The sequence below is a fragment of the Ambystoma mexicanum genome, chromosome 2q, assembly GCF_040938575.1.
Source record: "Ambystoma mexicanum isolate Mex_15411 chromosome 2q, UKY_AmexF1_1, whole genome shotgun sequence".
NCBI lineage: Eukaryota > Metazoa > Chordata > Amphibia > Caudata > Ambystomatidae > Ambystoma > Ambystoma mexicanum.
Window position 1 is genome coordinate 68,021,215 of NC_090924.1, and position 1,153,433 is coordinate 69,174,647.

The 1,153,433-nt window shown below is 46.3% G+C and overlaps 2 protein-coding genes and 1 long non-coding RNA gene across 12 annotated transcripts; 2 read left to right on the forward strand and 1 right to left on the reverse strand.

Moving 5' to 3' along the window:
• Nucleotides 1-1,088: 1,088 nt before the first annotated feature.
• On the reverse strand, nt 1,089-20,284 carry LOC138569152 (uncharacterized). Of its 3 annotated transcripts, none has more exons than XR_011303155.1 (3): nt 20,252-20,284; nt 13,316-13,500; nt 1,089-12,166 (listed from the first exon to the last, which is right to left on the reverse strand). It is a non-coding gene; the product is annotated as an uncharacterized lncRNA (long non-coding RNA). The 3 variants fall into 3 exon arrangements; XR_011303153.1 differs by lacking the exon at nt 20,252-20,284 and adding an exon at nt 19,294-19,399; XR_011303154.1 differs by lacking the exon at nt 20,252-20,284 and adding an exon at nt 18,631-18,713.
• A 137-nt stretch (nt 20,285-20,421) lies between these two features.
• SLX4 (SLX4 structure-specific endonuclease subunit) lies at nt 20,422-805,823 on the forward strand. 8 transcript variants are annotated; one of them, XM_069646855.1, is made up of 17 exons: nt 20,422-21,249; nt 49,711-50,358; nt 106,914-107,438; nt 195,610-195,793; nt 273,610-273,831; nt 319,913-320,130; nt 361,573-361,608; nt 366,369-366,685; nt 412,645-412,945; nt 425,339-425,436; nt 583,597-583,743; nt 671,782-671,951; nt 676,661-679,461; nt 746,800-746,902; nt 777,456-777,902; nt 780,843-781,201; nt 804,405-805,823. In XM_069646855.1, exons 2-16 carry the CDS (start codon nt 49,983-49,985, stop codon nt 781,195-781,197), a joined length of 6,300 nt encoding a protein of 2,099 aa, XP_069502956.1. In that variant the 5' UTR covers nt 20,422-21,249; nt 49,711-49,982; the 3' UTR covers nt 781,198-781,201; nt 804,405-805,823. The 8 variants fall into 8 exon arrangements, with proteins under 8 accessions (XP_069502956.1, XP_069502959.1, XP_069502963.1 ...); XM_069646860.1 differs by lacking the exon at nt 20,422-21,249 and adding an exon at nt 106,572-106,696 and having other exon boundaries at nt 50,239-50,358; XM_069646859.1 differs by lacking the exons at nt 20,422-21,249; nt 49,711-50,358 and adding exons at nt 54,376-54,493; nt 54,600-54,703.
• LOC138569151 (uncharacterized) lies at nt 783,745-804,389 on the forward strand. The gene is made up of 2 exons (XM_069646865.1): nt 783,745-803,440; nt 803,845-804,389. Exon 1 carries the CDS (start codon nt 791,913-791,915, stop codon nt 793,005-793,007), a length of 1,095 nt encoding a protein of 364 aa, XP_069502966.1. The 5' UTR covers nt 783,745-791,912; the 3' UTR covers nt 793,008-803,440; nt 803,845-804,389.
• Nucleotides 805,824-1,153,433: the final 347,610 nt, after the last annotated feature.

A 1,153,433-nucleotide genomic window follows, 5' to 3' on the forward strand; every position in this document is an offset into this window, starting at 1 on the left:
TGTAAACTTGGCAATATACATTTCACAAGGTGTGGTGATGGCACATTGTGAGGTAATGAGATGTTGTTGAATCATCAAACTGAATCTATATTTTAATATATAATTTTCTTATTTGTTCTCCCCACCTGCTCTTCTTTTTCTATTTTCATTTCCAACTTTCATTTTTGTTATTGTTTATTTTATCAATGCCCACCTTTGATATTTTTAGTTTTTTCCCAAAATTATATTTTCACAAAAAATGTTTTTTGCATTGCCATATTGTAATGTCATTAAGATGGGAATCAATATTTGACAAATTAATGTTTGTATCTTGGTCACGGTTTGACCATTGCGGATTTCTCCTCTCGCTGAAACTACTATGTCTATTTGCTTTCATTGGTTTTGTGGAATTATTGGTTTGGTTGTTATTGATGAACACCAATTGAATCAATACAAATGTTCATGGATAATTACATTCATGTCTTGAACACATGTAACAAGCGCACTTAAAAGTCTTGGGGACCAGTGGTAGAAACACGTTTCTGCTGAATGTAACCAATAAATATTGGCTAAACCCAATCAGAGAATGATCAATTGAATTGTGTTGAATACTGAAAATCTGAGAAAATCGCAATACTCTGCGGAGCAATTATTTTTACAGTTTAACTTTGAAGAGACAGGGGGCTGAGTCTCTGCAGCCAGGAATTTGCAGCTGTCGAGTTGTTACCAATAATACAGTGTGCTAAATTGTACATCCCTACGTGCGCCAGAAACCCAGGACATTTAGGTTTTGTTGCCCCTGTGCTAGACACTGTTTAAATGGTCATCTGCATCCTGTCGTGCTCCAGCTGTGCAAGTTAGTTAGGTCTAGTTAGCAATGGCCAGACTAATGGTTGTGCGTTGTTAAGATGGATTTCTACCCTCTGACCTGGTGGGCAGAAGTTTAGGAGGTCACCCTAGTTCACACAGGGGAATCTTCTGGACAAGCCAGACTAATCACGGTAGCTTGGCAGCCGGTCAAGACTAAGTCTCAGGAGGGGTGCAATTGTTCGGATGCGCACAATGAGCACACACAGTAAAATTCCACAGGATACGCTTAGACAAGTGTATATAAAAATACATATAAATTTATTATATGTCTTAATAATTACACACGAATAAACCAGTAATATAAAACAGTTACCACACAAGCCTTTCACTATTTAACATGTATACAGTTATGTTGCGCCTAATGCTGTAAAGGGGAAAACACAGCCACAACCTGTAACAGAAGGGTAGGTTAACACAAATATAGCATTAGGCAGTTCTTCAGAATCAATCCCTAAATTAAGCAGTATAGCCCTAGTATGTGGGGAGCCGTGTGCTCAAAAGTACAGTATTGCGTTGAAAACGTACGTGTAATGAGAGAAAGCGGGTCCTCTTCAGGGAGCTGTAGCAGTTCAGAAAGGGGTTTGAGGTGATGAAGAACAGTGTCCCACTATTCGAGGGGGTCTACCCTTGCAGGCAGAGCGACTTTCGGGACTAGCTAGGAACGCAGGCTAGCCCAGCTAAGGTATCTTTTTAAGGATTCTCGTGGGTAAAGAACAATGGCTGTGCCGAGGGGGGGGCACTGATAAGTGATGCAAGTACTCACCAACCCTCGACACAGTCCGGCCAAACTTTGCTAGTCTAGGCCAGGTCGCTTGTAGGTTCAACCCCTGCAGTTGCACGTCGCTCCGGATCTCAGCGGCTGCAGGACGATCGTCTGTGGTGGGACAGTAGCCTTTTCTCAGCTCTCAATGAAGATAAGAGGACAGTTCCAGTGCAGCATGTCTCAGTGCAAAGGGGGGCAGGCAGGCGAGGCTCCTACAATGACCGTTAACACAGCAGGGCGACACAGGGACCACAAATGCTCGTGGCCTGGCACACCCTCTTAAATCGCGACCCAGAGGAGTGGGAGAGGGCCTAGGACCACAAGCTAGCAATTCCTTGAGTCTTGAGTGTCAACTCGGGACAGCAGCGCTCCTATGCGATACCCCAGGTTGGAGCTGGATGGCCTAGGAACACTTCTGAGGCTCTTTGGGAGGGTAATCAGGAGGTGCCTAGAGTACTTGTTCCCACTACTCCAAAGGGTTGAAGCGCCCTTGCAGGCCTCCAGTGATCGATGCAATAACAGGCGTCCGACGGGACAACAGTGGGCTCAGGGTGCCAAACCTTCCAGCACGTCTCAAATCTGGGATAACCAATCGAAGATCTGCTCTCTTACATGCACGCCAGATGTGGACCAATCACGGTCCACGGTGGTCCCAGTCATTCGGGCATACCAGACATACTGGCACCAGTAGTGTGGATTGAACCAGACAGTCCCAATCCTTTTCCTGGGCACTAGCACACGCAACATGCAAGAGCCTGCTAAAGTTGCGGTGTTCGCGGGAGGCTGCATGCCCAAATAAGGAATTCCTGCGTCTGCTTCACCTGGGGGAAGGGAAAGGGACAAAATGACCAAAGGACAGAACAAAAGACTTTGTGGCACGGCCATTTTCGGCACTGGCCACTCTTAAGCCAAACGCGGTAAATGCAATATGGTTCATCAAAAAGAAGCCAAAATACTATAAGAGTAAAGTGCTGTCACCAGTTCGTCCTAGGCACACTTGTGCAATCACCAATAAATACTTAGAGGGTGGCTAGGGCCATAAAACAAAAGGACCTCTATGCGCAGTACTGTAAGGTGGTTTGGCACATAGATAAAAAGTTACCAAGAAATGGCAACATAGTGAAAGACTAAGAGAAACATAGTTTCACAGTACTGACAGTCTGAAGGGCGTGTTAGTTTCCCATAACAGATGAGCAAAACCCCAGTGTAGTGCACTGTGCTCCACTGGAAAAAGTCAGGTTAGGATAAAAAACAAAAGCAAAATCTTTGGGGGAACATTAACATGGAAGGAAAGGTGCAATGAAGAGAAATCTTTCCTAACATGCGTCTAGAACTCTGTGGTCTCGGATCTCTATTTCCGTACGGTGAAAATATGCCCCAGTTTTGCTGGGACTGTCCCGGTATTGGGTGCGCCCCCTTTCCCAACATTATTTTTCCATTGGAAAATGCAGTGGTCCTGGTATTTGGTAGTAGGTATTCATAGCTGGCATGCAGGAATGCACAATCTCACGCAGAAGAAATGCTGCATTTTATGGATTAAGATAGTGGTTGTTTGTGATAAATTAATCATATTGTGTCTATTCCACCAGTAACACTTAAACCTACTTCTCCTACTACCACTATCATACATGCCAACCCTCCCGATTTAGGCAGGAGACTCTCGATTTTTAGGTGAAAAATATTGCTATTTTTCACAGTCTCCTGCCTAAAATAACTGTAGCCCCAATGCATTCCTATGGGGAAATATGCATCTCTATATTTCCCTGTGGAAATCTCCCTCCCAGGTGCATCTGAATGTTGGCATGTATGCAGGGCTTTAAGTGGGCTGGGGCCTGCTGGGGGTGGGCTCCGGCAGGCTCCAAAATCTTGTTTTGAGGCGGGGCCTTGCCGGGGCCCACTAATCTTCCGTGGCAGCCCCGTCTACTACATGAAAAGGCTTTTTATCTATAGCCTGAAGCTCTCGCTAGTGTGGGAGAGCTTCAGGCTTCAGAAAAAAATGCCTTTCAGCCATAATGGTGGCGCCACACCTGCGAGGCATCCCTTTAAGCAAGAGATGCCCGTGGGCCGGCACCACCATTATGGAGAAAACATGAGGCCACTGGAAGCAGATGTCAGGTTGCCCACATCGTTGTGTGGGCGGACCCCGTTTGGGTCCTCAGGACATGACGTCCCGGACGTGACGTCAGGGGAAGGGGGAGGGAACGGGGAGTTATCGGCAGTTCCGCCGGCATCACGAATAAAGAAGGTTGTTGCAGTAGAGCGGCTTCTGCGTGTTATTCCGGCATACGTCGGATTCGCTGCGTGGGCCCGCTTCAGTACGAAGCGGGGACCCAACACTGGCGACGAGCGGGCAAGGACCCCGCAGGAACCGTGCCGAGGTCTGCAGCCGAGCAGTTTAGCGCGTCGGCGCGCCTCGGGCACGGGTGCCCACCCGGCAAGGCCCCGCCTCCCGCGTGACAGAGGCCTCACCTTCAGCCCGTCACCCTACGTTGCAACGGGTGCACCGTGTAAGCACAGCCCAGGCTCCCGTGTGACATTCAATGTGCAGGCCGAGACACGAGCGCCCAGGCACCGCCGGGCTCGCATCCCGTGTGGCCCCGCCCCCAACGGTAAAAAGCGCAGTGTGAGCGCGGCCCCGGGCCCGCGTGACACGGTAGAGACCCGCGCAGAGGCGCTCTGAACCCGCGGAGGCACCTCCGCAGTCGGCCCCACCCCAACACGTGGGAAGCTAAGTGAGGACGCAGCGAGGATTCAGCACCCAGCAGCAGCACAGGCCAGAAGCCTCACTACGTGGAAGCACCAACGCAGGCGCCCCCTGTGCATCTCACAGCGCACAAAAGTCGGCACCACCACACCCTCACGGCGACACAGTGATGTCGGACACTGCAACCACCCCGGCGTCCTCCTCAGGAGGAGCAGGACAAGCATCTGGAAGCGCCGACACTGCGCAGGACAACAACCCGCAGGCACACCAGGAAGGTGCAGCCCAAGTCATGCAGATGCCCAACCCATTCGAAATCAGAGACACCTCCAACCTAGGGCCCAGATGGAACATATGGTTACGAGACTTCAAGTTCTACACAGGGGCCATAGGATTGATGGACGACACGAGGCTGAAAAACACATTGTTCATGGCAGTCGGACCGGCGGTAAGAGACATTGCGGGGGAGTTGCTGGATGTGGACACCGTCACATATGGCCAACTACATGCCAAACTGTCTGAATACTTCGCACCGCATACAAACGTGGATTATGAGCGCCACATGTTCCACACAACAAGACAGGAAAAAGGGGAGTCCATAGACAGTTTTGTGATGCGCCTACGCATCAAACTAAAACAGTGTGAATTTCACAGATACTCCAACGAAGAGGCGCTAAGGTCCCAAGTGATAGCCGGATGCCTCTCACAGCCTTTCCGCAAGCAACTGTTACAAAAACAACGATCATTAGAAGAAATCCTGGCGCTGGCCCGCATGGAAGCAGCGGTGGACTCGCAGCTGGACAACCTCGGCAAGGTGTCCATTCACCAACCCAGCGACAACACAGAATTAATCAACAAGATATACACCCACCCAAGTCAGACCACCAAACACCTCGATGCCACATGTTTCAAGTGCGGCTATGAATATCCACACTCTGGCACATGCCCGGCCATAGGGCAGAAGTGCGCCGCGTGCGGGGGAATGGACCATTACAGGGCCATGTGCAAGAACGCCCCTACCCACTCAACACCCAAACACCGATACCAAGAATGGCGCAGGCCCACACCACAGAGCCCGCCCAGGCCGCCAGCGGACAGCGAAAGGCGGCGTACCAGGAAAGACGACGGAGACCGCAGAAGTCGCTACTCTCGCGAAGACAAAAGGTCGTCCGAGGACACTAGAAGATCGCATAGGCGGCGTTTCGTAAGATACGTGGAGACCCGATCCCCCACCAGCACTGACACCCTCTCGTCAGAGGAAGATCAGAGAAGGAAAGGGTATGTGTGGGCCCTACAGGACAACACGACGGCCACCCAACACAGCCCTATTTTGACACTCCAAGTGAATGACACTCCACTGAAGTTCCTCGTGGATACCGGAGCGACGGTCAACATCATCAGCGAAAGCGCATATCAGTCCTTGACCGCCCCACCAAAAATACGGAAAGCCACAGTGGACATATATCCTTACGGGTCCAAGACACCCCTGCCATGCAAAGGCGTGATCACGGCCACGTGCACACACAAAGGACACACGGCGAAGATCCCGCTATACGTTCTAGACACCGAAGCCAACAGTGGGTGCATACTGAGTTTCCGGACAGCAGTTGACATGGGGCTGGTACACATCCTATACCAGTTGATGGCCCACAAGTACTTTGCCAAACCGGACTCAATTGAACAATCATTCCCCAGGCTCTTCACAGGTCTAGGCAAACTACGCAACTGGAAAGTGCACCTCCACATCAACCCTCAGGTCAAACCGGTAGCCCAACACTACCGAGGCATCCCGTTCAACATCCAAAGACAAGTAGAAGAGGAATTGGACAAGCTCATCAAAATGAATGTTATAGAACCCGTTTCAGGACCGACACCATGGGTTTCACCCATCGTCCCCGTCCCAAAAAAATCACCGGAAGGATCCATACGGCTATGCGTCGACATGCGCAGAGCCAACACAGCCATCGAAAGGGAGCGACATCAAGCACCGAGAATCACGGACATGATTCACCTCCTCCAAGGGGCGAGGATATTCTCCAAACTAGACCTCACGAAAGGCTACCACCAGATCGAAATAGCACCGGAATCCCGTTACATCACCACGTTTGTCACTCATCTCGGCCTATTTCAATACAAAAGGCTCAGTTTTGGCATATCCTCGGCCGCTGAGATTTTTCAGGAGGAGATCCACAAGGTAATCAGGCATGTCCCCAACTGTCTAAACTATTCGGACGACGTCCTGGTATACGGCAAATCACAGGAAGAACATGACCTGGCACTGCACAGAGTATGCCAGGCGCTAGACGACGCAGGGCTCACTCTAAACAAAGACAAGTGCGAATTCTCCAAAGGATTGCTGAGGTTTTTTGGGCATATCTTTTCAGATAAAGGCATGAGGCCTGACCCGGAGAAAGTGGAGGCCCTTAACTCAGCCACGCCCCCCGTCAACACCACCGACCTCAGATCGTTTCTAGGACTGGCTAGCTACTGCTCCAGATACCTGAAGGACTATGCCACCGTCAGCAATCCCCTACGACTTCTCACCAGGAAGGACACGCCGTTTACGTGGTCAAAAGAGTGCCAAGCAGCATTCGAAGCGATACGAAAGGCCATCGCACAGGCGGAGGACATGGCATACTTTGACGCCAACCGTGACACTGAGCTGATAGTGGACGCCAGCCCTGTGGGACTGGGCGCCATATTGACGCAAAAAGACCACATGGAGCCACGGTCCACGCACGTGGTGGCCTATGCCAGTAGGAGCCTGACGACCACAGAACAGGCATACTCTCAGACGGAAAAAGAGAGCCTCGTGGTTGTCTGGGCCTGCAAATACTTCCACCTCTTCCTCTTTGGCAAGGAGTTCACCATCGTCACGGACCACCAGGCACTACTCACTATTTACGGCAGCCCGAAGGCCAGGATGCCACCAAGGATTGCCAGGTGGGGACTCCGTTTGCAGGACTACAAGTTCACCATACAGCATCGTCCAGGAAAAGAGGAAAACCCTGCGGACTATCTCTCACGACATCCCATGCCCACGACGGCGTCCCAACCGTCCATAGCGGACGCGTACATCAACTATATCATTCACCACCTACAACCACTGCCGGTAGGATGGCTGGAGCTGTCTGTACAATCTGAAGCAGACCCAGCACTGCGAATCGCCCGGCACTGCCTTCAAGTAGACAAGACGGCCCTCATGAGACAGCAGGCCAGGGATGAAGCGGAAACCACGAAAGAAGACGTCAAGTGGCTAGATCAAGTCCGCGATGAATTGACCGTGGTGGAGGACAACGTCATACTAAAAGGCTGCAAGGTCATCGTCCCGAGAACTCTCAGGGAAAGGATAATACACCTAGCCCACGAAGGACACAGGGGCGTAGTCGCCACAAAGCGCCTCCTGCGCCAGAAAGTCTGGTTCCCCCAACTCGATCGCCTGGTGGAAAACATAGTGGGCAACTGCCACGTCTGCGCACAAGTGGCACCCCCACCACACCCAAACCCCCTACAACCCTCACCGCTGCCCAATAAAGTGTGGGAAGAGCTGGCAATAGACCTATTCGGACCACTGAACAATGGGACACACGTGGTTGTACTCATGGACGAGCACTCAAGATACCCGGACGCTCAGATAGTAGAGAGCAGCGCCACGACGTGCGTAATCCCAGCTATTGACAGGATGCTCTCTGCCTATGGTATCCCCAAGATCATAAAGTCCGACAACGGCCCCACTTTCATCAGTCACGACTTTCAACAATTCGCAAAATGCATGGGGTTTCAACATCGACGCATAACCCCCCGGTGGCCACAAGCCAACGGCATGGTCGAGAGGTTCATGGCCAACATAAAGAGGACTCTACAAATAGCCCATGTACAGAACAAGCCATTCGAACAGGCCCTCAATCAACTTCTACGAGAATACAGGCACACCCCCCACAGCACCACGGGTGTATGCCCGGCAGACCTGATGTTCCGAAGACCGATCGCCACGCGACTACCCGAGGACCCGAGACCACAAAGCCCAACACCGCTGGAACAAGAAGCGCAAAGAAATGACACCGTGAACAAAGCGAAAACCAAGGAGATCACAGACAGGAAAAGGAGGGCTCGGGAAAACACAATGCACCCAGGAGACGAAGTATGGCTAAGGCAACCCAAGAACAGGAAAGAGGAAGCCACATTCGCACCCACACCGCTGGTCGTGACACACAAGAAGGGCTCTATGGTCACGGCACAAAGGAGTGACCACTCAACAATAACTCGGAACAGCTCGCACTTCAAACGAGTCAGACTGATGCCAGCAGACCAATGGACATGGGACCGAGACAGTGATGAGGACAGACCACGTGAAGAAGCATATCAGGGAGACGGAGAAGAGTCCGAAGGAGAAGTGCCCCGTTCCCCACCCACCAGGGAGGAGCCGACCCCGCGCAAGACAATCCGACCGCAGAGGAGTTGCATGAAACCGATGCGACTCATTGAGGAGATGGGGTAAGAGAGGGGTCCTTCAACTAACGTGTTAAAAAGGGGGGAGATGTCAGGTTGCCCACATCGTTGTGTGGGAGGACCCAGTTTGGGTCCTCAGGACATGACGTCCCGGACGTGACGTCAGGGGAAGGGACCGGGGAGTTATCGGCAGTTCCGCCGGCATCACGAATAAAGAAGGTTGTTGCAGTAGAGCGGCTCCTGCGTGTTATTCTGGCATACGTCGGATTCGCTGCGTGGGCCCGCTTCAGTACGAAGCGGGGACCCAACAGCAGAGGCCTTGTTTTCTAAATTCTGAAGCTCCCGCGCATTCGTGGGAGTTTCAGTCTTCATGAAAACGGCCTCTGCTTCCAGCGGCCTCACCCTTTCTGCCATAACGGTGACACTACCCCTCCCCAGCTCGCGAGGGGCAGCGCCACCATTAAGGCTCAATAGACGAGACGCTGTCCCCTGCCAGGCAAGTCTATAGAATATAAATGCAGAGATGAACACCCTCTTCCAAAGGCTGCCTGGCAGGGGTGCCAGTAGTCCATTGAGCCGGGGCTCGTCAGGGGGGCTTGGCCTAACGGGCCAGCAGGACCCCCCGCCGTTAGGCCCCACCCCCTTGATGAGCCGAGGCTCATTTTGTAGTGCCACTTAAGGCACTGCATGTATGCACTACTGAAGCTAGTGCCTTGACAGCCACTTTCAAGAGTGAGTCTTACTTTTATGTTAGTTGCCCTGTCCCGTTTTTTTTACTTTTTAAACCTGGTCACCCTATGGCCTATACCATAAATGCCAACCCTTCCGATTTAGACAGGAAACTCTCTTTTTTGTTAGCAAAAATCTTGCTATTTTTAACTGCTTCTCTCTTAAAATAATTCTGACCGCACTGCATGCCAATGGTGAAATTCAACTTTCTTGATTGTATGGAGAGAATCTCCCCCGCAGTTGCTGAAAAATAATGGCATGTATACCCTATACTTCCGTCAATTCACTGCTGCTTCGCCTGCTTTCCCGCTCATTAAAAGATCACGCGTGCTTAGAACAGAACGTGGTGTAACTAGGTCACGCAATCGATGGCCTGTACGTTCCTTGGAGCGTAACGTTTAAGTCACGTGATTACTAGCGTCTAGGTTCGTTTCTCTAATGGGAACTATTTTCCTTAGCTTTCTCGGAGCCTTATACACAGAAGTATCGGTGGGTCCCTGCTCGTGCTTTCGAATTTAAATGTAAATGTTAAGAGGTGAAAAATAGGAGCGGAAACGCGCTGATACACCAGTCTGATTGGCGCATAAGAAGCCAACCGCTTAAAATGTGTATTTGTGAAACGGAAAATGTTATATTTGCTCACTCATCAACTATGGGAAAGCAGGAATTGCAATGCAGGTGCCATCCCAATATCGTTCACACAGATATATATATATCTAGCCACGCTATTGAAATCTCATCAGTTTTTTGTTTATGAAAATTACAGAAACAAAGAAATGTACACGAATTATTCTAAAACCAAACATGCCCGGTTTCTTCAGTAATTAACGCAGAATTCAAAAAAGGCATTTGCATGATATTTGAAGCATTGGCTATATACAAGTTATACATACTGCCGTTTTAACTGCTTCAGCGCAGAAGGAAGGTGACCCGGTCAGTGGGCGCACTTTGTATTCCTCTTCAATGAACCCACCTTTACCCCATGGTTTCCTACACATTGCTCATTGTTTCTTCCCGAAATGATGGACAGACTGAACTGAAAAATAATATGTGAGACACAGTCATTCTCCTTCTCCATGCTTAACCATTGTGGACGCTGTAGCAGATGGTGTGTGAAGACCGTTCAAGCCACAGTAGGTCATATCTCCCTTTTCACATCCACCCAAGTCAAAAAGGAAGATCTTCCTGGAATCATTCTTGAGTCATCAGGTGACTCCATCCTAGAGTCATCCATGGCTAGTTCAGGGAGATCATCCAAAACTATCCTGAAGTATGTGTATAGGCCAAAATATTCAAATGATATGACTCTAGAGTTATCACAGAAACTACTCCAAGAGGAGTTCTGATTACTTCCAGTGATGATCTTGTATTACTCAAGGATTACTTCATGACAACTTCAGGATGGGTTTGAAATTGTGAACGATTATTGCAGACAATTTCAGGAGGATGTTTCTTTCAAATGATTTAGGAAAAGGGTTTTGATTCCTTGTGTGTAAAATGGGTGGTATTACTATAGGGTTAGACTTATGAATAGTGTACTGGAAAACATGGAATTTGCAGCCGTTACTTGCCTTCTTTGCTAGAGCACTCAAATGTCATTAACTAAGGTTTGCTGATTTAGTATACAAAACTACAAATCCACCCCACAATGTCACAAACCAACCTCTAAACTCCCTCATTTAATAGCTCACCTCTAGCTAACATGGCATCACACCCAATAAACTCCCACAATTACAAATCACTGCACTAAAACAAACACTTTCAGTGACCTAAACAGAATCCGTTAAAGGTCTAACTGCATGACAAGCTTGCCGATCACTTCATCCAATATCACTATGAGCAGCTAGCAATTAGTTCGACCATTCACCACACCGAAGAAAACATTAGCTGACCCCCCCACAGAAATCCAATAGCACAAAAACATGTACCATTTACAAGTTGGCACCAACCTACAAATTCACCAGATCAACTATAATAGTTCTACACACAAGAGCGCTTGCATCTTCAGTTTCACAGAGCAGCATGTGCGCTACAATTAACATTGTACATTAGTAGCAGGGGCTGACATAGCAACCAAACTCAGTTGTGGGGATGTTACAATTCCATTTTTTTTTAAACCGTAATCTGAAAGATTGCACAGGTGTGTGGTAACATGTAGGTGTCACTTCAGGCATGACTGTCATACTCTAACAAAAACACACTGTTAAGAAGACGTGGTGATAGAGTTCAGCTTGTCAAATTAGATCTGTCCAACAAAACATTTGTAGCAGACAACTGACAGGTAACTTTATATTCCAATATTTTGCAGTTGTTGCACAGCTACATCGCCAGGAACTGCAACATTACACAGACATTTGCAGATTTAATGCTGTGTCTATCAATTGTCCAGGTGAAGTAAGAGGCAGGTTCTGAGGAAGGAATGTAGGAGGAATGAAGAACACTAGCCATCCCTGCCAAAAGACCTAGATTTTCCAACTTTTGTGAACAGCCATTAATACATTTTGGAATAGTCCGTTTTCAGCCATCAGCTTTTACAATATAATTCTCTTTTTTTCACTGCATCTTCAGATTCCACCAGTAGCTGCTTTTTCTCCTCTTCCTTTCTTTTTAAAGCCTCAATTATAGCTTTTCGTTATTTCATCAAATGTTTCCTTTGTCTTAATACTGTTTCTTGGCTGCGGGTATGAAAAAGGCAAGTTGAAACTTCATAATGTGACTACCAATACAACAAACATTTTGCCTGAGCTGTACACTGGGGTGACTCCCCTTAAGCGCGATCCTATCCGCCGCCTTGGGGTTTTGCTTATTCTTGCTCTCCTTGGCGCTTTCCCTCTCTCCCCATGCAGCTACCCACAACTCAGTGTAGCTGCACACATAAAAGTGTGTATGGGTACATACCCTTGAGAGTGTGCTGTGACTACTATAATTTATAAATAGCAGCAAGCTGCGTCACCAATTCCGCATGGTCTACTTATAAAGACCTTGAATGAATAGGACAGAAAACGGATTGGTATTTGCAAATCACGCTCTACCTTGGACATCCTAGATTGGTTCCCCAACCTGTGGACTAAACTTTCAGGATTGCATGTAAGGTATAAAAAAAAAAAAGGATAGTTTAGGAATTTCCATTTGGGGAACCAATCCAGGATGTCCAAGCACCACTAAAAACTTTTAGCACAACGCGCCAGCCATTCACAGGTCTCTCGGGACTCAACCATATGTTTATATTTACCGCTTATTGCTATTATTACTGTGTTCATACTTGTATATATTTTCCTGTCTGTAACTAAGTCTTGCAAATTCTTGTATCTGCGCTGCTGCGCCTTGTTACCCTTGGGCTTTTCGGCGCATTATAAATAATAAACAAACATCTATCATCAAGTACCATCAGAAAATTGTTCAAGATATTTTCACAATCAACTTCCAAACCTGGTCACAATACCAAGCGTTCAATTTCAAGGCCTTGAAGACAGCTAAGGTCGAAACAATTCACCTACAGATGACCCGATATTGTTTTACTTTCATTCTAAAAGACTGCATACCTAACTTTAAGGAGGTAGAGTGCGATTCGCCAATACCAATCCATTCTCTGTCCTAGCTGCACGCATACTCTGACCTGGACTACGGTCCCCGAGGGCATTCAACCCATAGCACTCTATACGAGAGTTACTCTAGAGGAAAGAGATGCTGTAAATGAGGTGGGCATTGTGCAGCATTCATCTGTATGTGCGAAAAAAAGGAACGACTCTGCATAGGGACGTCAGATGTACCCTCCTCCCCCAAACATCAAATAGATGAACCAAACAAAAAAAAAATGTGCTTACCTAACTACAAAGCATGACTGCCTTGAAATCCTTTTCTTCACGTATTTCTCTTCTACTTTCATCGATACCCTCTATCAGCAATTTAAAATTAACTTCACCAGGAATTGCAAAGGCTCAAATTCCCGATCCTTTCAAATGCAGATAATTGTCGGAATCAAAAAGAGTACCATGATTTGAGTTATTATCTAAAAGAAGAAATAAAAAAAGTTAATTTAGTATACGCCAAGTATTTGTGAACCAGGTCTTTACCCAAAACCATTAATTTATAGTGGGCTTGCTATGGATGTTCCTGCCTGATGTGTCCAGATTTATGAGTGATTGGTGCTTGGTTAACTTCCTCCCAAGACTTCCACCCATTATGGCTTTAACTAGTTGCATCTGTTTGCAAAATTAGAGGTGGGTGTTCCGGAGAGGCAATACGTTCTTAACTGCAGAGCTCTTGTACCTAGAATGCTGCAGTCATTTTGTGTGTGCCCTTTAAAAGACAAGCACCCGTTTCAGTTTCTTGAACGGACATATCAACCATAGAGGGCCCCAGCTTGCAGACAGCAACATGCAGGAAATAGGAGGGTATGCAGGGACAGAACCCATTACCAAAGTGATCTTTACTGGGGGAACCGTCAATATTACACCTTAGCAGGAAGGCCTTTGCTAATATGAGCCAGGCACTATCTCCAGAAGAGTCAGATGTCTCCTCCCACCCAGCCCCGTAAAACGGGGGTAAACAGGCCATCATCTGCGTGTTCTTCAAAAATAAATGGCATAAAAAGCTCATGGGTATAGCATCCGTAACTTCCAGCAGTGAAAAAATATTCAAAAGCATTACAATACAAAATGAATCTTTGAATGCCAGACAGTTTGCTTTTTATGAGGGGTAGCTTTACAGAACCTCTTTAGGGGTGCTTTGACCTTGAACTTCACAGAGTACCTGCCCTGTACACTTCACATTACACAAATCTCATCAATATTCCCCAGTTTGAAAGGGGGTGGGGGCGTTGAGACTCTCCTTTAATGCAAATTCAGTTGCTGGACATGGCACTTTTTTTTTTAGTTGGTTGGTGTTCAGCAATGATCAGGTTGCAAGCATTGTTAAGAGAAATAAATAGACGGGGCGGGGGGTTGGGGGGGCGGGCATCTGTCCACTGTTGGTTAGAGGAGTCTTTTTCTCTCCCTTTATCATGAGAGTTTGGATGGCCAATATTTGCAACCATTCTCTGTGCGTAGAATTACAACAACAAATCTAAGCCCAAAGCACCCTGTGCCACCAGAAAGAGGAATCGAAGAACTCATTCATCAGGGCGTTACAACCACCCCCAGCCTGAGACTACACCTGGCAGTGTGTGCAGCACACCCGTACCACACAGCGGCTCAAACAGTCTGCCACACACTTCAAAACCTAGCCAGCCTTCATGCTAGCCAAACAAAACTTTGCCACTTGGCATACTGCTTCAGAATTAAGCAATATTAAAAATGCTGCGAAACTCACACGCGCTTCCCACAAGCCACACCTCAACAGTCCCCACACAAGAGAAATCTATGCCAGCCGGTATCTGTGCACTGGCAAAAAGCTGTCTGGGCAACTTATTGAAAATGACAAGCATTGTGCCCTCTCAGGGGTCTCCAAACTTTATGTTGGCGTGAGCTACTTTCAGTAAGGGGCCAAAAGCTACTTGCAGGCTATATCAGGGGTTGGGGTTGTTCATAAACATTGGAACTGTACTTTTTTAGCTGTAATTTTCCCTTTATAAATATAAGGAATAACATATCCCTTCACAATTATGTTAATAAGTTGGAAAATCTCTTTATTGCATTCTTATTTATTAGAAGTTCTCATAGAAAGACTTTCACAATGTAGGAAAATGATTGGGACATTCAGTGTGAAGGTTGACACTGCATGCCATCCACCAGTGCTCTGTAGTCTGTTGTATAACTTGATACAGCAACTCAAATGGAGTCACTCAGATGCTCATCGGTCCGGCGGGTTTGTAATTTCGATTTGATGACGTTCATATCTGAAAATGCAGATTCACAGATAGGTGGAACCAAACAGACGTCACTTTTAATGCTGCTTGGCAAATGATCTCGGACACAGCCAGCGCCATCCCATGGACCAGAGGGTTGACGAGGCAGAGGGAAAGCCAAAGCAGGGGGTGTTGTATGATATCTGGCTCCCCCACAGCAGATTGCTGGAGAGCCCAGCAATCTGCTGTGGGGGAGCTGGATAGCATACAACACTGGAAATGCGTGCTTCCGTCGCTGCTCGCCTCTTCCCCCATGGCCAAGCAAGGTGGGGGCACAGAGGGAGAGGGGTGCAGGGGGAACCAGCATTGCAGTGATCCGGCCCCCCTGCTCACCTTTCCCCACGCGTTGTCTTTGTGGGTCCAAAGGGAGAGAGGGACCGACAAAGACCTGAAACGCTTGCTTCCCGGCACTCCCTCCAACTGTGCGGCAGCAGTCTGAGCTGAGAAGCGGCATCCCTTACCAGGCAATAAGACGCTGGCGGCACCAGCAAGAAGCAACAACGCAGCGTGGACACGCGATCCAAATGCAGGAAAGCGCACGTCCAGGCTGCTTTTATTCCCCCGACCCCCCCCCCCAGAATCACATTGCACTGACTGAGCATGTATTTTCTCTTTTCTCGCTGTCCTGGATCACACGGCCCACGGATAGAAGACCTCTGCCTACAGTATGGCTATTTTTTTAGGGCTAAATACTCATTGTTATCTTGCTCGCAATAGATAGGCGTTTGCATTTTCACTGTATACTAGCAAAGCAACGGGCAGGCACCTAGTCAGTGAGACAACGCAGGTAAATCAAGGAAGTCGGTCCTATACAGAGAGAAAGAAATATTTGGGGGGGCGGGCGGTACTGGGTCAATGCACTGCCTGGCAGCACTGAGCAGTAAAGTCAGGCACATCTCCCTGCAATGTTCAGAACCCCTCACCTCGTAAAGGCAGTAAAGTTACAGAAATCATACCAAGGGAACTGCATGCCGTCGTAGTGTGCCATTGCTGTTTTAACAGTGAAAGCCGTGTTGCACAAACGGCAGCGCTGGTCATTGGGCCGGCTCTCGCCGGATCCGAGATTCCGTACCAAGCGTGTAGCCGGATCCGGCCAGTCAGCCGCCGCAAACCCATGCTCTGCGCTGGGTTACTTAAAGGAGGCAGCACAGAGTAGGGGCGGAGCAGCTCACTGCCGCCATGAGCACTCCAATGGCTCCGCCCCCTACGTGTACACAGTAGGACTTTGATACAGGTCACAGCTGCAGGAAAAGCAAACTAACTTCCTCTGGTGACCCTGTGCAGGGTGCACAGGGTCACCAGAGGAAGGTAAAGTCCTCAACCATGACCCGATTTATGCAATGTTTGTCGGATACTTGTATCCGACAAACATTGCATGAATAAATACCCCCATTATCATTTAAACTATCCCACACAATGCAGCCACCCAACTGCTTTCAGAGGTGAGCTGCAGGAGCTGTGCAGGGTGTGGTTCAAGTAAAAGAAAATGTTGCTTATGGCGCCAAGTGCTGTCATTGCCACAGTCGACTCCTATGGTGTTGATTTGACATGAACTGGGTTTGTCCTCCCTGAAAGCGTTGAAAGAAGCGGTCTGATGCTATACAGGAAGATCATTCAACTGGCTGCGAAATCAATTCTGGAGATAATCAACAGAGCAATGTTGAACGATGAAAACCAAATGCTCACAAAATGGAGAAGAACATGAGCTTATTGAGAAAGAAAAAAAAAGAAGAAAAAAAAAAAAATCGGAAGTTCAGAAAAGGACCTCATCGCCAATCCAGGGAAAGTCAATAAAAAGATCCTAGAAATGGATTGGATACAGACTCTGAATGCAGCCTGACAAAGGATCTGCCATATAATCCAAAAAAAGTAAAGATTATACCATACCGCATGAAAATCCCAGACAAAGCTCTAAGAGCAAGTTTCATGAGAATTCACCTGAACTTAATCAGCACAAACGAGATCTTAGCGATCAGACGACAGGTGGACTCAAACAAATGCCGCTTCTGCACCCAAGATAATCAAATCGAGACAAGAAGGCATCTCCTATCCTGTACAGGCCTCTCAAAATAAAGATCCACATGGCTAGGCCAGCTGCTTAATAACGTATATGTTTATGATGAACAGGAATGGTGGGCCCGCTTAATAAGCGGTGAAAAGACGAACTGGGTCATCGCAGTGGTGGGTTTCTTCAAAATGATTGGCCTGGTCGCATAAGTGACAAAAAGGATCTGACCGATAAAGAAATATTCACTTGTTTGTCCAAGCTGATGAGAGAGTAAAGACGCGACTACATAGCTAATGAACTTCATAACTAAGCAAATGCACTGGAGAACTTGAATTGCTTCTTTTTGTAAAAAAATTGTTCACACAATTAAATCATGGTTTCCCCACAGGCTATCTGCTCTTTCACCATTAACTAGAGTAATTGCTCTTAACAATTCTTTCACAGCCTGCTTAAAATACTGCTCTGCAGGAGCTAAGATCACAGTGTAGACGAACATTGCTGTTAGTTTAGGTGTACAGATGGCTGGTACGGTTTGCTCCCGTGTACATGTGCGGGTCTGACTGGGCCATAAAATTGTCTCGGGCACCAATGAAAAAGTGGCCCAGTTGTAAATGGCAATTCATTGCTTTTCTAACCCGGTTTGAATAGTACTCAAGGGGGGATGTTTTTTTTTTAAATTATAAAATGGGATGCAAATTGTGCATTTTAAAGAATATTTACTCAGCAACACTGGTCAAAACTGTTATTGACATAGTAAAGTAACATCACCAGTGCCATGGAAGTGGAATTGATATATAGTTTGGAAAAGCAGCAGCATGAAAGAAATTTCGACGTTTAAAACTATTATTTTGGACATTTCCTTTGATCGGAGGTCAAATGCCAGCTCCGCCCCCAAACCGCCCCCTTAACCTTCGCCCTCACCCGGCCCTTGTGGGGACCCCCGGCCCCCAAATTGTTCTCCTTTCCACCACTGTATAAGGTGGTAGATGGCGGCAGCCGAATCTGCCATGAAATTCCCTAGGCGTGTGCGGCCGCACGGCCATAAAGCACTTCTATTTGGGGGTGGGTGGAGCCGAGGATGGGGATACCAGCCAAGAAGACACACAAAGATCCGCTGTTAGTGCAACTAAAATCAAAATAGGAAAAACAAACCCATCGGTCTTTTGTTCTCCCCCCTTCCCCTCCCTTCCCACTGTGAAACACCTGTGGATGAGCTCGATGTAAATAAAAATATCAAATATACCAGGCGCTTCGCCGAGATGAATAAGCGCCTTACAAATAAATACCTGCCTGCCCGTGCACGGCGTGGAGCGCTCCTTCCTCCGCGATCCTCTTCCTAAGCACGTAGACGACGTCCCACGTTACCGGCGTTATGCCTTAAAGGCATTTCAGAAACTATCGTCAAACTTTAAAACAAACACAATGCTAGCGGGTCTCGTAGGGACTTTAAATGTGTGGTTGATAACGAAAGCAATACAAGGCCTACGTTTAGCCTTCTCTTGCACACATTGCAAAGGGGTAAATGCACAATCCCCTCCCCGGGGAATTCCAAATGCCCCTCCCCCCTTGCAGGAGAAATAAAGAACTGAAATGCTGGTAATTCGTACCCATATGCGTCTGTCTGCATAAGACACATATCCCCATCTGCTGGACATACCAAATCCTGCAACCCCCTCCATCGGGGAGGCTAACTAGTCGTTCCCTGTACTGTTCACTGGTACAGTGGAAGTCCCATTGGGACGGGAGGAACGCACTGTGCCCAGCCCCACGCCATAAAACACATCTCCCACTGGCAAATCGCACATCTGCACGAGAAAAGCCCAAAACCGACTGAATCCACCTGTACTTTAAGTAAATCTCACCCCCCAAAATACACAGAAATACCCCCTTCCCAATTTTGCCGCTCTGTATTAAAGTAACAATCAACAAGAGATAACTTTAAGACTTACCAGAACCCAAATAACCAACTATACGCAGTGTTCTTTGCAACGGAGAAATCGCTCCGCGACCGCGACGCCGCCTTGCCTTCCCTGCCAGGTCGGAAGGAAAAAATAAGCTGAATGCCCTTCAAAAACAAGCCCAAAACAAGCTGACTCCCATCCAAATAAGCGGAAAAAACAAGCGTGCACCTAAAAAGTTGTGGAAAGGTCTCAAAAGTAAGAAACATAACACAACAAGAAAAACATACATAGACAGAACACTGACATAGTGTGTTAGAACAACAATATTTTATTGCATGGTGACTAGAAGTCCCAGATTGCAAAATAATACGGCCCTTAAATATTTGTATTTATTGTTTTATATAGCGCCTTAATCCAAGGCGCTATATAATATTGTAACATGGCCAATTGGAAGCTGAAAAGAAACATGGCCTTCCTGAATACATCTTTCTGAGAAAATGTTGTATATAGATTCCAATAATCCTCTAACCCAGTCTTGCAAAAAAAAGTTTTTAAAAAATAAATAAATAAAGGATGTTAGTGCATAATGCGTCAGCACTGGGGATATCACCAGGGTAATATTGCTATAGAGTGATGCTTGCTAAACTAAACCAATCCCCTTCTTTACATGTCAGTGTGTCTGCCTGCATGACAAAACTTTTAAAGTGCGCTTTTTTTGCATATGTTTAGGCATTTGGCATTGATGGGCCACCTGGTGGGCAAGTAACGATCCCATCAGTGCCAAACACTTAAGCATATGCAAAATACAGGGCGCACCCGAGAGCAAGACACAAGTGCTGCCAGGACGCTCTGTGCCACGTGTAATGGGCTTAACAGCAAATAAACACGCACAATTACACGCGCACAGACGGTCGAACAAGCGGACGAAAACCGCGACAAGCGACCTCCAAATATTAGAAGCGACTTTGGGCAAAAACAAGCCCAAAGTCGCTTATAAAAAGCGGACCTGGCAACACTGCTTCCCTCGCGTGCAAAACAGATGACGAAGTGAAAGCTTAAACCCACGTGATGAAGCGGACGTTGAAACCCACGTGACGCATGCAGCCCATGTGATGAAGCGGACGTTGAAACCCACGTGAAGCAGAGCAGCCCACGTGATGAAGTGAAGGCGAGCGTTGCTAGGGTCCGTTACTCGAATGGGAACTAGAAAACGGGAGAAGTCCATCTTCTATTTTCATGTCTGGGCCTGTGAGACAGAAGATTCCGTCACCGGCGAGGGCTGAGGAAAGTCCGCATCGGTTGCTAGGGTCCGTTTCCCCAATGAGCAGCAGACGCGTCTTTTCTCGGATGGGAAGTAGTCTCTGGGGGACGCTGCTTAGAGCCGGCTGGGCGGGGGCGTGAATGGTGTTTTGTGTGGTGGGGAGTGTGTGTTTGTGGTGCGGTGGCTGGTGGTGTTGGATTGGAAGTAGTCCGTGGTCCTGGGGGCGGTGCTGGGTGCCTCGCCTGAAGCGCATGTGCAGGCGTGCAGGTCGGGGTCCCGCGTGTCTGCGTGCCGGTCTCCGGGGCTCGCTGGGTGGTGTTTTGAGTGGTGGGGAGTGTGTGTTTGTGGTGTGGTAGCTGGTGGTGTGTGTTGGTGGGGGTGTTTGTTTGCGGTGGGGTTGGTGGTGGTGTTGGATTGGGGGTAGTCGGTGGTCCTGGGGGCGGTGCGAGGTGGTGGGTGCCTCGCCTGAAGCGCATGTGCAGGCGTACAGGTCGGGGTCCCGCGTGTCTGCACGCCGGTCTCCGGGGCTCGCTGAATGGTGTTTTGAGTGGTGGGGTGTGTGTGTTTGTGGTTAGGTAGCTGGTGGTTTGTGTGGAAGTGTGGGCTGTGTGTTGAATGGTGGGTTAGGTGCACATCATCCTTTTGGATGGTAAAGCGCCTGCCTGGGTCCGCCCACGCTTTCGGTAATTAAGAAGAAGGAACTACAAAACTACCCTTTAGGAAACGTTTCCAGGCAGCATCAGGTGAGTGCATGCGATCCAGCTCTTGTAGTTAATTTTATATGCGTTTCTTTTAGCATCCATCAACTTAGACGTTCTCACCCCTCTGTTATATTGTTAAGAGGAGCCCTTTTGCAACCTCTAGGGATGCACGTTGAAGCTGTAATTCCTTGTATTGTACTTTTCACTTGTTGAAATTATGTGACTTTCTAAACATCTGGTTTTGAAATTACACGGGGCAGCCTGTTATTATAGACACAGTAGCTGCTCGAAGCTCATTTAAAGTAGGGTTCAGGCTCTGCAATGCTCGCAGACGCAGTAACTGCTGTGCAGCTACTACACAGACCGTGCTCTGGTGTAAGTTACTATATATATATATATATATATTACATGGCCACGGTAGTGGCCATGTAGTTATGGATAAATTGGTGTTTCCATAGTAAGAGCACTTTTTGGGCGGCTTATAACTTCGCCCCCTCTGGACGAATCCTCACCAAACTTTGCAAAAAAAGTGCTTGGCCCACTCTGAATTTTTTTGCAAAGTTTGGTGAGGGTTCCTCCAGGGGGGGAAAAGTTATAGGGGGGGGTCCCAAAACTTTAGTTTTTTCCCATAGACTGAATGGGAAAAATGTCTTGCTCGCGCCTACAGCCCAAACCGCTGGACGGATTTTCACCAAATTTGGACCAGGAGCAGCGGCTTGGTCCCGAAAGCGTGCTTTTGCAAATTTGGTGAAAATCCGTCCAGTAGTTTTTTAAAAAATGACCAAAAAGTAGGTCTCTCCTGTTGCCCCCCAACCCCCGATCATGCCCCGTGTCTCCCTGCTGTTTCCCCACACCCCCGCTCATGCCCCGTGTCTCTCTCCTGTTACCCCCACTCCACTGGGTGTTGGTGTTAGCAGTGCTCGGTGGCGCGAGTTATGGTTGCTTATCTTACCATAACTGCCGAATTTCAGGGGTTTTTCGGTTTTACCTGGAACCATAACGTCCCTTTAACAAAGTTTTTTTCACTGAATTTCATAGGTTTTTAGTAGCGCAACTATACCTGTGCCGGATAATGCTCGCAGTAACTGCTGTGCAGCTACTGCACAGACCCTGCTCTGGTGTAAGTGACTATATATATATATATATATATATATATATATATATATATATATATATATATATATATATATATATATATATATATAATACCTGCACAGGCTAATGCTTGCAGAGACAGTAACTGCTGTGCAGCTGCTACACAGACCCTGCTCTGGTGTAAGTGACTACATATATAATAATACCTGCACAGGCTAATGCTCGGAGAGGCAGTAACTGCTGTGCAGCTGCTACACAGACCCTGCTCTGGTGTAAGTGACTATATATATATATATCTGCATCTGCGCCGGCTAATGCTTGCAGAGACAGTAACTGCTTTATAGCTGCTACACAGACCCTGCTCTGGTGCAAGTGACATATATATATATATATATATATATACACGCACGCGCCGGCTAATGCTTGCAGAGACAGTAACTGCTGTGCAGCTACTACACACACCCAGCTCTGGTGTAAGTGTCTGTCACAAAGTGTGTAGGGGTGATGGAGTTCTTTCTGTGAATTGTTTGCCGATTCTGTGGCGTAGTATTTATTTATTATTTTTTTTTTTGCTTTGAGGACTTGCTTTGTACAGTTTGAGTTGTCTTTGGTATTTTATTCTTGTCTGGTGTATTGTTCTCTCCATTTTGTTTCCATTTTGCAGTTGTTTATTTTTTTTTTTTTGGGATGTTTTTTCAGTTCTTCTGTGAACCATTTTGCTGCCAGTGTTTTTGGTGTTGCTTTGAATGTTTTAGCTGGTGCTAATTGGTTAATGGCCTTGGTGATCCAATTGTTGAGTGTGTCTTCTGTTGTATCTATGTTTGTATCGGTGGGATCTCTTTCACCTAGGTTGTTGTGGTGGGTTGATAGCATGGCGGCCTCGTCTGCTAGTTTTGTTGCAAAGTTGGGGTTGTAAGAAGATGGTTTGTAGATCAGTAGGAATACTATGTTGGATTGGTCATTGAGTTCTATCTTGATTTGGAGGGATTCATAGTCTTCCGCGTTGGTTGTGGTGATTCGAGATGCTCGGGCGTGTTTTTTGTGTATAATTGCGATTCTACCTCCTCTTCGGTTTTCTCTGTTGGCGTGTATTAATTTATAATTGTCGTGTATTGCTTCGTTCGCGATGGATTTATAGTTCTTATAGCCAGGTTTCAGTAAGGAAGAGCACGTCTGTGCCTCCTTCGCTTAGGAAGTCATTGATTTCTGTTGAGTGGTTTGCCATGGATCTAATGTTGAGGCTGCAGTGTAGTTTGCTGGATTTACCTTTTGTGTTGTTGTTAGTATTGTTTGTTCTGACCGGTGTGGTGTTGGTTGGGTTTCCGTTCCAGGTGGGTTTTTCCCGGTTGAGTCTTTTAGGTGGGGTGGTTCTTTGTTGGTCAGTCTCTTTGACGAGTAGACCGATAAGGTTTATGGTGGGGTTGGTTCGTTTCTGGGTGGTAAATAGGGTAGCTACCCCTCTGTTCCAGTCTTGGTGATATAGGGGGTGTAGAGTGAGTGTGATGGTTTCCAATTTGTTTGTTGTTCTGGTTGGGGTATTGTCCATGGTGGAGACCGGGTTGTGATGGTTTATTAGTCGTCATCCGTTTTTGTCCTGGTTGGGTCTGTATTCATGAAGCTTGTTGGCTGTCGGTTCGTTGTTGCTGTGCTGTTTTTGTTTACCACATTGTCGTATGTGGACAGGTAGCGAGCATTGTAGTCTGTCTTTGCTCTGTTATTTGTATGTCTCCATGGGCCATCTCAGATGTTTGCCGAGTTTTTTGGGGTTGTGGGATCATGCTGGTCCGTGCCTTCCCGAGTGGTTTGGGATTTCCCTATTATTTCTGTTGTCTTTTCTGACTTCTTTGTCTTTCTTGTGGCGAGGCATGATGCATGGGTTGTGTTCCTTAGTGGGCGTCTTATTTCGATTGGTGTTTTTTATGGTCTTTTGGGTTTAGTCTTTGCTGTTTGTGGTTTCTTGTTGCTTGTATTTGGTAGGTTGTGGGTAGTTGAGACCTCAGTTGATGGGACTTTGTGGTTCCGTTTGTTTATTGCTTCTGGAGGTACTTTTCGTTATGGTTGTTGATTATTGGATTTTGCGCAAAGCAAACATGAATAATGTGTGAAGGAGTGCATGTGAATACTGCCATATATTGGTGCAGTGATGTTGCGGAGAATTCTCATTTCTGTGCTAATTCTGTTCAACCTTAGAGACCCCCAGCTCTTTTGCTGGACTGTAGGACTTTTTAATTTTAACCCTGTAGTGAGTGAGACCTTTTTCCCACTGCCTCATGTGTTTTGACATTTTGGATTATGTTTTCACTGTAGTCTGACAAACTCCATATGCATCTACTTTTTGTATGGTGACACACTGCACCTTCAGTGCAGTGTCACTGAGAAATCCTTTAGATTTCTCATAAGGTTTAAAAATACCTTTTCTTGTGTAAACTACTGTTCCCAAGAATAGTAAAGTGAAATTGACTTTACTTACCTTTTCTTTTTTTGGGTCCAGCACGCACCATCTTAAGTGGAGTGCTGGGGGGTTACCTAGTAGCTCCTTATCCTACATTCTCATGTAACATTTGTATGTTGCCCTCCCTACTTTTAAATGGCTAGTGGCAGTGGTTTAATTTTTCCTACCATTGTGCTTTTCTACAGCAGGCTGAACCCCCCAGCTGCAGTATAGCACCCAGAGGTGACCATTTTATAAAAACGGCCCCTGTCTTCTTTTTTTGCAATTTTCTGTTTGTGAGGTCTTTCTTGGGTTTTACTCTGTGCGTCGAACAGATTGGAGCCCTTTGTTTGTCTTGCCTTTGGCGCACTTCAGCCCTGAGGCCCGCCTCTGTTTCCAGTGTGTCTGGAAGGACAGGATGTGAGGGAGGGTCCAGAAACTCCCCTGTCCTTTGTCTCTAGGAATGCCTGAATGCAACCAGTCCTGAATGGCTGGCTGTCCTTTCAGGACAGCGACCCTGATGTGTCATTGACAGCCTAGGCTGTGCATGAATGGGAGAAACCTGCTTAAAAAGCGAGGGTTTTGGGACTAGAGGCAGAGTCGACCACTGGGAGAAACACCCGACGAAGAAACCGTGAACAAAGCTTGCTGCATCCTCCTGGACCTTTGAGTTGCCTGGTGAAGCCCTGCTGCTGTGCTGAAACTCCCTTTCCAGACAGAGAAGCTTCGGATTGGACGACTTCTCCCCTTGGGTTAGTTAGTGGGACCAACTAACACAGAGACTAACTCCACTGGACCATCTTCTCTGGCTGTACTTCTTCATTGCTGCAAGAACCAAGTGCCATGGGTCGAGTAATCCGTAGTCGAGTGAAATGTCTGAAATCCGGCTAGAAGCTCCAGGAGTCTCCTAAGGACCCTCCAGAAGCAGGACGACCCAGAGCTAGAGTCCCCTCACCAGACCCAAGGAGTGAAGGAAGCCCAACCGGTACCAGAGATCAGCAACAGTGCTGTTTACTAAGCGCTGAAACCGAAAAGAGCCCATAGCTGCCAATGACCTCCGAAGTACCACCGCAGGAGATGTCCTCCCTCTTATCCCCACAACTAAGGCTCAGGAACACAGGGTCTGTAACGCTGTAGCAGGACAGAAGCCAGCTGGACCACTCTTCTTCAAACCAGAGGTACTGTTTAGACTTAGGGTATTTACCTCACTGTCTCGTAGCCTTGCTTTTCTCAGTTGGGAATTGCAGTGGCTTACTTTTAGAGTTGATTCCAACTCTGTTTTCACAGCTTGTGACCCTACAAGTGATTTTCTAACAAACTCTCTAACTTTGTGCAAGCCTTTTGATTCTAAGAAGTACCTCCGCTCCAAAGACTGTTTCAAATTGACTTTGGCTGTCCTGGCTCCCTGCAGACTCTTCTAGCCCACTGACTTGATATGGTTTGTCCCTCATAGGTAGTAACTTGTTTTAGACTGTTACTGCTGGGAAAGGCTTGTCTAGATTTCATTGGAAGATTTAGTTGTCCTCACATATACTGAGAACCTGTTTAACCTTTTTCCTTCCTTTAAACCTTTCCTTTCTGCAACCTAATGTGATACATAAATGCCATTACTGTCCTTGTGATTGAAGTCACCCCAGGGTGTAGCAATTGTGTATGAAGCATATCCAAAGATTATCCACTAACTTGCTCTGATTGTGAAAAGTAATTTTGAAGTATATTTACATTGTTACATGAATTGCACGCTTATTTAAAAATTGATGTTAATTAAATAAACAACTATTTATAACTGAAACCTTGAGTGTAAGTGTTACTTGGCTACTGTATTTACAGATTTCATTTGTACAGCTCTACAGCTCAGTTATCCCTCTTGAGATAGGCCTGACTGCTCAGTCACACTGCCAAACTGTGTAGTTCAGACCTATACCAAAAGGTGGGCTTACCTAATACCAAGCAGATAAGTGTTGTGTAGTCTCACAGTGTGACTACACCAATTTGTACCTAACAATCAGCATGGAAATGTATTGATTTTGAGGGTGCTGGGTTCCTGCTTTTGACTGGGATGGCAAAGGTTTCTCACCCAGTGGGTGCATGCTATGTTTAGGCCTCTTTCTTCCCCTGTGGCCCAACATAGTCTCAGGCTGTATCCATGCCACATTGGGGCTTGTGAGGGTGATGGGTGCCTGCTTTTGACTGGGATGGCAAAGGATTCTCACGGGTGCATGCTATGTTTAGGCCCCTGGCTTCCACTTTGGCCCAACATAGTCTCAAGCTTTACCCTTGCCATGGTGGGGGATCATTCAGCATAAGTGCAACTAAGCAAAAGCAGAATGACAATCTGTATTGGTCTGCATATCATCCTACAAACGTACTGTTCTGAAGTAATCAGTAAGTCATCCCCAAATCATCAAGAACAAACCTGTTTCATGGCAATGCTTTTGAAGTAATCGGCAGGTCATCCCAGAATCATCCCCAAATCATCAGGGACAAACGTGCAATCTCTTGAAGTGATCAGTAGGTCATCCTAAAAGCATCAGGAACAGAGTTTTCTAAAATGGGGATGATGTTAGCATATTCATTAAGTCATCCTAAGCTCATCCCCAAATCATCACCCACCATTCTGAGATATTTGCTGATGACTTTAACAGCGTGATGACGTCTGATGATGTGGGAATGACTTCTAGTGTAGTTCGATGATCATCAGATGACCCCAGGATGGTCTCTAAAGTCATTCTTTTAGACCAGGGCAAGTTCCAACACTTAAAGCGTCGAGCAAGGCTGGGGCTATTTTTTGGATTCCTTAAGGACCTTTAGCTTCAGGGGTCGTTTATTGGCAACCTGTGACTGTTTCCAAATGATCATGTAACGAACTTTTAGACATTTCACAATTACCGGTTAAACGTTTGACTCTAGGAGAGACCCCAGGTCTGCCACATGTGTTTAATAGTATGTATTTATGCTCCGTGGTTTCACTTGATGTTGGTTTATCATTTGTTATGCTCATTTTATAGGAGGGTGCACCACACTTCTGACAAGCACGAGTTGCTGGCTAGAAAGTCACACTATAACGTGTTTGTGTTTTTAACTAAATATCAAGTTACCAACGTTGGTAATGTCCTTTATATTATGCTTATCACCACATGTTTAACTATTGCGTTTCTGGATTGCTGAAGAGCAGTTGCATTTGAGACATATCCATATGAAAGCTAGGCAAATATACATTTCATGCACGAGGGCCAGGATGTTGAATGTTATATTTACTAGACAATGTATTTTTCCTATTTGATTGAAAGTTGAACAATCTATATGTGGATGATTAGGTATTTTGATGTTCCATCTGTCAGGAATACACTTGACCGGTTTTTAGTGGGGGAATCGACGTGGATATTGTATGTGCAGTAGTGTAGGGCATTTAAAGGTTGTCACTTCATATCTGTTGATATAATAATAATTTGTTCTGGTTAACGTCTTCAATCATGCCTTAATATCTAATTGAATCATAAAAAGCAAACGGTTGTTACTGTATCGTTTTGAGGAATTATTGTAAAATGAGTTGTAATTGTTAAGTATGTTCCATCGATTTTGTATCAGGTGCCGAAAATTAGTATGCATGAGGGGAAGTGAGATTGAGCTAGGGAGTATTTATGAAGGTGAGTGTGAATTATTTTCAGTTGTACAATTACACGTATGAGTACATATTTTGTATTGTGAAAGAAAAAGTGTTGCTATTACTATGTGAGTGTATTAGATCTGGTCTAAATAATGGATGTGAAAGTATGAAGTTAGTGGTACAGTGAAGGTTCTCCCTACCAGAATAATTTGTCTACTGGATTACTGTACTCCATTATTACTATGGTAAGCTCGGACAGCCATCTTTTTCTCTGAGGTCCACGCCACTGTTCCTTGTGCCAGAATTCCACTTGTCGCTCTCCCTTGTCTAAACCTCTGGCAATCTCCCCTTTGGATGGCTTGCTTCATGGAGCTCTGAGCCATACAACACAGCTAGTGTGTCATTTAATGTTGAGGAAGCCTCTCCACCTATGGGAGAGAAGGCACATACACTCTCAGTGGAGGGGCCCTAATCCTGGAACTTCATTAAAACCTTCCTCTAGGGGATACGAGTCTGCTCCTTTCACTGTCTCTTTACCTCTTTTACACCCCATTAATCTATCAATGCGGTAATATCAATCCTGTCACCGTTCTGAGCCTTACTGTCATTGCGATGGTACTCTTTCAGTCTGTGGTCTCCGCAGATATGTGTTGGGTTCTATGTCTGGTTACAAATGACTCCGACATCTTCTTGATAACTGTAAGTTCTTTACTCAGTTTGGGCTTATTAATTACAGTTCTTTAAGTCACATAAATCATGGGGAAAATAGGACACCCACCGGCATCCTCTCTCAGGGCTTACATCTTTCAACTGACCACCCTGGAACACTCACTCATGGGTAAACATTCTGCGCTCTGCCTTCCACCTCAACATTCCACTCTCTTGCAGGCAGAGCTAATCATAACACATCTTCCCCCTATAGGGACAACCACCCACATTAAACACCAAGATGTAACCAGTGGGAAATATCAGAAAAGGGAAAACTCAAAGAGCATATATAATTAATTAACTGAGCTTCCAAAACCAATACTACCAAGCTAGCGCTCCGAGCAAAAGCTCGCCCCTCACTGGACCATAAACTAGCTAACACATAGCTACACTCCCACCAAATCAAAACAACTGTTCCATAGCTGGCTTACCATGAAACTCAACACCAGGGAACCAGCCCACAATTCAACAATCATCCTAAACAAACCAAACTACACTCACAACCATCTTCCTCTATCCACCATCAACGAAATGTGCAAAATTACACCATTCAGGGTTCCTAACCCCACACTCAGCCTAAAGCTATAATAGCAGTACCCCAAGGTTTGCAAACACTCAGGCAATTTGTGCATAAAATATTTGAAAAACAAGAGAACAAGAGTATGAAACATCAATTGAGTCCAATATATTTAGCTTACAAAGTCCTTAGTGGTGTTACAAAAAAAAACTCCATTGAGGGCTCCTGACCCCTCACGCAGCCTAAAGCCATAATAGCAGTACCCAAAGATTTGCCCCGCTAATGCCAGGGATCTCTATCCCTACCATCATTTGACACCAGTAGTGTCGGGATTCTCCATGGGATTCTCCATCCCCCACAATATTTGACCCACAGTGTCGGGATTATCCATCCCCCACAATTTTTTGACATCAAAATGTTGGGATTCTCCATGGGATTCTCCATCCCCCACAATATTTGACACATAGTGTCGGGATTCTCCATCCCCCACAATATTTGACACCATAAGTGTCGGGAATCTCATCCCTCCTTCCATTTTCACACTCCCACTCTCTCACAGTCACATCACACACTTAGGCAATTTGCGCATAAAATATTTGAAAAACAAGAGTATACAACTTCAATTGAGTCCAATATATATATAGCTAACAAAGTCCTTTGTGATGTTACCTGTGAAAAAAACAAGTCATTAACAAAAACAGTGAAAATTAGTATGTTCTCACAAAACTACACTACATTTCCTTATCAACAGAGGCCACGGCATTCACTTATACCACTTACAACAAAACCCAAACAGAGGCCACAACTGCACATACCAACACAGTGCACCCCACTACTCATCATACACTTTGAACCAATTCAATGTAAAGTCCTAAGAGGCCTCACATCACAGCACATTTGAATAAGTGGCATATTAATACATCAGTACTGCAACTACAGTACTTTACATTTAAAATGAGTTCCATAACGAGAAAAATATTTAATCTCTTCGCTGCAACAAAAAAAATTTATAGTCTCCTTTACTCATTGCTCCTCCTTCGTGCCGGCACCAACATCACTGCTGTCAGTGGACTGCGGCCGCTCGCCAACATGCTTTCCTCTTCTACGCGGCCAAGTAATCCATTGCTCAATCGACTCCAAAAAATCCCATAAAAAATGCCAAACACCAAAATGAAATGGAATATTCATCTTTCATATTGCCATTGGCTCCGCTCCCTCACCAAACGGCACAGGGCGAAGTCACTTCAATTTCGGGCTCCCTTTCCTATGATACGGCAACTCGTTCTCATGTTGCTTAAACTCCTTTCAGCGCACCTCGCAGAGAAAAGAACCCAAACCGTGCTGCGCAACGTTGCACGCCATCGAACCTCTCCATTGCACATTGCTGGGTTCCCCTTTCCAACGCTCCAGAACAGCAACTGAATGTCGCTACTTGTGACAGCCAATCCATACCAGCACCATCACAAACTCCTCCAGCATTCTATCTGACGTCATCACTTGGACTGGGAAGCTGATGAGGATGGAGCTCTCGCTTCAACGGTCTCTTGAACTGCGGCCAACCCACAGGTACAAGAAACTGCTGAACACACCTATGCAGAGCCTTGTGATGTCAATAGACTCCCTAATTTAAATGCTCCGGTCCCTCTAATGTCTCATGAGTTGTTCAAATCCTACAAGTACACTGTCTCTTGGCCCAAAGCACATTGACTGTTTAAGGACCACCACAGTACTTCGTAGCGCTGTACTCCCTCGGCAGCTCCTCACAGCTGCTCACCACTGCCTCTGTTGTGCCTACACGCCCATTTAGCGCCTCTTCATTGCCTCTGCAAACAGTGCCTCTGCCACACGCCCATATAACGCTTAATTGCCTCTTCAAGCAGTGCCTTTAACTGCCACACAGTGCCTCTTCTCTTACAGCGCCATTTCAGATCCTGTGGAGCACCTCTGTAGCACTCCACTAAGCCCCAGACCACTGCAGATCTTCTCAATTGGACATTACTTGAACTTGTATGGGCCTCTCCTGCCTCCACTGCCTCTGTAGCGCCTCTCTCTAAGTCACGCTTGCTCTCACTGTCCCTCGCCTACAGCGCCTCACTGCCAATCAGCGCCCTTACCTGAGAGAGGATTACTTCTCTCGGTGGGTGTCCTTCCTTGGTGCTGCTGTGCCCTCAGCAAAATCGGCTAAATCCTCGTCGCCATAGTTGGGTTCTAGGTCTGGTTACAAATGACTCTGACAACTTCTTGTTAACATTAAGTTCTTTACTTAGTTTGGGCTATTAATTACAGTTCTTATGTCAGATAAGTCATGGGGAAAATAGGACACCCACCGGCATCCTCTCTCAGGGCTTACATCTTTCAACTGACCACCCTGGAACACTCCCTCATGGGTAAACATTCTGCACTCTGCCTTCCACCTCAACATTCCACTCTCTTGCAGGCAGATCTAATCATAACAATACACTCTTCCCTGTGGCATAGTCACTGGACACCACACTCCCCCCCCCCCCCCCCCCCCCACCCACGATGAAGTACCACCACTTCAGTCAATCTTTGACACTGCATGGTAGCAGGCAGGTTCTAATCTATAACGCCAGGGTGGGCGATTAGATGAGGGTAACATTTTCCCTGTCATGTTAATAATGTAAGGGGTCAAATGTAGTGTAGGGGTAAGGGTTTGTTGCAAGTATTGATTTGTTTGAACATTTCTCAGCAGACTTTCTTTAAATGATGATCTGTCTCAAAAAATATTTTTCCCATGGACGTCAATGCTATGTTAAAAAACAGAATCTAGGATGACGAGCCACACTAGTTAGTTGTTTGAAAAAAAGATAGGCTGCTGCAGTACTATTGAATGTAAAAAAGCAAGCATGGGCAGTGAGGCATCTACACCACCCCAAAAGTGGATTGCTACTTGTAGGATATATTTAAGAAACATACGATTGTTCTGGGTGGCTACCACTGCTATAGGCACCGACATTTCACACCGGATGTGCAATGCTAAAGATCAGCACTTTCCGATAGCCTAGTTCTACATCCATGCTGCCTTTTGATAATCAGGCACCACATTAGTAACTATTGTTCATGTTCCTACAGTGTTCAGACGTTAAGGACAGATGCCCCCTATCCGCATACATGCTCCTAAATATTAAATTGAAGGGAGAGAATATCAATTTGGAGTGTCTCTTAGAACACAGGATGTTCCAAATAAAAAAGCAGGAAATTACTAATAATGGGCTTTCCCAAGTCGCAACCTCTTTCAAGAAAGTGAAAAGCTATGGAAAGACTAATCTGTGATAATGCTGGTAACAGCTAGGAAATACTGCACCCCAAGAGTGTTGTGACAGCTGACATTGTTTTCGGGTTTAGCATACTGGTATTTAGCAACTGAGTATTAACCCGAATAATGCAAATTCACAACACAACTTGAATTTTAGAATTTAGGAACCACACACACCAAAAGGGCAGTTGTAAATACTAATTGAAGACAAGGGTGCAGTTGTTATTGGCATTTCTTTTTAATTCACCATTCTCCAGCAGCTAGAAATGTGATGTATCTGAGTCAGGAATGACATGGAGCAGGAACCAGGCTGACTCAGGTAAGTGTAAAAGGAACAGGCTTTATTCTTCTTAGTTACATAGGTTTAGTTCATGAAAGGTAGGAGAGTAAGTAACAAGCCTATGACCTGGTTCCCTGTCTAACTCCAAGTCCTAACTGACACTGTGGAATCCCCAGGCCTCCCACACTCCCAAGCTCCACCTCACCATTCTATGAGGCCCCTGCATACACTCAAGCAGTCAGTACAATCATACCAGGATACCACAAAATGCTTACACATTTCAGAATGTTCACACTGAAAGCAAGTGATGGCTGACAGCGATCAGCCTCTTTGTTGCTCTGCAGCCACTGTTCATCGGTCGCTTCTTGACCTGGAAAGTTCATCCATGTGTCATGTTCCTTTACATACAAACTGCAAGGTCATGAAAGACGCATGCTGTACATTCATAGTGAAAGTAGCCTCAGAAAATACAGACACAATGGCATTGCTTACTTCTTTAGAAACCACCCTCAAATTCAGTTAGTGATTTTAAACAGAATACACAGTTTTGGCGAAGATGATGCAGTACAGGACATTGAGACAGTATGCCTGACCTAAGCAGTACATGGACTGGGCCTTGATTGCCTTGTTAATTATTATTGGCGAATTTCAGAATAAAAAATTCTCTAGATAACCATAACCTGCTTTGTGTTGAATTTTGCTGTTGTAGCAAAACATGCAATATTTGTCATTTTCAAATGGGCCATAACATTTGTCAAATGCTGCTAAACGGCGCAACATATTTTTTCTTGAGGACACATCACTTTTTATTTCCGATATCGGAGGTAAGTGATCCTTTTATTACCAAGTCATGTACATCATTCAAATTAAGTAACTCCCTTTCCAAGACTGTATTTGCCACCAGGAGAGCACAGTATAAGCGATCAGAAATGGAAAAATATAAGTGTAGTACCTGCCTATTCCTATTTTAATGAAGCATGAATATCGCAAAATGTGCAATTGAGTGCCACAATCTTGCTTATTCTTGCTGCAAAAATGTGAAAATACTGGCTCCATATCCTTGAGGGTCTGTATAACGGAACTTCAACTAAAGTTATTTTCTGGGAATTTGCAAGATTTTAACATAGTTTATTAAACCAGAACCTCCCTTAGTTTTCTGCCTGAAAATTTTTAATGATATGATGTAAGCACCCCACCATTATTGCTGTCAACAATTGTTTTCACTTTTATTAGTCCTTATTCCACCAATCATCTAGTTTCTTACTGCACTTCGGTATATAAAATAGTAAGAACACTAAGTTCCGACTAAGAAGCACAGCCAATTTTAATGGCTTATTTTGTACGTGTCATATGGTCATCTTAGACCATTCATATCTTCTGGTAAGTCTGATGGTTGCATACAACTAGAAATAGTTGAAGGACTAACATTGTAGTCTAGCACATCCTAGGGATATATCTGCAAACGTAACACTGTTGGTGTGATAATCATTGTACTCCCATCACAAATTACACAAGGGTAAGTCTTATCTGTCCTCCAATATTGATCCCACTAATGCTGTTGCACCTCTGATTTGGGTGCTTTCTGCATTTATATCAACATTGTTATAGACAATGTGGTAAAGGTTGGTTCCAAAAATGAAATAAAGCAATCTTTTAAAGTAATATTATATAAACATTAAGTGTGATCTAAAAAGTAATGCTCTCAGTGATACTGGATGTATTAGTTATTGTTCCTCTGTAATAGATGGAAACCTACATTTCCTAAAACTATCTGCCAGTGTTATCATCTACTGTTATTATTTTTCATTTGTTGTAGCAAGTCTGAGAGAAATCTCCTAAAACAATAAATGTCACATTGTGTGTCAATGCTTAGTCGCGGTGTGCGGCACAGTGTGTCTAGTGAGGACTGAGGACAGACCTCTGTGCAGTTCGCTCCGTGATTCCTGTGGATTTCTGTGGACTTCTTGCAATAGTCCGTTTACTATTACCATAAGACTTTCTCTTCAAAAACTACTGCGCACGCGCGGAGCGCGGCGCGGTGTGCGGCAGTGTGTCTAGTGTCCAGTGGCCGGAGACCGGAGAACGGAGAGAGAAAAACGGATCTAGAAGTCAGGAGCGGTAAGCAGTGAATCTTCCCCCCCCCCTCCTTCCCATTTTCCCTTTTCTCCTGTTTCCCCCCCTTTTCCTTCCCCTTCTTTTCCTCTCTCTTATCCCCTTATCCCCTTATCCGCTTCTCCGCTTCTCTGCCTCCCTCTTCCATCTCTAGTACTTTTATACCCTTCCTTTGCTGACTTTCCCGCTGCGCTTTCCGCTCCGACTGGGAAAAAAAAAAAGGCATTCGTGAATAAGACATTAAGTCATCTAAGATACTGTCGAATGCCTCGAGCCCACGCCAGCTTTGCTCGAAGACTTTTGCCTTACTTGAGCGTCCACAATTCCCGTTCGTTGTACCATTCTTAAGCGAGCGGCTATTTAAAATAAAAACAAGGGAATGGCGCCGCCCTCACCGACAGAAGTGGAGGCTGGGCGGTGGATGCGTAGTGACAAAACACAGTTAGAATATGGCTTCAGGGTGGCCAGCATACAGTCCAACAGTGCTACGTCAGAACATAACAGCATGCCAAATGCCTCGCAAGAGGGGCAGTCTCCAGATGCCTTTCCAGTGATCTTAGGAGGGAAAAACATGAGCAACGTGGCCCTAGTTAATCCAGCACTTACTGTAATGGGACTGAAAACTCGAGATCAAACAGATCTAAATGTGCCACCCGAGACCTCTCATCGAGAATCGATCGTAAATAAACAGAAAGTCAACTTAAACATGGGAAGATCAAAATGCCCTTCCCCTGCCCCTTCCACTGATACCACACAAATGCCCCGCCAGCGTACCGCTTCGGCGAGTGACAACATGCCGGAAGCTGTCGGAGGACGGCCTCGGCAGGGGTCTGCCTGGCGAGGGCCTCTCCTGGTGGAAGGAGACATGGGTCAACCCATGCACCAACGGCATCTCACGCAAACGCCGCGTGAAGACATCAGGATGAGCGTGGTAGGCACGGGTGAAAAGGACGGCCTAGCCCAGAGCCAAGAGGGGAGAGGCCTTGCAATGGCTATTGTACACAATAGTGCCAGAAAAAGGGCCCCAACTGTGGTGGCCAAAGACAGAAATGTGCTAGACAAAGACAGAAAAAAGCAGGCCACACCGCCGTTGGAAAGGCTTCCCTTCCTTAAGACACACGAAAACGAAGAAAGAGTGGAGCCAGTGCCTGGGGATTACGCAGATGACTCCGTTTTTATAGAGACAGTGTCGGAGGGAGGGAACATATCCAGCCAAGACTCATCAGCAGAAGAAATAAAAGCCCAAAGAAATCGATTAGAAAAAGTACAACAAGAAAAAGAAGATCTTCTACAAGAGTCAAGGGCCAGAATTACAGAGAACAAAGGGCCCAGCGAACAAATTGTAAATTGTGAGCTGATTGTGTCACCTGATCAGTCTACATCACAGGACGAAGAGCTTAAACAACCTAGAGATACCACTACAAGGAAAAAAATCTTCAAAAAAACCATGAAGGCAGGAGCTAAAGCCAGGGCAAGGACCGATATCCTTCCTAAAAAGAAAAACCGGAAAGTAGGCCCTAAAACGGGAGAAGCTCCGAAAAGACAAACAGCGGTACTCTCAGCTTCTTTGAGGGATTATTTTATAAAACAAACAAAGCAAAAACAGGTCACAGACCAAGAAATGTCAGATGCCGAAATTCTGGCGGCCATTCGAGAGCCTCTCTCACCGTGTAAATCTCAGAATATTGACCAGACACAGGAAAAACTATTACCAAGAGTCAAATGGCATGCCCGTATTTCACCAAACAGAACTCACGATAGTGAAATTGGGAGAGGAAAGTCCCCGGTAGAAATTATTGCTAGGGACTCTATGACATCAGAGGAAAATACAGAACAAATAAACACCGTAAAGAAAAGTGACAAATTTTCTAGTGAGCCAAGTGGGGAGATTCCACACTTAGGAGATCCAAAACAAAAAGACAACAAAAAAAAAAACGTCAAGAGACCATCAAACGTTGGATACACTAAATGTGGCTAGTGAAGACCCACACAGTTTAATGAGTGAAAAAGACACTTTAGCCCAACCCGAAGTTGAGGTATTAGTAGCCGTGGCTAATTCAGAGACCCAGACAAGACTCAAACCTACCGAAAGACAGTCCTATGTCAAAGAGCAAGCGGCTTGGACTAGATCTCATATCCAGGCAAACAGCAATATATCATGGGCTGAAACTTCAGCCAGTTTACAAGGCGTGATTGCAGGAGGGGACAAAAGATTTTCTGAAAAATTCAACCTGCTCCATAATGAAAAAGAAATTAACACGCCAACCAGAAATAGAAGACAAAGTGATATTCCGGGAGGTCTTGACAGAGAAACAGCCTCAGAAAAGAAAAAAAAGGCTGACTTACTATCAATCATGTCAGCCTTTTCAATAGCGCTAAACCCCTTCAGCAAATTGTATGAGGCGATTCATGTGGCCTTAAAGGACAACACGTCCATGATTACCTCACTAAAGGATAAATTGACCTTTATAGAAGGGTACTTAACAGCAGTGGAAAGGAACTCAAATACCATACAAATGAGTCTTGAAACTAAATTAACGAATCTCGAAAACAACTTGCCCAAGATGGATCAACAAACTGGGCAGACACGTGTAACGACCTCTCAAAGCACTCAAACTGAAGAGATGGCTAGAGTCACAGAAGTGGCTTCGATTTTCACGAAAGCCCGTGCTAAATCACCAGGAGGTATGACAGACCATAGACGAGTCTTGAAGACAAAAATCGGGACGAAACACGCAATGGAGAGCCCTCTCTTGTGTGTTCCTTCTAAGAGTCTCTTAGACTCCCGAGTGAAAACATCTCTCATCTCCTCTGTGGACCCCCTTGTGGATAGATCCGTCAGAGCCATTTTCAGCAAAGAACAGCGCCAGGCGAACACAGTGGGAAATCACTCACAACAAGATCGCCCCGAAACCGCGCAACGGTCTCCCACGCTGATCCACGCCCTCGATTCATCTAACCCTTCTGACGATTCTGTCTGCATTGAAGAGGAAACTCTAAGCCCGCAGCAACTAAGAATAGCTACTCCGCAGGCACGGGCGGCGGCGCGGTCTGTAGCAAGGAGGATCACGCTTGTGGAAGCTCCACGTGACCAGGGAAGATCCCGTTCGAGTACCCCCACTACTGGTCTAGAGGCCATCCAAACCCTAAAGAAAGTGGAAGAGAAGCTAGTCCTTAAAAAAGAGGCAGATAGATGTGAAGATCGGATCCCGGATCACGAGCAAAGAAAGTATAGGATTAATTCCTATAAAAAAAGACTATGGTCGATCAAAACCGGCAGAAAAAAAACTCCTAAAACTCGAAGGGACATCTTTATTCAAACTAGAACAAATGTCATCTAAAGATAGATACATGGTCCTTAATAGAAGGACAGTCTTAAAAATTACAGCAAAAATTGACAAACTTCGGCATCTATCAACAAGGGATCTGGTTTTGGTTGAACCCTACCACAAAGACCATAAAGCCAAAGCATACCTACATATAAGGTCGAAAGCCCTGCAAGACTGGCCCCTTGAAATGGTAAAAGAGTTACATTGTCTGGGCTTAAAATTAGAAAAACTAAAGGAAAATGAAGATACGGTGGGTTCGCAAAGATATGTTCCCTCGAAATTTACTGATGACACAAGATCAAAAAACGTGACAAAAAAAAAAAATAGAAGGGAGGAGATGGACGACAGTCGAGACAGAGAAGAAAGAGGTAAAGGGGAAGACTACCCCCCTGAAACGGGACAGATTCCATCACGTATCACCTACCATGTCAAGGCGACGAGGGGAAAGTTCTCGAAACGCCTACATAAAGAGGGATCAGGCGACCGACCTCAAACCAGCTCAATCCCCCACCACGTCAACTAAACCATGGAAATGGATTTCAGATACGTTCGGCCGTAAGAAGGCCTAGCAGTCAATCCATGACGCCGTCAATAACAAGATCCAGGTAACGGTTCCAGACCAATTTAAGGAAAAGACCTTACTTCAGATGGCGTCTTGGAATACTAGAGGATTCATCCACCTAACTAAGCCTAGCGATGTAAAGTTGAACCGCTTTGACCTAATTTGCCTGCAAGAAACATGGCTAACAGAGAAACCTACTCTTGAGGGATTCAGCATCGAAGTTTCGCCAGCGCAGAGACCCGTGTCAGGAAGACCCTCTGGAGGTTTGTTAACAGCAATCCGACTAGGCTCAGGAATCTTACTTAAGAATAAAATCTGCGAAAAATATGGTATGTTGGCAACCCTAACGAATTGGAATCCCCAGGTTCAAGGGAAAAACGTCCAGATGAGCTCTGATCTGGTCATAATAAACCTTTATTGGAATCCTGAAAAAATAGCTACGAAAACATTTTGTGACCAAGTTGCAACAACAATAGATGAAATCAGAGTAAACTTCGACATCCCCAACATAATTATTTGTGGGGATCTCAATGCAAAATGTGGAACACAATCGACAGTCAACACGATGGCAGTAGCATTGAGGAAAAGGGATAAAAGAGGTCAAGCATGGATGAACTTGATGAAATCGAGACAATTTCACAATGTCGCTTCTCTCCAAGAATTTGAAGTGCTGACGCCAACCTGGGAGAGAGCGCCGGCTGTTGCAAATCTCGACTACATCTTTGTTACTGAAGGTCTGATTCCATACTTTGTGGAATTTAAAGTGGAAAGAACCAGAGAAAGTGATCACAACCTCTTATCCCTGTCGTGGAGGGGTGAAACTAAAGAGCGATCATTTTATCCCTTTGAAATTGGCGTTAATATGCAACAAAACCGAATTCGGTTGACCTCCGGTAACATAAACATATTGGAGGACAAGCTTTGCAAAAAACACAAGGAGACAAACAACGCCATGGAAGCGTCTCAACCTGAATATGTCATTATTGATGCCCCACAAAGTAAGTTTTGGGGGAAAGAATAGAACTCAACCTACACACAAACATGCGTTTAATGCAACATTGGTTGCAAAACGCAAAGATCTTACAAAATTGAAAAGAGGAGCAAAAAAAAGCAACACCAAAGAAGCCTGGGCTAAACACCAAGAAGGCAAAGTAAAGTATAAAGCATGGCTTAAGCAAGAACGGCAAAATCTCTATCAGAACGATGCAGAAGCAATGCTGAAAGTCTGTGTGTCTAAGAACAATCGTGACTTCTGGTCTCTTCTTAAAACTGCTAATGGACAGAAGCCTAATCAGATTTTGTGTGACGTTACAGAACAACAGTGGATCACACATTTTGCGAAATTATACGCACTCCCGACCTCTGGCACCCTCCTCACTACGCAATACCAACCCTCAAAGGAGGAAAACGCGGGCTGGGCGAACATTACCAGTCTAGAAGAGATTCAAAAGACAATCGGAAGCTTGAAACAATCCAGGGCCCCCGGACCAGACGGTCTATCTAATATAGATCTGAAACAACATCCTGAAGCATGGGCGAGGGTGATTAAAGAATTGTTCGAACAGTGTGTATATCAAAAACAGATACCGACAAACTGGACCGAGGCTGTACTTGTTCCCATTTATAAAAAGGGACCAAGAAACATACCATCTAACTACAGGCCCATAGTTCTATTAGACATCATTGGGAAAATCTTCGCATCACTGATACTCGCCCTTTTTAAGAACTGGGCTAAGAACTCGCCGGCTACTGACATTTTTCAGACTGGCTTCCAAAAAGGAGCGGGAACAGGAATCAATCTTCTGGTCCTTAATACAATTAAAGCAAAAGTGAAGGAAGGTGCCCCCAATGTTCATATGGCTATGATTGACCTATCTCAGGCTTTTGACATGGTAGATCGTCAAAAACTTTGGTCGAAATTAACAAACTGGGAATGTCCAAATGAGATCTTGGATCCTATCATGTCCCTCCACACGAAGACATCTCTAAGAATTCGATTATGCCAACAAGGAACACTCTCAGAAAAGATTGAAACCAAGAGAGGAGTGAAACAAGGCTGCCCGTTGGCGCCAGCCCTATTCATAGCCTTTATTGGCGATTTCCAAACTACCGAGGAGCGTGTGCGAGCCTTCCCGCCTAAGCTGGGAGATGTTAAAATCTCAAGATTATGGTATGCGGACGATTTGATCCTGTTGGACCAAACTGCCATAGGCCTGCAAAGACAGTTAGTCAATCTGTCAGTGTATATGGAGAGCAATAATCTAAAGATAAATACAACAAAAACCAAAATTATTTCATTCTGTAAACATACAAGAGGAGTTCAACAATCATACTCCTGGTTTCTGGAGAAGTCAAAAATTGAGGCAGTAAAAGAATTTAAATATCTGGGTGTACAGATTGACAACTCAACTAAAGACATTGCCTTGCAGCATTCATTATGGGAAAAAATTCGAAGACTCACAGCCCAAACCCGTGCTATAGACAATAAATTCGGTAAATTCTCCTGGCTACCGGCAGTGCAGTACTACAAATCAAAAGTAGTTCCAGCATTAACTTATGGCATGGCGTCAAACCTAAACCTACCATCCGAAATTTGGCCGAAGTTGGAAGGACACATATGGAGATCAGTGTTGTCCCTACCAAATTCTGCCCCCATATCTGCCATACGGAGAGACTTGGGTTTGCCCTCTCTAGCCTCAGCGATACTGCAAGGTGCCGTCCAACTGTATAGAAAAATCCTGTTACCTAGCTCGCTGCCGATATTTCGCATTATGGAAGCTGAAATCGCCAAAAAGTCTTGCAAATTCTTATCTGATTGGGAAAGAAAGATTCTTGAAAGACTTGAAGAAGTGGCTTGTTCAACAGAAATGCTTTTGAGTAATCCCGGAAAAGTAAAGAAAAAATTGGAAAACCAAGATTGGATATACACCACCGAGAAAATTCTTCGGTACAAATCACTAAAACATCTGCCATCCACTACAAACCGCCTAAAAGTCCCTTTGAAATATTGTGAGAAATTTCCAGAGAAGAACCTGAGAAAAATCTTCATGAGAGCCAGGCTGAATTTATTGAGCACAAACGAAATTATGGCTATTAGAAGTCAAGGAACCAATGCGCATTGTCGACTCTGCGCCGATCCTGCACAAATAGAAACAATTCGACATCTTCTCATGTCATGTTCAGCCTTAGTAGGAGAAAGACAAATGTACTTGGCACCACTCACACTAGATGTTACAACAATCGATGAAGAGACCTTGTGGTTTCGGCTGATCGCAGGAGATTCTCCAAGATGGGCTAGGGCAACAGCCAAATTTTTGGAGGTAGTGTTAAAGAAAATCAACCCTCCAGACGGTAGCGACCATGGAAAGTAGCACAAGAGAACTATAGCCGGGGCAATGCCCGGTATGGACTTGCACGATTCATCAGAAGTGGTGTCCCAAGTATAAAACATAAAGCATAAGTGAAGCTTCTTTTGTTAAAACCAATAGGTTAAAACAATACAAATAAAAAAAAAATGCTTAGTATTCCAATTGACAAAAGATTTACATATGCTGTTATTGATAAACGTATTAAATCAATTAACAATGTGAATCTAAAATACCCCAAAGTCTTCAAGTGAACTCTGGCCAATAATATGGGGTTGCTTGCTTATTGGGCAACAGAAACATATTGGGTTTGCGATCACTGTTTACATCATTGTTAATGGTTCTGAAAGAAAAAAAAGTATCATGCTTTTGTTTTGTTCTCTCAAATCTTTATCACCTCCTCCTTTCCAGGTTATTAAAGCTTTCAATACCGAGGCATTTTAGTTGGGTAATTTAAACTTTGTCAGGCTCCTTGCTCCATTGTTGTTCTAGGAGACGTCTTTTGTCTCCCAATTATATTATTCTAAAATTGTCTTCAATCCTGGTCTTTAACTTTCTTTGCAATCTGCCAATGCAAATTAATTTACAAGCAAAGAGGATAGGATACATTACAAAAGTACTTCTGAAATTCATAAATTGTTTCGTTTTTCATTGTGTTTGCAAATTAATCTTCGTTCTCTATCCTATTAAGTGCTTACTACATATTTTACACGGTGGTCGGTCAAAAGACCGAAAAAAAAATCTCGAAATACAATAATCTCGAATCCAAAATCCCGAAAAAAAAAAGTCGAATTATTTATTTATTTAATTATATGCTTTTTTGGGGTCAGGTAAGTAAAAAAAAAAATGGGTTAAAATAAAAAAAAAATACCCATTTCGAACAAAAAACGTCATTAAAAAAAAATTCGACTTTTTTTTTTTCGAGATTTTGGATTCGAGATTTTTGTTTTCGGTTTTATGACTATAAACCATTTTACACGTACCACATCGGTAAAAGCCTAATTTTGATATATTTAACTTTGTGTTGGTACTTCAATCTTGGCTGCGGTATAACCTATCCCATAATGTCAGAGCTTTTTATTTTTACATACAATCTGTTAGTGTCCTAAGGTGTTTACCAATAATATAGATCAATGTTTCTTCAACCACTTGTATATGAATTTGCCCTGTACAATATTACAAATTTAACTATTGCACTGGCTGTCCTATCCTCACTTTTCTTGGGAATTAAAAGATATTTTCTCTTCTTTTTTGTCAACTTTCTGAATTGCTTTTTCCAAACATGTATGACCATATTTCCATCATACAAATCTACGCTTAATGGTTATCACCTCTTTATTTGTAAAACTGAAGGTTGAAGGCTGGAAGGATATGAGTTAATTCCAAACACTGGCAGTTGCTCTGGGTAACCCGCCAGAGCATTGCTTTTATTCTGCCATGCCTTTACAGAAGGGGGAAGACCATATGCAAATCAGGCTTGGTCCCACCGCAAAAGGGGCAGTTCAGCCTGTACTGCTTGGTCACATCTCTTCTGCATGAGACCAGGAGCAACCGCAGCCATGTTTCTGCCTCATTGGGCATCATCTGGAGCATGGGTGTCTAGGCACAGCAGACTTGGAACCCATGTCTGGGCATACTGGTTCCACTCGGGGTGACAAATGCAAAACTGAAGGTTGAAGGCTGGAAGGTTATTAATCCGTGACCATGAACTATACCTTGCATTGCCATTGCAACAATTCATTTAGTATTTATTAGCAACCAAACCGGCCCAACTAGGTAGTCTTTGTTTCATGAACAAAACCCATTAGGGAACCCAGCACGACTAATTAACCTCTTGTGCCAGTAATGCCTCACCCAGCACCAACATTCTCAAAATGTCCCTAGAACTTGTGGAACGCACTGAAAAAAGTCTTAAGCCGCTGAACACACATCTACCTTGCCCCACCCCCACCCCGTTTTTAAAGAATGACCAAATGGACACCCTGCTATTCAAGAGGAATGATGTGCAAGACTGGCTAGTACCCTTGTCGTGCCACATCCCAGTCTCAGGGCCAGGCAATGATAAAATCATGTCAGCAAATGTAGTCTCCAGGTCGAGGCAACTGATCAGTGCTTCTTTGCAGGGTGTGTGGCCGGAGCTATGTAATCATCAAGGAACATGATTCAGGAATTCATTTGCTCTGCTGGCATGGAGAAGAAATGTATTTTTCCCTATTTGTGACCCACGCTGACTGTACAGTGGTGGTGACATTGGGGAATATGGTTGTGTTGTCACCCTGAAAGGACAGGACCCCTTTCTCGGGGGACTGTCCGAGGATGGTTTCTCAGTCCCTATGGTTGATGTCTAGCCTTTATTGGCAGTGAAGGCCAAGCTAGGTGGCAGCTGTGCCTCCCCAACTAGCTCTCTGATTAGCTACTTGACAAAAGCTTCATGCTCGACCCATTGTGGACTCAGCCACCCCCAGGATACAAACATGATTGTGCCTCAACTGCCCTGTATGTCCTGATTCTTTTCTTTGATGACCCTGAGCCGATTTGCAATCTTTGCCATTTCTTTTACACTATTGGGGCATTGTCTGAGTCCTCTAATGTGAACAATCTGTGCTTTCCCCTCCATTAGTTTGCTGGTGTGGCCATCTAGACATGTATGCATGTTGTCGACCGTACATGCTAGACTGTCCAGCTTGGCGTTTCTGCCCACTTTACGATTCTTCAGTTACATCTTGACCATTGTCCACCTGTGTCTGACAGCCAGCAGCCACTGCCTGTAACCCACTCTGTTGTAGTATAGGCTCACCACCATCAAACGTGTGGTTTGATTTTTGCCAGACTTTCAAATACTGCAGCACTACCGCAGACTCTAATCGGAGCAGTCTAACAACTTATAGACAGACAGAATTTGGTCAGACCACAGGGGAGGGCTACAACCTGCCATTGCCAAATGCTGTGCAAATGCACTTTTATAGACCTCATGTTTGCAAGGCTTTAGCAGACATAACCAGTCCTCTTCATTAAGTTATTCATCTTGATCACTCTCTTGACTGGATCATAATAAAGGGTACTCACTGGACCCAGTAGTGACACCCGCTACAGCAGACAGCAGCTCTGCAAGCCTCCACTGGCCCTTGACACTGACGTACCCCAGCATTCGCACTAGCATTCAGGACCCTCTCCACATCGAGCAACCCAGCAGAAGCAATAGCATGATCCCACCAATCTTCCTGATTCACCTAGCCCACGGAATCAACAGTAGCCCGGGAGTTTGATGGCCACCGCAGCAAAGCATTAAGTGCATGATTCTGAAGTAGGGGGCTTAATGGTGGCCTGGGCTTTGGAAGCCTCGGTTGTTTGAGCCCATCTTGCACACCCCTCTGCCCATTTTATGAACACATTTTGTGTACCAAATGAAAAGAATAACTGGAATTGGACATTGGATGCTAAAGCGACAAAGGACTTGGGTCGTCACACCCTCAGCCAATGATGCGATCCAGAATTCCCACTAGTCAGCAACCAAATTTTAGCCGGGACTCCAGAGCAGGAAAATATGGAACACTTTAATCACTCTGGTTTTTTCAAGTGCCCAACAAGAGCTTTGCCTTTTTAAGAATACCTTTGAACAGTCTAATGTTTTTGAAAAAGGAATATGAAGGGCAAATGTTTTCTTTTCTGAGAAAAGAGGACTATTGTAATGCATGAAACCTAACCCATGAGGTGATGGAGAATCAAGGTTACCAGTTACTGATACTGGAGCCCTTTCAGAAAACCATCATGGGTATAGCTCATACTCATTTAAAAGCCTTTCACTTAACCATCTTAAAACGCATAGTAAAATCGCCTAGTAAAATCGCCTTACTTTAAATAGTAAGTTTAGTTTTTGATGTGAGTTGGGGCTACTGTGACTTGGCGGGACCACTGCAGGCTTAACACAGCATGCTCCAATAAGATTAAGTACTACTGTAATAGGACAACGTGACAGCTTATCCTTAGCTCGATCAGGTAGAAGCCCATACACATCTTGATTTACTTTAAATAGGGACTAGATCAAGTAAACCTTGTTAAAAGTCAGAAATTGTGTGCAAGCTACTGTTTGCGCACACATTAAAAATGCATTGATAAATATTTTTACTACGCAGCCATAAAAAGTAATTTGTCCTAACAGTTCTTCACATACACACAACACACTATTTCATAAGCACCAAGAACCAATTATCATTAGCCATTTGCTAGCGGCGAGTTCGAATTTTGAGGCCTGAATAATAAACATAGTAATAAAGGAATCAGGCACTCAGGAATCAGCATACGCCCTCTACCCGCCCTACACCAATACTAATAATGAAAAAATGCCTGACCCTAAAATAGCTGGTAGCTGAGAAACACATCAGTGTAGCCAAACAACACCAAGGATCTAGAAAGGCTTCAGTCATGCCAAATTTCATCCGTACTATTTGTCAGGAGCCAGGAATGAAACTCGGACACAAGGGGTTTATAATTTTAGTCAGAGACTTTTATTAAAATAAGAGGAGGTTGGGAAAGACCTTCTATGTCCTTGATCTAGAGGAGTTTCCCTACCGAAAACCAAAACTAAGCATCTGTCAGCGGTCAGAATGTCCAAAACAAGACTCCTGTGTCCAAAGTTCTATTCTGGCCCTCACATTCTAACAAAACAACTCTAAACTGAAAATGGAAAATGTCTTTGCTGTTGCGTGATGTATAAAAGTTCAAAAAGAAAATCCGTATCTTCAACACAAAAAGTTCCAAAAGGACACAGTCTCCAGAGGGTGGTTCACTTCCCCCGGATTTCTCTTCACTCTGGTTTCAGTTCAGGATTTTCAGTCTCTTGAGCTTCAACACGACTGGTGCACAAACAACTTGAATCTTGGACTTTGTCGTGCTAGGATTCCTGGTGTACTCTCCTGCCAGGTTTCTTTTCTCCTTTATTTCCTCGGCTTATTCCTGATGTGCTCTGATCAGGATTTCTTGAGTCAATTTCTTTTTACACTTTGTTCATCTTCACACCTGATATGTTTTCCTGTCAGGGCTTTCTTATAGAGAGACCTGTTCACATTTAGCATCCACCTGGTAAAAGAACACTATTGCAACTTGCATCTGCCTGGTATACTCTCCCACTAGGGCTTTTATTCATATATATATATATAATTTCTTTTGGCTTGAGTTTGCCTAGTATATTCTACTACAAGGACTTTCTTATTTAGGTGTTTTCTTAAACTTTCAAACTGCCTGGTATACTCTTCTATCAGGGCTTTTGTTAAACACACTTGTAACAGCCTGGTATATTCTCCTAACAAACTTGTAATTACCTGGTACACTCTCCTGCCAGTGCTTTCTTAAACATACTTGCAACTACCTGGAATTCTCTCCTGCCAGGACTTACTTATGTGGGCTCTGTGCATACTTCCAATATTGATAGTCTCTTTCATTCTCTTTTGTTGGTATTGGTTCTGCCTGGTATACTATTCTGCTGGGACTTCTATAACATGTCTATTGCATACACTCACACTGTTGTAAATCTCTTATATTGGTTACTTTTCCCCTTGTATAGCAATGCTTACTTGCACGTTTTCTTTCAAGGGCTGTCTTATTTATAAATGGTGTTTGGCATGTCTGCCAATACACCCCAGTGTCCCTGCTTCCCTTTTGTGGACTTACAGGTACTTTCTGGCATATTTCGTCTCTCCTGCGGTAAACCCGGTAACAAGGATTCAGCTTCCTGCTCGCTGCTTCTGTTTCTCGGCTTCTCTCTGGAGGCTGCATCTTAAACCTGCAAACGTCCCGAAGTCTTCTCTCAGCTTCTGGCATCCCTGCAGTGTGTTCTTTCACGCAGCAAGCTTCCTGTCTCCTCCTTGGTGAGCCGCCAGCTCCACGAAATACCTTCTAGCCCCTGAGTTGACTCTGACAGATGCCGTCTTCTCCCGCCAGCAGCTCTCCTTAGTCAGCTGCCTCAACTGTTTAAATTTCCCTGCTGTAGGTAAGTGATTGCAACAACTATAGCACGATTTGTGCTCTTGTCCTTGGGTGATCTGTATTACTTGATCCCTCTTCCTCGTCCCAGTATTCTCGTGCTTATGGGAATGAAATTCCATTCTTGACAACCTGCATATAAAGTTTGGGCAAACGTTCTTAGTGGTTTTTAAAGACAAGTTAGCTCTAAATAACTTGTAGGTAGAGTCTGAGAAGATGCTTTCATGATTTGTAGAGGAAAAGTTAGATGTCGACAGTTCCCATGCAGATCCTGTTAAAAGGCCTTCAGTACCCAAGTTGAATGAGAGGAGGTGCAATAGATTGGGTATCTTCCAAGGGAGGAAGGGGAATACCATGCCTTGTCCGATGGTGCCCTACTACTCCCCGGGAGGTTGCCCCCCCCAGGCCCCCTGTGATCCTCCCTCATATAGCTGTCCCCAGAGTCAGGATCCGGTAGCGGCTGACGTCTCCTGGCCACATATGTTGAGGTTACAGCCGGTAAAAGAAGTGATGACCCCATCTGATTCATCACAATATCTATAGGAATAATTCAGACTCAAAAAAAGGTGCTGCTTTAAACAAGGCAAAACGAACAGGCCACTGATAGCACAGCTATCCCGACTGCAGTAAAACAGACAAGTTGAAGGATGCCAGACATTATCTGACATTATTCTTAAAGTCGCAGGGCTTTTGAAAACAATAAGCATGCACCTTTGTACTTTTATTAGCAGTCTTCATCTATTTAATTCCAGCTTTGGATGAGAAAAATGTTTGGGGGCGGCTATTTGAGGGGTGGGGTTTTGGGAACATGCTCTAATTATTACATGTTGCTTCTGCATATGTGCCAGCGATGAAAGCATTGATTAGTGGGTGTGTTATTGGTGTTTAATGGTTGGAGGTTACCACTCTGACCGTGTGATTCCTGTAAGCAGGTAGCGCAATGTAATTTGGATGCATTATTGCTTATGAAATCATTACAGATTTACTTCTGTTAGTCACCAGCATACTCGTAATCATCAGCAATCTACCTACCCTACTTCTTAATACTTAGTTCCCTCTCTACTACTGAATCCTCATCCTTAACAAATATTATTTCTAAATCAGACAAAAAAATGCAGTTTTCTTTGGAAATGGTTTTACTTGGCAGAAAATACCAAATGAATTGCAATCCTCTGCATCTGTACCCATTGCGTGAAAAGGTAACTTTGGGGCAAACCTAACTTTGTGACTCTGTTTTGCAGGCAGTGCCAGAAGTCCCCAGGGCAACTATGCACCATTGTAATCCTTGCACCCAAACAGAACTGAGAGGAATGTACAGACACAAATAATTGAGAATCTGTCTTTCATTAAGGTGGCTGGATAAAGACAAACAGCTATCACAGTGAACACAAAAATGGCATTAACTGCATTTGGTATTGGATCAACCACTTCTGATCTGTTTTGGAAGCGTTTGGGAGAGGCTACTGCTCAGTCAAGTTGTATCCTTATGCAGTAAATCTTCAGTCTGTTGCTCATGGATGATTCGGATGATGAATTTAAAGAGCTATGCGCCAAGCTGTTACGACGTGTAAAGCGAAACGCGACTGAGGGGGATGATAAAGTGAGCAGGAAAGGATCCCAAAATGGCACAAGGAGCACTACTGCCAAACCACCATCAAAAAATCCCAAACCAGCAACAAAGAGTAAAAGCCGAGATGTGGCTGCTAGGAAGAAGGGCAAACTCTTCCCCCCACCAGTGGAGGATAGCAAGGTATCGAATATTGACACTGTGCAGATGGGGAGAGATGAGCAGACTGCTGGAAGGACTATGGCAGCCAATGGAGAATTGCTGCCAGGGGTCTCCCTGTCGGCTTATCGAGGAGGAAATGTGCAGCAACGACCACAACCAGGTGATTTCGATCTCTTCTTTTTCTCTCCCTGCTGGTCACATTTATGCATGTTTGAACTCACGTTGTCTACTTACAATAAACATTCAGTGCAAATGTAAAGGCAGAAGATCCCTCTTTTAAGATCAATAACTATGGACGATATTGATGCAATCTCACTGCCTATCTTCGACAATTTCCGTATGGTAAGTAATTTCCACTCGTAGATGGCCGCTTATATGGTGAGAGGCCAGGAGAATAATCTAGAGTCGTTGGAATTCAACCTGGTGGCACTAAATGGTGCTGCTGAAACAAATATCTTTCTTGCTTTTAAAGAACCTACAGCTACACCATCGGTGTTAGTTGGAATTCCTAATAACAATCCCATACGAGACCCAAGCTCAGCATTGTCGCTCATCTCTAACTTTTTGAATAACGGACAAGATTGGTCTTAGTTACAGCCAGCACTCAAAACACTTGAAAACATAAGACATGGAACAGGGTGTGCATGGCACCATTGATATCGAATTGATCTCGTGGAATGTGTGCGGAGGAGCTAACTTGATTACATTTATGGCTAATCCTTCTCCCAATGGTCTTCCTTGTATTTATTTGTACCAGGAAACCATGCTCTCGATCAACCCTGTTATTGAAGGTTACCATACCGTCTCGTGTCCTGCAGTTAGGGGTTTGGGGGGGAGACCAAGTGGAGGATTGGCAGTAGCGATAGATTGTAGTTTGGGGTTTAAATGCAAAATTGTGTGCAGCAATTAATGGTTTCTAGCAATCGTTGTTGGTTATGGAGGAATGTTTGCAACCGATTCTGTTTAACATTTATTGGAACCCTTTACGGGTTCCTTTCGAAGAATTTGAAGAAGGTTTGAGTGATGTTCTTTGCAAATGGAATGAGAAGGGCTATGGGAAACATATTGTGCTAGGTGGAGATTTGAATTCCTTGTGTGCTGATGGAGCACTATGGAATAATAGTGGGGCTACTCCCACTATTCTCCAACCGAATGTCAAACGTGGAATCTGATGGGATCTTTTCCTTGAGGATTGGGACCTGGCTTTGTTGGATCAAACCTCCTAATTTCTCTACATCTAAACACACATGGCATAGAGGAATATATAGCTCTAGGATTTATTTCTTTTACATTGCCAATGGCCTCAGAAATAACTGTAGCTACTTGAGACACATCCATACCAATTTAGGGGACCACATACCTCTTTCTTTCACCTTGACTATTTCTACTCCTTTTGTTCAACTTAGACCGGATTTGATGGGGCTATCGATCAGTAATCAAAGAAGGTCAGTCAACTGGAATAGGAAAACTATCCTTCAGTTTAAACATCTTCTTCTTGATTCTCTGATGGATATTACTTCTCCTATTCCACAGGGGACTGGAACTCGAAGATTTGAGAACTTGTATTACAACTTTATACTGGCTTGTGCCTATAAGGTCAGTAAATTTGGCCCTAATGCTCACAACAAGCCTGGTTGATACTTGGGTGATACTAGAGTATACAATTCCAAGTTTCTTAAACGCAAGGACCTGGTTCCTCTTAAAAAAACAGACCCTCACAGCGTTTGAATTTATAGCCTTGAAAAGAAAAAATCACTTTTCTTTTTTTTAGATCTTTGAAGATCGATGAATATCTCAGGTCACATCAGAACATGTTGGAAGATCTTTGCAAGGGAATGGAGGGCAAATGTTTGTCTACTGTCAATAGGACCCTTGAAACAATAAGGTGGGATTAGATTGCCCAATACAGGCAGATGTCTGGGTTACCTTTTATTCCAATAAATTTGCCCTTCCCAAGAAATTTATTGAAACTGGAGGTTCTGATTTAGGATTCCCTGTTGAGGGTCAGTGCACTTGGGACCTTGATGACATCTCCTGGGCTATAGGCAAACTTAGCCTTCTCATGCCCCGGGACTGGATGGCATTCCACCCTTTGTACTCCAAGAAGATCCCAGTTTGTGGGCGGAATTCTTGAAGCCTATGTTTAATTACATCTTTGATACCCACACTGTCCCTGCTACTTGGGTCCAGTACATTATTGTACCCATTTACAAAAAGGGTGATGCATGCAACACCAACAATTATAGGCCGATATCGCTTACTGACGCTACGAGTAGTTTTTTCCATCTTGCTTTTCAGCGATCTTAATCGTATGGTCAAAGGCAATTCCCTGTTGAGTACATTTCAAGTTGGCTTTAGAGAGGATATGAGTACCACCTTAAATGCTACTGTACTAGCTCATTTGAGGCACTTTGTACACAATACGGGTGTGAGGGATGTTTTTCTAGCCTCAGTGGGCTTGTCCAGCTGATTTGATGGTGTCATTTGGTCAAAGGTATGGTCTAAGATGCTTCCAATGAATATTCTGCGCAAGCTCGTCCAGCATCTTGCATACTCACACCACTATACATGTCCGATTGACAAAGGAGGGGTCTCTTTCCCAGGAGATCTTTACCTATGTTGGGGTTATACAGGGTTGCACACTGGCTCCTATACTCGTTAATTTGTACATGTGCGATGTGGAGAGACTGTGGCAGGGTCTTTCCATTGCACCCGCCAGGTTGGGGAGCATTAGGCTAGAATGGATGGCCTTTGTGGACGATTTTATTCTTTTAGATCGTACTCCGCGAGGCCTCAGGATGAAAATGCAGTTGTTCTTCCATTATGCTGCAGCTAATAATCTCTTGCCCAACGCGTCCAAATCTCAGGTTCTTGTTTTCTCTAGGGGAACTGAGGTGCAGACATATGACTGGAATATGGGCCAGGAAAAAGTGGACCAGGTCAAGGCTGTTGCATATCTTGGGTATAACCTTACGAATAGGGTCAGCCTTGAATTCTGGAATGCTAGTCTATCTGATAAGGCCTATAAACCCAAAGCGCAACTGAAATTCTTGAAGCAAAAAGTTTGCAAATCTTCTTTACTTCCAGTAGGGCATTGTCATGATGCCTACCTCCAAGGAGCCAGGTCCGACCCAGCAACCCCAGAGGCAGGCATCATTTCCCCCAGGGAAGGGCCAGCGGGCCCAAGCTGGGGCCCTTTGGACACAGTCCTGGCGACTTAGGCGCCAGGCTCATGTTGGACCCCTGTCCTGGTGCCTTAGGCGCCAGGCTCATAAAGCTAGACATGTGTTCAAGTGTTTTAAGGTGCACTTACCTGATGCAGACCATGCTGCTACATCCAGGCCCTCTTGAGGCCTGAATGGAACTACTTTACCTGTGGACCTACTTTCCCCTGGGTGTGGTCGGGCAAGGATACATACCTGATCGGTGGAAGGATACATACCTGGAACTTCTTCCAAAGCTATTTAAACCACGCCCGATCAGCAACTCACGCTTCTCGTTGTTCTGCTCCTCGCAGCTGGACGCTCACCGTGTCAGCTCCTGCATCTGGACTTCAGCCACACCTGTCAGCATCCTGGGTCACCTGCTAAGAGAGAATTGGTTAGAAAGAAGACCTTACCTGCTAAAGCTGCATCACGGAGACTTCACACCGACGATCCTGAAAGGGAAGACATCATTTTAAAAGCATTTCGCTTCGATCGCTGCAGCGCTGCATTTCACTCACCTTTCCTGGGCACCTCCATCTTCAGCAGCGATCATTCGGATCCGCAGCCACTTCCCAGAGCCTAGAGAGAAAAAGACAAAAGCACAAGGTGAGAGAAGGAAGTTAATAGGAAAAGCTCAGTTTCCTTCTAAGACTTACCTGTTGGGTCATTCCCATTTCATTTCGGGTCCTGCCGCTTCCTGGCATTCCGGACCCCGGCCCCTATGGGGAAAAAAGACAAAGACATTGAATGAGCGAATGCAAAGACATTACCCGAACGCTCATCCAGAACTTACCTGTCATTTACTGGAACTGCACGTTTCACTTCGGGTCGGCGCCATATCTCCGGCATTCCGAACCCCGGCCCCTAAGGGGAAAAAAGACATAAGCGATTAGCGCTTGCTGCAATAAGACAATGAACATTATTATAAGGCTTGAACTTTTGAACTTGCTACAGAACTCTTACAGCGCCTTACCTGAATAGTCAAGCTTATTTGAACTCCCATCAAACCTCAATCCAGTGAAGTAACTGGGTTTCAACGTGCCCCTGCATCAGAAGCAGGATGGAGAACTCATCCTTCCAGACCCTAAGGTGAGACTTCACGGGGAATCGAGGAAGGGTATCGTGGAGGGCTGGAAGGGAGTGGGAGGCTTGAGCATTATTCCGTCAGTAGGTAATACTCCCTTTTCACGCACAGGGGAATATTCCTGCGAGCCAGTGAGTCCATCTTCAGAGTCCTGCGCTTCACCATAGAAGAAGCATCAGCACTCGAAGCCAGACCTGCGCCTCCGTGGGAATCAGGTGAGCGTGACAGGCGTTACTATCTCGCCAAGTTCTAACCCATTATTTTATATGGTCTTGACCTTTCCCCTCACGATTTGGGTTCTACCCTGAATATGATACAAGGGAATCTTGGAAGGAGCTGTTGGGTTTGTCTATTGCCATACCCCAAAAATTCGTTATACGAGACAAAGTCCTGGTTTCCCTTGGGTTAACGGTGGAAGATCTAGTGCAACAACCAGGGATCGTTAAGAGGTCTCTGTTTATGGTCGACTGGGTGAAGACTATCAGTTGCATTGCCACTTACCTTACCTATAGGGAGTACTCCAACTTTGTGCATGCAAGGGAATGTATATCTCTCGATCTCCAAAGATTTCCATGTGCTAATGTACGAACGACCTATATGCGGTTTAGGCTCAACCCGATTCCCACTTATGAGAGGATTAAGTATTGGAAAGACTCCTCCAAATTGTCTGCATTTAACTCCTCTCTGAACCATTGTAGATTCTGTGTGGACAAAAACTCTGCTGAAACTCTTAGACGTATAGTTATCATGTGTTCTTATTTTGATACTATGCGTCTGGATACTTTCAAAGATAAATTCGCAGGCCTCTGCGAATCTATTTTGGTGTAGATGTATGTGGGGTACGAGTATTTCATTAATTCTAGCCCTGAATGAGTTCTTACGTTAGTTACAATAGAATTGGATAAAATGAATCTCAATCCCTAATGGGATTTTTCGTTAGATGGACAGAACTGGTCAAATGGATAGAATTTGTTATGAGGTTTGGTTATTAATTTGAAAGAAGGTTTTTTTCCTTCTTGTCTGTAACCCGATGTTGTTTTACTTTTCATTTATGTTAATGTAAAAGGATATTTGTACCACGCATTATCACCACCGGAGTGGTCCCATGGCGCTCTGGCGGCTCTGAAAGAGGGAGAGGGGGGTGTGAGTTAGTGGGAATGAGCTGGTAAAAAAAGTGCACGAAAGCAGTGATGTACTGTTGGCAGCCTCAGCCCGGTGGGTCCGTTGGCTGGGCTTGGGGTGTGTTTGGTTAGAGTTTGAGAGGTGTATGCAGAGGGATGAAATTGTTGGATTAGTTAATTAGCATTGCTGTCCTTGCAGTTATGTCTAGGTGTGATGCCTGCTATTACATCAGAGTGTGGCGCTTGCTAATTTTCAATATTCTGTCTAGATGTGAGGTTGGCTAGTGATCACGATTCTGTTCTAGTAATGCACTTTTATCATTCACAGTTTAAGTGTTCTAACATTCCATTTATGTCTAGATGTGACACAATCGAAGGCTAAGAATTCCATCTAGGTGTGGCATATGCTAACATTCATAATCCTGTCTAGATGTGACGCAAACTAAGGCTAAGAGTTCCATCTAAGTGTGGCACATGCTAACATTCATAATCCTGTCTAGATGTGACGCAAACTAAGGCTAAGAGTTCCATCTAAGTGTGGCACATGCTAACATTCATAATCCTATCTAGATGTGACGCAAGCTAAGGCTAAGAATTCCAGTGTGTTAACATTCACATTTCTATCTAGATGTGACGCAAGCTAAGGTTAAGAATTCCATCTAAGTGTGGCACATGCTAACATTCACATTTCTGTCTAGATGTGACGCAAGCTAAGGCTAAGAATTCCATCTAAGTGTGGCACATGCTAACCATCATAATCCTATCTAGATGCGACGCAAGCTAAGGTTAAGAATTCCACTGTGGCACATGTTAACCTTCACATTTCTATCTAGATGTGACGCAAACTAAGGCTAAGAATTCCACTGTAGCACAACATTCACATTTCTATCTAGATGTGACGCAAGCTAAGGCTAAGAGTTCCATCTAAGTCTGGCGCATGCTAACATTCACATTTCTATCTAGATGTGACACAAGCTAAGGCTAAGAGTTCCATCTAAGTCTGGCGCATGCTAACATTCACATTTCTATCTAGATATGACGCAAGCTAAGGCTAAGTATTACATCGAAGTGTGGCACATGCTAACATTCATAATCCTATCTAGATGTAACGCAAGCTAAGGCTAAGAATTCCAGTGTGGCACAACATTCACATTTCTATCTAGATGTGATGCAAGCTAAGATTAAGAATTCCATCTGTGTGGCACATGCTAACATTATTACATCTGTCTAACGGTGACGCAGGCCGTTTTTTGTAGGTGTAGCACTAGTTACCATTGGCTAGTATGTTAGTGCGAGATGCAATGCCATATTTACAGTCAAGCCAAGAGTAAATTTGGGCTGGTGGTCACTAATCTCTCTAAATGTGCATGTTGTAAGACTATGGCAGTCTACATTATGGAGAGGTAAGGTAGAGTGGCGCGGGCTTTCTGGAGTAGAGTAATTGCTCTACACCCCACCCATGCCACACTTACAGTTTTGTTGGTGTCTGTTGGCTGCTGACTTCATTGGCTTCCCCTGCGGACACCTGCAGACACATCTTCGAGCTGCCAATACAGGAGCTGCCCTTTGCCTCGAGGCCCTTAGCTGAGGGGGCTGCTGGGCAGTGGGCTGCCCTGGGGTGCCCTTGATGAGGGTGCAATGGGCCAATCAGGGCCAGTGGGAGGCGGGGATAAGGGAAGCCAGGAACTGTGAGAGACCGCACTGCCTACATGCCCCGCATGCTTTTTAAGGCACTGGTGCTGTTTTGGGGGGTTGTCTGGGGCCATGGGGGCAGAGAGGCAACTCACCTTGCCTATCTACTCTTGATATATGTTTAAAGAGATTTGTATGAGATACGTCCTTTCTTATTTATTTGCAGTTTTTTTAGTATACTGTCTACATTGTGTAAGGTTTTCTGTAAACTATGAACAAAACAATACAAAAAAGACATTTCCAGTTGCACTGAGCTTTTGATCTGAACTTTAACGCTGACACTAACTTGTCGTTAGGGCCATTAGCACCCAAACATGATTTCCAGAGTGAAGAGAAAAAAAGATGTGGGACTGTGTCACGGGCCCATGCTTTCTCCCAAAAAAGGCAACTTAATAGAGTGCTGCCATGCCATCTGCGTGGAACTCGCCTTCCATTTCCATTGTGGTTGACAGCATTGGAGAGGAAGATTGTGTGGGGGCTGAAAAGGTGCTGGATGGTTGGAGTAGTGTCAGTCTAGCGAATTGTAGGCTGGGGCATGTGGATGGTCCAGGGGGGGTTGGAAGGCTAAGGCAGAGTGTAGGAGGTAAAGGCAAGTGGCAGGAGGGAGGGTTCAAGTCCTGAGAAGCGAACCGGGTTGCTCAGAACTTGAGCATGCACTAATAAGTTATGCCCATAATCCAAGTAGCCCGACTAGCTGCTCAGATCTCACACAGTGCTAATTCTGAACTTAATGTTTTGTTAGACATTGTTCATTTTTTTTCTCCATTAGAACGCTTTGCATATAGTGGTGCCTAATTCTGTTTCGCTGATTATCAGCGGAAAAATGTCACGAAGTACTTGCCCCAGTTTGTGAACACCATTTCTCTACATGCACACAACACACCATTTATTACTCACCACAAGTGAATTAACACTTGCCAGTGGCTTGTGGATGTGCACAATTTGTAGCCTGAGTATTGCCAATAGCATAGACTTAGCTCTTCTCTGACTGGAGGTGTGTTTTTGTGTGTGCCTCCCATCACCCTAAATTCTTCTGGGTCTTTGCGGTTTTCACTTCAAATCTTCTCCAGGTTCTGTGATTTGGCTAGAAACAAAACCCAAACTGTATCTGATAAATGTTGTATATTGCTGTATATACCCACCAAAATGTCCTTTGTTTCAAAACCACCAATCTAGTAACCTATGGCATTTGAAAATGCAATTTAACAGAAACTTAGAAAACCTTGCAGAGGGGTTAGAGGGAATAGCGTATTGTACTATAGTTAGTGAAGTTGAGTTTGTAAAATTCAACTTTGTGAATAACACATAGATCCAAATTTAGCATCCGTGTCTCTGTGTTTTAATGAAGTACTACCATAGAGCACAGCAACCTGAGTATATTAAAATGAAGTTTGAGATGGCTCCCAGTCTGCCAACAAACACACTAAGTGTTGAAAGGGTGATTTCTCGTGCTAGGTGGTAGCTATCAGGGTCATTTGGGGCAATGTTCTGTAATCAATAGACAGCAACCCATCTTCTAGTCTCAGATGTACTAATTTGAGTCGAATGTAATCATACCTTAGATTACAAGTGTCAGCATAACATGGTGTCTTTACTATGTCATCCCACATAACAGAGAAGCAACCTTTAACATGTCTTATGGAACTAGTACATTAGTTCCACAAGGAATTCCACCCCCCCGAAACTCCCTATTAAGCCCTGTATCAGTTTAGGGATACGTGATGTAAATAACAAGCCTAACTTGGGCCATTGGACTAGGAGTTGGATATAACGACTTCTAGGTGTTTCTTTGATTAATTCTAATTCACACTTCACTTATTTTGTGTGGGCCAGAGGGTTAGATGATGCCTATCGGTGTATATGTGTACATTAGCAAATGTAATTATTTAATTCTGCCTGACTGAAGTTACATTTAATGAATGATTAATGTTAGGCATGATTAATTCTCCAGGTACCCACCCTTCACTTGCAACTTTCTTACCGCATTGACCATAGTGACAACCACTTGTTCCTCCATGTCTGATGTATTCTTTTTCATATCTTCATTGATGGCTTTTAAGGCATCTATATCGCTCTGTAAAGTGTGTAGCTGCACTTTAGTTCCAAGAAGGACATGGTTCACGAGTTTTTATTAAAGTCAATATATAAGGCCTAACTTGCCCTATCTCTATGGGTGGCCCCTGCCTATGTTTCTAACTAAGATGCTCGTCAGTCCGTCATGAATGTCCAAAAGGATATAGTCTGCTGTCTAAAACGACCCTACCACTATGAAAACCTCCTTATATAAGGAGAATGTCTCTCTTCTCCTGAGGGTACTTCTAGTACCAGTGGTGTAGGATTCCTTACCAATATGTAATCCTCTAATAGTCTCTCATGATTTCTTGAATCAGTCTTTTTAAGTCCTCCTAATGCCTCCTTTGCTGCCTGGAGTTCCCCCTTCTCCTTGGGGATCCCTTTTGGGCATTTCTACAAGCTATAGATTCTTGATTGCTGTCTCCAGCATATTTTGGTAAAATAGTATTATTTGGATAGTCTTTCTCTCCTGGCCAATTATAACTCAGCTTGTTTTGGTCCAGTTGATTCTTTACTGGGTTCAAATGTGTAGTTTCTCTGAACCTGTGGCTGAAAATACTCTCTCCTTTTTATATTTTCGGCATCTTGTACAAAATGTCTAATGGCTTTCCCATTTTCCCAGGGTATTGTGTTACGCTGATTTTTCTCTTAATATTACTTCTCTCTTTTGTATTGCCATGATTTACAAATGTTACGAATGAGCTAAGACAGTTGTGCAACAGAATACAAAGTACACGGTTGCACAAGGGCTAGTGTCAGAAGACAGAGTTAGACATTTGCTGTAGACGATATATTGCCATTGATGAATAACACTCGTGGGTTCAGCAAAGAGCAAGCGCATAGCTTGTTCCGTGGCTTTAGCAAAGGCGATTAACAAGACACGATAGATTCCTCTTCCTAACCACAGAAGACCAGCCTCTTGTCTTCAACGGCTTAATGCCTTGAAAATACACATGGTGCTGACCCCATTATAGTAATAAGCTATGGATGTTCGTTGGAAAATAGCACGCATTGACATACAATGCGAGCTTGGCTTCCAAAGGACAAAATCAGACACTAGCTCTAGACTCAGACACGTCCCGTTAGGGTCAGCTAAAGGCGAACAGTTTCACCTTTCCAACAGGAGAACGCCAACCACAAGTGGCAGCTTCCTGTTGTAGATCAGCTCGTAGCAGAGTCAAGAGATGCTTCTGCGCTGATAAGCAGCCAGGGACAGGAAGCAGGGTACCAAAATACACCGGTGGGGTTAAAGTGTCCAAAGCAATTGTCACGCCTAAACCGCTTCAGAAAATGTATCCAATATAATGGCATTTGAAATAGGCCAGAAGAGAACTCCGCACTTTGCTTGGTCGTCAAGCAGAGCCCATGCATTGTAATGGAAATAATCAAGAAGCAAAGACAGTACCCGTCATAGGTAAATCATGCATGCAATGCAAAGCAAAGCTCAAGAGCAGTTTCAGACTGTAGACGTTCTGTCCAGGTCAAGGAAATTACGCACATATTATATGTAGACTAAGTCACGTGTGTTAATATAAAAAGCACAACAGACTAAGGCTAAAAACCTTGGCAGCAGAGAACAAACCAGATCCTGGGTATGGGAAGAGACTTTGATCGCAGGTCAGAGCAGCAGGTCCCCGTGGTAATTTTGCATGCAGAACAGCAAGGCCTGGAAATAAGTGTGCTGGTTGAACTTTTTGCATATGTGAGACTGAAGGCGTGCTGTATTATGTCACTCCACTTCTGATCATACCATAGCATAGCTTAGACAACATAACATGAACCCCATGATTGCTCAAGCTGGTATTTAAAAAATTATGAATTGTACTTAATCTTTGTTAGACGCCAATCATGTTTTTAGCTTATGCAATAACGTTTTCCTTATATATGATAGTATGTTACGTTATTATTGCTGTTATTATAGCAGGCATAATGATGATCAAAGCTGGTAGAGAAGAGAAGTGATAATAAATATATTGACTTGCTACCTTAAAGTGTCAGCTTCATATTTTTGAGCAATGCTTCATAATAAGATCTCTTTGAGTCAGAACGAGCTACACAATATTTTCTGGCTGTATTTTTGTCAATTATGACAAGGGGTGCAGAACTCGGGGAACTGTCAAAGCGCTAGGCCGAACTCCTAACTCAAGACTTGTGATTCTGTGCCACTCCCCAGAGCCCTAGCTAGGGCCGAGGGGGGCGGGCAGGGAATCACGACCTAAGTGGCAATCAAGTGAGAATCCCACCAGTTTAGGTTTATTTGCTTCACAGGTAACTTTATCTTGTGACTTTCACTGCCTCCCATTATTCCCCTTCTCACAGTTACCTTCTATTGGGCAGGAGAACGCCTTCTGGGGCCTTGTTCATGGTTAGCCTTCTCTCAGACCTCATAGTCATCGCCTTTCTTTCATCAGCGTGTTCCTCCTTCTGGTTTCTCTCCAGTGTTCTAGTTTTCTGATAATTGGCCAGACACCCTTTGGCTTTCTATGCATGGTGGTATCGACGATGGCAATAGGTACGGCATCCACCACAGGTCTTCTGTGGCCACGCCACCATCTCCCTCCAGGTTTCTGCCTTGCTGGTTTCTCGTGCTGGAGGTTCGTGCCATGGCTCCGGCATCCCAGTCTCTTCCTTCGGGCTGCTGCCCTGCTGGTCTCTCGTTCTGGGGTTGGCGCCGTGACTCTGGCATCCTAGTCTCTTCTAGGGGTGTCACGGTATTGATTTTTTGATGGTATGATAACGTTTTTCTAAATGATGATATACCATGATTATTGCGGTATTACATGCATACTTAATTGTAATCATAAAGTATATTTTGATAAAGTCAAAGACTCACACCACAAACAAGAGCAAATCAAGAAGTTGTCTTATTAAATCAATTTATACTACTTTAACTATGCTGAGCCAAATCAGACAGCATCTGGTGGTCTACTTTGATTTTGTTGTACGAAATACAAACTTTACATAATTTTCACAGGAAATGTGGAGTCAACTTTAGATGAGGTGATCCTCTAGTTGATTCAGCAAAAAACATTTTCTTTTTTGCAGTACCAGGGAAAAGTGGCACTGCGCCCTCGCTACGACAAAACGGAAGTCAGAATAGGCAGGCAACCAGGGCGTTGAGGCACTTCAGAACAATTTCAACTGAAATGCAGCCCCACTCATTTGGGGGGCTTTGTGCTGGCTCCGACAACGCTTTGTAGTTTCTCTCAAGAGGACATTCGCCATCTTAGTTCCGAGAAGACAAAACATGTGCCTGCCTTGATAATCTTCACACTGCAAAATCAAGGAGGCTGAGGATTTATTTGCTGGCCAAGGGCAGACCTCTCCAACAAGTGTTCCAAGATCAGAAATTTGTGGGAGGGGTTGGGGGCAGTGAGTACCCGTGGAGGTTAGTGATGCTAATTCAATGCTAAAACTAATAAAATCACAGTTTGCAATATACATTAGTAGACTTTTTCCGTTTACATCCATGTACCTCAGAGCTGCCTCTCCAATGGAAGTCCTTTACCAATCCAAGGCATACATTAGTTTTCAAAAATTGATTAGCAGAGTTTGCTAATTAAAATATTCTTGATTAGCAAACAAACCCATTTCATTAGCAATGTTCTACCAACATTTTTAATGTCGCCAAAAATGATTTGTACCCTAGAGATAAAAGGAGCATTACTACAGCAGGTTTGTGTAGCGCTGAAGTAAGACATTATTGAGATGTGTCAGGCCTTGCAGATTCTTTAAAATTCCACTAGACCTGCAGGTCGAGTAACTTAGTTTACTTACTCGACCTAAGAGAAATGCACTCAACACTTGGCAGCGGATGAAGAAAAATTAAAATGTGCTTTCTGAAAATGGTGCATGTCACCATAGACCCACTTTGTTTGTGGCACCGCTGCCACTCAGAGGCCAGTCATCCACAGTAAAACTTGTATTTGACATTCACTGCACTGGTACACAAGTTTCAAACATCCCCTGCACATGATACTCGCTCTTCATAAAATCTACTCCACTGTGCGAGTGGGTGAGTAGACTTTGCAAGCCCTGGTTATGAGTCTGTAAAATGTGAAAGGTTAGCTGCAAGAATGGGCACATATATATGATGAAAAGTTTCTGAAAACTGCTTGGCCAGCTCTCTCCCGCAGTTGCGAATATATAATGCAATCATAATCATAGCGCAAAGGGAGCTCTGGAGGATACCTACAGTGTATGATGTCGCAGTAGATCTGTAGATGAACAGACTGGATGGAACTATTGATCACTACTTTGCGTAAAACATCTAGTTATCTTTTCATATTCATTATGTAACAGGAAAGAAAGTAGAAGGCAGAGAGAACCAAGTGGAATATTGTAGTTTGCTGCCCTGTCACTTTCAGGGTTTCTGGTATAAAGCAACAGGTTGATAAGATAGAATGTCAAGGAGTATGGGATCAGCTCCTGGGTTGAGCACCAGTTACACAGATGTATACAACCAACTAGGTTTGCTATCAAAAGCATTTGGCCGTGTGATAATGTACATTTTCAAAAGTATTCACGCGTCAATGTGATGCATCTTCCCCCAACAAAATGAAATGTAGCGGACACTATGAGATTTAGAAACACTAACATAAACTTGATTGTAAAGCATAGAGACAATGCAGCGTTTTACAGTAGCAATACTGTAATTATGCATTATGTAACAACTTAAATGTTTTGGAATGGAATTGCATGACTCTTATAAAAAAAATAAAGTTAACACATGAGGGTCTTTGCCAGACAGGATATAATTAGCTTAATAACAGTATCATCCTGATTACTACTTGTTTTCAATTATTTGAAAAAGGAAAACAAAGTTTCCCTAGCACTCCCACATAGGCCTTTGGCTCTTAGAAGTGATGATTACTGCGGCACTCTCTCTTCATTAGCCGCTTTGAACTTGCAGTGAACAGAGAAAAGAGGGTGGAGAGAGCCCTGAGGACAAGAGAGGAATGCAGAGTGAGCTGTTCTTTTATTGAATAGGGTAACTTAAATAGCTAGCTTTGCTGCACAAGTTAATGTTAAAGGTATTTATATAGCGCACCATCACCAACAGAGTTGTTCACCAGGCGCTCTGGCGGATCTGTAAAACAAGAAGGGGGGAGGGGGTAGGGTTACTCGGATGAAGGGGGAGTAGGAGAGTGGGAGAAGTGGTGTGATGTTGGCGGCTTCTGTTTGGGATGCACCGTGCACTGAGCTTTGGTGTGAGTATCGGACCGGGCGAAACCTTGTGTTGTGTTGGTGCTGTTTATGTGGTGTTTGTTTGTTGTTGATGCAGTGTGGTAAAGTGCGTGCGGTTTGCTGGGCGAGAGATGGCAGTCTGAACTTTCGGGTGGGTTAGGTGTGCAGAGATCTGAATGTTGGGTTAGTGGGGTGTGTATCCTGATTCTAGTACATATTATTCCATTTAGGTTGTATTCCTATGGGTGGGGTTATTGCTGATTTCCTTTATTGGCCGTCTAAATGTTGTGTGTGATGGCGCGGAGCGCTCCCAGCTGTAGGTGTACGAGCTAAGGGTTGGATACTCCCTATTCCCTTGCTACCTATTGTGACATAGGTTTATTGGAGCTTGGGTGTGGTTCAGGGCCAGGGTGCTATTGATGAAACGTCCTAGTCCTTCCATCTTGGTCTGCCTATGTATTCAGTCTCTTTAATGTCCTCCTATCATGGCTATCTTTCATTTAGTCGTTCGGTATGTTGTGGAGTGTCTTCCTCAGATTCTATTTTTGTTGATTGCTTGGTGGGAATCAGGATCTGTGTCTTCGTTCATCTTTGTTTTTAGTTGTGTGTGTGCCCCTGTGGGCGGTCTTCTAGTTACGAAGTGAAGAAACACGATTTGAGCAGGTTCCTGAATAGTAGGTGGTTTCTTATGATGCGTATGATCTTTAGTAGGTCGTTCCAAGTTTTCGGTGCCTGGTGAGAGAAAGAAGATCCTCAGAGTTTTCTTTTATTATAGCGTTTCGGCTCCAAATGGATGTTGTTGCTTGATCTGAGCGTTCTTGTCGGTTAATGTAGGCGTCATTTGTCTCACAGGAACTCAGCGCCGTGTTTGTGTATTGCTCTGTGCGTGATGCACATTGTTTTGAATTTTATTTGTTGTTTTATTGGTAGCCAATGTAGTGTTTTTAGCACAGGTGTTGATGTGTTCTCTTAGGCGTAGTTTGGGAAGCAGTCTGTCGCATTTTAGCAACACAGCTTATTGTATGCCTTGCAATCTTGCACTGAATTCGTGCTTTGCATTCCTTATAATAGATTGTGTGATTGGGTATGCGTGTTTGGGGGGAATAGGGATTCAAACTGCTCCAACTGAACAACTTGAACTAAAAAAAAACTTATTTTTTTTTACTGGCCTTTGCATTTACAAAAACTTAAACTACACCACCATTTCAATGCATTTGTGTTGTTAACATATTATGTAGGCAGTCTTCCCAGCTTTAAGCAAGTGGGAATTTTGAAATGTGCCCCTGCGCTTTAGCCGACCATGCAGGAATCCATAAAAAAACAGCCAAATTGATCTTTTCTGGCAATAACAAATTGATCCTCTTGAGTGGAAGATGGGTGCGTGTATCACAGACCACTCCTTTGAAAACCAGTCTGGGATATAATTTACTAAGTAAAATATTTTGAGACCAAAGGCCACTTGGCTACCCCTGGCAATGATCAGTCAGAATAATATTCTTTGCTCACCAGGTTTTGCGTGCCTACATTTCTGGAACTTTCTCTGCAAACGCAGGCTCCTGTAACACGTTTATGCAGACAAAAACTTTTAACCAAAATAGTCTGCCAAAAGGGCTTTATTTAAAAATAGGGTTCTTCAAAATAAAACCGAAATATATAATATTACACATGATGTTTTAAGCATTTTTGATGACATCACGATGCACCTTTTAGGCATTGTTATAGAGAAAACTAGGCACTATGACTCTATGTCCAGGTTGATTGCTGTATACAGATTTTGTTGTTAAGGTAGGTGATTGATATAAACGATTCCAACAGGTGCTTTTATTTCAGCATCATGCCACACTTTGGTATGGGCACCTCAACCCACAGCAAAAACCGCTTCAAATATTTGGCCTGGAAAAAGCATAGAATTGTAAACATCAACAAATTCGAAAACCATGTGATTAACGGTCATGCTTTTTGATTCCTCAATAATATACACCACCGAAGCATACCGCCTTTCTGGAGTGGCTTTCTCTCTAACAATTTCCTTGGACTAACAACCAATCTGGTCGCCTGGATGCCATGGTCACACACTGCTTTACCCACAGCATAGATATACATTGTTGTATCACCATAATTAGCTTAAAGACATTCCTCACCCTAAATGATGATTACTGGAACGCCTGCCTCAGAACAGTAATATCAGGTGAAATCTTGCATGACTTGTCCAAACAGAATGTTTGACCAATATCTACAAGTGTGCACATTTTCCATAAATAAACCATTGCAATAAGTATAGGTCTGTTTCAGTTACCCCACTGCAAATGCCAAAAGAAACTAATATGAAAGTCAACCCAAATTAAGAATTGCTGATTCTAAAGCAGTGAGTGGTGTGGATAAAGTACCTTTTAATGTACATTCGGCCAAGAAATTAAAGACTCTCCAGAGACTTCCAAACCTGGAGTAAAAGCTAACATGTTTGATAAAGGATTTATAATATGCAGATTGCCGCCATTTCTATTTTGCACCATGAAACACTTGTTTGTAGGCGTGCTATAAATGTCATATACGAGATTTGAACTTTTGTCATGGGACTTGGAGGTGTCACACAAACTGACAAGAACCCGGAGCAAGACCCCCTTGCCAAACCTGGGATATAGTGACACTGAATCAAATGTTTATCCTGCCCAATTGACTCGGGAGGGGTTTCTCGTGCTGGGGTGGCGCGGTGGCTCTGCTGTTCCAGTCTCATCCTTCGGGCTGCTGCCCTGCTGGTTTCTCGTGCAGGGGTCTGTGGCAGCATGGAATGAGGAGTCTGACCAAATGGTGGCATAGTGGTTGTTGTAAACAGGTTTTTCTTTTGGGATTTTCAAGTTTACAAAACAAATGACTTATTATACCAGTCTCTGATATGTGGTGGATCCACCGCTTTCCAATTCCAAGCCAGCACCAAGAAGGCTGCTAGGTGGAGAATGTAAAACGTTTTCCCCTTATGTTTTGACCATGCTATATTGATCGGTTGGGCCATATCCAGCAACGTTTCTTCAAGGCTTCTCTGTGTCTTGAAATCCAGTATTTTCCCAATGTCCCCCTGCACCTCCCTCCAGAATTAATTCAACTTAGGGCAGGACCACCAGACATGTAACCAGTCTCCCCTCGTCCTGCATCCCCTCCAACAACAAGGTGAAACTGACAGGGCAATCTTATGCAGACGTTCAGGGGTGTAGTGCCATTGAAACATTAGTTTAAACCAAAATTCCCTTATCTGAATAACTCTCGTCATTTTTGGGATATCGGACCACAACTGATTCCACGCATCCTCTGTTGGTGTATGCTCCAGAGTCTTATTCCAAGCCTGTTGATATGTGGATATCTTTCTCAGGGTTTCATCTGTCAGTATTCTATAAAGTTTAGAAATTGAATGTGTCTCCTGTGTTTGACGGTCAAAAATTACCCAAAAGGGGTACGTTTTCTTATGGCCGCTGACTTATTGGGCGGAGCCATCAACCAGTGGCGAACCTGGAAGTATTTTAAGCGCTGACTCTCCTGAAGGGCAAGTTCCTCTTTGCAGAGAGCGAAAGATTTCATATCTTGTCCCAAAAACATATCTCTAAATTTTGTAGAGCCGTCTGCTTTCCATTTGGCAAAGGAGTTTGCCACTATCCTGGGGGAAAATTGTGGGTTCGCAAAGAGGGGAGTGAAAGGGGAGGGAAATGAGGTGGTATGATGCTGCTTAATCGAATGATCCCAAATTTCTTCCACCAATCTCATAATGTCGCTTTGGTGTCTGTTCTGGGGTCAATCTATCGTATGCAACCATAGTTTTTCTCCCATTCTAAATCCTACTACAGCTCTTTTCATTTGGTTCCATCTCTTAGTAGAATCATCCCCAAACCATTCCCTTATTACTCGCAAATGTGTTGCACAATAGTATTCCCTAAAATTCGGAAGTCCTATTCCACCCCTATTTGGGCAGAGCATTAACGTTTTCAAAGCCACCCGGGGCGGCTTGTTATTCCATATAACCTTTGATATTATTTTGTGACTAGTCCGAAATAGGCAGACAGAACTCTCATTGGGAGAGCCTGAAAGAGATATAAAACGTTGGGCAAAATTACCATTTTAACCTCTCGGGCAAAATTACCATTTTAACCTCTCGGACCTAGCCATGAAACCATGAGAGAAACCAGGACTGAAAAAGCTTCTGAATTTCCACCAAAAGTGGATGGAAATTGGCGGAATATAGTTCCCCCAGTGAACTTGTAATATCTATGCCCAATACCCGAATACCATCCGGGTTCCAACAGAGCTGTGACGCTTCAATTGCATCGGGCAATTCAGTTTGTTTAAGTCCAAGATTCAATATTTCAGACTTAGTGATATTGATTTTTAGGGCAGCTATTTTGTCAAAGTTTTCAGTCACTGCTGCCGGCAAAGAGTCCGTTGGATTAGATAGCACCAGCAGTGCATTGTCTGCATGTGCCATCAGATTATGCATGACTCCACCAAAATGTATGCCTGGTATAGTATCCGACCACCGCATTCGTGACAGTAGTGGTTCTAAATATATTGCATACAGAAGAGGTGATAGGGGACTGCCCTGTTTCGTGCCTGTACGCAGAAAGACTTGCAGAGACAATTGACTATGTTTCACCAATTGTTAGGCAGAAACCTGTGCAGTTCCCTCTGGGACCACTGCAAAAGAATTAAGACTACAGGTGTTTGGCAGTAAACCCACTTGGTAGCAGTCTGTACCACACAGATTCACTTGGTAGCTGTGGCTGAGCAGTCAGACTTCCCTCAAGAAGAGTTAGGCAGTATACAGAGTATTCACAATAGGTCAAAAGAACACAGTAGAACAAGCAAACACTGACCAGAGCTTGGTGTAAAAGAGATATAATTATTTATTTAAAACACATCTAATAAAACTCACTGGAACTAATATCAAGCAGTTCAAAAACACGGTCACTAAAAGATATAGACTCCCTTAAAAGAATATTAGACAAGTCTTAAGTAAAGCCCCACTTATTTTCAGACAGCGGTGAGTGCTTAACGCAGATGGCACTCTAATAATTTGGTTTAAAAGGGAGAGAAAGGCAGAGCATAAATTGAAACAGATCCCAACACTTTCAAAAGAACACAGCAAGAGAGGAAGGCAGAATCAAACCGTGAAGTTAGAGTTCAGAAAGCCGGATCCACTTTAAGAGGATCAAAATGAAATGTGTCCAAGGTCACACGGTTGAAAAGTGCACAAAAGTCTCCAAGGTTCAGAAAGCAGTTGGACCAAAAGAAAGGGACCAGTTAGATGGTCAAGGCGGCCAGCCCAGTCCAGAAGGTTAAGGGATTATTATTACCTTGTAGCAATCTTTAGAAAGGGAGGCCTGGCGGACACGGTGGTGAGAATACTCCAGCGGGGGCAGTTGTTCCTGGCAGCGGGTGCAAGTCGGTGCTTCGTCCGGAGGAAGAGAGGATCTCGTCGGGGAGGAAAGCAGGAGTCCGTTGCACTGCCAGGGAAGAAACCAGCCGCGGAGTTCTCAGTTAAAAGGAGCAGTCCTTTTGTTCGCGGTCCATTGGTAAGTGGCTATCCGGTTGCCGTGGTGCTTGGCACGGGCAATTCGACCACAAGACGTCCTGGGATGCGAGAAAAAGAAGGTAAACTGGTTGTGCCCACCAGTCGGGAAGAAGACTCTCCAGCCGGGCGATCTTCTCTGTCGTTGGGAAGTGGTGAGTCGGTTCCGCAGGGCTCCACCGGTGGTGTTGTCGTAGCAGGTCGGCTCAGCTTCTCCCTCGTCGGATTTTCAGGTCCTGTGGCGACTTCTGAAGTTCCAGTCCCCAAAGCCCTGCTTTTATGCAGCACACCCCCATTCACTCAGCCTAGCTGTCAATCAAACATGCTAAGTGGTGAGCCGGCTGGCTCACCACTTGGGCCAATCACACCAGAGTGCGACTTGAGTTACCAAGGTAACTCAGTCCAGGGTGCATAAACCCCCTCCCATGCCCCCTGTGGTACCCAGACAGAGTGGCACCACTTTTGGAGGCTTCTGTGGAGAAGCCTGCCAAAAAGTGGAACAAAGGGCTCGACTTGGGTTGGAGTCACAGAAGAGAACACAAACGCCATTTTAGAATCGAGTTCTGGCAAAAAATACCAACCGGCAAATTAATATTAAATAAATAAACCGGCGGTATGTTCGAGGCTAAGAGAATTAAATAATTAAAGTTGTAGCCTCGAACAATGGGAAAATCCCATAGAGATATATTCGTGGTCGAATATAAAAAGTAGTATCCACTGCCACCAGCCAAAACTCGATCAGGGGGGACAGAGAAGTGCCCCCTCGACTAACAGACCCTGGGGCAATCGAATTGCCCCGACCAGTACGTCCACAATATGATGGTTTGTACTGGTTTCTGTTCATAATTTGGGACTAGTAAAGCCAATGGTGACTTTACATGCCCTGGGAGACAGTAGTCAGTGGGTATGGAGTCTATGGTGGGGTGTCACTACGACACCCCTGTGTCACTGCACTGAGGGTGCTGTGTAACACACATAGTAAAAACACATGAGACCCTATGGAGTAAAAGACCCCATAGCCCATAAAACACATTACCATTCAAAGGAACCCCTCAAATCATGTCCAAGAGTGTAAGGAAAAGAGACTCACTCTTGGCAGGAGAAAAAAACAAACTCCAGAAATCCAGCAAAGCTGCTGGGGGACTCACTAGGTTAGGAAATTCAGCCTAAACAGAGAATTCTCCCTTACACCAATCTGGCTGTCGGATTCACATAATTAGCTCGAACCACCGCTAAGAACCTGGGGCCATAGCAGTTAGAGTGCTAAACAAAAACGATCATTCGACACGATCAAATGCTTTTTCAGCATCTAACGAGAGTAATAGTGCTTTGTCCTGTTTTTTAGCCACTTTTTCCAATAAATGACATATTTGCTGGATGTTATCATGGGTTTGCCTACCCTTTATAAATCCCGTCTAATCTGGGTTTATAAGATTGGGCATGTGTGTTTCAAATCGCTTTGCGAGAATGTATGTATATATTTTCGCATCGATCTTGATGAGAGCTATTGGGCGATATGACCTGCATTTCACTAAATCTTTCACTGGTTTCGGAAATTAAAATTATTTTGGCTTCCTCCATCAAATTTGTGTTCTTGCCCGGCTTAGCAAAGGAATTATAAAGATCCGTTAATATCGGGACAATAGTTGATTGACATTTTTTATAAAATGAGGCAACATATCCATCCGGTACTGCCGCTTTATTTATAGGGACGTTAGCTATCTCCTGCCTAACCCCCCCACCCAGTAATATCCGTCTCTAAAAGTGTTCTGTCTGCCGCTGAGATTTTTTCAGAGGGGTATCCGATAAATATTTTTCTTCTAGTGCATAGTCTGGTGTGTCTAATTTATATAAGGTTGTGTAAAATGCCTGAAATTGTGCCATTGTTCCTTCCGTTGAGGTTACTTTCTTTCCTGATAAATCTTCCACCCCTTGAATTGTCTGAGCTGCCCTTTTCTGTTTGAGTTGTCTAGCTAAAAATGTGTCTGATTTATTGGCTTTAACGTAAACCCTTTGCTTTAAGTATAATACGCTTTTTTCTGCTTGCTTGGTGCTCCTTATGCCTCCTATCTTCTCACAACAGCAGCTCTGCTGACTCAGCAGCACATCCAAATATAACTAAGCAAATCTTACACTTCCCGCGGTGTTAGATACTTCTGAAAGTCTGTGTGGCATTTGTATGCAATATACCCAGTCACTAGCAAATGAATGCTGTGTGAAAGTAAAACTTCAAACTGTTTACTCCTGGTCATCCGCTCTGGCAAGAGGCACCCTCACCTCCAACAGATGACTCTGGGAAAGGCAAAAGAGGAAGCACTGTACCGAAGCCTTTTGCCCAATCTCAGATGCCCAGTCCTCTGTGTTCAGTTCAGTGACAGAAGAAGAAGACGGAAGAAGCAAGTACATTTACAAACACTTGCAGGGGGGTTACTTGCGGTAGTCAACTTCTTCGGCCTCGCAACCTCTTAAAACCACAATGTGCCAGTGTTGGAAGTGTGTGAAAGAAAAAGAGATCGGAGGAACCACTACACCTCCTCCGAGTTGACAATTTAGTGTGGCGTAGGTTGTGTGAAAATAACATAACCTACATTTACAAACACTTTCCATTATAGATAAGCATAGTGCAGCCAGCAATGCTCACTTCACGGAACTCCTGTGTGCCACTGCAAAGCCGCGGTGACCCCTTCCAGCTCATAATGGTCACCAACTTCTTGCCTGAAGTCCTGCTGCAGCACAGATTACGTTCCCGCTCTCAAAGGATAAAAAAAAAAAAAAAAAATTTTTGTACATTTTTTAACAACCAAACAACATACAAACAACAGCACTTAACGGTGCATGTCATACATTATTTGAATATTACGCTTCTCGTTATGCTATGGCCGCTGCCTACCCTTCACCCTCCCTCCCTTAACTCAAGCCTACTCCATTCCGCCTTCCACCATTGTATCCTCTTGGGATGTTCCCTCTTCCGTCCCCTGGGAGGTATCGTCCTCGCTTAAACATACCTGGGTGGACCCGACCAATGTAGCCACTAAGTGCTTCCAAGCCATCAATGTATCTGCCTCCTCTTCCCCCCTCTACTGGCTGCTTCGGTTCATACCACTAGTTTCAGTTTCGGGCCACTTCTTGAGGTCATTCCACCACACCTCTAACTTTGGCCTACCACATGCTTTCCAGCCCATAGCAATCCTACGCTTGGCCAGTATGTAAGCCAGGTCTTTGAGTTTGCTCACATGCTTTAGCTTGCGTGGTCTGGGGAACCCCCCCCCCCAATATACATGCCCACCCCGAATCCACATCCAGCGTGATCCCCTTTTCTGTCAAGCGGTGGACTACTTCTTTCCAGAATGTACAAATTTCCAGGCATGCCCAGAACATATGGGTCATTTCTGCATTCACTTCTCCGCATTTGGGGCATGATTGTTTTCCTGCATTTTTAAATCGGGCTATCCTCTGGGGGGTCATGTATGCTCTGAGTTACGTATAGCTGGATTTGTATAGCTGGATTTGTTGCAACCTTGCATTTCTAGACACCTTCTTATGATATCGTTGAGTTCTCTCCCCTCCCACAGCCCGTCATTCATACATTCTCCCACTTCCTCTTCCCACTCTCGTCTTAACTGTGTTACCTCTTTCCCCACCCTGCTCATCAATAGTTCATAAATTCGAGAGACCTCGTGCCTTCCCTGTGTAATATCATAGATTGTTTCAATGGTTGCATCTGGCTGGTCTTCCAGCACTATTTCAGACAACTCGTTGCACCGGTTTAGTATATGTGATGTATTGCCCTTGATGTAGGCCTGTGTCCTCTACTAATGTGTCAAACTCTAGTATTTTCCCATCTTGCCATATGTCTCCCATTGTTGCAATGCCCACCGATTCCCAGAAGCATGCGTATTATTTTCCTCAGTTGCACGTCCCCTTTAGTCAGTGCTACTAGTGGTATTTGCGGGGAGCACGGAGTCGGGTTCTCCATTGCCCGGCAGGCTTTCCACCACATCTGCCATCCCAGTTCCAACATTCTCGTGCCCCCCTTTATCTCCAATTTAGGCAACCGTATCCATTCTTTCAAGAAGAACGGGGAACACTCTGACCTCAGTAGTCTGGACTCCGCTGTTGGGTCTTCCGATAGCGATTTGGCCACATATTATAGCTGACTGGCCCAGTAATAAACCTCAAAATTGGGGAGTTTTATGCCTCCTTTGTCATATGTGTTTTGTAATTTCCACAGGGCTATCCTATTTCTAGCGTTGTGCCAGATAAAGCCTCTGCATATGCTCTGGAGTTTGGCAAAAAATCGTTTCGGTATCATATATGGTATGTTTCCAAAAAAGTGTATCAGCCTTGGTAATACAACCATTTTCAACAGGGCCGCCATCCCTACCATGGACAGAGGAAGCTTAGAACCAGAGTCTTATGCTGTTTTCAATATTTGTTACAACCTTTTCTGTGTTGTGTTTATGTTCGTCCTCCACTGTGTGGTAGATATCTATCCCCAGGTATCGGAAGGCTGTGGTCTCCCAAGGTATTTGTAGAATGGGTAATTGCTCCCGCAGGAGCCCTTTATATCTTCCCAGGGGGGAATTTGCGTGATTTTTTAGGGTTGACTTTAATGCCCGAGAGCAATGCAAATCGCTCCATCACTTCTAGGATGTATTGCAAGTTTTCCTCCGGGTATCTTAAATATAACAGCATATCATCCGCATATAACGATATTAGATGTGGCCCTCCATTCATGCGGATCCCCACCTCTTCGTATTGTTGTCTGAGGTATATCTCTAAGGGCTCTAATGCAAGGATATATAACATCGGGGACCAACGGCACCCCTGTCTGGTACCTCTGCTAAATTGCCATCTCTCCGAGATAACCACTCCAGTCTTTACCCTGGCTAGTGGTGAGCTATATAGCAGTTTAACCCATTTTAGATACTCAGGCCCTATGCCATATTCCTGCAAGGCTGCTATCAGCCATGGCCATTTCACAGAATCAAAGGCTTTCACCGTGTCCAGTGAGACTATAGCGGCCTATTGTGCTTCATCTTCTGTTTGTTCTATAACCCAGTGAAGTCTGCTAAGATTGTCTGATATATTTCTATGTGGGACATATCCAGTTTGATCAGGATGTATAAGTTTGCTTATAACCCGTCTCAGTCTCCTGGCCAGCACTGCCGTGAGTATTTTGCTATCCTGGTTCAGAATGGACAACGGTCTGTATGATCCGCTCTCCAGGTTTAAGAATCGGAATGATTATCGCTTCCCTTAGGGATTCTGTCAGCGTTCCAACTTCAAGAGCTTCATTTAACATGGCCAGTAGTGGGGGAAGCACTTCTGTCTTATGTTTTATAGAACTCGCTAGGAAGTCCATCCGAGCCCGGGGCTTTGCAAGTGGGCATTCCTTGACCACTGCTTCTAATTCCTCTAGTGTGACAGGGGCGTCTAAGTCCTCTTTCTTCAGCACTCAATTTTGGTAGGCCAATGTCTTCTAGTATTTCCACTATCTCGCTATCATTCCCTCCGTCTGCATCTCCATAAAAACCCTTCATTGACTCCTTCCTGGGTATCAAGAGCCTGTCCTCCCTCTCCTTATATTGCTCTAATCGTCAGTCTCAGTGTTTCAATTTTGTACAGCCATGCTAGCAGCCGCCCCGGCTTGTCTATGCCGGCGTGTTGTCTCTCTATGTATTTCTTATAATTTAAATTACATAGCCTTTCCCAGTGTCTCTCGCAGGATTGCTGTAAATGGTTTATGGTATCCGCCTTATCTAAGGAGTCAACTCCACTGCGCGTGGCTGCCTCAAGTTTCTCCTTCTCCTCCGCCTCCTGCAGTTCTTGCAGTATTCCCCCTTGCAGTCCTTTGGATTTAGCTATTGCTGCTCCCCTTACCACCACTTTAAAAGCCTCCCATAGGATGCCTACCAATTTCACGCTTCCGGTATTGTTTACAAAATATTCAACAATCTCTTTTCTCAAGTCTTCTCTAAACCCTGTGTCTTTTAATGCTTCGGCTCTCAGCCGCCACGTAGGGATTCTAGCTCTGGGGGCTTGATATTGGCATGTTAAAACCAGTGGTGCGTGGTCTGAGAGGATTCTCGCTCCATATTCTGTCTGTACTATCTCTCCTATCATATCCGGGGAGACAAACATGTAATCTAGACGTGTATACAAATTATGTGGGGCTGAGTAGTGTGAGTAATGTCTATCCTCTGGGTGGTGTAACCTCCATATGTCTTCTAGCTTAAAGTCTTTCAGCAGGGTCTGCAGGTTTCTGGCTGCTGGGGTGGGTTTGCCAATTTCCCATCTGACCTGTCCATTCTGGGATTTAGCGTACAGTTAAAGTTGCCTCCCCATATAACCGCGCCCCCCAAGTATGGGGTTATTTTGTTGTATAGGGTCTTAAAATAGTCCACGGTATCTTGGTTCGGGGCGTATGTTAATAATGCACACCTTCCTGTTTTCTATTAGTCCTCGTATCGTCACCATCCTCCCATCTGTCTCCACCGCTGATTGTAGCAGCTGAAAGGGGACATGCAGTGCCACCCAGGTGATTACCCCTCTAGCGTATGCAGAGTATGCTGCTCCCACTGCGGTTCCTTTCTATTTTTTCCCAATCACCTCTTGTTTTTCTTTTGTAAGATGGGTTTCTTGTAATAAAGCAATATCTATTTTCTGCCTCCTCAGATAAATCATAATTTTGTTTCTTTTAAGTTAACTATTTAGTTCCCTGACGTTCCAGGTAACTATCTTGAGGTCCCCCATCTCTATCCGTAGCCAGTTCTGCTCTTCTCCCTTTTCGCCCTCTGTGTCTTGCGCTTCGGTGTATGGATGTAAGCTTGTTCTTTCATTAAAACCACAACACACCCTCCAACTCCCTTCCTACCACCCACCCTTCCTGTTCCCAACTGTTGCCCAGCTCCATCCCTGGATCTCAGGCCTACCCGCATTTAGTACCTATTTGGCAGTGCCAATACTAGGGACACAGCAGGGGGTTACCACACTACCGGAAACCCTACTATCCTATCTATAGGGGTATAAGAGTGAGTCCATCGTGTCTCCTGTTTTATGCCACATTATGTTATGCACATTCAATACTAAAATGCATGCTCAGCCCGTAGCCCATTACTCCCGAGTCTATCCTGGCCTATCTTATATTCAAGTCCCAATGTCACAGTGTATACAGCACCTCTGCTTCGGGATCACGCCTCCCTTATCCGTTCTGTCCTCTTTCTGGCTTCTGCTCCCAACGGGCAGTTTTGGGCATGCAGCCACTCCGTTGCATCTTCCGGGGTTTCGAAGAACAGAGCCTTGTTTTTATGAAACACTTTCAGTTTCGCCAGATACATCAGCATATATCTGTGACCTGCTTTGCGCAGTCTCTTTTTCACGGTCCCACAGTTCAATCGCCGTCTTTGCACTAGAAGTGTGTAGTCTGGATACGCTGTGATGGGTGTCCGGTCATTTGGTCGACTACAAACTGGTCGACTGCAATTTGGTCGACACCATCTGGTCGAAAACCAAATGGTCAAATTTTTATTTTTTATTTATATATGTGTTTTGTGGGTTTTCGTGTGGAAAAAAAAAAAAATAAAGGAAAAAGGGGGTTGGGGACCCCCCCCCCCCCCAAAAAAACAAAAAAGGGGTTAAAAAATTCGACCATTTGGTTTTCGACCAAATTGATTCGAACAATTGTTTTCGACCAAATGACCTGCAACCGCTGTGATGGTCACGGATGCTCTTTGTATTGTGCCTCCTTTCCGGAAGTATTCCAGGATCTTCTCTCTGTCTCGGTAATTCAATATCTTGGCAATTATTGGCCTTGGGGGGTTGGAGGGGCCTCTGGGAGGGGTCTCCTTGTGAGCGCTGTGTGCGCTCTCTCCACCGTAAACCCTTGGGTGAGCGCCCCTCCTCCTATTTCCTGAAGCAGCATGGTCTCGACGTCGTCCGTCGGGTTAGGGCCTTCCTCGTCCCTCCGGAAGTCCCACTATGCGTATATTGTTCCTCTGGGCGCGTCCTTCGGCTTCCTCTGCTCTATTTTCTAGGTTGTTTACTTGCTGTTTCAATATGTGGATCTCTGAGGCGTGGGATGCGCGAGCTGCCGTGTTTGTGGTCACTTCTTTCTCCAGCTCTTCTGTGTGCTCCGCTATTGTTCGTACGTCTTGTCTGAGTAGGTTAACTTCCTCCTGTATTGCACCCACTTTAAGCTCCAGCGCTGTCTTGAGTTCGGCTGTGGCTGCTTCCAGTTTGGTTTCCCACGTCGCCTTCAGGTCCGCAATCGCATCCAGGATCTGCTGATCATTGCGTGTCGGAGTTGTGTCCACTCGTGGGTTCCTGTCTTTATTCCTGTCCCCCCTCTGTTGGCTGCATGGTTTTTGTAAATTCCTCCAGTGTGGGTTGCTTCCCTTTGGTCTTGGGATTTTTAGATGCCATCCTGGTACCTCAGTCTGTTCCAATTCAAGATGGCTGGAGTCCAATTTCCGCACAGTGGAGCCCTCCGGTCCCATGTACAGTGGCCTTAGGTCGGGAGGATTAGTGTATATTCCCCGAGCTGTGGGCGCTCTGATGTTATGATGAAGATCCGTCTCGCCTCCTCAATGCCCTGCCCTTCTTAGTAACCACCGTCTTGAAGTGTGACGGCTCTGCCTGGGCCCCCTTACGCCACGTAGCTACGTAGCCGTTGGCGTCGCCATGTTGCTGGAAGTCTGACCCCGACCAGGCTCAACCTACAGGTACGCACTCCTTTAGGGCCCAACAGTGGTTATTCAGATGACTGGTGGAGGCGAGGTTTGGTCCCCCTGCATCTTACACCAACAGTGGCGTCTGTGACTTGCAGGTGTTATTCCTTCTGCGGTTCCTCTAACACTCCTACGACCTCTCTATGTCACCGCAAGGCGCTTATAGTATCGTGTGAGCCGCGGGCAGGTGTGCGCTTGGTGTGTCCTCTATGTGTTTGGATCTGGGCTTTAGTATCTGGGCCCCTGCCGTGTCGTGTGCGTTGATGCCCGCTCCTCTTAATACACCTCAATGTGGCCTGTTGTTGAGCAGAGTCTTAGGCAAACTATGCCTGGTGATATGTCTACACCGCTCCTGTCAGGGTACCGGTGTTCTTCCCCATGTGACTCCCCTGGTTTCGATTCCTGAGATGTTGGATAGTCAGGGGTGCTCCGTGATGCAGCTGCGCTGTTCCTCGTATCAGGGTATAGCTGTGTGCTTCTAAGTACCAATGTTAATGCAGGCCACTCTGCTGTTTCATACTTGGATTCCCCAATGCGTTGGCGGTGGTCAATCGTCTTGTATAATCACTTTTTCAACCTTTACATCCACGTCGTAGGGTCGCCGTCCCCTTCTATCTTAGGGAACGCCCCTCTAATTGTTGTGTGCACTTGCCAGCTCTATGCTTGTTTCGGGCCGCAGACTTCCTGGTCTTGTGTCCTCACGAGCCTGGACCCTGCAGTCAGTGTACGGGATCCCTTCCAAAGTCCTGCCGGGCCCCGTTCTCGCTGAGCTAAGCGTCTGCTTGCAACATTGTTGCTTGTCCGGCTCTTTGCATACACTGGGGCTGCAGCTGCACAGCCAGACAGCTCCCGACACCGCCCTGCTCGTGTGCGCGTCTCCTGCGGCTGTGGTAAGCAGCTGTTCCCAACTGCATGCAAGCCTCGGGGTCGGTCCGTTCAGGGTATCGCCCTTCTGTATGTCGACCACCGCGCACGCTCCAATCCGCTTTTACTCCCAAGCATCCGAGCCCATCTGAGCCCGTGTCTCTAACGCGGGTGCCACAGTACGTTGTTCCATTCAGCTGTGCCTGCGCTTCGTTACTGTTACACTACCATCACATAGCCGAATCTCCCAGGTAAATTCCTTTGTTCTCACTCTGAGTCTGCCATTTTGTCTTCCTTCTTCTCAGGCCCTCGCAATCTGCCTGTGGGCACCAATAGTTCAGCAGGCACGTCCAACGTATTCATAGGCAAGCATGTGGATTTTCAGTAGTCATAGCGCACACACGGATGCCTATCTGTAAGGATCGTTGCAGGATCTCACGAGCTCCTCTGGACCACGTCTCCTTAAATGGCCCTCGTAGCCACGCCCCCCCGCTCTCAAAGGATAGTCGGGCCTCTTCCTCCGATATCGGAACGCAGCCCGAACAAGCAGGACCCCGCTCTGGGAGTAGCTAGGTTGGGCGTGGAACAGGAGGTGCTACAGCATACCAGTTTGTTAGAGCCCACACGTCCAGCGTTTTATGGGGCTGTCCTCAGTCCCCACAATGTAGCAGTAGTCCGGTGCACGTTTCTGGTGATATTTTGCAGAAATTACATAGTTTCACATTAGAAAGCTTCCGATGGGGCACGCAGCACTAGCTAAAGTGCCTTCACTGCTTAGCGGCCATCTTGGATCCATGCAATCATAGACCTTTATTTCAAAGCATAAAACAAACCTATCCATCCCTAACTAGAGGTGGTTTCCTACCTCAAACAAACGGAAACTCAGGCAGTCGGGAAATACATGTAGTCAAAATCAAAAGTTCACTGTCCTAGTCCAAACTCCTATTCTATCCCTGCCACTTAAACAAAAATCCTAATCTAAGAAAAATAGTTCTTTTAAAACCCAGGAGAATAACTCCCTGCTTGTGGGTATGAGTCTCTTTAGGTGCAGAGTTCTCAAGCTCAGGAAATGTTCCAAGGTTTACAAACAAAGGAAAAGTTCCCAATTAAAAAAAAAAAGAAATACAAAGTTCCACGATTTCCAGGTAGGGCTAGGAGAATGACTTCATTCTCCTAGCGTGCTCCCCAGTTCTTTGTAAGCCTTTTCGAGGCTATTTTATCTTCAATTTCTTTAACAAATCTTGTAGTTCCCTCCAAGGGCTTCTTCTGCTCTCTACATTTTCTACTTTCTTTAACTTGCCTCCACTGGGATGATGAAAGGCCTCCCTGAGTCCTCTTTGAATCTCCAGTACCACACTGTTGTGGAAGTGCCCAGGGAATTGCCTCACAACATGCTTCACTACTGTCACTGCTTCTTCTACTTCTCGACTCTTAGTCCCAAACCCTCGTGGGCTCCTCCCGGACTTAATCCTATCCCTGTTACCTTCTCTCGGAATGCTTCACTGGTTTTGCCAGGGGCTGTGGGTTTGTTCTTCCGCCTTATACTTCTGCTTCTCTTCATAGCCTCACTTGTCTTCGTGTCCAGGTAATGCTGGCGGTTTCTGTGCATGTTTCTGGAGCGGATGGTCCACCCGTTAACACCACTGTTTCTCGTGCTCCCCATACATTTGCCAACGCGGCTCCGCAGGAGGCCCGAGTAGGTGGTCTTGGTGCAGTTCTCAGACCGCACTGTCCACTCATGACAAGTTGCGCCATCATCTCTCAAATTCTCTACTTCAAGTGCGCCGGCTATCAGCCGACTCGAAAGAAGCAGTCCAGGCATCCTGCTGCTCATCTCTGCTACACTGGAGAGCTGCCTCGCTGAATTCTCTCGAAGCCCAGTTTCAACTTCGCAAGCCTCTCGTCAGTGTCTTTGCTCGCAGGGTTCTCCTTCCGGATTCTGGCAGATACTGCACCAGCGTAATGTCAGTTTGATTGACAACAGCTGGTTGAGCACTCTTCCTACTTGATTGTAACATGCTCAGTTTCTTTTTCGTCCCTGTACTCATTCCAGGGAGTTCGACAGTTTACAATAACATGGTTTCAGACTGTATCCTAGATAGAGAAGGTTTGGAATCTTACAAAAATGTCGACTTCAGTACTGGCCCCCGCAGTTACTGTGACTTTCGGTGCACAAAAAATCCTGACTGATCCCCTGAGCCCAAGCAGAACAGGGCTTAAGAGGCTCTCCCCTGCTCCTCTTGGGTGCAGTTACGTCAGTCAATCGGGCATTAACGTAATGGTAAGCGGGGGATAAGAAGTAAAAAAAAGAAAGAAAAGGACCCTGTAGCCGCAGTATCTACCTACGCATGGGAGGAACTGACTCCACAGGGTCGGAACAGAGACAGCGGCACACTTCACTGTGTGCCGCTCAAAAGGTACGTGTGTAGGGGGGAGGCTGGTATGGGGATGCAGGGCACAGTGATCACTGCAACGCGCCAATGGGAGTCTACAGTGTAATAGTCGACATTATGGGCGGCGCAGTGATCACATGGATTCAAAGGTTTGGGTGTTATTACCCTGTGGTTTCGGGAGTTAAAGGGGCCATGTCCTGGACTCATGTCCTTGTGCCCAAGAGGGGAGATCCTCCCCATGAGGTCCTCCCGCATGTTAACTGCACGCTATTTAACATACTCATCCCAGTGTATTGGGTATTTGGCTTTAAAGGGACTTGTTCCCTTTTCTGTAAGAAACTGGCATCTATTAGGAGTTTTTTCATCACAGTCGTGAGATTTAAAAGTTTGTGGTATTGTAGAGCATGCCATGTAGGCCACTGTGTGCAGAGCTTTAGGGAGTTCCTCACAGGAATGGGAGTATTTGCCCTCTAAGGAGGGGAGTCTCTCCCAGTGAGGTCCCCCTTACCTCGACCCCTAGAGGGTGTTGTGGAGCCGGCTCAGCTCCCTCGCCTCACAGGGGAGGAAACTCCTCCTTGGGGAGAAGTGGCGAATTCCTTTGCTTCATCACATACTCTTCCCCATATCTCTGTGGCTTTCCCTTCTCCCCTTGGACAGTAAGTCTTCTTTTCTGATGGTTGGGTGGGTGATACTCTTCTCTCTGGGATTGGAGACCTGAGGTCTCCCCAGTTCTATATGGGCATGTCTGAAAGTTTGATGGAAGGTTCCCAAGATCGTACGGGAGAGTATGGAGAACTCGTTTTCTGAGCTTCGACAGGTATCAACAGTTCCCCAAACATTGGATAGTCTGTGCCTACTATTACTTCCTTGGGTTGACCAGATACCACTGCTGTTCTCATAGTCATCAGTCAATTTATAATCTTCAGGGCCAAAAGTACCTTTGGATAGTTCTCCACATCTCCACAGACACATACTCTATTTACGGGTTGACTACCTTTTCGGGATATAGGAGGTTGGCTCTGACTGCCATTTGTCTGCTTCCTGAGTCTCTACCGGTGAGGTCCCACATGCCTCAACCCAGAGGGAGGGTGTTGCAGAGCGGGATTAACTCCCTAGCCTCGCCAGGGGGAGAAAGGATGAATTCCCTCAATTTGTCACAGTAGTAAAATTGGATTCCACCTGCCCAGAAACTTTTGCCTTAGTTCTAGCATGGAAGATAATAACTTGAATATGCAGAATCACCTAAAGAGTCCATACTGGTATCTAAATACATGTTCCAAAATACATTGGGGCCCTTACCTACTTGTTTACCCTTGCTCTTAGGTGGGCCTTCTTATTTTTCAGGTGTTCCTTGTACTCCGTTATATTTTGGGGCTTCTCTTTCCAGGGAGCTGTGTTTGGGGTTTGCACAGGAAACCATCCTCTCATTTGTATTCTGTGGATGGTTACCATTAACTTGTATTATTGTTGATAAACTATCACTCAACTTATACGATTTATGAATAATTACTATGGGTTCGTCTTGGGGAATTGGTACGGCGACTATACTCTCCTTACCAAGCCTTTGGGTGTCATCTACATTGTTATTAAGGGGCAAAGAAGATGTACCCATTCAGCAGGAGTCTTAAATTCTTGACCTGCTCTTGGTGTGACTCCCGTAACTGTTTATAAGGAGCAAGTGGGTCTAAGTTTGCTAGCTGACACTTCCCCTTGATTGGTTCCCCTCCATAATTGACACAATTCACTTTTGGAGAAAAGCTAACATATGTTGTTTATCACTGTCGCTAGACTTTGAGTGATCCTTTGAATGGTCAGTTTGTACAAATGTCATTTGTAGTGTCGGGGCATTGGCCTTGCATCAGGTAGAAGTACCAACAAGAACTAATTATAGTATCTCTATTTCACTTAATAGCCTTGTTGGTGGGCACTATAACTGACGTTGATTTGTTTGTAGCTGGTGCAAAAGTCAATGAGAGAATGCCTGTAACATTTTGTTTCACCATGCTCTTTTCTTTAGTTCCCTGATGCACTCTTAATTCTAGAGTAATATTAATAACTAGGGTGGCGCCTTAGATTCCAGGTGGTGCCCAATCACCATAATACAAAAGACATGACCATAAACAGAATATAGCTGCCCAAAAGCAGCATCCCTATTGCTTCTATTCCCCATTGTTTTGTAAGTTTCGTGCACATTTAATTAGATACAAGAATAACATAAATAATATATTCAATGAAAGACACCATCCAACCAGGAAACCTAAAGTTCTGAAGCAAAACGGTGCTCTCACACACAATTACCTTGCATGTAAATATATTGATAACTATCAAGGAGCATCCCCCCTCCTAAAGGTCCTTCACAAAGAAGCGTATTTCTAGAAACAAATTTGTTGAACCCTGGCATGGTGCCTCAAGATTGACTCTGTCACTGTTCTGTAGTCTATATTACAGATGGTGTGTTGTTCGGGGAGTTTTTATGCGCTGGTACAGATGTGATAATCGAGGCACCGAATTTCCAAACTAATATCCTCCATGGCCACGTCTTGTGATTGCTGGTCTCCACTATTGGCACCTGCACTACCGTTAAGCTAACGTTAGAACGCTAGTAAACTGAAGGACGACAGCCTTTAACGCTGCCCTCCGTGTAGTGGTTCATGCCTGTGTCTCCAGCTTAAAGGACTTTGTGGGCTGGGCTCCTTCTTTTCCAAGTACTCCACACTTTGAACACCACAGACTCCCTTCAGGGACTGCCAGAGGACTGGCTTTGACGCAGCTCTTTGGTTTTTGAAAAAGTGGGCTTTTGAGCTTATAATTCTTTTTACACAAAATCTCTTTAAAAGTATAAAGGCTATTTTGAATCTGCAGTAAATTAAGTGGGAAAAAAAAAACCATATTAAATTAATTATTTTACTTTTTTTATTTAAATGTTTTCTGTACACATGGTACTTTTGCATAATACAAATAAAATTGAATTCACTATATACAATACAAATAAAATGTGTTTTCATTGCCTGTGATTAGAAGGTAAGCACACAGCATAATTCCAAATAATGACAAAATTTGCGACTCTTCTAAATATAAATTGATCAGTATTGTTACCGTTACAGTATGCGGCACAGAGTGCTCTGCACGACGCCCCAAACCATCCTTCCATCTCCTTTAAAGTGGATAATTGGTCTATTTATTAAGATTGCCCTACGCATTCCCACCAAATCTTCATCCTCGAGCTGAGCAGCGTTCATCACCTCATCCAGTCTGCCTAAGATTACAATCAGAAATATTGCCAATGCCAGCTTGAGTGACAGATGAGTCTGCCATAGGTCAGCTGTTATAAGACAAGAAGGGGAGTTGATGAAGGGCACAAACGTTGTAATCCTCTCCTCCAATACCCTTGGGCAATACATCACCAGATGTTGCAGCAACTCTATTTCCCCCCCACACAATCTGCAGAGCGATAGCTCTGCAGGAATCCCCAATTTAGGCCCAATCACTTCTAAAGTCGGCAAACAGTTGAATCTAAATTTAAGGTACAAATCCCTCTGCTTGGCCGATGGGAATTGTTTGACATACAGTCAAACCTCCCTCGGGGGCAGATACCAGACTTCATGCCCCCATACCCTTTTAGGCATCCTAAGTCTTGGAGATCTGCTATGATGTCCCATATTAACCTTTGATTTTAGTAAGTCGTCCGAGACCCGCCCCTGCAGGTCCAGTAGTTCCATAAAATCCTCACACCTTTTCTTAAATGTGCTCAAGAAGGGGTTGCTCCCTTGCCCATGGTGGTGTTCAGATAATAGTCAATCTGTGGCCATTTTGCTCTGGCCATCTTAAAAACGTGGTAAGACGGTGCTTCATCAACTGCGCCCACCACAACACCATCCCCATTTCTAGCTTATTAGACTCACTGGGGCTGAAGTAGGGAACCCCAGCACTTTCTTCAAGATCCTCCCTTCCAGGATATCAAAGAAATTCCTGCTCTTACTATGTGTCAGCTCAACTCCATACATGACTATAGCTGATATCTTGGCCCTGTAAAGCTCGATTAGGGGATACGCAGTCAATACTAAACTGAGTGGTACATTTCACCGTAGTACATAACACCGAAAACAACTGAAAATATTAATTAAATATGTATTGGGTAGTGAGGTAAGGGGTTAAAATGAGTCGGGATGGGGTTGGGGTGGTGTTATAAGGGTAGAAAAACAGGGGTTTGAGGAGAACGCCCAAATGTTGAAAAATAAATCCGGGTTTTTCAGTATTATGGCCGCATTGAAATGTACCACTCTGAAATTTGGGTCAGTAAAATCACATATAACCGATTAGGGGCAGTAGGGAAAATTCACATAACCTGGTTTTTACTGTTTTTTTCAAGGGACAGGCATGCACTCACATTCTCCTCGATTTTTGCTTCTTTAATTATTTGTTTCTGTTTGTGAGAGACAGAGAATTCCAAGTATTGGATGCACTCCACTTTGTTAATCCATGCATCATTGATTTTCCACCTGTAGCTAATCTGTTTTTTCCTCTTGCTACACGTCATCACATAGGATTTGGCGCGGTTTACTGTGAGATAGTTCTTTGACAAAAAGAACATAAGCCCAGTCAAGCAGCGCTGCAGTGTTGCAGGTGTGTTATCAATCAGGACTACATTGTCTGCATATGCGATGCAACCCACTTGCAACTCCCCGACTTCAGGGCGAGACCCCTCACCCCCATGTCTTAGCTTCCTCCCACATTTATGCCAATTACAAGTTAACCCCTTAAGTGCCACCGACGAGCCGGCTCGTCGGTGGCAAGCGCTCCAGGTTGCCACCGACGAGCCGGCAGGTCGGTTTAGGCACTCTGTTTTGCTCGATCCCTGCAACGCAGGGATCGAGCAAAACTGTAATCCAACCCCCGGGCTATGTGAGGGGGAGGTCCCCCCTCACTGCCAGGGGGCTGGATTACCTTCAGTTTCACGTCGGCGTGCGTAACGCACGTCGGCGTGAAACTGAAAGTAAATTCCCTGCAGCAGCCATTTTCGGCTGCTACGGGGAAGAGAGAAGGTAAGAGACCTTCTTGTTCTGCCTCGATCTCCGGCTGTATTTCAAGCCGGAGATTGAGGCGGGTATCGTTGGAAAGCCATTGTATGGCATTGCTGCACGCGGATCGGGCGCAACACGCGCGATCCGCGGGCAGCAATGCCACCCGATCAATACAGATCCGTTTGTGACTCGGGGGGAGGGGGGGCTGCTTACTAGGTAAGCGGCTCCCTTCCCCCCGTGGCCCCAAAGCATGGAGCCACAGCGCCAGAGACCCCTGGGGGCAGATGATCACTGCCCCCAGGGGTGAAGAAAAAAAAAATGGGGGTTTGGGGCCCTGGGGCCCACTAGACCACCAGGGATATGACAAAAAGTGGTGTCCCTGGAAAGGAGAGGTTCTCCCTTTTCCAAGGACACCACTGATATGACGCATTGCTGGTCACGGATCAGCGCAGGGCCCCCAAAGCATGGGGGCACATGCACATGAACCCTGGGGGCAGATGGCTGACCATCTGCCCCCAGGGAATGTAAAAAAAATGATGGGAAAAGGGGGTGGGGGGCCACTACCCACCATGGATTTTTTACTGATTGAAAGGGGGTGTGCCCCCCCAACCGAAGTAGAAAGGGGGGCACCCCTTGTAACAAAGAAAATAATACAAAATTGTAGGCTGCTTTTTAGGGGGGGGGGCTGAGGGGCACCCTACATTGCCGGCAAATGTTCTACTGTAACGGGGGATGGCCCCCCCCCCCACCCCAAATGGTGGGCCCCACCTCATGCATCCCTCCCTGGGGTCAGATGCCCCTTCCTAGGAGCAGATATCTGCCCACAGGGAGGGTTGCATGAGGTGGGGCCCTCCATTTGGGGTGGGGGGGTGAGTGCCACCCCCCAGTAGCAGTATAACATTCGCTGCCAATTTAGGGTTGCCCTCAGCCCCCCCTAAAAAGCAGCCTACGATTTTGTATTATTTTCTTTGTTTACCCAACTTCGCTTGGCGCAGATGGGCACATTAGTGTGCCAATCTGCCCCCAGGGTGCCCAAACCCTACTGCCCCATGCATTGGGGGGCCTGTCCCACCATTTTTGGGGGCCTTCTCCCCCCACCCCAAATGGAGGCGGGGTGTACCTCATGCAGCCATTTGTAGGAGACCCAGGGAGGCCTGCATGAGGTGCCACTGCCACCCATTTGGGGTGAGGGGGCAGAGGGCCCCAAAAATGGTGGGTAGGCCCCCCAGTGGCTGGGGCAGTAAGGTTTGGGCACCCCGGTGCCAGATTGGCACACCAGTGTGCCCCTCTGCACCTAGGCAAGTTTCGTAAACAAAGAAAAAAATGGAAAATGGTGGAACGCTTTTTAGGGGCAGCTGTGGGGCACCCCAAAGGGTCTGGGAATTTTCTAATGGGATGGGGCATTGACCCCCCCCCCCCAGCCGCAATGGAGTGGGTGCCATGTCATGCAGCCCTCCCTGGGACCAGATATCTGGTCCTAGGAACGGACGCCTGAGCCCTCGGAGGAGTGCAGGACAGCCCCCCCCCATTATCTGCCCAAGGGGAGGGCTACATAAGATGGGCCGCCCCTCCAATTTGGCCATGTGTGGGTTCCCACGGTTGTCCTCTTTTGGAAAATGCGCAGGGTTCCCTGTTTTCCTTGCTGGCTTCGACACCCATGTCGACCCATGGCCCAAATCTGTAGGTTGCCCACGTGAACAAAATGGGCAGTAGCGAAAGGCTTGGGGTTACCAGTGGGTTACCCTTTTCCTTTTACGCCCCCGGTAGGTGCACCCACACATGTGAGGTACCGTTTTCATCGGGACACGTGTGGGGACGCGGGAAGGTAGGCCACGTGTTGTTGGCGGTGTGTTTCGGTGGGTGGCTAGAGTGAAATGTCTGATAATTGTCTGCATTTCCAACCAATTTCAGAGACATTTCTCTGTGTCCACTCACCGAAACACGTCGCTAACAGATATCATACCTTCTCGCGTTCCCACAGCTGTCCCAACGAAAAAGGTACCTCACATGTGTGGGTGCACCTACTGGGGGCGCAAAAGGAAAAGGGTAACCCGCTGGTAACCCCAAGCCTTTCGCCACAGCACAAGTTGTTCATGTGGGCAACCTACAGATTTGGACCTAGGGTGTCGAAGCCAGCAAGGAAAACAGGGAACCCCATGCATTTCCCAAAAGAGGACACCCGTGGGAATGCGCAGAGGTCTGACTTGCGCAAAGCAGCCCAGAATTTATTACCCAGAACCCCAGACAAAATGAACATTGTGTTTTTTCCCCACCAAATATCACACTTTGTCGGGGATTGTGGCTCATAAAAACTGGGGCAATTTGCGCAAGGCAGACCTCTGTGGATTCCCACAGGTGTCCTCTTTTGGAAAATGCATGGGGTTCCCTGTTTTCCTTGCTGGCTTCGACACCCTAGGCCCAAATCTGTAGGTTGCCCACATGAACAAAATGGGCAGTGGCGAAAGGCTTGGTGTTACCAGTGGGTTACCCTTTTCCTTTTGCGCCCCGGTAGGTGCACCCACACATGAGAGGTACCGTTTTCATCGGGACACCTGTGGGAACGCGGGACGGTAGGCCATGTATTGTTGGGGGCGTGTTTCGATGGGTGAGCCGAGCGAAATGTGCGAAAAATTGGTTTTTTTCGGACATTTCGGGTGTCTGGGTAATACATTTTGGGGCGATGTGCGCAAACCATACCTCTGCGGATTCCCACGGGTGTCGTCTTTTCGGAAATGCATGGGGTTCCCTGTTTTCCTTGGTGGCTTGGACACCCGAGGCCCATATCTGTATGTTGTGCCGGTCGGCAGAGTCTGAAATTCAGGTCTGAAAACAGGCTTGGGGTTACTTGTGTTTTAGGCTTTCCCCATGGCGGCCAGGTAGGTGCACCCACACATGTGAGGTACCGTTTTCATCGGGACATCTGTGGGAACGCGGGACGGTAGGCCATGTGTTGCTGGGGGCGTGTTTTGATGGGAGAGCCGAGCGAAATGTGCGGAAAATGCGTTTATTTTCCCACATTTCGGACTTTGCAGGGGAGTCTAGTTAATAAATTCTGGGGCGATTTGCGCAAATCATACCTCTGCGGATTCCCACGGGTGTCCTCTTTTCGGAAATGCATGGGGTCCCTGTTTTTCTTGGTGGCTGCAACACCCCAGGCCTAAAGCTGTAGGTTGGCTCCCCAAACCCTTTGGGGGGGGGGGGGGGGGGATAGCAGTGGTTTAGCCTTATTCGTTCGCGCCCAGGTAGGTGCACCCACACGTGTGAGGTACCGTTTTCATCGGGGCACCTGTGAGAACGTGGGACGGTAGGCCATGTGTTGTTGGGGGCGTGTTTCGATGGGTGTGCTGAGCAAAATGTGCAGAAAATTCGTTTTTTTCCCCAACATTTCGCACTTTGCGGGGGTGTCTGGGTAATAAATTCTGGGGCGATTTGGGCATATCATACCTCTGCGGATTCCCATGGGTGTCCTCTTTTCGGAAATGCATGGGGTTCCCCGTTTTCCACAGTGGCTTGGACACCCGAGGCCCATATCTGTATGTTGTGCCGGTCGGCAGAGCGTCTCAAGTTCCAAGTCTGAAAGACTTCGGGTTACTTGTGTTTTAGGCTTTCGCCTTGGTGGCCAGGTCGGTGCACCCACACATGTGAGGTACCGTTTTCATCGGGACACCTGTGGGAACGCGGGACGGTAGGCCATGTGTTTTGGAGGCGTGTTTCGATGGGTGAGCCGAGCGAAATGTGCGGAAAATGTTTTTTTTTTTCCCCCACATTTCGGACTTTGCGGGGGTGTCTGGGTAATAAATTCTGGCCGATTTAGGCATATCATACCTCTGCGGATTCCCACGGGTGTCCTCTTTTCGGAAATGCATGGGGTTCTCTGTTTTCCCTGGTGGCTTGGACACCCGAGGCCATATCTGTATGTTGTGCCGGTCGGCAGAGCGTCTCAAATTCCGGGCTGAAAACAGACTTGAGGTTACTTGTGTTTTAGGCTTTCCCCTTGGCGGCCAGGTAGGTGCACCCACACATGTGAGGTACCGTTTTCATCGGGACACCTGTGGGAATGCGGGACGGTAGGCCATGTGTTGTGTTTGTGTGGTTTTCATAACGTTTTGACCCATTTGCTGTTGGCCTTTGTCACACAACCCTTTCATTTCCCAAATGTGACCTACATTTAGTCGCCGCTTTAGCCACCATACACTTTTGTAACCTGCACAAGTCACCTACCCTTGAAAAGGTCTGCCTGTGCTCTTTCAAAAAATGTATGCTTGCCGTTCCTCACCACATTGGTTTTCCCGATTTAAACATATTAAGTGCGTCTGTTTAGGCCGTGAGCGTAAAACTCCTGTGTACCATGGCTCAGTGTTTGGCTTGTGGTATTGCTTGTTTTGTAAAACACTACAAAAAATGTGTGCTCTCCTAACTGCAAGAGTCGGGGGAATGCAGCGGAGCATTGCTTTTCTCAAAATTCATAGAAGCCATTGCCGTACCAAGCCAACCATGTCCAACACATACCTTTTTTTTTCGGTCATTTTCCCGCTTTTCCCCCAATCTATCGCAGTTTCCCCTACCTAGTTGTTGCCTGGCCTATGCAAATCACCCCTTCCGAAACTTGGAATTTTGTCTACTTTTCAGAAATACTTGCCTTTCTGTCCTCCAATTCGGCTTTCCTACCCTTTTCTTCCATTCCGTCCATGCATGTACATTTGGCAAAAATTGCCAAAATCGCCTACCTCTCACAAAACGGTTGATAACCCCATCAAAATAATTATTTTTCGTTTCCACTCAACCTTTTCTTGAAAGCCAGGAAATTGGGGAATTCAGCACAGCAAACCATTCGTTCCTAGCTCTTACAAGGAAAAAACCACAGGCTTCTTTGTACAGCATTTTATTGGCATTTTTTGAAAAAACCCAAAATGTTCGCCCTTTTTGCTTTATTTTCTCTCACCCCCCTACAGCAACCTAGGATTCCTGGGTGGCGTTACGACCGCCTACATGTGGGAAAAAAGGAGCCAAATTTGGCCGAGATACCTTATGTAACAAAAAAGTTACAAGCCATTGAATGGCCACATACCGAAATCACCAAAAAAGGCCCTGACACTGGAGAGAAATAGCCATGGCACTTAAGGGTTTAAAGAGAGTGGGAGCGACCACACACCCTTGTCGAACTCCCCTAACTACTGAGATAGCTCTCGATAGATCTCCTCTACTATTAACCCTCACTTTGCAGATGGTGTGAGAATGTAACATCTGAATCATAGCCAGAAGATCCAGGTCAATGTCCCAATTTACCAGCTTCATCCATAATCGCGAAAGGTCCACGTTACCGAAGGCTGCTGAGAGGTTGATGGAAGCCCCATACAAATTTGCGGGGCCACTACCATCGAACTCCGAAAGACAGGCATGTAGGAGGAAACCACTCTGTATGGTGCCCACTCCCCTCCTGATTCCTGTTTGTAGGGGGTGCAATGGGTCGCCTCCACCCAGGACCTCTGCTCTCGCAAAACCATGGTGGCAAAGACCTTGGAGGACGTGTCTATGAGTGAGATGGGGGGCGATAACTCACCAGAGTTCCTCTAAAACTCTTTTTTTATAGATGGGAATCAATATAGATGGGTGCCAAGAATCGGGGCATTTGACATAGTTTGCTATGTGCTAATAAATGGTTTGCAAAAACGTCAGCCCAAAGAGGGGGGGTTATTTTTCAGGACCCTGTAAATTACCCCATCCGGCCTGCCTGGCCTTCAGTAGAAGTGGTTCCTGCATACTAGTGATGCCTGACACACCATAGCTGCTTCTAGCTTCTGCTCATCAAATCTTTGTTTTGGTCTTTGATATTGCAAGTAGGGTGGAACCATGTGAATATATGTTCTCAATGTGTGTATTGCATGAGCTTGCATGCCTAGTTTTGAAGTAAGCTGTACATTCACATCTATGATATTTGTTACTTTTATCATACACTCCTTGTGGAAGCCAATCTACATATCTCACTCCTGTAAAGCAATTTTGTGGAAAAAAATTCTGATAGAACACCTGCCAAAGCACAAACCACAGCGAAATCCGGACCTCCACCCATACCCTAATTGGAGCAGCAGGGGTACACAAGGAAAATGACATGTCTTTATCTGTACATTATGACTTTTTTACAACCCAAAAATGTGTTTGTCAGTATTTGACTTTTCACAATATATACAAAACTCATACAAACGTTCATTCAGATAAATAACAAAATCTGATAAAACAGAAAGATAACGAAATGCACATTACATTCAAAAATAAAAATAAAAACAAAAAAAATAGAAAGAGATTTGCACGTTTACATTTCTCAGCAGAGTTAAAATCATCAAATGATATTCAGGTTTTGAAAAGGTATAAGCCGCCTTCAAAACGCTATAAGTGGTTCAATTTCTTTCAGGCACCTCAAAAGCTCTAACGACAGCCTTCTAGTAAACGATTCCAAAATTCCTCTGTGGATAACCAGTCGAACAGGAAAAATTGTCAACCGTTAGCGGACTAGTGCCCGTACATACAATTAAAAGATGTTTCACATTTTGTTTGACATTCATGGCACACAAGTTACACACACCATCAATAGGTAACCCCTTATTCCTAATTCTTATTAAGTCTCGAGTAGGATATAAATTCATACGAAATCTCTGGAAATGTATTTATCTGTATTAATATTTCACAAACAAAATTAATCAAATACAACACATGGCATCTATGTGCCAACTTCACTATCCCCCACATAACCCCCTCATTGAATTTAGTCCTGTATTTGGCAGGCAGTTTCAGCATCCAACACACATCAGATAAAATCTACATTACATCGCTTGAAGTAGGTAGGTCATATTCTTGTGACTGTGTCGCTTTACGACTGATAGCAGGTCTTGGGGTCCCAGTTTCGAGGGGTGTATCCAGTGCAGTGTATTCCAACTTGCAACACTGAATTTCCCATGCCTTCTATGGGGTCTTCCTCCCTTTCCTGTGATTGATCCATCAAGTAGTGGATATAAGGATCCCAAATGCAGCTTGTATCACTGTGGTGCATCGACATCTTAGGGAGCATCAGGCCTTTCCACACTATCGCCACCCGCCTCTTAGCTAAAAGCAGCAGCAACCCAGCTAGTCGCCGTCTACCTCGGGGAATCAGTTTAGTGTACCCCAAAAGTGCAGGGATTGGGTTTGGATCCAGTCTTTCCCCAATAACTTCTCCAGTGATCTGGAACACTTTTTCCCAGAATGCAAAATTAGGGAGACATCCCCAGGCTACATGTATAAAGTCAGCTGTCTCAGTTCTACATCTAGTGCAGTTGCTGGGGGTGCCCGGGTAGGAAGCTTGGAGTTGGGCTGGGGTAAGATAAAACTGGTGTAGATATTGCCAGTGAATTAATTTAAATCTGGCATTCTGTGCTACCTTCCTTGTCCCATCACAGTAGTACCTCCACTCCTCTTTAGATATCTCATGTCCCAATGATCGTACCCATTTTCCCTCGGGGACACTTTTTCTGCCCTAGAGTCAAGACACATAGCATACAAAACAGATATTACCCTCCTGTTATGTCCCCCCTGGAGTACTTTATCCAATATGGGGGATATTTCTGATTGCTCCGGAAATGAAGAGCACAACCGCTGCAATGACGTTCTTAATCTGTACTACAGAAACACCTCCAAAGTGTTCACACTCCCCATCTCCTTCAGCTCTTCCAGTGTTCTGAATCTCCCACCAGGGAACAGATCACTGTAGCAGTTCACCTTGGGCCTTTTAATGTGGTTAACTGAGCCTAATTCTGAGGTACGGTGGAGCCCCGGGGTAAATATGGCTGGTAATGTCGGGGAATGTAGGGTATCCCACTTTGATTTGTAAGTCCTACAACAGTTTAAAACACTGGCACAAAGGGAGGCTAAACTGATAGGGTGGAAAACGTCAGTTAGGCAATATGGGCAATAAGCACACCCATTTATGGGTTTGTGATTCCACTGCACGAGTCATCTCCTCAATTGGCTCTTTTCTATGCACAACATTAACGTCTTTAGGCACAGTATACACCCGCGTGCATGAGGCATTGAGGTACCTATTCGGAATCGCAGTGCCCACAGTATCCCCCTCTTTTCGGCTGGGAGGTATTTCCACACATACCTCCCACCGGCGGACTTATCAGCTCCAGCCTAAGGGAAACCGCGCATTCATCTATTTTCCTTTTTTCCTTCTTTCGCAGTTGCTTCGTGTCTGTAGCCCGATGCTTCCAGGTTACGTGGCACCTGACGTCCTTAGCTTCTCGATCACCTAGCATCCGGCTTTGCAAGCCGGGCTTTGCAGAAGGTGCGTTCTTGGTGCCTGCGGCTTCATGACACCGTGTTTTCACTCTGCAGCTGCCAGTCTGCTGCACCCTCTGCAGTTGCTACGAAGGGTGAGTACAATACACCATCCTTTTTGAATACTGCGTTTTTTCGTGTCTTCTTGACCCCAAGCCACCTTGCATATTAACGGAGACCCACTTGTTCTCCGTCTCTTCACAACAGGCTTTTGTTTCTTTGTAACTGGATTCACGCCGCGACGTGGTTTTGCACAACGTCTGGAATTGAGGACACTTCAACCCAGTGGAACTCTTTCAATTAAGACATCCCTGGTAGGTGATTAGGGTCTCCCTTCCTCTTTACCATGTAATTGTCTTATTGGTTTAGTGCTTTTTCCAGTGTCGCTCCCCCATTAGTGATTTTACATATCTAAGACACCATCATTGTTTTTTTTATCAAACTATGCACCAGGGAGCCCTTCCAATTAAATACTTCATTCACCCCATTACAGGTTCCATAAACTCACGCAGAACCATTGCACCTGCACCTCTTATGCCGCACTGATTCAGGCACGCCTGGTGTTCCAGCTACCCCGATGCAGGGTCACCGGAGGGGCAAGGACCAGCACGCAGCTCCCAGTCTCACGTTCAGAGAGACTGTTTAACATAACCCCTCTAGGTGAGGAAAGATATTTTATTTACTCTCACTTTTATTTATTTTTTAACACTTGTGTGTTTTACGCAAAACCTATCGTTAGACAAACCTTCCAGCAAGCTTGTTTTTAAAAAAATATATGTATTTTCAAGCCTGCACTATTGCCATTTAGCACAACATTTTCAGACCTCAATTTAGTCCTTCTCCTTTGTGTTCTTTTTCCCAATAGGGTATCATGAATTCGCCCTAATGAAGGTGGCAGCACAAAACCACCGAAACGCGAAAAAGGATAAGGCGGATTGGCTTCTAGATCTTACTCTTTTGGACACTTGGACAACTGTTCCCACTCTTGGGATCTAATAAACAGTCTGGAAGCACACCATTCTTTGGTTATTTTTCAATAGTAGTCAATTTCCCCCTCTATGCGTTGGCAGACCCAGTGGGGATTTCCTCACAGAGTCCTGCAAAATAACTTCTAAATAAATAAAAAAAACTTAAGGACTCTTTCAAATAAAGATGTATATAAACATACAGAAATAGGCACTAAAGAGTTGACGGGTTTGATTACCTTATCAAAAAAAACCTGGTCTCTCTACTGCACTAATTAGAAGGTTTGCCTTGAATCTACAATACATAATATGTGTATACACATTAGATCTTAAGTATACACCAAATAAGATTCTGGAGTAAGAAGTTGACACCCAGAACTGTTTCTATAAAATTGTTCAGCTTTTATTCATTCTTTTGTTGTAATCTTAAAACGAATTCCTATTATCTCTACCCTTTCCTGACTTCATTAGAGATATTTACTTTCTTTCTTTCCTCCAGCACTGGGTTTCTGCTCACCTACATGTTCACTCTCATTACTCTGTTTCCCCACTCCATTATCTGGAACAATAGGATTGGAAAATGATGTAATTTTTTCTTTTCATATACATATATATTTTTTTGTTCGAGAAAAATCTTTTGGTTCAAATTTGGTATTCAACATACTGTAACTTTAGTCTGTATTTCTCTTATCATTCAGAATGTAAAAGCATTACAATATTAATTACATATTGAAAATGTTGTGGTGTATGTGGCAATTCTTTACATGAATCATGCATTAATATGGTTAGAACTAGGGGCTTGATTTGATTAAAAAAAACAGTTGCTAAAGGTACTCCACTAACTTAGTAATTGTGTAAGGTGAAGAGTACAATTTTTCTCGCAGCTATGTATTTTGATGTTATTTCATACAAATTGTGTGGTCATAGAAGTACTCTGCCGGAATTTTAATGGGGACATTTGAGGAATAGATACAAGAACCGGGGTAACAGCACCATCTTGAGCAAAGAGATCCTACCGTACAGATTAAGGGTAAATTCCTCCATCAGGTCATTGCCTCTCCGGTATGTTCCAATACTGTTTCATAATTATTTTTTATACAGACTGTATGTCTTGAGCAATGTTGAACCCCAGGTATCGGGTGTGTGTGATGTGCCACTGAAATCCCCACCTATCTGCATATTGTTGCATCCCGTCGGTCAGCGGAAACAGCACTGACTTTGCCGGGTTAATCTTAAATCCTGAATATTCCCCAAACTGAAGAACATCTTCCATAATGGGATCCAAATTGCGGCTAGGATCTTTAATGAACAGCACCATATCATCGGCGTAAAGCAAAACCACCACCATGTGCCTAAAAGGCTGGATCTCTCTGTGTATGTGGGCCTCCCTTATCCTTTCTGCCAAAGGTTCAATTGCCAGGGCAAATAACAAAGGTAAGATGGGGGGGGACCCCTGTCGAGTGCCCCTGCCTAACATTATCTTCTGTGTGACCTGGCCATTTACTTGTACCCTGGCAACCGGGTATGAATATAACAGCGACACCATGGCTTTAAAATGCTCTCCCAATCCCATCCTGCGCATGACTGCAAACAAAAAGGGCCATTCCACCGTGTCGAATGCCTTGGTGGCATCCAACAGGGCAGCGACCGCCATATCCTCCTGTCCCAACACAGAGATCAGCCCGAACATTCTCTGTATCCCGAAGGAAGTGGAGCGTCCCTGGATGAATCCAGCCTGATCTGCCCTTACTATTGCGTGCATTAGTGGTGCCAGCCTTGAGGCTAATATTTTTGCCAATATTTTGTTATCCAGATTGATTAAAGAAATAGGCCTGTATGAGGCACAGTCTTTGGGTGGTTTGCCCGGCTTGAGCAGTACTGTGACCAATGCCTCCCTCAGAGATTTAGGGAGTTTCCCCTCTCGGATACTTTGGTGGTACATTTGCAGCAGGTAGGGTGCTATTCTCGCGGTGTAGTGTTTAAAATATTCTGCTGCGAAGCCATCCGGCCCAGGGATTTCTCTGAGGGGAAGGCACCTGGTGGCCATCATGTCCTCATCCAGCTATAAAGGGTGGCTCAGTCCCTCCCTTTCCTCATCAGTGCGCCAGTGTAGGGCCATCAGGTCTAGGTATTTGCCCAACTCTTTCTGAGTTGTATGTGCATGGGAAGAGTATAATTTCCCATAAAATCGGCAACACTCTGGTGTTATACCAAGGTCGTCGAATCTTTCCACCCCCTGCTCATCTGTTATGGATAGGACCCCGTCCCCGATAATTATACAGCCTTATTATCCTAGCCAAATGTGTACCGGGTTTCTGTCCCTGCCCATATTGCCTAACTGACGTTTTCCACCCTATCAGTTTAGCCTCCCTTTGTGCCAGTGTTTTAAACTGTTGTAGGACTTGCATTATGTCTGCGTGTTGCCCAGGTGTTGCCATGGGCTCAGTCGCCTGTAATGTACCTATACGCGTTTCTAGATCAATTGGCTCCTGCCTTATTTGTTTCAACACCCCAACTTCTCTCAAGATACACCCCCCCTTATCTCACATTTGAAACTTTCCCAAAGTGTCCTTGCCAAGTCTACCGATCCGAAGTTGGTGTCCAAGATGGCATTATGGATCCCGTTAAGCTTTCACGGAACTAGGTGTCCGTCAGGGATTCACTTTTGAACCTCCAAGGTTTCCTCTCCAACCCTCGGCCCACCAGATTCATACACAACATTACTGGGGCATGATCCAAAAGTATGCGAGTCAGTATTGCTACCTCTGAGATCGCTCCCATCAGTGCCTGGGATACCAGGAAGAAATCCAGGCGAGAGGCATAGTTATGGACCAATGAGTGAAAAGTGTATTGCCTTGTGTCACGATTCTTGCACCTCCAAATATCCTCTAACTCCCATGTGTGACACATACTCCTTAACTCGCTTGTCCCCCTGGTTGGTTGCCGTAGGGGCCCTGAGGTACGGTCAAGGATAGGATCCAACACTGCATTGAAATTCCCTGCCCAAATAATATCTCCCGGTGGGGAGTCCTCTATATGAAGATCCAACCACTACAAGGTCGCAATGGTGTCTTCGGTCAGACCATAGTAGTTTATGAAGGTGTACAATGTGCCCTGAATGTTCCCCCGCACTATCAAAACCCTCCCCTCTCGATCTTTAGTTGTGCTAATCAGACTGAACCGTATAGTGCTGTTGATTAAAATGCATACCCCTCTCGCATACAAGGATTGAGAAACAAAATAACAATGGCATCCCCAGCTTTTGCCAAACCTGGACTCTACATCTGACGTCAAATAAGTTTCCTGCAGAAACGCTGCTCCCACCTGATGGCGCTGTAAATAAAGTAGACCCCTGCAACACTTAGATGGGCAATTTAGCCCCCCCCTGACATTCCACGTAATGCATTTAATCGACCCCAGCATCCCTCGGGTGTGATACAAACCCCAGATTGGAACCCCCACTCCTACCTTGTCTCTGCTCGAGCCGGTTATTCCGATATATCTCAATTATACAGACCATGCCAGTGCCCAAGAGTACCTTTTTGTCACCCGTACTCCTGAACCCCTCCATCAAATGTTTCGGGAACGCCAACTATCCTTAGGTTGTTTCTCCTCTGTCTCTATTCTAAATCATCCTGTTTCTCAGTGAGTTCTTTTTTAGCCCTCTTCACTTGTACCATGTCCCTGGACGTTGATGTGGCTTCTTCCTCAACCGTCGCGATCCTCCAGTCCGCCTCGTCCAATTGTTCACCGTGTTTGTCAAGACGAACCGGCATGTGATCCACCTTACATGTCAACGTGTTCAACTTCTCATCAATTGACTGAATACTGTTCTGTAGTTGGTTGAACATCTCCTTTAAGTTGCGGAATGCAACAGAGGTGTCTTGTATCACAGGAGCTGCACCCCCCTCCCGGGGATCCGAGGCTTCACTCTGTCTAGGCTGACAGGGGCTTTAAAGTGAAGTTTAGTTTGCTGCTTCCCCCCTTTTTTGCTTTGTCCATTTTGTGTGGCTCAGCACCGCTCTTGGGTATATTCCCTTCCTTGATAAAACAGAGATTTCTGTGTATGCTTTGAGTTCACAAGTGTTGATCAACGATCTGCCTTCCCACCAGAGCAGTGGCTGAGGCCCAGATTGATGTTCTACCCTGACATCAGCCCACCACCCCGATCCTCCAGGCTCTGTCGAAGGATTCCGAGTGACACCCTTTGAATTCCCCTTTTGATTTTCCAGTGCCCTCTTCTGCTGTCTGCTTAACTGGACAATCCCCTAACGGCTGGTTGTGCCCCACCACGAGAAAGGGGGTTCAGCAGTTCCCCCCTGGTAGATAAAAAAAAAAACAGGGGGAGAGGGAGTCAGCCCCCAGTGTTCAATACTGAAGTGGTGCCCACGGGGGTGCACTGCTGTCTCACTGTAGACTATTATTGCAGTCTGAATGGTCGAACTAGTAGCCTTTCCCTTCAGCGGGTCTTCTGTGGGAGCGTTCCGGGTGTTACTGCGGCCACTTAATTTAATGTCTGCGGGTACACACAGCCTGTACGTGCCGTGTTGGCTTTCCCTGGGTGACTGCCCATGTGATGTTAACCTCCTTAGTTTCCCCCGTTCTTACCTTCTCCTTGATTGTCAGGCTCTGACCGCAGCGAAGTCGGGGGGGAGGGAGAGGATCAGGCTGACCCTACGTTATTGTTGAGCTGTGATCCACTGTAGGAGTTCTCTGCCTTGCCACCAGTACCTAGGCTCTCTACCCGGGGCAGGCTTGTGCTAGCGTGACTCAGGCTGCCGGTCCATGCCACAGTTGTCTGCACCAATTATTTCCCAGGGGGTTGTTACTGGCAAGCTTCCATCAGCTCTTTTGCATGTGAAGCACTGTCAGTCGTGCCTCCCTCGCTTCCTTTTATCTGAATACTTTGCTGTTTGTCTTGCAGCCTGCTCGGCTAGCTTGCATAGGGGGTGTTCGGGCTTCCGCTCCAGATTACTCGCACAGTTGTGGCTGTCGAGTGAGGGACCATCAGCACGGGCTGCGAGATTGTCCCTCACTTCAAAATCCTTCTGTCCCTCTCTCACCCCGCTCCGCAGTGGGACTGCGCCGACCCTCAGCCGGTGTCCATGCTGTGGACACTGGCACCTCGCCTGACGTCGATGCACCGGCTGGTCCAAGTGCCACCAGGGCCACCGCAGGGCAGACCGGAGGAGCCCAACACTCCCCAGCATTCGTGTTCACCGGATCGATGTTGCCGTGGTGTGCCAGGGCGCAGGGCCAGCCCCAGTCGCCCCGCGTTATGCCTCACAAGCTCCTCCTTCACTCGGCAAGCTTCTATCAGGCGTTCAGTAGAGTCTACAGCCTTTTCTTTATGTCCGCTCCTCTCCTCAACAAGCTCTTTCCCTCCGACTGCTTTCCTATAATCGGGGTGTCCACCCACTCCATGGCACCGCCTCCTCCGGATCAACTGCTGCACTTCGTGAAGGCCGTGGCCAGGGGCTAGGGGCCACAGCCACGTCGGTTGGATCTCTTTTCCAGGGATATGCAGTGTTCTCCACTTGTCCTAGTATGGAGTTTACCTTCCCCTGCTTTGCCGCAATGCTCACTCTTATCGATCAGTCCTGGAATGGCAGGATCTATTTCCGAATATTTCCTCGGTGCCAGGAACTCCGACTCACGGCCATCTTGGTTGGGCTCTCTAGCGCGCCCTCTCCCCCGAAATCTAAGGAAATTTGACCGCAAGTTTAGATTAGGAAACTACCTGAGGTATGGTGGTAGGTAACCTAAAGGTTTATCAGAAACCTGAAAGGTCTTGAAACATTTCATATTCACAAGTGAAGCCCCTTTCTCCATCAAGTAATTCAGGCCTATATGTTTCTTTACTTTTAATGGGTTATCAACAAGATCCTTTTCGAATGAGCCACATTTCAACAATAGGACTGAGGCTTCTTGCTTTAGTTCATGTAGACATACATTGGTATTTTTGTCCATCAAACTACTGATGTTGACATAAAGAGAATTTTTCGGCGGGCTTATGATTGATCTATAGAGTGAAATCCTTTTCCATGCTGTATAAGTTTGCAAAGATTGAAGACTTAGTTCATAACGCAGTCTAGCCATTGGTAAAGATGGTGGTAAATTTAGCACATTTTTCCAGATGCTGCCCTCTATACGCACCCAATTGACTTTGAGGGCCAGTGTTTCAATTTCAATGCCATACATTAGGACTGGAATTACCTTGCCCTTATAAAATTTGATTTGAGACAAGAGGGTAAATCGACACTATATAGACAGAATTTTTTCATTTGGCATGTTCGTTGGATCACCTCCTTTTTCCTTAGGTCAGCTTCTAATGCAAGCATGGAAAGATTCGGTAGTATCATAAACACTAAATATTTTATTTCTTTAACCACTGGTAGTTTCTGATATGCCAACCTCCACTTGAGGTCCCCCGTTCCTTTCTTGGCTATATGATTGTATGTCATGATGAAAGTTTTATTGGGTTGATGACGAGGTCATTTGAGCTTGCGTAATTAGCAAAGGCTGCAATTAGACGTTGGAGGCCTATCTGGGTGCCATCCATAAAAACCACATCGTCGGCATAGGCTAAACCAGTGATTTTAAGATAGCCAATCACTGGAGCGCAACTAGTGAGTGGAAAGTAAGTTTGTTCCAGAGGTCTGCTAAGTAGAGGTTGAAAAGGCAGGGAGCAACTATGCATCCCTACCTTAAACCTTTATTTGTTGGGATCTTAGAAGAGAAATGGCCCTCAAGATTCAATCAGACTTGTATTACTGTGTTTTCATGAAGATGAATTAGAATTGCGAGAAGTCCCTGCAGATTGAACCAGTCTCTTAATTTGCACCATAATTTGCCGGTTCCATGTGTTAACATCCCCGCAAAAATATCGGCAATACAAAAATGTCGCCTTTTTTTGTGCCGATATTGATCCATGGAACCTGCGGGGGACACCCCTGCACCCCCCATTTTAAAGGGAGCAGAGGATGACCCCGCAACTTCCACTCCCATTTACCCCTTAAATTATCCCCACAAATAATGTTGCCTTTGGCCTTTCCTGGCGACCATATATATATGGCGACATTATTAGTGGGGATAATATTACCTGATACCAATTTGCCTCTGTTAATGGTGTTGAAAGCCCTAGATAGGTCTATCTAAACACCATACAATCGTTTTTTAGTTTTAGTATTTAGGGTATTTAGGACGAGGCCATTTAATGATGTCGACAATCCCTTAATAAAACCTGTCTTGAAGTTTGATATGATATTTGTCTACTCAGCCCAGTTTTCTAGTGCCTTCAGAACAATGTGTGCAAAAATGTTGCTCTCTATGTCCATCAGGGTAATAGGGCGATAGAGGGGTTCCTCTCCAGTCTCCTTTCTTAAATACAGGAATTATTATTACTGTGTTCCAGGAAGGGGGACATTGAGTTGTGCTTATGATGTTAGAAAAGAGATTAAGAAGAATAGAGGTCCAAAGACGCATAGAAGACCGTAATGTTTAGTTTGTGAGGTCATTTGGTCCTGCTGCTCTAGATGTTGAAGAGGTAAGAATCAAATCTTCTACCTCTTTACCTTCTATGGCTAATTCCCATTTTACCTTTGGATTATATCGCAACTCCATGGGTTCAGTTCCCTGAAAACTGTGGAGAAGTACTTTATTCATGTCCTTTCCTTTATGCAGATTGACTGGGCACTAGATGGTGTCTAGGGATTTATTAGGCCCCAAAAGTTACGAGAGTTGGGTTCTGTGACAGCTTTTACCATAGTCAGTCCATCCCGATTACTTCTCTCAAAGTTTTTGGTTCTTGACCAGTTACGGTATAGATTTCGAAGAGATCTCTTTTCTCTTATGAAGACCTTCAAATCGAGCCCCTCTCATTGCAGTTTCCGAATGTTATTCCGTTGGGCTCTTTTGCAATCTGCCGTGTCCTGATCATAACTGTGGGCATGTGTCACCTGGGTAAACCCTTGTTTGTCAACAGGTTTATCAATTTCCCAGAGAAGTTCAACGAAGGATTCCGGATGAGAAAAGTGATGTAAGACCGTATAGTCGGATCGCTCCCTTGTGTCTTCCAATTTAGAATTAAGATTCCCGCCTTTACATTTAAACATAACTACTCGATTTCTGCCCTGCTTTAATGAGAACAATGTTTGATACATTGGTTTTGGAGTGCTCAATTTTCGATAAACTAAGGTTGCAGACAGAGGAGTGTGATCACTAGTACCCATGTCGACAGCTTTGAACTCTCTGCATTCCTTGAATAGATATTCCGACATAATATAATCTAATGTCGAAAAGAGACACCCACTTCTCCACGTTTTCGCGGGTGGAACGTCCCCACTAATGGATTCATTTGCAATAAATAATTCCATTCTTCAAAGAAGTTTAACCATGTGCAGCCATTCCTATATGAAACCCCTCTATGCGGTTCTCTGAGACTCTTCCCTAGACAGTTGGAGTTAAAGTTGCCCGCCACCTAAACATTGTCCCCGGGATAGGTAATTCATACCAATGAAATTATGTTGGCTAGATCCTCTAAAAAGGATGTCAGGTAGGAATGGGTGGGACTCCAGTATAGATTGAGTAATATCAAAGATTTACATATGGAATCTTGAGGAAATCATGATCTTTAAAAAGATAGTTCATCTGTTCTTCCCTGAAAGAACTAGAGCCTCGCGTATTCCAGATGATAATTCGGAGTGTATCATCCACTAAAGCAAGTCTTCCACACTGCTCAACTTCTGGAATACTTCAGTGAGGATTCCTGGCAAAGCGCAAATTTGATTTTTCTCTCTGCCCTGATTCCTCCTCCCACTTCCCATGTCTTCTCCCCTTTCACCCAGTAGCTTTTTCTAGAGACCCCGCCTCCACTTTTCAATCTTGTGTGGGCCTTTCCCAACCTCTGATTATAGTAATCAAAGGCACGGACGCTGATACCTCCAAACCCAATTGGGATTTGATTACCACCTCAACTATATGTGATTTGGTCGTACAGAAAACTTATTCGGTCAGTGTCCTGGGAAGACGGTAGGAATAAGTACAGAATGTGTTTTGTTACGACCAAGATGTTTCCCCTATTCAGACTCGCTTGACCTTTTAATAGGATCAATCCTCTTCAGCCATATTCTTGGTATTGAGAAAGGGCTTGGTTCCTTTTTGTCCTTTAACTCCTCTTCTGGAGCCAACATCTCACCCAATTCTTGGGCACTGATTGGCTCTAAAGGCTTGGGATCCCCCTTTATTTTAATCCTTCGAGTCAGTTGCAGACGTGTTGTTTCCAGTGAGGGGCCCTACTAATATTAGTCATGGCTTTTTGCACCTGATCTAACTTGGCTTGCTCCTTTAAATAAATAGGAGCCAGGCGTAGGGGTACCTCTTCTACAACTTTCAAGTCATCCGTTTGCAGACCCACACTAATCGTGTTTGTTGATGAGTCGGACTCGGTTTTGGATTGTCTTAGTGTGTCATCTTGTAGTCACACTACAAGACTACAGTCACACTACAAGACTACTTTACCGTTTGCTCGGTAAAGGTCTAGGTTGGTACCTCCTGAGCTTCCTTACAAGCGGCATTATTTAGGCCCTTGAAGAATTTTCTTTTTGCAGAATTTTTTTTGTTAAGTTTGTTTTATGTTCTTAGATTCTGGGGACTGCGGTTTATGAATTTCCTTAGTAATTACTTTTCTTTGTTTGGCCTCTCTCTGTTTCTTACTTTTGCCTGCTTGCTTTTCTTTGGGACTTATGGCTGCCACTCACTTCATTTGATATGGGGGCAGACCTTGGAGTCTCACTGCTGGCTGATTCCACTTGATGGTAAGTAAACGTGGACTCTTGGTCCATCAGAGCAGTTCCCTGGGCTTCCGTTAGGTTTAGGTTTGTTTTTGTCATAAGTCACGTTCACTGTCAGTTAAAATAGCAGTACATTTAGCATAAAGCTTCTTATCATTGAATATGTGAGAACAACATGATTTCATATTACTATAATATAGGATTTCAGAATGTGTCGGTGTTCTTTATAACAGAAGATATTCTCTGTGCTTTAAGGTATACTCCCATCCTACGACTCACTGAGGCATCTGTATAGAACCAGTGTCTGTAACTTGTGGCTCTGGAGATGTTTTGGACTACGACTCCCATGCGCCCTCATCATTGACTGCACTGCCTCTTGTCAACAGGAGTTCTACTCGAAAACATCTGAAGAGAGCCAAAGGTGGCAGATTCCTGGTACAGAAGCTGATATGTGGCCATCCGGTTTATCTCTATCGAGACGTCTGTGACTAAGCAGTAAAGAAGACAAAGTGTAGGAGTTTGCACTGTATACTTTTATTCCTCCATTTTATTTTTCTCCCAAATGTCTTTTTCAGCCTTGTGGTCTCTTTATGATTCTGTGCAAGGATTTCCCAGGCTCTTCTTCTTCTACTGCTAAATTCTATGCTCACATGTGTTAAGTATATATGCTGTGTAGATTAGACCAAACTTGGGAATTGAAGAATTTGAATGTTTTTCTTCTCTAACAGCATGTGTTGGAAATGGCTGTCATCGGACGACCCCACCAAGTCAATATGAAAAGAATCCTGGAGCCATGCAAACGGGGGACACCAACATCCAAGATATACAATCCGATGCTGCAAAGCAATCTGTTTCAACAGAGAACCAGTCAATCATTAAAGCAGCTCCAGTCTTGGATGTCCAGTCAGCATGGGATACAGAAATTGTTGTAATTAATGATCTCCAGCCCGCAGTGCATGTGGAAAACTGTGCATCAGTCTGTGTTCTTCCCCAGAAGGAAATCGGTTCTGCTCGAGCAAAGAATGTTCCTCCACAAGCTGCAACAGAAATGCCTGAAACAGACCATATCCACCGACAAGCTTCTTTGAGAACCACAACAGCCCCAGTTATCTGCCACCGTGTGGTGGATCATGTTTTGGAAAGAATGCAGCAGTTTAAAAGAGCAGACCCTAAGCGTATGAAATGTTCCACAGCAGAGAGTCCAACAGCTGAATCCGATGGAGCCGTTGTGGATCAGGAGCGTTTTGAAAATGGTAAGCTGTGTGTGTATGTTAGTTAGTGTGCGTGAAATGTTCGTTTCTATGTGTGTTAGGAGATGTGATTCTCACTGTGACACACAGAAAGCCTTGAATCCCACCTTCCACCACCTAATCGTGTCACACTGAACAATTCAGCTTCTCTGACTGTTTGGGCCAATTTGTTGATTCAAATTTCTTTTTTTAACCTAATCATCTGATCAATTTTGTCTATTTTCCGATAATACTTTCTGAAAACAACCAAAACATAAGTATTCATACAAAAAAGGTAGCAGGCACCCCTCTCTAGAAAGAACATGGCATGATAACCTGTTCTGTGGTTTTTACCCACTTTGAGAGTCTGCAGCCATCGCTTTTTGCTCACTGTACTTTTAACAAAGGAGGAATATCCATTTGCATATTAGTCTTTGTCACACCCACAAGGGCAGTCCAGCACGGAAATGCCTGGCAAACCTCCTTTGAACAAGAGGGCCAACAGCAACCCCAGACCCATGTTTCGGCCTAATCAGGCCTCATCACTGAGGTGGAGCTCTGAGTCTCTGAGCAGTCTCTGAGCACAGTGAGCAAGGGGTCCACGTCTGGGTTCCCCCCAGTAACTTAGTATTCATATTTCTGAAAAATAAATTACAACCATTGCAATTAAATAATACACTTCGAAGGGATTGTGTCCTCCGACGTATTCCTTATCTATGATATTTGTATCTCCAGCTTGCTGGCCTCGGAAAAAACTATTCCCAGTAGAGGGCGCTGTGCGTCGACGTCCGTCGAGTAGGTGCTCCTCGACGGCCACCGTATCGACGCCGACGTCATCATGCCTATAAATGGCCACGCGCAGCATCCATTGCTCAGTTCCGTTTTTCCGCGCTTCGTGTGCCTCGGAATACCGTTGCTCAGTTCGTCAGTCGATATATATTCATATTTCCTCGAGAAAACCGACTCGTACTCGATGGCTTCCTCCTCCGACCCGACGACTCCTCGGTCCGGTTTTCAAAAAATGCCGAGACTGTGGGAAGAAAATGTTGACGGATCCTCACAGGATCTGTTTGTGGTGTCTGGGAATCGAACACCAGTGTTCGGAGTGTGAGGAATGCCTATCCATGCTCGAGAGAGGTAAGTCAGTTTTAACTTCCTCGAAAGTTTCCGCGGTGGAGTCGAGACATTCGTCTCCTCACCGTCAAAAGCTTTCTCGGTCTAGGTCTCGAAGTGGCTCCCACCACTCGTCGAGGTCTAGACACTCAAAAAAAGACGAAGAAGATCCCCTTTATCGTCGTCTTCTAGTTCCCCTGAAAGAGTAAATTGCCCCACAAAACATAGCTCTCAAGCTGAGTGGGAGGAATTCAGAAAATAGATGCTAAGCGTCTTCGAGAAAGCGGCCTCGACCCCCTCGAAGTCAGCTGAGGGTGATACCCCGGTTGAAAAGCCCAAAAAATCTAAACGCCACGAGTCGAAGCACCCGGCGAAAGAGTCGACCCGAAAGCGCCATGAGCCATCGGGAAGTAAAGCATCTTCGACGCCATTGTCGAAAGCCCCTTCGAAGCATAGATCGGCGCCATCGACGCCGTTATCGAAGGGTTCTTCGACGCATCCGTCGATCGAGTCGACGGCGACAACGACGCTGATAAAAAAAAAAACCCACGGCTACTCCACAGCCAACGGTTACACCGAGAGCTTCCGACACGACGTCGAACGTCGTCGACATCCTCGAGCAGGATTCCGATCCTCTTGAGTTCTTCGAGGCCTCTTCCAGTTTTCTCGACGCCTTTGTCGGCGCCTTTGAGGATTTTTACATCGGCGTCGACGACATCGACCTTTTCAAGGCCACTGATGATGGCTCCCTCTGCCTTAGAGATGGGTTTTATACCATTTCACAGACCAGAGCATCCCCCCTTAACTTCAATTTTTGAAGGAAGGGAAGATTCTGATCAAGAAAGGCCTTTTGGGCTGCAGAGGACCACATTACCTGAACCAGAGACTTTTGCCTCTGAGGAAAGAAGGTTGAAAGACCTTCAGGATGCATTACAGGAAGCAAGTGGCCTAGACACTTCCCCAGAAGTGGAATTTGTCAAACCAGACCCAGGGGAACATGCTGATACCCCTTACAGAACCCTAATGTCAAGAATTATGGAGTTTATGGGTTGGTCTGCGCCTTCACCTGTTTTTCAACAGGATGACCTCACAGATATTCTGGATAAAGGTCCACAAGAGGATCCTGTGGTTCCCTTTCATTCTGCTTTACAAAGAAAGATTTTAACTAACTGGGAAACTCCTGAAGTTGTCCCTGCGGTTAACAAGAAGTTGTCAGCGAAATCTAGGGTATCTGCTACTGACCCTGAATACCTGTCTAAGCACCCTACTCCAGAGAGTCTTGTGGTCCAGGCTGCAACTTCATCAGGCAGTACTTCTGCATACCCCACTGCTCCTCAGGATAGGGATGATAAAAAATATGATGTCATGGCTAAGAAAGTCTTCTCGGCCTGTAGCATGGCTTTAAAATCTATTAATGCAACTTGTACGCTTGCTAGGTTCAGCCACACTCTTTGGGAGAGTGCTTCATCGTCGGCTGACTGCATACCGGATGGAGAAGAAAGGGACGCATTTTTAAATATCATCAGAGATGGTAAAGATACAATGTGCTAATCACTTCAAACTGGCATCGATTCCGCTGACAGTATCAGCAGGGCCATGGCGGCAAGTACCACAATCCGCAGGCATGCGTGGTTGAGAAAGTCCGGCTTTGCTTCTGACGTACAGGCCAGACTTTTAAATATGCCCTTTGACGGCTCTTCCCTATTTGGTAAAAAGGTGGATGACAGTTTGGAAAAACTACAAACATCTAAAGCAGCAGCCAAGTCACTAGGAGCTGCAATCCAACAATTTTCGTCCCTCAGGATCCTCTTGGAGAGGAAGGTCCTTTCGCTATTATTCCTCATATGGAAGAGGCAGAGGACGGCCGGCTCAAAGAGGCCAAGGAAAATTTACCTGTGGTGGACGGGGTAAAAGAAAGAAAGCCGCATCAGCAGGAGCAGGAGCCGCTTTACCTTCGGCAACTGCATCAGCCGCTCCCAAACCACTCTGAGGTCTCCCATCACAAGACACCTGTAGGGGGCAGGTTAACTCACCATCTGACGGAATGGCAGGCTATTACGTCAGATGCTTGGGCATTGGAGACAGTTGCCCAAGGTTACTGCCTGCCTTTTCTACGCATCCCTCAGAGCCATCCACCGGGGAACAGCTCTCTGAAAGTGCCGGATCCGCTCCTCTTGCAGGAAGTTGTAGACCTGCTAGAGAAAGGTGCCATAGAACCGGTACCTGTAGCAGACAGGAACAAGGGCTGGTTACCCCCCCCCCCTACTTTTTCATACCAAAGAAAGACGGAGGACTGAGACCCATCCTGGACTTACGAGAATTGAACAAGTTCCTCAGGAAGGACAAGTTCAAGATGGTAACTCTCTCTCAGATCCTTCAGGCCCTCCAGCTCCAGGACTGGTTGGTATCTCTGGACCTTCAGGATGCTTATTTCCATGTGCCAATCCATCCCAAGCACAGGAAGTACCTGAGGTTCGCAATTGGCAACTCTCATTATCAATTTTGAGTTCTGCCATTTGGGCTGACCTCCGCCCCGAGGGTCTTCACCAAGCTAATGTCGGTTGTGGCTGCAAGTCTAAGGAGGGAAGGGATTCACGTCTACCCCTTCCTGGACGATTGGTTGATCAGGCAAGTTTCTTCGGAACAAGCTCGGATCCAACTAGATTATGTCTGCCACTCCCTTCACAGGCTGGGCTTCTCCCTCAATTTAAAGAAGTCACAGATGATACCATCAGAGAGACTCCAATTCATTGGAGCAGTCCTGGACACGTCCCTGGGAAAAGCCTCGCCACCAGAGGTGAGGGCTCAAGATATTCTGCAGATGGTCACCAGGTTTCAAAATGCCCAACGTCTCCCAGTGTACGACTTTTTGAGGTTGCTAGGCCTCATGGCATCCTGCATATCCCTTGTGCCAGAGGCTCGCCTGAGAATGAGATCCCTTCAGTGGGCACTGAGGACTCAGTGGTCACAATTCTCAGGGATCTCCTCCGGATTCCGGACAGGGTAGCCCACGACCTTCAATGGTGGGCCTCTCCAGAGAACATCTTGAAAGGAGAACTGTTTTGGCAGCCATGGCCGGAGATAACAGTAGTCAGACGCCTCACTCACGGGGTGGGGAGCCCATGCCAACGACTTGACCATCAGCAGTCGTTGGTCTCCATCGGAGTCCAGACTACACATCAACCTGTTGGAGGTGAGAGCCATCAGACTGGCACTGAAGGCTTTTCTGCCATCTGTACGGGGGAGAAACGTCCTGATAATGACGGACAATACAGTGGCCATGCACTACCTCAACAAAAGAGGAGGCGTAGGATCACTGCCACTGTGCAGAGAGGCGATGCAGCTCTGGTTTTGGGCAATTCAGGAAGGAATCTCTCTATCGGCAATTCACCTAGCCGGAGAGAAGAACTTGACAGCGGACGCTCTGAGCAGGCAGAACACAGTCTCCCACGAATGGGAGATAGCTCGGGAAGTCCTTCAAGAGATCTTCGCCCTTTGGGGAACCCCTCAAGTGGATCTGTTCGCCAACAGGAAGTGCGACAGATTTTGCTCAAGGGAATTTCCCCCGAGAGGAGCTCTAGGAGACGCCTTCGTAGTGGACTGGGAGTTCCCACTTCTGTACGAGTTTCCTCCGGTCCCTGTCATTCCTCAAATGATCAGGAGGTTGAGAAGGTTTCGGAAGACCATGATCCTAATTGCCCCGGATTGGGCCAGGAGAACGTGGTACCCGGACCTTCTGGACATGTCCATCTGTCCTCCAATTCGTCTACCGTACAGAGAGGATCTTCTCTCGCAGAAGGGAGGTCAGGTTCTCCATCCAGCCATCAAGACCCTCAACCTTCACGCTTGGTATCTGAAAGGTTGAGGTACAAGGATTGGGACCTTCCAGATGACGTCATGGAGGTGTTGCTTTCGGCCAGAAGACCAGCAACTAAGACTCTATACTGCTGCCGTTGGAATACATTTTGCAGCTGGTGCAGAGAAAAGAATATCGAACCGTTTTCATGTGGTACACCTGCAGTGTTATCCTCCTTACTTTATTTGGCAAATTCAGGCCTTCAAGTTGGCACTATTAAGAGCTATCTCGCAGCGCTATCGATCTTTAAGCGCACTGCGGAGGAGCCATCGTATTTCAAAATTCCATTGGTAATACAATACCTGAAAGGTCTAACTAATGTTTACCCTCCAAGACCATTCCAAGTTCCCTTATGGGACTTAAATCTAGTTTTAAACTACCTACAGGGCGCTCCCTTTGAACCACTCCACTCTTGTTCATTGAAGTTTCTCACCCTCAAAACTGTTTTATTGGTAGCATTAACATCTGCTAGAAGGGTTAGCGAGATACAAGCCCTATCTTGTAAACCTCCTCGTACAACTTTTCACAAGGGCAAAGTAGTTCTACAGGTGAAGCCTAACTTCCTCCCAAAGGTAGTTTCGGAATTTCACATTACTCAGAAGATTACTTTACCTTCATTCTATCCTCCTCCACATCCGGGGAAAGAGGAAGAGAGACTACACAGGCTGGACCCTAAGCAAGTCTTTAGTTTTTATATCAGTAGACTTGCTAAAATTAGACAAGCAGACCAACTCTTTGTAGGTTACGCAGGACATAAGTTAGGATTACCAATAACCAAACAAACCATCTCCAGATGGATTATTTTAGCCATTCTGGAATGCTACAAAATGGCAGGGAAAGAGCCCCCTCAAAATCTAAGGGCTCATTCGACCAGGGGTATCGCAGCATCCTCAGCTCTTCAAAGAGGGGTACCAATTAGAGACATATGTGCGGCTGCCACATGGTCGTCCGCACATACCTTTACCAAATTTTATAGCCTGGATTCCTCCTCTAGTCAAGAGACTAGATTTGGCAAAGCTGTGTTACACTCTGTTCATTCTTAAAGGGTAATATGGCATCTCTTACTCCCGCCTCCAATCACATACCACTGCTATGGGAGTCTATCATAGATAAGGAATACGTCGGAGGACACAATCCCTTCGAAGAACAAGTTACCTTGTAACGTTCTTTCGATGGGATGTTCCTCCGACGTATTCCTTATCGCCCCTCCCATCCATCCCTGCAGTAACATTTCCCTTGTGGTTGCAGCTTACGCTCCTTCAAGGGTAGTAACCATTCATACAATAACTACTTTACTCTACAAAACGGAACTGAGCAACGGACGCTGCGCGTGGCCATTTATAGGCATGATGACGTCGGCGTCGATACAGTGGCCGTCGAGGAGCACCTACTCGACGGACGTCGACGCACAGCGCCCTCTACGGGGAAAAAAAAATTCTGAGGCCAGCAAGCTGGAGATACAGATATCATAGATAAGGAATACGTCGAAGCAACATCCCATCGAAAGAACGTTGCAAGGTAAGAAGTAACTTGTTCATCTGTCTCAATAGTGTATCACTGTTTCCTGTCAATGACAAGTTTAGGTATGTGGCAAGATCCACAAGGAGGGGATGTTATTTGTACATGATCTGGCAGTGTCGTCAAACGCAGAAGCCAAGATTAGAGTCTGAGTTTTCTTGCAGCTGCAGTGTTACAGTTTTACAGTCAAGTCCTCCTAGAACCACCCTCCAAGCGTATGTTACCCCATCCTTGTTGGGCTTTGGGGGACTCCATGTGGGAAAGGTTTACCTGCTTTATCTTGTTGGGGTCTTTGGCATTTTCATATTATAACATCTTGCAATACAAGTCAACTTTCTTTTTCAAAATACCATTGTAACAATAGTTTTCCCCCCACCCTCCCATCTCTGTCCCTCAGCCGAAGATCAAGCACGAATATCCGCAGCATCTATGGAGCCACAAACAGTGTCACAGGATACAGTCAGGATTGCATTCAGTTCAATTGCACACTGGAGTCTTTGGCTTGACTATTTCCACTCCATGGCCCACGTTCCCCATGACAATTTGTTTTAACAAGTTACGATATGCAGCTGTCTACCATATCCGGGGTACTCCCCCGCATATGTTCTTTTGCCATCTGAAGTCCGGCGTCTGTACTTTTCAAAGAAGGGGAGCCACAAGCCTTCGATGTCTGATTTGGATTCATCCAGCAGGTGTGTTAAGAACTCCATGTCATAAATAGCCCGAATTTTGGTGACCCATTCTTTTTCCCCAGGCATACATGGATTTTTCCATTTCTGAGCTAGGCAACACCTTGCGGCCACCAACATCACCTGCAGCATGTGACCCTGGGTCCCCTCTTGGTCTCCCTCCACATCTATGCCAAAGAGAAGGAGCCATGGGCATAGGGTCCTCCTCACACCATCGACCCCTTTAATCCAAGACAGTACTTCCCCCTTTACACCTGGACCAGTGGGCATTTCCACCACATATTTATGTAGTCACCCTTCTCCACCCTGCATTTCCAACAGTGAGGATCGTATCCCACCCTCATCCTGGCAATCCTCTGTGGGGGATAATGCCACCTGTGCAACACCTTGAGGGCGAGGTGTCTGAAGTGGAGCGAGGCCGTTGATCGGTTGGCACGTCTGCACATCATAGACCATCTTTTATCATCTATTTCTCCCCCTAGATCCCTCCCCCAATGTGTCCTCGCCGGTGGTGTCTCTCGGGACTGAGAAAAGGAGGAGCTTGTAGAGTTGGGATATTACTCCCCTTGACTCCTGCTTGGAAATAAGTTTTTAAAAATCAGTTAATTCCCCTCTAGGAGTATCCCCCCATGATGGTTCAGAGAGCACCCCCCTAAGTTGGAGATAGCGAAACGGTGAGAGGTTGTTCAGTCCCAGGGCTGCCTCTAACTCTTTCAGAGACATGAAAGAACCTCCCACCCACATTTGGCCCGCCTTACTGAGACCAGCCTCATACCATTGTTGAAACGCACCTGGATCAACTATCTTGTACCAAATGGGAGGGGCCCAGATGCAGTTCAATGGGGAGGGCCATGTCGTAAGCCACCGGAAATAACCCCCTTCCTTCCACACCGACCATAAGACACCTAGTACTGGCTGTTGCAGGACTCTTCTAGGAATGCGCGCTCTGGGGACCCACAGCCATTCATCGAACGTTACCGGGGCAAGCAACCTGTTGTACATGGCTACCCATTGTTTTTCTTTCCCTGGGGTGAAGTGGTCCACCAATATTCTCAACTGGGAGGCCCTGTAGTATGTGTCCAGATCTGGGCACCCCACTCCACCATCATCTTTGGGCCTAGTAAGTACATCATAGGAAATCCTGTGTTTTTTTTTGCCTGCCCAGAGAAACTTCAGGAGGGCTCGTTTTACCTCTGTTAGGAATGTCCTCGACACCTGGACTGGGAGCATCTGGAACAGAAATAAGTATTTGGGGAGAACCACCATTTTCACCAAGTTAAGGCGTGCCATCCATGACAGTCCCGATCCCGCCCACCTTTCCATGTCCCTTTTCACCGCAGTCCAGAGGGGGACGAAATTGTTAGGGAAAAGGTTGTCTGGGTTATGTGTCACTTGAATACCCAAATACCGAAACCCGTCCGTCGTGATCTGAAAGGGGAGCCCCCTTACATAATCGATCACTGCATCCGGCAGGGTACCCGCCATGAACGCCACCAATTTACCATAATTGACTTTGAGTCCAAAGAGATCCCCATAGTGTGTTAAGCTCTGCAGTATCCCGGGCACCGTCTGAGACGGCTTAGTAATGTAAAGCAATGCATCATCGGCGAAGAGACCTATCTTGCAGTGCAAGTCTCCAACTCTAACACCATCTATCACTGCGAACTGAAATCGCCCAGGGTTACATGACCAGTGCGTATATCAGGGGGGACAGAGGGCAGCCCTGTCTCGTACCCCTCCCAAGGGGGAACGCCCCTGATTCCATCCCGTTCACCCCCACTTTGGCCGAGGGAGCAGAATATAGAGCCGACATCCAACCCCGCCACCTAGGTCCCATTCCCAGGGACGAGAAGACCTCCCCCATAAAGGCCCAGCTGACCCTGTCGAAGACCTTTTCGGCATCCAAGGCTATGAACAGAGCCCCCTCCTCCCGGACCACCCTCGAGTTCAATACATGGAGGGTCTTTCGAATGTTATCTAAGCCTTGCCTGTTCAACACACACCCCACCTGATCAGGGTGGATCAAGCAGGGGAGGTATCTCTCCAACCGTGTCACCAGGATTCTGGTGAAGATCTTGGCGTCTAGATTTCAGAGGGAGATGGGTCTATATGAGCCACAGTCCATCTGGTCCTTCCCTAATTTAGGTATCACCGCAATCAGTGCCTCCAAGAACGTGGGTGGGATGTATGTAATGCCTGTCTCTTCTCTCGCATTTCACCTAGGAGGGTTTCTCGGTCATCCCCCACCCCCCCTCATGGTCGAGTCTGGCTCGCATTGCCCTCAGGTCTTCACGGAGCTAGAAAAGTTGTCTTTGCTGCCTCCCAAACCATCACCATATCGATTTCCCCGTTATTGTTTGTTTCAAAGTAAGCTATCATGTCTTCCTTTAGGGAATCTTCTTGAGAGATTAACAGGAGGTCAATTTGAGTATATGTGTGTTGAGGGGGAGAGACAAAGGTGTATCCCCCCCCGGGCCTGGCCAGGATCTATGCCATACGTCTACCCAGTAGTGTTCCCTTAGAAGGGCGATGTTATCCTTGGTTGTCCCCTTGGTCCCCGCTCCCTTTGCCGGCCACCAATCTAGTTGGGGATCCTTTATAAGATTAAAGTCGCCGCTGAGTATCACAGCCCCCTCAGCCCACTCGTCCATCACCCCGAAAATCTGGTTCAAGAACCGTATTTGCCCTACATTGGGTGCATATAGAGTTGCTAATGTGATCCGTTCGCCTTCACAGTTGCCCTTTACCCCAAGAAACCGTCCCCCAAAGCCCCTCTTGGTCTCTACGTCTGTGAGGTGAAGCGACTTACCCAAGAGTATGTCCACCCCCTCCTTCTTCGAGTTCCTGTGAGAAGCCCAAAAATTCCTTCCAATCTCCTTCCCATTTATCATAGATTCTCTTCCCTGTCTATAGTGAGTTTCTTGTAGGAAGAGGACCATTAATTGTTGTTTGCGGAACATGTTATTAGTCAGGGACCTCTTATTCTGGGAGTTTAAGCCTTTGACATTCAGTGTGCCTATCCTTCCTTTATCCATTGTTGTCCTTGAATCTGTCTTATGGAAACACTCCGCTATGTATCCAATTTGAAGCCCATTGTGGTGCATAGAACCATAGTTTGATCAGGCTGACCCCTTTCAAATATTTTTCCTCACATCCCTTCCCCCACCCCTACCCGCCTTGCCACTGTGGAGTCCCCATATTGTATGGTCTTAAGATTTTTGGCCTTGTCCAGGATCCTTGCTTTGTCTCTGTAATAGTGTAGCAGAGCCAGCACCGAGCGAAGGCCCTTCCTTCCCCTCCCCCCGGTGTGGTGAATTCTATCTAGTATGATCTCTTCGCCTGCCTCGGGACCCATGATCATCTTTATAATGTCCTGCACCTTGCCTTCCAAACCAAGCGGGCTTTCACCCTCCGTTTATGCCAAGCCAAAAATGCGCAGGTTGTTCCTTCTCTCTCCCTATTTTCCATGTCATCGACCTTGAATCGCATTTCTTCCTCCCGACACAGTACCTCAATGAACCTTACCTCCATCTGGGTTTCCAAGAGTGCTGTGGAGAGCTGATTATTCTCGACCCCTTCCATGCGATTATCCAGCGTGGTCTCTTTGGTTGTGAGGTCCGCCAGTTTGGCCCCCATGTCCGTTCGTATCCCTCGAATCTCCTCAAGGATCATCTGAATGTTGTTTTGTATTGCTCCCAGATCAGGGGTAGGGGGTAGTGGCGGGTAGGCCCCCGGACGCCATCTCACTGTCGCTGGCCTGGAACTGGTATCTAGATAGAGCTTCCTTCCAGCTCATATGAGTCGAGTTATGGTGCTTCCAAGGTCAGCAGGTGCAGTTATGTTTCCGGGTCCATCACTCATTCAAGAGTGTGGGTCTTTTTGAGGAACAGGGTTGTCTCCCCAGTGTTTTGTTAGAGACCCTGGGTAATGGGGTGTCTTGTCCAGGAAGTAGCGTCCCAGCGAGGGGTGGCACGGGCTCCTGCCTTTTTACTTAGCCCTGGGTCTCTGTGTGGGACCCCAGTAGCCAGCAACGTCTGAATTTAATTGTTTATTCTATTACATAATCTGTCACTTTAAACTGCCCACATTTTCTATAATGACTTTATTGGGGAAACTAGCCGAAATGTGCCTTAAAACTATGAAGTTTATTCAGAGGACTCAGCCCAGTTCAACTACGTCCTTAAGGTCTGTTCATATACTAGCTGGGTGGTGAGGCTCGAATTAGTTGTGTTTTGAAAAGTTAAGGAAAGACCTCACTCAGCCACACATTTAAAGAGAACTAATCTTGACTTAATTCTACAATTGTGTGCTCAACCTGTATTTCATTTTGGAGGCTCTTGAGTATATTTCAAGAGTATATTTGGAACACAAAAAGGGGATCTTGCTTCATGGCTTTTATGTCCCATAATTCCAGCATTCAATCCCCAGAAGAACAGCAGCATTCAAATCTGAAAGCAGTGTGTCTGTTTGGGTGTGAGGGAGGTATGTGTGTAAACACACATATAGGTAAATTTTAGCAGGCTACATTATTTGTTTGTTGTGCTAATCTATGGCATGTTTTTGCAATGTGACTTCACTATACTCTCTCTTCGGTGTTCTGTCCTGTCTGGAAATGCAATGCTTGCTTGGGTTTGATATGCTGTACTGTGTCATGTAATGCCACGACTTGTGGTGTGTTTTTAAACTGCAGGAACAAGTCATCCCCCATCGCTGCATTTAAGCCATACCCACTTCCTCTGCTTTTTTTCCTTTCTTTTAATTTCTCTGCCCCAATTGCAGTCTTGCAACTAATTTGGAGGTTTTTTTTTTAAAGGAAGTTTTTGCCTGTTTTTTTATTTCCAATTTGTATGTGTTTATTAATCCCTTCCTTTTGTCTATATTTTTTATAGATGACAGTTTCTATTCATTCTAGCTGGTTAGGTCATGTTATGTCAGTTTGTATTATGTATTGTTTCGTTATGTCGTTTTTCAGTAATATTGAATGTTCAAGCACCAATAAGTTGGAAGGTAGCACTCGCCAAAACCCCCCCAAAAAACACAGGAGCAACATTCACTTAATAAAAAGGGGCTTGTACATAATCTGTAGAAGTGTCTCTAGACCCCTTCCTTTACCTAAGATTTGATTGGTGCCCTTTTTTTCTTATTTTTTTATTAATACCGTGTGTTTTAGTTTACAAAAAAACATTTCACACCATCAGAGAAAATAACGTACACAATAAAAACATATCACAAAGCAAATACACCCAACTAAACAAAAAACAATATAAAATTTCCACCATCTCAATTTAAAATCATTCATGACATGAATCACCAAGCATAATTTAGCAGCTATTCAACTTGACAGAAACATTTCATTGCAAGGAAAGCGTTTTCAAATCAGGCTGTGTAATTCATGGCGAGAGTGTCCTATTAGTGTACACGCTTTCTTAAACAACTCAAAGCCCACTCTTTTTGATTGATTGGATGACACATAACAATATATAAATTTTACTCAGCTACAACACAGTTCATTCTTTGTAATAATTAATTTTCGATTTTAAAGAGTAGCCATCCCAAAGCACACATCAATGATTTGTGAGGATTATTCATGACCCATAACATTTCCCGTGATGTCTCTGTATTATTCACATTTTTGTCCCCCAAAAAAGCGATTCTGTCATTCTCAAAATGATTGCAATAAATGACCAAATGCTTGATGGATTCTTTTTGTGTAGTTATATTGCAAAAGCGACATCCCTCTAAATTAAAGGAAAGCCACTGACTAATGCGTTCTTTGCAATGTAACTGATTCATGCGAAACCGCATGTATATGTCACGTATTTTTGCATCAGGAAAACACTCAACATAAATCAATCTTGGTAACCCTTTATGTGTGTGTAAAGCAAATTCCTGGTAAGACAAGTAAGATCCAATTTCTTCCTGAGAATCAACCCAATCCATCTGATATTACTTTATTTTGGAATACCCCGCACGTTTAATCAGATCTTCTTTCGTGATGTTAATGCCTTGTCACGCATAATCCATTCTTTTTTTTAAAAAGATTGACTGATTGTGGATTCCGTGTAGCCAGCATCCTAGAAAATTCCACATGGATGGAATTTCGGGGGGATCCAACATTTTAGTATATGCATTTAATTGATGCCACAAGGAATCGAGCTGATAAGCTCGAGAGATCAAGTTTTATGCGTATGCAAGTATTTGGCACAGAGTTAGCCAACCCCAAAATTTGCTTCCATAGGCGAGCCTGAAGAGAGTTAAGAATACAGATTGGTACCCTTTATTAAAGGGACAAGGTAACTTCAGCCGAGTTTGAGGAGGATATACAAAGGCCCATTTATGCAGGTTAACTCCCATAAGCCTCAGCCTAAGAGGAGTCCTGGCACACGCACTAATATAACCATCCTCGTAAAGTTCCTAGCAGGCCTCAAGAACCTCCAGGAACCCCGGCCTGAGCTTTGCTCGCAGAGGAGCCATGGGACCATGGTTGAAAACCAACCCTCATTTAAAATTGCCCATATTTCCTTCCAGCTCTCCTGTTTATAGAACCTGCCCACTGAGAGTACATAGAAGGGCTTTGCCTGACTGGTCTACTGGGGATGGTTTCAACATACAGAGGCTCACAATGGCACCTTAGCACTATTGAAGGTTTACAAGCCTGACCACTGCTGAGCCAGTGCTCGATGTCTTTTACCCATTTTTCAGGGAGTTGTCAAATAGGAAATTCACCTTTTTTTACATACGAGTCGTACCTGTTGTGTTTTTAAGAGAGTTGCCAGGGGACAGAAGACAGTTCAGTGCCATACATACAAAAAGCTGCTTGCGCAGTAAACTAAGCAATTTTTCGTTTGACCCTACTGCCACCTGTTGACCTAGCTAGGCAACGTGGCTCAGGGAGGTGGCTGTAAAGTGGTGATTTATATGTAGATTTTTTTCTCCAGAGGGACAGAGTCTCCACAACACCCCAGATGTCCTCAAAGGTGTGCTATAAGGGCCCTTTGATAGGTTGGGCAGCAGCCTAAGGGCTGTTCCGTCAGAAGCGAAAAGTCACTTTGAAAGCCACCCTCGTTTAGAAGTGTATTGACGGGCACCCAATTCCCCTACTATAGAAGTGGCTTTTTGGGCTCAAGGCCCCTTTGGTGATATTTGCTAGGTCCCCTGGCGCTTGCATTGTTTGCCGAAAGAGTTCCTCCCGGCTGCTGACTGCTGGAAGGTGGCCTCGCTAGGACAGTGATATACAAGCAACAGGTGTGACAAAGGCTTAGGTGGTACAGCCATGTAACACATAGTCTTCAGAACAAGAATCCTGATCTGTATTGTGTCACAATTCTGAGACTGTATATAATCAGAGTATTATTCACCCACTCTTTCTGAGAACCAGGTATGCAACATAACCTAGAATGCATCCACAGATCCATTGCAGCCCATCCTACCCTTTTCTTCTCCAAATACATTCACCTTTTACACAGTCTATTCTAGATATGGCCACATCTGTCTCCATGGCTTGGCAGCCCTTAAATGACTATTCTGGTGGTTTCCCTGCTGATAAATTCGAATAAATAATCACAATGAAAAAAAATCATGATTTCACTATGCAGCTGGAGCACACCTAGAGCCCATTGCACAGCCAAACACCACATGTTATTAACTACCTATTGCTCCTTTTATATCTTCACATAGTCAATTCCTTTGATGCCAAACATGCTTAGAACAGACCCTCCTTTCTACTATACTGATCTATGGTCCACCTAATTTGATTGACATGTATGGAAACTGCCACAAAACATTCCTTTCACGTTTACATCACCCTATCCTTATATTTGTGGCATTTCATCTGCTTCCCTCCACCCCCATCTTATCTTCTCCCTTCTCCTTTGCCTCCACAGACTAAGGCCTGGATTCCCCAGGCCAATGTTTTCCCTAATCTGTGTGCATGTGCGCTTGCCCAGCTTCCTTCCGGGTACCGCTCAGAAGAATTTTAGCACCAAACATAGACTATTCTAACCTTCTCAAGAATTAATAAGGCAGAAGCCACAGCAGTTACCTGACATTTAGTTCTAACTAGTCCTTATATTCTGTTCTACTCTATTTACATCACCCTATTATGCCTAGCGTGACCTTCAAAATCTAAAACCCCCAAAACAGAATACACCCTGTAAAGGTTCAAAACAAATATGAAGAAGTGTCTCAGTGTACAGGAAATCCAACTAAGAAATGCCTGAACAAAAGTATCAAATAACCTTCCCTCCCCACCCACGCCTCCTATGCTTGACTATACCGTATGACTCTAACGTCCACCCCAGGCCACTTTTAGATATTACCGGACAACCTTGACTCTGCGAAAGGTAACCAAAAATTGATCTGCATCCACTTGTTTTATGTTTGTGGTAATATGAATAATGTTCAAGTATTATAATTTCTGTTACTCATGGCACCTTAGCAAAACCGACCCACACTATGTAACCTAGCTTCCAGCTGAAATATCGGATACTGTCTGTAAGTAAGCCGGCTAATTGGACGTCTAACCTCATCCAATGATTCTATTCTTTGTACATATGTTACACAAGTACTTTGAAGTGGTACACTTGGAAGTTAACACATTATAAAACTCAAATATTTGTGCACTATGGATTTTGAGTTGACAAATGTCATGCTCAGTGAGTGTCTCCTGCTTTAGCATTTCTAACCTTACCCTGTAAATGGAGAGCAACATTGCAATATCATTTACTTGACCTGCAAGGGATAATGGGTATGGACTATGCCTGGAATTACTCATACATCGCAATAGAGCAGAAGGTATTGAAACAACTAGAATGCTTTTCATACACTCTGCATCCTTTTCAAGTTTTCCAGTAGTCCTTACCAAATTATATGTTAACTCTGCTGTATAAAAACGTTTTCGCTGAGCACTTGTATAATTCTACCTAACAATATTAGGATTTGGGTATGTTGCAAAAAATCTTGTATGGACTATAAAATAATGATGTAATAGCATATTCATGACATTTTCTTCAGTTGCCAATGTAAAATGCATGATGAGATTTTAAATACATTTTGCTTGCCAAGTATTGTGGGTAGTCAACAATCCCAGCTAGTGTTTGCTTGAAACAATCCCTCACTTTTCCAGAGCCATGTTCACTAGGATTGGAAGCTAGCAAACAAGCCTGGGAAGGGTACGAGGGAAAGGCACAGGAGAACAACCCTTGGGGGTGAGCATTCAAAAACCAAGTCGGACATTTCGGCAGGACAGTATAGTGAAAGAAATGTGGTGTTTGTTTGCTAATGATTGGAAGCACTAGTAGCAGTTTCGGAAACTGAACCTTCTTTTTCTTTCTATGCTCAGCTGCTGAGGGCTTTTCATTATAATCATGTGTTCTGCGTTTATTGCCTGTAGCATCCCAATGCATCGTGTTTAAGTGATAACAGGAAATTGCAGAAGAGGGTCACCTAGTTATGGATAAAGGCACTCACTATGTTGTACCTATAGTATAAGTATTGCTGCTGTTAACTTAAAAGGCAAATATAAGTGAATCATTTTAATGAGGCTCCATAAAAACCAGTGAGGCTCCTCCTGAATTTTGTCTAGCCTGTGGTGAGGAAGGGAGGGCTATATTATGGGACCTCTCACTTCGCTTCCTATGTCGGGGTTGCAAGAAGGGCTCTGATAAGATTGTACTCCCTACTTGAAATCATATTATTTTTCAGGGAGTAAAACAGTAATGGGCTTTGCCAATAGGGATAGATTATGCTTATTTAGAATATGTTCTTTCCCCTTAACATTCGTTTTGGGCTCGAGCAGTAGTATTTCAGTTCCTTCCTATGCCACTGCTCTGCTGGTCACTGATTCGAAAAGATCAGTGGAGCTTTGTTGGTAGAAGGAGAGTGCAGGCTCTTATATGTTGATTGGTTCACATTTTTGTTGGTTACATTTTCCTGTTTTTAGGGAGTAAAACTTGTGGTTTGTATGCCTCTTGGCTGTAAGGCAGGTTTTGAGCATGTGTTGCCAGAGATCCTTTCCCAGGACAATGTAATGTGGATAGTAAGGAGAGCCACAGAAATTCTAATCACCATATTTTGTGATGCTGTTAGACCAGAAAAGTAACCCTATAATGGAATGTTATGTATAGTATGTTGACCTGAAACCAATCGCATCATGTGACAAACATTGCGACAAAAGAATCGTCAACGTAACCAAAGGGTGTCCATTTTGTATAAACGTCGGCCATTTGCTTTTTTCTTTTCTGTCAAAACGCTTTGCAAATATATTATATGCTTCAAACTCAACACAGTGCGAGGCCACGGCCTGAATGCTGAAATACTAACACAGACAGGAATGTCAAACTGTGCAGAAATACATTGTATTTCTCTCTCACTAATTCCTTGAAGGCGTGCAGAAGCCGCATCTAATCAGCAGACCAGGTGCCGGGTTGTCTTTCAAACGCTGTATTAAAAGGCAGTTAAAACATGAATTATATTCCTCTAGTGGTGCTCCTTCGCGGAGAATGGTATTTTCTGCTTTAGAACTATCTGACCCTTAGCTCATGACCCAAGTCATACAGATAACGTAGTAAGGAATGTTTCCCTGCTAAGAACACAATATCCTTGCTCAACTGAGCTCCATGTTCCCCATAACAGAAAGCTGTCTCTGCTGCCTTTGCTAGAATAACTATGTTTAGGCTGAATGAAGACTTGTCATAACTTGTCATAACGTGTCATAATTGTCAATCACTGAACCCTAGCCTGTACGACATGTATGTGGGTGGATCAAATTGCCTTCACAAAGATTATGTCTAATATATATATATATTGCTGCTTGAGCACTCTTGCATCTTACAGTGTTTGGGAACACACGTCGTGAGGCGGTGAGACCCGGTCGGCCGACAGAGAATAATTTGAAATAAACCAGACTTGTTTGGAAAACGAACATCATGTCTGACGTGTCACTTTAGTACATGGTTATTGTGCCTTAGTTTCCATATGCAGTCTTTATGGCCTAGAAAAGAATGGCGCCCGAATAGGGACCCTCCCACTACTGCTCCATCGTATACGTTGAAATTGAAGAAGGCAAAAACGAGTCGAGGACGAAGCCGTCGAGCCGGGATCGGAAGGTGTTCGGGGCAACCCTGTAGAAGTCATGAGAGACTCCTCCGGAGATCTGTACACAGCCGACCCCTGATCATCGAGCAGCACCCAGAGAGCATCAAAGCGAGGGTCCTGGCACGAGGCAGATTGAGCCAGACGCGCAGTCACAACGATTCTTGGTTGCGTCTGTATACGGGCGAATTGCTTCCTGAGTGACGAATTGGTTGATTATGTGAGTCGTGCCCCGATTCTTAAAAGTCCTGATATTGGTTGAGTGTTGCTCTTGCAAGATCAAACGCCGATGGTAAGAAAAGGGTAAGAATTAACCATGCCTCAGAAATTGTCTTCCTGTTTAGTGAGTTTTTTTCACTGCGGTAGACAATGGAAACTGGCCAGGTCGCGCCACCCGAAGGGTCGCCGGCACATGAAATGTACATAAAGTATGATTTAGGGGCAATAGTGTTTAAGAACTGAAAGAATGGCCCGAAACGTATATTGATAATGGCAATGAAGTGGCTGTGCAAAGTTCCATATCTGATCATAGAGGCCTTGGTGAACAACAGGTATTGTTAGAATGCATGGGGAATTATTTTGGGAAAATGTGGAGTGATTTGACCAATACAGTGGTACCACAAGAGTTGTGGGATTTGGTTGTTCTTTCGAATTTGCGAGATAATGCGACGAAAGTAAGAGAACACACGTAGGATGAATATTTGTGTTTAAGCGAGAACTTGATCGATTGCATAGAAAATTATTGAAAAACGATAAACCGCATATGTCGTATGTCCAGCAACGATTTTTGCCATCGTTGAAACCTGTTAGTGAAAAAATGCGGATTTGTACGCGAGATGCGCTGGATGCCGCCATTTCCCCCATTGAAGTGCATGATACATTTAGTCAGTATACACCAGAAATGCAGAGAAAGGTATTACAGGTTATGGTAGAGTACCTACAAGATGAATGTATGAAGAATAAGATATGTTGTCCCGCTGGTTTATTGACAATTTATTAAAGAGCATTTTCGCCTGAAACTGGAACGACTGCTTTTTCATTCGATTTAGCTTTGTTGCTTAATAGACGAATAAATGTAGAATCTCCTAGTTTACAGTTACCCATGAGAGAGGTGCCTCCCACGTTTGTCCCGAAAGTAAAAGTTGCTGCCTCTGGAGGAACTGCAGCGCGAACTATAGAAGCTCATTATATCGCCCAGTTTGTACATGTCCCTTTTTTGAGGCAAGAGGTAAATACTATAAAGCAAACGATCCCTGATATTAGGAAGAACCCGTCAGGATTTTATAAGGAAATTGAATCTGTTTTGAATTCATCTGTTTTTACATTGAGTGACATTGATTTATTGTTTCCCGTGATTCTTCCTGTAGACATATGGAAACAGGTTAGAAATATAAATTACGCGCCGATGTTAGGTGATACATGGGAGAATTTGACTAGAATTGATGATAATAATAATAATAATAATTATTATAGTTTATAGATAGTGAGAGAAAGGCTGGAGAGAAGCCACCGCAGGTAATGTTGGCCATACCATCGCGAATAGTAGAGAAATTGAAAACTTTGGTGCCCGATAAAAGAATAGTTTGGGATACATTGACTGCTTGTTTTCAGGGCAAAGAAGGAGCAACAGATTATTTTAATCGATTTGAAGAAGTATTTGCAGATTTTAGTGGTCAAAATCTAAGTACTGAACCCGGAAAGAGATTGTTTGTTAAGTTTGTGCGAGGGTTATTACCGAAAATCCAAAATTTAATAATGACACCTGAAAGTGCATGGCAAGCAAAAACACAAAGTGAAGTATTACACATGGCCCAGTATTGTGAAAACAGAGTACATTCAGAAAAGGACAAGGAACTGAGGGTCAAAGGGAATTTGAAAACAAGAGTACTGTTATAGCAAGTAGCGAACAATAATAGAGGTGGTGGGAACGCACCATACAGAGTCCAATTTGCATTAACGTCCAATATACAAGGGGTTCCAAAAGGTATTTATCAATGTGCCTATTGTAGAGGCCATTGGCGAGCACAGTGCCTGCATATACAGAATAGAAATGGGACTTTTCCGAGAAGACATAATAGAGGTTGTCCGGGAATACAAGGACAGAATAAAAACCAAAGAGCGCCACAATTTCAGGATAATCAGGATAACCAGGGTAATCAGAACCAGAAACAGAATCAACAACAAAACAATACAGATGGTGGTAATGTTTTTGACAATCAGTCCAATGCATATTACTCTGGCGACTTTACATCTGATGATATACTGTACTACTAGGACAGCCCGAGACAGGGGTTGGAACCAGTATCTATTCCCGTAGACCTGAAAGGGCCCTACGTATAAATGAAGGTTGGGAATAGGGAGCACATTTTTTTAGTAGACACAGGTGCACAAAAATGTTCAATTGACCATCAGCGGGTTCCAGAAATACCACTGTCGGGGCATAAGAATGTCTCAGTAGGGTTCTCAGGTACGCCAGTAATTAGTTCAGTGTCACAACCAGTACCTATTACATTAGGTCCATTCACAGAGTCTTGCCTATTTCTTTTGATGAAAAATTGGGGCAAAAATGTGTTGGGATTAAATTTATTGAAGAAATTGAATGCGGTCATTTATTGTTCTCCTGATGGAGTGTATTTGACAATCTCGCCACAAAAGACTCCTGTATCGCAATTTGTATCTAAGCCACTACCGACTGAATTAAGTAAAGTACTGGCTTGTATATAGGCAGTGAACGACAATGATGTTAGTTGTTTGAAAGTAGAGCCAGTAAAGATTGTTTTGAAATAACGAATTACATTGCCGCATATTCCGCATTATAATATTTCGGCTGAGGGAGAAAAAGCATTGAAATAAATTGTATCAGATTTGATTAAAAGAAACGTTATTGACTAATCTTCTGGTCGTACTTGCAATAGTCCGATTCTTCCGGTTTACGAGAAAGGAGGTAATGATATACCTTACCGTTTTATAATTGATTTACGCGGAGTGGATGAAGTGGTTGATCCTCAATTTCCATTAGTCCCGGATGTGACTACAATTTTGACTATGATTTCAGCCTCTGCTTCATACTTTAGTGTGATTGATCTGAACAATGCATTTTTTAGTATCCCAGTGCATCCGGATAGCAGATATTTGTTTGCTTTTACTCTAGGAGGACGTTCATTTACTTTCACACGAATTCCGCAGGGCTACACTGAAAGTCCAAGTATTTACAGTAGAGCTTTGAAGTAACAATTAGATATGCTTGAACTACCGACAGGCTGCGTATTACTACAATACATAGACGATTTATTAATAGCAGCAGACACAGAAGAAATTTGTAAAGAAAGTACAGTTGCATTATTGACACATTCAGGAGCACATGGACACAGTGTTGAAAAAATTCCATTATTGTCGAAAGGAAGTGGCCTACTTGGGCTACCTCCTTTCGAAGGAGGGAAGAAGATTGACACTAGAAAGAATAGAAAGCATCTCTGATATGCCTATTCCAAATACGCAGAAAGAAGTCAAGGTTTTAATTGGCATGGCTTCATATTGTAGGCAGTGGATCGCTAACATTTCGATGATCGTGAAACCAATAGTGGCATTGACAAGGAAAGATGTTACCTTACCTTTGCCATGGAACATGGAATGTCAAGAAGCATTTGACCTGCTGAAAGCTGCATTATGTTCAGCTCCAGTTTTGGGCATGCCAAATTACGATAAGAGTTTTACGTTATTTGTGCATGAAAATAATGGATGTGCTTTGGCTGTTTTGACCCAGGAACACTGGGAGAGCAATAGACCATGCGGTTACTTCTCTTCCACGTTGGATCCTGTTGCATATGCTTTGCCACGTTGCTTGCGAGTGTTTCCGCAGCCGCTGCGTCAGTAAAACAAACCGAGGGAATGGTTTTAGGTCATGCTTTAACCGTAATGTTACCTCACTCGGTGGACGTTCTTTTAAATAGAACGCAGATGCAACACCTTACATCAGCCAGATTAACAAGCTAAGAGATAGTTCTATTTGCACCACATATCCAAATTAATAGGTGTTGCGCTTTAAATCCGGCCGAGTTAATGCCCCATCCAAATGAGAAAGGGAGTGAAAAACAATTCACCCATGATTGCTTAATGGTTACTGAACAAGAGACAAAAGGAAGAATAGACCTAAGTGACACCCCACCGAAAGAGCTAGATGGAGAACTGTTTTGTGACTGTTCTTGTTTTAAATTACCAGATGGCACATCAACTGCTGCTTATGCCATCACTACACTGAAAAGTATTATAGAAAGCAAAAGAATCCCATATAACTCAGCACAAGCTGCAGAAATAATAGCGTTGACAAGAGCATGTGAAATGTGTAAACATATATACTGACAGTCAGTATGCCTTTGGGGTGGTACACAATTTTGTTCGATAATGGGCTGAAAGGGTTTTCCTGACATCACACGGAACCAAAATACAACATGGCACTTTGATAGTGAAACTATTGTCAGCACTTGCACTTCCCAAGCGATTAGCAATAATGAAATGTGAAGCACATAAAAAAGTAACATGTCATGTTGGAAAGGGAAACGCATTTGCAGACAAAATTGCGAAAACAAACTCCCACTGATTTACACACAAAAAAGTATGTCGAAAAAGTAGTAGTACCCTGCATGATAGAGAATGGAATTGCCACAGTTAAGGAAATGCAAGCAGAAGCTACTGTAGATGAAATAAAAAATTGGTCTGAGGGCCCAGCAGAATTATATTCTGAAGGTTGTAGGGTCGACAAGAAAAATAACAGATGGATGTTACCAAATGCCTATGTGATGGCAATGGTCACTATGGCCCACCGCCCAACACACATATGTGCTAGAAAAATGATACAACACCTGGATTCTGTATGGCAGAATCCACACATTAGAAAAACTGCTGATAGATTGGTTCAGAGCTGCATGACTTGTTTACAACATAACTTTGGAAAGGGAACAGTCACACCAGTAAGTAGTTTTGGCCCGCTGTCTATGCTATTTGAAGTCATCCATTTTGATTTCATAGAAATGGAGAGGTGCCAAAACTATAAGTATGTTCTCGTGGTGGTTTGTGCCTTCAGTAAATGGGTAGAGGCCTATCCCCTGAAAGACTGTACAGCTATGTACACAGCTAGAGCCATGCTAAAAGAATACTTTCCCCGTTTCAGCCTACCCCGTGTCATATGGTCAGATAACGACCCGCACTTTATTGCGGCTGTGATATTGCAAATCTGTGCAAGTCTCCAGATTGATAAACGATTCCATTCGGTCAGACACCCGATAAGTGCCGGTCCAGTAGAACGGTATCCTGAAAAACAAACTTAGTAAAGTATGTGCGGGGAGCAATTTGAAATGGCCCGATGCACTACTGCTAGCTTTATTGTGCATGCGAACTGTACAGGCGAGGACCGGTCTCTCCCCTTATGAAATCGTGAGGAGACCAGCGAATGTTTGGAATGCCCCTCAACTGAAACTGATGAGAGACATAGAGTACCCATTACTTATTGATTACTGTAAACAGTTCACTCAAAACTTGCGTTTGATTCATCAGCAGGTGCAGGAGGCTCTTCCTGTCAGATAAACCGGCCCAGGACATTGTCTGCAGCCTGGGGACTGGACGTTTGTAAAAAAACTTTGAAAGAAAATCTTCACTTGCACCGCGTTGGGCGGGACCCTTCCAGGTGCTACTGGCTACGCAGACTGCCATCCGAGTGAAAGGACGCAAGCATTTGATCCACGCAACACACACGAAAAGAGTTCAGTTTCCTTTGCCACATGAGAAAGAGCTTGATGATCCTGACATCGAAAGAAAGACGGCTGCACTTCATCACAAAGATATCATTGCCAGTTCTTTGTCAGAGGTGCTTCCTAAGCCCGAGAAAGGGCCTGGGGAGATTGCAACGAACATCAAAAGGCCAGAGGTGCCTCAACTTCGTCCGACTGCTGCCTTACCATCACGCAGTGCATCTCAAACTGTCACTGATCTTGCATCTGGAAATTAGTGTATTGTTCATCGACCATACTGTACCTGGAGCTGTGAAGTACAATCTACATTTGCAAAATCGGAAACGATCAGCTTTTGTTTCGCCTTTGTTCCTAGCTCATGGATGACGCTAGGAACGGAGGTTTAGGGAAAAGAAGCGTATGAGCTGTATCAAATTGAAAGCTCTGACACGCGGTTTCCAGGTGCTACCATTGAAAAATGAAGGACCAATGCAACCTAGCACGGACAAGCGGGGGCATATGGTACCGACACTATCAAATTGATACTTGCTCCTGCCTTTTTGGAGCTCTGTGCAAATTCACATCAGCTTGCTATCATTAATAAGTAGGCTAGCCTGGACTGGCCTGAACGTTTGTTGCTAACGTGTGTTGCTGTGGAGAACTTTCCCCGACGGACACTGAAAAACTCTTCCTGAGATAAACATTACAGACCATGCCTATATTCGCTCGTGCTCCCTCCTGCACGGATGTTGTTGATGATATAGAGATAGAGATTAAGCCTACTTAGTTCAGATGGAATAATATGCTAATGAGTATGATTTGCATTTTTATTACACTAGTCTGAATATTCTGGTATCTAGAAACTGTGCATCCTTTGAACTCTCTTTTGACTGCTAGGAATGCTCCTACTATGAGCAGCCCAGTGCATGTGCTATCTTGAATATGTCCAATTGTTGGGTCTGTTCCCATTTACCCCAGCACGGGGAAAGAGGAATGGGTTGGTATGTACATCCATTGCCACTTAATACAGCCTGTTATGCATCATTAAGAGTGCTATTTTTCGGAAAATGGAATGATAGTATCACTGGTCAGTTCAATGGAACAAACATAAATGAATTTGAAAGATTGGTATTGGAACCGTTGGGTTGTTCCTTATTTACAAGCAGAGGCAAAAAAAAAACGGTAACAACAAGTCCAGTAGATAGGCTCTCTAGGCCTTACAAGTCCCTAATCACTTTTAAAATGGCTCCGGTAGGAAATAACGATGCTGTGCCTCACTCTTATACTATTAATCCTAGTGCACGTTCTGTCCCATTTTGCTTATGGAAAAAGGGTTCCCATCCAGTGGGAACATTCACTAGATACATGAACATTGCTGTGCTTGAGCAAGAATTAAAACCATTATATATAGGAGGTTCTGTCTATTTTATATGTGGAGATCAGGCCTGCCCATGGTTACCTAGAACTTGGGAAGGGACCTGTTCTTTAGTTATACTTCTGCCTGGTGTATTTCCTTCCAAAACCTCTGAGATGGCAAAACTATCTAGATCTCGGCCACGCCGAGATGATACCGCAGGGCAGATCGTAGGGGATATAGCGAAATCATTTATACCATTTTGGGGACAAGCAATACATTTGTGGAATATAAGGAAACTGTCTAGGGTGTTAGAAAAAACAATAAATGGAACTACAGGTATACTCTATAAATGACATTGGAACAAAAAGCAAACAGATTGATTGCACTTCAAAATAGAATGGTCCTTTATCATTTTGGCTGATCGTGGAGGAGTATGCAAAATGGTGGGGTCAGCGTGCTGTGTATTCGTAAGTGACTCCCCCCCCCCCCCCCGATATTTGAAGAAATAAAAAAATTGCATGTCCTAAGTTCTGAAATTCATGTTCCCACAGGTGGTTGGAATCTGAATATAAGTTCATGGTTCTGGGAACTGCTGAGATCATGGGGATGGAAACTAATTGCAATTCTGGTCATGATATTTGGAATCCTCATGTTCTGCTGTTGCATACAATGCCTGCTAGTCCTCTGCTCCCAAATTACAAATGAGTGTGTACATGCAATTAGAATGAAACCTCCTCACACATTAAGTGAAGGTGCACAACACGGAAAAGAAATAATTAAATAATTTATGGCAATTCATATTTCTGATGACAATTACAGCAGTATGGGTAGGTCGGAATCAGATACATGGTCGGAATCAGATACATGGTCTGATGAAGACTCGATGTATGGATGATGCTATTGGCTTACGGCCAAAAGGAGGGTTTGTTAGACCAGAAAAGTAACCCTATAATCGAATGATATGTTTAGTATGTTGGCCACAAATCAATCGCATCATGTGACAAACATCGCGACGAAAGAATCGTGAATGTAACCAAAGGGCGTCCATTTTGTATAAACGTCGGCCATTTGCTTTTTTTCCTTTCTGTCAAAACGCTTTGCAAATATATTCTATGCTTCGAACTCACACACAGTGCGAAGCCACGGCCTGAATGCTGAAATACTAACACAGACAGGAATGTCAAACTGTGCAGAAATACATTGTTTTTCTCTCTCACTAAGTCCTTGAAGGCGAGCAGAAGCCGCATCTAATCAGCAGACCAGGTGCTGGGTTGTCTTGTAAACGCTGTAGTAAAAGGCAGTTAAAACATGAATTATATTGCTCTAGCGGTGCTCCTTCGCGGAGAATGGTATTTTCTGCTTCAGAACTATCTGACCCTTAGCTCATGTACCAAGTCATACAGATAACCTAGTAAGGAATGTTTCCCTGCTAAGAACATGATATCCTTGCTCAACCAGCGCTCCACGTTCCCCATAACAGAAAGCTGTCTCTGCTGCCTTTGCTAGAATAACTATGTTTAGGCTGAATGAAACCATAATTGTCAATCACTGAACCCTAGCCTGTACGACATGTATGTGGGTGGATCGAATTGCCTTCACAAAGATTATGTCTAATTTATATATATTGCTGCTTGAGCGCTGCTCGCTCTCTCGCATCTCATGGTGTTTGGGAACACACGTCGTGAGGCGGTGAGACCCGGTCGCCGACTGAGAATACTTTTGAAATAAACCAGACTTGTTAGGAAAACGAACCTCGTGTCTGACATGTCACTTTAGTATATGGTTATTGTGCCTTAGTTTCCATATGCAGTCTTTATGGCCTAGCAGTGCAGCTATTCAGATGCAATTATCCTCCTTACAGAAATTATGAGAGGCATGTTCTCCTGGCTCTTGAACTAGTTTATTAAAGTGGCAGTTGACATGCTTTCTAATACATTCCTTTTAATTGCATTTATTCCACCTGCAAATACTGTACCCTATCAGAAATGTTTACTAGCCTCATTAAATAGGAACAATATTTATTTTTTGTAACACAAATTAGTTTTTTTTTTCCAAAGGCAGCAAACACTTTCTGCACTGTCTCTGAGAAGTGTCAACAAATGAATAGCCTAAACAACAACTAAACCTATTGTTTATACTGAGCATACAATGCTTTTTGAGTCCATGCACACATTTTTCTCTGCACAGGAGTCTTTTTGCTAGCTACTGTGGCAGATGTGGAAGTCTTGGAATTGTTGATGAGCTCACTTTAGAATTACATAAAGTTTGTATTTTTAACCTATAGCTTTGGAAAACATGCTACAAGATGCTCCTTTTACACTGATTTGTAAAGAATTGCAATTGTTGGGAGGGGGAACTAACTACGCATGCTCACGAATTGACTTGACTTGCCTTGTTAGTAAGCTGCACTCATTGAAAATCTCATGCACACAAAAGACACCCATTTCCGCTCTTAGAGAAAAATATTTAGAGGGAACATTGCCCCAGGCGGGGGCACAAACCAACTACCCGCAGACAAGCCAGGCCCTTTTAATACCACTACTTGGTGATTTGGCGCAGTATCAAAGTCTTGTTACACGACATGTACAAAAAAGCTGCAATTCTGTACAATGGCTATATTTTCAAAACCAGTAATTTGGCCATCCCAAATCTAGGAACTTTGAGCCTTTTATAGTGGTAGACATTTGAATATGATTTATACAATATTATCCAAGCTTTAGTACAATCTGGTTCTGAACACCGTAATATTGAAGAATTGTACATGGCTACCTTAATTATAAAGCACAACTTGTCAAGCATTTGAGAACTGCAAGTGTAAAGGCTAATTGCACTGTCATGGTTTGGAGCCAGGAGCAATACCTTTGCAATGACTCTTGTAGAGAAGTGTCCTCGTTCACTTGTGCCTTGGCAAGTACCACAGGAATTGCAGGAACAGCATTCTTCTCAGGTAATTTTGTAGCAGCTATCTGAAGGCTTGAGCAGTCAAAATCAAAACTGTTGCACTGTTTTCTTGACAAACATTGATAATGCTGTCTCCCTTCTTGTGGGTCCCTGGCAACCCTATCTGGATCGCTAAAGGTCTATAACTAGTCTGGTTTTAGCTGTAGTTTTTGGGGCCTTGTCCTCAAAGAATCTGTACTCCCCCACTGATGAATCTTGCAGAAGGGGCTCACCATTGAATATTTAGCTGCTTCCACTGGCTGTGCCGTAAGTGGTGACATCACGTGTATATGCTCTTGCAGCCTATTGTTGGATCCTGCTGCTTGAGGTGATTCACTTGTTCTTGGGGAACTACATGTAGCCCCAGCATGTGATCTCGCTGCTGAGCTGTAATTACTGGACATTCAAAGGTGTGTGTAGCCAAACCACGTAATTATGCAGCAATCCCTGTGTTGAGCACGTTTTTTCTGACTCCATTGTTTGAGATCAGGAAGCATGCGTGGGTTAGTAATGTCATTCTCATTAATTAGTTTGCTCAAAGATATAACTGAATGATTTTTAGATGGGTTTGCCCTTCACAATCTGTTATGTTTTAACCGAAAGGCATGAATTAAGCCATTCAAATCCACAGAATGTTTTGTAGCCAATTTGACAAGTGAATTTACAGGGCAGAGATAGTTCTTGAAAGTTATAATGTTGACGATTCTTTTCATTGTTCTTAGTAGTGAATGGCAAATGATTAATCATCATGTATTTCAGTGTCCTCCCATTTCTCCTTTACCCTAATGGCTGACTTTTGGCTGGACTGACACACTCTGTATAGCCTAGAAACAAGCCTTCTGGGATTCCTGTGTCTCGTCATTTCAACTGGTACACACCCCTGGCACCTGTGGGTATGAGGGCCATCTGTGTCAGACTGCCGCCTGCATCCTAAAATATTACAATGATCTAATCGGATTGTTCCCCAGCCTGGCCTTAAAGTCCTCCAGTGAGACAAACATCCCATTCGGGAACAAGTCACGCAGAGTCATCTCCCTGGGATCCCAGATATTCTTAATGTCGTTGTCATAAATTGGGGGGAGCCCTGGGCAGTTCCATAAGGGACCGGCACCACTATACGGGGACACCACATCTAATCTTTTAAGTAGTCTAGCCCACACATTCACTGTCGTGCGTACCAGGTCGAATGAGCACGAGTCTTCGTGTCGGCCCCAAGGATTATAGACCTCAGATTAATTTTTTTAAACTTCTGTTTATTGATGGTCTTAGCAGATATAATTCCCTGCACAACCACAAAGCCATATATATACAACACCAGATACATTCCATTTATCTCGTAGCATATTGACAGTTACACGGTTACTTCATCTTCTGAAGATATCTCACATATAAGAACGTTCGGAACGGGGCCCATATGTCTTTTGGGCGGTTAGTTGCTGATACAGTCATTATGTATTGTTCTTCGCGCTCGTTCACATATGACAGTTCTCGTAAAAATTGTTCGATGTTTGGAGGGGAAGGACTTTTCCAGTTTTTCAAAATGCACCTTTTCGCAATTATACATGAGAAATTAAACAATCTCCTAATTGTCTCAGCACTCTTACCGATGTCCCCAAATAAGTATTTTTGGGGAGTCATGGAGGCGGGGATCTAAATTCTCTCCTCTATTACTTCTGCAACCCTTCCCCAAAACTCCGCCACCGTCGGGCATTCCCAATACATATGAAATGATCCGGCCTGTGGCGCTTTACACAGTCCACGGTACCTTCAGTTGTGAATTTAGCTATTTTGGCTGGGGTGTAATGAAGTCTGTTAAGTATCTTAAACTGTATCAGGCGTAGGTCTGCATTCATCGATACGGTTTTGGTGAGCATACAGTATTTTGACCATTTCTCATCTGTAATGTTCGCCTTAAGGACATTTTCCCACTTAGCCTTCACATCATTCAGTGTGGGGGAGTGTGTCGGTGTCAGTGCATACAATTTAGAGATTCCTAGTCCTGAGCCGGATGTTGCTGCCTGTATGCACAGGTGTACGGGGTTTCATCTGGAAAGAGTGGCCACCGTGTTCTAAATGCTGATTTCATTCTGTAATATTGGAATGCCTTTAGTGCCCACCCACCGACCACGTTACGGAAGTCGTCCATACTCATGAACCTCCCATTTGGAAACATGTCGTGCATTTGGATTTCCTTATGTGGATCCCACTGCCGTTGTAAAGCTTTGTCTAATGATGGTGGAATGTCAGGGTAGTTCCAGAGCGTGACATCTGGATCATATGGAGTGTCTATTTTTAACTTTTTGTATAGCGTGCCCCATGCTCGAACCAGACTTCTCACGGGGTCATAGAGACAAGTATCTTTGTATTTAGGGTGAAAGATAATGGATCGTAGGTCAATAGGGGATGCAGCGAATTTCTCTAGCCAGATGTGGGGTGAGGGATCAGATAAGTCATACCAATGTTTGGCGAACTGCGCCTGTGCCACTTGGAAATATACTTCAAAGTCCGGCGCTGCTATTCCTCCAGAGGAGTACGGGTCGATCATTTTTTCCCCATTTCATTCGAGCGATCTTACCATCCCAGAGAAACACCACAACCATCGAACGTAGGCATATAAAAAAGGTTCTCCCTAGCCATATAGGTATATTCACAAAGAGATAGAGCAATTTGGGGAGGACGATCATTTTCAATATGGCAACACGGCCGTACATGGATATAGGGAGTTTGGCCAGGTTTGAAGTTTAGCGCCGAGCAGCTGCAGGACTTGTTCGTGATTGTTTGCATATAGTGTCTGTTTATCCCTGGATACTAGTATGCCCAGATATCGGATATTTTGAGTTGACCATTTAAGCCCAGAGGTTGTCGTCGGGCATGTGGTGGCCGGTGTTAGGGGAAAGATCTCAGATTTCCCTCTGTTAATTTTATATCCTGATTATTCGGCAAATTTGTGTATGTCAGCTATGACAGGCGACAGGTTAGTTTCAGGGTCTCGGATATATAAATGGGTATCATCTGTATACAGGGATATGGATTGGGGTGACCCTGACATTCGAATACCTCTGTCTGACAAATAGTGCCATAGGTTATATGGTGAGTGAAAATAATATAGGTGAGAACGGGCAGCCTTGTCTGGTACCTCTGCCTAGTTGGAATAGTTCTGAGATCGTATGATTGATAAGGACTTTGGCGCCAGGCGCCGTATACAGTAACTGGACGTATCTTACAAAACTGGGCCCAGCCCGAATTCTTTGAGTACTGAGAGCAGAAGAGCTTTTTCTAAGACACAGACAAACAATAGGGGAAGCAACATCTCAAACATCAACCTCATCCACCTCATTAAGGAATCTCTTTGAAAAATTGGAAGCAGCTTCCAAGAAAGAACTGTCCAAATGGTGGGAGATAAAAACAATGAAGATGTATATGGAAGTGGGGAGGATGTATCTTTCCATCATTTGAAGAAGAGGACACAGAAGCACTGCAAGACTGGGAGGCTCTATTAACACAAACCTCCAAAGAAATGATGATTCGGATCATTAATCAATCAGCACTAGTTCATGAAAAAACAATGAAGGAAATAAATTAACTCAAAGAAACGATTGCAAAACCAAATCTTCCAGAACTGACATTTAAAAATTAGCAAATACTAGATGACTACCTCAATAAATACACAGAAGAAATTAAAAATAAGAAACAGAAAACCTTCTTAAGGGATGAAATAGATTATAAAATTGGAAGAATTTACACTTATCAAAGGAAATATGATATTAAGGGTAACCAAAAATTTAAACCCAAAGCAAGCACAACAATTAATGTGGATACAACCACATAATCATACTGAAAACAATAGTGAATCAGAAAAAGACAGTAACTCAAAACTAAGCACATCTACAGACTCGCAAGACCTTGCTTTTTTAGAGGAATTTCGACGACACATATTTATAAATCGTTCATATATTCAACAAACAATGGTCCCGAAAGCAACTTCAGTACCGAACACCGGCGGAAATATTACACCCAGTTCCACAAAACTAAGAGGAGGAAGAGATGAGGATCAAACAAACACAGGCACAGGACAAAGAGGAATGCAAACGAGATCAAAGAACAGGGAAAATGGAGGGAATCAGTGAATCTAGTCCTGAATTTATCAAAACAAGATGTAGACGAAACACTCACTTCAGCATTGAATAGAGGACTAAACTTCAGTCCCACCAACAGAGTAGACTACTTCCAAACATAAGTAGACCTCTTCAAATTCTGTCAAATTGAAACTCAAAAAATATTTTGCAGAAACCCCAATGAAACATAAAGAACGCAACACCAAAGATATTTCACCCCTAACTGTGGAACTAGTGGAAGGATCAGTCAACATTATGAACTTAACGGAGGAAAATTACTCAATGGATAACTTTATGGCAGAACAAAACATTGATCCTTTCCAGACAGAGGAAACGTATTTGAAACCAAAATCTAAATTCACACCAACTTTAATGGAAAATAATGCCATAGTTCTTTTTCATAAAGCTGTAAGCACAGACCTAAGGAAGAAATATCTAGACAATAAAAAACCAAATATTAGACACAATTTGACAAAAGCGGAAACAAAAGCAATCGATCTATTATCCAAAAATGAAGATATTGTTGTAAAATCAGCAGACAAAGGTGGGAACATTGTCCTTATGCAAAAATCAGATTATATTGCTGCAGGCACAAAACAGCTGAAATACACCAAATGTTATTCAGTGTTACAAACAATCCTATCAAAACCTTGGAAGCAGATTGGCATCAGATGGTAAAACATTGGGAAGAAATAGGCTTATTGTCAGAAGAAGAAACAAACTATTTGGCTATAGATAAACCAGTCATGCCCATTATTTATTTCCTTCCCAAGATACATAAAAAGTACAAGACTTTTCCACCTTGCAGACCTATCATGAATGGGATAGGTTCCTTAACAGAAAGAATTTCACAGTACATAGATCTACATTTACAGCCTCTAACAACAGGACTAGCTTCTTACCTGTGTGATACCAAACATGTGATACAGCAAATGGAGTGCATCCCTTGGGAGACAGATTACCTATTTGTGACTCTGGATGTGGTGTCATTGTACACCAGCATCCAACACACCAAGGGACTGGAAACAGAATGTTTTCTAAAAACACGATCTATTTCATTTCTTAATCAAAACAACATGATCTTAGAGATGCTAAATTTTGTTCTATCAAATAACATCTTTTTGTTTAATAAGACCATCTACAGACAAGAACGGGGGACGGCCATGGGTGCCAAATTTTCCCCTTCATATGCAAATCTATTCAGGGGCCATTTCGAACTGAATCATGCTTGGCAGCACCAAGCATTTAATGAAAACAAAATTGTGTATTGGGGCTGCTACATCGATGATGTACTTGTAATATGGAATGGGAACAAATTGAGTCTCAAAAACTATATTTCCTACCTTAACGATAACAAGTACAACATCAAATTCACAGAAAAAATGAGTACCAATGAAATAGAATTTCTAGACTTTCTATTATACACGATGGGGAAAAGATACTAACGGATCTATCCATCAAACCAACAGCAGTTAACAACAAGCTGCATGCACAGAGCAACCACGTAAAACACACCATAAAGAACATACAATTTGGAGAGATACTTGGAGTCAAACGTAACTGCAGTCTGGACATAAAGTATCAAAAACATTAACTGAGTTAAAAGAAAATTTCGTACAGAGAGGATACAATGAAGATTCCTTAAATCATGCCATAAGGAAAGCAGAGAAAGTAACAAGAACTCGTCTCCTAAAGGAAGGATTTTTCAGTGGATTTTTGAAAGTGCCGGCACCAACGGGATCATACAAATGCAGCAAGTGCACCATCTGTCCTCAAATGCTTAATGGTACCAAACAATTTAAATTACCAACTGGGAAAATGCAAGACCTAAAACAATTCATAAATTGCAGAAGCAAATACTTAATTTATGCAATTCAATGTATCTTTGAAAAGAAATGCAATGGCAGCACAATAAGGGAACTCAAGACACGTATATTGGAACATTTCAGAACAATCAAGAATGGAGATGCCAGATATCCACTGGCTACTCATTTCACCAAAGAAAACATTCAATCAGATTTCAAGGACATCAGATTTTTTGGAATTGAAAAAATAGATCTACCATAAAGAGGAGGAGACAGAGAACTATTATTACAGAGAACAGAATCGAAATGGATCTATATTATGGACACATGCCATACTGGACTCAACACGGAACCTGAGATGGCATATTGGCTCTAAAAACAAAAAACCTGCACAACTAAATTAGATATTCAAAGAAAAAAAGGAAGAAAATCTTTTGAATATATAAAAATCTCTTTCATTCTTTTTCTCCTCCTTACCCTGTTAACATGCAATAGCAGTTACTTGCAGGTAAGACTGCAGCAATAATTGAGGTTCTACGTATATTCTGTACTTTCTACCAACTCTTACATCATATTATTGCTTAAGTTTACTCTCTTTTCATTTTTCTCTGTATTGTGTACATTCTATTCTTTTTGTTCCAGAGAGTATATTGACTTTGTATGTTCATCTTTTGGAATGCCATAATATTTTATTTTCAAATATTGTGATGTTAAAAAATGTAAAAAAACTGCTAACCAAAGTCAGCAGTGTCTGAGCATAAATGACATAACATGCCGCCTCAAGATGGCCGTTACTCGTTTTCAAACGAGTTTGATGTCACCTTGGTAACTCCATGATAACACACTGACTGGTGCCAAAACGCACAACATTATGCAGCCAATTAATATTTACTTATACAGGCTTAAAATAGATATGAATATACGTGACTTATATATCAGCAGTTTCTATAAAGATTAAAGGAATAACAGATATACAGTTCGTTGAACGTACCAACTATTACTCTAAAATGGCCGCCACACGTTTCTACGCGTATGACATCATCGCGGCACGTTAACGCGATGACGTCATTATGGGCGACGCGGAACGGCATACAAATAGAAGGATTTGACAGTGCCTGATCATTCCAGTATCGTGGAGGAATCAAGGCAATCGTACCTTGTAAATGGACCAGCACAAACTAAAATATAAGGTAACACTTAGACAGTGGATTCATTCACCCCATTTTTGGAATTCAGGATTTTGGTATGCTTTAAATCATTAGTTCTTTAACACTAATGGCTACTACAGCCTAGACCTTGTTCAACTTGGCAAATTATTAGTTCTTTAACACAATGTTAAACTTGACAAATGGCATCTTACATGCAACCAAAATAACTATTAAATGCAATCTGAAGCACTGAAATTGGGAATAGCTCAGTGCTCACTATACTTGCATAGAAGTGAGGCCATTTTGATCAAAACATAATTTACTAAAAAACACTCTGCATACAACTTTTCAGATATCAGAATGAAAATCTGAATCTTCTCGTATAAGTGAAAGATAAAAACAAACAACCAATAACACCAAACAAGATTGAGAAAACAAGAAAAAAATAATAAGGGTGAGTTGTCCTCTTCTATATAGATATGACACATGTGGTATTCTTGTTCTATGTGACTGCCAACTAAAAATAGAGAATACCTTTGAATATTTATATAGAAAAATATATTGTGTTCTTTTTTGTTTATTTAGAAATCTCTCCTGGAGAACCATAGCTAAAGTTATGGGGAAACACGTGTTGGGAGATTAACCAATGCCTAAAGGATGATGAATGTATGATAAAAATACATGGAATAAATTGATTTTTTTACATCACTGACTATTGTTGTTTCTGAGGATCGCACCAGCAGTACCAACTTATTTCTTTACTTATTTGGTTCATATATTGATTCAGCCACAAAATAGGCACTCCCAAGTGCAGACCCTGGAACCCTAAAAAAGTTTAAGCAAGGCACATAGGATTCGCTCTAGAGAGGTGTTATAGCTGAAATTGGCTGAAAAATTGGATTTTAAAAGTACTGAGAGTAGGTATATCCATGACACTGAGTGACTGCCACTGCACTGGCTTGGGGATTTATTTGCGCCAATACGCCGAACAACCTGCGTAAGTTTAACGCAGTGGATCTTGTAGGATGAATCCGCATTGGTCTGGATGGACCAGTGCTGGCATGCTAGGTAATAGCCTATTCGCAAATATTTTTGCGAACACCTTAGCATCCGCATTTATTAGTAAAAGAGGTCTGTAAGACGACATGTCCTGTGGGGGACGTCGGGGTTTCGGTAGCACCGTTATTATTGCTTCTCTCATAGTTTCAGGAAGCTTGCCCCGTTTCAGTGATTCCTCCCATACCTTCAACATTATTGGCACTAATTCCGTGCGAAACTCCTTGTAGAGTTCGATCCCCAAGCCATCAGCCCCCGGGGCTTTCCCAGAAGTTAGTGCTTAAATTGCTTAGATAATTTCTTTTTCAGTTATTGGTTGTTCAAGGGTCAATTTAGTTTCTAAGGGGAGTGTCGGGAATTTTAGTTCACTGAGGTACTCTTGTATTTCATGCTCAGTTTTTTCATCCCGATTGGAATATAATTTCTTGTAAAATTTGGTAAATTCACTATTTATGGCCTGTTCCCATGTGATCACTTCACCTTCTGTTGGGTTGATACTCGGAATTAGGGTTCTCTGTCTGTCGGCCTTTGGGATTGGCCAGTTATCTACCTGCCTTGTTGCTTTCCCCATATCTGCGTGCTCGGACCGGGGGCGCAATACATTGGACTTCTCTGGCTGCTAATTCGTCAAACTCTTTTTTATTAATGTATTTATTTCTCCTAGGGTTACTCTGTCATGGGTATTGCTACAGGCGATTTCCAGCTGTCGCAGTCGGCTCTCAACATCTGCCAGCTCACGCTGGATAGATTTCAGTGAGCCCGTTGTTTTGGATATCAGCGCCCCCCTTATCCACACCTTAAACGCTTCCCAGAGAGTGGAGTATTTATCAACCGTTCTTATTTTGTTGGCGAAAAAGTAATCAATTTCTATGTGTAGGTACTCTACTGCATTGGGGTCTGTTAATATGTAGGAGGCCATTCTCCATCGTTTTCTGGGTTTCGGGGTATCTTTGAGTGTCAGTTCTAGTGTCACCGGGGAGTGATCCGATAACGTGCGAGGATAGATTTCGCATTTCCCCAGCGAATCAGAGAGAGCATCGGAGAGCAACCAGTAGCCTATACGCGATTCCGAATTGTGCACCGTAGAGTAATATGTGTACTCTCTCATGTCGGTGTGCAGTTCCCTCCATGCGTCTATCAGTGACACTTGTGGTATGATTTGAGTTAGCGTGTTACTCGCCTTACTTGGCACTCTGGTGGTTGTTGAGGACCTGTGCAGTAGTGTATCTAGGACCAAGTTAAAGTCCCTCTCCCCCATATGATATATGAGTCATCTAGGGATATAAGTATTTCCAGGATATTCAGATAAAAGCCAGGGTGTCATCTATGTTAGGGCCGTATGTATTGATTAGCGTGATGTGCCTACCTGCCAATTTCCCCCATACAATTACAAACCTCCCCAGAGGGTCAACTTTGTGTCCCTGGGTCTGGAATCCCAGCGAAGGGTGTATTATCGTTATCACACCTCTAGCCTGAGTGGAGTAATTTGTATGATATCTTTGCTTGCCCCAGGATGATAGTATGTTTTGGTTTCCGGGTCCCTGTGCATGTGTTTCCTGTAGCATTACAATGTGGGGAGAGGCCCTGGTTACGTAGGCACCAGTTTTTCTAGATTCCGTGGGATTGTTAAATCCCTGAACATTCCATGTTAGGAGATTTAATTGTTAATCCATCGCCCGTTGTAGATTTGCGTATGTTTTGTGTCTAGCCATAAACTTGCTAGTCAGGACACTGAATTTGGCATAAGTGACGTCTTCGTCTGCAAGACCATGAAACATAGAACTTTTAAAACTTTTAACCCCCAACTGTCCTTCCGATGTGAGCCGTGTTAATTCTGCTTCAGTGTGGCCACCTCCCTCCCCCCACGTTCCCTCCACCCACCCGCATCATCTACCCCAACTCGATGGTGTTCCCTCACAAACTTGTGGAATTCTCCAGGGGTAGCCATGTTGCATCACATGGCCATCAGATCCAGCCCCTCCACCCTATTCAAGGGTAGTGTGTGGGGCCGCCCTCTTAAAACCAATCAACACATTGGCTGATATAAAGGATATAGAATGCGTTGTGTGCAAGCAGCCAGATCGTGTCTCTAGTCCGCAGGTCGGGGTCCGTTGTTCCGTTCAGGTCTGCGCTCTCTGGGAGGTAAAGGTATGGAGGTCTCCACATAGGTCATGGCCTCGGCCGGGGGTTTCGAAGTAATGTGCCCTTCCTGCGTGTTGTATTCTCATTATGCTGGAAATATCAGGGCATACTGAATTTGGCGTGCTCTCAGGAGTTTCTTGACTGGTTCATATGATCTTCTGCTTGCCTGCACCCCGGCCGCAAAGTCCGGATATATGTGCATGCGGCTTTCATCGTATTGCAGTGTGCCATGTTCCCTTGCCAGCCACAGGATTGCATCCCTGTCCCTATAATTGAGAAGTCGGGCAATGATTGTGCGTGGTGGTGCTCCAGGCTTAGGTAGTGGCGCCTGCGTGCAATGCGCTCTTTCGACCAATAAGTGTTACGAAAAGGATTCCGGTCTGAACAGGGATTTGAGCAGGCCCTCAACTGGTTTCTCCATTTGCCCCTTTCCGAATGATTCGGACACACCCACTATTCGCACGTTTGTTCCTTCTCGATCGTGATTCGAGATCCTCACATTTATTCTGTAATCTGGACATATTTTCCTTCAGCTGGGTAATGTCCCGGCTTTGGTGTGCAATGGTGTCTTCACTGGAGCAGACTCTTTTTTCTGCTTCCGTAATCCGTGCACTTTCCTTGTCCACTCTGGCTTTCAGCGACCCGATAGTGGCCACAATATCGTCCAGCTTGACATTAACTGCAAGGAATCCATTTTGCACTATAATTGTTAGCCGGTCCTCCCGATCAGTGGTTTCAGCCTCTGCCGTCGCATTAGAGTTGGTGTGTATCTCCGCGATGGTAATCTGGGTCTGGCTGTTCGTGTTCGTATACGTGTCCATGGGTCCTTTCTTCTTAGTGCCTGAGGCTGTCATGATGCCTACCCCCGGGGAACCAGACCAGGTCCAGCAACCCCAGAAGCATGCATCAAGTTATTTTGAACAAGCCCAAAAACCCCTGCTAGGGGCTGTTTGGGTGCGGTCCTGGCTTTTGGCGCCAGGCTCATATGGAGAGTCAGTCCTGGTGCCATAGGCGCCAGGCTCATAGAGTAGAACTTACCTGATGCAGAGCTCCAAGCCAAATGAGGCTTGGAAGGGACTATTTTACCTAGGGACTATTTTTTACTCGGGTGGGGCTGGGGAGGAATACTTACCTGGGACTACTTTGGAGGCTATTTAAACCAGGCCTGAAGAGCAGCACACGCTTCGCGTTATTCTGCATCCAGCAGCGTAACGCTCACCGTGTCTGCAAGCCTGCATCCAGTCTTATGCCACGCCTGCCTCGAGTCTGCAGCTCCTAGAAAAAGGGAGGAACAGAAGGAGAAAAGATTATAATAAGAGCAAACCTTCGATCCTTACCTGAATTCCGGATCCACCGCGCCTTCGAGCTGGAAGAAAGAAGCATTTTACGCGCGCCGCCTCGCCTGCTGCAGCGCCGGGCTGAACTCAACGGCCTTCTCAACATCCTCACGATCCACCGCATCCTTCTGCAGGTTCCTGCTGCATTCTGGCACCTAAGGGGAACACAAGAACATCAAAGGTGAGCCAAGTAAATAAACAGAGGCAATAATAACTACCCCATAGACTTACCTGATTACCGCCGGGGGTACTATTCCTCTTCACGGGTCGGCGCAGTCTCCATTGCATCCTCGCCGTACCCCGAACCCTAAGGGGAACAAAAGGACACCAAGGTGAGATAACGGGCAAATAAGGGGAACTCTTCTCACTGCAATAGACTTACCTAATTTTACCGCCAGAGGCATAATTCCCCGAACTTCATATTTTCTCTCCACACCTGAATAAGGGAACAAGCAACAGGTTACATTCTGGCCTTATTTTATTGAACTGTGTAGGATAAGCCAAATCCTTACCTGAACTTCGTCAGCTACCACGAGGAACTCTTCGCTGGGGTCAAGCTGCAAACTGCAAGGAATCGGACAAGAGTGAATGTCAGACATGTGAACTCTTACGAACTACATACTTTTCAGAGTCAATATTGTTCTGGAACTCACCAATTCCTTCGTGCCAGTGAAGCAACTGGTTATCAACGCGCCCCTGCGCTCAATGCAGGATGGAGAGCTCATCTTTTCAAACCATCAGGTGAGACTATAAGAGGGGGACATCAAAGGTGATCTGTGGGGAGAACAACGGGGGTGAGGGGATTTACGCTCAACTCCATGGGTGGTTAATTCCCTTTCTCCATTTACAGAAGAATATTCCTACGGGCCAAGCAAACGAAGCCAAGTGGGCCAGTCCAGTCATGTCATCTCGGCCCTACGCGTCACATTGGTGCAGACCGCAGCTGTCCAGTTCACATCAACGCCTCTGTGGGAGCCAGGTGAGCGTAACAGAGGCTTTCATTGTTTTCCCGGATTTCAGCGGCTCACCCATTTATATGCTGCAGTTTCAGGTGCTGTAGGGCTTGTAATGCTCAGATTGTGCCCAGTTGTGTGGTTCACTCACCCCTGCGCTTGATTCCACCAATCCCTATGTTTTGTTGAGGTCCTTCTGATATAGTGTTAGCAGGGGCTTAAAAGTTCAGTTTCTAGTTTACACAACTGTTTGGGTGTTACTATTCGGAATTCAAGGTCCGCGAGTGGACTCTGTCCCCCCACGTATTATGTTGTTGTATAAGACGTATGGTCACTCAATTGTTTTAGCTTCCCTCTGGGCAGCACCCGCCTTCAATATTGGTCACTGTGTTCCAGTTAGTTTCCGTTTTTACCTAGCAGGTTGTGTACCACAGCCCTATGGTCTCTCGCAGTGCGATCAGTGTTGGCCCTTTTACGTGTTTCCACAGTGGGCTGGTGCGTCAGAGGGGTATTTTCTCAGGTGAACGCCGCCGCCCGCTGATATAAATCTGTAGTTGGCACGGCCCGGGGTTCGGCAACACAAGCGCGCTGAGGGTTCAATGCTTTGTCTTTGGTTTGGCTTGCAATCAGGCCTAGTTCCTCCTATGCCGCACCACCTCCCAGCTGCACGCCAGTCCCACCGCACCGCAGCAGTGAATTGCCGGGTGTGTGTGGGCCGTTCGGGCTCTCTGTGTGCGTGCAATCACTTTATCTACGGGATCTACTCTCGTGTGGTATACGCGCGCACCGCGCATTCATACTTTTACAGAGTGTTGGCCATTAGTGTCCGCGCAGATTAATAATCACATACCCTTCTCCCCAGTCGTCTTCTCCCACTGTGGGCTTAGTGTTAGGTGCGTACTTGCTGTACTCACTCAGGGGGGCGCGGCTCTTCACCTGTGCCTTCCTCCTATTACTGCTCCTCGCAGCTCCGCAGGGCCCCCGTGTTTCTTCCCTGTTACAAGGCGCTCCTGTACTGAGGGTCCTCGGCCCCTGTGGCAGCAAGCAGTGAGGGTTGATGCGAGGGCCGGTGTGGTCAGTGCCACGCGTCGGGGGTTGTCGTTCTACCCAATCTTTTATGGGACCTGCAGCGTTGGTCTTCCTGCGACCTCCCTCTTGGCTTGCTCCTGTTGTGCGGCGTTCTGCTCCTTAGCGTTGGGCGGTTAGAGTATTTCGGCTGCTCTGCTTGTATGGAATGGGCCGTGTATCGCTTGTTTCGTAGCTCTAGGCTCCGCACACCTGCGGCCCTCCGTTCTGCAGCGTCCCAGTCCCCACAGTGATTTCTCGCGGTTCTCCAGGTCGGTCCGGATTGTCGCCCTACGTCGGGGGATGTTCACACGGCCATAACCAAAGATTTCTTGATCGTAGGTTGCCAGGATTTCTTCCGTGCGCGCACGGGTATTCGAGCTGTTTATTTAACTGAGCTTTAGCTCCGTGGGCGGCCCCTTGCAGGATGTATTCAGGTTTGGGTATTCGGTCGGGCGGGAGCTCTGGAATCAGGCAGCCATTTCTTCAGTGCGCAACAGCGCCCCCATAGACTTCAGATTTGACCGGTCACCACTGTTGGACTCCACGTCTTGGTGTATCAGACCAGGGTCCGCCAGATACCGGTGACCAGCGTATTGCGCATGTGCAACGATATAATATCATTCGAAGTCGGGCGCTGCGATATCTTCACGATCGTACGGCTTCGCCAACCCGCCCCATTTCAGTCATGGTGTACCCACCGCCCACACACATTCAGTTACCCAGGACCGTAATCTGTTAAAAAAACCTTTGCACGGGCCAAATAGGGATATTACTAAAATAATACAGCAATTTGGGACCCCCACCATTTTGAGCAGTCAGAGCCTACTATATAGGGACAATGGAATCTTTCTCCATAGCTGTAGCTTAACTCCCAGCGCCTCAAGATGCACCTCGTGGTTGTCAGCAAACTGTGTCTGATGTGCACATGAGATCACTATGCCCTAGGTATTTGAACCAAACCAGTACCCATCTGAACCCTGATAGGTTTGTGGGAATGGGAGTGGTTTTGGGCATGGGAGTGGCGTTGGTTAGTGGAAACAGTTCCGATTTTGCCTAATTTATATGGTACCGGAGAAGAATGTAATCTATGGATCGCCTCCATCATTGGTGCCATGTTTTTTTCCGGGTCACGGATATATAATAGTGTGTCGTCTGCGTACAAGGCTATAACCTGGGGAGGGCCAGCTATGTGGATTCCTCTATGGGAATGTCTAGCATGCATTATTCGCTCCAGGGGTTCTATTGGCAATGCAAAAAGTTAAGGGGAAAATGGGCACCCTTGTCTTGTTCCCCGTCTTAGACGGAATGTGTGTGACAATATTCTGTTCGGGCATACTTTGGCGGACGGCTCCACGTACAGCAATCGGACAAATTCAATGAATGAGTCACCAAGCTGCATACGACGCAAGACTGCATAAAAGAACCTCTAGGAGACAGAATCGAAATCCTTTTCTGCATCTAGCGCGCCCACCGGGTTTATCGATGCAGAAATGCCTGCGTAAGTAAAATTCGGTAGACTGCTCTGGGATGAATCCAGATTGGTCTGGATATGAACCAAGGTCGCCATGGAAGTAAACGGGTGGATAGAGTTTTTGCAAAGACCTTGGTGTCAGTGTTAAGACCTTGGTGTCGGCGTTAATGAGGGACAGCGGCCTGTACAAGGCCATTTCCGACACGGGTCTATTCGGATTTAATAGGACCGTGGTGACTGCCTCGGATAATGTGGGCGGGAGTCGGCTGTTAGGTAGGGATTCCTCCCATACCAGCAATAATTTAAGATCCATCAGCGGTCGCATTTCCTTGTACAGCTCTATGCCTATGCCGTCAGGACCTGGGGCGTTCCCAAATGCCAAGGCCGTGATCGCCTCCATGATTTCCTCTACCGTGACTGGCTAATTAAGAGCCACCCGTACCTCGTCTGGGAGGCCTGGTAGAGGGATAGTGTCCAAGTACTGAGCTAGTTCAATATCTGTGCATGTGGCTATATTGGCATACAGGGCCTCATAGTAGCGCTGGAATTCCCTGTTAATCTCCTCTTGTGTGGTTAGCATAATGCCCGATTGTGCTTTGATCCCAGTAATACACTGTACCCCCCTCGGGCCCCTGACTACCCCAGCCAAGAAACGATCCAGCCTATCTGCTTCTCTGTATCGTCGTGCCTGAACAGGGCGGGCCATAAAACAGACTTCCCTGTCTGCCAGTTCCCTGAACTTTAATAGATTCCCTTCGGGAAGTCGCAGGAGCGCCCTATCGTGTGAGGTACCATAGTCATTTTAAAGTCTCTTTGTTTGTCTCAACCACCCTCAAGTCCGTTCATACCCCTTCAAGGTTTTAGAGGTCGTAGAAAATATTCCCCTCTTAACCACACCTTAAAGGTCTCCCATATAGTGGAGTAGCGGTTTACGGTACCCTTGTTCCTGCAGAAAAAGTCCTCAATCTTATCTCACAGCTGTGCCATCATATCTATGTCCAGCAGACACGATGGGGGCATCCTCCATAACGGACGAGGGATGGAAGACCCTTCCCACCTTATTGTTATTGATACTGGCGAGTGATCTGATATTGTTCTCGGGAGAATCACACAGCCCAATACCTGAGCCATCAACCTTGCATTGATCAACCAATAGCCGGTCCTCGACTGGGCGTTGTGGACTGACGAGTAATGGGTGTACTCACGCACCCCTGGATTGCCATCTCTCCCCACGTCAATGAACTCCATCTGTACCATGATTTGGTGCACCATGCACCCTGCCCTAGCCAAGTCCAGCTGGGAATCATGCAAACGATCCAATGTGCAGGACAGGATTGTGTTGAAATCGTGCTCCAGATAATCGCTGTGGTGGGCCCTGCCATCAAGATCTCCAACATAAATCCATAAAATTCAGGGTTGTCAGTATTGGGGCCGTATTTGTTGACCAACAATACATTTGTCCCCACAACCTTCCCCCCACAATATTACATAACGGCCCTCAGGGTCAATATAGCGTGTGTCCTCCTGAAAACTTACCGAGCGGTGTATCATGGTGATCACCCCCCTTGACTGTGTTGAGTTATCGGTGTAGCCCAGCTCGTCTCCCCAGTCAGGTGTAAATCCCCTATTGAGTGCCCCCTGTGCGTGGGTTTCCTGCCACATTACTATTAAAGGACCATTGCGATTGAGGTGCGCATGAACTTTGTCTTCGTGGGATTATTACGTTCCCTGATATTCCATGTTAAAAAAGTGATCTTCTCACCCATCCATTACACCCATATATACATGTATATCACAACCTCTGTGTTTGTATCCGTGCTCTCTCTAGTAATAGCCCATTGACATATCTACTTGTTTTCAAAACTTAACAACTCTACTCGTGTCCCCCAACATTCTTCCCACCCACCTGCTCTTTCCCCAACTTTGCCTTACCCCCCACAACCCCTCCACCCTCAACATTACCCCCAACTTGATGATATATAACCCCTTCCAAACTGTGGTAACTTCTGTGGTGCTTTGGAGATGGTGGTGCCGCAACAACCCGGTTGTTCCTCGAATAACTGTTCTGGGTGCTTATAGTACAATTTGTTTCTGTTGCATTTGGGCGCTCATGTTTCCCTCAATCGCCATCCCTTCCCTGTGCCCCTTTCTGGTCAGGATCTGGGCTTCAGTTATTTCTGCGTTCCCGTGGTGGTAGTGGGATGGATGCGTCCACATATGTAACTGCGTCAGGTGGATTATCGAAAAAGTGTGCCCCGTCCCCATGCTGTATCCACAGTTTGGTCAGGAATATGAGAACGTAAGGGACTTGGCACATTCTCAAAAGTTTCATGACTGGATCAAATGATCTCCTCTGTTTCTGGATTCCCACCTCAAAGTCAGGGTAGATATGGACTGTAGCGTCTTTGAATCAGAGAGTGCCTTGTTCCCTGGATAATTGTAGGATGCAGTCTCTCTCTATAATTTAGCAGTTTCGCAATGATTGTGCGCTGGGGGGGCGAGGAGGGTCCTGGTTTTGGAACAGGGGCAAGTGCACGATGAGCCCGTTCCACCAAAAAATGCAAGGAGAATGTCTCGTTCCCAAACAGTGTTGTGAGTAGGTGCTCCACAATTGGTTCCATTGGCCCCTTCCATGCCTGGGGACCCCCACTATGCGTACATTATTACGCCTTGAGTAGGATTCCAAATCACTGCACTTACTGCAGACCACCTTCATTTCCAGCTGTAGACTAGCTATGGCACGATCATGCTGGCCAACCTTATCCTCCACTTCACCGATTCTGTTCTCTGTTTCTGTGATGCGGCTGCATCCTTTTCCAGCTTAGATTTCAGGGAGCTGTTGGTCGCCACCACATCATCTAGTTTGCTATTTACGGATAAAAAGCCTGCCTGCATTGCTGCCAGCAATTGGTCTTCTCTGGCATCTTTCTGGTGGACGTTCGGGTTCCCATATTGGTCCAGGTCATTTCGCCCTGGAGATTTTGCTTGCGTATTAGTGAAAGAATCCATGGGGCCTTTTCTCCTTCCCGTGCCCTTAGTCATCCTGATCACTGCTGTGCTTGTTCCCAGGTTCAGCCTGGCGTCCCTTCCGAGAGGGTGCTGCGTATCAAGTTTATGGGAGGGATGGAACAGAAGGGCACCGAGAGTCCGGATCCAACTCCCAGCTTCCTATGAGTCGTCGCTCACCGCAGACTGCTGCCTTATGAGGAAGTCTTTGGGGTCTCCTGGTCCTCTGCAGGCTCGTGGTATGCGAGCGCGAGCCCTGCCATGTCCCGGGCACCGACGCTTCTTTCCCTTGCCGGCCTGCACAGCCTCTGGCTCAGTTTCAGCGCCTCCTCACTTACGCAGCGGTGTCTGCTGGTTGTAATGCACAGCCGCCCCGCCAATCTCGCCGTCACTTGTAGCGGCCCGTCTGGGCTGCGGTTCGGTATGAAAGTCGGCCCCTAGCTGCCTCTTCATCTGCACTTGCCCTGAGGATGGTTCCCCAATCAATATATGTCAGCCAGCAGGATATTTCTGTTATAAGGATTCATCGGAGGCTCAAGCCACCATCTTCTCTGCTGCTCAACAGCACCCCCCCTCTCCAAACCACTATTTCTTCTAAAAAAAAAATTACCTATTGCTATTGGGCATGTGGGCGAATACCTTAACCAACAGGGCTTATGCATTTATTGGCCTGAACAGCCCACAGCGCCGGCTGCCTCATGCTTATGTGATAGGTATTTATCTATCGATTGGCATTTGTAACGTGCACATGCAAAGTAGCTTTGCTTCAAAGTGCATGAGAACAGTGAAGAGGAGGAGTACAAGGAATACCATGTCAGTATGCAACATTGAAAAGGGAAGTCTTCAAGGTGTTTGAGGAGGTTGTCTTCGCATCCACTAGGGAACAGATTAAGCTTTGGGAGAATGAATCATACCCATGATGGAGAGAAGGCCCCAAACATAAGATTATGGAATATTGCCCAACTAAAAAAGAAATTGACTGACAATGGTTGGTGTGACTTTGTGAAGGGCTGAGGCATCAGTTGTTTTCAGGAGACCTTGACAATACCTGCCTACATTGATGTTTTTGCTCCTAACTCTGTCCCAGCGGAAGGGGGAGAGGGTAGTTGCATTGGACTGAGTATTTGGGTAAATCTTGCATTGAATAGCGTGACCTCAAAGCTTGACAGAGGGCAGGGGTTTATCTTGTGTTCTGAAAGCTGACAGTCTCAGGTTGTACGCACAGAGGACAAGTAAAAGTAGATTCCTTGTAAGGTTTTTTTATTTAGGATAAGACAGCATGTAAAAATACATTGTATTTAAGTATAGTGTGGTGACCACGCAAGTCCAAGACCAGCTGTTACACACTTTTCTGCCCAAGAGAAAGGAGGAGGAGGACAGCATTAAAAAAAACAACATAAAAGGAACGTTTGGAGATACTGGTAGTAAAGGCATAGCGATGGAGAATAAAGCTACAGGAAAACATGAACAAAGAGCAATAGAACATCAATTCATGACAAGTCATAGTAACACAACTTTGATGGCATCTCCTTGTTTCTCCTGGGGGTTGTAGTGCCAGAAGATATGAAAACGCCCCCGACAATTAAGGCTGATACCTGCTGGGCTCCGCTTTTGTTAGCATTTTTAAATGAAAGCAAATGGGCTCTGAATTGGGGTGAAAGATGTATCTAATGGGCCAAAGGAACCGTAACAGCAATTCAGCCTCCTGGGCTCAGAGGAAACGGGGTGAGTTGACTGCCCTAGGCGTTAATAGCCCAATCCACTTTCAAAACTGTCATCAAGCCCTCCAAAATGTTTAGGCTGACTCTGCTCCTGCAGTAGACCCTGATAAGGGACCAACGAGGTCTGCATGGAGAGGTTTAGAGGGCGCTGAGGCAACTAGACAGGCTGCCAAACTGCGGTAGGCAAAGCAAGGCAATGTTCTAGGAGTTTGACCCCCTTGAATCCTGAAAAGAGCGACCCTTATTGTTGGCATGAAGGGCACTATATCACTTATGAAAAGTAACACTAGCACAATATCCCTTATTGAGAGTGGGAAAGGTTTCATAAGCCTATAATATGAATGGCAGGAAATCTCTTTCTAGCTTCTTGGGCACTGTATCTCCTGGGAAAAAGGATACTACAGCTCTCTAGTATTGGGAAGGGCATTATATATCCATTAACCATAACCTGGGCTAGTATAAAGCTGGATCAAGAAGAAGTGGGCCAGATACTATCCACTTGGCTGGATTACAAATTGTGAGCTGATTGCTATATCCACGTGAAGATGACTAGCTTTAAGGAAGAGGCTGGGTGCTAAATCCCTGTGACAGTGAGACCCAGAAGCGTCTGCCACTATATACCTGGGACCATGGGGGGGAAAAAGTTAAGATGCATCGTACTAGCTAGGCATAAAAAGTCCATCACCACCTCAATTCACTACATACAGGAGGCGCACCAATTCTTTCTTACAGGCGAGTGCAAATTTTCAGGCCTGACTAAGCGTATACTAAAGCTAGTGCACCTTGGGGAGACCAATATTCCCACTGGAGTCAGAACCCTGGCACTTTATAATTTGATCCATGCCTGACACCTTTGTATTTTAAATGAATCCTTGTTGAAATAGATGTTTTCGCAACGATCATTTCCTCTTTCCTGCACGGGAAAGCAAACTGACAAGCACTTGGGCAAGCCATTCTAAGGGAGTGTATTACCTCAAGCGTTAAAGGTGGAATACATGTGCTTTATTAAGGGCACTGTCTAGTTTGGCCCTTTCTAAAAGCTTTGCTTGGAAAGTTTTTCAGGATAAATATTCTGTTAGTTGTAGATGAACCACTAGACTCTAAAGGCATTCCTCTCAGCGCATTTTGTAATACACACATATTGCCTCATTACAAGGTTGCCGGTCCGGTAACAACAGTACCAGTAAGCTTGCCGGTACCGTTGTTACTGGACCAGCAAACTACGAGGTCTGCTCGTGGGTCATGTCAGCCCGGCAGGTCTGACCTGCCGGGCGGAACGGCACCCGCGAGCAGACCTACACGGTAGCACCGGTACCGTCATTTACAGTGTCGGTGCTACCGGCCTCCCCATTCAGCCCTTTGGGGCTCAATGGGAATGGGGTGTAACAATTACCGGCACCCGGCAATGGGCAATTACTGGGTCCGGCTAGGCCGGAATGCCCTGGTCATTGCCAGGTGCCGGCACGGCTACCGCCTAAGTCATAATGAGGCCCATAGATTCTATTGTTCTAAAGCACCACTTAGGAGACTAAATGAATGCTGGTTCTAAAGCGCCTCCTATATGCCAAAACTATGTAGCCACAACAGGTGGTGTGAATGCACTCTATGAGCAGAAACTAATTATGGTGCTAAATCGCTATCAGAGCCAAAAACGGTATGCAATGTTCAAGTTGCAAGCTACTAGCCAGTGCTAAAAAGTCACTTTTGGCCGCAATTCTCACCATACACGCAGCACACATTTTCTTACCCGCCAAAAGTCAATTATCACTAGTCGATGGCTAGTGGCTCTCACTATTGAGAGCTAAAATGAATGTTGCTGCTAATGTCCCACCTATGAGCACAAACGTGCTGTTTGTGATCCAAAACTAACTGAGGTGCTAAAGTGCCACATATGACACAAAACCTACTGTGTTCCAAAAAGTGTCACCTATTAGTCAAAGTTATTTGTGGCGCTAAGATGCCATTTATAAGCCAAAACTAACTGTGGTGCTGAAAGACAGCATTGTTTCATAGGTAGCCAAAGACATACATATTATATATTTATTTGCCTTTTTAAAGCGCTCACACAGCCCGCGGCCATCGATGCGCTGTTAAAGGAATTGTTTTTCTTTCAGTTGCATAACTGTTTTTTTTTGTTGTCTTAGTTGCGTATATATAACGCGCTTAAATATCCAGAGGTTTCTAAGCGCGAACCCGGGGATCGAACCTGTGTTGCTTCGTGTCGTCTTGCTTCCAAGGCAAGAACGTTGCCGCTGAGCTATCCTCCCGGTACGATGACAATTCTATCCATGTGCGAGGGAACTGTTCGTACGTCACTGAAATTGGCCTGCAATAACCCACTACTTGGGACACCCACATCTGACCTTGTGGCTAAATTTGCATTTTTAGGTATGTGCAAACTTCCGTTTTGTTCCAAACTAATGAAGAAGACAGTGACAAAACAGCCGCAGACTCATATTGTTAGGGAAGGTTTCTCCCACGTTAGACATGACTCTGGCAATGATCGTGTGACTGACCTGTTTGGCTTCATTTACTCTTAAGAGGGGAAAATGGTGTTATTAAACTTGAGCCTCTCTAGACACAGTGAGTAAGGGGTCCACGTGGAAGAGTGGCACCGCTTCACCTCACTGATGAGGCCCGACTAGGCTGAAACACTTGCCTGGGGTTGCTGTTGGTACTCTTGTTCAGAGGACAATTGCCTAGCATTTCGGTGCTGCACTGCCCTTGTGGGTGGGACAAAGAATGCTATGCAAATGGACATTTCTCCTCTGTGAAAGGCACAGTGAGCTAAAACGTGGTTGTAGACCCCCCTGAGTGGGGTATCTTTATTTGGTCGGGTTTGTTCTTGGTATAGGAGCTCCAGACCTTTCTGTGCACCTTCTCAGGACACTTCACAGGTTGGAGAAAGGTGGCTTCCAGCGAAGGTCTCCGCACACAGGCGACAACAGAAGTCCTTCCGCTTATGGTCACAGAAGCTGCTCCAGGACAGAATCCCTGCCTTGATGCCGGGACACTGCGATTCGAGGCGAAGGGAATTTGTTACATGTTCTGGTGACCACCAAAGTTCCTGACTTGGACACAGAACGGCGACGCCTCCAGTGAGGTAGCCCACGAGAGAGCTGTTCAGTCCACTGGGCAGTCCAGGGACACTTAGGAAGACTCATAAAGGCAGGATCCTTGAGAAAGCGTCAAGAATAGTTGGTCCCACTAGTTCAAGGGCTGAAACACTGCTCAGGGTATTATGAGATCAGGTAGTCACACAGGGATTTACCGGGCCGGACCAGGAAGTGATGCTGGGCCACTTCAGGAGTCGTCTTCGGATATTCTGTGCTTCATCGAGGGATCCTTGGCTCCAACGAAGATAGAAAGACATGGCTGCAGATGTCCCCTTCTTACACAAAATCTGAACTGGAAATGAGCCCAAGTCCACCAATTCACCATTCAAACAGCCAGTAGTTGTCTTATCAGGCACAATTACTGGTTTCACATTTGCTTCACCCCCAGACTTTCTGCCAATACTGATGTGGAGTTGGACTGCCCCCTTCCTGGGCCACACGCAGGCGTGCGCGCGCGCACACACACGCTCACACACACACTTTCCGGGGAAAGTGCATGACCTTCTAAGGGATTTCCCAACCTAGCAAGGCAGGAAGAATGACCAACAATAATACAATAATATGGCCAAAGAACAAGCGGAAATCTTGTGGCACTGCCATTTTAGGGCACTAGCCAAGTTTAGTATCCAAATGTGGTAAACGCGAATGTGCACACTAAAAATAATGCAAACATGGTAAAGATGTATGTACTGCCACCAGCTTGTTATTAGGCACATATATAAAAGTAACAAAAAATTCCAAGTGTAAAAAGCTAAGGTGAAACAAAAGTATCCCCATTACATTGCACTGAAAGGTGCTTTGTGCAATGTTAAAAAGTACAAGAATTATAAAGGGAAACCTAGTTTCTCAGTACTGATAGTCTGAAGGACTGATCAGTTTCCCCATAACAATAAACAAAAGGGGAAATGAAGCTGAAGGCTTTAATCCCCTTCTGAAAAGTCAGAGCAGGTTCAAAAACAGAGCAAAAAGAATGGGGGTCCATAGAAACTGTGGAGGGAAAGTTGCAAAAAGAGAAATCTTTCCTAACGGGAACCTGAGCTTTTTAGTTTTTTAATAATACAATTATGTGAGTAATGCTGTTTTTGAAAGTGAGTGCTGCTAATTAAACCCCACTGTCATACTATTCCATGCCAGAAAGCATAATGCACATTGCTTTGCTGAGACCGTGCCTTGATAGCCGCAGTAGCTACCCTTGAGAGGCAGCAAGGCACGTTAACACGTCACATATTCCTGAACACAGCTGTTAGAACCCCAAGCTCCAGTAGAGTTGACCTTTTAACAGTATGCACCTGTGGTTCAAAGAATCACAATTGTGTATCCCAGATTCTGGTGGTAGACTAATAGCTACAAAACGTGACTTTTATTGACATGGTGGCTACTGAGATTACACTACTATCGAGCTGCAAGTATTTGATGTCATTTTATTGTCTGCTCAGTGAACAGTGACTGATTTGTTACAGAGCTTAGTTAGTGTTAAGTTGTCTGGGCTTGGTGTACCCACAGCAACCATGTTTGGATCCAGCCCAGGAAGCCCTCTATTTGAGCCACCTAAGAATGTTTGTCACCTTCCTTCTGGCAATAAGAACACTCACCGGAAGGTCTTTGGATAACCACTGTTTCATGCATAGTCCTGTTTTTACAATGGAACCTCACATCAAGGTGCTGAATACTGGAGCCCTTTTGAAGTAGGAGGGAGAGCTTCATTACACAGAGGGATCTCACCATCCTGGATTTTGCTAGGGCTCCCAAATGGCATGCCCTCCTCCCCACTTCCTTCAGACAAGGCTCTCTGGCTGGCATGCAGAGGGCTCTTGTTACAGCAACCGTGGATCAGCCATTAACAAGAGGCTTGCTGTTTATCTTTCCGCTGTCACCTTGTGCCTATCTAAAGTGGAAACCCTCACCTTAGTTCAGAGGTAAAAATTAATTCAAGTTGAAAGCTACTAGCCAGCCGTAAAAAATCACTTTCCACCTCAATTGTACACATACACACGACACTCTATTTCCTACTCGCCAAAATCAATTATTGCAAGCAAATGGCTAGTGGTGAGTGCACATTTTGCACCCTGCCTTAGTTCCATCTTTGAACACTGCATGGAGAAGGATTCACTGAACCCTGATTGGGTGTACAGTCTACTCCAAGTCCTATGCCAGAAAGGCGACGACCAGGAGCTCTGAGGAAGAGGAAAGCTCTTCTCCCTAATCGGAGCCTATTTGGGATGAAAAGCTTGCTGGACAAGTCCTGCTGCAAGTGAGACACTGGTACATGGGAACTGTTCTCACTGGAGGTGCAAGAACCCTGCATGCACTATCAGTAGACCTTCCTAGTTGGGAAGGACAGAAGGAAGGACTTGCACTGCCCCTGAAGCCCTGAGCCAGGTCTCCCAACAACCAAAGAACCAAGGAACTTCAGCAGACCCGTGACCACCTTTTATTTTGGACCCCACCCATACTATTGTTGTTTGGGTTGCTTCTGTAACAGCCTACACCCCTCCTAAAAAGTTTAGCCTGCCATCGTCCTGCGCTAATCCAAAAAGTGAAAGTGAAATACCTGTCTGACTGTGCCTGATTTACCTTTTTGATTGATACCACTGCTGATTTAGTAGTAGTCTGGGACTGAGTAGGCACTTTAGCTACTACTCACCCATGTGCTCACTCTTGCAAAGTAGTAGTCCTTTTGCCACTGGTTTCTATTGCAGGGTCTGCATGCATAGTCCCTGAAAATGGCTGGGTGAAGAAAATGCCATTTGAGACGATTTATGGCCCCCCCTCAAGACAATCCACAAAGATCTGCATATGACTGTTGTAGTGCCAACGAAGAAACACAATGTTGACTGAAAGGTAGCCCAATTTACAGGGGTACCCCTTAAATACAGGTACCCCTAATTGTATCTCTGCCCACCCTTTGGCTTCAATTCCCACAATTCTATCTAGTGCATTCTGGACTTCTTTTTGGTAATCCCCTCTTTACAATAAAATAGAAAAATGGTACTGTCTCAACTCTCCACATTTCCTGTAACTTAAGAATAACCCTAACTCGGTCCTCATCACCCATTGTGTACTGCATTAAAGAATGTAAGTCAGGGGTATCTGGGTACATCCTTCGTAGGGCATCCCATACTTTACCCATACCTCATTAAAGGCTGCTCCATCATGTTCATTATCTGCAAGTCTTACCCCAGAGTAACCATCCCTTGCCCATATGTCCCCAGCCTGGTCCCCAACTATGGCGAACAGTATACTCTTAAAGTCTCCTAGTGCTAAGGCTACCCCTGCTGTTTGTTTTTCAAATTCATAGATCCATTTACTAGTTCCGGCTATAAGCTGGGGGAGAGCTTTAATCACATTATTTTTGTCCATTTGATGCCATGGCACATACTGCATTATCTCCACTCCTTTATGTATAAGAGGCATCTGCATATCTATTTTGTCTTCTACACCTTTTTTCTTCTGATCTTGTACTACCACCATTACATCTGGTCTATTTCTTGGTCTGTCACTCCTCATGCCTCTTGTGGCAGGGACGTGTTTCTCACTACCTCCTTTCCTTGCCCTGCTTCTTCATTATTTCTATCACCTTGATCTTCCCCTCCATTATCCCTTGCTTGTTCTACTATACCCTCTGCCCATCCACTTTTTTAACACAAACATTTCATATTGCCCCAGTGTTAAACCTAAATAAAAAATGTCCTGACTTCCAATCCCCTATTGTCTGCACTGGTACCCTTATTTCTGGTGATACTTCTTCAGGTTCTTGTAACCTGACTAACCTTTCCCGCAATGCTTTTAACTCGTCTGTCTACTTGTGGACCCTCTGGGTACACCAATGCTACGGGCATATCAGCGCTTGTGGATGGGCTACATGCAGGTGCAAAAGCTCTTGAGTCCCCCCCCCCCCCAGTCCCCTAGTTGCTAATCCTGATAGTCCTGTTGACACGTTCTCTACAACTGGATGCTTATAGACTGGGTTTGTATACCCAACTGCAGGTTTTGGCTATTATCCCCTCACATTGGATCTCTTTTTCTCCTTCCCGATCTTCCATGTCCTTGAATAATTCCCAGAGATGTAAAATCTCTTTTCTTTTTTGGGACATGTTCCCTTTATATTTTGCTGCTAAAAAGATAGACATTTTTTCTAGCATGTTTCTGTTATTTGAGCCCTGCACTGGCCAGGAGCAGGTCGTCCCCGCCTTCCTTTGTTTCTACTATCCATTGTTTATTTATTTTGTCACAATACAGTGGCAGAACCCGATGCATGTGTTTTATTGTAGTTTCTTTTTCCATAATATTGCGTGCTTCCCTAATGCTTCACTTAAACCCTATTGCTATGCCTGCTTCTGTATTTTTGTGTAAAAAGCTGATCAACCCACTTTTTTCCCCACCCCCTTATACTTTCTCCACTTTGATTTCACACATTTTCCACTTTGATTTCACACATTTTCCACTTTGATTTCACACATACACACACACCGCGACTCATCCACCTTCCTTCCTTTTTTACCACAAAAGACAGCAAGAGAAAATATAAAAAATAATTGACTAAAATCCAGGGTCATTCCTTATACCGAGCCACTACTGCTTTTCCTTATATCCTTTGTAATACCACCTTCCCAGCATTTTTTATATGCTGAGGATCCCAATGCTTTTAAAGCAAATACAGCTTGTAAATTAAGACTTCAAAATCTCCACGTAGAGGATGGTGAGTTAAACTTTAATCGTCACAACGTGATGAAACTCTTCAATTGCGTTCCGTCACTCCGTACAATTGTGTCTGAGGACATTAAAATAGAGTACGCAACCGAGAAGTGCTGTGACCAAGTTCTTATCATCACCTCAGCCTCGGTGCGCAACACTATCTTGAAAGCCGCAGAAGAATTATTAGTCTTCAGCTTTGACATCACTCTAGAACCAATAGTCGATGGATCACACCGGGGAAGTCGAAGCAAAAGCCGCAACTTGCAGGAGACTCAAGCTGATAGATGTGCCACAGTACGAAGATCAATGAAGGTGCTTGACAACACACCAAGTGGTGGCGACAACTCTCATACAAAACCCAAATATAAGGATCACAACTTGGAAATCGATGATGGCTGTAATTAGCAACAACAGGAGATGAGGGATACCCAGTGTGTCTTTCTATCATGGAATACAAGAGGCTTTGCCCATTTATTTGATAACCCCTAGACCGGAACGGAGTCCCCCTTTGTAATTAGTCTCCAGGAGACCTGGTTGAGCGAAGCGCCATCACGGGATGGGTATGTCACCCTTCTGAATCCCGCCATCAAGAATCCTACAGGAAGACCCTCATCAGGCCTCCTGATGTTAATAAAGATTACTCCCTGGTGGTCCATCATAGATTCATTTTGTCCAAACCCATTCATTCAAGGAGCCATATTACGAACTGACGATGAAAACGCCCAAACAAGGAAACATTTGCTCGTCATAAACAGATATTGGAATCCGAAACAAATTAGTAGCAAGAACTTCGTAAATACGGTTACTCGATACATCGATGAAGCCCTAACTACACATAAGAACCTCTCCATCATATTCTGTGGGGATCTAAACTGCTCTTGGTTTAAACTAGACCAAACATCTCAGTCGTTCCGACCACTATCTGAAGATGAGGAAACAGCAAGAGGCCATATGTGGAGAAGTGCTCTCAACACTTGTGATTGCTCACCTTTCGCATTTCCGTTTACCAATAAACAATCTCCACATGCTGCTTGGTCAAATAATAAATCCCGGTCCATCATTGACTACTTTTGGGTTTCCCAAAATTTCTTTGAACAGGAACTATCACTTGAAATACGTGAAATGATAAATAGTGATCATAATCTTTTACGATTTTCCTGCATGATTGAATGGCCAAAAACAATCTAAGAAATATTCCATTCCAATAATGGTCAACACTGGTGGAAACCGACTTCGAATTAACGTTTCTCAAATTCAGTCCATGAATCAACAGCTACTAAATCATAGCAAGATGTTGCCGGTTGATTACGTCCCGTTGCTCGTTAACTATAGTCGCACAAAACCATTTAACACGACATTGGGTACCACACACGAACACTACTCTACCATGCCAATTACAAACGTTAAGAGACTGATGTGTAGAGACATTAGAGTGTTAAAAAGGACAGGATCCTTGAAGTTTTGTGCAAAAGACATGAAAGCTGCAATTGGAGCACGAAGAAAAAAAATACAGAAATTGGTTGAGATCGCAAAGAATGATGGGATCAAGCAGAAACATTCTTGAAACATCTGATTAGATTGAATTCTCATGAAATTTGGAAAATACTAAATTAGGGAAATTTACAACATCAACGCTCAGTAGCGCACGAAATCGACGCTGCAAAGTGGGAATCCCCTTTTGCGAATACATTCTGTAGACCCACAAGCGAACCAATAATAGAGTTTCAGAACAACATCAGATCTTGGGGCATGCAGATCTCGTCGACTGATATTGAACTTGCCATACAAGGCCTAAAAGGTTCTCATGCAGTGGGCCCCGACATGATAACGAATGTGATGCTAAAAAAGAACGTTGTCGAATTGGCTGCTTTCATAGGGACACACTTCTTGCTGGTATCCGCTAAAATGGTGATTCCAGATTCCTGGCGTGATGCCATAGTTGTTCCAATTCATAAAAAGGGCATTCCGGCGGATCCAAACAACTATCATCCGATTGCCCTTTTGGACACTATTGGCAACATTTTTGCATCTTTCTTACGCCAAAGACTGGTCATCTGGACCACGAGTGAACAAATCAGTGACATTCCACAAACCGGATTCACCAAGGAAGCTGGTGTGGACGTGAATCTCCTGATATTAAACATCTTGAAACATTAAAAGCAAAGAAAAAAATACATTTGGCCTTTATTGATTTACGCGGTGCATTTGATAGTGTTAACCGTGGACTGTTATGGCAGAAAATGGTACCTTGGACATGTCCACAAGACCTGATTGCTCCGATATAAGCATTACATTCCGACACTTCCGACACTACCTTTCGAATTCGTCTGAACAACCAGGGCGAGTTGTCAAAGAAAGTACCCACTAAAAAAGGAGTGAAACAGGGATGTCCCTTAGCGGCAGAGCTTTTTAAATTGTTCATTTCTGACCTCCCAAAACATCTAGAGTCCGTACGTTGTTTTCCACCAAAAATAAATAATACGGAAATTCAGTGTATTACTTACACTGACGACATTATCCTAATAGACTCAATGGAGATTGGCCTACAACGGCTATTAAACAAGTTACAAGAGTATCTGGTAATGAATGAATTGGATCTGAATTCTGAGAAAACTAAAATTATGACAATCGGTGCTGGTGGCGCAAAAAAGAAGAGATCGTATAAATGGTACATTAATGGATCACCCTTAAGTTTAACAAACTCCATCAAATACCTGGATATAACGTTTAATACATCTGTTAATGAACAATATTGGAAACTGGACCTGGTGAACAAAATGACTCAATTTATTATTCAAGGACTTAAGATATACAAGTCGCATGGCAAATTTAGTTTAACACCCATTCTCATCTTTTATCTTCAAAAAGTTATACCGGCAGTCACATTTGGATCCGAATCTGGGTGGAACTTAGAAATGAAGTTTTGGCAGAAGTTGGAAGGCCTTTTTTGGAGAAGAGTACTGAAGTTATCATCTTACATATCGATGATCTAACTACGATATGAGTTGTCACTGAACTCCTTGCACACATGTGTCATGTGGAAATCTTTGATGGCGCTGCGTAAAATAAATCTGAGTCCAATAGTTCCAGCTTATAAACTATTTGTAGCAAAACCAGATCAACGGCAGTCTTCACTTCTGCAAGAATGGTGTCAGTTGCTAACAGAAAATTTGACTAATGCAGATTTAACTCTGGATGACCTAATATCACAACCACAATGTGTTAAAAAAGAAGTTTGAGCTCCAGAGCTGGATTCAGAATTATGATCAGCGACTAACAATGCCAACCACGCTGAAATCAGGATTCGGAGCTCATAAACTAAACATCTAGAGTCGCTACTTAACTAACTGTCCATCACGACATCATTGCAACCAGTTTTTGAGACTCCGATTGAATGCGCTACAGACCAAAGAGATGCAAACTTGTCGCCACATTAATGAAGTGGGCAACAATCTCTGTCGATTCTGTAGCCACGAGATCGAAACAACAGAACACCTACTTACTGGCTGCATGGCGCTAATGGATCGGCGGATGCGCCACCTAGGCTGCTTTATCCCGGCTACCTTGAATAACCGAAATTGGTGGCAATACGCATCTTCCAGTCAAAATGTTAAATTGACGTGTGCTGTAGTAGACTTCATGGACTCATTGAAGCTAAATGAAAAACAAGTCATGTAGTGTGGTGTTAATAAGGCGCACTACACCACATTACTAAGGGGCGGTTTGTTCTATGGGTGACTGAGCATGGATTGTGAACTTGGATTTATGTTTGATTTTTTTTTTTAGGTGAATGTGTAATAAAAGCACGTGGTCTGTTTGTTTACATGCAGGCTTGTCGAGCTGAAATTTCAATTAAAAAAAATGCTTTTATCTTCATAAAAGAATAATGCATGGTACTACCTTCTCAACATATTATGGCTGAGGATCCCTTACTTCCCAGTCCTTATAAACTGAGGTTCCCCTTTTCCATTATAAAAAGTAAAAAAAAAAAGGAAAACAGGACATTTTCAATACATAACCCACCTCCTATCCAATCTACTCCTTAACATATCACGGTCACTAAAAGTCCTTTTCCATAATACATCACCAAAAGTCCTATTCCATCTATTCCAGTGACCTTGTACATCCTCCACATCACCAAAGTATTGTTCACATCACCATACTATCATTCACATCACCATACTATCATTCACATCACCATACTTTTAATTCACATCACCATATCATACATACATGTTTCCATGTTGTTATCACTTGCAAGAGTATACTCACGTGGGCGTTGTTCACTTGAGTTTTTCCTCCGTTGCGAAGTCTTTCTGGAGCCACGCCCTGCTTTAGTGAGCAGAAAGGATTTCTTTTAAAATGGCTTCTACTAAAGTCACTCGGGATACATGGGTTTTTTGATTTAGTGTTCTGATCACAATAGATGGCCGTGGCTGACTGGCCTGGGGCTTCGCAATGTATGGGGGTAAAAAACTAAGATCACGTCGGGGTCACCACTGAAAGGTATCCCAACTTACATGGGTACCCCTTAAATACAGGTACCCCTAATCACGCACACACCAGATTAAACTTCATCCCTCTAGGGAATTAAGGCCAAGAGTCTTGTTTTGCAAGAATAACAATTTAATCCTTACAAAAATGAGTATGGGACTCTGCCCCCCCCGACCAGCATTCTGTCCTTCTTCCATGTTTGGCTCCTCCAGACTGATGGCAAGCAGGCGCCTTATATACTGTTCAACTTGGTTACTGGATACTGGCATAGCTCTTCCAGAACTGTAGTTCTTGCCTTACAAGGGCCGCTACAATCTTCCTTCTTGCATTTTAAAACCACATAGTGTAACAGAATAATATTTACAAGTTTATTCAACTAAATAGTTATTTGCACCTTATATTTAAATACTAACTATTTTCATTTAGTGGCTGGCCACGTCTGTGTGTGATTATTTTTGCATGAAAAAAGCTTTCTTAGAGCTAAGAGAAGTCTTGCCTAATTATAAAGTGATTGGGGGGTGCAGGAAGGCACTAGCCAAGGCGCTTGCTCCTCCCCAACATGACCCTTAAAAAGAGGTGTCAGGGTAGCTCCATTGAGGACAAAAGCCCACAGGACATGAGGCAGAACAGTCTCGTGAGGAGCAGCAGTAACAGAGGTCCGATCCAGGCTGTTCCAAGAAGAGGTAGGTACGTTTTGAAGAGCAGGATCACGCCACTTGGATTCTACTTGGATTACAGTCGGGCAGTACAGACTCCCACGTCGGGTCCAGTGAGTACAACAGGTCCAGGAAGCTTCAGGGGCCCACTAGAAGACCACAGACACAGATTGTTAGGAATGCTTTGCTTTTTGCTGCTTTCATCCGATTGACTTCGATAGAACACCTTTTCTTTTTGCTTTGTTTTGGACCCAGTCCTGACTTTTTGGAGGCAAGTAAAGCCTTCTGCTTTCCTTCCCTTGCACTTTTGCTCATTGTTATGGGGAAACTGTTCAGTCCTTTAGACTATCAGTTCTTCCTTTTTTCTTTTTTTCATCTTTCGTTTGACAAATGACGGACATCACCAAAACACCTTTGACATAACAAGCAGGAATAGTAACATAATTTAGTATACCCAACATATACATGATTAGAGCAACATTAAAGCAGAGCCTCACTCCTTTTTAAATGTCATTTAACATCTCCCAATAGGACACCGCCGTCCAGTTACATATATTGTGATGAATACATTTGCAATGAGTTCCAAATATCCTAAGGCCTGCAGGTGGGGGTTATTCATTAGTGGAGCATAGATCTTTTAGCCATTCAGAACACGTTGGGGAAGACTTCGACTGCCAGTGTTTAAGAATACGTTTTGGCCACCATGCAAGCCACATTAAAGAGTCTCTGAGTAACTATTGAAACCTTGGCAAGAGATATTTAATAGGAGACATGTTAGGCAGGATCTTGGTGATATCTGATAAAGCACTCGCTACCCGGTTCCAGAATTGTGCAATAGAAGGGCATTCCCAGATAATATGCATAAAGTTTGCGGGTGTAGATCCACATTTCAGACATGCATCACTAGTCCCAGGGGCAAATTGGGAAATCTTAGGTGTTGTATAGTGTATACGGTTAAAAATCTTAAATTGAAATAGCCTGTTTCTGACATTCATAGACACCTCTTTAGTTAACAGACATCTCTTTCACTGTACATCAGAGATTTCGAATCCCAAATCTCGCTCCCATTTTGAGCGCACCCCAATTTTAAAATGCTTATTAAACTGGATGAGAATATAAAGCTTGGAGACCATATACCTGCCCCCCATCCCACGATTGTTTCAGTACATGGATAAAGTCTCTGGTTCTTGCAGGAAATGAAGACCATAGCCGTTGTACTGTGGGTCTCATGTAATAATATTATAGTATTTTTGCAGGATTATTCCCTTGTTTGTTTGTGAAGTCACATAGAAATACGAAGTGCCCCTCAGGAAATAAGTCCCCTAGCACCAGTTGGTCCCTTTCAACCCAGAACCACCTTATATCACCATCGAATGATGGCGCAATACTATTATATAAGACTGTTAGACCCACCCAGCGAAAAAGCCTGGACCAAGCATTTACAATGGTTTGCACGTGATCAAAGGTATAGGAGTCTACTTATCTGTCACTGGAGATACCGGTTTCCAGGCTGGTAAGCACTGCCCCGTAACGTTCCAACGGCAAATGTATAACAGTTGAGGAAGAAGAATACCAATACCCAGCAAATTGTGTCTGGGCTACAGGATATCATCATTCAAAATCTGGTGCAGCCAGTCCCCCATGCCCATTAGACTCCACCAACTTTTCCTGGCCACACAACCCCTCCAAAGATGTTCTATTACCAGAGCTCTGTTTTGGGAAAAATTCCCTACCAGGCCAGATGGGTATATTACAAAAGAAATACAATAATTTAGGAAGCATCATCATTTTAAATAAGGAGAGGCGGCCATATGTCGACATTGGGAGACCAGACCACACTGTCAATTCCGCAGTGAGGTGCAGTAGATATTCTACATAATTGTCAACATAAAGTGATTGCAACTCTCTAGAGACCTTAATGCCAAGATATTTGAAATGTGCGGTAACCCAACTGAACCCCATTAAATCAGAGCCATAATGTTCTTTGGCCTTCTTCCTGCTTTCTAAGTTAAGGAAATGCTTTATATGAATTGCACTTTCCCAGGGAAAGCTGCTGTTTGTGCAGGCAAATGGGTGGTTTGTGTTTGACCCCGGATGTGGGGGCTGGGGCTGTCTGAACCCAGTACACATTTGGGGGCCTGAATCTGTTGCTGGGCAGATGTGGCCAGTGTCTATCCATGTTTGGATTGCCACTTCCATTTGGAATGGTGCAGACCCATACCATTAGTGGACATGGGCATGCTTACAGCCTAAATCTTGAAAAAAAAGCTGGGATCCTGCAGCCGTTCGACAGATCATCGTTGGAGCCAAGTCCTCTACGAAGAAGAGCAGTTCATGAACCGAAAGATACCCTTGCAGTTGACCCCTGGACCAACCAGTCGACTGACCAGCTTTCTCCTGCGCTACCTTGCTGGGGCCGTCCCCGTTCTGAGTTCAACTCAGCTCTTGCATTTTCAGCCATCTTGCATGAACAGAAGCTGTGCTGGGGCCTGCTCCTTTGTTCGTCCATTAAAGATCGCCTGTCACACCCTGATCATGGTGACTTGCGTTGCAACACTCTTTCTTCGACCCCTGGAGGTGTCTGAGGTTGTCTGCTCTGCAGAACGCTTCATCTTTCTTCGTTTGGGTGTTCTACTGGAAGCTGTCTGGATCGGATTCCTATGCACTCCGACCGACCGAAACTAAACACTGCACCCGAAAGTAACCCCTGGACCTTCCTCGATAGGACCAAGCACAGAAGAATGTGTCTGCAATGAATTCCGGGAACACTAGCAGTCGTCTCTGGAGAAATCAGGGGCCATGAGGGTAAGTTAACTTATCTGTTTCTACCTGTTTTCTGTGCCCCCCTCTCCTCCACAGGGTTACATGGGCGTAAAGTCCTGTCTGTAAATCACTGTTTCCTGACTTTGATCAGCGGAGGCCTGGTCAAAGATCCCTTCCCAGGACTATCCTAAGGACTGGTATTGAGTGAGTGTATTCACCTGAACATTAACTTTTGGTCTCTTATTAATCATAACCATTGGCAGTGCCAATCTCTTCATAAACCTACCTGTGAAGTATACACTTTCGAACTGGTGACCTTTGGGCACAAGCCCCCAAACCTTCTTGGGGTTGGACTTTATAAGAGCTAGGCAAGCTGTTCTATGATTATCCTTATGTGTCTTTTCCATTTCTAAATAATTAAACACTACCTCTAGCACTGGTAAGCTTTTCTGAATATCAGTAATCTTCTTTTCCTCTGAGCTCAAGCTTTTTAACTCTTTATCTCCTTGGCACTGTCTTTGGCCATCCTTTCAAAAATTCTATATGAACATTTACATATCCCTTTTCTACAGCTGTCCATTACACTTTAAAATGCAGCTCACTTGATACACCAAAATCAACTCCAAATACTTATCCCAACCATGAAACAATAACCTGGTTGCCTTGCCAGCCTAAAAGATCCTGCTGACCACTAACTCAACACTTGACCATTTACTTGCTTATTAAGATATTGCGGCTGGGGTGGCTGAAGGGGCAACAATTTCCATGTTGAGTCAATTCCTAACCACAAGTCAGGGTTATGCCTCAAGCAGAATCTGGCTGGATCCCAGGCGGTCACAATTCCAATACTTATCTGTTTGTGATCCAGTCCCAGTCACAACCAGTCCATGGACCAGGCATGAGTCTGCCAGTTGAGACCCTGATGCCTTGGATTGTCCCCTGGGTTGTGAAGGTGTACTCTCTGCTTTCACAGGTCCATCTGCTGTACAGCCAGAAGTCCCTCCAGGACCACAGTTCTGCTGGTACACCAGAGTCCTTTCCCAGGATTCTTAGACGAGCTGTTGTGCTGCACATCTTCAAGGATACTCGTGAGCTCTGAATTCAGGTGGTCTTGAACCTCTACACAGGTGATGTACACTTCAGCATTTGCCCTGGGATTACTGACAGTTGGAATATGGCACCTTGTCTGAGCTTGCTGAAAGAATAATTTGAAGCTCACCAATGTTTGTATTTGTGTTGGTGAGCTGTGCCCCTGTTGCTCGCGCTAGGCTCTCTAAGCGACCATCTAAACTTTGACTCTTACACACACCCCAAGCTGCAGTAGCTGTGTTGGCCCCATCCCCAATTCGTTTGGCTGCTTCCTGTTTCTGACTTTCTCTGCGTAACTCCTCCCTCTGTTGTTGAAGGGGGATGGCAACCCCCTCTGAGCAGTTAGGAAGCTGAGTGGTAACCTGAAATGTATTCAAGGGAATGGTAAAGATTACGGTGGCTAACATTCTATTTAAAATAACATACCGAAATACACACCTATCTTGTTAACTGTGTCATACCAGAGAGACTGACTGTGCATCTGTGTATTTCTCATGAGCTCTGTAACCTCAAAGGTTCGAGATTCTAGATATTGTATCAAGTTACATGTTCTATTATCTAGGTCTTCATTGTATTTGCATAAAGTATGCGTAGTGAACACACACTCATCACTTCAGTACTGTTTCTCGCATTCAGGGCTTCAGGGTTGTCAGCAAATAACAGTACAGCTCCATTATTATAGTTTTTTCCTAATATCAATCTCTGACAACTAATTTTACACTCCACTGGAATGTGGAATCCACCTGGCAGGAGTCTACATCAGTAGCCATACTACCATTAGCACTCTGAGACCTTTTTCTCACCACCACCACCATTTTGCTTGTTTGGGAATTTGTACCAATATATGTTCTTCAGTGCTTTTTTCTTCCCAGCCTAGAGTACAAAACAGAATGACAATAATGGGATAATTTGGAATTCTGAGATGGTTCAGGGCATATTTCAGGGGCTGAGGTTGGTTTGGTGACAGTGCCTTCATTCCTTGACATCAGAGTTGGGGTGGGGGTCATTTTTGAGGACTGAGATCAGGGTTGAGGGCTTGGGGGTAGTCCTCGTCTGAGATCCAATTGGGGAAGGCCGCACAAGCATAGGAAAGTACCCCACGGGGAAGCCTAGCAAGCTCAGGAAGAAACCAGAAAAGCAGGTTTCTCTCACAATTAACCAATAAAGCACTCAGTGCAGTGACATAAACACCATCTCGCAAATGGAAAAAATGTGCACTAATACTGTGAGTTTCCGTTGCGTGTAAAGAGGGGGTACAAGAGCAGTATACGATTTTTTACACTTTGCTCACAAAGAGCAGATTAGTTTGAATAGGAATGTGTATGCTTGCTGTACAGAAAAGGCAAATAAGGCCAACCTCAATGCAAGCTTTAACCATGTAAAACAGGTGGAAGGGATCAGTGCAAGGTGTAAAGCAAGGGTAGAAGATTCCCACACAGAGAACAGATCAGGAATGTATCTCTGCAGTAAAAGCTCCTCTCATTTAAAACAGGTGCACACTCTACTCCTAATATAGAAATGGTATACCATAGATCTCAGTAGGCCAGGCTTTCTTCACATAGAACAGGAACGTTGTTGGAGATATTAGATGTTGTATCAAGTTTGTGAGTCTCAACATTGCAAGATTAACACACTTGGAACTGATACATTGTGGGTTACATCGAAGTCTTCAAACACTATCTGAAGACATACCTCTTCAGCTAACTCCTGGCGTTCCCCTGGCTTTATTGGTCTGCATCAGAGCGGTTTTGTGCTGTTTTTAGGTCTAGGTTGTGTTTGTTTTGTTTTTATGTTTGTACCCTTTCTAGGGTAGTGCCCTTGCGCCTTTGGGCCCGTCAGTGCTTCATAAATAAATACTATTAAATTACAGCAGTATAAGTTCCACTTGCAAGGAGAAGGAACTGCATTGGATGGAGCAGTGCAAACACCCACACGCTGAAGAGGTACATTAAGGGCCTCACCATACCGGTGATGGTGCAAGCTACACACACATATAACTGAAACATCCATCTTAGGCCTCTGCAGTCTAAATGACTGTCATAAAGAACATGCCTAGCATGTGCTTCACCAATACAGCAATTTCTCCTTACTTTCACATTCATCTGACGGCCACGTCAATCATATATCAACTGGAACTCCAAACATCGGTAACCGGGAAGAAATGCAGCAAGTGGAAGTTTGGTTTAGACATCTGATGTCCACTCTGTCATCTATTAACAATGAAATATTTGACTTGCATACCTCTTATGTACAAAATGAGCAGCAAAATGACCTGCGTCTTGATGAGTGTTTGAACGCTATTATCCATATGGCTAAAGGTTGATGTTGCTCTCTGCCGACAACTGTGGCGGCCTCTGTGAGTCGGAAAAATCCGATGTCGACCGCCAAACGGAAAAGTGAGGACAGTATTTGTTTCGAGAAGCCACAAACCTCCAAGGAAGAGTGTATTCCCCATAGAGGGGACGATACACAAGTACTCTCAGATAAAACTATCGGGGGTCACATTCCCTATCCCATTACCCTCGAAGCCTACAGTAAGTGACTCTCGGGACAGGAGGTTGTTGGCTACAAGCAAATTCGACTTGCACTGTGACAGACTCCCTGCCAACGAAAGGTTGGTGAACGCAGGCCTACCTTACAAGCTGCTTGAGGCTCAAAAACGTCTTCTACAGTTAACCTCTGTCGCTCCACCAGTAATGAGGAAAGAAGAGAGGACAGTTGACATAGAACTTGATTGGCCGGACATTTTAGCTCCCTGGAGAGAACATAACATTATCTGTTGTTTTAAAGGTCTCTTCCATGGAAAAAATAACTCGTATAAGAGAACTTTAATCAAGGTTCAGAGTGATATCTTGGGTGTGTCTATATATCTTTTAAGGTTTTTACAGTGACAATTATTTTATCAGATTCTCTGTTTTGTGGTGGGTGCAATGTGCATTTTAGTCTTTCTAACTTATACTTTCGTACCTGTGTGTTAAACTGTATAACTCCCCTTTCAAACAGAGGAATTGAAGTGTATCAAGATTCCAAACACTCTATTTGCCACTTACATGATGCCTGGCTCTCGCCCCTTTTAATACTTGTTGAGGTTCCTCAAAATAAGAGCGAGGCAAGGCAAAGTAACTATGTTCTTCAGCCCCCCCCCATATTATCGATCTTACAAAGGCTGAATTAGAGAGCAAGCTCAACAAAGTGTCAGCCTTGAGTCAGGGTGGCCTGTGTAAGCGTGCTATTGAAGTGGTTTACAGCTGCATGTCACATGTCCCCGCCCTGGGACTCTTAGTGGGGTGGATATCCCTGTTCCTAAATGGGGTATGGATATCCTGGGGGTGGCTGCTTGCGAGCCAGTGCCCGGGCATTCCCGGCAAAAAAAGCAGACCCGTTTGGCAAGTCCTGCCTCCAGTTACTCCCACTTAATGCCCCCAGACCCTGTAAAACAGGTATCCAGCAACGTAGCTTGTTTTAAGAGTAAGAGAGATGATTTGGATTGACAGCCATTTCTGAAAAATTCAGAGATCTGTCACAAAGAGACATGACTCCTGTAACAGAAGAGATAAGCGACTATAAAGTGTTCAGCTCTCCAGAACGGAAGTCGATAAGGGGCAGGCCAAGTGGGGGTCTGCTGTCACGTTTTAAAAACTCAAAACATGAGTCCAATCTATCACCTGATATCCTTACTGTGAGGTTGATTCACAAAATATTCTTGTCATTGTTAATATTTATCTGAGACCCTTGGAGGAAGCTATAGGTGCCCTACTAACTCATCTTGAAGAATAGTAAAGATGAAGTTGCTGGGTACTGGACATCAAGTGAAAATAGTGCTAGTAGGCGATTTTAATACTCAGCTTGAAATTGTGGAAGAATATAAATTCCTATATAGGGACTACAATGAGTTGGGGGGGGATTCCCCACTCTCATAGTCGACCCTGTATACGTAGGATGGCTTTCTTCGACAAACTAATTTGAGAAGTTATGACAAGGGGGTATAGGGCCTGCAATGGTAGGCCCTCTCGCGATATCCCCCCAAGGCCCACATATATCGCAGGGAACTGCCAAACCCATATTGACTTCATTCTACTACACGTAGAAAGTTGGAGGATAGTGGTTGACTTTCAAGTTATCCAATGCATTAAGAGCAAATACGACCCCCTCTTGATATCCTTTGGCCTTACCCCGATTTCCGCGCCCACCATGAAGGATGGGCCTGGAGGTGTGCCCGGAAAACTCAATGGCCAGGAAGGGTAGGAGGAGAGTCTCCTGGAGGTCGTTGGTAGAAAACAATTATATTATGAGCGTTTACACCTTACTGTTGCCGCTCCTTGAATCTTTAGTAGGAGAGGCTGGCATACCACATAGGCTCTTTTGGAAGCCGTTGGCCTGTTTGCTGAATCCCGTTTTAACTAAGCCAGGTAAAAAGAGGTCTGGAAATATGTCATCTCAAGCCGGGTGGTTTGATCAGGAGTGTCGCCAAAAGAAGTACCAATTATTGTCTACTGTGAAATGGATGGATCATAAGAATGCTTAGGAATAGAGATCTGTCAGACATGAATATAAAATTCTATTGGGTGAAAAAAGGGAGATGTTCCGTAAAAAGAAATCGGAGAAGCCCCAATTAGCGATTAGAAGGAAAAATATTTCGGGTTTTTGGAAGCTGGTCTCCGTGCATAATAAGCGGTTGTCCAAATTGGATATACCGAATCTCCCAGAGGGTATTTGGTACACACATTTTAGCAACCTCTATCAGGATTCCAGGTGCCCAGCCATTGGTTTTCACAGAAAACATGGAATGGGAGGCTCTGATGTTACTTTATGCTTTGAACATCTCCTTAGAGGAGGTGAAGGAAGTAATTATTTCACTGAAGAGGGGCAAAGTGCTGCAACCGGATTTCATACCCGGAGAGTTATTTAGAATGGAAGTAAGAGTATGGGGCTCTGTTCTACTGCATGAGCCTTCGACTCAATTCCCAGATCAAGACTATGGGAGTATTTATTTTATCTGGGGCTCCCTGTTAACCTCTTAGCGGCCATCCGCGGTCTGCATGTTGGTACATACGCAGTTGTGCATACCCCCATAGGTGAAGGTTTGACCAATTATTTCCCTGTATCTAAGGGCGTTAAGCAGGGTTCTGTCAGGGTTCTGTCATTGCTTCTACCCTCTTCAGATTATATATAAACCAGATAGCAGTGGAGATCGAATGATGTGACATAGATGCCCCTGTGCTGGTAGTAAGGACTATGGGCATCCTTCTATTCGCTGGCAATACGGCTGCAAATCAGCAAAACAAGAACCAGTATTCAGAAAGCTCTTACTCTGTTTGACTCAATATCAGTCCGGTTGGGGCTTGAAATGAATTGGTCTAAAACTAAGGTTATGCTCTGGTCCAAGAGAGGTTCTGTTTGGGGTGTAGTGTAGAGAGGGTAGAATTGTAGGATTACCCCGGGGGTTCACCTAGATGCAAGAGTTCACTGGGGGAAACATATTGAAACATCCACACTTAATTATACAAGGCAAGGGTCGGCTGTACAAGACTTTATGCACTATCATGGTGGAAACGCAGTACTTTCTGCACTGGAGGTCCTGTATGGTGCAGAGATTTGGGGTTACTCTGATCTTGGGAGATTGGAGCAAAAGGAAAAGGAAATTATTATGCTGAAAGAGCTCCTTTCTTTACCAAAAAGTGCCCTGTCTTTCTCTTTAAAATTAGAGCTTGGGGTGGACGGAGTGGCTTTTGTTGCCAGATTGCGCCCCCTCCTGTATTACCATAAACTGTGTACTTCTTCTGCCCCTGGCACTTACAAAGAATCCTTTTTGGACGTCCTAGCACAAGATGGGGCTAGAGCATTACTGTGGGTTAAATATGTCTCCAGCTTAAGTAGGAAACTTGGTCCCCTCAGCCCCCCAATGTCTGCTTCTAACTTTCAGGATCATACGATAACGAAAGACTGCATTAAACAAAAGTATAAGGATTGCCATTACAGGGCATAAATCTCAGAGATTGGAAGGGCAGGTACTAAAGCTAAATATCTTTAGCTGAAACAAACGTTGGGCCAAGAAAAATACCTATCCTTCATCCAAGATGAGGCTCATATCCTGTTTTTAAAAGCAAGGTTAGGGATTCTCCCTCTTGCGCGGGTTGTCTGCGCTTGTGGCAGAGTTGACTCACCTATATGTACAATCTGTGGGAGTGCTCTTATTTGTTTCTTGTTTTTATGTCCCTTGTACAGGGGCTTGCGGCTTACGTGGCTTTTTCCCACGTATAAAAAGTATAATCTAAATTGCACAAAAGCTGCCTAAACATTTGTCTTAAGAACTCAAAATAGTGCTGTGCTTCAAACATAATCACATTATCAAAAAAGTGCATGCCGCTTAACAAAGAAATGTACCTTGTCATTGAACTGCTACATATGAATTGGTTTTTATTGTGTTTTATTGGTTATATTGTATTTGGTGTGTTATTTTGTGCTTTTATGGCAGATGTCGAAATAAAGTTATTTGACTACTTCTACAGGGGGAAAACCACCCACATAGCACAGGAACAGTTAATTGCCTCAGCATCCAAGATCCTCAAAGATAGAACTAATATATTGTTGGCAGTGAGTATTCAAAATGTGTAACCTAACTCGAATCCGAAAAGCTTTGCATAATAGGAATTCAGTAAACTATAATTAGAAGGAATTCAGCCTTAGAAAAACAAACTATGTGTATACCAAACCCAGTCACTCTACAGCTGGTTAACTTCCTAAACATGATGTAGAAGTCAATGTTAATTTAATACAAGGGGATAAGCCTCTCAGTAAGACTTTCTCTTATTTCTCTAAGGTCTAACCAATTGATCTCTTCTGTATATATTACAAAACTCTTGCCAATTACACTGTAAAGTAAACATGAATTGTATTGTGTGTTTCGAGGTTCGATAGCAGACTGTCTTTTGATGTTTAAAGTCCCCCTTTCCTGGAATAGTACTACCTAATGGTATGGCAAATGTTATGATACAACAGTGCAAAGAGGTAAGGGCTAAATGCTGAATTCAATATCAAATCTCATGGTCACATTTTGGCTGGACAGAGTTGATGATTTGTTATGTATTCAGCGCTTTTGCCAAAGTGCTGTACCTAGAACATATTTATATGCAATTATCAGCCAACCGGTATTCAAACCCGTAAGCTGCAGATTACACACAGATTGCAGCGAGTGCTCAATCCGCTGAGCTAATTTAGCGGCTAACATCCTTCAGATGTCGGTAAACTGACTATCGACTGAGGTATAATAATCACAGTGCCTAGAAGTTGGAGGAACCATGCATGAAGCGCTACATAACATTAAATACCTATCCAGATTATCACTACAGGGACAGGTTTTGCAATTTCAATTACAAATTTAACTTTCATTCGAGGGGATTGGGTCCTCCGACGTATTACATATCTATGACAGGTAATGTCCACAGCTGTGCTGCTTCGGAAAATCTTCGACGTCTGCGTCCTGCGTCGATGACGTCGATGCGCCGTCCCCGAGGACCTCCTCCGACGGCCGACGTCACCCGATGTGATATGAAGGATGCACGACGCCCGTAGCCTCAGTTACGTTTTTTCCGCGAACGTGTTCGCTTCGTGAATCTCGGTACGCCTCGACTCTTTGGAGTTTTGCTGTATTCTTCTTGGTTCGTTAAACCTGTTCGGTTTTTGTGAAGACCTGTTCGTGGCGATGTCTACTTCGTCTTCAACCCCGCGTCCGGGCTTCAAGAAATGCAGGGACTGTGGGTCCAAGTTGTCGGTCACGGACTCGCACGACGCCTGCCTCTGGTGCCTCGGGGAGGCCCACGATACGGACGACTGTGTCGACTGCCAGTCGCTCACGGCCAAGGCCTTGCGGGAATGCAAGAAGAAGCTGTCGGTAGGTCGGGTGTCTAAGCCCCGGAAGTCGAGGTCTACGGGGCTTTCGACGGATGACTCGAGAGGTGAATCTCTGCGTCATTGTCGGAAGTGCAGTGGGTCTCCTTCCAGGAGACAGTCTCGCCACTCCTCCGCCTCTTCGAGGCATTCCAGGAAGCGCCGGCATCGGTCGCCTTCCCCGTCCTCTTCCGAGGACTCTGCCCGTCGATGGGTCGCTTATCCCACCATGCAAGCGACACCGGAGGAATGGGCTTCCTTCAGGAAGCAGATGTTAGCGGTTCGTGAATCGCAGGGCACCGGTCCGTCCGCGCCCCCGAGTGGGATCGGTCGCCACCGGTCGAGAGACACCGCTCGTACGCCTTCGGGCTCGGCTGGTCGGCATGGCTCGCGGGAAAGGTCCCGCTCGGACAAGGGTAGCCGTTCTCGCCATGCCCGTTCCAGGTCCCGGTCCTCGACGCGCTCGAGACCGCGTGATCCTGTGCCGTCTTCGAAGAAGACGTTGACGCCTGTGGCGCCGAGGTCGTCGACGATTTTGCTCGAGGCTCCGCCTCCGAGGGGGTCGTCGACGCTGTCGGCACCTAGGTCGTCGAGAGACACGCTGGGAGCTCCGGCTTCGAGGTCTGTGTCGACGCCGTTGATGCTGGCGGCGCTGCAGCTGACGCCGATTCGCTAGACGTCGACGCCATTTCTGGCGACGCCGGCACCGACTCGTTCGGCGCCCTCGACGCCTTTGGAGGTGGTGGTGTCGGAGGGGCCCTGTGGCAAGGGGTTAGCCCCTAGAAAGGCTCTGGCCAAGGTCAGGCATAGCTTTGGTCCCCATGTGTCTTCCTCTCACCGACTGGAGTACATTTCAGAGGGTGATGAAGGCTCTGATGAAGGCTTGGTTCCGGTTACGGTACCAGATGAGCTTTTCTCAGGCCATATCCAGTTTGATGACCTGAGGCAGTCACTGCATGATGCCAGTGGACTGGACACCTCTCCGGAGGTGGAGTTTTGTTGGCCGGAGCCTGGCACTCATGCCGATTCTTCATACCGGCGCCTTATGTCTCGGGTCACTGAGTACTTGGGATGGTCGGCTCCCCCAGGGGAGTTCGTTCAGGATGATCTCACGGACATCCTTGATCTTGGTCCCCCCACTGACCTGGTACTGCCGTTTCATATGGCTCTGCAGAGAAGGATGGCAGTGGCTTGGACTGCTCAGGAGAGTCTCCCGGCAGTGGGCAAGTCTTTGTCGCGAAAATACCGTCCAGCCAGTAGCGACCCCTGCTACTTGTCCAGGCACCCCACTCCGGAGAGTTTGGTGGTGCAGGCGGCTACGGCCCCGGCAAAGCAGGCGTCGTATCCTACCATCCCTCCAGATAGGGACGAGAAACGTTTTGACGGCTGGGTGAAGAAAGTGTTTTCTTCAGTGGGTATGGCGCTTCAGGCAGCCAACTCCATATGTGTCTTGTCTCGTTTCACACACACTCTGTGGAACTGTGTTGCATTAGCGGCTGAACATATTCCCGAAGGGGACGAATGGGATGGTTTCCTTGCTATGGTTCAGGATGGCAACGATGCCATGTGTGAGGCCGTTCAGTCGGGTTTGGACATGGCAGATTGTGTCAGCTGGTCCATGGCGGCAAGCACCGTAATACGCAGGTTTGCGTGGTTGCGGAAGTCTGGGTTCGCTCCTGATGTGCAGTCCCGGCTCCTCAACATGCCCTTTGACGGTGAAAATCTTTTTGGCAGCAAGGCTGACGAGAGCCTTGAGAGGTTGCAGACCTCCAAAGCTGCAGCAAAGTCGTTGGGCGCTGCAGTTCAACAACCTCCGCCTTTTCGTCCTAGGGGACAACAATGGAGGGGAGGTTCCTTTCGCTATTACTCGTGCTTCAGTAAAGCGAGAGGAGCTAGCTGTCAAAGAGGCCAACGGAAGAGTGCCAGAGGTGGAAAACAGGGTACTCGAGGTGCCAAGGCCGCTTGGGCAGTTGCCTCTTTGCCCTCAGGCAATGCCGCAGCCGCTACCACTCAGTCATGAGGCCAGGTCCCATGGTTCGCCGGTTAGGGGAAGGCTGGCGCAGCATCTTGTAGAGTGGCGCACCATTACTTCAGATGTGTGGGTTCTGGAGATCATAGCCCACGGCTACTGTTTTCCTTTTCGGCAGAGGCCTCACGACAATCCACCTTGGGAACCTCTCTTTGAAGAGTCCGGATCCGCTCCTTGTGCAGGAAATTCAAGCCCTGCTGGAGAAAGGCGCCATAGAACTGGTGCCTGTAGCGGAGAGGAACAAGGGATGGTATTCCCCTTATTTTTTGATTTCAAAGAAAGACGGTGGATTTCGACCCATCATGGACTTGCGCGGTTTGAACAAACTCCTCAGGAAGGACAAGTTCAAGATGGTTACTCTCAAGTCCTCCAGGCCCTTCAACTTCAGGACTGGTTCGTGTCTCTCGACCTCAAGGACGCTTACTTCCATGTGCCGATCCATCCCACGCACAAAAAGTACCTGAGGTTCGCGCTTGGCGACTCGCACTTTCAGTTTCGGATCCTGCCGTTCGGATTGACCTCCGCTCCGAGGGTGTTCACCAAGCTCATGGTGGTGGTGTCAGCGCATCTCAGGAAAGGGGAGATTCATGTCTAGGAGGAGAAGCTAAAGACTGGTAACAGAGCACCTGCCTTCACATCTTTAAACGGGATTCACGTCTACCCCCTACCTGGACGATTGGGTGATCAGGGGGAGCTCTCCCGAGCAAGTCCTGGATCATCTGTCCGTCACCTGCCACTCCCTTCACAAGCTGGGCTTCTCCCTCAATTTAAAGAAGTCCCATTTAACACCAACACAGCGGCTCCAGTACATCGGAGCAGTGCTCGACACATCCCTGGGGCAGTGTTTTCCTCCCCAGCTGAGGGCTCTTCACATTCAGCAGATGGTGCACAAGTTTCAACTTGCCCAGAATCTCCCAGCGTCCGAGTTCTTGAGACTGCTCGGCCTGCTCGGCATCTGCGGATGACATCTTTGCAGTGGGCTCTCAAGCTCCAGTGGTCTCAGTCCTCCGGCAGGCTGTCGGACCCTGTTCAGGTGCAGCCCTCGGTCGCCCAGGACCTTCTGTGGTGGGCCGTCGAAGGCAATCTGATGAAGGGGGCCCCATTTTGGCTGCCCTAGCCGGAGGTGACGATCGTGACGGACGCATATGCCAGCGAGTTGACAGTCGGCGGTCGTTGGTCTCCGTCGGAGTCCAGACTCCATATCAATCTGTTGGAGCTGAGGGCCGTCAGGCTAGCCCTGAAGGCTTTTCTGCAAACTGTGCGAGGAAAGATTGTCCTGATTCTAACGGACAACACGGTGGCCATGCACTACCTCAACAAAAAAGGGGGGGGGGCAGGGTCACTTCCTCTGTGCAGGAAGGCGATGCAGTTCGAATTCTGGGCCATCCAGCAGGAAGTTTCGATCTCGGCTGTTCATCTGGCCGGAGACGACAACGAGACGGCGGATGCTCTGAGCAGGCAGAGCACGATCTCTCACGAGTGGGAGCTGGCTCAGGAGATTCTCCTGGAGATCTTCGCCCTTTGGGGGACCCCTCAAGTGGATCTCTTCACCTCCAGTGTCAACCGGAAGTGCGAAAGGTTTTGCTCGCGGGAATTTCCTCCAAAAGGAGCCTTATGAGACTAGTTCGTGGTGGAGTGGTCATTCCCTCTGCTGTACGCGTTTCCTCCAGTCCCCGTCATCCCGCAAGTACTGCGGAGGTTACGGAGGTTCGGTTCCCAGATGATCCTCATTGCTTCGGCATGGGCCCGGAGGACGTGGTGCCCCCGCACCTTCTCGACTTGTCCATCTGCCCTCCACGTCGTCTTCCTCACAGGAGGGGGGGTCAGTTTCTCCATCCAGAGGTCAGATCCCTCAACCTTCACGTTTGGCTTCTGAAAGGTTGAGGTATAAGGATTGGGACCTCCCTGAAAACGTGATGGAGGTGTTGCCCTTGGCCAGGCGGCCGGCAACAAAGTCTCTGTACCGTTGTCGTTGGAGAAAGTTCTGCGACTGGTGCAGAGTTAAGAATGTGGATCCTTTTGAGTGTGACATTCCCATGGTACTGTCTTTTTTGCTTTCCTTGGCCCACAGGAGCTTGCAAGTGGGGACCATTAAAGGTTACCTGGCGGCGCTGTCCATATTTAAGCGCTCGTCTGAAGAATGTTCCTATTTTAAGATTCCTTTAATTTCCCAGTTTTTGAAAGGGCTCACTAATGTGTTCCCTCAGTCACCTTTTCTGGTGACCGGTTGGGATTTGAACCTTGTTCTTAAGTTTCTTATGGGTGCTCCGTTTGAGCCTTTGCATTCTTGCCCTTTGAGACTGTTAACTCTGAAAACTGTGTTTTTGGTTGCGGTTACTTCCGCGCGCAGAGTGAGTGAGTGTGCCTGAGTGGCAGAAAACTGGTGGCACACGTTCTGGGGGAAAAAACTACAACTGAGGCTACAGGCGTCGTGCGTCCTACTTATCAAATCGGGTGACGTTGGCTGTCGGAGGAGGTCCTCGGGGACGGCGCATCGACGTCATCGACACAGGGCGCAGACGCCGGAGATTTTCCAAAGCAGCACAGCTGTGGACATTACCTGTCATAGATATGGAATACGTCGTCGGACCATCCCATCGAAAGAACGTTACCAGGTAAGAAAGTAACTTGTTCTTTTCTTTTTTTTTCCATTTTTTTTTTAAAGAGGTCTTGCACTTCCTGGAGAGTCAGGTTTTAGTCTTGAAGATTTGAAAGAGGCCGTGACCCCTGCGATTGGTGTAAGCACAATCACTCACTCTTGAGCAATGACTCTGCTGCCGCAGACCATTTATAGTAATTTGCCCCATTGACAGTAAGTTAAAGGGAAAGTTCACTGAAAATGTTATGCTTTAAAGCCCAGATTAAAAAATCTAGAAATATAATAAAAGGTGAGATGTATGTGTGTCCCTGTATGTTTGTCCAATGCAGTAGCTTTGACTGTTGTCAGCGCTAGAGTGAGCTGTTGCTGGACCCAAAGATGTCGAAAGGCACTTATTAGGCCTTGCAGCACACTCTCTAGAACAATGGTACTGATGATCTCGAGGGATTAGTCTGCCCTTTATGTCCCTTTCCATAAGGTGCCACGTAGTAGACCACTTCCGGGTAAAACCTTGCAGCACTTGCGGCCTCCTGGTCACATCCTCCTCAGGCGAGTGGCATTGGGGCCTCTATCCCAGTAATCTACGTCTAGCACAGATGAACAGTCCTTTGTTGGGGTTGGTTCAGACAGGCTTGATCCTCTGGCACAGGGACTGTGGCCTGGCCCCAGTTAGCTGAGGCAGGCCGAATGTTTATATGCAGCAAATTGGCACAAGTGCAGTCCAGATTACAGCAACCAGCAAGGCCTGGTGACAATATGGACAAAGTCCATTGTGATTTAAGGAAAAATAAACACTAGTGTTCGTGCTGCAAGGTGGAGTCATGATGGGGCAGCAAAAACATTTTTCTTCTCTTAATTTTTATTACCAAGGAAATACCCCGGATCCTGCACCTTCATTTAATAATCTTTCCCGTCCCCTTGATCAGTAGGTTATTTTATCTATTTATCTTTCTACTCTACTGGGGGCTGTGGTCGTCCATGCTGGTTATCCCGATGTACTGGGTTTTGTACAACAATTGCTGTGAAACGGTGCAGTGCTGTGCTGCCAAAGGATTCTATAATAGAGTGCAGTACTCAATTGCTTTCCAGCTAGGTTTGCACTTTAGAAATTCCACATATACATACATTTACAGTTAGAAGGACAGATAATAGTAAGGGTATACTTGAAAGGACATGTCGACAGGGATTCTGAGGATTACAGGCAGGATATATAGGCTACAAAGGGAGTTACCAAATATGAAAACACAGCCTAATGCGCCCTATATAAATAAATGTGAGATCCTGATGGTTGCGATCCATGCTGGTACAACAGATCTGGCCTTAAATCTTGGACGATTGTATAGGTCCCTACCCAATACTAAAGAACCTGTTGCTCATCGTTGACCCAGAACAAGTAACAAAACCACAAGTATCTGAGTTTTTTAAGAAAGATTTCTATTATGTCATGATTTGGAAACAAATGTTGTCCTTTCCACAGCGAGTACAAGCCATCACATCCCTAGTGCTGACACACATTGATTATCTGAACAGCACAATATTTGGCTGCACTAGATCTTAATACATCTTCTCCGGTGGCTCCAAAACTCTGCAGCAAGATTGCCTCTTGCACTCAATCGTCATGACCACATCTCCCCTGCTTTGGCCTCCATACAGTGCCCAAACGAATAGAGAACAAAGCATTGTTCACAGGCACACATGCCAACGGAACAGAATGTCTTATGCACAAACTCTCTCTACTCATCCAATCCAGTGGGCATCATCAAAAGTTGGGCGGTGTGTGTATAAATGCGGTGGTAATAGCGTTACAGCCGCATTACTGCATTGCCCAATTATGAGTTTGGGGAAAGTTGGAGGATTCACCTCCAGCTCTGAGGTGGATTTGCAGGTAAATTTGCTGACTTTCTGCCCATTTTTGGCACAATTATCGTGGCACAGTTACTGCCACAGTAATTGTGCCACTCTGCATATGCCCCATTGAGTCCTATGGACTAAAAAAAAAAAGAAATGGGGAGTTATACCGCCACCGCCACTTGTAATTAGACAGTAATACAGCTGGACCAAGTGTTGGTAACGGTAATTGCGTCAGGCGGTATTCCAGCAGATTTACAGCTGGGATACCGCCTAACTCGTGATGAGGCCCAATCTCTCATCCTCAGTCATTAACTTTAGCAGAAGCTCTGTCAGTCTTTTCAGCATTAGATCCTAGACTGTGAAACTTCCTGCCAGGCTAACTAAGAACAGCTGAAGAAGTGACACATTTGAATGCTGCTGAAAATTTAAAAGTTCCTTAAAGCCCAACTCTAGCACCCAGATTATGCATTGTCACTGCTGAAGGCATGCTTCTGTTGTTATTGTTACTCAATAATACTACTTTAACCTAACATTGATGCATGCGCGTTAACTCTACTTTCACAAACAAATCAATGCTCACACACCCTTGAGTTCTCCCTACCCGATGCAATAAAAAGGCCCTCACTGCCACTTTGACCCCCCGGTTTAATTCCGGGTTCATGCATTGCTTCCGAACTCACCACATGGAGCATTCTGTCTCCCCATGCTTTGGGTGTTTATTTACATCCTGCCCTTTCCGTGCTTGTGGATATTTTTGGGATTGAGTGGAGTGATCTGGGCCCACCCTCAGACAGGAGACTGGGTGAAGGAGAACAATTTCATACCTTAGTGTTGTATTAGGCACCCAGGGCGAGGAAATGGGTTTCTCCAGCATGGGGTCTGGCATGGATTCACATGCTCATGAATATTCCCCGTCGTCAGGCTGGGAATCCTTGGTAAAGAAAAAATCAGTATCAGTTTCGTTTCTGTCTTTCGTAGTAGTAACCAATCACTGATCTCTGCGTCATACTGACCACAGCCAATGACTGCCATCTCCCTAAGCCCCGCCTCTGGCAGCCATCTTCAGATTTTTACCGCACGTTCAAGTGTTGGGAGTCCTCGTGCTTAGCTCTCGAGCTTTTACTGCGTGTTTCGTGCTTTTTCAGGTGAATTTTCACATTTTTTCGGTTAATCGAGCCTCAAGCTCCACCGTTTCTATTCCCGTTAACTGGTACCCGTTGCAGGATTTTCCTACGCCCCTCAAGGGTGAAGATTTCGTCGAATCAACCTCTTGGAGGATTCCAGAAGATTCGCGGCCTACTTCGAGATGGCCCAGGATGCGAGTTAGTCACCCGGACCCAAGCTGTTTCGCAGCTGCCCTGGATGCGGGCTGCAGAATGTGTTTAAGGAGGACGAACATTCGCGATGCCTCTACTGTCTTCATGGGGACAAGACTCATGTAGAGAAGGACTGCCAGTTCTGCAAGAACTTGTCGGAGCGGACCATGAGGGACCGTCAATCTCGTCTCGCCAGCTGGTTGGAGAAGGGCTCGACGGGTGAGAAGAAGAAGAAAGGGTCCGAGCAGGCTTCTAAGTCCTGTGCGGGCGCCCCGGCAACGGGGGCCCAACACCAGGCCAAGCGCCGCGAGTCCGCTGGCTCCGGGAGCGCCGAAAGGTCGGCCTCTTCGGTCGCCAGGCAGGGCGCACCTTCCCCGGCACCGTCAACCACGAGCCAGCGCTCCGGTTCGGGGAAGAGGAAGTCCGAGACCCCGGGTAAGCTTCGGGAGAATCTCTAAGTACAATTCGAGAAGGTTCGGTCCCGCAAGGAAGATCCTCGGGAGATAACCGAGGAAGACGACAATGGCGAGGAAGAGCAGCCTTCCCTTCAGGATAGCTTGGCGGCCATTTTGTTTGCGATCCAGTCCTTATGCTCTGAGATAAGGACGAGATTACCACGGCCCAGGCCGGAAGACCCGCAACCTGGCCCGTCGGGAAGTCCTCAGAACAAACGACGGAGGACCCAACCCTCTCCTCCGCTCGCCCCCGTAAGGCCTGCAGTTCCCTCCTCATCCTCCCACGAGTCGGGAGATGAGGGTGCGGTGGGCTCGACGACGGGTTCTGAGGGCGACGGCGATGACGGAACGGGTCTCCCATCTCCCGTCGCACGGGCATCTCCACCCGACGAGATTGGCTCATTCCACGCCAGGGCGTCCGAATTGTTCCAGCTCTGCCCGGAGGAGCAGAAAAGGGAAGGTTTCCTCTATCAGCGCCGGGAGGCCAAGAGGAAGACTGTCATCGCGGTGCCTCTAATCGATGACATCTGGGAGGAGGGCATGTCAGTACTCAAGAACCCCTCCACGGCACCAGCCAAACTGGACCGGTACGAGAAGTAGTACCGGGTCCCTGAGACCGCTCCCCTGTGCCTCAGGGCCCAGCCAACGCCAGACTCGGTCATCTCGGCGGCGGCGAAGAAGAAAGCGGCGGGGTCAGGAGCCTCAACGTCGAATTCCCCTCCGGACGGCGAGGGAAAGAAGTTGGATGCCATGGGGCGACGGGTCATTTCGTCGGCGGCGACGACGATCAAAGCGGCCAACGCCCTGGCGATCGTGGCCTGTTACAACAGGGAGCTCTGGTTTAAGATGGCCCCCATATTGGACTTCCTACCGGACGACAAGAGGTCCGAGGCCCTGGAAATACTTCAAGAAGGCGAGGTGGCGTCGGACCACGCCATAACGGTGTCAACCGATATTGCCGATACCGGGGTCCGCCAGCTGGGCAACGGAGTTTGCCTACGACAAAGGGGTTGGCTCCGGGCGACCGACTTCCGTCAGGACGTCCAGACCAGGGTGTTGGACATGCCGTTCGACGGCAGCAACTTGTTCGGGAAGGCGGTGGACGAATCCCTACAAGCCATAAAGACGGACACAGAGACGGCCCGCGCCCTAGGAGCCCTTCAGCAACGACGGCCCTTTCGGAGCTCCGGAGGCAGACAGGGGGCCTCCAAGGGATCCAGCGGTGGCTCGTCGTCCTTCCGACAGGCGGCACGCTCCTCGTCTCAGGAGGCCTACAGGGGTCGCGGCAAGCAGGGAGCGCCTCGCTGCCGTCGGCAAGGTGGCCAGGGCGGCAAGGCCACCACCTCCAAGCAGGACTGAACCAGCCGTGGCCTCGGGCCCCCACCGAAGCACCCCGGTGGGAGGCCGGCTGACTAAGTTCGTCGGCGTGTGGAAGTCCATCTCCACCGATCATTGGGTGCTGGATACCTTGGCAAGAGGACACTCTATCGAATTCCTGAAGAAGTGCCCTCACGTTCCACCTGTGGCCAGGAAGGAAAATCGCGTCCCGCAACTGCTGTTGGAAGTACGGGCGATGCTCAGGAAAGGCGCCATCGAACCCCGTCCCGAAGAGGCTCCGGGGTGTACTCGAGGTACTTCCTCGTCAGGAAGAAGACGGGCGGCTGGCGCCCCATCCTGGCCCTTCGTCGTTTGAACAAATACATCAGGTCACAAAAGTTCAGGATGGTCACCCTCCAGCACGTCCTGGGACAGCTGGAGGAAGGCGACTTTCTATCGTCGCTGGACCTGGAGGATGCATACTTCCACGTTCCCATCCTCCGAAGTCACCGAAAGTTCCTCAGGTTCGTCGTCCAGGGACGCCACTACCAATTCAGAGCACTGCCGTTCGGATTGAAGTCGGCCCCCAGGGTCTTTACCAAGTGCCTAGCACCTGTGGCGGCACGGCTGCGCCTGCAGGGGATTCACATCTACCCCTACCTGGACCACTGGCTCATCCGGTCAAGGACGAGGGAACTCGCCGTCGAACACACTGCGAGGACCGTCCAGCTACTCACAGACCTGGGATTCGCCATAAATTACCCAAAGTCCCACCTGGTGCCGTCGCAGGTGGCCCTGTTTCTGGGAGCGAAGCTCGATACAGTGAGGCGGCACCGTCGGAAGAACGGACGAAGACCATTCTGGGCAAAGTGCAGCGCCTGCTAACCACGGACTTGGCCAGGGTGAGGTCCATCAAGTCCCTCCTGGGGATGATGTCCTCTTGCATCTACCTGGTGCGCCTATGCAGACTACGGATGCGCCCTCTTCAAGAATTTGACGCCCGTTGGACGCAGGCGACGGGCACCTTCGAAGACAGGGTCCCCCTCAACGAGGTGTTCCGGCGGGCGATTCAGTGGTGGGGCGTTCGAGCGCACCTCACGGCGGGCAAGAACTTTCAGACGCCGGCGTACCAGGAGACGGTGACGACGGACGCTTCCCTGGAAGGTTGGGGCACCCACACTGAAGATCTCCACGCAAGAGGCCTCTGGCTCCCGGAGGAGAAGCTCCTGCACATCAACATCCTGGAACTCCGAGCCGTGTTCTGGGCTCTCAAATCGTTCTCCCGTCGCTCAAGGGCAAGGTGGTGCGGATCTTAACGGACAACACCACGACAATGTTTTATATATGGAAGCAGGGAGGTACCAGATCCCCAGCCCTATCCAAGGAGGCACAGGATCTGTGGCACTGGGCAGTCGCCCAGGGGATGTTCCTGGTTCCCTTCCACCTGGCAGGAGAAAGAAACACCATCGCCGACTCGCTCAGCAGGGAGCTGCGCGCGTGTCACGAGTGGGAGCTGCGCCAGGATCAGGTGGATCAACTCTTCCGATGATGGGGCAAACCTCAAATCGACCTGTTCGCAACAGCGACGAACTCGAAGTGCCAGAGGTTCGCCAGCAGGTTTCCCCAGCCGAGAAGCATGGCCGATGCGTTCTCGTTCCCCTGGGACGGCCTATACCTGTATGCGTTCCCTCCGTTGCCGTTGCTGCTTCGACTCATCAACCAGCTCAAGAGGTCCCGGTGCAGGATGATCCTCGTCGCACCGGCGTGGCCGAGGCAGATCTGGTTCCCGGACCTTCTGGACTTGTCAACGTCCCCATCCATCAAGCTGTCGGCGGACGCGGATCTTCTCTCCAGAGAAGGAGGCGCCATCTTCCACCACGACCCGGCGTCGCTGAACCTGCAGGCTTGGCTTCTGCAGCACTAGAGTTTGGAGGGTACGATATACCGGCCGACTGCAGAGAGGTTCTTGCAAAGGCCAGGGCGTCCTCGACTCTCAAATGCTATGGTCACAAGTGGAAGAGGTTCTCTATCTGGTGCCGAGCACAGAAGATCAACCCCCTACGGATTACGGCCCCTCAGGTGCTGCCGTACCTGCTATCGCTGGCAAAGGCTGGGCTAGCCCATGCCTCCATTAAGATTCATCTGGCGGCGATCTCCAGATATACCAGAACCACAGGACAGACGTCCCTGTGGTCCCATCGACTGGTGAAAGAGTTTATGAAAGGACTGTTCCGGTCGTTCCCTCCGGTGAAGGCCCCGGCCCCGGTGTGGGAACTTAACGTAGTGCTGACTAGGCTCATGGGGCCCCCATTCGAGCCGATGCACTCCGCACCGATGAAGTTTGTGTCGTGGAAGACTGCATTCCTGGTGGCCATTACCTCCGCACGACGAGTGGGAGAGATCCAGGCCCTATCCTGCAAAGCACCGTACTTGACTTTCCATGCCTCGAGGGTGGTGCTTAGGACACACCCCTCCTTTATGCCCAAGGTGCCGTCGGACTTCCATCTTAACGAGCCCCTGGTGTTACCTGTTTTCTTCCCGTCTCCTTCGTCGCCGGCCGAGAGAACTTTGCACTCGCTGGATGTGGCTAGAGCGCTGAAGTTCTACGTGGACCGCACGAAGAGTTTTCGGAGGACATCACAGCTGTTTGTGAACTTTGGGCCTGAGAATCAAGGGAAGGCTCTCTCGAAGTCTTCTATTTCCAGATGGCTCTCCGGCTGCATCATGCACTGCCACCGGTTGGCTAACCGACCGCTGCCAGGCCGTCCGAGAGCCCATTCGACCAGAGCGATCGCTGCTACTACAGCGTTCCTATCTGGTGTGCCCCTGCTGGACATCTGCAGGGCTGCTACGTGGAGGTCGACGCACACCTTCACGAGATTCTACTGTGTCGATCGGGATTCCAGGGAGGAGTCCAGGGTCGGCCAAGCAGTGCTGCGCAACCTGTTCGCTTAAGGTGAGCCTGGTGAGGAGGTAAGAGATGCTTAATGTTGAGTTGTTGTATTGCTTAATGTTGAGCCTTTGCCACCTCCCGTGGTTGTGCATGTGTGTACTGCTATGTATTCTTATATTCATGAGCATGTGAATCCATGCCAGACCCCATGCTGGAGAAGGAACAAGTTACTTACCTGTAACTGTTGTTCTCCAGCATGGGTCTGGCATGGATTCACATGCGAACCCTCCCGCCTACCATTCTGCGGTTCTTCACTTGGTCATACTGCCACTTCACTTGCTACCAAATCTGAAGATGGCTGCCAGAGGCGGGGCTTAGGGAGAGGGCAGTCATTTGCTGTGGTCAGTATGACTCAGTGATTGGTTACTACTACGAAAGACAGATCAGAAACGAAACGGATACTGATTTTTTCTTTACCGAGGATTCCCAGCCTGACGACGGGGAATATTCATGAGCATGTGAATCCATGCCAGACCCATGCTGGAGAACAACAGTTACAGGTAAGTAACTTGTTCCTTATAACACCCAAAAGGCTCTTCTCAATAAAATTACACTACTCCAAACCAAAATTGAAGCAAAAAGGGCCAGCCTGTCGACTCCTACCAAAACGAGTAGTCCTAATCCTCTGCATTCTAAGCAAAGTTACCAATCCGCCTCACCTATCACTCCAAATACAACCTTTCAATTTACACCTTTTACCCCCTAGAGGTTGAATCTATCATCAGAAGCCTTAAACCTTCCAGGTGTCAAGGCGATATATGCCCAGCCTCCATCATAAAAGAAGGTGCAAAAGAATGGGCACCTTTCATCACCGCCTTTATAAACGCCTCCTTTGCCTCCTGCAATGTCCCAAAAAAACTTTAAGACGCATGGGTCATGCCACTCATTAAAAAGCCAAATCTTGACCCGAATATCCCAACCAACTTTAGACCAATTACCACTGTGCCTTTGCTTCTAAAAATCTTAGATAAGGCCGCATATATCCAAATCCAAAACCACCTTGAAGCAAACGACCTCCTTGGCCTCAGACAATCAGGCTTCAGACCAAGCCACGGGACAGAAACAGCCCTTTTGGACCTGAGAATCCAAATGAATGAGGCTAGGGATAATGGTAAACCGGTGCTACTCTTCTGGATTTATCGGCAACATTCGATCTAGTCGAACCATAACATTCTAACCAACCATCTAACTACAGCTGCATACTTTTCTAGCCATGCGGCAGCCTGGGTCAACTCCGTCCTGGCAGACAGATCCATGAGGGTCTTCTCCCATATCGCTTCAGCCATGCCCATCACCTGCGGAGTCCCTCAAGGATCGTGTGTATCTCCCACCCTCTATAACATATACACAAAGCTACTGTTTGACCACCTAGACGAGCCAGGCATATCATACACGAATTACGCAGGCGATACGCAGATGCTCATCACTCTATCAGGCAACTACCAATCCGACACCATTCTTCTTAACGAAATCTATAGCAAAATACAGGGATGGATGGCCAACCACAGCCTTTGTCTCAACGATGACAAAACCGAGATCCTCCTCATTGGTTCTAATCTAAGACTCAGCAAACTAGGCCCTGACTATTCCTCTTTCTCGATTGATGGTAACCTCATCAAAGTAGACAAGGTAGCAAAAACCCTAGGTTTCTACCTAGACTCTGCCCTAAACCTCCAAAGACAAATCAATGCCACTGCCTCATTTACAGCTTACACATCTAAACTGATAAATGCCTGCCGACCATTTCTGAGCTCCAACAGTTGTCTCACCCTTGCCAGAGCACTCATAATGTCCAAATTGGACTATCGTAATACTCTTTACTTGGGCACCAGTCAAAAGAATCTACACAAAATTCAAGTATTGCAAAACCATGCTCTTAGGGCTGCACTTAATATTCCTCATTCTAGTCACATTTCACAAACCAGACAAAACGCTAATTGGCTCCCGATCCGAGACAGGATCACCTTCCGAACACTCATGATCACCCACAAATGCCTCAATAACTCAGCGCCTAAATACCTGATGAATACATTTTCTAGGAAAGAATCCATTAGGCCCAGCAGATCTACTTACTCCCACTGCCTAAACATTCCTACCTTCAAACTAAACAAAGCAGGAGGTTCTATGTTCCCTGTGCTAGCAGCCAAGACCTGGAACAAGCTCCCACTTGCACTATGAACCGACTATGTGTTCCTCTCTTTTCGAGCAAAACTAAATGCTGTTTATTCTCGCAATCCAACTAAATGACCACTCTGACCTATCGTGAGTTCCAGATCCTGCTACCCACTCGACTATGCCCAGAGCCTTGGTAGGTCTCACTCCTTGGCTACCCAAAGCCAATTGTATTCCTACTCCAGTTCTAACAATGAACCTATCTCTACTGTACATTTTGTAAATCTCTAATTCATACTATGTATTTGTAAATGTTAATTACCTTTACATTCCAATGTATAATTTAATGTACTTTGTATTGTACGACTGCATATAACTATGTAACATGTATCATAAGAAAAGCGCCCAGATACCAATGTGCTTGGTGCACTATACAAGCAAATAAAAGAAACAAGCAAACGACCAACCCATATATGGCAACTCTTTGCTACCTGGCAACACATACTATGCAAAACAAGGTTGCCAGGAAACCCTGTCAATGCATTTCTAAAGAGTCTATATTGTTCGCCATTTAAAGGTGGAGACACTACAACTCAAGTTGAAGAAACACTTGCTCTGTAAAGCATGTTGAATGCAGTATGCCAGCAGGGTCTCCGAAGGTTTGAAATTGGACAAAGGAGAGGGTTTCTGTGAAGAATATCTTATTAGTGCTTTATTTTTATTGAAAACTATGTTTCACTTTTTCCCATCTTAGCAACGGATGACTCGTCCTTGCCAGTGATGGAGAACGACCGAGCTTTGGCACTAGCACTGCAGCAAGACACTGCCTGCGAGGACAAGGTGAAGAGTCTGGAAGAGGAAGGACTCTATTTCTGCCAGCTTTGCCAGAAGGATCTCTCCGCAATGAACTCTGCCTTGCGTCAGCAACACATGAACAGGTCAGCATGCTGTATGGATCTGTGCATTAATCATTTATGTAGCAGAGAGATGTGAAGTCAATTGCCTGTTTTTGTTTGCTTTTGTTACATGTCGTCTTGCTTTCACTTCAAATCAGTTATTCACCATGATTGTGTTAAGTTATTTTTTCTGGAATTCGGTTGGGCAGAGTCCTTCAGCCAAGTGTGTGGATGTGGTATTGGTCCAGTCTGTTCTAGGGTCGAAAGCTGTGTTTTGCTTCCCCTGACTGCAAAAGTTGAATTTTATAGAGTTGCCAGCGTTAAGTGTTGTCCATTCTTAATAACATGTAGTGCAAAAAACGCTCGATGGATTTCCATCAAACTTGAGGGACACAAGGGCATCTGCGGCAACTTACAAATTTCATTTCATTTGGCGAAAATGCATTACTTTTTGTATAAATTTCACTTAGGCAAGCCTTCAACAGATAGAGATATCATATTGACAGTTGGGTTTGCAAGCAGTGTTTGAAATGACTCGAATCAGAATATAGTCATGGCGGATATATATACATTTCTGAGGCTTGTGGAGTTGCTTAGACCACATGCTATGCATAGGCCGACATGTAGTTGTAGTTGCAGAGTATTACATGATTTGTTTTTCGAAACACTCGAAAAGGGACGTCGACTGTGCGTGTTAGTAATACTATCCCCACTGTGATGTCTACTGTACCCATAGTCCTTCACACGTCGACGTCCCTCAGATTGTTTGTTTCTATTATTGTGGTCGGTGAATAGTTTGCAGAGTTCTTCTGGCTAACGCTTTTGATTAGACAAAGCTTAATTTTAGACTTAATTCCTATCCTTTCTAAAACCGCCCATCGCACTATCAACTGCTTCAGCGGCTTTCGACAGACGGCTCCATCGTCGACGACGCTATAACTGCCTCGACGATCAAAGACTGCGGCCTACAGAGGCCTCACTGAAGCAACGCCCCCCTACTGTAGGGAGAGAGGGCAGAGGTTCTTACACATCTTCGCTGTTAGAGAATGCCTCTCCTGACCCCTTATCTTCCTTTTGATCGCCGCGCTGCCTTTTTCTCTCGCTATGGAGAACACACCATTTAAGTTCTGCCCTTCCTGCAACAGGAAATACCCCTGGAAAGACGTGCACACTGTGTGCAATCACTGTCTGCCAAGGGATCTCCCCGAAAAAACTTGAAAGTCCTGAAAATCTTTCCACCCAAAAACTTTGAAGGACAGCCGAACCAAGCGCTGGGCCGCCGAGGCCTCTATATATTTGGTGGGGTAATCCAGTGAAGGCAGCATCAACTTCCTAAGTGACGCCGAGGGCGATCGGGTTCAGAAGGAATCCGATGTGCGAGCCCCCGACTCCAGAAAGCATGCCCGCGGTCCTGTGACGGAGAATTCACCCGGCGTCAAAGGCACTCACGCCACACTAAACGCACACCCCATGGCCGAACATCAACGATATCGTCATCAACCGTTCATAGCCACGCAGTGTCTAAGGAGAGGTCCTTCAAGTCACCCCTGTCCCCTGGGCCATCGTGCTCTCATTTGCTGCACGACCGGTCTCCAAACAGGCGCCGACCAGGCCCGTTTCAGACACCATGCCTAAAAGGGCGCTCCTTTCTCATACCGAAGGGCATGCATCGAAAGGAGTTTCAATGCCCCCTTCTAACACATCCAAAATGATGAAACTGATTGAAAAACTTGTCCCAGTCTCACCTTTATGGTCCAAGACATAGAAGATGCCCAAATCTTTGACACCCCCACCCTCCCAGTCCTCTACCTCCCAAGATAGCGGCTATGTTCCCTCCAAAGACACCCTTTCATAGGCCCTAAGTCACAAGGAACCTACACCCTTGCAGGACACTACTACACCCTCATCCTTTCCCAAGTCAAATGAGTGGACCCAAGAGAGTTTTGATTAGGTCATTAGGAGGATTTCCTGTTTTCATAGACTTCATAGACCACCACCCTGTAGAATTTAGAAACCCCAGGGCTTGTTATAGAAGGGAGGGGGCAGCCAGGGATGAACCACCTGCTAAGGTACCTCGTTTATGAACCTAGAAAAGTTAGTACTGCTACTGACCAGGTGTGTCCCCAAGTGTTGTCAATAAATGCAACAAATATATCATAATGATGGGAATCCTGGTATTGGTGGTACTCTTGGGAAAACCTCTAAATTACTACTCCATGGGGATGTCCAGAAAGAAAGTAAGGATTAAGCAAAGAAGATCACATACAACCATGATGGTGAATAAACGTGGTTTGTATTAAAATGAAACACATTCAATTAAAATAAAAAACATTCAGACATGAACAGGAAAACATTTCTAAATAATTTGTGTGTGGAAAACTAAAATAATCAAACCATAAATGGATAAAGAAATCACAGTTTAGCTTTCATACAAAGATCAGTGCTAAGTCATTGATCATGTAGCACACTTATGAAGTCATAAAGGCTATGCTTCAGTGCAAAAGGTGGGTGTAGGGTGCTACCTGTACACCGTATTCAACACAACATCTACATTTTTCGATGTTGTTGCTTGCAGGTGCCGTATTAAACACAATATCTACATTTTTCGATGATATTACAGGTGCCAACGTGGCATGGGGACCGTAGTCTTGGTTTCAAATATAGGTCTGGTAATAAATAGTCCATAGACCCAAAAACATCCTTATTGATTTGAATAACCCCCTTGCGTATGGTACACTTTTCGGCGGCGGAAATGTCCAGCTCCAATTGCATCAGCCGGAACAGTATTACTTTCAATGAACCGCCTTCATCAGGGCAAATAAGAGGCCCCTGTGGTAAAAAATCAAAACACAAGAAAACAGTAATAAACATTTCTAAATAATTTGTGTGTGGAAAACTAAAATAATCAAACCATAAATGGATAAAGAAATCAGTTTAGCTTTCATTCAAAGATCAGTGCTGATCAGTGCTAAGTCATTGATCATGATCATTGATCATGTAGCACACTGTGTGAGGGCACCCAACTTTGACTCCCCCTTGTTTGCCTCCACTTTCAGAGCAAGCCGCCCTTCTGGCTACTCTAGTCCGGAGACTGACTTCGGCTCTCCCACATCCAGTGTAACAGCAGTGCTGATTAACCGGTTCGACCTGGCCTGGAAGCCTGCCTCATAAGCAAGATTCATGACAAGGTCTTAGTGGTGAGTAAGGTTCTTTCTTTCCCACCACCACTTACCAACTCTATCACCAAGTGTTGATTTCCTTGCTACTGCATTTCCTGTGCCCTTTATTCTTGCATTTAATGTTTCCAATAGAACCACCCACACGGTTCCCACTTTTACTTAATTCAATTATGGGTACTACCAATCCCAGTGATGTCCAGAAAGAACTAAGGAGCTCACACACAGGAACACCCTATTTATTACTGTTTTCTTGTGTTTTGATTTTTTACCACAGGGGCCTCTTATTTGCCCTGATGAAGGCGGTTCATTGAAAGTAATACTGTTCCGGCTGATGCAATTGGAGCTGGACATTTCCGCCGCCGAAAAGTGTACCATACGCAAGGGGGTTATTCGTATCAATAAGGATGTTTTTGGGTCTATGGACTATTTATTACCAGACCTATATTTGAAACCAAGACTACGGTCCCCATGCCACGTTGGCACCTGTAATATCATCGAAAAATGTAGATATTGTGTTTAATACGGCACCTGCAAGCAACAACATCGAAAAATGTAGATGTTGTGTTAAATACGGTGTACAGGTGACACCCTACACCCACCTTTTGCACTGAAGCATAGCCTTTATGACTTCATAAGTGTGCTACATGATCAATGACTTAGCACTGATCTTTGTATGAAAGCTAAACTGTGATTTCTTTATCCATTTATGGTTTGATTATTTTAGTTTTCCACACACAAATTATTTAGAAATGTTTTCCTGTTCATGTCTGAATGTTTTTTATTTTAATTGAATGTGTTTCATTTAAATACAAACCACGTTTATTCACCATCATGGTTGTATGTGATCTTCTTTGCTTAATCCTTACTTTCTTTCTGGACATCTGGACCGGAGGCGGAAGCCGGGCCTCAGCTGCCTAAGGCCCGTGAGCCAAAGGCCCCTCCTGTCTGCCCCTCAGCCCACTATCTCCATGGGCAGGAGCCCTGCTGCACCCTCTCCCAGGCAGCTCCGTGTGCCCACGCTGGATCAGGCTGCAGGAGCAGCTGATCGTGAGGCACACTAGCAGCCCGCTCGCCCGGCCGACATCCTTTCTTTTCGGCATCCGCCGCAACATCCAGGAGCCAGCCAGCCCCCACCATAACAGGGCCTGCTCCCCTGTGCCCGCACCGTGCACACATCCCCGCACACATCCCCGCAAGGAAACCCGACGAGCGACGTTGCGGCAAGATGGCCGCCATCGCGAACGCACCAGGAGCGTTCCCCACGGTTGCCTAGCAACCAGATCTGAATATTCCCCGGTGTAGAGGACCGGAGGCGGAAGCCGGCCCTCAGCTGCCTAAGGCCCGTGAGCCAAAGGCCCCTCCTGTCCGCCACTGCGCTACGGCGCGAGACGCTGCCCTGCAATGCATCGAGCTAAGAACTATGGACTACAATGCACACAGTCTCACCACACGGAAGACGGAGCAATCGTAAGTCACCACAGCTGTTGCTAATGTTAATGCATAGAATCGCCTTAGCCAGCACCGAGATAGCCTGCCTCCACTGTGTTAGCCTGCCTCCACTGTGCTAGTGTGCCCTGTGTATCTAACTCACGCCCAGTATGTTCTGCTTGCTCCTCCACACCTGCCTACTATGTGCGCTACTAACCCTCATGATCACACTACTCAGCCACAACAGAGACCACACTCTCGCACAACACTCACAGAGACACCCAACTATAATGGACCGTATGCGCACGCCCACACCTCTACCACAACTCACGGCACTGACACCAGATGCGAACCTCAGATTAGGCAGACTCAGAGCCCGCACAGCTCCCTTCATACACCAGGCCAATACTGCACACTTAACACTCAGAAATTACAGACTCAGCTCACGTACCACGTAAGTTAGTACACCACACTATCGAAGGAACTCTACCTCATACCACAGAGTAAGTCTACAATCAATATACCCAGCAGTAATCCCTGCGCCACTATTAACGATACCACTACACCAAATCTTCCTACCATGCGACCTCAGAACTCCGGCCATACTCCATACAAGTGCCCTCTCCTCAATGTTAGATCCCTCAATGCCCACGCCATAGAAGTACATGACCTACTTACCTCCAATGACTTAGACATACTGGCCATTACCGAGACATGGCTTCACCAAGCGTCCGGCCCTGCCATCACTCTAGCCCTACCTACAGGGTATACCATCATCAGACAAGATAGAATGACCAAAACAGGAGGTGGGGTTGCCCTTATACACAAGGAAACCCTACCCATTAGAACCATACCTCATCAAGAGGACGGAAATGTTGACATCCTTTCTATCAAACTAGCACCATCACCTAACTGTACTATTAATATCCATACTATCTACCGTCCACCTGGCCCCTCCACCAACTTCCAAGGCCAAATTAACCACCTCGTAGGAAACAACATTAAGAAATCCACAAAGTCACTCCTCTTAGGAGACTTAAATTTAGGACTCAACGACCTCAAGGACAAAGCTGCCCTATCTCTAGCCAAGGACCTCCACAACCTAGGATTCTCCCAAAAAATCGTAGCGCCCACTTACGCCAAAGGGCGCACCCTAGACTGGATCTCTGACCACAACTGCGACATAGTAATCATCGCCAACACCAGCCTCCCATGGACAGACCATAACCTCATCCTATTCGATATCCCCTGCGCTGTAAGCAGTAGAGTGCCCACCAAAGCTGCGGCTACTCTAGCCAGAAGTGCCAAAAAACTTACAGCAGCTAATATCAGTGCACTACTCAACATGCCCTGTCTAAAGCCCCCTTTCTCATCAGACCCTAATACACTCGCTGAAATATTTAAAGACTCTATCACAAGGGCAGTCAACACTGCCGCCCCCTTAGAAAGCAAAAAAGAGAAAAAATCCTTCCACTCCAACTCTTGGTTCTCAGAGGATCTCCAAGCAATGCGCACAGACAAACGCCAAGCGCTCAAGAACTGGCAACGTAATCCCTGCGACAACACAAAAGATATATTCAAAACCATAGCCAAAAAATACAAAGAGGCCATCTTCCGAGCCAAATCCGAAGCCTACAACCAACGCATCACGGCGGCCAACTCTCAATCTAAAGAGCTATTCTGCATCTTTAAAGAACTAACCATACCGCCCACTTGCCCAGACGAGATCATCAACGACGAGGCCTGGTGCACAGGCATACAAACAGCCATGCTAGAAAAAATAAACCTCCTCCAAAAAAAGATATCACACCACTACAACTCCTTACCTAACCAAAGTTCACACGCACACATGAAACATAGTGTCAAAGCCAACAACATACCCAAGTTCACTTTCACCGAAATCACCAAAACTGAGGTCATCAACATCCTTCCTCAAACATCTCAAACCCTCACTCCGTAAGGGTGACATATGCCCCCCAAAAATCATCAAAGAATGTGCTGAGCAGCTCGCTCCTCTCCTCACTGCGTTCATCAACGCATCATTTAGGTCAGGCATAGTCCCAGACACCCTCAAAGAGGCCTGGGTGCGCCCCCTCCTAAAAAGAAAAACACACTTGACCCCGAGAACCCTAACGACTATCGCCCCATAACCACAGTCCCATTCCTTCTAAAATTACTTGACAAAGCCGCACATATACAGATCCAACACTACCTAGAATCCAAAGCAATTCTAGGCAAAAGGCAATCTGGATTCCGTAAGGGACACCGAACCGAAACCGCCCTTCTAGACCTAAAAAATGAAATCACTAACATCCTCGACAAGGGCAAGCCTGCCCTCCTCCTCCTCCTCGACCTATCAGCAGCATTTAATCTAGTAGATCACGACACTCTCACCAATCATCTAACACAAGCAGCACACTTTCAAGGACGCGGCCTCATGGGTAACTTCCTTCCTACAAGGCAGAGCTATGAAAGTCTTCTCCAACACAGCTCATGCTGCGCCATCCATCATCCATTGTGGGGTTCCTCAAGGCTCCTGCACGGCCCCTACGCTATACAACCTCTTTACTAAGCCCCTATTCGACAAACTGGACGCTATGGGGATCACTTACACGAACTACGCTGACGACACGCAGATACTCCTGCCCCTGACTGGTAACTATCATCAAGACTCCACCTCCCTCCAACTAATCTACTTTACCATACAAGCCTGGATGGCCACCAACGGACTCTGCTTGAATGGGGACAAAACTGAAATCCTATCTTAGGCCAGAAGCCCACCCTTGCCAACCTCAACCCACTTTACACCAACTTTAGCATAGACAACTGCACTATCCAGTCCTATCATCAGTTAAAACACTAGGAGTTCACATAGATGCCACCTTATCTATGGATAAACAAGTAAGCGCAATCGTCTCGGCATCGGCATTGAGCACTAAACTCATCAATGCTATAAAACCATTCCTAACAAAAGAAAACTGCCTGTCCATCGCAAGAGCCACTATTGGAGCCAAACTGGACTGCTGCAACGCGCTCCTAGCCGGCACCTCCAAGAACAACCTAGCAAGGCTCCAAACCTCCCAAAATAATGCTCTCAGAGCAGCACTCAGCATACCTAAAAGAGAGCACATCACCCTAGCCAGGAAAGCCGTCCATTGGCTCCCAGTCAAGGACAGGATTGCTTTCAAAATCCTCACCACAACGCATAAATGCATCAACCTCACAGCACCATCCTACCTATCTGACACACTGTCTAGATCCCAATCCACAAGACCCACCAGATCCACATACGCCAACCGTCTCACCATACCACGCATCAATAGATCCAAGGCAGGAGGCATAGGCTTCCCATACCTGGCACCTAAGCTTTGGAACGCACTGCCCACCAACCTCAGAGCAGAATCATCCCTCCTCTCCTTCCGGAAACAACTTAAAACTGCGCTCTTCAACTAACTTGTGCACCTGACCACCTCTGTGTTCTCTATGTACATGTACTTAAGCATAACCATTGCCCAATGTAACCAAGGGCACAACTGCGTGTAACTAAGTTTAAGAAACACTGTAACCAGCACCACGATGCCTTCGGTCTGATGTGCGCTTACAAAATGTGAATAAATAAATAAATAAATCCCCATGGAGTAGTAATTTAGAGGTTTTCCCAAGAGTACCACCAATACCAGGATTCCCATCATTATGATATATTTGTTGCATTTATTGACAACACTTGGGGACACACCTGGTCAGTAGCAGTACTAACTTTTCTAGGTTCATGTATCTCTTCTGCCCGAGTCTGCTACGCGTCGCGAAGGCCGTACCTAAGCTTTTTTGTTCACAAGGTACCTCGTTTAGACACCTCTCAGCCCAGCACCTCCAGCCATGCCATTCCACAATCTCATGACCCCTCTCAGGATATCGTACATTGTAGACCCCTCAGGTTCTCAAATACTAGTTCCCAGTGAGACCAGGGGGACCAATAGGGTCAGGACCAGTATTACAGTGATGATGATTGGGACATCTACATCATCCAGTCCCCAGAAAATCAAGATCAGCTGGTGGCTGATTCATTGATTGATCATCAGCTCCAGCATAGGGAGCTGCTCCTTAGGGCCGTCAAGCATTTTAAAAATGGAGACTCGGGAGGCAAACCTTGACAAGGATTTTGAAGAGGATATTCTGGGAGACAAAAAATCTGCTACACAGTTTATCCCCCTCCTAAAATCGGTCCAAAGGCGCATCCAGCCTCCTTAAACCAAATCTTACCAGGGCGGTCAACCCCTGCATCGAGGTGGTGTTCAGGCGGCCCCTAACGACACACTGTACATCAGGGGTCAACTCAAACCCGATTCCTTGGTTGTCACCACAATAAAGAAGAGAGCAGGCACGCCTCTGGCCTCCCTGGAGGCACCTGGTAAAGAAAGCAAGACAATTTATACCTTTGGCAGAAAGGTGGCATCCTCAGATGCCTACCAGACTAGAATAGGCAACAATACCACCCTTCTGGCTAGCTATGGTAGCCACAAGTGGGACCAGCTGGAACAACACATTGAAGCTGTTCCAGGGCATCTAAAGTCACAACTCCTAAAGACGGTATCAGAAGGCAAGCAAATGGCCAACTGCATGTTAAAAAATAACTTCAATATCCCTGACAGTGCAGGTCGCATCATAGGCGAAGGCACGTTAATTAAACGCCATGCCTGGGTGAGGCCGTCAGGGTTTAAGTTGGAAATGCAGGCCACGCTATTGTACATGCTATTGTACATTCTATTGTACGTTCTATTGTACATGCCCATTGAGCCAAATGGCCTGTGCGGTAGGATGCTGAGGCCGCTCAAAGAAGAATATGACATCCTCAAATCTCTTGTACAACTTTCCAAGGCACAGTTTCACCTCACTGATGAGGCCCGCCCGGCCCGAAACACCTGACTGGGGTTGCTTTTGGTACTCTTTTTTTTAAAAACTTTATTTTTGGTATTTAACACACCGTACAATAAACACACCCACATTAGGGTGGACTTTAACTTTGCGCCGCCTCTTTGGGCCCTCCCAACCAAACTCCCCCTCCCCCCCCCCACCCGCCTCCTTCACCCGTTACGCCCAAACAATGTCATCTAGGGGAATATTCCTCTCGCTCCCGATCCATGGCTAGAAGAAAATATAGTCAGGACTGAGATTGCCTCAAAGGTGTGCCGCCGGTCTCCGGTGTGCCAACTGAAGAGGCCTCCGCTTCGTTCATCAAGAATATTGTCAGAGGGCCCAATATGTCGGGTGGGCGAGCGTGATGTGGAAGGAGATTTATAAAGTCTGATTCTACATCTCGATAGTAGAGTAAGTCCTTACGCCAGGCTGCGTAGGATGGAGGGGGACCCTGGCCCCATGCCATGGCGACTCTCCTGCGGGCAAGTGTCAGCAGAATACCAGTCAACTTCTTTGATGGGGCGGATAGCAGCCTCGTCATACCTAGCAACGCTGCTGTTTGTCTCGGATGTATTGCATCTCCTACAATCGCCGTTGTCGTGTCCAAGACTCGGTTCCAAAAGGGAGCTACTTCAGGGCACTCCCAGGACATATGGACAAAGTTTGCAGATACTAATCCGCACCTCTTGCACTCCGCTTGCGTGTCAGGGTGATGTTTGTTGATTTTTTCGGGTGTGTAATAGGTTTGGTGGAGGAAATTAAAGTGGATGAGTTTGAGACGTGAATTGAGTGCGATCTTCTGAGTCTGATTCAGGATGTAGCTCCAGTCCTCCTCTGAAATGACTGTGTTTAGTGCCTTTTCCCATCTGGTCTTTGCCCCTGTATTGTCGGGGGTCGCACTCGGGATTAGTGCTTTGTAAATTTGCGACACCAGACTGCCCTCACCTCGTGCCTGAATAACGTCATGCAGCAATTGCCAGGTTGGCGGTTGACACGGGAAGTCCCGCAGCAGGGTCTGCAGAGTGTATCGAGTCCGAAAATAGAGGAATACGTCCAGTGCAGTGCTGCCTCCTTTCATTTTCGCTTGGTCTAGGGTTAGGAATCCCTCCTCAGTAAAAAAAGTCCCCTAGGGATTGTATGTGCAGCTTGTCGACCCACTGGTGAAAGACCGTTTCTGAAGTTAGGGGGATTCCAGGAATGAACTTGGCTGGTAAGAGTGGAGAGTACCTTGTTTGCACCCCGAGCTTATGGGCTAGGGTCTTCCAGGCCTTGTACGTCACGAGTACCACATTCATCGTGAGGGAAGGCACGGGAATCCGGCCAAAGACCGCTGCAGTCAGGAAGTTGGGGGTCGCCAGGGCGCGTTCCACTTGCACATGATGGCGGACTGCTTGCGTCGCATACCAGTGGCTGAGGTATTGTGCCTGAGCTGCCCAGAAGTATTTCTCCAAGTCTGGAAGGGCTAGCCCCCCGTTGGACACGGGAAGTGTCAGTATTGAGTGTGCTACCCTGGCTGGCCAGCCCGCCCAGAGCAACTCAAGGACCAAGCTTTTCAGTCTTTTTCAGGAAGGTCTGCGGTAGTAACAAAGGAATGTTGTTGAAGAGATACAGAAGCTTAGGCAGGACCACCATTTTAACCAGGGAGGCCCTTCCCCAGAGCGTTAGTGGAAGTGACTTCCAGCGTGAGACCTTGTCTTGAAGGGACTTGACCACTTCCTCGTAGTTATCACGAAACACCTCGTGCCGATCCAGAGACATCTGCACCCCCAGGTACCGAACCCTGGCGGACTTCCATGTGAGGTTGAATTCGTCTGCAAACTGCTTTGTGGCACGCGTCAGTGGAAAGACGACTGATTTCGCATGATTGATTTTTAGACCAGAGGCCGCCCCAAACTTGATGACTTCCCTCATGACTGGGTTCAGGTTAACCTCAGGGTCTCGTATGAAAAGCGCCACGTCGTCGGCGTATAGGGAAACTATGAGCCTGTGTGGGCCAATGATGAGACCCCTCTGTTATCGGAGCTCACGAAGGTTGGAGGCTAGTGGTTCCATCACCAGGGCGAATATTAAAGCTGAGAGTGGGCAGCCTTGTCTTGTTCCCCGCTGCAGGTCTATTGGAGCTGATTTTGCGGTGCCCACAATGATGTTAGCTTGTGGCTTTGTGTACAGGAGCGAGACGAGCTTGATGAAACGGGCTCCCAGTCCCATCCTGGTGAGAACCATGAACATAAACGGCCACTCCACTGAATCGAACGCTTTTTCGGCGTCTAGCAGGACTGCAATTGCCTGATCTGTGGGGTCTAGTGCCTCGATGATTCCGAACATTCTCCGGATGCCAAAGGTTGTATTGCGGCCTGGTATAAATCCGGCTTGGTCTGCTAGTGCAAGGGCAGGCATCAGGGGCATCAACCTATTGGCTAGAACCTTGGCAAGTATTTTATTGTCGAAGTTAAGTAGGGAGATAGGGCGGTACGAAGCGCAGTCTTCCGGTGGTTTTCCTGGTTTATGTAAAAGGATGACATTGGCTTCACAAGAGGAGTGAGGGAGAGTCCCCACTTCCAGCGCTTCTTCGTATACAGCCGCCAGGAGAGGAACCAGGGTATCTGCAAAGGCTTTATAGAATTCTCCCGTTAGGCCGTCAGGGCCCGGCGCCTTAGAAGAGGGCAGGGTCTTTATGGCTGCTCTAATCTCGTCTTGTGAGATCAGCTCGTTCAGTGGTTCGCGTAGGTGTTGCTCGACCCAGTAAAGCTCTGTGTCTTCTAGATATTCTATTGGGGCATTTGAGTCTTTTGGAAATTTAGCACTGTAGAGATCCTGGTAGAATCGGCTGAATTCCTCTGCGATCTTTTTGTCAGTGTGGAGCACCTCGCCTTGCTTGGTTCGGATCCTTTCGATTTGGGAATGTTTTTTGTCAGCTCTGATTAGATTCGCCAGAAGGGCACCTGGTTTTTGGCCCTCGCCGTATTGGCGGACTTGATTGGGGCGGCTTAAAAATTGGACCTCTCGATCAGCTGCAGCATTGAATTTTTGCAGTTCCATTTTCAGGGCTGCGGCGGAGTCCGGGCTGGCCATGTTCGTGTTCTGGGTTTCAAGATGCTTTAATTTGTCTTCGCTGGTTTTGAGCTCGCTCCTTATGAGTTTGAGGATACCATTTTCTTTGGCGTGGCATACTCCTCTAATAAAACATTTTAAAGACTCCCAGATGGTGCCTGCAGAGAAGACCGAGCCCAGATTGGCCTCAAGAAACACGTCCATCTCCTCCTTCAATTCAGAGGCGAAGACTTCATCACGTAGCGAGCCCCCTTTAAAGCGCCAGCGTTGTAATGGCGGAGTGGGGTTGGATGGCATAAGTTTAAGGAAAAGTGGTGAGTGGTCTGAGAGCGTTCTCGGGTGGATACAGCACCGGCCACATGTCAGGGGCCCGTTTTTGGAGGTGAAGAAATAGTCGATCCGGGAGCTTGTGTTGTGGACTGCAGAATGGAAGGTGAAATCTCGCTGCTCCCCATTAGAGACTCTCCATATGTCTTGGAGATCAAACGCTTTGCAAATTTCTTTTATTTGGAGACAGGCCTTAGAGGGCGGTTGTTGTGAGGCCTTTGATCTGTCTCTTGTAGGGTCCAAAGCCGTGTTCATGTCCCCACCCCAGATGATTGTTGCAGGGTCGTGAGTGGAGAGCTGAGTTAGCACCCAACCGAAGTTGTTGGGGCCGTCCACATTCGGCGCGTATGAATTGATGAAAGAAATTTTCTGGCCTGCGATGATGCCACACACTAGAATCGCCCTTCCGTTGTTGTCTTTTGCCGTATGAAGTAACCTGAAACTGAGCCTCCTGTGTATGAGGATCGCGACTCCTCTCGAGTATGTGGAGAAGGATGAGAAGTATCTGTGACATCCCCAGCTCTTGGCCCACTGATGATCCTTCCCTGGGGTGAGATGAGTCTCTTGGATCAGAGCCACGTCTACTTCGTGGCGCCTGAGGTAATGCAGAATTTTTCTGGTTTTAGCAGGGCTATTGCCGCCTCTTATATTCCACGTTAAGACATTGAATGGGGTAATTTAGTTTTTATATGGGGCCACTTTGGCATTTCAGTGGACTGCGAAGGACTGGTTATGCTCAGACTAGTGCCAGGGTCGATGTTCAAGGGTGGGGAGCCCGGCTGAGGTGACGGTGCAGATGATGGGCCAAGAGCGGGTGAGAAGCAGGGTGGTCTGATCTGGAGGCGCAGAACATTCCCAGTGAACTCTGAGGGCTCGAATCGCGGGCTAACCCCAACGGGCCCGAGACGTTACTCTCTGTAGGGTGGGCAACCCCCAACTGGCCCACCGAGAGGTCCCTCATGAACCAATCAACATCCAAAATAACCCCTGGAGCCACCATGCCGGGGGGTGAAAATTCACCTCGGCGGAGCAAGCTCCACTTGGAACGAAACAACTTAACAGTGGCTGTGCTAGGGGCGCTTGGGGCTTCCCAAGTGACCCCAACGGTCGATGTGCTAGGGGCATCAGGGGCTTCCCTGGTGATTGAGCCCCGACTTACGTATAGTGTATGTGATCCGGTGTATTCAACAACGTGACTATGCCTGCAATGAACCATGTGGTTCCACTGTTTTATGGAGGGTTCCTGAGGTTTCTGTCTCTTTGAGGTCTTGGCCGAGCCTGGTTCTGTACTGGACAACCCAGTTGATCCAGAAAGGTATTGGCTTCTTCGGGGGAATGAAAGAAGTGAACTTTCCGCTCGTGAAGTATTCTGAGCCTTGCGGGGAATAGCATTGAATAGGTTACTTGACTGTTTCTAAGTCTCTGTTTAACATTGGCGAATGTTTTCTGCTGAGCCTGGACCGCCGGGGAGAAGTCAGGATGAAAGTGGATTGTGTCCCCCTCATGCAGTAGTTCGCCTTTTTCTCTGGCCAGTCGAAGGATGGAGTCGCGGTCCCTGTAGTTAAGAAGTCTTGCTACGATTGGCCTGGGTGGCAAGCCTGGGGCCGGCCTGGACGAGGGTACCCTGTGTGCTCTCTCAATTATGAAGGTTTGGGATAGAGCGTCACGACCAAATAGGGCTATGCAAAGGGACTCCACGAAGTCCTCCATTTTCCCATGCACTTGGTGCTCTCTCACACCCACTAACCGTAGGTTGTTCCTTCTCGTTCGGCCCTCCAAATCCTCGCATTTATCAATAATAGATTTCATTTGCCTTTCAAGTTGCGAGACTTTGTTTGTCAGGGTTGAGGAGTTATCGAGATTAGACATCCTTTGTTCCATTTCGTTCATGCGTTCAGTGTGTGAGTCCATACGATGTTGCATCAAGTCTACTTTGGAAGCTAGACCATCCATTTTGCTATTCAGGCTACCGATGCCTCTCTTCAAGTCCAGAAGAATTTCTTTGATTTCGGACGGATTAACTGATTCCTCTTCTTGGATTGGACATGCTGAAGAGGGCGCCTTTTCTTCCTGAATGAGGGGTGCTTTTGGGGTTGAGCTGCCGTCAAAGTGTTTTCTCTGGGATTTATCGTATTTTCCCATCTTGACTGAGGGTTTGGAGGGGGCTGGTGGGGCGCGGACCGCCCTGCCCAGGGTGCTCCGAAGGCTCTTCACTAAAAAGGGTTTCTCGTAATTTCCTGAGAGTACTGGTCCCGAGAACCTCGAGAAACAAAGCTCTTGTTCTAGCCAAGTTCTGTTCCCTCCTGATCGGGAAGAAAGGTGGGAGAGGGTCTCCTGGAACGGGGCCCCGTATCAAATATGATGCTGCGTGCGGTCCCGGGGGGGGGTGCGTGCTTGTATCTGCGGGCATTTTAAAATATTATTTAGGTTAATTCACTTGGAAGAGGAGGATGGGGGACCCCCTGATATCGCCGGGGTGTCGCTTCGGGACTCTGTTCCAATTTGGAGTTCAACTCGCCGTGCTGCCGTTGTCAACTGGAGCGTTGGGGCCAGGAGAAGGTGGGCTGGTGAAGTGCGGCCCCCCGCGGCAGTCAGGCGGGCCTGCCCTCCTAGGCGCACCGGCGGAGGGGGGGGGAGGCCCGAGTCCGTGTCTCCACGGAACAGGGATGACCACAACCTCCCTCCCGCTCCTTACCTCCACACGTGGCCGTCCGCTCGTACTCTGGGCTGTCCGGATCGTGTCTGCGCTTCGGCCCTCCCGGGTTTCACCGGATCGCTCTGATCGCCCCCGCCTGCGACGTCTCGCTGGATTCTGGTGCGTACTGTCCGATCTTCGGATGGGGGGGCGGGGATGGGGCGACGGTGACAGGTAGCTTCGCGCCCAGCCTTCCGGGCTCTGGCAACGGTGCCCCCACGGCGACCGGGTCCCGGCGGGAACACCGGATCCTCCGCAGCTCTGTTGGGGGGGCGTCTGTTACGCCTCACTTGTTGAGCACGCCAGGTCTCCGGGCCTCCGCAGGGGGGCGTCGGCGGCCGCAATCTAGCCCGCGCCCGGCAGGCCCGCAGGACGCAGCCCGGCCTCTAGACCCCGCCGGCCGAGTAGTGTCTTGGAGCGGCCGATTTTCTTCCAAATTTCGCGTGCAGGCAGCTGGGGTTCGTCGTTTTACCGGGGACGTGCAAGGAATACGTGGAAACACCGAAAACAGCAAGGATTATGCAGGATTGATGCAGGGCTGATCGGGAGCCTACGCCAAGGCGGCCATCTTGGTTGGCCCTCTAGCGCCCTCTATGCTGTTGGTACTCTTGTTCAGAGGAGAATTGCCAGGCATTTCGGTGCTGGACTGCCCTTGTGGGTGGGACAAAGACTGATATACAAATGGAAATTTCGAATGGATTGTGTCCTCCCACGTATTCCTCATCTTTGATATTCGATATCCAGCTTCAGCTGCTTTGGAAATTTTTTCCACCAGAGGGCGCTGTGCGTCGTTGCAGTCGATTCGATGTCCCTCGAGGGCCTTGTCTCGAGGATGATGTAATCGAAGGCATATTTAGCACAGACAGCGCCGTTGGCTTCAGTTCAGTTTTTCCGTGTAATCTAACGCTTCGAGAAATACGGCACACTTAATTTGCTACTTCTCAAGATGTCTTCTTCGACGACACAGACTACCCGAAGACTGGGTTCAAGAAATGTTGAGATTGTGACTCGAAATTGTCATTAACCGACCCACACCGTATATGTCTATGGTGCCTCAGGGAGGAGAATAAAACCTCGGCCTGCTCCAAGTGGCACTCTATGACCTGAAAGGCCCTGAAGGAGTGAAAGGGGAAATTTGCGGTAGGTAGAAACCCAAAATAATCTCCATCTACCATGACCAATGAGTCGAGAGGCGACTTTCCTCGAAGGAAGAAAGTTAAAAGATCAAGATCGAGGAGTGGCTGCCACCACTCCCCATCGTCGTTGAGGAAGTCAAACAGGCACCAAAGGCCGCCTTCTTCGACTTTGTCATCAGACACCTCCCCTAAGAGGTTATTTTTTCATCAACAAAAATCCACGGCAAGCCATGCTCCTACCGCGACTTCCAAAGAAGCCGGTAAGGTAAGGGATCGAGCCAAATCCCACATGTCCTCGAGCCGGGAACGAAGGACTGATCCTCATTGAGCGCCATAGACGCCTCAACGCGATGACAAGTCATTGAAGGATCCTTCGAACCGAAAACATAAGCATAAGTCATGCTCGAGGTTGTCGACGCCATCGACGCCTGCTGCTCCCTCGACGCCAGCCAAGCCTTTGACATCGCAGCTCCTTCGACGTCAGCTGCGCCACCAACGCCAGCTACGCCATTGGCACCAGCAGAGCCATTGACGTCAGCAGAGCTATTGACGCCAGCAGAGCCATCAACGCCAGCTGTACCGTCGACCGTGACCGCGTCATCTCAACCTATGGCGCCAGAAAAGTCAAAAAAGATTTTGACTCCTCGAGCGTCAAATACACAGTTTATCAAACCCTTGATGCCCATACCTGAATGAATGTATGTTCCTTTGCCAAGGAAAGAATATTTTAAGTCTCTCACCTCAATATATGAGGATAATGAACCTTCAGACAATGATGCAACCTTTGGTCTCCAATTTGGTATACCAAATGTGCCTGAAAGCTTTATTTCTGAAGAATCAAAGATAAAAAGACCTTTATGATAATTTACAGACGTTAAGTGGGGTAGACACCTCACTTGAGCTAGATTTTGGAAGACCAGAGGCCAGGGAGCATGCTGATGCTTCATATAGGCAGCTAATGTCCAAGGTGGTAGACTATATGGGGTGGAGTAGGCCTCCCTTACCATTTGAACAGGATGATCTGACGGACATCCTGGATAAGGGTCCACAGATGGATCCTATACTGCCTTTTCATATTGCTCTCCAAAAAAGGGTTGCAGCAAATTGGAGATGCCAGAAACTAATCTGGCAGTGAACAAAATTCTGACTATAAAATACCACCCTTCCAGAAGTGACCCCTGTTAGGAAAGATTTCTTAATTGTGGGTAATTTTCCTTCCATGTGGCAACCCCTAAACTTTTTGCTGTTGTTTTCACCAGGATCTAGACTTTGCCAGAGAAGTGCAGCCTTCTGCCGCACTCCTCTGGGCTTTCGCTCCATTCTTACGGGGAAACTGACATGCACTTAAGACAGTCAGTACCGGGAAACGTTGTTTTCCGTCGTTTCTTTATCATGTTGCAGCTTTCGCGCAACATGGCCCAAGAGGGCGCTGTAAGCTAAATTACTGCTCTCTTGGGTCTCTAGTCTTCTACAGGCCCTAGATACTCTCTTTGGATTGTAAATGAACGGTGCAAGTGAATCACGGATGGGATTGGTGGCAGCAATCGTTTCTTGTGTTTTTGAGCTCCTTTTGGCGTTTTAAGTGCGTTTCTCGCGCTTAGCCCAAAATGGTGACCTGGCTCCCAAAATGGCCAGACCACGAGGCTCTTGGTCCTGTCCGCTGACCGTCTTGCCCCCTTCACCTCCCCCAGGTCGAGCCGACCCGGGGCCTTCCTGATTTGGGCATGTACTTTCTCACGAAACACAGATGCTTTCGTGGGCTTCTACAGGCCTTGTGTGTGCCTCCAGGATGGGGGCTGGGATGTCTGGCCCCAATACACATCCTGGGCGCCAGAGAGTCTAGGGTGGTGTGAATGCCTGGGACCCCCGTGGTCCGTGATAGGTCCACATATGGTGTGAGTGTTTTATGAGCTGATCTCCCATTGGGTCCCCTCCGTTTTGGCGCGAAGGGAACCGTGGATAAGAGGGGGCTGGAAACACCACTACCATGTCGATCTCCTGAGTTCTCACGAACAAAGGAATACAGGAGCCAAGTATCCTTCAACCACGAGGCTGAACCGAGGAATCGCTGGTGACCCACTGAAGGACTGCTCCTCTGCACTGCTGTCTCTTTGTGAAACCCTTTCTACCTCGGATCAAACGAGAAGGCCTGTACTGGTACTTCGACCCTTGGAATAGTGGGAACAACTATTCTCGGCATCTTCACCATCTCCTGCATGTAAGCCTTCGGAAGTGTCTCTGGGCCATCCAGCAGACTGACCAGCCTACACAGGAGTCTTGCTCTGTAACCGCCGTCAGGTTGTGTTGTATTACGAGTCCTTGTCACTCTCACACGATTCGTACACTTGGCATTCCCAGGTCTGAAGTGAGTAGTGTACATTTGGCTGAAATACACCCGGCCGCTCTGTTGCCCTGCTGTGGTAACAAACTGTGCGGGTTCACTGCGTTTGGGACATCCTCAACTTCTTCTGCTGCGGAATCTACATGACGCCGAGACGTCCCCTGCTCGTATCTGAACCTGTCGGCACTGAAACTGACGCGGAGAAGCCTGGGTCTGCTTGCATCGGGGACCGGTGAGTAGCATCGCTAGGAACTGGTCGCCCTCCTGCAGGAGCCCATAGCTTTTCCCCGCTCTGTCTAACAGCACGCCTTTCCATACTCGTGCTCTGCTTTTGCCCACAGTGGAGGCTGTGCTTGAGTCGCAGAGCTCTGTTCATCATTGTATTGTTTTGGTATGTGTTGGTTTACTGGAGTTTTATTGCGATTTCTCGCTACGGTCAATGTTACAAAGGCCTTGTAATAAATGTGTATATATTTTTAATATAACACCTGCTTGGAGTAATTTGTAAGTGTCCTTGCTTTGTGTGCTCATTGCGGGCTTTCAGTCACCCTCACCCCTCTTGAGACCTAGTCTTGACCGCCGCGATCGCTACCCTGATTGGTCTGGCTTGTCCAGAGGTTACCCTGTTCCAAGAAACTTGGCTGGCCTTCTGAACCTCTGCCCCTCCAGGACAGAGTTCAGAAATCCATCTTAACAACCCCCCCTGTCTAAACACCCCACTCCAGAGAGTCTGGTGGTGCAGGCAGCTACCACAACTTCCAAGTAGGCAGCTTATCCTACCATGCCTCCAGATAGGGATGACAAAAGAGTAGATGGAGGGGCCCGAAAAGTTTTTTTCTGCAGGGAGTATGGGGCTCAAATCAGCCAACTCCACATGCGCCCTTGCAAAATTCTCATTCACTATATGGGACTGCATTTCCATGGCGGCAGAGCACTCTCCGGAAGCGGAGGAAAGAGACAGATTCTTGGCTATTGTTCGAGACGGCAAAGATGCCATGTGTGAGTCTCTTCAGTCGGGTCTGAATTTTGCTGATAGCATCAGCAGAGCCATGGCTACTAGCACTGCAATACGCAGATTTGAGTGGTTGAGGAAGTCGGATTTTGCACCGGAAGTGCAATCCAGACTCCTCAACATGCCCTTTGACGGTTCTCACCTTTTTGGCAACAAAGCTGACGATTGCCTTGAGAAGTTGCAGACCTCAAAGGCAGCAGCTAAAATCTTTAGGTGCCGCTATTAGGCAGCCTCACCCCTTTCGTCCCAGTGGACAGCCTTGGAGGGGCAGATCTTTTCGCTATTACACCTCGGTTGGAATAGCAAGAGGAATGGCTGCCTCATGGGGTGGGGAGCCCACACCAACAATCTGACAGTCAGAAGTCGTTGGTCTCCATCAGAGTCCAAACTACATATCAATCTTTTGGAGCTGAGGGCAATCAGACTAGTGCTGAAGGCCGTTCTGCCCTCTGGGCAGGGGAAAGAATGTCATGATAATGACGAACAACCCAAGGTCATGTCCTACCTCAATAAGAGAGGAGGTTTAGAGTCACTACTACTGTGCAGAGAGGCAATGCAGCTCTGGTATAAGGCAATTCAAGAAGGAATCTCTATCGGCAGGTCATCTAGCCGGAGAAGAGAACACAACGCGGATACTCTGAGCAGGCATAGCGCATTCTCCCACGGGCAGGAACTAGCTCAGGAAGTCCTTCTAGAGATCTTCGCCCTTTGGGGAACCCCTAAAGTGGATCTGTTTGTGACCAGTGTCAAACAGAAGTGCGAACTGTATTGCTCCAGGGAATATCCCCCAAGAGGAGCTCTAGGTGACGCGTTTGTAGTGGACTAGGAGTTTCCACTCCTGTACGCATTTCCTCCAGTCCCCGTCATTCCTCACGTGATCAGGAGGTTGAGAAAGTTTGGGAAACGCATGATGCTAATTGCCCCGGATTGGGCCAGGAGGACGTGGTACCCGGACCATCTGGACATGTCCATCTGCCCTCCAATACGTCTTCCAATAAGAGAGGACCTTCACTCGAGGAAGGAAGGCCGGGTTCTCGATCCAGAGGTCAAGACATTCAGCCTTCATGCATGGTTTCTGAAAGGCTGAGATAAAAGGATTTGGACCTCTTGGTTGACGCAATGGAGATTTTGGTTTCAGCCAGAAGGCCAGCAACAAAGTCCTTGTACCGTTGCTGTTGGAACACATTCTAGAACTAGTGCAAAGACAAGAATGTAGACCCTTTTCTGTTCAAAACACTGGGGGCGTTATCCTTTCTACTTTCCTTAGCCAATCTGGGGCTCCTCCAGGTTGGAACTATTAAAGGCTATTTAGCAGTGCTATTCATCTTTAAGTGCCAGTCAGAAAAATGTTCACATTTCAAAATTCCACTGGCGACCCAATTTCTAAAGGGGCTCACTAATGTGTTCCACCCATCTCCCTTCCAGGTGCCAGTTTGGGACCTTAATCTGGTACTAACATTTCTAATGTGTGCACCCTTTTAACCGTTGCACTCATGTCCATTAAGGTTGTTAACTTGGAAAACCATTATCTTGGTAGCTTTGACTGCAGCCCGTAGAGTGATTGAATTGCAGGCACTTTCATCCAAGCCGCCCTTTGCTATCTTTCATAAGGATAAGGTTGTTCTAAGGGTTAAGCCTTCATTTTCACCCAAAATCATTTCTAATTTTCACATAGGACAGAAAACTGTTTTACCCTCTTTCTATCTTCCGCCTCATCCTGGCAAAGAGGAGAGATTACATAGGCTGGACCCATGCAGAGTTTTGAGCTTTTACATGTCTACGTTATCAAAACTTGTCATTGATGATCAGCTTTTCATTGCCTATACAGCCCACAAGCTCGGTCAGAATGGTTCTAAACAAACCTTATCCAAGTGGATCATTCTGGCAATTTCAGAATGTCACAGACTGGCAGGCAAGGATCCTCCTGAAGAATTAAGGGCCCATTCCACCAGGGGCATGGCTGCCTCTACAGCCCTACAAAGGGCTGTACCGATTTAAAAATATTTGCGAGGCAGCGACGTTGTCTACTATTCACACGTTCCCAAAACATTACTGCCTTGAGTCTTCCCTAAGTCAGGATGGAAGCTTTGGGAAAGCTGTCCTGCATTCGGTTCATGAAAACCATGAAAAAACTAAATTCTTACTCCCTCCATCAAATCGAACACTGCTTTGGGAGTCCATCAAAGATGAGGAGTATGTCGGGGACACAATATGATATGATATGGCATTTATAACGCGCCTATACACAAGTGTTTCACGGCGCAACGCGGCAAAGGAGGGGGGACAGAGGGAAGACAGAGACAGCGATCCTACTAGGCCAAGTGTCATTCAGAACGCAGAAGTGCAGGGGAAGGGGGAAGAGGAAAAGTGCAGAGTGGAGGGGGTGGGGAAAGTGCAGCACAAGGGGTAATAGAATTAAAAAAAACAATAAGAGAAGTAGGGCCAGCTTATGGCAAGTGCAAGGGTAAGTGCAGACAACAAGTGTCAAGTGCAGGTGGGGGGACTGTAGGGATACAGAAAACAGTCCCCAAGTGCGGAGGTTGCCAGGGAGGCAGTGCAGGTGTGTAACTGGCGGGGGATGGGACCTGGGCCCGAGATCAGAGGGTGGCCAGGGGACCAGTACAGTTTCAGCCAGGAGTTAAGCAGGGGAGAGGAGGAGAGAAAGCAGAAGCAAAGAGGAAAGCTTTGAGGTGCTTCCGGAACCATAGATGGTTCTCCTCAAGTTTCAGGGAGGCTGTTCCAGAGGGAGGCCCCAGCCGAAGCAAGAGATCTACCACCAACTCGTTGCTTGGAGAAGCGACTGACCCTGAGGGAGTTGGTTGCGGTTGAGCGAAGAGCTTGAGAAGGAAGATATTTAGGAAGAGAGAGTTGAAGGTATTGAGGCCCCAGGCCCCAGAAGGCCTTGTGGACAATGCAGAGGGTTTTGAACTTAATTATCACCGCCACTGGGAGCCAGTGCAGAGATTTCGGTCCTGGAGAGATCCGATCCTTGGGCTTGAGGCCAATAACAAGTCTTGCAGTCCTGTTCTGGATGAGTAGCAGAGGGCGGAGAGTAGAAGCAGGCAGATTTAGAAAGAGGCTGTTGCAATAGTCCAGCCTAGAGAGAACCAGAGCTCTGGACAGTGAGCTTCTGGGGGAAGGAGAGGAAAGGAAGAATACCTCTGAGTAGGTGCAACTGGTAGTGTGACTTCTTAGAGACGTCAGAGATGTGAGGAGAGAAGGAGATTGTGGAATCGAAGATGACCCCAAGGTTTTTTGCCTCGCAAGTAGGAGCAGGAAGAGGGCCACGAGAGGCTGGCCACAGAGCGACAGGAAAGGAGGGAGTGGGTGTGCCAATGAGGAGAATCTCAGTCTTACTGGCATTTAGGCAGAGATAATTGGCGGCACACCACCACTGGATAGCAGACAGTCAGAGATGAGAGTCAGAGAAGGGGTGGCCGAAGGTAGCCTGAAAATGAGTGTCATCCGCATAGCACTGAAAGTTGGGGCAGAGAGTGGCAATGCGGTGGGCAAGCTATTGGTTGAACCGCCAGGGAGAGGGGTTAGACCCTTGGGGTGCACCACAGGTAGAGATAGAGGAAAGGAAGGGCCTGAGTTGGACCTGGGAGGGTCGATCAGAGAGGAAAGACGTCAGCCACGCCAATCCATTCGAAGAACAAGTTACTTACCCCGGTAACATTCTTTCAACTGGCTGTTCCTCCCACGTATTCGTCATCGCCCTCTCAACCTACCCCTCAGTACAATTTGCCATGCTATTACAGCTTTCACTCCTTCAAAGTTGAGTATGGTCAAACCCATGGTTATACGGGTATTTCGAGGGGATTGGGTCCTCCGAGGTATTCCACATCTATGACAGGTAATGTCCACAGCGGTGCTGCTTTGGAAAATTTTCTGCGTCCTGCGTCGATGACGTCGATGCGCTGTCCACGAGGACCTCCTCTGACGGCCGACGTCACCCGATGTGATAAGTAGGACACACGTAGCCTCAGTACCGTTTTTTCCACGAACGTGTTCGCTTCGTGAATCTCGGTATGCCTCGACTCTTTGGAGTTTGCTGTATTCTTCTCGGTTCGTTGAACCTGTTCGGTTTTTGTGAAAACCTGTTCATGAAGATGTCTACTTCGTCTTCAACCCCGCGTCTGGGCTTCAAGAAATGCGGGAACTGTGGGTCCAAGATGTCGGTCATGGACTCCCACGACGCCTGCCTCTGGTGCCTCGGGGAGGCCCACGATACGGACGACTGTGTCGACTGCCAGTTGCTCACGGCCAAGGCCTTGTGGGAGCGCAAGAAGAAGCTGTCGGTAGGTTGGGTGTCTAAGCCCCGGAAATCGAGGTCTACGGGCTTTCGACGGATGACTCGAGAGGCGACTCTCCGCGTCATCGTCTGAAGTCCAGTGGGTCTCCTTCCAGGAGTCGGTCTTGCCACTCCTCCACCTCTTCGAGGCATTCCTGGAAGCGCCGGCATCGGTCGCCTTCCCCGTCCTCTTCCGAGGACTCCGCCCGTCGGCGGGTCGCTTATCCCACCATACAAGCAACACCGGAGGAACGGGCTTCCTTCGGGAAGCAGATGTTAGCGATTCTTGAATAGCAGGGCACCGGTCCGTCCGCGCTTCCGAGTGGGGTCGGTCGGCACTGGTCGAGAGACATCGCTCGTACGCCTTCGGGCTCGGCTGGTCGGCACGGCTCGCGGGAAAGGTCCCGCTCGGACAAGGGTAGCCGTTCTCGCCATGCCCGTTCCAGGTCCCGGTCCTCGACGCGCTCGAGACCGCGTGATCCTGTGCCATCTTCAAGGAAGACGTCGACACCTGTGGCGCCGAGGTCGTCGACGATTTCTCTCGAGGCTCTGCCTCCGAGGGGGTCGTCGACGCTGTCGGCGCCTAGGTCGTCGAGAGACACGCTTCGAGGCCTGTGTCGACGCCGTCGATGCTGGTGGCGCTGCAGCTGACGTCACCGTCGATTCGCTCGACGCCGTTTCTCTCGACGCCGGCGCCGACTCGTTCGGCGCCCTCAACGCCTTTCGAGGCGGTGGTGTTGGAGGGGCCCCGTGGCATGGGGTTAGCCCCTAGAAAGGCTCTGGCTAAGGTCAGGCATAGCTTTGGTCACAAGGTGACTTCCTCTCACCGCCTGGAGTACATTTCAGAGGGTGATGAAGGCTCTGATGAAGGCTTGGTTCCGGTTACGGTACCAGATGAGCTTCTCTCGGGCCATAGCCGGTTTGATGACCTGAGGCAGTCACTGCATGATGCCAGTGGACTGGACACCTCTCCGGAGGTGGAGTTTTGTTGGCCGGAGCCTGGCACTCATGCCGATTCTTCATACCGGCGCCTTATGTCTCGGGTCACCGAGTACTTGGGATGGTCGGCTCCCCCAGGGGAGTTTGTTCAAGATGATCTCACGGACATCTTTGATCTTGGTCCCCCCACTGACCCGGTACTGCCGTTTCATATGGCTCTGCAGAGAAGGGTGGCAGCGGCTTGGACTGCTCCAGAGAGTCTCCCGGCAGTGGGCAAGTCTTTGTCGCGAGAATGCCGTCCAGCCAGTAGCGACCCCTGCTACAGCCCCGGCAAAGCAGGCGTCGTACCCTACCATCCCTCCGGATAGGGACGACAAACGTTTTGACGGCTGGGCGAAGAAAGTGTTTTCTTCAGGGGGTATGGCGCTTCAGGCGGCCAACTCTGTATGTGCCTTGTCTCGTTTCACACACACTTTGTGGAACTGTGTTGCTTTAGCTGCTGAAAATATTCCCGAAGGGGACGAACGGGATGGTTCCTTGCTATGGTTCAGGATGGCAGGGATGCCATGTGTGAGGCCGTTCAGTCGGGTTTGGACATGGCAGATTGTGTCAGCCGGTCCATGGCGGCGAGCACCGTAATACGCAGGTTTGCGTGGTTGCGGTAGTCTGGGTTCGCTCCTGATGTGTAGTCCCGGCTCCTCAACATGCCCGTTGACGTTGAATATCTTTTTGGCAGCAAGGCTGACGAGAGCCTTGAGAGGTTGCAGACCTCCAAAGCTGCAGCGAAGTCGTTGGGCACTGCAGTTCGACAACCTCTGCCTTTTCGTCCTAGGGGACAACAATGGAGGGGAGGTTCCTTTCGCTATTACTCGTCCTTCAGTAAAGCAGAAGGAGCTGTCAGTCAAAGAGGCCACCGTAAGATTGCCAGAGGTGGAAAACAAGGTACTCGAGGTGCCAAGGCCGCTCGGGCAGTTGTCTCTTTGCCCTCAGGCACCGCCACAGCCGCTACCACTCAGTCATGAGGCCAGGTCCCATGGTTCGCTGTTTGGGGGAAGGCTGGCGCAGCATCTTGTAGAGTGGCGTGCCATTACTTCAGATGTGTGGGTTCTGGAGATCAGAACCTACGGCTACTGTCTTCCTTTTCGGCAGAGGCCTCACAACAATCCACCTGGGAACCTCTCTTTGAAGAGTCCGGATCCGCTCCTTGCGCAGTAAATTCAATCCCTGCTGGAAAAAGGCGCCATAGAACTGGTGCCTGTAGCGGAGAGTAACAAGGGATGGTATTCCCCTTATTTTTTGATTTCGAAGAAAGACGGGGGATTTCGACCCATCATGGACTTGCGCGGTTTGAAAAAACTCCTCAGGAAGGACAAGTTCAAGATGGTTACTCTCTCTCAAGTCCTCCAGGCCCTTCAACTTCAGCACTGGTTGGTGTCTCTCGACCTCAAGGATGCTTACTTCCATGTGCCGATCCATCCCAAGCACAGCGCATCTCAGGAAAGGGGGGATTCACGTCTGCCCCTACCTGGACGATTGGTTGATAAGGGGGAGCTCTCCCGAGCAAGTCCTGGATCATCTGTCCGTCACCTCCCACTCCCTTCACAAGCTGGGCTTCTCCCTCAATTTAAAGAAGTCCCATTTGACGCCAACACAGCGGCTCCAGTACATCGGAGCAGTGCTCGACACATCCCTGGGCCAGTGTTTTCCTCCCCAGGTGAGGGCTCTTCACATTCAGCAGATGGTGCACAAGTTTCAACTTGCCCAGAATCTCCCAGCGTCCAAGTTCTTGAGACTGCTCCGCCTCATGGCATCCTGCATTCTTCTGGTGCCAGGGGCTCGTCGGCGAATGAGATCTTTGCAGTGGGATCGCAAGCTCCAGTGGTCTCAGTCCTCCGGCAGGCTGTCGGACCCTGTTCAGGTGCCGCCCTCGATTGCCCAGGACCTTCTGTGGTGGGCCGTCGAAGGCAATCTGATGAAGGGGGCCCCATTTTGGCTGCCCTGGCCAGAGGTGACGATCGTGACTGATGCATCCCTCACAGGATGGGGAGCTCATGCCAACGAGTTGACAGTCAGCGGTCGTTGGTCTCCGTCAGAGTCCAGACTCCATCTCAATCTGTTGGAGCTGAGGGCCGTCAGGCTTGCCCTGAAGGCTTTTCTGCCGACTGTGCGAGGAAAGAGTGTCCTGATTCTAACAGACAACATGGTGGCCATGCACTACCTCAACAAAAAGCGGAGGGCAGGGTCACTTCCTCTATGCAGGGAGGCGATGCAGCTCGAGTTCTGGGCCATCCAGCAGGAAATTTCGATCTCGGCTGTTCATCTGGCCGGAGACGACAACGAGACGGCGGACGCTCTGAGCAGGCAGGGCAGGATCTCTCACGAGTGGGAGGTGGCTCAGGAGATTCTCCTGGAGATCTTCGCCCTTTGGGGGACCCCTCAAGTGGATCTCTTCGCCTCCAGTGTCAACCGGAAGTGGGAGAGGTTCTGCTCGCGGGAATTTCCTCCAAAAGGAGCCTTAGGAGACGCGTTCGTGGTGGAGTGGTCATTCCCACGGCTGTACGTGTTTCCTCCAGTCCCCGTCATCCCGCAAGTACTGCAGAGGTTACGGAGGTTCGGTTCCCGGATGATCCTCATTGCTCTGGCGTGGGCCCGGAGGACGTGGTACCCGGACCTTCTCGACTTGTTCATCTGCCCACCACTTCATCTTCCCTACCGAGACCATCTGCTATCACAGGAGGGGGGGGTCAGGTTCTCCATCCAGAGGTCAGATCCCTCAACCTTCACGCTTCTGAAAGGTTGAGGTATAAGGATTGGGACCTCCCTGAAGACGTGATGGAGGTGTTGCTCTCGGCCAGGAGGCCGGCAACAAAGTCTCTGTACTGTTGGAGAAAGTTCTGCGACTGGTGCAGAGTTAAGAATGTGGATCCTTTTGAGTGTGACATTCCCATGGTTCTGTCTTTTTTGCTTTCCTTGGCCCACAGGGGCTTACAAGTGGGGACCATTAAAGGTTACCTGGCGGCGCTGTCCATATTTAAGCGCTTGTCTGAAGAATGTTCCTATTTCAAGATTCCTTTAATTTCTCAGTTTTTGAAAGGGCTCACTAATGTGTTCCCTCCGTCACCTTTTCTGGTGCCCGGTTGGGATTTGAACCTTGTTCTTAAGTTTCTTATGGGTGCTCCGTTTGAGCCTTTGCATTCTTGCCCTTTGAGACTGTTAACTCTGAAAACTGTGTTTTTGATTGCGGTTACTTCCGCTCGCAGAGTGAGTGAGTTACAGGCACTTTCAGTTAAGCCACCCTTCACTGTGTTTCATAAGGACAGGGTTGTCCTCAGAGTTCATCCTTCCTTTCTTCCGAAGGTGGTTTCGGAATTTCATTTGAGCCAGAAGGTTGTTCTTCTGGCGTTCTATCCTCCTCCACATCCTGGTAAGGAAGAGGAGAGGCTCCATAGGCTTGATCCTAGGAGAGCATTGAGCTTTTATATTTCGCACATGTCCCGGGTCAGAGTGGACGATCCACTTTTCATTGCTTGTGCTGGAAAGCGTTTGGACAAGCTGTAACGAAACAGACTTTGTCTCGTTGGATTATTTTAGCTATCTCTGAGTGTTACCGCTTGGCGGGTAAGGACCCTCCGGTTGGCTTGCGGGGCCCATTCTACCAGGGGAGTGGCTGCATCTACTGCCCTGCAAAGGGGTGTTCCCATTCGTCACATCTGTGATGCAGCCACCTGGGCTTCAGTACATACTTTTGTACGTCACTACTCCCTCGATTCCATCCGAGGGCAGGATCTGGCCTTTGGCAAGGCAGTCCTTTGTTCGGCAATTTGATTGGGCATGCTAGATTTCTGTTCTAAATTCTTTTCCCACCTCCTTGCTTGGTACTGCTTTGGGAGTCTGTCATAGATCTGGAATACGTCGGAGGACCCAATCCCCTCGAAGAACAAGTTACTCTCTTACCTGGTAACGTTCTTTCGATGGGATGGTCCGACGACGTATTCCATATCGCTGCCTCCCTACCTTCCCCGCTGCAGAATTTCTTTTGCGATTGCAGCTTGCGTTCCGTAAGGCCTTGTGTGTCTGACTGGCCGAAGACTGTTGTCACACGTTCTGGGGGGAAAAACTACAACTGAGGCTACGGGCGTCGTGCGTCCTACTTATCACATCGGGTGACGTCCGCTGTCGGAGGAGTTCCTCGGGGACGGTGCATCGACGTCATCGACGCAGATGCCGAAAATTTTCCAGAGCAGCACAGCTGTGGACATTACCTGTCATAGATATGGAATACGTCGTCGGACCATCCCATCGAAAGAACGTTACCAGGTAAGAGAGTAACATGTTCTTCTACTGTAAGAAAAACAGAACTGAAGCCAACGGGTGCTGCGCGTGCTATATAGGCCTTTGATTACATCATCCTCGAGACAGAGGCCCTCGAGGGACATTGAGTCGACTGCATCGACGCACAGCTGGAAAAAAATAATCTGAAGCTGGATACCGAATATCAAAGATGAGGAATACGTGGGAGGAACATCCAAGGGTAAGTAACTTGTTCTTCTCCAATTTTCAAAGAGGCTACAAAAGATCCAGGAGCAGAGGTAGAGCCTCCTCCTCCAGATGCTCCACCCCACCCAAGCAATGACGCCCTGCTCCAGGTCCCCTCCGATGCTACTCCATTAGGAGGTCGCATCTCACAATTCACCCACGCATGGGACAGTATCACTTCGGAAGTGGGTGTTATCAACCGTGGCCGGCGGTCACTGTATAGAGCTTCTACAGAAACCATCCAACCACCCGTCAAGGTACAGAAAAATGACACCATAGGAGAGGCGCATTCTACTGGAAGAGGTAAAAACCCTGCTGGAAAAAGACACCATAGAAATCGTCCTGGAAAACCAGGTAAACAATGGTATCTATTCAAGATACTTCCTTGTGCCATAGAAAAACGTAACAATGCACGCAGTACTAGACCTGCGCGCAGTACTAGACCTGCGCGCAGTACTAGACCTGCGCCCAGTGAACACGTATGTATAGCCACAGTAATTTTGCATGGCAACGCTACGGGAGGTAATTCCTCTCTTAAAACAGGGGGATTACGTGGCAACATTTGATATGAAAGATGCATACTTTCAAAGTTCCCAGTGCACAGAAAATATCTGCGCTTTCAAATAGCGGGAGAACACTACCAGTTCAAAATGCTACCCTTCAGCATAGCTTCATTTCCAAGTGTATTCACAAAGGTACTAGTGGTGGTAGCAGCGCACCTATGCAGAGAGTGAATCCCAGGGTACCCTTATAAAGACGACTGGCCAGTAACAGGGGAGTCTCCTCAAATTTGCAAATACAACACCAAAATAACAATCAACCTTCTGTTCCAATTGGGATTCTCTTATCAACTAGAAAAAATCACGTCTTGTACCCAGTCAAATAAAAGAATTCCTGGGGGCAATCATAAAAACAAAAGAGGAGTTGGTCTTCCCCCTCAAACTAGAGAGTACACAAAATGCTGTAGCAAGTACCTCACTATCTAGCCGGTTGCCAGATAACCGTATGCAATGCAATGCGCCAGCTTGGCATGATTGCCTCAAGCATTTACCAAGTTCCACATGCGTGGCTGTGCATGCGCCCAATGCAACAGTGGTTAGCAAAACAATGGTCTCAGGCAAGCGGTCAGTGGGACGATCTAGTGGTTGTTTCGCTAACCCTAGTACAGGCTCTTCGCAAGTGGTCCAAAGACAATTTGTTGAAAGGATAACCCTTTCGTAATCCACCAGTTCAAGCAGTACTAACTACAGACACCTCCGGATGGGGAGCCCACTACCTTCACTGCACAACTCTACCTAAACAAGTAGGGAGGCATATACTCTCCAAGTCTGTCCAGACTATCACAAAAAATCTGGAAGTGGGCACTCAAACCGAACATGTTCCTAGTCTCTCAACACGTTTCAGGGGAACTCAATGCTCTAACAGACACTCTGAGTAGAAATCCTCTACCAGAGGAGCACGAGTGGCAAATCAACAGATATTATGGTTGACATCTTTTCCCTGTGGGGTTATCCTCCTTTATACTTGTTCGGCACAAGCCAAATCGCACAATACTCAGACTTCGCATCCAGGTTTCCCCAAACCTCCCTTTGGATGAGCTGGTCAGGGAAATTTGTTAATGTTTTTCCACTGACATCACTCCTGAGCAGGATAGTGCACAAGATGCACCTGGAACAAGTCACTCTAATCCTGATCGCTTCAATGTAGGCAAGACAACCATGGTTTCCACACCTTCTCAAACTGGCGATGTACAAACCAATCACACTTCTGTGCCCCTTCAACATGCTGTCCCAACACGAGTGGACAACGCTCATCATCAGTCTATGAACTTGGCAGCCTGGCTCCTGAAGTCATAGAGTTTATTCACTTAAACCTTCCTCAAAGGTGAATTGATATCCACAAGGAGACGCGCAAACCCAACACCAGACACTGTTACTTCAACACGTGGAAAAGGTTTGTGGTATGGTGCAGAGCACAATCCTTAAATCCAATTGATTGTTCACCATCCAACATTCTACACTATATGCTCTATCTACTAGACTCTGCCCTAGTATTCAACTCCATCAAGCTACGCATAGTGACCCTGTCTGCGTACACCACTTCACAAAACAAGGTGTCTTGGTGGAAATGTACTGTTTTCAAAGCTTTCATGGAGGTAGTAAAAAGACTATATCCTCCCATTTCTAACCCTCCACCAGGTTGGGACCGTAATGTTGTACTCTCAAATCTCATAGGTCTACCCTTTGAGCCTATGCACAAGGCTGCCCTAAAACACTTGACATACAAAACTGTCTTTCTAGTAGCCATCACTTCGATAAGACGAGTCAGTGAGCTACAGACTTTATCTGTACAAGACCCCTTCATTGTAATCCACAAGGACAAGGTGGTCCTTGGTACACATCCTAGGTTCTCAGTAAAATTCATATCCAAGTTCCATATCAACCAGTCCATTGAACTACCTACTTTTTTCCAAACACCATCTAACTCCGCTTCGAGAAGCCTCCATACTCTAGATGTAAGGAGGGGCCGTCTTGTCCTACATAAACAAAACAGAACCTCTAAGACCAACTCTTTGTTTCCAGAGCACCTAGTAGGGGAGGTGTTCACATTTAAAAAATAACCACCTACAGATGGATAGTCAAGTGCATACAACTTTGCTATTATCTAGCAAAAAATGCCCTACCTTTCTCACCAAGAGCTCACTCTAACAGAGGTACTGGGGCTACTTTAGCATTTATTGCAAAATCTCTCTAGACGCTAATTGCAAAGCAGCTACCTGGACCTCCATTCATACCTCTACGCAGTATTACTGCATTGACACACATACTAAAGCAGATTCACTGGTGGGACAAGCGGTGCTCAAACATCTATTTGCCGCTGTACCTTCTCACAACCCACCTCCTTCTCCAGGTACTGTTCGCTAACCTATGCATAGCATGTGATCTAAGCAGATGCACCAGCCTCTGAAGGCATACATTACTTTCCGTAATCATATTTCTGATGCTTGTATCTGCTTAGATTCACATGTGTCCACCCTTCCTCCGCTCCTGGAGTCGAAGGTCCATGGATGTTTCTTGCTCTATCTCCGTTTTCTGCTTTATTACTAGTGAAGTCTGCCTGAACAGTGTGGAGATAAGGTAGTGTCTCGTTTGCCTCAGTGTAAACCAGGGGTGGGGTCATAGCATTTGAAGTGTTGGGCACCCCGAGCAAGGTTGGAGTTGTATTTCTTCTGCTCTCACCTGGGAAGTGGACGACAGGGTGCTGCGAGTGAATCCAACACAAGGTGTGGTAGAGTTCCCACCAGACACATTGCCCAAGGTGCAGGTCCTATACTGGAACATAGCTGGGGTCGACAAACATCTTATTGACGAGGACTGGTGTTTGTTCATTAGGGGGTTCAAGGTGTTTTCACTGCAGGAAGCCTGGGCCCTGAAATCAACAATTCTGGAGGGGTATGCAACCTTTTTTGTACCTGCACCCAAAGGATCAAGGGGATGTCCCGGGAGGATAGCTCAGCGGCAACGGAAGCAAGACGACACGGAGCAACACAGGTTCGATCCCCGGGTCCGCGCTTAGAAACCTCTGGGTATTGAGCGCATTATAAATAACCTATCATATCATTCATATATCATATCATCTGCTCGTCCGGGGTCCTGGTGATCTGGGTCAAGGACTCCCTTTGCAAAGCTGTCACAGTGCTGGATATGCATTCTCCCGAAGTGTTGGCCCTGGACTTGGAATTGTTGGATAACACCCCTGTCCTAGTTCTTCATTTTTACAGCAAGGGCACGCCTGGCGGAGGGGTGTCATTCCTAATGAAGATTATGAAGGAAGTAATGGCTTTGAGGGGGCGCTCCTCCGGACTTCCAAAAATGTTAATTATGGGGGGATTTCAATGCCCAGATTGAGCCAGTGTCCACTTTTTTGATGCCGCAACAAAGGAGGATAATGTCTGGGGTGTGATTTCCCCGCCTACTAAACCCCGAAGGAGGCAGAGATGGTCATCCTGTTAGCCTTGGTTAATCTTAGGTGGTCTAGCAAAATTGATTATATGTTTGTCAATCTGGAGGCCTGGAGATTTATTGAAGCTTTTGAAATCACCAGGTGGGTGGAGTGCGACCACCACCCCCTATGTATGACAGTGAGTAAGGATTTCTGGGGGGATATAGGAGGGAGTAAGGGCACCCAAGATGATATAACACTTGCCCCTGATTTATTGGACCAGGTGAGAAAGAATGTGAGGTGGGGTTGCTTGGACCTGGAAGGGGCTCTCCCGCAGGTGTATGCTGCAATTTGCCCTGTTCTCGAGGACTTTGCAAGGTCAGGCGCGAGAGATGCTGCAGCCTCGATTAAGTTCCATGAGGAAATCATGGGGACAGTAGGAGCCTATTGTTTTAAACCTGCAACGGACACATATAAACGTAGGGAGAAAGCAACACCTTGGTACGACAGGGAGTGTCGGGAAGCCAAGGAGCGCCTTATAGCTGCTTCTAAGTGTAAAGGACTGCTGAGATGCATTGTGGTTAGACAGGCAAGATCTGCTTACCGCACGTTGTTGAGCGAGAAAAAAAGGGGCTGGCACGAGGAGTTATTGGGGGATCTCGTGGATGAAATTACCTTTGGGGATTTTGGTCCAAGATATGGGGGGGGGGGTGTATACCGGGGGAGCTAAACCCAGCTGTATGGTTTAATTCGAGAAACGGTATGTGCAGATTATTATGGTACTGTTTACCGTGAGGACTCCGGAAGCTCTGCACTGCTGGCGATTGCCCTGTGCTGGCCCCGGCTCTATCCCTATCTCCCATGACGCTCACGGAGGCCCAGGTGGAGCGTGCGTTGGATGGAGTCCCGGTAGATTCTTTTCAGGAATGAGTCTTCAATATGGGTGCCCTATTTGACCAAGTTATATAACGCTGTGTTGGCCAGCACCATGCTTCCGGGTTCTTGGACTGGGGCTGAAATAGTCCAAATACATAAAAAGGGTGCGCGCAATGACCCTGTCAACTTTGGACCGATTTCCTTGCTTGATGCTGGGGGAAGACGTTTGCCAAGGCACTTTTATTCCACTTGGATGAGTGGATATTGAGCTCTGGTGTAATTGAAAATCGCCAGGCGGAAGTGTGTGAGGACCTGAGCACGACAGACCAAAGTATTCGGCTGTGCTTGATCTGTGAAAAGTATTCTTTTCTCAGAAAGGTCAGCGTTTGTGGACCTCTGCACGACTTTTGATACGGTCCCACGGGCAAGTTTGTGGAAGGTCCTGGAGGAGCTTAGGATCCCTGTGGCTCTGCTTTTAGCAATTCAGAGTGTTTACACAGAGAACTCGGCGGTGGTCCACTGGAGCCAAGAGGGAAGCAGGTATTGCTATACAGAAGGGAGTACGCCAGGGATGTGTGTTGGCGCCAAGGCTGTTCTGCATTTTCATTAATGAAGTTTTGAAGTGGATGTTGGCTGCCCAGACTGACCCCCCTTTGCTAGCACGGGACAAGTTTCCCACATTGTTGTTTGCCGATGATGCTGTGCTCCTCTCTCTCATGCCGGCTGGTGTATACAAAGAGCTGGAGATTTTTGTGTCTTTTGCAAAGAAGAATGGGCTTGCCTTCAACATCACAAAGACCAAGGCTATGATCTTCAATGCCAATTCCAAGAAGCAGCACAAGCCCTTATCTCTCTTTGTAGATTGAGGTGCAATTGAGCAGGTTCAGTCCTATGATTATTTAGGTCTGAGAGTTATGGCATCATGCAGTTAGAAAATGCAGGGTAAGAATGCCAACCTCATCTTGGCTAGATATAGCGCTCCCTCACTAGATTCACCAACGAACATGTGAATGAGGCAGTGCTGGTCTCGCTGGAGGCCTACAGAGCACAAGCACACCAGGCAGCATTGTTTGGGGTGGAACGCTGGGGGCACGTGGAGACCAAGTCCCTTGCAGTGGCTGAGACAACATTTCTGAAGAATATCCTTGGGTTGCCCACTGCAGCCTGAACATCCCAGTGCTTTTGGAAACTGGATTGGAGGGGTTTGAGATGATGTGTAAGTTACTCCTGGTCCTTTACTGGGCTTGCCTCTGGCCTAATTCTCACCTTCGTAAATACAAAGAGGCAGTTACAGATGTTTTGTCCCAGCCGGGGGGCAGCTCCTTAAAGTGGGCTGCCCATGTGAAAGCATATCTGGGTTTGCAGGGTTATTGGTCAAATCCCTCAATCATCACACCGGTTGCAAAGGAAGCAATCAAGATCGCAGCAGGGGCAATGGTGCGGGAGGACATCTGTGGAAGATACAGGGCTTTTGAGCAGCTGGGCAGAAGATATCTTTAAATAAAGATGCGGGCGGGCTGCGAAAAATACCTGGACTGTCTTGCCCAGGCTGGAAAGTGCATTATATTTAAAGTTCCGTCTTGGAATCTTGCCGACTGCTGTATTTCGGCATAGATTAAATATTGCAGTTTCTGCATCATGTATCCTTTGTGGTGAGTCTGAAGAGACGGTACAACACCATTTGTTACTCAGTCCGGCCACCACGCCTCTGAGGAAGCGCTCCCTGAAGCCTCGGATACAGAGGCTGTGCTTGCCACTACAAGTTATCTGAGCTGGGCAAGAAAAATGTATATGAGGAAGGCTAAGTTGCTGAACAGTGCTATTGGGGTAAAGACATCTTTCTGTACAAGCTGCTATTGTCTGTATAATGTTGATCTGTTTTTATTTGGTTTTACGGTAAAGCACTTATTGTGTAATTTTAGTAGAGTAATTATGAGCTAAGCAATTGTGATGTAACTAATGTGTTTTTTTACTTTTCTGTGAACTGCTTTTATGACTATTCTATCGAAATAAAGCAATAAAAGTAAAGTTAAGTTTGTTACATCTGTACTCACTCTACACTTCATGCAACCTCATGTCAGAAACAAAACAATCTGAGGGACCTCGATGTGTGAAGGACCATGGGTACAGTAGATGTCGCACTAGGGATAGTATTACTAACATGCCCAGTCAATGTGCCTTTTCGAGTTTCGAAAACAAATCATGTAATCTACCGCAACTACCTCCTCGATGCCGGCTTATGCATAGCATGTCAATCTAAGCAGATACAAGCTTCAGAAATATGATAGGTCATGGGCGTGGTATTGGTAAGGGAAAGACCTTCTCCCAGAGTGGTGAAAAATCTCCTTTCAAATAAAAGATTAACAGATATTGGCTGCTGTACAGTTCACAAACCTAGCTAGCTTTGAATATCTTTGGAAAGTTTTGTGAATTTACATCCAGATGGGGAGGGAGGTCAAAATAAAACATGAACATTCCCATACAGACAGTTTATTGAGGTTTGGCACAAAATCTGCTGGGTGGATTGACGTCAAACCTGTTTGAAAGGTTGGTTTGTAGGGTCAGTCAGTGGGCCAGGTACCTAGACAGCTGGCACTGCAGGGACGGGTACTGTGTCCAGCGGCCATTGCGAAGGTTGCTTCAGTGTACCCAGGGCATGTCTCTCTGATTCAGGCCTAGAGACTGCTTGGCAAGCGCTGGCATTTGGAAACACGAGTGGACAGTTCTGGTGTCTGACACAGTGCTGCAAAGGAAACTCTGTGGTGCAGTTAATGCCGGCATCTGAAATTACACTGGTAGGGAGGTGACCAATGGTATAGGACAAAGAGGTGGCACAACAGGTAGGATTGGGGGTCAGAAGAGGGATGGGTGGAGGGCGAGTGGGTGGATGAAGTGCCCATCCATCGTGGGGGGTTGTGGCTGGGCCAGGCATGAAAGTACTTGGACGAGGTGACAGGGGAAATTGAAATAAGAGCACACAACCCCCTACAGAATGCAGCTGAATCCCATGAAAAATGTGGTCCCCCTGTCACATAGTCACTGACATAACCGTCCTCTCTGTGCCTGAACACTACTTGGCATGGCTGTTATAATGGCTTTTAACTAGTCATCGTTGCTAGTATTTCACTACTCACCTAAATTCTGATTACTGTTCACATGCATTGGAATTCTCTTTAATTTTAGTGTTTGCACAGACTGCGGTCTTCTGAAGGGCCCTCCACCCCACAGCACTTCAAGGCCATAACAATGGCAGTAGGCGCCATACGGATTTTAAATAACATAATAACACTGCAAAACCTAAAATCCATAGACATTTGGCAGTTATGGTTTCTAAGGCAGTCGTAATTTTCCCCCTTCTCTGCACTGTTCATTGTGTTACATATATGAACAATCACAATTGGCATTGACCTTATCACATATGACTTCACCATTGACCTCATCAAGGATGTCATTTCCTCACTTTCTGAAAAACAGGATTACCATTCAACTGTGCCACATGCACAACATACTTACTGCCAGTTGCCAAAGGGTATGAGCAAAAAGGCAAACAACTAAGCAAAAACAATAGCTTCATAGAATGCTTATGTTGACTTTTTGTTTTGTCTGCCAACTTTAAACACAGACCAAACTTACTACCTATTCTTTTCACAAGCTTATTTAACATGCAAATGCGCTTAACATGGCAAGTTTACTGCATTATTGTAATGAAGTAGCATACTCTATTTGGACAGCTAATTACAGATAGTTGTAACCCTTGCATATTATCAGTGAGCCTTTACCAGAGCTAATTCTTATTCTTGTTATAGCCTGTGTTAGTGCATCCTTATAAATCAGATAAACATATTCTGTCAATATTCATTAAGCGTGATAATCTTTTTGTTAACGTCAGTGGTGGAGTCATGTGATAAGAGAGAAATGCCCATTGATAAGGCCAATTGCAAGATTATCTGGGATGTCGTGTTGTCATGAGCAGTGCATGGTGGGGTCAAGCTATGGTTATGTTGGTAACCATAACTGGCGAATATCAGTGGGTTTGTTTAGGTTTTGAATAGTAGCCATAATGTCCCTTGAATTCAAGTTTTTACCACTGAATGTAATCGTTTTTTTAACACAAATATATGTCTGAGGCTTGTGGAATCTGCTTAGATCACATGCATAGGCCGTCATCTAGTGGAAACTTCAGAGTATTACAGTTTGTGTTTTCGAAACTTGAAAAGGGATGTCGACAGGGCGTGCCAGTAATACTATCCCTAGTGTGATGTCTAATGTACCCATGGTGCTTCACGCATCAAGCTCCCTCAGATTGTTTTTTTACGCCATCATAGTCGGTTGTGTATCGCAGAGTTCCTTCTTGGCTATCACCATTGCTTAGAAAAATTAAACTTAGAATATTCTTTCTGCCCTTTAATATCCGTCTACTGCAAGATCCTTGCTGACGGCATCAAGGAGGAATTACCATAGTCGACGACTACAATAGCTCGTCTGGACAAACCTTTGCCACGACCTCGGAAGGCCGCACCGGGCCTCAGCCCTCACAGTAGAGAGAGAGTGGGGGTGGTTCATTCTTTAGTCTCACTAAGAGAATGCATATTCCCTTCTCCACCCACTTATTTCACCAGGTTGCCTTCCCCATACATAATGGAGAATACACCCTTTAAGTTTTGCCCCTCCTGTAATCGAAAGTTCACTTGGAAAGACTTGCACCCAGTGTGCAATCTCTGTCTCCCAAGGGAGCATGCCGAAGAAAAGTGCAAGTCGTGCAAACTCTTCAGGCCCAGAGCACTCAAGTACCGCAAAACAAAACTCTGAGCCCACCACACCATGCAGGCCGAAGTCACCATGGACTTTGAGGGAGCCTCCATCGACGGCAGCATTGACGTCTACAGTGACGGCAAGGGCGATCGGGATTCGTCCGATACCCGCGTACTACCCCCGACCCCAACAGGCAGGTCGGCGGTTCTGCTATGGGAAAGGCAACCGGTGGCACTAGCACGACCAAGTCGCACCACACAAAACACACCTCCCACGGCCGAAAGTTGACTACGACGCTGACCGGAAAGTCACACACGGCATCAAAGGGGAGGTCCAAAAGTTCCCTTTACTCTGGGCCATCTAAGACGCGGGCGCCACAAGACAGGCCCCCAAAACAGACAAGCAAGTCTGTTTCTGACACTGTATCTAAAGCCACAAAGTCCTCACACGCCGACGACCGGGCGTCGAAAGACGCATCGACGGCCCCCTCGCATGCCGATCACCGACGGTCGTAGGATGCGTCGAAGGCCTCTTCGAAGACTACACGGAGCTCAAGATGAGCAAGCTTATTAAAAAACACATCCCAGACACTCTGTTAAAAAGTCGCACGTCGAAAAATCATAATGCTTCTAAAACACAAGGACAGTGCTCTATTTCGGGGACTATTACCCAGTGAGAGGGCACCATTTCAGGGACTATGCACCATAAAAGACCCCCTGCATCAGAACCAACACCCACCCCCCCTGTAATCCCAAGTTCATCTTGGACAGCAGAACAGATTGATAAGGTCATGAGGCGTATGTCTTCCCTAGCTAATTTCTTCGATGACCACCCGAGGTCTTGCAATACCTTCAGCGTGCCCCACACAGCGGGCCAGTAACTACTACAGCAGTTTACCCAGCCTTCCACCAAAAGAGCCCGCACAGAACTCACACAAGCTTCCACCTCGCAGCAGGATTTAGAGCAGCATGCTTATTGTTACACCATGCAGGACTCCCAGGACCCTGGAACTTATACAGACCCACACGACCAAGGGGATATGGGTGATGTGGACCAATTTTATGATGACGATGACGAATATGTCTACATTATCCAGTTGCCAAATCACTCAGACCCACTGGTGGTGGACTCACCAGTGGATAACCAAATACAGTATAATGACCTGCTCCTAAACACGGCAGAGCATTTCAAAATCGAAACACAATAGACACAATTGGATAAGGACTATGTCAAGGACATACTAGTGGATAGTTTATCTCTCTACTTCAATCAGTACAGAGACGCATCCAACCCTCTCTGATTGCTCCTAATTTAACACAAGCAGTCAACCTGCGCATCGAGAAATTCCTGCCAGCACCCTCAGGCCCCCCTTTACATCAGGGGATAGTTAAAACCCAACTCCTTAGTGGTGACAACTACTAGAAAACGAGCAGGAACACCTCTGGCCTCTTCCGAAGCCCCCCTGAAGGAGAGTAAAAAGATGTACACTTTTGGAAGAAAAGTAGCCTCTTCTGCAGCTTACCAGACTAGAATTGCTAATAACACGACTTTATTAGCTAGTTACTACTGTCACAAGTGGGATGAGATGGCCGAGCAAATAGCGTCAGTTCCAGAGCCCCTTAAGACACAACTGTCGCTCTCCATTGCAGAGGATAAACAAATAGCAAACTGCATCCTCAAGAACAAATTGGACACAGCAGACAATGCAGGAACACTAATAGCAGAGAGCACGTTGATCAAACGCCATGCGTGGTTTTCAAGCTTGAGACTCGGGCGACCCTCTTTAATATGTCCATAGAGCCCAACGTTTTGTTTGGAAAAGCGATGGAAGATGCTCTAAAGAGCACGAAAGGAGAATATGACACCCTAAAATAATTTGCGCAGCTCACCAATAAACCCTCCGGACATAGAGGGCAAAACTCTCAACGCGCATCTTGTTACATCCAGGGTCAAAGCTCATCGTAGGGTTCATCTCGACAGGGGTTTCAAGAGACCAAAGAAGGTCTTGCGGTAGTGGTAGGTCTTCCTCCAGAGGTGGCTCAACGCCCCCCCCCCCCCAGCAATGACCACCTGCTAGAGGTTCCCTCTCATGCTACTCCAGAAGGAGGCTGCATTCCATACTTTTCCCACGTATGGGAGGGAATCACCTCGGACAGGTGGGTACTTTCGACCGTGGCGGCCGGTTATTGCATAGAATTGATACAGCAACCAACCAACCACCCACCAAAACAAAGGAACACCTCCCAGGAAGAACAACGTATCCTGTTGGAAGAGGTGACAGCGCTGCTCTTAAAGGACGCCATAGCAATCATCCCGGCGAACCATGTAAACAAGGATATTTATTCAGTGTACTTCCTTGTGCCAAAAAAATACATCACAATGTGCCCTGTCTTAGACCTGCGCCCTGCAAACACCTATGTCAAGCCACAGAAATTCTGCATGACAAGACTACAGGAAGTAATCCCACTGCTAAAGCGGGGGTATTACATGGCAACCATGGATATGAAAGATGCATACTTTCATATTTCAATGTTCCCAGCGCACAGAAGATTCTAGCGTTTCAAAATAGCGAACCAGCTCTACCAATTCAAGGTGCTACCCTTCGGCATAGCCTCTGCTCCAAGGGTATTCACCAAGGTATTGGCGGTGGTGGCGGCCCATCTATGCAGGGAGTCAATCCCGTTGTACCCTAACCTGGACGACTGGCTGATCACAGGGGAGAACCCCCAAATTTACAAGCAAAATACCCAAAGAACAATCAATTTACTGTTTCAATTGGGTTTCTCAATCAATGAGAAAAAGCCAAGCCATGTACCAAACAAGACCAAACAGTTCCTAGGAGCTGTCGTAAAAACAAATGAGGGTCTAGTCTTTCCATCGAACAAGAGTACAAAACATACTGCTGCAAATACCTTGGTATCTAGCTGGGTGCCAGGTAACAGTATTCAAAGCAATGCGCCTGCTCGAGATGATGGCATCATGCAGTTACCTGGTCCCACACGCACGATTGCGCATGCGCCCAATGCAGGATTGGTTGGTGAACACAGGCAAACGGTCAATGAGACGATCTAGTGGTCGTTTCGCCAAGCCTAATACAAGCTCTACGCTGGTGGACAAAGGAGAACCTGTTAAAGGGAAAACCGTTTCACGACTCGGCGGTGCAGGTAGTTGTCACAACAGACGCATCACTCACCAGGTCTCATCTCAGAGCACATGGTCTTTGGTCTTAGATCACAGCCCAGAATCACATCAACCTTCTGGAACTTATAGTAGTGCTTAAGGCATTACAAGCCTTCCAAGCACACCTGACCGATCAGACAGTACAAATACTCACAGACGGCACTACTGCTATGTTTTACATAAACAAGAGAGGGGGGCACACACTCCAAGTCTGTCCAGGCTAGCACAAAAAATCTGGAAGTGGGCACTCAAGCGGGGCATGTTCCTAACATTGCAACATGTTCCAGGGGAACTAAATTTTCTAGCAGACTCACTAAGCAGAGATCTTCTACCAGAAGAGCAGGAGTGGCAACTTGACAAAGATATCGTAGACTGCATCTTCACACAATGGGGCTACCCCCCTCTAGACTTTTTCGCCACAAGACAAAACAAACAATGCCCAGACTTCGCATCCAGGTTCCCCAACACGACTCCAAGGGGAACGCCCTGTGGATGAACTGGTCAGGGAAATTTGCCTATGCTCTTCCACTGACTCCTCTCGTGAGCAAAGTGGTGAACAAGATGCACAAAGAACAAGTGACATTAATCCTAGTTGCTCCTATGTGGGCGAGACAACCTTGGTATCCACATCTGCGCAAACTGGTGATGTGCGACCCGATCAAACTTTTGTGCCACTTCAACATGCTCACACTGCACGGGGGGACAACATTACACCCTCAACCTCATTCTATGAACTTGGCAGCTCGGCTCCTGAAGTCATAGAATTTGGCCATTTAAATCTACCTCAAAGGTGTATGGAAATCCTCAAGGAGGCACGAAAACCAAACACTAGACACTGTTACTTTAACAAGTGGAAGAGATTTGTAATTTGGTGCCAGTCAAAACAAATGAATCCAATAGAATGTACTCCATCACACTTTCTTCATTATATGCTTCACTTACTAGACTCAGGGCTAGTATTTATTTAACTCAATCAACGTTCACCTAGCCGCTCTATCCACGTACACCACTTCTCAGAGTAAAGGTGTCCTGGTGGAAAATCCTGGTCATTAAGGCATTCCTGGAGGGAGTAAAGAGACTCCACCCTCCTATTTCAAACCCGCCGCCAGGGTGGGAAAGCTCATTGGACCCCTCCACCCCCCTTGAGCCTATGCATAAGCCCAGCCTTAAACACCTCACATATAAGGCAGCTTTTCTAGTGGCTATCACTCCCATAAGGAGAGTCGGTGAACTGCAAGCTTTGTCAGTGCAAAACCCTTTCTTTGTTATCCACAAAAACAAATTGGTATTAAGAACGCACCCTAGGTTTTCACCCAAGTCCATTTCAAAGTTCCATGTCAATCAGGCCATCGAACCACAAGCTTTCTTCCAAAATCCATCAAGCTCGGCTGAGAAAAAACTCCATACACTAGATGTAAGGAGGGCGGTCCTTTACTATGTAAACAAGATCAGACCGCTAAGGAAAACAGACCAACTGTTTGTCTCCATAGCTCCAGGCAGTGAAGGAGACCGCCTGTCCATAAAAGTAATCTCCAGATGGATAGTCGGATGCATACAGCTCTGCTACTCTGTATCAAATAAAACACTGTCCGACATGAACATGATCGACCCTCAACCCCTAAGATCGCCCCAAAGAAAGAGGCAATAACATATTTGGGCTGCATACCGAACTTAAATTCGATAAATAACCCTGGGTCTTTGGAAGCAAGGCCTCCGACCAGCCGTAGGACCTCTAGTCCACCACTGACTCTGACAAAATTAGATCCAGACAGACGCCCATGTGGGCCTCGACCAACGGTAAAAAGAACCATCACTCAGGCAGTGGGCGCCAGACTGTCAGCCGTCAACAGCTCGATCAAACCAGCTTCAAAACCGTATTAATGGTCTTGGCTCCCTATCGTCTTATCAGAGAGGCTTCAGAAATAGCAACCCACCAAGCGACTTAGTCACGCATCTCGACAGATTGCTACAACATTGTCCTTAGGTTGCTGGAACACCCGAGGCTTTAAGCACCTAACAGTCCCAGGTGAGATCGACTTGGGCGCTAATGATATTTTATGCCTACAGGAAACGTGGCTTAGTGAAAAACCGACCATGGATTGCTTTGAGATGGCCTTTTCTCCAGCACATAAAGGAGAAAAGGGCCACCCTTCTTCTGGCCTGTTGACAGCAATACGCTCAGGAAGTGGTCAACAGATAAACAGGGTAATATTGGCGACTTCACTGCTTTTGGTGGTTCTGCTTTCATAGTTAAACAAGGAAAAGGTCACGACAAACCCTAATGTGACACCAATATTGATTATTAACATCTACTGGAACCCGCAAGACTCCCACACCGACGCACTATTAGAGACGGTAGCAACTATAATCGATTCAGCCTACTTGGACTTCCAAGGGGTCCACTTGCTAATTTGTGGTGATCTAAATGTAAATTGTAGCTCGACAATACATGATGAAAAAGCGACAAGTGATGACACCCAGACAGAAGCACGAGATAAAGCATGGACTAAACTAATGAGCTCAAGACAACTCTTTGATACAGCAGCTACAATCAATGAAACAAATGACATTCCAACATGGGAAAGAGGGACTTCTAAATCAACAATTGATTACATCTTTGTATCAAAGTCTCTTCTGCCAAACTTGATCTCAGCTAAAGTCATAAAAGCATTGCAAAGTGACCACAATCTGTTAAACATCAAATGGTCTTCAACCCATTTAACAAAGACTTACTTCATGACAAACCTGGAGCTAAACAGCCAAGGCAACCGTTTGAAATATACTGCAAGAAATGTCAAAGAACTAACAGAAACATATAAAGGGGCAAAGAAAACGAGGTGCGATAACTAATCTGGCACAAGTGGATTACATGCCACTTTTAGAACCTTATAGAGCCCGCAAACAAGCAAATGGGAAGGGGCAAGACGAGAAGCAGCACAGTCATATCTTTGACCCGCTTCTTGCAGCCAAACGCAATGAAGTTCGCAAAGCGAAAAGATTAGCATCTCGTCATAACAACAAGACAAACAGAGAGCTGGAGAAATACAAGTCTTGGTTAAAATCTTACTGATCATCACTACACCAGCGCGACTCGGAGGATATGTTGATTTGCATTAACAAGCGAAATTCTCGTGACTTCTGGACATTAATTAGAACAATTGGCAGGACCTCCGACGATAATTTTTAACAAATGGAATTCCTGAACAAAATTGGGTAAATTTCTACTCTACCTCTTCAAGGCACCACCATCGTTATTTGAAGAAAAGGACACAGAGCTTAACTCAGCCTGTGTTGACCTCCACGACAATGAGACAATTCGAAAAAACAATACGTAAACTAAAAAATTCTAGAGCAAACAGGGCCCGACGGAATAACAAACATGGAGCTAAACACATCACCTGAAGAATGGAGCAGCCTCATATTTAAGAGATGCGCTGAAAGTAGACAAATTCCAACATCTTGGACCACATCGGTAATAGTCCCGATTTTCAAAAAAGGCTGCAAGGACGACCCCCGAAATATCCGTCCAATTGCCTTGTTAGACAGACATGGTTGGAAAAGTCTACGCGATTACACTACTAAAGAAATTTCACAAGTGGGCAAACAAAGCTTCCTGTGCAGATCCATTAGAATCAGGATTTAAGAAAATGGGAGGCACAAGTGTGAACATAATGATTCTAAGTATCCTGAAAGCAAAGACCTTTGAAGGAGGCCCTCGAGTTTTTTTGGCTTTCATAGACTTTACCCAAGCATTTGATTTAATAAATTGAGCCAAACTGTGGCAGAAGCTATCGGATTGGAAATGCTCGCCCTCGAAATCCTAGGTCCAGTAAAAGCCCTTTATACCAACACCAGCGTCGAAGTGCGGCTGACCAAATAGGGCTAACTTTCATCAGCAATACCAACTGCCAGAGGGGTAAAGCATGGGTGCCCACTTGCTCTGGCACTCTTTTTGGCCTACCAAGGGGATTACAAACTTGCCAACGCCACAATTTGATCATTTCCACCATCAATTGGCCAGGAAAAGGTACCACGGTTGTTATGCTGACGATTTGATCCAGCTTGATTATACACCCATTGGACTACAGCGCCAGCTGGATTCGCTCTCAAAATATACATCTTCTAACGATTTTGAGATTAACAAATCAAAAACCAAGATTATGATCTTAAAAAAAAATACTAAGAAAAGAGAGCACCTGAAATGGTATCTGGAAGGGAGCAGTGTGGAAAAAGTTTCTGAGTTTAAATACTTAGGAGTAACACTGGACAGCACTAAAACAGAAAGAGCGGTGCAAAACGTCCTCCACAAAAAAATTAGACATTTAACACCAAAAGCCAAAGCAGTAGATAGAATATACGGACGCTACTCTATCCAACCAACAATCAACTTTTATAGAAATAAAGTGATATCATCAATCACATATGGTGCAGAGGCCATACAATACCTTCCAAAAACCATCTGGAGTGTTTTGGAAAGCTTCTTCTGGAGAACACTATTAAGACTTTCAAAATCTACGCCATTCTTCCTGATCAGACGAGAATTGAACCTATCTGCTCTTGAAGCAATAGTGGGTCGAAACAGCATCTTCCTGTACAGAAAAATCATCGATCTGACCAGCTCGCCAATATTTTCTATGATAAAAACAGAAATGACAAAAGGACTTTGTAAAATGCTCAACCAGTGGGAAACGGACTGCACGGAAACACTCTCCACGATTGGCAGTTCACCCGTGGAACTGATCCAAAATCCAACAAAAACCAAAAAGAGGCTTGACGAAGCAGATGTGATTTTGACTTTGGATAAAGCACTCAAATACAAACTCACAATGCATCTTCCGATAGTACCAAGAAAATTGAACGAAATCCATCCTTTCTTAAAAAAGCATCCCAACAGAAGCCTGAGAAATGTCCTTTTAAGGGCTTGTCTGAACCTCCTTCCAACGAATGAAATTTTAAAAATCAGAAGGCTGTTGCAAACAAACAATTGCAGATTTTGCGGGATACCTTTCGAGGCGGAAACAATACGACATCTGCTATTGACATGCCCAGGTACCAGCAGTTTCAGAACTCCATACCTGGTTCATCATTTGGCAACCGCATACATACAGAAAGAGGAACTCTGGTGGGCTCGTCTAATCGGGCGGGGTGGGGGGGCGGGGTGAGAAAACATCATGGGCCATAGGTGCAGCCATAATCTTTGAACAGATTTTTTCCTCGATTGACATAACAAATTCAACATCTTTGCCTACTAGCACCTAGACCCTCGGTCTTAATTGGCAGCAAGCAAACGACAACTGATGAGAGAGTGCTATTTAGAACTAGACTTTTTCAATCAACTAATCTTCTTGCTGCTGTATCCTCCACTAGAAATCTGAAAGACATTTGTGTTCCTTGTACAAATCGTTAACGCGATTAAATCTCGTAAATAAAAAATAAATAAATAAAAACCACTGCCTTTCACACCAAGAGCTCAGGAGCTACCTTGGCTTTTATCGCAAACATCCCGCTGGAAGCCATTTTCAAAGCAGCTACATGGAGCTCTGTCCACACTTTTACTTGGTACTACTGCATTTACACTCACTCTAAAGCAGATGGGACAAGCAGTGCTAAAACATCTGTTTGCTGCTGTACCTTCTCACAACCCACCACCTTCTCCAAACACTGCTCGCAAATCTATGCATAGCTTGTGATCTAAGCAGAATCCACAAGCCTCAGAAGGGATACATTACTCACCGTACGTATTTCTGATGATTCACATGCACCCACCCTTCCTCCGCCTTGGAGTAGAAGGTGCATAGATGTTTTCTGGGCCTATCTGATACATAATCTGCTTTCCTACACCTCTACTCACGCTACACTTCATGCAACCTCTTGTCAGAAACAAAACAATCTGAGGGACCTTGATGCGTGAAGCACCATGGGTACAGTAGACATCACAATAGGGATAGTATTACTGGCACGCCCTGTCGACGTCCCTTTTCGAGTTTCGAAAACAACTGCAATACTCTGAACCTTCCACTAGATGTCGGTCTATGCATAGCATGTGTATCTAAGCAGATACAAGCATCAGTATTATGATTACAGTGAGTATTGTATCCCATATACATAGAAAAATCTAGGACACAGTTGGTGTATTCAGAAATGGCTAAATCAGAATTAGCCATTTCAGCTAATCTGCACACAGCAGCACATTACCAGCCAGTGCCCATAATTGGAAGTTCACCTCCAGTTTAGAGCCAGATGGGCAATGGCATGTGTTTCCAGAGGAGATTAGGGTTTTTCAGGCCTAAACTCTGGGACAAGCTATCCTTGGAGATTAGGGGGCAGCCAGTCATTGTTTCAGTTCCGGAATGCGCTGAGCATTCCTGTTTAAATAGAGAAAGGTCAGTTCATGGGGGGTTTAAGCACATCGGTTGGCCACTTCTTTGTTACAGTGGTCTGTTATCATCGGTGCCTTTATACGGTTAAGTCTGTCTGGAGTACAGTATAAATGTTCAAAATCAAATTGTGGGTAGGCAAATTAGCCCCATTGTCAATCCTCTTCTCCAGGAAAATGTCATTGTCGCTGTTGATGTAATCCATAATATTATTTTTGCTCTCATTGTTGATTCCTGTTGTGATCTGTTTCGTCCTTTCCAACACGTGCCACATTTTATGGATTCTGCTGCAATGCTTTGGATGATCACAGCTCAGTCTTCACTACAGTCATTTCACTGCGTTTTGTTACGTTAGAGCTTCTCCATGGTCCAGTGGCCATGGCCACTGTCCACTTTGCAACAATTACTATAAATGAGCTTGGCCCTTTCTCCTCTTGAGTAAATAAGCGCATCCGATCAGCCATTGCCTGCGCAAGTGGCTACTATTGCAACAATTAACCAGATCCCAATGGCCATGGACTTGGTCCACATGCAAATTTGTTTTCTCCTAACTATAGGGCGTATAAACGTATTCACACACAACAAACACAGCTGCACCCCACACTTCACTCCTCAAGCCAATTCAGATGGGGAACAGGAACTGTACTGGGCTCTTAAAAATAGCTCTACTTTGCCAAGTTCTACAAGTAGTCAAGATGGATGGTGCCAAAACCCTGCTCACATGTGGGAGTATTCGGTTTGTAGCTGTTAAGGTATCATTGTCCTGGGCCTGGAAGCTCTTGATGCCTGTTCAGAGAAAAATGTGCATGCTTGACTTTAGCCTTTTGGCAGATGGGGATCCCTTTTGTTCTGCTTTGCTTTTCGTGGATTAAACTACACAATCCCACCAGTGGGTGGTCAAGGTGAATTTCAGTTTTATTGTTTACTTCGGATACCATGGAGAGAAGGGTATGGCTCTGGATGAAATGGGGGAAAAAGTAGTAGAACTCTGGGTGGAGGTGGGGTTGTGCACATGCCATTTGATTGTCATGTGTTTTCTCTTGTTGTGTTTGGCTTAGTTGGCATTTCTTGTTTAGCACCTCCCAAAATATTCAGTTGAATGCCACTTTGAAGCATTCTGTTTTCTGCATCTCTCGTAACATGACATGACAGTGACACTTGAAATTAAGGACTTGCGATATGCCACCACAATGATGTGATATATATGATATGGCATGATATGGCATTTATAACGCGCCTATACACAAGTGTTTCAATAGGTTCGGAACTATCTTCATGCATGTTTTCACGCGTTTTTTTGTAAAGTATTGGAAATTCCGTATTCATTTGCACAAATTACATATTCCATAATTCACATTTGTGTGTTTAGGACAACCTCGATATTTCGAAATTAACCTTGAATTACAATCCCAGAAGTCCAGTAGACCTGTCTTGCTTTTACTTTCCAAGGTTCAACGATAGAGAGGGGAAATTAATCGGGTGTAGTTATCCAGGTGCAGCCAATTAGCCTATTTCAGCCCAGGGTGTTTCAGTATTAACCCATCTTGCACTAGGAGCACTTTGTTCTTGCTAAAAGTTAATTTCCAGACGCTCTTGCTTTGAACCATGGTTTTCGGATGTCCTGTTGCTGCTGTCTGCTGTTTTTCAGAACCTGCACCAGTTCCAGTGCCCTTGCTCCCTGCCCCGCAGCCCCTGTGCTCTCTGCCCCGCAGCCCCTGTGCTCTCTGCCCCGCAGCCCCTGTGCTCTCTGCCCCGCAGCCCCTGTGCTCTCTCTGCCCCGCAGCCCCTGTGCTCTCTCTGCCCCGCAGCCCCTGTGCTCTCTCTGCCCCGCAGCCCCTGTGCTCTCTCTGCCCCGCAGCCTCTGTGCTCTCTCTGCCCCGCAGACCCTGTGCTCTCTGCCCCGCAGACCCTGTTCTCCCTGCAACCCCTGAACTCCCCCTGCCCCACAGCCCCTGAACTCTCTCTGCCCCGCAGCCCCTGTGCTCCATTATCTGCAGTTCCTACTTTGTCTGTAGTCATTGATATTGCCCTGTAGTTTGTCTGCAGTTTCCTTGATTCTAGTCTGTAGTTTCTATCCGTAGTTTTATTGATTGAAGTCTGTAGTCCAGTCCACAGTTACTTTATTCCAGTCCTTAGTTTCCAGTCTAGTCCTCCGCAGCTTTATCAATTTACAGTCCCACTGATTGTTTTTTTTCTTTTAGTTTTCCGTTGTTAACCTCATTTACTTAGATTGGATATTTCTGTGAACGTTTGTGTTCTTGTTCTTACTAATACTTATGTAAGTCATTTCTCCAAAATGTGGCTGCTGAATCTTTAGCAGGCACTTTTTGTCACAACTCTGTCTTTTCAATTGCACCACATTTCACAGTGTTCTTCCGCTGGCCCCATTTCTGTTGCTGTCTTGTGAATATTGTTTCTGTGTTTGGGTCTTAGGGTCCAGACACAAGTCTGCTCTTGCTACCCCTTTGTATGAGCATTCAGAGTGAGGTGCTGTAATAGTAGCGTGTTTAGAAGGTACAGTGTCCCCAGGCATGCAGACAACCCAGGGAACATTCCTTGTACACCCCAGTGGGAGCTAAATTTGTTCGTCTTATTTATATTTTCTGCTCTTTTCTGTTCACTGCCTTTATTAATTATCTTTGCTTGTAGCGTATCCTCCTGTGTGTGCAGGAATCTCTTGCTTATTGTCTTACATGCAGTTTTCTCTTCAGCTTTGGCTACCTGTTCGCTTTTGAGCCCCTGGCAGATGGTCCGGTTGAATGGTTGGTTCCTAAGGCATGGTTTAAGGGTGTTTTTCAAAAAGGTAGCAGTCTCCCCTCTCCAGATAGAACATGGCATGATAACCTGTTCTGTGGGTTTTTTCCCCACTTTGAGAGTCCGCAGCCATTACTTTTTGCTCACTGTACCTTTCGCAGATGGGAAATATCCATTTGCATATCAGTCTTTGTCCCGCCTACATGGGCAGTCCAGCACCAAAATGCTATGGCAATTACCTTCTGAGCAAGAGTATGAACAGCAACCCCATAAACGTTTTTTAGCCTTGTTGGGGCTCATTAGTGAGGTGGAGCTGTGGCTCTCTGAGCATAGTGATAAGGGAGTCCACGTCTGGGTTGCCTAGTTCAGGGTGACCAACCACAAGTTCCTTGCTAAATTATTTTAAAAAGGTAGCAGGCGCTGGTCCACTTTACCGATCTCTCTAGCAGGTAAGATCGGCATTCTTAAAATGATTGTATTGCCCCAGCTCTTGTACAGTGAGCAAAAAGCGATGATTGCGAACTTTCAAAGTGGGGGAAAAAAACACAGATCAGGTTATGATGCCGTGTTCTTTCTGGAGATGGGCGCCAGCTACCTTTTTGAAAAAATGGCTTAAGGGTGTCACATAGCTTGGAAACATATAGACTCAACTGTACTTTTGTTACCTTACCGTATTGTGCATGTTCTGATACTTGGAGGGTGGGGGACTGAGGGTTCTGGTCCTGATGTAACAGGGTTTGGTACTTGAGGACACCACATCTCTTGTTTCAGAATTCTCTGTACATGATACAAATCACTTCAACCCTGGGAAAGTGAAATGTTTAAGGATGTGCAGGGTGGTCTTGTTTTTTGAAGGTGACTGATGGACGGTTCTTGCTCCCTGCAACTTATCGTATGTTTTGGGTGGCCAGAATACTTGCAGACTCCATTCACTGGTTCGATTTTAGTAATGGGTAGGTTTTTGCAAAGGATGGAGAGCTGGGAAAAGCTTTTTTATTCACTTGTAAACTGGTTGGAAAAGATGAACTTCTGGATAGATGGTTACACCAATAATTCTGTTCTTCAGAATCAAGGTAGGAGCTATACATCCAGGTAGATGGGTCATTCCAAGGGGATTGTGTCCCTTTCTCTGGGCCTCCAGCCACAGAATTATTTGAATTAGTGCCTTCTGAGACAAAATTATCTCTCCATATTTCATGATACAGGTACTGAATGGCAAAATAGAAAGGGGTGTTCATAAAAGAACTCCTTGAATGAAAGGACACAAGAAAAGACTCTACATACAGGGGGAAATTCTTTAATGGGATATCCATTCTAGCAGACGTAGTGAGCCAGTGTTTCTTTAAAGAAAAAATAAAATGACATAAATATTAGTTCACTGCATCCGCTTCTCAGGACTAGGATACTGCTTGATAATTTGTTCAGCTGCATATGCCTTTATTCAGTATACTATGATGCAGAAACAATGTATTTCTTAATCTTTTAATTGGTTTAAAACAAACATACATTTGAGTGGATTAGTAATCATCCTTACAGTATAAAAGAACAGTAAGTTGGACCAAGAACAGATATTTCATACTTTGTGTGCAGAAACAATAGCTGTTAAGTATTGTCACACAAAACCATATATATACACATTTACCAGTAGGAGAACAGTATTGCCTATGAATTCATTACAGGTGCAATCCAGGTGAGGGGTCTGATGCAAGGAAAAATAGGCAAAACCAACAAAAGAACAGCTTCCCTCAATCTTAATAAGTCCAACCCTTAGATGATATTGGGACTTGTGTTCCAAAGTATAGCTTCTTCATGTGAGGTAATTTAGAAATGATGCTGGGAGATGTGGTGGTGCTTTTAGAAAGTTCTCAAAATTAGATAAGTATTTAGTAAAGTTCAGGTATGTACTCAACTCAATCCTGTTCATTAGGGTTTTACCACCAGAGGTCAGGTCAGAGTGAGTTAGGACCAGGTCTTTATGCCCAAATACCCTATGGGAGACAGTGTGAGAAAGCAACTAGTATCTACCCTTATCCCCTTGTTTGGAATGTTCCTGATTCCACTTATGTGGGTCCCCGACTTCGTTCTAGGCTTTCACTCATGTTGCCACCACAAGGGTCGTTGGGATATCTAGACAGCAGGGATGCTTTGTTTCAAAGTTTTTTTAGCTTTGGTCAGGTGCGGCGATAGGAATCGTTTCTGGATAGCTTCCAGTTGAAGACCCATATAAAGGGAAACTTCAGTGGGAGAGACAACGTGAGGGACATGAAGACAATATCCAATGAAAGTCACCACAGTCAGGTTGCGGCAGGCGATCGTATAGCGGCGAACACAAAAGCGGCACCAGCACAGCCACCTTTAGAGTGAGATTTCTAAAAATGCAGGTGACTTGTGGCACAAGCTGGATATATGCAAAGTTCCAAGGATCTTTTCGTAACCGCGATGGCTGCAGCGGGGTAGCCCAGGAGAGAGCTGGTCAGTCCACTGGTTTGTCCAGAGACATCTCTGAAGGATCAGCAGGCACGGATTCTCGAGCAGGGGTCGAGGCTGGTTGTTCCCACTGGTCCAGGGGTAGAAGCACCAATGAGGATCTTGAGGTCAAGCAGAGGAGCATGGCGTCACCGGGCCAATCATTGGAGTCTATGCTGGTCAGCTGCAGGGGTCATCCTCTGGTCATCAGCAGGCTGCTCTTCTTCGTAGAAGTCTTAGTTCCAATGATGAACTGCTGAACAGTTATATATGAGCCCTACCTTTATCCAGGATTCAGGCTGGGAGAAAGCCCAAACCTACCAATGAACATTATGGCCAAAGAGCAAGCAAACAATCTTGTGGCATGATCATCTTAGGGTGCTTGCTGCCTTTAGTAGCCATTTGCGTTAAATACAAAAGTGCACAAGTAAAATCATATAAAAACTGCAAAAATCAGAGCTTGCCACCATTTTCTATTAGACACCTTTTAATAGTAACCCAAAAAGCCATTATATAAACAGTTATAAGTATCCTGACTGCACGTCACTGTAAGGGGATGTGTACAATTGTAAAAATACAAGAATTCAAAAAGAGATATTGGGCCTCATTACAAGCTGGGTGGTGCGGGTAAAATGCAGCGATATTACTGTATGCTGCCGCATTACCACACTGCCCAACTATACGTTTGGTGAAAAGTTGGAGGATTCCCCTCCAGATATGAGCTGGAGGTAAATCTGCCAACTGTCTGCCCAATTTCAGAAGAATTAACCATTGGGTCCAATGGACTCAAACAAATGAGGACTAACACCACCTACCACCACCAGTGGCTGTAATGGTAATACCATTTGGTTTTATCGGGGCGGATTTACCGCCCAGATACCATCAATCTCGTAATGAGGCCCATAGTCTCTCAGTACTGACTGTTTTGGGGACTAGTCATTTTCCAGATCAAAATGAGCAAAACAGGCAAGGGGCGTAAGAAGAAGGCTTTATTGACTGCCAAAAAGTCAGGATAGCGTTCAAAGCAAGCAAAAAGAAATGGGGTCCCACAGGAATCTATGGGAGGGAAAAATGCAAAAAAATGTCTTATTAACAATAGCTGAGATGGGGATAAGGCAAGTTAATAAAATCTTGACTTATATCAATTCTTTTCAGGTCAATTCCTCGCTAATCTCATGCAAATAAGGACTGGAGTGGCCAGTCAAATATCATTTCCTTTCATTATCATGCATATTTTTTTTTAACTTTTATTTAATTGCTTATTTATAACACGCTTAATAACCAGAGGTTTCTAAGCGTGGACCCGGGGATCGAACCTGGGTTACTCCGCATCATCCTGCTTCCAAGGTAAGCGTGTTGCCCCTGAGCTATCCTCCCGAGACATATCCCTCGGACTGCCCTTGAGGAAGTGCTTGTCAATCAATTTTAACCATCGGTCAGCAAATAATCAATGAGAGAACTACTTCTAGGGCCTAACACCCTCTACTGCGCAAATCAAGGTATCCTACTCCTCGGATGGCCCCTACTTGGTTTTCACCATACACCATCTGTCTAATGAGTCCAGAAAGGGTGCCTGAGCATCAAATATGGCTCTATCGCTATCGTGCATCAACCTCGTTTTGAAATGTGACTCAGCCGATGTCGCCCATTTGATCAACTACCTGCACACGCAGCCCATGGGAAGTGAATCTGGGCATATCCAGCTTCTTGCCAGTTCCCGCTTGTATAAAATAAGCCACAGCGAGACCAGTTTCCATGTCGTTTTTTTAACTTTTTTTTTTCACAGGCAAACATCCCTAGAAAACACAACTTCGCTTCAAGTAGCAAGTATCGCACACAGATCTCCTTCTCTGTAACCATCCTTTGTTGAGTCATTACTATTGATCACCTACATACTTACCAGGGTCACGATCTCTGCAGATGGGGCAACCAATGACCATTCCAGGAAGAATTGCTGAATCTGACATGCAATCAACTAGCTTCGACGTAGCACATGGAAATCAATCAGTTTAAACCTTAGAGGAGGCAGCCTTTGAAAATGCACAGGCTCTGGCCCACGGAAGTCTTGCTCCTCATTTCTGCCCCCTACTTCTCTCTTCCAGCAGAGTCCACGTCCAGTTCCAAATCTCTCATGCCTTATAAATATTGGTAACTTTCTTCTGCCCCCCTCTGATGTCACCCAGCGCTTGTAACAAAGCAGAGGAAGGGGCTTCATTTGGAACCTCGGGCCATAGTCTCTTGCAGATCTTGCATACCTTCAAAAACACTATCTATTGGGAGTGTGCCACACCACAGTGCAGATTGAGCATACCAAATCCACTAATCTACTACCATTCCGAAACAACTCCCCTACTCCCATGTACATTATGTTCCTCACCATTCTATTCTCTCCTTGATGCTAAGGACCTTAAGTACTTCAAAGTTTGCAAGGACTTGAGCCTCTGTGTGGTAGAGGACTCTGAGTTGGAGCTTGTGTACCGTATGCCATATCCAGGATACCGTGCTGATCAGTCTTGGGTATTCAGCCCCCATCTCTGCAGCACTGCAGCAATAGCGTCTTCACTGGCCTACCTCTAGTCAACCTAGCCACTAAATCGGTCTACAGTGCCTTGCCCTGCACTATACCAATCATTACATGTTCGTTTTGATAATCGTAGTAGTACGCTTTGTTATCCGAGACCCGCCATTCCAACCCTTTCAAATGGTAGCAAGTGCTTTTCGAAGGATGCTGCCCACCCAGAGTAGTGACTTTAAAATGCTATTATGGTCTAAGAAAATATTTTTTTCTAGTAAAGGGCATGAGCATAGACCATTCTACTAATTTCAATCCACCTCATTAGTGACAAAGGCAGAGTGTTCCAAAAGCCTTGAGATTGCAGCACAGTGTCAACCTTCTTAAGGAACCTCTCCCCAACTGACTGCATAATGTTTACTTCCAGATACTTGAAGGATGACAGGTTCCACTTGGTGCCGACTTGCAGTCCGTACCAGTCGTTTTTGACATCTAGACTGGCTTTAGCCAGTTTTATGAGCGTTAGTCTTCTGACTCCTCCAGTACTGAAAATAACCCAGAGATTTTGTGTGCTGGTATGTGTTAAGACGGATTTCTGAACTCTGTCCTGGTGGCGCAGAAGTTCAGAAGGCCAACCTAATTACTTGGAACAGGGTAACCTCTGGACAAGCCAGACCAATCAGGGTAGCGATCGCAGCGGTCAAGACTAGGTCTCAAGAGGGGTGAGGGTGACTGAAAGCCCGCAATGAGCACACAAAGCAAGGACACTTACAAACTACTCCAAACAGGTGTTATATTAAAAATATATACACATTTATTCCAAGGCCTTTAAAACAATGACCGTAGCGAGAAATCCCAATACAACTCTAGTAAACCAACACATACCATACCAATACAATATATATACAAATACAAACAAGTCTATAACGTTGGATGCACGAAATGTGTAGTCCACCTAAAAGGGAAGGAAAACAGGCAGTGCGAAATAATGCTTAGACCCAGTCCGCCTTCAGAGGCACCTAACTAAAAGGAAGTCCGAGCCCTACGAAGAGTGGAGCCTTGTGCTCAAAAGTACCTGCACACGCTGGTGCCAACGGGCAAAAAGGGGAGTCTCTTGGAGGGAATCAGGCAGTTCAGTTTAGTGCACAAATGAAGAAGAACAGAGTTCCGCGACTCAAGCGCAGCCTCCACTGTGGGCAGAAGCAGAGCGCGAGTACGGAAAGGCGTGCTGTTTTGACACAGCAAGGAAAAGCTATGGGCTCCTGCAGGAGGGCGACCGGTTCCTAGCTATGCTACTCACCGGTCCCCGATGCAAGCAGACCCAGGCTTCTCCGCGTCAGTTTCAGTCGCTGGCAGGTTCAGGAGAGCAGGGGACGTCTCGTCGTCGTGTAGATTCTGCAGCAGCAGAGTTGAGTTAAAGATGTCCCAAACGAAGTGAACACGCACAGTTTGTTACCACAGCAGGGCAACGGAGCGGCCGTGTGTATCTCAGCCAAATGTACACTACTCACTTCAGACTTGGGAACGCCAAGTGTACGAATCGTGAGAGTGACAAGGACTCGAAATACTACACAACCTGGCGGCGGTTACAGAGCAAGACTCCTGTGTAGGCTGGTCAGTCTCCTGGATGGCCCAGAGACCCTTCCGAAGGCTTACGAACAGGAGATGGTGAAGATGCCGAGAATAGCTGTTCCCGCTATTCCAAGGGTCGAAGTACCAGTACAGGCCTTCTGGTTCGATCAGAGGTAAAAAGGGTTTCACAAGGCGACAGCAGTGCAGAGGAGCAGTCCTTCAGCTGGTCACCAGCGATTCCTCGGTTCAGCCTCGTGGTTGCAGGATACTTGGCTCCTGTATTCCTTCGTTCGTTAGAACTCAGGAGATCGACATGGTAGTGGCGTTTCCAGCCCCCTCTTATCCACGGTTCCCTTCGCGCCAAAACGGAGGGGACCCAATGGGAGATCCGCTCATCAACACTCACACCATACGTGGACCTATCACGGACCACGGTGGTCCCAGGCATTCACACCACCCTAGACTCTCTGGCACCCAGGATGTGTATTGGGACCAGACATCCCAGCCCATATCCTGGAGGCACACACAAGGCCTGTAGAAGCCCGCAAAAGCATCCGTGTTTCCCGGGAAAGTACATGCCCAAATAAGGAAGGCCCCGGGTCGGCTCGACCTGGGGAAGGTGAAGGGAGCAAGACGGTCAGCGGACAGGGCAAAGGAGCCTCGTGGTCTGGCCATTTTGGGAGCCAGGCCACCATTTTGGGCTAAGCGCGAGAAATGCGCTTAAAACGCCAAAAGGAGCTCAAAACACAAGAAACGATCGCTGCCACCATTCCCGTCCGTGATTCACTTGCACCGATCAGTTACAATCCAAAAAGAGTATCTAGGGCCTGTAGAAGGCTAGAGACCCAAGAGAGCAGCAACTTAGCTTACAGTGCCCTCTTGTGTCATGTTGCACGAAAGCCGCATCATGATAAAAGAAACTACGGAAAACAGCGTTTCCCGGTACTTACTCTCTTAAGGGCATGTCAGTTTTCCCGTAAGAATGGAGCGAAAGCCCAGAGGAGTGCGGCAGAAGGCTGCACTTCTCTGGCAAAGTCTAGATCATGGTGAAAACAACAGCAAAAAGTTTAGGGGTTGCCACATGGAAGGAAAAATTACCCACAATTACGAAATCTTTCCTAACAGTATGAAACCTCCATAGTCAGGGTGCATCAGATAGGCAATCACCCGTTGCAGTCCTTTAGCTAAGATGGTACTAAGGCCATTATTGTCGGTGTTCAGTAGTGATGGGGGACCTAAATGAAGACACTTTCATTTAATCTTTTCTGCCCTTCATAAGTACGTGACAATTGCAAGCCTCATGGTGTATGGCAACAGTCCTATCGCCATAGCTTCCCGAAACACTCAGCACTGAAAGAGAGTCTGGATGTTCCCATATACCTGATAGAATACAGAGTCAATGCTGCCACCATCGGAGCATTCGCGGTTTTGAGCAAGTTGATAGTTTACCAGACCTGTTGCTGTTACTAAAACTTAAAGCATTTCAGCCGCTGCGTCACCAAGCAGGGGCAAACCAGAATCGGCAATATATTCATCCATCTATTCTACGTCCGGCTCAGGATCCAGTGAGAACAAGGTCTGGTTATAGTGCACAAATGTGTTATTTATACCAATTTGACCATGAGACATCCCTCTCAATCTTGACTGATAATCAGTTTCATCCCATGCTCCCCTCTTAGGAAATGTGCGAGTAATGTGTTAGATGTATTACCTTCCCTATGTAGCCTTGTCAAGTAATGACAGTCAGTTACCCAGTGAGGCCATCCCTTTGTATTCTAGGTTTGAAGATCTGTAGATTAACCTCCCCGCCTTTCATCCTATGCAGCTTCCTGTCTGAGATATTTGCTCCTTCAGCTTCCCCAGCCGGTTGAGCAGCAACATAATCTACCCCATAGACTCGCATTATATTATTAAAAGCCTCCCATGTATTTGCTGTCCTGGCCTTCTCTTATACGTTGTGCGCAGGAACAACTCAATATTTTCTTTAAACTCTTGCTTGAATGCCCGTCATACAGCAGCCCTGTGTTCACTTGCCATTTGCAGATTCTATTCTTGCGAATTCCTCCTGTTAATAGGAATTTGATGGGAGAGTGGTCTGGGAGGACCCTGCCCCAATCTTTGTCCCCCATGACCAAGTCCACTGTGGTCTCTGACACCAGTAGCCTATTGTTCCTGGTGAATACCTTGTGAACTGGCAAATCAAATGAAAATCCCCTTCATTTGCAGTGTTACACCCGCCATACACCCTGCAGGCAAAATGTGGCCTTTGCTTTGCTTTGCACCCTAGGTATCCTGGAGGAAATAATCAGCAGCGTGCTTGTCCACTAAGGGGTCCAAAATAAAGGTGACCTCCACGCCACCCACCCAAATCGCCACATTCCAGTCCTGAAATGTCAGCAGAGCTACTGAAGAAACTGTCTTCAGTATAATTGGGCACATAAGTGTTTAGCTTGTAAACGTCCCTACTGAATCGTCAAGCTTTATGTTCAAAATCTGGAAATGCAGATGAAGACGCCTTTTACAGAGGAGTTATAATAAACAGTATTATTTTATTAATTGTTTGTTTGATGAATCAACCTTTAGATAAAGAAATACAAAGACATGTTCTAAATATCACATCAGACATTTAATCGTTTCAATACATCAAATTACACAAAAGAAAGCAACTTTTAAATATTTACATTTTAGAGTCTAAAACGTCTTAGAGGTCATAAAAATTCAAACATAATTCATATATATACAGGTCCTATGCAATCTCTGTGTCTAAATTCCTAGAGTTTCCGTACGTGCAAAAACCACAATTTGGAACGTATGCTTGAGAACATGTTAGCTCGGAACTTATATCATTGAACAAGTTATTGGATCGATTTAAATCACGTTAGTCTGTGGGTTCAATTGTCTCTAGATTTAATTCTAAGAGAAATTGCACAGTAGCTATACGGACAGCTTGCAGAGGAGAAGAAAATATTCTATACCAGAGTACATCTATAGTTAGCAGGTTATAATTCTCATACACTCTTTTAAAGTATTTACAGCGTAGCTCCTTCAATGAGGAGCAACCAACTATTAAATGTTTTAGATTTTCCTCATAATCTGGCAGTTGGAAAAACCTGCAAATATTCTGCTGTTTCTTTAGTTGTCCTCTTCTACATAAGATTTCTTTAGTGGGCCATAGGTTGAGTCTAAACCTGAGGTAGTTATTTCTAAAGTGGGATAGGGAAATTTAAGTAAGTAAGATGCTGTAGTTCTCATTTTTTTCGATCCAAAAAGTTGATTGCTATAGTCTTTGTAATGTGAGCATTGATCTAAAGTACAAATCCAATCGTGCTGATATTTCTTCTGAGCACGATTAGGATTTGTTATTAGCAAGTCGATTGTTATATCAGCATCTACTAACCGATTAGTAACAACATTTCTCCACTTAGTTTGAAAAGGATGAGTAGATTTCAGCATATAAATGGCCAATATGTGAGATAAATCAATACAATTTATGAACAACAAAAATTTCCTCATTAGCGAACATAATTTCCAAGCATAAAACACAAACCTAGATAGTGCTCCTAACTCATAACGTATCAAAGGCCCAGGAGTTGAATTTGGTAACTTGAGCACTACACGCCAAAATTTGCCCTCTAATCGATCCCAAAACACACATTCCCTGGGAAGTTTTGTTTCAGAACCATACGTGAGAATTGGTAAAACTTTTTGTGCATAATATAAGAGGACCGGGGAGCATGTGAATTTGCCATATTTGTATAAGAGGACTTTAGCTTGGTAAGTTAGTGTTTGCAATTTTTGTTTTATGTCCAGAACATAGGGAGGGTCAAGCCTCAAATTGTTAATAATCACTCCTAAGTATTTATATTGTGGGGTGATAAATGAGCTCTTCCTGAAAGGTCCAGATGGACGATTTCAGCGAGCGACATTTTCTATTACCGCATTGCATAATCTGAGTTTTGGTTAGGTAAATAGACATGTGATTTTCTTCAACGTAATACGAAAGTCCTTTTATTAACCGCTGTAGACCAGGCGGAGTTTTGGAAATTAAAATGAGATCATCCGCATATAAAATCCATGCAATTTGATGTGGCCCTAATTTTGGAGCATCTGAGTTGATGTCTTTAAAATTCTTGCCCATATCTAAGATAAACAAGTTAAAAATGGTGGCTGCCAAAATACTGCCTTGTTTGAGACCCCGTGCTGTCAATATTTTTGAAGATAATTTTTTTTTTTTCTTTTTTTTTTTATTTGTTATAGTTGAAATTAATCAACCTTTCAAAACAAATCTAAGTATAAATACATCAATATTAACACATTTTAAAACAATTGTAATACATAAGACATACATAGCAGGAATATACAATACCATAAAATCAAAATTAATTGATCCAACGCATCACAGGTTTGGTTAACCATTAAGTGCCAAAGAAGTGAACCAAAGTGTCACAGCATTAGTTCATTCTGATTCCAATTCTAAATGTAAACCTTGCAGAAAGTTTATAGCAGCAATCTGTAAAGGGAGGTAGTTTGATCCTATGATTAAGGACCAAGTTAGATCTTCGGATGCAAGCTGTAGATAGTTGCAATGTCGTGCGAAATGTATTTCACGAAGTGGACGGAGAACAGGGCATTCTGTAATTAGATGCCTCATGGTCTCTCGTACCTCCGCCAACAAGCAAAAACGACAAAAGTTTTCTGCTTGAGTTATTAATTTTCTTTTTGCCAACAGATCTTTGGTGTCCCATAGGTTAAGACGCAATTTCATAATGAGGCGTCGGCATTTGGCTGAGGGACAACGTATTAAGTATGCAGGCAATATGCGCATTTTTTTGTGAGGAAATCGAATAACATCAGCATCAACATATGCGAGACATCTCTGCCTATTAGCAATCCAGTCTGTTTGATATATTTTTGATTTCGCTTTATCTGGATTATATATCAAGAGGTTTAATGATACCTCTGCTTCGATTAACACATAATAGACAGATGATAGCCATGATGTAATAAACTGATGCTTACTTGAAAATAAATATGATGAAATAAGTTTCAAGAATGCTTCAGTAGTGGTGGAAACTAGACATTTTCTAAGAAAAGCACATTTTCGCCAATTCATGATAGCTTGTAGTGAGATTAATCCAAGCTCATATCTCAGCCAGGGAACTGGAATACAGTTTGGCAAATGCAAGATACGGCGCCAGTATCTCCCCTCCCATTTTGTTAACAAGTTAGATGGAATATCTTGTAAGGTGTCTAGCCCATATATGAGTGCTGGGATGGCTTTTGATGTCCAGAAGTGCCAAGCTGGTAGGACCGAAAATTTGCCATATTTATGCATCAATATGGTAGCTTGTGATGTGAAGGATGTTAGTCTCATTTCAATGCGCAAAATGTGACCCCTTGTGTGTTTACCTGTCTCAAATACAACACCCAAATAGTCATACTGTGGCACTCGCATGATTGGTATGTTATTCATGGACCATACATATGAGGTTCCACGTCTTTTGGGACAATACACAACAATTTGTGTTTTGGTGAAATTCACTTTCAGTTCATTCGAAACAGTGTATGTCACAAAAGCATTTAAAAGGCGCTGGAGTCCCACTTGTGTCCTAGCAATTAGGACTAGATCGTCAGCATAAAGGAGAGTTTGTATGGGATAACCATTCAGTTTTGGTGAATCCGAGACAACATTCTGCAGTGCAAATCTTACATCCTGAATATAGTAATTAAATATTGCAGATGCTAATAAGCATCCTTGTTTGAGCCCTCTTGCGGTCAAGATTTTTTGTGACAGGAGGCCCCCCAGAGTCAATCGTACTCTGATTGATGTATCTGAATGAAGGGCATGTATTATATCCATAAGCATTAAAGGACAATGATCTCCGCGTAGCTTATTCATTAGGAGTACCCGACTGACAGAGTCAAAGGCTGCATGGAGATCAATGAATGCAATAAAAACTGACTGCTCCTCATGTAAACACTGCATTTTAATTGCATTTAAGCAAAAAAGGTTTATTGAAGTTCCCATACCCGCCACGAAGCCCATTTGATGGGGATCGCGTAAATTTGAGCGGAGTGTCCAAGCATTAAATTGGGATAGAATGATCTTTGCGAATACCTTCCCCGGTGCATCGAGGAGGGCTATCGGTCGGTAACTAGCAGGTGAACACCGATTTCCCTTCTTGAAAATTGGTATTATGATTGATGTTTTCCAAGTTGATGGTATTTTATGGGTATCCAGTATATTTTTAAATATGAGATGCAAAATATATGCCCATGATTTTGGGTCTGATTTAAACATGGCATTCGATAGTCCATCTGGACCTTGAGCTTTTGATGAGCTGAGTTTTGCTATAATCGACAAAATCAGCTCTTCAGACACATCAAGTTGCCAGGGAACATTTCTAGCTGGTTTATATTCAAAATTAGCAAAGGCTGGGTCATCATATAGGTTAGAAAAATGCATGCACCAGTCTTTTTCGGAGACGCCATTGATTTGGGCGTCACCTTGTAGAGTGTCTTGCTGATTGTTGATCATTTGCCACATTTGTGATGAGTTTTTATGCTTCATGGCTGCCAACATGGTAAGACTATCACGTTGAAATCTAAGGGATTTCCTTTGTCTGAGCCAATTCTTATATCGGCACTTGGCAGTGTTCAGAAGTTGTCGACAATGTGGACCATTCTGGAAGAGTATGTTTTTTCTTATTCTTCGATATTCCGCTTTGATGATCTTGATGGAAGAATCGTAACTATGCGGATGGCTGACATGATTATGTTTTACAATGGCAATAGTGCGGGTAAATGGTTTTAAAAGGTCTGAATATGACACCCCATTGGTACGCCATACATCATCTTCCAAAATGGTTGTAAAAGTCTCCATCCCCCGAGCACTCCACTTGAGTCGATTTCTAGCATTGTTAATCAATGAAACAGCAGTGTGCATCTGATGTGGTGGGCTGTGTTTACAAAACCATGCCAGTTGTGCAACTAAAAGACAATGATCGCTGTTCGGATGGGGCATGATTGAGAAATAGTGGACACTTTGAAACAACATTGTGCTTACGTAGATTTAGTCTAGCGTACTTGAGCTAGCTCCCCGATGCCAGGTGAAATTGCAATGTGTATCCCCTTCTACTGACCCATTTAGTTTATGTAGATTTCTGTCTGCCATCAAAGTTGCCCATTTGTGGGCCGCAGGGGAAAGATTGATACCATCACGGCAATCCAGATTGAGGTCTCCAGCTACGATGGTATGAATAATCGATGTTCGAGCAGAAATTAGATTCAATACTTCTTCCATACCATCAAAAAAGACTACATCACTCATGGTGAGGGGATTGCGATAGATGTTCAATAGAGCTAATTCTTGTGTATTGCCCTTAATAAGTACTAATTGGATCTGAGCGCCTACCGTAGCCCACGGAGCAATGGAAAACCCACTGGCACTGTGAACTCCCACTAATAAACCTGACGAGGGACGGCCTCCACTCGGAAGCGCAGGAAGTAGAACGATATCATAGCCATCCCAGATTGGAGGGGCAAGGAGCCAAGTCTCTTGGAGAGCTATCAACTGATATTTATCATTAAAATCCGCAAAGGTGCGCGGAAGATGATGATAGCCCCTTGTGTTCCAACTTAATAGAGAAATGGTACTTGCCTCATCCACTATTGGTGGTTACTGTTGCATATAATCATCAATCGGGGCATCATTCAGCTCATACTTCACACCACCATAAATATTCGATTTAGGTCTTAGGTATTGGGTTTGTTCAGAAATTTTTTTTTTAGGTTCTTCCGCTAGTAGAAAGCCCATGTTGAACAATTGCATTCTGCATTGCCAAATTACATCTCTAACCAATCCTGAGGGAATCCATAGCCTAACAATTGATGTGGATAGTTCGGAAATGAATTCTATTTGTTCAATGTCATTAGACACAAGTTTTTTAAGATCGTTGATGTCTCGGAAGATGTTAAGAACGCTTTCACGGTTCAGATCATAAGTAGGAAAGTTTCCCTCTCTGCATTTTAGAATAAGTGTATGAAAATGTTCTCGTCGTGGATTGAGATGACGTGACACCGTCTCCCTAATGTTTTTCGGGGGCGCCCATTGCAAGCTGGGCATACCTTGAAATTTATGCTCGCGGTAATCCTCGTCATCTTCTCTTTTGATTTTGAGTAAAGGCCAAAAATGGAAGCTTTCTGTCTTCCATAGCACCAGAGGACTTAATCAAGGCATTTTTCGCCTGAGCGAGACTAGTGGCCAGATAGTCATCAATTGTTTGTTTAAAATTTGCTAACTGTGTGGGCAATACAGAATCAGTTGGAGTTAATTTAAGCTTTGGTTTATTTTGCACGTCTGAGTATGGTACGGTACTAGTTGGAGGCATCATTGATCTCAGGCCACTTTTGATATTCAATGTACCTTGACTCTGCTCATTATCTCCTTCTCTGATATTCCTTATGCCAGGAGTGCAACTTTTCTCAAAATGTTTTCTATGTGCATCATTTTGTGATTTTAGGACCAAATATTGCTTATCGGCCTCAATGTTCCGCTCTATGGAGGATACCAACTTTGACAAAGGTGACGAAGAGTCTTCCCATGTTTTGTCATTAGACTGTGTCGCTAATATCACAGGTCCATGTGTGTATTCTACAGAGGATTTCACAAGATCAGAATAGAGCAAATTTTGTTGTGTGATTAATTTAGATTTAGCAGTCTGATCTGCCAGAGATGCCGAATTTGCAAGAATCAACTGTGCCTCCTCATTGATTTTTTTCAGAGAATAATCAGTGCGTGAGGCACCTGAAAACATCAGGGGTTGCCCATCCTTGGAAGGAGGGTTTGTATGTGGTATTTCTTTACCTTGTAATGTAGATGACTTATCCAGAACTTTGAAGAATGAGTTCAAGGTTTTTTTTGTTTGTTTTACATTGACCATATTCTTAGTCTTTTTTAAGGCCAGCGGTTTCTTTGAAGCAACCTTAGGGTTCCTAGCTTTTAATGCATCCAAATGGCCCACACATTGTGTATTTTTTTTTTTTTATTGTGAGACGACTCGAGTAACAGAGGTATCACTTCAACAACTGGTGGAGTGTCTGTTTGAACCGTCAAATTAGGTTGCACTAATGGGCCACCAGTCTCTTTTTCAATTGGGCGAATGATGCCAGTAATAAAAGGCAATGCAGTGTATTTTACGTTGTCTGAGACCGACACATGAGTAGGGGTAGACTCAGGCATTGCCGACTTCGATGTTTCGCTCTTCCCTGTGTGGTCAGGGTTCGTTATAGCACTTGATGGTAATACTATGTTTTTTTCTACAGCTGAAACATAATGGGCTGATAGCCATTTCATTAGATCCTTTAATTGTCTTGATTGTTGTGACACCTTTGTGTCTAAGGACTCAAATAACTTACAAAGGCTCATAATAGTTGTATTAATGGCTAACATAGCCGGTTGTATCATAGCTGCGTGTTGTGAAAGTAAGTCAGTCTCAGCTATTTTTGGAGGTCTCGGTGTAGGCAATGCAAATGAATGTAGCATAGAAACAGAGGTGTGTGATTGAGACAACGATTGAGACTGATCATTCATACACAGTTGACTATGTTGCTGATCTACGGGTGGGTATATTGACATACTCCATGCAATTGGAGACTCACTTAAATTAGACTCTGCAGTAGAGTTTGTATGATCTTGCAACAAGGAGGGAAAGAAAATTGGAGAAGTGCCAAGCCGTGGTGAGGATAAGCGAGGACAATTTCTCGTTGACGCTAACATTGTAATGTCTGATAATGGACGCGCATTCGCCACTGCGTTCGGAGTGTTGAGAGCAAGAGAGTTGCTCTTTAAATTGGAAAGGGCCCCTTCTTTTGAAACCTTCAAATGAGAGGTAGACATTGAGGATATAGATACAATAGAATCGTCTGTATTCACTTCAAAACAAAACTTAGGTGTTACTGATGTAATTTTACCTGTGACAGAATGGGCAGAGAGGAGTTCTTGTGGACATATGTTAATTCTATCGTCCAAAATCGAATTTGTGCAGACTGTGGATGGAATATACGTGTTTGCAATTTGCGGGGGCATGTTAGTTGTGAGCCGATATGCCATAATTTATTGGAGGTGGATGTCAAAACCTCCAACTCAAAATTCACTTTGTATGGACAAGTTTGAATTATGACACACGATCTCGCGTAAGACAATTAATCAGGGCCGTCCCAGCCGCAGCGCACCGCGTACAGCGAACAGCCAACAGTACTCGTGGTACTCGCTAGGTGCGCAGCGCGGGTGCGCAGTAGTGGCAGTTTTTAAAGAAAACAGGAAGAGGTGCGGCCAAATCGGGGCGGGCACTCTGAAAAATAAACACAAACAAGGGTGGTAAGTATGGTGTCTAATGCGTTATGGGCGTTTTGTGGGCGTACTATACAAGTATCTATGACGCTCGTTTGGGGCGTACTATACAGCAGTCACCAACTAAGGAAGTCCAAGCAGTCACCAACTAGAATAGTCCAATATTGGAAATATGCCCAACACATGGTGGTAATGTCTTTGCAAGTGTCTCTGTAATCACCTTTCAACTTCCTGAGGCGAAGTCAGGCAGGCAAGTGTTGCCAGTAGAGACGTCCTCCAGCCGAATTGTCACGAGGCGGAGAATTCCCAGGCAGCCGGTCCTCACAGCCAACAGTACTCGTGGTACTCGCTAGGTGCGCAGCGCGGGTGCGCAGTAGTGGCAGTTTTTAAAGAAAACAGGAAGAGGTGCGGCCAAATCGGGGCGGGCACTCTTTCAACTTCCTGAGGCGAAGTCAGGCAGGCAAGTGTTGCCAGTAGAGACGTCCTCCAGCCGAATTGTCACGAGGAGGAGAATTCCCAGGCAGCCGGTCCTCACAGCCAACAGTACTCGTGGTACTCGCTAGATAATTGCCCAGCTAAAGAGATTCTGATCTGGATTGCAGTGTCTCACTGTAAAAGTGCAATCAATCTAATTAGAGAGCTAGGCAGCCTTTTTAATCAATTTGTTAATTAAAAGTTGTCTATCAATTGAATCAAAAGCCTCTCTAAAATCAACGAATGCTAAAAACAGGGGTTGGTTTTGATATTCACACAAGGCTTTTATGGAATTGATTGCAGTAATGTTTATAGCCGTTCCTTTGCCTACAACAAAGCTAGTTTGAAAGACATCGGCATTACCAGAAGTTTCAATCCAGGCCCGCAAGTCTCGCAGGATCAGACGAGCAGAAATCTTGCCCGGTGTATCAAGGAGGGCAATTGGTCTATAATTTGAAGGGTTTTGTCTATTACCCTTCTTGAACACCGGGATAATAATAGAAAGAGACCAGGATGTGGGTAATTTCTGCGTGTGTATAATTAGGGTGTAAAGTTGATATAAAATCTTTGCCCACACTTCCGGGGCTTGCTTCATCATATGATTAGAGATCCCGTCAGGGCCAGGGGCACGGGAACGACTAGATTTATTAATATAAAATATCTGTTACTGTAAAATTTAAACTATACACTCCTTGATAAGACTGGCTATACAGGGGACTTGAAACCTCTGCGCCAGCATATCATTTTGTGCAATGCTCGATCCATTGGGCTTCTAATACATCGTTAATTTGTAAAGAAATCTGAGATTTAGCATTAGTCTTATTGATTAGGGCCCATATTTGAGCCGAATTTTTGGTTCCCATTTTTTGGAGCATACATTCACCGTCCCTTTGATAGAGACTAGCTCGGTGGGCCTTCATCCAATTTTTATGTCTTGTTTTCAGTGACTTAAGAGCTTGCCATTTCTCTTGGCTAGGAAGAGCCAAGACAACCTTCTTTTCACGTCTGAACCGGGACTTTTGTCTCTATATTTCAGGATCGAAAGTATGTAATGGAGGGTGAATTGCCTTCACCTTGTTAGAATTACCAAATGTATGTAATAGTTCACTATACTCAAGTATATTATTGTTGCCTGAATTCAACTCATACACAGTTGACCTTTCAAATACTCTATTTAACATAATACATTTTTTGAGTCAGTGAAAGAGTTCCAAGAGATCAGTCTGCTATCAATACATTTGGAAAGGGAATCCAAGCAGTGCAAGTTTATTTCTCCCGCCAGTATAACATGAGGGTAAATGGGGAGTTTCATAATCTCTGTCCATATTTCTTCCAGATCCTTAAGAAATGCGTTGGTGGACATTGCAACTGGATTCCAATATACATTTATTATCGCATATCTGTGTTGTCTTGTTTTAATTATAATCAATTGAATAAATTGATTAGGAGCAGACTGATGTTCTAGAACAATTTCTGAACTCTCTTTTTATGGCCATCAATAGCCCTGACATAGGGCGGCCTTTCACAGATCGAATTGCAGGATTGAAAACGATATCAAAGTTGTCCCACACCGGGCGCTCCATAAGCCAAGTCTCTTGAAACAAGAGGACATCATGCTGAGTCAACTCATTAGTGTCATTCCTCAACAAATGGGCATGGACATGAGTGTTCCAACTTATCAGGGACATAGAAGGTAATAGGGGTGGAGGGGTTAGTTACGGCTGCTGTAGTGGACCTCGGGACATGGAGTTGTAATTTTGCGTGCTTGGCTGGACAAAATGAACCTGCCTCTGATTCGAAACATACATATTTGCATTTGCAGTATGCATTTGTCACCACCAGCTTCTCAGTAGTTTATGGCATTCTTCGGTGACAAGGTGAATCTCCTGCAGGAATGCGATCTGCCCCCATCTTGGCAGAAAAGAACAAACTTTACCTCTTGTTTCAGCACTCTCTATGCCCCAGATATTCCAGGTTATTGCAAGGAATCCATAGCCCTGTGCATTTACAAACTACCAGGCACTTGTTCCCACCTGCCAGATGTAGCCGTTTCCTACAATACCAGTACATCTGCCCCATTACATGCTCCCACATAGACCCCAAAACTGCAAGCAGCTGACTTCTCCCACAATTCTCATGCATTCCAAATTGTATCTGCACTCCAGACATCATGTGTAAAACAGTTCCACCCTTACCTTCCCCTCAGCCTGGCATACCCTGCTCAACCAAAGCACTGGCTGTGATTCTTCTAACCATATGAAATCTGTAAAAGACATTCTACGCCCAAAATGCACTCTTAAAGCTAAGTAGCCACTGCCGAGGCATATGACTTCCACCTGCTAAATTAGCAGATAGTAAGCGCCAAATGATAAAAGCGCTTAGTCATTGAACACGACCCACCAACAATTATAACATTCACATGTTAACCATAGCCCATGTTCCTAAATTGCCTCAAAGAATAGTATAAATGTAAAAGGGCAACATATTACAGGTAGATTGACTTCTTTATCAAAAGCCCTTGGCCTCACTGCCTAATCGCCTACTGCCTTATTCGCTGAAGCAAAAGGAACATACCACAAGTAGTCTGTATTATGCGACTGCCTCAAACACTGCATAATAAAAACTATAATACAATATCACTCAGATTTCGCTCCCACATGGACTCCCATCCTTATCGCTAACGGTCAAGCAAGCAAAAACAGGCATGTTGATTCTCCATTTCGCCGTTCCTTCCCATGACACTCAGCCTTCATATATTACTTAGCAAGCTCCTCCAGAAAAAGAAACCGTAGAAATCAAAGCAGAACATCCCTGTTACCCGAAGGCCAATGAACTGCCCATCAATCAACCAGTTTCAGTGGAGGCGACCCTCTCCTGCCCTCCAGTTGAGAGCCCAAGTTCAGGATGCACATCTCCTCCAGTGACCGTTCCAACTTGTTGACTGAGCCTTCCGGGGCTCTTCAAGTGAGAAGGCCTACTCTGTTTTCCTTCTCTGCTTGTCTCTCGTCTCAATTCCATGCTTCCTGTGGGTTTTTTGAGAAACCTGAGGGTATTCTCCCTAGTAGACCTGGAGAATCCCTTATTCAGGTGGCCAGGGAAGGGCTGGCGCGCTCAGATCCCAATACTGGGGGTGGACGAGTGAGGTAGCATCACCTGGGTAGGGGAGCCCAGGGTTATGCTCTGGGGAATGCCCTGGGTGAGACAAGGTATTGTACTGGAGAAGGAGAGAAGGGCGAGATCTACCCCCCTTCCTCCCATTAGACCTCTCCTGTCCCAATCTGACGTCCCCTCCACATCCGGTAAATACCATAGGAACCCAAACCCTGTTACACTTCAAAACCGCACCTCCCAGAATCCCTGTTTTTCTGTTGTCTACCCGCATACTCCCGGTCATTCTTTTGCACGCCCCTCTAGTCCCTATTTCCCACACTCTCCATCTGCTCAGACAAAACACTACCAATCCCACAATTCCCCTGTTCACTTCATACTAATAATTCTGATCATTCATGTGTGCCTCACAAACCCTCCTACTCATGTCACAACCCCTCCAAAACCCACACTTCCAAGATCACCAAAAACCACTCTAATACGAGGGTTGCAATTCCATATAACACTATTTCCCCACCTTATCCCGTAGGACAATCTGACCATCTACTACCCCCCTTTTCCGACACACACTTGTTTATCCAACGAAAGACAACAGACTCATGGAGCTGTTTACCGCACTTGTCCCGGCGCAAGGGTCAGGCAAAGTCAGGCGATTAATAAGAATCACACACACCTGATGGCCCTTTACTCTCCTCACAGGGATGAAAGGTGGAGCAAGTGAGCCTTGTATGAGCAAGGCAGACCACATGACGAGACAGCTATCCATACCCGGCAGTTCAAGAGTAGGAGAAAGGCAGCGAATATCGAGAGGCTGACAAGGAGGGACACGACCTTGCCCTTTTCGATGCAGACCCGCCAAACCTCTGCAGAGGGAATCATAAGATTAAGGACAATAGCCCAAGTGTGCTGCAACAGATGTCAACGGTAGACTGAGCTTTTCGACGCTGATGAGCAGGAGCGAGGTAAACTCCTGCTACCGGCCTTGACTCCAGTCGAGGAAAGCCAAGCGGCTCATTACAGCTGGTGAGTCGGGGGAAAATCGATAAGAGTTGTCTGTGGTGAATGACTGTCGCAAAGTGGCAACTTGAACCAAGTTCAAAGAACTGTAAAAGTGTTAAAGGGGAGACCAGCTGCAGAGGGAACCAGCACCATGTGGGTGCTAACTCGAGAGACTCTGGCCGTTCCCCGTCTGAGTAAAACTACAGATAACAGAAGGCCGTAGGAGAGCCGCCAAGTTAGGTCAAAGTGTTCATACAGGAGGTCAAGCAAAATCCCTGAACAGTCGAAAGCCTTTGACCTAAGAACTGTAGAGAAAGTAAGGGAAGTGAATCCCGCCTCGTGAGAAAGCAATGGAACTGAATCCCGCAAATCATTGAAAGCAAGGTGAATCTGAAGTTGGCAAGAGTAAACCCGGAAGAGGAATGCTAATGAAGAAGGGGCAAAGTCTTAAGTCCCAAGAAGCAGTGTTTTGACTAAGGTGAACCCGGTCGAGGGCTGTGCACTGGAACTGTTTACAAAGACATTAAGATTTGAGAAAGAAGGAAAAGCCATAGTGAACCCGGTGGAGGGAGGCTAAAAATCGAGAGTGGTCTGCGCCCGGAAGAGGGGGAGCCAGGGCTGAGCCGGTATCACTCTGATCAAGTGAACCTGAGAAAGTGAGGTTCACAGCGAACTGTTGAAAATACTTTTTAGGAGAACGATAGAGGAAGATTTGTTGAAAGCCTTCGTGAAATCCTGGGGTCCAGTGGAGGGAGGCCAACAGTCGAGAGGGATCCAAGCCCAAACGAGGGCGATCCAGGGGTGAAGCAATCACCCAAAGTCCATTGGGAGCAAGAACTGTTATTGATTTATGGCATACGATTTGTGAAAGGTCAGCGCCCGGAAGAGGGGGACCTAGGGGTGAATCCATCACCCAAAGAAAACGTGAAAAGGAACTTTGTGTTTGTTTGTTATTTTTCTGATCCTCGAAGGCAAGAAGCTTTTGTTGAAAAGAGACTTGGCCGTCGAGGCTTCTGAGAAGTTGAAACTGGAACTGTCGTCTCATGCTAGGGAAAGCTCGAGCATTGTGCTTTGCTGCGGGATCCCGCCTTACCCCATGCCCAAAACGTGGGGAGGGGAGACCCAAACTACCGCCTCCTGACATATTAATTGAGAACACCACTTTCCTTTCTTTTCTTAAACTATCCCACACCCTTTTTGTATTAGTTGTAAGGTTTGGCAATAGGTTTCTTAGAATAGGCCCTTATTTTTTTGACATGACGCCACGAGGACTGCCTTATTTTCAATTGATGGTCGATGCTTGCTCCGATATTAGATTTAGGTTTAAATTAGGCTTTTTTCCAACCTGCATACAGTTTATTAAACACCCGTGAACTGTGATCACTTGTCTCTCTTTACTGTTGCCACTATGAGTCCCTTACAGGTTTCAAAGAAGTTTGGCCTCCTACCGGCCATGATTTTCAATTTTAAGAGATAGATAAGGATGTAATTGACTGATAATGATCTCTGCTTCTTTTTAACTTCCACAAAACATCTAGCTTTTTAAACAGCTAGTGTATAGTCCGGCAAGATGTGAATTGTGCTCTTTTGGTAGCAGATGTCCGCGCCTCTCAAAATGAGTTCCTGGTCTTCATCTGGAGTAGCATAGCAATGATGGTGTGACAAAGAGCACCCTGCAGAGGACACTTTGCTAATGGTCTATGAGCTCTTTTGACCACGAAACAGGAGGACAGTTTGTCACGCCCCACCAGACTCTACAGCCATCTCTGAATGAATGCCTCTGCGATATGGCCCTTCGCCTCCTGCAGGAAGCGGACCAGCCTCAAGTTGTCCTTTCAAGTGTGGCCATCAGCAACCTCTGCTCTAGCCTCCAGAGCAGATGCCCTGCATAAAATATTCTGTGTCTGGATTGTTTGAAGTGTGCACCCATTGCCAGTTAACCTCATCTCTGACACGGGTCACCCTCTCCGAACCCCACAGATAGTTCCTGCATCCAAAGTTGTACCTCTGATGCCACTGACCCATTCCTTAGCTCTAGTGAGTCCCAGGCTCCAGCATTAGTTTAGTTTAGTTTATTATTTGTATAACGCACCTAACCCTGAGGTATCTGGGCGCTTAAGCATACATAAGAAGTTACAGTTACAAATGCAGGGGATGAAGAATCGTAAGGACCAGGTTACCGAATGGTCGGTGTGGCAACAGCAAAGCATGTGATGGGTTATAGGAACCAGGTTGCAGAGTGGTTAATATGATTACAACATGTCGGAAGGTTACAAATATTAGGTGTAAGGACCAGGTACCAGAGTGGTCAATATGATAAAAACAAAGCAGATGGTTACATATATTAGCGAGATGAGGGGATACTTTAGACTGGGAAAAAGAACTCCATGGGCTGGTGAAAAATGGTAATAAATATAGTAGTAGTGTTGGTACAGCTATTGAGTAACAAGAGAGGAGGGGGAGTGGAAATTTTACATGGGTCGGATAGTAAAAGAGGCAGTTCGAGTGTGGCTGGGGTGAACTAGATTTTCTGGGCAAAAAGCAGATCTTTCACTCTGGATCTGAAAGTCCAGAAAGAGGGTTCGGCTCTGATGTCTGTGGGGAGGGTGTTCCAGCACTTAGCAGCTAACAACGGGAAGCTCGATTCCCCCTGCCGTTTTCATTTTATAGTTGGGTATATTGAGGCAATGTAGGTAAGAAGATCTAGTGGGTCTAGAGGATCGGTGCCTCGAGAATTTGTCAGTCAGATATTGGGGGGTTGTATTAGACATTTGTGAGTGATAACTAGTGTGCGAGTTTAATCCTGTCGCATACTGGTAACCAGTGTGAGTCATGTCTAATGGTGGAGATATGACTGGAGCGTGGTTTGTTCAAGGCAGAATTAAGGGCGTTGTTCTGAAGAACTTGTCATCTATTCAGGTTGTGCTCAGTAGAGCCTAGGAATAGGGTGTTACAATAACTTCCCATTGCTCACAGAAGCAACATGGAAGACACTGCTGCCTTCACAATGCTGTCAGTAGGTTGCATATGGGCAAGGAGGGCTGGTTGCAGAGAAGGTTATCCCCGTCGCTGCAGTTTGGTACATATTTCTATGCGGAGTTGCTGTGAAAGTGTCCTTTACTTCTCAATAATAGCAGTCGGTGGCAAGTATTAATAACAATTTACCTTGTAACTAGGTCACAGTGTACCCAAACCTGCAGCCAGCTACCACAATACAAACGTCTCAGCTGGTCACTGCTGACTTGTTCCATAATGGCTTTGAGGACCCAGGGTGTCTGTACCATCAACGCTGCCGTCCCCCACTACTACGCAGTGCTGAGCCCATGGGGAGTCCAGGCAAAAGCCCAACTTCACCAAGAATATCTTTGTGGCCCCTGCATCCAGGTCAGATAGCACTTAACCAGATTTGAGCTGTCAATTATAGCATCACTATTCCCAGTAGTTCCTGCCCCTTCTGGCCGACACAAATCGGCCCCAACTGGCAAAACAGCAGATGGCTAGATCCAGGAAATGAGTGCACAGCAGTACCTGCTATTCCATGTGCGCATTAACCTTCTTCAGCAGCATCTCCGAACAGCACGCCACACAGCAGCAGCAGTCCAGCTCAGGCACACCCTGGCAGTGTCCACCTTCCGGTGCTACTGTCTACGTCACTGCTGCTTACATGCTGCTTACACGTTTCATGACTTGTGCCTTGGTATCACAGGAGAACACCACCTCCGCTATGTCCAACTTCCAGCACCATCACCACGAGCACCCGCCGGAAACGCAGAGCATTCAATGTCGGCGCCACAGGCACAATAACTTTTGGCTAAGATTAACTGCAGAGTGCCGACTGCCGACCCGAGGGATGGTCAGTTTGATCGTGCTGTTCTGCCGGTGGCCATTTTAGCTGCACAGGCTCTCACCAGGCCTCGCTGTTATAGGGAAACCTCTGAGATTTATATTTTATGTTTCCCAGTCACAGGCTTCCCTGCAGTGCACATCAGCTCTAAAATAAGCACATGCTCTATATTATTAAGCAGTCAGGATAAATGATAGTTGACTTTGGGCATTCCCTGCCTGGCTATGCCTGGCAATGCCTGGCAATGCAGAACAAATTATCGAAGCAACAGAGATTGCCCAGTATGTGTGATGCTCACTTCCTCTGGATTAAAACGCATTCCTTTCGCCTTAATCTTTATAACGGAAACATTCGAGGATATCGGGGATGTGATTTTTGGGGACCCCATAGTGCATTAAATAATTAACAATGTTATTCTGGATTTCTATTTATGATACTTGGGCATGTCTAGCAGTTTGTGACTGTTCATATCGGTGTGAAAACACAGTTAAAAAACAAAATGAAAATGCAATAGTGTATGAATGCGTGCAACGGTTTTACCAAACCTAGAAATATAATTCATGAAGAAATACTGCTTTTGTTTTAAAAAACAAAGATAGAGGCGCAGAATGCAATATATGTGTGTATATATGACAACAACGACGTTGTCCTTAAAAATTGTTTGAAACCCCAGAGCAGAAAACCTACTTTGCTTTTGCACAGAATGCTGTCTCACCTGTCCTGACTCTGTGATGTGTGGAAATATCTGATGCTGATCACTGTAAGTGTACAAATTATGGACCCTACTTTCTTCCATCAGGTGCCTAGATGACGTTGAGACACCAGCAGCACCTGTTTCTGTTCCTGCAGCTCCCAGAATTCCAGATTGCCCCATCTGTGGCAAGAAATTTAACACTTCCAAGAGCCGCAGTGCTCATCTTAAGCGGTGTGCAGTCACCATGCAGGTTGCTCCACAGTTACTACTCCAAGCTGTTCAAATGCAGACATTGGACTCTGAGGTTTCATTGCCTCCCATGACGAAGTAAGTGCAGTTGCCAGATTTTAGGATTTGCTAACTCTATTTAGAGTAGAACGCCAGCCTACCTTTTAGCCACAGAGAGCTATTTTTGTTGTTACTGGAAGTTTATCCAAGCAGCGATAAACAAAATTGTACTTTTTGTCAGTTATCGGTTTAGAAATGTGTTTAACCACTGGAAAATACTAGGATTCTTTTTCATTGCATTGACCGTCTTATGTTATTGAATATTACCTTTCCTTGGTGATGTCTACTTAAACTTTGAAGGTGGTGCTCTTAACACCTTCACTTAAGACCATTTGTAAGATGTTCAAATGCACGTTTTTTTTACTATCCAGGTGCTTCTTTGATCTTTTTGGGGAAGACATTGAAAATAGTTGTTCCTCTTACGTTCAGTCCGGTTTCCAACCTGGCTGCAGTACCTTGACAGATCAATGTAATATGCTGAGCAGCTCCCTGGGCTATGTAACATGCTTTCTGCAAGTATCGCTTGCTGCTTGCACATTTCAGGTCAGATGCTCTTTTTGACCAGGTGTAGCTCAAAAATAGTTTTAGCTAAGCGGAGTATCTGCAGCCATCCTTTTAAAATGACTGTGGAGAGATCCTCTATTTTGCAATAACCTCTGAAAATAGACCAAGAATGTTTAATACAAATTCCAAATCTAATAAAGCTCCTGTAATGACTGTATTGCATTGTTATTAAGCAAGGAATACCAACTGGAACGTGTCTATGTATGTTCCTGGAGACAGAAAAGAGATCTTCTCTCCAGGTCTCTGACATTTTCAAAACACACACATAAATTGAAATGAGAAACCGCATTAGTGTCAAGTTGTAGTTCTATACATCATATCTGAAAACATAGGGTCAACCCTTTACTAAGTATTGGGAACCTCGCCTACCCCGTTCCCCTTGCTCTGTGATGGGCTCCTGCTATTTCTCTAGAAAAGAGTCCTATTCCAATTCCAGGTTTATTGTCTATCTTTGTCTTCGTTCTCCTTGGTATAAGACTCCGAAGATAACCACTTTTTTAACTGTGCTTATACAACCACAGTTCTGCCTGATCCTCTTCTGTCTGCTCTAATTTCAAGTGTCTGCACATTTTTAGTTCTATACTTGGATTTTTAAGTAACGTCTCGTTATCTTATATTATTTTTTCTGGACACTACAAACACGCTACCTTCGTCCATATCTTAAAGAAACTGCCTCTAATTCTTCTGTAGTTACTAATTGCCTTCTTCCTATGCTCCAGTCTGATTTTACCCTCTTCGTTCGACCAAAAAAGCACTTATACATGTCACCAATTCTTTGCTTTCTTCTTGACACACTAAACGTTAATCTTTTCTTGTCTTATCAGACATCTAATCTTCTTTTGACACAGTGCATCATTCTATACTTTGGTCTTCTCTCTCCTCTCTGGGTCTCTCTCTGACTATTCGACACTGCCTTCCCCTTATCTTACTGGCTAGACTTTTTCTAAATCTTGGGCTGGTCTGTTTTCTTCTTCTCACCCCTTTGTTATGGCGTCCCGTTATGGTGTTTAATCCTTTACCCTTTATTTTGTTTACACTAGTCCTCTTTGACTGTCTCTTCTTTCAATCTGTTTTGTCACTTCTATGTGGATGACTCACAGATTTATTTTCTTTTTTTTCAAATGTCTTTGCATGCTACTCTGCATGTCATTCACCTATTCTAACTTGGATGCTTTCTCACTTACTTGATCTTAACCGCACAAAAACTGAAATTCTCGACGACTTGGCCTCACTTTGTTGTGAGTTAGATGTGATCAGTGAACTGCGCCAATTAACAATAATACAGTAACAGTTGAGTTATATTTTTAATTCCATTCCACAGCTTTTCCACAGCCTGACACATGTTTCGAGCAAAGCTCTTTTTCAAAGGCTGTACATAGTAGCAATTATACAACCCATAGCATGTTCATTAGTGTATTTACATCATATCAATTGGGCAAACACCAAGGGGTTACAAGGGAAATAGCCAAGAAATGAATGTGTATTACATAATAACAAAGTTGACATCATGACATTAAATGAAAGTGAAACATTTTCCATGCAGTCAATTACCGTTTGATAAGAGGATCCATCCGGTTACAAACCCAGTAAAAGGGATGACAAAACAACATGGTAAGAAATTAAGTGTGTGCGGTGACAAAACAACAATAGATAAAATAATGTATCAAATCAACTAAATTGGTCAAAACTGGCTAAATATATTTACTGATGAACCTTGTCCAAGAAGAATCTGTACAACAAGAATTCACAAAGATTATCTATTGCCATATCTGTTACGTTCAAAGCCAACCAAATTTCACGACATTTAATATGAAAAGTAAAAAGTAATTACCTTAATATTACTTGCTATTGCAATGACCATTAAAGGAATTCTGCAATAATCCACGTACGAAAGGGAATTGTTGCCCGTAAATTTCAACAACCAACCAGTTCAGGATGAATCACGTATCCATTGTCAGTAAATGATTGGACAATTAGCAAGAGAGAAAGGGGGAAACAAGCTCTGAATTAGATGAAAGCGACTGATTGAACCACAGGGACCGTATCAAAAGAACAAGCAGACCGCTTACCAGCCTTCCGGCAACAACAGTATCCAAGGGAGAGCGCGCGCGCGTGGTGCTACTCGTGTAGTTAAGAAAGAAACCTAGATCGCGTAGACATTAACATGACAGAACATCCAGCGGCGGCCATGTTGGGTGAGGGAGAAGACCGGCTACAGTCAAGTGACATGCTCCTAAGCCATGATTAAACACCTTAGAATCCACCAATAAATTATAAGAATGAGGCAGTTATGTCAAAGTGCTTTTACATGCATAATTTAGGTGATGATACAAATTAAAATGAAAATAAACGCACCGGAAGTAGTGAGTCCAGGTTATGTGCTAAGCACACAAACCTGTTGGTGCTACTAAGCCTGAATGACCACTTAAGACTCAATTTAATTGAAAAATAATCCAATTCATCTGGCACAATTACTGTGGTGGTGATAAGAAGAATAAATCTTGGCGGTCTAAAAAGATATGTTATCATAGGTTGTGTAATCAACCGCACACACCCATTAGTACATCACGGGGCATACTTACAATCAGATTAGCTCCCATTTCGATCAGAAAATAAAATCAAATTAAATAACATAAAGAGCACCGTAGTCAAGTGTGGCTACCTAAATGTCAATGGCACAAAAAACCAAACTTAGATATGAAATAAATCATAGGAAAACATGAAATTCATGATCGGAATTGAGTCCACAATTTACCAATCTATGTTTACAAATAAGTCTTGCTTCTAATTGTCTAAGTCTAAGTACCATATTGCCACCTCTTTTTAAAGGGCGTATTTGAGCCAACCCAATAAATGTTAAGTCCTTAAAGTCGTCCAACTGGTGTAGAGTCTGCCAATGTAATGCCAGTGGATATTTAGCATCCTGTTTATTCAGAGAGGCCAAGTGCTCACGAATGCGAATTTTGAGTGGCCTGATGGTGCTCCCAACATAGAATAAGCCGCAAACACATATAAATGCAGTACATTACAAACTTAGTGTTACAATTAATAAATGAATTGATTACATGTTTGCCTGTTGTGCCAAAATCAAGTTCCTCGGATTCAAATGTATGTGAACACATGTTGCAACTCCCACATTTGTGAAACCCATTCAAGCGCCCTTGATCTAGCCATGTTCTAGCAATGAGTGCTGGTGCCATAAAAGACAGGCATAAAAGATTTTTAAGAGTAGGAGCTCTACTAAATACTATTGATGGATTTGGTTCCAATAATTTGGTAAGATCCTTGTCAAGGTGGAGTAAGTGCCAATGACGTTTTAGTATAGCATACACCTCATTGCTATCACTGGTGTATCGAGTAATCAACCTGATTTTGTTAAAGCGCGTGTTAGCTGAGTTTGTTCTAGTTTTAGGTTTAAGTAAATCAGCCCTTTTCATACTAGACACTTCACGTTCAACCTTAGCGAGAAGATTTGGTTGATACCCACGTTGTACAAATTGGTCATGTATAAACAGTTTTTCCGCATCAAAGTCAGCATTGAGGGAGCAATTCCGTTTAGCTCTAATGTATTCACCTTTCGGAATATTGTTGATAACAGAACGTTTGTGAGAACTAGATGAGTGTAAAACTGCATTACCCGAGGTAGGTTTGCGAAAAGTTTTAGTGTTAAAACCCGTAGGGGACTTAGAGATATTCAAATCAAGAAAATCCACAGAATCATTAGAAAAATGATGTACACATTTCAAACCCCAATTATTAGCATTTAGAAAATTTACAAACTCATTTAGTTCAGCCACATTGCCAGTCCAAATCATAAAAACATCATCAATATATCTTTTCCAAAGATGTATCAAGGGTGAGAAAACATTGTTATGAAACACATATTGTTCTTCAAATTGGTGCATAAATATATTCGCCACAGAAGGAGCAAAGCTATCTCCCATTGCAATCCCAATCAATTGTTGGTAATAAGTATCATTGAAAAGGAAAACATTATTTTGCAGAGCACAAAGAAGAAATTATTTGATCATTTCAATATGGAGATGGTATGATGCTGATTTGTGTCGGAAAATATAGGTAATGCTGGCAATTGCTTTATAGTGATCAATTGAAGTATATAATGATTTGACATCAAGTGTGACCAATAATACTTCAGAAGTACAAAGCAATTGTGCAAGAATATCAAGAATATGCATGGTGTCGCGTAAGTATTTGGGTGTAGAAATCAAATCATTATATACTTCAATTGAAGGGCCCTCAAACCCCCCCCCCCCCACCCCAAATGGAAGGCCCCACCTCATGCAACCCTCCCTGGGGGCAGATGGGTGGGGGGCCACCTCATGCATCCCTCCCTGGGGTCAGATGCCCCTTCCTAGGAGCAGATATCTGCCCCCAGGGAGGGTTGCATGAGGTGGGGCCCTCCATTTGGGGTGGGGGGGGTTGAGGGCCACCCCCCGTTGCGGTACATCAGGCGCTGCCAATTTAGGGTGGCCCTCAGCCCCCCCTAAAAAGCAGCCTGTGAATTTGTATTTTGTTTTTTGTTTACCCAACTTGGCTTGGTGCAGATGGGCCCATTAGTGTGGCTATCTGCCCCCAGGGTGCCCAAACCCTACTGCCCCATCTATTGGGGGTCCTGCCCCACCTTTTGGGGTGGCCCTCTCCCCCTCACCCCAAATGGAGGTGGGGTGTACCTCACGCAGCCGTTTGGAGGAGGCCCAGGGAGGCCTGCATGAGGTGTGTCCCCCAGCCATTTGGGGTGAGGGGGCAGGGGCCCCCAAAAATGGTGGGACAGGCCCCCCCAGTGGGTGGGGCAGTAAGGTTTGGGCTCCCTAGCGCCAGATTGGCACACCAATGTGACCCTCTGCACCAAGGGGAGTTGGGTTACCAAAGGAAAAAAATGAAAATGGTGGAACGCTTTTTAGGGGGGGGGCGGTGGGGCACCCCAAAGGGTCAGGGAATTTTCTAATGGGATGGGGGGTTGACCCCCTCCCCCCCCACCCGCAATGGAGTGGGTGCCAAGTCATGCAGCCCTTCCTGGGACCAGATATCTGCTCCTAGGAACGGACGCCGGAGCCCAGGGAGGGGTGCAGGACAGCCCCCCCCCCCTTATCTGCCCCCGGGGAGGGCTACATTTTGCTGGTGTGACCGTAGGTAACACATGTTCTTTGTTTTGTTTACAGCTTTTTCTACCCGAGCAGCTGCAACTTTATGTGAGTACTGTTTTTTATTATTCTATGGTTAGGGCCCACTGTCAGTGGGGTGGGTGAGACTGGGGCTGGATTGTTGGTGGTGTGGGTGGGAATGGCCCGTCTGGGCAAATCACCTCCAACTGTCCTGGAGTTGCGGCTGGGCTGCATTACAGCTTTTCCCTTCGGGGAGGTATTGACACACTGCCGAGACTCCTTGGTGGGGAGAAGCTGTAACGCAGGGCAGCCAGGGCTCCAGCAAAGTCGGCGGTAATATCCCTGGCCTTGGGCACCCTTCTCCCATGTGGGTCTTTGCTGGTGGTTCTGGGTATTACATTCTGGGCCGATTTGCGTAAGTCAGACCTCTGTGGATTCCCACGGGTGTCCTCTTTTGGGAAATGCATGGGGTTCCCCGTTTCCCTTGCTGGCTGCGACACCCTAGGCCCAAATCTGTAGGTTGCCCACATGAACAACATGGGCAGTGGCGAATGGCTTGGGGTTCCCAGTCGGTTACCCTTTTCCTTTTGTGCTCCCGGTAGGTGCACCCACACATGTGAGGTACCGTTTTCATCGGGACACGTGTGGGGAAGCGGGAAGGTAGGCCACGTGTTGTTGGCGGTGTGTTTCGGTGGGTGGCCAGAGCGAAATGTCTGAGAATTGTCTTCATTTCCGGCCAATTTCAGAGACAATTCCCTGTGTCCACTCACCGAAACACATCGCCAACAGCAGGTGTCATACCTTCTCATGTTCCCACAGGTGTCCCGACGAAAACGGTACCTCAGGTGATGGGTGCACCTACCTGGCCGCCAAGGGGAAAGCCTAAAACACAAGTAACCCCAAGTCTGTTGTCAGAGGGAAATGTCAGACATTCTGCCGACCGGCACAACGTACAGATATGGGCCTCGGGTGTCCAAGCCACCGAGGAAAACCGGGAACCCCATGCATTTTCGAAAAGAGGACACCCGTGGGAATCCGCAGAGGTGTGATTTGCGCACATCGCCCCTTTGCGGGGGTGTCTGGGTAATAAATTCTGGGGCGATGTGCGCAAATCACACCTCTGCGGATTCCCACGGGTGTCCTCTTTTCGGAAATGCATGGGGCTCCCTGTTTTCCTCGGTGGCTTGGACACCCGAGGCCCATATCTGTAAGTTGCGCCGGTCGGCAGAATGTCTGAGATTTCCCTCTGACAACAGACTTGGGGTTACTTGTGTTTTAGGCTTTCCCCTTGGCGGCCAGGTAGGTGCACCCACACATGTGAGGTACCGTTTTCATCGGGACACCTGTGGGAACGCGGGACGGTAGGCCATGTGTTGTTGGGGGCGTGTTTCGATGGGTGCGGCGAGCGAAATGTGCGGAAAAAGCGTATTTTTCCCCACATTTCGGACTTTGCAGGGCTGTCTGGGTAAACAAATCTGGGGCGATGTGCGCAAATCACACCTCTGAGGATTCCCACGGGTGTCCTCTTTACGAAAATGCATGGGGTTCCCTGTTTTCCTCGGTGGCTTGGACACCCGAGGCCCATATCTGTAAGCAGAATGTCTGAGATTTCCCTCTGACAACAGACTTGGGGTTAATTGTGTTTTAGGCTTTCCCCTTGGTGGCCAGGTAGGTGCACCCACACATGTGAGGTACCGTTTTCATCGGGACACCTGTGGGAACGCGGGACGGTAGGCCATGTGTTGTTGGGGGCGTGTTTCGATGGGTGCGGCGAGCGAAATGTGCGGAAAAAGCGTTTTTTTCCCCACATTTCGGACTTTGCAGGGCTGTCTGGGTAAAAAAATCTGGGGCGATGTGCGCAAATCACACCTCTGCGGATTCCCACGGGTGTCCTCTTTTCGAAAATGCATGGGGTTCCCTGTTTTCCTCAGTGGCTTGGACACCCGAGGCCCATATCTGTATGATGTGAGAGTGTGACATTTCCGGTGTGAAAACAGACTTGGGGTTACTTGTGTTTTAGGCTTTCCCCTTGGCGGCCAGGTAGGTGCACCCACACATGTGGGGTACTGTTTTCATCGGGACACCTGTGGGAACGCGGGACGGTAGGCCATGTGTTATGTTTGTGTGGTTTTCATAACGTTTTGACCCATTTGCTGGAGCCCTTTGTCTCACAACCCTTTCTTTTCCCAAATGTGACCTACATTTAGTCGCTGCTTTAGCCACCATACACTTTTGTAACCTGCACAAGTCACCTACCCTTGAAAAGGTCTGCCTGTGCTCTTTCAAAAAATGTATGGCTGCCGTTCCTCACCACATTGGTTTTCCCAATTTACACATGCTAAGTGCGTCGGGTCAGGCCTTGAGCGTAAAACTCCTGTGTACCATGGCTCAGTGTTTGGCTTGTGGTATTGCTTGTTTTGTACAAACACTACAAAAATGGTATGCTCTCCTAACTGCAAGAGTCGGGGGAATGTAGCGGAGCATTGCTTTTCTCAAAATTCATAGAAGCCATTGCCGTACCAAGCCAACCATGTGCAACACATACCTTTTTTTTCAGTCATTTTCCCGCTTTTCCCCCTTTCGATGGCAGTTTCCCCTACCTAGTTGTTGCCTGACCTATGCAAATCACCCCTTCCTAAACTTGGAATTTTGTCTTCTTTTCAGAAATATATGCCTTTCTGTCCTCCAATTTGGCTTCCCTGCCCTTTTCTTCCATTCCGTCCATGCATGTCCAATTGGCAAAAATGGCAAAAATCGCCTACCTCTCACAAAACGGTTGATAACCCCATCAAAATAATTTTTTCCCATTTCCACTCAACCTGTTCCTGAAAGCCAACACATTGGGGAACTCAGCACAGCAAACCATTTGTTTCTAGCTCTTACAAGGAAAAAACCACAGGCTTCTTTGTAGATCATTTTATTGGAATTTTTTGAAAAAACCCAAAATTTGCGCACTTTTTCCTTATTTTCTCTCACCCCCCTACAGCAACCTGGGATTCCTGGGTGGTGTTACGACCGCCTACATGTGGGAAAAAAAGGAGCCAAATTTGGCCGAGATATCTTATGTAACAAAAAAGTTACAAGCCATTGAATGGCCACATACCAAAATCACCAAAAAAGGCTCTGGCACTGGGGAGAAATACCCATGCCACTTAAAGGGTTAAAAAGAGGTGGCAATATGGTACTTAGACTTAGACAATTAGAAGCAAGACTTATTTGTAAACATAGATTGGTAAATTGTGGACTCAATTCCGATCATGAATTTCATGTTTTCTTATGATTTATTTCATATCTAAGTTTGGTTTTTTTGTGCCATTGACATTTAGGTAGCCACACTTGACTACGGTGCTCATTATGTTATTTAATTTTATTTTCTGATCGAAATGGGAGCTAATCTGATTGTAAGTATGCCCCGTGATGTACTAATGGGTGTGTGCGGTTGATTACACAACCTATGATAACATATCATTTTAGACCGCCAAGATTTATTCTTCTTATCACCACCACAGTAATTGTGCCAGATGAATTGGATTATTTTTCAATTAAATTGAGTCTTAAGTGGTCATTCAGGCTTAGTAGCACCAACAGGTTTGTGTGCTTAGCACATAACCTGGACTCACTACTTCCGGTGCGTTTATTTTCATTTTAATTCGTATCATCACCTAAATTATGCATGTAAAAGCACTTTGACATAACTGCCTCATTCTTATAATTTATTGGTGGATTCTAAGGTGTTTAATCATGGCTTAGGAGCATGTCACTTGACTGTAGCCGGTCTTCTCCCTCACCCAACATGGCCGCCGCTGGATGTTCTGTCATGTTGTTGTCTACGCGATCTAGGTTTCTTTCTTAACTACACGAGTAGCACCACGCGCGCGCGCTCTCTCCCTTGGATACTGTTGTTGCCGGAAGGCTGGTAAGCGGTCTGCTTGTTCTTTTGATACGGTCCCTGTGGTTCAATCAGTCGCTTTCATCTAATTCAGAGCTTGTTTCCCCCTTTCTCTCTTGCTAATTGTCCAATCATTTACTGACAATGGATACGTGATTCATCCTGAACTGGCTGGTTGTTGAAATTTACGGGCAACAATTCCCTTTCGGACGTGGATTATTGCAGAATTCCTTTAATGGTCATTGCAATAGCAAGTAATATTAAGGTAATTATTTTTTACTTTTCATATTAAATGTCGTGAAATTTGGTTGGCTTTGAACGTAACAGATATGGCAATAGATAATCTTTGTGAATTCTTGTTGTACAGATTCTTCTTGGACAAGGTTCATCGGTAAATATATTTAGCCAGTTTTGACCAATTTAGTTGATTTGATACATTATTTTATCTATGGTTGTTTTGTCACCGCACACACTTAATTTCTTACCATGTTTTGTCATCCCTTTTACTGGGTTTGTAACCGGATGGATCCTCTTATCAAACGGTAATTGACTGCATGGAAAATGTTTCACTTTCATTTAATGTCATGATGTCAACTTTGTTATTATGTAATACACATTCATTTCTTGGCTATTTCCCTTGTAACCCCTTGGTGTTTGCCCAATTGATATGATGTAAATACACTAATGAACATGCTATGGGTTGTATAATTGCTACTATGTACAGCCTTTGAAAAAGAGCTTTGCTCGAAACACGTGTCAGGCTGTGGAAAAGCTGTGGAATGGAATTAAAAATATAACTCAACTGTTACTGTATTATTGTTAATTGGCGCAGTTCACTGATCACATCTAACTTATCGCTTACTGAGGGTTCTTGGTCCTGGCACCCTCACAATTTCATGTTGAACGCTGCCTTTTTCATATTCTTAAAATTGAGCATTCGCGCTGGTTGTTCACATAGGCCTCTGGACCACACTGTTCTACTCACTTTGTTGTGCTTATCTCATCTTTCCTCAATCATTTTTCTTCCCCAACTCAATATCAGCGTGAAATCTTGGACAATGCCCTTCATTGGACCCCTTAACAACTGCAGCAAGGAAGTGGTCCCTCTTTTCGAAGGGATTGTGTCCTCCGACGTATTCTTTATCTTTGATAATACGTTTCCAGCTTGCTGGCCTTGGAAATTTTTTCTGTAGAGGGCGTTGCGCGTCGACGTCCGCCGAGTCGATGTCCTTCGACGGCCACCGTATTGGCGCCGACGTCACCATGTCCATAAATAGCCACGCGCTGCGTCCGTTGCTCAGTTCCGTTTTTCCGCGCTTCGTGGGGCCTTGGAGCGTCGTTGCTCAGTTCAGTCAGGATAACTATCTATTTCTACTCTAATATACCTTATCGTTCTCGATGGCTTCTTCATCAGAACCGACGACGCCGCTATCCGGCTTCAAGAAAGGTCGAGACTGTGGTAAAAAAAATGTCAATAACGGATCCACACAGGATCTGCTTATGGTGCTTGGGATCCGAGCACCATTGTTCGGAGTGTGAGGACTGCATGTCCATGACGGCGAAAGCCTTGAAGGAGCGCAAGGGGAAGCTCGAGAGAGGTAAATCAGCCAAAACCTCCTCGAAAGTTTCGTCGGCTGAGTCGAGTCATTCGTCTCCTCGCCGTCGAAAACATTCCCATTCTAGATCTCGAAGCAGCTCCCACCATTCGTCGAGATCAAGACACTCAAAAAAGAGACGTCGAAGGTCCCATTCCTGTCGTCTTCTGTGTCCCCAGAAAGGGTCTCCCGTCCCACTAAACACAGTTCTCAAGCTGAGTGGGAGGAATTCAGAAAGAAAATGTTAAGCATCTTAGAGAACACGGCCTCGACCCCCCTCAAAGACAGCTGAGGGTGATAGCCCGGGTGAAAAACCAAAAAAATCAAAACGCCGTGACTCGCAGCACCCGGCGAAACATTCCACCCGAGAGCACCATGAGCTATCGGGTAGGAAGGCACTGTCTTCGACGCCGTCTTCGAAGATTCCTTCGACGCACGGATCGGCGCCATCGACGCCGTTGTCAAAGGGTTCCTCGACGCATCAGTCGATCGACTCGACGCCGACGTTGACGCCTGTCATGAGCTTGGGTCATGCCCCTAGATTAGTCTCTAAGGATTCGTGGACCATGGCTTATCATGCTTGGTCCGTAACACGGAAAGAACCATGTTTAGGCCATGGGGGAATAGACACTTCCTCATCTCCCAAGATGGCGGCTTAGGGGGGTTCTATGGAAAGTAACCGTCAGGGTCTAGTGCTTCACGCTCACAGCATATATAAGCCCCTCCTCTCGCCTGCTCCGCGCTTCGCGTCGTCTGCTTTTGCAGTGTACGCTTACTGCGGCTCCAGTTCCAGTTCCTCTCACAGCTTTTTCCTCAGCCACTCTTCTGACCTCCTGCCGTGGTTCCATAGTTTTCCCTCTGTAGTTAGTTGTACACATTTCCACAGTGTTTCCCTGGTGTCTGATTTTGGGCAGCATTCTCGGCAGTCGCCTTCACGGTTACCTCAGTACAATTGCCGCGCTCATTTCTGTCAGCGGAACGTTGCAAATTTCCCTCAGCAGTTCGAAGCCAGAGTTTCGTCAAGCAGCAGTTACCGCAAGTATTGGCTGTTAATGTTGTTGCACCCTTGTATTTAGTGTGCCTTTTCAATTAGCGGAGTTTCTTGTTTTGTGACAACGGTAATTAGTTGTTCCCCTGTCAGTCAGCCTTTCCACACATGCTAGGTAGTATTACTGTTGTGACAAGGTTTTGAGTTGTCAAGTCTGGGGAATGTCACAGTCGCTTCAGTCAGTCAACTACTAGAGTCATGTTGTGAGTTATGGAAAGTTTTCTTCACAAATTAGCATACACCACACGTTTAATGTAAAAAAGAATTACACTTATCCCTGAAGTTTACCTTTTCCTGGTAAATTGTTCACACACATATATTGAGTCGTTCCTCAGAGTTGGGTTTGATGTGACTCGGTGTTAATTCACGTCAATATAACAGAACGGCTTATCATAGTTATTCTTGCCAGGAACAGTGTCTAACTCCTTATCTAACCCCTTTTCTCCCAATTCTTGCATTTCACACACACCTGCAATTCTTCCTTCCCTCAGAAAATCGCATTTCATTTTCCCTTCTTCAGAACAAGCGCCCCTGCGTAGAAGCAGGATGGAGAGCTCCCCAAAAACAAACTACAGGTAATGCCTCCCGAAGTGTATGAGAGATAATTCCTGAACGGGTGCATTAGATTAGTATACTGAGAATTACTGAATGTTTCTTGTAGATTCCCAGACTGCATAGATTTCCAGAGAAGTGCCCCCAGAATAACTACGCACTCTGAGAATAGCACCGAAAACAGAATTCCAGAGAAGTGCTCCCGCAGAGTTTCTGAGGTAAGCGTTGCAGAACGCGAAGCCGTGCTGAAACTATACTCTGTCTGAGCATTCATGGAAAATACAGAAATGGATCAGTTAACTCAACTTCTGGGGGATTTACGAGCTGAAGTCCACGCAGCTCGGTCGGAGACCAATGCCCTGAGAAGAGAGCTGGTGGTGAACAAGGATCGAACAGAAGAGTTGGCTCGTCAGCTTTTACAGACTCAAGCAGGTCAGGTACCGCTACCATTAAATAATTCCCAGGCCTCGGCATCTACGGCACCTCAGGCTCCAGTCCAAGTGGTCATTCCTGGAAATGTTCCGTTAGCTCCTCCTGAGCGCTTCACCGGAGATCCAAAGAAATTTGCTGTGTTCTTAAATCAATGCAGACTACATTTTTTGTGCAGACCGGGAGTGTTCCCCACAGACCAATCAAAGGTGGCCTTCGTGTTATCCTATTTGGGCGGCTATGCGGCCGACTGGTCCATACCCCTGGTGAATAGGGATGATCCGGTGTTGCAAAACTTTCAGAATTTTCAGAAAGAATTGGAGAGACTTTTTGCTCGACACACTCAAGGGCATGCATTGGATGGTGAGTTATTGTCATTGAAGCAAGGCAATCAAGAATTGCTGGCCTATGTGGCCACATTTAATAGGTTAGTGGCAGAAACCAATTGGCCTGCGAAAAAAAGAACGACTTTATTTTATCGAGGTGTGCGCAGTGAATTAAAGGATGTTTTGGCACAAGTGGTGAACCTTCCGGAGGATATCAATGACTTCATTGATTTGACTAATCAGTTAGACCACAGGCTACAAGATCGTAGAACTGATCGTGCTCGCCTAGACAGTCGAGCGTATGTGGTTCGCCCTAGAGAATCAATTGCAAGATCAAGCCCAGAAACTCACTCCGAACCCATGCAGTTGGGGGGAATTCGAGGCCCAATTTCCCAGACGGAGAGAGAGAGAGAAGACGTCAACAAAAGGTATGTCTATATTGTGGCAAGGCGGGTCATTTTTTAAAGGACTGCCCAGTAAAACCGGCACGAAAACCTTTGGGAGGTGTGGGTCAAGATTAGAAGGACCAGAATTCGGAAAACTCCAGTGCCCGGCAAGTTTAGAGGTCAGCTTGTCGAGCGTGAATAAGGTTTCAATGACCTCCCACTTTGTGTTTCCAATCCTATTCAGTCCTGAGTTTCCCACAATCAGACATGAGTTGACCGCATATATTGACTGTGGGGCTGTGGGCAATTATATGGACCTTCACCTGGCTAGCAAATTGGGATTTTCCTTGACGGATAAGTTAAAGGCAGAAAATGTATCCGGGGTCGACGGCACTCCCTTCGTGTCAGGTCCGGTTACACAATGCATTAACAATCTTATCATGCTCTGCCAGGAGGAACACAGAGAGAGGATCTCTTTTGACCTGATTCGAGCTCCCCAGTTCCAGATAATCTTGGGAATGCCGTGGTTAGAAAAGCATAACCCATTGATCAATTGGCGATCACGAACCTTGACCTTTGCTCTTGACTGCCAAAACTCTTGCAATTCCATGGAAGGTTCAGTGAAGATGATGCCACAGGAGGAATCCACAGAAATTACCTTAGGTCTTATAGGTTCCTTGCCCCATGAATACCGGAAATTTCAAGATTTATTCCAAGAGGAAAAACAAGCCGAAGTATTGCCCCCTCACAGACCTTACGATTGTCAAATTGATTTAATTCCAGGATCCCAGCTTCCGTGCAGTCGAATTTATGCTTTGACAGAAAGGGAAAATGCCCATTTGAAAACCTATTTGGATCAATATCTGGCTAATGGATTTATCAGACCATCTAAGTCCCCAGCAGCGTCGCCCCTATTTTTTGTCCCCAAAAAAGGAGAATTGAGAACGTGTATAGACTACCGAGCTCTAAATCAAATCACTGTAAAGAATCGCTACCCTCTTCCACTCATTTCTACATTGTTGGACCAAGTAAAACAGGCGCAAATCTTCACCAAGCTAGACCTCCGAGGGGCATATCATCTAATTCGCATAAAGGAGGGAGATGAGTGGAAAACTGCTTTTCGAACCAGATATGGGCTTTTTGAATACATGGTGATGCCTTTCGGGCTGTGCAACGCTCCAGCAGCCTTTCAATCCTTTATGAATGACATTTTCAGAGATATGTTAGATATTTTTGTGGTGGTTTATGTGGACGACATTCTAATTTTTTCTGATGAACCTCTTGAACATGTCAAGCATGTGACTGCTGTTCTCCAACGACTTAAGGAAAACTCTCTATATGTTAAACTGGAAAAATGTCACTTCCACGTTCCAGAAGTTGAGTTCTTGGGGTTCATTTTGTCTGCGCAAGGAGTCAAGATGGACAACCGAAAAGTTGATGCGATTCTCACCTGGCCTGCACCCACGTCAGTTAAAGGAATTCAAAGTTTTCTGGGGTTTGCCAATTTTTATCGACGGTTTGTGTCCGATTTCTCACGATTGATTCATCCCATTACGTCCTTACTCAAAAAGAACAAAAAAATTGATTGGACTACAGAGGCAGATGAGGCCTTTAGAAAATTAAAGGAAAAATTTACTGCAGCCCCTGTCCTCCAGCATCCACGGCCGGACCTTCCGTTTGTGGTGGAAACAGACGCTTCAAATGTGGCCATGGGAGCAGTGTTATCACAGCGAAACCCGGACTCCCACGAATTGCATCCTGTAGCCTTTTGGTCTAAAAAATTCTCCTCTACAGAGCTCAACTATACAATTACAGATAAGGAATTGTTGGCCATCAAGTGTGCCCTTAAGGAATGGAGACATCACCTACTTGGGGCAAGACACACCGTTACCATTTTTACGGATCACCGCAACCTGCAGTACCTCCGCTCGGCTAAGGCACAATCCTCCCGTCAACTACGTTGGGCCCTCTTTTTTGCCGAATACGATTTCGTCATCACATTCAGGCTGGGGGTGCGAAATGGAAAGGCGGATGCCCTATCTCGTATTGGAAAAGGTGAAGAAGCTTATGTCCCTCCCACTCCTGTGGAAATTATTTCTGGGGAAAAGGTGCTTGGAGTTGTGGGTACAACAGATTCGTCGTGGGAGAAACTGAGAGAGGAAATCAAAATCAGCATGAACTCTGACGAACTGCAGAAATGGGAGACAAAGGGTGAAGACTTCAGTGTTCTGGATGGGTTACCATTCTATCGGAATCGCCTGTATTTGCCCACGCACAGGCTGCAAGTTCAAGTAATTTCCGACTATCACGGAGCCTTGCTGGAGGGTCATCCTGGAATTGCTAAAACCCTGGAGAAGGTGAAAAGATCTTATTGGTGGCCCACATGGCGAAAAGATGTAGTTCAATTCTTGAACACTTGCGGAAATTGTGCTCAAAACAAGAATCAAAAGAGTAAACCTGCTGGTCTTCTTCAACCGCTGAGTGTACCACCTGCTCCTTGGCATACTCTCTCTATGGACTTCATCACAGATCTACCCATGTGCGAGGGGTATGATACCATTTTGGTGGTGGTAGACCTTTTTTCAAAAATGGCGCATTTTGTAGCCTTGAAGGGTTTACCTACAGCATCGGCTCTGGCTAAAACCTTCTTGGAGAATGTAGTAAGACTCCATGGTTTTCCGTCAATAGTAGTGTCTGACCGAGGAAGCCAGTTTGTTTCTAAATTCTGGAAAAAATGCTGTGAACTGGCCAAGGTAGAGATTCGCTTGTCCACCAGTCATCATCCCCAAACGGACGGACAAACCGAGAGAACTAATCAAACCTTGGAACAATACCTCCGATGTATGTTGCATCAGTCTGAAGACACTTGGTTTGATATTTTGTGGGTAGCTGAATACGCTTACAACAACTCAGTGCACGCCTCTACAGGTTTAAGTCCATTTTTTACCTTACATGGCCGGCACCCTCGGACATCTGCTTATGATCCTCCTGAATCATTAGAAATGCCATCTGTGAAAACTCTGCATAAAAAAATTGCCACCGCACTGGTCAAGGCACGAGAACATTTGTTAGTTGCCAAAGAGGCCCAGAAGAAATTTGCTGATCTCAAAAGAAAAACCCCTCCTGATTACAAGGTTGGAGATTTAGTGTGGCTGTCTACCAAAAACGTAACATTGAAGGGGTCACGAAAATTCCTTCCAAGATTTCTGGGACCATTTACAATCGAAAAAGTGATTAATCCTGTGGCCTTGAAGTTGACCCTTCCCAAAAACTTAAAAATCCATCCAGTGTTTCATGTTTCCCTGTTGAAGCCAGTCAGCTCGAATACCAGAATTCATGAAGTTCCAGCCCCAATAGAAGTTGAGACTGACCAGGCAGAGTATGAAGTCAAGGCTATTCTGGATTCCAAGGTGGTGCGCAAGAAGTTGTTCTATTTGGTGGACTGGAAGGGGTATGGTCCTCAGGATAGAACATGGGAACCCCAAGAGAACATACATGCGCCTAGATTGCTGAGAGCCTTTCATAGAAATAACCTGTGCAAGCCCACCAAGGGGAATGCTGGCTTAGGAGGGGTTTTGGGGGGGAATACTGTCATGAGCTTGGGTCATGCCCCTAGATTAGTCTCTAAGGTTTCGTGGACCATGGCTTATCATGCTTGGTCCGTAACACGGAAAGAACCATGTTTAGGCCATGGGGGAATAGACACTTCCTCATCTCCCAAGATGGCGGCTGAGGGGGGTTCTATGGAAAGTAACCGTCAGGGTCTAGTGCTTCACGCTCACAGCATATATAAGCCCCTCCTCTCGCCTGCTCCGCGCTTCGCGTCGTCTGCTTTTGCAGTGTACGCTTACCGCGGCTCCAGTTCCAGTTCTTGTCACAGCTTTTTCCTCAGCCACTCTTCTGACCTCCTGCCCTGGTTCCATAGTTTTCCCTCTGTAGTTAGTTGTACACATTTCCACAGTGTTTCCCTGGTGTCTGATTTTGGGCAGCATTCTCGCCAGTCGCCTTCACGGTTACCTCAGTACAATTGCCGCGCTCATTTTAGCGGAACGTTGCAAATTTCCCTCAGCAGTTCGAAGCCAGAGTTTCGTCAAGCAGCAGTTACCGCAAGTATTGGCTGTTAATGTTGTTGCACCCTTGTATTTAGTGTGCCTTTTCAATTAGCGGAGTTTCTTGTTTTGTGACAACGGTAATTAGTTGTTCCCCTGTCAGTCAGCCTTTCCACACATGCTAGGTAGTATTACTGTTGTGACAAGATTTTGAGTTGTCAAGTCTGGGGAATGTCAGTCGCTTCAGTCAGTCAACTACTAGAGTCATGTTGTGAGTTATGGAAAGTTTTCTTCACAAATTAGCATACACCACACGTTTAATGTAAAAAAGAATTACACTTATCCCTGAAGTTTACCTTTTCCTGGTAAATTGTTCACACACATATATTGAGTCGTTCCTCAGAGTTGGGTTTGATGTGACTCGGTGTTAATTCACGTCAATATAACGGAACGGCTTATCATAGTTATTCTTGCCGGGAACAGTGTCTAACTCCTTATCTAACCCCTTTTCTCCCAATTCTTGCATTTCACACACACCTGCAATTCTTCCTTCCCTCAGAAAATCGCATTTCATTTTCCCTTCTTCAGAACAAGCGCCCCTGCATAGAAGCAGGATGGAGAGCTCCCCAAAAACAAACTACAGGTAATGCCTCCCGAAGTGTATGAGAGATAATTCCTGAACGGGTGCATTAGATTAGTATACTGAGAATTACTGAATGTTTCTTGTAGATTCCCAGACTGCATAGATTTCCAGAGAAGTGCCCCCAGAATAACTACGCACTCTGAGAATGGCACCGAAAACAGAATTCCAGAGAAGTGCTCCTGCAGAGTTTCTGAGGTAAGCGTTACAACGCCGATGAAAGAGAGGACCAAGGCCACTCCACAGCCTACAGTGATTTCAAGGGCCTCCGGCACGACGCCGAGACCGTCGTCGATGCCCTCGAGTAGGATCCAGATCCTCTCGAGTTCTTCGAGACCCCTTCCAGTTTTTTCGACGCAGTTTTCGGCGCCTTCGAAGCCTGTTACATTGGCGTCGACGACATCGACGTTTTCTCGTCCAATAAGGACGAGTTTGGCTCCTTCTGCCTTAGAGATGGGTTTTACTCCATTTCAGAGGTCAGAGTACCCTGGACTTTCTTCAATTTATGAAGAGGGGGAAGATTCTGACCAGGAAACATTCGGGTCACAGAGGACCACACTGCCTATTGCAGAGGATTTTACCTCTGAGGAAAGAAGGCTGAAGGACCTACAGGAGTCACTACATGAGGCAAGTGGGCTGGGCACTTCCCCAGAAGTGGGATTTGTTAAACTAGACCCAGGGGAACATGCCGAAACACCATATAGAACCCTAATGGCAAGAATTATTGAGTTTATGGGTTGGTCTGCGCTTTCACCTTTTTTTTCAACAGGACGACCTAACAGATATATTAGACAAAGGCCCACAGGAGGGACCCGGTGGTCCCCTTCAATGCAGCCTTACAAAGGAAAATTGCATCTAATTGGGAAACTCCCGAAGTTATCCCTGCAGTCAATAAAAGATTGTCAACCAAGTATAGGGTAGCGCTGCTGACCCTGAATACTTATCAAAACACCCGACTCCAGAGAGCCTGGTGGTTCAAGCGGCAACTTCATCTAGCAATAGGACCGCTTACCCTACTGTCCCACAGGATAGAGATGACAAGAGGTACGACTCTATGGCGAAGAAAGTTTTCTCTGCCTGTAGTATGGCGTTGAAGTCCATCAACGCCACCTGTACGCTCGCCAGGTTCAGTCACACACTATGGGAGTGTGCTTCATCAGCGGCTGACTGCATACCCGAAGGAGAGGAAAAGGAAGCCTTCCATAACATTATTAAAGATGGCAAGCGTCCCCAACCAGCACGATCCTCCCCGCAATGAGAGACAATGAAGGACTCTCCCAAGTTGGGAATAAAGCCAAGACAGAGTGCGGGTGAGCTTAAAGGGGAGTTTATCAATCAGAATAGGGCATGCAACGAACTCTGCAAACTCCGAGAGCGCTCTGTCTGACAATAGCAAAGACAGGCATATATATTAACAAAAAACGTCATAATAACCTACATACCATAGGGGGGCACAAGTTCAATGGGATTGGGTGGTGATGACTAGCTATAGGCGTTGCTGTGATGTGGTTGGCCTTGGCTGGAGGACGTCGCTGGTCAGCCTCGTGGGTCGGCTGGGCCTGGCGGGTCGGCTGAGTTCATCCGGGCGGTGGTGTTGTGCCAGTGTGGCCAGTGTCAGAGATGAATGTCTTTTCCTGACTTATTTGCCCTAGGCCATGCACACCGCAGTCATTCAGCTATTGCAATATTATCTTCTTTAGTAAATCTTTCAATAGGTTATTCTACAGGTTAATGCAACACAGGAGGAATGCACCTTGTGAGGGGTCTGATGGTCATTCATCAGGGCACGATTACCAGTGTCCTGTTGACCGGTACCATAGGTCGAGGGGCTAAGTTTCAGGGCATGGGACGGGCGGTACATGTCTTTCTGTCCTGTTAGAAGTTGTTATGAATGTGCTGCTGTGTGTTGCCACAGTATTGGGTGTCCTTAATTGCACTGAGCCATAAATCTGAGGTGATCCGGTGGGTTGTGGGGTTTACGAGGGGGCGCCTTTGGATTTGTGTATTCAGGCAGAGGTTTACTACTGTGCAGTAATTAATGCAGGTGGCGGGCCGTGGCCTTGGGTGCTGCAGAGTGGACTACAAATCTTTGAAGCGGCTCCAGTCTGGTTGGGGGAGGTGGAGCAGCGTGGCGCGGGCCTCTGCTCTCATGTTTGGCAGTCTTCGCAGGGTGGGAGGGGGAATGGCCTTGTACAAATTCACAAAGGTATCTTCCTCGTGTGTTGCTGACTTTAGAGGTGAAAACATCACAAACATTTGAACACTCTATAATATTCATTTGAATCACTCGAAAACATACATTTCAACTTTGCTAAATGTGTCTCGAATATAACCAGTCTGAGCACCTTATTCGTACACTATGTTTTAACAACTACAGCATTTAGTTATATGCATAACATTTGCAGTAAGTGAGGTAGTAGTGAGGTTGGTGGAGCACATAGAAAATGACTCGCCACCGTACGTGAGGGTAGTGGCACATAAGGGGCTTAGACATACACGCATGACAAGTGCATTCTCGCGCGTCCTTCACATGAGCCCTCTGTATGGTTACATTCGTCTTCCCTTGTACTCTAGCAGCATTAGTTCGGTTATGGCGCAGGACCACGGAGTGTAAGCTTTTCAATGATACACATAACAAATAGTCCCCTGGAACGCTCTTTCATTGTTAGTACCCAACTGCAGTGGTGTGGGCTCTTCATTGCTAATATCATGTAAGCATGCATTCTATCATGGTTATACATTTTACAGGTTTCCGTAATAGAAGAGTTTTTGTGGAGAAATGCACACTTTGCAAGTGGTCTTGGCATTAATATTTTTGTGGACTTTCTGCCATCCGATGACCATTTTACAGTTCTCTTCATCACCCAGGCCCCGCTGGCCGGGTCATGCTGGGAGCAGTGATACACTGCGGAGGGTGAAATGTTACAGTGTTAGTATCTTATGCTAGCTCACGTCCGTCTTGTTCGTGGGAACAGGCTCACAGTGGATCTGCCAGGGTGCTGCGGCAACAGGGATAATTGAAACTCTCCGAGGGTGGGGGCCGCGCTACAGTGCGCTGAGCTCACACCATCTTTATTAGACACAAATCCTTTCTAAGGCCTAACTAAATTCAATGTTTGGGCAATGTCTTCAGCAGGTGAGCCCTCCACCACCTGGGCCCTGGTGGTATGAGGGGACGCCCAATGAGCCATGGCCCTCACCTGGGGAAGGGATGTAGGCAAGGGGGGTCTTTTGGACCTACCCTCCCCTACATTTCCCCCTTTCGTTACTTAAGTAACGAACACTTTAAATCCTCCAGTCTCCTGCACTCTGCTTCGTCCATCATTGCCTCATCCCATGCAGGTGTGCCTTTTATGGGCATCCATGCTCTGCACACCCCCCTTAAGCTCTCACCTCTCCTGGCATACTCATCTGGGGTGCAAGTCAGGTATATACATCCGCCATCTCCTGCCAAGTCTACCCACACCTCCTGGTACCATTCTAGTACACAGGGCTCTCTAATGGTGGTGTGCCACAATTTATCTACGATATCCTTATCATGATACATAGGCACTAGCTGATATCTTGGTGTGTCATCTGTGCCTGTTTGTACCTGCACTTCCTGCATGGTTTGTATTGTACCACGGGTGTTGCCCATTGTCACCATCATCATTGCACCATTAGGTACTGCGTTAGCACAACATCGAAGACCCACCTGGCACAGGCAAAAAATGAAGAGGAGGAACACCACAGCTGGCATCAAAAATTTCAGTCATTCCAAGCCATGAGGGGACCCAGGAGAAGATATTGTCAAACCAGGTGCTGTCTTCTGCTCCGCCATCCATTTTCATTCTTTCTCCTAGGTTGTGCACTGCTTCGATCACATGGGACAGGGAGCCATTTTCTGCGTCTTCAGAAGGTACGAAAGTGCAGCAGGCACTTCCGATATTTCGGCAAACACCTCCATCCATCGCCGTCAACAGGTCCAAGACATACCTGTTTTGCATGGTCATCAGCTGTAAAGCTCTTAGTTCCACTTTTATTACGTTGAACCCTTCTTCAGTGTCATTTGCCAACTGAATCAGTTCCCAGCGTGTTATCTGGAGCCATTTCGCGTTTGCTCTGGCCTGGACACTTGAGATGAGTGAGGCAAAGAATGTTTCTGCGGAGCTGAATAATCGATATCTGTCTGGGATCTGTGCCAACAACTCCGATGATGCCTTTGATATGTAGTTTGATGCTAGTCTATTTCGGGACAGCACCTCTTCCTTGCTCCCGGAAGACAGGACGTAGATATGTGACTCTGCAGTCAGCTGGGCCGCACTCTGTTGTATGCTTCCTTGTGTCCTTTTGCTCCCGTCAACGTGGCTTTCTGGGATGACCATTAGGGCTGAGTGTAGAGTGGCCATTGAGCAGATGCCACTCCATGACTGGGGGAGGTGCAGGTATGCCTGGTTGCCGCATACCCAATACGTGTCCATCAGGGCCGCTGTCCCTTTTTTCAGATCTGGGATGGTGAGGGTTTTGTTACAGTTCTTGTTTGTCCCCATGGAGGTCTTCCCTTCTCCTTTAAAACATAGTTCATAGTCTATTTCGTTCTGCAGTTTAAAGGGTCTTTCAATGGCTGTTACCCACGTTAGTTTTGAAATGTGTTCCTTCCATACTGGTGTGCACGTTTCTTCTATCCATTGCAATTTCTCTGGTGCCACACCCCTCAGTGCTTCAGCTTTACACATTACGTCTTCATCCTGCCACTTGTTGTCCGAAAAAAGTGTCCCTTGTATTATAAAAAATGGTTCCTCCAGACATACCACTCCTGCCGTCTTTGGGTAGCAAGTTTTCTCGTTCTGCAACATTCTAAAAGTAACTTCATGTGCCTGGAAGGTGTTCTTAATCCTGCATAACGTGAGATGAAGGAGACATTGGGCATCTATAATTGGCAACTCTTTGGGTAGCAATACTTTGGGTGTACCTGAAGCATGGGGAATGAGGGAGTAGACATAACAGCTCTCGTTTGTTGTTTGTTTAGCCGTTGCACTCATATCCGCATACCATTTATTCGTCTGGTGGGGATGTCGTGGGTCTTCCATTTTATCTAATCCTAACCCATAGTACTCATGATATGATATGGCATTTGTAACGCGCCTATACACAGGTGTTTCAAGGCGCGACGAGGCAGGGAGGGGAGGAACAAGGGGAGACAGACAACGATCCTACTAGGCCAGGTGTCATTCAGATCGCGCAAGTGCAGGGGAGGGGGAGGGGGAAAAGTGCAAGGGGAAGGGGAGGGGGAAGTGCAGTACAAGGTAAGTGGCGTAAAAATAATAAATAAATAGGGCCAGCTGGTGGCAAGTGCAAGGTAAGTGCAGAACAAGTGCTGGGAAAGGGGGGGCTGTAGGGATACAGAGACAGTCCCGCAGTGCAGAGGGGTTCCAAGGCATCAGTGCAAGTGGAGAGAGGCTGGGCCCAGGACCGAGGCCGTAAAGAGTGGTCCAGTTGCAGAATCAGTGCAGTTTCAGTGAAGACTATTAGCTGTTCAGCAGGGGAGAGGGAGAGAGAAAGCAGAAGCAAAGAGGAAGGTTTTGAGGTGCTTCCGGAACCGGAGATGGTTCTCCTCAAGTTTCAGGGAGGCAGGAAGGCTGTTCCAGAGGGAGGCCCCTGCCGCGGAGAGAGATCTACCCCCAGCTCGTTGCTTCGAGAAGCGGCTGACCCTGAGGGAGTTGGAGGAGGATGAGCGAAGGGCTCGGGAAGGAAGATATTTGGGAAGAGAGAGTTGAAGGTATTTAGGACCCAGGCCCCAGAAGGCCTTGTGGACAATGCAGAGGGTTTTGAACTTTATCCTTGCAGCCACTGGGAGCCAGTGTAGAGATTTCAGTCCTGGAGAGATACGGTCCCTGGGCTTGAGGCCAAGGACAAGTCTCGCAGTTCTGTTCTGGATGAGTTGCAGAGGGCGGAGAGTGGAGGCAGGCAGATTAAGATAGAGGCTGTTACAGTAATCCAGCTTCGAGAGAACCAGGGCTCGGGAGACAGTGAGCTTCTGGGGGAAGGAGAGGAAGGGAAGAATACCTCTGAGGAGTTGCAGCTGGTAGTGTGACTTCTTAGCGACGTCAGAAATATGAGGAGAGAAGGAGAGTGTGGAGTCGAAGATGACCCCAAGGTTTTTTGCCTTGCAGGTAGGAGCAGGGAGGGGGCCAAGGCAGGCAGGCCAGAGAGCTGCAGGGAAGGAGGGAGTGGGTGTACCGATGAGTAGAATCTCAGTCTTACTGGCATTAAGGCAGAGGTCATTGGCGGCACACCATTCCTGGATAGCAGACAGACAGTCAGAGATGAGGGAAGGAGAGGGGGAGGCTGAGGGTAGCCTGAAAATGAGCTGGGTATCGTCCGCATAGCACTGGAAATTAGGGCAGAGGGCGGCGATGCGGTGGGCAAGGAGTGCCAGATACTGGTTGAACAGCCAGGGAGAGAGATTAGATCCCTGGGGGACACCACAGGTGGAGAAAAAGATGTCGGAGAGGAAGGACCCCAGTTGGACCTGGGAGGGTCGATTTGAAAGGAAAGAGGTCAGCCACGCCAGAGCCTGACCAGTGATACCCAGGTTTTCACGGAGACGGTTGAGCAGGATGGCATGGTTGACAGTGTCAAAGGCACAGGAGAGATCGAGCAGAATGAGAACACACGGAGTGTTGGAATCAAGGTTCAAGAGCAGGTCTTCACGGATGTTCAGGAGAGCAGTTTCCGTGCTTCTGGCAGCTCTGAAGCCAGATTGATGGTCATGAAGACTACCAACAGATTCAGCATGGAGGTTAAGCTGGGAGATGGCCAGTTTCTCCAGGAGCTTGCCCAGGAAGGGAGTGATGGAGATAGGGCGATAGTTAGCCAGGCAGGAGGGGTCGGAAGAGGGTTTCTTGCGAAGAGGGTGCATACTTCCTCCTCCCTGCTTCCCTTTTTCGTCTGTTATTCTTGTTCCTCATGTACTTCCCAGCCTCCTGGGCGATGGTCAAAATGGGCCCCCCTTTCTTATTCCCGTTCCCCTTTGCCCATTCATCATATAATATTTCGTGTGTTGCTATCATCTTTTCCTTTTCGTCCTGGATGTTATCATGCAGTTTGCTTTTTACTATGGGGGCAGTTTGACTGGTGGGGGTGTTATACAACCACGATATGGCAGACGGGTTTCGGTCATTTTAACTGCGAGCATTGTAATTAGATATCTTTGGCGGAGACACTGTGATATTTTGCATTTCACCCTGTAGGCCTTCATTTTTTGAGATGACAGCATTGGATGGTGTGGTATAATAACCCCATACAAGCTTAGTTCCATCCCATACCAAAAAATCACCTTCCTTAGTAATGACACTTGCAGTTGTATTGGTCCCAGTAGTGCTGTTAATCCCTCCCCCCTCGTTCATCTCGATAGAGATGAACGCTATAAACCAATATGTAACCAGGCCAAACATTATTGTAAAAAACAATGTAATGCACACAGATAATCCACACTCATACGAATATCTGCATCTCTCAGTTAACAATTCTCTCAATCTACTAAATCTATCTGTTGCAGGCTGCCCGTTAGATGCCATGGTAGCTCCTGTTTGAGATATAAAAGTGCATTAAGTGCATGAATGTAAACATTTTGTTGGCACTACCAGTGTCAATATATATTGAAAGGGAATGGGAGCGGGTAGGGTTGTAGGGATGGGAATGCACAGACAAGGGAGTAAACACTTCGTAAATTTGATCACATCAGTAATTACATATAAGTTCACAAGTTAAAGAAACGTTTTTTTTTTCTTTTTTTTTCCAGTAATATCCTTAAAATGGAAGTATATTTATCAGCCACTTTTCCATTCAGGTTCATAACTGTCACACACACAAGTTCATATTCAGACATTCTGATCAGGTTCATTGTTTGCTGTTGTCTGTGCCTCCTCATCCACCTCTTCCTGCACAGTACTATATGCCCTTCGTACATCTGTCAAATGCACCCAATATTTCAGGCCCTTTACTTTTACTGCCGTGGGCGTGCAAAACACTACCTCGTATGGGCCATGGAACTGTGGTGCATTCCATCGACGCACAAAACTCCTGACATAAATGAATTCACCCGGCATCAGCTGTAGCTGTGGTTCAGGCTCCGTAACAGCCCCTGTTGTGTTCCCCTCCTCTCTCGTGAAGGGTGGAGAAAGCTGCTTTGATATTGCGCGCGCTGCCCTTGTTAATTTCTTCAAATAGTCTGTGAACTCCTCTCCCAATATCGCAGCGCTTTTGTGTGCATCTGAGTGTTCGCGCAGTGGGGAGTGTGCTGTGTACATTTGTCTCCCAGTCACGATCTCGTGCGGGGACAAATGGTGGTCCTTGCTTGGCTGATTTCTCAGCTCAAATAGCGCAAGGGGCAAACAGTAAATCCAGTTCTTTTTTAATGAAAAGCATAGATTCGATAACCTCCCTTTTAACAGTCCGTTCATCTTTTGCACCACGCCATTACTTTGAGGATGATAAATCGAGCACAATTTATGCTTTATCCCCAATAATGTAGTCACTTCCTTGAAGAGCTCATTTACAAAATGAGTGCCGTTATCCGAGCGAATCCCGTCACAGATTCCCCAGCGCGGGAACACTTCCCTCACTAGGAACTTTGCAGCGCTTTTGGCATCAGGTCGTGCACATGGGCCTGCTTCTACCCACCTTGAGAAGGGGAATACAACCACGATCATGTAACGTGCCCCATTACATCTTTCTCCCATGTCCGCGTAGTCTATATGTAGCTCTCTGAATGGCCCAATGGGTTTTGGAATTGTTCCCCGGAGCGTGCGTAATGTCATTCCTGAATTGTATATCTGACATGTTGTGCATTCCAGTGTCAATCGGGATATGTGCTCCTGGAGACAGGGCACGAACCATTCTTCCTGTATCTCTGCTGCAATGTGCTGTTTTGTATTGTGTGCAGGGAAGTGTAGTTGTTGAAACGCAATTTCCAATAACTTAACTGGCATTACCACTTTTCCTGAGTTATTTTGTCGCCACAGTAAGTCTGTCGCCGACTTGCTGCACCCTCGTTTTGTCCATATCAATTTTTCATCTGCACTAGCTCCTTCCTGTAATTCTAGTATTTGTGATATAGGCATCATATTGTAGCCTTCTGGGAGCTCTTCGTTTGTCTTGTGCTGCAGCATGTACTCACCTGCTTTATATTTCTGAAAGTAGGAAGCTTCCTTGGCGGCAGCGTCCGCTGCCGCGTTTCCCAAAGACACAACATCTGTGTTGGATGTATGTGCTTGGCACTTCACTATTGCTACCGCTGTGGGATCTTGTAGGGCCTCAAAAATTCTGCATGCTGTACTGGTGTTCCATCTGCCCGTCGAAACCCCCTCCGCCCCCATCTTGCTAGGCCCCCATGTACTGTCGTCGTCATGTAAGCTAAGTCTGTATATATTGTCACTGCGCAACCCTTAGCTGCATGTAGTGCTTCTATGAGTGCAATCAGTTCTGCTGCTTGTGCGGAGTAATGTGATGGGAGGCGGTACTGCACTAGTGTTTCATACTCACCGTCTTCTAATCTCACCACTGCCATACCCACATGTTTCTCTCCCGTGTCCACGTCAATCGATGCTGACCCATCTACGAAGTACACTTCCCCCTCGCTCAGAGCGTTTTCACACACCACTGTGTCCGCCCCTCTTTCTCCTGTGTAAGTTGCACAATCGTGTTCCTGCATGTCCTCTAGTGTGCACGCTTCTGTAATGAATGTTGCTGGGTTCACTGTCTTGCATCTCACCACATGGATATTGGCGCTGGACAATATTATCTCATAGGCTGTTGCCCGCTGTGTTGTCAGTGTGCTTTTTGACCTCTCGTATTGCAAATAATGAATGTTCCACAAACAATGTCACAGGGCATCCCATTACTATTGTGGCACTTTTCTCAATTGCGAACGCGGCTGCAACGAGTGATTGCTCGCACGCGAAATGTCCTTGCATCACAGCATCTAGAGTACCACTATAGTAAGCCAAAGGCTTGTGTCCCAGGGACGTCTTCTGTGTCAGTACAGCTGTCATGAGTGTTCTCTTGCAGTGTGAAAACAGGTAAAACCACGTCCATAATCAGGATTTGCGAGTACTGGAGCGCTTGAAATTAACTCTTTTAATGATTTAAAGGAGGCACTCATTTCTTCTGACCATTCTATTTTTTTGTTCTCCTGTTGTGCTTCTTTGAGCGCTTGTAGTAGGGGTCTCGTGTATGCTGCATAATCTAATATCCATGCTTGGCAATAGTTGCACATTCCCAGGAATTTTTGCATGTCTTTCACTGTTGTGGGTTCCCCTACAGATCTTATTGCTTCTATCCTGTCGGGGATTATTCTTTTTCCATCTTTTGATATTAGCTGTCCTAGGTATAGGACCTCTGTCAGGCAGTACTGTAGCTTTCCCTTGTCTACCTTGTACCCCTTATTGGCCAACAGAGCCAGGAGTGTTGTTGAATCCTTTCTGCATGTTTCTTCGTCTTGTGCACAGACGAGTAAATCGTCTATGTACTGAATGATTGTGCTCTCAACTGATAGGTTTCCCAAGTCTTCATGTAATATGCGGTTGAATATGCTCGGGCTCTCACAGTATCCCTGCGGTAATCTGCAGTGTTCATATCTCTTTCCCCCTAGTGTGAATGCTGTCAGATATCTACTCTCTTCAGCCAGGGGGATTGAGAAAAAAGCGTTTTTCAAATCGACCACCGTGAAATGTGATGCCGTTTTTGGGATGCTGCATAATATTGATGCAGGGTTCGGGACCAAAGGGAACTCTTTCTGAATTACATCATTTAGGGGGTGTAAATCCTGTATCATTCTCCAAGACCCTCCCTTTGCTTTTTTGATTGGATAAATACATGTGTTACATGGGGAGTTTGAAGGCACTATTATCCCTTGTGCTAGTAGTGCATTTAATGTCTCTTTTATCCCTTCTTCAGCTTCACGGGACAATGGATACTGTTCCACTCGGGGTAGAATTGCTCCTTGTTTTAGTTTTATTATTACAGGTTGTACTCCATGCAATAGCCCTACATCATGGGGGCCTGTCGTCCACAAATTATTTGGTACGAGCCTCATGTCGTCATCGAAGAATGACGGCGGTGCTCCTACCACTGCCATCAGCTGAACAGGGATTTCCCTTGCTTGAATCAAAATGTCACAGGGCATCGCTATTTCCATTACTATTTTACCATCCCCCTCTGTATCTGAAAAGAGATCCTCATCTGTTAAGTCTCTTAGGGCGATATTGGCATTCGTACACAGTACTGTACGCCACTCGCATCCTTCCATGTCTATTCCAATCACAGAAATCCTTTTCGCTGATACCTGTACAGCGTGCAAGTCTAATGTTCTCCAGCATGGGGTCTGGCATGGATTCACATGCTCATGAATATTCCCCGTTGTCAGGCTGGGAATCCTCGGTAAAGAAAAAACCAGTATCAGTTTCGTTTCTGATCTGTCTTTCGTAGTAGTAACCAATCACTGACCTCTGCGTCATACTGACCACAGCCAATGACTGCCCTCTACCTAAGCCCCGCCTCTGGCAGCCATCTTCCCATTTTTACCGCACGTTCATGTGTTGGGATCCTCGTGCTATTGCTCTCGAGCGTTAGTGCTATTTTTTCACGTTTTTTCTCAAAAACTTCATTTTTTCGGTCAAAAAGAGCCTCAAGCTCCACCGACTCTCCATCCGATCAACGGGGACCCTTGTCGGATTCGTCTGCGCCCCTCAAGGGTGAAGATTTCGTCGAGCTACGCTTTTGGAGGACTCCAGAAGTTTCTCAGGCCCGGCCCGGACATGGCCCAGGAGAAGGGAAGCTCGACGCCCGGAAAGCTGTTCAGGGTCTGCCCTGGATGCCAGCTGCAGAACGTCTTTAAGGAGGACGAACACTCCTTTTGTCTTTACTGCTTACATGAGGCCAAGACGCACGTGAAGAAGGACTGTGCGTTTTGCGGCAACATGTCGGAGCGGACCATGAAGGACCGCCATCAACGTCTCGCCAACTGGCTGGAAGGGAAGAGCCCGTCCGGCGAGAAGAAGAGGAAGAAATCCGAGCAGTCTTCTAAGACCTTTGAGGACGCCCCGGCGACGGGGGTCCAACACAAGGCCAAGCACCGCAAGTCCGCTGGCACCGGGAGCGCCGAACGGTCGGGCTCTACGGGCGCCAGGCAGGGCGCACCCTCCCCGGCACCATCAACCCCGAGCCAACGCTTTGGGTCGGGTAAGAGGAAGGCCGAGCACCCGGCGAAGCTCCTGGAGAGGCCCCGGTCGAGCTCGAAGGCCCCATCGGAGGGGGAGCGAGGCAGTGTCCCCCCCCCCCTCAAGGATAAGGCGGTGAGCGCACCTAAGGTGGTGAAGGCCTTAGTCCATCCGGCCAAGGCCTCTATCGAGACTGTCGCGGCGGCCCTGGCTCAGCCTGTGGAGGCTACACCAGTGGTGGCGACCTCGGGGCTCAGAGTCTCCCTGCCACCCCGGAGGGAGTCCTCTTTTATGCCCATCGATAGGACCCCCGTGAAATCTCCGGCGGAGAAGAAAAAGGGGGGGCAGGGTGTCGTCGTAGATTCGGCTTCAACCTCGGAGGAAGAGCTGATCGAGGTCTTAAGCCACGGCCTCGGTACCGACGGGGCCCCTGATCGCCCGTCGGATTCCCCTCTGCCAGCGCCGCAGGACAACTCGGCGGCCATTTTGTTGGCTATACAGTCCTTATGATCGGAGATGAGGACGAGACTACCGTTGCCGACAGAGGAACCTCTCCCGTCGGGGGACCCAGAACCGGGACCTTCTGGCGTTCCCCCGCCCAAGAAGAGAAGGATTCATCCTCCACCTCCTTTTCAGCTGTCGCGCCCCGTCCAGCCCTCCTCCCCGTCCACCCGAGGGGATGATACAGGGACTGACACGGCGGCGACGGGTACGGACGACGAGGTCTACGACGAGGATCTACCGTCGTCACCTCCCACCAGGGCTTCTCTGCCCGACGAGATTGGATCGTTCCACTCCATGATCGCCAGGGCGTCCGAGCTTTTCCAACTCTGCCCTGAGGAGAAGAAAAAGGAAGGATTCCTTTATCAGCGGCGCGAGGCCAAGAGGAAGACTGTCCTCGCGGTGCCTCTACTGGACGACATCTGGGATGAGGGCCTCGCCCTCCTCAAGAACGCTTCCACGACGCCAGCTAGAAGAGACTGGTACGAAAAGAAGTACCGGGTCCTGGACGCGGCCCCCCTGTGCCTCCGGGCGCAGCCTACCCCGGACTCCGTCGTCTCCGCGGCGGCCAGGAAGAAAGCGGGGGGGGGGGGGTGCGGCCTCCACATCGACTTCCCTGCCAGACGGCGAGGGAAAGAAATTGGACACTATGGGACGCAGGGTCATCTCGTCGGCGGCGACGACGATTAAGGCAGCCAACGCCTTGGCTATCGTGGCCCGCTGCGACAGGGAGCTATGGTACAAACTGGCTCCCCTGCTGGACTTCCTACCGGACGACAAGAGGGCGGAGGCCCTGGAGATCCTACAGGAAGGTGAGGTGGCGTCGGACCACGCCATCACTATTGCGACGGACATCGCCGACACTGGATTCCGCCAGTTGGGCAACGGCGTGTGCCTTAGGCGGCGTGGATGGCTCAAGGCTACGGACTTCCGTCAAGACGTACAGACCAGAGTCCTGGACATGCCGTTCGATGGGAACAACCTGTTTGGGAAAACAGTGGACGATTCCCTTCAGGCCATTAAAGCGGACACGGAGACGGCCCGAGCCCTTGGGGTTCTACAACAACGACGGCCGCCCTTTCGGAGCAGCGGAGGCAAGGGCGCCTCCAAAGGTCCCAGCGGCGGTCTCTCCACCTACCGTCAAGCGGCCCGCTCGTCGTCTCAGGAGGCCTACAGGGGACGAGGCAAGTCCGGCGGACCCCGCCGTCGTCGCCAAGGAGGTCAAGGCGGCAAAGCCTCGTCGAAACAGGATTGAACCGGCCGTGGGGTTGGGCCCCCACCGAAGCACCCCGGTGGGAGGCCGGCTGGCGAGCTTCGTCGGCGTGTGGGAGTCCATCTCCACCGACCGTTGGGTGCTGGACGCCTTAGCCCGGGGCCACGCGCTCGAGTTTCAAAGAAGGTGCCCGCGCGTACCCCCCGTGGCCAGGAAAGAGCTTCACGTCCCTCAGCTTCTCCTGGAGGTAAAGGCGATGCTCAGGAAGGGCGCCATCGAACTCGTCCCAAAGAGGCTTCGGGGCTCCGGAGTTTACTCGAGGTACTTCCTCGTGAAGAAGAAGACTGGAGGATGGCGCCCCATCCTAGACCTGCGACGTCTGAACAAGTTCATCAAGGCGCAGAAGTTCCGGATGGTCACCATCCAGCACGTCCTGGGTCAGCTGGAGGAAGGAGACTTCCTGTCGTCGTCGGATTTGAAGGATGCCTACTTCCATATTCCCATCCTAAAGGTGCACCGAAAATTCCTCAGGTTTGTGGTCCAAGGGCGTCACTACCAGTTCAAAGCCCTCCCCTTTGGACTACGGTCGGCACCCAGGGTATTCACCAAGTGCCTTGCACCGGTGGCGGCGCATCTGCGCCGCGAGGGGGTCCACGTCTACCCATACCTGGACGACTGGCTCATCCGGGCCAAGACGAGAGAACTCGCCGTGGAGCACACGGCAAGGACCGTCCAACTTCTCACGGACCTGGGATTCTCCGTGAACTATGCCAAATCCCACCTGGTACCCGCGCAAGACGCACTGTTTCTGGGAGCGAGGCTCGACACAGTGTCCCTTCTGGCCTCCCCGTCGGAGGAGAGGACCAGGACCATCCTGGGCAAGGTACAGCGGATGTTGGTGGCCGACGCGGCCATGGTGAGGTCCATCAAGTCCCTCCTCGGAATGATGTCTTCCTGCATCTACCTCATTCCCATGTGCAGGCTTCGGATGCGCCCGTTGCAGGATTCCTGGACGCGCGCTGGATCCAAACGATGGGCAGCTTCGAGGAAAGGATCACGCTCGACGAGAGTTTCCGACGACCGATCCGGTGGTGGGGCACCCGCGCGCATCTGACGGCGGGCATGGACTTCCAGACCCCAGCCCACCAGGAGACAGTGAACACGGATGCCTCCCTGGAAGGGTGGGGAGCGCACACCGAAAATCTGCACGCAAGAGGCCTTGGCTCCCGATGGAGAAATCCCTACATATCAACGTCCTGGAGCTCCGTGCAGTGTTCTGGGCCCTCAGGTCCTTCCTTCCGTCCCTCAAGGGCAAGGTGGTGAGGATCTTCACCGACAACACCACCACCATGTTTTACATCAGGAAACGGGGCGGAACCAGGTCCCCAGCACTGTCCAAGGAGGCGCAGGACCTGTGGCATTGGGCCGTCGCCCAAGGGATATTTCTGGTGCCGTTTCATCTGGCAGGGATAAAAAACACCATTGCCGACTCACTCAGCAGGGAGCTGCGCTCGTGCCACGAGTGGGAACTACGGCAGGATCTAGTGGATCGCCTCTTCCGACGGTGGGGCACACCCCAGATCGACCTGTTCGCGGCGGCGACGAACTCCAAGTGCCGGAGGTTCGCCAGCAGGTTTCCCCAGGCGAGGAGCATGGGCGATGCGTTCTCGTTCCCCTGGGAGGGCCTGTTCCTCTACGCGTTCCCTCCATTGCCACTGCTGATCCGGCTCATCAACCAGCTCAAGAGGTCATGGTGCAGGATGATTCTCGTCGCACCTGCGTGGCCGAGGCAGATATGGTTCCCGGACCTTCTGGACTTGTCAGCGTCCTGTCAATCAAGCTGCCGGTGGACGCGGATCTACTCTCCAGGGAAGGAGGCGCCATCCTCCACCACGACCCAAAATCGCTGAACTTGCAGGCCTGGCTCCTGCAGCGCTAGAGTTTGGAGGATACGACATACCGGCCGACTGCAGAGAGGTTCTTGCAAAGGCCAGGGCGTCCTCGACTCTTAAATGCTATGGACACAAATGGAAGAGGTTCTCTATCTGGTGCCACGCACAGAAGATTAACCCTCTACGGATTACGGCTCCCCAAGTACTGCCGTACCTGCTGACGCTGGCCAAGGCTGGACTGGCACACGCATCCATCAAGATTCATCTTGCTGCGATCTCCCGATACACCGGAACCACGGGGCGGACGTCCTTGTGGTCTCATCGTCTGGTGAAAGAGTTCATGAAGGGACTGTTCAGATCGTTCCCGCCGGTGAAGGCTCCGGCCCCGGCGTGGGAGCTCAACGTGGTGCTGACCAAGCTCATGGGACCTCCGTTCGAGCCTCTGCATTCGGCCCCGTTGAAATTTCTGTCGTGGAAAACAGCGTTTCTTGTGGCCATCACCTCCGCACGACGAGTGGGAGAGATCCGGGCCCTTTCCTGCAAGGCCCCGTACTTGACTTTTCACGACACGAGGGTAGTGCTCAGGACGCACCCCTCCTTCATGCCCAAGGTGCCGTCGGACTTCCACCTCAACGAACCCTTGGTGTTGCCTGTGTTCTTCCCGTCGCCTTCGTCGCCGGCTGAGAGGACTTTGCACTCGCTGGATGTGGCTAGAGCGCTGAAGTTCTACGTGGACCGCACGAAGTGTTTTCGGAAGACGTCACAACTTTTTGTGAATTTTGGACCTGTCAATCAGGGGAAGGTTCTCTCGAAGGCTTCCATTTCCAGATGGCTCTCCGGCTGTATCATGTACTGTCATCGGTTGGCAAACCGACCTCTGCCTGGCCGTCCGAGAGCCCATTCCACCAGAGCGATCGCAGCTACCACGGCGTTCCTTTCTGGTGTGCCCCTGCTGGACATATGCAGGGCTGCTACGTGGAGGTCGACGCACACCTTCACGAAATTCTACTGCGTCGATCGGGATTCCAGGGAGGAGTCCAGGGTCGGCCAAGCAGTGCTGCGCAACCTGTTCGCCTGAGGTGAGCCTGGTGAGGAGGTAAGATGCTTAATGTTGAGTTTGATGTAATGCTTAATGTTGAGCCTTTGCCACCTCCCGTGGTTGTGCATGTGTGTACTGCTATGTATTCTTTATTCATGAGCATGTGAATCCATGCCAGACCCCATGCTGGAGAAGGAACAAGTTACTTACCTGTAACTGTTGTTCTCCAGCATGGGTCTGGCATGGATTCACATGCGAACCCTTCCGCCTACCCCTCTGCGGCTCTTCACTTGGTCATACTGCCACTTCACGTGCTTCCAAATCTGAAGATGGCTGCCAGAGGCGGGGCTTAGGTAGAGGGCCGTCATTGGCTGTGGTCAGTATGACACAGAGATCAGTGATTGGTTACTACTACGAAAGACAGATCAGAAACGAAACTGATACTGGTTTTTTCTTTACCGAGGATTCCCAGCCTGACGACAGGGAATATTCATGAGCATGTGAATCCATGCCAGACCCATGCTGGCGAACAGTTACAGGTAAGTAACTTGTTCCATACCACTGACCCTGGTGCTGTGTCGGGGCACACTATGGGGCGGAAGAGGAACTCCGCTGGAATCCTCCAATCCATTCTCCTCAGCTCTGGAATTATGAGGGCCAATGTCTTTAGCCCTTCAATAAACATTTCCTCGTTTTCCGGCAAACCTCGTATTTCTTGTGTGGTTGTGTGGGCCTGTACTACCAACATTACACGTAATGGGCATATTCCGGGTGTTGAACACACTATACCTCTCTCAGTGAAGGATAGGGTCATGTTGAGTTTACTCAGGAGATCCCTCCCTAATAAATGTATTGGTGAGTGTTCATAATACAGTAAGGGTGTCTTTACAGTTTTGTCCCCCACTGTTACATCCAATGCTTCTGTGTAAGGAACTTCAATTACAGCCCCAGAGAACCCCTGCGTCTCTAACTTCCGGTTAGATAACGGGAACCGGCCCTCTCTAATGCATGATTTCTCCGCTCCCGAATCCACCATGAATATGAACTGCTTGTCTCCTATCTGCGCCCCTACCAATGGTTCCTCTGATGCATCGTAGGTGGTACATAGAACTGGACACGCAAGTGTTCTCTGTGGGCTGTCCTATTCGGGGTGTCTCATTGCCCCCCCCTGATTAAAGACACTCCCTGAAACCACTGACACGCCACTATAGGGGGCTGGTGCGGGGGCCCCGTTTGCTGTTGTCGCAAAAGGGTTGCCTGGCGTGTACTGCATATTGTCATTGTTTTGTGGGTGGTTCTGTGTTCTATACTGATGCCCCTGTTGTTGCTCATTGTTTCCTTGGCCTGAATTTCTTTGCTGCTGTTGTCCCATTGGAAGACCATATGGGCTCCCCGGGTGGGGCTGGCCATAATGTTCTGCCTCTTGGAACCCGTTGTTGGGTCTGCTTCTGCACTCCCTAGAGCAATGCCCCCATCTTCCGCAGTTCCAACAACTCCCTTGTGCACCTCTAGGACCCTGCCATCCATTTCCTCCCATTCCCCCGTACCCCGGTCCACTTCTTCAGCCCCTGTACCCACCTCGTCCCCCTCGAGGGGCCCACTCTTGCCACTGCGGACCTCCGCCTTGCTCCTGCTCGTTCCACTGCCGCTGTCCTGCTCCAGCCCAATTAGTTGCTATCCTTCCTTGTATTGCGATCAGCCCCTCCTCCTCTTCATCTCCCTCCCTGCTATGTGGGAGCGCGGCTACTGCTGCTGCGACCTTCACCAACTTCGTCTGCACTAGTTTCGCTTCATCTGCCAATCTTTTCTGCGCCACCTCCTTCTCCCTTTCTTTTATTCGCTTACAGTGGTGTACTATTATGCTCTGAATCTCAGGCCATCCTTTCGCTTCAATACCGGCTATTTTGTCGAGCGCCTTTTGCACCTCTTTGGGGAGGCCCCTCTTTATAATGAAGTAAAATAAAGATGTCGATTGGTACCAGGGCGTCCCCGTTTCTGCTCTCCACATCTCTTGGACCCGAAAAATGTAATCCATTGCATCTTCCCCGTCATTCATTGTACATTGCATTACTGACTGTAAGTCTGGTGTATCTGGAAACGTTTCCCGCAGAGCATCCCACACCCTTGCACGCACTGTTAAAGGAGGCCCCATCATGGCGATCAGTCTAGCGTTACTCCCGGGAAACCAGCCTTGACCCATACTCTGTCGGCCTGATCCCCCACTGCTGATACAAGCAGGCTCTTCACATCTCCTATTGCTAGGGGTACCCCGGCAGTGTGTTTCTCAAAGGCGTATATCCACTTACTTGCCCCTCCCGATAACGGGGGCAGTAACTTCAATAAATTGGCCTTATCCATCTGAGCCCACGGGATATAATTCGGCCTCCCTCCTCCCCTATGTATCAGTGGGAGCTGTAACTTTCCTTTCATCGTGGTATCCATACCCGTCTTCACTCCTGCCGTTCCCAAGGATGCCATTTTCCCCACCCTGTTTCTCAATCGTCCCGTCTACTCATCGTCCAGTGTTCTCATTGAACATGCACCATCTAACCCTTCGCTTCCCCCTCCTATTGCCATGCTTAACCTGTCGCTTTCCTCCAAATCGTCTCTTATATCACATAGTAGTTCTTCTCTGTCCCCTATAGGCCTTTCTTCATTATCAGTACATCCCTCTCTTGTCCCTAGTTGTATTATTCGTGTCGGTTCTTCCTCAATTCTGAACAGTATCTCACCTTTTTTCCACCCGTCTCGAAGTGTTCTATTCTCACTCGGCGCTCTAGACGTGCGCTCTGATCTCGCTGCATTAAGTGCTGTCCGTTCACAAATGTCTTTTATCCTTGAGAGCTCATCTTTGGCTATTGAGAGTCTTGACTCTAAATCGTCTGTTAGTTTTTCTATGTCCACCCTTTGTGTACTTGCCTGGGCTTGCTCCCTTGTACTCTCGTATGGCGGGGGTGCCGTTGGCCGTTGGGGTGTAGTAGTTGTCGGGGGAGGCACATAAGTGGGGTCACTGTACCCTTCTGCGGGCACAGGCTTGTTTAATATCGGGTACAAGCTTATTACCTCTATTTGTGGCTCTACATTTGGCAATTCTTTAACATCTCTGTATCATTAGTGGATTGTCAGTGGTGGATGGTAGGTCAGGATTTAATGCTGGTGCTTTGGGCGGTGGTATCTCTTCAAATAACCTCCAGAGATCTAATATCTCCCTCCTATTATGCAACTGCTTCCCCTTGTATTTCAAACAAATGCATGTGGCCACCATATCCAGAACACTTTTGTCAAACGACCCCCCTTCGGGCCATATCTGGGGTAACCCCTCTCCCTTCAACTCTGTTATCCATTGGTCCTGATATTTTTTAATTCGCTCCGCGTGCCCCGGTAGGTTCTTACAAATATGCAATAAGGGTGTCTCTGCCCCCATGCTTTGTGTCCTCCTGGTACTTGTGTGTCTCTGTATGTCCCAAAATTACAATGTAAAACGTGTCACCATGTGAGTATTCGTCTTTTATTTCATATTCAATAATGGGCGCCTTTATGTTCTTCCCCCTGCCTGCTCACCACAAGAATGGCTGTACACAGTCTCTATTCTATTCTCTTTGGGGGGCACATACAAGAGCAAACCATCTGTGATCTCGACAATGTTAACCCAGAAATCAAAAAGGTACACACTCACTTCACCTTGTCATTTTTGTCTTCCTGAAGTTTTGTCCGGCCACACTTACCATGACCATTCAATTACTATGCATTTATGACCATTCTTACACACCCACAGCACCAAATCGTCTCTTGACACATACGAGGCGCACACACCTCTCTGTAACACTCTCTTCACAATTCAATCTGCCCTCCCTTTCCTCCCTGGCCGGCTGTCCCTGTCCGTCTTATTCAGATATATGTATGCACATATATATAGATTTATACGTCTGATTTTCACTCTTACAGTAGGACTCTTTGTCGTTTACTTTATCTCTATCGTTTTGTACTGACTTCACTTTTGTTTTTTCCCCAACCCCTAAAGAAAAGAATAGAAAGAATAGCAGTCACTAATGTATTCTCCGTGTCCCCCTTTGCCAGACACTTTTATCTTATTATCCACTTCTTCATATATTCCCAGTACTAGTCAAGATAGCACTATGCGGCGCCGCCTTCCACCCCCTCTCGGAGCTAGGTTCCCGTCACTTTTATCTCTTATTCACCTCTTAATCCTAATGGCCATATGCAAAGAAAAAGCAAAGAAAGTTTAAGATGATCCTTAGCAGATCTGCGTACCCCCTTTTCTACCCCTCTTCGTTCTCTGTCCTAAATTTCTCCCTCCACTCCCTTTACGATCGCTCGCACTCAATACTCACGTGCCCGTCTTGAACCGATAGTCTCCGAAACTGGGTCCGTCCAGGCAGTGTTGCCGTCCGCTCAACAGTCAGCCCCGGCTCCGGCGAGCGGTACTTAAAGGGGATTTTTCAACCGGGATCCCGTACCCTCTCTGTTGAGTGCGCACTTCTTAGTGTACCGGTCGCCGTTGGCGGGCAGCCTCCCGGAGCCGGCGCACCGTGCGTATCCCTTTTCGACCGGAGATTCTCGTTCCAAAAGGGGACGGTAATGATGGGTTGGGAAAAAATTATAATAATCACGCTTTCGGGGTCACCACTGAAGGCAAGCGTCCCCAACCAGCACGATCCTCCCCGCAATGAGAGACAATGAAGGACTCTCCCAAGTTGGGAATAAAGCCAAGACAGAGTGCGGGTGAGCTTAAAGGGGAGTTTATCAATCAGAATAGGGCATGCAAAGAACTCTGCAAACTCCGAGAGCGCTCTGTCTGACAATAGCAAAGACAGGCGTATATATTTACAAAAAATGTCATAATAACCTACATACTATAGGGGGTACAAGTTCAATGGGATTGGGTGGTGATGACTAGCTATAGGCGTTGCTGTGATGTGGTTGGCCTTGGCTGGAGGACGTCACTGGTCAGCCTCGTGGGTCGGGCTGGGCCTGGCGGGTCGGCTGAGTTCATCCGGGCGGTGTTGTTGTGCCATTGTGGCCAGTGTCAGAGATGAATGTCTTTTCCTGACTTATTTGCCCTAGGCCATGCACACCGCAGTCATTCAGCTATTGCAATATTATCTTCTTTAGTAAATCTTTCAATAGGTTATTCTACAGGTTAATGCAACACAGGAGGAATGCACCTTGTGAGGGGTCTGATGGTCATTCATCAGGGCACGATTACCAGTGTCCTGTTGACCGGTACCATAGGTCGAGGGGCTAAGTTTCAGGGCATGGGACAGGCGGTACATGTCTTTCTGTCCTGTTAGAAGTTGTTATGAATGTGCTGCTGTGTGTTGCCACAGTATTGGGTGTCCTTAATTGCACTGAGCCATAAGTCTGAGGTGATCCGGTGGGTTGTGGGGTTTACGAGGGGGCGCCTTTGGATTTGTGTATTCAGGCAGAGGTTTACTGCTGTGCTGTAAATAATGCAGGTGGCGGGCCGTGGCCTTGGGTGCTGCAGAGTGGACTACAAATATTTGAAGCGGCTCCAGTCTGGTTGGGGGAGGTGGAGCAGCGCGGCGCGGGCCTCTGCTCTCATGTTTGGCAGTCTTCGCAGGGTGGGAGGGGGAATGGCCTTGTACAAATTCACAAAGTTATCTTCCTCGTGTGTTGCCGACTTTAGAGGTGAAAACATCACAAACATTTGAACACTCTATAATATTCATTTGAATCACTCGAAAACATACATTTCAACTTTGCTAAATGTGTCTCGAATATAACCAGTCTGAGCACCTTATTCGTACACTATGTTTTAACAACTACAGCATTTAGTTATATGCATATACATTTGCAGTAAGTGAGGTAGTAGTGAGGTAGGTGGAGCACATAGAAAATGACTCGCCACCGTACGTGAGGGTAGTGGCACATAAGGGGCTTAGACATACACGCATGACAAGTGCATTCTCGCGCGTCCTTCACATGAGCCCTCTGTATGGTTACATTCGTCTTCCCTTGTACTCTAGCAGCATTAGTTCGGTTATGGCGCAGGACCACGGAGTGTAAGCTTTTCAATGATACACATAACAAATAGTCCCCTGGAACGCTCTTTCATTGTTAGTACCCAACTGCAGTGGTGTGGGCTCTTCATTGCTAATATTATGTAAGCATGCATTCTATCATGGTTATACATTTTACAGGTTTCCGTAATAGAAGAGGTTTTGTGGAGAAATGCACACTTTGCAAGTGGTCTTGGCATTAATATTTGGGGACTTTCTGCCATCCGATGACCATTTTACAGTTCTCTTCATCACCCAGGCCCCGCTGGCCGGGTCATGCTGGGAGCAGTGATACACTGCGGAGGGTGAAATGTTAGTGTTAGTATCTTATGCTAGCTCATGTCCGTCTTGTTCGTGGGAACAGGCTCACAGCGGATCTGCCAGGGTGCTGCGGCAACAGGGATAATTGAAACTCTCCGAGGGTGGGGGCCGCGCTACAGTGCGCTGAGCTCACATCATCTTTATTAGACAAAAATCCTTTCTAAGGCCTAACTAAATTCAATGTGTGGGCAATGTCTTCAGCAGGTGAGCCCTCCACCACCTGGGCCCTGGTGATATGAGGGGACGCCCAATGAGCCATGGCCCTCACCTGGTGAAGGGATGTAGGCAAGGGGGGGTCTTTTGGACCTACCCTCCCCTACACTGCATACCCGAAGGAGAGGAAAAGGAAGCCTTCCTTAACATTATTAAAGATGGCAAGGATGCCATGTGCGAATCACTTCAAACTGGCATCGATTCCGCTGACAGTATCAGCAGGGCCGTGGCGGCAAGTACAACAATCCGCAGGCATTCGTGGTTGCGAAAGTCTGGCTTTGCTCCAGATGTACAGGCGAGACTTTTGAATATGCCCTTTGACGGCTCTTCATTATTCGGGAAAAAGGCTGATGACAGTCTGGAAAAGTTACAGACTTCTAAAGCAGCAGCAAAATCTTTAGGAGCTGCTATCCGCCAACCTTCTTTTCGCCCCTCAGGAACCTCTGGTAGAGGAAAGTCCTTTCGCTATTCTGCATTCGTGAAAAGCAGAGGACAGCCGGCTCAAAGAGGCCAAAGGAGATCCACCCGAGGTGGACGGGTCAAAAGTACTAAGGCCGCAGCAGCAGCAGGTGCCTCTTTACCCTCAGCATCTGCATCAGCCGCCCCCAAACCACTCTGAGGCCTTTCCACACAATACACCTATAGGGGGCAGGTTAACTCACCATCTGACGGAATGGCAGGCTATAACGTCAGATGTTTGGGCATTGGAAACAGTTACCCAAGGTTACTGCATACCCTTTATACACATTCCTCAGAGTCATCCACCGGGGAACAGCTCTCTGAAAGTTTCAGATCCGCTCCTCTTGGAGGAAATTATTGACCTGCTAGAGAAGGGTGCCATAGAACTGGTACCTGTAGCGGAAAGGAACAAGGGCTGGTACTCCCCCTACTTTCTCATACCAAAGAAGGACGGAGGACTGAGACCCATCCTGGACTTACGAGAATTGAACAAGTTCCTCAGGAAGGACAAGTTCAAGATGGTAACTCTCTCTCAGATCCTTCAGGCCCTGCAGCTCCAGGACTGGCTGGTATCTCTGGACCTTCAGGATGCTTATTTCCATGTGCCAATCCATCTCAAACACAGGTAATACCTGAGGTTCGCAATTGGCGACTCATTATCAATTTCGAGTTCTGCCATTTGGGCTGACCTCCGCCCCGAGGGTCTTCACCAAGCTGATGTCGGTAGTGGCGGCGAGTCTAAGGAGGGAAGGGATCCACGTCTACCCCTACCTGGACGACTGGCTGATCAGGGCTGTATCTCCGGAACAGGCCCAGGTCCAGCTAGATTATGTCTGCAACTTCCTTCACAGACTGGGCTTCTCCCTGAATTTAAAGAAGTCACAGATGATGCCATCACAGAGGCTCCATTTCATTGGAGCGGTCCTGGACACTTCCCTGGGAAAAGCCTCGCCACCAGAGGTGAGGGCTCAGGATATTCTACAGATGGTCACCAAGTTTCAGAATGCCCAACGTCTCCCAGCCTTCGACTTTTTGAGGTTGCTAGGCCTCATGGCATCCTGCATCTTCCTTGTGCCAGAGGCTCGCCTGAGAATGAGATCTCTTCAGTGGGCACTGAGAAGTCAGTGGTTGCAATTCTCAGGGAGAATGACAGATCCCCTCCGGATTCCGGACAAGGTAGCCCGTGACCTTCAATGGTGGGCCTATCCAGAGAACATCTTGAAAGGAGAACTGTTTTGGCAATCATGGCCGGAGATAACAGTAGTCACAGACGCCTCACTCACGGGGTGGGGAACCCATGCCAACGACTTGACCATCAGCGGTCGTTGGTCTCCATCGGAGTCCAGACTACACATCAACCTATTAGAGCTGAGAGCAATCAGACTAGCGCTGAAAGCTTTCCTGCCATCAGTACAGGGGAGAAATGTCCTGATAATGACAGACAACACGGTGGCCATGCACTACCTCACCAAAAGAGGAAGCGTAGGATCACTGCCACTGTGCAGAGAGGCGATGCAGCTCTGGTTTTGGGCAATCCAAGAAGGAATCTCTCTATCGGCTGTCCACCTAGCCGGAGAGTAGAACTTGACAGCGGACGCTCTGAGCAGGCAGAGCACAGTCTCCCACGAGTGGGAGCTAGCTCAGGAAGTCCTTCAAGAGATCGTCACCCTTTGGGGAACCCCTCAGGTGGGTCTGTTCGCCACAAGCAACAACAAGAAGTGCGATCTGTTCTGTTCAAGGGAATTTCCCCCGAGAGGAGCTCTAGGAAATGCGTTCGTAGTGGACTGGGAGTTTCCACTCCTTTACGCGTTCCCTCCAGTCCCTGTTATTCCTCAAATGATCAGGAGGTTGAGAAGATTCCGGAAAACCATGATCCTAATTGCCCCGGATTGGGCCAGGAGAACGTGGTACCCGGACCTTCTAGATATGTCCATCTGTCCTCCAATCCGTCTTCCACTCAAAGAGAATCTTCTCTCACAGAGGGAGGTCAAGTTCTCCATCCAGACACCAGAACCCTCAACCTTCACGCTTGGCTTCTGAAAGGTTGAGGTACAAGGATTGGGATCTCCCTGATGACGTAATGGAGGTGTTGCTTTCAGCCAGAAGACCGGCAACAAAGTCTTTATACCGCTCCCGTTGGAACAAATTTTGCAGCTGGTGTAGGGAAGAGAGTATCGTTTCTACTCTACTTGGCAAACTCAGGCCTTCAAGTGGGCACTGTAAAAGGCTATCTCGCAGCGCATTCTATCTTCAAGCGCACTGCAGAGGAACCATCGTATTTCAAAATTCCTCTAGTGGTACAATTTCTCAAGGGACTAACTAATGTTTATGGGACTTTAAACTTCTTAATGGGCACTCCATTCGAACCACTTCACTCTTGCGCGCTGAGATTTCTCACGCTTAAAACTGTCCTTTTGGTAGCACTAACATCTGCTAGGAGGGTGAGCGAACTACAAGCTCTCTCCTGTAAACCCCCACATACAATCTTCCATAAGGACAAAGTTGTCCTACAGGTGAAGCCTAATTTCCTCCTAAAGGTGGTTTCTGAATTTCATATTACTCAGAAAATGACCGTGCCTTCGTTCTTCCCTCCTCCCCATCCGGGGGAAAGAGGAGGAAAGGCTACATAGGCTGGACCCTAGGCGAGCTCTCAGCTTTTACATCAGCAGAATGGCTGGGATCAGGCAAGCAGACCAACTGTTTGTAGGATACTCAGGTCACAAGTTGGGACTACCCATAACAAAACAAACCATCTCCAGGTGGATTATTTTGGCCATCCTGGAATGTTATAGACTAGCAGGGAAAGAGCCACCCCAAAATCTCAGGGCTCATTCAACCAGGGGTATCGCAGCCTCTTCGGCTCTCCAAAGAGGGGTACCGGTCCGGGACATATGTGCGGCTGCCACATGGTCGTCCGCACATACATTCACAAAATTTTACAATCTGGATTCCTCCACTGCTCAAGAGACCAGATTTGGCAAGGCCGTATTACATTCGGTCCATCCCTAAAGGGATACATAACACTGTCACTCCCGCCTCCAATTACATGCCACTGCTATGGGAGTCTATCAAAGATGAGGAATACGTCGGAGGACACAATCCCTTCGAAGAACAAGTTACTTCTTACCCGGTAACGTTCTTTCGATGGGATGTTCCTCCGACGTATTCCTTATCGCCCCTCCCAACCATCCCCGCAGCGATAACTTCCCTTGTGGTTGCAGCTTACGCTCCTTCAAGGTCAATAACCAATTCAGGCATGACTTTTCTTATGCTACAAAACGGAACTGAGCAACGGACGCAGCGCGTGGCTATTTATGGGCATGGTGACGTCGGTGCCGATATGATGGCCGTCGAAGGACATCGACTCGGCGGACGTCGACGCGCAGCGCCCTCTACAGAAAAAATTTCCGAGGCCAGCAAGCTGGAAACGTATTATCAAATACGTCGGAGGAACATCCCGTCGAAAGAACGTTACCAGGTAAGAAGTAACTTGTTCTTCTATGCTATATTCTCTTCTTTACTTTGCCTGGTTGCATCACATGGAAACACAGTGGACAATGCAGTGCTAATGTTTTTCTTCTGCGTCATTGATCTAAAAGGAGCACATAGTAACAAAAATAATTTTGCTCTTGAATTTTAGCTGCACAACTGGTAGGACGAAACGCAAAGGGTCGGCGAAGGAGACTGCACCATCAAAGAAGCACAAGCCTAGCATGGAGACCTCACAGGTAGAGGACATGCTGGTGGCTCTGGTGATGTCCAGATCACTTCTGGAGCAAGAAAGCCAAGATGGAGCATCGACTGTCACCAATGTCAAGTCCGAAGTTGCCTTGCCCATTAAGAGGGGAAATGGAGCAGGTATAGTGATATGATATGATAAGTCATTTATAACGCGCCTGTACACATGTGTTTCTAGGCTCGACAAGACAAGGGAGGGTACGAAGGGAGGACAAGACGGCGATCTTACTAGGCCCTGTGTCATTCAGATCGTGCAAATGCAGTAACGCAAAGTGCAGGGGAACGGGGTGGGCGAAGTGCAAGGGGTAAGGGCGAAGTGCAATCAGGGCAGCAGTGCTCTGAGTAAGTGAAGCCAGGACAGCGTGGCTCTGGGTAAGTGCAAGGAGGCGGGGGACTGTAGACGTTACAGTTACAGCCCGTAGTGCGCGACAGGCCCAGAGGCAGTTTGGGGGAGACATGTCAAGAGGAGCCAGGTACCTGTTGAGACTCTGAGGTTAACCAAGCAAGGGAAAGCGGATGAGAAAAGGATGATTTTGAGCTGTTTGCAGAACTTCAGGTGGTCTGGCTCAAGTTTGAGTGGGGCAGATAGGCCGTTCCAGAGGGAGGCACCTGCAGAGGAAAGTGATCCATCCCCTACTCTCTGCCTGAAGCGTCTGACCCTCAGAGTTGGAGGCAGTAAAGCAAAGGTGTTTGAGAAGGAAGATTTTTAGGAAGAGAGTGTTGAATGTAGAGTGGGCCCTGGCCCCAGAAAGCCTGGTGGACGATGCAGAGGGTCTTGAACTTGATCCTTGCAGCCACCAGGAGTAAGTGGAGAGATTTCAGGGCTGGATAGACATTGTTCTCGGGCTTGAGGCCAAGGAGAAGTCTTGCAGTCCTGTTCTGGATTAGTTGCGGAGAGTAGAGGAAGGCAGATTGAGAAAGTGGCTCTGGAGACAATGACCTTCTAGGGGAAATTGAGAAAAGGAAGAGTACCTCTGATGAGGTGCAGCTGGTAGTGGGCATTCTTGGAAATGTATGTGATGTGAGGAGGGAAGGAGAGAGTGGAGTCAAAGATGACACCAAGTTTTTTTGCCTCATAGGAAGGTGAAGGAAGAGGGCTCATGGAGGGCAACCGAGTGAGAGAGGGAAAGAGGGAGAGCGGGAGCAGGAGCAGGGGTCCCGATGGAGAAGGATCTCCGTCTTACTAGCATTAAGGCCGAAATCGTTCCAGGCGCACCAATCCTGAATCCTGGATAAACAGTCTGGAATGTGCGAGAGGAGAGGTGGCTGTAGGGAGCCGGAAAAAGAGCTGTGCGTCGGTATCCAGTAATTTTACTGAAGAAAATTCAGAGTGGTACGTTTTACTAAAGTAAAAAATACCGAAAATGTTTAATATATATATGATAGTGGAGTAAGGGGTCAAAATGGGTGGGCATGGGTTAAAAGGGTAGGAAAACAGGTGGCTTGGGGGAGACCCCCCCCCAAATAAAAAAAACTAATAATTCAGTATTTTTTACCTCAGTAAAACTTACCACTCTGAATTTTACTTCAGAAGAATCACATATAACCCTGCGTGTCATCTGCATAACACTGAACGTTAGAGCAGAAGTTGGAGGTTAGGTGTGCAGGGGGGCCACAAAGAAATTGGAGAGCGGGAGTGAGAGGTTAGAGCCCTTGGGAACACTGCATATGGAGAGAGATCTGGTGGAGAGAAAGGACCCAAGTTGGACCTGGGAGGGTCGGTCCAGGAGGAAAGAGGTCAGCCACTTCAGGGCCTGATCTGTGATGCCAAGGTTTTCACAGAGTCGGTAGATCAGGATTGTGTGATTGCCCATGTCCAAAGCAGAGGAAAGGTAAAGGAGGATGATGACAGAAGGGGTGCAGTTTCCGTGCCTTTGGCTGCCCTGAAGCCAGACTGGTGCTCATGGAGACAGCCAACCGTTTCAATGTGGAGAGTGAGCTGGGAGATGGCCAGTTTTTCAAGAAGTTCCTTCTCTCTCTCTCTCTCACTCTCTCACTCTCTCACTCTCTCACTCTCTCACTCTCTCACAAAACCTGACAAAAGTGAGCAAGAAATTCCACAACAAGTGTTCTTTTTATTTATAAGCACACTCCTGGCATAAAAAGCAGAGGAAATTAACTTTAGCAGAAAATGGTGTAGTGCTGTGACAATGACCAGATTAATATGCTAGTCCTACAGAAGAGCATATATGTTTGTAAATTATTCAGATACAAGGAGTGTCTTCAATTGCTGGGTCTTTAGGGCCCTTAGAAAAGAGAGCATGATAGTCAAAATTTGAATACATTTGGGTAGTGGGTCTGGAGTCTTTCATCCTGAGCGATGGATGCTTGGTTTCTCAGTTCTGAATGTTCTTACTATGGGTGTTTACAGGAGGACTATCTTTGTTATACCAGCCTTTCTTTTCTTTATTCTGTGCCATCGACCTACTACAATCAATTTATCAGATAGAAATGTGGATCGATGAAGGTAAGCCACTTAGTATGTATTATGAGAAACCTGAATCTGTCTCACCCGCTAGTCCCTGGGGATCTGTCATCCAGGTGGCTAGGACACAGCCATCGCTTTTGGATCCTGTTCCTGGGGGTTGACCAATGGGGGAAGATCACCTGGATGTGGGGTCTTCGGGAAGTGTAGGTGGGACGCCGAATGGTGAGAAGTGGTATCCCCTTCCCTGTAACACCTTTTTTCCATCCTACCAGGTAGGATACCTAGGAACTCAACCTCCTTTCCCAACACTTTTGCACGGACGATTCACTGTGAGTGACAACGGACTAACACCAGAGCCGTATACCTGACATGTCTCAATACAATGGTTAGGCAATTACTGATCATTACACACACCTGACTCCATTCACACTTCCCCACACGGATAAAAGGCAGAGCACGAAAGCATACTCTGAGCGAGGCAAAACACACAAGGAAACAGCAGTTTTGAGATGGCACTTTAATACGTGGAGAAAGACGGCGAGACCAGAGAGGGTTTCAAGGAGGGACCTGCACGATGTGTCGGAGGTTCCTGGGGCTCTGCTGCGTCAATAACCAAATCGGGGAGGAGTGATTGCCGCTGTGGTACTGTCCTTGGCTTCTACAACAAAGCAGCTCCAGTAAACACAGTACAGCTGGTGAGTCAGAGAGACTGATACCAAACCAACCTGTGTTTTGAACCAAGGTTGCAAGCAGCAACATTGTATGAAGATACGTTAAAGAGAGCAGTGTGTGAGACGCATGTGACGAACAATGCGAATATACTTGGAAACCAAAGGAGTGACTGAACTTTGGGAGGCCAAGAAAAGATACTGTACACAGAGTGGTCCGTCACCACGTGGGTGCTCATTCGAAAAGTCTCTGTGAGGTATCAAACTGATGCTAAGTGAGTAAAGGTAATCTCGAGATCGAGGTGTTCCTTCAATGGGTCAAGCGAAACTCTGTGCCCATTTGAAAGTCTTCGATGGTTTAATGTATACTGCAATTGGTCCGAGCCCAGCTGAGGGAGACTAATTGAGTAAAAGAAAGGGATATGAACCCGGCGTAGGGGGGATCCGCGGTGAACCAGCAGTCACCCGAGAATTTTCTGAACGTTGTAATAAGGGGATCTGAGCCTGAAAGAGGGGGTTCCAACGTTGAACCTTTGTTTTTGAAAGGGATCTGAGCCCGGCTGAGGGGGGCCCAGGGTGAACACTCAAATTGAAATACTTGTAAAAAGAAAAAACTTTTGCATCTAGTTTTTGTACATCAGGTCCTCTGAATCAAGAGATGTTTTAAGAAGCAAAGAGACTTGGACGCCGAAGGTCCTGATGCTGGTAATGGAACTGTATCCTCATGCCGCAGGCGCCAGAGTGTGTGCTTTGCTCGACTGAACCGCCTTGTCCCGAGCTGAAAACGTGGTGGAGGGAGGCCAGTGGCTCGAACATCCGGCATATCATTTTGTGAACACTTCTTTCTTTTTCATGAACACTACCCCACACTATTTGTAAATTAGTGGTAAGGATTGGCAATAGTTTTTATTTTATGTTAGGCGCTTTATTTTGACAAGACGCTGCTAGGACTGCATTATTATTATTTGATGGTCGTAACTTGCACCTATCTGTAGATTTAGGTTTAATTAGGCGTTCATCACACCCTTGCAAAGGTTCAATAATCACCCTTGGACTGTTGTCACTTGTGTCTGTCTTACTGTTGATACCATGCCTTCCTTACAGTATGAAATGTAGGCAATATTGAAATGAAATACTTTCTTTGATCAGAAATTGGGTGTTGTGAAATGTCATTTTAGTGGATACTGTCACTTCGGATGATCATCGACACTGCCAGTGAAAATCTTTTTTTGCTGTGTCATTCTTGTGACTCAAAGAGGGACAGGTTGGCTGTCACGCCAAATTTTAAGTTGTCTCCAAAAGTATGTTCTCCAGCATGGGGTCAGGCATGGATTCACATGCTCATGAATATTCCCCGTCATCAGGCTGGGAATCCTTGGTAAAGAAAAAATCTGTTTCACTTCTGAACTATCTTTCTCCTAACAACCTATCACTGGCCTCTGGGGTCATACTGCCCCCAGCCAATGACTGCCCTCTACCTAAGCCCCTCCTCTGGCAGCCATCTTCAGATTTTTACAGCACTTTCAAGTGTTGGGAGTCCTCGTGCTATAGCTCTCGAGCTTTTACTGAGTTTTGCTCTATCTTTCGGTCAATCGAGCCTCCAGCTTCATCGATCCACCTTCCGATTAGCGGGGACCCGTTTTGGGTTCTTCAGCGCCCCTCAAGCGTGAATTCCGTCGAGTTTTCTTCTTGGAGGATTCCAGAAGCTTCTTCAAGGCCCACGCCGCGTGGACATGGCAGGTGAAAAGGACTCTGCGCCTCTCCAAGGTTTGCCCCGGCTGCAACCTACGGAATGTCTTTTCGGATGACAGACATTCCCTGTGCCTTAACTGCCTTCACACGGACCCGACGTGCGCATGCGTCTTGTCAGGAGGTGGTACACCGCACGCTGAACGATCGGTACAGATGTCTCAAGGAGTGGCTGCAGGCCAAGGCCCCTGCTCTGGGTGAGTCCCAGCAGCATGCTTCCCCTGCCCAGAAGAAGAAAGTTAAGCAGTCTTCTAAAACCTTTAAGGGCAGCCCTCCCCCGGGGGTCCAACATAAGGCTAAGCACTGCAAGTCCACTGCCACCGGGAGCACCGTTGCGACTGGCTCTGCAGTGGCCAGGGCGAGTACAGCGTCTCCAGCGCCTGCGACCACGAGCCAACACTCAGGATATTCAAAGAAGAGGAAGTCGAACCATCCGGGCAAGCTCTTGGAGAAGACCCAGACAGGCCCTACTGAGAAGGCCAAGGGGGAGCAGGGCTCTGATCCTCCCCCTAAGGTGAAGGCCACAGGCTCGACCAAGGTCGCGAAGGCACAGGTACTTCTGCCGAAGGCCCCTTCCATCGAAGGAGTGGTGGCGTCCCTTGCGAAGAGCACCGAGGCGGATCTGCAGGGCACAACCCCGAAGGCAAGAGTATCCCTGCCTGCCAGGAGGGAGTCCTCTTTTCAACCCATCGAAAAGACACCGGAGAAGATGATGCCTATCATTTCCCCAAAACCGTCTCCCTTATTTGCAGAGAAGGGGGGGCACGGTAGCCCTTCAGGGCTCGGATATCTCCTCAGAGGAGGAGCTTACCACCCTCTGGACCCTCCAGGAGGAACGAAGCATTGAGAGCAGGCCCTACGGGAAGGATCCCGACAAGGGTGACGACGAAGATGACGACGAGGGAAGAGGAGAGTTCACCCCCGCCTCCTTTCCTCTCTCCGCTTCCCCCCGATGGATGAGACGGTTCTGGACACGGCGAGGACGGGGACGGATGACGATGGCGTATTGGGGGATCTCCTGTCTCCGACGCTTAGATCTTCAGCGCACGACGAGATTGGCTTGTTCAACGCCATGATCTCCAGGGCCTCGGAGCTGTACCAGCTTGTCCCTGAGGAGAAGAAGAAAGAGGGTTTCCTTTACCAGCGGCGCGAGGCGAGGAGGAAGACCGTACTTTCGATCCCGCTCTTGGATGACATTTGGGACAAGGGGTTGTCTCTCATGAAGAACCCTTCCTCAGCCATGGCAGAGAGGGACTGTTATGAGAAGAAATACAGGGTGCCGGAATCTTCGGGCTCCTCCTCGTCGGCGGTGGCCTCCTCCCCCGACAGCGAGGGGAAGAAGTTGGATGTCATGGGACGAAGAGTCATTGCGTCGACAGCGATGACCATCAAGGCCGCAAAAGCCCTCGCCATCGTGGCACTTTACGACGGGGAGCTTTGGTTCAAGATCCTCCCCCTCCTGGACTTCCTTCCCGACGACAAGAGGGCACAGGCGTTGGAGATCCTACAGGAAGGGGAGCTGGCATCGGACCACCCCATTACAGTGTCCACAGACATCGCCAACACAGGGTTCCGCCAAATGAGTAACGGCATCAGCGGTGCTGGCTGAGGGCCACTCATTTCCGCCAGGATGTTCAGTCGAAGGTGTAGGACATGCCCTTCGACAGGGACAATTTGTTTGGGAAGACTGTGGATGAGTCCCTTCAGGCCATCAAGGCGGACACTGAGACGGCTCATGCCTTGGCCACGTTTCAGCAACTACGGCCGTCCTTTCGGACTTCCAGAGGAAAATACCAAGGTTCCCTCCAAAGGATTCGGGGGAGGTGCCTCGTCCTACCGTCAGCCCTCCTGCTCGTCGGCCCATGTACTGGGGCCGTGCCAAATCTGGAGGTAGACGTTGTCATCGCCAAGGCCCCCACAGCGGCGCTTCGACGTCAAAACAGGATTGACCCGGCCGTGGAGTCGGGCCCCTACCTGTGCACCCCGGTGGGAGGCCGGCTGGCAAACTTTGTCAGCGTGTGGAAGACCATCTCCACCGACCGTTGGGTGCTGGACGCTCTCGCCCACGGACACACCCTAGAGTTCCAACAGAAGTGTCCCCATATACCACCAGTTGCCTGGCAGGAAAACCACATCCCCCAGCTTCTGCTGGAGGTGTGGGCCATGTTAAAAAAAGGGGGCGATAGAGCTCGTCCCAAAGAGGCTCCGGCTCTCCTCAGTGTACTCTCGTTACTTCCTCGTCAAAAAGAAGACCGGCGTTAAGAGGCCCATCCTAGACCTCTGCCGTCTGAACAAGTACATAAAGTATCAAAAATTCCGTATGATGACTCTTCAGCACGTGCTAGGACAGCTAGAAGAGGAGGATTTTCTATCATCGCTGGACTTGGAAGATGCCTATTTTCACATTCCCATCCACAAGGGCCACCGCAAGTTCCTGCGCTTCGTGGTTCAAGGGAAACATTTCCAGTTAAAGGCCCTTCCCTTCGGATTGAAGTCGGCAGCAAGAGTCTTCACCAAGTGCCTGGCGCGGGTGGCGGCGCCACTGCGCCTACGAGGGATCCCTCTCTATCCTTACCTGGACAACTGGCTTATCCGGGCAAGCTCAAAGGACATCGCCGTCGAACACATAGCAAGGACAGTCCAACTCCCGACAGATCTGGGGTTCTCGGTGAACTATACAAAGTCCTGCTTGATTCCATCGCAGGACGCGCGGTTTCTGGGGTCCTGACTCAACACAGTGTCGTGCCTGGCGTCTCCGTCGGAGGAGAGGATAACGGCCATTTTGGGCAAGGTACAACGGCTGTTGGCCCTGAAGATCGCAAGGGTGAGGTCCATCAAGTACCTGCCCTGCGTGTCGTCATGCATATACCTCATTTGGCTTTGCAGGCTTCCGATGCGTCCACTGCAAGTGTTGGGAAGCTTTGAGGACAAGATCTACCTCGATGAGAGTTTCCGTTGAGCAATACGGTAGTGGGGAGTGCGCACACATCTGGCTGCAGGCATGGATTTCCAGACCCCAACTCATCAGGAGACGGTCACGATGGACGCTTCCCTGGAAGGATGCAGAGCGCACACCGGAAGTCTTCATGCAAGAGGCCTGTGGCTACCGGAGGAGAAGACGTTGCACATCAACGTGTTGGAGCTGCGGGCAGTGTTTTGAGCCCTCAAGTCCTTCCTTCCGTCCCTCAAGGGCAACCCTCAAGGGCAAGGTGGTACGGGTCTTCACGGACAACACCACCACGATATTCTAAATCAAGAAGCAGGGTGGAACCAGATCCCTGGCGCTCTCCAAAGAGGCGCACAGACTTTGGCACTGGGCCGTAGCCCAGGGGATGTTCCTCATCCCGTTTCATCTGGCAGGAGTAAAGAACACTGTTGCTGACTCCCTCAACAGGGATCTGGGCTCTTGCCACGAATGGGGACTTCGGCAGGATCAAGTGGATCACCTGTTCCGCAGATGGGGCTATCCCCAGATCGATCTGTTTGCGATGGCGACGGACACCAAGTGCCTGAGGTTCGCCAGCAGGTTTCCCCAGCCGGGGAGCATGGGGGGGACGCATTCTCTTTCCCCTGGGATAGCCTGTTTCTGTATGCGTTCCCTCCGTTGCCATTGCTTCTTCCAGTAGTCAATCAACTCAGACGGTCCCGGTGCAGGATGATCCTCATTGCACCGGCGTGGCCGAGGCAGATTTGGTACTCGGACCTTCTGGACATGTCAGAGTCCCCTCCAGTCAAGCTTCTGGCGATCGCATATCTTCCCGCCAGGGAAGGAGGCTCGATTCTACACCACGACCATGGATCGCTGAACCTGAAGGCCTGGCTCCTGCAGCACTAGTGTTTGGGGGCTACGATCTCCCAGTGGATTGTAAGGAGGTGCTTGCCAAGGCCAGAGCTCCGTCTACTCTCAAATGCTACGGGCACAAGTGGAAGAGGTTTGCCGTTTGGTGCCGTACTGAGAAGATCGACCCTCTACGAGTCACTGCTCTACAGGTGATTCCGTATTTGTTGTCGTTGGCCAAGGCAGGACTGGCCCATGCTTCCATCAAGGTTCATCTGGCGGCTATCTCCTGGATGATCAACCTTATGGTTGCATCGATTGGTCAAGGAGTTTGTCAAAGGACTATTTTGCTTGTTCCCGCCGGTGAAGGCTCCGGCCCCAGTGTGGGAGCTCAATGTGGTGCTGACTAGGCTCATGGGTCCTCCATTCGAGCCTATGCATTTGGCGCCACTGACATTTTTTGTCGTGGAAAACCGCTTTTCTGGAGGCCATTACCTCTGCACGACGAATGGGAGGGATCCAGGCCTCTCTTGTCAACCACCTTATTTGACATTCCATGAGATGAGGGTTGTGCTACGGATGCACCCCTCCTTCATGCCCATGGTGCCGTCAGACTTTCATCTAAGCGAGCCCTTGCTGTTACCTGTATTCTTCCCGACGCCTTCGTCGCCGGCTTAGAGGACTTTGCACTTGCTGGATGTGGCTAGAGCACTGAAGTTCTATGTGGACTGCACGAAGAGTTTCCGGAAGACATCGCAACTTTTTGTGAACTTTGTCCCAGTGAACCATGGGAAGACCCTCTCCAAGGCTTCCATTTCCAGGTGGCTCTCCGGCTGTATCACCCATTGTCACCGGTTGGCAAACTGACCGTTGCCTGTCCATCCGAGAGCCCACTCGACCAGAGCGATCGCTGCAACTGCAGTGTTCTGGTCTGGTGTGCCCTTGCTTAACATCTGCAGAGCTGCTACGTGGAGGTCGACGCACACCTTCACGAAGTTCTACTGCGTCGACAGGGATTCCAGGGAGGAGTCCAGAGTCAGCCAAGCAGTGCTGCGCAACCTGTTCGCTTGAAGGTGAGCCTGGTGAGGAGGTAAGAGATGCTTAATGTTGAGATGCTTAATGTTGAGCCTGTTGCCACCTCCTGTGGTTGTGCATGTGTGTACTGCTATGTATTCTTTATTCATGAGCATGTGAATCCATGCCAGACCCCATGCTGGAGAAGAAACAAGTTACTTACCTGTAACTGTTGTTCTCCAGCATGGGTCTGGCATGGATTCACATGCGAATCCTCCCGCCTACCCCTCTGCGTCTCTTCTCTTGGTCCTACTGCCACTTTACGTGCTATCAATCCTGAAGATGGCTGTCTGAGGAGGGGCTTAGATAGAGAGCAGATTGACTGGGGGCAGTATGACCCAGAGGCCAGTGATTGGTTGTTAGGAGAAAGACAGTTCAAAAGTAAAACAAACTGATTTTTTCTTTACCGAGGATTCCCAGTCTGACGACAGGGAATATTCATGAGCTTCTGAATTCATGCCAGACCCATGCTGGAAAACAACAGTTACAGGTAAGTAACTTAAACCTCATCTGTAGGGCTGCCTCTGGTTGTTTGCAGGTCTCCCAGAGTCTTCTGCGGCTTCTCCGACTCCCTGGAGCCCTCTCCGATCTCCCCCATGTCTCTCCAGCAGTGCTTCAGTGGTTTCTTCAAATTCTGTTAGTTTGGCTGCTCAATGAGATACAGCAAGGAAGATTGCAAAGAATCCGAATCACATGCGCAACCAGCAATTGGTGGAAAAAAGAAGAGAAATGAGAAGATCTCTACGTAAAGCAAAATCTCGCCCCTCAAAACTAACAGCTGAGGCAGCATTGCTCGCAAAAAAGTCTTACAGAAACTGGCTGAAATCCCATCGTGCCATACTATACAAAGAGGACGCGCAGAACATGATAAGGACTCTAAGCGGGAAACAACCTAAAGCTTTCTGGGCCCTGATCGACCCGAAAGGAAATAATTCCAAGGGCGCCTTAGCCAATTCAATTGGAGAGGCGCAATGGATCACTTTCTTCTCGAACATGTTTGCTTCACCCCAGAACACTACTTACGAAACTCCACGGGCCCAAAAAGACCGTTGGGACATAGAATGCGACGCAACGGAAATCTGTGGGAAAATCCGGAAACTGAACAACTCTCGGGCACCCGGACCGGATGGAATCTCCAATGCCGACCTCAAAAACAACACAGAATCATGGGGAGCCCTCATAGCCCGAATATTCCGACAATGCGCCGACACCCGCTCTATCCCGAAATCTTGGAAAACAGCAAACGTGGTCCCAATTTTCAAGAAAGGCGACAAAGGGAACCCATCAAACTATCGACCAATTGCCTTACTGGACACCATTGGCAAACTGTTTGGCGCCTTCCTTCTGGATAAATTCAAGACCTGGGCAGTCACCTCTGAAGCTCACGATGACTTCCAAACAGGCTTTGTAAAAAACATTGGAACAATGGCCAACATAATGCTACTAAGTACACTCAAAGCTAAAGTTCTGGAGGGACGTCCAAAGATCCATTTGGCTTTCATAGATCTCTCTCACGCTTTTGACACAGTCAACAGAGACCGACTCTGGAGGAAACTGAGGACCTGGAACTGTCCTCCATCAATCCTGAACCCAATTACTGAGCTGTACTCGGGTACCTCCATGAGGGTCAGACTCAACGGAATAGGCCAACTCTCAGAGGAGATTAACACATATAGAGGCGTAAAGCAAGGATGCCCACTGGCCCCCGCACTGTATAATGCATTTATTGGAGATTACCAAAACTGGGACCCCACAGCCAGAACATTTCCACCGAACATTGGAGACGAGAACGTTGGCAGACTACTCTACGCTGACGACATTCTATTACTTGACCAAACGGCCATAGGTCTACAACGCAAACTCAACTCACTCTCAGAATACCTCCAAGACAATGACCTGATTCTAAACTCAACAAAAACAAAAATAATGACATTGGAAAAAACAACAACACGAAAAGAAAAATCGAAATGGTCTCTGGCAGGCGATAAACTGGAAAAAATAAAATCATTTAGATACCTGGGAGTCACGATAAACTCAAACCGTTTTGAAATCCCCATGCAGGAATCCATGATCACAAAAACAAAAATCATGATGACACAAGCACGACTCATGGACAAAAAATTTGGAAAATTCTCTCTGAAACCAGTTCTTAATTTCTACACAGCCAAAGCAGTCCCTGCTATTTCCCACGGGGCAGAGGCGATGCCTATGATACCAGAGAGAATCTGGATAAAACTGGAAGGCCTATTCTGGAGGAAACTTCTGATGCTCCCACAATCAACGCCAATGGCGTCAATTCGCAGAGAAATCAATGTTCTTTCTCTAAAGGGAAGAGTCAATTTAAACACTCTGATGCTACATCGGAAAATCAGATTATCCTCTGAGAAGATCTTTAAGATATTAAACAAAGAGCTAAACAAAGGCTCAAACACCATCCTTTCCACTTGGGACCAAAGAAACAATGAAACACTTGCCGAAATAGGAAGCTCATGGGAAGAATTGGAATGTAACCCAAACAAAACCGTCAAAAAATTCAAGGAAATGGACTGGATTAAAACACTAGAAGACGCCGCGAAATACAAATCGGCCTTGGACCTACCGGTCAACCATCAAAAACAAAACGAGCCCATGAGCTACTTGCTAAAAGGTCCTAGCAAGCAAATTAGAAAGACATACCTAAGGGCCAGGCTGAACCTTTTACACACCAAAGAAATTCTATTCATCAGAGGCTCTGCCTCCAACAACCTCTGCAGATTCTGTAATAAAACAGATACAGTGGAAACCTTGAGGCATCTTTTGCTGTCATGCCCTGAACTGGCCTCAAAAAGAATGACCCACATGGGACACTTACTCAAAAATAGATGGTGTATGGAAGATTACTGGTGGAACATTCTGATGTCGGGTGAAAACACCAAAACAGTAACTGCGGTCCGACAGTTCTTTCAGAACATAAACTTGACGAGAGAAGAAACAACCTGACAACAACCTGAAAAGCAACCGCACCAATGGAAACAAAGGATCAAACGAAGAAGCATTGTTCAGGACAAAATGAAGAAACATTTTTGTAAAAACTGTGATAAACAGTTCAATCAAAATAAAAAATAAAAATTGACGAATAGGGGAGATCGCCTTCTTTAGACCTCTAGGCATGTTGTTGCTGCTGTATCTGCTCTTGAGTTGTGAAGGGGCCACAGCTAGCATCATTGGTTTAAAGCTGTTTCGTAATATTGTGTTCTTTTACTCTTCACACCATATTTGGCAGATGTTCCGTTGAGGTAATGCAGTGACATGTTAATGTAGGTTTAAGTATCAATCAAATGTCAAACCTAGACATTTTGCATAGGGGATGAGATCAGGATTGATCCGTAATGGTTTCAATTATTCCAGCAAGTTTTGCACAAAAGCTATATGTTCTCCTGCAAATAGATGGAGTACTTAAATCTCTCAGGGGTTTATTTGTATCGAGAAGGAGGCCCTTTTTTTCTAAATTGTTTAAGTTTTTCAGCCCACTCATCAATTTTTTTGACAAGACCTTTGGGTGTCATCTGGATATTGATTACTCCAGAAATGTGGTCCCTCTGGTTCCACGTACGTGATAGGCTCACTTATTTAACGGCAGAGACACACGGCTTAGACTAAGGTGATCAGGACTTTCATGGCAAGTACACTTAACATTCACAAGATATTGTCATAAGTAGATTGTCCACACAGAAGTATCACAAATGCACTTATTTATTTACCAACACAGATGCTTGAAGTTAGGGTACTACTAGTAAAATCACATTCACACCACACTTTAGAATCAATACCGCTAAATACAGTGCTGTTAGAAGAGCTTATAACTGGTGTGAGAAACCTGAAGGTGTCTCCCTAGCTGGTCCCCGGGGATCTGTCATCCAGGTGGCCAGGACACGGCCATCGCTATTGGATCCAGTTGCTGGGGGTGGACCAGTGAGGGAGGATCACCTGGATGGAGGGGTCCTCTGGGAGCGGGATACCGATGGGTGACACGCTGTATCCCCCTTCTTTCAACACCTTTTCCCCATCCTACCACATAGGATATTCAAAACCACTGTTTCGCCCCTTTTCGGAGACACACACTTTCGCACGACACACAAGAGAATGGACTAACACCAGAGCCGTTTACCTGACATTTCCCAATACAAGAGTCCAGCCAAGTCGGCAATTGATCAGAATCACACAAATCTGACAGCCCTTTCCCTTCCACACAGGGATAAAAGGTGGAGGAAGGGAGCACAGTAAGAGCAAGGCAGACCACGCGATGATACAGCTAATCAGACCCGGCAGTTCAAGAGGAGGAGGAAGGCGCCGAATATCGAGAGGCTGTCAAGGAGGGACGCAACCTTGCCCTTTTCGACACAGACCCGCTAAACCTCTGCAGAGGGAATCATAAGACTGAGGACAATAGCCCAACTTGCTGCAACAGATGTCAACAGTACCCTGAGCGTGTTGACGCTGATAAGCAAGAGGGACTCCTGCCACTGCTACCGTGGTACTGTCCTTGACAGTTACGAGCAAAGCCAAGTGGTTCATCACAGCGGTGATTCGAGGACATAGCCGATAAGAGCCGGGCTGTGGTGAATGAAAGTCGCAAAGTGGCAAGTTGAACCAAGTTCAAAGAACTGTAAAATTGTTAAGGGGAGACCAGTTGCAGAAGGACCCGACACCCCGTGGGTGCCAACTTGAGAGACTCTGGTTGATCCCCGTCTGAGTGAAACTACAGATACCAGAAGGCCGTAGGAGAGCCCCCAAGTTAGGTCAAAGTGGTCATATAGGAGGTCAAGCAAAATCCCTGTACAGTCGAAGATTTGGGTGTCTTTGACCTAAAACATTTGGCCTAATCACATTTGATTGAATTTATTTGACCGTTTCTTCAGTCTAAAATGCGGGGGGAGACCGTCCACAACTCCCCGCCCACTTCCCCTCAACCTAATCTATACTCTTACCGACCCATATATATATATTTAATTACATTTGACTGAAAAAAAAGGTCAAATAAATTCGATCAAATGTTTTATGTCAAATGTTTTTAGGTCAAATATGCTAATACTTAGTCGAAATCCTTTGACCCAAGAACTGTAAAGAATGCAAGGAAAGTGAATCCCGCAAACATTGAGTGTGAATGTGAATGTAAAGTTGGCAAGAGTGAACCCGGAAGAGGGCGGCTGACAAAGAGGGGGCAAAGTTTACAGTCCCAAGAAACAATGTTGCCAAAGGTGAACACGACCGAGCGATGTCCACTGGAACTGTTTAAGAAGACATTAAGATTTGTAGAGAAAAGGCAACCATAGTTAAGCCGGAGGAAGGTGGCTGAAAGTAAAGAGGGGTCGGCGGCCGGAAGAGGGAGACCCAGTGGTGAAGCCATCACCCAATGTGAACGGTGGAAACAAACTTTCATTTTGTTAAAGGAACTTTTGTGTTTTGTTATTGAATACGCCAGGCCCTCGAAGGCAAGAGACTTTCAACAGAAACAAGACTTGGCCATTGATGGCCCTGATAGCTGCAACTGGAATTGTCGTCTCGTGCTGAGGAAGCTTGAGCGTGTACTGTGCTCCAAGATCCCACTTTAACCTGTGCTCAAAACGTGGGGAGACCCAATCTGCTGCATCCTGACATATTATTTGAGAACACTTCTTTCTTTTCTTGAAAACCATCCCACACCCTTTTTGTATTAGTTGTAACGTTTGGCAATAGGTTTCTTAGTATAGGGCCTTTTTATTTGACACAATGCCACCAGGACTGCTTTATTTTCATTTGATGGTTGACGTTTGCTCCCATCTTAGATTTAGGTTTATATTAAGTGTTTTTCTAACCTGCATACAGTTTAATAAACACCCTTGAACTGTGATCACTTATGTCTGTCTTTACTGTTGCCACCATGAATTCCTTACACTGGCCTTTTAAAAGGAAACACAACCACATAGCAAATTAAATTGATGAGTCACCCCCTGACCTAAAAACGAGTGGGCAACAGAGTTTCATGTATGGAACAAGCTTTGGTTACTTAAGAGTTGGTCCAAATTCTCCCTTAGGAAGCAAAGGGCTTAATGAGGTAGTCGGATATGTTCCTCTACCAAATGTAAGGCAGGGCTAGCTGCAAAGGAGCACTTTATGCCATTCAGAACTGAATGAAGTCAGTGGGTCACGGAAACAGATCTCCATCTGCAACCTCAGTTATTAAGACCAGCCTGCTGGACTTAGGCTGAAGATAGAGGAACTTTCTTACTGATCCCATGACGATGGAGAACCCACATGATGCCATAGACAAGATGAGCAGTCTGTGTGAGCCACCAAGGGGTCTGCAGGCATGAGGTCCAAGAACAAGGAACTGGGGCTCCAACAACGCTCCCCTTTTTGCCCGAGGGCAGTAGAGTGTTGACGACCTGGACCCATGATGAGAGTGCACTACAAGATTCACAGCCCCATGCTGTGCGCGATTCTGGCAACAGGATGAGTACCCATTCTCAGCAGTTCAAGGAAGGGTGGCTCTGTGTAGGGTCTCCCCTGTTGAAGAAGAGTGTCGCCTTTCAGTCGAGGGCTTAGGAAATGATGATCCCTGCAGCCTTCTTCTAACCTCTCTCTTTGGCCCTTAATGCTTTATCTTCTTGGCTCCAGTGGTCGATTAATTGAATGGTTCCAGATCCCCTCCTAAAATGCAGAATCCTGGGCTGGGGGCAACCCAACCCCACTATTAGGGGACCTCAAACTTGCACACTATGGGAAGCACTCCCATCATGGGCAACCCATTTAGGTACAGTCATGACATCTCTTCAGTTTGGTTTGGGTATGGGTGCTTCCTGCAGACTCTTACCTTACCCAAACCTATAATATATATATATTTCTGAGGCTTGTGGAATCTGCTTAGATCACATGCTGTGCATAGGCCGACATTTAGTGGAAGCTGCGGAGTATTACAGTTTGTTTTTCGAAACTCGAAAATGGGCGTCGACACAGGCGTGCCAGTAATACTATCCCTAGTGTGACGTCCACTGTACCCAAGATCCCTCACGCGTCTAGGATCCTCAGATTGTTTTTTTCCGCCATACTGGTCGGAAGCATCTTGCGGAGTCCCCTGGCCTTAGCCATACTTTTGCTAATAATTGAAATTTATAATTCTTTATTGACATCCTTCCCCACCCCAACGTCGACCCTCGACGACGGCTGAAGAAGACATCGACCGTCGGCTGCTGCACGACGGATCTGGTCCTCGGAAGGCCGCTGGCCTCGGCCCGGGCCTGGTAGGCCGCTGGCCTCGGCCCTGCAAGTAGGGAGAGTGGGGGGTGGTACATACTCTTCACTCTTGGTATATAGGTACACCTTATATATTTCCTACACTTACCAGCCCGCTGCCTCAAGGTGCGTATGGAGGGTACCCCTTTCCAATTCTGCCCCAAGTGCAACCGCAAATACCCTTGGGTCGACAGGCACGCCACGTGCAATCTCTCCTTGCCGAGGGACCACCCCGAAGCGAACTGCAGAGCGTGTAGTAGGTTTAAACCTAAGACACTTAAGGACCGTTCGACAAAGCGTTGGGCCCACCACGCCAGGCAGGAGGCCATGGCAGCGGAGGGCGCCTTCAGCGATGGCAGCGACGCCGTACTTTCGGACGGCGAGGGCATTACGGCGTCTAAAGACAGCCGAGCGCAGGACCCCGACCTCGGAAGGTCGTCCGGCAGGGCGGCTATGGGGAAGACCCCCGGCGACGCAAGCGCTACACCTACACACACTAAGCACACTAAATCCAACCGAACCTCGACGACGTCGACTTCTCGGAAAGAGGCACAGATAGAACGGTCCGACTCGGTGTCCTCTGGGCGCTCTCGATCGAGATCGCCTCATGACGCAAGGCAATCATCCACTCTTGCCAAGAGTGCCTCGCTCCCTATATTAACGGAAGTTCGATCGTCGGAAGACGAAGACGACTTCCACCCCCAGGCCGCGCTCCAAGAGACCGAGCCCGCAGTTAACACCAGCGAGGCCCCACGCTCGAAAAACACAGACCCCTCTCCCGACGCCAGGCGTCGAAAGTCTCTGGGGCCTCCAAGGGACAGGGAAAACATTTTTCCACGCACGGGGAGGGGGGAAAACAGCGGAAAGCACACTCTTCCACTCCTGTAAGACCATCCTTCCCCCCCTAAGCAGACAGATAAATACAAGTCTACTGGGACATCAACTTCCAGCAAGGTTACCCTTGATAAGCCCCCTAAATTGCCTACTATAGTCATCCCCTGTTCCAAAGAATGGTCCAGTGAAGACATAGACAGGGTCATGTCAAGGATGTCTTCCTTGGCTGATTTTTACGACAAAAATCCAGAGCATTTCCTTTCGTATGACCCTCAAGGGGCCACACCCTCAGGTTCCTCTGATCCTATCCCCCTAAGTAAAAAGGCCCGGTTCGAAAGACCTGAACCCTTCGAGGTGCAGCCTTACTCTACTCCATACTCTACTCCACACCCCAGGTACCAAGGACAGCCTTTCCCTGAGGGGGACCAGGAGTTTGAAATTATGGAGGAACAAACCGGGACTGAATACTATGCGGATGATGAGGACCAGGAGGAGGGAGAAGATGAGCAGGAAATTTACAGAGTAGATTCCCCGGTAGAGAGCGAAGCCCCAGTTACCGACTCGCCAGTTGATAACCAGCCCCTCCTTAATGAGGTTCTCGCTCGCGCGGCAGAACATTTTCACATCGACACCCACGGTGTACAGGAGGAAAGGGACTTCGTGGAAGAGTTGGTGGGAGAGAGGAAGCCGGTCGCTCAGACCATCCCTATCCTTAAATCCATCCAACGTAGAATAGATCTGTCCCTGGTGAACCCTAACCTCACCAGAGCAGTCAACCCCAGGGTCAAAAAACTTTTCCGGGCAGCCCAGTCTGACCCTCTCTATATAAGAGGACATCTTAAACCAGACTCCCTAGTTGTTACCAACACTCGGAAGAGGGCTGGAACACCCTTATCGTCGTCAGAAGCTCCTCCCGACAAGGAGAGCAAGAAACTGTACGGGTTTGGCAGAAAGGTAGCCTCAACGTCCGCCTACCAAGCAAGAATTGCTAACTCCACCACCCTGTTGGCCAGTTACAACTGCCATCAATGGAAAGAGGTCGCGGCACTCATAGCATCTGCTCCTGAACCGTTAAAGGGCCAGTTGGCTCGGATCTCGGCAGAAGGGAGAGCCGTGTCTGGTTGCATATTAGAAGCAACTTTCGATGCCGCGGACAACGCAGGAAGATTGATAGCAGAAGGTACTGTTATCAAAAGACATGCGTGGCTACGGCAGTCGGGGTTCAAAACAGAAACTCAGGCTTCATTAATAGACAAGCCAGTGGAACCCGATCTATTGTTTGGGAAAGCGGTCGAAGACGCACTTAAAAACGCCAAAGACGAATACGAAACACTGAAATCCCTTGGCCAACTAACCAACAAACCCCCTAACCAGAGGGGGAACAGTAATTTTCGTCGCCCACGCGGCCAAAATTCACAAAGAGGCAACTATGCCCAGGGACAGGGTACACAGTGGAACAACAGCCAGCAGTCTACCCAAAGTTACGGCAGGGGTAACAAAAGAGGTCGTGGGAGAGGCAGAGGCAGCCCCAACAAGGGAGGTGGCACGCCTCCACCAAAGCAGTGACGCTCAGTTCAGGGTCCCTTCTCACGCAACCCCAGTAGGGGGACGCATTTCCAACTTCACCCAGGCTTGGGAAGGGATCACCTCAGACAGATGGGTGCTATCAACAGTGTCCACAGGATATTGTATAGAATTACTGCAGTGTCCCCGGAACCATCCTCCACGACAAAGAGTACACTCCTTAGAACATCAGAAGATCCTTCTCGAGGAGATCGCCATTCTGCTAGAAAAGGACGCGATAGAACTCGTCCCAGGACACCAGGTAAACAAGGGTATCTATTCAACTTACTTCCTTGTGCCAAAGAAAGATTTGACAATGCGCCCAGTATTGGACTTACGGCCTGCCAACAAGTATGTCAAGCCCCAAAAATTCCGTATGACCACGCTACAAGAGGTAATCCCCCTCCTAAAAAAGGGGGATTACATGGCAACCTTGGATATGAAAGATGCTTATTTTCATATTTCCATGCTCCCGGCGCACAGAAAGTACTTGCGCTTCAAGGTGGACAGTCGCCACTACCAATTCAAGGTACTGCCCTTCGGGATAGCTTCAGCACCAAGGGTATTCACCAAGGTACTGGCGGTGGCAGCTGCACACCTACGCAGGGAGGCAATCCCAGTGTACCCTTATCTGGACGACTGGCTCATAACGGGGGAAACCCCAGGAATTTGCAGGTCAAACATTCAGAAGACTATCGACCTCCTCCACGAATTAGGCTTCTCAATCAACGAGAAAAAGTCAAGCCTGGTGCCAAGCACCTCAAAACAGTTCCTAGGAGCAATCCTAGATACTCAGAAAGGGTTGACCTTCCCTTCGGAAGAGAGAATTCGGAATATACTACTGCAAATTCCACATTATCAGTCAGGTCAACAAATAACGGTACGCAAAGCAATGCGGTTACTGGGCATGATGGCGTCATGCATTTACCTGGTCCCCCACGCGCGCCTGCGCATGCGTCCCATGCAGGAATGGTTGGCGAAACAGTGGTCTCAGGCAAGTGGTCAGTGGGACGATCTAGTGGTCGTTTCGCCAACACTTGTACAGAGCCTACACTGGTGGACAAGAGAGAATCTCGCAAGGGGAAAACCCTTTTACGATCCCGAAGTACAGGCAGTGGTGACTACAGATGCATGCCTGACTGGGTGGGGAGCTCACCATCTCCACCACACAGCTCAGGGTCTCTGGTCTCACTCAGTAGCCAAGAACCACATCACCCTGCTAGAGCTTCTGGCAGTATTCCAAGCGCTTCGCGCGTTCGAGCCCCATCTACTAAACTTATCGGTGCAGATCCGGACGGACAGCACAACAGCCATGTTCTATCTGAACAAGCAAGGAGGGACTCGTTCGCCAAATCTGTCCAAGCTTGCCCAGAAAACCTGGATATGGGCACTCAGACGGAACATCTTCCTGTCATCACAACATGTTCCAGGGGAGCTCAATTCCCTAGCGGATGCTCTAAGCAGAGACTCCCTCCCAGAAGAACAAGAATGGGTCCTTCACAGAGAGATCGTAGAAGATCTCTTCTCTCAGTGGGGTTTCCCACTATAGACTTATTCGCCACAAGCGAAAACAAACAATGCCCAGGATTTGCATCCAGGTTCCCCCAGCCAGACTCCCAAGGGAACGCCCTGTGGATGAACTGGTCAGGGATGTTTGCGTACGCTTTTCCACCAACTCCTCTCCTCAGGAAGGTGGTGTACAAGATGAACAAGGAATCGATGATGCTCATCCTAGTTGCTCCCATGTGGGCGAGACAACCGTGGTTTCCACACCTACGCAGGATGGCGGTGTGCGAGCCCATCAAACTTCCAGCCTGGTACAACCTACTGTCCCAGCAACAAGGTCAAACAGTGCACCAGCAACCCAACTCAATGAACCTGGCAGCATGGCTCTTGAGGTCATAGAGTTTGGACATCTCAAATTACCACAGAGGTGTATGGACATCCTAAAAGAATCCAGGAAACCAAACACAAGGCACTTACTTTGACAAGTGGAAGAGATTCGTTATTTGGTGCCAGAATAAACAAATCAACCCTGTTGATTGCACTCCTTCCAACGTTGTGACATACATGCTCCACCTGCTGGATGCAGGATTGGTTTTTAACTCTCTGAAAGTACACCTGGCAGCCCTCTCGGCTTACACCACATCCCATAACAAGGTGTCGTGGTGGAAAGTACCAGTAGTCAAAGCCTTCATGGAAGGAGTAAAGAGACTTCACCCTCCTATTTCGAACCCACCGCCAGGATGGGACCTTAATGTGGTGCTAGCTAAGCTCATGGGGCCCCCTTTCGAACCCATGCATAAAAGTAGTCTCAAACACCTGACTTATAAAACGGCCTTCTTAGTAGCCATTACCTCTATAAGAAGGGTCAGTGAAATTCAGGCTCTGTCAGTGCAGGATCCTTTCTTTACTATCCACAAAGAAAAACTGGTTTTACGCACACACCCTAGGTTCTCACCTAAATTTATATCAAAGTTCCATGTAAACCAGTCCATCGAGCTTCCGGCTTTCTTCCAGAACCCGCAAAGCTCGGCTGAGATGAAACTACACACCCTAGATGTGCGTAGGGCGGTCCTCTACTATGTAAATAAGACCACACCGCTAAGGAAAACAGATCAACTGTTTGTCTCCGTAGCTACAGGCAGAGAGGGAGATCGCGTCTCTAAAGGCGCTATCTCGAAGTGGATTATCAACTGTATACAGCTGTGTTACTCTCTTTCTGAAAAAACTCTGCCTTTTACGCCAAGGGCCCACTCCACTAGAGGCATTGGGGCCACTCTGGCTTTCATTGCAAATGTTCCCCTCGACACCATTTGCAAAGCAGCTACTTGGAGCTCTATTCACGCTTTTACTCAGCATTACTGCATTGACACTCATTCCAAGACAGATACACAAGTGGGACAAGCGGTTCTAAGACACCTGTTTGCTCATGACCCTTCTCACATCCCACCTCCTTCTTCTGGTACTGCTCGCTAATCTATGCACAGCATGTGATCTAAGCAGATTCCACAAGCCTCAGAAGGGATACATTACTCACCGTAATCGTATTTCTGATGCTTGTATCTGCTTAGATTCACATGCGACCCACCCTTCCTCCCCTCCGAGAGAAGGCGCATGATTGCTTGTAGTCTTACCTTTCTGTCTATCTGCTTGGATTATCTGTACTCGCGCTACTCCTCATGCTTCCTCATGTCAGAAAAAATACAATCTGAGGATCCTAGACGCGTGAGGGATATTGGGTACAGTGGACGTCACACTAGGGATAGTATTACTGGCACGCCTGTGTCGACGCCCATTTCCGAGTTTCAAAAAACAAACTGTAATACTCTGCAGCTTCCACTAGATGTCGGCCTATGCACAGCATGTGAATCTAAGCAGATACAAGCATCAGAAATACGATTACGGTGAGTAATGTATCCCATATATGTGAGAAACAGGAGAACAACCCCCCTAACCCCCACACCCTTTCATATTTAGGATGAAGACAAACCACAAGGACAGTGAACCACAAAGACATGGCTTAAACAATATAACATGCCTTTTTTGCACTGTAGTGAACAAACGGCTACCACACAGGAATAAATAAAAGGGAACAGGACTGCACCCAAAAAGTGTCAGAACGAGTTACTCTGCCACCTGGAAGACTGGGCTGAATCTACCCATACATTAAATACATTGCAGATTGAGTTTCGGCGAGGCCATTGAACTGGCCTAAATGGGTTGGTGCTGCGTTCTATCCAGATTCATACGTGGTTAGATTCAACACGAGTAAATTATGTCACATCCATAGATCTATAAGCAGCGTTTGATAGAGTAGACCGCAAAAGGCTGCAGAGAAAATTGGATAAATGGGGGTTATCAAATGGCTTGTTGAGGATTTTGATAGGATTGCATGCATGACATCTCAGGGATTAAGGCCCGATTGAGTAAGGAGGGTGATTTATCAAGAAGAATTGAAACAAAATCCGGACTTAGGCAGGGGTGTGTTTTGGCCACTTCGTATTTAATTTATATATGTCCGAAAACAATGACGATCTTGCCCCTGCAGCATTTGTTCCTCGGAAATTGGGCGAGCGCAAGTTATGTTGGCTGGCTTAAGCAGATGATTTCCTACTCTTCAATAGCACGAGAGTTGGGCTGCAACGGTTGCTACAAGCTTTCTCCTTGTATGCTAGGGAGAATTGGCTTGTTAGTAATCTTGAAAAAACTAAAGTCCTTGAGCTATCGGAAGGGTAGGAAAAGGAGCATTAGGACATGGTCTTTTGATAATGTCAAATTGAAGCTGAGTAAAAGCATGATCTACTTGGGATATCACATTACAACACAACCTACCTTGGGGCTTATGAAGGAGGTCTCGTTTTTTAAAGCCGCTGCCTTAACTAAACAAATAAAAATTGACCGTAAAAATGGCCGGTTTTCTATCAAAGCTTTATTGACTTTCTTTGAGGGAAAAGTGGTACCTAAATGGATCTATGGCCTAGAACTCTTTTATGAAATTGTAATTAAATGGTTAGACTCTGTGGAAGGATTAATATGATGTCGAATTTTGAAAGCTCCTTATGTAGTCCCCACTGCAGCCATTAGATTCCAGCTTGGACTGTTGTCACTTAGGGCTCGAGTTCAATGGCGTCTCCTGGTCCTATATGCAAAGTTGAATTCGCCTCCCCCTAACTCATTGTTTGAGGATGTTGGGAAAAATCTCAGCATAGGCTCTAGGGATATGGGCAGTCGGGAATCTGTAGGTCAACTGAAACAGCAGTGTTAGAACCTATTGGATGATTTGAATTCAAATCTTGAAGCCCTGATTAAAAGTCCAGACAAGGTAAAACATGTTATGATATGGACTGGGTGCTGACTATTGAGCGTTTCCATGCATATGGCTCACTGCAGTATTTAGAGCATGAGTATAAAAAAAGAGGGTGTACTGCAACCTATTGTTCCCCAACAAACATTTCCGCTCAATGTTGATGAGATTTCGGTGCAATTTACTTTTGACCAAAGAAGTGCTGTTGAGAAGAAGGAAATTGGAGGCTTCTGAAACAGGTGTCGCTTCTGTATGGATAAGAATTCATTTGATGATCTAAAACATCTAGTGTTTTATTGCCCTGCCTTAAAAGCCCAGAGAGAGGCCCATCTGGGTAAATTGCTTCTTTTCTTAAAAGCTTTAATCTACATGCAGATGTTGCTCATGAAATCTGATTAGTTTTTTGCTTTCTATTGTTCGCATAGATGAATGTGCTAGGGGTTTATTGCCTTAGAAGGTGTTCCTTTTTGTCTGTTGATTGACACTCTTTTAATTTGAGGTTAAACTGTGGATTCTTTGCTTATACTAATCTATGTGTTTTATATTTTAGTAAATATTTGTAATGTATTTGGAAATGTACTTTTTTGTAAAGGTTTGTAATACACCAGATATAATAAAATAAAAAAAATACTACTGCAATTAGCCATTTTGACCTTTAATGATTATGGGCAAAATGCCCATATAATTAATCAAACAAAATGTATTCAGCTTTAGCCATAAAGTAAAAGAAAACAAATCAATACAATACACTCAAATTCGTCAAAATGTTTTTAGATATATTCATTCATAGACTTTGAGAATAAAAAGCAACTTAATAAGCAGCTATACAATTAAAAGCTAATAAAAAACACTTGGAGCACTCTAGCGGAGAGATAACATGCAGTCCCTTACAATCTAGTAAAAAGCATTTAGAGCACCATAGGGTAGAGACGACTCGTAGCCCCTTGCAATATCATTTACTGTTACAATTTCATTACAATTTCATTACTTCCATTCCAAATACTACTACTGTTCATACGCGGGACCAGACTATATATGTCTTAATCAATGATACAGCAGATGTAAGCACAGAAAATTAACCTAATATCAACTGTCCTAGCCTAATAGCATTTTCGAACTTGCAAGCCATTCCCAATGAATATTCTTTGCCTCAGTTGGCACAATAATTGGATTGTCAGAACTTTTACAAAGTCGCATAGCATTTGTTCTATTACACATGCATGCTGCTCTCAGGAAGGCTTTGTATATTGAGATCTCAAAGTGCTTAGGCAGGACACACAAACATAAAATGGGCTATAGTTTCCTCCATCAAATGACACAAGGGACAAATACCTGAGCCTCCCGCACCCCATGTTTTTGTAAAGGATGCAATCCTTAAAGTTCCCAGTCTGAAGCCCAAGTATAAGGCTTGTGCATACGGGGGGGCTGGCTTTGTCAAGGAAACGTTCATACTCAAAGCTGCCTTTAATAAAAAAAGAGTCGGGACCCAGTTTTAATTTGCAGCTCCCCTCCTCCATCTTCATTCTAGTATGGCAGTCCATAGCCCGCTTTACTCTACTGATAGCCATATCAACTCTCTCAGGGTTTGTCCGTATTGCTGACTCTTTTAAGGCAAAAAGTGTCTTTTACATGCTTCACCCAAGGTAGACTCATTCCCCCACCAGGCTCTGTACATGGAAGAATGCTTACCTATATTTCACAAGACCTTCATTATTGCAGAGGTGTAACCAGTACGTTATACGAAGAAGTGCAACCGCATCCTGTGGGATGTCGGTTTCCATCTGTAATAAAATGTTAGTGGTGCTCTGAGGTAACATAAGATTGTTTTTAACCTTCAAAATTGTTTTGGCTCTAGAGAATCCCCAAATCCCAGCCCCAAACAGTGTAGAAGTCCATACTTGTTATTTGTAAAACCTGAGGGTGGGTGCAATAGCACACCTTGCGTGCCTGTTAAAGAAAGCCCTCAAACCTCCACTACACTTTCCCAAAGTAACACAAGCTTTATTAAGTTGAGCAGTCCAGTGACCCTTCTCATGAAGTCTAATGCCTAAATATCAGACGAGGAAACCTGCTCAAGCCTACTATCCGCCACCCTAACCTCTAAAATCTGCTGTTTGGCAAGCTTAGGCATGAAGAACATAGATTTGATTTTTCCATCATTCAATATTAATCTTAGGTCCTTGCATTTCCTCAGAAACACAGCTAGTGTGGTCCCCAGGCCCTGGGGAGTAGAAGACAAAGGACGGCGTTGAGCGCCAAAAATAAAGCAGGATATTTTCCTTACCCATTTTAGGCAGGTGTAAACATCCAGTCATCAGGGCGGATATCACTTCCTCTGTATAAATACTAAACAAAAGTGGTGCGGGAATGCAGCCCTGCCTGGCCCCTGGAAACGCTAGATGCTTGGTGGTCTCTCCTCCGACCCCATAGCAGACCACTGCCTTGTTTACTGAATTAATGGGCTTGCACAATGGATATCAACTGGTGAAGCATTTTCCCTTTGTTAAGGATCTGCCAGAGCAGGTCCTCTGCGACCGTGTCAAACACTGTTTTAAAGTACACACATACAACCTAACGTTTGACCGTCATCACAACTGTGTATTTCTGGGCAAAGCAGATGCAGGCGAAAACTCTGATCATTTGTGGTTTTGCCACGCTGAAACCCAGCCTGAAGAGTATGGATGATTTCATTCTCCTGATCCCAGGACTGTACATGGTTTAAAATAACTTTGGCAAAAGTTTTCTCTGTGCCATCTAACAACGAAACTGGACGATAAATCGCTGGCTGATCTCTGCCCTTTTTATATAATGGTACAATATCGGCTGAACGCCAGGACTCTAGGACCATATTTGTACTGATACAGGCAAAAACATTGAAGAGGACTGGGGCCCACACTAGTATTTCATCTTTGAATACATCAATCGCCAGTCTATCCGGGCCAGGAGCTTTACCACTTTTTTGTGTGGTAATGGCCACTATCACTTCTTGTGAACCCAAATGGAATCCCCCCCACATTACTATCATTCAAACATTCAAATTCAGATTATCCTGGCCATCCCCGTAGGGTTCTGAAAAATGGCTACGCCATACATCTGGTGTAATGCTACACTGAAGAGCGACATCTATGTCTATAACCAAATTCCAAAAGGATACACTGTCATTCCTGGCATGTGCTTCCAGGAGGCTGTCCCATTTGGATTTGACGAAAGATTCCTTCTTAACTTTGACAATTCTTTTGTATCCGACTCTACAATAGCCTAGGAGCTGTTTATCCACTAGAGGGCCAGAAGCTAAAGAATCTACAATCCGCTCTTTTGCTTGTCTGCAGTCCATATCATAGCAAATTATTTTTACAAGGGCCTGCTTTCTCACGCCCGTTCTTGGAATTAGTGGTATGGGGAGTAATCACATTAATCATATTATAAAATTCTTTCATAATTTCCAAATCGGAGATCCCCTCCTCACAGATTTTAACCATACGTGGGAGGGCGGCCACATAAATCTTTTTTATATTATTTTACATTTATTTCACCCATTTTACAGTTCATCGTGCATGTCCAGTCACCATGATTGCATGTGAGTTTGGGTGCGCATCCCACAAGTGAGGGGTGTTCCATGGATGGGTATGTGAGATAGCCAATGGGCTATGTTTGCTCTCGCTATGTTCGAGTACCCCAAAATATGTAACGGCAGACCAGTCGCGGGCTGATACAAGAATCGGTCAAACTTGAGCTATTTGACCCAAAGTACGTGTTGCCAGCTGGTTGGTCATTTATATAACAGCCCTTTCAAGCTCTCACCTCGAGGAGACTCGGAACACTTGCTGCGTCCAGGGCATATCAATGAGATTTCCTGGGATTACATGCAACCAAGGGGGGATATCAAGGGCCTCATCCTGGTCCTGCCACAGCCCTTCCAAATCTCTCAAAGGTTCATCTTGGAGGTTAAAATCCCCAGCTATCAGAAGGTGAGTCTTCAATGAATCACTCTTCATACAAAAGTACTAGGTCATAGATTTTATTTATCATAGCTATGGGGGAAGGAGCGTATAGCCTGTTGTAAACATTAAATAGCAGAATGCAATGGCCATCAGTCGTATGGACCTCAAGATGTAGCAAGTCCATTGTTTTTGTCGACCGGGTAACAATACGCCACTTAAGGTATGGATCGATCAAAATAAGCAACCTGCCACTAGGTCTACCTATATATAAATAAACTAAAGGTGAAATGTTGTCACCGCACTAGGTAGGCACAGTACACCATGGACTTAATGGGTGACATGGGCTTCTGTACTTGTAGCCTTAAGGGCTTACCAATGCCCCCAAGGCGAAAGGAGTTTAAGCAAGTGAGTGAGGCTAAAAAGAAAGGTTGGGATCAAACAGAGTCAGCAGAGTCTGATTGAAAGGTGCAAACAGATTTATTTCAGAACAAAAACATAACCAAATAAAGTGATATTGATAAAGCAAAAAAATCTGAAAAGAGGATAGCTCTGAACAAAATATTTACACTTGAGATAATATGTGGTAATGAATAATACATGCATTGGTTGATTCCATTGTTTTCCAGTGACTTTTATGAATCCATTTGGTCCCATTGTTAAGCTGCTTTTAAAGACTATATTTACATGGATTCAGTGCAACGTAACTCACTGTCTGTAAGAAGGCTGATAAGTGCTTCTGCAAAATTTTAGCCAGCTTTTCTGTTGTACTTGATTCACCGCTTGTTCTAATATCATTTTGTTCTTTAGTCACATAATGTAATAAATAATCTCATGATATAGAACAGGTTTTTCATTGGCTTCTGATATGTAGCTAACATAGACTTCAAAGTAAAAAATGTATGCTCCAGCAACAGCAGGTCAACTAACTGAATGTATATGAGCAGCTTTGGTTTATGATTGGACAAAGTAGTCATGAGCACATACTAGGCTCAGTCGCCATGCTAGATATCTTTGCCGACCAGAGATTGGCAACAGATGGTATTTTAGTTGTCGTTGAAAACATATTTGACCGTAGTTGGTGCTATTATCTATAGGCAGTCCTAAAGATGAACGGATTGCATAGTGAAATACTTACGTAGATTTACAAACAGCATAATTGATGCAACTCATTATCTTGCTGGCAACTTTCAAATGAATTGGGGAAAAAAGACAATGTTGCCTTGTAGGCTTTCTGCTGTTTGCTTTATACATTTTTAAGCAAGCAGTAAATTGGATAGAAAATAAATGTACCTGATGGTTTGCATTATAAATTAACACATTTTTGATTTCTTGTGACACCTATGACAGATGAAGTAACTTAAAACAAATTATTCAACATGAGAGTATATTGTTTTACTAAGGACAAAAAACTGGAAGATTGTCATATAACTATTTATGAACAAAACAAATGGTTGAATTAAAAGAAATATTCACTAACTAGTGATTATATTAAATAAACTTTTACTATTACTGGTTGAATTAATTTCACAAACTGCCCTTTTCTCTCACAAACACTATTGTTCATAAAGTCGTTCACGAAAACTATCCCAAAAGTATTTATTTTTTCATGAGGTGATAAAACTAAACACAGGACTAAGCCAACACATATATATTTATAAATAGGACCCAGGATTCCGCTAGAGGTTTGGACAGTCCTTTATTCCCAAAACTTCAAACCAAAGACGCTGAGTTAATTTTGTAAATTATGTTTGAAATTTGGGAAAAAAGTAATATAAGTACATATCCACAGAGATAGTAATGAAGGAGAGCAACACTCATTATGAAATTAAAACCATCCAATTGCCAAGGTGATGCCTGCCCTGCTCCAGTCATGAAGGAAGCAGCACATGACCTTGCCCCCTTTATCACCTCCTTCATTAACTCCTCCTTTAAATCTGGAATAGTACCTAACAACCTCAAGGATGCTTGGGTAATCCCTTTGATCAAAAAACCTAACCTAGACCCTACCAATCCCACCAACTATAGGCCCATCACCACAGTGCCCTACCTCCTCAAAATCTTGGACCGTCTGCATATCTACAAATCCAGGATTACCTTGACGCCAACAACCTATTAGGGCTCAGACAATCGGGCTTCCGCCCGAGACACGGTACTGAGACAGCCCTGATAGATCTAAAAACTCAAATTGAGGACACGAAAGACAAGGGCAAACTTGCGCTCCTACTCCTTCTGGATCTCTCTGCGGCCTTCGACTTGGTCGATCACCAAATCCTTTGCCAGCACCTCAAACTTGCCGCAACTTCTCTGATGCAGCTACATCATGGATCAGCTCATTCCTTGCAAATAGGTCCATGAGGGTCTTCTCACCACTCGCCGCTGCTGACCCAGTGCACGTCCCCTGCGGAGTCCCTCAAGGCTCATGCGTATCACCTACGTTATACAACGTATTTACAAAACCTCTCTTTGATATTCTTGACTATCTGGGTGTCTCCTACACTAATTATGCGGAGGACACCCAGATACTCATCCCTATCACTGGGGATTATGTAACGGACACCAAAGCGCTTAATGCAGTCTACTCTGCCATCCAAGCGTGGATGGCCCACCACGGGCTTTGCTTAAACGATGAGAAAACAGAGTTACTCATCCTAGGTTCCCAGCCCAAACTCGCAAAACTCGACAGTAAATATGAGACCTTTAACATTGATGGCAACATTATCAAGGTTACTAATGTCACCAAAACTCTCGGTATTTACCTAGATTCCACCCTCTCACTCAACAGACAAACCAACTCAGTTGTCTCAGCATCCGCGTATACGTGTAAATTGATCACAGCCTGCCGTCCCTTTTTAACAACGGACAACTGCCTTATTCTCGCTAGAACCCTCATCCTATCCAAAATCGACTACTGCAATGCCCTTTACCTCGGAACTAGCCAAAGAAACATAGATAAACTACAGGTAACCCAGAATAACGCCATCAGGGCCGCTCTCAACACAGCCAGGCGTGCCCACATCTCCTCCATCAGACGCAACCTACACTGGCTTCCCATTGCAAGGCGTATCGCCCTCAAAACACTTGTTCTTTGTCACAAAGCACAAAATAACGCTGCCCCGGCTTACCTATCTACGCGCTTTGCCCAACACACAGCTTCCAGACCACTAACATCTGCACAAGCGCACACTCATCATCCCTAGTTTCAAGCTTCAAAGTGCCAGAGGCTCGAGCTTCCCAGTCCTTGCAGCGAAGCTTTGGAATTCCTTACCCAATGAACTCAGGAATGTCCCCGCCCTCCATTCCTTCAAAAGTAAAGTAAAACACTGGCTCCACGAGCAAGACGCCATGGCTGACTGACCTATGTATCACAGTTTGCATCTTCCTGGCTACCGTGTATATAACGGATTTGCTTATTACCCTTGTTAATGTTGTTCATAATTATATATGTTTGTACATAACTATATATATGCTTATATAAATGTAACCTCTAACTGCCTGCTGCAACACTCACTTGTAACCTTTCTAAACATGCGCCCTGATGCCCATGGGCAGGCTGCGCAATACAAATAAATAAATACAAATAAATATACTTTTTTCAGAGATACATTATTTGTTGCAAGTCATAGGCCCTCATTACGATACTGGCGCTAAACCATGGCGCTATTAGCACCATGGTTGGTGCTGGTATCGTAACGAGTCCGCCAATGTTCAATGGGGAATTACCACCCCATTCCAAGGTTGGCGGGGCGGTAATTCCCCATTGAACATTGGCACTTCCCCATTCCCATTTTTGCCCCATAGGGCTCAATGGGACTGGGGAAGGCGCTAAGTACGGTACTGCAAATTGCGGTACCGTACTTGGCACCAAGGTCCTTTTGCGGGTCCCTACTTTAACGGCTGGTCTAGACCAGCCGTTCAGGTCGGGTCCCGCAAAGGGACCTCGTAGTAAGACGCTAATGGGTTAACGGCGCCACAGCCTTTTACGGCGCCGTTAACCCATTAGCGCCAGGGTCGTAATGAGGCCCATAGTCCAGTATCGCTCGAAACTGATGATTAAGTTATGATATGATATGATTGGTTATTTATAACGCGCTTAATACCCAGAGGTTTCTAAGTGCAGACCTGGGATCGAACCTGTGTTGCTCTGTGTTGTCTTGCTTCCAAGGCAGCACATTGCTCCTAAGATATCCTCCCGAGACCTAAGCTATCCTCCCACTATTTTTTATGTTAAACATTTTAATGAGAATTAAATAGTGTAAATAACCATTTGTTGTCAACTGTTGATTCAGTCCTCGTCGGTACCACACTCCCTCACCCACAAAAACCATGTAATAAATTGTTTATAGTGTATTTTAATTGTGCAAGGTCCTAACTCAACTCCTCAGTCAAAAGTTAGACCCATCCAGTACAAAGTAGCCTGATTTTATCTTGGTTCACCTCATCCTTGCACTACATCTCATACATGGCTCTTTAGCTAGGCATGTAGATTAGCATTTTCAGTCAGACTATATTGTAGGACTCATTGCCTTATATCTATGGAGACCTCATCGTCCCCCTAATGAAGACAGTAAACTTTTCATGAATTAGAAATATTCCAAATCCTTGGGAGTCACGTGGATATAGACAATTACTACTCAGATTTTCACCAACCATCAACTGCTTTGCTTGCGTCAACAACAGTTGAGACCCAGGCCCCTTTTGTGCCTGCTAATGGGCAGACACCCCACTCGTGTTCCCCCATAAGTCATACTTTGGGCTTAGTGACAGCAAAACATTGCATATCTCCCTTATTTGAAAATGTACCAACTCATCGTATTTGAGGCCGGACCATGAGATGTGTAAAAATCAAACCTGAACCTCAACATGCCTGAGTGTAGGATTTAGTTCAATTCTTTCACTGACAAAGCATAAATCATTCTGCCTACTGACCTAAATCGCCAATAGCCTGGAAAGTGCATTGTGTTCTGAGTTTTCGCTTTTTGAGGATGAGCAGAACCATTTGATACAATTTTTCAGATAGGAGGGGAATGTCCTGGAAAGACTTTTGTGACCAATGGTAAATTGCTTGAAGGAAAGAGTAAGTCAAGGGTTTTAAACCTGTGTATAACTTTGAATTGCTGGGGCCTGCTAACGTCCTTTTCTCTGGAATGTTTGAGGTGGTGTTTCCAAATATTGGGGTTATGAGTACAGGTTTTTTCTGCCACCTGACTGGGTCTTGGAATGTCCTGGAAAGGTCTTGGAGGGATGGCCTGATCTAAGCCTCCTCTTTAAATAATTGGTAAGCTGGGCAACGTCCACTCCTGCTACTTGGGCGCAGCTTACTTTGAGAAATTTGGAGAGGCTCTTGGAAATCCTCATTTACCACCTCTAATTAGCTCCTCACTTAGCTTGTGGGCACCCTCTGTCCTCCTAGTTTGTGTGGCCACTTTTATACCTAACTAGTGGGCACAGAGTAATCCTAAAGTCCAATAACACTATTATGCCCCATCCAACTATTTGGCAGACAGTCAATTGGTGTTGGCCACCACACAGCAACATTTGCAGTCATCTTTACAGTCTGATTTGGAGTATGTGAATTCCAGCGGAATCCCGACATATATTGTCCTTCAGGCACACACACACATTCCTTTGTAACCCCTTTGCTGGAGCTCAAGTCAGCAAATTACCCTAGTTGGTCATTCCCGATCTCTGCCTAATCACACAGAGGGGCAATAAAGTACAGTTGCCTGGCTCCTGAATCTGACAGCACTTGAAGACTCCATTCTGGGAACCTCCAGGGAGTAAAAGAAGTTCTGTCTGGCAAAATAGCAAATTGTGAAGTCAGTATTTTAAAGTACATTGCCACAAACCAGAATCAGCCCAACTGTCTGGGTCTAGATACTGACCCAGGTAGACTAATGGGCACATTGAGGGTAGCTACTGCCTTTTGGATCCATATTGGTGCCTAAAAGTTCAGAAACATATCCTGTCTTCAGTGAGTACTGGTGGTAACCCCCCACTGGGGAAAAATAGTCTATTACATCACAAAAATCAGAAAGAAAGTCATGGGCACTCTACGGCGTATGTTTTTCTTCCATACATACTCCTTTATCACTTTTCCAGGATGTGGCTCAAGTTGCATTTTGGACCCTGAAATGTCAATCATCACTTGTCTTTGGCTACATTGAATAATGTTGTTCTATCAGTGAACATTAGTGGAATTTTACAAGGTCTCCTCTTTTCTCAGTGGGCCCACTTAGTGTGCTTTGTCGACTAGTATGCCTTTTACTTTGTGGTCTGGATCATGCTGTGCAAAAATGAATTGCAGTACAGATCTATGTAACCTCCCTTGCTGCCCTCAGCTTACTTCTCCGGTCTTCCCTATAGCATCTGTTTTCCAAGTTCTCGCATCTTGTGTGTGTTGGCAGCACAATCTTTTCTAAGTCTTCTATATGTGATGTATCAGCTTCTATTCCTTGAAAAAGTCATGCAAGATTAGCTCTTTCATGTACATTTTGACTCCCAGCAAGTCAGCATTTGCTTTTAATTCAAGAAATATTTTAGAGCTTGTTCAGGTCTTATTGAAATGCTGAATCCAAGTTGGGTCAGAGCTTGTCACATGAATATATACATTAGATTTGGGGGGTAGATGAACCAAGCAAATCCATAGACATTGTCGATTCGGCAGCACGATTGCTCCATCATTTCTACTATGCGGGTATGTTCTCTGGTCTTGGGTAACAGTACAAGGTGCTTTCATCAATTGTGGTTCGCAACTGTGTATTTGTGGGCATTAAACCTTAGTATAATTAGAGTTTATGGGCGACTAGGTAAGATAAATATTAAAGTATGGTCCTTTGCTTGCAAATCATGTACAACTTCAGTAAAAATACTTTCTGACGGGCAGATACAAGAGGCCCTGTCCACTGTTTCTTTATCTAGCCAGGCCCTGTGGTTGATATTTGTTGTACTACAGACAATGAGGTATTTATCATTGGATTACGTAAATATTCTTCCAGATGTATTTGCTGGTTCATGCCTTCCGTACATCTCTGAACACCTCTGCATTTTAAGTCACTAAGGACTTCCCAATATGGTGGTCAGTTTGGATCGTTGTAAGGTCCCAAAACGACTTGCATTCTATATCTTTCTCCCCTAGTTCCTAGCAAAGTGATTGTGTGGATGTGGCATTTCGCCTGTTTTTTATATTTACTAACTGGATGCAGTAACCACTGCCCCATTATTCCACTCAATAAATGGCCCAATTCAATACTTTCTCTCTTTAGATCTATACAACCGTTGTAACAGAAGGATCACTAACCCCTTTATCGAATCTCGCTGTTTCTGGGGCGGCATGGATCATAGATTGACATTTAGCCATCTACGTGTAAAACTTGTTTGAAGTGCAGCATACACATACATAGTACAACTAATGCTTTCTGTTCCTTCCCTTTAACAGAAAACATATACTCGCCATATACTCACCATTCCTAAGAAAGTCAGTGTTGATGGAGTCCTAATTACTGTGAAATCCATGTTTATTCTGTCACCAGTTGATCGGAGAGTAAATTTGGCGGGTCATTCCTGTAATGCCAGTAGATCCTCACACAACATTGTTGTTGACTCTGGAACACTGCTATTTGAAAAGCAGTCTTCAAGGTCTCTTAGTTGGTCACTTTTGCGCTCATCATGAAGGTCTGCTGATTCATCACAAGCCTTTTGTCAGCCTCCTCCCAAGATCTGCTCAGGTTGTCGTCTTTGGAGAAGGACCACCCAAAGTCCTATTCAGCGAGGCCATCTTCACTTCCATAAAATGCAAATACAAGAGAACATGAATAGTATCTCTTGCTTCCTAATGAAAAACTTTATAAGAAAACAAAGCAATCCCCAAAGGCCTCATGCTATTTTATTTCTATACCATGTGCACTATCCTCCTCCCCAACACAAGAAAGAGAAACTTGTATCTTCTCCGGAAGAAGTTGTGGATGCAGTAAACTGTGGTTAGACATAAGTGGATTATGTTGCACCTAAGGACTATTGTATATGCCACCAGCTCCTTTTCCTCTTGACGATGTATTTTTTTAAAAATTTGATCTGTGATGCAGCAAGATGATGTAAAAGTGGTAGGGACGGGCACAGCACTTCAACCACATATCCAGAAAACTCTAGAAAGAATGCTATTGCCATACACCACATTTAAGCTATTAATTAAACTTCATTTTTAAAGCCTACCCATTCAGATTTTATCCATGCGACAGATCCCCATCAATAGATGCAATAAACCGTGCATTTGCTGTTGTTGGTGCAGATCATCAGGAGGACCTGTTGAGCAGAGTAGAAGACAAGAGGTTTAACAGCAGTTATGGCGTGTTAAAAACACATTTTTTAGCCAATGTTGTGTGTAGACATACTATAATATTTTGTTCTGACACAGCTATATTATATTGTAATTTCCAGAAAATACTTATTGGCCATGGAGAAGAGTTATAAAAATGCAAAATGGGGGTGTAAGGGGATGGCGGAACCCTCGGGCGTCTAAGAAGGCTCCATTGCGTTTGGTCTCCTGTGATCGGCTTCACGTATCTGTCGTTTGTGGTCGCCTGATCGGGTGGTGAGGCTACTCTGAGGTCTACAGTTGGTCGGAAGCTCTGAAGGTCCTGCTTGAACTGGAAGTGGCTCAACGCTATCTACAGTGTACGGTGCTGAGTGACAAGGTCTGGCGCCCCTGAGAGAGGCCCAAAAGAAGCTCTGGACTGTATGGTGAAGGCAGTGGAAGCACCATTGTAATGATACATGGGGAAGACTGGTGTGCTCGAGAGGAACACAGTGGCTCGCGTTGAACCAGACTCATGGGCTGTTAGTAATTTCACTCTTGGGCCACAGAGTTGCAGATGCAGTGGTTGGGGAGCCATTTAACTTCCTATTGCAGCTACGGTTGGCTTTATTGGCAATTAGGCAGCCTATTGATGATGTGGAGCCCTGATGTCCTTGGTGGTCATCAGTGAGAACACTGGAGAGAGCGGGAGTTGAGGCTTTGCTATTTCAGCTTGAATCATGCATTATGACTGGTGTCCCGATTGGGCAGCCATATTGGGAATCGGTGACAGACTTCATCATGGCAGACAGAAAGAGGTAAGTCAATGGGGAAGAATTTTATTTTAACATTGGTCTGGCTCCCAGATACTGCTCAGATGAAGAGTGTGCATGTTTTGGGGAAAATTCGCCCACAATCTTGTAATGTTTCCCGTTCCAAAAGGCTCACGAGAACTGGACAAATTGTAATGGCAGTTGGAGCTGATGAGGCTAAACTTGAAGAGATGTCTCTGTGGATGATACAAGCTGGATGGAACATTTTAAAGCTAGAAGCCAAAGTGGCCACACTTGCACAGCGACGCAAAAATGTGAACTCTAATTTTGAAAGAATTGACTATTTTTACAACTGTCTGATAGAGAACATAATAAAGTAGAGTCTTATCTCGAGATTACCCACTGAGGTTTCAACCAAGGATCCTTTTCATAAAAATGAAGAGAATCCTGGCGTTTCTGCTCCCTAGATCAGTGGAACCCTGTTGGTGCTGAGGGCGTAAAGTCTCCCAAATAAAAGTCCAACTCAGAAAAATTGGTGTGGAGACACAGCAATGGTCGTTCTACATTATGCTGAGGGAGAAGGTCATCATGCAAAAAGATCTGCAAAGTTTGCAGTTTGAGAACCATAGTCTGTCTATTCCCTGACCGTAGTTCGGAACTTTGAGCATGAACAGGGCATTGCCTTGTGGTGAGAGGTCGCTATTCTGGTGAACAGGGAAATACATTCATTTCTAGGCAAACTCTCTGAAGGTAGTGCCACGGCACAGTAATCCTTAGTCTTGAGGGAGTTTGAGAGTGGTGAAGGGTTCAGCACACAAAGAGCACGCTTAATGGCACAAGTTAGGCAGAATGGATATGTTATATCGTTTGTTTTAAAAAATATATTTTTATTAAGTTTTACAACATAAACAGTTAGAGAAACAGCCCCCTTCCCCCACCCCTCCTCCTGGGAAATTCCACCCCTCGGTATGGTGTCTGTTTGTAAAGTTAGTCTCTTATCTGAACATATCAAGAATTCAAATTTTGTGTGTGCACCATTGTTCCATATAGTCACTTTGTAGGTACTCCACGTGTCCGACCAATCCTCCCTGAATTTCTGATAGTTCCCTTGCAAATTGTAAGTGATGTGTTCCATTGTTATATGAGACCATGCTCTACGTATCCAATCTATTGCGATGGGCGGGGTTCTTTGCTTCCTTTTTTGGGCGATTTCAAACCACACCCCAATTAAAAGTCCCATGAAATTTCTTTTCTGTGTTTTGGTAAGGGTTTTGTCCTTTGTGTCCCAGATCCCACAAAGCACACCTCCTCTCCCAGAGCCCCTGCCCTCTGGAACATTGAGTTCATGTGGTTCTTCACATCACTCCAGTATTGTAGATTTTGGCAGTCCCACCAAATGTGTCTCCAATTACCTTCCCCTCCACATGCCCTCCAGCATATGTTGGGGGAGTCACGGAACATCCCGTGGAGCCTTTCTGGTGTGTAGTGCCATTGCAGGAGGATTTTCATCCACATTTCTTTTGAATGTATTGCTCTGGTAAGTTTGGATATCATCCCCCACGTATAGTCCTTCGGATCGTCCTTCTCAAAGTCTTTTCCCATCTCTTGATATATTGCCAGGTGACCTTCTCCTCTGCGGAGTTGATGAATCTATATGTGTTCGATACAAACTTCTTTGTCCCATCATTTGACATGATATAATGTTTGAACAGGATTAGTTCTCTGGTGGCCGCTTGTCGTATTCTGGGCATGTCCAGCCAAAGGCACAGTTGGTCATATTTATACCTATCCTTCCCCTTCAGGGGCAATAGGGCAGTACAATCTTCAAAGTTCCTTATTTGTTGGTCCTGATACATGTCCCCAACCATATAGCAACCCGCTTCCTCCCACTTTTGAAAAGCCTTTTTCTCTAGACCCGGTGGGAATTCCGGGTTTCTAAATAGCGGCATGAATGGGGCTGGGTCTTTGGTTAGAGTACCTTTCCTATGTTATATTGTTTTAGGCCTTGGGCAACTCTTTATCAATCAAATATCACAGGTAGGTAAATCACTAAACAACTGTATTACTATATACACACTCACTTTTGGGGTGCACTGGCTTCAGAGTACAAACACTTTACTTTTAAACACAATAGGCTCAGCAATTGAAAACTGTAAAATAGGTGAAGACAAGATAAGTAATACACCAATTTGAGAAGTAATATGTAAAATGAAAGTAGTTAAAACACAATGCACAGCATTATATTCATAAGGCTCCTACAATTCCCTTGATTTAATATATGGGACTTAGTCACACTCCCATTAAATTGCTTTGCAGAAGGTTGACAAAGCCAACTCGCAGTGTGTGCGTGTTTTAGAATTGAAGAACAATAGAAGTAACCTTCTAAGGAGACCCTCTCCCAGTCCCACTGCCTTAGGGGGAAGCCCAGGGAAGGGTCCCCGATCAGAACTCTACCAATCACTGTCAGGCAAGAGAGAGGTAGGAGAAGGACTTTATGCCTCACAACCACTATGGAGGTGGGGGGAGGGTAGAAGCAGGTATCGTTATCTGATTCAATCAGGTACTACTTCAAGGGCTCCTGAAATTGCTGGGCCCAAGTGCTTCATGTTTTGGTTCCACTGGCTGGGGTCTAGGGCTTAGTAGTGCAAATGTTACTTTCGGAGTTGGGATTTAGGCCCAGCTAGCCGGTGGTTTCTTGCTCTGGTTAGACAGTTCCTGGCACTGGACAACTGGACTACCCTGGCATGATGAAGAAAGGACCACCATATTGTCGACGACATCAGAGGACCCTAGGCTACATTGCATATGGAAATCAACAATGGCCATCACAAACAAACGGCGGAAGTTGACCCTCATGGCAGAAACAAAGAAGTTGGTGTCACAAGGTCCCTATTTGTGCTGGAAAGCTGGAACTGCACGTGGAGACCTGTTTTCACAAGTCGGGGGGTCTGCAGGGTCCCAGGTCCTAACTCACGATGATGGCAGATGCAGCAAGGCAGCCCACGAGGATGCTGGTCAGCCCACAGGAGGCTTCTGGCACACTTCCAAAGGTTGGATACTCAAACAGGCATTGGGGCTCGTTATTCCCATCATTCTATGGGTCAAAGCACTGAGGAAGGTCTACTGGAGATCCGCAAAGGAGCAGGACTTTGCCGGGATGGATGACGAAGATAATGCTGAATGGTTGCAAAGACGAGTTATGGGGTTTCAGCAAGATGCTGCACTTCGAAGGGACTTGGCTCCAATGAATATCTGCTTAATGGCTGCAGGAACACTCTTTTTATGCTAGATTTGAATAGAAAGGATCTTTATCAGACAAACTGGAAGGAGCTGTCCAATCATGGACAGCCTCTGCCCACTCCATCTGCCCAGCAACAGACACACTTTGGACAGGATGTGGACTGGGACCAGCGATTGCCAGCCCCACTTCTGGCCACAAATGCACTCTACCACTTTGCCTGGGAAAGCCTAGACTTTTTCTGGGAAACAGTTTACCATTTATGGCAAACCTAGCCATGAGAAAGCAGGAAGAAAGCCAAAATACAACTGGCCAGAGGGCAGGAGGGAATCTCGTGGCAATGCTATTTTTAGTGTCTATGCCACTCTAAAAGCCATTATGCAATAAAATGCAAAAGTGCACATGAGAATATAAAAGAACGTGGTTGGAAAATATCTGCTCCCCCCAGCCCGCATTGGACACATCATGCATGCAGCCTTAAAATTACAAAAGACCAAGTCAAAGGGACACAAAGTATCCCCTACTGCACTTCACGGTAATGCGATGTGTGCAATGTAAAATGATCAAAGAATTCCACAATGTGGGACAGAGTTTCACTGCACTGATAGCTAAGCTACGTAAGTGAAGCAGAAAGGCTTAACTTACCTCCAGATGTCAGGGGATTCTATGGAGGGAAAGCAGAAAAAGGAAAATCTTTCCTGACACTGTGGGTCAAATGTGAATGGAATGCAGTGGATATACTATGGGATTCACTGAACATGCTAATTACCAGGGGAAAATTCCCAAAAGGATGCTTCCAAGGACATTTTCAAGGGGTTAACGTTGGGAACCTGAATGAGTAATTATCTTATTAATGCACTCATTTTCCTAGTCACTTGGCTCTTCAGTAGGGATTTTTGGATATTTTAATGTTTGATTATAATGGGAAATGCTCCCTCTAAGGGAGTGGGGTTGAGTCTTTAGGGGGCAACAATATTTAGTATCTACCAGACTGAGTTGCTTAGTTTGCTTGACCTTGTAGCACACGATAACAATTTTAGGCATATGCTCGCCCTGAGATTTGTTTCTGATTTGGTGGGAGCTGAAAGTAATATTTGTTTAAAGTGTATGGAGATGTCTGTAGGAGCTACTTTTAATTTCTCTCTCTTGTGATTTGTTTTGGGTATAGTTTGCATCATGTGGAAGTTTACCATGTTCCCCACAGGTAAATCCTGCTTACTATGTAATCCTTTCTTCCCAAGAGATGCTTTAGGTCCCAGTCATCACATCTTATGTTTTATCCCTGTAAAGGTTGCCTAATAAAATGAAGGCCGACGATTGAGAAGGAAACGTTAATTACCTGGAAAGCATGGGCATATTCACAGGCCTCCACTCACGGAGGAGATTGCCACTCACTACACTTCAAATATAAATTAGGTACATGTCACTTTTCAAGGCATTATGGGCTATATATTAAGTGCCTGTTATGAAGAGGCCCTGTCTAGTGGAATCACTAAAATCCTGAGTCTGCCAGCTCGAGGTATGCCTATGGCAGACTCACTTCCACCCCATTCCCTAGGCACTTGTCACCTTTAAGGTGCCACGCCAGACATGTAGCTCTATCTAGTACGGGGGTTGGGGGTGCCTGGAGTTCCTTGAGCCTGCGTGCTGTGAGCTACCACAACCTCAAATATAGCAATGGTGCAAGCTTCCCGGTCATGGCTGCTCAACATTGAAACGCTCTCCCACTCAGCATCAGAACAGACCAATCCTACTATAGCTTTAGGCGAAACACTCTCTCCTGGCTACGATCCAATGATTCCCTTGACTGAACCATGCCAACCTGACTGTATTTATGTACATTCCTAACTGACCCATTGCAATGTAATTAACTATATATATATATATACATGTGGTTAACTCCTCTTCATGTCTGGTGGAAAGCCTCTGCTTCTGCTTCCTTTAAACAGGGACGTATGTGTCTTGCATGCTGCACAGTCTTTTGGGATTTAAGACATTTAATTTGTATTGTTTAGAACTATGGGCCCAATTCGCAAAGCCACAAAGAGGAGCACATGAGCTGGCCCTGTGCAATTGTCGTTCACAAAGATTTGCACAAGGGCTTCTCCAGAATCCTCCAGGCAGCTCAACATTTGCTCCAATTTTAGTATTGTCATCAGTAGAAGATCTTGTGAATCTGGTCTGTATATATTTTTGTAATTCTTGCTAGATCTGCATCGCTAATTGAGTACCAGAAGCTTCCTAATTACTGTACTCCACACTGCTACTCACCTATAATGCATTTGCTCCTGCTTCTTCTGCTGCTTCTCCTCCTACTCCCCTCTCCCTATGCTTTCTCTAATCATGCTACAACTTCCTCTTTTCCTATCCCTATTATAAAACTCACAACTCCCACTACTCTGTCTCTCTTCCGCCTCCTTCCAACAAACAAAGCTAGCGAGCTAACCTCCTCTAACATCTATCCGCCTCAACTCGCTTCCCCTCAGAAGCAACTTTTCTTCTCTTCCTTACCTCCTCAACTGAACATTGCACTCTGGAATGCTCGGTCTGTATGCAACAAAACCTCCTTCATCACTAACTACTTTCACTCCAGCTCTCCTCCCGTAGATTGTCTTGCTATCACTGAAATCCGGATTTCTCCATCTGACAATGCCACTTTGGCGGCCCTACACGACTCCAAACTATCCTTCATTTACTCTCCTCGACTGAGTGGCAGAGGTGCAGGCGTCGGATACCTACTCTTTTCCCTTTTCAATACCTCACAAATCTCAAATGCCATGTCCTCTCCTACCTCTTCAATTCACCATCTCTATTATTGCTCTGCATGAATCTCCATCTATAGTCCTCTTGGTCCTACTGTACCATTTGTTGATGATCTTGGACAACTCCTTGATTCTCTTTACTCTAAACATCACCTTCTTCTCTTCAGTGACTTTAACCTTCCCTCTACAGCCACTTCTCAGATATCCGATCTTCAGTCTTTTCTTAGTGACCACACTCTCCACTCTTATCCATATCCTTCCTACCCACACAGGGTGTACCTCTTTGGATCTCTTATTCATCTATACCCCTCTCCCAACCACTAATACTACTGTCTCACCATCCATATCTCATCACTCAATTGTTCCCACCACCATCACCTTTACTCACCACTTGCTTTGCCTATTGCTAAAAGGAAATGTAAACCTTATACCATTCCCCCTTTCTCTCCGACCTACAGTTCTCACTCTCCTGCTTCACACCCGATGCCTCTTCCGCCAGTACTGCCATCTCCAGCTTCCAATCCCTACTATATGACTTATTCCCCTTTCACTTCCCGCTGCTTACTTTCACCCCTAAGTCTCAGCATCCTCAACCATGGGTTCATACGCCCTCTCTGCACAAACATGCGTCGGCGGCTGTGTAAATGGAGATGTACCCACTTGTAGAAGGCCCTGCAACTCTGTCTCTGCCCTGAACGCTCTCAAGCCCACTCTTGATAGAGTGAAAAGGGAAGTCTACCTAACTCTTGTTGACTCTCACTCCAACCATCCTCGCTGACTACAGGGCACCCTAAACTCACACCTGCTAAGTCTATGGCTGTCCACTCCAATATCACATCTTATGACTTAGCCGAATACTTCAGTGCAAAACATAAAAAATTTGACATTCTCTCCTGAGCTTCCTTACCCTCTTTCCTCCTACATTTTACACTTTGCCTACTCTACCACCAACCTCTGCTTCTATCTCCCACTTTAGTCACACTAATGCTGACAAAGGGCTATCTCTACTGATGAAGGCTAGCCCCTCTTGTACCCCATCAGACCCTCTTGCTCCTCAGCTAGTCAACCCATTTGCCCCTATAGTGGCCTCTCACCCCACTTAACTCTTAAACTTGTCCTTCGACTCTGCTTGCTTTTCTTCGGTTTTCAAAACAGCCACTGTTATCCCTCATCTAAAAAAGCAAGTGTCTGTCCCGAATCTACCAGCTAATTTTTGCCATGTGTCTCTCTTTCCTCACTACTCTAAAGTGCCTGAAAGGGTTGTATTCATCTGTTTTTACCAATTTCGTAGACATTTACAACCTTTGAGACCCCCTACAAGCTCCTGTCGCTTCACTGAAACTGCTCTCATGAATGCGTCCAACTTCTTTGCCTCTGCTTAGAACTCCAACCTATCCTGATATTCGCATTGACCTGTCTGCTGCCTTTCACACTGTCGATCACTCTGATCTACTTAATACTCTTTCTTCTTCGATTGAGCCCTTGCTTAGATTGTATCCTACTTTGCACCTTGCCAATTCTCTGTCTCCTAGGCAACAACGCCTCTCAACTCACCCCTCAAACTGTTGGTGTTCCTCAAGGATCTGTCTTGTGCCTGCTCCTCTCTACACTCCACACCTCTGCTCTTGGGGCACTAATCTCCTCCTTTGGATTGTCGTACAAGCTCTTTGCAGACGATATCCAAATCTACTTCTCTTTTCCTGATCTCTTATCAAAATTTCAAACTGTCCCACTGGATTTCTTGGTTTATGATAAATCTGATAAATTGGAATTTTTTTGAGAGGTTTTTGCAATAAAGTTTCTGTTTAAACGAACGTGCAAATAAGAAATGTAAAACAAATAAAAAAACTCACTGCATTAAATGTTGGATGGCTTTGCGCTCTCTGATGTTAAACTCTACCAAGACAGAGGCACTCTTCTTCCCTGCCAAAAGCTCTCTCTCATCTTTTCCTTGCCTATCCAGTTCCCACCTGACACTCTCCCCTACTCTCTTTCAGCTCAAAACCTCAGCGTCATCTATGACCCTTCTCACACCTTCACTATTTTCAGCTCGAAAACTGTAACAGCAGCTCACCTCAACCTCATAGCCTTCCTTTTAACACCACGCTTGTCTTACCTAAACTGGACTACTATGCCAGCATGCTCTTTGGTCTCCCCAACTATGCTTTCTGTCCTCTCAACAAGATCATTAACTTCTCTACCAGAACTCCCTCACTTCACACCTACTTCCTCGTACTGTCACCAGGCTGGATGGCTGACGATACAAAACGGGTCCAGATTAAAATTTCTTCTCCTGGTTCACAAATCTATACATGGTAAGGCACCACTGTATCGATCCTCCTCTATCCAACTCTATAAGCCTTCTTGTAATCTACGCTCTGCCTCCTCGACTACCCTTGTGGCTCCTCGCCCTACCTGTGCTTCCTCTCGCTTCTGCTCTTTCTCTCTTCTTGCTTCACTTGCATGGAATTCTCTTCCCCCAGACATCTTAAACAGTCTACACGGATTTGTTTAAAACCAAACTAAATGTCTACCTCCTCGCCTCCGAGTTACCCTCTTAACCTACCGCTCATCTGCCTACTAGCTAACATTTTTTTCTTGCCTCTGTCCCTCACTTCCTATGCCTCCATTCTAGCACTTCACCCGTCATGGTCACATCCCGAGCACAGCTGGCGGTACCGCTTACCTGCATTTAGAAATGTCCAATGTTGGTTGTCCTAAATCTATGTATGTCCACATATGTATTATCTGCAGTAACTGTTCTATATACTCCCCTCCACAACCTGGTCAGAATGTCCCTTAAGCTCATCCCATTGTGAGAAGCTCGCTGCTTCCTGTCAATTTTATCTATTACACGTTCTTGCGATCAAAAGTGCATTGTTCCTCCTGTATATAAATAAAATAAATAAATAATTCTGAAAATTGAGGAAGAAACCAATTACTGGGAAGTAATATTCCAGTTCAGTAACTTAATTTAATTTGCCACAGCTGGGAGAAGCCCAAGTGATTGTTGGAAACTACGCTGTCTGCCACATGCCTGTAATTCTCCCCATAATCTAGAGACGTTGCACCTGGTGAGTGTCAGAGTCACGCCACAGACGAGAGAGAACCTGTAGCACTGGCATGATCTCTTTTTAGAGAAATAAGATTTAAGGGCCATGTGCGTTCTGTAATTGAATTTTATTTTATTTGCTCTGTCAAGAAAAGAAGAGCCGTAAGAAAAAGAAAGAAGTTCCACCTCCACCGCTATTAATCCAGGATCCTGAGACGGCCATTAAACATATTCAGAATCGTGTGGCTGCACTGCTGACAGAAGAAATGGAGCTGGCGTGTGCCCCTTCGCTTCCCGCCAGCAGATTCTGGGACGTGGAAAACCTGGAAATAGACTGGCTGCACTCAATTCCTGCAGGGAGAGATGCCGTCCTCTGGCAATGCAGCTCTTTGACTGGTCTACAGCCGATCGATTTCTTCTACGCAAAGGAACTTGTGCCTCCCATTTCGCCTTGTACTAATCCACAGGTGAGAAATCACAAGTTCTTTCTCCCTTAAGTACTGCATGTGGCAGATGCTGCATGTTCTTATGCGCACTAAATTGCTTATAATATAAAATGAGAAATCCGTTGTGCACCAATACACACTTCTCTCCAAATGAGTAATCACATGAGTATGCACGATTATTTATATATAAAGGTAGAGTAAAGTGTTCATGTAGAAAGCTCTTCTGCCAATAATGTTGTCTTTGATGAACGTTTCACTAAAAAAAGATTGTTCAAGGGGATTGTGTCCTCTGACGTATTCCACATCTATGACAGTAATGACCACAGCTGTGCTGCCTCAGAAAAAAATTCGGCACAGGCGTCCTGCGTTGATGACGTCCACACGCTGTCCTCGAGGGCCTCAGTCGAGGGACGACATCACCGGATGTTATATAAAGGAAGCATGGCGCCCGTAGCCTCTGTTCTGTTTTTTCTGCGAACGTGTTCACTTCGAAATCTCAGCGCGCTCGGTTCTTCTACTTCGATTTGTGAAAATGTCTTCCTCTTCTTCTACCCCGAAGTCAGGCTTCAAAAAGTGTCGGGACTGTGGTTCCAAAATGTCCATTACGGACCTGCACGACATCTGTCTCTGGTGCCTGCCAGTCCCTGACGTCGAAGTCCTTGCGGGAGCGGAAGAAGAAATTATCGGTAAGTAGGGTTTCTAAACCCTGTAAATCGAATTCTGCTGGGCTTTCGACCGACGACTCGAGGGGCGACTCTCCACGTCGGCGTAAGTCCAGGCTGTTTCAATCTTGGAGTGGTTCCTGCCATTCATCTGCCTCTTCTAGGCATTCTCGGAAGCGCCCTCACTGGCCGCCTTCCCCGTCCTCGTCAGAGGACTCCGCCAGACAGCGGGTGGCTTGTCCCACCAAGCATTCCTTGCCGGTGGAATGGGACGCATTCCGCCAGGAGATGATGGCGATTTTCAAATCGCAGGGCACCGTTCCGTCCGCGCCTTCGAGAGCAGCCGGCAAGGAACGAGCTAGAGCCACTGCTCGCACGCCTTTGGGCTCGGGCAGTCGGCGCGATCATCGGGAGCCGTCGAAGTCCCGATCAGACAAGGTTGATCGCCATAGCCGTGCCAGGTCCCGGTCCTCGACGCCGTCGAGACCGTTGGAGCCTGTTAGGCCTTCTAAGAAGGCATCGACACTGTCAGTGCCATGTCCGTTGAGGGACTCTCTCGAGGCTCGCAGGAAGTCGTCGATGCCATTGGCGCCGAGGCTGTCGAAGGACACGCTCGGGGCTCCGGCCTCGAGGCCGTTGTCGAAGTCATCGGCACCTCGGTCGACATCAACGCCAATTCCATCGGAGCCCTCGAAGCCTTTTGAGCAGGATTTACCGGAGGTGCCCTGGAGGGCTGTGGAAACTCTGAGGAAGGCCCTCAGTAAGTCAGTGAGGCCTGTGTTTGAGCCCTTCTCTGGTCATCCCCCCCAGGCTTGATTTATTCCAGCCTTTGGACTACATTTCAGAGGTGGAAGAAGGGTCGGATGAGGAGGGTATTGTGCCTCCTGAGGTTCCTGATGACCTGTTGTCTGGTCACAGCCAAATGGAAGACCTACATCAGTCCTTACATGACGCCAGTGGTCTGGACACCTCTCCGGAGGTTGAGTATGGCAGGCCTGAGCCTGGTACACATGCCGAGTCCTCGTACAGGCGTCTCATGTCGAGGGTGACTGAGTACTTGGCGTGGTCTGCTCCACCTGTGGATTTTCTGGATGACAGATATTTTGGACCAAGGTCCACCCACTGACCCGGTGTTGCCATTTCATATGGCCTTACAAAGAAGGGTGGCGGCGGCTTGGACTGCTCTGGAGAGTCTCCCGGCAGTGAATAAGTTGCTTCCGAAAAGATACCGTCCAGCCAGTGGTCGACCGCTGCTACTTGTCTATGCACCCCACTCCGGAGAGTTTAGTGGTGCAGGCGGCTACGGCCCCAGTGAAGCAGGCTGCGTACCCTACCATCCCTCCTGATAGGGACGACAAGCGCTTTGATGGTTGGGCGTAGAAAGTATTTTCATCTGGGGGTATGGCTTTAAAGGCAGCCAACTCCGTTTGTGCCTTGACAAGCTTCACTCACACTCTGTGGAATTGTGCATCTTTGGCGGCTGAACATATTCCCGAAGGGGAGGAACGGGATGGTTTTCTAGCGCTCGTTCAAGATGGCAAGATTGCCATGTGTGAATCCGTTCAGTGTGTGTGATGCGCAGGTTTGCATGGTTGCAGAAGTCGGGGTTTGCTCCTGATGTACAATCCCGGCTTCTCAACATGTCCTTTTGAGGATGTCCATCTTTTTGGCAGCAAGGCTGACGAGAGCCTTGAGAGGTTGCAGACCTCCAAAGCTGCAGCAAAGTTCTTGAGCGCTGCAGTAGGTCAACCTCTGCCTTTTGTCCTAGGAGACAGCAATGGAGGGGAGGTTCCTTTCAATACTACTCTTCCTTTGGTAGATCGAGAGGAGCTGCCAGTCAAAGGGGCCAACATAGGAGTACCAGAGGTGGAAAACAAGGTACTCAAGGTGCCAAAGCCGCTCAGGAAGTTGCCTCCTTGCCCTCAGGCACTGCTGCAGCCGCTTCCGCTAAGTCATGAGGCCATGGCCCATGGTTCGCCGGTTGAGGGAAGGCTGGTGCAGCATCTTGTAGAATGGCGTGCCATTAATTCAGATGTGTGGGTTCTGGAGATCATAGCCCACGGCTACTGTCTTCCTTTCCGGCAGAGGCCTTATGACAATCCACTGGGGAAGCTCTCTTTGAAGCGTCCGGATCCGCTGCTTGCACAGGAAATCCTATCCATGCTGGAGAAAGGCACCATAGAACTGGTGCCTGTAGCGGAGAGGAACAAGGGATGGTATTCCCCATATTTTTTTATCCTGAAAAAAGACAGAGGATTGAGACCCATCATGGACTTGCGTGGTTTGAACAGGCTCCTCAGGAAGGACAAGTTCAAGATGGTTACTCTTTCTCAAGTCCTCCAGGCCATTCAACTTCAGGATTGGTTGGTGTCTCTCGACCTCAAGCATGCTCACTTTCATGTGCCGATTCATCCCAAGCACAGGAAGTACCTGAGGTTCGCGGTTGGCGACTCGCATTTTCAGTTTCTGGTCCTGACGTTCGGATTGACCTCCGCCCCGAGGGTCTTCATCAAGCTGTTGGTGGTGGTGGCAGCGCATCTCAGGAAAGGGGGGCTTCACGTCTACCCCTATCTGGATGATTGGTTGATCAGGGCGCACTCTCCTGAGCAAGTCCTGGATCATCTGTACGTCACCTGCCACTCCGTTCACAAGCTAGGCTTCTCCCTCAACTTAAAGAAGTCTCATGTGACACCTACCAAGAGGCTCCAGTACATCGGAGCAGTGCTCGACACATCCCTGGGGCAGTGTTCGCCTCCCCGGGTGAGGGCTCATCACATTCTGCAGATGATGGACAAGTTTCAACGTGCCCAGAGTCTCCCGGCGTTCGGGTTCTTGAGATTGCCCGGCCTCATGGCATCCTGCATTTTACTGGTGCCAGAGGCCAGGCTGCGGATGACTACTCTGCAGTGGGCGTTCAAGATGCAGTGGTCACAGTTCTCCGGCAGGATGTCGGATCCTGTTCAGATTCCGCCCTCGGTCACCCAGGACCTTCTGTGGTGGGCTGTCGAAGGAAATCTGTTGAAAGGGGCTTTGTTTTGCCAACCGTCGCCGGAGGTGACGATCGTGACGGACGCATCTCTCACGGGGTGGGGAGCTCATGCCAATGGGTTGACGGCCAGCGGCCATTGGTCTCCATCGGAGTCCAGACTCCACATCAATCAGTTAAAGCTGCGGGCTGTCAGGCTAGCCCGGAAGGCTTTTCTGCCGTCTGTGCGGGGGAAGAATGACCTGATTATGACGGACAATACAGCGGCCATGCACTACCTCAACAAAAAGGGGTGCGGGGGGCAGGGTCACTCCCACTGTGCAGGGAGGCGATGCAGCTCTGGTTCTGGGCCATCCAGCAGGAAATTTCGATCTCGGCAGTTCATCTGGCCGGAGACGAAAACGTGGCGATGGACCGTCTAAGCAGGCAGAGCACGGTCTCCCACTAGTGGGAGCTGGCTAAGGAAGTTCATTTGTAGATCTTCGCCCTTTGGGGAACCCCACAAGTGGATCTCTTCGCCACCAGTGTCAACTGGTAGTGCAAAAGATTCTGCTCGCGGGAATTTCCTCCAAGAGGAGCCTTAGTGGACGCGTTCGTAGTGGAGTGGGCCTTTCCACTGCTGTACGCGTTCCCTCCAGTCCCCGTCATTCCGCAGGTGTGGCGGAGGTTACGGAGGTTTCGGTTCCTGGACGATCCTCATTGCTCCGGCATGGGCCAGGAGAGCGTGGTACCCAGACCTTCTAGACATGTCCATCTGCCCTCCACGCCGTCTTCCCTACAGAGACTATCTGCTCTCACGGGAGGGGGGTCGCGTACTCCATCCAGAGGTCAAGTCTCTCAGCCTTCATGCTTGGTATCTGAAAGTTGGGGAAATCTCCGACTGGTGCAGGGTACAGAATGTGGATCCTTTCCAATCTTCCATTCCTTTGGTTCTGTCTTTTTTGCTTTCGTTAGCCCACAAAGGCCTGCAAGTGGGTACCATTAAGGGTTACCTGGCGGCGCTGTCAATATTTAAACGCTCTTCTGAGGAGTGTTCTTATTTTAAGATTCCTTTGATTTCTCAGTTTCTTAAAGGGCTAACTAATGTGTTTCTACCGTTGCCTTTCCAGGTGCCGGGATGGGATTTGAATTTGGTTCTAAAGTTCTTAATGGGAACTCCGTTTGAGCCCTTGCATTCTTGCCCGCTGAGACTGTTGGCTTTTAAGACTGTATTTTTAGTTGCGGTTACTTCCGCACGCAGAGTGAGTGAGTTCCAGGCACTTTCCGCCAAGCCACCTTTCCGGGTGTTCCATAAGGGCAGGGTTGTCCTTAGGGTTCGTCCTTCTTTACTTCCAAAGGTTGTGTCGGAATTTCATTTGAGCCAGAAGGTCATTCTTCTGGCGTTTTATCCTTCTCCGCATCCTGGTAAGGAAGAGGAGAGACTCCATAGGTTGGATCCTAGGAGAGCTTTAAGTTTCTATCTCTCACGGATGTCCCGGGTCAGAGTGGACGTTGGATACGCTGGAAGGCGTTTAGGTCAAGCTGTTTCCAAGCAGACCTTGTCCAGATGGATAATTTTGACGATCTTTGAATGTTACCATTTGGCAGGCAAGGACCCTCCAGTAGGCTTACAGGCTCATTCTACTAGGGGTGAGGCTGCCTCCACTGCTCTGCAGAGGGATGTTCCCATTTGTAATATTTGTGAAGCAGCCACATGGGCCTCTCTTCATACTTTTGTGAGACACTATTCCCTGGACTCCTTCCATGGGCAAGATTTGGCCTTTGGTAACGCAGTCCTCTATTCAGCAATTTGATTTGGTATTCTAAATTCTTTTTCCCCCCTCTAGACGTTGGTACTGCTTTGGGGGTCTGTCGTAGATGTGGAATACGTTGGAGGACACAATCCCCTCGAAGAACAAGTAACTTTCTTGCTTGGTAACGTTCTTTTGATGGGATGTTCCTCCCAGCCTGCCCCTCTACGGAATTTCTTATGCGATTGCAGCTTACGTTTCCGCAAGGCTTTCTGCAGTGATACTGGCAGGAAATTGGTGCCACACGTTCTGGGGAAAAAACTACAACTTAGGCTACGGGTGCCGTGCGTCCTATATATAACATTCGGAGACGTCGACCCTCGACGGAGGCCCTCGAGGAGAGCGTGTCGGCATCATCGACGCAGGATGCCTACGCCGCAAATTGTTCCGAGGCAGCACAGCTGTGGTCATTACTGTCATAGATGTGGAATACGCCGGAGGAACATCCCATCGAAAGAACGTACCAGGTATGAAAGTAACTTGTTCTTTGGGGGAAACGGTTGGTGAGCTAGATGGAAAGGTAGATTCAGAAACCTGTGGTGTTCATGAGTGCATTTTGGAAGTACCAGTTATCTTTGTGGTGGTAGGAATTCTCTGCATTCAAGGGGGAAAAAGACTCTGTGGCTGATTATCCATAAGGGAGGATACAGGGGTGGGAGTGCTACAATGAGTGCGTTGGGGGTGTTGATAGCAGCCAGACATGGTTGGAAACTATGTTTAGTACACTAGACCTTGTGGGCCGTCTGACAGATGAGTGTTGTGTTACATTGGAGATTTTAGCAGTGAAAATGTTAGTGAGAGAAGAAAGAGTTGGGAGACTCAGCGAAGTTTGACAGATGCAGGGCAGAGTCCTTTCTTGGATGCAGTGGACCATTATTGCCATCTTCCTTGTAGGGCTCTTCAGTGTGCGAGTTGACACTTCTCACCCATTTGGGCATATTCCTCTCCAAAAAAGGGATCTACTGGCCTTCACAGCTGAGTGGTTAAAAATGCATATGTAAACTGTTCACCTTCTCAAGTCTGGGATCATATGAGCTCTCAGATGTGTGCACTTTGTACATTTTGCACTTTGATGCATCATTGATTTCGGGGTTAGGGTAATTCTTGCTAGTCAGACAATTGAGCTATAACAACTTCCTGGGGAAAGTAGACTGTCGGGGGGAAAAAACACATGCCTGTTCTCAAATGGATCATAAACCACTCTTAGTCAGTCTTTTCCGAACTAACATTTCTTTTGTTCATCCTTTTTCTGTGGGACTAAAAACCAAGCAAACATTCCAGAATTGTGGAAGTATAATACAAGCACATCATAACTGCAAGCCTTTCGGATTCCTCTCCTTTCAAAAAGGACAGAGACACCCCTCATGGTTCCTTTCATATCCCTTGCTTCCGCAGCACTTTCGTTTCCCAACATCTTTTCTAAGCCTTTTGCATTATATTAACTGTTGGTCATAGCCATGTCTGCTGAGAGAGGTTTCCATGCATTCACTGCCATTTGACGCAAGTGAGGACGCGTGAAAGTAACTATAGACAACACACATCATGACTTCTAGTTCTACAAAATCACACATGCTGAAACATGTTTGCTTCTTGAATTAAGTTGGTACGCCTTTATATTTGAATGTTTTGATCACACTTCCTAGATTACTGAGCCTTCCTTGTTAAGACTTGGTCTTTGAAACACACACCTCCCTCTGGAATGGCCTCCCTGCCCCCCCCCAGACTTCAGCAGGAACTTCTTAAGTTCCGGAAACTCCTCAAGACTTCCTTTTCTCTTCCTCCTTCCTTCTCCCCCTCCCGTACTAATGTCCCTCTGCATCGGCGACTGGGGCCTGGTCCCTTATGATTCTTCAGTGACCATGCTCTCCTTGACCAGTCACCCCCCCAGCATCCCTAACCAGCACTTGCCCTTGGGCTCCTTCCCAGACTATCCTGAATCTGGTCCACCCCGTACATCACACTTTTTTCCATTTCCCCCTTCCCCTGCACTTGCCCTCAGTTGCTCCCCCACAGCACTCTCAGCTCTCTGGACCCCCACTCATGTACTTCACCCCCTCAATTGCATCACCTGCCCCCACCCCAGCCCTGCCTCCTACTTTCACCCTCCCCTGCAGTTTTTGCCTCTGCACTTGCATGGTAAGAATGTCACAAGGCCTAGTACAACCGTTTATGTTGGTTTTACCCTATCTCGCCCCCACCCCCTGCTTTCATCTTGTGGCGCCTGGAAACACTAATAGGCGCCATACAAATGACCAATAAATAAAATAAATAAATGTTGAAAAACTCTGAGAATTGCCCCTAGCTTTTTTCTTTTTATTCTGGGAATATGGTCTTGGAACAGCAGGCACCAATAAGAAAGTGGCCCTCAATGGCAAATGAGTTTGTTGCTTTTCTTGTGAAACTGTTGAGTATTATCTACAAGTCTGGTTTTGGCCAATTTTGTTTTAAATAGAGGATTTTAAAGCACTAGCAAGTAACATTGGTCCAAACTACCACCTGCCTAATGCGCTAGCTCATCAAACTGGCGCACTTTGGCCCAAAAAACTGGCCCTCAATAGCATGTTGGTCCGGCCCTTGGGCATTGTACTTTTGCACATTCAGCCAATGTTGAGATGGATTTCTAAAATATGGCTTTGTGGACCGATTTTAGGATGCCACACTAATTATAGTGAATTGGGGAACTCTGAGAGGTTAGCCAAAACCCATTCAAGCTAGCAGTGCAGAGTAGTAAATGCTATTCTCAGGTGAGCGTGAGTGAGGTCAGTGGTCCTCAATGAGTCCACACACTGAAGCACACAATATTTCATCTCAGACAGAAATACTATATTTATTCTAGGACTTGCACACAAGTACACTAAAGAATTAATCAAGCAGATGATACTATCGCACAGCACTCAATAAACATACATACAGTCACCATAAATTCTTTAAATGCATTCAGTTACTTAAATCAAATATCATTATGTAAGTAAGTGATGCAGTAATCCATAGGCATCCTGTGCAGCAAGCACCTGGTAATAAGGTTCCAGTCTTTTTGGGGTGTTTTGTCTGTGTTTTTAGTGGGATTTCCAAATTGCTTTTGTGCTTGGACAACTTTTAGAGAGAACTGCCTTTGGGGGTTGTTAAGAATCCTATGGATCCGTCATGGAAACCCTGCCTAAAGTCTCCTCCCAGGTGACCAGGGAAAGGCAGATGCTTCATGATTCCAACCTTGGGGTTTGTGTACTGCGGGAGGACCACCTCGGAGGAGACAGGGCCCAGGGTGTTGAGGCAATTCTGTGGGATGAGACGCAGTATTTTTCCTTCGACAGGAAGATTCTTCCCAATGTACCTAAAGAGGTCATGGCTCATTGCCATTTTAATGTCTCTAAACTTTATATAAGATCTAGGGTTGTGAACCCTAAAGTTATAAAATCAGAGCAAACTATACCAAAAGAAAGATCCTTTTTGGTTTCACAAACTAAATATCTTTCTCAATCCCAAGGGTCCCATGTAAAAGAGTATGGCAATGTTGTCTTCACTAAAGCATCTTCCTCTGTAACCGCTAATTCTCATAGCCCCTCTGTTAAAAGCCTTACCCTTACAAATAATTCAAAAGTGGAAAGATCTAACTTTGATGAAAGAGACTATAAATCCCAGAATCCTAGAGGTACTGAGACGAGGAAGATGGCTGAAGAGGCATGCAGACCTAGCAGTCAGGCAATTAAGCCTAGTAGCTATTGCAGTAGTTGGGCAATTAAAGCTAATACCCTTCACCTGAAGACAATTGTTGACCCTGTGAGGCATACAAGGCCTCCCTCAGGAAAGGAGGAGCTGGAACAAGAGCTGGAAAGCTGGCTTTACTAGTAGTATTAGCAGCAGAGAAGAAGCACGAGGCTTGCAAATCTTGAGAAAGTGGAAGAACAGAAGGGACGCCTGAACATGGAGAAAGCAGGTTTCCCCTGCATGTTCTGAGAGAGCCCTGTTCTCCCAAAATCTCAAGTGCAGAAGATGCGCAGTGGCAGACATGCAGGAGACAAAGTTTTCCACATGTGAGCCAAATTGTAATTATGCAGAACCGTGGAAGTGCAGGAGACTAAGGCCAGAAGCAAGTGGCAAGCTGAGTGTCTCGGAAGGGAAAGGAACTACCAAGTTAAGTGGCCGTCCAGAGACACCCGTGTTGGAGAAGGGTTTGGGTCCCCAGCGAGCCAGAAGCAGCAGAAGTAGTAGAGGAAGTCAGGCATAGAGTACAACACTCAAAACCAGTGTCTTATGAACCCGTGAGTGAAGCATGGCATTATAAGTACACTGCGCGAGCCTTGCCGGTAACTGTAACCAGTTCCTAATTTCCTAATTGACTTGCATATTAGTCTATGCGAGTGAAGGCTGTCTGTTGAATGCCAAAGTCTGATGAGCAATGGAATTGTAGCACTCCCGTATCCCGTGAAAGATCAAACACTACGTGAGAAGCTAGTCATTGAACACCATTGTTGAAATGTTTAAACTGTTACTGTATAACAGAGTCGTTGCGTGGCCCTAATTAAAAGAGAACGCTTTCCTACACCATTATCGTATACCTAATCTTAATAATATACGTGTTACAAATTATAAAGACTGAGAACTACATCTAAAGGTGGTCGCGTGTGCCTAATTGTAATTCCCCAAAGAAGTCAGATCTTTATCATGTGCTGTTACGTGGCAGTACAATTCTCTCTTTATCTTTGAACCCTGAAATCTACTTTGAAAAGAGGTTTTGTGTGTCCAATTGTGTTTTCATCTGAAAGTCTGAATCGGACACTGTATCTAGAAGAGACATTCTTTTCATTTCTATGAAGTGAAGAGTTTAAACTGTTGAAAAGAACAAGCATTGCCTAAGCCAAGAGGCAAACCCTGTTGATAGTGAAGCCTGCTTTTCTAAATGCTTAAGAGCCACCCTGCTTCATTGTGAAGCTGTAAACAACCTAGTGGCTTAACAGACACGTGTGCAAATATTACCTGAAGCTGAGAGAGTGGCACAGAGTGGTAATCACTCGGTCTGACAAATGGCAGAAAGTTGTGAGTAAGCTGGGTAAGGGGAGTTTCTTGCTTGTAAAGAAACCTTTTTGAAGTAGATCTAACCTGTGAAGCCAAAGACTGTGGAAAGCAGAGAGGAGTGAGTGTGATAGGCAGAAGCAGATTATTTGGCAAGAAGACAGAAGAGGCTGCCCTTTTTAAGAGAGCCATTAAAAGGAAGAGTCCCTTGCCTACCCGAAGAGGTTGAAGTATCTTGTCAAAACCTTTCCAACAATTGAAGTACTGAGCTCCGGTAGTAATACTGAAATCATGGTGGTATATTGAGCTGTCAGCTGATGTAACCTTAAAGTAGTCTTAATAAGTAAAGTACTGTGGGACGAAGGTGACTGTTCTCATAGTACCACCAGGAGAATTGTGGTTGTGGAAGTTGAAATAATAACGGTAGGAAAGCATTCTGACAGATATTCCAATGTAGATACTGTAACTAATGAAGTCGAACTGTTGATTAAGAACTGTATGTTGTTGACAGTAGGAACATTATATTTCTTTTTTGAATTGTGGCAAACTAGCAGAAAAAGAGACACTTCATCATAGCCACGGTTACCATTGGTGCTGTTTCTTTTCTGGAAGCTGGAAGGGGATCTTTTCATCCAGGAACAAAGATTAGTTACCAGTGGATTTTCGTTTGATGAACTTTTTCTTTGACTTTCAAGAGCTGGTTCAAAACCTTTCGTTTTTTGCTGAACCTTTTGAAGTTAACTTCGAATCCTGGCGAATGGATCTTACCCAGGACAGGAGAAAGACATTGTATGTTTGTTGTGTAGTTTAAGGGCCAGTTTTCCCATACTAGAGAATGTTCCCTTAGCCTTTAGACTAGGTAGGAAATTCCTCTGTAGTGTAGGGCAAGCAAGGTATTTTCTTTTATCATTTCTTTAATAAAATGGCATATTTTTATAAATCTAAAAGCAGTTGTCTGCCTCGTCTTACTGACCCCTCACATACTGTAGTCCCTTGTTTGTCTGTTCCCTTTTTCTCTCACCCCTAATTGGCAGAAGGAGACAGGGGTGCCTGTCCTTTGTTAGTGGTTTTCCCTGGCTTGCTGTTAGTAATCCATATGCATTCTGTACAGCAAACACCTGGTAAGAACTTTCCAGCCTTTTTGGGGGGTGGGGAGGGGAGGGTTGTCTGTGTTTTTAGTGGGATTTCCAAATCATGTTTGTGCTTGTTCAACTTCTAGAGAGGGACTGCCTTTGGGGATGTAGTCCTTTGTTTCGGATCCTTTTTTCTCTCTCCTCCCATCTCGATTGCAATTGGCTGAGGGAGTCGGGGGTGTCTGTGCTTTGTTAGAGGTTTTCCCTGGCTTGCTGTTAGTATTCAATTGGCATCCTGTACCGCAAGCACCTATGTGAGGAATTCAACCATCCGCACGGTGGGTGTGTACTCGCCCCCTGGCTTTTTTAGTGGAATGATGCTAGGCCAACCTCAGTAAAATGTCTGGGGCTAACCCACACACATTTTCCTATGCTCGCCCCATGACAAACGCATAAACCTGTGTACATGTCATATTTAGTTGGAATTTGACAGCCAGGAGTACACTATGTCCTTTTCAGGAAGGGGGGAGGACCAAGCTTCCCCCTGCCATGGACAGCCTGATTAACTAACAAAGCAGGGCGAATCCATTGATCCGCCCTGCTCTTTTGCTTTGGCTGGCAGCTGGTGGCAGCTATTAACATACCAATTAGAGGGCACTTCAAACAGTCCCACATGGGGCATGACTGCAGAGGTTACCAAAGGAGACGGGAAACCCCTACAACCTCTAATATGTAACTCTGTCAACCTGAAGCAAGCTCCCGCCTTCAGTGTCATTGACCGTGAACTGTCATGTCTGCAGCTGCGTGTGTCCAGTAAGCCTCCCTGGTAGGGGGACCACATTCATCAGGTAAGAGAATGTGGTTTGCAGGAGCCAGAGAGTCTGGTCTTGAAGCAGCTTCGAGGGAGACCTGCCGCTTTAAACATGAACCACAGTGAGATCCTTTGACCAGAGTGACTCTTTGATCAACAACAAACAAGAAGATGCGTGGAACTTATAACATGTTTTCACCCCTTTAACTTTTCCTGTTGCAAAGCACTCTGGTTATGATCTAATGCATACCGGAGATTGTTGGTGGGTGACCCCAGGATTGTTTCATTAAGGTGGGCGTGGCCTACACCTTTCACTGTGGCCCATTTGGCTTTAAAAGAGGGCTGAGGCCCTCTTATTGCATATCTGAATACTTTGCATGAAGTAGCAATAAGAATTCATCATTGGATCCTGGCTTAAGGTACCGTCTACCTTATATCTTCTGCCAGTGAACGAAGGCCCGGATCTCAAAAGAGGGGAGCAAGATCCCTTCCCTAAACCTATCCCATGGAACAGAGGGTGTCACAGGTGTCCCCCCTTCTCACCTGTCTGCATTGTTTGCTTGTGATCTTCGAAGATGTCTTTTGCACTGTTCGGGATTTATATAACCCCGTGCGTGGGTCCTCGGGTTCCAGCGTGTGGTTCGTGACCCGGCTCCAGAAAGCGTTCAGATGTCTGGGAAGAAGTCCAGGAAGAAGTCCAGGAAATGGTGAGGTTCACACTCGGAGATACGAATGCGATGGAAATCCAGGATATGCAAGGTGAGGCAAAGGGGAAGGATGAAATAAGAGGAAATTCAGGGGACCGGGAACCAGGAATCAGAAGTAATCGCTGAACGAGCTCTGGCAACACACGTCTGACTACTGCAAGCGGTAGCATTGAAACGCGCAGCACCGCAGGGGCGTGTCTGCTTTGTAGAACGTAGAGCGTACAACGCAGAGACTGGCAAACGGCATTCTGCGTTCAGCAGCCATGTTGGGAGTACTGCTGAGTTCTGTCCCCTATGGGTCAGGCACCACGAAGTCCAGAAGGGGCGTGTACGGTGGTTCATGACAGAGGGAGATAAAGACCTCCGAGGACCCTCCGGCCGCTCCAGAACCGGGACCCAGCCAGCACACAGCATACCCTGCTAGGCTCTGCAGCAAGCTTCCTAGGTAGGAAACACCTCCAGAAAATCTCTGAATTTACAACAAAGGATAAGGCAGCTGCCTGCAAAACACACCTCAGCTTTGGGCCGTTCGCCTTAAAGGATGACACAAGCCCATTGAAGAAGCTGGGAGAAGTACTTCGAGCATCTACCAAGGTCCGCCTTAAAGGAAATTTACGAGCCAGTCGAGTTCCTCGAGCTGCAACCGACTGCAATGCTAACCGCTGTCGAGAAGCAGTTGCTTAAAGACACCAAAGACGCCTCGACCAGTGATTGAGATCCGCCAACCAGCACTGAGACGACGATTCCTGACTCAGCTGCCATGTAGGCCAGCATGCAGCCGTTGTTCCTGCTTTGCTCGCAGAACCGTCTTGCCGCCTGATACCCGCAGCTGACTCCCATCTTGAACTCTGTCACAGAAGCCTTCAAAGCACCCTGAAGCTGACTCGATCCTGTCCAAAACCAAGAACACCTACCGCACAAGATACAATGTGGTTCTGTCCCCCTGGTCTTTCCCAGAAGGCTTCTAGAGACGTTTTAAGACCCATTGCTCCCATTGTGCTTTATCCACTGTTGTGGTTATTAACCATACTGACTACCCTCCTGTCAGTATCCAGAGTGCACCCCATTTCCTCCTTTGAAACTGTCTGTCCTCTGAATTCTTTTACATGGTGGGCTGTTTTTCATAGTGTTGCTAGAACTGTTTGTTGTGATATAAATAAAGTAGATATTTTTGATACAACCTTGACTGGACAGTCCATTTTATCATTGGGTAATGACTGTATTTTTGCTGTGTTGCTTCTTACCAACGATCCACGACCTATTGTAGATAAGCCTGTCTTTCCGTCCACGTTACCAAAATTGGACAAGTAGGTTTATAATTTGCTTGTTATTCTGATCTGTTCGGATCCCTTCTGGTGTATTAGAGGGTTCGATGTCATTTCATTGCGGGATGGTTTTTCGCTGGGTTTTTAACAGTGATTTATTTAACGAAAAAACCCATTGAATTTTTAAAAACTTTTTACTCCCCATTTTCTTTAGTTTGTATTTATTCCCAAACACCCACACCCCATAAATGCAATTTACTAAACCTCCCCTAAAAAATATGATGGGTTTTAAAAAAAAAATTTGTGGCAAAAATCCCCACAAAAAACATCCGCAATGAAAGGACGTCGTAACGTATTAGAGGTGTGGGGCTGATTGATGGTTTAGAAACCTATATTCACCCATGGACCTCTGGTATCCTGCATGTTAATTCGTCACAACTTGGTAAGAGGTCTCCAGCCTGTTTTGGGTCTTTTTTGGGGGGCGGCGGGGCGGGGCTTTTCTGTGTTTTTAGTGGGATTTCCTTATCGTGTTTGTGTTGGTTCAACTTTTAGAGAGGACTGCCTTTGGGTGTGTAGTCTTTTGTTTGTTTCTGTTCCTTTTTCCTCTCTCCTCCCATATTGATAGCAATTGGCTGAGGGGGTCAGAGGGTACGTATCGTTTGTTAGTGGATTTCCCTGGCTTGCTGTTAGTAATCCATAGGCCCCTGCCTGCCTTTCACTCCCTCTGAATGGCCTGTGTCCTTGGTCACATGACCAGAAAACACCCTTTGCCGTCCCTCCCAGGGCAGCCTTTGTCTAAGGGCCTGAGGCAAAGGACAGCTCCCTCCTAAGCAGGCCCACTCCATGTTTGTCCGTGTTTGCCTGACACGCCGAATGCAGACAACCTACAGCAATAAGGTAAGTGTGGTGTGGGCAGGGAGTACAGCAGTAAAATCCCTCCACTCCGATTACCTAACATGATATTGCTACATGCATTTAGCCTAATTGTGTAAGGTAACCGTACTCCGCTTTTAGCCTAATTGTGTATAGTAGCCATATTCTGCATTTATCCCAATTGTGTAAGGTAGACACATTCTGTGTTTAGCCTAGTTGTGTAAAGTAGTCATATTCTGCATTTAGCCTAGTTGTGTAAGGTAGCCATTTCTGCATATGGCCTAATTGTGTAAGGTAGCCATATTCTACTTTTAGCCAAATTGTGCATGGTAGCCATATTCTGCATTTAGCCTAATTGTGTAAGGTAGCCAAATTCTACTTTTAGCCTAATTGTGTATGGTAGCCATATTCTGCATTTGCCCTTATGGTGTAAGGTAGCCATACTCTGGATTTAACTTTGTGGTGTAAGCAGCCATATCCTGCATTTATCTAATTGTGTAAGGTAGCCACACTATGTATTTGTCCTAATTGTTTAAGGTAGTCATATGCTTCATTGAGCCTAATTGTGTAAGGTAGCCATAATCTGCATTTATTCTACTTGTGTAAAGTAGCCATATTCTGCGTTTGGCCTTATGATGTAAGGTAGCCATATGCTGCATTTAGCCTAATTGTGTAAGGTAGCCATAATCTGCATGTGTCCTAATTGTGTAAATTAGCCATATTCTGCAATTTGTCTTATGGTGTAAGGTAGCCATATTCTGGATTCAACCTAATTATGTAAGGTAGACATATTCTGCATTTAGCCTTGTGGTGTGGAGTAGCCATATTCTGCATTTGGCCTAGTTGTGTGGGGGTGGCCATGTTCTGCATTTGGCTTAATTGTGTAAGGTAGCCATATTATGTATTTGGCCTAATTGTGTAAGGTAGCCATATGCTGCTTTTAGCCTAATTGTGTGGGGTGGCCCTTTTCTGCATTTGACCTGGTTGTGCAGGGTAGCCATATTTTGCATTTTGTCCTGATTGTCTAAGGTAACCATACATTGCATACAGTGTTTTCTAAAATCAATCACTCATTGTCTGTCCACACATTTTAGGCCATACTTTGCATTTAGCCTTGTGGTGTGGAGTAGCCATATTCTGCATTTGGCCGTGTTGTGTGGGGTGTCCATTATCTGCTTTTAGCCTGATTCTATGGGGTGGCCATATTCTGCATTTATCCTTATTGTGTAAGGTAGCCGTATTATGCATTTGGCCAAATTGTGTAAGGTAGCCATTATGTGTATCTATCCTAATTGTATAAGGTAGTCATATTCTTCATTTAGCCTAATTATGTAAGGTAGCCTTATTCTACATTTAGCCTTGTGGTGTGGGGTAGATATATTCTGTATTTGGCTGTGTTGTGTGGGGTAGCCATACTCTGCATTTAGTGTTGTGGCATGGGGTAGCCATATTCTGTATTTGACCTAGTTGTGTGTGGGGGAGGCACGTTCTGCATTTAGCCTAATTGTGTGGGGTGGCCATTTTCTGCATTTGGCCTGGTTGTGTGGGGAAGCCATATTCTGAATTTGTTCCTGATTGTGTAAGGTAACCATATATTGCATACGGTGGTTTCTAAAACCAATCACTCATTGTCTGTCCACACATTTTAGGCCATATTCTGCATTTAGCCTTGTGGTGCGGGGCAGCCATATTCTGCATTTGACCTAGTTGTGTGTGGGGGGTGGGGCATGTTTTGCATTTATCCTAATGGTATAGGTTGGTCATGTTCTGCTTTTAGCCCAATTGTGTGGGGTGGCCATTTTCTGCATTTGGCCTGGTTGTGTGAGTCAGCCATATATTGCATACAGTGTTTTCTAAAAATCAATCACTCATTGTCTGTCCACACATTTTAGGGCTGGCTCCCCTTCTAAACCTAGGTGTTTTCCTAATTTTGTTCTCATTTATTCTTCCTATGCTTTTTAGGCCCCGCTCGCCCTTTGAATCTAGGTGATTTGTTGCATTTCTCTTTGTACATAGACGGAACCCAGGATGTAAACATTGTTTTTTGTACATCGAACCCATTTCTCCCCTTGCACACCACACCTTCGTAATTTAGCGGAAGGCGCAGGCTCATTTACACACCCTGCACTCACATATAACAAAAGTATTATTGCACACCACCTCTGCCATAAGAATTAAGCTACCTTTATCAACTCAAATTCGAACTGAAGTTTCCCACATAATTCTCCTTAAACACAATCTTCCCTGTTTAGTTCATAGTTTACCTTTGCTGCGCCCATCCACACGCCATTCAGACATGGATGACAAACAGGGTGTTGACCAGCCTTACACAACTTTAACGGCTGAAATGCACACATGCATTGGCCTCCGAGGGCGTTCAACCAACAATCGCATTGGGACCATAATTATGGTGAAAGGCGCTATACAAATGACAAAATGAAAGAATGATCAAACCAAGTCGTAAGAAGTATGCCATAGCTTAAAAGGTCAAATCCCTACGAGGAGTGGGTCCTTGTGCAGAAATGTCAAATGCTTCTCCCCAGAATGTATCGGATGCAGGCCAAGTACTTGTGTTGGTAACTGTTCAAGAGAAGAGATGCAACAAAGTTCCTGGGAAGTGTGAGGGCTCAGGTAGGTAAGCCAGACACAACGTTGTCATGTTTCTGGTTAAAGACTTATTTAAATATGAATCGGTTGGGAAAATGCATCTCTGACCCAATGCTTAAGAGGAGTTTCCCTACCTATAAACAAAGACTAAGTATCTGTCTGTGTCAGGATGTCAATAACTGAAAAGCCGCCCTTATGTCCAAAACATCCAATACTGAACCTCACACTACAAATAAACAATAATGAAGTGTGCAAGGAAATGTCTTTAACCTGGTATTGGCAAAAAGGTGTTCACAAATAAAGATTACAATGACTCCAATAAAAATTTTCGCCAAGGTGAAAGACCTTGGACCCAGAGGGTGGTTCCAATCCCATGGATTTAAAATGGATGGCAATATCTCTTTTACTAACAGTTCCTTTTGTCATTCTTCTGGATTCACAATGTTCCTGTTAAGCAAAATGCTCAGCAACAGTCTTTCTTCAACACAAATATATCCTTTTATTTAACAAACGCTCTGCAGTTTTTGTGTCATTGCAACTCTACTGGTACAATACCCTGCCAGAATTTTTTAATGCAATTCCCATTGCCTGCTGTACTCTGCTGTCCGGACTTTGCAAGGTCTTTCATTAACACAAAAGTATCTTTTGTCTAGCAAACACTATTAGTATTTCTTGTAACTTTTCAACTCTCCTGGTGTACTCCCCTGGCAGGATTCATTATGTAATTCCAACTACCTGGTGAACTCTCCTGTCAGGACCTTTCTTTATGCAACTCCCACTGCCTGGTGTACTCCCCTGCTAGGACTTCCCTTGTGATTTAACTTTCCTGGTATACTCCCCTGCCAGGCCTTCACATGCAGTTCATAGTTCTTCTGTATCACCAAAACTGTATATACCGTGGTGTGTTTAGTATATGTGACTGCATTAATATTTGTAAAAATTTTGCCCCACACTTGCATCTTATGCACTTGTTTCTCTTTGGAGCTTGGTTCTATACTTTGCTTTGTCTGCAGTCAAACAAACTTGTTATTGAGTTGTGATTCAGTGTTTTGTCTTTTCTGCATTCAAACAAACTTTTTATTGAGTTTTGATTCTGCACTTTCCGTTTTCTGCATTCAAATAAACGTCTTGAATTTTCGGTATCCATAATCTCAAAATGTTCAAACTGTTGATGCGGTTGCCAGAACACTGCGGGGTTCCCACTTGCTTTGGCCGACTCACTGGTTCTCGCCAGCGTCTCTGATCTAGCTTGCGCTCCTGCAGCAGGGTCTGCGGCTTGCTTCCCACTCTGTATGCTGCAAATGTCCTTCAGGGTTCCCTCGCAGCTCAGCGGTCACACGCTTGCTTTCCTGCAGATCCCGGTATGGAGAATGCTGCTTCGTCGAGCTGCCGAGCATCCATGAACTTTCTTGCGGTTTTCCGAGTCTCCTTGGCAGTTCCTGCTCTGGGTCTGCAGCCCTCCTCCTGAGGATGCCCCTGGTACGTGTCTCCTGCACTCGAAAGCCTTCTGTTTAAAGCCGACGTCTTCTCCTTCGCTGCCTCTGCCTGTAGTGCGGTTGCCGGCTTTAAATGTCCAGCGCTCAGGTATTTCTCTAGAACTACTAGTCTGCAAGCTTCTGTTTCCTTGTATCAACTCCTTTATCCTCCTCGTCTTAGTACTATGGGCGTTGGAGTCCATAGATGTCATTGGATATATATGGCATTTGAGTCGTTTTTCTAAATAGTTTTACATTAGCAGACATCTTCATACAAAGATGCATAAGGTTCTGTTGGAGCTGTGTGATGGAATTTTGACCTAAGGAAAAATGAGAAGAGGTTTCATCACTGCTCTACAAGGAGAAACCATTAACTGACACTATGCCATTAAGGTTTTGGACATCACAGGGTCTTCCTCAGGGGAAAAGGGGAATACTGTATCTCCTCCAATGAAATCACGACCTTTCCCCGGTAGCTGTCTCCTCCAATGTGATCCTCCCTCATAAAGCTGTGCTCCGGGTCGGGGATCAGGTAGAGGCTACCGTCCCCCTGGCCACATGGGAGGAGGGCCAAGGAAAAAAGAGGTCCCACAGGAATCGGGGACGAAAACAGGGCACACTTTAGGCTTTTACTTTTTACATAATAATTGAAAAAACAATATACTATTGAATATGGGACTGAGATTGATAGTTTGTACCCAGTAGGGGCCTCATTACGACCCAGGCGGTAAGTTACCGCCTGGGCCGTGACTTTACCACCATGGCGTAAACTACGTTTACGCCATGGTGGTTGGCGGACTTACCGCCCCATTCCGACCTAGGCGGGGCGGTAAGTCCCCAATCCCCATTTACCCTTCCCCATTCCCATTTTTGCCCCATAGGGCATAATGGGAGTGGGGAAGGCGTTAATTACGCCACCGTAAATTACGGTGGCGTAATTAACTCCATGGTCCCTTAGCGCCATGGATTTTAACACCTGCTAAAAGCAGGTGTTAAAAGCACCATGGCGCTAGGGGACCTCGTAATCAGGCGGTAAGGGTCGGCGCTGTTAACGCTGCCGTAAACCCCTTACCGCCTGAGTTGTAATGAGGCCCTATGTCTTCTCGTGTCAATACAAGTCACTTTTGTTGTATGAATGTATCATATCTAGTTTTGTTCTGTTTCAGAACCAAAAAGCACATTATTGTATATAAAATGTGTAAATTCTCATGTTTATGCTTTTCTATGTAATTAATTGCCTCCTTAAGTTATAATTTACTCTCTTCAATACATTTTTTATTAAGAGTTTACCTGGCTTCATATTCTGTTTACATCAGTGAAATTGTGTAGGCATTGAGCCTAAAGTGTGCCCTGTTTTTGTCCCCGAACCCTGTGGGACCTCTTTTCTTTCCTTGTCCTATATCCCTGCTCTTGTAGCCAAGATCTAATCACCTAAATCATGAAGAAATCTCTTTAAACCCACTGTGGTATTTGTCCGTGAATTTCTGAGCTACATGTGGGCACCTCTATACTCACATCGGAGGAGGGCCACGCCGGGGAATCCGTAATGACTCCACTGGGTGCATCACATGAGTAATAATGCATTCTTATATATCAGGTTTCACTGCTCTGGTGCGACGACCAGAAAGCAGTGGAATTGGAGGATACAAAAAGACTTGTACTCAATGTTACACTGTTGAGGACGGGCAGACGAATGCTTTGCGTTTGCTTACTCCCCTGACTCTGATTTTCCTAGAGTACGGGGAGTCGCTTGCGGTTGGATTTCTCGCTGTTTGTTCCTGTGTGAGGTACCCACGAGCTACGGTGCAAGGATTTTTCCATTCGGGTGCAGGAGCAAAGTGCAACTCTTGGCGATGGAGAAATGCAGAAAGCAACAATGTAGACCTCTTCAGGACACTTGACAGGATGGGGGAAGGCGAGTTTAGCGATGGCCAATGCACGCAAGTGATGGCAGGCGTATTTAGTCACGGCTGAAGAAGACTTTCCAGAGCAGGATCCATTGAAGCTGGGAGGCTGGAATTGGGCAGGAAGGTCCGACTTACACCACAAGCTGGCGACCACCGAAGTTCCAGCAGCAAATGCGTAACGACAACGGTTCTAGAGCGGTAGCCCACTGGAGAGCTGACCAGACCTGGTGGTCCAGGAACACTTCCGAAGGCTCAGGACCGCTGTATCCTCGATAACACGTCAAGAGTGGCTGCTCCCACTAGTTCAGGGGTTGAAGCACTGTTCAGGGTCTTCGCAGATCAAGTAGTCCAACAGTCTTCACGGGCACTAGAAATAACACAAAAAAGGTAAAAATATAGTTGCTGCCACGTGCCAAAAGCCCCAAATGTAAAATTCTAGGGTTGATACAAAAGTATCTTCATTGCACTGCATTGTAAAATGATGTGCGCAATGTTGAAATGTTTCAAAAGTGTAAGAGTCAAAAGGGAATCATAGTTTTCCAGTACTGAAACTATGAACTATGGAGGAAAGTTGCCAAAAGAGAAATCTTTCCCAACAGCCAATCTGTGCCCGATTGTGACTCTCTTAGCTACCTTTTTACTCTGCTTTTTTAATTCCATTTGTCATTTGTTCGCATAAGGTTCAGTAAGGAAGGCATGGTGTCAAGTATTAGACACAGACACAATAGATAGATTTCCTAACAGCCAATCTGTGCCCGATTGTGACTCTCTTAGCTACCTTTTTACTCTATGCTTTTTTAATTCCATTTGTCATTTGTTCGCATAAGGTTCAGTAAGGAAGGCATGGTGTCAAGTAGTAGACACAGACACAATAGATACCAGTTTCAAAAAAACCTTTATTTGGTATTTCGGTTGGGTTGGTAGAATTCCTAACTGGCCCTAAGTCTAGAATGGGAGTAGTTTTGACCATTAAACAAATAACAAAACAAGTCCAAGTTAATCTAGTCAAAATTAAAAGGCCTATACTAAAAAAAAAAAAAGAAACTTGCCCCCACCCTCCCTTCTCAAAATGACAAATGTGTTAAGGGAATACAAAAGGAAATTAGCGTCTCAAAAGAAATGTCAGAATGGCTTAAGTAACAACTCCCTCCCCTACGTTCAGCACCAGTGGGTCTTGAGAGTTTCTTAAAAAGGATAAATGGCACAGTTGTATTCACCAGTCTTGCTCACTTTGGCTTACTGGTACAATTCAACAGGCTTGGGCTTCAAGCTTCTTGTAGTTCAATCACTTCCTTAGGCTTTGTCCGCCTTGTCATAAATACACAGTCTACATTTGACCTTTACTTTCCCACAATTCAACACAGACTTCCCTCTGCCGGGCTAAAGTCTGTTTTTCTCTTCGTGGAGGTTCCCTTCCCCACTTTTTGTTTTAGATGTCTTTTCAATGTCGAAGACTTTCGAAACTGCAAGGATTTTGCAAATAACCTCTACATGACCACTTCAACCTCTCTTTAAACAATTCTACAATTCACAATCTTCCTTATCTTGAAATACACAAATGCCTCTTGGTACTTGTAGCTTCTTATCAAAGTTCATATACTTTGCGCTCTTGGCACAATCAGACAATTCTACAATCAGCTATCTTCCTTATCTTGCAACATCCATGCCTCCTGGTACTTGTAGTTTCTTCTCTTTATTTTGCCCTCTTGGTTGCTTGCACAATTCATGCGCAACACCAATACATCTTGGTATCTGTAGTTTTGTTATTCTCTTTACTTTGCCCTCTTGGCATCTTTCATAGTTCATATGCAACACCAATACCTTGTGTTATTTCTTTCTCTTTGATTTGCCCTCTTGGCCTCTTTCACTTACTTTGCTTTTCAGTTATTCAACTTTCTTTCGAGATTGCTATTACTTTCTTGCCCTTGGCTACCGTTGTAATACACTTCAACTCAGAACGTTTCACAGAGACTTTCAACTGTGCGATATGGCTTTGCAGGACCACTCTGTTACTTTGTATCCTTTCCTTTTACAATTCAGCAATTGTCCTTTTCATTATGCGTTTTATCGGCACACACACAATCTTCAACATTTGTGTTAGTTACTTTTGCTTTTACCACAAACCGGGCTTTTGTTGCCTTCGATAACTCCTGTTGTGTTAATTGGTCTTCTTTTATCAACGCTCTTCATGCAGCAGTCAAGGCTGTTACCAATGCCTCCTCTGCTCCTCCCCAACTCGCCGTTCACCCGGGAGGGTCGCGGGCCACTTTCAAGCACCTTGAAGGTTTCTCTCTTCCGTGCACTCGGTTTCAGTCTTGGAACGCTTACGGCTTCCCGGACATGTGGAATTCTCGCCTGCCTCTCTCGTAAATCGCAACTGCTGATCAGCCCCTTGGCCTTCCAACTTCTATAGTCTGGTTCGCATCAGCCCAGAAAGAGCTGTTCTTTCTCGTACCCAGCCTCGCTCAGAGTGTGTCTGTGTGTGCCACTTTTCATCCTGAGAGGGCGTGTTAACAAGTGGCAGGTGTGTATAGTTAGGATTACGTGCCTGACTCTGCCTGGCCTCATTACAGGGACAGAGCCATTGCAAGTCAGTAGAGGTAATCTTTCTAGCCCCATTCCCCATCTTCCTCGGCTCATTAGTGTTGTCAATGTAAAGTGGGGAAGAACTATGGGAGCTATAGTTTCACATAGGATGAGTTGAGATATTGGGTTTATATGGGTTGTGGAAAAGGGGATACCATGTATCACCATTGGGTGCTTCTGCGCTACTCCCTGAGGACCCCCAACTGTCATACTCCGTCGGGTCGATCGTTGGTCCGAATGACCCAGTCGACCTCGCCTCTGAAGAAAATCAGACTTTCTTCCCGAGAGCACGGCTTGCATGGTATTATAACCTGTCAGGCCAAGGGCTCAGGAAAAAAGGTGGGACGCACAGCAGAGCTAGAAGGGAGAAAACAAGCCAACCATAACATACCGTTGTCCAAGCATATATGCTAATCTCCCACCCCCAAAATCCCACAAGTTTACCTGTGGTAGTCCCTTGACTGATGGCATATCTGCTTGTGGCAAGGCACAAGACGGGGCAAGGAGTTTGGGATACTGGAGCAGTCCGGAGGAAGTCCAAGACGTTATGCAGGAGAGTTGATCCTGATGCCACACAAGGGGAAGGGTCCCTGACCTGGGCGGAACGAGGGCGCAACTATGGGGAAAGTACCAATACAATCCACAGAATGTCAGCAGAGCGTCCTTACTTTGAAGCACCAAGTACCACCCACACCTGCAGAGCATCAATGGCAGTACAAAAATAAACCAAAGTATCAAGGGTCCCTACCTTTACTGAAGCAGCAGCGCGTCCAGGGCAGTGAAGGCAGTGTTCAGATTAAATCCAGGCACACGAGATAAAGAAATCAGGAGAGCGTCCAATGGAAATGAGGAAACTCTCAGGGAAAGAGCACAGAACAATGCAGTACAGGAGACGTGTCTTGCTTCCAAGATTCTATGTGTGTAGCGTGGACACTCGATGGAGAGGGTTGCAGAAATGCGTTCTGAGCGGGGGCGGATTAGGGAGCTGGCAACCAGACGTGTAAACGGCGTCAAAGAGAAAGTATCCAAAAGCAGTCAGGGTTCGTTACCAAGAAGTGCCAAAGAGTGAAGTGCTGAGTACAAAAACACAATCCAAAGGCAGGGTCCAAAAAACAAGCAGAAGTCGGGATACCATAGAATGTCAAAAAACGAGGAACACTAGGAAAACACTGCTCACCGAGAAAATAAGTTTTAGGAGCAACGGCGTCTGAGGGGGCGTGGCCTAAATAGGAAGATACTTCAGGCGAGGCATCAAAAGCATGAAGCATGACACCAACCCAGTTGAGCCTCCCTCGCTTGGCCACACCAGGGTCGGGATCCAAAAGCGATGGCCTTTCCCTGGCCACCTGAGTACAGGATCTCCGGGGACTAGGTTGTGAAACACCCTCTGGTTTTTCACAGTTCTCTTTAAAATTGTGCTTTTATGTTTGTTTATAACTACTCTAGTTCTGTAGCTGAGACAGTTGCCATTAATGGTGTCAATACCTACTTCTGGTCTTTGCAATGTTCTTTTTTATCACTGCACCCTCGTTAAACTCATTGTTTGTGTACACAACAGAATTTCTCAAAGGAATACTCCTACATTAGACTGCAAATCTTAATTTCACAGAAAGATTGATCTCACAGGGTCCCTCTCTGACTAACGAGGGAGATGGCTATGCTACTTTCAGTGTAGAGAATTAATTGGAAGATTACACCAGCGACAGGGCTTTCTTCCAATTATTTATGTGGGACTTTTAAATATTTGATGCATCACGGCTGTATCACAAACACTTCATCAGTATAATGCAGTTTCGCACCAGCATTGGTAACTAGTGTGACAAATCCAGGAAATTTGTCCCTTCTCTCTAAGGGGAGCCACCCCTTTTGAGACTCGGGAGGTGAGCCCACTACACAAAATACTCCATAGGGCATCAGGCAAGCTGAATCTCACTAGGTGTGACCTCCTCTTAGGAGAGAAGGGACACATTCCCTGGAATTCTCGCACTGGTTACCAATGCTGGTGCAAAACTACATTGCTCTGATGCAGTTTATGTGATACAGCCGTTAGCGGGTCTGCAACATCTCTTATCACCAAAGAATGATTGCATACATGCAGCTGATAATGTTAAAGAAAAGGGACCTTTACCTATGCTTGGTTTGGCTGCTGACCCATCCCTGACACTGGCATCCTGGGACCAATGGAATTATGTCACTCGTTGCAGGGAGAGATATATAAGGGACAAGAACCTTACGTGGTGTGGAGGAGCCGATGTGGAACGAGTTGACATTGTAGGCAGAAGAGCCGGAGAGAGACAGAGCAAAATGGAAGCCCTCTCTGTAGAGCATTTTGTGTTTGTATTTTTGAATTTGTAACGCGCACAGAACGGACCAAATCGTATAATGGTGCTGATGACAAGACATGATTCAAATATAATATATCTAGGCCCGGGCAGCGGACAGTCAGAAGTTTAGAAAAACCCTATTTAAACAAAAATGTTTTTAGTGCTCTAAAGAGTGATTTAAGGGTCCTCAATTCAAGTGGTAAAGAATTCCACAACTTTGGACGAAAACCAGAGAATAGATCATCCTAACTGCCGCATTTTGTGCTTTTACGAGCCTGTGTGTCTGTTTAGATGGAATTCCCATTAACTGGCTGTTGCAGTAGTCCAAATGGGCGCTGGACAACGCACCATACACAGACGCATAATCTTTGGGAATGTAGGGAAGTGCCTGGCGTAGAAGTCTTAACACAAAGTGCACCGCCTGAACTTTTGCCCTGACCTGTCCTTCACTGCCAAGACCATCTTGCCACACACAGCCCAAGTTCTTTACCTTGAATACAAATTTTAAACTCTTTCCCAGAAGAGTTGGGATGGACAATTTCTTGGCTGCAGTCAGTAAATGTTTTCGTCCGAACAAAACAAAGTTTGGTCTTCACTGCATTGAGTTGTAGTTGGTTTTTGGACATCCAGCCACTTACTTCATCCAAACAATGTCCCAGTCTGCTAAATATTTCCACAAAATTGACAACCCTAATGAAGATCTGGGTATCGTCCGCATAATAATGAAAATTAAACCCATGGCGTCTTTGGATCTCCAGAAAGGGACGAATGTACAAATTGAACAATAGTGGTGAGAGGGATGATCCCTCCGGGACTTCACAATTCAACTTGATTGCATCTGAAATAAATTCACCTAGTGTCACCTGTTGTAGACAGTCAAAAATGACCTAAACCTCCCTGTTGCATGATCAGAAACTTTTCCTACTTCGTGCAGTTGCTCAAGGAGGATATGATGATTCACAGTATCAAAGGCCGTGGACAAATCCTACATCACCATTAAAGAAAGCTCCCCCTCGTCCGCAGCCTTTAGCAGATCGTCCTGTAAAATTAGGAGGGCAGTTTCAGTTCCAAAACTTGGTCTAAAACCTGATTGGAACCTATCCAGTAACGATTGGTGTTATACACATTTCTAGAGTTGACCTGTGACCACCTTTTCAAGAATTTTATCCGGCCAAGGTAGCCCTACAATGGGACGATAGTTCTGAAGAGACTCAGAATCCAACGTTGGCTTTCTTAATAGGGGGGTAACTTTAGAATGCTTTAAACTATCAGGTACAATAATTGGTGTATATCTTTTTCTACTACAGGATGAAAATGAAAAGTAGAAGCAGCAGTCTGACTATGTAAATTCTTCAAGATGGCCAAAGGTTGAATATCACATGACGCAGATAAACTTGCCGTCGTGGCCTGAACAATTTCAGCCTTGGTACGTTAAATCTTTTCAATGAAAAAAGAACTAAAAAGGTTGGTCTTTATGACCAAGTGGTCGGTTGAATTAGCTTTGCAGCTAGGATTACAAAAATTGGAGGCAATTTGAGAACAATTCACTCGGAAGATTACTGGCACCTTTTTTTTTTAAACTTCAGTTTTTATTGGCATTTTGAATTTACAAACAAGCAAACAAGGAAAAAGAACAGTGGATCCCCCTCCCTCCTCCCCACCCTCCCGCCCCACCCCTGGATTCCCCCCCCTTCCCCGTGTCCAGTTCAGTGTGTTCGTCTTGGGAGACTCACGGAGATGCCTCCGTCTCCCTTGTCACAGAGTTGTTGCGATGCATAACCACTACATCAGTTGGCTGGCTTCTGCCATTCCCCAGGTCCTGGGGCCCCAAGTTTGGTTGACCTTCAAAAGGGAGTCAATCCCCTCATCTCCAGGGTGGGGGGTCTCTCAATGGGTTCAGTGCACATCCCATCCCCAGGATTGCTGGACACCCGACCAGTCCGTGAGGAATGAGCTAGTTTTGTTATTTACCATGGCCGTCAATTTGTCCATCAAAAACATATTTTTGACCTTTTTCAGCCAGTCCTCCTTCGAGGGAGCCTCCGGACTTTTCCATTTTTGGGCCAAAGCCACTCTTGCAGCCCTTAACATAGTTTCCCACATCCTAGGGTATCGGTGCACCTCTGTGTCCTCTGGGGGGAGGCCCAACAGCATCGTCAGGGGATTAAGTGGTATACGGACCTCAGTCACTTCCTCCATCCAATCCCTCACTTGCTCCCAATATGTTTGAACCTTCGCACAGTGCCACCACATGTGGCCTCTGGTCCCTGTCTCCCCACACCCTCTCGGGCACCTTGGTGACACTCCCGGGAACATCTTGGATAATTTTGCGGGGTCTCTGTGCCATCCCTGCAGTATCTTAAAATTATGTTCCATGTCAGCGGTGAAAAGATTTCTGTGAAATGCAATTTTAAATATCCTAGCCCAATTATCCTCAGAGATTTCGGCACCTGCCAGGCCTTCCCAGAACAAGCGAAAACTCCTCCTGCCCTGAAGGTTGTATGTGTTTAGGACCCTGTACAAACTTGAAACCGCCCCCTTCCTGGAGGCCGCCAAATCGAGAAGCTTCTCAAAGGGGGTCAGCTGTCTTCGCAGATTGGTGCCCCAAGATGGGTCACAGAGGATGCCCTTCAGGCGAAGGTATTCGAAGATAGATATTGAGTCACGACCCAGTGCCTCCCTGAGCTCCTCATAAGGTAAGAATTCACCGTCCCTGAACATCTGCCCCACCCATTCCATCCCCCTATCTGACCAGCTCTGGGAGTGTCTGAACCCTCTTCCTCCCAGGTTGATGGGGTGTCCCCAGAGGGATGACATTGGAGACGGCCATGTGGTGAGGTGAGCGGTCTGAGGGCCTTCCTTCCAAATGTCCCATAGGACTCCCAGGGTCGGGTGGGCCCGTAAACGCCCTGGTATTTCCCTGCGAGGCGTCCACAGGAGGTCGCGGACTTTGTGGGGATGGGCGTCCATGTCCTCCAGGTAGGACCAGTACGTTCTCAGCCCCTCTTTCATGTGCTCCAGGAGGACCCGCAGTTGGGCAGCACAGAAGTAGAGATGAAAGTCTGGCAGCCCAAATCCCCCCTCCTCCCTTGGTAGGGTCAGGACGGCCCTTCCAGTTCTCGGGGTTTTGCCTTGCCACACGAAGTCACGGACCCCCGATTGTAGGTCTTTGAAGTTCTGTGCCGGGACCCTGGGCGGGAGTGCTGTGAATAGGTACAGGAGTCGTGGCAGGACATTCATTTTGATGGCCGTCATTCGGCCATACCACGAGAGAATCATTTTACCCCATCTCCTCAAGTCCGCAGTGATCTCTGTAATCATGGGACCGTAGTTGGCGGAGCCCAGATTCGACATATCTCTGGGGAGGAGAACCCCCAAGTACCGTATAGCGACCTTCTCCACCTTGATCCCGTGGAACCTATTCTGGGGGTCGAGCACCGGGTCTATTATTCGCATTGGGAGCAGGACAGATTTTGCAGTATTTATTTTTAGGCCCGAGAATCGACCAAATGCTGACACCAGGGCCAGGAGGGGGGGAGGGAAGAACCCGGATCCACTAGGTAGGCCAAAATGTCATCCGCAAACAGGGAAAGCTTAAATTCTATCTCTCCCCTTCTTATTCCCCTAATGTTCGGGTGCGCTCTGACCGCAATTGCCAGGGCCTCCATGGTGAGGACATAGATCAGGGGGGAGAGTGGACACCCCTGCCTTGTTCCTCGGCAGAGGGGGAATGACCCAGACAGTGTCCCGTTTACCTGTACCCTCGCTGTGGGGGCTCTATAAAGTGCAGTCACCCAGCTCATGATGTGGGTCCCAAAGCCCATTCTTTGAAGGAGAAGTTCCATATAGCGCCACTCGACCCGGTCGAAGGCCTTCTCCGAGTCTAGTGAGAGGACGCAAGCGTCAAGATCCGATGATTGGGCAAAGTGGAGCAGGTCTAGGGTCTTGCGGATGTTATCCGAGCCCTGCCTCCCGCTTATGAAGCCCACCTGGTCCCCGTGAATTAACTTCGGCATTATGCCTTCCAGCCTTTTCCCCACCACCTTGGCCAGGATCTTCACATCTACATTTAACAATGATATGGGCCGATAGGAGGAGCATTCCGAGGGGTCCTTCCCCTCCTTGGGCAAGACTGCTATCACGGCTCCCATCATAGACTCGGGGAGTATGCCCCCGTCCAGCACTTCGTTAAAGACCCTCACTAAGTATGGGATCAAAGAGGACCAGAACTTTTTGTAAAAGAAAACTGTGAAGCCATCTTCCCCGGGGGAGGTACCCACCCTCATCCCAGAGATCACCTTGTCCACCTCATCCTCTGTGACCGGACCCTCTATCCCTTCTGCCATTTCTCTTGAGAGGGATGGAATCTGTATGGAGTCAAGGAAGGTTTCTATCTGGGCATCATCTCCATCATATTCTGAGGAGTAGAGAGCTGTGTAATATTGGCGGAAAGCCTCACCGACATGGGGGGAGTCGTTGCCAAGAAGCCCCTGGGCGTCCCTCACCTCCCTCACCCTTCTATTCCTCTGGACCTCCCTCAACTTCCAGGCTAGGATCTGGTCCGCCCTGTCCCCCTTCTCATAGTATTTTTGTTTAGTTAGTTGGAGGCACCTTTCTGTCTTATGTAGGAGCAGGTCTTTAATCTGTAGCCTGCAGTCTTCAAGGGCGGCCACCTGTTCACCCGCTAATGGGCGCCCCGGAGAGCTCGCCGGTTGGAGGCGGGATATCCTATCTCTCAGAGCCTTCTCCTGTATCTCCCTCTCCCTTTTCTTCTGGGCCCCAAGTTTTATAAGGACCCCTCTCAGGGTAGCCTTGAAGGCGTCCCAAAGCGTGTGAGTGGCGACCTCCCCGTTGTCATTTAGGTCAAAGAACTCTGTTATGGAGTCCAAGACCTCCTGAGAGAGGACCTCATCCTTTAACAGAGCGTTGTTGCACTTCCAGCGCCCTCTGCGTTCCCTGCACCACCCCATCGCTATTGTGACTTTAACCAAATCATGGTCTGACCAGGGTACAGGGTCTATTCTGTAGCCTGACACATATGGACTGAGTGTCTCCTCTACCAGGACGTAGTCTATTCGGGAGAATGAGTTGTGTATAGCTGAATAATAGGTGAAGGAAGGGATTCCCCCTCTGGGAAGAGGAATTGTATCAGTTAGGCCCAGTTCCACGTTTACCCTCTGGAAAGATTGTGCCATAGCTTCTTCTGCCGCTCTGGGAGTAAGGGGGTCTACCCTTTTCCTATCCATAGTTGGGTCGAGGACCATGTTGAAGTCCCCCCCTACCACTAGCGGGCCTTGCACGAATAGTCTGATCCTATCTCTCACCGTTTCCCAAAATAAGGCCTGTCCTTCGTTGGGGCCATATACTACAGCCAGAGTGAGGGGGGAGCCCCGTAGGGTGCCCCGGACCAACAGGTATCTTCCCTCCGGGTCTTTTAGGATATCTGCCTTCTCGAACTCTGCATCTCTAGCTACCAAGATGGCCACCCCTCTCTTTTTGGTCCTATGGGAAGCGTGAAAGACCTCCTCGATTTCCCCCCCCCCCCCCCCCCCCCCCCCCCCCCCCGCAACCGGGGCTCCTTTCCCCTTGCCCAGTGCGTTTCCTGTACAAACGGAAGGTCCAGTTTAGCCCTCCTAAACTCCCTGCAGATTAGGGATCTCTTCGTTGGGGTATTCAAGCCCCGAACATTCAGGGTGCCCACCCCCAGGGCCGGCAGACCATCAGCCATTGTCTATGAATTCTATTCTAACGGATGGCTGCCTCGCAACAATTCTCCACTCTAACTCCCCATGAATTGACTTATGGACACTTTTGACATGTTTCCCCAACTGACCCCCAAACCCCTTTCCAAACAAACAACCCCCAACTTGTTTCCATCCCCCCACCCCCTGCCCCGGCGTCCAGCCAGATAGTTTAGCCATTACTGGCGCTTTGGCCGGACCACCAGCCTGCCCCTCTCGGCCAGGCCATCGTTAACAGGCACATTATCATGAGCCCCTCCCCCCCCTCGATCCCCTCCCCGATTTTGCTCACCCAACTTGCTTTGCGTGGGGATTATAGTTTCCTCCTCTTCTCCTATCTTTTGCCGGGCTTCTCACCCTCAAGTAAACCCGTGCCCTCCGGGAACTCCAGAGGCCACGTTCACCCTGGGACTACCCAGCTACTGCCCCTCAGAGTCGTTCTGCTGCCCTTCTTTCCTTGGGGAGGGCGTATTCATTCTCCTGAATTTCCTCGCTCCTGACTTTTTCCGTCTTTCTCTCGGCGGGCCTGGGTCTCCAGCTCCGACCCTGGCCGGCCCCCGTGGCTCCCGACGGGGTGCTGGATCAGAGACATAGTCCTGGATAGCCCCCTTAATATCTTCCTCCGAAATCAATGTCGTTCTCTGGCCCAGGTACTCGAATGTTAGGGAGAAGGGGAAGCCCCATCTGTATCGCACTCCTTTTTCCTTCAGCAACTGCGTGAGGGGGCGGCACATCCTCCGTTTGGCCAGGGTGTATGCTGAGAGGTCCTGGAAGATGGAGATCTGGGAGTTGTTGTATGTGATCTCCTGGGCCTTCCTGGAGGCCTCCCAACACCCGCGTCTTCTCCAGGTAGTAATGGAACCGCACCAGAATCGACCGGGGGCCCCCTGCTCGACCTCCCGCTCTATGTACCCGATCGAATATGAGTTCAGTAGTCATCTCTTCTTCGAAGAGGAGGGCAATTATGTTACGCACCACGCGGGTCAGCTCCCTCTCCGTCTCCCCTTCCGACTCCGGGACCCCAAAGATCCTGAGGTTGTTTCTCCACTCCCTGTTCTCGAAATCGTCCATCTGTCTTGACCTCTCCTCCTCCCTTTTTTCCAGGGCAGCTAGCCTCATGTTTACCTCTACTTCAAGGGTGGCCGCTGAAGATTGGTTGGATTCGACCTGAAGGAGTCTGTCCTCAACTTTATCGACCCGGTGGTCCATTTTTTTCAAATTTTTGGGCAATGTCCGCCCGCATATCTCGGATCTCTTGCAGTATGGAGGCAAATCCCCGCTCCATTGCGGCCGTGGAGGGTGCAGGGGGTTCCAGATGGGCCATTCCCTCTCCGTGGGGTGGTTCTATAACGGGGGGGACCTGGTCTCGGTACCGATATTTTTGCAGGTTCTGCTGCCAGTCCATTAGGTTGGCCCCCCGGGCACACTGTCATAAAAGTTACCTCGCTTCCTAGTGGGCTCACCTCGCTGGACCGTTGGTGTCCCTCCGGCGGTGGGGCCCCTCAATCCTGCTGCGCGCCTGTATTTGGTCTTGGCGGTTGTCCCCGGGCAGGCACTCGCCCCACCAGCGTCAGGCGGGGGCCTCACTTCCCGGGCAGTCACCGCAGCGCCTCCAGTGCACCTCGATTTTATTTCTAGAAGGTTGATTCCCCTCTAGAGTGGGGGGGGGTGCTATTGCCTCCGCTGGGTGGAATGCTGCTGTCTTTTCGTTGGGGGTCTCTCCTGGCAAGATACGCCGTCCCCACCCCTTCCGAGCGGTCTTTCTGGTCCTTGATTGATGCCCCCCAGGCGGGCACTCGCCCCACCAGCCTCAGGCGGGGGACCCACACCCAGGGCGGCCACCACAGTACCTCCCGTGCACCTCGTTTGTATATTTGCCGCACGATATTCCCCCTCTGGAATGGATGGGGGGTGCTTTTGCGTCTGCAGGGTGGTGTGCTGGTGTTTCGTTGGGGTCCTCTCCTCCCCCCCCCCCCTCCTGGGAGTTCTGATTGCTCCTTGCAAGTTGCCCCCGGGCGGGCACACGCCCCGCCCGCCCACAGCGGGGGCCACACACCCGGGGGGGCGAAAGCGGGTCCTGCCGAGCCCCTTAGGAGCCCACTGGGGTGGGGCGCGTTGTGCGACCACAAGGCGGTCGCAGCCCCCGATGAAACGGCGGGGGCCTCTGGTGTCCTGCCCACGTCCTGCGCAGGGTCCTGCTGGCGGTGAAGGGGACCGGGGGGGGGGTTCAACGGGTCCGCCCCCCCTCCGTGTCTCGTACCTGTCAGGCCGCGGTTTCCCTTGGTGCTCCTGTTGTGGCGGGCGGGGCCACCCCCGGGACCGCTCCGGGCGGGAGTCCCCTCACCCCGAGGCGTCCCGGCTCGCGCCTCCTGAAGGGGGAGGCGAAGGCCAGCGCCGATGGGTCCGCTCGCTCCTCCCCAGGCTGTGCTCGCGGCCTCCTGCGACGATCCCGCCACAGCCGCCTCGCTCGCGGAACTCCGTCGTCCGGCGGTCCCCGGACCCCGTTGTTTCGCCCCGCGGGGGCACTGGGGGGTCACCACTCCGATCGGCCTGTTTGCGCTCCGTGGGGGGGTCTCGGGGGGGGCTCAGACCCCATACCGACCCGGCCTTAGGAGGAGCTCGCAAATCAGGCTGCCATTGCCTGTGCGCCCCCTGGTGGCCTCACTGGCACCTTTTTAACTTTTTTCCCCAAAAGTCTTTCTTCGCCTGAAAAATGGCCAGTTTTTAATACAAAAATGCCCACTTAGCCATGGCTTTGTTCTCCAAAGTCTGCCTCTGTTGCCATTTTATTTTAGTCCTGCTGACTGACTTGCGCAACAGAATTGGATTTGGTGAGAGCCACAGATAAGAGATTCTTCCGTTTTTTTGGTTTCAACTGAGCAGTCTCGGCACCCATAGCACTTAAGATAGAGGTCCCGACTGCTAGAAATTCTTCGCAGGGAAGCAGGGACTCAATAGAGTCCAGTGTCTCATAAATGTCATGCCCATTTATATTATCCAAATCGTTAGCTTTCTGAGAATAGATACTCAATCTATCCCTGGTATTGACCTTATCCCCCTTAGGCAAATTCAGAGCAAAGAACTGCACAACCTGATCTGACCAGAGGACAGGAATGGTGTCTTTCATGAGGGCATAATTACCTCTGACTATAATTACGTCCAGACAGTGGCCCTTTATGTGTGAGGGTTGAACCCCCAAAGGATGAAGACCATGAGTATTCAAGAGATCCCATAATTCTTTGGAGTCAGGTTTGGTATGGTCGTCTAACCAAATGTTCCAGTCTCCAATTAATAGTAGTTCTTTGTATTTGGTTCCTTCACTACTAAGGAAGGAATAAGATTCTCTAGGAAATGTCTGCAGGGCCCCGATGTCCTGTGACCCAGAATTATATGAATAGTGATTTTCAGGGGCGTTGGGGGTTAGAAAAGTCACTTGACCAACCTGTGCATCATGACCCCATTCCAGCGCACGCAGATGTGAATTACTTAGCACAGCTTTGTGAATAATTGTGATGCCTCTCCCTTTTTTTCCTAGATTGACAATTGACAAATTTCAGCCTGTGACAACTTATGGCAAACACTGAATGTATTTTAAAGTTTTTTGTGTGGGGGGTTATTTAAATTGGGTATATAGTAACCTGATTTGGTTATGTTGGCGGCAGCACTTATGTTCCAATTCTGAGGAAAGAACAGTGGAACCCTTTGACGTGCGCTCTGTGTTTAAATAGGTTTGTACTTGGTTGTAATTGATAATCCAAAATGACCTGTCTTATTGAAGAGTTAGACAAGACACCTTTTGTAAGTTTACAGTGTATTCTCAGAACTTTGTTTTTGATTTCATTTTCCAAAGTAAAAGACCCTGTACACGTGTTTCACTGTCATTGATATCTTGACAGATCTTGTGTCTCTCAATAGACTTCAATTGTACTCAACTAAAAAGAAAAGAAAAAATGTAATAAAATATAATGATGGATACTGATAATGTCACAAATAATACTTGTCTTTGTCTTGTCTAACATTTGTACCACATTTGTTTTATATAAAAGAAGGAAACTAACACAAATCTCTTCACTTAGTTGGTAAATTAATGAGGTTACCCTTTTTGAACCAGAGACCTGCACCAAATAGTTAGTTTAATACTTATATGGTATAATACATTTTGTTGTGACTTGACCAATTAAGAATAATGTGCCTTGTTCAGAGGTTTAGTTTCCTTGTTCTTAGCACTTTGTGTTGGATTCAACGTGTCTGTTTCCAAATTCCCAGCCAATCAAATGGGGTTGAAACCTACAACCTCCCAAGATCTCCAGTAGAGGCATGGCAGAAGGTCCCCGTTGGGCCTCAAGAACTTACTATTGGCACACATCTGAGACTCCATGGCGGCAGGACTGGGAAACTGCAGTTGGACAACTGAAAGACCTAAAAATTCAACTAAAGCATTCAGAAAATGAACTGTTGCTTCTAATTGAAACTTGGAGGCAGGCCACAGGTTGTTGGTGCAGAAACCTTAAAGACTTGTTAGCTTGAACTGTGAAAAGAGACAAGAACTAAAACCTAGATGAGGGGCACAGAAGTGCGCCTGTTGTATCTGTGTTGGAATCTAAGATACTTGTTTATGTGAACTGCACGAGAAACCCTGAGAAGAAAAGAGGGATATTTCCGGAAACATTTTTGGGAGGGAGTCATGCACCAGCCAGCCTAAGCTAGAGTTAGAACCTAAGTTAGAGAAACAAAAAGCCAGGATTGTGAAGATAAAGTTACAACTGGAACACACAAAACTGGAATTGAGAGAAAATAACTAAATCATGAACTAGAGATGAGGAAGATGTCTGTTGGTAACTCTCATTCACTTTCAAGGTCTTCTAGTGGTGCTACTTCCAGGACCAGGAAGCTAAAGCTCCCAAAAGAGCTGGTGAGTCAATGTGATGTTAAATGTGATAAAACTGATTGGCTGAAAGCTTTTGAGTTGGCATGTGAGATGCAAGATGCGAGTGAGGAAGATCAAGTTCCTTGGGTTCTTTCTAGGCTCCCACAGAATGGCTGTCATGTGCTTCTGGAGATGGTTTCAGTAGATAGGATGCCCTACAGCTTGGTCAAACAAGCCCATATAGCCAGGTATGGGAAGGCCCCTTCACAATATCTGAAAAGGTTTAGGGAACATAAGAAGAAGAATGTGTTATGGGCAACCCGAGTTTGTGAAACCCTGAAAAATGTAGATGGGTGGATTGAAGGCCACAACCTTTGAAGACATGAGGAACTTCTTCAGGCTGGAAAGAATTTTTGATGGCTGTCGCCCAGAGCTGAGACAGCACCTGTCTCAACTCAGGAACTAAATCTCATGAAGCGTGCACTAGCTGCTGACTTATGGGTAGCCAAAAGGGCAACCCATACGGATTCTGGGGCCCCTCAAAGAAGCAGCAGCACAGGCTGAAGAAGGAAGTGCTCCATAATATCCAATCCCTTGAAGCCCAAAAAAGTAACACGTTCCAGAAACCCCCTGGGGAAAATCCATAGGGCTTGTGAAACCTCTGGAGCCACATCACAGGGCGGTTACAAGAAACTCCCATTCCAGAGAACCTTTGGCAAATGTGTGGTTTGTGGGTCTGGTGACTGTTTCTCTAAATGTAAGGGCAAACCCTTAGGCCTCCTAACTGTCTCTTTAGCCTTTCCTCAAGAGGAGGAAATCCCAGTGACAGTTATCACTCCCTCAACCAAGAACCCTATGGATTTCAACCAGAGTTGCTTTAGTGATCCCTGATTTTGGGGATCAACTGCACCATTCCTATTACTCTATCCCAGAAAATACTAGGCGTTATATAAAGGGCACTGTAGTTATTAATGGACAGGACACCCCTTCCATTAACATCTACACTGGAGCCAGAATCTCCATGGTAGATGAGTCTTTGCTCAACTTAGCGGATATAGCTAGGGCTCCCCTCAGGCCCGTTGAACTTGCAGGAGACCCAGTACAACCACTCCCATTAATGCCTGCTACTATCCACTGTAACATCATGACTGTCAGGATGCCTGTCGGTGTACATCCAGAAGTGCCCAGGTACAGTGCTCCTGGGCAATGACCTAAAAGCATTAGGTGCTATCTCAGACACAGCAGATCTCCCGAGTGGGAAGACAAGGGCTCTGACCAAAAAGGTTTAAGAGACCACTCCTAGGGACCTCTCACAGAGACCATGTAGAAATTCCATGTCTCCCCAGGGCAAGTGGGCACCAAGCCCAAACCATCCAATAGGAACCAAGCTCCTAGGCCCAGAAAGCGTGAGGCCATTCCCATGAACCCAACCTTCAGCTCTGGTCCCCCAGAAAACCCACCTACCGGTGAGACATAGGTGGAGGAGATTCCAACTTGTCTGAAAGATCTGACTCCTAGAGACCCCCCATGATCTGCCAAAAGAGATGGCAGAAGGAGTCTTCCCCGGGACAGATACCCATAAAAGACAAAACCCCCCAAAGAAAGTAGGGAGTTATTACCATAACCAACAGGATATTTGTATGTCTCTCAGAGGGATAGTTGGAGAAAACAAAACTCAAGATACTACTGTCAGTTTGATTTTTTTAGACAGTCATTTCTGTGGCCCAGAGGCTCTAGTATGTAGACCTCTGAAGTCAACTAAGCTAGCTAGTGGGCCCCAACTGACTTTCTCTAAACATTTCTTTAGAGGTACCACTCTAGTAACTGGAGCTGAGAGGTTTGCTTCCTTTCCTCCAATGGATCAGAGTGTCCAGAGGGCAACCTCCAGGTCTGAAACGACAACCAAACCCCAGAGGAAGAGGAAGACTAAAATGTGTTGTTCTCCTAGATCTCCTGCCCAGAAGCTTGTGGCCCAACCTGCTCCTACTGGAGGGTTGGATAGGATTCCTGTGAGGCCTAGGGTCTCCCTTTCTGGAGACCACTCTGAATTATTAGGACCCTTTACTGAAGGCCCTGTGGTAGAAACCAGTTTAAATACAGAGGAAAGTAGAACCCATGAGGATCTGTTGAGACGGAATCCCTCCCTAATCAGAAAGACAATTTCAAGAAGAGTGTTGTAGGTCCTGTAGCCTGCAGAGGCAGAAAATAGGTCAAGGTGACAACAGATAAAATGATGATGGACTCTAGAGGTTTTAACCGACTGGAACAAGAGATTCATCCAGGAGTGGATCGAATCCTCCTGTCCCTTAGACTGGGAGGGGCGAGTGTTTGGTAGAATGTCCTTTTTGCGTGTAATTCTTCACACATTGTGAGTCATCCATCCAGCCTTTTTGCTGGACTATGGGATTTTTGGTATACTTCTCCTGATTGAATAGGAACCTATTTCCACAGGCACTCATTCTTTTACCCTAACTGTGGTTACCCTTTTCCCCTGTTTTGTGTACTTTTTAATGGAGTTACGCTTTCCTCTGTTTTTTGGCATCTGCATTTTATTATTGCAGTATGCAACACTTTCTGTTAAGTGTTGCTGGAAGGTCCTTGAACTTTCCTTTTTTTCTTTACCTGTGTTATCAGGGCAGGGGTACACCCTTTTGTTGTTCCTGCATTTTATTTTGTGAGATCAGCACACCCTACCTTATGTGGAGTGCTGCGGGGAAACATTGTCCCCTTTTCTCACTGTTTCACTAAAATGTAGTTACTGTTACAAGTTCATTTGACAGGCTGGTGGCAGTGTACCTTTTTGCATGACTTTTGGTGGACTTTTGTCAGACTGTTTTCGTAGCTGCGACAGGGACACTAGGGTTACCATTTGCCTAAAATGGTAGCAGTACTTTTTTAAGCCCTGTTCATGATGACTTGTAAGAACTTGAGCTTTCTTCTACCTGCCTGTGTGGGGGGAGGTCTTGATGGGTCTTTTGTCTTTGGTAGACTTCCCTTGGAAATGCTGCCAAAGCCCTCTTAGTGTTTGAAAGGATAGGAAATGAGGGAGGAACCTGCATCTCCCCTGGTGTTTGTCCTGCAGTGTGACTGCCTGGAACCAGTTTAAACTAAGAGGCTGGCTGTCCCCTTGGACAGCCACCCGCCAGATTTGCATGAGAGGCGTGTCTGGTGGGCTTAGCCAGTGTTCTTGCATAAAAGGTGAGGTTTCAGGAGCTGAACCTCAGAGTCGACCACAGGACTGAAAATCCAAAGAGGAATTCAAAAAAGGACATCCCAGAAACTTCCAAGTGACCGCCAGAGCCGTTGAGTGACCTCTGAAGACACAACCCCAAATTCCAAGTGACAGGTAAGATCTTTTGAAGACAACTTCCTCCCATGGACTGGTGGGCCTAACCAGTCTCAAGAACACCTGCATTGAGCCCTCCCACAAACAGCTACCAACTTCCCGGGATGCAAACTCCTAATACCCTGGGACCTATGTCATTTTGCAGTGCAACATCTTTCAAAGCGCGGTTTCGGCAGAAACATTGTATGCATCCTTTTGGGCCTGCAGTGACTCTCTTCCGCTCCTATATGTCCCCTCAGCTGAGTCGTGGACCGAGAACTGAACAGATATCCACCGGACAACAACCCGTGCTGATCCAAAGCCTGTGAAGGGCTCCAACGCACCAGTGCTGCCAAGATCCACTGCTGGGCGTTCCACTGCTCGAGTGCATCCATCTTTTCCCTCCAGAGTTCCTTCTTCAGCCATCCAGGCCCAGAAATCTAAACTGGGGACAACTGTCGCCTCACCTTGGGGACCAACCTGCTGCATCAAGTTCTTCATTGAAAAGGTACTGCCCCAAGCCTAGGTACTTACCTTGGTCTCGCTGTTACTTGCAACCCCCCAGGGCACCCTGAATCACATTGGGGCGGACCACCCATTGGGCTCTACGTTGAGAAAGTAAATATTACCTATCTGCAAGACCTGAAGAAACCTTTGTAGACTCTGCTCTATTACTTACCTTGTTCTTTCCTCCTCAGCCCTTAGTCACTGGAGCCCCTGTTGCCCCCCCCTCCACACCCTCTTCCCTTGACTCTGTGAGATTTACTTAGTATAGGGATGGACTTTGAAAGATTTACTAAGCAGGGTTAATTGAAGTACCAGTCGATCTTCTGTTTGCTATTAAGTATCAATACTTTCTCTAACTTTGCATTGCTTTGTATTTGATTTAAAGTGTGCTACCTTTTATTCTACTGTGATATTAATGTGTGAATAGTATTTACCTTACTATTACAGCCTTAGTGTACATAAAATATATCACTATTTTTATATAACTGCTTGTGTGTCAGTGTTTCCTTGAACTAAGTGTATGCTCCAAGTACGTACTGTGTGCCTCGCTACAACCCTTTGCCCTCCTAACACTAAGCCTGGCTGCTCAGCCATTGCTACCAAATCTTTGGGTAGTACAGGCCTAAACTAAGGTGTAACCCTGTCACCTAAGGTGGGGTTTTCCAAGTTCTGTCACAGACAGCAAATTGTGTAAAACTCCCTAACAAGGGAGAAAAGGAATTAAAGCTGAATAGGAAAAAGGCCCAAAAGGGCATACAGAAAGAAACATTACAAATGCAGTTCTAGGCCTGAATATGTCCGCTTTCATTCACAGAGAACAGCATAACCATGTAACCAAATGTAATTATTGTAACAACATTACTTCCTTTAGTTAGGACAGCGTTCTCTTTCCCTCCATAGTTTCCATGGACCCCTAATCATTTTGCTTTATACTTTTGAAGAGAAGTAAAGCCTTCTGCTTCACATCCCTTGCCTTTTGCCAATGAGTTCTGGGGAACTGGAACACTATGTTCCCCTCTTACCTTTTATGACTTTTTAACATTGAACACAGCATCTTACAATTTGTATCACCCTAGCTTTTTACACTTGGGATTTTTTGTTACTTTTATATGTACCTAAAGACAAGCTGGTGGCAGCAGATATATTTTTAGGGTGCACATTCACTGTCTATGGCTACTAAACGTGGCTATTGCCCTAAAATGTCTCTGCTTCGAGATATTTGCTTGTTCATTGGTCATATTGTAGTTAGAACAAAGGGGGTCTGGGAATCTCTCTACCAGCACGAACACAGCCCAATGACTTGTTCTTGGGTGAATAACCCCTGGGAGAGACTCTACCAAGTCTTTAGCTCACTGTCCCTTTCACAGAGAAGAAATTTCCCCGCATATCAGCCTTTGTCCTGCCCAGGGGCAGTCCAGCGCCGAAATGCTAGGCAATTCTCCTCTGAACAAGAGTACCATCAGTAACCCCATACACGTGTTTCAGCCTTGTTGGGCATCATCAGTGAGGTGAAACTGTTGCCTCTCTAAGAACAGTGAGCAAGGGGCCACGTCCACATATTGTAGTTAGGTCTTCCTCCTGCCTTGCCAGGTCAGGAAATTCCTTATTAGGTAATGCACTTGCCCAGGAAAGCTGCTGCTTTTTCGGTCGATGTGTGTGTATGTGTGTCTCTCAGTGTGTCTCTCAGTGTGTGTGTGTGTGTGTGTGTGTGTCTCTATGTATGTGTCTCTGTGTCAGTCTGTCAGTCACCCAGGGAGGAGGTGGCACTGTCTAGTCCCATTCCACATCCCTGCTGCCAGAGAGTCTAGGTGTTGTGCATGAGTGAAACCAGTCGTTGTCCCTGATTGGACAACTACCGGCTATTTGAATGGTGCAGATCCGTGCCATTGGTGGGCTTGGGCCTATCACCAGCCTGCATTTTGGATAAGAGGACTCCTGCAGCCATGTCTTCAGATCAGCCTGGGAGCCAAGAATCTCTTGTAGATGAACAGCCGACTGAAGATTTGAAGAAGACTCCTGAAGAGGCCCAATATCCCTTTCTGCGTCTGGCTGGTGAAGCCCTGTTGGACTATCTCCAAAGACCCTGAGCGATGCTTCAGCCCTTGGAATGCTGGGACTAACTAGTCTTGACGCCTTCGCGAGGATCCAGCCGGCCTAAGCCTTCAGAAGTGTTCCTGGACCACCCGGTGGACTGACCAGCTCTCTCGTGGGCTACCTTGTTAGAACCATTGCTGCTCCGTGGTTAAACCCAGAACTTTGGTAGTCACCAGCCTGTGGTACAAGGCACCTTCCCAGCATCAAGGGATCCGGCCGTAGGGGAGGCTTCAGCAACCGTGGCTGTCGTCGCCTGTGTGCGGAGACAGTTGCTGGAACTTGCCTTCTCCCATCCTGTGAAGTGCCCTGAAAAGGCCTGCATCTGTGAATCTTGCATATCCTCATCGCCAATGATTGCATCTTGCATCTGACAAAAAGAATCCTTGCACCCACAGCTCCTGGGCACCTCTCACTGGAACCAACAACGGGAAATAAAACCTCCAGGGACCCCCAGCAGACCCACAAAGTAATCTGTGAAAATTGGAGTCCGAGGGTAAGTAGATGCAGTGCATCTTTTCACCTAGTGTCCTCCATAGGATAACATTGGGAACAAGTCCCCTTATCTTATTTATTTGTTGGTTATTTGTAAGGCGCTTATACAACAACAGTGTTTCAAAGCACCACAAAGCAAATGGGAAGGGAACAAGGGAGAAAATAAAACAATGGAAGTGACAAGGAATGAAAGACAAATGATTAGTAACATTCAGAGTGCTAGGATGACGCACTGATTGTATTCGGCTTTCCAGCCTAGATGGGCTCGACCCTGCTGGCCCGTGAAGCTAAGCATGATCAGCCTTGGTTGGTTTGTGTATAGGACACATGAGATGTGCACTGGTGTTGTGACAATGGGCGGGTGTTATGATTTACTGCTGTGGGGGCTGTGAGAAACCTGAAGGTGTCTCACCCACTAGTCCCTGGGGATCTGTCATCCAGGTGGCCAGTACACGGCCATCTCTTTTGGATCCAGTTCCTGGGGGTTGCTTAGTGCGGGAGGATCACCTGGGTGAGGGGTCTTTGGGGAGTGGGACACCGGATGGTGAGACGCGGTATCCCCTTCCATGTAACAGCTTTACCCCATCCTACCAGGTAGGCTACTTAGGAACGGACCCCCCGACCCCTTTCACACTATGAGAGAAAACGGACTAACACCCTAGCCGTATACCTAACCGGTCCTAATGTCCTAATACATTGGTTAGGCCGGGTCAGGCAATTACTGACCATCCATTTACACTGCCCCACATGGATAAAAGGCAGAGCATGAGAGCACACTAAGCGAGGCACAGCACATGAGGAAACAGCCGTTCCAAGGTGGCAGTTTAACACGAGGAGAAAGATGGCGAAACAGAAGGGGGTTGCGAGGAGGTAAGTGCCCTTGAACTTTTCGACAAGGAACCGTTACTTTCACGGAAACCGCGAGAATAGAAAGCGAAAGACCAGGAAGCCAAGCTGAAGAATACTGCATTGTGTGTCGGAGGTACCTGTGGCCATCCCGCATCGATAATTAAGGCAGGGAGAATCGCCTACTGGCATGGTAATGTCCTTGGCTCCCACAACAAAGCAGTGCCAGTGAAACAACACAGCCAGTGAGTTGCGGAGGCCGATACCGGACCTGTCTGTGTTGAAACCAAGGTTGCAAGCAGCAACATTGCATGGTGAGCGCTGACACAAACCGTGTATGAAACGCATGTGATAACCAACGTGAGTAAAATTGAACAACAGATGAGTGATTGAACTTTGAAAGCAAGATACGATACCTTTGACTGAGTGGTCCGGCACCGTATGCATGCTCATTCGAAGGTCTCTGTAAGGTATCCAACTGAGAGGTGGCAAAAGTGAAAGAGTGGCAAAGGATTGTGAATCGAATTGGTCCTGCAACTGGTCAAGCAAAATTTAGTGCAAAATTTCGATTTCGATACAGTAGATAGTTAGTTTGAACCCGAATGAGGGAGATCAGTTGAAAGCTTTGGGTTAAAGCAAGTTTGTGTTAAAGTGAATTAAAATTGGTCCGAACCCAGCAGAGGGAGACTGATTGAACATTGTGTTGAAACAGATCTGAGCCCGACTGAGGGGCATCCGGGTGAACCGTGAATCACCTGAGAAATTGGACACATGGAATCCCTATGAGCATTGGGTTAAGGGGGATCTGAGCCCAGCTGAGGGGGATCCAAGGTGAATAGTAAATAACCTGAGAAATGGTCTATCCTAAATCCTAAGAGGAAAGGAACATATTATTTGTTGGTCCCATCAGGCCCTCTGGAAGAAGAGACTTTGAAAGACAGAGGCATTGGCACAGAAGTCCCTGATGCTAATGTTTGAACTGCACCCTCATGCTGAAGAAGCCATTGACTGTGCCAAGCTCAAGTGTGCCGCCTTGTGTCGTGCTGAAAACGTGGTAAAGAGAGACCAACGGCCTGAATAGCCTGACATATCATTTCTTGTTTCCCACACTATTTGTATTTAGAGGTAAGATTTATTGGTATAGGCCCTTCTATCTTGACAAGACACCACTAGGACTGCGTTATTATTATTTGATTATTTGATGGTCGTAGCTTGCTCCCATCCCTAGATTTAGGATTAGATAGGCGTTTTTCATACCCTTTTTGAAGTTCAATAAACACCTTTGAACTGTGGTCACTTGTGTCCGTCTTACTGTTGATACCATGCCTTCCTTACAGGGCACTTGAACTTAGGGCCATGGATCATCGGATAAGATTACCACAAGATGGCAGCTTGCAGCGCATGAGTTCCGCATGTGTAAATGTGAGAAAATCGAAGGTAAAACGCATAAGAATTTGTTTTCGGATAGATCGAAATATGCTAAAAAATACATGCCCTATACATTGGGCCAATAACACTTCTGAGAGAGCTTCCCCTTTAAGAATGCGGCTTGTGATATTTTTTAATGCATTCATTGTTGCAGTTTTGTTGAATGGCCACTAAAGCACACTGTGAACGTGCTTGTTTGATAAATTATATATTATCCAATAAATGAAACTGCATTGCATAACTTGATTATGAAACTGCAACCTTTTCATGATGCAGACATATTAATTCCAAAACATAGACACAAATGTCATTAAAACAATCTTGAAAAGCCTCAGTCAACTTCCTGAATTGGTTGCGACATAATTGAGAAATTCGATAAGGTAAGTTATGTTAAAGGTGATCTGTCCGGGTGCCACATTGCTGTACATTTCCTTACTTATTTGGGGATCTAGTGCAAAATGAAAGATACTTTTTCTAATTTCCTAGAAGACAGCAGGACATATTTGAAATGCAATTTGTGTGGATTGTATTGGTTATTGAACATTGTTTACTGTTTCATCCCACCTCAGTTCATATGAATATTTTTTTAACTATACCTCTACAGAATCAGAAGAAGTTGGCAGGCTTGCCACTCCCAGTGTGTGATGGACAACAGTTGGCTCCTCAGGCACAAACATCCAGCAATGTAATTGCTGCTGCAGGGAAGATTGTTCTCAGAAATATCACTGATGAGAGTTTATCACGGGTGGATGCACAGGCAAACCGTAGTCAGCAGTGTGTTATGCCATCTTGCAACCAGCGGGACCAGGAGGCTCTGCAGGATCTGATGGAGTTGGCAAGCGAAGGCATTACCCTCACACAGTGGAAGCTGGGTGCTGACCAGAACCCATCGATAGAGGCATCAGGTACTAGGAAACAAATTTAAAAAGTACTTGTTGGTCTGTTGTTTGCTGCACATCTGCCAAGTAATCACACACAGGAATATAGATGGAAAAATCACAGATCGAAGGAACTTCTGCAGAAAGACATAGAGCATCAGACAGCAGGAAGGCAGATGGCAGGGGAAAATGCACAGCGATAAGCCGGTGCAGTAACTGAGTGAGAGAATTGGGGCAATGAAGGAAGAGAGTAGCTGAACAGATCAAGTAGTGGCCTAATAAAGCAAATCAGATGAACATGTGAGACTAAAGATGTAGGAACATTCTGAGGAGAGTGATGACTGTAACTTCAGAAGGGTGGCAGACTTTGAAAGTAAAGAGAGCAAGAACATAGAATTAGTAAGAGTTGGATGGAAGGATAAAGCAATCGGGGAGAGAAAGGGACACTTGGCTCGTATGATTGCCACCTTCACCTACAAATTTCAGTGTTACGCGGATGACACGCAGCTCACCTTCAGGCTACCCTCGGCCTCTTCCTCACTCATACCTGACTGTCCGCAATTCAGTCGTGGTGTGCTGCAAACGACCTCTGCATCAATGCCAGTAAGACAGAGATTGTCTTCATCAGGACCCCTGCTCATGCCTTTCCTCTTTCTCTCTGTCTGGCCTCCCTTGGCCCTGCGCCTCCACCTACCAACGAGGCAAACAATCTGGGGGTCATCTTTGACTCAACTCTATCCTTTTTGTCTCACATCACGGATATCTCTAAAAAGTCCCACTATCAACTGCACCTTCTCCGAGGTATTCTACCTTTCCTCAGCTTGCCCCAGAGGCTCACCGTCTCCAGAGCCCTGGTCCTATCTAGGTTGGACTACTGTAACAGCCTCTTTCTCAACCTGCCCTCTTCTACCCTCCGTCCTCTTCAACTCATCCAGAACAGAACCGCAAGACAGAAGCCTCAAGCCCAGGGACTGCATCTCTCTGGCGCTGAAATCCCTTCACTGGTTCCCCATGGCTGCAAGGATTAAGTTCAAGACCCTTTGCATTGTTTACATGGCTTTCTGGGGACTGGGCCCACTCGATCAGCAACTCTTTCTTCCTAAATACTCACCTTTCTGAGCCCTCTGCATGTCTTCCTCCAACTCTCTGTGGGTGAACCGCTTCTCCAAGCAGAGACTTGGGGGGAGATCCCTATCCACTGCAGGTGCCTCTCTCTGGAACAGCCTTCCTGCCTTGCTCCATCTTGAGCCGGATCTCCTTTATTTCTGGAAACTCCTAAAGATTGTCCTCTTCGCCTCATCCTTCACTCTTCCCCTCCCCTGGTAACCACCTCTTTTTGATTCTCTTGCTCTCTCTCCTCTACTTCTGCTCCGTTTCGCCGACTGGCTGCCTGGTGCACCTTCAAAGTCTCACATGTCCCAAGCTTCCTCGCCAGTCTCCGTTACTTGCTCCTGTGCCTGGCTCTTGCCTTAGTACTACTGCACTGCGCTTACAATCCATGAGAGCGGTCTCTCTGCACTTAACCCATGTTCTGACGGGACTGGGTGCACTTGTTCCCTATTGCGCCCCCCAACACACTTCCTGCATAATCTGAATGTACCATGCCTAGTAAGATCGCTTGTCTAATGTTTTCCTATGTCTTCCCCTCCCATGCATGGTTGTGATATATGATATGGCATTTGTAACGCGCCTATACACAAGTGTTTCAAGGCGCGACGAGGCAGGGAGGGGGGAACAAGGGGAAGACAGACAACGATCCTAATAGGCCAGGTGTCATTCAGATCGCGCAAGTGCAGGGGAAGGGAGAAAGTGCATGGGGAAGGGGAGGAGGGGGCAGTGCAGTACAAGGTAAGTAGAATAAAATAAATAAGTAAGGAGGGCCAGCTGGTGGCAAGTGCAAGGTAAGTGCAGACAAGTGCTGGTAAGGGGGGGCTGTAGGGATACAGAGACAGTCCCACAGTGCAGGGGTTGCCAGGGAGGCAATGCAAGTGGAGAGTGGCTGGGCCCAGGACCGGGGTCGGTGAGAGTGGCCCAGTGCAGTATCAGCGAAGAATTAGCAGGGCAGAGGGAGAGAGAAAGCAGAAGCAAAGAGGAAGGTTTTGAGGTGCTTCCGGAACCAGAGATGGTTCTGCTCAAGTTTCAGGGAGGCAGGGAGGCTGTTCCAGAGGGAGGCCCCTGCCGCGGAGAGAGATCTACCCCCAGCTCGTAGCTTCGAGAAGCCGCTGACCCTGAGGGAGTTGGAGACGGATGAGCGAAGGGCTCGGGAAGGAAGATATTTAGGAAGAGAGAGTTGAAGGTATTTAGGCCCCAGGCCCCAGAAGGCCTTGTGGACAATGCAGAGGGTTTTGAACTTTATCCTTGCAGCCACTGGGAGCCAGTGTAGAGATTTCAGTCCTGGAGAGATACGGTCCCTGGGCTTGAGGCCAAGGACAAGTCTTGCAGTTCTGTTCTGGATGAGTTGCAGAGGACGGAGAGTGGAGGCAGGCAGATTAAGATAGAGGCTGTTACAGTAGTCCAGCTTGGAGAGAACCAGGGCTCGGGAGACAGTGAGCTTCTGGGGGAAGGAGAGGAAGGGAAGAATACCTCTGAGGAGGTGCAGCTGGTAGTGTGACTTCTTAGAGACGTCAGATATATGAGGAGAGAAGGAGAGTGTGGAGTCGAAGATAACCCCGAGGTTTTTTGCCTTGCAGGTAGGAGCAGGAAGAGGGCAGAGAGAGGCCGGCCAGAGAGCTGCAGGGAAGGGGGGGGGGTGGGTTTGCCGATGAGTAGAATCTGTCTTACTGGCATTAAGGCAGAGGTCATTGGCGGCACACCATTCCTGGATAGCAGACAGACAGTCAGAGATGAGGGAAGGAGAGGAGGAGGCCGAGGGTAGCCTGAAAATGAGCTGGGTATCTTGTTGTGCTTTGAAACACTTGTGTATAAGCACATAATAAACAATCAATCAATCAAGCAATACATTGTGTGAGAAGACTTTAATTGATAAAGAAGAGCACACTTTGAGGGCCTGTGTGAGTAATTTAAGGCTAAAACAACCAGGGTTGCTGAACTAGAAATAATAGTATTGAACAGGTTGATATTGATATTGAGATTTTATTTATATCACGCTTGTACACAAGTGTTTCAGAGCGCTACAAGGCAAGGGAGTGGAACAGGGGACAACAACATAACAATGATCTTACTAGGCCCAGTGACATTGAAAACGCGCAGGTGCGAGGGAGAGGGGGAAAAGTGCATGGGAGGGAGGGGGGGGAGAAGTGGCATGTGCAGAGCAAAGGAGAAAAACAGATTCACAATAATAAATAAATGATGAAGGCAACAAACAGTGGTAGGGCAGCTCGCAAGTGGCAAGTGAGATTTTGATAGTGAGATCCAACTATCCAAAGTCCTGCTTCACGCCATCACAGAACGCACTGTTCTAGGCGCCAGACTCAATACTGTGTGTTGTCTGGCGTCGCCCTCGGAGGAGAGAGGGTAGCAGCCATTCAAGGAAATGTACAACGACTGTCGATGTAGACGGCCACAGAGCGGGCTATAAAGTCGTTTCTGGGCATGATGTCATCCTGCATCTGCCTCATCCGGCTCTGCAGGTTGCAAATGCAACCTCTTTAGGAATTCCTGGGCGATCGCTGGATACAGGTGTCCGGAAGCTTCACGGACAAGATCTCTTTCAATGATGAATTCCGTCGGGTGATAGGATGGTGGGGCGTCCGCTCCAACCTTACCCAAGTCATGGACTTTCAGAACCCCGCGTTCTAGGAGACGGTCACCACGGACGCCTCCCTGGGAAGACAGGCAGCGCACACCGGCCGGACGTCTGCACGCCATAGGCCTGTGGCTGCCGGAGAAGGATCTTCATATCAATATCCTGGAGATACGGGCAGTGTTCTGGGCCTTCAAGTCGTTCCTTCCATCTCTAAAAGGCAAGGTGGTGAGGATCTTCACTGACAACACCACCACCATGTTCTACATCAGAAAGCAGGAGGAGGGGGAAGCACTCGATCCTTGACACTCCAAGAAGGCTCAGGTCTTGTGGCTCTGGGCCATCAGACAAGGGCTGTCCTTGTCCCTCTACACCTTGCGGGAGTCCAGAACACCATTGCAGACTCCCTCAGCACAGAACTGCTCTCCTGCCACGAGTTGGAGCTTCGTCAGGATCAGGTGGTCCGCCTATTTGTCAAATGGGGCAGGCCCCAGATAGATCTGTTCGTGGCGGGCGCAAACTCCAAGTGCTGGAAGTTTGCCAGCAGATTCCACCAGCCGCCGAGCCTGCGGGACGCATTCCCCTTCTCTTGGGAAGGCCTGTTTCTGTACGCATATCCTCTGTTCCCCTCTCCTGCTACGAGTCATCGACAGTGTCCATGCAAGATGCTACTCATCGCCCTGGCGTGGCTGAGGCAGATTTGGTATCCGGACCGTCTCAGCCTGTCGGCGGCCCCTCCAGTCAAGCTGCCAGTGGTTCCGGATCTTCTCACCAGAGAAGGAGGCCCTACTCTTCATTACGACCCAGGAACATTGAACCCGAGGGCTTGGCTCCTGCCGTCCTACAGTTTGGAGGATATGAGTTACCTGCGCACTGCAGGGAGGTCCTCGCCAAGGCCAGGTCATCGCTGACTTTGAAGTGCTACTGTCACAAGTGGAAGCGCTTCGCTACGTGGTGCCGGTCTTAGAAGATTACCGCTCTCAGGGTCACGGACCCGCAGATCCTTCCATACTTGCTATCCTTGACCAAGGCCGGACGGGCGCATGCCTCTATCAAGGTACATCTGGCGGCTATCTCACGCCACACCGGGTCTCCAGGAAGATCATCACTTTGATCCCACCGACTCGTCAAGGAATGTCTCGAAGGACTTTTTTGATCTTTCACAGCGCTGGAGGCTCCTGCTCCGGCATGCAAACTCAACGTGGTTCTGACGAGGCTGATGTGGCCCCCCTTCGAGCCTATGCATCAGGCCCCAATCAAGGGCCTCTCGTCAAACGGCTTTCCTTGTAGCCATCACCTGTGCCCAAAGGGTAGGTGAGATCCAGGCCCTATCCTGCAAGGCAAACATACCCGACTTTCCACGAATCGAGAGTTGTGCTATATACGCACCCTTCTTTCATGCCGACGGTTCTGACGGAATTCCACCTCAATGAGCCTTTGGTGTTCACTGTGTTTTTTCCGAAACCTTTGTCACCGGCGGAAAGGGCCTTGCACTCGCTGGAAGTTACTTGTGCCCTGCATGAACGAAGAGTTTTTGGAAGACCTCACAACTGTTTGTGAACTTTGGTCCTGTGAACCATGGGAAGGCCTTGTCCAAGGCTTCCATTTCAACGTGGCTCTCTGGCTGCATCACTCACTGTCATCGGTTGGCAAACTGACCACTGCCCGGCCGTCTGAGAGCCCACTCCATCAGACCGATCGCTGCGACGACGGCGTTCCTGTCTGGTGTGCCCCTGCTGGACATCGGCAGGGCTGCTACGTGGAGGTCCACGCACACCTTCATGAAGTTCTACTGCATTGACAGGGATTTCAGGGAGGAGTCCAGAGTCGGCCAAGCAGTGAAACACAACCTGTACGCTTGAGGTGAGCCTATTCCAGGGGTAAGATTTAATTACTCCTGTTGAGCTTTGCCACTTCCTGTGGTTGTGTAATGTTGTACTGCTATGTATTCGTTATTCATGATCCGGTGAATCCCTGCCAGACCCCATGCTGGAGAAGATTTAAGTTACTTGTAACTATTGTCCTCCAGCATGGGTCTGGCATGGATTCACATGCAAACCATCCCACCATCCCCTCTGCAGCTCTTCTTGGTCATACTGCCACTTTGCCACTTAACGTGCTTACCAAATCTGAAGATGGCTGCCAGAGGAGGGGCTTAGGGAGAGGACTGTCATTAAATGGGGGCAATATGACCCAGAGGACAGTGATTGGTTTAGAAGAGAAATACAGTTTTTAAGTGAAAGTTAAACAGTTTTTTCTGTTACAGAGGATTTCCAGTCTGACGACAGGGAATATTCATGAGCATGTGAATCCATGCCAGACCCATGCTGGAGAACAATAGTTACAGGTAAGTAACTTAAACCTTATATGTAGGGCTGCGTGTGCTTTGGTTTGTATCATTGATCTTCATTGCCCTTTGCCTCTTCCTCGTCCCATTATTGTTGTCACGAACCATATGGATCTTTTCCGTCCCAGGGGTCCCTACTTGCGATGGATAGCAAAAATTCATGGGGGTACTTGATTGGGTAGTAGAGGAAGGTTGATAATGAGAGGTGGAAGGGTCAAAGCGGTACCTCGTTCGCTCGGAATCATCACTGCTTTCAATGGGGTTTTACCTCCCCATGAGATACTCCCTATGAGTACCACCACCAGGGGTGATGGAAATAATGCATTTTGCTGCCCAACTTTTGAGAAAAATGGAAAGCTGCTGCTATACCCACCCTCCAACCCTGACCATACAAACACATGAACGCGCTTTCACATTCATGCCCAGACACGCACGCACGCACGCACGCACGCACGCGCACACACACTGTGATGCGTTAGGAAAGATTTTCTTTTTGCTGATTTCCTCTCATAGACTCCTAGGGCACACCCTTTCTTTTTGCATTGTTTGGGCTTCTGACCTGAGTTTTTGGAGAGAAGTAAAGATTTCTGCTTTACTTCTATTGTACTTTTGCTCATTCTTATGGAGAAACTGATCAGTCCCTAAGACAATGATTCTCATGAGTTGTCCGGTGCGGTAATAATGTGCCGGTATTAATGTATACTGGCATGTTACCGCACCAGCCAACTACAAGTTTGCCGGTGAGCTGGTGCAATGACCTCCAGCTAAGAGCCACCTTACTGGCAAAAATTGACAATGGGACTCCATGGAATGGAAATTTACAGCGGTTAGCGCCACTCATAATCCGGTGGACATTCCACTGTACCGCGTGGCAGTATCGGTAAACCTGTTTGCCAGTATGCAGGCAGATTTACCATTCCGCCAGAATACCAGCAAGTTTGTAATGAGCCCCCAGCAGTACCGAGTCTCTTTGTGAATTTCTTGTATTGTTAAAATGCCCACATCATGTTAAAGTGCACATAGGATACTTTGCATTCTTAGAACTTTTTCTGTAATGGCTTTTTGGTTACTTTTATTGTATGCTGAGTATTAGGTGGTGGCAGCGGATAGTTTTTGACTGTGTATTTGTATTTTTACTTGTGCACTTTGCAATTACTGCAAATGGCTACAAAAAACTAGCACTCTAAGAGGACCATGCCACAAGGTTTTTGCTTCTTCTTTTGCCATACTGTTTGGCTTCTTCCTGCCTTCTCGGGTCAGGTAATGCCATACATGAAAGGTCCTTTCCCTGTTAAAGCTGCTGCTTTTGCGGGCAAATGGGCGGTTTGTGTGTGAGCTGTATGTGGGGACTAGGACTGTGTGGTCCAAGTACACATCATGGCAACTTAGTGTCCACTGCCTCTCCTGAACCTGCAGCATCAGTTCCATCCCTCTAACACAGGTCAGATCTGACACCGCAGGGTCCCTTTTTTGTTTTTTTGTTTTTTTGGCCCCCGCCTCCAATTTTCAGGATGCTGGGGACACCCCCGCAAACCCCTAAGGCCAAAAATACCAAACATGGGGGGCTATGGGGAGGGGAGACATGTTCGGTATTTAAAAACCCAATTTTGTTGATTCAAATTGATCGATTGCTACTGGCGAATTCGGTCAAATGTTCATATTGGGTAATACCTCTCAGAAGACCTTCATTACTGCTTCAACCCTTAAACCAGTGGGAAAAAACAGTCTCAACCCCTGCTCGAGGATTCACACCTTGGAAGTGTCCCTCGACCGCCCGGTGGACTGACCATCTCCCTTTTGGGCTACCTCGCTGCAGCCTCTGCATTTCCGTGCAGAGCCTTGGGGCTTGTAAGAGCTTCAGCTTATGCCATACATCGCTTGTCCTCGAATTTTCAGCCATTTTACCACAAGGGAAGCTGTACTGGAGCTGCTTTGGTTTTCACAGCTGGAAGATCGCATTCCGCCATACGACCGTTGCGACCTCTCTGCTGGAACAATCTTGCTGCAATTTCGCAGGGATCGAAATTGGGATTTGTTGACAAGGAGCAAAAAACAGCTCCTGGGTATCGGGCATAACCAGTTAGGCAGGAGCTATCTCTGGGGAGCCATTACAGAGTGTGCAACAAATCTAACTTTGTGCAAGATGCAAACTCTAACTTTTTGTCCATTTCATGTAATCCAATATGCACTAAATGTCCCTTAAGTGTGTTCTTTACCGTCCTGTATATATATTCCATGCATAAATAGTTAAAATCACATCGCTATATGTGTATGGCACCTCTTGCCCCAGGAGTCAAAAGTAGCTTCTGGTAGGTGTTGGTTTCAAGCTAACCAGGCTTCCCTTGGCTATAACGAGGAGCTAAATAGCTCCCAGCAATTTTGAACCCTGATACCGTGAGGTATGCTGAAGGGTCTGCATTGCCAAAGGCTGTATCTTTTCTTCATTTTGTTGACTTGCTCAAGAAGTTGCCTGGAACCTTCTGGTGAGAATCGCAAACAGCTCCATACATGAAAAGTAACCTCTGCACATGCGACGCCTGGACGTCCCTCACACAATCCAAGACACGATGATTGAAGTCCCAGCAAATTTTGGAAGACCTGCAGTGTCACCTGGAAAAATTGTAGTCGGAGGGAGGGGCGGGGAGGATGCGAGTTGGTGGGTAATTGAACATACTTGTTTCTGTCCCTACCTGTCTCCCATGGGTTAATATAGGATGTGGAGTGCTTGTCCCTAAACTACCTCTGACCTGTCCTTTGGTTTTCGAACCTGAGCTAAGGATCCTTTCTTAGGACTTACCTTGGGAAGAGGATAGAGTGGGGTACTTACCTGACTTGAAGTAAATGCCTTACTTTAAAAAACTTTCAAACCACCACCAAAGCCCACTGCATCAGTTCTGAATTACCTTCCCTGAAGAAATCATAGTTGGAAATTGTGACTTTTTGTGCACAAGGCCCCATGTGTTTACTCACCTGTTGAAATCTGGTATTTAATGCATATGCAATCTTATTTCTAAGGGTGAATGTTAATATATATTTTTTATTTATTATGATGTGTGATATATGGGTTTCGATTACATTACTTGTGATTTCCTACAAAATAATTGTATTTTTATATACTTACTAACTTGAACTATTTGTGGTGTTCTGTGCACTCATTGTAGCCCTAGACGACTCTTGCACTTTTTCTGAGACTATGCCTTGACTGCTCTTCCACTGTACCTTGATTGGGTTTTGGCCATCATCGCTGTGTCTTCGCTGTTAACCATTGGGTGGCCTCCAAAACCCTCTCCACAGCAGCTTGTTTTAAAAATCCATCTCTGCACTTGCTGTGCAGCTGCAACAGCTAGGCACCCTGAGATGCATACCACCATGAATCCCACAATGAAAGGAGTCCCCCAGGACACAATGGAAGTGGGCGGCAACGAAGATCACCAAACTCAGGAGGCAGCAGGTCACTCACACGGCGAGAACAAAAAACTGCTCCTCGGAGAGAAGCAACTGCAGGAGAACTGTTGTTCCACAAGCTGAGACTATCAGATGGCTACTGATGCACATCATGTGCCCTGGATGAAACGATCACCGCACAGTATAGTCACCATGAATGACCAGAGGGAATGATATGGGGATATCTTTTTTAATATGGTAACGCTATATATTGTGTTTTTTTTTGGTTAATATTTAATAATCTATGATGATTTTGGAAAGTTGTATGATTAGTTTTCATAGTCTGATAAGAGATTGCCTATATAATGTTAAGGGTTTTTAAATTATGAAAATGATGACATTTTCCACATTATTTTGTACCCACCTGAAGATGTTCCAGGGGGGCGGAAACTTGATTTGAGAAGGTGTGGTCACCCAAAAATTGAATGAATCTATAAAATAAAGTTTAAAAAAATGTGAAGTTATATTGAAAGTGTGGCCATCATTAGTTATGTTAAATACCATCTCACATTTAAAAAAAAAACATAGCAGACTGTTTGTCTACTGGATATTTCTTCTCTTTACCGGGACTTGGCTGGAGGCAATGCTGGAAGATTTCAACTGGCGTTGCCTGGTCTACAGTATGCTTCAGCTCTTTATGGTATTCTTGCCTCCAGTGACAATCGGAGGAATAACTACAGGAATCCTTCTTTTATAATGAATTCCAGTCAGCGTCACCCCTAGCCTGCCAATGAAAAGGATCTGTACCATTCAAACTGGCAAGGGCTGTCCATTCAAAGATCACCTCTTTCTCCACATCTACCCAGTAGAAGAGATAACCCTGGCCAGATTATGGATTGGGTCCTGACAGTTCCAACCCCTACATCGGGCTAGATGCTCATACTGCTGCTTGCCCTGGAAAGCCGAGGCTATCCCTTGATATCCCCCAACAATTGCCTTACTCTAGCCAGAGCACTTATACAATCCAAACTGGATTATTGCAACAGCCTGTATGTAGGTGCCAATAAAACGGTTGTCAATAAATTGCAAGTTCTACAAAACAATGCACTCCGTGCCGCCCTTAATATTCCCAGAAGAGAACATATCTCAGCCACAAGAATCACATGCAAATGGCTCTCCATCCAACAAAAAATAGACCTAAAAACTATCTGCCTCACCTACAAAGCTCTTAACCACCTGGCCCCACCTTATTTAACCGATAAATTCACCTTAAAACAGAATATTAGAACCACCAGATCCTCTGATACACTACAACTGACAGTGCCCAAATACTCCCTTAAAAGAGCCGGTGGATCCAGCTTCCCAGTTCTAGCCTCACAATTATGGAACACTATTCAATTGGACATCAAATCTACCCCTACATTTCAACCTTTCAGAACTAAGAACATCACCTGGTTACTCAACAAATAACTAGCACTGTATGTATGTATCCGCTACGATGTTACTAATTCTACTATAACTGCTTTCATAACTGCTTTTGTAACTATACATATGCTGCACAAATGTACAAATGTTCCTACCTATGCCTGTAACCTGATGCTTAAGCGCCCATATACCTCTGGGTCAGGAGCGCTATACAAAATAAATAAACAAACAAACAGGGAAAGGTCTTTCCATGTGTGGCATTTGCTGACTTGAGAGGGCAGGAAGAAGTCCAAACGACAAGATGGCCAAACTACTGGTGAAAAACGAGAGGCACAGCCATTATGAGTACATGGTACACATTGTGAGCGTAACACAAATGTTACTAAAAGAAAAATGAAAAGGGAGACAAAGTACCCTTACCACGCCTCACTTTAAGGTGATGTGTACAGTTCAAAAACAAGAGGAATTTTGTAAAAGTAGACCGGGTCCTACTGCACTGGTAACTGTACAGACTAACGAGTGCCTCCAAAATGGATGAGCCTTTTAAGGAAAATAAAGCAAAAAGGCTTTACCTACCTCCAAAAATTGAGGGAAAGCTGCAAAAGAAAATCTTTCCTAACACGGGCCTTTGCACGCTATTTTATTTATTTTCTAATCATACCAGTAGACCATGAATGACTTAAAGGGCATCTAAGATTTAGTGTCTGGGCTGGTGTGGGAGAGAGAGAGAAAGGTGAGGGGAGCTAAAAGAGAAACAATGTGATCTTTTGGCTGAAGTTCATTGGGTGGTTAACAACTTTGAACCTCTTCTGTGAACACTTGCTTTGTGGGCACCCTAAAACATTTTGGCAACTCTGTTCTTTTGGAACACACTTTTCCAGATCTGCTGGCACTGTAGCCAATTCCCAACCAGAATAAAAAAGAGCTAAGAGTACCAGAGTCACCATGAAGGCAATTGTTTTGTTTACTGTTGTTTTATCGAAATAAATTACTATTTGGTAAGGTACTTCATTGTAGGTTACTTTGCAGCAGTACAATAGGTAGATATATGTAGAGGGGTAGAGGGTATAGTGGGGTGGGAAAGGATAGGGATGGGGAGCTGGAAAGAGGGTTGTGGAGGTAGCCTTTCATTAAAAGAAAAAAAAAAATTATGAAAACTTACCATCTAGTCATTTATTTTGATGAATCTCGGTGGTAACCGCATTGCTAGCAACCACATCGCTCCACTATGAGGAAAAGATTGGAAGTATTTTAATGCTCTTATGCACTTTTAATAAGGGATACAGTGTGTTCTTAGGGAACAACGTTGAATGGTAACATCAAAATAGTCATTATTTGTGCGGTTTGCAATGATGTTATACCTGGTAACACCACCAAAATTCACAGATGGTTTCAAGTGTGCCCATTACAACTGTCATCTTCCCTCGGGCAAGACCTACTGGAACATTGGGTACTACTTCTGACGGAGGTGTAGGTTTGCAAATGAAGACCAGGGAAAACTTACAATGTAAGATTAAGAGAAGTTGGTGAAATCATCACATGTCATCCCTTCTCTCTTTAGGGCAAGAATCTTTGACCAGTGAAATTGCACCCAGTGGCTTTGTTCCAACGCCCAAGGGGAACAAGAAGCGAAGGCAGCACAGCTACCATCACAGCTCAGTAAGTTCCCTTGTTCTTGCTTACAAAACAACCAATGGAGGGATGTGTGTTGTTGTGTGAGGATGGTGTTGATAATTGTGTTTTAGTTTGACCAAAATATATTGCTGTCTTGTATCTTTACAAGAGCTCACGTCCCTCCTAAGGACTTGTCATCCATAAGTAAAGAAATGTCAAAAGGTTAATGAAGTCTGGTGCCGGTGCCAGTTGATCTGTATCATGTAGAGTTGATCTTTTTTATATTATCCTGCAGTGACAGTAAGCTTTTTCTGAAAATCATTAGACTGAATCACACTCAAAATCAATCCGCAAAGTGAAACTGTGTACCCGTGCATCGTACTGCATACCTTCCGTTGCAAATAGATGAATGTGATTTGTACATTGTATTCTATGCCCTCCTATTTCTGTTTGTATCACATGTTATGCTGTTAAACACTCTGCTCTTGTGTTCGGATGTGGCTTTTGCGTTGTACCTCTGTACCACATCCAGCCATATTTCACAAGCTGTTTGTCCCTCTTCCTCTCACCTTGTCACTTATTTCATCTCATGCCTTCCCTCCCCGTTTCTCATAATTTACTACCCACCAAGACGACTACTCCATATGTTCCTATGCCCCATTATGCTGCGTTATATCTTGATTCAAGCAATGGATGATTTATTTCATCAGTTAGATCAAGAATCCGATTTTTCAAATCCCTGTTGACTGACAGAAAGACCCCTTCAACCTTATCCCTGTAGAAACATTTTCCAGAACCTTGGATTCTTTTACAGTTTCCCATGTTCCGAGCTGTTGACCAAGACATCTTGCTGGACATTAGTGTTGGACAGTGGTTGCTTCAATCGTGACAGTATATTTTACGGATATTTAGGTACTGCTCCAACTACAATTAAATCATGCATCTTATCCTTACACATTTGGGTGCATGTCCTAATCATAGAACGTCCTCTTTGAACCTCAAGGATAGTATTCATGCATGCTAATACATAATAATGTTTTTGTCATAGGCTACTTCAACTGGGTTTAACCCTATGTGACAGGTGTACTGTTGCATTTTGTCTGTGTTGTACTTTTTATTCAGCTGGTGGGCTGAGACCATAGTACAGTGATTAACTGTTGTGGTGTGTTAGAGCTCCTCCTCATCCTTTAAGTGGGAGCCGAGCTACAGGGACTGCAAATTTCTGGCCGCTACCCGATGTGCCTCGCAGAAGGTGGATGGAGCCGTTCACCTGGGTTTATCATTCCCTCTCAAACATGGTTTGAAACATTTCACTTTAGGATTGCTACAACTGCGAACTTCACAAGAGGATTACAAATCCCAGCAACTTTTTCTCTGACTGGCACAGTTTGTGGAGCGGAGGTAATAGCGAACAGCGAGCATTCATCCGTACCAACTTTCTTGCATATCAAGGGAGATGGCAGAGTACTGAACTCCCGTGGACCACGCGGCTAGGTAGGTACACTGCACCTGCTCATCCAGTGGGTGCATAGGAATGCTGCGGCGCCTCACACATGCACACAAGGAATTGTAAAATGGAGATGATGTCAAGAGGCACATTTAAAAGATGCGTAACCAGCAATAGAGGTGATTTACCTCCTACCAATACAAGAGTAGGACAAAAATAATTACATAAAGAACCGATTCTGAATCAGTGGAGATGGGGCCAATCAGAGGACTTGAGACAAGTTGCCCGAGAGAAAGACCAGCCCTGTGACGACTTGCAGACATGTCAACCACCTTGGGTGTATAGAAAGACCTGAAGGAAGCCATTAAAGGACGCAGTCCAGGAGCAAGCAGACATGCTATGCACTAGTGAAACGGGGAACCCACTACCTGGACCAAGGTAGCCTACCTGCCAGCCCACCATATAGCAGAGGTTCTGCCAGATACAAAGCAGAGACCATGCCAAAAGTTCCAGTGCAGGATAGGATGTGAATTACACGGCTGGAACCTGCTAAAAATGTGGAAGAAGTTGGAAGTGCCAGTGGACTGGACTTGCAATATGAGAAGGAGAGCGCCGTGGCAGGAGGGTACCGATATTGGCTGCCTGACAAGGACCATGATTGAAGGAGGAAGACCTACTCTATGCATCTAGAGGAGACAAAGGTGTGTGTGATTGTGTTTTGATGTGGGAGGAAGGTGCAAGTACCCAGGTGTATGCAAAGAACGAGCAATGTGAAGAAACCAAAAGACTGTGGAGAGGTCTGCTTTGCTGCTGTTTGAGATTGGGCAGAAACTGTAATTCAAACATCTCAGTGATTTTAACAATCCTAGAGTTGGAAGCCCAGTTATAGGAAGAGGAAGAAGGATTTGCAGCATTCAAATCTTGTTGGGTTCTCTGCTTGTTCGAATTTGCATTTGGACAGCTTTTTATGTTGCTGCACAAGATATTTTTAGACATTTTGGTTGTAATATTAAATTCTCAGAGAGCTGATGAATAGCCTTTTTCCAAGACAAACAACGCTCTCAGTGAGATTGAAAACTGATGTCGTAATCATTGACAAAAGTTTGATAATGTGTAAATCCCGAGCATCGGATGTTACAGGGGCTTAATTAAGCTCCCTGATGTAATTCCTTTCAGCTGGTTTACTTCTGGCCAAAAGGTACCATATTTGGATGAAAACATTTGTCTGCGTGTGTGTTTATGTTTTGGGCTTTCGAATCAGATCCTTTGCTACGTTTCATCGAGACAATGGGTCGACTAATTTTAACTTGAAGAACATCCTCCCTCTTTTTGGCCTCCTTAGACAGAGGTTCACTTAAATTGTTCCCTTGGTTTGCAGAAGTACTGGATTAATAGAACTATACAAGGAGTGGCTATTCGCTTAATGGTATCTTAAACATTTAAAAAGCCTTAGCATTTTTTAAACAAGCAGGTCTTTTGTGATCCCCTTGCCTACCATGAGTGAGGGCTAATAGTTTTATGCTTCACCATTTTGTGTGAAACCAATGCTTAAGTATATATACAGAAAAACAAAGAACAGTGTTAATATTAATTCTACAGAGAAAAAATATATTATAAAAATAAATGTTAGAACTACATCGAAAGTAGTGTAGTTCAATGGTAATAATGGCTTGGTAAAATGCCAGGAAAATACGCATTGTGCTATCAGCCTTAAGCTAACTGCATGCCCTCTCAAAATATGTATGATTAGACAGAGTGTTATAAAACCAGAGGCTGAAAGGTGCCAACAAATCTTAAATCCTGAGTCTCACTGGATAGCCCACTTATTCCAATGAGAACTAAAGACTGTCGGGTCCCTATTTCCCATTTCTACGACAGCAAAAATAAGCACTTTCACATTTTCCTTAGACATGAATAAGTTGAGGCAGCCTGGCAAATCAAAATTCCTTGAAGCCTCAAAGAAAAACATTTTACAGACTAGAAACAAGTCTTCTGCCATTGTGCCAGCTTGCCAAGCTAAGGTTTCGGCCTGACACCTTCTCAGGGGATTGGTGCCTGAGCCTCTTATCATGCTAAAACCCTTTTCCTCTCTAGTAGACCCATACTGCACTTGTAATTTTTAAATCTGTTCCGCCTGTACTTCAATGTGACAGTGTTTTGAACATCTTGGAATCTCTTCAGGAGGGACTGGTCGATCTTAACGGCACTTATTCCCATATCCCTTTGTGGAAAGAACATCAGAAGTTTCTGAGGTTTAAATTGTTAGGTTTAAATTATCAGTACAAATGTCCGATCTGAATGGGATCCTCTGGGTATTTACCAAGGTTCTTGCGTTTGCCGCTCATCTCGGCTTTGGGAGCGTGGGGATTCATTTGTACCCTAGCTAAATGACTGGCTGACCAGAGCTCCTTCCAGAGTCCTGCTTTTAGAGCTTGCTCAAGTAGTGTACCATACTCTTTCAGGCCAAGTACTACACTGGAGCAGAAAGTGTCACTTGTCTCTGGTGCAAAGTATTCATTACATTTTTTTTTTTTAACTCAAGGTTGCAAGGCAATAAGCAGGAAAGTTGTACCATACAACCTCATTTCAAGCAATAATCCCCCCACCCCCTCCCCACATGCAATAGTTCATAGTCACCAAAGTATATTGTTGCGAGACTGACCTACTGCTAGGGGCCGATTGAGGAAATCCAAACAAACATCAACACCTCACGAAGCCAGGACCCTTTAAGTTCCCAAAACTCCCCTCCCATCCTCTATATCGCAGATTGTCTGTTAGCCATTGCTCTCGCCACCCATCCCCAATACATTCTCCTCTCCCAGGGCACAGCGAGGGACCTCCACCGTCATGGTGCACCCTTCTCTATCTCCATTTAAGTCCAACCCTCACCCAATGATGTACTATGCATCGTCTTTGTGGTCCTCCCATTTGTGCAATAATGGACCCCATTTCTCTTGAAAGGACGGTGGACAGTCATTCACCATGGCGTTAGTTCACCAATGCCAGCTGAGTGCACAGTCGAGTGCTGTTGGCGAATGGGCTCTGACACAAAGGATTTTGAATAGTGAAGTCTTGTTTTTGCACAAAAGTTTTTTTTGCTGTTTTTACCTGGGATTACTTACGAACATTGTCACACCACTGAATGCCAAATTGTGCTAAATAGAGCTGGGTGCATGCACCAGCTGAGTGCACAGTCGAGTGCTATTGGGCGGATTAGGTGTGGCCGTTTACTGCTGGTTGTACAGGAATTTTCAGCTTTACGACCTGCTGAAACTTACAGAGCTTACTGGGGTAAGATTTAACTTGTGACCACTTGTGGCAGTCAATTGTACTATATCGTTAGGGAGAACGCATAGATTGGCAATGCCTGTGGTCAGTAATAAATATTGCCTGCGTAGCTCAATAAAGAAGACCTGTAAGCACTCGATAAATAAAGTAGCAGGAAATAAGGTTATTGAAAACAGAAAAAAAAACAATTGGGGAACATGGATACAAATTTGCAAACAATTGGGTCTGCAATGGCAGTGATTGAGTCGGTATGGGAGAAAAAGGGCCAACCGCTAATGGCTCAAGATGAAATAACTTATCTTAAGCCATTGTCCGCCCAAATACTGAAACCTAATCAACATGTGGTCAGCGAGGCCTTGATACATGCTGATGCTATTGAAGCGACCTCGCTATCTGAGCTGCATCCTTTTGCCAACAATTCCCTGCTCAAATGATGCCTCAATCTTAAGAGTGTTACTATTGAGATACGGCAAATGGCAATAATGACAATGTTGATAAAAATCAGGAAATAAATATTTCAATTGTACAACCCCTTTTTCTAATTTAGTACGCTCACCGCACTTGGCGAATATCGCTGCAAAGGCCTTTGCGTCTTCACTTATTAATTAAGACTCCTATTCTTCCACTGATGTATCCGACAAGGAGGATATTCTGGAGCCTGAGTATTTCAAAATATTAAAGTGACTGTTTACCCTGTGTAATTCACAACATAGAGAACAGCTATCCCCAAAAGAAGAGGTGGGTAAACCAGTGGACGCGGTATTACACAAGTCCACTCAAATTGACAGCATAAGAAAACCTGTGGATAATACGGAAAGTGCAATTGTGGTAGTAACAACCACATTTGAACCACATGCGGCTGAACAAAGTAGAGAAGACAATGTAATAACTGTGCTGGATGCTCCTATACGTGTGGTATCAACTATGAAGGGTCTGGTGGTTAGTAACCTAAATAAGACCAACCAATTTACAAGTAGGAGAAATAATATCAATAAAATTAAGAATAACAACAACAACAAAATGTGAGGAGGTCTTTGTCATTGACTGAGTTTGCCCCGACTAGATTTGTGTGTGTGGAGACTGATGATCATGTTTCTATTGTAGAAGAAGAGGTCCCAAAGAATATTAGAATAGGGTGAAAAAATCGAAAAATATTGAGGTATCAAATCAAGGATAATTTGAAAAAAATGGCTAACAGGTAAAACTTATAAAAAGGTGGAACGCATCAAAAGTGCTCCTGAAATATCAGAGGAGGGATTTTTGATATAGACAATCTGTCTTTTGAAGAGGTTAGTGTTGAATATGAAGAAGATAGGCAGGAAATGATTGCTTCTATTAGTATATGAGTTGCACCTAAAGAGCTTGGAGCAAGAGGTATCTGAAGCTCAGCAATGAGCTGATGTACAAAATCCAAATTGTTGACAAATATGCATCAACCGGTTGCCCTTTCTTGAATAGAAATAATGTGATTGAATTATTACGTCAAGTGCCTGACTTAAAAGTGATTAAAACAAGGGAGATTGTGCTTGTTGAGATCCCGTTAAGAGCAGGTGAACCAAATTGGTCCATAATTCATTTGGTCTCCCCAATCATATTGGAACTTATAATTTCATATGCCCATATGTTTGGAGAAATGGGCCACATATTCACAAGAGTGGACGAAAAACAAACTAAACCTGCTGCTCTTAAGAAAGTAAACAAAGCATGGAAAAGGGTAAAGAACCAGTGGTTGATATTGATATTTTCGCAAAATAAATTGTAGCTGGTCTTAGTAGCAATAGACAGAGTGTACACAATTATAATGGTTTGGAGGCACAGTACGCAAATTGTGATGAAGTTGATTGACAAGATAAGATGGAGTATATTAAATGAAGTATAATATCATGGAATACCAGAGGATTACACTAATTTGTCACAAAGGAAGGGAGGGGGGGACTGCTATTCTTTTAGAGGCAGACACATTCTTATTACAGGAAACATGTTTACTTAAAGATGTTGCCCTGGATGGATTTTCTGTTATATCTAGGAATGCCTCAGATGTCTAATGATGTGTGCGAAAAACCATTTGGTGTTGTCTGAATGTTGCCAAATAAGGAAATGTCAACATTATTTGGCAGCTATATTGTCAAATAGAGAAGAGGAAGATGACGAGGATATTCTTATAAATGTCTATAATCCTCCTAAAAACACTTATACAAACAAGATCTTAGAAGAACTGGAGAAATGATTGGATTGTTGGAGATCCACAGACCCGAACAGTCCTTTCTTGTTGGTGGGCGATAAAAATGATAAGAGATTTAAGAATAAGAGTAACATAGAAGTGAATTCTGATAGATTGTTTTTGAACACATGCAGTGTTCAAGGATCCTGTTACCAGGTATGGAGGATGTGAATGAATTGGATCCCTGGGTAACTTTCATTAATATACATTCTTTTAGCCAATTGTATGTATGTTTAATAAGGTCAACGTGTTGCATTATACCTAGTTTAGTGGTAAGAAATCCTCTTTGATTACATATTCTTCTCTGACCTATTGCTGGATGGTATGGGCCCACTGAATCTTACGCATACTGTAATTAGTGATCATGTTGTTCCGAAATTTCGAAATTGATTGGCAAACCAAAAATAAAGATAAGGACGTTATGATGGGCTCAGTTAAACTGAATGTATTGGTCTATTAATAACATAAATATGTTTGTGTTTTTTTCCGAAGATTTGGTCCTAATTTATGGGGAAAATGGTAGCATAAATGTAAGAGAATTTGACAATCTCTAAGCCTGCGAAGCAATATACATATGATCAATGTGATATGAAGAAGATCATTAAACATCTAAAAACGGTTTATAGGAACACAAAGCCTCTGACCATTCTAAAATGTGGGTAATACTCAGATCTATGCTAAATCACTGGGATGGATGTAAATTCAGGAATTTGTAAAATTAATATAATAAGGAAAATTGCTGTTTGGGCACAGAGATCAATGCAATAAAAGAAAGGGACTGGATTATGTATGTTAAACAAATGTATTATAGTCAAAGCCACTCTATTAATAAAGCATTCCTAAGATTGGACCAAACTAAGTGCATTGAAATGAACTTTCGTGTGCACCAGGCCCGGATGGAATACCTAATTTAGTTGGTGCAGAGTTGTTTCTGTAGTTTGCTGGAGTCTGCTGGGAGACTCTGTCCTCCCTTTGTACTGCTGTGCCGGCATCATTAAAAACTGTGCCATCCCACGGAGCGGCCGCAGAGTTGGTGCAGAGTTGTTTCTGCAGTCTGCTGGTAGAACCTGTCCTCCCTTTCTACCGCTGTGCCGGCATCATTAAAAACAGTGTCATCCTGCGGAGCGGCCACAGAGTTGGTGCAGAGTTGTTTCTGCAGTCTGCTGGAGTCTGCTGGAAGAGTCTGGCCTCCCTTTCTACTGCTGTGCCGGCATCATTAAAAACTGTGTCATCCCAGAGAGTGGCCGTGGAGTTGGTGCAAAGTTGTTTCTGCACTCTGCTGGAAGAGTCTGTCCTCCCTTTCTACTGCTGTGCCGGCATCATTAAAAACGGTGTCATCCCACGGAGCGCCGTAGAGTTGTTTCTGCAGTCTGCGCAGTCCACACTGACCGTGAAGACCCTGAACACAAGGACAACATAAGGTAGGAAGCACTGGTCCGTCATACTTTTGCCATTGTTCCTGCCCTAACTAGGGATCTTACCCCTACCCCCTGAGACTTGGTGTGCTTTTTTCAGACTGTCTAATTACGTTGTTTTTCGAGAGTGACTGCAGGTGTTTGCCTTGGAGCTCTCGAAAGGCAGGGGGACTGTTAAGTGTTCTCCAAGCTCTTGGGGTTCTCTGCACAGCACCTGTGGCTGCTTATTTTAAAGGAAACCATGGTGAGATTACTATGCAGCAAGACTCAGGTGGGCGATTCTAGTTGTCATCCAGTGGCTCCTCCAGCTGGCGTTACTGAAATTGCTGCCAATGCTGCGCTGCTTCCTATGTCCCCAGGATAATTGTTAAAGGGAGGCAGTTTAGGTGAACTTGAGGCTCATTCCTCATTAGTGCATGATTTGCAAGTAATTACCTATGGACACGTTCTGGCTTCTGAATCCTTTCTAGCCATCACAATCCTGTTGACTAATATGTCTGCACCCCCCCTGTGCATGGAAAAAATGATTCCTGAACCTGAAGCTGTGCGTTTTGATCTCACCCACTCTGAAATGTGGGATAAGTCCCCCATTCTTGATGAATCATTTTTGCGGTTATGTAACGACATGGAGGTCTCTAACCTATTGCGTGAAGAACGTTCTCGCAAAAATCCTGTAACGACTAAACCTATTGACCTATTTGAGGCCATCTCGACCCAGGAGGATTTCTCTAAAGAGAATTGTATCAACTTCAATCAATTTACGCCACAAAATATTGAAATGCGTAGACAATCCAACATTCTCTCGAGTGTTGATATGTTGGGCCATGCATCCATTTCAGCTCTTCATCTGGTCCTGGAATCGTTGCTTCGTCTACATGAAAATATTAATGACATTGTATCCTCAAATGATACTAAACTCAATGCAGTGGAGTCATATATTCTCAAATCTAATAAATTGTCTAATGAAGCCAATCTAGCCCAACCTGATTTTACGGTCCGCGAAGAAACTCTACACCCCGTTGGTGAGGGCGCCGCTCTTGCCGTTAATCCTATCAACACCAAACACTCCATCTGTACTGGTTGAGATTGCATTGCGACTAAGTGTTTCACCTGTCCTTTTTGATTCCCCTATGCCCGCTTCACCAAATTCTCAGGATACAATAAAGGGCAATCTAAGAGCTGAGGTGGAAGGCTGTCTGATCGAAGGGTGTCAATCCAATAAATCAACTAACAGAAAAAAACAATAAAAAGAGGAGAAAAACTAAAAACATGACAGCCACAAAGTCTAAACGCTCCACTTTAAAATGTCTACACCAGTTGCCTGCCAACAAAGGTATTATTGATTTGGGTTCACAGAATATATTGGCCAGTGAATTGAATGCTGCTGGTGATGGTTTGGTCAAATTTAAGGAAGGTACAGGCAGGTCTCACAAAGCAAATCACAGAGTAGTAAAGACTGTGGAAATAGGTACCGATCCATGTCCCTTAATTATTTTGGAAACAGGCAGAGACTGGATTGCACCTATCCAGCCTCATAATCTTGACACCCAGACATTCTCTACATTTTCCAGGGCACATCAAGTGAAAATTACATCTTTCCTTAAGCTTCCAAATGAGTCCAGTTTGGTGCCAAAAATCACCACTCAAGCAAGTGCGACTCATGTCGTGGGCCAACCTATTGCTGTGTCATCATCTATGGCCCAGATTGGGGATCCAATTTGGGAGTGGAAACGCAAAGATTCACCGGATCTTACCTTTAAAAACGCTGCAATGGGAGAGTAACATCAACCACAGTGAACATCCGTGGATGAATCACACCAAGATATTGGGGATCTTGCAACAGATTCCCCTTTTGCGAACGCTTAACTCGGATGACATTTACTTAATTTCCTTACCTTTGACAAACAATAATCGTATGATTGGCTATTTTCATTCTGAAATTGCTTCCACCATGGTGTGGAAACAAAGGAAAAATGTGCTATTCCTAGGTTTCAAAATTTTGTTGATCAAATTGAAAGAAGATGAAAAGGCATTTTTGTCTGTATTACTTCAGGACAGTTTTCAAAGGCCTGCAGTTATTCCGAATGGCAATTCTGCTTTATGTTCTTTGACCCCTAATGTCAGTCAACAAGATTGGTCTTGGGTTGAGTTGGCACTAAGATCATTGTTAGGGCTCCAAGAAGCACCAACTAAACCCTAACCCTCGCATGATTAAGGCTTTATCATGGAATGTGTGTGGCTGGGCGAACTTTTACTGTTCCTTTTGTACCTCTGCTAGTTTGAGGGATTGTAATATTTTCATGTTACAGGAGACCATGTTGACCAGTCACTGTGATCTGCAGGGATACCATACCTACTCTAGCTTGGCGGTTAATGCTGAACGGGGCAGGCCTAGTGGGGGTCTGTTCATTGCAATCGATAATTCTCTTAAACTCAGATTAGAGTTGATCTATTCAGATTATTCCCTTTTGGCAGTTGCTATTTCAACTAGCTGCTCCAACATCAAGCTACTTCTGGTTAAAATGTACTGCAACCCTGCTAGACAATCCATGAAATCTTTACATTCAGGATTATCTCTGCTCTTTCCAAGTTGGCTTGTTGCGTAGCTCACTCACTCGATTATAGTGGGGGGTGAATTCAACTCCAATTGGTACGAGGGCAGTGTACTCAATTCCACTAAGGCAGTCTTTGATTCCTCACATAACAATTGTTTGAGAGGTCGTGACTGGGATATGTTTAGGACTAGTTGGGAACTATCTCTGCTGTACTATTTACCTTTAGATGAGCTTCCTATGTACACATGACATGGGGGTTCCCAACACTCTTAGATTGATTTCATCTATATATCCACCAGGGTTAAACTATCCTCAGGTTCTTGTAGTGCAGAAAACCATCTGACTTTGGTCATTAAGGTGAGTCTACCTCATAGTGCACATGATTCCTTCCTACCTGCCGTCTTCATCTCCTTGGAGGGAGGTGGTAAGAGATTCAGATGCGACAAGTCAGATGCGACAGATTGTCATAAGTTAATCTGTTCTATGTTTGAAGTGACTGACGCGATGGGCTGGGGTAAGGTATCTACTACTACTAATGTAGATTAGCTGTATGATTTCTCCAGGCTTGTTGGTGTTTGCATGCAACGCATTAGTGATACTCAAAAAGTCTATCATACCCATCATTTCGATCCTTTGATCGCTAAGTCTAAACGGGCACTTAGAAGCTCTTTGAAACATCTTGCCTCAAATGGTTTAAGCGTGACTGATTGTCTAAAGGCCAAAAGATTACTCCGTCAATGGCATAGAAACTTATGCAAATCACAGAAAATTGTACTCCAAACTAAGGTTAACCAGGCTATGTTACATCATATTACTCATGCTAACGCCAAACAGTTCTTGGGGCATCATTAATAATACTACAGGAGGCAGCACCCTGGAGCTTTGCACTAGACAACTGCTTTATCAAGGTGGTTGATAAAGTAAAAACACTTGGCACAGTACTTGAGGCTTCCCTAAATTCTGATGCCCACGTCAATAATGTTGTTCAAAACGCCTATCACCACCTTAGAATCATGAGGCAAATAAACTCACTATTATCAAGAAAAAACAGTGAAACCCTAGTCAAAGCCATAATAATGCCTCGCCTGGATTATTGTAACGCCCTACTCTGTGGAACCAGTAAAAAAACATCCAGAAGCTATAAATAATTCAGAATGATGCTGTCTGGATAATATACAATGCTTCCAAGAAAGAGCACATCTCTAATTGAAGGAGGGCGCTTCACTGGCTGCCTTTGGAAAAGAGATTCCAATTTAAAATACTAACTTTAACTCACAAGTGTGTACATGGAAAGGCATCGGACTACCTGAAGCATTCCGTGGCACGATACATACCAAACAGGATCCTGCGATCAGGCTCACCACACCTTCTTACTGTACCTCATGCCAAACGGGGTCAAGTGGAAAAGGTAGATGTTTCCCTCTCAGAGCAGCGTATGTATGGAATAACCTTTCTATATCTATGCGCTCTGAAGAAAGTTATACCATTTTTCAAAAAATTCTAAAAACGACTGTATAAATTCTGTTGATTCTGTGTGTCTCGTCTATTTACATGTTTGTCCATTTATGCGCCGCGATGCCAGCGGGCTATGGTGCATTAGAAATAAACGAATAAAATAAATAAGAATGAATCTCCAATTGCAGAGGATAGGTGGGTTGACTTTTGTATGGCTAGGTATTCTCAACAGGGACCCAAGATTTATATCTATGATCCCATTTTAGGTCGCTCCATAGTTGGTAAGTGCCCCTTGGATACTGAGGACATTGAGTGAGCAATTAATAGATTGAAATCGTCTAGAGCACGTGGCCCTGATCTGATGAGATTCCACTTTGTGTTATCAAAGAGGCTTCCCAACTCTGGATCCCCTATCTTAAGGTACTATTTGATCACATATTCTCAACTCAAACAATTCCTCAGTCATGGTCTCAATTTATTGTTAATCCAGAGTATAGAAAGAGCGATCCCACAGCACCAGTCAATTACAGGCCAATTGCGCTCACTGATCTAGAAGTAAAGTCTTTTGCATTCTACTTCTTAGAGATCTCAACTTCTAGCTCGGTCACCTATCTTGTCTAGGTATCAGGTAGGCTTTAGGCAAAGTATGGGTACCGCCCTTAATGCTACTATTATGGCGCATCTTCTACACAATGTGAAAATCCATGGCACAGGCCCTATCTCTATGGCATCTTTGGACATGTCTGTAGCCTTCAACTGTGTATTGCGTGAACTTCTTCAGGCAAAATTGATCAAGTTTGGAGTTCCTCCGAATATGGTTCAACGTATTGCCCTACTTCATAAAAACACCATGATCATAATTTGCCTAACCAGCGAAGGTGCCCTCTCTTGACCTACTCCAACTCTACTGGGTGTCAAACAAGGGTGCACTCTGGCCCCCACTCTCTTTAATCTATATTTGATTGATATCGAAAGGTTGTGGTATAGGAGTGATATTTATCCTACCAGGATGGGTAGTCTTAGACTTCATTGGCCCACATTTGTGGATGATCTTATTCTTTTTTTTTTAAAATTTTTTTTTTTTTATTGTTACAGTTGATAAATCAACTTTTCAATAATACATCCGTAAAAAACCATCAAAATTTTGATTTAACAATTAATAACAAAAAAATAAAACAAGAAAATACATATTCATTCACTAACGAATTACCTAACATCATCTTCTAGCTAAAAGGTTACAAATAAGAAACCACATAAACATACTAAAATGAAACATCACTTTGTTTCTTCAGCCAACCATTGGCAGGATTTTTAAGTGGATAAAAAATGAATTCATCTGTAAATACACTCAGTGACCATCATCCGCCTCCGCACAATTATTCACATCTGTTAATTTCAGGGCAAGTAAAAAGTTAACTACTGCAATTCTTACTTTTGTTAACCTTGTGTTATATATATATACCACCACAATGATTCTTTTGTTAGCAATTTGTAACCTTCAAAGTGTGGTTTAAAAAACCTAATTCTTCTACCAATAACGGACAAGTCACAACTAAATGATGTAATGTTTCCTTCATTTCATTGTTCTTACAAAATCTACAAAAATTCATTTTCCTAGGTATTAACTTCCTTTTCGCCAAGATTTCTCTAGTATGCCAAATGTTTAATCTGTATCTCAAGAACATATTCCTGTATTTGGATCCAGGGAATTTTAATAAATAAGACTCAGTCGTTCTTAACTTTTTTATCTCTACCTTGAATTCAGATCCATGTTTACTGTTTACACATTTATCATAAGTGTTGCACCAATCCCATATCATGATTTTCTTTTTGGCTTTCATTGGATTATTCATTAACATATCATCAGACACATCTGCATTTACTAAGAAATCCTGAACCTTGTCCCTCCATTTGGCCATAGCCAAATGATTAGTTGTCATTATATATGTCGAAAGTATCTGCATAATTGAATTCACTTATATGCAGCATAACTTCCACATATACATTGTGTAAAGTGAAGTCAAACCCATCTCATAGCGCACTAAACAGATTGAAACTGATTTTGGTAGTTTCAAAATTGATTTCCAAAAAGCACCCTCCAGTATGGACCAATAAGATTCATCTCTCCAAGATCTCGTTTCTGCACCATATATCACTGTTGGGATAGCTTTCTGACAGTAGAAAATGAGTATTGGCTTCAAAGAAAACATTCCATATTTATGATTCAACAAGGAGGCCTGAGCAGTGGCGGTCTTCATTTTCCCTCGTATTTCATTATAATATGGTGTGTCAGATTCAAAAGCGTTCATATTAAGTCCTAAGTACTTGTATTCGGTCACATTTTCAAGGCGTTGTGACTGCAAGTACCAGGACAAACATACCTCTTTTTTATTGCATCTCATGCCAATCTTCATGGTCTTTGATTTCGACAGATTTACGCTCAATTCATTATTTTCCACATATTTACCCAACACATTCAGCAGCCCCTGCAACCCCCTCGCTGTTTTAGCTAGCAAAACTAAGTCGTCAGCATAAAACAGCCATGGGATTGCAGCTGTCATCAACCGTGGTGCATCCGAGACAACACTCCTAAATTAATCCGCTAGATCTGCTATATAGAAGTTAAACAGCGAGGAAGCCATTCGGCAACCCTGCTTCAACCCTCTATAAGTATGTATACAACGGGTTAAAGCACCATCCAATGTTATTCTGACCTGTATCGAAGTATTTGTATGAAATTCCTGAATCCAGAATTTCAAATGTTCAGGGCAGTTTTTATTGGTCAATTTCTGAAACAATAGCTGTCTGGATACCGAATCAAACGCGGTTTCCAGATCTATAAAGGCCATGTATAATTTTTGTTTTACCTGTAATTCGTGTTTTTTAATGGCATGAATTACCTGTAAATTAACCGCGGTTCCTAACCCTGGTCGAAAGCCCGTCTGGAAGGGGTCATTAATTGCATATTCGTCCGTCCATTGGTTAAATTCATCCAATAAAAATCTAGCGAATAACTTCCCTGGTGCATCTAACAGAGCCACTGGTCTATAGTTCCTAGGGTCCGTCCTATCCCCCTTTTTATAAATGGGAACTATGATCGATTTTTGCCACGATTTCAGAAGGATTTTTGTATATATTATTTGGTCAAATAATACTCGCAAAATAGCGGCCCATGCCTGTGGATGTTCTCGAAGCATTGAAGTGGAGAGTCCATCCGGGCCAATTGCTCTAGATGAGCTTAACTTCTTAATATAATATACAATATCTTCCTCCGTGATTTTTAACTGAGTTATTTCCTTAACAATTGGACCTGAAGGTCTGTTAGCCCATACAGCACTTGCATATAAGGATGAATAATAATCAGTCCATACCTCCTCTGGTACCGCATTTACTTGAACAATCGATTGAGCAGGTACATATATATTTTTTATTAATCCCCAAATTAAAGCAGAATTTTTTGAAGCCAGAGAGTGTAACATAATTTTCGCATCTCTTAAAATCATATGGGCTCTATATTCCTTAAGCCAGTTTTTATAAGAGTTTTTCAGTTTATTAGTTGCTTTTTTCCATTCCAATGTGCTACATTCAGGCAGATTACGGATCTCCTTTTTTAGTCTTCTTTTCCTCAGTCGCACCTCATTATCATTTTCATGCCGATTAATTGTTTGGTTAATTAAACCTACTTGACCTTTTTTTTGCTTGAACAAATGCAATATAGCTACATAGTTACCATCTATTCTACATTTGGCTCAAGAATGTCTTTTGGGTATGATATTGCCTTTAGAAGCTGTGACAGCATAGGGGAGGTCCATCTAAACCGGTTCCCCCTTGCAGACATCACCAAGGAATTTGTATATATTTGTTTTTGATTCTCACATTCATCATCACTAATCCACTCCCATTCCAAAGCCAATAAACTATGATCACTCTGTATAAGTTCAGATATATCCAATGCAGTTAGGAGATTAAACATTTGATTGTCTACGAATATATAGTCAATTCGTGATGTTAACTTGCCTCTGTGCCATGTATGCTTAGGCGGGATGTCTCCATTAATGGCACCGTTCACCATATGCAAACCTCTGTCTCTCATCAACCCATTCCATTGTTTTGCTATAGCTGTTAATTTCGCCTGTTCACCCTCCATACAATTCATATTCAAATCACCAGCTACAACAATATGTTTTATCGACACATCTTTAGCTATCAAGTCTAGACAATGTCCCATATCCTTTAAAAATGTATTTTCTTTTATGTCCAGATGATTCCAGTATAAATTTACACAAGCAATAACTTTAGTATTGCATGTGATCTTAACTAATTGAATATGCTTGTTTGGAGAGTACCACGGCGATAGCTTCCACCCATTACCCGTTTTTACTATCACCATTAAACCTCCCTTAGGCCTACCTCTGCTTTTGGTGGTTGCAGCTATCAGTTCTATTTGATGATTTTCCCAGGCCGGTGCAGATTCCAACCAAACTTCTTGCAGTAAGAGTATGTCATAAAGCTCCAACTGAGCTTTTGAAGAGGAAGTTAAATGTGCATTTCCTCGTGTGTTCCATGACGCCACTCTAACCACCTGTTTTGGTGTTTTATGTTCTAGCTATCAGCTCTCCATCATTGCAGTTGTGGCAGGAAAACTTACAGCACGAGGTCTTTCGGCATGCATGGTAGAATAAGAGATCGACATAGGATTTTGATCCCATGATTTATTTCCAGATGTTCTGAATATTTTTGGTTGATGTAGCTCAATTTTTTGACTTTTCTCTGCCAAATTAAGCAACATAAAACCCATGTGATAGATTTCCATTCGTTCTTGCCATATAGCCTCCTTTACCACATTCAAAGACATCCATATCTTTACCACTGATGTATCATATTCATGAATAAATTCGATTTGGGCTAAGTCAGAGGACTTCACTCCTTGTAACCTTGTGACATTTCCAAAGATATTTAACACTGATAATCTATTTAGATCATACATCCCAAATTCACCTCCCCTGCATTGCATAATTAGACTTACATGTGTGTTTTCTTTACAACTAACTTGTTTCCCGTTCGATCTAACATTCTTTTCGGTTTGTTTTTGGTTATAGGTTTTCTTAACTTCATGGGTGTTCGAGGTTGGAGTATTTTGATGTAGCCTTGTATCGAATTGCGTTGCCACAAATCCTCTACTTGCTTCCAAGTTTTCTAAGGACTGTCTCTGGAATTCATTCTTTAAGTTCTCTTGAGATGACTTTGGTCTCTCCTCATTTACCTGTTTTATTATCGTTACTGGTCTTGTCACAAATTGTTTCAGAGATTTTTCGATTTCTTCTCTGCGCTCTTCCAGAGTCATATAACTACCTTGATTTGCAGAGTCCTTTTCTACAGTTTCTTTTGTTTTTTCCACACCATCAACCCCAGCCATAATTCTGGTGACCACTACAGGTTCCATTTCTTTTTTTTTTATTTCTTGTACCAAGGAGTCTAGCGGTGCTTATTTTAGCTCTTTCTGAGTTGTATCCGGATTTACTATAGATATAGAGTTATCCATCACAGCTAAATTGGGTTCTTTGTTTTGCTCTTTTAATTTAGCCATGGCAACATATTTTCTCACTATAGCAGCACTTTTGTCCTGTACACGTTTATCCGGCAATGTTAGCTTTATAAGTTGTCTGGAATTTTTGCTTTTTTGAGCTTTTGTTATTTTTTGATTCTTGTCTTTCTTGGGAATATTCGTTTTAGTCTTTTTGAAACTTTTAGTGCTTTGAGGTTGAGGGCCCTGTACTGAAAATATATTATAGACTGGGTTATTCATTCCCACAGCCTTTTGCTCGGCGTCATTTCTGTTTATCTTTTCCTGTTCAATATCCTTGTCTATTTCTGTTATTTCATTGCCCTTTTCTAGCAGAACTGCGCAGCCATTCATTTGTTCTTCACATACTTTTCCTTTCATGCTTTCAGGCACTACATGTGTTTCCCTTACCCGTTCTTTTCTCTCCGAATGAAGAGTCGTTTGCACAATCAATTCTATTTGTTTTAGCAACTCTTCATTTTGATTAGAACCATCTTGTGCTGCAGGAGCCTTTACTATCTCTCTTACTTCATGTGTCAGTCTTGTTTCTACCAGTTCCTTGAGTAGGAAATTTTGATCTGTGAGTCGAGAGTCTAAAGATTCATAAAGTTTAGCTAGCGCATATAAAGCTGTATTCATAGCCTGTAGTGTATTTCCTTCCCTCAGTGAATTATTCTGACCATTTTCATTTTGTTCTATGGTTTTCACCCTAGATTGACGCGGTGTAGGGTGTGTAAAAGATATAGACAGCACAGATGACTCGTGCTGTGAGTCAGCAAACAAGACTGGTGATTGTGACAATTGCTCTCTTTCTTCCATATATATAGATTGCACTTCCTGTATATTCGCATTCATTTCCCTAGTTGTAGAAGCATCAGCTACACCCACATCACTTTGCTCATTCTTCCGTACCTCACCTGTGTCATTCATCACATCATTGTGTTTGTGATTTTCCATCAAACCTCCTATGTTTGTTTCATGTATCTGTACTGTAGCCACTACATTCTTTGTTGGAGTGACAGATCTTTTTTACAGGTATCACAAATTCTCCCAACAAATCTCTTTGTGAAAAGGCCATCATCAGGGAGTCAGAAGGCGAACATAAATCAATTGGAGGAGTCGACTCCTCTCCATTTACCGTTATTTCATTCCCCAGTGGTTTCTCAATTATATTAGGAATACCCATTCTAGAATTGGATACGGCATTCAGTAACACGCTGGCTGGAGGACATTCGGGATAACATTTCCTAATATCTACTGTGTTAGAAAGCAATCTCGAGCGTGATACAATCTTTCGTGGTACACTTGGAATTTGTGCACCGCGTTTAGGCGTAATCATCACTAAATCATTTTCAGTTGTTTTACCGACTAAATTAGCACCCGGCGGCATACCTGTACGTAAAGTATACATTTTTCTTCTTTGTTTTTTTTTTTTTTGTACAATCTCTTGACCAGTTCCAATATCACTTTCCCAAGGCGAAATTTATGCCAATGGGAGACTAAAAATTAAAAATTAAAATAAAAACAAATAAGTAAAATATGATTTCAAATACAATCAATCACTTCATAAAAAACAAAAAGGAAGAATAGTGAATTGCACTCCCCGCTCACCAGCTCCTCAGCTTAACAGCCGTAACAGCCCTTGCAATGCCCTTACACAAATGTGCGCGCGCGAATGCGCGTGCGCCAGTATAGATAAAGGGAATGCTGGGAGCTTGAGCTCAGAGGCGGAGCCAAAAGTCACGTGTTAGCGTTCAATGAAAAAACGTCCCCAGCACGATCCACGATCCAGGGAAACCAGCCGTAACAGCCCTTGCAATGCCCTTACACAAATGATCTTATTCTTTTTTACCATACCCCAATTGGCCTTCAATGCAAATTGGACATTTCGAGGGGATTGTGTCCTCCGACGTATTCCACATCTATGATAGTAATGAGCACAGCTGTGCTGCCTCGGAAATTTCTTCAGCGTAGGTGTCCTGCGTTGATGACGTCGACACGCTGTCCTCGAGGGTCGACGTCACTGTATCTTATAGGACGTACGGCGCCTGTAGCCTCAGTTCCGTTTTTTCCACGAACGTGTTGTTACGCTCACCTGGTATCCACGGGGATGCCCTTATGCCCTGGTTGCCGGATTCACCCTGGACGATGCCTTCTATGGCGGTCGGGCCTGAAAACACAGGAGGACTGGACTTAGGAACAGATTTTGTTTCCTCCCACCAGCCCCCTGGACTCGACCTGATGGCCCACTCCTCACCTTGTTATGATGTCTAGCGTGCTCTCCGTCCTGCCTTCTGTGCAGGGACGCGTAGTTTTCTGCGGGTTGAAGCAACCGAGTTAACTTCACTGGTGCTAACCGATTCAAGTGTCTTTAAGGGGGGTAAGTCTGGTTATAGCAGTCTTTAAATGTCCTTATTTTCCTTTCTTGCTATTAATGTCTTTTCTTGTTTGTTTCCTCTTAGGTGCACGGAGGTTCGGTGGGTGCGCTACTTGGATCAGGCTCCTGCCAGGATGATGGACGCAGGAGCGTATGATGGATGGATGGTAGGTTAAGCGCGAAGTGCGGCGCAGTAATGTCTTTTTCTTGCTAACCTGTATTCTTTATCCCTTTTCAGGTTGCAATGGTTTTTCGGGGCGTGTGAAGATTTCCAGAGCGGAACCAGTCAAGAAATGCCCAGCCAGGTGAGGATTTTGTGATTACTGCCGTAAATGCCGTGAGTAACCTGTTTAACGTTGTCCTTCTTTCTCTCTCCCTTCAGGTGCTTCGTTCCGGTGCGTGCCTGGTGTCCTGATGATGCTGCCAACTGGATGGAAGACCGCGAGCAGCAGGAATCAACGGATGGAAAGTTGCAGGTAAGCAGAGACTGCTAATGATGTTCTTTTGTCTCCTTTGCAGTGCCGCTATTCAAGGATCGCCGGGTGCTGGTCTCTGAACACGATGAGCGTCACGCTGCTCGCTGCAGAATAATGCGAAACACGTTCTGTAGCTTGGGTGTGGTTTATATAGCCGTCTGTAAAGTAGTCCAGGTAAAATAGTCCAGGCTACCACACCCTAAAACACTGCACTGCAGAGTCTGGTTCTTAGGAACTAAACTGTATGGGTGCCTCCATGTTGGCTGCAGGCCTTCACAGAAAAAGTAGTCCCTTCAAGGTAAAGTCTCAATCTGAACATGAGCCTGGCGCCAAAGGCGCCAGGACTGACTACAGGAGAGTCTATGATGAGATTGCAAGGCCCTTGGGGCCCCAAATGAGCCCTGTGTCCTAACTCTACCTGATATGTGACCATGCCAGATGGGTTCTGGGTCACGGGTCGTGACACGTGTTCGCTTCGGAATCTCGGTGCGGTCGGTTCTTCTATTTCGATTTGTGAAAATGTCTTCCTCTTATACCCTGAAGTCAGGCTTCAAAAAGTGTCGGGACAGCGGTTCCAAAATGTCCATTACGGACCCGCACGACGTCCGTCTCTGGTGCCTGGGCGAAAGCCACGCCACCGACGATTGCGATGACTGCCAGTCCCTGACGTCGAAGGCCTTGCGGAAGAAGAAATTATCGGTTGGTAGGGTTTCTAAACCCTGTAAGTCGAAATCTGCTGGGCTTTCGACCGACGACTCGAGGGGCGGCTCTCCGCGTCGGCGTAAGTCCAGGGGGTCTCGATCTCAGAGTGGTTCCCGCCATTCCTCTGCCTCTTCTAGGCATTCTCGGAAGCGCTGTCACCGGTCACCTTCCCCGTCCTCGTCAGCGGACTCCGCCAGATGGCGGATAGCTTGGCCCACCAAGCATTCTTCACCGGCTGAATGGGACGCATTCCACCAGGAGGTGATGGCGATTTTCGAATCGCAGGGCACCTTTCCGTCCACGCCTTTGAGAGAAGCTGGCAAGGAACGAGCTACAGCCACCGCTCGCACACATTCGGGCTCGGGTGGTCGGCGCGATCATCGGGAGCCGTTGAGGTCCATATCGGACAAGGCTGATCGCTATAGCCGTGCCAGGTCCAGGTCGAGGTCCTAGAAGCCGTCGAGACCGTCAGACCCTGTGAGGCCTTCTAAAAAGGCATTGACGCCGTCGCTGCCATGTCCGTCGAGGGACTCTCTCGAGGCTCCGGCTCCGAGGAAGTCGGTGACGCCATTGGCGCCGAGGCCGTCGAAGGACACGCTCGGGGCTCCGGCCTCGAAGCCGTTGTCAAAGTCGTCGGCACCTCGGTCGACATCGACGCCAATTCCATCGGCGCCCTCGATGCCTTTTGAGGAGGATTTACCGGAGGTGCCCCGGAGGGCTGTGGAAACTCTGAGGAAGGCCCTCAGTAAGTCAGTGAGGCCTGTCATTGAGCCCTTCTGTGGTAATCCCCCCCCATGCTTGATTTATTCCAGCCTTTGGACTATATTTCAGAGGTGGAAGAAGGGTCGGATGAGGAAGGGGTTGTGCCTCCTGAGGTTCCTGATGACCTGTTGTCTGGTCACAGCCAAATGGAAGACCTACGTCAGTCCTTACATGACGCCAGTGGTCTGGACACCTGTCCGGAGGTTGAGTTTGGCAGGCCTGAGCCACATACCGAGTCCTCGTACAGGCGTCTCATGTCGAGGGTGACTGAGTACTTGGGTTCCACCTGTTGATTTTCTGCAGGATGACCTGACAGATATATTGGACCAAGGTCCACCCACTGACCCGGTGTTGCCATTTCATATGGCCTTACAAAGAGGGTGGCGGCGGCTTGGATTGCTCCGGAAAGTCTCCCGGCAGTGAATAAGTCACTTCGAAAAAATACCGTCCAGCCACTGGTGACCCCTGCTACTTGTCTACGCACCCCACTCCGGAGAGTTTGGTGGTGCAGGCGGCTAAGGCCCCAGTGAAGCAGGCTGCGTACCCTACCATGCCTCCTGATAGGGACGACAAGCGCTTTGATGGTTGGGCGAAGAAAGTATTTTCCTCTGGGGGTATGGCTTTAAAGGTAGCCAACTCTGTTTGTGCCTTTGTGAGATTCACTCACACTCTGTGGAATTGTGCATCTTTGGTGGCTGAACATATTCCCGAAGGGGAGGAACGGGATGGTTTTCTAGCCCTCGTTCAAGATGGCAAGCATGCCATGTGTGAATCCGTTCAGTCGGGTCTGGACGTGGCAGACTGTGTCAGCCGGTCCATGGCGGCGAGCACCGTGATGCGCAGGTTTGCATGGTTGCGGAAGTCGGGGTTTGCTCCTGATGTACAGTCCCGGCTTCTCAACATACCCTTTGATGGTGTCCATCTTTTTGGCAGCAAGGCTGACGAGAGCCATGAGAGGTTGCAGACCTCCAAAGCTGCAGCGAAGTCCTTGAGCGCTGCAGTACGTCAACCTCTGCCTTTTCGTCCTAGGGGACAGCAATGGAGGGGAGGTTCCTTTAGATACTAATCTTCCTTTGGAAGATCGAGAGGAGCTGCCAGTCAAAGGGGCCAACATTGGAGTACCAGAGGTGGAAAACAAGGTACTCGAGGTGCCAAAGCCGCTCAGCCAGTTGCCTCCTTACCCTCAGGCACTGCCGCAGACGCTTCCGCTCAGTCATGAGGCCATGGCCCATGGTTCGCCGGTTGGGGGAAGGCTGGCGCAGCATCTTGTAGAATGGCATGCCATTACTTCAGATGTGTGGGTTCTGGAGATCATAGCCCACGGCTACTGTCTTCCTTTCTGGCAAAGGCCTCACGACAATCCACCGGGGAAGCTCTTTGAAGCGTCTGGGTCTGCTCCTTGCGCAGGAAATCCTATCCCCGCTGGAGAAAGACGCCATAGAACTGGTGCCTGTAGCGGAGAGGAACAAGGGATGGTATTCCCCATATTTTTTGATCCCGAAAAAAGACGGAGGATTGAGACCCATCATGGACTTGCGTGGTTTGAACAAGCTCCTCAGGAGGACAAGTTCAAGATGGTTACTCTTTCTCAAGTCCTCCAGGCCCTTCAACTTCAGGATTGGTTGGTGTCTCTCGACCTCAAGGATGCTTACTTTCATGTGCCGATTCATCCCAAGCACAGGAAGTACCTGAGGTTCGCGGTTGGTGACTCGCATTTTCAGTTTCGGGTCCTGCCGTTCGGATTGACCTCCGCCCAAGGGTCTTCACCAAGTTGATGGTGGTGGTGGCAGCGCATCTCAGGAAAGGGGGGATTCACGTCTACCCCTATCTGGACGATTGGTTGATCAGAGCGCGCTCTCCCGAGTAAGTCCTGGATCATCTGTACGTCACCTGCCACACCCTTCACAAGATGGGCTTCTCCCTCAACTTAAAGAAGTCTCAAGTGACACCTACCCAGCGGCTCCAGTACATTGGAGCAGTGCTCTACACATCCCTGGGGCAGTGTTTGCCTCCCCAGGTGAGGGCTCATCAAATTCTGCAGATGGTGGACAGGTTTCAACGTGCCCAGAGTCTCCCGTCGTTCGAGTTCTTGAGATTGCTTGGCTTCATGGCATCCTGCATTTTACTGGTGCCAGAGGCCAGGCTGCGGATGAGATCTCTGCAGTGGGTGCTCAAGATGCAGTGGTCACAGTTCTCAGGCAGGATGTCGGATCCCGTTCAGATTCCGCCCTCGGTCGCCCAGGACGATCGTGACGGACGCATCCCTCACGGGATGGTGAGCTCATGCCAACGAGTTGACGGCCAGCGGCTGTTGGTCTCTGTCAGAGTCCAGACTCCACATCAATCTGTTAGAGCAGCGGGCTGTCAGGCTAGCCCTGAAGGCTTTTCTGCCGTCTGTGCGGGGGAAGAATGTCCTGATTATGACAGACAATACAGTGGCCATGCACTACCTCAACAAAAAGGGGGGACCGGTCACTCCCACTGTGCAGGGAGGTGATGCAGCTCTGGTTCTGGACCATCCAGCAGGACATTTCGATCTCGGTAGTTCATCTGGCCGGAGACAAAAACGCGGCGGCGGACGCTCTGAGCAGGCAGAGCATGGTCTCTCATGAGTGGGAGCTGGCTCAGGAAGTTTCTTTGGAGATCTTTGCCCTTTGGGCAACCCCACAAGTGGATCTCTTCGCCACCAGTGTCAACCGGAAGTGCGAAAGATTCTGCTTGCAGGAATTTCCTCCAAGAGGAGCCTTGAGGGACGCGTTCGTAGTGGAGTGGTCCTTCCCACTGCTGTATGCGTTCCCTCCAGTCCCCGTCATTCCGCACGTGTTGCAGAGGTTACGGAGGTTCGGTTCCCGGATGATCCTCATTGCTCCGGCATGGGCCAGGAGAGCGTGGTACCCGGACCTTCTAGACATGTCCCTCTGCCCTCCACGCCGTCTTCCCTACCAAGACGATCTGCTCTTACAGGAGGGGGGGTCTAGTTCTCCATCCAGAGGTCAAGTCTCTCAGCCTTCATGCTTCGTATCTGAAAGGCTGAGGTATAAGGATTGGGACCCTCCCCGAGGACGTGATGGAGGTGTTGCTTTCGGCCAGAAGGCCGGCAGCAAAATCCCTGTACCGTTGTCGTTGGAGAAAGTTCTGCGACTGGTCCTGGGTACAGAATATGGATCCTTTCCAATGTTCCATTCCTTTGGTTCTGTCTTTTTTTGCTTTCATTAGCCCACAATGGCCTGCAAGTGGGTACCATTAAGGGTTACCTGGCGGCGCTGTCAATATTTAAGGGCTCGTCTGAGGAGTGTTCTTATTTTAAGATTCCTATGATTTCTCAGTTTCTTAAAGGGCTAACTAATGTGTTTCCACCGTCGCCTTTCAAGTGCCGGGATGGCATTTGAATTTGGTTCTAAAATTCTTAATGGGAGTTCCGTTTGAGCCCTTGCATTCTTGCCCGCTGAGACTGTTGGCTTTTAAGACTGTATTTTTAATTGCGGTTACTTCCGCACGCAGAGTCAGTGAGTTGCAGGCACTTTCCGCCAAGCCACCTTTCACAGTGTTCTATAAGGACAGGGTTGTCCTTAGGGTTCGTCCTTCTTTTCTTTCGAAGGTTGTGTCGGGATTACATTTGAGCCAGAAGTTAATTCTTCCGGCGTTTTATCCTCCTCTGCATCCAAGAAAGAGGAGAGGCTCCATAGGTTGGATCCAAGGAGAGCTTTAAGTTTCTATCTCTCATGTATGTCCCCGGTCAGAGTGGACAATCAGCTCTTTGTTGGATATGCTTCAAGGCGTTTAGGTCAAGCTGTTTCCAAGCAGACCATGTCCAGATGGATCATTTTGACGTTCTCTGAATGTTACTTTTTGGCGGGCAAGGACCCTCCAGTTGGCTTACAGGCTCATTCTACTAGGAGTGTGGGTGTCTCCACGGCTCTGCAGAGGGGTGCTCCCATTCGTAATATTTGTGAAGCAGCCACATGGGCCTCTGTCCATACTTTTGTGAGACACTATTCCCTGGACTCCATCCATGGGCAAGATTTGGCCTTTGGTAAGGCAGTCCTCTATTCAGCAATTTGATTGGGCATTCTAAAATTCTAAATTCTTTTTCCCACCTCCAGGCTTTGATACTGCTTTGGGAGTCTGTCATAGATGTGGAATACGTTGGAGGACACAATCCCCTCGAAGAAAAAGTTTCTTTCTTACCTGGTAACGTTCTTTCGATGGGATGTTCCTCCGACGTCGAACCCTCCCAGCCTGCCCCTCTACAGAATTTCTAATGCGATTGCAGCTTACGTTTCCGCAAGGCTTTCTGCAGTGATACTGGCAGGAGATTGGGGGCACACGTTCTGGTGGAAAAACGACAATTGAGGCGTCCTATATATAACATCCGTTGACGTCGACCCTCGACGGAGGCCCTCGAGGACAGCGTGTCGACATCATCGACGCAGGACGCCTACGCCGAAAAGTTTTCCGAGGCAGCACAGCTGTGGTCATTACTGTCATAGATGTGGAATAGGTTGGAGGAACATCCCATCGAAAGAATGTTACCAGTTAAGAAAGTAACTTGTTCTTTTATGTAGTTTGCTGTTAAACACAATTTCAAGGCCAACAGGTCAAAGTCAAAGATCATTGTTTTTTCTAAAAAAACAGCCCAAAACTATTATGTGGCCTTTGGAAGGTGAACAGATTGAACTTGTTTCGTCGGTCAGATACTTATGTTAAAACCTTACTAATTCATCTACTTTCAGTATGTGGCAACACTCAATGAGGGACAAGATCACTCCCTTAATTCCACAAATGAAACTGTTACTTCACAAAGTCTGCAGCTTCTCGATTTTGCGTGCCCCGCAATATTATTAAATGAAAATGTAACCTTTTGCTTTTGTATGGTTTGCATCAGTCGCTTCAGGATTTGGGGTATTTTTTTGAATAAGCTGAAGGCTCAACTGTGGAAAGAGGTGTTGTCTCGGTCAATGGCTATTCCGAATTCGGTAATCCGCCATGTGTTGGCTCTTACCTCACTTAAAGCTAGGTATCAATGGAGACAACTCCTCAGCTAATCAATATTTCGAGGGGATTGGGTCCTCTGACGTATTCCATATCTATGACATATAATCACCACAGCTGTGGTGCTTCGGAAACTTTTTTCTGCGTCCTGCGTCAATGACGTCGATGCGCCGTCGTCGAGGACCTCGTCCGACGTCATCCTATGTGATAAGTAGGACGCACGACGCCCGTAGCCTCAGTTCCGTTTTTTCCGCGAACGTGTTGCTTCGTGTTTCTCGGTTAAACGCCTCGACTCTTTGGAGTTCTGTTCTTCTCGGTTCTTCGAACCTGTTCGTATTGTGAAAATCCTTCGTGTGAAGATGTCTTCTATTTCGTCTTCGACCCCGCGTCCGGGCTTCAAGAAGTGCGGGGAGTGTGGGTCCAAGATGTCGGTGACGGACTCGCACGACGCCTGCCTCTGGTGCCTCGGGGAGGCCCACGACACGGATGACTGTATCGACTGCCAGTCGCTCACGTCCAAGGCCTTATGCGAACGTAAGAAGAAGTTGTCGGTAGGTCGGGTGTCCAAGCCCCGGAAGTCGAAGTCTGCGGGGCTTTCGACGGATGCTTCGAGGGGTGACTCTCCGCGTCATCGCGGAAGTCTCGTGGGTCTCCTTCTAGGAGTCGGTCTTGCCACTCCTCAGCCTCTTCGAGGCATTCTCGGAAGCGCCGACACCGGTCGTCTTCCAGGTCCTCTTCGGAGGACTCTGCCCGGCACGTCGCTTACCCCACCAGCCGTGCGACGCCGGAGGAATGGGCTTCCTTCGGGAAGAAAATGCTGGCGATTCTTGAGTCGCAGGGTACTAAGCCGTCCGCGCCCCCGAGTGGGGTCGGTCGTGAGAGGTCGAGAGACACCGCTCGCAAGAGTGGTCGGCACGAGTCACGGGAGAGGTCCCGTTCGGACAAGGAGACTCGTTCTCGACGTACTCGTTCCAGGTCCTGGTCCTCGACGCGTTCGAGACCGTGTGCACCTGTGAGGTCTTCGAGGAAGTCATCGACGTCTGAGGCGTCGAGGGCGTCGACAGGCTTTCTCGAGGCTCCGGCTCCGAGGAAGTCGTTGAAGCCGTCGACGCTCAGGTCGTCGAGGGACACGCTCGGGGCTCCGGCTTCGAGGACTGTGTCGACGCCGCCGATGCTGGAGGCGCTGCATCTGACGTCGACACCGATCCTCTCGGCGCCGATGCCGGTTCTCTCGACGCCGATTCGCTCGACGCCATCGACGCCTTTCGTGTCGGAGGTACCCCGTGGCACGGGTGAGCCCCCTAGGAAGGCTCTGGTTAAGAGCAAGCACTCTCGGGTGCCTTCTTTTCGCCACCTGGAGTATATTTCAGAGGCGGATGAGGATTCGGACGGCCTGGTTCCTAGTCAGGTTCCAGATGAAATTGTCTCGGGCCATAGTCAGTTGACGATTTGAGGCAGTCACTGCATGATGCCAGTGGACTGGACACCTCTCCGGAGGTGGAGTTTTGTAGGCCTGAGCCTGGGTCTCATGCCGATTCCTCGTACCGGCGCCTTATGGCTAGGGTTTCTGAGTACTTGGGATGGTCTGCTCCCCCAGGGGAGTTTGTGCAGGATGATCTGACGGACATCCTTGATGTTGGTCCCCCCATACTGCCGTTCCATATGGCTTTACAGAGAAGGGTGGCGGCGGCTTGGACTGCTCCGGAGAGTCTCCCGGCGGTGGGCAGATCCTTGTCGTGAAAATACCGTCCAGCCAGTAGCGACCCCTGCTACTTGACCAGGCCCCCCACTCCGGAGAGTTTGGTGGTGCAGGCGGCCACGGCCCCGGCAAAGCAGGTGTCGTACCCTACCATCCCTCCTGATAGGGACGACAAACGTTTTGATGGCTGGGCGAAGAAAGTGTTTTCTTCTGGTGGTATGGCGCTTCAGGCGGCCAACTCCATTTGTGCCTTGTCTCGTTTCACGCACACTCTGTGGAACTGTGTTGCGTTAGCGGCTGAACATATTCCCGAAGGGGACGAACGGGATGGTTTCCTTGCTATGGTCCAGGATGGTAAGGATGCCATGTGTGAGTCCGTTCAGTCGGGTTTGGACTTAGCTGAATGCGTCAGTAGGTCCATGGCGGCGAGCACCGTGATACGCAGGTTTGCGTGGTTGCGGAAGTCGGGGTTTGCTCCTGATTTGCAGTCCCGGCTCCTCAACATGCCCTTTGACGGTGAACACCTTTTTGGCAGCAAGGCTGACGAGAGCCTTGAGAGGTTGCAGACCTCAAAAGCTGCAGCGAAGTCTTTGGGCGCTGCAGTTCGCCAACCTCTGCCTTTTCGTCCTAGGGGACAGCAGGGGAGGGGTGGTTCCTTTCGCTATTACTCGTCCTTCAGTAAAGCGAGAGGAGCTGGCAGTCAAAGAGGCCAGCGCAGGGGTGCCAGAGGTGGACGACAGGGTACCCGTGGTGCCAAGGCCGCTCGGGCAGTTGCCTTTTTGCCCTCAGGTAACGCCGCAGCCGCTCCCACTCAGTCATGAGGCCATGTCCCATGGTTCACCGGTTGGGGGAAGGCTGGCGCAGCATCTTGTAGAGTGGCGTGCCATTACTTCAGATGTGTGGGTTCTGGAGATCATAACCCACGGCTACTGTCTTCCCTTTCGGCACAGGCCTCGCGACAATCCACCGGGGAACCTCTTTGCTGAGTCCGGATCCGCTCCTTGCGCAGGAAATTCAAGCCCTGCTGGAGAAAGGCGCCATAGCACTGGTGCCTGTAGCGGAGAGGAACAAGGGATGGTATTCCCCTTATTTTTTGATTTCCAAGAAAGACGGGGGATTGAGACCCATCATGGACTTGCGCGGTTTGAACAAACTCCTCAGGAAGGACAAGTTCGAGATGGTTACTCTCTCTCAAGTCCTCCAGGCCCTTCAGCTTCAGGACTGGTTGGTGTCACTCGACCTCAAGGATGCTTACTTCCATGTGCCGATCCATCCCAAGCACAAGAAGTACCTGAGTTTCGCGGTTGGCGACTCGCACTTTCAGTTTCGGGTCCTGCCGTTCGGATTGACCTCCGCCCCGAGGGTTTTCACCAAGCTCATGGTGGTGGTGGCAGCGCATCTCAGGCAATGGGGGATTCACGTCTACCCCTACCTGGACGATTGGTTGATCAGGGGGAGCTCTCCCGAGCAAGTCCTGGATCATCTATCCGTCACCTGCCACTCCCTTCACAGGCTGGGCTTCTCTCTCAATTTAAAGAAGTCCCATTTGACGCCAACACAGCGGCTCCAGTACATCGGAGCAGCGCTCGACACTTCCCTGGGGCAGTGTTTTCCTCCCCAGGTGAGGGCTCTTCACATTCAGCAGATGGTGCACAAGTTTCAGCATGCCCAGACGCTCCCAGCGTTCGAGTTCTTGAGGTTGCTCGGCCTCATGGCATCCTGCATTCTTCTGGTGCCAGAGGCTCGCCTGCGGATGAGATCTTTGCAGTGGGCACTCAAGACGCAATGGTCGCAGTCCTCCGGCAGGATGTCGGACCCGGTTCAGGTGCCGCCCTCGGTCGCCCGGGACCTTCTGTGGTGGGCCGTCGAAGGCAACTTGATGAAGGGGGCTCCATTTTGGCTTCCCTGGCCGGAGGTGACGATCGTGACGGATGCATCCCTCACGGGATGGGGAGCTCATGCCAACGGGCTGACAGTCAGCGGTCGTTGGTCTCCGTCGGAGTCCAGAGTCCAGTCCATATGAAGGCTTTTCTGCCGACTGTGCGAGGAAAGAATGTCCTGATCCTGACGGACAACACAGTGGCCATGCACTACCTCAACAAAAAGGGGGGGGGCAGGGTCACTTCCTCTGTGCAGGGAGGCGATGCAGCTCGAGTTCTGGGCCATCCAGCAGGAAGTTTCGATCTCGGCAGTTCATCTGGCCGGAGACGAAAACGTGACGGCGACGCTCTGAGCAGGCAGAGCGCGATCTCTCACGAGTGGGAGTTGGCTCAGGAGATTCTCCTGGAGATCTTCGCCCTTTGGGGGACCCCTCAAGTGGATCTCTTCGCCTCCAGTGTCAACCGGAAGTGCGAAAGGTTTTGCTCGCTTGAATTTCCTCCAAAAGGAGCCTTAGGAGACGCGTTCGTGGTGGAGTGGTCATTCCCACTGCTGTACGCGTTTCCTCCAGTCCCCGTCATCCCGCAAGTGCTGCGGAGGTTACGGAAGTTCCGTTCCCGGATGATCCTCATTGCTCCGGCGTGGCCTCGGAGGACGTGGTACCCGGACCTTCTCGACTTGTCCATCTGCCCTCCACGTCGTCTTCCCTACCGAGACGATCTGCTCTCACGGGAGGGGGGTCAGGTTCTCCATCCAGAGGTCAGATCCCTCAACCTTCACGCTTGGCTTCTGAAAGGTTGAGGTATAAGGATTGGGACCTCCCTGAAGACGTGATGCAGGTGTTGCTTTCGGCCCGAAGGCCAGCAACAAATCTCTGTACCGTTATCATTGGCATAAGTTCTGCTACTGGTGCAGAGTTCAGAATGTGGATCCTTTTGCATGTGACATCCCCTTGGTTCTGTCCTTTTTACTTTCCTTGGCCCACAGGGGCTTGCAAGTGGGTACCATTAAACGTTACCTGGCGGCGCTGTCCATCTTTAAGCGCTCGTCTGAAGAGTGTTCTTACTTTAAAATCCCTTTAATTTCACAGTTTCTGAAAGGGCTCACTAATGTGTTCCCTCCGTCACCTTTCCTGGTGCCCGGTTGGGATTTAAACCTTGTTCTTAGGTTTCTTATGGGTACTCCGTTTGAGCCTTTACATTCTTGCCCTTTGAGGCTGTTAACTCTGAAAACTGTGTTTTTAGTTGCGGTTACTTCCGCTCGCAGAGTGAGTGAGTTACAGGCACTTTCAGTTAAGCCACCCTTCACTGTATTTCACAAGGACAGGGTTGTCCGAGTTCGTCCTTCTTTTCTTCCGAAGGTAGTGACGGAATTTCATTTGGCCCAGAAGGTTGTTCTTCCGGCATTCTATCCTCCTCCGCATCCTGGTAAGGAAGAGGAGAGGCTCCATAGGCTTGATCCTAGGAGAGCTTTAAGCTTTTATGCTTCACGCATGTCCCGGGTCAGAGTGGACGATCAGCTCTTTATTGGTTACGCTGGGAAGCGTTTGGGGCAAGGTGTGACGAAACAGACTTTGTCTCGCTGGATTATTTTAGCCATCTCGGAGTGTTACCGCTTGGCGGGTAAGGACCCACCGGCTGGCTTGCTGGCCCATTCTACCAGGGCTGTGGCTGCATCTACTGCCCTGCAGAGGGGTGTTCCTATTCGCAACATCTGTGATGCAGCCACCTGGGCTTCAGTACATACATTTGTACGTCACTATTCCCTCGATTCCATCCGAGGGCAGGATCTGGCCTTTGGCAAGGCGGTCCTTTGCTCTGCTATTTGATTGGCTATTCTAAATTTTGATTCTAAATTCTTTCCCTCCTCCTTGCTCTGGTACTGCTTTGGGAGTCTGTCATAGATATGGAATACGTCGGAGGACCCAATCCCCTCGAAGAACAAGTTACTTTCTTACCTGGTAACGTTCTTTCGATGGGATGGTCCGACGACTTATTCCATATCGCTCCCGCCCTGCCTTCCCCGCTGCAGAATTTCTTTTGCGATTGCAGCTTACGTTCCGCAAGGCTTTGTGTCTGACTGGCAGTTGACCTATGTCACACGTTCTGGGGGAAAAAACTACAACTGAGGCTACGGGCGTCGTGCGTCGTCCTTATCACATAGGATGACGTCGGACGTCGGAGGAGGTCCTCGACGACGGCGCATCGACGTCATCGACGCAGGACGCAGACGCTGAAAAAAGTTTCCGAAGCAGCACAGCTGTGGTGATTACATGTCATAGATATGGAATACGTCGTCGGACCATCCCATCGAAAGAACGTTACCAGGTAAGAAAGTAACTTGTTCTTCTCAAACCCGTACAAAACTCACTTTATGTTGAGCTAAATACTCTCATGAAGGAAAAGCAAATCCCTTCATCAACAATTACTTTGGAACAATGACCGACTTGCTTGACATAATAGGGTTGAATGATGAAGAATTACTCCATCGTCTGGCGGGGGGAGCAAAACGAAAACTTCAAGTACGATTGGATTTGTACCTTTGATTCTATTCAATCATATCGCACATTTCTGAGGCTTGTTGAATCTGCTTAGATCACATGCTGTGCATAGGCCGACATCTAGTGGAAGCTGCGGAGTATTACAGTTTGTTTTTCGAAACTCGAAAATGGGCGTCGACACAGGCGTGCCAGTAATACTATCCCTAGTGTGACGTCCACTGTACCCAAGATCCCTCACGCGTCTAGGATACTCAGATTGTTTTTTTCCGCCATACTGGTCGGAAGCATCTTGAGGAGTTCCCTGGCCTTAGCCATACTTTTGCTAATAATTGTAATTTCTAATTCTTATTGACATCCTTCCCCACCCCAACGTCGACACTCGACGACGGCTGGAGAAGACATCGACCGTCGGCTGCTGCACGACGGATCTGAGCCTCGGAAGGCCGCTGGCCTCGGCCCTTGCAAGTAGGGAGAGTGGGGGGTGGTAAATACTCTTCACTCTTGATATATAGGTACACCTTATATATTTCCTACACTTAACAGCCCGCTGCCTCAAGGTGCGTATGGAGGGTACCCCTTTCCAATTCTGCCCCAAGTGCAACCGCAAATACCCTTGGGTCGACAGGCACGCCACGTGCAATCTCTGCTTGCCGAGGGACCACCCCGAAGCAAACTGTAGAGCGTGTAGTAGGTTTAAACCTAAGACACTTAAGGACCGTTCGACAAAGCGTTGGGCCCACCACGCCAGGCAGGAGGCCATGGCAGCGGAGGGCGCCTTCAGCGATGGCAGCGACGCCGTACTTTCGGACGGCGAGGGCATTACGGCGTCGAAAGACAGCCGAGCGCAGGTCCCTGACCTCGGAAGGTCGTCCGACAGGGCGGCTATGGGGAAGACCCCCGGCGACGCAAGCGCTACACACCCTACACACACTAAGCACACTAAGACCAACCGAACCTCGACGACGTCGACTTCTCGGAAAGAGGCACAGAAAGAACGGTCCGACTCGGTGTCCTCTGGGCGCTCTCGATCGAGATCGCCTCACGACGAAAGGCAATCATCCACTCTTGCCAAGAGTGCCTCGCTCCCTAGATTAACGGAAGTTCGATCGTCGGAAGACGAAGACGACTTCCACCCCCAGGCCGCGCTCCAAGAGACCGGGCCCGCAGTTAACACCAGCGAGGCTCCACGCTCGAAAAACACAGATACCTCTCCCGATCCTCGACGCCAGGCGTCGAAAGTCTCTGGGGCCTCGAAGGGACAGGGAAAACATTTTTCCACGCACGGGGAGGGGGGAAAACAGCGGAAAGCACATTCTTCCACTCCTGTAAGACCATCCTTCCTCCCTAATCAGTCAGACAAAGTCAAGTCTACTTCCAGCAAGGTTATCCTTGATAAGTCTCCTAAATTGCCTACTAAAGTCATCCCCTGTTCCAGAGAATGGTCCAGTGAAGACATAGACAGGGTCATGTCAAGGATGTCTTCCTTGGCCGATTTTTACGATAAAAATCCAGAGCATTTCCTTTCATATGACCCTCAAGGGGCCACACCCTCAGGTTCCTCTGATCCTATCCCACTAAGTAAAAAGGCCCGGTTCGAAAGACCTGACCCCTTCGAGGTACAGCCTTACTTAACTCCATACTCTACTCCACACCCCAGGTACCAAGGGCAGCCTTTCCCTGAGGGTGACCATGAGTTTGAAATTATGGAGGAACAAACCGGGACTGAATACTATGCGGATGATGAGGACCTGGAGGAGGTAGAAAATGACCAGGAAATTTACAGGGTAGATTCCCCGGTAGAGAGCGAAGCCCCAGTTACCGACTCGCCAGTTGATAACCAGCCCCTCCTTAATGAAGTTCTCGCTCGCGCAGCAGAACATTTTCATATCGACACCCACGGTGTACAGGAGGAAAGGGACTTCGCGGAGGAGTTGGTGGGAGAGAGGAGGCCGGTCGCGCAGACCATCCCTATCCTTAAATCCATCCAACGTAGAATAGATCCGTCCCTGGTGAATCCAAACCTCACCAGAGCCGTCAACCCCAGAATCGAAAAACTTTTCCGGGCAGCCCAGTCTGACCCTCTTTATATAAGAGGACATCTTAAACCAGACTCCCTAGTGGTTACCAACACTCGGAAGAGGGCTGGGACGCCCTTATCGTCATCAGAAGCTCCTCCCGACAAGGAGAGCAAGAAACTGTACCGGTTTGGCAGGAAGGTAGCCTCAACGTCCGCCTACCAAGCAAGGATTGCTAATTCCACCACCCTGTTGGCCAGTTACAACTGCCATCAATGGGAAGAGGTCGCGGCGCTCATAGCCTCTGCTCCTGAACCGTTAAAAGGCCAGTTGGCGCGGATCTCGGCAGAAGGGAGAGCCGTGTCTGGTTGCATATTAAAAGCAACTTTCGATGCCGCGGACAACGCAGGAAGATTGATAGCAGAGGGTACTGTTATCAAAAGACATGCCTGGTTACGCCAGTCGGGGTTCAAAACAGAAACCCAGGCTTCTTTAATAGACAAGCCGGTGGAACCCGATCTATTGTTTGGGAAAGCGGTCGAAGACGCACTTAAAAATGCCAAGGACGAATACGAGACTCTCAAATCCCTTGGCCAGCTTACCAACAAACCCCCTAACCAGAGGGGAAACAGTAATTTTCGTCGCCCACGCGGCCAAAATTCACAAAGAGGCAACTATGCCCAGGGACAGGGTACACAATGGAACAACAACCAACAGTCTACCCAAAGTTACGGCAGGGGTAACAAGAGAGGTCGTGGAAGAGGCAGAAGCAGCCCCAACAAGGGAGGTGGCACGCCTCCACCAAAGCAGTGACGCTCAGTTCAGGGTCCCTTCTCACGCAACCCCAGTAGGGGGACGCATTTCCAACTTCACCCAGGCTTGGGAAGGGATCACCTCAGACAGATGGGTGCTGTCAACAGTGTCCACAGGATATTGTATAGAATTACTGCAGCGTCCCCGGAACCACCCTCCACGACAAAGAATACACTACTTAGAACATCAGAAGATCCTTCTCGAGGAGATCGCCATTCTGCTAGAAAAGGACGCGATAGAACTCGTCCCAGGACACCAGGTAAACAAGGGTATCTATTCAACTTACTTCCTTGTGCCAAAGAAATATTTGACAATGCGCCCAGTATTGGATTTACGGCCTGCCAACAAGTATGTCAAGCCCCAAAAATTCCGTATGACCACGCTACAAGAGGTAATCCCCCTCCTAAGAAAGGGGGATTACATGGCAACCTTGGATATGAAAGATGCTTATTTTCATATTTCCATGCTCCCGGCGCACAGAAAGTACTTGCGCTTCAAGGTGGACAGTCGCCACTACCAATTCAAGGTACGGCCCTTCGGGATAGCTTCAGCACCAAGGGTATTCACCAAGGTACTGGCGGTGGCAGCTGCACACCTACGCAGGGAGGCAATCCCAGTGTACCCTTATCTGGACGACTGGCTCATAACGGGGGAAACCCCAGGAATTTGCAGGTCAAACATTCAGAGGACTATCGACCTCCTCCACGAATTAGGCTTCTCTATCAACGAGAAGAAGTCAAGTCTGGTGCCAAGCACCTCAAAACAGTTCCTAGGGGCAATCCTAGATACTCAGAAAGGGTTGACCTTCCCTTCGGAAGAAAGAATTCGGAATATACTACTGCAGATTCCACATTATCAGTCAGGTCAACAAATAACGGTACGCAAAGCAATGCGGTTACTGGGCATGATGGCGTCATGCATTTACCTGGTCCCCCACGCGCGTCTGCGCATGCGTCCCATGCAGGAATGTTTGGCGAAACAGTGGTCTCAGGCAAGTGGTCAGTGGGACGATCTAGTGGTCGTTTCGCCAACACTCATACAGAGCCTACACTGGTGGACAAGAGAGAATCTCGCAAGGGGAAAACCCTTTTACGATCCAGAAGTACAGGCAGTGGTGACTACAGATGCATGCCTGACTGGGTGGGGAGCTCACCATCTCCACCACACAGCTCAGGGTCTCTGGTCTCACTCAGTAGCCAAGAACCACATCAACCTGCTAGAGCTTCTGGCAGTATTCCGAGCGCTTCAGGCGTTCGAGCCCCATCTACTAAACTTGTCGGTGCAGATCCGGACGGATAGCACGACAGCCATGTTCTATCTGAACAAGCAAGGAGGGACTCGTTCGCCAAATCTGTCCAAGCTTGCCCAGAAAATCTGGATATGGGCACTCAGACGGAACATCTTCCTGTCATCGCAACATGTTCCAGGGGAGCTCAATTCCCTAGCGGATGCTCTAAGCAGAGACTCCCTCCCAGAAGAACACGAATGGGTCCTTCACAGAGAAATCGTAGAAGATCTCTTCTCTCAGTGGGGTTTCCCCACTATAGACCTATTCGCCACAAGCGAAAACAAACAATGCCCAGGATTTGCATCCAGGTTCCCCCAGCCAGACTCCCTAGGGAACGCCCTGTGGATGAACTGGTCAGGGATGTTTGCGTACGCTTTTCCACCAACTCCTCTCCAGGAAGGTGGTGTACAAGATGAACAAGGAAGCGATGACGCTCATCCTAGTTGCTCCCATGTGGGCGAGACAACCATGGTTTCCACACCTACGCAGGATGGCGGTGTGCGAGCCCATCAAACTCCCAGCCTGGTACAACCTACTGTCCCAGCAACAAGGTCAAACAGTGCACCAGGAACCCAACTCAATGAACCTGGCAGCATGGCTCCTGAGGTCATAGAGTTTGGACATCTCAATTTACCACAGAGGTGTATGGACATCCTAAAAGAATCCAGGAAACCAAACACAAGGCACTGTTACTTTGACAAGTGGAAAAGATTCGTTATCTGGTGCCAGAATAAACAAATCAACCCAGTTGATTGCACTCCTTCCAACGTTGTGACATACATGCTCCACCTGCTGGATGCAGGATTGGTTTTTAACTCTCTGAAAGTACACCTGGCAGCCCTCTCGGCTTACACCACATCCCATAACAAAGTATCGTGGTGGAAAGTACCAGTAGTTAAAGCCTTCATGGAAGGAGTAAAGAGACTTCACCCTCCTATTTCGAACCCACCGCCAGGATGGGACCTCAATGTGGTGCTAGCTAAGCTCATGGGCCCCCCCTTTGAACCCATGCATAAAAGTAGTCTCAAACACCTGACTTATAAAACGGCCTTCTTAGTAGCCATTACCTCTATAAGAAGGGTCAGTGAAATTCAGGCTCTGTCAGTGCAGGATCCTTTCTTTACTATCCACAAAGACAAGCTGGTTTTACGCACACACCCTAGGTTCTCACCTAAATTTATATCTAAGTTCCATGTAAACCAGTCCATCGAGCTTCCGGCTTTCTTCCAGAACCCGCAAAGCTCGGCTGAGGTGAAACTACACACCCTAGATGTGCGTAGGGCGGTCCTCTACTATGTAAATAAAACCAGACCGCTAAGGAAAACAGATCAACTGTTTGTCTCCGTAGCTACAGGCAGAGAGGGGGATCGCGTCTCTAAAGGCGCTATCTTGAAGTGGATTATCAACTGTATACAGATGTGTTACTCTCTTTCTGAAAAAACTCTGCCTTTTACGCCAAGGGCCCACTCTACTAGAGGCATTGGGGCCACTCTGGCTTTCATTGCAAATGTTCCCCTTGACACCATTTGCAAAGCAGCTACTTGGAGCTCTATTCACACTTTTACTCAGCATTACTGCATTGACACTCATTCCAAGACAGATACACAAGTGGGACAAGCGGTTCTAAGACATCTCTTTGCTCATGACCCTTCTCACATCCCACCTCCTTCTTCTGGTACTGCTCGCTAATCTATGCACAGCATGTGATCTAAGCAGATTCCACAAGCCTCAGAAGGGATACATTACTCACCGTAATCGTATTTCTGATGCTTGTATCTGCTTAGATTAACGTGCGACCCACCCTTCCTCCCCTCCGAGAGAAGGCGCATGATTGCTTGTAGTCTTACCTTTCTGTCTATCTGCTTGGATTATCTGTACTCACGCTACTCCTCATGCTTCCTCATGTCAGAAAAAATACAATCTGAGGATCCTAGACGCGTGAGGGATCTTGGGTACAGTGGACGTCACACTAGGGATAGTATTACTGGCACGCTTGTGTCGACGCCCATTTTCGAGTTTCGAAAAACAAACTGTAATACTCCGCAGCTTCCACTAGATGTCGGCCTATGCACAGCATGTGAATCTAAGCAGATACAAGCATCAGAAATACGATTACGGTGAGTAATGTATCCCATATGGAATATGCAACATTTCTGAGAAAAAGGTAGTATTTTTCCATGTATTTGTTGTTTTTACCCCTGCCCGAAAATACGCTCCCTCTATAAGCGCTTAAAGCGTAACCAACTTCCCACCAAGGAACGCACTATCCATTGTGGAGGACATTCTGCATCTTCTGTAACAAAGGCAGACTGTCAGTTCTGCCTTGGTTCGGATTCTATTGAAACACTGAAACATTGGGTAATTGATTGCCCAGCTCTTGTATCCAAGAGAGACCGATACTTTAAACATAGGGCAAGCATGGAATCACTAGTCTCAAAATAATTATTCTGGTCTAGGCTTATGTGGGGGGAAAATGTCTCTCTGATGCTCTCACTGTGTCAATTCTTATCTGATGTTTTAGATCACTTAAAGGGATAATTTTTTTTTCTCTTGTCTGAATTAACCATATCTTTAGAGCTTTTTTTTAAGTGATTCTATTTGTATCGTGTATTAATCATTTGTGAATTAAATGTATTTTTGTTTGTATGTTTTATATTGAACATTGTTTATTTTCTACATTTGTGTAAGGATTATATAAACCAAATCACAATTTTAAAAATGTGTTCTATAAAAGAAATTCTGGATATTGGGCCAATGTTTTTGCCCAGTTGTTCTCTGTCAGTATGACAGGATGTATACTGGTTAGTTGGAAGGCTACTGTTCTTGTACCAATATTCAAGAAAGAGGCCCGAGATGACCCCTATAACTATAGATTATTAGCCATGACGGATGCCTGTTCAAAATGTTTTGCTAAAATTCTGTTATAGGAGGTTAATGCTTGGATTAAGAAAAAAAAAGATTTTATCCAAGCAACAAACTGGATTCTGAAGAGGTATGAGCACACTACATAATGATTGGACACTTCTGTACTTGATAAGGGATAATTTCATAAAAAGAAAGCTCACTGTTCATGTTTTATCGATTACAAAGGTGCCTTTGACACAGTGTATCGACAATTGCTGTGGAATAAACTCTGTAAATGGGACTATAGCCCAGTGTTTGTTTATTTTGTACAGGAGTTTTATACAGACACCGTGGCCCAAATAAGATTAAATTGGGATGGTGCTCTGAGTAAAACAATTGTGGCCAATGTGGGTTTAAAATAGGGTTGCCCTCTTGTATGTATCCGATATGGGAGCCACAATAAATGCTTGTAGAAATGTTCCACCAAAGATAGGCAATGAACACCTAGCCTGGCTTGCATATGCGGATGACACAGTATTGCTCGACAAAACTCAGCTAGGATTGCAACGATCATTGATTAAACTAGCAAAATATTCTAATGATAATAGATTGGTTATAAATTATCAAAACACCAAGATCATGATGATTGGTCCTAAGAAGAATAGAAAGATTAAGTATGCTTGGCTGATGGATAACAGAATCGAGGTTGTACACAGCTATGTATATTTGGGTATTTTCATTTTGGATAATTTGAATATATCTTTGCAGGAGAAATGTATATGGCAGAAGATTGAAAAAAGATTTTTAGCAGAATTACATTTTGTGAGAACTAAAGGTGGCTACTCACTGGAAGGGTTCGTTAAATTATAAAGATCATGTTAAATGCTGTGTCTGAACTATGGGCCAGAGATATTTACGGTTAGAAAAAAGATGGTTGAAAGAAGTTGAAGGCAAGATTTGGAGAAGAGTGCTCGGGGTCCGTCGGAATACTCCGGTGGAAGGCTTGGATTGTGAATTGGGACTCATTAATTATGCAAAAGAAGCTGGCCATGGGGATGTTTTATATTCGCATGAGAAGCAAAATGGATGAACAGGACTGCATATTTTCTCATTTTAAAAATGTACTTTATCTGGAAGGTGCCAATCGTTCTTTTGCCGAATGGAAGAAGGATATGCTTTTATTTTTTGATAAAATTGGTTTTAATATTGATAAGGAATCTAATGTTGCTCTAATGGAAGAACAATTTAAAAAAGTGGCCTAAAATATGTGATGGAGACAATAACATTGGTTACATAAATATAAAAAATGACAATTATGTAAAGCAGGCTTTGCCAGATGACATGCCCTGTAATTATATTATAAAACATCAATGTATGAAGATAACAAGATTTATCATTTCAATAAGGTTGGAGCTTTTACCTACACGGTCTAGCATTGGCGCTTGGGAAAAGATTCCATATGCTGCACGTTTGTGCAGATTTTGTCAATATGAGATTGAAACTGCAATACATTTATTGACCGATTGTTCTGAATTTAAGGAGGTATACTTAAAGGTTTATGTGAGATTAAGATATGAGTTGACAAACTTTTATAGTGATGAAATCTGGAGCTTGCTATACTCTGGTAAATGTACAGTATTGAATTACACAATGTATAATATATGGATGATACTAGAACGTATGAAGTAGGTATTATGAAAGAGTAGAGTAACTAATGATAGGGTGCTATTTAGCATGCCTTCTTACTGCCACTATTAATAGATATTAGGAGTTGTAATATGTAATATTGTTTAGATTACGAAGCATACATTGTAATGTTTTATCGTGTTTTTCTTTTAGATTGGTAATGAAATGTGTGTGATCCATAATTGTATTTACATTTTATACTGATTATACGGTTTTATTGTGTTAATGTTTATATAACACAAAATAAATGTAAAAATGCTGTTTTCCCATTATGAACATGTCTTTCAATTTCTGAAGCCAATCCTCTCAGGACAGTAATACACTATTCTTCCACCTCTGTGCAAGAGCTATTCTCCCTGCTCTAAGCATCACTTCCCACATCCTTGGAAACCTATATTCATCCCTTTCTCCCCTGGGTATGCCTAATGGAATCAAGAGTGGATCTAAAGCAAGATATTCAGCCATTTATTCCTTGTTCCAGCACACGAGTTCAGCCCCGTACACTTGCACCTTATTGAATCGCCACCACATATGCGCCACGGAGAAGGGTTTATCTTAATGGAGTCTCCCTCCCGGCCTTGACGCAAGATGATGCTGCGGTTATGGATGGGCCGATAACAGGGGAGGAGGTAGTGCAGGCTGTGAGACGCCTACAGTTGAGGAAGGCCCCAGGAGAGGATGGACACACGTCAGGTGATTATAGAACTTTTGCATCGGTATTGGTGCCACATATGTTGAAATTGTTCAACCATATTTTGATGTCTGGGCGGGCTCCGGGGTCTTTTGTGAGGGCGCTCATCTAGGTGATACCCAAAGAAGGGAAGGATCCCCCCTATGTGGCTCATATAGACCCATTTCACTCCTTAATGTGGATGCCAAGATATGTACATGTATTATGGCAACGCGTCTGGAAGAGCACTTGCCTAGACTGGTACATTCGGACCAAGTGGGATTTATACAGGGGTGGCAGGGGGCGGATACGATGAGAAAAACATTACATTTAATTGATTGGGCACAGAATAAGGAGGGCGATCCTATGCTATTGTCGATAAATGCAGAGAAGGCGTTCAACAGAGTGGATTGTGGCATTCTTGGAGGCAGCGTTGTGTAAATTTAGACTGGGTGCTAAGATTCGTAGGGGAATTTTGGCTTTGTATTCGGGCCCCAGGGCATGTGTATGGGTGAATGGGAGGTTCTCTAGATGGTTTGACCCTCTAGGACAGAGAGGAGAGGCTCCCGGAAACATCTTAGACATTTTCAGCATGTCTCTATGCCACCCATGTGAGATCTTAAAATCGTGCTCTATTGTTGAAGTTAATGGATTGCCATGGAATCTGACTTTAAATATTTGTTTCCAGGTCTCTAAATCAATCCCCCCCTCCTGCTCTTTCTTCCCAGTAGGTTTTAAACTTCTGTCTCCCACTCATTTCCCTCGTAGTCAGTACTTTATAGAGTTTCAAAAGAATTCCCTTCCTTCTCCAGTACCTCTTCAAGTGGAGTAAGATCTCGACTAAAGGCTTTGTTCCACTTCGGGTCTGTAAAAATACCCTTGAGTCTGAGGTACTCAAAAATACTGAGCGTGCCCTTGCCCAGTATATCCCCCAGTGTCCCGAAGTCTAGGAAGGAGCCGTCCTTGAACAGCTGACCTGCCCTTTCCAAACCCTTGTCCGACCAAATATGTACGTGTCAGAATCCCTGCCTGTGCAGCTCGGTCGGGGGGCCCCCACACCAAGGTCATGAGGGAGGGCCACGCAGGAGACCCTTTAGTCTTTTTGTTACCTTCCCACCAGGACCATAGGACTCCAAGGGTTGGGGGTGTCCTTAATTTATCTGGGAGTCTGTTGACCAGGGTCCATAAGAGGTCCCTCACCTTCCCGGGATGCTTTGCCATATCCTCTAAATAGGATCAATATGTCCTCAAATCGTCTTTCATGTGCTCCAATAACACACTTAGTTGGGAAGCTGAGTAATACATTTGGAAGTCTGGAAAACCAAAGCCTCCACTGTCTCTTGGCAAGGAGAGAGTAGAGCCCTTCACCCTCCGGCATGCGTGTCTCCAGATACATTTCCTGATATTCAACTGAAGCTCAACAAAAAATGAATCGGGAAGAGGCGATCGGATGGCCATGAACAAATATAAGAACTGCGGAAGGACATACATGTTGATTGAGGTCATGTGGCCATATCACGATAGGGCAAGTGGATCCCATCGCCGCAAGTTCGATTTAACCTTCTCAAGTAACTGGTACAAATGTGTGTGCCAGAGAGCCTAAGTCTCTCGAAAGATGGACACCCAAGTAAGTGATCTGCATTCTTTCCATTCTAAATACCCTGTATCTTGTCTCCACAGTTCAGGTAGTTGATCTCTGCTCGAGCCGGCATGAGGCAGGATTGATCCACATTGATCTCACGACCCGATAAGTGCCCGAAGACTGAGATCTGTTTCAATAACTCTTGGAGAGTGTTGAGATGTCGGCTAAGTACCCCAAGATGTCCTCCGCAAAAAGGGACAATTTAAAGTCCACCTCTCCACAGGCAATACCATTCATTCTCTGGTTAGTTCTAATGGAGATGACCAACGGCTCCAATGGTAGGGCGTACAGGAGTGGGGACAGTGGGAAACCCTGCCTCGTTCCCCTCGACAAAGTAAAGGAGTCCGACAAAGTCCCATTCACCACGACCCAAGCACTCAGTGCTTTATATAAAGCAGATATCCATGAATGAAAGTTAGGGCCATGCCCCATATTTTCCAGGACCTTAGTCTTTACTCTACTGTGTCAAAGGCCTTTTCCGAATCCAAAGATACTATGCAGGCGTCCGAATTTGTTGAACTGTGTGTAGTGAATCAAGTTGATTGTTTTCCTAAGATTATCAGTGCCCTGTCTCCCCTTGATAAACCCCACTTGGTCCTCATGTACTAGTGACAGCAGCACGGATTCCAATCAATTTCCCAAGACCATGGCCAAAATCTTTACGTCTGTATTTAATAGAGAAATAGGTCTGTATGACGCACAGGAGGAGGGATCACGGCCCTCCTTGCATTCATCATCAAGTGTGGGAGGTCCCCACCCTCTAATATTGCATTGAAGACTTTGACCGACCGAATGATTTTGTAAAATATCACTGAGAACCCATTTTCTCCCGGGGACATACCGCCTTTCATGTTTTAATTACTTGGGTGAACTCTGAGGTCACCACAACCTCCATTATTTCTGCCAAATCCCTAGTAATCCTAGCGATAGGTAGACGATCTAGGAAATAATCCACCAGAGCTCCCTCAACTCCATATTCTGCCGAATACAGGACCTCAAAATATCATCTGAATTCTGCCCCTATTTTTGTCACTGTCGTACATGGGCGTACCCTCTTGCGATTTTAACGAGGATACATCTTACTTTTCTGTTTTTCATGAAGCCGCAATGCCACAATTGTATCCGCATTGTCCCCTTTTCATGATATTTCTGTTTTAGCAACATCAATTTCTTCTTTGCGACCAGGACTAAAAGTGATTTGAGCTGCGATTTGAGGTTTTTTTGCCTTTTCGCTATCCTGGGTGACATTATCATGTGTCCACCACCCCCCGGTTGAAGAGCAGCTATTCTCTCTCTCTCAGGGTCACTTCCTGCTGCAATCTCTCTCTCTCTTGTTTTGCAAACCCAATCTAATATTAACCCCCTTATCATTGCCTTAAATATTCCACGGCGACTGCAGTCCCACTTCACAAGTATCATTCAACTCAAAATATTCCTTAATTTCCGTTAGTAGGATCTGCGCCAACTCCCTATCCTTTAACAAAAAGTTGTCACATCCATCTCCCACTAGGTCCAGAACCAAGCCCCTCCCCCATCACTATTCGAACCACGTCATGGTCTAACCGTGGAACTGTAATCGCCTCAGAAGTCGTGAACCACCCCTTCAGTGGCTCACCAACCAAAATAATATCAATCCTGGAAAACTACTTATGCACATTCGAGAAATATGTGAACGGCAGTTCCCCTTGCCCCCTCCAGTGGGTCAGTGAGTCCCAGCTCTGTATTAATCACACACAATTCTAAAGATTCCCCCTCCTTGTGCTGAACGGGTGGGTCCTTCCCGGCCCCTCCCCACCCTCTTTCTGTCCCTAAGTGAGTCCAAAACCATATTGAATTCTCCACCCACCAGTAATGGGCCCTCCACGAACAGCTTGATTTTTCTCCTTAAGGTGCCGTCAGAGGACCATGTATACCGAACCCACTTTTACAGGCCTTCCCTGAATTTTCCCTTTAATAAAAATGTAGCGACCTTCAGGATCAGCCAACGTGTCATGCATAATCTACCTGTCCCGACAGAAACCGCTATGCCCACCCCTCTCTTTTCCATTGTGGTCGATGCACTGAAAACACTATGGCTCCTTCCCCTTAGCCCAGTGAATTTTTTGGAGTAAAAGAATGTTCAACTTGGACCGGCGAAATTCCCTGAGGATGAGTGATCTCTTTGTAGGGGAGTTGGCTCCATTTAGGGAGCCAATCGTAAAATCATAATAGGGACCTGGCATACTCTAATCGATTAAATTCTGCAAATGAGCTCCCACACTGCCCTTCCTTAGTCCAATATGACTTCGCTCAGGACTCTGCAACATTACAACAAAAATGTTTCCCCACAATGCAGCCATTAAGCCATACGAATCATAATTCTCAAACCCCCAACATCTCCAACCACCTAAATCCCTCCTCCCCGAGGCATCCAGCCTAGCTTGAAAAGCATAGATGTCGGACTGGACCACCAGTATTACCTAAACCACCAGACTAATAAATCACACATACACCACTTCTGAGCGCCCCCCACCACATCTGTGTGACTTCTCCATTGTCTGCTTCCCCAACCCCCTTCTCATCATAAATCTCCCCAACGTCTCCAGTGTCTCAAATGCCCCATTGCCCCACTAGTCACCATAATCATCATCCCCACCATGCACACTGCTCCTCATCCCGAATCCCCCCTCTAATAAGAGCCCCAAGCATCAGTTTATTTAAAAAAAAATTATTTATTTGTAGATGGTTCTACCATGAACCTTTACAAAAATAAATGCAATACACAATTTCAAAGAAAAAGAAAGAAAAAAGAAAATAATAATATCAATCCAAACCTTCTCATCCCCCTCAAGGCCCTATGACCCCTAACTGAATTTAGTAACCCCCAAACAACAGCAAGGACAGATTAATGGATCTGGTCAGAAGGTTTTCCCCTCCTTCGGAGGCGTCTTAAAGGATAGTTCCGGGACTTTTTTTTTTTTATTGTCCCTACGGGTCGGCCATGTGTTTTTAAGCATAAATCGGTATATCGTAGAAAGCTTTCCTATGGACCTTACCCGACTTTTCGTCCATTAACGCACTCGAAATCAGCCGCCATTTTGTGATAATCCTATCTTTTCCCTGATCGCCCTGGCGGACCTGCTTTTGCGGCACTAAATCAAATCCCCCGCCCCTGAGCCTGACATCAGCAGACGCGTACCGCCCATTTCCCAACGCCAAAGCACGTCTCGTGTCAACAATCGCTGCGCCTCAGCTAATGAAGTGTCGCCATGGAAATGGCAGGACGCCTCTTTCATCAATAAGTATAAACAGACCGTTTCACAACACACAGCAGCAGATTTTCGATTCCATTCCTCTCTCTGTGTTACTTTGAGTATTCTGTGACTCGTTTCTGTGCTCTGGTCAGCTACCTTCGCCGCTTCTAGGCCTTGTGAACACCTGTACCATCTCTGTAAATTATTTTACTTTCTTTACCACACAATGGCTACAATAATGCCGTATATGTACGAGCCCGAGTACACTGAGGAGGAACTACTGGAAAGGCAAGCACGCGAAAACGATGGGGATTCGGACGGCAGTTGGGAGGACCAGTCAACGGATGAAGAGCCTGGACCATGTCGCATGGACGGTGTCTCCACCTGGTGCACGTGCAATCGGTGCGAGCTAATGCCAACTGAAGAGAACTGCTGCTGCCGTGAAAATTCCGGGTGCTTGGCCTACATTTCGGAAGGCGAGCCAAGTCCGCAATGCATCACCGAGCTGCCAGAGTTCAGGGAAGCCTGCCTCTCACGGACCGTGTTGAGGATGATGATGGTGCTTATGCACGAACTTCGCGGCACTGTTCGTCCGCGTAATCCGAGTAACGAGTAAGTATACTCTGGTTGTGATGTCAGTGATGCCACTACTATTTCATGGTCGTCTCCCACATATAAAATTACATCTACATATCATTCGAACGCATGTAAATTGGTTCCATATTGTGCATTTTCTAGATAGAATTATTTTCAAAGCAGAATGACATTTTTTACCTGAATCGACATTGATAAGAAAGTTTTGTCATTTTAATACAGTTTGCATCTTTCTTTTTCACAGGTGGTACAGGCTGGTGGCCTATCGTTGCTTCACTTGGTGGCTTCACGGGAGGCTCGGACACCGCGTTCGGAGAGTAATACCTGCCTGTGCGGTACTTGCCATTAGACAACATTTCCCCAGCGACAGTGGACAATACCGCGGATTTTCCCTCGATGTGCTGCAACCGGAACTTTACAATGTGTAATGTTTATTATTTATGTTCAATTGAAATTAAGATCTAAAATAAAACCCAACATATATTTTAACAATGGTTGTTTTGATTTTTTAAATGAATCTAGTGTCTCCATTGAATAGTCTTCCTGTGCCTTGTCTTGTCACACCACATGTCTCCGGCCAGCATCCTCCCTCACGCTGGCCGCCCACCTTCAATCCACATAACCGTTGAACCCATATGAGCAGACATACATATGTTATTTTGCGGGTTGGCATCAAGCCTCCCAGCCTTGCCTCCTCCCCCAAAAATACTTACCACACCACTTTGTTCAAGCGTTGGCAATAAAAGGCCGTTGGATTTTATTGATACAAAACATGGTTATAGGTAAATAATCAATATGGTTGATCATAATAAATCATCCTTTTGGGCACCGGGTACAGAGATGACCCCCTCTGGCCCGTGCCGCCTTGCCACCACAGGCCAGCCTGCTGCTGACTAACTGCCTAGGCATCCAGGGTCTCCAGGGTGAACTGCACCCATATATTCTCCTGGGAGGGTGAGGTATTTATAAACTCACCCCCCTGCCTTCCATGTACTAGATCCTGCAGTCTGCCTCTTACATGCAGTTAGATGGCCTCTCCTTGGTGAGGCCCTGCGGCAAACGAGTCTTGTCTGCACGACCACCGCCCCAATCCACCCCCCGCCCTATCAAAGGCAGTTCGCACCGGGGTACTTGCGCTGGCAAGTGGAGCTGTCAGGGAGCGATAAAGGCCAAGAGGTGCCAAAGACCATGTACACTTCAAAGTGGTCTATAGAGCATGGGTTGTTGTTCCCATGTCTACCTCCAGACCCCGTGTCTCCTGCCAAGCATCCCCCCTCACGCTGGACGCCCCCTGCAATCCACATAAGTGTGTCTCCATTCACGAGTCTTCCTGTGTCTTGTCTGCACGACCACCGCCCCAATCCACCCCCGCCCTATCAAAGGCAGTTCGCACCGGGGTACTTGCGCTGGCAAGTGGAGCTGTCAGGGAGCGATAAAGGCCAAGAGGTGCCAAAGACCATGTACACTTCAAAGTGGTCTATAGAGCATGGGTTGTTGTTCCCATGTCTACCTCCAGACCCCGTGTCTCCTGCCAAGCATCCCCCCTCACGCTGGACGCCCCCCTGCAATCCACATAAGTGTGTCTCCATTCACGAGTCTTCCTGTGTCTTGTCTGCACGACCACCGCCCCAATCCACCCCCCGCCCTATCAAAGGCAATTCGCACCGGGGTACTTGCGCTGCCAAGTGGAGCTGTCAGGGAGCGATAAAGGCCAAGAGGTGCCAAAGACCATGTACACTTCAAAGTGGTCTATAGAGCATGGGTTGTTGTTCCCATGTCTACCTCCAGACCCCGTGTCTCCTGCCAAGCAACCCCCTCACGCTGGACGCCCCCCTGCAATCCACATAATGCCACGACATATACACGTCATTCATTCACAAACACACCCCTGTTTCGAATTCTTTATAACCCACTTCATATTTCTAATGAGAACTTCTTTGCGCTTTGCTAGTCAACCCGTGAAGGTGCTGGTTATCTGCTCTTCGTCTCTGTGAACTTCCGTGACCACTTCGAGCAAACTCGTCAGTTTGCAACCTGTGAACTGCTCCCTGTTCTACGACAAGAAACTACTCTGATCCCTGCATCTAACTGTTTGTTCGTCAAGGTAAGGCCATGTACCATAATCATTTTGCGTCCAATTTTTTAATTTATATCTATTTGCTAGTAGTCATCAAATTCACCTCCCTTCACCGTGCAGTAGTGCGAACCCACCCGGGTGTCACCTGTGACTTTGCTCTCGAGTCTCCTCATGTTGCAGGCCCATTGAATATGTGTATCTATGTATTGTGTAAATAAAAGTGATTGCTCAGTGTACATGCAATGTGTCTCTCCACCCTTGCCCCTCCCTTCACCGTGCAGTAGTGCGAACCACCCGGGTGTCACCTGTGACTTTGCTCTCGAGTCTCCTCATGTTGCAGGCCCATTGAATATGTGTAGCTATGTATTGTGTAAATAAAAGTGATTGCTCAGTGTACATGCAATGTGTCTCTCCACCCTTGCCCCTCCCTTCACCGTGCAGTAGTGCGAACCACCCGGGTGTCACCTGTGACTTTGCTCTCGAGTCTCCTCATGTTGCAGGCCCATTGAATATGTGTATCTATGTATTGTGTAAATAAAAGTGATTGCTCAGTGTACATGCAATGTGTCTATCCAACCTTGTTCATTTGCGCATTAAATTAAACCAAACAGTAATATAAATCATTTTTCAAAAAATATAGAATGTCTCCGTATTTATGGTTCTCTGGGGCTGCAAAGCACGCAGACAAAATGCAAAGATGGAGTGTAAATTTCAAGTCCTGTGAGATGGCCTTACACTGAATGTAGCTAACTAGGAATGTGTGCTCGTTCAAAGTGAAGGTCAGCTGCTTTGATTTTTTGCTCGGGTGCCGGAATGGCCCACGACTCAGTATAAGGTTCTATTGTTATTTGACCTTGACAGGCCGGGACCATCCCGAAAGACTTCTTTTTGGGGGTGTGGTGCAATAACGTAAGAAACGATAATGAATACAATTTCAGAAACGATAGCCACGTTCATTAGAAGAAATAACGTCGGCATAGGAGTGGTATTTCGGGGCTGCACTACGCACATACACAATGGAAAATGCAAATATAATGTAAGTAACTCTTTAGATGAGTTTATTCCGCAATTTAATTACTATACAGTAGCTTTAAAGACGGGTTAAGTTGTACTTGTTCGTTCTATGTGGCATATTGTTTTGTACCGCGCACTATCTTGAGGAGAACCATCTCCTTTTACGGAAGCACCTCAAAACCTTCCTCTTTGCTTCTGCTTTCTCTCTCCCTCTCCCCTGCTACAACTGGTCCACTGTCTGCGACCTCGGTCCTGGGCCCTTCCACTCTCCACCTGCACTGCCTCCCTGTCAACCCCTGCACTGGGGGACTGTCTCAGTATCCTACAGCCCCCCCTTCCTCTTCCTTTTTCAACCGCCAGTTGCTTCTCCGCGTGAACAACGTTACCACCCTGACCATTTTATGGGACGATCGCCAAGTACAAGTATGCCCTTACGCGGTACTAACGGCTAGATGCAACATACATACCGTTGTGGTGGACTAGTGCCTCGTTGTTGGAACAGCCAAGCGATTATCAGTGCGACCGAAGAGATTATTTTATCGTAAACCAACACCCTGTGTACTGCACACGAACATCGCTTGCCTGAAGACGAACTATTTTGGATCGAGAGCAAAGAAAAATGCAAATCGCTGAATATTCTCTAAACATTTGATGTCCAATAAATGTAATTTACCAAATTTACAATCTTGCGGTTTGATTTAAAAGTACAGTTTCATATTCCAAATTGTGGCGCGCTGTGTTGTGAGCTGATCTGTGTTGGTTTCCGGGTTCTGTGTGGAGTCGCGTAGAAGACGCCTGGGCGCGTTTGCCTACGCAGCACAGTCACGTCACGGATAGAGGCGGGGAATATGAATGTTTTGATAAAGTCTGTTTCAGGGGCGGGGGATTTGATTTAGTGCCGCAAAAGCAGGTCCGCCAGGGCGATCGGGGAAAAGATAGGATTATCACAAAATGGCGGCTGATTTCGAGTGCGTTAATGGACGAAAAGTCGGGTAAAGTCCATAGGAAAGTTTTCTACGATATACCGATTTATGCTTAAAAACACATGGCCGACCCGTAGGGACAATAAAAAAAAAAAGTCCCGGAACTATCCTTTAAGTTTCTTAACTTTCCAAGACCCAGGTGTCAGTTTCCTGCCTTCAGTTCCGCTACCACTCGAAGGTCTTGCTGGGGCTCGGTCTAGGTTACGAGGAGTTCCCTTGGGAGGCCCCATGAGTTCCCCTTTCACCCCACCCTCTATATGTTGTCTTCAGTCACCAGCGTATATTTACATCCTTCATATTCAAAGGCGATGGGGAAGGGGAATCCCCAATGATAACGGACTCCCTTGCCCTTGAGCCATTGGTTTAGGGGAATGCACATTCTCCTCATCACCAGAGTGAACAAAGAAAGATTCTTAAATTTTAAATGTTAAAGGTATTTGTACCTCTAAAGGTATTTGTACCGCGCACCGTCACCAACGGAATTGGTCCCCAGGCGCTCTGGCGGATCTGCAAATGAGAAGGTGGGATGGGTTAGTAGGTGAAGCGGGAGTAGGATAGTGAGAGGAGTGGTGTTCTGTTGGCAGTATCAACTCGGTATACACCGGGTGCTGAGCTTCAGTGCGAGTATTGGATCGATGTCAGTCCACGTGTGCTGTTGGTGTTGCTTATGTGTTGTTGCGGTGTTGTGAAGTGCATGCGGGTTGTTGTGCGAGAGATGGTTGTGTGAGATTTTTGAGTGAGATACGTCTGCAGAAATGCTGAGTTTTTTGTTAGTCGGTTGTATGAAGGTTAACAGAAGTTCAGAAATCTGTTCGAGTGTGGCACTCGCAGATCCTCATAATTTCATCGGGGTGGGCAAAGTGCTGCGCCTGGCAGTGTTTTGGTTTGTGTGGGGCGCTCCCTGTGCTGTTCTAACACCCTTTGTAAGTGTTATGATTGCTCCTCGCCGTTCTATTCTAGCCAGCTCTTTAGGTGTTCTAATGCTGATGGATTGATTAATGTGGCTTGGGTGTCTATTCTCCTCCTTGGGTGCTGGGGCTGGTGTAGCGGATTCCTCTCCAACTTCTATCTGAATGCATCTGCCGGTTTGGGTATGGTACGTTCGGGGGGAGTAGGTGAGTTCTTTAGGGCTTTCGTCTGGGTTGGAGTATGTGAACAGTCTCTAGGCCTCCTTTTGTGGCTATTTTCCATGATATCTTATGGTCTGTCGTGTGGTCGGTTCTTTGGGTTCAGTGTTTGTCCATTTGAGAGTGGCCCAGGTTGGTGTTATTTTCGTTATTTTAATGGGGTGGGCATTCTAGTGCGTCGCTGTTGTGGTTATGCTGTGAAGAGCCATGATTTGAGGAGTTTCCTGAATGCTAGGTGTTTTGTTGTGTTCCGTATATTCTTAGGTAGGTCATTCCAGGTTTTCGGTGCCTGGTGAGAGAAAGAGGATCCTCCGAGTTTTCTTCTGTTATAGGGTTTTGGTTCCAGGCGGATGTCAGTGCTTGATCTCAGTGTTCTTGTCGGTTGATTTAGGCATAGTGTATCGCTTAGGAATTCTGCGCCTTGTTTGTGTATTGCTCTGTGCGTGATGCACATGGACTTGAACTTTATTTGCTGTTTTAATGGTAGCCAGTGTAGTGTTTTTAGCACGGGTGTGATGTGTTCTCTTCTGGGTACCTTGAGAAATCTGGCTGCTACATTTTGTATGCGTTGTAGTTTTTTTTAGAAGTCGTTCCGGCATGCCCAGGTATAGGCTATTGGCGTAGTATACTCTGGACATGATCAGAGCGATGATGGTAAGTGTTTTGTTGGCAAACAGGAATGGTAGGATCCTTTTTGCTGCTCGCAGGAGGAAGAATCATTACTTGGGTAGGGAGTTTACTTGTGGCTCTAGAGTGAGGTTGTTATCCGTCAGGACCTCTAGGTTTTTTACAGTTGATGATGGTTCTGGTGTGGTGCAGAGCTCTCTTGGCCAGGGGATGTAGCTGATGTCTCGTCCTTTTTTTGAAACTATCATTATCTCTGTTTTGCCTGGGTTGATTTTGAGGTGGTTGAGGTTCATCCAGTTGAATATCTCACAAAGGCAATTCTCTAGTGTAGTGTTTTCTTCTCGGGTGTCTTGTATGTTGAAGATTATTTGAGTATCGTTGGCGTAGTTGTAGCATGTGAGGCCATGTTTTTTGATGAGTTTGATAAATAGGTACATGTAGATATTGAATAGAAGTGGCGAGAAAGATGATCCTTGTGGTACTCCGCACGTGGAGTTTCTAGGTTTGGATTTAAAAGATTTCATCCATACAGTTTCGGTTCTGTGTGTTAGGAAGGATTTGATCCATAGTAAGGCGGTGTCTGTTATCCCAGTCCTTATAATCTCTTTATGAGGATGTTGTGGTTGACAGTGTTGAAAGCTGCAGACAGATCAAGGAGAATCAGGGCGGTGCTTTTGTCCGAGTCTGCATTAGTTTTTAGGTCGTTCCATATTCAGAGGAGAGCTGATTCTCTTCCTCTCATTGGTCTGAAACCAACTTGTGCCCTTTTATGAATTCTTGGGTTATTTTGTAGACGTACGTTTCTAGCAGTTTGGCTATGTAGGGTATATTGGAGATGGGTCTGTAGTTGGATAAGTCCTCTACGTTTCCTGTTGTGTCTTTGAGTAGCGGCTTGATGTATGCTGATTTGAAGGCCTGTGGTACTTTACCTGTTGAGATTGAGAGGTTGCGGAGATTCCTCTGGTATTCCATGGGGGTTCCTTGTTTGAGAATTGTTTTGTATATCTCCGGGGGGCAAGGGTCTTCAGGTGAGCCTGATTTGTTGCTTTGGTTTACCAGTTTGACGAAAGCCTGAACTGATATTTCTGGGAAGCTTTGTAGCTTGTTTGGGTGTTCCTTGTCGGTGTTGCTGGGGTTTGAGCTGTGATTGCTCGGTCTGTTTTGTATGGTGTGTTGGATGGAGGTTATTTTGTTTTTGAAGTGGTCTCTTAGGTGATCGCAAAGTTTCATCGATGGAATTGGCGTGTTGTTGCAGCCCAGTGGATTTTTTATTTCGTTTAGGATTTTGAAGATTTCTTTTTGTGCATTTGGTGCTCTGAAGATTCGGTTGTCGTAATGTTTCCTCTTCGCTTTTTGTATTTCCTTTTTATATGAGTGGATCTGTTACAGGAATTTCAGTTTGTTTGCAGTGGTGTTGGTCCTCCATGCAGATTCTAGTTTTTGTTTTTTTCTTTTCATGGCGTTGAGTAGTTGGGTAAACCATTTTGCTGTTGTTTTCTTACGTGATGGGGTGAAGAGCTTTTCTTTGTCGATGTTGTCTAGAGTTGTTGTGATCCAGTTGTGGAGCAGGGCAACTTTTTTGTCTAGGTCTGCTTCTTCCATGGTTGCTGCTTGTGGTTTGCTGAGTTCTAGGAGCTCGGTTAGGTTGGAGTTTTTTATGGTTCTCAGTTTCTTTTCATCATGATCAGCAGTTTTTCTTGTTGCTTTTTTGTTGGAGAGGCCGTTGTGATTGTGAATGGAATGGTGAGGTGGTCGCTCAATAGTATTTGAATTGGGGGTGCCGTGGTGATGAGATCCTTGTTGGCGAAGATTGCGTCAAGTGTGTGCCCTGCTGAGTGTGTTGCTCCTTTGACTAGTTGTTGTAGGTTCATGGCTGCTAGTTGGGCGGTTAAGGATTTTTGTGTGGTTGTGGTTTCTTCGTCGAACCAGATGTTTAAGTCTCCGAGGATGATCAGATGATTGTATTTGATGGCTAGGATGGTTATTGCATCCGTGAATGCGGCTATGAAAGTCGCATAGTAGGTTGGTGGTCTGTATATCAGTATGAATTTCAGGTTAGTTTTGGGGTTTACTGATAGCCGTAGCATTAAGGATTCGCATTTATCAATGTTTAGAGGATCTTCCAATTTGATGCCCAGTTGTTCCTTGTGGATGATCGCTAGTCCCCTCCCCCCTCTTTTGGATTTCCTGTTTGCTTGGATGCATTTGAAGTCTTCATGCAGGCAGTTGTTGAGGGTGATCTTGTAGTTGTCCTCTAGCCATGTTTCGGTTACAAATAGGATGTCTATGCCTCCTTCTGATTGGAGGTTGTATATTTCCATTGAGTGTTTGGACATTGACCTTGCGTTTATTAAATTGTAGTGGATTCTCTGGGTGTGATTTTGTTTTGTGGTTATTTATTGTTCAGGTTTGTAGTTGTCTGGTCGTGGTGTTTCCGCATTGGTGTTGGTAGGATGCAGAACGGCGATGGCTGCTTCTTCATTGAAGCGGTCCAATAGGTTGATAATAGGGCTGATCAGTTGTGGTGTTTCTGCTGTGATGCTGCTCGGATGAAGATCAGCGATGGCTTCTTCATTGACTCTGATTGTTGGGTCGGGGGTAGCATTGTTGGTTTTCGGGGCTTCGCCGTATTATGTGGGATGTTGTGGAAATCGATGGTGCCCCTCTTTTCTTATGATGTAAGGGATGATGGGGTTGGAGCCCTTCCACTCTCTTGTTGAGCGCTCCCATCTTTTTTCTGGGTGTTTCGGGAAATTCTTTGCATGTCTCGAAGTTTCCGAGTTGAGGCGTCGGTGTTCAGCTGTTGTCGCAAGGTAAGGTGTGAAGTATAAGGATTTTTCTCTTGCGGATTTTGTTCCTGTTATGGTTGCGTTAGACGTGTTTCCTTCCAATGGGGTTGCTTCTTCTGGGTTCTGTCGGTTTTGTGTGTTTGCGTCTCTTGTTGCACGATATTGTTCTCTTTTTCCGCGTCCTTTTCTGGGTCGGGACATTTTTCAGTTTAAGCTCCAGGCGTAGTAGGGTAGTTGGTCCTCTATGCTGTGTTGTGCAGGCACAGTGATCTTGGTTTTTCCTTCTCTGGATACGTTGGTTGCTTTCTAGCTCAGTCTGTCGTTTCTGTTGGTGGGTAGGGTGTGTTTCCTAAGGGTGCACTGTCGGGAAGGTTAGGTAAAACGGTCTGGTGGAATGGGACTTGATTAAGCTAGGGAGTGATGGGTTTCCGGGATTAATAGAGTACTAAACTAAGCACAGTTAGATTAGGGGTCCTGTATAATGGGAGAAAGGCTTACCCTTGGGAAGGTGACAGGGTTCTGGACCTAGCACAGCTAGATTTGAGGGTCAGCCGAAACAGCGAAGCATGATACTAAGCACAGATAGAATCGAGCGTCCTGCACCGTAGGGAGGAGGCCCTCGGCTAGGAGAGCAACAGGGTATCCGACTGAGCAACTGTATTTGAGGGTCAGTCGAAGTAGTACTGTCTGATACCAAGCACAGCTAGATCTGAGGATCAGTTGAAGCAGTGGAGCACGATACCAGACACAGCTAGATCTCGGAGTCCTGCACAGTGGACGACTCCCTTGGGTTTACGGCAGTGAGCAAGCCATGTAGGTTATGGGGGGGGCATGTACTGGTTGAGGAGTGAGTTTGAGGGCGCAGCTAAATATCTTACCATGCAATCTGGACACAAAAGCCCAACTAGATTTGAGAGACCTGTATAGTGCGAGAGAGGCCTATCAATGCAATCAAACATCATACAATGCAGTTTGGAGAAAGAACCCCTGCTAAATTTGAGACCTGTATAGTGGGAGAGAGGCATAACCGTGCAATCTAAACATCATACAATGCAATTTGGAGACAGAACCCCTGCTAGATTTGACAGACCTTTATGGTGGGAGAGAGGCCTATCAATGCAATCTGAACATCATACCATGCAATTTGGAGACAGAACCCCTGCTAAATTTGCGAGACCTGTATAGTGGGAGAGAGGCCTAACCATGCAATCCAAACATCATACAATGCAATTTGGAGACAGAACCCCTGCTAAATTTGAGAGACCTGTATAGTGGGAAAGAGGCCTAACCATGCAATCTAAACATCACACATTTTCATATTCAGTGCAACCCACTTTCCCCGCTCTTTCCAGAGTCCTTGCTTTCTCTGCGTAATAATGGAAGCGGGCTGAAATCGATCTTGGGCCTCTGCCCCCACCTCCTGCCCGATGCGTTCTATTGATGGTAGTTTCATTGGTTGAGTCGTCCCCGAATAAGGACTTGATTACAAAATGTTCCTATTATGCCTCGCTCCGTTTCCCCCACCTTTTCTGGAAAGCCAAAAAATCGCAGGTTGTTACGCCTCTCTCGGTTTTCAAAATCATCCAATTTTAGGGACAGCTCTTCTTCACACCTTTCCACTTCTGATAGCCTCATATCTATTGGGTCTGATTATTCTCAAGGAGGAAAAAATGAGTGGGCACCACTGGATACATTTTTTTTTTTAATTAAAAAGATGTTTCAATGATAACAGTACGTCTTGTTCAAAAAATCGTTCAAATGGAGCTGGCTGTGACGAGTCTGTGACCGGTCTGGAGACACCCTGACTCAAAATACACAAGAAGCAGGAGACCTAGTAAAAATACTGGGTCACACAGCCGCTCTCCATTAGACCCAACCTGGATAAGAAGTTCCTGTGAGTTGAAGGAAATTCAGTAAGGTATCCAAAGTAATGTGCTTATTCAAATAAAGGAATCCATTGTTTATCAAAAATAATGATTTATCAGAAAAAACTCAGAATTACGCTATCACTAATACATTCTTAGTGAGGAAGCAATTGCCACAGCTTTTTAACAAGTCAGACTTAAATTGCCTATGCTTTTCGGAAATAAATTTCCTTCTTCAGGGCAAGTCTGTTATTGCAGGTCAGTATGATACATAAACAATGGTTGCAACGTGACAGTTGAGAAAATAAAACAGAAATGTACATAATTGTGAAAACACATAATTATCATGAGATTAAAGCATAAGACATACCATTAGGTTGAAATTTCCGTGGGAGACATGCCAAAAGAAAAAATAATGAGGGGGCTGTATGTAAACACATCTTGTAATTCAAGTGGTAATCTGAGAGCTCGATTACCTGTTTAATGTGGCCAATTACTTGAGGAAGTACGGGGAAAAGCGTTCCTTGTAGATACCAAGAAAAAATTCCAGCAATCGTTGCAGGTAACGCTTGTGGTTTACACGGACAGATGCTGCGGTTCCCGCAGCTTTAATGCAGGGCAAGAGTATAATTACTGTGAGCAAGTGTGTGCTAGAGTGTAGCAACCTGATCCCGTGGGACCCGTTGTCTTACCGTGAGTGGTTTGGATCGTCAGTGTCCTTCTAGACGCAGCCGAGCAGAGTCTCCGACTGCCGTGTACTAATGTTGTCAAGGCAATGGTTGTTAAATAGACCACGTGACCGCACGCGGTCACGAAAGACAGAAAGGCACATTACGATAGGGTTTGCGGGTAAATGGGAGCTCAAATGAATACAACAAATAATTATACTACTTAATCTGATGGTCTACAAAATTAAAATGAGAACAAATTGAAATAATTCAGAAATCATGAAAATAGAAAAAATACTCAAAGTAAGTCCCAGCTTACAATGTATATGACTAATACTGAGATACTCAGAAAGTTTGAAATGAAACATCGCATTAGTTAGCATAAAGCAGCCTTGTCGCGGATGGTGTCTACCAAGGGCGTCACCTCAGGTCCCAGACAAAAAGTCCAGGACGTGCGGCAAGGTTGCAGCTTTACAGGAGCAATTAGACCACATGGTGTCTACCTCGCTAGGTAGAGGGAACACTAAATACATGTTGTTAAACAACATTGGGAGCCATGAATAAAGAAAACAACTAGTAAGAAGAATGAATTCACTGACTCCATTAGTCAGTTTAAGCAATAGAACACATGGTGGTAGGAAACTTAGGTATACTTGGTCTGTCCTCCAATATTAGATATAACAATGATAATTGATCTCCTCATTAAGACCGTTCAGGGCCAAACTACCAAGCTTATCAATCCAAAAGGTCTGCCTTCGGTTGAGCCGCTGGCCCAAATCTTCATGAGGGTTTTTCTTGGTTAAAACCTCCAGGATCAGAAACCTTATTTGTGTGAGGTTAGGTTTATTTTCCACCTAATGACGGGCTAAAGCTGAATTGAGGTTAGCATTGCGGATACAGGACCAGTGTTCGTTCCATCGGATCTTGGCTGTTCTGGTTGATTGGCCTACATAATACTTCCCTCATGGGCATTTGATGCCATATATAATGTTAACACTGTCACAGGTTCCAAATGTTCTCAAGAAAATCTTCTTGCCTGTACGGGGATGGAAGATGACATTGCCCTTGATCACAGAGTTGCAGTTAATACAGTGAAGGCAGGGAAACGTACCAGTGCGTTGTGTAATTGGCTGTTTGGGAGGTGGTCTTGTGTGTACCTGTTAATCTCTGAGGTTCCTACTCCTCTGATAGGCAAACACTGGTAGTTCACTAAACAAGCTCTGTACCCTTACATTGTTTTTAAAGCTGCTCCAATGTTTTTAAATTGTTTTCTTGATCTTATTACTTTGAATGGAGAATTTCGACACATATACTGGTGATTTAAGTTCCCTATTGGGTTTCTTAGAGGCGGATAGTAAAGTGTCACGGTCAAGAGTATTGACCCTTTGTACCGCTGAATCCAGTTCATCCGGTTTGTAGCCCCGTTTGAGGAATTTTTCTTTCATTTCAAGTTGTTGTGAAATATAATCTTCTGGGTCACTAACAATCTTCTTAATCCGAAGTAGTTGACTGTATGGGAGATTCTTGAGTAAACTCGGTTGATGAAAACTCAAGCGATGTAGAAAATTGTTACTGTCAGTTGGTTTCCGGAAGAGAGTAGTGCAATAGCCGGTGTCTTTTTTAATTATTTGTACATCAAGAAAGGTAATCATATCACGTGATGTTTCTCTGGTAAATTGAATACGTTGGTCGATGTTATTAAGGTACACGAAGAAGGCATTAAATGCTGCCTCGGTGCCTGACCAAACTCCAAAAATGTCATCGATATACCGTGCCCATAAATGAATATCCTTTTTCCATTCTTGCTTGCTGAGTATGTGATCAAGCTCAAATTTATACATGAAACAGTTCGCGTATGTTGGTGCCATGGTGGCCCCCATTGACGTCCCTGATGTTTGCAGAACAAATTGGTTACGATATTGGAAGTAGGAGTTTTCAGCAATTAATTGTAGGAGAGTTAATGTGAATTATTTTTGTGCTCGAACATCCGGTGATTGTAGTAACAGCCATTCGACTGCTTCGATTCCCAGGTCATGTGGTATGGAGGTATATAGACTCTTGACATCAATAGTAAACATTAGCTCATTTTGCAAAATGGTGATGGAATTGAGTTTCTGTAAGAAATGAGTGGTATCTCAGGTATAAGTCGAGGTTTTTTGAATTAGGGGTTGTAAGAAAAAATCAATGTAAACACCTAAAGGCTGGTTTCTATTGTCCATGCCTGTGACTATTGGTCTTCCAGGAGGTTTAATCGGATCATTATGAATCTTGGGTAATGTGTAAAGGTTCGGAATTCTGGGATGATTGTTCATTAGGAATTTATGTGTATGTTCATTGATCCAGTCCAATTCTAATGCTTTCTGGGTATCTACAAGGAACGCTCTTCCCCGTACTTCCTCAAGTAATTGGCCACATTAAACAGGTAATCGAGCTCTCAAGATTACCACTTGAATTACAAGATGTGTTTACATACAGCCCCCTCATTATTTTTTCTTTTGGCATGTCTCCCACGGAAATTTCAACCTAATGGTATGTGTTATGCTTTAATCTCATGATAATTATGTGTTTTCACAATTATGTACATTTCTGTTTTATTTTCTCAACTATCAAGTTGCAACCATTGTTTGTGTCATACTGACCTGCAATAACAGACTTGCCCTGAAGGACATTTATTTCCGAAATGCATAGGCAATTTAAGTCTAACTTGTTAACGAGCTGTGGCAATTGCTTCCTCACTAAGAATGTATTAGTGATAGCGTAATTCTGAGTTTTTTTTCTGATCATTATTTTTGATAAACAACAATGGATTCCTTTATTTGAATAAGCACATTACTTTGGATACATAACTGAATTTCCTTCAACTCACAGAAACGTCTTACCCAGGTTGGGTCTAATGGAGAGCGGCTGTGTGTCCCAGTATTTTTACTAGGTCTCCTGCTTCTTGTGATTATTCTCAAGGCCCTGAACTCTGTCATCCATGGTATCCACTTGCTTATCCAGGGTGTCTATTCTATGCCCAATGTCCGACCAGATTCCCCTGATCTCTTCCAATAGTGCTGCTATAGCCTTCTTTGTGGAATTTGAGTCGTCTGCCATTTCCGCGGCAGGCGGGGGGGGGGGTCTACAATAGCGGCGCCAGGAGCAGGACGAATGTTATATCGACACTGCTTTAATGATGCCCTGCTAGACATCAGTGTCTAAAGATATTGTGCTCCACTCACTTGCTCTGAATCCCACCGAGGAGCATTCTTCACTGCCCTCCCTAGGAACACAGTTGGCCGTAGTACACAAGCAAAGAGGTGAGGGATCAACCGTGACACCCCTTCCTCCAGTAGCATCCAGCCCAACAGGGTGGACTTAAATCAGTGGTAAGATCAATACTGTGGGGGGGTAACCAGACACCCAGGTGTCCAAACTGGGGCGTGACACATAGGGACAGTGGCTCACAGACCCCGAGACTTACTGGTCCCCGGAATCACACTGGCAGACAGAACATGGGCGATTTTGTCTGGTTGCAGGGAAAAGGTACTTCATCTCAACCCTGAGGCAGGGATTGTCCAGTTGCTCGGGTGTTACTGCCTCCGTCTTATAAAGAAAGCGCCAACAGGCCCTCCTTCCCCCTTCCATCCCGCGGCCACTCCTCCAACACTGATTAGGGCATCTTTCTTTTTAATGGGCTGCCACAGAAGCCTCTCCCAACCAGGTAACCTGTTCCAGTCTCTCCCCAGAGGCTGGGAGGGGAAAGGCCCAGGGATTAGGCCTGTATGCAGCTCCGGGTGCAAGGCAAGGGTCAGTCCCTGGACACTGCCACCATCAAGTGCCACAGTAAACGTGTAGGCACCATAGCTCGCCCCTCGTCGCAGGCAGTCAGGGTCCCATTCGAGGCTTTGGAGCCTTGCCTACACAGCGGGCAGTTCCCGATCCTTCAGGTGCCCCCAGACACAGCCTTTCCGGCATGGCAAACATGGCCACAGACCTCGGCTCTCAGAAGCCCCCTACTGCATCTCACCCCACAGCCCAACAGGGATTCCTCTGATGGAAGGTGCTGGCCCAGGCCTCCGCTCAAGTGCACCACCCTCATAGTAATGCCACTCCTCCAGAACTCTCCCCGGGTCAGGAAAATAACCTGCGGACCAATCCAGTCAAAATGCAGGGCAGAGTGGTGCGGAGCTCCCGAAGCCGGGGCTGCAACGCGACCGCTGCAGCAAGTTCTGCGAGGGAGGCACGAGCTCCCTACCCTCGAGCCATGTTGTCTTTGGCTCTCTACCTGGGGGCCTGGAGAAACCTCCACAATACAGGCAGCGCCCGTCTGGCGCAGTCACCCTCTTCAAGGCCAGTCTGGGTCGGAGTCTTTATCGCTGTTCCGCAACTCGTACATGCGGCCCCGGGTTGCGTGGTGCTCAGCAGCGCTGCAGGGCTCTCGTGTTGCCGGGGGACGGGATCACTCTATGCCGCGTCAGGTTCCTCCATCGATAACTCTGCACTTGGGTGTCCGATACTCCCCAAAGTTTCTCAAAGGGTGCCCTAATAGCTCCCATTGGAAGCGCTGTGGTGTCCGGTCAATTGGTCGACAACAAACTGGTCGACTGCAATTTGGTCGATACCATTTGGTCGAATGCCAAATGGTCGAATTTTTATTTTTTTATTTATATATGTGTTTTGTGGGTTTTCGTGTGGGGGGAAAAAAAAAAAGGGGGGTTGGGGGGTGGACCCCCCCCAAAAAGGGGTAAATAAATAAATAAATAATTCGACCATTTGGCATTCGACCAAATGGTGTCGACCAGTTGTCCCGTCGACCAAATGTTTTCGACCAAATGACTGGTGACCAAGCGCTGTCATACGATCACCATTCACAGGACTAACAATTGGGGTTCAGTACCCCTTTTCGCCTGCCAGCCCAGGGGCTACACAGTTAGTCGAGCTTCATCCGTGCGTCCTCTGGTCGCCTTCTTAATGACATTTCTAAACACTTCATTCAGGATGACTTTTCCTCCCCAGGAAGGAATCTGGCCATTAAGAAGACTATCAACATTTTAAAGTTAAAAACACGATTCAGGTAATCTGGTTTCGAAGGACCCTGCGGCTAGTGGCACTTGCATTCATGCAGTGCCTTTTACCAGGATAAGCATATTGGAAGTCCAGCTGCCAGCTCTTCCGTTAGTGGGACCAGCACCAGGACTCTCAGAACAAGCTGTTGGAAGCTAGCCCGTAGCTGTTACAAGCACTTTTTCTGGATGTAGGAGGGTACGCCACCTCCTCCAATCTGCTGTGCATGGTCCCCCCCGTCAGATTACTTAGGCAGCTGATGAGTTGGAGCTCAGTTGTGGACCCGCTGCAGTGCTCTTCTAGTGCATAGAATTCGTTGTATATATAAAACGGAGCATGCTATTGTGAAGTAACTAAAGTACATTATTTTGGCTATGCAAGTCTTTCCTTCCATTGTTTGGGAAAAGTTGAGCAAATTCACAGACAACACCACTGCTATTTTTAATGTGAAGATGAAGGTGCATTTGCTTGAGCCCACTGTGCTTTGTGGTGATGGATTTTCATGGTGTCATCAACACTGTGGTGGAGGCTCAGTGAAGTTAATCCGCTCATTACACAAGCAGTCCTAATAACCTAAGTCCATTTGAGTGGTCAGCAAGATTCATCGGTGTTCAAAAAAGAAGAGGTAGAAAGTATTTTTTATTATAAATAACATTCATTAACAATAATATAACTGTAATTTTAAATCTGTCAATTTAAATATTCTCATTTTCTCACTTCAATTGATAAAGATTCATCTTCTCTCTCACTTATGTTTCTAGTTGAACTATTCTATAATTTTCCTTGTTTCTAATATGAGTTAATTGTATTTTCTTCTTTTTTTGAACAATTGTGCAGCTCTGCGTTAATGCATACCTGTAGAGCATAAATGACCAACAAAGCATTATAGCTTGCCAGAATAAGGGGGAATTGTTAAACTGTATTGGGTATTAATTCTCCAAAATGTTGTCACACACATCATGGATGATGTCCCCCCCCAAACCCCGGTCCTTGGTCTCAATGTGGCTCTTTCCATGGTGGCTAGCTTTCTCAGTTCCTCCATCTGTGTTAGGGAGAATTCTCTGTTAAGGCTAATTTCCCAAACCTAGTGAGTCCCCCAGCAGCTTTGCTGGATTTTTTGGGGTTTAATTTTTTCTCCTGCTAAGGGTGAGACTCTTTTTCTCCCACTCTTAGACATGATTTGAGATATCCTTTGACTTTGTAATGTGTTTAATGGGCTATGGGGTCTTTTATTCCATAGGGTTTCATGTATTTTTGGTAAGTGTTACACAGCACCCTCAGTGCAGTAACACAGGGGTGTCATAGTGACCCCCAAACATAGACTCCATACCCTGGGACTGACTACTGTCTCCCAGGGCATGTAAAGTCACCATTGACTTTACTAGTCCTAAATTGGGAACAGAACCATTACAAACCATCATATTGTGGAAGCACTGGTAGGGGTAATTAGATTGCCCCTGGGTCTGTTTTTCGAGGGGGCACTGTGCAGTCCCCCCTCATTGAGTTTCTGGCTGGCGGCAGTGGTTACCACGCAAAATATTCCACCGGAATATTTCCTATGGGATTTTCCCATTCATTTTAAACGCACCACTTTTTGGTGCAATGTTAAAGATACCGCTGGGTTATTTAATATTTATTCCCCGGTGGGGTCTTTTTGCCAGAATTCGGTTTTAAAATGGCGTTTGTGTTCGCCTCTGTAACTCCAACCCAAGTCGAGCCCTTTGTTCCACTTTTTGGCGGGCTTCTCCACAGAAGCCTTCAAAAGTGGTGCCACTCTGTCTGGGTCTACAGGATGTGTGGGAGGGGGGTTTAGGCACCCTGGACTGAGTTGCCTCGGCAACTCAAGTCGCACTCTTGTGTGATTGGCCCAGTGGTGAGCCGCCCGGCTCACCACTTAGCATGTTTGAGTGACAGCTAGGACTGATGAATGGGGGTTTTCTGCATAAAAGCAGGGCTTTGGGGACTGGAACATGAGAAGTCGCCAAAGGGCCTAAATAATCCGAGGAGGGAGAAGCTGAGCCGACCTGCAACGACGACACCACCGGTGGAGCCCTGCTGAACCGTCTCACCACTTTTCCCGACGACAGAGAAGATCTTCATTCCGAAGAGTCTTCTTCCTTTGACTGGTGTGGATAACCAGTTTGCCCGCCTTTTCGCCTTCCCGGATCATCTCGTGGCCGCCTTGCCTGTGCCAAGCACCCTGGCAACTGAGATACCACAATTTACCACTACCGTGAATAAAAAGGGTAGTACCTTTTAACCGGAGAACTCCGCGGCTGGTTTCTTCTCTGGCAGTGCAACGACCTTCAGCTTTCCTCCACGTCGAGATCTTCTCTTCCTCTGGACGACGCCGCGACTTGCACCCTCTGCCAGGAACAACTGCCCCCGCTGGAGGATCCTCTCCATTTTAAAGGTACTGTGTCCGCCTAGCTTCCCTTGCAACGGTCTGTACGGGGTGTCTATTAAATCCTCGACTTACTACCTGGGCTGACCCTAGGCTGGCTAACTGAACTTTTCTGAACTGAACTAATTCCTTTTTGAACTCTCTGCAAGACTTTTTCAAGCCTCTTAAACTGTGTGTTCTTGGGCGCATTGGTGCTGTGCTCTCTCTAAGAGGGAGCCTGGCCTCTGAACTTTTTGCTCACAAGTAGACTTTGACTTTCCTGCCTTGCTGGGTGCTTCTAAAGTATTAGTGTTGTGTGCTTTTCTAATTTCTGCCTTTTCCCTCCCTTTTTTGATAACTTATTGGAGTGCCATCTTCAGTTAAGCGCTCACCTCTGTCTGGAAATAAGTGGTGTTATCTAAGACTTGTCTAATAAGGAATAAGGGATGTATATATATTAATAGTGACTGTGTTTTGAACTTGCTTACAATAATAGTGCTGGAGTGTTTCTATAAGTGTGTCTTTAAATAAATAATTATATACTTTGATACCAAAGCTCTGGTCAGTATTTGCTTGTGCTACTGTATGTTGGGTACCTATCTCGTATACTCTATATACAGTCTAACTCTTCTTGAGAGAAGTCTGGCTGCTCAGCCACAGCTACCAGGTAAATCTGGGTGGTACAGACTGCTACCAATTGGGTTTACTGCCAAGACCTGTAGTCCTAAGCCTTTTGCAGTGGTCCCTAAGGGAACCTAACAATCTGCATGTACATTTTCAGGGTTTTGCACGTTTGTATTGTTTACGTTTGTTTTGAGAGCCTAGAAAATGGGCTTTATTTGTCCACAATAACTGCACATTTTAGTTTCCTTTGCTCGGTCAGTTAGATGTTGAATAGGATCAAACAAGCGTTCAGTATCACATCTTTCCAGAATCTTGCAGCTACATAGCATGCTGGGGTAGGGCCAGTCGCCTTACTGCGTCTTCCAGCAGAAGTCATTGTCTCTAAGTTTGAGTCTTTCCTTATTCACTGTTGTCCAGTGCATTCTGAAGATTATTTTCTGTTGTCTTAGATGTAAGTTAATGTGTACCCTGGGGGGTTTCATTAATCCAGACCAGCCACTTTTGCGCTTGTATTGCGACATGTAGATCCACCTCGCGTTTCTCCTGCATTTGTCAAAGTGTGCCATGTTCTTTCTTTTGATGCCTTTTCTGGTCGGAACAGTGCAACCCCTCTTAACGAAATTAATAGTTAAGTTCAGATAGCATCATTATCTTGTAGTTTAGCTATTTATTGCCGACTTTCATTGTTCTGGAGAGGCGCATGTAGCTTCTGACCTCCTCCCTCCGAAGACCGAATTCCCTACACAGTCTGTGAAAAGGTTTCGCCTTGCCTTCTGCTTTTAGCACATCCCTGATGGTTTAATATTTCTCTCACTCCAGGTTAGCCACCCCAGGCCAGGTTTTGATCCTTATCTTTTATGTTAGGGCTTTACGCGTATCAGGTCCCAGCCGAGTGCAGGATGTTTTAGTTGCAGGCATTTTCATTATGTCATTGGGTTTTCCTGGCTATGCATAGGTTGGTAGATTTTATCAAGAGATTAGGACAAGAGAGGTTTACTAACTGCTTTGGGTTTTTGTTCCTAGCCAACTCCCAGCACAAACCAATTAGATTGGTCATTTGATGGGACTGCTAATACTTTGGCGATCTTCTCTGGAACTACATTTTAGTGGTACTCTTCCAAGCATCGGATGCCAAAGCCGGCCTGCTTAATCAGACTTTAGTCTGTGTAGTGATGGGCCTGGTTTTCTCTTCTTCCATACAAAGTATAGTAGGTCTCTATTTCGAGCTATGCTCTTTGGTTTGGGGAGTGGAGGTTTGAGAAAGACTATAGCAACTTAGGAAGAATCATCAGTTTGACAATATTTGTGTTCCCCAGGAGGTCAAGTTCAGAGAAAAACCATTTCTCAGTAGCTTGTGTCAGATCGGCTATGAGAGCGTCCATGATGCTTTTTAAAACAACTTATGGCACAGAGGGGGGAAAAAGTCACTCGTATGAATACAGAATGTGAGAAACTTGTATACACAAAAAGTGTTGTAACCACACTGTTTGCTGCCCTACTGTATTTTCTCTCAGTATCTTAAATTGCTACAAATCTCGGTTTATCCCAAACCAATCATATACAGTCACTTTCCAAAAAAGAGGTGTGCCTTCCAGCCTTTATTTCTAAAAAAATCACCTGTTAAATGTGTTCACATGGTTCCTCAGATATTCGTCCACCTCCGAGGTCTGTATTGCAGGTCCTAGAAACAATTGTGTGTGGTTTTAACATTATGGTTTTCTATGTGTATTGATTGTACAAACGCCCTAGAAAGCAACGAGGCACAATAGCCAAATGATAGAATGTAAATAGTGCTTTTTTACAGAGAGTTTATTGTAAGTTGAGGTTGATAAACGTCTTTATGTGGGTGTTTTAACAACTTCCTCCTCTGGACTAGCGCTCTAGAATGACAGCCTGGGGCAAGTACTAGACAGTGCTGTCTGCCTAAACACAAGCTTGGTGAGATCCAGAAACTAACCCATGTAAAGGTGGTATTTGAGCATATCATAGAATCAAAAAAACGAGTGAAGGTGACAACCTACTGCTCTCCGCATCTTGTTTTCCCTCTGCCTTTTTGTATTTCTCTGGATCAATCGAAAACGGTGAAAGGTTAAACCGTTCATTTCAGTTCTCTGTAGTAATCCTCATACTCCTGATCCTCTTCTTCATCACAGTAGTCATGGTAGCGTTGCATTGGAAGAATTTGGTCTTTCCAGGATTGTTAGTCAGCTCTGTCATACTAAGTGGTTTTGTTTTACAATAACATATAGTAACACTGCATGGAGAAAGTGAGGGAGAATTTGATTTGAGGAAGGAGGAAGGGTCTACTAAAGTGGTGGGATACCGCATTCTCTGGGAACGGTCGTCCCTAATCACGTAAGGGACTTCCTCTACCATCTGATCCTCACGCGATGCACCACTCCCAAGTGAACTGTTTTACTGTGGACGCATCGCACTGGCCGCATTGGAAAGGTCTCTTCTTAGGGGAGAAGGGACGACATCCTCTGATTCTTCACAGTAGCTTATCACTCAAACTCATTATTTGAACAGAAAAACACATCTGGAAAAATCCCAGTCCGAGGGAAAAGGATCATCTGTGAATACTACATTTCCTACCCAAAGCATCCTTCACTGACTAGTCAGGATCCAATGCCTGTCCCTCAATTCTGCTGAATGCTTTGAAACGTTACTGGCTGCTGCTGTGATGTCATTTGCAATTTAACCATCCTATGTTTGCAAACTTTAAGCAGTTTACGTTATTTTTAATTGTAGGTTGTGTGGCAAAGAATCATAAGCCCACATTAAGCAGAAATATAATTCAACACAGTTATTTTACACACAAAAAGAAGGTTTGAGAGAATGCTTGTAGCCCCTAAGGGTTTCAACTGCAACTCAAGAGCCACAACTGTTCTCCAGGTGTCAGGGTGGATAACGTAACTAAAAGGACATGCCTCCCTCCCACCTCTATGTGCTTCCCTGTTTAAGTTCCAGTCTCTCTAAGGAAACCAAACGATTATTAAAGCAGTCAGGATAGACACCAAAGATAAAAGAATGATAATAACATATTTAGGGAGCATTAATCTCTTCAGTAATCCCTTATCTAATGCACAATTGAGGACAGATGTAGCACATTTTTGCTTCTTGGTTCAAAACTCAAGGTTATAGCGCTAAGCTCACTTCTTGGTCTTCTCAGTGCCAGTGTTATTGCGCCCACCTCAGTTCTTGATTTCCATTTTTTGGGAATATAGCATCCTCTTTGCTTTATTTCTCTCCTAGGATATAGCACTCTGCTCGCCTCTTGGCAGACCTAGGGATATAGCAACATGCTCGCTTCTTGGCAATCCTAAGGATATAGCTCCCTTCTTGCTTGTTTACCAATGTTGCCAGCAAGTAATTCATCCCTTTTCCTTTGCTTAGGGTATTACCTACTATACATTCCAACATGCAAGTTCCCTACCTTATTCAGGGTTTGTATTTGGTATAATGTTCTCACTTTCTGGCCACAAGTTTCCATTCTGGCACAACAGCTATCAGCCCATATTTCTTCCTCTTTACTTAGAGCCGTTGTCAAAATGTGTTATTTTAACTCGCCAGTACAGGGTTACTCTCCCAGGCCAAGAACACCTCTGTTCCCACTTGGTATGTAGTCTCTTTGCATGGTGCGATTCTGCTCATGGGCCAAGACCACCTCAGTTCTCGTTTGCTATCTAGTCTCTTTCCAGGGTCCGGTTCTCCACCTGGGTTGGTCCCTCTTCCAGAATTGAGATCTCCAACCACCCTCTGCTCCGAATCCCTCTTGTGTCCCACCCTCTGCCAGGATCTGGTTGGCTCAGTGGGGCCTGTGTCTCTCAGGCCCTGTTTCTCTCCCTGAATCACCTTCTCAGTTCTCTGACTCTGATCTCCCTTACTGCCAGAGGTATAGCCTTTGGCAGACTGACTGATTTCTCTGTCAGCCTTCTGACTTTGCAAGGGTTAGGGTGCCTTTCCCACCATATAGGATTATGGTTCCCAGCACTCTGCAGTCTTTCCAAGCCCATGGCCCTATGAGTCTTCTTAGTTTTCCTGATACTTTAACTGCTTGAAGCCACAGAACCCCCAGCTCACAACCGACCTACTGCTTCCTTGCTCAAAGGCTGAGGAAACGGAACCTTCTTTATACCCACTTTGGAAAAATGTCTACTCCATGAATGGTTCTCTGCAGTGATCTGATTGGGAGTGCTTCTTCGTAGCTCAGTACTCAGGGTTGAGGTTTAAAAAGGTGGGGGGGCATTTTAATTTAATGCCATTTGCTCTTGGTGTTTCTTTGCTGAGGGCCCTGTTTCTCTCCCTCTCCTTGGTCTGTTGCTTTCTTTGCATGTAAAGGGATTTAGATCTGTTCAATTTCAAATTTCGGGGCTTTCTCCATGTGATTTCTACATGGTGTTGCCAGTGTGGTTTTAGGGCCATGTTAGTGTTTTTTTTATTCAGGGCCTACCGCTGAAAAGCGAGGGAAAACATTTTTTTTTACTGTATTGTTCTCACAGAGTGAGACGGAGGTACTATTTGTGCACAGTGGAAATGCCAAGGTGTGTTTTTCTTCCCCTTTGTTGCCTCTGGTCTCCAGGCAGCAAGGACAGTGGTTCTGTTTAAAACAACTGAGTGAGTCCCTGCCGAATATTGAGGTTGGCGGTGTGCTCCTTTCCACTTAAGGGGTTTTATGAACTTCTGCTAATGTCCCAGAGGTACGTCCTAGAGTTAAACACATGTCCAAACAGTAAATGGCTGGGCAGTGTTCTCTTCTGTCCGTGAAATCCAGGACACACTGAAGTGTGAGGAGGCAAATCCCCTGCATACCCCATCCAAGAGGTAACTTCAATGATCATGCAGATTCCACTGTGAAACACTTGTGTACGAGCGCAATAGAAATAAAATATCAATCTCCAGACCCTCTATCACTCCTAAAGGCAGACCATTCTCGGCCCTTCATCACAGCTACCAGCCACGCATAAAAGTCACTCACTCTTGAACAAATTGCCTGGACAGTTTCCTGCAATAAAACTGTTTAAAGTATTTATAGTTATGTCAGGAAAGATTGCTCTTTTAGCAACTTTCCCTCCACGGTTCTATGAACAGCCAAATGTTGTGCTTTTGTTCTTGAACCTGTCCTGACTTTTTTAGGGAAGGTGAAGCCTTAAGATTCACTCCCCTGGCTGTTTGCTCATTTTGTTATGGGAAAACAGATTAGTCTGCAGACTATCAGTACTGGGGAACTATGTTTCCCTTTTGACTTCTAAACATTTGTAACTTTTTCTCATTGCACACAGCTTCTTACAATTCAGTGCATTGGGGATACTTTTGTATCACCCTGGTCCTTTACACTTGGGATGGTTGGTTCTTTATATGTGCCTAGAGACAAGCTGGTGGTAGCAATTATATTTTTACTATTTTTGTCTTATGTGGGCATTCCCACCATTTGCTACGTGTGGCTACTAAACGTGGCTGGTGCCATAGAAGAACAAGTTACTCTCTTACCTGGTAACTTTCTTTCGATGGGATGGTCCGACGACGTATTCCATATCTTTGACAGTAATCACCACATCTGTGCTGCTTCGGAAAACATTTTCTGGGTCCTGCGTCTATGCGCCGTCCCCGAGGACCTCCTCCGACGGCCGACGTCACCCGATGTGATAAGTAGGACGCATGACGCCCATAGCCTCAGTTGTAGTTTTTTCCCCCAGAAAGTGTGACACCAGTCTTCTGCCAGTCAGACACACAGGGCCTTGCGGAAACGTAAGCTGCAATCGCATAAGAAATTCTGCAGCGGGGAAGGTAGGGAGGGAGCGATATGGAATACGTCGTCGGACCATCGCATCGAAAGAACGTTACCAGGTAAGAGAGTAACTTGTTCTTCGAGGGGATTGGGTCCTCTGACTGTTATATCGTGCCTGAGTGTGTTTGTAATTGAGTCTGCCTAGTCTGGTCATGTGCTCAGTGATGTCAGGCAAGCATCAATTGGAATGTTGATGTATAAGTGTGAGAATGATGTGGTGAGTGTTCTGTAACTGATCAGTTGGTCCCTCCCTCCCTGGGTGATGGGTGCCGGTGATTTATTGTCTTATACTTGAAGTCTTGTCCTGAAATATGTAACTTAAGAACTGGAAGTAAACTTGCATATAAGCAACCTATCTCAAGCATGGACATTGCTTTACTACAATGGCGACGAGGATCTCTGGAAGAAGAACCCTTGTAAAAAGGAAAGCTGGAAAGGAGGGTGACTGCAGAGGCCTGCTGCGGGGGGTGCAGGAACCAACAGGACAAAGGAAAGAACAGATCACCGCCCCCAAGTAAGCATAACCCATCACCCAGGGCGGATAAGGGAGGAGGCATAATGGACCATAGCAGAATGGATCAGCAGCCCATGGGTTCTTGGGAGTGCTGGGTCCTGGGCCCTTGGACATAAGGAGCTTGAAGTGGTCCACGTGAGGAGGGCGTCCCAAACTTATTGATGGACCAGTAGCCCATAGTTCTTGGGAGTGCTGCGATCCGGGGGCCTCTAGTGCACGAACTGGTTAAGGGAGTTTGGTTAAGTGACTTGGTACTGTAGCTGGGTTGCCAACGTTGAGCAGAGTAGGCGATGCGCACGTCTTATGAAAGGACTGGATGCCCAACGTCCATAAACATTACCAATGTGCATAAACATAAATAGCGCATTTTCAGACAATTCTGTTGGGTATGGTTTTTGAACACTACGGGTGCTTTAGTGGATTGCGTTTGCTCTGTTTGTAAGTAGAGTAAACGCTGAGCTGTAGCGTCGGCGAAGTGACCGTTGGGCCATTGAACTGAGCAGGAGTTATTTTGCTTTTCGTTACCGTTTAGTGAATGGTGACGTCATCTGACTAGCAGAGTGTGTCAGTGAGGTGTTGGAATTCGGTGTCCCTGTGTTCCGTGAAGTACATGACGAGGGATAATGAAGCAGGTCATCGAACTGCTTCGAACGCTCGAGTAAAGGACTTCTTTAAGCGGACGCACTATGACGTCGTCACGTGCCAGTATCCGGAAGAGAAGGTGCGCAAGTCAAGGGAGCCGCTCTGCCTGTGATGAGGTTGAAGGCAGTGGCGGCCGCGGCAAAGAAGCAAACCCGCTATGCCCGCTAGGGGCGTGATGTAGCAGGCAACGTGGCGAAGTCAAGGGAGCCGCTCTGCCTGTGATGAGGTTGAAGGCAGCAGCCGCCGCGGCAAAGAAGCAAACCTGCTCCGCGCTATGGGCGTGATGTAGCGGGCAACGTGGCAAAGTACTGTGCAAGGCATCTTTCGCTGATGAGGTTGGGTGCAGGTAACGCCGCTCCGCCTCACTACCGAGGCAATGCAGCGGCCAACGTGTTGGTAAAATTGATGCAGAATGGTCTAATTCATGTTGAAATGGGAGTTCATTTCGTTTTGCATGCAACCCTAGCTTTGTTGAACTTCTTTCCTTCCTCAAGTAATGCTGCCGTGCACAAAATTGTGCCATGTGTCATTAGTGTTTTGGGCAAGTTAAGTTAAGAACTTAATGCAATGTTTTATAGTGCTGTATTGGTAAGGTGACTTTGAACACCATTGTGTAGTGAAATCTGCTGCGTTTGAAAGGCTGGTCTGATGAGTGTGAGTAAGGTAGAGGTTTACACATTGTTGCCAGAACTTGACCATTATTTTAAGCATTTGCAGGTTAATGGACTTCTTAGACATTATAGCGAAAAGTGCATAATTAAATGCATTGTGATATGGGGAGGAGTTCAGTAGTGTGTGTGAATGAGCTAGTATAACCTATTGAGGATTTTTAGGTTGAAAGTTTAGTTTTAAGACTTTTGGACTTTTAGGGATTTAGGATTAATGCAAGCCATGGACAAGGAAATGAACTATGTAGGAAATGTTTCTTTTTACATCTGTAAAGTCTAAAGAAATGTCATTTGTGGTACACCTACTGTACCTAAGGTTGGCAGCGAATCTGAAACCTGATGGATGTGACATAATGAGTATCTTGATTTGAGTGATGTGTGCAGAGTTCATGTTCGAATGACTTCGCGTGCAAGATACTGATGGGTAGGTTAGGAAGCAGTATTTTTTATTACTGTCTATGTGTATTGAGATTGAGGTAGCGCTTTTGTTTAAATTGACTGTATTGAGGTAGCGCCTCATTGGGTGTCAATTGGTTGGAAATGGACACTTATGTGAAGATGATTGTGTTGCTGGGTGGTAGCACTCATAGTAGTTTCGGATTTTGGTATTTTGTACACGAAGGTAGCGCCTTTGTATGAATTAAGCATGGTGAGTCAGCTCCTCTTTTGGTTATGGGGACGTGTGTGGTCAATCCTGGGGGTAGCGCCCTTCCAGGTGCAGGAGTAAGTGGTAAGTGGAGAAGTGCACTAAGGTGAGTGAGAGTTGTGGTCTGGTGATTTTAGGAGCGGCAGTAGTGCACTGTTAGAAAAAGTCGACTCTTATCTGTAACAGACAGATGGTTTTGTTTGATGAAGTTGTGGTAGCGGTTCTCTTAGGAAAAGGCTGTTGTGCTGGTTGGGGACGCCCTCCGGCAACCATATTGGCTAAAGGGAAATAGGATGTCCAAGATTAAGAGTTGTCTGATGAGTTGTTTTCTTTGTGTGTTATATGTCAATCCTGGCCATGGTATTCTGAGGTCAGGATCATGGGACTTGTAGTACTGCCATTGAGATGAGCGTTTAGGTCAACCCCATGTTTTCTTGGTGGTCTTGGAGATGGCTGGCCAGCATCTTCAAGTGTTTCAGGATCTGTATACCTTGGTGTGGTTGAGTGGGCTCCATGGCCTAGTCCATTGATGATCTGTGTATGTTCGTGATGTAGACATAGTTGGCAATATTTCAACAGTAGTTAGCGGTTTTATGAGTTTTCCTAATAGGTATGGTGATTTTGTTGTCTTCTTGGATGTCTAGTATTGCGCCGGGATGACAAGCTGTGCTCCAAGGTGGTAGCCTGGAGGCTCGCCTGTGGCAGGGGCGGGCAGAAGGATATATGTTATTTTGGTGGGCATTTGGTTTGTAGGGTAGTTTTAGCCCTGTGCACGGGCTGGCTGTGCCTAGAGTGAGAGTCTAGAGTCTATCTGTGGCAGGGATAGATTGAAGGTGATTTGTGTTAGTATCGAGAGTGTCCTGAATGTGTAGGTGAAGTTTGGAATTGCATAGCTGTGGGAGTACTCGTGAAGTTGTATGGTGGATGGTGATGTGACTTGCCTGTATGTAAAGTGCTTACTGTTTGTGTATATGTTTCGGTAAGGAGGGAGATGTGTTATATCGTGCCTGAGTGTGTTTGTAATTGAGTCTGCCTAGTCTAGTCATGTGCTCAGTGATGTCATGCAAGCATCAATTGCAATGTTGATTTATGAGTGTGGGAATGATGTGGTGAGTGTTCTGTAACTGGTCAGTTGGTCCCTCCCTCCCTGGGTAATGGGTGCCGGTGATTTATTGTCTTATACTTGATGTCTTGTCCTGAAATATGTAACTTAAGAACTGGAAGTAAACTTACATATAAGCAACCTATCTCAAGCATGGACATTGCTTTACTACACTGACATATTCCATATCTTTGACAGACTCCCAAAGCAGTACCAAAGGAAGGTGGTGGGAAAAGAATTTAGAGCACAAATTTAGCATGCCCAATCAAATTGCGGAATAAAGGACTGCCTTGCCAAAGGCCAGATCCTGTCCTCGGATGGAATCGAGGGAGTAGTGACGTACAAAAGTATGTACTGAAGCCCAGGTGGCTGCATCACAGATGTTACAAATAGCAACACCCCTCTGTAGGGCAGTAGATGCAGCCATACCCCTGGTAGAATGGGCCCGCAAGCCAGCCGGTGGGTCCTTACCCGTCAAGCGATAACACTCGGAGATAGCCAAAATAATCCAACGAGACAAAGTCTGTTTCATCACAGCTTGTCCCAAACGCTTTCCAGCGTAACCAATGAAGAGTTGATCGTCCACTCTTACCCGGGACATGCGTGAAATATAAAAGCTCAACGCTCTCCTAGGATCAAGCCTATAGAGCCTCTCCTCCTCCTTACCAGGATGCGGGGGAGGATAGAATGCTGGAAGAACAACCTTCTGGCCCAAATGAAATTCCGAAACCACCTTCGGAAGAAAGGAAGGACGAACTCGAAGGACAACCCTGTCCTTATGAAACACAGTGAAGGGTGGTTTAACTGAAAGTGCCTGTAACTCACTCACTCACTCTGTGAGCGGAAGTAACCGCAACCAAAAAACAGTTTTAAGAGTTAACAGTCTCAAAGGGCAAGAATGCAAATACTCAAACGGAGCACCCATAAGAAACTTAAGAACAAGGTTGAAATACCAACCGGGCACCAGAAAAGGTGCCGGAGGGAACACCATTAGTGAGCCCTTTCAAAAACTGAGAAATTAAAGGAATCTTAAAATAGGAACATTCTTCAGACGAGCACTTAAATATGGACAGCGCCGCCAGGTAACCTTTAATGGTACCCACTTGCAAGCCCCTGTGGGCCAAAGAAAGCAAAAAAGACAGAACCATGGGAATGTCACATTCAAAAGGATCCACATTCTTAACTCTGCACCAGTTGCAGAATTTCCGCCAACGGTACAGAGACTTTGTTGCCGGCCGTCTGGCCGAGAGCAACACCTCCAACCCGTCTTCAGGGAGCTACCAATCCTTATACCTCAACCTTTCAGAAGCCAAGCGTGAAGGTTGACGGATCTGACCTCTGGATGGAGAACCTGACCCTCCTCCCGTGAGAGCAGATCGTCTCGGTAGGGAAGACGACGTGGAGGGCAGATGGACAAGTCGAGAAGGTCTGGGTACCACGTCCTCCGGGCCCACGCCAGAGCAATGAGGATAATCCGGGAACCGAACCTCCGTAACCTCTGCAGTGCTTGCGGGTTGACGGGGACTAGAGGAAACGCATACAGCAGTGGGAATGACCACTCCACCACGAACGCGTCTCCTAAGGCTCCTTTTGGAGGAAATTCCCGCGAGCAGAACCTTTCGCACTTCCGGTTGACACTGGAGGCGAAGAGATCCACTTGAGGGGTCCCCCAAAGTGCGAAGATCTCCAGGAGAATCTCCTGAGCGTGCTCCCACTCGTGAGAGATCGTGCTCTGCCTGCTCAGAGCGTCCGCCGTCTCGTTGTCGTCTCCGGCCAGATGAACAGCCGAGATCGAAACTTCCTGCTGGATGGCCCAGAACTCGAGCTGCATCCCCTCCCTGCACAGAGGAAATGACCCTGCCCCCCTTTTTGTTGAGGTAGTGCATGGCCACCGTGTTGTCCGTCGCCACAGTCGGCAGAAAAGCCTTCAGGGCTAGCCTGACGGCCCTCAGCTCCAACAGATTAATATGGAGTCTGGACTCCGACGGAGACCAACGACCGCTGACTATCAACTCGTTGGCATGAGCTCCCCATCCCGTGAGGGATGCGTCCGTCACGATCGTCACCTCCGGCCAGGGAAGCCAAAACAGAGCGCCTTTCATCAGATTGCCTTCGACGGCCCACCACAGAAGGTCCTGGGCGACCGAGGGCGGCACCTGAACAGGGTCCGACATCCTGCCGGAAAATTGCGACCACTGCATCTTGAGTGCCCACTGCAAAGATCTCATCCGCAGACGAGCCTCTGGCACCAGAAGAATGCAGGATGACATGAGGCCGAGCAACCTCAAGAACTCGAACGCCGAGAGCGTCTGGGCAAGTTGGAACTTGTGCACCATCTGCTGAATGTGAAGAGCCCTCACCTGGGGAGGAAAACACAGCCCCAGGGATGTGTCGAGCACTGCTCCGATGTACTGGAGCCGCTGTATTGGCGTCAAATGGGACTTCTTTAAATTGAGGGAGAAGCCCAGCTTGTGAAGGGAGTGGCAGGTGACGGACAGATGATCCAGGACTTGCTCGGGAGAGCTCCCTCTGATCAACCAATCATCCAGGTAGGGGTAGACGTGAATCCCCCCTTTCCTAAAATGCGCTGCCACCACCACCATGAGCTTGGTGAACACCCTTGGGGCGGAGGTCAATCCGAACAGCAGAACCCGATACTGAAAGTGCGTGTGGCAAACCGCTGAACCTCAGGTACTTCTTGTGCTTTGGATGGATCGGCACATGGAAGTAAGCGTCCTTGAGGTCGAGAGACACCAACCGGTCCTGAAGTTGCAGGGCCTGGAGAACTTGAGAGAGAGTAACCATCTTGAACTTGTCCTTCCTGAGAAGTTTGTTCAAACCGCGCAAGTCCATGCTGGCTCTCAATCCCCTGTCTTTCTTCGAAATCAAAAAATAAGGGAATACCATCCCTTGTTCCTCTCCGCTACAGGCACCAGTTCTATGGTGCCTTTCTCCAGCAGGGCTTGAATTTCCTGCGCAAGGAGCGGATCCGGACTCTTAAAGAGAGGTTCCCAGTTGGATTGTTGTGAGGCCTCTACCGAAAGGGAAGACAGTAGCCGTGGGTTATGATCTCCAGAACCCACACATCTGAAGTAATGGCACGCCACTCTACAAGATGCTGCGCCAGCCTTCCCCCAACCGGCGAACCATGGGACATGGCCTCATGACTGAGTGGTAGCGGCTGCGGCATTGCCTGAGGGCAAAGCGGCAACTGCCCGAGCGGCCTTGGCACCTCGAGTACCCCGTTTTCCACCTTTGGTACTCCTACGGTGGCCTCTTTGACTGACAGCTCCTCTCGCTTTACTGAAGGACGAGTAATAACGAAAGGAACCTCCCCTCCATTGTTGTCCCCTAGGACGAAAAGGCGGAGGTTGTCGAACTGCAGCGCCCAACGACTTCGCTGCAGCTTTGGAGGTCTGCAACCTCTCAAGGCTCTCGTCAGCATTGCTGCCAAAAAGATGTTCACCGTCAAAGGGCATGTTAAGGAGTCGGGACTGCACATCAGGAGCGAACCCCGACTTCCGCAACCACGCAAACCTGCATATTACGGTGCTCGCCGCCATGGACCGGCTGACACAATCTGCCATGTCCAAACCCGACTGAACGGCCTCACACATGGCATCCTTGCCATCCTGAACCATAGCAAGGAAATCATCCCGTTCGTCCCCTTTGGGAATATGTTCAGCCGCTAATGCAACACAGTTCCACAGAGTGTGTGTGAAACGAGACAAGGCACATACGGAGTTGGCCGCCTGAAGCGCCATACCCCCTGAAGAAAACACTTTCTTTGCCCAGCCATCAAAACGTTTGTCGTCCCTATCCGGAGGGATGGTAGGATACGACGCCTGCTTTGCCGGGCCGTAGCTGTCTGCACCACCAAACTCTCCGGAGTGGGGTGCCTGGACAAGTAGCATGGGTCGCTACCGGCTGGACGGTATTTTCGCGACAAAGACTTGCTCACTGCCGGGAGACTCTCTGGAGCAGTCCAAGCTGCTGCCACCCTTCTCTGCAGAGCCATATGAAGCAGCAGTACCGGGTCAGTGGGGGGACCAAGATTAAGGATGTCCGTGAGATCATCCTGAACAAACTCCCCTGGGGGAGCCGACCATCCCAAGTACTCGGTTACCCGAGACATAAGGCGCCGGTGCGAAGAATCGGCATGAGTGCCAGGCTCAGGCCTACAAAACTCCACCTCCGGAGAGGTGTCCAGTCCACTGGCATCATGCAGTGACTGCCTCAGGTCATCAAATTGGCTATGGCCCGAGAGAAGCTCATCTGGCACCTTAACCGGAACCAAGCCCTCATCAGAGCCCTCATCACCCTCTGAAATGTACTCCAGACGGTGAGAGGAAGACACCTGGGGACTAAAGCTATGCCTGACCTTAGCCCGAGTCTTTCTAGGGGCTTCCCCCGTGCCACGGGGCCCCTCCGACACCGTCGAACGGCGTTGAGGGCGCCGAACGAATTGGCGCAGACATTGAGAGAATCGGCGTCGACGTCAGCCACAGTGCCGCCAGCATCGACGGCGTCTACACAGGCTTCGAAGCCAGAGCCCCGAGCGTGTCCTTCGACGACCTAGGCGCCGACAGCGTCGATGACCCCCTCGGAGGCAGAGCCTCGAGAGAGACCGTCGAACACCTCGGCGCCACAGGCGTCGACGTCTTCCTTGAAGACTGCACAGGATCACGCGGTCTCGAGCGCGTCGATGACCGGGACCTGGAACAGGCATGGCGAGAATGGTTACCCTTGTCCGAGTGGGACCTCTCCCGCGAACCGTACCAACCACCCGAGCCCGAAGGCGTGCGAGTAGTGTCTCTCGACCGATCACGACCGACCCCACTCGGAGGCGCTGACGGACTGGTGCCCTGCGATTCGAGAATCGCTAACATCATCTTCCCGAAGGAAGCCCATTCCTCCAGTGTCGCTTGCATGGTGGGATAAGCGACCCGCCGACGGGCGGAGTCCTCGGAAGAGGATAGGGAAGGCGACCGATGCCGGCGCTTCCAGGAATGCCTCGAAGAGGCAGAGGAGTGGCAAGACCGACTCCTGGAAGGAGACCCACTGGACCTCCGACGATGACGCAGAGAGTTGCCTCTCGAATCATCTGTCGAAAGCCCCGCAGACCTCGACTTCCGGGGCTTAGACACCCTACCTACCGACAACTTCTTCTTGCGCTCCCGCAAGGCCTTAGCCGTGAGCGACTGGCAGTCGACAGTCGTCCGTTTCATGGGCCTCCCCGAGGCACCAGAGGCAGGCGTCATGCGAGTCCGTTACCGACATCTTGGACCCACAGTCCCCGCATTTCTTGAAGCCCGTACGCGGGGTTGAAGAAGAGGTAGACATCGTCACGAACGGGCTTTTAAACAAAACCGAACAGGTTCAAAGAACTGAGAAGATTACAACAGAAACTCCAAAGAGCTGTGGCGTACCGGGATTCACGAAGCAAACACGTTCGCGGAAAAAACGGAACTGAGGCTACAGGCGTCCTACTTATCACATCGGGTGACGTCGGCCGTCGGAGGAGGTCCTCGGGGACGGCGCATCAACGTCATCGACGCAGGGCGCAGACGCTGAATTTGTTTTCCGGAGCAGCACAGCTGTGGTGATTACTGTCAAAGATATGGAATACGTCGGAGGACCCAATCCCCTCGAAGGGCCACACCATGAGATTGTCCCTTGTTCTTTGGCCTTTTTCTTGCCTTGCCAGGTCAAACAAACCCATATAAGGTCATGCTCTTGCCCCGGAAAGCTGCTGCTTTTGTGAGCTATGGATGCCTTTGTGATTGTGTGTGTGGCTCAGGAATGGGCTGGGACTGTCTGGTCCCACTACACATCCGTGGTGTCTGAAAGTCTGGGTGTGGGGCATGAGTGAAACCAGCAGTGGCCCATGATTGGTCCCCTGCTGGCTGTTTGAAAGGGGCAGATCCTTACCATTAGGACTTGGACTTGCTTCTAGCCAGGATTTTGGATAAGAAGAGGACTCCTGCAGCCATGTATTCAGATCAGCATTCGAGCCAAGAATCCTGAGTAAAATAACAGCCAACTGAAGATCTGAAGAAGTCTTCTGAACAAATGCATTTTAAAAACACAATAACAAGTTGCATTTAAAGTGGGCCATGATTAGCACGTGCTCTGAAACCGTAATAAGGAATCAAAGTTTGTGAAATAAAAATATAGTAACACAGAACATGATTTCTGATAAGGTGCCCTCTGGGTCATCCCCGTTAACCTTCTTGCAATGCTCTGCTGGGGCTGGGAACAGGAATAAAAAAAATTCTTTCTAATGCATTTCCAAAACCTTATATAGCATCAATGGGCAGAAAAATGATGTTCACAGCAAATGCAAATATTACAAATAGGTTGCACAATGAAAGCATACATTTACAAAGGCTGTGGTGAAGGCGGCAGGGATTAGGAGGGGGATGCATGGGGAACGGAGCAGCTGAGTGATTAATGGTTTCTGCTTGGGGGCTGCTTTTCGCAAGGTTAGGGTACACCAGGACAAACAGCGGCAGGGCTGGCCCTAGGATTTGCGGGGCCCTTTGTTGCAAAGGGTGTGAGGGCCCCCCTTTATTTGCATAAATAGTGACTTCAGTGATATTATGGAAAATTATATTATAGAATGAGTCTTTACTGCACAATGGTTTCAAGGTAAGTTAAATTAAAAACCTGTTGCCCTGACTAAGGCAGCAGAGAAATATACTGTGACATCCAGTATATGAATTGTCACTAGTAATATTTACCTATGTGGAAACATCAGGAGTGAGGCTTTTTCCGAAGTAGCAGATAGTTTCAGCTGAATACCCTAAATAGACTTTCTGTTTTGACTATAAAACATAGTGAGTTAAAAGGATTTGACCAGGAGCACTGTGAATGCATCATGAAGCAAGACACAGACAACAGATTCAAAGTTCAAAGCAAAATGTTTTTTTAACTAAAATATCAGGATGGTTGAATGCCTAACTTGCCCTATGCTAAGGTGGGATTTCCCTACCCAAAGAAACTAAGGAAAGTCTGAGTCAGAAAGTTCGATTTAGTCTGTCTGTGTCCAAAACCTATATTTACACTTGCAACTAAAGCTAAACAATGTCTAAGGATACCAGTAATAAAAGAATTAGTGTTCCAAACAAAGGTCTGAGCTTCTTCCAGCTCCTTACTTACTTATCAGCTCCCCTTTCCTATTGGGATTCCCATCCCCAAGTTCAAGACAGTTCCACAAAACCTTGGGGTTCCCTTCCCCAAGTTCAAGACAGTTCCACAAAACCTTGAGGTTCCCTTACCCAAGTTCAAGACAGTTACCCAAAACCATGGGGTTCCCTTCTCCCACTTGTTCTTGTTCTCACTCTTTCAATATTCAAAAGCATCTCCAGGCCACCCTTATAATCCTTATGGTTTCTTAACAGTTCAGTCAGATTGCTTTCTCCTGTTTCACTTCAGCAACCTCTTTGGCTTTCACAGTTTGGGTTCCCGGGTCTAGGCGCAGTGTCAGACCACATGGTCCACCCATCACAGGTTGCGCAACCAGGAACCCTAGGCTCTCTAGCCCACGCAGGTTCTTCTGTGGTTGTACCTGTGTGATGGTTCACACTCACTTTGCTTCCCTTCGCCAGTCGTTTGGCCTTTCACAATGTATTTTCTTATATAGTTCACTTTGGTGTGGTGGTGTTCCTTCACCACCTTACATTCATGCTCTCTCGCAGTCTTTCATACTTGCTTCTTTGATACTTCATGCGATTCGTGTTTTGCTTTCAATATGCAATATTTTAATTTAACACACACTTCATCAAGGCACATCTTCCCAAAAGCCCTCCTTTAGTTCAGTATTCAATTATCGTGACTTTTCACTCTGCCACTTGTATGTTATATTGTCCTTGTATTTCCCTCTGAACCTGTTACTTTGGGTTAACTTCAACAGGCTTTCGAGGGGATTGGGTCCTCCGACGTATTCCATATCTATGACATGTAATCACCACAGCTGTGCTGCTTCGGAAACTTTTTTCTGCGTCCTGCGTCGATGACGTCCATGTGCCGTCGTCGAGGACCTCCTCCGACGTCCGACGTCATCCGATGTGATAAGTAGGACGCACGACGCCCGTAGCCTCAGTTCCGTTTTTTCCGCGAACGTGTTGCTTCGTGTTTCTCGGTTCTACGCCTCGACTCTTTGGAGTTCTGTTCTTCGAACCTGTTCGTTGGTGAAAATCCTTCGAAGATGTCTTCTACTTCATCTTCAACCCCGCGTCCGGGCTTCAAGAAGTGCGGGGAGTGTGGGTCCAAGATGTCGGTGACGGACTCGCACGACGCCTGCCTCTGGTGCCTCGGGGAGGCCCACGACACGGATGACTGTATCGACTGCCAGTCGCTCACGTCCAAAGCCTTACGCGAACGTAAGAAGAAGTTGTCGGTAGGTCGGGTGTCCAAGCCCCGGAAGTCGAAGTCTGCGGGGCTTTCGACGGATGATTCGAGGGGTGACTCTCCGCGTCATCGTCGGAAGTCTCGTGGGTCTCCTTCTAGGAGTCGGTCTCGCCACTCCTCAGCCTCTTCGAGGCATTCTCGGAAGCGCCGGCACCGGTCGTCTTCCAGGTCCTCTTCCGAGGACTCTGCCCGGCACGTCGGTTACCCCACCAGCCGTGCGACGCCGGAGGAATGGGCTTCCTTCGGGAAGAAAATGCTGGCGATTCTTGAGTCGCAGGGTACTAAGCCGTCCGCGCCCCCGAGTGGGGTCGGCCGTGAGAGGTCGAGAGACACCGCTCGCAAGAGTGGTCGGCACGAGTCACGGGAGAGGTCCCGTTCGGACAAGGAGGCTCGTTCTCGCCGTACCCGTTCCAGGTCCCGGTCCTCGACGCGTTCGAGACCGTGTGCACCTGTGAGGTCTTCGAGGAAGACATCGGCGTCGAGGGCGTCGACAGGTTTTCTCGGGGCTCCGGCTCCGAGGAAGTCGTCGAAGCCGTCGACGTTCAGGTCGTCGAAGGACACGCTCGGGGCTCCGGCTTCGAGGGCTGTGTCGACGCCACCGATGCTGGAGGCGCAGCATCTGACGTCGACGCCGATTTCCTCGACGCCGATCCTCTCGGCGCCGGTGCCGGTTTTCTCGACGTCGGCGCCCATTCGCTCGACGCCATCGACGCCTTTCGTGTCGGAGGTACCCCGTGTCACGGGAGTACCCCCTAGGAAAGCTCTGGTTAAGAGCAAGCACTCTCGGGTGCCTTCATTTCGCCACCTGGAGTATATTTCAGAGGCGGATGAGGATTCTGATGGCCTGGTTCATAGTCAGGTGCCAGATGAAATTGTCTCGGGCCATAGTCAGTTTGACGATTTGAGGCAGTCACTGCATGATGCCAGTGGACTGGACACCTCTCCGGAGGTGGAGTTTTGTAGGCCTGAGCCTGGCTCTCATGCCGATTCCTCGTACCGGCGCCTTATGGCTAGGGTTTCTGAGTACTTGGGATGGTCGGCTCCCCCACGGGAGTTTGTGCAGGATGATCTGACGGACATCCTTGATGTTGGTCCCCCAACTGACCCGGTACTGCCGTTCCATATGGCTTTACAGAGAAGGGTGGCGGCGGCGGCTTGGACTGCTCCGGAGAGTCTCCCGGCGGTGGGCAGATCCTTGTCGCGAAAATACCGTCCAGCCAGTAGCGACCCCTGCTACTTGACCAGGCACCCCACTCCGGAGAGTTTGGTGGTGCAGGCGGCCACGGCCCCGGCAAAGCAGGCGTCGTACCCTACCATCCCTCCTGATAGGGACGACAAACGTTTTGATGGTTGGGCGAAGAAAGTTTTTTCTTCTGGTGGTATGGCGCTTCAGGCGGCCAACTCCATTTGTGCCTTGTCTCGTTTCACGCACACTCTGTGGAACTGTGTTGCGTTAGCGGCTGAACATATTCCCGAAGGGGACGAACGGGATGGTTTCCTTGCTATGGTCCAGGATGGTAAGGATGCCATGTGTGAGTCCGTTCAGTCGGGTTTGGACTTAGCTGAATGCGTCAGTAGGTCCATGGCGGCGAGCACCGTGATACGCAGGTTTGCGTGGTTGCGGAAGTCGGGGTTTGCTCCTGATGTGCAGTCCCGGCTCCTCAACATGCCCTTTGACGGTGAACACCTTTTTGGCAGCAAGGCTGACGAGAGCCTTGAGAGGTTGCAGACCTCAAAAGCTGCAGCAAAGTCGTTGGGCGCTGCAGTTCGCCAGCCTCCGCCTTTTCGTCCTAGGGGACAGCAGTGGAGGGGTGGTTCCTTTCGCTATTACTCGTCCTTCAGTAAGGCGAGAGGAGCTGGCAGTCAAAGAGGCCAACGAAGGGTTACCAGAGGTGGACGGGGTACCCGTGGTGCCAAGGCCGCTCGGGCAGTTGCCTCTTTGCCCTCAGGTAACGCCGCAGCCGCTCCCACTCAGTCATGTGGCCATGTCCCATGGTTCGCCGGTTGGGGGAAGGCTGGCGCAGCATCTTGTAGAGTGGCTAGCCATTACTTCAGATGTGTGAGTTCTGGAGATCGTAACCCACGGCTACTGTCTTCCCTTTCGGCACAGGCCTCGCGACAATCCACCAGGGAACCTCTCTTTGCAGAGTCCGGATCCGCTCCTTGCTCAGGTAATTCAAGCCCTGCTGGAGAAAGGCGCCATAGAACTGGTGCCTGTAGCGGAGAGGAACAAGGGATGGTATTCCCCTTATTTTTTGATTTCCAAGAAAGACGGGGGATTGAGACCCATCATGGACTTGCGCGGTTTGAACAAACTCCTCAGGAAGGACAAGTTCAAGATGGTTACTCTCTCTCAAGTCCTCCAGGCCCTTCAGCTTCAGGACTGGTTGGTGTCACTCGACCTCAAGGATGCTTACTTCCATGTGCCGATCCATCCCACGCACAAGAAGTACCTGAGGTTCGCGGTTGGCGACTCGCACTTTCAGTTTCGGGTCCTGCCGTTCGGATTGACCTCCGCCCGAGGGTTTTCACCAAGCTCATGGTGGTGGTGGCAGCGCATCTCAGGCAAGGGGGGATTCACGTCTACCCCTACCTGGACGATTGGTTGATCAGGGGGAGCTCTCCCGAGCAAGTCCTGGATCATCTATCCGTCACCTGCCACTCCCTTCACAGGCTGGGCTTCTCCCTCAATTTAAAGAAGACCCATTTGACGCCAACACAGCGGCTCCAGTACATCGGAGCAGTGCTCGACACTTCCCTGGGGCAGTGTTTTCCTCCCCAGGTGAGGGCTCTTCACATTCAGCAGATGGTGCACAAGTTTCAGCATGCCCAGACGCTCCCAGCGTTCGAGTTCTTGAGGTTGCTCGGCCTCATGGCATCCTGCAGTCTTCTGGTGCCAGAGGCTCGCCTGCGGATGAGATCTTTGCAGTGGGCACTCAAGACGCAATGGTCGCAGTCCTCCGGCAGGATGTCGGACCCGGTTCAGGTGCCGCCCTCGGTCGCCCAGGACCTTCTGTGGTGGGCCGTCGAAGGCAACTTGATGAAGGGGGCTCTGTTTTGGCTTCCCTGGCCGGAGGTGACGATCGTGACGGATGCATCCCTCACGGGATGGGGAGCTCATGCCAACGGGCTGACAGTCAGCGGTCGTTGGTCTCCGTCGGAGTCCAGACTCCATATCAATCTGTTGGAGCTGAGGGACGTCAGGCTAGCCCTGAAGGCTTTTCTGCCGACTGTGCGAGGAAAGAATGTCCTGATCCTGACGGACAACACAGTGGCCATGCACTACCTCAACAAAAAGGGGGGGGCAGGGTCGCTTCCTCTGTGCAGGGAGGCGATGCAGCTCGAGTTCTGGGCCATCCAGCAGGAAGTTTCGATCTCGGCAGTTCATCTGCCCGGAGACGAAAACGTGACGGCGGACGCTCTGAGCAGGCAGAGCGCGATCTCTTTCGAGTGGGAGTTGGCTCAGGAGATTCTCCTGGAGATCTTCGCCTCTTTGGGGGACCCCTCAAGTGGATCTCTTCGCCTCCAGTGTCAACCGGAAGTGCGAAAGGTTTTGCTCGCGGGAATTTCCTCCAAAAGGAGCCTTAGGAGATGCGTTCGTGGTGGAGTGGTCATTCCCGCTGCTGTACGCGTTTCCTCCAGTCCCCGTCATCCCGCAAGTGCTGCGGAGGTTACGGAAGTTCGGTTCCCGGATGATCTTCATTGCTCCGGCGTGGGCTCGGAGGACGTGGTACCCGGACCTTCTCGACTTGTCCATCTGCCCTCCACGTCGTCTTCCCTACCGAGACGATCTGCTCTCAAGGGAGGGGGGTCTGGTTCTCCATCCAGAGGTCAGATCCCTCAACCTTCACGCTTGGCTTCTGAAAGGTTGAGGTATAAGGATTGGGACCTCCCTGAAGACGTGATGGAGGTGTTGCTTTCGGCCCGTAGGCCGGCAACAAAGTCTCTGTACCGTTGCCGTTGGCGTAAGTTCTGCGACTGGTGCAGAGTTCAGAATGTGGATCCTTTTGCATGTGACATCCCCATGGTTCTGTCCTTTTTACTTTCTTTGGCCCACAGGGGTTTGCAAGTGGGTACCGTTAAAGGTTACCTGGCGGCGCTGTCCATCTTTAAGCGCTCGTCTGAAGAGTGTTCTTACTTTAAAATCCCTTTAATTTTGCAGTTTCTGAAAGGGCTCACTAATGTGTTCCCTCCGTCACCTTTCCTGGTGCCCGGTTGGGATTTAAACCTTGTTCTTAGGTTTCTTATGGGTGCTCCGTTTGAGCCTTTACATTCTTGCCCTTTGAGGCTGTTAACTCTGAAAACTGTGTTTTTAGTTGCGGTTACTTCCGCTCGCAGAGTGAGTGAGTTACAGGCACTTTCAGTTAAGCCACCCTTCACTGTATTTCACAAGGACAGGGTTGTCCTTCGAGTTTGTCCTTCTTTTCTTCCGAAGGTAGTGTCGGAATTTCATTTGGCCCAGAAGGTTGTTCTTCCGGCATTCTATCCTCCTCCGCATCCTGGTAAGGAAGAGGAGAGGCTCCATAGGCTGGATCCTAGGAGAGCTTTAAGCTTTTATGTTTCACGCATGTCCTGGGTCAGAGTGGACGATCAACTCTTTATTGGTTACGCTGGAAAGCGTTTGGGACAAGCTGTGTCGAAACAGACTTTGTCTCGCTGGATTATTTTGACCATCTCGGAGTGTTACCGCTTGGCGGGTACGGACCCACCGGCTGGCTTGCGGGCCCATTCTACCAGGGGTGTGGCTGCATCTACTGCCCTGCAAAGGGGTGTTCCTATTCGCAACATCTGTGATGCAGCCACCTGGGCTTCAGTACATACATTTATACGTCACTATTCCCTCGATTCCATCCGAGGGCAGGATCTGGCCTTTGGCAAGGCGGTCCTTTGCTCTATTTGATTGGCTATTCTAAATTTTGATTCTAAATTCTTTCCCTCCTCCTTGCTCTGGTACTGCTTTGGGAGTCTGTCATAGATATGGAATACGTCGGAGGACCCAATCCCCTCGAAGAACAAGTTACTTTCTTACCTGGTAACGTTCTTTCGATGGGATGGTCCGACGACGTATTCCATATCGCTCCCGCCCTGCCTTCCCCGCTGCAGAATTTCTTTTGCGATTGCAGCTTACGTTCCGCAAGGCTTTGTGTCTGACTGGCAGTTGACTGATGTCACACGTTCTGGGGGAAAAAACTACAACTGAGGCTAAGGCGTCGTGCGTCCTACTTATCACATCGGATGACGTCGGACGTCGGAGGAGGTCCTCGACGACGGCTCATCGACGCAGGACGCAGACGCCGAAAAAAGTTTCCGAAGCAGCACAGCTGTGGTGATTACATGTCATAGATATGGAATACGTCGTCGGACCATCCCATCGAAAGAACGTTACCAGGTAAGAAAGTAACTTGTTCTTCTCATTCATTCTGCATCAAATTTGGCTTTCTCACATAGCACCAGGAGCACCACGGTTTAGAGTGTGCTTCCCGCTACACTCACCCGTCGCTGGCATCTCTTCTGGGAGGCTGCGCTTCAATTTTGGCTCTGTCGACACGGTTGCGTCCACACACGAGCCCTGCTCGCACTTCACCTTCTTCTTGGATCTCGCTGGCAGCCCTGCTCTCGCTCCGCGGATGCTGTTGGTCACCTTTCGTCTTTCTTTTGTGTCTGCAGCTCTGGCTGCGGACCTCCGACAAAGGAGGCTTCCCCAGCTGGGGCCTTCTCGCGGCCTGACTGGCCCTTGGCTCCATGGCTTCCTGGGGTCATCTGCCGGCATCCTGGCTCTCCTGCAGGACCCACCACAGCTGCCACCTTGCACACAGGATTCCCTGCTGGTCTCCTTCCCATTTAAACACCTTTAACCGTCTGACAGGTTGCAGGTGTGAGTCCCAAATTACAATTGCCTGGTTGCAATTAGTGGGGTAGGTGAGACATGCCTGGCCTTTATAATATTCTGCAGGCCTCTTGCTCGTCTCAGTATTAGACTGGTGAAGGGGCTTACTAGTGTTCACTACTCCTAGTTGCCCCTTTTCTCGCCCCAGTACCATAGTGGTTTGAATGAGGCAAAATGATTTACAATAACCCATGAAGGCAGAGTTAGGGTGAGGTTGATTTTCAGAAGGGAAAGGGGGCTTCCATATCTCGCCTGTGGATATCCTCTCCCGAATCCCCATGGGCCCTCCACCCAGGTGATCTTCCCTTGCTTCTCCACACCCAGGGTCAGGATCCAAAAACGATGGCCTTTCCCTGGCCACCTGAGAAGAGGATCCAAGGGGAGTAGGTGTGAGGATACCCTCATGTTTCTCACAGCACACACTTTGGTTGCATGAAAAAGCCAGGATTTGAGACCAGTCTGCAATTCAGAAATTTGAACACATTTTTATTTGTATTTTATTGAATTTATATAGCGTTTTAATCCAAAACGCTTTACAAGAGGAAGCAACAATATACAGCAAGCATTACATAACAATTGAATTAAACCAGAAAGCAGTACAATACAAATTACATTATAGAAGGGAAGAAGAGAAGAAAGGGGCCATGAAGAGAGAAGAGGTACTGGGTACGATGAAAGGTGAGAGCAGAAGTAAGAGAGGAGGCAGAGGGAGTAAGGGAGAAGGACGGAAGACAAGAGGATTAGAAAAGTACAGTGAGTGAAATTAAATATGGGTTGAATGCTTTGTGTTCTCTGGGTCTACTGGGAAACTGATCTCTTTTCACACCCTCATATCCGGTCTCCTAGTGGGATGGGGGTGTGGTACTGAGATTTTTGCAGGCTGACATATTAATTTCATTGACCGCTTGACTCATGTTGACTGTGGGGTTTAAATGGGGAATGGTTTAGTGGGTTTATGGAGTATTAGTAGTTGCCTTTGTATGGGCTCTGAGTTTTGCGGTTGGGGAATAGTATATATATGGGGTGCTGAGGTTTTTATTTTTTATTTTGGGGAGGCGGTGTTCGGATTAGATCTCTTAGGTGTTTGCGATGATTAGTTGATAGGGATTAGGGTGTTGGGTGGTGGGGTCGTGACGGGCTTGCAGTATTTAACTCAGGGAATATTCTGAGAATTGATTTTTTACCTGATTAGGATGTGGGGGGGGGGGGGGGGGTGGTAAAAAGGGTATTCACATGAGCTGGATTGATTTCGGGGGGTGGAATATTATTGTGAATTACTATATATAAGGTTTGGTGATTCGTCTCTGGTGGGTATGGTTCAGAATGGTTTACTCGATGTATATAATATGACATGTATTAGGTCCGCTGCTTATCGGACTGGTTTTTTTGTGCAAAGCTTGTACTTTCTATCTGTTTGTTCGTTTAAATGTTTTGTTGTTGTTGTGTCTATGCACTTTGTTTTTATTTTTTGGAACTCTGCCTCTGATCTTGATGGTTACTGCTCCCATGATACTGTTCTAATTTGGGAGTTATGGTTGCGTTAACTTTTGTTTCTTGGAATGTTAAGGGGATTGGGAATGTTGTCAAAAGACGCAAGGTTCTAGCAAGATTGTGGAGGAGTAGTGCTGATGTAGTCTTTCTTCAAGAGACTCATCTGGACGAACAAACTGAAAAATACTTGGCCAACTCGAAATATTCTAGAGCGGTCTCGAATTGTTATGATTCTAAATCTAGAGGGGTAAGTATCTTGTTTAGGAAAGGCTTGTTGTTTAAGATTGAAAAGACAGTTATGGATGGGGAAGGTAGAATCCTGTTACTTGATGTGCTCCTTGATGGGAAAAAAATGACATTTGGATCTGTGTATGCGCCATGCTCGCCAGCTGTATCTTTTTTTGATCAATTGAGCCTTTTGTTGGATGGTATGGAGGGTGATTCATTAGTGTTGGGTGGTGACTTTAATCTAGTGATGGATAGTAAAATAGATCGTAGATCAGAGTGTAGGTATTATAATGAGAGGATTAGTGAGGAACTCAGGACATTTGTGTTCAAATACAATCTTATTGATATATGGAGGGAACTTCATCGTGGTGAAGAAGAGTTTTCCTTTCATTCGCCTGTTCATGATTCTTTCTCCAGAATTGATTACTTCTTTATTAGTATGGCTTTGAGTGATCAAACAATCTCAACAAACATTCTAGAGAGAGGTATCTCAGATCATGCTCTGTTGGACCTCCAGTTGATTTTGGATAGTAAGAGTACTAAGACGAGGAGGTGGAAGATGCAAGCTGAAATGCTGAAGGATAATTTGGTTGTAGAGGGCTTGGAGGCTTTCATTGGTCATTACTTTGATGAAAATTTAGACTCGGCCAGTATTAAGTCTGTTTGGGACTGTTTTAAGGCAGTTTTGAGGGGTGAATTGATTAGTAGAGCTGCCCATGTGAAGAAAAAAAAACGTTTGATTGGTGATTTGGAGGACGAGATAAATAATTTGCAGAGAGTCTGTGCTACTAACGGTTCAGGACAATCCAAACTGAAATTGCGTAAATTGGAAGCGGAATTGGGGACCCATATTCAAAACTTGGCAAGTAAGAGTTTGTTTTATTCGAAACAGAAGTCCTGGGAATCGGGTGATCGTAATGGCAAATTATTGGCGTATAAGCTTAGGGAGATGGTGTCTGATTCATGTGTCACTTCTATCCAAACTGATGGGGGGGTTACTTTAAATAGAAATGGCGATATTTGTAGTTACTTCAAGGGTTATTATGAGGCATTGTATGGAGAAGATTGTGACTCGACTTCTGAGAGACTGGACACATTTTTTGAGAAAATTTTACTCTCAAGCCTGACTCAGGAACAACGTACCTCTCTTGATGCTGCAATCGAGGTTGCTGAGGTTAGTTTGGCTATATCGCAAATGAATGATGGAAAATCGCCGGGTCCAGATGGTATTGTCTCAGAATTTTATAAAAAATTTGATGTTCAGTTGGCACCTGTGTTGTGTGACCTTTATAATGATTTTGTAGTATCGGGTATGATGTGTGATTCCATGAAAGAGGCAATGATTGTGGTGATCCCAAAACCTAATAAAGATCACACTAGATGTGGGAATTATAGGCCTATCTCAATGCTAAATGTGGACCTTAAAATTGTCACAAAAATTTGGGCTAACAGATTGGGTTTTTGTATGAGAGATCTGGTTGATGGGTCACAGGTGGGTTTTATTCCAGGGAGATATGGTTATGACAATATTCGAACAGTGTTAAATGTGGTTGACCGATTTGGGAAGGACACAAATGAAGTCATAGGTTTTTTTGATGCTGAAAAAGCCTTTGATAGGGTAAACTGGAAATTTCTAGAATTCACTTTACTGAAAATGGGTTTTGGCCCAATTTTTATGAGGATGGTAGATTGTATTCATAATGATGTTAAGGCCCGGGTGTTGGTTAATGGGGTGGTTTCATATCCATTTCAGTTGTTAAGGGGCACGAGGCAAGGCTGTCCGTTGTCACCTTTTTTGTTTGATTTGGCGTTGGAACCTCTTGTTACTTATCTCAGACAATGTGAGATTATTAAGGGTATTAATGTTGGGAAGGTTGAAGTGAAAGTTCTATCGTATGCTGATGATATGCTCCTTATGTTATCGAATCCGGAAGTGTGTGGAGATGTAATAAAATCAATGTTTCAAGAAGTGGGTGAATTGTCAGGACACAAGGTGAATTGGGACAAGACTGAGGTTTTTCCTTTGTCTGGTCGGCGTGTGAATACGGTTTTGAACACATGGAATTGTAAATGGTCTCCAGAGGGGGTTAAATATCTAGGAATTCATATTATTGGGGACTTGAAGAAATTACAGCAATATAATCTGAATTTGGTGCATGCGCAAATGTCATTGTTAATTAGGAGATGGGAGAAATTGACTCTGAACCTGTGGGCAAAGATCAATGCAATTAAGATGGTTCTTTTGCCAAAAATCTTGTATGTTATTCAATCCATCCCGTTGTTGTATAAGAAGCGGTTACTTAAGATTGAGAAACTATTTTCTTCCTTCTTGTGGGGTTCTGGTAAGAGGCCTCGGATTCCGAAATACATGTTAGTGCAAAAAGTTGAAGATGGAGGTTTTGGATTCCCTGACTTGATGAAATACTATAACGCGTTTGTACTTAAAAAAAGCTCATATTACTTTAGGGATAGAGCGGTGAATGAACCAATTTGGTTGCGTATGGAAAGGGGTGTTTGTGCTCCCTTTGACTTGAGATCCATATATAGTATGGATAAATTGCCGATTAAGAGATTGAAGTTGCGCCCGGTTGTGGCTACTAGACAAGTAATTAGGGAGTGGTTTCGGGATAATGATATGAGTTATGGATTCAGTAGAGATGCTTCTATATGGCACAATGCTGTTTTGCAGATTGATAATAAATGTTTGAGTTGGCCTAGTTGGATTAATAAGGGTATCCTGAAATTGGCAGATGTATTGGATGGGGATAGATTATTGAGTTTTGAGGCATTAGTGAACAGATATGGTTTGCGGCGAAGTGAATTGAATAGATACTTGGCTTTTGAAAATTTGATAACTTGTAGATTGGTTTTGGCTGATGGGTCTATTGGAAATAAACCGGAGATTGCTACCTTATTGGAAGGTCCGGAATATGGAGTGCGTACTTATATGCAATTTATGCCTATTAATGAGAAATTTCGGGAGGCATGGTCTAGATTGAGAAATACTTGGTCTGATGATGTTCTGGATGAGATTTCTGAGTTGGATTGGAAATACATTCTAAAGGTTAATTTGCAGTTGGGTCCTGATATGGGCTTACGGTTAATTCGACAAAAAATTATTGGGAAGGTGTACTGGACACCTGTTAGGATGTTTAGATTGGGGCTCCGACCGGATGATTTGTGTTGGAGTTGTAACAGGGATAGAGGTACTTTAGTGCATTTACTGTGGGATTGCCCGAGAGTGCTGGACTTTTGGACGGCAGTGATTGATGGAATTGATTTGATTTTTGATGTGATTTTGCGGAGGTCGGCAGTGAATGTCATCTTACTTTCCCGTAAAGATAGGAGTGGTCGAATTGCGAGACATTCTTGCTGGATTGATAGGGCCATTATGGTGGCTATCAAGTTGATTCTTAGGGTTTGGAAATCTAGGAAGAAACCTAATGTTGATGAGTGGCTGACAGAATTACATGTGTTGGCGCAGTATGACAAGGTTTCATTCCATAATAAAGATAAGGATGAACATTATTTGAAATTGTGGGGTCCTTTTATGGCCTTGTATGGCTGACGGGGAGATTGCATTGTTTGGCGGTAATGGTATTCGAGGTGAAGAGAGTGGGGTTCCTCCTTTTTTTTTTTTTTTTTTTTTTTGTCTTGTCTGATGTGGTTGTGGTTCTTTTTGATGGTTGTTTCACTATGGTTGGTTTTCAGCTTGAAATGAACTGTTTAAGATACTTTTGTCAGTTTGTATATTTCATGCTTATACTGTCTGTGAAACATTGTTTTTCTTATTATTGTTGTTTATGAGAAAACTAATAAAGTGTTGGAAAAAAAGAAAAGTACAGGACATAAGGAAGGAGGGAGTAGAGAGAAAGGGAGAGAGGTGGAAGGGAAGTAGGAAAAGGAATAGTGTGGGTGAGAGTACTAATAGAAGTAAGAGAGGAAGTAAAAGGTTTTAACAAGGTGATTGAGAGGATTTTAGAGAGGTACGAAAGTAAGTGAACGAAGAAGTAGAGCGGATGAAGAGAGGAAGGCGGTTCCAGTGGTAAGGGGCAAGGAGTTGGAAAGAGCAGAAGCGAGAAGGGGCAGAGGGTGGAGGTGGAGAGGAGAGTAGGTAGAGATTGGAAGAGCTGAGAGAACGTGAAGGAGTGTAAAAAGTGAGGAAGGAGGAAAGGTAGGGGGGGCAAGACCATGGAGGGATTTGAATACGACACAGGAAATTGAATTTGAGCTCGGAGTGAAATGGGAGCCAATCTAGAGAGGTGAGAGTAGAGGAGATGGAGTCCTGGGGAGAGAGAAGGCAGAGGGAGCAGATGGCAGAGTGGTAGATAGATTTAAGTGGGGAGAGGTGAACACATCTCTTGCCAGATGTAATTAATAGAAATATAGTTTGTAAAGGTCATTTTGAAACTTTTGTTTGAAAACACCATGTGACTGTGGAAGGCATGGCAGAAATATTGTGTTTTGCTAACTGAAGTTAACTGTGTTTTTGTAGGCGTGTCCCAATAGTTTTTATTTTGTATGTTTTTGGCCATATTGTCAAAACTAGCAATATGCTATTATTTCAGAAGCTAGAGATGAAGATAATTTTAGCTGTCAAAAGTAATAAACTATAAGCAAGTTCCAAGGATGTTATGTCAGGACAGAAATTGGCCATGGGGCAGTCAGAGCAGGTTGCTTCTACTGCAGGATTGCCTTATAGTGCATTCGATAGAGCCTATTTACTTGGGATGCATTTAGGCAAGGAAGTAAGCAATTTTTCAGGTCTTCAAATAAAGTGTGGGGTTTGGAGGCTCAATAATATATGCGTAGGCACTGAGTACATGGGGGAGAAGTTGTGGTTGCACCCATTCTCCTTGCCTTGCTCATCTAAATCACTGTTGTGGCAGGGTGTCTGTCTCCTCTCCTGCTGGGGACAGGCAAAGTGACGTGCTAGAATGCATCTTAAAAAATTAGCAAGGAGACCGCCGGGGGCGCGGAGCATGCTGGACGTGCGAGACCAGCGCTCCTCCACCACCGCAGGGCCTAGCACTCTGAGCCAATCCCCGGCCGGGAGTTTGGAATAAACCCGACGGGAACATGCGGCCCAACGAATCGAGCGCTCCCCTGAAAGTGGATATAGCCTGGCCCTGATCTGAGGCCCCGCTCGCCGAGCAACAGAGGACACCTGTTCGGAGGCCGTGCAGCTGAGCCACTGAGGGCGTCACCTCTCGCGGTGCCCCAGGCCACGACCGGACCTGCCACGGAACCCGGAGCAGCCGGTCGTTGTCTCCGCGGCCGCGCCCATAACACCGAGAGGAAGACGCCGGAGCACGCCCCCCGCCGTGCGCGGACGCTGAGCGGGCCCCAGAGCTCTGCCCCGGTGGCGTGTGGACATCACACGGGGCCAGGGACGAGTGGGGAGTCCTGGTGGGAGCCACACACCACCAAGAACAGCTCCGGTGCGGACCACTAGCAGCTAATCAGGACTCCGCAAGCCTCCCGACCCATCCCCCGCGCAGGGAGGCCTACTTGAAAAGGAGCCCCCAGTGAATGGACGTGTGGTGGCTTTCGACGGCCCGAAGAAGGTGAGGAGCGCAGGGGGGAGAACTGATACTCGGTGGACTGGGCTTGGCCCCCCCGGCGCCCTCCGGGCATGGACCAGCGCAACTCACCCCATAAAAGCTGGCACGGCCTTCCCCCCTGGAGTACAGGGGTCCCCCCGGAACATTTCAGCCATGACGAAACTGGGGAAACAGGCCCCAATCACAATCCTAGCCCCCCTCGAGAGGACCGGAGCCATTACCGGGCCCCCCCCACAGGCCAGCTTGCCTCTGCGGAAGCGGGGAGGGCCCAAGACGACCAGAGGAAACCTCAAGGCTTTAAGGCAGGGTGAGAGGCGCCCCCCACCCCCACCCAAACTCCAAAGGGCCCCCAGAGACCGAAGCCCTGGAACCAACCCAGCCCACGTGCGCAATCCGCTCCCTCCAACTCTTCCGCCGGTCCAACGCACCCCTTGGTGATCCACACAGTCACCATGCCTTCAAATGACAACCCCCCCCCCCGCAGTGCTAACGAAGGACGACCTCAAGGACATCCTCCAGGAGATAAAAGCGATTCGAACGGACATACAAGCCTCTATAGTTGATCTCAGGGGGAGAGTCGAGACGCTCGAGGAAAAAATGGAGGGAATGGAAAACAACCACCTCCAAATGGACCTGTTAGACATGAAATACGAAGCGAGGCTAACAGACCTAGAAAACAGAGAGGAGGACATAGCCCTGAAAATGGACGACCTAGAGAATAGAGAACTCCGAAACAACCTGCGCATTATGGGGGTGACTCAACAGAGAGGCGAGACTGGCGCAGACGTGGGGAGAAAGGTTCAGGGCCTCATCAACCAACTCTTCACACTCGAGGGGGGCAAGGAAGTCCAGCTGGAAAGAGCCCACCGAGGGGGAGGTGGAGCGAGGGGCGGCCCAAGGTCCATAGTTGTGCGCTTCCTCCGCTACAGAGATAAAATGGAGGTCCTCGAGAAAGCGAGAAGGCTGGAGAGTTTTTTGTTCGAAGGAGACACAGTGAGGATTTACCAGGACCTCTCGCCTTTCACTCTTACCCGCAGAAGAGAGTGCCGGCCACTCACCCAGTGGCTCACCAGCCAAGACATAAGATACAGGTGGTCCTTCCCATTCGCCTTGTCTTTCGAACGCTCAGGAGTGGACTATAGAGTAATCAGCGGCAAGGAGGCATCCCAAGTGCTGCAGGTACTCAAGGGGGGAGACCCCAGAGGAAGGAAACGAGATGGAGGTGAAAGAGCCTCGGAGCGCTGTGAGGGAGCCGGAGGGCCCCTGGTCCACAAAGAAGATGATAAAGGGCCGAAGGAAATTCAAGAAACTCAACACCCACACAACTGAAGCCGAAGGGGACTAAGTGGTCAGAGGTCCGCTATTAGTGAATCTGAGAGATCGAATCAAACAGCCCCGGCCTGGGATTCTGAGCTTAACAAGGGGACTGCGGTGGATGGACTTGCACTCACCCTGGTGGCTTGCCCGTTGGCAGGTGTCATGATAAAGAGGGGGAGGAGGGAAGGGAGGGAGTTGGGGTTGGGGATTTTAGGGACCCACACAGTCTCAAAACCACATTGGAAGGTGGCAACAAGCACAGATCCGGGAAGACGGCACATACAAGACAAGGACCCAATGGCGGACAATGAGAATAGGGGCCTGGCCGAGTCACTGAGAATTGGCTCACTCAATGTAAAGGGTCTGAACTCTCCAGCAAAGCGCTCCCTCTTGGGGGGGGGGGGGAATGAAGAACGCTAAAATAGATATCCTCTTCGTACAGGAAACTAGAATGGTCACGGTAGAGGAGAGGGCCATCCCGGGAGCCCGGGAGCACACGTGGGCCAGACCTTCTGCGCATCCGCTCCCACGAAACGGAGTGGAGTCGGGATCATCCTGCAGAGAAACCAGAGACTCACAGAGGTAACCAGGTGGGGGAGGGAAGACGGTAGAGCCATGATTATATCAGGTGACTTGCACAACTCCAGGGTCTCCCTAGCAGCGATCTACTGTCCTAATGTGGGCCAGGTTGAATTTCTCAAAGAGGCGATGGGAGAGATAATGGCCAGGACAGAGGGGCTCCTTATTCTGGGTGGAGACTTTAACATGTGGGCAAACCGGGAACTAGATCATAGTGGAGAGGCCATCCCGCTAGGCAGCCGAGGGGGTAGACCCCAGGGGAAATTCCGGGAGCTGATGTGGGGCTACGGGCTCGTGGACACATGGAGGGAATTGCATCCGGAGGGTAAGGGATACACCTTCTACTCAGCGGTCCATGGCACCAGAACGAGAATAGATTATCTTTTCATGGGGCACCAGAACATGAGCCAAGTGGAGTCCTGCATCATCCGCCCGGTTAGCTGGTCGGACCACGATATGGTCTGGGCAGATATTAGTGTATCGGGTCTGAAACCCAGAGAATCCCTGTGGAAATGCAATGACTTCCTGCTAAGGGATGTGGTTTTTAAGGAGGAGATGGAGAAGGCGATCAATGAATATTTTGAACTGAATAACACGGGTGAAGTCAACATAGAGACCGTCTGGGAGGCAGCAAAGGCGACCTGGAGGGGTGTTCTGATTAGAGAGGGGGCTTGCAAAAAAAGGACCAGGACTCTCCTGGCTCACAGGCTATGGGCGGAGATAATAGCACTGGAGGGATCTGAAGGGAAGAGGGATGAGGAGAGGGAAAGGGACTTGGGGGAGGCAAGAGAGAAAAGGCAAGAGCTGAGAGCATTGGAGATGGGGAAAATTGTAGCGGGCCTCCAACACCTGCGCCAAAGGTATTATGAGAAAGGGGACAAGGCCGACGCCATGCTGGCGGCCAAACTCCGGGGCCAACGGAGAGATAGATGGGTGTCAAAGATCTCATGCAGGGATGAGGGGACAAAAACGGATCCCGAGGGAATAGTGGAGGAATTTGCAGGGTTCTATGAGACTCTCTACGGGAGGGAAGGAGAAGTGGAGGCTGAGGCACTGGGAGCATACCTCGGAGGAGTAACATTACCTGTGATGGACTCCCCAGAGGCATCAGCTTTAGACGGCCCAATAACGAGCGAGGAGGTACTCAAGGCAATATCGGGTCTTAAGCTGGGCAGGGCCCCCGGGGAGGACGGATTTACAGCAGGCTTCTATAAGGACTTTGGAAGCCAACTAGCTGGGTTTCTGGCGGGCCTATTCACAAATATCATGAGGACTGGGAGAGCGCCTCCGTCTTTTGGCAAAGCACTGATAACAGTGATCCCGAAGGAGGGCAAGGATCCAACAGACTGCCGGTCATATAGACCAATCTCCCTCCTGAATGTGGATGCTAAACTGTTCACCAGGATCATAGCCACGAGACTAGACAGCCATATGCTGGTACTCATCCATTCCGACCAGGTGGGCTTTATACAGGGGAGAGAGGGGGCGGATACCCTCCGAAAAACCCTGCACCTGATGAGGGAAGCGGCCCGAAGGGAGACAAGCCTGTCTTGGTGGCCATCGACGCCGAAAAGGCATTCGACAGGGTGGACTGGGAGTTTCTACAGAGTCCTTGTCAAACTGGGTTTTGGCGAGGGAATCAGGCGAGCCATTAAGGCCTTATACACAGACCCCTCGGCTATAGTCACGGTAAATGGTCACCTTTCACGAACATTCAGCCTTCAAAGGAGGACGAGGCAGGGCTGCCCCCTCTCCCCAATCCTGTTCCCCATGACCATGGAAATACTTGCGGAGTACATCAGACGTGCCCCGATGGTCCGCGGTATTGATGTTGGAGGTCGGACTTTCAAGCTCGGCCTCTATGCAGATGACATACTGCTCCACCTGAGGGAACCTACCAGCTCAGTCCCGGCGGCCGTTCGGGTTATTGAACGGTTTGGCCAATTCTCAGGCTTCAGGATGAACATTGGGAAGTCAATGATCTTCCCCTTTGCCCCAGATGCAGACAGGGACCTCACGGAACTGTCCCCCCTGGGGTTCCAAATTCGTATCGAAGGGATTAAATACCTGGGGATCAACATCGTCCGGCCCTACGAAGATCTAAGCCAGGCAAATTACCCCCCGCTGTTTGACAAATTATTTAAAGATATGGGGTAAGGGGCAAGTCTCGTGGATGGGAAGGATAAACGCTGTAAAGAAGAACCTCCTCCCTAGGGTCCTGTACGTTTTCCAGATGCTCCCTTTGGAAGCCCCAGAAGCACTTCTTAAAGAAGCCAAAAAACGCATAACGAGATTCATATAGCAAGGCCAGAGACCCAGAATAGGTTATGAAACACTCACCCTCCCCAAGGATAGAGCGGGGGGTCGGCCTTCCAGACTTACGAACTTACCATAGAGCGGCCCAGCTCAGACCCCTGGCCCCCCCACCTCAGAGAGGACCCCAACAAACAATGGGTCTTTCTTGAAAACTCCCTCCTGAGCTCTGTCACAGTGGGTGAGTGGTTATGGGTCCCGATGAAAAAGCTGACAAGGAGAATCCGGGATCACCCAATACTAGTAACAATGTGGAAGGCGTTGGAGGGTAAGGGACACGGTGAGAAGGTGACCACTTGGCCCTCCCCCATGAGTCACATCTGGTCCACACCAGTTCTAGAGGAAATCCCAGGCTATGAACACCATCAGCCCTGGTTTGACGCGGGCCTATGCAGAGTTGGTCAGTTGGTCAGGGAGAAATCCTTTATAAGTATCCAGGAGCTTGAAGAATCCTTGGGAATAGGTAGGCTCTCCCCACTCCTCTACCTGAGACTTAAGGGAATCCTAATGAAATCAAAACTAAAGCCCAAATTACAAAGAAAACTCACCCCAGTTGAAAAAATCTTAGATACCCACGTAGAAATGAGAGGCCTCATCTCACTCCTTTACTCTGCCCTTTTAACCCCTCGGGAAGGAACCACCAAAAGCCTCAGGGGGAAATGGGAAAGAGACTTGGGTTGTAGGATCGGAGACGGTCTCTGGGGGCGACTCTGTAGTAGATCATTTAAGACCTTGATCTCCTGCCAATACAAAACCCATGCTGTCAAACTCCTGCACAGATGGCAGTATGACCCGATCACACTTTCTAGGATGTTCCCAGACGTAATCCCCCTTTGCTGGCATGGGTGCGGGGAAAGGGCAAACTATTGGCACATGTGGTGGACATGCGGGAAGGTCAAACGTATTGGGCCAAAGTCCTTAGCTGGCTGAAAGAGGCGGGAGAAGGTGTGCTCCCACTGGACCCGATGTTGGTACTGTTTGGCCTGCAGCATAAGGACGACCACTGGGAAAAATTACCGGACCTCTCGCACTCCCTACTGTTGGCAGCCAGAGCAGCCCGCGCTAGAACGTGGAAGAGGCCCGCCCTCCCCTCGAAGAAAGAATGGGTGATGATTGCCAAAGACATATTCCTTATGGAAAGACTTACTGCGGCTTTACATGGTTCAAGAACCCAAATGGAGACAGACTGGCTGCAATTTCAAGAGGTGTTTGGCAATACACAGGCCACGTCCTGAGACCCTCAAGTGTCCTTGGCCCGGCCCAAAAACAAGCCCCGATATGGAACAAATGGCCTTGGAAATTGGAAAGCCGGTCGACCACTGGCAGAGAAAACCCGGATTGACGCTGCCCTATGCCGCATCATTTCTATTAGCAGACAGCAGCGCTCGAGATACTGTGTGGGGTGGGTGGGAGGGGGGAACAAACACAGGGAATAATGGCTTACAGTTTGATTTGTTGAGGGCGATTGCGCAAATCTTGTAATTTGCGTACCTATGCTGCTGTTTGCCAAAAATCAATAAAAATTGAATTAAAAAAAAAAAAATGAGCAAGGGCTGTTCACTTTAAAATGGGAAAGGAGCCTCATTAATGGACTCACCTGACCTTTGATTAGTGGGGGTGGGCAGGCCAAATCTGCTTTGTAGGTGGGTAAGTAGCAGGGGTTCCTGGAGTAGAATGCTACAAAGACAACTCACCAGGCTAGGTGACCTGCTGAGATGTTAATGGACCTTCCTGTAAATCATATGGATTTTTCCTATTTCTGCTGCAAAATGTGTTGTTTCGACCTGTGTATGGATACAGCACCCTTGTGTCACTCAGTGTGGCAATCTTTGGCCCCGTAGCAAAAATCAAAAGCTGCCACCATTAATCTATGCACAGTAAGTGAACATATTTTATGGTGAAATATGCAAATTGAGTTCAATTGATCTTTCCCTTTCGAAGAAAGTGCACAAGACAAAGGAGCATTTGCCTTTCAAAATAATTAAGCAGGAAAAATAAGAGAGGAGAAGAATTTCCAATAACTATGCTGGCAAAGTATAAAAGGTGCCCACCTTTTAAACCCAGCAATGTATGATGAAATATTCCAAGGGAAATCCAAACAGGAGAAGTGTGCTTTAATGGCACCTTTATGTAGTCTTTTGAGTAAGCGTCTGCACTGGAAAGATAACATAGGGTGAAGTCCTAGTAGCTGAACACTTGAGCAATCAAATTCTTTTTTGTTTAATTCTGGCCTCAAAAACACCCAACAGGGTTTGTGGATGCTGTTCACCAACATATATTCTCGATTTGTGCCATGAAAATCAACATATGGACAGAATCAGAGAAAATGACCCCTCCATTCTCCAGCACTGTAACGTCTTCCATTACATCCTGGGCAAATATTCATGACTCACTTGCCCTCTCATCCTTTTGCGTCTCACCCCCATGTTTGGCTTTCAACAATACTCTGTTTTGTAAAGATAACTTGAAAAGTACACAAATCATAATAAAGTACTCAATATTGAAACCCTTATAGAAATATGCTAGGCAAAAAGTTCACAATTGTGGCATTATCCTCTTCCCCCTTGAATGAAAGTGTACAAATACCAGAAGGCAATTCAGTAGACGGCAAACAATGCCCTGTGGATTTTGAAAATGCACTTCCAAGACTTAAAAACTCATAACAAAATGTAATGTGTGAAACAATTACCAGTTTGTGTTTTATTGTATGACAAAGGCATGCTTCATATAAAGTGTGAGAATTGGAACATGTTACATTTTATATAAAATAAACACTTTTTGGTGTGAAAATAAGGCATATATTTTAAAACGGAGGGAAAATGAAGGGGACTGGCAAAAACAATAAACACCTGTAAGTGGATGGGAGCAGGATTGCTTCCTTTCAGAGCCTGAAGTTCCTGGGAAGTCCTCGATGGATCTGGATGTCGTCCAGCTGAACTCCTGATGGTGCTGTCGTTGCTGAGAGAAGTACGCTGCAGACCTAAGGAAAGCCCATAGCCACCGGCAGGTAAATATAGGTGCCAAGGGCCATCCCATCTCCATGTGACATGGGGCACGCTGTACGTTTGGCATAGCAGGTGTGCATGCCCCATTCACTCCCTGGATCGGCTGGATCTTAAAGGTATAGTGCTGCTTTATGCATACACAGCACTGTGCTGGGACATGAAGCAGCACAGTGCTGCATATGCATGAAGGAGACTGCCTATTTTGGGTTGTCAGCTCGCACTCCCAGGGGACGGCGTCCACCCTCTGATAAAGGTTTACCTGCGTGTACCCTTGACTTGAGCCCTGGTGTACACACCTTTGCTATGTGGGACACTGTGGCCAGTCGATCTGTAGTTGAACTGTATATTCAGAGCCTCTAGCCAAAGCGCTTCTGGTATCTACTAAGTTGGCTGATGGGTTCCCCTCTCAAGTTTCCACTTATGCCTGTTACTTTAGCTGTGAATCGTGGGGTGGCCAGGATACATGTCAGTGTACAGATGCAAGTCCCTGGAAAGTTCTGTTAGGGAATGATCTCAGTCTTTCTTGTGGGGGACACTGCAAAACGTCCACACACTAGATCTCAGACCAAGGCTGCCTTAGCTAGACCGAAGGCCCAGCCAAAGAGGGGAGACCTAAGGGTAAAGGAGAAAAGAAATGAAGAAGAGGGAAATACAATATTCACCTTCCACAGAGGTGGAGGTAGTTGGGCAAGCACCTGAACGTGCCAAGGAAGAGGGGCAACCTAAAATACTCAACCCTCATGATCACCCTGAACTGCAGAGTGTACTTGCAGAAGGGGGTCCCTCAAGGGAAGAGTTTCATGAGTACTCATCACTTGGAGGCATATGGAGACTCGGCCTGCTCTCAGTTGGAGTTTGAAACCCCTGGGGAGCCTCGGATACATTAGGAAGGTGGGGTCCTGTACAATGAGCCCACCGGTCCTTTGAAGGAGACCGTAAGAGGTTGGTTATCCCCCTTCAGAAGAGCCCCTTCCTCCAGGTGCATGGGGTCCCCCTTTCAGGTCATCTTGACATCAATAAGACTAAGGAGAGGTTTAACATGCACTTCAACTGGCCTACAATGGGACACAGGTAGAAAGTAATTGCAGGAGTTGTGCTGCCTGTCAGACTTCTGAAAAAGTGGTGCAAAAAAATCCAGGCTCCATTGTAACCATTACCAGTAGTGGAAATACCATTTGAGAGGGTAGGGATTGACAACGTTGCTCCCCTTGACCCTCCTACATCCTCTGGCCGTAGGTCTATCCTTGTGGTTGTTGATCATGCCACAAGATATCCTGACGCCATCTCACTGATAACTGTGACTGCCAAATCAGTTACAAGAGCATTGCTGGGCATATTTACTAGGGTTGGCTTCCCTAAAGAAGTTGTGTCTGACAGAGGCAGCAACTTCATGTTCAAGTATATGCAGACAATGTGGAAGGAATGTGCAATGTCATCTCCATTTTCATCTGCATACCATCCACGGACCAATTGCCTAGTTTAAAGGTTCAACAGGACACTCAAAAGCATGATTCAATCTCTTGCTCTTTGGGAGCCCCAAGGGAGAAAGTGGGATCTCCTGATGTCATGCTACCTTTTCGCCTACAGAGAGTTACCTCAAGAAGGGGTTGGCCTATCAGGGCGACACCTTGCCATAGTCTAGGAAGGATGGGAGAGGCCCACTCCTCCCGTCAATATCAATACAGTGGACGATGTGTTAGGCTTGAGAATGAGGATGGCCTTACTGATGACTCAGGCCATGACAAAGTTGAAGGCTTGTCAAGCACTGGTCAAACATCGGTACAACCAGAAAGCTTCACTTGTGCATTTTTCCCCAGGCCAAGAAATCCTGATTATGAACACTATAATGCATAGAGCTTTACATGACAAGTGGTCATTGTTAGGGAGATGTATCATTAATGTACTTCATCCCCTCTCCTAGTGCTGGATTTCTGGACCGTTTTCTTTTAATCCTGAATGAGTGGAGCCTTTTTCCACTCATTCATTCTTATGGGCTCTGTCTGTTGGAACGCTATTCTTTGTATTCTACCTGTACTATGGAGTCTGTCTGCGCCATAGTTCTTAAAGGCATCTGTGTTTTACTACTGCAGCACACAGCTGCTTATGGGCAGTGTTGCTGGGGACCCTTAGGATCCTCCTTTAAGAATCTTTTTCCTTATGTTAACTACAGTTCTTAAGGATAGAGAGATTCTTAGAGTCTCTCCCCAAACTCTATAGTTTGAGAGATTGGCACACAGCACCTTCAGTGGAGTGGTAAAGCGATACTTCGTATCCCCCTTCTCTCTGCTCCTGTGACCTTTTAGTCACATAGACAATCAGCTAGTTATGGCTGGTGGCAGTGGACGTGTTCTACCAAATATTGTGTATTTTTACACCGCAGGCTATCTCCATAGCCTCAGTAGTGCACAATGGGAGCACCCAACTACCAACTTGGTGCCTCCCTTCTTTTTTTCCCATTACTACCGTGTTTGTTCTTTATTAGCCCTTCTAACATTCTGGGAGGGGGAGGTCTGTGTGTGTGTGTTTTGCCTTTGGTGGGAGCCAGTAGGTATCCCCGCCTAGGCTCCAGAGTGTCTGGGCAGGCAGGAAGTGGGGGAGGAGGCTTGCACCCCCCCTGTCCTTTGTCTGCCAGAGTGCCTGAATAGGACCAGCTCACACAGGGGGTCTGGCTGTCCTGATTGGACAGCCAAACACCCCTTTCTGTAAAATGCTGAGGGAGCTTGCAGGGCAGTGTGTGTTGGAACTGTATAAAAGGTGAGGCTTCTGGAGTGTAAAGCAAGTCTACCACAGGAAACCGAAGTAACCGAAGAAGACGATCAGAGACGCCTGCAGACCCTTTGCAAGACCGTGAAGCGACCACTGCTGTCCTGACCCAGTTTTCTATGCGACAGAGGAGCTCCGAAGAGGACTCCTCCTTCCCTTTGGCTGGGGGCAAGGGGAGCAACAAGTCCCAAGACGAACTTTGAAGCAAGCCTTTTCCCGAGGTCCTAGGAGTTTCCAGAACTGCGGAACCCCATACCAGGAGACCTGCCTATTTCGAGTGCATCGTCGTGAATAGGCCGAATCCGTCCAAATCTGTGCCGAGCCCGTAAGGATACTCCAGAGGTCCGATCCAACTCGCCTAGACCCCCTCACCAGAGTGTGGGACTGCAGGAAGTGAAGAAGATTGACCGGGTGATCCGTGTCCTTTGTTGGTGCTGTTGAAAAGGCACCAAAACCACTGAGTGAAACAAGAAGTTGCTGAAAGTCATGCCACAGGACCCCCCCTTGAGACTGCTGCTGGAAGATACCGTCCATTGTCCCGTCTTTCGTCACCAGACCAAGGAATCCAGAGGTCGGGTCCAGAACTGCCACAACGCGGAGGAGCCAAAACAAACACTTTTCTTCAAACTCAAGTTTCTGTGGGGAAAAAGGTATTGCTTACCTGATTCCAAGGAGTCGCTCCAGAGCGTTGGAGTGTATGTAGAGGTGTCCAGGGCAACCCCCTCTTACTTCGCACCCAAACTGCTGCTTGGGTCCCCTTTTTGAGTATCTTTTTAGGTATCCTTTGTTAGTTGCTAACTTGCTGCTTCAATAACTTTAGCCTCTGGAAGACTCTTCATTATTCGCTGTTTGTCAAGACTTCAAGCACCTGCTGAACTGCCTTTAGCTAGGAAAATAAAATGGGTAAGGGTAAAATGTATCCAATTGCGCTTGGACAATAATATTATAGGGAACCAGCCAGCTGCGTGGCTAGTGGTCTGTGGCTGACCCTTAAGCCATAGCACGTTTGTAAAGTATGTAGAGTCCACTGGCACTTTGTGCTTGGCCTTGATTAAAAACGTCACTGTTATGCCTGAAAAGATTGCCTGCTTCATATATAAATGCAGTTGCATGAAAAAGAGAAAGTCCTTGAATGGAATATTCTGAAGTTTAATTTGTGATGGTATATCTTGCAATAAAGCAGCCAACACGTGTTTCGACTTTGTCTTTCTCACGGCGAACGTGTTCCGTTTCCTGCCCTTTATAGGTTGGCCTGGTAAGTTCCTATAATTCATCAAAGATTGTTCTTATTAAGTATGAGTGGACGTCACCCTCATTGGATTCTGCTCATTAGTTCAGAGGTGTCCTGTTTGGAGTCACCTTAGCTGCGGTCCGAATGCATTTTGCAAAATGCATGCAGACCACCGCTAAGGTGCCTTTAGCTTGGGTTGCGTTTTTGGACATAAAAGATTTGCCATGTGAAGAAACCGTCTCTAGAACCTTGAACTAAGCTCATGTTGCACTAACCACTTACTTTCCTCCCTTTAAGTGACTTTTCTATATTTGTTTGCAGAGTAAATGCATTACTATATAACCTGTTGATAACTGCATGAGTTTGCAGTTACCAGTAATACGATAACGTTGTCTTTTCCCATTCTAAAGTTGCTACAAATGTAACTGCGAACAAACACAAAAGTGAAAGTTCCCTTCAAAGTGTATTATCTAGCATTCCTAAGTGTTCTAACGTTACCGTCTGAAGTATTTAAAGTGAATCTGGTGTAAATATAATAAATATATATCTTTCATATGAATATACGTGAAAGTGCTTGTTTGTTGTTACTTTCTAGCTAAGATTCAGACTACTTACCTACAGCGTACATATTTCTTTTAAGAAAATCCTGACTGCTCTGCCACACTAGCAAGATCCGGAGCTAGTACAGACTGATACTAAGGTTTGGGGAACTAGAAACCACTGGGACAGTTTGCTAAAGTCTTACTGCCAGTGGGACTTTAGGTAAACTCCCCTAACAGTCAGGTCCTTAATGTATTGTTGAAAGACTGCGTGAGGCAGACTATTTGGTGGACCTTGGGAGACCTGGTCAGGCTCCCAAAGTGTGCCATTTGAATAGGTTGAAGGCATCATCCCTAGGGTTGAAATGGGAGCCCCCACCTCTGGTTTCAGATGAGGAGGAGAAGGAATCTGGACCTCTCCCCAACTTGTTCCAGTGTAGCCCTTCTGATGGCTCCATTGAGGGTGTCAAATTGTCCCCTCAACTGAGGCCACAGCACCACGGTGAAGACATTGCTTAGGCAGTTTCCCTCCTTGGTCTCACTCACTCCCAGCTTGACACCTTGGTCCAAACATGACAATGACACTGGAGACAGTGTGCCTACTAAAAATAGGAGCTATAGGATGTCAGACGAAGTCAGATCCCAGATGAAGTCTGAGGACAAAATGTTGAATCAAGGGATGATTGAGCCCTCCAGTAGTCCTGTGGTTCTGGTACCAAAAGCAAGAACAAATGATTTGAAAGCTAGGTGCTGCCAAGTACCTTTGCATCTTTGACCTTACTGCAAGATATTGGCAAATATCCCTGACAAAAAATGCCAAGGAGAATACAGCATTTTTAACACCTGAGGGACTTTACCAGTTCAGGGTAATGCCCTCTGGCTTAAAGAATGCACCTGCCACTTTTAAAAGGTTGGTCAATCATGTCCTCAATGGGTTGGATATATTCTGCATGGCTTACCTGTACGATATGGCAGTTTTCAGCTCTACTTGTTAAGAACATGTAAGACAACTTGGAATTGTGTTGCAGGCTCTTAAGCAGGCCCCCTGATCATAAAGGGTACCAAGGGCCAAATTGGGCAGGGTTCAGGGACTGTTAGGAAAGATTTCTCTTTTAGCAACTTTCCTTCCATAGTTTTATGGACCCCCAAACCTTTTGCTTTTCAACCTGACCTGACTTTGAGGGAAGTGAAGCCTTCAGCTTCACTCCCCTCGCCTTTTGCTCATTTAGTTATGGGGAGACTGATCAATTCTTCAGACTATCAGTACTGGGAAACTGTTTCCCTTTTGACCTTTACACTTTTGTAATTTTTTAACCTTGCACACAGCATCTTACAATGCAGTGCAATGGGGATACTTTTGTATCACCCTAGTCTCTCATATTTGGGAATTTTTCTTACTTTCATATGTGCCTAAAGACAAGTTGGTGGCAGCAGATACATTTTTACAATTTTTGTGTTATTTCTAGTGTGCACATTTGTGTTTACCGGGTATGACTGCTAAAACGTGGCTAGTGCCCTAAAATGGTCACACAATGAGATTTCAGCTTGGTCATTGGCCATATTCACGCCGATTCATGGAATTAATGTGCGCTGAAATTTTCGCCGAAAGCGTGCGAATCGCAGTGCAAGTGCGAAAATCGCAGCGAAACCCACGCACAGCGATTCATGGAAGTCCGTGCGCGTGTAAATCCCTGGATGTGCGCTAAAATTCTGCGTGGCGCACACGTCTCCAAACAGCATGCGCTAAGCGCACAGTGAAAGCGCACATAGCGCAGCGCACACAACAAAAGTAGGTGGAACAGGGGGCGTAACACGCGGAATGAGGAATAACGCGTGAAAATGTGGGCGTCACCGGGGAAGTACAGGAGGCAAATGCGCGGAACGCCCACACGTGCGTCTACAACACGTATTCATGGAATCGAACGGGGCTAATGCGTGCGCCAAAAAAGACGCGCTAATCCAGAAGCACGTACGCCAGCAGGAAGCGGGCGTACGTGGACCCGCGCAGCATAAAAGTGCGCGCAAACAACAAACAAGCTCAGACGCCAAGATGAATATACCGTTCCTAGCAGCAGTGGTCGTGGGATACCGCAGGAGGAGGATAGTCCGGCCCAGAATTTTTACACCCAGAACCAGCCTTTTTGGGATGCCTGATGACCAGGTGTATGGGAGGTACAGGTTTCCACCTCACATAATACTCGACCTGGTGAGTGAGTGGGAGGATGACCTCACGTCACCCACCCTGTGCTCCCAAGCACTCAGCCCCCTGGAGAAGGTCCTCAATGTACTGCACTTCTTGGCCACTGGATCATTTCAGCGGACAAGTGCTATAGTGGGGGGGGGTGTCACAGGCCAAGGAGTTATGCTGCCTACACCAGGTGTTGGCCATCATGACTGCACGCCCATCAGTCCGCAGGCACATATACCTGCCCAGAACACCTGCAGAAAGTCAGGCTGCCGTCCAGGATGTCTACGGGGTGGCACAATTCCCCAAAGTGCTAGGTGCCATTGATTCCACCCATGTGGCTCTACGTCCCTACAGGGCATCTGAGCACATCTATAGAAACCGCAAGCACTGGCATTCCATCAACGTGCAGGTAGTATGTGATGCCAAGGGAATCATCAACTCAGTATATGCCAACTATCCAGGGTCCACCCACGACAGTTTCATTTACAGAATGTCAACCCTAAAACGGGACCTAGAAGCTGGGCGGCATGGCGATACATGGCTGCTTGGTGAGTATAAATGCCACTGAACATGCATGCATGTCAGATACTGAGTAATGTCACAACCCCACTAACGATACCCATCACCACCTTCCCAGGTGACAGTGCCTACCCTCTGAGCACCCACATGATGCCAATTCGGAACCCCACCACGCCACTCGAGGTAATATACAACACAGCCCATATTGCAACCCGGGGCATAGTGGAGCACATTCGGAGTGCTCAAGTCACGCTTTCGCTCCCTTGACCGCTCTGGTGGGCAGCTGTTATATGCTCCCCCAGTAGTGTGCAGGATCATAGTGGCAGCATGTGTCCTGCACAACGTTGCAAAACGCCGGGGCCTGCCGGTGGACATGGGGGTGCCCCCACATCCCCAACCACATGCATGCCCGCTGTGCACGGGCGGGGAAAGGGCACGTGGTGAGGCAGCCCGTACGCAGCTGGTGGCTAATTACTTCACATAAAATCACCCCCCTGTGGAGTGCACACAGCCCTGGCACATACCAGCTGTCAATCAATGATGATGACATAAGGGACACTCAACTGTCACAACCATACCAGCCTGAGATTGGTCACCTGGAAGTGTTACATTGTGTGCATACCTACCTACCTACCCAAACACCACCAATGCTGCGTCATCAAAAGACATACATCTATGCTGCTAAATTCATTACCCCCTTGCTAAATACAACATGAGAACAGCGCCATGTCACCCAACCCCTCCCCAGCTCCAACACCAAACACACCATGGCATGTCATGCAATGTGAATGCAAACAAAGCAATGCACAAAACCTGACACAAGTGTCACAAAGTACACTGTCCCTAATGGAAACTGCCCACACACAATATGCTCCCAGTAATGTATAACTAACCGCACACATTGCTGCAACACACCATGGAAAAATGCAAAAACATGACGGTACTAAGTTCATGTAGTGGTAGTCTTACAACCTGAATACGCCAGCACATCGACCCCTTCCAACTGTAGAGTGTTGCTGCCACGCAAATGTCTCTGTGTACTGCATACAACATGAACTGCATCTGCAAAGTAGACGGCCTTGTGAAGACATGGGGAAGGAACCTGCAGATTAGGAGGAAGACATGGATGCACACGCACCTATCAATACACCATGCAGTGTACAATACAACAACAATATCCACTAGGGATGTCTACACAGTATTGACTACAGACTGCCCACACAGCTCATGGGAGCCCAACGTCACTGTGTAATTCACTGTCACTTGGTCGCACCCATTGCAAGCCCATGGAAACGGGAAGCAGGAGGGGTGTGTGTCTCACGAACCCAAACATCTAACCCAAACTCAGGACAAGCCTGCATGTGCCCAGCCGGAATACAGTGGATGCCCACGGGAGCCACACAAGGCAACACACTTTAAAAAAAAAAAATGGCCATGTGGGGGGCCAGGGGCAGTGGGGGAGGCCACCCAGGAGGTTTGAGGACAGGGTGCACACCAACACCCACCTGTGTGGATGTTGCGAAAAAAAAAAAACTCCTTGCGCTCATGGCCTGCACGGCTATGCCATTGTGGGAGAACTGCTGTCGCTCTGCTCATCCTCTGCTGCTGCATCAGGAGGCGGTGGCACTATGGGAGGCAGCCCACGCAAAGCGCTGGTATGGTCCTCCATGGCAGCAAGCATGCGGGTCTGGAAGGTCTGATTCTGGAGGATTAAAGTGCAGAGATCACCATGCAGCACATCACGGGTTGCCTGCATTTCTGCACGCATGGCCTCGCGTGATGCCCAGATCTCCTCACGTGTTGCATGCAGCTCAGCTGAGAGCGAACGTGTGAGCTGCTCCAGCTGCTGTTCTGCCCTTAAATTACTGGACACCTCAAGTTCAACCAGAGTCTGCTTGAGGTTATGTAGTTCTACCCTCAGGGCTTCCCTGTGGCCCTGGGACTCTATTGATATGGATTCACGCAGTCTCCAGTGCCACCCATCAATCCCTGTTGGACGCCAACATGTCTTCCCTGTGTGATTGGCAAATGTAGTCTGTTGCCTGCTGTTGTTGATCCATATGCCTTTCAGGGGGGATAATGGAAGTGGCCACCCTCTCCATTGCCTGAGCCATCATTTCTACTGATGCTGCCTGTTGGGTTGCCATACCGTACATGGAGTTTTCCCATACAGTATTGCCTGGTGGCACACGGCCACCGCGTCGACGGGCACCACACCTGTTTGGGGCAAGGCGATCTGCACCTTGCTGTGCTGGCACTGCCTGAGGCTGCAGGACTGCATTCCCCCTCTGATCTGCTGGCCCAGGAACAGGATCAGATGCTGTGGAGTGTGACCCTGCATCCGTAACTGCCAAAGGCAGACCTACCAACACTGACATCCCCATAGAGGGTTCTACCCCTGGTCCAGGTGGGTTGGACAGAACAGAATCCCTGCCAGAAACACTTACCTGCGACGGCACATAAGTCTCATCATCCGACTCAGCACCTGAATAGAGGTCTGGGGAGGTGCACCCAGAGACACCCCTGGACAGCATGGTCTGCAGTAACATTGGGTTTTCACCCACCACCACACCACGTCCCCCACTGGTGCCCGGTTGTGCCTGAGATTCCTCCTGGGTCTGCACCATCTCCTCAACCTCAACAGCACCAAGTACGTCATCACCTGCAAAAACTTGAAAGACAACAAATGGAAACAGGCATGAGCACCATAGCACACACATAGGCCGTGACAAGCCAGAGATCCAGTACATGATTTACACATGTGCCACATGACTATAACCCTGCCATGCATGCACTGTCAAAGAGTTGGAAGTGGAGTAAAAAAGGCAGACACTGGGGAGAGCAAGATGGAAAAGCAACACATTTGCAGCATGTTGGGTAGCACTGGCATCACACATCAGGCTGTGAGTGGCATGTCCAATACACATACATGACACATGCCACCACACAGATGTCATGTAGCATAGCCACAGTAAATTACAAAACTACAGCAATATGTCAGTGAATGAGTACTGTCACACATCCATGTCACATTGACATGATGCGAAGATTGATGCTGAATAGTGTTGCAAAATATGCATGTGCCACACACTGAAACACATCCAGTGTCCAATAACACAGTCATTGTGGGCTGATCAATGGTTGCTCACTTTAACATTACAGGAAACATCTGTCACGTTCCACATGCAAACAGGCCCTAATAAAAAATGTCTGCAGCCCAATACTCCATCGGCCTGAATGGTGCAATCCTTAACATAACCAGGTAAAAATAGTAGCCCAGTGTGGGCTGTAAACAATGACCGAAGCATATCACTTATGTTGCAATAGGGCAGAATAATGCGTAGCAAAAATGGGAGAGTGGAAACAATCAGCCTGAATGAACACTTACAAAATCTGAACAATGTAGTTGTTAGATGACAGTTCAAGGTAAAGTGCACTAATGTGGGCCTAATTGGCAACTGTGGGCAGAAGGGATAGAGTCATACCCAAATCCAAGGCACGTGAATGTATGGGAGGAAGCAAATCGGTGACCCATAACACTCCGGAGTACACACCCTCGCCTGGCACTCAATCAGAACCCGTCACCCAAACAACATACACATGGATTACACACACACACACACGCATGGGCACTCACCGGACAATGCGTCGTAATCAGGTAGATCTCCCACACCTTGGATCTGTTCCTCTGTGACGAAGGTCCCAGAAACAGACTCATGATCAGTGAGTTTGTTGTCCTCTTGTGGAGACCCACCGCCAGTCACCAGAGTAGCGGCATGATTTGAGGCCAGCTTGTTCTTTGCTCTGTGTTTCAGGTCATTCCATCGCTTGTAGCAATCAGCTGTGCACCTCACAAATCCAGGGGCACTTATGCGGTCTGCGATGATCTGCCAGTGTGCTCTACGTTGACCAGGTGTGGTCTTGCACCCTGCAGTCACCAACATTTCGCGGCTATGTGCCGAAACATAGCTCACAAGTGAATCAAGTTAGGGTTCATTAAAGCTAGGCTTCCTTGACATGCCGGACTGTCTATCCGTGTCTTGGGTCTCAGCCTGTAGTGCCAGGGCACCCTTCTTCCTCTTCTTCAAAGGTGGAGCAGAGCCTGAGTGGCTTGCGCCGCTTTGGTTAGTAGGGGCAGAAGCGCAGGTGGACTGGGTACTGGGAGTGTGCTAATGCACAATGACCATAGGTCTTGGTGCAGGCATTGGCTGAAGTGTGATGTTGGCAGGGGCAACGTCAGTTTGATGAACCAGGACCAACACTGTCCTGGCTGGCAGACTCAGAGCTGGGGTGGATAGAGCTGCAGCTGCCCCTGCAGCCTCCCCACCCTGCCTACTTGGGGCAGCAGATGACATCGCTGCCCCAGATCCACTTGGCCTGGTGACACCAACTTGCACTGGCACACGTCGCTTAGACTTTCTGACCTGGAAGTCAGCCCGGGAGTCATCCTGTGCCGGCTCAGGTGCCACAATGGGCTGGTCCAACAAGGGCTGAGCTGGGATGGTGTCAGCCACGTTTCCCTCAACCATGGGGGGAGGGGGCATGGGTGTCCCTGATTGGTCCTCCACACATGGGGTCTAGGGGCATCCTGCAAACCCTGGCCACGTCCCCTACCGCGCCCACCACGCCCACCTTTTGGAGGTCGGCCACCTTTGCCTCCCTTACCGCTAGGTCGCCTCCCAACCATGGCACTGATGTTGTTTTGCGTATGGGAGTTGCAGTAAACAATTGTCCTGGGCAATTGGGGATGAAAGGGGTAGGGTACTAGATGGAATTCGTACCCTAGTGCTCTAGCAAGGCTGTCTGTGACCCCTGGGGGAAGATGACGGGTCACGCAACGCACAGGCACCCCAAAAATAAAAAGTAACGTGCACGCAACCCCTCGTAGACCACGTGCGTGGAAAAATGAACCTGCACTACGCTGTGGCACCCAGAAACACAAAAACAAGCGTACGTGTGTTACACACAGCCTACAATGACCTCTGAAGGGGTACGCGACACACGGGGCAAGCACAGTTAGTAAATGCGTGCGCGACTCACCGTCTGCCTGGAAAAACGACGTGAAAAAAAGTGCGTGTGCGCTTAGGCAACACCACCGCCAAACGAAGAACTGTACGCTGTCTGATGAGACAGGACAAAAGAAGAAGTGAACGCTGTTTGAGGAAACCGGCCCAAAAAAAATAAAGAACGCTGTCAGAGGTAACAGGGAGTATAAACTTGAAACGCTGTGAAGTAATTGCGTGTGAGCCAACAAGAAGTACAGAATTCACCCACTCGCTCTCCACGAAGGGAATGGGGTCCTACACGTACCTTTTAAAGTGGCCCACACGTACAGCGTCACTTACGCGTGTACGCGCCAAGGCCCTTTTCCTCCAATTACACGAGCTGACACTCGGACGTGCAGTTTTTGGACGTGTACGATGAACATGCACCCGTGTTGATGGAAACCCCCACGCGTGTCACGTCATTTACGCGCGTAAGCCCTTTCCTCGGATTACGCGCATCCACACGCAGACGTGCAGTTTTTTAACGCACGCTGAACCACTATGCTCACGTCATGAGTGAAACGCCCGCGCGAGTTACGTCACAGAAGCGCTTATGCGCTAAGGGCCTTTGGTCCAATGTAACCGTGTACGTGTGCTGGCGCGCTTACGCGTGAAGGGCCTTTCCTCGAATTACATCCTCGAATTACATGCTAACGTGCAAGATTTTCACGTGCCAAATCACTCGTATCAAGCTGGCCACGCAACAACACACGGAAGACCAAGGTCCTGCCCAGAAGGCCGAATTCCTGCCCCCCTGAGCCCTGAGCACGCTCCCCCCTGCCATCTGCTGCTGCCTGACTGCCTGCTGCCCACATGCCCTGCTATTTGCTGCCTGCACGTCAGCCAGGGGTGCAGTTGCTGTGACCACCCCTGCTGGAACTGAAGACTCCCGACTGGGATACCATCGCTCCACAGCCCAGCCCCAGGAGCCAGTTGCCCACCCACTCCTGCCTATGGGGTTGCCATGTCGGGCACACCACCATCTGGCACCTCTGGCAACCCCCAGCCAGAGAGGCAGAGGGCCACCAGCTTCAGTGCCAGGGAAGTTGGTGTCCTGGTGGAGCAAGTCCTGGGGCAGTATGATGCCCTCTTTGGAAGTTTGCGCGCCGACAATGAAGGACGGACCAGGGTCTGGATGAACATTGTGACTGCCATCAATGCGGAGGGGGTGGCAGTCCGCGACTTACAACATGTCGAGAAGCGCTGGGAGGACTACAGGTCCAGGACCATCAACATGGCCCGGTGCCGCTTGAAGGCAGCGGATGCCAAGGGGCGCCGGGGCCACCTGTCCGACCACCGTATGAGGGTCCTGGAACACATGTGCCCAGTGCTCCACGTCCAGGTCCTTGAGAGGCAGACCCGTCTGGAGTCGAGCGGTAAGTGTACATGCATACTGATTGGACGCTGTGCGTGTGGTGGTGTGCCAGTAGTGTGCAGGTTGCACATGTGTTTTCGTAGGGCCATGTAGGGATGTGTATGAACAGGGGCGTGAGGCTGCAACATGTGAGTCCTCTTAGGTGTGAGACACATCGATGGTGTATGTTTTGGTAAGCATGCTGTGCAAATGCAGGTTTGAATTTCTGTGTATGTACGTTGGCATGGTTGTGGTGTCACACATGGATGGTGGTTCCTGCTGCATGTATGGGCACTGTGTACATGTGCATGTGTGTGTATTTGACAAGTGTGCAACTGTGATGCAACATGGATGCACGTGACACTGATATGTAGAAGGCTGAATGCCAGATGTGACATGTATGGCGATCGCATCACTGCGACAGTTGGAGGAGATGTAGACATGCATGTAAGTGTGGTGGCGTGTGTGCATGTCTAGTGCACTCCCTGTGTTTCATGTGATGTCATGCTCACCTTCGGCTGTTCATGCTGTTGTATGTGTATGGATGTTGCTGCCTGGTGCAATATTGCTGTGGAAATGCTCATGTGTGTGAGTTGAAATGACGTGTGTCGTGGAGTGTGATGCCATGTCTGAAGTTTGACACTGCCACTCATGTGCAACTGTCATGTGTGTATCAGTCTATTGTACAGTGCCCTGATGTCTGTGTTTTATCTCTCCCTGTCTGCAGCGTCAACTGATGAAGAGGGTGGAGAGGGTGCTGTGGAGAACAGCGGCACGGATCGCACCACCAGCCGGAGACGCAAGGCCCGGCTCCCCTCCCAGATTGTCATCTCGTTGAGGAGTGAGGAGTCTGGTGCCGCGTCCCAGGCCGCAGCCGCCGAGGGTAGGTCCAAGAGGCAGAGGTCGGAGGTGGACTCCTCGGCAGCAGAAGGGGCAGCTGAGACCCCTCAGGGTCCAACGGAGGAAGATGGCACGGAGTCATCCAGGTTGGTGGGGGGTTTGGTGGAGGAGGAGGCCGCGGAAGGGGGACACACAGGGTCTGGAGGTGGGGATTCCACTGGTGCTAGTGGTGCAGTGCAGGGACAGGAGGCAGCACAGGCAGCCGCGGAGGTGCCTGTGTCTAATCCTGTCCTTGATCCTGTCACTGCATCATCTGGCACCAGCAGGGATGCCTACGTCCAGACCCGTTTTCAGGGAGGGGATGAGCGCACAACAACTGGCCTTCCTCTCCCTGCGGACGTGGCTATCCGGGACCGTGTTGAGCCTGTCCTGGCTGAGATAGCGTTGCGTCAATGGGGCATGCAAGGTGACCTGCAGTCTTTTCGTGGAGAGACTGCATGTCGTCTCGCATGCCTCTTTGACGAGGTTGACCTACTGGGACGGGTCACAAGTGCTGGATTCCTCCGTGTGCTGGACCTTCTTGCGTCCCCCTCCTCACCTGAACCCCCTACGCGCCAGTCGTCCTCCATGCCATCTTCCCACCCATGTATCACCTGGGTACCCTGTGGAGCTGCCCCTGACCCAGCGGCCAGGCTGGTGGAGGACACATCCCTGCCACAGTCGGGAGTCGGATGTCCAGCAGGGGTGGCCACCACGACAACTGCACCCCAGCTGGAGGAGGACGTGCAGGCAGCAAGAGCCAGGGCGCAGGGACAGGCACAGCAGCAGCAACATGGTGGGAGCAATGATGTCTCGGGGCCTTCAGCATCGGAGGGGCAGGCATCGGCCAGTAGGGCCGGAGGACCCCCGATTTCAAGTGTCTTCCGTGGGGCAGCGGTTGGGCCACGCCATAGATGCGGAGCGGCAGCGGGCGGAATAGGCACAGCTCAGAATGGTCAGGGCGGAGAACTCCATGCGGAGGGCCCTGAGGCGGGCTGAGTGCCTCGAGGCAATTCGCAGGGAGTTGGAGATGAACATGTCGTCGTCCCTGCGAACCCTCGGGCCATAGAAGAGGACTGTCTCCAGGACATTGAGCGGGAGTTCGATGATGCCCTGGCCGGGGACATCAAAAAGTGAGCCGTCCGACTAGCACGCTGCCATTGTAAATAGTTAGATAGTGTTAGGTTTGCTTTCTCCAGCATGGGGTCTGGCATGGATTCACATGCTCATGAATATTCCCCGTCGTCAGGCCGGGAATCCTCGCTATAGAAAAAAATCAGTTTAGTTTCTGATCTGTCTTTCTTAGTAGTAACCAATCACTGGTCTCTGGGTCATACTGCCCCCAGCCAATGACTGCCCTCTCCCTAAGCCCCGCTTCTGGCAGCCATCCTCAGATTTTTACCGCACGTTCAGGTGTTGGGAGTCCTCGTGCTGTAGCTCTCGAGCTTTTGCTGCGTGTTCGCGCTTTTTCAGGAGATTTTGTCTTTTTTTTGGTTAAATAGAGCCTCAAGCTCCACCGTTTCTACATCCGATCAACGGGGATCTGTTTCAGAGTTTTCTAGGCCCCTCAAGGTTGAACTTTTCGTCGAGTTACGCTTTTGGAGGATTCCAGAAGTTCTGAGGCCTACCCCGGACATGGCCCAGGAGAAAGGAAGCTCGACGCCCGGGAAGCTGTTCAGGACCTGCCCTGGGTGCCAGCTTCAGAATGTTTTCAAGGAGGATGAGCATTTGTTATGCCTCTACTGTCTCCATGAGGACAAGACGCACACGGAGAAGGACTGTGCGTTTTGTGGGAACATGTCGGAACGGACCAGGAAGGATCGCCACCTCCGTCTCGCCAACTGGCTGGAAGGGAAGAGCCCGTAAGGCGAGAAGAAGAAAAAGAAGTCCGAGCGGTCTTCTAAGTCCTGTGAGGGCGCCCGGCGACGGGGGCCCAACAAAAGGCCAAGCACCGCGAGTCCGCGGGCACCGGGAGCGCCGAACAGTCGGGCTCCTTGGCTGCCAGGCAGGGCGCATCCTCTCCGGCGCCATCAACCACGAGCCAACGCTCTGGCTCGGGTAAGAGGAAGTCCGAGAACCCAGCGAAGCTTCTGGAGAGGCCCCAGTCGATCTCGAAGATTCCGGCAGAGGGGGAGCGAGGCTCGGACCCTCCCCCCAAGGTGAAGGCCCCAGGCGTACAGAAGGTGACGATGGCCTTAATTCACCCTGCTAAGAACTCGATTGAGGATGTCGCAGCGGCCCTGGCTCAGCCTGTGGAGGCTACGCCAGTGTAGGCGACCTCAGGACCCATAGTCTCCCTGCCACCGCAGAGGGAGTCATCTTTCAGGCCCATTGAGAAGACCCCCACGAAGTCCTTGTTGGAAAAGGTGGGGGAGGGGCAGGTGGCCATCGTGGATACGGACACGACCTCTGAAGAAGAGCACATCGAAGTCGTGGAAGAGGCCCAGCCCATGGGGAGGGATCCCGACGAGGGCGACGACGAGAGCGACGGTGTCGCCGACGAGGTTCCTCAAGAGCCCTCGCGCAGGCCACTTCGGTGGCCATTTTGTCAGCGATTCAGTCCTTATGCTTGGAGATAAGGACAAGGTTGCCCCTCCCCCCGACGGATGTACCTGAGCCAGACCCGACGGGGGAACTGGAGCCAGGACCTTTGGAAAATCCACCGCATAAGAGGAGGACGACGCATCCTACGCCACCTCTCCCACCTCTGCGGCCTGCTCTGCCTTCCCCCCGGTCTACTACCCATGGGGATGATACAGGCACAGACACGGCTACGACAGGTACAGATGACGACAGAGGCGATGACGGAACGTGTCCCCCGTCGCCCCCTGCCCGGGTTTCCCCGCCCGACGAGATTGGATCCTTTCATGCCATGATTTCCAGGGCATCCGAGCTCTTCCAGCTCTGCCCAGAAGAGGAGGAGGAGGAAGGGTTCCTTTACCAACGGCGCGAGGCTAAAAGGAAGACGGTCCTCGCCGTACCACTTCTTGATGACATCTGTGATGAGGGGCTCGCCCTCCTCAAGAACCCTGCCACTGCGCTGGCAAAGAGGGACCGTTACGAGAAGAAGTAGCGGTTCCCAACGCTGCCCCCTTGTGCCTTCGGGCGCAACCTACCCCGGATTCGGTCGTTTCGGCGGCGTCAAAAAAGAAAGCTGGGGGGGGGCATCGGCCTCTACATCAACTTCCCGCCGGACGGCGAGGGCAGGAAGCTGGACACAATGGGACGGGTCATCTCATCCGCAGCGACGACTATCAAGGCGACCAACGCCCTGGCTATCGTAGCCCGCTACGACAGGGAGTTGTGGTTCAAAATCACCCCGCTGTTGGACTTCCTTCCGGAGGCCCTTGAAATCCTACAGGAAGGTGAGATTGCTTCGGACCGCGCCATCACGGTGGCAACGGACATCGCTGACACCGGTTTCCGTCAGTTGGGCAACAGCGTTTGCCTGAGACGACGAGGATGGCTCAAGGCGACGGATTTCCGCCAGGACGTACAAACCAAGGTTTTGGACATGCTCTTCGACGGGAACAACCTGTTTGGGAAGGCGGTTGATGAGTCCCTTCAGGCCATCAAGACAGACATGGAGACTGCCCGGGCACTGGGAGTGCTCCAACAACGACGGCCGTCTTTTCGGAGCTCCGGAGGCAGACAAGGTGCCTCCAAGGGATCCGGCAGTGGCTCCTCCACGTACCGCCAAGCGGCAAGATCTTCGTCCCAGGAAGCCTACAGGGGACGCGGCAAGTCAGGTGGTGCTCGTCGTCGTCGACAGGGAGGTCAAGGAGGCAAGGCGGCCTCCAAACAAGATTGAACCGACCGTGGGGTCGGGCCCCCGCCGAAGCACCCCGGTGGGAGGCCGGCTGGCGAGGTTCGTCAGCGTGTGGGAGTCCATCTCCACCGACCGTTGGGTGCTGGACGCCCTGGCCCAAGGGCACGCCCTCGAGTTTCAGAAGAAGTGCCCTCGTGTTCCACCCGTGGCCAGGAAGGAAAATCACGTCCCCCAACTACAGTTGGAAGTAAGGGCGATGCTCAAGAAGGGTGCCATCGAGCTCGTCCCAAAGAGGCTTTCGGGGCTCCGGAGTTTACTCAAGGTACTTCCTCGTAAAAAAGAAGACAGGAGGATGGCGCCCCATCCTGGACCTGCGACGACTGAACAAGTACATCAAGGCACAGAAGTTCCGGATGGTCACCCTCCAGCATGTGCTGGGACAGCTGTAGGAGGGCGATTTCCTGTCGTCGTTGGACTTGGAGGATGCGTCCTTCCACATCCCCATTCTAAAAAGACACCGAAAGTTCCTCAGGTTCGTGGTCCAGGGGCGGCACTACCAGTTCAAGGCCCTTCCTTTCGGATTGAAGTCGGCACCCAGGGTGTTCACCAAGTGCCTCGCACCGGTGGCGGCGCCTACAGGGGATCCACGTCTACCCCTACCTGGACGACTGGATCATCCGGGCAAGGACAAGGGAGCTTGCCGTGGAGCACACTGCGAAGACCGTCCACCTGCTCACGGACCTGGGATTCTCCAACTTTCCAAAATCCCACCTTGTTCCATCGCAAGTCGCCCTGTTTCTGGGAGCCAAGCTCGACACAGTGGCGCGGCTGGCGTCGCCGTCGGAGGAAAGGACCAGGACCATTCTGGGCAAGGTGCAGCGTCTGCTGGCCACGGACATGGCCAGGGTAAGATCTATCAAGTCCCTCCTCGGGATGATGTCCTCCTGCATTTATCTGGCAGGCTTCGGATGCGCCCCTTACAAGAGTTCCTCGACGCCCGCTGGGTCCCGTCGAGGGGCAGTTCGAGGACAGGATCCCTCTCAACAAGACGTTCCGTCAGGCGATCCGGTGGTGGGGTACCCGCTCTCATCTGTCGGCGGCCACGGACTTTCAGACCCCAGCTCATCAGGTGACGGTGACGACGGACACCTCCCTGGAAGGTTGGGGAGCGCACTCCGGAGATCTTCACGCGAGAGGCCTTTGGCTCCCGGAGGAGAAGTCACTCCACATCAACATCTTTTAGCTCTGCGCAGTGTTCTGGGCCCTCAGGTCTTTTCTTCCGTCCCTCAAGGGCAAGGTGGTGAGGATCTTCACCGACAACACCACCCTGATGTTCTACATCCGGAAGCAGGGCGGAACCAGATCCCCTGCCCTATCCAAGGAAGCCCAGGATCTGTGGCATTGGGCCGTCGCCCAAGGGATGTTTCTGGTGCCTCTTCATTTAGCAGGAATAAAAAACACGATCGCCGACTCACTCAGCAGAGAGCTGCTCTCTTGCCACGAGTGGGAACTACGCCAGGATCAAGTGGATCGACTCTTCCGACGATGGGGCGAACCCCAAATCGATCTCTCCGCGACGACGACGAATTCCAAGTGCCGGAGGTTCGCCAGCAGGTTCCCCCAGCCGAGGAGCATGGGCGATGCTTTCTCGTTCCCCTGGGACGGCCTATTTCTTTATGCGTTCCCTCCGTTGCTGTTGCTGCTCCGGCTCATCAACCAGCTCAAGAGGTCCCGGTGCAGGATGATCCTCGTCGCACCGGCGTGGCCGAGACAGATCTGGTTCCTGGACCTTCTGGACTTGTCAACGTCCACACCAGTCAAGCTTCCGACGGACGCAGATCTTCTCTCCAGAGAAGGAGGCGCCATTCTTCACCACAACCCAGAGTCGCTGAACTTGCAGGACTGGCTCCTGCAGCACTAGAGTTTGGAGGGTACGAGATCCCGGCCGACTGCATAGAGGTTCTTGCAAAGGCCAGGGCGTCCTCAACTCTCAAGTGCTACGGACATAAATGGAAGTGGTTCTCTGTCTGGTGCCGTGCACAGAAGATTTAACCCTCTGCGGATTACGGCCCCTCAAGTATTGCCGTACCTACTGTCAGTGGCCAAGGCTGGACTAGCTCACGCTTCCATCAAGATACATCTGGCCGCCATCTCACGATACACCAGAACTACGGGATGGGCGTCATTGTGGTCTCATTGACTGGTGAAGGAATTTATGAAAGGATTGTTCCGATCATTCCCGCCGGTGAAGGCCCCTGCCCCGGCGTGGGAGCTCAACGTGGTGCTGACCAGGCTCATGGGGCCCCCATTTGAGCCTATGCATTCGGCACTGTTGAAGTTTCTGTCATGGAAGAAAGCGTTTCTCGTGGCCATCACCTCCGCACAACGAGTGGGAGAGATCCAGGCCCTATCTTGCAAGCCGCCATACTTGACGTTTCACGACACAAGGGTGGTGCTCAGGACGAACCCCTCCTTCATGCCCAAGGTGCCGTCAGACTTCCACCTCAACGAACCCTTGGTGTTGCCAGTTTTCTTCCCCTCTCCTTCGTCCCCGGCTGAAAGGACTCTGCACTCGCTGGACGTAGCTAGAGCGCTGAAGTTCTGCGTTGACCGCACAGAGTTTTCGGAAGACATCACAGCTGTTTGTGAACTTTGGGACTGTGAATCAAGGGAAGGCTCTCTCGAAGACTTCCATTTCCAGGTGGCTCTCCGGCTGCATCATGCACTGTCACCGGTTGGCAAACCGACCGCTGTCCGGCCGTCCGAGAGCCCATTCGACCAGAGCGATCGCTGCTACCACGGCGTTCCTGTCTGGTGTGCCCCTGCTGGACATCTGCAGGGCTGCGACGTGGAGGTCGACGCACACCTTCACAAGATTCTACTGTGTCGATCGGGACTCCAGGGAGGAGTCCAGGGTCGGCCAAGCAGTGCTGCGCAACCTGTTCGCCTAAGGTGAGCCTGGTGAGGAGGTAAGAGCTGCTTAATGTTGAGCCTTGGATGTAATGCTTAATGTTGAGCCTTTGCCACCTCCCGTGGTTGTGTATATGTGTACTGCTGTGTATTCTCTTATTCATGAGCATGTGAATCCATGCCAGACCCATGCTGGAGATTAACAGTTACAGGTAAGTAACTTGTTCCTTCTGTTTTTGTTTATTTTGGCCCGCTTGGATAATGCACCACATTTTTGTATATAGTTCTTCATTAGGTAGTGTTTTTTGTAGGCTTCATTTCATTTGTTGGGCTTATGGACCCTGGACTGGTGATTTGTATATAGTTGAACAGTGGATGTTTCTCTTTATTTTAATTTCATCATGGCGCAATGGATTTCATATTTTTTTTTTCCTTTGGATTTGCTTGGTTGGACTGAGACTTTGGACAAATTTTCATTTGGATTTCTTTGGATTCTGAATTCATATTTTTTATTTTTTTCCGGACATGCTGCATTTTATTTCTTATTTCCATTATTGAGTGTTTTTTTTCATTACATTCATGTTGTGTTCAATACATTTTTGTTTCATACTTCGATGTGTGCTATTCTCTCATTGGTTTCATGCATGTCATGATATGGGTTTTCACATTCACTTGCACCCATTGTGTGTGTGTGTGACGGACATGTTTTCATGTACATACTTGTCATATGGGTTGTATCATGTAATGGCCATTTCTCTGTGGGTGGATGCAATACTTGGTTGGGTCTTTGGGCTGGGGTGGCGTGGGGTGTGATGTGGGTGGCCATGAGGCCCATGATTGGGGATCGACATGACGTGGGTGCTGGGGGACATGAGTGGGGCCTGCTGGCAGGTGCCTCTGACTGCTTGGGGGTGCTGGGGGACATGTGTGGGACATGAGTGGGGGCCTGCTGGCAGGTGCCCCTCACTGCTGGGGGGTGGGGATGCGGGGGAACATGAGTGGGGACCTGCTGGCAGGTGCCCCTGACTGCTGGGGGGTGGGGGTGCTGGGGGACATGAGTGGGGGCCTGCTGGCAGGTGCCCCTGACTGCTGGGGGGTGGGGGTGCTGGGGAACATGAGTGGGGGCCTGCTGGCAGGTGCCCCTCACTGCTGGGGGTTTGGGGTGTTGGGGGACATGTGTGGGAAATAAGTGGGGACCTGCTGGCAGGTGCCCCTGACTACTAGGGAGTGGGGATGCTGGGGGACATGTGTGGGGGCCTACTGGCAGGTGCCCCTCACTGCTGGGGGGTGGGGGTGCTGGGGGACATGTGTGGGACATGAGTGGGGGCCTGCTGGCAGGTGCCCCTCACTGCTGGGGGGGTGGGGGTGCTCGGGGACATGTGTGGGACATGAGTGGGGGCCTGCTGGCAGGTGCCCCTCACTGCTGGGGGGTGGGGGTGCTGGGGGACATGTGTGGGACATGTGTGGGGGCCTGCTGGCAGGTGCCCCTGACTGCTGGGGGGTGGGGGTCCTGGGGGACATGTGTGGGACATGAGTGGGGGCCTGCTGGCAGGTGCCCCTCACTGCTGGGGGGTGGGGGTGCTGGGGGACATGTGTGGGACATGTGTGGGGGCCTGCTGGCAGGTGCCCCTGACTGCTGGGGGGTGGGGGTCCTGGGGGACATGTGTGGGGGCCTACTGGCAGGTGCCCCTGACTGCTGGGGGGTGGGGGTGCTGGGTGACATGTTTGGGACATGAGTGGGGCCTGCTGGCAGGTGCCCCTCACTGCTGGGGGTGCTGGGGGTACATGAGTGGGGCCTGCTGGCAGGTGCCCCTGACTGCTGGGGGGTAGGGGTGCTGGGGGACATGTGTGGGACATGAGTTGGGGCCTGCTGGCAGGTGCCCCTCACTGCTGGGGGGTGGGGTGCTGGGGGACATGAGTGGGGGCCTGCTGGCAGGTGCCCATCACTGCTGGGGGGGTGGGGGTGCTGGGGGACATGAGTTGGTGATCACTAGTGCAAGGTGACATGTGGTTTGGCTCGGGGGCATGCCCATGGTGGATGGGCTGCCTGCAGGACATGACCGCGGGTGCAGGGTAGTCCCCTGTGGTGTGGGCTGCCTGCAGGGCTGTGGAGGGTGTAGAGGGAACACCTGGGAGGACCCACACTGCCAATTCGCGTGTAGGACTCACCACGCACCCCCGAAATTCACGTACCCCGCTCTGACAGCAGAATTGCGTGTGAAACTTCCCGCGAAGCCCAGTTGTTCACGTACCCCACTCGCACAGGGCCAATCGCGTGTGAAACTTCCCGCGCACCCCAGGAATACACGTACCCCACTCGCACAGGGCCTATCGCGTGTGAAACTTCCCGTGCACCCCTGGAATACACGTACCCCACTCGCACAGGGCCTATCGCATGTGAAACTTCCCGCGCATCCCAGGAATACACATACCCCACTTGCACAGGGCCTATCGCGTGTGAAACTTCCCGCGCACCCCAGGAATACACGTACCCCACTCGCACAGGGCCTATCGCGTGTGAAACTTCCCGTGCACCCCAGGAATACACGTACCCCACTCGCACAGGGCCTATCACGTGTGAAACTTCCCGCGCACCCCAGGAATACACGTACCCCACTCGCACAGGGCCTATCACATGTGAAACTTCCCGCGCACCCCAGGAATACACGTACCCCACTTGCATAGGGCCTATCGCGTGTGAAACTTCCCGCGCACCCCAGGAATACGCATACCCCACTCGCACAGGGCCTATCACATGTGAAACTTCCCGCGCACCCCAGGAATACACGTACCCCACTCGCACAGGGCATTTTGCATGTGAAACTTCCCGCGCACTCCCGAAATACACGTACCCTGCTCCAATCGTGTGTGATACTTCCCGCGCACCCCAGGAATACACGTACCCCACTCGCACAGGGCCTATCGCGTGTGAAACTTCCCGCGCACCCCAGGAATACATGTACCCCACTCGCACAGGGCATTTCACGTGTGAAACTTCCCGCGAACCCCTGTTATACACGTACCCCGCTCCAATCGCGTGTGACTCTCCCCATGCAGCGGGGTACGTGTATTCGGAGGGGTGCGCGCGGAGTTTTACAGGCGTTTTCGTGGTTGTGGGCCTGTGCGCCATGTACGGGGTTTGTGCGCTGTGCATGGCGCACGGGGAGGGGTTGGGTGCGTAACTGGCGCTACTGCAGGGTCGCTGCGCCACTGTGCGCCACGGCTGGTTTTGGAAGCTAAAATCCATGTATACGAAGTGCGCAGAAATGGATTTTAGCGCACGCGGCTGATGCAGAAATTCGCACGCGCACACTCTATGAATTACCCTCATTGTTGTTTGGCCTTCTTCCTGTCTTGCCAGGTCAGGAAATCCCATATAAGGCAATGTACGTGACTGGAAAAACTGCTGCTAGTGATGCCTTTTTGTGTGTCTGGCTCAGGAATGGGGTGGGACTGTCTGGCCCACTTCACATCCGTGGTAGCTGAAAGTCTGGGTGTGGGACAAGAGTGAAACCAACTGTGGTCTCCGATTGGACCACTGCTGGCTGTTTGAATGGCGCAGATCCTTACCATTGGTGGGCTTGACTTGTTTACAGCCAGGATTTTGGATAAGAAGATGACGCCTGCAACCATTTCTTTAGATCAGCGTTGGAGCCAACAATCCTGAGTAAAAGAACAGCCGACTGAAGATCCGAAGAAGACTCCTGAGGAGGCCGAGCATCAATTGCTGCATCTGGCCCCATGAAGCCCTGTTGGAATACCTGATCTATGAAGGCTCTGTGTGGTGCTTGAACGCCTGGACTGGGGGACCATCCAGTCTTGACGTATTCTTGAAGATCCAGCCATCCAGAGCCTTCGTAAGTGTTCCTGGACCATCAGGTGTACTAACCAGTTCTCTGGTGGGCTACCTTGCTGGAACCGTCGCCATTTTGCATTTGCAGCTGGAATTTCGGTGGTCGCTAGCTGGTGGTGTAAGTCTCCTCATTGCCGATTTTCAGCCTCCCAGCTTCAAGGGATCCTGCTGTGGAAGGACTTCATCCGGGACAGGAAGGATGCCTGACGTTGTCTGTGTGCGGTGGCATTCGCTGTAACTTGCCTTCCCTCGTCCTGTGAAGTGTCTTGAAGAGGTTGTATCTGTGCTTTCTGCATGTCTCCATCGCCAAGGGCTGCACTTTACGCCTCAACCTGCCTGGAGGAATCCTTGCACCGCAGCTCCTGAGCACCACTCATCGTAATCAATGGCAGGAAATCCAACCTCTAGCAACCCTCAGTCGACCCATCAAGTCCTCTGGGAAAATCTGAGTCGGGAGGGTCAGGGGGGAGGGGGTGATGGACGACGACGGGGGGGGAGTAAACCCAAAGTTTTTGTCTCCCCTTACCCCTCTATAGGATACCATTGAGATCAAGTTTCTTTGTATCCTTCTAACCCACTGCTTTTTGGTCATTGCACCTGAGCAGTGTAACCGAAAAGATAAGAACACATCTTTACTTACCTGCAACTTTGTTACATCTCCTCTCTTGAGCGATCACCAACACAAGTACTTCATCTGCTTTAGATACATTCTGGGGAGAAGCATTGTGATTTTTGGGCACAAGGCCCCTCTCTTCATAGGGATTGGACTTCTGAAGCTAGGGAACATTTCTTGTGACTTTTCTTCCCTTTTACTGCATCACTTAACTTATTTTATTAATTTGTCATTGAATGCATTTTAGAACATATGGTGGCTGTATATAGGTTCATTATAGTGTGCTGTGCGATACTATCACCTGCTTATTTAATTCTTTAGTGTGGGTTTTGGAATACTATCCCTAGTGTGACGTCCACTGTACCCATGGTCCTTCAAGCATCGAGGTCCCTCAGATTTTTTTTTCCACCATTGTGACGGACGCTTAATCACAGAGTTCATTTCGGCTGACGCCATTTACTATTGAAAAATTAAGATTAGTTACTCTTTCTGTCCTTTCTCCAAACCGACTTGACTACTTCGACGCGGTGGAGAGGACGACCGTCGAACGAAATCCCAGACTCGACTGACCCTTTCGGCCTTGGAAGGCCGCACCGGGCATAGGCCCTTAACAGTAGGGAGAGTGGGGGGGTGGTCATTGTAGAATGCATTTTCCCTTTCATCATCTCCTTTCTCGCCTGGCTGCCATTTCAAATAAACATGGATAACACTCCATTTAAGTTTTGTCCCACATGCAATAAAAAATTCCCCTGGATAGACAAGCACCGGGTGTGCAATTTGTGTCTAGCACTGGATCACAATGAGTGGCATTGTCGAGCCTGCAAGCTCTTCAAGCCAAAAACACCTTGGGACCTGAGTGCTAAACGCTAGACCCATCACGCCATGCAGGCTGAGGCTACCATGGATGTGGAGGGGATCCTCCAGTGATGGCAGCATCGCAATCTTTACGGACAGCGAAGGTGACGGGGAAATGCTGGTTCCCAAGTGCAAGCCCCTGACCCCAAAAGACAGGCCGGCGGCTCTGTTATGGGGACGATACCCGGCAGCGAAAGCACTCTCATGACACCCAGCACTAAACACACAGCCCGGAGCAAGGAATTGACACCATCGTCGACCAAGCGCCCACACACAGGGTCAAGGGGGCAGTCAACAGAATTCTTATCCTCTGAGCACTCGAGGTCCCGATCGCCTCATGACAGACCCCGTAAGTCAAAAGACAAACAAGAGAGGCCACCAGGGGGCGCACAGGCGATGGCTGCCTGAAGACGTCGCTCCCTCCGAAACTGGGCCGCATTGAGGGATTGAGCCCCCACCCGCAACCGCCCCACGAAACAGCTGCGGTTCTCCGTGGCGGTGAATCCCGAGAGACCCCCCCCCCCCCGGGCACAAGAGCGACGCCGAAAGACCCTCGGACGCCTAAGAACGAGGCCCTGCGGCCCAACGAGAGAATCCGCGGGTGCCCACCTGGAGACGAACTCAGAAGAAAACATGGCTTAACCAGCACGCTGTGGGCGCTGCGCCCCCCGTCCCCGGGGGCCCGGCCTGGACCCTCATCCGATCACAAATTTGATACTCATCGCCGTCACGGGGACAGACGACCACAAGCAGCGGGAAAAAGAGCGTGTAGAGAGTGTGAGGCCCCCGCCGTTGACTGGTGGGGCGTGTGCCCGCACAAAGATAGCCCCACACGGAGCGGTTTTTGCCCGAAGGGCGGTCTCCTAGCAGGATCATCGCTCTTGGCCCCCGAAGACCACCGACCGTAGGGAGAGCTAGGGAGATCGGATGAGCTGGCGCCAAACCCTCCAGGAGTATCGCTACCAGGACCGCCAGAAGGGAGATTAGCGGCCTGGATCGGACGACATTCGCGGCCTGGATCGGACGACTAGAATGTCCCAGCCCGAGACCTCGCCCCCGCCCACCCTTACAATGGAAAAGGGCTTTGCCTCGGTCCTGCAGGAGATCAGAGACATGCGGGCGGACATTGCCCAGAAAATGGAGAACATGGACCGCAGGGTGGACAAGGTCGAGGACAGACTGTTGCAAAAACAAAGAGGTGATGGCTGGAAGGTTTAGAATTAATCTTAACCACTGGCGTTGCTCTGGGCAACCCTCCAGACCATCGTTCCTTGCCTGCCAAGCCATTACAGAAGGGGAAAGACCATATGCAAATCAGACTTGGCCCCACCCCAAAAGGGGCAGTCCAGACCGAACTGCTAGGTTACATCCCTTCTGCACGAGACCACAAGCATCCCCAAACATGTTTCGGCCTTTTTGGGCCTCATCAGTGAGGAGTAGCTTGGGTCTCTAGGCCCAGCAGGCACGGGACCCACGTCTGGGCATACCCGTCCCACTCGGGGTGACATAGCAAAAACAAAGAGGTGATGGCTGGAAGGTTTAGAATTAATCTTAACCACTGGCGTTGCTCTGGGCAACCCTCCAGACCATCGTTCCTTGCTTGCCAAGCCATTACAGAAGGTGAAAGACCATATGCAAATCAGACTTGGCCCCACCCCAAAAGGGGCAGTCCAGACCGAACTGCTAGGTCACATCCCTTCTGCACGAGCTGGAGACCAACCAGTGCTCAGCAACGACCCAAGAGATGGACATGTCAATGAGAATAGCTGCGCTAGAAAAAACAGACGAGGAGAGGGCCAGGCAAATGGACGACTTCGAAAATAGGGAACAGAGGAACAACCTCAGAATTTTTGGGGTCCCGGAGTCGCAGGGAGAAAAGGAAAGAGAACTGAACCGGACGGTGAGGGACATCATCACCCTCCTTTTCTCAGACGAGATGACGACTGAACCAATGTTCGACCGGGTCCACAGAGCGGGGGGCAGAGCTGGGAGCCCCCGGTCAATCCTGGTCCGCTTTCATTACTACACTGAGAAAGCGAAGGTTCTGTAGGAGGCCAGAAAGGCACGGGAAATAACCTATAACAACGCACAAGTGTCCATTTTCCAGGACCTCTCTTCATACACGCTGGCCAAACGCAGGATGTGCCGCCCCCTAACATAAATACTAAAAGAGAAGGGGGTGCACTTTAGATGGGGGTATCCCTTCTCCCTCTCGTTCGAGTACAAGGTCCAGCGGTCGACCCTGATTACAGAGGAGGACATAAGGGAAGCCATCCAAGGGTATGTGTCGGACCTGGCCCCTCAGAGAGAACCCACAGGATTCGCAGCGGAAGGAGCCAGGGAACGCAGGTCACAAGGAGAGAGGAGAAAGAAGACGGGTCCACGGAAATTTAAGAAACTGAACCCGCCGTCCCCGGCAACGGACAGGGAAGACGCCGACCCCGGCCAGGGAGAAGCGGGCCGGTCGAGCCCGAGGTAGCCTGGAAGTACAAAAGGGTACGGGGAAACCGGGCAAAGAACTCAACTCACGATCACAAACGTCTGGCCTGGCACAAGGACGAGTAGACTTCCAGGACTACGGGGCCTAAGGACATAAGGGGCCTCCCAGAACAGCAAGTATGTCGGTTACCTGGGGGAGGGGGCTCAGTAGGGGGGGTGGGAGGGACAAAGGGGGGGCTCAAGGAGTAGTAATTTCTGACATTAGCCCAGCCGGAGGCGGTAGGCTGGTGGTTCGGCCAATTACCAGCAATGGTGGAACTATTTGGCTGGACGCCGGGGTGGGGGGGGTGAAGGAACAGTTGGGGTTGTAAAGTTCGGGTGGGGGCCAGGGGGCAGTTGGGGACAGGTTTAAGGCCCACCTGGGGGGCGGGGGGAGGGGGTAAGGTCCTTCACCTACTACTCAGCAATCCACACATCATACTCCCGTATAGATTATATCCTGGTAGATGAACCCCTTCTCCCCCATGTCTCTGGCCACAGGGTTGACCCGGTTCCTTGGTCCGATCCACTATAGTAGGGGGATGGCGGAGTGGCAGTAGAGGGCGATGGAAGTGTAATGACTCCCTGCTGAAGGACGAGGTTCTAGTACAGGAGGTGCAGGACACCATCTCGGAGTATTTCTAGTTGAACGACAACGGCGAGGTGGGCGCACACGTGCTGTGGCACGCCTTTAAGGCGACCTTACGCGGTGTCCTCATTAGAATGGGAGACCAGAAAAAGAGGGAGAGGGAGGCCCAGGAAAAATCCCTGAGGGAAAAGATAGCCCAACTCCAACCGGGTGACCTCCCGCAGGCTCCCCTGGAAAGAGAGCAGATTGCTACCCTGGAAAACTACAAACTCCAGTTGAAAGACCTCCTGTTACATAAGACCGAACAGAGCCTCCAGCTAGTGAAACAGAAATATTATGAGAAGGGGGACAGAGCTGACAAAATCCTGGCCTGGAAACTCAGAGAGATTCAAAGGAACAGAACGGTGAAGGCAGTGAAGAATGATCGGGGATCATTAGATCACGACACCCCTAACATTGGAGCAGCCTTTCGCCGTTACTATGAAAAGTTATACTCGTCAGAATATGACGGGATGACACTCAGATAGAGGGTTTCTTGGACTCCATCCAGATCCCGTCCTTGACAGGTGAAATGGCGGAGGGTCTAGAGGGCCGGGTGACTGAAGAGGAGGTGGAGCACGCGATCAGTTGGATGAAGGTGGGAACGTCCCCGGGGGAAGACGGCTTCTCCGCATACTTCTATAAGAGGTTTCGGGCTATCCTAGCCCCTCGCCTGGTGAGGGTGTTTAACGGGGTGTCAGAGGGGGGCTCTCTGCCGGAGACCATGATGAGGGCCATAATTGTGGTCCTGCCCAAAGAGGGCAAAGACCCCACTGAATGCTCCTCATCGCCCAATCTCCCTCGTCAATATAGATGTAAAGATCCTGGCCAAGGTGATAGGCAAACGGATGGAGGGGATAATGCCCAAGCTGGTTCACGGGGATCAAGTGGGATTCATAGGGGGCAGGCAAGGCTCTGCTAACATCAGGAAGACGATAGACCTAATCCACCATGTCCAAGAATCAGATCTAGATGCAAGTCTGCTTTCCCTGGACTTCGAGAAAGCTTTTGACAGGGTGGAGTGGAGGTACATGCAACTCCTCCGTCGAATCGGCTTCGGGGCTCACATCAGGAACTGGGTTTCCGCCCTATACGGGGCCCCAACGGCGAGAGTGCAGGTGAATGGAGAACTTTCCGACTCATTCTCCCTCACACGGGGGACGCGACAGGGATGCCCACTCTCCCCTTTAATATATGTCCTGACGATGGAGCCCCTGGCCATAGCGGTCCGAGCTCACCCCAACATTAAAGGGATTAAAAGAGGAGAGGTGGAGTTCAAGCTCTCCCTGTTTGCTGACGATATTCTTGCATACCTGGTGGAGCCCTGCACCTCGCTCCCCCCCTCCTGGCCCTGATGACGACCTTTGGGCAATTCTCGGGGCTAAAAATAAACGCATCAAAATCAGTGTTACTCCCTATGAGGGCTCGGGACCCGGGGCTGGACCACCGGGATGGGTGTGCGGGGATTGTGGTGGGGAAGGACTCCATCAGGTACTTGGGTGTACTCCTCACAAGGGATCTCTCTAAACTGGCTTCGGTGAATTATGGGCCCATTATGGCAGAGAGAAAGTCAGACCTGAGGAGGTGGGGAGGTATGATCCTGTCCTGGTACGGGCGCATGACAGCGGTGAAAATGAACATCCTCCCAAGACTGCTGTATCTTTTCACGGGGATCCCCGACCAGATGTTTCGAGACCTACAGAGGGCAGTCCGAGAGTTTGTTTGGCAAGGGAGGAACCCGAGGATAGGGAAGGCCATTCTAACGTTACCTAGGGAGGAGGGTGGTTTCGGGCTGCCGGACTTCCTTCTCTACCACCGGGCCGCCCAGCTAAGGGTCTTGTTGGGACACATGAGGGAGGGGATGGGCACCTATTGGTCTTATCTGGAGGACATGGATGCCCACCCTCTGAAAGTACGTGACCTTTTGTGGCTTTCCGCGTAAACACATCCCAAATAAATTGCAGACCCACCCAACCCTGGGAATACTCTGGTCGATTTGGAAGGAGGGACCCACAACTGCGCACCTCACGTCCTGGCCCTCCCCGATGTCTTCGCTCTGGGGCCACCCGCTCAAACTAGGTAGCAGGGGATTCAGGAATGCCCAGTCGTGGTCGGATGGGGGGGCTGGAATGGGCGGGGCAGCTGTTCAAGGAGGGCGAGTTCCTCGAATACGAGGAGCTGCGAGAAGCACTTGGGTGGGGGTCTCTTTCAGTCTTTGAATATCTGCGCCTGAAGGGCATCCTCTGTGACCAGACTTGGGGCCTGAATCTGCGGAGACAGCTGACCCCCTTTGAAAAGTTATTAGACACGGCCACAACGAGGAAGGGGGTAGTATCCAAAATGTACCAAATATTGAACACTGTTAACTTGGAAGGGAGGAGAGGGTTTCGTGGGTTCTGGAATGACCTGGCAGGAGAGGCTCTCTCGGAAGACGCATGGTTCAGGGTGTTTAAAATAGCTTTCCATGGGAACCTGTTCACGTCGGACATGGTGCACAACTTTAAGATTTTACAGGGATGGCATAGGGACCCATCTAAGTTATCCAAGATTTTCCCGGGGGTGTCCCCCAGTTGTCCAAGAGAGTGTGGCCAAGTGGGGACGAGGGGTCACATGTGGTGGTCCTGCCCTAAGGTACAGGGGTTCTGGGAGAAGGTACAGGGATGGATGGCGGAGGTCACCGAAGAACTTCTCCCACTCAATCCACTGACGATGTTGTTGGGCCTCCCACCGGAGGAGGCGGAAATATATTGGTACCCAAGAATATGGGAGACCATGTTGTGAGCAGGAAGGGTGGCCCTAGCGCAAAGGTGGAAAAGTCCGGAGACCCCCTCTAAGGAAGACTGGCTAAAAAAACTGAAGAACATGTTCCTCATGGACAAACTGACAGCCATGGTAAACAACGAATCGAGCACCTTCCAGGCAAATTGGTATGGGGTTTACCAGGCAATGGGTTAGGAGGCTCACTGACATTACGTGGACAACACGGGGCGGGGAGGCGATGGAGCCCGGAGAGAACCACTCAAGAACAATGGGGTAGCCCACGGCCCGGGAGACAGCGGATCCGTCTAAGCCAGCGGATCCGTCTAAGCCAGCATTTAAGGGAACACACAGCATAGCTCCAAAGCACTGAACTTCGAGTATGGATGACGACTCCTGCGATTGGTTTTACGATGGGACTCTGATCTGGGGGGAGGGGTGGAGTTTGGGAGGGGGGGAAGGAGACTACGGGGGTTCGATGATGATGTTAATGTGATATTCATACTGCTCCCGGTGTTGTCATTGTTTCTTTTTCTGATAAATGACCAATAAAACCAAAGTTAAAAAAAAAGACAAACCAGACGCTGTGCTCAAAACATCGACCGAACGTCAGAAGACAAGGCTGCGCTCCGTCCCACTGCTGAAAGTCGACACCCCACGACGAAAATGGCTGTAAGCACTAAAATCAGTAGTTTATCCCACTTAGTGAAAAAGCATGTCCCTGAGAGCCTACTTAAGTCTAAACATTCAAAGAAACACTCCTCCAAGAGCCCCAATCATAAGGAGAAGTCTAACAAAGACAAGTCTACCACTACTCATAGTGAGAAACACACTGTTCCCCAGGAGGAAGGGTCCTTGGCAGAAGCCTTAAAGAACAAAGGCCAGCATCAAACTCAGGACCAGTATACACCCCAGGGCCAACCTACACCCTGAGGACAGGCCATTACTCCTCAGTATCCTATGTGCTGAAGACATAGACATGGTCATAACTAGGATGACCTTTATGGCCAACTTCTTTGAGAAGAACCCACAGGCATACCAGAAATTCCAAACCATACCTCCAACAGCTGAGGCTTCGACCTCCCATCCCCCAGCTAAGAAAACGCAACCTAATACTCTTCCTATTTCGACTCCAGTCGAACCAGTCCAGAGTGATCTGTATGACAGTGACGACTATGAAACCTTTCAAGAGACAGATCGTTCTGATGATGAGGAAGAGGTGTATAACCTACCCTCACCAATTCAACAGGACTCGCCAATGGGCGATTCGCCAGTTGACAATCAGCCACTCCATAATGATATGCTTATAAAGGCAGCTGAACACTTTGGAATCCAAACCCAAGAGACTCGGCTCGATAAAGATTTCGTAGAAGATATATTGGGGGACAAAAAAGCTGCCACCCAATTCATTCCTATTCTTCAATTCCTCTAAAGAAGGACTCAACCTTCTCTGGAAACAACAAACCAGACACGGGCAGTCAACCCGCGGGTTGAACAACTTTTCAGTCCAGCACCATCTGACCCACTTTACATCAGGGGCCAGCTTAAGCCAGATTCGCTTGTGGTTACCATGACTTGTAAGAGGGCCGGAACACCGTTAGCCTTGCCAGAGGGGCTGGCTGATAAGGAGAGCAAAAAGCTCTACACTATGGGGAGAAAGGTAGCCACTTCGGCAGCTTTCCAGACAAGGGTCACCAATAACAACACTTCTGGCAAGCTATAACTGCCACAAATGGGACGAGATAACTACACTGATAGCTTCTGGTCCCAAATCTCTGATGTCACATCTGGCCCTGGTAGCAGCAGATGGCAAGGCAACATCCAGCTGCATCTTGAAAAACAACCTAGATGCTACAGATAATGCAGGCAGGATTATTGCCGAAGTGACCATCGTCATACGCCACGCATGGCTATGCCAGTCTGGCTTCAACCTTGAAACCCCACGCTGCCCTCCTTAATATGCCGGTGGAACCCGACATCATATTTGGGAAAGCCATAGAAGACATATTAAAGTCTGTCAAGGAGGAATATGATACCCTAAAAGCTTTAGTCCAGCTGACGAACAAACCACCAGGCCAAAGAGTCAGAAGCAATTTTCGTCGGTTTTGTGGCCAAAACTCTCAGAGAAGCTTGTTACGGACAAGGTTGGGGCTCTTCCTGGGGTAACAACCAGGGTCAAGCCTCGCAGGAATTCCAGAGAGGCCAGCGCTGATCTCGTGGCCGGGGGAGGTCCTCCACATTCAGATGTGGAGGTACACCTCCTAAACAATGACATCCTGCTACAGGTCCCTTCCCATGCCTCTCCAGTAGGAGGGCGTATTTCACACTTCACCCACGCATGGGAGGGAATCACTACAAACAAGTGGGTGCTTTCAACCGTGGCGGGAGGTTATTTGCGCAGAGCTCATCCAAAAACCATCAAACCATCCCCCGTGACAGAGCAACTCAATGAAGGAACAACAACTCATCCTTCTCGAGGAGGTCACAGCGCTGCTACTCAAGGACGCCTTAGAGGTCGTACAAGCGAACGAGGTAAACAAGGGTATTTATTCAACCTACTTCCTTGTTGCAAAGAAAAATCTATCTATGCGTCTGGTGTTGGACTTACGCCCTGCAAACACTTATGTAAAGCCACAAAAATTCAGCATGACAACGCTACAAGAGTTAATCCCTCTGCTAAAGCGGGGAGACTACATGGCAACACTGGATATGAAAGATGCCTATTTTCATATTTCAATGTTCTTAGCGCACCGAAAACTCTTACGTTTCAAGATAGCAAACCAGCACTACCAATTCAAAGTGCTGCCCTTCGGAATAGCATCTGCTCCAAGGGTGTTCACAAAGGTACCTGGACGACTGGCTGATCACAGGGGAATAACCCCATCTTTGCAAAGAACCATAAACCTTCTCTTCCAATTGGGCTTCTCAATAAACGAGAAAAAGTCAAACCTTGTGCCAAACACAAAAAAACGGTTCCTAGGAGCTGTCTTAAACACAGAAGCAGGGTTAGTCTTTCCATCCATGGAAAGGGTTCAAAACATGCTATGGCATATACCTCTGTATCCAGCCGGTCGCCAGATAAGCATATGCAAAGCAATGCGTTTACTAGGCATGATGGTGTGGTGCATATACCACGTCCCACACATATGTCTGCACATGCGCCCCATGCAGGAGTGGTTGGCGAAACAATGGTCACAGGCAAGCGATCAGTGGGAGGATCTAGTGGTCGTTTCGCCAATACTAGTACAAAACCTACGCTGGTGGACAAAGGAAAACCTGTTAAAGGGAAAACCCTTCTACGACCCAGCAGTGATCGTTACAACAGATGCATCACTCTCTGTGTGGGGAGCACATTACCTTCACCACATAGCACATGGTCTGTGGACTCACATCACAGCACAGAACCACAACAACCTGCAGGAAACTCCTAGCAGTATTCAAAGGGCAGCTGACGAACCAGTTGGTTCAAATCCATTCCAACAACACCATTGCAATGTTCTATATCGGCAAGCGGGGGGGGGCTCACTTTCTCCAAATCTGTCCAAGCTGGCACAGAACGTATGGAGATGGGCACTCAGATGGGGGATGTTCCTATCCTCCCAACATGTTCCAGGGGTACTCAACACTTTAGCACACTCTCTGTGCAGAGATCCCCTACCAGAAGAACACGAGTGGCAACTAGACTCAAGTGTCGTAGACCACATCTTCTCACAGTGAGGTTAGCTCACGTTGGACTTGTTCGCTACAAGAGAAAACAAGCAGTGCCCAGACTTCGCCTCCAGGTTCCCCTAACCAGACTCGAAGGGGAACGCCCTATGGATGAGCTGGTCAGGGAAATGTGCTTATGCTTTCCCCACAACTCCTTTAATGAGCAGGATAGTGAACAAGATTCACAGAGAACAGATGATGCTCATCCTAGTTGCTCCTATGTGGGCAAGACAGTCATGGTATCCACATCTGCACAAACTGGTGATGTGCAATCCCATCAAACTCCCGTGCCAAACCAACTTATTGACCCAACACGGGGAATAACAGTACATCCTCAACCACACTCAATGAACATAGAGTTCGGATATCTTAATCTACCACAACGGTGTATGGATATCCTCAAGGAAAAGATATGTAATTTGGTGCCTGTCTAAACAAATAAACCCCATAGAATGTACCCCTTCCCACATTCTAAATGATATGCTCCACTTGCTAGACTCATGGTTAGTATTCAACTCTAGAAAGGTCCACCTGGCAGCTTTCACAGCTTACACCACCTCCCAAAGTAAAGTATTGTGGTGGAAGGTGCCGGTCATTAAGGCATTCATGAAAGGAGCAAAAAGACTCCACACTCCAATTTCTAACCCTCTGCCAGGCTGGGATCTCAATGTAGTACTCGCAAAGCTCATGGGACCCCCTCTTTGAGCCTATGCATAAGTCAAGTCTTCAACACTTTACATACAATACTGCCTTCATAGTGGCCATTACTTCCATAAGAAGAGTTAGTGAATTACAAGCGTTGTCAGTGCACAACCCTTTCTTTGTCATACACAAGGACAAATTGGTTTTACGTACACACCCTAGGTTTTCCCCTACATTCATTTCCAAATTTCACGTGAACCAATCCATTGAGCTGCCGGCTTTCTTTCAGAACCCAACTAGCTCAGCTGAGGTAAAACTCCATACACTTGATGTAAGGAGGGCGGTCCTTTTACTATGTAAACAAGACCAGACCGCTTGGGAAAACAGACCAACTGTTTGTCTCCGTAGCACCAGGCAGAGAAGGAGACTGCATTTCCAAGAATGCCATCTCCAGATGGATAGTCAGCTGCATACAATTGTGTTATTCATTTTTCACAAGGAGCTACTCTGGCTTTTATCGCCAATGTCCACTTGGACAGCATTTTCAAAGCAGCTACATGGAGCTCAGTACACACTTTCACTCAGTACTACTGCATTGACGCTCATGCCAAAGGAGATACACAGGTGGGCCAAGCGCTTCTAAAACATCTATTGGCTGCTGAACCTTCTCCCAACCCACCACCTTCTCCAAACACTGCTCGCTAATCTATGCATAGCATGTGATCTAAGCAGATTCCACAAGCCTCAGAACGGATACATTACCATATTCAAATTTTTGATGCTTGTATCTACTTAGATCCACATGCGCCCTCCCTTCCTCCCCTGAGAGAAGCAGCATAGATGTTATATAAGCTTCCCTGATACATATCTGCTTGGATACACCTGTACTCACGCTACACTTCATAATACCTGTTAGGGAGAATTCTCTGTTTAGGCTGAATTTCCTAACCTAGTGAGTCCCCCAGCGGCTTTGCTGGATTTTTGGGGTTTATTTTTTTCTCCTGCCAAGAGTGAGACTCTTTTACCTCACTCTTGGACATGATTTGAGTGTGTTTCTTCGAATCTAGATGTGTTTAATGGGCTATGGGGTCATTTACTCCATAGGGCTTTATGTGTTTTTGTGATGTGTGTTACACAGCACCCCCAGTGCAGTGACACAGGGGTGTCGTAGTGACCCCCCAGTATAGACTCCATACCCTGGGACTGACTACTGTCTTGCAGGGCATGTAAAGTCACCATTGACTTTACTAGTCTTAAATTCTGAACAGAACCAGTACAAACCATCATATTGTGGACGTACTGGCTGGGGCAATTCAATTGCCCCAGGGTCTGTTAGTCGAGGGGGCACGTCTCCGTCCCCCCTGATCGAGTTTTGGCTGGTGGCAGTGGATACTACTTTTTATATTCAACCGCGAATATTGTCCTATGGGATTTCCCATTGTTTTAGGCTACTATCTTTATTTAATTATTTACGGTAGCCTCGAACATACCGCCGGTTTATTTAATTAATATTAATTCTCCGGTTGGTATTTTTTGCCAAAACTTGATTCTAAAATGGCGTTTGTGTTCTCTTCTGTGACTCCAACCCAAGTCGAGCCCCTTTATTCCACTTTTTGGCGGGCTTCTCCACAGAAGCCCTCCAAAGTGGTGCCACTCTGGCTAGGGTACTTAGGAGGGGTGGAGGGGGATTTAGGCACCCTGGACTGAGTTGCCTAGGCAACTCAAGTTGCACTCCGTCCTGATTGGCCCAAGTGGTGAGCCGGCCGGCTCACCACTTAGCATGTTTGAGTGACAGCTAGGCTGAGTGAATGGGGGTTTTCTGCATAAAAGCAGGGCTTTGGGGACTGGAACTTCAGAAGTCGCCACAGGACCTAAGAATCCGACGAGGGAGAAGCTGAGCCAACCTGCCACGACACCACCACCGGTGGAGCCCTGCTGGACCGCCTCACCACTTTTCCCAACGACAGAGGAGATCTCCCGCCGGAGAGTCTTCTTCTTTTGACTGGTGGGGATAACCAGTTTCACCGTCTTTTCGCCTTCCCAACGTACCTCGTGGCCGCCTTGCCTGTGCCAAGCACCCCGGCAACCGGGATACCACGTTTTACCACGACCGCGAACAAAGGTACCACATTTAACCGGAAAACTCTTCGGCTGGTTTCTTCCCCGGTAGTGCAACGACCTTCATCTTTCCTCCAAGTCGAGATCTTCTCTTCCCCTGGACGACGACGCAACTTGCACCCACTGCCAGGAACAACTTCCACCGCTGGAGGATCCTTCCCACTTAAGGTACCGTGTCCCGCCTGGCTTCCCTTGCTACCGACTGTACGGGGTAGATTTAGCCCCCGGCTTTCGAAACTGGGTTAGCCTGGGACACCCTGGCTAAACTTTCCTAAGCCTCTCTAAACTCTTTTTGAACTCTCTGCAAGACTTTCTAAGCCTAGAGTAACTGTGTGATCGAGGGCGCATTTGTGCTCTGCTCTCTCTAAGAGTGGGCCCAGCCTTTGGACTTTGGCTCACCAGTGACTTTTGCTCTTCTGCCTTGCTAACAGTGTTCCTGAACCTTAGAGTGGTGTACCTTTCCATATTCTGTCTTTTTCCCTCCCTTTCTCACAAACTTATTGGAGTGCCATCTAGTTAAGCGCTCACCTCTGTATGAAAATAAGTGGTATTTACTGTGACTTATCTGATAAGGAAAAAGGGGTGTACATATTACAATAGTAACTGTGTTTAGAATATTTTACAACAAGAGTGCTGGAGTGTTTCAAACCGTGTGTTTTTAAATAAATAATTATATACTTTGATACCAAAGCTCTGGTCAGTGTTTGCTTGTATTATTGTATCTGAGTGCCTATTGTGTATACTTTGCATACTGTCTAACTCTTCTTGAGGGAAGTCTGACTGCTCAGCCACAGCTACCAGGTAAATCTGGGTGGTACAGACTGCTACCAAGTGGGTTTACTGACAACACCTGTAGTCTTAAATCTTTTGCAGTGTTCCCTAAGGGAACTGCACAGGTTTCTTCCTAACACTACCTCATGTCAGAAACCAAACAATCTGAGGGACCTCGACGCGTGAAGGACCATGTGTACAGTGGACGTCACACTAGGGATAGTATTACTGGCTCGCCCTGTCAACGTCCCTTTTCGAGTTTCGAAATCAACAACTGTAATACTCTGCAGCTTCCACTAGATGTCTGGCCTATGCATAGGCCCGACATCTAAGCAGATACAAGCATCAGAAATACGATTACGGTGAGTAATGCATCCAATATATGATTAACTCTCTTTATTGCATTTTAGTACCAGATAGTAAACATTTCTGCGGAGTAGCACACGAGGCAGCAGCAACAATGGTAACACATATTATCTGTGTGCACATTTGTGCCCAACCCCTGAGTCTCTGGATAACCCCAGTTGGTGCCCCCCGTCTCCCACCTTGCATATGCTCCCCCCTCTGCCCTTTTCTTCCCGTATGTTGTTTCAATGTCCAGTAGCTTGTAGCAACTTTACATTTCCTTTCTCTAATTTCTTAATTGAACATAATCCCAACTTGCATGCTTTCCACCCAAACCTACCCTCCTGCCCCCTTTGATCTCACTGGTCCGCCTCCTCCCTTTCGCTTCCCTGTCAGTCCTTGAGTTGTTCATCCCTGTCCCAGTGCACTATACAAGTCTGTCGGAGCCTAATGAGTGCCTTCTCACATATCCCCGCCTCATCAGCGCCTCCATTTGCCCTTTTGTATCAACACCTTAAAGACTTCCCACATGGTTCCTGTGCTGTGCACACCCCCAGATTTTTTGCAAAACATTCATCTATCTTTCCCCCCATCTGGGCTCTAAACGGCCCGTCCTGTAACGCCCCCGCTCTCAGCCTCCACATCGGATTTGGGGGCCTCTTTGTGACTCTTTGCCATGTCACAACCAATGGTGCATGGTCTCACAGTAATCTTGCTTTGTACTCTGCTACTACAAATTCACCCAATGGGTTTGAGTAATAAGAATAGCCCCTCCTTTCCCCATGCAGCTCACTCCATATGTCTTTCAAGTCAAGCACCTGTATCAGGGATCCTTTACCTGTCGTTCGATCTGTCCAAGGCAGAGTCTAGTGTGCAATTGAGGTCTCGCTCCCCATATCAACATGGCACCTCGATACAGGGCCATTCTAGGGCCCAGTGCTTTGGAAAAAAAACAGTAGCATCATGCTTAGGGGCAAACGTATTGATACAAATCTCCCTCTGCTCCTGGAACCCATGTAAGACCACCATCCCGCCCTCATTATCACTTTTACATTCCGACAGGCTGAAAGGTACACTGGGAGCCAGGCATATGCAGAGTATGTCGAGCCATACATCTGCCGTTCCCACTTCTTGCTAATCGTCTCTTGTAAACAAGGGAATTTACAATGCTGTATTATTGGATTTGCCCCGTCTGGATATAATAAAAACACGGTTATATCAGATATTACAGACTCCAACACAGAGGTTCAAAGAAGCTTGCCTTGCGGCAAAGCCACATTTATTCACACTTAAGTGGGACAGCCATACCGCAATGACAGAGCCATCGCAGTTTATTGACTGACAAATTCAATACAAAATGTTCACCATTATATAGGCAAATAACTGACATTATCTCTGACATCAGACATTGCGTGCCTTGTGGCCCTAGACATCCTGTGATTGATCCATCATCTCTCCGTCAGCTATGCAAAATTATCTTACATGTCAGGGCAATTATATATATATTTCATAGTGCACTCGCGTCAGCAGATATCATAAGCTCATGTCAGAGAATTTTAAAAAACTGTGCGAATGTGCTTCTGTGTATAAAGTTCAACGGTGAAACCACAAGCAGCTTTCCTTTACGAAAAGGGAAGTGTTCTGCCAGCCACTTTATGAATACATTAGCTTCTGCAGTTTACTGTAATTTTCAATTAAAGTCAGCAGAATCTCATCACATCTGGGTTGAGCTAATGTAATTATCTAAATCTAAACATGTACAAATGCTGTATAAAGGTTGAGCCATGAACTTCACTCGTTTAGCTAAAGCAAGCAGCTTTTTATGCATTGTGTGCGGAATATGTATTTTGCAGTGAGGCCTATCCATTCAACTTTCATAAATGGCCTTTGGGAGTTTACATTATAATAATAGGTTATATTGCAATGGTTCTTGGCATGGCTTGTTATATTCTATAGCGTTGGCGGGTTACATTGTATGAAAGTACGTATGCACCCTGTTCCTCTTGACAAAACTGTTTAGCCCTCTAACGTTCCAAATGATGACCTTGATATCACTCATTCCTGTTTGAGCTCCGCTGCGACTGTAGTGCACACCATGTTCTGGAGTCCTCACAAAGGGAACAGAAGCCTGGGCCCATTCATCATTGCTTTCGACTCAATTAGTTCAGAACATGGCCGCCACAGGTCTGACTGACCCCTCCACCTACAAACAACGAGCCATGCGATTGGCCTCAGTGCCCCCTTAAGCCATTGGATCATCTGAACTGGGAGGCGAAGCTGGCAGTCCACAAAGGCTGTACCACAAGGCTACAAAGCCTCTCTGCAGCTCTGCTGTGACTGCATTGCACACTGTGCTCCGGAGGCCTCACAAAGGGCACAGAACCCCTGGCCCATTCATCATTGCCTTAGACTGAATTTGCCCCAAAGAAGGCGGCCACGGGTCTGCCTGACCCTCGCCCTACAAACAGCGTTCTATGCGATTGGCCTCAATGCCTGCTTAAGCCATTGGATCATCCGATACGGGAGGCGAAGCCGGCTGTCCCCAAAGGCCCTATCACAGGGCTGCTAAGCTTCTCAGCATCTCTCCGCTGCTCACCGCAATATCCGCATTATCTGGAAACAAAATGCCATACAAGCGACCAGACATCAGATCCGCCCCAAAAGCCTGACATCATCTACAAGACAACCTGTGAGATGGTAAGGCACGGTGTCCGGTCAAAGTTTTGACTCAAAAGGGTCGAATGACAAAAGGGTAGAGTCAATTCGACCGAAAACAAAAGGATCGAATGTTTTTTTAAATGTTTTTTTTTTTTTTTGCTTTAGTATAGGTAAAAAAAGTGTTTTTACACCAAAAACAGGGGTTTGTGGGGGTGACCCCCCCCCCCCAAAAAGAAAAAAATAATTCGACCCTTTTTCTTCCGTTGAATTGACTCGACCCTTTTGTCATTCGACCCTTTTGAGTCGAAACTTTGACCTATAACCGGTAAGGCACAACTGAACTCTAGACCTGCTAGCCTCACAGAGATCAAATATCTATGTAGCACTACCAAGGACCCTGCCCGCTTCATAAAATTTTCAAGGCAACCAATATCCTGCTACTTGACCCCACACGCTTCCTCTCACCTTGCCGGAGAGTACCTGCACCAGAGTTAAGTAGCCCGTATGAAACACGATACCAAAATCCAGAAACCTCATTCACTCCGTCCACCCAGTGCAATCTGAAATCAATGCCTCCTCGGCCCTTGCCTATCCAGCCCCGATACAGCGTATCACGCAATAGTCATACAAACTACAGGTGCACAGTGAACGACTCAGCTCTCAGTACCTGCACCCCCATCTATATGCAATCGTAATAACAATCTACGCAAAAGAACGCGCAATAAGCTTACCTCCCACTACCTCTCGCGTCTCTGTGTCCCATACACAAGCCTGCACAAGCCTACATCAAAAGCTGTACACCTCAGAACACATTGCCTCTGAGCGCCTTCACTGCGGCAGCCAGGAACTGCCTAACGGGAGCAATCAGCCTGCATCGACAAACAGCTCCTCCCATAAAAAGCAAAACTCCAATGCGATCACCCCCCCCAATAACATATTGTGGCCCTTGGCGACCTCTTCTGGGATACCTGCATCCGAAACTACAGTTCTGACTACGAGCACTAATGGTAATCTCATCACTGATTCTGCTACATCCTGCAGCACTCGTTCTTGTGCCGCAATAACTGCAAATGGGACCACATGCCATAGCCCTGTATCAAGCGTTGTTCCTGGTCACAGCCATGTATGAAATGTTGTTCCCGGCATCAGCCCTGTATCAAATGTAGCTCTTTGCCATAGCCATGCATTTAATGTTGCTGCTTGCCATAGCCATGTGTCAAATGCTCCTCCTTGCATCAGCCCTGTATCAAATGCTGCTCCTCGCCATAGCTCTGTATCCAATGGTGGTCCATGCCATAGCCTTGACACAAAAAATTACCTGTGCACGCCCCCCCGCTGCTCCTTCACTGAGGGAACTCCCGCCAAACAAAACTAACGCCTCACATGACCTGCATCCCATCACTATTGCCATGCATTATAGAGCTTTGTGCATAACCAATCCAGAGAGCAACAACCTTCCCAAACGTACTCTTAACCTGTCTCTGATCAATGCTCGCTCACTCCCTGCCCAGCCCTTAGATATCCATGACCTCCTAATGGTTAACGACCTTTACGCCTTAGCTATCACAGAAACTTGGCACATACAGCCTCAGGCCTTGCCGTAGCATTGGCCATTCCCCTTGACTACACCATTTTTAGAAGTGATAGACCCATTGCTAGAGGTGGAGGGACTGCCTTCATAGCAAAAAATCACTTACACGAACCTTGCTACATCCTTTCACTAAAACTGTCATCCCCACCAACACCATTACTATCCACATAATCTACCGCCCTCTGGACGCCATAAACACCTTCGAAGAAGACCTCCTTCAGACATTAGGCCACAATTTAAAGCTCACCTCACAAGTAGCCCTATTGGGTGACTTTAACCTCTGACTCAATGGCCACACTGAGCTACCAGCTTTCTCTCTCACCAAGTCACTCTCTGCCTTAGGATTTTGCCAACAAATCAATAACCCACACACATCAAAGGACGAACGCTTTACTGGTTAGTTGACCTAAACTGCAATATCTCCATTGAGGCCAACACGTCTTGTCCGCGGTCGGACCATAATTACTGTCTCTATCCCCTTGGCAAGACACACCAAACCTTCCACCAAGCAGCCACCACCCTCAGTGTCTCGCAACTCGAGAAAACCTACCAAAGAGAGCATTCTACCCTTCCTTGAACCACTCAAACTGGAATCCACCAACTCCCCAGACCCTCAAATCCTAGCTCAGTTCTACACCTGCACTCTTAACTGCTGCTGTGAACACTATCACGCCCCTAGTCCAAAAAAAGCTAAGCCTACATCTCATGCTAACTCCGTTTTCCCAAGAGCTAGCCGACCTTAGGATTAAAAAAAGAACTGCAGAATCCTGCTGGAAAATCTCCCCTACTGACACCCTCAAACATGAATTCACTAGCCTGGCCAAACAATACAAACAAGCTGTCGTCGCAGCCAAAGCCACTACTCTAAACATTAGAATAGCCAACGCCAACACGCGAGAGTTATTCACTATGCTCAGAGAGTTAGAATCTCCTATCATCTCCTATCGCCAAGTCTCCACCTTCAACAAAGACTTGCATGGTGCACTAGCATACAAAACGCTATGCTACAAAAAATTGACATGCTTAAAATAAAAATAGCCGTCAAACAATCCAACCCTAAAAACACCCCCCAGGATACCACTGCCAGCCACGCTATCAAGTGTGACCCCTCTGACACCCCTGGTTCAGATTCAACAAAATCTTCACTTTGGACACACTACATATCTTGAAAAGCCTTAAGCCATCGAGATGTAAAGGAGATGTCTGCCCAGCCCCACTCATCAAAGATTGTGCAGACACACTAGGCCCAATCATCGCAACTTTCGTCAATGCATCATTCGCGACAGGCAAAGTCACATCCCTGCTTAAATAAGCTTGGGTCCTACCATTACTGAAAAAACCCTCACTTGATCCGGTCATATCCAACAACTACAGACCGATCACTACGGTACCATTCCTTCTGAAAATACTGGACAGAGTCCAGATCCAACGCCATCTAGAATCGAACCATATCCTAGGTGCCCGCCAGTTAGGGTTTCGCCCTGGTCACAGTACTGAGTCGGCACTACTACTAAAAAACAGATGGATGAGATCAGGGACAAAGGCAAACCCGCCCTACTGCTCCTCCTAGAGCTATTTGCGGCTCTTTTAGTAGAACACAGTATACTATGCCGCCATCTCATATATGCAGCTGCCTTCTCTCCAGAAGCAGCCGCCTGGATTACCTCTTTCCTAGAAGGTAGTCATGAAAATATTCTCTGAACAAGCATGCGCTGTACCCGCTCCCATTAACTGTGGAGTACCCCAAGGATCACGTGTCTCTCCCACACTGTACAATATTTTTATCAAGTCTCGGGGCATAATCTACACCAACTACGCTGACGACACCCAAATTCTCCTCCCCTATCAGGCAACTATACCCAGGACTTTGCCTTGCTAAACTCCACATATTCCACCAATGATGAGAAGACGGAACTACTCGCAGTTGGGCATCAATGTACTAAAGAATAATGACCCGGTATATAGCCTTCAACATTGACGGTAACAAGATCACTGTCTCACCTGCTGTGAAAATCCTAGGTGTCTATCTCAATGCCACCCTCTCCTGTCCCTGCCAAGTAAATGCGATATCCTCTTCAGCAGCATACTCCACCAAACTCTTTACTGCTGCCAGACCTTACCTCTCTGTAGAGAGCTGTGTAACTATTGCCTGGGTGGTGGTGGGAGACAGGTTGGACTACTGCAACGCCCTCTTCGCTGGTACATCCTCACACAATATACAAAAACTTCAGATTATTCAAAATAATGCCCTACGAGTTGCCCTAAACCTACCCAGAACTGATCACATATCAGATGCCCAGAAAGCAGTATGTTGGCTTCCTATTCGGCAAAGAATCCTATTTAGGACACTTAACATCACACACAGATGTATATCAAAATCAGCCCCACCGTATCTGGCTCAAAAAAATATTATGCAACAAACAGGTAGGCCAACTAGAACACCCTACACTGACAGATTGGTGCAACCAAAATTCAAGTGCACAAGAGTGGGAGGCTCGAGTTTCCCTGTCTGTCCAATGAAACGCCCTCCCACTGACACTAAGAGCAGAAGAATCCTACTTGGCCTTTTGTAGAGTCCTCAAAACCTGGTTATGTGCATAAATCTCTGTTAGGATGCATCAAACTGCACCTTTCTCTGTAACCTATGAAAGTAAGTTTGTTCTTATGTTGCATGTCTATATACCTGTATATATACCTATGTTAAGCGATTCATTTGAGAAGTGGTTTGCCCACGGGCATCATGTAACTGTTTTTTTTCTCAAGCACCCTGATGCCTGAGGGTTTGCGCGCGTGTTGAGATGGATTTCTTAACTCTGACCCGGTGGGCAGAGGTTCAGAAGTCCAGCCTAGTTTCTTGGAACAGAGTAACCCGTCTGGACAAGCCAGACCAATCAAGATGGCATTGGCAGCAGTCAAGACTAGGTCTCAGGAGGGGTGAGAGTGATCGAAAGCCCACAATGAGCACACACAGTTAACGACACTACAAATTACTCTGTCAGGTGTATAAATCAAAAATAAATATTCATTTATTAAAGGCCTTTTAAATCAAACACAAAGCAAATATCAGCAGTAATAACTAAACCAACACAACACTACTATTAAACAAATACAGTTATCAATGGCCTAAAGGAATAATGCACAGTAAGGGTCCACAACCTGTGGAGAAAGGGAGCATACAGTGCAAATAACGTTTAGGCAGTCCTTCACTTATCAAACCGCAACTGAGAGGCAGTCCAATCTCTCAAATGAGAGGAGCCTTGTGCTCAAAAGTACTTTAGGCGATGGTGCGGTTGGGCCAAAAACGGGATCTCTTGCAGGGGCTGTAGCAGCTCAAGAAGGTGGCTAAGGCAGTGAAGAATAAGTTTCCACTATTCGAGGAGGGTCTCCCCTAGAAAGCAGAACTCGGCAGCACAGGCTACCTTGTTAAAGTTGAGTGTGGCCCTCAGGGGACACTTGTGCGTAAAAATGGATGGATGCGCCAGGGGCCACCGGTAAGGGTTGCAAGTACTCACTGACCTTCGGTGCAGTCCGGACCAAACTTCGGCAGTTGAGTCCACTTCGGTCGCAGGTTTCAATACTGCAATTGTGCGGCTCCGCGGCTTTCAGGCGCTGCGTTCCAGGGATGATTCTGTGGCGGGACAGTGGCGATTTCTCTGCTCCTGATGAAGGGATCAGGCCAATTCCACTGCAGCAGGTCTGAGGGCACAGGCGGGCACAGCAGCAAGGCACCTACAAAGTTCGTCACCACAGCAGGGCGACACAGTGACCACAGTGCTCAGGTTCAGCCGTACTCTCCTGATTCCAGACCTACGAATGCTAGGTGTACGAAACTCAGCGGGAGAGTGCCTTATACCCAGAGTTTACAGTCTCCAAATGCTCAAGTGTCAGCTTGAGACAGCAGCGGTTGCAAGGCAAAGGTCCTGTGCAAGCAGGTCAGTTCACTGGTTGGCCCAGGAACACTTCGAGAAGGCTCGTTTACAGGTTAAGGTGGAGGTGCCGAGAATAGTTAGTCCCACTATTCCAATGGGTCGAAGCACCTTTGCAGACCTAAGTTCGATCAGAAACAGGAGGTCACACGGGATGACGGCGCGCTCAGGGTGCCAAACCTTCCAGCGGGGTCACCAACGGTTCCTCGGCTCTGCTTCTTGGTTTCAGGATACTTGGCTCCTTTCCCAAGTTCAGTGTGAACTCAAGAGATCGACTTGGAATGGGTGTAAGATGCCTTCTCTTATCCAGAATCTCCTTCGCACCAAAACGAAAAGGACCCAATGCAACATCTGCTCACATACAGCCATCCGAGACGTGGACCAATCACGGACCACAGTGGTCCCAGTCATTCCCAGCACACCGGATATCCTGGCACCCAGGATGTGTATTGGAACTAGACAATCCAGGCACACACACAAGGCATGCAGAAACCAGTGGAAGTTTCGGTTTGCGCAGGCGTCTGCATGACCAAATAAGGATTTTCCTGGGTCTGCTCAACCTGGGGAAGGTAAAGGGACAAGATGGCCAAAGGACAGGACAAAGGACCTCGTGGCATGGCCATTTTGGGGCCAGGCCACTGTCCTTGGCCAAACACAGTTTGGACCGCACAAAAGGGTTACAAATATATGAAAATAACAGCTGCCATTAGCTCGGTCTAAGGCACATTTGTACATCTACCGAAAAATCCTGTGAAGGTGTCTAGGGCATTAAAAATGAAAGCAAGTATTTTGGTACATTCCAGTCTAAACTGAATTTTTTGTGTTTCAATGTGTGGACTCATTGGGGACCCCTGACCCAACTTACACTCTCCTTAGAATAGCCTTGACTGCCCTCCATTGCTATCTTGATTGAGTTTTGGCTAACCTGTCAGAGTTCCCCTGATCACAATAACTAGGGCGGCCTCCTAAAATCTGTCCACCAGGCCAGCTTCTATAAATCCATTTTAACAAGTAACATAACCTCGTAGCCCCCACTGTGGCATCTTTTAAATCAAATAAAATCCATTAGTAAAATTGAACCACAGTAAAGAGTTCTTTACTCAGAGCTAGAGCCAATAAAAATGTTTCTCCCTTTTGGTAGAACTCTGATATTCGATTTAACCATTTCAAAACTGCTCGAACACCCGTGCCATTACACATGTTGCAGAGACCTACATGCTCTGGCTTTGGACTTCAAAGCTTTCCCTGCTGTTATACATAGACTATCCTGGATGAAAGACCTGAGCTCAAATTAGAGGACTCTATTGCAGAGGGTCATAGAACCTGAAGTATGGTGATCAACCAGGGAGCATGCTGAAACCTTGAGAGGCTTTTTTAGAGGCCTGTTCAACATAGCTACACCAATTACGAGACACTCCCCACCAGGTCATGGGGCTCAATCATTTGCTTTGCCTCTGGCTTTAGCAGCACCTTCTCCGAGCCCATCCCTAGTGCTTCCTCTATCCAATTGAGACTACCCATGGTGGTTGCCATTGCCTGGCTCTTTTGCTCTCTCAGTGAATGTTACCAGTCTTAATCCTGCAGCTGCTGCTAGACATCCAGTGCCATTTGAGAGAGTACACTTGAGTGAGAAACTTCAGGAACTTTTGCATAGCAAGGGGGTGGGGCTGTCTCCATGCTAGCCTCGCTATAGTTCGGCATACAGAAGGATGTGTATGAACAGTACTTTGGGTGGCTGACCACCTCATCTGGTTTCAGCTCTCCACATGCACATATATCACCCACTTTATAACTTGCCAAGAGTGAATTATCACTAGACAATGGTGAGTGCAAATTCAGAGACCTCTATGTAAATGTTTTTCATAAATGCTATTTAAGCTACATCAGGAATCTGAGCCTTGTACCCAACCTGTAGTAAGGAGGGGCTGTTTTTTCTTAATGAAACACAGTGGACTGTATTTGTATTTTTGTTGTACTTTATATAGCGCCTTTGTCCAAAGCGCTTTACATAGATAAAAACAGCGGTACAAAGCAATGATAGAGTGGTTGTCAACAATTCAAACACTTCCGGTAACAGATAATCAAGGGCAATGAAGCAGGTGAATTTTCAAAGAAGAGCGGACCAAAGAATTAGTAGTAATAGAACTAAGATAGGGAGAGCATGTTCCAATGAAGAGAAGCAAGGAGCTGAAAAGAACGAAAACGGGATTGAGCACAGGGGGCGTGGGGGACATTCTGCCTGAAAAGACAGGAGGAACGAAGAGAACGAGACGGAGTATAGAAAGATAGAAGAGAAGCAAGGTAGTCAGGGGCAAGCCCATAAAGAGATTTAAAAACTAAACAAAGAAAGTAATTTTTATGTTGGGAATGAAAGGGTAGCCAACCAAGAGAGACAAGAGATGGAGAGATCGAGTCCCGATAGGGAAGAAGACAAAGTAGATGAATAGAAGAGTAATAGATTGATTTGAAAGGAGCAAGACGTGAGCAAGGAAGGCCAAAAAGCTGTGGCATGAAAGTGAGAAAGGGACGAACTCTGCAAATATTATGGAGATGAAAGTTACAGGAACGAGATGGGAGAGAAATGTGGTAAGCAAAAGAAAGATTAGAATCAAAATAGAGACCAAGGTTACACGCAGTAGGAGAAATAGGAAGAATGGAGGGAGGAAAAGAAATAGACAGAGGAGGGGGATGTGGAGGAAGACTGTTAGCAGGAAAGAATAAGACCTCAGTCTTCCCTGCGTTTAAAGTGAGGAAATGAGAAGCCATCCAAGATTGGATGGCAGAAAGACATGTTGAAAGAGTGCGATGAATATCAGGAGTGAAGAGACAAGAAAGAGAGAAAAAGCTGAGTATCGTCAGCATAAAAGTGATGCAATAGTCCAAAGGAAGAAATTACAGGAGCAAGCGGTGAAGTGTATAGAGAAAATAGAAAAGGGCCCAGAACTAACCCTTGAGGGACAACTTGATCAATAGCAAGAGGTGCAGAGGTCACCCCAGGAGACAGAAAAAGTTTGATTAGATAAGTAAGAAGAAACCCAAGATAGAACAGAACCCTGGAGACCAAGAGAAGAGAGCGATTCCAGAAGCAAAGAATGATCCACGGTGTCGAAAGCTGCAGATAAGTCACAAAGAATAAGTAGAGAAGAGTGTCTAGAATAACGAGCTGTAAGCACACAGGTTAAGGCTGTCTCAGTAGAGTGATGAGGACGAAAACCGGACTGAGAAGGAGGAAGGAGCGATAGATCATTAACAAATGTTGAGATTTGTGAGTATACAAGGTGCTCCAGAAGCTTGGATAGATAAGGTAGAACAGAAATAGGATGAAAGTTTGAAACAAGAAGATGATTAGCCGTAGGTTTTTTTAGAATAGGAATAATAATAGCATGTTTGAAAGCAGATGAAAAGTGGAAGTAAAAAGGCCAATATTAAAGAAGGAAACAAGAAATGGTACAAGGAGCGGAAAGACTTTAGGAATAAGCATAGAAGGAATAGGATCAGTACGGGCGGCAGTCCGGTGGGCCTTAGCCAACAAAAGTATCACATCAGAGTCAGAAACAGGGACAACATTTGAGATAAAGTTAGGAGTAGGAAAAAGTAAAGAGGAGTTCAAAGAAGATGAGGCTAGAATATCCTGGCGTAGGGAATGAACTTTAGAAGAGAAGAAATTAGCAAAGTCAGATGCTGATAGAGATGAGTTAATAGAAGGATCAGACATAGGGGGAGAGGAGCCGAGTTCTAGTTTGAACAAGACACCGAGGGTGAGCAGATTGACTGTGAAGAAGATCAGAGAAACAGGTGCATTTAGCAGAATTGATAGTCATCATAGAGAGCATGATAAGAGAAATAAGTACAGTGGTTAGCAGGAGATCGAAGTTTGCCCCAGCGCCTTTCCAGATGACGGTGAAGACGCTGCATAGAACAGAGATGAGAGGAAAGCCAAGGTTGGGCAGGTTTACGGAGGGGCTGAAAAGAAGAAAGAGGATAGAGTTGATCAAGACTTGAGGCAAGAGATGAAGAAAGGGTGGACGTAGCCTTTTCCACTGATCAGTGGTTAGCTTCAGGTGGAATTTCCTCTAGGAAATATTTTTTGCTGGATGGAAAACCACAACCAAAAATGCTGTTTTTGGTTTATTCTTAGAAAATTGCGGAGTAGACCCCACTTAAGGTAAGCATTTCATAATCTTTGTCTGCCTGGTTATGATAAAGGAGGAGGACAAACTAATTTAGGAGGAATGGCCCCTATTTTCTGCCTCCTTCAAAAGGCTTGTGACTTGGCCTGGGGAAGTAGTATGTAATTGATAACATAAAGGAGTCCTTAGAAATGTCTTGTACTTTTATGTTTATTTCTTAGTTTACCTTGTTGTCATATTTATTTCAAGTGGAAAGTATTTGAAAACTGTTTGTAACTGTTTGCATGTCCCTGTAGTAATTGTTAAATTACTTTTAGTTCTACCTTATTATAATTGAGTGCATTGTGCATTTGAAAATATCTCTCAAGTTACTGAAGTCTGTTTCTCATAGTTTGCAGTGTTTGTGAATGCATAATCAGTGCTGCTATAATAAGGTTATTTTTGGTTTGTCTTTACTCTAGCTCCCTCTTGGCACACTCGCAGCTGATTTTGGTGGAATGGTGAATAACCCACATCTGAGTGACGTGCAGTTTCAGATGGACTCTGGGGACGTCTTGTATGGACATCTTTTTGTGCTATATGCTCGCTGCCCACGGCTTGTTGAACTGGTAGGAGCAGTTGGGAATTAATATACCTAAGGGGATTGGCTAACAAATCTGTTTTGAATTGAATCATCTCGTTTTTGAAAAACGACACACTGCTAACAACTTTTTCAATCTTTTGGGGTTCCTATTGCTTAATTTGCCTCTCAAGCTTAGTTTATCTTAGCTTATTCACATATTCCTCCATCTCTCAAACTTTGAAGGAAATTACTAGTTACATCACATAAAACCGCCACACTCAATAAACTTATTGAAACAGGGGACAAAAACAGTGATCTAATATATTTCATCATTGTTTCCACCCAACAATGACACAAAGGCTGGTAAGTTCTCTGTTTTATTATCTGAATTTACTGAAATTACATAATTGTATGCTTGGGATGAGTAACTCTGATTTTTACTTTTAAGTACAATATTTCATTTCTTTAGCAGTAACCCCCAAGGTGGGAGGCCTCACTGCCAGATAACGACCTCAGGCCTATGTTAGAGGCCCAAGTGAGGTGAAGCTCTTAATGATGGCTGCAGTGCTTTATCTGGTTGGTAAAGCCCCCATCGAATAGGTAACAGCTATTACCACTCCAGTATGCATTCTGGAATGCCATTATCTTTTTTTTAAAGATGTGAAATGATGCAGTGGCTGTTTTACAAGTTAAAAATACTGCAATTAAAAATGACTGCTAAGGATAGTGGGAGAGGGGAACCTACTCCTAGTCCTTGTCATGGCAACAATTGGGATAGGCTGGTACTGTGATGGAAAATGTTGCAGACCTGGGAGCAGGGAGGCCAGCTGAGAGGGGCGAGAGCAGATGATGTGTTAGGGGGTACTTTGGCGAGTGGAGTGGAGTGGAGACTAGGGAGGACTCTGTGAAGACAAGTAAGGGCCTGGAATGGAAGATGGTGGCATCCTGCACAACTCGGGGCTCTAAGTGTGGGCCAAAACCACAAGTTAAAGTCTGCATTCCAAGCTCCCAGATTGACTGGGAGGCCATTGTATGTCACTTCCTGGGTGCTGATTTCCAATTATCCTGTTTCCCCAACTACCTCTTTAATTGTAGCTTTTTGTTGCAGTCAGTAAGGATATTCATACATGCACAGCTTCCAAAAGAGCTACCCGGTTGTTACAAATTTGGCTAGGGAAAACGCATATGACACAAAGGTGGTTTTACCATAATCATAATTGAATTCAAAAAATGGTAATGGGTCACTAATGAATCAAAATAATTACAGTTTATTAAAGGATCATCATAAAAAGGCGTGAAAAACCATGTGAGAAAACCACAAAACATGGTTAATCTGATTTAACCTCTAACAATCTCATACTTTCTATTTGAGTAAAAATTGTCACAGCAGTCATAGGTGAGGTTAGTAACCTTTAGTGAGTGACCAGTTTACAGAATTGTTTTCCATGTAAATAAACATAGGCCCTCACAAAGAGGTGTCGACAACTAAGTACGTTTCTAGCCTTGTATCAAAGCCCTCAACGTTTTATTCTTTTAGGCTTTGTGAAGACTGTCTTCAGGACTCTTTAGTACATTTTTTGGAATAAGGACACTTCTTTAATCTTCAGCATGACATGATTGACAAATACATCTAAAAACAAACAAATACATAATATTTATAAACTGACCCATTTTACATATCAATATTATATCCACCTTGTGAATAGCTATTCTCCTAGCCCTTTTCATTTTACATGTACAACAGTCTTAATTCAATCTCAATACAACCCAATTCATTTGGTTTAGTTAGTTCTTTAACTTCAAAATATCAGTTTTCTGCCAGTCTTTTTATCTTTTTGGGTTATTTTATTCCATCCATCTCATAGTGTATGGGGAATAGTCCATAATATATGTTTCCATACATATGGAAATGCTTTTTCAGATTTATATTCATATACTTATATCCGATGGTTTTATCTTTAATCATTATTTACTTAAATAGGAAAGAATGACTCATTTCTACCTTGTTTTGAGCTTATATTATTGAAATGTCTAAAAATTACAAAGTCACCATACCTTCTGACTTCCTATCAGTCGGCTGACACTGAATAATTATTTTCAGTGAGGCTGCATACCCCGTGGAGCTTTTTTTCGTGCTGGCTGCTGTCTCACCAATACTTTTGTATTAACCTGGAAATAGCACAGGAGAACTCTGTCTCAATTACCATTTCTAACATGTGTTGTTATTGTCTCATTAGTACTAACCCATACCTTATTTTCTTTCCTTTTCAGCAGGCAAAATAAAGGTCGGGTTTTCGGTTCTTCACAAGGGGGCGTCTCCCTGTCTATGTCGTGTTCCTTATACGCTTTTAAATAGGAACCGTATCCATCTCTGCTTAAAGGGCCTCATACTGCTTCCCAACCTGTAGGCATGGAAGGTTCTTAATATGCGCGAGACTAGCACACACACCGTGGGTAATAATAAGCAGCGCTCAGATACCTGAGGGTTCGTAGCGCTATATAAATGCCTAATTATTATTATTATTATTTTGTCAAACAGGAGGGATGCCTTTGCCGCACTTACTTTCTTTGCAAAGTGCCGTATCCACTGGAGCATTCGTGCTACGATTCACGTGACCCGACGCGTTTATAAACTCACGGTCACGTGATCCCAATTATAAAGCACTAGACTACTTTTATCCGTTCGTAGTGTATGGCTATTACAAACGCCATGTTGTATGGAGCTTATTCCTTTGCGGTGTTGGTCATTTATGGCTATTAAAATCGCCATGTTGTGCATATTTTTATGAATGTGTTTACAGCCCGTGCAACTGCAAAAAGTCCTTTGCATTAGGGAGGAGCACATACCGCCTACCCAGTGTATCACAAGCACTGACTATTTATCTTTACTGCAACTTGGTTACTATCCCCACATAGAGACATCTGCCTGTAATTTAAAAATGGGAATTCATTAAGTTTATTCCGAGTACCTCTGTAGAGTCATATAGCTGCGATGGTGGTGAACTTCATTTGCTTCCATATCGATTTTACATAATAATTACAACCGCCCAATCAAATTCTTTTTTTAATGTATATATTTATTGTGTGCATCAGGAGGTCATACGATGATGGAAAAGAATGGAATTCCAAATTGTTACAAATACATACTATTGTGGCTGGCTGTTTCTTAATTTCTTTCCTGCCATAATGCCCATCTACATGGTCCCTGAAATGTTTATTGCAAAGGAACTACCATAGGTCAAAGGCACACACATCTCTGCGTGCCCGTACCGATATCGGGAGCAGAACGCTGTATCTATTATCTATTTATAAAAAAGTTGCACTCTATACAGATATTCAATCCATTTTGTACAGAGTCTATCGAATAGATCAATTTTTGTTCTAGCTTTCGAAGCGCTCTGTTTCTATCTCCCCCACGGGGGTGTGGGTCCAGGGTCTGCAACTTAAACCAAAACATTTTTACGGGGGTATGTTGAGCTTTTTTAAAATGTTCCACGGGTGGTTTGTCAGACACCCAATTTTTAACGCAAGAACGTGTTCGCCTATCCTTTGGCGAACTGGCCTTTTTGTTTTGCTTATGTAAAAGAGCCCACATGGGTATCTAATACCAATCATGGCCCATTTTGTGACACAGTTTGAAAAGGTTTTGAGTTGCCATTTTTCCCGTTCAGGTCAATCTCTTTTATGTTTTTGGTAAGGTGGCAGACAGAGCACCTACCACACTTAAAACGACCTCTCTCTGGGGGGAGATACCACAGGGTATTTTCTTTTTGATTACTAATCTTCTGCACTAGCCTATCTCTTAGATTCTGCATTCATTTGAATGTGAATCGCAGAGGTGGCACCTGAAAAGTATCCGTGTGGGTCAAATTCCAATTTTTGAGAATAGATTTTCTCAGGGTGTTACTTATAGTGGAAATGGATGAGACGCATGTGATTTTTTTTCTATTTGAGTTCTGGTTTGTTTGGTCAAACACACTTGTCTATTGGCATTTTGTGCTCTTTTGTATGCCCGACTTATTATATGAGCCGAATAGCCTCTACTTTTAAGTTTTAATTTCAGTTCATCACTATTTACTTTGAAATCATTTATATTACTGAAGTTGAACCTGATGCGCAGAAACTGCCCATAAGGGCAGGTTCTCTCTCAGGCTTTGTGGATCGAAACTTTCAAACTGCAGGAGGGTATTTTTATCCGTTGGTTTCTTCTAAAGGGTTGTACCAAGAGTGTTATCTTCAGATCGAAAACTGTGTAAATCCAGAAATGCGATGTTATCCCTACGGGATTCAATTGTGAACGTATTAGATGTTTCACGTGTATTAAGCCATGTTAGGAAAGCATTAAATTGTCGGATGACCCCCCATAACATAAAAACGTAATTGATATATCAATGCCATGCTATAATATTGGCCATGAAGGGATTATTTTCCGTATATATTGAATTTGACTCAAATTCATCCATGTAAAGATTTGTGAAGTATGGGGCAAATGTTGCCCCCATACTCGTGCCATGGAGTTGTTGGAAGGAGCAGCCTTCATAAATGAAGAAGTTCTTTGTCAGAGATTTGTCATTATTTGTTCACAATAAAGTCTGGTGGTGGTCTCTTATCTTCCATTCTCTCCAAATATTTCTGCATGATTCCCACACATTTGGTCTGTGGGATGTTCGTGTACAGAGATTCCACATCAAGGGTGACCAGGAGATCCTGTGCTGTGATGTTTAAGGACTCGAGGATCCTGATCGTTGATGTGGAATCCTGTACGTGCAAACGCATATTACCCACAAACAGTCTCAAAAATGTATCTGCGTATATGGACAACAGTTCAAGTAGTGAACCAATCGCGGCAACGATGGGTCTTCCCGAGGGGATGCTTGCGTTCTCATGCACCTTAGGTAAACGGTAAAATGCCAGAGTAACTGGTTGGCGGTTGATGAGAAATGCCTTTTCATCCTCATTGATCCAGCCCTCTGGAGCGGCATGGGTCATAGGGTCACAAATTCTTCCGATATTCTAGCGGTGGGGTCAAGATCAATCATTTTATAAAATGTGGGGTCATGGAGTTGTTTCTCAACTTCTGTCTTATACAATAGGGTGTCCCACAGCACAATACTGCCCCCTTTATCCTCTGGTTTAATTACAAACTGAGTACTTTTTTCGAGACTCTTGAGAGCTATGCGTTCTGTTTTAGATAAGTTGTCTTTGTATCTATTTTTGGTACAGCACAGAAAATTCACCTCTGAGGATTTTGTCCTCAAAAGCTAATATCTCAGGTAACACCATTGATGCAGTGGGAGTAAAGGAAGAGGGCAGGGTGATTTTCTCTCTGATCTATTGTCATCTTCCTTTTCTGGTTCACTTCTATTGTAAAAAAAATATTTAAGTCTCAAGATCCTAAAGAAAATGCGCATTTCCATTTCCGTTTGAAATTTATCGTCTTTCCGTGTGTTCACTACAGTCAGCAAGGAGCCAACATATTGCTAAGTGAACGGAAACAGTAATTGGATCGGAATGCTGTGCATTTAGCTTACACAAAAGTCTGCAACATTTCTGTGCATATGTATGTGTCCAACACAGTTAAACTGTAACGCTCACCTGATTCTCGCAGAGGCGCCGGTCTTGACTGGGCGACTACCGTATCTTCAAAGGTGATGTGTAGCACCCGGTTGGCTCTTTGGGCTGGACCTCTGTGCACTGTATGCCTGACGTGTAGAGTAAGATGTCTGCAGATAGAAAATATGGGGTTAATGAACTGGGGTTATTGGGGTGTCCCTATCTCTTTCCTCTTCTCCTCTCCTGTAGACCCCCAAAGGTTAACGCTCTCACCTTAGGTAAGTGAATGCCGAGCTCTCCATCTGCCTCGGGGCAGGGTGCTGTAACCAGTTTCTTCACTGGATAGGTAGCGCAGGCCTCTTGACTTCAGAGGACTGCTGTCCGTCGTTTACTGCACGAACGGTAAGTTTCGAGTCATTCAAATGTCTTTAAAGTCTTTAGTAATGATGTCTCTTGTTTTGCAGGGTTCCGGCGATGGCGGATGACGGGCTGAAGTGAGTTGAAGATGGAGCCCGTGTGATGAATAGAAGCGCCTGGAAGCACGTAAGTAAGCGCTTGTTGCCTGCTTCACTATGCGCTCTAACTGTCTTTTTATTTTGCAGGTACGAGTTCGGAGCGGCTGCAGGGTGCCGGAATACCCACTGGATTAGATGTGGAAAGGAGTAATGGCACGTGAGTATTAAAGTTCCCCAATGTCTTTAAACGCACCTTGTTTTGTCTTTCAGATGCGGGATGCAGCGCCGAAGGCCTCCGGAGCGTGCGAAGAGTTGGTAAACTTTTGTCTTTCAGATGCCGGAATGCAGTGTGAAGACCTCCGGAGCGCACGAAGAGTAGGTAAGCCTTTGCCTTTCAGATGCCGGAATGCTAACCTGTTCTTTCTTGCCTTTATGGGTGTTGCTGAATACTGGAATCAGGATGGTAAGCCTTTGCCTTTCAGATGCCGGAATGCTAACCTGTTCTTTCTTGTCTTTGTAGGTGTTGCTGAAGACTGGATTCAGGATGGTAAGCCTTTTTCCTTAGGCCCAGGACCGGATGCAGAAGACACGATGAGCGTTCTGCTGCAGAGGTTGCAGAATAACGCAAAGCAAGATTCATCCACCAGGTGTGGTTTAAATAGCCTCCTTTAGTGCTTAGTTGTCTCCTTCCACAGCCACGCCTAAGTAAGAAAAGAGTTCCTGCCTTCCAGAAGAGTTCCAGTGTTCTGAATCTAGGGAGTGGCTCCAGCCCCACCCAACAGGAAAAGTAGTTCCAAACAGAAGAGGATCAGAGGCTCAACTGGCAGGCAAGTAAGCAGCATGGTCTGCTGAAGGTAAGTCCACCCAAGCATTATGAGCCGGCGCTTCCAGCGCTGGGACTGGGCATATTTATGAGCCTGGTGCCACTGGCGCCAGGACTGGGTCCAAAAGGTCCCAATTGGGACTGGTTGGCACTCGGAACCTGGGTTATGGATCTGCTTCCAAGGGAGTTGGGGAAAACCCTGACCTTTTGGAAGCAGAGATCATGACAGTACCCCCCCTCAAGGCCCCTCCCAAACCGGGCTTCTCCGGGGGTTTTGGCTTGTCAGGAAATGTTCGGTGAAATCTTTTGATTAGGCGAGGAGCGTGGACATATTCAGCAGGTTCCCTGGATCTCTCTTGGGGGCCGTAGCCTTTCCAGTCAATTAGGTAGAATAGTTTAGATTTGGAGATCTTGGAGTCCAGAATGCTTTTGACTTCAAACTCGAGTTCTCCATCCACTAGGATAGGTTTTGGAGATTTGGTTAGTCGGGTTTGAGGTTGCACGGGTTTTAATAGAGAGACGTGGAAGACCGGATGTATCTTCATGTGCGGGGGCAAGTCCAACTTGACCGCTACTGGGTTTACTATGGTAGTGATGGAATAGGGACCAAGGTATCTTGGGTTGAATGTGCGTGGCCCTTTTAGAGATAGATATTTGGTGGATAACCAGACTTGATCCCCTACTTGATAGTGAGGGGCTTCCTTCCGATGTTGATCTGCTCCTTTCTTGTATTGTTCTTTAGCCCTTTGAAGGTGAGAAACAGCTTCCTTAAAGGCTTGGGTGATTGTAGAATGCAGGTAGTCTACTGCTGGTGTTTCAAGATCTTGGAGGGGATCCAACTCCGAGGTTCGAGGGTGACTGCCGTACAAAAGAAAAAACGGGGTTTTCCCAGTTCCCGAATGGACAGAGTTATTGTAGGCATACTCGGCTATCCAAAGGATATCTTTCCAAGTTTTTTCAGTTTGTTGCAGCATGCAGCGTAAATACTGTTCCAGAGTTTGATTGGTCCTCTCAGTTTGTCCGTCGGTCTGAGGGTGGTGACTGGTCGATAGTCTCACATCAATTTGAGCCGACCGACAGCAACTTCGCCAAAAATGAGAAATAAATTGACTACCTCGATCCGAAATTAGAACCGAAGGAAAACCGTGCAGTCGGACGATGTTTTCGAGAAATTCTCGGGCCAGAGTTGCTGCTGTTGGCAAGCCTTTGAGCGGAATGAAATGCGCCATCTTGGAGAATAAGTCCACGATTACTAGAATCGTATTGTATCCGGAGCATGGAGGTAGATCGGTGATGAAGTCCATAGAAAGCGTATGCCAAGGGCGAGGTGGGATGTCAATAGGGCGTAAGAGGCCTGCTGGTCTTTCCTTTTGACTCTTGTTTTGGGCGCATACTCCACAGGACATTATAAAGTCTCTGATATCTTTTTTCCAAGACGGCCACCAGAAGTAGCGCTTGATCTTTTCTGAGGTCTTGGCTATACCGGGATGACCTTCCATTAAAGAGTCGTGATAACAAGAGATTACTTTTTTCTGTAAATCTGTGCTGGGTAGGTATAATCGTTCTTGGAAATACAATAAGTTGTCCTTTACTGCAAAGTCCTTTCCCTGCAGATGCCAATTCTGTATGTCTGCTGGAGTTACAAGTTGCCTGGCTTTATCCTTAACTTCCTCTATGGATTCTGTGGCTATTACACCCAGAATTCTTTGTTCGGGAATGATTGGTACAGGTTTAGGGTTGACCAAGTGTTCTTCCACTCCCATCCGAGAAAGGGCATCGGCTTTACCGTTCTTTGTACCAGGTCGATAGGTAATTATGAAGTCAAACTCGGCAAAGAATAATGCCCAACGGAGTTGTCTAGAGGATTGGGCTTTTGCGGTCTTCAAATATTGCAGGTTTCGGTGATCCGTAATCACAGTAACGGTGTGTCGGGCCCCCAGCAGATAATGCCGCCAAGCCTTAAAGGCAGACTTGATAGCCAGAAGTTCCTTGTCAGTAATCGTGTAATTGATTTCAGGAGGCGAGAATTTGCGGGACCAAAATGCCACGGGATGCAACTGATTGGTTACCGGGTCCTTTTGTGATAGAACTGCCCCCATGGCAAGGCTTGAAGCATCAGTTTCCACGATGTAGGGGAGTTCGGGGCGAGGGTGTTTTAAGATTGGTGCAGAGATAAATTTAGTCTTCAAATCCTGGAAAGCTTGTTCCGCCTCGGTAGACCATTCAAAACGTTTGTTTTTCTTTAACAAGGCAGTGATGGGCTGGACTATTCGAGAGAATTCGGGGATAAACCTGCGGTAAAAGTTAGCGAAGCCTAACATGCTTTGCACACCTTTTACGGAGGATGGTGATGGCCATTTGAGAACTGCATCGACCTTCTTTGAATCCATACGCACTCCGCCAGGTGATAATATGAATCCCAAGAATTCAACTTCAGTCACGTTGAAAACACATTTTTCCAACTTAGCGAAAAGTTTGTGTTGACGCAATCTTTCGAGGACCATTTTCACGTGTTTCCGATGTTCAGATTCCGATGAAGAATAAACGAGGATGTCGTCAATGTAAACAACAACACATACATCTATGAGCTCTCTGAGGACATCGTTCATAAAATATTGAAAGGCGGCCGGGGCATTGCAAAGTCCGAAGGGCATGACCTGATATTCAAATAGCCCATACTTGGTGCGGAAGGCCGTCTTCCATTCATCGCCCTCTTTTACTCGTACCAAGTGGTAAGCTCCTCTAAGATCCAGCTTTGTATATATGCATGCTTTTCTGACTTGGTCCAGGAGTTCAGGGATCAAAGGTAACGGATATCTATTCTTAACGGTGATCTGGTTCAGGGAGCGATAATCGATACAAGTTCTAAGGTCTCCTTCCTTTTTTGGAACGAAGAACAAAGCTGAAGAAGCAGGGGACTTGGAAGGACGAATAAACCCATTTGCCAGGTATTCATCCAGGTATTGTCGAAGGTGAAGGTTCTCAGGCTCGGTGAGGGCATAAATTCTACTACAAGGAGGAGTAGATCCAGGTATCAGGTCTATCTGGCAGTCATAAGACCTATGAGGAGGTAGAGAGTTAGCCTGATCCTTCCGGAAAACATCTTGGTATTCTAGGTATTCGGGAGGTAACTGGGGAGTCTCTGAAGAAATTGCGGCCAGTGCACCACCAGGTGGAGGGTGACAAGTAGAGACACATTCTGGAAACTGGACCGTTCTTGCTCGCCAATCGATCAGAGGATTGTGTTTCTCTAACCAAGGTATTCCTAGAATAATCTGAAACTGAGGGGCCTTGATCACATCGAACACGATCTTCTCATGGTGTCCATCTTGACTTACTAGCGTCACCTCTTGAGTGGTATGCGTTACTGGCCCGGAGGCTATCTCCGTACCATCCACCGTAGTAATGACGTCCTTTACAGCCTTGGGACAAAGAGTTAGATTCATCCTCAAAACCATTTCATGATCCACATAATTGCCGATGGCACCGCTGTCGACGTAAGCTTCAATTGCATGTAATCGATCCGGATTATCAGGGCTAATGAGGACCATAGGTATCACGAAATGCGAGGTCACGGAATTGGTTTTCACGCTCGGCAAGAGGACCTCTATTCTTGTCGGGCGAGGTCGTTTCCCTGCTCAGAGTTTGTAACTTTGGTAACTGCAGCTCCTACTGCCTTCTTGGCAGGTTTCACCGGACAGTCTCGAAGAAAGTGCCCTGAGTTTCCGCAATATAGGCATAATTGCAACTGTTTCCTCCTTTCCCGCTCCCTTTGTGTTAGAGGACCTTTCAGACCCCCTATTTGCATGGGTTCCCCGGAGTCTACTCCTTTGGAAGGAGTTGGCGGTTTGGAAAATACTCGAGCATCAAACTTGGAACGATCGGCCTTCCTGTTCTGCAGCCTGTGATCTATTTGAACGACCAAGTCTATATAATCCGAACAGTCTTGTGGGGGATTCACTACTTGGGCTAAAACGTCTTTGAGCTCTCCACGTAGACCTCTATAAAACAGCGTAATCCTTTTGTCCTCAGGCCATTGAGTTTCCACTATTAGTCTATTGAAAGATGCAATATAAGCCAAAAGGTCTTGATTACCCTGTCGCAACGAAAGAAGCTCATTGTCCAAGGCCTGCCCCTGTGAATGTCTTGCGAACAGTTTTTCCATACTAAGCTGAAAGGCTTGAAAATCATGGAGAACTGGATCATCTTGATTAACTAGAGGGATCGACCAGTCTGCCGCATTGCCACTAAGGTACGAAAGTACAAAAGCTACTTTTGCTTGATCAGTTGGAAAGGCTGCTGGCCGGCATAAGAAGTGCAACCGGCACTGATTGATAAATACTGCAAACCTCTTTGGGTCACCAGAAAATCGTTCGGGCGGAGCCAGAGGTACATTCCCAGGTAGGTTGATCTGCACTGGATTCATAGAGGATGTTGAAGGAAGATTTGCCCCTGATGCGGGTAACGGGGTCTGTCCGGCTTGTGACTGTAGCACTTGTCTAGCAAGATTGTCTGTTCTCTCCTTGGAAATAATTAGTTCCCTTCTTAGAGCATTCGTTTCCTGACGAGCTGCATGCACTTCTGCCCTTAGTTCCCCAAGTAACCGGGCTAGGGGGTCAGTATCCAAGGTTTCCATAGCGCCTGGGCGAGAGTTTTGCGGTAGGCTTTGCGTTCTGTAACGCTCACCTGATTCTCGCAGAGGCGCCGGTCTTGACTGGGCGACTACCGTATCTTCAAAGGTGATGTGTAGCACCCGGTTGGCTCTTTGGGCTGGACCTCTGTGCACTGTATGCCTGACGTGTAGAGTAAGATGTCTGCAGATAGAAAATATGGGGTTAATGAACTGGGGTTATTGGGGTGTCCCTATCTCTTTCCTCTTCTCCTCTCCTGTAGACCCCCAAAGGTTAACGCTCTCACCTTAGGTAAGTGAATGCCGAGCTCTCCATCTGCCTCGGGGCAGGGTGCTGTAACCAGTTTCTTCACTGGATAGGTAGCGCAGGCCTCTTGACTTCAGAGGACTGCTGTCCGTCGTTTACTGCACGAACGGTAAGTTTCGAGTCATTCAAATGTCTTTAAAGTCTTTAGTAATGATGTCTCTTGTTTTGCAGGGTTCCGGCGATGGCGGATGACGGGCTGAAGTGAGTTGAAGATGGAGCCCGTGTGATGAATAGAAGCGCCTGGAAGCACGTAAGTAAGCGCTTGTTGCCTGCTTCACTATGCGCTCTAACTGTCTTTTTATTTTGCAGGTACGAGTTCGGAGCGGCTGCAGGGTGCCGGAATACCCACTGGATTAGATGTGGAAAGGAGTAATGGCACGTGAGTATTAAAGTTCCCCAATGTCTTTAAACGCACCTTGTTTTGTCTTTCAGATGCGGGATGCAGCGCCGAAGGCCTCCGGAGCGTGCGAAGAGTTGGTAAACTTTTGTCTTTCAGATGCCGGAATGCAGTGTGAAGACCTCCGGAGCGCACGAAGAGTAGGTAAGCCTTTGCCTTTCAGATGCCGGAATGCTAACCTGTTCTTTCTTGCCTTTATGGGTGTTGCTGAAGACTGGAATCAGGATGGTAAGCCTTTGCCTTTCAGATGCCGGAATGCTAACCTGTTCTTTCTTGTCTTTGTAGGTGTTGCTGAAGACTGGATTCAGGATGGTAAGCCTTTTTCCTTAGGCCCAGGACCGGATGCAGAAGACACGATGAGCGTTCTGCTGCAGAGGTTGCAGAATAACGCAAAGCAAGATTCATCCACCGGGTGTGGTTTAAATAGCCTCCTGTAGTGCTTAGGTGTCTCCTTCCACAGCCACGCCTAAGTAAGAAAAGAGTTCCTGGTAAGAAAAGAGTTCCTGCCTTCCAGAAGAGTTCCAGTGTTCTGAATCTAGGGAGTGGCTCCAGCCCCACCCAACAGGAAAAGTAGTTCCAAACAGAAGAGGATCAGAGGCTCAACTGGCAGGCAAGTAAGCAGCATGGTCTGCTGAAGGTAAGTCCACCCAAGCATTATGAGCCCGGCGCTTCCAGCGCTAGGACTGGGCATATTTATGAGCCTGGTGCCACTGGCGCCAGGACTGGGTCCAAAAGGTCCCAATTGGGACTGGTTGGCACTCGGAACCTGGGTTATGGATCTGCTTCCAAGGGAGTTGGGAAAACCCTGACCTTTTGGAAGCAGAGATCATGACATAAACAGAGCATGGTCGCCTGAAAGCAGCAGCATAAACATAGATTTTCTCTTATCCCCTGCCTGCCCCAGTTGCTGCAGTTTGCCTGTACCACTAGTTTCCCCAAAAATCAAAGTGAGCAGGAATGTGGGTGGGACAGGAACAAAAACTGCGTTTTGGGAGTAGCAGTTTCCTGTTGAAAGCGTTCCTGCTATCTCCCTTGCACATCCGTCCCATGCACTCTCTTAATTAGATTACCAATCAAATTTTATAATCGTTCCAAAGATTCATATTCCAGTATAAATACAATTCTCAAGAATGATTGTAGATAATGCAATACTTTTTAAACACACTTCTTTAATAAAAAGGCTCAATGCGTTTCGGGGCATCGCTTCATCATGAGCAGGTATAAAGTATATCTTCAAAGTGAAAGTATCCAATCTACAATGAAAACATTTTCAACATAATTTTAGCGTGGTTATGATAACTAACCAAAGACATTATCAAGACCTTCAATAGTACTCAAAATCACTTCACCTGGCTGGTCTAAGGAACAATAGTAAAAGAAAACCAAACTTCTTATTTTTAACAAACTGAAAACCTCTGGACACTATTGTGTCTACCTAGAAAAAAGAACATCATCTCAACTATACCACTAGTCCATAGATGTAGAAATATCAAAAAGGAACGACGGAGATACGGCTTCCTTACATGAGATATCTTCTCCGGCAATCATCAATCTTTTATGAAGATGTATGGTGGGCAAGGATGATCAGTGGAGACAGAACATCATGGCAATTAGCCACCTTCAAGATCTTGAAACAGCTAATGGAAAAACTGGAGCTTAAACGAAATGAAACTAAGACTTTTTCTTCTACTGTTTCTTTTTCTCTTCTTTTTCCAGCAACACTAAATGTTTTCCAAAGAGACAATCTTCTATTAGAGTGACAAAACTGGATAAAATCTAGGAAAACTGAAGATGTTGTAAAAATCAATTATTTTATTAAATTTCAACAATAAAATACATTTTAAAAAAGCAATTCCAAATTCAAAAGAAAAAATGGCTTTCCTCTCCAATGGGAGGATTCTAAAATGGCGACCACACATCTCTAGAAAGCTAATAGGGAAAATTCAATATTTGTTTTGAGAAAGATGGGCATATTCTAAAATGGAGAGCCCCTATCTATTAAAAAGAAAGTGTAAGCACTTACCCAGAATTAAGTACCTGTTCATCTATATTCGGGTTTTGAGGAGCTGCAGCCCATAATGGTGGAAATTAGTTAAACTAAGGGGCGAAGGGCTCTAAATGGTGAGCAAAATTGCATCCAAATTCACCTCAAAAGAGGGGAGGCCTATTGTTTGAGAATTACTTCTAGCTCTCGAATCAGGCTCAAAGAGTGTTGGTGTATAGCCTGTGTTTCAACAAGAGGTTGCCTCATTGGCAAAAAATGGCTGCTTAAAGATGGCGGTCAGTGACATAGAGACACCCCCGCGAAATGACATCACAGCTTGGAAATGACATTTTAAAACAAGTTGCATGTTCCCAGTTGTGGGCGTTGAGGTTTCCAAGACCGCATAGATGGCATGAATAATGTGAAAGCATGTGAAAGAATGATTAAAAGACCATCTGCGGTGAAATCATGAAGAACACTTAAATTATAACGCCATTTTTCATGGTGTTGCTGCTTCATGTAGAACTAATAAATGTAAAGGCAGGTTGGTATTATATTGAGCATTCTAAAGTGAAGGCAACACACTGATTACAAAAATTAAATAAAGTGTGGTTTTCAGCTTTGTCTCAATCTGACATAGACAGTAATAAATAAGTCACAATTTGTGAAGACCTCTGTATGTTGAGTAATTATGGTTATTCTATTATTTAGTATATTATATTCCATTATATAATTAATAATCTAACAATATGGTTCATACTGTGTAATGCTTCCTTTATTAGCATCCAATGTAACATTAAGAGTTTGAGGAAATGGAAAACACTCAGTATTGTAGAGATATATTAGTAGCTGAGGAGTTCCTGTTCATACATACATATCTTGCAATTATAATGATCATGTATCAACATTCCATAGAATTAATATATGTTATCTTTACAAGGAGTTCACCTTTTTTCTAAAAGACATGCAACAGTTCAATAACTGGATGAACAATAGACATAGTTAATTAAAATAGTTAATTAAAATGTGGTTAGATGTCTATATTAAAGATAGGCTCAGACATTAGGGGCCCAGATCTCATAAAATATGGTGCTTCTAGGGCAGCCTATAAGAATTCAGATTAAATAATAGAACACTGCACCACTAATGTCCTATTGTTCATAGAAAGGGTATAGGAGTAAACTGCTCATTCATCCCAGAGGCCTCTAGGGATTCTAACTTGTGTATCCAAAACATTGCTTCATGATATTTGGACACTTTTTTGCTTTGTACTTTTACGGCAGCTGCAGATTTTTGTGTCAGAGCTGCCATAGTCTCCCTCGCGCCGGAGGATCGAGTGTTCCATATATATATATATTATATATATATATATATATATATACCGCAGCTGCAGCTTTTTGTGTCAGAGCTGCCATAGTCTCCCTCGCGCCGGAGGATCGAGTGTTCCATATATATATATATTATATATATATATATATATATATATATATATACCTTCACTTACTTATACAACAGAGGTGTGTGCACAGTACTACTGTTAGTATCCCTCACACTCCTTAGCCTCTGTGTATTGGGTTCCCCTTGCTGTGCATCCTTATTCCCTACTCCCGCTGTCAATAGTAGCAGAGCTGGTGAAGTGCAAGGAGACCAACATACTACTGATATCAGTAGCATCTGGACTGGGTACCTAGCTCGACCGGGGAGCACAGAAATGCCCCCTATCCTCCCATGGTTGACTCGTCTATAAAGTGGGTGTGCAGTAGACGATGCCATAATGGTGACAAGGGCATCTTGATGCGGGGGAATCGAGAGGGTGAGGAATTCGAACATCTGGCTAGGAAGCATATTTGCAGTATAGACAAACAGAGAAAAGATCAGAAATCTGACAGGGGACATGACTTATGTTTAACTCGGGCACTTCAAGAAATAGTTACCTTCAGTTGCGGAGAAGCAGAACTGGTGAGTAGGTAGGGTGTTTGCTATAATGATAAAGTGCTAGAATTAGCAATACTGAGAGTAGGCAGGGGATTAGCAATACCAACCATGTGAAGTATGTACGTATGCATATAGCATTATGTCGGATTGGATTCCATAAAAGCAACATTTAATTTGTACAAAATATACACATTAATACAATATCAAGATTACACTAATTTGTATACACATCGGATAAAATAATTAGCTAAAAATCATATTTTGAGGGATAATGTGCAACAACGTACAGGTTACTATAACAAATATAAAATCATAATTATTTGGCTAAATGTCATAGTATCATTGTACATCAAAGGGACTTCACGCTTGAAAACCATATCTCTTGGGGATCACGCTCTCCATAAAAATGTGATTCTGCATAAATTACATCTTTAAAAGACGTATGTCTACAAAGAGAAATAGCCTCCTCCATCATCCTTACATTGTCATATCACAAACAATGTTTCAAATTTGCTCTCCTTATACCCTCTTATAAAGAGCACAAGAACAAAAAACGCACTAATCATGCGTTCAATGATTCACAGAAAAACAGATTTTGTTCTTATTAGGTGGATGTAGAATTGTTTTCGGCGTTTGTATAAATATTATTTGTTCTAATAAATATTTTCCTTAGAGTATCATTTTTGCACTCACCTAGTTTTTACCCCTGATACTTGGGTTAAAGTGGGATTCTCCTGTCTTGATTTAATGGTCAGATCGGTTGTCTGCCCGCAAGGACCCTGTTTTTACAGCTGACTGTTTATACTATAATATAGTATACCAATGGCCAAAGCAGAAACCCTTTGCTACACTTTACTTTATTACAATAAACTCATAGGTGTGATGGCGCAAACAAACATAAATACATAAACGGTACATGTTATAGGGAAAAAAAGATTCCACATACAGAGCAAACAGAATCAATGTGACAGTGACAGCCATCTCTCTAGCAATAAAACCTATCAGACATTCATCAGTAACACAGTAGTTATATTGGGGGAGAGCACAAATACACATTTCTAATGAAGGACTATAACATTTAAAGAATCAAATTACAGTTTGAGGCCCCTTTGGGCAAATGTTTACAGTATCTAAGGAAGGTAGGGTGCTTGCCCCACAGCCCACTATAATGCAGTCACTGTTAGGTTGCACGCACCAATCGCTCTGCTCTATCCTGCGAATGATGATTAAGTCCATGCATCTAACCACCCCTGGACCTGTTCTCTGACGCCCACCAGGCTAAAACCTTGTTGCGCAGGGCTTCTTTGGACTTCGCTTTTTCAGATGTTGGTTATAGTAAAATTTCTTTGATCCATTACGAAGTCATATGTGTTCACGTCCTTTATTTTTGGCATTTGTGACTTTTTTGTTGTAAATTCCGGGAGAGTGCTCTCTTCAATTTAGTATTCAGGATTGTAGGGTAATTGCCCTCTTTGTGTAAGGTGTTCAACTCACATCACACTACCAAAAGTGAGGTTTCATATGGTCCGACTATGTTGTGGAGGAGATTCTGATCCTTTTATTTTTCTTTGCAATCCAGAACTGCCCCAATAGGTGTCCGCGAGACATTACTACAGCAGTCAGTTTGAGACCCTTGGTTTATTATTTCCCTTTGTATATGTGCTTGGCACGCAACATTCACTCTAGGAATCTGTGGCAAAGCGCTTGTCCAGATAGATCCATGCGTCTGGGAAGCAGTATTCACCTTAGTCGGTCGAAAACTCAATGACCAATTATTCAAGACCTCCGCCAATAGGCCAAGGTCAAATGGGTCTTTACATGCGACTAATTCTTTTGCAATGTTGGCCATAGATCAGACCTCTGGGATGGATCAATGGGAGGACCCGAGGGCTCAACTTGAGCTAAGATAGGCAAAACCCTCCTTTGCTGGCTAAGGGATTGCGTGATGGTGGGTATCTCAGTCCCTAGCGAGAGTGGGACCCCCTACGTTCAATAGTGGTATCGTATGGTGGATGGGGCCAGTATTTTGTAAACTGACCAAAGGTGCTTGTGCTATATGACCACGCCTAACAGAGGAATTATCTCAATCCTGTGCTAAGCTTGATACTTTAAGCGGGGACTCAGCTGGGAAGAGCTACAACCTCCGATACACTATCCCTATTCATAACTGAAGATGAAGCCATGGAGTCTGGTAGGACCCCCAAGGCCAGTTTGAAGGCAGGGTTTACCCCAGTCTTCTTACGAGCTGCCATCCTAGTTTTATGTTAGGCTAAAATCCTAACAGTCATAGATAATGGGATTAAGCAAGGATTAAATAAGGAGCAGCACTGAAAACCCAGGCTACCCGCTCAAGGAGGAACTGTCACTCAGCTGACAACAAATAGATGAGCTCTTAACAAGAATCAGGACACACCAAACCGAGCGGCCCCCAGCAGGTCCTGGACGATGCTGCTCCACGTCCCGGTGAACCTCTGCGCTGCTGATAAGTGCCGCTGCCTGGATTGCCTGGGATATGAAGTGAAAGGCGGGGAGACCACTCCAGGATGTCACAGGAGGTCAGTGATCCCAGGCTTCGTTGCAGCAAGGCGGGCAGACGCTGCCTGCGGCCCACGGTGTACAGCCGACGAGAAGGATTTAAACGTGGGAGAGCGGGGAAACCGCTCCGAGAAGTCAGTGCTCCCAAGCTTTGCCACAGCCTGCAACACGCTGACGTGGGAGGATTTCGAGGAAAGGACCTAGCAGTCCACTGGAGTCAAGCCGCACGGAAGCCAAGAGCTATCCCCAGCCTCTGACAACAGAAGCACTGTTCCAAGAAGTACTAGCCAGACCAGCCTTTTTTGACAACACTGACCCAGTGAATGCACTCAGCCACATTAATTCTTATTCACTTCTCAAACTCAAAAAGAAACTGTTTCGTACAGAATTACACTGTCATTTTCTGAGTTAATACCCCAAAGCAGAGATTATTCCGCTTGGCATTCAGGGAAAGAATTAACCAGGCCTGTTGCTTGGTGACCCTGAATATAAACTTAAATTTAGTTTCATAGCAACCAAATGCAGTAGAGATTTTATGCTGCTGATTATCACCAATGCAATTAAACACAGTGATAAAATGAAAAATGATATTGAGGAAGTTCAAAAAGAATTCTTGACAAACAGAGCAGTAATTAATGCCATGGATAAATTGGCAGCCATCAATAAAGATCTGGAAGGCTTTTAGAGCAGCTTACTCAAAAACAAGTCAGTTAAACTTTAAAAAGATGTTGCTCAATTATCTAACAACAAGGTCTATCCATATTTACATGGAGGACTTTACTTCAACATTGAAATTACACTACTTAGTCCAGGATAATATTTATTTGGAAGTAAATTAACTATTATTGATTCATCATTTTGCCATACTTATGCATGCAATGGCCCTTTAGGGCTTCTTTGGTTTATTGGTATGAGTAGTGTGGATATTATATGCTGACTTTGCAAATAAGCTGTACATAATAGATGATGGTTTAAATATGTATGTTTTGAACTGGTGTAAAGAGTAGATCGACCCTGGGTTGGCCATAGACTCTGGAAAAACAACAAAACTAGTTGGTTTTCAGTTATTTCATAGTCCAGTCAAGCCTGGATGCCACTAGTGCAGTTGCTTTTATTGTATACATTTGTGATATGAATGGTGGTGAGAACATTGGATGCACACTTTGGTGATTGCAATGTACCTTTAAATATTTACTTTTTTTTTATTTTGAGCTGTAATGTGACTGTTGGATTACACTGCTGCTTCACTGCACTTAAGGTTGAACTTTTGTATAACTGTTTATTAAATAAGCCAGCTGTTAAACACACTACTTGGAGTATGGCAGTTACTGTCCGAGCGGATATTTAGGCCTAACAATGTAGATTTCTTTCGGTACTTGTATAAATATTATTTGTTCTAATGTTTTCCTTAGAGTATCATTTTTGCACGTGCCTCGAGCTTGGTAGTCATTTTACTTTACACTCTATACTTTTTGATATCACTTTGCATCATGCTGCATTGCTTATCCTGCTATAAGTCCCATGCAAATGAGGTACTCTCCCACTTTGTTACATTAATCTGTATGCCTCTATGACACAGATTTTAGTTTAATTGGTGCATATGCTAGTGGTGTAGGAATATGGTGATTTGATCATTTCATTATTTTTTAGATTTAAAGTCAAAGAATAATATTTCTTCATGGTATTTATTGTGTGTCCTTAACATGGTTTACTGAATTGGCACATTACCAAGGGGTTCAGGTTTGGCGTACATTACCTGGCACCTTATAATGCTTTAATGGAAACTGCTCTCCTGAACATCTATGAAGACCTGGTCTCCAATCTTGATTCTAACACCCCTAGTGTCCTCATCTTGCTTGATCTCTCTTCTGCCTTTGACACGGTCAACCTTGTGATCCTGCTCAAATGTGTCCATGATAACCTGGGTATCACCGGTCAGGCACTGGCGTGGCTGACTTCTTTCCTCTCTGACCGTCCCTCCCAGGTCCAACTTGGGTCCTTCCTCTCTGCTATCTTTTTTTCTATCTGTGGTGTACCCGAGGGGTCTAACCTCTCCCCCTGGCTGTTCAACCTATACCTGGCACTTCTTGCCCACCACATTGCTGCTCTCTGCCCCAACTTTCAGTGCTATGCGGATGACACTCAGCTCATTTTCAGGCTACCTTTGGCCACCTCTTCTCCGTCTCTCATCTCTGACTGTCTTCTATCCAGGAGTGGTATGCCGCCAATGATCTCTGCCTTAATGCCAGTAAGACTGAGATTCTCCTCACCGGCACACCCGTTCCCTCCTTTCCTGTCACTCTCTAGCTGGGCTTTCTTGGCCCTCCTCCTGCTCATACCTGCGAGGCTAAAAACCCTGGGGTCATATTCGACTCCACACTCTCCTTCCCTCCTCACATCTCAGACGTTTCTAAGAAATCACACTACCAGCTGCACCTCCTCAGAGGTATTCTACCTTTCCTCTCCTTCCCCCAGAAGCTCACCGTATCCAGAGCTCTGGTTCTCTCTAGCTGGACTACTGCAACAGCCTCTTTCTAAATCTGCCTGCCTCTACTCTCCGCCCTCTGCAACTCATCCAGAACAGGACTGCGAGACTTGTCCTTGACCTCAATCCCAGGGATCGTATCTCACCAGGACTGAAATCTCTGCACTGGCTGCGAGGATCAAGTTCAAAACCCTCTGCATTGTCCACAAGGCCTTCTGGGGCCTGGGGCCTCAATACCTTGAACTCTCTTCCTAAATAGCTTCCCTCTCAAGCTATTCACTCTTCCGCCTCCACCTCCCTTAGGGTCATTTGCTTCTCCAAGCAATGAGTTGGTGGTAGATCTCTTTCTTCGGGTGGGGCCTCCCTCTGTAACAGCCTCCCTGAAACTTGAGGAGAACCATCTCCGGTTCCGGGAGCACCTAAAAACCTTTCTCTTTACTTCTGACTTTTCTCCTCCTCTCCCCTGCTGACCTCCTGGCTGAAACTGAATCTGCACTGGTTACCTGGCCACCCTCTGTTCTCGGGCCCAGGTCCCTCCACCACCAGTCACACACACCTGCACTGCCTGCCTGGCAACCCCCGCACTTGAGGATTGTTTCAGTATCCCTACAGTCCCACTACCAGCACCTGACACCTGATGTCTGCACTTACCACCTGCTGGCCGTGACCTTACCTATTGTTATTATTCTATGCCATGTACTGCACTTGGCGCGTTGTAAATGCCATATCATATCATAAACAAAAACCTGTTGGACCTGACATCTTAATCACGTTATGTTATATGATAGAATTATTTGAGAAGTTACCCCCATTTAGCATGGTGATAATTGAATAGGTAATGAAATCACTTCATCACGGATGGTTTGTCAAACGATGTTGATGTGCTAGTATCAAAAAGGTCCAACCTAATTCACGTGGTATAGTATTTTAAATTGGTGCCTCATGATATGATCATGTTTTTCTTTAACATATTTTAAATCTGTATAAAAGTGTTTTAACCTGTGTTTTTGCATGACATATATGTTAATATATGTAATGCTTGTGAAAATATGTATTGTTTGGTTTTATGGGCTTATTATCGATACAAATCGTTAAACAGGATTAGCAAACAACGGAACAGAGGCAGTTTGCAGACTGTTTAATAATAAACTCGCATCCCTACTTTATCTCCCACAGACAAACCTCACCCTAACTTGAGAGACGAATACTTCAACAGTCTCACCTGTATATCCTCACACCCTATCCAACCCACAGACACATTAGCACACCCAGTAGACACCACAAAAATAGCCTACTCTCTCCAACCTCTTAATGGCACACTCACGCACTCCTTTAATAGCCCCACATGTACACTCCATCCACTCCTCTGCCCACACAGACACATTTCAACCCTCCACTCACTTTTACAGCCTTACAGACTTATCCTCCTGCTGCATCAAACATTACACACATTCACTGACTCCACTGGCTGTTAGGACTCCTCTCAGAACCATTACTGCTGTAGCGTTCTAAGAAGGGAAACTCAGTAGCTCTACAAAGGGTTACCACTGAAGTCTGACCAAACTCTCTCCTGGTAGTGAGACCAGGCACTAATGCTTAGACCAAAGTGATCAGAAGCAGTAGATTGTCCACACATGTAATTAGAATAATACTCGTATTTAACAACACATATGCATTAAGCTAGAAAAGTGAAAGTAAGAAACATGTATACAAACGCAGTTCGGTGGGATACACCAACAAATTAATACAGCTTTAAGTTAATGCTGTTGCAGTGACCTAACGTGGCAAGGGTGTTAAAACAAGTCAGTCATAGGTGCCAAGTGTCCCATGGCATCAGTAACACTTTCGAGCCAGAACTGGCTTTTAACTTTGCATGTTTGGACTTGTAGGCCCATTCTTACAATGGGGAAAATAAAACTACCAGTCTTAGCATGCAATGGGAAAGAACAAGACTGCCTCAAGGTGTCATGCATGACATGGGGCTATTTAGCAGCTATGCTCAATGCAGCATTTACCACTTTATTCAGTGACACTTTCCAGAGTATAACAAAAGTAGGTTTAGCATGTGGTGTGGTGACCAGATGTTCCGGTTTGGCAGGACCACAGCTTGTTTACCAACAAATCAACATCATTGTTGAAATCCAAGTTAATAATAACAGCGTTTTCTTGATTTAAAAACCATGTCCAGGTTTTGCAGGACCACAGCTTGTTTACCAACAAATCAACATAATTGTTGAAATCCAAGTTAATAATAACAGTTCTGCTATGTTTCCACTTAGCTATATCTTACCGTCCCTGGACAGTCTCGCATTAGCAATTTTCATTAAGAGGCACATGTATTAACTGATTATGCAATAAAGACAGCTTGAGACATGGTTCGACAGCAGCCTCAAATAGCAAACTGAGTAAAAGCATGGTTTGCTTGGAGTCACAGCCAAATTTGCATAGTTTATATCAAGGGGAATGTCTAGCGTGCATTCCCGCGGATCCCTTTTCCTACTAATGAAGTCTAGTCCTGGCAGCCTGTAGTCCTACATTTCTGTTGGATGGCCTGTTTTGTTTATTTTATTTTGGGTATCTCCCCCTACCAAGTAGGGAGTGGGCAACTGTCATTCCTGAATGCCTGGGTGGACTTCAGATAGGATTCTTATTCCCATGTTCCACCATCATAGGTAAGATAAGGCAAGGCTAGTTGCAGAGTATGACTTTACTCCTAATGTTAGTGAATCGGCACTATAGGGTCTTTAAACTAGTTGTGCAAACCAGGCCCTCACATACAGATCAGAACGGATAGTGACCCAAGGTAAGTCAAAGCCGATTAGCATACCTGCTTTCACTGTATTAGAGATCCAGTTGTCACAGGTGCAGAGTGTTCTGCATTTGACAACTTTGACAGCTGGTTCTGAATAGTCAGCCATCCCTGTCTCCATCAGCAATCCGCACGGTTGTGAAGACCACTGTGCTGGATGAAGAAAATAAAAAAACGTATGCTTTGGTTCCCATGCAGTTGGATGACCCACATCACACCACCGGTTTACAGATTTGTTAATTTTTTGGGTCAGTGGTTGTGTAGTGAATCCCACTTATCACCCATAAAAACACAATTTCATTTGCAACCAGGTCTATGTCTAGTGTAGGTGTGCTTTTCGGATCTATGTGATCCGACCGTGGCTGATTTTCCAGCGGCTGGAAAGTTTGCATGTGAAATGTACAAACCACAAAAGGTTCATACATTTCCCATGCGAACACACATTCAAAACCCCTACATACCCACACCCCCACCCAGACCACACCCACGACCCACCACTCACCCACCCTTCACCCTCACCCACACCCTCAACACACCCCCACCCCCAACATAAACAAACCCTACTTACCTTCTCTTCACGCTGTGTCCCTGGGGCGCCAGTTCGCTTTCACTTCCGTGATCGGGACCCAGCGCCGCACAGTCCTTTTTCTTTTTTGGGAGCTGCAGGCGTTTTCCATGCAACCCCTGCTCACTATAATGTGTGGTATAGTGAGCGGGGTGTTGCGGGGGACACCCCCGCAGTCTTTTTTTTTTATACTTACCTACAATGCTACCACCAAAAGTTCCAACTGGTAGCATTTTTCAGACTTTTTGTACAGTCTGACCTTTTTTTTCGATCCAATCGTACAATTCCGTGCTTTCTACACAATGAATTATAGCATTAGGTTGGCGTTTCTGTGGATCTATATCTGCGCCACCTTCCTTTGGACCGTGTCTTGTGTGGGGACCATGGAAAGCCACCAAAAACTGTGTGAGACTGTTTTGTGGATTAAACTTCTTAAAACCTGTAAAGGCTGAAAAGGTTAATGAGTCAGAGAGTCTGCCTCAGTCTAACCTAATCACTGCCCTTGCTCTGCACATAAGTCCTCCTGTGCGTGTCCTTTCGAGGGCACAGTAATCTCACGTTGCCTTTGGCGCCATGGGAATTCCGCATACACAACCCTAGCGCCTCGCGTATGGTTGCTAGACAACCAGCACTAATGCTGCATTGGTGTATTTTCTTTTTGTGGGTAATATTGCTGCCCCGTAGTTTCGGCAGATATTGCATTAAGTGTCAAATCTTGTCACGATGGCCCTACTTGGAGAATATTGTTTCTATGCCCTGCTCTTTAAATGAGGTGCAAAATTACATGTGAGGCAACACCAGTGTTGACTTCTGCGCACCTCATTCTGACTGTTTTGGGTGGATCCCTGCTGCATCAAAATAGGGACTAGCCTTTTTGGTTGGCTAGTCGGACTGGCCTTGGTCCACCAATTGGTAATAATTATTACTCTGTCCTGCTCATTATGTGAGGGGCATCATTATCTGAAAGGCATGCCAATAAGGAATTATTGTGCACCTGGTTTGTTACCGGTTTGCAGCTCCATCGTCTCTGGGAGCATGTCTAGATCTGCCGGATGGGTGAGTTGAAAATAGTTTTTCCTATATGACATTGTGCAACCAGAGCACATCGCTATGCTTTCTTATTGTCCAAGGTTGGTATTGCCTGTATGGGGGATAATGGGAAGGGTAGTTCCTCATTGAATCCATTGAGATGTGTGGCTAATTTGTGGATCCACCAGGACTCCTTGGCAAATTTCTTACTGTGTCTATAATCCACCAGACGATGTCATCAGTTGTGTGCTGGAAGACTATATAGTGTGCTACCAGTGGTGCTGTCAGTGTCCTGCATCTTATGTGGGAGCGGTGCTCCTCTAGGTTTTCTGTAGCGTTCCAGTTGTTTGGATGATGTATTTCATACCGCATGGGCATTGTATGCAGTACACTGCATTGGACGTTTTGCAGTTGCTGAACTATTTTAGAGTCCACGGTCTGTCTTCCACTGTAGTTTTATTTACATGTAAACCTACATACTGTGCAAGTGCCATACGGATGGTGTCCCATAATCTGTTTTACATTCCATAGCAAGGTTTTTACATGTTGTTTCTGGAATTGGGCATGTGTAAGATGTTCCTTGAGGTTTGGCCAGGGGCCATCATGTGTTGATGGTTGATCTTATCTGGTGGGTGTTTTGACAATAGGTGGTGACACGCCATTTTTTATAGGCCCTGTTGTGTGGGTCTTTCCTTGAGTGTTAAAAGTACTTCCCGTGGAATCTTGCTATTTTTCACGATTGACTGAGTAGTTTTTTTGGTTACCCCCTTGATTAGTCGGATATGTGTTCTGCATGCAAATGATAGTCACTAAGGGAGGTGCAATTGCGGCGCACCATCAGAAATTGTTTGTAGGGCACATTTTTTTGACGGGAAGTGCGTGACAGCTTTTATATTGCAACAGTGTGTTCTTGTTCGTTGGTTTTTTGAAGTGTGCATTTCAGATTTCCATTATCATTCCTAATGCTAAGGTCCAAGAAATGGATCTCATGTTCATCGTGAACTTAATGTGGGGGTCACAATCGTTAAGGCAGATTGAGAATTGATCCAGGTTTTCCCTGTTGCATCTGCATATGAAAATAATATCACCAATGAAGCGCTTGCATTTGTAAATATTGTGTGTATAGGTGTTGGTGGCAGAAAAAAAATGGTGTCTCTTTGAAGTAGGCCATATAAATTATGGCAAGACTAGGGTCAATTGTTGCCCCCATTGCTGTTCCGTTTATCTGCTGATAAAAATGGATTATCAAATTTGAAGAGGTTCCTGGTGAGTGCTGTATGTAATAGATGTACTATACATTCTGTTGGTACCCTTTGCCATAGATCATAAATGTTGAGCTGGCTGCGGACTCATTCAAGGCCTAGGTCTTGTGGAATGCTGGTATATAATGCCGTTATATCCATAGTTACTTGCAGTTCCTGTTTGAGGCCAAATGGTTCATCCTCAAAGTTCACAGTGGTAGATCTGGTCTCCCGTAGGCACGATTGTGCTAGAGTACTTATTGGCTCCAAGAAGTTATCTATGAATTTGTTAACTGGTTCTAATATAGAACCACATTCTGAAACTATTGGGCGTCCAGGTGGGTTGCTCCGATCGTTATGAATTTCTGGGATTGCATAGAATAGCAGCATTCTGCCTTCAGTGTTATTCAAAAAAGTCAAATTCTTGTTGTGTTATCCATTCTCTCTCTCTGCCCAGCCTAGTCTAGCAACCAGACGTGAGGCATTTGTAGGTGGAATGCCCACGGCACCCAAGGCAATGTGAGATTACTGTGCCCTCGAAAGGACACGCGTTCCCCTCCGTTTTATGCTCAGGGCCCCCCATTGCCCACACCTGCCATTTAACTCGGGGGTGGCAATAATACTCTTGTTAAGATCACTTGCTGCGTCGGTTGGGAGGCAACATGTCATGAAACGTCATGGTGCGCATTCCCAGTGTCTGCATTGCCAATGGCAACGAGACTCTTACGGGTCCACAAAAGAACACACATGCGTGCAGAGGGAAAGTATGCAAGCATAGATCGATGCTAGCGAATGCGAGGACGCGCAGACTGAAAGAACTATAAAGAAGTGCTACACTAGTGACAATGAAACGGAAAACGAAAGGATGCTAACAGAGGCTCCAATTTTTATGTATTCACAGCCCCATGCACATGAAGGCTGACGAGAGTATGCACAAATGATTGTTAATTAAATATCAATACCACAAGGATAGCATGTAGTGGACTCCATATTGCGGGTCCACCAACAATCAGGTAAAATGATGCCCTGGGGACAACCAGAACCAGACCCTGTTATCAAGATATGTACACTTATGTCCCTTTTGTGTAATGATAAAGCCACTACATTACATTTCACCTCATGTTTGCAGATTAGATGCTCTGCAGCCATGGCTGCACAACACAATGGGGCTAGCAGAATCAACTGCCAAGCAGTCCCGAGCACCACCTAAATACAGGTATTGACACAAACTAATAAAGAACCCATAAACAGGGTAATATCAGTGTGTGAATATGTGAACAAACAATGCAGCATTTAAAATTGAAACGAGTGAGTTGAGCCTACTTACATTATGATCCTTTTCAATAGGAGAGAGAAAAAGAGGTTAGATGTACAAAGCACAAGTTAAGCACTTGAAGACGCATGTGCAGAACAAGGTCAGTGCAACAGTGATTAGGTCGTAGTGAGGCAGACTCTCTGACTCAGTAACCTTTTTAGCCTTTCTAGTTTTTAAGAGGTTTAACCACACAACAGGCTCACACACACTTGCTGGGGTTGCTTTCCAGGGTCCCCAAAGCAACACACAAGACACAGTGCTGAGGAAGGTGGCACAGCTATAGATCCAACCTAATGCTATAATTGTGTAGAAAAGTACACCTACACTGGACACAATGGTTCCCATCGTAGACCTGGTTGCAAATGAAATTGTGTTTTTATGGGTGATTAGTAGGATTCACTACACAGGGTGATTTAGAAAATACGTTGGCTTTGAAAACAGTATTTAGGTTTCCCGCTAGGATTGATGTAAATTTGTAATTGTGAATGCAACTCTGATATTAGCAGTAGCATGAAGAAAGCAATTTGTCGCAAAAAAATTAATATGCAATATAGGATTCTGCTATAAATAATTAAACAAAAAACGAAATGGAAAATGGAAATAATCAATTAATTGAATATAATTGGCTACTAGAAATGAATCAAGCGAATTTCCTGTAGTATTAAATGCAGAAAAAATGGTAAAAAAGTAAGAGAAGAAAGAAAGATAAATGTTGGGTACAATTGTGTAATTAGGTTTTGTTCCACCCCAATTTCCTTCTATTAAGGGGGGATCCCTTATGTTACATGGTCCCTAAAGTCCTCTGGAAGGTCAAATAGGTCGCTTGCCCACTCTTGTTTCTCAGGCTCCCCTAACCTCGTCTTCTTTCCAAGCTTGATGCAAAGTGTTTGTCTCCCCTTTGCTCTGACTCGCATAGGACGCTTGCTCGTTCAGTATTCTCAGTTTCCCGTAACCTTGTTGGCTTTGCCAGCCTGGATGCAAAGGGTTCATAATCATTTAAATCTGATTCACATAGGGCTCGTGCCCATTCAGGGTTTCTCAGGATCCCGTAATCTTGTCGGCTTTCCCAGTCTTGAGTCAAAGTTTTCATACCGCTCTAGTTCTGATTCACAGCGTTGCTTGTCCGGTTGGGTTTCTCAGGTTCCTGTAACCTCTGAGTGGTAGTCTCTCCGGGCGTAGCGCCTGCTTCCCTTTTGTTGCTTTCAGCTAACATTCTTCTGGTGTAGAGCTCGAGGATTCGGGTCTCCCTGGCGATCTGGTCTTGGCAGCAGTTACCGGAATCCGGCCCACCACGGCTTCTCTATGATCACACCAACAAAGGAAACGGGTACATCCCCAGCTCTGCCTCCTCCCCCCTGACCCTGGTTTCTTGGTCGGATGGGGCGCCAGCCTTCCGGTGTCTGGCTATCATTTGGCTCGTTCACCACGCTACCACAGCATCTGTGGTGAAGCGTGGCTCAGCCCCTCCGGAACATCTCCTCTCTAGAGGCTCGCGTCTGCATAGGACTCGCTCTCCTCCCGACGTAGGAGTTTCCTCCCCATTCAGAGTTCCTCCTGGGTTTGTATATGTCATCACGAACAAAGAGGGTGTGTCCTCCTTCTTAGACTGCGGCACTGGTTGATGTAGTCAAAACAGGAGTACACATAGTTTTTCCAAGTCCCATCAAGGCAGATAATGCATTCCTGACTTGGAGATCCTTATCGGATTGGGAGGCCTTGTCCCCGAGGGGGAATCTCTCCCACTGTGGTCCCACTTGCCCCGACCCCTCCCTCCCAATAATAAGTTGTTGTAAACGTTTGTGGAGTTTTAGCTCATAAAACTAGTTTCATCTAATCCATATGGGCTGTAAAATACCCTTTCTCAACACACTTTCTTATCCATTTTTTTTCCGAAGCTCCACGAGGCTACCTTCACCTCCATAGGTGATCTCTCATGTAGCGTCCAATGTGCCCCCATCTTCCTCCCCTCTCCCAAGATTTCTTCTAGTTAATTCCCTGTTGTTACTTTCTCCTCTACCCTTGCTTCAGGTCCCCCAACCAGTGGCCTAGTGTAATGCCATTTACTCATGAATGGTCACCATTCTTCCTGAAAGGATCCCCCATAGGAGGGGGCGTGGCTAAGTAGCCATGCAGTAGGAGGTGTTCCCGAGAGCTCCTGCTGATCCGGATTGATCCTTTGCAGAAACGAAGGAGATAGTGTGAGTTCATGCACACAAACTATAAACCAGGCACATGAAATGGTTGCGCGTCTACACGAACAAGCTGTGGATTGTATGATGGAGACATAACTGAAAATGAGCCGTCGGAAGTTTGTGGCTCGATAAGAGGGGGAGGAAGAAAGATGGCGGCGGCTGGGAGACAAAGGACAGAACAAAGGCAGGGCACTGCGGCATGATGAGATGGCTGCGAGTCGCTGAAGGTTGGGGGCGACCTGCCGTAATCCACGAAAGGGTCTGCAGCTGGATTCGATCTAGCCTGACCAGAGACGGTAGCACGTCAATAGAATCAGGATTTATGCTGCATCGGCAGTGACTGAAGCACTCCTGCCGAAGGACCACCACTCCAGAGGACGACACCAGAGAAATTGAGGTGCATGGAGCGGGCGGAACGACTGCAAATTATACTCCATTCGTTGTGCAAGTGAAGCGACACTGTCGGGGTGCCGGAGAGTCCCGCATTGGTGAGGGAGGAAGGACTGCGGTTGGAACAAACATCAGCGCCAGCCTGTACGGATGCAGACCCTGAGCGTTGGAATACAGAGGGACCAGTCGGAGGGGCATGCTGGTACAGACTGCTGCTGGTAGAGGTCGGTGCGGGAGTAGGTGGCACACACTGCCTTGCACCATTGTGCACCGGAGTCAACCCTCACCGGCGCGGACCCTGGATACCGGTGCATGGAGTGAGGAGGCACAAGTGAAACTAGTGACTGACATGGAGAAGGATTCGGGAGAAATCAAGCACAGCGCTGAGGCCCTTAAGGAACGGGATACACACTAGTTATCCCACATCACAGCGGGTATGTTCAAGCAATAAAGTTGTGGCAAACCTGGAACGCACGGACATGCACAGAAGGACAGAGCATGGGTGCAAATAACCAGTGGCTCGTTGCTGTTGACTCCGCAGAAGTACTACTATTGTGAGACAATTAAGTGGACAAGTAAGGACTCCCTCCCAACCAGTACACGTGATTGGTGTGGCACCCGAGTTAAGAAGCCGGGCGCTGGAACTGGAACGCACACCATCCAGCGCATTGTGTGGAGTGTCACCAAGACTGACTGCATGACACAATCCTGCGACACTCGAGGAAGATGCCACTTGCCCTCAGACAACAAGGTCCAGGATGGAATAAGTTGATCCTTAGCTGATGGGACAGCATTGATATAAGGTGAGCACAGCCCTAATCGCTCGAAGTGGTGGAGGTGGGTCACAGAGCGCAATCGTCCCTAAGGTATGTGAAAAGGGCTGGGACGCTGATGCAGAGTGCAAGCATTAACAATGGAAAGACCCGGAAAGTCCTGAATAGGGGCCGGTCCAAACTTAATAGTGCCCGAATACAGGGTTGAAGGCGCAAGGTGGAGGGAAGCAGCATGAAGAAGCATTAAATACAGAGTTGGACAATAAAAGGGGAGCACGCAGGGACACACTCATGCTGGCGGTGGGGATTCCCATGGAGGAGTTGTACGGCGACCAGGATTGTTCAAGGACTGAGTAGTATCTGAACTGGGATGATCCAGAAGACACTGGAAGCATGCAAAGACACACGTAAGCATGTACCCACAATCCAGAGGCAGGACGTTTGGCGAAGGCCTTGGGTACATGAAGCCCTAGACCCTAAGCCGTAGGGCGCATAAAGGCAAACACAAGCCCCCAAGAGCCCAGGTGGTCCAGATAAGAGATGTGCAAAAACAGGGATGGACAGTCCCATTGCTTAGACTGCACATACTGCGCACTAGTAGGGAACTGGAGCAGTGAATGCGGTGCACCACAAAAGTAGAAGGGCTACGGAAACGGCACTCGCTGCAGTAGCACGAGCCACCACGAGCTGAGGAACGTGGGAACATTTCTGTCCACCAGAGGGTATATCAGAGACAACGAGTAACCTCGTGGCTGTACAGCAACCCTTGCCCGACGCATACAGTGCAGCAGCAGGGAGGAAGCAATACAGGGTTCACCCACCTAGCTAAGACTAGACCCTAACGACTGAAGCACAGAGCTTGAAAGACTGGAAAGTGGCAAGCATAACAGTACAGACCAGAACAGCCATGGCGTCTAAGGCTCACAAAAACAAGGAAAAGCAGCCCACGATAGGAACATTCGTCAAGCCAACGCAAACATCTGAAGGAACTCAGCCAACGTCTGCAGTGTCACAGGTAGAGCAGGCCCAGATAAGAGGTGAGCAACCAGTCCTGGAAGTCATAGCAGCTTTAAATATCGCATTGGAATCTAAAATGAACGCCATCAGCCTGGATGTGAACCTTTTGAGGCAAGATGTGAGGTCACTGGCAGAACGCACAGGAGCCCTGGAAAAAGAGATGACAGTGAACACGAGTAATGTGAAAGTCAATTCCAGTGAAATATCGGCATTGCAAAAAGTGAGGAATCTTGAAAGCAGAGCAGAAGTAGCAGAAATGCAAGCAAGGCAGAACAATGTACAAATTATCAGGCTGAGGGGAGGAAGGATCAAACCCGACCAACTTCATAGAAATTATGTTGCTGCAGGAAATTGGCCCGGGAGCCCTCACCCAAGGGCTCACAGTGGAGAGAGCACACAGGGCCCTATTGAGGAGGCTGCCACCAGGAGCTCCACCTCGGCCCATAATAGCCCGGATACTAAACTACAAGGACAGGGAAAACATTCTTGAACACTTCTGCAAAGGAGGAAAGATTCAACGAGCATCAGCCAACATCACTGCTTACCTGGACTACACCTTCCTGGTGCAAAAAAAGAGGTTGAACTTTACATCCGTCAAGAGGAGGCTACGAGTAGGGAAACTCAAATACATGCTGTTATACCTGGCCAGACTAAAAGTGATACATAAAGGCTGCGCCATCTTCTTCGAGACCCCTGAAGATGTGCATAAGTAGATGGACACGGATAATTTACCAACCGAAGCGGATGATCAGGCGAGAGGTGGAAACGACAAACACCAGGGTATTGAGTAGTCACTGCACAACCACGAAGGAGAACAGCCAACTGACTGCAAATGCATACAACAGGGACACAGACGAGACACAAGCGCTGAAATGTTATATTTTTGGTTTTAATTCTCTTTTTTGGTAGAATGAAGGAACCATCGGTTGTACTAATGGGAAGTGCCCTACGCCTGAGACTAGATTGGTTTACTTTATGATACTAGCGGTTACGTATCCTTCTGCCGCACTCAGAGCACCCAGGCAAGCGTATGGAGCAGGCGTGAGATGCGGGGATGCCTGAGCACAAAGTATTGAGCTGGGCAATTGTTGGGAGAGAGGGGGGAAGTTGCGGTAGTTAGAAGGGGGTTACCCTACAGATCCACGCAGGGAAGATATAGTACATGCAACAGATGGGTAAACTATGCTGGTAACTCTATGCGAGATGGGGAAACTTAAAATCGTGTCCTGGAACATCAGGGGTTTAAACAGCTAAATCAAACGGAATAGAATAATGGCTTACCTGAGGTGCCAGAAAATTGATATTGCTCTCTTGCGGGCGACCAACCTCACTAGAGAGAAGCAAGACCCCTTAGGGAAAAAGTGGGGGGGGTACAACTCAAAGCTCAGCATGTTTGGCATACGCCAGAGTGGTTCTAATATGGGTGGCACCGGCCGTTCCATTCAGAGTCCTCAAGACCGTCCTAGATACAGAGGGTAGGATGATTGTAATACAGGGAATGGTGGAGCAGAGGGATCTGTGTTATTAACACGTACGCACCGAATCAGAATACAGCAGCCTATTTTTGGTCATTATATCCTAAGATTAGTTCATATAGGGGCGGCACACTGATATGGGGAGGAGATTTTAACTGCACACTTAAACCAGCGATGGATAGATCAGATGACAAATTCACACATCCGGCCCCTCAAGCGAAAGCCATAAATACGCTGTTGCCCGCGTTCAAATTTCCTGATATATGGAGGGCACTGCACCTGTACGATAGGGTATACTCACATTATACTGCTCCAAAGGATCTGTACACGAGGTTGGATTATGTGTTCATAGGAGAAGAGATCCTGGGTGAATTCAAGAGGGCAGAACACAAAGCGGGGGTACTTTCGGATCACGCCCCTTTGGTGGTCACGTGGCAGTTTCTTTCCCCTCGAGCTAGGATCCCGACATGGAGGATCAGGGGTGAATCACTGAAGGACTCCGTGTTCCGGGACCATCTGAGAGATGGGGTGAAAGAATACTTCAAATATAACACGGGTAGCGTGAAATCAGCAGGCACATTGTGGGAGGCCTTTAAAGTAGTGGTTAGCGGTACAGCAATAGCGAAAACAAAAGGAATACAAAACACTATAGAAAGAGACCTACGAGAAATGGAATCTAAACTAGAAACTCTTAAGTTCTGGGGATAGGTCTAAAGAAAAGGCCTCTGAGGTTTTCCGTCTACGGCAAGAGTGTCTGGCCCACTGGAACAGGCTAGGCCTGCTGAGTTACAGGAAATATGGCGAGAGACAGCATGCAGAAGGTATATGATATGATTGTTTATTTATATAGCGCCTATACACAATGTGTTTCAAAGCGCTTCAAGGCAAGGGAAGGGAACAAGGGAAAATACAACCACTTTCTTACAGGCCATGAACAGTAAGGATGTGAAATTAACTATCGTACTCGGCCTGATAAAGGTGATAAAGCTGGACGCCTGCTGGCCTGGCTCTACAAGAGCAAAACTTTACGATTGTGGATAGGGAGGGGGTGATGTGTGAGACGCAGGAAGGGGTGAATACATGTTTTTACGACTATTACAGGGAACTATATGCAGAAACCTTGGAATGTCAAATGTTGGAGATAGAGGAGGCATTCTCACAGATAGATCTCCCCAAGCTAGACGCAGAGGAGGCCAGTAGGCTAGAGGCCCCCATAACTCTAGAAGAATTGGAACGCATCATATGGGAGTCCCCGACGGGGAAACCCCGGGGGCTGATGGGTTGCCCGGCGAATTCTACAAAGAAGACAGATGTCATGCTCCCATTGCTAGCTAGGTTTAATGAGGCGTTGGACACAAGCATACTGCCCGGGTCACTAAGAGAGTCAATTATCATCACTCTCTTGAAGCCCAACAAGCCTGACACTGATTGCGGGTCGTATAGACTCCTCTCACTGGTCAACCAAGACAGTAAAATTCTCACATCCCTAATGGCCAACAGGCTTAAGCCGGTTATAGCCAAGCTTATACACTCGGATCAATCGGGGTATGTTCCACATAGAAATATCGCAAGCAACCTTAGGAGGTTACACCACATAATAGATTATACCCAAGGGAGCATACAAAAATAGGCTGTGGCCTCGCTCAACGCAGTGAAAGCGTTTGACTCTGACAAATGGCCATGGTTGATAGCAGTATTGGAAAGATTTGGTATGGGGCCCACATATATCAAATGGGTACGGTTGCTATATAGCAAACCGACAGCACAGGTCAAAACGAGCACACTTCTCTTGGAACAGTGGCGGTTAAGCAAAGGCACAAGACAGGGCTGTCCCTGGTCCTCGATGCTCTTCATCCTGGCATTGGACCCATTGGCGTTGTACCTGCAGAAAGAATATCTAGAGGCTGGTACAGATACACCAGGGGCCCAGCACCTGCTTTCCATATACGAGGATGATATGCTCCTGTACCTACAACATCCCAAAACCAATTTACAATATATTCTGGATGTGTTGGAGCGCTATGCAGACTTATCGGGCATAACAATTCATGCACAGAAGTCGTGTTTGTTCCTCCTGGTGGGATACAGGGGTAAACCTGTCAATATATTGCCGGCGCTACCGATTAGGTGGGAATAGCATACAATCAGATACTTGGTATCGAACCGAGGACTGAACACATACAAAATGTGCTGAAGGCAGTAGACGGGATTGAGAACTCTGACCTTCTGGCTTAGGCTGCCGCTGTCATTAATGGGGCGAGCCGCACTGTTGAAGATGGCGGTGCTCCCGAGATGATTTCATGTCTTCGCTAATGTCCCATATGATATCCCAAAAGCCTTTAAGTGATTGGATGGTATATGCCGCAGCTTCCTGTGGCATACCTCGAGGTGCAGGGTGGCACTCAAGAAACTTCAGATCCCGTACAAACAAGGCGTATAAAAGTGCCCAATTTTGAAGTATACTTTGTGGCTAGGCAGCTGCAGTTCGTGGCTAAATGGCTGTCCGATGAGCAGACCCAAGAGAGACAGCTGCTACAGACAGCATGTGTCCCATTCTTTTTTAAAGAAGTGATATGGACAGTTGCGGTGAGAGATTTGCAGCCTTCTTTGCTGCGGAAGCTAGGCAGGGCAATGTGGCGCAGGGCTTGCCGGCTGCTGGGGAAGGTAACACCATATTCCCCTAGATCCCACTGGTAACACTTAGAGGGGAGGATATACAATTGAGACTAAATGTAAGAAGGTACTGGGAACCAATGTGAGTGGCGACAGTGGGAGATGTGTTGAGGGAAGGGAGACCGGAGAACTTTACAGAACTTGCGTCAGATACATGCATACAACTGGGCCAACATATTACACACACCAGTCTGCTTACTAGCCTTAGGCAGAAATGGCCAGGTATAAACGAGGCACTACAGGAAGATGAGACGATAGAGACAATTTATAATAGATCAGGGGGCTGTGGCACGAAGTGTTGGGACAGACAAGGTATAGTGCAGGCGAGGGCTTATCACAAGCTGATCCAGCTGTACGTGACCCACAGGGTGTTACTAACCTGTATAAAATAGCAAAGTTCAGTAACACACCAGCGCAATCCTGCCCGAAATGCAGATTATTTAATTCTGACCTAGTGCATGTGTTGTGGGCCTGCATGAAGATAAAGACATTACTGGAAGGAGATAACCCAAGGTTTAGCACGGGTGGGCATTGCACTGGATACGGGATCTCCCAGGGCCTGTCTGTTGGGAGGCTTTGCAAGACCGAAGCGGACGTGGCATGTGAGTAAGTTAAAAGATCTGACATACATGCTGGCAAAACGCAGAATAGCGTTGGGGTGGATACCACACAAGGGTCCGGAGGGGCGTTTATGGTGGGGGGGGGGGGGGCCTCAGAAATGGATAAATGCAGAAACTGCAGTATGGCAAGAGGCAACCTATCGGGGCCAGGATGAGAGAAATGTAGATTTGGATGCTTGGAAAAACAGATGTTGTCTGATATAGTAACCACTGCATACAGTGATACCGCAATCGACGAGCAGGCTGGGAAATAGTTAGGAAATAGTGGCTAACGTAGTCACCGAATACAAGTCAGTGGCAGTGCGATAATGTGTAACATAGGTGAAGCAGGCTGGGATTTGGGGAGGGGGGAGTTGGAGAGGAAAGAGGAATAGACAGACGTATTTTGACGCAGATTGTAAAGTGAAAATATATGTAAGTCTGTAAGTTACTTTGTTGGAAAAATTAATAAAATTGTTTAAAAGAAAACAAAAAGATCCCCAATAGTCACTGACGGAGGATGTCAGTTTTTCCCTTTCCAAATATAACCCAGACCGTCTGAAGGCATTCTGTTTTATCAGGCAGGCTTTTCCATTTTTGAGCCACTTTGAGCCTTCCTGCCTGAAACATTGCTTCCCATATCCTCAGGAACCGGTTTCCTCTCCATTTTTTGGGGGGATACCCCCCCAGTAGGACCTGTTAGGGGTCCAGTGTGAGCTGTTCCCCTGTTGCTTCAATCATCCAACTCAGAGGTTCTGGCCAGAAAATCTGTATCTTGGGACAGATCCACCAATTGTGAGATAGTGATCCCACGTGCCCACACACTCTGGGACATTCCGGGAATACCCCTCTGTACATCTTGGATAGTTTCAAGGGATCTCAGTGCCACCTATGTAACATTTTACAGTAATGTTCCATAGCAGCTGTGATTAGGTTACAATGGAAGGTAACTTTATAGATCTTGTCTCAGATCTCCTCTGGGATTTATTCCCCAGCCAACGTGTTCCAGTATTTTTTTTAATTTTGCCTGCCCGATGTGTCAGCGGTGATAAGGGCCTTCTATAGTTTAGACAAGAAATGAAAGGGTGACCCGTCACACTTGTGCACTCAAGGCCTGTGATCAGTCATTCAAAAATTATTCTGTTCCTCGTTAGTTTTACTAGAAGTGCTTATTTTATCAAGTAACTTGCTATGTGAAGGTTACATTATAATTATCAGATGTGTACTTGTGAAATTATAATCAGCCATTGCATACAATGCATTAAAAAACAGCAACCAAAACCTCTTGGTGCATATGCCTCTTGATTCGCCAAACAATGGCTTCCTTTAGGCTAGTTACACAAAATCTGGCTCTAGCAGGTTAATTCCAGACATTCTCCCCTGATGAGGTTTCTAGACAAGTCTGATCAATGAAAGTCTTGTCAAAACCGGTTCACCCCTGTTATTCCAAAACCATCAAGGACCGCGTTGACACCTTGGCCCCTGCTCTGGCTGACTTCTGCAACCACTCCTTCGCCACTGGTGTCTTCCCCTCCCACCTGAAGCACTCCCTTGTGCACCCTCTTCTAAAGAAACCCACAGCTGACCCCTCCTGCCCGGCTAACTATCACCCAATCTGCATCACTCCTGTCCTGGGCAAACGCCTGAAAAGGTGGCCATCTCGCTGCTTAATGTTCACACTGAATCTGTTGGTTGTCTCCATGACCATCAGTTCGGCTTCAGATCTGCCAGAAGCACTGAAACTGCTCTCCTGAACATCCGTGAAGACCTGCTCTCCAACCTCGATTCCAAAACCCCCTGTGTCCTCATCTTACTTGATCTCTCTTCTGACTTTGACGTGGTCAACCATGACATCCTGCTCAACCGTCTCTGTGAGAACCTGGGTATCACCGATCAGGCCCTGGCTTGGCTGACCTCTTTCCTCTCTGATCGACCCTCCCAGGTCCAACTTGAGTCCTTCCTCTCCTCTCTCTACCTGTGAGGTTCCCCAGGGGTCTAACCTCTCTCCCTGGCTGTTCAACCAATACCTGGCACTTCTTGCCCACCGCATTGCCTCTCTCTGCCCCAACTTTCAGTGCTATGCGGATGACACTCAACTCATTTTCAGGCTCCCTTCCGCCACCTCTTCTCCCTCTCTCATCTCTGACTGTCTTCAATCTAGGAGTGGTGTGCCGCCAATGATCTCTGCCTTAATGCCAGTAAAACCGAGATTCTCCTCATCGGCACACCTGCTGCCCCCTTTCCTCTCGCTCTATGGCCGGCCTCTCGTGGCCCTCTTCGTGCTCCCACCTGTGAGGCTAAAATCCTCGGGGTCATCTTCGACTCCACACTCTCCCTCTCTCCTCACATCTCTGATGTCGCTAAGAAGTCACAATACCAGCTGCACCTCCTCAGAGTTCTTCTTTTCCTCTCCTTCCCTCAGAAGCTCACTGTCTCCAGAGCTATGGTTCTCTCTAGGCTGGACTACTGTTACAGTCTCTTTCTAATTCTGCATGCCTCTACTCTCCGCCCTCTGCAACTCATCCAGAACAGGACTGCAAGACTTGTCCTTGACCTCAAGCCCAGGGATCGTATCACTCCAAGACAGAAATCTCTGCACTGGCTCCCAGTGGCTGTGAGGATTAAGTTCAAAACCCTCTGCATTGTCCACAAGGCCTTCGGGGGCCTCAATAGCTTCGAGTTCTTCGCTCATCCGCCTCCAAATCCCTCAGGGTCAGTTGCTTCTCCAAGCAATGAGTTGGTGGCAGATCCCTTTTCTTCGGCTGGGGCCTGCCTCTGGAACTGCCTTCCTGAAACGTGAGGGGAACCATCTTCGGTACCAGAAGCACCTCAAAACCTTCCTCTTTGCTTCTGCTTTCTCTCCTCCTCTCCCCTGCTGAACTCCTGGCTGAAACTGTTCTGGTCACCTGGCAACCCTCTGATATCACGCCCAGATCCCCTCCCCGCCATTTGTATCCCTGCACTGCCTCCCTGGCATCCCTCGCACTTGGGGGACTGTTTTCTGTATCCATACAGCCCCCTACTTGACACCTGATGTCTGCGCTTACCCTTCCACTTTCCACCAGCTAGTTACACTTTTTACTTAATGCTTTTTCTATTTATTTTACTGTCGTTCCCATGTACTGCACTACACCCCCCTGATCCCATGCATTTCTCCCCTTCCCCTGCACTTGCGTGATCTCAATGTCACCTGGCCTAGTAAGATTGTTGTCTCTGTCTTCTCTCTTTTCCCCATCACTTGCCTCGTCGAGCCTTGAAACGCTTGTGTATATGCGCGTTATAAATGCTGGGGGGAGCACGCCTGGGGCTCTTTTGTCATTTCCAGGAGCCCTTGCCCTTCTCCTGGGGGTCGTCTTGAGTTGGGTTCATCTTTAGGCTCAGAGTGGAGTGGGTGACCATTCAATTGGTCATTTTCAAGTCCAGACCTTTACTTGGAGATCCTATGTTCATAAATGCCAACTCTCCCAATTTAGGCAGGAGACTCCCGATTTTTCATTGAAAAATATTGCTATTGTTCACGTTCTCCTGCCTAAAATAATTCTAGCCCATTGCATTCCTATGGGAAAATGTACGCCTCCTGATTTCTCTGACAAAATCTCCCTCCCCGGTCCGTTGGAATGTTGGCATGTATGTATGTTACCCTCAAGGGTCTCTTTATGATTGCTCTGCTTCTAGATATCCCCCCGTACCCCCTGTGGGTGTCTAGGTTCTTCCGGTAGTAGGTATTTCTCAGGTATGGTTGCTTCCATCCTTCATACACAGGCCACAGGCCATGCAGGAAGGTTTATCTGTCCTCTGGGAGTCGAGTTACCAAATGCCACACTTCTTGCCTACTGTCCACTACAGGCTTTAAGTGGTGCGGGGGGGGGGGGGGCAGTTATCCACCTCTCCGGGCTGCAAAAGCCCGATCACCTTTGGGGCCTCCCCCTGTCCTTTATTCACTGGGGGCTTGGACACTCCCTCTGCCTTCCCCCGGATTCTAAAATAATGTCCGGGCACTCTGAGCGAGGTCTTCTCACACTCTGCGGGCCACTTCTCTATTGAGGCTTTATTTCCACTCCTCTGCACCAAAGGTCTTGGAGCTCGAACCGTTCTTTGCTCCCATCACAGTGGGTTGCACTTCTCTTAATTCCGGGCTCCCTCTGTTGGAGCCACTCTGGAGGGCCCGGAGACTGTCACCCTGTCCGAGTTTGCCGCCTATGTCTCCCCTCCTCTGCTAATTTGGCTGAGGAGCCTCACCCAGGCTCGAACTGGAGTTGGGCCTTCGTCTGGGGTCTCCCAGCATCCTACACTTACAATGGTTCAAGCCCTCACGGTGGATGCACGGCAGCTCGGACTGAGCTGAAACTTCGTTCAACGCCCCACCTCACATTAGGGTGTGGTCCAATCTACAAATTGCGTTCCCCCTGGTATTACTGTGGGGCTCAGCTCCCAATCAACTTCCCGTGGTGGATGAGCGTGCCTTTCAGACCGCCATCTTGCCCGTGCCCCCTGTTGGCCACCTTTTCTGCTTTCTTATAGTCTCAAATACGGATTTCTCTGCTCTACTACTAATACTCTCCAAACCTCCTCTTCTACTGCTTTCCCCTCTCTACTACTACTACTCCCCTCGCCACACTACTACTACTACACTCCACCTACACCTTAGGCCGTATTCACACTTCTTTCACTCTACCAGTCTACTTCCTGCCCAGTCTCGTTCACCCCCTTCTCTTCCTGTTAGTCTGAATCAAATTGCAAGCACTTCCAGACCCAAGTACTCATTTCTCTTAACAAGCAATACTGCACCTAGCGCACGCTTTCAGCAATCTTTCTCCACATTCTTCTGTATGGTCCTTCCTCTGCTTGATATTTTGTTTCCCTTGGTTCTCTCCTTCAAGAGGTTTCCAGGACCAACCGCTTTGTTCATTCCCCCCAGTGGCTGAGTTACTGGTATATGAGCACATATAACAGGCTGTAGGCCCGCCCTATGTTCGTATGCGGACGTGCCAATGTTAGAAATGATGGCCTGCTAAATGTATAGTTAATTTTAGAGTTCATATGTCCATTAGCCTTTGATAATGGTGGCTTGCTAAAGGTGTAGTAAATTCCAGAGATCATATCGGGAGTACATTGGGCATCTGGATTTCCGATTTCATATGCTGACCATTCCACGGTCCTGCTGAAAGTTCAATCAATTTCACAGTTTGTGTGGATCGCTCCATGACCTTGCAGTTCCTCGCTAGCTCGTTCTCAGTTGGGTTGCTCCCTCTGTCCTCCACTGCTATGCCTTCTGAGTAATGTATTCCTATGCAACAAGAAGAAAAGAACTGGCCACCATTGTGCCCAACAAGTATGGGGCAAGAAAAGGTGGTACTTTGATCACTTCGCCAGGCACAGGTAGAAGGGGCAGAGACTGGATCTCAGGGAAACCCTGTGGTAGGCTTCCCATCCCAGGTTGTTAGTGTCCCCATCCCCTCCTGACAGGGTCAAACTCCTGACCCTGTTAAAGCAATAAAAAGGCTGCACAATAAAATGCTGGGTATACTCAGGACCCAGTTCACCTAAAAGAAGAAATACCAGTGCGATACAGATATTACAGTGTAATCACAACCTAGTCACAGTGTATTGCCAAACAGAAGAATTGCAATAATTTACATGCACAATAAATCAGTGGAATATTATACAATTAAAGGGATTACTTTAAGAGTTTCACAACCCCAAGGGGGACAGATGAAAAATGGTAGAGCATAGGTAAATGCCTTTTCAAGTCAATCTTGAGGAATTTTAGTCTTAAGAAAGTTTCTCCAATTGGAATGAACGGGACAAGTGCAGTAGTCCTTTCTTGGTTATGGGTTAAAATGAGTTAAGTATAGCTTGCAGCCCATAGGTGCAGCAAAGGATGGAGCATGCACACTGCAGTCCCACTGGGGGTGGGGAGGGGCCTCTTTCACACAGAAGAGCACCAACGTTCGAGAACCATCAGGTCAGTAAGAGCCGGATGCAAAATGAGTATAGCCTTGCACTCTGTGGCCTCTCCACCTGGCAGCAACATCCCTGTGCCTCACACCTGGAGGAGGAGGAGGCACTCTCCATTGTTCTTCTTCTGGCCGCGAGGGCCTTACATCATGGCCTCCATCCGAGGCGGGTAAAACAGCTGTGCCTTTTTGCCGTTCGCAGGGCCTTACCCTGATTGGCTGCCCATATATTTATTGGGGAAGGAGCCAATAGAACCAGCAGGCGAACGCCAGCCCCCTCAAGGGCCGACTATATTAAGGTGGGAAGTGTGCATTTGTTACTCTTTGGCCTCTGGACCTGGCAGCAACATCCCTCTGCCCCACACTTGGAGGAGGGGGACTCTGCCATTGTTCTTCTGGCACGAGGGCCTTCCATCATTGCCACAACCCGAGGTGGGTAAAACAGCTGATCCGTGTTGCCGTTCGCGGTGCCTTGCCCTGATTGGCTGCCCATTTGTTTATTGGGAAGGAGCCACCGGAGCCAGCAGGTTCCCCACGTGTGGGCCTGTCCGGCGCTGGAGGGAGCCCCCCACCATGCCACCGCTCCTGCATCTTTACCAAGGACCATGCTGCACAATGAGAAAACGTACTGTACCCCTGCATTTCGGGACCATGACTCTTACCCGTAAGCAGCCTGGATCTCCTGCTCCTACACTATAAGCCTCTATCTGGTGGCCTGCTGAATCCTGCCTCCCCTGCCCTACAGCCTGACTGTATCCTGTACCTTCTTTCCACTTGACATGTGTATCAGCTGTACATTTCTCTTATAACTTGCTTTCTGCTGCCTGCTAGTGCCAAATCCATAATTCCTCTTCAAAAGCACTTCTGTTATTTTAATCCTCCTTTGTGTGCTTTTTAATTCACTGCATCCTCCATTTTTTGCTGTCATAATGTTTTTTGGCCAATTCGAATCTATGTGTGCTTTTTAAAAAAGAAATCAATGCATCCTCCATTTTGTACTGTTTTTAGTGCTTTTTGGTACAGTCGAATCTAGGTGTGCTTTTTAATTCACTGCATCCTCCATTTTGTGCTGTTCTAGTGGTTTTTGGCAGATTCTAATCTAGGCGTGCAAGTACCCCGATGCGAATTGCCTTTGATAGGGCGGGGGGTGGATTGGGGCGGTGGTCGTGCAGACAAGACACGTTTGCCGTAGGGCCTCACCAAGGAGAGGCCATCTAACTGCATGTAAGAGGCAGGCTGCAGGATCTAGTACATGGAAGGCAGGGGGGTGAGTTTATAAATACCTCACCCTCCCAGGAGAATATATGGGTGCAGTTCACCCTGGAGACCCTGGATGCCTAGGCAGTTAGTCAGCAGCAGGCTGGCCTGTGGTGGCAAGGCGGCACGGGCCAGAGGGGGTCATCTCTGTACCCGGTGCCCAAAAGGATGATTTATTATGATCAACCATATTGATTATTTACCTATAACCATGTTTTGTATCAATAAAATCCAACAGCCTTTTATTGCCAACGCTTGAACAAAGTGGTGTGGTAAGTATTTTTGGGGGAGGAGGCAAGGCCGGAAGGCTTGATGCCAACCCGCAAAATAACATATGTATGTCTGCTGCATATGGGTTCAACGGTTATGTGGATTGAAGGTGGGCGGCCAGCGTGAGGGAGGATGCTGGCCGGATACATGTGGTGTGACAAGACAAGGCACAGGAAGACTATTCAATGGAGACACACTAGATTCATTTAAAACATCAAAACAACCATTGTTAAAATATATGTTGGGTTTTATTTTAGTTCTTAATTTCAATTGAACATAAATAATAAACATTACACATTGTAAAGTTCCGGTTGCAGCACATCGAGGGAAAATCCGCGGTATTGTCCACTGTCGCTGGGGAAATGTTGTCTAATGGCAAGTACCGAACAGGCAGGTATTACTCTCTGAACGCGGTGTCCGAGCCACCACCAAGTGAAGCAACGATAGGCCACCAGCCTGTACCACCTGTGAAAAAGAGAGATGCAAACTGTATTAAAATGACAAAACTTTCTTATCAATGTCGATTCAGGTAAAAAATGTCATTCTGCTTTGAAAAAAATTCTATCTAGAAAATGCACAATATGGAACCAATTTACATGCGTTCGAATGATATGTAGATGTAATTTTATATGTGGGAGACAACCATGAAACAGTAGTGGCATCACTGACATCACAACCAGAGTATACTTACTCGTTACTCGGATTACGCGGACGAACAGTGCCGCGAAGTTCGTGCATAAGCACCATCATCATCCTCAACACGGTCCGTGAGAGGCAGGCTTCCCTGAACTCTGGCAGCTCGGTGATGCATTGCGGACTTGGCTCGCCTTCCGAAATGTAGGCCAAGCACCCGGAATTTTCACGGCAGCAGCAGTTCTCCTCAGTTGGCATTAGCTCGCACCGATTGCACGTGCACCAGGTGGAGACGCCGTCCATGCGACTAGGCCCAGGCTCTTCATCCGTTGACTGGTCCTCCCAACTGCCGTCCGAATCCCCATCGTTTTCGCGTGCTTGCCTTTCCAGTAGTTCCTCCTCAGTGTACTCGGGCTCGTACATATACGGCATTATTGTAGCCATTGTGTGGTAAAGAAAGTAAAATAATTTACAGAGATGGTACAGGTGTTCACAAGGCCTAGAAGCGGCAAAGGTAGCTGATCAGAGCACAGAAACGAGTCACAGAATACTCAAAGTAACACAGAGAGAGGAATGGAATCGAAAATCTGCTGCTGTGTGTTGTGAAACGGTCTGTTTATACTTATTGAGGAAAGAGGCGTCCTGCCATTTCCATGGCGACACTTCATTAGCTGAGGCGCAGCGATTGTTGACACGAGACGTGCTTTGGCGTTGGGAAATGGGCGGTACGCGTCTGCTGATGTCAGGCTCAGGGGCGGGGGATTTGATTTAGTGCCGCAAAAGCAGGTCAGCCAGGGCGATCAGGGAAAAGATAGGATTATCACAAAATGGCGGCTGATTTCGAGTGCGTTAATGGACGAAAAGTCGGGTAAGGTCCATAGGAAAGTTTTCTACGATATACCGATTTATGCTTAAAAACACATGGCCGACCCGTAGGGACAATAAAAAAAAAGTCCCGGAACTATCCTTTAACTATCATGCATATGAAAGGCTCTGCCACAGATAAAAGAAATATGTTTGCTGGTGCAGATCCGAGACACCTTTTGCACTCTAGTGCCATCTAGTGGAGGAAAGTATGCTTTTTAATGAAAATAAATAAAGTGTAAACGGTACGCAGAAGAAAATTAAATGCTCCATAATGGCCATAATTACATGCGTAAAATGGCCGTATACGCAGCTTATCTGGAAGGCTGCTACCTATCGCTGACCTTTATGTCAATGCCACTTCAGACAGACTATTAGACATCCTCTTCACTGTCCCCTCTCCTGACCTATGGACCCCCATCTTGTCTCCACTATTTCTCCTTTTTCCTCCTCACTCATTAATGGTGGCACCAGGTGGGAAGTACTCCTAGCTGTGAGATTCCAGAGACAGCAGACACAGAATTGATGCGTCACAATTCCTTTTATTCTAAACAATAAAGGGGTTGGAAAAACGCCTAATTTGTCCTATTTCTAAATGGGAGTAGTCTCAACCATTAACCAAAATCTTAATTCAGTCTTTGTCAGGTTGGAAAAACAATAAAATGTCCACAGTCCTGTGTTAAAAGAAACAACGTAATCTGACGCTCACACTTAATAAAACATATCACTAGGGAAAAACAAACAATAATTGGCCGCTTATAAAACATATCAGCAGGGAAAAAATAAACAATAATTGGCCGCTTCTTTGGTGCGTTATGGGACTCTTATGTCCCCCTTGTTGAAAATAAATGTTACTTGCCAGGGGGACACTCCCCTTGCCTGGTCTTTTCCACATATGCCATAGGGACACTCCCCTTCCCTGGTCTTTTCCGCTCTTGATAGTCGAAACCTGGTATGCGTTTTAAAACACTTCACTGTGTTTTGAACATTCCACAGTGTTGTGTTGCATACACAAATGTCTGTCTTATAACAATTTGATCAGGTGGACCGCCTGTTCGCTGAATGATGAAGTCCAAGTGTAAGAAGTTTGCCAGCGGGTTCCACCAGCCGAGCAGCCTGGGGACGCTTTCTCCTTTCCGTAGGAAGGACTGTTCCTGTACGCTTGCCCCTGTTCCCATCCTGCTACGAGTCATCAACACACTCAGACGGTGTCCGTGCAAGATTATACTCATCGCCCTGACGTAGCCGAGGCAGATTTGGTATGCGGACCTTCTCAGTCTGTCAGCGTTGCCCCCGGTCAAGCTGCTGGTAGTTCCAGATCTTCTCACCAGGGAAGGAGGTGCAATCCTGCATCACGACCCAGGATCGCTAAACCTAAGGGCTTGGCTCCTGCAGCCCTAGAGTTTGGTGGATATGTGTTGCCTGCGGATTACCGAGAGGTCCTCTCCAAGGCCAAGGCATCGTCGGCTTTAAGTGCTACGGTCACAAGTGGGAAGCGTTTTGCTACGTGGTGCCGGTCGCAGAAGATTACCCCACTGAGGGTCACGGTGCGCATGTTCTTCCATTCTTGCTCTCCTTGGCCAAAGCCGGCCTTGCACACGCTTGTATCAATGTGCATCTGGTGGCTATCTCCCGCTACATCAGGTCTCCAGGAAGATTGTCACTGTGGTCTCATAGACTCGTCAAGGAGTTCCTCAAAGGACTTTTTTGATCTTTCCCGCCGCTGAAGGCTCCTGCACCGGCGTGGGAACTCAACGTGGTTCTGACTAGGCTCATGCGGGGTCCCCCTTTGAGCCTATGCATCAGTCCCCTCTCAGGTTCCTCTCGTGGACAACGCCTTTCCTTGTGGCCATCACCTCTGCCAGGAGGGTGGGTGAGATCCAGGCCCTATCCTGCAAGCAACCATATCTGACTTTCCACGAATCGAGGGTGGTGCTACGGATGCACCCATCTTTCATGCCAAAGGTTCTGTTGGAATTCCACCTCAACGTGCCTTTGGTGTTACCTGTTTTTTCCCCAAAACCTTCGTCAGTGGCTGAAAGGCCTTGCACTCGCTGGACGTCGCTCGTGCCTTAAAGTTCTACGTGATACGCACAAAGAGTTTTCGGAAGACTTCACACTGTTCGTGAACTTTGGTCCTGTGAACCATGGGAAGGCCTTGCCCAAGGCTTCCATCTCAAGGTGGCTCTCCAGCTGCATCAAGCATTGTCATCTGTTGGTGAACGGACCGCTGTCTAGCCTTTCCGAAAGCCCACTCCACAAGAGCGATCGCTGTAATGACAGTGTTCCTGTCTGGTGTGCCCCTGCTGGACATCTGCAGGGCTGCTACGTGGAGGTCCATGGACACATTCACAAAGTTCTACTGCGTTGACAGGGATTCCAGGGTCAAATCCATAGTCATCGAAACAGTTCTACACAACCTGTTCGCTTGAGGTGAGTCTGTTCCAGAGGTAAGAGAACTTGCTTCTGTTGAGCTTTGCCACCTCCCGTGGTTGTGTAATGTTGTACTGCTATGTATTCGTTATTCATGAGCATGTGAATCCATGCCAGAACCCATGCTGGAGACGTTTTAAGTTACTTACCTGTAGCTATTGTTCTCCAGCATGGCTCTGGCATGGATTCACATGCACATGCAAATCCTCCCTCTGACACCTTTGTAGCTCTTCTTGGTCATACTGCCACTTTATGTGCTTACCAAATCTGAAGATGGCTGCCAGAGGAGGGGCTTAGGGAGAGGACTGTTATTGGATGGGGCGGTATGACCCAGAGGACAGTGATTGGTTTAAAGGAGAAAGACAGTTTGTAAGTGAAAGTGAAACTGTTTTTTCTTTTACCGAGGATTCCCAGCCTGATGACAGGAATATTCATGAGCATGTGAATCCATGCCAGACCCATGCTGGAGAACAATAGTTGCAGGTAAGTAACTTGTGCCTTCTCCTCGATCTCTCCTTTGCCTTTGACACGTCAATCATTCCATCCTCATAAAACGACTGCGACACCCTAGGCATCACTGACCGGGCACTTGATTGGCTGACCTCCTTCCACAGTAACTGCCATTCGCAGCTGCAACTGTGCACTTTCTCCTCCTCCACCACCCTCTCAACCTGTGGTGTTCCCCAGGGCTCTATCCTATCACCATGGCTCTTCAATATCTATTTCGCCCCTCTTGCTCACCTGATCTCCCCTTCCTCTCCTTATTTCCAGTGTTACGCAGATGACGCACAGCTTTCCTTCAAACTTCCTTCTACTTCCCGCCCTTCCTCTCTCATCCCCGACTGTCTGTCTTCCATTCAGGCATGGTGTGCAGTGAATGATCTCGGTCTCAATGCCAGTAAGACAGAGATCCTCCTCATTGGGACACCTGTGCCCTCTCTTCCTCCTACCTTCTGGCCTCTGTAAGAAAGACATGGTATCAAAGTAAGACAGACACAAGAGACCACAGTTCAAGGTTGTTTATTGAAATTTATTAGGGGTGCAAAAAATGCCCATCTAAACCTAAATCTAAGATGGGAGCAAGCTCCAACCATCAAATAATAATAATGCAGTCCTTGTTGAGTCTAGTCAAATAAAAAGGGCCTATACTAGAAGAAACTATTGCCAATCCTTCCTACAAAATAATGAGGGATAATCAAAAAATAGTCCATAGGCGCCCCTCTGCGAGAACGAACACAGCCCATTGACCTGTTCTTTGGGAAGGTACCCACGAGAGTCGGCAGCCACACTGTACCTTTCACAGATGGGAAATAAACATTTGCTTTGTCCCACATGGGCAGTCCAGCACCAAAATGCTATGGCAATTCCCTTCTGAACAAGAGTACCAACATCAACCCCATACACGTGTTTCAGCCTTGTTGGGCCTCATCAGTGAGGTGGAGCGGTGCCTCGCCGAGCACAGTGAGCAAGGGGTCCACATCTGGATGACCCTAGGAAATTTAGGATGACTAAACCTAAGTCCCTTAAACAATCAAAAAATAGTCCATAGGCCCCTCAGCGAGAACGAACATGGCCCATTGGCCTGTGCTTTGGGAAGGTACCCACCCGGCTATGTTTGTTCTCGCAGAGTAGCGCCTATGGACTATTTTTTGGTAGTGTGGGATAATGTTCCCTGAAAGAAAGAAGTGTTCACAAAATTACAAGTCAGGACGTTAGGCCATTGGCCTCACTTTCCCATGTTTTTAGCACGGGACAAGGCAAGTCACTCCAGCACATCACTCCTGGGTTTCTCTGGCACGAGGTCACAGTTCCTTTCACCAACATTAGGGCCTTCTGTTCCCAAGTCTATTTTATGCAAAGTTTCTTGCCTCAGAGGCGCTGATGCACCATAAACAAAGAAAGTTCCTTTCTTAATATTCACATCGGGCGATTTACTCTTCAGACTGGATCCCCCTCAGCCGGGCTCTGATCCATCTTTAGCCTCCCTCAGTCGGGCTCAGACCAAACTTCAATTTTTAGGCATCCCTCAGTCAGGTTTACATTGGCTAAAACAATCTTCTCGGGCGTTTTTACTTTTCACCCAGGATCCCCCTCTTCTGGGCTTAGACCCCTTTTCCATAATTAGTCTCCCTTTGCCAGGCTCAGACCAATTTCAGTTTACAGACAATCAAAGTCTTTCAAGTGTGCACAGGATTTAACTTAATCCACTGCAGGACCACTTCGATTTCACAGTTCAATAATTCTTCACAGTCGGGGTGGGGGCACCAAACTGAGATCTTCGAGTGACCACCCACATGGCGCCGGACCATTCTGTTTATGGTACCTATCTTGCTCTTACAAAGTTCAATTGTATTCAAGTTCTCTTCATCATACAATGTTGCCGCTTGCAACCTTGAGCATAACACAGTCCAGTCGGCTATCAGTTTCTCCAACTCACCGGCTGTGCTGAACTCGCAGGTGTTGCTTTGCTGTCGGAGTCAAGGACAGTATCCCGGTGGCAATTGCTTCTCCCGCCTTGGGCATCGATGCAGGAGGGCTCTGTGTAACTTTGACACAAGATACACCGTTCGTCAGCTGCAATCCCTGGTCTTAAGTCTCTTCTCCTTGAGGCTTCTTGAAAGTCGCGGTTCTGTGTTGGGCAAGGGCATTTCCCTCCTTGTCGTCCTCTCCGATATCGCGCCTTTCTCCTCGGTTTAAACTGTCATTCCTGAATTGCACTTCCTAGTGCGTTTTGCCTTGCTCAGAGTGTGCTCTCGTGCTCCGCCTTTTATCCATATGGGGACGTGTGATGGAAGTCAGGTGTGTGTAATTATCAGTAATAGCCTGACTCTGCCTGACCCTTGTGTTAGGACATGTCAGGTATACAGCTCTGGTGTTAGTCCGTTGTCGCTCATGATGAACTGTCCGTGAGAAAGTGCATGTGTCTGAAAAGGGGGAGTGGGGTTTGAGTTCCTAGGTATCCTACCTGGTAGGATGGGGAAAAGGTGTTATGAGGAAGGGAATACCCTTCGGTGTCCCACGCCCTGAAGTCCCCCCATCCAGGTGATCTTCCCGCACTGGTCCACTCCCAGGAACTGGATCCAATAGCGATGGCCGTGTCCTGGCCACCTGGATGACGGATCCCCGGGGACTAGCGGGTGAGACACCTTCAGGTTTCTCACACCACCCACTTTGGGCCCTCTAACCCCACCATCTTGTGAGTTCAAAACCCTTGGGGTCATCTTCGACTCCGCTCTCCTTCACCCCTCACATCATGGACCTTACCAAGAAGTCCCAATTCCAGCTCCACCTTCTCAGAGGCATTCTTCCTTTTCTCACCTTCCCCCAGAAGCTTAATGTATCCAGAACTCTGGTCCTCTCCAGGCTGGACTACTGCAACAGCCTCTTTCTTTATCGCCTTCTATCCTCCCTTTGCCCCTTCCTGCTAATTCAGAACATGGCTGCAAGACTTATCCTTGGCCTCACTCCCAAGGACCACATCTTTCTAGCCCTAAAATCTCTCCACTGGCTCCCGGTGGTTGCAAGGATCAAATTCAAAACCCTCTGCATCATCCTCAAGGCCTTTGAAGGCCTGGGATTACACTAAATCCAACTTTCCTTCCCTAAATACTCCTCTGCTAGAGCCATATGCTCCTCTTATTCCAACTTTCTGACTTTCAAACGCTTCTCCAAGCAGAGAGGAGGGCAGGTCTCTCTCCTCAGCTGGTACCTCCCTTTGGAACAGCCTCCCTGACCCTCTTATACTTGAGCCGGACCACCTTAAGTTCTGGAAAATTGTCAAAACTGCTTTTTTCTACCTCTTTCCCTTCCCTGCTAATCACCCCACTGCTGCTGTGACTGGTGGCCTGATCCTCTTGAATCTCACATGATCCAAGGCCCCTGCTCCCAGTCAATGCCAGCACCCCTCCCCCATTGGACTGCCCTGCAGGCCCCTGCTTGGTGGCGCTGCATCCCACCTCGAGAGTCACCTGTACCAGCATTTAGTCTGAGGTTCTCCTCCTTAGCTCCTCTTGGCACTTCCCTCCCGGTCCCTCCTCCAGCACTTGTCCACTCCTCTGTTCCACACTCCACACAGTTCCCCTGCACTTCTCAATGCGCCTGCAAGGCCGAATGTCACAAGGCCCTGTAGGACCATGACTGTATAGGACTGTTTTGCCATTGTTTTTTATTTTACGTGTTTCCCTTTAGCCTTGTGGTGCTTTGAAACACAATTCTGCCGGACAACGCGCTTTACAAATGCTCAATAAAATTAAAATAAATATAATATGGTTGTATTAGGGGACCAGAGAAACACCTCTGCATCCAGAATCAGGAGGCCCTTGCAGGGGTGACCAACTACAGGATTGGGCAATGCAGCCTGTGGGCCATGTACTCAATGCCAGTTCTAGTGAAAACGGCCCAGGAATAGGAGGGGTGCTTAGGTGAGTTTCTATGTGGGGATTTATCACGGCTGGTAGTTAGTTGCTTGGGATCTCCGTTCTGGAATACTCAAAACCACTGTTGCACTCATCACCTTGACAGGGCTATCCCAGAGATGCAGACTACTTGGAACAGCAATCCATGAAGCAAGAACACCAGCAAATACATTAGAACTCGAAATCACCTAAGGAATCCCAAGAAGGGTCATATCTGCTCAGGGAAGAGACCAGGGTCAAGCCAGCTAGCAGGGAGATATGTCCTAAGAGAAGCCGAGGCAGATTAGCAGGAAGGCAGCCAGTCAATTGTCCAGTCAGGCACATCAGAGAATACTTCCAACTTTAGGCACTTGAGCCAGCTAAGACGACCAGACGGTCTAGCAAGAATGTCAGGAGAAGCAAAAGAAGAGCCCATCAAGGGATTTCACCAGCGCATCATTACAGGGGACAGCAAGTACGGCCACAATAGACTCCTCAGCAACAGCCCAACTTGTCAGCAGTCTTCAGATGAGTTCAGGAACAGATCTGGGGAATGGACAGGGTTTCCCGTTGTAGTGCACATTCACGTATGAGCTCTCTAAGCCAGCCCACCAAACCACAGGCGTGCTGAATCTAGGTTTTGGCAGCCTGCTAGTCAGGACAGGCTAGCCAAACTCCAAATACACTGGCCATATTGCACACATTGGTATGTCTGGAGGACCTTAAGACACTATAGACGGGCTTGAACCTAAGCTGAGGGTTATTTTGCATGCTTAAGATGGGCCTGTGTCACCAAAACTGCCATTTTGGCCATGCCCCATGGTCCACACATAGACATGGAAAGGGTGCAAAACAAAATGGACAGGGTTAATGTAGTACACTTATGGCTACCATGTAGTTGCATTTGGCTACTAATGCAGTAATGATGCCTACACACATGGTGTAGCCAAAACCAAAGTACAGCTACCACCAGCCTTCTCCCCTACACATTTACAGTAATAGAAATAGATCAAAATGGGGTGCTTAATAAGCACGCCTGCGCTGGTTTTTTCATGGGTTACCAAGGGCAGCAATTCAGACAAAGTTTGAAGTGACAGGATGACTTCAGTAGAAGTCCCTCTGGTAATAAAAATAAAGTAGTCGAACACCCTTAGAAGTCACTGGAAGAGATATTCTGCAGGAGACAGCGAACTTGCTCCCTGTAGCCAGATGCTATATGCTGGAAGTTGGTTTTGTGTGGGCATGGTACCCAGAGCACGTCTGGAGTTAGCAAAGGCACATCACTGTGCTGTGCCTTCTCTTCAGTGATTTATGAAACCCACACTCTCTTCAGCGCCCTCAATACAATTGTTAAAATGGGATTAGGGGGTGGCAGAAGGTATAACATACACTCTATTTTGCAGATCATATAATGTCCTGTCCAAAGGTTCATTCCTTGGCTAAGACCTCAAACAAAGGTTGTCCAGGCTTCCAGCGCTTACATTCTTGGATCCCAACTATAATCCAGGCCATAGCAAGGCTCTTCCAGAAGGCCTTTTTCATGAACCATTTTCTCCAATCTTGATGTAGATGAACTGAGCTTCCACACCCTCTGAAACATTCTATTTGCTCAGGCAAAACCCAAATAAAGTGAAAGAAAATTGTTTGTACTCCAGTACTATATTACCTGCCTACCTAGACACAGAACGAGTACATGGAAGCCTCTTCCTTAGCAGTACCCATGCAAATATCTGATATGCCTTATCCTGAAGTCTTAAGCAATATACATTAATGTCCAGCGACACAGGAGCTACTGAGAGGTTCATTTGGGGACTGGAAGTTACATTTGTAGAGTCCAATTCAGGCTCTTGGCTATGTTGGGCGACATGTCCACTTCTGGGATTTTTTTATTTGGACTTTGACACCTCAGATCCCAGGTACCACCCTCCTTCCAATTGTCTTATGTTCTACTTTTTCGTTCCTTTGTACTTCAACATATAGATGAGTACTGGTTGCACCCTGTAACAACGTCATCTCAGTGAGACAGAGAAAAACAATGTATCATCAGTATTTTTTCCCTTTCCGTAATTAGGTGATGCTGACTGGCACCATAGTTTAGAAAAGAGAATGAAGCAGCAGAGTGAGAGAGAGGTAGAGTCATTCTGGAATTGCACTGCTGGAGTTCAGTGGGAATCCCTGAAGAGACAGAGCAATCGGACAGATAAGGGGAGCAGTGGATGATGGTGAACACAGGACCACTGAGCAATTAGCTAGGAACAGACCAGTTCACTAACTGGACTGCAAGACAACAAGGTCACTGCTTAAAGGTACCGTGAACGAGAGGCATAGGAAGAACATTGGGTGCTTTGAAAAAGTGGAGCTGCCACAGAGTTCTCTGGCAGGAAGGTGTGCAGAAGGATAGAAATCGGCATGCAAACCCAAGATTGCAGACAGCCTTCCGTGAAGAAGGAAAACCGAGTTGAGGGCCATATGGCTGAGACATCCCAGAATAAACCTAGTAGAGCAACAGAACTATAAACAATCCATAGGGGAGCGAATCTGGTGAGTAGCCTGAGGGAGTGATTGAGTTGAGAACTTCTGAATTGAAGAACACAATCAAAGACACTGAAGCTGATCCCTCAACCCTATTTGAATGTCTAAAAGAAGTCTTTAACTGGATGAACGCCAACAACTTCAAAATCAACCCAGGAAAGACAGAAATCATGATTATATCCAAAAACCAAGAGAACAACACCTACATTCCCAGGCTGACGGAAATGGGAACCGGGCCCACAGCATCCAAGTTAGTAAAAAATCTGGGATTCCTGATGGACAACACCCTAACCTTAGAACCACAAATAAACGCGATAATCAGGAAATGCTTCTTCCTCCTTCACACAACAAGCACAAGAAGAGAATCCTACCTTTCCTCTCCTTCACCTTCAAAACACTTACAATCGTCGCCCTAATCATGTTAAGAATCGACTATGCAAATAGCCTCTACCTTGGGATGCCAGAATACCTCCTGAAGAAACAACAACACATCGAAAATGCAGCAGCCTGACTCCTCCTCAAACTATACAGAAGAGACCACATCACTCTAGTACTAAAAATACCGCATTGGCTCCCAGTCAAACATCGTGTGCATAACACACAGGGCAATCAGCGGACAGGGAGCTGAATTCCTTCAAAAGAAAATAATCTACAAGCCAAATAAAATCCGCCTGGAACCAAAACCATACGTCAACAAAAAACGAGGGGGCTCCTCTTTCTCCCTCCTGGCCGCAAAAACCTGAAGCAACATCCCGAAAGGAATAAGAAACCCCAAATGCCACCTACAATTCAGAAAACGACTAAAAACCTGGCTCTTCAACACAGCAGAACCAAATTGAAACAAATAAACAATCAAAGAGGAAACACAAAGAACAGGTTGACAGAATTTATGATGGCACAGCCAACACCCAGAACCGACTAAGGGTAACTCCTACAATAACAAGAGAGAGCCAACGCTAGGTGGAATAGGACACAAGCGACAACCCCATGAGGACAGAAATGAGTATCCCTGCCCAACTTCACCCAACAACCTCACCCACTCCATGAACTCAGCAAGTGCCATACTTAGATGGAATTGCGAATGTTGGCAGTTGCCACATTTGGACGGAGTTGTGGACGTTGGCATGCGCCGGGCCTGGAGGCAATTGTGAATAATGGTAGGAGTCGCGCCTGGACATGGTTGCGAGTGTTGGCATGTGCCACGCTTGAATGGGATTTTGCATGGTACCCTGCATGAACAACTGGATAGGATTGTGAATGTCGACCATTGCCACATCTGGATAGAGTAGCTGTTGTTGACCGATGCCACGTCTGGACTGCATTGGCAATGCTATCGAGGCCACATTTAGATGGAATCGCGAACACTAGCTTGCCTCACATATAGACAGGTTTTCAAAGGTGGGCAAGGGCCGAATTTGGACACAGTTGTGAATATTGGTGGGCGTCATATATGGAAGGGATTGTGAGTGTCAGCCGGTATTCACGTACCACACCTGGAAAGAACATGGACATTTAGCACATCACTTCTAGACAGCGATGCCAATAACCAACCCACTAACAATTTGAACCCTCTGCATATACCTCTCAAACTCTAACCAAACACAACCACAACCCTACAGCACAGCAAACCGCACAAACTTCACTACACTGCAACAACAAAACAAACCAAAAATAGACTTGCACAACAGCTACCTACCGAACGATGTTAACTGGACTCAGGCTGTCAATGGCACATCACTGCTCTCTTGCACTTTTTCCCGCTTATTCCCGCTAACTCACCCCTTCCCTTTTCAGAACTGCCAGGGGACCACTCCAGTGCGATAGTGCACGGTAAAAATATCCTTTAACATATACATTAGATATTTGCCCTTACAATACTCGGTTCAATAGTTGACCTTTGGATGAAAGACTGGTAAGAATCAAGAGCAGCTTTAAGCTGTCAAATAATCATCAACCCGCATTTACTAAACAGCAATACTGGTAATTTAGCTAACTTTGTGTAGGCCTAAACTTTAGAAGGCCAACCCTATCTGGGGAATGAGAGTCTCAAAAGTCAGATGGAAGCACTGGGTACCAAAGGCCCGTTGGCAGCAGAACAAATGAAGGCAGATGCTGTCAATTATCAGACAATTGTTTTTGTAACAAGTAGGTAATGGAATTGGAGTCAAAGAGCTCAGGGGTGCTAGATAGGCCACCTGAAGGATTTCAGCCTGTAGGACAGATGTCCTTAGGCCCGGCAGAACACATGTGGGTTGTGCACCCCAACGTGGCTCAGGAAGCTAAGGAGGAGCAAACAGCAACACAACCTTCCAGGTAAGTACCCAGGAGCCAGACAGTACCTTCTATGATGAAGAACAATGATGTCACTGGCGGGTCAGCACGGGAAGACAACAGCAACTTCCGGTTGGCAGGAGCAAACGGTCAGACTTGGTCCCACGGATGTCCAGCAGACGATCTTTGTGGTACTTCCTTGTGGAGGCTTTGTAGGAGTGACAGTTGTCACCCAGCAGACTTTCTTCCTTCTGTCGGTCCTCAACTCTTCTGAGTAAACTTCTACGATCAGGATGGTGTCTCTGTAGGCCCAGACAGATACATACAAGTTTGCAGCCAGAACTGCGCTTGACGAGATGATGCAGTGCCAGAGGTCCCAGGGTATTTGGGTATTGCAGACCTGTAAGGTTCCAGCACTTCGTGGGATGACTCAAACCATAGCTGGTCTTGAGACTGGTTAGGCCCACCAGTCCAAGGGAGGAAGCCGTCCGGTCTGGATCTTCCTGCCGCACAGAAGAGATGGCTGGTACAGCAGCAGACACTAGCGGCTTTGTTGGTCGTTTTGGAGGTAGCTGCAGATGTCCTCTTCTTTCTTCTTCGGAATGGATCTTCCCGTTGTCAACTCTGACTTTAGCATCAAGACCCTCGCAATTTATGCAGGAACCCAGCCAATCTGCATGCATGCAAAATTCAAACTTTGGGTGGTGGCTGTCCTAAGGGGACATCCAGGCACCCAGTCAGACCTTGATCTAAGCAAACATACTGGAGGACCAAGACCTGAGAAGTGCTGGTGCCCTCTCAGCTTCCTGTCCTCCCAGACACACTGACGCCTCAGGGCAAGCTTCTCAATGGGAACCTGTCGAAGACAAAGGAGTGAGTAGGATTTCCCCCACCCAGATCAATATCGATGGTGACCCACGGTCCCTGCTATCGCAGCTGCAAGAGCAGCGTGGAAGTAAAATTCACAAAAGTCGGTAGAAAATATACACTGCCACTAGCTACTCGAATAGACTTGCCACTGTAAATTGAAAGTTACAGGAGAAGTGAGAAAAGGGATACAGTGATATCCCCTCAGCACTCCACATAAGGTGGAGTGTGCTGATCCCACAAAAGAAAAGCATAGGTAGGATGAAAAATATCCCCATATCCTGTAACAGTATGTTATCACAATAATGTAAAAGAAACCCAAAGAAGGGAAGCTCAAGGAGCTTTCAGCAAGACTGCACAGAAGGTGCTGGGTGCTGCAATAGGAAAATAAAGATGCCTTAAAGGTGGAGGAATGCAGACTCCATCAAGAGAAACCAAAAAGGGTTCTCAAAGTCACAGAAAAGAATGCGTGAGTGAGGAAAAGCGTTCCCACTCACTCAGGAGAGTCAGACAAAAATCCAGTAGTCCACCAAAAAGTGCTGGAGGACTTACTAAGTGGGGAGAATTAGACACAGGATGGAAATTCTACCTGACCGTTTCCTATGGAACACCATTTTCTTTTATCCTATCCTTACTTTTTGAAGGGAAGTGAAACCTTCAGCTTCACTTCTCTTGCCTATTGCTTATTTATTATGAGGAAACAGAACAGTGCTTCAGATTATCAGTACTGGAAAACATGTTATCCCTTTTGAATTCTGTATTTTTTTATTGCACAAAGCATCTTACAATGCAGTGCAATGGTGATACTGTGTATGGTTTCTTGTATATGTGCCTAAAGACAAGCTGGTGACAGCAGTTACATTTTTACTGTTTTTTTAATTATTTTTTGTGTGCACATTCACGCTTACCAGGTTTGGTTGCAAAATGTGGCTAAGCCCTAAAATGCCTGTGCCATTAAAATTTCACTTGTTCTTTGGCCATATTGTAGTTTGGCCTTCTATCTTCCCTCTCAGGTCAGAAAGGTCCTTATAGATTCATGCATTTACCCGGGAAAGCTGCTGCATTTGTGAGCTAGTGAGCCTTTTTGTGTGTTTCTCCCAGGAAGGGGGCTTGTACTCTCTAGTCTCAGTCCACATCACTGGTGCCAGAAAGCCTGCTACTGGTGATGTGAAACCAGTAGTTGTCCCTTATTGGCCAACTACTAGCTGTTTACATGGTGCAGAGCCTTACCTTCCAGTGTTCAGCCTGGCAAAACCCTGCTCCTCTGCCTGATCTCTGAAGACCCTCTGCATTGCTTTAGCCATTGGACTAATGGGACCAACAAGTCTCGATGCCTTCTCGAGGATCAGCCCTTCCGAGCCTTCGAAAGTGCCCCTTGACTGCCCACTGGACTGGCCAGCTCTCTCGTGGGCTACCTCGCCAGAACCGTTGCCATTCTGCGCTATACTCCGGATGTTAGGTGGTTTACAGGTTGTGATATGATATGATTGGTTATTTATAACAAGCTTAATACCCAGAGATTTCAAAGCGCGGACCCGGAATCGGACCTACGTTGCTCCACGTCATCTAGCTTCCAAGGTGAGCATTTTGCCCTTGAGCTATCCTCCCGAGGTTGTGCCAAAAGTCACCTACTCCCTGAATTCCAGCTTCCTGTCTTCAAGGAAACCAGTCCTACAGCAGCTGCTTTCACCGCAACTGGAAGGACATCTGTCGTCTCCTGCAAACAGTGAACGTCACTAAAAAAATTCACCTTCCTTCATCCTGTGAAATTTCCTGAAGAGGTCTGCATCATTAAAATGTCAATTTCTTTGCCGACAGGGCTTGCATCTTGCAGTTGGACCCAACTGGAAGAATCCTCGAATCCGCAACCCCTAAGCTCCTCTCACCAGAACAAAGGGTGGAAGATCGAACCCCTTGCGCCCACTTCCCCAACAATTCTTCCCGACAATTGAGAAAAGTGGGGTCAGGGGTGTAAGAAAGCATCAGTGTGCCTGTTGCCTCTTGTCCTCCATAGAATAACTTTGGGAACAAGTCTCTTTGTCTCCTACCCCCATTCTACTCCCCTTTGGTCATTGAACCTGGGTCGGGTATCCCGCCCCCGGGTTAGCTTTGGGCCTGGAAGAAAAACGAGAACTTATTTATCTTCTACTAAATTGTTGTTGAACATTTAAATAGTTTGAAACTAATCACCACCACAAGCCCATTGCATCCTTGAGAACACATACCTGTGAACAGAGAGTTGCTGGTGTTGGATACTCTGTTGCTATTTTCTCTAATTTCGCCCGTGAGAATTGCCTCTTTCGAGGGGATTGGGTCCTCCGACGTATTCCATATCTATGACAGGTAATGTCCACAGCTGTGCTGCTTCGGAAAATCTTTGGCGTCTGCGTCCTGTGTCGATGACGTCGATGCGCCGTCCCCGAGGACCTCCTCCGATGGCTGACGTCACCTGATGTGATAAGTAGGACGCACGACACCCATAGCCTCAGTTCCGTTTTTTCCGCGAACTTGTTCGCTTCGTGAATCTCGGTACGCCTCGACTCGTTGGAGTTTGCCGTTTCAATTCTCGGTTAGTTGAACCTGTTCGGTTTGTTGTGTAGACCTGTTCGTGGCGATGTCTTTCTCGTCTTCAACCCCACGTCTGGGCTTCAAGAACTGCGGGGACTGTGGGTCCAAGATGTCGGTCACGGACTCGCACGACGCCTGCCTCTGGTGCCACGGGGAGGCCCACGATACGGACGACTGTGTCGACTGCCAGTCGCTCACGGCAAAGGCCTTGCGGGAACGCAAGAAGACGCTGTCGGTAGGCTGGGTGTCTAAGCACCGGAAGTAGAGGTCTGCGGGGCTTTCGACGGATGACTCGAGGGTCGACTCTCTGCGTCATCGTCGGAAGTCCAGTGGGTCTCCTTCCAGGAGTCGGTCTCGCCACTCCTCCGCCTCTTCGAAGCATTCCAGGAAGCGCCGGCATAGGTCGCCTTCCCCGTCCTCTTCAGAGGACTCCGCCCGTCGGCGGGTCGCTTATCCCTCCATGCAAGCGACACCAGAGGAATGGGCTTCCTTTGGGAAGCAGATGCTAGCGATTCTGGAATCGCAGGGCACCGGTCCGTCCGTGCCTCCGAGTGGGGTCGGTCGGCACCGGTCGAGAGACACCGCTCGTACGCCTTCGGGCTCGAGTGGTCGGCACGGCTCGCGGGTGAGGTCCCGCTCGGACAAGGGTAGCCGTTCTCGCCATGCCCGTGCCAGGTCCCGGTCCTCGACGCGCTCGAGACCGTGTGATCCTGTGCCGTCTTCGAAGAAGACGTTGACGCCTGTGGCGCCGAGGTCGTCGACTATTTCTCTCGAGGCTCCACCCCCGAGGGGGTCGTCGACGCCGTCGGCACCTAGGTTGTCGAGACACGCTCGGAGCTCCGGCTTCGAGGACTGTGTCGATACTGCCGATGCTGGCGGCGCTGCAGCTGACGTCGACGCCTTTTCTGTCGACGCCGGCGCCGACTCGTTCGGCGCCCTTGATGCCTTTTCTGTCGACGCCGGCGCAGATTCGTTCGGCGCCCTCGATGCCTTTTCTGTCGACGCCAGCGCCGACTCGTTCGGCGCCCTCGACGCCTTTCGAGGCGGTGGTGTCGGAGGGGCCCGGTGGCACGGGGTTTGCCCCTAGAAAGGCTATGGCTAAGGTCCGGCACTGCTTTGGTCCACAGAGGTCTTCCTCTCCCCGCCTGGAGTACATTTCAGAGGGTGATGAAGGCTCTGATGGCGGCCTGGTTCCGGTTACGGTTCCAGATGACCTTATCTCGGGCCATAGCCAGTTTGATGACCTGCGGCAGTCGCTGCATGATGCCAGTGGACTGGGCACCTCTCCAGAGGTGGGATTTTGTAGGCCGAAGCCTGGCTCTCATGCCGATTCTTCATATCGGCACCTTATGTCTCGGGTTACCGAATACTTGGGTTGGTCAGCTCCCCCAGGGGAGTTCGTTCAGGATGATCTCACGGACATCCTTCATCTCGGTCCACCCACTGACCCGGTTTTGCCTTTTCATATGGCTCTGCAGAGAAGGGTGGCGGCGGCTTGGACTGCTCCGGAGAGTCTCCCGGCAGTGGGCAAGTCTTTGTCACGAAAATACCGTCCAGCCAGTAGCGACCCCTACTACTTGTCTAGGCACCCCACCCCGGAGAGTTTGGTGGTGCAGGCGGCTACGGCCCTGGCAAAGCAGGCGTCGTATCCTACCATCCCTCCGGATAGGGACGACAAAACGTTTTGACGGCTGGGCGAAGAAAGTGTTTTCTTTGGGGGGTATGGCGCTTCAGGCGGCCAACTCCATATGTGCCTTGTCTCGTTTCACACACACTCTGTGGAACTGTGTTGCGTTAGCGGCTGATCCTATTCCCGAAGGGGACGAACGGGATGGTTTCCTTGCTATGGTTCAGGATGGCAAGGATGCTATGTGTGAGGCCGTTCAGTCTGCTTTGGACTTGGCGGATTGTGTCGGCCAGTCCATGGCAGCGAGCACCGTAATGCACAGGTTTGCGTGGTTGCGGAAGTCTGGGTTCGCTCCTGATGTGCAGTCCCGGCTCCTCAACATGCCTTTTGACGGTGAACACCTTTTTGGCAGCAAGGCTGACGAGAGCCTTGAGAGGTTGCAGACCTCCAAAGCTGCAGCAAAGTCGTTGGGCGCTGCAGTTCGCCAACCTCCGCCTTTTCGTCCTAGGGGACAGCAACGGAGCGGAGGTTCCTTTCGCTATTACTCGTCCTTCAGTAAAGCGAGGGGAGCTAGCAGTCAAAGAGGCCATCGTAGGAGTGCCAGAGGTGGAAACAAAGGTACTCGAGGTGCCAAAGCCGCTCGGGCAGTTGCCTCTTTGCCCTCAGGCAACGCCGCAGCCGCTACCACTCAGTCATGAGGCCAGGTCCCATGGTTCGCCGGTTGGGGGGAAGGCTGGCGCAGCATCTTGTAGAGTGGCAAGCCATTACTTCGGATGTGTGGGTTCTGGAGATCATAACCCACGGCTACTGTCTTCCCTTTCGGCAGAAGCCTCATGACAATCCACCAGGGAATCTCTCTTTGAAGAGTCCGGATCCACTCCTTGCGCAGGAAATTCAAGCCCTGCTGGAGAAAGGCGCCATAGAACTGGTGCCTGTAGTGGAGAGGAACAAGGGATGGTATTCCCCTTGTTTTTTGATTTCGATGAAAGACGGGGGATTGAGACCCATCATGGACTTGCGCGGTTTGAACAAGCTCCTCCGGAAGGACAAGTTCAAGATGGTAACCCTTTCTCAAGTGCTCCAGGCCCTTCAACTTCAGGACTGGTTGGTGTCTCTCGACCTTAAGGATGCTTACTTCCATGTGCCGATCCATCCCAAGCACAAGAAGTACCTGAGGTTCGCGGTTGGCGTCTCACACTTTCAGTTTCGGGTCCTGCCATTTGGATTGACCTCCGCCCCGAGGGTTTTCACCAAGCTCATGGTGGTGGTGGCAGCGCATCTCAGGAAAGGGGGGATTTACGTCTACCCAAAACTGGACGATTGGTTGATCAGGGGGAGCTCTCCCGAGCAAGTCCTGGATCATCTATCCGTCACCTGCCACTCCCTTCACAGGCTGGGCTTCTCCCTCAATTTAAAGATGTCCCATTTGACACCAACGCAGCGGCTCCAGTACATCGGAGCAGTGCTCGACACGTCCCTGGGGCAGTGTTTTCCTCCTCAGGTGAGGGCTCTTCACATTCAGCAGATGGTGCACAAGTTTCAGCTTGCCCAGAATCTCCCAGCGTCCGAATTCTTGAGACTGCTCGGCCTCATGGCATCCTGCATTCTTCTGGTGCCAGAGGTTCGTCTGCGGATGAGATCTTTGCAGTGGGCACTCAAGCTCCAGTGGTCTCAGTCCTCTGGTAGGCTGTCGGACCCTGTTCAGGTGCCGCCGTCGGTAGCCCGGGACCTTCTGTGGTGGGCCGTCGGGGGCAATCTGAGGAAGGGGTCCCCATTTTGGCTGCCCTGGCCAGAGGTGACTATCGTGACGGACGCATCCCTCACGGGATGGGGAGCTCATGCCAACGAGTTGACAGTCAGCGGTCGTTGGTCTCCTTCGGAGTCCAGTCTCCATATCAATCTGCTGGAGCTGAGGGCCGTCAGGCTAGCCCTGAAGGCTTTTCTGCTGACTGTGCGCGGAAAGAGTGTCCTGATTCTAACGGACAACACGGTGGCCATGCACTACCTCAACAAAAAGGGGGGGGCAGGGTCACTTCCGCTGTGCATGGAGGCGATGCAGCTCGAGTTCTGGGCCATCCAGCAGGAAGTTTCGATCTCGGCAGTTCATCTGGCCGGAGACGACAACGAGACGGCAGACGCTCTGAGCAGGCAGAGCATGATCTCTCACGAGTGGGAGCTGGCTCAGGAGATTCTCCTGGAGATCTTTGCCCTTTGGGGGACCCCTCAAGTGGATCTCTTCGCCTCCAGTGTCAACCGGAAATGCGAAAGGTTTTGCTCGCTTGAATTTCCTCCAAAAGGAGCCTTAGGAGACGCGTTCGTGGTGGAGTGGTCGTTCTCACTGCTGTATGCGTTTCCTCCAGTCCCCGTCATCCCGCAAGTGCTGTGGAGGTTACGGAGGTTCGGTTCCCGGATGATCCTCATTGCTGCGGCGTGGGCCCGGAGGACGTGATACCCGGACCTTCTAGACTTGTCCATCTGCCCTCCACGTCGTCTTCCCTACCGAGATGATCTGCTCTCACGGGAGGGGGGGTCAGGTTCTCCATCCAGAGGTCAGATCCCTCAATCTTCACGCTTGGCTTCTGAAAGGTTGAGGTATAAGGATTGGGACCTCCCTGAAGACGTGATGGAGGTGTGGCTCTCGGCCAGGCGGCCAGCAACAAAGTCTCTGTACCGTTGCCGTTGGAGAAAGTTCTGCGACTGGTGCAGAGTTCAGAATGTGGATCCTTTTGAATGTGACATTCCCATGATTCTGTCTTTTTTTGCTTTGTTGGCCCACAGGGGCTTGCAAGTGAGGACCATCAAAGGTTACCTGGCGGCGCTGTCCATATTTAAGCGCTTGTCTGAAGAGTGTTTCTATTTTAAAATTCCTTTAATTTCACAGTTTCTGAAAGGGCTCACTAATGTGTTCCCTCCGTCACCTTTTCTGGTGCCAGGTTGGGATTTGAACCTTGTTCTTAAGTTTGTTATGGGTGCTCCGTTTGAGCCTTTACATTCTTGCCCCTTGAGGCTGTTAACTCTGAAAACTGTGTTTTTGGTTGCGGTTACTTCCGCTTGCAGAGTGAGTTACAGGCCCTTTCAGTTAAGCCACCCTTCACTGTGTTTCACAAGGACAGGGTTGTCCTTAGAGTTCGTCCTTCTTTTCCTCCGAAGGTGGTTTCGGAATTTCATTTGAGCCAGAAGGTTGTTCTTCCGGCGTTCTATCCTCCTCCACATCCTGGTAAGGAAGAGGAGAGGCTCCATAGGCTTGATCCTCGGAGAGCGTTGAGCTTTTATATTTCGCGCATGTCCCGGGTTAGAGTGGATGATCAACTTTTCATTGGTTACGCTGGAAAGCGTTTGGGACAAGCTGTGACGAAACAGACTTTGTCTCGTTGGATTATTGTAGCTATCTCCGAGTGTTACCGCTTGGCGGGTAAGGACCCTCCGGCTGGCTTGCGGGCCGATTCTACCTGAGGAGTGGCTGCGTCTACTGCCCTGCAGAGGGGAGTTCCTATTCGTCACATCTGTGATGCAGCCACCTGGGCTTCAGTACATACTTTTGTACGTCACTATTCCCTTGATTCCATCAGAGGGCAAGATCTGGCCTTTGGCAAGGCAGTTCTCTATTCCGCAATTTGATTGGGCATGCTAAATTTGTATTCTAAATTCTTTCCCACCTCCTTGCTTGATACTGCTTTGGGAGTCTGTCATACTTAACACATCGGGTGACGTCGGCCGTCGGAGGAGGTCCTCGTGGACGGCGCATCGACATCATCGATGCATGACGCAGACGCCAAAGATTTTCCGAAGCAGCACACCTGTGGACATTACCTGTCATAGATATGGAATACGTCGTCGGACCATCCCATCGAAAGAACGTTACCAGGTAAGAAAGTAACTTGTTCGTCTCTATGAATCAGAGTCTGACTATCTTTTCCATTGCTAAGGAGGAGGAGCTACCTGCTAACTGCAAATATACAATTTTTGGAGTGGAGTGAACAGAGTGTTGCTGGTGTTGGCGGCGTGAGGTGGTGGAGCTGTGGAAGGCACTGCGGTTTCACCCTACAGCTGCGCAGCAACCCAGTGAAGCTTATGAAGGTAAAAAGCTCCTTCTGTCCGCCGCTCGGAATCTGTCTCCCAATCATAGGCATCGACTCCTCTAATCTGTTTGTGTGGCATAGTAGAGGAATTCAAAATAATTGCTTGCACAACAATTTTGTCAATCTTTAATTTATACTCTTCTAAAACTTGAGCCTTAAGCCACCGTGTGGAAGTGACTGCGGGCCCCTGACCCTTGGAGCTTCCCGAGGATTAATAAATGAGATAAGCACCAGCTTTTGTTTGTTGGTCGTATATCTTTTGAAATAATTTGGGATATTGGAGACGGCAGTAAGACAGCGTTCTGAGGCTAAACACACCTAGGAAAAAGACGCCGTAAACACAACTGTATTCTCCACTTGTCATCTGCACTTATTTGAATAAGTGAGTGCATAAAACTATAAACGCTACCAGAGCTTATTGTAGCATAAAGGAGGATAGACTAGTGACTTTACAACATTTTTGTCGTCTGATAATTTTATTGGTATAAGTCGTTAGTCCATATATTTGCAATACATTTCAGCAATATTTAATAAGGACAAAGATGCAAAATATAAGGATGCCACCAGCTCAAACAAGGAAAAAACAGTCGACACAATCTACTTTGACTGTTGCAGTGCAAACAAAACAGAAAGGAAGAAGAAAGGTCTCTCAGTTGCAAACTCCACAATTACCTCCTGTAATATCGGAGGGTATAGCTGGAGATTTGATTAGTTTGACGGACACAGTGAATGAAATTCCACAACAAAAATAACAACAAGAGCTTCTCAATGCAATTTGCGCTGGTTTGGGTATGACAGAGGCCAAACAACCAGCAGCAGCCAGAAGCACTGAAAAAGCATCCAGCATTGCACTCTAAGCTATTGTAAGACCTTAAGTTCCTCTATCAGACAATCATAGTGTGGGGGTGAAGATGGCCACGCCAAGCGCCTCACATAGGCTACATAGCTTCTGTAAAACCAGTGGGTGCCAGTACTCTTGTGAAGAACGCTCGACCACATTCTGTAAGGTAGAGCCAAGGAACAATGTTGGAAACAATATGAGTGATATAAGCTTTTTGGAAGGCGCTGGGGAGTTAGGTTGTGCTGAAGAGGTGCTAATTGAGGATATCAACATGCAGCCGTTACCATCTTACCAGAGTTCTGCAAGTCCTCAAGGACAGTGTTATGGCAATAGTATGGCAGGTTTGCCTTCTAAATTGGTGGAATTGATGTCCTTAAGCAATTTAGCACAAGGGCCGGACATGAGTAGAACAAATATACTTCACCATACGCTAGGTGAAGGAGATGAATGTATAAAACGTTCATCTCCTTCCATTTCAGCTTTAAATACCATACTGAGTGCATAAGTAGCACTGTATGATAATATCAGAGACGAAGTAAGAGCTTATACTCTGATTTTGTCGGAGCTAAATGTAAAAATGCATATATTGAGTACAAGCCTCTTCAACATGAAAAGAATTTCGAAAATCTTCATGGAAAAAGCTGTGGGAACTAGCGATCAGGTAGAGTTTATGGATGCCATCCCAACACAAGAACTTATGGTGAAAAAAGTATCGTCCCCAAGGATAGATGAAAAAGCCACAAAAAAGAAAATGGTAGAAGGAATCAATAAAAAAAAAAAGATTCAAGGAAGTACTTAAGAGATGTATTCTGCCATTCAGAAACTAAAGATGCCGGAAAAATGGGGTTAAAATGGGGAAGGTACGAGCAAAGGAAAGGAAGGAAAGGCATGGGTGGCCAGAATAAAAAAATTACTCGACTTCGGATATGGAATCAACAAAAAGTTGTAAAGTTTGATTCAAGTAGGCGACTACTTGATAGCAGATAGTGATAGCTCTAATCAAACATTTAATCTGAAATATAGAACAAAGGAAAGACTCATGTCCCAGGACCTGTTCTCAACAAAGATGAAGGAGGTTGGAGTAAAGATTGCGAGAGAGAATAAAGCTGGGACATCATCTAGCAAGCCTGGTGAGCTTGTGAAGGATAAGAGCGTTACGACAGCGTTGTCGGCCAATGAGAGAGAGAGAGAATAAGGCTGGTTCTTCATGAAATAACCTAAAGAACATTTGAAGGATAAGATCGATATGACAACAGCCAAGGAGAAATGGGCAGTACTATTCTCGACTTATATGTCCGGTCAGGGTCCGTCTGTCCAAACACAGATGGTTGCTGTATCCTCACAAGGACAGAACCTTGGCCCTGTAACGTCTATAAATGAACAATGTTCCATTCAGGACGCAGACATAGTCGCCATGCCCAGGTCAGAAAAAGGTACAACGCAGGTTCGACAACAAAGCATGGAGGGTCCGTTGGACTGATTGGGAGAGCTGTTCGGTCCTGCAAAAGTGGTGACTAAAGAAGATATTCAACCAACTAGAAATTCTAAATTGGGAGTGAAAATCCTGATGGGAGGACACATGGGATCCAGGATCAGAACATAATGTATCTGGAAATGTGCCCATATGTGAATCTTAATATTCTCCGGCATGGGGTCTGGCATGGATTCACATGCTCATGAATATTCCCCGTCGTCAGGCCGGGAATCCTCGGTATAGAAAAAAATCAGTATCAGTTTTGTTTCTGATCTGTCTTTCTTAGTAGTAACCAATCACTGGTCTCTGGGTCATACTGCCCCCAGCCAATGACTGCCCTCTCCCTAAGCCCCGCCTCTGGCAGCCATCCTCAGATTTTTACCGCACGCTCAAGTGTTGGGAATCCTCGTGCTGTAGCTCTCGAGCTTTTGCTGCGTTTTCGTGCTTTTTCAGGAGATTTTTCAAATTTTCCGGTTAAATAGAGCCTCAAGCTCCACCGTTTCTACATCCGATCAACGGGGATCCAGTTCAGAGTTTTCTACGCCCCTCAAGGGTGAAGATTTCATCGAATTACGCATTTGGGAGGATTCCAGAATTTCCGAGGCCTACCCCGGACATGGCCCAGGAGAAAGGAAGCTCGACGCCCGGGAAGCTGTTCAGGACCTGCCCTGGATGCCAGCTTCAGAATGTTCAAGGAGGACGAGCATTCGTTAGGCCTCTACTGTCTCCATGAGGACAAGACGCACACGGAGAAGGACTGTGCGTTTTGTGGGAACATGTCGGAGCGGACCATGAAGAATCGCCACCTCCGTCTCGCCAACTGGCTGGAAGGGAAGAGCCCGTCAGGCGAGAAAAAGAAGTCTGAGCGGTCTTCTAAGTGCTGTGAGGGCGCCCCGGCGACGGGGGCCCAACAAAAGGCCAAGCACCGCGAGTCTGCGGCCACCGGGAGCTCCGAACGGTCGGGCTCCTTGACTGCCAGGCAGGGCGCATCCTCCCCAGCGCCATCAAAAACGAGCCAACGCTCTGGCTCGGGTAAGAGGAAGTCCGAGAACCCGGCGAAGCTTCTGGAGAGGCCCTGGTCGATCTCGAAGATTCCGGCAGAGGGGGAGCGAGGCTCAGACCCTCCCCCGAAGGTGAAGGCCCCAGGCGTACAGAAGGTGACGATGGCCTTAATTCACCCTCCTAAGACCTCGATTGAGGATGTCGCAGCGGCCCTGGCTCAGCCTGTGGAGGCTACGCCAGTGGAGGCGACCTCAGGACCCAGAGTCTCCCTGCCACCTCGGAGGGAGTCGTCTTTCAGGCCCATTGAGAAGACCCCCACAAAGTCCTTGTTGGAAAAGGTGGGGGAGGGGCAGGTGGCCATCGTGGATACGGACACAACCTCTGAAGAAGAGCTCATCGAAGTCGTGGAAGAGGCCCAGCCCATCGGGAGGGATCCTGACGAGGGCGACGACGAGAGCAACAGTGTCGCCGACGAGGTTCCTCAAGAGCCCTCACGCCCGTCGTTTCCGGTGCCGCTGGACACTTCGGCGGCCATTTTGTCAGCGATTCAGTCCTTATGCTCGGAGATAAGGACAAGGTTGCCCCTCCCCCTGACGGAGGTACCTGAGCCAGACCCGACGGGGGAACCGGAGCCGGGACCTTCAGAAAGTCCACCGCATAAGAAGAGGAGGATGCATCCTACGCCACCTCTCCCACCTCTGTGGCCTGCTCTGCCTTCCCCCCGGTCTACTACCCACGGGGATGATACAGGCACGGACACGGCTACGACAGGTACAGATGACGACGGAGGCGACGACGGGACGTGTCCCCCGTCGCCCCCTGCTCGGGTGTCCCCGCCCGATGAGATTGGATCCTTTCATGCCATGATTTCCAGGGCATCCGAGCTCTTCCAGCTCTGCCCAGAAGAGAAGAAGGAAGGGTTCCTTTACCAACGGCGCGAGGCTAAAAGGAAGATGGTCCTCGCCGTACCACTTCTTGATGACATCTGGGATGAGGGGCTCGCCCTCCTCAAGAACCCTGCCACGGCACCGGCAAAGAGGGACCGGTACGAGAAGAAGTACCAGGTCCCTGACGCTGCCCCGTTGTGCCTTTGGGCGCAACCTACCCCAGATTTGGTCGTCTCGGTGGCGGCAAAGAAGAAAGCTGGGGGGGCATCGGCCTCGACATCAACTTCCCCTCCGGACGGCGAGGGCAGGAAGCTGGACACGATGGGACGACGGGTCATCTCATCCGCAGCGACGACTATCAAGGCGGCCAACTCCCTGGGTATTGTAGCCCGCTACGACAGGGAGTTGTGGTTCAAAATCGCCCCGCTGTTTGACTTCCTTCCGGACGCCAAAAGGGCTGAGGCCCTTGAAATCCTACAGGAAGGTGAGATTGCTTCGGACCACGCCATCACGGTGGCAACGGACATCGCCGACACCGGTTTCCGTCAGTTGGGCAACGGCGTTTGCCTGAGACGAGGATGGCTCAAGGCGACGGATTTCCGCCAGGACGTACAAACCAAGGTTTTGGACATGCTCTTCGATGGGAACAACCTGTTTGGGAAGGCGGTTGATGAGTCCCTTCAGGCCATCAAGACAGACACAGAGACTGCCCGGGCACTGGGAGTGCTCCAACAACGACGGCCGTCCTTTCGAAGCTCCGGAGGCAGACAAGGTGCCTCCAAGGGATCCGGCAGTGGCTCCTCCACGTACCGCCAAGAGGCAAGATCTTCGTCCCAGGAAGCCTACAGGGGACGCGGCAAGTCAGGTGGTGCCCGTCGTCGTCTACAGGGAGGTCAAGGAGGCAAGGCGGCCTCCAAACAAGATTGAACCGACCGTGGGGTCGGGCCCCTGCCTAAGCACCCCGGTGGGAGGCCGGCTGGCGAGGTTCGTCAGCATGTGGGAGTCCATCTCCACCGACAGTTGGGTGCTGGACGCCCTGGCTCAATGGCACGCCCTTGAGTTTCAGAAGAAGTGCCCTCGCGTTCCACCCGTGGCCAGGAAGGAAAATCACGTCCCTCAACTACTGTTGGAAGTAAGGGCGATGCTCAAGAAAGGTGCCATCGAGCTCGTCCCAAAGAGGCTTCGGGGCACCGGAGTTTATTCAAGGTACTTCCTCGTAAAAAAGAAGACAGGAGGATGGCGCCCCATCCTGGACCTGCGACGACTGAACAAGTACATCAAGGCACAAAAGTTCCGGATGGTCACCCTCCAGCACGTGCTGGGACAGCTGGAGGAGGGCGATTTCCTGTCGTCGTTGGACTTGGAGGATGCGTACTTCCACATCCCCATTCTAAAAAGACACCGAAAGTTCCTCAGGTTCGTGGTCCAAGGGCGGCACTACCAGTTCAAGGCCCTCCCGTTCGGATTGAAGTCGGCACCCAGGGTGTTCACCAAGTGCCTCGCACCGGTGGCGCCGCGGCTGCGCCTACAGGGGATCCACGTCTAGCCCTACCTGGACGACTGGCTCATCCGAGCAAGGACAAGGGAGCTCGCCGTGGAGCACACTGCGAAGACCGTCCAGCTGCTCACAGACCTGGGATTCTCCATCCACTTTCCAAAATCCCACCTGGTTCCATCGCAAGTCGCCCTGTTTCTGGGAGCCAAGCTCGACACAGTGGCGCGGCTGGCCTCGCCGTCGGAGGAAAGGACCAGGACCATTCTGGGCAAGGTGCAGCGTCTGCTGGCCACGGACATGGCCAGGGTAAGATCTATCAAGTCCCTCCTCGGGATGATGTCCTCCTGCATTTAACTGGTGTGCCTTTGCAGGCTTCGGATGCGCCCCTTACAAGAGTTTGTCCGCGCCCGCTGGGTCCAGTTGACGGGCAGCTTCGAGGACAGGATCCCATCAAATGAGACATTCCGTCAGGCGATCCGGTGGTGGGGTACCCGCTCTCATCTGTCGGCGGGCACGGACTTTCAGACCCCAGCTCACCAGGTGACGGTGACGACGGATGCCTCCCTGGAAGGTTGGGGAGCGCACTCCGGAGATTTTCACGCGAGAGGCCTTTGGCTCCCGGAGGAGAAGTCACTCCACATCAACATCTTCGAGCTCTGCGCAGTGTTCTGGGCCCTCAGGTCTTTTCTTCCGTCCCTCAAGGGCAAGGTGGTGAGGATCTTCACCGACAACACCACCACGATGTTCTACATCCGCAAGCAGGCGGAACCAGATCCCCTGCCCTATCCAAGGAAGCCCAGGATCTGTGGCATTGGGCCGTCACCCAAGGGATGTTTCTGGTGCCTGTTCATCAGGCAGGAATAAAAAACACCATCGCCAACTTACTCAGCAGAGAGCTGCGCTCGTGCCACGAGTGGGAACTACGCCAAGATCAAGTGGATCGACTCTTCCGACGATGGTGCGAACCCTAGATCGATCTCTTCGCGACGGCGACGAATTCCAAGTGCCGGAGGTTCGCCAGCAGGTAACTCCAGCCGAGGAGCATGGGCGATGCTTTCTCGTTCCCCTGGGACGGCCTATTTCTTTATGCGTTCCCTCCGCTGCCGTTGCTGCTCCGGCTCATCAACCAGCTCAAGAGGTCCCGGTGCAGGATGATCCTCGTCGCACCGGCGTGGCCGAGACCGATCTGGTTCCCGGACCTTCTGGACGTGTCAACGTCCACACCAGTGAAGCTGCTGACAGACGCAGATCTTCTCTCCAGAGAAGGAGGCGCCATTCTTCACCACAACCCGGAGTCGCTCAACTTGAAGGCCTGGCTCCTGCAGCACTAGACATCCCGGCCGACTGCAGAGAGGTTCTTGCAAAGGCCAGGGCGTCCTCAACTCTCAAGTGCTACGGACATAAATGGAAGAGGTTCTCTGTCTGGTGCCGTGCACAGAAGATTAACCCTCTGCGGATTACGGCCCCTCAAGTATTGCCGTACCTACTGTCATTGGCCAAGGCTGGACTAGCTCACGTTTCCATCAAGATACATCTGGCCACCATCTCACGATACACCAGAACTACGGGACGGGCGTCCTTGTGGTCTCATCAACTGGTGAAGGAATTTATGAAAGGATTGTTCCGATCATTCCCACCGGTGAAGGCCCCCTGCCCCGGCGTGGGAGCTCAACGTGGTGCTGACCAGGCTCATGGGGGCCCCATTTGAGCCTATGCATTCGGCACCGTTGAAGTTTCTGTCGTGGAAGACGGGGTTTCTCGTGGCCATCACCTCCGCACGACAAGTGGGAGAGATCCAGGCCCTATCTTGCAAGCCGCCATACTTGACGTTTCACGACACGAGGGTGGTGCTGAGTACGCACCCCTCCTTCATGCCCAAGGTGCCGTCGGACTTCCACCTCAACGAACCCTTGGTGTTGCCAGTTTTCTTACCGTCTCCTTTTCGTCGATGGCTGAAAGGACTCTGCACTCGCTGGACGTAGCTAGAGCGCTGAAGTTCTACGTGGACCGCATGAAGAGTTTTCGGAAGACATCACAGCTGTTTGTGAACTTTGGGACTGTGAATCAAGGGAAGGCTCTCTCGAAGACTTGCATTTCCAGATGGCTCTCCGGCTGCATCATGCACTGTCACCGGTTGGCAAACCGACCCCTGCCCGGCGGTCCGAGATCCCATTCGACCAGAGCGATCGCTGCTACCACGGCGTTCCTGTCTGGTGTGGACATCTGCAGGGCTGCGACGTGGAGGTCGACGCACACCTTCACAAGATTCTACTGCGTTGATCGGGACTCCAGGGAGGAGTCCAGGGTCGGCCAAGCAGTGCTGCGCAACCTGTTCGCTTAAGGTGAGCCTGGTGAGGAGGTAAGAGATGCTTAATGTTGAGTTGTTGTATTGCTTAATGTTGAGCCTGTTGCCACCTCCCGTGGTTGTGGATGTGTGTACTGCTATATATTCTCTTATTCATGAGCATGTGAATCCATGCCAGACCCCATGTTGGAGAAGGAACAAGTCACTTACCTGTAACTGTTGTTCTCCAGCAATCGTCTGGCATGGATTCAATATTCATGTCATTTGTTATTGTTTTTTTATTAATGGGCACTACTTTTTCTGTCCAGTTTTATCATGTGTTAAAAAATTATATCTGATATATTTTTGTAAATTCCGACCATTTCTTCTTTGATCTTTGCTCCTAAACATGATAGTTGTTTTTTCCTGCCTCATGTGAATGCGACATTAGTAGGTAGCTTGTTGTGGACATTGCTTTTTTTGACATGTTACTGAGTCCTCTCCCAACGAGCCCCTAATTAAAAAGAGGACACCCTAGGGGGGCGCTGTTGCGCACATCCAAGATGGCCGCCTAGTCCCAGAGCTCCGGCTTCTATAAATCCTTCAAGATACGCATCCTCCCTTAGGGCCGTCCGCGGAACAAACTATGCGCACTGTCCAGAGGCGTAAGACTGTGTGCACATACTGGGAAAAATGTGTGCCGGTCCGCTGAACCGCGTCGAAGATACACCGTCTTGAAGATCCTGCGGACGGAGGCTGAGACACTGGCCGCCCGCGAGTTCCGGGCGATCCTCCCCTGGAGCCGCAGGGGGAGGGGCCGGGTTGAGTTGGAGAGGCCACGCTTCGATCAAACTCCTTGATATGATGGACTGTCTCTAACGGCGGATGTGAGGGCTACGCGCCAGTATACACTGCTGCTGCGTGCTGGGCGCGGCGGTCGCGGCAATCCCCCGGTCAAGGCCGCGTGGTGTACAGCCATCGTGCTCCGACCCCCGTGCCTGCGGAGCCGCCTTGGCCCCCCTGATATCTCCTGCTGGTGGAAGGCCTCTCCACGTGAGGACGAACGTTAAGAACAAGTGAGGACGAACGTTAAGAACAAGTAAGAACTAGTGGGGCAACGCACGAGGAGGGAGGATCTGCTGAGGAGAGGACAACCCTTCCTTGAACGCCTCTCCTGCACGATAAGGGGGGGCTCACCATCAACCCCGTATAGAGTCTGAGCCACACGTTGGGGCGGACGGGGCGGAGGGCGCTGGAAGACGCGGTCTGCCTGGGTCTACACATGGGCCGACACGAGCAGAAGGGAACACGCCCCAAGAAAACGGGCCCCATGGACTCCTTCGCCAATTCCCAGCCCAGCGGGTCCGCGGCGCCCCCGTCGCAGCAAGAGGATGGTCACCCTGAGTTGCCAATGGAGGAGAGGGTGGACCGATTGATGGCCATGGTGCAGAATGGCTTCCTAGCGGTGAACACTAAATTGGACGACATAGGGGCAACAATTAGCTCCTTGAAGGCAAGGGTGGACAAGGAAAGCACACGGATTACTGAGGCCGAAGGCAGGATCGCTACTAATGAAGACTCGATACAACAACATGGCCGCGACATTGCCCAGCTGAAGGGGGACCTCCGGAAAACCCTTGCCAAATGCGAGGACTTGGAATCCCGTTCTAGGAGGAACAATATCCGTCTGGTTGGGGTGGCTGAGACTTTCGGCAGAGGGGCCATGGAACGTCAGGTAGAGGCCCTCCTGAAGGAACTCCTGGGCCCCGATTCCTTCTCGGACCACTTCCTAGTGGAGCGGGCACACCGTACATCGGCACCTCCGCCTAGGCCTGGAGATCCACCTCGTACGATAATTGCCTGCCTTCTAAATTATAGGGACAGAGACGCTATCCTGCGGATATCCAGGGAGAAGGGCACCCTATTCTATGAAAACAATAGAATTCACGTATATCCGGACTTTTCTAACAATGTGCAATCACTCAGGAGATCCTATGAGCCCGTCAAGAGACAACTGAGACTGCGACAGGTCCCGTACTCCCTTGTCTATCCGGCGAAAATGAGGATTCAGCACGGAGGCAGGGCTCATTTTTTCGAGAATCCAACCGAAGCCATGCTCTACGTGGAAGCCTCCATTCCTCTACCGACCCGAGAACGGGCCGGGAACCAGAACCTCCCACCCCGGGGCGCGGTGGAACCCGACGACCCCGCGGGTTGATATCCTTTTCTTTTTTCTTATGCCACACTGCTATAAAGTCTTAAATTGAAGCCCGCAGGGTGGCCCTGAAGGTAATTATTTGTTGGAATGGAGCTGTGCAGACTTCCCGGACCGGCGGTCTTGCGAGTGCAGCACACACCCCCAGGAGTGTTCCTAGGTTATGTTTTTAGGGGTACATCGTCCAGTTGGGGTTGATGATGCGGGAGGGGGTTGGGAGTGGAACAGGGTGTTGAAGTCCGAAATACCGGGCTTGTTGGGGGAACCCATGTTTAGGGTTGTTACAATGGTTAAGTTAGAGAGCGGTTTTGCAGCGGGATGCCCATCCTCCCTGCGACAGGGGCGGGAGCATGGATGTATGCCTAGTCTCAGGTGCAACCATGACACAGGTTAATAAGGGCTTGAGTGTTAAGCTCCTCTCCTGGAACGTCCGGGGGTTAAATAACCCGATTAAGGCAAGGAATATCACGGCGTACATCACACGTCACAACCCTCACATTCTTTTCTTGCAGGAAACACACGCGCTTGGGCAGGTTAACACTAAACTCTTTCCGAGATGGGGGTCACACAGATACTATACAGACTATTCAGCACAATCCAGAGGAGTGTTGACTCTCATACATCCCAAAATGTGTTTCAAATATCAGTCCAGCAAGATAGACCCACAGGGTAGATACGTACTGGTATGGGGTGAATTGGCAGGGCACCAAGTGCTTCTGATTAATACCTACGGTCCCAATTTAGATGACCCACAGTTTTATTGTACAATACTGGATATGCTTTCATCAGCTGGGGAGGTACAAATACTCTGGGGTGGCGATTTCAACATGATACTGGATCAATCCCTGGACCGTTCATCGACTGTCCCCAGAACCCCCTCTAAAGCTGCACTGGTGGTAACACAATTGATGCAATAGACGGGTGTGGTGGATGCATGGCGGGCATTACACCCAAGTGAGAAGAAATACACCTTTTACTCGTCGGTGCACGACTCCCATTCACGCATTGACTATTGGATCGTCAGCCAATCCCTATCTGGGGCGATCTCCCAATGTGAAATACATCCCCGTACCCTTTCGGATCACTCGCCGGTATCGCTTGACATCAACTTTAGTGACGTCTCTCCCCCGGCGAGGAGATGGAGGATGCCCCCTGCAATCCTAAGAGACCCCAACATATGTGAAGCATTGCATGTAGAGATTGCCGAGTTCCTAGAACTAAACTTAGGTTCTGTTGCCACATATGCCACGCTGTGGGATGCATTCAAGGCCTGGGTCCGGGGAACCATCCTGGGCAAATCAACGGGTATGTGGAAGTCGGTGCGTGAGGAATTGGGGGTGGCCGAGACAAAAATTGACCTATTACAGAGTATAGCGTCACACAGGATAAGGGAACCCTGGCGCAAATACATACCACAATGAAGGAGTTCCACAAGCTAGCCCATAGAGAGGTCCTTTATATGGCGGCTCCAGCCAAAGCCCGACGATACGGGGAAAGCAATAAGGCTGGGAGATTCCTGGCCAACATGCTTAGAGCTGATGGGCACCACAACCCGATCCCGAGCATACAGACACCGACCGGGGAGACGGTGAACAAAGACCAAGACATTAACTCCGCTTTTACTGAGTTCTACTCCTCCCTCTACTCTAACCACGACACAAAAAACAAAGAGGATACGTTTCAATATCTGGATAGTATTGATCTTCCCACACTAACTGCCGGAACCCGTGACATACTAGACAGCCCAATCACATCAGAGGAGATTGCAGGGGCTATAGAAACTCTGTCGAGCGGCCGTTCCCCCGGCTCGGACGGCCTCCCTGCGGAACTATACAAGGAATTCTCTGGTGAATTAGCCCCGATACTGCTGAAGGTGTGGGAAGAGGCAATGAGCCTCCGGGTTCTCCCGGAATCGATGCGAGAAGCAATCATCACGGTCCTTCTGAAGCCCCGTAGACCGCCACAAGACATGGCGTCCTACCGACCCCTGTCTTTAATTAACACTGACGCAAAAATCTTTGCAAAAGTGCTGGCAACCAGACTCCTGCCATACATGCCGATCCTGGTTCATCCCGACCAGGCTGGCTTTATACCAGCTAGGTCCACGGCTCTCAACCTAAGACGCCTATTCAATGTTATGGCACAGATAGACCCAGATGCCAAGGCGGCCGTGGTCGCACTAGACGCCGAGAAGGCCTTTGACACCGTTTCCTGGGCATACCTCTTCCTAGTGCTGGAGCGGTTCGGGTTCGGCCAGTACTATATCAACTGTGTCCGATTATTATATACACAACCGACGGCTAAGGTCCTGACTAACGCCACTCTCTCCCCGTCATTTCACCTACACAGGGGGACCAGGCAGGGATGTCCCTTCTCACCCATACTATTCGCTCTGACCATTGAACCAATGGCGGAATTCATACGGCAAAACCACTCACACAGAGGCCTCAGGATGACCGCCCCCCCCCAGATAATATCACTTTACGCTGACGACACCCTTTTATATGTCCGTGACCCCAAAGAGAACGTGCAACACATTATGTCTGATATACATGAATTCTCAGATCACTCGGGTTATAGAATCAATATTCCGAAATCAGAAATATTTCCTCTTATGACGGCATGGGAGACCTAACTGAAATAGAGGGATTTAGATCTGCCCCCACCAAGGTACGTTACTAGGGGATAATGGTCGCCAGAGATAAAACCCTGTTATACACGCATAACCACGGGGAACTGTTGTCAACCCTTTCGACCAAATTTCAGATATGGGCTAGCCTTCCATTATCCCTGTATGGCAGAGTTGCGCTACTTAAAATGGTGGTCCTACCCAAGCTCCTATATTACTTTAATAACATCCCACTTTGGCCTGGTAAACCCTTTTTTTCGATACTTAAATCACTCGCCTCCACGTTTATTTGGAACGGGAAAACCGCCAGGATGGGTTGGGACAAGATGGTTGAGCCTTTTGTACAGGGAGGCATTGTGGCACCAGACTTCGAGCTTTATTATTTATGCGCACAGGCGCAATTTGCAAAACATTGGTTTGACCCGGAGGATACTGCCCCCCACATATTGATCGAAAAGCACTCTGTTCGCCCAAACAACATACGCTCAGTCCTTCTGAATCAAAGCTATGGGGACATATGCCCGTTCGACCCAGTATACACAACCTCTCATGCTTGGGCCAGACTTTACAAGAGGCTAGGACTCGAATACCCCTACGACCCGGAAGTCCCCCTGTGGGACTTCTCCAGCATTGGTCCCACATTTGACCGAGCCCTTCAACAATCCTGGGACCCCAACAAACTTTTCACACTACATGACATGTTCCCGGATGGTGAGTTCTGTGACCTCACGACATTCACTGAAGCGGTGGGGAGGGGCCAACTTAAACGCCTTCAATATTATAGGATGAGGGCTGCTTTCTCGGCGAAGTGGCCGACATTTCCACAAGAACCTCAATCCCATGCAGGCATTAGGTCAATAGTATCAATGGACGGTCAAAGCAAGGGGATCTCTGTTATATTCATTGGTGCAGACCCACTCCCCATCGCGCAATACGATGAGAGAAATCTGGGAGCGAGACGTGGGCACTCACATAGACGAGATCCGCTGGGCCCGCTACTGTCAACTTACTCGATCAGTGTCCATGAATGCGGGGTTCCGGCTGATTCAATTCAAGGTTTTAAACCAATTACACTATTCCCCGGCTGGATTAGCTAAATTTGTGGAAAATTGCACAGGTGCCTGCCCCAAATGTGACGCCCCCAACGCGGGGCCTTACCATATGTATTGGTCATGTCCGCTAATAGCGGAGTTCTGGAAGGAAGTTGCGAAGCTCCTTGAGGATATCACAGCCATCCCGGCGACTCTCTCCCCCTTGAAATACCTGCTGGGCGACATAGGCAAAGTAAAGGAAACCACGAGGCGTCTATTTAACATTGCTTGTATTATTGCTAAACGTTGTATTCTTAAATGTTGGAAGTCCTCCAGTGCCCCAACCAGAGCCGCTTTTTTGAGGGACCTCTGTATGGTAAATGATGACAAGGAATTATTTGTATTGTCGGTTCCGACGCCATGTCGCCCCAAAGATATCTGGTCACTGCTGCGCTTCTATCTGTGCGGCCTGGACTCGGACCCTGATGTGACACCTGGGTCCTCGCCTTGACTTGAGATACCTGCTACACTTGTACTGGTTGCTCTCATGTTTGTGATTTGTGATGTCTCCCTCTTCCCCCTCTCCCCCAAATTGAAGGCTGTAAAATGATCAAGCTGTATTTTGACATGTTCATATTGTATCTCGCTGCTGACCTACTCTCTCAATAAAAATATGTTTAAAAAAAAAAAAAAGAGGACACCCTATACATATTTGTGCTCGTCTGACGATTGCTCCAATCTGATGGTTAATCCAGCTGGAAATCTGATTCGGAAATACAGATGCAAGGGTGGGTCATTGAATTTGAATCTGCTTAACTATGTAGAAGGAGCAACTGGAGGGGCCTTTGTTGAACGACTGCTCAGTAGAAAATGTTAGCGACTTTTTGTCCCAAGAAATACCAAACATAATACTCAACTCAACAACTTGGCATAAACATGCCTTTGACAAAGAAGTCTGGCTAAATAAAAAAAACTATTAATTACTATCTGAGACAGCTTAAAATGAATGAGCATGGGTCATCAGTCATAAAAAAAGGATGTTCAATTAGCATATAAACGATGGTTAAGGAGCCATAGATATCTGCTGAATAATAAAACAGGGGAGATGATGTTGAAAGTATTCCTCAAAAATGATACTAAGAAGTTTTGGTCCTTGATGGATAACATCGATCATCTGCAATGTACAATGCAATCAACAAGTGTATCTGAGGCCGCATGGATTGCGCATTGGAACATAATTAATGGAGAAGTACATGAAGGGTCCGGTCAAGTGGCTAATACCAGCATACCTTGGACCTTGAATTTTGATCCCCTTGACATTGAGAGATTGCCCCCCCTGCCCCCGTGAGTATCTGTGTGCCCCCCCTGCCCCCCCGTGAGTACCTGTGTGCACCCCCTGCCCCCCCTGCCCCCGTGAGTATCTGTGTGCCCCCCCTGCCCCCCGTGAGTACCTGTGTGCACCCCCTGCCCCCGTGAATACCTGTGTGCACCCCCTGCCCCCCGTGAGTATCTGTGTGCACCCCCTGCCCCCCGTGAGTATCTGTGTGCCCCCCCTGCCCCCCGTGAGTACCTGTGTGCACCCCCTGCCCCCCGTGAGTACCTGTGTGCGCCCCCTGCCCCCCCGTGAGTATCTGTGTGCCCCCCTGCCCCCCGTGAGTACCTGTGTGCACCCCCTGCCCCCCCCTGCCCCCGTGAATACCTGTGTGCACCCCCTGCCCCCGTGAATACCTGTGTGCACCCCCTGCCCCCCGTGAGTATCTGTCTGCCCCCCCTGCCCCCCCGTGAGTATCTGTGTGCCCCCCCTGCCCCCCGTGAGTACCTGTGTGCCCCCCTGCCCCCCGTGAGTACCTGTGTGCACCCCCTGCCCCCCCGTGAGTATCTGTGTGCCCCCCCTGCCCCCCGTGAGTACCTGTGTGCACCCCCTGCCCCCGTGAATACCTGTGTGCACCCCCTGCCCCCCGTGAGTATCTGTCTGCCCCCCCTGCCCCCCCTGCCCCCCGTGAGTATCTGTGTGCCCCCCCTGCCCCCCGTGAGTATCTGTCTGCCCCCCGTGAGTACCTGTGTGCCCCCCCTGCCCCCCCTGCCCCCGTGAATACCTGTGTGCACCCCCTGCCCCCCGTGAGTATCTGTGCCCCCCCTGCCCCCCCTGCCCCCGTGAGTATCTGTGTGCACCCCCCTGCCCCCCGTGAATATCTGTGTGCCCCCCCTGCCCCCGTGAGTATCTGTGTGCCCCCCTGCCCCCGTGAGTATCTGTGTGCCCCCCTGCCCCCGTGAGTATCTGTGTGCCCCCCCTGCCCCCCGTGCGTATCTGTGTGCCCCCCCTGCCCCCGTGAGTATCTGTGTGCACCCCCCTGCCCCCGTGAGTATCTGTGTGCCCCCCCTGCCCCCCCCTGCCCCCGTGAGCATCTGTGTGCCCCCCCTGCCCCCCGTGAGTATCTGTGTGCCCCCCCTGCCCCCCGTGAGTATCTGTGTGCCCCCCTGCCCCCCGTGAGTATCTGTGTGCCCCCCCTGTCCCCCCTGCCCCCGTGAGTATCTGTGTGCCCCCCCTGCCCCCCGTGAGTATCTGTGTGCCCCCCCTGCCCCCCGTGAGTATCTGTGTGCCCCCCCTGCCCCCCGTGAGTATCTGTGTGCCCCCCCCGCCCCCCGTGAGTGTCTGTTTGCCCCCCCTGAGATTCTGTTTGCCCCCCGTGAGTATCTATGTGCCCTCACCCTGCTTGCCCCCCTTTTGCTCTGCGCTCCACCCCCCCTCCTCATTTCCATCCTCTTAACTTCCCTCCTACTCCCCCCCTCCTTTTCTCCCCCCTCCTAGATTTCCCCCTCCTAGCACTTACTCCTATCATCTGTTCCGTGACTCTTGATAGCAGCTTGTCTGTCTCCCCTCCTTTTGTTCTCCCCCTCCCCCCTCCCCCTACTTTTCAATTTGTCACTGACTTTTTGCTCAGTAGCGTGTCTTGTTCTCCTTTCCCGCCTCCGTCCACTTGCCCACCCCTCCCACCCCGCCTCTTGTTACCACCTGCACTGCGTAAATTGTCGTCAGACTTAGTAATGTTACTGCTTGCTCTGTTTTCCTTCCTTTCCATCACCTCTTGCCTTACTTGTTCTATGCACTTGCACTATCAGAAATGTCGACAGGCCTATTATGATAGTTATTTTTACATTCTGTATTGTTTCAAGGACTTTTGCTGAATGTAACTGTATTTTTCCTATGTCCCCTCCCTCCTTGAAGCGCTTTGAAACACATTGTGTATAGGCGCTATATAAATAAACTATCATATCATATCATATCATTAATCATAAAAACCTCTGTCAGCAGCATGTGGCCCTAATAGTCTTTCCAATGCAGTCTTTAAGAACAATGCAGAATTATGATAGGATATTTATAACGTGCTTAATACCCAGAGGTTTCTAAGCGCGGACCCGGCGATCGAACCTGTGTTGCTGGTGTCGTCTTGCTTCCAAAGCGAGCACGTTGCCCTGAGCTATCCTCCTGAGACCTTGCTGTGAGCAGGTTTGTTGAATCTTCTCTTGAAGTATATCTGGAGGAAAAGAAAGATGCCACAATTATGGAGAGTGTCCATAATTGTACCTATTCACAAGAAAGGGGATTGTTCCGACTCTGTTAAACTATCTCCCATTCTCCTTGTTAGATCCTGATAGTAACATTTTTCGCGCCCTTACTCCTTGAAAAACGTAATGATTGGGTAAAGGAGAAATGTATCCTACCAAAAGCGCAAACGGGATTGCGTAAATGAATGGGAACCACCCTAAACGGTCTGATCCTATCGCTCCTAAAAGATCAAATTCTTAAAGACCAAAGAGGTAGTCAAACAAAAATCTTTGTTGCCCTAATAGGCTTCTCTAAAGCCGTTGACCTTGTCGATAGGGAACACTTATGGAAGAAACTCATGGTATGGGGTATCTCATTGTATCTATTGGCAATACTAGAACACAGCCATCAAGAGACTTGGGTTAGAATAGGATTAGACCTAGAAGGTGCACTAACATAGCCAATTAGGACCCACAAAGGCTTACGACAGGGCGGTATATTTGCGACCTGCTTATTTAACCTTGTCATGGCACACTTTATGAGGGCAATAAAGGGAGTTGGTCTGGTCGCACCTAAACTAGGAGGAGAAGCTATAAATTGTTTGGCATATACAAACGACCTGGCACAGATGGACCTTACTCCGGTAGGGCTGCAGCGTCGGCTTATAGAAACTGCTAAATACGCTAAAAGTAATGGTCTTGTAATTAATTAGAAAAAGTGCCAGGTGATACAGATATCCCACTTTAAGGCTTCACGAGCAAAATACACCTGGCAAGTAGACAACATCAAGATACCACTGGAAAGAGAAGTAATCTACCTAGGTTTTCAGGTTACTGATAAAACATTGTGTGAGGATAGTGTGAATCGAATGCTGCACAAAAGTGGTCAGTTGATTTGCCAAATGAAGAAGATCCTTTCTAAATACTGCAAGTTCACAATAAAACCCCTGCTCACATACTATGTTGGGGAAAGTTGTTCCCAAGATTTTATATGGAATGGAAGTGAACCCAACAAGCCTAACCATACCATCGGTAAAAGTAGAGGGCTTCACATGGAAAAAGGTACTATGTTTACCAAGTGGGACACTGATGCCATCAATTCTCTGTGAATTGGGTTTGTTGTCATTGGAATACGGGGTCCACTGGAAACTTCTGACATTAGTAACACAAATTCTTTAACCCACTGCATATACACTTTTTGTAAACCTAGCTAAAGAATTGGAGTCAAATAAATCATCCTTTCTAATGGCAATGGTTAATAGAGCTGACGCTATTTCAGTGGAATCCAATAAAGATCAGAAAGAGATGTTTGAAAATCCGAATGCAGTAAAAAAAAAAAAAAAAATGAAGGCGACAGATTGGATCAAAACGATTGCCTTAGTTAGAAATTACAAAACATATCCAACTTTTGCTAGAATCGAAAAGCCAGTGGGAATGCTGCCAACTTATTTGAAGCAATTCCCATGTACAAGTATACAGAGTCCATTTTTGTGCTTCTGTCTTAACTTTTTGCCCATGGGGGAAATTTTGGCCAATAGAAGAAGGGAGGTAGATATAAATGTGTCGCTACTGTAAAATGACCAAAGAGACCCTATACCATCTGATGGTGGAATGTCCATTGCTAAGAGACATTAGAATCATATTCTTGAGTAGATTTTTCACATTAAGTAATGAAGATTTGGCACAAGTATTATGGGTGTGGCTAAGTATAGGCAATGAAGTCTTTGTAACCACAGAGGTTAGGATGTTGGATGAATTAGGATATACCAGAAAGTATTTTTAAAAAGCATCTGTAGATGGTGGGATGAACTGTATAAGGCATTGGATAACGGTTTAATTTTCTTATTTATGTGGCTTTTGGCCGATAACTAGAATGGAGATTGGTTTATTTTAGTATTATAATTGCTTATTATGGATCATTTTGAATTAATGCTGAATGTTTGAATATATCTCTTAATCATTTATATATAATAAGAATTTGTTTTTTAGAATTGCTAAATTTCATTTGCTATCTAATGAACTATAAGTATTTTTTGATGTGTAAAAGTTCTAATTTTGAACATAAACACAATAAAAAATAAATAAAACATACCTGTGATAAACATTGTATTGGACCATGTGACCTTTGGGCTCATGGCCTCAGTCATCTTAGGGTTTGAACTTCTAAAGTTAGAATATTGTACTTATGACTGGTTCCCATCATTTTATTGCATCTACATTACCTACCTTCATTGCTTGATTAAGTTATTTGATGTCTATAAAGTGCACCTAATGATGATTGTGTATATTTGTATTATAGAGAAATGTGTGATAGTCCTACCTGCAAGTTTCATTTTTCAGAGTTTTCTAAAGGCTTAAATGAATAACTATATTGTTATAACTGTCTAAATTTAGTTATTGTGTACTACACTGTGCAGACTCATTGAGGGCCTCTGGCCACATTGACACTCTACTGAGGCTTTGCCTTGAGTGCTCTCAATTGCTCCCTTGATTGGGTTTTGGCTAAACTCTCAGAGCTCCCTTTTCATCATAGCTAGGGTGGCCTCCTAAAATATGTCCATCAGGCCAGATTCTAGAAATCCATCTTAACCCCTTTGGATGAGACATATCAAATTGCATAACTGGCCTTACCAGTTTTCTTCTAAAAGAAAGCCTAGTATGATTGTGGAATGCTTCCCATTCAACCGAATGATGTCTTGTCCAAATATGAATGTGTGGTATCAGATGCTAAGGCTTGTGGGATTTATTTGTAAAGGTAAATTCAGAATAGAGTGATGATAGTACTTAAACAAATACACTATTTTTGTGACTTTGAGAAACAGCAATGCCTGTCCATTTGGAGCTATGTTTTAAAGCATTGTCGATGTGTGTTACTGAGGGTAATCCCCCTTTAGTATTCTGTGATGATATTTCCACACCCTGTTCGCTCTGATTTTTATACCATGCCAGTCATTGGAAAGAGTCTAACAAGGCTTCTATCGCCTGTTGGGCTGTTGACTGTATCCTTTAATACTATTTTGTTAGGGTTATTGCTCCTTAGAAGGATATGTATACTCATACATCCAGGGCCAAGTGAGCAAGGGTGTCTTTCCAAGGGAAGTTATCTGCCAAGCAATCGTTTTGTAAGCACTACCTTTCGGATGTTAACTTTTGAGTTGAGGTTTGTTTAGGCAATTTTACACTGAGGGATAACTTAGACAAAACTCACCAAGGTCTTGGTAACTGTCTCCCTCCTGGGTTATCTATTCTTGGAAATATTTGTCAGCCTAAAGGAACGTGTGCTTATTCTAAATTACCCACCATATTTTGTCTGTATGTGCTTGCATTGATAGAGTTCAATGAAACAGATATGAAAGGAAGCTAAGAGGGTTTATCGGTGGCAGCCTTTACGTTCAGCCATTGCTGTGCTTCAGCTTTGGCTGTTTATGCTTTTATTCTTTGCAAAATGTTTTGATTTTGCTGAGGACGATGGCACCTCAATCTAGAGGAAGGGGTTGTCGGACTAAGAGTCAAAAGTCAATATGGTGACTAGCTTTTCTCATTTCGGGTATTCCCACACTCGGGGACCGATGAGTGGTGGTGGTGATCGCAAAGTACTACTGTCCATCTCCCACTATGTTACAGGTTTTTTCTCAAAAATGCCAACAATGTTGAGTTTTGATTTGCAGAGGTTTGCAAAAATCTAGTTTCTTTGCTTGAAAGAAGTGCACTTCAACTATGCTATTATTCTCTCTCTACCCTAATAGGTGCATGATGAAGGCTTCCTCGTTGAGGAAGATGGGGATGCAAGATCCCGCAGAGTACTGTTAAACGACGTTGCTACAGAGGCCGCCTGTTCATTTTTGCGATATCTGTACTGCGCAAGCACCGACATCGCCACATGCTCTGCTTCTGATGTAGCAGCTTTGTCTGTCAGGTGACGTGGCTGGAACGATTTGATATGCATGTTAGTGTGATCTTCCACGTGTTTCTAATGGCACAATCCCTCAAACTTTTTGGGGATAGAGTATGAATGGCTAACATTTCATGTGCCAGGTTTGAACCTTAATCTAAACCATGCTCTTGCTCCACAGGTCATCAATTGGGGGTCGCCAGGAGTAGCAGCTTCAACTCCTGGCAATCCCGTTGGTAGTCAAGGCAATGTCTCTGGTGCCCCTGGGCATAGAGGTGGTGCCAGAAAAATTTGGCAGAGTGCATACAAGGATATGCAATAACTGTGTTTTCCTTTTCATAAATCGGAGGTCAGGGCTGTGTAACTAGAAACCTTATGCCACCTTTGCAGTCCACGCTATCTCTGAAAGGGGCTTCTTGGCTGTGAACTTGAAACGGTTACTACCAGGTAAGTGACATGGCTTGCAGACTGCCTTTTCTGCACACAAAAAGATGCTACACACAGGACGTGCCCATGCTGCCTCATATGTTATTGCCAAGGCATGATGTTTGCCTCCTACTTTGTTTCCCCTCAAAAACAGACATCTTTGAGGCCTAGAAAACGATATCATTGTTTATAGTGTTCTTTTAAAGTGTTACGGTGATTAAAACTTTAATCCAAATGGGTGGTGCTCTCCTGATAAATTTGGGGTATTGTTTATTTTGCCATCACTTAGTCTTTATTGCAGAAATACCTTCCCATCTATGTGTAATGTCCTGAAAAAATTGACCAGAAATGTCCACAAATTGCTTGTTAAAAAGAACTGGTTTACCTCAGACACCTGCCAAAATGCCCATGAACCAATACTTTTCATTGATAGGTTGGTTCATCAGTACCACCCACAATTTAAAAAGGTTGGGAGCGTTATATCAAATATCTATGATGTATGAACCTTTTTGTGGGAAGTGTGAGCCATCGCTATTGGATCCAGTTCCTGGGGGTGGACTAGTGAGGGAGGATCACCTGGATGAGGCGTCCTTGGGGAGTAGGAGTGGGACACTGATGGGTGAGGCACGGTATCCACCTTCTTTCAACACCTTTTGTCCATCCCACCACGTAGGATATTCCAAAACACTGCCTCCCCACCCCCTTTTCCGATACAAACCCCTTTGCACAACACGGAAGACAACAGACTAACACCAGAACCGTTTACCTGACGTCCCAAAACAAGGGTCAGGCATAGTCAGGCAAGTGACCTAAATCACTCACACCTGACGGCCCTTTCCCTTCCCTACAGGGATAAAAGGTGGGGCAGAAGAGCACAAGACCAGCGAGGGATACAGCTATCCAGACCCGGCAGTTCAAAAGGCGGCAAATATCGAGAAGCTGACAAGGAGAGATGCGACCTTGCCCTTTTTCAACTCAGACTCACGAAACCTCAGCAGAGGGAATTGTAAGGCCTTGGACACTAGCCTAAGTGTTTTGCAGCAGATGTAGATGGTGCACAGAGCGTGTCTACACTGATAAGCTGGAGCGAGGGAAACTCCTGCTACCATGGTACCGGCCTTGACTCCAGATCCAAGGAAAGCCAAGCAGTTCATCACAGCCAGTGAGTCGAAGGGAGAACCGATAAGAACCGGGCTGTGTTGAATGAAAGTCGCAAAGTGTTTTATGAAGAAGAGTTCAAAGAAGTGTATAAGTGTTAGGGAAGACCAGCTGCAGAGGGAACCAGCACCACATGGGTGCTGACTCGAGAAACCCTGGTCGATCCCATTTCGATTACGACTACAGATACAAGAAGGGTGTAGGATAACCGCCAAGATCGGTCAAAGTGGGAGGTCGAGCAAAATACCTGTACAATCGAAAGTCTTGGACCGACAAATTATTGAGAAAGCTAAGGGAAGGGAATCCCGCATGATGAGCATTAATACATGAAATGTGTTCCATTAAGATTCGCAAGAGTGAGCCTGTTAGAGGGATGCTGATGAGAGGGGCGAAGTCTGAAGTCCCGAAAAACAGAGTGTTGACAAGAGTGACCCGGCAGAGGGATGTCCATGAGAATTGTTTGAAAAGACATCAAGACTGCTGGAAGTCAAAAGGTGAACTTTCTTTGTGCAAAGTCACAGTAAACCTGGAAGAGGGAGGCTGAACCGAGACAAATATTGAAAGGGCTCAACTATTCAAAAATTGGCATAAACCGGAACATGGACTGCTAGATGCTGCAAAATGCTCAACATTAACAAAATATTGAAAGGGGTCTGCGCCCAGAAGAGGGGTAAAAATTGTTGTGAAAAATGCAAAAAGTATTGCAAGACAAGGGGAAGGGAAGTGTCCCCCTTGTCATTTGGGATCCAGGGGTGAAATGCTAGCACCTAAAGTAAAGTTCAAGTTAACTGCAGTTCCCCTCCCCCCTGGCACTTCTCTCCTTCCCTCTTCCCCGCACTTGCACGATCTGAATGACACAAGGCCTAGTAAGATCGTTATTTTGTCCTTTCTCGTTTGCCCCTCCTTGTCTTGTCACGCCTAGAAAAACTTGTATACAGGCGTGTTATAAATGTCACATCATATCAGATATATCAATAAGAAAATAACTTTTTTTGTGATATCGTTAAAAGCAATATTGTGAAGGGTCTGCACTCGGAAGAGGGGGACCCATGGGTGAAGTGGTCACCCAAAGCCTACTTGAAGCAGAACTTTGTGTTTGTTTGTTCAATACATCAGGACTCGAAGGAAAGAGACTTTTTATTGAAACAAGACTTTACCCTCGAAGAACCTGATAGCTGGAACGGAACTGTCAACTTCTCCTTAGAAGGCTCGAGCATGTGCTGTGCCAACTGGATCGGAACTGTCAGCTCGTGCCGGGAAGGCTCGAGCGTGTGCTGTGCTCCAAGTCCCACGTTGTCCCGTGCTAAAAACACAGGGAAGGGAGATCTCAAGCCAATCACATCCTGATTTATCATTTGTTTTCTTTATTTTGATACCATATCCCACACTCTTTCTGTAATTAGTTGTATGGATTTGGCAGTAGGTTTTTCTTAGTATATGCCGTTTTATTTTGACACAACGCCACTAGGACTGCCTTATTTTTCATTTGATAGCCGATGCTTGTTCCCATCTTAGATTTAGGTTTAGCTTAGGTGTTTGTCCACCCTGCATTCATTGTTCAATAAACACCCTTGAACCGGGATCACTTGTGTCTGTCTTTACTTTTGCCACCATGAGTTCCTTACAGAAGCCATACTAGTGGCAGATGTGTGCAAAACATGTGGCAATAAAAATAACATTACTGAACTTGTGTACATTGATACAAAGTCTTTTAAGCTGTGCTTCTGCTTTCTCTGCCACATCATGCCATACACTATTGTTCTGATTAATAAGCAGAAGACTTATCCGGATCAATTAGCCAGACCCAGAGGTAAAGTTGCCTATCGAACTGGTGCTCCTTAAAAATCTGAAGGGCTGTGGCAGAGCCATGTGCCTATGTTATGTTAAAGGTTCTTATATTGCGCACTGTCACCACCTGTGTGGTTCCTTGGTGTCCTGGCATATCTGTAAGGCATGAGGGTGAGGGAGGGGTACGGTTGTAGGACTGAGCAGGAGAAACGAGCAAGAGAGCTGTGATGTGCTGTTGGCAGCTTCAGTTTGCTCTACCCTGTTCGCTGAGCTTACGTGTGTTTATCGGTTGGTAGCCGTCATGTGCTGTTGTACAAGGCTATGTGTGGTTTGTTTTGTTGTTGCGGTGCAGTGAAGTGTGTGTGGTTTGTTGTGCTGTAGAGGTATGTTTTTTTTTTTAGTTCAGAGTTTGAGGAGTGTATGCAGAGTGGTGAGGTTTGTTTTAGGAGGGGATGGTTAGTGGCGTCACTAAGTAGATGCGGCGCATGCTAATCTTCAAAATTCCATCTCTGTGTATCAAAATCAGCCTAAATTGCGATTTACTCTGGCCATCTCATACTGCCCTTCGAGAAGCATCTGCCTATTGAAAAATCCTCAGCTTCTCTTGAGGCCAGACAATCTCCAGGCAAAACATAATGATTGTTCCAAAAGCTATTACAACAGGTGTAGGAGGTAACCCCAAATAATTTGCACATCGCAACCGTAGCACATTTATACAGCAATTCCTGCAGACTGCATTTGATAGTGCAGAACATAGGAAGCCTGTCGTCAGTTTGCCTGACGCACACAGCAGATCACAGAAAGTTCCATAATGGAGGAGTTTGCGGCATAATGGGGTGTCAGAACGCTGTGCCACTTAAATGCCACATGTCCCATTCCATTTGGGAGTTGCTTATCCAGAACACATTTTTTATTTGCGTTCTGTGACTTGTAGTCCTGGAATTATAATGTGAGAAACAGTAGTTGAGTTCCCTGGAGCAAAAAAAAAGAGGACTGGACAAGCACCTCAAGAGTTGGGGATGTTGACATGTTTTGGTACTTCAATAAATGAGACTTCACTTACCAAATGATGGCAACGCCTGAGCAAACAAGGTAACGTTTGTCATATGGTGTCACTATCTGGACACCTGAGGGTGCGTTTGGCATATTACAGGAGTACCTCGGCAAATGAGGCAGTATTGTCTGCTGTAGTACGTTTTATTATACCTGATTAATCTTACACTTGCTTTTTCTAAGTCATTGAAATTACCCACAGTAATCAGGGTTAAAGATCATGTGATATCAAAGATTCCTACGGAAATATTTGTATTAGAAGACCAGCTAGTATCTGAAAAAGTTTAAAATCTTCTTTCTCTCTACAGATTTGGTGTCAGTGAGCTTCTCAGTATCTGTGAAAACAAGCACCTTTTGAACCCAGACACTGACGGGTTGAATTCTGAGGCTGAACTGTTTTCTGACTTGGAGGAAAACAATGAAGAAAACAGACAAGATAACTTCCAGGAGCTCTTGAAGTCTATGTGGGTGGATGAAGATGAGGAGGTGCAGGCAGATTTAGAAGCAGAATGTCCGGATGAAGAGGCAAGCTTGCAGGAGAATGATAATGTTGATGAGGAAGAGCTAGAAGAAATCTATGAGTTTGCTGCTACTCAGCGGAAGGCTGCCACTTATGCTTCTGAAGAGGATACAGAAGGTGCTCTGGACAGTGACACAGAGAACAATGAAAATATTGAGTCTAAATCAGGCTACACAATCAATACTAGAGGGCTTTCATCAGCACAAAGGAAGGAAAAGCAGGAGAACCTTGACCAGGAGAATCTGTTCAGTGCTCAACAGGATTCTACTTTTAAAGATTCAGAATTTCACATGGAGGCCACTGAAGAAAATGCACATTGCAGAAGTGCTCAAGCAGCACAGCAGAGCAACCAGTCTAGGTGTGCCAACGCAACCGAATCAACTGTTCTCAGGCCTGAAGAAAAGGGCATGTTATCGAAGGCAGTGGAGAACGCAGTAGATGAGCACATGGCCTCCCTATCACGACATGCTTTCGGAGATGACCATGACATAGACTCTTTAAAAGATGCTTCTTCAAGTAGATACAGTCATGTTGGACTAGATGACAGTTACAATCGCTTATTTTCAGATACTTGGGGTGAATACATGGAGCCTTCCCAGGCAGATAATGGAAAAAGTGTTCAGGGATTACTAGTTAATGAAAAATCATGCGAGAGGTCCAATTCCTCCTTCCTCCTCGACGAACTGCAGGAAACCATGCCGTCAGAGGCTAGTCATTGTAAAAGTCTTCAGATCGGCCGAACCAGCACTGCCCTTCCAGCCCTCGGTCTGCCACCAGAAACTTCCAACCCAAATGAGGCTCCACTATCCCAGAGAAAACAATCACCTTTTAAATCCCCCGGTAAAATCACATCAGCACTCTTTAAAAAATCCCCACAAAGTCAATGTTTGCCTTCCATGACTCCTGAATTAGATAGAAGCAGGACACCTCCATCTAAGAGACATCCACTGCAGCAGTCTTCACCTCTATGTGAGGACATTACAGAGGTGTTACAACAATCATCCCCACAGAGCCCATGTTTGCTATTTCCATCTCCTGATAAAAGCAAAACACTCCCATCCATTGTGACCCCACAAAGGCAGCATTCCCCTTTATCATCCCTTGAAAGAATCAGAAAGAAAATTGATGGTTCCCTCTTCTCTGCTGAGGCTGTCTCTGAGCTGAAAAGGGCTGTAAGGGGTATTGCCCTCAGTTATACAACAAAAATGAAACTAGATTCAGACAGTCCAGCAAAGTCTCCATCCGATGACTTAAGCAGGCAAAGCACTAACCATCACGTCTCATCATTCAATGTCAGTCACCAAAAACACTCTTCCTCATCAACAAACAATGACATTATTATTTTACTGGATTCCGATGAAGAAACTGAGTTGGAACAGCATAGAATAAAATCCTCTTCACACTCTCCCTGTGATATAAATAAAAACACTTTAGAATCTGCATCTTCAATTGGGAAAGTTGAGCAGGGTCCTAAGTCAGTGGAGCCTGAAGCTCCTTCGGTTTTTGATTTTGATGTAGACAAAAGTATATCTGGCCTTGCAAGCAAGGCCCATTGTAACGGAAACCCTGATTCAGATGGTTGCTCCAGCAGTGAAATTAAACTGCATCTCAGCTGTGATGATTGTCAGAGCCATGAGGAAACATGTAGCAGCGCAGAGACGTCATGGCTAGTGCCAGCCACTCCCCTCTTGAGCAGAAGCAAGGATTGCTTGTCCCACACCACAAGTTTTCAAAACCTATCCTGGTTGAGTCAGAAATGCAAACCACTTTTTAAAGCTTCATCTGTAGAACAGCGCAGTAGTACCTGTGTGAATAATTTGACAACAAATATGTTCAATACAGCATTAAATGTGCCATTTAGATCTTCTCTAACAGCCCAGGGTAATGAAGAGGATTCTTCCCATTCTTTACATAGAGACCCTACAACACAGGCAATGTCTATAGAGACTTCAAATATGGTGACATCTCCTCCAAATTCTGAGGCTATTTCCCCTGTTTATTCAAGCTTGCACCCTCCTGACTTCAACAACAGGGCCAACAACTCACATGAAATGGTATGCTCACCTACTCAAGTCCATCCTGTTGAGCTGTCGCAGCAGACGGAACCGTCAGATGACAGTGCCTTTGAGGTGGACAATTGCCACGGTGACCATGTAGTAGTTCCTCTACCTTCAAGTGGCAGTGTGGAGATGGACTTTGAGCTACCAATCCCTGTTGATAATGACGGCTGGGACATGGAATATTTGACACCAGTTGGGAAGGACACGCTCAGGCAAGAGGACCACAAATCTACAGCATCCAAAAGCCCACATAGTAGAGTTGGTGAGGCGGAAATCGATCACTGGAAAAGTCCAGTCAAACACATGGATCTAACTGGTGATAAGCATGCTAAAGAAAGTACTTGCCACAATAATTCTGGCCTTCTGAATCATGAAAGTGCTCTGCAAAACAGCAAGTTGAGCTTTCTAAATACAAACCTATGGGAGGATTGGGATAGAGAGGAGGATGATCTACCAGTGTTTGTTCCTTTGTCCCAGCCGCTGTCAACAATGAGTCCTCCTAAAAGTATTCCAAAGCTGCAGACCCCTGGTAAGTAACCCTGCATGTTTCAATCCTACCAATATGATAGGATATTTTATTTGTATCGCACCCATACAAAGGTGTTTCAAGGCGCGAATATATTTGCTGTAGAATATATGAACTTTTAGAAGCTTGCCCACTCTGCTTTAACATGAATTCCCATTTGAAGATCCAACTTCTCTTGTTGAATGCCCAGTGACAACCTTTGCTATTTCTGTTACAAGTTGACGACCTTTCCTGTTGATGGCTCTTAGGAATAGTATTTTTTAAATGTTTCCTGTGAAAGCTTGGTTATCTTGTGGAACCTTTACCCTCATTCCTTATAATATAGATTGATTGATAGTTTATTTATAATGCGCCTATACACAAATGTTTCAAGGCACAACCAGGCAGGGAGGGGAAAACAGAGGAGAACAAGACAAGCGATCTTACTCTGCCTTGTATCATTGAGTTTGTGCAAGTGCGCAGAAAAGAAGTGCAGGGGGAAGAATAAGGGGGAGAAGTGCGCTCGGTGAGTACAACAGTGCCCTGGGTAAGTGCAAGGACGGCAGGGCCTCCAAGGGGAACATGCCGTGGAGGTACAAGGAAGGCCAGGTGGCGGTGCAGAAGGGCCCGAAGGCAAGTGCTAGGGACTGGACGTGGGGGCCACGTGTCCTATATGACTCAGAAGAGCACCAGGCAGCCAGTCAACATAACTGAGCTGGAGGAAGGAAAGGCTAGCAGAGGGAAGGCAGAGAGTAGAGGAGGAAGGAATAGTTTAGCAGGGGAGAGGCAGAGAGAATGAAGAGGAGAAAAGAAAGTCTTGAGGAGCTTCTGGAACTTAAGGAGGTCCGGCTCGAGGGCGGAGAGTGGCAGAGAGGCCATTCCATATGGAGGCACCTGCAGAGAAAAGAGATCTACCACCCAGTCTCTGCTTGGAGAAGTGACTCGCCCACAGAGAATTGAAAGTAGATGAGCGGAGGGCGCTGGAAGGAAGGTACTTGGGAAGAGAGTGTTGGAGATAGTACGGGGCCAGGCCCCAGAAAGCCTTGTGGACGATGCAGAGGGTCTTGAACTTGATTCCTGCAGCCACTGGGAGCAAGTGGAGGGATTTCAGAGCCGGAGAGATGCATTTGAGGCTAAGGATAAGTCTTGCTGTCCTGTTTTGAATGAGTTACAGAGGGCAGAGTTTAGAGTAAGGTAGATTGCGAAAGAGGCTGTTGAAATACTCGTCATATCCCTGAGTGCTCTAGATAAGATATTTTTACAGTTGGCAGTAAACTGATTTTTTAGGGAGTAAAAATGTTATTCCAATTCTCATTGGGAGTATTCTATAAGCAAGTAAAAATGTGTAACTGGAAAACGGACATGTTTTTGTAATAATTATTCCTTTGCACCTAGTTATTCATGTACATAAACAAGACCTGTTTACTTCGGTTGTATGTGATTTTAAAGAAAAATGTTTTAACGAGGTAAGTTTTACTGATATCAAAATACCGAAAAATACAGAATGTGTTTATTTGGGGGGCTGGGGGGCGAGTTACACCTATTCCCTGTTTCCCCATTGTTTAACCCAGATACAGCATCTAGGGGAAGATCTGTAGATTTCCTGTCCTCTGGGCACTCGAGGTCCCGATCGCCCCATGACAGCCCTGGAAACCGAAAGACGCCGCCCGTAAAACGACGTCGATCGTCGGCAGACGAGGCGGAGGTCCATCCCACTACCGAGAGTCGACATCCTTTGTGAAATCGGTAAAAAACTCTGGGTTGTCACACCTGGTTAAAAAAACATGTCCCTGAGAGCCTGTTAAAGGCTACTCATACCAAAAAGTTTTCCTCCAAGAGTTCTAATCACAAAGACAAGTCTCATAAAGACAATTCTCATAAAGACACGCCTACCCCTTCTAAGGAAGTATTACCTGTTCCACAAAAGGAGGGTTCTTTGGCTGAGGCCTTACAGAATAAGGGGCCTATCCACACCTACACCCTTAGTACAAGTCGCTACTCCACCTTACCCTGGGGTCATCCCCAGTTCAGCCCAATGGACTGCAGAGGACATAGATAAAGTGATGTCCAAGAATGACCCTTTTTTGCAGATTGTTTTTTTTTTTTTTTAAACCCTCAGGCTATCGAAAGCTTTCAAATTGCACCTCCTCAGGCTTCCACTTCTCAGCCCCTGCCTTCATCCCACCCACCAGCAAACGGTCTCGTACAACAGCTGAGCTTTATGACATGAATACAGACACTGAAGGGAAAAATGAGGACTACCAACATTCTGATCACTACTATGATGGGGATGATGATAAAGGGGCAGAGGCAGAGGTTTATAACATGGCCTCACCAATTCAACAAGACTCCCCAGTGCCTGATTCTCTGGTAAGATAATCAGCCCCTCTTCAACAACACATTAATCAAAGCAGCTGAGCATTTCGGTATTCAAACACAGGAGACTCAGCAAGACTAAGACTTTGTTGAAGATATCTTGGGAGACAAGAAGGCTGCCACCCAATTCATCACAATTTTAAAATCTGTCCAGAGACGAATCCAACCTTCACTAGAGGCAGCTAACCAAACACGGGCAATAAACTCGCTGGTAGAGAAACATTTCCGCCCAGCGACATCTGACGCGCTCTATATCAGGGGCCAGCTTAAGCCGGATTCGCTCGTGGTCACTACTACCCGTAAAAGGGCAGGGACACCACTAGCCTCTTCAGAGGCTCCCCCAGACAAAGAGAGCAAAAAGCTCTATACCATGGGAAGGAAGGTAGTGACTTCAGCAGTGTTTCAAGCTAGAATCGCCAACAATTCTACACTGTTGGCAAGTTATGATTGCCATAAATGGGATGAAATAACCTCCCTAATAGCTTCTGCTCCTGAGCCTGTAAAGTCTCAACCTGCATTAGTAGCAGCTGAAGGCAAAGCTATGGCCAGCTGCCATCTCAAGAATAACCTCAACGCTGCAGATAATGCAGGCCGAATAATCGCTGAAGGAACCATAATCAAGCGCAACGCTTGGCTTCGCCAGTCTGGCTTTAAACTGGAGACCCAGGTGACGTTACTTAACGTGCCAGTGGAAACCGTCCTATTCGGCAAAGCGGTAGAAGACGCCCTTGAGTCCGCCAAGCAGGAATACGATACCCTCAAGTCCCTCAGCCAACTCACTAATAAACCACCTGGCCAGAGAGGCGGGAACAATTTACGCTGCTTTCGTGGCCAAAATTCCCAAAGAGGCTCCGGTTACAGACAAGGTCAGAATTCATCCTGGAATAACAAGCAAGGCCAGGCGTCACAGGGTCACCAGAGAGGCCAGCGCAGATCCCGCGGCCGTGGAAGTTCCTCCACTTCTAGAGGTGGAGGAACACCTCCCAAGCAATGACAGCCCACTATAGGTCCCCTCCCATGCCTCCCCAGTAGGGGGATGGATTTCACACTTCACCCACGAATGGGAGGGAATAACCACGGACAAGTGGGTACTATCGACAATGGCTGGAGGTTATTGTGTGGAGCTCGTCCAAAGACCATCAAACCATTCCCCACGCCAAAGTAAGACAACAAAGGAAGAACAATCATCCTTCTTGAAGAAGTCAAACCAGCACTACCAATTCAAGGTACCACCCTTCAGAATAGCTTTGGCTCCAAGGGTATTCACCAAGGTACTGGCGGTGGTGGCAGCTCACCTGCGCAGGGAGACAATCCCAGTGTACCCCTACATGGACGGCTGGCTGATCACAGGGGAATCACCCCATCTTTGCAGACAAAACACGCGAAGAATCATAAACCTTCTCTTCCAATTGGGTTTCTCAATAAACGGAAAAAAAAGTCAAGTCTTGTACCAAACACAACAAAACAGTTCCTAGGAGCTGTCATAGACACAAGAGCAGGTGTGGCCTTTCCATCCATTGAAAGAGTTCAGAACATGCTTTGGCAAATACCCCAGTATCAAGCCGGTCGCCAGATAGGCAAACGCAAAGCAATGCGTTTACTAGGCATGATGGCGTCGTGCATATACCTGGTGCCACAAGCACGTCTGCGTATGCGTCCATTGCAGGAGTGGTTGGTGAAACAGTGATCTCAACTCAGGCAAGCGGTCAGTGGGACGATCTAGTGGTCGTTTCGCCAACAATAGTTCAAAACCGTCGCTGGTGGACAAGGGAAAATCTGTTAACGGGAAAACCCTTCCATGAGCCGGAGGCGCAAGCAATTGTTACAACAGACGCATCACTGTCCGGGTGGGGGGATCATTACCTTCACCACACAGCACATGGCCTGTGGACTCGCATCACGGCACAGAACCACATCAACCTGTTGGAAGTACTAGCAGTATTCAAAGCTCTTCAAGCATTCGAAGCACAGCTGACGAACCAGAAGGTTCAGATCTTAACAGACAGCACAGCTGCAATGTTCTATATAAACAAACAAGGGGGTACACACTCTCCAAATCTGTCGAAGCTGGCACATTAAATATGGAGGTGGGCACTCAAACGGGGGATGTTCCTAACATCCCAACATGTTCCAGGGGTACTGAACACCCTAGCAGACTAGCTGAGCAGAGATCCCCTACCAGAAGAACACGAGTGGCAACTAGACCGAGATGTAGTAGACCCGATCTTTTCCCAGTGGGGTTACCCCACGCTAGATTTGTTCGCTACAGGAGAAAACTAGCAATGCCTAGACTTCGCGTCCAGGTTCCACCAACCAGACTCCCAAGGGGAACACCCTATGGATGAACTGGTCAGGGAAATTTGCTTACCCCCCCCACCCCCCAACTCCCTTAATGAGCAAGTTAGTGAACAAGATTCACAGGGAAAAAATGACGCTCATCCTAGTTGCTCCCATGTGGGCAAGACAGCCATGGTATCCACATCTGTGCAAACTGGTGATGTGCGATCCCATCAAACCTCTGTGTCAGATGTGAACCCATTAACCCAACACTGGGGACTAACAGTACACCCTCAACCACACTCAATGCACCTGGCAGCTTGGCTCCTGAGGTTATAGAGTTTGTACACCTTAATCTGCCACAACGGTGTATGGATATCCTCAAGGAGGCTCGTAAACCAAACACTAGACACTGTTATTTTGACAAGTGGAGAAGATGTTTAATATGTTGCCAGTCTAAACCAATAAACCCCGTAGAATGTACTCCATACCACTTTCTAAACTATATGCTGCACTTGTTAGACTCAGGGTTAGTATTCAACTCCATAAAGGTCCACCTGGCGGCTTTATCGGCGTACACCACCTCTCAAAGTGAGGTATTTTGGTTGAAAATTCCCGTCATTAAGGCTTTCATGGAAGGAGTAAAAAGACTCCACCCTCCAATTTCTAACCCAGCGCCAGGCTAGGATCTCAATGTTGTACTCGCTAAGCTCATGGGGCCCCCATTCGAGCATATGCACAAGTCAAGTCTTGAAAACCTGACGTACAAGACTGGATTCTTAGTGGCTATTACTTCCGTAAGAAGAGTTAGTGAATTGCAAGCATTGTCAGTGCAGGATCCTTTCTTTATCATTCATCAGGACAAATTGGTTTTATGTACCCCTCCGAGATTCTCTCCAAAATTAATTTCCATATTTCAAGTAACCCAATCCATTGAGCTACCGGCCTTCTTCCAGAATCCAACTAGTTCAGCTGAGGTAAAACTCCAGACATTAGATGTAAGGAGGCCGGTCCTTTACTACGTAAACAAGACCAGACCGCTAAGGAAAACAGACCAGCTGTTCGTCTCCGTAGCACCAGGCAGAGAAGGAGATTGCATTTCCAAGAATACCATCTCCAGGTCAATAGTCAGATGCATACAACTGTGCTATTCATTATCAATACAACACTGCCTTTAACACCAAGAGCTCACTCCACTAGAAGCACAGGCGCTACCTTGGCCTTTATCGCAAATGTCCCCCTAGACAGAATTTGCAAAGCTGCTACATGGAGCTCAGTACATAGCTTCTCTCAGCACTACTGCATTGACACCCATTCCAAAGCACATACACAGGTGGGACAAGCGGATCTAAAGCATCTGTTTGCTGCCGCTCCTTCTCACAACCCACCACCTTCTCCTAGCACTGCTCGCTAATCTATGCATAGCATGTGATCCAAGCAGATTCCACGAGCCTTAGAAGGGATATATTATTCACTGTAATCGTGTTTGTGATGCTTGTATCTGCTTAGATTTGCATGTGCCCACCCGTCCTCCCCTGAGAGAAGGTGCATAGATGTTTATGAGCTTTTATGATATTTAACTGCTTGGATACACCTTTACTCATGATGCACTTCATGCTACCTCATGTCAGAAACACAACAATCTGAGGGACCTGAGACGCATGAAGAACCATGGGTACAGTGGACGTTACACTAGGAATAGTATTACTGGCACACCCTATCGACGTCCCTTTTTGAGTTTCGAAAACAACAACTGTAATATTCTGCAGCTTCCACTAGATGTTGGCCTATCCATAGCATGTGTGATACAAGCATCAGAAATACGATTACAGCTAGTAATGTATCCCATATGATGCTCTCCCTAAACTCAATTTTTTACTAGAGATTAGACTTTTACACCAAGTGGGAAAAACATCACAGGGCAAAAATCAGCCCAGAAACAAGCAGACCCCCACATTATCAACAGGAGGAAGAACAGACTGGGAAGCAGAGGACAAAGGAAAACCAAGAAAAAGAGGACAATCGGGAGTCTGTCAGACACGCTCTGGCAAAACCAAGAAACAGTAACAATGGCCCAAACACCCCAAGTTGTCAACCTGTCAGAGAGAATGTTAACTCATATGGAGACCAAAATACTTACGAAAGGTCCATCATTCTATTTGACATCAGAATTTGACTATGCCCAATCCAGGGTTGACATAGACTGTTTTGTTAGAAAGATCAGATTGGCAAAATTCTTCACCAATTCAAATACATCTAAATCAAAAAACAGTGATGGTCAATATATACCATCTGAATTAACTATCAAAGATATACCGCCATTATGCACTTTGGAATCATTGCATGATGACAACGAGGAGACAGGAGATCATGACTTGACCAATAATGAGTGGAATCTAAAGTTACCCAGTAATGTGTCAACATGTATGTCAGCTCCCAGTCAACTACGGAGGAAATCAAAATGAATTTCTCTGGCTAACAATATGTCACATATTGATCTTTTTGACAATCTCATTATTGAAGATCTCAAATACTTGCTTCCAATACTAACAAAGTCAATCACAATGTGTCGGCTGAGGAACGCAAAGCCATCAGGAATTTACAAATGGACAAATCAATTGTCATTAGATCGGACAAAGGAGGCAATATTGTGGTCCTTGATGCCAAAGACTACAAACGGGAAGCTATGCGACAACTAAGACAAACACACAACTATGAAAAACTGCCTACAGATTATTATTCTATCTACAAAACTGAATACAATCTAGAATTACCAAACTGTTTGAAACAGGTTTGCTAACCTTGCAAGAAAAGAGATATTTAACTAAGGACTTTCCCATCCTGCTCATTAATCACTTTATACCAAAGATCCACAAGTGTACCAAAAAACCTCCAGGTAGGCCAATAGTTGCCTGCATTTTTTTCCCCATTTGTGGAAATGCTACCTTCTTACATCAGAGATAAATCAGACTTTCTTCAACAAACTGACCAGATATCATGGAAACCGCGCTTCTTGCTGATCACGCTTGATGTCATGGCCCTCTATACCTGCATCAACCATGAAGAGGGTATTGAAGCAGTCAAAAGACATCTGTCCACCAGATAGTTGAGTTTCAGAGATCATTCTCTGATGCTATTAGACATGCTGACTTTTTGTCTCACACATAATAAGTTAATGTTCGACGGTCAATACTACAATCAACCTTGTGAGACAGCTATGGGCTCAGTAGTAGCCCCAATGTATGCAAATCTTTACATGGGATGTTGGGAAGAAAAACATTTGTCTGATGAGATCTTACATGTCCATACAAACAAGGTGGCCCTATGGCGTCGATATATTGATGACCTAAGGCACTGAAACCAAATGGATGGACTTCTTTAAAATCTTGAGCATACAAAATCCAAGCCTTAAATTCACCCAGCATCACAATCGAACTGGAGTGGTATTTTTGGATGTTAAAGTCAAGGTTGTCAATAAAATTATTACAACAGAAGTCTATCGTAAGCCGACCAGCACTAACTCAGTGCTACATGCGACAGTACCCAGCTAGATTCGTCGCCAGAGGCTATAAGAAGTCCACTATAAATAAAGCATAAAATCAGTGTGCCAAACAAACCAGAGAAGAGAGCCTCAAGAAAACCACCGAAAAGCACAAGCTTAAGGTTCCCAACAACAAATGGGAGAATATCTGATTTATTACAACTTACAATAACGGAGCTAAGGAAATTAGGAAGATCTTGGCTAAACATTGTTCCCTTTTACAGAGAGATTCTGATGTCAACAAATGTATTCAAGCAAATGCCAGTGTGACCTTTAGGAAGGCTAGATCTTTACGATCGAAGCTATTGCCAAGCCTTTTCCAATCAATCCCCATGTTATCTACATTTCCTTGGCTTACCAGTACACGAAAGAGTTTCCAAAAGTGCACCAAATGCAAAGCATGTAGACATGGCTTGTCTATAAAACAATACAAACGTCCACGGACAAGAAGAAAAGTAGAAATTAACAAATACATTACCTGTTCTCCACCTTTTGTGATCTATGTAATTTTATGCAGTTGTGACCTTTTGGTATATAGGGAGCACAAAACTGAAAGTCAAGACCCGAATAATACAACACCTCCGAGCCATCAGAAATAAGGATCCAACTTATCCACTTGCAAAACATTTTGATGAAAAACATGGAGGAGATATCTCATTGTTTAAGTATTTTGGGATATACACTATTTCTCAACATCCAAGGGGAGGCAATCGGGAGCGTAGATTAAGGCAATGTGAGAGCAGGTACATTGTGGATTACAACACAAAGAGCCCGGGAGGATACAATAAAGACAAGGAGCTTTATACATTTATAGGTGATTAGACTAAACCTTGCTCCTTTCATTCTTTTTGGTCTTTTGGGTTTTTTATGGGCTTTTCCTTCTAATATTGCATGATAATTTGTCTTTCGATCAATTTTTCAGTCCTTGACAATTTCTTAATTTTGAGCGATGGAAGATAAAACAACATCCTCCTTGGTCAATTTTAATATGCACCTTGTTCTTAGTAGTTTATGCTGCAGACATCTCTCTGTGAACTATATTTGATCACATGCAGGGTCAAAATACATGAGGTAGTTTGTGATAAATGTGATCATTTTACATAATGTGTTAATATGTGCATATACACAGTACTAAGCACGGTGAACTTAATATAAATGGAATTCTAGCAGGAAAAACACTGTATGTTTTAAAACTCTAGTACTATGCATCCTGCACTTATGATAACACCCCAAGTAACATCATGGGAATATACCTTGTACTCTTAAATTCTAGTATTATTTATTATGCACTTAATGATAATACCCTAAGTAACCTGATGGGAATAAAGCTTGCTGCCCAGATTTACTTGATGGGCATACACACAGTGTCAGGCACTATGCACTTTATGTAAAATAAACTCCATTTAAATACCATTTGTATCTTAGATTTCTAGTTTAACTACTATGGACCTCATGGTAACATTTAATGCAATATCACGTAAGATGTGCTGTGTTGTTGCATTCAATGGGCATAGTGATGCTCATGAAGCCAATTTTGGAATACAAGTGACAATTAGTACACTGAAGCATTATGCACTTTTCATGAATTTTATATTCAACAGAATTTAATTGAAGCAGAACGCACCATGCACTTCTTGTCATCATTTAAGGCCGTCTTTTATGAAAAGTATGTTGTATGGTTTATTAAATAGTCATTGTTGTTGCTAAGCACTATGCACCTTATGTTACCTCAATCACAATGATAAGCAATTTGTGTGTTATAACCCACTTAACTTGCATTATGCACCCTCTGGTAATATCCAACACCATGAAGAAGGAACCTCACAAAGTCCTAAATGAGATATTTTATATGGACATATTTGTGTTAAAAGGCTTGACATATTTGTTGGAATTTAATGTGCATTTTACAACCGAAGCACGATGCATTTCATGCCAGAAGTTAAGGCTATCAAACGTTCTGTCAGATTTTATTGAACAAGCACCACTGCTGCTAAGTACTATGCACTTTATGCAACCTCCTTTTCAATGATAGGCAATTTGGTTTTATACAACTAACTTACCTTGCATTCAGCATCATATCCTAACATCGAATACCATTAAGAATGAGCCCTATGAAGTCTCAAATAGCAAATTTTAAATGTTTACATGTTGAAAGGCATGTTATTGAGTTCATACACACGAAGGACGAATTGTATTACTTCTGTTGCTTTAACAATGACAAAGGAAATGTGTGAATTGTATGTATACATATCTAGACCAATATTCTCTGTGAGTCCTTTACATGGAGTACCCACACCCAACATGGCGGCCAGTTGCACTCAAGAACATCATAGTTAACTACCATGGGTGTTTAGAAATAAAAAAAGTACTAACTCACCAGAGAAAAGTTTAAAATTCAGAAACTCTTTTTACAATTTGACAAAGCCCATAAGGGTGAAACGCATTATTGTGACTTCTCTGCTGTACCTTGACGACCGTATGAATAATAAAGGACGCTAACAGAGATCCTTTGTGTTCGAGTTATTCTTGGAAACTATAAGAGGAGCGCCGCCGTTATCTACAAGGTACAACTTGGGTCCTTCCTATCCTCCATCTCCCTCTCTACCTGTGGTGTTCCCCAGGGGTCTAACCTCTCGCCCTGGCTTTTCGACTAATACCTGGCAACTCTCGTCTACTGCATTTCCATTTTCTTCTCAAATTTCCAGTGCTATGCCGACGACACCCAACTCATTTTCAGGCTTCCTTCAGCCACCTCCTCTCCTTCCCTCATCTCTGACTGCCTAATCGCCATTCAAAATTGGTGTGCTGCCAATGATCTTTGTTTAAATGCCAACAAGACTGATATCCTCCTCATTGGTACACCCTCTCCATCCTTTCCCCTCACTCTCTGGCCAGACTCCCTTGGCCCTCCTCCTGCCCCTACCTGCGAAGCTAAGAACCTCGATCTTTGACTCCACACTTTCCTTCTCTGCACACATCTCTGACGTCTCCAAAAAGTCAAACTTATTGCACCTCTTAAAGGTACTTTTCCTTTCCTCTCAGTCCCTCAGAAGCTCACTGTCTCCCAAGCTCTGATTCTCTCTAGGTTGGACTACTGTAACAGCCTCTTTCTAAATCTACCTGCCTCCACTCTCTGACCTTTACAACTAATCCAGATTAGGACTGCAAAACTGGTCCTTGGCCTCAAGTCCTGGGATCGTATCTCTCCAGCCCTGAAATCCCTTCATTGGCTCTCTGTGGTTGCAAGGATTACATTTAAAACCCTTTGCATTGTCCACAAGGCTTTCTGGGGCCTGGGTCCAAAATACCTTCAACTATCCCTCCATAAATACCTCCCCTCTCGTGCTCTTCGCTCCTCTACCTCTAACTCCCTCAGGGTCAGTCGTTTTTCAAAGAAACAAGCTGATGGTAGATGTCTTTGGCTGGGGCCTCCCTTTGGAACTGCTTCCCTGCCACCTTGAAACTTGAGGAGAACCATCTATGGTTCCGGAAGCTCATCAAGACCGTCCTCTTAGTCTCTGCCTTTGCCCCTCTTCTCCCCTGCTGATCTGCTTTCTCTCTCAGCACTGCTGCACCTGGACACCCTCTGCCCTTAGGGCCCAGGTACCTGCTCACACAGCCACCCTCCTGCACTGCCTCCTGGCCACCCCTTGCACTGGGGGCTTGTATCTGTACCCATACAGTCCCCCGCCCACTCTTTTTCTGCAGTTATCAGATACACCCTGTCTGACTAACCTTGCACGTGGCCACTCACAGGCTGCACTACCACTGTTTTTGATCACCTTATTTATTTACTTATTATTTATCTTGTCCTCTCCTATGCACTGCACTTTACAATTTCTCTCCCCTCCCTTTCACTTTCCCTCTTTTCCCTTCCCCATGCACTTGCACGTTCTCAGTGTCACTGGGCCTAGTAAGATTGTTGTTTTTGTGTTCTCCCCTGTTCCCCTCCCTTTGCCTGGTCGTGCTCTGAAATACCTGTGTATGAGCGCGATATAAATAAAATATATCATGTCATATCATAACTAAGTGTAATCAACTTTTCTTCTTCTCTAATATATATATTTTTTATTTAAACTTATTTTCTGTATTTTTTCTGTATTTTGGTTTCAGTAAAACTTTACGCGTGAAAACATTTTTCATAAAAATTACAGGATACCATTTATTTCAATCAGGCAGTAACAGTAGTTTTATCCTGTGGTGATACGTGCGCTACTGGGACAAACATCTACATGCAGCTGTGTGGGTGAAAGCATGAGCACAAGGCCACGTGTCTGTTTCCTATTGTTTGTTGGGAGTATTTTTACTCCCCGTTTTCAGTTTCAAAATGCTGTCAGTCTGTCAATATATAAATGAGAATTATTATAATGAGTACTATTGCTCAATTTAAAAAAAAAAGAGAATAGTCCATTTTTCATTTTGAGTGAAGTTACAAAGAATACCCAATGTACTACATCTATGTTCACTTGTTTGCTGGTTGTGCAGGTCCCTCCCTCCCTCTCATAAAAAGCTAAACTTGGCAATGTGACTGTGAACCGTATTGAAGTATCTTTTAGAACAATGCTACTGTAACACTACTACTTTAAAAAAACATTTTATTTGTAAACTACTCACAGTACTCGCATAGTTAAATACATACAATATAACAGCTCATAGTACATTGATGAATGAAAAAGGAAGTTGGATACACTGTCTAAAATAAATTATAATGATGAACATATGGCATATACCAGACCACTTTAGGCTCAGTCACTATTGCTAGTACAGAGTTCCTGCAGATATCGACAGAAAGGCTGCCAAATGTTCAATTGGTGGTTTCCTGAAGGTGTCAGGACTCAGTAAGTGGTTTCCATTTTACAGCTCTAGGTCAAATCTCCTTCAGCCAAGAGTAAGTAAATGGAGACAAAGGACTAGATCCATTCCTAACAATGCAGTGCTTGGCAATTATTAAGCATGTAGACAATAGTTTACTTGCAGTTTGAGACAAGTCCTTCATTCTGCCAAACAGACGGCTGTGGCAAGCCAGAAGAACGACACGCACGAGAGGACATACTTTTCAAGTGTCTTTATTCAACTTAAAGAAAGAAAACACATTACTAGTCTTATAGCTAAAGGGGAGTTCCCTTCCTGTCAAACTAAACTGAGGTGCTCGTCAATAGTCAATAGAATAATAGTCCTCTATTCAAACCTATCCACTAAACAGGCCCTACCACTTAGACAAAAAGAAACGCGCGGTGCCCTGCAATCAGTGTTGGCTAGTATAATATTTCCCAGGGTTTCCAGGAATCTGTTCTGGTTTCAGGATTCCTCTAGTTAACAGTTTTTCCATGTTTTACAGTTCCTGGTCATTTATGAAAGTTCCTCAAGTTTCCGCAAGTTCAACAAAAACCCTAACTCTTAAGTACCAGAAATAAAAAAAAATCAGAAGTTCCTTAGATGGAGGGATTTTTTCCTGATCCCTCTCCATCACTTGTGTTGCTCCCTCCCCACTAGACTCAAGGTTTGGGTGCCTCCAGGATCCACTTGTCTGTTCTTTGCTTTCTTCATTGGACCTCGCTGGCTCCGTTGGGTTTCTTTATCCCACTACTTCACTTGGCTCTCTGGGGTATCTGTAACCCATCTCATCTACTTGTGGTTCTCTCGGATCTTGTTTTTTGTGTGTTTTCTTTACTATTCTGGAGGTTTATCCTCCAAGTTTTTCGCGCTCTCGTAACCTTTCTCTTTCTCTCGTTCAGTCTTTCTCTCAGGGCCGCTGTGACCCTGTACTTCACTTAGCTCTCTCTGATCACCCTCAACCTGGGCAACACACATAACTTGTGCATTGCAGGGTCCGCTCCACTAAGGGTTTTTCTCTTTGGCAGTGACAGTGCTCCTCCCTGCATACCACTCTTCCGGACTGGATACGAGCGGTCTTCCGACGCCACTCGATGTGGCATTCTCTAGCCCTTCTGTTTTCTCTTTCGGAGTGGAGGATTTGCTCCTCCCTCAGTTCCTGGTTTCGGTGTTCGTTCACGGACCCACTACGTCCACGGTGTGCAGTCACGCCTCCAGGTAAGTTTAGATTTGGTTGGTCTTGGCTTCTCAGCCCCAGTATGCCTCTGTAGCGGTACAGTGTCCCCACGCTTCGGTGTTCGCTTGGCTACACAGTGCAGAACAGCTCTGCTCCTTGCCAACGTACTTAAGTTGGAGCCTCGCCTCTGCGTGTGATTTCTCCTCCTCCACTAAACGGTATTTGGACCTTTATTCTCACTCCTGTAATGAGAGAGGGCCTAACCTTGAGCCAAGCACATAGCGGTATCATCGGTATTGATGACTCACATGTAGGCAGATAATATCTGATGTTTAGGGAGTTCCCCCTGGGAATAGGAGTAGTCGTCCCCTGGAGGGGAGTCACTCCTACTGATGTCCCACTTTCCCAAACCCCTAAGGAGGATTTTTCTTAGCTGGCTCACCTCCCTAGCCTCAAAGGGGTGACTTCCCATAGGTAAGGAAGGACCGATCCATCACACAGCACAATGGGTCTAGAGGTATAGCATTAAGTATTTTAGAGAACGATGGGAATTTGTTTTCCCAGAATCTAGTCGCTGCCGGACGGAACCATATGAGGTGGACAAAATCTGCACGATCCAAGTGGTACTTAGGACATTGCCCCGTGTTAGTGAGATCAAACCTCTTTTGGCAAATAGGGGTGATGCATGCCTGAAGCAAAATGTTAAAATGAATTAGCTTGGATTTGATATTGAGGGATAATTTCCGGTTGTATTCACATAGGTTTCACGTTTGATCCTCTAATTGCTTCCCAAGATCCCTTTCTCAGTTTGCCCTGCTCCTTACCACACCTGCCATCAGGGGTGTGCCAATCACGTCACAGGTCACATGACCATACCATCACCCGTGTCAGCTCTCTGCCCTACCTGGAGTTTCTACACCACACTGCCAATACTGCCAGAAGGGTGCTGCCCGAGGCCCAAGAAGATTATGCCTCCTGCTGCACCGGTCCTCCCCTGACCCACCCTTCTGAGGCCACGCTTGCCGTCAGTTGTGCAACGGTCACATGACACGTCAGGTGACCATAATGTTGCCTGTGATGCTCTCCGCCCTACCTGGAAGTTCTGGACCAAACTGCCATCACTGTCAGAAGAGGGTTGCCCGAGTCCCAATAAAACCGCGGCTCTTGGCGGTGCACAAGTCCTTCCATGCCCCCGCCCTCCTGAGGCTGTGCCTACCATCAGCTGTGCACAGCTCATGTGAAGACGTCCATTGTTACTTTTTCCGTCTTGCATTGGCGTCCATTGTAAGGGCGGACCTCTAAGGGCGAGTGGGCTACTCTCTTTGGGCTGGGAGCACCATATCCTCCTGTATTTCTCTGTCAATCTCTTACATCTATGATATCAGTAGTACTGGGTCTCCATTATAGGCAATTGTTTCATCTTTTCCTTCCTACTTACATTTCGATTAACCTATCTTCTAATCTGATGGCCCCAACATACCCCTCTCTCGGTTAAACACTACATATTCCTATCCTAATTGTTACTCCTCTAATCCTATCTATCCTCCCATTTGAATTTTTTCTCACCCTGTTGTTTCTATTGGTTTACTCAGTGTCTGCTCTATTTGCAAAACTCATTCTGTCATACATTTATTTCTCTGCCTGAACGTTCAGTTTCTATGCCTCACTGAAACATGATTCTCTTCGTCTAACTTTGTCTCTCCTGTCTTTTTTTATTCCACTGCATTCTCTCACACCCCCCATCTCCATGCTCTGGGTAGCAGCACAGGCATTCCCTGTCACTTTTCTTGGTGTCCATCCCCTTCTAGCCCTAACTTACCTATTCGAGGGGATTGGGTCCTCCGACGTATTCCATATCTATGACAGTAATCACCACAGCTGTGCTGCTTCGGAAAATCGTTTGGCGTCTGCGTACTACGTCGATGACGTGGCCCTCGAGGACCTCCTCAGACGGCCAATGTCACTGGATGTTATAAGTAGGACGCACAATGCCTGTAGCCTCAGGTCCGTTTTTTCCGCGAACGTGTTCGCTTCGGAGATCTCGGCGCGCCTCGACTCTTTGGAGTTTCTGTTCTTTATCGGTTCTTCAAACCTGTTTGTTTGTGAAGTTATCCTTCGTGATGTCTACCTCGTCTTCCACCCCGCGTCCGGGCTTTAAGAAGTGCAGGGACTGTGGGTCCAAGATGTCGGTGACAAACTCGCACAACGCCTGCCTCTGGTGCCTCGGGGAGGCCCATGACACGGATGATTTTGTCGACTGCCAGTCGCTTACGTCCAAAGCCTTGCGGGAGCGCAAGAACAAACTGTCAGTAGGTAAGGTGTCCAAGCCACGGAAGTCGAGGTCTGCGGGGCTTTCGACGGACGATTCGAGGGGCGACTCTCTGCATCGTTGTCGGAAGTCCAGTGGGTCTCGGTCCCGCAGTAGGTCCCGCCACTCCTCTGCCTCTTCGAGGCACTCCCGGTAGTGCCGTCATCGGTCGCCTTCCCTGTCCTCATCCGAGGACTCTGCCCGTCGGTGGGTCGCTTATCCCACCAAGCATGCGACGCCGGATGAATGGGCTTCGTTCGGTAAGAAAATGCTAGCGATTCTTGAATCGCAGGGCACTGGTCCGTCCGCGCCTCCGAGTGGGGTCGGTCGTGATCGGCCGAGACACACTGCTCGTACGCCTTCGGACTCGGGTGGTCGGCACGATTCGCGGGAGAGGTCCCGCTCGGACAAGGGGAATCGTTCTCGTCATGCCCGTTCCAGGTCCCGGTCCTCGACACGCTCGAGACCGTGTGCTCCTGTGATGTCTTCGAGGAAGACGTCCACGCCTGTGGCGCCAAGGTCGTCGACGGACTCTTTCGAGGTTCTGCCTCCGAAGAAGTCGTCGACGCCATCGGCGCCCAGGCTGTCGAGGTTCACGCTCGGGGCTCCGACCTCGAGGCCTGTGTCGACGCCGTCGATGCTGTCGGCGCCGCGTTCGGTGTAGACGGCGATTCACTCGATGCCCTCGACGCCTTTCGAGGCTGTTTCGACGGGGGGTACCCCAGGGCACGGTGGAACCCCCTAGAAAGGCTCTGGCCAAGGTCAAGCATGGCTTTGTTCCCCATTCTGTGCCCTCTTACCGCCATCTTGAGTACATTTCAGGGGTGGATGAGGGCTCTGATGATGGCATGGTTCCTGATACGGTGCCAGAAGAGATTCTCTCGGGCGATAGCCAAATTGAGGACCTGCGTCAGTCCCTGCATGACGCCAGTGGTCTGGACACCTCTCCGGAGGTGGACTTTTGTAGACCTGAGCCTGGCACTCATGCCAACTCCTCGTACCGGCGCCTTATGTCTAGGGTTACCAAGTACTTGGGGTGGTCTGCTCCCCCAGGGGATTTTCTTCAGGTTGACCGTACGGATATCCTCGACCAAGGTCCACCAACTGACCCGTTACTGCCGTTCCATATGGCACTACAGAGGAGGGTGGCGGCGGCTTGGACTGCTCCGGAGAGTCCTGGCAGTGGGCAAGTCTTTGCCACGAAAATACCACCCAGCCAGTAGCGACCCCTGCTACTTGACCAAGCACCCCACTCCGGAGAGTTTGGTGGTGCAGGCGGCTACAGCCCCAGCAAAGCAGGCGTCGTATCCTACCATCCCTCCTGATAGGGACGAAAAGCGTTTTGATGGTTGGGCAAAGAAAGTGTTTTCTTCAGGGGGTATGGCGCTTCAGGTGGCCAACTCCGTATGTGCCTTGTCTCGTTTCACGCACACTCTGTGGAACTGTGTTTCCTTAGCGGCTGAACATATTCCCGAAGGGGACGAACGGGATGGTTTCCTTGCTGTGGTCCAGGATGGCAAGGATGCCATGTGTGAGGCTGTTCAGTCGGGTTTGGACATGGCAGATTGCGTCAGCCGGTCCATGGCGGCGAGCACCGTAATACGCAGGTTTGCGGTTTTTGCGGAAGTCGGGGTTTGCTCCTGATGTGCAGGCCCAGCTCCTCAACATGCCCTTTGACGATGAACATCTTTTTGGCAGCAGGGCTGACGAGAGCCTTGAGAGGTTGCAGACCTCCAAAGCTGCAGCAAAGTCGTTGGGTGCTGCCAACGACTTTGCTATTACTCCCTACCGAGACGATCTGCTCTCACGGGAGGGGGGTCAGGTTCTCCATCCAGAGGTCAGATCGCTCAACCTTCACGCTTGGTTTCTGAAAAGGTTGAGGTATAAGGATTGGGACCTCCCTAAAGACGTGATGGAGGTGTTGCTTTCGGCCAGAAGGCCCGCAACTAAGTCCCTGTACCGTTGCCGTTGGCGAAAGTTCTGCAACTGGTGCAGGGTTAAGAATGTGGATCCTTTTGCATGTGATATTCCTGTGGTTCTGTCTTTTTTGCTTTCTTTAGCCCACAGGGGCTTGCAAGTGGGTACGGTTAAAGGTTACCTGGCGGCGCTGTCCATATTTAAGCACTCGTCTGAAGAGTGTTCTTATTTTAAAATTCCTTTAATTTTTCAGTTTCTAAAAGGGCTCACTAATGTGTTCCCTCTGTCACCTTTCTAGGTGCCCGGTTGGGATTTGAACCTTGTCCTCAAGTTTCTGATGGTGTAACGCTCACCTGATTCCCGTAGAGGCGCCGGTCTTGACTGGGCGTATACCGTATCTTCTAAGGTGATGTGTAACACACGGCTGGCTCTTTGGGCTGGACCCCTGTGCACTGTATGTCTGACTTGAAGGGTAAGGTGTCTGCAGATAGAAAATATGGGATTAATGAACTGGGTTATTGAATGTCTCTCTCTTCTTCCCTTTCTCTTCTCCTGTAGGACCCCAAAGGTTAACGCGCTCACCTTAGGTAAGTGAACGCCGTGCTCTCCATCTGCTTCGGAGCAGGGTGCTGAAACCAGTTTCCTCACTGGATAAGGGAAGCAGGCCTCTTGACTTCAGAGGACTGCTGTCCGTCGTTTTCTTCACGCACGGTAAGTTTCGAGTAATTCAAATGTCTTTAAAAGTCTTTAGTAATGTTGTATCTTGTTTTGCAGGGTTCCGGCGATGGCGAAGATGGAGCCCGTGTGATGAATAGAAGCGCCTTGAAGCACGTAAGTAAGCGCTTGCTGCCTGCTTCACGGCGCGCTCTGTCTTTTTCCTTTGCAGGTATAAGTTCGGAGTGGCTGCAGGGTCCCGGAATACCCACTGGATTAGATGTGAAAGGAGTAATGGCTCGTGAGTATTTAAGTTCCCCAAAGTCTTTAAACGCACCTTGTTTTATCTTTCAGATGCGGGATGCAGCGCCGAAGGCCTCCGGAGCGTGCGCAGAATTGGTAAGCTTTTGTCTTTCAGATGCCGGAATGCAGTGCGAGGCGTTGATGACAGCCGATGGATCAGGTAAAAGGAGCGCTGTCACTGAAGACCGTAATGCTAACCTGTTCTTTCTTGTCTTTATAGGTGTTGCTGAAGACTGGATTCAGGATGGTAAGCCTTTTTCCTTAGGCCCAGGATCAGATGCAGAAGACACGATGAGCGTTCTGCTGCAGAGGATGCAGAATAACACAAAGCAAGATTCATCCATCGGGTGTGGTTTAAATAGCCTCCTGTAGTGCTTAGGTGTCTCCTTCCACAGCCACGCCTAGGAAAGAAAAGAGTCCCTGCTTTCCAGAAGAGTTCCAGGGTTCTGAACCTAGGGAGTGGCTCCTGCCCCACCCAACAGGAAAAGTAGTCCCGAACAGAAGAGGATCAGAGGCTCAACTGGCAGGTAAGTAAGCAGCATGGTCTGCCGCAGGTAAGTCCACCCAAGCATTATGAGCCCGGCGCTTCCAGCGCTGGGACTGGGCACATTTTATGAGCCTGGCGCCACCGGCGCCAGGACAGAGTCCAAAAGGTCCCAATTGGGACCGGCTGGCGCTCGGAACCTGGGTTATGGGTCTGCTTCCAAGGGAGTTGGGCAAGTCCTGACCTCTTGGAAGCAGAGATCATGACAGATGGGTGCTCTGTTTGAGCCTTTGCATTCATGCCCTTTGAGACTGTTAACTCTTAAAACTGTATTTTTGGTTGCGGTCACTTCCGCTCGCAGAGTGAGTGAGTTACAGGCACTTTCAGTTAAGCCAAACTTCACTGTATTTCAGAAGGACAGGGTTGTCCTTAGAGTTTGTCCTTCCTTTCTTCCGAAGGTGGTGTCGGAATTTCATTTAGGCCAGAAGGTTGTTCTTCCGGCATTTCATCCTCCTCCACATCCTGGTAAGGAAGAGGAGAGGCTCCATAGGCTCGATCCTAGGAGAGCTTTATATTTCACGCATGTCCCGGGTCAGAGTGGACGATCAACTCTTCATTGGTTACGCTGGAAAGCGTTTGGGACAAGCTGTGACTAAGCAGACTTTGTCTCGCTGGATTATTCTGGCTATTTCTGAGTGTTAGCGCCTGGCGGGTAAGGACCCACCGGTCGGCTTGCGGGCCCTTTCTACCAGGGGTATCGCTGCCTCTACTGCCCTACAGAGGGCTGTTCCTATTGGTAACATCTGTGATGCAGCCACCTGGGCTTCAGTCCATACTTTTGTTCGTCACTACTCCCTCGATTCCATCCGTGGGCAGGATCTGGTCTTTGGCAAGGCGATCCTTTGCTCCGCAATTTGACTGGCATTCTAAATTTCTTTTTCTAAATTCATTTCCCACCTCCTTGCATTGGTACTGCTTTGGGAGTCTGTCATAGATATGGAATACGTCGAAGGACCCAACCCCTCGAAGAACATGTTACTCTCTTACCTGGTAACGTTCTTTCGATGGGATGGTACGATGACGTATTCCATATCGCTCCCTCCCTGCCTTCCCCGCTACAGAATTTCTTATGCGATTGCAGCTTACGTTTCCGCAAGGCTTTGTGTGGTCAGACTGGCAGAAGACTGGTGCCACACGTTCTGCGGAAAAAACTACAACTGAGGCTACGGGCGTCGTGCGTCCTACGTCAGCTGTCGGCTGTCGGAGGAGGACCTCGAGGGCGGCGTATCGACGTCATCGACGCAGGACGTAGACGCCGAAAGATTTTCCAAAGCAGCACAGCTGTGGCGATTACTGTCATAGATAAGGAATACATAATCGGACCATCCCATCGAAAAAACGTTACCAGGTAAGAGAGTAACTTGTTCTTTTCCCCTCTTTCGAATACCATTTATCTGCATTCTCTAAACCGCACTGCTTGGTGTTTCTTACTATATATTGTCCTCCTGCACCTCTGTCCAGTTTTTATAATGAACTAGACTTTGTTCTTCCTGACTCCCATTTTCTGTCTTTTAGGCGACTTTAGCCCTCAACTGTCTTCTATTCACGCTTCTTCTCCTTTTCCCTGTCCCCCTCTCACTTCTCTGGTTCTTGACTTGATCATCTGTGAAGTTTTTTCCTATCCAGCCTATTTATCTGATCACCTTATTTTCTCCTTCTCTTCATAGCTTTCCTCCTGTGCTCCCCCATCCTACCCTTTCCCTTTTCACTCGTGGGAACCTTTGCCAATTCTCACCACTCTTTCTCCTCTACCATTACCTCTTGCGTACCCTTCTAATGAGATGTATTCTTCCTTCTCTCCCGATCTTGCAGTTTCCTCACTTAGCAGTAATATTGCCTCTACCTTAGATCTTCTATATCCCCCTCTTGTAAACCCTCCGCCCCTTGGCTCTCCCCGCTCCGCGCTCACTCCGTACTACACTTCAGAAAGCAGAGTGCGGCTGGAAAACATCCTGCTGTTCCTATTATCCTCATTATTTATCTGCTATCCACTCATCTTATAACTCCTCTTTACTGACTACCAAAAAACTCTATTTCTCTTCTCTTAACACCTTTCTTTCTCATTATCATTATCATCAGTGTCTTTTTCAACTTATCAGTATGCTACAACCCCCAACTCCTATGCATCTAAAGTCTCTATGCTTCTCTCTGACCATCCTCCCTGCATCTGCTGCACCTCCCTCTAACCGTCAGTCTATCGTAACTCCCTGCCCCCTTTCTCTTTTTCCCTGCTGACCAACTCTGCCACCTCTACGTTTCTCACTCAGGCTTATCCGACTGCCTCTCTCGTCACTCAGGTCTGTCCATTGCGCACACCATATCTTACCATAATCATTAATGATTCCCTTCTTGCTTCTATTTTTCCTTTATCATTCAAGCACATCCCTAATATTACCATCCTTAAGAAACCCTGCTTGGACTCTTCTACTCCAACAAATGTCCGCCCTATTTCCCTTTTGCCTTTCCTCTCCAAACTTTAGCAACAAGTCCTCTACATCCAAATGTCCTCATCTTCAACAATATACTCTACTAACCACCACTCAATCTGGCTTCTGGCCTGCACATTCTACTAAAACTGCCCTTCTTCAGGTGTCCAGTTCTCTTCTTTCAGCTCTCCTCTATTCTGGTCCTTCTGGAATTTTCTGTGGCTTTAGACACGGTTGATTACCCTACACTTCGTTCTGCCCTTTCCTTTCTCGGCTTCTCTGGGTCAGTTCTTGATTGGTTTCAATTTGATCTTTCTTCTCTGACGTACTCTGTTTCCTGGTCAGGTAACACTTCTTCGCCTGGTCCGTCACTCGATATTGTCTTTCAAAGCTCAGTCTTGGGTCCCCTTCTATTTTCTATCTACACTAGCCCTGTTGATTCTCTCATTGAATACTTTAAAGTCTCTTGCCACTTCTATATCCATGAGTTTCAGATCTTTTTCTCTCTTTCCTCATTTACTGACTTCTTCCATGCCAGTGTTTTGGGAGGAATCTAGTGAGATCATCACTGAAAGCACAGTATGGGCCTTTTCTTATGTGGACAGGGGAAGACAACCGCTACCTGATCCTGACCGTGGGGGCGGTATTATATGGGAGGATCACATTGGAGGTTCTTCATATCAGGGTAAATTGTCAACCTCCTTAACCCAAGATTCCTTTATCATTCCCAAAGCACTGATGGCATTTTGTAAAGTGGAACTGATCAATGTAACTGCTGTGTAATCCAAAATGATGGCCTTCAGGATCTATAATGCCCTTGGTACTGGGACGAAGACGAGAGGCCCAGAGTTAGTATCAACAGTGCCATCAACCAGAATGTGCAGCCTAGCTGTTGTAGACCACAACACCTGAGCGGGACATTTGAACTCAGGAATGAGTTTCAGCTGAAGGAAGGAGGAGAGGAGGATGCTGAAGGAGTAGTTAAGGCGGAGGCAGACCTGAATGCTGGGTCGGTTGCAGAAGCAGACAGGAGAACGTTAGCTTTGGCTGACCCTGGAGGTGAAGGCCAGTGGCATGGCAGAGTAAGCAGAGTGGTATTGGGAAGGAGAGCCCCGCCGAGAGGGAGTCGTGTTCATGACCGGACGAGCAGCGCTTCAGTGTGCAGGAGGACTACCAGAGGGTGTCTAGTCAAATGGTCGACAAAGGGTCGATAGTCAAAAGGTTGACACAATTTGGTCGACAGGTCAAATGATCGATTTTTTTTTTTAGTTATGTACATTTTTTTAGGTTTTCGTTTAGGGAAAAAAAGTGGTTTTCAGCAAAAAAAAGGGGGTTGGTGGACCCCCCCCCCCCAAAAAAAAAAGAAATCGATCATTTGACCTGTCGACCATTTGCCCTGTCGACCATTTAGATTCAATCATTTGACCTACAACCCTACCAGAGCTGTCAGAGCTCTGGGAAGAAGCTGTGCAAAACGCAGTAGTTACGCGGGAGCCTTCCGGAAACCAGAAACAAGATAGACGGTCCACTCCAGCACCTGCAAGGGAAAAAAGACGCCAAAGAAAACTGGTGAGTTTGCCTAACACTAAAGGTAACACAGGGGTGCTCTGTATCAAACATTTAGCAGAAACCATTACTTTTGAATATCAAACAAATAGGACAAAACAAGGGCATACTTCTCCTTATATGGGACACCAGCTGGGGGAAGATAAGCCCATATTGCCAACTGCCAAGAGGTTGCAAAGTAGGATTACTAATACAACAAGGGCGCAACTCCCCTTATCTGAGACACCAACTGGGGGAGATCTGTATACCGAATTACCAAGAGTCAAGAAACCATAAAGAGAAGTAGACATTCTTATACCTTTTCCCACAAAGGATACTGATGTGAAGGATCTTGGAACAAAAGCTACCACTAAGCATATGTGTAGTTGTAGGATTTTTCATTTTGGCAGGCGAGTAAATCTTGAAAGGGAGTAATAGTAGTTAGTCCTGCACGGAGAGTGGACCAGGAAGGAAGATGTTGTTTTTTGGCAAAATGTTGTAATGAACAGTGTGTGTTAACCGAGCTTCAATTGAAGAACAAGTGTGACATTAACAGAAGCAGTTGTGTTATCTTAACAAAAGCATTCTACTTGAAGAAGAAAGATGATATTCTGAGGATTGCTTTGATTTATGAACTTATGTTTTGAGATAAAGAAATGTTTGCTTTACCAAGAAGTATAGTGGGAAAGACACCCATCGCTGTGATTTGTGGAACAAGTGTTTATGAAAGAGATATTTATTTTAACAAGTGGAAGGTCGCATTTGAAGGGGAAGATCTTTTGTATTGAACTGAACAGAACTTTGTTTAACCAGAACTTTACCCAAGTTATTCCTGAATTTATCCAGTGAAACGAGATTCAACCCTATTTGTATTTGTATTTATTTTATTTGTGTAGCGCAGACCAGGCCCGGAGGCTACCGGGCGCATTTCTTAAGGCAATGGTTACATATGTTGCATACAGTGATGATATATCAACAATAAGTATGGCACAGAAATAGACATGTGTAGGTGGTACAGCAATACATGGAATGTCAAGTAATGCATCCTTACTGATGTTGTTGCAGCACGTTTTAGCATGAATCTTAGGCATTGGAGGAGGCGAGCCAACATTTGGCTTTGTGTTTGAAAAGGTTGAAGGAGGGGAGGTTTCTGATAGTCAAGGGGACAGTATTCCACAATTTGGCTGCCAGGAATGGGAAGCTAGAACCACCAGCTGTTTGGAGCTTGTATCTAGGTATCGATAGGCTCTGATTCAGGGTAGATCTAAGTGATCGAACTGGAGTGTACATCGTGAATCGTGAGGAGAGATACGTGGGGGCCAGATTGTTCAGGCATTTGTAGGTAAGGGCAAGCGATTTTAGTGAGATCCTTTGGGTGACTGACAACCAGTGAAGGTTCTTCCTGGTATCCGAAATGTGTGCAGATCTGGGGATATTGAGGGCTGCCCTGATAGCGTTATTTTGTATAATTTGGAGCTTGTCTAGGTTACACTGATTAGTGCCCTGGTACAATGCATTGCAATAGTCAAGTTTAGACATGACCAGGGTCCTAGCCAGGGTAGTGCAGTTGTGCGAGGAGAGGAAAGGACGACATGCTGTGATCAACTTGCAGGTATAGGCGGCGGCCGCCGCAACTGCATTGGTTTGTCTGTGAAGGGAGAGGGTGGAGTCAAGGTAGATTCCAAGTATTTTTGTGTCTTTAGAAACTTTAGTTATATTTCCATCAATGTTAAAGGAACTGAACATAGGGTTCAGTTTGTTTAGTCTTTGCTGAGTACCTAGGATGAGGGGCTCTGGCTTGTCATCATTGAGACAGAGCTTATGTTGGGCCATCCAAGTTTGAATGACATGGTAAACATCATTCAAGGCTTTTGAGTCTAATGTGTAATCACCCGTGATGGGGATGAGTATCTGGGTGTCATCCGCATAATTTGTGTAGGTAACACCCAGATAGTCAAGCACACTGAATAAGGGTTTAGTGAATACATTGTAAAGGGTGGGGGAAACACAGGATCCTTGGGGGACTCCGCACGGGACTGGTGCAGGGTCAGCCGCAGAGGTGGGCGAGAATACCCTCATCTGTCTGTTATCCAGGAAGGATTGAATCCAGTTTGTGGCCATGTCGGAGAAGTGAGCTGCAGTTTTCAGGTGGTGACCGAGGATTTGGTGATTAACCAAATCAAAGGCAGCAGATAAGTCTAATAGTAGTAGCAGGGCTAGTTTACCTTTGTCTTTGAGATCCTCAATTTGGGTCTTGAGATCGAGGAGGGCTGTCTCCGTACCGTGCTTCGGTCTGAAGCTGGATTGTCTCATGCCTAGTAGGTTGTTTGATTCCAGATAGTTCTGTATCTGAAGATAGGCTGCTCTATCTAAGATCTTTAGCAGAAAAGGGACCGTTGTGATGGGTCTGTAATCGGTTGGAACCTCCGGGTCTAAGGTGGTTTTTTTTAGGAGAGGGATAGCCCAAGCATCCTTTAGGTTATTGGGGACCACTCCCGATTGAAAGGAGGCATTGATGAAAGAGGTTATAAAAGGAGCGAGGTCATGAGCCGACTCCTTAATGATCAGGGCTAGACAGGTGTCCCCTTGGCAATTTGAGGGTTTTAGATTGCAGATGATTTTTTCAACCTCCAGAACGGTGAGTGGTGTGAAGCTAAACGGCACCGGGGAGTCGAGGGTTGTTATTTTGGGTGGCCTGGTATTGCTAAATAAAGGGGTGTGGAGGGTGTTTTGTTTGGCGTTGATTTTGGCTTGTAAGGTGGATATTTTGTTGAGAAGGGCATTTTGTATGTTGTTGCACCAGGTGCTGTCCTTGGTGCACGTGTCCGGTGCAGGAGAGGGAGATTCTAGCTCTTTAAGGATTTTGAATAATTCCCTAGTGTTCGATTCTGCCTGGGATATTCGTGTGTTGTATGTCTCCTTTTTGGCTTGTAATATGGCCTCCTTGTAATTAAGAGAGGTGATTAGAAGGGAGGCTTTGTTAGCAGCACTGGGATGGCTTTTCCAAAGGGCTTCAGCATTGCGCTTTTCTTTACGCATCGCGTTGAGCTGCGGGGTGAACCAAGTGTTCAGGTGGGACTGTTGTTTGGCTTTACGGCTTTTTAGTGGAGCTAAGCTCTCAATGGCATTGGTCATTAGGCTGTTATAAGTGTCTACTAGGACAGTGGGGTCCTTATCCTTCTGCTGTGCAGCAAGGGTGTTCACGCAAGGGAGGATAAGATGAAGCAGTTTCTCCCTGGTGATATCTTTTTTGTTTCTGGTAGGTATAGCGGGGGCTATGGTAGGTATGGGCTGGGGGTTGGTGGCTGGTAGGAGGAAGGTAATAACATGATGGTCCGACCAGGCACATGCATCATTAGAGGTGACATTGGTGTTACAGTTAAGGTCGGCTAGCCAGTCGAGCGTTCTTCCTTTGATGTGTGTGGGATCACGAATACGCTGCTGGAAGCCTAGGTTGGAGAGGGTGGTGTCTACTTCAGTAGCCATGTGGTCCTTGGATCTGAGAGACCTAGATTAAGGTCTCCTAGTAGCAGTATCTGAGAGTTGGGCTTGGTGTTAGTCGACAGGGTGGATGCAACCTCATCTGTGAATGAACCCAATGGGCCTGGAGGTCTGTATATAAGGTGGAGTGTTGCTGTATTGGTAGGAGAGAGTGATAGTTTCACTGAGAGAGATTCTGCAGAACTAAGTTGTATGAGGGGAGCAGCTCTCATAACGATTTTGTTGCTGTGAATAAAAGCGACTCCACCTCCTTTCGACAAGTTGGAGTGGCGGTCATTTCTGATGATGGTATAACCCTTGGGTAGGGATAGAGCGAGGAGTGGACCAGAGGCGTCATGTAACCAGGTTTCGGTAATAGCTAGGAAGTCAAGGTTCTGGACCGTGATGAGGTCAGCGATGTCAAGGGCGTGTGCTGTGAGGGATCTAGCATTGATAAGGGCTCCCTTAAGTGCTGCGATGGGTAGGGTGGATGGTGGAGGGCTAGGCGTTGCTGTAGGGATGGGTAGTGGAAGGGCAGTGCGATTGTGCACAATACAAGGTGGTCTAGGCAGTCTAGTTCTAAGTCTGCTATTCCTTTGTTGTAAAGTACATGGGATGTTTGGGGTGGGTTTGGTAGCAAAGTGCTTGAGCCAGAGGGCTGGGTCATTGAGGTAAGGGTTCGATATAGGCACAGGATGGTAGAGCATGATTGATGGGCGAATAAGTAAGATCTTAGTTTTACTTGTGCGGTGGCTGGCGGCAGTGCAGGCTGATAGTCCTAGGAGGACTATAAATGTAAGGTCAATGCTGGCAAAGGTTCTTAGCTGCATGTTGCAACTTGTATTTCTCAGGGTACAGAGGATATAGCTATATGGGTTCAGTACAAAGTAGTGTAACTCAGGTCAATAGGCACAGTCCAGGGACAACTAGATGCGAAATGGCACAATTAGGCAGCTAGCAGTTGTGCAAAACAGGTAAGTAGGTACAGTACAGGGACATCTAGATTCGAAAATGGCGCAATTATGCGGCTAGCATCAGTGCAAATCAGATAAGTAAGCACAGTACAAGAATAACTAGATGCGAAATGGCACAATTAGGCAGCTAACAGCAGTGCAAATCAGGTAAGTAGGCACAGTACAGGGACAACTAGATGCGAAAATGGCGCAATTAGGCTGCTAGCATCAGTGCAAAACAGGTCAGTAAGCACAGTACAAGAATATCTAGATGCGAAATGGCACAATTAGGCAGCTAACAGCAGTGCAAATCAGGTAAGTAGGCACAGTACAGGGACAACTAGAAGCGTAAATGGCGCAATTAGGCTGCTAGCATCAGTGCAAAACAGGTCAGTAAGCACAGTACAAGAATATCTAGATATCTAGATGCGAAATGGCACAACTAGGCAGCTAACAGCAGTGCAAATCAGGTAAGTAGGCACAGTACAGGGACATCTAGATTCGAAAATGATGCAGTTAGGCGGCTAGCAGCAGTGCACCAGAGTTTACTAGGCACAGTAGAGGCATCTAGAAACAAGATGGCATTGGACAGGCTATACAGAATATACTTGTAAATAAGGGGGATGTAAAGAAAGGTCTAAAGGAGAGGTGCACGTAAGGGATGCACAAGGTTCAGTCGTGGGTGTAAAGGACGTGGTCCATAATAGTTGTAGCTGTGGGTGAGTGACAAAGGTGTCCAACGAGGTGATTTGGGAGGTGAGGTGCTGGGCATGGACAGCACACACATGTGCAACCGTGCGGTGTGAAAACGTTGGCTTACCTGGAGCGGAAAGGGCAAAGTTCCTGGCCCCTGGCTCCTGTGGCTCCAAACAGGCACCGAACAGGCCTTAGTATGGCCTTCGTGTAGGCTGCCGGCGTATCCGCCTGCCGGCGGATGCACAGATGCAAAAAGAGGCGGCCTCAGCCTCGTTTCGGCGCCGCGATGCGCCCGGGATTGGGAGGTCAGGCAGGCCTCGGGACCGGGTCAGGCAGGTCTCTCGGGACCTCCGCGTCAGCGCTGGCTGCTTGGAGGCGGCTTCAGGGAGGGGGAGAGGGCTCCTGCCCTCTTCCCTAAGCAGATAGTGCGGAATGGGGGGCACAGGCACCCAACAGGCCTTAGTATGGCCTTTGTGTAGGCCGCCGGCGTATCCGCCTGCCGGCGGATGCACAGATGCAAAAAGAGGCGGCCTCAGCCTCGTTTCGGCGCCGCGATGCGCCCGGCATTGGGAGGTCAGGCAGGTCTCTCGGGACCTCCGTTTCGGCACTGGCTGCTTGGAGGCGGCTTCAGGGAGGGGGAGAGGGCTCCTGCCCTCTTCCCCAAGCAGATAGTGCGGAATGGGGGGCACAGGCACCCAACAGGCCTTAGTATGGCCTTCGTGTAGGCCGCCAGCGTATCCGCCTGCCGGCGGATGCACAGATGCAAAGAGAAGCGGCCTCAGCCTCGTTTCGGCGCCGCGATGCGCCCGGCATTGGGAGGTCAGGCAGGCAGGCCTCGGGACCGGGTCAGGCAGGTCTCTCGGGACCTCCGCGTCGGCGCTGGCTGCTTGGAGGCGGCTTCAGGGAGGGGGAGAGGGCTCCTGCCCTCTTCCCTAAGCAGATAGTGTGGAATGGGGGGCACAGGCACCCAACAGGCCTTAGTATGGCCTTCGTGTAGTTTCCTTGTAACCCTGGTTACAAGGAACAATTTTTAAATCCTATAAGTTTGAACTCCTATGCCATTGTGTTGAATTGAAGACTGCCAAATATTCCCTGCGTTATTTTGTTGTATGTATTAGTCGGAGGGTCAGAGAGGTTTTGGACACCAGGACATCTTTCTTTAGTTTAGTTTGCTAGGTAGGGACGTCCTCTTTTAATAAAATGGCAAACCTTGAACAAACTTTACCTTTGTGTCCATCTCGTATATCTGTCCCCTCACAGTTTATTCTTGCGTCTCAGTGATTCAACCCTGGATGTTCTCTCATTACCTTTCCCTAAACTCTTCTGAATCCAACATTCTTTATGTACCCCCCCTCGCACCCACTGTCCCATTCTCCCCAAATCCCTGGTTCCTCTGTTGCTTTCCCTGCATCCCTTATCCCATTGCCCTCTACAGCCCATAACGTGGGTGCAATCTTTGATTCAGGGCTTAATTTTTCCCACCACATTGCCAGAACCTGTCATTGCCATCAATTTATTGGATGTAAGATCAAGCCTTTTCTCTCCTTCCAAGCTATGACATTCATCTTCTCTTCTGTTTTCTCAGGTCTAGACTACTGTTTTGCTTTGTTGGTTGGTCTTCCTCACATCTTGCCCCCCTCTGTTTTATCTTTCTTCAATTCTGCCATTCGCCTCCTCTTTCAACTACCTGCTTGCTCTTCTCTTGGATACTCACTTTTCCCGATTTCCCTTCTTCCTTTTGGCTCTCGCCTCCATTTCCACTTTTTGTCTATTATTTTTAATGTTATATCGATCTGGCCCCTCCTTATCTTTCTTATCTTATCTCCCCTTCCACTCCTGCACGCTCTCCCTCCACTCTCAGAACCATCATCTCTTTTCTACTTCCAATCCTCTATGCCCTCCCTCACATTTCTGCTCTTTTCCCTCCTGGCGCTGAAACAGTGGAATGCCCATCCTCCTGATATCTGTGCCACCCCCTTCTCTCCCCACATGTTCTGCTCTCACCTTCAGGCTCATCTTTTACTCGTATCATCTTCAGAAACTATTTCTGTCCATGACAATCTATTTTTGTCCCATTCCTGTAACCTTGGCGAAGGCACTCTATAAATGCTAATAAAATCCAAATGTTGATATAGGTAATACAGTGATACAGCCCATCTGGATAATTTGTGGTGGAGAGTTTCCAAATATTTGAAATGGTTATTGTTCTGTAGGCTTTTATGGTCACTACTCAATATAACGCCCAGGTACATCACAGTCTCTTGGATAACATGTTTTGGTCCACAATGTTAGACAGCTGGGGGGGTTCCAGTTGTCGGGGGGAAGAGTAGGGATTTGGCCCAATGTAGCCCAGAGTAATTACCACATTTCACAACCTCTAAAGTGAGTGGCTGCAAATGGACCACATGATCTTTAATATAGAATAGGGCATCATCTGCATAAAGGGAGATTATTTATCTTTGGCCACCAAGAGCTAATCCCCTTGCAATAGGAAGCTGTCTGATTTTAAATGCAAACGGTTCAACAGCAATAGCAAAAAAAAGCGGAAACAGAGGGCAACCTTGCCTTGTACCTCTACCTAACGCAATGGAGTTCAATTGTCTGTCTATCAGGTCAACTGTTGCCGTGGGGCTCGAATGCAACAACCTCACTCATTGGAGTAAATATCCCTAATTTCCAATTCCCTCCAAGGTGGCAAAAAAACATTACCATGATACCAAATCGAATGCTTTCTCAGCGTTTAATAGGGCTGCCACTGTCTGGACCTCCGGGTAAAGGTGCATCATAACTGCGAATATCCTATATACGTTTAAAGATATTAACCTGCCAGGCAGGAATACACATTGATCCAGATCTATTAAAGGGCCTGCATGAACCATCAAATGATGAGATAAGATTTTCAATAAAAATGTTAGTATCCATGTTTAATAATGACAGTGGGCCTATACGAAGGGCAGGAAGTGGGATCTTTATTGGGTTTGCGTATTACCTTAATAATTATTTCTCTTATGTGCACTGGGAGGGTGCAAACCCTTTATAGAACTCAGATGTCAAGTCATCAGAGCCAGGAGCCTTAGAGCTAAGGAGTGCAGAAATGACGGCACTGATATCATTAGTAGTTATTGGAGACTGTAAGTAATTGGCGCATTCCAATCTAATTTAGACAGTGGTGTTTTAGTTCGATACTCCTATTTTTCTTTAAGGGACCTGGTTTCTGGGAGCCAATAAAGAATGTATTGTGATCTTACTAGAGTTCATAGCACAGAATTCATACTTCAAATACCAGACACAGTACTATCTTCAAACATCAGGAACTTCCATGGGCGCTAGTATGGTGCCAGTTTATGTGAACAGTTTTATGCACAGGTTTGAAACCACTTAGATCATCAATCATTCGGTTTAGCATAAGTATGTAACAAAATGGGTCAGGTACATCAATTACATATTTGCCATCTGGCATGGCACCATCGACACTCTAAGAGACGGTCTTACATTTATAAATTAGATTGACGCACGCATTCAATTCACATCGGAAATTGGGGCACCAGATGTACACATTTAAGATGTTGAAGTAAAAGTCACCAATAACATGATATCAACCACATTATTTAGGAAACCCACGGATAGGAATAATCTTCTTCATCGGATGAGTTTTCACCCCCTATACCCCAACACATTAAAACATTTACCATATGGTCAATTGTTGAGGATCAAAAGGATTGTCAGCGACCCAGATGAGTGTCGAATTGAATTCAATAAAATGGTGAAGAAATTCAGAGATAGAGGCTACTCAACAAGGGACTTGGACACAGCTTTGGAGAAAACCCCTAGCCAGTGCAGACCGACTTTACTTCAAATGAGACCAAAAAAGACAACTCCTCCATTGGTGTTTGTGTCCTAATTTTACCTTCACAGCAGTTAAGTCAAACAGATTGTTAACAAACATTGGGATATACTGAGGAATGATGCAGGAACACAAAATGTGTTTCCTGAACCACCAGTGTTTGCGTACCAGAGTAGTGAAAATCTAAGAGATACATTGGTCAGTACAGGGGATAGGACGCACATGAGCAATAGAACAGAAAAGAAGGGCACGTGTCCATGCCTCAGCTGTGGTAATTACAACAGTGTTACCAAGGGTCCATATGTCTTCCATCCCCGCAGAGGAGAACGTATACAATTAAGACATTTTGTCACCTGTGCGTCAGAAAATGTCATTTATTGTATTAGGTGCACGTGTAGCAAATACTACGTGGGAGAAACCAAGCGAAAGGCAAAGACAAGATGCAATGAACATAAATCATGCATAAGAACTAACAATCAGCATTCATCAGTGGCACAATTTTCTTTTTAGCACAACCACAAAAATGCACAAATGAGATTCCAGATTCTGGGGAGGTCCTACACACAAAGGAATTTCGAGGTGACATTACAAGGAGGAGAGCGCAAAGAGAGGCATTCTGTGTTCACAGACTGGAATCTCTAGTGCCCAATGGCATGAACGAAGAACTCAATGTACATTGTTTTTTATGAATTTGATTTCTGTGCATGCTTTTTGCATATCTGATTGCATTGCCTTGGGTGATCTGGGTTGTTTAGTTGTATTTTATCTTTGTCTGATCTACAAGATGATGTTTCATTTGATTAACTGAGAATATCACGGCTGTGGAACAATGATAGTGCTGGGGATCAAATGGTGTTGATTAATTGGTGCATGTAAATCGTCCACATTAGTTTACTAAGAGGTATGTGCATCTGCTTCTTTTCACTTTCTCTATTTTACACAGCATATAATTTTTATTTTTTTTATTTTTCTTTGTTGAAATGGGCATCATTCAATGTAGCAGTTCTTGATACTAACATACAATATTTGAGTTTACTATTTTTTACTTTTTCATTTCTAATTATTGTATAATTTTTTCATCCTGATTATTTGTTTTCGTTATCGGTTTCTATTTTCTAATTTAGTTTTGTCTACAGTAATCGGTGCACTAGCCATAGACACAATATCGGGCAAACTATACTAATACAAATATGAAGTTGTGACTTATTACAGTGGATAAGTCATACAGTGTTTAAAAATGAGGCAATAGGTCCAGCTGGAATGGTTTGTACTATTTAACTGCAGGTACTGATACCCGGCCCGCTTTGAGCCTTAAAATAGCCTTAGGGAAACAGATTGATTCATAGGCAAGGACCAACGCAGGTCGTAATACACCTTTAAAAACCAGCAAATATGACACGTACGATACTTTGTACGCCACCGGCACGTATCAAGAAAATATATGGCCTTTCCTCTAAGGTTAAGGCGTCAAGCAAGATAGAAGAGACGCAAGTACATTTTGACGGAGGATACTTACCACGGTACAGAAGTAAGATTGAGGCTGCATGAACTTATAATTCTTCCAGTTCCCTGAACAACAATCTGTTACTTATGTAACGATCGCATATTTACCTCCTAGAACTTGTTCGTTTACATTGCAAGCGAAGGCTGAAGTCCGACAATCTTAAGTAAACTGATACAAGCGTCTAATAACATCAGCAACAAGTTATGAATCTGCCCTCCAAAGTGGGGATTCCATGAATATATTATGATGGTCTAGCTCAGATAGTAGATTTATAAACCCTTTGTCTATGAGGTTAGTAATAAGTAGTGAGATTTACCGACAATTGGAATTGGCAAGAAATCCAATTTTGGATATTTGTTTTTTTAACAAGTTTTGGTGTTATTTTCTCACATTTCCCCCCCTTTTTTAAATTATCTTTTACTTCATGCCTTTATGATGGATGGTGGATGCACTGGACACTGCATTTATCATTCATTTGATTATTTTTTCATTATTTCTCTTTCTGCTTATTTTGGTGTTGTCGAAACGGTCTTAACTATGTTATGACATTGGGAATGTGTTATTTCTATTGGCCGTAATGGAAATGGTCTTGGTTTTTGAACCATGTTACCATGGATGGATGGTATGTTTATACAATTTATGACGTATTGGGAATGCTGTTTTTTAACTGCTATTGAACACCTTTGTTGGCATTTGTTTATGAAACATTTGAACTACGATTAACCTGATTCAGTCATTTTCGGTTTCCTCTAAATACTTGATCCGGGCAACTGGACATAAAATTGTTTGTAAAATGTTCAGAACTTCTGGCCCTGAGGATGAACCAAGGGTCTGAACTGCATTGGCACTTGTAGCTTGACTTGGCAAAGGATGTCCTTGTTATTGGCGCTAACAATATAGTAGCTGGCTTTTGAAAAATTAAGAAAAGTTTGGAACATTATTTGTGTTTTCAAGATTGCAATATAAGTTGGTCTATTAAAACCTTAATACTCTACATTTTAATGTTTATCTAGTCACTGAACTAGTTAAAGAGTGTGCAAACCCGCACCAAACGTATTCTGACCTAGGTCCACATTGTTGACTGATAAAGATTATGCAATTCCCCCACTATTTCATCCGGGGACGAGTGTAATATTACCTCTGCATTTTTAATGACTGATATTTCTGCATTATTACCCTCCAGCTATAACATATGTGCCAAGAGTCGGCCACATTTGCCCTTCTCCCCATATTTCCTTACCTGAAAGGGATTAGTAATGAATTTCACCTCACGATCTGCTAGCGACCGGAATTGGTCTGAATTAGTTTTCAGAGGGGAAAAAAAGAGTTGTCTCTTAGATTGATCTCACTCTATATTTGTAGCACTTTTATTTATAGTTCTAGTTTTGACATGACATATAGCTAATAGTTAAGTACTCTGTTATTTTCGATCCCAATGCAAAGGCCCCTGATATAAACCTTGGATTTTAGGGGAACCGGGCTGGTATTGATGTTAAGAAATTTTGAGATCACGTTTTCCAGATTGCTCTTAAAGGCAACATCAGTTAGAGTGTAGGATTTAAACTGTGGCGTTGGGGATTGAGGGACGTTTTCCTCCAACTGGATTGGTCATTCAGTTGGGTAGTAGTCTGATAGGGTTCTGGGTAAGAGCTCACAGCTGACGGTTTCGTGTAGGAGGAATACCCGGCCAACAAGTAGTTTATCCTAGAAAACATATTATGCACTGAAGAGTACTATGAGGCCTAAAGATGACATACCCTTCTGTACCTCCTGCGCTGCCAGTGAGAGCAACCTAGATATTTTACTTGATCGATTTAGATCCTGGATTGTATTAAAATCCCCTCACCAAATCATTAGAGTATTGATGTATTTTGAGCACTTGTCCAGGAGGGATCTGAAGAACTGAGGATCATCTATATTCAGTACATGCGTGTTGACTATGGAAACTTTTGTTTGAGAAAGGATGCCAGAGACTATAACAAAACCACTATTGGGGTCAATTTCACTATTGATCAATTGAAATGGGAGGGTCTTATGTATGTATTTATGCATAAGGGTTAAGACGCTGCTTGAGTTAGAGGATAAGAAGTGTAAAATCTCAGTTTGCCCCATACTTTTGCAAATGCGTTGTTCGTTAGGTCCCTCAAATGGGTTTCCTGTGTTAACATTATTTTTTTCACCGTCTTTCACAGTAGGCCTGTATCTTCAAGGCTTTATTGACAGAGTTTAGGCCTTGGACATTTAAACTGAGTTAAGTACAAGTATTAAATCCTGGATCCATAGAGCAAGGAGGAATCGAGATCATCCATGTCAATCATACAGGATAGTGCACCTAACTTCATTAATATGACCTTTGTACTGAGAGGCTCTATAAGTTCTTTTTAACTTTTATGAAGAGAAAATAAAACCAAGAACTGAAATCCCATAACTAACTACCATTTTCACTGCCATTATCCAACCTGAAGTGACATTTTTCCTTTCAAACTGCCGGGGGCGCCACTTTAGACCAACCTTTACAAAGCTCCAGCCAGATTGGAGGCAACACAAACTACAAGCACAATATCAGGTAAACACTGAGTTGCCCATTATGTTACATTCTTGCACATTAAACTACAGCTTGAATAATCAGCTTTCTCGTTCAAGGGTCTAATTAAGGAAGCCAGGATATTCAACGGACAACCACATGCCCAAGGGATTTCTCCTCCCCATAATTATCACACCATTGGTGAAGATGCATATAACTTCCATCAACCATATTTAGTAGTGGCGTAAAGGGCTTACTTACACAGTGACATTGGGCAGCTTACGTGGAAGGAAGAGTCCAGGAAGGCGTGATCCTCTGCAGGATCAGTGAAGATACTGGTTTTGCCATTGTGAATAATCCTAACCTTTGAGGCGTACGATTATGGGATGTGGGTCTGGCTAGGGCCCGGATTTACTCAAACCACTCAATGTGCCATTTCCACTAGGAATTGAGAGTACAGTGGAGATTTTGCAATACCTCTTTTATAAAGGCTTCCATGTAGAATCCGGACCGCCTGCCACCCTCACGTTGTTCCTTTTGCTGGTGCACGTGGGTGAGGCTTCCCACTGAATCGCTGAGGTGGAAGCGACCTGCATTCCACGGGTGCAGCTTGACTCAGCTCGCTTTGAGGTAATTTCCTCAGAGAGACTTGTGGGGGTGTCAGCAGTTGAGAGAGTGTGATTGCGAGTGCGGCCGAACTAGGGAAACACATGCACTGGCACAGCAGCAGCTTGCTGGGGGCTTCGGAGAGGAGGTGCCGGTGCTAGACACTGCAGTCTCTGGCATTGGTAATGGTGTCAGCACTGGGCTCTGCCTGTCAGAAACGGTTAACTACTTTCCTTTTTACTTGAAATTGGTTATGTCAGAAATGGCTGCGAGTTACTCGGTACTGCAGTGCGGCTTCAAACGCCCTCAGTGCAGACCCAGTGCTCCTTTAGTCTAGCAGAGTGCTGGTTACAGCCCCCTGTGCTCTCTGATGACGCTTTGCTCTGAGCAACATTGTGGTGGGGACGAGAGCCGTGTTAGATCGCTACACTGCGATCAGCGGGTGGGGGTGCAGACCCAAGCCCGATGCCTTGTGCCCTGTGGTGTGCGTGCTTGGTGTGCAAGATGAGTTCTCCGTAAGGTGAGATAACATTCCTCACCACAAAGTGCTGCATAGGTCAGCAGGGAAGGGTATATCACCCCCGCTGTGATACATACATTGGAGCATCCCTGTCTCTGAGCCAATTTGGCCTCTGTAATTCTGCATGTATTGGTCCCCTAAAGCTGGCCACCATCTTTTTTTAAGGGCAGGTTACATGCAATGCTGTCAGTGCTAGGTGAGATTAACCACCTAAAACATGACCATTATCTTCCGGGCATACGGGTACGTGTCTTAAGCCACCAAGCTCTCTCGAGTTCAACTGCCTGTACTTTCCGCCATTTGCTAGCCGACTTTTCTTTTTAGGACTGGCTCGCTTGGAGGTCTGTAATTCTTTTGCCCCGTGTCAGAGAGCGCTGCACCACTATTTCCCCGCCTAGAAGATTGCAATTGTGCACTACTTACCCAAACAATAACTCATTGCTTCACTGCTACTATGAAAACAACGAAAAGATATGGTCTCCGCATCGAGGCTTCAAAATCAGGAAAAAGTCTATGGGGCCCTCCAAATATACTAATGGGCTGAATGAAGTGCCCTCCCCCAAAAGAGACAAAAACAACTAATTAACTAAGCCTGCTGCTTCTCACCCAAAAATGTCTGGTTTACTTGAGGCGGTCCCTGTGTATCTGCAGGCCTCGGAACCTACTGATGTTGCTTTTGATGCTAAGGAAACTGCACCAGAACAAACTCACTCTAATGAGCTGTCGGATAATCCTAACAGCAGCTCTATACATAGTCCAACGTCCTGAGCTGTCGGATAATCCTAACAGCAGCTCTATACATAGTCCAACATCCGTAGACAGCAATGGTTCCTTTCTTAACCTCTGTTGGAGCCTCAACAGAAACTCTTTGGGATCTGCCTCGGCTGGCCTCAATAATATTATCGTCACCAACCTTTCGGTAAGTCCTAACTTGGCAGCACTTGGGTCCCTGTGGGATTGATCATACAGAAGAAGTGACTGATGATGTCGCAACAACCTCCTCAAGACACTTTCCCCCTACAGGAGCAGAAATTATTTCTTCAGCCAACTAAATCTTCTCTAAGCTGGAGGATTTACTCACTCTTGGCTGGAGCATAGCGGAACGGCAGGAACTGAAATGTGTTCGAGCCAAAGTCATTGGCGTTATCCTTGATTGTTGCCAAAGCTGTAATACTCAGACGATCGCTGACAAAGGGGATCTAAAGCAACCAGAATTAACCAATGACTTATTCAACCCAATGACTCTGTGTATAATATGGCTCAAGCTGATCTACTGGCACAAGATTTATCGCAGGATTCTTTACATATTATGGCTGCTACAGAAGAAGATGCTATTGAGGCACTGTGCAATAAGTAGTCTATGATTGACAACCCCACCATTGTGCAGAAAAATTTCAGAAACTTCAATTCTTTCATAAACTCTGTCAAACTAACAAGCGTGTGGCGTTTTCTAATACGACTGCCATGCGCACTACTCTAAATCACTGTGAACATAAATTCGAGGGGATTGGGTCCTCCGACGTATTCCATATCTGACATGTAATCACCACAGCTGTGCTGCTTCGGAAACTTTTTCCTGCGTCGATGACGTCGATGCGCCGTCGTCGAGGACCTCCTCCGACGTCATCCGATGTGATAAGTAGGACGCACGACGCCCGTAGCCTCAGTTCCGTTTTTTCCGCGAACGTGTTGCTTCGTGTTTCTCGGTTCTAAGCCTCGACTCTTTGGAGTTCTGTTCTTTTCGGTTCTTCGAACCTGTTCGTTTGTGAAATTCCTTCGACGATGTCTTCTACTTCGTCTTCAACCCCGCGTCCGGGCTTCAAGTAGTGCGGGGAGTGTGGGTCCAAGATGTCGGTGACTGACTCGCACGACGCCTGCCTCTGGTGCCTCGGGGAGGCCCACGACACGGATGACTGTATCGACTGCCAGTCGCTCACGTCCAAAGCCTTACGCGAACGTAAGAAGAAGTTGTCGGTAGGTCGGGTGTCCAAGCCCCGGAAGTCGAAGTCGGCGGGGCTTTCGACGGATGATTCGAGGGGTGACTCTCCGCGTCATCGTCGGAAGTCTCGTAGGTCTTCTTTTAGGAGTCGGTTTCGCCACTCCTCAGCCTCTTCGAGGCATTCTCGGAAGCGCCGACACCGGTCGCCTTCCAGGTCCTCTTCCGAGGACTCTGCCCGGCACGTCGGTTACCCCACCAGCCGTGCGACGCCGGAGGAATGGGCTTCCTTCGGGAAGAAAATGTTGGCGATTCTTGAGTCGCAGGGTACTCAGCCGTCCGCGCCCCTGAGTGGGGTCGGCTGTGAGAGGTCGAGAGACACCGCTCGCAAGAGTGGTCGGCACGAGTCACGGGAGAGGTCCCGTTCGGACAAGGAGGCTCGTTCTCGCCGTACCCGTTCCAGGTCCCGGTCCTCGACGCGTTCGAGACCGTGTGCACCTGTGAAGTCTTCGAGGAAGACATCGATGTCTGAGGCGTCGAGGGCGTCGACAGGCTTTCTCGAGGCTCCGGCTCCGAGGAAGTCGTCGATGCCGTCGACGATCAGGTCGTCGAGGGACACGCTCGGGGCTCCGGCTTCGAGGGCTGTGTCGACGCCGCCGATACTGGAGGCGCTGCATCTGACGTCGACGCCGATTTCCTCGACGTCGACGCCGATCCTCTCGGCGCCGTTGACGGTTTTCTCGGCGTCGGCGCCGATTCGCTCGACGCCTTTCGTGTCGGAGGTGCCCCGTGTCACGGGAGAACCCCCTAGGAAGGCTCTGGTTAAGAGCAAGCACTCTCGGGTGCCTTCTTTTTGCCACCTGGAATATATTTCAGAGGCGGATGAAGATTCTGATGGCCTGGTTCCTAGTTAGGTGCCAGATGAAATTGTCTCGGGCCATAGTCAGTTTGACGATTTGAGGCAGTCACTGCATGATGCCAGTGGGCTGGACACCTCTCCGGAGGTGGAGTTTTGTAGGCCTGAGCCTGGCTCCCATGCCGATTCCTCGTACCGGCGCCTTATGGCTAGGGTTTCTGAGTATTTGGGGTGGTCGGCTCCCCCAGGGGAGTTTGTGCAGGATGATCTGACGGACATCCTTGATGTTGGTCCCCCAACTGACCCGGTACTGCCGTTCCATATGGCTTTACAGAGAAGGGTGGCGGCGGCTTGGACTGCTCCGGAGAGTCTCCCGGCGGTGGGCAGATCCTTGTCGCGAAAATACCGTCCAGCCAGTAGCGACCCCTGCTACTTGACCAGGCACCCCACTCCGGAAAGTTTGGTGGTGCAGGCGGCCACGGCCCCGGCAAAGCAGGCGTCGTACCCTACCATCCCTCCTGATAGGGACGACAAACGTTTTGACGGCTGGGCGAAGAAAGTGTTTTCTTCTGGTGGTATGGCGCTTCAGGCGGCCAACTCCATTTGTGCCTTGTCTCGCTTCACGCACACTCTGTGGAACTGTGCTGCGTTAGCGGCTGAACATATTCCCGAAGGGGACGAACGGGATGGTTTCCTTGCTATGGTCCAGGATGGTAAGGATGCCATGTGTGAGTCCGTTCAGTCGGGTTTGGACTTAGCTGAATGCGTCAGTAGGTCCATGGCGGCGAGCACCGTGATACGCAGGTTTGCGTGGTTGCGGAAGTCGGGGTTTGCTCCTGATGTGCAGTCCCGACTCCTCAACATGCCCTTTGATGGTGAACACCTTTTTGGCAGCAAGGCTGACGAGAGCCTTGAGAGGTTGCAGACCTCAAAAGCTGCAGCGAAGTCGTTGGGCGCTGCAGTTCGCCAACCTCCGCCTTTTCGTCCTAGGGGACAGCAGTGGAGGGGTGGTTCCTTTCGCTATTACTCGTCCTTCAGTAAAGCGAGAGGAGCTGGCAGTCAAAGAGGCCAACGCAGGGGTACCAGAGGTGGACGACAGGGTACCCGTGGTGCCAAGGCCGCTCGGGCAGTTGCCTCTTTGCCCTCAGGTAACGCCGCAGCCGCTCCTACTCAGTCATGAGGCCATGTCCCATGGTTCGCCGGTTGGGGGAAGGCTGGCGCAGCATCTTGTAGAGTGGCAAGCCATTACTTCAGATGTGTGGGTTCTGGAGATCATAACCCACGGCTACTGTCTTCCTTTTCGGCACAGGCCTCGCGACAATCCACCGGGGAACCTCTCTTTGAAGTGTCCGGATCCGCTCCTTGCGCAGGAAATTCAAGCCCTGCTGGAGAAAGGCGCCATAGAACTGGTGCCTGTAGCGGAGAGGAACAAGGGATGGTATTCCCCTTATTTTTTGATTTCCAAGAAAGACGGGGGATTGAGACCCATCATGGACTTGCGCGGTTTGAACAATCTCCTCAGGAAGGACAAGTTCAAGATGGTTACTCTCTCTCAAGTCCTCCAGGCCCTTCAGCTTCAGGACTGGTTGGTGTCACTCGACCTCAAGGATGCTTACTTCCATGTGCCGATCCATCCCCAGCACAAGAAGTACCTGAGGTTCGCGGTTGGCGACTCGCACTTTCAGTTTCGGTCCTGCCGTTCGGATTGACCTCCGCCCCGAGGGTTTTCACCAAGCTCATGGTGGTGGTGGCAGCGCATCTCAGGCAAGGGGGGATTCACGTCTACCCCTACCTGAACGATTGGTTGATCAGGGGGAGCTCTCCCGAGCAAGTCCTGGATCATCTATCCGTCACCTGCCACTCCCTTCACAGGCTGGGCTTCGCCCTCAATTTAAAGAAGTCCCATTTGACGCCAACACAGCGGCTCCAGTACATCGGAGCAGTGCTCGACACTTCCCTGGGGCAGTGTTTTCCTCCCCAGGTGAGGGCTCTTCACATTCAGCAGATGGTGCACAAGTTTCAGCATGCCCAGACGCTCCCAGCGTTCGAGTTCTTGAGGTTGCTCGGCCTCATGGCATCCTGCATTCTTCTGGTGCCAGAGGCTCGCCTGCGGATGAGATCTTTGCAGTGGGCACTCAAGACGCAATGGTCGCAGTCCTCCGGCAGGATGTCGGACCCGGTTCAGGTGCCGCCCTCGGTCGCCCGGGACCTTCTGTGGTGGGCCGTCGAAGGCAACTTGATGAAGGGGGCTCCATTTTGGCTACCCTGGCCGGAGGTGACGATCGTGACGGATGCATCCCTCACGGGATGGGGAGCTCATGCCAACGGGCTGACAGTCAGCGGTCGTTGGGCTCCGTCGGAGTCCAGACTCCATATCAATCTGTTGGAGCTGAGGGCCGTCAGGCTAGCCCTGAAGGCTTTTCTGCCGACTGTGCGAGGAAAGAATGTCCTGATCCTGACGGACAACACAGTGGCCATGCACTACCTCAACAAAAAGGGGGGGGGGCAGGGTCACTTCCTCTGTGCAGGGAGGCGATGCAGCTCGAGTTCTGGGCCATCCAGCAGGAAGTTTCGATCTCGGCAGTTCATCTGGCCGGAGACGAAAACGTGACGGCGGACGCTCTGAGCAGGCAGAGCGCGATCTCTCACGAGTGGGAGTTGGCTCAGGAGATTCTCCTGGAGATCTTCGCCCTTTGGGGGACCCCTCAAGTGGATCTCTTCGCCTCCAGTGTCAACCGGAAGTGCGAAAGGTTTTGCTCGCGGGAATTTCCTCCAAAAGGAGCCTTAGGAGACGCGTTCGTGGTGGAGTGGTCATTCCCGCTGCTGTACGCGTTTCCTCCAGTCCCCGTCATCCCGCAAGTGCTGCGGAGGTTACGGAAGTTCGGTTCCCGGATGATCCTCATTGCTCCGGCGTGGGCTCGGAGGAAGTGGTACCCGGACCTTCTCGACTTGTCCATCTGTCCTCCACGTCGTCTTCCCTACCGAGACGATCTGCTCTCACGGGAGGGGGGTCAGGTTCTCCATCCAGAGGTCAGATCCCTCAACCTTCACGCTTGGCTTCTGAAAGGTTGAGGTATAAGGATTGGGACCTCCCTGAAGACATGATGGAGGTGTTGCTTTCGGCCCGAAGGCCAGCAACAAAGTCTCTGTACCGTTGCTGTTGGCGTAAGTTCTGCGACTGGTGCAGAGTTCAGAATGTGGATCCTTTTGCATGTGACATCCCCATGGTTCTGTCCTTTTTGCTTTCTTTGGCCCACAGGGGCTTGCAAGTGGGTACCATTAAAGTTATCTGGCGGCGCTGTCCATCTTTAAGCGCTCGTCTGAGGAGTGTTCTTATTTTAAAATCCCTTTGATTTCACAGTTTCTGAAAGGGCTCACTAATGTGTTCCCTCCGTCACCTTTCCTGGTGCCCGGTTGGGATTTAAACCTTGTTCTTAGGTTTCTTATGGGTGCTCCTTTTGAGCCTTTACATTCTTGCCCTTTGAGGCTGTTAACTCTGAAAACTGTGTTTTTAGTTGCGGTTACTTCCGCTCGCAGAGTGAGTGAGTTACAGGCACTTTCAGTTAAGCCACCTTTCACTGTATTTCACAAGGACAGGCTTGTCCTTCGAGTTCGTCCTTCTTTTCTTCCGAAGGTAGTGACGGAATTTCATTTGGCCCAGAAGGTTGTTCTTCCGGCATTCTATCCTCCTCCGCATCCTGGTAAGGAAGAGGAGAGGCTCCATAGGCTTGATCCTAGGAGAGCTTTAAGCTTTTATGTTTCACGCATGTCCCGGGTCAGAGTGGACGATCAACTCTTTATTGGTTACGCTGGAAAGCGTTTGGGGCAAGCTGTGACGAAACAGACTTTGTCCCGCTGGATTATTTTAGCCATCTCGGAATGTTACCGCTTGGCGGGTAAGGACCCACCGGCTGGCTTGCGGGCCCATTCTACCAGGGGTGTGGCTGCATCTACTGCCCTGCAGAGGGGTGTTCCTATTCGCAACTTCTGTGATGCAGCCACCTGGGCTTCAGTACATACATTTGTACGCCACTATTCCCTCGATTCCATCCGAGGGCAGGATCTGGCCTTTGGCAAGGCGGTCCTTTGCTCTGCTATTTGATTGGCTATTCTAAATTCTGATTCTAAATTCTTTCCCTCCTCCTTGATTTGGTACTGCTTTGGGAGTCTGTCATAGATATGGAATACGTCGGAGGACCCAATCCCCTCGAAGAACAAGTTACTTTCTTACCTGGTAACGTTCTTTCGATGGGATGGTCCGACGACGTATTCCATATCGCTCCCGCCCTGCCTTCCCCGCTGCAGAATTTCTTTTGCGATTGCAGCTTACGTTCCGCAAGGCTTTGTGTCTGACTGGCAGTTGACTGATGTCACACATTCTGGGGGAAAAAACTACAACTGAGGCTACGGGCGTCGTGCGTCCTACTTATCACATCGGAGGAGGTCCTCGATGACGGCGCATCGACGCAGGACGCAGACGCCGAAAAAAGTTTCCGAAGCAGCACAGCTGTGGTGATTACATGTCATAGATATGGAATACGTCGTCGGACCATCCCATCGAAAGAACGTTACCAGGTAAGAAAGTAACTTGTTCGTCTCTTCACCTACTCCCAGACATAAAGTTATTACTAAGGAACAAGGATATAGATCAACCAGGCAGGTGAAGCTTCAGGGGCCCCTTGACAAGTGGGTACGCTCGGCAAAGAAAATCAACCAAATATAGTAACAAATCAGTTCCCTCCGGATCCCATACAACAGTATTCTGGGCTAAATCCCTCATCTACAAACTTTTTTATTCTACCATGCCTGTCTCATTGAATGCTTCATCAGCGCTTACATTCTCATCTATCCTGCACCCTTTGGTTCCTATGGATTAGCCACCCAGACCTTGTAAGGGGTACTGTGTGCCCTACAAAAACTTTTTATTTGCCAAATTAGTAAAGTTAGAAGAACATTGCTCTAAAGCAGCTAGCCCATTTCTAAATTGTACTGTGTGTTTAACAATGTGGGGAAGTATCTCCCAGCTATCCTTGATTAGCAGTAATGACATTATACGCCTAGAACTACCCAAGTGGAATAGTGCCTCCAACTGGGTGTTCATTGAACTTGTATCTCCTGCGCTTGTGTCATTACTATTTACATGTACTGGAGTCCTGCAGTCTGTGGGGTATAAACTTATCGTATGCCGCAAGCTTGTTGCAAATTCACAGTTTTATTTTGATCCATATACTTTTAGTTCTAGGAATTTGGCCATGTATACCTTTGGGCAACACTCTAGGGGAGTTGAATCTACACCTGCCCATCTGCATGCTTGTACTAGAGGTGTACTAGAGGTGAAAGTTAAAGTAACTATTGGGATTCTGACTCCTGCCCACATTACCTGGATGTTAATTCTACCGATTTAATGGCAGCAGACTGATGGGGTAGAGCAATGGCCGTAGCGATGCCAAGGGGCGAACAGGGGTTTAGCCTCTTTTCCTGGAGCATTGCAGGGGTGAGCAGATAGTTGGATGATCCGACGTGGAGCCCCTTTATCCAAGGATTCAATGTAATGGGCTTTGAATCCAGTCATACTTGAATGATATCAGTCCTTTTCCATCCCTGCGTCTAAGGGGCCGAAGGGTAGACAATGTGGTTGATTTTCTGGTCCGGATCGAGATGTCCCCATGCTGGGAGGTGAAGATAGTTACAACACACTCTGTAGATGTTCAAATGCTTACCCATTAAGACCAATAAAGGCAATGCTTTATGCTTAATTAACATTTATAATAGGCCACCGAGTATCTCCAAACTATGATAACCAATAACATGTGCCCTGTGCCATTAACATATCTTACACTAGTAGTAAGAGACTTAAATCTACAGCTGGAGCCACTTCAGGGTCTGGACGGGTTGTGGGATGACCAGGGCTAGGCTTGGGATATTCCAGCATTGGTTGCGGTATGCCCCGTAAGAAAGCATGTCTTGGCCGTTCAATCGTCTACTATTATGTATAATTTAAATTTAAGAGCTTGCACTGGCAGATTTGTCAATGGCCAACCAGCAGATATAACCTTTATGGGGCATAAAGGTAGCACACTTATCAATTACACTTACATTTCTGCAACTCACTGGGCACGGATGGGCAACTTTGAAGTTCTTATAAAAGGATAGAAAGTGACCACTTCCCTCTATCCATTTGCCTCCTGTGGGATTGAAGCCAGGACTCGTACTGGAGATATTGCTCTGGTTTCTCAACAGATTCTGGGTCAGGGCCGAGCACACAAGCCATTGAAATGGGCAAACGTTGTATCCTCTAAGCTTAAACACTCAATGTATGCGTCCATTCTTGACAATATTGAAATTATCTGCATCCCAGGGAGTGAGGATGCTTTCATTTTGGCAGAGTTTGAAAATCTCAAAGCCATATATTTCTGTCCCTGCACCTGCGTACAAACGTAAAGCCATGTGCAAGGCGGCATGGTATGATGGGGCCTGCCAAGCTGACAAAAAAGAAATAGAAAGATGCAGCGGTGACCCGCTGGGGGGTCAATAAGCCAAATTTGCAGCGTTTTAGAGCACAATATAAAAACGGAATCCTCTAAAAAAAAAAAAAAAAAAGGAGTTTGTGATGGGGAAATGGGAGGGACTCTTCAATGCCTATTACTCCAAGGACAATGTGTTATTTTGGAAATTGGTTTCAGATAACGAGTTGAGAGGGGAACATTCATTGGTCTGTTGTATCAGTATGGAAGAATGGAGATTGCACTTTTGAAACTTGTACCGTCCACCCTCTCCCCTGCACCATTTGGCTACCACCATTAACTGCCTTATGTAGATGTGCCTTATATCACAATCAAAGAGTTTGAGGCTGCACTTGGCTCGGCAAATAGCGGTAAAGCTGCAGGACCAGACATAATACCGACAGACCTCTTTAAAAATGAGAATATTATTTGGGCCCCCACGCTGTGTCAAATATTTAATGCTACAATGTCTACAGGGAGGATTCCCAGGTGGAAGGGAGAGTTTAGCCAATTACATACCTATTTCACTTCTAGGCAGTATTGGTAAGCTGTTTGGGTAAATTATATTGAGCCATCTACAACTCTGGACTGATAGTAGTAATGTGATTAGTGTTCATCAGGCTGGGTTTAAGAAAGGCTGCGGATAAGTGGACCAATGCTTTATGCTTTTCCTTATAATCCAGAAATACACTGTACTATGGAAAATGCACTTGTACGTGGTATTTCTGGTTTTGAGGACACCTTTCGATTCTGTGTCCCGTGCAATGCTGTGGCGGGTACTTGAAGCGCGAAAGGCTCCCCAGTCCTTGAATTCAATATTAACATTACTTTACTCAGACACAGAGGCATGTGTCCGCCACGGCCTGGGAGGCGGACAGACAAGCTTCTTTGAGGCAGACTTGGGTGTTAGGTAAGGCGTTGTCCTGGCCCACTTTTATTTAACATCAATGTTCAAGGGATTATAGATGCATTATTAAGTGGGTGCCAGGACTGCCCTAAAATGGCCTCAAACAAGCTTCCAGCCCTGTTCTATGCAGATAATGCAGTTTTTATTGCGACCTCCCTGCAGGGTCTGAAGCAATCTCTCTCTGTCTTCCTGAGGAAATGCAAGGACCTTGGTCTTTCTGTGAACACGACTAAAACCAAGTCTTTGGTCTTTAGACCTTGATCCAGGACGCATATCTCTATTAAGCTGACGATAGAGGGTGACCCAATGGAACAGGTCAACAGCTTCGATTTACCTTGAAGTAAGATTTCAGGAAAGCCCAGGGTGGGTGGCCCAGTTCAATAGAGCTGCCACCACGTAGGAAAAGTTCAGTGGGGCAATTTTATCTTTCTTTACCCGCCACGGGACTGGTGTTATATCGCCTGCAATGGAATTATACCAGAAGCAGGTTTGGTCAGCTGCACTTTATGGGTCAGAACTGTGGGGGTATGCTAAGGTCAAAAATATGCTTGCTAGGGAAAATAAATTAATGAAGAAGTTACTGATATTACCTGCAAGTGCAGGAACAGCTTTAGTTCATTTAGAATATGGTACCACTCCTCTGGGCATATAAAATGTATGCAGGCCAGCTTCCCTGTGGGTAAGAGTGTGGACCGACCAAGCTTGGGGCAATGCAGGGAAGCACACTATTACATATCCTGTCACTCGATGGACGCAAATGTTTGAAATGGATTGCCCATGTGAAAGATGTACTGACCAACTTGAAGGTGAGAGAGTTCTGGGAAAACCCACAGCGCCTCTGTGCTTCAAGCTCGACTAGGTTCAAGCAACTCTCTAAGCAGAGAGCACGGGACCTTCTCTTGCTTGAAGCCTCTAAGCTAAAGTTGGGTTCTGAATATCTGAAACTTGCACAGCAGGATGGTCTTAAAGCCTACTTGGAAATAATTACGCCTGCCTTTGAGAGATCGTTGTACATGCGACTTAGGTTGTGTATTTTGCCCATGGACGATTTTATGTGTGCATGGGAGGGCTCTGATTCTGATAAGTGCCCAATGTGTGGAGCTGCTAAGGAGACAGCCCTGCGTTTCCTTTTTTTTGGTGTGGCTATGACGCTTGTATCTGAGAACTATTTTGCTGGAGGCTGGTATTTATTTGTTTAGACACGCACTGCTATTTCTAATTCAAAGCTCTCCTCCTTCAGTATCGTTTGCTGTTGCTAGATATATGCACAGAGCGTGGTTGTTGGGGAGGAGAGCACTGATAAAATGATGATGCCCTTCACTAATTTTGTGTCTTTCTTCTAAAATATATGTGTTCTAGGCTGCGAGCATAGCTCTCCTAGAATCTTAATGTTTTTTCTATTCTTCTTTGATGGTCTATGTAATATTTGCACTCGTATTTTGACATGCTTTTAAACTTTTTTTTTAATAAAGATTTTTTTTTAACCTGAGAGATTCTTTTTAATGTATACTTTTGCAGGTTTTTTGCATTATTACCATGTATTTTATGATGTACTTGAAACAATGACTTGAATAAAGGTTTTTCAAAGTCAAGTTGTTCCTTTTTGATCTCACCTCCTAACTTTGTTTTTGGCTTGAACGCCTCATATTTTGTTTTGAAGGATTCAATTGATCTGGCTTGCCGCCTCAGTGTTGTCCTCGGGCACACCCACTCACTGTTCTACATCTGTAATGGGTCCACTCTCCTTTTCAATTCTCTGCGTCATCATGTCAACTTTGTAGACCAAATTATCAAGTTTCCAGATAAGATTCAAAGCCAGCCTTCATCTGGGATAATATGATGGAGAGTTCAGAAGATGTCTCAGGTTGTCTGGCTTTTGGTGTCAGGGAAAGCCGAGGAGTGGGGTCTCCTGTGGTGTGATGTGGATCTAGGAGAGTGCTATTGAATTTTAGTTGGGTCTGCATCTCGTTGCCTTTAGCCATGTGAGCTCAGCAACATTGCAGTCTCAGGTAAACCCGATCCAATCAGCAGGAGAGTAGAGCCGAAGAAGAGCTGGTGACTATCTTGGATCTAACAGTCTCAGCCCTGGAGTGAATGTTCAAGTGGGGGTTGCATATGTTTAATTCAGCAGGTACATTGTGGAAATGGAGTACTCCATTTCGTCACGTCAATAGCCTTAAAAGTGCTTTGTGGTTCTACCCTGTTGTCAGCTGCCTGAATGGAGGACAAGGACCCCCACTGTGATTAAAGGATGCCTGGGGGGGGTAGGAGGGCACCTCAGTCCTGGATGGGCCTGGCGCGCCCTCATCCACCAGAGGCTCAGCAATGATCTGTTACCCCTTGGATGGTAATGTTACTGGCCAAGGACGCCGCACACCAGCGAGCTGTCCTCTAACGAGCTGGACGCCTGATGGAAGCGAGTGGCAGCTTCCCATCAGGGACTCCACAGTCACCAATCGAGTCTCCCGGGGCGGAGGTGTAATGTGCCTTTCCTAAGTAAATGTAACGCATATTTTCCTCTTTCCAGCATTTAGCCATCCATACATACCAACCTTCCCGATTTAGGCAGGAGACTCCCGATTTTGATTTATTGCTATTTTTTACTTAATCCCACCTAAAAGAATTAAATCCCCAATGCAATCCTATGGGGGCATTCCTTTCTCCCGCAAGCTGTTGCAAAATCTCCCTCTCAGATGCTCGAGATTGTTTGCATGTATGCGCTATCGGCTCTGGAGCACCTTCTCCCCACACTTGCTAGATAACAGGAATGCGGACAAATAATAGTTGACATGTTTCAAAAAGAATCTGATAGAAACACCATCTTACATTACCATAGCTTCCACTCACAAGCACTATGTAATAATATACCCTACGGGCAATTTTTGAGAGCACGACAAAACTGTTCCTGAATGGAAAACTTTTGTAATCAATCAAATATAATAGAAACCAGACTTCTAGAAAGAGGGTACCCATCCAAATGACTTAGACAATCCAAAAAAAGAGCTAGACATCAACATAGGGACAACTTGTTGGCTAAGAACACTACAGCGAACACTAATCCCTGTCTTGTGTGCGCTATGATATATAAAACACACCACAATGAAATTAAAAAGGCAATATCTAAGCATTGGTATTTATTACGACTAAATAACCCTACATTACAATGTCCGATATAGGCCTTCATGAAGGGAAAGAATTTAAAAGAATGGATTTCCAGAGCCAACAGAGGCTGCAGAGGTGATAACAACCCACCAACACCTCAACATGGGGATTAGGGCCCGTTAAGGGTCACTTCCCATGTGGGGGATGCTGCTCTACAACTCCACCTCAGCATGCACCACTTTGATTATCAACCACAAGAACTGGTTTTTGAAAAACCATACTACTTGCAATAGCAGAAATGTTATTTATGCGATAATGTGTCCATGAAAACATACATAGGCAAACCCTCCAGGGCGATCAATTGAGAATTACGGAACAAAAGTCCAAAATCTGCAATAATAACATTACATCTCCCTTTGTGAGCCGTTATATCGAAGACAATCATAATTGTGAAGAACTAAAATGGTGGGCAATTGACAAAATCGGAGGAACGGATGAACATATTACAGCAGTTAGGCCAAAGAGAACATTGGTGCCTTTACAAAACGCAAAGCTACATTAATGGTCTGAATCTGCAGGAAGAATGGACACAGTGCCTTTGAAATAAAAGAAATAACATAATCTGGCTTGTTTTCTAATTCATATAAAGTACATTGCAAGAGTATGGCTAACACCTGGTACATGTTTTGAACATTAATTCTGGTCTATATTTAACATTCGGTAGATATGATTATCTGATGTTTTAGTAGTATGTTAATTGTTGTGCTGCCATTAATGAGTTAACATTGATGCAATTGCATTCTACCCTTGTGGTTCTGGGTGAAATCCTCCATCATTTGATGCCTCTGAAGCATTTTTGCTTTCTGCTTTTTGACTTTTGAAGAAATGGCCGTTTATTTGTGGCCTTATATTATGAACGGGTTGGGAAAACATTCACCAGAACCCCCGTGTCACATTATGGACGGTTTCCAGTCTTCCCCTTTTTATGACAACCCCCAGTCATTCATGCTTCAATTTAGAAATCGTGAGATTTTAATGTAACATTAACTATTCTCGTCAGTGTGCGAGAAATGGTGAAAACGTTTATAATAATTTTTAAACGCACTGCATGAAACCATTTTTTGTGTTTTCTGTTTTTAGTATCACCAAGATACATTATCAGATGATGAGAACAGTAGCAAGAATGGAAATAATGGTTATTAAAGCTCTCATAAACACAAACTACTTACTAGTTTTTCAAGTCCTGAGGAAGACGGACATCAGCTCCATCCTTGTGTGGTTGGACCTAGATGACATCTCTGTCGAAACTTTTGATAAGGGAGATTGATGAATTTTAATTGAGGCGTTTGCCCAGATTTCATTCTCCTTTCAATTACCTTTAGTTGACCACCACTTAAATAACTCCTATTTGAATTTTTCATAATGGTTTAAAGTTTATACAATGATTGTCATGGTTTTGGAGTAATCACTGTGTTAGATTGTTTACTTGTAAAATGGGGACACGATGCATTAATTTTGCAATGAGTTTTCTTATGCCTTTTTGCACATATTCATTTTGCAATCCAAATGGAGAATTGTTTTGCAAATTATACCGAGGAAATGGTTTTCAGGCATGTATATATTAAGGGCTATATATTAGCCTTTAAATTGTTTTTATAAAATATGTATTTTTCTAAATAAAGAACGTGTATTTTATTATGATCTAATTGGCTTGCACTGATCCTTTTTTCGTCTCTTTGTACTTTACCTGTAACCCTCTAAAAATGAAGTGCTTTAATCAAGTTCTATGTTCTATGAGGCATCATATCTTGTTGTTTAAAATACATCCTGTCCACCAGGTTGCTAGCCCTTTTCCAATTGCTCGTATCGTACTGAAAGGAACAGAGTAATTTGGTAGTGTGCTCTGTAAATGTCTTTAATCTTATTCATTAGGTGAATAGCCAGTTACTTAAGAGAGGGTTTGATGCCGGATAAATCTGCATCAACACTTCAAACTGATCCCGAGGCAGGTCCACATGTAATATTTTGGACTTTGAGGCATTCACGTTGATCCCAAAACCCGAGGAAAAGGCAGCAATCTTGTCTAGTACTGCAGGCTTAGTTTCTTTCAGATGTGTGGAATTTAGAATGACATCATCTGAAGAGAGGTTTAGTTTATGTTGATTGTTTTGGGCTTGGAATATCCCTGATATAAGCCGCTTTCCATAACTAAGACGAACATTGCTGGGGATAAGGGGTATCCCTATTTGGTGCCCCTGCTCAGTGAAAAGAGTTATGTGGGAGTACCACATATCTGTATAGTAGCATAAGGAGGTTTGTAATTGGTCATGATCATCTGAGTCAATGTTCGAGAGAATCTGAACTTTTGGCGACCCAGTGACTGGTATCTCAAATCTGCACGGTCGAACGCCTTCTCCGTATGAAGTGCCAAGAAGGATATGTTTGTTACGTATGAGTTTTAAGAATGAGATGTAAAATGTTCCTGATGTTGTCGAAGGCGTTTCTCACTGAGATAAAGCTAAATTAATTGGAGTTAACAAGGCAAGGTAGGTACTTCTAGATTTTATTAGTCAGAATTCCCATAAACGTTTTTTGCTTTATGGTTGATATCCGCAATAAGGCAATATGGTAAACAATGGGATTTGTCTTTGCTCGGCTTGGGAATCAACGATATGTGGGACTCGTCCATGGATCTTGTTATATCTCCTGTTTCTCTGAAATAATTGAATAACTTAGCCTTATGCGGGACGAACTGTGGGTGCATTCTTTTGTAGAATATTCCTGTGAGACTGACAGACCCTAGACTTATGGGGTTTAGGGTTCACAATTGCTGTAAGAACCTCCTCTGAATCAATAGAGCTCTCCAACTCCTCCATCTTTTCAGGCAGTAAGGTTGGAGGCCAAACTCCCTCAAGATCTTTAAGCTAAGCTGTCATATCAGCAGGCTCAGGAGAATACAATTAGCTAAAAAACAATGGAATTCCTCACACATTTCTCCTCTCGATGGACTGTTTGTCCAACCCCAGTCTTAAACTTATGTATGTTAGACCAGTTGATGTTATCCTGAAGTCTCCTGCCCATATTCAAGGAATATTTGTCTTAATAATGGTGCTTCTGCCTTGTTAGTTTTGAGTGTATACAATTGCCTCTAGATGTTGGTCGATTTCCAAAGGGTGAGTTTGATGGGGTTTGTTTTGTGATCTACCTCGGCTTGCTTCACCTGACTTTCTAAATCAACTTACACACTGCTGCATACATGCTTATTTGCGGCAGAGATAGATATATTTTAACCCCTTGAGTGCTTTGCATGTATCCTATCGAGTATCCAAGTTAATGTCAGAAGCCTTGTTGTCTTTGAATTAGTTTGTAATTGTGTCTTGAATTTTCATTTAAATCACTGGGTGTCTAATAATAAACCTCCATTGTCAAGGGCAATTGTTTTTCACTAATATGCAACTTGAGATTGAGACTGGTGTATGGTCTGAGAGCACAGGATTGTTGCATCACAGGCATTGTGTAAAAGACCTAGCCATAATAAGACACATCCTTCAATGGGTGTACTGCACATGTGAGCAATAAGTGGAGTCTATTTCACTAGGATGCTCGTGCTTCCAACTGTTCACCATCCCCATCACCCTTAATTTCTTTACCAAAGCCACCCCACACTATTAAACAGCGTTGAATGAGGTATCCAGTGCAGTGCTGAAAACTAAGTTGCAATCCCCAGTCAGAACTAGTTCTGTTTCAGCCCAGTTCTCTTAGTTTCCTCAAAAGATTAGTTCGAATCAATCTTGCTTTGGCTTTAGCGCATAGAACGAAACAATAATTAGCACAGTAGCCCCTTGTGCCCCCTTAATAAATACATATCTGCAGTCTTAGTCAGGAAGAGATTAAGATGCTGACATTGGAAAGTCCCTATAAAGTAAATCCAGGACTGACCACATCCCTATTTTAGGGTTTAGCAGTGGAGGAGATAGCCACCAGATGGAGATTAAAGAGCACCTTGTTCTGATCTAGTTTCACCAGAGGAGTCGTTGCAAGTAAACTAAATGAGGCTCGAGGAGCTTAATCTCCCGTAAAGTTTGCATCTTTTGATAGGAGTGTACAAACCCTGTATTTTTGTTGACCAAACTTTAAACGTCATCTATTATTCAGCCATGTACCAACCATTTGCTGCCCAGAACCTCTCGATTAAAGACCGTCTTTCAAACGCATGAACCTGGAAATACTAAGATTTCCGTCATGCTTCAGTTCTTGATATTGAAAGACCCATATATGAAAGTTCAAGAGCCCCAACAGTTTCACTCTCTAGCCATTTAGTCAGGTACATGCAACAGCACACTGGGCTGAGTCATATCACGGTCTATTACGATGTCTGCCTCCGCCCCGCCCTTATCTCCCTAATCCATATCCCAATCCTCTCCTATGCATAATGAATGAACAGGTTTTTCCAGTGCAGCATCAAAAGCAGATATGAATACGTATGAGCATACTCTCCACGTTTTTATGACCGCCCATTTGAGGAGACAGTAGGCAGGACAGTCACATTCGTCTGATTTAAAAGGCATGTACTTCTCCAAGTGACCTGAAAGTTTAAGGAGTTTGCCTACTTTTAACTATGTGTCACTCATTAGTTGAAGCGTCTAACAAGGAAAAATCAAAACGTGTGATCGGTCAGCCAAGCTGATCAAGCCAGGTCTGATTAATATCCCCCTTCAGAATCACATTGGTTGAAAGGCAATTACTATTCACATTGAGTATAAATGGTCCTCCCAGAACTCTTCTCTCCACTACCGCGTCAACAGGTTCTCCCCTCGTGTTTTGATCCCCAGGAGGCCTGTCATTCCCTTCCGACCTATTCTACTCTGAGGCTAAACTTCCTAGCCCAGTAGTTGTAAAGCCTCTTTTTCGTTGAAACTGTGGCATCTCATTCATCAAAACAAAACCTTAACCCAAAAGGAAATGTCCATTTGTACCCAAGGACATCTGTTTCTGGCTGTCATAACTCTTTATTTGCCCAGAATGACTAGTGGAACATCTTGAAAAATGGATGATCTGATGTACTTTATCCTATTGTGAATTTTGGTTTCCACCTTTATTATTTTTGAGTTGAGTAACCACTTAACAAGGATGTTGCACAGCATCTGGAGTCAGCCAACTGTGTGTGCCCTTTCAGTAACACTATACCCTTCCATGAGTTCTGTAGACGGGCACAATTTAAAAAAAATTAGGAGTGAGAGTATTTCATAAGTGGGTAAAAGTATGTTTTAACTGGTAAACGGAAATGTTTTTGTAATGAGGATTTCTTTGCACCAAGTTATTTAAGCACGTTCTTCCGATCAGGCAGTTATAATAGTAGTTTCTTCCTGTGGGACTACGTGCACTATTGGTCCAAACATATCCATTTAGCTGTGGGGTGAAAGGAGGGGCACAAGGTTCTGTGTGTCAGTTTCCTATTTTTTGTTGGGAGTATTTTTACTCCCCGTTTTTATTTTTGGGGTGTATTTGACTATTTTTAGGGAGTAACAGTGGCCGATACACCCCCCTCATCTGTAGGCTTGTTCAGCCCCCTGCCTTCACATATTTTAGCCTGTTCTCTCTGCACATTCTGTTTTCCAAATCTTTGTGTTTATCTCGGAGCTCTTTCAGCGTGCTTGGCAGCGACTCCACTTCTATGAAGTTGAAGGTCATGCGTTCACAAATGTTAAACTTAATTTTTGCAGTCATCCACTCTGCTGCCCAAAAGCTTTCTCTCATTTCCGTTATCGTTGATAGCTTGTGTGAGTGTTGTCCTAAAAATTCTGAGACCTGCTACTTAATGGGAGCAGGGGCAATAATGTAAACCCGAGGATTGGTGGGAAAGCCATTTAATGCAAAACATGTTTAAGTTTTAGATATGATTAAATGTACTTATGCTTTTTGTAAAATGTTAATTTGGACATGTGACAAGTCCATTTTGGCTGTAACACATGAAATAAAAATATAAAAAAGAATGTTCATTTCTGCCTCAAGTATTTCTCTGACATCCTCTTTCAGAGGCCTCAACCATACAGAGCTTACATTAATTTGCTACTATCATTTTGTAAACTGTCTGTAAATACAAAGACTTCTTGTAAAATTAATATTGTGAGAAAAGTGGCGGGACGAGCTGGACAAGCTGTACGGAGATCCTCTGTCCTGTATCTTCCTGCTCTGGCTATTTTTTCAGTCCCTTTCTAAGGTCCCTCTGGGATGACTTTTGGGAACTCCTCAAAAGCTTTATGTATGAGAACTTTAAGTGAGTCGGGCGCTACTCCAGAGGTTTTGAAATTTATTAGGCATTGTTCCCATTCTGTGCCACATAGGATTGTGGAAAAGTGGTGCTAGACCCTACTGCTGCATTCCCAGAGTTGCAGTGTTTAACCATCAGATTGATCAATGCCATATTAAAAACAGAGACGCTATAGAACATGGAAGAAGCCTCTGCAGACCTGTGGGAAACTGGAACTGTGTAACGGGGATGAGACTAAGACAGAGGGTACCCACTCCCCCCTTGCACTTAACACCTTGTCCAGCACTTGCACAGTAGGATTATCACAAGATCCCGTGCCCACCCATCTTGTTGCGCATGAAAACATTTGTGCATAGGTGCCATACAAAATGTCCAATAAATAAATAGAGGCAGGATGGCAATAACCCACAGATTGCCTGACGAGTTGGACTCTCAGAAACACTTCCTTTTTTCACCTTCCGCCAGAGGCTTACTTTCTCCAGAGCCCTGGTTCTCTCCAGACTGGACTACTGCAACAGTCTCTTTCTCAATCTTCCTACGTCTACTCTCCGACCTCTGCAACTTATCCAGAAAAGAACCGCAAGACTTATCCTTGGCCTCAAGCCCAGGAACCACATCTGTCTGGCTCTGAAATCACTTCACTGGCTCCCTGTGGCTGCAAGGATCAAGTTAAAGTCCCTCTGCATAGTCAACAAGGGTTTCCGGGGCCCGTGCCCTAAATATCTACACCGCTATCTTCCCAAATACTCTCCTTCTAGAGCCCTCTGCTTAGCATCCTCCAACTCTCTCCGGGTGAGATGCTTCTCCAAACAGAGATTTGAGGGTAGATCCCTATCCTCTGCAGGTGCCTCTCTCTGGAACAGCCTACCTACTTCTCTCTGTCTTGAGCAGAGCATCCTTTAGTTCTGGAAACTCCTCAACACCTACCTCTTCTCTTCCTCCTTCTCTCTCCCTCTCCCCTGCTAACCTCCTTTCTCCTCACTCTTTCCCTCCTTCCTTCTCTTCCCCAACCTGCTCAGTTAGCTGACTGGTCACCTGGTGCACCCCAGAGCCTCACAGGTCACAGGCTCCCCCGCCAGTCCTGCACTTGCCTCCGGGCCTCCGCACTCTGCCTGGCACTACTGCAATATGCTTCACGAGAGAGGCACCCACTCTGCACTTAACCCAGGCCCCTGCTGGACAGGGCACAGTTGTCCCCCTTCCCCTCCCTCGCACTTCCTGTTATGAACATTTGCATGTCCTTGACCTTAATGTTCTAGGCCTTGCAAATCTCTCTGTCCGGTCCTCCCTGTCTCCCTTCCCTAGCTTGGCGTGCTTGAAATACTCCTGCATATGCGCATTGTGATGACCAACTACTAAGCAACCGGAAACGTCGCCAGGCCATTCATGTAGTCTATTGATCTGTATGCCCCTCTTCCCCCCCCCCACCCAGACCCCTTCTCCCCTCACTCTTTGTCAAGCACTTCACTTGTATTATATATGCCTCTAGCCTAGCATGCTAGCTATTGTTGTAAATCGTTCTGAATCTTCAAGGCATAAGAGTGACATCTGTACTCTCTTGTTCCCTTCCCGCCTTGAAGCACTTTGAAGTACTACATGTGTGAATAAGCGCACTACAAATAAACAATTACAAGAGGCACTACAGATCCAAGCAAAGGAAACAGATCGCTCAGGAATCACTCCCAGTCTCGGAGGCAGTTCAATGGTTTTTATTAAAACTTCTGAGAGGCCTGTGACTGTCCCCCCTCTCTGCCTCTCGTCTGTTTGACCGCCCTCCCTAGCCCAGGTGTCCTTGGCCCCAGTGCTACCAATTGTTTTTCCTTCAGTATGCTAAACCTCTGGCTGAGCTGCAGTGATGACTTAAAGGCATTGGGCCTTCTGTCTGTATACTCCTTCTGGGACTTTCTAACTCTCCCTACACTATCCAAGAGCTAGTGTTTCAGTAGGGATCAGGATGTGCCTTGCAATTACTCTGTTGGATGCAGGCCCCTTCAGTCATGTCCACTCACATTTTCCTTTTCTACTCTCAACTCTCCCCTCCCTTTTATCCTTCTTCACCAATCTTCTCTCCCTTTGGTGTACTCGTGCTTCTAGGTCTTTTTATGTTACTACTTTTTCCCCCTCCACTCTACCACTCCCAGCCTCACACTGTTGATCCCCCTCCCCCACACTACTACTCCTCTTCCCATACTACTACTACTTCTCTCACACCATGCCTCAAACAGCCCCCTCTCTCCTAGTACCATTCAATTCATGTTCACTCCTTACAATAACCTCTCTATTCACTCTTTCCGCAAACACGCATCATCACACTGCAGAACTACGGTCACTCCTAAGCTGATACGAATCTCCTGCACATTCTACCGCTTCCACCTTCCTCCTGCTGGTCTGTTGGTCGTCCTACACCTCCAACTCTGACCTCACCCAAAAGAACCTAACTTTCTGCTTCCTGTTCACTGCTTAAATTTCCCTGCTCCTGTGATGATTGGACAGCTTTTCCTGCCCAATCTGGCCCGGTTTCCCCCACCTGGGGCATGTATGTGCGAGGACATTTTTAAAAAATGGGGCTAAGCCCAGCCCACTTTATCCGTGCATGTTTGCGTGCATTCCAGAAATGGCTTTATAATATATCAACTGTCACTGTTTGGGTTCCGACCTCTGTTCCTGTCTTCTATTACCGTACGCAGTGCTCCAGATAAGATTTGGAGGTTGGAGGAATTTACTCCCTATTTTTATAAAGTTGGAAGTAAAATATTTTAGCGAATAAAAATGTAAGTCCAATTCCCAATGGGAGTATTTTATAAGTGGGTAAAAATAGAATTTAACTGGAAAACGGAAATGTTTTTGTAATAATTATTTCTTTGCACCTAAGTAGTAACAGTATCCTTTCTACATGCTCTACTGGTCCAAACATATCCATGCAGTTGTCTATTTTTTGTTGGGAGTATTTTTACTCCCCATTTTTATTTGTTGGGTCTATTTGGCTCTTTTTAGGGAGTAAAAGTGGCTAATACACTTCTTATTTGAAGGGCTGACTGTACGTGTCTTTTCTTAAGCCCAGGTGTCCGGCAGTTCTTTGAAATAGGCTAGTTCCTGCACGGCCTTCCTGTTATGAAAGGTTATGAAAACTAGCCTAAGTTAAGACAGCTTTTCACGTATCACTCGAATGGTAGCTAGTGAAACAATGACAAATGTAAATGGCAGAACACATTTAGACAGAAAGCTAGTGCACACGCTTGCTTGACAAATATGTTTTGGCTTAACCAAAGTCCAGGAAATAGTGTTTTCCTGTTCTAGCAGAGGAGCAAAACCACGAACGATAGCTTCCTGTGTTAACTGCACACCAGTAGGCGCGAGCTTTGACTTCACACCATTGAGTGTTACATCTGATAAGAAGTCAAGGACAGGAAGTAGGCACACGTGAATAGCACGTCTGCACTCTTCGAGACTATGAAGAAACAAGTGACATACATATCTCTTCGCTGAGCCAAGTGCCATGGAGTGCAATGGGAGACGTCACTGAACAAGTACAAAACCCACTTTAATGGAGTTGTACATAGGAGACCGTATTTCAACAAGCACAGTGACACTCTAAGCATTAGGCTTTACTCTTCCAGATAGCGGATATGATGTGCACACAGGCAGGGAAACCATGTGCCTTCTTACATATAAGGCTCAAGCAGAAAGAGTGGGAAGAAGCAGACTTGCCCATCGGTCAGCAGACTCACGGATCTATCGAGGTCAGCGGGGCTGGCGAAGAGTAAAGAGCAAAGGAAGCCTGAGCAGAGCAGCAGCAAGAAAGAGACAGCCGGGTCCAGCTAAAAAGAACTCATAAAACCTCAGAAGACATAGTTTCACTTGAAGCATATTCTGCCCTAAACGTGAGTGTTGGGTGGGGACTTACTGGGTGTATTGAGACTGATGGCGTGTTGTATAGCATAGTGTAGTATAGCACATCTCCTTGAGATACAAAGGTTACCCATGCTGTTAAAACAAAACTACCACTTGTGCTATTATTTATCTATTCAAACACGCTCTTTTGCCCACATGGCAATCTTGTTCATTGGTTTGATGTTATATTAGATCTGATTTTGCTTTTGCTTGTGTGATGAGAATAAGAACCCTTAGAAGGTAGGGTGTTGATGAAATATATTAACATGATAACTCCTGTGTCAAGTGTATAATTAAGACTAATGTGTCAAAGTGGTATCTCTTTGAGTGCAAGAACTTTACAATTCCTGTCTATATTTATTTAATCATGTTGGTAAACACACAAACCTAGGCAGGCCTGTCTTCTAGCGCTGAGACACAGCCTGGAGTGAATGTCGGCATGAAACGACTGATGATCATGTGTCTATTGTCACAGCCTCAAACGAGGTGGAGATGAGAAGCTCATGGTCAAGCATAGGCAATTAAGTCAATGGTTTTGGAAGTGACACAACCCCCCCCCCCCCCCCCCTTGAATTCACACTAATTTGGTAGAAAAGCCCTCCTTGCTCAACAAAACTGTCTGGCTCATAGCCACCTAGACCATACTGCTTGCTCCAAGAGGGGATCTGTTCTTTGTGCCTCTGCAAATTCCACTAAAGCAAGTCACAGAGGAATCCTAGGTACACCTTTCGTTTCCTGTATTCCAGTCATTTCCCCGAATGCTTCCTCTCCTCGATCACTAATATCCAAGGTTTCTACCTTTTTCATAGCTGGGACAAGTATTCATTCACATATAAACTGGGCCATGGGTTGTCATGGCTTTACGATGAATGAAGTGTTCCCAGGTTCAGCAGTAGCACTTTCACCTCTCTCTGGAATTCTTGGTCAATCACTCTTGCTCTGATCTCCAGGAAGTGCTTAAGGGCCAGCACTGACTTTGGAGCATCTCTCCTGTAGATTCCCCCTTGGATCGCCACCTTCATGCCAGATCAAACTAGGGCTTGGTCCCAGGGTGGGATTTTTGCTTCTTCCTGCATAGGTCACACTCTACAGCTTTTGGGGTGACTCTGGTGGGGAATGGGGCCGTGCTCGTCGGTCACATTGGTCTCAGCTTCTTAATAGGCAATGGGTGGCTTCTCTATCGCGATCTAACTGATTGTTCATCCCTTAGTATGCTAAAACTACAGCTGAGCTACAAAGATGACCAAAAGGCACTGGGCCTCATTTCTTTATACTCAAGGGCGTCTTGCGAACTCTCCCTACACTACTCAAGAGTTTTTTTTTTTTTTAATAGGGATCAGGTTGGTGCTTTGCAATTAGCCTTTTGGATTCAGGCCCCTTCCGTCATGCCCACGCTCAACTTTTCCTTTCCAACTTTCAACCTCCCCTTTCTACTTTTTCAAACAATCTTCGGTCCCTTCTGTTTTCGACTCCTCTTACTTACACATTTCGATGTTACTTCGTCTTCCCACTCCACTCCTGCAATACTATTACTTCGGTGTCCACATTACTATTACTCCTCCCCTCTACTATTACTCTTGCTCCTCCTCCCACACCCGTACTAAAACACCCTTCTTTCTCCCTGTACCATTCAATTCACTTTGACTCCTTATACTAAATGTTCTACTCACTTGTTCCACAAATACGCACACTCGCCCTATAGAGCCAATACCTCAACTGCTCCACGAATCTCCTTCACAAGATGCCACTTCCTCCTGCTGTTCTCTTTGTCGTTCTCTACTACAACTCTGACCTCACCCGAAAAACTCCCATTTCCGCCTTCCTGTTCACTTAAATCTCCCTCTCTCTGTCAGGATTGGACAACGTTCCCTGGCCATCTGAACTGGTCTTCCCCACGAAGGGCCTGTATGGGCGAGGACAATTTATTTAAAGGGGGCTAAGCCCTGCCTACTTTCTCAATGCGGGCTAGCCGCATAACAAAGAAGTCCAATGTCCCAATTATTAAAGTCCCCTTACCATGGACTTTGACCATTTCAAATCACCCTGCTCTACGGCCAAGGCCCATCCCCCCTGCTAGTAATTAACCAGGTCCCACCAGCCGTGGCCTTTGGCCATGCACAGGGGCGATCTTTGGCTGGTGGGTTAGATAAAATTCATTCTAACAAGCACCCGGGTGGGGGTAAGGAAGAAATTCCTATAGTTGTGAAATCTAAAGAGTCTAGTACATTCTGGCTGGTAGTCCTGCAGTACAACACACTTGCGAGCTTGGGAATGCGACCTGTGGTCAGAAGTAACCAGAATGAACTACCAAGGTGAGCCGGAGCTCGGTGCAAGACACTTTGGGACATGTATATTAGGTCCTATTGAGCATAAAGAGTTTGGGATTTGAACCTTAGGAAATTGCATCTTGAACACACTAGGTTCAGTGTATGAAATACTTATTTGCACACTTTGGTACGCCTCCATCTTGACACTATTTCCCTTAATGATCCTTGCTTGAATGCATCACTACCCAGTAGGTCTTCATCCAAACTCTCATTGTGTGAAGTAAATCCTTTTTATTTTAGAACATGAGTCTTGAGTGTTCTGTTGATCCCACACAGTAACAGCCCTAGAAGTAGATTCCTTGAAAACATGTCCCTCGGCTCTTCAATGTTCATGGCAGCCTACATTCTGGCTGAAACAGCCTCTATCATCTTTTGCTACTTTGCATATTCCTACCTTTGGGTGGATATCTGATTAAGGATATTGATTGCTGCCCGAGTCCTTTTTCTGACATCCCACTGCTGCTGTCAGACGTTAGAAGGAATTTCCTAGTCGTCAAGTTTAGGGTTCATGAAGACCAATCTGCACTTTTGTTGCCGGGCTTCTCCGTATATTGCTGTACTCACCAGAGGGGTAAGCATGGATGCTAAGCTAACAGTATTCTTACAAAATGGGAGCAGGGTGCATAGAAGAGAACACAATAAGGGAATGCCTACACAGTATATGTATTGAAATATGTTTAATTTGGCTTTATCCCGAAATTGTAATGCATTATGTTACATTAAAGTAGAGTCTTTAGGGGTAGTGATTTCTTCCGAAGTCACAAAATATTATGAACATTACTTTGTGGATCAGTTTGCAGCATTTTTAGGTTGGGATTTTTTAAGTAGTCCAAAATCCTGTGTTAACCAACCTGATAAATCAACCTCAAAGTCAGCGCCTATAGTGAAAAGCTGTAAAACTGTAGGTATTAATAAATAATAATAATAGGTAGTGTCAGCAGGAGTTGCTTTTGTGTTCCGCATGTGATGTGTCAAAGTCAATATATCTGAATGTCCTTCCATTGGCCTGGAGACATCTCTGTAGCCAATTAAAGCTAACCCAGGACACATAATCCTGACTCAAACATGCAGTGGGTTTTGGTAGCTTACCCATGTCCTAACCTGCAAGGGAGGGCATGCTACCGCTTCGCAGTGCAGCATTTATTTAACAAAGCTCTCCTGCATGATGCCAGACTCCTTACCAGCAATTAACCCTCTCCTAACCTCAACGGTATTGTTTTCTTTTTCCCACAAATTCGGGTATGTGTTCCTGTCACTCATTTATTAAAGGTTAATGAGTAACCACTGCTTTACCAGCGATGCAAAATTATTGGTAGTGAAAAAACCTTATTTTCGGTCCGTCAACAATTACAATGTGATGTAAGGGATCAAGAGCAAGACTTGGCCACAGTGGCATGTTAGGTTTGGGTTATAGCTTTTATTGGCAGAAATCTTTTTTGTGGAAAAAGGGTTGGGATGAATTCCATCTATCCTTAATCCTAATAGGGGTTTCCCTGTCTCAGCAAAACTAAGTAACATCTGTGTCAGAATGTTAAACAAAAGAGCGTCCTCCCTCCTGTGTCCAAAAATCCCAAACTGACCCTCACACACCAAACTCAGTATAATGTGCACAAGGGAATTCTGGTACTTGTAACTTTCTTTCAAAGTTCTCAACGTAAAGTTCTTTAGGAACAAAAACCGAAAAGAAAGAAAATCCCCAACAGAAGAGGGGCTCCCCTTCCCCTACAATCCTTCTGGTAGTTTAAATGTCACTTTATCACAGTTCACTTTCTTATACTCAGTCCTTTTTCTATCCCTGGTATAGGGATCCTGTCAGGGTATTTGCGACTTTCTTATTGATCCTTAAACATGGTATTCATCCCCCCTTGTATTCACAATTTCACGTTCACTTCTCAGCTCACTCCTGGTTTACTGCTCCTGCCAGGATATCCCTTTGCTTTTTTTCTCACTCCTGGTTTACTCACCGCCAGGATATTACTTTACGTCTCTTCTCACTCCTGGTTAACTGTCCTGCGAGGATGTACCTTCACCTTTCTTACTCCTGGTTTACTCGCCTGCCAGGATATCACTTCACTTCCTTTTCTCTCTCCTCTCTTGGGTGGGAGTCCCAGACTCACTGTCTGCCTGGTTCACTAACCTGTCAGGACTTTTCCTTTCTTCATTCACTCTCTTTTATCCACCTGACAATGTTTTTCCAATATTGGGTTACTACCCCTCTTTTGACAAAGTCTTTTTCTGTTTTAATTCCTCTTTTCAAGTGTTGTGTGCCCTCTCTCCAGATGTATTGACGTATGTATCAAATCTTTTTCTCAAGCACTCGGTCTCCGACCCACCGTTACCACTATTTGCATATGTATTAATCCCTTCTTTGAATTACTGGGTCACTGCCCCTTTCTTAAGTGTCCTCATCCGTGTCTGTTTCTTTAATATATTAAATTGGGCCCTCCCGTTTTATCACTGGAACATGGCATTTCCCTTCCTGTGCCCCGGTGACCTATTCGTGCTCCCTGGGCTTATGGGGCAACCTTGGCAGTCCTTGCGTCTCTTCTTCTGTTTCTCTCCCGGTCCCTTGACTAGGTGTGCATCCCGTCTGCCATTCGTCTCCCGCTTTGCTTTCCTTTGCTCTAGGCGGCTCCGGCTGCCCACGGTTATCAAGTGCTAAGCTCCCTTTGACTCGATCTGCCTGCCCACTGTTTGTGTCATCCTCGGTGCTGCTTCTTACAATCGTCTCGTCTCTGGCGCCCCCGACTGGCGTCAGAACAATTTTCAAACAGCTTCTCACTCTGCCTCTCGCTCACACTTGTGTTCTGTTCAGCTTCTCTTCCTCCTGCGACCCAACCAACCCTGGTGGGCTCGAGTATCTCGTTGGGTTCAGGTGCATCCCTTTTGAATCTCCCAGCACCTGTTAATCTTCTCTAAACACTGGAACGCTTCTAGTGATCTTTCTTAGTCCATCCCTCTTACTCATCTCAGTACTCTCGGGAGAAAACACATAGTTAGCTGCTTGGTTAAGTTGAGCTTTCTTAACAGAACTATGACTAGTATATTTAGAGCAGAAGACATCACATGAATATATTTTAGTAGTTTCAGATCTCATTAGTTTAGGCTTTTCAGGGCTGAATGGGTGCCCTTTCCTTTCCCTTTCCTCCCGTAACTCTACAGGGTTCCCTAATTCCAGAATTAAACATACTAGAAGTTTTAAAGGGGGAGGCAGAATTGTGGTTAGAGCATGTGGGGAAATACTCAGTTTTAAAGGCAAAAGCGGGATAACATGTCACATCCGGCGATGTACTTCTACCCCCATGAGGGTCGTCTCATCCCATCTGGTCCTCCTTCAGATAGCCAACTCCAGGATCGGGATCAGGTAGCTTATGCCTTTCCCTGGCCACAAGAGGAGAGACTGTCTCCGGGAAAGTGGTGATGACATTACCAGATTCACTGCAGTGAGTGTTTTTAAAGGCAATTTAAAGAAAACTGAGAATTCTACTTTTTTTAAATGTATTGGCCAGTAAAAACCTTGACATTTCTGTTCCTAATATAGTTGCCACCTTTCGCAAGAAGAACATGGTGCCTGAAGTTCCCATCACCCCGCTTCCATCGTATTCTGACATGGACACACCAAAACTAAAAAAAGAACTTGACAGGTATGTTTTTTCCTTTTGGATTATGTGACTTTGCTCAAATAAGTTGTACAACAAGAACTAATTTTCAATGTATTATTAGAAAAAGAACCATGTATTTTTTCAATTCTATTCAACTGGGGTCCTCAGACTAGGAGTGGCCCCTGATGCTTACCTTGATCTCCAAGTGGGCTTGCATCTCCCTTTCCAAGTCTTCTTTAGTCCACCCCACTGGTTCTTCAATCTCTGTATACTACACTCAGGTGACTCCTATTGTCTGTGTCTATTCCTTAGCATATGGAGAGATGGCCATGGCCTTTTCCAACTCTCTTCCTCAGAGGCTTCCTAAGGGACCTGGCTAGTTTTGCCTGATGGTTCGGTCTCTTTACCTTCAAAGGATGTCTCAGCAAGTTCTCCTCACTTCTCTCATCCCACCCACCTCATCCCTCTGCTTCTCTCTCCCTCTTTTTCTCGCTCTCTCTCTCTAAATACACTCTTTCTCCCATCTTATTGGATTCCCCCGTTCGCCTGTCTCCACCTGGTCTCCCTCCCTCTGGATACTCCACTTGAAGGTCTTACTTCTCTCCCTTTATCTCTGTCTCGCCACATTGCATCCCTTATTCTTATTGCTCTTGCTTTTTCTCTCTCTATCCCCCCTTTCCTTTATCCAACCTCCAACTCCCTCCTTATCTTTCCTCCCTCCAATACTCCTCTCTCCCACCACTGCACCAGCCTCTATTCATATCTGCCTTCCTCTAACCTCCCTCTCTCTCTCTCAAACTCCCTTCATTTAGTCTACTCCCCCCCCTTTCTGCTATCAGCTTTAAATTATGTCTCTCATTCACTCATACACAACTTAAATGGTACAACACCTTACCTTCAGTCTCTCACAGCCCTCCAAAAGAGCCTCCTCAAGATCCTTCCCCACCTGCCACTCCCACCTCGCTGGTTTCTTGGTCCACCTCATATGCTCACACCTCAACCAAGCCCTTTTTACCCTCTTTTGCACTTGCTTGCCATGTATATCACAGCATAAGCTGTTGTGGGGTTCCTCCCGGCTCCCATTGGCCCTCCCATGTCATATGATCCTCTTGGCAAGTCTCTGGCTGAGCTGTTCCACTGGGAATTGGGACTTTGCTTTGAAGTCTTTAAGAAGGCTCCTAGCCCACACCCTGAATATAGGTTGGCAACATTTGTTCTGTGCAATTCATTGTTCACACTTTTGTTTGCCCTGTTGTCTGTCCACTCTGTATTCACCATCTTAGTTTAAGTGTTCTATACTTTTTAGGGATCTGATGTGTATTAATGGATTTGTGGAAATTAAAGTTATTGTATGCTGGATAGGAAAGGGCATTTACAATAGATATTCAATGATACCATTACTGTATGATTTTCTTTTTTAAGTGGGATTTGTTACTCTTGTGTTGACACTTTTGGAAGAAATTCCACTTCTGTTTACTTTTACCTATGTTTAACTAAAATCAAATAAAGAGAAATTTCACAAGAGGCCACTGAATGAAAATCTAGCTTGTGGTAACGTGTCACTAAGAAATATGTACAGTAGGAAATAGCAGCTGGAATTGTCGAGTGATTTCTGTATTATTCCTATTTATGTGTTCCATCAGGAATTGCTCCTCCCTCCCATTATTTAGGAACAGTCCAACAATCTGCAACCAAGGAGAATGAAAATGATCAGACCTCCATTTTTCTGCCATCACGATAGACTTTAGAAAAGTCGGAATCGCCCTTCTTGTCACTACCTGCTTGTTTTTGGCGTGGAAAGAACTGTCTGGTCTCTTGCACTGTTGTTTTCATTTGTTAGATACTTGTCTTTGATTTACATCTGTACAGAAGTCTAGTTACTACACGTGTATCTGTGAAACCATCAAAAACAACAAAAAAATGGTTGGTAACTCTTGTCTGCTGTAGTAAATACTGCATCCCTGTTAGCTGTCTAGTTTCAATGAAAAACAACCAGAGAAAAGAATACTGTTATTGTCTCCAGTCTTCATAGGTCACTACATTAGGAATGCTCCTGTGGGCACTTTCCTATAAGAGGAGATAAGCAACTGAGATAACTTAGAAATCTCTGCCGTTGTTGGGGATGGATGGTTCAAACCTAGGGTCACACGGACGGCTTTAGTATTTCGGAGGATGCTTGCTCTGATGGTCTCTTGTATTCCGATTGATCCTCAGGTGAGGCTTTGTCTGAGAACCCTCAAAGTAGAACCAGCTGACTGGGTCTGTGGAGATACGCTACCATTGATAGCAGACCTTCATATCGCATGATTTTAGCCTGTGGAGCAGGGTGCAGAAAGTAATGTGGAGAGCTCTATGCTCTCCCAATGTTTTAGGTGCAGGTCACCCGGGATGTGCCTCAATGATCTGGACATTCGAGAGAGTTGTTTGGAGAAAGAAGTGAGACTCCACATACATTTGTTGGAGATGCTCTATGTGAATGAATAGGCAGGGGAGTTTGGGCTCCCAGAAATTAAGAGGCACTAGCTGTCAGGTGTGGCTTTTTATCAGGGACATCTCAGTCCAGGCATTTACCCTCAATGGAGAGAGCAATGTGAGGATGAATCCAATCAGCAGGCTGCAGTCAGTGTTGCACAATTGATGTCTGTTCCAGTCTGTGGTGGACCACATCTTCCAAATGTGGATGTTTCCACATGTGGAATGGTTTGTGACGCATTTGCTCCGGGGAGTGTTCTACGAGGAGATCCTTGGGCAATGCTCTCCTGATTTCATGGACATTCACAGTTATATACAGTGCTGCTGCAGACAGCCTTTAAGGCAATTCAAGTTCTACAAAGGTACTATGTTTATGGTGTCAATGAAGCGTCTGGTATGCTGACCTGCACAATTTCAGTGACCAGGTTCTGTTGTCGGATACCAGTGTTCCTAGACCTGTTGACGCAGGAATCTGGGAATGTCTTTCATCCATGCTAGGTGACCTCCGGCTTCATTCCTGGCTTCTGGACTCCCGAGGGTACACTGACACATTCTGTATGAATAGGCTCTGGACCTCAAGGTTGATGCCAAGCAGTAGAGCCACAAGGGAACTTTTCTCATGTAGATGGCTACAGTTTTGTGATTTATGCAGTCGGCAGCAGAACGACCCCTTTGCGGATTCGTTGCCTAAGATGCTGGCTTTTGTAATGGTGAAAATCTGCAGGTCTTTACTGTCAGGGGTTATCTGACCAGGTTATCTATCTTCATACAAAAGCCAGAACACATGTCTCGTTTTGTTTAAATCCTCATAGAGGACCAGTTCTTGAAGGCTTGCTCGTCACCACACATCCAGGAGCAGTGGGGCACTGATCTGATTTTGACCCAGCTCATGGCTTTGCCTTTTGAGCTGATGCAAAGCTGCAACTTCAAGATTTTGACACTAAACAGCTGCCCAGGCGGGTAAGTGAACTGCAGGTCTAGGCAGCAGACAGGCAATATACTTTATCAAGAACAAGGTGACACTACAAGTGAAGCAATACTTTTTCCCGAAAGTGATAAGTGGATTTCACATCAATCAGATGATACAACTTCTGGTTTTCTTTCTAACTCTGCATCCTTCAAATGCGGATGAGTGGCTGTACAGACTTACATCTCAAGATCAGATGAATACCGGGGGGAGAGACAGCTGTTTGTTGATTTTGTTCATGCATTCAGGTGACTGGCTGTGCTCAAAGTGACTATCTCTGTGTGAATTGGCACAGAAGTCTGACTTTTCCATGAGGCAGCGCACACGTCTCTCCTGGAGGCGATTGTGATTGTGGCCCATTCTACCAATGCTTGTGCAGTTGCAGCTGCTTTGCTAAGAGGTGTTCCGATCCAAGCGATCTGTAGTGCAGCCACTTAGTCGACTCTGCACACATATACAAGGCACTGCTTTTTGGATTCAGGTGCTAAGGCCTTAATTGGAAATTGGTATGTTTTTTTCATGCCATCATTATTAAAGTTGCCCATTTCATGTTCTAAATTAATTGTCAGGAGTTTCATTACTGCTCTTTGTTTACTTCCACAGTTTCGGATTTTCTGTCCCTATTCCTTTTATTTACCCTTTGCTCTCTGATGTACTCCTTTTCACCCACCAGCTCTCCCTTTTCCCTTTCTCCCTCCCCCTCCAACTGCTGTCTTTATTCCTGTGTGCAGGGGAGACCTCTGCAATGCCCTCTCAGCACACCAGACCCTATCCCTCCCTGTGAATGGATACACCCTCACACCCCACTCCATACCTCGCTGTATTGCGATTTCTCTGAAATCCCGCCCCTCCGCTCCCTGGCTGTACCACTGTTCCTTGAATGTCCCCCATCTCATTTCCCGTTCACGGCACATACTGTGGTATGCTGACCCTGCTCAGTAAACAAATCGTTGCAGGATGACTGACGATTGAGCATGTCTCCATCATTTCCATAATGGTTTTGTGATGGTGGAGCTTGTTACATTATAAACGGCTTCAGTGAATGCACTGTATACGGTTTGGAATTTCGGTAGTACCGCACATCTTTGGTTGATATCTTTCTATTTTTTTGGTGTATCTGTAGCTTCTTTATCCAAATTTCTCTTCGCAATGTGGATGCAGTCAGAATGTTTAAGTTCTATTTGGACAGAACCTGATCTTTTCGTGGGTTGGATATTCTTCCAGTCACTCACATAGGTGTTTCACCTTGACTAAAGGTGGTCATGGCCACCATTGCCAAGTGGATTGTGTTGTGAATCATTAAGGCTTAAACACTTCATGGTCTTTCTGTTCTGGAAATACTACATACACAGTCATTCAGATTGAAGGCACCTTCAGTAGCTTTCAAAAGCCAAGTGCCCATTTCTGAGCTCTGTTGTGTGGTCATGTGGCCTACCCACCAAGCGTTCTATGAACACTATTCCCTGGTTGTTTCCTCCAGTACAGACACAGGGAAGTGCTGCCCTAAGCCTCCTGACATATGCTGCACCTATTACCCATCAGTGTTTTGTGGTGCAATCTGCTCCCAACACGTTGAGAAGGAGGGGGAGCCTCCTGGATAAAAGCTTAACAAAAAGAATTAAATTAATAGTACATTGTCTATGGCTCTCCCTCCTTCACAACTCACACCCAGCCACCTCCCACTTTTCAGGTCCAAAGCCCACCTTCACCGGGCTACACACACCAAAGCACCCGGCTTGACAAATAGCCTGTGCAAACAATAGTGACTTTGAAGGAGGCAGACATCTGAGGTGCACCCCAATGTGGAAAGGCTGCAGTAGGGAGCAGGTAAGGGAGATGTGTAAAATGGGCATAACCTGGGTGGAGTGATTAAATGGCATTGTATGGGGACCCCTGAAAAATGGCGAATCACTCATTTTGAGGTTGGGCGGCACCAATCAAAGGAAAAAGTCAGTGATGGAGCTGGGCTTGGTGAGGGCAGTTGATGATGCCAAATCTATGCAACTTGACTGTGAATGGCAGGGATTTTTCGATTCAGCCTTCAGTGAGCAGCAGTAATGAAGGAGGAAAAAAGACATAGAACCCCATCTGTTGGTGCATATGCCACTTACACTCTAAAACTGGAGCACAGTCAGTTGGGGTGCATAGGTACCAGAGGGCGTATTAAAAATGCTATTGTTGCTTTATACAGCATCATTAGAGCAACTGTTCAGCTGGCCTGCCGCCGGGGTAGGCCTTCACAGCATGTTAAGTAGGGAGAAGAGCCATGAACGAAGTATATCTTAATCTCCATGAAGGTAATATATTTTATTCTGCTTACTATAGACTCAGCTACGAGCATGTGTACCCAAAACAGCTAACATCATTTCACACAGAGGACTTGGAGAGAAGGTACTCTTCCAAGTATTAAAGAGGCTAATAGTCTCACTTTTGAATCTGCTAATTGGGCCGGGCCAGGTTGTTTAGGCATTTAAATATAAGGCAGAGGACTTTGAAGTTGAGTTTGTCCCTCACAGACAGCCAGTGCTGAAATGCTGAGATGTTCGCCAATTTCTTCACCCTCACCACCAATATCACTGCTGCATTCTGTGCTCTTTGGAGCCTCTGTTACTATTTTTCTAGAATCCCCACCATCAGGCTGTTGCAGTAGTTGAGTTGAGAGTTTACTAGTGCTACGACCACTGCAGCTTGCTTATCTGATGTTACATAGGGTAGAGCCTGACACAGGAGCCAAATGTTATAGAAAACAGACTGCACCTTGGCACTCACTTGGGCCTCACTGCTCAGATTCTCTGAGGATATCCGGCCCAAATGTTTGATCTTGGTGGCAACATGGTGGTCTATTCCTCGCCAGTCTTGCACTTGCCTCCGGGCCTCTGCACTACATTCAGACTACTGCACTTTCAGCATACGCTCCATGAGAGGTGTAACCTCTCTGCACTTAACCCAGGGCCCTGCTGGAATGGGTGCACTTACACCCCCAACCCCTCGCACATCCGTCTGCACTAGGAGAAATGCTGTCAGGCGTAGTACGCTAGTTAGATTTTTGTTCGATCATTCGGAAACTTCGAGGCCTAAGAATGACTACTGTATTCCCTTGCTCCCTTCCCAACTTGCACTTTGAAGCACTTCATTTGTGTATAAGCAATAAATAAATAAATAAAGATTGGGTGTGTGAGAAACCAGATGTTGTCTCACCCACTAGTCCCCGGGGATCTGTCATCCAGGTGGCCAGGACCCTGCCATCGCTTTTGGATCCAGTTCCTGGGGGTGGACCAGTGCGGGAGGATCACCTGGGTGAGAAGTCTTCGGAGAGTGGGAGACCGGATGGTGAGACACGGTATCCCCTTTCCTGTAACATCTTTACCCCATCCTACCAGGTAGGATATTTAAGAACTCTACCTCCCTCCCCTTTTACAACACGAACACTTTCTCACAGACAGCACACTATGAGGGAAAACAGACTAACTCCTAAGCAGTATACCTGACGTGTCGCAAAACGATGGTCAGGGAATTACTGACCACACACACCTGACTTCCATTACAATTCCCCATCCCGATAAAAGGCAGAGCACAAGACCACACTCTGGGCGAGGCAAAGCACATGAGGAAACAGCAGTTTTGAGACGGCAGCTAAGCAAGAGAAGAAAGATGGCAAAACCGAAGGGGATCGCAAGGAGGGAAATTCCCTTGACCTTTTCTACAAGGAACCGCTACTTTGCCCGAGACCTCGAGAATAGAAGGCGTAAGACCAGGAAACCAGGCTGAAGAAACCTGCATTGTGTGTAAGAGATACCTGGGCCCTCCCATGCCAACAATCAAGGCTTGGAGAATCACCAGCCACTGTGGCACCGTCCTTGTCTCCAAGAACAAAGCCGCTTCCTTGAAATCAACACAGCCGGTGAGTTGGGGAAACCGATACAAGACCGGTCTGTGTTGAAGCCAAGGTTGCAAGCAGCAACACTGTTTGGCAAGTGCTGGAACGAACATTGTTAAAACACGTGTGATAAGAGACGCAAGTGAAGTTGAACTGCGGAGGAGTGATTGAACTGTAAAGAAAGCTACAATACCTTTGACAGAGTGGTCTGGCACCGCGTGTGTGCTCAATCAAAGGTCTTTGTAGGGTTTCCAGCTCAGAAGTGGCAAAAGTAGATACATTTGATCCGAGCCTGGCAGAGGGAAATCAATTGAAAGAGAATGAATAAATGTGAATCGAAGTGGTCCTGCAACGGGTCAATCAAAATCCTGCACACAATCGAAAGTCTTCGAATTTTGATGAAATAGAGAAAGTTTGGACAAGTACATGAATCTGGTCTGAGCCCAGCAGAGGGAGACCAATTGAAGGCTCTGGTTTAAAAGTGGGTCTGAGCCCGGTGGAGGGGGGCCCGGGGTGAGCAGTAAATCACCCAAGAAGTTGTATAAGTGAAAATCCTGACAAGAAAGGCACTTTCATGTTTTGTCGTGTTGCATCAGGCCCTTTCAAATAAGAGACTTTGAATGACAAAGAGACTTTGTCACAGAAGGCCCTGATGTTGAATTCTTGAACTGCTTCCTTGTGCTAGAACAGCCAGAGAGTGTGCTAAGCTTGAGTGTACTGCCTTGTCCCGTGCTGAAAACATGGGTAAGAGATGCCAACGGCTTGAATATCCTGACATATCATTTCTTTAACACTTTCCTTTTGCATAACATTGTTTCCCACACTATTTGTATTTAGAAGTAAGGATTGGCAATAGGTTTATTAGTATAGGCCCTTTTATTTTGACGGACCCGACTAAGACTGTGTTATTAATATTTGATGGTCGTAGCTTGCTCCTATCTTTAGATTTAGGATTAGATAGACATTTTTCAAAGCCAAGTGAAGTTCAATAAACACCCTTGAACTGTGATCACTTGTGTCCGTCTTACTGTTTGATACAAAGCCTTCCTTACAGGTGTCGGAGGGCGGTTACCCGGTTCCAAGAGGTGTTTAGGTCTGAACAGTGCCACCTCTTTTTTCTTAGCATTAGGCTGGAGCCAGTTAGCAGGTATCCAACTACTAACCTCTTCCAGGCAAACCTTAACTCTCAGGCAGGAGTCTTCCAAATTGCCAATTTTAACATACACCTGCGTATCATTGGCATACGAGTGGTAATTCACCTTACGTTTCCTTAGGATATCCATCAGAGGATGCAGGTATAGATTAAATAGCACAGGGACCGGGAAGATCCCTGCTGCACTCCACAGGTCTGATCTAGGGGGTCAGGTACCCAACCTACCAGCTTGACCTGTTGTTGCTGTCCTATTAGAAAAGAGACAAACCAGGGAATGGCATGTGCTGAAACTCTTCAGTCGTTCAATAAGGATAAAGTGATCAACCACCGTATTGAAGGCGGCTGAGAGATCAGCATAACCAATAGAGAAAGCTCCCCTATCAGTCTCCCTAAGGAGGTCGTCCCACATTGCCAGCAGGCCTTCTCTGTGCCTAATGTTGGCCGAAAACCTGATTGGGTTTTCTCTACATGCTCCTTTAATTGTACTGTGACTACCTTCTCCAGAACTTTGCCCGGCCAGGGCAATCCTGCTACTAACCGGTAATTATGTAGGATCTCTGGTCTAAATTGGACTTTTTTTTCAAGAGCGGCGTGGCCATTGTTTTTTTCTTTTTTTTTTTTTTTTACTTTAGGGGTAGTGACCCAGCATGTAAAGACTTGTTCACTAACTGTGTCATGTACAGTGTAATCTCTCCGGCTACCTACCTTGCTACCCGCAGAGGTAAGGGGAAAAAATAAAAGTTGTTGGTTTCAAGCCTCCCAGCATTGCCTGAATAGTCTCATCTGAAACCAGTGAAAATTCAAACTGAGGAACACCATCCGTCTTACTCATAGCTCCCAAGGGGACCACATGATCGTCCCTTCTCTCATCTGCTTATTTGTTCCTGGATACCCTCTATTTTCTGTTTAAAAAACATATTAAATGCATTAGCTTGTGCTCAGGACGTTTCCAAGGGAATGGTGGCACACTGTGGGTTGCAAACCTTGAAGATGACGGAGAATAATTCCCTAAATTGGCTACCTGTACCGAGTATTTTTGTGTGCAGATAATCAAATTTCGCTCCAAGAATTGCCACTTTATAATTTTTCAGGGCCCTTTTGACCTTAACAACTCTAACAGGAGCTTGGTTTTTCCTCCAGGTATGCTCTTGGGCTCTCGGTTGTTAAGTTAAACAGAAGAGAAGTCTACCTGTGAACAACCGGAATCAATCCTAATAAAATTATCTCTTGGTAGAAAAAAGGACCTTGTCAGATCTATAGAAAAGAATAGAATAATTCAAAAAGGAATCCCTAACACTGCCAAAGCTAGTAAGAAAAATACCCTATCAGAAGAAGTAATAATTGTCCACCCGAACAAGCCCCGGTAAGTGGTGATTGTTGCAGCCGAATCTCAAACTAGCGAGCATCAGACTCGAGTGTTCTTTGAGGCTCCAGCCGTTCCAACCGGATCGAAGAAACTGACAACTGCAAAGAGTTTAAATATATGAAACGATGTTAAGAGGTGAAGTCTAAACTCGCATACTGACACATACAACCACACACAGGAGCAAAAGAGTAAGTCAAGGCTTTTGAGAGAAGAATTCCCTCACACGGACTCACGAAGCGTTTGCAGGCTCCTTGGAGAGTAGCAACGCGTCTTCTCCTTGCATCAACGCGTTGATATACTGTGAGATCAGTATGCCGGGCGCGTAGCGGCGATACATTCTGGGTGTCAACAACTAGACCGCTATTGACAGTAAGGCGGTCTGTGAGAACATCCATGTTGGAGTCAGACGTTGTCTCGGGAATGCCGCCCGCCATATTAAAGTCTGGCGCTGCTTCGTAAACAGGGCGAAGAGACATAACCGGATGTTTTTCTACACCTACTTACTTTGAGAGGAGTTACGCTACTCCACATTTTACCATAATTTTGGCTCCGTTCTTAAAGAAAGTTTTGCAGCTGCTGATGGGTGAATCCCATCTAATGCTTTTTTAAACTCAGCTCCGGATAGTTGGTCTAAGTCTTCGGTGCTGTGGTTGGTAGAAGCACCAAAGCTGGGCTGATGCGGTTTCCCGCTATTATGTTGGCTAAGTGAAAGAATCATGGCTAAATTATCTTACCAGGAAAATGGGCAGTGTATTGGTCAGGAGGGTGATTGAGCCCCTCAGTAAAAGTAGGTCTACGCAGTGACCCAGGAAATGTGACAGGGATACCTCTAATGGTTTTAGGTCATGATTGGCCAGTATGTTCCAGGGCTCCTTTGAGGCAGCATCAGATTGTTCGTCCGGCCCGATGTTAAAGTCTGCAAAGCAAAGAAGTTCATTATGTTTACTTGGACCGAAGAAAGGAAGAGGTTGAATAGTTCATAAATAATAGTATAATAATAAAAACAATAATGCCACATTTCATTTAGTGCCGAATTGTCTTCAGATGTTAAATTCATACCCTTGCTCACTTCTTACATATTTGTCATTGGTAAAAAAAGGAACAGAGCATAATGTCTTAGGTAGTTAAAGAACCATACCTTATCCACTGGGGTGACTGTATCAGTTACACTCTAGTAGATGATTTATTTATTTCAAGAAAGCAATGAATGCTAGTGACAGAGACAATTGACAAGTACTCTTTAGTCTCTGCCAAAATCTGTCAGAAAAAAACGCGGCAACGGAGTGAATACGTTTCTCTAAGTGCAGAAGCTCTTAGTCCACTCACCTCTATCAGACCCATCTCCAACCGACAAGGTGTCTCCCCCAGATGGTTCACCTCAGCTCTCAAATCTCTCAAACCCCAGAACCACATCCTTGAGCAGAGATGGTGGGCAGACTCATCGCTGCAGAATAGCTTACACCCAGGAACTCAAATTCTACAGGGCAGAAATATGCGAGGCCAAAAAAATCTTTCTACTAGAATAGGATCACCAATGTCCCAAAACCCTGTAGGGAAATCCACAAGAATATCTCTGAATTCAAGCCTTTCCTGCACCACTTCTACCCCCTTCCACAATCAAGCACTCGGTTACTCTCTCTCTGACCACTTCCATAACAGAGCCTAGGAAAGAAACCTTGACATTGGCATTAAAATAGCGTTGCCCACACCCCTAGCCCTTTACTTCGCATCCAGGCTCTCAGACCCACCCTCCACCTGCTTGCTCCTCTCCTCCTTCTCTCCGATCTCCCACCAAGAATTTCTAAAGCTAGTGGCTAGCAGCTGACCCCCAGGAACCCCTGGAGACCCCTGCTCTCCTCTTTTAAAAGAAATCCTATCCTCAACGTGTGACGGCAACATTGCAAGATCGATTATTAACTCATCCCTCAATTCTGGCACTTTCCTAGCAGTTTTCAAGACCTTGTACATCAATCCATGCTCAAAAAACCCACCCTTAACCCACTTCTACCGCCCAACTACAGACCGATCTCAAACAACCGCTTCATAGCTAAACTAATCGACCAAATGGCCTACACCCAGCTATGCCTTTTCACAGAAACCAACCTCCTCGACCCGCCCAAACTGGCTTCAGACTTCTACGAGGAACTGAATCGTGCTTAGTCTCCATCTCAGATGATCTCAAAAGAACCGCAGATTCAGAAGGTTGTGCTGCTCTAATCCTTCTCGACCTCTCAGCGGCGTTCAACATTATTGACCACCACACCCTCACGGACAGACTCCATGCTCAGGGGTGCAACCTTGAAGTGGATCTTCTCCTTCCTCTCCAGCAGATCCCAAATAATACACATGCCTCCTTTTTCCTCGACTCCTTGCCCTGTTACTCACAAAGTTACCTCCCTCTCTCTTCTGCTCTTTAACCTCTGCCTGAGCCCCCACCCTGCTATCAGCCACTCACACGGCCTATCTTGCTAAAACAACGCAGGTGACACACATCATCTTCAAGATCCCAAAGGACCCTGCCAGCACAGCCCCCGACCTTGCCTCGCGTCATGTCTCATAGAAATGGACCACTGGATGACAACTAACCACCTCCTTCTCAACCCCAGAAAAATGTAAATCATGATCTCCGAGAAGACTGCCCTCTTCCCCCATCAGACCCATTGGCCGCTCTCTCTAGGCCACCCCTCCCCCCGTCTACCTCTATCGCAGTAAAGAACCTTGGATGCACTATGGACTCAGGCCTAACACTATCACAGCATATCAGCTCAATGTCAAATCGTGCTATCTGCAATTGTGCAGTCTCCGATGCATCTTCCCCCACATGACCTTCCCAAAATAATCGCCTCAGTCAAGGCTATCGTTACACCTAGATTATGGTAACATACTATACCTAGGCGTCCCTGCATCACAACTCGGGGAAAACTCCAACGGGTTAAAAACACTGCAGCAAGGCTCCTTCTTACCCTAGGCCCCAGAGAACACATCTCACCCTCCCTCCATGTCCTTCACTGGCTGCTGATGGGGCGACAAACTACCTTCAAGGCAATGTGCATCACACACCGAGCCCTGCACAACACAGGACCAGAATATCTTCAACACAATGCTCAAACCCTACAGGCCCACCAGAGACCTGAGCTCTCCTCCATGTCACCCCAGTGGCTAAATCGACCAGAATAGGAGGATCTTCTTTCTCTGTCCAAGCTCCCACCACCTGGAACTCGATTCCATTTAACATCCGCTGCATAGAGGACCACCTAGCTTTCCAGAAGGGACTCAGGACCTGGCTCTTTCCTTCTGAATCTCGACTAACCTAGTCCACCTCCTGGGTGAACTATCACCCCCCTGATGGGTAGGTGGTGGCACTGACGACTCTCTTGAGGAGACATCAAGATAGTACCTAGAGCGGACAGAAACCTTTACAGTCAATCCATATGATACAATCTGCAAACCCTCATCTCAACTAGAAGCCACGACTCCCGGGTACATATAATACTGTATCTCAATGGAACATGGGCGTATCCCTCCTGGGGCGCGGCCGCCCATCCGAATGCATCTGCAACAATTAACCACTTGACTTCATTACATACATCACCTCTGCCATTAGAATGTAGCTGAGTCCCACGAATGGGCACATAATCGGTCTCCTTGACTCGCCTGCTCTCCAGACAGTCCCCACCCATCCACTAGCCAGATTACAATGGGTCGCTAGCAGGGATTTAGCAGGCACATACGCATTCTACAATCCTCCTTAAAATTCTCATGCCTCAGGCTTCAGTCCTCCAAAGGCATTCACCCACAGCGTTTTGAGGCCATACCAATGGCATTACATGCTATAAAAATGTCATATAACAAATCAGCTATATACAGATTAAGAAGACAGGGTGCGAGAACACACCCTCGTCCTAATCCTAAATGTACTTCTATTTCTTTTGAGAGAGTCCCTCCTTTATCTAGGTGAACTTGCAGTGCATTTTAGAATGAAAAATTATCAGCATGTTTATATTCTTGGTGGAATGTTCCACTGCTGCAGCTTATTACACAAATTACCTTGTTGAATGCTGCCGTTGTATCCAGTGTAGCCGAATATAACACTGTGGTCTTAAGTTTGCTAATTTTCCATTGTGGTTGGCCCCCATATTTTTCCTGAACCCTGTTTGGTATATTGAAAGCCTTCCAACATGTTGTGCCCACTTAATGAAGTGAGGCAGAAATTTACTGGAAGAGTCCATCAGGTTTATTAGTCTATAATGTAGGGAGTGTGTGATCACCCTTTTTTTGTATATAGTTAGTTATTGCTTTTGACCATGAATGGTCATAGTATAGACAATCTGGCTGAAGAGAAACCAAAGAACATTAGAACAAAGAGAAATATCTAGTTTGTATCCTATGATTGTTGTCCCATAGGTTCAAAAAACTATTACCAATCTGAATAGCAATAGGGCATATTGCTATACAGATTGGTAATAGATTTTTGAACGTCCTCAATGTCAACATTCGTTGACCATCTCTGTTTGGGGGAGTGGGATTCAGTATGGACTGTTGCACCAGGTTGATGGTAAACATTGTTAAAGTGAGTCAGCGAGTCAAATTCTGAAATGAGATTGAGCTGCATACACTGTTGCTTCTTTGTTTCGCTATTTAGTATACTCCAAATACCTTTGATGTCTTTTTTTTAATTAGTTTTCATAACATTTTGTTTCATTTTTACCCGTTTATTTATTTTATATTGTCGCCAATTTTTATACCATGCTTGTATCCGAGTGATTTGCTTTTTCATTTCAACCTCTGGTAATGCACTTAATTATTTGGCTCATCTGACCAGCTTTCTCATTTCTTTCTCACACAAATCTTCCTCTCAAAAGAGTGTTTGTATGATTAGATATAAGAGAACTTGTAGCTAGTCAGTCATTAGGTGTTGTATAAATAACGTATTGCTCTATCATTCTGTTATAGTTATTAGGGGAACACTAGAACAATTTGTCCTGTGGCCACTAGAGCTCCCATTGTTTAGTAAGTGTTTCTAAGAGTTTTTTTAATTTCGAATTGGTTAGCTTTAGTCTTTTACCTGCATCTCTCATTTTAGGAGAGATGATTAGGTGAGCGAACATAAGTGTTAGCTTTGGATGATCACTGTTTCCCATTCTTTCATCCATTCTGCTTTTTTTTTAACAAATGAGTTGACAGGTAGATAAAATCAGTTGTAGAGCAAGAACGGGATCTGAACCAAGTTGGTTGGAAATTACCCCTTATGTACCCATTAGTTCTTAATAGGTGGCAACTACTCATAAATTCCACCCATTTGTATCCTTGAGATTTGGTATGGATCTCTATTCATGCTAGTTGTGCCATAGGGGTTGTGCAGGGCTGATTTACTCTCCAAGAGGTTACCTATTTCAGGATAGAGGCAGTTAATATCACAGGCTATGATTACTGAGTAAGATCCACCGCTTACATATATTCAAGAGGAATTTTGTCTAATTCAGTTCTGATCCTTTCTTCGCTCTTCATTCTGGAGTTAGAGTAAATATTGATCAATAATACATTTGATTTAGGATCCCCAGATAACAATGACGTTTAGTCTGATTTAACTTGAATTAGCTTGGCTCCCCACATTTTTTAGGAGCAGTAACCAACCCCACAAAGGGACGTTGCTTTTATTTTTTTTGCAGTATACGTCAGTACATCATACCCATCGATCATTAATGAACCTGGGAGCCAAGTCTGTTGCAATAAAATCACGTCACAACTCCTTAGAGTCTTGTTTGCTTCATCATTTATGAAGCTATTAAATCCCATAAAGTTCCAAATTAATAAACAGAAGTCTGGCCTTCAATTGCAAAAGCAGTAGTTTGGTTGCAAGGGAAGAGACGAGGCAAGCCAGGACCAGACCTTTTTCAGCATGTAGACTGCCTGACTTTTTAAACACTCATCGATTTTCCCCATTATCGACTTGATATTTTATGTTATCCAACACCAATTCAGGATTCTTCCTTTAGTCCTTATGTTCACCTAAAGGATACAACTTTGACTTCATACTACTAAATGGTAAAATAGATAGATCATAACCATGTTGGCTGAAGGCCTCTTTTGCCTGGCAGAAAAGATTGATAATTAGTTTCAAATAAAAATTGATTCTAACCCGGTTTAGTTTCCATAGTAAAAGTCTACAAATGTTATATCCGTTGAGGATAGTCTGGCCAACGAGTGTATAGACTTATATATATCGTAAGGACTCTCCAACGATTCTAAGGAACATCCCTATCATCTTTGAAGATCGTCTCAAGCACGACACATATGTTCAATACTTGATCTGCAATCTGAATCGAAATCAACAGTTTTTTTTCACATTCTTGACTACTAACTTTAGCTGATTGCTAGGCCTCTTCACAATCCTTGAAAAAGAGGACTTGTGATGTATTTCAGCCCTTGGCTTTTGATTGATTGTCAAATGGTAATTTCCTGATGCTGCAACTCTTTTATCTATTGAGCACAGCCCTTCAGACGTTATCAGTATGTGAGGTGATGTTATATAGCCGGGATCTGTGCAAATGTGTCCCTTAGTGTGATTTTCTTGTCGTAATAACTGTCTTTTTTTCTTCAGGGTTGTCTTGGTAACTGAAGGTGGGGTAAGGGAAAATAAGGCGGTATTAGGACTGTCCGCTGGATTTCCAAGATTTCTCGCAATAGCCTCCTCTTGAATAGGGTAATTATGTTGTTTCCTCCTTTTCCTCTCTTTCTGTTTTGCTGATTTGCCATTGTTAGTATGGCTATGGTATAAATCTGAATGCGATGACCATGCAGGGTTTCATATACATTTCCTGGAGCCTCTCTGACGTGGAGGCTTTGCATTCTTTTGGTTTCTTTTCCCTCGATTTGCCTATTTGTTTTTTCAGAGACCTTTTGTTACTCAAGTCATAATTGGAGTGAATTGAACTAGAAGCGCTTGTATCCCTACTAGTAGTATTTGGCTCACTATGTTTGGTCTGCTTAGTGAATTGGTTGCATTTGACTGAGTTTGAGTTCATGGGCTGAGTGTCCGACTGATTCATATCCAGCAGAATAGCCTTAATTTCAGTTATTAGTAGTGAATGGGTTTTAACTTCACTTATATTGTCATACAATCGGACCTGCAAATGCAGTACTAAATGTAAAGTTGCTATCGAGCTGCCGCCTAAGGTTGAGTGGTCGGACAAACTTCGGGTAGCTCGAAGTATTTAGAAACAAGTGATCTCCCTGATATAGACCCATTTAAGTGGGTGTCTGCTGTTGCTGCATACTTGGCTGGCGATCTCTGAGTCAGCCGAGATATTGCTAGGAATAGACAACGTCCCTGATGGTATAAACAGACTACATGAGGTTAGTTAGAAGGCTTTCGCAGGCAATCATTTCCTGCATATATTGCTGTGTAATTATGAGGCACTCTGAAATGTTTGTATTCGTCAGGGCGCTGGCATGCAATGCGTAAACTCCACCTCTTGCCCCTTCAAGAGAATTGGAAGAACTCACAAGATCCTTATAAAGTGAATGAGGCACACCAGGCTCCGATACAATCACGGGCTGGAGAGACCGTTCTGCCGTTCACCCGCTTTAACTCTGTAATTGCACTCCCCACACTCCATGGCGCTCTGCGCCTGGGGGCATGTTTTTACGCAGCTTGTTGAACTGGAAAATCAGTCCAGTCTGCAACACAAATTCTCAGGGTCATCGCCGCTTCAAAAAACAGCCTCCTCCTGCCAACCTTTTTCCTTTTGCTGGTCGTATATTTTACAAAAAGTTAAGGTCATGTCTACAATATGTGCAACTTATTGCTCCAAGTAAATACATACTCAGGTGTTTTTCAAGTCACTTGTCCAGGGAGCAAATAAGAACAGCCTAAACAACGTCTTACAGATCAATCTGAAAACATTCAGTGGCAGGTCCTTAAAAGGTAGGTGCACCCATAAGGCAAGGTAATGCTGCCCCTCGCACAGTGTGTGCGCAGGTTGCTACTCACATGACCATAATTCTTGAAAGGTTTTGTAACTGGCTACATGGGCTGGCTGCAGACCCCACCACCTTGAGCCAATCACCTATTTGTTTTAAAATCTTAGGCTTTTACAATAACAGACACATATTTCACGTGAAAACATATACTTAACACAACACATGACTTGCACAGAGTTTTGGACTAAAGCTACTTATCAACCTGTCAGTTGAGCCTAAGGGGCATTTAGGCCTTGCTGCAAAATGTAGAGGTAGAGAAGGGAACAAGTCATAAAACACCAAATACAGTGTAAACATGTATTTCACCCAAACGTTTATCATCAGTTAAGGTCTAGTATTTCACCATGTACTCCCCGCACTATCCAATCCAGTCTGGCTCTTCCTCTGAGTACTTGTCTTCGTGGAAGCTTGAACCGGGTGTCTACGGTTCTACTGAAACGAAGTCCTCCTTTTCATTACTATCGGCTAAGTCCTTCAATCATTTCCAGGTGATAAGGGCAGGTCTTCCATCCACACTTTAGCTATAGTCCCTTTAGCCACTAAGAGTCTCAGTCCAACAAATGTCCTAATCTCATTCGGAATTGTGTCTGCCAGGTTGCGGCAGCACCCAAATGATACATTAGAGATGTTTGCGTGCTCATGGGCAATGTATTCATTGGTTGGGGGATCACCCACCATGTGGGCGGCGGGCCTCTAAGTGACTATCATTGTAATTGCATTTGTTTCCTTTGTGTTCCATTTGGGAGCTGAGTAGGGGCAAATTAAAAGAAACGTTCATCCAAAGTGTGGTTACTCCGTTTGTGGCCCTTCTGATATTTGTTTAGTGCAATTCCAATGATTCTTCACCAAAGACTATGCTGACCAGGGCTGATGGAATTGAAGTCAAAAGCCTCTGTATGGCCACACAATGAGTACCCATGATCCAAAGCATGAATGTTTCTATTTCAGGGGAATGCACAAGAGACCCCAGGCGCAGGGCAAAGAGGTGCACAAAAGGCTCACTTCAAAGCGCATCCGATCAAGAATTGGGATCAGCTTTATGGTGAACATTTGCGCACGATTCTGAAAAATGTGTTTGTATATCGCCAATACTTTTTGAAAATCGGCACAACTCGTTTGTGTTTTTCTGTGCATCTACTTTAAATCAGGCTCTCAGTTTAAATATGCTATAACTTAAAGGATTTCCGATTTTTAATGTTGCTGTTTTGCATAGATAAGATTTCCGACATTCAAATAGCACCTAAGACATCAAATTCTTAGCATTCTCAGGTCAAATTTACATGTAGAAAATTCAGCATCGCCAATGTGCAGAGAAGTATGAGAATACATTCTTTCAAGTGGCATACTCGCACATTTTATGGCACAGAGTGTATGATTTGTGCAGGTCAAAACACCTGCAAAGACGAACTTACTGTGAGAAAACTTACATCATGCTGTAAAGCAGCAATCACAAAGGTAAAACCATGAAACCTGTGGTTAGTAGTTGCTTTGTGTGCATTTGTGATCTCAAGGCAGCAAGGTCAGTAGTAATACTTGTGTTGCAGAATGTAGCCCTATAAATCAAGGTAGTGGGATGTGAAATACACGTATCAAAGGATGGCAGTATTAGGTATCTGAATGAACCTTTCGAAAGCATTGTCAAATTGTATGCTCTGTATTGTGGGAGTGAAGCAGGAATTGACCTTGGGTTTTTTTTACGTGTTAAGATGGCCGCCCCTCTCGCCACCATTTCCATTTAAGATTTACCACACTGTCTCACCTCGTTGCAGCATATGCAGCTATGCCACAGGGTTTCTGAACATGAATACGATACACAGGTAGTCAGAATGCACACACACAGGCAACTCCATTCTCCACCGTGCACACTACTACACTGCAACGGTTTCGGTTATAAACCTCTGTTGGTCCCATCCACTTTTTTCACCCAAATTATTTATCATCTCTCTTTTGGATGATGTGCCTCTTAACTCACAGACATTAAAACCTCCTGCGCCACGTAACAGTGACGTGTGCTTCGAATTGCCATTCAACACACAATAATCCTTTGCTAATTCTTCCATTTTTGTTAAGCATTAATGCCCCCTCTTTATTATTTTTTTTTATATCACAACTATGATAACCAGCCTCATTCCATTATGCACGTATGTGCTTATTTGTAAGAGCCCTCCTCGTTGGAAAAGCCCAACTATAGTGTTGTGGGGTTGGCTATGCTGACCCGAGCCTGCCCCATCAGTGCTGGAGGGCCAGCATCTTGCTTCGTTGACGGGATCACACAGACTTATGGAGTTGCAGGGAGGACCCTGTTTGGGCTGTGCAGACACGGACCTGGGGTGCTGGGACACCGGGATTCTGGCAGCATCTGGGGACGCCAGGAACATTCAGGTGTATGGTGGCCTGGGTGGACCAAGGGAATAATGCTGATCTGTGCATCCCAGGTCAGCAGGACCTGCAGTACCGTAATCACACGGTGCGGGCCTGCAGGCCCGAAATGAGAGACGGAGACAGGGGTCTTGGCGTCTGCTACCGTTCGGAGGCACGTGCGTGCAGGAGCTCCTTTTATTAGCGTCGTGTCATGACGCTGTCATGACACATCTTAAAAGAGAAATGCACGTAGAGGGCCACACCACATATTGGAAATCACTAGGGTTTGTATGTCCATGATGGTTATAGGTCAAATGGTCGAAAACAAATGATCGAAATACAAATTGATCGAATCGAAATGGTCGAAAGTCAAATGGTCGACATCCCATGTGCACAATGTAAACAGGTCATTACATTGAATCCAACTGGTCGAAAGTCAAATGGTCGACCAACACATAAATAATATACACGGGTCATTGACAGCAAATGGAAGTCGATTGAAATGACCATCAACATAAAAAACGGTCACAGGAGATAACATTAAGTAAAGATTAAAGCACCTTGTATGAGACCAATGATCACAGATGACGGGTACAAACAAACTGTCAGTGCGTCAGGAAAGTGACAGAGAGAGCAGCTGATCAAAACACGCGAGTGAATACCGTATACATAACTAAAAAAAAAGGTGAGTTAAACACACTAAATAAGCAAATTAAAGAGTGGTTCACACAGTTTTATATTATAAATGGGTGGGGTTCCCCCCAACCCCCCATTTGTTTTTTTAATCTTTTTTTATAGAAATGCGAACTCTCCCAAAAATAGAATTACAAACCGATCGTTTTTTTACCATTTATATATTCCATTTTGCATTTTTAAGAAACAAACCTTTAACTACACACTCGTTTACCAAAAATAATAACAAAATAGGTGGATTAATTTTTAAAATTTGCTATTTCAGATACGGCTTGATAAAAAAAATGGAATTCATAAAATCCCAAAGGGGCGCAGCGCAATTAACGTATGAAGGATATATATACAATAAGGAATGCACAAAACAAGAAAAGAGCTATTGGAAGTGTAAGGAGTATAACAAAAATACATGCAAAGGAAGAGCAATAACGGAAGGCGAAAACATAAGTTTCTCCAGCATGGGGTCTGGCATGGATTCACATGCTCATGAATATTCCCCGTCGTCAGGCTGGGAATCCTCGGTAAAGAAAAAACCAGTATCGGTTTCGTTTCTGATCTGTCTTTCGTAGTAGTAACCAATCACTGGTCTCTGCGTCATACTGACCACAGCCAATGACTGCCCTCTACCCAAGCCCCGCCTCTGGCAGCCATCTTCAGATTTTTACCGCACGTTCATGTGTTGGGATCCTCGTGCTATTGCTCTCGAGCGTTAGTGCTATTTTTTCACGTTTTTTCTCAAAAAACTTCGTTTTTTCGGTCAAAGAGCCTCAAGCTCCACCGACTCTCCATCCGATCAACGGGGACCCGTGTCAGATTCGTCTGCGCCCCTCAAGGGTGAAGATTTCGTCGAGTTACACTTCGGAGGACTCCAGAAGTTTCTCGGGCCCGGTCGAGGACATGGCCCAGGAGAAGGGAAGCTCGACGCCCGGAAAGCTGTTCAGGGTCTGCCCTGGATGCCAGCTACAGAACGTCTTTAAGGAGGACGAACACTCTTTTTGTCTTTACTGCCTTCATGAGGACAAAACGCACGTGGAGAAGGACTGTGCGTTTTGCGGCAACATGTCGGATCGGACCATGAAGGACCGCCATCAACGTCTCGCCAACTGGCTAGAAGGGAAGAGCCCGTCCGGCGAGAAGAAGAGGAAATCCGAGCGGTCTTCTAAGACCTTTGAGGGCGCCCCGGCGACGGGGGCCCAACATAAGGCCAAGCACCGCGAGTCCGCTGGCACCGGGAGCGCCGAACGGTCGGGCTCTACGGGCGCCAGGCAGGGCGCACCCTCCCCGGCACCATCAACCGCGAGCCAACGCTCTGGGTCGGGTAAGAGGAAGGCCGAGCACCCGGCGAAGCTTCTGGAGAGGCCCCGGTCGAGCTCTAAGGCAGGGGAGGAGCGTGGCAGTGCCCCCTCCCTCAAGGATAAGGCGGTGAGCGCACCTAAGGTGGTAAAGGCCTTAATCCATCCGGCCAAGCCCTCTATCGAAACTGTCGCGGCGGCCCTGGCTCAACCTGTGGAGGCTACACCAGCGGTGGCGACCTCGGGGCTCAGAGTCTCCCTGCCACCTCGGAGGGAGTCCTCTTTCGTGCCCATCGATAGGACCCCCGTGAAATCCCCCGTGGGGAAGAAGGGGGGGCAAGGCGTCGTCGTAGATTCGGCCTCAACCTCAGATGAGGAGCTGATCGAGGTCTTGAGCCACGGCCTCGGCGTGGAAGAAGACCGGCCCGTCGGGATGGATCCCGACGCAGGTGACGACGACATCGTCGAGGATACCGACGGGGCCCCTGCTCCCCCGTCGGGTTCCCCTCTACCAGCGCCGCAAGACAACTCGGCGGCCATTTTGTTGGCCATACAGTCCTTATGCTCAGAGATAAGGACGAGGCTACCGTTGCCGACGGAGGAACCTCTCCCGTCGGGGGACCCGGAACCAGGGCCTTCGGGTGTTCCCCCTGCCAAGAAGAGAAGGATCCACCCCGCACCTCCGTTTCAGCCGTCGCGCCCCGCCCAGCCCTCCTCCCCGTCCACCCGTGGGGATGATACGGGGACTGACACGGCGGCGACGGTTACGGACGACGAGGCCTACGACGAGGATGTACCGTCGTCTCCTCCTACCAGGGCTTCTCCGCCCGACGAGATCGGATCGTTCCACTCCATGATCGCCAGGGCGTCCGAGCTTTTCCAACTCTGCCCTAAGGAGAAGAAGAAGGAAGGCTTCCTTTATCAGCGGCGCGAGGCCAAGAGGAAGACGGTCCTCGCAGTGCCTCTATTGGACGACATTTGGGATGAGGGCCTTACCCTCCTCAAGAACCCTTCCACGACGCCAGCTAGAAGAGACCGGTACGAGAAGAAGTACCGGGTCCCGGACACGGCCCCCCTGTGCCTCCGGGCGCAGCCTACCCCGGACTCCGTCGTCTCCGCGGCGGCCAGGAAGAAAGCGGGGGGGTGCGGCCTCCACATCGACTTCCCCACCGGACGGCGAGGGAAAGAAATTGGATGCGATGGGACGCAGGGTCATCTCGTCGGCAGTGACGACGATTAAAGCGGCCAACGCCTTGGCTATCGTGGCCCGCTACGACAGGGAGCTCTGGTACAAAATAGCTCCACTGCTGGATTTTCTGCCGGACGACAAGAGGGCGGAGGCCCTGGAGATCCTGCAGGAAGGCGAGGTGGCCTCGGACCACGCCATCACCGTTGCGACGGACATCGCCGACACTGGGTTCCGCCAGTTGGGCAACGGCGTTTGCCTTAGACGGCGTGGATGGCTCAAGGCTACGGACTTCCGTCAAGACGTTCAGACCAGAGTCCTGGACATGCCCTTCGATGGGAACAACCTGTTTGGGAAAACAGTGGACGATTCCCTTCAGGCCATTAAGGCGGATACTGAGACGGCCCGGGCCATTGGAGTTCTGCATCAACGACGGACGCCCTTTCGGAGCAGCGGAGGCAAGGGCGCCTCCAAAGGTTCCGGCGGCGGTTTCTCCACCTACCGTCAAGCGGCCCGCTCATCGTCTCAGGAAGCATACAGAGGACGAGGCAAGTCTGGCGGACCCCGCCGTCGTCGCCAAGGAGGCCAAGGCGGCAAGGCCTCGTCAAAGCAGGATTGAACCGGCCGTGGGGTCGGGCCCCCACCGAAGCACCCCGGTGGGAGGCCGGCTGGCGAGCTTCGTCAGCGTGTGGGAGTCCATCTCCACCGACCGTTGGGTGCTGGACGCCTTGGCCCGGGGCCACGCGCTCGAGTTTCAGAGAAGGTGCCCGCGCGTTCCCCCTGTGGCCAGGAAAGAACTTCACGTCCCTCAACTTCTCCTGGAGGTAAAGGCGATGCTCAGGAAGGGCGCCATCGAACTCGTCCCAAAGAGGCTTCGGGGCTCCGGAGTCTACTCGAGATACTTCCTCGTGAAGAAGAAGACGGGAGGATGGCGCCCCATCCTAGACCTGCGACGTCTGAACAAGTTCATCAAGGCGCAGAAGTTCCGGATGGTCACCCTCCAGCACGTCCTGGGTCAGCTGGGGGAAGGAGACTTCCTATCGTCGTTGGATTTGGAGGATGCCTACTTCCACGGTCCCATCCTAAAGGGGCACCGAAAATTCCTCAGGTTTGTGGTCCAAGGGCGTCACTACCAGTTCAAAGCCCTCCCCTTCGGACTACGGTCGGCACCCAGGGTATTCACCAAGTGCCTCGCACCGGTGGCGGCGCAGCTGCGCCGCGAAGGGATCCACGTCTACCCTTACCTGGACGACTGGCTCATCCGCGCCAAGACGAAGGAGCTCGCCGTGGACCACACGGCAAGGACCGTCCAACTTCTCACGGACCTGGGATTCTCCGTGAACTACGCCAAATCCCACCTGGTGCCCGCGCAGAACGCTCTGTTTCTGGGAGCGAGGCTCAACACAGTGTCCCTTCTGGCATCCCCGTCGGAGGAAAGGACCAGGACCATCTTGGGCAAGGTGCAGCGGATGTTGGTGGCCGACGCGGCCAAGGTGAGGTCCATCAAGTCCCTCCTCGGAATGATGTCTTCCTGCATCTACCTCATTCCCATGTGCAGGCTCCGGATGCGCCCGTTGCAGGAGTTCCTGGACGCGCGCTGGATCCAAACGACGGGCAGCTTCGAGGAAAGGATCACGCTCGACGAGAGTTTCCGACGAGCGTTCTGGTGGTGGGGCACCCGCGCGCATCTGACGGCGGGCATGGACTTTCAGACCCCAGCCCACCAGGAGACAGTGACCACGGATGCCTCCCTGGAAGGGTGGGGAGCGCACACCGAAAATCTGCACGCAAGAGGACTTTGGCTCCCGACGGAGAAGTCCTTACATATCAACGTCCTGGAGCTCCGTGCAGTGTTTTGGGCCCTCAGGTCCTTCCTTCCGTCCCTCAAGGGCAAGGTGGTGAGGATCTTCACCGACAACACCACCAGCATGTTTTACATCAGGAAACAGGGCGGAACCAGGTCCCCAGCACTATCCAAGGAGGCTCAGGACCTGTGGCATTGGGCCGTCGCCCAAGGGATATTTCTGGTGCCGTTTCATCTGGCAGGGATAAAAAACACCATCGCCGACTCACTCAGCAGGGAGCTGCGCTCGTGCCACGAGTGGGAACTACGGCAGGATCTAGTGGATCGCCTCTTCCGACGGTGGGGCACACCCCAGATCGACCTGTTCGCGACGGCGACGAACTCCAAGTGCCGGAGGTTTGCCAGCAGGTTTCCCCAGACGAGGAGCATGGGCGATGCTTTCTCGTTTCCCTGGGATGGCCTGTTCCTCTACGCGTTCCCTCCATTGCCGCTGCTGATCCGGCTCGTCAACCAGCTCAAGAGGTCACGGTGCAGGATGATCCTCGTCGCACCTGCGTGGCCGAGGCAGATATGGTTCCCGGACCTTCTGGACTTGTCAGCGTCGCCGCCAATCAAGCTGCCGGCGGACGCGGATCTTCTCTCCAGGGAAGGAGGCGCCATCCTCCACCACGACCCGAAGTCGCTGAGCTTGCAGGCCTGGCTCCTGCAGCACTAGAGTTTGGAGGATACGACATACCGGCCGACTGCAGAGAGGTTCTTGCAAAGGCCAGGGCGTCCTCGACTCTTAAGTGCTACGGACACAAATGGAAGAGGTTCTCTGTCTGGTGCCACGCACAGAAGATTAACCCTCTACGGATTACGGCTCCCCAAGTGCTGCCGTACCTGCTGACGCTGGCCAAGGCTGGACTGGCACACGCGTCCATCAAGATTCATCTTGCTGCGATCTCCCGATACACCAGAACCACGGGGCGGACGTCCTTGTGGTCTCATCGTCTGGTGAAAGAGTTCATGAAGGCACTATTCAGATCGTTCCCGCCGGTGAAGGCTCCGGCCCCGGCGTGGGAGCTCAACGTGGTGCTGACCAAGCTCATGGGACCTCCGTTCGAGCCTCTACACTCGGCCCCGTTGAAGTTTCTGTCGTGGAAAACAGCGTTTCTTGTGGCCATCACCTCCGCACGACGGGTGGGAGAGATCCAGGCCCTTTCCTGCAAGGCCCCGTACTTGACTTTTCACGACACGAGGGTAGTGCTCAGGACGCACCCCTCCTTCATGCCCAAGGTACCGTCGGACTTCCATCTCAACGAACCCTTGGTGTTGCCTGTGTTCTTCCCGTCGCCTTCGTCGCCGGCTGAGAGGACTTTGCACTCGCTGGATGTGGCTAGAGCGCTGAAGCTCTACGTGGACCGCACGAAGTGTTTTCGGAAGACGTCACAGCTCTTTGTAAACTTTGGACCTGTCAATCAGGTGAAGGCTCTCTCGAAGGCTTCCATTTCCAGATGGCTCTCCGGCTGTATCATGTACTGTCACCGGTTGGCAAACCGACCACTGCCTGGCCGTCCGAGAGCCCATTCCACCAGAGCGATCGCAGCTACCACGGCGTTCCTATCTGGTGTGCCCCTGCTGGACATATGCAGGGCTGCTACGTGGAGGTCGACGCACACCTTCACGAAATTCTACTGCGTCGATCGGGATTCCAGGGAGGAGTCCAGGGTCGGCCAAGCAGTGCTGCGCAACCTGTTCGCCTGAGGTGAGCCTGGTGAGGAGGTAAGATGCTTAATGTTGAGTTTGAAGTAATGCTTAATGTTGAGCCTTTGCCACCTCCCGTGGTTGTGCATGTGTGTACTGCTATGTATTCTTTATTCATGAGCATGTGAATCCATGTCAGACCCCATGCTGGAGAAGGAACAAGTTACTTACCTGTAACTGTTGTTCTCCAGCATGGGTCTGGCATGGATTCACATGCGAACCCTCCCGCCTACCCCTCTGCGGCTCTTCACTTGGTCATACTGCCACTTCACGTGCTTCCAAATCTGAAGATGGCTGCCAGAGGCGGGGCTTGGGTAGAGGGCAGTCATTGGCTGTGGTCAGTATGACGCAGAGACCAGTGATTGGTTACTACTACGAAAGACAGATCAGAAACGAAACTGATACTGGTTTTTTCTTTACCGAGGATTCCCAGCCTGACGACGGGGAATATTCATGAGCATGTGATTCCATGCCAGACCCATGCTGGAGAACAACAGTTACAGGTAAGTAACTTGTTCCTTAACTTGCGAACATAACCATATGCCGGACACTACGACAGTTTTCATAAAGAAAACGCTTAGCGAATTGAAGGAAAATGTAGAGAAGAATAAAAATGAAGCATCGACTTCACAAGTAGCCAAGGCATATGAGAGTTTACCGCTTCATATAACGGCGCAGATGCCAAATACGAAAACAGTAAAACGGAATATAAATAGACAAAAACAACAAAAAGAAAATTTACCTATGGCACCACAAAATTATGAAAATATGATTATACCGGAAGTATTACAAATAACAGAAAAAGGAGAGCAGTTTCTATGGAAATCTTTAGAAATAAAGAAGGACAAAATGTTAATTTTTACTACTTTTCAGAACATAACGCACTTAGGAAATTCAAACACTTGGCATGGAGACGCTACGTTTAAAACCTGTCCAACCCCATTTCATCAGTTTTATAGCGTTCATGGAACAATAAATGAAACAGTTATACCTCTGATTTTCGTTTTAATGCCAGGAAAAACAGAAGAACTGTACAGCTGTATATACAAATTAATTCACGAATCATTGCCAGAAAAAAACCCAGAAACAATAATCATGGACTATGAACAGGGACAAATAAACGCATTTTCGAAAATGTATCCAGAAACGCATATTCAAGGTTGCTTTTTTCATTTTAGTCAATCATTGTGGAGACGAATTCAAAAATTAGGATTACGGACATTATACATAGAAGATACCGAATTTCAGCACCAAATCAAGAGATTATACGCTTTAGCATTTGTGAAAGAGGACATGGTTACTAAATATTATGATACTTTGATTGCATCTGATTACTACACTAATCATGAAGAACAATTATGTAATTTACTTGACTACATGGAAAACACATGGATTGGGCAACTTACTAGGCATGGGACCAGACGAAAGGGGAAATATGACATTAAAATATGGAATTGCTATACATCGGTGATAAACAAATGCCCAAAAACAAACAACGTACAGGAAGGTTGGCACAGCAAGATAAATAAAGAATTCAATTCTAATAACCCAACACTATGGCACTTTCTCAAAAGTCTCAAAAATGAACAAAATAGACAAGAAATAAAACTATCCCAGACACTATCACTAGAAAACCGACCAGTAACCAAAAAAAAATAGAGACCATGAAGAAAGAATTGCAAGCATAGTACACAATTTTACAAGTACAGAGCCTATACAGTTCCTGGAAGCAGAAGCCTACAATTTGAAATGTTAAGGATAAATAAAAATAACTCACCGGACAGAAAACGCCAGCTCCAGGCACGAAAACCATTCAGCAACTACAGGAAACCAACTCCAAATAGGGGCTCGCTGCTAAATCCATCCATGGCAGAAAAAACCAGAATCCACAAAAACGCGTACTCCATGAAAAACCATGAAAAACAGAAATCCTCACGTTGCAAAAAGAAAACATGAGTTGCAATGAAAACCCCAAATCCATGAAAAAACCCATCCACGACACGATCCAGCGAAAAAAATATCCAAACGGGAAATCCATTATAAAAGCCATCGATAAATCCAAGAAAAAAAAAAATCCATCAGAAAATCCATGAAAAACCATGAAAAACAGAAATCCTTGCTTTGCAAAAACAAAAGACATCCGTTGCGGTGAGAAACTCAAATCCATGAAAAACACCATCCTAAACCCGAACCAGCGAAAAAAAACAGGGAAAATCCATTATAAAAACCATCGATAAATCCCAAAAAAATAAAAATAATCCATCAGCAAATCCGGAGCGCGAGCATCAGGTATCCAACCGCGAACAAGGAACTTCTAAAATGGCGTCTACGTCGAAAACGTAACACGTCATGAGTTACAATCTTTGACCAATTTAAAGTTAATATACTATTCAAAAATGATACAATAGCACCACCTAGTGTTAGAAAAGAAATACAGATTTATAACTTTTTTTCCCTGGAACAACACATTTGTTATATTTAATTAATTTTCAAAAGTTAACTATAAAATGTTTGAAATGTTTAAATTATATTACGACAAATATATGAATGTTTTACTCTAAATAAAATGAATGTTTTACTCTAAAAAGTGTATGTATGCTTCAATCGTTTCGACCAAAATTAATGCATTCGACCAAATTGTAATTATACCAAATTGTAATTCGACCAAATTCATTCGACCAATTGTCTGTCGACCAATTGGCAGTCGACCATTTGACTGGACACCGTCCATGATCTATTTTTCAACACAGTTGAAATCTGTTCATGGATAGCTGAGACTCCCTCAATATAGTTTTCTTCTCAGATACGCCCTCAACAATAGACCATTCAGGAGAGCATTAAGCTAAAATGTATTTTCTTTTGAAATGTCCTCAATTAAAGAAGCAGGAGCGCATAGTAATAGGAAGTGGGCTTTCACGTTTTTTTCAACAGACACCAACAATTTTGTCAAGACAGCATTAGTCATTTTTACTCCTCTTTGAGGTATTTCATATAGGACATAGGTGTCCACCATCTGCCACCTTATAATTCCCTGTTGATTTTCCCTCGCCACCATGGGTATTGAAATATCTCGTGTGTTCTTTTAAATGGGTTTCATATGCCAGTAATTTTGAAACCATATACTCTGTGGGATATTGTAAAGGATTTTTTTTTGTGATTAAATTGCGTTTCTTTTTTCCATTTAGAGAAATGTGTGCCTTATGCAGCTATCAGGTGCTTAGTAGTCTATTCCACAAGAGTCTTTGTGCTTTGAATAACATTTATTCATGAGGTCCCGATGGTCACCAGTTAAACACTTTGATTTTTAAATTGAACGAGCTTCACAAAACAAATGCTTTGGTCACAGCAATTCAAACCGTTATCATAAATGTTCTTTAACCTTCCAAGGGGTTATATGTTTTGTATCTTAGGTTTTGCGTATTATATCCAAGCAAACTTATAGCCAAAGTAAAGTTGTGCAACGCATAATGTTGTCAAAATAAGGGCATGCTATTATTTTGATTGATGTGTTAAATCGTGTTACGTTAATTGTATGTGATAGTGTATGTGATATTGATATGCAAACAGTTCTGCCACTAGAATCCCAAAGAACAAATAGATGCTGTCCGTTAATGAAACTATCATCTCAGTGTGCTCACAAACGGAAAATAAAATCATTTCTTTTGGTATCTGTTTTTCCTGATTCTTTTTCTTTAAAGGTTTGGTGTTCGTCCTCTCCCAAAACGACAAATGGTTTTGAAGCTGAAGGAGATTTTCCAGTACACCCACCAGACAATGAGCTCAGATTCTGAGGAGGAGACGCAGGCACGAGTGCAACCGGTGTTCCTCAGCCAACCTATGCCTAGCGTGAGCTCTCGAAAGCCTGCTCACATTAGTACAGCAGCCACCAAGAGACGCAAGGAGGGAATCTCCAGCCAGCCTCTGTCTGACAGCAGCTTTGGCAGTCCTCCAGAAGTCTGCCATCGGAGATTTAAAAAGCCAACTGGGAGCAAAAAAACCAGCTCTGTGGCTGCCAGAAAGAAACCGCCACCAACCTTATCTCCAGCTAAATCGCCACTCAAAGACAGACTTCCCTGCATCACTGCATCCCAAGAATCGACTGCATCTTCCGCGGCTGGCAGTGACATTTCCTTCGAGTCGCAAAGGTAAGTGAAGAGTCTCATTTTGGTAAAACTCCAGACTGGGTCCCCCTTACCAAGCTTCAGCTGCAGCTGCTCAGCTTAGAGCACCACCATTTCACACAAAAAAGTAGGTGACCTTCGGGTCAAAATTGACAGCGAACCAAGAACAGAACTAAGGTATTCTCGAGGTGGCCCACAGCGCCCCAGTACTGGATTGAACTCAATATCTCCACTGGGTACCAAAACAAAGTTCTCACAAGCAAGAACTGATATTTCCTAAGTTGGGAAACATAACCTTTATGTCAGACTGTGATCTCACTGAGTTAACCCGTTATTTGCGAGTGCATACTGATCTAAAGAATGCCAGAAAGTATAAATATACAGAACATTGTACCTCCAGTTGTACGTTAAGAAGATATTAAAAGTCACAGAGGAGTTTTTTTTAATTCAAAAGACAGTAACACTCACAGTTGGCCTTTTAGCAAAAAATTACTAGAAAACCTAGTGTGGGTTGTGCAAAATGTAATTATGCAGAAACCAAATCATGTATTGCATGTAAAGGCACGGCACAGGGTTAAACAGTCATACAGAAAACTTTGACTATAATCCATAAGTTGTGCAACCCTCAATGCCTAATGATGGCATTGGAGACCTACTGACTTAAGTACAACAATTGTTCATGCATGCGATATCCACCCTAAATAACCTCACTAGCGCCCACACCTAAAGTACAGCAGATGCGTGTTTCAACGTTGGCAGGAGTGAGTGGAGCCTCAATAGGTACTGAAATTGGTATTTACACACATTATCACACAGTAATGTTGAATGGGACACACCCTCCCACGTCTTCATCAGGCCTTAGATGTAAATGGATAGGTGTGTATGTTGTGGAGAAGGTGAACCAATGCAAGATTTGTCTTCTGGTGTTAGATTCTGCAGGACCACATCCATGCCCCAGTAATTATTTTATATGATTTACATCAGGGTAATGGCCCCTTGGAGATAAATCTCAGGAACCCAAGTGTAGTCTTTGTTGGTCCCCCCGCTACAATTGCAGCAATTAATGTGCAGGGAGGACGCCAAATTAATTAAAGTTTGAGTTTTGTGCCATATAACTCCTAAATACGTTTGTTAAAACTCTCATAATGTACTTTTGAGCTTACGGTAGATCTATATAATACCAAAACAAAGAATAGTAAAACAATGACAAATTTCCTTTTGCAATAATACAAATTAGCAATGTTCTGCAATTTATTTTAATGGAAAAGTTGACACAATCCTGCATTTTTAACTCACTGTTTTACTTTAATATGTATTAAAAATCGAAGTATATTTCTATGGTTCCACTTCATTCAGTGAAATTAATTTCAGTGAAAAGGAAAGTCGTGTGTTGTGTGGAGGAGGAAGAAGCAGCTTGTAGAGGTAGGTGTGAAGCAGGGATTGACCTTGAGTGGAGGTACAGTGGTAGGCCGTGGGGGGTGAGGAACAGAAATTACCTGGTTGAAAACAGCTACTGTTCGACTTGCATCATTGATCGACACTAAGCCTAGAAGGCCATAGTTGGGACACGTAATGAGCCAATTACAGAATCAATTGTACTTCAAGATTAATGATCCATTCTTCTTCTTTTTCTTCCCTTGACACTGTAAATGAGGCGTGGTAAAGGAGTATTTGCTTTTAGGCTATTGTATAGGTAAATAAATAATGAATTTAAACAAGGAAAGGGTTCAGTATATTATTGTTGTATGCATGTGTCTCTCATGCTTATATCACTCTGAAATAGTCAGTGATGTAGAAGAGTGTTGCCTATACAAGGCGCAGCACCTGTGGGAAAGTGAAGCTGTGCGTGCTGCGGAGGGTGGAGGTGGCTGCGGTGTGAGTTAAGGGAAATTATGAGCGAAGGGGTGTGGCCAGGAGTTTGGAGGCAATCCTGACGCAGGCTGGAAGGTAAACGATAGAAAAAGAAATAGCCAAATGTGTGCCCAGGAGGAGGAAGGCGAGAGAGTGGGCTAACAAGGGGATTTCGTGGGAATGATGAAGGTCGTTTTGGGAGGGATCTACCTGACAAAAGCACAAAGGAAACACCAGGTGGATGGGGGGAGCGAAGGTGGGGGGTGCTTGACAGGGATCTCCATCAAAGAATAAAGTCCTGGAAATAAATGCCTGCATTCACCACCAGAAAATGAATTGTAAAGCGTTAAGTACTTTTTGGGTTGTTTCAAATAATTTAATGTGTCTTGACAATTAGTGATTTGATGGCAAACAAGTGGCAATCATTCAGCAGCTTTGTGTGGTTTTTGACATATGTCGAGAAGTGTACAAAGGGGATCACTTGATGTTGATCATTTTGTATGTCAGTTGTTTTTTCGGAATCAATAGACATGCATCCAGAGAGGGGCCGAATAAGAATATTTGGCAAGGTAACCTTTGGTTGAGGAGAGCAGTGGTGCCATGTCCCTAATGCTCAAGGTTCTGATGTATATTGTAGTATTTTACATTATAATCAGCTTGCTCTGACATCATTGTGGAAGGATATAAGATTGTACTTGTATATGGATTATACATAGTTGGTAATATAGGATTACTCCGTCTACTGTTAAAACTCAGAAGATGCTGCTCACTGGCCAATCTACAACCAAATCCAAAAGGTATTTCCACTTCTTTGAGGATTACGATTAAAGTTCTTGTAAAAAAAAAGGTCTGGGGAAAGCGTAATGAATACCTTGTCAAGTCAGTGATGTGTAGTGTGTGAAGATGCAGGCCAGTATTTGATTTGCAAAATGAGACATGCATGAGGCCCTTCAGTGGAATAACAGTGCATCCTGCGGGTCATGACTGAGTGAAAATGGACATACGTTGTCAAATGGATGGGCAAGGTGTGAAAAGCAGCCATTTTGGCAGTTCATACCAAGTCTTCTGCTATTAAGGATGTTTAACAATACAGTATCCTCTGCCCTTTTTTAGCTCTACAACGAATGAGTTTGAAACTGCTTTTGCTTCTGGGGAGGAGGATGAGGAGGAAGAGTCCATCACACCATCTCAGGCTGCAGTCCAAGAGAAAGACAAGACGGAAGCAGTAAGACGCTACCTGCGCTTGAATCCTGAGCTCTACCAGAAGATCCTGCTATATGAGCCTATTGAGCTGGCTGGATTGCAGGCAGAGCTGAAACAGAATGGAATCAAGATACCCATGGGAAAGTTGTTGGATTTTCTGGATACTAATTGTATCACCTTCACCACCGCCGCATCGAGGAAGGAGAAGTTGGAGAAGAAACAGCAGAAGCAAAGCAAGAAGAAAGTGACCGCTAAGCGATACTGAACAGGTCAGGCTCTTTGTAAGGCATCCTCTGCATGCAACCTTTCCTAATTTCTGCCTGCATGACTGAGGCCCTCCTTCCATTGGCATTCCTCCTGTTTCTCACCTGTGCAGGCCCAATCTCATGTGTTCATGTCTTAGTTCAAATACACTGTGCTCTGTATTCCTTTTTTAAATTTCTGATGCATCTTATTCAAGGGTTTCCTTGCTCTTATTTTTTTCGAGCTTTTGTTTTAGGTTAGCTGTTAGATTTTCCATTATACTTGGTTTATTGCGTTCCTAAAATTGCCATCTTCTTGATAACCCTGCAGTCCCTTCTCTCTGCACGTATTAGCCACCCGTTGGCTGCACTTTCTGGTTACCTGCACTGAGCCGCCTGCTGGCCGCACTTTGTGCTACCTGCACTTTTCTCCCCCAGGGCACTTCGCCCATTCCACTTCCTTACACTTGCGCGATCTGAATCACACAAGGCCTTGTAAGATTGTTGTTTTGTCCCCCTCTGTTTCCCTCTCCTTGTCTTGTCACGCCTAGAAACACTTGTGTATAAGCGTGTTATAAATGCCATATCATATCACTCTGCTAACAAATCAGACTGTAAGCGCTTAAAACTGCATGTGAAGCTCCACGTGCCCTCTAATGGTTACTCTACATACACCCTTGCACACTTTCTTTTTTCTGCATCAATCTTTAAGATTTTTTTGCTAAATCTAAAATCATTTATAATGCAAGTTTTCCCCCAAAATCTTTTCTTTTGGCAGAGTGCCCCAAAAGCCTGGCTTAATGAATTGTGGTTGTTTAAAGTTCACTTAAAGTAAACTCTTACTCATTTTTGGGTTCTCCTACTCCATTCATGCCTGTCGCTTTTGTACGATCATAACATTGTTTACTCAAAGCCCTTCTGTAGCATCTGCAAGTAAGGGGCCGGGTACCTGTATAACTGTGAACAAACACAAAGTCCATTGAGTTCAGCTTCCTCCCAGTTGCCAAATTATGACTCATTTCTTTTTTTATTGATGCAGAGAAATGATGCCAATCTGCGAAGAGAGGTCTGTCGCGAATCCAACAAAAGCTTCCCTAGTGTGACCAAGTGGTCCTGGCTTAGACATGCCATGGAAAAAACAAGGCATATGAGTAACCATTAGCGCCCAAACAACGCCTTAAACAACCTATTTAAGATGCTGGTCTGGAACACCAAGGGCTTTACTCATTTCTTGAAAAGAAACCCAGAACAGCCTCTTGATAACTACAACTTAATCCTATTACAGGAAACATGGATCACAACACAACCAACAATTCCCAATTATGAGATCTGTTGGATCCCTGCGATTAAACAAAAAAGAGGAAGACCAATGGCAGGCCTACTAGCTGCCCTACGAATAAACTCTGGTGGCAAATTATCCCCATGGCTGGCTCCCCACCCCTGTATACAACTGCTCAAACTTGAATTCAATAGAAAAAAATCATCCTTTAAAGTTTGCAACCGCAATACTGAATTTATACTGGAATCATGCTGTAATATCGGACATAAAATTTCTAAAATATGTGACTGATATATTAGACACCATAGAAACTAAACCTCTGCATTACACTATCATAATTGCTGGGGATCTAAGTACGAGATGCCTAGACGAAAAAAAGCTACTAACACCTAAAGGCAAGAAATGGATGTCCATTAATGAATGAGAAAAATTTCACCAGCTTAAACAATACTATCATAGGTGACAAGAGCCTGAGAGCTACATGGAAAAGAAATGGAACAGAGTCGTTGATTCGACATGTAGCAACCACAACATGCTAGAAACATCTTGGCTGATCAACTCAACCCCTGAAAACTCAGCATATGCAAGTAAAATATTTTTAAATCATGGAAGAAATAGAATCAAATGGATGCCCACCAAAATTGAATAACTATTGTCAAAAATAACCAAAGAAACCATGCATATTACAAATGAGAACCCATTAGACACATATTTGCCCTACAACTACTTCCTGGCTTTGATTCAAGAGCAAACCCAAAAACAGCAGCCTGAATTCACACATAAACATACAAACGACGTCAACATACAATCGCTAAAAGCGGTTTTAAAATGTGAAATAGCTAGAATCAACTTTGCACAGAGTAGCTAGAATCAACTTTGCCTGGGAAGGCTAAAATGAACTTTGCATAGAGTAGTTAGAATCAACTTTGTATTGGAAGGCTAAAATGAACTTTGCATAGTATAGCCAAGATCAACTTTACATGGAGTAGCTAGAATCAACTTTGCCTGGAGTAGCTAGAATCAACTTTGCATGGAGGAGCTAGAATCAACTTTGCATAGAATAGCCGAGATCAACTTTACATGGAATAGCTAGAATCAACTTTTCATGGGAAGGCTAAAATGAACTTTTTTTTTTTTTTACTTTATTTAATACTGGCTTCTTACAAACAATGGTGAGTATCACATTTAGCATTGGGGGTTCATGACATGTGTAAATCTGTTAGGCAAGCTTTGTGTACATTACGTTACTTGAATATTAAGGGAGGGAAGGGAGGGTAAGAGGGATAGATGTTAGATGGCTTTCCAACTTTGCTTCTAGGCAGTTCATTCATCGAGTGTATCTGCTGTGATTCGTAGGTACTCCCTGAGGGGACCCCAAATGTCTTTTGGTCTGGAAGTGGTTTGGATACCTCGGATATAAGATTTTTCGCTGTCTTGAACGTTTATGAGGTCTCGAGCCAGTTTCCGTGTGTGGGCGGGGTTTTAGATTTCCATGTCCTGAGGATGTTTTGTTTGGCCACTGCCCCTCCCACTGCAAATAGTCTGCGCGTCTTTGTGGAGGCCTTTCCAATGTCCCCCAGTAAGTATTTCAACGGCGTGGCCGGGATATGCATGTTTAGTATGTCACTCAGGGTTTCTGCTATCTTCTCCCAGAATCGTCTAATTGGCGGGCATTGCCAATACATGTGGATCGCATTTGGGGCATGCGGCTTGTTTAGCGGGGTCAAATCTGGAGATCTTGCTTGGAGTAATTTGCAGGTGGTTTAGGATTTTTAGCTGGATAAGCCTAAAGTTAGCGCAGAGCGAGATGAATTTGGTGTATCTGCAGTAGTTAAACCATTGTTGTTCGTTGATCGTCGTGTTCAGATCTCTCACCCATTTGCTTTTCATTTCATTTTTGGATGGAGTGTTGTGTTTTGTCGATTGTGGAGACATTGCTGGTGAATCCTTCTTGTGTCAGAATGTCTGATAAGAATTTATGTATAGGCGGTGCATTCGGGAAGGATGGCCATTTCTTCATTCAGGCTGCTTTCATGCGTTGATATTGTAGGATTGTGAATAGGCCAGGGCCCGTTCTATTTTGGATTTCTGCGGCAGTAAGAAATCGTCCCTCCGGAAATAGATCTCCGATTTTGGCCGCTTTTCTTGGGTCGCATCTTCTTTGTATGGTACGGTCCATAGTGGGTTCAAGTGCAGGGTAGTGCCACAGCGGTAGGTGCGGCCAGTACAGTACGGAGTTTCACATCCCACTCTTCTGAATATCCATGTCCATGCTCGCACTGTTGAAGATAGCGGATCGGCCAGCACTTTCTCCTCTGTGACCCTAGCGAATATCATACTCTGTAGATTGAGGGGAGAGGCTGCGAACTCTTCGGCATGTATATGTGCGAATTGTTCGGCACTGTTATTCCAGTATTTGGCAAAGTATGCCTGTGCGGAATAATAGTATAGAAGAAAGTCAGGGGCCGCCAGCCTGCTGGTATCATAACTCTTGCATAGTTTTGGCCAACTTAGTCTGGGGGTGCTTCCTCCCCAGGCGAAACTGGACACCATTTTTTGTAGTGCATCAAAAAATGTGCTGCCTGCCCATATTGAGATGCCACTGAGCAGGTATAATAACTTCGGCACCACCACCATTTTGAGCAAGGATATGCGTCCATACAAGGACAGCGGCAGCTTAACCGATGATTTGAGTTTGTATTCTAGCTGAGTCAGGAACGGCGCAGAATTGTTGGTATACAGGGTACGCTTATCTGTTGCCATTATTATGCCGAGGTATCGTGCACTGGTGGGGGACCACCGGAAGCCCTCCATGGTTGCAGATCTGGTAGTAGAGCTGGACATGGGAATTATTTCCGATTTAGCCTGGTTTATCCTGTATCCAGAGTATTTTGTGAAGATTTCAATGTCCTGCATGACGGGTGCTAGATTAGTGTCGGGATTTCTGAGGTATAACATAGTGTCGTCGGCATAGAGTGAGATGAACTGGGGTGTCCCCATAATTCGGATCTCTCTCCAGGAGTGTCTGAAACGTAGGTATGCTGCCATTCCTTCAATTGTTAATGCACAAATGAGAGGGGAAAGGGGGCAGCCTTGTCTAGTGCCCCTTTGTAGATCAGAGCTGGGCGACAGCGTTTTTATTAGTCCTTACTCTGGCGGTGGGGTTACAATACAACACCTTTATGGATCGGAGAAATTCTAAGCCGAACCCCATTTTTTGTAGTATGGCGTGCATGAACTTCCATGATATGGAGTCGAACGCTTTCTCTGCGTCAAGTGGACCCGCAACTGTCTTCGCTTGAGGGTTCATTTGGGAGGCAATAGCAAAAACTCTCTGCAGGTTTAGAGCTGTAGATCAGCCTGGTATGAAACCAGATTGATCAGGGTGTACCAATTTGGACATATATGGGTTCAGTTTATTAGCTATGGCTTTGTCAAAAACTGTGGTGTCCACATTGATTAGGGATAGTGGTCTATATGAGGAAGGGTCTTGAGGAGGTTTATGGGGTTTCAGTAGGACAGTGATAATGGCTTCTCTCATTGATTCCGGCAGAGTTCCCCTCTCCATGGACTCCTCCCATACCTCTAGCATTCTTGGGGTGAGTTCCTCGGTGAGGGTCTTGTAGAGGTCTGCAGGTATACCATCCGACCCAGGCACTTTACCCACCCCTAAGGTCCTTGATTGCTTGCTTTACGTCTTCCAGGTTCAGGGGGCGGTCAATATTGGCTCTCTCATCTGGGGTCAGTGTGGGAAGAGGGAAGGAGTTGAGGTATTGTTGCAACTCCTCCGTTGTGACTTGGTCTGAGTTTGTGTAGAGCTCTGTATAAAACCTCTGGAATTCCTCGTTCACCCTCAGATGATCCACGTGTGTCACACCCACTTTGTCCGTTATGCTGGTGATCTGTCAGTGTCCGTATTCAGCTTTTATTAGGTTGGCTAGCATCTTATCAGACTTATTTCCTTCTCCATATCTTCTGGCTTTGGTAGGTTGTCTCACATACCTTACCTCACGTCCTGCCAAGGACGCAAATTCAGCCAGGGCATCGTGTAACAGGGCTAGGGTTCTTGGGCCTGGCAAGTCTGTGTATGTCTTTTCCGTTTCCTTGATGTATTCCTCGGTTCGGGACAGTTGGATTCCTATTTCTTTCAGTGTGCCATGGACTTTGGAGTTCAGATGTCCCCTCAGCCACACTTTGAAGGCCTTTGAGTCTGCTCGCTGGGCTGTGGACATCCTGTCTAGTGAAGGGTCGAGAATAGTATTGTAATCGCCTCCAAATCACCCTTGCTTCGTCTGTTGGTATTATAAGTGCAATTATTTGTTGATAAAATACCGGAGAGTCTATGTTGGGACTGTACGTATTGATGATAATTACTTCTTGCCCCAGCATTAATCCCCATATTATTACATACCTGCCTTCAGTATCTATCCTGGTTTTAGACACTTGGAGTCCGAGTCTGCAGTGGATTACAGTTAGCACCCCCATCAATTATGATGAGTAGTCTGTCGCATATGTTTGTGGACCCCAGGAGCAGAACAGTGAACCAGTAATTCGATCAGTGGCATGGATCTCGTGTAGTAGGAGAATGTCAATCCTATGTCTGTTAGCATATGCTTGGATTTTTCTGGCTTTTATCGGGTTGATCAGGCCTCTGACATTCCAAGACAGGAGTCTAGTACTTTTGTTCATTTTTGGATACATCATTAGTTATATTTGTTTTTATAGCTCTTGCACTTGTGATTTTGCAACAACTTTCTTTCCCCACTGTTAGTGCCAGTTTTTTCAGTTTATAACAAAAACAGGTAACTGTAGTAACTTCTCCCCGACTGGAACCTTTGTTTGCATTCATGGGTGCAAGTGTGTGTTTCATCGAGGAACCAGTTCTGTCCAGGCAACAGGCCTGTAACTCGTCCCACCCCTCACCCTCGCCATCCTCCCAATCAGGCGGTGTATCCCTGTGAACATATGCAACTTTGCAAAGTGAGGGGGGCTGGATGGCCCTTTCCCCTCTCTGGAGTCATGGCTGTATTAGGCTATCGTACTGGTGCACTGTCGTTCTGTTTCTGATTTGATGCTTGGTCGTACAGGATTCTGACTTCAGGTCCAATTCTGCACTGACGGAATGTGTTCCAGGTATGACATGGCCCCCTCAGGTGTCTCGAAGAATTGTGTCCTGCTGGCATGTTGTATGCGTAGCTTAGCTGGAAATAGCAATCCATAAACTATTTTCCTTTCCCTAAGCGCCTTCTTTACTGTATCAAATGAGTGCCTCGTTGCCTGTACCCCGGATGAAAAGCCTGGATATTTGTGGATGCGGTTGGAGTTGTAGGACAGAGGAGCTTGCTCACGTGCTAGCCGGAGGATGAGATCGCGGTCTTGGTAGTTAAGTATTCTTGCTACAATTGTTCAGGGTGGAGCTCTTGGTTTAGGCAGGGGAGGGGCAAGTGTTCTGTATGCTCTTTCAACGAGGAATTGCTTCGAGAACTGCGCCTCCGGGAACAGGGAATGGAGTATGTCTTCGAGGAAGTGTTCCATCGAGGTGTTAAGTTTCCGCTCTGCCACCCCAACCACCCTTATGTTGCTGTGGTATGAGCGGGATTCTAAGTCCTCGCTTTTGTTCTGGATGGTTCTGATATCCTTTTGGATCTGATCTATGGTTTTTCCTTGTGTGACGGACGTGTCTTCGAGGGTGGAAACCCTATCCTCTGCCTCAGCGACTCTGGAATTAACCTTCCTGATATCTACTCGGATGGATGTGATGCTGTCGCCTATGTCGTCTAGGTAAGTGTTGATTGCCGCAAACTCTCTCCATCGCGGCCATATAGGGGGTCATGTTTTTTTCTGAGGGGTCTGATGTGGAGCCTTTGGGGAGGGGTGCTGGGTCGAGATCGGGTCCAGCGTGGTGGTATTGGCAAATGGGTCCCCGCTTCTTATTTTTAGATCCTCCCATCATGCCTGTGTGTTGGTTCCTTCGTCTTCTGCAGCACAGGGGGGGGAGGGATGTTGTGGAGCGTAGAGTAGGGGGTCTGAGATCCTGGCTTAGGGATATGTTTCCAGATATGACACTGGTGGGCAACCCTGCCCAGAGGGAATGGGGTGTTCTCTCAGATCCTCACCATGGAGTTCCGGGGATCTGGTGCTTCGAGGTGGTCCAGGTGGTAGACCGAGTGTGGGGGGGGGGGTGGAGTATGGTCAGTCGTAGATGGTCGCCCGGAGACAAGTGTTGTCCTGCACTTTCACTCAGTCCACCCCAGGTGAGGGAGGCTGCGTCCGTTCTGTAGGCTGTGTGCAATTGTAGGACTCTTAATAATGAGTTGTGGATGTTCCCTGCAGCTTCCTTTATTGTATATGCCTGACCGCGACTCCCTCTCCCCGCTGGTTTGGGTCTTGGCACAGTTATCAGCTGGCTAGGCTGGTGGAGTGTGGGGCCTGCGCCTCCCCGCTCCACCCTGGGAGCAGACTTGTGGGGGTGGGGGCCCTCCGCTCCCGCACGTACCTCGTTGATGCCAGGCAGGTCGCAGTCTCCGCTGTCGAGGGAGCAGGGGGAACCGTGAGCACGACCCCTGCTCTCCACCGTGCTGCGCCCCCGCTACCACCCCTCTTGGGTCTTAGGTTCCCGCCGAGGCCAGGGCACGGCCCCAGGAGCTGCTGCGCCTTGCCGGTGAGCTGTCCCCGCCCGACAGCAAGAGCAGGCAGGGAGGGGGGCGGCCCACAGTGGACAGTCCGGGCAGCTCCCTCACCTCCCGCCTCAATGTCTCCCGGCCGGCGATCTTGTCTGTGCCTCATCCCCGGTTGCCTCCCTCCACTGGTCAGCGAGGCGGCTCGAGCGTGGTCTCCGCGCTCTCTTGGGCTGTGGAGGTGACCTCGGGGCCCAGAGTTTCCCTGCCTCCGTGGAGGGAATCCTCTTTTCAGCCGATCGATAAGACCCCCATGAAGACACCGGTGGAAAAAGAGGGGGGACGGTGGCTGTTACAGACATGGATACAGCCTCTGAGGAGGATCTGGTTGAAGTCGTGAAGGGCCTCAACAAGAGGTTCAAGGAGGTCCGGTCCCACGGGTAGGAATCCCGAGGAGGCGGACGAAGAGAGCGACGGTGGCGCCGACGAGGCTCCTGTGGAGGAGGAGCAATCATCGCACCCGTCACAGCCATTGCCCGAGCCTCAGGACAACTCGGTGGCCATTTTGATGGAAATCCAAACTTTATGCACGGAGATAAGGATGAGGTTGCCTCTACCCCAACGGACGACCCAGCAGAACCGGGCCCGTCGGGAAGCCCTCCTAACAAGCGGAGGAGGGTTCACCCCCCCCCCGCCTTTCCAGCCCTTGCGGCCCACTCAGCCTTCATCTCCTTCCCCTGATCCTAGGGATGACACGGGAACAGATATGGCCACGACGGGGACGGATGATGACGACGACGACGACGGTGGTGACGACGGGATAGGACTTCCATCACCACTCCCTCCGGCCTCCCCGCCCGCCGAAATTGGCTACTTCCACGGCATGATTGCCAGGGCATCCAAGCTTTTCCAGCTCTGCCCCGAAGAACAGACGAAGGAAGGCTTCCTTTATCAACGGCGCAAGGCCAAGAGGAAGACGGTCCTCGCGGTGCCTTTGATTGACGATATCTGGGACGAGGGACTTGCTCTCCTGAAGAACCCATCCACGACGCCTGCCAAGAGGGATCGGTACGAGAAGTAATACCGGGTCCCCGATTCCGCCCCTTTGTGCCTGAGGGCACAGCCGACCCCGGATTCGGTCGTCTCAGCGGCAGTCAAGAAGAAAGCGGCAGCCAAGAAGAAAGCGGCAGGGGCGACGGCTTCAACTTCAACCCTCCCCACCTGACGGCGAGGGAAAGCAACTGGGCGCCATGGGACAACGAGTCATCTCGTCTGCGGCGACGACAATTAAGGCGGCCAACACCCTAGTGATTGTGGCCTGCTACGACAGGGAGCTGTGGTACAAGATTGCCCCCCTGCTGGACTTCCTATCGGACAACAAGAGGGCGGAGGCCCTGGAGATCCTGCAGGAAGGTCAGGTGGCGTCGGACCACGCCATAACGATAGCCACGGACATCGCTGACACCGGGTTCCGCCAGTTGGGCAACAGTGTTTGCCTTCAACAGCGGGGATGGCTTAAGGCAACAGATTTCCGCCAGGACGTACAAACCAGAGTTTTGGACATGCTCTTCGACGGGAACAACCTGTTTGGTAAGACAGTGGATGAGTCACTTCAGGCCATCAAGACAGACACGGAGACGGCTCGGGCCCTGGGAGTTTTGCAGCAACGGCAGCCGCCCTTTTGGAACTCCGGAGGCAGACAGGGTGCCTCCAAAGGATCCAGCGGTGGCTCCTTGACGTACCGCCAGGCGGCCCGCTCCTCGTTGCAGGAGGCCTACAGGGGATGCAGTAAGTCAGGAGGATCTCGTCGTCGCCAAGGAGGCCAGGGCGGCAAGGCCGCCGCCAAGCAGGACTGAACCGGCCGTAGCGTTGGGGCCCCCACCTGAGCACCCTGGTAGGAGGCCGGCTGGCAAAGTTTGTCAGCGTGTGGGAGTCCATCTCCACCCGCCTTTGGGTGCTGGATACCCTGGCCCACGGGCACACTCGAATTTCTAAAGAAGTGCCCCTGCATTCCTCCCGTGGCCAGGAAGGAAAATCACGTCCCTCAACTGCTGTTAGAAGTAAGGGCGATGCTCAAGAAAGGTGCCATGGAGCGCGTCCCGAAGAGGCTCTGGGGATCCAAAGTATACTCAAGATACTTCCTAGTCAGAAAAAAGACAGGCGGTTGGCGCCCCATCCTGGACCTGCGTCGGTTAAACAAATACATCAAGGCCCAAAAGTTAAGGATGGTCACCCTCCAGCACGTGCTGAGACAGCTGGAGGAAGGCGACTTCCTATCATCTCTGGACTTGGAGGATGCTTACTTCCACATCCACATCCCCATTCTAAAAGGACACCGAATGTTTCTCAGATTCGTAGTCCAAGAACGGCACTATCAATTCAAGGCACTGCCATTTGGATTGAAGTCGGCACCCATGGTATTTACCAAGTGCCTAGCTTCAGTGGCGGCGCGGCTGCGCCTGCGGGGATCCACATTTACCCCTACCTGGACAACTGGCTCATCCGCGCCAGGACAAGAGAACTCGCCGTCTAACACACAGCAAAGACCGTCCAGCTGTTCACGGATCTGGGATTTTCCATCAACTTCTCGAAATCCCACCTGGTTCCGGCACAGGTCGCACTGTTTCTGGGAGCCAAGCTCGATACAGTGGCGCGATTGGCCTCTCCGTTGGAGGAAAGGACGAAGGCCATCCTGGGCAAGGTGCAGTGCATGCTGGCCACAAACGTGGCCAGGGTGAGGTCCATCCAGTCCCTTCTCGGCATGATGTCCTCATGCATCTACCTGGTGCGCCTGTGCAGGCTGCGGATGCGTCCTCTACAAGAGTTCCTTGACGCCCGTTAGATGCAAGCGACGGGCAGCTTCGATGACAAGATCCTGCTCAACGAGGTCTTCTGCCGAGCAATTTGGGGGTGGGGCACCCGCACGCATCTGGCAGCGGGCACAGACTTTCAGACCCCGGCACATCAGGAGACTGTGACGACGGATTCCTCCCTGGAGGGGTGGGGAGCGCACACCGGAGATCTCCACGCAAGAGTCCTTTGGCTCACGGAGGAGAGGGCACTCCACATCAACGTTCTGGAGCTCCGAGCCGTGTTCTGGGCCCTCAAGTCGTTCCTCCTGTCCCTCAAGGGCAAGGTGGTGAGGATTTTCACCGACAACGCCACCACAATGTTCTACATCCGGAAGCAGGGAGGCACCAGATCCCCAGCCCTATCCAAGGAGACCCAGGATCTATGGCACTGGGCCGTCGCCCAGGGGATGTTTCTGGTGCCCTTCCATCTGGCAGGAATAAAGAACACCATTGCCGACTCACTCAGCAGGGAGCTGCGCTGGTGCCACGAGTGGGAACTGCGTCAGGATCAAGTGGATCGACTTTTTCAACGATGGGGAAACCCCGAGATCTGTTCGCGACGGCGACGAACTCCAAGTGCCAGAGGTTCGCCAGCACGTTTCCCCAGCCGAGGAGCATGGGCGATGCTTTCTCGTTCCCCTGGGACGGCCTGTTCCTGTATGCGTTCCCCCCGTTGCCGTTGCTGCTGCGACTCATCACCAACTCAAGAAGTCCCAGTGCAGGATGATCCTCGTCGCACCAGCGTGGCCGAGGCAGATCTGGTTCCCGGACCTTCTGGACTTGTCAGGGTCCCCTCCAGTCAAGCTGCCGACGGACACAGACCTCCTCTCCCGAGAAGGAGGCGCCATCCTTCATCACGACCCGGCGTTGTTGAACTGGCTCCTGCAGCACTAGAGTTTGGAGGGCACGATATCCCGGCGGACTGCAAGGAGGTGCTTGCGAATGCCAGGGTGTCCTCAAATATCAGGTGCTTTGGACACAAAAGGAAGAGGTTCTCTGGTGCCGTACACAGAAGATTAACCCTCTGCGAATTACGGCCCCTCAAGTGCTGCCGTACCTGCTGTCGCTGGCCAAGGCGGGGCTAGCTCACGCCTCCATCAAGATACATTTGGCGGCGATCTCCTGCTACACCAGAACTACGGGACGATTGTAAAGGACCGATGGGGGGTGTCTGTATTTCCGCTCTCTATATGGTAGAGGGGAGGCACAGAGGAGCCCAGCCAAGATTCTCTAATACGGTAGCAATGGACGAGCAATCAAGGCCTAGCTTTTCGGGAGGTGATGCAGGCTGGTTCTTAAGTACAGTGTAGTCCCCAAGCCCCCACAAAGGAATGTCCACACACTGTATTACTGAAAACACAGTCTTTATATAATTAATATTCAAAGGTTATGTACACTTATCACAATAACGCACTTTGTGCTCCGGAAAGTCAACAATGGTAAATATCTACAATTCTAAAGTGGTACCACTAATATTCGATTAGAGTGCATTAACAAGACTGTCAGAATGCCACACAGATCAATAGCAAGGAAACCAGCAATAGAGAGAGGAGAGAAAGCAGACGGATGAAACAATAGGCAGAAGACTGGCCCTTACCACGGAACACAGTTCTGAGTGGAGATCCCCCCACCTGGGCAACCTGTAAAATAAAGATATATAAAACAAGCCCAGTCCATATATTGTTCAAGAGTCTCGTTCTCTCCCACAATGTTTTTACCCCCCCAATGTACCTGGTGGAGTAGAGTTCGTCGGCGAGGCGTCGACAGATCCTTTTTGAGTGACTCCCTTTAAGGCAGGAGCCACGGATCGTCGAGAGGCGTCGTGGACTCGGTGTTCGTTGTCGGGGAATCGACGGCCCTTCTTGAATGCCTTCCCTTTCAAGCGGGAGACACGGGGCGTCGAACGTCCGACGGTGAACGGGGTAGAACGGCGTCGATGAGGCAGCAGGCTTTGATCCGAGCGGTGCTCGTCGACGACAGAGCGTTGGCGTCCTGCAAGGAAGAGGCGTGCGGGGCACCTCGGTGACGATAGTTCTGGACCGCAAAGAGATGATGAACAACTGTGGCCCAGCAAGGGTGTCGAGTCGACGGCGTCTCTGTGGTCTTTGGGTGGCGGGAAACCCACCGGCGGATACTCCTCGGCGCGTCGACGGTCAGGCCTTCTCCAGCAGGAGACGGCAACGACGATGCAGACGAGAGCGTCCGTTGATCAAGTGAAAGTTCTTAGGCAAACGGGAGCACGGCGGCTCCGGTCGGCGACGGCGGTCGTCGACGGTGGTGGACAACAGTCCGGGCGCTTCTCTTTGGGATTCCGCAGCAGTCCCCGTCTCCGGTCGGCAGCCTGTCGTAGGTCTGTCTACCAGGGAGCGTTGGCAAAGATCAGCTGTGCACGATGGTCCCTCGTAGCTCGGGAAGAGGGCGCCTTACCAGGTCCTCTCTGGGTCAGTCCTTGGAGACACAGCAGCTTTCAGATCGTGAAGGAGAGCAACAGCACTTCTTCTCTTCCTGCAGGGCTTCAAGGTCAAGCGTCAGTTATTTCAGTTACTCGTCGTAGTGGACTTCAGCTTCTGAACAATTTCCAGTGGTGAGAGGTCCCCAGATATACTATTCGGTCTCTCATCCACACTGCTGGCACACTCAGCAGCCAATCGTACCGAAGGGCATTCATGCAGTCAGTCAGCCAATCAGGCACGCAGGGCATTCAGGCCACTCTTCTCCCGCTCAGACACTCACAACAAGGAATGTGGATTGGGACAAGTACTCAGCCATTCAACACTACACACTGCATTCAGGCCAGTTTCGGGCAGGGCTGTCTCAGTCTTTGTCCCTCATGACAGAAACCAGACAGCCACAACAAGGAGTGCATATTGGTCACACTCTCCATTCACCCAGGTCCCACCCACAGGAGGTACCCACAACATACAGTCAGCGGGAAGGCTCCAGTCAGTCTAGCTGGGCCTTCGCCACAACACCATATATGGAACTTCCACCCAACAGCCAGTCAGGGGGAAGGGACAGAGTCGGGGCTTCCCAGGACTTTGGGAAAACAAGGTATCAGGCAATAGAAAGCAAGAGGCCACAGGGGCCATCTTGTTTCCTATCAGGAATCAACTGATCCCAATGGCAGGGCCGGGGTATCCCAAAATGGAGGACACCCCGCGCACCTGTCAAATTCAGCATGGAGCTGCCACCAGCCCATACCCTGCTCTGTGGGCCACCCACAGGTGCCCAAAAACATACACTAGGGGCACAGGGTTGTACCCCTACCCACGGGTGCCATAAGGGTATCCCATGGGTCTGTACACCAAACCAAAAAGAGAGAGCTGCACCGCCAGGAGTCCCACATGGACTTCTGCGCGGAAAACACGACAGAACACACGATAAAAACAGTAAAGGACAAGGATACGGAGGCCCTGTCCCTCCGATGCATTTCCAGCATCACAGTCGCCCCCCCCAGACTGAGGTTAGGGTGCCTAATCTCCCACGGGATAGACACCCTCATCCAGAAGGTCAACATACCTTCTGGAAAGGCCATCTGCATTATCGTGACTCTTCCCTGGTCTGTGCTCTATGGTGAAGTCTAGCCCTTGCAGGCTAATGGACCACCTGAGCAATTTCGGATTTTCACCCTTCATCTGCATAAGCCATTTTAGGGGCTTAAGATCTGTTTGGACCTTGAAGGTGGACCCCGAAAGGTAGGGCCTAAAACGCCTAAGGCTCCAAACTATACTAAAACATTCCTTTTCAAAAGTAGCCCACCTAAGCTCTCTACCCTTGAGTTGTCTACTGATGAATATGATAGGATGTTCTCTCCCTTTGTCATCTAACTGGGACAAGACAGCTCCAATTCCGGTGTCGCAGGCATCCGTCTGGACAATAAAGGGTCGGCTGTAGTCAGGCGCACACAACACGGGTGCCCTGCACAGACTTTCTTTCAAGCCATCAAAGGCCCTCTGACAGTCTTCAGTCCAATTAACCTTCCTAGGTTGTTTGGGTGAAGTCAGAGCGGTCAGTGGTGCAGCTATGGTCCCATAGTCCGCCATGAAATTGCGATAATACCCAGTGAGGCCCAAAAAGGCTCTCACCTGGGTTTGAGTAGTGGGGGTCTCCCAGTCATGTACATCCTGTACCTTACTGGAGAGAGGCTGGATTTGACCCCCACCTACCTCATGACCAAGATAGGTAACTTTCCCCTGAGCTATCTGGCACTTGGTGGCCTTGATAGTGAGGTTAGCCCTTTTCAGGCCTGCAACACTTTATCCAGGTGTGTCAAATGCGCTTCCCAGGTGGAACTGCAGACGGCAATGTCGTCTAGGTAGGCCACACAAAAGGCCTCCAGCCCACTGAGCGCATGATTGACCAACCTCTGGAAAGTGGCAGGGGCATTCTTCAACCCAAAAGGCATGACCCTAAACTGGTAGAGTCCCTCTGGTGTTGAGAATGCCGTCTTTTCCTTGGCATGGTCCGTCAGAGCTATTTGCCAATAGCCTGAGGTAAGGTCAAAGGTGCTCACAAATTTGGCAGCACCTATGGTGTCCACGAGCTCATCAGCCCTGGGCAATGGGTGCGCGTCAGTTTTGGTGACGGCATTGACTCCTCTGTAGTCCACACAGAACCTCCAATCCTTGGTACCGGCCTGGGAACTTGCCTTGGGGACAAGGACCACTGGACTGGACCAGGGACTGGTTGAGGGTTCAATTACACCCAGATCCAACATCTTGGCGACCTCAGCCTGGATGTGGTTCTTAACTGTATCTGACATACGCTAGCACCTGCTTTTGACAGGCACGCTGTCACCAGTGTCAATCTCATGCCTACACCACGGTGTAAGGCCTGGCGTCAGCGAAAACAGAGAGGCATACTGCTGGAGCAAAGCCCTGCAGGCCCTCTGCTGCTCTGTTGTCAAATCTGGAGAGAGATGTACTCCCTCCACTGAGCCGTCCTGAGGGTTGCTATGCAGCAAATCAGGAATGGGCTCACTCTCATCCTCTTCTTGCCCTGAAGCTAGCAAGAGACATGAGACCTCTGCTCGCCGGTGGAAAGGCTTGAGCCTGTTGACGTGGAATACTTGCGGGGTTACCCCGGAGGCACCCAGGTCAACCAGATAATTGACTTCGCCCATCTTGGAGATTATCCTGAAGGGTCCAGTCCACTTGTCTGCCAACGCTCGAGGCTTGATAGGCTCCATCACGAGGACTTCCTGTCCCGGAGTCCAATCTACTTGCGAAGCTTTAAGGTCATGCCAGTACTTATTCAATTCCTGGCTGGCCTTGAGATTTGCTGTTGCCTGACCCATCATCTGTGTCATCCTCCGTCTGAGGCCTAACGCATAGTTACCCACTTGCTTGGCGGGACCTGGAGGGGTGGCTTCCAAGCCTTCTCGGATCAAGGCGAGGGGCCCCCTCACGGGATGTCCAAAGAGTAACTCAAAGGGGCTGAAACCAACACCCTCTTGAGGTACCTCTCTGTAAGCAAACAGCAGGCATGGCAGGAGGAGATCCCATTTCCTCCTTAGGGGCTCTTCCAAAGCACCTAGCATGCCCTTGAGAGTTTTGTTAAATCTCTCAACCAGACCATTGGTCTGAGGGTGGTAAGAGGTGGAGAACTTGTAGGTTACCCCGCACTCTTTCCACATGGTTTTCATGTAACTAGACATGAAGTTGGATCCTCGGTCAGAGACAACCTCCTTGGGGAATCCAACACGGGTAAAAATGCCCAGGAGAACCCGGGCAACCACCTTGGCAGTAACAGTCCGAAGGGGTATAGCCTCAGGGTACCTGGTGGCATGATCTACCAAGACCAGGATGAACCGATGTCCACCTGAAGTGGGAGGGTCCAGGGGACCGACAATGTCGATGCCCACCCTCTCAAACGGTGTGCCAACCACTGGCAATGGCTGCAGTGGGGCAATGACCCTGCCTCCAGTCTTGCCAGACAACTGACAAGTTGGGCAGGGCCGGCAGTGGGACTCCACTTCTACTCCCATCCGTGGCCAGTAGAAATGGGCAGAGAGCCTCTGCTTAGTCTTCTTGGTCCCAAGATGACCAGCCAAGGGCACCTCATGCGCCAACTGCAGCAGGAAGGGCCTGAAAACCTGGGGTACCACCAACCTCTTGAGGGCACCAGGTTCGGGCTTAGTGGGCTCACTAACAAGGAGCTCACCCTCCCAATAAATCTTGAATGTCCTAGGCACTTCACCTTATGCCTGGGACAGGGCCTGTGTCCGCAGACCCTCGAGAGAGGGACACTCTCTCTGCCCTTTACAGAAGTCCGCCCGGGAGGGTCCCCCTTCAGCTAACAAGCATTGAAGGTCGGGATGATCCTCCGGGTTGAGAACCTCTCCCACAGGAGAGTCTTCTGTCTCTTCTCCCACAGGAGTTGAGTTTGGGTTTTCCACTGGACCCAGCCCGTCCGGAGCATGGATCCCAATGGGTGCTGTCGGAACAGCAGGAAGAGAAGGTGTTCCCCCACAGAGGTGGCCTTCTTGGTCTTCCTTCTTCTTGCCTTTGGCTCGGGTACCTGACTCACAGCCAGACCCGGTGTCACCTGTGACCTAGTGACCGCAGCGGCAGTCATGGGAAGACCATCCGAGATCAACCCCAATTCTACTAGATCATTTCCTAACAGAATGTTAGCAGGGACATTGTCCTGAACCAGGACAGGAAGCTTTGCTGTCTTGTCTCCAATCATGAGTGTGACTAAGGCTACAGGCGATAATTTGGGAGGCCCACCAGCTAACCTGGTGGTTCTCAGAGGAGCACTTACATAGTCCTCTGGCTTGAGCAGGGTCCTGTCCACCACTGTCATGCTTGCCCCTGTGTCTCTCAAACCAGTAGAAGGCTGGCCATTCAAGAGGACACTTCTCAAAAACCTACGGGTGTTCTGCGGGATAGTCGCCAGTACTTCTGCGTACTGGTCCCAGGCCCCAAGGGACACTAAGGAAATCTCTACCGGAGCACCAAATGTGATCCCGGTAGAGGAGGGGAGGACGGTGGCCTCCACCTCGGACACGGGGTAAGGGTAGCTCAGGCTGACAGCCTGTACTCCAAGTGCCTTACCTTTACACTTGGAGTCACCCCTTCGGTGATCCAGAGCCCCACAATCCCAACAAGTGCTAGGAGTGCGAGGTACGGTACTGGAACCACTGGGAGCCTGCTTGGCAGCAGGTGGACCACTACTCTTATTCCCACCCACAGATGACTTATCCCCACTAGATTTTTGGGTCTTAGGAGAGGAAGGTTTTGGTTTACTCGACTGTGATTGCTTGGGGGACTCCTCAGCTTTCTGAGAGGCCCCCTTCTCCTTCTCCCTGTCCTTCCCACTGGAGTCCTTAGGGGACACCCGGTGGGAGACCCACTTGTCAGCCAACCTAGCCAGCTTAAAGGGGTCCAAAATGTTCTGGTCAGCAACATACTGACGCAGCTCTGGTGAACAGGCTTCAGAAAAATGCTCAAAAAACAACAGGTGGGATAATTCAGCAAAAGTTTTCACCTTGTACCCATCAATCCACCCCATCATGTTCATGTGCGCAGCACTCACCCAGTCAACCCAAGACATATTCTCTCGTTTCTTAAAATCCCTGAACCTTTTAAGGTATTGGGTAGGCGTCTTGCCAAACTTGGCAATTAAAGCAGACTTCATACACTCATACTGACCCCTTTCTTCCACACTCAGCTTCAGAATACAGTCATATCCAGTTTGAGGCACTCTGCTTAACAAACACTTAGCCCAATCTCTTTTATCAACATCATGAATCGCACAAGCCATTTCAAACGCTTCAATCCATTGGAGGATATCTGAACCCTCCAAAAACACACCAACCAAATCTTTCATAAACTTGGTGGCTGGGGACCTGCCACTCTCAATTGGTTTAGCTGAAGTCTCCACTCGAGCTTTCTCTAGCTGGATTCTCTGACATTCAGTGTCCTTGTCTTTGAGCGCAAGATCCCTATTCTTGAGTTCCACTTGCTGTGCCAGCTCCTCTTTCTTAAGCTCAGCTTCTATTTCCAACTTGTGATATTCAAAGGCCAACTTCATCCTTAATAACTCAATTTCCATGGAATTGCTGGGGTTTGGAACAGAGGCAGCAGGAATGGCGGCATTCCCAGAAACAGATTCAGCGACAACCCCAGGGGCAGAGTCCTCACTGGTTGCATCCCCCCCTTCATCAAGAGTTTCACCATCAGTCTGGTAGTCCACCAGGGCAGCTATCAGCTCAGCCCTAGACTTATCCACAAAGTCTAACTCCCTGGCTTCACAAGCACTCTGGAGAGCCTCTAAGCTCATCCTAGTCAATTTACCATTCGCAATGGACTCCATTGCTTGTAATGCAGTTATTTAGAACACACCTAAACCTTAATTTAATAAAGTGCAGATATTTTGTAAGTGGCACGGTTATACACTGATTCTTAAAACCATAAGCATCCCACCGCTGCCACCAGCTTGTAAAGGACCGATGGGGGGGGGGGGTGTCTGTATTTCCACTCTCTATATGGTAGAGGGGAGGCACAGAGGACCCCAGCCAAGATTCTCTAATACGGTAGCAATGGACGAGCAATCAAGGCCTAGCTTTTCGGGAGGTGATGCAGGCTGGTTCTTAAGTACAGTGTAGTCCCCAAGCCCCCACAAAGGAATGTCCACACACTGTATTACTGAAAACACAGTCTTTATATAATTAATATTCAAAGGTTATGTACACTTATCACAATAACGCACTTTGTGCTCCGGAAAGTCAACAATGGTAAATATCTACAATTCTAAAGTGGTACCACTAATATTCGATTAGAGTGCATTAACAAGACTGTCAGAATGCCACACAGATCAATAGCAAGGAAACCAGCAATAGAGAGAGGAGAGAAAGCAGACGGATGAAACAATAGGCAGAAGACTGGCCCTTACCACGGAACACAGTTCTGAGTGGAGATCCCCCCACCTGGGCAACCTGTAAAATAAAGATATATAAAACAAGCCCAGTCCATATATTGTTCAAGAGTCTCGTTCTCTCCCACAATGTTTTTACCCCCCCAATGTACCTGGTGGAGTAGAGTTCGTCGGCGAGGCGTCGACAGATCCTTTTTGAGTGACTCCCTTTAAGGCAGGAGCCACGGATCGTCGAGAGGCGTCGCGGACTCGGTGTTCGTTGTCGGGGAATCGACGGCCCTTCTTGAATGCCTTCCCTTTCAAGCGGGAGACACGGGGCGTCGAACGTCCGACGGTGAACGGGGTAAAACGGCGTCGATGAGGCAGCAGGCTTTGATCCGAGCGGTGCTCGTTGACGACGGAGCGTTGGCGTCCTGCAAGGAAGAGGCGTGCGGGGCACCTCGGTGACGATAGTTCTGGACCGCAAAGAGATGATGAAGAACTGTGGCCCAGCAAGGGTGTCGAGTCGACGGCGTCTCTGCGGTCTTTGGGTGGCGGGAAACCCACCGGCGGATACTCCTCGGCGCGTCGACGGTCAGGCCTTCTCCAGCAGGAGACGGCAACGACGATGCAGACGAGAGCGTCCGTTGATCAAGTGAAAGTTCTTAGGCAAACGGGAGCACGGCGGCTCCGGTCGGCGACGGCGGTCGTCGACGGTGGTGGACAACAGTCCGGGCGCTTCTCTTTGGGATTCCGCAGCAGTCCCCGTCTCCGGTCGGCAGCCTGTCGTAGGTCTGTCTACCAGGGAGCGTTGGCAAAGATCAGCTGTGCACGATGGTCCCTCGTAGCTCGGGAAGAGGGCGCCTTACCAGGTCCTCTCTGGGTCAGTCCTTGGAGACACAGCAGCTTTCAGATCGTGAAGGAGAGCAACAGCACTTCTTCTCTTCCTGCAGGGCTTCAAGGTCAAGCGTCAGTTATTTCAGTTACTCGTCGTAGTGGACTTCAGCTTCTGAACAATTTCCAGTGGTGAGAGGTCCCCAGATATACTATTCGGTCTCTCATCCACACTGCTGGCACACACTCAGCAGCCAATCGTACAGAAGGGCATTCATGCAGTCAGTCAGCTAATCAGGCACGCAGGGCATTCAGGCCACTCTTCTCCCGCTCAGACACTCACAACAAGGAATGTGGATTGGGACAAGTACTCAGCCATTCAACACTACACACTGCATTCAGGCCAGTTTCGGGCAGGGCTGTCTCAGTTTTTGTCCCTCATGACAGAAACCAGACAGCCACAACAAGGAGTGCATATTGGTCACACTCTCCATTCACCCAGGTCCCACCCACAGGAGGTACCCACAACATACAGTCAGCGGGAAGGCTCCAGTCAGTCTAGCTGGGCCTTCGCAACAACACCATATATGGAACTTCCACCCAACAGCCGGTCAGGGGGAAGGGACAGAGTCAGGGCTTCCCAGGACTTTGGGAAAACAAGGTATCAGGCAATAGAAAGCAAGAGGCCACAGGGGCCATCTTGTTTCCTATCAGGAATCAACTGATCCCAATGGCAGGGCCGGGGTATCCCAAAATGGAGGACACCCCGCGCACCTGTCAAATTCAGCATGGAGCTGCCACCAGCCCATACCCTGCTCTGTGGGCCACCCACAGGTGCCCAAAAACATACACTAGGGGCACAGGGTTGTACCCCTACCCACGGGTGCCATAAGGGTATCCCATGGGTCTGTACACCAAACCAAAAAGAGAGAGCTGCACCGCCAGGAGTCCCACATGGACTTCTGCGCGGAAAACACGACCGAACACACGATAAAAACAGTAAAGGACAAGGATACGGAGGCCCTGTCCCTCCGATGCATTTCCAGCATCACAACGATCATCTCTGTATAGTCTCATCGCCTGGTGAAAGAGTTTATGAAGGGACTGTTCTATTCATTCCCGCCGGTGAAGGCTCCGGCCCCGGCGTGGTAGCTCAACGTGGTGCTGACCAGGCTCACGGGACCACCATTCGAGCCTCTGTACTCAGCACCGTTGAAGTTCCTGTAGTGGAAAACAGCATTCCTCGCGGCCATCACCTCCGCACGACGAGTGGGAGAGATCTAGGCCCTATCGTACAAGCCTCCATACTTGACTTTTCACGAAACGAAGGGTGGTGCTGGGGACACACCCCTCCTTGATGCCCAAGGTGCCATCAGACTTCCATCTCAACGAGCCCTTTGGTGTTGCCAGTTTTCTTCCCGTCGCCATTTTCGCTGACCGAGAGGACTTTGAACTCGCTGGATGTAGCTAGAGCGCTGAAGTTCTATGTGGACCGCACGAAGAGTTTTTGGACCTGTGAACCAAGGGAAGGCTCTCTCGAATGCTTCCATTTCCAGATGGCTCTCCGGCTGCATCATGCACTGTCACTGGTTGGCAAACCGACTGTTGCCCGGTCGTCCGATAGCCCACTCGACCAGAGCGATCGCTTCTACCACAGCGTTCTTGTCTGGTGTGCCCCTGCTGGACATCTGCAGGGCTGCTACGTATAGGTCGACGCACACCTTCACAAGATTCTACTGCATCAACCGGGATTCCAGGGAGGAGTCCAGAGTTGGCCAAGCAGTGCTGTGCAACCTGTTTGCCTGAAGGTGGGCGTGGTGAGGAGGTAAGAGTTTCTTAATGTTGAGTTGATAAAATGCTTAATGTTGAGCCTTGCCACCTCCCGTGGTTGTGCATGTGTGTACTGCTATGTATTCTTATATTCATGAGCATGTGAATCCATGAATCCATTCCAGACCCCATGCTGGAGAAGGAACAAGTTACTTACCTGTAAATGTTGTTCTCTGGCATGGATTCACATGCGAACCCTCCCTCCTTCCCCTCTGCGGCTCTTCACTTGGTCCTGCTGCCACTTTACGTGCTACCAAATCTGAGGATGGCTGCCAGGGGAGGGGCTTAGGGAGAGGGCAGTCATTGGCTGGGGGCAGTATGACCCAGAGACCAGTGATTGGTTACTACTAAGAAAGACCGATCAGAAACAAAACTGATATTGATTTTTTCTTTACCGAGGATTCCCAGCCTGACGATGGGGAATATTCATGAGCATGTGAATCCATGCCAGACCCATGCTGGAGAACAACAGTTACAGGTAAGTAACTTGTTCCGTGTGTTCCCGGGATCTAGCTGGATCTGTGGGAATATTCTAGCATGTATGAATGTGATAACAATACCCATTATGGCGAACTACCATTAAAGCTGGATAATTGTACCTTTTCCTATTTTATGTCTGCAATGTCAGTCTTCCTGGTCAGCACATAATTGCTCGTTGTTGCCTGCCTTTCCTTAGGAGCTAAAACTATTGCAGATTCTTATCTCAGTCTCCTTCCCCCAGTCTATTCTTAAAGACCTTCATTCCACCCATTACTCTCCGCTGTCGCTTTATATAATAATAATAATAATAATAATAATAATTTGGCATTTATATAGCGCTACAAACCCTTAGGTATCTCAAAGCGAGCGCTCTACTTGCTGTGCCACTTGACCGGCTTATCAATATAATGCTGTAGTTTGTGATACTATTGGAACATAATTTTTTTTTTTCACCTGTTCCTCTCTTCCCCTTCTTTTAGATATCAACTGTGACAGAAACTGCATTTGTTGAAAGGGATATGGAAGAGAGCGCAGCGTGTCCGCTTCAAAAGACTTGACAGCCTGGTCCTTCCTATGCTAGACTGTTTCCTTCACACTTGAGGAGGACATGCCGACTGTAAAAAGAAAGTGCACTTTTTAATATCATGCAATGCTAATCTACAATGTCTGGTTTTACAGGCATGTTATGAAAGTAAAAAGCAAACCTAAATTAAAGAAACCATGAGATCTTCTGTTGGTCTACACGAACGATATTCAAATACAAAGAAAGAAAAAAGGAACCAGTAAGCGTTTGTATCCGAATGAAAACCTATTCGCCATGAGGCTAATTATATGTGAATGAATGTTAGCTTTGCAGCTCTGCATAAAAAGAAAGAGGTTTTGATAGCTGACTGCTTAAAAAAGGACATAGATCTCAGCTGTGGGGAAGAATTGTATTTATGTGTCTTAAAATACGTCTTTTTATTTCGTTATATTATTGTTATTGTAAGCTGTTTGTTGTATGAAATAAAAACACATTTTTATTTGCATTTTCCCCACAACAGTTGATTTCTTGTCTCGTAGGAAAGCGTATACTCGCCGACAATGGTCTTTAAGGGTTTGTATATTTCTCTGGTGTTGGTTATGGATCCCAGGACACTGTGCACAATCGTGGGCATGTTTTGACCTATTGCCAGTACTGATGACGTCTTTGTACTCTATGGGACTTCCTGTCCTAATGGTATATCTGCTTTCTGCAATCTGGCCCAGAAAGTACATTGTTGCAGAACTAAGGAGCTGCTTTACTGCTTTATTGGAGCCCTCTACCTGGGTTCCAGATTCCATTGCTGGATGCCCTGCTGATTCCATGACTGCATATATTAGCAGGCATGCTCTCCTGTGCTGCCTTGTGCACTCAAATTGCAACTTGTATATCAAATAATAAGCCTTCCTTTCTGTTGCTTTCTTTGATGATACTCAGAATCTGGAATTTGTAACCCCAGAAACTTTCAAAGGAAGGTTGTTCGGAAAGTCCTGCAGTCAAAAGCGGTAAAAGGAAAATAACCACCTTGCTTGCTATAATGACAAGAAATAAAGTTGCATCTCTGCATGGTGTGATGGAGAAGTGTGGGACAGGATGGGATGTCTTCTGTTTTTTCCCTCTAGAAAACAAGTCCATATTATTTGACGTTTAGCTGGGAGAATGCATTGTACAAATGTTTGTGGACTACAGATTTCACAGTGATAATGGAAAGGCCAGTTACTCTTAAGGGCCCTCCTTATGAGCCGGGCAGTAGTGATAAACACAGGTACTATTTAAATACAGCTAGATCCTACCGCCAGGGTTTTTCTAAGCAGTTGACTGAAAGTTAATGACTTAATTACAGCTGTAAATAATGAAATAAAAACGTCTTCAGCAAGTGTGTCTTCATCCGCTTGATTTATATGTGTCCCTTGCACTGTAGTCCTGTTAAAAGCAGTCGATGACAAAGCCAACCGTTTTGGCTTGAGGTATTAGATCAGCATTTGCCAGAGACTGAAATCATATGCCCAGATAAACACATCATTTTCCAGCTGTTGCGATCTTATGGCCAGGTAGTACCTTTATATCATTGCCTAGCAAATACCTATCCCATGCCTACACAAATGCACAAACTGTTGGCTTTGCCAGTGTGGATGTGGCATTAGATGCCTTCCACACTGCCCATGCATGAGGTTTCTCCACATGTCACATTATTTTCAGTAATGTCCTGCAGTGTAGACAATGGATGACATCCCCAAGATGCCCCGCCCCCCCCAGTCTTTAGGAAAAGGGGACAGACGTGGGAGCTAAAATTAAAGCTCTCAGCCAGTGCTCTACTTCTTAATTTGCACATTTCTTTTCATTTGAATTGTTATGACCTTAAAATGGCTTACAATTAAAACATATTGCAAAATCACCTGCTGCCTTCCCCCACCATCATGGAACTGTTACCAGCTTGCAGCCATCCACTCCACGAACATGTGCCTCATTTGCAGCCTTTATCTTTCTTGACTACCTGTGAGTTCTGCCCCATCTTTCCCTTTTATTGCATTGTGTGCCTTTCTGAATATTTCAGATCTCGGTGGGTTTTTTCATCGGCACACCCCCCATTTTGCATTGCATTGTGTGCCTTTCTGAGTATTCCAAATCTAGGTGTGTTTTTCCACCTCCACCCCTGCACTCCCTTTTGCATTGCTGTGCCTTTCTGAATATTTTGAATCTAGGTGTGTTTTTTCAAACTCTGCACCCCCCCATTTTGCATTGCATTGTGTGCCTTTGTGAATATTTCGAATCTAGGGGCCTCATTCCGAGTAGGGCGCAAAGGGATACCAGGCACTGTTAAGGACATTGGTGCCGGTAATCCCTTTGCGCCCTACTACGAGGTCCCTTTGCGGCCACGTCCTTAACGCCTGCTTTTACCAGGTGTTATCGACGGGACCCGCAAAGGGACTTCAGAGCTGTCATTTACGGTACCGTTATTAGCACCCTCCCCATTCCCATTGAGCCCTATGGGGATTGACATTTTCAATGGGGACTTACTGGTCCCGCAAAGGTCGGACTAGACCGGTAAGTCCCCTTTGAACCAGGGCGGACACGGTACCGGTAATGGTGCTAGTCATGGCGCTGAAAGCGCCATGACTAGCACCAACCTCGGAATGAGGCCCCAGGTGTGTTTTTGCAAACTACACTCCTGTGCTCAAGTGTTCCCACTGTATCTGTTGCTCTTTGACCAGCGCTTGCCATCTCTCATCAACTTCCATCCCGCGGATGCTACTACTCCTTCCTCTCTCTCTGTCCCTCCTCCTCCATTTGGGGGTACACGCCCCTGTACCCCTCACCGGAAAATCTTTAAATGTAGAGACCTGCTGCACCTGGCTGTGCTAAATGCCCACTCTGCAATCAAACACTCTGCTGACATCTGCCTCCTCGAAGACCTTGACCTCGACATCCTCGCTCTTACCGAGACAGTTCAAGGCCAGCTCAGTCACTGCTTTTGACTCCCTTCTCCCTGATGTCTACAAGATAATCGTAATCCACACCCCAACCGTGATGGCAGTGGGGTTACCCTGATCTTCCCAGAGTGGGTCCCTTCTTCCCTTATACCCAGCCAGCCATACTCCTCTGAGAGCCTGGTCTGCAAGCTGGTCATCTCTCCTACCTCCTTTTTGACCATTGCCACTATCTATCGACCACCCTGGCTCCATCACACTGTTCCTCTCAGAATGGGCAGATTTCTCCTCCGGTCTCCTGCCATCTACCTCTAAACTCCTTCTAATAGGGGACTTCAACATCCACCTTGACTCCTCAATCACGGCCACCACTCTCTTCTGTGACCTTTTGCACCTTGCTTTCGCTCTCCATTCTCCCCTCTGGTCCTACCCACTCAGCTGGACACACTCTCAATGCCTTCATCCACACTTATCTTCTGGCCCCCCCCTCGTCACCCAACTCTCCTGTCAGACCACTCCCTCGTCTCCTCTCACATGGACCCTCTCAGCCCCCTGTGAACTCACCTCCCTCAGCTCTGCCAACCTTGTTCTTGGACATTCGCCCGATGAAACGAGTGTCAGCTGCTGCCTTCACATCCACCTTCACCGCCCCTCCTCATACTGCAGACTCTACCGCTGACATTGCTCTTAGCAACCTCCACCTTGCCATCACCAACACTCTCGATATCCTTGCCCCAGTTATGAGGATTCGCCTGAAACATGTCCCCAAGCGTAACACCTGGTACGATTCTGATCTAGATGCCCTGAAGCGCAAGTGCAGAGCTGCGGAACGGAAGTGGCAGACCTCAAGCTCATCCTCTGACAAACTGGCCTGTTCTTCCAGAAGTATTAAAGACAACATCGGCTCCCTTGCCCCTGCATTTGCTGATTTCTGAAATCACTCTCTTGCTACAAGGTCTTTCCCCTCTTCCCTGAGGCACTCTTGTGCGCCCCCCTCCTAAAAAAGCCTTCTGCCAATTCCTCATGTCCGGCTAACTATCGCAACATCTCTATCACCCTCTTCCTTGGGAAACTCCTAGAGAAATTGGTCCTCCCACAACTGACACAGCATACTGAGCTGGATGGTTGCCTACACGACCATCAATCTGGATTCCAAGCATCCAGAGGCACGGAAACTGCTCTCCTGAACACCCGTGAAGAACTGCTTGCATCTCTGGACTCTAACTCTCCTGCTGTTCTCATTCTACTCAATCTCTCCTCTGCATTTGATACTGTCAACCACTCCATCCTCACAAAATGGCTCCATGATCCCCATGGTGTCTCAGAGCAGGCACTGGACTGGCTGGCCTCCTTTCTCACAGGCCGTCCCTCTTAGGTTATCCTGTGCTCTTTCTCCTCTCCCACCTCTATCTCTACCTGTAGCATCGTCAGGGCTCGAACCCCTCACCATGGCTCTTTAACGTCTATCTTGCACCACTTGCTCACCTTATTTCCACTTTCTCTCCCCCCTTCCAGTGTTATGCAGATGACACCCAACTCTTCTTCAAACATCCCTCTGACCCTCTTGCTACTTCCCCCTACCATTCATGACTGCATTTTTCCTATGCAGTCCTGGTGTGTCTCTAACTATCTGTACCTCAATGCAAGCAATACTGAGATCCTTCCTATCAGGATTCCTGCTCCCACGTTCCTCCCTGGTCACCCCCTAAGACCCCTCCATCTGAAGCCAGAAACCTCCGAGTCATCTTCGTCTCCCCTCTTTCTTTCCTTCTTCACATCATGGACCTTGCCAAGAAGGCCCACTTCCAACTCCACCTCCTCAGAGGCATCCTTCCTTTCCTCACCTTTCCCCAGAAGCTCAATTTCTCTAGAGCCCTGGTACTCTAGGCTGGACTACTGCAACAGCCTCTTCTTTAATCAACCCTCTTCTTCTCTCCAACTTATCCAGAATAGGGCTGCAAGACTTATCCTTGGCCTCAAGCCCAGGGACCATATCTCTCCAGCTCTAAAATCGCTCCACTGGCTCTTGGTTGCTGCAAGGATCAAATAAAAATCCCTCTGCATCATCCATAAAGCTGTCTGGGGCCACGGACCACGCAATCTACAAGTTTCACCAAATGCTCTACCTCCGGGTAATTACGCTCCTCTGGTTGCTGCAACTCTGTGTGTCAAGCGCTTCTCTAAGGAGCGATCTGGAGGCTGATCTCTTTCTTCGGCTGGCTCCCTCGTCTGGAACAGCCTCCCCCTCCCTCTCCATCTTGAGCCGGATCTTCTCAAATTCCGGAAGTGCCTCCAGACTTTCCTCTTCACCTCCTCCTCTCCCACACTCCTCCCGTGCTAAACCCCTCAGTCGCTGAGATTGGTGGCCTTGGTCTTTATGTATCCTTCTGGGTCCTGGTCTTCCTTCCAATCGCCTTCAGCACCCCCACTGGCCTGTGTTCCCTCACAGGACTGCACTTATTGTATTGGCAGATGACCACTCTTTACTATGTGACCTCTGCCAAGCACTTGCCGGTTCTTGCTCCCTGGCACTTCCCTCTCTGTGGAATTTCTTAGCACACCTTTTCCCCTGTCCCTTCTCTCTATCTCTGCACTTGCACAATCCGAAAGCTCACAAGGCCTAGTAGGACCACCTCTATCGTGTTCATTATTGTATTCTCTTGCCTTTGTCCCATGTTCCATCCACTGCCCTGTATAAGCGCCTTACAAATGCACAATAAATGGGCCTTAAAATGCACAATAAATAAATACAATTGTTTAAAGCATGCTTTTGTTTTTTAAACAGATTGGCCAAGTACATAGTACATAGTAAGGAGTATGTTACAAGAAAGGGACAAAAGAGAGCAACAATTGGGTCTGAGTTCATATCCCTACACCAGTTCTGTAATGTGTTTTTTTTTTTTTTTTTTTTTTTTTTTTTTTAAATATACACCTTCAGTGACCTATAATGGCTACATTTAAAAACAAACGTATAACATAAGGGTGTCATTAAAGGGAAGCTAGAAAATGAAGTATCATGCAAGCTGGGTTCACAGCTCTTCGCAAGGGCTGACTTTTCTTTTTCATAGACCAGGCCCCTTATGTGTGATCGGTCAGTGTCATGTATTATCTATGGGGCTGCCAGCCTTACTGTGATGTCTTTCTTACAATCTATTGTAGCAGGGGTGCAGCACTGACATGGAAGTATGTCTTAATCTACTGCAAAGTGCAAGGTTTAGGCCCATTTAGGTTGTGTAGCCTCTTGTAAAGTCGCAACTTTCAAAGAAGCAATTTCTGGATACGTGTAATGCAAAGGTTTCCACACCCCAGCGACCACAGCTAGCTGCATCCAGGAGCAGGAGCCCCCGCCCCATCCCCCATCCTGATCGCCACAATCTTGCCTGACCCTGTCCTCATCAGATTCCATCATCAGGACAGGGGGGCAGCTGTTCATCTGAGATCACTCCCCACCGCCCAATTGCCTCCACCCACCTTTCTCACTGTTCTCTTGATCTAGATGTATAGGCCAATGAGCACTCTTCAGACCCTCTCTGACCTTACAACCTTCTTTTCTTCCGAATTACATGAGTGCTCATGGGTGACTTTAAACTTCTCACAATGTTCCCAATCATGTCTGGGGTAGCAACTCACGTCATTGCCCAGGTCCCATAATTTTTGGTGGGATAATCAACAAAGCCTTATTATTTGAGATTATAGTTGGTTGGGCCCATGGCATTGCATGTAAAATATGTTTGTGCCCAAAATACCTGAACCGCTAAAACTGGGTAATTGGGGAGAACAACCCAAAACATTTCTCAGCTGCGGCATTAATGGTGAGCCTGTGCGGTAGTCTTCGGACCTAAATCTGATAAAATAGTCTTTGCTCAATTCAATTGACATTTTAATTGTACTCAAAAACCTCTGACCACGAGAGAGCCATTGGATGCCATGAAACATTTTTGTTGGAGGTACTTTCCAAGGTAATTTGCCACAGGAAAATTGGTCTTGTGAAAAAGATCATGTTTTGCCAAATGAATAAGAGATGATAAATAAAAGATGTATATTTCGTTGTTAGGCGTTGATTAGTCTTAGAATGTAAGGACTACAAAGTTCCGGCCACATAAACTTCTTATCCCAAACCACCGACACAATGTGGCCATCATGCAGTACAAGGTGTACTGAAAATTAAGCACTCTGTCCATCATGATTATGCAAGTCTGACACACTTATAGCTTTGCATCAACATGTCTGGGCAAACACTGTCCAGTACCCTACCTGCACACTCACCAAAGGTGTGGACCAATGGTCCTACTCTCCTTTACCCATTTAGAGAACAAAGTTTGCAACAAACATATAATGATGCTAATGATACTGCTCCAGTTGTACCGTCTTTATATATTCATTATCACATGTTATATACAAAAATAAATAAAACAATATATTTGTAGGATTCAATGATTAAAAGGGAAAAACACACACCGGAATAATAATTCCTGTCAGTTCCCTTTCAATTGTAGCGCCCCTCAGGATGTAGACAACAAATCCTATAAGTTTTCCAAAATAACCTCTCACAAAAATTCAGTGTTACAAGAGCATAGTTCCAACCGATCAATGAGTTTTGTTGACATCAAACCTACACGTTTCGGGACTTCCAGTCCCATCCTCAGGGAAGAACCCTCATATATATGTAACATCGATAGAGAAAAATGTTTACAATTACTGTTTTATACATACATATAAAGTTTTTATAAAAATGTTACAAAGATAAAGGACAACTCAATGAACAAACCCGAATTAAAGGTTAAATGGAACCGCTCTCCAACCTTTCATCCAAAAATAACTTTCCTCAATCCTTATATCCAAACTAAGTAAGGTAATGTCCAATTTACCCCACTTAAATGCTGGCATGCAGTGGGGAGAGCCCCTAGGGAAGAATAAAGACACAGAGTATAAAGAATAGTTAGCCAAATTAAATGATCTTACTACAAACTACCACCACCTCACCCATGCAGTGCTGTGCACATCAAATACCTTGGAGTTCTTCTACAATTTCCTTCCCTTGAGTAAAGCCAGGTCAAAATGCCTTATGCCTCCAATCTACCCAAATACTGAAAAGAAACAATAAAGCTCCTATTGTAGTACCTCTCCATATTGGGGATAAACCACAATCCTCTCCATCAAAACACACCATACCTGAATAGGTAGATTACCGCTCACGCCATTGCTTATTCCATACGACTGCAAGCAAAACCTGCAGACCATATAGAATTGCATGTATCACATTCCTGTGGGGGTCATAAAAGGAAACTACTGGTGCCTCAAACCTCCATAGATTCCCAGAGGTAGAAAATGTCCTTTGCGGTATTCTTTCTTCGTGGCTGCCCACTGTGCCCCGGAAGTGTACAAACTCATTCCTTGTATTAAGAAGCTCACTGTGCGCACGTGCCGTCGATCAAGGTTGATCAGAGGCACTGCACTCCATCTTGGAGCGGTAACTAATACTATAACCGTTGCCATGGGGTAACAAGGGAGGCATGAGGTGCTTGAGGGCATGGAAGCTCCCCATGCAGTGCTCCCAGGCAGCCAATGCACGCGCGCCGCTGTGTCAACATAAGCGGCCCCTCTGTAAATGCTGCACACCATCACCGCAGAGTAAGGAGCAGTGACCAATATGCAGACCCTTGCCATCAGGTGACGAGGGAGACGTGAGGTGCTCGGGTGCCGGCACTCCCTGGCAACAGATGCGCCACCCTTACAGCATAAACGGTCCCTCACACTAATGCTTCATATTATCAAATGTAAAAAGCACTCAAGAAATAAGTCAGAAAAAAGGGGTGACAATCAAAAAGTATACCAAACAATAATAAACATAAAGTGAACACCTTCTATGGTATACAGGACTCGATGTGGGGGGTAAAAACAGCTCTTGAGCTTTACTCAGTATAGGTGGAAAGCAAACACCAAGACATCTCAGATTGAAAGTATACATTGCCATCGGTTTCAATAGGTCCACTAACTGCAGGGGGCGATATCAATTTTACCCACTATCTATCCACACATGTATACAACTAACCTTGACAATAGAAGTCACTGGGGAGCTGTTAACTAGCCTTCCTAGTCTAAGAAGAAAGTAGAATAAGAAAATAAAAGTGTCCCAGAAAATGGAAAAATAAAATTGAATATCCAGTGATGTTCCCATAGGAGAATCTCTCCCATCATCATGCCAACTCCACAACCCAATCAATGGTACCTATATATAACAGCATAAGTCAAATTCAATGTTCATTTCTCTTGGATGTAATTCTCTTGGATGTAATGATGCCAGTGTCTCCACCAAATTTCTCGTTGATGTAGTCGCTTTGCAATGTCGCCTCCTCTCTTCCCAAGCTACCCTTATAGCTTTAACCTACCGGATCTTAGTGATAATTCTGGCTGGAAAATGTAGCAATGTGTGTGAACTCGCCATTAAGAGTGAGAATACATGTGTCCTGTGGAGGAGCTATCAGAATATCAGAGGTAAAGGCCACTGTGGCGGTGCTGTGGACTGGAAGAGCAAGTGCCACAATGCCGGCCCACCAGAATCTGAAGATGGAAGAGGAAAGGAGAAGGGGCCAGAGGTAGCACCCCACTCCCTCACCAAAGGGGCCACGTTTCTAACTTAAATTACACCAGTAAGAGTCAGAAGCTGCAAGATTCTGATAGAGATTCGCTATAGAGCTGCCCATCAGTTTGTGGAAATGCGTGCTATAGGGGTGATCCCGTGGCGTAACCCATCATAGAACCTAGAACACACAGACCCGCAAGAACCTTTTGCAAACCTAAATTGGTAGAGAGGGGAGCCTGATGAAAAACAGCCATGAGCTAGGAACTGCTACTGCCAGAGACAGGGAGGCCCCAGCAGGAAGCAGGGTAGAGCCAGCACTTGCAAGATACGAAGAGCATAGTTGGAGGAGCAGCAAGGTGGGTGCCTTGAAGCAGTGAGGGTCCCCGGCAGCTTCTGCCTCGTTTCTGGATGGCCACTCACTTTTTGAAAGCTTTAACCTCAAAACTAGACACATCTGCACCAAGAGTGTGAAGTCTAGAAAGATCTATTTATTATTTGCATTTTTAAAGCACTCACACAGCCTGCGGACTTCGAGGCGCTGTTACAGGAATGTTTTTTTTTTAGTTGCGTAACTATTATAATTTTTTTGTCTTAGTTGCGTATTTATAATGAATACCCAGAGGTTTCTAAGCGCAGACCCGGGGATCGAACCTGAGCTATCCTCCCGGGACAAAGATGTAAAAGAGAGACCTCCAGCCTTATTGAGTGTGCGACAAACGTGGAGAAAAGTGGCAGAGTGAGTGAGGACCTATGTTCCAAAGAACCCTATGACTCATAGCAGGCCAGCGTGTGTGCGCTATAGCCCTAACCACCTAGCAGAGTGCTATATCTGTAACTGGCCTAGTTCCCAGCCATTCAGTGAGAGAGAAACATCCAACAGCGAAGTTGGACTTAATTCCTTTTTGGTATGTGATGTATCATTTTGTAAAACTCCAGATGTCACTATCAAGCACAGTAAGGTTCTCTGTGGGTGCAAACAGCTGTTGCAACTACCTGTTGAGCAAACAACTGACCCTCACAGTGCACTCTCACACTCCGGTAGCATCACATACTGCGGCCTTGCCATTAAATGTATAGCAGTAGCGCTGTTTTGCTGATCTTGCCCACATACAGATCTCACTACCTGAATCCCTGGTGTGGTCCCAAGTCTAAGTTCCAGCTGAACTACTTCACCATTTTGAGACTGGTGACAAGTATGCATTTATTTATTTATTTGGATTTATAAAACTCTTTCGCCAAGGTGCTGCGCAGTGGAATTGAACAAATGGTAACAAAAGCGGAGCAATCAACATAAAGGTACATTTTGTGTTGGTGAGAAAATAAAATATGAACTATCAGATAAGAAAGCAAGCATAGCCCCAGGGCATAACCAAGAGGTAGCACATTCGGAAAGAATTATCTTGATAGGAGTTTTTTGCCACCTCTACATCATCTTTCCATTAGTCGATTCCCAGCGTACTCAGGTTAGTTCCTAGTGACTTAATTGTTTTTTGGGTTCACTATCCAGTTCCTGTACTAAAACTGCCCCTCATTTCTTTTCAGGCTGGTGAACACCTGGTGGTATATTTTGCTCTTCCAGGTGAACCTCTATCCCTTCCATTTCTCCTTTGATCGGACGGGATGGTGTTTCATAGGGAAGGTTGCCCTCTCAGAGGAGGCCTACAGTGGGCTGATCAACTACCATCCCATAACGGATCTTCTTCGTACCTTGAGGGTTTCGGTGTTTTCGGCTTGTGCGAGTATTGATGATCCTTCACCTTCTTGAGGTTCCTCCACTCATCCTCTTAATTTCCCATTATCACCAACTCATTCTCTTTTGGGATATTTCTCTGCTCCTCCATCTCTTTAAAGACATCTTCCAACAACTCTGGAACTTGTTCCTCTAGCTCTTTTTTTGATAACCTCTCCTGGTCCAATAATTATTTGTAGCCCTCTGGGCCTTTCTTCTTCCAGCACGCTGGCACTTTCCCTTCCCAGCCTTCTGGATCTGTCTGCTCCCAGCCCTCTGGGTGATCTTCCTCCCAACCGTCTGACCATTCTCTCTCCAGCCCCCAGCGTGTTTCTTTCCCAGCCTGCACAGCTCTTAATTTCCCAGGTGTACCGTGTGCCTTCCCCAGTCCCCTGGGCCTCGCCTGCAGCCTTGCGTGTTCTTTTTATCCTAGGTTACTGAATCATGCTCTTCCCAGGCACCAGGGCACCAATCTCCTGGATTAGAAGCCGGCTCTTGCTGTTCTCACATAATTCCCTTAATGGGGCAGAAGTGTCAAAGCTGGCAATATGCTACGCCCCTGCCTCCCAAACGTGGCATGATGGGTATCCAAGGGCGTCTCCCATGCAGCACCCAGGCACAGCATCGCCTGGCTTGGAGACGCACCCAGTCCCCTTTGAGATGCACCCATCGAACAGCAAGGTCAGACGCGGGTCTTTGCCACAACAAAGATATACACCCTAAGGGCATTGAAAGGGTTACTTTTTTATTTTTATTAAGAAGTAAGACACAGTATTCTCTTCCCCGGAGCAGAGGTTGCCATGAATGACAAGACATCAGTAAAATAACATTCTGTGTCTGCTTCAATAATGCGGAAACAATAGTTCTCCAGCATGGGGTCTGGCATGGATTCACATGCTCATGAATATTCCCCGTCGTCAGGCTGGGAATCCTCGGTAAAGAAAAAATCAGTATCAGTTTCGTTTCTGATCTGTCTTTCTTAGTAGTAACCAATCACTGATCTCTGGGTCATACTGCCCCCAGCCAATGACTGCCCTCTCCCTAAGCCCCGCCCCTGGCAGCCATCCTCAGATTTTTACCGCACGCTCAAGTGTTGGGAGTCCTCGTGTTTAGCTCTCGAGTTTTTTACTGCGTTTTCACGCTTTTTCAGGAGATTTTCTCATTTTTTCGGTTTAATTGAGCCTCAAGCTCCACCGTTTCTACTTCCGATAACGGGTACCCGTTTCGGAATTCTTCTACGCCCCTCAAGGGTGAAGTTTTCGTCGAGTTTACACTTCTTGGAGGATTCCGAAAGATCTGCGGCCTACCTCAACGGACATGGCCCAGGACAAAGGGAGCTCGACGCCCGGATCCAAGCTGTTCAGGAACTGCCCTGGATGCGGATTTTATAACGTTTTCAAGGAGGACGAGCATTCGCGATGTCTCTACTGCCTCCATGGGGGCAAGACGCACGTGGAGAAGGACTGTGCGTTCTGCAAGAACCTTTCGGAGCGGACCAAACAAGATCATCGTTCCCGCTTCGCCACCTGGCTGGAGAAGGGCACAGCAAGTGAGAAGGCGAAGAAGTCGTCTAACCGGGCTTCTAAGTCCTTTGAGGGCGCCCTGACGACGGGGGCCCAACAGAAGGCCAAGCACCGCGAGTACGCGGGCTCTGGGAGCGCCGAAAGGTCAGGCTCTTCGGTTGCCAAGCAGGGTGCTACTTCCCCGGCACGTTCGACCACGAGCCAGCGCTCCGGTTCGGGGAAGAGGAAGTCCGAGAACCCGGGTAGACCACTGGAGCGGACACGGTCGATCTCGAAAGGGGAGCGAGGCGTTGACCCTCCCCCCAAGGCGAAGGCCCAGGACGCACCTAAGGTGGTGAGGGCCTTGATCCACCCGGCTAAGGCCTCTACCGAAGTGGTCTCTGCGACCCTGGCGGAGCCGGCTGAGACTACGCCAATGGAAACGGCCTCTGGGTCCAGAGTATCGCTGCCGCCGCGGAGGGAATCCTCTTTCCAGCCCACCGCTAAGACCCCCGTGAAGCCCCCGGCTGAAAAAGAGGGGGGGGGGGGCGGTGGCCGTTACAGACTCGGAATCAGCCTCTGAGGAGGAACTGGTGGAGACCGAGAGGGGCCTCAAAGGAAAGGTCCATAGGCCTCAATGAGAGGTTCGAGAAGGTTCGATCCCAGGGGACGGTCCCTGTTGACGTGATCAAAGATAGCGACGAGGACGACGAACAGGGCCCAGTGAGCGGCCATCCCGTCCATCGCAGCCATTGCCCGAGCCCCAGGATAGCTTGGTGACCATTTTGTTGGCAATCCAATCCTTATGTACCGAGATAAGGACGAGATTACCACGGACCCCGACGGAGGATCCAGAACCAGGCCTGTCGGGAAACCCTCGGAACAAGTGGAGGAGAGTCCACCACTCTCCGCCCTTCATGCCCGCGAGGCCGGTGGACCCCTCATCCCCCTCGCCGGGAGAGGATACGGCGACGGGGACAGACGGATGACAACGGCGGCAATGACACAGCAGACATCCTGGCGTCACCCCTGCCCCCCGACACCCCGGGGAATGCGTCCCCAGCCGACAAGGTTGGCTCTTCCCACGCCATGATAACCAGGGCATCCAAGCTCTTCCAGCTCTGCCCTGAAGAACAGAAAAAGGAGGGGTTTCTGTACCAACGGCGAGAGGCTAAGAGGAAGACGGTCCTCGCGGTGCCTTTACTCGACGACATCTGGGACGAGGGGCTTGCTGTCCTCAAGAACCCTGCCACGACACCCGCCAAGAGGGACAGGTACGAAAAGAAGTACCAAATCCCCGATGTCGCCCCCTTGTGCCTCAGGGCCCAGCCCACGCCAGACTCGGTCGTCTCGGCAGCAGCTAAGAAGAAGGCAGAGGGCGTGGCCACTTCCCCGCCAGACAGCGAGGGTAAAAGTTGGACTCTATGGGACGACGAGTCATCTCGTCGGCGGCGACAACGATTAAGGCAGCCAATGCCTTAGCGATCGTGGCCCGCTACGACAGGGAGCTCTGGTTCAAGATAGCAACCCTGCTAGATTTCCTGCCGGATGACAAAAGGGCGGAGGCCCTAGATATTCTGCAGGAGGGCGAGGTGGCGTCTGGTCACGCCATTACGGTGGCAACGGACATTGCCGATACTGGATTTCGCCAACTGGGCAACGGAGTTTGCCTCTGACGACAAGGATGGCTCAAGGCAACAGACTTTTGCCAGGACGTCCAGGCCAGAGTGTTGGACATGCCATTCGTCGGCAGCAACCTCTTTGGTAAGGCGGTGGATGAGTCTCTACAGGCCATCAAGACCGACTCAGAGACGGCCCGGGCCCTTGGGGTGCTTCAGCAGCGACGGCCCTTTCGGAGCTCTGGAGGCAGACATGGTGCCTCCAAAGGATCCAGCGGTGGCTCCTCCACCTACCGCCAGGTTGCCCGCTCCTCTTCCCAGGAGGCCTACAGAGGTCGCGGCAAGCAAGGGGGTTCCCGCCATCGACGCCAAGGAGACCAAGGAGGCAAGGTCGCTTCCAAGCAAGACTGAGCATGCCGGGTCGTCGGGCCCCCACTGAAGCACCCCAGTGGGAGGCCGACTGACGAAGTTCGTCAGGGTGTGGGAGTCCATCTCCACCGATTGTTGGGTGTTGGACACCCTGGCCAACGGGCACTCACTGGAATTCCTAAAGAAGTGCCCTCGAAACAAATACATCAAGGCGCAGAAATTCAGGATGGTCACCCTCCAGCACTTACTGGGACAGCTGGAGGAAGGTGACTTCCTATCATCGCTGGACCTGGAGGATGCTTACTTCCACATCCCCATTCTAAAAAAGGCACAGGAAGTTCCTCAGGTTCGTGGTTCAAGGACGCCACTACCAATTCAGAGCCCTACCGTTCGGATTAAAGTCGGCACCCAGGGTTTTCACCAAGTGCCTGGCACTAGTGGCGGCGCGGCTGTGCCTGCAGGGGATCCACGTCTACCCCTACCTGGACGACTGGCTAATCCGGGCAAGGTCAAGGGAACTCGCCGTCGATCATACGGCGAGGACCGTCCGGTTGCTCACGGAGCTGGGGTTCTCCATCAACTACCCCAAATCCCACCTGGTTCCGTCGCAAGTAGCACTGTTTTTGGGGGTGAAGCTCGATACAGTGGAGCAATTGGCCTCCCCTTCAGAGGAGAGGACCAAAACCATCCTGGGTAAGGTATGGCGACTGTTAGCCACGGACGTGGCCAGGGTGAGGTCCATCAAGTCCCTTCTTGGGATGATGTCCTCATGCATCTACCTTGTACCCCTTTGCAGACTTCGGATGCGTCCGCTAGAGGAGTTCCTCGACGCCTGCTGGTTTCAGGCGGGGGGGCTGCTTCGAGGACAGGATCCCCCTCGACGAGGAGTTCCGTCGGGCGATCCTACGGTGGGGCACCCGGGCTCACCTCACGACGGGCACGGACTTTCAAACCCTGGCGTTTCAGGAGACGGTGACTACAGACACCTCTCTGGAGGGTTGGTGGGCCCACACCGGAGATCTCCACGCAAGAGGCCTTTGGCTCCCGGAGGAGAGGTCTCTTCACATCAACATCTTGGAGCTCCGTGCAGTGTTCTGGGCGCTCAAGTCGTTCCTCAAGTCCCTCAAGGACAAAGTGGCGAGGATCTTCACCGACAACACCACCACAATGTTCTACATACGGAAGCAGGGAGGCACCAGAACCCCAGCCCTATCCAAGGAGGCCCAGGATCTGTGGCACTGGGCCGTCGCCCAGGGGATGTTTCTGGTTCCCTTCCACCTGGCAGGAATAAAAAACACCATCGCCGACTCACTCAGCAGGGAGCTGCGCTCGTGCCACGAGTGGGAACTGCGCCAGGATCAAGTGGATCGATTCTTCCAACGATGGGGCAAACCCCAGATCGACCTGTTCGCGACGGTGGCGAACTCCAAGTGCCAGAGGTTCGCCAGCAGGTTCCCACAGCCGAGGAGCATGGGTGATGCTTTCTCGTTCCCTTGGGACGGCCTGTTTCTATACGCGTTCCCTCCATTGCCGTTGCTGCTCCGCCTCATCAGCCAGCTCAAGAAGTCCAGGTGCAGGATGATCCTCGTCGCACCGGCGTGGCCGAGGCAGGTCTGGTTCCCGGACCTTCTGGACTTGTCAACGTCCCTGCCAGTCAGGCTGCCGGCGGACGCAGATCTTCTCTCCAGAGAAGGAGGCACCATTCTACACCACGACCCACAGTCGCTGAACTTGCAGGCCTGGCTCCTGCAGCGCTAGAGTTTGGAGGGTACGATATCCCGGCTGATTGCAGAGAGGTTCTTGCAAAGGCCAGGGCGTCCTCAACTCTCAAGTGTTACGATCATAAATGGAAGAGGTTCTCTGTCTGGTGCCGTGCACAGAAGATTAACCCTCTGCGGATTACGGCCCCTTAAGTGCTGCCGTACTTACTGTCGCTGGCCAAAGCTGGACTGGCCCACGCCTCCATAAAAATACATCTGGCTGCCATCTCCCGATATACCAGGACTACGGGACCGGCGTCCTTGTGGTCTCATCGCCTGGTAAAGGAATTTATGAAGGGACTATTCCGTTCATTCCCGCCGGTGAAGGCTCCTGCCCCGGCGTGGAAACTTAATGTGGTGCTGACCAGGCTCATGGGAGCCCCATTCGAGCCTATGCATTCGGCGCCCTTGAAGTTCCTGTCATGGAAGACAGCGCTCCTCGTGGCCATCACCTCTGCACGACGAGTGGGAGAGATTCAGGCCCTATCTTGAAAGCCTCCATACTTGACTTTTCATGACACAAGGGTAGTGCTTAGGTGCCGTCTGACTTCCACCAGTTTTCTTCCCGTCGCCTTCGACGCCGGCCGAGAGGACTTTGCACTCGCTGGATGTAGTTAGAGCACTGAAGTTCTACGTGGACCGCACAAAGAGTTTTCGGAAGACGTCACAGCTATTCGTGAACTTTGGGTCTGTGAATCAAAGGAAGGCTCTCTCGAAGACTTCCATTTCCAGATGGCTCTCCGGCTGCATCATGCATTGTCACCGGTTGGCAAATCGACCGCTGCCCGGCCGTCCGAGAGCCCATTCGACCAGAGCGATCGCTGCTACCACGCCGTTCCTGTCTGGTGTGCCCCTGCTGGACATCTGCAGGGCTGCTACGTGGAGGTCGACGCACACCTTCACAAGATTCTACTGCGTCGATCGGGACTCCAGGGAGGAGTCCAGGGTCGGCCAAGCAGTGCTGTGCAACCTGTTCGCTTAAGGTGAGCCTGGTGAGGAGGTAAGAGATGCTTAATGTTGAGTTGTTGTATTGCTTAATGTTGAGCCTGTTGCCACCTCCCGTGGTTGTGCATGTGTATACTGCTATGTATTCTTTTATTCATGAGCATGTGAATCCATGCCAGACCCCATGCTGGAGAAGGAACAAGTTACTTACCTGTAACTGTTGTTCTCCAGCATGGGTCTGGCATGGATTCACATGCGAACCCTCCCACCTACCCCTCTGCGGCTCTTCACTTGGTCATACTGCCACTTGGCGTGCTACCAAATCTGAGGATGGCTGCCAGGTCCTGGGCTTAGGGAGAGGGCAGTCATTGGCTGGGGGCAGTATGACCCAGAGATCAGTGATTGGTTACTACTAAGAAAGACAGATCAGAAACGAAACTGATGCTGATTTTTTCTTTACCGAGGATTCCCAGCCTGACGACGGGGAATATTCATGAGCATGTGAATCTATGCCGGTCCCGTGCTGGAGAACAACAGTTACAGGTAAGTAACTTGTTCCTTGTTATAATGATGTTTTTCTCTGGAACTGTGCTTTTACTTGTGAGGAGTGGGACTGGTTGGGAGGATAACGGTTGTATTTCTGAATCATTCTTCATAATTTGTTCGTGCAGGCTTTCATCGTGATAATGAGGTCTGTTGAAGAACTTGGTACACACCGCCTGCTTTCACGTGCCCATTTGGACCATCACAAGAGTTGTAGTTTGTGTGTCACATTGCATGGCTCACGTTTTTTAAGCACCCACAAACCCGCTTGTTTACCCACTCCACCTGCAAAAACCCTGCAAAAAAGTCTCTCCAAATCCAACCGCCCTAAAGAAAGGCCCTCCTCCACTCCAGAGCACAACAAAGAGACAACCATCAGAGGTGCCATTATCAGTCCCAGATCTACCATGGCACACTCCAAAGAAATAACTGACATACTCTCCAGGGATGATCTAGACATTTTAGTAGGGACTGCATCTTGGCTTCATGACGCAGCAGGCCCTGCCCTTATGCTAGCCATACCAGAGGATTACCAAATACTAAGAGTTGATAGACCTCACTCCAGATGGGGTGGCCTTGCCATCATAGCTAAAACTAAACTAGCGCTAAGACTGACCACACCACCTGAACTTAAATCTTGTGAGCTTCTCGTAGCCAAACTCCCGATTAGAGACAACAGCACCCTATCTATTTTTCTCGTATACAGACCTCCTGGTCCTATCGGCACATTTGAAGAAGACCTATCTAGCCTCCTCACCAACAATATTAAGGATACCTCTCAGCTCCTACTACTAGGAGATTTTAACTTGGGCTTCAATGACCCGAAGGACAAACATACCCAGTCCATTGCAAACATCTTGACCGAACATGGCCTGATCCAAAGTCCTTACCCCTACACACATAAAAGGACGACCCTTAGATTGCTTGCCGCTCTTTTTCACCACTTAGCAAGCCCCGCCCACCTGGTGCCTTCCTGCTTCCCGCTCTTTTTCACCACTTAGCAAGCCACGTCTTCCTGCTTGCCGCTCTGTTTCCCTACTTAAGGAGCCCTCCAGCCTCTTTTCTTTGCAGATGGGGAGGAGGTGCAAGTGGATCTAGGTCACCTGGCCTAAGCCCCACCCACCTGGTACCTTCCTGCCTGCTGCTCTTTTTCACCACTTAGCAAGCCCCGCCCACCTGGTGCCTTCCTTCACCATCACTGTCTTGTGGCCAATGCTGGATTTGACTTTTATGGACTTCATTCACGCTGCGTCACTCTTTCTCAACTCTCATGCTGGACTTCCTTTGCATCTTGTACTCATGGTGGCCCTGAATCATGCTGTTCCCATCTTCATCTTGTATCCTGGCTTGCAACATTATGTGTTATTAATGACTTTTGCAACTGTATTCGCTCTCCACTCTTGCTACTCCACTCTTTTTGACTGCTTACTCTCTTTTCTCTCCTCCTTTCCCTTCTCCCTTTTCCTATCTCCTCCCCTTACTTTCTTCTATGCACTTACTCTATCAGAATTGTCCCTGGACCTAATATGATAGCAACCTCGTCTGTTTCCTCCACCCTCCCATTACTGTTTTTTTTGCTCCCCACTACGCCTCCAGCAGTATCTGAAATGTCGTCAGGCCTAGTATGATAGTCGCTTGTTTTTTTCCTCCCCTCCCTTTCTGCACCCCTCTCCTCACCTTTTTTTTTTTTCCGGCTCTACCAGAAATGTCGTCAGGCCTAGTACGGTAGTCGCCTGTCTGTTTCCATTTCCTTCCCACTCTCCCCCTCCCTTCCTTATCTATGTCTTAGCTCTTGCACTATCTGAAATGTCGTCAGGCCGAGTACAATAGTTAATTTCACATCCTTACTGTTCATGGCCAGTAAGAATGTGGTTGTATTTTCCCTTTTTCCCTCCCTTGAAGCGCTTTGAAACACATTGTATATAGGCGCTATATAAATAAACGATCATATCATAACTTAAATTGGGCCACCACCATCACCAATATAACCCCCCAACCTTGGACTGACCATTACCTAATCAACTTCCTGACCGCTATAGAGCCTCAAAAAACAAGAAATCATGGAAATGGCACCTCCACTTGCTAGTAAGAGCAAAAAAGATATCACTGCGGAAAAATTGCTCCCACTCCTCGTACCCACACTCTCGTCTATTACTAATGACACTAACACTAACAACACCAACACTTTAGTAGCCACCTTCAACGATTCTATGACGAAGGCCCTCAACATCATTGCACCCACCAAACTCCGTAAAAGCAAACAAAAGTCCCATCTTAATACATGGTTTACGCCTCAGTTTAAAGAATTGCGACTCCACAAGAGGAAACACCAAGCCATCTGGCGGCACTCACCTACTGTTTAGAATAAAACAATAGTAACTAACTTTGCCAACAGGTATAAAAGGGAAATAATCCTCACCAAAAGAAATACTACATTCAACGAAAGAATTGCCAAAGCGAATTCCAACACCAATGAGCTCTTTGCCATCCTCTGTGAAATGGAAAACCCTACTCATACAGATAACGCCCCGAAAGACAAACAATGGTGCACTAGCATCCAAAATGCTCTTTCTAACAAAATAGCCATTCTACAGACTACAATAGCTAGTAAAAAGCCTCCTTGCGCTCCACTGAGACCTCACTGATGAGGCCCAACAAGGCCGAAACATGTTTGAGATGCTTGTGGTGTCGTGCAGAAGGGATGTGACCTAGCAGTTCTGGCTGGACTGCCCCTTTTGGGGTGGGGCCAAGCCTGCTTTGCATATGGTCTTTCCCCTTCAGTAATGGCTTGGCAGGCGAAGAACGATGGTCTGGAGGGTTGCCCAGAGCAATGCCAGTGGTTAGAATTCATTCTAAACCTTCCAGCCATCACCTCTTTGTTTTTGATTTGTCACCCCGAGTGGGACGGGCATGCCCAGACGTGGGTCCCGTGCCTGCTGGGCCTCGAGACCCAAGCTACTCCTCACTGATGAGGCCCAACAAGGCTGAAACATGTTTGGGGATGCTTGTGGTCTCGTGCAGAAGGAATGTGACCTAGTAGTTCGGGCTGGACTGCCCCTTTTGGGGTGGGGCCAAGTCTGAGTTGCATATGGTCTTTCCCCTTCTGTAATGGCTTGGCAGGCGAAGAACAATGGTCTGGAGGGTTGCCCAGAGCAATGCCAGTGGTTAAGATTCATTCTAAACCTTCCAGCCATCACCTCTTTGTTTTTGATTTGTCACACCGAGTGGGACGGGTATGCCCAGACGTGGGTCCCGTACCTTAGAGACCCAAGCTACTCCTCACTGATGAGGCCCAACAAGGCTGACACATGTTTGGGGATGCTTGTGGTCTCGTGCAGAAGGGATGTGACCTAGCAGTTCGGGCTGGACTGCCCCTTTTGGGGTGGGGCCAAGCCTGATTTGCATATGGTCTTTCCCCTTCTGTAATGGCTTGGCAGGCGAAGAACGATGGTATGGAGAGTTGCCCAGAGCAATGCCAGTGTTGAGATTCATTCTAAACCTTCCAGCCATCACCTCTTTGTTTTTGCTTTCTATTGAATACCTTATGGTTGTACCCTGCATTCTATGATTTTGACTTAAAGTTTTTCTTACCTGGCTACTAAATTAAGGGACTTCTTACTTGTGGACATTAGAATGTGTACTGTGTCTTACCGATCGTAACTGGTGAAATCCATGAGGTACACTCAAAAAGGAGTTCCATTAATACTCAGCTCTTTTTTCTCATGTGCTTGGTGCCAAGATGCTGTAAAAAGACTGCATTGTTATGTATACATTCAAGTGCACTAAAATACCCCTTGTTTAAATTATGTATTTAAAATATTGAGTATTGTGATTTTGACTAATCCAATTTTGGACATTTTTTGTGACGTGCATGAGGTCTGAATTACACATTCAAATTCACACACATACAAGAAACTACAAACAATACACTTGCAACATCACAATACATACATACAATATGCACAAAATACAAACCAGGATATACAGTACACTTTAAATATGCATACCTCAAACAATACGCTCTGAATATGCAAACACCACAAACACCTAGATGAACACCTACATACACCCACCTATGCAACAAAAGTATCTAACAATAATGAAAGGCCAGATGCATGTTTGTCCGATGTGGTCATGCACAGTAGAGTCTGCCGTACGCACAGAATGCTGTGCTAGAGGGAGCTCTTGCCTTAGAATATACAGTGGTCCAATTTGCATAGCTTCGCCTGTTGTCACAGTTAGAGGGAGCTGTAGGCTTAGGATACATAGCGGTCCTACTGTGTGAATGAAAGCCTGCACTTTGGTCCGTGTAGACAGGCCTGTAGACTAGTACGGTATATTTGAGCAACGCAGATGCAATATGTCTGAAATCTAAGGAAGAAAAATACACAAAAGTATGGCATGAAGAAAAAACGATCATGCCAACGATTTGTCTTTGAAATAATGTTTTCCTTCTTTAACTACATAGTAGTCGCATGTAGGGGTCAAATTACCAGGCGCCACTGTAAAGACCGGTAGGGGGGGTCTGTACTTCCGCTCTCTATATGGTAGTGGAGAGGCACAGAAGACCCCAGCCAAGATTCTCTATTATGGTAGCAATGGACGAGCAATCAAGGCCTAGCTTCTCGGGAGGTGATGCAGGCTGGTTCTTAAGTACAGTGTAGTCCCCAAGCCCCCGCAAGGAATGTCCACACACTGTATTACTGAAAACACTGTCTTTATATAGTTAATATTCAAGGTTATGTACACTTATCACAATAACGCACTTTGTGCTCCGGAAAGTCAACAATGGTAAATATCTACAATTCTAAAGTGGTACCACTAATATTCGATCTCATTAGAGTGCATCAACAAGACTGTCAGAATGTCACACAGATCAATAGCAAGTAAACCAGCAATAGAGAGAGGAGGGAAAGCAGATGGTTGAAACAATAGGCAGAATACTGGCCCCGTTTACCTAGACACAGTTCTGAGTGGAGATCCCCCCACCTGGGCAACCTGTAAAATAAAGATATATAACACAAGCCCAGTCCATATATTGTTCAAGAGTCTCGTTCTCTCCTACAATGTTTTTACCCCCCCAATGTACCTGGTGGAGTAGAGTTCGTCGGCGAGGCGTCGACAGATCCTTCTTGAGTGACTCCCTTTAAGGCAGGAGCCACGGACCGTCGAGAGGCGTCGCGGACTCGGTGTTCGTTGTCGGGGAATCGACGGCCCTTCTTGAGTGCCTTCCCTTTAAAGCGGGAGACACGGGTCGTCGAACGTCCGACACTGAACCGGGTAGAACGGCGTCGATGAGGCAGCAGGCTTCGATCCGAGTGGTCCTCGTCGACGACAGAGCGTTGGCGTCCTGCAAGGAAGAGGCGTGCGGGGCACCTCGGTGACGATAGTTCTGGACCGCAAAGAGATGATGAAGAACTGTGGCCAAGCAAGGGCGTCGAGTCGTCGGCGTCTCTGCGGTCTTTAGGTGGCGGGAAACCCACCGGCGGATATCCTCGGCACGCCGACGGTCAGGCCTTCTCCAGCAGGAGACGGCAGCGACGATGCAGACGAGAGCGTCCGTTGATCAAGTGAAAGTTCTTAGGCAAACGGGAGCACGGCGGCGCCGGTCGTCGACAGTGGCGGACAACAGTCCGGGCGCTTCTCTTTGGGATTCCGCAGCAGTCCTCATCTCCGGTCGGCAACCTGTCGTAGGTCTGTCTACCAGGGAGCGTTGGCAAAGATCAGCTGTGCACGATGGTCCCTCGTAGCTCGGGAAGAGGGCGCCTTACCAGGTCCTCTCTGGGTCAGTCCTTGGAGACACAGCAGCTTTCAGATCGTGAAGGAGAGCAACAGCAATTCTTCTCTTCCAGCCGGGCTTCAAGGTCAAGCGTCAGTTACTCCAGTTACTCGTCGTAGTGGACTTCAGCTTCTGAACAATTTCCAGTGGTGAGAGGTCCCCAGATATACTATTCTGCCTCTCGTCCACACTGCTGGCACACACTCAGCAGCCAATCGTACAGAAGGGCATTCATGCAGTCAGTCAGCCAATCAGGCACGCAGGGCATTCAGGCCACTCTTCTCCGGCTCAGACACTCACAACAAGGAATGTGGATTTGGACAAGTACCCAGCCATTCAACGCTACACACTGCATTCAGGCCAGTTTCGGGCAGGGCTGTCTCAGTCCCTCATGACAGAAACCAGACAGCCACAACAAGGAGTGTATATTGGTCACACTCTCCATTCACCTAGGTCCCACCCACAGGAGGTACCCACAACTTACAGTCAACGGGAAGGCTCCAGTCAGTCTAGCTGGGCCTTCACAACAACACCATATGGAACTTCCACCCAACAGCCAGTCAGGGGGAAGGGACAGAGTCAGGGCTTCCCAGGACTTTGGGAAAACAAGGTATCAGGCAATAGAAAGCAAGAGGCCACAGGGGCCATCTTGTTTCCTATCAGGAATCAACTGATCCCAATGGCAGGGCCGGGGTATCCCAAAATGGAGGACACCCAGCGCACCTGTCAAATTCAGCATGGAGCTGCCACCAGCCCATACCCTGCTCTGTGGGCCACCCACAGGTGCCCAAAAACATACACTAGGGGCACAGGGTTGTTCCCCTACCCATGGGGGCCATAAGGGTATCCCATGGGTCTGTGCACCAAACCAAAAAGAGAGAGCTGCACCGCCAGGAGTCCCACATGGACTTCTGCGCGGAAAACACGACAGAACACACGATAAAAACAGTAAAGGACAAGGATACGGAGGCCCTGTCCCTCCGATGCATTTCCAGCATCACAGCCACGTGTTAGAGTAGTGGGGCACAGTATGTTATAGGTTGGTGTCATGTGGTATACACTTAAATTTTCTTTCAGTTAAAGTTTGTACGTTTTTGATTGGTTGTGTCACTGTTGCTTGGGTTTTGTTTAATAGTGGATGGATGCACTTTGATTTCCTTGGTTAGGTGTGTCGTTAATGAGATGACTCCTTACTCCCCCCAGACCGCACACCACTCACCATATGGCAACCAATCAGTTTGCTGATTGGACACATGCTGCTCTCTGCTCGCGCCAGAGCGGGGTCGACAGCCAGGAAGTAGGAAGATATAAAAACAAGCATTAACAATACCACTTTTGTGTAGCTATAGGAAAGGCACTTGCCAGGCACTGCCACAGTGGTATTAACTGCCTTTTGCTGGTAGCACGTGCAAAATGGTATGAGTACCTGGGCGTCTAATAGCAGTTCCTGCAAATGCCTAATACTTATAAACAAGACAAAAATATTGGCATTGCCAATGCTTGCTTTTAACAGGCCTTCAATGAAGGTCATGCATAGTGCTTATAAATCGAGTGACTGGAGGCATATCTGGTTAAGACACTGTTATTACACCAGTAGCACGTTAATTACTCCAATTAAGTCATTACATCTCAGAAGACTACCTTGAGAAAACGCTGTCCGGTGAAAAGTTTGATGGTAAGGCTTTAATAAAGTGAGTTAAAAGTGTTCCCATGAGAATGTGTTTTGGGCAGGGAGAGCCAGGAACTGGGTGGGAATTGCCATAGGGATTAGCATGACCATGGGCAGTCAATTGGTGGGTAAGTACCAAACAACACCTACAATGTGTGCCCCTCCTCATTCTCCATTTCCCTTAGCTGTACTCGAATGCAATCGTTTCAGCTTATAGGTGGTGCTAAAGTGCTACCGAATAGCCCAAACTAAAAAAACGTAATGATGAGTGACATGGAGGTGCTTGTGTTGTCTGATGTCTCCACTCCACCTTGCAGTGAGCCACTTGTTTGTCACTGATCTCTCTGCCTTCCCTGACTGCTGGGTCTAGCCGTGGCTGCGAAAGAGTGTGAGCGCAACTGCGCAAGACTCAGAGCCAAGCAGCATGTGGGTCTATGCTTTGAAAGGCAGAAGGCCCTTGCTTCTATACTGATGCCTGCCTGCTTTGGATCGGATGCTTCCCCCCCTCCTATGTGGGTGGCACACTGCAGCAGCTTGCCTGAGGCGGCTGCTCTGCCTTTGCCCTCCCTCGGTGCGTGGTGTAGCAGTTCACCAACACTGTTACTGTTTGTCTGCTCATAACGATTAGCATTTTTACGTTGCTGGCTACAGCCTGCCTGCCACAGACGAACAGCCAGCCAGGAACCTGAGGAGCTCTTTGAGGCTTGAGGCACGGCGAATGGTCATCAATTTGGGGAAGGTATGTACATTCATCATCCTTGCAAGTCCGTCACAAGGGGATGCCAGTCAGAGGGGAGACTGCCCCGGACCTCACAGAACAGGGCGGCCTTGCGGGATGGGGGTTCCTCATGTGTTGTGCTGTAGGTTATGATTTGTATAGCACTTCTGGCATCTGAGGCCAACTCCCAGTGATGACGAATTGGGATATGTGGCCTAGTGTCCACATTACTGAGATTAGCATGCAGACACTTTGATTTAAATCCTAGCTTCAGTACCTGATCAGCACAGTGTTATTCTGGACCAATCTCTGCTTCTCCCTGTGTCCAAAAGTGCACTTTTGTGGAATGTGATGTGAAACTGTAGCCGCCAGCTGCAGGCTGCTGTGGTTGCTAATGTCGTCCATCACCAATAGGATACTATTATTTGGCCTCCACAGTCCCGTGGCCAGATCGTTATGCATGCAGTAGCGCATGTTTGAGGGGGCTCTGTCTACATGTATCTCAAATATCAGCTTTAATTTAGAATTATATGGTAGATGGTCAGAACAGTTCACCTTTTCCATTAAGTTGGATTGGTAATAACCTGCACAGAGTACACAAATTATACACAAAGTTAAAGGAAAATGAAATTGGGCACTGAGCTCTAACCTGCAGAACACTTTCTGAACCCCATCATGGCTGACTCAGCCTTTCGTCCTTTCAGAGGTGGACAAAATGAGTATTGTGTAGCTAAGCGTTGAAATCCCCGATTACTTGAGCGCCAGGTTAGTTTAAAGTGCCCAAAATAACATGACTAATAGATTAGAAAAATGCTTGTCTAAGGAAGAAATGCCCTCATCACATTGGTGGTGGGAGCCTGAGGAGGCCATTGGTGAGCCCTCACTTTAGTGGAAAGTATTTCTGGCGTGGCAACCTCCCTGACCCCTTGATTCGTCAGTGCACACAGTGAGGGGGCTCCTCCATCCACAGGGTCCGTAAATAAGTGTATGCTTTCAGAAAGCAGGGATGTATAGCCTGAAAGGGCAACAATTCTGAAAGAAACTGAATATAGTGTTTGCACAGCATGCTGTAAGAACCCAATAATGTATTTGTCTTCGAATAGTTTGTATAGCATCTTGTACCGCACTTAGGCTGAGAAAATGCGACCTCAGTCAGAAACTAGGCCACTTCTGAGCCATGGCACACTTGATTCACAGTTGTTTTTGGGCGAGGCAACCTCCGGGGAGCCTGTGTATTCAAGAGAAAACCAAAGCACATGACAGATAGGCTGCATCCCAGATGTAAGAGGAAAGCAATAGCAATGGAATTATGCTGACCCAATGCACAATAAATATGTTTTGGTGTGTGTAGGCTTTCGTTGAGAATATTTTCTCTGGAAATTATGTCTGTGTCGAACTGTTGAAGGAGAAGCTATACAAATTAGAATAAACATACATAGGTTGCAATGTGACCTTTGTCCCTGCCACTCAATGTTGGCAATCATTTTGAAAAACAAAAAATGCTGACATGCTTACTTCTCTGTGAGTGTGTACTTTGCAACACGCCTGTTACAGTTCATCTTTGGTGCAGGGCTGGCATCCACACCCTAGCCATTAGCACCTTGTAAATCTCAATGAGCGCCTAGCTTATGTGATGGCTGACAACAAAATGAGTGATTACAGGTAGGACAACTGTGATCCATTTGTCTGCATGCACTGAGATGTTGCACTGTGGGAGGGGCCTCCACTTGGCTACCCGGCAAAAAGGTTGTTACACTTGTTTTTAAAGTATGCACAGTGTGCTGATGAGGTATTGAAACAACGTTCCGATCAGATCAACTGAACCTCTAAATGCTCAGTTTGTGCATTCAGTAGAGCACACCGTTTTGGCAATTCCATCTTGCTTTGGGAAATATATTGATAAAATGCAATAATCAAAGTTGAAATGAATATTGATAAGTTTGAGTTCGACCATGGTGAAGAAGGTAGCTCAGGGAGTTGAGCACTTGTTGCATAGATCTGTTTTTGTGTGCTGGAGTTCATATTTGTATATATGCATGCTGTTTATAGGAACACTTACTGTGCTACTAAACAACATACCTGCAAAAAAAAGAAATAGTTATGTAAACTAAAATAACATCAATATAGTGCTGGTATAGTTAGTGGTGGTGTGTGTCTTTCCTCACACCAATATTGTTTATAGCAAGAACAGCACTGTAAGATAAATGATAGCTGCTACGTTTCTCAGTGCCACCCATCTACTGATGTATGCCAAATGGGAAGTGATGTTAGCATTTCTCAAATCCCCCGTTTAGGTGCCTTCTTCATCTTTTCTTTGCTTTACTATTAATTTGTGCTTTCTTTAAGACGTATCTTCAATATTATGGTTCCCCTTTGATCGATGCCCTGTTTTTTTTTTCTCCATCAATTCCTGTGCATGACGTATGTGAAGAATTGCCATCTGGCAAGAGTGCAAATCCCTGCCTTTTTTTATTTGTTATTACATAAAAAGATGTGGGCAATTCCCACTCTATAGGGGTAATCTGCCAACCAGATTCTCCTTTTCGTCACATCCATGGCAAGAGCATAGTATAATTGTGCCATGCTGCACCAAAAGCCTGATCCACAGTGCCTGCTCTGCTTGTGGTGTAGAGCAGATTCAAAGGTCACAAGATGCCCCCTAGACTGCTGCAGCGACAGCCAAGTTTCTGCAGTGCAGGATTGGCATTCAAGATATGCCTCCCCCCAACCCCCGGTACTAAAACTGCAATGATCATGAATAACCCATGCTGGTGGCAGGGTAAACTCTAAATAAAGCTTTGCCTGAGTTTAGGCATGATTTGTGGTATTACTTGATCATAACCACCACATCCAAATGGAGATCGCACATGTGGGAGCTCCTGTGAGTCAGCTCTGCTGTGTAAGGTGATGTGTATTCTGGCCAGCCTGGTGGAGACTGCCAAATGGCAGGACAGGAACCTTGAGGACCGGGTCTCTTCTTTGATCTCTTTGTGGGGGCAGGTTACCCCTTCTGTCTTAGGCAGCTGTGCTGGGCATCAAAAGAGAACACCGATTCAAAAGGAGAAGGCTCACACTAGGGTGCTGCATCTCTAAGTGCCTTTGTTCCTACTGGGAAGGGGGCAGGATTGGAGTAGGAAGGAGGCTCCTGTCAATGGCAGGAGACTTCCACCATCTTGTTGGTTTCTCTCTCTTTCTTTTCCCTGCCCCCTCCACTTCCTCTGGTGCAAAGCACTTTGGGTGTGACATCAAAAGAGCAAAGTCCACTCTGTTCAAGGGATTAGACCGTTAAATCAGACCATTAAGTCAGGCTAGCTTTAGTCCAATCACCTAGGGACGTTTGCCTTTAAAATAAGGTGTCTCCCACCCTTTCTTTAGATTCTCTCAGATCCTCTCAAGACATGAACATTCACCTGAGAAGAACTCACTGGACTTCCTTTGGGAAAGTTGTGCTTTCAAAATCCCTCAGCCTGAGGTGAAGAAGGCGGAAGGAAGGTCTGCCCTCTGCCCACTCCCAGGGCACATCGGGAGTGACATTTACTGTGGACCAGGACCTTCCACGCTACACCAGAATCTCCTGAACCTGGGAGAGCAGACCCTGAACAGAACCATCTTGTCCTCGTGTCCCCCTGAGCAGGCTTCACAGCAGCTGGAGGGCCAGACCAGTCAAAGCTCTCTGTTGTACCTAACCGGTCGCTCTGTGTTTATTGCACCGTGAACGAGAGGGAAGGTGTTGGCTTTTGCAATTCTCCACCAAGTTGAACTATAGCTTCCATTTCAAACCAGTTTGATGCTTCCTTGTGCCCTAGCTAAGCTTATCACTTGCTGGGCCTGAATCGACTGCTCAAGGCCTGGACCCGATCCAAATCACTGTTGAGCCACACACCGGCTTTGGCATGGGATTACAGCCATGGCTCAGGCCAGCTAGCCCTTGAACAGCCACCTCATCAACCTGCACACCAACAGCCCCCCAAAGTCAGCACTTGGTTGACTGTTGCCCACCAACTCGAACTGCTGGAGCATCACTCATCGACCCTCCCAGTTGCTAAAGCCCGATTCTGCATGGCTCAACTGCAAAGCAATCCTGGGACCACTCTGACCTGTGTGACTGAGAGCACCCTGTCTGTTGTATAGAGTGACCACATTAGCCCCTGTTCGGGACCAACCAAGAACTGAATCCAGGTACTGTGACCCCGAACTGCGCCTTTGGGTTTCATTGGGGGCCCAAGGCTGTCTGTCCCCCAATTCCAGAAACTGTTTTATTTATTTAGATAACTAACACAGCAGCACTGGCATGGCTGGCCCTTTTGTTTCTTGTTGTGTGACTAGGACTGACTCACAGTTAACAAAATAAAGTTGCCAAAACCCCACATCACAACTGATTCTGGGACAGGAAACGCCATAGCTCTGCCCTGGCAAACACCCACACAAATTAAGCACTGGACCCTGCCTGCCCTCCAGCCCTCCATGGGGGATGTGGAGAAGGTGGGTAAAATGATTTGCAAGAATGAAGCATGCTCACCCTTGACCACTGCCACTGATCGCCGCAGCCTGCTCTGCAGTACTCAGTGAGATTGTGAGAACGTGTACGCTTTGCAGGTACCATTGTTGCTTTAATTTTTTCTAAGGAGGCACCCAGCAATACCCACACCTGAAATTAAACGATACTACATTACTATATGCAAAACTTCAATTATACTGTTATCTCGGAGCTAAAAACGGCTGAAGGACCAATCTGACAGTGAAGACAGAAATAACAGGATGTGGGTTGGAGGAAAGGACCTATTTGTAGTAGTAAAAAAAAAAAGGACTATGGCAAGGGAGGGTGGATTCTTGAATGCCCATTTTCTGGAATGGGTGGTATTGGGAGTTTGTCTACGGAGACTTTGGTGCGCTTGTTAAGGACTGTGACGAGGTAGAGGGGTGCAGTGGTAATGTTGCCCAAAGGACTAATACTGTTATCTCTTTTCAGGTTGTGGCCCAGGACTTCTCCCAATGCTCTAAATTGGTTATGGAGTTTGTTCCTCTGGAAAGAAAGTGCCTACCAAACCCACAGCAGCTTCCGTGGCTTTCAAGAGTCATGTTCTTCTTGCAAAGAAACTGCTTGGGTTTCGGTGCCTGGGTCATGGGGCTGACGCCAGGTTGGCCACTGCAGTCAGTCCTTTGCAATGTTTTGTGGTAGAAGGTAAAGCTACACCTGTCAGCGCCTTCCATTGCTTGCTGGTGTTCTGCAAACCCTTGCAGTGACCTGCGTGAGTAGCAGGAGGATGGGGATCCTCTTGTTTCTGCGTACAGGGTCATCAGGCAGCCCGTGTAGCCGAAGCCACAGTTACCCAGGCTGCATGCAGGTGTCAGTACTTTGGTTTAGAAAAAAAGAAAAGGCGATGCATTGAAGTGCTGGGACCTGCAGGCAGCCTGTGTAACCATTTAGCGCTTTGGCTACACAGGCTGCCTGAGGTGTCGGCATGGCTGGGGCTAGTCGGGAGCCCTTTCTGCAGAATGCTGAGGCTCTAGCTAGCCCTGACTATCTGGAACCCCAGATCTCCTCAATTCACCAATATGACAAGGTTCAAGATTAAGGATTTTAGTTACACTTTTGGCTAATTAAGCCTTCACAGAAGCAAAATACAAAAATAAAAATATGCAAAGATAAAACACACCTAAAACAATCAATTAATACTGGGAATGCAATTCTCCTAAAAACACCCACATGACACTACTCTCCAAGGAGTGAAATTCAAAAAGAAAGCGGGGTTTGAAAACAATGTACTTGGACTACGTACAACGGACATTCGATTGAGGAGTAGAAAGCTATCGGAGGAGGATACTACAAACTATTTATGGGGACTTTTCTGTTCTACCATTTTCTAGACTGCAGAAAGTACTGTTGCTTGATTTAAACAATTTCGGGTTTGCAGACAAGGTACAATGTGTTCTGCTTGCTTGTATGCCTTAACGAATCAGACTGTCGTTTTTCACGTATGCAAAAACACCTAGTGCACAGTTTAAAGTTTGTCGGCCGCAGCAGTTTCCGATTATTTGACCACTTCCCCCTCTAATAATTCAACACAAAAAAATCAACAAAACGACTCCAATGCGACAATCCATGTAGTGATACGCATTTGACTCTAGATGGCGCTACATGCCTTACATTGACCGTATCTAAGGCAAGCGTCTAAGACCATTGGTGAAGGTCTGCACGCCATATTTTTCCGTATTTATATGACAGCTATTTAGTGCGCCGAACGTTCCACTTTACAATTATTTCAGGGCGCTTCCCTGAGAAAAAACGAACACAGTCTGGCCAGTGCTTTAAATGGAAATAAAGAAGTGCAGGTACTCACCAAGCTACGAAGACGCATTCCGGCGCCGGCCGTTTCGGCAAGGCACCTTGCCACAGACCCATCCTTTGCAGGCATTGCCCAGGGAGCTTAAATAATGTGCCAAGGAGCACACACCTTGGTAAAGCAGTGTACCTGGGATCCTTTCACACAAACTTCCAGTTTGTTGTTATGCATTGTGTTAAAAAAGTTGAAATATCTATGTTAAATGAGACTTTCGTTTTTGCTATCAAACTAGCAGATATCATAGCTGCAAAGTAAGCTTTCGAAGGGGCGTTTTGTTATTGCTCGCTTTCGTTGCATAATAAGGAATTCAGTAGGTAACTCGAGCTGTGTGCGCGTTTTCAGTCGAAAACGCTCCATCACAACTTCAATTACTTAAACATGTACATATTAGAATAGGCACTACTGATAAAGTAATTTCCCAGGCTTGCCAAGACAATTCCTGCTCCATTAAAGGACTCAAATGGTAACAGGGGGAGCCCACTTAGCGAAACAGTGTTCTGCACCCAGTGTGCTGAGAGCACAGTAGGTGCATGTTTGTTGCTCCGTTTGTTGTGCAGAGTGGGCCCTAAAATTGACATTATGGTCTCTGCAGGTGGTGGAGACAGGAGGAGGGAGGGGACGCTGCTTTCCCCAGCAAAGGCTGCAGAAGCTTAGAGGACTAAGCTTTAAGTTGCGATAAAGTGAAATGAAAGGCTTTCATTTTCACCTCGCAAAAGAGTTGAGTAACCGGTACTCTCTTTCAGGCGTTGAGAAGTGCACTTACTCAAATGGCTAAAAATAAGGAGTGCCGGGGTTGAGGACCGGGTAGTACGGGCCATTTAAAGCACTGGGTCTGGCTGTAGAAAAGGTGGAAAGCATGTCTGGGGATGCTTGTGGTCTCGTGCAGAAGGGATGTCACCAGCACTTCAGGCTGGACTGCCCCTTTGGAGGTGTGACCAAACCTGATTTGCATGTGGTCTTTCCCCTTCCTGTAAAGGCTTTGCAAGGTCAGAACGATGGTCTGGAGGGTTACCCAGATGGATGCCAGAGGGTAAGATCTGTTCTTCCTTGGGTCCGCGAAAGTAGATTTGGTTTCCAGAGACTGGGTGGCCACATAAGTCTCTTTGGGCGGGCAATTAGACTCTACTTAGGCACGAGGAAGCAACAATTGCGTTCCAACATGTATCCATGAGGGTGGGGGACATGCAAGGACCGATTCTTTGTCGACACATATTGCTTCTCATTGCACATGAGCTTCTGTTAAGATGGACAACTGTACACAATGGTTCGGAGGACACTAGGTGCGGGGGTGCATCTGAAGAAGCATATGACCAGGGGCGTTGCTAGGGGGGGGATAAGGGGGCTATAGCCCCTGATCTTTTGGTTGTAGCCCCGGATAGAATCTCAGGAGCTACAGCCAAAAGACTAGCTAGCCCCCAGTCCCAACAGTTCTGACATAAGCGTAGCCCCGGATCTTTTCCAGACCTAGCAACTCCCCTGCATATGACAATATTGTGGCATTCCTGTAAATATGCCTCGTACTGTGTAACTAAGCATGCTGTCTGTTACAGCGCCACGACGCCTGCGGGCTGCTGCACGCTCTATAAATGTGAATATATAAAAATAAATATGACGCACGCAGTTCTGTGAGGCATCATTTGCACCCCTAGCCCATGTCTTTAACTGCCCATGCCCCCGTCCCTCCCAGATACACTTTCATGATAAGGTTAAAAGCTAAAAGTATGTTAACACTTACACAGCACAAACAGTAAGATTGTAGGACTGTTAGAGGGCACTGGTGGCAGTTAGATTTATCTTAAGGGCTTTTCCTGGTGTTTGATTGAGAGAAATGTTCCTTCCTAATTTGCATACGTAGTGATATATCATGAGAAGAGACATCAGAGCAAATACAAGGAGTGTCATTAGTCTTCGATACTCTACGACAGGGCCTGCAAACTTTGGCTCACAAACTGTTTTGGAGTACAACCACCATCAGCCATTGCCAGCATAGTCCATGGGGAGGGATTATTAGCGTCACAATCCAAAACCTCTGGATTTCTATTGGCTGTAGTTTGTAGACCACTACTGTAGGACATCCTTGGTAGTGATATTAAAAAAAAAAGTGTCCATGTGCAAGCCTAGAGACAAGCAAACGTGGGGGGGGGGATTGTATTGGACACCATGAGAGATGATTCTAGGGACTCAACATGTTGCTAGATAAAACAGGGTGAGATTACATGATTTGCCCAGGATCACATGCTTAGCTTAAGTGGCGAAACCAGGGTTCAGGCCCAGTCTGTGATTTAAGCACTTGACCACCTATCTTCACAGCTACAATTCATATAAGTATTTGTTAAGGGTTTTTGTTTCAAGGTATTAAATGATAATTCGTTTTACAGCAATGCCTTTAAAAGTACACAAGAAACTATACCACATTATTTCACACAGCAAGCAGTGTTATGCTCCTCGTCTATTAATTAGCAGCACTAATTCGCACTTTTGAGTTGACAATAGTCCTTCCCAAAGGACCACTCACTGTATTTGGGCCATCAACCCCTTATCTCTCGGAAAATATCTTTCTGGGCAGGCTTTGGGCAGTTTCCTGCTGCAAAGGAGCAAAGTCCAACTTTCCCCTTCCCGGATGTGGTGGCGTGGTCACGTTACACCCGCGACCGAGTGATGCAACTCTGTCGCAGGGAATAAATGGGGCAGTCCTGTGCATGCGCCTTAGAGTGGAGGCGGAGCCCATACGGAATACCCAGATATGGATCCATCTTTGGGGGGGGGGGGGGCCTGGGGCTATCACAGTGCAAGGCTGGGTGGCCGTATAACACCGGACAGGTTGTGTGCAGGACATGCATCAAATTAGGTCCTTCCCGCAAAATACGGATTGGCATGGCCATCCTAACTTTTTTACTACTAACAGCTAGCAGCAAAGATAATACACTTAAACAAATATAAATGTAGCCCGAACCGGGCAATGGATAAGGTAAATAAGGACGCTGGATAATGGTGCACGTAACTCGAACTTTATTAAAGTGAAATTAAGTGGCGTCGCAGCGCCAACCCTCCTCCTCTCCCTCTCTCTCTCCAGCTACGTCCCATTCACTGAAAGTGCGCGCATGGCTTAAAGGCGCAGGGGCGGGTAAAACCACCCCCGGACAATATGTCCAAACTTTGGGGTCAACATTCTTCGACCCATCGCAACGGCTTCTTTGTCACTCTCTGCGGTCTGGAGTGGCGGTCGCAGATGCCTTCCTCACCTGAGTGACCGCCCGTGGTGTCTCCTTGGTTTACACTCATCCCTGGTGGCACCCACAGGTCATCTTGTGGTTCCCGCAGCGCCGGATCTGGGTCCGGCGAGGGAGACTTGCTATCTTCCCTTTTAAATATAGTGTTTGAAAAGGGAGCTGTTTTCCGTAATGGCTTTGTCCTCATTTTGTGCCGTCACCATTCTCCCTTTGACAGCTGTGACACACATGGGGGTTGAGGCAAATCGAGAGACCGTCTTCCTGATCATAGGCTGCTGGACCAGGACCTCATCCCTGACCTGGAAGTCTTTGGGTCGAGTTCGGTGTCGAGCGTCAGACTTCTGTTTCGTTCTCTCCTTTAGGTCAGCATCTCTCTGAGTTACTTTCATGTCTGCGACTCCTGGTGTTGAGGAGTCTCTCACGATACGATTGTGGACATCGTATCGAACCATGAGTTCAACAGGGGTCATGTTAGTGGGCTTGTGTGGGGTATTGCGATAGTCCCGTAAGAGTCGGCATTGGGCCTGATGAGGGTTGGTAGCCTCTATGCGGGCTCACTGGAGGGTTTTCTTTATGGCCGCCATGCAGCGTTCTGCCATCCCATTTGCTTGCGGCCACCGTGGCGTTGTCTTCTGGTGTTTGAACCCTAAATGTTTCGCTAGGGCATCAAACTCATACTCGCTGAACGGTGGTCCGTTATCAGATTTGATCACCCTTGGGATCCCCCACTCGCTGAGCACTTCGTCGAGAGTGGTTGCTACCTGAGGAAACGCTGTGGTGGTGAGTTTCTTGACTATGGCGAACCGGGAATATTCATCAATGAGGAGGAGGAAGTACTCTCCAGACTCCAACAGCCTGTAGAAGTCAATGGCCACTCTCTCCCATGGCCTTTCCAGGATTTGGGTAGGTTGTAGGGGCACCAGGGGTTCCACTGGTGCCGTGCACTGGCAGGCCAGGCAGTTCTTGACCCACTCATCCACTAGTGAATCTAGGAAGGGGAACCACACGTCACAGCATAGGAATCTTTTGGTGTTTTTGGCACCTCAGTGTCCCTCGTGAGCAGTTCGGGCCAATGTGGCCAGGAGGGTAGCAGGGATGACGATTTTGCACCCTCACAGGAGTATGTTGTGGTCTTTTACAGCTAGCTCAGCCTGTACCCTCACCAGCTGTTCTATTTCTTCTTTGCATACCCCTGGGTGTGCCAGAGACGCTCGTCTGTAGTCTTTCCATTTGTTGGTGTTTGTCAGGCTGATGGTGAGGGCAGTCGTGGGATCAGCTGCGGAGGCAGCCGCGACCGCGTCCAGGGAGAGAGCCGGCCGAAGGGAGGTGAAAACTCCATAGTCGATGTAGGCAACATCGCCCCCTCGGGTGATGGGAGGGCCCGCCGGCTGACAGGACAAGTAGTCTGCTGGGTTGAGGTTACCTCCTGGTCGGTGTACGATATCATAGTCGTATTCTTGCAGTCTGATGCCCCATCGCTCGATTCTTGGGGGCATTTTGGTCCTCGGGTTGCCAAATAACGATAGCAAGGCCTGGTGGTCGGTGATAAGGGTGAATTTCTTCCCGATAACAAAGTTATGTAAATGCTCACAGGCCCACACAGCAGCCAAACTTTCCTTCTCGGCATGCGAATACGCAGCTTCTGTCGTTTGATAGCGCTCTGCTGGCGTACGCTACGATGCGCCTGGGGTTGACATCCTCTCCACTCGTCTGCGCCAAGATGGCCCCTAGGCCTACGGGGCTGGCGTCTACTGTTATTTCTGTGTGCCAGGAAGGATTGAAGTATGCCAGGCGATGGGCTTCTGTCAGGGTTCTCTTGATGTCTTCAAATGCTTGTTGGCAGGTGGGGGTCCACTCAAACGTGGTCTCCTTTTGAAGTAATTTCCTGAGCGGGTCAGTGATGGAAACGTAGTGCGGGATGTATCTGGCGCAATACCCCGCCATCCCCAGGAAGGATCTTACTTCTGCTACCTGAGCTTCGTGATGGTGTCCACTTTTTCTGGGTCAGGTGTCATCCTGACCCGGAAATATGTGGCCAAAGAATTTCAGTTTCGACCTACTGAACCGGCACTTGTCGATGTTGAGAGTTAGTCCAGTGGCTTGTACCGCCATGCAGGTGGCAAGGAGTGCCGTGATCTTCTTTGGAGGCCCCGAAGATGAGGATGTCGTCGCTATAGTTTAGCGCGCCTTTGATCGGCCTTTGATGATTTGTCTCACAGCCTCCTGAAAGATCTCAGCCGCCGATGAGATGCCGAAGTTTAACCTCTGGTACCTCAAGAGTCCTTCATGAGTGGCAAACGTTGTTATCCCTCTGGAGTCCGGCTGCAGTTCTAGTTGGTGATAACCTTGTATCAAATCTAGTTTTGAGAACAACCAAGCGTTGTTGAGTTGCCCAATTATGTCCTCAATGCACGGACCCGGATGTCTCTCCCTCTGGATAGCGGTGTTGGCCATCCTCATGTCGATGCATAGTCGCAGTCTCCCCCCTTCCTTTGGCACGATAACCAGGGGCGACACCCAGGGGGTGGGCCTTGTTGCTGGCTCGATGATGCCATCAGAGAGTAGCTGGTCGAGCTCTCTAGAGACTGCTTCTTGCAGGTGTCAATGAGGCCTAGACATGACACTGTATAGTAACTGAGCAGGCAGCGACCTTTCGTTGGGCACCGAAGGACATGGATAGTTATGTCAGTTTTCCGTCCTTTGAGGAGGAGGCAGCTTCTGAAATGGCCAATGGTTTGCAATGGCGTGGCTGCACCCCACTGGAATATTCGAGTGGGTCTGCTCTAACGGTGGGGCATCGGGGAGCCTTAGGTATTCTTGCTCCCCCATGATATTCACAGTGGCGCCAGAGTCCACTAGGAAGTGAAAAAGACAGTTACCCATCTTAACCTGGATTCGTGGAGCTTCATTGGCTTCTCTATTGTCCTGAATGAGGTTGACCTATTCGTCCTGTGTTTCTGGGGCGTAGTGGGGAGCCCGCTGGTGGGCCCAGGAGCATAGTCATTGTCTTCTTCATGGTACCACTCAGGGGGGGTCGTCATATTTGTCCACCAGCAAAGGTGGCTGCTCCTGGTTCGCATACCCATAGGGGTGTTTCTGGTATTGATATTTGTCCACCACTCAGATATACCGTCGTGGGCTGGGTTGGTAGAACATCTGTTGGAAATATGGAGGCTGTGGTGGACAATGCAGCATCCTTGCGAGTGCTTGGGGTCTCGCTGTGGGGAATGGTCTGCCTTCCCTGCAGACGGATTGGAAGTGTACTTCTCTGCCACAGTTGGTGCATCTTTGCGACAGGACCAGACAGGATCCGGAATGTGGGAACGCCATGCCGCACCGGTAGCACTGTCGCTGTTGTCTGGGCACTTGTTGGTTGTATGGCCGGCATGGGGAGGTATTTCTGTCGCTTGGTCGAGTGGCAGGCTGTTGAATCGCAGCTATGAGTTCCGAGGTGTCATGTTTCGCTGTTGGCATCCCCGACATCTATGCAGCCTGGGCATCAACCCTTTCAAAGATTCTGTCAAGCTCGCTAACCTCTGGGATTGTGAGGGTAGTTTTTAGTAGTTGCTTTTTTAGTGACGGTGACAGGCAGCCTTCGATGATGCTTAAGCGAATAGCCTCGTCCAGGGAGAAGGTGTCAAATTGGCAGTGGGCCCTTTTGATTCTCAGTAGAGTGATGAACTCGTCCACTGTTTCCTGTGGTTTCTGTGAGCATTGATTGAAAAGGTATCTCTCATAGTCTCTATTGGGTTCAATAATGAGGAGTCTATCAAGGTCAGCAATTAGGGAGGCAAAGTCGGGTTGATCAGCCGTTAGGATGGTTTTGATGGATTTTACCTCTCCGCCCACTAAATTGAGGAAAACGTCACATAGATGGGGTGAGTCGCCGTCCCCGAATCCTCTGACGAAGTGGTAGAAGTCTTCCATCCACTCGGTCCATCGGGGCCCTTTGTTGGCTTGCAGCGTCATGGTGAACGAAGGAGGCATGCGTAGCTGTATGGACTTTGAGCTGCGAGTGGGGAGTGGCGAGTTCGGGTTGCTCATGGTGGCTGCCAGCTGTGCGCAGGATGAGAGGACAGCTGGCGAGGTAGTGGTTGTCCACTGTAGGAGGATAGGGTCAGGACCATTTGTGGACTAGGATTTGTGGGATATATGTGTCCCCCTCCCCTCAGTGGAGCCGATGGGGCAGCTGCACTGTGGGTGTCACAGTGGAACATTTTTCAGAAGCCGTGATCCCCTTTGGGCCTGTTCTGCTGGGGTCAGAGGCCACCAGCATGTGGGGCACGTGCTTGTGGTAGGCACGTGTGATTATGGGATGCTTGTGCAGGGTGTGGTGGGCTTACCAGCCTTAGATACTGCTGTGGTCGTTATTGTCCATCAGGCAGGCCACGTGACTGGGTGGGTCCAGTGGGAGTCAAGCCTTCACAATTGCCTGCGTCTCTGGGCGTCCATTCTACTGTCTGTGCAAGCCGCATGGGCTTAAGGAACAACAGAAGAGAGAAGAAGACACGGATGGGCAGGAGGCACTGTGGAGGGTCGTGCGGGCGGGTGAGGAATGTTGTACTGTAGGGCCCCTCTTAGAGCGGGCGGAAATGTCTGAGCCCCTCTTGGAGCGGGCGGAGTGTGGCGCAGCAGGGCCCCTCTTAGAGCGGGCGGAGTGTGGCGCAGCAGGGCTCCTCTTAGAGCGGGCGGAAACATGTGCTGATATGTCGTAGAAGGCGCAGAGCAGCGCCCGAGGAAAGCGCCGGCTCAGTGGGATCACTGGCCATAAGCAGGAGGACGTGAGGTGGATGCTCTACGCTGAAGGAGGACTCCGGACTGATGGAAGAGACGTCCTCGTCGCCAGTTATAGCGCGGACCGGGCTATGGATATGGTAAATAAGGACACAGGAGCCGGATAATGGTGCACGTAACTCGAACTTTAATAAAGTGAAACTAACTGGTGTTGCAGCGCCAACCCTAATCCTCCTTCCTCTCTCTCCAGCTACGCCCCCTTCATTGAAAGGGCACGCGCGCCTTAACGGCACAGGGGTGGGTAACAATAAACATGTTTTTCTTATTTAAAAAGCAAACATAACAAATATGAAAACAAATCCCAAAACAACATGGATGCCAAGGTCATTCGCCCTAAGCATCAAATGAGATTACTTGTGAGCTTATAAAACAGTCCTGCAGCCTCATTTCAACCCCTTCGTTGCTGCTAATGCCATTAAGCTAAGTTCTCTTTGTTAGTATGAACTACACTTGCGTTATGAAAGATTGTTGCATCTTTTGTAGTTGCTAGAGTTTATTGCAACGGCACGGGGAGGAGCCGGAGGAGCCTGAGAAACTTGGAAAGAAAAACCACAGCGTTTTCCAACACAATAACTTTGTATTTATGTTTGCGGTCGCTTCAAAAGCGACCGCAAACATAAATACAACGTTTTTAAAGCTGCGGTTTTATTTCTAAGTTTTCTGGGCTCCTCCAGCCCGGAAAACTTAGAAAAGAAACCGCAGCTAGTGCTTATTTTTAAAAATAAATAAATAGCACTTACCGAGATTCAGCTGCAGCTTTCCTGCTCTGGTCTCCGGTCCCCGTCCTCCGAGTACAGCACTAATGAAGGGAAAGCCACCCAGCGGTAGCTTTTGTTTACTACAGCTGGCTGGCTTTTCCTTCATAAGTGCCGCAAAAGCAAAAGTCAGCACAGGAGGGCATCCATTTCAGAAAATGGATGCGCCCATGTGCTTGCTTTTGCGAATTTTGAGCTTGAATAGCTCAAAATTTTACATAGGAAGTTTTAAAAAAGAGAATGCTAGTATTTTTTTTTTTTTATGTTGCCTATCTATTTTTTAAATTACATTTTTTACTAGACCACGCCTTTAAGGGGCTGGATTCAGGGAGCAATGCACCTGCTCAGCGGATGAATGTGATGATTTGTTTGATGAAAATTTTGCATCTGAAAATCATGAATTCGAAATGCCTGTCACAAAATGATTACGTACATGACCCTGGCCTGCTATCCCCCCACTCTGCACGCCCTCATCTTAAAATGTACCTCCTGCTCCTCACTTACCTGTTGTTTCTCTGCACGGCTCCTACCCTGCGATGCAAGTTTCGCCTTCCCAATGAGGGTTGGAACTTCCTCTGCAGGGTCTTTTTTTTATACTTCTTTTTTTTTACCCCCACTTTGCTTCTTATGGAAGCGGGATTCACCCCCGAATTCCCTTGATGTCAAATAAGGGGAGCGCGTGGACACCCCCGCAGCCCCTGGTGCCCTTATTCAGATGTGAAAGCATTGGATATAGATAAGAGGGTTTACTCACCAAAGTGCATGACGTCTTCCATTTCGTAACCTTCCTTTCAGGAGGATCAGAAACTTTGAGAAGCAATGTTTGAGATGTTATGAGCAGAAAACACTTACTTTTAAGCCTACTGCAACCTCTCGGTTGCTGATCTCCTGGGGTAGGCCTCACCTCGCAATTTCTGCAGCCACTTTGGCTTGGTGGTTCGCTGCATCAGGAAAGAAGCTGGCATTGACCTGGCTCTCCTTAGGGTACATTCCATTACGGCACACAGCTTCTAATCAGTATTCCTTAGGGGAAACTTGGACACATCTTAAAAGCAGCGGATTGGTCTAGGGAATCATCTTTCGATTGTTGAACATGTGGCATTCAATGTTTCGCAAGGGCTTTTCCAAAGAATGACTAAGCCCCCCCAACCCCTCACTATCATGAATGCAGGTCTACATTCTATTAAAGACACAGAGGCAATATTGCCCCACCCACCCTTATTTATGTGGTGTAGTTCACATCTGTTGCAAACAGAAATCTGGGGCACCTCAGTTTGGGGTTAGAGGACAGCTACCAGAGAATACTTCTAAATCCAATCCTGTTAATAACTGCCTTTGTGCGCTGGACTTTTCTGTGGTTTTCAGATGCTTTGTTGAAGCTGCAGAAGAGGATCTCTTACTTAAGCTCAAATGTAATCCCATTGGGTAATATGGGGGCATGACCCAGGCTTCCATGTTGGATATGGACTCATATATGTCATTTTTGATTTTTTAAAAGATTAAAAATACATTTTTACATTTGGGAATGCTTATTGTCAAAAGGTGACCGTGACTTTCAAATAGAGGTGGAGCCCCCAGGTTGGGAATCACCCACAGGAATATGTGTCTCTATGAAGGATATTGCTTCTGCCGGGACTGTACAAAAATATATCTTGTTGTTTTGTTGGAACTCGAGGCGCGCTGGAAACAACATAGCATAGGAGATATTCCTTTCCCGTAATAACTTCCTAACAGCAGCAAAGGTACGGCGCTCCTGCTGTACTGCGACAGTGAAGTCTGGGTAAATGTGTATGACATTTCATTCATAGCTCTATAGCTCTGGATCTTTGTAGGAACTATTCTCTGTCCCTATAATTCATGATACAATCAGTAATGGGACAAAGCTATTCTCCAGGTTTAGCCGCCAATGCTCGATGGACACGTTAAATTGTTAAATGAGGGGAGAGCTCAGCGTCACCCAGCAGTGTCATGAGTAGTTCCTCCACTGCTATTTCCATGTTACAACGGAGGGCTTCTTCCGGCAGACCTATGATGTTTAGGTTGTTTCGATGGGACCTCGATTCTAGATCATCGCACTTAGCTTTCACTGTTTTCATATCTTTCATCAGAGACATCACCATGGACTGCAGAGCCATGATGTCATCTTCCACTGTGCTGTTTCTGCCATCAGATTCTGTTATCCTTGGTGTTTCCCTTTCAAGCTGCGAGTGTGTGGAGTTGACCGTAGTAGTAATGTCATCAAGTTTGTTGTTAACTCACCAAAGCCTTTAGTCATGGTGTAGAGTATCTGCTGCATGCTGAGTGCTTCAGGCGGTACCTGGGGCGCCGGGCACAATGTTACCAATGATGCAGTGGGTGCCAACTCTGTGGCTATGGGGGTGGCCTTTGCAAATCGGTCCATACTGCAGCCTTTTTTTTTAATTCCTGGCACTCTTTGTCGTGCCCTGCACCTCACTCTGCCCAGGTTGGACAAAAACACTGGATCTCTCACACCCACTCCACTGCAGGCCACAGCGAGTACCCCAGATGATATGCGCTGCTGCAGTATAGGTGCCAATAGAGACAAAGCAGTGCCAGAAATCAAGTTGGGAACTCCACGCCCTCCAGCTCACATCCACAGGTGGCCAAGGCATGTAGGCTAGGCCAAGGCACATACGCAGTGTCTTCAGGTCTCACAATCAGCTCAGTTCAGTATGGGGTCCACAGTACAAATATCCAGGCTCTTCCGTCACTCCCCAGCAAAGTTGCTGCATATGAGTTTAAATGCTGCACCTTAGAGCGCAGTTCAGAATGTTAATCCACTGTATGCAGCATGGTAGTAGGAGGGCCCTCACAGAGACATAGAGAGCAATGTGATGGCACCATCCTTCACCTCCTGGACTGAATACACCGACCTATCTAGATCTGGCACATTTGCAGACTGTGTCAGCCCAGTCCAGTATTAGCAGTGTGACCGCAGGACACTAACCCAATCACCTCAACAGCTGGTCTTTGGCTGAGGTTACATCTTTTGCGCTGCTGGTGGGGCCCTGGGGCTGATTCTGAGGAACAACCACTGCGGTACCTATCAGGGCTCCAGGCCATTGCCACACCTTGGCAGCCCAGGGGTCTGTTGTCCCCCAATAACTTCTCGCCAGCAGCTCCAACACCCACACAGGGGGCCGACTGGGTCCAGCCCCCTTCACCTAAAATGCTGCTCTCCCTCTGCAGCTCTGAGGTGACAATCGAGTTCTCTGCCATCCTTGAGTACTGAGGTCCTGGAGTACGACAGCCACGTTCAGGATCACTTTATACGGACACCAGAAGGGGTTACAGGGTGAATCATAGCTGTGGCTCAGTGCTAAGGATAAGAGTTACCCGCTCTGTGCGAAGCCTAAAGAGAAGCTGCCATGACAGAACGGCTGTTCCACAGCGCCCCCACCTCCAGCATGCATTTTCTTATGCTGCGAGCAATTTCGAAAAGTCGGCTGAAGGGATGAAAACATATTATGATCTCCAGACCACAAAGAAGGAGTGCGAGGTAGATGACAAGGTTTACCTGTAAAATTTTCTGAGGAATCAAACCAAGGAGCAGAAGTTCAGTCCGTCTTGGCGGGGTGCCTTCGAAGTTGTAGATAAAATATAACCTGTTGCCTACAAGAGCCACATTCCAAAAAGAGAACAGATGAAAGAAAAATGGGTCTGCATCAATCAGTTGAAAAGCTGTCATCCCAGAGAAGCTTTACGATGGATTGAGGAGCCCACTTATGTTCGAACTAAGGAATCATCTGAGGAATGAGGGATGAGGAGGAAAACCCTGGATGGTGACCAAAAGATATATAACATGGAGTAATTTCATTAATGCCAATGAAAAAGAAAATTATGGAGTTTAAATACTGTCATTGAAACTGCTGTCCATATATGTTTTGTTTTTCTCTGAAATGTTGTTCGATGTGTTTCTTGAATATTGTGTCTTTAATTCTCTGTAATGTTTCTGGGGAATTATGTTTTGTAAAAAATACTGAACCTCTCTTTTTCTTACTCTTTCTAGATAAACTCCTTCCCTTCATGCCGTGGGGCAGGAATGGATTCTGGGGAGGACCCCAGGAACCCAGGGAAGGAAAAGGACAGGGGTTCCATTCCACACTCCACAACCAAAAATGCGAAAGTGAAGGCGAGAGCCTCCACTTCCTAAGGAAGGAAAATGAGCTGGACTGGCTCCAACAACAAAAAATAAAAAACAAGGACTTTAGAGGAAAATCCCACTTACCCCTGCTGTTTCCCATTAAAGAATCATGAAAGAACCGGGAATGGCGGGGACTTGTAGGGTTTAATCACAGCCCAAACAAATATTACTGAAAAGGCCCACTGGTGAATGAAAACCCTGCCTTAAAACTTTAATACTGCTAAATGTGTTTAGCTAATATCAATACAGGTATTTCTGCAGTTGACACAAGGAACATTATAACATAGAAAAGGCACATCACTATGTTGGCTGAGAGACAAACATCAGCACTTTTCATAACAAACATTCTGTAAATGAAAATGCCTTTGTGAGTCATTAAACTGACAGCAGCATTTCACTTTTGGTGCTGCCATAGTAAGAAAAATACTGGAAAATACCCTGATTCAAAAATGCATTTTACCATAACAGAAAGACGCAAACTATTTAAATATGTAAAATGCGGCACTAAGAAGAGAAGGCAACAATTGAAAAAGGTTATTTTGTTTTCATAGTTCATACGTAAATCTCATTTAGGCCCAAGACAAACCAATATATTTTTTGTTGTTGGGCAGATCTTCCTTCCTCACTGTAGGCCTTTAGGTTCCTTATATGGAAGGGAGATGTCTGTGAAGCTGAGACACACCAAGTATTTACAAAAATGCTTGCAAATAAAGAAACTTCGATCAAAATTATTGGTTGACTCAAGATTACCAGGACAGGATGCCAGATGTCAGCATGGCCTCATGACATCACAGGGCAGAGGCGAGCTATGTGCTGCAGGATAATCATCTCTTCAGCCCATTATGTCTCAAAGGACAAAAGACTAATGTTTTTACCCCAGCCTGAATCAACATTGCAGCCCGAAGACTCTGAACAATATGGTTTCAAGGAAATAAAAAAAAAAAATGGGAACTGTGACGTGAAACTAAATATTATATATGTTAATTATGTGGTAATTGACTTTCAGTGCAAATATTAGTTTATGCAATAATTTGGAGACTGAGACACTCACACACTTGGGACAGGTCTCATTTGAAAGCTGTTATCGAGGCGATGGTGCTACTGACATGTGTATCTGGACCCAAAGTTTTATAACCCTCTGACAATCCAGAAGGTGTTTCTAGCTGCCCAAGAATGTTGGAAACTTGAACGTTGGCGAGCTGATGGCTTGTTAAATTAGGTGTCTGGATATTAAATGTCATATTCATAACTATTATACTTTTTGTGTGAAGGGCGAAAAATCAAATCAAGCACGCCCGTGCAAGAAGGTGCTGGAATGAAAGTAAGCTTCACCGATCTGCCATGAGGAGGGGAATATTAATATCTATATATTATGGCACTTATTGGTAAATTACACAAATTGGCCATATAGAGACATTATGGGCAAAAAGCTGTCGGGTAAAAAAAATGCAATTGATAGAAAGGGTGTACCTCTTCACTTTAATCACAGAACTTCCCTAGTCTATTCACATGCAGGGGTTGACTCTTGGGAGGAGGAAGAGAATGATCCTTCAATGAGAAAGTTATAGGATTAGTAAACTGGCACCTCCTAAATGTAATGATTGGAGGTGTGGCTTATACATTAAAAACATTTGCTCTATGCAAGAAAAGGGGGAAATGAGAACTGGAAAGGACAGAAAGAAAGAGATGGAAGGAGAAAAAGGAGGGCTGCTAAACATCTTGGAGGACTTGCCCTTATTCCATCTAGATGTATTCTGAGACAGCTGTCTAAAAGCATATTGGGTGGAGAGGCCTTAACATTGAGAGGCCTCAAACTTTGCCTAGGAACGAGAGAAACTGGGGCAGTGAACATTTAACCAGGCCCTGATCCTTAAGCAGAAGCCAGATGAGGGATAAACACTGGTGGCAATCTCTAACTGAAGTGACCAGACCCTGTGCTGTCCAAAGAGGAGCCTGGGTGTCTTCCCTAGGCACGCCAAAACAGAGGTCCCATGTAAGTAGAATTGATCAATTTTCAACCAATTGTTTGGGGGAAATCTGCCTGCCTTAAATATCTTCCCTTCATAGTGGGTGGGTGTGGGGAAGGGAAATTGGGTAGTCCCTTAGCATATTTGACCGTATATTAATGTAATTAACTCCCAAATAGATTGATGCATGGGGGAGCTTGGAAGAAATGTTATAGTCACATAAGGTAATTGGGTTGTGCTGGCCACAAAAGCAAAATGTGTAACTGTCACCATTCCCAAACATTGGCGTTAAAACAAAAAGGTGTTTGTTCCATTCCCAAACCTTGCTTTTAAAACGAAAATTCCAACTGATACCACTTCCTCAAATCCTGCCTTTCAATGAAAGGTGTCTGTGGCACAGAAAAGAAATTGATTGTCACCATTCCCAAACCTTGCTTTTAAATGAAAGGCACTTAAACGAAAATCACAATTGTCACCACTCCATAAACATTGTATTAAACAAGATGGGTGCCCTTGGCCCCAAACAAAATTCCCAAACTGTCCCAATCCCTAGACCTGGCCTCTAAACAGAAGGGTGTTGCATATCATTGCTGCACAGGTTTTGGTGCTGGGAGAAGTGTGTTGCCAAGTGAAACCAGTGTAATTTCCATTGAACAGGATACACTTTCTCCTGAGAGTAAGTGACCTTGCTAGTAGAACAATTTTGATTGTGTTTGGGTGAACAGGAAACAAGGTGATATTTGCCGGTCAGATAGCACAGAGAGTAGAGCACTCGCTTTGACATCCGTGCAGAGCTTGCTGATGCAGGTTCGAATCCTTGCAGGGCCAAACTCAGCGTTTCATCCTTCTGAGGTCGACAAATGAGCACCACACACCATGGGTAATCTCCAAAACAAGCCGATGCCTGCTCCTAAGATGGCCACCCCGACTGCATGCTTTGTGCGCCATCAGGTCACCTAGCAACGTGACGGTTATTTTATTCCCAGCGTCCCGCCGGCAGGCGGGAGCCGTCCCGCATCCGGCAAGGCCCGCTCTGATAAGGCCCTGTTGTGCGGCCTGTTGATCACTCCCGACGCCCCTTTGAGAGAGCAGGAGCTCTTGCTGCATCTGCAGCCCAATCCCTCCATCGGAGAGAGCAGGAGCTCTCTCTGCCCCAGCAGCGTACCTGCTGCCTCGCGCACATCTTGAAGCTGGAGTGCACCTCACGGCACAGGCAGCGAAGGTACGCCTTTGCCCAAGGCTGCATGCCTATGATCTGCTGATCCCTTGCCCACCGCCCACAGTCGAGGATCCATCACCAGGTAACAGCTGATCTCCAAAACCAGCTGATACCTGCTCCTAAAATGGCTGCCCCGACCGCATGCTTTGTGTGGCTTTGTGCGGCGTCAGGTCGCCTAGCAACGTGACGGTTATTTTATTCCCAGCGTCCCGCTGGCAGGTGGAAGCCGGCCCGCATCTGGGAAGGCCCGCTTTGATAAGGCCCTGTTGTGCGGCCTGTTATGCGCCAGAATGCGTGGCTATACCGGTTACTACAGAAACATGAGATATGTGCTATAAACTCGTTAGTTTTGCATTATTACTGTATTTGCTCGCACATATACTGGAGCACCGTGCACCCGAGATCTGTTCACGCCTAGCTAAGGTCGAGACAGTACTGTGGTCTCCCATCCGTTCTGTCTAACTAATTGACCTTGGTCCGGTGCCCATATCATAATTAAGGCACGTTCGTCTGTAAACCTACCGTGTACCCATGAACTGTGCCTTTGCCACTCACCATCTATGAACCCTTTGACCAACGGACACCCTAACAATTTTCAAACACCTCAAATTTGTGTTGTAATCTGCAAATCTCGCGCTACGATACCTGAACCATGACATCAGGTTGCATCTGTGCCATTATGAATGCCTGCATTTGTGAAGATATGACTCACCCGATCTTCCCTACAAGCGGCAATTAAGGCATGCCTACTCCTTCCCTCACAAATACCAACATAGGATATTAATTGTGTTTTACCTGCACTGCCACGATTGGCTAAGCCTGGACCAAATTTTACATTTATCAGTTGCAATGCTATACTAGCCTTCATCCTATGTTAAACCAGACTAGCTTATTTTCATTACGTGCTACTGTTTGTTCTGCCTGGAAAATCGGACTGGCCTACTGTATTAAATATCATTGCCGCACTGCCAGGACTAGCCCACCTTTGCTAGAATTGGACTACCCTACTGGTTTAATTGTTATTGCCGCATTGCCAGGACCAGCCCACCACATTTACTAAATAGTGCTCTAGCCTATTTTATTACGTGTTACTGTTTGTATTGCCAGGACAGGCCTACACCTTTGCTAAAATCGGACTAGCCTACTGTATTAAGCGTTACTACCCTATTGTCAGGACTAGCCTACCACCCCTGATATATCGGACTAGCCTATTATATCAATTGATACTACTTGCATTGCCAGGACTAGCCTACCACCCCCTTGCTAAAGTGGACTAGCCTACCATATTAAGTGTTACTGCCTGGACGGCTAGGACCAGATTACCATTCCCTGCCAACTGGACTAGCTTCTTACATCTAGGTCGCTTCCTCCACTATTAGGACCACTAAAATACTACCACAGCGTGTACAACCTGCCTAGACTTATCCCTGTTACCCTTGTTAAATTGAACAAGCCACCACTCCCAAAGCGGACTGTTGTGGCCTACTCAGGACTAGCCAGCTGCACTCTCCAATGCCTTAAACCTTACTATAATCTTGGACGAGCCTTAGTTGTTAAACCTAGTGCTCCCCTAGTCACCACGCATACCTGCTACTACAATATGCCCACTACAGTTCTCACCTGCAGCTTCGTTATATTAGTGATATTCAACCTCCTACCATACTGCATCATGCTAGCCCTCACGGACACACAAGCCCTTCCCAGTGAGATCACAATGCCATCAGACATATTCTCAACTAATCATTCATGCCTTGCCATACCTAGCCTAGTCCTAAGTACTCCTTGTACCTTGGCCTCTAGAAACACCAAACTCCAATCTAAACTACCCAAATTATATGAACCACTTACCAAATCCTTGATTTCAGTGAACAAAAAAACTAACCTTACCGCTAATCAGAAACCGTATATTGCTAATTTTATCAAAACTAAGCCACGCCCTCACGGCATCACCAAATACCTCACTACGCTCAACCCTACTAAACTAAAATTAACTACCATCCTTACCCCTGCCACAGACATTACCAATACTCACCTACTCAAAGGAGCCCTAATAAACACCAGGTCACTGGTTGCTCATGCTACGGATATCTCTGACTTAATATTGGCAGATAACCTGGACTTCCTTGCCATCACGACACAGGGCTGCATGATGCAGCAGGTCCCCTGTTATTGCTAGCCGTCCCTGACGGCTATATGATAATTATACAGGACAGAGATAAGGTAAGAGGCGGAGGCATTGCTATCATTTAAACAACCTGCCTCTCCATAAGACTTGTTCCATCCCAAAGTACCCAATCCTGTGAAGTACTCAGTCAAACTCCCACTGGACAACTCCCAAACCCTCACTATCTATCTTACCTACAGACCTCCGGGTCCCATTGGCACGTTTGAAGAGGACATCCTCACCCTACTTTCTAACAATCTCAAAACCTCCTCACAACTAATACTCTTAGGAGACTTTAATCTGGGCTTTAACAACCCGCTAGACAATCATGCCACAGCTATAGCCAGCATCCTTCATGAACTTGGCCTATCCCAAAAAACCCTCAAACCTACCCTCAACAAAGGGAGAACCCTAGACTGGGTAGCAGATTATAATTGCACCGCCAATATCACCTCCATCAACCCTCAACCTTGGACTGACCACTTCCTCCTTTCCTTTACCCTCTTAACTACTAGACCTCTGCCACCAGCCACACCTGTGGCCCCTCCTTGCCTAACAAGGAACAAAAAGAACATTACTGTGGATAATGTGACCCCTGACATCCTTCCAACCCTCAATGCATTAGCAGATACTTTAGATCCTGAAACACTGGTGAATTAATACAACAAAATCATGCTACCGTCGCTTGACACAATTGCCCGCTTAAACTTAGACCTAGCAAGCCCAAAACCCATTTGAACAAATGGTTCACAGAGTTAAAAGATTTATGATTACTTGAGAGGACTTGTGAAACGTCATGGAGATTACATCGATCAGAAGGAAACAAAACCAACCTAATTGAAATTTCATCTCAATACAAAAAAGACATTGTCTTGGCTTAATGTAACTCCTACAATCAAGGCAGCTCCAACTCCAACTCCAGTATGAAGGAATTATTCACCATACTTAAGGAACTGGAGTCCCCCATCTCTACTCCTGATAGCTGCACGAAGGACAAAACATGGTGTTCAGACATACAACAGGCACTATCTAATAAGGTAACCACCCTCCAAAATAAAATAGCCCAAAAAAAGCTTCCCTCAGCCCCTCTTCTCTCCCGATTAAAATAATTCCTGACACACTTACTAATTAACCTACACCTGACTGCCCTACCCGCTTTAACTTTACCAAAACAACTATTCTCAAGGTTGAAAAAGTCATTCTCTCTCCTAAGCCTTCTAACTGCAAGGGTGACCTCTGCCCAGCTCAGCTCATTAAGGATGCAGCAAGAGATCCTGCCCCATTCATCTCTAAACTCATCAACGCCTCTTTTACCTCCGGTACTATCCCCACTAACCTTAAACAATCTTGGGTGCTCCCATTGCTAAAAAAGCAAATACTTGATCCACTAATACCTGCTAATTATCGCCCCATAACTACAGTGCCATTTCTCTTACAAATACTGGACAAGGTTGCATACCTCCAAATCCAGAAATATCTTGAACAACGCAAACTTCTAGGAGCACGACAATATGGCTTCCGCCCCCAACACGGAAACAAGATTGCCCTTATAGACTTGAAGTCGCAGGTTGATGAGCTAAGAGACAAAGGAAAAACAGCTCTCCTCCTACTGCTCGATTTATCAGCAGCATTTGACCTTGTAGACCACAAGATCTTATGCAGCCACTTAGACTCAGCTGCTCATTTCTCACCTGAGGCTATAACATGGCTTGAATCATTCCAGAGTGACAGGACGATGAGTCTTCTCCCCCTCTGCAGCAGCTGACGCTATCCCCATAACATGTGTAGATTGCGTCTCGTCTACATTGTACAATATATTTACTAAGCCCCTTTTCGATGATCTGGACCATCTCGGTATCACCTACACTAACTATCCAGATGATACCCAGATTCTCCTCCCACTTTCTGGGGATTAGGACAGGGATTTGTACTTGGTAAATAGAGTATACCTCATCATCCAGGCATGGATGGCATCACACGGTCTATGCCTGAACGATGACAAAAGAGAGTTGATCATTTTTGGTACCCATGCCAACATCAAGAAATTAGGACAGGACTATTCATGTTTTATAATTAATGGTAACCTTATTAAAGTGGCCAAGGAGGTAAACACTCTTGGCTTCTACCTTGATGCCACTCTTTCCTTCTCCAAACAAGTGAATGCCTTGGCTTCTACTACGGCCTACACTTGTAAGCTCATTAGAAATGGCAAACCCTTTCTCTCCAACGACAATTGCATTATCCTAGCCAGAGCCCTTATACTATCTAGGCTCGATTATTACAATGCCCTCTATATTGGCGCCAACAAATCCATTATACAAAGGATACAAACACTCCAAAATAACGCCCTAAGGGCGGCACTTGGTGTGGCGAGAAGAGCACATATATCCACGATTAGGCGTCAAAATAACTGCTATCTACATATAACGAAATCCAGTTAAAGACTGCATGCCTGACGCATAAAGCACTGAATAATGCCGTCCCCAGCTATCTCATGGATAGATTCCATAGAAGAACATCTGTCAGACCCACGAGATGAACCAACTCTAACTGCCTGAATACCCCTAGATTTAAGCTCTCTAAAGTTGGGGAATGCAGCTTCACGGTCAAAGCTGACCAACTTTGGAACTCCCTGCCACACCCCTTTAGAGAAGACCAACCTTACACAAAGTTTAGACTTAGCCTTATTAACTGGCTCAAATCAACGGATGTGTAAACCTTTTGTAATAACTGCATACCCTTCTTTTGTATTTCTCTCTGATCCCATGCTCTGTATCCTTGTACTTTTCTCCTGCTCTTTTGTTTTCGTAATATTATATTGTAATTTGTACATATCTCCTGCAAACCAAAGTTCTGCATTTTCTGTAACTGCTGCGCCGTGTTTGAAGAGGACATCCTCACCCTACTTTCTAACAATCTCAAAACCTCCTCGCAATTAGGAGACTTCAATCTGGGCTTTAACAACCCGCTAGACAATCATGCCACAGCTATAGCCAGCATCCTTCATGAACTTGGCCTATCCCAAAAAGCCCTCAAACCTACCCTCAACAAAGGGAGACCCCTAGACTGGGTAGCAGATTATAATTGCACCGCCAATATCACCTCCATCAACCCTCAACCTTGGACTGACCACTTCCTCCTTTCCTTTACCCTCTTAACTACTAGACCTCTGCCACCAGCCACACCTGTGGCCCCTCCTTGCCTAACAAGGAACAAAAAGAACATTACTCTGGATAATGTGATCCCTGACATCCTTCCAACCCTCAATGCATTAGCAGATACTTTAGATCCTGAAACACTGGTGAATTAATACAACTAAATCATGCTACCGTCGCTTGACACAATTGCCCGCTTAAACTTAGACCTAGCAAGCCCAAAACCCATTTGAACAAATGGTTCACAGAGTTAAAAGATTTATGATTACTTAAGAGGACTTGTGAAACGTCATGGAGATTACATCGATCAGAAGGAATTGGAGCGCATTACAAGTGAACAAACAAACAAACAATAAGCAGCGTTCAGATGCCTGAGGGTTCGTAGCCCCATATAAATGAGAATTATTATTATTATTTCCCACATGCATTTGTCCAAGTCTGTGTTTCCAAAACTTCAAGCATTTTAAAGTGCGCCGGAAATTAATCAAAGGACCGCATGCACCTTGTGTAAAGTGTCCTCATGTTAAAACTGTGCTTTGTTTCTACTTCAAACTTTATCAAGTATTATTTACCTGTTTTGTAATTGAAGCTTTCTTGTCTGCCAAAGAAAAGGAGTGCTGTGTAATTAATTCAAATTATTATTCGTGGGGCTTATCATTTATATAAATATATATTCTTTCTTTACCCCAGCCTGGTTTTTGGCTCACTGTTGACACAAGGGGCAAATTTACATGGCTCTATAGGAGTCGTGAATAGGGCCAGCGCCAAGGAACGTGAGCAAATCATTGTGGGGCTCCTTCATTGGGGCAGGGGTGGGGGAACTCCTCACCTTAAGGGTGGTCTCTCAATATATGGCTACAAATGATTTTAGTTCACAATTTACCAAGGTGGTTCAGCCTAACCTGAATGGATGTCTCTGTATGTAAATGGATAATACCACTTAGTAGGCCAGACAGGAGTCCCCATAGTGCTAATTTTGTCCACATTAAATGCCTTCTACCAAATCAAAGGCAGATGAGAGGTGTAAGGACACCATATAGATAGGAACTGAATGCTTACCCAAAGCCATTTCTTGTAGACAATTTATTATAAACTCATTGACCCCATACCAATATTTTTTCGAAAACCTGCTTGGTGTTTTTTTAAACAACCAGAACTAGTAGCCCAATTTTCAAGCTCCTTCAGAAATAGGGCCGCAAACGTCTTACTGTTGCCATTCAAGAGCTTTATTAGTATATCATTTTCGGGTCTATATAGCTTCTTTTTGAAAACATTTTTACGACATAGTAGGTTTTCCAGGAATGTAGAGTCCTATATTGGGTTATAGTATGTTAAAACAATATATAAAGTGTTGCGCCCATATATCTGGAACATCTTTAAAAAGTTTATTCGATAGAGGATTACGTCCACCGCCCCGAGAGCCACTAGCTTCATTGATCTTGTATCAATGTCTTCGGCTCAAAATTCAGAACCCATGCCAACTCTACATAGCAGCTCTCTCCTCTCCATAAGTTCTTTTCGCTCCATAAAGTTCAACAAAAAATGCCACCCATATGGGTCCCATTATCAGGTTGATTTGGATTGCAACTTTATTTTTCCCAAGGGAGTTAATCACTGACCAACAGTTGGTTTGAGATTTTTTGGCAACTATTGCTAGCATAAATTCACCATCTCTTTGGAGAAGCAGGTTGTGGTGCTGAGGAAGCCAATTCTTATATTTGTGTTGCTCTTTTATTTCCCAAACGTGCAGTGATAGAAAGATCAACGCCACTACTCTTAATTATTTTTAATGGGGGCAGCATGCGGATGGAACGTATGAGCATTGTGAAAGGGGTCCCAGTCCCATTTCTATTGCTATTACCATTCTAAGGAAAACACTTGCGGGAAAAGGTTTAAATGGTGTATCTGGTTGTAAGATGAAATCATGTGACCAAGCTATGAGCAGTAGCAAAACGCGTCATCGTCGTGGGACTTTCCTTTTGGCTGGGCGAGGGCTGGAAGTGTCCACGCGGACTTTTTAAACATTTACTTAATAAAGAAGAAATTTTAATCTACTTTGGCTGTGGCAAGATTTATGAAAACGACTGTGTGGAACTCAGGGGGTGCTGCTCAGGACTGCGCCGTGAAGTCGGTGTGGAGGATTGTGGATATATATTTATATCCTAAATAGGTTTGCCTAAAAGTATTTACAGTTGACTCAGGTGTAATAAGCAAGGCATGGCAGTAACTATGAAAGCCGCTGGCCAGTGTACTAATAAACCGTTCTCTAGTACCTAGAGAGTCCTGCATTAAATAGCTTTGTGTTAGTACAGTTCCTGAAGTGATACAACTTGTGATCTTGAGCAAGCAAATGTACAACGCCGAAACAAAGCTAGAAAAGGCAAAGGATCTGCCTATGTAATGGCTCCAAAACTACCCAGAGTACGTGGGTGCCCTTCCAGCAAGGAGCAGGGAACTGGCGACAGGCCTGCATGCCCAATCTACTCGTTTTGCACTTATACATATTTTCTCGGCTCAACCACGTACACACATTTCAAAAGGGCAGCAAATGACAACCTGAAGCACTCCATGCTTACTTGATCATTTATTTCATTGCACTTGTGTTGTGTGAAAATCCTTAAATTTACGCCTCTTAATGTTGTTAACTCGTCCTTACAAATTTAACAAGGGGGGTCCTGGGAGTCTCTCTGCCAGACATTAGTCCTGGTTACGAGAGACTTACCCAGAGTCTTTAGCTCACTATCTTTTCACAGAGAAGAAATATCCCAAACATATCAGTCTTTGTCCTGCCCTGGGGCAGTCCAGCACCGAAATGCGAGGCAATTCTCCTTGGGTCTCACCCTAAGTTACTAGGGGAATCCAGACGTGGACCCCTTGCTCACTATTCCTAGAGAGGCACAGATCCACCCTACTGATGAGGTCCAACCAGACCGAAACACGTGTCTGGGGTTTCTGTTGGTACTCTTGTTCAGAGGAGAATTGCCTCGCATTTCGGTGCTGGACTGCCTCAGGGCAGAACAAAGACTGATATGTTTGGGATATTTCTTCTCTGTGAAAAGATAGTGAGCTAAAGACTCTGGGTAAGTCTCTCGTAACCAGGACTAATGTCTGGCAGAGAGACTCCCAGGACCCCCCTTGTTAAATCTGCATATTTAAGTAACTTTGGGTCTCACCCTAAGTTACTAGGGGAATCCAGACGTGGACCCCTTGCTCACTATTCCTAGAGAGGCACAGATCCACCCTACTGATGAGGTCCAACCAGACCGAAACACGTGTCTGGGGTTTCTGTTGGTACTCTTGTTCAGAGGAGAATTGCCTCGCATTTCGGTGCTGGACTGCCTCAGGGCAGAACAAAGACTGATATGTTTGGGATATTTCTTCTCTGTGAAAAGATAGTGAGCTAAAGACTCTGGGTAAGTCTCTCGTAACCAGGACTAATGTCTGGCAGAGAGACTCCCAGGACCCCCCTTGTTAAATCTGCATATTTAAGTAACTTTGGGTCTCACCCTAAGTTACTAGGGGAATCCAGACGTGGACCCCTTGCTCACTATTCCTAGAGAGGCACAGATCCACCCTTCTGATGAGGTCCAACCAGACCGAAACACGTGTCTGGGGTTTCTGTTGGTACTCTTGTTCAGAGGAGAATTGCCTCGCATTTCGGTGCTGGACTGCCTCAGGGCAGAACAAAGACTGATATGTTTGGGATATTTCTTCTCTGTGAAAAGATAGTGAGCTAAAGACTCTGGGTAAGTCTCTCGTAACCAGGACTAATGTCTGGCAGAGAGACTCCCAGGACCCCCCTTGTTAAATCTGCATATTTAAGTAACTTTGGGTCTCACCCTAAGTTACTAGGGGAATCCAGACGTGGACCCCTTGCTCACTATTCCTAGAGAGGCACAGATCCACCCTACTGATGAGGTCCAACCAGACCGAAACACGTGTCTGGGGTTTCTGTTGGTACTCTTGTTCAGAGGAGAATTGCCTCGCATTTCGGTGCTGGACTGCCTCAGGGCAGAACAAAGACTGATATGTTTGGGATATTTCTTCTCTGTGAAAAGATAGTGAGCTAAAGACTCTGGGTAAGTCTCTCGTAACCAGGACTAATGTCTGGCAGAGAGACTCCCAGGACCCCCCTTGTTAAATCTGCATATTTAAGTAACTTTGGGTCTCACCCTAAGTTACTAGGGGAATCCAGACGTGGACCCCTTGCTCACTATTCCTAGAGAGGCACAGATCCACCCTACTGATGAGGTCCAACCAGACCGAAACACGTGTCTGGGGTTTCTGTTGGTACTCTTGTTCAGAGGAGAATTGCCTCGCATTTCGGTGCTGGACTGCCTCAGGGCAGAACAAAGACTGATATGTTTGGGATATTTCTTCTCTGTGAAAAGATAGTGAGCTAAAGACTCTGGGTAAGTCTCTCGTAACCAGGACTAATGTCTGGCAGAGAGACTCCCAGGACCCCCCTTGTTAAATCTGCATATTTAAGTAACTTTGGGTCTCACCCTAAGTTACTAGGGGAATCCAGACGTGGACCCCTTGCTCACTATTCCTAGAGAGGCACAGATCCACCCTACTGATGAGGTCCAACCAGACCGAAACACGTGTCTGGGGTTTCTGTTGGTACTCTTGTTCAGAGGAGAATTGCCTCGCATTTCGGTGCTGGACTGCCTCAGGGCAGAACAAAGACTGATATGTTTGGGATATTTCTTCTCTGTGAAAAGATAGTGAGCTAAAGACTCTGGGTAAGTCTCTCGTAACCAGGACTAATGTCTGGCAGAGAGACTCCCAGGACCCCCCTTGTTAAATCAACTCGTCCTTACAAAACACGACCTGTTTTGGGGACCACCGTTTTCTTTCTCGTGTGTTAAAATTAGAAAAAGAAAAGTCCATACAAATGTAACACTCAAGTCTTAAAAACCAGAAACTCTTTTCATAACTTGTCTCCCGTAGCTTGGCAGGAAAGTTTGTCAGTTGAAATCCGCCAACCTGCCTGCATAACTATATTGATTGAAGAACACCCACAACCACTCAGCAGGACAACATGCTGACTCTTTCCACAAATAGCTACAACCGTGCCCACCTCCTCCCTGTTTAGCAATGATCCGCCTCCCCCCCCCCATCCCTGGTTCCTGCCAGGGGCGAAGCCAGCAGCCATTCCTTGGAATGGGCCTCGGCAGGCAATTTAATAAGGGGACATGCCTAGTGATCACACAATGCCCCCAGGATGTCCAAAAGAATCAGGCCAGTGATCTCATTATGTCCTCCCACTTACCAATGTTGCACATTGCCATGGACCACCATACATGCAGAGGATATCTTAACATGCTCCTGTTATTGCATACTAATTAATGAATTAATTTCAATTTAATTAATTCATTAATTAGTATGCAATAACAGTTTACAATACAGTAGTAAACTGCATCTGAAGATACATTGGTTTCACCCATTTCTTTACCTTTCATCGACGGAAATGGTGCCTAGTTACATGATTAATTGGGGCCAGGCTTTCTCTGTGGCGGGATCTCGGCTCTGGAACATCCTGCCCCGGCTTTGAGGCTCACTGACGATTACTGCAAATTCCGCAAGGCTCTGAAAACCTTCTTATACCTGCATTGATCAATACAGTCCTCCTTTTTTAGTCTTCGTTATGCTCTCTGATTACCCATGTGGTGTTCAGTAACAGCGCCAAGACACCTCTGGGTAATAGCTGCGCTATACTAAGCTCTGATAACATAACATTAAACACATATCGATCGAGTAGGGCGGTATGTGTGTTTTGTGACTGTACAATGTTGGATTGCATTTCATTCCACAATGTCCGCCCCTGAGCTGCACTTTCATAACATAAGCAATTTACCCCATGGAGCACTGCACTATAAAGGGAAGCGCAGGGCACGTCTGCTGTGAGAATAAACACAAATAAATCCCATTAATAACTGAATATTCCCAACACAGACCAAAGCAGGAGGCTTTGCCTACCATATGTGGAAAAGGTTTGTAACCCCTTTATATGATGATTAAGAAATGCTATGCAATTGTACACAGTACCAAGACACTTGCCTGTGTTAACAACATGGCTACAAATAGCGTACTACCCCACAGGCTCTTTTAGATTGGGTTTCAGTCTAAACATTTGTAGAAATCTCAAGTTCTTGCATATCAGAGCTGATGTGAACCGAAAAGCCAAGATTGATATATTCCATCACATTGCTTTCTGGTGCATTTCTGTCTAGAATTACTAGGGGTGTAATGAAACGTAGATTTAAGTATTCGGACGAATACCGGATAGTTGGAAAAGTATTATTCCGGAGCCGAATATTGAACCAAATAGTTGTCTTTTCAATAAACAAAGTAATGTAGCCAAGAAAAACATTTTGTAAATTAAAAACACACTAGAAAATATGTATATTCATTCTTTATTGCATTTCCTTTCTTTGTTGTCTACAGAAAATGTTTGTATAAACCCTGAAAGGAATAGATTATCAGAAAATAAACTGTTCAATAAGAGCGCAGTTCGTATTTTTGTGCATTCATAGGTGTCACTTGTTGGGCAGGGCCCAAGTAACTAAGACTAGACCAAAAGTATAGTCTGCACGTATGCAATCACTGCGAGCGGAGACTGGGATGTCTCTACTTGTACTTTTCTAATTTTTCTTTTGAGCCTCCCCATCTTTGGCCTTCTGGCTCCAGTAAGGCACTGAAACACAAAAGGAGTGATGTCATCAATTGGCACCCTGATGAATGCTGAAGCGCTACTGAAGACAAAATATGGGATGCCAAAGCCATGCTGTCTACCTGTGGTACTGAGTAGGGATGAGGCATGTGAATTTTCTTTTCATCTATAGATGCTATTTTTCTTTCTTTTTTGGGAGGGGTATATTTGTAGTGTTTTGGGGCATGGTAAAAGACAACAGAAAAAATATATAGGGATTGCCGAGTCCTCCATGTTTCTCGACTGATCCTATAGGGAAGAAGGGACAGTGCTGATTTTTAGAACTTTAAAAGACATGTGCATGTTTATTTTTTTTATTTTTTTTCACTTGTACCTCCATTTGGTGCAATGTTTCTAAATTGTCTCCTTGTCTATATTACACAAATATCCCTCTTTTTTTGACTCTCTAATGTTGGGAGGAATATTTCTATTGCCACAGACTTGGGCATTTTGGGGAAAAAACACAGATAGCAGACCAAGATGGTGGAGGCATGCAATATTGGGCAAACACCACCCCCCACCCGCTCATGAAGGTACTCTAAGGCTGTCCACAGGTGATAGAACAGAAAGGAGCATCTTGCCATAAGCACACACCAGTGCGCCATACATCCAATGGTGCCATCTTGGTCAATGATCCGCCGCGGGGAGCATCAAAGACACCACTGTTGTAGTATGTCCTCATCATAAGCATCTTCCCATCATAGCCACCTTCATTGGGGACCAGGTCTGGACGTCCAAGGAGATGGCTGCAGCGTGGGTGGGACAGTGCATCGAAATAGTGAGGTGTTTGATGAGGAGAGGGAGATCTGTCGCCAGGATCTCCCACTCTGACAGTGCTTAACCCCACTACCAAGAATAACTATAAAAAGAGGTGAACAGCTCGTTTGTGCCTGAACTGCTACAGATCTAACCCTGGGTGGGGGACATTGGAAGCTTACAGTGGTGTGCAATGGAGACGCAAGGCACAGAGGTGCTACATGCCTAAGGGAAGTGGGAAGGAGACCCAGACATGCGTGGGACCGCCACGCCAAGGGGAGGAAGGCCCTCTGTCTAGGTACTGGCAACTGGACAAATCCAAAAAGCAGAAACTCAACTGCCAGACATATCAATAGGAGTCGAGGACCCTTCGCTAGATCCAATGGCTGTAAACAAAGAGGACCTGGTACAGTGTCTGACAGACATCCAAAAGAAGATCACATGGTCGTTCCAGGAGCAATTTACAACTCTAAGATGGGAAATAAAGAGCTCAATGCAAGAGTTTGGAGGTGATCTGGCGAAGCTGGGCGAAAGGGTAGACGTTAATGAGAGGGCACTGCAGGACCTCACAGAGAATTTCAGGAAGACAGATGAGGCCCTAGAACACCTGTCTCTGCTGTCGCATAATTTAGACTTGCAGTGTGAGGACCTTGAAAACAGATTGCGCCTCTTGAACATTCAACTCCAAAATGTCTCGGAGGATGTATTGAATAAAGATCTAAAGGTGACAGTACAGCATTTTTTCACGGATTTGCTGCTGGAGGCTCACCCGGGGCAGGTGCGCCTGGCCAGGACACATAGAGTTGGCCCTCTGAGGAAGGAACTTAGCCCAGGGACGTTAAGGCGGCCTTGACCTCCTTTGGACAGAAGAAAGAAATCTTGGAAGTGGCACGCTCTGCTGGCTCCCTGAAGATTAACTGAGTTGAAGTCCAGCTGTTTCAGGATTTAGCCCAATCTACCTTGCTTAAAAGACGATTGATGGGGAAGGTCGTGAAGATATTGATCTAGGAAAAAGTTGGGTATTAATAAACATTCACGTTTGGTTTGCTGTATAGGATACAGTCATGCGACAAAGGCTTGGCCATTTTATCATTGAATGACGCGGCTGACCGATCTGCTTTGCTGGACACACGGCCTTGTCTACCCAGAGGAGAAGGCAATGGGAATGGTCATCATCGACGAGAGCGGGCAGAGAATCCCGAGTTCTGAAGGGACTAATTAAGGATAAAGACAAGACTTCAGACATTTGACGAGCTGACACTGCCGAGTTTGATGGCTGATCTGGGGTTTGTTGTGTATTTTACAAGACTGTGGGCAGTGTGGGCAGTATGTTCTCCCTAAGGGTTGTCATGTCATGAATCATACTTTTTAGGCATTGCATTTGGGTGCGGGGGGAGACGGAAATGGGGTGCGAGGGTAGGAGACCTAGACCGGCTCTGTTGTTTCTTGGAATTCATTGGGAGTAGTATTCGTGACTCCCACCAGTTTGGGGCTCAGGTTCAGCTTTCGGAACATGGCTAGCGGTTTTACCCTGGGATATCAATAATATTCATGGTTCCACCTGGGTGGTTGTTGTTGGGGCAGTTGTGGGAAGTTTAGGCGAGAGAGGAGGGAGTAATGGGGAACTGGATGGACAGCTGCTCATTCTAATTTAGGTTTGGAATGGGTAAAGCGGGCATATAGGCAGATACAGAGCAGCCAGAGTGAAGTTGCCGACAGGCAGATTAAGAAGGGGTGGGAGGTCATTGGGAAGGAACAATATGGAAAGTCCCCGTGAGAGGGAAACGGGAGAGGGGCAGGAAGGCGAATGGTGCTTAAGGTCCTCACATACATTTTTAGGGTTTAAACTCCCTCATAAAATGGCAAAAGGTGGAACATTTTCTGAGGGATGAGAAACCTGACTTTCTCTCGCTTCAAGAAGCACATATACAGAAATGTGACAAACATAGGCTCCACCTGCACATGTATCCACATGTCTTCAAATCTAATGCTAAAGACAAAACTGCTGGGGTTCTAATTGCTTTTAAGGATATCCCCAATCTTACAATATTAGGTACAAGGGAGGACAAGCAGGGCCGGTATCTCTTTGTCAAATTCAGATTTGGCACCTGCATATGTACGATAGCCACGGTCTATGCACCTAACTCTGGGCAGGATGGGTACTTGCAGGCGGTCCTGGCTGAATTAGAGAACATGGCAGAGGGGAGTATCATCCTGACCGGAGACTTCAACCTTGCCTGGGTCCCAGACGTGGACCATAGTGGGAATGGTCATCGGACACAGTGGGTCCCATCTCAAGGGCTGAAAGCCCAGCTTTCCCAACTGGAGCAGCACAAAGTGTAGCATGCATGCAGGGGCTCAGAGGTGGGCTATACATTCTATTCCCACGTACATAGATCTCTCTCACGCATTTACTATATTTGGGTTTCGGTGCAACTGGTGGGCAATATAAAGGATGTTGCCCTGGGTTCCATTGCCCTTTCTGATTATGCCCCTTTGATTGCTTTGCTACATATCCTCTGTGAGCCCATGCAAATATGGCAGTGGTCCTTCCCGGAAGAGGTGATTAAGGATGGGGTTCTTTTGGAGGTCGTAGGAGACAAGATTAAGAATATTTTCTGTTTAATAATAGTGCCTCAGACACTTCCCCAGGGAATTGGTGGGATGTGTTCAAGGCAGTGGTGCGGGGGGAGCTGATTGCCCTAAAAGCCTCCAGGTATAAACAGAGAAGGGTATTAGAACAATAACTGGAAGCACAACTGAAGGAGATCATGCTGAAAATGGGGAGCCAGCCGACTAGGGCAACATTGAAAAGGTACAGAGAAAACCGGGGTCAGTTGGAACTGTTGAGGGCAAAACAGGCCGAGAAGAGCTTGCTCAACATGAAACAATTGTTTTATGTTAAGGGTAACAAAGCTGAGAGGCAACTGGCCAGGCAATTTAGGAAAAAGTTGGCGGCTCAGACTGCCCTGAAACTACGCAATGAAGCTGGGGAAGTCGTGACAGAAAATGGGAAAGTGCTAAAACTCTTTGAACATTTCTATGGGACCCTTTGTTCATCAGAGTGTTCTTCACGGGAACCCCAAGCAAAATATTTGAACTAATAAGACTGAATTCCCTATCGGAGGAGGATAGAATGTCCTTGAAGTGCGATATCTTGGAGCAGGAGGTCCGAATGGCCATGGGGAAACTCCACCTGCATAAGTTGCTGGGTCCAGACGGTTTTACAGCCAAATTCTACAAGAAGTATCAGTGGATACTGGCCCCAAAGCTGACACAACTCCTTTGGGGGCAGCCAGTGGAATTTCAGGCTCAATGGACCAAACAAAGTGGGTGGTTTTTCCAAAGGCAAAAAAGGACCCCATGCTAGGTAGCTCCTATCACCATATTGCTCTCATCAATATCGATGTAAAGATATACACGAAGATCTTGGCGACCAGACTGGAGGCCTTACTTCTGAACCTTTTACACCCCAATCAATCAGGATTTATTAAATCCCGCAAAACCTTTGACAACATCCGGCGGGTGTGTCATCTCGTAGGAAAAATGTCCAAATGCAAGACTCCCGCCCTCCAAAAGCGTGCCATAGGTTTGAGTGGTCATTTCCTTTTTGTGGCATGGACTGAATGGGATTTGGGAACAGATTTCTGCAGACGGCCCAGGCCAAATATTGCTCCCCCAGTATTGGATTGGCGATCAAAGGTCAACTTTCACAGACAATCTTTTTGGAAAGAGGGGCAAAGCAGGCCTGCCCCCTCTCGCTGCTGTTTATGCTATATTCTTGGAACCTTTTCTGCAGTGGTTGAGAGAGGCTAAAAAAGTAAAGGGCATCATGATTGGGGGCGACGAACATAAGTTGATGGCCTTTGCGGACAATATGCTTGAAAGCCTTTTCCGATCTGTTACCTCTCCCACTGAGATAGTGGCAGAAGTGGAGGCCTTTGGCAAAGCAGCAGGACTAAAAATGCATCTAAATAAATCAGAGGCCCTGAACTTATCCATGTTGGGGGACGTACTGGAGGAGGTGCGGGTCTGCTCTCCGTTCCAGTGGGCAGCAGTGAATTAGATTTTTAGGTGTTAATATTACAAAGTCGCTCAATGCCCTACATGGAGCAAACTATACGCTCCTATTATGCAGGTGGCTGAGCGCTCTGCTTGCTCTCCATTAGCTTTTGGTTTCTAATCATCTTGCCGCCATACAAACTCTTATTGTAAATAGTTCTCACCTCGCAGCCTCTGCTCCTGTTGTTTCCTTCCCCTTGTCCCTCCTCCTGCTCCCTCCTCTTCCCACTCCAACCCTCCTGATTGGGCACTAGGCCCTATTTGAATTTAGCATGTAGGCCAGCCCCACTGCCTGTTGCATCCCCCTTGGTGAAGGGCCCGGAGGCAAAAGGCAGCTCCCACAGTTGCAGCTCCAGAGAGTGTTAGCCAGTGTTCACTTAGTGAGCCTGCAGCACACCTGCCAACCAGCAGCGACAATCTAGGTAAGAAAGTTGTGTGCAGGGGAACAGCCATTACTGCTCCCTATTTAACTGACCCTCCTCTCTGATTACCTCTTTTATCTAATTCTGCAGTCTGATGCACTTGGCAGTTGTATGCTATCCTTATCTGGCATCATTGAATTGTTAAAATTGCCTGTGGGCTTTTCCATTTTCTAGGAAAGGCGAATCTGTGCGTTCTTGCATTGCTGCTGTGTGTAAAAATTAGGCTTTTCCCCTCTTTTCTAGGATTGTCGAATCTGTGTGTTCTTCGTTGCTGCTGTGTGTACAAATTAGGCTTTTCCCTCTTTTCTAGGATAGCCAAATCTGTGTGTTCTTGCATTTGCTGCTTTGTGTAAATATTAGGTTTCTCCCCTCTTTTCTAGGATAGCCAAATCTGTGTGTTCTTGCATTTGCTGCTGTGTGTAAAAATTAGGTGTTTCCCTCTTTTCTAGGATAGTCGGTCGAATCTGTATGTTCTTCCATTTGCTGCTGTGAGGAAAAATTATTCTTTTCCCCTTGCCCTCTATCTAGGTTCTTCCCACTGTCCAGACAACTTGCTTCTAGGTGTTGTGCCTCTACTACATGATGTTATCTAGCCCTTTCTCCCTTCTTTGACACTAGGCTCTACTTGTGTCATTGCTGTTGGTTGTAGTTGGTGTCGTGCTCTGCAGTTCCTCCCTCTCCCCCTCCTCCTCTCCGCACTCTCCCTCAGTGATGCTCTCTATCTCCCCTATCTTCTCAAATTGCTCTTCGATCACCTCTGCTATCTCTGTGATGATATCTGGAAGGAAAAAGTTCAAGAAGGATTTCCTGGTCTCCAATCTAGGCCTACCCATCGCTGACACCTATGTCAACGCTTCTTCCAGGCAGACTCTCACTGACATCATCTTTGTCAATCCTTTGCCAGACGTATGGAATCCCCTTATGGTCTCTGTGCTCTCCCTTTCTCTTCCTCTCCCATTAATGGTGGCACCCGTTGGGAGGTACTCCTGGCATCCTTCCTGCCCTGTAGAGTCATCATCAATATCTACGGAAAGGGCATTGTCATGTTCCAGGGCTCTCAGCCCAACCTCCTCCTTCTTGATAAGTGTCTTCTGACTCTCCTCAACTTCCCCCCGTCTCCTGCCTCTCCGTCTGTCACCCCTCTGGCCCCTCTGTCACCTCCGACGGGTGTACTACACTCCTGTCTCCCTCCTTGGAAAACCTTCAAAAGTGGCAACCTGCCCCACTTAGCTGCCTTTAACTCTTGCTCTGCCGTTAAACACTTCTCTGACATCTGCCACCTCATTGAAGACTTCGATCTTTATATTCTCACTCTCACTGAGACATGATTCACAGCCAGCGCTCTCACAAGTTTTGACACTCTCCTCCTAGAGGGCTACAAGATCCTCTCTAAGCCCAGGCCTAACTGGTCCTGGAGCCGAGTGGCCATGATCTTCATTGAATGGGTTCCTGCTACTATCATACTCACTCAGTCCTATGTCTCCTCCGAATGTCTCACCTGCAGGCTTCGGGCCTCATCACGAGTTGTGGTGGCACTGTTTATACCCATTTATACATAGTCCATAGGACTCTATGAGGCTTTCGGGCGCTAATGCCACAAGCGGTAATTGCGCCAGCGGTTATAGCACTGGAAATGGGTGGAAAGGGGAGGTTTTTGTCTCCAGCAAACCTCCCACTTTCTGTCCAAACTCGAGATTGAGCAGAGCGTTAAGGCAGTGGTAATAGCGTGATGTCTCTCCTATCCTCTTGCTCACTCTTGCCACCATCTACAGACCCCCTGGTCCGGTCTCCCTCTTCCTCTCAGACTGGTCTGACCTCACCTCTTCTCTCCTGTCCTCCAATTCCAAGCTTCTCTTCCTCAGAGACTACAATATTCACCTTGACTCCCCTGATGGAGCCTCTGGACTCTTCTGCAACCTCTGTGACACCTTCCCTCTCCATTCTTCGATCCGGTCCGATGCACTCAGCCGGACACACCGTGGATGCTCTCATCTCAGCAGACATCCCCATATCCAACCCTATCACTACACCTCTCCCCTGGTCTGATCATGCTCTTCTGACCTCCCACCTGGACCTCTTGGGCCCCCCAGCTAAGCCCCCGCCCTCATTGCCAGTCACCTTCTCTGTCATTCGACCAATGAAGCAAGTGTCAGTTGCTGCTTTTGCCACCACCTTCAGGCCCCCTCTCACTCCTGCCACTGACTCCCACACTGACACGGCTCTTACTAACATTCAACTCTCCATCTCCAACACTCTGCACATCCTTGCCCCTGTCATGAGGATCCGCATGAAGCCTGCCTCCAAGTGCAATACGTGGTATGACTCCGACCTAGCCTCTCTGAAACGCTAGTGCAGAGCTGCGGAGTGGATATTGCAGGCTTTGAACACATCTTCTGACTGATTGCTGCCTGCTCCAAAGGCAATACAGACTATCCATCCACTCGAAGAAGAGGGCCTATGTCCAAGCCCGCATCACTTGGGCCACTTACAACACTGCAGAACTTTTCAAGATCTGCAAGGAACTCGCCAATCCTGCTGCAGTCTCTATTTCTTCTCTGCCTTCCCTGATCCTCTGCACTGCATTGGCCTCTCACTTCATTATTGAAACTCAGGACATCTTCTCCCCAATCTCCTCTATACCACTCCTTTCTCCCTCACCCGTTCTCAGGCCTCCCTTGACCCCCCTCTCCTCTTCCCTCCTACTCTCGTCTTTCTCTACCATATCACCTGATGAGGTCTCTAGACAAGTCCGTTCTATGAAGCTCTCATCCAAACAGGTGCTCCCTTGCTTGCTCCTCCAGAGCTATCAAGGACAACATTGCCTCTCTTGTTCTAGCCTTCACCGATTTCTGCAATCCCTCCTTTGCCACTGGATCCTTTAATTCAATCTTCAAGCACTCCCTTGTGCACCCTCTCCTACAAAAGCCTTCTGCCGACCCTTCCTGCCTGGCAAACTACCGCCCTATCTCCGTTACCCCCTTCCTGGGCAAACTCTTGGAAAAGCTGGCCATCTCCCAGTGTATCCATCTGTCAGGATTCGCCCTACTTCAACCCGTTCCCCATCAACCAGACATAGGTGTCAGGGTGTACGACAGTGCTTGGATAGTAAAAGACCACTGCTTGTATGGTCGTCTAATCTCCCGCTTCCTCTACGCTGTACCCGATTCCATAGACTCAATGGACACGGGTTACCATGGCGACTCTGGCGTCCATTACGCTCTCACTACACTGTGTCACGCTGAAGGCATGGTGTTTAGCTCCCATGGCAACCTATTTAATACTTCCGAGTTGCTCACATCGCCGCTTCTGATTTTGAAAGAAATTGCGGCTTTGCTTTGCTACGTTTTTGTCTCTTGTGTAACTCTCAACCTTGCTCCTGTTCCCTTGGGATCCTTCGAGACCCAGACTGTTATACCGATTTCCTCTGCCAGACGATTTGGAACTGTTTGCTTACCTGTGTACCAAACCCAATCTGCCTTAATACATACTGCTTGCCTGCTGATTTGGAACTGTTCGCTTACCTGTGTACATACCCAATCTGCCTCCTGACTTCCAGCTGCCTGCCGATTCCATTCATTTTGATCCTTTTGTTAACGACCCTGGAACGTTGTTTGGACTGCTTCTCTGTAAACAGTTACGTGTTCGTTTTCTATCAGTAACTCAGAGCACTTATCTTGATCAGGAGCACTCATAGTTCAACTACCTGGATTGCCAACTTTTCCATCACTCCTACCTTATGAAACACCAACAACACCCTAGTGTAATATGATGGAGCGCTGGAACTTGAGACTGTCCACCACCTGCGCTGAAGTCGTTTGGTGTCCTCGAGTTGACGGGATAGAACTTCAACTAGAGACTTCCTCTAATCGTTTAGGCGTCCTCGTTCTGTCGGTTTAGGAATTGAATACACTGGGTGTTACGTTGGTACAGGATTTCTCAGAAAGTCTCATATGGGTAAGTCTCTGTACCTAATGTTCTTATTTCTAGCTCCTAAATCCTCTCCTTGCCTCATGTCACTCCTTATGTTGTTCTAGAGCCTACTACAATCCAGTCTTGTGCTTCGATTCGACCCAGAGAAGTTAGGAAGAGTTGTTTTTTACTCTGGTCAGTGCTTTGGTGTTTTTCTTTTCTTGAGATTGACTCTCCAAGTAACTTGCCCTTGTTCCTTTGCAGTGCCTGGTCTTTCGTGCAGTGTTCCTTATCTTTCAACTAATAGATCCCTCTGTATTTTTGTTGTAAAGTGACTTCCAGGCTTCTTGGGATTACTTATATGTTTATTACAAGTACTTAAGTCACAGTTACATGAAGTTATATACATAAGTGGACAGGACATAACACTGGCTCCCATCATCCAGGCTGGGGAGCTCTAACTGGCTGGGTGTGGAATCCTTGGGTAAACATTCCGACATTCACAAGGCAACACTCCAACATGACATCACCAGACATCGCCAGAGTATGTGTAGGTAGCGCTTCTGCTTGTGTCATTTGGTAGCGCCCTGCCAGTGTATTTGGAGGTAGCGCCTCTGCCTGAGTAATTGGAGGTAGCGCCTCCGCCAGTGTGATTGGAGGTAGCGCCTCCGTAAGAGTATTTTGAGGTAGCGTGTAGCAAATCTGCTAGAGTATTTGGAGGTAGCATATCCACGAGTGCGATTGGAGATATCACCCCAGATGCTTGAAGGTGTAGGTGGGTGTGTAGGGTTAGTGGCCTACAGAAGTAGGGAGAGTGTCCCTAAGAATTGATATTCCCCATGCTGGTGATGGATGTGGAAAGGAGGGGAATATGCTGTGGTGTGCTTGTCCGTGTGTGTTGACGTTTGAGAAGAAGGGAGATATGTTGTGTCTATTTGATGTATCTGTGTGGGTGCAGTGTGAATCAGTAAAGGAAGGAGATGTGTTATATGCCTGAGTGTGTTTGTAATGTTTATCAGTAAAGGAAGGAGATGTGTTGTGATGTGCTTGTCTCTGCATGTGAAAGCTGGTGATGTCATGTTGGAGTGTTACCTTGTGAATGTCGGAATGTTTACCTCCAAAAATACTTTCATGCTCCTCATGTGGGAGGCGCTACCTCCACTGTACTCACGGAAGTACTACCTCCACTATAGTCACGGAGGCGCTACCTCCTCACTTCATTGTAGCACATCCACAGGCTACACACACTATGGGTGCTGCCCCATTTCACATCTCCTCTGACTCACTCTCGCTCTCACCTCACTTCACCCATTACACTATTTCATAACATCCCAAACCTCGCATCTCTCAAAAACCTGCCTTTTAATGGAGAATGGTACTCTGCATTAATCTCCTAATCTACACACATAAAGCCACACTGGAACAATGAGGGAACATGAATGCATCTTATTATGGAGTGATGAAAACTCACATAAATCCTCACTGTTATGCTTGGAAATGCTACCTCCCAACTCACATACATTCTCACTGCTATGCTTGAAAGGGAAGTAGAGTATGCTTGGAGGCGCTACCTCCCAGCAACACCTGTGGTATTCCGCAACTCCTGTGGTATTTCTAACCACACACACCTCTAACATACCCAAATGGTCACGCAGGCTCTCCACCTTTACCCTGAACAACTGGATGTACTACCATCCAGACCGCTGTGGCACACTCACCACATTTTTCTAGTGTAATGGCAGCGCTACCACCCATACAGCTGTGGTTTCACTCAACCACACTCATACTTACATATACACTGGAGTCGCTACCTCCAAACCCGTGTGGCACTTTCACCCACATACAATACATATTCTGGGTGCTACCCAACACTCAACCTCTTTGACTCTTAGCAAAAAACATGTTTTACCCATGTGCACCCATTTCATACATGAGTCACATAAAACAACATTTTGCATTACCATTTTGCAAAAATTAAAATCCTAATAATTCATGTTGCACAATATATATACTTCTTTTCTCACCATTAAAGCAATAGCAAACTATATAATTACATTTCCTAAAATCCATGGCCAGTTTATGTACCACCCTGCATCTTTGTGGCACTCACCCACAATCACCCTGATACACTATGTTCTTGCACCTCTGTGGCACTCACCCACCCATACACTTGTGTCTACACTGCCTAACAACTCAACTTCATAGTGACATTTGCGTACACAGCCCTTATGGCGTAACCAAGAAATATGCACATTTATTCCTACATGTCTATGTTGGCTGCAGCCTACCCTGCAATCCCTCAATGGTTACTCTAACCTCTCTCACACCCTGCTACTGACTTGCACACATCTAGGCATATTGTGCATGTTCAGAATGTCCAAATGAGTCCTTTTGAACCTAAAATTCCTCAAATGTGTTGAATCCAATACATTTTAGATCTGAACCTCAATTCCTGCACGCATATATCCACACACAAACTTCTCGTGCTCCTCCCATGCTTGTCAATCCTTAATCTGTTACAAAACTAGGTTGGTAACACAAACTTAATGCAAAAACAGTTAAAGGATACACGTTGCTGCTCCTGAATGTCCAACGTTATCTTCTGAAAGACCAGATTTGTGACAATCATAATCACTTAAACATAAAATGATACACTGCAGCCATTACTTCAAATGCGGTCCTTGTGCCTCCTCTGCAGTCGCAGCACCTTGATGCACCATAACCCAAATTTGCCGCATTCCCTTCACCAGGAACGACATTCATGACAACAATAATGACATCCTTGGCAAATCCTATAGTGGAATTCGGATTCCCCTGCTGCGCTCTTATTCCTGTCTGATTTTCCGACTCACCGACGTGCTCAGCAGTGCTCTACATCTCTCAGCCGGATAATACCCATAAAATCGTAGGCACACTGTGAAGATGATTCGTAAGGGGGTCTCTCCTCTCACCCCACAACGCTCTTAGGCTTATTCACTCATCTTCCGGCCCAATGCCTTCAACTCTCCTCTTCCTGTGCACGGCAATGCACGTTGCAGGGTTCTTTCCTCATAACATCGTTTATTTTATTCTTCATCCTGCCTCGGTTAATGGCTTCGGCTACCGGCTGGAATCTGGCATGGTGAGTGCATTCTAATATGAACATAATGCTTGAATCTGGCGTTCTCTGGCATCGCCGACTCCCTTAAACCAGCTATGATGTCACCAGTCACACTTCTGCCTCGGGGCAATGCTGATCTTCATAAGCCAAACGTCACTCATACCACGTACCTCGACCCAGCATATGTCACCCTTCAACTTCAATATTTTAAAACGGTTCACTGCTTCAAAACACGATCCGCTTTTGATCCTTGAAAACAAAGTGGCACGCAGGCAGTTTTCCCTGCATCCCTTTCCCTGAGCATACGCTACCAGACTAGCGCTGCCTGGGTCTAACCTTTAGTTCACATTGCGCTTGGGACATGCAGAGCCAGTACTCGCTGCTCACTCCAGACTGTCACTTCAAAATCTTCCCTAACATGGTAGTGGCTCATTGGGGAACCCCTCAGCTCACTGTCCACAGTCTCACATCCTTCTCCAAGTCCCACTTATGAACTCAAAGCAGACTTACACTCCTAAATGGGAGGAAGCTTACTGGGCTTCATACTTTCCCCAAAGCTTACTTTTGGTTTCATATGAGAGTAAACAGCATCACATCCCTGCGCTGCTTGACTGGGGAATGATACTTTGACTGGTGAATGGAAACATCACTGCAGAGCTTTCTTCTTCACCCCTCAGTACTTCACACTTGCAATGCAATCTCTGACAGGCGACAGCTTCACCCAGCACACCATACACCAGGAACGCCTTCCTACCACAAAGAGTTGCTGCTGGTCATGGCATCAGCTGTCTTCTCTTGCCCGCAGCTCCTTAGCTCCTCCCTTTCTCATGGGAGTCATCTTCACTACGAGCTTTGTTTAATCTACAGGTTTCTTAAACTAATGGGGTGGGATTCCTTCTTCAGTTTAAGGGACCAGGTGTCATTTTAAGCTTCCTTTTATCTTCACTTAACAGACAACACTTCTGGTTTTACTTTAACAGGCTTCACTTCTTCACACAGATTTCTCAATCTTAAAGGCCTAGCTCCCTTCTTGAGCTTCTCTTCAAGGCCCTGCTCATCTCTTCAGCCCCAGGACCCAGCTCTCCCTCCATTTTATGGGCAGCTTATCCTTCCTATGTAGGGCTTCCTTCCTCCCTTTTGGTGCCCTGGGTGATGGGTCTTACTTGTGTTTTGGGGCAGTGTTGTCCTTCTTTTCCAACTTCTTCCTGCACCCCCAGCAGCAGGCTTCTTCCACTTTCTTCAGTTTCTTGCTCGCATGTTCTTCTTTTTAATCCCATCCTCGTCGCCAATGTTGTAAAGTGACTTCCAGGCTTCTTGGGATTACTTATATGTTTATTACAAGTACTTAAGTCACAGTTACATGAAGTTATATACATAAGTGGACAGGACATAACACTGGCTCCCATCATCCATGCTGGGGAGCTCTAACTGGCTGGGTGTGGAATCCTTGGGTAAACATTCCGACATTCACAAGGCAACACTCCAACATGACATCACCAGCTTTCACATGCAGAGACAAGCACATCACAACAATTTTCCCTTGTGAATCCAAAGGGTTACATTGGTAGGAAGAACTCGACAGCTGCACTTGGGGTACAACCTCGTGTTCTACTACCTCAGATTCTGACACCATCACACTTAATATGTTGGTTGTCTCCACGACCACCAGTCTGGCTGCAGAGTATGCCCCTCCAATTAAAAATGTCTCCAGTGGCCACTGAGACAGGTATACCATGTGTATACAGTATTGAGATTTGCTATCGTTTTATGGATATGTAGAGGAATTCACCTGATAACAAACCACAAGCAGCTGCTTCTACGAACAAGGTAGTTGTCAGTGGCGTAGCAGATAAAGAATACCATTCCATATGGTCACATAATTCTAACTATCCCTAATTTAATATTTGTGTAAAAAGCCTTAAACAGTTGAGGAAAACACAAAAAAGCATGGAAAGGGCTTAAACTTCAGCTGGTACCTCTTTCAGTCCACTGTACCTCTGGTATAGCAACAATGAAGTGTACCTATTACGTCACCTTCTATGCTGTACTCGTATTTTATAAGGTGTTTCTGCATTCCCTGTTATGGTTGTGAAGTACCTGTAGGGGAATGCCATCTCCCTCCAACTCCACCTATATGACATTGCTGATAGATGAGGAGCCGCCTTCCAAGGGATCCTTCTGTCACGGTCTTAGTGCCATATTCTCCTCTCTGACTCCTCAGCCACCTCCTTCTTCCGCCACCTCTCTGGCCCCTTTCGGGCCCCTTTACCACTTCCGCTGGGTGTATCTCCAGCCTGTACCCCACCCCCAGAAGTCTCTCAAATGTGGTAACCTGCTTCACATCGCTACTCTCAACTCTCACTCTGCTGTCAAACACTCCTCTGACATCTGCCACCTCCTGGAAGAGCTTGACCTTGATGTACTCGCTCTCACCGAGACATGGTTCAAGGCCAGCTCTGTCACGAATTTTGACACTCTCCTCCCTGATGGTTACAAAGATCCTCTCCAAACCAAGAACTAACCGACCCGGAGGTGGAGTAGCTTCCTATTAAGACTTGGGAGGACCAGCTCTTCCATCTTTATACCATCATGAAAGTCCTCAGAAACGCTGGCCTAACTGCTAATCAAGCTAAGTGCAGATTAGCCCAGTCAACCATGAAGTACCTCGGCTTCTTTGCAGGGAATGGGAATGTACAGCCTTACATGCGAAGGTAAAAGCCATCTTAGATACACCAACCCCCAAGACCAAAAGACATCCTAAAGCTTTTCTCAGGTTAATAGGATATTACCGTAGGTTTATCCCCAACTTTTTGGACCAAACAGCCCAGCTGACAGATAAACTCAAGAATGCCAAATCCCAGAAACTTCATTGGAATGACGAAGATGATATATGTTATAACACTTTGAAACAGACTCTGTTCCAGAACCGAATCCTGAAGGTAGTCGACTTCTTTAAAGAGTTTATATTACAGAAGGATGCCACCCTTACAGGGTTAGGAGCAGTGCTGTCCCAGGTTTGCGACAGATTCGAACACCCCATATTATTTGCTAGTTGCAAGCTGTTCCCACCTGAAAGAAAGTACACTGTGTTTTAACTAGAGCCTCTGGCCATCAAGTGGGCCATCATCCATCTTAGATACTGCCTATTAGGACAAAAGTTCACCCTCGTTACAGATCACTCATCCCTAGTTTGGATTTGCCAACGCAAAGACTCCAACCGTCGCGTCATGCAATGGTTTATAGACCTACAACCCTATTGTTTCACTGTGGAACACCGAAAAGGAAAAGACCAGGGAAATTTAGATTTTCTTTTCTGGTTCCCCAGTGAAACAAATATGGTGACCTCGTATGAAGAAAGGGTATGTGAGAAACCTGAAGTTGTCTCTCTGACTAGTACCCTGAGATCTGTCATCCAGCTGGCCAGGACACGGCCATCACTATTGGATACAGTTCTTGGAGGTGGACCAGTGCAGGAGGATCACCTGGATGAGGGGTCCTCAGGGAGAGGAATTCGGACACCGATGGGTTAGACACGGTACCCCCTTTCTTACAACACCTTTTCCTCATCCAACCTTGTAGGATACTCAGAGGTTCTGCCCCCCTACCTTTTCCAACACAAACACTTTTCTGCACCGAGACAGACAACGGATCAACACCAGGGCTGTTTACCTGACATGTCCCAACACAAGGGTCAGGAAGAGTCAGGCAATTAACAATAACCATGCACACATGACAGCCCTTTCCCCTACCCACAGGGATAAAAGGCTGAGCACGAAAGCAAACTTCAAACAAGGCTGAACGCACAAGGACCCATCTATTCTGGATCGGCAGTTCAAGCGGAGGAGAAAGGTGGAGAGACCTGGAGGGATGACAAAGAGGGAATTGCCCTTGCCCTTTACAACTCAGATCCACAAAGCCTCCGGAAGGGAAAACATAGGACCGGGAAGTCCAGGTGGCGTGTGGTATGACAGGTGTCAGCGGCACACAGGGCCCTCCACGCTCGTAGTCAAAGCAGGGAGAAGCTCTTGCTGCCGTGGTGCCGTCCTTGTCTCCCGAGACAAGAAACTCCAACAGTTCAGAACAGCCGGTGAGTCGGAGAAGACAGATAGTAAAACCGAATTGTGCTGGACCCAAGGTTGCAGGCGGCAACCTTGTTGAACAAAGAATTTGTGTAATTGAACTTTAATGAAACCCTAGTAAAAGGTTCAAAAGCAGAGTGGTCTGGCGTCAAGGGGACGCTCATTTGAAGGACTCTGACTGAAGCCTTCTTTGTGTTGTGGTGTTTGGTTGGAAACTACGAAAAACAAGAGGCCTTAGGAGAGGTTAGTGTGAAGTGTCAATTTGGTCCTACGAAGGTCAAGCAAAACCCATCATACACTCGAACTCTGAAACTGGCAAATGTGAATCTGACAGAGGGATGCCTGCAAGTTGAGGATAATACAGTGATATACCCGTGAACATTGTGATGACCAGGGTGAACCCGGTTGAGGGATGCCCACAATGGATAGTTGGTTAAAAAGACATCGAGACTGTTGAGCAATATGTTTTTGAGTGAAGGGCTGTAGTGAACCTGATTGAGGGAGGCTAAAATTGCAAGAAGGATCGGAGCCTGTCTGAGGGGGATCTAAGGGGTGAAGAGCAATCACCCAACGTGAAAGATTACCAAAGGAACTTTTGTTTATTGTTCAGCAGGCCTTCAAAGGCAAGAGACTTTGCCGGAAAGAGACTTGGCCCCAGAAAGTCCTGGCATTGTTGAAAGTAACTAATCTTGTGTTGGCGCAGCCCAGGAGTGTGCTGTGGTCAAAGGTCCTGCCTTGTCCCATGCTAAAAACATGGGGAAAGTAGACCCCCGGCTGTAATATCCTGACTTATCATTTGTGAACACTTCTTTATTTTCTTGTGAACATTATGCCACACTCTTTTTAAAATTAGCTGTAAGGATTGGAAATAGTTGTTTTTAGTATAGGCCCTTTATTTGACAAGATGCCACTAGGACTGCCTTATTATTATTTGATGGTCGTTGCTTGCTCCCATCTTAGAGTTAGGTTTAGATTAGGCATTTTCTCACCCCATTTATACAGTTCAATAAACACCCTTGAACTGTGATCACTTGTGTCTGTCTTTACTGTTGCCACCATGAGTTCCTTACACTACCTCCAAGTGCAGCTCTTGGTGTGACGCTGACCTCGCCATCCTGAAACGCAAGTGCAGTGTGGCTGAGAGGAAGTGGAGGCCTTTGGGTGCATCCTCTGACAAAATGGCCTACCGCCTGCTCCAAAGGCAAGCCAGACTCTGTCCCGTCCAAGAAGAGAGTCCACATCCAAGCCTGCATCTCTGTGGCCTCTAACAACATGCCCACACTCTTTAAAATCTGCAAGTAGTTGGCCTGTCTTTCTGCAGTCTCAACCTCTCCTGCTCCCCAGGCCCTCTGCATGGCTCTGGTTTCTGTAGGGAAGGCATGGTATCAACAGTGACGACATAGACAAGTGATCACAGTTCAAGGGTGTTTATTGAACTTCAAATGGGTTGGTTAAATGCCTATCTAAACCTAAATCTAAAGATGTGAGCAGGTTACGACCATCAAAGTTAAAATAATATAGTCCTAGTGGTGTCACGCAAAATATAAGGGCTTATACTGATAAACCTATTGCCAATCCTTACTTCTAAATACAAATGCTCTGGGACAATAATGTATGCAAACAGAAAAGTGTTCAAGAAATAATATGTCAGGATGATGGAGCAGTTGGCTCACCTTCCCCACGTTTTTTCCATGGGCAATGCGGCACACTTTAACTTCGCACACACTCTGGTTTCCTGGTCATGAGGTAACAGTTCAAAAATAGCCATCAGGGCCTTCTGCCAAAGTCTCTCTCTCTCAATGACAGTCTCTTATTGCAGAGGGCCTGATTTAACAACCAAAACACAAAAGTTACTTTCTCTTTCTCTGGTTTTCACATTCACAAGTTTCAACAATGTTCACAATTTGGTCTCCATCGTTCAGGCTCGGACCATGGATTCCCCTCCTTTGGGCAGACCCCTTTTCCTTTACTTTCTCGGAGATCCCGTCCCCTAGCTTTATTCTTTAGCATTTGCTATGCCTTATGGTACTCGCAGGCTTTTACACAGTTCAAATATTTGACAAGATTAAAGGAATGGTTTGGTCAGAAATTTTTATTGGCCCTACGGGTCAGCCATGTGTTTTTAAGCCTAAGTCGCTCGATATTAGAAAAATTTCCTATGGACCTTACCCGAGTTTTTGTCCATTAAACGTACGCGAAAACAAGCAGCAGGTCGCTCCATTTTGTGATAATCCTATCACTTGCCCCATTGCCCTAGGTGACTTGATTTTGCGGCACTAAATCATATCCCCTACCCCTGAGCCTGACATTATCAAAACATTCATATTCCCCGCCTCGCTCTGTGACGTTACTGTGCTGCGTAGGCAAACGCACCCAGTTGTCTTCTACGCGACTTCACACAGAACCCAGAAACCAACACAGATCAACTCACAACACAGCGCGCCACAATTCGGAATATCAAACTGTACTTTAAAATTAAACAGCAATACGGTACATTTGGTAAAGTACATTTATTTGACATTAAATGTTTAGAGAATATTCAGCAATTGACATATTAAATCGGAATGGATTTTTTTTTCTTTGCTCTCGATCCGCAAATCCTCTAAAGTTTATCGTGAGTCACGCGCTGTTCCTTTATGGTACACATGGTGTTGGTTTTCATTAAAAGAAGCACTTTTGTTGCACGGTGAATCGCAAGGCTGTTCCATCAACTAGGCACTAGGCCACCGTAAAGGTTAATATTTTGCTTCTAGCCGCTAGTACTGCGTAAGGGCATATGGGCCCTTGGCGATCGTCCCATAAAATAGTTAATGTAGTGCAGTTGTTTACAAGAAGCTGCAGCTGGCGATTGAAGAAGCCATCGGCCGGGGTCTGGAATAGGTGGCAGTCGAAGTACGGTAGGATGTACCTGTTTTGAAAACATAAAAATTGAAATTAGTCTCGCCAGCCGATCTTTATTACTATTATTCATTTCATTTATTAGGGCCGAGGTGAAACTATTTGCTTGCGAGGATAGTGCGATGGAGTATGTTCGGCTCTAAAAGCAATGCAAAAACTGACGAAAGAAATCAAGGTTAACACACAATATAATGATTTATTAGTGTTGAACCACTGAGAAACGACTGTTGCCCATGCATGCCCATGTGCCCGGTAGAAAGACGATCCCACAAATGTTTTACTTGCTCTTCATTGTTATATGCCACACAGAATGAACAAGTACAAGTTAACCTGCCTTTAACGGAACGTTATTGGTATTATATTCCGGTATAAAATCGTCTAAAGAGTTACTTACATTATATTTGCCATTTCCATTGTGACGGCGTAATGCAGTCCGTAAAGCCCACTCTGTTTGTGCCAATGATTTTTCATATACTGAACTAACATGAAACTCGTTGTAGTTTCAGAATTTTCAGCCTTATCGTGTCTTACGTTATTGCACCCCTCCTTCAAATTAAGTCCTTTCGGCATGGTCCCTGTCTCTCAAGTTCAAAAAACAATAGAACCTTATACTGCCAGTGCGAGCCGTGGGCCTCTTCAGCCCGCGAGCAAAAAATCAAAGTCGCTGACCTTCACTCTGCATGAGCATACATTCTTACTTTGCAACATCCATCTGTGAGAACTTGAATTTTCGACTCCATCTTTCTACTAGGCCTCAATGTGCTAATGCGAACTGGCTTCTCTCCCATCTGCAACGCCTCGCTTGGCGCGTTCTAAGGCCCCCAATTATGTCCTCGTTGTCTGCGAGCTTTGCAGCCCTAGAGAACCATAACTATGGAGACATTGACTTTTTTGGGGGAAGGTTAGGAAAAGTATAAAGTACCCAAGGAGTTGAGTTGAAAGTGAGATTTATTAGGATCGATCTTTTCCTTCTCTCCACGGGGCTCATGGGCAAAACACTTACCACACAGATCCTGCCTCGCACACTCTCCGATCACTCCCCGATCACGTTAGACATTGCCTTGAGCCCGACCCTCCCTCAGCACTCTCACTGGCGGTTTAAGTCAGACGCACTACACGATATAGTCTTCAAGGCTGACATCCTTGCAGATATCACCTCGTTTTTTGATAATAACAAACGCCACGATACAACGGATGTGGTGAGGTGGGAGGCCTTTAAGGTTTTCATCAGGGGCATGTGTATCTCCAGTGAGGCTGGGGTCCTGAAGGACATCAGAAACTCTCTGTGACGTTCTGAGTCCAGACTCGGGGAGCTAGAGCGCGAGTATGCGGCCGCCCCCTCTCCGCCCAAACTGGCACAGATTAGAAATGAACTAGACACGTTTGAGTGCTTCGCCCACAGCGAAATAAGATACCTTGCCCGTCCCATTGCAGCCCGGAAGTATGGTGAAGGAGAGAGGCCAGGCCGTGCTCTTGCCCGCCTCGCCTGGGCCGAGGGAGGCAGAGCTCGAATTGATAGTATCATCGATAGTGGTGGAGTGCGACAATGGTCTGACCGGCCCATTCTTGAGACCTTTGCAGATTTCTATACAACCCTTTTTGCCCAGCAACCAGAGCACAGCCCGCGAGATCTTGACGACCTCCTAGACCGCATTCCAATGTCCCTTATATCTCTAACCACCAAAGAACAATTAGATGCTCCCTTCACCCTTGACGAGATCACCGCTGTCATTTCGGCCCTTCCTAAGGGTAAAGCCCCTGGTCCAGAGGGCCTGACCGCCGAGTTCTATCAGGAACATGTCGCCCTCCTTGCTCCGCGCCTGCACGAGGTCTGGGAGGAGTCGTTGCATCTTACTACCCTCCCCTGTTCCTTGCGTGAGGCTGTTATTACGGTGCTTCGCAAACCGGGTAAGCCTCTGGATGAATGTGGCTCTTATAGACCCCTCTCCCTCATAAATACCGATACCAAAATCTTCGCCAAAATCATAGCAAATAGGTTCCTCCCCATCATGAAATATATGATTCACCCAGACCAGAGCAGTTTTGTCCCTGCCCGTTCCACTGCCTTAAACATTCGGCGACTATTTAACGTAATCTCTGGAATCGCCCTCGAGCCAATGCAGCGGCCGTGACGCTGGACGCCCAAAAAGCGTTCGACATGGTCTCGTGGCAATATTTGTGGGCGGTACTGGAGAGGATGGGGATTGGCTCATACATGATGTCCTGCAATAAATTGTTATACACTAACCCTGTGGCCAGAGTCCTAGTCAACTCTCACCTATCGGCTCCCTTCTCCCTCCATAGAGGGACACGACAGGGCTGCCCATTCTCTCTCTTGTTGTTCGCGATGGCCATCGAGCCCATGGCTGACAGTGTACGTAACAACCACGTGCGCAAAGGGATTCGTTTGCGAGATACTCCCGAAATCATTTCACTTTACGCTGATGATGTGCTGTTATATATTAGAGACCCTTCAATCCACCTCGACCCGATCATACGTGAAATTATCAAAATTGGCACATTCTCGGGCTTCACTATAAATTACTCTAAATCAGAAATCTTTCCCCTTACTCCTGCAACCTCCCAACCTGCATGCGAATTCCCTCTCAAGTGGGCACCGGATGGCATCAAATACTTAGGGGTCCAGGTGTCCCTCTCAAAATCCTCTTTATTGTCTGAGAACTATGGGGTTGCCGCACATTATGCTCATACCCCCTTTCACTATCAGGAAGACTGTCCCTAATAAAAATGATAATTGTTCCAAAACTTCTGGACATATTTGCTAACGTTCCACTTTGGCCTGGGAAACAGTACTTTGCGGACATGTCAAGCTTGAAATCCTGGCCGCCGAGGAGGTGAATGTCATGTCATTGATCCTCTTTCACTCGTATCGATCGCAGGCCCCTGCTGACCCGGTGGCCTCCACTATAAGGGCGTGGCGGCAGATTCTGACGCCTGATTCCGGCTCCCCCCGTATTACAAATGGCTTCCTCTCTGGTCTTTCCCTGGCCTCACCCCCACACAGGATAAGCTTCTCATTCGTCACTGGTCAGACCTGGGATGCAGATCATTTTCCGACCTGTTCCCTGATGGAAAATTCATCACCCCAGATACGTGGAAGCCCGGGCACTCCAGGTCCCCACTGGAGCCGCTGCAATACTTCTGTATCAGGGCGGCAGTCCAAGACATGTGGCCTTCGTACCCGGACGAACCCCCTGAGTCCCCCGAGGTCAGATATGTAGCCAATTCCGCTGGTGGTAGGGGCATTGTATCCTCCTTGTATAAAATGTTGATGGCGCGTGCTGCCAAACCCCCCCACTCGGTTCGGGATGCCTGGAGCCGGGATCTGGGATTAGACATCACTGATGATATGTGGATCAAAATGTGTATGCACACTCGCAAGGTTTCTCGCAATACTTGCCCTAAAAACATATGGACTGAGTTTTGTAGTTATTTGAACCGCAAGGTGGACCTGGAGCTCTTGTCATCCCCTCCTTCTCCTGATTAGGGGGCGGACCGCTCTACATGATGCATGCCTCTATTGTAATTAACTTTTGTTGGGTTGCATGTGACCTTCTGTAGAACCTGCGTTTTGTCATTCACGCTTCAACATGAAATGTGTGTCATTCGTGCAAATTGTACTGCACCAGTTGCTACTTCTTGCCAATAAAGAAAAGTAAAAAAAAAAAAAAAAAGAAAGTGAGATTTATTGTTTGTTTGTTTTATTATTTGCAATGCGCAAGCCTCCCCTCAGTTTACAGTGCGCAGCATTTACATGAGATTGCGAAGCTTAGTTACAGCAACAAAAATATATACATACACATATTGACAAGGTCAGTGATATGAGGTGAATAGAGAGAGAAGTCAAAGATGACACCCAGGGTGTTCGCCACCGAGGATGGTGAAGGGAGGGGTTAGGGTTAGCATACTTTGTGTGTACACTGTACAATTACATTTTTTTCAAAAAGACAATCAGATTACAATAATTTAAACCGGGATTTGTACTCGTCAACGAGCTCTGCTTTGGGTGAACATGGCACAGTGGCAATTTTTGGTGGCAATGCATCAGTGCTCTGCACAGAATTGGTCAAAATTCCATGACTGTGCTTCTCTAGTACATTAACAATAAGGCCTTTAACAAAGTCGAACTTCATTTCCTCATATACTGGTTTCACCACCCATTTCTTACTTCTTTTTGCAAAGGCCGTAGTGTAGCGAAGCATCCCTATATTTCCCGTAGTCGTAGATTGTTCACGGCACACATTCTCGTTATGGGCCAAGACCGCTAGTAGAGTCCTATGTTTCATGCCCTGTATGCCGAAATGCAATCACTTTGGCCTGTACTTTAGGCACATATTGTGGAACACCTCCAAACCTCCTGTGTGACAGAATTCTGTCAGTCCCCTCAAATCTCTTGATAGAGTTTTATCAAAAACAATCTTCTCAATGGCTTTGTGTGTAGGTGAAGATGGAATCAACCACTTCTTCTTCCGTGCCTCCTCTATGGACAAAGGGCCATGTTCACATTGGTGGAAATGTTGGTTTTCTGTCCAGCGGTGAACGTTGGTACAGTGGTGCATCAGTGACTGCCATTTTTCAAGTAGGATTTCCACTGACCCTTCACAAGTTTTGGAGCTCCACCAAAGATGGTTGCTGATAGACAGGGACCACTGTGAAATACTTTCCAAACCTTTTTTTTTCCCTGCAGCCGAGATTTTCTTATTGATTGATTTAGCAAGATGCCATACGTCAAATTGATGTTTAATATGTGGGAACTGCTCTCTCATTGTCTTGCCTATTGAAACGTGTCTGTCCTTGGCTATGAGGTCGATGTGCAGCCCCCTCGATTGTAGATATTCCAATGATTTTATAAATCCTAGTTTCTCCATGGCCACTGAGGATTTACATTGGGACACCTGCACGACAACCGAACTCACAATTTTCTTACTATCCATGTCCTGAAAGTGGTAGGTGCAGTACTTGGCAGAAAATCCAGGGCTGCCGCACTGTCCGTCTCCGGCTAGCCTGAATCGTTTGCCTTCGAATGTACTTTCTAGAGACAATTGTTCAATTTTCCAAGCATCACTAATGGCCGGAAATAGATAATCATGTTGGAATTTGTAGTACTGCGTTTTGGAAATGAAATGGAGTCCCACAAACTGAAAGAAAGACTCTAACTTTCTAAAACTGGACCCACTAAAAAGTGAAGCAGCTGGACACAGTGGATTGCCGGCTGGCAGTTTCCCCGAGATCGGTTGTGCAGACCATGAGAACGTATGATGTAATGTACAGGCGGCATGTATTTTGACGTTACTGCCTTGTGATTGACGAGTCACATGAATCAATGGCTTCCCACATACTTCCCCTCTAACAGAATGCCCACATTTCGGCATACTTATAATATCCATCAAACAACTGTCGAATACTATGTATTTGCCCTCTTTCATTAGACTGTCATCCTGCATCTCAGTTGTTTCGGACTGCATCGTTGCGTACATGTCACCACAATTGAATCCAATATCACTGATATCAGGTTCTGATGTGCCGGTGAATAGTGCTGCTGGTTCATTTTCTGTCATTTCAACATCTGTTACTTGAACATTGATGGGAGAACACAAAAATGTCGACAGCTTTTTGGGTGGCATTTATTTTGCTGGTGTAGATTGTGTGAATTGATCTGCGACTACTTCAGAGCTATCTTCAATACATCCAGTATAATCTTCTTGTGGTGTTGCAGTCGCACTGTAGCAATGGTCCAATAAAACTTTACTGGATTCTCCGGACACATTCAATTCATGTTCTGGCCATTGGACATGAGCATCTCGAGTCTGAACACGCCACGCCTGAATTAATAGTTCCTCCATAGTGTAAATGGTCTGGCAAGCAACATCTCTCTTTTGCTTCACTGTCTGTGTATGTATAGTTGGTAAACCCATGGGTAACTAGAGGACAAATTGGAAAAGGGATGTTCAGTTTAAACACAAGATAAAGTATAGTACAATTGACAGAAAAAACATAATATAGTCCCCAGCACAAAAAGATTTCTAAAAATATGACCTGTTTGTAACTAACCTTATTTTTGTTTCTTTTCTTTGCCACTTTCTTGACTCGAACTTCAACATCTGCACGCTGTTGCTCCGATTAGTTTTCGCATGTCTTCCCTTCCTCTTGCGCTGCAACGACTATATTTTCTGGATCCGCATAGACGGCACGGAATGACGCTCCATCGACTCCCTGAAACATAGTACTTTCATTACTATGTATCACAATATTGAAAACATAAAACACACGTGAGGATGACTACACAGGTACGTCTCAATTGCAAAAGACGTATTAAACATTGTTTTGAACAATCAAACAAGTATTCCAGCTCTGATGATGTAGTTCGATGGAACTGTCAGTATCCATACCTCTGGCTCCGCATAGACTGTCATGAATGATTTTATTGGAGAGGGCGCCTCAGCAACTCCCTGAAACACAGTACTTGCATTAGTATGGTTTTCAATATTGTAAACATAACACACACTTGGTGTTGACAGGCACAGGTACATATAAAGAGATAACCACAAATGATGCATTGTCTAAAAGAATCAATGGATATCTAAATATGATCCAATTTAATCGACTTATTTCTCCGATTTCTTTACATCTGCATCATCTACAAGGGATGTTGTGATTGTAAAGGAAGCTCTGTCGTCACCCTGAAACACAGTACTTGCATTAGTATGGTTTTCAATATTGTAAACATAACACACACTTGGTGTCGACGGCACAGGCACATATAAAGAGATAACCACAAATTATGCATTGTCTAAAAGAATCAAAGGATATCTAAATATGATCTGATTTAATCGACTTATTTCTCCGATTTATTTACATCTGCATCATCTAAATGGGATGTTGTGATTGTAGAGGAAGCTCCGTCGTCTCCCTGAAACACAGTACTTGTGTTAATAAGGAAGAAAGTATAGCAAATGGAATCACACTATATGATCACGCTCGATGGAGCTGTCAGTATCCATACCTCGTGCTGCTGAAGAATATCTATGGATGTTGTAAATGTAGTGCGCACTTCCGAAAGCTGTTTGCGCCGATTCGTATACGCATGGTCCCGCTTCCACTTCCCCTGGAATTACTTGAATGTCAGGCTCCGCATCAAGTTCAGGGGTTGACGCTCCATCTACTGCCTGAAACATAGTACTTGCATTAGTAAGGATTACAATATTGAAAACATAACACACACTTGGGGTCGACCGCACAGGTACATATCAATGGCTAACCACAAATGAAACATTGTGTATAACAATGGCTAATCCCCCACACTAACGTGAGATGGGCGTTTAGATTCTATTAAAGACAAGGAGGCGATTATTATGCATCTTGAAGAAGGACTCTGCTACCATGACAAAAGGCAGATATTTACAAAACCCTGACCCTTAAGAGACCGAACTTGGTAAGGAGAAAACATGTATCTTACATCCAATCGCTACCATTATAGTGATATCTGAACTCCCTTATAGATGTGCCCAGTGCTTGAACCTTGTTCCCTCCTCCATGGTTGATAAATCCCCTAGAGGATCATAAACTTAGCAAAGACTCTAAACTGCAAAGAACTGATCACTAAACAGTTAAAATGAAGTTGCTCACCAGAAGAAGACTAACCTCTACCTTAGCCAATCTGAAGAACCTTGAAGCCCCCAGCACCCTGTGCTGGCACCTTATTTCAAAACAATCTCCTGTGAAAACCCAAAAGGTCTACCTGCCATGGAGGTGACTAGGAGAAACAAGTCAATAACTAAATATATATCCCAGCCATCTGGAGATCGCACTGACAGACACCTTCTGAGATAGATAACGTAGAGACGTTGGAACGCCTTGTGATAGAGGGCCGTAATAACTTGGATGGAAGATGAGTAGTACTCCCAGACCCTCCTATCCCACCAAGGCATATTGTGCCTTCCCAAAGGAGGAAAAAACCTCCCCCACTTATCTAAGGAAAAACCTTGCAACCCAGAAGAAGGCTACCCTGAGGACCACACTAAAGCCCCGCTTTACACCCTTAAAATAAATACACTCTTACACTTCTAACCAACCCCCTAACAGTGGAAGGGGGCTCCGCTTAACTTAGTGAAATACCAGGAAGTAGCGCAAAGGAAAGTAAACTGACGGGAGGGAAATGCCCAGTGCGGGTCTGCACTGGTCATGAGCCAGAACTCCTGTAAAAGGAAAAACGGAAACCATCAGGTGTTACTCCAAGAGGTGTAATATTATGATGCCATCTCCCTCAAGGAAGGCGGGAAGGGGAATGAGGGGGAAAAGGACTTTGGGATAATTATCATGCCCCGTAAATGAAAGGTTGTGAAAGAATACTGGGACCACTGTCCCTTCAAACACTGAGGTCTGAGTCTCTGTATGCATGTGAGGCTGACTGGCCACTATGGGGATCAGGGGAAGGAAAAGATTAAGCACATTGCCCATAGCAAAATAGCACTTATATAGTGCTACGAACCCTCAGGTATACCAGTGTTGCTCATCACTACTACCAACGGTGTGTGGTGTGAGGTGTTCACTTATCGATGTCAGCAGGATGAAAGACTAATTTAGACCCTCCCAAATTAGGAACCTGCATCAGTAGGCTCAGCACAGATCTGAAAGCCAGCACTCTATTCGCTGCACTGTAGAAAAAAATATATATATAAAGAAAGAGGCTAAACAACTCTCTTGAATGTACAGACACCTGCTTGTACTCCTCGAGCAGAGGAAAAATTGTAACATACTGCTCGACGGATAGCTGAAAACAGGCCAAGCCTTGGGAGGAAAACCATGGGGCAGGCGCCAGAAAGTTATTATTTGGCAACTCGTCCCCCTGATACCAACAAGTGTTTCCAAACACTCCATCCAATTAGAACATGGTTGCCCAACTTGCCTTGCAACAAAACTGAACAGATACCCCCGAGCTGACCTTGTCTCCACCAATAGTCCAAATAGTATAATGAATGTCATAATGGGACAAATAGTAAGGGAAACACGCCATCAACTAAAGAAAGCATTAACCCCTGCAGACCTCAATAGGGGTATAACACCTCATTTTTTCTTCCTCATGTCGAGAGAAAATTCTGCAGCTTAATCAGCACGGGTATTGGGTGGAGCAATTGTTATTGGGGAAAGCAAAACCTAAGGAAAGGACTGAGTTGTCCTGAAACTAACTAAGGTAAAAGGCGACAGAATTTTTAACTAAAAGACGAAGGTTAACACCAGAGTGATGGCTAGAGAGGAAGGTACAACCCCCCACATGGGTCTGTTTACAACCACCTCCACACACTCTTTTCTTTAAAGTACTTAATAAATAAATAAAATAATATAAAATATAAAATATCCAAGGAAGAGGGGTTACGCCCTCACAGGGTTTCAAACCCCAGCCCTTATAGAAGCTGATACCTACTGAGCTATCCGGTCTACTGACAATTCTGACAATTCTGAAAATGCAAATGTGTTCCCGCATCACTTAAACATATTGTTTAGCAAAAGAGTACACTGAGCAAATGCACCTCAACCGCTCACCCTAGCAGAGTGTGGAACCAGCAGTATACGAGGGGTTCACCTCGCAGAAGAACAAAGACAAAGCCTGCCATCGAGCAGGTGACAGCACACCTACAGGGAAGATAATGACAACTGTCACATGCAGCACCTAAACAAAACAAAGCTGCCGACTTTAAGGGAGGAATACACTGAGCAAGTGTACCTCCAACTGCTCGCCCGAGCAGGGCGTGACAACCAGCAGTACACAAGGGGGTAACCTCGCATTAGAACTCAGACAGAACATGAAACCAAGCAGGTTATGGCACACAACCAGTTAAGGTAATCATCAATGCCATATGCAGCACACAAACAAAGTTGCCGACTTTAAGCGAGGAATACACTGAGCAAGTGTACCTCAAACTGCTCACCCTAGCAGGGTGTGGAACCAGCAGTATACGAGGGGTGACCTCGCAGAAGAACACCGGCAAAGCCTGCCACCGAGCAGGTGACGGCACCCTTACAGGGAAGATAATGATATCTGCCACAAGCAGCACCTAAACAAAACTGCCAAGTTTAAGGGAGGAATACACTGCTCACCCTAGCAGGGTGTGGTAACCAGCAGTACACAAGGGGTTAACCTCGCATTAGAACTCAGGCAGAACCTGAAACCGAACAGGTTATGGCACCTACAGTGAAGGCAAATCACCTATGCCCTGTGCAGCGCTTAAATAAATAAATAAATAAATAAATAAAACAGCAGATTGGCAGCGTATGAGGCTCTTCAGTAGGCGAACTAGTGTCAATGTAGCTGAAAATATCAATTTAAAAACAAAATAAAAAGTCAAGTTTTTAAATAAATATATATATATGTAAATACATATACATATCCATATGTTTACACCGCCAATGGCGGAAGCAAACCCAGGTCCCTCTTGTGCAGAAACAGAAGCATAAATATATATATATATATATATATATATATATATATATATATATATATATATAAAAAACATAGAGGCTTTTCAACCTAAAAGGAGGTTACAGCTGCACGCTGTAGATATGCTCACTGAAAGAGCTTTACCAACAAAAAGAGGGATGTGCGCCTCTTTTAAAATTATAATTTTATTTCATAACACTTTCAGAATTTTGATGTAGGAGGATTGGCTCGAACCCCCAACCTTTCAGGTACAAGTCACCAAGCTTACTGGCTGTGCCACAGACACAATATGCTCCAAGAAATGAAAACGAATGAAATGATATGGGGCCACGCACTGGGACTGAAGCATAAGCTTTTCATGGACCAGACCTAGTATTCCCCAGTGTCTCCTAACACAAGGAGGCTTCCTGAAACAACAACAAAGGCCTGTGAGCACCGTGTCTAAAGCAGTAGCTTTCTATGAGACCAGTGGGCCCCGCAGGCCCAGCCTTCAGCACCTGGAATTCCCAGGACAGTAATTAATCAAAGAGGCCTGCACGTGCCTGGAGAGAAGCAGAAGCTTCCATTAGCTCAGCATGTGTGAGCTAAATAAACAAACGAAAGGAAATATTATCAAACAGGCTTAAAAGCCAGAGGCATACCAGCGCGAGCGCTACATTGTGAAAAGAAAACACATTAGCAAAAGTAACAGCTGCACACAGCCTTTCCAGATACAATGACAAAACCATAAATATTCCTCACATGATAGAGGAACCCAATAAAATTAAGAAATACATTATATTTACCCATTTTTAAGGCCTGATGTATTAACAAGGCCCACTACTGACAAACATGCAAGACACAACTGAAAGGGGTGACTTAGCTGTGGTGTCAGCAGCAAAGAAAGAGGAATTGGGTTTAGTGTAATGGACTTATATAAGGAAGGGTCCCTGCTCATTGGTCTCCTGCAGGGCATGACCTGTCCTCCATGATGGATTGGGAAGCTCCCTTACATTGACATTGAACTCTATTTAGTTCTGTTCTTTACAACATTTTTGTTTGTAAAAGTTTTTTTCTTTGCTGCTGTGGTTTCAGAGTAAAGATTGAAATGCGCAATATGAGCCTCCTGTCTTGTCATAGAATCAAACGACAAGTATTCCAGCTCTGATGATCTAGTTCGATGGAGCTGTCAGTAGCCATACCTCGTGCTGCTGAAGAATATCTATGGATGTTGTCAATGTGGTGGACGCTTCAGCATCTCCCTGAAAGACAGTACTTGCATTAGTATGGATAACACTAATTATAACTGAAAACAAACACCAGGGGACGACAACTAAAGTGTATATAAATTGCAAAGCACTAACCAAACATTTGGTAAAATAATTACACGATACATAAAAACTATTACTTGACATGCATAAAACCAGTTCATCAAGTGCGGCTTAGTATTTGCATTACTTTCACAAATTAAAAAATGATGGAACTAAACTCTGAACATGTGACTCGTCGCTTGGATGTACTGTCTTGCACGAGAAGGAAACATGCTTACATTATAGACACGACCCACGAAGGATGCAATTCGATGACAATTTACACAGATGAAAATAAATAGAAACTCAAGTCAATAGCAATGAGACCAATGAACATAGCACTATTGAGTACTCTACTCGCAAATAAATAGAAATTTAAAAATGACCGAAATATGACTGTGATACATGACCTTACCTTGACCAACAAACAGTTACATTCAGCAAGCCCAGTAGTTTGTGGCAGGAGAACAGGTAGATGGCCACAGCTAGCACACTGACGAGTTTGCTCGAAGCGCTCACAGAAGTTCACAGATAGCACGATGACGAGCAGATTAGCATCGATCTCAGTGGTTCTCAGGTAGCACATTCAGGAGTTGACTTGCAAAGCACAAAGATGTTCTCATGAGATATATTAAGTGGTTTATAAAGTATTAGAGACAGGGGTGTGTTTGTGAATGAATGACGTGTATATGTCGTGGTATTATGTGGTTTGCCGGGGTGGTCAGCGTGAGGGGGAGATCCTGGGGGGATCCTGGCCAGAGACACAGGGTCTGAGGAGGCCATGTGAGTGATGGCCCCTGGGCGTGAGATACCTTTTGAAGTGTACATGCTGTTTGGCACCTTGGCCATTTGCACCCCTGACAGCCCCCCATGGCAGAGCGCATCCACTGGCACGAACCGCCTTTGATAAAAGGGGGGTGGGATGGATGGGCCTGGGGTGTGCAGATAAGGCACAGGAAGACTGCTGAATGGAGACACACTTATGTGGATTGCAGGGGGGGGCAGCATGAGGGGGGAGATCCTGGCCGGAGACACAGGGTCTGAGGAGGCCATGTGAGCGATGGCCCCTGGGCGTGGGATACCTTTTGAAGTGTACATGCTGTTTGGCACCTTGGCCGTTTGCGCCCCTGACAGCGCCACATGGCAGCACGCATCCACTGGCGCGAACTGCCTTTGATAGGGGGGGTGGATGGGCCAGTGGGCGTGCAGGCAAGGCACACGAAGACTGCTGAATGGAGACACACTTATTTGGATTGCAGGGGCCGGCCAGCGTGAGGGGGCATCCTGGCCGGAGACACGGGGTCTGAAGGTGCACATGGGAACAATCACCCATGAACTATAGACAGCTTTGAAGTGTACATGGTGTTTGGCACCTTGGCCGTTATCGCCCCTGACAGCATACCATGGCAGCGCTCAGCCCCGGGTGCGAACTTCCTTTGATAGGGGGGGGGGGTGGATGGGCCGGTGTGCGTGCAGGCAAGGCACAGGAAGACTCTTGAATGGAGACACACTTGATTCATTTAAAAAATCGAAACAACCGTTGTTAAAATATATGTGGTGTTTAATTTTGTTTCTTATTTTGATGGCACAAAAATACAAAACTTTACACATTGTACAGGTCAGGTTGCAGCACAGCGAGCGAAAATCCCCTGTACTGACCGCTGTCACTGGGGAAAGTTTGTCTTATGGCAGCAACGGCACAAGCGGATATTACTCTTCGAACGCGGTGTCCAAGCCTCCCGTGAAGCCACCATGTAAAGGAACGATAGGCCACCAGCCTGTACCACCTGTGAAAACGAATGATACAAACTGTTTTTAAATGACCAAGATAAGTTTATTAAACCTTTGTTGTCAATGACAATTCTTGTAACTAATGGCATTCTGCTCGGACAAATGCTGTCTAGACACTGCACACTATTGAACGACTTTCATGCTTTACGATGAAATGTATATGTCATTTTGAATATAGGAGACGACCATGAAATAGTAGCGGCATCACAACCAGAGTATACTTACTCGTTACTCGGATTACGAGGACGAACAGTTGTGCGAAGTTTGTGCATAAGCACCATCATTATTCGCAACACGGACTGTGTAAGGCAGGCTGCCCTGAAGTCTGGCAGCTCGGTGATGCATTGCGGCTGTGGCTCGCCTTCCGAAATGTAGACCCTGCATCCCTAGTTTTCACAGCAGCAGCAGTTCTCATCCTCGGTTGGCATTAGCTCGCACCAATTGCATGTGCACCAGGTGGAAACACCGTCCATGCGACTAGGTCCTGTGTCTTCATCCGTTGATTCATCCTGCCAACTGCCGTCCGAAGCCCCATCGTTTTTGCATGTTTCCCTTTCCAGTAGTTCCTCCTCGGTATACTCGGGCTCGTACATGTAGGGCATTATTGTAGCCATTGTGTGGTAAACAAACTAAAATCATTTATAGCGATGGTACAGGTGTTCATACGGGCTACAAGCGGCGAAGGTAGCTGACCAGAGCACAGAAACGAGTCATAAAATACTCAATATAACAGAGAGAGAGGAATTGAATAGAAAATCTGCTGCTGTGTGTTGTCAAACGGTCTGTTTATACTCATTGAGTAAAGAGGCGTCCTGCCATTTCCATGGCGACACGTCATTAGCTGAAGTGCAGCAAATGTTGACAAGAGACGTGCTTTGACGTTTTGAAATGGGCAGTACGCGTCTGCTGATGACAGGCTCAGGGGTGGGGGATATGATTTAGTGCCGCAAAAGCAGGTCACCCAGGGCGATGGGGCAAGTGATAGGATTATCACAAAATGGATGCACCCTGCTGCTTGTTTTCGCGTGCGTTTAATGGACGAAAACTCGGGTAAGTTCCATAGGAAATTTTCCTAATATCGAGCGACTTAGACTTAAAAAACCATGGCCGACCCGTAGGGCCAATACAAATTTCTGACCGAACCATTCCTTTAAATAGTTTGCACAATCTTCTCAGGCTTTCTTCAGCCTTTAACAAAAGAGTGACCCCTTTCAAGCACAATTTCTGGGTTTCCCTCATTCAGGCTTGGGCCCCTTTCAAGCAAACTTTTTGGGTCTCCCTCGTTGAGGCTCGGACCCCTTTCAAGCACAATTTGTGGGTCTCCCTCGTTCGGGCTCGGACCCCTTTCACAGTGCACAGAGTCTTTCGAATGGGCGTAATTCCTTTTCCTCCGGACCACTCTGTTACTTTATTTTACAGTACAATTTCACTTCATTTCAAGTCCCATAATGCCTTTAATGGACCTTTTTATTTCCTGCTGCTTACAAATTCAATGCTCATGTTCCCACTCCAGCCACACACATGCTCGCCGTGATTTCCTCTCTCTTGCCATGAGACTCACCCGGCTAGCGCAGCTCTGGCGAGCAACTTCTCTGGAGCTCTCTGTGTCGAGGTCAGGGTCTTCCCACCTGCCCATCTGGTACCTGGGCTTCCCTTCATATGCCCTGGGGAAATGAGTACTTCTGTGGACAGTCAGCAGGATATGATCTGATCTCTCTTGCTCTTGGAAAAAACAGCTCCTCAGCCCTGCTGTAGTCCTGCAACAACACAGGATCAGCATCTTGACCCTCAGCTCCCTTCCAGACTCTCCAAGGTTCTTTTAGCACTCTCTTCAGCTCCTCTGGTCCACACTGCATCCCCAGCTCACTCAAAGTATGTCTCAGTGCTCCACCTTTTATACTGACATGGAGTGTTAATTGGAGTCAGGTGTGGGTGGTTAAAAAGGGAGGCCTGACTCTGCCTCTGCCTGTCCTCGTTAATGGGACAAGAGGGAGGCTGCCCATAGGAATCCATGATACATTGGTTCCTATGGGCAAGCTGCACAGCTTTATTCTGCTTCTTCTTCGTCCCAGTGGTTTTGCAAGAAGACAATGGGGAGGAAGTATGGGAGTTGTAGTCTCCCCTAATGATGGAGGGAAAATTCTGTAAGTGTTTGTCAGGTTCAAAGGGGCAGATGTGTGATTGTAGGTGAATGGGTTTTAGATGATAATGTCCCATAGTAACTGTGGGCATATGGGACGGGGATATATTTCTTCTCCTACGTCTCCCTTTAATGTTAGTACCTATTGGAATTGGGGGAGGGGCAACAGGGCAGGATTCATAAGTACCTATAAAGGAGGATGAAGTGTTGGGTAGGGGTTTGACAGAAAGGGGGAATACCACGTCTCTCCCAAGGGCATTCCTCCAAACGTTTCCAAGGGTCCCCTGCTCAGGTGATCCCCCGCACTGGTGCACCCCCAGGGTCTGGTTCCAAAGGCGATGGCCGTGTCCTGGCCACCTGAACAAAGAGTCCCTGTGGCCCATAAGTGAGAAAGCCCTCAGGTTTCACACACTTCTCACTTCACCACTAAAACTCAGGACATCCTGTCCTCGCTGTCCTCACCCTCTCCCTCTACCTCTGGAGGCCCCTCTCTGGCCACCTCTCTTTCTCCTCCTCCTTTCTCTTCTTTCTATCTGACAACACCTGATGACGTTTCTAGAAAAGTCAGCTATATGAAAGTGTCGTCCAAACAGGTGCTCCCCTGCTCTTCCAGAACCATCAAGGACCACATTGACACCCTTGCTACGTCCTTGGCTGATTTCTGAAATCACTCTTTCACCACTGGATATTTGCCCTCCCTCCTCAAGCACTCCCTTGTGCACCTCCTCCTTAAAAAGCCTTCTGCCCATCTCACCTGTCCGGCAAACTATCGCCCAATCTCTATCACTCCTTTCTTGGGCAAACTCCGGAGAAGCTGGCCATCTCCCATCTTACTTTCCACACTGAATCTGTTGGTTGTCTCCATGACCATCCGTTTGACTTCAGAGCATCCAGAGGCACAGAAGCTGCTCTCCTGAACACCCATGAAGATCTGCTCTCTAATCTTGACTCCAGCCTTCCTTCTGTCCTCCTCCTCTTTGACATTTCCTCTGCTTTCGACACAGTCAACCACTCCATCCTGATCAAGTGACTCTCTGAGAACCTGGGCATCACGGATCAGGCCCTGTAGTGGTTGATCACCTTCCTCCTGGACCGACCATCCCAGGTCCAACTTGGGTCCTTTCTCTCCACCACCTCTCTCAACACAGGTGGTGTTCCCCAGAGCTCTAACCTCTCAAGCGGCTCTTTAATGACTACTTGGCCCATTTGGCCCATCAGATCCCTATCTTCTTTTCTAACTTTCAGTGTTATGCGGATGACACTCAGCTCTCCTTCAGGATCCCCTCAGCCTCCTCTCTTCTCCCGCTCATTCATGACTGTTCTTCTTGGCACTTATTACGTGTGTTATGCTAATCTGAAGATGGCCGCTAGGGTGGAGCTTAGAGGGACACTTCCTGTTTGCCAATGGGTAAAATGAACCAAAATGACTACAAGAGAACACTAATGTGACTGCAGTTTTTCAAACTCAAATTAAAACTGCTCCAATATTACAGAGGATTTCCAGCTTGAGGACAGGCACCGTAAAAACACCAGAGTTGCTGAAAGATACCAATGCTGGAGAACCGTAGTTACAGGTAAGTAAGTAACTTTCTCCTTTCCAGCTGTTGCCATTTTACGACAAGGTAGTGCTATTATGGAATTACTTGGCACATGCCTCTCCTATCCCAACACAAAAGCCACAACTGTTGGTTTTGTCAATGCTTGATTAAAAGGCCAGTTGCTTCCTTTTTGGGTCCAGTGTTGCACACCTCGATTTGCATTTTAGGGACACTTCTGATGGAAAGTTCATAAAATGATACAATACGTCACTGCCTGCTACAGTACTCAAGCACATGAATCCACTGACAAAGCAACCACACAGACGTGCTCATCAGAATATGCTCTGTAACCAGTAGGAACTCTAGTATTACGGCGCCCAATCACCTAAATTCCAGTGCAAATGCTTTGCAAGTGTATTTGCACTGGTGCAATTCTAATTTCGCATGCACCGTGTTTAGACAATTGCAAACAGCATGCACATGCCCAGCTGTACAGACCCATGCACTATGTATACTGATTATCATGGACGTAAAATGACGTGCCCTGATGCTGTCTAAAGGCTATGGGCCAGATAGACAAAAAATAGCAGCAAATGCCAGGAGTGCAGAGAATGTGCTTCTTTCATTTGTGCTATTTTTAGAAATGCGCAGGTCGCCTTATTCTCAGAGGTGACCCGCATATTTTAGGAGCGGCTGGCCAGTAGCGTGAAGACGCACTATCCAGCCCCATCGCATATATTATTGTCAGGGGCGCCCTCCCAACAGTAATGCACGACAGGCTCCTAGCAACTGCGAAATTGATCAAAGAAAAGCATTTCCGTTCGCCGGGGTGGGGGAGGGGAAGGGGGTGGAAATGGTACTGGGAGAGCCGTGGTTACACCCGCGGCTGTCACACTTGAAAAACAAATCATGGAAGGATCAGAAATGACCTTCCCACTGCGTCTGCTTTAAAAGGCACATGGGATGCCCCTCGTTCAAGGGCATTTAAAGCGCATCCCGTTTATGAATCTGGGATGCGCTTTGAAATGCCCTGAAAGGCCCCAATATAAGCGCAAAATACACAAAGGGAAAAAACAGGGCATTTGAATGGGCGCATTCAGATGCCCTTAGTGAATTGGGCTGTCAATTTCTTTGGGCGCAAGTGAGGAGATGTGGAGATGTGCGAGCGCATGAGCTCACTTTGCGCAACCAAGTTTTTAGAATCTGGCCCAATGTCTTTAGGTGGTGTGTGTATGCTGGGTGGGGAAAGGGTGGGAGCCAGCCCAGTCCCAAACCACATGAGAGAAAGGGGAGTAGGGTGAGAGGCCAGGGCAATGATGGCCCTGCTCTATGTAGCATTTTTTTGATGTCTTCCGGGATGCCCTCAGAAGCTATTGTGGTTCCTGATAAACTCACAGTTTCTACATATTCGAGCTCTATTCCACTCCTTACCCAAAGTACTCATTTCAGACCTCTTTCTTTCTCTATTCACTACTCTGGGGCACACTTGTGAGATTTAGAGACTGCGTCCTGTAATTATCACTGCAGCACGCAGAAAGGACTGCAGAAAGTCACTACCGGGTTACCGTTGACTGCCCTAACAGTGGTAAAACACGAAGATTTTCGGACATATTAATGCACAATTTCTGAAAGTGTGCATTTCAGGGTTTGGCTTCCTGAGAAAGAAATCCAGTCCTATCCCTGTTTGGAGAATAGACATGATAGTGTACAGTAGCCAATCACGCCTTCACTGCCTCATAGCAAATCATGCGCAGGAGGGTCACTATTGACCCTCCTGTGCATTGCATTGCAGAGAAGGGGACCGTTTTGGCATGTAAGACCACGTCTTTGCTGGTCTCTGGGACATGAATGTCCCTTCAGTTGAATGGTTGCACTATCACATCTCTTCACTAAAACGATAACAAGCCTTCAAAGGGTTGCCTCCTTGTTCTGGTCATGGTAAAAATGTGGAGGAATGTTTGGGAGGTATTTCACCTAAACCGCATTTGAAATGCCACCTGTTCTTACCGCTTCCGCAAGACATGAAGTAGGCAGTAGGTCTTGGACAGAAAAAGAGCTGAGCCCCTGACATGGCCAATATCTTCCCCAAAATCCTAATGTTGACATTGACCCGCCAGGGTCCCCTGTCTTGCTGGGGAGCGACAGCAGTGCGCGCTGTTTCTGATCACAGAGCAGTGCCTGCTTCCTTCTTCTCCACGTGACACACCTTTCAGGTTCTTAAAGCTTTCTTTATTTACCTTCAGCAAGAAATCCCTTGTGCGTGCACTAGAGCTGAAGAACCCAGTTGTGGACACACTCAGGCGCCATTGTGGGTAGTTCAAGGGCCAGGAACGTAGGCATTAAGACATGGCTTTATTAGGGATGTGTGCTTTAGGTTATAGGTGTGTCGCTATATAAAACGCCTGTCTACTAACATAGGGTTTATTTTTGGAACACAATGCTGCAGAAGGTTCTGCAAAGAGGCGTGGTCTCGTCTCTGTGGTTTCCTGCATCCTGTATTGTCTGCAGTCAACTAACAGCGGTCTGCACTGTGTGTATACCGGTACAGAAGCATTCCAGCAGCATAGCTCGCCCTGGGCTTCTCCGGAACCACCACGGCTACTTTGGGAAGATTTGGGGATCACCTGGGACACGTGTCCTGCACAGCAACTCATAACTTAGACACCCAAGTCGCATTCAGCACGAGTACAAGCTTCCTTGCTGTGCATAGGGTAAGACGTTATTACATCGCCAGGCTTTTTTTCCACTGCATTTTTTGCCGAAGGTTTTTGGCTGAAAAACTCATCGAAAAATATAGGGGTGGGTTCGTAAGGCATATAAGGGGTAGGGGTGCCTGGGGTAGAGGGACTACCAAATAGGGAAATGGGTCTCCCCCAACCCCGAAATATAATATAAAAAAAATTCCCTGTTTTCTTTGGCTGAAAACTTTTGGCAAAAAACTCAGCGAGAAAAAGCCTGCCAATCTTAGAACATAGAACCGTGAATAGAAGTTGTGTGAACATTTCTTGTAAAAGGATGTAGTCCAATCGATTAAGATTGTATTAAACACCTTTTTGGCTAAAAAGCTAGATTGTGTGTTTTTAATTTGGTGTGTATTGGTATTTATACAGCACTTTCGCTAAAGGGCTGAATAGGTGAAAAGACAAAGGGCCTCCTCAAGAGTTGGGCGGTATCCTGATGGTATTAATGCCGGATCAAGGGTAGGGTGGTAATGGGTATTCCCCATTTGCCATTGGATCCATTGGCCCCAATGGGGCATTTTTGGTGCAATTAGCGCGCGCCAATAGCACTGCGCTAATTGCGCTCAAAATTGGGAATTTTTCCGGTGCATTTACCCCCAGCTTGTAGCCGGTGGCAAATGCTGCCAGACTCAGGTTTGGGTGGACTCTTAAATGCAGCAGTAATACCGTTACCGCCGCGCTTTTGAGGGCCACCGCCCAACTCGTCATCAGGCTGAAACTGTACAAAAAATGAAAAAAGATAGATACAAATATATTCAAAAGAAGGAATCAAACAGTTAATCAATTGAGAGAAGTAAGCGAAAGAAGATGGCTTTTTTTTAACCAGGTATTAAAGATGTGCAGGAAGGGAGAATAACGAATGGACAATGGACAAGAGCACCAGTGTTTATCTGCAAGAAGAGAGCAAGAGAGAACGCCAGATGCAGTGATTGCGAGCAAAGAGAGCGAGATGGCGAGTGAAAAAGTGACCAGAGAGGAAAGATAGGGAGGGGCCAGGACATGAATACATTTACATATATGTACAATGCTGAGAAAACAGTGAAAGACAATGCAAGAGTCGAAAGGTGAGAAGGAGGAGAAGGGAAGAAGAGATAGTTGAAAGTGAGGACAAAGAGAACAGAAGCTGAATAGCCAAGTTATAGACTGAATGAAGAGGAGTAAGATTTGAAGCTGGGAGACCAACCAGAAGGGCAGAGGAGTAGTCGAGGCAAGAAAATATTAGTGATGAAGCCCCTCATTTAGTAGGAAAATAAGAAATGAATAAATAAAGCATGAGCGCGACGAACATTCCAGCGATGGAAATGACAGATGCGGGGAGAGTTGGTGATGTGCGTACAGAAGAATAGTGACAGATCAAAAATAGCTCCAAGATGTCACGCATTTGAAGAAAAAGAAAGAAAAGAGGGAGGACAGGATAAGCCGGGAGGAGGTACACTGCGAGCAATAGCAGAGGCTGGAAAAAAGAGATGTTGGAGTTGAGATAGAGAAAACGACAATGCATCCAAGCTTCCCCAGCAGATAGACAGGCGGAAACAGTAGAATGAAGCGTGTCAGAGAATAAGGAAAAAAGCCAAGAACATCTCTGAGGCATCCACACAGAAATGTGAAGGGAGGATGAGAGAGCAACTGTGTAAAGAGAAAAGAGATGTGGGCCAAGAGCAGAATATTGGGGGGCACCACTTTGAAGAGAAGATTTGACCATCCCAGGAAACAGAATAGGTTCGGTCGGAATGATAAGAACGGAACCACTCAAGACCAGGGCCAGAAAACCTAGAGAAGCAAGATAAAAAAGAAGAGTCGGGTGATCTATAGTGTCGGAAGCCGCAGAGAGTTTAACACGGATGAGACTAGACGAGTGTTTAGTATGTCAAGCTGAAAGTAAAGAGTTAGAGACAAGGAGAAGAGCCGTCTCGGTGGAGTGTGGCAGGTGAAATCCAGATTGCAAAGGAGGACGTGCGGAATGGAGATTTAAGTAAGAAGAAACTTGGGGACAGACACCCCATTTGAATAATTCAGAAAGAAAGGGCAGAAGAGAAACAGGGCGGAATTTGGCAGGCAATGTAGGGTCCAAGGACTTTCTTTTCCCCATAGGGATGATTATTGCCTTCTTGAAAAGTGAGGGTACTTAAGCAGAAGAAAGAGATAGATTGAAAGGCAGGTAGGATGGATAGGCAATGAGCTGGGAGTAGAAAAAAGGAATCAGTCAAAAGAATTGGGATCAAGAGGAGGAGAAGTGGGCTGGGCTTGAGATATGAAAGACGCTGCGCCAGAGACATCCAAAGAAAGGAAGCCAGAGGGCGAGGAGGTAGAAGGAGGAGGAGGCGGAATACGTGTGGGTGAAGAAGGGTCAGGAGGCTATGAGCAAATGAGGATCAGAGAGCGGGCACCTTGTATAAGTGAAGTGTTCAGCAAACTCAGTAGAGGCAAGGGGAAGTGTAAGAAAGGCTCAGGGCTATTACTGGGGACTGATGAGGATGACGAGAGGGGGCGGGGAGGTTTATTTTAGCGCCAAGCAGCAGGGAGTCCTAGGAGGAGTGAAGAGAAGAAAGGGCGGCAAGGTTTGGGAGATTGAGATTTCTTCCAGCTACTTTCGGCTTTGGAAAAAGAAGTTCTAGAAGTGAGGAGAACCGAGGAAAGCCGGGACTGCGGGCCAGCACATGAAGGAGCACAAACTAGAGAAATTGCACATTAGGTCCCCCTACCAGCGCATGATTGCCGCTGATAACACTCTATCACAGCCTGGTTTGGGGCATGGATTAAGATGGCGGGATGGAGAGGGGGAGGTGCTTGAGAGGCACTCCCTGCTAAAAATCACATGCACCCACCACCGGAAATAACCAGCAGCATTCATCGTTCAGGATTACCACATACACATTTGTTCTGCTTCATCTTCAGATTATTTCTTAAAAGTGTAGAATCCTTCTTCTGCTGTCATCGTGTGCTTTGCATGGCGCATGATATGTGCATGGACCAACCTTTTAGCCGGAACCAGGGTATTGCAGTTGCTGCATGGGGTTCTTCAACGGTGTCTAGAATATTCCTCCAAAATGGGGCTGTTGGATCGGGTAAGTGGGATGTTTGTGACCAACCATAATGGTATTTGTTTGTACCGGCATTGTTAGGGCACAGAGCGGGGCAACTACCATCTTTCCTCATCTCCTTGCAATGGGGATACTTTGTGACTGGTTGTTACATGGTGTAAGTAGATCTGCCCCAGGGCGACAAGCTGGTGCAAGTTCTGGAGAACTTTCAACGGAGGATTAGAGCTCCCCAGAGGTTTCTCCCTCTCTTTCTGTCTAGGGTCCCTTTCTCACCTATCAACTGCTGATTCTAGTCCAATAGAGCAGTTGATGGGACAACTTTAACACATCTACCATGTTCTTCTGAGCTACCATTTGCCCCACCCACTCTTTGATTTGATTGTTTTATTTTAATAACGCGCTTAATACCCAGAGGTTTCTAAGCGTGGACCCAGGGATCGAACCTGTGGTGCTCCGGGCTCTGTAAGTAGGCGGGAGGAAGAATTGGAAGCAGGCTTTGGTTGTTTTCAAAGGCTTTTAAGCGGTACAACTTGTATAGTTGGCGCAAGTCGCCTTAAATCTGCATCTGTCTGCTGGAAAAAAGGATAACGCGAGGCGTTTGTCAGCTTCAACGGTACCAGGGTTCTGTGGGATATAAAACAAAGAGCAAAAGTGTGGGGTGTGGAGGGCTCAGCTTTGCTCCTCTGAATGATCGGAGAGCGGCACGCGGAAGACAGAAAGACTGCGGAACATATGAACTCCTCATGACGCAGATAACCAAAGTAAGCACAATGTGGTCATACTGCTCTGACACTGCTCTTATTTGCTCTCCTTTGATGTGTGCGAAACTTATCAAGGGTGCTTGGTTGAGCTCAGTTAAACACAAGATATGAAGTCCAATCAGAAGGTAGCACGTCCAGCCCATGCCGGCCACGCCACCCATGGATTGCTCCCAGGAGTTTCCCGGCTCCCTTACATCCTTGTGCCTCCATGTCATTGATATGTAGCATTTTAGGGGTTGTAGTGACTATTTATTGCCTGAAATGTATTCGTAGCCAGTCAGCATATCGAAAGGAAAGAACACTGTTGGGGAAACAATATTTTATCTCCCACTATCCAGCACGTTTTCTACATTTTCTAGGACTGGAGTTTGGTCACATAATTATACCAGTTCTAGAATATCCTGAGATTGCTGTTAAGTAGGAGGAAAACAATATAGTTGCTCCTAACAATTTCTTTCTGGGGATTTAATGACTCAGAACCAAATGTATTCAGTTGCATGAAGTCCCAATAAGAATAAAGCAGCCCAACATCTCCTCTAAACCAGGGAAAGGTAACATTCCATCACTATCAAAGTATACACTTCGTGCTGTGACATTGAAGGGTGTTTATTAGTTCCAATGGTGTCTTTTTCGCCTCGCTGTTGCAAGCTCCTGAATGGTGATGTGGGCTCTTAGAAATAAAGGTTCATGGTGCCAGGATATCTACAAGAGGTGAATCCCCTTATTCACTTTCCTATCAAATAGGGCAATGCACCAAAAAACATGCATGCAGTAATTGGTTCAGAAGGCACTTGCCAATGGCTCCAGTATTTAATAATTCAGTCACCAATACCTTTAATTTGGTGGCCATGGCAACTAAATTAGAAGCCTCTTCAAGATATCTCTGGCGCAGAGGGAGAAGCGAATGTGAGGTGGGGGACAGTCCAAATCGCCCTAAGAGCAGCCATGCTGAGTCAATCAATTCGCTGCTTGCTTGCTTGTGGCAGACAGTCCTAATCACCTTAAGAGCAGCCACGCTGAGTCAATTCGCTGCTTGCTTGCTTGTGGCAGACAATCCTAATCACCTTCAGAGCAGCCACGCTGAGTCAATTCGCTGCTTGCTTGCCCATGGCAGACAGTCCTAATCACCTTCAGAGCAGCCACGGACAGTCCTAATCACCTTCAGAGCAGCCACGCTGAGTCAATTCGCTGCTTGCTTGCTTACTTGTGGCAGACAATCCTAATCACCTTCAGAGCAGCCACGCTGAGTCAATTTGCTGCTTGCTTGCCCGTGGCAGACAGTCATAATCACCTTCAGACCAGCCACACTGAGTTAATTCGCTGCTTGCTTGCTCTGCAATGACTTGTGAAATGCACATACAGCGTGTCAGGTGATTCCCAAACAGGGAATTCACAAGATAATTACATATGGTCATTTTCCATCTCATGACCAACCTACAGCATTTTCTAGGACGTTTTGACCGTATTCTTTTAGTCATTTTTGCGGGCCAGATGAACATAGGTTTGTGGGCAGAATGACAGGTGTAGCGATCAAGCTTTTTAGCAGACGCATTAACAGTTTGCGGGGCAGCTACTGAACCTTTTCAGAGGCACTTTGTCTGCTTCATTGGATCGATTTTCAATATTCTTCCTGCAGCCTCCCAATATTTTCAGGCCATATTGACCTCCGATTGGGTCACTTTGGCAGATTTGAGAAGCATATTACTAGCAATTGTGGGAGTCAAGTGAGGAAAGTTCTGAATATGAAAGAGGAGGTTCAGGTTTGGGGATGATAACATTAGAAGGGTAAGACCTATCACCAGTGGGGGAGGAGAGAATACCAGCTCTGGAATCTGCATCCTGTTTTGGACTATGGCTCTCAGGAGCCATCGATTTTGACTATGCTGGCTGGAGCCAATCGGCGAATGCTGAAGATCCTTAAAACCTGATTGCGGACTTCTGCGTGAACAAGCTTGAAATCCGACTTCATTTCCGTACTGAAATGTTTGCAATTCTGCTAAACATGCATTAGTTATTATTAGGAAGTGATGTATTTCCCTGCAGGTAGCCTAGTGGCAGCATTCTAACCGTGTGTGGTGCATGCACACTGCTAGTAGTGTGGGCTTGCTTGAGAAAAAGTGGGAGGCAGAAGCGGTCCCCATCCAGTGTTGCAGCTTACCTTGCTGCTCCATCTTGGATCCTTTGCTTTCTGGCGAAACGAGGAGTGACCCCCTGAGCACCATAAACAAGGGCCCAAGATGAGAGCTTTCTGAGGGGTCCCCCTTGTCCCTGAACTATGTTTCTAGCCTAGATAGGACGCTCCATACATCTGCCGTCCCAACCCATTACCTCCACCCCAGTCAGTCATTACTAGGAGACTGCTAATGCGGGGTACTGCCTTAAATTTCAGGACACCTGGCTTCTAACGCTTCCAACTGCGGAAGGTTTTGAAATAGCCGTCAATCCGGGAAATAAGCAGGTGTTAGCACGACCAATGGCTGGATTGATAACGATGGTCAAGGTACAACAAGGCTTACGTATAATATACGCAGTTAAGCATTCGCCACACATCCAACATGTGAACATCCAAATGCAAGGAAAGCATGCAAACGATAAGCTCAAAAATTTAACGAAAAAATGAACCTGTATTGAGTGGGAATTCCTGGACCAATATGGTGACTGAAGTACAATGGATAGAACATTTTACAACGCTCTTCAAAAAGAGAATGGTGTTTGTACATACAAACCTTCAACCACTTGGCCCCTGGGAATTGTGCTTCGATAAAGCTGAAATCTTAGAAAACACCCCGAAGCTCAGCTCTTCTAGAGCTCCAGGCCCTGATGGGCTGACTAACGTCATTCTCAAGCTCCATCCAGAATAGTGGGCGGAGTTCTGTACCAACCTGTTCAACAATATTGTAGATGAAAGAAGGATCCCGCCCTCATGGAGGAACGCTATAATTGTGCCTGTGTTTAAAAAAGGTGTTCAATCGGATCCGAAGAATTACAGGCCACTAGCCCTCTTGAATGTTGTTGGAAAATGTTTTGCAACACAGTTGTTAAAAAAGCTAGCAAAGTGGATAAAAGAAAGCGATGCCTTTGACGTGCGCCAAACAGGATTTGTTAAAGGTATTGGCTGTGGGCTAAATCTGTTTCTAATCAACTTGTTAAAAAGGGAGGCTATTAGTAAAAGAACTAAAATATATTTAGCCTTCGTGGAATTGGCTCACGCCTTTGATAGCATCGATCGTGAGTTATTATGGTCCAACATGGAACAGATAAAATGCCCGCCAAGCCTGCTCTCTGGTATCAAAGAATTGTATTCGAACACAGAAATAAAAGTGAGATTAGAGCAGAAGGGTACCCTGTCGATGGCAATAAGAACTTCAAGAGGTGTCAAACAGGGCTGCCCCTTGGCAGCTACCCTCTTCAATTTGTTTAGTGCGGATGTTGGCATGGCAATGAATGATGTACGGAGCTTTGCACCAAAGATGAATGGGAACAGATTAGGTTATATGATTTATGCTGATGATATTGTGTTGTTGGATACCACGCCAGTAGGCCTACAGAGGAAGCTTCAAGCTCTAAAGCAATATACAGAAAAAAATGGCCTGACGATCAACCCAGCAAAAACTGAGGTATTATTGCTACAAAATCTAACGGGAGCAAAGAAAGCCATGGCAAAAAGATTAAAGTGGTCAATTGGTAAAGACCTAATAAAACTTACAACAGAGGCTCAATACCTGGGAGTGTTGAAATAAACTCACAGATAAATGATGATCCCATGGTACGGAAAATCCAACGTAAATGTACATTTCTGACTGCCCAGGGTACAGCGATAAACAAAAAGTCCGGGAATTTTACCATAAAACCTGCGTTGGAGTTCTATAAATCTAAGGTGGTGCCTTCACTGATTTTTGGTGGAGAAGCAATGTTGGGATGCCCTTATTCCTTATAGGCGTGGTGTGAAAACACATACTGGACAAGAATCTTACAGATTCCAAGAAGCACTCCAACTGCGTGCATTAGATTTGAGCTTGGACTGACCTCGATAAATGCAAGGGTTATGTGGCACATCTTCTCAACATATAAGAAGGCCTGTGGAGCGGATAATCTTCAGCAATACCAAATCATGTACTCAAGGTCACAAAAAAACAGCGACGACTCAATTTTGAGCAAATGGAAACAGACCTGTGAATCCATACTTGATCAATTGCAGACTAACAAATCGATTCTCATGCAAAACCCGAATGCAGTGAAAAAAAAAACTGTGGTACCAAGATTGGTGCGAACATTCTGATCAGAGAGCACAGCATAGATACATGGCAGAATCTGCTTGGGAAGCAAAAGCTATGAACACTCTACCTGGATACTTAGAAATAGTCCCATATGCGAAAAAGAATAAGACCTTTTTGAAGTTTCGATTAAACTTATTTCAAACAAAAATTGTCTGGAATTTTAGAACCAAGGAAAGCAATGCAGATGTTTGTTGCAGGTTTTGTGAGTCAAGTGCTGAATCACTCAAGCACCTTGTATTATATTGCAAGAAGCTGAGTGATCTTAGAACAGCTAATATGGGAAGAGAAATTAGTAAAAGGCCTCATCTAAGTGGTGAAGATTGGTGAAATGAAATGAAATGAAATATTTTATTTATATTGCGCTCGTACACAAGTGTTTCAGAGCACGACCAGGCAAAAAGGGAGGGGAACAAGGGAGAAAAAAACAGAAAAACAGCGATCTTACTAGGCCCAGTGACATTTAAGAAAGCGCAAGTGCATGGGAAAGGAAAATGGAGGAAAAGTGCATGGAAAGGGGGGGTGGAAAGTGCGAGGCAGAGGAGAGAAAACATAAAATACATATTGAATAGAATAAATAATAAATAAGGGCGATAACCCATGGTAGTGCAGCCAGCAAGTGGCAGGTGAAAGTTAGTCAGAAAGGTATATCTGATAAGTGCAGAAGAAACGTGGGAGGGGGACTGTATGCGTACAGATACAGAACCCTAGTGCAGATGGTGGCTTGGAGGCAATGCAGGAGGGCAGCAGGGTGAGCAGCTACCTGGGCCCGAAAGAACAGAGGGTGGCCAGGTGCACAATGCCAAGAGAAGAAACAGATCAACAGGGGAGAAGTGGGGCAGAGGCAAAGAGGAAGGTCTTGCGAAGTTTCCGGAACCAAAAATGTTTTTCCTCAAGTTTCAAGGTGACCGGGAGGCTGTTACAAAGGGAGGCACCAGCCAAAGACAGAGATCTACCCCCAGCTTGTTTTTTTGCAAAATGACTAACCCTGAGGGAGTTAGTAGAGGAGCGAAGGGCTTGAGAGGGGAGGTATTTACAGAGGGATAGATAAAGGTATTTTGGACCCAGGCCCCAGAAACTCTTGTGGACAATGCAGAGGGTTTTAAATGTAATCCTTACATCCACTGGGAGCCAATGAAGGGATTTCAAGGCTGGAGATATACAATCCCAGGACTTGAGGCCAAGGTCAAGTCTCGCAGTCCTGTTCTGGATTAGTTGTAGAGGGCGGAGAGTGGAGGCAGATAGATTTAGAAAGAGGCTGTTACAGTAATCCAGTCTGGAAAGAACCAGAGCTTGTGAGACAGTGAGCTTTTGATGGAAGGAGAGGAAAGGCAGAGTACCTCTAAGGAGGTGAAGTAAAAAGTTTGATTTTTTGGAGACATCAGAGATGTGTGTGGGGAAGGAAAGTGTAGAGTCAAAGATAACCCCAAGTTTCTTAGCTGCGCAGGTGGGAGTGGGAGGAGGGCCAAGGGAGGCCAGCCAGAGAGTGAGAGGAAAGGATGGAGATGGTGTACCAATAAGGAGGATCTCAGTCTTGTTGGCATTTAGACATAGATCATTGGAAGCACACCTATCTTGAATGGCTATTAGACAATCAGAGATGAGGGAAGGAGAGGAGGAGGCTGAAGGAAGCCTGAAAATGAGTTTGAAGTTGTCAGCATAGCACTGGAAAGTTGAGCAGAACATTGAGATGCAGTAAGCGAGAGTTGCCAGGTATTGGTTGAAAAGCCAGGGTGAGAGGATAGACCCCTGGGGGACACCACATGTGGAGAAGGAGATAGAAGATAGGAAGGACCGAAGTTGTACCTGGGAGGGTCGATCAGAGAGAAAAGAGGACAGCCAGGCCAGAGCCTGATCAGTGATACCGAGGTTGTCACGAAAACGATTGTGTAGGGTGGTATGAATGACCGTGTCCAATGCAGAGGAGAGACCAAGTAGGATGAGAACAGAGGGAATGTTAGAATCGAGGTTGGAGAGCAGGTTTTCACGGATGTTCAGGAGAGCAGTTTCCGTACTTCTGGCAGCTCTGAAGCCAGATTGGTGGTCATGGAGGGAGCCAACAGAGTCGGAATGGAGATTAAGCTGAGAGATGGCCAGCTTTTCCAGGAGCTTACCCAAAAAGGGAGTAATGGAAATTGGGCAGTAATTTGCCAGACATGATGGATCAGCAGTGGATTTCTGGAGGAGAGGATGCACAAGGGAGTGTTTAAGAGGGGAGGGGAAAGAGCCAGAGGCAAAGGAGAGATTGCAGAGATCAGCAAGGGCCGGCGCAAGGGTGTCAATGTGGTCTTTAATGGTTTTAGAGGAACAGGATGGAGCTGTTTTGATGAGGTTTTCATAGATCGGACTTGTCTAGATATCTCATCAGGGGAGAAAAGAGGAAAGGAGGAGAAAGAGGGATGAGGGGTAGCTGAGGGAGGGTAAGCAGGCCGAGAAGGAGAGGGAGGAGGAGGGGGAGCGGAGGAGAGGGTGGACTGGATGTCCTGGGTTTTAGAGATAAAGTGAGAGGCAAGGGCATTGCAAAGATTCTGGGAGGTGAGAGGAGGGGTGGAGACTGCAGCAGGGTTGGCCAGCTCCTTGCAGATTTTGAAAAGTTTGGCTGAGTTGTTAGATGCTGCAGAGACGAAGTCTTGTATGTGGACTCTCTTCTTAGTGCAGACAGCAAGTCGGCATTGCCTTTGGAGCAGGTGGCAGGCCAGTTTGTCAGAGGATGAGCAAGAAGCCCTCCATTTCCTCTCCGTCGCCCTACACTTCCGTTTAAGTGTAGCTAGGTCAGAGTCATACCAAGAATTGCACTTGGCTTTGGACTTCAAACGGATCCTCATGACGGGGCAAGAGTATCAAGAGTAGCAGAAATAGAGGAGTAGAGAAGAGAGAGGACTGTGTCAGGGTGTGAATCAGCCTGGGGTGCAGGAGGGGGGAGAAGGTTGCAGCGAAGGCCTCGACTGACACACACTTCATGGGCCGGATATCTGAGAAGGTGGGTGGCAATCTAGGAGGGACTTGGCTTGGGGGGAGGAGATGGAGAGATGAGAGGAGAGGAGGCAGTGATCACGCCAGGAGAGAGGAGTGGTAAGGGGTTAAAGGGGGGTAGGCCAGATGAGATCAAGACATCAAGTGTGTGGCCAGCCAAGTGAGTCAGGCCAGAGGGAAGGACGGAGAGGGAGAGTGAATCACAGAGGTCGCAAAATAGTGAAGATGAGGGACAGGTAGAATCAAGATGAATGTTGAGGTCACCAAGGAGGAGAAGTTGAGTGGTTGAGGCCAAGAGGGAAGAGGACAGGTCAGTCCACTCAGAGAGAACATAGGTGATTTGACTAGGGGGCCAGTAGAGAGTAGCAACAGTAAGAGAGTGGCTAGGAGAGAGAGATAGCCTGCAGACTAGGCATTCAAACGAGGAGTGAGCTTGAGTGGGAATGAGAGAGGCAGGGATCCACTCAGGGAAGATGAGGGCTACGGCCCCTCCAGGCCGATTGGATCTGGGAGCTGAGAGCATCTTGTAGCCGTTGGGGAGGAGAGTGCCAAAAGCTGTGATAGAGCTGGCTGCGAACCATGTCTTGGTGAGACCGAGGACATCAAGGTCGAGTTCTTCTAGGAGGTGATAGATGTTAGACGAGTATTTTACGGCCAAGCGAGAATTGAGTGTGGCGAGATGGAGAAGGTTGCCAGCCTTAAAGACCTTCCGGGGAGGGGTACAGATCGTTGGTACGTCCTGTGGAGGTGTGGAAGGAGCTTGGGATGGGGCAAAGGAGGAAGCGGAGGAGGGCAAGGTAGCCAGGGGAAGATCGTAGGGGACAGCTGAAGATGAGAGGAAGTTGATGAGGCGAGGGAACCGCCTATCAAAGAAGAGGAGGTTAGCCTGAGGGCGTTGCACCATGACAGTACCATTTAGATAGATGTTAATAAAGACTCTGGAGGATTCAACGACATCCATACGTACTTCCCAGCGGGTGCCATCAGTAATGGGAGTGGAGGAGACAGGACACAGTATAGAGATCATATGAGGGGTCCAGAGATCTGGTGAGGGAACGAAAAAGTGGATGTCAGTGAGGGTTTGTCTGGCAGAGGCGCTGGAATAGGTATCAGCAATGGGGAGACCAGGGTTTGAAACCAAGATATCCTTTTTGAATTTCTTCTTGCCAGACTTAGTGAGAAGGGAAGGAAAGTTGATAGAGAAACATTTGGAATAGATATGAGAAACAGATAATGCCAAGGGCAGGTATAGAGAGGGGGCAGTAGGAGAAATATACAAGATCGGATGTATGGAGCGGTCACTGGGCTAGCAGGTAACAGTTTAGGGCCAAAGTAAGGTGAACAAAAACACACCCAAAATTGACTTTCCTAAACACACCCAAATTTGACTTTCCCAAACACACCCCAAATTAACGTTCTCAATCACACCCAAATTTGACTTTCCCAAAAACACACCCAAATTTGACATTCCCAAACACACCCATATTTGACTTTCCCAAAACACACCCAAATTTGACTTTCCTAAACAAACCCAAATTTGACTTTCCCAACACATACAGACATTGAAATTCAAGGCAATAGCTAAGGCACCAATTGGTAAAAGAAATGAGGTGGGATTATAGAAGAGTGCTCAGACGGGAGCCTGAAGGGAAGACCAGTTCAAAAACGAGAAGGTAGAGTGAAGGTCAGTGAAGTGAAAACAGAAAGGGAGGCAGGAAGAGGGAAACTAACCAATGGATGGGGAAGCGGGACAGTCTTGGAAGTCCAGGTTCATAGGTGAAAAGAGCTGGCAACCCCAGGGAGGGTCAGGCTGTTGTATTAGCATCCCGGAAAGCAGACAGAGAAACTGAGCGGAGACTTAGAAGCAGGCCTTGTGTAAGGGGGCCGGCTGAAGCCTGCCGGCCCCTCATTGGTCAGGAAGAGAGAGTCCCCAGTCAATGGCAGAGCACGATAGAGGCAGCCAGGAAGGCACAAAGCCTCAGATGGAGATGAGGCCAGGACGGCCATGTTGAAAGCATTGCATGGTGCACAGAGCTTGCAGGCAGAAATCCAGAAAGTTCCCAATTTCGTGGTGCAGTAGGCAGCAGGATGTTATAAACACTGCCAAATGGCGCAATGTGGAAGCGCTTCAAATAATGGCATTTAAGCACCGATTTTCTTTGTTTTTGTAAATTTTTAAGAAAAATTCAAAAATGCTCCCACAATTCACACGAGGTGCAGAGGGCAATGGATTAGTGCACCTACCTCAACCAAGTGGCTGCAACAGCCCTGCACAGACAAGGAGACCAGGAGACTAGGAAAATGAAGATTGGGAAGGTGAGAGGCTGCAGGACCTCGCACTCCAGAGCAAGGAGGAGGAATGAAAACAACAGAGTCAATGGGCCTTCGTGAGGGGCTGGCCAAAGCCTGCCAGTCCCTCATTGGTCAAGACGAGAGTGTCCCCAGCCAATGGCAGAGCACCATAGAGGCAGCCAGGAAGGCACACAGCCTCAGATGGAGATGAGGCCAGGGTGGCCATGTTGAAAGCACTGCATGGTGCACAGAGCTTTCAGGCAGAAATCCAGAAAGTTCCCAATTTCGTGGTGCACCAGGCAGCAGGATGTTATAAACACTGCCAAATGGCGCAATGTGGAAGCGCTTCAAATATGGCATTTAAGAACCGATTTTCTTAGTCTTTTAAAGATGATGGCCGAAGGAACTGAAAAAAAAGCTAACCTTTGCACTAATATTTTACTTAGAACAATTGGAAATCTCCTTGATCGAAAAGCCAAGCACAGCTGAGTAATATATGATTATGTGAACTTTGCCTCCACGGCATTGGTGTACGCTTTATTTCTCTTGAATTGTTAAATGGCAGCAGGGGTGTTGCTAGGTCTGGAAAAGACCCGGGGCTAGGCTAATGTCGGAACTCTCGGGACTGGGGGCTAGCTAGCTTTTTGGTTGTAGCTCCTGAGATTCTATCTGGGGCTACAACCAAAAGACCAGGGGCTATAGCCCCTTTAGCCCCCCCCTAGCAATGCCTCTGAATGGCAGATGAAGAAAGATGGATTAATTTGAGGACTTTAAGTTAGACTGATATTATGATATATCAACAAGTTTTGTTATATTTTAAAAGTTTGTAATGAACTGTATAAAATATATATTTTTTAAAAAACTGCCTTACATTTAGAGGGATTTGGCCTGACTGATGTGATGTCCTACTGTTTGCGTGACTTTTATTGTGTTCTAAACTTGTCCTTTAAACAAACTATGAGTAATACATTAATCTCAGTGAGTTGTACATATTAAGCACCTCCCTTATTTTCCATTCCCAGCTGGTAAACAAAGTCACTGTACTTCTCAGCTGCCACCAGAAGTTCTGCAGGTTCATCTCCAATCACCCCAGTTTCTTAGTAATAGTGTGACTGAAACCTGGATCTCCCCTTGTTGCCATACACATTGACTTTGTCACCTTCCCTCATCTAGCTGAATAAATAAGAAAGGCAGTGGTGCTAGCCTAATGCTCAGCAGGGACAAAATGTCAGACTCCCTCTTCCTTTGGCCATATCTCTGTCCAACTACTTTCTCCCTCCCCGCTTACCATCCTCCTCATTTACCCTCCCCCCCGAAACCCAGAGCGCCTTTCATCTCTTCTTCTCTGAAATAGATCGGCTTCTTAAAATGCTCCTGGTTGATGTCCCAACCATAATAATGTCCCCCCTACAATATGATTAAGGGCCCCCAACTACAACTATACTCAACCCTCTCAGACCCTGTCAACCTACCCCAACTTCCTACTCACACCCAAGCCAACTACCGTGATCTAATTTCCTATCTTTAATTCACCACTCCCCTGCTCTCTCTCACTTCCTGACCACTCACTCATCCAATCCATCTTCTCCATTCCCCTCCATTGATTACGGATACGAAAATTCCAACCCAACTCCATTCTCTTCTACTTCGACTATGTCATTTCCCCACTTTAAGCCTTTTCTTTTCTCCTTGCCCACTCTATTTAAACTCATCCTTCTCAGGGTCAACAGTGGTTTAGCTTCCTCCTTCATCTTTACCTATCATGCTCGCTCCTTCCCTCCTATTGTCCCTACACACGACAATGGATCTCCCCGGCCATTTAACAGCTAAGTACCACTGTACACCTCCAACTACGCCATTGGCGCAATTATGGTTTGCATTCTTATCTTACGGCCTAGGAAGAATTTCCCTCTGCCCTCTCCACTACTCTCCACTCTGCCAAACTCTCCAATACTACACTGATCTTAAATCCTCTCTCTGCTCACAGACCTGCAAATTATCAATGACCATCAAGCCATGCCCTCCCACCCATAAAAACACTCCCAATCGTCCACTCTTTCTGCTGACAATTTTGCCCCGTCTCTAAAATCACTAAAATAGGTGACATCCTGTCCACCCTCCATAAACCCTCCTTCTCGCCACCTACTGTCACACCTACCCTTCCCTCATAGTCCTGCTTCTCGCCCAACATCCCACTGAAAGTAACCCATCCTCCACTCAACAAACAAATCCTGTTCTCCCATTGACCACTTTGGACCACAAACTAATAAAATGATTGCACCTTTCATCTCCTACCCCTCTTCCTTTTCAGTATGTCCCTCTCATTAGGCATCTTCCCGCCTTCTACAAAATCACTGCAGTTCTTTTTACCCTGAAGATACTACTGCTGATCTCAATAGAAAGTCTTTTTATGGACCATCTCGCTTTCCTGCCCCACCAACCGGAATTCTCACGAGATGTCTTTAATGGTTTTGTCAACACCTTGAGGTTCACGCGCTCTGTAATCCCATCCAATCAGGTGTCCTGAGTAAAAACTCTACTAAAACTGTTCTCACCCAATCTCCAAATTTCTGACCATTGCTCACTACCCTCGTCTCTCGTCCAATCTTATTCTATAAATCTCCTCGCCCGCTCGCAGAGTCATGGTGATTTTATGAAGGAGAAAGACAGTTTGCATTGTCCTCTCCCTCAATGGCGAGTAATTTGATATTTATTGAAAAGAAACATTCTTTTCAGTAAATAGCAAATACCCCGAAGCCAGCCCAATGTTAACAGTAAGTGCTCCCTCAGCTGCAACCAACAGATGAGGGAACACGTTTGTTTTTTATTTGTCTATTGGTTAAAAAATAACATATTTTTCAACCTTAACAAAAAAGAAAAACAAAATAAAACAAACATTCAAATGATAAGGACATCAATAAAGCCATCAAACATTCATGAAACATGTCATAAAACTTATCACAAAAATCGGTACAAATATGAACTTCAATTTCATGAATAATAAAATCCATGATCATTAAAAAAAAGAAAAAATACATCATTTTACTACAAGACCTGTGCCCGCTAGATCTAAGGAATTCAGGAAGCTCACAGCCTCAATTGCAATAAAAGGAGGGTGCCCCCGCAAGCATAAAGCCCAAAACACATCACAACCCAAATCTGTATATTGTGCAAATCATTTTTTAAATAAATAGATCTCATGCTACTCAAACTCTGGCAATAAACCACAAAATGTTCTATTGTTTCAAGAGTATCTTTGCCTTTACAGCAACGAAAAAAAGAACAGACCTCTGATATTTTCCTCCATCTACACGTAGTTGCTTTTGTGTGATGCAAGTTCCATCGGAATCATTGGAAATCCTTTCTCTTTCCAGGACAGGGGAAAATCTTGAAATGACCGGCTACCATGCCTAACCCCTTATGTTCCTTGGCAAGATGTTTTAAACTGGGTGACTTATGTAATAAGTCCGTGGTATTGCAACAATCATTATTATTCAAAGTTCTTTTAACATAATCAGGGTTTTCAATTAGAACAGATTGAGTAAGACCATAGGCATTTAGAATCACATCACAGCGTTCTTCGAATTTTGCAAATATTTTGACATGCTTCATCCTCTTACCTATTTCCCGGTAAAAAGTATTTTCTGGTGTACTTAGAAATCGGCGAAGCAATGCAAGTACCCACAAAGAATCCTTAACTCTCAAAGAACCAATTCCTAGCTTGAACCTAATAGCTACCGTCAAGACTGCATTTGGGATTCCCAGTACTCTTCGCCATATATAACCCTCCAATTGATCCAAATAGTCGAGAACCCATTCTCCCAGCAGTTCCACTCCATATTGAAGTTTCGGAACAGCCTTCCCAATATAGTACCTAATCAGAGGGAGGCAGGAACATTTACAATACCTTGTCTTTATGTAAATCATTTGTATAAGGAGGTTTCCCGGCTTTTCTCTTAGGCAACTCTTTTTAACAAGTTTATTCCCTTGACTCGGGACCGGTAAACCCCAAATAGATTAGGAAATTAACTCTCTCCAGGGGTTTATCCTTCAATACCCACCTCTTAGCTATTTTTTATTCCCATTTGTGGATGTAAGGATCTTAGGTTTGCAGGAATTTATTTTTAGGTAATTTTCATCAGCATATCTAGCAAACGCATCCCATAGCCTCTGTAAACCAACTCCTGTGCAGTCAGCTAAAATAAAATCATCTGCATAAGCCAGCCAACTAATTGCCAGCCTGCCGAGTTCCGGGCACACAAAAGATGCTTCTTCCAGACACTCACCTATGTCCAAGACTATGTCCAACAATATATCTGGTTTTCCCCAAGAATGTAACTTTTGCTAGAGTTTGTTGCGACTATCCAAGTCAAATGCTGATGCTCAATCAATTGCTGCTAAATGTAGGCATTCGTAGGATCCTGTAGAGACAAGACCTTGAAAATACCCAATAATAAATCCATTCAAAGATCCTCCATGTGATCTACAGAATACTGTTTGATTTCTGCAAAGTCTACCTGCACCCAATACCCATACTTCAAGCTGTTTTAATACCAGGGATGCAAAGATCTTACTGTCAGCATCAATTATGGTAATGGTGTCCTCGTTTTTCTGAACCATTTCTTAAAAATGGGAATAATAAATGATGTGCACCATGTGGCTGGAAATTGTCTTGTGCGAAGAATTGTATCAAATACAAACTTCATAATAACCAATCACATTTTAGGATTCCCTTTAAATAAACTGTTTGACAGACCATTAGGTCCATGTGCACGTGAGTATACTTGCCAGCATAATAGCCTGGTGTATATCTTCCATTTCGGAGTTCAATATATCATCCCACCGAGGAGTCCGATCCAGTAGGCTCCTGCCCTCAGTACCTGAAACAGGATCTACAATATACAAGTCTGATATGTGGAAAACCCATTGAGTTTCTGAAACGGCATTACTTATTTTTTCTGCATGTCCTCTACTCAATCCATTAATCAGTGACCAGGAAGATTTCACTTTACTTGATCCTGAACGGTTTAGCATTTCTTCAGCATCCACCTGTAGAAGATTAGCTTTATGATTTTTTACCCAGTTTTTAAATTGCTATTTAACTTTACCAGTTTTAACAAATGGATGCATATAAACGCTGTCACTATTTTTTGTGCCTTATGGAGGACCTCATGTCCCTTTTCTGCAGTGTCTGGGCATGGTTATACATATGATGTTTCTTAATTAATTATTCCCCCATACTTTGATGTCATACCACTATTAACTTTAATGGTTTGTTTGACAACCTCGCCAAAAAACATGTCACAGTTATCATGAGTGAACATGTTTAACTTCCATTGAAATGATGAGGAGGAACAAACTTAACCATTGTTAAGCGATATTCAATCAACACTACAGCTAAGTCAATGCCTAGTCTGGGATGCTGAGGAAAACCCTTATTGATGTATTTTTATGTCCAGTTCAGTACTCTGGATGACAACCCTTGTATAACACCCCCCTCTTAGAATCCCCCTGACCACACTGAGCCAAGAAGTAGGTTTGTTTTGCAAATCAAAAGGTTTATTTGAAAAATTAAACAATATATATGTGTCACACTTTTATAACAAATTAATATCTGATAGTACACTTAGACATATGATGTGGATCCACAATGGGTAATGTTACAGTGGTACACTTGATTACTTAGGAGTAGTATAGAGGATGAGGTAGCTGAAATGCTTTATGGTTTCAAGGAAATGCAAGGTGGAATAAATGCAGTACCGAAAATAAACTGATATGGTTTCACAAGAGATAATATGTTCACTTTTCCCCTGGTGGCAATTCACCCCCCCTATATGCAATGCAAGGAGATGGAAGTAACACACACAGTCTTCAGGAATACAATCAAATACGTTACGGAACTCAGTTCCCCCCCAGCAAGCTTAGAGGAAACAGGTAGAAGTTTGAAACACAGGCACAAAATGCTTTTAAATGTGATGGCAATGGATGGGAAAATGTGCTAACTGATTTTAATTCCCTCTAGAGATTCAGGGTGAGTGAGAGATGCTTGTTGGTATTAGTTCAGGCTCACTTTAGCAATGCTCTATGAGTTATTACCAGGTTGCAAACAGATTTTAACAAAGGAAAGAATGGAGCTATTATTTTGACAAGTGGAGAAATTGAGCCAAAATTGCAAATCGCGGTAAATTTCGCGAGTGCGTAATAGGGAGTAGGAAGTCGGTTCTAGGTTCAATGGAAAGCCTAGAATCACAGCTTTAAAATGAAAGTATAACCACATTCCTAGCCCAAACGGTTCACGAGATACGGACGATTTAATAAAGGTAGATTTTCGGATTTAAAGTAAAACTCAAAATGACAGGTGACAGTTTGCAGCTTTAGAATAACAGATGACATCTCGCAGCTTTAGAATGACAGATGACAGCTCGCAGCTTTAGAATGACAGATGAGAGGATTACTAGGAGGCAGTTCTACTTAGGTTAAAATAGTTTGGATTAGATTATTTTAACTAAGAGATTGGTTCTGCTAGGTACTCACAATATAAATTTGAAATAGGCCTCGTCACGGATCTGGTCAACACGTCCAGTGGCGGTTCTGTCTGCTCGGTGGGTCAATCAGGCACTGGTTCTGCTCACAGCGATCCGGATCTCTGGTTCTGCTCACAGAGGTCTGGGTCAGCTCTGCTCTGCTGGTCTAGCCTCTCTGGATACAGCGGCCTCCTGTTCTGGATACTGCTCTGCTTTCCGGTCCGGATCAAGTGGATTCTGGATGTAACACTGCTTTCTGGGTACTGGCAAAAGTTCTTGGCAAAAGAATTCAGACAGCTCGCCCGGCTGTGGAATAGTTTGCAAATGATTTTAAGGATGCTGAGGCCTGCTGAGAAGAGTTCTCAGTTTGTGGGTTTAGGCCCTTGCTTTAAGTTCTGAAGTAAATTTCTGGTCTCTGAAGATTGATGGATGTGAAGTCTGGAGTCTCCCGGCAGAGCGTCCCGCAGAAAATGGAATTGAATGTCTCTACCTGTCTCAGCAGTCTGTTTTTATGTGTTTTGGAAGTGGGTGTATGCGTGGCATAACTGAGCCTGCCCCTCTCTACTTGTCATTGGCCCAATTCTCCCCTTTCCCATGATTGGGGGAAGGAAATGTGAGTCAGAGTGATTAGGTCTGTTTATGGGTCAGAGGATCCTCCCCTGGTCAATTTGCCCACAAACCTATATTTGATTCAAATACATACTTCCCAGATACACAAGTGGTTGACATTACATGTACACATTATATATTCCTTATGGTCCATGCTTGTCCGCCTCTGATCTTCCTGGGGGCTTGCATTCAAAAATGACAACATTTTGCGCTTTTTGACTGGTTTACCAATATCGGACATTTACCAAAAATTACACACATGTGCGCAAGGAGTATGGACATTAATTGATGACGTGTCAGATTTTTAACATGCAGACATTTGGAGTGAGACCCTATTTTCTGCTAGCAACCCCCCAGAATACACCACAGGGTCCTAACGCCTCTTAAAACGTGCACAGAAAAATCACAAGAATAATGATATTACTTATATAATTTTGACCAGTCCACACTATGAGTTATCTATCTTTTTAACTTATGCCTTGGTCAAAAAGGGGTGTGGCTTCCCACATCACATGGTGGAAGAACTGGTTTATCCACTTCCCCCAAGCTCAGCTGGCTCTCACAGGCACTTCTCCTCCCACTTCTCCCAAGAGGAAGCCACTTTACGGGCCCCCCAATATAACATTTGCCTGAGTCCATTGTTCAGTTTCCTGCAGTCCCCAGGTAATTCAATCAGAGAGGTGTCACCTCCTTTTTGTGGGGGCAGCAGAATGCAGCCAGGCCTGGGAAGAGTGGCTGAGCAGGTTTCTCCTGTCGGGGGTAGTTGTCAGGCAGAATTCAGCTAAATGCCACTTTAGTTCCCAGTTTAAATCAAACTTACAATTTTTACATGTACATTAAATAATTACTTCCTTCAAGTCATTTCAGAATATAGTTTTACATTGTGTCCACCTCTTAGCAAGTCTTTCCTTGGCCTGGTTCGGGTTCCTCTGTTCAGTTTTACACAAAAGTCTGGTGGTTTTAAAACGCCGGCTTTCTGATAGTGGTGAGTACCGGTATTGCAACCATTTTTGGGATTAAGAAAATGAATTCCCTACAGTTCTGAGTTGCTTTTTGGCAATCAGCATTGCCATTCCCAATGGTTTCAGGCAACTGTGTGTGTAGCCCAATGGTGGTTTTAGGCAGTGCCCTCCTGTGCTCACAACATAGGCAAAAACGGGTGGCAGCCTATTCTTCATGTTTTCCCTGTGCACTCTCTGGGGAGTTCTGGCCATCATGATGTTTTCCATGCCAGTACTGCACAGTTTTATGGTAGGGCTTGGATGCATGGGTAAAAACATCCCACACCATCTCACTATTTACTTCCTGAGTATTCTGATCATTCCTAATAATTCTATTAACAGCTGATTTCAAGCAGACAGTTGCATGATATTTCTCTAAAGATTGCTGGTGTTCAATTTTAAATGTACTCTCCTGCATGTAATGATCACTCCAAGTGTTCTTAGAATATTAAGTGATTCACATGTCGTCAATAGTGCCCTATCTACAAATACATAATCTAATGTGGAGGAGAACACATTGTGTCATGTTATGCCCCCCTCCCATCCACCCGCAACTGCTCCATTCAAATTAATAAGACCAACATTCCCCATAGCTGTTAGCCATTTTACTCCATTGGCGATATTTAGTCGCCTGTTACAATATCTATAGGAGTGGTAAAGATTACCCAAATTTGAATGTGACAAGAACTTCCCACACTGCCGTCGGAGTTGGAGTCACCCTGAACCAGAATATTACCAGTTGTATGTATCCCCTTCCACCTTGAAATATGTTCAGTCAAGGCATTGAGGAAAAGCGCTAAATCTGCTACTCCAGAGTAACAGTATATATTATAGAGTAGGAATTTTTGAGCAGAGCAACCATTCCCAGATGAAAACTCCACAGTTAAAAAGGCCTTCCCTGATGTCTTTGATAACTATGTCGAAGAAATTACAATCATTTTTAAGGAGGAAAATCAAACCACCCATCGGTCTACCCATCTTATATTTTTTAGCAGATTGACAACAGACACTAAACCCGTCAAAGGCGGGCTGATTAATTAACCATGTTTCTTGTAGACACAATATCAAAAACCCTTAGGGCCTGATTCACAGAAGCATTTTATAATGGTGCAAACCCATAGGCAAACTTTCTTTGAGTCAGGCCCTTAGTGTTGACACTAGTTCCAAGTTTTTAAACAGCTGAGTGTGCCCTCTAGAATTTCAGGACAAAAATGTCAGAGTTAAGTGTAGATGCCAACCAAAACCAATCAAAGACTGGAGACTCATTAGTCACCTGGTTTATGCCACTATGTGTTTCACTAGCGGTTTGTGATCCAACCCATGCTATCTGCTCTCTCCTAACGGTACTTCAGAGTTTGGAGTGAATCACGGCCAGTTTAGTAAGCACTTCATATGGTGTACTACACCAAAACCAGTTTGACCAAGGGCATTAGCTTCCTTCATAACCATTTCATACAGTGCTCCAGACTTAAAAGAAACTATCACCCTATCAGTTCTCCCACGTTCCAGAAATGAAACCCTGTTAATATCCTTTGACGAGATTGAATTTAAATTAAGGATCTCTGAGAATAGTAGACACACCCCATACCTACTCAGGAGTGGCCTTCTACCTACTCTTGAGTAAAGACATTCAATCAAGATGTTATAGTCTGGATAAGTAGGTGAGGGCCGCTGGTCGTTATGGCTTTTTAACTGTGTTGTAATTTCAAAATTTGCTGTCTTCTGTAACCGTTTTGATAGTGTAATTCATATCTGGCCCCTTTACCCCCCTCCCCCTTAGGATGGAGTGAGGCTTATATACTGCATCATACTTGGGGTGATCAGGGGCTGAATTTTCAAAAGGGAGTAATTTCTGATGAGATTAATTAGCAGCACTTAAGTCTCTCTGAGGTAAACATAGTCTTGAATTTATTTCGACTTTCTCACTTTGTGTAGTGTGTCCATTGTTTGGGCCCTCAGCCCCTCTCAGCACAGACCTCGTTCTCGAGTGCTATGCAATATTGGAGTCTTCCAAAGGTCTATTTACCACTGGGCAGAGTTTATCGTAGAGATGGTCAAGTGCATTGGTATCCAGAGCAAAGGAGAGGGTGTTCACTGCTATTTCCTTATGCAAGTTGATGATTGTGTGCCTGGTCAGACAAGCCCCATTAACTGGGTAAATATTGCTAACACCCACAGCCAAGTTGACCGATGGCCCAACATAATTTGTCACATTAGGGTTGTAATAAGGCTGGGGTAGAGGGTTCTCCGGCAGCCCTGTAACCAAACCAGTTGATTGATGGACAGTCCTGACCAATTTCAGACCACTTTGATCTGTTTGGGCAGGTGCAGTGTTACCTTTACAGATCTCCCTTGAGAGTGATGTGGAGGCTTCATATTGTAGATCTTCCCATTGGGATGTTACGGACCTGCTTTTGATTCCTCCGTCACGACCAGATTTACCCAAGGAATGGGTTTGTTTCTGCGCAATCTAAAGATGTGACCATAGCAGCTTGCTCCAGGGCATGACACGTAGCATCTTCCAGAATTGGACCAGCAGTTAGGAGTTGCGGACCCACATCCATCACTGCATAATCATACTGAGTGCCAGTTGTTATTAACGTCTGTACTGGGTCCTTCACTTTATTGGACGTGGTGGCCGAGTGTTTCTTTGTAGAAGCTGTAGGTGGACCATACGGTAATTGAGCAATCTGTATCTTGGTGGGATGGAGCCGAGGAACATTAGAGCAGTCCAAGGATCCAGCGGAAGATAAGAGACAAGGTAGTTAAAGGATGCACAGGAGAGTTTTCTGCACAATAGGAAGGGCGGTGAAGTAGAGCAAGAACAAAAGCTCTGAAAGTACTTAAGAACAGTGAGACAGGAGGCAAGGGTCCTATACAACAAGCAGGGCTTTAGAGCATAGGAGAAGCTAAGAGAGTGGGTAATCTCGGAGGAGAGGTTTACTGTGTGCAATGTGTTATTTGAAAATTCCAAAGGTACACTGGCAGAGAAGAACATGGTTGGGTAAGGACATTTGCCACACTGGCGCTAGGTCAGTGAAGAGTTTTCAATGGATATTCTTATCTAAATCTGTAAGAATTTCAGAAGCGCCTGAAATGTAACTTGGTAAATCGGGCGTCATGAGGGGGAGCAGGAGGAGAAAACTGCCCCAGGCCTCGTGCTTGTGGAGGGCCTCGCGGCACCCTCTCCTAAGTAGAAGTCAGCGCAGTCCACCTGTGTCCTTTATTCACACGGGGGACTGTGCTGTCTGCTCTCTACCCCTGCAATGATTTTGCAGTTTGTTGCAAAGCCATTTGGCTCCACAACAAACAGCAAAATAATGGGAGACAGCAGGGCTCAGAAGTGAGCTCTGCTGCCTGCCGTCATTCAGCTGACAACATAGACATGCTAAATGACAAAATAGGACTCCTCTCCTGTCAGTCAATGTGTTCACATTGTTCAGCGTGACGACGCTGACTGATAGGAGAAGAGTTCTCTCCTCTCAGGCAGCATGTCTACGTGTCGGAGTGCTTTTGAAGGGTGCATGGAGGTAAAGTAAGTGTTTTTTTATTTTAAATTGAATGTGTATTTAAATTAAATGAGTATGTGTGTGAATGCATGTGTGCATGTTGGTGTTTATGTTTGTATCAATGCTGTTTGGTTTTATGTATGTGTGCATGTACATTGTGTGACTGGTGGATGAATGCATGGTTGAAATTGTTGAATGTGAGTGTGTGTGCAAGCCCACCCCTAATGCAGGCCACTTAATTAAGGGGTGGGGTCATGGCATCAGAGGTGCAGATAGGCTAACATTTTGGGGGCTCAAATGGGGTGCAGGCGTGTGACTAACACTTCAAATGTTGGGAGAGGCACTAACTTCAGAGGCTGTGGTGGAGAGGCAAACTTACTTGTGTGGGGACATCCAACATCTTTCCACATTCGAAAGAGACTATTCTGGTGAAGCTTCAATGTTAGAAGCAACTAACTCTCCTTCATTTCTGAAACGTCGCACTTAAGGACTACTGTGAGAATGAGATTTCTCATGTCACCACTTCACTCCTAATCACTAAGTGCTAGCCCCACATCACAATTTAAATTACCTAAAAATGTATGCAAATGAATGCAGGTGCTAAACGTAAAATGTTTCATGTTAGTAATGGCAGGTCCATGTTAACAGCGAATCCCAGGCACTGTTTAATGTCTGTGTCCTGTTTCATCTACCATGACTCCGTTGCTCATTCCAGCAGGGGGTGGATGTCAGTTTTAAAAGCGGATAGTGAGTGGGGCCAATAAACCCATTGCGCTCTCAGTCTCCCAACTGAAGGATGGAGTCTGGGTCTTTCAGCGTTTGCAGTTGAAATGGGCCCCCATGCTGGCAGTCTTATGACACAGTAACCTACTGATATACTGCAGCTTTTAACCACCTTGCTGCATTATTTTGACTTCATTGTTGATTTAAGCACTCCACAGGTGCCTTGGCCTATTTTCCCAATCTGTAAGGCCAGGGGTGCACCCCAAACATCACAATGAAATGGGCCCCCACCAGCCCTGAAACATCTTCAACCAGCCCTACTCCCACTCCCCTCCCAATTCCCTAAGCCTAGCTGGGAAGCTGAATAGCTATTTTACCTTCCCTTTGGCCAGTAGGCGAACCTTTCACCCTAATTCAGAGGCTGTTTACTTTCATAATACTATGCTAATCTCTGGAGAGGTGGCCCCTCTAAAAGCTGAGACCAGGAGTTAAGACTTTCGCTTTATCAAAGTTAGTCCATTGATATTGCATGGATAGGCTTTTGTGCTCTGCATGATTGATGCTGATGTCGCCCATTAAAAAGTGCTATGGGTTGGCGCCGCCCATGCAGCCAGGTCGAGTCAACAAAGCCCAGCATTTCGTGCAGGGGCTAGAGCCCAATCTGCTTAATGGTGTTGCACCCTTTGTGTCTTTCACTGAAGTCCTGTTAAAAACAAATATTGGCATATATTGGCAAAGCCAACAGTTTTGGCTTGTGCATAGGTATTAGGCATTTGCCAGTCACTACTATTAGATGCTCAGGTACTCAAACCAGTTTGCACCTCCTACCATCAACGGCCAGTTAGTACCAATACAGCAGTGCCTTTCCCATGCCTACATGAAAGCCCAAACTGTCAGCATTGCAAATGCTTGTTTTGCTTTACCCTTGATGCACAGGACTATGCATCAAGGTTAAAGCAAACATACTACTTGGCTAAATTGGGCCACATTGAATTTAGGTCAATCTAGCCAGTAATAACACTTGTGGTGCACAGTCAGCCTGGACATACTTTCTGTGGAATGGCATTTTTACTGGTTGGGAGTCTGTACAAGGTAATAATGGCATATATTGGTGCAGCCTGCATGGACATACATGGGAACAACCAGCATTGATATATTTTTAGACTAGCATATGTTGTGTGCAAAGGTGGCATGAAATGTATTGGAAAACCTTCCTGTGCACGATTGGTGACTTGCTACTATTGGGTTTTCCCATGTGCTTCCATGCAAAACCAGTTGCAAACTGTATGCATTTCTACCCAATTTTATAAAGAAAGTGCTGTAAAATGCATAATTGTAACCCAATGTTTCAGAAAGTTTCTTGGGAGTGAGAAACCCCCTCAAGCAACCCATTTGGTTTGGGCTCCCTCACTGTGTCCGGTCGATACAGCATAATGGGCACAAACATTTAAGCCTCTTCAGTTCAGAAATTCACCAGCCACCACTGTACGTCATCTATCTGTCACTGTGTATGATGTGTGTTTTAATGCGCACACAGGGGCAGGGTGCTCCTTAATGGTGGCATCACGCACCACATGCCGTCATGCCATCCTATATATATTAATGCATATGATACAAAAGTTAGTCTGGCATAAACCTTTCTTCAGTAGAGAAAACTAACTTTGCTGTAGTTGATTTGCAGTTGTAGTAACAAAACATATCTGGGTTCCTCCACACAAAGTCAAGGGCAGATTTCTTGAGTCCTGTTTGCGGAGGTGCCATCGCTACGCCAGAGCAGAAAATCATAAGGGGGCCTCACCAAATGTTTTGCCACGGGCCTCACCACATCTTGTGACAGCCCTTTCTACTCTCTTCACTGATGTTCCCTGCTACAACACTTACTTTGGGCGTCACTACTCGGGTGCATTCTCAATACAAATGTATACAATTACACAATATACATATAAATGCCACAGCCTTGAAAAAGACCCAGAAAGGGTCGAAACACATGCCGGCTGAACTGTGTAATAAAATCACCACCATATAAAACGACAAGGCACTTCTGAAATTCTTAGATTTAGATAAGAATATCCATTGAAAACTCCTCACTGACCTGGAGCCAGTGTGACAAAGTTTCTTACCCAACCCTGTCCAAACCACTTTTCGAGACAGAAGGGCACCTTTTCACAAGAAACTATCCACCGGCAGCAGTATCCCCCATATTATCCAATGGTAAGTGCTGTGATCTACACATTCTAGTGCTCTACCATACCTCGCACTGGCAGAGCAGGACTTGAGGAGGAACTATGGGTCCGAGATTAGAGCAAGGGTCTCAGTCCAGGTCTGAGGGAAAAGTCAAGAGATGAGGCACAGTGGGAGGGAATCACAAATTAACCTGAGGAGAGGCATATGAATGAGAGTCCAGCTCTGAACAAGGAAAATCATGAATGTCACAGTACAGGGGTCAGGGAGAATCCAAGAGTGGACATTTGGGGAACGCATCCAGGACAGCTTACTCCTCAATCCTCGCGGGCGGCTCACTCTTTTTCTTTCCATGCCTGTTATGTCTGAGGCGCCCGCTGCTTGATATATGTGGCTTGGGGTCAGGGGTGGTTTTGGGGCTGCCTTTAGTGAGTGAAATTTTCTAGTCTCTAATTATATCTAGCTAGAATCTTGGATCAGTGCAAATTTGCATCTAATAAGAGTGGTCTGTGTTCACTGACCTGGGTTCAGATAAACAGAGCTGTGCACTTAGGATTCCAGATTCAAAGGCCTGCCCAGTGCTTCAAGTGCTTGAAGGTCCTCACATTCTGGCTAAAGTTATAATCACTCTCTATTTCTTTCATTTAACATATTGTTTGCCTTAAGCATAGGGCAAAGTATCAGTCTGCCTTGTTTTCTAAGCCCCCCTCCTTTACATTGTGCACTGCACACCTACTGTTCTCTTGCTATAATCTTATCAGTCCCATGTTTGTAGATTCTTTCACAGGGTTTGTGAAATGCAGACATAAGGTGCTATGTTAACTGTGACATCCCCAGGTTTGGTGCACACTCAGGGTGCCATATTTATAGGGTCTGACCCAAACGCACAGCACTTAACCTACTGGTTCTTACACTGAAAGTGTTGGTCCCAGGATTTGGGGCATTGCAAACTCAGGCACCCATTTTAAACGTTTGGCGCTGGGTTGAGGCGCTGCACATCATTGCGCCTACTTAATCATTCTCCCTCTGGCCTGTAGAACATCACATTTCCCAAATTCTGGGGTATCTGATAGGTAGTATGTATCACGCCATGATGCACATGTTAGAGGGGAGGCCGGCCCTCATCTGCACTCCTGCAGAATCAATTAGTTTAGAGCTGATGCTGTCTGTTGATTGGGTTGATGAGGTTTGGTTGGTGTGTTTGGTCACCTGTATTAGAAGGTTACTTGTATTTGGGGAAGAGCATGTTTTACAAAGCTTGATTGGAATTTCTGTGCTCTATTACACTCTAAGTCTGATGGAAGAGAGTCATTTTTTCTGAAGGTCCCAGCATTTTCAAAGCTACAGAATATCTATGCAGGGCAGACCCAGGATCTCACATTGGGCGGAACTGAAGATTTCAGGAGTAAGGGAAACTATGCACGCTTTGGTTTTATGGGAATGTGCAGGGATATTTTAACCACTGGCAATGTCTTATTTTTTTAAATGTTACTATTCATTTGTGATGCGCCTATACACGTGCTTGTCTCGAGGCGCATGGGCAAGGGGTGGGGGAAGGGAGGAACGACCCTACTAAGCCTTGTACACTCGGATTGTGCAAGTGCAGGTATTAATAATGCACTTAATACACGAGGTTGATTTTTTGTAAGCGGGGATCCGGGATTCGAACCTGTATTGCTCAGCGTGGTCTTGCTTCGAAGACCGCCACTGAGCTATCCTCCCTTCACCGTCTTGAATTATACTGGACACATGTATGGGCCTCGACCATTTTGCACCCATCTTCCTTGCTAGAAACCAAGGGATCGACTAATTGTAGACCACATATCCCATGCCACCACGAAGAAGGAAAAGGAACTGGTACAGAGTTAGAAGGAAAGATAGCATCAAGCTCTATTTGGGGGTTGACCCCATTTTCACAGTATTGAGCACCTTCTCCATGCATAAATGAGCTTCCCAGAGCCCCCCATCCTTTTCTGAATTACTCCAAGGCTAGCAACAAAGGTAGTTGGTTATTCTCGGGCCATGTGTAGCAGGACATATGTTGACCAAGAGCTGCTTGCTGCCCCCCACCAGTGGAGAATCCAGAATACAGTAGCTAATACATTACAGTTTAAACAGTGAAACGAGGGAGCCATTGGTTCTCCTACTAAAGGCAAGTACAACATGTGGTAACATCGATTGTCACACAAGTTCCCTTTCCTGCATTGTTTGCCCTCACATGTCTCTTATTTGCATGCTCGAGGAAACCCCTCACCACCTTAATGCTACGGTGAGCTGGGGCTTGCACACTGTGCATTTGCAGCACGCTGCCCTACACGAGCAGCTATGCTTGTGGGGCGCGCTTTCCACCACCTAAATTAGCGCATTCCCATCTTTGCAAAGCACTTTTATTTAAATGTTAATTTACTTGCATGCGCTTTGTTTTTGGGTGCAATTCCATTTGAAAGCATATTTCCCCGAATTGCATCCTCAAGGCCTAAAGATGGCCGCCATGGAAGAGTGCAGCCCTTTATGTTCCTGGAGGCAGCACCAGGCTGCCTGATTGTCTGATTGCTCTCACTTTGCAGCCAACAGCAGACCGGTTTGAAAGCATATTTCCCCGAATTGCTTCCTTGATGTCTAAAGATGGCCACCATGGAAGAGTGCAGCCCTTTGTGTTCATGGAGGTAGCACCAGGGTGCCTGATTGCTCTCACTTTACAGCCAATAGCAAACCGGCAGGCGAAGCCGGCCCACGACCAAAGGACCTCGCCTAGGGGCCCTTTCTGTGTCTGTCCGGGCCGAGGAGGGCCTGGAGGGCCTTTCTTCCCCCCACAAACAATGACGAGGCTTCCAGACTAGTTCCTGCTACCCCATGCTTTTGGTTCCTTGGACATCTACGCTCCCTGCAGATCTGCAAGTTAGTGAATGCCGAACGCTTCCTTTGCCTCCTCCACTAATCTTTCTGAACCATTTCGTCTGCCTTCCTTGCCTCAACTAGCCTACATCCTTTCTCAATTTTACATCTGTGCATCTCTTGCATTGCATGTGTGCCTCCTTTTTTAAAATCGAATTTAGCAGTGTGTGTACTTTTACATCTGTGCACCTCTTGCATTGCATTTGTGTCTCCTTTTTCAAAATCGATTTTAGCTGTGTGTACTTTTACATCTGTGCAACTGTTGTCTCTTGAAATTCGATTTCCTTTCTGTTTTGCATTTATGCCTGTGTGACTACCTCTACTAGGCCTCCTGGTGAGTTTAACTAGAACTGTGCTGTTCAGCCACTCTTCCTCATTCCTCTACTATTCTGCCGCCCCTATGGCTCTCTCCATCTCACCCATCTTCTCTAACTATCACCTATCCCCCCCTCTCTCACAAAGTCCAGCAGAATAAAGCACAAAAAAGATATCTTGAGTGCTAACCCTGCCCTTCCCATCGCAGACGCCTATATCAGCGTTTCCTCCAGAGAGGTCTTCACTGATATCCTCTTCTCTGTCCCCTCTCCAGATCTACGGACCCCCCATCTAATCTCCACTCTCGCTCCTTCAATATCCTCTCCCATTAATGGTGGCACCAAGTGGGAAGTCCTCTTGGCCGGCTTCTCATCTTTACGTTGCTTCATTAATGTCCATCACACAGGCCGTATCCTGGTTCAGGGTCCTCAACCCAACCTACTTCTCTTTGACTGGATCCTGCCGTCTCTCATTAACTTCCTTCCTTCTCCTGCACCTCTCCCTACTACTCTCTCTATCCCTCCTCTTCTGACTGCTGTACCACACCCCTGTACCCCACCTCAGAACACCTTCAAAGGCACATACCTCCTCCATCTGGTGACTCTTAACGCCCGCTCAGCCAACAAAAACTCTGCTGACAGCTGCCACCTTCTTGAAGACATTGACCTCGACATTCTCACTCCTACAGAGACTTGGTTTACTACCCGCTCAGTCACTGCTTTTGACTCCCTCCTCCCTGACGGCTTCAAGATAATGTCAAAGCCTTGACCTCACCGCACTGGCCGTGGGGTTGCCTTAATCTTCCCTGAGTGGGTTCCTGTTTCCATCTGACCCACCCAGCTCTACTCTTCCTTTGAGGGCCGGGATTGCAAGTTGGTCATCTGTCCGATCACCACCCTGAACATTGCTACCATTTACCGGCCGCCAGTTGCCACCACACTGTTCCTCTCTGAATGGGCTGATTTCTGTTCTTCCCTACTTTCATCCACCTCCAACCTCCTCCTTTTGGGTGATTTCAACATCCAACTTGACTCCACTGGGTCAGCATCCACTCTCTTCATCGATCTCTGAACCTCTCCATCCCTCTCCATTCTCCCTTCTGATCCAACCCACTCAGCTGGACACACGCTTGACACCCTCATACATTCTGACCCCTCTCTCCCCCCACTAATCACCCCTCTCTCCTGGTCAGACCACTCTCTCCTCTCCTCCCACCTGGGTCCCTTTTGCCCTCTGATTGCTCCCCCAAAAGCCCTGCCAACCTCGTTCACTAACATTCGCCCGATGAAACAAGTGTTAGCTGCTGCCTTCGCTTTCACCTTCATCCCCCTAACACCCGTCCTCAGATTCTACTTCTGACTCTGCTCTCAACAACCTCCACTTGTCCATCACCAATACTGTTGACATTCTTGCCCCAGTCATGAGGATCCGCCTTAAACCTGCCTCTAAGCGTAACACCTGGTACGACTCCGAACTTGAGGGCCTGAAATGAAAGTGCAGGGCGGTGGAACGGAAGTGGCAAACCTCAGGTTCATCCTCTGACAAACTGGCCTCCCGCCTGCACCAAAGGCAATACAGACTCTCCATCCATACCAAGAAAGAAAAGAGCCCACATGCAGACACTGGTTTCCGGTGCTTCCAACAACACGGCTGAACTTTTCAACATCTGCAGGGAACTAGCCATCCCTTCCGCTGTCTCCTCCTCCCCTCCTCTTTCCCAGGCCCCCTGCAACACACTGGCCACTCACTTCGCCACTAAAACTCAGGACATTCTGAATACCTTTGTTACTCACCCTCCCAACCCATCCCACACCCCTTTGCCTCTGTTGGCTCCTCATCCTCCTCCTTCCTCCCTCTCCTCCTTTTCACCTGTTACACCTGAAGAAATTACCAGTGTTGTCCGCTCCATGAAGGTCTCTTCTAATAGGTTTCCCATTGCTCATTCAGTACCATCTAGGATAATATTGACTCCCTTGCCCCCACACTCGCTGATTTCTGCAATCATTCTTTTGCCACTGGATCTTCCCCCCCTCCCTTAAGGACTCCCCTGTGAACCCCGTCCTGAAAAACCCTTCAACAAACCCCACATGTCCTGCCAACTACAGGCCTTTTTCCATCACCCCCTTCCTGGGGATGCTACTGGAGAAGCTGACATTGCCCCAACTCAACTCGCACACAGAACTTGTTGGTGGTCTCCACGATCCTCAATCTGGATTCTGGGCATCCAGGGGCACGGAAAGTGCTCTTCTGAACACCTGTGAAGAACTGCTCGCATCTCTGGACTCAAACACCCCAGCTGTCCTCGTCCTTCTCTGCCTCTCCTCTGCCTTTGACACAGTTAACCATTCCATCCTCATACAAAGGCTCCACGATACCCTTGGTATCTCGTAACGGGCACTGGACTGGCTGACATCCTTCCTAATTGACCACTCTTCCCAAGTCATCCTGGGCACCTTTTCCTCTCCTACTTCCTTCTCCATCTTTAGTTTCCTCCAGGGTTCTATCTTCTCCCCATGGCTCTTTAACATCTACGTTGCTCAGCTTGCACATCTCATCTCCTCCTTTTCCTCCAACTTCCAGTGTTATGCAGACGATACACAACTTCCTGCTGACCCTCTTACACCTTCCAACATCCCAGACTGCCTATCTGCCATCCAATCCTGGTGCACTTCCAACGATCTCTGTCGCAACGCCTGTAAAACTGAGAACCTTCCCATCGGGACCCCTATTCCCTCCTTCCCTTCACTCTGGCCTTCCTTGGGCTATCCCTCTGCTCCTTCTCCTGAAGCCGGCAACCTTGGAGTCATCTTCGACTCCTCTCTCCTTCCTCTCTCACACTCAGGACATTGCCAAGAGGTCCCACATTCAGCTCGTCCTTCTGAAAGGAATTCGACCTTTCCTCACCTTCCCCCAGAAGCTCAATGTTGCCCGGGCTCTGGTTCTCTCTAGGCTTGACTATTGCAATAGCCTACTCCTGAATCTATCTTCGTCCACTCTGCGACCCCTCCAGCTAATCCAGAATAGGACAGCGAGACTTATCCTTGACCTTAAACCCATGGACCGCATCTCTCCTGCCCTAAAAGTCTTCACTGGTGCCTGATTGCTGCACAGATTAAATTCAAATCCCTCTGCATCATCCACAAGGCTGTCTGGGCCCGGGGACCACAGTATCTTCAACTTTATCTTAGTAAATACTCTTCCTCTAGACCACTACGTTCCTCTGGCACCAACTCTTTGTGTGTAAAGCGTTGCTAAACAGAGGGTAGGTGGTTGATAGCTTTCCTCAACTGGCTCCCTCCTATGGAACAGCCTCCGCCTCCCCTTATTTCTTGAGTAGGACTTTCTTAAATGCTGGAACCTCCTCAAGACTTCCCTATTACCTCCTCCTTCCCTTTTTCACTTCTCTTCAAATCTCACAGTTGCTGTGATTGGTGTCCTGGGCCTTCATGCATCCTCGGGGCCCGTGACGTCCCACACCCAATAGCCCCAGCTCCTGTCTATGCTCAGCGCTTGCCTTGGCACACCCTCCACCCTGGAGGTTTGCACTAACACCTAATGCGGCTTTGCTGTGTAGCACTCACCATACCATGCACTTCATCTGTGGCTCACCCATGACCCCACACTCCTCAGCACTCACCTCCTCTACCCTCTTCCTTGTTGCACTTGCACGTTCCTTTTTTCCTTTCTTCCCTCCACTGTTTTTAAATATTGTGTTTTTAATGTGTTTCACTCCCTTGCTCCCTCCCTCTACCCTGTGGGCGCTTTCAAAAAATATTTTACTTGCTGGATAAGCGCCTAACAAGCGAACAATAAATAAATAAATACTGTCATTGATGTCATGATTGCGTCACAGTATAATCTGTATTATTAATTTACTGCTGCTTATTTTTATTCAAGGTGATATAAAAGGCTACTCATACTAATAAGATATATCACAACAAACCTAAAATTTCTATGGCCATTCACCCGAGTGCATTCAGGCTCCTACTTCACATTCCATAAGCAGTTCGGCGATTTGTCTTACATTAACCTGAGTGAGTTCTGCATAAGCACCTGAGGAGGGAGAGGGTCCTTTAACACGTCTTTTTGGTCTTGCATTCATCTTGCCACAGATCTTAAGCTTAGATCTCCATGCAGGAACAATGGCACATTCTTTTCAAGACAACATCTCTGAGTCGTGGAGAAAAGCGTGGGACACATGCTGGCATTTGTCAGCTGGCTCATAGCAGCTCATCCTTCCCTTTTGTTTTCGAACTACATTCACTTCTACACAGTCTGTTCCTCACTGGGCCACCCAGGCCTCTAGGTAGGGTAGTCTCTGAATTACTATTCCCGAGATTGCCCCACAGGCACATTTTGAAGGAAAAGTCGGGGCAGAAGCCACCACAATTAAATAGGTTGGCTGGAGCACATCCTGAGCCCATCACTCAGCCAAACACTACATGTTATCAACTTTTAATTGCTGGGAAAACTGCTGCACATTAAAAGTTTGTTTTATTCCAAACATGCAAGAATGTTCCCTCCTTTCAGGAATCCTGAACTATGGTCCATCTTAATGTATCTACATGCACCCAAGCTATCATAAAAAATGCCTTTTTCTCTTTATACATCATCCCTTCCCTCTGTCGGTAGCATTTGAATCCTCTTTTTCCATCCTTGTATCTTCTCCCTACACCACTCCCTCTGGAGACTAAGGTCTGCATGCCCCATACAGGAGCACAATACACAATTTTTCTGGAAAAGTACACCAATTTTCTGGAAAATTACAAATGTAGTTCAATTGACCTTCTTAGAAGCAAGTGCGCATGACAAAATAATATTGGACTTTTCAAAAAAGTAATGAACACCAGAAAAATAACATAAGGGACGAAATGTTCCAATAAATATGCTGGCAAAATATAAAAGGTGCTCACCTTTTAAATCCAGCAATCTGTCATGAAATATTCCTTGGAAAACAAAATCCCAATACGAAAGTGTTTGTGGTCTTGTGTGTAAGTATTATGTCTAATGATCCTCTGAACACAGTAAGTTTTAACCTCTCTTTATTCATGCCACAACATCAGCAGCCCCAACCTCTTCTTCCATCTCCACACCAGTCCCTCTTCAAACATCAACATTCTCCCCTGGAACCACAGGTGGTCACCGACCCAGTTCTGTAATGGAACACTAAGAAACTAAGCACCACAATACAGCCCAGCTTTGAATTAACATAGGAGAAATCCTTACGCAACTATTCACATATGAAGACCTTGTAACTATATGCACATGAGTACAACACACATCCTCTCCTCTAACTATGTACATGGGCATTAAGATACCTAATTTTTATTCCAAATAACTCTTAACCACCACCATCATAATTAATCACAGCCACCCTCTCACCATTATTCAATAAAACTGTGTTACGCAAATCTCTCACCACCCTTATCAGAGGCGTAAAGTTGCCCACTCCCTTATCAACCCCATTTCCTTTCCTTATTTTGACGAGCACCCTTCCTTCAACACAAAATCCTTCACGCAATTCTTTTCATCATACCTCACCTTGGATCTCTCTTGCGCATTCACCGTCCTCTCCTGCAACATTCCTGTTTTCACCTTTCCACGTACTTCCACAAATGTCTTCATCCACCGAGGAGGCAACATATAATGTGGCATCCTCTTTCGCAAAGCTTCGAAGGGTGACACACCTGTCATTTGGTGCGGTGCACTTCTATATTGAGCTACACGCTCCATTACTGTGCGCTCCCAATCACCAGCAGATGCAATGGCAATTCTAATCGCCTCCATCAATTTCGTATTGAATCTTTCAACTGAAGCATTCCCTTTGGGATTATAGAGAGCCGCGGTAAAGTGTCCTATGCCGTTATCCTCCAAAAATACCTCCATCTCTCTACTCAAAAACTGAGGGTCATTGTCTGAAACAATCTTTCTAGGAAATCCCTCACTGCAGAACACTGATTCCAGGAATTGTATAATCCTGCACAAACTAATGTCCCTCACAATGCATACCTCGGGCCATTTAGACCACAAACCCATCAAAAAAATTAGAGATGCACCTCGTGCAAGCCTAACTGACATCGGACCCAAGATGTCCATGGCCACCACGTCCCAAACTGAACTAAGTGGCTCCACAACCTTCATAGGCGGCACCCTGGTACATAGTCCCTTATCACTAACCAAACACACCTCACAACTCTTCAAAATGATTCAATATAAACATACCAAGTCATGTGTTATTTCTAGTAAACCCAAGCGAACCCAATGTCAAGTGGGCAGACTGGATAGATGGTTTCATGAGGTATTTGCACAGAGTATATGGCAGTAATTTTGCTGCCGACTGCAAGGACTCGCTATTATATAATTGTCTGGGACAAGAAGGACAGACGATTTTTAAAAAACTTCCAGATTTAATGGACAATAATGCTTTACCGTCTTTCGGCAGAGCCTGTTGAAGATAGACACACACTTAATTGTAAAGGAAAACACATTTCTAGCGAGATACCACTTCGCCATAAGGGACCAAAAGATTGGAGAGACAATAGAGGAATTTGTCACGACTCTTCGCGGATTAGCAATTAAGTGCAACTACACTCATTGTAGAGATGAACATATCAGAGACCAACTGATGATTCTGTGTGCTGATCACCAAAATTAGGGAAGCCTTGTGGCGAGAAGGAGTGAGTGGTGCAGATTTCTCATTGGACAGGGCAATTGAAATTGCAAAAATGGTGGAGCAGACAGAGAAATGCATTAAGGCTATGGATACAGATCCCATGAAGAGTGTTGCAGGTTTTAAACGCTGTTGACCAAAGCACTGCTGTAGGCACTTGGGACTGACTGCATGTCGCTTTGTGCTCATACCTTGCTTTTGGCCTTCAGATCCAGTGCACAACAGCTGACTGCTTCTTACACCGTGTACCTTCCTTGAGTTACGTTACTGTACACAACTGTCTGGGGCTGTTGGTACACTGGATCCTCGTCACCAGTATTATGTCCAATGATCCTCTGAACACAGTACGTTTTAACTTCTCTTTATTCATGTCACAACATCAGCAGCCCCAACCTCTTTTTCCATCACCACAACAGTCTCTCGTCAAACATCAACATTCTCCCCTGGAACCGTAGGTGTTCATCGACTAAGTTCTAAACTGAACACTAAGCACCACAATACAACCCAGCTTTGAATTAACATAGGAGAATGCCTTATGCAACTTTATACATATGAAGACTTTGTAACTATATACACATGAATACAACAGTAAGCATATGCACTAGGAACATGGACACCTGAGTAAAATCCTGTTAGCCAAATACTTGAGCAAGATTGAGAACCTACAAATAACCCAAGGTGTTGTGTCTGCCCTCTGAAAAAAAGTTACACTATCCACCCACACGTGTGCTTTACTTGTGCCCTGAAAAGCAGCCCCACTCAGGGGCATATAACTGCACCAGTGTCCAGGTTTGCAAACACCCTTGCCACATTGTGGGCAAATACTCATGACTTAGTTGCTGTCTCATCATTTCCCCTCCTAAGCCCCATGTCTGGCTTTCAGTAATACTCATCTTTATAAACATAAATTGAAAAATACACATACCGTAGTGTCACTCAAATTGATAAATCTGTATTGAACTATTTAGGCAAAAACTGTACAATTGTGACAGGACCCTCCCCCTCATTTTCACTGGGATACTACATTTACCAGAATGCAATTCAGCAAGAGGCAAAAAAGTGGTTTCTGACTCCAAAACTTTCAAGGACTGACAGTGGCAAGGTTTAAACAAATAATAATGTGGATGCTGTGCGTTTTCTTAGTGTGATATGCGATATTTAAAACTAAGAAAACACACAAGGCATCTAGGACTTTGGCACATCCATGCAGTAACCAGGGCTGACCCTGCTTAGCTTCAAAGCAAGAGTCTGTCCCCTTCCTTGCTTTGAAGTTAAGCAGGGTCGGTTCCCGTTATTGCATGAATGGGAGACCTGGATGGCTATCCTGTCATTGGCCATGGGCAATGATTTATCACCCCTGACGTCACTGTAGCTGTAAAAATATGTATTTATTTTTTAAACTTGAAACAACTTTTTAAAACTTTTTGAACTAAAAACAAATACTGAAAATTAAAAATAAATTTACTTACCAAAAAATGACTTACGTTTTACTTATACTATTTCTTCAGCTTAATAATTCAGACCCATTTATCTAAACACATTAGCCTACAGTCTTTTTATACTGCGACACGCTTGAGCAAAAAAGTATTTTCTGGGGGCCTTCCAGAAGCTATAACTGCTTTGATTTTCTATTAATAGCAGTGACCATAATCCCTCCACTGAGGGGCCAGCCCCACAGTTTAAAGACCACTGGACTACATTAATGGCAATTCTATTGAACTGTAAACACAGATCAGGTAATATGCACAGTACAAAATACGTATAAAACTGAAAACATAGTAAAAGAACATTGTCAGAGTGACAGACTAGTCAGGGTTTATATAAATGGCAGTGGCTGGGGATATTTGTGGGCGAGGATGATGATGGCAGAGAGCCTGCGAAACGGGCCTCTTTGGGCACCAAAAGGAGCTGGAGTTTAGCTGATGGAACCCAAAGCTGCAGTGTCCAGATTGGCTGGCGCTCTTTTAAAAGAGGCTAAAGGACCAAAAGAAGCTGCAGCAGCTTAAAGGGGCCAATGGGGACAGAGCACACCCTAACGCAGTGGTCTTCAAACTTTTTTGGCCAGGGCCCCCCTGAGCAAAATTTGGGCAGGTCGGGACCCCCCAGAAATGCCAAATGGACAGTATATATTGCGCGCCGTCACCTGCTCCCATCACAGTCGCTGGGCTCCCTCATCCCACTCCTACCCAGTCGCTGGTCTCTCCCCACCCCATCACACACCCTGGGCTCTCCCCACTCTGCTCCCACCACTATGCCATGGTTCCCGCCCATTGTGCTCCCACCATAATCCCTGGGTTCCCCCATCCCGTTCCCAACAGTCTGAGGGCAAGTGGCGGCTGGTGATTTTTTTTTTTTCTTTTTTTTTTTTAAGTGGAGGGCATAACTATTTCTGCCAAAAATGCAATACCGACCGAGCATAGTGAGGGAGCTCGAACCAATAAGGGGAGGTTAGGGGGGGTTTCCCCCTGTGAATTTTTTTAAATAATGGGTTAAAATGTTGCATTGTAGAGCATACTTTGAACAAAAAATGGGTAAATAGCCAAACAGTTTGCAATTGGTGCTGGGAGTCCAGGGGGCAGGCATTGATATTGATATTTATATTTTATTTCTATCGCGCTCGTACACAAGTGTTTCAGAGCACAAGGCAAGGGAGGGGAACAGAGGAGAAGAAAACAGCCATCTTACTAGGCCCAGTAACATTGAGAACGCACAAGTGCGAGGGGGAGGGAAAAAGTGCATTGAAGGGGGGAGAAGTGGAAAGTGCGAAGCAGAGGAGAAACAGATAAATAACAATAAATAAATAAATAATAAAGGCAACAAACAGTGATAGTGCAGCCAGCAATTTGCAAGTGCTACGTTTAAGGCAGCAGACATGGTAGGTCTGAGAAGTGCAGGAAGAAAGATGGTTCTCCTCAAGTTTTAGAGTGGCAGGGCGCTGTTCCAGAGGGAGGCCCCAGCCGAAGACAGAGATCTACCCCCAGCTTGTTTCTTTGATAAACGACTGACCCTGAGGGAGTTGGAGGTAGAGGAGTGAAGAGCTCGAGAGGGGAGGTATTTGCGGAGGGATAGCTGAAGGTATTTTAGACCCAGGCCCCAGAAAGCCTTGTGGACAATGCAGAGGGTTTTGAATGATAGATGTCCAGTAAAAAGATACCATCGGTGTCCACTGGGCCCCACTGGTCCTAACGCAATCAACATGATTATGTGTGTATGCAAGGCGCTGCACATTCATACTGCAATCACTCTATCATTCACATGAGCATCCTTCACCATACACTCACTCATAACATAAGCATACACGCATCCATACACATGTTTAAATAAAAACAATGAACAATTACCAGGTCATGCCGAGTTAGGCGGACATAATTGACCTTTCGTGGGTGCCGGTACCGGTACCGGTAGATCCCCATTCCCATTGAGCCCTATAGGGCTCAATGGGAATGGGGGGGCTCGGATGCACCGGCAACGTTCGTAACGGCGCCGGTGCAGCCAACGAACTGTGCTCGCGGGTGCCGCACGGCCTACCAGGTCAGACCTGGTGGGCTGGCAGGCACACGCAAGCACAACTCTTACTATGGCGGTACGGTAGCAACGGTGCCAGTAGCTTACCGGCACCGTTGTTACCATACAGCCATAGTTGTAATGATGCCCAGTCTGTGACTAAAGGAATGAATATCCATTTACAACTGTGGGTCACTTTTTCATTGTTGCCTGAGACAGTTTCATGCTTCAGCCCGACCATGTGAGCCACCCCTATCATTTCTACGAATCTGTTTTTTTTTTTTTTTTAAATCATGATGAGATCTCAGGGCCCCCCAGGGATGCACCCGCGGACCCCTAGGGGGTCGCGACCCACAGTTTGAATACCGCTGCCCTAACGTGTGCTTCCCCAGCATTGATGACCTGCCAGGAGCGACACCAGATGAGTCTTCAGAAAGTCCAGATCAAGGCCCTGCGGATAGCCTCTGGAGCTCCACTCTTCCCAAGGACAGCTGACCTTCACAGAGAAGTGGACATCGAGATGTTGGACGAACATCTAGTGAAGCGAACAAGAACTTCTGCCAAGGACTGGATCAGAATGCAAAACCTCTTATCAGGAGACTCACTGCCACCGCAGCAAACCATTTTGACCGCTACCCGCGGCCCATGGCGGTGAAGACCCTGTGAAGCCAGCCCTACTGTGACAAGTTCACACAAACCATGAAGAAATCAAGCTCACAACTACACACTCAACCCGAGAGGATGGAATAATGAGGCTCAAGCCTCGGTATCCAAAAATCACAGCTGATGGATAAAATCTGTCAGCAAGAAGAAGGAAGCGAGCGCCCACTTGTTTGTGTTCCTCCCGTGGTGCATGATGAAGAAATAAGCAACCACCCACTGTTGCAGTAAGGAGGACACGCTATGGGTGCAGCTATGGTTTTAAAGGGACAAGAGAAGAAAGTGAAATGGTTGGTATGGTAATTACCTGAATTACAAGAGGGAGCTCCCCATTGTCATGTTAAATTGCCACAGAGGCGTGGTGAAAGCGACCAGGCTGATTAAGCGGAAATAGAGACATTGTGCAGAAGCAAAAAGGGGGCGTGATCACCCGCCTCCCAAACATCCCCCACGATAAGGGCCCACTGTGTGCTGGAAAGCAGGGATGCCTTGAGGGATTAAAGTGACTTCCCCCATTCCTTGATGGCAAAGCCATGAACGCTGCTACTTTCAGCCCAAGAAAGGCAACGTTGGCTGCCGGGCCAAACCTCTTATGGACCAGGTTGGGGAATTGTGGCGGGAACGTGAGAATGATCGAAAGGGGGTATGCTCAACACTCGATTTGCAAAAAAGGAGCGGCGACAACCCCGGCATAACGCTGGTCAGTTGGTTGCTTACTAAGGTCAATTTGTGTGTTGAGGGTGAACGTGAAAATAATAAGATGTGTAATGAAACTGCGCCATTTTTATGCTCCTGCAAAATGTCAGGCTCAATGTAGCACACTGTTCTTTATTGTCGTGCAAAATGTGTGGGAGGTGGGGGGAGGGGCGGTGGAGCGGGTGCCACACTTACGCCGCATGTGGTACTTATCTGCTGTGATGAGCAGCAAAGAAGAGGAAGAGCGAATGATTGTATCTGCATGGCATTTCTGTGGCATGACCAGCTCTGATTGGGTCTGTGCCCCAAATGAATAATGTGCTCCCTTTCATGCTCTGTCCAGGTAACCGTTTAACTTCATTTAAAACTTTTTCTTCAAAGTGGGTGTTTTCTCTGCTGCTGGATGAGCAGATGAAGTAGATAATGGACGAAAGGAAACCTCTGATCTTGACAGAATCTGACCTAAGGTTTGGGCTCCGAGCTCAACCCTATTATACAGGTATAGTTATTCTGTCTGTCAGGAGCAAGTGAGAGAAATCATTTTATAGCACCGAATGCAGACGAATTGTCACCTGGCACGGGCTATTTAATCACATGAAATTGAATTACGCTGTGAAGAGGTAAGCGTTGCGTGTCTTACAGAGTGAATATGAGACGATTTGCTTTTCAAGACACAAGCAGTTTAGTCCCCAAAGCAATAAATGCCTGCCACCAACACATTTCCATCTGTGGAGAAGGTTTGGCTTGGATTGACCTTATAGGCTGGTAAGAAAGAATTCTTTGTTTAGCTGAAGCAGCTTTTGGTGATGTCCTTTATGTAGAAAGCACACAATCTTGAATTCAATTCTATCAACCAATGGGAGCCAGAACCCACTGAAATGAGGCAATGGATTTGGGGGGAATGTGTACAGTGAGTTTTACACGGCTGGTGAAAGCGCACTGGTAAAAACCTGAGAACATGGCGATGCTAGAATAGCTGAAGGGAAGTGGCTTTGGTTAGTGCTTTGATTTGAGTTATTAGAGCTAAATTGGGGTCAAAGATTACTTCTACATTTCTAGCAGGTGGGCCAAGGGACTGTTATTAAGCAACAGGAGGGAAACTGGCATGTTTTCTGCCTTTGTGCTGGCCTCCTGGGCAGAAATGTTATTCTGTATTTGGAATTTGATCACAGCCCAGATGGATTTCCCTGAGACCAGCTTTGAGTGATCAACACACCTTCCCAGTGTGCCACTTTATTGGCCTTGCAGGTCCCAAACAGAGCCTTGGAGTGGTTGACCAATGTTGGTGAGGACAGGAAGGGTCCCTATGATCACAAAGGTTTCATGTTGCGCACACCATATTGATGACTGGGGCGGCAGAAAATTGGGTGTGAGGTTGCAATTTTATATACCTCGAGTGTAGGTAATTATGGATGGCAGATGTTACTGTAGTGTTACTGTTGGTCTAGAAATTGATACATATTAGCTTGCATGAGTGGAGAAAGATAAAATGTTTAATCAACCAAATGTAAAAACATGCATGCACAATAATACAAATACATTGTGAATTCAGGAATCTCACAAATGAATCAAAAACACAGTAGACTTTGCCAGGTTTTCAGAAGGCTGAGGGCAGGTGAATGAGTAACTTCACAACCTTTGTGGTTAGCAGCTGTACAATGAATTTTAGGCAGCAGGGACATTCTGGTTTTCTGGGTCAGGTGGGTTGATGGAAGAAAGAATGAGTGATCTAGTAAAAAGGTCAGTTTGCGTACTGACGAAGGTTTATGATTTAACAGTTCCGCAAGGGAACAGATGTAATCTTGCTCATTGCATTGATGTCACGTAGAGGGGGTTGACCATTTGCTTAGACTGGCAATAATGATGAGGCCTGACGCCAGGATGTCTGGCGGTCAATTGTTTTTACAGGTTGAAACTAGAAGCTATATGTGCTGTAATGGTGGTCGCATGAATGAGTATGTCTTAAGTGGAGCCAGAAGTCTGGGGCAGATGAGATCAGAAGCAATACTTCAAAGAAAAACCTGTTTATTCGGCCTTCATCGTATTGCTAAAATATCTAAGCAGACCATGTGCAAACACACTTAAGGTTAAAGGCCCTAGGCCAGTTATTGCTAGTAATCAATTATGTTTTAATTCCAATGTTTAACCATGTGCTGACATCATGACCTACTACGTACGAATCCTAAAATGAGGTGTGTTATGAATATGATCTGAAGATGACTATTAACATCAAACTGGCCAACGAAAACGTAGGAATTGGGAAAAGATGTGATTTCTTTGAAGAGTTTTTGTCCAATCATGTTTGGGGGTGGATTGCAATAAAATATTGGCGAGTGTTTTAACTGTTGCAAAATTGTATAAAGGATGTCAACTGATGTGGTTTGTTGAGACTCTGGTTAGTTTGGTCCTGCAACACCATCTAACTGCTCCCCGGAAAATTGTACAATAAACTTGCTTTGTGTACAAAATGTGTACTCGTTCCTCAGGTGGTGGACCCGGTTTGGACTGAGGTAATTAGGGGTCCACCCCTACACCAGTCAGGGCAGGTATGCAGTGGAACTGCACGGTCTGTAGGTGCTATTTTCCCAGTGCAGAAGCAGTGCAGGGGCATCAATGAAACAACAGTGCAAGCACACTTTGCCCATACGAGAATACTGAGCCAGAAGAAGCTAGGTTCACCACCTCTTGCAGTGGGAAGAGCAGGCATGCTTCTGTGATATCAGGATCCATTATCCTGGTCCAAATCAGGAGGATGTGATTGATGTAACACAGGTATCTGCTGATGGTTGTATGTTGCAAGAAAATCCCTTGCCAATTGTTTCACAGATACAGTTGTGCACTGGGGGTAGAGCCATGGTCCTGTTGTGGTCCATGTATGTTTTTATTAGTTTATATAATGTACTTGGAAATATTTGGAAGTCAATATGAATTCAGTACAATTGCAGTGTCAGTGAGTTGGTATTGAGCTCTGTCAGAATTTGTACAGTATTCTTTTCTATGGGTGTGTGATATTTCGCTGTAGCATGACTATATACCCAATAAGCCTACATACGTACAAACAAAAGAGGAGCAACGTGCACAGCTGACCTTTCTCCGATACGTACTCCCAACTTTAAAGCACTGGGCAAAGATAACTCTTCTAGCCTGGGTGAAAGGGAGCCAAAAAGAAGCGGAAAGTATACAAACAGCGTTTAATTCTCAGAGAAAGAAACAGGGACAGCGAGTGAAAGAGCCGCAGACACAAAGAGGCAAAGATTAACTCCTTGCTCTTCCTTCTCTGACCAGTGCCCACAAATGCAATGTCAAGCTTTGCAAGCAGTGACAATGCATGTTTCACCGCACACAACTAGCTCTTGAATGGGAGCGCAAATGCTTAAAATCTTGATATGCTTTTATCACTGACTTTTCTAAGAAAAACCACAACTGCTGCAGCTGCGCTCCTTGTTTGAACCGGCCTCTGCTGCTGATGGCCTGATGTTAATCCTTGTGTCTTCCGTTGTGTGCTTTTCTGAGTCTGTACAATTATTCTGTGTGTTCTTCCAGGCTTGCCTGCTGATCATTCTATGCACATGCTATGCACATTTATGTTACCCTGTAAATATGCATTACTCATTGCTCAAACCCATTGGCGGCTGGTGACTTTGAAAGGTGGTGGGGTGTAATTTCTCCAAGTGAATTTTGGTGTGAGAGCGCGCGCGTAATGAGCAATCCCAACCCATATCAGGGGGTTGGGGGTGGGTTCAAACCATTTTCAAGACCCGGCTTAGATTTTGTACAAGTGTTGCAGCAATTGAGTTATCAAGTTCCCCTACAATGCTGTGTTTTTAATTTAAAAAAGCACACACTCACTTTGGGTATATATCCTCAAGACCCCATATTAAAATGGCAACTCATCCATAAAATAGAGATTGCTTGCTATAAAGGTGCAAACACACACAGCAATTACTTTGCATGCTGATTATTGGTGTACAGCAGAAGAGAAAAGCACCTATGTGTGTGATGTATTTATTGTAAAATCGCACACCAAGAAATGGAGCATTTTACAAAAAATTGGTAGAACACGGGGAGATAACATAGGGGGAGGGCGGGAGGCCAATTAAGAGGGTTCATCTAATGGAGACAGGCACACACATATCTATGAACAGCTTCAGACAGAGCCATAACACCAGAGACTATTACCCCCTGGCTTTTTCGTACAATCATGTATCTTTTGTGAAAACCGTGATTGAATGCGTTGTACATAAAAAATTATCTTCGAGGCAGTGAGAAAAGTAAAAACAAAAAAAAGAACACGTGAATGTGTGAACAAGGAGCGATATTGGTAATATCTCTCTTCTTGTTCACCCATTCACGTGTAATTCATGTGTAATTCACCCATTTTTGTAATATCACATTACTAGTTTTCTGAAGGGAGAGCAACTGCTCACGTAGACGTAGTATGAAAGAGAATAAACTTGAAGGTAAACTTCCCAATTGGCCAAAGGCAATTTTCATATCAGCTAAATTCAAAGTGAAAAACTTTAGGAAACATTGAGATATCAAACGAAGTAAAATTTTTGACAAGCATCTTATTAGTTTGTATGAGAAAGCCAAAGGAAAGGCTTTTTTCCCCTGCTGAAGATCTGCCAGTCATTTAATGACAGTGAAACACGTATCTAGGGTATATTTTCAGTTGCTAAAAAACTCAGATTTAGGATTAAAACATCTTCAAACCGACAAGTGTTTTGACCATTTTTCAATTGAGTGAATTGACAATTGGAGCATTTGAATTTTCAATCTAATGGTAAATGAAGATGAGTGCACAGCAAATGTTTCCATCTCATGGTTTTTAACATGCAGCGGCTGTGGGTCATAGGGCAGCAAGATCTTGCCGTCCGGGTTCCGGTTCCTGACTAGCAACTCATCCCCCAGTGATATATTGGGCGGTCGCAATTTCCTCCTGATGTTCTCCCTCCCGCCTCCTACGGTTATCGGCCACCTGCTCCTCATCGATCACCCCCAGCTCTCTGTCGGCACTGCCTGGTAAGAGACCACGCAGACACCTTTGGAACATGGCTTCCGCTGGGGCAACACCAGTGGAACTGTGTGGAGTGGTCCTATATTCTCAAAATGATATAGGGCTGGATACAGAGAATGTCCCTGCCCATGGGCTATCCGGAATACTTTGTTCAGCGTCTGAATGAAACACTCAGCTTCCCCATTCGCTCTGGGCCATAGCGGAGAGATCTTCCGGTGTCTGACTTCGCATTCTCTTAAGCAGACTGCAAAGCTCTCCCCTTGGACGGGCGGGTCATTGTCCGTACACACCTCCTCCGGGAACCGATGCAATGCAAACATTTTCTCCACTGCTAATACAATGTTCTCAAATGATGTTGAATTCCACTTCTGGGTATCTATACAAGCCCCTGTGAGTCATGAACGTCGTGATGTATCGCGACTCAGGGGTGCAAGACCACCTGATGATAGCCCGCTCTCAGGTACAGCTTGGAGAAGAATATTGCCCCTTGTAACTCTGCAATGATGTCGTCCAGGGTGGCCGTGATGTGACATCCTTGCTTGTTGGCCTTGTTGGGAAGGCGCATGTTCACACAAATCCGGACTGAATCTGGCTGTTTTGCCTTCTGGGCCACCATGATTGGAGACACCCACAGGGTTGGCCCCTCCACCATCTCGATGATGTCCATTTCCACTAGACATTCTATCTCCTTGTCTACTTGGTCCCTGAGATTGAATGGGACCCTCCTGTGTTTGAGGGCCACGGGCGGATGGATTCATCGATATGCAGCTTGATGGGATCACCTTTCAATTTACCTACGCCGGCAAAAACTTCCTCAAATTTTTGCAGTAACTCATGGATATCCTTCACAACGACCCCATATATGAAGCTGACGATCTTCAGGACCTCAGCTGCAGAACAACTTAACAGAGTGTGCTTGCTGATGTCGGTAACAAAGAATCTCACCTTGATGGTGTTCGGCCCATGCACCACTCTTCATGTAAAGGCTCCCTTCAGTGGGAGCGGTTGTTTGCTGCCAAAAGTAAAAATCTTAATTTTGTCCTTGCTAGGGGCAGAGGACCTGGCAACCCCTCATAGTGTTCCACAGGCATTACACTCACAGAGGTGCCAGTGTCTATCAACACGGGGATCTCGCCTCCATCCACCGTGTCGGGGTGATTTCCCGGGGGCCGGCAGAGCCATCCGCGGACCTCCGGGGCTGTGGAGGCCCCAACTCCTCCCACGTCCCAAAAGGAGTATGAGGCACACACAAGAGCAAGTAATTACTGCTGTTTATTAGAATAACATAAGGGATTGTTCTCGGCCCTTATGCATCCGGGGAGATGCCCTCATCCTTAGAGGGGCTCGCAGGCCCTTTTTACCGTAGTATGATGCGCTACTCATGCCACCTGGGAAAAATCGTCACAAAACCTATCGCCACTTCGGGTTGGATCCCCGAGTGGTAGGGTTAGTATAAGGACGGTTCAGGTGGTACACTTGGGTTGTCCCTAAAAGTTGCTACAACAAATTGGTTACAAGGGGACACTTGGTGATTGGCTAGCTGAAATGGTGTCAGTGAGGTGCCCCTTGTAGTCTGATTGGTCGCCTCGCGAGCCCCCAAGCCTGGGACCATCGCCGTTCCCAGCTCGCGATGTACCTGTTGCTGGCAACAATGTGCAACTATGTGTTAATGGTGGACAATGGACAGGTCTTGCTAGTGGCTGATGATCACGCCTTTCCCATCGGTGTAGGTGTCTAACTTGTCACCTCGTTGTTGCAACCTGTGTCCCAGACGTGGGACCCCAGCGACTTTCTGTCTCATGAGCTTGGCATTTTGTCAGTTCGGCTTGGTCACATGTGGAAAGACCGTAGCTGGAGCAGGATTATGAGCATTTGATTTGTATTTCGGCTCTGAGGGGCGCTTGGCAGTGGCAGGTGTAACCTTGGCACTGAGAGCGCGGCATGTGGGTTGCAACATTGCAGCCTTGGCGGTGAGCTATCATTAGGCCTCGTTCTGCATGGTCAGTGCTTTGCTTTTTGTCTTGGGAGGACTTCCGCCTGAGAGGCTCCTGCCTGGGGACTCTTGCTTGCGGCCTACTCGGGCCTAGCTTCAGGGTGGTGGTACAGAATCCATAATGTGGGTGTCGCAGGATGACAGAGTGTCACAAGCAGCATTATACATATATGATGGCGTCTCTATTGGTATGGGGTGGCAAAGCGTCTGCAAGCGTATACACAAGCTCTTCAGGCATCTTACGTTTCTGAGGTGCAGTAGGAGGCCTATATGAAAAATAACAACGATGCATGTCCGTGAGTGTGCCAGTCCGCTACGTCATAGCACTGAGTATGTTCTTCGTGTAGATTGGTGTGTGAGTGACCAGTGTGCATGGTGGCACATGTGTTCTTGTCAGTTGGCTATGTCGTCATGGCATCTCTAACGATGTTGGGTTTTGTGGTTGTTGCATTAGTGGAGCTGGTCCATGCCACAGACGTTGGCTTGACCAGGGCATGCTATTGGGCATGCTCCTTGTTTGTGGGGACCATGGACACATGGTACCTTGTCGTCACGTAAGGAAGTGAATGGGTCAAACTCCTCTCGCGCGGGGTGCTTGGGCCGTGATCCTCTGGGCCAGGGTCTGGATGAAAATGGCGGGAGGGTGCTTTCCCATTTTCCCACTTCAGTCCCCCCCCTGGTCGATTTGTCCGACCACAAAACTATCTGCTCTCTTGTCTCTGCGTGGTCTCCACACCTTTGTTATTCCAGCTAGGTGTCCATACTGGTTCACATTGTCTTCAAATGACCAGTACATGTACACACATCCACCACCTGGTTTGCAGTAGACCCATTTCCCAACATAATTCTTCGGGTTCCTCGGGTTCTCCACCTTCACTGATAGCGGCTGCAAGTCTGCTTCTAATATTTGCTTGCACAACCTCTCTCTTTCTTTTATGATGATGTCTGTGTTTTTATCGTCTTCCGCTGGCATTAGGGCGTGCATGCCGATCATTTCCACCATTTCATCAGTTGTGTTCACTGTCCTTGCTTTGCACAACCTCAGACCTAACAGGGCGGCCATTCCCAATATTATGCATCCAGCTATTACTTTAAGCCCATCTGACAGCCAAGATGGCATCCAAGACCATAAGTAGGAAAACCAGCTACCATCTCTCTTCACACCCTTTGCTTCATCTAAATTTTAGCGTGCATCTTGGCAAGTTGTGATACTGCCTCAGAAAGCGTACCATTCTCTGCATTGTTGGCTGGGATAAATGTGCAACACGATCTTCCAATTTTTGCACAAACTCCTCCTTCCATTGCTGTAAGGAGATCCAGCACATACCTACTCTGGAGTGCTACCATCCGTACTGCTCTCAATTCTTCTTTTATCGCATTGAATCCATTGACGGTGGAATTTATTCATCTTGTTATCTGGAGCCACTTCGCATTTGCATACGCCTGCAGTCCTGCATGTATTATTGATGAAAAGAACATTGCTGCCCTGCTAATAATCTGTGTCCCGGTGGAATGTCACTAAGTGCTGTTTCCGATCTTCCCCACAGGTAGTTCCGCAGCAGTGGTTCTCCTTGTCTCTTTACTCTCGACAATATTGTTGTGTCGTTCTTTCCCTGTCCTCCTCCATTCTTCAACAATCTTTTCTTCCTCTTATTCCCTTTGTCCATCTTAGGGAAGCTCCCCAGGTTGACATGTTTCTGTGGCACTACTAGGGATGGTACATTTATGTGTACCATAGTGCATATACCATCCCACGATGGCGGCAAGCTGTGGTATGCCTTTTCTACGCAGGCCCAATAGTGGTCCATTAATACTGCTGTACCGGCACCCTCCTAACTTATCATTACTATTCTTTTGCAGTTGCTGTTTCTTTCAACATGAACGTCTCCATTGTGTTGATAACAAAGTGTAGGTGCAGTTAGTGGGAGTATAGTTACTGGATCCTTGTCCTTCTCCAACCATGTTACCAGTCCTGCACTCTTAATCCATCCGTCGTAACACTTGTTGTTTACTTCATCCATCTTTGCCACTGTTGCCTTTGTAAATGTTACCATATTGCTCCCCACAACCCCATCCGTCCATCCTTCCTTCGTGTACACCTTTCCGTATATTACTAGCAGTGGTCCCTCCCAGCACCCTAGTACTCCAGGAACTTCTCTTGCACACCATTCACATGGTAGGGAATTCAATGTAACTTCTTTTGTTTCCCCTTTTACTTGACCATCCGTCACATACTGAAGCCCTTGTGTTAGTTGCCAGTAGTTATTGTAAATAGGGAGTCTCTTGATGAAGTTATTTTCATACGGGTATGTGTCCTTCGTCTTCCTCTGTATTATTGCCATTCTGCCTTGAAAACATCCTTTTGTTTGGAACAGGGCCAGGTATATCAGACACTCTACTGATGTTGCAGGTACTTCAGTAGCCACAAATGTTCTGGATGCGCTCATGGCGTATGGGATCAGTGAGCACACATAGCAGTTGTCCTGAGTGGTCCCCCTACCAATTTTGTACATGTGCTGGTACCACATGTTGTTTGAGACGTGTGCGGACTCTGTAAGATATGTGTCTACCCCATTTTTATCAATATCTGTGCTAGTTTAACCCTCTTCCCGTTTACTCTTATGTTACTTGTACCACCTGATACTGTACCTGTTGCAGCCGTGGTGGGGGGTTTATTAGTAGGAGGTGCAGCCATAACATCGAAAGCATAGTGTGTCTGCCAGACAGTGGCAGCAAGTAGACCAGTGACAAACAACAGCCTATAATTTTTATTACAATAACTAATATCACCGGCATTCTCTTCTTACCTGTGCTGCGGTCCTGCAGCCTGTTACCTTTGATGATATAGATGACCGCCTGAAAATTTCTAGAAAATGCGCATTAATTGGTTAGTTCAAGCTCTCCCTATCATGTAGTCGTTTAATGCCCAGGCGAAAAGCTGTTCCCACGCGTACCTTAATGTCCCATCTCTCAGGGCTGGTAAGTGCTTGTGGAGATGTGGGAATGGTTGCTCTATGGCCAAAACGAACGTGTTATAATACACACGTGTTTTCCTTTTCTTTAGATATTTTGGTCTTTTTATGGCGTATACAAATTGGTGCGATAGTGCTTCAGGGGCATCATCATCTGTGGGCAGCATTTACCCCTGGGCAAAACTTAAGCGTTTAATTATTGCACTTATTTTTACACATAAACAGTACTTTGCGATACCTGAATGTGCGAGACAAAAAGGAAAAAGAGAACATGCACGTGTCTACAAGTGTGGTGTAATTTGGCAGTTTGTTAGGCAATGTCCTTTATTTAGGTGGCGGCAGGGGCGTGGCTTGTTTGGACAGGGCTTATCGTGGCAGTGTTCTTCTTACTTTGGGATCTCGTGATCATGGGGTGGGCTATGGGCAATTGTTCACTTGAGTCCTTGAAGGTGTTTGGGGTTTGGGATGGTTCAGGTTCAGGGGCTGTACTGCCGTTGTCTCTTATTGCTGTTGCTGCTGCGTTGGCCCTGTCATCGACGCAAGGGTGGGTCTGATCTTTGTAGGGCTTGATGTCATGCAAATGTGTCCACACGTTCTTGTCTCAGAGTTTGACTGCTCTAGGAGCTGCTTTTTCCACCAGGTGGGGCCCAGTAAAACAGGGGCTGTTCCACCGGCGGTTATAATTTCGTAGGAGGACTCTGTCCCCTTCACTTACTGTCCACTGTGTTGCTTGTTCCTGCTCTTCATTTGCTCCTTCTTCTTGCTGGGTGTTCTTCGACCCGCCCCGCCTCCGCTCGAGCTGTTGAGAGATAAAGGCAACACTAGTAATCAAAGAAGAGACGTATTCGTACATTTCATCACCAAAGACAGTCTGAGACGAATGACAGTCTGTTATAGCCCTTGATGGAGGTGTCAGTGGGAGGTGCATTTGGTGTCCGATCACCACCTCATCGGGTGTGAGGGGTTGATCCGACCCTGGCCTGTTTCTTAACTCAAATAGGGCCAAGGGGAGACAGTACAGCCAGCTTTTCTTGGTTGATTGTTGAATTTTTGCTATTTCTTCTTTTAAGAGGCCATTGAGGCGTTCACAAACGCCATTCGCCTGTGGGTGGTACGCACATGCAACCTTGTGCTTTATACCAAGGAGAGCAGTGATGTGTTGGAACATTTCATTGGCAAAGTGTGGGCCATTGTCAGACCGCAACACTTTGCATACCCCCCACCTTGGGAAAACCTCCCTCACTAAGAATTTTGCAGCTCTGAAGGCGTCAGCATGGGAGCATGGGCCGGCCTCTATCCACCTTGAGAATGAGCATACTACCACAATCATGTACCTGTATCCTTGACATACATTGATCATGTCAACATAGTCAATGTGGAGGTGCAGGAAGGGACCTTCCGGCCGGGGTATGACACCTTTTATCACTTGCAGCGTGTGACCGGCCGTGAATTGTTGACAAGTGAGACAGTTGCTAATGAAGTTCGCAACATGTGAATTTAGTTCGGGACAACACCACCCCTCCTTTATTCTTGCTGCAATCACCTCTTTTCCTATGTGTGCGGGATGATGTAGTTGGGCCAGGGCTGTTTTCTATAGGGCCAGGGGCTTTGCTATTTTGCCTGTATTGTTTTGTCGCCATAACGCATCTGTGGAGGACATTGTGCATCCCCTTTTTACCCATAGCTCCTTCTCTGCCTTGGGTGCTGCTGCCTGTAATTCCATAATTTGATTTTCAGGGATGTGGGTGAACCCACACTTCAACAACATCTGTCTTGCCCCCGCCTTCCCCTTATCTTTTTCTTTTTCAGGGGGGTCCAAATCTCACCGAAATACGCAGCATGTTTAGCATGTGCGTCTGCTGTTTCGTTACATTTGGAGGTTTTATCCCACGGTTCCCGTGTTTCTAAGCGCCACTTCTCCTGAATCTCCTGGATGTAATCAACAGGATCTTCATTTTCACGCATCCTGTGTGATGTTATTGCTCCTATGTCTGATGTGTCTGGATATTGGACCCTCAATGCCTGCCATAGTGCATGTCTGCAGTTGGCGAATGGGGCCCTGTCATGTGCCGTGTCGTGTATTGTCACCCCTGGGAATCCCGCCCTTTTTCAAATGTCATCAGCAGCATCCCCCAGTATGGAAATCAGGAGGCCCTTCACGTCTCCTACCACTAACGTTTGCCCGCAGTTTACTTTCCATCTCATATATCCACTTCCCAGCTCCAGCACTCAGGGATGGAAGCCTGCATTTTATATTTTCCTTGTCGCCATGTTTCCAGGGGATATATTATGGTCTTGCTCCTCCCCTCCCTAGTAGTGGCATTAGATTGTACTCCCTCTCTTCTCCCCTCAGCTGCCTGTGTGTGGTTATGTTAGTATATTCATCATCTTCCTCCATACCTGGTAGCTCTTCAATACTGTCAGTGTTACAGGAGTTTATTCGTTCGCCTCCTATATCCTTCCTTCCCCTCTTATTACCTTCTTGTCCTATCGTTGGTGTGTTTACTCGTTCTTCCTGCCTGCGTCCTGGGAGATCCCTAAATCTGCCAACATATGGGGTGTGCACGGGGGTTGGTGTCAGGGGGCGTGGTGTTGGTGCAGGTGTGGGTGTTAGTGGGTGCTGCGTTTTCTTGGTTGCCTTCCTCACCTTTGTTTCACCTGTGCTTTGTTGTCCCCGCCTCTCGCATGCCCATGGTGACACGCAGTTAGTGCGCGTTATGTACAGTTTGTCTAAACTTTCCCTATTGCCATCTCTTCCACTGGCGCTCAAACTGTCCTCTTCTTCGCTGCAAATTCCGTCTGGAAATGCCAATCCCCACTCTGTGCTTTTCCCTCCTACGGTCACTGTTCTTAAATCTATTAAATCCACATCTGCGTACTCACCTTCTTCAACCTCAGCCCACTACGTTGATGTTGATGCCACCTCCTTGTCCTGGCACGTGTACTTCCTTGCTCCATGCTACATCCTCCTATCTCCTCTCTCCTCTTTCTTCTTCTCCACTACTTCGCCACCTATTTCTGCTTGTTTCCTGTGGAGCTCTTCCAATACTTCCGCACTCCCCTTTGATAGTATTCGTTCCTCCTCTTCCTTTCTTCCCCATTTACTCCCTTCCCTCTTTAATATGCTTTCTATAATCTTACCTTCTTCATACTTTCGTGCGCTTTCACATATAATCTTCTTTTTCCACAGTCCCATTTCCCTATCATTCTCTTCCCTCTCCTCCTCCTTCTTTCTCATTTCCCTGTTCTCTGCGCGTGCCATTCTCTCTGCTATTTCTCTTATGCGCTCTTCTTCCTTCTTCCTTTCCCCGCCTGTTCCTTCATTCTTGCCACCTCTTGCTTATGTGCCTTCTTTTCCTCCTATCTCTTCCGTGTTTCCTTCTCGAACTGTCTGATCAGTGCGCTTCGTACGTTCCTCAATTCCGCCAACCTGTCCTCCAATATCTCTTCCTCCTCCTGTGAAAGTTGCCCTTCTCCCTCTTTACTTACCTCGTTCCCTGTTTGTGTGTCATCCACCCCTTCCTTATTTATCTTTCTCACTGCGTCCTCTTCTTCCTTTGTTAGTGTTCCCCAGAGCTTCAGAAGTACCTGTGCCGCTACCCACTCATCTTGCCCTACGTTTGCAAAATTCCCCAAGGCGTTTTTGTCACGCCCCCGTTCCCACCGGTGCTGTGGTGGAATCTACCGTACCTGCCGCCCCCATCCTTTTTTTGACAATTGTCTGGGGGTGCGTATGGTGGGGGGCTGTACGTGGGGTTGGAGTATCCCTCAGCAGCCATTAGCGGCTGCCGTGCTGCTTCTCTAAGTTGAGTTATTGGGTACAACCCCCTTCCTCCTTCTTCACTACCTTAGCCTTTGGCATGTCCTCTGCCCCTTCTTTTTTAACGTTTACCTCTGATACTGCAAATGATCCTTCTGTCTCCTCCTCACTTTCTTCAGCACTGGGTTGGTTTTTTGTTTCCTTACCCCTAACCCCCCTTTCACCTTCTCTTCTTTTACCGTTTTTTCCTCATTTATCCCCTTCTGCTCCTTTACCCCCTGTATTGTAAACATACCCGGGTCTGCTGGTCTAATTCCCTGGAACATCTTCCACAGGTTAAAAACTTCTAAATGGTTTGGCAATTTCTTCTCCTTGTATATATTGTGAAGATATGTTAGCAGAGAGCGTTGGGTAAACGTATCGAAGCTGCCGTTGGGAGGCCACGGTACCCCTACTTTGTTGTCCGGTCCTTGTGTCCATTCACTAATACACTTTATTATTTTCTCCTTGTGTGGTGACAATGTCGCGCAGATGTGCTGGAGTGGTGTAGTTAAAGCGTTTGCTCTGAACCCCAATCCTGCTCCTGACCCCGACCCATAATACGATGCCATGTTACATGTAAACTGGGGACTTCCGACTGTCCACTGAAAAGGGAAAACACTTCTAATGTTACACTAGTATGGTTTTGTTATTCTTTTCTTGCAGATGTTACACTATGGCCCCCTTCGCCAATGGCGCACAAAGCCCCCTGTGTCTCTGTGCCCTGTGCGGCATGCCTCTAGGCTGCCCCACCTTCCTGTGTCTCCTGTACTCGGCACCCCTTCAACTTAGCTCCTCCTTCTCCTGTCCCCGCTGTCTGCTCATGCCACTCCCCCTTCTTGTGCAACCCCTTGTCGAGCGCGGCCGGCATTCTCTGTGCGCAGCCGCCTCTCCCCCTTCGCCCTTCCCTCTTCGAGCGCAGCCGGTGTTCTCCATGCGCGGCCACCTTTCCCCCCTTTCCCCCAACCCCTTTTTGCCCCTATCCTTGACCACCCCCGAATGTTCGCGAGATGGTCGTGGTGTCCTATACAATCCTTATGGGTGACGTCACCAACCTCTACAAGATCTTGTAAGTACGTACAATTTCCAAAACCTTACAAATGCACGCTATTTCTCATACTTTCGTCCCCCATTAACCCCACATCTGTCTTCCCGCCTCGTCTGGAGCAAGGTAATCAACAATAAACTTTTATAATCGGACTGCGCACGCTGCGTCGCCTCGCGTGTGATACGCCCCCTCTCCAGAGGAGCTTAACCAGCCAATTATCTCCTGCACTTGGTAAGCAACCTAGCTACCCCCTGCGGGAAGACGTCATCTACTTAACGAGCTTCAACACTCAATTAGTAGGGATCCTCATCTATTCATTGATCTACAACGTCAACTCATAGGAAAGCCACACCCCCCTCTTACACAGGTGTCCGCGATCTCAAACAAATCCACGCCCTCCAACAGTCGTATGTGGGTGCCTGGTGCCCCACCCAATTCGCTTTGTGACGCCGTAGGGGACGGCCCTCGTGCCTGTCCCGCTACACCTCACACCTCTATCACCGCTGACCAGTCAAAATCAATTTCCACACACTGCTACAACCGCCCGTCTCCTTCTTTACAATTCCTCCCCCCTCCCGCACAACATTACGTTGCTAGTTGGGTGTGCCATACTGACTAAGTCCTCGACCGCGGGCACCCCTCCAAAGCGGCTCGCCACCTCCCCTCGTCTGGACCACGTCTGGACACTCGCCAACCGCGGGCGGGATACTTCTCAAGTCGGTTCATGAGGGCCAATGTCCGGATTGCGCTGTCCGGTCTTCTCGCAGTTCCGCGATGGTCCTGCAGTCCTCAAAAGGGGGCACTACCAGGCCTCTTTGCAAGAGGCCTGGTAGTGATGCCCTCAGGTTAGGTAGACCTCAAACAGATCTCATCAGTGCCTCCAACTTGTTGGGGTGATTTCCCGGGGGCCGGCAGAGCCGTCCGCGGACCTCCGGGGCTGGGGAGGCCTCAACTCCTCCCGCGTCCCAAAAGGAGTATGAGGCACACACAAGAGAAAGTAATTACTGCTGTTTATTAGAATAACAGCAGGGATTGTTCTCGGCCCGTATGCATCCGGGGAGACTCTCTCGTCCTTAGAGGGGCTTGCAGGCCCTTTTTACCGTAGTGTGACGCGCTACTCACGTCACCTGGGAAAAATCGTCACAAAACCTATCGCCACTTCGGGTTGGCTCCACGAGTGGTAGAGTTAGTATAGCTACCTATATGAAGGGATATTAGTGGATAAGGACGGGTCAGGTGGTACACTTGGGTTGTCCCTAAAAGTTGCTACAACAAATTGGTTACAAGGGGACACTTGGTGATTGGCTAGCTGAAATGGTGTCAGTGAGGTGCCTGATGCTGGCAACAATGTGCAACTATGTGTTAATTGTGGACAATGGACAGGTCTTGCTAGCGGCTGATGATCACGCCTTTCCCATCGGTGTAGGTGTCCAACTTGTCACATCGTTGTTGCAACCTGTTTCCCAGACGTGGGACCCCGGCGACTTTCTGTCTCAAGAGCTTGGCATTTTGTCAGTTCGGCTTGGTCACGTGTGGAAAGACCATAGCTGGAACAGGATTATGAGCATTTGATTTGTATTTCGGCTCTGAGGGGCGCTTGGCAGTGGCAGGTGTAACCTTGGCACTGAGAGCCCGGCATGTGGGTTGCAACATTGCGGCCTTGGCGGTGAGCTCTCGTTAGGGCTCGTTCTGCGTGGTCAGCACTTTGCTTTTTGTCTTGGGAGAACTTTCATCTGAGAGGCTCCTGCCTGGGGACTCTTGCTTGCGGCCTACTCGGGCCTAGCTTCTAGGTGGTGGTACAGAATCCATAATGTGGGTTTCGCAGGATGACAGAGTGTCACAAGCAGCATTATACATATATGATGGCGTCTCTATTGGTATGGGGTGGCAAAGCATCTGCAAGCAAATACACAAGCTCTTCAGGCATCTTGCGTTTCTGCAGTGCGGTAGGAGGCCTATGTGAAAAATAACAACGATGCATGTCCGTGAGTGTGCCAGTCCGCTGCGTTATAGCACTGAGTATGTTCTTCGTGTAGATCGGTGTGTGAGTGACCAGTGCGCATGGTGGCACGTGGGTTCTTGTCAGTTGGCTATGTCGTCATGGCATCTCTAACGATGTTGGGTTTTGTGGTTGTTGCGTTAGTCGAGCTGGTCCATGCCGCAGACGTCGGCTTGACATGGGCATGCTATTGGGCATGCTCCTCGTTTGTGGAGACCGTGGACACATGGTACCTTGTCGTCAGGTAAGGAAGTGAATGGGTCAAACTTCTCTCGCGGGGGTGCTTGGGCCGTGATCCTCTAGGCCAGGGTCTGGATGAAAATGGGGGGAGGGTGCTTTCCCATTTTTCCTCTTCAACCGATACTGCACATCTATCGGCTGTCTCTTCCTCTTACTTTTCAAGTCACTGAGGCTGGAGATGAAAAATACATTTTCCTCCTCATCCTCCAGGTCTGGATCACGCGCCTGCTAATTCTGTATTTGTATTTTGTTTATTTATATAGCACGCCGGGCCCAAAGGCAACTGAGCGCATATTTTAGGAGGCTAAGTTACGATTACATACAAGGAAAATAAGGTGGCTCTACCAGATTACAGACAACATGTGGGTAGAGCTACTGTATGACAAGTATATATACAATATAAAATACAAAGCATGTACAGGCAAGAAGGATGTACAAGAGTGGTTTAAGTACAGGAGATATGAACAGAGTAGCATAGAAGGTAATATGTACAGGAGCTATACATTAGGATACGAGAGATTAGTGGCAGTATCCGTAGTATATCGTCCGATGTCTTATGAGTTTTGTGCTAAGAGCCACCCTTCAGTTTTGCTCTTAGAGGAATGGAAGGAATGTTCAGCTCTAATAGCATTTGGAAGGGTGTTCCAGAGCTTAGAGGCCTGAACAGGGAAACTAGCGCCACCAGCTTTTTGAAGTTTAAATCTAGGCAGGGATAGGCTATGGGCTTTGGCCGCTCTCATGGGTCGAGCGGAAGTGTGGGGTGTGAGACAGTTCGCTAAGTACATAGGAGCCTGGTTGAACAGGCACTTGCGAGTCAGGGTGAGTGTTTTCGGAGAGATTCTGTGCTTAACAGGAAGCCAAAGTAGGTTACCTCTATGGTTAGAGATGTGGTGCATTCTAGGTATGTTTAAGGCTGCTCTAATGGCATTATTCTGAATGACTTGGAGTTTGTTAAGGTTAGATTGGCTAGTCCCGAGGTAAAGGGCACTACAATAGTCTATCTTGGACATGACAAGTGTTCTAACCAAAATAGTGCAGTTAGTAGTGGTCAAGAATGGTCTACAGGCTGTGATAAGCTTGCATGTATAGGCAGACGCTGAGCTGACAGCATTGGTTTGTCTACACAATGATAGTGTTGAATCAAGGTCAATTCCTAAGGTTTTGGTGTCCTTGGAGACCTTAACATTGCCATCAAAGATAAACGACAAGAAGGAAGTGTCAAGTTTGTTCAGACGTTGGTGTGAACCCAAAATGACGAGTTCTGTCTTGTCGTCATTGAGACAAAGCTCATGTTGCGCCACCCATGCCTGAATAACCAAGTATACGTCATTCAGGGATTTAGTGTCCACTGCATGATCACTCGTGATGGGGATGAGTATCTGGGTGTCGTCGGCATAGTTCATATACAAGACACCCAGATAGTCAAGGACATCAAACCGGGGTCTAGTGAACATGTTGTAAAGTGTTGGTGACACACAGGAACCTTGGGGTACCCCGCAGTGGATGGGTACAGGCTCAGCAAATGCTTGCAGAGAAAACACCCGCATGGATGCTGCTCAAGAAGGATCTGATCCAGGCGGTGGCATAGTAAGAAAAATGGGCAGCTGATATGAGGTGCTGGCAAAGGATTTGGTGATTAACCAAATCGAAGGCAGCTGAAAGATCAAGTAATAATAGCGAAGCTAATTTCCCGTTGTCTTCAGCACCTCGATCTGTGATTTGAGGTCTATGAGGGAGGTTTCTGTCCCGTGCCTAGGAAGCCAGATTGCCTTAGGCCAAGAAGGCTGTTAACTTCCAGATAATCCTGAATCTGGATGTAAGCGGCTCGGTCCAATATCCTGAGCAAGAATGGGACCGTGGTAATGGGCCTATAGTTGGTAGGTAGGTTGGGGTCAAGGGACTTTTTTTAAGAAAAGGGATGACCAAGCGTCCTTAAGTTTGTCCGGGGCTGTATTTTATTTGAAGGATGAGTTCATAAAGGCAGTTATGAATGGGGCTAGATTATGGGAGGCCTCCTTGATAATGGGGGCTGGGCACGAGTCTCCTTGAGAATTGGATGGTTTCATTTTGTTAATGATGCATTCAACTTCAGCAATAGTGAGTGGGGAGAAGCTGAATGGTTTAAAGTTAGGAGTGGTCTGGGTAATAGGAGTCGTGGAGTCGGTTGCTTACCTGTCTGTAGACAGTTTTGCTTAGTTTTAATTTTAGTTTGGTGGGTGGCAATTTTGTCCAGGAGTGCTTTCTGAATATTCAAACACCATTTGCTGTCTTTAGTGCAGGAATCGTGGGGAGTGGCAGGTGATTCAAGTTCCTTCAGGATCTTAAACAATTCTTTGGTATTAGAATCCGCTTGTGTGATACGTTTGCTGAAAATATCTTTTTAGCCTGGAAGATAGCCTCTTTATAGTTGATGGATGCTATGATGAGACGGTCTTTATGGGTGTCCAAGGGATTACTTTTCCAACGGACTTCGGTGTTACGCTTTTCTTTGCGTAACAATCTCAACTGTGGTGTAAACCATGAACTGAGATGTGCGCGAGGTTTAGATTTCCTAAGTTTGACTGGGGCGATTGAGTTCAGGGCTGTGAGCATGGCATGGTTGTAGGTATCTGCTAGTATTGAGGGGTCAGAGCAGGAGGCAGACGCTTTGTGGGAAGGATGAGTGGGAGGAATTTGTCACATGCTATATCCCTTTTGTTTCTAGTAGGCAGTGCCGGAGCAATAGTCTGTTTGGGGCATTGAGAAGCTTCAACGTTGAAGGTGATAGTATGGTGGTCTGACCAGGCACAGGGGGAGTTAGTCTGCAGGCTAACGTTACAGTTGGAATCGACTAACCAGTTAAGTGTCCACCCTTTAATGTGAGTAGGTTCTTGAATGTGGTGAGTGCACCCCAGGTCTGTTAGTGTGTTAGCAAGGTCGGCCGCAGTAGGGTCGTTCAGGTCTTGGAAGCCCAAATTAAGGTCCCCTAATAGGATCATTTGAGATTTCGTTTTTGAATTATCTAATAGTAGGGAGGTGATGTCATCTATAAAGGATGTGGCAGGGCCAGGAGGTCTGTAGATGAGATGTAGGGTGGCAGTTTGATTAGGAGGAATGGGAAGCTTGAGTGAGAGTAACTCAGCTGAGTGAATCTTTTGGCTAGGCATAGCTCTAAGGCCAAGTGAATTTTTATGGATGAAGGCTACACTGCCCCCTCTAGATTGTGGGGTGTTGCGGCCACACCTAGTGATAGAGTAGTCCGTAGGTATGGCAAGGGAGAGTAGTTGCCCCAAGGCTGCATGGAGCCAAGTCTCCGATATAGCGATAAAATCAAGGTCTTGAGTCTTGATAAGGTCTACAATGCCCAGCGCGTGAGCAGGGAGGGACCTAGCATTGATTAACGTGCCCTTAATCATCGTGTCTATGGGAGTATGAGTATGACGTAAGATGTTAGGATTGGGTTTGTGCTGGGATGTGGGGGGTTCGAGATAGCTATAACTTGGACGGTATGATTTGGATAGGCAGCAAGGCTTCAGCGTATGGTTGGTAGCATGGGGCGTTCTAGAACCCAGTCTGATATTTCTTATGTGCAGAGCACAAGGTTGATTCGGTGTATTTGTTTTGGCCAAGTGTTCTAACCATAAGGCAGGTGAGTTTAGATAGGGATTGGCGGAAATAGATGTAGCGCTGGGTATAATGTCAATTAACCGGGACCATTCCACAGTGTGACTTTGGGAGGGAGGTAGCTGATGAGGTGGTTGAATCCAAGTGGCTCTAATGGCAGGGTTTGTCATGATGCCAGTGGCAGCGTTGGGTGTAGTAGAGCTGAGGAGCTGAGAACATGCAATGTGTGTGGAAGCCCCGGCTAGTATGGCTAAGAATATGCGTAGCCTCTGAGAGGTTAGCGTTGGGTCGCGCAGGCGCATAATGAGCAGGCGTGATATGAGGCGGATATGTTGTAGTGTGGTGATAATGTGCTGTTCTGTAGCGTAGTTGCTGCACTAATCTAGAGGGGGTCTATTAAGTCTGACTAGGCAACAAGTGTAGAAGTAATGGTCAGTAAGACAATGACTGCGGCAATTCGTGACCAGAGAAGGTTATTGCGCGTGTTCCGTGTGTGTTAAAGGCCGTGCTTGGCAGAAAGTAAAACTGTAGGGCATGAAATTGTCACAATGAGATAAAGGGGCAAAGAAATGTCAAACACAAAGAGATGGTTATAAACTACGGCGCTTTACCGAGTAAACAATTCAGCATAGCGTGATATCTTGGTAAGCTGTGATGGCTAAATGACAGCAGCTGTAAACATTATAACAAGGCACAGCACGTGATAAGCATCTAAATTCGATATGTAACAATGTATAAAATGCAGCCAAAATCCTGTAGCATAGTACGTGGGAGGTCACAAAGTCGATTTAAAATAACACATTACTGAGGGCAGCAAAGTCATATTGGTACAACGCATGACAGGTAGCTACAAGCGTTTTGGCCAGAACGTAGTCTTGGTGCGACAAGTGAAATGCGGCTTAAGGTTAAGTTTGCATAGCACGTGGGAAGCAGTAGGATTGATTTGGCACAGCATAAAGGCGGCTGCTAAAAGCGTTTTGGAGCAGCATATAAAATGCAGATGAAAGTAGAGTTAGAGGTAGTGTATAGTGCATTATGCAGCAGAATTAGCACAGCAAGCAACACTACAAACGATAAAGCTAGTGGAAGCCCGCATCAAGTGAGCACAGTCAGACAAATGCAAGTAACGAAATGCCGGTTGATGAGCGGTTATTTCATCTGACACACAGCAGCGCATTCGGGGGCATGGCGCCAAATAACAAATGGGGCTAGTTTACTTTGTTTCACAATGGGTAAAGGCCAACGAGGCTAAATTGAAAGTAGGTAGGACAGCCGGTCAGTTGTAAAGCACATTTCAAAGTCACGCAGGAAGTAGAGGGAGTCCACACAGCAGAGCCAAGGTGTACATGTGGTTGAACAGTTCGGGAAGAGTCAAGGTCAGAAAAATTGTGAGGCGAAGTCCTTCTTATCCTGGTCCATCTGGGCAAGCCTTGGGAATCATCTCTGAGCAAAAGTGCCCATTTTGGCGGGGCCTCATGGTGTGACGACTGGCCCTGGGGCCTTACACATGCGTGCAAAGTGGTTAATTGACCCACGCCTCCCTCATACATGCCCTATTGCGGGGCACTCAGTCACATGCCGGAGGTCTTAACTGTACAGCTTGCATTGAGCGGGTGCTTCTGGCCCCTGTCCCTCCTGGGGTCCCTGCCGTGCGGACTGCCCCTGGCGCCTTGCTGGTGCCCTACTGCGCATACGTCCTCCAGCTTCACCATCTTCATGGCCGTGTCCATCTTTGAAGCTCTTGTGTCCGGCAGTTTATAGGACCGTCCCATTTCAAGGATCCTGAGTCCGGCTCCCTGAGGATTTGTCTCCTCAGTTTTCCTGAGGCACATTCCTGAATCAGTTGGTTACGCACCATCTCTTCCTCACTCGTCCATGCGTACGTGGCTGCTAGTTCTCTCAACCTGCCGTGGAATGAGTCTAGCGACTCGTCCTCCCGTTTGTTTGGCTGTTTGTTTTGGCCGCACACATCACAAACCTCTCGTAATCCAAGTTCACTAACGGCATGAAATGGTCCAGCATTCTTTTCTGTGTCATAGGACATAGACGTTTCAAACAGCTTCAACACCGCCGGCCCAGCCACGTACAGAAGTGTTGATTTCTTCGCCTTGTCGTCCACATCCCCTAACGCAGAAAAGTACTTCTCCAGGCACTTTAGCCAAAAGTTCCATCTGGGGCCTAGTGCCGCCGGCACCCCCGAAATGTCCAATTCTGGCATAGGAGCTAGTGCCCCTTGTTGCCGATGCACATGGGCCACCGCCGGGGCAGCAGCGGCTGCTGCTGCCTGGTCTCCAACCATGCTGGCGCTAGACTGCCCACAGTGATGTCACGCTCTGCGCACAGGCACACCCTATTTTATCGAGGGATGCAACACAGACAGGACGTGCACAGGGACAGTGCCAATAAAAATTGAGGATGAGGAAAGGTAAACTCACAAAACTCCTCTTACACTAGGAGAAAAGAGAAAAGAAAATCAAATATTTACTTTTTTTTGGGAAAACTGAAATGCACCCTCGGGTGCTCCAAAAATTGTACTGGAGTCGCACATGCACTTCCTTAACTGGGAAGCTGTCGATCGAATTCCAAACCCCTTGCGGCCTTGCAGTACGGTTGCCTCGTGCCCCCACAGAGTGACACGCACACGTGTATTTCGGCCAGGCTCCGCCTGCGCTCTGGTGCCATGCACGGGAATCCCCATTTATTCCCCGCGACAGAGTTGCGTCACTCCGTCACGGCCGTAGCGTGACCACGTCACCACACTGGCCACCCATCAGTGCTGGCAACTGTATGAGGTATACTTAACATTTTCCAATAGTTTTTGTTTTTGTCTCCCCATCAATATAAAGGGCTGGGACATCTCGCACGTTTTTCTTACCTCCATTACTCTTTTCTCGACTGCAACAACCAGGGTGAGCAGGAGTGCGCAACATCTCAGTTATTTACGTAAAAGAGATATTGAATGTTGTTTGGGGACTCAATCATGTCCCTGGTAGTGTTCATCATACACTGGTCCAACATGACGAGTAATCCTTCCCACTATCATGAGTGGAGGGTTATATTGTATGAAGATACAGAGGCAAGTATTATCCCTCCCTCCATCCTAGTGTGTGTTTTGGCTAAGCTCTGCAGTCAAGGAGTAAAAAGTTACACGATTTGCCCTTACACGAAAGACAAGGCATGTTCCTGTTTTCCCTTCTCCAGGTTCACATTTTCAGGAGTGATATGGTACAATTTAACTGAAATCTCGGAGGATTCCCCCACCTCTCTTCATTCCTTCCGATGGACCGTTTTTTTTAATCACACTCCACGCACTTACAAGGAGTTTACATTTGTAATTGGCCATGTAGCAAAGACTGCTGGCCCACATTTTGTTCCCTGACGTGCCGATAATATGTTTACAAATGTTTTTCTCTGCCAGCTATGGCATTTCCGGCCCCTTAAATCTGTGCTTAGGGGACTATAATGTTGTTTGTCAGAAAGATTACTATTAATTTACCATGAATGTGTCCAGTCTCCAGGATGTCGTCTTAAAAGAGGGGAAATGTTTGCAAATACATTGAAAGAATTTTACCTGGTATGAAGGTTTTATATGCATAAAATTCAGTAAATAAAATAAAGGGTGTCACTAGACGGAAGGTGTCCAAGTAGGCAGTCAAAACATGGCAGTAATTAAAAATCCTAGCAGGGCATTCCTAACGCATGAATAAAGCCTTACAGATTCACAGCCCCCTTCTGGTTCTCATGTAAGTTCACTGTTTTCCTAAGATTCAGCTCTCTGATAATTATGCTATCATTTCAGGACAGATATGATAAAGAGCAGACACAACTTTGCAAGATTTTAGCATCAGGTTGGTTGTTTCTGCTCTTTATACAAAATGTTCAGTTGCCTCAACATTACAATCAGGGCTGTCACTTCCAGCTATCCCAACCTAATAAATAACCCTAACAAGTCACTGCCCAGTTTGCACCCTAAGCTTTTTCTGGGGATACGTTGCTTCAGTAAAGTGATGCTGTCTAATTCTATCCCCCACTGGCCATCAAAATCAAAGGTTCATTCTCTATACTTTTTCCCTGCCAGGATCTTTGTAGTTTCTCATGTGATGAAGGAGGTTAATGTTATTTGTTTTTCCCGTTTGCAGTGCTTAGTTTGTAAAATATAAATCTGGGCCAGCGCTCAAAATGTTTGGTTCACTTGCGGTAGCCCCCCAGGGCTGCACACTGCCCACTGCTGGCGCAGTCCGCCAGGGCTGTGACAAGGTGTGGTGAGGCCGTGGGCAAAACATTTGGTGAGTCCTCCATACAATTATTTGCACTAGGACATGTACAGTGGAGGCCAGTGAGGGAGCCCAAACCAAACAAGAGGTGCTCCAGAGGGGTTCCCACTCCCAAGAAAATGTTTGAAACATTGGGTTAAAATGGTGCATTTTACATCACTTTCTTTTACAAAATTGGGTAAAAAGTCATACATACAAAAAAGGGGTCAGGGCGCCCCCCTGCAGGAAAGAACATGGCATAATAACCTGTTCTGTGGGAATGTGCCCACTCAGAGTCTGCAGCCATGTGTGTTAGCTCACTGTCCCTTTCGCAAAGGAGGAATAGCCATTTGCATATCAGTCTTTGTCCCTCCCACTTGAGCAGTCCAGCACCAAAATGCTATGGCAATCCTCCTTTGAACAAGAATACCAACAGCAACTCCAGGCACATGTTTCAGCCTAGTCAGGCCTCATCAGTGAGGTGAAGCTGTGTCCATGCCTGGATAACCCCAGGTAACTTAGGGTGGCCAACCCCAAGTTCCTTTTACATACAAAAAGAGGTCAGGGCACCCCTCTGCAAGAAAGAACACATCATGATAACCTGTTCTGTGGGAAGGTGCTCATTCGGGAGGGTCTACAACCACATTTTAACTCACTGTAACTTTCACAAAAGAGGAATACCCATTTGCATATCAGTCATTGTCCCACCCACAAGGGCAGTCCAGCACAGAAATACTATGCAATTCTCCTTTGAACAAGAGTACCAATAGCAACCCCAGACAGGTGTTTTGGCCTAGTCGGACCTCATCAGTTTGCAATTGGTTTTGTATGGTAGCAGATGGAAAAGGCCAATAGTTACAAGTCACCAACCATGCACCGGAACATTTTCAAATGCATTTCATGTTGCCTTTGCCCACAACATTTGCCAGTATAAAAATATGTTCAGGCTAGCTTTTTGCATGTATATCCATGTAGGCTGCCCAAATATATTCCAGTATTACCATATACAGACTCCCAGCAACTAAAAATGCTATGCCACAGAAAGTATATCCAAGCTAGCTGCGCACCGTCAGTGTTATTACTGGCTAGACTGGCCTAGATTCAATGTGGTCCAGATTAGCCATGTAGTAACACTTATGTTTGCTCTACCCTTGATGCATGGTCCTGTGCATCAAGGGTAAAGCAAAACAAACATTGGCAATGGCAATAGTTTGGGCATTCGTCTAAGCATGGGAAAGGCACTGCTGTATTGTAATTAACTGGCCGTTGATGGCAGCAGGTGCAAAATGGTGCAAGTACCTAGGCATCTAATAGGAGTGCCTGGCAAATGCCTAATACTTATGCACATGCCAAAACTGTTGGAGGTACTTTAAAATAAATTGGCTGGAGGCAGACCTGGTCAAGACATTTTTATTACACAAGTGGTGTGTTTACAGCACCCATTACGTCATTCACTCTAAGAAGATGCCTTTGAGAAAGCAGTCGCAGGCTCTTCGAGTGCAACGTTTGATGGTACGGCTTCATTAAAGCTAGCTCAACGTGTTCTCATGAGGAGGGGTTTTTGGGGGCGGGGGCAGGCATTGGGTGGGAATTGCCATCGGGATTAGCGTAGATGGGCAGTCAATGAGTGGGCAAATAACCAAACAACACCTACACACTTTGTGTCCCTCCTCATATGCTATTTCTCCCTATCTGACTTACTCTAATGCAATCGTTTTGGCTTATTGGTGGAACTTAGTGCCACCCAATGGCCCAAACTAAAAAGATTGCAGGGCCACCGAACGTAGGGGTGGGGGTTGGCACACACACTTGCACACAACACTTTCACCTATGCATTCATTCACCAGTCACACAACTTGCATGCATAAATAAAACCAAACACAGCATTGACACCAACATAAATACCAACAAACACGCGCAGATTCATACAAATATACATACACATTTAAATGTACATATATACACATTTAATTTTAAATAAGAAAAACCACTTACCTTACCTCCATGTACCCTTTATAAGTGACCACGCAGCCAGGGGAGGACCGGATGGCCGTCCCTTCACTGCAGCACGCAGATACGCTGCCTGACAGGAGAAGAGGCACTCTCCTGCAAGTCAGAGTGTTCCCCAACCGCAGCGTGAACTCGCTGACTGACAGGAGGCCTCTCGTCATTCAGTGCATCTGCATGGTCAGCTCAATAATGGGGGGCGGCGGAGCTCACCTCCAAGCCTGCCGTCTCCCATTATTTTGCTGTTATTGCAGGGGCTGAGTGCAGGCAGCACAGTCCCCTGTGGGAATAACACAGGCGGAATGTGCTGCCTTCTACTCAGGCGAGGAGAGGGCGTGAGGCCGAGGGCCCCTCCCAGCCTGAGTTCTGGTGCACTTTTTCCCTCCTCCGCCACCCCCCCACCCCCAGTGACGGCCCTGGCACGGCCATGCATATATGTGTGTGGTTTGTGTGTGTGTGTGTGTATGATATCTAATTCTGCTGCAGGTCTGCAGATAATGTGCATGTATTCTGTGTACTGTTTGTTCTGTCACTGCTGTGACAAGCACGTTCATCTTTACTGTATATTTACGTCTACGCTGTACGTTGTAAATGCTTAGATAATATGAGTCTAGCTACATTTCATGTATGTCTTTACTACATGTACTGCAAGCATGTACTGTCTATGCTGCTTAATGCTGTTTAACTATCCCTACTGGTAATATTCATTAACCGTATTATTCCGATTGCATGAGTGTGTGAGTGAGAGAGAGACAGAGAGAGAGAGACAGAGAGAGAGACACACACACACACCCCGGCCCGGGGGCATGGTTTACAGAAAACGATTTACAATGGCACAATATCATTCAAACCCCCTTTGTAAATCAGGAGCAGGCCCAGAGAGAAAGCTGTTCCAGCCTCGCTGTCTTGATTAAATCACCTATATCTTGTAGATTTCGATTATGACTCGGCGTTTCCCTACAGTTTATATATCCTTTCTAGGTTTTGACTCTGCACCCATGAACTTCCCTATAGCTCCCATAAGCGTCTGCCTGCCTTTTAATGTCCCCTTAGAGGTTTTGCCTATGCATCTTTGCATTGCCACATAGCGTCTGCCTCCCTTAGCTGTCTGTTCCTGGATCTATATCACCCACCTCCGCGCTTTCCCTTTGTTTCCATCCGCTTCTCTGCCTGTCTTGTTTGTTTATTCAGTGATGCGCACCGAACCCTTAGGTAACTGCTATAAGGATACATAAAGCTAAGTTACACATAGGAGTCTTGCATGTACTGCATTAGTCTTGACTTCCCACCTATGAATTCCAGCATAGTTAGTTTCCATAAGTGCCTGTTTTCGATTGAGATCCTGAACCGCTCCTGTGCGTTTCGGTCCCTTATGTCTGGGATCTAACGTACTCCTCAATGTCGGCACCCCTATGGGTGGCCGCTGACGCTATGTGACCCTTCTCCCCTTCTGCCTTTTCTCCTCAGTGATTCCATTATTAAGCAGGGGGCTCTGAGCATGAAGGGCTTGCGAGCTCTGCTGCGACACAGCTGGGGTGGCAGGCACTCTTTTACCAATTCATGGGTACACTACGCTCACATCTTGCCGAAGGAAATTAACTAGGGGTGTACCGAACTTCGGCTTCGAGTAAGTATTCAGCATCTTTTGATCCAAGCTCTATGAATACATTCTGCTACCCAAGGGACAATGTCTAACTTTTCTGTTGATCTACAAAGTGTCATGGCTTCGGCAGCATGACATATTTCAGCCCCTAACAATACTGGTTTTCAAGTATTTCGCCCTTGCGTGTCGATAACCGACACATAGCGGCATAACACGGATCAATGTTTCTGCTCCCTGGCCGCAGACCAGGCAGATATCAGAGAAGTTCTGGTGAACGCCGCCACCTGGAGCATATCAAGCCTAAATAGTATGTAAAGTGCACCTGCATGTTTTGGTTGAATCGCATCTAGGTATTCTTCACAGCCAAAATCCCACTTGGTTGGCAAATACGAACAGCCTAGCTTCAAACTCTGACCTGCATTCGCCATCCCTACCCTTGACAGTACCAATGCCGCGGCTGTTACTTTAGATGTACTATCTGTATAGGAGTTGGGGTTACCACATTAGTGATAGTCCCATAGCCACCAGGAAGCGCAGTGACATTACGTGGTCCGTGGACTCTCTATATTTACTTAGACCCGGCGAGCCCCGTGGTCTGAAACATTGCATGACCGGCCTCGGTCCTACTTGTACATGTATTGGTCGAATATCACACTCCATGTGGGTCAGGGCGTTGGGAGAGCTCATCGGCAACACGCGAGAGGTGTTTAAGAACCTATTTTCCACCACTGCCAACCTTTTAGAATTTTTACACAAAATGGGCCGGTCACTTTACCAGCCGAGCCCCATCTAACCACCACCTAGTTTTCTGAAAACCGTAATTGACCTAGACCAGAGGTGTTGCTGGGGGTTGTGGGGGCTATAGCGCCGGGTCTTTTGGTTGTAGCCCAGGATAGAAGCTGAGGGGCTACAACCAAAAGGCTATAGCGAGCCCCAAGTCCCGAACCGGCCTGACATTATCATAGCTCCGGATCTTTTCCAGACCTAGCAACACCCCTGAACTAGACTCAGGAGGTGTAGGGGGGAACATTATTCAAAAGGGTTTGGCAGAACAGCCTATGTGGGACCCCATCAAACGAGGTTTTAAGGTCTACGAATACAGCGTAGATCCTGGCATTAGGTAGCACCAGAAACTTTATAAACAGAAGCTCTGGTCCAGCGTGCTCTTGCCCTCTTGAAACCCTGCTTGAAGGTGGTTTATCATGCTGGAATACAACCGATCCTGCAAGTGGGCAAGAAAAGCCCGAAAGAAAGACAAATCCAGTAGTGAAATTGGACGATCATTCCCAGGATTCTCCCCCCCCTGCCCCCCCCACGCCACCTTTCAGCTGATTGCCACGACCTGGGAAGCGCCACAGCACCAGAACCCAGTCCAGTAGTTCATTCTTGCACACATCAATTGGAATGTTGCCTTGCCTTTCTTCAGGGGTTTAATTGCAACCTCGCCAAAACTCTCAGAAGACTACTTTGAGAAAACACTGGCAGACACTTTGAGTGTAAAGTTTGATGGTAAGGCTTGATTAAAGTGAACTCAAAGAGTTCCCATGTGGGAAGTGGAAGGAACTGGGTGCTAATGGCTAATGGCATGAGCACAGCCATGGGCAGTCAATGGGTGGGCAAATAACCAAAAACACATACAAGCTTTGTATCCCCCTTCATATGTCATTTCTCCCTAGATGTACCCTCATACAATCAATTCTAGAGCGCCACCTAATGGTCTAAACTAAAAATGTACTAATTATCTTTCTGTGTTTATGCTGCTTTCAATGCCACCGATAACCCATTTTCCATGTATGACAGTTATGGATTGTGCGCTTGCATAGCGCTTCGTGCAGGGTCTCTCCCACGTCTAAGAATGATAATGAAACTATGCAAAATGAAAAGGTCCTGACATGTTATGGGATCACAAAATAAGAATGTGAGTATTGTTTGTGCCTCCCACCCTGTACATGGTGCTGTTTATAATGGCTGTCAGGGTGGCAAAGTGCCTGGGCTGGTGTGGAGATGATGGTTTCTGACATGACGTGGAATGAGCTTCTTAGACGTAGGGACGTCATCTTCCTGGCCTACCTTTTCATGGGAAATGCTACGTGGTTTCCACGCGCCACAGAAGAGGAAGAGAGACTGGCTGCAGGAACTGTTATGTGATGTGGCCTGCTCCTATTGGCTGTTACAGGGGTCATTGCCCCAACTCATTAAGAAGCTCAATTTCCTGTTCTGTCTTGACAATGTTTAACTTTACTTTAAAGATGTGTTGGTGTGTCTTTGCTGCTGGATGATGAGTGGATAAAGATTAACACATAATACTTGCCTCCGTGTCTTCATTAGAATAGGACATGCACACTTGTAACAGAACATTTTGCTTGACAGGTCGTCTTGCCTGAACGGTGGCATGTCGAGTTTAGCACATGTGTTAATTAGCGCATGCAGGTGGCGAGAATACGTGGAAGTGGGGGGCTGACCAGGTGTAAGGAGTGGGCCGGGGGGGGGGGGTATGGGTTGGAAATATTTTTTTTAGGGGAGGGGCAGGTTAGGGGGATGTTGGGGAGAGGAACCTGAGTGACAGAAGCCATAGAAGGGTGGGACGAACCGGAGACCCAGGGTTTGCCGGGCTGCACCAGACATAAGAAGAGGGAGTTCGGTGGGGGAAGGAGGGCGATGGACATCCTGGGTTTGTAGGCGTGTCCCTCCCATCAGAGAAGGGCTGGTAGTGGAACAGGCCAAGAACAGTGATTTCTCTGCAGGGACGTCATTTCACCAAAAAGCCAGGGGTAGATTAAGTGACATCGTATGACCCTTGACCTCTGATGACATCACAGGAAGAGATGTCATTTGACCCTACTCCAAAGTGACATAATGGGAAGTGATGGAACACGACCTTTCACCCCTTGACAAATCAGGGAGTGGCATCACACAGCATTGTTCCTAAGTACAGTACGAAAAATATGGGTACAATATCACTGTAATGTGAAAAAACATTTCATACAAGAACGGATCGCCATATGTATCGTTAATATCAGTGTGTATAGGCTCATATTACCAAATTACTGTGAATGCAAGAAGACGTCCAAGGCCAAATGATAATGATGTGTTATTTTTATATGCCACTTACGATTAATCGCTTCCTATAGAACAAATATACATAAAATGTCACCTAACCTATGTTGGTACTCATTTATCAACCTCAAAAGGATGAAAGGCTGAGTTGGCCATGCCGGTATTCGAACCTGCAGATCACACACACATTGCAGCAGTGAGTGCTCAACCCACTGAGCTATCTTACCAGCTATAGTCAAAGTCAGAAAGCAAATTACACTCTATAGTGGATACCATTAAACTGGTAACTGAGATTTAACAGCAGGTCTGGTGTAAAGTTGGCCACATGTCAAGCCTGCATGGATCTACTTTACAGGCTTCAGAGGTTGGCAAAATATAGGCCATTGAGAGGGTTCATAACTGTGTTTTAAGGAATTTGCAGTAGAGCAGGGAAAGCAGCGCACTCACACAGCATCCCGTACTCTGGGCCCTGCTTACCTCACACATGCAAACAAACATCCTGAATAGCATTCCATGGAGATAGGAAAGATAGATACATTACAACAAAGCATTAATTGTGGCACAAAGAAATCAGGGGCCGTCTTTTTTGCTATGGACAAATACTTCCACACTGTACACACGCTTTTAGGCACAAGGATTTTGTCCAGTGACCGGGAACACCGAGATGGGATGTCTTGTGATGAATGTAACAGAGACAACGGCAGAAAAAACATTCTATAAAAGCAACTTGCAAAGAGCAAAATACATAGTCCAAAATGGATGCCTATTCTACTCTAAATGCTTTTTGGAAGTGTTTATCAGCATTTATAATTAGAGGTGTTTTAGAACAGACTAAATCAGTGACTCAACCCCTGAAGTGTGCCCGAAATAAACCTTTAATGAGTCTAGCAATTATTGTATAGAATTCCAGAATGACACATTATGTGTTATTCCTATTCTTTGTTATTTAGGGCCACTGCTCTAAGTGTTAGATTTGTGGAACCCCCTGTTTTTTAAAAGGCCTGAACAAGAAAGGCAGCCACTCCAGAAACAAACAAAGAGCCACATGGCGCTGGCCACAGCCCAGGAGCTTCAATTTAAAAAAAAAAAAAAAACGTTTAAAAAGGTATATTTTTTAGGGGTATCAAGGGAGACCACGGGGGTAGCAAGGGAGACCTCAGGGGTGGCAGGTGCGACCCCTGGTGAACCGCAAATGACCTCCCTGTTTCTCAGCAACGCCAAAAATGGCCTGCATGGAAATGACATGAACCCCACTCATGAAAGTGAGGCGAGGTAGCCATTTGGTCCAGTCTCCTTGGCATCGGCCTCACCCCCTACCTTTCCCATCGTTCATCTGTTTGACACTGCCCAGGACTAGAAACACGGATGCACACCACGCAGCAATTCCCTTGGTGCCCCATTGCTGTGCCTTGCGAGATGTGGCAGGCAGCAAACATCTCCTGCTCTTGTCCCTAATGCATAAACAGGTTCCCACCGCGCCATAACATTGGACAAACTGATTTTCAAGTGTGTTGCTGTTCACTTGCTGGGCAACAAAGCAAGTCAAGTTTGGCACACTTTTAAACATGCCATATTTAACTACGCCTGAGGGAAAATCCGTTTGCCCCATTCCATTGAATCTAGCCAGCTAACTGACAGGTGAAGCTGGTTGTTTTGTTTTGCATTTGGCCAAAAGCCTTAATGTAATATCCGCTTACTTTCTTCTTGGGGTGCTATAGTCTAGCAGTTCATACATTTGTATCCACCAAAGAATAATGATCACACGTCGATGCTGTTTCAAGAATCCTGCCTAACACAACAGCATTTGTGTATACTGTGGCCTAGAGTTCGCGTTATGCTACCTGCAGTGCCTTGAACCTGTCTCTGCCGAGGGTTTGGCAAAGATACAACCAGACAGGAAGTAACAGCCATGGTAGATGGAGCCTCGACACAGGAAGAGGTGAGGCGCTTGGGGAGGGGGGAGGGAACGGCTAGCGTTACTGCTTTCCACGCATCTCTCAAATAAAGCAGCACGACAAGGGGTTGGATGGTGTGCCGGAAATCAAGAATTCACGAAACATATCCGTGAGTGTCTGACAGCTATGAGTCGCCGAAGGGAAACGGCGAAGGTGGCTCTCCCGGCCGTTTAACTGCAACTTGGCTACTTTCGAATGAAACATTGGTTTGTCTTGACCCGACAGACTGACTGCCACCTTGTGAAGACAAGGGGAGTGTGCGTCTGTGGGGCTCAGTCCATCAGCCCGCCACCTGTGTCATTTTGCTGCACCAAGAGCACACTTTCGCGCTCTTCCTGAGGCGGTGGGTTGAAGGCTGCTGCTTCGGGACGGTTGCCCACTTTCGACGTCCTGTCTGAAGCGAAGCTGTTGCAGGTGAGCGCCGAGGCTTTCATTTGGGCGACGCCTGGCAGATTTTTTTAAGTGAGTGTGCGCAATCAATGGCTAAAAGGTGCGGAGTGGGCGGGCTGTGTGAAGTGGTGATCCTCTTTAGGGGTGCTAACTTTTCAATTTTAGGGGCGGCAGTTTCGGCAGCTTATAGCACATCCTTTGACCCGGGTGTTATCATGGGCAGGGCCGGCCCTAGGATTTGCGGTGCACTGGCCGGCAAATTATGTGTTGGGCCCCCTTAATTTGCATAAATAGTGACATTAGTGATATCACAGAATGAGTCTTTAGTACACAAAGGTATCATGGGAAGTTACATTATGTTGCTATGTGTAAGGTACTAGACAAATACACTGTGACATCCAGTATACGAATTGTCAATATTAACATTTACCTATGTGGCTATAGCCTGAGTGAGGCATTTTTTTTGAAGTAGCTGACAGCTGAATACCTTGTACAGACTTCTGTCATAAAACTTGCAAGAGCACTCACTTGGGTTAAGTGACGAGGGCCGCATTGAGGCCAGTCTGCAATTCAGGAACTTGAACATCTCTTCCCAGATGTAAGGTATTGAAATACTGTTTGCAAAAGGTCTTTTGAAACTTTGGTTCAAAAACACTGTCTGTGGCAGTGCACAAATATGGTGATTGTGTTTTGCTAACTGACACCAAATGCTGTTTTTGCAGAAGTTTCATGATTGTTTTTATGTTTGTTGTGTGTAGAATTTGGCATATTGTTCAAATTAGCAATATGCCTTTATTTCAGCAGCTGCAGACAAGCACTCATTTGATTTAAAAAAAAACAAAGTTATAGCAATAACTACGTTTATGAAGTGCTGCGAGGCCTAGCCAGGATTGTCTGAAGCTTATGTCGTTGGACCCACCGCAGTCACATTAACATCTGTTAATGCCCACACAGCGCTGCTGAGTGGGCATTTACAGATTTTGGGTGGGCCTTGCCTGCTCAGGGCCCTACCCTGTCTACGCCTCACTACAAAATGACAAGGTAGCCTTATTAATGTTCCCACTGATCCTTGATTGGAGGGGTAAGCAGGCCAAAACTGTTCGCCGGGTGTAGGATAGCAGGGGATCCGATAGCAGAAATTTGCAAAGGCAAATGAGCCGGTTGGGAGACTGTTGCTGAAGTGTTATACTTGTAGACCTTCCTGTAAATCATATGTCTTCTTTCTTATTCCAGCGGCAACAAAGCCTAGATGCCCAAGAGCTTTGTGCGCTTTTGGCAAATGTAAAAATAAAGAAATGTGCTGTAAAATTTGGTGTGTGGACATGGGGATGAGTAAGGCTCCGGCGCTTCACTCGGTGTGGGAAATTTTGCCCCCATAGCTAAAATCAAAAGATGTCACCCAAGAATATACACACAGTAAGTAAACAGATCTTTTTTTTAAATTATTTTTACATTTTTTATTTATTTAGTATTACTTAGTGAATACATTATCGTCTTTTAATACTTTAAACAAAATCCCTTCTTCCACAATTCTATATAACATCATAAGCACCAACAAGAACAAATCAAATACTGTGTTATACTTCGTCAAACATTACCAATATTCTCATGCCATGTCAAAAATATTCAAAATCCTTAACCACAATATTGTTACATGCATGGTGCATGCCTAGTGATGCCCAGATACAAAGAAGTGCCCCATAGTCTCTGCTCTTATTGAAACATCAACTCCAGCGGCTTGCAGGGCTCCCACACGCACTTCGTTTAAGAAGGGGCGTTCAGTCAAGAGGGGGTGCACTGATTCCAATTGTAGTTCCCCACACAAGTCGCAAAAACGTTCTAGCCTCGGTAAGGACGACCATTCTCCAACAATTTCCAGTGTTTTGGCACAAATTAATTTCAGTTTCAGGTAATTCCATACCAAGTTATTCCCCACAAAATGGCGAATGTATGTGGGTCGTGCCCCCCCTGCATCATGAAATGATCAATGTACCTTCCTTCGTTTGCTTTGGTTGCTAAGTGGATAGCCAGCTGTTCGTCACTCCTTGCCATCAGTGTGGTCTTCGTGATTTCCTTACAGGATGAAACTGATTGCAATTGAATATCGCCATGTGTGCCTGTATGTGATTCGTCCACCACCCGCTTGATCTGGCCAAGTACACTTGTCTGCATGAATGTATTTTGCGGGTAGTGGCAGCTCAATAAGGAACATACCTTGGCATGGACTAGTTTCCAGTAAAAGGTTAAACAACTTAATGCCACTCTTTCATGTATCCGCAGAATCTCAATATTCTAAATAACACAAGAAGAATAGGAGGGCAGGCTCAGAAGTCTTTTGAGCATTACAGATTCTAATTTAAGCTGCATCAAAATTCTGACCGAGTAACCCCGTCCCTTTCGTGAGAAAGATCTAATGGCGCCCAAGAGCTGCACAGTCTTTACCCACTTGTCTGGTCCAAGTCTCTCACACCTCTAAGCTTACTGTCGAGGGTGATGACCAGATACGTACTGCAAGAGACTTCTTCCACTAGCTCTCCACCATCTGCCAGTTCCATCTGAAGGTCTTACTAGATGACTTATTGAACACCATGATCTTAGTCTTAGAATTGTTCACTTTCAGGGAATTGGCAGTTGAGTACGATTGTAGGTAACCCAACGCTGTTTGCAGGCCACCTGGCATTAAATACAGCACAACAATATCGTCTGCGTATCCAGTGCACTGTAGGGGCACATCTCCAAGTTTCGGGGGGATGCAATTCGGACCATGTAGGGTGGTTCCCTTGTCAGATAGATAAAGATGGAACAACATGGGTGCTAATATGCAACCCTGTTTAACATCATTCTTGGTGGGGATCCAGCCTGACGTAGCACCATTACCCTCTTACCGCACACTCACATTCGTTTGCTCGTGTAGCATCACCAACATTTTGAGCCTATCCTAAAGTGAAAGATACACATTTAGTTCACTTGACCTTTCCCCTTAGAAGAAAGTGCACCAGAAAAAAGAGCATTGGCGTTTCAAAAATAGTCATCAACAACAGAACATGAACCCCAGTGAAGAAAGTTTTCATTAAATACGCTGGCCAAGAATAAAAGGTGCTCCCTAGAAAATAAAAACCCAGTATGAGCAGGTGCTTTGATGAACATTTTATGCATCTTGTGTACAAGTGTCTGCACTGAAAACATGACAACCTGGGTGAACTCCTGGTAGCCAAATGCTTGAGTAAGCTTGCCGACCTCAAAAACAGCCAAGGGGGTTGTGTTCGCTCTCTGAAAGAAGGTATTCTGTTAGCCTACATGTATCCTTTACTTGTGTCCTGAAAAGCAGCACATGGCCACAATCCGGGAAAAAACCTGCATCAGTCTGCAGGATTGCAACCTCTCTTGCCACATCCTGGGCAAATATCCAAGACTTGCTTGCCCTCCCATCATTCCCACTCCTCAAACCCACGTATGGCTTTCAACAATACTCTGCTTTAGAAAGATGACTTGAAAAGTAAAGTAAGGTACCCACTCAAATATAGAAATCATTATAGAAATATGATAGGCAAAAAGTGTACAATTGAGGTATTATTCTCCCATCTTGACTGAGAGACATAAAATACCAGAATGCAATTCAGCAAAAAAAAAAATGGCCTTTGGGTTTTGAAAATGTATAACAACATGTAATGTGTAAAAACATACATTGTTGCCTCATTGTGTTTCAGTGTTTGACAAATGAAGGGTTCATATATGATCTGATGAAAATACCACATTCTACATTGTGCGTTAAATATGAACATCTGAAAATAATGTAGCAAATTTAAAACTGCTTTGTTTAATATATTGTAATTGACCTGGAGGAGAGGTAGATTTAGGCATCTAACTGGTGCTTTGTGTGTGCATTCAGAATGAAAATGCCTATTTGCATTTCTTAACACAGAACTGTTATCTCCTCCAAAACAATGGCCTCTTAAAGGGGCTCTCATTTGTACATCGCCCCCCCCTCCTCTTTAATGCGCTGCTGGAAGAAAGAAGGTGATAAGCAGGCATTAAGGGGCCTGCAGCCTCTGATGGGCCGCTGGGAACGGGGTTCTCTCTAGAGAGCCACAGGAGGTTGGGAGGCGGCACCTCGACCTCACACGAGCTTCGTACATGGAAGCTGCACAGTAGTTGAGGCAGACACCAATGCTTTGCAGGGCCCCTCTTACAGCTTCTGACAGTGGGGCCCTGTGCCACCGCACATACACTGCCCACGCCTCGTGTCTGTCCTGATCACGAGGAGTGACATCAGGAAGCGACATCACAGCCGTCCATGGAATGCACATTGGCTAGGCAGACCTCATTTCCTGATGTCACTACATTCTTCCAAAACTAGTAAGACATTGATATAGTGTCAGAAATTAATAACCAGCACTGGCATTACTATAAGCAACTTTCCATACCATAATCCTTTGTGCCTGTCTGTGGCAATGCAGAAAGGGGACCATCCATTTGCAAACCAGTCTTCAGCCTGCCAAAAACAACTGCTGGGCCATACCACCGCTGCACTGGAACACAAGCACCGGCCTACATCTTTTGGCCTTTTGTTCATAATCAAAAAGGTGCACATTGATTTCATAGGTGTAGAAAGTTTGGGACCAAGGTCTGAGCATACATTCTCACTTAGGTTGGTACACTAAAACCAAAACGTGAGGGATAGTAGGTTTTGAGCCCTTCATAACCACTTGCAATTCTCTCGACAGCCTTGCTTACCATTGCATGCACAGCAGTGTTTTTCCTGCCTCCAATGTGAGCTTTCTTGCTAAAAATGCTAGTCACAGGGCTTGCCTGGGATTACTTGTGTTCCAAAGCAGATTGGCACATGCCTTTAGTTCAGACGGGATTCCTCTTTTGGTGGAAGGATCAAGACTGATTCAGACGGATTTCTGTATTGCTCGACTACTTCTGTAATGGCACAGATGGACTACAAATGCAGAAATGGAGGGAACAAGGAAATATGCTCTGAATTATTATTTCAAAGCCTGGTATCCGTTTATGATGTATGATTAATTGAAAGCCTTGCATCTATCACGTCTTGACGTGACTCTTCTTTCCCCTTAAAATGACATTTCTCATGTGACAATCTTACTTTTTTCGCCATCCTTAAGTAGGTCAAGCGACAAGTTAGAGATATGAATATAAATGGTAAGGTACTTCACTTGGTTGATGCATCTGCTGCAGCGATCTGTTGGCAAGCTGCACATCACAAGTGTGGTTCTTGGGTCAGTCTGCAAAGTATTTCAGTAGTACATTAATTGCTCACAAGTTATGTTATGTTATCTACATTTGTATAGCGCACAGTCGTCCGAAGGCATCATGGCGCTGAAGAAGGAAGACTGACCAGTTAAGAGAGAGACACAGAGTAGAGAGCTGAAAAAGGGTGGTCTTAAGCGCTCTTCTAAAAGCAAGGTGGTTGGGAATTTTCCTCATTACAGAAAAGGACATTACAGCTATGGAAAAAGCCCTCCCACCGACTCTAGTACGATGATATCTTGGAACAACAAGAAGGTCTGCAGTGGATGAGCGTAGATCCCGCTCTGGGAGATAACGAGAGAATTTGACCTGCAGAAACTCTGCCCCTTGACCATGGATAGCCCGGTGAACTATGCACAGGGGCTTGAAGTGGACACGCTGGCAAACCGGCAGCCAATGGAGTGAACGCAGCACCAGGGTGATGTGAGCTCCATACGGGGTGCCTGTAGCCATCCTAGCTGCCGGATTCTGTATACGCTGTAGCCGCTGTGTCAGGCCAATAGGCTGCGACAGATACAGTGAAATACAGTAATCCAAGCAGGAAAGAACTAGTGGTGCGACTACCGGAGGGCGCATAGGTTCAGGTATCATAGGTAGAACCTTCTTCAAAAACCTGAGTTGGTAGTGGCCTGCTTGGCACACAGCCGTGACTTGATTTGACATGGAAAGGGAGGCAGAGAGAATGACACCCAGGTTTTTTACCTTACTTACTGGGCTGGGGAGGGGGCCCAGGGAAGCGGGCCAGACGGCAGTGGCCCACAGTGAGGGATTCGGGGAACAGCCCACCACCAACACCTTGGTCTTGTCGCCGTTGAGCTTGAGCCAGTTATGGCCATCCAATCGCCAATGGCACTCAAACAGTCACGAAGGCACGATGACACCGCTACTCGATCCTGATCTAAACGGATCAAGATTTGGGTGTCGTCAGCGTACGAGTTACAGTTGAGGCCGTGGGCGCGGATAAGGCATACCAGTGCCCAGATGTAAATATTAAACAAGATCGGGGACAGTGAAGAACCTTGCAGGACACCACAAGTGAGGAGAAAGGATGAAGAGAGGAATGGAGGCATGGCAAGAATCTGGGTGCAGTCTGATAAAAAAGAGGTGAACAAAGCAAGAACCTGGCCAGATATTCCGATCTGTGCCAGGCGTGACAACAGGATGGGGTGGTCGACTGTATCAAACGCGGCCTAGTAGTCCAACAAAATCAGTGCTCCAACCCCACTGAGTCAACCAACCTGGACTTATCATCCTGCACAGACACAAGCACGCTTTTGGTGCCTCTACCTGGTCTGAACCCTGCCTGTGCAGAATTAAAGACCTTTGAGGATTCCAAAAAAGAACATAGTAGAGGTGTAATTAGTGATTCCAATAATTTGGAGAGGAAAGGGAGCAAAGAGATAGGGTGAAAATTAGCAGGGACCGTGGGGTCGAGTGAGGGCTTCTTAAGAAGGGGAACAACCCTCGTAGATTTCAACTCTGGAGGGACAAGTCCTGATTGACAGGAATTATTTATTGCCGATATAAGTTCTACCAGAAGATCAGGGGCGATCTTTCTCATGGTTTCAATAGGGATAGCATCCACAGGGGAGGACGATTTAATTCTTTGGATAGCAGCTAGAACTTCTGCCTCAGTGAAAAGAGGGAAGGTCGACCAGTTGGCGAGGGGTTCAGTGGGGAGAACATCACAAGTGTGATTCTTGGGTCAGTCTGCAAAGTATTTCAGTAGTACATCAATTGCTCACAAGTGACAATGCCCTAAGCAAATTAAGAGAACATCCTATCTTGTGAAACTTTATAAATGATCATTGCTATTATTGTATATGACGTCCACTTTGTAGTGTATTAAAACATGCACGAGTCATGCACGAGTGAGGCGTTTTGTCTAGTGCACATGTAAAATAATCGCTTCTAGTTGATCCTGATTTTGTCAGGCTGAAAAAATAATATCCTTTTAGGTGGCGTGATCTGCCCAGGTTCACGTAGTTTGCTCAAGCGGGGTAGCTTGGCTGTGAGCCAAGGCTTTTTGTTGGCACAGTTAGCAGTTTTTTAGACTTCAGACTACACATTCTCCTGTTGCATCCTTAGCTTTACTCTAACATGCAATGTTGTCTGCATCGTAGTCTGGCAAGTGTGCAGGTAGTACTCTTTGGGTGTGTGCCAACTTCTAGGTTTTCCAGAGGTTGCAGCTCAATCCTAAAGTGCACCCTTTAACTGACCCAGAAGTGACGTCACTGGAAAAGGAGATGTGCTCGAACCAAGTAAGGGTAAAGGGAGGTGGGGGATATGTGCATGAGTCTTCTAATTTGTCAATTTCTAGACTATTCATAAATGTGCTGCGCAATCCCGCCCGTCCTGATTATTCCACTATTCCGAAGGCATGAATATTAAGAACCCATTCACTGAAAATGCTGCATGTTTGCACTTATTTGATCAAAATATGCAGAAACAACGCTCTGAAGTGGTCCTGGGCAAGGGCTGAGATGTTTTGCAATTTCTGGATTTTTAGCTCACATTCTGTATTCTGGTCCTGCACATGAAATTTTATTTCCCCACTATAAATGCAGGACTACAATTAGTCCCATGATGCAATGTAATGCGAGCCCAAGAGTCGGAATGGCTAATCATATAACATTTGACGTGCATCAACCCTGAGATCTCTTTCTTGTCTCACCTGGGTTAGACACATGAGTAATCTAGTCCTGGTAGCATGTCTAAAATGACATCCTTCGGTGGGTGAGGGCCGAGTAACTAAGGAACCTTCAAAACAAGTGCAGCCTAATGTGCAACTAAACTAATATTATTAATTATGCTGGTGTTTTAGGTGGTGCCGCTATCAACAGAAATCCAGTTTCAGAGCTCTTGGCTTACTTATAGTCAGAATTATTACTCATATAATGTGGTATTCAATGTATTGACCGCCGGAGGGGCATGGTTAGCGGAATGAAGGACTGTGTAAACGCGACTGGCATATCGAAACCTAGGATGCCGCGCATCATCCTACCCTCAAGGCATGCACGTTATGCTTCAGCTCTCCTCCCATTATCCCTTATGAACACACCTATGCAATTGTGTTTTCAATGTATTTCAATCTTCACCTGATAAATGGTGTGTTAAATGTAATGTAAGGAATTGCCAAACAATTGGCTAAAGTAATAATGACATAGCAGTTCAGGCTGGACTGCCACTTTTGGGGTGGGGTCACGCCTGATTTGCATGTGGTCTTTCCCCTTCTGTAATGGCTTGGCAGGCGAAGAACGATGGTCTGGAGGGTTGCCCAGAGCTGTGCCCGTGGTTAAGATTCATTCTAGGCCTTCCAGCCATCACCTCTTTTTTTTGCTTTGTAAAGTAATAACAATACAATCAAAGAAGGTTAATGCTATTAGCAACGGGCTGTGCTTGGCAGGGCGTCACCTGAGTGCCTTTCTTTGTAGAGCAGTTTGGGTGCTGTCGTCCATTGATGCTCTGGCTCCTCACCTTTGCTCCATGGATCTTACCGCTCTGCCTCGGCATTCCATCGTAGGTGGGACAGCCTGGCACTAACCCTTTGTCCCCTCACCCCCCCCTCTTTGTACCTTTGTACCTGACTATTCATGTCTAATTTTCCCGGGATTGCCTCCCAATTCCAAGATTCTGGGTTTGCACTGGGGCGGGGGAAAGGCACATGTCCTAGACGCCACCTATACCATGAAGTTTGATGTATGTTTTTATACCTAAGGAGTCATATAAGAGTTTTACATTTCAAACATGTATGCAACATCTCGTGTATGTGTGTGATAAATGTATACATTTCATATGAACTGTCCATGTATGTGTAGGAGAGATACATTTCATACAGGTACATTACTATAAATATAAAACTTACATCAATCAGGCCTGACTATGATATGAGTTTTCATACGTTTAATATTGTACATGTACAAAATGTATATCCCCTGCACGTACATGTGCAGTTCATATAAAAGATGTGCATTCCTTCCTGCGATCGGCTTCTACACCTCCTCTTTGTATGTAAATTCACATTAAATTGAGGTCTGACTTTGATGTGAGTTTTTATATGTGTAGTAGACATAAAAGAGTTATTTTTTAAATTTTTTAATTTCATATAGTTTGTGCAAACATTTGAAATATAAAACTCAACACAAACTCACAATAAACACAATTACTTACAATAACAACTACACTAAAATTAGGTTTTTACATATAATCATAAAACAAAAGCATTAAGTGGTGGAGGAGAGAACACAACACAAAAGACCAACGCTATGTCCATCTGTTTCTCATTCACTGCTTAATGAGCTCCCTTTCGGTTCGTACTGGCTGATACCGACTCAAGCATCGATTGCAGTTGTTCTAGGAATCTCATTGTTGATAACATCAGGGATTTGCTCTCGCAGTTGTGCAATTGACTCCACCATTCTTCTACGTTGTAAGTCAGATGTTTATCCAGCTCCTTCCTTAGGCATTTCTTGCATTGGTCTTTCAATTTGATACAAAAAGAACTAGGTGTTTTAAATTTTCTTCCTCTATTGAACAGAATCTGCAAATTGTATTTCCTGATGGAATCATCCGTCGATTTCTCAAAATTTCTTTTGTTTCGAAGATGTTGAGACGGAATTTTAGGTAGAGTCTTCTTAAGCGTTTACAGGGTGCGATGGTCAGATATTTATGGTCAGATATTTTGGAAGACTATTAAGTCTTTTTGCTTCTGTAGGTGAGTTTTGCATGGATTTATATGTTAGTCTTCGCTCACCAGTTTCTATCCAGTCAAGCTCTAGCAACTTTCTTTTAACTGCATCTGGGTTATTCCATGATGTTGTTTCATCTGTGTCCAACTGGTTCAAGATGTCTTTGCATTATTGTCTCCATTCCAGCAGAACAGATTTCCTTTGCGTTTTCTTATCGATTAGTATTTTGAAGTGTGGCAGATCTGCTTCGTCATTGGTCTTTCTGAATAATGCTAGTTTATTCCATATTATTCTAGCATTTAGCGTGGAGATCCCAACTTCATGCAAAACGCAGGAAGTCGGAGTACTTTGAGGAATCTGAAGGATTTTTTATCCAGAAAGAACCTTCGCATCTTGACCAGATCTTTGAGTCGCATCCGAACATATTTTCGGCTCCATATGTTAATATTGGAGTAACTTTACTTTGGTAAAATTTTCTTACCAGAACGTAAGAGAATTTCCCGTATTTATTTTGTATTATAATTCCCTGCGATGTTAGTTGCTTGCAGTTACTTAGAAGTTTTTTCTTCATGGGTTCATCATTTATGCTGGAATTAATAACCGTTCCTAGGTATCTTGTATGCAGAACTTTATTCAACTTCTTCATCCCGAGGGCCCAACTTGACCTGAGGTTACTTGACGACCTTCCTCTTTTGTTTTACAGGACTAGAATTTCTGATTTTGATACATTGATTTCCAGTCCTAGTTCTTCTATGAAGATTTTTAAAGCTGTCAATTTTCTTTGCAGGCCGATGAGTGTGTGGTCTAAAATGACCATGTCATCAGCATACAGGATGTGATTTAGTTGGAATCCATTCACCTTTGGTGGAAATGAAATCACACTTGTTAGAGCTCTGCCAACTTCTGATATGTAAAAGTTGAAGAGCGTGGCTCCAAGTGGGCACCCATGCTTCACTCCCCTTTATGTTGGTATGGGGTTTGTTAGATTTCCTGAGCTATCCAGAAGTACTTTAATGTGGGTGTCTGAATATAGTTCTTTAATAGCTTGAATTAAGCTGACATTGCATCCTCTTTCCTTTAGTTTTGTCCACAGTGTTTTTCGATCTAAACCATCGAAGGCATTAGCCATATCCATGAATGCTATATAGACTTTTTGACCTATTCTGATGGCTTCTGTTTTCAACAGGTTTAGGATAAAGAGGTTTAAGCTGCAAACCACTCCTTTTATAAAGCCGGATTGACGCTTGTCAAAGATCTTCTTTTGTTTGATCCATGTTGTCAGTTGTGCAAGCAGCAAGCTTGCAAAAACCTTCCCTACCACATCGAGTAGGGCTATTGGCTGATAATTCGCGGGGTTGGTGCGAGTGCCCTTCTTGAATATCGGTACTATGATAGTCGATTTCCAAGTCGATGGAATCCGTCCTTCTTTGATTATTAGTTGGAACAGGATATCACAGAATTCGGTCCACTCATCAATATTGGCTTTCAGGTCGGCATTGGAAAGGCCATCCGGCCCTGCTGCTCTGGAGGCACTGCTTTTTTTAATGGATGAACGAATGTCCTCCCGATCGATATTGAGTTCCCACGGTTGGCTTGATTGTAGGTTCGGGCAGTTTGAGTTTTTCATTTTTTTGAATAGCTTTGTGAGGTGACTTTCCCACTCTTTTTCGGTTACCATGTTCGTTACTACTGCTTTTTCTGGATTCGTTGATTCATTTATTATTGTCCAAAACCCTCTAGAATTTCTATGGTTTAGCGCCGTCAGCATTGTCTCAGCGTCACTCTGCTCCATCGTTGCTCTGAGCGCTTTACACCAGTTCTTGTATCTATTTTTCACTTTCTTTGAAAGACTCTTACCACCTGGCTCTTTAGAAGCAAGAATTCCTCTCAGGGTCTTCCTAAGCTCTCTTTTTTTTGTGCGACTTTGGGATCATATTGGTGCTTTTGATGACTGGGTCTATTTTGGGCATTCTTCTTTTTGATTTTGTAGATTTCAAATAAATGGCGATAGTCTATTGAATCCGTTTGGCAGTCTTTGTATTTCGGTTTCAAGATTTCAGTTACTGCTATAATGTCGCCATTTCTTAGTCGTAGTCTATTATGGCCAGGTTCCACCGCAATATTTTGATTCCATTTTTTGCAATGTAATAGTTTTTTCCTGTGCCATTCCATTGACACCACATTGTGGTCACTTTGTTTGGTCTTGGTAACTCTGATGGATCCGATTTCTAGTGATAATGCTTCAGAAACAAAAATATAATCTAGTATAGAATTTTGGGGACCTCTTCCCCAGGTTGGCTTCGGAGGGATATCTCCCTTTGTCGTACCATTCAGCATTACTAGATTTCTTTTTGCCATTTCTTCAAGCCAACTTTCGCTTTTACGCCTCTCGTTGTGGTTTGCTGCTGCCTTTGATTGTTCTACTTCAATCAGCTTCATATTAAAGTCACCACATAGTACAATCCGAGCATTTGGATCCCTTATTAAGATGTTATCAAGGAGATCATCCTCAAATTTTTGGTGGGTTACCGAAGTTGTATTCCAATATACATTTAGCAGATGAACGGTTGTCGACGTCATCTATTCTATTGATTCGAGACGTGCCGTCTGGAAATATGGAGAAATAATCTCTAATGACTTGATTCTTAATCCACAGTTTCTTTTGACGAGGATCAGTTGGCCCGACATTGGGCGACCTTATTTTTTTTACGAATGGCTGGATTTATGGTGACATCGAATCCCTCAACACATAGAGTTTTTGTTAGCCAAGTTTCTTGCAAACATATCAGGTCGGCTGACACTAGGACTTCAGGGATTGACCTTAGAAGATGTGAAAAGCCTCTCGTGTTCCAAATGGCTAGCACGACATTGTTCGTTTGATCCTGGCATTAACTCCTAATTGGAGCATTTAGTGATTTTGCAATCCATGACCAGTTGTTTATCTCATCATCAGTGGATTTCGTTTCTTCATTTGTTTCATTTGTTTCATCGTCTGTTTTTTTAATCATAACGTTCTCCACAGTTATTTTGATTTTCTTTTGCCTTATTTCCTCTGTTGAGAACGATGAGTTAGGAACTGCTTCCTCTGGAATTGTTTTAACAAACGCTGGGGCGTCTAGTCTCTTTTTCGTCAATGGCATGTTAGCCTTTCTCTTTTTTGTTGGTGAATTTAGTTCCTTGATTTTTCCAGGCTCCCTAATCGCCAATGCATTGTCCACCTCGTATACTTGGTATCCAGCGTTTAGCAGCTGTCTCTCGCACAACATTACAGCTTGAACATCCTTTTTATCACTGATAAGAAGCAGGACACATTTTTGATTCATATCGGCAATGATCTCGACACTATCAATTCACAAGCTTTTTAATGCTCTCAGGACAGGAATTGTTTGAAATAACTCTAGTATGGAGTGTCTGTTCAATGGTGCATCTTTTCTTCTGTATTCGATTCTTTCAACCAAAATTCTGTATGGCTGAATTGTAGTTGGGGCGTTCGAAGTTGACGGAGAACTCTGGACCTCCTGACAGTCACCCTCTTTTAACTTTTCAATATAAGCCTCACTTATATTTTCCTGATAATTCGACTTATCTTTTCGCAGTTCAGCGCTAGAGTTGCTTGGCGTGGGTGCTTTGCTTGACTCTTTAAGTATTTATTTTGCTTTGCTGAACTTGGCTTCCATTTTCTGCGTACTTAACCCCCGTTTCTCTTCTAGGGTGCGGAAGCCTTTCATTTCTGTCACTTTCCCATTTTGACTCGAATTTTGGGTACAGTCTTTTTTTGGCGTTGTTGGCCACAAAATTACTCTTTTTTCAGTCCTGTTCTCCTCTCTTTCCTGGTCACACTTTTGCAGTGACAACAGTGAAGAATTCGTATCATCAACATATTCAGGCTGACTGGCTTTTCTCTCGTTTGTCTTCTTTGCAGTGGTCAGATTGTCATCATCCGTTTCGTCTTCCACAGGATTGCTGTAAGTCGACATGTTCAGTAGATCCTCGGGCTCAAGAGTTATAGATGTTGTACATGTGCGCAGTTTACATCTCCTATACATCTTAAATAGATATGTAAACTTACATCAAAGTCAGTCCTGACTTTGACGTGAGTTATACATATAGTAGTGTACATGTACGAAATGTACATTTCCTATACATATGTGTACAGTTCATATATAAGATGTGCATTAATTCTGTCCATGCATGATATGTATTCACCCTTACCTGGTCAGTTTTGGTGATCTGATGTTGCCCATGCGTTCATATGTCATCATTAGGTTGATTTATATCAATTAAGTTAAAAGTTAAGTAGATTAGCCTATACTTCACTGAATGTGGGACTCTGGGATTTGGATATTTATCATTATGTTGAAATTGTTTTGTTTTTTGTTATATCGTAAGTCTAAGTGGTCTTTGGCATGGCGCTCTGATGCCTGCGGGCTTTCAGCGCCTAATAAATAAATAAATGAAAAAATGAAAATGAAATGTAGATAAATCATAAAACCTGACCAGATCAGGACTGGCCAGCTCGATTTAAAACATTTTTTAGTGCACCAAATCCTGATACAGGTAAAACATTTCAAAAGTCGAAGCAGCTAATTTGGAGATATTTGTGATCAGTTTTGTTTTCCTTTCCTTATGGGAAATCCGCATGTTAAAAGCTGTTCAAAACACATTTGAAACATAATTTGAATTTTTCATTGAAGGGTTCAAACGTTACTAGGAAATGTTAGTTTCTCCAACTCTATTTCTAAGTTCATCTTAACCTTAACTATGCAATGCACTAGTGTGATAGCATTTTATATATATATATATGTGCTATTTTTTAAATATGCATTTTGCACTTTATTAGGAGCACTTCTTACTTATCAGTAGTATTCTTATTGGAATATGACATACCATTGTTTTGCGCATTATTATCAGCAGCAGTTTATGTTATGGCGGCAGTGGATATTTTATGTTTTTTACGGTGGCGGTCAGTCAGCTGTGTATTTCTGGCATATGTTTGTTTTTTTGTACACTGTTATTACGATCACGCTCCTTGTGGCGTAGTTTTTTCTATCACAGCAACAACAATATGCACCTTTGCTATTTGCATTGCACAGTGCACATAATTAACCTGTAAAGATTATTGATTCATATTTCCCTCCACCCTGTCGTTTCCAATTGTATTTTTAACTTTAGCTTGATTTGTTAGCTTTCATGTTAAGATGTCCGCTGCCGTCGACAGATTGGAGGTGTGCTCCAATCGAAACTGCCATAGAGTTCACAGCTTGTCTAATAAGTAACCATGAACAAACAATGTCAGTGGGTGATCAAGCGTTGATTTTCCTCCCTGGTTTTGGGACATTTGGTCCTCATTAAAGACATTTTTACTTGATTTTAATTAGTCTGGTTTGGTGCCTAATTTTGCTGTGTTATGAGTGCGACCCTGATCTGTTTTGGTTTTTGTTTATATCCATATATATTATATAAATATAGGGCGGCGATAGGCCCTAAATACCAAATGCTGTTCCCCACCAAACTAAAGGTCATGCTGCAGAATAGAGCCATCTCTGGCTGATGTGGAAGCCTATTTGGATGAACATTTACAACATAACGGTCAGTCAGTACTGACAATGAACAAATCAAGAATGACCAACAAAAGAGCACCACCACGCAGAAGAAGAATGAACAAAGTTAGAGGGAACAAGAACACGACCAATGCTCTTACCCCATATATCACCAAAACAAGAGGACCCATCCTTCAACGGCCACAAAATTTACTAGAGGAACCTCAAGAAAACAACAACTTAAGACTTAACCTAGAAGAGCTGTTCGATGACGACACAAACACATTTCTACCACCACCGCAACTGCAGATATACATGGAAGAAAACCAAAACACCAGTCAGAAGACAACACTGATAATAAAGCACAAGCCAAATTATACCATAAAAATCCACTGCAACCTAATCAACGCAAGATCAATCTCAAAACACTCAACCGAGATGTTCGACCTGCCGTGCGACAATAGTATCGGCATCCTATTCATCACTGAAACATGTCTGGGTGACAACTACAAAATCACACTCCAAAGCTGCCTCCCCATCAACTTTAAATGCCTACAGTTAAAACAGTAAGAGAAAAAAAGGAGGAGGTCTCGCGATAGCATTCAAAGAACACCTAAAAATAAAAACAGAAGAACCTCTAAACATCGAGAACTGCGAATCCATAGTCATACACTTATCAGCGAATCCAAAAATAAACATTAAATTCATACTGATTTACAGACCACCGACATACGATGCAACCTTCGTTGACAACTTCATAGAAGCCATCACCAACATAGCCATCCAACATAACCATCTGATAATCCTGGGGGACTTGAACATATATTTTGAAGAAAAACACCCCAACTCACAAAGCGCACTATTCGGGCAACTAGCAACCATGAAACTACAGTAACCGGTCAAAGGAGCAACACACTTGGCAGGGCACACACTTGATTCAATTTTCACCAACAGAAAACTTATCACCACCGCACCACCAATACAGATACTTTGGAGCGACCATCTCATTATCCCTTTTGTGATCGCGCTACCAACTAAAGCTACCAACCAGCCCCTCAAGCTCCCAACCACAACAAAAAAGAAACTGGAAAGCCGTCAAAGCAAGCAACCTAATAGAACAACTGGATCTGACCAAACCATCTGCAACCGAACTGGAGAAGGCAGAGCAGGACGGAAAAACAGACCTATCGAAAACATTGCATCTGTAAAAACCATTTACCCCCTCAAGAAAAAGAGCACTGGCAAAATGGTTCACCCCACTACTAAGCACCATGAAAAAGAACAAGAAGATTAAACTAGAATGGAGGAAAGAATATGATCAAGGTAAGACAACTCCGTTCCAGAGACAAATCCGATCATACAAGAAGAACGTTCAAAAAGCAAAGAAAAGGCACTATGACAACAGAATCACCAAAGCCACCAACAGACAAAAAGAAATGTTCTACATCATAAACGAAATGAGAAACCCACCAACCGCACCAACTATGCAGACGACACCGAGATACTCCTTACCATCTCAGGCAACTACAACATGGACGTCACCTGGATTAATGAAATCTTCTCTATCATTCAGGCATGGATGGCTACACACGGTCTATGCCTGAACGATGAGAAGACAGAGCTTCTCCTTGTCGGCTCTCCCAGTAACTTGTCTAAGTTGAGCCCCAGCTACAACATCATCATCATTGATGGCAACACTATCCCTATTGTTAAAAGTGTAAAAACCTGAGGCGTTTACCTTGATGCTAACACCAATCTCTCCAAACAAATCAATATGACCGCCTCAGCCACTGCTTACACCGGCACGCTGATCAGGGCCAGTAGACCCTTCCTATCTGCTAATAGCTGCCTTACTCTTGCCAGAGCCCTCATACAGTCTAAACTTGACTATTGCAACAGCATGTACCTAGGTGCCAACCAAACCATAATCTCCAAACTTCAAGTGCTGCAAAATAATGCACTACGAGCAGCTCTTCACATCCCCAAGCAAGAGCATATCTCTGTTATCAGAAAGTCATGCAAGTGGCTGTCCATAAGACAAAAAATAGACTTGAAAACCCTCTGCCTTACCTACAAGGCTTTAAACCACCTAGCCCCACCATATCTCACCAATACATTCACCATGAAATCCACCAACAGAACCACCAGATCCTCCAACACACTCTGGCTAACAGTACCTAGATTCTCCTTAAAAAGAGCAGGTGGCACCAGTTTCTCAGTACTTGCTTCCCAACTCTGGAACACTCTACCACTCAACATAAAAACCATTGGGTCATTTCAGATTTTCGGAAACATGTTATTGAGTGGCTACTGACCAAAATGTAATACCCATTCCTTACCGCTAGCTACCCAAATATACGACAACCTGCTTAATCTTGCTTGTAATTTGTAAATATTGATGTTTTGAATATGTTTTGGAAACTGCACATATCCCACTTGGTTGGATTATGGAAATGTATATATGCTACCCTGTAACCGCGTACTTATGCGCCCTTCTACCTCCGGGTCTGGAGCGCTATATAAATAAAATAAACAAACAAACAAACAGGCTGTGACAACACTCCAATATCTTCACAGTAACTATGCAAAAACCTAGCAGACAATTTCAAAAATAAAATAAACAATATCCGACAAAGCATACCAACCGGATCCAATGAGGAGCCAGAGCACAAACTCGAATACTTCCTGCGAATATTAGTGGAGACCTTCGTCAAGCTGGTAAAACATAGCAAGAAAGCATGCTTGCCCATGGACCCCTGCCCCCCAGGACATCTATAAATCAATTCTCACACAAGGAACGCCATCAGAATATTACAGAAGTGTCCTGAATCAGTCGCTCGACACATAAACCGTACCACGATCCTTCAAATCAGCGTGTATAACCACTACTTAAGAACACAAGCAGTGACGTGGAAGGTGTCTCCAACTACAGAACTATTTCAAACATCCATTACCCAGCAAAACTTCTAGAAACCTACATATACAAACGAACCCAAGAGCACGTAGAAAAACACCAGTTGCTGGACCAAGCACAAGCCTGCTTCGGACCTGCAAGAGGAACAGAATCTGCACTCCCATCCATCTGGGATGACCTAAAGACAAACGCCGACTTCAACACAACCTCTGCCCTGATTCTGCTAGAACTCTCAGCAGAATTCGACACAGTAAGCCGTGACACCCTCATCAAGAGATTAGAAGACATTGGTATTACTGACTTAGCATTACTCTGGATAAAATCATTCCTAGCGAACAAAACAGAAGCTCTCTGGATAAAGCCCTTTAAATCTTCTCCCTGAATTAACGACTGAAGAGTACCACAAGGATCCTCACTATCACCATTGTACTTCAACATCTACCAAACTACGCTAATCAAGATCTTTTAAAAATACAATCTTACATGAAACAACTACACGGACGACACTCAAATCATCTACAAAATCGAAAATGCACAAGAAGAACACTCAACCCTAGGAGTATGTCTCAAAGAAATATATGACTGGATGAACGCCAACAACACCTACATACTGTGGCTGATAGAATTGGGAACCGCACCCACACCATCAAGCGTAGTCAAAAACCTGAGAGTCCTAATAGCAATGCACTAGCATTGGAACCACAAGTAAACACAATAATTAAGAAATGCTTCTTCCACCTTCACTCAACAAAAAGAATCCTATCATTCCTGTCCTTCACCCACAAAACTCTGACAATCGTTGCCCTCATCATGTCAAGAATCGACTAGGCCAACAGCCTCTATCTCGGAATACCGGAACACCTGCTGAAGAAACTACAAAGCATCCAAAACGTTGCAGCTAGACCCCTCCTCAAACTATCTAGAAGAGATCACTTCACACCAGCGCTAAACATGCTACATTGGCTTTCAATCAAACAGCATATCATGTTCAAAACAATCTGCATAACACACAGGGCAATCTGCGGCCAGGGAGCAGAATTCCTACAAAAGAAAATAACCATCTACAAGCCAATCGAGACTCCTGAGAACAAGCAATGAAACCTGCCTGGAACCTAAGCCATACGCCAGGAAAAAACGTGGGGGCTCCTCTTTCTCCCAGCTGGTGGCAAAAACTTAGACCAACCTCCCGAAAAAAATCAGAAACACCAAAGAACACCTAAAATTCAGAAAACGCCTAAAAACCTAGTTCTTCAATAACTCGCAACCAAACGGAAATAACTGAAACAATAAAACCGAAAATGCAAAGGAACCAGTGGACAGAATCCTTGATGACACAGATACCACCTATAACCGACAGAGAGGGGACCACCAGCAAGGACAAAAGAGACAATGCTAGGCGGAACTGACCATGAGCAACAACCCAATCAAGACAGAACAATAGCCAACAAGGCTGACACAACAACAGACACAACCATCAACCTCCCCCATCACCAAACATCCCCCTGACAGACATAACCACATCTATTTCTGTGCCAGGACCGCTTTTTCTCCCCCGCACCTGAAAATTGACAAATAGATATATATATTGATATCCTTAACTATTGTTTTACGAGAACATTAGGAGTGCTCCAACAATTTCTTTCACAGACATTACTACATCAACCTTGTGTAAACCCCAACCCAACCCAATTGTGCATCCATACGATCAATCTACTACCTCACGCTCACAAGACACCCTTCCTCAAACTAACCTCCATTCAAGCCAACCCGCTAGCCAAGTGAGACCCCTATCACCACACTAAGAAACCCATACCAAGCTAGCAAGTAAAAGACGGAATGCACTAGACTGACATACACGTTACCCTAGCAGTATTCTTGGATATGTACTGACTCGCAACGATTAACCCAAAACCTACAACATAATCATCTGAGACATAGGTATGGTGATTCACTTACATCAATCCAGACATCCTGGTAAGGACTGAACTGTACCACGTCACACTCAGACAGAGCTAGGGGTATGGGCACAAGTCACAACTAGATAGATCTGCAGGGACCTGCTTGCGTCAGGCGCAGACTGGGATGTAGGGGCTGGCCTTAGCAAGAACAAAGATAGAGTTGTAGAGAGTAACTAACGCAACATATAGACAGAGAGCCGAGAGACAAACCTTGTCATGCTGAAACTAGATCACTATAAGGAAGAAATATTGTCGAAAAATCTTCAAAGACACACAATACGAGTGTGCTTTTCCCCAGACAACAATGCTAATAACCAATCCTACTAAAACCTCACACATCTCTGAAACTCAACTGAACACAAACATACCTCTTAAACCACAACAACCCGCATGCACTTCACCACACCACAACAAAAAACACGCCACACTGAGCCTTACACAACAGTACACGACCAATTCCAACCGCATACCACACCAAAAAGCTCAGCGAAAAGTGTTAACCGAACTGAAGCTGCCAACAGCACATCACAGCTCCCTTGCACTTTTTCCAAACGTTCTCCTACTAACACGCCCTACCCTACTGATCTTTCTTTCAGATCTGCCAGAGCGCCAGAGGACCACTACTGTGTTAATAGTGCACAGTATAAATATTTTTTAACATTAACATAGCTATATTTCTTCTGCATTGCTGTTACACATCCAAAAACTACTTTCAAAGTTTCCTCACAAGCCTTCATTTTATCAGCATTTGGCATCTCAATTTTTGGGAAATTATTAAAGGTAAAATCAATGAAGACAGAGATATTATGCTTAGTCCAATAAATACGGTTGCTGCCCAGATGAATGTCATAATTTTCCCATGGGGTTAGTACAGGCTTCATTATCGTTACATTCAATAGAGAATTGTATTATCACATGGTCACTCATATCAGTGGCTGTCTGTCTGAATCTAGAAATATGCTCAAACATACCTTTAGGAATTACTACATAGCAAACACAAGACCTGTGGTTACCACTAAACCAAGTATAAGGCATAGAGTTTTCATAGTAATACTGGTTGATTGGTTGGACAAGCGCATAGGCCACAATAAATCCTGTCCAATCTGTCACATTGTAAAACAAACCTTCTTCTTGCAGCGTCATGGCAGTATTGTTGTAACAATTATTTATTAGATCATACCGCTCGAGGTCAACACAATCTTTGAAAGTGGGTAAACATTGAAAGTTGAGATTGCCTACAATTACAAAATGGCCTACAGGGTTAGCGATGAGCCCGTCATCAATCAGTGCCTCCACACCTGCTATGATCATTATAGTTTGAATATTACCTGTAGGGTTATATATGTTAATTAACAATATTTGTTGAAAGCTTGAGTTTAGATCCAAGTTCATGACTACTGCAATTTATTTATGTATTTATGTACTGGATATTTGTATGGCGCTTATACACAAGTGTTTCCAGGAGCCACAAGACAATCTCTGTGTGGTGGGGACCTGGGGGCTATCCCATAGGACCACCGCCCTTCTTTCTCATAGGACGCTCAGAAAAGCCTTGTGGACCACTTCCTGGCGCCTGTGGCACCAGACTCATAAATAGGGTTAAATATGGGAGGTTGGTGTGAGTTAACATTCATCTGCACGTGTACTAGCTGTGGATGGCCTTGTAAAGCAGCATCTGGGCCCATTAGCATGTGCACTAGGCGTCGCCATCCTGATGGAGGCGTGGCTACAAACCTGGCTATATAAGCCTCATCCTGGCATCGGTCCATGCTTTGAGTTACTTTGCTTCTATCAACGTGATGTTCACGCGACCTCAGCCTGCATCCTGTAAGGGAGAGAACTAGAAACCAGCAACTTACCCAGACTCGGCGACCACGACGTCCATCTGCTTCGGATCTCCATCGCGCACCTGAAAGAAAAGGAAAAAGAGAAAGGTTAGAACTCAAAGGCGCGTGCCACGCTCAAACTACTCTCGTGCGCACGTGCAAATCCACGCACCTGTAACCGTGGCTCCAGTGTTCAGCTCAGCTCATCGCAGCTTCTGTCTTCAGCAAGCACCATTCACTCTAGCCGCGACTTCACCTAAGGAAAAAGGACAAAAGAGCATTAATCACGGAAGGAAAACAAACCGTGCAATAAAGTAAGACATTACAGAACAGACAACGCTCATCAAGGAGCGGTCGAGGGACATTAGAGACACTGAAACATATGGAACGATAGCATGAAACAGACCTTGTGGAACAGACACACCCAACAGTGAATTTTGAGCCTGAAAGGGACGTTACACTCCATAAAGGTCCAGTGAAGTAACTAGGACCTCCGCAACAACAAGCCCCTGCAATGAATAGCAGGAAGGAGAGCTCAACAACTCAAATCAAGAGGTGACCCACCAACGTGTTCCCCAGTGAGGGAGTGAGCACCTGGAACAAGAAGGAGGGAGCAGATATCAGGGACCCTTCATTCACCAAATCTCCTTTCCCTGTTCCCTTAGGAGAGGAACCAACAGTCCCCGCACCACCATCGTCAGACCAGTGAACCAGTGTGAAGAAAAACAGCCTCAGAACAGGCCAGACAACGCCCACGCCCCCGCAGAGACAAGGTGCGCATAACACTGGGCTTGAGGCCAAGGATAAGTCTTGCGGTCCTATTCTGGATTAGTTGAAGGGGGCGAAGGGAGGAAAGAGGCAGATTGAGGAAGAGGCTTTTGCAGTATTCCAGCCTAGAGAGAACCAGTGCTCTGGAGACTTTGAGCTTCTGGGGAAGGAGAGGAAAGGAACAGTGCCACTGAGGTGTAGCTGGAAGTTGGACTTTTTGGTGAGGTCCGTGATGTGTAGAGAGAAAGAGAGCGAGGAGTCAAAAGAGACCCCAAGGTTTTTTGTCTCATATGTGGGTGAAGGGAGGGCACCCAAGGAGGCTGGCCAGAAAGTGGGGGGGGAAGTAAGGAGCAGGCTTCCCAATGAGAATGATCTCCGTCTTCCTGGCATTAAGGCAGAGATCATTGGAAGAGCACCATGCCTGAATAGAAGTCAGGTAGTCGGGTATGAGAGAGGAGGGGGAAGAGGTAGAGGATGGCAGCTTGAAGGAGAGCTGTGTGTCAATTGCGTAACACTGGGAATGAGGGGAGAAGGTGGAGATCAAGTATGCCAAATGGGCCAGGTAGATGTTGAAGAGCCATGGCGATAGGATAGAGCCCTGAGGAACGCCACAGGTTGAGAGTGAGGTGGAGGAGAAAAGGACCCATTTGCACTTGGGAGGGTCTGTTTGAAAGGAATTACATTTACATTTTCCTTCTGAAACCGAGGTTTATATTCCATTGCAAGGATATAATTCTTTACCCCAATAATAAATCTGCCAGACGGCCGACCCATGTTAGCAAATCACTGGAAGATTTGATACCTGTCAAGGTAATATCTGTCAGTCACCAGGTTTCCTGTAACGTAAATACGTCACTAACCAGTAAATAGTCTTGACCCCTCATATTGCGAGTAAATTAACTAAAACCTTGAGTATCCCATGATAATTTAGATGTTCTCTTATCCTCTCTCATGCAGTATCATGAAATTGTGTCAAAAACACTGTCCTCCATTCACAAGGGAGCATCAGCGTGATTAGAATTAATATTACCATGTATGGCCGCCAGGAGCCTCTGAGCAAGTGTGTCAATATCAAAAGAAGTAGCGTTAATCGAGGCTCTGCAGGTTTATGTGGCTGTTTGGTCATTTCCTTTCGAATAAGGAACTGATTTCTTTCAACATAATAGCCCCGTCGATTAAATTCATTAAAATGAGACATGATTAACTCAGCAATCATAGGAGAGACAAAATGCACAATCGCCCACTTAACCTCCCTTGCAGATTGGGGAATTTATCCTTAGTAGTAACCATTTGCAAAGAGTCACAGTAATGTAATAGAGGCAAGACATTATGGCAATTAAAAAAAGGGCTAAATGCAGATGCATGTTTTTCCGTAATTCGGCCTGATTTTGTCAGATATTTAGTGCCCTTTTGTTCTTCCAATATACAATGCAAAGAGTTTGATAGTAAAGTAGAGGGCGCATGCATGATTTCTGACTTGCTGGACTTTTCCTTTTTCTTATAAACTTATGCCGTGCAAGAAGTCAAGTTAGATTCCAACCGTGACGGATGAGTATCTTGCACTGTGGCCGTAGTTTTCTTATTAAGCCACAAATCTAATGTTATATTAGAAAATTGGCATGGCGCTTTCTTACAATCCACAGCCAGATCCTCAGTGGAGTCAGTAACAAGCCGGTCAGCAGCCTCCCAGCCTACCACGTAATGCGAGCTGGGTGCACCCAGCGAATGTGAGGATAGCCTTAATCTTACTCCTGCTACCTCCAGTCTTGGTCCTTTCGCGTTCTACGTTTGCGATGTGGCTAATTTAGTCGCTTTTCCTCCAAGTCCCTTAATTCCAACTCCAATGAATCCAACGTGGGGGCAGAGTCAGTACCTCGCCCACTTATAATTGAGGAGTGCAATGCAGAGTTCGCTCTAACTTGCACCTATTCTTGTCCAGCAACTGCCGGAACATCAGTAACATTACAGATTTCCAAAACCAGACATACAAGTCCATTTTTGTTGATCTGCTGCTCTTCATACAAGTTGTTATAGAGTGTGAGAATTGTTTTCAGCATCACCATGGTCTCTGAATTAGCATCATTTGCACCGTCCGAGGAATCACATGAAGGGAAAGAAGAGCTATGTGCAGGGGAGGAGGCGTGAGCACCTGCAGTTATTCTCACTTAGTCTGGGCATTCAGATAAATTCTCAACAGTGGCAGTAATTGTATCTGCCATATCCTATGTCGGCACAGCTCTCATATCCCCCTGCAGATCTATTACAGCTTCTTGTTGAAGACTAAGGCATACATTTAACAAGGAATTATTGTAAATAGGCTCTGATTCAGACATATCCACAGGATCTATAATGTCTGCGGTAGGAAGATGTACGACCTCTTCCAGATGAACGGAGCCAGCCGCAAGGGCTCTCTGGGGTTTCAAAAATGAGATAATTTTGCCCTGAACAGGCGAGCACAGACTTTTCTTCTCCTTAATACTATTAGCAATAGCCACGGTCACATGTTTTGTTTGCAATTTCTTTTTTTTTTCTTCTTAATTAAATTGCTGGATGCTGTAGCACATTTGCTAGCCATTCGGTCAGAACTGCATAATTGATATTTCTTAATTATCGCTGGCATTTTGAAAGACTTTCAGCAAATACAAGATATAGGGCACTTACTTGCTGTAGATCGGAAAGGAAAAAGTTCCAGCATCAGGAACAGCTTCCCTATTTCGATTCTTTATGAATGAAGAGGTGCTCCACCCCTACCACAACCGGCCCAGCAGACCACAGTAAACCACTTGCTGTGCTGGAATGATATTAAATAGTGGGAATCTGCAGTTCAGGGTAGAAAGGGCCCGCCTCCAACAATAGAAACAATGAAAATCCCCTATGCCTTGGATGCTGCAATCTCCCCACAGTAAACCACTTTACTGAAAGGGATTATAAAGATACACACAGTTTTAGCAGCATGGGCCAGGTGGTATGGTCTCTATCCAATCTTGTAAATCAACCAACCACTTTAGGCCAGAAGAATTAAAAAATAATAGTGAAAGGGCAGCAGGGACCTACAAAGGTATTCTTACCAGGCTGATCTCAGGGAGCCATTCCATAAATTAGTCTAAGGCCCCATTTGCATCTGAGATATAAGAACACAATACCATCTTTATCCATGTGAGCATCTCCCAAATTAACTTCAGGTATACCATTTGCTGCTTCCTTTGCTGGTTCAAATAACTCACCACATGCTGTCGCCCCAAAGGCAATTCAATGTATCTACTTTTGGGGAAATATAGCAGTTGATTGCCACAAGATGCAATTTTGAGGCTGTAACTTGCTAACATGCTAAAACTCTATACAATTAAATAAACATGTGCAGTGAATACAATTTTCATGAGCCCACCCTGCAATGATCACACACATTTCTGCTTCTGTTATCTCTAGCCGCAATACAAACGAATACATAACTATTCAGATGCAGTGAATCAAGGCGCCAGGTTCCTTGGAAACATATTTCAGAATGTTTTGTAATATAATTTAACAAGCCACGATTCCAAAATATATGACACACTACTGCTCTATTTCATTATGGCCTGTTCACAGTTATCTCAGCAACATTCCGGGCACTGCCACTTCACTAATGTTTACTACCTCAATTAAAATGTCCCCTGACTGTAGTGGACTAAGCAAAGGCCTTTCCTATCGTGTATGAAAATGATCAATTCGTTCTGCAGTAGCCATCAGTGGGCTGCTGTCAGTGGGATACCTCTCAATGGGACTCTCAGTAAAAAGATCAATATCAGGTCAGTCTACCTCCTCCAATAGTTGGAGAGCGTCAAACCTATTTGCTAGATCCGCCATGAAAACCTGATGACCAGGGAGTTGCCAACAAGTATCTAAGGCTGAGTATTCTTAATTTGGTTTGAACCCATTTACAAACGGACACCTAAAGTTGTCCCTCATGTTAAATCATCATTCTCTGCTGAATTTTGAAATCTCCACCTCGTCCCCTCAAGCCACTGTCCTTACATGGCCCATAGAAAAAACAAGAGGGACAGCTCAGATAGAGTTACGTTGCTGAATCAGAGAGTTTTATTACTTTGCAATCTTTTCTGCTATATGAGGAAACTTACAGCTAAGTGTAAAATACTCCTCTTCCTGTTATTTCGGTCCTCTACCCAACCAGCCCACCCCCCCTGGCTATGAGTGCATGTTGTTCCGGTTCTAGAGAAAAAGCTGGTAAGAGTGTTGACAAAGTGATTACTTTTTGAAATTAAAGAAACTAAGCCCACCTTAGTCGGCTCTTAACCTAGTCACCTGAGTCAGCACTGCCACATAGGGTGCAGCCGGAACGGGTAGATGTAGAGTCGGAAATTAAGTTTTGTTGCTCAGGCGCTAAAACAACCTCCAGGGTATCTGGCATCACCCAGTAGGCAGGAGCTAACTTCGGGAAGGTAGGGCCTAGAACGTAGCACGCCTCAAATCGAACGTCGACATGACATGCAAACATTTGTCCATGATGTATGAGCCATTATGCTTTAAATGTTTTCTAGATCTGTCGTAATGCTCCATAATACACATTCAAAACACACAATGTTATTGCCACATAGGTCACATAGGTATACTTGTGTAGCGCGAGTTCACCTGGAGAGTCAAAATTAACTCATGTTAGATGTTTTTCTCATGTTAAACAGGCTCTCCTAGGCTTGAAGTAGGAGCAAAATAGCTCCCAGCAATTCTGGACCCTGCTGACTGTACACATGATGTTTCCTGCATTTGTCCTTGGAATCTCCTAGGTTCTCCGCTGTGCACTACTAGCACAAATAACCTAGTTAATAGATAGCTTACTATTCTCGACTCTCCTGTTACCCACTCGCTAGGGCTCGTAATCGGCGCAGTTGCTTGAGTTTTTGTTCAGCTGACTCTGGGATATACTTTGAGCCAAATGGAAGCCTGAGCCAACATAGTCTCAATAAAGTGTCCAAGTACACCTTGTCCAACGGGATCTGCTTTAGGATCAACCTAACTTGAACAGCTAGGTTTAAAGCAAGTGGGCAACCTAGAGACACTGTTCTCCATGTTGTTACGCTTGATAAATAATGAGGCCCCTTCTACTTGGATGGATTCAATTTTTTATTTTACCTTGTCCAATGATTCCTCAGTTAAATCAGTTACAGTTATTGAGGGTTGGTTTGTACAGAGACCACAACTTTCCAAACATTTTACATGGCCTAAAGATGAAAGGACTTGTATTGAACAATCCTGACACAGTGGATACAGAGGATACGAAGGGTGGGGCCTCGGCCCCAATACACATACTAACTTAGTATGGTATTTTGTTTTCCCTTAGGCTTAAGCAGGCAATGACTAATCCAGTCCCAGTAGGTCTACTAATTCCAGTAAGGGACACATATTCACAGATGGCCCTGAAGGGCAGCCAAATGACCTGGGTATCTGTCCTTATTGTCTACCATTCTCAAAACAAAACCCTCCTATCTGCTCATGGGGTTTGACAACCACCGTAACCAATTCAGGGACAGCACTATGACGTTCATGTAGCTACACCTTTAATAATGGACCACATCCCGCCTAGTAGTGTGTCTGTGCACCTCCACATAGATGCCTGAAAAGGCCATGCCCCTGCTCACCTTGGGAAGTGCAGATTTACTTAACTTGCCTGTTCCCTTCACGTGGAGTCTGCTGGAATAGATCTGGAGGGACCACCCCGTGCACAATGCTCACAAAAGGGATAATTCTACTTCCCTCCTCGTCATCCAACTTTCCCACCAGCCTCAAACTTTGGACTAAGTTAATAGTGATGGCCACATCTTAGAGAGTAGAGACACTGGCCTTACCAGTGGAATGTTACTCCTATCACTATGTAACCTTCCTGGCACACCTTTCCCTCTTTTACTCCCCCATGGGATGGCGGACACCTTATTCTTTCCCCCCTGAGGGCAACCACATAATTGCTTTTATTTTTACTTTCCCAGCCATTTGCTTAAGGTATGCAGCCCTAAACAAAACAACTGGCCGACCAGTCAAAGGCGATTGGGAGGGGAAGATACATCGGCCATCAGAACCCAAGACCATCCAGCCTGCATTACAAATTTAAAATAAAGTACTGGAAAAAAGGGAAGAAATTAGCCCCACATATACTTTCTATGCATAGTTTGGGTAAGGTAGGGTGGCCAAACAAAAAGCAGCACCTGTGCCAGTAGACCCACTATGGGTCCTTATGTGATCAAGCACTAAGCTTAAAAACATTTGTGGAACACCACTACATACTCAGTGATTGGTACAGCTATGATCTATAGACATAAGATTTCAGCTATCAGGCATCAAATGGGTAAACTCCAGAGACCAATTCTCAGTGTTTTGTGGCTGGTTACCAGCACTCCAGGTCCGGTGTGTTACAGGTCTAATATAAAAGGAGTAGACTAACTTGCCAACACACATGGAGCCTCATGAACCTTTGCCGGGCTCTGGCAACACGCCTCGTGCCTGCTTTACCGTTCCTCGCCTTCCTTCTCTTCTCTCCTTCAGAATGGCAGGGACGGAAAAGACAATACACCAATCGATCAATCAAATAACTTTATCTGGATTTAAAGAAAAAAAAAGTGCAAACAGTTTAGATAAAACACACAACAATATAAACAGAATCATTGAAATATTTAATGTATAAAGAGACACAGTGAATAAACAAAATTATAAAGCAAGTATCAAATTCACTCTGGCCATTCTTTCATGTAATATTACAGGTGCACGTACACGATTCATGGATGGTAGTAACTCTTTAAAATAATTTGATGTGATTTTACTTTAGGAGACGTGGGCTGTACAAGCCTTAATACTGGATTGTTTTATCTCCTTTTCTATTGCAGCCTCTACGAAGTGTAGAGAATGGTGCTTTGATGGAATTACTATTTTTAGGAGAGTGTCATTGAATTTCACAGTCAAAAAGATTGATACCAAGTTAAATTTTATTCAGTTATTATCAGTTTCTAATTCCTGAGGTGAAAACTTGTTACTTATTAAGATTTACAATGGTCCTCAAAAACATTGACAACTTCCACATTTAACTACTTTGTCAAGTTTTTATTCATTCATGATGGATACAGTTTTGAAGATGTTAAAACCCAATAGTTTAATATTTTTGGGTGGCGATTTTAATGTAAAAATAGGGACGCCCTTCTCATGACCTGTTTGACATGAACGAAGACCTATCGTTGGGGATAGAGTATCCCCATATGAAGGACCCATGCTCTTGTGCTGAAGGCCTATGCTTGTACATATGGCTTATGGAGTGGGGGCTATGCTCCATCAATGACTGGGCACTTATGGGCCATCAGGATTCCACTAACATTGAATACATCTCTATTTCTGCAAACACGTGTTTTAATATAGAGAATTTTAAGGTGGTGAAAGATGTTTGCAGGGATCACTACCCCTAGTCCTTATGTATCAAATGGCATTTTGGTAGGCAATGTAAGGGAGTCATGGTATCACAAGTATGACACTGACACAAGAGTTACAAGATTCAAAACCTATATTAAATTCTTGTTGTTTGGAAAAACTCCTACTTTGCCCTATAGCTATGATGGGAGTAGTCTCTACCATAAAATAATAAAGAAAACACAGTCCTAGTCAGTCTTTGTCAAATCAAAATGTACTATACTAACAAAACCTAATTCATGCCCTATCTCTTAAACAAAAAGTGTGTAATGGGGAATATGTATGCAAAGGAAAATCAGTGTTGTAACATAAAGCATCAAGGTGGCTGAGTCAGCCTTTCTCCCCACATTGGACATCATGGAGTAAGGTGGCCCCTGTAAACAGGATGACACACTCTAGTTACCAAAAAAAGGCAGTTCAAAAACATGGGTCGAGGACCGCTTGGCCTTCCACGCTAAAGTCACTCCTTCCAGCTTTCCAAAACGTCTTTCATTGTTCAACAAAAGTTCACGTAGGTCTCCCTCTGTTGGGCTCAGACCTCTCAGGGCATCAACAGTTCACGTAGGTCTCTCTCAGTCAGGCTCAGACCGTTCAACCAAAAAGTACCTGATTCAATGTAGATCTCCCTTAGCCGGCTTCGGACCTCGCAATCACAGCACTTGCAGGGGTTCCTTCCCCAAGTTTTATTCACATTCGTTAGGGGTTCCCTTCCCCTAACATTTCATATCCCAGGTCTCCCTCAGTCGTGCTCGGACCTTTCACTGATGTCGAAGACTTTTGAATGTGAAGGCTTACTATAGACCTCTGCAGGACCACTATGACTTTCACTTCAGCTCTCCCTTCATGTTATTTGCCCCAGTGTCTCTTGGTCTTGGTAGTTCCATACCACAAGCACACATGTTCAAAGAAATCTTTCTCTTAAAGCATTCACCTTTTCACTTCCCCTTTCACTGGGGTTAATCTTGACCATTGCGCATTTCAGAGTTCGTTCACTTTGCCGCTTTATAACAAGACATCAAACATTTTGCTGAGACTTTTGAGTGGGGTACTTCCTTTCGCTGGACCAGTCTGCTACTCTGTATCACTGGTTTCACAGTTATCGTTAACTTAAAGTTCACTACTGGTTTGCTTTCTTTCGTGTCTCATCAACACGCAATCTTTAATTGTGAGATACACTTTTGCGGCTTCAATCATTCCTTGACACAAATCGGCCTTTCATGTCTTTCACTAACTCACCAGCTGTTTGCATTCCTTTCTTGTCTTTGTGGCTTTGATTCACGAGTGAAGGTTAATACCACAGATTGGCCTCGCCTCCCCAACTCTGTCGAGCACCCAGGAGGGTCGTGGTGTCCTTGAAACCCAATGCAGATTTTGTTCTTGTCTGGGATTTGGCTTTCTCTGTGCAACCTTCCCAGTTGCCCTGAGGCAATGACCTCCTCCAGAGATCTTCAGGGTTTCCCTACACTTTGCTCTAGTCCCTTAATTGGTCATCCTGCTCAAGTGGGTTTGCCTTTGCCCCGGAAGATCTGCTTCTTCTCGTGTTCCACCTTGCTCAGAGTATGTCTCTATGTTCTGCCTTTTATCCATGTGGGGAGAGCTAATGGGTATCAGATGTATGTGATTAAAGCCACGTGCCTGACCTTGCCTGACCTGATTAGTGGGACATGGCCAATGAGACATATGTTAGCCTCTTTACTCTCAGTCGCCCTCTTCCTCGGCCCAGTGTTTTTGTTGAAAGGGGGGAGAAGTGGGGACGTTGGAGAATCCTATATTTTAAGATGGGTTATGGGCATGGGAAAGGGAGGCATACCACATCTCACCATTGGTTGCCTCAACTCCACTCTCTGAAGACCCCCCACCCAAGTGATCCTCCCGCTCTGGGCCACACCCAGGGTCTGGATCCAAAGGCGATGACCATGCACTGGCCACCTGAGAGAAAAATCTCCTAGGACTAGCAAGTGAGACACCCTTTGGTTTCTCACAGCAAGCACCCAATGAAATAGCGCAGCTGCAAGAGGTAGTGACAAATGGTAACTGTAAGAAAAGATTGAAATGGGGATATCGATAAGACCCGGATATATCAGGATATAATTACTGCAAACCGAGTTGATATCATGCCAATTCTAAATTAACAGACCTGAAGGACATTTTTTATTCGCTTGAGACTTTATTGTCTTCAATATTTGGTACCTTTCATAGAGATGCGAAAATACGTACAATTCAGAATTCTAAGTTGTATCAATGTGGACTGTAGAGTAGCGAAGAGGATTCTTCTTGCTACCCTGGAAAGGGGATCATCACAAAGAATGGATATCATCACAGCAAGGTCAACATTCAAAAGAACAGTGGAACTACACAAAGCAGAGTTAGAACAACAAGCATGCAAAGAAATGGTTGAGGCCTCAGAAAATAATGATTAACTGACATTTTGGGACTTTGTGGCCAATGGTCTGTGTATAGTCATAAGGTGTATGGTACTGAACAACTGTTGAAGACAAGGCGTGGGTGACTAATTTTTGAGCTCTCTTTGAAGGTACACACGAGGTAGATTTTAGCATCTCCGATGGTAACTGTCTCATGTTTTTGGTGAAAGAAGTATCTGAAGCAATTCTCGGACAGGCTCATATCTCTCCTGGCCCGGATAGAATGCCTGCTGACTTATTTCAGGACCTATTTGAATTTTGAGCACCACTACTAATGGTTATTTTTAATTCCAAGACCATGGAAGCGAGCGACAATATTTCTAATCTTTTAAAAGGGCATTAGAGCTAACCCTGCTCCATATAGGCCCATTTCACTGCAAGATTTTAGCTTTAACATTTTGAGATCTCTCTTAACACACATAGAACAATGGGTGACCACCAATGATATCCTAGCACATACTGTCACGATATATTATGCAGCACAAGCAAGTCAGAGATCTACACAAGCAACTGGAGATTCTTCAGTGGGAAATGACTGAAATGCACAGGCAAACACAAGGGATTTGCAATGGGAACAATTACTACAATGCACAGACAAGTGAAATATTTTTCAATAGGAAAATGACTGTATTACACAAACAAAGAAGATAGAGGATTTTTACATGGGGGAATCTCTGTGGCAATGGTGAAGACGATAGGGCTTATTTAATCTATGGCTGGGGATGTATATACTTGTAGGAGAGGGCTTGCTGGACATCAAGGGGGCACCGGGGCATCACTGCATGGGCAATCAAGGGGTCAGTAAAGGCTTCTCTCTGTCCTCCAAGATTTAGGCCCCTCTCTGCAAGTATGGTACCAGATTTGGTCAGCTGCACACCTCAAGATTTGGTATGGAGAGTCATGATTTCAGGTGGATCAACTTACTTATAAGGCAAGTGACATCAGTGATGTGTCATAGTTCTCGCAAAATTGATAGGGCAGTGTTGAAGGGTTCCCTCCCATCTGTGGGCCGATAGGTCCAAAGAAAGAGGGAGTGTTCTGGGAAGCCAATGGAGGATGCCCCATCAACCATCTAACTGGGACAGGGGTCTGGGTCTGGTTTTTGCACCTGGAAATCTTGCTGCATGACAAATGTCCTTTCTCATATTAGGACACATATGCAAGCATGTTTGGATACTTCATCTTTCAGGCAATTGCATAAACCTTGTTTGATGTCTGTGCGACCTCCTGGTGCGAAGCTCGAGTATTTTCTTGTTTACGCTAGAACTATATTAATGAAAAATACGCAACTCAGTGGGCGGAATATGGATAGTATTTTACATATTTACTCAAACATTTATGGTTCTCACCTTTATACAGAGATCACAATCAAGTTTTTCCTTGTAATGTTTGGTATGTTGGTGTCATCAAAATCGTTTTTGGCTCACCAGAAGCGGCCCGCTCACGGGTTTTCAGGAATCCGAACATGAATAGTGTACGATTAATATTGGCCAAGTTATCCCATAAACAGCATATCTCCCATTCTGTGCAATGGTTGTGAAACTACTCCTTAGCTCTGCCCCACCCTTGGAAGGGATCTGGTTGTGGCTCTGACATCCAGAGAGAGGCTTTTGTTTAGATTAGCCCAGAGCTTCAATGGCTGATGGCTAGCTTTATGACGGCCTAAGTGGTTTTAGTCATAAAACCTGGGGAGCTTGAGAATTCCTCATCTCGCCCCTCTGCCAATGGAGCTTTGAAACCTAGTTTCACACTTGGGGAACCCACAGCAAAGAAATGAAACCAGGATTCTGGTCTGCCTCTGCTGAACATTTTACATTTAAATCAACTCTTAGAACTGCACACTTTCAGTATGTAAAACTCTCGCACAGTGGTTACCTGCAAACAGTGATTACAGAAGGGGAACATAATATATATGCAAAGACTTTAGCTGTACAGCAACACCAAGGATGAAGACCCTTGTGAATACTTAATAACAACATACAATCAAGGCATGACAAAATTATTAGACCTCCACGCCCCCCTAAAAAACAAGAAAGTCCGACCCAACTCTAACCACCAAAAATGGTTTAATGCAGAAGCAATTGAACTCAAGAAGGACAAAAGGAATCTTGAGAGGAAATGGCTTAAAGAACCCTCAGAAACTAATAAAGCAAATTGGAAGAATGCAGACCGCATTTACAAATCCAAAATTATAGATTTGAAGAAAAATCACTATAATAACATCATTAGTATGGCGGCAGATCCTAAAATCGTTGGACAAACCTACCACGCTTACTCGACCATTCCAATCAACTGACATGGACTGCGAGAAAGTCCAAACCGCATTTCATAATAAAATTGTCAAAGCTAGAGAAAACATCATAAATTGCCAGACTACAAATTCCTCATTTGACACCAATCTTCTAGAGAACAAGACCAAATCAGAAAACCCCAAATTTCATTTCAGGTCCATCACTCTTGATGAAATGAAAAAAAAACACTTTCCAGCATGAGAGCCACATCATGTTTGGAAAATGTATTATCCCCAAAATTTATTTTGGTCAACATAGCTATCTTCACCCCCTTCCTTACAAGAATGGCTAACGCCTCTTTTAAGGACTTAACAGTACCCAACATCATCAAAACTGTTACGGTCACCCCCCTGCCTAAGAAACCGGACCTCAACCAGCAAGACCCAGCCAACCTTAGACCTATAACCAACTGCAATTTTCTGTTGAACATTTTGGATAAGGTTGCTACAGAACAACTACAAAAATATGTGGATGAAAATAATTTACTACATCCACAGCAGTCCGGATTTAGATCCAGCCATAGTACAGAATCTGCCCTACTAGATCTTCAGACAGAAATGCTGTCAATATTAGATAAAGGCAAATCAGGCCTACTGATATTGTTGGACCTCTCGGCAGCATTTGATTTGCTGGACCACACAAAACTCCGAGAAGCCCTGCAAAAATCAGGAAATTGCTCATCAGGGGCAACCGAATGGATAGCTTCATTCCTTCAAAACAGGCAATCGAGGATTGTCTGGGGAAATAAAACATCTAATACCAAACCGGTAGACTGTGGCGTCCCACAAGGAGCCAGTTTCTCCCCACTTCTTTTTAACCTTTACATGCACTGCCTCTGTACCATGCTCTCCCAAATGGGTATATTCTTTACGAACTTTGCTGATGATACCCAGCTGGTCTTAGAACTTAGTGGGGATTACGACAAGGACAGTAACATGCTCTCATCTTTATATAACATCATAGAATGCTGGATGAAAGCAAATTGGATGTGTCTAAATGGCTCTAAAACCAAGCTCATGATATTCGGTTCCACACAGGGCAGAAGAAAATTGAGTCCACTCTACTCCTCATTTTCCATTAAAAACACCCAAATACCGATCTCTGAAAAAGTGAAGACTTTAGGAGTATACCTTCAAGCTTCATTAGGTGCTGAAGCCCACACAACTTACCTAAAGAAAAACTGTCAATATCACCAGATATTATTAAAAAAAATCAGACCTTTATTAGACCAAAAGAATAGCACGACCATCGCTAGGGCTACAATACTATCCAGATTGGATTATGGTAATGCCCTACTTCTAGGAGCAAACAGCAATTGCGTGAAGAAATGTCAAGTGATTCAAAATAACGCCATCAGGACCATCATAGAAAGAACTTGGAGGGAACACATCACTGGCGAAAGGAAGGCCCTCCACTGGTTGGCCATGAAAGAAAGAATCACGTTTAAATCTCTCACGATGGTTCACCGTTGCTTATACGGTAATGCGCCAGCTTACCTTAAGAAACACTTCAACTGGTATGCCCCAACTAGGCGGCTCAGATCCTCTAATACAGGCCAACTGCAAACATTCACAACAAAAAAGCAGCATGGACTTGGAAAAGCCTTTCCGACTCTTGAGTATAAAAAAATGGAACGAACTTCCCACCTCACTGAAGCTCGAGTCCAACTACATTTAATTCCGTAAAAAATTGAAAGCATTACTTTTCAATTAACTCCGCGGAACAGGCTAAATCTCTTTGAGGAAAATCGGTCAATTTACTTGTGTCCTGTTTATCACTATTCGTTGTCCTGTCTTCTTGTCAGCGCTCTGATGCCCGTGGGCTTTCAGCGCTTTACAAATAAATAAATAAATAAATAAATACAGGTGAAAGATCAAAGTATCCCTTTAAGGCACAATTGAAATGTCCTTTGACAATTCTAGCTGTGAATGGTTTCACTCTGCTGCAATTCAACATCTCCTTGTAGATTCTGTGAATTATTGTTTCCTTTTGTGATGGGCTCATGATGGACAAAACTTAAGTTCATCTATTACACATCTTGCACACATTTTCATGAGCATGTCTAAATATAAAGGGAAAATCGGATTTACATATTTCCTTTAATCTTTTTGCCGAAATGCACTCAGTAACTGTAGCTCACAATGCTGCCATTACATTTAGGGTTCTGGGGACTATAGTTCTGGAGGATATTATTTCAGCTTTCTCATACCTTGGAAAATTATGTCATTTCTCTTTCCCTTCTGTGAGGCAATGAACATTTTTAGGCATGTCCAAATTTTGATGCCCAATTTCGCTCCTTTTCGCTTTGAAATTGCAGGGCCTTATTTTGCACATTACTTCAGTACAGTACTGAGGGCCATGTCCCCCCAAAGACTCTGGCCTTTAGTTTACAGCATTCAGGGCTATTTCACCCCACAAAACCCACCCTCCTCTTTGGTAACTTTCCTCAGAGAGAAGAGCTGAGGGGTGTTCATTTTCTGATGGTCTGGGTTCGTCCCAGGGATCTCCTTTAGAGCTTTCCTGCTCCTGGGTTCATTCCAGGACTCTCCTTCAGAGCGCATCTGCTCTATTCTTGGTCCTGATGGAGTGGTGCGCTGGTTTTCCCCCGCTCTCTTCAGATTTTTATTTTTCTGTTAGGTTGTGGGTCCTGGGCCTCTCCACTTCTGGCGCCTCCCCTCCGGCCTGTAGAGGCAAGGAGTTAATGCATCTGTCAAAAGAACGGAGAGATTAAGTATTTTATAAAATACCATTTTCCCAGGTAGGGACATGAGAATAGACAACAAAACAGCATGAGAGACACATACAAGGTACACAGGGCAAGCAAACATTTCTTTCCTACAAATATATTTCACACTCATTTGTTCCTTACATTTTACATCTTCATCATCTTTTCAAAATAAGAATAATTGTTCTACTCCCTGTAAATGTATGATTTTCTTTATCCAGGTTCCAATTCCTTACTTTCACTCTTCGGAGGATTCCTGGGCTCTGCCCTCACTGGATTCTTCAATCAGTTTCAAGTTTTCCCTGGGATGACAGCTCTTCAACTGATTGATGTGCATCCATTTCTCTTCCGTTTGTTCTCCTTTTGGGATGCAGATCTTATAGGGGACAGATTAGGTTGTATCTACAATGTCAAAGGGGCTGCACCAAGAGGGAAGGAATTTCTGCTCCTTGTTTGTTTGTTCATTAATTTCTAATGCGCACAAGACCCATTGGTAACAGGGCACAGCAATAAGATAATGCAAAGCTTACAATGTTACAGATTATTATTTTTTTTATTAAAATGTTTTATTGATTTCTGCTTACAGAAAATAAACCTTTAACATTATTACCTCTTCCATACAAAAAACATCCCAGATTACCAAATTTCCAAATAACTAACACTTTTTACTAAATTATCGTAGGGCAACTTCTAGCAACTTCATTACAGCACTTAGCAATTTCGTTTGATATCCCAATAACATCCAATTCCACCAATCCTTCCGAGAAAGGGCAGCACCCAACATTTTGAATTCATCCAAAAAAAAGCTTCTTATTTCATAAAGACCCACACAATGCATCACTAGCTGCTCTGGCATTTCAATGGACTTCTCAGATGTACAGAAAGGCACAGAGCATTTTCCACTCCAGGGGTTTTCCTCATAAACAAAACTTCTCGGGTGTGCAGAATGTTAAGCCTACATCTAAGGAGAAGGTCTCTGTATTTTGAAGATGGGAATTTCAAAAGGAATTTTGGGAGGACATTTACCTTCCCATTCTCCAAAGTTAAAATTTGACAAGATTTCAAGTTCGAGGACTGGTCCACCGTAGTGATCCATCCAGTCCCTAACGATTAATTTCTTTTTAGCCATTTCAGGGTTTTGCAATAACATTTCCACAGCAATGTCTCTTTCCTGTAGGAATGCCTCAATCTTCCCTTTCCAAAGCATTAAAGGACCTTCCAATAGGGATTTGTTGAAGGCAAAGATTTCAAATGGCCCTTTCACTTCCTCCAGTGCACACTTTCTGTAAAGGGAGATAGATTTCCAGGTTGCCATGGACTCTAGAGATTGGAGCCTGAGTTCCCACCTAATTGCACAAGGGGCAAGTGAGGGCGGCAATTTTAGGACAGATCTCCAAAAAACAGCCTCCAATTGTTCCCACAATTGCCAAGAAAGGCGGCGGGTAGACTCTGCTCCATAGATTAAAATTTGTGCCACCTTCTGCTTACAGAAGGACAAGACTGGCTCCATGGTAAATCGGCCATATCTGTGTTGGAATGCTCGACCTTGGTTTATCAACGATGTTAATCTCAACCGTAGGTATTCTAGATGGGCCGCATCATTGCTATTTTTATTTAGTGTGACTCCAAATAGACTATTTATTCCACCCTATCGAGTGGGGCTCCCTCCACCCTCCATGTGAATCAATCCATTTTTTTAATTCCCGCACTTTTCATTGGGAGGATTTTGGATTTTTTTACATTCAACCTCATTCCATTTTCCTTCAGGTATATCTCAAAGGACTCCAGTCGACGCTGAGTTGGTTAGATCTAAAAAAAACCAAATCATCCCCAAACCAAACCCATGGCACCTCCATACCATTTAATTTCGGGGGGAAAGCACAAATTTTCATCTGAGAAGATGCCATATCCGCTATATATAGGCAAAATAGCAGCGGTGCCAGAGAGCATCCCTGCTTCAACCCTCGAAAAGTGAAGATCTCATCAGAGAGGTTTCCTCTAGAAGACAGCCTAATTCTGACCGAAGTGGCAGTGTATAAAGCTTCTATTGCCTCTACCAAGTCCCAAGGGCCGCCTCACATACACAATTTCGACCATATGCGCCCTCTAAGAACACCATCAAAGACCTGTTCAAGGTCCATAAAGGCCATGAACAGGGTGGATCCATCGCTAAAACTCTCTCCTTTAGAAGATTAATGATAAAGAGATTTAGTAATGTGCCCACACCCTTGACAAAGTCGGTTTGTCTAGAGTCCAAAATTCCATTCCTCTCTGCCCAATTTCTTAGGTCCCGCAACAAGACCGAAGCAAATATCTTTCCGATGGAATCTAAGAGGGCGATTGGGTGATAGTTTTTGGGATCAGCCCGCTCTCCCCTTTTGAAAATTGGCACAATATGCGCTTTTCTCCATGAGGGGGGTATTTTCTTGGTAGCCATAGTCTGTTCAAACATGGTCACCAACAGTTTGGACCAGAGGAGTCTGTGTTTTTTAAGTTCTTGGTTACAGAGACCATCCGGTCCCGCTGCTCTCGATCCACTCAACTTGCTGATCATAGTAAGAGTATCCTGCTCATCAAATGTGAAATTCCACCTCCACTGTCGCTGCTCTGAAAGCACCACTTCCACCTCACCCGGATCTGCAAATAGGGCTGAGTAGTGGAGAATCCAATAATTTTCTGCTACCATCACCGTGGTACTGGACTGCCTAAAGACGCCCCCATTATTTATTAACTCCCAGGTGTTTTTTGAATTTTTGGAACAGACCGCTTTTAGGGTGCGCTCTGCATCCTTCTGTAATTGCAAGTGCTGCACAGACGTCCGCCAGTTTCTATATCCCTGACGGGCTTTTCTTATTCTTTCCAATTGATCCTCTCTCATATCCCCCTTATATCCTTTATGATCTTTCTCAAGGTTTTCCGCCTTTCAACCAAGTCACGGTCATAGTTGTGTCTTTGGGACCAGGAAGATTTACAACCTGGGCCGCCTACCTGGGAGAATTCTTTAAGCAATCCAGTATAATCCACCTCCAAGGGACCTTCAGAAAGCTGGGTCACATTGGCTGACTTACGTTCCTTAGGTCCTGCATTCTTAGTCACAGACGCAGACCGCAAGAACCCAGGGTCACCTCTCCCATTTTTTCCTGGGGCTTTGAAGCATACCACTTCCTCAAGTGGATAGCCAGTAAATCATGATCACCAAAGCACTGGGGCCTTACAGAAAAGCTATCAATCCCGTCCCTTAGATTCTCGGAAATAATGCAATAGTCTATACATGAGACTCTTTCCCCTAACCGCCATGTTGGGCAACCCGGGATATCACCCTCCGTTTGCCCATTTAGCATAAACATGGCTATGGCTTCCATATTTCTCATCCAAGCCCACTCTCTTTCCTTCCATTCATTCTTTCCCAATACTCGTCCCTCAATGTCTACCAACTTAATATTGAGGTCTCCACATATAAGGATCTTGACATCCTCCACTTCACCCATCATCTCATCAATTACACTTGTGATTGACCTCATAAAATTCACCTCCTTGCCCATGTTTACACGCCAATATATATTGATCACCACCAAGGAAATGTCATTCAGGTCCTTATCATATTTCAGGCAAAAAATCTGGACATATGGATTAGGGCATCTGGTTTCCACAATCGACCACCCCAAGTCATTTTTCAGAAGCATCAGGAGACCTGCATACGGCCGACTCATCACCCCCTTCGGAGCCAGATTCAAAACGGCTAGGTAGCCATCACAATGGGGGGGGGGTCCTAAACCAAGTCTCTTGGAATAGAAGCATGTCAAATAGGGCTAGGTCTGGAATCTTTTCACTGAAAAGGGATTGGAAACCTCGAGTGTTCCAGCATCCAATCTTCAGGTGCTCTGGTTTCTCTTCCCTAAGAGTCTAACGTCCATCCTGATGGCCCAGGGATCCTGCCAGCCATGACCAGGGAACAGATTTCATTGTCCCCTCCCTTCCGGGCCCATTTTGACCTTTCATTTCCTTTTTTTGGTTGGCCACCGTAAATTTCAATGAATGTAATTCATTATGAGTGGTAAATGCTACCCTCTTTGTTTCCTCCTTTTTAGGCACAGGTTCTTCCTGGACAGGTATGTGTGCAGATTTTTGGGCAAGAGTCCCCGTTTTGCTTTTTTTTAACATCTGTAGCTTTCATCCAGTTTGATTTAAGCAGCATCTGATAATCTGAGACTTCAAATCCCAGGCCCAGAAATTTCTCCTTCAATGCCAGGATTAAATCCTTCTTTGTTTGTGAGAACAAATGCAGGATCACCCAATCAGTTCGCTTTTCTTCCACAAATTCAACAACCCTAATATCACTAGAGGCAAATTTACCATCCGGAATCAAACAGTGAAACAGGCGCAGTACATTTCTTCTATTTAAGGTGAGCATGTTGACATCCTGTTTGATTCTCTCGAGACAGAGTTTGTGAGTCAACAAAGAATGATTTTTTGGGGCCACCTCTTTAGGCGCCATCTTTTTTTGTTCCGGGGCAGAGCAGCTTTTCAATAAAGGTCTCTGAGGGAGATCCTTCACCCCTTTTGACTTCCCAAAATCGGTGTTAATACTCCTATCTCTTTTCTCAGGAAGCTTGGCCTTTTCAGTAAGCTTTAAAGATGGTTTTTCATCCCGATTTGATCGAGTGAGACTTTTGTCACAACTTGAGGGCCTCTTTGATGACTCTTGTATAGTCGCCAACTCAGGTCCCTTAAAGTTAACTCGGAATTTAGAGCCCAGCCGAATAGGATCTTTTTTCACCCTGGGTTGATTGGCCTTCGCGATGAGACCCTCCATCTTTTCCCATTCTGAATTACTCAAGTCATTCCAATCCTGGTCCTCTTCTGCTCGCTCCAGTTCTTCTACTAGCAGGCTCAGTTCACAATTCGATGGCGGGCACTCATTTACTTCTGGATTCACTTCTCGGCCCGACAATGTGTCCTCTTCTTTATCCTGGAGCTCAAATCTGGATTTATTTGTAGCTGGAATATTTTGTAGTGTAGCTGGAGGAGATTGAATATTTCTCAGAAAAGCCCTGGATCCCTTAGCTTTCCTTTTCATTTTTGCCGGCATATTTTTAGATTTTTTTATTTGCTGGGGTACTGCCTTCTTTGGTAAGTCTATGTTAGGACCTTTTTCAGAGGCTTTTTCCGAAGAGATTTTTACTCCATCGACTAAAAGTTCCTCTGTTGTCTGCTCTTTTTTCCTATTAAAAACTGAGAACCGATTTTTCTCCAGCAGATTGCTTGGCTGGAATTCTGCCCCTGCTGTCAGGTCCACCACCGGCACCCTCGGCCCCTGGTCTAAGAGGGGAAGCACAGGGTCGGCCATTACAATCCTTAGGCGGCCCCATCCTTTGAGTATCACCCTTCATGTTCCTTTGCATCGAATTGGCAATCCTGTAAAAGGGCTTCCATCATTGCAGACTTGTCTGCGCATTCCCGCTGTGCCAAGTCGCATAGGCGGCCTTGCCAGACAGCTGATGTTTCCGCTTCTTTGTCAAGTCTCGAGTCCACTTTTTGAACTAGGGACTCCCAAAGCAGCATTTTATTCGATATTGAGGTAATCAAGGCAGATTGATCCCTCAAGGAACAGTTGAGATTTTCATATAACTTGGTGAAGGGGATTAAGGATGTAGAGATCGAGGCTATCATCAGTTGTTGCAGGTGAGCCAAATCCACCACCACCTTTCGCTGATCATCTTTTAGGCTTCCCCCTCTATTCTTTGGGGACGTCGATGGCATATAAATTGAGGAGGCCGATGATGAAATGGAAGAATCTAATTCCATTTCTGCATCATTTCTCTCATTTTCCTCCAAGGATCTTTCCTCTGACAAAGAGCCAGGTGGAACACACGGGCTCCTCTCATTTGCAGGCCACCGCTCTTCAATTTCCAGCTGAACAGGTTCCCCCAAGCCCTCATTCACAGGATCTTGTGACCCCTCCCCATTCCAGTCGCCAGGGGGGATCCCCAGTTTATTGACAATCGGGCCCCCACCGCGGGCACTTTCTTCATTGAGCTCACATTCCACCGCTCTATCAGCTTTCAACATCGATTTGTTCAGCATTTTTAACCAGTTATTGACTGTAGATATACTCAGTCTCTTCTGTCTTGCTATTTTGAAGGAGAGATCGAACAAGTCTTTGGCCAGTTTATTCGCCAGCTCTCCATTTGCGAAAAGATTTGAAGGGGAGATGCTATTTCCCAAGCCACCCGCCGGCCTTGCCTGCCTCTCCAATCCACTCATCATGGGAACTTCTTCCAATTGCCCCATAGGGTCATTCCCCTCACCCAAGAGCAACCCCCTTGAGGGGGTGAGCTGAGCTTCTTGGGGGCCCCAAACCCCAGTCGCCTCCTTGTCAGAGAGGGAGCCCTCCTCTTTTTCAATTCTCGACCCCTGGGCATCATATCCCTCCTCTTGGGTCTCTATCTCAAGTGGTAATCGCGGGCTCCGCGCCCGCTCAATATTAGCCATATCATCCCCTAGCAGCAGATTAAGCCCTGCCCCACCTCTCCTTACCTGAAAGCGCGTCCGAGCGCTGAGGGGACTGGGAGCCTTTCTTCTATCCTTCATGCGGGGGCTGCAGCCACAGCTTTCAGAGCACACACCTCCTCACCTCCTGCAAACTCCTAGAAACTCCACTTGCCTCCACTTCGCTCCACTTCGCAGAGGAAGTGGGCTATTTGTAGGAGGTAGGAAGTTCGAGCAGGGGAGGGGAGGGCTTACCAGGGCTCACACAAATCCAAGAAATTAAAGGGACAATCCGCATTTTTTTTTCTTCCCTTTCCACACGAACGTTCAGAGTCCAGCACGGTCCCGTGCACCAAAGCTGCAAACAAAGTCCAAAAACAGGCAGAGTGGGCGCCTAGAAACTCCACTTGGCTCCGCTTTGCGGAGGAAGTGGGGTATTTGTAGGAGGTAGGAAGTTTGAGCAGGGGAGGGGAGGGGCTCACCAGGGCTCACACAAATCCAAGAAATTAAAGGGACAATCCGCTTTTTTTTTTTTTCTTTCCACACAAACGTTCAGAGTCCAGCAGGGTCCCATGCACCAAAGCTGCAAACAAAGTCCAAAAACAGGCAGAGTGGGCTCCTAGAAACTCCACTTGCCTCCACTTCGCTGAATGTTACAGATTATACAAGTTACAATAATGTACAAGGAATCACAAAAATAGCAGAGTAAATTACACATAACGGTGCAGATAGCATGACATAGTCCAGCTAGGAGTATAGGAATGGTGGCATGGTATCATAGCCTAGAGATGGAGTGGGCCAGAAGGCAGAGGGGGCTAAGGAGATAGAGTGACTAATGGTCATTGGAGATGATATGTTGGATGGCGTTCCTTCTGAAGAGTGGGTAGGGTTGGACTGCTCCCAAATTATTTGGTAGTAAATTCCAGGTTTTGGCAGCCTTAACTGGGAAACTATTGCCACCAATCGTAGTTAACTTATATCTGGGTACTACTAGGCAGTTGGCGTTGGCAACTCTGGTTGGTCTAATAGAGGTTCTTTTATGTAGTTTATTCATAAGGTAGCTGGGGGCAGAATTGTTTAAAGCTTTATGCGACAGTGAGATCATTTTTAACTATATTTTATCATCTGTGGATAGCCATTTATGTTGGCGTCTGTTGGCGGATATGTGTACTCTTTTGTTTATGCCAAGCGCTGCTCGCAGGGTGTTATTTTGTAATGTTTGTAGTCTCTGGATGGTAGTTTTATTAGCACCACTGTAGAGGGCATCACAGTAGTCGATCCAAGAGAGAATTAATGCTCTGGCCAGGATCATACCTGTCATTAGAAAGAAATGGCTTGCCATCTCTTATCAGCTTACAAGTGTAGGCGGTGGTGGAGGCCAGAGATTTTACTTGTTTGTCGAATGAAAGAGTGGAATCAAGGTAGAAGCCAAGGGTTTTTACTTCCTTGGAGACCCTAATAATATTTCCATCAATATTGAATGAACAGAATTCCTGGCCTAGTTTATTAATATTTGCCTGTGTGCCCAAGATTATCAGCTCCGTCTTGTCATCATTCAAGCACAGGCCATGGGTGGCCATCCATGCTTGAATGATAAGATATACCCTATTCACCAGTCCTTACTGTGATCCCCAGAAAGTGGGAGGAGAATCTGTGTATCATCTGCATAGTTAGTGTAGGTGATACCCAGAAGGTCCAGATCGTCGAACAAGGGTTTAGTGAAGATGTTATATAGAGTTGGCAAGACACAAGAGCCCTGGGGAATGCCACACAAGATGGAGGTGGGGTCCGCTGCAGCCGATGGGGAGAATACTCTCATAGTTCTCTCACACAGGAATGATTCTAGCCATCTGATCGCCTCAGGAGAGAAATGAGCAGCAGAGTCCAGGTGTCTGCAAAGAACCTTGTGGTCGACCAGGTCAAATGCAGCTGAGAGATCAAGCAGGAGCAGGAGTACTGGCCTCCCTTTATCTCTCAGCTCATTAATTTGGGTCTTTAAATCTATTAAGGCAGTTTCCGTTCCGTTTAGTGGATAGAAGCCAGACTGTCTTGCTCTTAGGAGCTTATGCAGATCAAGGTGTTTTTGTATTTGGATGTAGGCAGCTTTGTCCAGTATTTTTTCGGAGGAATGGTACCGTGGTAATAGGGTGGTAATTAGTCGGGATGAGAGTGTCTAGTGTCTGCTTTTTAAGGAGAGGAAGAACACAGGAGTGTTTTAAGTTGGCTGGGATTGTGCCTGATGCAAAGGAAGCATTAATCCATTTTGAAATTAATGGTGATAGGTCTCTAGCAGCATCTTTTATTAACTGTGCTGGGCAAATATCGCCTTTACAGTTGGACGGTTTGAGCGAGAGAATGATTTTTCTACCTCTAAAGTAGAGGTTTTGGAAAAATGAAATTTGTTGTTATGCGCCCCGAGTGAGTCACTAGGCGACGTAGTGTTGAGCATGTGCTGTAGATTCAATATGTCTTTTTTTTGTTTGCTGTATTTTGTTTTGGAGCGTGTTTATTTTGTTTGCTAGTGCATGTTGGATGTCTGCACACCAAGGCTGGTCCTTAGTAACTAAATCGGGTGTGGCTATTGGTGACTCTAATTCTTTCAATATGAAGAAAAGTTACTTCATGCTGGAGTTAGAGTTGGCAATGTGTTCATCATAAGAGTTCCTTTTGGCAAGGTAAACTTTATTTTTATAGTGCGAGGAAATGGAAGTTAGTTTTACTTTGTTTTCGTTGGAGGGGCATAGTCTCCAAGTGTTTTCACTTTTTCTTTTTAAAAGGCATAGGTCTCTTAGTTGAGGCATAAACCATTTATTTAGGTGAGCTTTGGGTTTACTTGTTCTAAGTTTAAGGGGGGCGATTTTATCCACTGTGGTGAGCATGATATTATTATATTCCTGGACTAGAATGCTAGGGGCTAAGTTGTCTGGCAATGCATTTAGAGTAGGTAGGATGGCAGGGATTACTTTGTCCACTGTAATGCTTTTTTATTTCTGGTTAAGCCGGGTGGTGCTAACAGTGAGACCATGGGAGATGGTCTGGATGTTGATAGATTGAAGGACACAAGTGAGTGATCTGTCCATGGTTGAGGAGAGATAGAGGAGATAGTAACTGTACAGTTATAGTCCGCTATCCAATCCAATGTTATCCCCTTTGAGTGGGTTTACGTTTATTGACTTTCTGAGATAGACCTGAGGCGTTGATGGTATTGGCTATATCTAGGGCTTGTTTATCCATGGGATCATTAAAGCCTAGGTTGAAATCCCCTAGTAAGAGAAGTTGAGAGGTTGGTTTATGGTTGTTAGTAATTATACTGTGCAGATCCTCCTCAAAGGTACAGAGAGGACCTGGGGGTCTGTATATTAAATGGATGGTGAGAGATTGTGCATTGTTTATCTGGAATTTAGAGAGAGGTTTTCACAAGATTGCAAAGTCTGAGAAGGGACTAATCTGAGAGAAAGGCTCAGTTTTGAAATAATGGCAATTCCGCCACCTCGAGAGCCATCTCGGTCTTGTCTGGTTATGGTGTAGCCTTCTGGGATAGCTAACATTAGTGATGGGCCTTCTGCATTATGTAACCAAGTCTCGGTTACCGCTAGGAAATCCAGATTACTTTCTGTGATTAAATCAGCTATGTCAGTGCTCCTTTAAGTGGTGGTGCCTCCTCTACCATTTTGACTTGGCTAGGAGTGGATAAATTAGTATCCATAGACTTGTACTTACGTCTTTTAATTTGTGTGGCATTTATATTAGGGGCAGAAGGTGGATGTGGCGAGTAAGTATAATTCTGTTTCATATTGTGCAGGTGGTTTGTGTTCAGGTTTGGTGGTGGTAGGGTTCTTCTCAGTGGTTCATATAATTTAGTGAGTCTTGCACGGTGTTTAAGATTTCTATCTGGTATGGTACATGGGAGGGAGGCAAAGATTTCTGTCCCTGTGCCACTGGGTGTTTGGATTGAGAGGTGGTGGGATTATTGAGAACTATTTTAGGCAAAGTGAGTGAGATGGGGTCTGACACTGGAAAGGAGGGATCAGTATGGCATTCCTGACTCATGGTAGTAGAGGGTTAGGTGGCAGCCGTTATGCCGTAGTACATCATTATATTCAGGATCTTCCAACTAGTCAGGATATGGACGCATGGGTGCATAAGTCTATATTAGGAAAAGTGAAAATACCATGCAATTAGTGCCTGGGTCTGGCCAAGGCTAGTAACATTGATTTGTGCCGTATAAATAGGTCAGGGCACGATCAATCGCTATACAGTACAGTTTGGGGCACCGGGACTGGGTCAAGTTAAGCCAATGATTCTACATGCAAATGGGGTGGGAGAGGCGCGTAAGCAATAGCGCAATCAATAGTTGTGCCGAACAATTTGAGGCGCCGGGACAAGGTCAAAGCTAAAACAGTGGTTATACAATGTAATTGAGGCGCGAAAGGTGCATATGTCAAGGCGCATAAATATCTATGCGGTACAATTGGAGGCACGAGGACCAGGTCAAAAGCTAAAACAGTGGCTGTGCAATACAGGTACGTCTGAGCATCATACACAGGTGGTTATGCAATACGATTTGGGGCACACGGGGTGGGTCAAGGCTAAAAACAATGGCTCTACAATGCAGATGGGGCGCGAGAGGTGCTTAATTCAAAGGCGCATCAAAAGCTATGCCGTACAATTTAAGGCGCAAGGACAATGTCAAAGCTAAAACAGTAGTTATACAATGCAATTAAAGCGCGAGGGGTGCATATGTCAAGGCGCATCAATAGCTATGCAGTACAATTTAAGGCACAAGGACCAGGTCAAAAGCTAAAGCAATGGCTGTGTAATACAGGTGTGTGTGAACATCATACACAGGTATGCAGTACCATATACAAATTGTAGATGCAGAGATACTTGGGTAGTGTACAGGTGGTGAGCATAAAACCATAAGGTGCAAATGGAAGAGATGTGTGCAGAAACACGCAGTCATGCAAGTTGTGGTGCTGTAATGTGCACACAGGGTATGTAGTTGTTGAATTACATGTAGGTAGTAGAGTAAGAGTACATGAGCTTCAGGAGTATTACTCGACAAGTGTTCAAGTGCATCAGCTGCCGTGGGCATAGAGCACGGATGTGGAGGTAATGGTCATGTGTTATGTAAAAGGGCACAAGCCGGATGGACAAATCATAAGGTCGATGATTGAAAAGGTAACGGCAGGGCATGGGACTGTTGCAGGTTACCTTAATATTGTATTGTTCTGGATCATCCGGATCATGCAGGGGTTCTGGCAGAGGCAGACGGCTGGTGACAGGTTGAGGACAGGTGCTGGCCTTGTCTCCTTGGGCCTTGCTGACGTGGGCCGGCTTCCGCCTGCCGGATCATGGGATAGACTGGTTAAAAACGGCCTGAAAACCAATCGGAGCCGTGTAGGGAGGTCTGAGGCTGAGGTTAGTTGGATGATGGCTGTGCAGCCCGGCGGGTGGGCGGCCATCTTGGAAGGTGCTTCGTTCCTCGTGCTCAGCAATGGAATCCTCTGGGCACACTATGAATATGCACCAGTACATGGCATCTGAACCTGGGACAAAGTGGCAATGTGCAGTAAAGCACAATGGGGCAATTGTGGTGGCAATTCGTGGCGATTCTGGCGCACGTAGCTGGGAGCGCTATTTTTCGGAAATTGCATACACAATCTTCAATGCGCTTACCGCAGCTTCAGAGGAACAGCAGCTGGGACATCACGGTTGCCCACTGCCCCTGCAGTGGACCGGGGGAGCTCCTGCTCTATAGGGGGCTGCTTCCTTGGTCTGGTTCCTTTGAAAATTGTACAAGTAGACCCTGTCTCCTACTTTATATTCTTTTTTAGCGGTCATTAAATCGTAGTGGGTTTTCATCCCCTCTGCCGAGTTTTCCAGATGTTGTTGAGCAGACGCAAAAGCATGCTGAAGGTGTTTTCTCAAATTCTCAATATATTCATGTGTCTTGGACGCGTTGACCAGGGTCTTCTCTTGCGTTCTGCAGAGCAGATGCTGAGGTAGCACCATTTTTCGTCCCGTCATTAGCTCAAATGGGGACATTTTTGTTGCAGACGATGGCGTAGACCTGATGGCCATCAGGACAAGCTGTAGTCGGATGTTTCAACTAGGCCAGAGTCCACCACTAACTTCTTTAGGATGCCCATAATTGTTTTATTGCACCTCTCAACTCCCCTACTAGAGGTTGGCGGTAGGCAATATGCAGTTTTGTCTTTACCCCAAGTATCTCCCACATCTTCATCATCACCTCGCTGGTAAACGGACTTCCTCGGTCCGACTCAATCCTCTGGGGAAGGCCGAAACACGAGAAGATGTGATTTATTATCAGGGCAGCTGCTGTTTCTGCCTTGCAATTTGGGGCCGGGAGACATTCCACACACTTGGTAAACAAGCTTGTTAAAGTTAAAATGTACTTGTTTCCTCTAGAGGAGCGGATCACAGGCACGATGAAATCTACTTGTAAATCGCGCCAAGGTAGTGTCATCCCCCTTTTCTGTAGGGGAGCTTGGTGTGTGAGGGAACTTGGCTGAAATTGCGCAAACAGCAGACACCCCTTCAAGTATTGGTCAAGGTCCTGACCCATGTGTGGCCAGTACGCGACCTCTCGCAAGATTTCCAAGTTCTATGAAAGCCCACACGCCCATGACAGGCTGTGGCCGCATCATGGGCGTGACTTAACATCAGGCTTCGGAATGAGGTAGGCACCACTTACTGGTCACATCCAGAGATGGATCTCTGGCCCAACAAACCGTCTTGTATTCAGAACATTTTGGGAAACTTCACTAGCACCTAGAGATCCTCTTTCCTGATGTAATCGGTTTTGGTCAGAGGAAAATTCACGGGGTCTACAATGTGTTGATACAATTTCCCAATAATCGGATCCACATTTTGTGCCATAATCAAATCAGCATCTGGGATCTCTTTTTCTCCACTGGGCAGTTGAGAGTTCATTTTGGGCAAGTGTTTGTGACCTGGTGAAAGCAGCGACCTGGATTTCTCCCAACAGGGACTCGATCTCAATGAGATCCCCATAAATGGCTCTGGTTTTGCCCAACTAGTCAGCCAGGTAATTTCCGGGTTTGTCTAGTCCCTATATTCTGGAATGTCCCTTGATCTTTTTCAGTAGATGGTCATTTCATTAGAGGTGACCAGATCATCAATGGACTGTATTAGTTTGCCATGCTTGAGTGGTTTGTTGTTTGCACACAGCATGCCTCGGTTTTTCCAATTTATCAGGTGCTCCACAAACCTATTCCTGACATAATCTGAATCAGTGATTATGATTAGTTCATGGAGTTGATGCTGCATGGCAGTGAGGATGGCTTGATGAACCGCCATCAATTCCGCCACCTGACTACTTCGGGGAGCGATCTTGTACCCAGCGGAGGGCCCAGGGAATCATTCACCCAGGCATTCCCAACCGCAGCCACCAGTTCCTTTTCCCCATTGTTATCAACATGGTAGGAGCACCCGTCCACATAAACTGTGGGCATCCCCTGGCACGTTTCTTCCTCATAGACTTTGTGCGAGGAAGTCAGGTACGCCTCCATGTTGTCTTGGGTTTTTAGACTTTCGTCCTCGAGACAGTTTTCTCGAGCACAATCATGCAAGTCAGCCAAACCTTGCGCAAGGGGACTCTTCTTGTTTAGGCCATATCTGACCTGCACAGGAAAGCCTTCCATGGACAGAATCCAGGAAGTAATTATGGAATCACGTTCCCCGCTGTGATTCTGTCACTTTGGAGATATTGCAAAGGCTGGCGAGGAGTCTTGACAATGATGTGCTTTCCCTGGATGAACCGGCGGTAATTTTAATGCCCACACCGTTGCCATGAGTGCCCTCTCACAATCATTGAATTTTTCCTCAACAGAGGACAAAGTCTTACATGTATAGGAGATTACTTTGTTGACCTTGTTGTGCTTCTGATATAATACTGCTGTTAAGCAAGTATTTGAAAACCCTGTCTCCAAGAAGAACTCCTTGTTTTTGATGGAGTAAGCTAAACAAGGTGCATGTGAAAGGCTTCTCTTGAGTTGCTTCACTGCCTCAGCTTTCTCTGGATCCCACTCCCACTGGACCCCGACCTTGCCTTCTATGAACTTCCTACTATAATTCATCAGTCCAAGAAGGATTCTTAGTTCACGCAGAGTCATGGGGGTCTTTCAATTTTAATAAGGTTTGCTCTTTTTTTGCCTGGCTCCTGAGACCCTCAGAGGTGATTTCATGCCCTAGGAAGTTCACGCGGTCTTATACCACTGCGCCTTCTGGAAGGACAGTTTCACCCCGGCTTCCTTCAACTGGGTCAGAACATAATGGATTTCCGCTATATGTTCCTCCACGGTTGAGCTTTTAATTAGAACATCATCTACATAGGCCAGGTTTTCCCTTTCACCCGAGTCGGGCATGGCCTTGGGCAGAAAAATGTTAAGTTCATTGCCAGAGCTTTTATATCCAAAGGGAGTTTGGATCCACATGGACTGCTGCCCCCAAAGGTAAAGGCTAGCTTGTACTGGTCTTCCCTACTCACAGGTACTGTCTCGTGACCATTGGTCAGTTCAATGGCGGTGCACACCTTTGACCCTTGGATCTTGGCCAGTCCCTGGCCAATGTAGGGAAGAGGCCATCGGGACATGTGGACCCATTTGTTTAACTCCCTAACGTCCTCAAAAAGTCTCTGTTGGCCATTGGGTTTTAGGATCCCCAGCACTGGGTTATTAAAGGTACTGTGGACTGGATGAATTATCCCACGGGACTCTAAGTACTTTATGATCTCCGTGATTGACTCCATAGACGTGAGAGGCAACTGATATTGCTTCACAAATACGGGAGCCATCCCAGGGTCTGTGGGTATGGATGTAGAATGTATCTCGGTGCGACCACAGTCATACAAGCCCACGGCAAAGATTTCTTGAAAATCCAGAAACACCTGTTTCAGCTTCTGCTTTTGCTCCTCGGTCTCACAGGCAGGCATTCCTCAACCATCTGTCTGAAACCTGGAAATACCTCAGGTTTTGCAATTTCCGTGGTATCTTCTAGCTGCGTGGAGAAATCTCTTGTTATGGTGTTGGCCTGGACAGGAGGTTTCAAGTAGGAGAAGCAGTCAATGTTGATCTGAAATAGCACCTCATCCTTCCTGAAGTCGCAGGTCACCTCTTCCCCCTGTAAAGGCAGGAAGAGTACACCAAGAAATTCCTCCCTTGCCAGGTGAAAATCTTTTCGGAAGGTAAGTCATCGTCACAATCATAGCAGTCATTGGGGATCTGTCCCATGATTTAATTCCCTAAGGGCATCAACCGCCATTCCCATGAAGGTGTCTGCACCCAGAGTGATACTCCTAGGGTCGCTGTTATCCACCAATATTCGAATGGTGTCGTGTTCTAGGTCAACTAGTGGTGTCGGGTTCAAATACAACCCCTGCTGTTGGAGGTGATCATTTAAATTTACATAAGCGTCCTGCTTTTGGAAGTAATTTTTAAGGGGATGGTGAATTGTCAGACCAGTCCTGGGATGGTGACCTCTTTTCCAGGTTGAACTTCAACTGCATACGGCAGCAATTGAGCTTACCGAAATGCTTTTTCAGGATTGTCAAAGCCCATGGGGTTAGCCCCCAGTCGGGACCAGACTTTGTAATTAATGAGTTCCAAATGAATTGCTAATCGATTGAGAATATCACTGCCTAAGTAGAAGGCAAAGAGGACATCTCACACAACCCAACAATTATGATCTATGCTTTTGTCACCAATGGACATTTTTAGCTTGCATTTGCTTGAAGGAGATGTTTGGAATTGGGAGTTTCCAGACCCATTTTCCACTTGTCAATCAACTTAAATGTGGGAATGGTCTGATCTTTTGGGAGTTTCCTGAATTATGCTTCGCTGATGAAGCTTTTTTCATTATTCAGGCATACTCTGGCGAGGAAAGGCCCCCCGTCCCTTTACCTGAATGGGGATTAACAGCTGTTCACCCTTTTTCTGAATATCAGCTAAACTTTGAGCTGGTTTTTCATGACCTTTTATCATGAGGTTTGGGTTTTCTTCAAATTGTGGATCAGTGTAACATTTCAGGGTACAGTATAACATTTCAGGGTATTTCCTTCCAGTGTGGAATGCCACTTGTAACTGGGAGGAAGGTTGATTTTGAAATCAAGAAGGCTTCCCATCACCAGTTTGTTCTCCTACAGAGATTACCGTTATGTCAGGGACTTGATTGTTCCTAAAGGTGAATTCAATTTGGTCAGACCGCTTCTCAACCATATGGCAGGTGCCATTTAAACTTACATAGTTTGTGCTGTTTTAGTTTTATTGGCCAGTTAGTCTGGGCCCAGAGGATCTTGTTCACACAGTCTGTTAGAAGCGACAAAACTCCAAAGGTGGTCATTCCCTAGGAGACAAGCTCTGCCCTCTGGAGTGACGACTATGACCGGGTGTCTCACTGTATGCCACCCAATTTTGATCTCCAAATCCACAGTCCCCTCGACGGGAATGTCATTTCCGTTGAAGTTCTGGAGTTGTCCAATAAGAGGTGTGAGGGGAATCTGGTGACTCTCCTCCCTTTCTGAATAGATTTGCTCAAATGCCTTTTTGGATAGAAGGGTGGCTTGGGATCCTGTATCCACCAGCGCTGAAAATGCACACTGGCCTTGTACCTTGATGGGGGCATAAAACCTGCCTTCTCTCTCTCCTCAAGGGGGCAAAGGAAATGTACATTTTGGGCCAGCTGGGCAGTTAATTTCTTTATTTTGAACTCTGACACTGTGTGATCTTGGGTCTGGGAATCTGTAAAGAATATTTGGCATTCTGAGATTTGGGGGATTTGGAAATCCCCTTTTTCTCCTTATCCTTTGCTATCCCCCTTTTTCTGGAGGCAGTCACTTGAACCGGTTTGGGGGGAGGATCCCTCATTGATTTCGGAGTCATCGGGGTAACATTTTTGGGGTTGAGGAATGAGTGGTTCTGGTTCAGTCCCCATACTTACCCAGTGAAAGTTAGGGTCTTTTGCGACCGATTTTTCTTTGGGAGGAATCCCCCGTCCATGAAAGAGAAGATTTTTTTCCCTGAATCCTCCAGGGATTCTTCCCCTTCAAACTGGAGGACGCGGACTTCCTCCACAAAATGGGTCTTTTTTATCACTTGGTTTCTCCTACTTACCCTCTGTTCCCTAGGTTGCAGCTTTAAGGGGTAGGAGATTTGAGTTCAGGTTGAGAGGTTTCTAGGGGCTTGTCACAGGTTAGGAAGGAGGTTTCCTGTAGGGCTTCGCATCCCCTTTGCCCCATGGCCTCATCCTCTGGAACTTGTTGGTTGTCAGGGTTTTCTCCCCATCATTGCTCTGGGGTGCCAGACCCTGGGTTCGAGTTGCTCTGGGCAGCCATGTTCATTTGAGGGCTCTGCTGAGCCCTCAACATGTGACTCAGGTCTTGGGTCAAGCTCTGGACCTGGCCCTCCATTTGTGACATCCTCTCTGGTTAATATGGGGGTCTAGGATCAAACCTTTGCTGCTCTCGGGAAGGGTAACTGTCCCTTCTCTCAGAGTAGCTTGGGTATTGCGGGTTTCCCTAGTAGCCATCCATCCTTGGTCTCCCTTCTCCCTGATTTGGGGTCTAGACTCCTGAAAGCGGGGAGAGAGAGGAGGATTGTTCTGAAGGTTGGTGTTTTGAGGATACCTGGGAAGAAACTTAAACTGGATGGGGAAGATGACTGCGCTCCTGAAGGAAGTTTTGTGGGAAGCTTGGAAGGAAGTTTGGAGGAAAGTTTCCTGGGCTGTACTTACCTGATTGGATCCCCCCCTTGAGCAGAGGGAGTCCATACGTACTCCAAGATGGGTCTGTTTCCCTTGTACCTCATGCTAATGTAGGTGGCACAGTCAGGTGACACATATGTGGGGTACCCTGCCTGGCTACCACCCACTTGGGACAGGTCAGAGTGTCTTCTGTGCCGCTCATTTGGCTTGTTAGAGGGAAGGGTATTTTTAGCCCCCTCCCCCCATTTCTAGGTTCAAAATGGGGGTATTCTTCATCTCCGCCACCTTGGTCGCAGTGGGGCTGTTGGACGGTTTGGGATTTATGGGAACATTTTTGTTTTCCACTGGCATTTGGACTTCATAGATCTGGGGAGCCTGTTCTATTACCCAATCCAGGGTCCTTTCATCGTGCAAGTCCCTAACCAGTTGTGTCATGATGTATTTAGGGAGGGTGAGAAAATGAGTATTTATAAACTCCCTACTATTTGTGCACACCCGTCTAGAGGTTTGGGCAAATGCCTGCTTCAATTCTTGAGCAAACTTTCTCTGTGCCTGATCCTGTCCGCGCTGCAGGTTGTAGGCTGCCTTGTAAGCCTCCTTGGGGTTCCTATGCACAGCAAAGTGTTTCAAGATGGCCGCCTTGTAGGTAGAACATCTTGAATGATTTTGATCCTCCAGCCCAGCAAAGAAGCTGGAGTATTCTGGGGAGAATGTCTACTTGGAAAACTCCATGGAATGATGGTCCTTTTTGATGGCAAAAGACATAATCATCTAGTCATACAGCTCCAGATGCTCCCAGACTGAGTGCTTTTATTTGTTGATTTTTTTTTTTTTTTTACCAGAGTTCTCTTTTGTTTGGCATCCTTCTTTTTCCGCTTCACCTGAGTCCATTCGCCCTCAGACTCAGAGCTGCTTCCATTTGTGGTACTGTCCCTATTCTCTAGGCGCTCCCTGATTCTTTGAGACTTGGAGTCTCTCCCAGAATTATGGTGTCTAGTCTCTTCTCCCATATTGTGGGCTCTCTGAGTCTCTTCCCTTGGGTTCCCTTTTTCACACAGGGGAGTACTCATCTGACTCCTACCTTCTTCTGGGGTTGGTGGAGAACTCCCCCCACCTCCCTGAATGGGTGGAGTTTATTAGGATGCTCTTTTGGGCCTAAACTCTGACTCTTCTTAATCTGCAAAGTGGACCAGATGGTCCCTTTGTAACCGGTGTCTCTGCGAGTCTAACTCCCTGACCTTCTCTTCATAGTAGTACTTCTGGTCAGATGTGTTTGCCAACATATTTTTGAACCTAAGCAATGATCTACGTCCATCAATCTCTGATGGGGGCTGGCCTGCCGGCTCAATCAGTCTAGGCCTAATGTAGTCTAGCTGCCTCATATTCCCCTGTTCTTGTGAACTCATAGGCAGAAAGTTATCAGCGCCTTGCGCATACAAGGGGCTGAGTTGGCTTGAGGCGCCTTGGACAGAGGTTGCCTCGGACAGAGGTTGACCTTCCATTCCCTAACTGTTCAGGGTTCTTCAAGGCCTGATCAAATCTAGCCCGTTCTTTTTCTAATCTCTCTAATTTATCTTTCTCAGCCCCTATTTCTTGGCAGTATGCAGGTGCCTGAGGTTTGTGCTATTTTGGTCTCCTCACAAAGGGCCTCATTTTCTTTCTGTGAATCTGTATTGACTGGGAATACTCGGACCTCTTCTTTTGCAGGAGGCTAATCTCAAACAGGTGAAAGCTCAAAGTATCATCCCTTTAAGGCACAATTGAAATGTCCTTTGTGAAATCCAGCCATGAATGGCTTTCACTCTGCTGCAATTGAACATCTCCTTGTAGATTCTGCAAATTATTGTTTCCTCTTGTGATGGGCTCATGATGGGCAACACTTAAGTTCATCTATTACACATCTTGCACACATTTTCATGAGCATGCCTTTAATACAAAGGGAAAATCGAATGTACACATTTCCTTTAATCTTTCTGCCGAAATGCAATCTGCTTCAAAGTAACTGTAGCTCACAATGCTGTCATTCCATTTAGGGTTCTGTGGACTGTAGTTCTGGAGGATAATATTTAAGCTTTCTAATACTTTGGCAAATTATGCAATTTGTCTTTCCCTTCTGTGAGGCAATGAACATTTTTAGGCATCTCCAAGTTTTGATGCCTAATTTTGCTCCTTTTCGCTTCGAAATTGCAGGGCCTTATTTTGCACATTACTCCAGCGCAGGCCTTTTACTGAGGGGCATGTCTCCCCACTGACTCTGGGCATTAGTTTATGGCATTCAGGGCTATTTCACCCCACTATACTCAATTGGGTTTTAGATCAGGTGTGGGATCAGGGGAACAGGGTCTGAATATATATCTGTTGGCTGCCTGTTCCCTGTATATTAAAGACGAATCAATCTATCTGGCCTTCATTGACCTGAGCACGAGGAATAAACTGTGGATTGTGCTCGGGTCCATGGACTGCCCACTTGATCTTATTAATATACTGATGGCAATACTCTGTATGCAGTATTTCCCCATATCGTCTGTTGTGCGACAGGGATGTGTCCTGGCCCCTCTGCAGTTTTCTCTTTATATCAATGGTTTACATAATTGTCTAGTGCGTCTGCATGTTGATTTCTTCAGGCTTGGGAGTATGGCCCTCCCTGTCTTGGCTTACGCAGACAATGTCGTTCTGATTGCATGTCATCCAAGATTCTCACAAAAACTGATTGATGGATACACAAGTTTTATGGATTCTTTGGACCTGAAGGTGAATACTCAAAAATCAGCAATTTCGGTCTGTAGCAGAGCAAAGAAAAGTGTTAAAATGTCTAATATGCTGAGAAATGGTTGTGTTATCCCGTGGGTTTCACAATTCGACTACCTGCGGATACGCTTCTCCTCAGGCCTAAAGGGGTCTAGCCGCATACGGAAACAAACAGTAAGAATAAAACAGTGGTTGGAGGGAATTTCCAGCTTTACAGCTATGTATAAATGCCACCCTCTGAGTCTGAACCTGAAGGTATACAAGCTTCAAGTTAAATTAGCGATAAAATGTGGCGCGTCGCTTTGGGGTTACTGTAACAATTCAGAGTTGTAAACACTGGAAAAAGATTTTCTTAAGAAAAGTTTATGTTTGCCGAAGTCTGCGCCTAACTATGCGACTCATGTAGAACTGGGTCTAACTTTTCTTGAAGACGAACTGGGCTTGGAACCACTGTGGCATTGGCTATGGATCTGGTCAAACCCAAGGGAAACGTTGACACCGAATATCATTTTGGAGATGTTAAAGAGGAATGGTGCATGAAAAAGTCCATGGTTGCAATATATTGAAAGGTGTTTCCTTCAAATGATTGCACCAATACTTTTTGAATCCCCAAGTGAGCTTTTGATTAACGCAAACTGAAGATATGTTGTCCTTGCTATCCCGGACAATCTACAGGATTATTTAACATAGAGCCACACGGTTCGTGATAGGTGGCCAATAATAAGAGCACGCTTCAATGCTCTGCCACTTAAAGATATTACTGTTAAGTGGTCTGACCAAAGAAATGACGCTAAGTGCCCATTTTGTAATGAGCCAACTGAAGATTTGCTCCTCTTCATCATGTTTTGTCTTATGTATCTGCACATGAGGAAAATAACAATTCTTCTGATTTTAAGAGAGGTGAATATTAATCAATGTCGCCCAGCTCTGTGCTACCTTCTTATGGCTAATTTATACAGGTAGCTTGGGCTCTTACGTTATATTTAAGACAGGCTTTTTACTTAAGAAAGAATTCTGTTGATAGTAAATACATTTCCTAGTTATGTATATGGTTTTATGTTTTTTTTCTGCAAAGGTATTTTTTAACACTTGGTATCTGTAATGTGATTGAAGTTTTTTTACTATGTACATTTTATGGAAGAATACGTTTCTGAAATAACATATTTGAATGACTGACTGATTGAATTGATTAACGATTTCCTAAGACTCAAGGCACATTGCAGGTATTGCAATAAAGTTCAAGCCACCACTGTAATAATAGCTGATAAAATAAAAACCATAGCTGGTCTGCACTGCCTAAAGTTAAAATTACGTAAAATTATGCTATTTTTCTGCCCCTGACCTGTAAACAGGACAGAACAATAAGAAATGCATTACATTTTCAGTTTCAGCTTCACATAATAGACAGCCGGTATCATTTGAATTTGCCATTTGATCTCTTGACCATTTTTCAGTAACATCCCTTATGGGCAAAAGATTAAGTCTCGCCCTGGTTATCAGTACTCGCTCTCTATTAAAGTTGGTCCATAGAAGATATTCAGAAATAATGGATCTGGTCAAAAGAGCATACAAATGGTTGGAAGTTTTTTGTAGCTCAATTTGTGTATGTTTTTAATTCAAATGAGCAGTAAGATTCTGCAATGTGACTTTTCTGTAGTTGGTAGTAATAACGGAATGACTTACTAGGCAATCTGCAGCATGTATTTCAGTCGAACGCTTCTTAACGTAAGAGATCCAGGGAATAGCCAAATAGTTTGCCTTTGACAGTAATATATGGCCAAAGGGCAGATGGGTCAGGCTGGCTTCCATGTTCAGGCACACTCTGAACCACAGTTTGACTGGTGCGATACAAATCATGTCTTTAATGTATTGCATCCAAAGTTCTGTATGTATTGCAAATGTGGAGGCTGAGTTAGGTAGGCCCAATAAAAACTTAAACACGATTATCTTCTAGTTGTAACCTCAACACATCTGCAATTGGCCATGAAGATGTGCCATATCTAGCAATCGATTTAGCCGTAGAAGAGTTTATTCTCAGCATTATTCCTACTAGCTGTGCTTTATATAACTTTACAAAACACAGTACACCACCACAGACCTGTGACTTTTTGGTTTTAGACTGCTGAATATTTGGAGCCCCATTCAACCTGGAGGTGCATTTAAATCCTAGATAGACATAGCTTGTGCAAACCTTGACTGTGTCAGGCCCTGCAAAGAAGACCAGAAGGTTACATTTGTTGCAACCCGTCTGACACACCAAAACAGCAGGTTCTAGCAAGTAACACAGGGTTGTCGGCATACATTAAAACCGGAATCGACATTCCACCCAATTTGGGGATGTCTACATTTGGTTCAACCAGGCTGTTATAAAGATTGTTGTTTTATAGAGAAAACAGCAAAGGGGCGAGGACACAGACCTGGCACACTTCGACTCTGCCAGAGAACCATGGTGTACAATGATCTTTGGCTCCTGATCTCACAGAGGCCTTGTTGGTCGTGTGCAACATAGTAAGAACATTGACAAGCTCTTTGGAACAGTCCATAGAGGCAAAGATAGAACACATGTTTAGCCTATTGACCTTATCAAACACCAATCTCACATCCATAAAAACTAAATAGAGATTTTTATTTTTGGAAATTGTGAGATACAAATTTAGCACATGGTCCTGGGTTCTTAGCCACTCTCCAAAGCCCAAAACTCCTCTTGTCCCCAAAATAAATCAACAGGGATGCTGTCTATACCTGGTCTCTTGTTCAGAGATTGCTTCTTAAAGGCAGCTGTCAACTCCTCAACAGAAAATCTGATAGAACATGACACAACATTAGGTCAAATATCAATAGACATGGGAAGAGTAACATGCTCAAAAATAGTTGGATCAATGTCTGTTTTTTGATAAGCAGAAAAATCATTAACCAAGTCTGAATCCTAAACATGTGTTTCAGGTAAATAGACTTTGATTTGGAATTTCCGGACCACCATTCACTAATTGCCAAACATTCCTTGAATCATCAATCATGGCAGTTTCAAGGAGTTATTTCCAAGCCAACGTATCCAGTCTTTTTTTCCATAGACTTATCATTTTTTTATACTCGTATCGGGTAACAATAATAGAGGATCTGTTCAGTGTCCGATCCTTCAAAAACCTTTAAAAGATTCTTCTTTGCAATTCTACAGGGCAGATCAAACCAATCATGTTTCTCGTTTCTTTGAAAGTTAACAAATGTTACTGACTTAAAGAATGCAGCTGATATTGAGTTCAAATGGTCTATACAACTACCAGCAACATCATGAGACATCTGGTTCAAGAATTATTCTCATTAATAACTGGTTGTTGGATATAATATCATGGTTAAAACATTTCCCTTGGTCGCATCTCGCCTAATGGTCTTCTATTCCCTGATCACTACTTTATCCTCTATGTGGGGGGATACAATATCAACAGTCTTACATAATGACCATCTAGTGGTTAACACAATTGCATGGTGGTCACTTGAAAGGTAATTCAAAACAGTAAAATTGCAAATTGAAGGCCATCTGCTAATGGATACACAGAAATAATCAATTGTCGAAACATCCTGATGACCTATAAAAGTGTAAGCCTCTGGGTGGTCAGTACCAAATCTACCATTCACGTAACCTAGACCATGCTCCAATAACACAGTAAACATTTTATCACCATCAGAATTCCTTCTGGAGTCAAGTCTGATTGGAGACGGTATGTTAAAAATCCAATCCTCTGTGTTGTCATAAAATGAATCATCTAAACCATGGCCCATTTTTACATTGAAGTCTCCTCTGAGAATGCTCCAGGTAGAATTGGCCATAGCAAAGTCAGAAACAAAGTCCAAAGCTTCAAACAAATTATTAATCAAAGAATTGTCAATATAGTGACTTATAAAACTTTATTAAAATGAAGGCATCACCTAGAGCATTTATCATTCTTACAATTAACATATTAGCGTTATCAAATGGGATGTGCGTCAACTCCAGAGATAATGAGGTCCTGATAAGTATGGGCAGGCCACCAAAACAATGACCACGGTTACACATATTTCTGGCTGGTACACAAAACGTGATGAAACGAGCAAGAGATGTATCAGAAGTTGGCTACGTTTCATGGAGCACTATTACGTCATATACAAGTAGTTTGGTTCCAATATCTGGGATTGTAATTTTACTGTCTGCTCCCGCAATATACCAGGAAACAAACAATATAGAAGTTAGGTCATCAGTATTAGGGTTAGTAGATTTAACAAAATCATACTCTGTTAAGGAGCATGAATAAGATGGTAGACCTAATATGCGAGTAGAGATATTCTCATGGTAACATTCTAATGAGCAAAAACAAAGAGGGGATGGCTGGAAGGTTTAGAATGAATCTTAACCTCTGGTATTTCTCTGGGCAACCCTCCAGACTATCCTTCTTCGCCCGCCAAGAATTTCTCGAGTGCATTGGGGAGATACATTCTCATCTGACTTCAACATCTTCTGTGGCCTACTGCAAAGTGCCAGCCTCTCACCATTGCTTTTCAATCTGTACATTCGGTTCTTGTGGGAGCTACTAGATCATCTCCAGGTATTTTTCACCAACTATGCTGACGATACTCAGCTAGTTATAGAACTGAGTGGGGACTACACCAAGGATAGTTCAGCATGGAATGATCTCTATAAAAATATAGAAGATTGGATGGACAACAATTGGATGTGCTTAAACAGCAACAAGACCGAGCTAATGGTCTTTGGTTCCACCCAGGCACAAGCCAAACTCTCTTCTGACTACCAAGCATTTAAAATCAAAGAATCCTGTATTGAGGTCTTGTGCAAGGTTAAAACACTTGGCATGACCCTAGAAGCACCCCTGAACACGGATGCCCAAGCCATGCACGTTAGTAAAAATTGCATCTACTACATCAGATTGCTCAAAGCAATTAGACACCTGCTCACTTAAAGAAACGGCACTACTATAGCTAGAGCCACCATCCTATCACGTCTAGGCTATGTAAATGCGCTCCTTGTAGGCACCAGTAAACAAAGTATGCACAAATTCCATCTGATCCAAAATAACACGATATACTGAACACATCAGTGAAGCCAGACGTGACCTCTACTGGTTGAAAATGGAAGACTGAATACAATTTAAGTCACTGTGCCTGACACATAAGTGTTTGTACGGCAAAGCTCCAGCCTACCTGAAATAAAAAATCATCCCTCATAACCCTCCTAGGGCCTAAGATCAGAGGCCAAGGGTTTAATAACTGGCATGAAGCACAAAAAAGGAGTTTGGCATGAGTAGAGCATTCCCTAACCGTGCAGCAGCCAGCTGGAACAAACTCCCGACCAGCCTCTGGCTGGATACTAATCACTCTTCCTTTCGGATGAAGCTTAAACCTTTTCTCTTCAAGTAAACCATAATAAAAGAACTCCTCTCTGGCCTTGAAATTCCCGAATAACTTGGTACATGTAACTGTCCTGTGATCACCATCGCCTACTGTTTGTCCTTGTCTTTCCGTCTGCGCCCCGATGCCTGCGAGTGGTTGGCACAATACAAATAAACAAATAAATAAATAAACAAACACATTACAGAAGGAGAAAGACCATATGCAAATCATGCTTGGTCCGACCCCAAAGGGGGCAGTCCATCCCCAACTGCTAGGTCACATCCCTTCGGCACGCAACCACAAGCATGCCTAGGCATGTTTCAGCCTTGTTGAGCCTCATCAGTAAGGAGTAGCCTGGGACTCTAGGCCCAGCAGGCACGGAACCCACGTCTGGGCATACCTGTCCCACTCTAGTGACAAAGCAAAAACAAAGAGGTGATGGCCGGTAGGTTTAGAATGTACCTTTACCTCAGGCATTGCTCTGGGCATCCCTCCAGACCATCGTTCTTCACCCGCCAAGCCATTACAGAAGGGGAAAGACCATAAGCAAATCAGGCTTGGTCCCACCCCAAAAGGAGCAGCCCAGTCCAAACTGCTAGGTCACATTCCTTCTGATTCCCTGTTAAGGTAGAACCAGTAGCATTTGTGGATGGTTTTTGTGCAGGTAGTGCAAATAAATTGGGAACACATGCAGTCAACCATGAAGAAACCGAGTCCCTCTCACCAGCCAATGAATTCAACTAATTCATTGCTTGGAGAGAGGGACTTTGAAACACATGCTGGGTCACACCTTTAGGTAGCAAAACATGAGATACAGGAGGATAAAAATATGGTAAGAAGACCAACCCAGCATTCCCATGGCCCAGAAGGCTATTTACATTTGAATTCAATATATAAGAAGCCACAGGAGAATTGGCAAGCATTATTATAATACAATCTCATTCCAATTGCTTAGGTGTAGTACCTAACCACGGGACTCGCTTTGCCATCAAAACAGACAGAGGGTAAATTAGTGGCCCCACGATCTTTGTATTAATCCAATTAACAGAGAGATCATGGATTCAACTTTCCTAAGAACAGGGGCGTTAACTATAATCCCCACCAAAGGGACAGCTGCAGGAGGGAGATTGAAAATTGACACCTTCGAAAAAGTCTTGTTGCTGTCCTCTCCAATACCGGGAGTAAAAAGTCCAATTCCCAATGAGAGTATTTTATAAGTAAGAAAAAATATGTTTTAATTGAAAAGCAGAAATGTTTTTTTAATATTTATTTCTTTGTACCTAGTTATTCATGCACATTAAAAGATAAATGTTTACTTCTTCCAATCAGGCAGTTAAAATAGTAGTTTCATCCTGGGGTACTATATGCACTACTGGTTCAAATGTATTCATGGGTCTGGGAGGATGAACGCAGGGGCTCAAGATTCTACATGTCGTTTTCCTATTTTGCTTGGGAGTCTTTTTACTGCCCATTTTTATTTTGTAGGATTGTTTGCCAATTTTTAGAGTAAAAGTGGCCGATACACCCCTTATCTGCAGGGCTGAGAGAGGGAATGCAGCAATTGGGGTTGCAGATGCAGGGAGGTAGTCGGGTATGGGGAAAATGCTTTGTATCAGTATGGATCTGAGTTAGTCCTCCATGTATGGATTAACTTCCAAAGTAATGCTACGCAGAATTGTATTGGGTTAATTTAATGCATGCATTGGGTTTGAAGGAAATACAGATTCAAGATCAAGTAGTATTGGGTATGTGAGGGGCTTGAGAGTGTGCTGGGGACTCCTCGTAGATATGTAGGTGCTCATATATGCTACTAGAGGTACTGTCATGATTCCTGCCCCTCATGTCCCCAGCCCTCCAAGATGTCAGGCTGGAGCCAGGCCACGATCACCTACATGGCCCTCAAGGGCCTCTCCATCTCTCCAAAGACCCACTTTGAGTCAGACTTGGCGCTTGTGGTAGCGGACTCACTCACTCCCATAGGATAACATTGGGGATTAGACTTGTAGTGCACTGATGGGGAAAAGATGGATGCCCCCACATATTTTGGTTCCCAGAACTGCATGTGCGGTCTACTCTTTTGGGTGTGGTTCAGCCCAGAGTCACCTGGGATACCCAGAGACTATTTAAGCCACACCCAGGCTGAGAAACATGCTTTGCGTTTTCTGCACCTGCAGCGTGACACTCACCGTGTTCGGATCGGTCTTTAGTAGGCCTGCATCTTTCTTCTGCGCTCAGCTCCTGCAAGAACAAGAACACTGTTAGGAACAGCCTTACCTTGCGGCACTTCTGCCCATCATTCATCGCTCCTTCTGTTCTGCGGGCATCTTCGGTGGTGTCATTCCCATCCCGGCACACCTCTTCCTAAGGAAAAGGGAAAAGAACAGAAAAAAGGCATTAGTAAGCATTCTGCAAATCTTCGCTTATTTTTAAATACTGTACGAGCTTCAAACGCTTACCTGAATCCCAGCCGCTCTAGGGGAACTCTGTCTCCGGAACTTCTCATCCATCTGCAAGTGGGAAAAGACACTCCAGGTTAGCGTGGAAACATCTAGAGGCGCCGCATACCGTGCTTACCCACCGCATTTGTTCTTCATAACCGGCATCCACGCTGAAAACGTTGCGGCACCTAAAAGACACAGAAAAAGAACTCAGTTCAATATAAATACGAAAGGGGTGCATCGCGCATCGTGCTCTCACTCACCTTCAGCGCTACTCATCTCAGCAGCACGTTGCCATCTCCGGACGCCGGCCATCATCTCAGGAAAGAAAGGAATGAAGTTAGAGAACTGTTCAAAAGACTCATTATACTTACCTGTCGGACTCTTGCCAGTGAAGTAACTAGGCAGCAGTGAGCCCGCATCAATCAACGTGCCCCTGCGCTGAAAGCAGGACGGAGAGCACACTATCCAAGAAAACAAGGCCCAGTCTCCAGTCGAATAGCCTCCAGGGAAGGGTTTGAGGTCGTAAGAGGTCAGAACAGGCTGAGTGACGTCCCCGTGGATACCAGGTGAGCGTTACAGAACGCAAAGCCTCACATCAAAATTCACCTGGGCATCATGGAAACCTCAGAAACCGACCAGTTAGCCCACATGTTGGGGCAGCTACGTTCCGAAGTACATGCAGCCAGGCAGGAGACCACACCCTGAGGAGAGAGCTGATAGTAGCCAAAGAACGCACTGATGATTTAAGCCAGCAACTTCTCCAGTCACAAGCAGGGCATGCACCATTGCCGGGAAGCGTGCCCTCGATGCCAGCGCCATCAGCCAATCCCGTTCAGATAACCCTTCCTGGGGCAGTTCCCTTGGCCCCGCCCGAACAATTTTGCGGGGGATCCCAAGAGGTTTGCAACGTTCATGAACCAGTGCTGCCTGCACTTCCTTTGTAGGCCAGGGGCCTTTCCGAGTGACCAATCACAGGTCGCTTTTGTGCTATCCTACCTGAGTGGTAGCGCCGCAGACTGGTCTGTACCCTTTGTGGCGCAAGACGATCCTTTGCTGCATGACTTCAGGGGCTTTCAGCAGGAGATGGAAAAGCTGTTCGCCCGTTGTACTCATGGGCAGGCATTAGACAACGAACTTCTGTCCCTACGCCAAGGGAATCAAGACCTATTAACATACATAGCCATGTTCAATAGACTTGTAGTTGAAGCAGAATGGCCAGTGGAGAAGAGAACCACGTTATTTCATCGGGGGGAGCTCAAGGATGTTCTCGCACAAGTAGTGAACCCCCCCGAAAGACTGCTCAGAATTCATTGACCTTGTTATTCAACTCGATCATAGGTTGCAGGACCGAAGAACAGATCGAACCAGACCGGACCCTCGCCCTATGTATGTGTGTTCAAAGGACAATACTGCCCGAACAACGGAAGGTTCAGGAGAACCAATGCAAATCGGGGGGGTCAGATCCCCCTTGACTAAAGCGGAAAGGGATAAAAGGAGACAGCAGCAGTTATGTCTGTACTGTGGAAGGTCAGATCATTTCCTTAAAGAGTGCCCTGTGAAGCCACCGAGGAGGACGGTAGGGGCCACGGACAAGAAAGATACCATCAAGGAATCGGAAAACTCCCCAGCCCGGCAAGTGTAGGGGTCCACTTGTCGAGTGAAGAAAGTGCACTACAGACCTCCCATTTTGCACTATCTGTGGTCTTGATCAATCCCCAAAAACCATCTCGGATGCATGCAGTAAGAGTGTACATAGATAGTGGAGCCGTTGGGAATTACATCAACCAGGATCTTGCGGCAAAGATGGGGCTTCCGCTATGCCCTAAATCAACCACCGACACTGTTACCACTGTCGACAGCACGGAAATAGCTTCTGGTCCAGTATCCCAATGCACTGCAGCTTTAACCCTTCTGTGCCAGGATGGACACCAAGAATCTATCGTTTTCGACCTCATTAAAGCACCACCGTTCCGGTTGATTTTGGGAATGCCATGGTTGGTAGCTCACAATCCTCGAATCGATTGGCGAGCAAAAGAATTGGCCTTTCCCGAGACTTGCGCCCACACATGTTATCACCAAGAGAAACAACCAATAGACACCAGAACCTCCACGCTTGCGCTTGCGACTGTGGCAATCGGCACCCTACAAAGTGAATACCAGGACTTTCAAGATGTCTTTCAGAAAGAACAGGCTAATACCCTGCCACCGCATAGACCATACGATTGCCAAATCGAACTGATACCCGGTGCACAAATCCCTTGTGGGCGAATTTACGCACTCACAGACCCAGAAAACCAGCACCTGAAGGCCTATCTTGACCAATACCTGGCCAACGGGTTCATCAATCCCTCGAAGTCTCCAGCAGCCAGTCCTCTATTCTTCATACCGAAAAAGGAGGGGGACTTGAGAACGTGCATCGACTATCGTGCACTGAACCAGATTACCGTAAAAAATCGCTACCCCCTGCCACTGATCCCTGAATTGCTTGATCAAGTCAAAGATGCCCAAATCTACACAAAACTAGACCTGAGGGGGGCATATCACCTTGTTTGCGTAAAACAGGGGGACGAATGGAAAACCGCTTTTTGCACCAAATACGGCTTGTACGAATATCAAGTAATGCCCTTTGGCCTTTGCAATGCGCCTGCTGCATTTCAATACTTCATGAACGATGTCCTACGGGAATTGATTGATGTCTGTGCTCTAGGGTACATCGACAATATCCTACTATATTCCGCATCAAAGCAGAACCACGTTAAACACGTCCGATCCATATTGGAGAAACTCTGTCAACACCAGCTCTACGCCAAGCTCGAAAAGTGTTCATTCCACATCTCCGAGGTGGAATTCCTGGGCTTTCTTCTTAGCCTGAATGGTATCCGAATGGATGTACACAAGGTAGATGCTATCCTGAACTGGCCATCCCCAAATTCATTCAAGGGGGTTCAAAGTATGCTGGGTTTTGCAAACTTCTACCGCCGGTTCATCCCAGGATTTTCGCAAATCGTGCATCTCATCACGTCATTACTAGGAAAAGTAACAAAAAGTTCCAGTGGACAACAGAAGCTGAGGAGGCTTTCCAGGAACTCAAAGCAAGATTCACATCTGCCCCAATCTTACGCCACCCTCACCCTGATCTCCCATACCTGGTGGAAACAGATGCCTCAAGCATGGCTATGGGAGCCGTCCTCTCACAAAAGGACCCCAAAACGGGCCAGTTACATCCTGTTGCCTTCTGGTCACGTAAATTCACACCCCTGAACTCAATTACGATATCACAGGCAAAGAACTCCTGGCTATTAAGTCAGCCTTTAAGGCATGGCGGCACTACCTCTTGGGCAGCAGACACACAATCACCGTAATAACTGACCACCGGAACCTCCAGTACCTAAAAACAGCAAAGGCCCAATCCTCACGACAACTACGTTGGGCTCTTTGTTTTGCTGAATATGACTACGTGGTTACATTTCGACCAGGGGTGAAAAACGGGAAGGCCGATGCCCTTTCCCGTATGGGGGTGGAAGAGCAAGGGTATCAGACCCCTGACCCAATAGCAATCATCCCGAGTGACAAGCTCCTAGGAATCACAGCAACCATAACTCAGAAAGAATTACATGAAGAAATCCAAAACCTGATGAGTCCGCAGCAATTGCAAGCTTGGAGTGCACAAGGAGAACATTACATGATAAAAGATAAGTTGCCCTACTTCAGGAATAGTTTATTCTTACCAAACCAAGAACTACGAGAACAAGTCATGTCTGGTTATCATGATTCCTTGATCGAGGGCCACCCCGGAATCGCTAAAACCCTAGCCAAGGTAAAACGAAATTATTGGTGGCCCACGTGGCGTAAAGTCATTATCCAATTCATCCTATCTTTTGGAGTGTGTGCTCAAAACAAGTCATCCAAGCAGAAACCGGCTGGGCTATAACAACCATTGGAAATCCCACCAGCACTTTGGCACACGTCCCTCGATTTTATTACTGACTTACCAACCAGTCTTCGGTTTAACACTATTCTTGTGGTCGTGGACCTATTTTAAAAAATGGCACATTTCATTCCTCTTAAGGGGCTCCCAAATGCTTCCACTCTGGCAAAGGTATTTCTTGAAGGCATTGTACGGCTCCATGGGTTTCCTTCAGTTTTGGTCTCAGACCGAGGTACTCAATTCGTATTTAACTTCTGGAGAAAATGCTGCTCTATAGCGCAGATAGACATCTGGCTATCCACCAGTCACCATCCCCAAACGGATGGTCAAACTGAGAGGACAAATCAGACTCTCGAGCAGTATCTGCGTTGCATGTTACACCAAGCTGAAGGAAGCTGGTTCGACCTATTATGGATAGCTGAATATGCTTATAATAATTCCCTACACACCAGCACTGAGCAGACACCCTTTTATACCATGTATGGGAGGCACCCACGTACTTATGAGTTGGACGTTCCTACAATCCTGGAAATGCTAGCAGTAAAACTTTGCGCACGACCATTTCTAAAACCTTTAAAAGGGTAGCTGAACACCTACTTCAAGCTAAGAATTGCCAAAAGAAGTTTGCTGATCAACACCGAGCAAAGGCCCCCCCAACTACCAAGTGGGAGACAAAGTCTGCCTGGCGTCTAAACACCTGTCCATTAAAGGACCCCGAACTTTCTGTCCAAGATACCTGGGTCCATTCACTGTCAACTCCGTGATGAATCCTGTGGCGGTCAGACTAGCTTTGCCGTCAAACATGCAGATTCATCCTGTGTTCCACGTGTCTCTCCTTAAACCTGTTCAGCCTGGGATCCGGGTAGCAACGCCACCGCAGCCAGTAGTAGTCCCCGGGGAGCCAGAATTCTAAGTCAAGGACATCCTAGATTCAAAGTATATCAGATCCAAATTATACTACTTAGTAGACTGGAAGTGGTATGGTCCACAAGACAGGACATGGGAGCCTTGTGAGTACATCCATGCACCTCGCTTGCTTAGACGATTTCATCAAAACCATCCAACCAAACCAGGACCAGACAGAAGAGCCACCTTGAGAGGGGCCTTGGGGGGGGAGTGCTGTCATGATTCCTGCCCCTCATGTCCCCAGCCCTCCAAGATGTCAGGCTGGAGCTAGGCCATGATCACCTACATGACCCTCAAGGGCCTCTCCATTCCTCCAAAGACCCACTTGGAGTCAGACTTGGCGCTTGTGGCACCAGACTTACTTACTCCCATAGGATAACATTGGGGATTGGACTAGTAGTGTATTGATGGGGACAAGATGGATGCCCCCACATATTTTGGTTCCCAGAACTGCATGTGCGGTCTAGTCTTTTGGGTGTGGTTCAGCCCAGAGACACCTGGGATACCCCGAGACTATTTAAGCCACACCCAGGCTGAGAAACATGCTTTGCGTTTTCTGCACCTGCAGCATGACACTCACTGTGTTCGGATCGGTCTCCAGTAGGCCTGCATCTTTCTTCTGCGCTCAGCTCCTGCAAGAACAAGAACACCGTTAGGAACAGCCTTACCTTGCGGCGCTTCTGCCCATCATTCATCGCTCCTTCTGTTTTGCGGGCATCTTCGGCAGTGTCATTCCCATCCCGGCACGCCGCTTCCTAAGGAAAAGGGAAAAGAACAGAAAAAAGGCATTAGTAAGCATTCTGCAAATCTTTGCTTATTTTTAAATACTGTACGAGCTTCAAACGCTTACCTGAATCCCAGCCGCTCTGGGGGAACTCTGTCTCCGGAACTTCTCATCCATCTGCAAATGGGAAAAGACACTCCAGGTTAGCGTGGAAACATCTAGAGGCGCCGCATTCCGCGCTTACCCACCGCATTTGTTCTTCATAACCGGCATCCACGCTGAAAACGTTGCGGCACCTAAAAGACACAGAAAAAGAACTCAGTTCAATACAAATACGAAAGGGGTGCATCGCGCCTCGCGCTCTCACTCACCTCCAGCACTACTCATCTCAGCAGCACGCCGCCATCCCCGGACGCCGGCCATCATCTAAGGAAGGAAAGGAACGAAGTTAGAGAACTGTTAAAAAGACTCATTATACTTACCCTTCGGACTCTTGCCAGTGAAGTAACTAGGCAGCAGTGAGCCCTCATCAATCAACACTCCCCTGTGCTGAAAGCAGAACGGAGAGCACACTATCCAAGAAAACAAGATCCAGTCCCAGACGAATAGCCTCCAGGGAAGGGTTCGAGGTCGTAAGAGGTCAGAACAGGCTGAGTGACGTTCCCGTCGATACCAGGTGAGCGTTACAGGTACGTTTCTGAATAGTAATTCTGAGACTGCCAAGCTAACTTCAGAAGGGGGCCTAGTTCAAGATTAGGATGCGCAAATGTTACTGGTAACAAAAGACAGAGAAGTGGGATAGACAGAATTAATGAAGGAACAATGTGATTATCCATGGCACTAATGGAAAGGCAAGCAATGTGCATGTGTGTTGCTGATCCTTTTCGTTGTTGAGGAAATGCTGCTGGGATTTGGAAGGCAGCGTGTGTGCTCTGGCATGCCTACAGCTTATGATTTAGTGATATGGTTATATAACAGTGACATTTAAAGGAACCAACCCTGAGGTTATCTAATGATAAACATGTTTCTTGTGACAAGGTGCTCAAGGAATCCCACAACAACAACCAATATGCTTCAACTTTTATTTTAAAAAAGAGGTACGCAAAGCAAGTGTGGTTCCTAGCGTAGGGGTGCCTCTGTACTAACGACCTCAACATAGAAGGGGGCTCCTCATTCCTTCACGGTTTGCTCCAAGATTGGGACACTACAGCTAGGTTACCCTTACTGTCTAATTCTCTCCCTGCCCTAGGGAGGCCTAATGACTGCAGCCCTATTTAGCTGACTCCCTCAGGGCCTTCCTTCAGGAGCAAGCAGGGTAGTCTGTCCCGATACCCTTCTCCCAATGGCTGTCTATCATTTATCTGCTCATGAACCTGTCTCTCTCTCTCTTGCTCGACACTCCGTCCCCTGGTCTTGCTGCTCTCTCTCTCTCACTCCCCCTCTCTCTCTGACATGTTGCTTTCTCTCTCTCTCGCTCTCTCTCTTTCTCTCTCTCTCTTTCTCTCTCTGTCTCCCCCTTTCTGTCTCTGGCTCCCCTCCTTCGACCCCCTCTCTCTCTCTCTCTCTCTCTCTCTCTCTCTCTCTCTCTCTCCCCTTCCCTCCCCCTCCCCCTCCCTTCTCCTGTCCCCACCCTTTAACTGATCTCTCCCCTTTCCCTATACTCGGTTATTTATTTACTCATTTGTTGTGATTTGGTTTTCAAAACCTAACACAATTTCGGAAAGACCCAAAAAGGCAGAAAAAAAAAAAAGAATGGGGCATTTGGTCGAATTTCAGCCAAACGAAAATCTCGAATGGCCGAAATATTTGTCCAAATGAGCCATTCGGTGGCATTATAGTGAACAAGGGGAGCGGGTGCGGCGGTGTGTCCCCCGCACCCTTTGTCACTACAATGTCAGCAGGTGTTGCATAAAGTTAAAACACATTTTCTTTTCAAAGCAAAGGACCCTGCGGTGCCGGAAGTGAATAGGAACAGGCGTTGCACGGCGAGTCGGCGGCACAAAGCGGTGTGTACCACAGACGGCTAAGTAAGGGGGTGGGTGGGACCAAGTTATCCTAAATGGCTGCAGGAGGAAATACTGAATGTTATTTTCGAACAAATAACATTCAGCCATTTCTTCCTCGACAATTCACCCTAATTCCACAATTTATACATACAACATAATACAATACTGTGCATACCATTGTCACACAATAATAGCATCAATTCTGACAGCAAATCACCAAGGAAGATAACACGTTTACAACTCTCATCTTTAAAATAGTTTCAAAAATTGATAAAATCTACCATGTAATCCAATTCAATTAGGCAATCAACGAGTATGCTCATCCTTTTTGCATAAGACTTGCATAATAGCCTGGTACTTAAGGGGTTAAGATGAATACCCCATAATAAAGGTTTCACCTAACATACAATATATTGATTTGATAACTCTCACAAGGGCTGAAATGAGCGATTGTTGATTTCTGGGCCAAAGACAAACTGTTCTAGCCAATGGTGTTAAGGAAATAAGTGACGTCACATTCTAATACAAGATGTTTCCATGTTTCTGAGGCATCAGGAAATGCACAAAGTCGATCTGGAAATGCCTCTATGGGGGTCCATAACATCAACTCTGCATAAAATATTAAAACGAAAATGAATTAAAAAAAATAATAATTTAGCATTTATATAGCGCTACGAACACTCAGGCATCTGAGCGCTGCTTATTATTACCCACGGTGTGTGATGCTCATTTATCGACCTCAGAAGGATGAAAGGCTGAGTTTGGCCCTACAGGAAAAACACTCAGATGGTAAAGTACTGTGCTCCCCCTATTATATATGGGATAACATACCCCCATCGTACATAATAACGATATTGCAAGTCACAGGAGGTTCGTGGCCAAACAGAGGAACGAGGCCGAAGGCCAAGTTCCTTTATAGGGTCGTGGAACTCCAAAGTAACTTTTTTATGGATGGTAGGGGTATTTTAATACCTTTAATACATGGCCACAAATAGGGTCTCATTACGAGTTGGGTGCTGCGGTAAAAATGTGGCGGTAATACCGTTAGCGCTGCATTACTACTCCGCCCAACTACAAATTTGACAGAAAGTTGGAGGATTCCCCTCCAGCTATGAGCTGGAGGTAAACCAGCCATGTTTTGGCAGAATTACTGCGGCAGAATTTACGTTGCTGTAATTCTGTCAAAATGCCACATAGAGTTGAATGGTTTCTGAAAAAATGGGGACTCACTCTGCCACCACCACTTGTAATCTGGCAGTAAACCTGCCAGACCAAGTGGCGCTAATGGTAAGCCTGTTGGGTAGTATTCCGACAGATTTACCACCAGAATACCACCCAACTCGTAATGACCCTCTTTCCCGTTAATACATTTTTTCTTAATTAGTGTAATGTAAGAGAACTTTCCTTTGCTGACCCATATAATCAATATAGAATCTGTTTGGATTAAAAAAAGGAAAAATACAGCTCATAATGAGTTGCAGAAAATTTGTTCAAGTAGTTTAATATAATTCATTTCGAAAAAGCTTTCCTTTTGTGCTTTAAAATAAGTAATAGCGTGCAGATTCATGCTCACGTGAGTTAAGCTCCAGCAGTGCACAAATTAAACATTCTACCATAAAGAATTCCTTGTCAATTAGCGGCTGCAATGTATCACAGAAAACTACTCTGCAAGCAAGGAATTTGAAAAGCTTTTCACAACTTTAATTAAGGGCTGCATTGACAGCTGAAATTCTCTCTGTTGGCTCAAGCAGGGGGCATTGTGATGTCACAACTGAAGCATAATAACTGATTACAGGGTAGTTGTGATGTCCTTTTTAAATTTCTGTCAGTTGTGTTGTCACAACCAGGCCGTAATAAGAACATTATTTCCAGGATGTTATACAGATACTGTAAGCTGCCATGAATTATACATTTATAATGGTTGTATACCTTATATTTATCTTAGATGTACTTAAGATATTGTACTGCTCGGCCCAATCCCACAGAGATGGTTTCAATTTTACCTTTGAACACTAGTTCCTCAAAGTCTGAGTTTTTTCGTTTTGTAGAATGATTAGAACATTCTGACTGTCATTCATCAAGCTTGTATATCTTTAAAAAGAGATTTTCTAGGAGGATTCAGTATTTTACTAAATAGCATGCGCTTTATTTTTAAAATAGATTATAGAATATGATGATTTCAAGCCCAATTCCGCATGAATTAGAGTAATAGGCAGACAAGGTGGGAGATGTCATCTTTTCCCCATAGAAGACCTTCCAATTTTCCAAGGACATATGGCTGTGGAGTATTTATATCTTTCAGTCCATACATCACGGTCGGGATGATCTTCCCCTTGTAGAATTCTTTAAGAGGATGTATAGAAAATGTACAATATTTTGTGTATGTTTGTCTATCTTCTATAAAACTCCCTGCTTCTAACACAACCCATGCCTCTTCTCTCTTCTACTCTCCTGCCTCTCACTCCCCTCTCTCTCACACACCCAATCTCTCTCACACCTAATCTCGGCCTCCCCCTCTCTACTCTCCCTCCAAATATCTTCAGTGAGTCAAGCATTCAGTGACTGACTCACTCATAACCATATTGATACCACCCTTTCAGTCTCAGAACATTACCTTCAATCTTTGAAAGCACTTCAACATTCTCCTGTAACTCCTTCTCAATCTGCTGAACACTCCACGCTGGTCTCTTGGTCACCTCCTGCTTTTCCAAACCTCACCCAAACACGTGTTTCACTCTCAACTGAAACATCTGGCTTTTTATAGCCCTCCCCTTCTTGCTTATAAACTCCCCTCGGCTTGCATCAGTTCCCTGGCCCAGCAGCTCCACTCAGACAATCTTTATCTGATCTATTGCCTTGGGGGCGGTACTTCCCCTGACAGTCTACAAAAAGCTCCCCTTTTCAGTGTCCATTTTCCCACAGCCAGCCATGTCCTCCAACAAGCTGTTTGATTTCTTACTTTCTCCTGTCCCAAAACGTGGTTGTAGACCCTCCTGAATGAAAGAAATTCCATAGAACAGGTTTTTTAAGCATGTTCATCCTAAGTAGAGGCGCTCTCACACTCTTGTTAATTTTGTAAAACTTGGGGTTTCACCATAAGTAACCCAGGCTAATCCAGACATGGACCCCTTGCCCAATGTGCATTAGAGTGGCTCAGCTTCACCTCACTAAGGAAGCCAAAAAGGCCGAAAATCATGATTGGAGTTGCTGATGGTAGTCTGGTTCAGAGAAGAATTCCCTAGCATTTTCGGTGCTGGTCTGTCCTTGTGGGTGGGGCCAGAATGATATGCAAATAGATTTGTATTCTCTGTGAACGGTGCAGTGAGCTAAAACGTGGTTGTAGACCGTCCTGGGTGGAAGAAATTCAATAGAACAGGTTATTTGAACAATGTTCGTCCTCGGTACACCCTTGCTAATTTTGCTTATAAACACCCCTTGGCTTCCATCAGTTCCCCTGAACAAAATGCTATCTGATCAATTCCCTTGGCGGCCGGGACTTCCCCCGAAAGTCTTTCAAAAGCTCCCCTTTCCAGTGCCCAATTCCCCACAGCCAGCCAGGTCGTCAGATGGGTCCTTTGGTTTCTGACTTTGTCCTGTCGTTGGTGAGTCTTGTCCAAACAGGGTTTGTGAAGTGTTTATTTCACAGCAAACTCTCATTTAAAGGATAAATACACTGAAGTACTGGGAAATAAAGTGATGCGCTCTACATTACATAAAGTTGTTCAACTGGGAAAGCTGAGATTAGAATCCATATAAATTATATGCAAAATCTGCATTTGAGTCACTAGTCTTGATCCTCCAGTTGTGACCAGTCTTTTTGGTTGATGAAGTGCAATGCACTGGGGTTCAGTTTATTCCCACACACTCCCACATTTGGCAGAGATACACACACAAAAACCACATTGGGACAAAGTGATTTTGCCCCAAATTTACCATGTTCCTTTAAGAGTGATAATGGAAAGTTGAGTTTTGCCCCAGCAGATTGGGTGAGTTGGATGGAACCTGTGGATGTGCCTGCAGAGTGTGGATTGGATTTGGATGTGTGTAAAAAGGTAGTAGTCACACCCCTGTGTGGACGTGGGTAGGAGTGGTGCTATCTGTGTGGAAGAAGGATGTGAATTGGTGGCATGTGGGCAGGTCTTATCGGTGTGGTTGGGTGGATAGAGTATGGAGATGTGCTTCTGAAGCTGTTGATATAGAGAATAGGTGTGACTGTCAGTGGAGGGCACTGCTCAGAAATTCAATATTGGGCTGTCTGCTTTGTACTTTTTGCTAATCGTGTGTGAGTCATTATGCCTAATCCAGTATGATCTTTATTGATAGAATCACACAAGGTCAATAGATCTAATCCCCTTTCTGCTCCCATTATTGATCATATTCAGCTAAGTGATTATTCCAAACCCTAACCTACTCATCAGTATTACCAACCATGCCCGTTGGGCATTATTGCTCATAGGGAATGGGGTCAATATCACTCATCCTATGCCTTCTGATATTATTTCTGGTATCTTGCCCATGGTCAATATTGCAAAGTTTGCTTGATGGTCCTTATTCTGAATCCCTTTTGCTAGGCATTTGTGCTTGCCCTGTCTCAGATTATTGCTTTTTGAATGGCAGTGGTATGGCTCTTCTCGTAATGGGTGGTGCACTCTAGAAACATTTTATTACAATGCAAAATTGGGACCTATTAAAATATCATATTGTATAAAGCTCATTAAAAGGCTTTAATATGTCTATGATGACTTGCTCAGTAACTTTATATCGAAGTAATAATAATAATAATAATAATAATAATAATAATAATAATAATAGAAAAATAATATGAAAAAATATTTCAGCAATCTATAGTGTGTAGGAAAGTTGTTATTTTTCAGAAGAATTTGCATGGCTGCTCCTGTGTGTACTATGCATTATTTAAGCATTACCACCCTTAGAGGTGGAATTTCTGTGCGGTAGGTGCCTGGAAGCCTGACTTAATTTCTCAAACCAAGTTAGGGTATTAGGAAGGGCTTCACACATCTAATTCTCAGGGGTTCTTCTCTGTTCCTCCCTCCCTCCATGTCTCCCTCCCTCCTGGTACCTGAACTTTTAGCATCCGGGGCGGGCAAAATTCCCTCGCTGCCCACCCAGAAATGGCTCTGATTAAGGGCATGGTATAACCGCTGCACAGTGCAGCCATGGAAACATAGCCACGCAGGGGGATGCTGTGTATAAGAAGCTGGGTGTGCAATGGCGTATGCAGGGTGGCCGTGCAGGAAGCTGGAAAGAATAGCCATCCTACCTCAGCGGAACAAAGTGGGAGAGAGGGCGGAGGGGGAGTGTGGTGGCGTGGTGAGAAGCAGGTAAGGGGGAGCATGAGCACAGGTACGAGGGACCTCTGATTAGCCCTGCTGGTCAGAAATAAGACATTCTCTGTCAATACAGGCTTGTAATCCTCTAATTTATTTTATGTACCATCTAATCTGTCACCAAGAATTTGTTCCCCCCTCTTGATAAGGTCTTAGAACTTTGTCATCACGTTAGTTAGTGATATCTCTTGGGCGCTTCATTAACTCCTGGCAACAGAATTGTCCAACTTTGTTTTTTGCACAGACACCTAAAAACTATACTTGATTGTGATCTTGCCTGACGAACCACCCTTGCACTGCTTTGAGGGTATATGTGTCTCATCCTGTGCGTTGCTGTTCTAGTGCCACTTGTGTACTATATTAAATCTGTGTGGCTCCAGATGTACAATACTGGGGTGTTTCCACCACATCCAGGTCTCTCATGTTTTCTGTAGATCTGGTCAGATCTGATCTGCCAAGTTCATAGCAGCCTGGCAGCCAGCTGCATCCATGTGTCAGGTACACTCTGTCCATCTCCTCTGTCACCTTTCACTGACGTCACGTTATCTCTCACTACAATAGGTAGCTCAGAGTGGAAACTGTTGTCAATTTCCTCATTAAACTTCAACCACCAGGCCTCTGCTTGCATCCTGTGCCAATACCGAGTTCCAGAATCTATTCCCATACAAGGTTAGTAATTAAGCCATAAGCACCCGTTCGACGGGCTGGAATGAGTGGTAATGGTCCGGGGCCAAATAAATAGGCCTGAGTGTTTTGAGTGCCTTTAGGGTCCCGGTGCCGTTGCCCTCCTTTCCAGTCCGTTGAATGGGTGCTTCTGGCTATCAGCTCCCCGGGTTTGCAATCTGGAAACTCGGGTGCTGATAGTAATGTTTTTTGTATGAATGAATGGGTCACTCAGATGGCCACCACCGAGCTGTAAGACAGGGCTGTAACCTCTTCCATGGTGGCCAGCAGGAAGACGGCAAGGCAATCAGGTAAGGGATGGTGGGGGAAAGATGGCGGGCCAGGGGAAGCAGCCGTCAGGTTGCTCGGAACACTGGGTTGGATTGTGGGATTCAGCCCGCGATCCGAGCAACCTGATTGGTTCCTCCTGCCACCCTGGGTGCCAATAGCAGGTTGGACTGCTGGCCCCTTGACGGATGCTGCCTGTTTGTGTGGCACTGTTGAAATACTGGCCCATTTAGTGATCTTTTGCCCACTGAATAATGATTTGCGCAAGCACTTGCTTTATGATCTTATGAAGGACTCAGGCATAAGGCAATAGTGTACTGCCTTCCTACTGTTATTGTCAGTCAGTCTCCGCAATTTCTTTTAAATGTGCGTACTTTTTACATTCTGCTCTGAAAAGAAGATCTGTTTGATGGACTAAACCATGACAATGACAGACTGTGATATTACTCCTATGAGGCTCTGTCATTAATTTTGTGCGTTTTTAACTTTCAATGTGTTTATTTGGCAATGTTGTTTTTAGCATAAGGATTTTTATGATTGTATATTTGTATGTTTTATGGATATAATTTATATCCGAAAAAAATATTGGTTGAACCCCAGAGTTCAAGGCTGGCCGCTGTTCTGCAGTTCCCTACCAACATGGAAAATCACATGAGTGTAGATCTCCCAGTCCCATGCCAGGGCAGGGGCACACCAGGACAAGGGCACATAATTAACTTTGTTCTGCTCGCTAACTTCTCTTCCTTAGCCCTATGTCCCCCAGACCTTGGAAAGTTACGCAATATGACCTTCACTACTCTGCTCCCCTGAGCTTTTGGGGTGCGTTCTCACTAATGTCATCTGTGTGAACTCCATATTATGCTTGAGCATCCATGAGTCATATCACGTTTCGTGTTTTCATGAAGTGCTATTTCATAGTACACTATAATATAGTTGATTTTCCATTAAAGTACAAGGTTAAACCACTAGTATATATTGAAAGCAATTTGCATTTTTTATAAGCCCATTCGTATAATACCACTGTACTCCCTTTCCCGACCTTTCCAATTTAATAAAGCTCCCTTTGTTATATGAATGTACATTAAAATGGGCGTTTGATGAAAATTCCACGATATAACTGTGTACTTTAAAAAAGTACTAACTTGAAAGAATTGCTTAGTCATATTCAACAGTAATGATTTCCTTCAGATGTGACAACGCTACCCAGAGGCAACCAAGCAGGGACGTCATTTGGGCTTGCCAGGGGTCACAACTGCGACCCTTGTGGTCTCCTTTGCTACCCCTAAAAAAAGATTTTTTCTGTTGTTTTTGTTTTTTTTACAAACCCGAAGCTCCTGGGCTGTGGCCAACGCCATGTGGCTCTTTGTTTCTGGAGTGGCTGGCTTTCTTGTTTAGGCCTCTTAAAAAAACAAGGGGTTCCACAAATGTAACAGTGACCCTAAATACAGAAGAACAGGATTAGTAAATAATTCGTCTTTCTTTAACTCTATACACTAATTGCTGGACTCAATAAAGGCCTTTTTTTGGCACACTTCAGGGGTTGAGTCACTGATTTAGTCTGTTCTTAAACACCTCAAATTCACAATGCAGACAACAACTTGCAAAAAGCATTTAGAGTATACTAAGCATCCATTTCAGACTATGTATTTTGCTTTTCGCAGGTTGCAGTTATAGCATGCTTTTTCGGCCGTTGTCTCTGTTACGATCATCACAAGACATACCATCTCGGTGTCCTTGTCAATTGACAAAATCCTTGTGCTTAAAAGCTTGTGTACAGTGTAGAAATGTTTGGACATAGCACATAAAGTGGCCCTTGATTTCATTGTGCCACAATTAATGCTTTATTGTGATGTCTCTATCTTTCCTATCTCCCTGGCATGCTGTTCAGGATGTTTGTTTGCATGTATGAGGTAATGACCGCTCACAGTACGGGATGCCATGTGAGTGTGCTGCTTTCCCTGTGCTACTCTAAATTCTTTAATACATAGTTATGCCTGAAAAGTAGATCCACGCAAGCTTGGCATGTGGCTAAAATTGCACCAGACCTGCAGATGAACTGGCCTGCTGTTCACAATTACCAGTTTAATTGTATCCACTACAGAGTGTATTTTGCTTTCTGACTTTGAGAACATTCAGGCATTTCATTGCTAATTTTACTATAGCCGGTGAGATAGTTCAATGGGTTGAGCGCTCACTGCTGTGATGTGTGTGTGATCTGCAGGTTCGAATCCCAGCAAGGCCAACTCAGCCTTTCATCCTACGAAGGTCGATACATGACTACCAACACGGGTTGGGTGATAATATATGTACATTTGTTCTATATAAAGCGCTGTTAGGAGATGTATAAGATACGTTAAAATGAGATTCAATTAGTATGGTCATACAGACATGGAAACATGTTGCCAGATTCATTGTATAATCATAATGTTAATAGGTCATCGTTCGTTTGTGCGCTTGGAATGCGGATCCTCAACTCAAGAGGTTCCGGGTTCCAAGGAGAGAAGAAGGAAGACAAGGCTGCTGTGGACGGTTGTTGAGTCCCTCCCGGGGGTCGTCCTGCATACTTAAAATAAACTTCTTCCTTGTGGCATACGACAGACTATTGGTGGTTATTCGAACATAACAACTGGCGACGAGGATAAAAGATTTTTCAGACGACCCCCGGCACGACACCCAGAAAGAAAGGCTACAGATCACAAATTAAGAGTGAGCGGCCACGCATGGACATACGCTCGGAAGCCACAAGAAGAGAACTAATTGAATACAGGTACCCGCGATAATTGTATTCGTACAGTGAATGATATTTTCGGAGGAGCAGTAGAAGCCAGCATGCGCAGTGTTTACAATTGAAGCTGGAATACCTGCGCGCGTATTCCAACGCGACTCTGCCACTGTTAACGTTCCAAAGTGACGTGACCGATTCAGCAGGATCGCGGCTACGAGCTCAGTGCCAGCATTTGAAAAGCGGACCCAACGGCGTGAGGAGCGCCGTGTCGGACGTCTACACGCAGCACAGGAGAGTGCACACATGGCGTGTTAGACACATGTAAACAAACCAAGGATAATTCCGCACAGCGGAACGCCCATCGCCGCTTTGCGAGTCGGCTAACAGCGAACTCACACGCTCCAATGGACTTTGGGAGGCTCGCAGAACAGGCGGACTGCAAACAACATCACATGCCATAACTTTGATGGTGAGTTACGAATAATACAGCTTGTATACGTGAGTGATTGAAGGATATATATTAAATAAATCAATCGTACCACAGCTTAGTAACTGCAGCCACTGACATCACGCCAGATAATGGCAAATGTTCCAGCTCCAGTGTTTTTTCTACCTACACCGGGGGAACCCAGAGTGCGATGGATAGATTGGAAAGAAGGCTTCCACAAGTATGCGTTAGCAGTCTTTGGCCCCAACTATTCTAATGAACGTAAAGAAGCCTTGTTGTTTCATTGCCTTGGGACAGCAGGTCAGGAAGTTCTGAGAAAATTACCAGAACCTATAGACACACCAGATGCAGGCCCATATGAGAAGGCATTAGCCAAATTGGATAAGCATTATAAAGTAGAGGAAAATATTATTCTCGAGAGGTACAAATTTGCCACCAGGGGGCAAAAGAATGGAGAGAGCATAGAAGATTTCATTACGGCTCTGAGGGGGTTGGCAGTGAAATGTAGATTCAATCACTGTCAGGAAGAACATATACGTGATCAATTAATGATTAAATGCAACAATGACAACATTAGAAAAGAGCTATGGAAGGAGAAAGACCCCACTTTGGATAGAGCTATAGAGATTGCAAAGATGGTGGAACACACTGATAAATGTATAAAGTTACTTCAAGCAGACATTGAGAAACCCAAGTTGGAGGAAAATGAGGGGGCAGTTCAGAAAGTATCAAAAGTTAACCCGAGGATGGGTTCAGGTTTTCCAAAGAGACAGTTGCAGTTTGGAAAAAAAGGTGAAGATCGACAGGAGAGTAGACCTCCAGTGGGGAAAAGTTGGAATCGTCAAGGTTTAGTTAAAGACAACAGGAACTTTTCCAGAGAGTCTAATTTCTCCAGAGGATTTAGAGAAGCGGTGACAAATAGAGAGTCCATGACAAGAAGGTGCTTCCGGTGTGGGAGTTTCTCACATGTGGCATCTGACAAGGATTGTTTTGCAGTGCACATTATATGCAATAATTGTGGCATACGTGGCCACATTGCCAGATGTTGTAAAAACTTTAATTCCAATTCAGGTCAAGTTTTTGATGTTAGTGTGAGTAATGAGGATGAGGATTATAGTGAAAGTGGTAGAGAAGTGGTGTTTATGGTGAATGCCATTGATGGGAAAGTGAAAAAGAAAAAGCCTTATGCCATTGTATTGGTCAATGGGATACAAATATCGATGCTTATGGATAGTGGGGCGGATTATACACTAATAGGAGTGCAGATGTGGAAAGAGAGATTCAATTGCTGTACATTACGGGAAAACAAAATTAGGGCGAATGCATATGGTGACAAGCCCATAGAGATAATAGGATATTTTGACGCTAATCTGCAGTTTAAAGATAGGAAAGCCACCACTACTATTTATGTTGCCAACAAAGGGGGAGAGTTACTGTCGTGGAGTGATCAAGCTGAGCTAAAAATCAGACTTGAAGCAGGTCATCCTGAACAGGTCTTAGCAGTGAGTGGTGAGAGATTGATTGAAGAGGAACATAAGCTTGGATGCATGAAAGGGTTTGTTCATAAGATACGATTAAAAAAGGGGGCGGTCCCTAAGATCGCGAAATTGCGCACCATTCCTCTGGCACTCAAGGAGGGTGTAGAAAATGAATTAAAGAGAATGGAGAATGAAGGAGTTATTGAGAGAATAGACTCCTCGGAATGGGTGAGTCCTATTGTGGTAGTCAGAAAACCCTCTGGATCTTTGAGGATATGTATTGACTTAAGACATCTTAATAGTATGGTGGTAGCAGATAGATTTCCACTACCCAGGATAGATGACCTACTTGCGGGTGTCTCGGGATCCAAAATATTTTCAATTTTAGACCTTAAGTCTGCTTATCACCAGATTGAGTTACATCCGGATTCTAGAGATTTCACAGCATTTATCACTCCCAACGGTCTATTTAGATGTGTACGCATGCCGTTAGGCTTGGTGTCTGCTGCGAGTGTATTTCAGAGTATCATGTACAGGTTACTAGGTGGAGAAAAAGGGGTGATGTACTACCAAGATGATGTCCTGGTATGTGGCAATGATGAGGTGGAGCATGATAGACGATTAAAAAGGGTGTTAGACATACTAGGAGAGGCTGGTCTAACGATAGCATCAGAGAAGTGTACATTTAAAGCAAGTAAAGTTGTTTATTTAGGTCACGAGATCACAGCTGAGGGAGTCAAACCCAAAGAGGAGGCTATTGAAGCCATAAGGAAGATGGAAGATCCCAAATCAAAAGCAGAAGTGTTGTCGTTTTTGGGACTAGTTGAGTTCTATGGCAAGTTCATTAAGAATTTGTCAGACATGTCAAGACATATGAGAAGACTTACTCGTAAAGGTGTGATATTTAAATGGAGTGATGAATGTAAGAAGGAGTTTGAAATGATAAAAAGGTCCATAATCAATGCTCCCATTCTAAAGGCATTTGAAGAAGGGAAACGCACATTAATATTTGTAGATGCTAGTGATTATGGCATAGGTGCGGTTCTTATGCAAGAAGATTCAGAGGGTCTGCACACTATAGCATTTGCCTCAAGGTCACTTAAAGATCCTGAAATTAGATATTCGGTGGTTGAGAAGGAAGCTCTTGCTTGCATTTGGGGAGTTCAAAAGTTCAAAAGGTTCCTGTGGAGAAGGGAATTTGAAATCTGTACTGATCATAAACCATTGGTTGGTATTTTTACCAAAGGTGGGCTGGAAGGAGTATCGAGACGTATTATGAAGTGGGTCACAGCTCTTCAAGGTTTGCAGTTTACCATGATTCACATTAGCGGTGAAGTCAATGTAGTGGCGGATGCCTTATCAAGGTCTATTCATAGAGAAGGCCATATCAGTATAAATCAATCTGATCAAGAAGAAACTTTTGAGATTTTCCAAGTACATGATTCCCTGAAAAAAAATGAATGGGATAAGGCTAGTAGTGAAGATTTAATGTACCAGAAAACATTAACATTGGTTAAAGAAAACAGAATAATGAACTACAAAGGTGACATGGGTGGATTTGCCAGAGTTAAAGGGGATCTATTGATCCATGACAAATATCTACATAGAGGACATCAGATGATAGTTCCTCAGGGTATGAGGAAACAGGTAGTTGAACTAGCCCATGAAGGGCATTTGGGTCTAGCTAGGACCAAAGGTATAATAAGATCTGAGTTCTGGTGGCCTGGAATTGATAAAGATATTGAAGAGCAAGTAAAGGAGTGTCCAGAGTGCCTTGAGGGAAACAAGAGTTTGAGAGTACAAAAAGTACCTATGGTTATTAGGGAAAGTCCGCGTGTACCATGGGATGAGATTGCGATAGATCTTTTAGGACCATTTAACATTGGAGGGACCAGAGACAGCTATTTGCTGGTGGTCATAGATTTATTGTCTAAATGGCCTGAGATATGTCTACTTAGAGATATTTCCAGCAACAGTGTTACGAAATTTTTAGAGCAACTATTTTGGAGAGAGGGTTTTCCCAGAAAATGCTTGTCGGATAACGGCTCTCAATTAGTGTCCAAGGAATTTAGAGAATTTTTGGATAGGAATGGTATTGAACAGGCAAACACCTCTCTCTATCATCCCCAAAGTAATGGTTGCGTAGAACGCTTCAATAGGACTTTGATGGAAGCCATAAGAATTGCAGTAGCAACTGGTGGGGATTGGTTCAGGACAGCGATGGAAAGGACATTCCAATATAGAATAACGCCTCATAGTGTCACAGGATTAACGCCCTTTGAGATTTTGAGAGGCAGGAAACCTAATTCACATCTATGCCCAGGGTGGATGGGAAAATCTAAGATGGTTGGTGTGGATTTGGAAACAGTGAGGGGTAGATTGTTTGAAGCAGGAGTTAAATCTAAGGAACGATATGATCAGAGAAATTGTTGCAAGGATTTTAAGATTAATGAGGGTGATTGGATCAAGATCAAACTGCCAACTAAAGTTCTTAAAGGAGCATCTTTATATTCTGAACCCAAACAAGTGGTGAAAGATTTAGGTTCATCGGTATTGGTCAGAGGTGGTGGTATCTGGAACAAGGAGAGAGTAGCAATTGCCAAATTCGTCAATGGAAGGGAGTGATGAACTTGTACTAGAGGGTTATGGATACCACCACCACTAGCACAGTGTGGATATTATCATCAGGACAAGTTAAGACACGTTACTTATTCAAGGTTCTATTTTATTTTAAGTTATTTGCATATATTTGTATCAGGCCAAAATGTTAGGCATTGTTTTAAATTATTAGTTCAAGGAAAGGAATGAGGTGTTAGGAGATGTATAAGATACGTTAAAATGAGATTCAATTAGTATGGTCATACAGACATGGAAACATGTTGCCAGATTCATTGTATAATCATAATGTTAATAGGTCATCGTTCGTTTGTGCGCTTGGAATGGGGATCCTCAACTCAAGAGGTTCCGGGTTCCAAGGAGAGAAGAAGGAAGACAAGGCTGCTGTGGACGGTTGTTGAGTCCCTCCCGGGGGTCGTCCTGCATACTTAAAATAAACGTCTTCCTTGTGGCATACGACAGACTATTGGTGGTTATTCGAACATAACAAGCGCTTAAGCATAAGTGCTACATAATAACACATCATTATCATTTGACCTTGGACGTCTGCTTGCAGTCACACAAATTTGGCAATATGGGCCCATACACACTCATATTAACGATACATATGGTCATCCATTCTTGTATGAAATGCATATCACATTACAGTGATATCGTAATCATATTTTTTGTAGTGTACTTAGGAACACTGCTATGTGATGCCAGTTCCTGTTTTGTCAAGGGGTGAAAGGTTGTGTGCCATCGCTTCCTGTGATGTCACTTCGGGGTGGGGTCAAATGACACCACTTCCTATGATGTCATCAGAGGTCAAGGGTTGTGTGATGTCACTTCCGCCACCCCTGGCATGTTGGTGACATGACGTCCCTGCACCCATGTCAGACAATACAGGGAGCTGCCACATGCAACTGGTTGTCCGCCAATTCATGTTAGGATTATAGTATTAGCTACTAGGATTCAGAATATAATTTGTGTTAGTGGGCGAAATATTATGCTTCGTTGTTTAGATGTATGAAGTATAGGAATTAATATTAGAATAAGAATTGATATAAGCAGGGCAATTACTCCTCCTAGTTTATTGGGAATAGAGCGTAGGATTGCGTAAGCAAATAAGAAGTATCATTCTGGTTGAATGTGTGGTGGGGTAATTAATGGGTTTGCTGGTGAAAAGTTTTCAGGGTCTCCTAGTAGATTTGGAGAAAAAAGAGATAGGAATATTAGTAAAATAAATATTAGTAGAAAACCTCAAGCATCTTTATAAGAGAAATATGGGTGGAATGAGATTTTATCTTGGTTTGAGGTTATTCCTGTTGGGTTATTGGATCCTGTTTCGTGAAGAAATAGAAGATGAATAATACTTGTTCCTGCAATTAAAAATGGGAATAGGAAATGGAAAGCAAAGAATCGGGTTAAAGTAGCCTTGTCAACTGAAAAGCCTCCTCAGATTCATTGAACTAGGGTATCTCCTATATAAGGAATTGCAGAAAGTAAATTAGTAATTACTGTTGCCCCCCAAAATGATATTTGTCCTCATGGAAGAACATACCCTACAAAAGCTGTTGCTATAACTAGAAATAGTAAAATTACTCCAATGTTTCATGTTTCTTTAAACATGTATGAGCCATAATATATCCCTCGGCCAATATGAAGAAAAATACAAATAAAAAAGAATGAAGCGCCGTTTGCTTGAATATTTCGTATAAGTCAGCCGTAATTTACATCTCGACAGATGTGAGCTACGGATGAGAATGCTGATGATGTATCTGCTGTATAATGTATAGCTAAAAATAATCCTGTTAAGATCTGTGTAATTAAGCATAATCCTAATAGAGATCCAAAATTTCATCAATAAGAGATGTTTGAAGGGGTTGGTAAATCAATAAATGAGTTGTTAATAATTTTTATTAAAGGGTGAGTCTTTCGTATAATGTGGGCCATTAGTTTTTATAGTTGAATACAACATTGATTTTTCAGGTCAAGGGTTTCAGTTAAACTCTGGATAAAAATAATGTACTTTGGATTTTTAGTGATAATTGGTATAATAATTGGTATGATTGCAGTTGCGTCTAATCCTTCACCTTATTTTGCGGCTTTTGGATTAGTTTTAGCTGCCATTTGTGGTTGTTGCATATTAGTAGAGGCAGGTGTTTCTTTTTTATCGTTAATTTTGCTTTTAATTTATTTAGGTGGAATGTTAGTTGTTTTTGCATATTCTGCCTCTTTAGCAGCTGAGCCATATCCGGAGGCATGAGGGAGTATTTCTGTTTTATTTCATGTTTGTTTTTATATTTTTTCTTTAATCCTTTTAGGATATTATTTTAGTTTAAGTTTTTCTGTAGATTTTTTATTTTTTAGTGACATAGGTTTAGATTCTATTGGGTATGATTATGGGGGGGTTGGTTTAATATATACATTTGGCTGAGGGTTTTTAGTAGCATCTGGTTGAGTCCTTTTTTTAACTCTATTCGTTGTATTGGAGGTTACTCGTGGTTTATCTCGAGGGTCTTTACGTGCAGTAAGATGCTAATATAATTATAAGTAGTATAGAAATTAAGAAAAGGGTTATATACGTTTTGATTAAACCTGATTGAGAGTTAGTGATGGCTTTGATAGGGGGCAGAAATTGGGCTGTTATATATTTTGGTCCTGTTTTTTCATATCATGTTATATCAGTGATATGGGTTGAGATGTTTTGACCTAATGAAAGGTTTATATCTGGTAAAATACGGTGAATTACTGTTGGGTAAAATGCTAAATTATTAGAAAAAGAATGTATATTTTGTTTCGTTATAATTTTTGATAGGTCTAATGCTAATAGAAGTCCAATAATTGTTACTAGGAGTGCAGCTATTTTAGAGAAAAGTGGTATAGTAAGAAGTTGTTCTTTTATAGGAGAGGAGGAGCTGATAATTAGTAGTCCTGCAATTATACTTCCTCAGGCTAAACGTATAATAGGGTTAATTAATAGTTTATTATTTTCATTGATCGGTTGGATAGGAAGTGATCGTGGATATTTTATTTGAACATAAAAAATAATTCGAAAACTATAAATTATTGTAAAGGAGGTTGCAATTAGTGTAAGAATTAAAGCCCATGAATTTAAATAAGTTGTATTTATTGATTCAATAATTGCATCCTTAGAAAAAAATCCGGCTAAAAATGGGGTCCCTACTATGGCTAGGCTGCCAATTGTTAAATATGATGTTGTAACTGGAATAGAATTTTGTAGTCCACCCATTTTTCGGATGTCTTGTTCATCATTTAGGTTGTGAATAATTGAACCCGAGCATAAGAATAGTATTGCTTTAAAAAAGGCATGTGTTGAAATATGGAAGAATGCCAGTTGAGGTTGATTTAGGCCAATTGTCACTATTATTAAACCTAATTGGCTAGATGTTGAGAATGCAATAATTTTTTTGATATCATTTTGTGTTAGGGCACAAATTGCTGTAAATATAGTAGTTAGAGCACCTAAGCATAAACAGGTTGTTAAAGCAAGTTTATTTTGTTCAATAAGTGGTTGAAATCGAATTAGGATAAAAATACCTGCTACAACTATTGTACTTGAGTGAAGAAGAGCTGATACAGGTGTTGGTCCTTCTATAGCAGCAGGTAGTCATGGGTGTAGTCCAAATTGAGCAGATTTTCCGGTTGCGGCTAGGATTAATCCTAAAATAGGTAATATAGATTCTTTATCATAGGTTGAAAATATTTGTTGAAGTTCTCATGAGTTAGAGTTTATTGATAATCAAGCTATGCTAATAATAAGTCTGATATCACCAACACGATTGTATACTACTGCTTGAATAGCAGCTGTGTTAACATCTGATCGGCCATATCATCATCCGATTAATAAAAAGGACATGATCCCAACACCTTCCCAACCAATAAATAATTGAAATATATTGTTTGCAGTAATAAGAATTAATATGGCAAATAAAAATACTAGTAAATATTTAAAAATCGAGAAATATTAGGATCATGGTGTATATATCAAATTGAAAACTCTAGAATTGATCAAGTTACAAATAAAGCAATTGGAAGAAATATAAGGGAGTACTGATCTAGTTTAATACTTGATGTAATGTTAAAATTATAAATAAATATTCAGTTAAAGTTAGTTGTTGTTGATTCTAATCCTACATTTAAAAAAATTACTATTGGTAATAGACTAGATATAAAAGCATATTTAACAGAAGATTTAACAAAGTTTGGTCAGTTTTCTTTTTTTAGAAAAAGAGGAATAATTAATAGTGTCAAAGTTAGAATGAAAGAGGAGTTAAATAATAAATTTAGGTCCATTACTTTTACTTGGGGTTGCACCAAGAATTTTTGATACCAACGGATAACTATTATCCTTTAAAAGTTGAGTAGACTGTAGATTTTAACTACAGATTAAGATATTAGCAGTTTCTCTTGTTTCTTTAACTCTTCTCGGTCTATTGAAAGATTTTAACTCTCATTATTAGAATCACAATCTAATATTTTATTTTTAAATTAAATAAACATGTAAAATTCCCAGAGACAAGCTCAGGTTTAAAAATTATTAATAGTATTGGAAGCATATGAAGTGATATAAGGCAATGTTCTCGGGTATAGTTAGGGGGTATTTTATTAAGATGGGCTGGTGTGGGCCCGCGTTGAGTTATTTGATACATATATAAGGTATAGGTTGCAGTAATTAAAGTTCCTAGGCCTGTAAATAAAATTGTTCATTTTGATCAGTTGAAGAGTGAGACCATAATAGTTAATTCACCTCATAGATTAATAGATGGCGGAAGTGCTATATTTGATAGATTAACTATTAATCATCACATTCCTATTAGCGGAAGAATTGCTTGTATTCCTCGAACCAGAAGAAGTGTTCGGCTGTGTGAACGTTCATAATTTATATTAGCTAGACAAAATAGAGCTGATGAAATTAGTCCGTGTGAGATTATTAAAATTACTGCTCCTGTAATGCTTCATGGGGTTTGAATAATTGCGGCTGAAACGACAAGTCCTATATAACTAACAGATGAGTAGGCGATTAGTGATTTTAGGTCTGTTTGTCGTATGCAAATTAAACTGGTTATAATTACACCTCATAATGCTAGAATTATATATGGGTAGTATAATTCCTTTTGTGGTGTTAGCAATATGGTAATACGAATAATTTCATATCCCCCTAGTTTAAGAAGAACTGCTGCTAGGATTATTGAGTCATAAATGAACTCCATAAAGAGGCATTTTTACTATGAAGGCAAGTAGGCATGACAATCATAAGAATTTATTTGTATATATAAATAAATATGGGGGTTTTATAGTTTCTAAAAGATATAAAGACAGAGACCCTAAATTATTTTGTAGTGCTAGAAGTGCAATAAGAAGTGGTAATGAGCCGGCTAGTGTATAAAAAAGAAAATATGTTCCGGCGCTTAGTCGTTCTGATTGATTCCCTCACCGCGTAATAATAATTAGTGTTGGGATAAGTGTAGTTTCGAAAGCAATATAAAATAGAATTAATTCTGTTGAAGTAAATGCTAAGATAAGAGAAATTTGTAAGATAAGAAATATAGAAATATATATGCGTTGTCGGGTTTGGGGATTTTCTTTTAAGTGTTTTTGGCTTGCTAAAATTATTAATGGGAGAAGTCAGCATGTTAAGATTAATAATGGGGATGAGATAAAATCTAGGCCAAGAAATTTGTTAGTTTGAAGTATAATTTCTAATGGTAAATTAAATATTATTAGGCTAATAAAGGCAATGATTATTGAGTTAGCAATTGTATGTGTTCAAAGTCATTTTTGGTTTGTACATCATACTGTTAAAATTAATATTATTGTTGGTATAATAATTTTTAGCATTGTAAAAGATTTAAGTTTTTTAAGTGGTCTGTCCCGTGTGTTCGTGTTGCTGCTACTATTAATGCTAGGCCTGCACTAGCTTCACATGCTGAGAATGTTAGTAAAAATATTGGAAGTGGAAAGATAGATGTTGATATAAGTTGATTAGATCAAATAGAAATAATAATAAAAAGTGAAAGTATTATTCCTTCTAAGCAGATAAGTGTAGATAAAAAATGGGTTCGGTGAAGTATTAATCCGATTGAACTTATAATGAAAGCAGCCATAAGTGTGAAAATAGTTGGTGACATTAGACGCTTTTGGGGTTAAACCAAAATTTATTAAGTCGAAATTAATATTCTTAATTAGATTAAGTGTCTATTCGGCTCAGTCTAAGCCTCCTTGAATTCATTCGTAAATTAAACCCAATGTTAGTAAAGCTAGGATTAAAGTTGCTCATGTTAAAGTGTTTGTTGGGTCTAGTTGTAATGCTCATGGGGTTGGAAGAAGAAGGGCAATTTCTAAATCAAATAGTAAAAACAGAATAGCTACTAGGAAAAATCGAATGGAAAATGGTAGGCGGGCTGAACCTAACGGGTCAAATCCGCATTCGTATGGTGAGAGTTTTTCTGTGTCTGGATTAGATAATAAGAATTAAAGATAATATAGAGGAAAATATAAATATTAATATTAATAAATTCATTATCTTTTCTTAGGTTTAAACTAAGATTAAATGATTGGAAGTCATAAGTATTGATTATACTAAAAAGATATGATCCTCATCAGTAGATTGAGACGTAAAGGAATAATCAAACAACATCAACAAAATGTCAATATCAGGCAGCTGCTTCAAATCCAAAATGGTGGTTAGATGTAAAGTGATAATTAATTTGACGAAACAGGCAAACAGATAGGAATAATGACCCAATAATAACGTGAAGGCCATGGAAGCCGGTTGCTACAAAAAATGTTGATCCATAAACTCCGTCAGCAATAGTGAATGGGGCTTCATAATATTCTATTGCTTGGAGAAGAGTAAAGTATAAACCTAGTAAAACTGTTAATGCTAGTGATTGAATAGCTTCTTTTCGATCATTTTGTATAATGCTGTGATGTGCTCAAGTTACTGTAACCCCAGAGGCTAGTAATACTGCTGCGTTTAATAGTGGAACTTCAAATGGGTCTAATGGAATAATTCCGGTTGGAGGTCAACATTCACCTAATTCTGGTGTTGGTGCTAAACTGGAGTTATAAAAAGCTCAAAAGAATCCTAAAAAAAGAATACTTCAGATGTAATAAATAAAATTATACCATATCGTAATCCTTTTTGAACTGGTAATGTATGATGGCCTTGAAATGTCCCTTCTCGGATAATATCTCGTCATCATTGAACTATTGTTAGAAGTGTGATTATTAATCCTAATAATATTAATACTATTGAGCCAAAATGAAATCATATTGCTAAACCTGATGTTAATAATAGTGCAGCGATTGCCCCTGTAAGTGGTCATGGGCTTGGGTCAACTATGTGATAAGCGTGAGCTTGGTGTGCCATTATGTATTTTCTTGAAGATAGAGACTTAAGAGCAGGACAAAGACGTAAGCTTGAATTATTGCTACGGCAATTTCTAAAAGAGTTAAAAGAAATAATACAACAGCAGTAATAATAGCTGTTGTTGGTATCATTGGTATTAAAACAAATACTGCTGTAGAAATAAGTTGAATAAGAAGATGTCCAGCTGTAAGATTAGCAGTAAGACGAACCCCTAAAGCTAATGGGCGGATAAATAAGCTAATTGTTTCAATGATAATTAAAATTGGAATTAGTAGTGTTGGGGTGCCTTCAGGGAGTAAGTGTCCTAGTGCTGCAGTCGGTTGGTTTCGTAACCCAATTAGTACTGTAGCTAATCAGAATGGAACAGCTTATCCTAAATTTAATGAAAGTTGAGTTGTAGGGGTAAAAGTGTAAGGTAATAATCCTAATAAATTTATTGTAATTAAAAAAAATATTAGTGAAGTTAGTGGTAAGGCTCATTTATGTCCTTTAATGCTTAAAGCTTAAAGGTAGTATTAGTTGCTTTGTAAAGGAAGCCAGGAATCATGCTTGCAGAGTGGTAAGGCGGTTGTTTAATCATCGATCTGTTGGTGAAGCATATAATAATCATGGGATAGTTATTGCTAGTAAAATTAATGGAATACCTAACATAGTTGGGCTCATGAATTGGTCAAAAAAGCTTAGGTTCATGGTCAATTTCAAGACTGTGGTTTAATTCTTTTTACATTTTGTATATTAGGCTCATTATTATATTTAAAGTTATTAGTTTTAGATATTAAAATAAATAAATAAATAAATCAAGATATGATTAAGATTGCAAATCAGGGGCCAGGGTTTAGTTGTGGCATATCATTAAGGGTGGTTGGAAGTCACCGAATTATAGCTTAAAAGGCTATTGCTTTATCCATGAAAGCTTCTTAATGTATTCTTGTATTGAAGAGGATCAGTTTTGGAAGTGTCCTAATGGTGTGGTTTCAACTACAATTGGTATAAAGCTGTGGTTTGCCCCGCAAATTTCTGAGCATTGACCATAAAAAACCCCCGGTCGAGAAGCAATAAAAGTTGTTTGATTTAGTCGCCCTGGAATAGCATCTGTTTTAATTCCTATTGATGGTATAGCTCATGAGTGAAGGACATCTTCTGCTGAGATTAATATTCGAATTGGGGATTCTATAGGTACAACTATTCGGTTATCTACTTCTAGAAGCCGAAAATCCCCCAGATTTAAGTTTTGTGTTGGAAGTATATATGAGTCAAACACTAAGTCATCATAATTTGTGTATTCATAACTTCAGTATCATTGATGTCCAATTGCTTTAACAGTTAAGTGCGGGTCATTATTTTCATCTATTAAGTATTAAATTCGTAGTGAAGGCAGGGCAATTACAATTAAAATAATGGCTGGTATAATAGTTCATACTATTTCAATTTCTTGTGCATCTATAGCATTAGTATTAGTTAGTTTTGTAGTTATTATTACTGTAATAATGTAAAGGACTAAGGTGCTAATTAAGAACACGGCCATTAAGGCATGATCGTGAAAATGAAGTAGCTCCTCCATAATTGGTGAGGCTGCGTCTTGAAAACCTAATTGTGATGGGTGTGCCATTAAAGATATACAAGGTTTTAACTAGTAATAATCCCTTGACAAGGAATTGTAATGGTTTTACTAATATCTCAAGAAAGTGACAGATTGGTTTGTGGTTAACTTGAAATTAATTTAAGGGGGTTCAATTCCCTCCTTTCTTGTTAAATTCGTGATTGTACAAAAGATGGTTCTTCAAATGTGTGATAAGGGGGAGGGCAATTATGTAGTCATTCGATATTAGTTGATGTTAATTCTGTTGATAAGACTTCTCGTTTAGATGCAAAAGCTTCTCAAATAATAAATATTATTATAATTACTGCAACAAGAGAAATAAGTGAGCCGATAGATGAAACAGTATTTCATAGCGTATATGCGTCAGGGTAATCTGAATATCGTCGTGGTATTCCGGCTAAACCTAAAAAATGTTGTGGGAAGAAAGTTAAGTTTACACCAATAAATATAACTCCAAAGTGAATTTTTGATCAAGTTGAGTGAAGTGTATATCCTGAAAATAGTGGGAATCAGTGTACAAATCCTCCTATAATAGCAAATACAGCACCTATTGATAGAACATAGTGGAAGTGAGCTACTACATAATATGTATCATGTAGAACAATATCTAAAGATGAATTAGCTAGCACGATTCCTGTTAGACCCCCTACTGTAAATAAAAAAATAAAACCTAAAGCTCATAGCATTGCTGCATCTCATTTAATTGCTCCGCCATGTATGGTTGCTAATCAGCTAAATACTTTTACACCGGTTGGGATAGCAATAATTATTGTAGCGGATGTAAAATATGCTCGTGTATCAACATTTAAATCTACTGTAAACATATGATGTGCTCATACAATAAATCCTAAAAGACCGATAGATATTATAGCTCATACTATTCCTATATAACCAAATGGTTCTTTTTTTGCAGAATAATAAGTTACAATATGTGAAATTATTCCGAATCCGGGTAAAATTAAGATATACACCTCTGGGTGTCCGAAAAATCAAAATAGGTGTTGATAAAGTACAGGGTCACCTCCTCCAGCAGGATCAAAGAATGTTGTGTTTAAGTTCAGATCTGTCAGCAGTATTGTAATTCCAGCTGCTAAAACTGGAAGAGAAAGTAATAAAAGAACTGCTGTAATTAATACTGATCAAACAAATAAAGGGGTTTGATATTGTGATATCGATGCAGGTTTTATGTTGATTGAGGTTGTAATAAAATTAATTGCACCTAGGATAGATGAAACACCTGCTAAATGAAGTGAAAAAATTGTTAAATCGACTGAAGCCCCAGCATGGGCTAGGTTGCCCGCAAGTGGGGGGTATACAGTTCACCCCGTTCCAGCGCCTGCTTCAACTCCAGAGGATGCTAATAGAAGGAGGAATGAAGGTGGAAGAAGCCAAAAGCTTATATTATTTATACGGGGGAAGGCTATATCTGGTGCGCCAATTATTAATGGTACTAATCAGTTTCCAAATCCCCCAATTATTACAGGTATAACTATAAAAAAAATTATTACAAATGCGTGTGCTGTTACAATAACATTATAGATCTGATCATCCCCTAGTAGGGCTCCTGGCTGGCTTAGTTCTGCTCGGATTAATAGGCTTAATGCAGTGCCAACTATCCCGGCTCAAGCACCAAATACTAAATAAAGGGTGCCAATATCTTTATGATTTGTAGAAAATAGTCATCGAGTAATTATCACAGGTAAAATGGCCGAATAGGTGCAGAGTTGTAGCCTCTGTCATAAAGGTTTAAATCCTTTTTTTATCAAGCCTTGTAATGTATAGCATATAAAATTGCAAATTTTAAAGAACGACTTAATTCTCGTCGGGGCTTCTCCCGCTTCCCCCCCCCCCTCCAGCGGGAGAAGCTAGGAAAAGTAGATTAAAGCTTGTTGATTTTAGCGTTTAGCTGTTAACTAAAAATTTGTAGGATAAAAGCCTTCTAATCTAGAAAGGCCTTAGCTTAATTAAAGTGTTTGATTTGCATTCATTTAATGTGGGGTAAAATCCCGCAGGTCTTATACAAGGATTAGAAGGTTTAAACTTCTACTTAAGGCTTTGAAGGTCTTTAGTCTAATTATCTTAAATCCTTAGTTTAAAATATTAATTAATGTTGGGGTAATTGGAAGTATTAATGAAGATAAGATAATTGTTATTGATATAAATATTTGATTTTTATTATTTTGTCGTCAAATTGAGAAAGTGTTTGAGATATTAGGAGAAGTTGTTAGAGAGATTGAGTATGATACTCGAAGATAAAAAAATAAGCTTAATAGTGATGATAGTGCAATAATTGTTGTAATGGCAATTAAATTTTGTTTAGTCATCAATCATTTTGGTATAAATCTGGTTGTTGGTGGAAGTCCCCCTAATGACATTAATACAATTATTATTGATGCAGCTATTACTGGGTTTTTTAATCATGATATAGCTAATTTATTAATAGTGGTTGATATTGTATTTATAAATATTAAAAATATTACAGTAGTTATTATTATATATATAGCTAGGTTTAGTAGGGAACCTCTGCCTCCACCCAAGCAACCTGCTGAGGGACTATTCGGTGTGCTGCCACAGCTCCTCTAATGCCGCTCTTCTGAGGCCAGGGTTAATACTTTACATCAGGAAGGACCTAGACAGGAGCTCACAAGTCTCTCATTGTTACTGCAGACCATGGAGCCTCAATTTAGAAGGCAAAAGCATTACAAATCTTCGGGCATGTAATGCAGCTCCAAGCAATCTCAAAATGGCTGCTTTCCCCACATATTAACAATGTGTGATTGACGGCTTTCCCCATTCTGCTGCTGCATCTTTTTTCCCTCTTTCTCGGCAGTCATTCATAGCAGTGATACACTGTGCAGGACTCGCATCGGGTGGATGGCAATTAATTTTTAAATAGATCAACAGCCGCTGATGGGGGTATGTATGGTGAGTACCCTGTAAATGAAACATAAATCAATTATGATGAAACAACCACACTGCGCAATTTTGCCCTTAATGTATAGTAAAACACAGTAGACGCGGCCCAATGGCTCTTCAGCTAATTGCGGTTTCTGCAACTGTGATGCGCAATAGAAGTTACGTTTGGGTTATCACCCACTTATAACGTTTTAGGACGATAGACCGTGTAACAGCAACAGAAGCCTTGAGAAAGAGCATGCGCTCGAAACACGTGTCGGCTGGACTAGAAGTTGCTTTGCTTTTGTTGATATCCCTTAACGATTAAACTATACGTTAAAGGCGAAATTGCGCAGTGTGGTTGTTTCATCATAATTGATTTCTCTTTATTGTGGAACTGAAAGCAGTGGCTCCACGTTTAGATACAACTATCCGCAGCACATGCCCGGCAATACGCCAGCATACGTAACAACTGTAGTTACTAGCGCTGGATTCCCAGTTCTTTTCTGCTTCTAGTTGTTTACCCTGTAAATGAAAGAGGCTCACAATGGGTCGTGAAAAAAAGTTTAATCTGTGTCACCCCCCCCGGTTGATTTCTCTAGGAAAAACCACAACAGTCACTCCTGAACACTGCATATGGTCCCATGGAACCATAGCACAAACATAAACACCAGCTAAGACTCTAAGCTAAGTAGAACAGCCTCCACCTACCACACTATAACACACCCCGTCCCTTAATTCACATTTCCGCCAACAGAAATAACAAAACAAAAAGAAGAATAACAAAAAGGAAAAACAAAATCTCAATTGCAGTGCTACTAACCACAGACATAATCATTACATTTCTTGGCGAGCATTTTGACTCTGTTCGAATACCTTGTTCCAATCACCAACCCACTTCCACCCCTTGCGACGATGACATCAGATACTTCCACATCTCCCGGTGTCCTGTCACTCACATCTTGCACCCACATCACCACCACGCACTTCCCTTACCTCAACATCATTGGACCCTCCTCCATCGGGCACAACTCCACCCAAATCCCCACCTACATTTCCCTTCGCAAACTTGTCCTCAAACCGTTCTGCTCCACCGTAGCCGTAGTTGTACCCTTGAATCTCCACATCATACACCCACCACGAACCCGAAGAATCCTGAACAGCAATTCTCCTCTTGCTCCACACAGTACCATCACTGAACTTGACCGACCCCTGACCCCCACCTATCACCTTCAAAGGTGCCAAAAACACGGGCAACCACTTTCTCACAAACCACATACTCCTTACTCTCAGCTTGCTCCTAGCTTTCCTGTCCCATATCAGTTCAAAAGGTGCACACCCCGTAAGACTATCTGGCATATCTGTATGAACCCTAACGGCATCTGCCAGCACTACCATCCAATCCAAACTGCTAACCATTGCTAATTAAATCACCTCTTTGACGAACCTGTTGGCGCGCTGAACCAATCCGTTGGCACTGGGGTTTTACAGCGCCGTCCTATGGTGTTCATTCTTCCTCTCCCTTAAGAATTCCAGCATTTCCTGTGACACAAATTGCACACCATTGTGATTGTTTGTAATTGTAATTGTTTATTTGTATAGAATTTATACACAAGTGAAGTGCTCCAAAGCACTTCAAGGTGGGAAGGGAACAAGGCAAAACAGTCGTCACTCTTAGGCCTTGAAGATTCCGAATGATCTAACAACAATAACTAGCATACTAGGCTGAGGGGGAGGGGGAAAGGGAAGAGAACATACAGAACAATAAACTACAGTACTAGGCCTGGCGAGATTGGTGGTTGCTCATCTAATGCATCCATGCATGAGTATTTCAAGCACCACCAAGCTAGGGAGGGGAGACCGAAGAAGGACAGGACAGACAAACGTGCTAGGCCTAGTACACTCACGGTTGTGCAAGTGCGCAGACAAGAAGTGCGAGGGAGGGGGGGGACAGTGCGCCCAGTTCAGCAGGGGCCTGGGTTAAGTGCAGGGTGGTTGCCCATCTCATGGAACATATTCCAAGTGCAGTAGTGCCAAGCCGAGTGCAGAGGCCCAGAGGCAAGTGCAGGACTGGTGGGGAGCCTGCGACTTGTGAGGCTCTGGAGGTGCACCAGGCGACCAGTCAGCGAACTGGGCAGTTTGGGGAAGAGAAAGAAGGAGGGAAGCAGGAGAGAAGAGAAAGGAGGTTAGCAGGGGAGAGGGTCAGAGAAAGAGGAAGAGAAGAGGAAGGCCTTGAGGAGTTTTCAGAATTTAAGGAGGTCCGGCTCAAGACAGAGAGAGGCACGGAGTCTGGTCCAGAGGGAGGCACCTGCAGAGGATAATGATCCACCCTCAAATCTCTGTTTGGAAAAACAGCTCACCCACAGAGAGTTAGAGGAGGCCTAGCGGAGGTCTCTAGAAGGAGAGCATTTAGGAAGAGAGCATTGTAGATAGTAAGGGACCCGTCCCCAGAAGCCTTGTGGACTATGCAGAGGAACTTGAACTTGATCCTTGCAGCCACGTGGAGGCCACTGGAGGGATTTCAGCGCTGGAGAGATGCGGTCCCTGAGCTTAAGGCCAAGGATAAGTCTCGCGGTTCTGTTCTGGATAAGTTGAAGAGGTCGGAGAGTAGAAGCAGGAAGAATGAGAAAGAGACTGTTGCAGTAGTCCAGTCTGTGGAGAACCAGGGCTCAGGAGACAGTGAGCCTCTGGGGGAAGGTGAGGAAAGGTAGAACACATCTGAGGAGGTGCAGCTGGTAGTGGTACTTTTTTGGACATGTCCGAGATGTGAGAAGAGAAGGAGAGAGTAGAGTCAAAGATGACCCCCAGATTTTATGCCTCACTGGTGGTTGATGGCGCAGGACCAAGGAATGCTGGCCAGATTGAGACTCGGAAAGCGGGAGCAGGGGTTCCAATGAGGACGATCTGTCATTAAGGCAGAGATCTTTAGCAGCACATCAGGAATGAATTGTGGACAGACAGTCAGGAATGAGCGAGGAGGAGGAGGAGGCTGAGGGTAGCCTGAAAGAGAGCTCTGTGTCATCCGCATAACACTGAAAGTTGGAGGTGAAGGCAGAGATCTTGTGTGCCAGAGGGGCCATCTAGATATTGAAAAACCGGGGGGATAGATTAGATCCCTGGGGGACTCCACAAGTAGAGAAAGTGATAGCTGAGAGAAAGGACCCAAGTTTCACCTGGAAGGACGGTCAGAGAGAAAGGACGCTAGCCACGCCAGGGTCTGATCTGTGATGCCCAGGGTATCACAGAGATGGGAGATTAGGATGTTGTGGTTTACTGTATGGAAAGCAGAGGGGAGGTCAATGAGAATGAGGACAGAGAGAGAGAGAGAGCTAGTCAAGGTTTAAGAGCATGTCTTCACAGGTGTTCAGAAGAGCAGTTTCCATGCCTCTGGACGCTGTAAAGCCAGACTGATGGCCATGTAGACAACCAGCAGATTCAGTTTGAAGGTAAACTGAGAGATAGCTAACTTCTCCAGGAGTTTGCCCAAGGGAATGAGTGATGGCGATCGGGCGATAGTTTGCCAGAATGGAAGGGTCGGCAGAGGGCTTTTTGAGCAGAGGGTGCACATGAGAATGCTTGAAAGAAGTGGGGAAAACTCCAGTGGCGAAGGACAGGTTGCACAGGTCTACCAAGGCAGAAGCTAGAGAGTCAGTGTTGTGCTTTATGGTTTTGGAGGGGCAAGGGTCCACCTGTTTGGAAGAGGCTTTCATAGACTGGACTTGTCTAGAAAACTCCTCAGGTGTGACAGGGGAAAGGGAGGAGAGAAGAGGGGCGTAGTGGGGGCAGCCGAGGGGGGGCCCAAGAGATGATGGTGCACGAGTGGATGTGGAGGAGAGAGGGGACAGGGTGTCCTGTGTTTTGGCATTGAAGTGTGCAGCCAGGGCCCCGCAAAGGGCCTGGGTGGGTGCAATAGAGGATGAGGCTGCAGTAGGGTTGGCCAGTTCCTTACAGAGTTAGAAAAGTTTGGCCGTGTTGTTGGATGCCGCGGACATGCAGACTTGAATACAAACTCTTTTCTTGAACCTGATACAAAGTCTATATTGCCATGGCAGAAGCCGGCAGGCTAGCTTATCAGACGGTGCATCTGAAGATCCCCATTTCTGTTATGTTGCCCTACACTTGCGTTTAAGGTTAGCCAAATCAGAGTCATACCAAGAGTTGCACCTTTTGGCAGGCTTCAGTCTGACCCTCATGACAGGGGCAAGGATGTCGAGAGTATTGGAGATGGAAAAGTGAAATTTAGAGAGGGCTGTGTCAGGGTGGGATTCAGCCACAAGATTAGGAGGAGGGGAGTAGGTGGAGACAAAGGCAGCCACTGACACTTTTTTCATGGGTCGGAAGACCTTGTAGGTGGTAGGCAGTGCAGGGTGTGCCAGTGCTAAAGGAAAAGAAAGCTTCAAGAGCGAGAGGACAGAAGAGAGTGATCCGTCCATGAGAGTGAGGTAGTGGGAGGGATAGAGAGAGGGATGTCTGTGGAGACGAGAGCATCCAAGGTGTGGCAAGCAGTGTGTGTCGGACCAGGGGGTAGAATGGAGATAGAGAAAGAGCGAGTCACATAGGTTGCGGAAAGCTCCTGAAGAGTCCGGAGAGTCAAGATGGATGTTGAGTTGGCAGGAGGAGGAATGGAGAGAAGATGCCAGGTCAACCCATTACGAGAGTAAGAGGGTAGACTGGCCCGGCGGCCGTGGCCAGATTAAGAGAGGAGACAGGAGAGAGAGAGAGCCTGCAGACCAGACATTTGAAGGAGGAATAGGGCTGAATGGGAATGGTGGAAACAGGGATCCACTCTGGAAAGATCAGGGCAACTCCCCCTCTTGGCCTGTTGTACCTGGGCTCAGAGAGGATCTTTTAGCCTTCAGGGAGAGGTGTGTCAACACTTGTGACAGAGCTTTCCTTAAACCAGGTCTCAGTGAGAGCAGGAACATCAAGGTGCAGGTGTTCAAGGAGGTGTCAGAAGTCGGAGGAGTGCTTGTCTGCAGAGCGAGAGATAAGCGTGGCAACATGGAGTAGATTGCCATTTTTGAAGAAGTATGGGGGGCACAGAGGACAGAGGTCCCCTTGTAAGCGGGGCGGGTGCCTGAGACATAGAGGCAAAAGAAGGCAGAGGAGCCGAAGGGATTGCAGGCAAGGGAGCCAAGAAAGTAGTAGATGGTAAGGGAGCCAGTGAAAGAGGGGCCGCAGGGGACAAGGGAACCCCAGATGCATCGGCAGTGGGTGGCAAGGGTACCAGCATGGGAGAGGGTGACAAGCATGTCAGTGCAGAGAGTGTGGGCAAGAGAGCAAGGATAGTAGAAGAAGTCAAAGGAGCCATAGTAAGAGAGGCAGTGTGACCAGGTGGAGGCAAGGAAGCCAAGGTGCGCCTAGCAGGCAAGGGAGCCAGGGAGGCCGTAGGTGCAGTTGGCAAGGGAGCCAGTGTGGAGGAAGGTGGCAAGTTGATAAGGTGAGGGAGGAGCCCATCAAAAAGAAGGAGGTTGGGCTGATGCCCTTGTACTAAGACGGTATCATTTCGATAGACATTTATGATGACCCTGGAGGTCGAGGAGGAGGCAAGAAGGACCTCCCAATGTGTGCCACCATTGATATGTGATGAAGAGTAGGGAGAGAGCACATCGACCATATGAAGAGCCCATAGGTCGGGAGAAGGTTACGACAAAGAGGATGTGGTGAGAGTATCTCTGGCTGATGCACTGATGTAGGTGTCAGCGATAGGAAGGCCTGGGCTGGAGCAAAGTGTGTCCTTCTTATGTTTCTTCCTGCCAGACTTGGCGAGCGGTGAAGGATATGAGATAGAGAAACAGTTAGAGAAGATAGGAGAGATAGAAAGCACAATTGTGAGAGGGCACAGAGTGTGCTACACCTAACCAGGCTGAGCAGCTGAGGCACACAGGAGGGAGTTGACAGGAGCGTGCAAGCGCACAAGGAAACACAATAGGAATGGGAAGAAGCAGTGGGAGCTAAAAGGGGGGTAGAAGGGAGCAAGAGACAGAAACAATACAGCGAGCAAGGAAGTAAGTAGGATTTTAACTAGCAGAACAAAACAAATGCAGGATGAAAGCACATCTAAATTCGATTTTTAAACTAACAGTCACAATCAATGCAGGAAGAAAGCATACCTAAATTCGATTTTTAAACTAACAGTCACAATCAATGCAGGAGGAAAGCACATCTAGAACTGAATATTGTGACACAGGTATAACGGCATAGCTGTACAGTGTGGTTTGAGCTCAGGAAAGGAAGGAATCAAATTAAAAGGTAGACCATGAAGTATAAGGGTACATAAGTCAACAGAAATAGGACAATGAGAAGGCCTGGAAGGCAGAGGGTAAGAGTCAAGGATAGTTGAGGCAGGCTACTGAGCAACAGTCAGCACTCACGTGATGGCAGGAGGGATGCCATAGTCCAGGTGCGCTAGGATGCAGTACTCAGCATAATGCATGTCTTTACCAGCAGTAACAAGAAGAGGGACCACATGCCCATCAAGGCCTGGACAGGCACAGACAGGGCCTTAGGTGTGGGCCTTGTGTGAATGGGCTGGCTCCCACCTCTCTGTGACCCTTATTGGCTATAAGGTGGTGATGCAGCCCATTGCAGGGGCTCAGGCACACATCAGGAGCATGACTTCAGTGCCAAAGACCAGGGTGACCATCTTGAAGAGTGGCCTCGAGCTGCAGGCCAAAGCAGGATTCAGGTGGAGCACAACCTTTCAGAAGCCTTCTTCGTCACATGATGTATTAAGTGACTAACGGTGGTATGCACACTTCATTTGCAGTTAATAATATAATTTAAATGCATATCGCGCTCACGTGGATTTATTTTTTTTAAGTTCATAATTGCACCAGATGGCAAGTATTTAGTGGCCAGACAATTATCAGCTCCCAAATTGGCGTACCTGGAAGATTTGCAGCTCTGCGGGATTCTGGGGTCTGGAGAGAGTTGGATCAGAACTAACATGTATTTCCTACCCTCCACACAATCTTCAACCGCCATCCACTCTTCCCTCAAACCCTCCCCAACTCTGAGTCATTTTCACTCTCTTCCCACCACTCCTTCTTATCCACTGCCGGTATATGTGAGGGGTCAGTAATGCGAGACAGACAACTGGTTGTTGTTTTCTCCGTGTTAGACATTTTATTAATCACAAAAAGTGCAGGGAAAATGCTACTAACTCTACTGTAGCAGGGAATTCCCTACCTAATCTAAGTTCTAAAAAATACACATAACTGGCCCTCACGCTAAACAACAAAACATTCCAAGTAAATCATAAACAACATAGATAAGTGATTACCCAACAACCAGTGACTTGGATAACCTTCAACTGTTCTGGGTAGAACCCTTTTGCAGGATTGTCCAAAGTCAGTCTCTCCACGTGTTCATAAAGAAAAGTAAAATCTTGAATCTTGAAAGAAACAAACGTTCACCCAAATAAAAATCCACTGGTAACAGTTCTTCAGCTTTCTGTTGAAAGGTTCCCCTGCCGATTCCAGCAAAGAAAACAGCACCAATGTTAATCCTGGATATCCTTCTTCCAGGATAGTATTGTTACAGTTCAAAGACAAAAGGGCTACTTCTACTTCAACAACTGTCCATATGTTTATAACCTCTGCAGCGTCTTTAGTATAATTTGTCAGGATGCTTCTTCTTAGGGTGTTGCTTTCCTCTTGACAACTCCCTTTTACTACTTTTACTGCGGAGGCAGGCTCTTTTGCGCTACAATATTCTACTACTTCAACCACGAAAATATATCATTCACTGATAGTGTTATAGACAACCACAGTCTGACAGTTCTGTTCTAGCGTGGTACTTTAGGCCATTTAAAGACAAGACTCTTCGACCTGCACTGGTAGGCAAGGCCCTCTTCTTTCCTTTCCTATATTATGAAAGGGCAGCCTCTTTGCATCTTCTGTCTGTCTTACCGCCAACCAGTATAATCTGCATTTGCTTCCACACGGCTTCTCTCTCCGCTTCAATCTCAGCATTACAGATTGTTGACTTAATCTTCTTACAAGCAACCAGCTCCCTTCCCCAGCTTTATTCACACCTTCTTGGTTCCAGTAGCTACCCTGAAGCTGTAATGCCACTCTTCCAGCTTTGAATAATCTTGTCAAACTTGTATCAGAAGGCATCGGACCTTTAACAACTTCAAAATATAGGTGGCCAGATTTCAATAGGGCTGGTTTCACTATAGAAAGGATTTTCCTACTGGTGTGGGTAATGTGTGTTGTTCTCTTTAATTCAGCAACTTCTACATTTATAGAATACTTGTTCTGGATGTTGGAAGGTTCAAACTTCACAATAGAAACAGATTTAGGTACACGTGACCACTCATTCATGGAGATTTCTAACTTTAAAGAACTGTAAGGACTTGCATCCCTTTTCATTAACAAGGAGTGATACTTTGACTCGGGTCGTGAATCACAATTGTCCGCACGTGACCTCTTTGATGTAATATTCCTTTTAACAGTTTGTGAAAGTCAGATTTAACTTTTTGAGTGATTTTGCAAAGCGTTCTCCTTCTCAATTGGAGATACGCAACCACTCCGGTAAAGTTATAAAGTTCAACAAGGATAAATGGAAAGCTATTCGTTTACGCGCGCACTCTGACTTGCATTAGATGTGCACGTGATACATTTCCTTTGTTATTAGGACGTTTCAAAGCAACAAACAATTTCTACTCGCTCCCACTCTTCCGCCAGTTACAAGTGAGCTGGTAACAGTTACGGCAAGAGTTTTTCAGTGAACCTAAATATGGTGCTTAGCTCACCGGCTCCAGAAATACTGTGGTTGCAGACTGCTTCCACTTCCCGACTTCTCTTCTTTCTACGACTACTTAAGGAACTCTTGGGACCCACACCCCTGTGAAGCATGGGCGTCTCTGGTCCAGCCTCGACCACTGGGAGCCTCCTTCACTCCTCTGTCCTTTGGCTTGCTTCTGCACACGGGCCTCGTGTTGCAGCACGATCTCAGCTCTGCAATTACAGCCATTATGCACACCTGGGAAGACCTTCAATCTCGGCACATCTCTCTCAGTCTCACCATGGCAAGGCAGGGTTTGTGAACACAGGACCAACTCAGAACTTGCAGATGAAATCTGCTCTTCTCTCGTTCCAGCGTCCCTTAAATTATCACTTCCTCATGAACTGCCCTTGGCTTGCTTCTGCACATGGGCCTCTTGTTGCAGAGTTCCATACGAAATATCAAAAAGGTCCAATGATGTGATATGATATGATATTTTATTTGTATCGCACTCATAAACAAGTGTTTTCAGATCGCGACGAGGCAAGGGAGGGGAACAAGGGAGGACAAAAACAACAATCTTACTAGGCCTAGTGACATTGAGAACGCGCAAGTGCAGGGGAAGGGGAAGGAGGAAAGTGCAAAGGAGACAGGAGACGTGCTAAGTGCTGCTCCCAGGATAAAAATACAACAACTGTGCAGCCAACAAGGTGGCAAGGCCAAGGTTAAGGTGCAGCCAAGAGGTGTCTGATACGTGTGGGTGAGGGGACTGTAGGGATACAGAAACAGACCCAAGTGAAGGGGTTGCTAGAAGGCAGTGCGGGCGTGAGGCTGGGTGGTCAGGGACCTGGACCAAACCCAGTGGATAACCAGGTGCAAGGTGCCGAAGCAGACCAATCAGAAGGGGAGAGGAAGAGCAAAGGCAGAAGCAAAAAGGAAGGTCTTGAGGTGTTTCCGGAACCAGAGATGGTTCTCCTCGAGTTTCAGAGATGCACGGAGGCTGTTCCAGAGGGAAGCAGAAGCAAGAGATCTAACACCCACTCGCTGCTTGGAGAAACGACTAACTCTGAGGGAGTTGGAGGAGGATGAGCAAAGAGCTCAAGAAGGAAGACAATAAGGAAGAGAGAGTTGGAGGTATTTTGGACCCAGGCCCCAGAAAGCCTTGTGGACCATGCAAGGGTCTTAAATGTAATCCTTGCAGCCACAGGGGACCAGTGGAGAGATTCCAGGACTAGAGAGATACAATCCCAGGGCTTGAGGCCAAGGACAAGTCTTGCAGTCCTGTTCTGGATGAGTTGCAGAGGGCAGAGAGTATTAGCAGGCAGATTAAGAAAGAGGTTGTTACAGTAGTCCAGCCTAGAGAGAGCCAAAGCTCTAGAGACAGTACGCTTGTGGGGCAAGGAGAGGAAAAGAAGAATACCTCTGAGGTGTGATTTCTTAGAGACATCAGAGATGTGAGGAGAGAAGGAAAGTGTGGAGTCGAAGATGACTCAAAGGTTTTTAGCCTCACAGGTGGGAGCAGAAAGAGGGCAGAGAGAGGCTGGCCAGAGAGTGACAGGAAAGGAGGGGGTAGGTGTGCCGATGAGGAGTATCAGTTCTACTGGCATTAAGGCAGAGATCATTGGCGGCACACCACTCCTGTATCGCAGACAGACAGTCAGAGATGAGAGAAGGAGAGGAGGTGGCAGAGGGGAGCCTGAAAATGAGTTCAGTGTCATCCACATTGCACTGAAAGTTGGGTCAGAGACCGGCATTCTCTTCTTTTTCCCACTTTTAAGGGGGTCAGTTGGTGCTTCTGGCTCCCTAAGGAGGAGCAACCCAACTTTACTCAGTAGCTTGCCGTGAATTGATTTGGGTCCTCCTATCGTCCTCACGTTGCATGCGACACGTCACGAGGAGAAGGGTTCCTTCCTTAATGCCCCACGAGGCCTTGCGCAGGCCTCCCACATTGGATGCGGCTTGGCTCCCTCAGCACATGTGCCTATATGCACCTACCTGCGGATACTGCTTCGGGCACTCCTCTGGTCTGTCAGTGCCAAGACACAGCTCTACCGGTGCTGCTCTCTGCCGCAGCACTCCTCCTCCTTTGGGGCCGTGTTGCGGCTCTTCTGACGCAGCTCTCCACTGCCTGCGTAACTGAAATGCACATCGGGGGCCACTCCACTCTGGGAGGTGCCAAACTTGTCACCAAATGAGGTGACTACCCCATAAATGAAAGAAGCTCACACTGGGCCATGAAAAAAGGTTTAATCCGTGGCACCCCATGGTTGATTTCTCCAGGATTACCACAATGGTCACTCCTGAACACTATATCAGGTTCCATGGAACCATGCACAAACATAAACATAAACAGCAGCTAAGACCCTAACCTAAGAAGAACAGCTATAACAGTATGTTTACTTTCACTGCGACACTGAGGCAAGCATGGCGTGAGGTGGAAGTTGGAGGGAGAGGTGGCAAATGTACATGGAGGCAGGGTGCGTGGAAGAGGTATGAAGCCAGATGCATCCCGCTCAACCAGCTCTCATTCATGCCCCCTATATATCAAGGATTTTAAATGCCCAATCCCTTATAAACGTGTGATGGCAAATAAACAAATATTGTTTTGTGGTCTTGCATTGCACAATTTCTGCCATTTTGAGGGTGTTTCAGTTCTATGCATTGAAGATGAGACACTTGGTATCCTGTCAGTAGTCTTAGGTGCACCTCTTAATTAGAATGTAGAGATTTTACACGGATGAATCTAACTGCAAATTGGTAAATAATCCCCTCTAAACATTCAGTTCTCTGTCATTTTAGTCAGTAACGATTGGGATTGATTTGAGGAATGCATGCTCGACATACACCTTGTGAACGGAGAAGCCCACTTTACAGCGCTGGAGGGTGGGAACGTGGGCCCTATAGATTGCTTTGCAGTCAATAGTCTTACATTAAAAACAGGTATTGAGTTTTGACAAGAAAATTCACCATTTTGACACCCAGATATCTCATTATGTAATGATGGACAGCATTGGAAGGTCGATGTCATTGATCAGATCATCAAAGATACGTAAGTAATTCGAGCTACCTGACATAAGGGAAGGTCGTTGTCAATGTGCCCAATACATTGACTGAATGGAGCAGGCCTAAGGAACCTGTAACATGTGATGATGCCACGCATTTCCAGCTGGAATATAATCAGATAGTTGATGCCATAACTCGCCGACTATAAGACTTTTCGGAACTGTACATTATTTTCTATTATGTTCCAATTGGTATTATAATTAGATAATTGTGTCAGTTGTTTTATCTGTGGTTTTCTCCTACGTTATCCACTTTAAGACCTATTGTAAATATTTATACCATTAAGATTTTTCAGGCATCTGTAGTCTTTGTTTATTACTCACCATTATAAAGCAAGCAAGATCAAATAAATTCAAGCTAACAATTAATGTTTCAGCTCATTCTATATCTCTATTTCAAGTATCTGTGCAAATTATTTAATATAATACATTTAGCATACTGAATCTATTAATTCAATTCACGGTACTTGGAAAAATACATCACTGAAATTAAACATAGGGCGATCACAGAAAGAAAGACTATGGGCATCCTTATAAGTTTGCCGGTCGGGTAGTAACGGCGCCGGCAAGCTACCTGCGCCGTTACTACCGGACCAGCAAACTACGAGTTGTGCTCGTGGGTTCCTTTCTGCCTGCCTGGTCTGACCTGCAGGGCAGAGCAGCACCCGCGAGCACAACTCGTCGGATGCACCGGCACCATTCATAAATGGTGCCGGTGCATCCGACCCCCCATTCCACTCCATGGGAATGGGGGGTAATCAATACCGGCACCCTGCAATGGGGACGGACCGGGTCCGCCGGGGTCAGAATGCCCCTGTACGTCCCCATTGCCAGGTGCCAGTAATTTCACGAGTTTGGCGTCAGCCATGCCGGTTTTTCCAGCACGGCTACCGCCAAACTCGTAATGATGCCCTATGGCCCTCAGTATGAGCATTCCGGTCTGGAAAAAAGTGCCAGTAACAACAGTTATCAGCACCTTTTCTGGACCAGCATACTCTGAGTCTGCCGGTAGTTCAGGCCTCTACCGGCAGATAATTCACTGAAGCACCAGCGCCATTAACAATGATGCCGGTGGTTCAGTGTTCCCATTTCCACAGAGTCCTGTAGTACTCGTGGGAATGGGAAGTTACTGTTCCGCTACTGCCCGTATTATCCCGGTATTACTGGGATATTGGGGGTCGGAGACGGTAAGCCGAGGTTGCCCGTAGGCCCCCGGTAATACCGGGGGCCTACCGGCCACCACGTAATGAGGGTCAAATACCTAATAGATTCAGAGAACTAACATTCATCTATTGAATGGTTTGTTTCTTAATTTGTGAGAATTCATATCCACAGCTCTTTATTGATTTTAATGTTTTGTGTTTTTTATCAATGTTTTCTTCCTTTCCTCAACATGTTTCTTTTTAGAGAAGAATTATTTTTGTCTATATTAGGTCTTTTGAACCCTGTATATGAACACAACGCTCAATGATGCATTTTTCCAGGTGCTGTGAATTGAATAAATAGTTTCAGTATGCTGAATGAATTGCATTAATTAATTTTAACACATGTTTGCAGTGAGAGTATAGCATGAGCTGAAACATTTATTGTTTGTACATGTTAGGTTTACATTATTTGATTTCGCTTTATGAAGGAGCTTTACTCCGTGTTAAGTTTTAGCCCCAGCTCTGCATCCTTGTCTTGGAGAATTCCCTTCCTCGTGGTCTGCGTGTATTACTCACCGTTGTTCAGTCCAGCGTAGACTTTGGAACACTTGCGAAAAAGGCAAGGAGGATGTGATTGTGCAGAGCGGTTTTCTTTTTTTGAATAGTGCGTCACATTTGTCCTAGCTCGCCGTGCAACCATTCCGTGGGTCCTTCCAAGCTTGCGACGCATGATGACCAAAAGCGCGAACTTACTGCTCAACCACATAGTTAATATCGCAGCCATTGCAGTCATACCATGTTTTATGTGCGGACTTGGCAGCTGACATCTGTCAATTTAGGACACTGCACACAATTGAGACATTCCAGGGCAACGTGCTCGCCTTGGACGTAAGACGACAAGGAGCACCACAGGTTCGATTCCCGGGTCCGCGCTTAGAAACCTATGGGTATTAAGCGCGTTATAAATAACCTATCATATCATATCTAGCAAGGTGCCCTTCACGGTTTTCTTTTATTAAATCATGTGGTCCTTGGATTCCTTGAACATCCCAAGAAACTCCTACGTTCCTTCTTACTAAGGATACTGCATTGAGCTCCCCATAAAAATGGCAAATGATGCCATTTGGCCTCTGGGGACCACAGTTTGGTATTAGAGAACGGGTTGCAGGGCCACTTCTGTAAATCTGAATATGCATCTTTTGTTGCTGCAGACTCACATTCAAATATCGTCACGTCCTCTCTTCAGTGCGTGGCACGTACCATGCAAATCAGAGAATCCCCCATTTCCTTGTGTTTATGCACTTACACAAATAGAAATATGGGCAGAGAAGCCTAGAAGGTTGAGGAGGGGGAGCTATCTGGGGCGCTCAATTTCATCTACCAAGGAGGCAATAGCCATTTAACTTATCCCTTTCTCTGGAGGGCCATGCTTGGAAGGGTGCAGCGGTCAAGTATTAGCCCATGGCATCCGCACCCAGCTTTTGAGGTGGGGGCATTGGCCCCACGAGTTTCAGTACAGTTTGTGATTTACTTCCCTCCATCATGGCCTTCACCCCACAATTCAAGTGCTGTCCACCGATGCACAATTACAGAGCAGTAGGTGCACTTGCGGTCCTGGGGCTATCAGATTTATTTGTACTTATTACGGCATGATGCTTAAATAGTAAGCCCTTAAAGAGAATGATATAGTCTGCAGGATAACCCTGCAAGCGGTTACCTCACATTGGGGGTATTTGAATTGTTGGTGTGAGCCATTTTATGCAAGATGAAGAGGTTACTACACTAGGAACACAGGGTATGGCAGGAGATTTACAGTGAGGGAGCTCTTGTTTTGTAGCCCCTGTTTCCCGGTCCTGGTCCGGGGCCAGGTTGTGCACCTCTCTTATCCAAAATTATGGACAGTCCCCATGGGAACCACCATCCCCACCCACCAGGCCAGCCTGATAGGGACTGGTCATGAACTTGCAAAATAAAATTCCTGTTAACAGGAGATGGGCTACACCCTGAGTTCTTACCTTACTTCAGTTGGACACAGACACCAAAGTTAAACATTTAGGGATCCCAACAGGGCCCCTCTTTATTTTATTATATATTGTTTCTATTCTTCTGACATTGAATTCCCCTTCTTAAGTTTCCCTTGCGTGAGTTCCTTCCGAATAGAGAACTGCCCCGCCGGCCCAAACTTCCCTTGCGGGATCACAGGGCAACACATATGATGGAACTGATGGAACAGACTCCATACTTAACACCTGCTACCTTTCAGTAATGCACGAGGCTGTCACTTCCCACACTTACCTCATGCGTGGTCCTCTCCCCTCTAACACTTAAACTTAAACCCACACCTACATAACTTCTACATAACATTTCGTCCTCCCAGCACTTCCTCTACAGAACATTACCCTACATAAATATTTACTCGACATTTAAATATATACATAAATATACAAACAACAAACACTGACATATAAGTATATAACACAATATATTACATAGGGGTAAGTGCTGAAGTATTTTGGTCGGATTTGGTGGTTGGGAGTGCTGTCCACTCCATAATGAAGTTAGGGGCCTTTTCCCCCAGTTCTTTTCTTCTGGGTGGCCGCGTCCACCACATGGGGCCACATGATGGCACCACAGGTGCCTTGCACACTGCAAATGTCTCAGGGACTTCTGGGTGGCCCCCTGCAGTGGTGGGCGCCTGCCCTTTCTCACCTCCATGGCCCACAGCCTGGTTGTTTCTTTGGGATTTCCCCTCAGCCTGAGGATGCTGCCCTGTACTCACTGCTGCTTCGTGGCCATGTTCTTTCTACAGGGTGCCCTGTTCCCTAGGGGGCAGCCCTACTTCACCACCATGCTCGTGGTCACTTGTTCATTCTCTTGGCATCCCTGTATCCTGGGGGGCCACCGAAGTCACCAGTGCGCTACAGAGCACCATTTTAAACTTCACGCAGTGTCCTTGTTTCCATGGGGAAGCTGCCTTCTTCACTCCGCACTTGGTGTGGTCTTCCTCCTATCCAAAACACTTTAGGGGAGGTAAGAGGATTTATAGCCCTGTTCCTAGCACATCCTCAACAATTTAGGCGAAGCCTTGAACAAGAAACGTAAAGGTGCTAAGGGGCCTGTTGGTTCCCTTAGCGATATGTGTCCCGATGCTTAGAGCATTAGTCAACGATTCCAAATCAGATTCCAAACAAGTTTTACAAAAATATATTCCTTTTATTAATTATTACTCGTTAGAGCTAAAAATGTGTTTGCAATGTTAACAAATATTAAAAAGGATTCAAAATCCAATTCTCTGGAGAAAGTGCAAATACAGGTAATACGTAACCCTAAGGTTAAAGAAGTAAACCGGCAGAGTGAACACTAAACAAACGAAAAAGATAATGATAGATTGTGTGTAAACCAGGGGTGATCCGAAAACTAGGGTCACTCCAAAGTAGTGCTGTGCAAATGCCACCGAAATAGACTTGTTTCACACTACATTCATTCCAATCTCAATTCAGGCATACTCATTCTCTCATCACATTCCCAACATGTTTCTTTCTGATCGTGTGTGTATAAACAGTGTAAACAGAAATTCATCAGGGTTAGTCTGCCGTCTACCAAAACAAACATAACCTAAAACATTATTATACAGGGTACAATATTTTCTAATTTCATCCACAAGAATAATGCGAATTCAACACATGCAAGAAAGCCAACATTTGAGTATATTGGCTTTACGCAAAACTTGTGAGATTAAATCATCCACATTTTACAAATCCATTTTACAAATGGTCCATGATTCGTGAAAGGCCCGACAGCGAAAGGGACTCCATATCTGAAAAGGGAACAGATCAGGGTATAAATAAAGGATGCCCTGGATATTCATTCTCTACATGTAGAAGGAAATAAACATTAAAATGTCCTAGTCAATAGTACTGATCAAGAAAAGTGGTGCAAAAGCACTAGCCGGCAAGTGCATCCCTGCAGTGGTCCAGTGGTAACAATGACATTTCACATTATTGTTCGTTCTAAACAAAGGGTAAACCTGACCCTCGCAATAATACCACCATATGGGCTGGTGGCAGAACATGAGACAGATAGGATGGCTAAACTATATGCTGTTTAGGGTATGTTTAGACTGGATGTATAACATATCACTTACTCTTAAGTGAGATGGTTCAAGAAGCAATCTGTAGTTCAAACTCCTTAGGTTCACAGTTCTGGATCCTATACGTCCAAGGTCAACCACCAAAACACGTTGGCCTGGCCAATTTTCAGACTGTAGGAGACATAGTGGAACACATGTGTCCATTCTTTAGTGATTCGTTATAATATTCAAGATACATATCTAGTTCTCAATAGTTAACTGTGTTTACCGTTCCTAACGTGTTTAGAAACGCAGAACCGGTCAGCGTAGTGACTTTCTGATTTTGCACGGCCGTGTTTGTTTCGTGTTCAGTTAAGCAAGATGTCGTCCAGTATTGATCGCCCCATAGTGTTGCTTGGGGTGATATTAATCATAAGCGGAGTAGCAATAATGTTTCCTTGCCTGTGGAATAAAGAGGCCCCCTGCAGTGGTGGGTGTCTGCCCTTTCTCACCTCCATGGCCCACAGCCTGGTTGTTTCTTTGGGATTTCCCCTCAGCCTGAGGATGCTGCCCTGTACTCACTGCTGCTTCGTGACCATGTTCTTTCTACAGGGTGCCCTGTTCCCTAGGGGGCAGCCCTACTTCACCACCATGCTCGTGGTCACTTGTTCATTCTCTTGGCATCCCTGTATCCTGGGGGGCCATTGAAGTCACCAGTGCGCTACAGAGCACCATTTTAAACTTCACGCAGTGTCCCTGTTTCCATGGGGAAGCTGCCTTCTTCACTCCGCACTTGGCATGGTCTTCCTCCTGGCTGCCCAACCTCTCTTCATTGCATCACAGGGACACAGAGTGTGGGACGCTGCGCTTCATCCAGGATGTTTCACTGTGGCAGTCCAGAACTTCACAGGCATCATTCTCTTTACCCGAGCTGACTAACAGAGCACCCCAGAGCCGCCTTGCCAGCCACGAGGTAGGAGTTCACAGTGCACAGTGCGCGGCCGGATTGCCTGGGATGGGCCATGGCCACACCCCCATGCTGGCCCGGACTGGGCAGCTCTTTGGATCTTTAGTCCAGGCAGTAATGCAAACGCTGTCCACACCCTTTGCTGTAGATGAGCGTGTCCAGTTTGGCCCGAGGGCAGGTCGACAGCCACCACAGCTCCATGAGTGCCCAAGAGGCTCCGGGCACCACGGCACATACGTTGGGTTTGCCAGCACACACAGCCTCGCTCTGGGTACTCTTCAGTTCCTGGAAGGTATCTTTAGGCCACGCCCCTCCCCTCCAGGGAGTCATTTTTTTTTCTATGTTCTCCCTCTCTTCGCCCTCCTTCCTTCTTTTCTTGTTTCTCCTTTTCCCAACCGTTCTAGAGCGGGTGGTTCTCTGTTGTCAAATTCTTAGATTCTTTTCTCCCATGCTCAGCCCACTCTTGGGTAGAGGAGTCATGTCCCTTTGTTTTTAATTTTTTTCTTTTTTCTTTAGCATTCCACCAAGCCCCATAGTGGGCTGGAGGGACTTAGTCCATTCAAATAAAGACACACTGCATACAATAAAACATGCACTATTTAAAATAAATGTATGTATTCACAACCCTGGTGTCTGTGTCTTTATTCCTAGCTTTCCCTTAGGAGGCAAGTGTACAGGCCTAACTCGCAGTGCCTATTTGGGCCACGGGCTACAGTTGTGTTTGGTGGGAGGAATATGCTGGGATAGGGTGGGTACCCCTTCAAAGTGTAGTAGATGGGGCTTGCAAGGTGTTTTGAATGCGGGAATATTACTGGTGTTGTTGATGTCATGGGGTAGGGAGTTATAGTACATATAGGCAAGGAGATAAAAGAATCTGAAACAAGAGCGATCAGATGGTGGGCGAGGCATGGTGAGATTGAAAAGGACACAAAGTGCTTGTGGTGGTAACATGAAATAAGAGAAGCCACGTTTGTAGAGGGAGCAAGTTGTGTATGGATTTTAAGACAAAAAAACAGAAGTTGGAAGAGGCGTAGGTTGTGCTCTGTGGGGAGAGGTATGGGAGAAGCTCGGGCTAGGCTGTCAGTGGCGAGTAGAATAAGGATTGTGAGGCAGGGGAAAAGGTGTATAGTGGGATAGCCAAGAGGATGTTTGAACAATAGTTGACATGACTGGAGATGAGAGTTTTGGCAGTGTGGCAGGTAAGTAGATGGAGGGTCTTCCTTCCTCCTGGTGATTAGCAGGTTAATTCTTGCAACAATGGTGGCAGAAGTGATGAAGTGGTTGAGTTGTAGGTCATTGTCGAAGGAAATTCCTTTGCTGCGAGCTTTGCTGGCTAAGGGTGAGGCAGGGGAAAGAATAGTGTCAAGAGGAGTATTGGTGGCACAGTCTGGGCTGACAGATGGACTACTTGCTTCTTGTGAGAGTTAATCATGAGGCAGCTTATTACTATGAAGTGTCAGGTGGCTTAGGGGAAACGGGCTTTCCAAGCAGAGTTCCGGACAAGAGTAGGAAAGTAGAGGGAGATGTAAGTGTCATCACAAATAGGTCATAGGAAAATCTAATGGTGGAGATGGGTTTACCGAGCGATGGAGTTTAGAGGGTAATTGGTAGTGGTGAGAATGCTGGGGTATTTCCAACCGGAAGGTTGGGATCTGAGATGCCCATTTTCCAGGAGGTGAGCCAGGCAAGTGTAATGTCCTGTAAACCATGGTTAGGGGGATCTAGATGACAGAGGTGTGGTTTATATTGTCTAAAGTTGTAGAAGGGTAAATGTTGGCTATGGACAAGGATGAAGGAAGGTTGTCTGTAGTGTGCAGATGTAAGGACATTGGACACATGAGTTAGGGTTGTTGCAGTGGAGGGAAAGGTTGGGAAGTGGTAGTTAGCTGGTGATCCTGTTTAATACCACCTACTCTACTGCTTTAAAGTAGAAAGGAAAAAGGGAGAGGGGGCGGTAGTTGTCATGCCGTTGGGATCGTTTTCAAAACAAGAATAGTTTTTTTTCCAAAGAAGGCACAATATACATCATATAATAAACCTGACAAATCATATCTTGAGAACTGTCAGAAATGCAAGATGGACACAGAGGTAAAGCTTTCTCAAAGTGTGTCACTTATTTAAAATAAAGGGGTTTCGATGAATGCCTAAATTTCCCCAACCTAATAGAGAAGTCCCTGCCTAGCAAACTAAAACTAAAGAAAAATGACCTAGCGTCCAAAATATCTCTGTACCTCACACTTATCTATACAAAAAAACGATACAAGGAAAATATGGTCAATTTAAGTTTAACAAAACAGTTTTCTAATTCAAACTCAAATGTTCTTGAAAGCACTCCTTGCGACCAGGGTTCTATTCCCTTCCCCTGAATCAATTCAGTAATACCTTGATTACAGTTCTGATTCAACAAAGTTCTGTTCATGGTAAGAGAAAAGTCTTTTTCAACCACTGTGTTTTTCTTGGAGATACCACAAATGTTCTTTTCACCACATTTGGTTGATAATTCTAAACAAATGTCTTCCACAATATTCCTCTTGAAAGGGTGACTGACCTTCTTTCGAAAACCACAAGTTCAAAACGAATAAAATTGTTCTGTTAACAAATACCACTTGATTCAAAGGAACTACTACTTGTCAAGATAGCTCTTCAATCTCTCTCAATACTTCTTGAGATAAAACATGTTTTTCAGGATAGCAAAAGCAACTTGTCTCAGTGATGTTACTTCTTGTCAAACAAATGATAAAGTATGTGAATTCTTAATTGAACAAAGGTTCTTTTCACACATCAGTTATCACAAAAATATCAAGCCAATATCTTCTTTCCTGGTCCACTCGCCTGCCAGGGCAAACCACTATAAGCCCTTTCCTGGTATACTTGCCTGCCAGGAAGAAAACTCCTACAACTAATTTCAAACTTGATGGCAATATTGATTCCAGTATTCTCCACACCAGTCTCTTTTGGAAAGAGATTTGGCCAATAACTGCCTTTTCTTATAATCTCTTGTGTCCTGACATTGTGTGTTCCAGTTTTCCCTAAACTGAGAATGTAATGTACAAGAATTAATCTCACACAGTCTCTCAATAACTTCTAGACAACCGTTTGAATGATAGCGGTTTGGGTTACAAGCTTCCTTCAGTTGAGATCCCAAAGAGGAATAGTTGTGTCCTTATCGCCTTAGTATTTTCTCACTGTCACTTGCCTATTGGCAATATGAGATTTAAGATTTCTAAAAAGTATATCTCTTAAAAGGGCACTTTTGACCTGGTTGCTTTATTCAGATTTTCTCACAACTTCTTGACTGATGATAATGCTGGTTATGAGTTCTTCCCAGTGGTTGACTTAATATAGTTTTCCGTAGCCTTGTGGCTGTAGGTAGTATTGGTTTGAAGCTTTCCCCACTGGCAGTTTTCCCAAAGTCTTTTGTCAGTGGGTAATACTCATTGTCAACTTTCCCCTCTTATATTTCCTTATAAGGGAACCTTTGTCTTTGCCACTAAGCAAAGTTTCCTTTAACTATTTTGTATTCAGAAATTAAGTTCTGCTTTGAATTGTCGATTGTTCGGTATTCAAAATGATTATGTTGTGACAGCTTTCAGGTAAGAAGCATTCACACTCTGCCAACTCACTGGTATTCTGCAGCGGCTCCCTCTTGCTGCCAGGCTTTGCGGCAGCCCTTCGACATTCAATCTGCTTTCTCTCCCACTCCTGCGATCCTCAGGTAAACTTGCCTGTCGGTCTTCCGGAGCGATTACAGCTATGTTGATCTTCAGCGGCTTCACCGGTCTGCCACATACTGCTCCTGGAGCACGCCTCCTCCTCAACTCAGCTTCTTCTTAGTGCACTGCCTCCCGCTGTGCATACTCTGCGATTCTGCTTAATTTCACCCTTTGTGGTGACTTCTGCTGGTGGGCTTCTTCCGTGGCTGCTCCTGCCCCTTGGATGGCTTCAGGTTCTCCAGCTACGCCTCCCGCACGGCCATTCAAAGCTTCTTGGTCTCCTTCCTCTGCTTCACCTTCTTTCCCTTCATTCCACAGCTGTGCCTCATCTTGGTTTTTAAATCTCCCGTTCAGGTGCTTTTAGTGACAGCAACTAGATTGCACCTTTGAATATTCACCATTCTGAGTCTCTGTTGCCTCTAATTGAGTCGGACTGTTCTATGAACTGAGAGTTGTTAGAGTAAGGCGAGGTTGTGGAAAGAGTTTGTAATCCCACATTAGAGTGAGGGTTTCTCATCAAGGGAGAATTATGATAATTCAAGGTTTTCAGCTTTTATTCCTGAACCTTTGAGGCACCAGCTTTGTTCTGTTTAAATGACTTTTTATAACAGGTTCTTTGGGCATTGATAGTGGAGGGACTCATACATACATTGATAATATACCATTACGCATCTGGGAATGATTTCACTTTCATCATCAGAAGAAGATGAATACTGCTTCTCTCCTAGTGGAGTCATCACTTCCCCTTGATAGCCGTCTCCTCCCATGTGATCCGTCCACCTGATACCACCCCCAGTGCTTGGATCAGGTAGTGGCTGCCTTCTCCTGTCCACATGGAAGGAGACTTTCGGCTGGGGTTTGGTGTGATTCCACAGGATTCAGCACAGAACCCAGTGTTACCAACCACAGTACTTATTTAAACAAATGAACAGAAATTGAGAATTAATCAACAAACCGCCCTTGTGACTAAGAAACAAACAAGATAATTCTCTCACCATTACGTATCTCATTCATTCCAAGTACTCATGCATTCCCAAACAATGTCGACACATAGAAATAAGGTAAAAACAATAATGTTGTCAATAAACAAAAGTAATTTTCTAAGTGGAACTATTTCTTCCTTCTTGTAACACTGCAATAGGTGTTGATTGTTTCATAGTTTTCCAATCATCATTTGCTTAATAATTGCATACATTGAGACCATATGATGTTCCTAAAGGCACATGATCAACATGTTTTCACATGCCAGACTATTTCTTTATTGTCCTGTCTTCCTCAGAGTCAATCAATTACATATGCCATCCAGAGCAGTGTGTATTATACCATAAAATGCTGTATATCTGAAAAGAGCAGAAAGGGAACACTTTATTTTAGTAAACGGGGCGCTCCATAACATTAATTTTTATAAAGTAATGTATTTACAGAGCAACAGAAAAATATCTCCAGAATATTTAGGGAAAACTCTAACCATGCGTACTGTGAGCAGCTCCAGCATGACCTAAGACCATCTAATATTATCCACATCTGTAAAATTCCGCGCACATGCCTTAAATGCTCATGCCTTCCACAACATTATTAATCTGACCACAAGCCGCGCTGCATCAACCAGAACCCAGGGCTTGAATCAGGAAAAGCCAGAATGCAGTTTACCTACCACCACCTGGGCTGCTAACCAGGACAGTTCCAAGAACCATGATCAGGTCTGGGATCCAAGGGTATTCCGAATACTCTTTATCTACCACCACCAGCAAGCTTTGGATCTGGGGCAGTCCAAATGCTGTTTACCTAGAACCTTAGGGGTCGTTACAGGGACAGTATAGGTGCTGTATGCCTAAGGCAGGCAAGGGCATAGCTGAACCATGTAGGACATCTGTGTCACATGAAGGCAGACAGTGTAAAGACAAAAGGGAGAAATCATACAAAAGAAGTAAGTGCAAAGCTGGAGACTAAGCATGACCAGGGGGCGACCCAGTAAGGCCTCGGTAAAATGGGAAGGCAGGAAATATGCAGACGGGATGGACCACCAACAGGAAAGCGAGGGCAAAGCTGGTGGCCATGCAGGGTCAGCTTGTTACACGAAGGCTGAACATGACAAAGCAAATAAAAAGAAGGCCACATGGGAAAACACTATCTCATATTGTGGTTTTTGGAACTTGCTTCAAAATTATGTAACATTTGGAACTTGCTTCAAAATTATGTAACACAACAATTTTGACACCCGCTCTACAAATCATACCAAATCATGTAAACATGTACTTTTTGCAGCACAACTCAGTCATCACCACCTTACCCCAGAAAGGCAGACCCTCTCCCATTTCCTCAACTTTTATTGTGCAAATAGCTTTTTAATGGGTGAGGTGGTCCCTTCTTGGCTTGATGTTGTCTATGTTCCAGGGGCAACAAATAAGTTGGCTAAGTGTTTGTTTCAACTGGTCACATGAGTGGGGGAAGAGGGGTGGGACTTGAGGAACATGTATTAGTTGCGTATTAAGGAGTTAGGTGACTGCAATGGAAGTGGTGTAAAGATTAAGGGAAGCCATCATGGCCAGTGAACTAACCAAATAGGCTATGAAGCACATGGCATGTGAAGTCTTGTGGCCTTTAAAAGACAAATTATATGTACAAGGACAATCAGACAAAAGGGCTGACACGACTATACCTTCTTGTTAAGTAAGATTGTCATAAATGTGAATAATTGTCCTCACCTGTATCAACCCCAGGCCTTTTTGCTCGGACTTGCTAATTATTGTTTCTTGTCCTTAGGTGAATGGAATCATTTTCCCCTCTCACCTAGTCTTTTACTCTTTTTATGGGTGACCTTTTATGTCTCTTCATAGTGTGTGATTGGAGTTATAGTTTCCATTAACTTTTGGCCTTAGAATGGGTTGCCCCTTTGGCTTCCCTTTGTGATTTCTCTTTAATGTACTTGGTTGATCTACTGTTCCAAAGGGTAAAGTGGGATTTACATCCCCTTTACATTTTATATAGTGAGCCCCACCTTATATGGAGTCCTGGAGAGCTATACTGTATCCCCTTTCGTGCTTACATGCTAACATTTATGTTACAATAACATGTTAACTTGAATGGCTGGTGGCAATGAAACTACGTTTATGACTTTTAGTCATTATTACCCTCAGGCTGTCAAATCAGCCGAGGTAATGTGTGGGAGGATTGCCATTCTGCTAGAATGGCGGCCTCCTTTTTTGTACCATTTCCGGTTTGCTTGTTGTTTCTTAGATCTTCTTGTGCCATTCTAGGTGGGAAAGATCTTGGTTGTAGTATTGTCTTTTGCAGGAATCCTTTGTATTCCCAGCCAAAACTCCAGAGTGTCTGATAAGGCAGGAAGCGAGGGAAAAGTCCAAAACTCTGCAGCCCTTTGTCTTTCACGTTGCTTGAAAGGAACCAGTTCCTACTGGGGAGCTGGCTGTCCTCGCACCTTTCTTTAAACTGCAGGGAGAGTTTGCAGAAGTTATGCTGTAATTCCTGATAAATACTCTGATCCTGGAAGCTGCTGACAAACCGGCCACTGAAATTGAAACAAATTTGAAGATGAAGATGAAGAAAGATGGCTGTAACAATTTCCAGTGACTGGATAGCCTGCTGTGAAACCGGAGCCTTAATAAAACCTTTTTTCCAAATGACCGCGGGGTCCCAAATCGAAGACTCCTACCCACAGTCTTGAGAAGACCTGCAAAACGATTTGGCCTTGCTGGGCTGCAATTCGTTCTTCATCAGGTACCTGTAAAAGGGAGCCATATCCAAAGAGCCATGAGAAGCTGTTAAGAATCCCTTGTTGGAAGCTTCCCCTGTTGATGACAGCTGTCAGTTTTCCTTCAGTATCCATTTCTTCAATCTCCAGACCAAGAACCCAAGGACTGCATCCTGTGCTGCTACATCCTGAAGGCATCCACTCCGAAGCTCTTCTTTCCTCCTAAGGTACTGTGTGGGCTTCGGTAATACTTACCTTAAGTCTTGTGTGCATCCTGCGAGGCTGACTGGGTGATCCGAGTGTTTAGGAGTTTGCCTATACCATTCGCCCAGGCCTAATGCTGGAACGCATATAGGGAGACTTCTGTGACGTCCCTGAACACTTTCAACTAACTTTAAAGTGGCTACTTACTTGTCTGAAGAGATATACTCTGGAGCTCCGACTTTCCTGTACCTGAACTCTATCCTGACCTGCATAGAGCTGGCTCGTAGACCACTAGGCTCCCTCTTTTGCCTCTGATAAAACTGATGCTATAGACTTGAAAGGGACTTTGATGATAAGGCTTCTGTCTTGAAAATATCACAAGTGTTGAAAGTACTTACTTGGAAATAGGCTAGTGTGATAACTGTATCTCTGAAATAGAATATGTTACACGAAGTGTCTGCAAGTTATTACTTACCTTTGAGTTGCATTCTGCCTCTCCAAAAAGTATTTAAGTTTACTTACTTTGAATAGTGTTCAACTCTTCTTAAAAGTAATTGTGTTGTTTTATTTTATTATTCTTAATTGAATGAGTGTAAAAGCTTTCCAATACGGTTTACCTACCTTGAATAACTGTCTGTACTTCGTAAAGTGTACCATTGAGGTTTGCTTTCCCTGATTTGCTTTGGTGCATTTCTAAAATAATTGTGTAGTTAATACTTACCTATAAATTGCTGAATGCCCTGCTTAAAAGTATAATAGGTTACATACATTGTGTCTTTCTAAAAGTGTATAATTGGGTTATGCTTTCCCTGAGCTGCCTAAGAGCATTTCTAAAATAGTCATAAGAGTTCTTACTTATCCTAGAATTGTATCCTACACTTCTGAAAAGTAATCTTGGTTAAACTGTCCATTCCTTTAATAGAAATAGTGTAATTCTTTAGATACCAATAGGTTATAATGACCTTGAATAGCTGGTGCTCTTCTTAAAATGTAATATTGCTGAGTTAATTTGAATAAGTACTTTTACTAGCCTGACTGAAGTCACTCTGTGTGTGGTTAGAAGAGTAAATGGTAAATTACTCACCTGTTGGGTTGTGCTTTCCCTGAATGGCTGTAGCGCACCTCTAAAATAGTTTCACTAGGTTCTTGCTTATCCTTGAGTAGCCTAAGGCCCCTCTAGACAGTATACAAGTTAAGTTTCTCCCATTGAACTGGGTACTTGAAAGTAACATTGGTGTTGTAACTCTATCCATTTTTTATATAAGAAAGTTACATTGGTTGAAAGATATACTTGCAAAAGTGTTGTTCTAAATGACACTGTATACTGGGACCAATAGGGTCTACTGCCCTTGAATTACTTATTGTATTCTGAAAGTTTACCTAACCTGGTTTTACTCCCCAAGAATAGCTAATGGATTTCTGAATGTGTTATAGGTTTAACTCTCCTTGATTGCTTATTGTAATCTAAATGAGGTTATACTTTGGTTTGCATACCCTAAGTATTCAGTTTGTTTTTATAATTGTGTTTATATGATATGTGATAGTACTTACCTTGCTCAATATTTATCTTGACCTACATGTATTTATAATAAATAATTATTTGTACAATGCATATTGTTTCAGTGTTTCATATTATGCTACAATTTCTTTGTACCAACTACAACTGTCTCTTCCTCCTAAGATAAGCCTGGCTGTTCTGTCTACGCTACCAAATGTTCTCAGGTGGTACAGCCATATAATAAGAGTGGAGTTTTTTCCTGCCTTATATATGGTTTTTTGAAGCCCTTAGTTGGACTTTAGAAAAACTGTCCTAACACTCCTCAGGGTGGGAAAAGAAATATACTGAAGTTGGGCCACAAGGTCCCCAGGATATTTCAAAGACAAAGCAACAGATAAGAATGGATGATTGATGGTCTGGGCATGATCTGTGAATAGAGAGGGTTATCAGAGTGTATCCTGTGTTGGACTTGCGATGGGGAATATGTTCCTGATATGCCATCCATGACATGTCATGAGTGAGGATACCAACTACTATGGGAAAGTGCAGGCTTGGACTTAGTAGGAGCTATCAAACAAGGTTACATAAGAGTACTGCCCAGTTCATATTGATCACCTTTCCAGATGGCTCAAAGAAGCGTACACTTGGGAAATTTGCATGAAAAATGTTATTCATTTCCTGAATTAGATACTTTTAAGGGATGTTTTCATAACAGGGAGTGGTATTGACTAAATGGCGAATGGCATCGCCTCCAGGGTGAGTGCCGTTTATTATTCCCAGACAAATGGGACAGCTGAGAGATTCAACAGGGTTGTAGTAAGGAGCATATGGAAAGTGCTCATCACTGATCTCAATGAAAAATATGCTTTGAGAGAACCTGTAAGTGCACATCACTTCACATCACATTCAACTACAGGTGAGTGACCGTTTAAAAGGCTAAGAGTATGCAAGCATGTATCCTCTTGACTTTAAAGCTATTCATGATAAGATTGAGGGCAGGAAATAAATAACAAGTATGGCTATGAAAACTCCTAGGCTGTCTGGGTAGTGGAGGTGGGCGATGACGTAAGCATTAAGTTATCGGAAGCCCCAGAATCGTCCAAGGCCAGCATGTCTGTGGATATTTTTTTAGAGAAATACCACTATAACATGAAAAATCTGAGGGGAGGATTCAGAATTGTGGCAGTGTGTCAACATGGCAGAAGATGACTGGTTGTGCTCTATTGGCTGTTCAGAAACCAGACTCTCAGCCAGCCTCTTATGATCCACACTCTACTAACTCCAAGGGACTGTCAAACCCCACGTGAAGCAGGTGGCCTCAGTATCTGAAGGTCTATGTTCTATAGTAGGATACAGCTCTTGTTACTGTTGGGGACGTGGGCTGCTCTATTCTTGTGGCTGCTGTCTTCTTGCCATGTCCTGACTATGTATGGAAGGGAGGGAGATGTGTGGCATCCTGTCTATATGGAGTCAGTGCTCTTCCTGGAACTCCTGTTCCATGTCGAGAACTGCCATTCCTTGGAAGGTATAATGCCCCATTTCATCTTCTATGACAGTGGCTGCTGCAGCTCTGAAGTCTCATTTTCTTACGATTGAAGGATAGATAAAATATTATTATTATTATTATTATTATTGTATTTATTGAGTGCCGTCCTAGCTCCGAGAAGCAATGCAGTGCTTTACAGAGGTATACAGCAATACAGATACACAACGGATCTCTTTATAGGGGTAACAACAGAACAGACATACAGCGGGGGTGGGATACAGAGGGGAATAGAGGAAGGGTACCACTGTACATGGTGGGGAGGAGATGGGCGGATGGCATCTTGCGAGTCAAGTGGCGCAGGGGCGACTTGATGAACTAGGTGTTGAGGAGAGACTCCTTGAAGAGGTGGGTCTTGAGTTCTTTTCTGAATTGTAGGAGCGTGGGGGCAAGTCTGATGGTGACGAGGGGAGGTTCCATAGTCTGGGGGCGTGGGCAGAGAAGGCTTGTTTTCTGGTCCTTTCCTTTTTGCAGTGCCATATTTCAAGTCTGCACATGCCCTGGATTGTGGTGGTGCGCTGTCTGCCAGAGATGCTGAGTTTCTCTGCGAGGTAGCTGGGTGACCTAAGGGTGGCTGCCTTACAGATGATGCAGCAAGACTTGAAGGTGATTCGTGCTTGCAGTGGGAGCCAGTGAAGGTCAATGAGGGCTGGGGTGATGTGGTTGTATTTGAGTACACCTTTGATGAGGCATGCAGCCGTGTGTAGGACAATTCTCAGAGGCAGAATGGTCGACAACGGTAGGACTTCGAAGAGGGCATTGCCTGCAACCAGGTGGCTTGAACGGTGGATCTAAAGCTGTCCAGAGGGAGGAAGAGCTTGACTTTACGCAGGAGGGAGAGCTGATACCAGGCTGTCTGAATTTTCTTAGCTATGTGTGTCTTGAAGGAGAGGTGTTTGTCGATGAGGGACTTGGCACAGGAGGTGAGCTCGGGTGTGAAGCTATCAAGATTCATGGTTAATAGCCAGGTCTGTATGTCTGGGTGTTTGGTATTGTTGGTGAGGAGTAGGAATGTGGTCTTGGAGGGGTTGAGCTTCAAGTATGCACTGGACATTCAAGACTGGATCAGCGAGAGGCAGGTTTTGAGACTGTGAACGTCTTTGATGGAGTCGATCTTGTGGTATAGTTGTGTGTCGTCAGCGTATTGGTGAATGTGGTTGTTGTGTGTGGCTAGGAGGGCTCCCAACAAAGCAAGGGCACAATGTTATAATGCACCCAAAAGTGTTAAGCTGGAAATTGTATCTTAGGTACAAATCTGATTTTATAGTTTGACAAAAGATGAGGAACCTTCGGGGTGGGAATTCCTTTAGTTGAACCTCAGCACCCTTAAATGTATTTTTGTATAAGTTTCCTTGTGCACGGTCGCATGGAATAGTAACAACGGAGTACTAGGTTCCTCTACTCCGTTTGATTTGGAAGAAAAACTATGCAGTTACTTTAAAATATAGCCCATGCGCCCACATTTGTTCTGAGAAAAGAGACACATACATCTTCCTCAGTTTTCCAATGCAATTAGAGATTTTTTTAATGTTGTTTTAAAAATAACAGTGCCCTATGTGTCTTTTGTGTCAAGTTGCGGGTTGAATCCCAGGCTTCTGTTACCGTTCTTGTACTAATACGTCCTCCTATGCTTCGGAAACCTGGCGAGTTCTGATCAACCCGCGACTTGACACAAAAGACTGAGGTATAAACGTGGACAAGCATTATTGGCCCTGATTTGAGAAAGACGGAGATACCGTTGAAATACGTGTTATCACATAGGGCACTGTTATTTGAAAAACAACATTAAAAAAATCTCAAATTGCATTGGAAAACTGAGAAAGATGTCATGTGTCGCTTTTCGCAGAACAAACGTGGGCGCATGGGCTATATGTTAAAGTGACTGCAGAATTTTTCTGATTTTATAGTTGTCTATTTTCAGTTGGGTTGATACTGACCATTAATGTACCACAAAGACCAAAGTCTATCTATTTTTCTCTGTGGGTGCGTGTGTGTTTGAATAATTATTTGGAGGAACGTTAAGTTTGCAAAACAACTGAAATTCTCCTCTTATGTTTAGCAAGGCTACCCATCACAGGTGGCATTGCCAATATTTAATGATTATGTATAAGGCACCAGCTGTGAGATCAGTCCCTTTTTGATGCCCCAAGCTATATGGGATGAGGTAGGGTACAAATCCTGACAGGCATGTCACATTCAGAGCAATTAAGTGCTGGGGGGATGGGACGAGTACAATGGCATGGAAAGGGTAAGGGCAAGCAAAACAATATAAACAGAGATGCAACAGCGGAAAGCGCAGGCAAACAATGCAGATGTGTGCGAACTGGTAACAAGAACAAGTACATGATGAAACTACCATGGGGCCAATGCTAGCATAGTTGTTCTCCTGAGCAAACATGCACCAAAGAGGAAAAGCAGAGGTTCATGGTGGTAAAACAAGCAACACAATTAAAAAGAAGTCCACTTCCCGAATCAAAGAAATGTTTTCTTAACATTGTCTTGAGTTCTTTCGGAACAGCAGGTGATTTTCTTCAGCCCGAGTGTGGTAGACAGCTTATTCTAAAGATTGGCACCCGCAATGCCCAGTGTGCCATCGCCTGGCTTCTTTTTTTCTGGTCTGGCTGATGGAAAGAGGCAAGCTATACAATGTTCTTGGGCGTCTCGTATGACAGCACGTTATTACCTTTGGTACGGATAAGTATGCCCATTGGGCAGAGTGGGCTTGGTGGATAATACAACATGTGTTTTACGTAATCGAGAAATCGACCAAATTCCAATTATGTGGTCTCTAGGTCTCAACCCTAGAATTACTCTCACACTGCCTTGCATTGCGTAATCTCACTTTGGTAGGTGAAGCTTTTGGTGTCCCCTTTCAAGGTTGTCAAAAATTCTCTCTGAAACCTAGGAAGGACATGTATTCAAAAAATAGCTTCCAACAGTTTAAATATAACTGTAACATGTGCGATTCACCATTGTTGGTTCATCTCTCGCTCCTAAAGGCAGTATCGTTTGACTTAATCGCCTAGTCAGCCATAACTGTCGTTTTTCTTTGTAGAAATTCGAGACACTGTTTCCGCATTAAGGGAACACTCTGAGAATCTTTAGATCAATCAACGTTTTGTAACAATATTATAGGGAATTGTGTCTGTTCAGAATATTTCTCTCTATCCCTTTAAGTTTGCGTATCCTTCATTGTCAGCTTTGGTTTTGCAGACCATCATCACTGGGCCTCTTTCACTGTCTTGCTTCCTCAAACATCGCTACTTACCTCTGCACTGTAATTATGCCCACTACACACAAGTAATTTGTACTGTATTTCAATTCCTTATGTTTATATTTATCAATGAGCCACAAACAAAACGTTCTGTCTTAAAATGTTAATAAATTAACATTTAGGTCTCATTGAGCACACTCTAGTGGTGTGTATGATTTTTCATGGACACAATTGCTATTGTATTGAGTACACTCTAGTGGTTTATATGATTTTTCATGGACACAATTACTATTTCATGGAATTATAGTTTGATTATATGTTGATGCGACAAGGTTCTAAATTAATAACCACACTGGTATCAACATTGGCAGCAATACCTCTTTGTGTGTTCTTTTGAAGCTTTTGGGAAGGCCAATGTAGAGTTTATTGCTGTATTAGCCCAGAGAGAACCATAGCTTCCTTGTCCTCTACTTTGAGGGTCAAGTTGGGAAAACGGATTATGCACTCGAGAGGGTATTAAGTTAAAAAATAGATTTAAAAGGATCAGGAAAAAAAGATTGATTTAGAAAGACTGCTCTGTGACCGCACAGAGCAGTCTTTCTAAATCGAACTGTCACGCCCCTGCCGCACATGAGTGTGTGTAGAGGCTGACAGGCACAGCGAGTCCCAGAGGAGTTGTTGCGGGAGTGTCAGGTGAGTGCATGTCGATCTGTGTGTTTGTGTGTGTTCGTGTGCGTGTTTGTAGTAAGTGTTTGTTGTGCTGGAAAGGGGGTGGTGGGTGGGGAAATGGAGGATTTTGGGGGGGTTAAACTCCTCCCACAAATAACAATACAACCACCGGGAGAGGGTGGGGGTTGGGAAGGTATCACCTTGCAAGGTGGGGGGGGGCAGTATGTGATATTTTGGCCTTTTGAAGCTGACACAAAAACGACTGGAAAAATACATTATTTTTTGTGTTCTATCTTTAAAATGCGGAAATAGGACATAGAACCCCTGAGAGCATATGAAATCGGTAATGAGATTTGTTAACTTGGAATTGCGAGGCAAAAGAGTGGGGTAGCATCAGAGTTAATCCCCAGAGAAGGTTGCAGGGACCAAAGTTTGTGAAGTGCCCATAATAGCAGGCCAGTGGAAGAAATCCCAGGTACCCAGGTAGATGATTTCCATTTTAGAGGCCTTCAGGCATAAATTGATGTCAGGCATCCAGTCCTAGGTCTGTGTGAGGCAGGTAGTGATGAGACTGTTATCAGACTTGACATCACCTTCTAAACTGACATCAATCTGAGTGTTTCGAAGGAGAAGGGAGTACTGTGATCAGCCACAGGTTTTGGGTAAAAGTTGAACTGGCAGGTGGATAGACAGAGCCCCGGGGAACTCCACAATTGAGAATTCTTGGTTCAGAAGGAAAAGGACTAAATATGACCCGATTCTCTCTGTCGAGAAGGAACAATCAAATCCACCTATTGGTTGGATAATGAGGGCATGCAAAATGATTTAAAGTGATTTGCACTTCATGAATGCGAGGCAAAGAGCTTACCATGCAACTTTCCCCACATAGAATACCCATAACCCATACTACCTTCAAGGCATGGCCTGCAGGCTCACCCAGCAAACATTGTTGCCTGTGCATGTCTTATGGTCGTGCACTCAGCTCTTTTCCCTCGTTTAATAGTTCCTTCTGGGTATTTTATACTGGCCATACTGCACTGTATTTCCAATACCGTCTATTGGCAACAGCCATGGCCTGTGCATACTGCACCTGGTGAATGGCCCTGCCCATGACCCAGGGCCAGTACTTCTACAGGCAGCATCTGCATGGAAGGGCCATTTTGCATGCTATGTTTTCATTGCACAGCTCTCTCTGCTCCTTCCAGCTAATGATTTTGCATACTACTTCTCCTCAGAAATCTCCAAAATACAAGATAGTCTCAATGCTCTCCTTTCTCTTTCTCCACCAATTTACAACCCTGCCCCTCTCCTTCCTTCCCTTCCCCTCACCACTCTACTGAACTGGCACTCATTCTTTTATCAGCCAACCCAACCTGTGCTCCTGGTGACCCGTTGAAGGAATGTGGCACCACTTAGCTGCTTATATATATCTCCAGTCTTATAACCTGTTGCTACGCTGACTGGTTGCTTGGTTACCCCTGGTTACCTGGCTCCTCTTGAACGGTCTCCTCCGCACTGTGTCCCGCGCCTGTCAAGCACGAGGGGCTGTATCTATAACCTCTACAGTCCCCTGCCTCCTTGCACTTACCCAGGGCTGCGCTGCCATGGCTGGACGTCCTGAGAGCAATGCTGCCCTGATTGCACTTTCCCCTTTCCCCCTTTGAACTTCCCTCATTCCCCTCCCCGTACACTTTGCGTTACCACATTTGCACAATCTGAATGACACAAGGCCTAGTAAGAACGTTTGTCTTGTCCTCCGTCCGTACCCTCCCTTTCGTTGTTGCACCTAGAAACACATGTGTACAGGCGCGTTCTAAATGACTTATCATATCTAACTATATCTTTTTGAATAATATGCTCTAACATGGTATAGCAAGATTCAAGCATTTACTTTAAGCCACAAAACGGTTTTTAGATGGATTATAATAAACCACTTACATTTTTTGCAACACATTACAAGCTGCATGTTAGTGTTTTTTTAATCCAAAAAGATTCTACGTTGATTATATGTATCAACAACTGGAAGATCTCTTACACTAGATGAAGCAAGAGGACAGAAATCGAAGCGGGTGATGGCTTATGGCCTTGTATGATAAGGAATAAAATACCCCCTATATCCTTATGTCGTACGACAGGGAGTACTTTGTCCCATAATCTCTCAGTTGACTTGTCAACATCCTCATCGTTAAGGCAAAGCTCTTGTTCACTTTTTTACTGAACAGCTAGAAACTCTCGGCATGCTTTTTTTGGGTGGTTACAATTGCAATCCTTTCACGGAAGTGATTAACTTCTGGGCCAGCGTAACATTAGCGTAAGCAATTATAGAGCAGTAATAGGAAAATGCTGCCGCGTGTATGCGTTTTGTTATAATTGGATTCTGAATCACTTTATAGATAAGATAAAGTAACGGTGCTGTGACCCTTTGCGCGAATAATGATATTACTTCCCGCTGCTGTCAATGTGTAAGAGAGAGGCTTTACTTGAAGCTGAGGAGATTTCCTGCATGCGTATCACGGTTTGTTTTTGATGTAAACGCATCTCGCTCCTAACCTACACGACGCTCTGCTTCTTCGCCTGGGCTTCTGGGAGGTGGGGGGAGAGGTGGGAGGGGGCAGGGCTCCTAATGCACCCCTTCACGCAAGGACAGCTCTCACTGGATTATAGATTTGAGAACCCACAAAACTCCGCACATTAGAATTGAAGCATAGCTGCCAAATTGCTGTGTGTGTGGCGCATTGGGGGCAATTCGGTCTTGAGTGACGACTGAAAAGCTAGGACTTGCTCTTGATGTCCCCTGGCGTGGGCCCATTTGGCATGGATGCTCATTGGTAGCCAAATTAACCCCTTCTGTTTCAAACCAGGTACCAACAACTCAATTGCGCCATTTCCAACGTTTAAGCAGCATTCCGGTCTTTGGCCTTTGTGTACAAAAACTTTAAAACAATAGATTTTTTTTATCAGAGAGGGGATATGAGATGGATTCCTCTCTACAGCCCCTACGCCCCCCCCCTACTGTATTTGTTGGTTATGGCCTGGGTTAGGGGGTGACGGAAGGATGTAGCCTGAACTAACAAAAAAAATAGTGTGGGCCACTGAACCACCAACAGAAAATGCTCACTTACTGCAACCATGTGCCGTGGCCAGGGAGACCCCAGAGGTCGCAAGGGAGACCTCAGCGGTCGCAAGGGAGACCTCAGCGGTCGCAGTTGCGACCTCTGGCGACCCCTGAATGACGTCCCTGGGGGAGGGAGGTGGCAGGGGGGGAGAAGATTAGCGCATGTTGAAACCCTGGCGTTGCAACAGACCGAGACAAAAAGCGCCACACAAATGATGGCACGGATACAAGAGAAACTTAAACTACCTTTATTCCTCTCCATACAACCAGTGCCCTTCCTTGCCCTTACTCCTCCCCTTCCCATTCTCCACACATATGTTTCCTTCGCCCCTGCTCTCCAGCTATGGAAACCATTCACGCCTATATGAAACGTCTGCCTATATCTCCTCTACCCACCGCCGGGGCTTCCGGATCACTCTGCCAAATCTTTTATGACCCACTGTCGAGTCACCGCCAGATGTTTCTTGCTCTTGTGAGGTATCTTTTGGGGGCATCGTCTTCTCTTCGCCGGGCGCTCCTTGATGACACTCTGATTGTGAATCATCATCAGCTCTTCGAAAGTGACAGAACTGAGATGCATTTCATGTTAAGTTATTTCTCGATCTCCATCCGAGGCTGTAGTGAATCTTTCCTGGCAACCACGGTCATCGGGTTTGGCAAATAGCGAGAATCAGTGCTCCTCACCTGTCTCTGCTGTAAAATAAGCTCATCTCCAAGGTCAAAGTCTTTTGATGTCGCGCCTCTTCTTTGATCAGTTTTTTTTCACCTCAGGTTTCTTGGCGCGATCTCTTGAGCGGATTTGTACATCCTCTTGGTGACGGGATCCTTCACAGGCCGGCATCCTTGTTCTTATAATTCTGGCCCCCATCATTTGCACTGGTGTCTTTCCTGTTGCTTCATGTTAAGTCATGCGATATTGTCTCAGGACCTAGCACATAGACTGAAGTACTGATACCTCTGCTTTTTGGATGGTGTGTTTAGTTGTAGGCATGAACCTCTCGACCATCCTGTTGTCTTACAGCCATAGTGGAGTGATTCTTTGATCCTTGAAACCAAGATGTCCTGCAAACCTGTTAAAATCATGGCTGTTAAATGGCGGGCCATTGTCTGATTTGATGATGAGAGGAATTCTCCACTCACTAAAGATCTCGTCCAGAGCTTGGACTGTGCTCAAGAAGTTGCTGGACTGTATGTTATGAGGAATCTGGAGTACTCGTCAATCACTATTAGGATGTATGTTCCTGTCAACATAGGGGTCTTCCTCTTCGTGATCCGTCAAATCCCCTTCCTCCTCACCTGAACTGACAACTTCCTGGAGTTTTCCCTTCTTCTTCTTCTTCCAGAGGGTTCCTTTTTTTGTGTGTAAGTAAGGCCTGCCACGAGAAGAAGCTACCATGGCCACTTATGTAGATAGCAGTCCGGAGGGATCTCCCGAATGACCCAGGCAAGGGAAAAAGCCTGATAGCGCAAAAAATCTCTGTGTGATCTAAGACAGTCTTGAGCCGGCCGCAGTACTGAGTTGCTGTGTTAAGAAGATAGAGTTCGGAGGGTGGAGTGCGTCAGAATCCACGCAGAACCCAAAGGAGAATGCCCAGAGCTCCGCAGGACACAACCAGGACATGGGAGTGATGGGAGTGAACTGCGAGAGGGGCAGAGAAGTTGTAGCGGGAGATAGAAGGGGAGGAGAGCCGAAGCAAAATAGGAGAGCGACTAGGTGAGTAAGGCGGGGGAAAGCCTGCAGCATGGGAAGCCGTGCCAGAACCGTAGAAGACAGAGAACAACACAGAGAAGGGAAGAGAGCTGTTCCGTGTAGGAGGTGGAGGGAGAGAGATAGAGAGAGAGAGGGAGAGGGAGAGAGAGAGAGAGAGAGAGAGAGAGAGAGGAAGATGAGTGTGGAAGTCGCCAAGAGCGACACAGAGAGAGAATAACACTCAGGAGGAAACTGTGAGAAACTCACGGTAAAGAGGAAAACTAGCGTCTAAACCTAAAGAGCAAGCCGCACAGTAGTTTGCAACATGCGGACCGCTGGGAGGAGTGAAAGGAAATACCTCCCGGTGGCGGCCATGTTGCAAACCACTAGACTGCGGAATGTGGTGGAACAATCAATAGCCACTCGCGCGCCAGTGATCCCACAAGTGCCAGTCTCTGCGGTGCATGACAGTTCCATTCTGCAATGGTCCATAGAAGTCAACTGCTAGCATGTGCCAGATTGTTTTAGGGAGGTCAGTGACTGCTAGAGGTGTTGGTGTATTCGCTTTTGCTTTCAACTGACATGCGTCGCAGTGTCCAAGTTAGTTTTGTACTGCTGCATCCATTTGGGGAAACCATGCATAGTAGCAAAGTCATCTCTTCCTACTAACCCCCCCCCTGGCGTCACTCAAGGGCCTTTTTCCTCAGCCTTTGTTGGATCACAGTGCGTGTGCAACTTAGAAGAGTGTTTGCTGCTACTGCTAATTCTGTGTGTACTGCGGCCAGCCAGTCCAGTTCATCCATGTGAATGTCACTTCATGGGACTAAGTGACGCTGATAGTAATTCCAATGTCCTTGCCTAGTAAGTGTGATAGCTGCCTGTAAAGTGGGATCTTCACTGGTTGCTGCTACTATTTGTTCCTCTTTTGGGATGGGTGGTAATGGATTGGCAGGAAACGATGAAGTTGATGTATTCCTCACCAGCAGCTCTCCCTTCAACACTGTTGATGATTGCCAATGGATTTCTGGAGATGTAATCCTCAGATTCTGATGTTTGCCTGGTCAATGGATAATGGTGTAGTCATATTCTTGTAAACACGTGCCCCATCTTTCAATGCATGGGGCATGCATGTGCGGGGGTTCACGAACAATAACAAGAGAGCTTGATGGTCCGTGACCACGGTGAATCGTTTGCTTTTAAGGAAGTGGTGAAATACCACGGCTAAGCTTTCTTTCTCCACCTGCAAGTTGGCTTTCTTTAGGTTGTATACGAATTGTTCATTTTACAATTGTTCGAATTACAATTGACCTTTTCACAATTGACCGAAATGTGAAGGTCAATTGTAACATATATTAGGGGGGAACCCCCCAAATTGTAAACGAACAATTTGGGTAATACCTTTTTTTATCCTCCACAGTACTTTGCTGGCATATGCACCAATTGTGCTAGGATGGCTCCTAATCCTACAGGGCTGGCAACCACAGTGACTTATGTGCCTTTCTCAGGGACAAAATATGCAAGGTGGCGTGTCCTTCCCAAAGCTTTCTTAATGTTAGTAAAAGCCATTTGGCATTGTTGTAACCAATGGAACGGGACATCATGTCTAAGTAGCCATCTGAGTGGTTCTGTTGTTGTTGCACAGTGGCTATGTATCTGAAGCAGTATCCTGTCATCCCCCAAAACGACCTTAGCTCAGCCACTTGCATCGAGGGCGAAAGTTGTCTGATGGTTAGTACTTTGTCTGGATCAGGAATCATTCCTCTGCTGGAGAAGATATGGGCAAATCATTTCAATTGTTCTTTATTTATGGCGCATTTGTCCAAGTTTAATGTGAGCCCTGATTCTGATAGTGCCTGACATACCTTCACTACTGCACTGTCATGTTCCTCATTCATTCGGTCAAAAATGTGTATGCAATCACTGTAATTGAGTGATTGCGGAAGAGGCAGCAATATTTTGCATATGGTCTCATGAAAGATTTCAGCCACTGATGATATTCTGAAATGTAGCTGCTTTTAACGGTATAATCCTTGATGCACGGCGAATGTGGTGTCGTAGCCAAGAGCGAGCCCCTTCCCAAAGGCTGGCCTCAGACTGATGGTAAATCAAGCTTCTTGAATTAGGCAGCAAACACACACCATACAGATACATTATCAGCGGGGAACCAGGAACACAGCAGGACTAGTGTTCAGGCAGTTAACACACAGAGCTCTCTGTAGGCCCCCTCCCCTAGAGTGCCGGTTTATATAGCATATCATAGGAAACACTGATATGTTTCTGTACTTTCACCATGGGGGTGTTACTTGGCACAAGATTGCAGACATTCGGCAAGAACTGTCGACATCTCACTTATGACCTTGTGATGCAGCCCTGCGGGGACATCATTTGTATTATGGAGAAATGACATTCACATAAACCCTACTGTTATCTCCCATATATGGGCCTAATGCTATACTTGTAGAGATAAGCGGAAGAGAAGGTCTGATGTTTCATCTGCCACAGGAGGGTTGTTGGGCATGTCTGGGGCACAGATGGAGGCAGAGGGAGGTGACATTCAGGATCTGGGGTCTAACAATATGGGAGAGCCTAAGGTAGCATAGCATTGCATTGCGTAACATAGCATAGTCATGCATAACATAGCATAGCATTATAATCCTTCATAACATAGTATAGCATAGCAGTCATGCATAGCATGCCACATCTACCCCGCCACCCCCCCCCCCCCCCCCGTTTGGTCGTCCCTAAAACAGGGTGTACACCACAGTGAGCCGGATTGGTGCGTAGTCTCAATCAAAGATACCCATGTATATGGGTGACATAAGGATAGGGTGGAGAGGCACCGAGATTGCTACTGAAAGAAGGTTGTACCTAGATGGAGATAAGGATTGTGGGCCTAAAAGGTCCTTATTCAAAAATTCTGCCCTATCATTTCCTGTTCATGTGAGGCATTCTCCGTAATATGAGATGTCTCTATTTCAAGTGGCACCAGTCACGCCTTGGTGGGCAAATGTGAGACACCTGTCTAGCGAATTTGAAAAATTATTGCAAAGGTGGCAATTATAACAACAATAATTAAAATGCCATGTAGAATGGAAGAGCCCAGTGAACCAAACGTATATGAAAGCGGTGAAAGAGATCAGATCGTGTGGAACAAATGCAGTCTGTATCTTGGGTGGTAAACTATTGGCGTATTTGAGGTAGATAAGAATCCCTGGGGAAAGGGACGGGTCATATTGGGGACAAGAAGAGTCATTAATAAGGAGGTCATAACACCATTCAGCAAGATTGAACAGGTTGGCGATGAAGGGATTCCCCCCCACTGGCGTACATAGCAGTGTGGGAGCACACATAGCAATCAGAGGCATTCATTAGGTCCGTGTCGGCCCAAAGGAAATTGAGAAAGGAATTGGTATCTGGGTGTCGAATGGTGGATTTAGGGTGAGGCAGAACAAATACCATGCAAATGAACAGCAGCATGGTGCAGATACTACATAGATTCATGCACTATTCCTAGCTTTAGCAGTCCAACCCTACACAGATTGGGACCTAATGCCGAAAGGTTCCAAAGAGTGGCAGTCATTCTAGGACCCAGTAGACAGGAGAGACGATGATGCAAATGTTCTGGATCCCTGCCTGGATGATGATGACAGATGTGTAGAGGTGGAAGAAATCAACTGAGCACTGGGCACACTCAGCTGGCCTCCAAAAAACCATTTGGCTGGTGGACCTATTCACCTACACTCCAGGTGCGCAGCGTTATCGTGGCTGCCTCGTGACAAAACCTTTTGAGAGCGATGGGCCACCCATATGAGACATGGGTAACACACTTTTGAGAGCAATAGTTCACCTGCTGATGTCAGGTGAGATGGTGGCCGAACTCTGCAAACTGTACCTCAGGACAGGTTTTAACTACTGGGACCCCAGTGTGCAGCTGAAGAGGGGTCTCTTTCTCCTGTACCCCTACAGATTGCATCTTTGCTGTGTCTTTGGCGATGGTAGAGGATGGGTGGTCTTTGTCTTGGACCTCTTGCTGTTTTCTGTCATCAAGTGGAGGTGCTGTTTTCTCACACTCTCTGGCATGGACTGCAGTGTGGATTATCTGGAAAGGAACTTTCCAGCGAGGATGCAGGGATTATTTTCGCTAATGCACATTCAGGACCACCCAGTCCCCTGGCAGGAGGCAGTGGAATGGTGTTTCAGGTGGTCGAGGCAGAGCCTCTTGGATTTGCTGGAAGTGAGAACTGACAACGAGCATTAGTCTTTTGCAATATGACACAACAAGATCATCATTCCGTTGTAAATCAGAGTTAAGGTAAAGGTGGATCATTAACTGGGTTTCCCGGGAGAGGCCTCTGTCAGAGTTTATGGAGCTGGAAGGCCAGCATTGAAAGAGATGCTAGGGGGTCCTCAAATGATAGGGGAAACAGGGGCCCATAAACAGGAACCTGAGGGTCACGGAGGGTGCTGTCAGAAAGTAGAGTGTGGGCTTTGCACTTTATAATGGCTAACTCGGTATGTAGCAGAGTTGCAGTAAGTATGGCTTCAATATAAGGTGCATTAAGAATGGGAGTACCTTGTGTAGTGAGGTAACGTCTCTGTTTCCAGAGGGTCCCGTTGTCATGTGATATGTCAAAAGCGTAACATCAATCGGTGTATACAGTGGCTGTGCATTATGTGGCAATCGTGCAATGACTTCAGAAACTTGTACTGATCGTACTGATGGGAGCTGAAAAGCTTCTAATACTTCAAGGGAGGTGCAATCGGAAAAACCTGCCTATATACTCCCTGTTGAATCTCTAAGACAAGACCTGTCAAAAACGAGGATGAGGTCTGCATTGGGGAAGGGGGATACCCTTGAGGTCTGTTCTTGGTGATTATACAACATCAACCTCTGCTAGGCAGTCGTGCAGGTGACCGTCATCAGGTATAGGCAAGAGGGAGGCAGGGTTGATTGGGGCGCATCTGATGAGAGTGATGTTGGTGGCAGAGAGGAGCAGCTTTTCATATTTGGTGAGATGTGCAGCAGATAGGTGTTGCGTATTACACCTGAGGAGGAGTGCTAATACAGAGTATGGTATTGCTATGTCAGCTTTTGTAAGGCAAAGGGCAGTGGTAGCTACTACTCTGAGACATTTGGCAAATGCAGAGGCTAGAGGGCATTGTAGGTCCCTGTGCATCGGTGTGAGTACGCCTAAGGCATACTCCTCTTTCTCATCAGAGAACAGGGTGAATAATTTAGAGTAGTCAGGAAGGGTGAGGGCGGGAGCAATGGAGAGGGCAGTCTTTATCTCGCGTTAGCTTGTCAGGCTGGGAGTCATGGAACACCTTCTGCATAGGTGCATCTGTGCAGGCATAATTAAGGATGCAGTGGTAACAAAAATGTCTCATTCCTAAAAAGGAACGCAGCTGCCTTTTAGTGCTGGGCATGGGACATTGCAAAATGCAAGATATTCGAGAGGGGGCAAGGCACCAAGCGCTGAGGGAAATGTCATGCCCTAGGAAGCAGACTGTAGGTAGGCAGAGCTGCAATTTGGCTTTGTTCATTTTGTGACCTTTTTCTGCCAGGGCAGTGAGGAGCAATGCAGAGTCGGTGAGGGAGACCTGAAAGGCAGGCAATGCTAATAGTAGGTCATCCATGTATTGGATTATAGTGGAGCCCACCGGAAAGGTGATATCTCGGAGATCTTCCTTCAGAATCTGGGAGAAGAGAGATGGGGAGTCAATAAAGCCATTGGAAGGGACCTGTAGGTGAGCTGATGACCCTTGTATGTGAATGCAGAGAGATACTGAGAGTCCTGGTGGATGGGGACAGAGAAGACAGCAGAGGCAATGTCCATGCAAGTGAAGAATTGGGCGTTGGGCGGGATACAGTGGTGAATGGTCACCTCTGGATTGAGAATGTGTCCTACCTCATTGGCATGTGCCGCCCAGAGGGTCACTGGCACTGAGTGAATAAGGTGTTGTACCTGTGTAGTTTGTGCAGGTATGAGTATTGAAGGAGGCTCTATAGGAGGCTCCGGGTGTGTGGGCTGTTGGGGGAGAAACAAACATTCTGCTTGTCTGGCTTGTGGAGCTTCTAGATGGATACCATCAGGAGAACAGTAAATAGTACAATTCATCTTGCATAGCAGATAAAGACCTAACAGATTAGCAGGTGAGCAAGGGCTTAACATAAAGGTGCAGCGTTCAGTGATGGGACCAATAAAAACAGACAATGCATTTGATACCGGGGGTGGGATAGTGGTGCCAGATATGCCAAAAGCATTGACAATTTTCTTTGAGACACAGACATCTAAGCACTATAATTCAAACAAAATAGAACATCTGAGACAGGGTTTCAAGATTGCAGGTCAAATTTAATATACAATATACATAAAAATAAAAAACGCTTGAGCGGCCTCAGTTCAAACCACTGCCAATTTATGGCGAGTGCAGAAGCGGAGTGCATAAATGGTTCACCAGGTTGCTTTTTATTCAAAACTGAGCCTGCATTGACATAGGTCATTTGTTATTCATTTGCAAAAGATAATAACGCAAATATGTTTAAACTACATAGACAATAATTCACCTAATCCCAAAAGGGCAGGACAGATTGCATATTCAACAGATGTTCGTGCTATTTCAAGAGTCTTTACTTTGCTTTTGGCTCAATCTCATACTTTATCCCCCGGTTCACGGTTGGTGACTTATGTTTGAGGTCCTTAAACACAGAACCCGCCTGCCCTTTGTTCCAACAATGGTCCCCCTATTTGCACAACCTTTTAAAGATACCTTTCGTGCTTTTGATAAAAATGGAAGGGGTGAACATTGTGATTCAGTGTGTAACTAACCTTTTGCTTAGTGCAGTCAGTTTTTACATAGCATTTAGCTAGGAGAATGAAACCATATTGAAACAGCTTTTCTCAATTCGCTGAATGGAAGGTCCTGCTTTTAATCTTATCCCCCCTAAGTTTATCAGCGAAGGCCAGGTGGCTAAAACATGCCCTCTACATGGACCCAGTCTTCTTCTGTTACCAAAAAGTTGTAATAATGACTGACAGAAAAAGCCACAAACACATTTCCATTTTTATTTACACAGTGAAACTGATAAATGCAACCCCTTTTTAACATTGCTAAAAGAATCGCATAGGGCTCAGAAAAATGCATATTATTATTATATTCTAATAAACCCTCCTTTTAGTCTAAGCTAAATTCTTTTCACCTAAATCAGTTAGAAGTTCAATATCTATGTCCATTAAATCCTGAAATTGCATTTCTTCCATCATCATGATATTTATTTGTTGACTATGCATGGGGAGAGGCTCTCCTTTCATGTGGGTTACTTGGAATAAAGGATAGGTAACATTCATATAAGAGAGGTAGTATCACCATACGAGTTTAGACACCCTACTCAAACTTGAAAGGTTGCTATTAAGAGTAATATTACATATTTCAGGGTTTCTAATGGTAGTGTTAATCGCTATCCTTCCAGGCAGGGCACATGCTCTATCCCAAATATTTATTAAACTGCTATGAGACAGAAAAAGTACAGCACATAACAGTGATCGATTAACTAGACCTGCATAATAAGGTATTCCTACGCCAATGTCCACTCTGCGGGGCACGTGAACAAAGCCAACAGTTTGTTCTATTAATAGCTTTTTGAACTTTGTCCAGAACCTGTACATATGAACTATTCTGGTAACCACATCTAAGGGGTGATGGGTATGGGTTAAAACATTGGGGGTAAAATGGAGCTTGGTAGTAGCTTCATCATCATCGGGAAGAAGTGTCTTTAAAAGATGCACAGAATCATGCTCAAGATACCAAAAGATCACAGAAAGGCCCATCACCAGGATCGTACATATTGTCAGCATTACGATTTGGTCCCCTTTTGTCCATAGTTTTTGTGAGCAAGAAGGTAGAGTCACTTTACAGTTTTTCATTCGATTTTGATCACAGAATGGGTGCAACTCCATAATGCAAGTTTCTTCAGTCCTTGGATACCCTGTTACCTACTAGTGTGTACGGGGATCAGGAAGTGTTGATTACTCGTAGGTGCAGGGCTGACCTCAATATCAGACCTCCACTTTTAGATTTTTGAAGCCCAATCTCATTCTTTCCTGGGTCTCAAATTGTATCTGTTCACTCCCGGAATAGTATGATCTTTAAACAAGGTGGGTGCCTGTATTGAAGACTTTATTTTTTTTTAAACGTATTTTATTGGCATTTGTATTGGATGCATACAAATACAAGAAAAGTAACTAAAACAATAAACGTAAACAACAATAGTCTTCATGCGAAACAGTTCCTCTTACTTAGGTGGGCCTGGCTGCAAATAGGGGTTCCGATATCACAGGAAGTGGGAGGGATCTCGGTCAAGAAGATCACCATATCCCGGCGAGTGTGACGGATCAGTTATGGCAAAGTGGTGGGGTTTATCAGGGGGGTTTATGGTCTGCACTGAAGTGTATATCTCTCAGGAGGGCCTTCCAAGAGTCTAGAGTGCCACTCGCAATGTCTCCGCTAGAGATGATTCCATCTTGCCAGGCTCTGGTTTCGGCTGCAGTCCATCTCTCTAGTTCTTTCATCCAGCGTTAATGTTTAGGGCCCCCTGGTGTCTTCCATGCCATGGCTATAGTTCTCTTTGCAAGGATACATGCAATGTCCATCAACTTAACAACATGCTTGTATTTGCTTGGTCTGGGGTAGACCCTAATAAGCATTCCCCGGGTCTCCATTCATATCTGCTTATCACGGCATCTGTGCAGGTATGTTTAACTTTGGACCACAGCGACATTGTCCTGGTGCAAGTCCAGAACATGTGGATCAGATCAGCTTTGTCGTTCCCACACCATGGGCAAGCCGGAGAGGCTTGTTTGTTGAAGGAGGCCACCCTGTGTGGGGTCATATACGTCTGATATAGGACGTTTAGTTGTATCTGACCAAATCTGGAGTTTCTCGACACCTTCTTGGGGTATAGTAACGTTCTTTCCCTTGTCTGTAAGCGTAGTTTCGAGGTCCGTTTCCCATTTCGCCTTCAGTGTCGCACTTTTGGGGTTGGGTTTGTCGATGAGCCTCTTATAGAGTCGAGAGACCGGTTTCCAGCCATCCGTGAGGTCGTTTATCACCTGTAACAGTGGGTCTGGGGTGGGTTCCTCCGGCCAGCTGCACCAGATCTTCTTGGTGGTTTGTTTGAGCCGGTGATACCAGAGAAACTGGCCGCTTGATAGCCCTTCATTAGCCTGCAGTGACTCAAAATCCCTGAATTCGCCCTCCTCAAACATATCCCCCCTTGTGTAAATTCCGGAGCCCTCCCACCTCCTAGCTGTGGAGAGATCCGATTCTGTTCTGCACACGTCAACCAGAATGGGGTTGTCTAGAGAGTAAGGGAGTTTCACCTGCCTGATATAGCAGGTTCTGGTCCAAATCTGCCTACCAAGTCCGATGATCAGGGGGGCATCTGGGGGTTGTCGTAGAGGGTTCCAAAGAGTTTCCTTGGGGAATATTCTGGAGGGAGATTGACGCAATATTCCCAGCTCGGCTGATGGATCATCTGAGAGCGACTTCGTCACATGGCTAAGCTGTGCCGCAAGATAATACAACTGGAGGTCTGTAAGTTGTGTTCCCCCTTCCTTGTACGGGAGGGATAGGGTAGCCAAAGTCAATTTATGCCTGGTAGGTCCCCATAGGAAGTCCTTGATAAGTGCCTCCAATTTCTTAAAGAAGGGCAGTCTGACATAGTGGCATATGTTGATGAAGAAATACAGAAATCGGGGGAGGATTATCATCTTAACGATTGCTGCTTTGCCTACCATTGCAAGTGGGAGTCTAGACCAAAATTTCATGGATCTGCGAAAGCTGGTTATTGCTACTTCCGTGTTGTGCTCGTGTGTGAGCATCGGGGTATGGCTCACATTAATTCCTAGGTACCGAAACGTGTCAAGTTGCCACTTTATCCCAATGTCCGGGAGATCAGTTTCTTCTAGGCCTCTCAGCCTAGCCAAGGGAAAGGCAGAGGATTTCAGTCTACTGAATTTGATCCCAGAGTATTTCGCAAAGTTGTCTAGTACATCCAATGTGATTGGTGCGTTGACCTGGGGATCTTTCAAGTATAAAAGGACATCGTCTGCGTATAGGGATATTATGTTATGTTCGTTGCCCACTTTGATGCCAGCGTCAAAGAACTGTTTCCTAAAATATATGGCGATCGGCTCCAGGCCCAATATGTATAGCATGGGCGACAGTGGGCACCCTTGTCTGGTGCCCCTTTGTATTTTCCAGGATTCAGACACTGTTCTGCCGGTTTTAACTCTTGCCACAGGAGAATTATAGAGTACTGTGATCCATCTGACAAAGCCCTCGCCAAACCCGAACCCTCTCAGCACCTCGACGAGCCACTCCCAGAAGATAGAATCAAAGGCCTTGATGGCATCGAGTGATAGTACTGCTAGGTCTTCTTCATTCTCATAGGTTTTGGCCATAATGTGTTGAAGCCTTCTCAGGTTGGCTGTGGTATTATGTCCTGGAACAAAACCATTCTGATCTTCGTGGATTAGGGACCCTACCACCCTAGCGAGTCTGCTGGCCAGTATAGTGGTGAGAATCTTACTGTCATAATTTAACATGGCCAGAGGGCGATAAGAGTCAGTCAGTGGGTGGTTTGTTTGGTTTGAGCATGGGAATAATTATTGTCTCTTTCATAGTGTTAGGTAAGACCCCGTTTTCGTAGGCCTCTAGGTAGACCTTGTGGAGGATTGGGGTGAGGGTGGATTTGTATGTTTTGTAAAATTCAGGTGGGAGGCCGTCATTTCCGGGAGCCTTACAGGTGGCCAGCGATCTGATTGCTCCTGTCACATCTTCTCCTGTCATTTCCATCTCTAGTGCCTCTCTCTGTTCGCTGGATATTTTGGGGAGGCCTATCTCATCCAGTGTATCTCTAAATTCATCTCTGTCTATTTGTGTGTCATGGCAGTACAATCTGGAGTAGAATTTGGCAAACGCTTCATTAATTTCTAGTTGTGTCTTGTGACGTATCCCGTTTTCGTCCAGTATCTCCGTTGGGAGGTGCTTGGGGCGTTCATACTCACACAGCCAGGCCAGCGCTCTGCCGGGTTTGTCGGACTCCTTGTGAGACCTGGTAGTGTATGTTGCGAAGTCAAACTTCTCTAATCTGTCCCAGGAACATTGGCATTTCTCGCGGACTTCCTTCAACTTCATTTCGACCTCTGGAGTAATGGCTGAGGTGGATTCTAGACGGGAGATCTCTTCCTCTTGTGCTTCGAGTTCAGTCCTCAATTTCCTGCGAGTGCCTCCAGCTTTTGATATTATTTCTCCTCTAGCCACCACCTTCATGGCTTCCCACAATGTGCTCCAGGTAGATACTGACCCTTTTTTAATGTCAATGTATTCTTCTAGTTTTTCAGCGAGTTCCTCTCTGAACTGAGGGTCGGCGAGGGCCACAGTAGGCATCCTCCACATGGGGATTGGTGGTCTAGGCCCCGTTAGTTGCCATTGCATGATCAGTGGGGAGTGGTCTGAGATTGATCTTCCTAAATATGCCGTGGGTTCTGCCAATGGTATTTGTTCTCTGTCGATGAACAGGAAATCGATTCTCATGTGGATCTTGTGCGGGGCTGAATAGTAAGAATAGATCTTTTCAGCAGGATGCTGTTCCCTCCAAATATCCACCAAGTCGAGTTGTTGCAGCGTTTCTATCAGAGCGCATATTGCGGGGTTACTTGGATGGGGGGGTGGTGCTGACCTGTCCATAGAGCCATCAATGACACAGTTTAAGTCCCCCCCATATAAAGGTCCTATTTCGGTGGTGTGCCATCCGTCAGCATATTGCTCTAAGGTGTGATGGTATTCCATGTTGCGGGAAGTATGAATTGACTATGCAAATTGGAGTTTGCCCGATAGTGCTCCACATTATTACATACCTTCCTTCTTTATCGGACTCGAATCCTTGCAATTGGAAGGGCACATTCGGGTTCACCCATGTGAACACCCCCCTTGAGGTTTTAGAGTAGGAGGATCCTCTCCCGGTCCCAGCCCATCGATCTGTTAATTTGGACATGGTGTCTTCCGTAAGATGCGTCTCTTGCAACATCGCAATCGAAACCTTTTTCCTGCGGAGATAGGACTGTATTCGGTTTCGTCTCAGGTATGAGCTCATCCCTCTCATGTTCCACGTCATCACTTTGAGTTGTGACGCCATCAGTTCAATAATTCGAGCCCGGCTGGCAGCTCCTCCTCTGGAGCCTGTAGTAATGCCAATCCGAGGTTATGAGACTGTTGACGGGAGTAATCCGGTTCTTCACCCCCCCGACTTGTAGCATGCACCCATCTTGTGCTTCTTCAGCAGTAGTGGTATGAAGACTGTATAACTAACAAAACTGTTAACAAAACTCGAACTGGTGCGCCCAGCGACTACATCTTCGTTGTGGTGCTCGGGCGCTCTCGAGCCGTCTAGACCCATCCGGGTATCGGGCGCGAGCTGGGTCGGGCAGGTGGCTGACCCGACCCGGATTGTCTGCGGGGGATAGGGCTGGTGTCTGGCGGAGAGGCCGAACGGGGGCCGTTTCTATGTAGCTAACTGTTAGTTGGATTACCTTCTGAGGTCCGGTTGCTTGTGCTTGCTATGGCCATTTATGGCAGCGTGTGTCATATGCCGACGGTCTGAGAGCCTCAATCTTCCATCTGGGGAGCATCTTTACCATCTGCAAGGTGGTTATCTTCCAGCCACATGTTGGCGGCCGTTGGGTTTTCTAGGAATATGGCACGCCCGTTGAAGATGACTTTCAAGCGCAATGGGTAGAGCAGCCTGTATTTCAGGTTTAGTTGTCGAAGTCTTGCTTTTACTGGGACAAAATAGTTCCTCTCCCTCTGCACTTTCTGAGTGTAATCAGGGTAAATGGTTATTTTAGAGTCGCCACGTTCGATGGGGCCTTCTTCCCTGGAGTGCCGTAAGATAATTTCCCTATCCTGAAAGTTTAGAATTTTAGCAATTATTGGTTGTGGAAATGAGCCAGGTCGGGGGCCACTTCTGGAGGGACCTGTCGGCCCTTTCGACCGCGAAACCCTGCAACAGTTTCCCAGCCCCAATCTCCTGTTGTAGCAAGGATTCTACGTAAGCTGTAGTGTTTGGGCCTTCGTTTCCTTCTGGTACTCCTAGGATATTAATGTTGCTCCGTCTAGCCCGACCTTTGGCCTCCTCGGACCTCTCCTCCAGGATAGCCACTTTCTTCTCTAGGTCTGCAACCTTGGACTTCAAGGCTGCTGTGGCCCCAGCCGTTTCTTCTATTGAAGTCTCAGTGTTTGTCACCCTCTCAGTTAATTTGCGGGCGTCCTGACGCATGAGTTGAATATTCATTTTAAATACGTCGATCTTAGAGTCTATGTGTGTCCTCAATGAAGCAATAGCCTCCAGTATTTGGGAGTGGTTATCTGTGGTTTCCCCCTCTTTTGTGTGTGTAATCTCTGGGGTACAGGAGCGAGCCTGTGTAGGGGTTTTTGACTTGCGGATACAAATGAGTCCATGGTGGCTGCTTTCGCTTTGTTCCTGGCGGCCATCTTGGGGTCTGGGACACTTTAGATGAGTTACCGATGGGGGTATCAGCCGTCTCCCCGTGTGTAGAGTAATGAGTGATGTCCCCAAGGTGTCAAAAGTCAATGAATACGAATCTGCAGGGGGGTAGAGGTGCCGCCGCTATATCTGTGATGTCGCCGTCGCTGCCCTTACCTCTGAGCGTCCGACTCGCCGGGGCAGGAAGATCTGGGGTCACCGTAGTCGCGCTCTTGCTGCTGGTTCTCGCTGTCCTGTGCCCCGGGGCGACGCTGGGGAGGAACCTCCGGTGGGCCGTTTTCAGCGATGGCTGAGCCCGCGTAGTGTACCACAGGAGCGGTGTCCAGGTGCTGTTGTGGCGGACCTCGCCCAGCAGTGAGAAGCAGGGTGAGGGCTCTCCCTTCTGATATCCTGCATGCGATCGTGCTCCGTCGTGTTGTCTCTGCTCGATCTGGCCACCTTAATCCCCGGATGCCGTTTGATGGCGGCTTCCTTCTCGGAGTTTCCGCTAAGTGGCGCGGGGCACCATCTTGGATGCTTATGGAAGCGGGGGAGGGAGTATGATTCGAGGACAATTTCACCGACCAGAGGGTCCGATTTCCAGGCTGGTCAAGCAGATTGTGTCGGGGTCAGCTTCTCTCACCTCTGCATCAGCTTTTCGTGGTCGTAGGCACTTCTTATGCCTGCAAAAAGGATTGAGAAATGGCGTCTCGGCCGGAGCTCGGCTATTCAGCCTCTGTACGCCATCGGCTCCAGGCCACGCCCCCGTATTGAAGACTTTATATTGAATTTGACCGACTCACAGGCGTGAAAAGATCCTTAATTTCAGACAAAGGGGAATGATCTCGATCGGATGATGAGGGCAAAGGAACACATTTGATATGAGCAGCATGGATCCAGTGCCTTTTCCCTTCTACTCGAACTTTAGTTTGGGTGGCCAACAACACCTTGTATGGTCCTAGCCAACGTGGTTCCAGTGCAGTGCTTCTTTGAAAGTTTTTTTGTACCATCACCAGGTCGCCAGGTTTCTCCTGATGTCCCTCTAGCACATTTTTGTCCAGCAAGCTATGCTTTACCTGCTGGTGGATGCAACGGAATTGTTCAGTCAGTTGTTTACAATAATGATCAAGTAGTCGGAGCTCAATGTCCTTCAATGCTCGTGGTTTACAAGCACCCCAAACATTAGCTGGTCTGCCCATAACGATTTCAAAAGTGGACAGCCACAATTTGGACGCACCTGTAGTCCTCATAGAGAGCAATACCAAAGGTAAAGAATCTGGCCATTTAAGTCCTGTGTGTACACAAACTTTAGCTATTTTGTTTTTTGAAGATTCCATAGTGGCACTCAACTAACCCTTCACTTTGGGGATGGTTAGCTGTGTGAAATTTCTTTTTGATCTGTAATCCATTAGACACGTTTCGTATTACTTCTGCAATAAAGTGGGGGCCATTGTCAGACTAGATTACCCTGGGTAATCCAAACCTGGGGGAATATTCTTTCAACATGACATTCACAGTAGAGATGGCTGTATTATCTTTCAAGGGAAACACCTCTACCGATTTGCTAAAAACACATATGACTACTAGCACATATTTCAAATTATTCCATCTTTCTAATTCAATAAAGTCAAAATGCAAAACTTCAAATGGGAAGGTAGGGTGGTCAAAAATTCCTGTGGAGACCGTAGTCCCTCGAGCTACATTATGTTCTCGGGATATATGTTTGTTTAGCTATGGAATCAGCAAAATCATTTTCTTTATGAATTCCAGTCACTATTTTCGGATGGGCAGCACATTTAACTATGGCTAGTGGTTTGGTAGTGTTAGAGATGACAACAGTCGCAATATTAAGGAACCATGCTGTATCGTGGTTCCATGTGAAGTCAGAAATCCCCTTTCTGCCCATAATTTCCCAAAATAATGCGCTACTCTGAAAGCATACTGACTATCAGTGAAAACATTTACAGGAGGTTCTCTGACAATTCACAAGTACAGGTCAAGTCTATCATTTCTGCTGTCTGTGCTGAATTAAAAGGTATTTGTTTGGTCTCTGCTATAGTTCTCAAAGTAGTAACCGCGAAAGCTGCGTTTGTAGTTCCATCTGGCATTTTAAAACATGATCCGTCAGAGTGTAATTCTCCTGCGGAAGGGGGATATCTCGCAAATCAATTTGGCCCTTGGTGTCCTCTTCAGTTACGAAGATACAATCATGGTCGGCTGCCTCATTGTCCCCAATACCCTGATTTGGTATAGGTAATAGCTCAGCGGGGAACAATAACAATTCATATCTAGTAAGTTGGGACATAGTCATATATTGAGTCTGAGTCCTATTTAAAAGGACATCGACTGAGTGAGGTAAGATTACGGTAAAGAGTGACCTAAAACCATACCTTCATTTTGTTTCACTGACAAAGCTGCAGCTGCTACTGCGCACAAACATTTAGGCAAAGTACATGCAACAGGGTCTAACGTGGAGGAAAAATAGCCACACAGTCTATTCCTTCCCCCAGGTTCCTGTGTCAAAACAGCCAGAGCACACCCATCAACTTCAGCACAAACAAGACAAATTCCTTTTCATAATCCAAAGTCCCTAAAACGGGGGCAGAACAAAGCGCTGTGCGCAACAAAACAAATGCCTCTTGATGTTCAACAGTCCATGGCACCGGATTCTGTACATTTTTAGTCGTGAGCTGTATCAAAGGCTTGACAATAATTGAACAATTAGGTATCCTTTGTCTACAATAAGAGGCAGCACCTTTCAGTGCTCTAACTTGTTTCTGTGTTTTTGGCTGCAGCATGTTGGAAATTGCTTGTATTCTGTCTAGTGCTAGTTTTGTACCCTCCTTAGACAGGTGGTACCCTAAATATGCTACCTACTGTCTACAATATTGACATTTCTTGAGGGAAGCTTTATGGCAATGATGAACCGGATGTGTCAATAATAATAAGGTTGCACGTTTGCTTAGTTCCTCCATGGGAGCTGCAATAAGCAAATCAGCAATGTATTGAATCAATGTAACAGATGCAGGCAATTTCAAGGAATCCAACTGTATATACTTGGACTTTCTGTATATCATTGTGGTATTCTAGTGAAAGTATATGCTCTTACCAAGGGAGAAAGCAAATAGAAATCTGCCATCCGGATGCAATGGTATACTAAAAAATGGGTTCTTCAAAATGAGCACAGAAAAATATTCCGCACATCGTGGAACCAAAGTAAAATTGTGGTAATGCCTGGAACTATCTGAAATTGAGGTACTACAATTGTGTTGACTGCTATCAAATCAATTACAAGACGGTATGGCAAATTTGTATCCCCTTTTAATAAACTGGTAAAATGGGGCTGTTACATACACTCCACTTGAATTCTTCTACAATCCATTGTCTTACTAGGTCGGAAATAATTGTTCCAAGTGCTGAATAACCTTCAGGAGATACTTTGTACTGAGGAATATGAGGAACAATTGCTCCCTGTCTTATTTGTATTTTTACTGGGACTATACCCATAAAGTCAACATTATTACTGGAATCGGCCCATAATAAATCAGGAATATTGTCAAACTCTGGTTGTAGTGGTTCTGCTAAAAATGTATCCATTTTTGAAGGGCATACGCTAATATGTATTCCATCAGGCGTACAATAAATCGTAGCATACAATTTCTTCAATAAATGCAAACCCAATACATTTTCTCCACACCGTGTAGTTAATAAAAATGGTATCTCTCTAACAGCTGGTCATAAGAGAACCGGTACTGCTACTGACACCTTACTAGCTACCGGTGTTCCAGCGAACCGTACTGAAATATTAGTATGCCCACTTAATTGAATGTCTGGAACCTTAGCATGATTTATAGAGCTCTTCTGTGCTCCTGTGTCTACTAGAAATTGAGGTTCTTGTCTCACAACTCTCATGTGGACGTAGGGTCCTGCTTGATCCACAGGAATGGAATGGGGTTCTAGTTTCATTTGAGGGCTGTCCTGTTCCGAAAATCCCAAGAAGAATCCTCAGTGTTGTATTGGTTAGTGACAAAAGAATCACCCGGCTTATCACAAATGTTGGAGCTAACTGGGGCTGTGGTAGTTGCAGCATGGCCAGCCATAGGCCCTGGTGGTGCCCATCTGCCCAACCTCCTACCTGTCCTCCCTGACGTCCTCTTCCACTTTTTTGATATATTCCATTTCCATTTTCCCTATTCAACAAAGTTGGGCACTGCGCCCTCCAATGGCCCTACTGTTTGCAAAATGCACACTGATTGGGCCCTAGCTGTGAAAATGGTACAAATGGACCAATACCTCTTCCTCTTCCTCTTGTGCCAATAAATGGCCCTCCCCTAGTTCCCCGTTGTACTCGCTGTATTAACACTCCTGTCTTAAGATCCACTCCCTTCTTTTCTGCTTTCTCCTTTTCTTCATTCACTCTGTTTTCATAATATTGAGCCATATGTTAAATATCCGATGGTGTTTCACTCTGCCCGGCACTTTCTGATTGTATTATAAGAACGCTAATTTCTGGTAATAATTGCTGAACAAATGTATCTACAAATAACTATTTCCCTGTCGGCGTAGTCATTTCCTGTCCTGAAAACTCAATAAATACTTGCTCAAACTAATTAAAATACTCTTTTACCCCTTCAGTTCTATTTTGGATACATACGGCAAGCTTGTCCCAATTAATTTATTTCTTGGGTACCTCCCTTTTAAATTGTGCAACTATCATAATGGAAACGTTAAGCACTGTGGGAGCTGGCCTTTCGCCAGCTGTCCTATTGGCGTCAAGCTGGAAAAGTGTGCCCCGTGTCTTGCCCACTTATGCAGGGTCAGTGATATTTCTGATTGGTGTCCAAATATCTGATGGCAAGATTACTGAAAATTGGATTTCTAGATCTCTACTAGTGAAGATAGAAGTATTCAAAACAGCCTCTAATTCTTTATAATACCCAGTAAGGTTTTTTCTAATATCATGGATTTGTTTGTTTTAATGCATTTTATTTTTGCCTGGAAAAGGACACATGAACACATTGGGTGTCATATTTAGCAGGGCGTATAATTGGTTTCCCTTGATTATCAAGCACAGGAACTTCTTGAGCATCAAGCGTGGCATGCTGTGGTATTTAAGCAGGTAGCACCTCCTGTATAGGTAGCGGACAACTAGGTGGTTTTCATAATTTTAAAGTGTTGTTAAGTGTATGAGTTGCTCGGGGATACTCATTATGGATGCATTATCTATTATCTGTTCAGGTGTCGCGACTCCGCAGAATTTTCTATCTTGTCTCCCTCATTTTGCTGCATAATTGCATCCAACATTACTTTCATGGCATGCATCTGCATCTGGGGGCATACTGACAAAAAGGTACTGCATATAACTGAAAGAGGTTTCAAAGTAGTGGTCCAGCTAGGAGCGGTACATGTAATTAACTATAATTGCTTATCCGACACACAAGATTCTTTACATGCTCTCATGATAGCGGATGTTGGAAATATTCAGAAGTATTAGTTGCAGCTTCTAATTCCAATCAAGCTTTCTGTAGTCCTTTCAGTTCAGGAAATATCTCCCAAAGTCTTTTAACATGTGAAAATGCATTCTTCTCCATATGACAAGAGAAGGGAGCTAAATATAAATCTTTCAATACCCTTGGAACTGCTGAAGGCAAGTTCTTTTATTCCCACTGGATTAGAATCTTGTCACCCAAAAAATTCTAATAAAATTAGCCGCTTATGACCTTGGGTTTTAAGTACCTCCTCAACCACATTCTGTCTGACTCTGCTCAATACTAGCTGAATAGCCTGCTCCCTCAATTTCCTTCATTGGGTAGGCATTAAAGCAGCTTTTGTGTTCCTAATAAAGGGTTCCAGGTGCCTTGCCTTTTCCTTAGTAAATGGGGCATGTATATATTCACTGGGAGGATCTATGCTGGTATTTGATATGTCATCTTCTAGTGGAGGGCAGGATTTTGGGGATCGGGAAGAGTTGGAGGGAGTTTAGAGCTTGGGGGCCTTAATACTAATGAGCTCGGTGGTTGACCATACAGAGGAGGAGGTGCAGAGGGAAGAAGATGTTGGGGAGGGTTATTGAGAATCTGTTCTATTACGAGATCCTGGGTAGTAGTAAGTATAACAGTGTAAATTCCTGTTCTTTGTAACTGTCAATCTCTGTCTATCTGTATATTATTGTGTTGGTGTTTTTGCTGATCATGGATTAAAGCTATATCAGCCTGTGACATATGTCTTCGAGCAAATTTCTATTTGCGTTTGATCTTCTGCGTGGCTTACTTGCGCCAATCACTGATAACATCAAAGACGGAGGGTCTAGCCCTATTCTTTAATAACACAGTTTCTTAATGCTGAATTACAGATACACCAAAAGAGCCATGTTCTGGCCATCTAAAACTAGGTGTATTTCTAGTCTGTTTGTGCCATGAACTGTTGAATACAATCCCTCCTAAACCATATTTGACATACATTTCGTATGGTGGGGTACCTTCTGGGGTGCAGGCTGACCAAGTTCTTAATTGTTCACTGGGCAAATACAACAAAGTCTGGACCAACAATTCAAAGCTTACTGGGACCAGGCATCATAAAGCTCTATCCTAGCAAAGAAGATATCTGCTAAATACCTCCAATTTAACCCACCCAATCAAGTCTTATCTGCCAAGACAGCTATACTTACTAACAAAGTTCTGTCTCAGTTGCTCTGGGCGAAATATTGCGCATAGTTAAAAAGGCCCCAGCTGGGAGAGGGCATCTATGGAGAGAAAACCTCTGAGGGATGCCAGTAGCAGCTGTGAGAAATCGAATCTCCATAATAGTAGGGATGGATCCCTGAAACTAAGCGATCAATCGGCTGTTTCCTCGCCGTCACGTCTAAAAATCGGAGTGCCCTCATCCTCTGTGGGGCCCCACATTCCTGGGTGCCATTTGAGACTTCTAAGCAGCATAATTAAAAAAAAATAGAACATCTAATACAGGGTTTCAAGATTGCAGGTCACATTTAATATACAATATACATAAAAATAAAAAACACTCAAGCAGACCTCAGTTCAAACCACTGTCAATTTATGGCGAGTGCAGAAGTGAAGTGCCTGAATGGTTCACCAGTTTGCCTTTATACAAAACCCAGCCTGCATCAACATAGATAATTTGTTATTCATTTTCAAAAGATAATAACGCAAATATGTTTAAACTACATACAGAATAATTCACCTAATCCCACAAGGGAAGGATAAATTGCATATTCTACAGATGTTCTTGCTATGTCAAGAGTCTTTACTTTGCTTCATGGCTCAATCGCATACTTTATACTTTATCCCAAGTTCATGGTGGGTGACTTATGTTTGAGGTCCTTAAACACAGAACCTGCCTGCCTTTTGTTCCAACAATGGTCACCCTATTTGTACAACCTTTTAAAGATACCTTTAGTGCTTTTAAAAACAATGCAAGGGCTGAACATTATGATTCAGTGTCTAACTAACATTTCCTTAGTGTTTTCAGTCTTTACATAGCATTTAGCTAAGATAGTGAAACCATAATGAAGCAGCTTTTCTCACTTTGCTGAATGGGAGGTACTGCTTTTAATCTTATTCCACCTAAGTTTATCAGAGAAGGACAGGCGGCTAAAACATGCCCTCTACATGGATCCAGTCTTCTTCTGTCATAACACGTTCTTATAATGACTGACAGAAAAAGCCACAAACACATTTCCATTTTCACTTACTCTTTGAAACAAATGAAACCCCTTTTTAATATTGCTAAAAGAATAGGTTTTGATGTGTATTAATATTATATTCTAACAAGACATCCATATTTGGAATTTCAGCAGCTCACAGCATGGAGCACCTGGCACCAGTGTCAAGTTGCCAAGTGGTAGCAAAGCAGCAGACAGCGCAGCAGGGTCCCTCTGGAAATGTCTTTGTGGACCATAGAAGATCTGAATGTCCTGTTAGCCCCCGTTAAGAGGAGTGGGAGGTGTATCAATTTTTTGGTGAGCCTGCTGTGTCTGCAAAGCCTTGAGGCGGGTAGTCCCATCTTGCTCCTGGAATTTGAGTTTGTCATAGAAATGTTGAGCTGCTTGTAGTGCGTTTTCAGTACATTCAGCTTGCCACCCAATTTGCACATTCTGTATATTGTTTGAAATTCCAGGAAGGATACCATTGAAAAAATGAAAAACCAATGCAAGTTTAGTTTGTTACCCAGCATTTGTAACACCGGAACATTCGGTAAAAACAGTCTGTCTAGAAAGGTGATGAGGGCGCTAAGAGTGGAAATATTAGAAGTAATAGCCTCACCTTCTGCCAGTGTGTCAGGCCATTGCAGTCTGTCCATAATTTGTTTTTGTATAGAGGGTCTTTGAGCACACCTCGTAGGAGTTGTTTAAGGTGCCCAATGGCGGGATCATAACAGGCAATCACTGTGCCATGAAAGCAGTGGAGGTTGTCATGCAACGTGGGGAATTGTTATAAGTCAGTGGAGCTCCAGGGAACGTGAATCCTCATAAGTTCTGCATCAGTATTGGCCTGAGGGAAGGTGCATAAAGGCCTAAGCGTGGATGAAGCGGTGGATGTTGGGGAGTCCACAGTGTGTAGCGAGGGTGCTCAGACACATGGGCAGGAGAGGAATGTGACAGTTGGCGGTGGCGTGGCGGGGGTGGGTGCAGGAAAGGAGGAGTGCAGGTCCTCTGGAGAGGCGAGTAAGGTGCTTCTGAAAGGGATTCTTTAACAATGTCTTCAGAAACACTTTGGTAAAGGCCTCTTTTGCGAGTGTGTTTACTGTTTGCTCGGCCGGCCTTTCAGGGATGCCTCCACTGTTCTAATTCCTTTTCTAACTTGGCCTGAGAGTTCTTAAGCGATCTAGTCTGATTGTCACGCACTCTGTCCATAGACACTTTGTACCAGGTGACATAAGATGACCAATGGCTATCAGACACCTTACACTTTCGTTGTTCCAAATCCTCATGCAAGACAACAGGGTGATCCACACGCAACAACCCCTCAAGTGGTCACTGGAATTCCTTTTGACCCTTTGTCAAAACAATGCCACTCTTTAAAACATTTACAGGTGAATGCCCCATTGGTTGAAAACATGAAGAAGGCATGAGCCCCTACTGTCGGAGTAAGTGTTGATGTGGAAGGTCCAGAGCCCATAGGTAAGTCTGGGAACCAAAAGAGCAGGGAAACACAAAGGGAGGTAGGCCCGCAGATTCTGCAGATCAAGTTGGGTGGTGCAAACAACCTCCCAGCAATTGGTATTTGCCGGTGGTGACAGTTTAAAGACAAACCAGAGAGGTGGGACACCAGGGAGACAGGAGCACACAAGGCTTGATAGAGTTGGCTGAATTTAAAGGTAACGTAAGACAAGATGGGCCAAAGGAACCACTTCAGGGTGCCTTAGCAATATCACTTGACACTTAACTATCAAATGGCTAAGGTCCATCAGCAATGCCTTTATAGCAGAAATTAGAGCACAGATATAGACCGCAAGGTTCTGAGTATTGTAGTAGGTAAAGCAATGAAAGTGGGAGGCCAATCACGTAAATTTAGATATGTAGGAACTTTTTTCTTGTCAATCAAGGCCTCTCCATGGAAGAAAAGCATGTAGCTATTTCTGTAGTACTAAGTTGTCTGTAGCATGGACAGGGCGAATGTGAAAAATAGCTAAATACATTTTTGACAGTGCCCACAATAAATCAAGAAACTCAAATAGGAGACAGCACCATGTCTCAATAGCTTGAAAACCAGATATCGACCATGACATCACACAGTGGCATTATGCCTAAATCACAAGAAAATGTAATCTTCAACCAGTGCAAGAAACAAAACGAATATTAACCTAGACTGTTACGTACCCTGACCAATTGAGAACCCAAACCTGCGATGCAACTGGCGACACAAAGTTTAACAGTCATAGAACCAAAAAGCAGTTTTTTCTTAATCAGAACAGGACACATAGACAGTAATGCAAGACCCTTTCAAAAATAACTACACACCTCCTGCATTCTGTTCAGAGCCCAACTTTATTATTGTTTTATGTTTGTCGTGAACATTTGCGAACACATTAAACATTGAACATTAAACATTCAACACTGGCTTCAATGTTGAGCTGTGGCAGCCTTTGCATGTCTGGATCATGTACCACTGACACAAGGAAGAGGGGTTGTGATCTTGCAGTTCCTCTGCTAATGCAGCGACCTGCGCTGCTACAATATGGGACACATAGATGTTTCTCTATTGACTTGCCATGAACTGTACACTGACCTGTAATCTTAAGGTTACCTCAGTAAGTGGCATTAAAAAAAATGTTACACGCAAGATAGCTTGCTGCACTAATTTGTGGGTATTTAATATGAGCTCTACACTGAAGTCAGCAACTTGGCATAAAAGACCGTAGACAAACACGATGAATGCGCTCGTCAGAGCTGAAACTCTCCGCTGTGCAGCTATCTACTCAGTTATATAGAAATAGAAAACACAAAACACCAGGGCATGCTGGGAGAGAGAGAGAGAGCATATACGACATTGCAGATCAGCTCTAGTCAAAATGACATGCAGTGCTGAGAAAAACAGTGCCATAAGCGGAATGTTGTATTTACGGCACATTCGGAGGATAATCACAAAGTTTCCCATGGGCCAATTCTCAATCCCACTGCTGAGTTTGGCAATTTTGCAGATAACAGGTGTGCCACACTTTTAATAGCGCTCTATGATGAGGACCTTATGTTAGTCGGCCTGCGGTCGTGGTAGATGGCAGCCCCCAGAAAAACTCCTGTGCAGTCCTGGCCAGAGGTCACAGCACCATTTCTGTCGTAGCTAAGAGTGGGCCCCTTCCAAGCCTCAGCATGCAGCAACTGAGCAATATAACTAAATAAGGGGAGAGACACAGACTGATGTTAAATCAAGCTTTTTGTATCAGGCAGCAAATACACAGTATATAGAGACATAAGCGGGGAAGCAGCAAACACAGCAGGACAAGTGTTCAGGCAGTTGGCACACAGAGCTCTCTCTAGGGTCCCTCCCCCACCCCTGAGTGCCAGTTTATATAGCATATCATAGACAAACACTAATATGTTTCTGTACTTTCACAATGGGGATGTTACTTGGCACGATATTGCAGACATTCGTCAAGAACTGTCAACATCTCACTTGTGACCTTGTGACGCAGCCTTGTGGGGACATTGGGGGTCATTACGACCCAGGCGCTAAGTACGCCAACGTTTACACCATGGTGGATGGCGGATTTACCGCCCCATTCCAAGGTGAGTGGGGCGGTAAATCCCCATTTTCCATTTTCCCTTCCCCATTCCCATTTTTGCCCCATAGGGCATAATGGGAGTGGGGAAGGCGCTAATTACGCCACCGTAAATTACGGTGGCGTAATTAGCATCATGGCGGGTTAGCGCCATGGATTTTAACGGCTGCTAAAAGCAGCCGTTAAAATCAGAATCAGGCGTTAAGGGTTAACGACGGCGTTAACCCTTAACGCCTGGGTCGTAATGAGGCCCATTGTGTTGTACTATGGATAAGCAGCATTCGCAGAAACCCTACTGTTATCTCCCATATATGGGGCTAATGCTATACTTGTAGAGAGTAAGCAGAAGAGAAAGTCTGACGTGCCATCTGCCACAGGAAGGGTTTTGGGCATGTACGGGGAGCTTCGTGCAGAGGGACACAGAGGGAGGCAGCGGGAGGTGACATGGCGGGTCTGAGGCCTAACTGTATGAGAGAACCTAAGGTAGCATACCATACCATAGCATAGCATGGCCAAACATTACAATTCATTACATATCATTTGTTAAGCGCACTATTGACCCTTAGGCATAAAGGCGCTGACAACGGAAAAACATATCTCACAAAAGAGGACAGGCTTAGAGATGAAATATCATAAAACTCCTCAGCGGTTATTCCACTATCCCCTAATTGGAGACATCTTTATGTTCCCATGGTCAGACAAACAAGAATGTCTTCAATTCCTTCTTGAACGATGCAAGAGAGGAGTGACTCCTCAAGCTTGAAGGAAGATTGTTCCAAAGCGAGCGGGCCCTCACCTCAAATGCTCCCTTTTCAGCCTTCATTGTTTTACATCTTGGCTGTATAATTTGATTAGAGAAATCAGATCTCAAAGATCGTACATTACTCTTGGAAATGATATACTGTTGTAAATACTCAGGTATTACTTGACACCGACATTTGAAAACTATAACCAGTACTCTAAAATGAATCCTGGCTTCAATAGGTAGCCAGTGTAATGAGCGTCTGGCCACCGTTACATGGCTATACCTTGGAAGTCTAAGAACCACTCTAACCGCCCAATTCTGGGCTACCTGCAGTCTGTGCAGCTCTCTTTGATTAATGCCCAGCAGGAGGCTACAACAATAGTCCAATTTGGTACCTATAATTGCCCTGGCTATGGTCTCTGCACTTTCCTGTGAAATCATGGGCCTCAGAAGAGCCAAGAGTCTGATGTAATAGACTACCCCTACCACCACTGATGAGACATGGGCTTTCATTCTTAATGTCGAGTCCAAGATCACTCCTAAAATGTTTGTCTTAGATAAGGGAGTAATGATGTCTTCCCCCAATTTGAAGGAGCTGTAATCTTGACTTAATTTGCCAATCGCCTTAGAACTACCGACTATCATCAGCTCGGTCTTACTGCGATTAAGAGCTAGAAAATTATTCAGCATCCATTTTTCAGTTAGGGAAAAAACTCTATTCACCTCCGCCTTATCCTTTTTGTGGTGTCCCGACAGCTTAATAACACATTGAGTGTCGTCTGCATAATTAGAGAACACAACCCCCTCCTCTTGTAACATATAGAAGAAAGGGGCCATGAACAAATTGTACAGACAAGGGGACAAACTTGCACCTTGTGGGACCCCATAAAGAACAGAAAGTGGGTCATCTTCAGCGGTAGCCGAGCAGACTCTACTTGTTCTGTTCTCCAAAAAAGAAGCGATCCACAGGGCTGCTGGTTCTGAGAGATTAGCCACCTCCTGTAGCCTTGGGATTAAGATCGAGTGCTCCACCAAATCAAAGGCCGCTGACTGATCTAGTGAGATTATCAGGGATAGTCCACTTTTATCCATTTCCCCCATTAATTTTGATTTCAATTCCAATAGTGAAGTTTCCGCCCCATATTATTTCCTAAAACCCGACTGATTGGGGTGGAGGATGTAATGCAGGTCTAAGTGCTCTGCAAGTTGACTGTAAGCCACTCTATCCAGAATCTTAAGTAAGAAGGGTGTGTTGGAAATAGGTCGGAAATTTAAAGGATTATCCATTGGCAATCCCGTTTTTTTTAGAATAGGGGTAACCATGGTAGCTTTTAATTCGTTTGGCACACTACTTGCCTTAAGAGAAGCATTTATAAAGTTACAAAGTTACAGAGAGTAGCATAACCTTGTATAATATAGCATAGCATTATATAACTATATAGCATAACTATATAGTTATATAAATAAATATATAATTAATAGCATAACCTTGCATAATATAGCATAGCATTATAATCCTACCATAACATAGTATAGTATAGCAATCCTGCATAACATAGCATATCATAGCAATTCTTCCATATCAACAGTGATAACCCTGGAGTTGGGATGGAACGGGGTTTGGTGGTAACCTTGATTTAGGTCCAATTTTGTGAACTTGCCCGCTCTGTTTAATCTCACGATCATGTCCTTGATGTTTTGACCAGGATGGCATTCTGTTTCAATCACTGTGTCTGGGAGCTTCATATCAACACACACAAACAAATGCATCCTCTTTCTTTAGGCACTACCTCCACTGGGGAAACCCATGGTGTTGGGCCTGTAGCTTGCTCAATGATATCATTTTATAGGAGGCATTGCAGCTCTTCTGTTACTTTGTGGTGGAGGCGAAACCCTCCTCTCCTTGGATGTTGAGGTATTGGACGGATGGATTGATTGATATGTAATTGTAATGGATGTCTCTTGACTACCCCATGTCCTTGACCAATTGTGGGAACATGGATTGTACTGGTTTGTTTATTATTGGCGCGGCATCTGGTCCCCATGTGTGTCTTGTGTCCATGCTGCATGTAATCTCTATGAGACCTAACTGTTTCTCTGTTGTAAAACAGAGCAGGCAGAGACTGAGTGTGGATATCCCAAGTATGTAAAAGATGGCCTCTAAATAGTTTTTATGGTGACGGACGTGACAGGAAAATTGTCCTGCACTTGGAAGAGGTTCTGATGCCCCCCCATTGGTATATGCGGGCAGGCAAATGATGCCTTCAGCATGCATGGAATCTTGAGCCTGCGACATTGGCATACATCCATTATGTTCACTGTTGCCCAGTATCATTTATGAATACAACTGCCTGACCTTGTATGTTGAGAGTTATTTTTTGGGAGGGTTCTTCATCCGTGGCATTTGTCATTAGCCTTACCTATTCGTCACAGAGCTCTTGAGGCATTTCCTCTTTCACAATTTCTTCCTGTGATATCTGTGGGTGGTTATGTTCTGTCATGTAGTGCACCACCTGTTTTCTTGCATCCACCATTCCTCCTTGTTGTGTGGGGAGTCTGCGTCCACTTCTGCATATTGACTGAAAATGTCCTATTCTTTTGCATTTGCTGCATGTTTACTTCAGGGCAGGACACTGTTCTTTATGTGGGAATAGGAACCTGCATTGGTAGCACGTACGAGCTTCCCTGTTTCCTGGCTCGTCGATCTGAGAGTTGTTTAGAGGCTGATGTTGGTCTGTCACACAGTCTTGTATTGTATTATTTTGGCATCTTGGTGGCCATAGCTGCTACCGTTGCCCTTCTGGACTTTGGTGCTTCCATTACTGCCACCTGCCTGTCGATTCTCACCAGTTCCAGTATCTCCGTCAGTGGCAATGGTTTTCTGAGTAGATGTTTGCAATAGATGGATGACGTCCACCCTTCAATGATTCAGAGCCCTGTAGCTTCCTCGTCTGAAAACATATCAAACTGGCATTTGTTTCTGAAGTCTGAGCACTTACTCATCCATTGTTTCTTGAGATTGTTGGCTACGTCGGTTGAATGTGAACCTTTCCTAGTCTCAGTTGCGTTGCTCCACGAAACTTTTGTTTAGTGCTGTTATCAGTTTTGAATATGACTCTTTCTCTGCAGGCTGTAACGTTTTGACCAGTGCCCTCATTCATTTCCCTGTAAAATTCAAGAGCATGTGTATCATATCATCAGCGTTGTTGTCCACTAGTGCATTAATGAAGTCTTGAAAGTCTTCTTGCCATTCAGTCCATCTTGATCCGCGACCCCCGTTCGGGCTTGTTCAAATGGGGATGGTTTTCGTAGGAATGGAGCTCTTTGAGAGTGATGTGGTGCCCTGCCACTTCTTCATGCATTGCTATGTATTATTCCCGCCTCTATAAAGTTTGAAAACTGCTGGATTATCTATGACTTTGGGCCAAGTGTGTTTAGGTGCATAGTATGCTTTGTATTCTGTCTAGGACACGTGTGAACATTTGGTTTGTTTATTTGCTTGGTTGTGCATTTATATACAAACCCTCAGGTATCTGAGCACTGTTTGTTATTACCCACGGTGTTTGGTGCTCATTTATCGACCTCGGAAGTATGAAAGGCTGAGTTGTGGCCCTGCCGGGATTCGAACCTGCTTCAGCAGGCTCTGCACAGATGTCAAAACGAGTGCTCTACTTGCTGTGCTATCTGACCGGCTGGCTTTATGTTTGTAGACATGTTCTTCTGCACTACTGCCCCAAGTAGTTCTATGAGTGGAGTCTGTGTTGGTGCACTGTGTTGTAGCTCCTGCTGCACTTTGGGCTGTATGTGATGTTGACCGCATTAGAAGGTTTCTCTCCCTCCTTGATTGCAATGCGTTCTGTGCCTTTAATATCCCATACTGCCATCATTCACCAATGTTGCTAGCCCTTGTTGTCCTGTGTGCTTTTCCACTGGTGAACTCAGGTATGTTTTTCTGTTTGCTCTGCACACACTCCTTGTAAGTTGGGAGATTCCTTACACATTTCACTGCTGCGTATACTTCCAACACATCCTGTCGCTCCACTGTCGGCCGCCTGTAGAGGGCCGCGCTCTAGGGCACCGCGCAGAGGCCTTCGTTGCCTGGAGTACAGCACCTGTTATTGCAACTGGTGCATGGGAAGATCTCCTCCGCTCTCGTCGCCTGGTTGTTCCGAAGCTGGTGTCGCAACGGACGGAGACAAAGAAAGCCACACAAATTATGGCACGGACACAAGAGAAACTTGCACCACCTTTATTTCTCTCCATACAACATGTGCCTCTCTTTTTCATTACTCCTCCCCTTCCTGTTCTACCCGCATGCATTTCCTTCCCCCCTCCTCTTCAACAATGAAACTCTTCATGGACACAAAAGCGTATTGCATCTAAATTGTCCTTATTGATCCTTATTGTCGCCTCAAGCCATAAACTGAGTTCTCTGTCAGGAGAGTATGCAAAGTTTATCATCATAGACACATCTGTCTTAGTACAAAAAAAAGTAAAAACACTTGGATTGATTCTGGATGCGGAACGTTCCATGCGTCATTACGTGGCTGCTGTCAGATCTGCCTGTGGCTTGATAAACAAATTGTTACGTAATATACAGCCATTTCTTAAACAGGAGAACCTGGCGACCCTGGCCTCAGTTCTCATGAACACTCGGCTAGACTATTGCAATAGCTTGCTCATTGGCTGCACCGTCTCTGTCATATCCACCCTTCAGGTTATTCAGAATGGTGCAGTGCGGGCTGTTGCTGGTCTGGCCAGACGTTCTCGTGTTACCCTGGCCAGAAGGGCCCTACACTGGCTCCCAGAGAAACATCGCATCACCCACAAAATTGCAACATGAACTCACAAATGCGTGGTTAATGCTGCTGCCTAATATTTCAAGGCACACATCCAGTTACATGCTCCAATTTGTTCTCTCAGATCACAACAGCACCTGAGACTCATTCAACCAAGGTTTAAGGTGGTGAAAGCAGGTGGACGCAGCTTCAACGCTCAAGGTCCCTGCGCCTGCAATGCACTGCCACCTAGCATCAGACTAATTGATGCTCCTTCTAAGTTTAAGAAGGAACTAAAAACTCATCTCTTCAATCTGATTAGCCCTTCCCTCCTCTTCTGGTTCGCTTCCCTGACTCTCCGAGCTCCGCCCCTGGTTTCATTAACATCTTGCCATGCATCTTCTGATCTGCCTGTTTGTCTCTCGTTGTTGTTTGCGCGGACTGATGCCTGCGGTCTTGTGGTGCAAAGGACTACATTTTTTAAATAAATAAATAAGAGAATTGGGTCAGCCAAGAAGGGAAAATAGGTACGCTTTTAAATTACTTCTAAAGCAAAAGTAATTTTCTTACCAGAGATCAAGCGAGAGTGCCGGCTGGAGCTTCCACTGCAAATTTGCGACTTCTTAGTTGTTGCCTATGAAACCATCCTACAGCCAGAAGTAGGAATTAGGAGTCTCAGAGCGATCGTGTAGGCAGGTGTCTCTTGAATCAAGCTTAGGAGGGGCTTCAAATGCCAAAAATCCTCCACCACATCATAAAGGCTCTTTCACCACTCAGTAGAGAGGCCACACAGAGCTACAATTCCCAGATTGAACTCTTGCTCACTCATTACAGACGCCTATATGGGAATTCATGTCCTCAGTGTGTTCTGCATAGCTCAGGGCAGTGCCTCAGTTGGACTAGAAATTCCAGAATGCAAGGTGTATTACTCAGGAAAGAGGACTCCATATCTGGTAGTATGCACTCAACTTCACTCAGGTGAGTGCATGTCCTATAATGATATTGGGCCTCATTGCACGGAAGGCGGTGAGCCATGGCGCTATTAGCGCCATGGCTCATGCCGGTAAAATACCGGCACCGCCTTGGCGGAAAGGGGATTTACCGCCCCATTCCAAGGTTGGAGAGGCGGTAAATCCCCTTTCCGCCATTGCCCTTCCCCATTCCCATTTCTGCCCCATAGGGCTCTATGGAAATGGGGAAGGCGGTAATTACGCCACCGCAATTTTGCGGTGCCGTAATTAGCTCTGAGGTCCCTTAGCGGGTTGGATTTTAATGCCTGCAAGAAGCAGGCGTTAAATCCTCCAACCCGCAAAGGGACCTCGTAGTACGGCGGTAAGGGTTAATGGTCACCGTTGCCATTAACGGTGACCGTTAACCCTTACCGCCGTCCGTGTAATGAGGCCCATTGTCTTATAGGGGAACACTGACGCCCTGCCAATGTTGTCCACTCCTCAACCATCCCATCGCTTCTCCTAGGCCTGCATATCCTTGCATAATCTCACTAGGCGAGGTTTGGGGGTATGTGGGCAGGCATAGGGGCAGGACTGGGTAGGTTACATAGATGCTTAATCACTCTGGCAAGGTAGGCGGTAGCGACAGGCATTGGGATGACCAACCGCTGGCCCTCACTTCCTACCTCCCCATATGCCACACAGATGGAAGGAAATATACCAAGCCACCAAACTTATTGTGTATTGAACCATAAATTCATGCATGTGCAACATGGTTTTTTCACATGACAATGTCTATTGGCTGCCTTGAACCCTTTTTAATGTGTTTATTCGTGTTTCCAAATGCATTAGCTTTAGCAGAGAGGTCAGGCCATCTTCAGCTACAGTTAAAAACAGGCGGGAGTAGAGCTCTGAAGTGACCCCATGACAGGAAGGTGTAGCCATATAGAGCTCTAAAGTGACCCCATGAAAGGAAGGTGTAGCCATATAGAGCTTTAAAGTGACCCCATGAAAGGAAGGTGTAGCCATATAGAGCTCTGAAGTGCCCCCATGACAGGAAGGTGTAGCCATATAGAGCTCTGAAGTGACCCCATGACAGGAAGGTGTAGCCATATAGAGCTCTGAAGTGACCCCATGACAGGAAGGTGTAGCCATATAGAGCTCTGAAGTGACCCCATGAAAGGAAGGTGTAGGCATATAGAGCTCTGAAGTGACCCCATGACAGGAAGGTGTAGCCATATAGAGCTCTGAAGTGACCCCATGACAGGAAGGTGTAGCCATATAGAGCTTTAAAGTGACCCCATGAAAGGAAGGTGTAGCCATATAGAGCTCTGAAGTGCCCCCATGACAGGAAGGTGTAGCCATATAGAGCTCTGAAGTGACCCCATGACAGGAAGGTGTAACCATATAGAGCTCTGAAGTGACCCCATGACAGGAAGGTGTAGCCATATAGAGCTCTAAAGTGACCCCATGAAAGGAAGGTGTAGCCATATAGAGCTCTGAAGTGACCCCATGACAGGAAGGTGTAGCCATACAGTCTTGCCTTTTCCTTAGCATTCTATGACTTGTAGTTTTTCTTAGTCCATTTTACGCTCAGGACCTCAAGCCTTAGCATGCATAGGAAGAAGCATAGCCTGACTTCTTACAAAGATAGGTGTTGTAAAGTTATTGTCTTGGGATTTTGGTGGCTGTAAAGCCTGGAGACGCATTGCCTATGCCTGACATCCCCCACTAGGCCTATCTATTTTGGAAAATCATAACATTTTCCAGCATCTCTGCTCCTCGACGTGCCACAATCCTAGCACTTACCAACTAATTAGACAGTATCATAAAGTACTGAACATGTGAACTTGCTTTTCTTGTCTGGCAGTATATCACAATTTTAGGAATGGGTATGGACAGGCATACATCTCTCACTTTCTCATGCTTTATATAGTCCTGACCTTTTCTTTGCGTTTTGGGTTCATACCGTATCGTAAATTTGACACCGCAAATACAAAATGCAGAAAACACATGGAGGTCTTGCTGGTTTGCTCTTACTTGACATAGGGCACTGTGACCTAGTTAGATTTCCGACTCCATCCCATGACCTGGAGGTGACTTTGCAAGCCAGGAAAGCCTGCCTACCTGCGTGGTCTCTCCTGTGCTGCCCTTCAAGCCACTGACCATGCCCAGACCTGACTGATATAGCCTCAGAAGACCCCGAATGTGAGGTTTCACCCATGTCCTTTTCGCAATTCCGACATGCATATTGAAAACGTGATTGCAAAAATAGGATAACCATGAGCTTAGTCAATCTTAATCATGCTTTTAACACAAGAGCTCTGATGCCGACCCAAGACACGCGTGGCCATTTTGTGTATAGTCCTTTAAGTGCCTGGAGACTAACATGAAGATTGACTAAATCCGTGAAAGAAGACTATGTTGAAAGATGGTGCAGCCTGGGGACAGATACCACAAAATCCTTTATGCCATAGGAGAGCTCTGTGGCGAGAAGTGCACCACTATGGACAAAGAGCAAAGCAAGCAGCAACATGCTGCCACAGCATCCAACACGGAAGCCGGGATCCCAGTGGACACATGTACAATCCATACCGACTGTCAGAATTCCTGCATGTACAGCAAAGCAGGCAGCAGAAGAGTGAGGGCCATGGCGAATCGAGGCGGGAGAGCGACGGGAGAGCAATGCGGAGCAGGCATAGAGGTGGGACTTCTGACTAATAGTCAGATGGCCACTGGGCTTTATGTTCATGTGGGAAGCCTCACACTCTCAGCAGCTTAGTCAAATGAAGTTTTTAACCGACTGAACCAATCCCAGAGTCCAATACAATGACAGAATTAGCAAAACCAATCGGAATGGAGCTTAGACAGGGAACTCTAAGTCAGGACCATTATACACCTTAGTAGTGCCTGAAATGGGACCATAGACCCACGGGAATAGACGTCTTGAAGGCCCTAGGCCAAATGGGAAAGCTTGCAAAACTGCTGAAGCTGAATCAGAGGAAAGGTCCTAGGAGCTGAACATTGTGAGAATCCTGATGTGACTAAGATTGCTCGCCAATGGGAAGGACCCCATACCCCCATGTTGGAAAAAAGGGTGGAATATCACTTCGGGGTGGGAAGGGAACAATATCCCTTTTGAGGGAACTGGGGCATTGTTACCCTAAGAGGGCTGGGCATATACAAATAGTGAGCTGGGTTCTACAGCCCTGTGAAGGTGTACTTTGGCAAAGAAGCGGCTCAGTACTTTATGCCTGTGCCTGTGAGATTGAACCAAGAAGTAGTATTGCAATATATCCCTGTGACTGTGTTGAGGTAAAAAAAACGGCTTGGTGCTATTAATATTAATTCGCATTTATATAGCGCTACGAACCCTCAAGCATCTGAGCCCTGCTTATTATTACCAAGGTATGTGGTCCTCATTTATCGACATTGGAAGGTTGAAAGGCTGAGTTTGGCCCTGCCGGGATTCGAACCTGCGTTAGCAGGCTCTGCACAGATGTGCTATCTGGCATATATCCCTGAGTCTGTGTGAAGCATAGGAATCTTGGGGGAACCAGTATCACCACTGGAGGAATAACCCAGCACTTTATCATTGTATCCCTACAAATACAGTCTGCCTTAAATCATTCACAAAGATGAATTTCCAGTTTAGTTGCAGATACCCTCCTGCGGCTCACACGTGCCCGTCCAAGATTGAAGAACATGCCTTGTTAACTTTTATTGGCCCTGATTGTACCGACAGATAGGAAAATACAGCAGTGCGTGCCCTATCGACCAGAAAATACCAGCAGCCAATGCACCAATTTTCCATTGAATCGGATCCGAATGAATGTCATGAGCCCATTGGAGCACCCTCCCAATGGGGAACAGGGAGATATTTGAGTGATCTCAGACTATATAAAGACATGAATAGAGTGCCCTCCCACATACTGCACATGATCTTTCTGCTTTATTGTCCTCAAATTGCTAAATACAATTTCATTAATGTTGCCTTCTTTAAACCTGGTTATTATCACAAGTCTGATGGTATCACTCTGCCAGTTGACACACTAAATATTTCCGTTTTGTACCATCAGTATGTGAAAAAAAAACCAATATACTTATATTTACACTATTAGTTTCATCAAGGTTGTTCTTGAAGGAATCTGTATCGATACTCACTCAAAAACTCATAATTTAGCCAGAGTTGTTATGTTTAATTACAGCACATCATTCTTGAAATCAGTGGTCCCGGGAAGAGTTGTCCCATATCTAGGACATTGCCAGTTTTGATTATTTATTATCAACGTTACTGATGCACATGACAACTTTATGATATCACTTCTGTTATTATTTTTTCTTTGTTTAAATAT

What these genes read in the sequence shown, in the direction of transcription:
- SLX4 (XM_069646855.1), top strand. Translation starts at nt 49,983, where the DNA reads ATGGATGATTCGGATGATGAATTTAAAGAGCTATGCGCCAAGCTGTTA. An exon ending in GTTTACCATGTTCCCCACAG is followed by an intron (nt 361,609 to 366,368) that starts GTAAATCCTGCT and finishes TGCTCTGTCAAG; the next exon opens with AAAAGAAGAGCCGTAAGAAA. An exon ending in ATTTCCTTCGAGTCGCAAAG is followed by an intron (nt 777,903 to 780,842) that starts GTAAGTGAAGAG and finishes GCCCTTTTTTAG; the next exon opens with CTCTACAACGAATGAGTTTG.
- LOC138569151 (XM_069646865.1), top strand. Translation starts at nt 791,913, where the DNA reads ATGCAAGCGACGGGCAGCTTCGATGACAAGATCCTGCTCAACGAGGTC.